Source organism: Canis lupus, chromosome 26 (assembly GCF_011100685.1).
Source record: "Canis lupus familiaris isolate Mischka breed German Shepherd chromosome 26, alternate assembly UU_Cfam_GSD_1.0, whole genome shotgun sequence".
NCBI lineage: Eukaryota > Metazoa > Chordata > Mammalia > Carnivora > Canidae > Canis > Canis lupus.
Window position 1 is genome coordinate 2025883 of NC_049247.1, and position 1056186 is coordinate 3082068.

The 1056186-nt window shown below is 46.3% G+C and overlaps 4 protein-coding genes, 3 long non-coding RNA genes and 1 other non-coding gene across 12 annotated transcripts; 5 read left to right on the forward strand and 3 right to left on the reverse strand.

Moving 5' to 3' along the window:
- Positions 1–28428: 28428 nt before the first annotated feature.
- LOC111092665 lies at positions 28429–40795 on the forward strand. Of its 2 annotated transcripts, XR_005378981.1 has the most exons (7): positions 28429–28904; positions 30359–30639; positions 31105–32241; positions 32626–33079; positions 33310–33563; positions 34900–35339; positions 40414–40795. It is a non-coding gene; the product is annotated as an uncharacterized LOC111092665 (long non-coding RNA). The 2 variants fall into 2 exon arrangements; XR_005378980.1 differs by having other exon boundaries at positions 31105–33079.
- Positions 40796–66861: 26066 nt separating this feature from the next.
- FZD10 (frizzled class receptor 10) lies at positions 66862–69762 on the reverse strand. Its single transcript, XM_038574521.1, has one exon. The coding sequence runs from the start codon at positions 69716–69718 to the stop codon at positions 67973–67975; it is 1746 nt and encodes a 581-aa protein (XP_038430449.1). The 5' UTR covers positions 69719–69762; the 3' UTR covers positions 66862–67972.
- Positions 69763–311815: 242053 nt separating this feature from the next.
- On the forward strand, positions 311816–837110 carry TMEM132D (transmembrane protein 132D). The gene is made up of 9 exons (XM_038574733.1): positions 311816–311900; positions 390666–391560; positions 510651–510797; positions 653143–653326; positions 742420–742563; positions 819099–819304; positions 821278–821554; positions 824245–824436; positions 827600–837110. Exons 1-9 carry the CDS (start codon positions 311882–311884, stop codon positions 828779–828781), a joined length of 3246 nt encoding a protein of 1081 aa, XP_038430661.1. The 5' UTR covers positions 311816–311881; the 3' UTR covers positions 828782–837110.
- LOC119866275 lies at positions 733979–734082 on the forward strand. The gene has a single exon (XR_005379597.1). It is a non-coding gene; the product is annotated as a U6 spliceosomal RNA (small nuclear RNA).
- Positions 837111–873548: 36438 nt separating the features above from the next.
- GLT1D1 (glycosyltransferase 1 domain containing 1) lies at positions 873549–960780 on the reverse strand. 4 transcript variants are annotated; one of them, XM_038574738.1, is made up of 14 exons: positions 960167–960284; positions 947481–947629; positions 930713–930818; positions 926172–926223; positions 919718–919753; positions 916988–916999; positions 916392–916428; positions 914634–914690; positions 907025–907120; positions 906411–906460; positions 895374–895417; positions 893978–894098; positions 882198–882296; positions 873549–874152 (listed from the first exon to the last, which is right to left on the reverse strand). In XM_038574738.1, the coding sequence occupies exons 1-14, from the start codon at positions 960232–960234 to the stop codon at positions 873991–873993; spliced, it is 1089 nt and encodes a 362-aa protein (XP_038430666.1). In that variant the 5' UTR covers positions 960235–960284; the 3' UTR covers positions 873549–873990. The 4 variants fall into 4 exon arrangements, with proteins under 4 accessions (XP_038430666.1, XP_038430664.1, XP_038430665.1 ...); XM_038574736.1 differs by lacking the exons at positions 916988–916999; positions 919718–919753; positions 960167–960284 and adding an exon at positions 960692–960780; XM_038574737.1 differs by lacking the exons at positions 916988–916999; positions 919718–919753.
- Positions 960781–964863: 4083 nt separating this feature from the next.
- On the reverse strand, positions 964864–969792 carry LOC102155367. The gene is made up of 2 exons (XR_005379076.1): positions 969320–969792; positions 964864–967719 (listed from the first exon to the last, which is right to left on the reverse strand). It is a non-coding gene; the product is annotated as an uncharacterized LOC102155367 (long non-coding RNA).
- Positions 969793–970274: 482 nt separating this feature from the next.
- SLC15A4 (solute carrier family 15 member 4) lies at positions 970275–998538 on the forward strand. The gene is made up of 8 exons (XM_038574734.1): positions 970275–970814; positions 976589–976884; positions 980831–980999; positions 981399–981476; positions 981927–982095; positions 990511–990666; positions 991748–991906; positions 997546–998538. Exons 1-8 carry the CDS (start codon positions 970287–970289, stop codon positions 997692–997694), a joined length of 1704 nt encoding a protein of 567 aa, XP_038430662.1. The 5' UTR covers positions 970275–970286; the 3' UTR covers positions 997695–998538.
- LOC119866134 lies at positions 971048–972813 on the forward strand. The gene is made up of 2 exons (XR_005379077.1): positions 971048–971996; positions 972565–972813. It is a non-coding gene; the product is annotated as an uncharacterized LOC119866134 (long non-coding RNA).
- Positions 998539–1056186: the final 57648 nt, after the last annotated feature.

A 1056186-nucleotide genomic window follows, 5' to 3' on the forward strand; every position in this document is an offset into this window, starting at 1 on the left:
TGTATGTAATAAAATAGAAGACATTTTAAGCACTTAGAGAGTCCCACATCTAAGATAGCAGCCCAGTAAGAGTAGATCTAACTTACCCTATTGTAATGGAGCAGAAACATATGAGACACGATTCTGTTTGAAATATTGGATCATTTTCCTTTGATGGCATGCTTCTCAAGGCTCCCTCACCCTCCCTTGCCACTTGAATGCAATATCGCTCCTCTATCCTGGTGTCTTTTGCAGCCAGGCAGGTACGAGTGCTCTTCTTCCCCTGAGTTGGCTCTCCAAGGAGACAGTTTCAAAGCACTGCTTTCTCGGTAACAGGGAAGATAATATTCCCGACTACAGTGACCAGACCAGGAAAGAAAGATACATAAGATTTTCAATCAGTTTTCTGACCTAAAAATTTGTGAAGAGGACAGACATCTAAAGCTCATAGCATGAGCTAGGGAGTGATGGGGGAGATTTGCAAATACAGAAATCAGTGGAGTGAAGGCTTATTTTCCTTTGTTCCATGTTCCAAAAGCTTTTCTGATGCAAAACCTGACTCCAGTCAACAAAATTAGGCCAAGGGAAGCTTGTGCTGAAACTCTTAAAAGCCTATCTTCCCCCAAACTTCAATTTATTGTCTCTTATCATGTGTTGACATAAAGATCAGAATCTCTCAGTTGCCCCAGAACTGAGAACATGCTTCTTGGTAAAACATCTCTTGGTGCATGTTGGGTGACAAGTTTCACTTTCCCCTTTGGTGACTCCCATTCTTCATCAAGCACCATCATCAAAAGGCTCCCCTCACCCCTTTCCCTAGCTCTGTATTCACATGGTCAGGATACAGGCTTAACTGTAAGAGTAAGGGACCACAGGACAGATGGGCTCCGGTAGGGCTGGAGAATAAAGCCGACTTCTCCCTCCACACATTCCAGAGAGGTGGTCCCGGCTGAGCAGGGGCTCCGCCATCCAGAACACACCTGCTTATTCCCCGGGCCCAGCTGGCTTCACTAGCTCTCCGCTTATCAGCTTTCTTGGGAAGACTGAGACCTAGAAATCGCCTGCCCCCCTTCTGCTCACAGTCACTGACCTGCATTTAGCCTTTGGCTACCCAGAGCTGCAGGGAGAGCTACACTATGGTCTCCAGATGTGTGTCATGTTCCCATTCATTCATTCATTCATTCATCAGGTGTTCCTGAGCACCTGAACTTGGTGGGAACTGAGCATGCAGACAGCTGAGAGAGGAGACAGCAGGCAGAGGGAGTGGGGCCTGCAGGTCCTCTAAGTGGACTGTCAGAGGCTCGAGGAGGAGCGTGGCTGCCAAGGGACAGGTGAGGGGCAGGGGGCTGGAGATAACCTTGGGAGGCCAGAGTGTGGAGGGCTCCAAGGCCACCAAGGACTCCAAAAGCCTCACTCTGATATTCACGGGAAGCCCTTGGGGATTCGAGCAAAGCAGCGACTTGATTTGACTCAACTCTTAAAAGGATCACTTTGTTGCCAGGCTGAGCATTAGACAGAAGTTGCCAGAATGGAAATAGAGAGCCCATATATAGGGACTATGGCAATAGTCTGGGTTAGAGCTATGGTGACCTGGACGCAGTGCAGGGGCAGGATAGGGTCAGATTCTGGGTGTTTTGAAGAGATAGCTTGTAGGACTTGCTGAGCATTTAGATGTACATTTTAGAGCAAAATATGGCCAAGAATGACTTCACGGGTTTTGGTCTAAGTGATGAACCAGAAGGACAGAACTGCCTACAACTGAACTGGGCACATCGTGGGAGGAAAACCAGGGGTCTGGATTTGGCATCTTCAATTTGAGATGTTTATCAGATATCCAAATGGTGGATTAAGCAGGCAGATGAGTCTGGAGGTTAGGGAGAGGTTCAGATGGAGAAGTGGGTTTGGACAAATTTGTGAGTGGTTAGCATTTTGGCAGTATTCTGAGTCTCATGGGAGTGGAGGGCCCTGCCGTGTGCCAGACACCTGGTATACCTGCACACCCCGACCCTTGCAGCTGGGTGTGGCCACGTCTAGTTCAGACCTTTGAGTGTTGGGGAGGAATGGTGCGGGTCACTCCCAGGACCACACTTGTCTTTGAGACCCACCAGCCACCTTTTCCCATGCTGCTCTGTTAACTTGCACCCCGACCACAGACAAGACAGAGCAGAACCCCCGGATATCTGTGTTGGGCCTGGAGCCTGAGCAAGAGAAACCTTGCTTTTTGCTTTTTCAAGTCACTTTGCTTTTGGGTTCATTTATTATGTCACTGAACCTAGCATGTCCTGACTGAGGTCTAGATATGGACGTAGCTCTAGATGCTCCATACAATGGTTGGGTTACAGTTTCCCAAAGAGGAGGGGAGGGACAGATATTTTAGCGATTTATTTTATGGAGTTTGGACAATCCTTTACTTTCCAAACTGAAATGGAGAGAAGTTAACTGGAAGTTAAGAAAGCTGGTCTTTAAATTTAAATAATGTCTATTTTTACTAGCAGCCCGGGAATGGCTGATTTATGAAATCCCTGAATGTTCAATGCCTTCTATATGCATTAGAAGAATAATATACCTGTATCGACATCTGTATTTACCTATCTGTCCCTGTATGTGTATTTATATTCATATCCACAGCCCTCCCCTTCCCCACACCGTTCCCACACCCTCCTGGCTACCTACCTATCGGTTGGTGCTGGTTCTTCCCATTTTTGCCAGGCAGGATGCCCTTGCTGACCCCCAATGCTGCCTGGGGCCATCGGGATGCCACAGGCTCCTTCCTGAGCAGAAAGTTAGCACCGGGTCAGAATCTGCAGTGGCAGAGAGACCCTGTTAAGCTTCTTGTTCTTGAAAATACAGATGGTGAAGCCTTACATGTGTGGCATATGCTGGTCAGAGGAAACAATATGCAAACGGACCTACCAGGTTAGGCTCCTAGTACATGCTTTGCAGTCTGGAAGGTCCCAATCATTTCAAACTAGGACCCCTCCGCTCCAAAGGACCCGAGCTGGGTTTTGGTTCTCTTAGTAGATGTGGTGGTAATAGTAATAACTAACTTTTAACCAGGAGCATCCTTGGCCCCCATGGTGGGTCCCCCATGTCCTCCCTGACTTACCTCTGTTCCTCTGAGGGGCCTCACTTGGTCCTCTATGCTGAGGTAAGCTGTTATGAAAACTTATGTTATGAAAACTTTAAGTCTGTGTGCATGGTGTCTTTATAAAGGGGCCATAACATCCCTTTCCTTTCTCTAAAGTAAATATTTTTTAGAAGAGCCAATGTTGTGTGCACTCAGCAGACATGGCAGGTGTTTGTGATAACGGCAGCTGATCCATTAGCATCTACTGAATCACATCTAACAGCCTCTATTTCCATGGACTCTGACCTGTGGGCCCTCACACTCACCCTGGGAGGCAGTTAGCATCCCTTTTACCGCAGGGAAAACTTGCTCAGTGTTCATGAATGGCCACTCAGCATCACAGCAGAGCCAGGACTCAACCCAGTTTAATCTGACCCCAAAATATTGATGATGGGGAAGATGGTGCTTGGAAAAGCTGCAGTCAAGGATTGCAGAGACATTTCACTGCGCGCACCCCAGGAAGGTCCTGGGGAGGCTGGGATCACGGGTCACTGATCTCCGGATGGCCTGAAAGATGCACTCAACCCTTACCTGTCATGGTGCCCAGGAGCAAAGCCTATGTTATGTGGAAGGAATCGTGTCTGTAGTGTTTCTTGAAAGGCAACAACTTGTCCCTGCTTTTGTCATGAAAACAAACCAAAAAAAGGGCATTGGAAGAATCCCTCCAATATGTTAGGAGCCCTCTTGTGGGCTTCCCACTAATGCCCCTTCAAGCATGCCACCAGACCTTCCCAAACACCCCCCTTTCCTGTCCCTCTGCCCCAGGACCTTTGCATTAGCCAGGTGGGACAGACTGCCTTAACCACTCTAGCTGCCAGCACAGAGAACCACAAAACCCTGCCGCTTGCCACCAGGCAGCTCTGTTCTCGGTGTAAACAACACTACCATGGAGGAAAATACAGCCTCCCAAGGAGCGAGGCGATGTGTCCCTCCCCTCGACCCCCAGGCAGGTGAAAGATAGCTTGGCTTCTGCCATCTGCTTCAAAAGCAGTGGGACTCTTTGCTCCCTTTCTTGCAAATTGCCTCTTTAAAAGGCCCCCAGGACCCAGTTGACTAGACCTGCCTCCTCTGAGGCAGAAAGCAGAAGGTAAAGAAGGACAAAGACCCTATTGTCTGTGCTCTTTATGACAGATTCGTGTGGGTGCATGCACACGGGTGTGCGTGTGTGATGGTGGCTTGAGTCTGTGACAGTCCGCAAACCACGCACGTATGCAGATCCCCACTACCAAGGCCTCTGCACAACACAAAGGCATCTTTTAGGCTGTGGGCCTCCTCCTGTCGATGAGTGCCCAACCCTTACGCTTTCTTTGTTGAGAAGGAAAGAAAGATCATACTTAAGCAAAAGTAAACCACAGCCTGATACTGTGCCAACAACATTAACCAACTTCTCCTCGGCGCCTTTGAAGTCAGCGGGGGGCAACATACTTGTGGCGCAAGTAAAGAATGATACTTTAAATGATTCCTTTTCATCCCTTTAACTTAATGAAAGATTAATGGCCTTGTTATTTTTGTTTCTGCTCCTTTTTTCTGCCCCTTAATTCCCTGCACACCGCCCCCCACCCTGAGTTGAAGTTGGAAATCCTGCCTACAGTGGTTTTCTGGATCATTGGATTTGGTGGCTACGATGCCTGCGCCCCCACCACCATCCACAGGGCGGACTGTCTAAGCCAAGTAAGTCGAGTCCAAAGCAGTCGGTGCCTGTAGCTGAGGAGCTCCGCAGGGGGACGCCACAGGGCAGCAGCGCAGGAGAAGCAGGTTCCTTCCAACCCACCTCACCTCCTTGCGGATGGGATGGAATCCCTCTGCAATGAATTGTCTTGTTTTTTTTTCCTTGAAGGTTGAGTGTTATGTTTTCTGACACCACCTTAGTAGGCCACAGGGAGATGGGAGGGGGTCACACATCCCAGGCCAGTGAATCATGCTGGTCTGGTTGGAGACGGAAAAACACAAACACGAAACTGCCTCCTACCAGTCTGTCGGCAGGATGGTGGTTTCAACCCCCCAGCTATGAACCCAGGACTGTCTCTTTTCCCATCCGTCTGCTCCTGCCACACTCAAGCCAGCGCTCTCTCGGCTGGAGGACAATCCGAGCCTCAGGATCCCCTGCTTCCCTTCCTGTCCTCCAGCCTTTCTTGCTCCAAAGCCAGTGGGATCTTTCTAAAATTAGGGTTGTGCCACTGTCTTGCTTAAAATCCTCCTTAATTCTCTTAAAAAAAAAAAAAAGGCAAACTCCTTCCTGGGGGAGTTGGGGCCCGCAAAGTCCCGCCTGACCTGGCGGTGTCAGCTGCCACGCTCTCTGGGTGCCACGCTGTCACTGCTTCCCCCCCTGCCACCCCACCCTCCCCCATTGGTCATTTGGGCCTCAGCCAAGTGCACCCCTCAGGAACACCTGCGTACACACACCTGGTAGGAAAGGCACCACGTATAAAATACATTTCTGTATCAGAGCCCCAGAAAGGAAGCTTGAAATGGTCTTAAGTCCTTGGTGTGGCTAAATCGGGGAAAGATGAAATTCCGTGTGAAAACCCAAAGAAGAAATTCACCATGTGGGCAGAAGCTGGATGTAATCACACATTTAATATATACCTGAGAGGTTTCTGCAAGTTTTAAGGCTGATTACAAAATGAGCCCCAGTAGAACACTCTAGAGGGGTAGTACCTGTTTACTCAGTGGCTCTGCTGGTTCAGTAAAATATAGTTCTATCTCATCACTGAAGGCAGTAAGCCGCCGTATTCACGGACAATTTCTGTTTCAGGTAAACTTTGTACAACCTGTAGAGGCTCAGCTGCGGTGCACCTGCTCCGGGAAGCCCACCCAGACCCATCCAGATGGGACGAGCTGCTGGTACTGCCCCCACACTTCACACACCTGTCTCCAACATACCATTTGGACTTCTCTAGTTAGCTGTCTTTCCAGAATATTTCAAAACCTCCTCCAGAGCTGAATCATCCCATAGTAAGAGTGTGGTAGATTCTTGTTTAACACGAGATGTGTGAGCAGGAGAAAGAAAACCGGTCACTCAGGTGAGACCACATACAAAGGTAACCAAGTACCTTTTATTCCTCTGTGGGTACAAACATTGCTCACATAATTACAATTTCAGACATATACTTTAAAATTTCTTAAAATGTCCCATGTTAACCTCAATTCTAGCTACACCAATGATTCTAATATTTTGGTCAATTGCTTATCATTTAAAAAATTCTAATTCCAGGGAAAATGAGAATTCTTTGGATCCTATGATTCATTGGCTTGGGATTTGTAGAACCACTTCCAGTGTTGTATGGCTGACCTACCTGCCGGTTAGTCCAGGACCAGAGCTTCAGGTTTGTGCACACCTGGGAGATACCGTCCCAAGAACAGGCTGATGTCTCCTTTCAACCAAACAATGGCCGCATTCCATAAATACTTAAACTCCACACTTAGAAGAATTTAGTAAAAACAGACTCTGATGCATGACGTTAAATACATTCCCTTCTTTTAATAACAACTCGATTTCAGATCAGGAATCAGAGTCGTCTAATACTATGAAAATTAAACAGAAATTTTCTGCCATTACACCAAGCAGTCTGCTTAATAAATCAGTAATGAAAAAGAATAATTTATTATGGCTTGTGAATTCTGACAGCTCTAAAAAGATGTCCTTTCTTTTCCCCCAAAGGGAGAACAGAATTTTCTTTTTACCTTCAAGACACTGGCATTAAGCATAATTTCTCTGTCTGTAGAACTTTACTATTGAAGAGGAGAGAGGATTAGATTTTTACATCACAACCTATTTTAAGCAATTATAATCCACGAGTAATCTTTTCTCATGTGTCCCCTGGAGGCAGGGGAGATGTAAGAGACCAATCTCGGGGCCTCAGTTTAGATCAATGTTTGCATTCCTATTAGCTGAATTAGCTGAGGTTCTGGAGAGCTGAACTCGCTTATCTTTCTCTTGGAGAACATGGCTCGTAAAGGAAGATGGGCCGCCGAGAGCCATCAGGCACTGAGGCCACATGTTGCACCTTCCTCTGACCTCAAACACCTGTCTGGCCTTTGTGTGCCAGCGAGTGAGGAAACTTCATGTGGTTTTAGGTTAGGCCATAGGCGGGTTAGCCTCCTGGCTTTCCTTCAACCCACTTGTGTCCCTGGTATTCTCAGCAGTAGGCAGTTGCCCCGGCATCAGCTCTGACTGGTTTGGGACCAGCCAACTGCTAGATTTCAGAGAATTTGTGAGCTAGTTGTCAAACATAGCCACTACTAAACATTAAACTATACATACTTGTAATTAAACAAAATATGATACAAAGGGGATAAATCTGCAGGTTGTCACCTCCTAATTATTTTTCTACATTTTCCTCTGATGGAGGGTCTTGAGGATCATCACATCTATCTGCACAGAAGGAATGGTACACTGGGAAGGCTGTAGCACGTCTCTCCCTGACTGTGGGGTGACATCGTGTAGGGGATGTGAAATGATGATGGTGGGAGTATTTGCACCACGGAATTTAGCAAACCTTCCAAATCAAGTTTATTTTTTTGCTTACTGATATTCATTGTTTTGTTTTGTTAGCCATTCGCCAGGACACCCTTGGCAATGGAGAGGGGTGTGGCTGAGGGAGCAGACGCCTGAGCTTGTAAGGAGCCCGGTGAGGCTATTAGCCCTTGACCTGGGAGCCCCCGGAAGTGGTCATTCGTTCGAAAATGCTCTTGTGAGACCAGCGTACACTGCATTCTCAGCTCTGGGGGTTGTTCATAACTGCGTACAGAGCAGGTACTTAGGACATTTGTATTTCTGTTCATGTGCAGGATTGGCCCATGACTTTGGAGGCATAAGACTTTGTGGTTGTCTTATTTTCCTAATGATCATACTCTTCTCTAGCCTCTGACTTTGAATTCACTTGTCAAACGCTAATATTGCATCTTTCTCAAACTTTTATTTCCTTTTCAAACTTTTTCTATCATTAATGCATCTTTCGTGAACAGTGTATTGCTGAGTTTTTATATTTACCCAAGTTGTTATAACTTTTTTTTAGCAAGAATTGACTGAGTAGTACTTACTGTCTAATGATTTCATTACATACATGGCTTATTTCCGCTTATGTTGTTTCTTTTCTGTGCTATCTTCCTTTTCTAATAAAGCAAAGCAGGGTTTATTTATTCCATGAACCATGATTTTTGGAGACTGTAGTGGCAGATATACAAACTGGTTATATTTTCAAAGGTCATTTGAAATTGTAATCACCACATGCAATTTTATATTGTGATTAATATCCGGTATTAATCAATAGCTTCACCCACCAAACAAAGCAAAAGCCCCACCCACACCTAGTTTCCTGCTTCCTACTCCTGGAGGTTCTCGGGATTGTCATCTGATGGCCACTGCCCTTCACAGCCAGTGTCTCCTGTTGTCCTGTGGGACACTGACCCATCATCCACCCAACCTACTCAGTCTGGGCTCCCATTTTCAAGTATTTCTGAAATTTTCCCTTCTTCTGATGGCACCATTCTTATATGTAAATTATACTTTGTAATTTCTGGAAATTTAGAGCAAGGAGAAGCAGGTGTTAACATACATTTTGATCGAGCATCATTTTTGAATACATGTTTCTAGTTTCTAAAGATCTAAATAGTTAATTCATCTATTTATTTCTTATCTACACCCTTGAAAAAATAGGTATTGTAATCCATATTTGAAAGATGAGGAAATTACGGTCCCAGAGACATTAACTAATTTGTGGAAAGATAATCCTCTTGGTAAGGAGAAAAAACAGAACTGGAAACCAAGTTTGTCTGATGCAAAAGTGCATGTTCTTTCTGCTTTGAAAAAGGTGTCAGCTTCTGTTCCTCCCCCTCTTTCCCTCCCTTCCTCCCTCCCCTCCTCCCCACACCCTCCCCTTCCCCCTCCTCCGCCTTTCCCTCCCACTCCATCCTCCCCCTCCTCCCCTTCCTCCCTTCTTTGTGATAATTATTGGTTTCTTTACCCCCAAGGAATGTCTGAGTCCCTTGAAGAGAGTGACCAGTTCTCTCCCTCTCACAACCCAGAACCTACTGCCAGGCCTGATGCTCCCATCTCTAACTCCTTGTTCTATGTGTTTCCTTGTGGTAACTTGAAGCTTCCTGTGAGCAGGTTTGTCTTGTTCGTGAGTGTTTCCTGCCGTGTCCCATACAGGCCTGGGGCAGACTGGTCATTCAGTAAATATTTATTACACATATAATGAGCGCTCCATAAATGCCCGCAAATGACCCCCGCAGAGTACCATGGTACAAAATGAGAAAGGGACTTGAAGCTGGAAGGTGAGAAACACAAACTGGGTCAGAAACCAGACTTTCCTGTGAGCTTAAAGTAGAAATTACCCTGAAGGGGTGATTTAATAGTCTCCAAAAGCATCTTTTGGTTTCACAGAACACAGTTTAAAAACCCCTTGTTCTGAATATAAAAAAATAGCGAAAGGGAATAAAGGGGAAAGGAGAAAAAATGAGTGGGAAATATCAGAAAGGGAGACAGAACATGAGAGACTCCTAACTCTGGGAAACGAACTAGGGGTAGTGGAAGGGGAGGCGGTTGGGGGGTGGGGGTGACTGGGTGACAGGCACTGAGGAGGGCACTTGATGGGATGAGCACTGGGTGTTATTCTATATGTTGGCAAATTGAACACCAATAAAAAATAAATTAAAAAAAAACCTTGTTCTGTTTTAACTACAGAGTATAATGAAGCCTCTTTCTGTGCATTAAAAAAAAAAAAAAAGAAAACCTATTGGCTGGACCTAACTTTTCTGCACCATTTTCTTATCCTAAATGACACCTGATAGTTGCTGAGATTCAAACTAAGGTAGCTCCAGTGACTTTATGAATTAGCTCATTCAAAAATATTCATTGAGTCTGCAGTGTACCAAATGCCAAGTGTTTTCAAGATAGAGATACATAAAAGAGAGTCTCTGATATGAATCTTTACATCATGTGAGTGGGGAAGATGTGGAATCCTTTATGGATGTGTAAGTCTCGGAGGGACAGTTCTTGGCTTGATGGAGAAGCTATTTGCTCAACTCTTCATAAGGAAAAGGCTTGGCATCAACATGACTTCGCCAGATTTTCTCTCCAGGTTATGACTTGTGCTCGTGGGTGTGATATCACAACACGTTCCTTATGCAACATCACCCTACACACCAGCTCCCACCCTTCACACCTACTACCCTTTTAATCTTTTCAACAAGTAATTAAAGTTGGCTTGACCTCAAACATCCTCTACACCAGAAGAAATGCAGAGATGACTGATTGTTGCTCTCAATTATTTTGAGTCAAGGATGGTGTTTTCTGCAGTTTTGTGGCCTCTGAGGCAGGTGGTAAATGCTGGTAGAATGAATAATAGAATGCCAACATGGGGCCAACCAGATCTCTCTACTGGAAAGCTACTCTCTTCTCCTTCATAAGTAATAATATCTTCTGAGGACATACTTTAAGACTTGTTTCTCATCAAACTTTCACCACTGATTTTAGCATCTGTTGATGATTCTCATGTGAAATGATTATTATTGTACTGTTTGCCCAATGGTGATTTTGCCAGTATCTTTTAAATATCAACATGCATTAAAACAAACCCCCACATCAGTGGCCCTCACACCTTTTAGGTGTATGACCTTGTGCATGTTACTCAAACTCTCTGAACTTTATGTTATCTGTAGGCTGGGAATTAATAATAGCAATTGACTCACAGGGGTTGTTTGCAAATTAAATTAAGTGATATGTGTCAAATCCTTAGAACAATGTGTGATAAACACTAAATATTCCATCAAGATTAGCTATTATTATTATTTCATATTTACCAGTATTGCTCAACACTCATTGACTCTTTACAACACAATTCGACTTGGGCAGATTTTAAGCAGTAAGAAAGAATATTTTATGATTTTATCTTGAAATGAGCAGTGAAATTGTTTACATAGGCAGAGAATGCAATTCTATGCCTGGCAGTGGAAAGATATTCTGGAAAGGATTAGGTACCATTGGGAATGCTGGGGAGGGCTCTGGCTACCATATCTCCCAGCTCCTCGAAGCAAGCACCTATGGGCTCTGAGGGATTGTGTTTGTTTCTTCCTAAAGACCAGAGCATTACTAGAAATCACTCCTATGGAAGTATTCTGTGGGATGAGGGCATGGACCATGTGACAGATTTTCTTGTGAAATGAGAGTCTCCTGAGGAATGCCAGAATTGGAAACACTCTAGCTGTGTCTGAATGGGAGTCTATTGCTGGTCACAGTATTTGTGTGTATGATTGTCATGAGATGCATAAGCCCAAGTGATGGTATATAACTATGGGTAAGAGGGAGGTACAAGACTCTCAGTGACTTAGCATAGAGGCCTCTCCTCTGGCCTACTGCTACAAAAAGTATCACTATAGTATATTCTTTTTTAAAGATTTTATTTATGTATTCACGAGAGACACAGAGAGAGAGGCAGGGACATAGGCAGAGAGAGCAGCAGGCTCCTTGCCGGGAAGCCTGATGTGGGACTGAATCCTAGGACCCTGGGATCATGACCTGAGCCATAGGCAGATACTCAGCCACTGAGCCACCAGGCATCCCCACTATAGTATATTCTAAATAAAATCATCTTTTCCTAGGATGCACCGTAGACTCTTGGCCCCTTGGAGTTATCACTGTCTCTAAGAGAAGGAAGAAGACCATGAGGTGTCATATCTTGATTTTCATTCTGTGTCAACCAGGTAATGTGACCTCACGAATGATCAGCTTTTTCCAACTCCCCTTCTGTATAACATGAGGATAGCTGTACTGTCACCCACCCCTAAATTCATGTCTACCTGAAACCTTATTTGGAAAGAGGGTCCTAGTGTACACAATCAAGATGAAGTCACGTGGATTACGGCAAGCCTGACCCAGGGACTGGTGTCCAGCATAGAATGCCATGTGAAGACAGGGACAGCCTAGAATGGTCGTTCTGCAAACTGAGGGATGCCAGGGATTGCCAGAAGCCAGCAGCAGCTAGGATAGTGTGGTAGAGCAAATTCTTATCTTGGACCTCAGTGAGAGCATGATCCTGCCATCACCTTGATTTTGGACTTCTGGCCTCTAGAACCATAGAAAATAGATTTCTATTATTTTAAGCCCCATTGTCCCTGTTTGTATTCCCTGGGAGACGAATATAATGATACGTTCCCATCACACAGTGTCTTCCTGAGGATCTGTTTGCGTATCACATATAAACCCAGCTTCACAGGGGTGGCAGCTTCTGGTGGTGTGTCCGTGGGGCGATGGTCACAGCTGTGAACTCAGAGGGCGTGTCTGGGTCCACTGCTCAGCGGCTGAGGGAGTTTAGGTAAGTTCCTCACCTCTTCTGAGTCTTAGATTCCTTTTCTGTAAAAGAGACAACCATTACCTTCTTTCTAGTATTGTCAGGCAGGTGCAATAGGAGACAGCACATAAAGCACCTGACAAATAATAATACTGCTGGCATCAGGGTTGTTATTTAGGAAAAAATCCCTTGTATTTGGTTTTACCCTTATAATTGGAGTTTGGGGCAATTACTGGGACCTTACAATATTTAATGTACACTTCTGAGGCACCCTACTCTGCATGTGATCCCAGGAAACTGTGTGGAAGACCAAGGAAGTGTAAGTAGGGAAGGAGGGAAGGAAAGAAAGAAAGAAAGAAAGAAAGAAAGAAAGAAAGAAAGAAAGAAAGAAAGAAAGAAAGAAAGAGGCAGGCAGAGTGGGAGATCTGTGGTGAGACCACACCAGTCAGCTCTGTATCATGATGACGTGTGATCTGTCCAGACAGATAACATTATTCCCCTGTGAAGCACAGATCTGAGTTAAGATGGAAGCAAACATCTCAGAACCTCAAGACTGGAAAGGGCTGATTGTAAAGTCAATTTAGCCAACCAGTGAAGTCAGAGCTGGAAACAGCATGCGGTGTGTCCACCTTGGAGATGTAAAGGAGTGGGTGTGTGTGCTCGTACATACTGAATCCCATAGAGTTGAACTTCCATGCTCTCAAAATCCTGCAATTCTGTTTCCTTCCAAATGAACAAAACCTGCTCCTTGGACAAACCCATTGAAGTCTGCAGGATACACCTCTGTGAGCATCCACATAGAGATTTGGGCTTTTAAAACAGAAATTTAGGTGGGGGAGGGGGAGGAGGCTTTGCTTTCTAATCAGGTACATCAAACACTGTCAAAATCCCACCTAAAGTTCTTCTTGAAAAATCAATGAATGGATCATGATCAAAGTGTTTGAATTTTCCAGCTTCCCCAAATAACACTATTCTTGATGATGCTTTCAAAGACGATGGCAGGTAGAGGAACAGGATACTTCTTTATTTGGTTTTTCAGCATGCTGTGGTGCTAAGCTCATGAAAGTCCACCAAATACATCATTCCTTTCTTCTTTTATCCTAAAGAAAAGGAAGCTTCTGATCTATCAGCATTGACCACACTGTGTTTATAAACTCAATTTATAAATTATAATTTCACTCATTCATTTATTCAGTAAATACCTCCTGAGCACCTGCCATGTGCCAGGCACTGTACAAGACACAGCAGTGAACAAGATACACCAGAAATCGCCACTTTAATAAGCTTGCGTGCAGACTCAAATGTTGTACAAGATCAACAGTTAATATCCAGAGAGTGTGTTCAGGGGTGGTATGGGCTGGGGAAAGCATAACGCAGTGAAGGAAGACAGGCGGTGCTGCGGCTTCACTGGGAAGGTGCCAGGTGGACAGAGAGTTTAAGGAGGAAAGGGAATAAGCCAGGTGGAGATCAGAGAGGAGAGCACAGCAGGCTGAGTGAACAGAAAGTGCAAAGGCCCTGAGGTAGAGCAGATATGGCCTATCGCAGAATGGTGGAGCCAAAGCAGAGTAAGCCAAGAGGAAAGTGACCAAGGAGGCTGGGGAGGTAGGAGGAGCACGACCACAAGGATATGGGGACACACTCAGAACATTGGTTCTTCTCTGAGACTGGTGGGCAATTACAAGGAGTGTCAGAGGCCAGGAGTGACGGGTGGTGACCAGTGTTTATGGGGTCGCTCTGGCTGCCCTGTGGGCAATAAACTGCCGAGGTCATCAGCAAGAGCAGAGGCAGTGAAAGGAGGCAGGAGTAACTCAGGTTAGAGAGGCAGAGGGCATGCGGGCAGCAGAGGGCGAGCAGTGTCAGGTTCTGTGTGGAGTGGGGGCGATAGATGATAGATGCACAGAGGGGTCATACCTGCGTGTCTCCACATCCAGTATCTGGATATCTCTGTCTGTGGATACAGTTGGAGTATGGCTGGGTCCTCTGTGGCTGGTAAACAGCTACTGTGTCCTTCTCCCTGCACTGATAGAATCGCTGTATGCATATCCCTAAGCAATTCTTCTCTCCCAGCTGCAGAGAGCTCAGTGAGCAGTGCTCCTCATTCATGGTGCTCTGACATCATTGGTCGCTGGATTAGTTCCTGTGGTTGCTAAGACAAATGATCACAAACTTAGTGGGAGTTAAAATGACCCTCTCCCAGTTCTGGAGAGCCAGGTCTGGAATGGGGTTCACTAAGCTCCATGCAGTCCATTGCCCTCACCGCTGCGCCCCAACAAGGCTGCTCCTCTCAAGCCCCCCAGGACCTGCACATGCTCCACTGATGGCCCATTCCCTTTTTCTCTCTTCTTTATCTGTCAGTGTAATGCAGGCCAGAGCTTACTTCTCCATAAATCCTGTTTCCCCTAGGCTCCTAGGGGAGCCTCTGATTTCCCCCTCCCTTGGGGAGCTCCAGTGCATCTGCCAGCCCCTCTCCCCCTGGACCAGCAAACATCACAGCACCCAGATCCCAGGCCTGGCTTTGCATCTCATCCCCACTGCTGGCCGGGCAGTCCTCTGGCCCCAAGGCTTTAACCCCGGTCTTGATCATCACATGACTCCGGAGTTGTTATCACCAGCCTCTGTCCTAAATCCCAGCTGGCTCCCTGACATCCCCACACAGCTGCCCAATGGGCACGAAGAGTGAGGGTTCAAGAGTGGACAAGAGAGCGTCCCGGAGTTGGCCATAGAGGACAGGAGTTCCCCAGAGCTTTGCCAAAAGGGGAAAGGAGAGATGGGGCAGTGGCTGGAAGGGGGAAGGGGTCCAGGGAAGCTTATTGATTGATTGAATAGGAGCACACCTATAGGCTGGTGAGAAGAAGGGAAGGAGGGAGGAACCAGCATCCAGGGTGAGTGGGGGTGTGATCTGGCTCTCGGGGAGTGGGCTGCACAAGCTCTGTGATGTCGGAAGAGTAACATGGAACACGTGCAGGTAAAACTTTATAACTTACAACAATTAACTACTTTCTTCTTCTCCTGGACTCTATATCCAGCAACATATGGAGTATGCATTTAATGCTTGATTGTATCTAACCAGAGTTTTGCATAGAGTGTGACATGAATCTTCCCGAATCATGGAGGTGAAATGGGAAATGATTACATGTTTTTAAAATATAAGAAGTTCAAAACAACATAATGCAATTTTCTTAAACTCTGAGTTTTGCAAAAACTAAGATCTTATTTAATGAGAAGACTCAACAGGTGGCTGTCACCTGTCTGAATCGGCATGTTTCCATTTGGTTGAACTCAGCCTGGAATGTTTTACCACTTTCACCCAATGGCAGCCATGAAGATGTGTGGTGTTAAAAGAAGGAAGGCATCAAATAGGACACAGCAGAAGGGGATTTGTGATTCCAGAGCTAAAAGTAAAAATAAGGGGACTATAAAGAGTGCATGTGTCCCTCTCATTTTAGAATCTTAGAAATATTTTCTGAGCAAAGTTATCGGATGGATGAAGCATACTGTCTAATGCACAATACAGTTGGGCCAAATGCTCCCTTTTAAAAAAGATTTTATTTCTTTAGAGAGAAAATCAGAGAGAGCATGAGCCAGGGGGAGGGATATAGGGAGAGAGAAAGAGAGAGAGAGAGAATCTCAAGCAGACTTTGCAATGAGCAAGGAGCCTGTTACAGGGCTCAATCTCACAACCCTGAGATCATGACCTGAACAGAAATCAAGAGTCGGACACTCGACCGACTGAGCCCTGCAGGCAGCCCGCCAAATGCCTTTTCAAGACAGACGGAGACACTGCAATTCTTGTTAACCCAACTATAAGCCACTTAATGATGAAAGCATTTCCACCTCATTCCAGAATGCCGGGACCATGTCTCAGATCCACCTCCATTACCTCCTACGGGACCCAAAAGGAAATCCCTATTTCAAAATATTTTCCAAATTAAAGTGTCTAACGATCAATTCTGTCAACAAATGTTTTTTTCTTTGTCCAGAGCATGGTGCTGGCATGTTTTCACCAGTGGAATTGAGTTCTATCCATTAAGTGTCTGACCCCCCAGAGCTCTCGCCCCCACCCCAGCACCCACCTACTAGTCATCTTTAATCCTGTTTTCACCAAAGAGTTTGTAAAAGTCAGTTCCCCAAAACTGGGGGTGAACTGTACCCCAGCTGTCAGGCTATCCATCACCACCTCCGGGCAAGAACGCATGTAGCTCATCCTACAGATGGATTCATGAGGCAGTAGGTCTCTGTACATTTCCAGGTGGCTGCTCCTAGTCTGCACAAATTCCCCACCCATGAGACCCATTGTTTCTGCTCTCTCCTTCACACAGAAACCAGTGATCGCCATGCCACAGTGCCCCCTGCCTCCTCACCCCTGCTTAGAAACTAATCTACAATGGTACCCATTTTTTCTTTGGGGAAAACAATCCTATCCCTCTCCTTTCTTCCTATTTATATCCTTCCTCCTCCCTGATCAGGGCACACATGCTTCCCTTCAGGCACCAAACACGCCTCCACCTGTGCTGAGCTAACACTCTTCCTGCCACACTGCACTCCTTCCAGCTGCTTCCCTCCAGCTGGGGCAGCCCAAGAGCCTCTCCACCAGCTCACTCGCCACCAGGATGAGCCTGGTTGCTGTTCCCAGTGTTCTCTAATAAAACCCATTTTGAAGGTCCCACTGGCCTTCCAATGACCTCACACCACATTTGAGGTCATCTAGGAGACTGTTGACCATCTACCTCTTGAAATGCATCCTTTCTTTGATTTCTAGATTACCCTTCTGCCCATCTGGCTCCTCATTTTCGATTTCTACTGTCCCGGGACTCTGTTGCTCTGAGTGCCATCATTGGTCACCCCAGCCTCCTTGACAGAGCATTCCTGAAAGCCACACTGACTCCCCTAGCTTCTGCCACACACTGAACACCAATTCTGTTATTCCACCCTGAACCTTTCCTCTGAGCTGATGGCTCCTTTCCCAACCACTTCATGAATATCCTGAATGTCCTTCATGAATGACCGTAGACTCTATTGTTAACAAGTCTGTGATTAAATTCACCGTCTCAGGGCTCAAGCCTAACTCCTCTGAGCTTACTCCCTGTGCCATTGGCTTTCCAACCTTCTCCAATTGGACACCATGTCTTATCTCTTTTGCCTGTTGGATCTGGATCATTCTCTTGTCTGCACTATTCTAATAGCTCTTAATCAGTCTCTCAGGTAGTCATTTATTTTCCTTTCAGCTCATCTTTTGTCTCAGGAACAAGCATCAGAATCACCAAGGAGCTTTTTCAAAGAATATTGACCAAGCATTTGCAAACATGTCCTCTCATTTATGTATCAACTAAACTTTCAAGGTCAGCACTCTTTCACATTCCCATTTTACACGTCAGAAGGAGGGAAATAACTTGCCGAAGGTCCCATAGCTGGTGCTAGAAATGCCTTGATTAATATGCACAGCATTTGTTCATTCTTATTCATGTACATTCACAGATTGTGTGTCTTATTTGTACTTCTATTCCCAAAGCTGTTTATATATTGATTTAAATAAAAGTTCTTCCTTTAGTAAATGAAGCTGCTTCAATTTTACATTTGTACTCGATGCTAACAGCTCCTGCCCTGTACATCAGGAAACCAGGCTCATCAAACATGCTTGTGTGATAATGCTTCCAATCAAGACAAACCACCTTCAATAAATAAATCATCTTGAGATTAGAAATATATGCATCATGGTGGTTAATTGTTCTTTCCTACTGGGACTTCCATCAGGATGCTTATGTGCATGTACATGTACATGCGCGTGCGCGCGCGCACACACACACACACACACACTCCCAATGTTTCACCACTTCAAAACTTACAGCTTTATTCATTCCACATTACTCATATTTCCTTATTTCCTCACCTTCACTTACAAAATTGTCTATTTTAAAACACATTCCAAGAACACCGTCTAATGATACACAATAGAGAATCACAGGATTTTTTTTTAAATGCAGCTTTAAAGTTTGTGGGATGCATTTGAATCTGTTTGCATGTGATGTGGATTTTTTTTCTTCGTCACGTAAGTTTTTAACATTATCATGCATATATAATATGCAGTATGGAACAGATACAGAAAATTACATCAAGAAAATGTATAACTTAACAAAACATTATGACTGAAATCCTTACAGCTACCATGCGGGTCAAGTGATGGATCTCCATCATTGGTCCCCTCCCAAGACTGCAGGCCCCTGTGTGCCAACCCTCTCCACTGCTCCAGAAACCACCACCACCACCACCCTGATCTAGTGATAGTACTTCCTGGGCTTTCCCCATAATTTTATCACTTAAGTGTGATCTCAACCCTGCATTTTGGTTTGGTCCATTTTAATATGCCTCTTAAGTCTTTTTTTTTTAAATATATAGATTCCTCCTTTATCCCTTTTTTCTTTCCTCTGTAGTTTACTTAGTGAGGAAACTAGGTTGTTTGACATGGTGTGTTGCCTGTGATTGGGGTTTTTCTAAAAGCATCCCTGTAGTGTAGACTTTTATGTTCCTCTGGTCTCTGTCTTTCCTGTAAACTAATAGTTGGATATATAGGTTTGATCAGATTCAGGTATTATTACTTTTTTCAGTGAGACTGTCTCATCAGGGTGTGGTGGTTATCATTGGAAGCAAGGAGGTGGTTGGTTGCCTGCCTTATTTGTGATGTTAGCAAGTGTGATCCTTAATGCTTAGAACCATTAGCTCACCAGAAGTAGCACAATGATGATATTATAATTCTATCATCTTTCTTTCTCTCTTAGTTGGAATAATATCATAAACAAGGAGTTTTCCCACATCTATTATTTGCTTAACCAGTGATACAGTTCCTACAGGACCGTTCATATGTTATACTTCTCTCTGTTTTACTTGTCAACTTTCCAAATTGTGAGTTATTTCAACATTCAGCAGCAACCAATTCCATTTCTGTAGTATTGTCAAGAACTCATGGATTTAAACATGTTTAGCATGTCTTATTTCATTATGGTTATTTCCTTAACGATGCTCCTATTCTCTCACTTCTGGTTAGTGGTGGCCTTTTCAAGTTGGCTTTCGAGATTTTTTTATTGGGCTCTAGAAGTCTTTGGTAACTTTCCTGCTGTGGTACAACAACACATGTCAGACTCATCTGTACCTCCCTTGCCCCCAGACCTGGGAAAAGCCATCAGTCATTTCTCCAGAAAAGAAAGTCTTGTTTAATTCCTTTGTTTTCATTGGAAATGACATTTCAAGAACACAATCTGTGCTGGGGGTGATCATTCCTGTTAGTTTGTTCATTAATTCTAGGCCTTTCAGTGGACAGAGTTGGGACAGGTTTCCATATCTAGGTCTACAGAGAAAAATATCTCAGAGGTTCATACTGATATACTGATGCTTCCAGCTCAAGTTAGGACTACAGGGTTCTTAACTCCATGTTCCCCACTTTACATTGTCACTTGGCTTCCACCACAGTAACCTGGTTCTCAAGGACATCAGTATGATAGGATCCTTGATTTAAAAAGGTGCCACCTTGACAGGATGAGCACTGGGTGTTATTCTGTATGTTGGCAAATTGAACACCAATAAAAATAAATTTATAAGTAAATAAATAAATACATAAATAAATAAATAATAAATAAATAAATAAATATAAAAGGTGCCACATTTGCCTTATCCCATGTCACACATATAGCAGTCTCAGAATAACAAAAATAGCTGCCTTCCCTAAAGAGAGCACAGATGCTTGCATTTGCTCTCTCCTTGCCTTCTGCTTATGACTATTATCCTTTACTTACATGGTCAGAATGGAGAGTGGTTCCATACTTCCTTTCCTTCTCGCATCATTCAGCTGGTCTTATCAACATATGAACCCATATTCATAGTTTACACCAGTTGTGTTAACGTCTCTCTGCCTGTTTTGGTTGTTTGAAACTCAAACCTTACAGATTCTTCAGAAAGACCCACGGGAGTCACCCTGGCTGAGTCCTTACAGTTCGGTAATCTGTAGGGCTGGGTATAAAATCCTTGGGTTACATTTTCTGTTCTTGAATAAGAAATGTTGTCATTTACATATTTGATGACAATTTTTTTTTCCTTTCATCTGTGACTTCATATGTTTGGTTGCATTCCCAAAATATTTTATCTTTTTAAAAAAATTCAGTCCTCTAACTAGGATGTTTTTTATGGTTAGTTGTTCTGGGCCAAAGTTCTCAAATACAGGAGGTGCCCTTTCAATATAGAGCTCCAATTTTTTTTTAATCTCAGAAAAATCTTTATTGAATTATCATCTCAGTGTTTATTGTCTTCCCTTGCTTAAATTTTAATCTCTGTGGACTTAAATGGTGTGTTCATTGCATCTGTCTTACCTGTTTTTTGAGCTTGTCGCTTTCTCTAAAATTAATTTTAACATATTTTTTGCTCCTTTTTAATTTTCAGAAATGTCCTTTTTCACTGCCCATCTATGTAGGCACTCAGATGTGTCTCCTTGCACCTTTGTGGACCATTTCTGATGCCACAATCCTTGTGCTTTTTGATTATAATTCTTTCCTGCATTCTTGCTTCCAAGTTTTCTGGTTTTAAGTTATAGTATTCTTTTTATTTAATCTTGTATCATTTTATTATAAAAGAGCCACATTTTCTTCTGGCTTATGGGCATGTGTTTCACTGTATAGGGGTCACTGATTCTCCTCATTTTCCCCATTTCCACTTTCTCACTAACATCTCTTGTTTTGTTTGTTTGCTGGCTTGTTTAAATAGTAGCCATCCTGATGGACATGCGATAATTTAAATTTATCTTGAACTAGGAGCATGTGTGTCATTTACAGCAATAGAGGCTCGCTCTGGTTCTCATATGGCAGCAGGATGGCTGAGTCTGGACATGGAGGCAGAAGACCAGTTCCAATACACTATTTGCACAGCTCACCTGGAAGAAGTTGGAAAGTGTCCCCTGGTTTTAGAAATATGAGATGTAGTGATCTTCATAAGCAATGGCCATTTTGGTGAGGCAGCAGCCAGGTGGATCGGCGTGCATGTAGGGGGAAGTAGGAGGAAAGAATAAGCCCAGGGTGCAGGATTCTGGCTTTTGGTGACTTGCCTGGGAGAGTCAGGGGTTAGCCCTCCCCTATCACAGCTCTCTGTCTCCTGTGTACACAAAAGCACTGGGAGTGCCATGTGGGGTCAAGACAGCTCTCTAAAAATGTCAGACATCACTTCTCTGAACGTCCTGCCCACCACACTGCTTGGATCAAGCATCAGCACTCTGGCAAGGACTGGCCAGCAGCCAGCGTGTGGGCTGGGGAGGATTCAGCAAATGGGGTAGCTTCGCCCTCTCAGGGAGTCAGGGCATGAAACATGCAGAACAATCCATCTGAGTTGGCAGACAAGGAAGTGCTAGCAGATGCATCAGTGGCAGAGGTGGTGGTGGGGTCACAAGCAGCTGGTATGTCCTGAGCCATCTGCATTCTTACACAAAATCATCAAAAGGAGCTCTGCTTTTTCTCCTCCAACCGAGAGTTCACAAAAATCATGAGGGATGGCCAATGTAATTGCCACAGTGATGCTTCCTGCCATTTTCTTCAGGGATAGGTCTGTGAGAACCCTTCTCCCAAAGATTAAACAATTCTATGAGGGTGGCAAGGCTCACCTCCCACCCCATATAAGGAAATCTAAAAATGGAAAGCCAAGAAGCACCTGCCTATAATCATCTGATTAACCAACGAGGGTTTATGTTGTGACAAAAATGGTTAGTGCCAACTAGAAACATGTCCCCAGAGCCCCTTCTTTCCATCAGAAACTTTTTTTCATGTTCTTTTTACAGAAATGGGTATCATGCCACAGGAAACCAGAAAATGACTTCTCAGATACTGCCCTCGGATGTTTTCTGGGAGGTGAAAAGTGGGCTCTCTAAGTTGTAGGATCCCATTTTGCCTGATGTGCTGCTGCGTTGATTGTAATCCGCCTGTTGTATTAACATTTTCCCAAAGGATATGTTTGAGCCGAAAGGACTGCTGGAGCTCACCCGCCTATCCCCTTCATGCTGCAACACTCCCGCTCTGGGCTCTGGCTCCCGTGTCCCTCCTTGCAAGGCCGACGTGGACCATCTTCACATTGTACTTCGCCAAGGAAGGGGTTGTGATGTAGAATCAGAAGAGAAATCCTATTCAGAGAGGTGAACAGACCTCTCGCCTGGCACAGCCAACGTTTTCAAAGTAAGTGTTGTTTGAAGGTTCAAAGAACTATAAAATAATCATCAGTGTCATCTAACTTTCAAAAAAAAAAAAAACAGTGGCTTTATTAACACTGGGATTTTGTTACCTTTATTTGAAAATGGTGTGGTGAGTCGTCAAGTCACTACTCATTCTTTAATTTAATATATTTCAAGGAGCAAAGAATAGGCTCCGTATGCATTATACTTCTGACATTCCTATTTCTAAACCTCAGGATTTAGATCTTAATCTTGAAAGCACTCCAGACTTCAGCCAGGGCGTCTGCCCTCTGTTAAAATACAATGCAGAGTTTCTGAAATAATTGTGTAGCGATGGCCATTTTTTCCTCCATGAAGCATTTTCCACGTGAGGAGCATCCTTTGAAGTGGGGAGCCATGAAGATGGCAGGGGCAGAGGTGAACCCTGTGTTACAGAAGTTTACATTCCTGGCAGAGGGTGCGTTGCAGAGCGCAGGAGTGGGTCTATTGATATTCAGCGCTTTGACCTGCTAACAATAACCACCGGCCCGGGGTCACTGCTACAGCACATCCCTGCGTTATGTGGCAGTGCAGAGACACAGACCTTATCAGCTTTCATTTGCTTTGGCAGGGGCATCAGCGGGACTTTGGCCATGTGGTCACCAGTTGCTCCTGGGGAGGGATGCAGGGCAAAGCGCGTGGGACAGGGGGCAATCAGAGAAGGAATTCCTACCCCTCCCATATCTCACATGGCAAGTGATCTTAAGACAATTGGCCTGGAGATTTGCAGCATGATGGGTATTTTTCAAAACCTCATGCCAGAAGAGAAAGGGGAAAATTAATAGCGTATCCTGAAGCTGGAATTTTAAAGGGCACTGACAGAGTAAGGCAACACCCTGCTGTTGCTATTTCTTTCTTTGTGTTAAAAAAAAAAAAATTGCCTTTCCTGACTTTGAAAGTAGCTACTGCTATTTTTTTAAAGGAAAAAAAATGAAAGCCCTACCAACCATTTCTTTTTGACAATGGGGAGCACTTTTCCCCTGGTACTCAACTCATTTTGAATATGGTTCTACCAGTCTTATAGAATAGCATGCGCAGACTGTTTTATTACAGAACATCTAAGCAGACGCCCAGCAGAGGGGAGTGGGTGTGTGTGTGGTGGAAGAGAGAGGAGGGCACCAAGTTGTTTATTGCAGGAGGGAGATCTCCATCCCATGCAGGCCCCAGCTTGCGGTTCCACATGCTTTGTTCTTCATCACGACCTCGATAGGAGTCCCACTTGTGAGATGCCACGGGGCTCTGCCGGGGTGTGGAGATTTTTGCTGACTTATCTATTTGACAGCAGAAAGCACAACTTAGGGTGGATCACGGAGCTTACTTGGTTCCCTCCACAAAGTAGGCAGATGCTGGAGCATGTGTTGGAGTTCTTGTGCATTATCTCCTGCACTCCTGGCCCAGCCATGTCTGCACTGTGCCTGGGACTCGTCTGTGTGTGTGTGTGTGTGTGTGTGTGTGTGCAAAATGTGAGTGTCAAAAGGATCCTTTGTTCCATTTATTACCTGACCAAAGACTGTCCTTGTGTTATGCCTTATGTATACATACATACATTCAATATCCAAATATCTTTTTTTAACGTGGTTCAGAGACCTACATCATGGAGGGCATTGCTTAGCTTTGAACAGAGAAGCTGGACATGGTGGCCACTGCACAAGCCCTGTGCGATGGGCATGCACAACCCCAGGATGCCATTCACACAGAAGGATGAGGTGCTTTCTAAGAGGGGAAATGCATGGAGATGAGACTGTCTCCATTTAAGCTTGTCAGCTTTCTCGTCATGCTGGCAGTCTGTGGTTCTACTTTTTCTAAAGAGCAGTGACCACACGTATCTCCAGCAAGTGTGTGTATCTTCCCCAAGAGGTGCAATGCCAGCGTGACTGCCCATGGAACGAGTGCACACAGACTGGGATCGCATCTGCTTTTTGCTCAGTTCTTCCTGGGACTTTCATCCCACTTACCCTGCCATGTCATGAAGCCCACTAAGCAGACTTTTTGATCTCTGAAAGAGTGAGAATCCTATAGGCGGATGGGCTCATTTCCATGAGCTGTATAAAGTCATTATCCAGATAAGCAAAGGAAAAGGAAGAAAGACTCTGCTGCCGCTCTAGCTGCTCATCACAAGCTTGGGATGGACGAGGTTCATGGCATCAAGGCCTCCAGATGCAATGGCACCGAGCCCACCCATTCAAAGGGGAGCTGTGGCAGAAATGACCACAGAGATTGTAGGGGTGGGGAGGGAGGCACATCCTTCTACCTCAGGAAACACATGGCACACTCTCATGAACACACACTTGTGCACACACACCTGCACACACTTATACAAGTACAAACTCACATACACATTCACACAGGTATGCAGACACTTATGCATGTGTGCACACATATGCACAACTCTTATACACATCCATGTGCATGTGCATACACTCTTATACATATGCATGCACAAGTTCTGATACACATGCACACACATACACATGCTCTACACATATGCATGCATACACTCTTATACACATGAATGCATACACATATACTTATAGACATACATGTACACAATCTGTGTACACATATTCTTATGCATCTGTGCACACACATACATGTACATGCTCTTATACACATGTATTCACACATGCGCATACTCTTATACACATACACGTGCACACAATATACCCACATGTGTGCACATACACTCATACACATTCATGGGCACATGAACACACATATACATTGCACACACGCATGCACACACTTATGCATATCCATGCACACATATATACAGTGCACACACGCATGCACATACTGTCATACATATACAAGCACACCCACTCTTCTTGTTGGTCCCCTTTCCTCCCCTATATAACGCTTCCTGTCTGTATTTTAAGAGTTCTTGCTCACACTCCCTGCTCTTCTATGGAGTGAACCCAGTTGGGGAAGTTGGAAGGATGTGACAGGCATATTGTTTGCTTTTGTTCACAACTTAATTTGGGAGCCCCATGCCCTGGTCAGATTGCAAGCAAATTAAACGTGGCTCTGTCTGGAGGCTGAAGGATGCACAATATGACCTCAGCTATTAGGTATTATTTTATATGAATTTACATATTTTTGAAATAAAAAACAAATAAATGCTGACTTTTCTGAAGAGCAGCCTAATCAATTACTAAATAAGAGAAAGTCCTTTAACTAGCCCACAATTTCCTCATCAGCCAACCTTCTCATTTATTTATTTATTTTGATTTCTGGATGGAAGATGAAGAAGTGTTTTGTTTTTCTTTCTCCTCCTCTTAGGCTTTTTATTTTTTAAAAAAGATTTTATTTATTTATTCATGAGAGAGAGAGAGAGAGGCAGAGGGAGAAGCAGGCTCCATTCAGAGAGCTTGACGTGGGACTCGATCCCGGATCTCCAGGATCACACCCTGGGCTACAGGTGGCACTAAACTGCTGCGCCACCGGGGCTGCCCCTTCTTAGGTTTTTTAAAAACATTGAGAGACTCCTAACTCTGAGAAACGAACAAGGGGTAGTGGAAGGGGCGGTGGGCGGGGGGTGGGGGTGACTGGGTGGCGGGCACTGAGGGGGGCACTTGACGGGATGAGCACTGGGTGTTATGCTATATGTTAGCAAATCGAACTCCAATTAAAAAACAAAACAAAACAAAACATTGCTTAGACCGGAAGCTGCTGTCTCGTGTTAAAAACAACCAGCACATGAGCACTGGAGGAGAGAAGGCCCATCCTGCCTGTCTCCCGGGTGCTGGCCTCTCACCAGAATTTTCTCCTTAATTTTCCTTGTTGAAAGGAATGAGTGGTCCTGGTGCTCAGATGGTGTCACTGGCACCCCCAGCTGAGTGCGAGTAATTATTCCCACTCGGCATGGCTTTGATATGGTGCTGAGCGCTGCCTTTGGCACAGTCACACAGCCTTTGTTCCGCTGGACTTATTTTCCTCCTTAGGAAATGAAAAAAGATGGCAGATGACAACAGCATGAAGGGGATGGGGAAACACCTACATGTTATCGACCTTTAAAACACGGCAAATCCTCGAGCCAAGGAGAGACATCAGCATGGCAGGGTGAACGCCAGGCTTGGCGAGGGTTCCGAGGAGCAAAGGAAGGCAGGGATGTGAATGCATGGGACTCATTCACACGAGCCAGCTTATGGTGGGAGGGGGAGTCGGTGATCTGAGATGGGCTGGGGAGAGCCTCTGAGTGTCTTCTGGTGGCTGCGAAGACCCTGCATCTCCCCCTGAAATTCCTGGAGTCAGGGCTTGCAACCCAGGGGCCTACAGAGGTTCTCTAGCTGGTGAGACGAGCCTCTGAGTCTTGTTGTGGGCTGAAAGGGCCCCAGACTGCACTGTGGGTGTCCCAACCCCCAGCACCTCCAGGGGAGCCCTGTTTGGAGATGAAGTCTTTGAAGAGGTGGCTGAGATAAGCAGAGGCCGTTAGCATGGCTCTCATCCCGAAGGACTAGGTGTAGGAAGAGATTAGGACACAGGCTTACGGGGAGGGACGACCGTGTGAGGACACTGGGAGAAGGCGGCCGTCTGCATGGCCTCAGAGGAGAGGCCTCAGAGGAAGCCACCTCAGCCGACGGCTGACGCCTGGGTCTCGGGCTTCAGCCTCCGGCTGTTTGAGACCCGGCCTGTGGGGGCTTAGGGACGCAGCCTGGGTATGCTTACAGCCACAGCCGGGGCCTGGGAGAATTTAAATCCACGTCTCTTCCACCTGGAATGAGAGAAAGCATTCCTCATTCCCCAAAACCTCACCGGACCTTTACAACTGCACCTGTAATGCCACATGACATCAGCAGCTCCTGAATCTCAGTGCGAGAAACTTCCAGGCAAACGGCAGGTGAGGCCTGAGCCCCCGCCGAGTGTGGGTGAGAGCGCACGTCTGGGCCGCGTGGGTGGGCTTGTGACACGCGTGCATGGCAGACCAGCTTCTCTGAGCCACTCCACGCACCTTGATTCTGAAAGTATTTTCAGTGGAGTTTTTATTTGTGCTCCTGCTGCATGGAGAGCCACTTGTTCCTTCCCTCTGATTTCTGATTCTGCCACGGGCACCGTTAGAATGAGAGCTCTGATAAGAGAAAAAACTGGGCCAGGAATTAAATTAATGCTTTTAGACAAACATCCATTCTATCTCCGATTCTAATGCTAATTACATTTGTGGATCAAAGACCACTCGTTAAAGTTTTGCTTTTGAAAAACAGGGGGAGATTTTACTTTCTCGTTTGATATTTTTATGAGACTTGATGGGGGGCCCGTGGGGGAGGCAGGGTCTTCAGGGGAGGCCCCTCCAGCGAGGACTGGGAGGTGGGAAGGGGAAGGGCCCCCGAAACAGACCTTTGGGTCAGACTGCTGTCTTGTGTTTCTCCTTTTGCTCCGTGACTGCTCGATAGACACGGCAGCCTGTGTGCGCCCTGTGCTGGCTGCGGATGCTTCTAGATGTGGGGGGAGGACAGAGGATGTGAGAAATGAGCAAGGAAGAGACGCCATGAAGGATGTCGCCGTGTGATTCCAGCTCTGTGGCGTTCTGGAAAAGGCACAGTGATGGAGCCAGTGAGAGAGGTGGGTGGTGGCCAGGGTCCTGTGGGGAGGGGTGAACAGCCGGAGCTTGGGGGCTTTAGGGCAGTGAGAGGACTCTGTGTGCTAACTCACACCAGGTGGATGCATGATGGACATTCGCCCAAACCCACAGAACATTCAACACCAAAAGCAAACCTTAATGTCATCCCTAGACTCTGGTGCTGGAGACGCATCAGTGCAGGGTCACAATTGTGACAAACGTCTCCCTGGTGTGGATACTGGCAGTCAGGAGGCTGCTCATGTGGGGGCAAGGGAACTTGGAGAATCTCTGTGCCTTCCCCCCAGTTTTGCTGCAAACCTACAACTACTCTGAAAAGATTGAAGCCTATTTAAAAGGGGGAAAAGGATTGATAGAAGCTTTTAAAGCTAAGCAACACTGCTTTTGGCCTGAGACCCAGGTGGCAGCAGCACGGAGACCACACTCTCTGAGGAGGACAGACAGAAGGACAGCCGGTGAAAGACGAGGACGGTGGTACAGCCTCGGAAGCCAGCATGCAGAGAGGGCCGCGCACAATAGAAGGGACGGAGGCACTGTTGGAAAATGCAGCCCTGGGTGTCAGTCTCAGAAAGCCTGTTTCCGAAACAAACAACAGCTACGAAGAGGGTGGAATGGGAAGCAGGGAACCTGCGGGGGAGAGAGGAGCCACAGGGACACCCAGGAGAGGTGGTACCTGAACACCCCACTCATGTGCCTCAGCAGGTGCGTTCACATAATGACATGGGGTGTGGGTGTGCCGGCAAGCAGAAGGTGTCCTGGGGCAGCAGCTCCTGGTCTGTGTGCTCCCCGTCTCCCCTGTTTGCATTCACTGAATGGAGTTCAAACAGTTTTCCTCCTAGAGAAACACCCAAATAAATCCCTCCTGACAGAGGTGACCCCTGTGATAAAGGGAAAACAGAGCGGGAGCAGAGGGGGCAGCCAGGAAGGCTTCACTTGGCATTGCAAGTGAGACCAGGATGACAAGAATCAGGTCAGCACTGGGAGGACAGGCTGAGACTGTTGCCAACAAAGAGGGATCAGGGGCCAAAGCGCAAGGCCAGGTGTTCCAAAAACCCCAGTGTCTTCGCACAGTGAGCACGAGGGGCGGTGCTCATGGGCGGGTGACTATCTCAGTCTGAGTTCCAAAGGTCCTGTTTTCTGGGCAAACCAGGCCCGTGGTCACCATAACCGCCTGGGGGTCCGCTCAGTGAGGGCGTGACGGCCCTGCCAAGGGCTGTATTTTAGTTCAACCAAGAGGCCACTGGAGTGTTGGCACTGTTGCTGGTACCTGCCTGTGGTTCCAGCCTCAAGAGAAGCCTTTCCCAGAGCCCCGCTCTGCCCACCGAATGCTTGCAGTCTGGAGGGGGCTTCAGGTACTTACCTGATGTAAGTGTCCCTGCCATCCTCCCACATGTCTCCCAGCAGCTATAGGAGCACTAGGCCAGCCCCACCTGGGTCTCCATCCCGATGTGCCGCTCCCTGGCCTGTGCGCTCCACCTTCTCTCTGGATTCCAAGCAGAGCCTCAGCTGGCACCTCCTGCCCACTCCCAGAGTGCCCAGACAGCAGAGACAGACTTCTCACCCAGGAGATCCCCTTCCTGGTCTCTTGGAGTGTCTGGGGATGGCCCGAGGGGGATGCAGTCATGGTCTCCTGTGGTGTGGTCACTGCACAATCAAATTCATCATCTTTGATTCTGAATAAGCAAAATCCCACACCTGCATCCTGGCCCAGGAATAGGGCTCAGTTTACACAATACGGTCCAAAGAAAACCTGGCTTTTTCCCTCTGTGCCTTCAAATACTGATGGAGCATATGATGTCACATACCACAGTGCGTGCTCAGCTATTCTCAGGGCCTTTCCTGCCCTGTGGCGCAGCCCCCTCCACCTCCAGCTGAGCTGCCTGGGCCGCCTGTCCTCATGGCACTCCCTCCCTCTGTTTCCCCACCATTCCACCACCCCAAAACCAGGCGTGTAGTTTCTCCTGCACCACGACCACTCTTCTGTGCAGTTTGCGAGTGTGTGCGGTTTCCGTGAAGAATCTTAGTTGGTAGGTTGGGCGGCTCACATGGAGCTCCTGCATGTTAAATGTTTATTCTAGTAGGCTGAGGATGGTGGAGCTGCGACAAGAGAAGACGTGCCTCCGCTTTCCTCACTTCCAAATAATTTTATCTGACAGATTTCTAAGCATCAGACACTGTGATATGGATACAAACACCATTTACACTATGCGGACTTTCGAGTGCACGAAGCAAGGTGTCACTCTGATGATGACCTGCGCATTTCTGCTGATGAACACAAGACGAAGGGAGTCACGTTTGGTCTTTCCTTTGGGAGTTTCGTGTTTGGGAGGTCAGCAAATATCTCGGACCAATTCTCAAGTTCATGGACACTTCTTTGGTGTTGTACAACTCCTGTTGCCGCTTTGGGTAAACTGAAAGAAGCAAGCTGGTGTTGACAGTGAGTGTATAAATAGGGCAAGAAGCAGGTGCTTGGGGCTGGGCATGATCTAATCTAATTGCGAGAACATGAAATCCCTGTGATCCTCTTCATTTTGCAAATGTGGAATCTGGACTGGCCAGGGATGGAAATGGAATTATAGTTCAGCCCTGTCTACTTCCAAAGCTCACGTCCCTACCCTCTCTGAGTGCTCCTGTCCTTAGCTTTGGCTCGGCACTGCGGGGGTTACCGGTAGGAGGTCCTTCTAGCAGGGCGTCTGAGGGATGAGGATGCAAGGTCTGTCTTGAGCTTGCACTTGCACAGCAAGGCCATTGCTTTCTTGAGTGGGATGCTGGAGATGGTCGGGGGGGCGCGGTAAGCTCATTAATATAGGACTCCTATTCTGGCATTGGAAGGGAATATGAGGGAAACAAAGCAAAACCAGGCAACTCATGGCAATCACTGCTGACTCCTCTCCTCTTCCAGTTTCATTCAGGAGCTGTGCTGAGACCACGGAGTTTCACTTCATACCCCCCTAACTGACCATGAGCTGACATGGGAAACCAACAGGGAAGCCTCTGAAGTGTCCAAACAACATTGCTGCCCAGCTTAATATGTTGTCAATTAAAAGAATGATCTTAAGAATTGTTGTCCCTGGGGCTCCATCCTTGGTCATAGGCTCATTCCAAGGCTGCATCAAGGCTGTCCCCATGCGCCCCAAGCTAGGGTACCACAGTTTCTGCCAGAGCCCCCCACCTGGATGTCCTGCAAATCTGCCTCTGAGGCCACTTCCTCCCATGTCTTCACCATGGGGGTGGCACCTCTGTCCACACGAGCTCCTGAGCTGCAGACCCTGGAGACTTGACCTCCTTCTTCTCCATCTTCTACCCACGCAATTCACCAAACTCTCCTTCCCAGATTGAGTTCATTGCCGTTCTTAGTGCAAATGTGAATGCTCATCAGTGTCAGTGACCACGTGATATATTTACCTGCTAAAAATCTATGTCTCAACCGGTCTGTGAGCAACGTGGGGGCAGAGGACACAATTTATTTCCCCTTTCAATCCATTATCCCTAGCAGCATCTGACATATGATCTCGATATACATTTGTTGGATTAAAACTATTGAATGACTTGCAGAAGCAAAGTGCTAGCCAAGCATGAGCTGCAGCAAGCGCATGAATGGCAGCAGTCAGGGGGAAACTAATGGTCCCCAGACATTTGACCGTGTACTGGGGGCAGCCCCATCCAATGGCTCTGAGCATCCAGACCTCTCTCCAGCTTCAGCTGGGTACCGGCCACCTTTGGGGTTGCCTCAGGAACATGACAGCAGAGATGGGGGAGGTCTGTTCAAGTATGTATCTGTGTCCAAGCCGTCTCTTCTCCTGAGGACAGCAAATATCCTGGATTATGGCCCACCCTTGTGACCTCATCTTAACTCAGTATTGGGTATTGGCTCTCCATCACTGGAATTTGGGGAGACAGGGACATGGTTCAACACAATCCAGTGTGGAGATGTTGAGGGGCCTCAAGCCAGAAGTCTGGAAGCAGAGAGCATTCAAGAGGATGGCGCTCCTTTGCCTCAGCCAGAGGCGGACTGTGTCTGAGTGCTTGACCAAGGCTGGTGAGTGATCTGTCAGGATCCCCGTGGGGCCCTGGAGACTCACAGGCCTCAGCCCCCTACACACAGCAAACCTTACACGGGTGGCTGATGTGTGTCCATCAAAACACTATTCTGAAAATGTTGGCAAGGCATAACCAAGGATAGTTGAGGGGAAACTTCTCTTGGTAGAGTTCTTTCACCAAACAGATGAATAAGAATAGAAGGAACAGAATAGCAGCATTGTGCAGCCCTGGCTGCTGGAGTCATGGGTCCAGGCTTCATGCATGACGACCCCTGGCACCAGCGTCATGTGCTCCCTGCCTCACCCTGCCTCCACCCTGCAGCTCTTGCCCAAAACCCACATCCCCCCCCATTGAGCCTGGTGACCTGGATTCCGACTTCTAGGACCACACAAGATGAAGAGTAGTAACATGGCCATTGCAGACGGGATTGGTGAGCCTACACCAGGAAGCTCCGCCAGACACAGAAACTGGATTCTCCCACGCATGCAGATGAGGAAAGTGGGGAGTCTCCGAAGATTAAAGGAGGTTTAGGGATATCACTCCCAGGACAAGAGTGTGGCACTGCTTTGGCTCCTGATTTAAATCAACACGTGTAAAATTTAAAAAAATAAAAGCACGCAAATGTGGTTGGACTCCACACGACGTCCATGAGACAACTGGAAATTTGAACACAGGTGGGTTGTTGGTGCTATCAAGGTCTTACTGTCTATTAACATGATGGTATCACGGTCCTTATCTTTTACAGATACACTCTGAAGTATTTATGAGTAAAAAATTATGATGTCTAGGATTTGCCTCAGAATGATCCAGAGAATGGGAGGCAGATGGAGGTGCAGGTAGGGTCAGATGGGCTGTGAGAGATCCCATGGGGCCCACTTGGGAGATCCTGGGGCCAGGTGACTCCCACCGCAATGCCCTCTATGACCCCACTGACCCACTGGCTCTGGGGGCTGAGGACTGGCCATCTCTGGGCGGGGACACTAGTTCATTATCCCACCTTTGACAAGCATATGGCGAATGTTCGCCAGCACTGCTTTGTGTGCAAACAAGGATTTAAAATTTCTAGGACACACTGGTTGCTTTCTCCTTTTGCTGGAATCCATCAAGCCGAACTATTGTTTGCAGACTGTTTATGGATTCGAGGACTACTTCAACAGACATGGTGAATAATGAAAGTCACAGGAAAACACTCTCTGTAAAGAGAAAGAGGGAACCAGATATACTTGTCCCAGGCATCCCTTCTGCACTCCTGTTTCGAGCTGCATAGGACAGCAGCTATGAAGTTGGTCCCACTCCTCAAGCAGCCCCTTGGACACACAGGTGAGGGAGCCCTGTCTTTGGGAGGTGAAGCCTGGTGACTGTGGGGTATCTGCATATCCCCAGGTCCCCATTGCCAGCTCCGACCACTGCTCTTTGCTCCCGGGTGAAATTTCATACTCCTTTGATGTGTACTGCTGTCCCCTGGGCAGTAAGCATGCCTGGAGGCTGCCAGGGAGCCTGGGCTGCGGCCTGCATCCAGCAGCGATGGCCCAGGACCAAGGGCGGGTCAGGAACACCATCGTGGCAGAACAGGGAGAGCAGGGACTGGGTGGGCACAGACGGGTGGCACAGAGAAGCTGCCAGCCCCAAGGTCCTGGGGCTCCTTGAGCTCACCAGGGTGATGGGATGAAGGCGTAGGAGGGTTCCCATTAGTAGTTTGAGCCAAGCCAGTGAGGAGGGAGGATGTGGAGGCCACCAAGCCTGGTGCCCGCAGCACGTGGCCCACACCATCTGGCTAGGTTCTCTCCCCTTGCACCTCTGCCATCTACCAAGCTCCCTTCAGTCCCTCCCACTCCCTGACATGTGGAAGATTGACTCAACCTTCCTCTCTGCACTGGGGTGAACACTGGCCCCCCCGAATCTGTGTTTCCCTGGAACCTCAGAATGCAATCTTAGTGTGAAAGGGTTTTTTTGCAGATGTAATGAGTTATAATGAGCTCACACTGCTTGAAGGAAGGGGCCCTACATCCAAAGTGACTGTGTCCTCTCAGAAGGGGGGAGAGACTGCAGGACCCCGTGGGGGCGGTGCCAGGGGTCTCCAGTGCTCACTGTGCCCAGCGTGTGTCTGTGGGCTGGGAAAGCCAGGGGTGGCAGGCAACGGCCAGGAGCTGGGCTTCGGGCCTGCCACAGATCCCTTGTTCGTGCCTTCAGAGAAGGCAGGGCACCTCTGACCCTAGCTTTCTCACTTCTGGCCTCTGGAACTGTGCGAGCTCAAGTTTCTCTTATTCCAGAGTGTGCTCCTTTGTTATGACAGCTGTGGGAGCTGCATGCTCTACCAGCCGAGCCCCCTGGCAGTCCCGGGGGGTTCCAGCAGCCTGTGGGCAGCCCCTCCGACTGTCCTGGCGGGAACCCCAGACCCCATCTAGCTCCCCTTGAACCTGGCCACCCTCACCAGGGGACGCACCCTGAGCCTGACACCCCTGCAAACCTTGCAAGTCTGACCACACCCCACTCCCCTTGTGAGCTCATACTGTGTTTCTGGGGATGAGTGCTCGGCAGGCTTGCCTGGGGCATGTTGGAACCGAGGCCCCGAGCTTCTCCACCCACGCATCCACTCCCTTTGGCGCAGAAGCACACAACTCCTCTCAGTGAATGGCGTTTCCTTCTTTACCTCTAGAGTCTAGGCTGGCGGGACCTGCTATGGACGGCAGGATGGGAGACACGGGACAGCGCTCCTTCTGACCCACGACAGGCCTGTGGGTCTGCACTCTGCTTGCGCAGTCAGCTTGAGAACGCACGCCTACTGGGGGTGAGACCCACGGAACCATGGCCAGCCGACCCTTTACATGGGAGAAGCCACGGCCAGGTCCCCAAGCAAGGCCATTTAACCCTCAACCACCACTCCAGGGAGCCACCAGCGCTTGGTGCAGGTCACCGAGGTCTGCGAGCTTGCACTCGGCACCTTGTGGGCATGGTTTACTGAGACATTTATCCAGAACACAGCTCCTAGACTTGCCCGTTTGAGTACACACGTTTCTTCTGAACACCTTGTCCCCTTGTTGGCCTGGACCCTGCTGCTGGGCATTCGATCCAACCACATGCCATTGGTTCCAAAAGGTGTTGTTGTTTGCATTAACATTTCTGTGATCAGCATGTGTTTTGCAGTGTTTTGATGTATTCTGTGTCCAACAGAAGTGTACTTATAAGAAGATACCATAACTTCAGTTCACTGAACATCTCAGGATAGCCTGAAAATTCTCTGAATATAGGTGAGATTATTAGAAAGGGAGAGAGAGAGAGAGAGAGAGAGAGAGAGGCAGGCAGCATCACCCATGGCTTATGACCACCTGTTGTCCCCAAGTGTATGGGAAAACCTGAACAGTGATGATTCTGGCCTCAGAATGTTTCAGAAGAGTCAGAGTCTGAATGCAGAAGTTTGCAAACAGATTTATTCTGTGTGTGCTTTGCCTCTTGCAAGCACAGAGAGCTGTGTGGTATGAATCCAGAGTCTACCTTGGATGCACACAATATGCATACGATGCAAATTCCAAGGGATAAAACAGCACCATTCCATAATGTAAGCATCAGCCTAATTTATTTCTTGAATGAACATAAAATAATGGCAGGTCTTACAACTGACGATGCCTCAGAGGGAAGGAGACTTGGGATTCCCTCAGTGGCACCCTAGAACGCTGGCACAGCTACCGTCAGCCACACCTGGATGCATGAATGCCGTGGGTGGCATCCCTCTCGGACCTCACCCCACCACTCGCCCCTCCTTGTGATTTCCAGGGAGCCGGGAGTCCTGTGTACACTCTACGCACCCCTTGGCAGCTTTGCTTCTTCCCCTCCTTTGGTCTACAAGGTGTGAACTCTCATTTCCTCCGCTCCTGCTCTGACCCTCACACCTGTCACTCCCCTGGGGGGCATGGCAACCTGTCAGGAGTTGGCTGGTCCACCCCAAACACCCAGACTCATTCTTGACATCAAATCCCACATCCACCTGACCAGCCAATCTGTCAAAATATGGTCAACATATTTGGCACTTGTCCCCAACCTCATGCTTGCACACACATTGTGAGCTGTCTGCATTTCTCACCCGCTTGACTGCAGTGGCCTCGTGGCTAGTGTCCCTCCTGCCACCACCCCAACAGCCCTTGTCTGTTGTCCCAGTGGCAGCCAGAGATGCTGTGCTATCACCCTCACATTCATCCTGCTCCAGCTGCACTTGGCCACTTTGTAGGACCTGCCAGGTTGTCCCTGCCTCAGGACCCTTGCATTGTCTGGTCTGACATCCTGGAGCAGTCTTCTCTTTGACCTGGCCAGGATTCATATCACAGCTTCCTTTAGGGCTTTACTTCAATCCCACCTGCTCACTGGCTTCTCCTTGCCGTCTTATATGGAAAGGTAATACCTAGCGGCATTTCCTTGTTGCCTTCCTTGTCACTTAGCACCCACCACTCATATCCTGCATGCTCACCCCCATCTTGGAGTTGGCACTGTGCTTCAGAGAACGTGAGCTCACGGAGCAGGTGTGTGGGCTCCTATCCCCCAGGGACAGACTGTGCCTGGCTCATGGCAGGCAATCGGTAGCTTTCCAGGTGAAGTTAACAGAATGAATTTCCTCCTAGCCCCACCTGGTCCTCTTCTGTGACCTGCTATGTCATGCATGGTTTTCCCAAAAGAGCTTCCTGGACCCCAGCCCACCCACCTTGTCCCCTGCAGTAGTACATCCCACAACATTGCCCATATTCCTACCCTTCTTACACCTTGTTCTTTCCCAATTTTCTGCTTATATGATGTCACTCCTGACAAAGCCTGGCAGCACAGCCCTCTCTGAGATGTGGCTGGCCTCATGGCTACGGGGCACCTGTCTTCTCTGCTCTCAACAGAGAACCCTGCACACAGCAGCGTCCCCCCCCCACACACACACATACATGTGCGGAGTGAACGGGAGGGATACCCGTGCTCCTCCCAGCTCATACCACGCATTGTCACAGGCCCTGTGTATCACCTCCTGCCCTTCCTAGATCTGTGCTCTATGGACAGCACACAGCAAATATTTGCCAAATAGAATTAAGTGGTAGCATTTTAGCTATTGGCGCCTTTTTCCAAGCAGTGCAGTTAGTGCTCTTGTCCTGACAGCCCCCCAGACACCCTTCCCAGCACCTAAGCCGGTCCCACATCATGCATCCTCTCCGTGGCTTTGAAACTGCCTTCAGGACTATGAATGAGCACTTCAAGAGTGTATTATAAATTCAGACATGTCTATTGGGCTTTCAAGTGTCGCAGCAGGAACCTCTTCCTCCAGCAGCCTGGGGGTGGAAGGCTTCCCCACCTTTCCAGAGTGGCTCCTCCCACCGCATTATCCTGCCTGAAGTTAAAGACGGGAAGAAGACGGAAAGCCACCTGGTGGAGCCTCTAAAAGCCCCTCCGTGTTTCCACGAGGCAGGTTTTCTGCTGCTCTGGTGTCACATCGTTCACACTGTTGCCGGCTCATCTCATGGGGGCATCAAGCCCAGATTTCGTTGTTCTCATAACCTTGCCCCAAACGTGGCAATCTGCTTAAGCCCTAATCTTTTCATTGCCGAAGAAAAGCACTAAAACAGGCTAGCTGAGGAAGCACTAAAGCACAAAAATGAGACTAGACATAAGTAGCGAGCGCAGAAAGGGATGAGGGCGCCAGCGTGCAGGAGGGTTTGTGGGTTGCCCATGCCCCATGCACCAGAGAACCTCTCTTGCTGGTTACACGCGTGGCAGTTACTAAGAGGGCAGTGCTGGCCGTGGGTCCCTGTCCTCGGATCCAGACCTTGCTCTGGCTACCTGGTCCCCGGCTGCCCCTGCTGCTAACCATTCCCTGGGAGCCCCCTTTCTGTTTCTTCACAGCTCTCTGCCCTTCTGGAAAGATGCTGCTCATGTCTTTATTGACGTGTTTAGTTTCTGCAGCCCCAGTAGATTCTAATCTGTGATAAAAAGGTCCATCTCTGTCCTGCACGGTGGCACCTCACTACCCAGAATGCGCCTGCTCAGGCACGACACGGTGAGTGGCATCCACACAGCCACCCCGCCAGAGCCCGATGCAGCATCTTGTGCCCTGGCTTTGCTCCCTCCTTTGCCCACTTGCTCCCAGAGCCCTGTGTTACCATCTCCCGCTGCTGCTCAGGCTCACACATCACTTCTCTGCCCCCTCCTCCCAGAGCTTTCTGCTCTGAGATTTATCATGACAAAGCCTAGGCATTTCAGCTCTGAGCTTAGAGGAGAGGAATACACAGTATTTCACCTGTGAAATAAGCACCATGCTCCCTGCTTATATTTAAAAATGTCTGAGAAAGTCCTTAGCCCCATGAGGAGGTTCCAACATGAGTGACTTGGCTGGGCAGGTGTCTCTGAGCCAGCAAGAATCCCTTTCTTTTTTTTTTTTTTTTTTTTTAATTTTTTTTTTTTTTTTTTTTATGATAGTCACAGAGAGAGAGAGAGAGGCAGAGACACAGGCAGAGGGAGAAGCAGGCTCCATGCACCGGGAGCCCGACGTGGGATTCGATCCCGGGTCTCCAGGATCGTGCCCTGGGCCAAAGGCAGGCGCCAAACCGCTGCGCCACCCAGGGATCCCAAGAATCCCTTTCTATTGAACAAAATATTTATAGAGGAAGTGCAATTTAGAGAGACTTTGACATATGTGCAAATCAACCTTGACACCTTTCAAGCGACCTTCCCTCCAGCCTCTGGTTATGGGATTGATGGGCTTGGTTTCCACCACCTGCATGGTTCTGAGCACTCTGCCGCTTACTGTTGGGATCTCATTTGCCTGCAAGCAGGGAAGGGCCCCTCCACAGCAACAATTTGAGCTTAGAAATCACGCTGGCCGCCCATGGGCCTAGTGGTCCTCAGATACATTCTCCTTCACTGCACACACACACGTGCACCCACACACATACAATTACATTAGGGGTCATATTTGAATATGAGGAGAAAGGGCCTGACTAGTGGAGGCATCAGAAGCCAGGGACATATCACCTCCAGCGGTGCCAGGTCTGAGTGTCTTTAAGGGTCTGATTGGCCCTCAGAGCGTGGGTTCCCTAAATCCAGCAGCCCAGGCACCTTGCTTGCCAGCCCCAGGCAAACCCCCTATTTGCAAGACTAGTTTTTTATTTTAATTTTTTAAATTTAAATTCAATTTTCAAACATATAGTATAACACCCAGTGCTCATCCCATCAAGTGCCCTCCTCAGTGCCCGTCACCCAATCACCCCAACCCCCCCGCCCACCTCCCTTTCCACTATGCCTTGTTCGTTTCCCAGAGTTAGGAGTCTCTCAGAGTTAGGAAGTTTGTCTCCCTCTCTAATTTTTCCCACTCAGTTCCCCTCCTTTCCCCTATAATCCCTTTCACTATTTCTTATATTTCCCATATGAGTGAAACCATATGATGATTGTCCTCTGATTGACTTATTTCATTCAGTATGATACCCTCCAGTTCCATCCATGTCAAAGTAAATGGTGGGCATATTACTCAGCCATCAGAAAGGACAAATGCACGTCTAGTTTCTTTCAAGAACTCAAATACTGTGACCACGCAGGGCCTGCAATCTGCAATGAACCCCAAGGCTGGATCTGAGGCAGAAATGGCCCCCAGAGATGGAGCATGAGCCCCCCACACCCTTGGACCTCATACTCCATGCCCCTGGTTTCTGAATGACTTTGGAATCCCCATGCGGTTTCCTGAGGAAACCTCACAGAATTTTGCTTGTTTATTTGAAATACTTTAACAATATGTATATAATAATTCCAAATGTTGTATTTTAGATGTAGGAATAGAGATGCAGTTTTCATAACTGCAAATCATATTATTTTACCTGCACGCACTTCAGTATGTGTGCCTCAAAGATGACCATTTTCCTTGAGATGTGCCACAAGGCTGTTGTAGTCTAAACCATTATCAGTAATTCATGAATATGAAATAGTACCCAGTCTGTGGTCAGTTTCTTTGAATATTATTTTTATAAAATATTATAGGGTTTTCTACCACTTATAAATCATATTTTGGTATGATTGAAATGATCCATACACAAGAGTAGCAGGACACATAGAGAATGAGACATTCTACCCACTGAGACCTCCTGTTCTCCCCACACTCACTTCCACTTCCTGTCCCACAAACATTATTAACATTTCTCTGTGTCCTTCTGTTTTTCAGCTCTGAATATTCACACAAGCAAACAAACGTACCCTTGTTGTTCTATACAAATCCAATCAGGCTCTGCTTGCCGTTTGGCTCCTGGCTTCTTCCTGCTGAACTTGGCCGTCCTGGTGGCTTTTCCTGGGAGCATGTGGAGCATGGCCGTCGACCCCTCAGCACCCTGTGCTACCACCTAATGCCCAGGCACGCTGGCTGACCACTTGTGCACATCTGGTTTCTCTTTAATTCTCTGCTACTCCCCAAAATAATGGCAGGAACATCTTCGTGCACATATGCAAGTGTCTCTGGAGGTCCCAGTTCTGGGGATTACCACAGAGGGTGCTGAAATAAAATCTGTGCTGTGACACCAAGATGTGGGCCATGAAGCAGTGCCATAGCCTTTCAGGGGGACAGTGAATCATCCCACTCTTATTATGTTAATGCCCTTGATAAAATAATGTTTACATTAATTTCTACACCTCTGGTACTGGCATGAAGTAATGGTTTATTTATGATATTTCACAAAATGTTCCTATATCGACAGCACCAGTATTTCCCATTAGTGATTATTTTTTATAGCAGCAGAAGGTGGGCACGGTGGCCGATGGATGGGGAAAGCTTGAGAATCACAGGGTCTGGGGTCCTTAGAGCTGATGAGCCGATGGCTTTAGAAGAAGTGCTTGCTCATCTCCAAGAACTATCCCTGGAGTGGGACAAGTACACGTTTGGAAGAAGCCATCAACAATGGTCTCAAGAAACGAGAACATTACTAAGAAAAGTTACAGAGTCCCACCTTTTGAGTTTTTGGTGAAAGCGGCCGTGTGTCAAGGTTTCATTCAAATATAACACATGAGCTGAGCAACATACGAAGGCTTCTCTGGTTTCCTGAGGCTTGATACTTCATCTAGCTTCCTAAATACAAAATTCTCGATCAGAATATCAGCTTTGGTGCAGTATGTCATGGGTTTCACATGCTGAGCCCTAAAAGATTGCCTCTGTTTCTGGAGAACAGCACCATGCTGTTCTTGAGAATACCTTCTTTCTGTTAATATTCTCTCCCCTTGCCCCTTTCCCAAGACCCTCCCTCACTGCCCCAAATGAGATACTGCTGAGTCCACAGGAGACATCACACCTCCCTTCACTGCCCCAAATCATTCTGCATCTTGCTTCCTAACATTAATCCTCCATCGGAGGTGTGGAGCTGAAGATATGGACTTAGGGTTCAGACATAAACAGAGATTTGTGTCCACGGCAGCAGAAGTGTTAACACAATCCTAGCAGAACAAGCGACTGCACACACAGCATGGGTTTCCTGGTTCTCACTTTTAGGAAGGCTGTCTAATAACCTGAGAGTCAAACGCAAACCAGGCAGCCTCTCCCTCCTGGACAGCCGGGGTGAAGAGGGGAAAGCAAGCCAGACACTAATAGAAAATCCCTCGGGGCTGCATTTGCAAAGGGGTCGAGGGAAGTGGGTCAGGAGAAAGGCACTGCTGCCCCCCGTTGAGTCATTGTGGCAAAAATAGCTCTGAGGAGCCTGCTTTCATCGCCAGGCACCTGCCTGTTCATTCAGACACTAAACCACAGGTCCAAGGAAGCGCCTGGAAATGAGATACTGCTGAGTCCACAGGAGACATCAAATTGTGAGTCAACCGAGAATGCTCTCAAAGCTGCCAGCTGTGACTCTGCAGGGTTGCTGTTGGTTTTTTTTTTTTTTAATTATTATTATTGTATTGTTTTTTCTTTGCCTCCTTGTGAGATGGTGTGTTGTGTTGGTTTGCAAGGTGACTGCACCATAAGTGAAATTTGAGGCCAAAGGACTCAAAGGCCAAATAAGGAAACAAACAAACAAACAAAAATCAAGCCAAATCAAATGGGAATTATCTTGTCCATTGAGAAAACTTCTAGAAGATTCTTGTTCCACCAGAAGAACTCCTTTCCTATTGGCTACTCCCGATAAAGAATGTCACCGTAAGAGTAATATTGCCTAGTACCATGGACTGAATGTCTGTGTCCTCCCCAAAATCCTTGTGTTGAAAGCCTAATTGCAATGTTAGTATTAGGAGGTGGGGCCTCTAGGAGGTGATTAGTCATGAGGGTGGAGTCCCCAAGGAAGCGAGCCTTGCCCTTATAAGAAGAGCCCGCTTGCTCTTTTTTTTCTGCCATGTGAGGCCACAGGGAGGGGACGGCCCTCTGTGAACCAGGAAGGTGGTCTCAGCCAAGATCCAGACCGTGCTGGCACCCTGATCTCAGGCTTTCAGCCTTGAAAAGTCTGAGAAATAAATGTGTGTGACTTAAACCACTCAGTCTTTGGTGATTTGGTGATTTGATGATAGCAGCCTGTGACGACTAAGGCAGTAAGGAAATGATGAGACCTTGCCTACCCCCAGGGCTAGTTCCTTGCAGACTCAGGAAAAAAGGCCAAAACCACAGAGGATGTATCAGAGTCTTCCCAGAATGAGTCCTTCCTTTCTTTTATAGCAATAGAAGTCCCTGGGTTTGAGATGAACACTTAGCTGAAGCCTCCAGGTCCTGCCTTCCTTGCAGCCAGATGCAGACACAGAGTAGGTATGACGTGGCTGGAGCCATCCTGCGCCGACGAGCTGCTCTGCTCACTTCCCTTATTTCTCTCCCCTTCCACTGCTAGAACAGCTGCTCGAACAGCGTGAGAGAAATGATGGCGAGGCTCCAGGGCTGGAAGAGCAACAGGATGGAAGGAACCTGGAAAGCTGGATGACATCGTGGAAAGGAGGCACCTGCTACACCGGGCCACGCCCTTCTGCGCCCTTGGAAGTCAGAGAAACAAAGGCGGACAGTCTGGGTGCTTTTGTAGTGTGTGGCCGCTCTGCCTGCATCTCAGCTAAGCCAGAGACCAGTGAGAACCACCCTAGAGAACTCTGCTCTCTTCTGGGGGACTGAAAACAATGGACAGTCCTATGTCGGTTGGGCGCCTATGATCTGGGGACTCTGCCCACGACTTGATCGGTCTCTAAAACTGTGTGACACACTCCTGTTTTCTACAAAAGCGGTTCAGACCCTTGTGCCTTCCTCCCTCTTCCTATAACTATACCAAAGTTACACTAGATAATTCTTAAAATACTTTAAGTATAAATAATAAAAGACTCTCCAAGAGAGATCTGAGGACCTCTAGATGTTCCCAAGATCACATTGGGGGATCTTAGATGTGTCTTCACTCTCACTATTTCACAGAAGTACAGCAGAGTGTTCCAGAGACTCCGTGGCATGAGGTAGGCACAACAGGTGGAGCAGAGGCAGCAATGACAGCCCAGTAGTGTTTCACTAGGCCAGAGAGTAAAGAGATTTGCAGAAATCTGAAAAAAAAAACAAACCATTCTTTTCTCCTATTTTTTTGTTTTAGAAAATAGTCATTTTCCCATAAAAATATATTATTTTTGTTACCATACAATGTTTTATTACTATTTTTAAAAGGTTTTAATTATTTATTCATGAGATATACAGACAGAGAGGCAGAGACATAGGCAGAGGGAGAAGCAAGTTTGCTGTGGGGAGCCTGATATAGGACTTGATCCCAGGACTCAGGGATCATGACCTGAGCCCAAGGTAGACACTCAACCACTGAGCCACCCAGGTATCCTTATTATTGTTATTTTTAAACAAATAAGTAAAATTTTTAAAATCATCAGTTTTAAATTTCCAACAAGGTGTATGGTGTAACCTACACTCAGAAAAGCTCTTTGGGGTCCTCGGTAAGTACAAAAGGTGTAGAAGGGTCATGAGGCTCAACATCTGGGAGGAGTTGATGTAAGTCAAAGATCTTCGGAGCAACCCCTCTGCTAGTGTCCTTTCTCTGCTCATTACATCGCCCCCTCCCTGCACACGCACACGCGAGAGCAGCCACTCCTGATTTTCTCTTCCCAGCAAGTGGACATCTCTTTGCCCCGAAGGTCCCACAAAATGCCCCCTGAAATAAGGACACTCACTACTAGCACAGAAAGTTGCCCTGTCAGACTTGGCATCGTGACAATAGCTGCCCTGCTGAGGTCGTTATGCAAACTATTTTGCCCCTTCTCCCCCAGCTTTCTGATTCTTTTGTTGGTATCCCAGCAGCAAACCTTTTCTGCCTCCTGCTGACCTCCTTGTCAAAACAGCCCCTGGCGGCAGCCCCCACTGACTTGCCACTTACAGGGGAAGAGGAAACACCCGACACTCACAGCTAAGGTTGACTTCGACTCATCACCATGACCTTCCCTGCAGAAAGCAGGTCCTTTATTCATGTACCTACACACCAAGGACAGAAACTACAGATTGGGTGCAAGAAATCTGAACACATTTGGAAACTGTGGGCATTGGCCATGCTTCCTGACTAGAGCGCAAGAATCATTATGAAGGTTTGAATCGGAAACTGGGCTTTCCAACGATAAAAATGTGCCTTCTGAAAGTCTGTCAAAGAAGAGAGGAAGTAGACATCTCAACTGTAGACATAAGAAAAACAGTTGCCAACACATGAAATATTAGGATGAACAGGATGTACCCAAAGCTGCTCTCACCAGACGTTTTACCATGTTGGGTGAGTGCCATGTTTCTTTCTTTTTTTTAAAGAAAGTTTGAGTGAAAATAGGAAAAAGGTTGAAAAAAGACATACATTTAAATCAAGCATCTAATAAATGCAACAAATAATATGTCAAAATGGTATATACATATACACCTCCCCAGGGAATATAATATAAAATCAAGAATAAATGCAAATCTGAAAAATCATTGAAATAAATTGTGAAAGAAATTAAAATAAAAGAAACTAAATATGAAGCAAAAAAAATTTATTTTATTATATTTAACAAATACACAACACATACACTCCAGCTATATGTAGTTTTGTCTTCCTGGGATGGTATATGAAACCAGGAAGAAAACCAAAATATTTTACCCCAAAACATTTTTCAGAGGTTCATTCAAAAAGGACCTGAGTATATGTACCAGCTCTTGGCATTTTCTGAACCAATTAATCAATGTAACACATTTTAATACACAATTTGCATGAGATGATTATGAGACTTCTCTGTCTCCTCCCTGCCACCGGGGTCCCCGAGAGGCTCCCAAGGAACACAGGAGGTGTGTCTGCGGAGGAGGGATGTCATCTTGGTGATTGGAGTCAATGGTTCCTGAACTTTGTCATGCACATCATCACCTGGGAGGCTTGGCTACCACAGATCCCAGGGACCCACTTTCTGCGGGTCTGGGGAGAGGAGGCTGGCTCCATCCTATTTCTACCCGGTTCCCAATTGATGCCAGCCCCCAGCCCCCACCCCCCACTTTGAGAACCCGAGGTCTAAATCAGCAGCAGGTTATCAGTTGCAGAAGAATGAAACATCACTTGAAGATCATCCAAGGGGAGAGCTATTGGTGTCAAGCGTCACATGACTGGGGTCTCAATGGCTTTTCTGTGCTTGGGGCAGGCCAACTGGAGGCATGCACATGTGGGTGATGCTGCAGAGTATTGCAACAGCCTCCTGCCCCGGCAAATAGCTTAAAACAAAAGCAAGTCTAAAGTGTAAAGTATGCGTGAATGAATGTCCAGCATTTCCTGCGCTGACTTCTCTTTAATGCTCCCTTTGAAATATTAAACGCTTTAAAATACAGTTTTGGCGTGTGTAGTTTTCTGGCATCTGAGGCGTGTTATTTGCTGGGCTATTGGGTAGTGCAGGGCTGGTGGGAGAGGAAATCTCTGTGGTGGCCAAAGCCGCCTGGACAGAACATGTGCAGTGGACATGTCATTGTATGCCCAGTCTCTAGCTGGGTCTGGTTTCTCCAGCTTCCTGCACTTGGGAAGGCTGCCCCAAGGTCAAAGCTCTCTGCTTAATCCTTTGCTGGGTCGTGGTCCAAGCTGGTGTGGGCATTGCACTTCTCCCCAGGGGATAGGCTTGCCTGCCCTCCGAGGTTGTGAGACCAACATGTGCTGGGGTCCTGTGGAGACTCTCTCACCAGATTTGGACAAGGAGGCCAGTGCCCCATTTGGAGCCCCAGCCATTGCAGCAGCCTGAACTATAGAGACCCCATGGATGCAGGCCAAGCACGGAGGTGTGGAGGACTGGGGAGCACCTGCAAGATGCATGGAGCATATACAGGCTTCTCCAGGGGACCTAGAGTCATAGCACGATAGGTGGGAAGTTGGCACCCTGACCCACAGTGGTGCCGGTCTGCACTGATCAGGACCTGTGGTATTCCCATTGCACTGGTGATGCTTGCCCCTGGTGGGGAGGGGGCTACCCACCATCTACCCCTGCCTTTGAAGGAAGTCTATGAGTCAGGTCAGCTTCCTTAGAAACTCATCTTTCCACTACAGAAGCCCACAGAGGGGATCCCTGGGTGGCTCAGTGGTTTAGCGCCTGCCTTCAGCCCAGGGCATGATCCTGGAGACCCGGAATCAAGTCCCACATCGGGCTCCTTGCATGGAGCCTGCTTCTACTTCTGCCTGTGTCTGTGCCTCTCTCTCTCTCTCTCTCTCTCTCTCTCTCTCTCTCCGTGTGTGTATCTCTCATGAATAAAAAAATAAAATCTTTAAAAAAAAAAGAAGCCCACAGAGCTTCCTCTCTCCACCCAGCTCGGCTTGGGAGGGCGTCCAGTGTAGGCTTGGTCAGTGGGACTCTTGACTCTTGAGCAAGTCCCCAACAAGTGGTGACAGTTGGAGCCTGTTCTGTTCACTATGGCCACTCAGAGCCTGACGACAAGGACACACCCGCCGCATAGTTCCTGTTTCCCGGTTCTGGACTTCTGGCCTCCGCTCACCCCCCAATTCCCCCTTTGTTGAAGACAGCTGTAGAGTCAGCGCTGCGGCTTGCTGCCTGGGTGCCTGCTTGATCCAGCGGAGCCAGGAAATGGGCTCGGAGGGAAAACCTGAGCAGACCAGCAGACTGATCATCCCATGGAAAGGAGACCTTAGAAATTGTGACTAAGAACCTAAGGTCCAACGTCCTCCCCGACTTTGCTCCAGGGCCAGTGCATCCGGCATGGGCCAGGAGCACGGGGGCTTTGGAGCCAGGCACCAAGTCCCAGGGAACAGCTGCTTGTCCTTTTGAAGCCCGTATTTCATTACAAACGAGGTGCTCTTATTTCCGCGTGTCCCGAAAGCCTGAGTCAGCTGGAGCAGCGGAGGGGTGGGGAGATGGGGAGGCCCAGTCTTGCCCCTGGTGTGGCTCCCAGAATCCCCCATGCCCTGCATTTCAAACACGACTGCACTGAGCCGAGGCTCTGTGTCCGCCTAGACCCATTTCCCCAGACAGGCCCCAGTCCATCACTCCATTCCCCAGGGCTGGTCCCATGCTGGAGAGATGGGGCGCCACCAGTGATCAAGGGACCTGGCAGGTCACAGGTCGCCTCCCGCCCTCCTCCCTGCACAGTACAGACAAACCTGGTGGGGCGTGAGGCAGGGCCCTCATGGAGAGCACTGGGGGTGCGGGACGTGTCAGTAACCCGAGATGGCCGTGGGCAGCACATGGCAGTGACACCCTGTGCTTCTAAGAGCCTAAATCCTGAGGCTGAAGGACTTGGCTCTTCTTTTTCATATCCTGTGACAAGCCTGCTTGCTGGGCACCCAGGGCCTGAGGATTTGGGGTGGCAAGCCTGGGAACATGTACCTTTCACCCAATGAGTTCCTGACTCTGTTCCTGACAAGTTCCTACTTGTCTCATGTGTAGACTTCAGCTGTGACTCAGTGGCTGTAACTGGCCGACACTGTAAACCCCCAGCCCCCAAATGACTGCTGCTGGGGGCTGGAGGGAGGGTAGGAAAGGAGTGCACCATACCACCTCTGGGTGCATGGTTCACCTCATGCAGAATCAGGATGAGGTGTTGTGTGGCCACCTTTGGATATTTCTCTAAGTTTTGGCTTCTGTTACCCCCAGGCTGTGCCTGCATATTTCTGAGGCCAGCTATTCCTACGTTCCCTCCATAATGCACACATAGATTTCACATCTCCTAAGCCAATAAAAATGTGGTCATCCCTCCAGGGAAGGAAGATTCTGGAGAAGGCCGCACCCATTGACTTCATGGAAATTACTGGACTTTATGGAAACTCTTCTGCACACTTGGGAGTGGAAGACACCTCGAGCAAGCAGACCAAGGACAGACCTCCGCACTGCCCCAGATGAGGAGCTGCAGAACTGGCCAGTAGCCCGAGGGCCGTAGGAATGCAGAAGAGAGCAGCAAAGTGCTAAGAGACAAATGTTGAATGGACATGCCCTGGATACAGGAGCACAGGGAAGGAGGGCTTGGAGATGGGCCAGGGCCCTGAGCATGGATCATGCATGCACCCTCCACTGGTCTGAGTGTGGATCATGTGTGTACCATCTACAGGCCTGATGGTGGATCACATGTGGACCATTCATGGGCCTAAGCATGGGTCACCTGTGCACCATCCACGGATCTGAGCATGGATCTCACTGATGGGCTGAAAAGACAGGGTGGAACCAGTGTGGCAAACAGCTACCCAGCCCTGAGTCCCTGGTTGTGTTCTGAACAGGCACATGCATGGACTCCTGTGGTCCTCACTGCCCGGGGATCGGTTTCTTCATGTGCTCAATTACCAGTGGGCCACACAGACATGAAACCCCCATGCCCATGGCCCCATGGAGGCAGGCTTGGACTGAGCCATGTGGCTCACACAACTGCGTTCCTGACAACTACTCTATAAACACGCTTACAGGGGGTGCATTAGTTTCCTGGAGCTGCTGTAACAAATTATCACAAACTGGGCTCCTTCAAACAACAGAAATTTATTCTCTCAGAGCTCTGGAGGCAAGAAGTCTGAAAGCAAGGTGTTGGACAGAGCTGTGCTCCCTCTGGGGCTTGAGGAGAATCCCTCCTGCCTCTTGGGCTTCCAGCATCCTCAGGCGTCCCTCACTGGTGGCTGCATCACTCCTGTCTCAATCTCCGTCTTTCCCTCACCCTCTCACCTGGGTCTCGGTGTCTCCATCTCCTTCCTCCTCTTATGAAAACAGCCTAAACCCACAGTAGTCACATCTCAAGACCCCTGACTTGACATCCGAGAAGACTTCATTTCCAAACAGGGTCCCATTCTCAGAACCAGATGCCAGGAGGTGGAACATATCTTTTGAGGGACACAATCCAGTCCCCCTGCAGGGGGTTATTCATCAAGTTTTAGGGGAAGTGGAAGAATGAGCCATGGGAAATTCAGGAGAGACTGGGGGAGAGAGAATAAAGTGAGGCCTTCATCTCAGATGATGGCACAGATTTGGGTTGAAGTCAGGAGTGACAGTAAATGATGAGAAAAATCATGTGTCCTGAATCCTGAAAGGTGGAAGGGGCCTGTCAGATGACTGCTCCAAGAGGTGTGTGGCTGGTCCTCCTGAGGAGTGGATGGAAAGACTGGGGAACTCCACAGAGCTGGTAGTTTGTACAACATTGTGAAAGAACTAAAAACCCCTCAATTGTTCACTTTCAGTACTTAATTTCACGTTATATGAATTTTACCTCAATGAATTATTTAAAGAAAAATCATCCTGAAGTTGAGTGGAGAGGGGAGCAAGAGGGCAGTGGGTGGAATCAAAAAACATCAGGAGTTCCACGAGGTTAATAAACTGGGCTGGCATGGTGTGTCCCAAGACTGGCTCTCAGGGCGAGCGACACAGAGGATGCTCCAGAAGGACCAGTGTCCCTGAGCCACCTACAGTCAGATGTCTGGGACTCTCCTGGGCAGGTGTGGAGTCGGTAGAAACAGAGGCTCCTCCAGGAGGAGCAGCATCTTCACCTCCAGGCCAAGAGCCTTGAAATAATCAGGTTGCAAAAAGTAAGCAGCCCCACGCAGCTGGTTTGTGGTGGTATATTTAGGAGATGACACTGCAGATTTGTTTACCCACCTGTGCTGCTTGTTCTCTCCTGACTTTTGGGGAGAGCACCCCAGACCTTGCCACTCACTGGCTTATTCTGTGTCTCATTGTCCAATTAAAAAGAAATCTGCAGATTCGTTGAGCACCTCAGCTGTTTAGGTTCATGCTTGGGAGAGCGGGAAAGCCAATAACTGCTCTGTTATGTAAACATCCTCTCCTCCCACCACCTGCCCCCTCATCCCGTCCTCACTATCTCTCTGCAAAGTGGGGATGGAACCTGTGGCCGTGAGAATGAAGACTGCCTTGAACAAATGTTCCTCAAGCTCTAATTCACATACAGTTGTAAGGTTCATCTTGCAAACCTAGGAGTAGATGTTCAATAATGTGGAAATGGAGTGAATAGCTTAATTCAAAGAGGACGGGTAGCAGCCAGGGTTCCTGCAGGACTCGGGCAGCACCCAGAGGGTATTCTGGGAGGAATGCTGTGCACGCCCTGCCAAAGTGCATTTGTTGAAGTCTTAACTGCCAGTGGGATGGTGTGAGGAGGCGGGGCCACTGGGGGTGACAAGGTTTAGGTGTGGTCCTAAGGGTGGGGCTCCCATCCAGGGTCAGTGCCTTTATAGGAGGTGGAAGGCAGCCAGGTCTGCTAAACACACACGGGGAAAGCAGGAGGACACAGCAAGGCGGTGGCTGTCTGTGAGCCAGGACGCCACCCTCGCTGGGACAGAATCTGCCAGCACCCGGACACCCAGGCTCCAGAGCCCCGAGAAGCACACATGGGAACTGTCATGCTCCCCAGGCGGTAGCATTCTGTTAGAGCCTCTCAGATTCACTGAGATGGGGTTGACCCAGAGAGCATCTAAAGCATGGGCTCCCTAGGCACGTGCTGTGGAGTTGGGTATTCAGCAGTGGGTGGTAGGGGCTGGGCGGACAGCCAGATTTGCACCCTGATGCTTCAGCCTGCAGGGCAGGGATGAGGTGAGCAAGCCAGACTGCAGCGAGCTGACCCCCGGGGACAGGAGCCGCAGCCAGACAGATGCGGGGCTGTGGGGAGACGGACACCATCACTGCCAGGTCAGGCGGGCCAGGAGCACAGGGCAGAGCAGGTGCCTGAACACCCCCAACACGCTCCCCTTGATCAGCCAAACCCATCAGCAACCGGATCAAGTGAGTAGGGGTCAGCCTCCTGGGGGTAGGGCAGGAAGGACAGTGGGCCTGCAGGAGCAATGGAGAAGCAGCCGCCCAAAGACAGCTGCTGGAGGGAAGTGGACCTGCCAGATACCCGAAGGAGAGACAGCGGTGGACGTGGCCACTGCACGGAGCAGACACACTCACACCCAGCTGATGGTAGATAACGGCCTGCCACTTGAATGGCCAGGCTGTCCTTGTGCTTACCCTGTGTCCCTCTTTCACCCTGGCCACGCAGCCCCGGAGTGGAAACTCAGAGGTGCCTCTCAGAACAGTGAGCGCCTGGCTGACCGGCAACTTGGCCTCAAGTCACTTGGAAGGACAATCAGGCCATGCTGGTTTTTGGTCCCCGTGACCAGTCCTTCCCATCTCTGCTGTGCTGTGGGGGTGGGGGAGCTGGTGGGCAGAGCTGCTTAGGAAAACATTCCTGCTGCCAATCTGATTTTTTAAGGATGGGAGGGAACACCCAGCTGAGGACCACTAGGCATTCCGGCTCTGTCCCCAACCTGCTCAGGGCTCACCATCCTTTTCCAATGACTTAAGAAATGACATAAGCAATCTGGACGCAAATGCACTTGTAAACTCGTTTTTTTTGGCTGGCATTGGAGTGTCCACTTTTAATAACTATGACATTTTTAAAGTTTTTTAAAGGTTTTATTTATTTATTCATGAGAGACACACAGAGAGAGGCAGAAACATAGGCAGAGGGAGAAGCAGGCTCCCTGTGGAGAGGGCGATGTGGAACTTGATCCCAGGACCCTGGGATTATGACCTGAGCCGAAGGCAGACCCTCAACCACTGAGCCACCTGGGCGCCCCCATTTTTAAAGTTTTGAAAGTGAAAAGCTTGAAAGAAAAAAGTAGTGCCCTCGGAGATCATGAACATTTCCCTGGAAGGATGGCCCCTGTGTTCTGTTGTTGGTATGCCTCTGAGAGACGGTGGCTCCCACGTCTCTGTCCACATGCAGGCTCTGCCCGTGGCCAGATGCAAAGGCTGTAGGTGCATAAATCTCCCAAAAACAGGTGAAAGAAAGGCCACGTAGCCATTCCCTGGTCATGCACTGAATTTAATGAGCTTTATCCTTCCTGGGGCCTTAATCTAAATAAGAACCATACCGACAGCTATAAAAGCTACGGCCTTTTCTTTGAAATCTCAATTAAAACCAACACAAAACAAGAGTGTTTGGCGTCTCTGTGCAGGACCATCCTGCAGGAAGAAAATTTTTTAAAAATTTGGTAAAACTCCAATTAGAACTGCTCCCCTGTCTGCAATTCCACTGCTGCTTGTTTAAAAATAAATAAACCAGAAGGGATCCATGGAGATAGGACTCGGGTACATCCACCATCTCAAAACCAATTTTCAAACGTTTTCAGTTCTGGCTTAATGCCAGAACATGTTTTGACATGATTCTTCCCCCTTAATTTATAACCTCTGTGTATCTGCGGGGAAATTCAACCCTTATGTTTCTGATTCCTTTACACTTAACTCATCAGATGCTGCCCTGTAAGAACCATTTGATGTCAAGGGGCTTTGAGCACTTTTTTATGAGGCCTTTTAAACCTGTTCCCCCTTAGAAACAGGAAGTTGGGTTTTTCCAGAAGTAAGCAGACTCGGCCCACAAAACGTGTCCCTCGTCGGCCTGCAGACCAGACCTGGAGTCCCCCGGTGGCTCCAAGGCTGTCAGCACATTGGACAAAATCGCCCCACAGTGCAGCCTCTTCTGGGGCTGACATCCTCAGTTAAAAGTCACAGTGCCACCAAAGACAGGGACAATAGGATTCTCACAAGTAGAAATGATGCCACCTAAAGCCATTTTGTTTGCAAGTTATGATGAAAAACACCCCATAAGACGGGAATACACGGCGGGAGGTGGAGGGAGGCTGTTTCTTCCGCGCTCAGGGTGAGCTCTGAGCACCCTGTCTCCTGGGCGAGAAAGACAGCCATAGGTGAGGGTTTCACTCCTTGAATCCAGGTGGGCTCCAAGACTCCCATCAGACAGGCTCTGGGGGAAGCAGCACTGGGTCTCCGAGGACCTGGCCCTGAGCGGAGGCTGCCGTCATCTGTGGAACCTGATGCTGAAGCTGGCGTCCTGCAAGGAGGCCCCAGAGCCTGGGACACCATCTGGCAGAGAGGTACCGAGGGGTCCAATATGCCAGGGAAGTAAGGGTGGCAAGAGATCCCCAACCCCAGCCACCATCAAGGTGATCAGAGGCCTTCCAGAATCCTGGCTCACCAGATCATGAGCAAAGCTGAAGCATTACTGAGAATATATGTTTTTTTTTCTTATTATAAATTTATTTTTATTGGTGTTCAATTTGCCAACATATAGAATGACACCCAGGGCTCATCCCATCAAGTGCCCCCCTCAGTGCCCCCCACCCAGTCACCCCCACCCCCCGCCCTCCTCCCCTTCCACCACACCTAGTTCGTTTCGCAGAGTTAGGAGTCTCTCATGTTCTGTCTCCCTTTCTGATATTTCCCACTTATTTTTTCTCCTTTCCCCTTTATTCCCTTTCACTATTTTTTATACTCCCCAAATGAATGAGACCATATAATGTTTGTCCTTCTCCGATTGACTTACTTCACTCAGCATCATACCCTCCAGTTCCATCCACATTGAAGCAAATGGTGGGTATTTGTCATTTCTAATGGCTGAGGAATATTCCATTGTATACATAGGCCACAGCTTCTCTATCCATTCATCTTTCGATGGACACCGAGGCTCCTTCCACAGTGTGGCTATTGTGGACATTGCTGCTAGAAACATCGGGGTGCAGGTGTCCCGGCATTTCATTGCATCTGTATCTTTGGGGTAAATCCCCAGCAGAGCAATTGCTGGGTCATAGGGCAGTTCTCTTTTTAACCCTTTGAGGAACCTCCACACAGTTTTCCAGAGTGGCTGCACCAGTTCACATTCCCACCAACAGTGTAAGAGGGCTCCCCTTTCTCCACATCCTCTCCAATATTTGTTGTTTCCTGTCTTGTTAATTTTCCCCATTCTCCCTGGTGTGAGGTGGGATCTAATTGTGGTTTTGATTTGTATTTCCCTGATGGCAAGTGATGCGGAGCATTTTCTCATGTGCTTGTTGGCCATGTGTATGTCTTCCTCTGTGAGATTTCTGTTCATGAGAATATATGTTTTGAGGTGCGTGCTACAGAGTGGCAAATGAGCAGAACCCCCGACGAACCCACTTACCTCCTTTGGCTCTCCTCCGGAAGCCACGAGCTGCGTTTGTGCTGTTTGGGGCTCCTCATCAGTCGGTGGCAGGTAGGAGAAACCCCTACCTTACTGTCTAGAGAGTAATTTCTTTTTTTTTTTTTTTTTTTTTTTTTTTTTTTTTTTTTTTAAAGATTTATTTATTTATTCATGATAGACATAGAGAGAGAAAGAGGCAGAGACACAGGAGGAGGGAGAAGCAGGCTCCATGCACCGGGAGCCTGATGTGGGATTCGATCCCGGGTCTCCAGGATCGCGCCCTGGGCCAAAGGCAGGCGCCAAACCGCTGCGCCACCCAGGGATCCCTAGAGAGTAATTTCTGAGCCAAAAGCTCAAGATAGATCTCATTGGGGCACAGATTGCCTCGGAGGTTCATGATGTGAGCATAGCTTCGGTTCAGATCCTCTGAAATACCTTCCCCTACGAGTGTTGGCCCTGTCTTCAGGACAGAGGCCCTAAATCCAGCAAAAAAAGGTGGTGACACCTTCAGGCCTGGTGTAGCCATGCTACCTGCCCCCTGTCCCCCGTGAATGATGGCCTGTGCCCACCGGGGGAACAGAGACACTCTGTGAGCTGGCCCGTGCCCACCTCCATGGGAAGCTGGATGGAGCTAGGCGGTGGAGACCACCAGAGTGGGGCTATCTTCCCCCCAACCACACGGACCCCCAAAAAGAATAAAAGGGGCAAAGGATCCTGGGAGTGGGGCAGCCAGCACCCACTTGGGAAACAAATGCCCCAGTGACGTGTTCTCTTAGTGAGAAGTCATCGCGATTTCTGTCTTTTGTTGTAGTAACTTCAAGAATAAGACATACATCATGCAACTATGAGGATCTGAGTACTTTCTAAAGTAGTTAGGAAAGGAGGCATGACATTAAAAAGGACAAATACCCACCATTTGCTTCAACGTGGATGGAACTGGAGGGTATTATGCTGAGTGAAGTAAGTCAGTCGGAGAAGGACAAACATTATATGTTCTCATTCATTTGGGGAATATAAATAATAGTGAAAGGGAATATAAGGGAAGGGAGAAGAAATGTGTGGGAAATATCAGAAAGGGAGACAGAACGTAAAGACTGCTAACTCTGGGAAACGAACTAGGGGTGGTAGAAGGGGAGGAGGGCGGGGGGTGGGGGTGAGTGGGTGACGGGCACTGAGGGGGGCACTTGACAGGATGAGCCCTGGGGGTTATTCTGTATGTTGTCAAATTGAACACCAATAAAAAATAAATTTATTATTAAAAAAAGAGATAAAAAAAGGAAAGGAGGCATGAGAAAAACACACACTTCTGTTCACATATATTTAAGAACATGCTGCCTGGGTTTCCATCTGAGAATAAAGACACAGATGGGTCAGGGGTCGAGCTGGAGAAGCTTAGCCGGCAGCTCCCCTAAGGGACCCACAGCCCCCACTGCTGGCATACGCCAATTTCTGTGGTGTAAACGCTCCTGCTTGCGCTGAGTTAAAGCTGCCAACTGCACACAGAGCTGGGAAGGATGCTCCCAGGCCCATTCTCACGCTTCTGCATCTTTCCCCCGGAGAATGTCAGCACTGAGGATATGCTGCTGCAGGAAATCTTCCAGGGCTGCTGCCACCGAAGTCACCCCCAGGGCTGTCAGAACCCCAAGCTGGGAATAAAGTCTGGCTTGTGAAGAACCACCTGCCGCTGGTCAGCCATTACCTGACTGTTTCCAAACAGCAGACTTGAGGAATTGGAAAACCCACTCACCCTCCACAATGAGAGGACATGTGACTTTGTGAAGCTGGAAGGCCCCGAAAAAACACTTGTGAACTTTTGGATGATGGAGACTTGAAAAGAACACCATGTGTTGAAAAACAGAAATAAGCATCAGAAAGAGCTCGGAACTAGGCACATTCAAGAGGAAGGAGCCAAATAGGAACCAAAGGGGTGACGGTGAGGTTGGTGAAGGAAGTGTAACAGGGTAGACATGACCCTTGTATTTGGGTAGAGGGACATGCACTCTTACGGAAGCAGGATGAGGTGGGGAAGTTGAGATGGTTCATACTTGTGGAAGGCAGCAGAGAGAGCCCAAGTCACATCATCCATACCAGGTGCACATTGGAAAGCTGGTGTAGTTCTCACTTACATGAACTAGAGTTTAGAGGGTAGAACAGCAGGTGCATGAGGGAGGCCAGCAGACATGGTTCATTTGTCATGCACAGGTTTTTTTTTTTCATTGTCCACATTTAAAAGCAGGAGATTTGACCATCCTGCCCCCCCCTTAAAAAAATCAAGATTTTCGGTTTAGCTTGAAAAATCAGAATTTCTGTTAACACCAAGCTCCCAAGTCTGCAATACAGCAATTGTTTGGAACTTAGCTATACATACTCTTTCAGACAGGACATGCAGATCTTATAGACCCTATAACTACTCCTTGTTGATTTTCTCGTACTAACTGCTTTACTCCTTGTTTTCTGAGTCCCTAAGGCATTTGGATTTGCAGCCTCTGGTCTACAAAGAAGTAGGCAATCATCCTATTGTTTTCATTAGCTTTGCAAACTCTCTCACCCATCCTATCCATGCATCCATCCACCCATCCATCCATGCATCTGTCCACCCTTCCATCTATCCATCCATCCACCCACCCACCCATCCATCCACCCTTCTGACTGTCCATTCATCTATCTATTCATCTGCCCTTACATCATCCATTCATTGATCTATCAATCCATCTACCCACCCACTCATCCATCCGTCTATCCATCCATCCATTCATCCATCCATCCACAGTTCCATCTATCTATTCATTCATCCATCCATCCACTCATCCATCCAACCTTCTATCCATCTATCCATCCACTCATCCATCTTTTGTCTATCATTCTATTATCTATCTATCTATCTATCTATCTATCTATCTATCTACCTAATACATATTTAGCACCAACAACTGAAATTGAAAAAGTATAAAGGAGAAGATAAAGATTATCTATATATCCTGCATAGATAACTACTTTAAACGTTTTATGTCTTCCTTGGTATGCACATACATTTTACAAAAAATTAAATGGTGTGACACAGAATATATTATATAACCTGCCTTGTTCAGTTAACAGCAGATTAATATCCAAAATGTCTAACAACTGATGTGGCATAGGTACAGACCAATCAGAATACATGCTAATTATAAACAGCCAGAGGGCTGTACTGGTCCACCCTGGCTGATGGCCGCTTTCTTAGTAATACCGTTGGCCATTCGCCCATGTTAATAACATGTTTCTACATAATTACTCCAATGACTACATGATAGTCTAAGGATTTGTCACAGTTGAATTGAACAGTCAGCCTGCTGGTGTATACCTAGGTTGTCCTCGATTTTCAATACATTTAATGCAAATAGAATTACTGGCTTTATATAGAATTACTGGCCAGAATTACTGGATATATATATTATATATGTATATAATATATATATATTAAAGATTTTTATTATATTATATATTAATATTTTATATAACAATATATATTATATATATTAAAGATTTTATTTATTTACTCATGAGAGACACAGAGAGAGAAAGGCAGAGACACAGGCAGAGGGAGAAGCAGGCTCCATGCAGGGAGCCGATGTGGGACTCTATCCTGGGTCTTCAGGATCACACCCTGGGCCGAAGGGGGCACTAAACCCCTGAGCCACCAGGGCTGCCCCTATATTTTTAAAAAGGTGTTGGATACACATTTATTTGCTCTAGTGACGGCAATCTACTTTATGGTCTCACCAATGTGACACGAGGAGCCCATTTCTCTACACCCAAGCCAAATCTAGCTATTATCAGCCATAGAAGGAAAGGGCCAATCTCTTAGGCAAAAATAGTGTTTCTTTCACATATTTTGATTACCACTAGTGAGTTTAACTCTTTCTTCAGGTTTATAGATGATTTGTATTTCTTCTCATCTGAATTGCCTATTTATATACCTTTGCAGAAAAATATAGTTTCTGTTTTTTATTTTGTTTATGGAGATTTTTTATTAATTTTTTGTCATATATAATTTCAAATTTTGATGTAGTCAAATTATGATTTTTTTAAATTGGTTTTGGCTTTGTGTCATGCTAAGAAGACTCTTTCCTGGTACGTGGTGTCCAGGATTCACCAGCATTTCCTTTCCGTGGAATGAAAATTTTAGATAACCTTTTCTCCCTGATGGTAGTATTATTTTTACTTTTAATTTTTTAACAGTCCCAAAGGATTTTAATAAAAAGTGTGAGGTAGAGATTTGATAAAAATGTCCCCAAATCTGAAACAAGCCTCAACACTATTGATTGAATCAGCCATTTTTTCTTATTTGTTTGAAATAAAGTGCCAAATGTGTTTAGGACTCTTTCTGGACCTTATGTTTTGTTCCATCAATTTGCAGATTTTCATGCTGTTTTCCCATACTGTTTTTGTTACTACAGTTTTAAAGGGCATCGACTAATGATAGAATTATGCTCCTTCTTACAATGGTTTCAGTTTTTTCCCTTCCTTGGGTATTTGCCTCAATTTGATGGGTTAACATCATTTTGGAGAGTCCAAAAAAATACCTATATTTACATAGGAATTGCATTATATTTAGGAATTAATTTGGAGATAACAGATATATTAACCAGGTACATAATGCTGTAAATATTTGAGCCAATTATATATGCTCATCAGAAACAGCGGCATTTTCTTCAAAAGGGCTTGCACATCTTGTTTCTTGATAGTTACTTAGGCTTTTGTGGGTTCTACAAAGAGTCTTTACTTCCTTTATATTTTCAACTGGTTTATAAGGAAGCTGCTGGTTCTACAGATATGTTTTCTCTTAGTCTCCTTATCAATCCTATTTAATTCTCATGAATTCTATTTTAAGCCAATTATCTTTTTAATCACATAATCTGCAAATAATGGCAGTTTCCAATGGTCTTACCTTCTCTCTCTTCCTCTAGCCTACTGCATGGTTGCCTATGTCTGAGGTAATGTTGGGTAATAGTAGAGAGCCTTGTTCTATTCTGACTTTCATAAAAGTGCCTCTTGTGTCCCATTATTATGTGTAATGTTTGCTGTAGATGTTCCACTGTATTGTGTCCTTGTTAGACAGTTCCAGGAGAGTTGTAGCCACTTGTATGTATCCTTCCTGGATAAGACTTTAGACCAAGGTAAGCATACTCTGAGGACAGTCAGTAAGGTGAAACCAAGTGGTTTGGGCAGCAATTTTAAGAATCAAAAGACACTCAGGGAGCACATGATACTCAACTTTAAAAATACAGAGGTTTTCAAGTGGAAAATGAATTAAATGAAGTAAAGTAGACCATATGACGGAAGTAGAGCTAAAAGGAAATAGTCATAAGGAAGCAGATTTTAACTTAACATAAGACATTTTTAAAAACTATTACCCAAGATAATCCAAGATAGGACACAAAAGTGGTGGTGCCCAAGAGAAGTGCATATAATTATGGCCAGGAATAATGAGCAGGAACTTTAAACTTCAGATAGTGATGGGTTGCCACTCAAACTAGGTCAGGAAAACCAGCATCACTAGCACCACCTATGAGCTTATTAAAAACATAGACTTTTGGGTCCCACCCAGACCTACTGAATCAGGAACTATGTTTTCTCAAGAGCCCCAGGTTATTTGTATGCACATTAAGATTTCAGAAGCCCTGGACTAGTTGACCATCTCAAACATATTTTCCTACCAGTCTTAGGACAACCAAATTGCAGACTCTCAGAGAATACAGGCAGTTAATTACCTCAAGTAATAAGAAACAGAGGTGTAGGAGCTTAATGAAGTCATCACGAAGTTGGATCTTCCTTGTTTTGCACCTGCCATGCTCAGAGTGCTGACTTGAATATTGAGTTTATTGCCTCATGGTTACAAAATGGCTGCAATAGCTCCACGTACAACTTTCACTGACTACTTACATGCAGGAAAAGCACAGGCTTCCTCATCATCCGTCTTTTCATCATGAAGCAAAAATCTTTCTTAGAACCTTTCCTGACTTCCACATATATACACCCATTCTTCTATCCCACCTCACTGACTAGACTGAGTGATACACACACTCCTAACCCAGTGGGATCACCTAACTGACAAGAATAAAACCTTTAGAAGGCAGAGGTGGGCTGGAAATTAAAATACACTTCCAATTTTGTTTGATGCCCCTTCCTCTCTTATGTTTTTCTCCCTAATGCCCTCTATTACCCTAGAGATGTGATTCAATCCTCTGAACATTGCTGCAGTGTTGGGCTTTATTAATTGAAAAAATGGCTACAATCATGACACCCCTCAGAGCATGGTACGCTTTATAATGGACTTTTCCCTTTCATTCTTGTTGTGAGACCTGTGTCATCCTTAAAGCAAATCAGAATCACAATTTTTTTTGTAAATCTCTCATGTCCTCTGTGTGCTCTGCCATGCATGGAAGAGCAGAATGGCATTTATTTTCCCAATACTTAACAAAGTCCCTTTAAGAAGGAAAAAAAGGCACAAAAAACAGCACGTTTCAGCTGGCCTGAACTTTTTCTGAATTTAAGCCTTCTGCTATGGCCTGAAATCCAAGGACACCTAGCTGATATTGACACAAGGTTGGTAATATTGCTCCAGATGAGCGGTAGGAAGAAAAGCCATTTGCAAATGAAAAATCTTGCTCAAAGCCAGCAAAATCCAAGTGTTTTATGAGAGGGCGGGCCTGGGAGGTAAACAGGTGCTGCTCTGCCCTGGGGGTGAGCAGGGGAGGAGAACCGGCAGCAGCCCCAGTGCTTGTCTCTTCTGATCAAAGTCGGCACCTGCGCCTCATAATCACCGGCACCCACCTTTCAAAGCAGGAGCTGATTGATCATCTGTCAGGGTTGATAACTTTGTAGTTCTGCCTAAAATACTGAAACATTGTTAGGATGGGTTTTTAAGTGGGTTTGTTTCTGTTTCTCTCTTTTTTCTTTTTTCTCTCTCTCTCTCTTTTTTAGTGCAAATATTCCCCCACACGCCATAAAGTGCTCCCTTTGAGGACATCTGTTGGGAGAGACCACCAGTCGTCAGAGAGCACCTGAGTGCATCTCATCCATCATCACAGTGCTCCTTGAAGGCACCGATGGCAGCAGTCCCTTCGTGTGCAATGGAAGGGGGTATTTAACCTGAAGCCCTCTTGATGCGAGCTTGGTATCCACCCTCCGCCCTGAAAAAAAAAAAAAAAAAAAAGTCTTCTAATAACAAAGCGAAACTCTGGGACTTTGGAGAAGTCTGCCTCGGCTGTGGATATTGTGTGGGGTCTGGGAGCATCACCTTCCCAGGGGCGGGACTGTTTGAGTCCCCAATTACGAAGGCTCACCCCAGCAGTGGAAACTTAATCTGTACGGATTTCAAACGCCTCCTTCCCTCCTCCCTCTGGTTTGGCCTTCACACTCTTAATAAAACATTAAAAAACACTCCACACTATGTTGCCGGAGCGTGTTCAGCGAGTTTCCCTGAAGTCTGGCCGCGTTTCCTCCATCGGCACATTATAGCCATCTCCGCGTATTTGCGTACAGAGGTGTCCGCGCATGAGGTCTGATTCCCTGCGAAGTGAGTGTGATGTTATTGTGTTCAAAGAGGAAGACAGAGCATATTCTCCACCACCACAGAGACACTGTGCCTGCCTTTTCAACTTGAAAGATCAGTGGGTATTCTGTGTAACCTGAACACAGCTTTGGGAAAGTGTTTCTCTTAAAAAAAGAAAAATCCCAAAAACAAAAAACAGAAAAAAGCCTCTTTCTTTTTAAAGACCATTACTCATTAGCATGCTGGGTTTAACTTTGTGGGGGAGGGAGGGACAGCGAGCATCATACCAGCAGCATTCGTGTGGTGTTTGCCCTACCTGGTCTTGCGAGTGCCGTGCACATGGGAGCGGATGCCGTCTCTGGACGGTTGTACAAACACAGGCTGATAAAGTTGATCACTCAGGACCCTGAGCGCCTAGTGAGGGAGGCACCAACAGCACCTCCATTTTATGGAGGGAGACACAGAGGCAGGAAAGCCCAGCGGCTGGTCCAAGGGCCAAATCACACTGGAAACCAGGGCAAGATAGGGGGGAGACGGCACTCAGCCCCAAACTATAGTATATCCTCACCCCCGTGAGGGGTAGGTGCCCCTTCTTCTGTTCCTTTATGTCCTCCTCTCTTCCTTTTAGGGAAATAATATGGGAAATAGGATAATATCTATAGTTTCGAGAATACTTCTTGGCTTATTTTCTGTTTTCTTCTGAAGCGGCATCCCCACAGGCGCTGGTGGAGGGTGGAGGACTGGATTTCAAGGCTGCCTGGATGGCCCAAGGGTTGAAGGAAAGAGCAGAGTGAATGCTCCAGGCTCAGCAGGGGAGCGGGGAGCCATTCTGGAGTGTCCACCCCCCAGCACCCCTTACCCCTTACCTCCCTCTACCTCACTATTCCCACTGGCCTGCAGATGAGACCATCACATAACCTGCACTCCTCTACTGTGACAGTGAGAAACCAGCCCCAGCAGTTAGGGGACTGCTCCTCCTCAAGCTCCTGCTGAGGCCTCCTCTTCCTTCCCTGCCCTCCCTCCTCCCCCCTCCCCACTCCTCTCTTCCTCTTTCCCCTCTTCCCCCTCTTCCTCCCTCTTCCTTCTTCCCTTCCCTCCTTATCCCTCCTCCCTCTCCCTCCTCCCTCTCCCTCTTCCCCTCTCCCTCCTCCCTCCCTCTCTTCTTCCTCACCTCCTCTCCCTTCCTCCTCCCCTCCCCTCTTCCTCTTCCCCCTTCCTCCTCCTTCCTGCCCCCTCTGCCCTCCTCCTCTTCCATTCTCTCTCTGCCTTCCTCCCCACCATTTCCTACTTCCTGCCCCCTCCACTCTCCACCCTCCCCACTCTCCTCCAATCTGACTGTTTCCAGACATCCACCTGTGCCTCCAGCCTCCTTCCTGGCCTGCACACCGACCTCCCCCAGGAGGGATCAGAGGCCCCTCGGACACAACATGCCTAACCTGTGTCCATCTTCCATTCTCCAGCAACACAGGGCACCTGGCCCTTTTCTGTTTCCTTCCTGCTGTCTTGGTGAAGGCTGCCTGACCCCCTAGGTCAGAATGGGGGCCACCCCTGACTGCGCATCCCCCTGGCCTGTCTCGGCCTGACCCTAGCCCTGCTGCCCTGGCTCTGAGTACCCACTTTTCTGCTCACTCTCTGACTACTGCAGAAGGCAGTTTGCCACAGCCCCTCCCCTCTGTCCTCCAAGCCAGCAAGGTCATCTGTATTCTGTGCCAGTGTGCCCTGTGACCCCTGCTCATAGCACAGGGATGGCACAGCCGCCGTGAAGTCCAAAGTACTCCACACACAGAGTCCTTAGAACCATCCAGAGAGGTGAGGGGCTAGCTAGTATTCAGGAGTGTGGGTTTGGAGCCACATGGCCGGGCTCACATTCTGGGCCCTGCTCACTACCTGCATGACCTTGTGTTCGTGTCTTGACTTCTCTGTGGTCCATCGTCCTCATCAGTAAGATGGGGATGAGAATAGTACCGCCAGAGTGTGTCAGTAGATTGAATGAGTACATTAAACTGTTTAGCCGGGATCCCTGGGTGGCGCAGCGGTTTGGCGCCTGCCTTTGGCCCAGGGCGCGATCCTGGAGACCCGGGATCGAATCCCACATCGGGCTCCCGGTGCATGGAGCCTGCTTCTCCCTCTGCCTCTCTCTCTCTCTCTCTCTGTGACTATCATAAATAAATGAAAAAAATTAAAAAAAAAAAAAAGAAATACATAAACTGTTTAGCCTGGGAACCAGCATCGGTGCTCCACTATCACTTCCTCATCCAGCAATTACTGATCTAGTCAGTGGTCCAGGATCTACGACCAGACCCCTGGTTCCTGTCCTGGCTCTAATGTGTACTTGCTGTGTGACCCTGGGAATTTACTGAATCTCTCTGGGCCTCAGGGTAAAGTGGGGCTGATAAGAGCACCTGAGCAATAATTAGAGGAGACAAGCCTGTAAAGCCATCAGCATGCAGGAAGTGCTCCCAAGGGTCTGCTGGACCGATTTCATTGTGATAAATGCCACCCTGAGGCCTAGGATAGGTTCCAGGCACCGGCTAGGAATGCGTGGACGCTTCGATGCCCTGTTCATAACTTCTGCTCCAGCCATCAACATGTCCCCTCAACACCACCTTGCCACGACACTATTCGTGTGGGATCTTCTGCCTTCTGTGCATTTTGAGCCACCTTTGGGAAGCCTCCCCCACTCAAAATAGAAGCGTGTGGAGGATGTGCTGCCCACAAGCCTCTTTACCACAGTGTGGGTCTCCCGCACCAGTGGTGGTGACCTTGAAGCCAAGAGCCAGGGGCAGTTGCCCCGTTTCCTGGGCCCTGGCATGGAGGAGGTGGTGAGTGGCTGGGTGCCAAAGGAAGAAATACCCAGGGACAGCCTGCAGTGTGACTCTGGACAGTCACCTTCTGAACCGGGCTTCTAACTATGACCTCACCTCCGGGATCTGTCACCTGAAGCGGGTTTCCATTTCCCCGGAGCTAAGGTGCTGAGGCTGAGAAATCTCCCTATAAAGGCAATCTATAAATCCTGTGGAAGTCCTGAGTTAGCAGAGGTGTTTGCAGATTTATCCGAGCTTTGATACTTCTCCTAAAATTCACAAATCATCTGTATGCAATCATGGGTCAGGTTGTGGCTCCTAGAGAAAGCGCCCTTCTGCTGCTACGGGTATTATCAGTGGCAGAGGCGAGGCCCCATGCACCTGCCCCGACCATATGGTAAAATCCCTGGACATTTGTGAACAGGCTCCCTGTAGCTTTGGGGGTGGGGGTGTGTGTGTCCCACACGGAAACACATTCTAGACAAGGAACAGCAGAGGTGCTTCTGTGTGCCGTCCCACTTAGGTCTTCCGGATCCTGCGGTCTGCAGCCCACATGCCTGCACACGGGTGCGTGCTAGGTGGCTGATTAGTCCAGTGAGCTCACAATTGAGAGCTTGGGGCATCATATTCAGCTCTGATGCATCCACACAGCAGCAGGTCCTGCTATCCTTCTAGATTTTTCAAAGTTCTGCTCCAAGCATGTAAGTTTTCTTTTTCCTGAGTCACCCAAAGAGAGCATTACAAGCATACCTACATCCATATATCAATATCCCCGGATGGTCTTAGGGGGGCCAAGCGGGAACAATCAACAGATAGGTTTTTATTTGTGGGCATTTCTTAAACCATTTCCCCCCTTTTTTAGTGCACTGAAGGCTATTCTGGATTTTATCTTAAATTACTTTGCCTTATTTAGCTGGTGTTTTTTGACCTTGATCCCAAACCACCCAGGGACTTTGCTCTGGCAGGCTAAAGCCATACACAGACCAGTTGAGGTGGTCCCCACAGATCGGCCCATCCCTTTGCTCAGCTCTGGTGTCATGTGAGACCACCAGGCTTACCTCCTGAATACCCTCGTCAGGAAAGAGGCTGCCCTGACCGCAGGCTTCTGTCCATCAAGTGCTTAGTACATTTTCAAAATTCTTAAGGGCTGTTCATTCAGCTGCGAGCCTGACAGCACAACCCTGCGGACAGCCTGGTTGATCCTGCTGATTTCCCACGACTGTAGGTCTGGACTGTGCCTTGCAATCCTTCGTATCCGGACCTGAATTTTGCTGAGCCTCTGACCTTGAACTGGGGCCCAATTTGGGTCTCTACAGCTCCAGGGCTCCCCACGTAAAAACAGGAGATGAACTAAGTTCACAGACTCGCCATCCTTAGCAGATATTTTATCCTGTCCAGGTCTATATTCTGCTTTGTAAACCTGTCCTCGACTTGCCACAGAGCAGAACACACTTGGAGCGGATGCACAGAACCCTGTCTAGGTACAATCTGATCCCAGCAGGCCCACCGAACGCTACCCTGATTGAATTCTCTGACTTCGCTGGCCCCAATCCCGGGAGATCTCACCCAAAGCTGATCCAGGTTCTCCAGGATTTACCCACACTGAGTAGCCCAGGCATTCCCTGATGAAGTATGTCTACAGCCAGGCCCTCACATCCAGCCACCAAGAGTCACGGCAAACAGTGTCCAGCTTTCCATGTTTCCATGTTTCCTGCATGTCATTCCATAGAAACTCGAAACTAAATTATCCTGCAAACTTTGGAATCCGCCCATCTGCCATTTCATATGGATAGCCAGTAATCTCTAGATAGAGATGCACACTCAGGATTTGCTTGCAAAGCTAGCAGGGGTATAAAGTTTGCTCTGCTCTCTCCACACTCAGGGAAGGAAAACCTCACAATGTACAAGGCACCAGCAGCAAACTAAAGAACATATTTTATTTTTAATAAAATAGTGGAGCATGAAAAATATCATATATTACAAATATACACAAGCAGGACCACTCTTCCCTGGGATGGTGGGGAGAATAATGTAGACTTGTCTAGTGCTTCTTGAGCTATTCATGGAAACCATTTGTTTAACAATAGAAAGAGTCAATAAGCCCTTTGGATACTTTTGAATGATCTTTCTTCCCTCCCCCCCCCCACCTCCTTTCCACAAATCAGTCCAAACGTGTATAACATTGGCTTGGTTTCCATTAAAAAGCCACAAAATGTAACACTAGAGGGTTTCTGAGGGCTGGGCCTCTCCGTGCTTTTGTTGGGATTTCTTTTGTTGTCTTTATGTACAGCAAAATACTTGTTTCTCTTTTCATTTTAACGGAAAGAGGGAAGAAATGTATTGCACATTGTTTGCATTTGCAAATGTTAGGTTTGGTGGAAGTTTCTGTCTTGGAGAAAGACCATTTGTGAAGGCTAGAGGCTGGAGTCTATTTTAAGTGACTCCAAATCCACTGGAGTGTGCTAAATTGTCAGGGTTCCCCTTTCTTCCTGTCTGCACAGAAGCTGCTGTCCCACACACAGCCTTCCTGGGGGTGGGTCCCTAGGATGGCTCCTGCCGGAGACCCACTTCGCCTCTCTCTTTCTCCCCCCCCCCCAATGCTCCCAGCAAAAGTTCTTCAATGTACAAAGAAGCCATCTCTCCTCTGACTTGTAAATGGGTAGCAAAGCCAACTCAAACACACAGCTATGTATTTATGGAAGCTTCTAAACAAAAGTTTTCTTCTGGGGGCTGAACCAACTACTTTACCACAAATTAGTTACACGAGAGGCTACTTAATTGAGGAGCTCTCCTTCCGAAAACAAAACAAAACAAAACAAAAAACCCTGTAAGCACATTTTTACTTTGAGCGTACCACAGTATCCTGAATTTAAGAGTAAAAACTTTTTTCTTTTACTTTTATTAAAAAAACAAAACAAAACAAAACAAAACAAAACAAAAACAACCAACCAGGAAAAGCACCACGTTTTGGCTCTGATTGCCATTGTATCCTGTCTGGGAAGGTTTTCCACGCCGGCCTCCCCCAGAAGCCAGTTCACACACACGTGGGAGGCTGTGCAGGGATCTCATATTTTCCGAGGTGGGTTTTTGGGGGATGCTGGGCTTTTTTGTAAATCCCACTATTGGTGATCACGCTGGCAGGTTTCCTCCTGCTCTTTCTCTTGAACCTGCGGCTGCAAACATTCTGCCAGGACTGCAGGGTCTTCGATGTCCAGATCCACATGCCGCTGGTGATGCCCACCACCAGCAGCATGAAGATCTTCACCATGAAGATCTCCACCGCTGGGATGGACGCAGCCATCACACAGTCCAGACTTTTGGTCTGGTTGTTCATTTTGCACTTGTGCTGCGTGGCTAGGATCTTCCAGTACTCCATGTTGAGGCGTTCGTAAAAGTAACAGGCGATCACACAGGTGGCCGGCACGGTGTAAAGCACCGAGAAGACCCCGATTCTCACCATGAGCTTCTCCAGTTTGTCCGTGTTCTCCCCACCGGTCTTCATCACCCTCCGGATGTGGAAGAGTGCCACGAAGCCGGACAGGATGAAGGAAGTGCCGATGATGAGGTAGCAGGCCAGTGGGATGAGCACGAAGCCGGTGAGGGCGTTCACGTCCATGCTGCCCACATAGCACACGCCGGTGAGTTCGTCCCCAGCCACCCGGCGCATCACCAGGATCAGGATGGTCTTCACGGCCGGGATGGCCCAGGCTGCCAGGTGGAAGTAGCTGCTATTGGCCTCGATAGCCTCATGGCCCCACTTCTTGCCCGCAGCCAGGAACCAGGTGAGTGTGAGAATCACCCACCACAGCGAGCTGGCCATGCCGAAGTAGTAGAGGACCAGGAAGACAAGGGTGCAGCCGGTGCTCTCCAGCCCCTCCTGGATGACATAGAGCTGTCCGCTGTCCCGGTCGCAGGCGATGCTCTCGGCGCCAGCGAAGAGGCGGATGATGTAGCCCACGGAGTAGACGCAGTAGCACATGGAGAGGAAGATGATGGGGCGCTCCGGGTACCTGAAGCGGGCCGGGTCGATGAGGAAGGTGAGCACGGTGAAGGCGCTGGAGAAGAAGCACAGCACCGCCCAGACGGCCAGCCAGACCACCGCGAAGCGCTTGTCGCCGCCGCTCCAGTACACGTCCACTCCGGGCGTGCAGAGCGGCGCGCACGCCGCGCTCTTCCCCACGTGGTGGAACTTGCCCGGGTTGTCGCAGCTGGTGCGCCCCTGGCCCGCGTCCCTGAGCGGGTGCTCCTGCGCGCTGTGCGGCCGCTGCGGCCGGAAGAGCGGCGGGAACAGGCCTGAGCCCCGGGAGGGCTCGTCCGAGCCATTGTTGGGCGCCTCCATGCACAGGTAGTTGGGGTCGTTCTTGTTGGGGAGCTTGCTGCAGTCCAGCGAGTCGGGCCACTTGAAGTTGAACTGCTCCATGATCGGGGAGCACTTGAGCCGGGCCTGCTCGCACATGACCCGGCAGGCAGGGATGGGGGTGGAGACTTGCTCGGTGCACATGGGCGCGTACAGCGAGCACAGGAAGAAGCGGAGGTGGCCGTGGCAGCCGTACTCCACCAGCGGCGCGAACTCGTGCAGCTGGATGGCGGCCTCGCGCTGGTTCTCGTGGCCCATCAGGTTGGGCATGCGGGTCATGTTGTAGCCAATGTCCTTGCACATCGGGATCTCAATGGGCTGGCACTTGCCGTCGCCCGGACGCTCCATGTCCATGGAACTGATGGCGGCGCACGAACCCATCACCTGCAGGACCAGCCACAGGCGGGGGCCCGGGCGCGGCATGCTGGCGTCGGAGGTGCCCGGCGGGGAGGTCCGCTCCGCTCAGCGCCGACGCTGCCCCGCTCGGGCCACGGGCCCCGGCTCCCCGTCCCCGCTCCGGCCCCCGCCCATGCCCGCCCCGCCGGCCGGAGCGCTGCGCTCCGCGCCCCCGGCCTCCGCGAGGCGGGGGCCGCGGGCGGGGGGTGAGCAAAGTTGGCCAACGATACCGGGAAGCGCTGCGGGGCCGGGGCTCCCGGCGGGCGGCGACTCCCCGGCCGCGGCAAACTTTGGGCTCTTCCGCGAGCGCCCCGGTGGCGCGTCCGGGAGGCCGGGGGCGGGCGGGCGGGCGGGCGCACCGTGGCCAGCGGGCTGGCGGCCGCTCCTCCCTCCCGCGCCGGCCTCGCCGGGCCGGGCCGCAGCTGCTCGGCGCCGCGCGTCCCGGGCGGAGAAGACGCGCAAAAGGCGAGGGGGGAGCGCAGCCGGGCGGCGACAGGCCCCGCCCCCGGGAGCGCGCCCCGCCCCCGCCCCCGCCCCCGCCCCCGCCCCCGTCCCCGCCGCCGCCGCCGCCGCCGCCGCCGCTTTGCATGAGAAAGCCGGCCCGGCGCCCGCCCCCGCCGGTCGGACCCCCCGCGCCCCCGCGCCCGCCCCCGCCCCGGGAAGCCCCGCCGCCCCGGGCGCCCAAGGGCCCGCATCGCGGAAGCTCCGGGACGGGCCGGGGGCGCGGGCGGGTGGTCCGCGGCGGGGGGCGAGACGCGTCCTCCTTCGCCTTGACGGTGGGCCCCGGGCGAGGGCGCTCTCGAAGAGAGGTGGGGCCGGCGTTTTACAGCCCCGGCCATAAAGTGGCCCCTCGGCTTGTAAACCTGCCCGCATCTTCCCGAGGCCCGGGAGTCGCCAGGCCTGCGCCCCCGGCCCCGGCCCCGGCCCCGGCCCCGGCCCCGGCTCCAGGGAGTGGTTTTCTTTGAAATTTCAAAGAGAAGAGCTTAGGGCGGGGGAGGGGCCGAGGGAATCCTGAGTTTTAGGGCCGCTCCTCCGAGGTCTCCGCGGGAAAGGCGGGCCGGGGGAGACGAGGGCAGCCTCCTGGGGCGCTGGGGTGTTACCGCCCTCTCCCTCGGGAAGTGGGGGCCGGGCCTGGGGGATGACCCCCGCCCCCAACAGGGCCGCGGGGCGGAGGGGCCTCTCGCCGGGCAGGGCCGCTGATGCCTTGTGGGCGGCTGAGTTTATTTATTATAGGAAGTCATTCGCTCGTCGGCTATTTATATTACTCGGCGAGGGATCGGCCCTGCCTGCGCCCTCCTGGGCTGCAGACCCGTCAGCGGCTGCGGAGCTGGGGGCGGCAGGTCGCGGCGCCGGCTCGCGCGGAGGGTCCTCAAGGCGAAGGAGCGTCCCCTTCCACCCCGACCCTCCCTTACCCCGGAGCCAGTTTGTGACAAAGTCAGCTGGGGCTCAACGACCCCGCCGGTCTACTGCACTGGGTGTGCGGGGTGGGCGCCCAGACCCCTCCTTGTCTCCAACAGAACGTGCAGAGCGCCTCACCTAGCATCCCGGGGTAGTAGCCCTTAAATAAACGAGTCCCCTGGGAGGTGGCGGGGTCTCTCTCCTCTTAGACGCCCTCGCGGTCAGGACCTTCTTACGTTTCTGAGACTCCCGGGATCGCGTACGGAGGGGGCAGTAGGAGGGCCGGCCGGCGGAGGAGAGGTCGACAGTGGAGAGGTGTGCCCTGTGAGCAGACGTCCCTGGGGACGGTGTCGCTCCCTCAGGCTCGTTGCCCTGCACCCCGTTTTGGAAGGGCTGAATGAATCCCCGCAAGGGAAACGCTGCGGGTGTTGCCAGCTACCTCGAGGAGCGCCCAGGAAGGAGAGGCTACTGCCAGGCACTCCTCCTCCCACGGGAAGCTTTTTTGTAAGCAGTGGCAGAAGTGGGGCACTTCCTCTAAGAAGGCTTTTTAGAAGATTGGCTTTTAATTAAGACAAATGGTACTATTTTACATCTGTAAGAGACTTGGGAGATCTCACATATCTACCTACCCTTCCACCCAACCACACCATCCATCTGTCCATCCCCCATGCATGCAACCACCCATCCACCTATCGAGCCACCCACACACTTACCCATCTACCCACCTACCCATCATCCATCCATAGGTACATACATGCACACACACACACATTCATCCACCCACCCATCCACCATCTACCCACCATCCACACACTGACTATTCATCTGTTCGTCTGTCATCCATCCATCCATCCATCCATCCACCTAACCACCATCCACCCATCCTTCCATCCACTCATCCACTACCTATCCACCATCCACTCACCAACTATTCATCTGTTCATCTGTCATCCATCCATCCACCTAACCATCCATCCACCCATACACCGCCTATCCACCATTCACCCACCCACATGCCCGTGACCCACCCACCCATCCATCCATCCATCCATCCATCCATCCATCCATCCAACACCCAGAAGACTGAGGCTGGGGCTTGCTCAGGATCCTAGAATTACTAATAGGCAGGTTTGTACAGCTGTTCTTGAATCACTGTCCCTGACTCTCACTGTAGGGTGTTGGAAGATGCTGGAGTAAGCCAGTTGATGGAAAAGAAGGTAGACACTAATGCCATCAGAACAACCACCTTCAACCGTGTTATTATTTCTCAAGTTAAGAAACAAAACAAAACAAAAACATTTTTTTAAAGACTGCCATTTTCCTTATGCCTTTTGTTTGGTTTTGTTTAGTGACTTATTTTCAAAAACTTCAAGTTAAACAAAGTTTAGCAGATATCACTTGGCTTCTTCAGAATTTTCCTTGCCAGAGTCCTCCATTGGCACCATTTTGTCTTTTTTCCTTTTTGTTTCTCTCCCTCAGAAACCGTGGACGCAAAGGAAAGCACCAAACGCCAGGAGTGGGCGTGAGCTATTTGAGAAAGTGCGTCCTAATTGATCTTTTATGTGCCATTTTAATTCAGCCATGTTCAGACCCATTATTTTAGCTATAACCACTTCAGATTGCTTTCTTCCCTCGTTTTTATAAAAATGTCTGCAGAAGTGCTCTGCGCTGCCCAGCTGAGGCGGAAACCAACAAATAGACATTATTATAGAAAAACGAGGGCTCTGAGAAATGAGCAACTGCAAGATAACTCTGTAACTAATAAATGAAAAGGGCCTTTTGATGGCTCCAGCTGAAAAGATATTTTATTTTATTTTTTTCCTGTGTGTGGGATTTGAGATGTGTGATTGTAAGGAGCAGCGGGGTCCCCTGCTGCTCGGCCCTGGCTGGCAACCGGCCCCCCTCTGGCAAATGTTATGGAGAATTGGGAGGAATTTTATGGCTGTCTTTCCCCTCAGCTCTTTTTTCCTTTGTCTTCTTTGAAGAATGACTTTAGACATTTTATTTACATATTTAACCATGGATGAAAGAGGCAAAAGAAAGCATTTGGGGCTGTCCTGGGAATAGTGATATGTTTAAATTAATGGAAATCTTATTAGGCCTCTAAAATTTTGAGCAAAGGTTTTTAGTGAAACTTTATAATCAAACATGATTTCAAATAACTTGCAGGGTTAAGGAATACTACTTCTTTTTCTTTTTTTTTTTTTTTTTTTTTTTACCCCAACCACCTAAAAAAAATATCGGAGAGCTACTCTTAAACACAAGCCACCTTCAAGTTCTTGCAAATGCTTACCCAGAAAAGTAGAAGGTTTTCTGAAAGGGACTATTTCTGAAGTCAGGCAGTGTTTTGAACAATACCTAAATATTTTTGGATGGAAGAGACTTGAAAGAATGGCAGTGACATCCCACCCTAGCAGAGGCCGAAGTATGAAATTCTTTGACATGGATATTGCTAAAAATCAAAGTTGTATCTCTTCTTATTATGTTATAGTCAGTGGAAATTATAGGCACTGTGCTTGGCTCTCTGAAATGAGATTAGAGAAAACCCACATAATCTCTTTAAGATAAAAGCACTGACACTTTCAGCAAGAGAAAGAAATTAAAGCAGAGACTTTGCACGTTACAGGCTAATCGCAAGAGTAAAGTTGTAGAGTATCAGCAAAGCCCGTGGAAAGAAATAGGATAGTCTTGGGGGAGGTTTCAGATACAGCGTGGCTCAGGCAGTCCCGGTGCCTGGTGGTGGGCTCTGGCTTGGATGCTTTCTCTGGGCAAGTTTGGGTTTGGTGATCCCGTGAAACGCTGGTTATGCTCTTTTATCTCCCAACGTCATTGATATGTGTATTTCATCGGGCATCCCAGTTTTGCTTCCCAATAAGATGAAAATGTGGTCTATGTGCTGATATTGCCCGACAGGCAGAGGGGTCTGTGATACCCAAGAGGCACTATTGCCTTGACCTCATCCTGTGGTACATTTCTGCAGAAACTTATTATCTGATTTAAAAAAAAAAAAAAAAAAGCAGGCAGGGAAAATTCTATTTCTAACTGCCCAAGAGCACCAGTTACCCTGTCCACTCCACTTCATTTTTCTCGAAAGAAAACACCTTCCGTCCTCTGAAGTGATCCTTACTCAGGGAAAACATACTAGTCTGTGCCAGGGGGGAACCGACGCCAGCAAATGCAACAGGCACAAAAGTTCTAAGGACACCTAAAAACACTCGTTTGTAAGATGCGAATTGGGGTGTGGGGTGGGGACCGCAGCCACTAACACATGCACATCATAAAATGGATGACTGGCATGTAGTGGGTTAGTTCAGCACAATTTAGGCAGTTATTTTAAGGCCACGTCCCCTGAAATGTGGTTTGAAATATTACCAGAGGTTCCACGGGGTGCATTAGTGTGAATTGCAAATCAGAGCATGCCTCTAATCCCCCTTTCAAGGGCCGGCTTTGGATCACTGGCGTCTACGGGGCTCCCCACTGCTTCTGGCGTAGGAGGGACCATTCAAGGGGGCAGCTTCTCTCTGCTATTCCCACACTCCAAAAAAACAACACCGCAGACAGACACCCTCCAACTAAATTAGATTAAACTCCTTGTTCTCCACAGCACATTAGTCTTTTCACTGCCCAGCGGTGATTATTCGGAACCTCCTAATTTAAAGGTACAGTATTTCTTTTTCAACAGGAGGGCGGCAGCAGCAGGCATCCTGAAAAAAGAGACAAAGCCAGCCTTCATGTAAGTGCTCCCAAATTACAAGGACATTATCTGTTTAAAATATAGGAAAGACTTAGCGCATGCCTGCCCCAAAACACAAACAAATTGACCCTTAACCTGCAACAGGACCCACCCCTATAAAAAAAGTACCTAAACCTATTCTTCTTATATGGGACTGGTTTTTTTGTTGTTTTTGTTTTTGTGGGGTTTTTTGAAGCGGAATTATATATATGAAAAAAGAAATCACAGAATCCCAGAGAAATGAAACAAAAGAGATTCTAGTGCTTGCGTGTGCATGTTTTATTCCAGAGTTTTGTTATGTTTTTTTTGTTGTTGTTGGATTTAGAATCCATGCAGCTTCAAGGGACAATTTTTTGGAAATGAAGCCAAAATGATGAGTTCAAACTTCATTTTTGGTCCTAATTGTTTGGCTTTCCCGCCCCCAGCCCCCCACCCCCATCCCGTCTTGTATTTGGGATATATTGATTTAATTACTCACGTTCCCATCTGTTTCCTTTCTGTGTCACCCCCAACCCTGCAGTCTTTCATGGCCTGTCCCCTGGAGCAGGGCCATCACATGGGAGCCAGGGAAGGGGTCAGCCCCCCACGGGCTTGCTGCCCCTGCACAGGTGACAGAAGGAGATTAAACAGGGAGACCATCCCCTGAGGGACAGAGCAGGGGACGCCCTCCGGCCTGGTCCTGCCTCAGAAAGAAGCAAGAGGGGCCCCGCATTCCCACTTCCGACTTGTGTTGGTGGAGCGTGAGACCACGTGGCCAAACACAGGGCAGCCCCTCAGTGAAGGTGGGGAACCCCGTGGGCTGGGAGTCGAGCTCCTCCACCACCTTCCACCACATGACCCAGGGACAGGTCCTTCAGGCCTCGGGCTTCAGTCTTCTCAGCTGTAAAACAGGCATCAGTAGGGCTCCAGCCCCCCAGGACATGGGGAACACTTCTAACACCGCCACCGCCACCGCCACGGCCACCGTGCAGGCAGCACTGGGATCCCATGCAGCACCACAGTGTCGGCAAAAGGTCGGGGCAACGTTGAGAGATAACCAGGACCAGAATGACACAAGGGGACATCCGTGTACATGAATAATGAAAATGCTAGCAAGTGGGAGAAGCCCACTGAGCATGTACAAGTGCCGGCAGTGGCTGAGCCTCTCCTGTGGGGTGACTTATGGCACCCTGTGGGACCTGTCCAGGGGAGATGCCCGATTTAGAGATGAGGAACTGGGGCCTTTGGAGCCCAAGCAACTTGGCCAGGGCCATCTGGTTGCCGGGCAGCAGGGTCAGGGCGCTACCACTGGCGGCGGGCCCCCAGCTCTGTCTGCCGTGGCCCCTCACAGTGAGCTCTGTAAGGGAACAGCCTTCTGTTCAAACAGGGACCCTGTTCCCATGTCACGTCAGCAGCCAGGAGGATTGGGATGTGTCTGCCACTGTCTTATGATCTTGATGTTCTGCTCTCTTGGGTTCGAAGGGATTCTTGGCAGTCACCAATGGTGAGGAAGAGGCAGAGGAAACACCACGTGGGAGGTACTAGCGTGGTTGGTTTATTCCTGTCCTCGGCTGTGTGGCTTCAGGCAAGTCACTCAACCTCCCTGAACTTTGCTGTAAAATGAGCCTGATACCAGTACCCCCTTTATAAGTCTGGGGTAGGCTGAGGTGACACCACTCACGAAGCACCGAGACACGGGTCTGGCACCTCAGGGTCAGCCGAGTGGGGCTCATCGTGTCTCAGCGCTGGGGTTAATCTGCTGTCTTCGTCCAAATCCTCAACATGTCTTGGCTCGCTAGAAGGCTCAGGGCTTACTGACAGCATCACCTGCGAGTCTCCTTTCCGGCAGACCCCACCCTGGTGGCTGCCCCATCCTGCCCGGGGTAAGCAGTGGGCAAGCCAGAGGGCTCTCGGCTGAGGGGCCCACCCGGAGCAGCGCCGCAGCCTGGGTGCGGACCCTCCGCCGGGCCTGCCCGTGCGTCCAGGCGGCCGCCGTCACAGAGCTCTGGCAGGTGCTCCTGGGGCCTCTCGGGGCCTTTCTCCTTCCCCTCGGGCGACGATCGGAGACACAGACCCGTGGCCTTGCTGACAGAGTCGAGTTTGGGTGCCTATTTCACAGTGAGGAATCAAAGTCATATTCAAGTTGTTGTCTGCACCCCTCATTGTAAATGGCAGTTCCCGTGAGAAAGCACATTTTTCTCCACGTCCAGGAGAGGGGAGGACACAGAATTCTGCTGTCCCCGCCTGCATTTTGCTGTTTGTCCTACAGGAAGATTTGAGGAGGCTTCTAATCGCGCTTCTGTAGCTGAGCCAGTGAGTCTGGGGAGGGACGCTCAGCCTCCCCCCACACGGCCAGTCTTTCTCTCTCTCCTCTCCTTTTCCTTCCCTCCCCCATCGATACCTATTATATATAAAATCTAACCATATAAATGCTCCAGCTGTGGAGCTGGATTTCCAAGCTGGATCCTCTGTGCGTTCCTAGGATCGAGAACTGTGCCTGCCCAATTCCTGTTTCCTCAATAATTCAACAAATGACTTTTTCCCTCACTGCTGTCCTACATGAAACGTCGTGCTCTCTCTATGGCTGGGAGACACACAGGCTGTGCCAGCAACCTGCTGACACACGGAGAAGGGACCCATATGGCTGGACTGGTTCCAAGGTCCCAGCCAGAAGAGGGGTCTTATCTGTTTGCCCCTCCCCTATCTATTAATACTAGATAATATTTATTTTCTCCTATGACCTTGAAAGACTCGGTAGTGATTATGAGTCAGAAATGTGGGCAGCCTGGGTGGCTCAGGGGTTTAGTGCCGCCTTCAGCCCAGGGCCTGATCCTGGAGACCCTGGATCGAGTCCCACGTCAGGGTCCCTGCATGGAGCCTGCTTCTCCCTCTGCCTGTGTCTCTGCCTCTCTCTCTCTCTCTCTCTCTCTCTCTCCCCCCGTGTCTCTCATTAATAAATAAAATCTTAAAAAAAAAAGTCAGAAATGCTTTCAGGCTGTTGCGGTGTCTCCCCTGCTCCGTCAGGTATGGGCAGTGGGAGGAACGGAGGCTTGAGGACATGGGAAAAGTAGAACCAGCGTTCGGATCACAACACTGAGTCCCACTCGTGGGACACCGGCCAGGCACGGTCCTCAACCTTCTAGGAAGCTCCGCTCAAGTTTTTCATCCTTCCACAGCTCCATGCAGCCTGAGTACAGTAGGCCCTGCTCCCCACTGCTCCCCGCTCCCTGCTCCTGTCCTCCAGAGCCTGACAGAAGCAGCAGGGATGCCAGAGCCTGCAGGTAGGACTGTAAGGGAAGGGGAGGGCAGGTAGTGTAGGTTCTGCAGGGACAGAGCTGCAGGGCTTGGCTTGTATGTGATCACCCAGCCACGTGGAGTGAACTCAGGAGCTGCTGGGGCAGGGGTGAAACAGACAGAGGGGTGAGTGGGGACTCCAGCCCCACACCCTACATGCGACATGATAAGAAGAGGCGGCAGTTGCTGTGGCTTTGCTGTGGACTGCATGTCTCTGGGTTGGTGCACGCCAGGTGACGGACAGCCACAGTTGGGAGATCACCATCCTCAGCAATGTGGTCGGCCTCGTCCAGAGTGGGGTGGGAGAGTGAAAGATTGGAAGACCTAAGTTTCCGGAGGAGGACATCCGGCTGCCACCCGAGATTCCCAGCCTGCCCGATGGGTTTCAGACTTGCCCAGCCAGACTGTTCCTTGAGCTGCATCTCTGTGTACTCACGCATATGCTACTGTAGGTTCAAGTCCTCCTAGGTCCCTGACTGAGGCCCTGTGCCCAGAAGGATGGCATTCCAGGCTTGGACGCACCACGTGTGAGCAAGGTAACCAGGGCCCCCTCCAGGTGTGCAAACTGCCCCCACCCTGAAACCCTGCATCCTGGTGCCACCTCTGCTGGAGTGAGGGCTCCCTCTTCCAGTTTGCACACAGATCCCCCAAACCTGGTTCCCCTTTCCCCAGCGTATGCAAAAGCCAGTGGCTACCTTAAGGATGGCTTTAGAGGTCTTCCTAAATCTTTCTGAGCACCTTCTACTTTTCTGTAAGAGGAGAGTTGGGTCCTCAAGAGGTCATTGAAAGGATTTAAATGAAATAATTCCTCAAAAAAGCATATCACAGAGTCTAGCACAGGGTTGCCATACAGGACAGTATCTCTTAGTAGATGTGCTCGCTATTCACTGCACTTGTTCGAAGTCCTGTGAGTAAGTGACAAAAACCAGTTCCATGTGGCTTACATTGAGAAAGCCTCCTCTGTCTGGGATAGAAAGGAGGAAGCTTTGGGTGAAGCTGGGGCACTGTGTCTGGTGCAGATCAGCTAGGATGTGCTCCTGGAGCCCTGGACAGGGGGGCAGATATCTGGGGAAGCAGGATCTTGGCCAGTGAGGGAGGAGAGCATCCATAGGGTCCACAGTGGCTCCTCAGAGGGCTTCCATCCTCCAGACGCTGCTCAAGGCAGTAAACTCAGAGTGACAGTGATCAACAGACACATTTTCCTTGGAGACAGCCCCCAGACACCATCTTTTGGTTACTGCATGGCTATTTGGTGAGCTACTCACTGGGGTCCAGTGGCTGCTTGCGGGGGGGGGGGGGGGGGGGGGGGGGGGGGGGGGTGGTTGAAACCAGGAGGATCTGCTTTTCACATGCTGATGCCCCCTTGAGGGCACACAGGGAACCCCTTCCCCAGCTAAAACACAGAGCTGCTGGGACAGGTATCTGGGGGGAAGATGGACATCAGGCCACTAGGATTCCACGAAAGAAGACGCTCACTTCACTATATTTTAGCAGTTTGATGCATATCCACCAGGCCCAAGGAGTGGCTTCGTTACCAGCTTCACAGCAGGCCCACTTATGGCTTCAGGTTTCATAGAGCCCAATGCATCATTGCAAACTGCTTTTGATGTGGGTTAGGAAGCTATGAGACCACAATGCCTTGTGGGGTGTAGGGGCTTGGTGCCATGCAAGGAAACAAAGCCACAAGCTGTACTTTGTAGACCAGGGCATTTGAGATCCTAGATTCTAGGCTTGGAAGGATACGGGGAATAGTTTCTGCTCCCTCCCCCTGCCCTCTGGTAGGACCAGCTGTGTGCCGTCTGACATGAGCAGGTGCCATGAAACATGGGAATGCACGAAAGGTCACCAGGGAGAAAGACTTCAGGACCACAGAACGGGCAGAGTTGCACCTTTTCCCTCATCGGAAAGGGCCCACCTCCCACAGAAACCACCACGGAAATCACCGCAGCTGCACGTGGCGCCGATTCCTTCCTGTCCTGCTCTTAGAGGGTAAAACAAGCTCAGTTCCCATCAGTTTGGTGCGTGTGCGTTGAGTGGCTCCTGCACACCCAGCCCGGGGCCCCCCTGAGGGCATTTTGGGGAGTGGACAGCCAGTGGGGAGGCAGATGCCACGTGGCTGCCTTCATGCAGGTTCGCACTTGTGTGAATGAGGGCAGGGACATATCAAATATTAACAGAGTCTCTCAGTATAGCAAAATTGGAAACAATGACCACCCACACTCCAGTTTTAGAATGTAGAAAAAAATCAGATAATTTTAAACCTGGCAAAGTGAATTGTAAACTCTACTTACTTAGTTGTCTCAGGTCGGTGCTGCTTGAGCTAGAAATGCTGAAAAATGCTTTCTTCACATGTATTTCTTTGCTTGAATTGTGCAGTAGATTTGAAACAGGTAAGACCTTTGTGAACAAATTCTTTGCATAAAATGCCCTTGCCCTGTATTTTGGGAGTAATGTTTAAATGCTATGTTAGCTGTCTGCTCAGTTCTTTTTTTTTTTTTTTTTTACATGAAAACTGTTTCAGTAGATGGGGTGGGAGTCGACAGCCGCATCCTGTGATCTGCCCCATGGCTGCTTTTGTAATAAAGTTTTATTGGAACTCAGCCACACCCTTTCGTTTGCATTTTGCAGGGAGCTGCTGTCACAGGACAGTGGCAGGTTTGAATGTTTGCAACAGAGAGCGCCATCTGGTCTGAAATGTGTAACGTATTTGTGATCAAGACCTTTGCAGAAAGCCTTTGCCGCCTCTTGGAGCATCACAGCGGTAGGTAATTCCACCCGCCTGTGCCTTTGGGGCAGATTTCCAATCTTATGTCACTTACTGCCCTCTGGATGCCACCTCGCGTCTGTCCGACCTACTCTGTCCAGGCTGATTGGCAGGAGCCAGAACTGGTGAAGAAGGTGGCGTCTGGGCGGAGGAGACTCCATCACCGTTTTGTGGGAGTTTGAGTGGGTACACAGCAGGCAACCTCCCTGTGCCGGGCACTGCGTCAGGCATGTGGACTCAGCCGCGGACAAGGTGGAGTGGGTTCTTGCTTTCCGTGGGACTCATACTGTTGCAGAGGGACATGTGATATGCAGAGAAGGCATTAGGATAGGCTCGGCAGCTTCTGTGTGCCATGAGGCTAGAGAAGGAGGGAATTCAGATGGAGGGAGACGGGAGGGTCAATTCCTACTTTGCAACAGTGCTCATGATGGCCTCACACATGCACTGAGAGCCAGGCAGGGGTCTGGGGGCCAAGGTGCAGAGTCACTCTTCACACAATTGTTTGTCATTGATATGCTTATGTAGTAAGCACGTGACACATGCTGGCTGCCAGTCATGAACTAGAATATTATTAAATCATGGACCTTGTCACCGTCCAGGAGTTCACAAGTCGCCTAAGGGTGGACCAGATTTCCAGGTTTGGATCCTGGCTCCTCCAAGTGCTGTGTGACCTTGGGCAAATTGCTTAACCTCTCTGAGTCTTTTTTTTTTTCTTTTTTTTTTTTTAAATTATTTATTTACGATAGTCACAGAGAGAGAGAGAGAGAGAGAGAGGCAGAGACACAGGCAGAGGGAGAAGCAGGCTCCATGCACCGGGAGCCCGACGTGGGATTCGATCCCGGGTCTCCAGGATCGCGCCCTGGGCCAAAGGCAGGTGCCAAACTGCTGCGCCACTCAGGGATCCCTAGTCTTTTCTTTCTTTCTTTCTTTCTTTCTTTCTTTCTTTCTTTCTTTCTTTCTTTCTTTCTTTCTTTCTTTCTTCTTTCTTTCTTTCTTTCTTTTTCTTTCTTTCTTTCTTTCTTTCCTTCTTTCTCTTTTTTAAGAACTTATTTGTTAATTCATGAGAAACATACAGAGAGAGATAGAGACATAGGGAGAGGGAGAAGCAGGCTTCCTCTGGGGAGCCTGATGCAGGACTTGATCAAGACCCTGGGATCACGCCCTGAGCCACCCAGGTGCCCTGAGTCTTGGTTTTCTTAATAGCAAAATGGGGATGATCATGGTTGGGCTCAGTGGGCAGTAGTGAGATGTGAAGGCTAATGGCAGTGCCTGATACAAAGATCACCCCACCCCGTACGTGGCCTGAGCCCCACTTAGCTCTGACAGCAGGCATCTGGCAACCCCACCCAGTGTGTGATCCAACAGCCCTGATGAGTCGCACTGGAGAGAAAACACGTGGGGATCAGGACCAAGTGGTGAGTTTTCTCAGAGAACTGGAAGTATAAGGATGAGGTGATACGTTTTGCTTTGTGGGGTAGAAGAGGAGTGCATGAGGAGGATTTGTTCCAGAGGCTCAAAACGCACTCCAGTGGATGGGTGAGAGTGTTGGGGATGCGGCTAGACACTGCGGTCCCATGGGGTCTGTGCTGTCCTGAAGGGTGGCTCAGAGCCCAATTCTGGGCTCGTTCTACTGTCCTTGCTTCAAGGGTAGCCAGTCCTCACAGATGCGTTTCTGCATGAGACATCCTCCAGGGTCCCTAAGGCCCCCTCATCCCATTACTTATGTCTATGTTGATCATACCCCGAAATGAGCTATTTTGGATTGGGGGTTAAGGAAAGTATGCTATCCCAATCAACTGTGCTTGTTTCCTTGAGTTTCTACACATGGCCACGAAGACACTCAACACATACCCATGGCATGCGTTACATTTCTGCAGGACGGTGCCGATCTAGATAAACAGGCTAGTGTATGTGTTAACTGGTGAATCTACTGCGCACACGTGTCATTTGGCTTGTACTGTGTTTTCAAGATACTTGAATTGATTAGGGAACTTTAAACCGTTGCATCATTGTCACATAAAAATGGAGTTTTCAGTTTCTCGAGAAACCTTGAGACCAAGCCACCCACTGGGCCTGGGGCAAGTGGCCCCTGTCCCCTGCAGCCCCATTCTCTGCAGATTCCTCTCCGCCGTCCCCCACTGCATCCCTCTCGTGGGACCTGGCCTTTGGGCTGTGTCTGACCCAGTTCCCAGGTTTGGGGGAGATGTCCCACTTCCTCTGCCTGACCTTACTTCTGGGTTAGACAGGGAGCCAAGATCACTTGGGTGACAGCCCATCATACAGTTGGGACCCCCAAGGTCCCTGCCTCAGTTTCCCTGCGTGTGAAGTGAGCATTAATTACATGTTTAGAGCAGGGCCTGGGAACTGTCTATCTGTTTGTAAAGCCCCACCGCATGGCTGGCCTACAACCTGCAGAGACAGTTCTCATCGGGCTTTTGCCTGTGGTCCTCGCTCTGAGCTGAGGGAAGGTGAGTCACTGGGCTCCTGCATGCATGCAGATGGTCGGCCAGCACAGGTCTCTGTGCAGCCTCACAGCCAGTCTGTATCCCTGGACATCACCAGTGTGCTCAGCCACAGGGCATCTCACCCAAAGTGGCATAATTAATACCCTGAGTCCAGGTACCCCTGTGCTTGAGGCCTCCACTAACCAGCCAAGCCTCCCAGATTACCTTGGGACCAGACAGGGTTACTACCAAGCCTGAGGTCTTCTGGCACCTTCCAGAAGGGAATGGAACCCTAACCAGATTGAACCTCCAGGTTAAGGAGAGGACAGCAGGTGGGATTTGCTGTCCTGCCTTGGGATGAGTCCCTTTGAAGGATGATGTGCGATACTCCCTTTGAGCACCACTCGGGCAGGACTCAGGTTCTCCTGTAGGTATTACGGGTTTTCTGAGCCATAAAGCTGACCATTAGCAGGGGTGGGGATGGGCTGCGGGGGGCTGAGAGGAGGGGCCCAGCAGGGAGGGGGGCACGGATGGAAGGAAGGAGGCCCAAAGGCAAGCCGTAGTGGTCCTCTCACCTCACTGTTGGCCCTAAGGACCCATGGGCAGCACTCTGCTGGTCCCCAGGCCACAGGTTGGCACTGTCAGTACCCACGAGGCTACCCGTCAGGGCACAGGGAGCATAGGGATGCTATCATCAAAGTTACTGTGTTTAAAAGTTCATCCTAGAACCCCTGCATGGAGGAGCCCCTGCTGGGATTTCAGTGAGTCTCGCAGCTGAGTGCTCAGTCTTGCCCTCCCTCAAGAGCCATCCTTGGCTCATTGTCCCCTCCTCATCTTTCCTCCCAACTTCTGTTGTCTCTGTCATCGGGATCATGCCATTGAGTGTGGCCTGAGATATTGTGTTCTGTCTGACTTGGGCTCTGAAGATATTGTCTCTCTGCAGACAAGAACTCTCTCCCTTGGGTGTTTTGGTTTTTTTGTTTGCTTGGGATTTGGGGGTTTTGTCTGTTTAGGTGTTTTTTTGTTTTGTTTTGTTTTTTGTCTTTTTGTGTTTGTGGGTTTTTTTTTTTTCTTCTATTTTTGGATTTCTCTGCAGTGCCTGGGCTACTGTTAGGTAGCTACTAAAGTGGTGGACAGATGGGCTATGGGCCCTCATTGGTGTTGTTGGGTCCACTGTACAGACCAGACACAAACCCTGCCTGGTGGGAGCTGGCTCACCCACCAGGAAGGAGGCACCAGGGTGCACCACGCCTTGGGAGGCTGAGGCTCTGATGATGTTGGTGGGCATCCAGGCCAAGGGTAGCCGTGTCTATGCAGCCAGGAGGCAGCCAGACGTTCTGAAAGAGCTTTCATGAAACAGTCCTCAACCTTGGGCAGTCCCCTGATGTTCTGGGGTGTCCAATAAAAGGAGACGTTCCCAGAAATTCCTTCCACAGTGTTGCCTTAAAAATAAAACACAACTGACATTTTATGATTACAGAATTAATGCATGTTCATATCTAAGATGTAGAAATCATGAAATATAAGCAAAGAGATCCAAGAGCAGATCATCTGGAATTCCCCACCCAGAGAGCCCTGTGCTCTTGCTCCTTGATGCATGACCTTCTCATCTTTGGTTTTTCTGGAAGGCTGTCTCCCACATTTATGCCTGATTCTGTAAGCAAAACCTTACTGTAAGTACCTTTCCATAACCTTTATTTTTCACTGAGTAACATATCATGAGACTCTTTCCCCATCATTAAAACATTCCTTAAAAAGATCATTGTGATGGCGCGTCCACATATCACCGCATCATAGTTTTGGATGAATCCCTCTGTTACAGGACATTTAGATAATTTTCAATAGTTTATTCTGGATGTAACTTTTTATCTTCTGTAACTTACTTATTACATGTTAGAAGATTGACCTGGTTTAGGTGTTGTTCTCCCTAAAACACTTGGCGCCTGGGGCTTCCAGCTGTGCAGCCAGAGGTTGCCTTTGGCTGTGGTTTGTGGTGCACCCAGAGCAAGCTCAGTCCTGGTTCAGGTCCTGGAACAGAGTGCAAGTTGGCTATTTATCCGGTTCTTGGGTTGGGCTGAGAACGTGGGATGGGGGAGAGCCACATGCCACCCTAGTACCCCATCTGGATAGACAGGCTTCCAGAGGTAGAAGGAGGGTGGTGGAGACAGTGGCCCGAGGACACACAGCAAAGTTGTGCCCAGAAAGGAAACAGAACCACGAGGCTGGCCACCCTGGGCCAGGGCCTGGGCCCCTGAGGCTTCGCTGGTGACAGATGCTCCCACATCCCTCGACAGTTTGAAGCCGCGTCTGTGTTCTTTTCTTTACAGCCTATGACCTGCACATCAGCCCCTCCATCCCACAGGGTGCGATTAGAGGCTTCTCAGCACTCTGTGGGCCAAAGCACCAACCATTCCTCACGAGTTCTGCATTTGCAAAATATCTCCTCCCCTTTCCATCTTAACCTGATGCTTTTCACTTTTTACTGTCTGGGTTGGAGGGAAAAAACAGTGGGCTCAGCCACTTTGTGTTTTCACTTAAATCAACTGCCTGGAAAATGCACCTTATAGATCTGGGATGAAAATCTGTCTCCTAAGATGCCTTCTATCTTTTGTGAAGACAAAGGTGTCTTATGGTCTCAAGTTCACCATAAACACAACCGAAAACAATACGATGGCCCTCTGGGGCCTGTAGGATGGTCCATGGAGAAGTGCGGGCAGTGCTGATGGCCTTCCAAGTGCTCCCATGTGTCTGCTTTCTCTGGGACCCTCTAGAAAGGATTATGCACCAGTCTTTGGCTGGAAACCCCTGTTCTGCCATCAGCCGGCCAGGGCAAGTGTGCTAGGAGGGCTCAAGGGCAGGAGTGGGGCACCTTCTGGGTGGTCTGCAAAGTGAAGACCAGCTCCGGGGCCATTGGGATGTGCTAGGGGCCCATTCCATCCACCCATCACGTGGAGCAGCTTCTCGGGAGGGACGACAGAGCTCTGAGCAACAGGGTGTGCTTGATGGGGGCTGCTCTGTCATCCTGTGTCCCACTCAGCATTGGGGGCATGCCTGTGCCCAGCCCTAGGACTCAGGTCACTGACAGCTGAGGGGGTGATGGAATCTGCTCCACCCATGACTGGCTCTGTGTGCTCAGGAGAGGCGGGTGACCTCTCTGAGCCTCTAATTAACTTCTCATCTGGGAAGCGCAGAGTGCGGTGATGTGTTGTTCTACATGTTGATTTGGTGACGCTACCCAGGGAGTTCGTCAAGTCCTAACTCAGTGCTGCTATGAAGGCATTTCATGGATGTTATTAGTGTCTGTAATCGGTTGACTTTAAGCAAAGGAAATTCTACTCCATAATGTGGGTGGTCCTTAACCGATTAGCTAAAAGCCCTAAGAGCAAACACTGAGATTTCCTGAAGAAATTCTGCCCAGAGACTGTGACATAGAAGTCCCACCTGAGTCTCCAGCCTGCTGGCCCTGCCCTGGATTTCAGACTTGCCACCCCCAGTGGCATGAGCTAGTCTGATAAAGCTCTTTATCTATCACTCTTCTATCTCCCAATCTATCCATCTGTCTCCTCTTGGATCTGTTTCTCTGGAGAACCCTGGCTGATGCACAGAGCTCGCGGTTAAGATTCAGTGAGTGCCCAGCACTGTGCCCAGGTACTGCGGGACTTTGGTAAATGACAGCAATAAAGAGCACTGGGCCAAGTCCATGTCCCAAGGGAAGGGTCTCAGGCACATCTGGGGCTTGATGCAGCAGCTCCTCCAAGTGGATGTGGAACACAGACTTCCATGGTCACCCCTGCCTGGGGGCCAGACATCCCGAAGCTCTGTCCTGCCTCAACACCTTGGCAGGACATGCCTTCAAGCAATGCCTTCCAGGTAGAAAATTGCTACATCTGCCAATTTAAGACAGAGCCATAGAGCATGAACTCAACACACATCTCAGAAAACCATAAATAAAATCATTTTCTGGGAATGTCTGGACACCAGAAAATCTGGAGAGCTAGGGTAAGGAGTCCATTGAGTGAAGTCCCTGTCTGTGGGGACACTGTGGATTAAAGAGGAAGAAGCCCGGTTCTTTCCCTCCTATGATCACATTGGATTCTGAAATGATGGCTGGGAGTGAGGAGATTTCAGACGACACCGCGTGAGCACGTACCAGGGTGCATTCTGCTCATGGTCCAGCTCATGGTCTGCTGCGGGAGGACAAGCGATGGAGCCTCCTGTGTGTTCGCCCTGCTGTCACTTCCTGCCCCCTTCCAAGCCAGGCCTGCTCAGAGTTTCAGATAAACCTTCTGCTGTATTCTCACCTGCTCTGGAGAATCCCGAAGCCTGGTGCCCTTCCCTGCTTCTGTCTGTCCCGCCCCCTCATGGGGACACACCTGCCCCAGCCTGCCAACGCTTTTACCCTGGCTTCTGCCAGGGGCTCATCCCAGCTGAGCTGACTACCCCCACTTCAGACAGCTAGTTGCTGGAGCACCTGGAGCGTCTGAATCAGCCACAGAAGCACCTTCTACCCTGACTTTTCTGAATGCACCCAGGACTGGTGATGGGCCAGCCTAAGCTGTTTGTCCCAGCAGGTGTGCTGGCAAGTTTTTAGAACGGCTCCCTGCAAACCCAAGGCAGGCCAGGCTGAGAGAGCAAATGTACTGCATTGCTCTGAAGCCGAAATGCAAATCTGGAAAGGCCAGGTCTGTCTGTTCAGCTCACTTGTCACCATGTGATAAGTCTGGTACGGGGAGGTTGAGCCCCACCGCAGTGACCCAGGAAGCTGTCTGTGGACACATCCCGCACATGTGATGGCATGCCATCACTTGCACACCACTGCACGCAGCCTGTGCCGGTGTGGAGCTCCTGTGGCAGGAAAGCTGCTGTAGCTTTGTGCCAGCCACAGATTTAGTGCGTGCAATTTAGGAAAGCTGCACCTTGGGCTCTAACTGAAGTAAAAGATAGTATTTCCTACATCTTGGACACTGTTTGCTTTTGCCCTTCAGAGCTACCTGTCATTTCCATTCCAGCGCAGAAATGTCTAATTGTATTTGCCAAATGCATTAGTTTCTCAGGGCTGCCAAAACAAGGTGCCACCAACAGGGTGCTTGAAACAACAGGCACTTACTCTTACACAACTCTGGAGGCCAGAAGTCAGAAATCAAGGTGTTGGCCCAGCATGCTCTTCCGGCAGGCTCTGGGTTGAATTGCTCCCTGCCTGTCGCTGTTCTGTTGGAAACTGGCTATCCTGGCACCCTTGGCCTCATGCTGTGTCACTGCAGGCTCTGCTTGGCCTTCTCCCCAGTGTGACTCCTGTCCTGCGGGCTTAGGGCCCCTGCCTACCCTGCTGTGACCTTGTAACTAATTACATCTGCAATGACCTTGGTTCCAAATTAGGGCTTCCACATAAGCTTTTTGGAAGACACAGTTCAACCTATAACACTAAGCCGTGCCTAATTCCATGCAACACAGGCAGACAGAAAGCATGGAGGCGGAGGGCAGGAAGGACAAGCATTCGGCGAGAAGGTCCCAGGGTGCATGCCTTGGGGCTCCAGCTGGAGGAAAGTCACCGGCGGAAACACCGACTCTGCCCCTCCAGCTTACGCTTCTGCCTCGATGAGCAGTGTGTGCAGGAGACGCTCCACTATCATCCCGTCTCCACCACACAGACATTTAACAAAGAAGCAGGAGTCTGTTGACAAGGGCCACTGATGGCCAGTCTCAGGGCGGAGCGTGAGGAGTGCTGGGGTCTAAGGCAAACTGAGGGCCTGTGCTCCCTCTGAAGGAGCACCCCGTGATGCAGCCCTGGCCAGTGTCTGTCTTCCTGTGGACGCAGGGCTGCCAGGCGGTTTCCAGCCCTGGGCAGATGGAGCAGAGGAGAGGAGTGCCTGGGCCTGGCTTACCTCCTTCCTCCCCATCTTTCAAGACCAACTTGAATTCTTACTTCTTCACCAGGTTTACTTTTTTACCCTTCACCATATCCCTTTTACTGCATCGTAAGGGGCAACTATGCCTCTTCCCTGGGCACCATCCTGGCCTCGGGGGACGGTGACACCAGACCCTGGAGGAAGAGCGTGTGACTCTCCTGGGGCAGCTGTGACACATGGAAAAACAGTGGGCAGTCGGGGGCTTCATGCACAGCAGTGCACTGTCTCATCAACCTGGAGGCTGGAAGTCTGAATCGGAGGTAGCATAGGGCTGGTTCCTTGTGGAGGCGCTGAGAGAGCTTCCATCTTCCCCTCTCCCAGCTCCCAGGGTGGCTGGCAGTCCCTGGAGTCCGTTGGCACACAGCCCCTTCCTTGTGTGTCTCTAGCCATCCCTCTTCTTGTAGGGACACCAGTCATTGGATTTAGGGTCCACCTTAATCCAGTATGACCTCATGCCGTCTTACCTTAATGACCCTTCTTCCAGACAAGGTCACAATCTGGGGTGAAAATGCTTGTTGGCATTCTATTCAACCCACTACAAAGAGTATCTGGGTTTGTGTGGAAGGGGCTTCAGGGGTCAGGGATGCTCTGGTCCAAGAGCTTCAGGCCGCAGCGTCACATGACTGCCTGGCTTTCGACTCCACCCCCACTGTGTAGGATCCAGCAGGGTCCAATGGAGGTCAGTGCAGGCAGGGGGTTTACCCCCCTTCCCAGGCCGCAGAACATGGTGTGGCCTGATGTGGGAGGTCAGCTGGAGATACTCCCAGGGCCCATGAGGTGGGGGCTGGAGCCACGGAGGGAAGGCTGCCTCTGCCAGAGCAGAGAGAGAGGGAGGAAGACGCTGTCTTCCCCTGCTCCACCTTCCAGATTTCTGCCCGTCAGGGGCCCCTTCCGTTAGAACTTTCCCAAGGCCAGATGGCAGGGGAGCCCTGGGAGTAGAGTTCCCTTTGATGCCCGGCAGGGTGGAGTATGAGAGTAAACACACCACTCCACGTTTGTTCAGGAGGGTCCAGCAAAGGCTTTAGAATACCCCCCGCCGCTGCCCCACGAGTGAGACGGACACAACGCAGTCATGGATGGACAGTGGGGCTTTCTGGGGGAAATGGCAGGTGCAGGAAGGAAGAGCTATTGACCTTTAAGATGTTAGGTCACCAAGTGTCACCTCCCTGTCTTTTGCTAACCTTGCCTAGATTTCTCTTGGGGGAACCCAATGCTCTTTGCTTATACCACCTCATCTCATCCTCAAAAGAGCCCCCATGATGTTGGCATTCTTATGATGCCCATTTTACAGACGGAACAGCTGAGACCATTGTCATCCTGCTGAGATTTAAATACACAGAGCTTAGCTGAAGAGCCCCTCTTTGTGTCTCTCTGGGACTGTCCTCACCAGCCTGTGTGGAAAGGCTGTCAGGCACAATCGACCCCAGCGGAGCTCCAAGGGGTGGGCGGGAGGGGACTGGCTGCACACTCCAGCCATCAGCGCATGTGCGCGTTAGCACCAAGCGTCCTCAGAGTGGACGCTCTGATTCTGGCTGCAGGGAGGAGCCGGCGAGGGAGGAGGGGCAGGAGAAGACAGATTTCCAAACCAGCCACCTGGCTTCACACCGTGTTTTGCCACACACGCGAGCTGTGTGGTCTTAGGCAAATGGCCCCCTCTCTGAGCCTTTGCAGACTAATCTGTCAAGTGAGGAAAATCATGATAATGTCTTATAAGTTGCTGTAAGTATTAAATATGAGGGTCGAGCCAATGAGCTTTGCACAGAGTATCACTCTCCAAATCACACATCTGTATGTTCTATTTTCCACGCATGGATTTTTCAGTGTCTGGAAAACGGGTCAGTGCACAGGCTGTCAATCAGGTGTTTGCATCCCAGGCCACAGACCGTAGATTTCAAACATTTGCTAGCTTTTTCCACCTTGGCTACTTTGACCCATGTCACAGGGCTCTTCTGCAGCCCGAGAGTGGTTTGGCAGACGGACAGCTTCCTGGCGGGTCTCTCAGGCAGGCAGGCCTCTGGACTCAAGACCCCAAGATCGAGACCTGAGCTGAGATCAAGAGTCAGATGCTTCACCAACAGAGCCACCCAGGTGCCCCTCCTGGCTTCATGTTCTTCTAACTGAAATTTTCATTGAAATAATTACAGGGTCGTAAAAAATAACACAGAGAGATCCATTTATCTTTACTCATTTCAGCATCTTGCACAATAGCCTCACCGAGATGCGGACACTGATCTGGCTTCCCAGCCCACCAAGCACTGTGTTCCTGCCCCAGCTGATACACTGCTTTCTCAGAGAAGAGGCTTTTGTTCCTTTTGTGAATCTGAGGTCAATCTGTCCAGTTTTGGTGGTGTGTAAGTCTACTTTATTATGCTTCAGGCGACTTGGGAAGGCCTTGAATGGGGTTGAGCTAATCACTGCAAAGATGCCTCAGTTTACCATCCTATCTGGATCTGATCTGTTCACCATCGGCAGCAGATTGCATGTCACTGAATCAAAATATGACCTGGACCCCAATCCTTCCCTCAAGAGGAGAGGTGTGTGTTCCCCTCCCTTGAATTTGAGTTGACGACGGACTGTAGAGGTGATGCTACTTAACTTCAGAGAATAAGTCACCAATGGTGATGCAGCTTTCTCCTGGGTCTTTGTAAGATGCTTGTGGCAGCATCTGTGACCCTGGTGCCAGACTGTGAGGAAGCCCAAGCTACCTGCTGCAGGAGGAGCACACGGATCAGTCCCGCGTGGGTGTTGTGGCCCACAACCCAGCCGAGGTCCCTTCTGACAGGCAGCCAGCGTCAAACACCGGACAGGTGAGTGAAGGTACCTGCAGGTGGTTCCAGCGTCCAGCTGCCGAGTCGGCCCCACTCTCAGATGCTGCAGAGCAGAGCACAGCCATCCTCATGCCCTGTCCCCGTTCTCAACCCACAAAACCCATGACTATCACAAGATGCTGTTTCATGTCAGTAAGCCTGGGGTGGTTTCTCATCTGGAGACTACGGGAACACCATCCAGCAAGTCTTTCTTGAGCACCTACTGTGTGCTAGGCAGGGATGGCATGGTGAGAAAAACCAGACATGGGTCATGCCCTCCTACCACTTCCATTCTAGCAAACACAAATGATGAAAGCCCATGGGAGTTTTGCTTCTCTTCTCGCCAGGATTTGTTTTTGTTTCTATTTTATTTTATTTTTAAAAGAGAAGAAAATTTGGACTCCGTCCTCCTTGGGCTTTGATGCTGTTGCCAAATGAATTAGCCCAAAGTATTTTAGTCTGGCTGTGCCAATTTAGTGTAGCCTAAGCAAAATTAGTGGTGACTCACGCTCTTGCTGCACGAAGGGCTGACATCCTGGGGTGAGTGCATTTGGGCCTGCGGTCTGGTAGTATCTGACCTTGAGGGTGAGTGGTACCATGGAGAGAACTACGGGAAAGATGATGGGCTTGGGTCCGGGGCTCTGAGTCCCCGTAGTATCTCCACCTTTGACACAATTGCTGAGCATCTGAGCAAGGTACCCAGGTAGCTGGGTGAGGATCCATCCCCACTCACGGGAAGGAAGAGAATGGCCTCTGTGGCCATCATGGAGCCTAGCGGGGGCAGGTGGGAGCTAAGGAGCTGTGAGAAGCCGAGCCCTGCTTGAGCACCTCTCCAGCTCATCGGGAGTCCTGCCCACAGTGTTCCCAGGGCTCTTCTGGAGGCCAGTTGGGGATGGCAGTGGGCGGATGGAAAAAGTCGATCATTTCCCTGGTTTAAGGCCAAGACTCCAGTTTGCATACTCTGTGAAAACAAACCCAGGAGTGAGTGTTCCTGGTCCCAGCATGACCGAAAACAATCAGGAGGCTCTCCAAGAGGACAGCTGCAGGACGGCAGACTATTTGCAGAGGGCCCAGGACTGGAAAAGACCCCAGGGGCAAGTGCCCATGCCCAGAGCCAGAGGGAGACTTTCACATGGGAATAAAGGGGCAGTGACCATGTCCATGTCTCCTGCTTGGGTGACCCGAGGGCTCACTGGGAATGTCATTCCTGTATCTAACACGCTCCCATGGCAGAGTCCACACACTGGCCCTCCAGTCAACCAGGGAATGCCCAGTATTTCTGGAGCAGACATTTGTTTCGGGGTTCAGCATCAGTCCATCTATAAGTGGCAGTACCCTAAGCTTTGAGGCCCCTCTGCCTTCTCCTCTTTTTCACATGCTGCATCCCTGGCCAGGAACCAGACCTGGCCCTGTGAAGCACCAGGTCTCTCTGGCCATGAGACTGGTTCGGGGAAAGGCATGTGAGCCGGTTCCAGCCAGTGTCAGGTGGAGAGCCTCTGCCCACACAGGCACACACAGGTGCCAGGACAGAAAGGTCTGTGTCTGCTGGGCCTGAACAGAGAGGATGTGAGCTGGGGCGCTGCAGGGGGACGCCGTGGAGGGCCGCATGCAGGAATAGGGGCACTTGGCAGAGAGCAGGACTGGAGCTGGTTTTGATGACGGTGCATGAATCAAACCCTTTCCATTCCTGTGAGTCAGTCTATTCATTTTGTGTGTTTGTGTCTTCAGTCATGTTGAAGTGGGTCTTAGGGACATGACTGAGAAAGTGCTGGCTGAAACCACCTCATCTCAGAAGTAAGCGCACCTATTTTCCAAGAGAATGTGCTCCTCACCACGGAACAGAAGGGAGACGCATGAGTTTGCATTGCGGCTCTGCCATAACATTGGTTCTCTTACAACTGCAGAGGTCAGAAGTCCAAAGCAGGTTGCACTGGGCTGACTCCAGGGTGTCCACAGGGCACATTCCTTGTGGAGGCTCTCAGGAGAATCTGTTCCCCAAATTTTTCAGCTCCTCCAAGCACCTGCTTCCCCGATCTCAGGTCTCCTCCCTCTGTCTTTAGAGCCAGCCCCTCCCTGATCCTTGTCATCATGTCATCACAAGAAGGTCTCAGTGATTAGCCTGGACCCACCTGGACCTTCCAGGGCAGTGTCCCTCTCTCAGGGTCCTTACCTCAACTGCATCTGCAAAATGCCTTGTGCCAAGGCAGGTAACAGAGTCACAGACTGCATGTTGCAGAGGAGAGTGTCATTCTGTGTACCACCATCACACACTTAGCAAGCATTTATTCTGTGCCTATTGTATATGCACTGTTTTGCAGGTTTGAGGGGGCAGCTAAAGGAGTTTACAAACAAAAAATAGAAAGATCAGTAAAACAGCAGGTTCAGAGGGTCACACTATTTTAGATTCGATGTTCCTGGAATTCTGAGGGTAACTGGCTGCTTCCCTCGTACTTATGGGCACCCCGGTGCTCATTTTTTGAAACACATCCAAAACAACACAGAGATCAACCTTCTCCAAGTTGAGTCCTGGAGCCCACCCCTCACCCCCTGGGGAATACTTTCTCTTAGCTGATTTCACATAGCACCCTAGCCCTGTCCTCCCTGATCCACTGGCTGAGCCCCTGGTTGCCTCCTCACTATAAAGGCAAGTGGTTTCCTAGTGTGGGTGTGAGAGGCTTGACCCACATGTGCGTGAGAGGTGAGCGCCAGGAGGGAGTTGCCTAGGGTACTGGTACACCTGGGAGGCTGCAGATGCCTCCTGGTGCTGTGGCTGTGCTGAACCACCTCTCCTCGGGATGCACCCAACTGGTCACAAGCCACACATAACTCAACTACTCAGTGAGCCTGGCCTTGGGGCAAGCCCTTGGGTCAGTCCCAGTGCACTTGGGGTGAAACCCATGCCATTTACCACAGTCCCCAACACCTGCTAGTCTGGCCACCTCTTGAACGCCTCCACCATTCATGCTTCTGACCACATGCTCCCCCGTTCCACCCCACAGCCTTTATACCTGCTATTCCCTTCACCCCAAATGCTCTTCTCCCAGAGAACTCATTCCTGGTCATCATTCAGACTCATTGTCCCAGAGCACCTCAGAGAGACCTTCATGACCATCCCCTCCAGCATCTCCATCCTTCCTGACAACAATGATCCCTACGCACAATCCTATTGACTTTCATTTGCTGTTTGCCTGTCCCTCTTCCACCCTGTCCCACTGGGTGTAACTGCTGTGAGGACAGGACTGTGTGCATCTGTTTACTTGTGGCTGAGAACAGTGCACAACAGATATAGTTGGTGTCCATTTCCTGATGCCAGGACGCATCGTGAAGGAGGCCACAGTCACCCCTGGAATGGGAGCCGGCCTCCAACACGGCACCCAATCCTTGCCTCTTGACACCCACGCCCTTGTGGGGTCCTGGCCACACACAACCCAGAAGTGATACCACATGCCTCCCAAGGCTAGCCCAGCAGAGGCTTTGCACCAGAGCCTTGGTGTCTTGAACACAAGCTCTCTGAGCTTTTAGCCTCCATGGCAGAAGTCCTTCTACCTAAAGCCACCTGTGATGCTCTGCTCATGGCTTCTGCAGGGCCTGGCCTCCCAGGCTGTCCCTGCCCAGGTGTAAGTGAGGGCATGTGGGTGTCAGGGACAGCCCTCCCCATAGTTGAGTCCCTCCGAGCAAACTCTGTCCATGCCACACAGAAGAGAAGACTCCCAGCTAAATCCTGCTGGATTGCAGGCCCACAAAACTGCATGATAAAATAAAATGGTTTTTATAAGCTGCTAAGTTTTGTGATCATTTGTTACACAGGAAGAGAAAATTTGAACAGCAGGTTATATATATATATATATATATATATATATATATATATGTATAATTTCAAAAAATTTGACAGTGACAACAAAGTGGATGTCTGCAACAGAAAGGAAACAATCGTTCTAGGAACTTGGGCTCTTACTTCTCACAGAGTTGATAGCGTTATTTCATGACATTTAAGGCTAAACTATGACATCCTGTCCCAGTTGCAAAGAAACTAAAATATGACAATCAGGCAGTTTAGCATTAGTAAAATGCAGTGAGTTTGCACCATAATGTCTGAGGAATTATGTACAGTAACTATCCCTGGCAGAAACAGAGCCCTGCTGGGAGCCATGGCGGGGGATCCCCAGCAGCAAATGTCCTGTAAATGGAGTCACCCAGCACACAGCCTCCCGTGTCTGACTTCCTTGAGGCTCATCCTTGGCGCAGCAGGTGTCAACACTTCACTCCCCTGCATGCTGGGCGATGCCCCTGCACTCTATGTGAAGAGCGTAAGTGTGTCTCTGCTCATGCACGATGGGCGTTCGAGACATTGGCATGGCAACCACTTTGAAGGAGGGGCTGGGAAATAGCCCTGGGCTCTGCCAGCACCTGTGGACCTTCCCTCTTATCGCTGGCTGCTGGGCCCGATGCCCCAGCCACCCCAAGGGGAGTGGGGGTCCCATAGGGGGTGTAGAGGAGATCGTCCCCACCCTCCCCGAGCTGACCGTGGCCTCAAGCCAGGTTCCAGAGAGGGCATCTGCCTCGCGTGTAGCCTGGTGGGGCCCCCACCCTTGGGCAAGCTGCCGGCCTCTGAGCAGCTGCAGGATGCGGCCCCGCCCTCCAGAGAGCTGCTCATCCCGAGGCTCCAGGGTTCACCCCAGTTCAGCCTTCTGTGGCTGCCAGCCCGGCACCCGGGCTCACCAGGGGCTGAGAGGCCAGAGCCTGAGCACACCCCTCCAGCTCGCCCTCAAGACCAGCCCGGAGCTGTGGACCGTACATGCGCAGAGGAAGGGGGAGGACCCTGCTGGGACTCCCCATTCCACCCCCTGGACGTGAGGGAAGTTTGCAACAGTGTCCTTGGGAAGGGCTATAAATAGGTTTGGGCTCTAGGCCGGCACTTGACTTCCCACCTCTGCCCACAAGGTCCTTGGGGGGCACTGGGACCCGGCCATGCTGGGTGTGAAAGGGCCGTGGGCCACTCCTGGCTTCCAGACCAGTTGTCGAATGTCCAGGGCCAGCTCTGCACAGGTCAGCTAACGTGCGTGCAGCCCCCGCCCATGAAGGGTGTGTCGCACCGAGTTAGGCAACCAGTAAAGAGCAGCAAAAGGAGGCTGTCCCCCATGACAAGGACGGTGGAATGTCCCTCCTAAGCCTCTGCCCTGAGGAATGCTCTGCAGCCAGTTGGGCATGGCCAGCCGCTCTCCCTAGGCCAGGGCCACAGTGCGGTGGCTCCTGGGAATTTTGGTGTGTGAATGTGTGCGCATGAGTGTGTGAGTGTGCACGTGAGAGTGTGAATGTATGTGAGGTGTGTGGGTGTGCATAAGTGTGTGAGAGTGAGTGGATGGGGTGTGTGTGTGAGGGTGTGCTAGTGAGGTGTGTGTGTGCTGCAAGAACGTGTGCGGGTGTATGAGTGTGTGTGCGAGTTGAGCAAGTGTGTGAGAATGTGAGTGAGAGTGAATGTGGATGCGTATGTGTGAGAGTGTGAGTTGCCTGAGTATGTGGGTGGGTAAGTGTGAGTGAGTGAGTGTATGAGTGTGTGAGTGAGTGTGAGCGACACAGCCTCAGACCATAGCCTGTCGTGGCAGGTGGGATGTAACAGGCCCTCTGTTGGGTCCTGTCCACCCCCGCTCACACTGGGGCCCTGGGTCCTGTGTGCAAAATGAGCCTCTGTAAGAGGCCATGGAAACTGCGTCTGCGGGAAAGCAACCTCGGTAGACAGGCGGCGCCAGAGCCAGGAGCAGCCGTTCCCAGCACCAACGGTGTGCCAGCCAGGAGGACGCGGCCCGGCTAGCTTCCGTGTGGGGCCCGGGCCGTGGGGGGCTGGCAGGGAGGAAACAGCCCCATCGCAGCCCGCTGCCCCTGGGAGAGGTCTCCCCGCGGCTCCGTGGGCACGCCCCCTGCACCTGCTCCAGCCGCACCAGATGCCGGAGCCCCAACAGTGAGGCTGACACGGCGCCTCCAGCCTTCACGTGAGCCTCCTCCTGCTTCCCCAGCCCAGCCCCCGAGCTGGCCAGACCACGAGTCCCGGCCTGTGGCTTGTATGAGAAAAGGAGTAACAGTCTGTGGGCAGGTCAGCATCCTTTCCTTCCCATCCTCCCCTCTGCCGGCCGGGGGAGTTCCTCACGCAGCTGGGGGCCGCACTACCTTCCTCCAGCCAACGACAAGCCAGACTTTGGCTTTTGCCAAAACTCGTTGTGTGAGCCGCCAGGGACGGTGCATCTGGAAATCCATGATGAAGAAATTTTGTGAAAAAAAAAAATTAAAAATCAAAGGAGAGTTTGGGGAAATGGGGCCAGGGGAATTTCCTTGGGTTTCTCCCATCTCTCCACTGCCAGCCCTGTCATCTGGATTCATCCTGCTGGAGGGCAGCGGGTGGACAGGGCACCCACTGGAGCCAAGGGTGCTGGCGGGTGGCAGAGAATTGCTGGGGTGTCCTGCAGAAAGCGACCTGGACTTGAGATGTGTTTTCCTGGGGTGCAGACCTTTGTGTGGGGTGGCGCTGCGGTCACAAAAAGTTCCTACTGTGCGGTCAGCCTGGGGCAGCATCTGCAGACTAGGGACTCAGTCGTGGAGGGCAGGGCCTGCAGGCCACCCTGTCCCCAGCGGGTCCTGGTTGGGAGAGGGGCCCTGTGTGCAGCAGACTTGGTGGCTTCACCCAGCCCGATTATCCCATAGGCCTGCAGGCCTGAGTCTGACCTGAGTCTTGCGGGGCTAAGACCAAGGTGCGGTCTGGCTGCATTTCCGCGGGAGGCTAATAGGAAGGAGGCCGATAGTTCTTCCAGACCCGTCCTGGAGGCTGCCTGCATCCCTCGGCTCCCGAGCCCTCCCTCCTGTCTCCCTTGTCACCTCTACATCCTCTTAGCTTCTTGCTCTCCTGAGGCCCCAGGGCCCCATGACCCAGGCAGCCTCCAGTCCCTCCCTAACCATGCCGGCAGCATCCCCTTTCCCTGACCCACAGCTCTGGACTTCAGCACACGGACCTCAGATTGCAAACCAAGGCCAAATGGGGGCCCTGCATCTCTTAACCTGCTGCTTTCATGCCCATGGCGATGTGCCAGGGATCCTGTCCCTCCCCAGGGACCCAGTCTCTGCGGCAGCAGAGGGGAGTGGCTCGGCCCCACACTCCACTCCCTGCAGAGCTCCCCCACAGGCCCAACCGGAGCCTCGGGCCATTCCTGCACCGTCCAGCAGTCTTGGGGGAACCTCATCTGCTGTTAGGGAATAATCCCGAACAAATGCTTTTCATCAAGGATCCCACAAGAAGCAACGTCAGGATCAGGCCTTTGAAATGTAAGCAATGTAACTACCAGAGGTGAGGGGCCCCAGCTTTAATTGAAGCTGTCTGGAAAACCGCAGTCTTCTTGAGGATAAAAAAAAAATGACCAACACACAGACCCTAGGAGCCTGCTCCGTGGGGCCCTGGCCCACCCTCGGCGCTGGGGAGTCTTGGGGCCCAGACTGGCTCCCGAGACGTTCCAGTCTTGCTCATGTTGAAATGAAAACAAGACAGGCTTTTCCGCCCGGAGGTGAACATCACCCCCTCGCCCTTCTAGAACATTCTCTGTAGTCATAGGGACCAGGTGGCCTAGTGGGTGGGGTCGCAGAGCCTCCCATCCCCTCATTCTTCTCCTCAGCTTCTTCCTGTTTTCTCTGATGGGTTGGGACCAGGCCTCGGGGATCAGTGAGGTGGATGTCTCCCCAAGGGATTGCACTGACCCCACGAGCACCCATCCACCACCAGGCCCCACTGCCCTGCATCCTGGGAGTTGGTGCCTCCAAATGCACTGGACGTTTGTCCCCCGGGCAGCATGGTCTACTCTGGGCACCACATGTGGCTGGGGTAGGCAGCACGAAAACAGAATGGACTCTTCACGTCGTAAGGAACAAATAGCCATCATTAGCCCCAATGTTGGCCTCACATTTTCTTGAGAGAATACCATCATTCTGAAAAATCCTAATGTTCTGGATTGGACAAAATTACTTCAATTGTCACACTCTTTGAGTTCAGAGAAATAAAAGGCACTATGGTTAGGAGGCCCTGCTTGGTTCGTGCTTCATTTCTTAATAGACTACGATGAACTTCAAATGAAGGAAGGTACCTGACCCCTGCACGGGGGGCGGGAGCAGACCCCAGCCCACACCTCCCCCTCCTCCTGCGACCTGGAGATCTTGGAGAAGCCTGGCCGCAGCCAGAATCCCAGGGCAGCTGCCCCATGGGCTGGGGCCTGGGGCCACAGGGTCTGCCCTGGGAGGATGGGAAGGCCCAGCAGGGGGCGGGGGGCTGGGAGGGTTGGCGCTGAAAGGGCAGCCTGTCTGCCTGCCTGTGCTTTGAAGGCACAAGCTTCTCATCACTGGCTCACCCCCGCTGCTCACAAGAAAGGCGCCAGCAGGATGGTATGAACAGTACAGGGCTGGCCGCCCCTCCTGTGCAGGAGGCCACAGCCCAACGCAGAAGGGGTGGGCGCCTTCCGGGAGGGGCAGATGGGGGCCGCAGGGGCTGTGCAGGGTGGTGGTCTCTGCACGTCAAGCAGTAGCTGCCGCCGGGCTGCCGTGGCTGGCCATGTGGGCACCTGAGCCAGGCCCGGAGAGCTCAGTGCCACCCCCTCCCTTTATGGTTCTGCTTCCCCATTTGGTAATGGTCAGAAGGCGTGCTGGTCATTGGCTCACTCCCCGAGTGTCCACAGAGCCTGTCCCCGGGGCCTCCCACCCCCTCCAAGCCCTGAGCAGGGATGTCCCTCCTTCCTAGCTTCTGGGATGGGGAGAGAAGGCAGGAAAGCGCTTGCCTTATGCCTGGCACGTGGCTGCACACGTGGCTGCTGGCAGCAGGGGTAGTTGCCAGGTCCATAGCAGGACCGAGTCTAAAGGGCATTTACGGAACAGGAAGGCTTCTGCAGAGTCTTCCGTAAGGACGAGGACAAGCTCGAAGTCCTGTGGGAGAAAGCCCCCCATCTCCCCATGAAGAGGGTGTCGGGGGGAACTGAGGCCCGCAGGGCAGTCATCACGGACTTGCTGGTGATAGACGGCCTGGTGACACGCCTTTGGGGCAACACCTTCCACTCACAGACAGGTGTGAAGCTGGGAACAAGATGTCTGCCAGGTGAAGGGAAGACTGGTCTGGGAGACAGACAAGAGGGAATGAGCCAGAACGATCTGGAAGCGGGTGGAACGTCCCAGGGGGACTGGAGAAGCTTCACACGATGATGGAGAATGGGGAGCTGCTTTTTGCTCTCCCAGGTGAGGCACAGAAGGCTGAGTCTTTCAAAACCATTTCTGTGTTTGAGCTTTAAAAACATGGGTTGATGCACAATGTTACATTTGCTTGGGGCTGAGGTTTGGGGTGGGGGAGATGCCAGCCTTCCTCCTTTCCCTGGCTGTATGTCCTTCTGCTCATTTGCATGATTGCTAGATGCTTTCACAGCATTGTGTGTGACATCTGCTGTGAGCAGGAAACTCTCCCAGATGGAGATGTCAGACCCACGTCCCGATTTCAGCTTATGAGAAAAGGAACCGAGACGCCCTGAGAATTTCAGGGGGAGCCCTTCCTACCTACAATATCACTTAATATTAATACTTAAATTAGACTTATTCCCTGTCCTGGCCTCACTACAAGCAAGAATATCTGTGAAGTAACCCACTTGGCAGTAAATGTAAGTATTTTCCTTATTAATATTATAAATAAATAGAGTAGTCTTTATGCAATAATGTCTATCTGTATTTGCATTGTGTGCCAACAGCAGTTCCCACCCAGCACCGAAACAACAGCCATGCAGCAGAAACAGCACAGGCTGGGAGCCCAACAGACCTGGCATGGCCCCTGCTGGCTTTTTAACCAAAGGCAGTGACCAAACCTCTCTGGGCTTCAACTTCCTATCACTGGTACAGCATTATAGGAGGGTAAATGGGAAGGGATAGTCCCGTGGCATCTACAAATCTTCCATGAAGGCTGTTGCATCTGCATGTGGAAATCAAGCCAGACCAGGAAGAGGAATTAGGGAGGAGACAGTGGGCTGTAACTGTGGCAAATATTGTCGATGTTTACTTTATGTCACGCTCATCCTACATGCTCATTGCGCACCCACAAGCTTATTATGTAGATGACCCTGTGTGGTATTCACTGATTATTCCCATTGCACACCTGAGCAATTCCAGCTCAAGGAAGAAGGTGGCTTTGCCCAAGGTCACACAACACGTAGGTGGCAGAGCTGGGGACCCGGGCATGGCCCTGATGCCCGTGCAGGTGCTCCTGCCCCCGGCTCCACTACATCTCCATACAGGACAGCGTGGACCGCCACCCAGACGACAGAGCATCCAGGCTGGGATGGGAGTGGGAAGATGAGCTTTGGAGGTGCGTGCAGGGGGCCCAGCAGCAACAACGGGGCTCAGCGGGTAAGAGAGGGAAGACACACATGCAGCATGGAAAGCATATGCTGGACCCAGGCCCCGAGCCTACCATACCCTGCATCCACATGCCCCATCACTGCCCCCACCTTGCAGATGAGCAAATGGAGGCCCAGCAAGGTGCAGAAACTTCAGGTCACACAGCATAGGAGGGGCAGTCAGGGCCAGTCCCTGTGTCTGCACAGGGTCTTTAGAGACTTTCTTCACAGACATTTCATGTGAAGTCTTTCTACGTGAACACATGGAACACATATGTAAATGTAAAATACACAAATAATATAAACACACGAAAATATAGAATACATGTAAGTATATACTATTATATTTACATAGACGATCCATATGCCATCACCACTATAATATGTACAATTCAGTGATTTTTACTGTATTCACAGAATTGTCTAGCTACGACCACTCTCACATTAGAATAGGGCATTACTGTAGGAGTCCATTTATTTTTTAATTTTTTAAACATTTCATTTATTTATGAGAGAAAGTGAGCAGGAGCAGGGGAAGGAGCAGAGGGAGAAGGAGAAGCAGACTCCCCACTGAGCAGGAAGCGTGATGTGAGGCTACATTCCAGGATTCTGGGATCATGGCCTGAGCCGAAGGCAGACACTTAACCCACTGAGCCATCCAGGCGCCCCTGTAGGAGTACATTATATGCAACACTAAGAATAGGCAAATCAATAGAGACAAAAATATTAGTGATCTCCAGGGGCCAGGCACATTTGGCTGAGTGGGGCTGACTGCTAAGGGCTATGAAGTTTCTTTTTGGGGTGATGGGAACCTTCTAACCTGAGATGGTCCTGAGGTTGGACAATTCTGTGAGTGTAGGATCCCTTCTTATGGCTGAAAGTGTTCCATTGGGGGGATAGACCTCGTTTTGTACATCTGGTCATCAAGGGAGGGACCTGTGGGTTGTCTGCACGTTTTGGCTATCGTAGGTAGTGTTGTGGTGAACCTCCAGGTACAGGCTTCCACATGGATGCGCTTTCATTCCTCTTGGGTAGACACCCGGGTGTGGGATTGCTGGCCTCACGGCACTTCCTGGCCTCTTCAAAGCTAGGCACAGAATCAAGCTGACCTGCAGAGAGCCCGTTCCTGCAGCATTTACTCTCTAGAAATACGCAGGCATCAGACCTACACCAGTGCATCACAGAGTCAGCTGGGAGCACATGAAGCTTTGTGCTTAGCCGAGGGCCCAGATGTAGCAAGCGTGCAAGGAATATTCTATTACTCTTCTTTCCAAACCTAGGTCGACCACTGAGAGTTCATTTTTATTAAGAGCCTTAAATTCATTTTGTGAGCCCCACAGAAATACATTCCATGTTCAAATTCATTTCAGCATGCATGGTCAGCCTCCTCCCCTACAGAGCACTAACTCCTATGGTGTCCAGTGCGGGAACCATGAAGAGGGAGAAGATTCTACATGTGGCGTGCCGGGGTGGTGCCTGGCACAGTACAACCCTGCCACCAATATTCCAATGCTCCAGCTCACGCTCTCCTCTGCCTGCTCTTGGCTCCACACTACTGGGATCCACCGGTGTATCTGATCTCTCATGGTTTGCAACCGCTTGGAAAAATAAAACGTCTGGGGCACAGAGAGGAGACAAATGCATACGTGGTTCACTGCCCATTAATCTTTGTCACTCTGTAGGTGTAGACATCAGACATCGGGAATCATGAGACAATTTTCTCTTAAGCACGTGCTTCTTATTAAAGGGTCTCTTAACTCATAAAAGCATTCTCTGCAGGGGAAAAGGAGTAAGAGCAGAGGATAGTTGGTAGGTTGTCTGTATAACATGGAATTCTAAAATACAAATAAAATTTAGAGGGTGCCTGGGTGGCTCAGTCAGTTGAGAGTCCAACTTGATTTCAGCTCATGTCTTGAGCTCAGGGTTGTGGAATCGAGCCCTGTGTCAGGCTCTGCATGGAGCAGTCTGCTTGTCCCACTCCTTCTGCATCTTCCCAGATTCATGCTCTTCGTCTGTCTCCCTCTTAAATAAATAAATAAATAAATAAATAAATAAATAAATAAATAAATAAATAATATCTGAGAAATAAAATAAAATACAGGTAAATTTTTAAAAACTCAGATCTGCTCCTTATTTCTATGCTCTGGCAGAGAGACAAGCCTCACCGGAGTCCCCTTTACTTGTCCACATGCACAGGGAGGGCTGGTTCCAGGAAATCTAAGAAAAAGATCCAGTCTGTGATCCCACTTGCTCTGAGGATACACATCCCCGCTGACTCTAAATGTCTGCTCCCAAAGTTGATTTTACCTTCTTTTCAATGACGGGTGGGTGAGGGGATGGCGGAGACATGTCCAACACTCTGGGTATAGAGCATAGTTGGAGAAACGTCTGCATGCTGAACCGTTACAGGTCGGGGAGTTGGACGTTCCGCAGCTCCTCCAAAATGTCTTTTTAAAAGAGTTTTGGGGGCAGCCCGGGGGCTCAGTGGTTTAGCGCCACCTTCAGTCCAGGGCGTGATCCTGGAGACCTGGGATGGAGTCCCACATTGGGCTCCCTGCATGGAGTCTGCTTCTCCCTCTGCCTGTGTCTCTGCCTCTGTGTGTGTGTGTGTGTGTGTGTGTGTGTGTGTGTGTCATGAATGAATGAATGAATGAATGAATGAATAGTTTTGGGATGCCTGGGTGGTTTAGCGGTTAAGCATCTGCCTTCAGCTCAGATAGTAATTCTGGGGTCCTAGGATCAAGTCCCACATCGGGGTCCCCGCAGTGAGCCTGCTTCTCCCTCTGCCTATATCTCTGCTTCTCTCTCTCTCTCTTTCATGAATAAATAAAATCTTTGAACAAATTAAATAAAAATAAAAAAATTCCTTTCCAATAGGCTCCACGCCCAATGTGGGGCTTGAACTCATGACCTTGAGATTGAGATTCACAACTCCACCGACTGAGCCAGCCGGTTGCCCCTTGAATGTGTATTTTAGGAGAAGATGTGCTGGCGGCTGGATAGAGGGAAATCTGATAAAATCAGAGGAGGAACATGGTAATAGTAAAAAAGTAGGTAGTGGGCACCTGGGCATTTGCTGAATAATTCTTTCAATGTCTGTGGATATCTTAAAATTTTTATAACAAAATGTTGTATCAGAAGGGTCTGGTGCAGGAATGACAGATCCTCTTTCTTCTGGGCTGGTTGCAAACTCTTCCCTCTCACAGGGCTGAAAGGTCAGCATGCTTTGGCAAATCCAAAGAACAGGGATGCACATCATAAGATTTTTTTTTTAATTTAAAATTTCTTTTTTTTTCTCTTAAAGAGGTCTGAATTTATTTATTTTTTATTTTTTTATTGGAGTTCAATTTGCCAACATACAGCATATCACCCAGTGCTCATCCCATCAAGTGGCCCCCTCAGTGCCCGTCACCCAGTCACCCCAACCCCCCGCCCACCTCCCTTTCCACTACTCCTTGTTTGTTTCCCATAATATTTAAGATAAGATCAGAGGAGGTTGGTGAAGGGCAGTGTTTAGGGGCCAGGGATGCTGAGGTCTGCAACTTACCCAAAAATGTGTCCAGAAATCAGCTGCCTGGTGGCAGGAGAGCTAAGGTTCTAGTGCCAAAGGCTGTGGGTGCTGTGGTGTTGTTGACACTTCGTTACCTGACAGGGAGCAGAGAGGGGTCTTCCAGCCCTGCAGCAACTAGCAGGTTGGGAGCGCAGATGGGGCTGCATGCTGCCGGGAGACCCTAGGACAGTGGCCCTCTGCATTTGATCATGCTCGCCTTCACCAGAACCAGCAGAAACCAGTGAGAGCTGGCACTAGCAGGGAATGGACACCTGTACTTTGGGGCCCTGAGAGGAAAGCTGCGTCTGTGTCCAGAGGTGCTGACCCTATCTGGGGCTGTGGTGCACACATAGGCACCCTGTCTGAGCCGTGCTCTGGGCACACACACCTGCCCCTCATCACTCCCGGGTTTACTGGGCAGCAACGCTCACATCCCTCCTGGTTTCCAGTCCTCTGTTCAAGTTGGATGGGGCTGACATCTTTAGGGCCCCTTCTTGACTTCCAGGGAGGGGAGCCAGGGGCTCAGATTGGGTACAACTGTTCCTTCTGAGCCCCTGTGCTCTTGTCCAGATGGTGGTCCACGGGACTCCAGCACGGTTATTGGTGGCACTCTGCTGCAGCAGGCTCAAGCAGAGGGGAGAGCTGGCTGGGCAACCCCTCTGGGAGTATGCACTGCATTTATACCGTCTGTAAAATCTGTAAAATAGGATAATTATAGGCTTTCATGAGAGGCCTTGGCAAAGAGACTGGCATATGGTAAATGTTCAGAAATGGCAGCATTACTCATCAGTGAGGACAGAGCGAACTTGTGTCCCAAATAGCACAACAGAGCCCTTGAGTACAGTGTCCCCACATACACAGATTATTCTGGTTATTCACGATTGAGTAATAAGCTGTCCTCGCTCCCCCTTCCCATGACCCTGAGCCTAGTGGCTTAAAGCAGCAACCTTCATTGGCTCTGCTCATGGATGAGCTGTTTGGGTAGCAGGTGCTGGGGACTGGCTCCCCTGGCTCCTCGAAGTGTTGCTGGGCACAGCTCAGCCGGACTCGGAGACGCTCACTCTCACGTGGGCAGCAGGCTAGTATTGGCTATTGATTGGGAGCTCAGTGAGTTTCAGCCCCTTGCCCCTGTGCCTCTCTGCAGAGCTTCTTGGGCTTCCTCAGAGCATGGCAGTCTCATGGCGGATTGACCACAACAAGGTACCTGCCTTCTTTCAGAGCGAGTGTTCCAAAAAGCTGAAGTAAAAGCTACAAGGCTTCGAATCCCAGTCTCAGAACATCACCTCTACCTTGTTTTATTGATTAAGCAAATGGTCAAGGAAAAGGAAGTTTCACTCCCTCTCTCAATGGGAGGAGTAGCATGGAATCTGCAGGTGGTTCTTACCTGCCACCTGTGGTCTAAGAAATGACTTGAGTGTCAGGCTGCAGCATCGCTGTATTTTGGGTACTTACTCAAATCTGCGCATTTCAAAACCTCCCTATCTTCCAAGCACAGATGTAAAAATCAGTACTTGGCCTCAGAAGTTTAGGTAATTAGGGAGACAAAGGAAAGACACTTGAAAAGATCTTTTGTTGCACATGCCGAAAGTGCAGATTAATCTAGATCAAAAATGCAGAGCCTGAGGGCAGAGATTCTCAGCACCAGAGTGCACCAGAGTAACCAGAGCAGGTTTGTTCAAAACATGGATTTCCAAGCCCCCACAGTCGAAGATTTTCCTTCGGTAGATCCAGAGCGGGGTCCAGGTAACTGTAAATTGAACAAATTATTTGATTCATCTTTTTGAAAGGTAATATATACCTTTCAAGAGGCAAAATCCATCAGGCCCAAGGACTATACAGTAGGATTTCCTCTTTCCTACCTTTGGCCCCAGCTGCTGAGCCCCCTCCTCAGAAGGAACTGGATGTTGCTTGCACTTCTTAGATATTTTTGCCGAGATGGTTCAGGCACATGCACACATTTAAATACAAGTAGATGCATGCACATGTGAGTATGAGTCTCTACCATATACATGTGTGCAGGTGTGCATAGTTAGCCCATGTGTGGAAATGTATTGAGTCTCCTGTATGAAGTAGATATAGGCGTTTCTGCATCCTCATATCTATACCTACAGGTACATGCATATGTATACACCCCGTCTCCATCCTCCAACCAGATCTCCTGTTTCTGATGTTACACACCTTGATGCTTCTTCCACACATTTTGGAGAACACCCCTGATCCTTTTAGCTACTACAGCATACTGCATTGCAGGGGTGGGTCCTCATGCTATTTATGCTATGAAATATTTATACTATTTATTCTTCACGAATTTATGCCGTTGTATCACTGACCAGTCTTTGGCCATAGTAGATCATGCCACACGGATGTCATTTGCACACAGGCATGTCTGTCTGAGACAGTCTTATTTCAAGGTCAAAAGATACGTGCACTTTAAATTTGTGATAGTTAAAAAAAATAAATTTGTGATAGTTTCTCCTTAATTACACTCTCTATAGTTGGCATCAGAGCACATTTGCATCAGTAATGTGTGAGGGAGGCTGAGACTCTTAACTCGTGGCCCAGGAGACTCTGATACACCCAGCTTGAGAGCTGTGGCACTGGAACCAGGCTTGGCTCTTGGCGTCTGAAATGCCGATGGAAGGCAGACTTCTGGAGGAGGTGGCTTCTGCAGGAGCTGGATAGGGCTGGCTCTGCAGTGTCACATACAATCCACCATGGAGAACATTTCTGCTGGCTGCTGGCTTTCCCAGGGCACAGGTGAGGTGGGTGCCTGGGGATTTGCCGCTGGTCAGTACATCTCTCCTAGACTCAGGTGAGTGTCTAGGACTAGACACCCTGGGAGGGTCAACTTTCAATGTCTGGCCTGGTCCAGCCACGGAGCCACCTTTGGAGCCACAGGAGCAGGAGCAGTGGTTTAGAGCATCTTCAGCCACCCAGAGGGGACAGAAAGAGGTTTTCCAATGTCACAGTGAACACATCCAGGGGGAGTGGCTGCAACTCTTTTCTCCTACTAAAATATGTTTCTTGTTTGCAGATGAAATGCTACATATCTGGAATGGGCTTCAAAGGGACCCAAGGGGTTGATGGCGTGAGTAGGCGTGCATGGAGCACAAGGCTGGCCCGACTGAGGGCCACTGGAGCTGTAGGAGGGATGCACAGATTCACTCCAGGCTTCTCCCCATCATGAAGCTCTTTCCTATGTCCCCTAATGAAAGGTTGCAATACTGGTTCTGCTTAAGACACAGAGATGAGTGAATATACCCAATTCTTTTGTCTATTTCAAAAACACATTGCAACAGCAGCTGACAATTTTAAGGACTTGTGTTAAACAGAACCGAAAGCTACTTTTACCGGCGCTGGCCCCCACTCCCAGCGCTTGGCAGATCCCTCCCCTGTTTCATCTCCTAAAGACTAACTCCATCACAAACTCTCTTGACAGCATCCAGATCCCTTGAATTGGCTATAAAATATTTCAAGGTCTCTGAGTAATTTAATGCCCTATGAAAGTAAAATAAATTGTGTACAAATAATTCAATAAGCTCAGGGAAGTGGGGAAAAAAAACATTAAGCATGTCACAGATGGCACCTCCAGGCAGCTTTATCAAAGCAAGTTTCGTAATTTAACAAAACCATCTTGGCATCACACACAAAAGCCCTCCTGTTTGATCCCTTAATAACACTGCTTAGCACTTTCTGGGGAGCTGGCTTCTAGCGCAGGAGCTGTTTCCAAGCATTAGCTAATCAATCATCAAAAGATATTTTCCACACAGGCAGGCAGGACTCGGAATGCTCACTTGACCCCCATGGAAGTGGCCTTGGAAGTTAAGAGGCTTTTTCAAGGTCACGTGAGGGGCAAAGGTTACCGTGGGGCTTGCAGCTAATGAGTTTCTGGTTTCTTCTGTGCTCCTGAGCAGGACCTGTCAGGTCCCCTCCTGGGCCACTGTGCCACCCCACCCTACCCTTACCCCCTGCCCGCCCATCCAGCAAGATCATTGGCTGCAGCTCCCTCCCAGCCTAGCCATGGGGTTCAGCTGAAGCAGCTTCAAGATGCGGTGTTCATCAAAATAGACTGGTAGAGTCGTTGTCACCTCCCCTGCCCTGGGCCTGGAAGTGGGCTGCACATATGTTCTTTCCAGAGAACAGAAAGCCTTGCTTGGGGAAAGATAGCACAGAACCTGCCCCCAATTTTTCCTCAGCAGTTCATATTTGTTCTAGGAACTGTGTTTTTAAATTTCAGGAGTAATACGTGCACAGGTTGAAGAGGCAAACAGCACACAAGGACTTAAAGGGAAAAGAGGAAGGCCAAATACTGTATGTAGCTCTTCCCCCTCTGGGAGGGGCTTCCCGTCCCCCTCCCCATGCTCCAGGGTGGGCTGCACTCAGGTCACTGCTAAGGAGACAGGAGGAAACGGACAGGCAGCATCTTGACCTGGGGGCACGTGCAGGCACCACCTCACCAGGGTAGCAGGGTGGCTAGGGGACCCCTAGCATGACACGCCTGTCACATTCTCCCTCAAGCCCAGCCAAGTTGTGAGAAAAACTGTCAGATAAACCCAAGCTGAGGGATGCTGCATAACACGCCTGACCAGCATGGTCACTACTGCTGACCATCAGTAAGGGTTATGGAAGACGGTCGTGGTAGAGAAACCCAGGCACCAGGAGCCTAAGGACACGTGAGGGCCGCGTGCTTGCAAGCCCCAGCTGGGGATGCGGGGACAGCCAGGACTTCTGTGGAAGGCTGGTGGCACCTAGAGGGATCTCTGCTGCTGCCCCAGGGCTGCTGTCTTGGCTGTGACCAGTGTCCCCCGGTGACATGGGGTGGCTGCACGTGGGGAAGCTGAGACCAGGGAAGGACATACAGGAACTGTCCACAACATCTTTTTAAACAATGAACACACTTTGGTTTCTGGGGCAGGTTTAGGTTCCTAGCTACTCTGGACTACCTTGTCAGGTTTTATGTAAATCAAAACTTTTCCAAATAAAAAGTCTAGTTAAAACAAAATTAGATGTAAAAGTCCTCCGCCATCCTCCCTCCTGCCTCAGTGGACAGAGATAAGTAGACAGACAAAGTGGTTGCCACTTTCTAAAATATTCTTCCAGGATTCTGTGGCACCTAAACTGTTGTTGTTGTTTTTTTTTTTTAAACCAGGGTTGGATCCTATAATCCATACTTTTGGTTTCTTGCCTTTTTTGCTTAATCCACATATGGGAAGTATTCTTTGCAGTGACATGGCCATACCTCACTGTTTGTAACCATCCGCAGGACGTCTTTTGGCAGATTCCCATAATTTATTTCATCAGATCCTGGCAGGTGCACCAGCTGGTTTTGTTTTTTGACTATTTTAACAACACTGGTGTGTCACACACACACACACAAAGTCAATAAACACAAGAAAGAAAAAGCTTAGCTTTACTCATAATTGAAAAGTCAAGATGCAGATGATGTTGGCATATCACTTTTGGTCTCTTGGACAAGCTTGTCTATAGCCCATGCCATGAAAGTATGCGAGAGGAAAACTCATTTGCCCCCGGGGGTGTGACTTCAGCAAGTCTGAGCACAGGGCCAGCAGGCTGGGCAGAGACTTGGGGATCCTGGATGAGCTTCTGGGAAGCTGGTAAAATTCTCTTGTGAATGTGCTATTGGTTACACAGGTGTGTTCGCTTTGAGGACCACAGCCATGATCTCTACAGTTTTCTGTATGTTTCCATTTAATGAAAAGTTAAGTGAAAAAGGTGCCTAGATTTAAGCAGACTCCCCATCTGTCAGTTACAAGAAAATGCGTAGGATGGGGGGAGCTCCTAGCAGATGTTCTCTCCCTGGCAGCATATATACAATATATAGATGATCTTCAGGAAAACCTCATCAATATACTATAATTACTAGATTTAAAATGTCAGACAAAATCATACCCTTATCTAAATTTCTACAAGTAAGCTAACCAAAAAACCCAGCATACTAATTACAATTCTTTTTTCCCCCCATTTGCAAAGATTTAAGGAGAAAACCTTAAAATGTAAGTAGCTGGGGGTTACTCTGAGAAAAAGAGGACAGAGATATAAGTTAATATAGTTGATGACTGAATCTCAATAACTTGACAGGCTTAATCTAGGTCAGTAAACTGACCTCTTATTTGGGAAAACCCAGGCTGAAATCGGGTATGCCACATCTTCCAAACCCAAAGTAAGCACCTGGAGAAGGCCGCTGTGGGCCTCCAGAGGATGCTTTCCCTGAGCACCTGGGGGTGAAGTGTGAAATCTGCTACTTTAAGAACAAATGGCGTCACATCTTACACTCCCTTCGAAATATGGGCTCATGAAGGAAAAAGTGTTTCATCCAGGACCGGAAGGATGATTTTAAACAGCCCACTGTACGAGTCAAAGAGAAAACAGATACTGGAATCTTTAATTTTGTTGATGCATCCAATTCACCTTCACTTTTAGAAAATGGTTAACCTCTTACATTTGTATCCCATTCATGTTTATAAATTTACAACTTGGGAAGAAAAAAAATAATAATAAAAAGAACAAATGATGCTTCCCTGAGGGACAAGTTGAGGCTGGAGCTTGGGTGCCAAGAGGGAGCATCCAGATGGCCACCCTGCCCCCTAGAGCTAACAGCTGAGCTGAACTGCAAAGCAATGCCCGCAAATGTTTTGGTAAAATCCTCAGAACTGAATCGCTGAACCGCAGTCTCGAAGCCATACAAGGACCAGCATCCTGCTGGAGGAACAGGCAGTGACCACCTCCTCTGTGCAGACAGCCCCAGGCCCACCCTCAATTAAGACCAACCTTTATTTTGGTTGCTCTTTGATAAAGCAAAGCCTCCTCTGATTTCCCCATATTTTTCTGGCTTCTGTGTGTCACACAAGCCTTTTACATTATTAATAAAAGTTTTGAATTGAGTTACTTTGCTCTTGAATATGAAAGGTTCTCTTTGGGGGACTTTGAAACATGCTAGCTGCAAACTTCCATTAAGGCACTTAGAAATAAAACGTGATGATCATCTTCCTTTGAACATCTGGAGTTTCTAAAAATCAAGACCGCCCATGGAACCCGGAATCATATTTGCACTAAAAGAAAGCACCAGATCTGACTCAAAGAGCTCTCCATTTGGATGTGGTGTAATTAAAAGCTTACTCTGGCAGGCTGTTGCTATGGGCACGGTGTTTGGTGACGTGTCTAAGAATCATAAAGGCCAGCAGGGCTGTATCAGGCAGGCAAGGTGATCTGGGTAGGGGTTTTTAGGTGTGCATTTGAGAGGGCTGGTTGGAGGTGGGGGTGAAGGGAAGGATGGGTGCATCCCAAAGTTCCTTCAGCCTCAATTATTTGTCTGGAGGTGAAGTGGGAAAGATCTCCGTACTGGGTGGGCAAAATTCTAGGGAGGTAGGTGGTGGTACCCAGAGCTGCTACACAGAATTATTCTGGTATCAAATATTTCCTTTATTTTTTTTTTTGAGATTTTATGTATTTATTCATGAGAGACACAGGCAGAGAAATAGGCAGAGGAAGAAGCAGGCTCCTTGCCAGGAGTCGGATGCAGGACTCGATACCAGGACCCCAGGATCACAACTTGAGCCAAAGGCAGACGCTCAATCACTGAGCCACCCAGGCACCCTAAATATTTCCTTTTGAAGTTGATTTTTGTTTCTTTGTCTATTGCAACAGTGGTGCCCAGACACAAATAGGTTTGGGGCAAATGACCCATTTGTTTTCAGCCTACAGAGACAAATTTCTGGGGAGTAAGGTGCAATTAATAACCCTAAACAACACAATCTAAGCTTCTGATTTCCTACAAATCCTTTCCTGGGTGTTCCGGCCCATGCTGCCATCTCCCTTAATCGAAGACCTCACAGTAACTTGTACAGTGGTCTACATAGCTTATGTGAATTCAGGTGTCACTGACTAGCTGGACAGCCTTCCATGGGCCACTTGGCCTCTCCGTGGTTCAGTGTCCATCCACGGTGAAAGATCACCTGCATTCCACAGGGTGGTGAGGAGGCCTGCGTGGGGTGGGCCACAGGCAGCGCCTCAGCAGGGCACACAGCAGGTGCTCAGGATTTAGGTAGTCTCATTCTGTCCTTCACAGTTCCCACTGGCAGAATGATCATAAACCTAGAGCCCCACTTAATTCCCACTGCCCATGGGGAAGCAGGCACTGCTATTATACCCATTTCATGGACTGGAAGACAAAGCCACCCAGCGTTGGGGTGCTGGAAGTGGGGCGGGAGCTGCGACTTTTGAGACAGGGCCCTGCCATCTCCTGCTCCTTGACAAGCATCTGGTAGCCCTGCTCAGGGCCAGTCAATGCCGGTCCTCATCCTGCTTGTCATTTCATAGGATGCTCACAACGCCCTTGTGAGGTGAGATTACCTGTTTCATACACGGTGGGACATGCTCAGCAAGTCTCCCTTCACTTGTCCGAGGCCATCGTGCTGGGAAGAGGAGGGTTTCTACCCAGAGTGTGCAGAAGATGCTTTTACCGGGGGCCCTACCTTCTCAGGTCCGGTCGGCTTGGCAACTCCTGTGCAGAAAGCATGTGGGTATTTTATGGGGTGCAGATGGAGCGCAGGGGGATTCAGAGCCCAAATAAAATCCAAGGTGGGCACTGCCAAAGTTGTGAGCCAATTAGAGCCAATTATAGACTTTTATACAATCTGACAATCATTTTCTTGCAAGAATCTTTTATTATTTTGTGCATCACAAATCTGATGGTATAGACTTGTCTGGTAGCTTTTGTGTCCCATCATCACCAACTTCTTTCCCAGTGTTCAGCAACTACCATCCACCCTGTGTAGTGTGTGCTTATGGGCATGTCTCTGTCCTGCCCCGTCCCCATTCATGTCACAATAGCCCCAAGGCAGGACAGGTGCCTTCAACACAGCCCATAGAGGCTCCTGACACCGAGATGTCCTAACGTCCTAGAGCGCAGGGCAGGTTGCACACTTGGATTTCTGGCTTCTCTTCGCCTCTTGCCTGGGCTGTGGCTCCCGAGCATGCCAGAGCCCTGCCACTGTTACCCCGAACAGAACCCACTCGGGCTCCCGTGGGAGGGTGGATCTTAACCAAAATGAAGTAGTCTTCAATGGGGCATGGTTGTCAATTTTGCAGGACTACTAACTCACCTTTTAGTTAAGTAGGTGTAAACTCAGATGCTCCCAGAGTCAGCCAGGCAGAAAACAGGGTACTGTGTGGGCTTGAGGCGGGCGTTTAGGGGCAGTGAGGATGTGCAAACCATAGGATGTGAGGTCTGACCAGGGGGCAGCCACCTGCTGCCTGGTGCCAGCACACCTCTTCCTAGGGGAAGGTCGGCCTAGGGCAGCAGAACATGCCAGGTCAAGAGAACTATGAACGGGAATATTTAATTCAAATCTCTGGACCTCAGAAGTACTAGAAGTTCCTGTTTCCTTAAATAACATCTAACGGTTAAAGGAACGACAAACAGCATCCTACCTGTCTCCCCAGAAGCTACAGCTGTGCGCCAGCAGTTTCTCTGACATTTGTTTCAGTTTTGAACATCTGCTGTGCTCCAGACACGACGTTCGGTGCTGGCAGAGGGACGGTGAGCAGGACACCTCAGAGGGACCATCCGTTCTTGGAGCTCCTAACTGCACTCCAACAGCATCTGTCCTTTGGTGACTGGCAACCCTCTGAGGTTCATCAGTGTGGCTGATGTCAGGATGTTCTTCCTTTAAAAAGGAATCACATTCTACTGTATGGATGGACTATATTTGTATCCCAATTAGTCCATGGACACTGGGTTGCCTCTGCCTCTCCGCTCTTGTCAATAATGCTACTATGAACGTGGGTGTGCAAGCATCGATTTGAGCCTCTACTGTCAGTTCTTTTCTGCCCAGCAGTGGGATTGCTGGATTTGGTGGTAATCCTGTTTATGTTTTTGGGAGCTACCATATCATTTTCCACTGTGGCCACACTGTTTTACTGCTGTCCCACTTTGGATGGAGCCCTGAGAGGTGAAGATGTGTCCCAGCCCATGCAGCCATGGAGCAGACCGCACAGCGTCATGGCAAATTGAGGAGTGTGGGCCCTGGGGGGCGTGGTTCCGATGCCTGCCTGCTACTCATGCCTGAACAATGAGGATGTGTGCAAGTTATTTTAACTCCCTGTGTGGCCTCAGTCATAGAAGGGGGTGTGGCTAACAAGTCCCTGGTTATAAGGTTGTTAGGAGGAGAGCTATAAGCACAGGCACTCAGGACAGAGCCTTGTGCTTGGTGGGATCTATATAAGACTTTGTTCAATAAAATGTGACCAGTTCTTGCCAAATCATCCATATTTTTATGTTTTATTTTATTTTTCTTAGATTTTATTTATTTATTTATTCATTCATTCATTCATTCATTCATTCATGAAAGACACAGAGAGAGAGGCAGAGACATAGGCAGAGGGAGAAGCAGGTTCCATGCAGGGAGCCCCATGCAGGACTTGATTCCAGGACCCTGGGATCACGAGCTGACCTGAAGGCAGACGCTCAACCATTGAGCCACCCAGGCATCCCAATCATCCATATTTTTAAACAGAAGCTGGAAATCTAGATTTTTTTATGTGAAATTTTGTGCTTTTAAAATGTTGGCAAGCAGTTCAGATTCAAAATAAAATCTTATGTGAGCCTAAGAGATATATCTGTGAGCCAGAAATGACACTGGGCTGCCTGGGTGCCTGTGTGGCCTTTCAATTAGAAGTCATGTGCTCCAGAGACAGGAAGGCTACCTGGAGGAGGACACATTAGAATGGGAATGCGGTGCAGACAACCTCATACTGGCAGAGTGAACGGCAAGTATGTGTTTAGCTCTTTAAGAACTTGTCCAAAATGTTAGGGGCTGCAGCGGGCCTCCCCAGAAGTCATATGTTGACTTCCTAACCTCTAGGACCTTGGAATGTGATGGCGTTGGGGGATGGGTTTAACAAAGATAGTAAGGTGAAATAAATCGAGGTTGCTAGCCTGGGCTCCAATCCAGTAGGACTCGTGTCCTTTGAACAAGAGGGAATCTAGACCCAGACCCACATGGAGGGAAGACCACATGGGGACACAGAGTGAGGGCTGCATCTACAGGCCAAGGAGAGAGGCCTGGACCAGACCCCTTCACTTGGCCTGCAAGGGCAAAGGCACCGACTGTGGACTTCTGGCCTCCGCGCTGGGAGACACTGGAGTCTGTGGTCAAAGCCCCCTGGTGGGTGGCACTGGGTCACAGCTGCCCTGACCACCTGATTCAGTAGCTACGGCATCTCACTGACTCAGCGGGGATGCACGAGGCTCTCGGCGCTGGCCTCACCGCCCCGTGGTGCCATCATTCCTCTCGTTGTGACTGTCCTACTGTGTGCAAGGCCATCTCAGGATGGCATCTGCCTGTTTGTAATTGGTTTCAGTTGGGGTAATAGAAGTAAGTAAACGTAATAGAATTAAACACTGAAATGTGTACAATACGGTCGTATTCGGTACCTGCGGGCCATTGGGCACTTCTAGTCTCCAAACGCTTCCTCATGCTGCGGCCACACCCTGTGCCCTTCCCTGGCCCGCAGCCATCACTCACCCCGTCCCTGTCTCTGGATGCCCCCTGTGGACATCTTCCAAGCATGGAATCACAGTGCATGGCCTTGGGCCTCTGGTTTCTCTCTCTCAGCATCATATCTCCGACATTCATCCCCATGACGTGGCTGGATAGTGCTCCACCATGTGGCTGGACATGTAGGGCTCACCTGCACGCATCTGCTGGTGGACGTGCGTGTGTCCTCACCTGGGTGGCTGTGAGCAGTGCTGCCTTAGCATAGTTTCCACTGGCCTTTCCCGGTGACAAGCACTGCTGAGCGGCTCCTCGTGGGCTCCAGCCAATGGCTTACCATGCACCTTGTGTGCACCTTGGCCGGGTCCCCCCACTTCACTGAGCCTCAAGATTCTCCTCATCTTTACGGTTAGATCACCACCGCTTCCCTGCAGGTTACAGGGTGGGTGGACATGATCGTGTGTACAGAATGGCCCTGGCTGATGCAGGTGGAGGTGTTGATTCCCAGCCACACTCAGAATCCTCTTACTAGAACTCCCGGAGAGTCTGAAAGGTTTCGCCTGTCTGGACCTGGCTTGATGTTGTGGTTGTGAATCTGGGTCACTGGGCCCGCCAGCAGGGAAGGAGGCAGGCACTCTGGGGGCCCTGCGCCCTTGACAGCTCAGCTCAGAGGACTGTTGTTTTCCCGGCTGTAAGAGAAGCCACTGCCCGGATCAAAAGTACTGCAGATGGATGTGAGTAAGCTAATGGGGCAGGCAAAGTATGGAAAGAAAAGGTGCTAACTAAAGCCTCAGGAGGCTCCATGTTTCTCTTCTCTCCTGTGGTGATCAGTCTGTCAGGGGAACAGAGTCAAAGCAGGAGCATTTACTACTGGTCTGGATACCAACAGCTTGGTCTGTGGCTGAGAAACCAACGGCTTGGTCTGTGACATCTGAGTGTCCCTAACTCCAAAACAGAGTGAAGGAAAGCACAGTCCTACTGTGTGCAAGGCCATCTCTTCCTCTTCCTTGAACACATACACATGCACATAGGCACTCACAGACCCACATGCAAACACATACATGTACACATAGAGACCCACATGCACACACACAGATAACATTCATATGCATAAACACATATGCACACATGTATGCATACAAATGCATGTGCAAACACAGGTGTACATGTGTGTGCACATGAACGCATGTATGCAAACATGTAAATATACACAAACACGCTCACACACAAGTACACAGACACATGCACTTGCACACACACACAGTCCTTCCTAGGGACTCTACGACTAATCTTGGAGATGAACTCAACACTCTCTAGAAAAACAAAATGCAGTGGTTTTTATTACCGTCCTATGGCTCTGAAGTCATAAACCAGTGACTATTTCCCTTAAGCTCTCAGCAAACAGGCAGGGACACGAGGACAGCTTCTGGGGGGACAAGAGATCATCTGAATGCTGTTTACACAGGCATGTTCACTTGGGAAAATTCTTCAGGAGATACAGGTAGGATCCATACACACTGACAGAGTAAAAAGTTAACAGAAGTCGCAAAATACAGCCCCTTCACCGGCTGGTCCCTGGTGGGATACTGAGCTCTTCCCACCCTCGTGCATGCACTGACCTGACATAACAGGTATGCTGGGTGGTCAAGTCTGAAAAGTGCAAGGCCCTGCCTCTTACGTGGTTCACTTTCAGCATCAAGCCCTACAGGCCGTCGGGCTCTTGAGAGGAGCCATACCACCCAGGGCAGAGTTGGGCCTGGCTCGGAACATCGAAGCAACTTCTGTGGCATCCTGCCGGCCTCCCTGGCAGGCGAGAGGCCAGAACAGATGTGGGGAAGTTCTCTTTGTCAGGAACAGACGAGCAGGCTCGCGCAGACCCTTTGATCTCACCTCGGAAGAAAGTTATCATCCATCCCCCAGAATCTTTGCAGTTCGGACATGAAAGACAAAGGGAGGAAGATGTGCGGGGCACAGGAAACCCACGGAAAACAGAGTGCATGGCCTTTGAACGCCGGCGGTTCCCAGAATGGACGTGCTGTGTGGCCACTGAGCTTCCTAGAGAATTTTCCTTTTTTATCTTTTCTCAGATGGAGATGTGCAAACCCTTGGCTTTTGATTGGGGTGGTGGCAAACACCCGGCCCTTCATGGGAGGAAATGGAGTCACTCTGGTCTAAAACAGAGAGGGAGGTGGGGGTCCAGGGGAATAATGGGAAGTTCAGGCTGGGTGGGGCAGAGATGGGAACCTTCCCTGCTCCCCGCGTCCCTACCCCTTGCTTGGGGAGAACCGAGGACCGGGAAGGACACCCAGTGAGATCTGGCAGCTGGGATACCCTCACCAGTTTCTGCTCAGACTCGATGTGGCCAGGGCCAGCGCTGCCCCTGCGGTCTCTGGGTGCTGGTAGGCCTGGAAGCCCTGGGTGTGGGCAGGACTCTGACTTGGAAGTGGGCATCAGAGGAAGGAGGCTTGGGGTGAGGCCATGTGCCGGTCAGATGGCAGCAGAGGCAGCTGGCTCTGGGGGCAGTGAGCTTCATGAGGCAAAGATCCCAGCCCCACTGGGCTTGCCAGAGTCCAATGGAACTGGGGGGCACCGAGCGGTGGTGGCCCTCAGATGCTTGGCTCTTTGACGGGGCTCCAGCCTCTGTGAGCTGCTCAGCATCATGCCAACAAACAGCCACTGCTTCCTTGGCCAGCACTCATTGGCTGCTGGGAAGCCTGACTCACAGTGACCTGGCTGTCACCCTAGAGCACGCTCCTGCTTCTCTCAGTCCTCCCCTCCCCAGGCTCAACCTCTCAAACGTTCAGTGCTGCTCACATCCATCTTTCCCATGGTTGTCTTTCCAACCACTCGTTTGAGTGTGTCCATGGTCTTTAGTCCTCCAGTCACCCAGCAAGGAGGGCTGCCTTCCCTAATTGGCTCAACAGAGTGACATCCACACGGCACAGGGCTGGCTCAGGGCCAGAGGCAGAAGGGTCAGCCTGCACGGTGTGATGGCACTGGGAAGCGGCTCCCACCGTAGGAAGGCATCCAGGTCCGGGTGTCCATGTCCCCGACTGCAGGGCACTACCAGACGCTTCCACCTGTGCTGTATGTTCCTTCATTACGGGACAGTACCCACCCCTCAAATTCCTCATGTTTCCATATCACCTGAAGCAGCAGCGTTGAGAGTTCCCATCTTGTCCTCAAGACCCCATCTCCATGGCTCTCTGGTGGCACAGGTTCACAGCACCCGAGGCCAGGCCTCATTAGTGGTGCCCACCTCCATGGGAGATAACTAAGAGATCTCTCCAGAGTCACAACCAGGGGCACTTTTGGTATTTGTCTGTAGAGCCGTCCTGGGGGAGCCGATTGCTGCCCCCACACCAACACTCCCCCATGAACTTGCCAAACTCCCTATTGTCATCGGACATGTAAACTGTCACCAGCCTGGGCGATGGGATGTGGGCACCCAAGGTTGTCTCATCTGAGCATTAGGGGCTCCTCACTCTCCCACGCCTTGATTTGCATTCATATTTCCACTTCCTTCTGCCTCTCTGTATCCTTGGCCCCTTTTGCTGCGAGTCTGGTTTCCTCCCTCTCATGGGCTCACAGGAGCCCGCTGGGGGCTCTGAACACAAATCCTTGCCTGCGAGGTCCCCTCCAGGCCCTTTCTTCCCGTTTGACTTGCCCTTTTGTGTGTGGTCACTGGAGCCGCACTGAATTTTAGATTTGGTTATAGTAAGTTTTACATCTTCTGTTCTGTTCCTGTGAAAACATGTTCCCTTCCACATCACATGTCCTCTCAAACTCTGTTTTCCGATAGACAAATGATCACCACTTACTGCTGCTGTCTACATGGCCTGGATGTGTGTGTGCACACAGGTCACACGTGCAGGCGGGCAGCTCTGCACAGAAACACACACACACAGGGCCACGTGCATACATGCACATCTCCACATCTCGTACATATCGTACATAACAATGTATTTTATGGAGGAGGAACCTATAATCACAGATACAAAATATATCACACATAACCAGTTCTCTTCTGTAAAATAAAGAGAAAACAGACAAGGATCTGCTCTGCCAGGCTCGTGGATTTGTAATGAGAAACAAAACAGGATGTATGTGTGTATATGCACCAATATTATAAAATGCTGGGTAACATTTATTTCTTTCCCACCAGACTTCAGTTCAACAGAAGAAAGTCTTTAAAGGCCAAGAAGTTCACCAAGTCCTTACAGGAAATGCACCCTTCTCTTAATAACAGCCAGTATTTAAGAAGCTCCACTTCTTGCCAGAAATGCTAAGCACCCACGGCTATTCCCAGGAGCAGGAGCAGCATGCAGGGCAGTGTGGGGCTTGAACCCAGGAGGCCCAGCTTCCAAAGTGTGGGCTTGGTCCTCCTATCAGCTTGCCTCCCACTCAATGACTAAACTTGGGGCTGGTTTATTATTGAGTTGAGCTTTTAAAGATGATTTTGAATATAATTTTAACTTTATAACTTCATGGCTGTTCTTTCTTTCTTTCTTTCTTTCTTTCTTTCTTTCTTTCTTTCTTTCTTCTTTCTTTCTTTCTTTCTTTCTTTCTTTCTTTCTTTTTCTTTCTTTCTTTTCTTTCTTTTTTTTTCCATTCTTATTTTAAATAAAAAAGAAGGAAACTTGACCACCTTTTGATTCTAAATGACAGAGGGTTAAGGCAAGATGGTGGAAGAGTAGGGGTCCTCAACTCACCTGGCCCCACAAACTTACCTAGATAGCTTTCAAAACATCCTGAACACCATGAATTCGAGCTGAGATTTAAAGAGAGAACGGCCATAATGCTACAGAGAGAAAAGTTTTCACTTCTAACAGAGTAGGAAGGCAAAAAATAAATAAATAAATCAAGTGGAGGAGGGGAACCATAACAAGCCTGGAGAAAGTGGAGCCATGAAAGCCTCCGGGGCATGAAAGCCCAGCCCTGGAGAAGTGGAAACTTTAAAATGCGCACCTGAGTTTTCCCAAACTGAAGAGTGCTTTGCAGGGAAATCGAGCAGAATTGCAGGAGGAGCCTGAAGCCTCAAGATTCCCGGAGACAATGTTAAGAGGAGGTGTGCCCGGGGGAAACTTCACCGCAAACCGGGTCTGATATTGGTAAAGGGCTGGAGCACTGCAGCCCTTGGAGCATTTGGGAAAAGCCAGTCGGTCAGGTGGGCCCGCGGAGCTGCCTTTACTGATGAGGTTGCACTCTGTTCCCTGCTGGAGAGGTGGATCCCAGGGCCTGAGCGGACACAGCCCAAGATATGCACTCCCCCGGGACTGGTGGAGGCCGGGAGGGCACAGGACAGTGAGGACTCTCCTGCTGCCGGGCACCCTCAAGCTGTGCAGATCAACGCCCCCGCACTGCCCCCAGGAGCATCCAGGCCAGTGCGGAGTGGGATCTGCTGTAGTTACTGCAGGGAGCTGGCTCCAGGGCTGGATACCTGGCCGCCACCAGTGTGGTTGTTCCTCCTTGTTTCATCTTGTACCTGGGAGAGGCGGGGCCGCCAGGGAACGGAGTCCTCACAAGGTAAACAGCTCCCACTGAGCCCAGCACCTGGCTGGGGGTAGGGTATCTCCGCCCAGGTGCACACACCTGAGAATCAGCATAGCAGACTCTTCCCCAGAAGACCAGCTGGAAGGACAGGGGAAGAGCAAGTTTACTGAACAAGCAGCACTGGAAAGCTCCAGGACTAAGGGAAAATAGTATATAGAACTAGATGGTCCTTTGGGTTTTTTTTCCATTATGACTCCTTTTCATATCAGGTTAAAAATTTCCAATATTTTTTCTCTTTTTCCCACTTTAACTACAATATTTTACCAACTCTTCATTTTTAAGCTTTTTTCTTTTTGACTTTCACATTTCTACAATTACATGTCTTAGATATATTTTTCACATCTGGATTCCCTTCGACGTATTAAATTTAATTTTGGTAGATTTACAAGCCATGGTTTTTTGTTTTTTGTTTTTTGTTTTTTTTTTCTGTCTCGTTTTGTTTTACAATGGTGGAAGTTAGTACATTCTAACACATGACCAAAATACACTCAGAACCAAGTGGAACACCATGTTGATTTATTCTGTGAGATTATATTCTCTCTTCCTTCCCATTCTGCCCCCCTCTTTTTTCTTGTTTATGTCTTTGTGGTCGATGTTGGGGCTTTATATAAGTATTACTGGTTTATATAAATTTGGGATTGAGTATCTTCTAACATACAGAACAAAATACACTCAGAACCAAGAGGATAAACCTCTAGGTCCCCTCAGGGAGACTATATTCTCTCGCCACCACCACTCCCTCACTTCCACCAACTGCCCCTTCCTTTCTTTCTCTTCACTTTTTTCTTTTTCTTTCTTCTTTGTTTTTGGTTTTTGCCTTTTTACTTTTACTACTTTGTTTTAAAATTTGTTTTTCATGTTAGTGGTTTTATTTTGTTTTATTTTGTTCTGTTCTTCTTTTTCTTTTATTTTCTGGTCTCTGACCTCTTTGGAATCATCTAGGGTGTATTTTATTTAGGTCATAGTTGATATTTTTGATTCAGCCCACTCATACAGCCACTCTGCACTGGACAAAATGACTAGAAGGAAGAATTCACCACAAAAGAAAGAACTGGAAGCAATAATCTATGCCACAGAGTTACTGAACGTGTATTTAAATACGATGTCAGAAATTCAATTCAGAAGCAAATTACAAAGTTACTGGTGGCTCTGGGAAAAAGTGTAAATGACTCTAGACACTTTGTTACTGCAGAATTGAGATCTAATCAGGGCAAAATTAAGAATACTTTAACTGAAATGCAATCCAAACTGGATGCTCTAACTGTTAGGGTTAATGAGGTGGAAGAGAGAGTGAATGACATAGAAGATAGGTTGATGGGATGGAAGGAAACTGAGGAAAACAAGAGAAAAACAATGATGAGCCCATGAGGAAAGGTTCAGGGAAATAAATGATAGCTTGTGAAGGAAGAATATACATCTAATTGGGATTCCAGAAGAGGCTGAGAGGGAGAGAGGATCACAAAGTCTTTTGAACACATTGTAGCTGAGAACTTCCCTAATCTGGGGAAGGAAACAGGCATTCTGATCCAAGAGATAGAGAGATTCCCCCCAAAATCAATAAACACTGTTCAGCACCTCGACATTTAATAATGAAGCTTGTAAATTTCAAAGATAAAGAGGAAATTCTTAAAGCAGCTCAAGACAAGAGATTCTTAACTTATATGGGGAGAAATATCAGATTAATGGCAGACCTCTCCACAGAGACCTGGCAGGCCAGAAAGGGTTGGCAGGATATATTCAGGGTCCTAAATGAGAAGAACATGCAGCCAAGAATACTCTATCCAGCAAGGCTCTCATTCAGAATAGAAGGAGAGATAAAGAGCTTTCAAGATAGGCAGAAACTGAAAGAATATGTGACCACCAAACTGGCTCTGCAAGAAATATTAAGGGGGACTCTGTAAAAGAAAGAGGGAGCCCAAGGAAACAATCCACAAAAACAAGGACTGAATAGGTAATACGAGGACACTAATTCATATCTTCCAATATTTACTCTGAATGTGAATGGGCTAAATGATCCCATCAAAAGATGCAGGGTTTCTGAATGGATAAAAAAAAAAAAGCAAGACCCATCTATTTGCTGTCTAGAATAGACTCATTTGAGACCTAAGGACACCTCCAGCCTGAAAATGAAGGAGTGGAGAACCATTTACCATTCAAATGGTCCTCAAAAGAAAGCCGGGGTAGCAATCCTCATATCAGATAAATTAGAGTTTATCCCAAAGACTGTAGTAAGAGATGAAGAGGGACACTATATCATACTTAAAGGGTCTATCCAATAAAGACTTAACAATCATGAATATTTATGCCCCTAATGTGGGAGCTGACAAGTAAATCAATTAATAACCAAAGTAAAGACATAGATAATAATACACTAATAGTAGGAGACTTCAACACAGCACTTTAAGCAAATGACAGATATTATAAGCGCAACATCACCAAAGAAACAAGGGCTTTGAATGATACACTGGACCAGATGGATTTCACAGATATATACAGAACTAGCATCTGAATGCAACTGAATACACATTCTTCTCAAGTGTACATGGAACTTTCTCCAGAATAGACCATATACTGGGTCACAAATCAGGTCTCAACTGATATCAAAAGATTGGGATTGTCTCCTGCATATTTTCAAACCACAATACTTTGAAACTAGAACTCAATCACAAGAAGAAATTTGGAAGGAACTCAGACCTGTGGAGGCTAAAGAGCATCCTACTAAAAGATAAATGCGTCAACCAGGAAATTAGAGAAGAATTAAAAAGATCCATGTAAACTAATGAGAATGAAGATACAACCATTCAAAATCTTTGGGACACAGCAAAAGCAGTCCTAAGAGGGAAATACATCATGATTCCAAATGACATTATTGGCAAAATTTCATGCCACACTTTCTCCAAAGCCCTTCATTAAAATCCAGAAGCTCCCTTTGACTGCATATCACACAAAACACCCTTTGGGTGCCGGCTACTTGTTTTCAGGCATTTTAAAAACACAGAGTCCTACTTCTGACAACAGAGACTAGTGGGGGGGGAGGGCTTGGTCCCCTGGATTTTTCTGGTTGGTCCTTCCTTATGGATGGACAGAGTCAGAAGTGAGAAGACTGAAAAAATACCTAAACTTCAGAAAAGTAGGGTAGGATTTGGGGTCAATTTTGTAATATAATTTCCACTCACCCCCTCCTTCCCTGTGATATTTTAGGGGAGATTGTATCTTTGTCAGTGAAGATTAAGTGGACTGCATACCGCCCATGGAGGGTTTAACTGGCCACAGAATCAGAACCCACTCATGTGTGCAAAATTCATTATTGTATTTAAGGTTGGGATGCTTGCATGGCCCAGCCGTTTCCCTTTCTGATTTTTCCACAAGTGTTCAAAAAGACCTTGTGTCTCCATGTCAGATTGTCAGCTCTCTGATGGGGTTAGGTTCCTGAGTTATGTTTTCCAGTGTGTGTAAATCTTTAGCTCCTGCCATCCCCAGATGGGGCCAAAGAACTAGCCGGAGGCAAAGAAGAGAACACTAACAGCCCAGCAAACCAGGATTTACTAGAATGCACAGGCCAGCGGGGGATGGGGAGGACCCAGGGAAATCTGTATGGGGGCTCCTCTCGGGGTCTGCAGGGAACATCCAGGTGACACGGGATCCGAGAAGCAGGGTGTTCTCATTCCCCACCTTTGTCTTAACATGTTCAATCATGAAAAGGAAGGCAGTCTCCCGTTTAAAGGTTTACATCTGTGCATGTCATGAATGTTTAGTACCCTTCCCCCTGCTTGGGTAATAGCATGTGGTTCAGGTAGACAAAGCTCTGAACAATAGACCACAGAGTTTGCACCTCATAAACTTGGTAAAGTCCATGCCTTATTCATGTCACAGTACAAGGTGTGGCAGGAGGGGGAACACTGCTCCTTGTAGTTATTCGGTGACCCAGGCTAAGCAAGACACTGCCCCCGCACCAACTTTAGTGTGTGGTACCCTCTGTCCAGGTGGAGAAAGGTCTGGTGGGTGGGTCACATCGCTTTGCCATGGTCCAGTGGCTGGGCCTGAGGAACGTGGCCAGGTCTACTTGCAGAGGAGGCTGAGAAGCATGGAATAGCCACCTGCCAAAAAAGAAGGATGGGAGGATGGATTTTGGAGCACCCTCTCTCAAGGAGCACCCCCACACTATGCAGACTCTGTGGGTGTGTCAATCAGGTTGCCCTGCCCCCCTCCCACCAAGGCATAGGCAGCTGATCCAGACTTGGCCAACTGGACTATTTTTCCCGACTTTTAAACCCAAATGACATTTGCTAGGGCAGATTTTTTTTTAAATGAAATCAAGCAGATTAATCCCCATGACAGTTGATGAGACCTTCAAGCTCTTCCTGCTACAAGTTGTCTGGAATGACTTTCTTTTCCCAAGATTGGTCTTCCAGCCTTCCCACTGGTTCTGGGAGCTCCTTGTGGAGTGCCATCAAATGATCCCTTGCTTTAATTAGACAAAGCTGTTGCTATCGGCAATAAGCCAAGACTGCCCACTGATAGAGGGGGCTGAACTTTGTGGAATTCGGGTTAACCCTACTTGATAATATGCCATGCCAGCAGAAACCAGACCGGGGAAGTCCCACCATAGCTGTGTGTCATTCTTAAGTAGGCCCTAGTCCTTTTCAGTGTTTGTCATGAGAATAAATCTTAGAAATGAGGATGTGGTGTAGTTGAGTATAAAGGACGCAGCACGAGGGGTCTGGAGGTCACCACATTCTGCTCTCAAGAGTACAGAATCCTTGGGATTAGATGCAGATCTTGCAATTAATCAAGGTGTCGTGCAAGCCTTATATTGCTTATGTTTTATTTGGCAGGAAGATGACCAATCCACCTCCAACTCTGTGAAGACCAAATGCAGTAAAAGATATTTAGGCATTTCAAAAAACCAGAAATGGAAAGATGGTTTTGCTCTAAGGTAGAACCAATAGGAAGAAAATATAGGGGTATTTGTATTTGAATTTGAAAAATTAAATCAAAACTAAACCGAAACCAAGAAAACTTCCACTGCAAGGTAGAAAGCAGCCCCAGGGCACAGACCTCCTATATCAAGGTGGATTTGGGTGAGGGCTATGGGCTGGTGGCACGAGGAGCAAATTTGTTCTCAGATATTTGCTTGACTTGCAAGAGGTTTGAATTTTTTAAATACCCTATTTCTAAAAGAACAGGGAATTTCAAGTTAACATTTTGACTTCTTGCTTTTCTTATAAAACCCAAGATTCTGCTACTTTGCACCTTCCTCGCTTCCTGGTGGGTGACTCTGGGCAGGGGCAGGGTCACAGCGCCCTCTTTAGGTGGGGCATCCTTCCGTGCCCAACCCAGCCTACAAGTTCATTAATGTTCCCAGGTCCACTGCACAAGGCATTTGTGTTTGCAACCCCTGGTGAGATTTTTGTGGGGTACACCCTCCAAATGAGGGCAGAGTCCCTGAGGAGCGGGGACCCACTATGGTCCTCAAGATGCCAGCTGAACCTTTCGTGGCCATGTCCCTTCTCACCTTGGTCTCCTTGCTTATGCTCCAGACAATCATAAACCTCATGTTCAGTGTTTCAGCCCCATCTTAGGCTTCTGCTATCATTCACCATCCCATCAGCCTCTTCCCCCAGACCCCACTCCTGGAGCTGCAGAGGGAATACCCACAGCATCTGGGTGGTTGGGAAGGAAGCCACACAGCTGGGGCGTAATTGTTACCTGGAACCAAATTATTTTTAATGACTTTTGGAAGCTACTCAGCCCCCCTCCCATCTCCCACCCACCCATGGAGTTTCACAGCCTCTAGGGCAGGTCGGTGCCCTGCTCTGGAAGCACTGAAGCTGCCCAGCCAGTAATGACTGACGAAGACCAGTGTGATAAGCCCAACCAGGATAAACATCAAGGGGGGGGGGTGCTGGTTTTTCATGCTGATCCAAGGAGGTGCTATTAGAGGCAGGGGATGAAAGGGAAGGAACTTCAGGCTGATTGTCAGGATAATTTTCCCAAGAGCAAAATCAATTAGCCTCTGAAGATTGGCTTCTCAGCAGCCATACCCTTCAAAGCCAACTGTGAAGGACATCCAAAAGTGGGAACAGGCAAGCCCCCCAGCCCAGGATGGAGGGGGCTCCCCCACCCTATCTTCCTAATTTCTTCAAATGAATTTTTGAAGTAAAACATGTTTCTTTCTCTAGATCTGTTGCAGCATGTTCAACCTGAGCTCATCCTTGACTTACCATCCTAAGACCATCGGCTGTGCCATTATCTGTCCTTTCTGGGCTTGAGTTCAGAACTGAGAACTTGAACCAATGATCAACCTCCCCTCCTGGCCTTGTGTTCCTCTCCCGGAGCCCCTGGCCATTGGGTCTGAGCACCAAGAGCTCCCTGTGGATCCACATGGCACGAGGCAGCGAATGTCTGTGGAGCCATGTGCAAGGCACACTTCTACTCACTAGGGTCAGAGCTGGGAGCACGGGACCCCCACCTATGTGGAACATCTGGGATAATCTAGTGTAATAATTGCAGGGGGCACATCAACAATGCTGGGTCTTACAGCCTTCCTCTCCAGCAGAAACACAATTAGTTTGGGAGCAGTGGAGTCCAAACACTCCATTCCCCAGCCTCCCTTGCAGCTAGCCAGTCCTGTCCAGTGAGGTAGATGCAGGTTGGGGTGGGGGGTGCAGGCTGCCAGGATAGCCTGTCTAAGGCCGGAGGGCTCACCTGCTGTGCCTGTTGACCCTCACCCTCCGGATCATCATTGCACTGCTCAGTCACTTGCTCCTACGAGGACAAAAGTCACATATAAATACAGTGGAGCGAGGAGAGACAGGGACCCTGGTTCCTTGGGCAGCTCAGGCAGGTATTCCTGCCTCCAGAATCCTTCTAACACTAGAAACATAAACTCCTTAGCAAGTTAGCTCATGATAATTAGTCCTAATACTTAAGTCTCTGTGATTATGTCAGATAACCCACCTCCAATTGTAAAAACAAATGATCCAGAAATACTGTTTTTAAATGGCCATCTTGTTCTTCGCATCATGATTTGTGAGGGTGGCTGCTAACATGCTGCTGGATTCCAAATCATTTCCTCCTCCAAAACCTTCCACAGAGCTGTGCTTGGCTGGGGCCGCCCATGTGCAGCCATGTGTGGCTTCTCCACTGTGGGGTGGTCTCAGGGCCACTGTGCCAGGGGCTCTGACAGCAAACGTTCCAGAGAATGAAGTAGGAGCCATACAGCCTTTTGGGACCTGGCCTCAGATGCCACATAGCGGGCTTCTGTGGTCCGTCCTCTGTGGAGTGCCGCGGTCCCATGCCGCCTCTTCCAGGAAACCTCTTGTCTCCACCTACCCTCTTGCTCCATCTCTCTCCTCCTGGTAATTTTGGCAGCACATTCATTTGGCATTTAATCCCCCATTGCCCAATTTTGCTGGTTTTTGTGCCTGGACTCCCTGACCACCAACATCATTTGCTTTTGAGCCCAGATGACATCTCACTGCGTTATGGTCTCCTCGCCTGAGAGCCATCCTCCACCTGCATTTCTGTCTTCTTTTTACTCTGAATATATCTGCATCTCTCTCTCTTCTTTCTCTCCTTTCTCCTTACCCCTCTTGGGACAATATTTGTAAGCGATTACGGACATGCGTGTTAAGAGGCAAGTGCCTGGTCTCAGCACTGTGTGGCTTGGGGAAAGTGATTCAAGCCTTGGTGTGTCTATCTGAAACACGGATATCACGCTGAGGGCTGAGTGCACATGAGCCCCAGGACGCAGCCCCAAGAATGCACTTGCATATGCTACGTTACCTGCCGCCGCCACTGTCGCTGACACGGTGGTCTGCCTGTCCTCGTGCTGCCTCACACGGACCCAGCCCCCCATGGAGCACAGCTACGGGCAGGGGCCCCACCAAGAGTGGGCACTGTGGCTTCCGTGTAATCAAGAGGATAACAAGAGTTTGGAAAGCAAACAAAGCTACAGGAAGTCTGGAGACTCTCAGAAATAGTCTAGAACAAAACAAAACAAAGGCAGTGAGTGGATGATGATGTCATTGCTCTGGTCAAAGGCAGAGGAAATTATCCCCGTGCTCCAGGATGACCCAGCAGGGCCCTCAGGTCCACTGGCATTTCCCGAGGCAGCTTCTGTGCGGTGTGCCTCTTATATCAGGGCAGAGACACCCAACCACTGCTTGTGGTCATTTTGGGGCCAAATGCATACATTTATAGCTGGAAACAGAACGTGACAGAGCACTTATACAGCAGGCCTGCTCTGCAGGGGTGAAGCACCATGAGGGAAGCCAAGGTCCTTCTCAGAAAACTCAGGTGGAACCTCTTGATGTGTCTTAACCATAGGCACCGCTCCAAATTGGCCACACTCATCCTATACTGGGTAGGAGAGGAGGGTTGTGTCCCCTACACTGATTCTTTTTTTTTTTTTTTTAAAGATTTTTATTTATTTATTCATGAGAGACAGAGAGAGGCAGAGACACAGGCAGAGGGAGAAGCAGGCCCCATGAAGGGAGCCTGACGTGGAACTCGACACCAGGTCCCCAGGCTCACGACCTGGGCCGAAGGCAGGAGCTAAACCACTGAGCCATCCAGAGATACCCCTCCTACGCTGATTCTAAGGAAATTTGTTAAAACCTAGAATGATGGTGCACACTTTACACTTCTTGAAAATCCTGTGTGTTGCTCCCTAGGAGATCCACACGCTGATAGCAATCACCGAGCCTCTGTGTCCTCCAGGAAATGGGCACAACAGCAGGGCCAGCTCGTAGGCTCGGGGGGGCAAGACCAAGACACCATGTGCTTCAGCTCCTGTCTTGTTTCCTGTCCCATAAGTTAATGTGCTTAAGCAGCCTGTCTTGCAGAAGTTTCCCTCCTCATCCCTGGCTCTAGATAATCCCAGAATCTGTCCCTCTGACCAGGGCCCCAATCCCCTGTCCTGACCCAGGCTTTCCCATCGCATTTACAGTCACACCCAGGGCTTTGTCAGCTCTGCTGCTGCCTCCTGCTGGGTTTCTTTACCCCAGGCTCTGTGCACGTGGGACCTTTGTACAAACTTCGCCTCCTGTTAGCATCACAGTGGGGCCTCCCAGCCATCCTGGCCAGGGCAGCCCTCGAGTCCCTTCAAGTCTCTCTTTCTCTCCATGACATGATACAACACATCCTCACAGCCCTGGCTTCTCCTGGCTTCGTGCAACGTCACCTCTATGACGTGTCCTTCCTTTTTACTCTCATCCCAGGTGCATCGTCAGCTTCGGGGCTGAATGCATGACCTACGTCGACTTGGAAGCAGCAACTCCAGGAGCTTCTGGAAGTCTGCTTGCATGCTAACTCCCCATGGGACAGCAGGCCGCACAAGTGGCCCCCGTGCACCGTCAGAGCCCACACACTGCAGAGAGTCACTGGCCTCCTCTCACCTGAGAAATCTTTATCACTTCCTCCTGCTGCTGGAGCTCCGTCTGAGCATCTGAATGAATCCTGTGCTTATGCACTGAGCGAGAGAATCAGAAGCTCCCAAAGCACCCAGAGGAGGAGAGAGAGCACAGTGCGTAGTCACCGAGGTGCCAGGTATTTGCCATGCCCATGAGTGAACCCCTTGGACCCCCATGGGCTCCCCAGCTACACAGTAGCCCCCCATCCAGGCCCCACCAGGCCCTTCCTCACACCTCTGGATGGAGCCCAACTCGCTAGAAAGACCTCTCAGGGCTTTAAAATAGGTTCAGGAATCTTTGACGTGGAAAGCTGCCTCCCTGGGGGGTGGAAACTAACCGCTTTGCCTTTCAGGGTGGGCGAGGCTTCTAGGCTCATGTCTAAGAGGTAAAAGCTGGCGACCGAGTGACATCTGAGATGAGGTCATGCTCACTGACTCTGGGACAGCAGATGCCAGGCCAGGTGGACATGCAGGCTGCTCTATGGAGGAGCCCATGACAGATGAGCTGAGCCAGCAGAGCCCCTGCCCCCTTCGGGGCTGCTGCCCAGCCGGGGCCACCCTCATGAGAGCCACTGAGCCAGCCTCCAGCCCTCCTAGCCATGGAAACCAGCAGTAAGCACGTGTCATGCTAAATGCTGGGGGAGTTTGTTACAAAGCAGAGCACAGGACGTCTGCGTTCCTAGGACAACCCCACCCCACATTGGCTGGTGCTCAGTGCCCCTGGACGTTCTTTCCTTCATGTGCCCACTCACCACCTGGGTCTGCCCTGTGAGAGCCCCATTGCCCCTAACACAGAGGGCATACCCACCACCTCAGGATGGAGCAAGCACTCAGCGGCTCTCATTCCAGGGCAGGTGTCCATGGCACTGGTGACCACCCTGACCCTGTGGATGACAGAGACCCCAAGGGCCACCACCCTAATGGCTGAGATGGAGCAGTGCTCCTGCATCCCCGAAGGCGCTGTGCTCCATTGCAGCTGAGAGCCAGGCTGTCTCTCCAGGGATCCTCTGTCTCCTAAGACCCTGAGTGCAACCCATAGCCAGCCTCTCTAGGGCCAGATGCAAGTCCCTGTGGCTACTCTGAGAAGGACGTCACACTGCCTCCCGTCCCCTGTGAAGTTCTCCCAGGTGGATGGAGACACATCTGATCTCCATCAGATCAGTCACATCAGCAGGTGTGGGCACCTGCTGGCCGTGCCCCGTGTCCATGTGAGGAACAGGTGTGCACTGGGAGCACAAGAAGAGCTCTTGGAGGAAGGGCCAAAGCTGAGCAGGATATCCGGTAGATATCATTTTTCAGTTAATTTTTAAAAATCCAAGCCATCCTTTCCCTAACCTGCAGCATTTGCCACCACATTGGAAGAGGACACACAATACATTAAGATTCTCTCCTTCACGGAGCGCGTGGAGGCTGTTTGGGGCTCTCATGCTTTTCCCAGAGCTTAGCCAGGGTGCTGCCGGGTCAGCGCTCTCTCTGTGCCGGCTCCGCTAACAAGTGTGTATCTGGGGCAGAGTCTGAATGCTCCTGCCTGGAAAGTAGGCCAGCATTTGTCACTGCCGTGGCCGGCCCCGGAAAGTGGGTCTGAGCTTGGCAGTGTGATTGTGGACGTTGTCACGCTGGATCCTCATGGCTGCACTCTGAACTTCGTGGGCATGCACCGGGTTTATGTTCATCTCAAAGATGAGGAAAACAAGGTACAGGGGAGCACATGGCTTTCCAGGTCACTGGGCTCCTGAGCTGCAGATATGTGCTTGAACTCAGAGTGTCTGATTCCCATGTGGCACGTTTTGTGCCAATTGGGCTGATCCTTCTGTGGAATTGTCACTTATTACATAAACCAGATTTTAGACAGATGCCTGCAGGAGGTTAGTTCTGTGGTGCTATGACTCTGATTGAAAACAGAACCGCTTAATGATACAGGGACAAGATTAGCCCAGGTGGCACGTAAGGACGCAGTGCTGGAAGGGTGGCCCCAAGCCAGGCTTGCGGCTCCACTGAGGACTCACCAAACTGCCCATGCCAGGGACCCATCCCCATCTGTGAAGTTTTCATGACCATAGTGCTGGGTGGGGGTCATATGGGGGATTTTGAGTTAATTTGCACACGTTGCTTACAGTGCTTGGGACAGTATAAGCATTGGTTCAGATGAACCTTTATTATTTTACAGTGACATTGGTTTAAACACAGAGACAACTGGTTGTGTTTTTCAGTTTTGCACTCATCCCCAACGTGTGTAGATACCAGTCATTTTTTGAGGTTTAAAATCTGGTGGCGGCACGGCCCGATCACAATAATGTGCAGGACATTGTCTTCTCCTTGTAGGAAAGTCAAAAGTCATATTATTTATGTTCAAATTCAGATTTAAAACATGATTTAGGGGTGCCTGGATGGCTCAGTGGGTGAAGTGTCTGCCTTTGGCTCAGGTTATGATCTCAGGGTCCTGGGATTGAGTTCACCTTTGGGCTCCCTGCTCAGTGGGGAGTCTGCTTCTCCCTCTCCCTCTGCTCCCCTCTCTGATTGTGTTCACATGTTCTCTCTCTCTTAAATAAATAAAATCTTAAAACAAACAAACAAAATTTAGTTACATAATAAAAAATGAATTGAAACAAGCAGCTATGGTCCTCCTGTCCTGCAAACACTGGCACCTTCAATCACCTTCCAAACATCAGGACATTTGTAGCACCTTGGCTGACCAAATAAGAATGGCCTTTCCAAAAAATCTCTTCTCCCATACTTATTTTTGCATCACCTGCACAGCACTCATTCTCTATAATAACACTCTTAAAGTTCCAGAACATTCCTTTTGCTACTAGCAGCTGGGGTTTTCATAGCACTGGCTCTTGGCCTTCCTGTCAACATGGCCTCCAACAAGAGGTCGCTGATTGCCTCTCTTGCTCAGCTGTGAAAATCCACAAACCACCTCCCTTTCCATTTTTCCTTTCCCTTCCTGCAGTTAAAAAGGATAAACCCAGGTCCCCACTCATGAGCATCCTGCTTCCTGCGACTTCAACCACGTCTCCATGGCCTTAGCGGAAAACATGGTGCTCAGGAACCAAAAAGGAAAAATGGGGACAAACGTGACCAGGGGCCATGGTCAGTGACACGTGGGGCAATAGAAACACCTGTGGATGTCTTACGTTCTCAGACAGACCTTATTGTGAGCCCTAGCAGGTATGGCCACCATCATCCCTGTGATGCCAGCTACACAGGTACATGACATACTCCATCTGATTTCATGGATCTGGGTAATCATAAGGGTGGGGGTGCAGCCCAGCATCCCATGAGCGCCCCCCCTCTCCTGCTGTACCTCCTTCTGTGTCACCATAATCTTTGGGGTGTGAGTGACCAATGTCCCATTCTGCAACAGACACGTGCACACCCCCTTCCCACCCACTCTTGATGATAAGCAAGCTTGACACATGCTATCTGTCCACATTTTGAAGATTAAAGATAGGGAAACAGGTCAGGATGTTGATCCCATGCTTGAGGAGGTCCTCAGGCCATTCGTCCTGGCTCCTGACTCCGCTGGACTCTGCTTCTGACGCTGGAACCACCTATGCTTGGCTCACTCTGCTCCCCTCCCGGCTCCTCCCCGAAACCCACCACAGGCTGGGGCCTCAGGTGCCCAAGCAGCTCAGATGAGCGCCTGACCTCCAGGAGGTGGTAGAGCGAGACTGTGTCTGGGCCACGGAAATGAGATTTGTTTGGAGAAGCGCACTATTCCAGGGCCGGGGACTCACTCTCAGACCTTCTGGGACTTCTCTTTCAAAACACGTCCTCTGCTATTGCCTGGGTGGCTCAGCAGTTGAGTGTCTGTCTGCCTTTGGCCCAGGGAGTGATCCTGGAGTCCTGGGACAGAGTCCCACATCGGGCTCCTTGCATGGAGCCTGCTTCTCCGTCTGCCTCTCTCTGTGTCTCTCATGAATAAGTAAATAAAATCTTAAACAAAACAAAACAAAAACAAATAAACAAAACCTCCAGGAGCACCTGGCTGGCTCAGTTGGTGGATCATGTGACTCTTGATCTCGGGGTGGTGAGTTCGAACCCCACAATGAGTATAGAGATTACTTAAAAAAATACACCCCCGCCCCCGTCTTGCTTCTGACAGTAATTCTGTGTTACAGGTGGAGTCAATTATTTCTATTCCTCTTTAAAGCTGAATAAATGGGGTCTGCCCAAGGCTAATGAAAGGCCCACATGAAACCAGAACCCAGGCATCCACCCTCAATCAGTCCTGACCCTGAGTCAGTGAGGTGCTGGTGAATGTTCCACCGAGCAGAAAGCCCACATCTGCGGCTCTTGCTGACATCTGCCGTGTAAATGCTCCCCCTGTGGCTGATGTCAGACAGCACCAGCTCGACATCAACCGACTCACAAAATCCTGCAAATCTACCATCTGGCTCTCGTGAGCCAGTGTGACTCATTTTGAGCATACTACTGCCCCTGAGTCTTCTATGTTGGTTGATTTTCTATCCATCCTGTCTGAGTCAAACACAGCACTAATTGAACTATTTTATTGTATGCAAGACATCTTTTTTTCTGATCAATAATTTGGGTGATCAAAATAAAATTATGAATTGAACCTGTATCTGATTCCTTCTTCATGTTTTAACCAGGGAGGATGAAAATGAAAGATAATAGAATTCAGAGCAAAATGGAGTTTAAAATTCTTTTCTCTTGGCTCTCATGTGAAACCTGACCAGATCAGGCTGGACTGGGCCTCCTAACCCTCTAAGGGGCCTGGGAGGGTGTGGAACTGCCAGAGAAGTAGCTTTCAGCTGACCCTGGTTTCACAAAACCCTGTAAGTGGGAGAGGGATCTGAGAATCTTATTAATTTTGGTTGCTATGTTCTGTTGAGTGGGTTATACACTGCATAAGGACACCAGGCAAGGAGGCTGGAGGAGGGAGCATCTCTTTCTTTCTTTCTTTTTTTTTTTTTTTTTTTGGAGCATCTCTTCCTAGCCCACATAAAACTACCGTTTACTAGCCAAACCTTGTATCAGGGTGGTTAAGTCAGCCCAGGGGGGTGTGTTTTCCCAATTTGACAAAGGCCTTGCAGAAAAAGTCCTTGTTTCTCACTTTCTGGTGGGACCTGGCTGGTGAATCAGGCTGGGCATAGAGGAAATGCATTTTTGCCTAAATACCACTAATCCTTTCTGGCAGGGGTCATGGTGCCATGGCACCATTTGAGGAGGCTGGCAGAAATGCACAGGTTTGGAATACCTGATTTTGCCCTCACCTGAAGAATTAGGACCCGGTCTTCTTATCAGAGCTCCCCTAGGTACCGGGGGCCTCCCTCCATCTGTGAGTCCTTCATGTGTCAGTGGTCCCTGTTCTCACAGATGAGGCCAGGTGGCCAAGCACCCCTGCACTTCAGGAGGTAGCTCTCAGCTCCCAGAACTCACACGGAGGGCCAGGCCAGGCCAGGGTAGCCCTCCGTGGAGCAGGACATCACATCCGTTAAGAATACAGGCTCTGAAGGTGGAGTCCTGACCCCACCACTCACCAGCCATGGCCTTTCTGTGTCTCAGCTTCTCATCCAAAGATGAACATGACTATCTCTCATCCCACAGGCTTTTCTGAGGGGTGACCTGTTCACCATCCCAATAAGGGACAGGCCACATTCCTCTCTCCTTGAATCTCAGCTGGCCATGATGACTTGCTCATAACTGATGGAATATGCTGGGGGCCCTGCCTGATTCCAAGGCCAGACTGGAGGCCACGGTAATTCCACCTGGCTGTCCTAGGGCCTTGGCTTTCTGGACACTCCCTCCCAGGGGCCTCCTTCTTAGCACATGGTCACAGGATTGTGGGAAGCCCAAGCCCCAAGAGGAGGCACATGGAGGTGCTGGGGACAGGCCCAGCGAGCAGAGCCACCCTGAGTCACTGCAGCCAGGACCAGGTATGTGAGAGAAAGAGCCTTCAGAAGGTTCCACTCATGGCTGTCCTGGTGTCCCCAGTCTTCTAGCCTTGCTGGTTGGCGGCCCAGACACCGTGGAACAGAGAAAAGTCATCCTGTCGTATCTTGTCTGAATTCCTGGCCCACAGAATCTGTGATCCCAGCAGCTGCTTGCTGTTCTATGCTGCTGCACTTGGGGTGGCTTATCACACAGCAGCAGATGACGGGCATCACAAATAACGCTGGAACTCATTTGTGGGCATTGTAGCGGGGCAAGCAGTGTCCCCCAGATCCACCCAGGTTCTAACCCCCAGTCCCTCGGAATGTGACTTCATCTGGAAACAGGATCTTTGCAGGTGTAATCGGGTTCTGGATTGCCCTAGATTTGGGCTGGGGCTGCTGACCTTCCCTCCCATGCAGCCTGGTTTCCTGCTTCGCTGCTGGCCACCTCTGTTGTCCGCCCATTGTGTGAGACCCCCAGAGCTGTCCAGGGCAGGCAGAAGGCTGGGCCCCAGCTGAGGCAGGTGGCCCAGGGCATTCAGCCCTTGATTTCCTGGAGGCCTTGGCAGCACTTCTGAGCACCTCTGAGAGCGAGATAACACCCAGGAGGCAGCCAGGCTGAGCTAACCTCCTCGGCTGGTTTGTTTGCAAACACAGATGTTTATCTGAGCCTGGCGCTGGTGCTGGCTCTGCCGGAAAATCTGGGCAGGTCCCAACGGCCAGGTGGAACCCCACACCCAACTGGCAGTGGCCCTGAAGCTCTGGGGGAAAGGCAGGCATGCTGAGTCAAAGAGTGAGTGGGGCTCCCGGCAGCAGGGGCCAGCCTACCCGCTGGATCCGGGGTGGACCCGTGCCACCTCCCCACCTGCTCCAGGACTTCCCAGCTCTGTCTTCCCCACTCACCTGGGGCAGGAGGAGAGGCGTGGAACAGGAGCACATGACCCCGGTGCTGCATGAACCCCCGATGGCAGGAAAACTCTCCGTGAGCGCCAGCTCATCATTGCTAGAGCTTTCCATCCACTCAGGACCTACTGTCTCATGAGTCAGGACCATTCTTATTCTCAATTTCGAGGTGAGAACTCTGGGGTTCAGAGCAGACCAAGCAGCTTACCCGTGGGTGGTGAGATCCAGATTTGACCCAGTCTGACCCTAGTGCTCCTGCCCACAGAAGACAGTGATTCTAGATTTTATCTGCAAAACCAGGCAGGCAAAATTATGAAAAGAAACAGAAGGAAGAGATAAACAGGAGGTGGGTAGGGCTATCAAACATTTGAGCGGTGGCCAACTCACACTGGAGGGTTGTATTAGCCTCCCCAGTGCCTTTGTAATAAGTATAACATACTGGGGTGGGGGGAGCTTAAAAAAACAAAAGTGTGTCCTCTCACAGGTCTGGAGCCAGAAGCCTAAACTAGGGTGTGTGCTGGGGCCCAGGGAGGTCACTTCCTGCCTCTGCCGGCCAGCCAGGGCCCCAAGCGTCCCTTGTGGGACATCTCTCCAGTCTCTACCTGTTCCCACCTGGCCCTCTCTACACGCCTCTCAGCCTCCAACCCCACCCCCTTTCTCGCGTGAAGACTCCAGGCCTTGGATTTAGTGCCCATCCTAATGCCCTAATGCTGAGTGATTTCACCTAGAAACCCATAACTAATCACATCTGCAAAGATGCCACTCCCAAGGAACATCACACTGGCAGGCTCTGGGTGAACATGAATCTGAGGGACACTCTTCAACCTGGTACAGAAGTGATGAGTCTATAGGCCCATGGCAAAGACAACATCTGACTTTCTGTAAATATCCAACCTCCCCTACCCTCTCAGCTTGATTTTCAGTATACCTGTGCTTTAGATGGTCTCAAACCTCATTTCTGCAAAGTCTAGGGTGGAGGGTGATGAACTTTTCATATATTAATTTCTTTAAAAAAACAGTCTTTAAATTATTTCAGCCTGAAGCGTCTAAGCTACATTCATTGGGAGTTTGTTCAGGTGAAAAAGTCTGGTCACTGAAACTTTTGTCAGCAGGACAGGCGGAAAGAGGCCTCTCCTGGATTTTCCTGGAAAATATTATTGTTTTCTCTGAGTGCCTGAATGCAATTGTCCAAAGTTCCATCGGAGGCCACAGCGAGACTGGTGTTTTGAGGATGGATGTTGACATGTTGCCCCAGGAGACCTGCATGTGAGCTATTTCCAGGCTACAACTCAAAGAAAGTTGTGGATTTTGTTAATGTCCTTAGAGGCACTACACCCAAAAGGGCACCTGAGAAGAATGCCCACCCATCTGTGATTTTGAGGAGGTGATTCCCTTGGGGCCATAGGGCATCTCCTTGCAGGCTGACTGTGCTCTTCAAATCAGTGCATACTAACTCCACATACCCTGTGTCCTGATTACAAGCCTGGCTGCTCCAGTGTCTCTGGGGCCTGTGCAGCAGGGCACCATCCACATGAGCTGGCTAGGTGGGTGAGCCAGGGGCCGCCAGGCGATGGGGAAAGGAAAACCCATTTGTGTGGTAAATTCTCCCGGAACCCTGTTCACAGAAACTCAGGGAGCCTCCTTTGTACTAGTATGCAGATTCTGTTTATTTCAAAAGTAATTTACGTCCACCAAGTGAAATCATGTAATCCTAGCCGTGGAAATTCTAGAAAGCAACAGTTGACATGAGAAGCCTAGAAGCCCTATCATCTGATGTCATGATGAGTTATACACAAAGGCTGACATCTTTTAAGTTAAAAATATAGAGATGTGCATTTATCTGCTGACAGTTCCATGTAGGAACAAGGTCTTTTCTTTGAGTGTGTGCCTTCCGATGGGTGTTTCATTTTCTTTGTGGCAAAACCACCTCTAAAGGGCACCTGTGTGATTCGACTCTGTTTATTTAAAATGTAGTGAGAACATAAAGGCATCTGTGAAACAATCCAAGCTGAGGATTCTTTTTTGCATTTGATGATTTATCACTCAAATATTTCAGTTGTCTGGTCCAACATTTACTTTGAAGACAGTTTTTTTGGCAACCCACTTTTATTAAACCTCTCCAAGGCATTCCAAGTATTTCTCACAGAAATGATTTTTGCACTCGTATTTCATTGGTTGAGATTATGTTTCATTAAATCATAAGCTGACAGTAGCAGATACAACCAGCATAAACAGGTTTAGAACCCTATACACGCAGCTTTGGGGGTGCCTGTGGGAGGAGGGCCATGGGTGTGTCACGCTCCAGCATTTGCTGTGCCATGGGTCAGGATCAGGGCCTGTCTCAGCAGAGAGCAGCATCCTTCCACGCTTTGGGTCAGAACGTCCACAGTGCAAGTCTCCCCACCTCCTCCCTCCAGCTTCCCAGAGGGAGATAGAGGTGCCTGGACTCATGAGAACCTAAATCAGTATCCCCATCTGCAAAGGAGGCTGAGAGAATGTGCTTACTTCTCAGGATCATCATGAGGATGAAATGGGTTCACATACCTCAAGCCCCTGAGGTCCAGGCACATCCTAAGTGCTCATGATAAGTTAGCCTGCTGTTGTGCTCTGAAATAAACTGTTTGCCATCTGAGCTTTCTCAGGATGTGCCTCTTAGTGTGTGTGTGTACAGCAGCTACACCTCATATCTCTCTATGTGCTGTGCTGGTGAGGTATAGGCATGACTTTTGCTGTGCACACAGACTGTGGTGCAATTAAAACAGAAATTACCAGCTGCTAGCCCCTGGGCCAAGCCTATGTAATGTTACACTTCTTTTTTTATTTAGTTGACAACATTAAGAATTCAGAATTTAGATTTTAAAAAGACCTAGAGAATTTACCCCAGAGATACAAACATAGTGATTCTAAGGGCCACCTGCACCCCAATGTTTATAGCAGCAATGTCCACAATAGCCAGACTGTGAAAAGAACTGAGATGTCCGTTGACAGAAGAATGGATAACGAAGATGTAGTGTGTACATATACAATGGAATATTACTCAGCCACCAAAAAATGAAATTTTGCCATTTGCAATGATGTGGATGGAACTAGAGGGTATTATGCTGAATGAAATAAGTCAATCAGAGAAAGATAATTATTATATGATTTCATTCATATGTGGAATTTAAGAAATAAAACAGAGGCTCATAGGGGAAGGTAGGAAAAAAGTAAGATGAAATCAGAGAAGGAAAAAAAAAAAAAAAGAAATCAGAGAAGGAGACAAACCATAAGAGACTCTTAATCATAGAAAACAAACTGAGGGTTACTAGAGGGGAGGGGGGTGGAGGCATGGGGTGACTGGGTGATGGGCATTAAGGAAGGCATGTGATGGAATGAGCACTAGGCGTGATATACGAGTGATGAATCATTGACCTCACCCCTGAAACTAATAATATGCTATATGTTAATTAACTGAAGTTAAATAAAAATTTTTGAAAAGACCTAGAGAAGGGGAAAGGGAGGCACAGGCTTCCAGGAATAAAAGGCACAGCCATAGGCCGAATAGTCATAGGGAGGACAAAGTAATAATGTTGCACGCAACAGGTGGTCGCCACATTGCAAGCACAGCAAGACTCCTAGAAGGTGAATCATTGTGCTGTGGAGCTGAAACTAATAGAACATTGCGTGTCAAATATACTCAAATAATTTTTTGTTTAAATCTGGATTTCCAGCCTCAGTTAAAACGTTGGAAGATTGGGCACATTTCTCCCAGTGGCCACGGCCAGCCGGAGCCGAGGAGGACTGCCCTCCTAGAAGGGCCAGGAGGCTCTAGTTGGCTCCACTGCATCCCGTCGTCACACTCCAGGCCCACGCGAACCACGCACCCGCCTGCCTCCAACAGACACAAAGGGGCTCCAGCTTTCTCAAGGCTTGAGCCACATGGCTCTGCATGCCTGTGGGCTTGCTCCCAGCGGGGGACTGGTGGCCACACTTGTCACCCAGGTCCTCGCTGGGGGAGGGCGCCAGCACCCGAGATGGTAGCTCAGGGCCACCCCCACCACACCTAACACTCTTCCCCTAAAGCATCCATCAGCTTCGGCTTGGGCAATGCTGGTCCTTATTACCAATAAGGATAACAGGGTGGAACGGGCTGGGTTCGAGGAGTGTGTTGAGAAATTCACAAGCAAACACTGTGCTCCAGGCAGAGGTGGCTGTCGGCCTCCAAGCGCGGGCAGTGAAGGTGCGCTCCGGCCCCAAGGCCGGTGAACGGGGGTCCGGGCCGCAGCTCCCAGGGTGGCAGGACCCCCCACAGCCCCCGCCTTCCTCTGTGGCAGCAGCAGAAGCAGCAGACCCACAAACATGCCGCTTAACGAGGCCCTGGGCCGGCCCGGGGTGAGCCTCTGTGAACTGGAAGCCACAGGAGGCCGCCCGCCCCAGCCTCGGATCCGCTGCAGGCCTCTGCGGATCCTGCCCCCCGCCCGAGCCCAGGGGTGCCAGCGCGGCAGCCGGGCAGGAGAGCGGGGCGGCTGGCTCCCGCCCCGGGGGCCCCGAGGAGCTGGGGCCAGGGGCACTCTCGGGACGGCGTCCCTTCTCAGGCTTGCTCCTTCCTACCCAGCATCACTTGGGCCATGACATGTGCTCCTGCCGCCCCTACGTTGGGTGTCCTCACCTTCCCCCCTCCCACCCACCACTAGTGTCTTTGGGGGAAGGAGAGGCCAGGAACAAGAGCGCCCCATCCTCACACCATTTCACATCCATGGGGCTCTGTCCCAGCACAGAGGGGGATTTGCTCTACGGCCCAGCCCACTGGCCAGCAACGGGCGGGCAGACGTGTCTTCACTTACCCCGAATCAGGTGTGGTGCCGTCGCCCCCCATCCGAGCTCTTCCCTCCTGTGTGCTCTGTGCTGAGCTCCCCGTGCACCTTGTCCTAATCTGTGCAACCCTCTCCCAGCCTGGTCCACACAGTCTATTGTGTTAACATATGTCGTGGATGGAGACCCCTCGTCCCACCCTGTTTCCATCCCTCCCGCTCTTCCCCCATCAGCTGGGCTCTCGGGGGTGGGGGGGTGAAGCCCTGACCGCCCTGCGTGAGTCACAGGCTCTGGCAGGATGGGCGCTCACTGTGCTCCTCACTTGAGAGACCGAGAAACACCCACTTACATTGCTTTCTGTGCCCCGTGGTTCAGGTCAGAAACCAGCCTTTGGAGTCTAAAATGATTTCACAGCCACAAATGGGTCACTCCGTGTCTGCCTCTCTGCCTAAGGTGTAGATGAGTCACACCCAGCCATGGCTAATGTATAAATATACCTCGAGTTTTCAAATCCCCTTTTAGCATTTGCTTGCTTAAACAACAATAACAACCATACTAGGAGTTCCCCAAAGTAAATGGGCTGCAGCCTCTCTCAATCTCCAAGATGCCCTGCCCTTCCCTAAACACTTTCCGTGGCTCCCTGCTTTCCCAGAATAAAGTGCAGTCTCGGGGTTTCCTGCATAGGATCCTCTGTGCCTGCCCACCTTCCTCTCTGGCCCCCAACCCTGCTGCAGCCTCAGTCCCAGCCCCTACTGGCTCTGCTTGCCGCCTTCCCTCCCCTGCCCATGCTCAGAGGCAGCACCTGTCTGGTGCATCTCCAGGTGCCAGACCCTGTGCTGGGCCCTGGGGATGCGGTGATGAGGATGCTCGGAGCCACACGAGTGTTCTCAATCGATAACGAGGTATCAGATGTGGCTCCTAACACATTACATACACCTGCTTATTGAAGCCTCGAAACCATCCCATGAGGCAGATGGCATCCTTGTTCTCACGTGGCAGGTGAGGACATTGGAGGCACAGAGAGGGCAAGTCATTTGTCCAAGGCCACACAGCTTTGGGGGGGCAAGCGGGAATTGTACCCCGGCAGTCGAGCACACAGCTCATGCTCTGACATGTTTACTTGGAAATGAGTCTGCACCAGGAAGGAATTTTCTTTGTCTATGCCGATGCCCGAGGTCAATGCCATTTAGGTTCAGACTGCTCCAGATCTATTTCTCAGACTCAGATTCTCAGCCGCCTCCTCCCTATGCCTCCTAATAGGCCTCTCAAACTTTACCTGTCTCCCAGCAAATGCATCGTCTTCCCCTGCACCTGTCGCTCCAGCTTTGTCCGCATCTTCGACCAACTCACCTGGTCATTCCTGAGCCAGAGTCGCCTCCTCCTGCCACCTCAATGCATCGGCGGGATACCGCATCCAGCACCCACCACTTCCCTCACTCCTGCTGCCCCCAGGGTCCCTCCCTGACCCCCCAAGGCCTGATTGGGGTCCAGGTTTCCATGTTATGCTAATGAAAGCAGCCAGACATATGCCATGTGCTATGGGTTCCATTTGTATGTCATGTCCCGGACAGACAAGTCCATACAGACAGGCTGCAGGTGGTGGCTGGGGTCTGGGGAGGGCACAGGACAGAGTGTTTCAAGCTCCAAGGGTTTCCCTTGAAGATGCTGGATGTGTTTGGAACTAGATAAAGGGATGCCTGCATGAATGTACTAAACCCTTAATGGCTCCCCATTGATCTCAGAGAAAAAGTCTAAGCCCCACAGAGCTCACAGGCCCTGACCTGGGTCCCGCTGCCCCCTCTCTGTGAGGGGCTGTGCCCTTCCCAGCAAGTCCCCACCTGCCACGGGGGCCTCCGGGCCCCTCAGACGAGCCGGCGCTGCTCCTTCCTCTGGGCTCTGACTTTCACTTTCATTTGCTGGAACTCGCCCTCCGAGGACCCCTCACCCCCAGCGTGTCTACACTGACATCTCGCTTCCCTGACCATACACGTAAAATGGCAAGGCCCGTGGGTCGTTCCCACTGCCCCTGCCTCATTTCCCTGTAATGCTTCCCATCATGCTGTGAGGCTCTTCACCTTGCTGGTGTCCATCTGTCCCACCGAGAGGTAAGTCCGTGAGCCCAGAGATTTGTGTCTGCATTTTATTGTTCGTCCTGATCGCTGTATTCCCAGCTTTGAGATCAGGCCTTGGCAAGCATTTTGTGCAATGGATAAGATAATAAATATTTCAGGCTTTGCAGGCTACAAAGTCTCTGTTGCAATGATTCCATTCTGCTACGGTAGCTCAGAAGCACCCACTGATGGTGTGTCAAGGAGGGAGTGTGGCTGTGTGCCAACAAAAGTTTATCTGGGGACACTGAAGTTTGAATTTCATAAAATTTCCATGTGTCATGAAATAGTCTCCTTTTTTTTCCTATTAAAAAACGTAAAAATAATTCTTAGCTGATGGGCTCTGTGAAACAGATGGCCTCTGGATGTGGCCCGAGAGCCTAGTTTGCTGACTCCTGATCCAAATCAGTGACTGACACATAGTAGGTGCTCAGTAAATATTAGCTGAGTGGACCGATGAATGAGATGACTTGGTCTCGGACGTGAGTGACAGGAGGGATTAGCCAGGCGAGGGGAGAGAACCAGTGGTAGGGGCAGGGGCCGGTGCTGCCCGAGAGCAGGCAGCTGGGGACAAGACCTGAGGACGCTCAGGGTGGCTGGAGCAGGGAAGGCCGAGCGCTGAGGAGGAGGGTGGAGAATGAGCACATGTCATGGCCCAAGTGATGCTGGGTAGGAAGGAGCAAGCCTGAGAAGGGACGCCGTCCCGAGAGTGCCCCTGGCCCCAGCTCCTCGGGGCCCCCGGGGCGGGAGCCAGCCGCCCCGCTCTCCTGCCCGGCTGCCGCGCTGGCACCCCTGGGCTCGGGCGGGGGGCAGGATCCGCAGAGGCCTGCAGCGGATCCGAGGCTGGGGCGGGCGGCCTCCTGTGGCTTCCAGTTCACAGAGGCTCACCCCGGGCCGGCCCAGGGCCTCGTTAAGGAAACAGAGCGGCATGTTTGTGGGTCTGCTGCTTCTGCTGCTGCCACAGAGGAGGGCGGGGGCTGTGGGGGGTCCCGCCACCCTGGGAGCTGCGGCCGGGACCCCCGTTCACCGGCCCTGGGGCCGGAGGTCTGGCCGGAGCGTTACCTTCATCGCCGACATGCCAGGATATGGATTTGGGGCTTAATTGTGTGGCTGTAGGGAGCCACGGAAGGTGCTCCCACAGGGGTGACACCAGGCTGTCATACTGTGTTACAGTGAGATCTGAGACAGACATTCCCGGATTTTCTCAGCCCACCAGGACTGTCGTGTCTTAGCCATATTTCCACACCACCCCAGGCCCAGAGGAATGCTAACAGCTTCATATTTATTACTATTAAGTAGTTCCAAATGGCTGCAAAGGAGCAGTCTGTGTGGTGTCTGTTCTTGAAAACACAGAAAGCACATTTGCATGGTGCTATTTTGAGTTCACTGGGGGGTCCCCAGGGTTCCTTGCACATGCACTTTGGGAACCAGGGCTCTAAGAGTCCAGTCCGGGCTCTGCACTCACTAGCTGTGTGTTCCGGAGGAAGTCAGGTGAACCCTTCACTGCTTTGCTGTCCTCCTCTCTATAGGGGGTGGATATGAATCCCCATCTCATAGGATTCTGAGCCAGAACAAGTGAAATCACACATTTAAAGATGTCTGCAGTGACCTGGCTCCTAGCACATGCTCCATGATCATCACCATCATTACCATCACTGTCAGGGACGCTTGTGCAGTGCACAACGTGCTCAAGGGGACATGGTGACTCACGAGGAGGCTCTGCAGTGGTCTGTGGTCAGTAGGATTTGCACTAAATCGAGGAGCTCTGCAAAGTTCCCTGAACCTGAACAGTACCCAGTACAGCCGTAGCCCTGCGACATGGAATGATCTAGGGACTTGGGCTGACCCTGGCACCCTGCCTGCCTGGGAGGAAGCCACATGTGAGGGTGCTAAGTATGAGAATCACCTGGTGCCTGGTGCCTGCATCCCACGGAATCCCACCACAGGCCAAAGGAACCTGACTCCCTGGGGGTGTGCCGCGGGCTCTCACGTGCAGCCAGTGTTGAGAGCTCCCATCACAGTGATTCCCACTGAAGTACTACTCGGCTTCCAACCGTGTGCAAGCAGGGTGTGCACGTCGGCAGCGTGCCCCTGTGTGCCCAGACCTGCGGCAGCATCTCTCCTTTGGATCCAGAGACCCCCGCCCTCCCTCCAACCCTGGGACGGACAGTAGACACACTTTGAATTTTAATGGGAATGTCAGACTGCGCCCTATAGGCCTCTGCTCATTTACACTCCTGCTGATGAGAAACTTCCCCAGCACCTTCCTTCACTCATGATAACATCAAACTTTGATTTGGGGCCCATCTGATGAGAAAAAAAGTATGGCGCCAGTTAAGAAAGAGAGCTATAAACTTTACGTACCAGTTTGGGAAGATCTCTGAGACAGAATTGTTGAGAGAACAAGACAAGTTGCAGGGAGCAGAAAACACGCCGCAGACAGATGGAAACGGGTTGCGGGGCAAGGGGTGGTGTGATTCAGCTCTGGGTACCACCCAGCCCCAGCCAGGCAGCCAGGCACGTCCTTCAGGGGGACCACATGGGGACAGGGGACACTCGGGTGCTGTCCCTGCCCAGAACGTGTCCCCACTCCTTACAAAGAAAAGGAGTTCAGTTATGTCATTAGAGATCAACCTTTACAAGCTTCCAGGATGATCAGAGAGAGCCAGGACCGTGTCCATGCATGAAGGTATATATAGAGAGGGAGGGAGCCAGAGCTACTATAGCAAGATTTAGGGTGCCAGCACTTGGGGGGCTCGAGATTGAATTTACCCAGGAATTCCTGCAGTACTCTCAGGATTTTCCCACAACATTGCACATTGCAGAGATCCTTTTTTTTTTTTCTCTCTGTATTTTCTTTTTTTTAATAATAAATTTATTTTTTATTGGTGTTCAATTTGCCAACATACAGAATAACACCCAGTGCTCATCCCGTCAAGTGCCCCCCTCAGTGCCCGTCACCCAGTCACCCCCACCCCCCACCCTCCTCCCCTTCCACCACCCCTAGTTCGTTTCCCAGAGTTAGGAGTCTTTATGTTCTGTCTCCCTTTCTGATATTTCCCACACATTTCTTCTCCCTTCCCTTCTATTCCCTTTCACTATTATTTATATTCCCCAAATGAATGAGAACATATAATGTTTGTCCTTCTCCGATTGACTTATTTCACTCAGCATCATACCCTCCAGGTCCATCCACGTTGAAGCAAATGGTGGGTATTTGTAGAGATCCTTAAAGGGATAAGCCGGGTCTGGTTGCCTCCTCCCTGCGAGCAGTCTGGGTGGGTTGTTGCCGGGGTCTGCAAGCCCGGGAAGTGGAGGTCCTGTGGCCCCGTGGCTGCCAGGCAGAGGGTGGGCTGGATGTCCTATCTCACCAGGTACCTTGCCATGCCTGCCCGGCCCCTACCCTGTCCCCACAGAGGACAGAGCCACTTCCTCTTCAAAACTCATTCTGCTTAAACCAAAATGCCTCCCGGGACTGAAGTTCAAAGGGAAGCTGGGAGGGGGTGTTTGGTGCCAGTGTTTGGCCTGAGGATTGGAGGGATTACAAAGCTCCCGTGTTGCAGGCTCAGAACGGGATGGGGGTGGGGGTGGGACTCAGGTGCGAAAGGCCTTTGAACACCATGAGCTCTTTAGAGGCCCCAGCAAATTGAGGACAAACCAGCTGGGCTGCCCAGGAGGGGGCCGGCTGTTGACCCTTTCCTTCCAGTCTTAGGAAAACAAATACTTGATATTCCAAAGGCTGAGTAAACTCATTAAAAGGATCTCCAACTTCCTGCCTTTTCAGGAAGCTCTTGGAAGCCTCTAGCTGGGCTTCCAGGGAGCAGGAGGAGTGTGAAGAGAGGCATGCAGTCTTCCTGGAGCAGGGGCTGCTCCTCCTCATCACAGAGCACAGAGCTCAGCCAGACACGCATGTGGCTGGTGGCGCTTCTCTTCTGCCCTGAATTTGCCTTGGACCCAGCTTCAGATCAGACCTGGGATGGGCCCTTCCTCCTTTCATTGCCCGTTTCAGGCCACCCCCGCCTCCATGGACAGCATTGCTCCTTGGAAGTGTGGCTGTGGGTATCTTACTGGCCCTTTCAGGGGATGCCTCATCTTCCCTGGCCCTCACTCCTCTGCCGCCCCATCCAACCAGAGTAGCACTGGATGCTCTCTGGTGCACGCCACCCATTGCAGACGTGAGCTGGAGCTGCCCCTCACTTTCCCATGAGCCGTGTTCTCTGGAGGCGAGTGAAGTTCAGGCAATCGCAGGGCAGCATCCGCACTCAGGGCCTTGGGGTTCGGGTTGCAGGGAACCTGGATTTCATGCCATGGAGACAGGGCTGCGTGTGCAGGGACCATTTTCAGGGGGCGAGAAATGAAAAATATGGGCTCCTGTATAACTCTGAACTTGTGTTTTCCCAGCTGCTGGACAGGTGAGCACTGCCGGTGTGCACATGTGTGCGTGTGCACGCATGTGTGCCCAGAGCACTGGCAGACCAGCCCGAGGGGGTGTGGTCTCTCCGGGCCTCACTTTCTCCAGAAGATCCAGTTGTGCCCTTGGGCTTTCCAGATTTTTTCCTTTAAATTCTAAGATTTGATAACTCTCTCAGCTAGATTTGAACACTCTCTCAGCTCCTGGGGGCGGTTCCCACGGGCTCACGCAGACACTCCTGTCCTAGGAGACCCAGAATGGCCATGCTTTTACTAAATGCAGGCTATTTGCAAGATACTGGTGTGGGGGCTGGGGACACAGGCCCACCGTCCAGAGAGAGGCAGCCCCCACTCAGCCTTGGCCCACAGAGGTGACCTGGAGTGAGAGTTCAGCTGTCCAGGCTCCCAATATCCCAAAGCACAGGAATTTCGTGAGTGTGTCTGAAAATATCCAGTGTTTAAATGTTGGCAACTCAAATGATTTTTTTCTTAACACCCAGCAGACCAAATGAAACAAACCCCGGTGTGCTCCAGGTACGGTCTGCAGGCCTGCATTAGGACAGCTGGTCTGAGCAGGATTCAGTCAGGTGAGAAAGGAGCCAACAGGCAGAGGGACTGGCAGGTTGGAGGAGGAGCCGCAGCTTCCACGGTGATGCCCAGGCACATCTGCATTTGTCCAGCAAGTACTTGTTCAGCCCTACTAGGCTCTGGCCAGTTTCCGGGGAACACATGTGCATCATTTCTTCATCCGAACAACTGCCCCTACAGGCCTTGTTTCCAGGGCCTCGTTTGCCCCCCCCCCCCCCCCCACAGGAGCTTCTGTCCAGAGTTCCTTCTCCTGGATGGCAGTTCCAGGGCTTGCTGGGGGCAAGCTGCCCCGTGGATGCAGTAACCAGCCACGTGAGCTTCATGGGGATGTGAGTGGGCACAGACCTCCCAGGAGGTCTCTGGGGACAAAGGGACCCAAGAGGCCCTGAGGAGTGGGCCGGGCTGGTGGAGTGGGCCCCGCACCCCACGGTCTCCTGAAGTGCGGAGACACCAGGAGCCCGAGGAAAACCTCAGGTCCCGGGAGCCCCGCGGCCGAAACTGTGCAGATGCCGCCACCCAGTGGCCACAGGGGACACTGCGCAGGCTGCACCAGCGCCCCGTGTGGGACGGGAAAGCCCTCTCCGGCCGGGCCTCTCCCACTCGGCGGGATCACCATCCTGTGGGCTGAGGAGCCACACGGCTGTGCCCGAGGGGCAGGCGGAAGGTTCCAGAGAAAGCAAGAGGACTGCCTCAGAAGAACATGCGTGGCAACGAACGTGGGGCGGCCACGGCCAGGAGCTCATGCGGCGGGCACAGACATGCACCCCATTCTCTGCAGGGCCCGTGCCCAGCTCAGGCTCAGGCCCCAGGGCGATGGCGCGGTCAGCACCTGTGCATCTTTCACAGAGGCTCGGTAGCTACTGCCACGCTCCGTTTTACAAACAGGGAAACCGAGTCTCAGTGAGATGGAGGGAACGGCCTACGTACATGGCCTTAGATCAGCGGCGGCGTCAGTGACAAGCCCACGGCTCTGACACCACATGTTTCTCAGAGAGCAAGCTCTCCGGCCGTCAGGCTCACACCGGAAGGCTTTCCTCTAGATGCACTCCTTCCCCCATCCCTGGGTGTCCTCCTGGCCTTTGACCCAAGAATGCAAATTGCAGAAGGGCAAGGGGTCTGGTCGGGAGATTTTCTGGAAAGTGTTTAGTAAGGGCTCTGTGGGGGTGAGTGTGGCTGTGTCACGCACACGCACACGGTCATCCACATGCATACACATTTGTGCAGATGCTGTACGAGACCAATTGTGCCGGGACCAGTGCGTGTGGCACACGATGCACAACCCGTCACAAGACCTACAATTCTGTTTACTATAGATCCACTAGAGAAAGTACATTTGCAGAGAATTCCATTCGTTTTCGCCGAACTCTCAAATCCTAGCCCATCTCTGGCAGCCGCTGGCGAAGACGGGAACCATGAGCAGGGTTGGCCCCCGTGTTGGCGAATGAGAGGTGTGCAGATCAGAGGAGGTACCGGGGCTGCCTCCTGGGTGGCGGGACTCGGTGGGACACCTGGTCTGGACACAGTGGGCAGCCAGTGATCCCCAGGCTCCTGGGGTCTCACTGGGTGGAGGTCGGGGCCCTGCGCCATGCCGGCACTGCTCTGTTGGCCGCCTGGCTCTAACCTATCCACACCATTGGTTCCTTCCCCCCTCTCTGCCCCTCTAATCCTTCCAGGAAGACCCTGCCCACTCCTCCCATGGTATTAATGAGCCAACCTGGGGACTACTTTTTTAGTGGGGGTCCCCTCTGCTCAAAGTCTGGAGGTACAAATGCAGTCAACTCCCTCAAAGAGGCATGGATCCGCTGGAGGGGCAGTCAGATGCCCTTTCTGCCCTAACAGACAGCATCCAGGTGGGAAGGCGACTGAGAGTCTCTGAAGAGAGCTGACCTCTTCTCTGCCCCTAGTTAGAACTCTGCCATCTCATTGTTGGCTCACCTGGGTCAGAGGTCCGGCAATCCCAGCTCCTCTCAGCACTTCCAATCCCCCCGAGGGCTGGCAGTGCCATCTCCCACTGTCTGCCTTCTCTTTGGTTCCTTGAATTTACCAATCCCTTTTCAACCCCAGGACCTTTGCACGTGCCGTGCCATCTGCCTGTGCACTAGCCCCACACTTAGAGATGGCTGGCTGTTCAGCAGGGCTTCAGCCCAGGTGTGGGGTCCACTCAGGTGAGCCATCTATGTGTCATCCTGGTGCTCCCCTGTCACTGGCAGATTGCTGGTGGGGTGGCCCTCCTCCTCTGTCTGCAGGTGTCTCTCACTTCTGCGGGGATTAGTTTATGTCTGCTTCTGCCCCTCAGAATGTAAGGACCACAGGGATAGGCATGTGTCTGCAAGGTCACTGTGAATTTCCAGTGCGGCGCTCAGCTGGCAGAGGTCAGAGCTTCAGGGCAGGACTCCCATGGGTTTAGTTGCTCATTCCGGTTGCTTCTGCCCCCTACTGACTCTGGAAACGTACACCACCAGTGAATGTGCCGTGTGCAGTGTGCTCATCTGTAGGGTGATGGCAGGGCCCACCTCAGTGCTCCTGTGCGTGTTCAGGGAGCCAGTCCACGGGAAGGCTCAGAGAGGAGCAGGTGCCTAGTCAGTGTTCAGCAAATGCTGGCTGTTCTTGTTTTTATTGTGAAGCTGCTCCATATGTTCCTCAGAAATCAGCAGAGCCGAACTGCATAACATAGAATGAATCATTTTAAAGTGAACAATCTAGTGGCATGTAATACGTTCACATTATGGGAACTCCACCTCCATCTTGCTCCAGAGCACTATCATCATCCCAAAAGGAGCCCCCAGACCCGCTAGTCGTCCCTCCCCCTTCACTCCCCCCACAACCACCAGCCCACTCTGTCTCTGAGCGTTATTCTGCAGACTTTGTAGAGATGAGTTCACACATGGGGGCCTCAGGTCTGGCTGCTCTCACCAGCACCATGTTTTCAGATCCTCCCACCACATGGCACATCACCGGCCCCTTGCTCCTTGGCTGAGCAGCGTCCCACCAGAAGGCTGATCACAACTGTTGTCATCTACTCCACGTCTGATTCCATGTGTGACTGTCATGAGTCGTGTTGCTACAAACACGTGTCTACAGTATTTGAGTGTGAGCTTCCAGGTTGGGGGATCACACCTGGGGGTGGAATTACCGGGTTGTGGTGATGATGCTGTGTTCAGCTTCTCAAGGATGCTCCGAGCTGTTCTCAACCACATCTGCACCGTTTCCCAGGCCCTCTGGGAATGCAGGCAGATTCCCTGTCTCCACATCATCCCCTGCTGCAGTCACGCTGGTGGGTGTGGGGTTCTGTCTCATTGAGGATTTGATCCTTTCCCCGATGGCTTCATGGTGTTGAGCATCTTCTCATGTACATGTTGGGCACCTGTTCTTCTTCCAGGAGAAATGGCCGTACAGGTCACTTGCCCACTTGTAGCTTGGGTGTGTGTCCTTGTGCCCAGGGCATCCCCGCCAAGTGAGTGGGCTACCTCTGCTCTGCGTGTCTGCACCAACATCCATCTGGGCCCCCCTGAAGGACTCCAGGCTGTGGTGTCCACGTCCCTGGTCTCTTCCACTTGTCCCAGACACCTGAGTCCTCTCCAGGGACGCCTGTGACCTCGCTGGCCTGCAGGCATTCCTGGGGGCAGGGAGCAGGCAGTGGTGTTACTAACCTCGCCTGTGTATCCCTCCCGCAAATCGTGAAACCATCTAATGACACCCCTCCTGCAAGGCTGTCATTATAATGGGCTGTATTAAGCCCGATTCCCAGACAGGGAATCTAAGATATGGGCCCATTTGAATGCCTTCATGTCCCAGCGACTCTCATTAAATCATTAATATTTCTAAGTGCTCCAAGGTGCTCGGATGAAAAGGGTGGTATCAGACAAACATGTCATTATCTCGATCGTTACTTCCCAACACGGGACACTTTCTCAGGCCTCTCTCTGATGGGGCAGGTGCGGTAACATGCCCAGTCTCGAGGTTGCCTTGTCCCTCTGGTTCGCACCTGGAAAGGCTTTCTCTTATACAATCTAAACAATCAATGACCCTACAGGGTTGGTGAGAACCTAGAAGCTTGCTGCAGGTCACTCACCAGTTTACATGAGGACAGACTAGAGGCCCTCACCTGCCAGGAGCCCAGGCTCCTGTGTGGCACTCAGGGATCCATAGCACCCGCCTCACTGGCTGGTGCTTCTCTGAGACTTCATGGCACTCCTTGCCAGCATTCTCCTTGTTTTGATTCTTCCTACAATCTTCTCTCTATAAAAAACAAACGCTTCAGGCTCTAGGTTAATTTGTGGGTGCATCTGTGGGTGTGGTACCCAGCCATTGCCTTTCCTTGTATGTTTCAGATGGAAATCCGTGTAGGTGCACTTCAGCAAACATTTGCTGAGCATCTACTGTTGAGCCAGGCCCAGGAGATAGCGGTGGTGGTAGGACTGGTGAGCACTCTGCTCTCAAAATGCATGTAGTCTGGATGGAGGCAGATGGAAAGAATAAGAAGACGAACGTGAGAATGGGAGAGAAGAGCGCCGTGCGGGATGTGATGCAGGGGTCACATCACCAGCAGAGCAGCCATGGAAGAGAAGACACTTGCTACTAGACCTGAATGATCAGAAGGAGCTGGCTACAGGAAATCTATTGAGAAAAGCTTTCCCAGGAAAATGGAACAGCCAGAGCACAGATCCTGAGGCAGGATGAGTTCGGTGGGTTGAAGTAACAGGCAGAAAGCGAGGCCGTCACAGAGCAGAAGGGAGGCGGGTGGTCAGGTAGCAGCTGCGGCATTCAGGGCTTGTGCAGGGCTCCGATTTTGCCATAAAGGCTACTGGAGGCGTATCACTCCATTTTTGCTGTGTAATAGCCATGCAGCAAGTCTCTGTGGTTGACACCAACACACTTTATTTTTCTTGCTCCCGAGTGTGCAGTTATTGGGGGGTCAGGTGGTCTCAGCGGGGCTGGCAGGCCTCTCCGCCAGGCTGCAAACTGTGGGTTCAGGCGTTCTCTGTGCCTCCATCTGGGATGAGCCAGGACATTTTCTTCTTACCTTACACGGCAGGAATGTAAGAGCACAAGGCAAGCGTGCAACACATGGAAAACCCTGCATGCGTCACATCTGCTTGTGTCCGTCGGCAAGGATGACCTGGTGGGCAAGTCACATGACCTAGACCAAAGAGTGGGGCTGGAAGTATGAAGGTGCTCCACCCCAAAGAGAGGGTGGCGATCCGATCTGTCAGAGGAGGCGTCGCACCTCAGACCCGAATCCTATTCTTGCCAAGAGGTTGTGCTGCTGGGCGTTGTGGCTGTGGACACTCTGGCTGAGCTGACCACACGTGTTCCTCAGCACGGTGTGCTGTGCCTCTATACCTGCATCCTTGTCTGTTGGCCTTACACACAGAAAAGGTATATTAGGCACCTGCTGTGCGCGAGTGTGAGTGTGCGGATAGATGTGTGAGCATGTTTGAAGAAAATTCTCTCCTTGGGTGCATGAGATGGAAATCCAGTGGATGGTAAATTCTCCAAAATCAGCATCAGCCCATGACATTCAAAACGTTTTTACAAACAGGAATTTTTATTGCGGTAAAAGAGACATAACATAAATGTTACCACTTTGGTAATTTTTAAGTATTAGAAGCATTCACACTGCTGTGCGGCCGTCACCACCATCTACCTCCAGAATCTCCTGTCTTTCCAAACCGGAACTTTGACCCCATGAAACTCTAGCCCCCCAGCCCCTGGTGCCAGCCTACTTTCCATCTTAGGAAACGTCCTGGAAGTGGAGTCACACGGCATGTCCCCTCCTGGACAGGCTTCTATCATTCTATGTCATGTCCTCGAGTTCCTCCCATGTCACAGCAGGTGTCAGGATCTCCTCTCTAGGCTTCGTAACATCCTGGTGCGTGGATGGACGTCATTCTGTTTAGCTATTCACCTGTGCTGCTTCCCCATTTTGGCGTATCTGCTCGGCGGTGGCATCGCTGGTCACATGGTGATTCTGAGTCTCGTTTTCCAGGGCACATCATTCAGTTCTCCACCGTGGCTGCACCATTATACATTCCCCTACCCAGCGGTGCACACGGTTCTCACTTCTCAATGCCCTGGCCAGCGCCACCATTTCCTGGGGCTTTTTTGTTACCATAACTGTTCTCCTGGGTGTGAAGTCTGACCCTTTTATACATCGTTATTCTATTTTTCTCCCTCCCTTGTTTGTAGGAAATTGGACCTGAAGCTCTAACACGTTTCTGGGGCACACGCTGATTAAAACTTCACATAACATCACAGGAAAGACTATCTAGCATGACAAGCACTCCTGACCCGTCCTGCATGACAACAGCTTTGCTCTTCTCCTTCTCACCTGTCTCTGTCCCCACGCCTCTCAACACATTTCTTCCTCCCAAATGATTCCCCTCTGGATTTATTACAGAAGCAAAGAGGAAAGAAAGATGGACGTTGTGTTTCATTTTCCAAAGAGACAATTCCTTAAGGAGACTCTGCCATTTTGCTTATTGGATGAGACACTTATCTGACCAGGACGGGGGCAGAAATAGTGCCCGGGTGAATTTGTTGTGTCTTGCAAAGTAAAAAGATAAAATAAAAGCCCCCAAAGAAGCCCTGAGGCCTATCGTGCCCACAGCTGCCATTTAAGCGTGGCCTTGAAGGAGGGACCAGAGCTGATGGCTTGTGGCCCCGAGGAGTGTCCGGCAGCCTGGCTCTGGGACCAGGGGTCTGGGAGGTGGCAGTGTACGAGATCCTGCACCCCGATGGGCCTCCTTCATTACCAATTGTCCTTTGAGCTGGGCTACACTGAAATACAGGCTCGGATGCTGGCCGTGGGGATGTGGAAGCAAACAACTCACCAGCCAGCCCGCATGGCAGGTGCGTGGGGAGGCCCTCACCAGGGCCCGTCTTCCCCGAGCATGGCACACGCCCTTCACCTGTGTCTCGTGAGGCTCTGAGAAGCAGAGACAACACTGTGCATCACGTGGCTGCTTCCTCTTCTCCTCCACCCGTTCTCCCTTCACAAAAGTCTTGTGTTCACATTTAAGCCAGGTTGCCCCCAGCTCTGCGGGGCAGGAGGGCATCTGTTCAGGTGTCAGCAGCTTTGCCGGGGGCGAGCCCCAGCCTCAGGGCTGCACGGCCGTTTGATCATCACATGGGCTTCAGGAGAGGGTCCACGGGGTTTGTCACTCTCACCGGCAAGGGCTTTCTTTGAGTAATATTGACACTTGGCACCACATCCTTGGAGTGATGGGTTGAGACTGTCCGTTAAGTTGTTCAGAAAGGCTAATTCAGAGAACACTGGATAATTTTATACATAAGGATCAGTTTAGGGAGGTCAAGGATTGGGGATCAGGAGTGGTTAACATAAGGTCAGAGAAGCAGCCTCACTTCCTACAGGTGCCAGAAAGCTACTGTGGGGCAAGTGAAGCCACCCCAAAACATTCTTAAGATGAATTCTTGTTGCACACTTTTGCATATTAACATTTAGGATCATTGTTCAGTGTTCTGCCAAGGAATAGGCTTATATGCTCATTCCATTTGTTTTGGTAAAATGGTTTATCTTTTGTTAACAATTTTAGGGAATAAAGAGCCAAGGGAAATGTGTCTCTTCTACAAGAAAATCAAAAGTGCAATCATAAAAATAAAACAATAGAAACATACACGTACATGGTAATAAGTGGCTGTTGATTTTTGGAAGCATGTGCTCAGCCAGACAGCAGGTTCCCCACCCGAAGGCACACTCCTACCAGCTCAAGGCCGGATCCACAAGTATCTCCTGCAAGGGGCCAGGCAGGGACAGTAGGTTCTCCAGGATTTGTGTCATTGCAGTGTCTGTCACAGCTGCTTCATTTTGCTGCCATAGCAAGGAAGCCACTACAAAGTGCAGGCACATGGAAGGGTAAAATCAGACAAAATTTGATTTACCAAACCAGACAGCACACTGGATTTGACCCATTGGCTGTGTCAGCCAGCCCCTGCTCTCAGCAGCTGTACCAGATGTCAAAGCAGAAGCCCCGCGTCGGCAGAAATTCTGATGTTTAAAGAGAATCCACAATACCTAATTTTCATCAGAAATCTCCCATTTATTTTTATTTATTTTTTAAAAGATTTTATTTATTTATTCATGAGACAGAGAGAGAGAGAGAGAGAGAGAGAATGAGAGAGAGACGCAGAGACATAGACAGCAGGAAAAGCAGGCTCCCTGCAAGGAGCTGATGTGGGACTCTATCCTGGGATCACACCCTGAGCCGAAGGCAGACACTCAGCCGCTGAGCCACCCAGGCGTCCCCTCCCCATTTTAAAATATAACAAAAAAAATCCAGGGCAAAGAAAAGTTGCGTACAAACTGATTGCAGCCAGCAAGACTCCAAATTTGAGATTTCCACCACAGCCCCAACACGCCTGGGATTTACATCAACGTGGAGTGTGTTCCCACTCATGCCCACTTACCCAGCAGAATGGGACATGGACGTTCTGCACAGTCCTAGGCCTCACGGTCTGGTGCTCTTTCAGGGGACAGCGCCCAGGTCTGCTGGGGTGTGAGTGGAGCCCTGTGTGCACAATCGTCTTAACTGCACTGCCCCAACAGAGCCAGGACCCCGTGGACAGACAGCCTGAGGCTCCAGCCCAGGGATGCCGGCTCCTTCTCTGCATGTCTTTTGTGACTCCTGAAGTCAAGTCAGAGCTCCTCCCAGAACAATGTTGGCATCCCACACTTCTTAAGCACCCCCTGACATTTCATGTCTTTCAACCTAAAAAAAGAATTCCCTGGGATTTCTGGACAACATGGATTGGCCTGCAGCTCTGCTCTGGTTGAGGCATTCCAGGCCCTCAGTGCTGGGTGGGACCCAACAGATGTACCACAGGTGAGTGGTTCTAGCGAGATGGAGGTTGTGGCAGGTGCCAGAAGAGGATGAGCCAAGTGTTTTGCGATATTTTTCCCTGGAGGGACTGAGAAGTAAGTGGTCCTCCCAGATTTTCTTATAAAGGGAATTACTAAGAATTATTTTAAAAGAGTTCTTTTGCTAAATATTTTGTTTTTCTAAAGGAACTCTTTAGTAAAGGAGCATTACAGGAAGATGAATTATAATATATAAATGTACATGCCAATAATATACAGGCACAGATCATCTTCCAAGTGGAAAATACAGAGGGGACATGACTTAGCAGAAATTGAGGACTGTGCCAGAGGTTGTGGCCATAGGAATGTGGGAGGATGTGTGTGTGAGCAATGACCAAGGACTGTACAGGTCCCGGAGGACAGGCTGTAAGCAAACATTGCCCTGGCTCACATAAAGCTCAGACACCTGTAAACCTGAGTACGTGCCCTCCGCCTCGGTGTTGTCTGACTAGATGAGGGAGGAGGCATCTGTAAATTTGTCTTCCAGAATCTAGAGTCTCTGTGAGCAGCAACCCTGATTTTCTTTGGGAAACCTCCTCTCATTCCATTTAGGGGCTTCTCTGCAGCTGTGGCTATAGCTTGGAACTTGATCCCCCTTCTCTGCAGCTGTGGCTATAGCTTGGAACTCCAGCCCAGTCAATCACAGCATTGCAATGGGTACAACAGTGATTGAAGCTGGAGTAGATAATTGATTCAAGTTCAATGGTCAGGCCAAGGGGTGTCTATACCTTACCTTTTTTAGAAGTCTTTTATCACTCCAATTATAGCAAAGTAACAAAGTGTGGAGATGCCAGGTGCTATCTTTCCTCCAGATAGGGTGATGTTGCCTAGAAAGGAAGCCAACATATGCGTAAAAGCAGAAATGAGAGCACAAGAGAGACTGGATCCTGGTGACCATTTCTGAGCTCTTTGATTCAGCCATGCCTGAAGCTAGATAGCTCTACACTTGGACTTTTCAATTATGTGACATTATAACTTCCTTTTTTTCTGAAGCCTATTTTATATGGTTACTACTCCTTGTAATTGACATGTCCTTTACTAATTACCTGGTTTGCAAGCCCTCAAAAGGAAAATGAGAACAAATTTTAAGTTTACAGAGAGTAAGCCCATCATTGAAGCCAATTTTACTTCTTTTCTGAGATGAATGTCTTGATCAGAGAATACTTCAGCTCGAGGTATCTGAATTTCAGCACTGAGAGAATACATTTAGGACAAGAGAAATGTATTGAGTCAAGAGAGCTAGAGAAGGATTCTTATCCACTCTATTACCAGATTAAGACTCACCCGGAGGGCAGTCTTTGCTGCAGGGACACCAAGAGCCAGTCTTAATCATATTCTGTTCAACATTTTATCAAAGACTTGGCATGTGCTGATCAGATTTAGGGATGGCCCAGAAAATCAGAATTTTGGATAATATACTTAAAATACAACAGCTCCTGGCAGCCTAAAGCATGGAGTCAAAGCTGGCAAGATAAAAATGTAATAAAAACAACAGAAAGCTTTGACTTCCTCAGATTCAGAAAGTCACCTGTGAGGGAGGGAAGTGAATGGAGAGTGGTTTAAAGCAGACAGGCTCTGTGTCTGCGTGACGGCACGCTCCTCACGATCACAACACGGCTGCTGGACCAATCCAGGATGCTCTTGGGTGGCATCAAGCCATCTGGTGTATTTGCTAAGAAACCCAGCCTTTTCTGATGCATCTCAGGTTATAGGAAACATTTTTAGGGGAAAAAATATTAAGTCATCTTTATGATGTATAATCGAGGGTCACTTTGAAGAGGATCAATAGGCAAACATTTTTGGAAATTGACACAGTCTATACTGTAGTTCATTAGGAAATGTTGCATGCTGCAATTGGCGACTCAGTCTCCTCACCAAGAAATGATGACACGGCCATATATATATATAGCTGAAAAGAAACATGTTGGCTTCAGTGAATTCTGCTGGAACTAGATTATGGGAAGATTATGGGGAAGAAGTTAATAAAATAATTCAGAGTCCATCTTTGATCTGCTGTGTGCCCTGTTTTGTTTGTTTTATTATTGTCTATTAGCAGCAAAGCTCTTGTTGTGGAAAATCTACATGGTTTGTTGTGCTTCGAAGCATTCTGTTAAAGACTCTTGTTAATTCTCCTTGAAAAGCATCTCTTTATTATCAGGGAAGAATGCCTTAGCTATGTTCCTAATTATAATGGTATCAGCACAGTTTTGATGTTGGATGATTTTGATGGTGTTAGATCAGTGAGGTCATAACTCTCAGGCTAATGATCACAAGGCTAGTGAGGAAAATCAATCTCTTATGAAAAATGTGTCAACCTTAGAAGGTTTAATGATCAAGTACCATTTCATACAACACTCTGGAGCAGTGTCACCTAGAATAGACTTTCCTTATTCTGGGTCTACAGTGAAGAGAGGGAGGCGCCTGCCTTGGGGACAAAATTTTAATTAAATGAAAAAAAAAACCCACACCAAAACCCCCATGATGAACAAAACACCAAAATGTGTATCGGGACCAATGCCGTGCTGAGCCATATTGGAAACTAAGGCAGAAGGAAACTGTAGAAGCAGAACCTTGGCCAATCACTGAGGGGGGCATTTGATGGGATGAGCACTGGGTGTTATTCTATATGTTGGCAAATTGAACACCAATAAAAAATAAATTTATATATAAAAAAAAGAACCTTGGCCAGTATTTTCAAAAGCTCCTTCCTTTTCTCATTTTTAGTCTAGGGAATGGCAATGCTTGACCATTTCTTTCAATCATGTGATGATCTTTTTCTTTTTAAGATTTTATTTATTTATTCATGAGAGACACAGAGAGGCAGAGACACAGGCAGAGGCAGAAGCAGGCTCCCTGCTGGGAACCTGGTGGGGGACTCTATCCCTGGACCCTGGGATTATGCCCTGGGCCAAAGGCAGAAGCTCAACCACTAAGCCACCCAGGCATCCCTTGTGTGTGATGATCTTAAATAGTTTTTAATTAACCTAAGTGGAAGCAAAAGTACCACGAATTCTGTTTGGGTGTAAATAAAATGTGTATACTTAAAACATTGCTGTAAATTTTAATGTACCTGCATTTCACTTTTCAGCATTTTAAAACTACTTTAATATTCTGGGGAAAAATAGACATTAACAAACACTTAAAATCATGTACATAGAGCACGCATTTTCCCTTTTGCCTCATGCAAAATCATGGCATTGAGTCTCAAGGACACCTGTTAATGCTTCACGAAACAGTTAAAATAAGCCCTTTCATAGAGAGAGAAAATTCTTTGTCTCTCTTTGAGATGACGGTATCTCAAGTTAAATTTTAGGGTAACTGGTGTGCAAATATTTACTAACCTTCTGTATTTTACAACAAAGGGCTTTACATTTTCAAAGTGCTTGTGTGAAGTGCATTTTATACTCTCTTATGATTAAAAACATAAGGCGTGTGGCCAATAATTTTAACCTTAATTTTGATGGAGGCCAAATCAAAGATATTTGCAGCATGTGATCATCTACTTTCATGCTACTGATAAGACACTCTGCTTTGCTCTCAGAGTTCCTGAGGACCCCTGTGGGGGCAGCAACTAGATGCCTGATGTTTCATCTGAAATAAGATGCTTTGGACTCAGGGACACTAATGGAAAAAGTCCTTTATCTTCCAGATTGGTGATGGACTTAAATATAATTCTAGATCTTGTCCTTTCAAAGGCTCTAAGGCTGAGTCTACCATCACACTTGCTATCATGGCCCTCACTCTGTTTCTCGTGAGCCACATGCGTTATGGTAGCCGTAAAGCTAAATAGAAAATGTTAGAGTGTCACCTCCTCTATGGCTATGATGAGTTGTAGGGTCTACAGCTTGTCAATTTTGTTAAGATAAGTGTGGAAGCTGGAGCTGGCACTTTTGCTGGAATACTTTGTGAGAATGACACCACTTTTGGTAGACCTGGGACCTGTTATTTTTCGGTTTTGGCTCTGAGCCTTCTAATGCAATGTGGGCACAGAGCAAGTATTGGAAACTTCCTCCGGGGAGACCAGGAGCTAGAAATGCTTCATAGCAGGTCCTATGTTAATTTTCATTTGCACTTTGGCGTTATGGTAGATATTTTGGATGGATAGTCAGCACCCATCACAACCTGCCCACACTGTGCTGCTCCGCACCACAGGGCTCCCTGCCTCAGGAGTCCGGGCAAGCATTGGATTCTGCATTTGAGAGAAAAGGTTATCCTCCTCCTGGAGCTTCTGCTGTTTCTAATGCTTGGGAAGAGGACTGGATTTTTTTTCCCCATCTGTGGTCAGTGCATACTCAATGATGTCCTGAGTGTCCCAAGGCAGTCCTAACCCCTGGGCGTCTTGGCTCCTGTCAGCTGCTCAAGCCCTTGTGATGCTTTCAGAAGCATCCACTTCCTTGTAGTAGATCCTTTCTACCTGAATATCCAGGGCAGTTTCTATTTCCACCCACTGGATCTTGACTGAAATAAGCAAGCAGCATAGATCAGAGGTTGGCCTTTTTTTTTTTTTTTTTCCTGTATGCAGCAAGATAGTACATATTCCAGGCTTTCTGGGACTTAAAATCTCTGTTGCCCACCTCTGCCATTACAGCACAGAAGTAACTGCTAACAACTTGCTCACTCAACAGCTATGGTTGTGTTTCAATAAAACTTTATTCACAGAAACATGCAGCTGGCCTGTATGCCATTGTTCTGGACCTGTTTCGTAGAATCTAGAGGGCTTACATCCTAAGGTCAGAGTGCTGATATTCCCCTCTTTGAGGAAAAGAACAGACAGTTCCTACTTCTGCTTCCAAGGGGGTCCTACATCAGGAAATTCAGAATCTACAAACAAATATCCTCCCATAGACTCCATTGTTTATTTACTCATTCATGTATTCATGTGATCCAGGCAGGTTTTGTGAAGTACCTTACAAAGCATGCAGTGGCTCTTCCCAGGTTGATTGGTCAGGATGGCTCTAGGTTTGCAGCAAGTCTGTATGCTCTGTGCTCCGTGAGCAAAATCAAAGATATTGCTGGTTTATTTATAAACGTTATGCAATCAAAATTGTGCATGGCACATAGCAGACTCTGATAGGTAGATGTTGAGTACTTGAATCGTTCTGTATCCTAAGCCCTTGGACAGACATTTCCAGATGGACAGATGGGCCTAGGTCCAAGCACCAACCAGCATGGCAGACCCTTGTCTCTGACTTTCCACTCTGACAGTCTGTGCCAGAATGATCGAGGCAGATGGAGAGGTCGAGGTTTGGCCATGGAGTCCACATTTTCCCCTTTGTGAGCAGACAGCCACATGGAGAGCCAGAGCCCCTCTAGCCTTCAAGGGCCACTGCAGCCACCTGGCAGGTGAGCAACCTTCCATTTTCGGAGGTCTCCAGATTTGGGGAGTAGGTCCTCTTTTGGGATTATAAGCCTCTCTACACTTGGAGCAAGAGCTAGCCTCACACGGCATCTCCTCCTGAACCAGGTGAGGAACCACGGGGCTCCAGAGCATGCTGCTCTCACAGTCCTATACATGGACGCCCAAACACAACACGCTTTGACCACAGTGGCAACTTAGTACAGCTCACAAAATCTCATTCAAGATGACCCAGGAAATCTGTCATTTTCCATCCTCAGCTTTTGAGACGATGCTAAATTCAAGGAGGTAAAGGATGAATGGATCCGATCCCTCTAGATGTGATTCTATAAGCACAGCATCCCGCTCCCACCCGGGAGGACTGCCTCCTCCACCTGTGGATGCTAGCATCCCCTGAGCCAGACTTTCTCCAGCCAGAGTCTCATTTCCAGGCATTTAGGTCTTAGGGTGTCACAGGAACCATCTGGGGTTTGTCCAGGGTGGAGAGTCAGGGGCTCTGGGCTCCACAACAATCAGGTCTGGGGCTTTATAGTGTGTGTAACATGGGGCTGTGGACTTCTCATCCTTGGAGGCCCATCCAGCCCCTCATTTCTCAAAGGCTGAAGCCCACAGGAGGCACAGCTGAGTGGTGCTGGCTCTGGCTGGGGTGCCTGGCTAGGTGACACTCTAGGTGGCAGGCAGAGAGAGGACAGGGGATGGGAGGGGATTTGGGATGACAACAGTGTAGGGCAGGATCCTACGGCCTTTCTCCCTGTGTGGGTTACAAGGCAGATCACGGCCAGCTCCGGGACTCAGAAATGGAAGAGAGAACCTCTTCCCAACTTCACATGTATAATTTCTTCATTATTCATTCCTTCATTCATTCACCCGCAAATAGTGATGGACAGCCTACTGCATGGGAGGCATGTCCCTGACACCAAAGGTAGGGAAGCCACCCAAACTGACAAGGTCTCTGCTCCATGAGGCTCATGTTCTTGGCAGGAAGATAGGCTGTCACTAGAAGGCAAATCCATGTGTCATTTCAGGTAGAGATAGGGCTGTGAAGGACGACGTTGCCCGCTAGAAGACCATGTTTCAGATGGGTAGTCAGGGAAAGCATCTCTGGAGACGTGGCTCTGGAGATGTGCTTGAGAAGACCGTGGGAAGAGTCAGGGGTACTCTTGCAAAGAACTGGAGAAAACGTTCCAGGCAATGAGAACAGCAGGTCTCAAGACCCTGAGGTGCCAAAGGCCTGTTTTTTTCTAGGAGGAGTCATGGAGCCAGGGTGTCTGGAGAAGGGTGAGCACCACGGATGGAAGAGAGGGCAGCAGGACCAGGTCACAGGTCTGCGGACAGGGGTTCTGATTTGATCCCAAGTGCAAAGGGAAGCCATTGAGGAATCAAACAGAAAAGTGATGACATCGCATGAACTCGGGGAGAGATCACTCTGCTATTGAATGGAAAGCTGCAAGATGGCACAAGTGGACATGGGAAGACAGGCACCCGGTAGTCTCCAAGTCTCTCCAAAACCACAGACACCACACCTTACCTGCTGTTGGAGCTTCTTTCCGCGCCCTCTGGGGCTGCAGAGCAGATGCCATCCTCATCTCCATGTTCTTGACCATCTTTTCTCTCTGCCGCTTTCCCTCCCTTATCCAAGAACCAAAGGAGAGCTTACCTACCAGTCCACGAACAGGGTCCTGGGCATGTTTCCTGCCCAAGACACTTTGGGACCCAGTGTATGTTATTGTATTTGTTTTGTTCACTACTCAGGTTGATGGGTTTGTGAGTTGGGTGCAGCGGCTCGGCCCCTGGTCCTCAGCATGAGAGTTGATGGAGCACCATCTTCCAAGTGTGTGTGGGGGGGGTGGGGGGCTACGCAATGCACCTGAGCAGATGCACTGCCTGTACTTTCTCCTGCTTCTCCCGATTCCTGCCAGTTAGGCGATGTGCTTTCCTCGCTGCTGGAAGAGATCACAGCAAAATCCAAACTATCAGTTTCTGACTTTCAAGACCACAGGTCACAGGGATGTTAAGAGAAAAGTAGGACAAGTGACTCTTTTTTCCTGATGCATATTGAAGTTTTATTTATCATATCATACATCTAAATGGCCATTTCCAGCTGATTATAGAGTCACAATTAGATAAGGAAAAATAATCATTGTTATTGCTGGAATAGATGTAAGAAATGGTATCATTTTTGAAGATATCAGCCAGGAAATACAATTCTTATAAAGAAGCTGTATAATAGGGACGCCTGGGTGGTTCAGCGGTTGAGCGTCTGCCTTTGACTCAGGGCATGATCCTGGAGTCCCGGATCGAGTCCCACGTCAGGCTCCTTGCATGGAGCCTGCTTCTCCCTCTGCCTGTGTCTCTGCCTCTCTCTGTGTCTCTCATGAATAAATAAGTAAAATATTAAAAAAAGAAGCTGTGTAATAAAATGCACTTGAAATTTTTACATATAATTATTAAATACTATGTTTCCTTTTGGAATATACTACAATTCTTGATTTTTGGAAAAATTAGGAGGCAGGTATCAAAGGCTTTTTCCACCAAAAACACTCCCCTTTTTTGAGTTACAATCGACATACAACATTATATTAGTTTTGGGTGTGCAACATTGTGATTTGATATTTGTAAATATTGTGAAACGATCCCCACAATAAGCCTGGTGAAATTCCATTCCATTCTGCCACTAAATAAGTACAAAAAGGTTTATTCTCATGATGAAGACTTTGAAGACTTGGCCTCTTAGCAGTTTGCAAATCAGCTGTTAAGAGAGCAAATCTTCAATATCACGTTATCAACTGTGGTCAGCCTGCTGTATGTAACTTACATCTCCATTGCTTATTTATTTTATATCTGAAGGTTCATACTTTTTGATCCTTCACCCAAGTGAGAAGGAATTTGTGAACCACCAGCCACTGCTCCCTACCGAGGCAGACGAATTTGTTGTAACCTGTGTAGAGGCTGCAAGTTGATTTTCATTGCAGACATACTACGGGCAGGCCAAGCATCCTGTGGCTGGACTTGTGGACTGGGGAGCCGCTGGAGTGTGCAAGTTGCTTAAAAAGTTCTTGTCGGGGGAGGGGGCACACCTGGGTAGCTTAGTGGTTGAGTGTCTGCCTTCAGCTCAGGTCGTGATCCCGGGGTCCTGGGACCAAGTCTTGCATTGGGTTTCCTGCAGGGAGCCTACTTCTCCCTCAGCCTGTGTCTCTGCCTCTCTCTTTCGGTTTCTCATGAATAAACAAATAAAATCTTAAAAAACAAAAACAAAGTTCTTGCTTGGGACTGAATGTCCATACCCTCAGCTCTATTATTTCAAAAAAGTGTATTCAAGGAACAGGGATGCCTGCAGTTACTTTAATTCCTTCCCGTTTTATCGCAGGGCTGAGCCAACCATAAAACAGACTGACAGGTATAGGGAAAACAAAATCCTATATTTTACAAGCTAACGACATGATTTCACTTCACGTCAATGTCGAAGGCTGATGAATTGTCCTGACATTTCTGAACTTAGACATTTCTCCCAGTCCCGAAGATGAAGCATTGCAGAAACGATGATAAGCGTCCACAGCCCTGCCCATTTAATCTCCTTAAATTACTACCTATTCATTTTTCTCTCCAATGGCTTATTTAATGTGGGCTGTATTTTCAGGTCTCTGGCGGCACAATGACACCTAGAGGCCAAGCCACTCAAAATAAGTTATAAAAGGTCTGCAGGAGCTGCTGTGCAAACCCTGCCTTCGTGCAGACCAAGTTCAGGCTACCAGCCACAGGCCACTAAATTAATTGGCCCCACAAATATTTATGGAGGGTCCAATGTATGTGAGGCGTGGGGCTCAGTGGGGAGATGCGCAGTTTGGCTGCCTTGACGGAGGCAGAACGTTCTGACTGTCTCGGTCAGCACACCTTGGTTTGCACGCGATGGAAGAGACGAATCACCTCCTCAAGTTGGCCTACGAATTCAGTGGAATCCCAGTGAAAATCCCAGTTGGAGGACATGGAGAGACTTACTTTAAAATTATGTGGAAGTCCGCATAGATTTATGTCCATGGGTAACTTTGGAAGAGCCAAGGGGGTGTGCAGAGGGGCCGCGTGCCAAAGGGGAAGAATGGAGATGTGCAAGGTGGGGATGGAGGGGGTGCAATTTTGCCCTGCAATAGGATGCAAACCCCCTCCGGCTCCCCCTGCTGACCCCGGTCCACAGGTAGTGACCTCGCTGCCCCAAGGAGCAGGTCCTGCCTGTGCTGGGAACAAGGCACTGGGGGGAGGGGAGCATGAAAACAAACAGCAACACTGAAGATTCACTTCCCCCGTGTCTCTTGGTCTTGGAAGTGGCCGCTGGAAAATGTTGAGCCGTACACGTGTCACATCCCATTTGTGTTGGCCGAGGCTGAAGCAGACCGGAGAGCCGGCACATGGGCCAAGGCCGGGGGGCCCCTTGCTGGCTGGACCCAGACCCTGCAGGCAGGGTGATGTTCACACGGACTGGGGCATGTTGTTGTGCAGCATCTCGGAGCTTTACTCTCATGGTTCACTCAAGGTCCTGGTCCCACGCGCCTCGCTGGCCAGCTGTGCTGACGGGCAGTGCCCTGGGCTGCTGTTCAGTGCTTACACGTTTAGTCTGTGATGTGTCCTTGTTCGACCTGGAGAGTGATTCCCGTGGAAGGTCTGGACGGACGGGTGAACTCAGGAAGGCAGCGGCAGTACACGTGAGGGACACGGGGTGGCAGCATTGCACTGCAGCCCTGTGCAGGGGCCCGGCTGGCCGGCCTGGCCCTCGCTGCCTCCTTCTCACCTCCTGGGTCCACTGTGCCTGACCTGAAGGGCCCCGCTCCTAGACCCTGTCTTTCCCTTGCTCTCTGCCCCTCCTTCCACCCCTGCAGCTCCAAACCCAGGCCCAGAGCCCTTTATTTCAAGGCCTGAGGAACAAGACAGGAGGACGCTTGGTCAATCTAGAACACTCTGATTATTTTTGTTGTGGACAGAAACCCACCCAGTCCCTGATCCCACGGAATTGAAGAAGGGTGTGTCTGTTGAGGGCTCCTTAGGCTGCAATCACACCCCAGCCGTGCGTTCCTCAGCCTTGATCCAGACTGCAGAGGAAGGCAGATTGCTCTGCTCATGAGTCTTCTTGTGGTTCACAGCACACGCCTCCTAGGGGCCAACCACCTGCGAGCCGTGCCCCAATGGGGACTTGGACGTGTCGGCTTCGCCGGGCTTTGGTGCCCAGCCGTTTGGTGGAACGCTAGCCTGGTCATGAAGGCGTTTTGCAGATGTGGTGAATACTTACAGTTAACTCTAAGTAAATGAGGTGACCCTCCATCGTCTGGGTGGGCTTTGTCTAGTCCGTCAAAGGCCTTACTAGCAAAAATGTGTTCTTCTTCCCAGAGAAGAGAGAATCCTGACTCAAGACTATAACCTAGAGAGTGTCCAGCCTGTTGGCTTGCCCTGCAGCTTTCAGCCCTGTCAGCCCTGTCATCATAGGAGCCAATTCTTTTCTCTCTACATATACATACTTCTTTTGTAGCTGACATATAACATGTGCATTATATCCTATGTATCCATATAATCTATATTCCGTGTGTGTGCTGTATATACTGTAGATTCACATGTATATATAATATATCCCATTGGCTCTGTTTCTCTGAAGAACTCTGATACAGGTATGTTGTCACACCCCCAGGAGGAGCCCCAGGGCTCGACGGCACTATAATGGGAACCCTTTGCTACTTTGCCTCCTGAGGGCAGAACTGCCCTTGTAGTTTGGAAACACCATGTATCACTTTAAGCATGCATGTACGAGATTTTTGCAGAAGTTTGGGATATATATATGGTGCATGGGCTGTTAGAGATGGGAAAGTCACCTGTGCATAGACCGTTCATGTGTGGGGCGGGGGGAGGCGCATGTGGACCGCTTGTGGATGAAGCAACAGCTGCAACCTCTGTGCTTCTTTGCCTTCTCTTGGAAGAGCTTGCCATGCAGCTCACATCACCAGAAGCAGCAGGTGCCATGGACAGCAGGCCCATGAGAGAAGGTGGAGAAATAATGGTGGTCCCTGGACACCCCCACCTATTTCCCTAGGAATAACTCAACCCCCCAGGGGACTCAGCTGGGAGGAAAGCAAGTGGGTATCCCTCCAGTTCTGCCTCTACATTCCCCCAGGGATTTCATACTGCTCTTCATTTGTCAACTGCCTTTCACCTGGACCACAGAAGCTCTGCTCTGGGACTGGGCTTTCATCACTGTATTTCCTTCAGTAGGAGCTGGTGCTCCCAACAGAATAGTCCTTCAAAACCCAGCCATTCCCCAGACTGAGTGCAGGAGGTGGGCCAAGGCATAGCAAGGGCGAGGGGGCTGCGGGGGGCGGGGGGTGAGTTGCCTAATGTCTTCTTTCTATGCTTCTGTATTGTTTGAAAATTTTCCCAACATTTCTCTGGTAATGACACAGTGTCCATTCTGAATACTTTGGGAGAAGCATCTTCCACATCTTAGATCAATGCTTTGTTGATATGTTTTAAATCTTGCTAAATAAATTATCTTTCAGAATAAGCTGTAAGATCAAATTAAGAGTGTTGTCTATTTACAGAACCTTGGCTGAAGGGGCTCTCTGGGGCCGTGGCAGCTTTCTGAGTAACTGCCTGAAGTTTACAGAGACGCCCCACTTCTTTCTAAGGATGTTTGAGCTGCTGCTCCTCCCCATGCGGTGCTTTGTACTCCCACCATCCTTCCTCTTCCTCCCGTTCCTGTGACCTGGAGCCAGACAGAGCAGCCCTGGGGGTCCCACCCGCAGCATCTCTCCTCCTCTCCCAGGAGAAAGGGTGATCGATCAGCTGGTATCTTGGGCTCTGGGGAGAGGAGGGTGAGTGCTGGTCTGCAGCCCATTTCTGCAAAGCCCTATTTATCTTACACAGATGCAGGAAGTTAAATTTTGATGATGTGCTTAGCTGGGAAGCAGAGTGTAGGAGATGATCTCCATCCCACAAAAAGGAAGAAAATGAAGCATTATTACCTCAAGAATGGCATCTGATTGGGCTGTCTTCGGAAATCAAATGCCGCTGCCAAGTTATCTAAAACCTGATGTGCGATGTGCAGGAGCTGGGAACTCGGATGAGCTGCTGAGAGCGCAGCTCTCTGCCAGGAGGCACCGCCGGCTCTCTGCTGCCCTTGAAGCAGCTGCGTGGGTGGGGAGTGGGCTGACTGACACCAGGGGGCATCACAGTCCTTCAGGGTGGCGCCCAGGACCCCGCCGGGGCACTGAGTGGTCGGTGCTGTGGAGCCTGCTCACCGCTGCCCTGAGGTGTGCCCTCAGTTCTCTCTGCGTCCTGTGTCCCATCGTTTAAGGCTCCTCGGGTTTCCAGGACAGAAGCCCAATCAAACTGATGGAGGCGGGAGGCGGGAGGCGGGAGGCGGGAGAAGGTAATGGGCGCGCCTCACGAGAAAGGTCAGGAGCTGAAGCTGAGGCTGGGCTGCAGAGAGCTGTCAGAAGTCTCTGGGCTCCATGTTCCTCCGTCAGCTTTAGTCCAGGGTCAAGCTGTTCCGAGGCCACCCCTGTGGCCAGCAGCGGGGACACACCCGGGGGCGAGCCTGGACCCTGTGCTCACTGCTGGGGCTTCTTGCCTGCTCAGACTGCGAGCTTGAGCACTGCCTCCTGCAGGGAACCCGGGGTGCTCTATTCTCCTACGTAAAATGGGGTAGTTAGGATGACATACAATTTATCACCTCAACTGGAACGTTTCTGACAGGCAACGGGAGGACTCTTAATAATGACCCTGAGCCAACAGGATAAACTGGGGTCACCCAGGTAAACAGGAGAAATGCACATAGTCACTGTGCCGAATTCACAAGATTGCTGCCGAGGTTGAGATAATGGTCTGTGGAGAGGGTTTAGCAAATTGAACGGGATGCAGAAGGTGCTCAAAGATGCTTAGAAAGCAGTGTTACCTGGAGTTCTGGGTTTCTGAGGCTGACAAGGTTAGGATGTGGGTACCAGGGAGGCCTGGTCACGCATGACGGTGCCCTGGTACAGATTAGGTGGCTGATAGCAAATTCTCCTGGATTCCTATATGCCTGGGAGCAGTTTCCATCCCAAAATGACTCTAGACATGATGCCCCAGCATAGCGAGCGACTTGGTCTCCAGTTCCTAATTGCCTTTAAAAACAGTCTCCTGGTCTGGCTGTGAGGTGTCAGCCTGGGATTTTTCAGAGAGCAGTTTCACTCTTCTGTATTCTTGTTTCTGTCCAACACTTGAATGTGGGGGCGGATCAGCCCCGGCGATGCCACCCTGTCTGACCCGTGCGGCCTGCAAACATTCCAACGGCCCAGCACTTGGGCACAGCTCAGCAGGCGGGGGGCCTCTCTCCAGGTATGGCTCCCCTCTTCCCCACATGACCCTCCACAGCAGGAACTAGGTCTGCTGCACCCACGTGTGGCTTCTGGTGATTGTCACACCATGGCATGCATTTGTCACATTCTTAGAAATGAACCACAACAGATATGATTTCTCCTGTCTATAAATTTTAAAATGAATATGATGTAAAATATACATTAAGAATATTTCCATTTTCTAAACTGAGAAAATTGCTACAGAGAGCTTAGAGCATATATCTCAGCCTTCTCCACCATGTGCTAAATATACTTTCCCACACATTAAGTGAAAGGTGTGCACATTTGAGCCCTGTCATGGGAATGAGGCCAAGGCAGGAATCGAATTAGCACCAAGGACCCATGGTGATCCACATCTACCAGCTATTTTGTGGACACTGATGGAAGGCAGAGGCCAGTAACAAATGCCAGTCAGCAACGAAAGAGAGATGTTTAGTCTATAAAATGCTGGTGCTCACCCTCCTCCACATCTTATTGCTACCTGTGGAATCTCTTGATTGGAAAGACAGTCGGCCGGCAGATAGAGGTTATTGTCTGCAGGAATTTGATCTCCCCCTTCGTGGAAGTGGAGCCAGCTGAGTCTCAGAGAAACTGGAATCAAGGACTTGTATCCCGTAGGGCAGATTTATTTTTTGGTTATTCTTTTCTTGTCTTTGTTTTGTGAGCTATGTGTCAGCTTTATTAGTCATCCTTTATGAATTTCCAATTTCTCTTCATGATTATCAATGGTTTCTGTGACTAATAGCTCAAAACTTCAGTCATGCTAAGACAAACTGGATTTTCTTCCCCTGGAATATAAAAGTCTGTGGGAGGTGATTTGATGGCATAGCTTTGTCCAAGTGCCCATGCGTGTTCATGCAAGAACATGTCAATTCCCGTGGAAGCCAAACTCAAGGGCAGGGAGGGGACAGGAAGCTTCCATAAAGGGTTTACTTTCCAAAAGGGGTCGCTGTTCTTAGACCAAGGGGGTTGCTAAGTAGGCAGAAATATATCCAGATAGTCCCTTCAGTAGGTGGAGCTATTTACTAGTTATCTGATTTCCCAGCATCCAGGTGGGAGGGATTCAGTTTTCCTCCATGAAACTCACCTCTTTCCCCCTGACCCTCTCAGTTCATGTGCAACATCGAGGAAAGGGGCCCCACCCCCTGGCCCAGGGGTGGTCACGGGACTCAGATCCCATCGGTCAGAACATCACATTCCCTGAAGGGTAGTGATCGGCTGAGGTTAAGCATGTAACCATCTAGAACCAATGGCATTGAAGAAAATTATTTTGTTTTCATTTTGAGGTTTTTCTGGTGTTGTTGAAAAAGGAATATATTCATATTCCTTGGCACTCCACACGCAGCTCCCTCCAGACTTGTCCTTTTGGCTTTGGCTTTGCCCAACGTCTTGCTGCCATGTCCAGTCTTAGGATGAAGGCCGCAAGGGGACAGGAGGGCTTAAGATGTGCAAAGATGGAGTCCCAGTGGCCTAGTGGGAGCCCCTGTATCAAGTGAATCCTGATGGCCATATAGCCAGTGAGTTTTCAATCAATTGACCTCTAAAGAAGTTTGAGCTGTTTTAAATCATTGTGACTACAATAATTCTAACAATGGTTTTGTTTTTTAAAGAGATTTATAATTCAGCTTGCATATTGAGCACCTGCTGTGTGCCTGGCTCTGTGCATGTGTTATCACAATGAATCCACACATTAATTGTGTGTTGTTTTATTTTACTTCTCTGTATATGGGGGGATGGGGCTCAGAGAAATTGAGTCCTTCTATGTCCTCGGTCTCCATTTTCCCCCCTCCACATAGCTCTACCATAAATATCGGCTACTTCCAGTCTGTATACATGTCTTAACTTTTCTTCATTCTGAGACATCTTTCAGGAAATGTATTCTGTTTACTACACAGACTGGACCAGGCATAGGAGAGGGCAGGTGGCAAGGATTAGATTTTCCCCAATGACTGGTCTGAATGTATCCCTTTGTTCCCTTAAGTGTGGTTTTAGCTACTTATGAAAGCATCATTCAAAGGGGACGTGTGAGCAATGCCTTTTGTCCCTCTCAACGTCCCATCCGAGAGGTGTTCCCTGGACCAGGCTGTAGCTGTCAACAACATGATTGCCACTGTTACAACGTCTCTGGATGCAGCTGGGAAAGAAGCAGGAGGAGAATCTCTGTGCTCCTTTTCCTCCCAGTCTTTCTCCCTGGAAGAACCTAATGGAGGGGCTGGTATGGAGATGCAGCCTGGAAACTCAGTGTGTGGCCTCCTGAGCTCCGATGGTGGGATCTAGGCTGAGACCAAACAGGCGAAGGTCCTGCATCCTATCCCACCCACACCTCATATTTTCTCCTTACTCACTTCTCATCCCATTTTCCAATCAGGTTTTCTAAAGAGAATATCCTAGAACCCAAAGACAAGGCAAATGCTATTATCACGCAGTCCTAAGTTGCCCTGTGCCTCCCCTGCCTCACTCAACATTCCCAATGGCTTTCATTTGGGTCATCTATTTATCCCCTGTAGTTTAATTTAATAATTGTTTTCAGTTGAAAAGAACAGGCCAACCTCTTTAAGAATAGGAAGAAAGTTTCAGATCAGTAAAAAAAAAAAAAAATCACAATTTTATTCTGACTCAGCACAGCTATTTTTATTATTTTATCCAGTTATCTATCAATTCAAGTATGACTTTGTGAACTTTGACATCATATGGAAGTACTCTGGGTGTTTTACTGAATGAAGCATTATTGCATTGAACTGTTTTAGGTATGGAGGGGTAAATGCATATTGATAAGTGTGGAGCCATTCCAAGGGAATGATGGTGATGGTGGTGATGGTGAGCATGGTGATGGTGATGATGAAGATGGAGATGGTGATGAGCATCAGCAACCAACCTTCTGCTAGTGCTGCACTGACCATCACTAAGTGCTCCAGACATCTACCTTCTCCCCTCCACACACACCCCTTAGGTCCTATAGGTCAATAAGGATAATTCTGATCCTATAGGCCCATCTACTCTGTTGCAAAATGTTGAACACTTTCATATCCTCTGCCTCCAAGATGAAAAAATGGAAATACAGTGAAGTTCTCAGGGTTGTAGAAACAGTAAATGGGAGGAATGGTTCTGGAGCCCAGTTCTCCAGAATCCCAGTGATACTCTTATCCCTCATGTTTGCACTCATTCTCCAAAACCATTTTCTGAGTATCTCTGTGGATACACTAGGACTCCTTCCAGCCGGAGTTCCCAAGAATAGACTCCTCTTTAGATCTTTTCTGAGTTCATTGCTGGCCATAGCCTAAGGTGATTCTGACCTGGCCCCAAAAGGAGCCAAGAACTCACCAAGAACAGTGTTTGCAATTGGCTTCAAGATTCAAACTCCAAAATGGGACCATCCTACATGCCGGAAGACCTTCCCTGGCAGACACATGTGGGTTTCTCTCATAGCTTTTTTTTTTTTTCTAAAGATTTTATTTATTCATGAGAGAGAAAGAGAGAGAGAGAGAGAGAGAGAGAGAGAGAAAGAGAGGCAGAGACACAGGCAGAGAGAGAAGCAGGCTCCATGTAGGGAGCTTGACGTGGGACTTGATCCCGGGTCTCCAGGATCAGGTTCTGGGCTGAAGGCGGTGCTAAACTGCTGAGCCACCCAGGCTGCCCTCTCATAGCTTTTTGGAAAAGTAGAATACATACATTTCTGTGAGTATCTGCACTTCTTTTAACACAGCACTTTTCATTTTATTGTTTCTAATCAGAAGCAAAATGTTAAGGTCCAACACAACTCCCAGACTCTGACAATCTAAATGCCAGCAGTGACAAATGACTCTTTGGTTCTATGGTGTTTCTAGTGCATCTGTCAAATGCCATTACGCTTTTATAATGGGTAGGAATATTCATCTTTGGAGGAACAGTGCAATCATTCCAGCCTCTGAATTATGAAAAGTGACAATTTTTCTCCTGTGAATTGTCATCTTGTGGTGTGACACACATAGGCACAAGGGTGACTAGTTTTATAAAATAAGAAGAAATCACCCAAAAAGCTGCATTGCTATCTTCCAGGCTGCCTTCCTCTGAGGACTTCCTGCTCGCCACAGTGGGATTAACTCAAGAGGCCAGGATGAGTCCAGTCCTGGTGGAGAAAATGGAGGACAGCTTGTAACTGGACCACACTTGGAAAGCCTGAGATTCCCACCTGCTAACACAATGTAGACCCAAGTCCTTCAAGTTGTTGACCTTTCTACTCTGTGATTCTGATGACCTTGTCTGGCTTTGCATTAGTAATGGAAATTAATGATCTACATTCTATCCCTTGGAGACTTGGAGAGCATGAATCAAATTGGAATTCAAAATGGAAATTTGTGGACATTAATCAGTATTTTAAAAGACAATAATAAAATTGTTTTTATGCCTAAGGATTCTCTCTCTTCCTTTGTGGAAGATCTTCTATCCCTATACCACCAATAGCAAGCATAGTCATATAATCCGTGAAATCTGAGTGGAATGACACGTGCCACATCCAGAGAGAAATCCTGAGAGCCATGTTGTAGCTCTGCCACCTTCTCTTGGACCTTAGAAGCTAATACTTCAATCTGAATCCTAGAGCAAAGAACACTGGAGTAGACTGCAGCTGATTCATAAGGAATATGAAGAAGGAACCAATATTTGTTAACCGATCAGCTAAACCGAATTTAGCTTAAACTGACTGTTGCTAACTCAGCTGTCATTTTTCCGCCAGACTTTCCAACAACAACAAAATAACCAGACGTGCTGTAGAGTAACTTGAGTCTGAGCGACTGCCATAACCTTTAGCTCTGATTGTTTTGTCTGTCTCTTCAGTTCATGGGATCTCAATGTAGCCTGGGAGATACAAGACAGGAGATGAAAGCCCCAATATTCACTACAATCCTTCTGTCCAGCAAAGTGACCTGACTTCAGTATGAAACTCAAAATAGATAATGTAAATATGTATATATCCTTCTCAAAATTAGTGTGTAGGTTTTTGCAGTTATTTTCTAGATCAAATCTTGTTTGTGTTATAAGACAAAAAATAAATTCTAGCAGGTAGCTAAGGAAACATATCTAAGTGTCCATCCTGCATTCTTTGTCTTAACATTAATAAATAGCTCAAATTTGGATCATTTGATTCTTTCTGCTGGAAGCTGTGAGGTGTCTGTTTAGAATTCAACTCTAACTGATGCAAATTGACATATTTTACATTGTCATCACTCATGAGCCTTATAGACACTCCCATCTTCATCCTTCTTCTCACCTGCCCAGACTTCAGATAAAAGTCCCTGAACTCATCTTCCTCCAGGAAACACAAGTCTCCTGGCAGATTTTTCCCCTCACACCTTCACCCTCCACCCAAAAACTGCCCTGACCAGATGAGGAAGAGGAACCACCCCTATTGCTATATCTTAGAATATCACTTTTGTCATTTAAAAAAATTCCAAAATTTAACTTTAAAAGACAAAAGAGCCTTATGATGGGTCTCTATTATTCATTCTGTTGTAATAACCCTGGTTCACCTAAAGTGATGGGTGACTTATTCTCACCCTCTGAAAAGATGAAAGCCCCATGAAAAACAAGGAAAAAATCAAAATATTATCCTGTAACATAAACATCTATCAGCTATGTTGTCTACCCTTCATGCAACACAGTCCAGGTGGGTGATACCTGAAAATATATATTTTGTCTCCCTAAGATATCTTGAAGTTAATCATGTCCTAGGACAGGAATCAATAATTTGTGGGACCAGAGCTGGTTCCCTCCCTGTTTTTGTAAATAAAGTTTTAGTGGAAGCCAGCCATGTGCATTGGTTTCTCCAATGCCTATGGATGCTCTTGTATTATGGTCTTATATTAGGTATTAGATATATTAGGTATAAAGCCTGAACATTTACTTCCTGATCCTTTACAGAGATTGTTGGCTGACTTCTGCCTCAGAAGCAACATTGCTTGCTGGTTTCTCTAACTTGAGGCAGAGGATAGCCACTAAGTGTCACAGACCAGGACACCCTACACAGCCTCTACCCCGGAATTCAGCCAGCCCCCATTAGGTTGTAGTTTGCTCCCTGTCATTGCAAATATCAAAATTTCTCCATCATCTGTGCAACAAATAGGCTGGAGAGATGAGGCCAGGGTCAGTCATTTATTGGCTTATTAGGCTCTTCAGGGAGAAAGTATTTGGTACTTTCTGTTCTCTCAAGAGCTTTATGATTTCTGTAAAGCTTTTTATCATCATTTGGATGACCTTCACTGTGACACCTAAGAGTCCCCTTCTAATACTCTTTTCTCAAAGGGATAGCTAAAACAAAGATACTGTGGTTGCAAGAAGAAACTACATCAGCAACTTTGTGTTTAGTAGAAAAAAGGAGAAAGGGGTTGGGTACGCGGGAGGAGGTGAGCCCAGAACAGCGTTAGGACATTGTAACTTTTAACCAAAATTGTCCTCTTAACCCAACATGACTGCCCGTACCCTCCTCTTCATCATCGTGGCCACCCATACTCCCTTAACCCAACATGGCCACCCATAGCCTCCCCTTCATCAAGAGGATGGCCCATAGCCTCCCTTCACCCAACATTGTCACTCGTACCCTCCCCTTCACCAACATGCCCCCACAAAAAAAGTGCTGACTTCACAGAGACCTTGCCACTCCCTCATCTAAATAAGCAGTACCTCCTATTAATTGATCAGATCTGTCAATAACACATGAATCATGGTCTCACAGTGGCCAAAGCCAACAAATACCACTCACAAAATTGATTAGTAAGCCTAGGTTTGAAGTGGTTGGGTCACTGAATAGAGACACCCCATCCTGGCCATACACATAATGGCTTCATAGCCTTTCTCTACCCATCCCCCACTCCTTCACCTGATGGTGCTGGGGACCAAGCCATCCTTGTCTCTGGGCTCCCTGTTATTGTATCAAGACCCCCTTTTTTCCCAAGCAGAGAAAAATAATACAACAACAACAAAGAGGTCAGCACTCAACAGGTTACAACCATGGTCCAGTCCTATATCCATACAGTTTAACTGGGCATATCTGCTTGGAATCTGACCTATATTTGGAAGAGATAGTGGCATTTGACATGGAGTGTGACCTCCTGGTTCACACAGATTCCAAGGAATCCTGGAGGAAATGGGGTGGTTCACTCCAAGATAACCGAAGTGAATTTTCTGTGAACTAATCTCTAGATTCATTCTATTTTCTTCCTTTTGATTTTTTTTCTAATTCCCTCATTTCCTTCATGCCCATGTTTGTACAATATAAAGTATAGAACAATGTCTCATATGCTGATCTTCTATTCTCTTCTGTGGTATTTTCTTCCTTTTTGCTCTTGGTCTCTGTTTCCATCTTGTTACAGGGTCTATGCATCTGACATTGATTCAGAGAAGATACTGTAGTAGAAGAGATAATTTGAGCCTTAGAACCAGGGCTCTGAAGGGAATTGGTGTATAAAATAAATACAATGGATTACATTCATAGTTCCTTTTAGAATATCAGAATAGAAAATGTTTCACTGGGATAGAGCAAAGGGACTGAGAAGAGAGGAAGAGATGTGACAGGGAGATGGTGCTAGGAGAACCTCAGCCAAGAGCACTTGCAGGCAGAGCTGGAAACAGCATTCTCAGACCACCTGTCCTCAACCAGGTAGCACAACAAAGCTATCCTTCCTCCACTCCATCTCTCATTGGCCATTCAAAAATAATGACATCTGTCTTTCTGCAAGATTCTGGGCATAGGCAACCCCCAGAACACAGATATGCCCTCAGAGAAGGAAGAAGAGGTCCTGGACATTCAGCGAGAAGGTGTTATGGGGGCACATGTACAGGGGGCACTAATTTGATGGCAAGTATATCCAGGACCCTTCACACCCTCAGAGAGGTAGGTATCTCAGTGCGGGGAGGGCCGAATGGCAAACTAGTGTGTCCCTTTGGCCCAGATGTTTTTCATTTCAACTTCGTACAAAACTACCCTGCGGCTCAGAGGTGATGATCCAATCAGCCGGGCTTCATTCAGTAGAAGCCTCATAACTGCTGGGCTAAATAAGACATGGAGATGCATTTTTCTTGGCCTGCATTGTATTGTCACATTTGTAATTCATTTTCAGCATTTGAAAAATTGTAAGGTCTCACATAATCATCCCAATTTCTGACTTTTAAAGAAAATGGGGCCATTGGACAGCACTTGGCTCGTGTCCCCAACGGGCAGAGATGCCCAGGAACTTCGTACATTATTACAGAACACCAGGCTTCATGCATTATTATCTTAAACCTCAGGGCTCCCTCTGTATTTCCTTGTCCCTGTGGACATCTGGGTTTGCAGTTGTGAAACCATTTGAGGATGGATGAAGTCCTACCCTTGTTACTAGACTAATCGGCTACTTTGCTAAGTTCCTGGTGCCATCAATATAGCTAACTGCCTGTCATGTTGGCTCCAAATAAACCAATCAGCAGATTGGACCAGGACTAAGGAATTCCACAGTCTTCAGGCTCCCCTTCCATTCCACACCAGTCCATTCTTCTATTTCTTTAGGATCTCAAAGGTCAGTTGACGATTCTCCTCTCCCACTTTTTTTTCTCTTCTGCTTTTAATTTTCATCCCAAATAATCTCCACCTAGATGCAACCACTGTTCATGTTTTGCCAAATTTATTTTCCTCCTTTCTCTCTCCCAACTCGTTGACCTTGAACCACGCACATGAAGGTCTTGCGACACAGGATGCAGGATGCTTCAAATCTTAATCCTTAAGCAGGCATCCCCTAAGATCAATGATGGCTATCTCCCAATCAACCTCTGGCTCTCCCCTCCTGGCAATCCTGGAGATCCACATGTTCCATCTAGTTTTCCCCATAGCAAATCACTGCAAAATTAGACACGATGCTGTGGAGATTGCTTTTCTCTGCTCTGTGACATCTGAGCCTCACCTAGGAAGCCTCTAAGGCCGGCTGTTGGAGTTACCTGAAGGCCTGTTCACTCCCATGCCTGGCACCTTGACCACTGAAGTGCCTGCTCGGGGCTCCCGCACAGCATGGCAGCCTGGGGTCAGTGGATTTCTCACACGGTGGCGCAGGGCTCCAAGCTTGAGTACTTCAATGAACCACCTTTCAGGACACCCAGTGTACAAAATCATAAGGTGTCACCTCCATCACCCAATGGCAAGTCCAACTGAATCTGCAGAGATGTAAATAGTCTTCACCTTGTGCTGGAGTGGCAAGGACATTCGTAGAAGACCTGGAAGATGTCTGTGGCATCGCAGGGGCACCCTGTCCGCTACTACTACTCTCTCAATTCCGCTATAGTGAAATGCGGGTTGAATGAACACGCAACACACAGTCTACCCCCGGCACTCGCACCTGTTCTTGCAAGGCCCTCCCTGAGTGAGTCTCCCTGGGTAAAGACCCAGCCCTGTTAGAGTCTATTTGGTACTAGCTGTTAGTGAGTTTTCCTGTAGGCAGAATTCCTAATAGGATTCAAGACTTTGGAAGTAAACACATTTACAAACTACAACCACTATATGGGCAGGCGAATCTCCCACTGGTGATTAATAAAGAATTTCCACGCACTGCGTTTCTAAAGAGTTAGTGTTCTGGAATAGACAGCAGCAGCATAATTAAAGGTACAACAACACAGCCACTAATAACCTCGAGAGGAGGCTGCTGCTCTGTGTTATCCATAATTGAACGTGTGCGTAATGTTTGCGCACCATTTGTCTGACAGTATTTCAGCTCGTAGACCTCATGGGGTCCCCTGGCCCCGCTATTAACTTGTGCATGCTGTAGATTTTTCAAAACCACTCACAAAAATTCCACTGTATTCACATTCACATACACAGGGGGGGGGGGAGGTTGTGCTGTCCTTGGCGTTTCTTCTTCCAGACAAGTATAATTCCAAGGTCACCTTATTGAAAAGAGCCAGGAAAACTATATAAAGTGATGGTTTCATTACCTTGAATTTGAAATGCTCTATGACCAGCAACCAGGGAACACTGAGGAAGATAGGGTCCTGGTGGGAGAAGTCGAATAATTTTCCAGGAGTTCTTGCAAAACAAAGAGAGATTTGGTAAAATGCAGAGAGGAATGTCTGCCTTCTGTGTCCTGAATGTAGCAAAGCATGCCGATAGTTGCGGATTATGTGCTAATGACATAAAAAGGAGATCAGCCTGAACTGGAACAAGACTCGCCAAAGAGGAGAGTAAAACTCATAGGTTTGCACTTGCATGTTCATTCATTCATGCACTCACTGACTCATTCATTCACCGTCTTCTCCTGGGGGAGGCGACCTCCAGCCAGAGCTGCTGCTCCAGGAACTAGAGGCCGCAGGTCACTGTTTCTGCTATGTGTGGGTCAGGCGTGCAGCTGCCATCTCCTCCAGGATGTCGTGGGCCAGGCGTGGATGGCCACCTCCTCCCCACAAAAGGAAATAAACATAAGTTGAGTTTTTGCGTCTGCAGCTGTCTTCCTCTCCAGAGTTTGGTTTCTGGAAAAGCACGAAGGAAAACAGAAGTAGGAAAAGAACAAGAAGAGATGTTTGTTGCCTCTTCTCTTTGTTCCGCCAAATCCACATGGAACCTCTCCCCGTGATCCCCAGACCCATCGAGCAATCCCTGGGACCTTCTTTGGCTACCTAAAGTCTTCCTTCTGCCTTCTGGGGACTCCTTTTCACAGAATCCCCGGGTTCCTTGTTTCAGCAGTCATTCTGACCCCGGCTCCAATGTGGAGGGTTCCCGCACCCCCAGGCGACGCTCCGACACCAACCATTGTCCTTCCAGGAGGTCCATCCTGACCTGGTCCACCCAGGATGACATCAGATCCCCCAGGCAAAAGGTGAGGTCCCACAGGACTGCCCCCCCACCCCCTCTGCAGGTGCCAGTGGCAGGCAGTCTGTCACCTGTAGATCAGAGGTTCCTAACACCCCCTCCTCCTCTGCATTGATTAAGTTGCTGGAGCAGCTCTCAGGAGTCAGAGAAACCCTGACTGGCTGGGGTAAAGGATGTAACTCAAGAGCATCCAGATGGAAGAGACGCACAGGGAGGGGTGTGGGCCTTCATGTCTCCTCTGGGTGCCACTGGCCCCGAATCTCCATGGGCACACCCACCTTCAAGCTCTTTGCACCCTGTCCATCACAGAGGCACAATTGACTAAATCATTAGCCATTAGCAATGACTTCAACTTCCAGCTCTCTGCCCTTCCCTGAGGTCAGAGGGTACTGAGTGTTCAACCCTCTAATCACTGGGCTGGCACCCCTGGCAGCTTGCCCCCAAGCTCAGGTGCTTTCCAAAAGTCGTCTCATTAACATAACAAAAGACACCTTTACTGCTCTCATTACAGGAAATTCCAAGGATTTGAGGAGCCATATACCAGAAAGGAGGACAAAGACCAAACACAGATTTCTTGTTACAAATCACGATATCGCAGAAGGTCTCACAGAATGTGCCTGGCAGATTAGCCACCCCAGCCTCCAGGTCGATATCAAACATAGAGCCAACTCTGTCCTCTTGAGGATCTTGGACTCAGCCCACCCCTCAAGAAGCTGGTGGAGCTAGCAGGGGATTTCTGGTCTGCCTGCTGCGGCCAGGAATCCAGTGGGTGAGCCCTTTCCTTGGTTTCTAGGGCAATTCTGTGTTGTGTGCATTTGCTGACTTCTCCTGCGGCAGATTCTTGTTGCTTCGGATCTCTGATCCAAGCCTAATTTATTTTTTCAGGCATGGTAAGCGATGTGAAGATTGTTCAACAGACAACCCTGCGCCTCAGACCCCAGCTCTCCTGGGCTTGGAAACAAGGTGCAGTTTGGGGGTGTCTTGCCCTCCACACACAACCATAAAAACACGTTTCTGCAAATTCCAGGATATTCAGAGGGGAAAGAGAGAGTGATGTCTGTGTTCTCTTCTTTTCTTCCGGGGACATGTTTCTCCCTCCTCTGATTCCAGTCATTCCATTTCCTAAATTGGCCCAGCTACCCAGCTAGGAGTTACAGGGGAGAGGGGGTTGGGGGCTGGACGTGGCTGCAGAGAGCCGTTTTGCATTACAAAAGCAGAACTGCTCCACCAGAAAACGACCAAGGGAAGAAAAAAGTCTCCTGTTGCCAAGGAGAATTGCTGGGAGGGTCAGGCTGTTGGCTGGAACAGAAAGGGGCTGTGCATGGCCAGTGGCACTCTGGGGTCCCCCATCCTCTTGGGAGACCTGCCTGCCTTCAGAGGCTCAGGCCTGACCTCAATTCCTGCTCACCCTCAGTGGATGGCTCAGTCCCACTTCTGTGGCCGGCAGATGACACAGGACACCATGAGGCCAGGGGACAGGAGGAGGCCAGCCTGTGGGGCACCGGGTGGGGGGGGGGCAGGTGCGCAGCCAGCTTTATGGCTGGGTGCAGACATGCTGGTCTTCTCCCTGCCTCATGGAATAGATGCAAATCCAGCCACAAAGCTGTGCATTTTGCTAATTGAGGCATTAATTCGAGAGGAAAGGAGAGGACATGGCCCCGCAGGACCACAAGGTCTGCCAGAGGGACTAATTCACATTTCCACGGGGCAAGTGCCTGTGTGCGATTACTCCCAGAGCCAAGCCTTCATCGAGCTGCTGGTAGATCCATGGAAGGGTCTAGGGTGGCACAAATTTCTCTCCCGTGAGCTTTGAAATAGGAGCCGTAGAGAGGAGGAGGCAAGAGTTATCCAAACATCAGGAAAGGAAGGATTCAAACAGTCGTGTTCCATGTGGGTCCACAGGCAGTCAGTGTGGACGGTCATTCAGAAGTGCATCTGAGAAATGCTCCCTGAGCTCCAGGCTGCTTGGGGACTGTGGGGACTCACACAGAGCATGACTGCCCCTGGAGAAGGGGTACGGGAGCCGGGCAGACGGGAGCCTGGAGACGTGTGCCCTTGGGATCCGATGTCGCCCTGTACCTCCAGCTGAGCTGCCGCCTCACCTGCACCCCCAGCCCAACCTCCACCTTTGTCTCCTGATGCTGTAGACAAGGGAACAGATTGGGTAATTCACCCAGGATTTGGGTGGGAGCAACAGCAAACTGGATTCTTCACAAATGCCGCAGAAACCTCTCCTCCCCCTGTAAAAAGACAATTCTGTTTTCTGCGATGTTCCCTTTCTCAATTTGCCTTTCTCACCGTGACACAAAGGCCTCGATTCACATAAAGGCCCCGTTCTTCCATGTAGAGAGGCCAGTGAATGTGTTCGCCTCTGGCTTGCAGTTCACCTGCTGCCAGGTACTCACACCCAACTGCTTCCCGGGCTGTGGGCACAACCTGTCTGTCCGCAGCATCCAGCCTGCCCTGTGGCCGGCAGCACTGCTGCAGACAGTGTAGGCCCAAATGCACGCGCAGAACTCCCACCCCCCAGGTGTGGGTAGGCACAGATGGGGCCTTCTGGAGGTGATGGGGCATGAAGATGGGGCTCACGAAAGGGATTAGGGTCCTCATAAAAGAGACCCCCAAGGGTGCCCCTGCCCATCCACCAGCTGCACAGTACAAAGATGCCATCTACGGACCAAGACCCAGGTTTTGACAGACCCCAAATCTCCTGGGGACTTAACTTTGGACTTCCAGCCTCAAGAGCTGTGAGAAGTCAGTATTTGTTGTTTCAGCCCTTGTTCTATGTTATTTTGAATACAAAGGCTGAAACACGCTCCTCCTGTTTCTTCTTCTTTTTTTTTTTCTTTAAGATTTTATTTATTCATAAGAAACACACAGAGAGAGACAGAGACATAGGCAGAGGGAAGAGCAGGCTCCCTGCAGGGAACCTGATGTGGGATTTGATCCCAGGACCCTGGGATCATGCCCTGATGCTCAACCACTGAGCCACCCAGGTGCCCCCCATTTTTCTTTGAACAATGAGCTCTGCATGTGGTCTTGTAGGGGGTGCTGTTGGTCAGAGACCCTGCTGCTTCCGTGGCCAAGAGCACACCCAGTCCTGGCCCCTCGCTCTCCTGCAGGATGCCCGGTCCCAGCAGAGGGAAGAATGATGGATAGAGGGCAGGGGATACCCTGGTCCAGGGGCCATATCCTAATAAGACTGGCAACCAATCATGGTACACGGGCCCTTGGCAATCCTGAAGCTTTTCGGTCTCCAACCACGTCATAATTTTATAACATGTTTTTTTTTTTTCTTGCTGACATTAACCCAAATCCAGTTCCTTGGTTTACAGCTGAAGAACAGGACCAGATGTTCTTCCAGGAGGAGGAACAGCACAGCTTCCAGCCTTCGGTGTGGACTACACCAGAGGGTCCCTCAAGATTTGGGAATAAGCAGCTCCGCGTGGGGGAGGCCCTGCCTTGGTCCCTCAAAAGACGGAGTGAACGTGGACCAGACCGGCCACTGCCACCGCTGCCCAGACTCCTCGCCCATGCTGGGGTGACAGTGCTGATGGTCCTGGACATTCTCTGGATTCTGTCTTCCCCACGTTTGGGGTTTACTTAGTCTTCAATCTGTAGATGTACGTTTCTTTCTTTTTTTCCCTTCTTTCCAAAATTGGGCATTTTTCAGCCATCATTTCTTGGAATACTCTTCCCCCTGACTCTTGACTCCTGACCCCTAGGACCCAGAGACACAGATAGGATATCTCTTGTCACAGTCTCAACATGCTCCTTCTGCTTTTAATCTACTTTTCTCTCTATTTAGCCTAGGTCGTTCCTATTCCTCTTGCATTTCACGGGGGATGGATTTCGTCCTCCATTCCCTCCATTCTGCTTCCTGAGAACCATTCAGTGAGTCTTTTATTTCCGTTCCTCTGTTGCTCAGTGTCAAAATCTCTGTTTCTTCTCTGTATCTTCCACTTCTCTGCTGAGACTTTCTGCTTGGCATTTGTTTAGATTGTATTTGTGAATGAAGCAATTTTACAAAGTCTGCTTTAAAATCCTCATCACATGAGGCACCCGGTGGCTCAGTGGTTGAGCATCTGCCTTTGACTCAGGTCATAATCCTGGGGTCCTAGAATCAAGTCCTGCATCAGTCTTCTCACCAGGAGCCTGCTTCTCCCTCTGCCTATGTCTCTGCCTCTCTCTGTGTCTCTCATGAATAAATAAATGAATAAAAATGTTTAAAAAGAAATTGTCGCCTAACATGTCCTCTACCTGTTGGCATCTACCAATTTTTTTTCTTAGTCCAGTGAGGGTCATCTTGGTTGTTTGTGTGCCAGGGCACTTCATATGAAAACTGTGTCGTTTCGGTGTTACGCACCAGACTTTGGCTTCTTGGACACCAGGGGAGAGGGGCTCCTCAGACTTGCTGGGTAAGGGGACTTGAGAGTCTCAGCCAGACCTCTGCAGATACCCCGATGGCTGGAAGGGGGTGCCCGCCACATTTCTGCTCCTCCTCTGGCTCCCCTGATGTCCAGGCTCTGTGAACCCGTAGAGGTGCGGGGCACATTCCTGTAGCTAGTGAGGCTGAACTTCGAGGCTTCTTTGCGGGTGGGGGCAGGAGTGAGTCCCCATGATTTCTGGGGCTTGAGGTTGGAGCTCAGTAATTGTCAGAGATTTTCTGAGAGTCTGCCGCTTTACTGTCCCTTTGGCTAAAAAGAGCAGACTTTCGGGGGGTGTTTTTGCCTGTACCCGTTGGCATTTCTGGTTGCTGGCTCCTTCAGCAAGCACCCAATCTGGGAGGCTTAAGGCAAAAGAAGCCAGGGAGCTGGCCGTCCTGCTGCCCCCTGGGTCTTGAGCTCCCTGTGAGATCTGCCTCCTTCTCTTGAGCATTCAGAGTCTGTTCACATGCATTGTTGGTGGAAGTTAGCTGTACTTAACATGAGGCACAGGACAGAGCACATCTAACCCATCTTTCCAGCATTGGAAGTTTGGAATTCTAATACTGAGGAAACAGCAGGTGGCTTGAGCAATGCTCTCCCCAGCCTCAGCCCTGCTTATACATCAATACATTAGCCATTCTCCCCTTCTGCCTTAGGATTCATTTTGTGCAATTTAGAAAAAGCGAGTACACGTTCTATACTTGCCTTAGGGGGCTTTAAACCATTAGATGACTTTCCCAAACCTTCAGTATAAATCTCTCAACCCAAATTACCTGCTTTGGGACGCACTCTAATTCCTACTTTTTTCTTTTTGGTGAGGTGGAGGTCTCTCAGTGTGGTGTTTGGCATTAGAACTCCACAGAATGGCAGGGATGGGAGTGCTCCGCCTTGTCCCAGATCCAAAACGAGCTGCCAGTCATGCCACCAGCTGCTCCAGGAGTTGGAAAGGCTGAAGACTTCAGAAACAGCTGCCATGGTATTTCTGGCTCCTGTAAATATGGTAGAAGGCCTCCGGCTACAGAACTTGTTGGGAGGCTTTCTGTTTCACAAGATCTATTTTGAAAGCCAAAGGTGTTCCTTTGTTGTGTGTTTCTGATTGCTTCTTTAAGAAAAGTCTGAAGCTAACAGCATCTGGGCTGGGAGGAGACATACACCATGTCCACATAGCTGGACTAAACCCAGGGAGTCCTGCGGGGTAAGTTGTATGTCTCATTCTTTTCTTTTTTTCTTTTTCTTTCTTTCTTTCTTTTTCTTTTTTTTTTTTTTTTTTAGTGTATCTCATTCTTTTCTGGGTTTACCTGTGAAGGTTGCATCAATCAGGGCCCCAGGAGGAAACAGAAGGCACATGAAGCAGACACAGAGCAGACCCATGTGGACAGGATTCAGAAATACCAGTGAGGGTGTGGGATGGGCAGTGCTTTGGGGCTACTGACACTGGGGAGCTGTTCCTTCCCTAACACCTGGAGATGGTGGATCTAGACAGGGCCACCTTCTGGGGCTTTGGCTTTCAGTGGGGGAACCCAGATAACTCATGCTGACCGAGAGCGGCTGTGGGCATAGATACATGTGTTCATTCTCCCCCATCTGACTACCACTGGGTAGACGTCACAGGATGCCAGAGGCCACGGAGACCACAGATACAGTTCATGTAGGTGTAGAACAGGGCAGATGAGAGAGGAAAGCAGACCTGGAAGGGCAACAAGAAAACATCCAGCACGAGGCCATAGGTGTTCCAAGTGTCTGGAAATCACCCTGGCTTGGCCATGGTGGCCACTTGTCAGGTGCTGGAGAAGATGCCCCCCATATAGCCTGGACCCTAGTAGAGAAAGAAGTCCACTTATTTATGTAGTAAACTTCCTCCCCTCATACAGGTAACCCACAGCCATTGTTTTGCAAGGCACACCATATAAAACAGAAAATGAAAATCACTTAATTCTGCTACCTGCCATAAGGGAACACTTACTCTCATGGATTTTCTGGAAAGGAGAAAATGAGTAAAATCACAGAAAGATGGATTTTAAATCTTGAATGTGGCAATTACCCAATAGAGATACAAGTCACCATCAAACACCTTGTTTCCAGGAGATCTCACTCGTTCCTCAGACTCTGTCTTCCACCACTGAGTCCAGGAGGTGTACCTTCACTGATGCAGAATCATCTTCCAAAGGCACGAGGGTCCCCCAGGAAGTTGGCAGGTATATTCCCCCAAAACTCCAGCAGCTCTTCTTCAGACTAGGGCTGGTATGGCCAGCTCCCCACTCCTGCACAGCACCTGCCATGTCCCCCCACCAGCCTCGCCCCCCTCGAATTTTCTCACAGCCCCTGCTCCACTCTTGCTTGTCTTCATTCTTGTCCCTGAGCCCTTCCTCTTTCATGGCAGCTCGGCTGAAGCTGTTACAACATACCTCAGATCAGGGCATCCTCCCAGTGGCTTCTTACCTCCCGTAGGACAGAGGTCAATGGCTGAGGATGGCCCTGGGGACCCTGCGCATGGCCCCATGTCACCTGCCTACCTCAGCTGTGAATCTCTTCCTCACTCTGCTGCAGGAAAACTGTCCCTTTCGCTCCACCCAGTGCCTCCCCATGTGCTCAGAGCTGCTCATCCAAGGGCCACCTGGCCTCCCAAGGGATATGTTCCAATGTTGAGAGATGTTTTTGTCACAAAGGAGGGGGAGACACTATTGGATCTAATGGATGGGAGGAAGAGGTGATGCTAACAGTCTTACGACACCTAGGACAGCCCCCCACAGCACTACCAAATCGGACAGTGTGCGTCCATCTGCAGACCCCCCTCCCTCAGACTCAGCATAGCATCTTCTGCACCAGTCGAAGTGTCCGTGTGCATGTCATCTCCTCATGAAGACCTTCCCTGGCCGCCTTCCCTATCGCTGTGCCGTCCCTCCTCCTCCTGACACTCACTGCCCCCCCTGCATAGCACCCATCACCTCTTGACACTCCGCGGCATCTTGTTAGCGATACCACTTCCATTTCCCGAGATGTCGATTTCTGAGCACTCTGTGCACTGCCGTCTCCCTGGCATGGGGAGCAGAGTGAGTATATAGTAGGAGCTCGATAAACATTTCCTGGGTGGGTAAAATGCGTGTCTAAGCAGGGTTCTTTGGCACCGCTGTCTCCACTTTTTATTTTAGAATAAAATCTGAGCATTACTTTTGTCTGTCCGAAAGATGGATTGAGTGTTACCCCCTGACCAAAGAAACAGCACACTCCATCTAGGAGCTCTGTCTGACTCGTGGAGCAAACAGGACAAGAAGTACTCCCTTTGAAGATCATTTTCCTTTCACGTCCTCCTTGTCCTTTTTCACAAAACAAAATAAAACCACAACCCCTGAGCACCTGCTTTGTGGAAGCTGCTAATTTTACCTTCCATTTATTCTCAGGACCTTGTCCAGTTCCGCAATATCTTCTCAAAGAGAACAGGACAGAGCCACCTTTACTATTCTAGGTGGAAGAGCTCTGTAAGTTTATAAATAAGGAGAGGTTGATGTTTTTCTTCTTTCTTTTAAAGTTTGAGGCTCTGGGACACCTGGGTGGCTCAGAGATTGAGCATCTGCCTTCGGCTCAGGTTGTGATCCTGGAGTCCCGGGACTGAGCCCCACATCGGGCTCCCCACGGGGAGCCTGCTTCTCCCTCTGCCTGTGTCTCTGCCTCTGTCTGTGTCTCTCATGAATAAATAAATAAAAATCTTTAAAAGGAATAAAGTTTGAGGCTCCATCTTCTTGAGGACACCCAACTCCTGTGCTTCTATTTGGTCAGCACAGCACACTGGCCGCATACCTCGAGAGTGTGGAATAATAATATGTCAGTGATACTGCTCTATTTCACTATTGTGGCACTCTCTTTTCTTCCAGTTTCTAGAGAAATCCACATAAGAATACATCCCAAAGATGCTGCAATTCCATTTATATCTAGCTCATCCACTATTGGCATAATCTATATTTCAAAAAGTAATTTATTGTTCCTCTGAAGGAAGTTCAATATTTGAAATCAGTTATCACACAATGAATAAAATAAAAGTTTGAAGACAATTTAACCTTTCCACTACCTGGCAGTCCAGCCAAGGCAATTAAGAGGCGTCTTGCAGATGGAAGCTGAACTTGCAATAATTGAATAGATCTCATTCCAAGCTTTCCTGACCGAGACATTACCTTGATGCTCAATTTCCTATGGATGTGGATCCCAGCCTGTGCTCCTGCAAGTTGGTATAGCACAGGCTCGTTTCCAAAAGAAGCTTGAATGGGAGTATCTCATTCGTACCTGGAGATACTTAGTAGTTGGTAGAGATCACGGTGAGGATGAAAACCGATGGACGCTGGTCTTGTTACTAGGAGTGTTCTCAGCCCTGCTGCCCCCCATGGCCATGCTCTCAGGGATGGGTCTGTTCTCCATGTTCTCCATGTGGGGCATGGTGCTCATTCACTCAACCTGTGCTGGGTGTCAGGGCTCGCGTGACAGACACTATTGCTAGGATCAGGACATTTAAATAAGTAGATAAAATGGTTTTGGTGTTGGTTCATTCATTCATCTGCCACATCTCTGGCTGACCTGGCTCCTGCCCCATGGACCGTCTGGACCAGGCAGGGAGGCATAGACTCAACAACCAATCACATAAACAAATGTGTATTTGCAACTTTGTTTTTCAAATCCATCATGAGTCACGAATTTGACTGAATTGCAACTAACGTTTTAGAAATAAATTGAGTAGAATAGAATAGAAAAAAAGGTACAAAATATCAGCATATCATTGATAGTAAAGGTAGCAGACACATGGGTACACCAGTCAGCATGGGCTCGGTTATGCTGTGAATAAACAATCCATTAACCTCAGCAGCTTAAAAAAAAGTTGAGGTCTTATTCATGCTGCCTGTCCACAGCTCATCCATGGAGTCTGCCATTCTGATCGTAGCCCCCACAGGACCAGGTCAACAGAGCAGTTACCACGTGCCTGAAAGGCCAGCCAGCAGCACCAGGACTGTGAGGGTGATAACTGTAAAGTGCATTTCTTTCATGGTGTAGTGACCATTCAAAATGTAGTGACCATTGCTCCAGACAATATTAATTTTAGTGCTTAATTCCAGTGGAGTGGTGTTAAGCCATCTTTGAGAATGATCCCTCCCCTTCCCATCCTGCCCTGTGGGTGGATCCTGCCCACAGCACCCACCCTTCAGCATCCAGTTATTCTCCACTGGCAGCTAACTGCAGTCTCGTGGACACCACTGGAAACGTTACTTCTATTCCGCCCTTCCAGAGACAAAATGTGTCCAGTGATATGCGAGGGGCTCTCTCTCAATGGGAGCCCAGCTCTGACTGGCTCTCCCTTGCTAGCTGCATTGGATGAGGTCACCCATGCACTTGCCTTCCTGTGATTCATGACACACGTATATGCGCCTTCTGTCCCCCGACGGGAGGGCAAAAGAAATGGGTTTGTAGGAGACTGACCTTGGAATCACTCATGTCCTACCATAAGCCCCCAACTCGGCCATCCCCAGTTTGGAGAGGGTTTGTGATCTAAAACCCTGCCAAGGTTTCCATGCTGAATTTCAAGTTGTCCAAAGAATCACAGGATGAAAGACATTTTATCTTTTAACAGGGGTTGGAAAGCTGATGGAAACAAGGTGGGCGATTCTCTGCTCATACAACATGATTGATTTTTGGATCGAGACAGGGAGACCAGATGTGTAGCTCTGTATGCTGAATGCCTCCCCCAAACACCAACCTACCCATTCAGCCATCTAATTCAGTTAATTAGAGGACTCACAAAGCAGAAATATTTTTGCTGTGTGATATAATTATTTCACGTAGAATCAGAGGTACATGGCTCCTGCTCTGGGCTGGCAGTGTCCTAAATTTGCCTTCAGGGTTAGAGAGAAAGGAAGCTATTTGGGAGCTGCCTTCCCAAAGTGAAGCCCTTTGGGGTGACCACCAGAGGTCACCAAGGAGAAGGGAGTCATGAGAGATCCTGGGTGAGTGGCACGCCAAGGACAAGTGCTGCTGTGGCTCCAGCAGAGCTGGGCTAGTCAGACCCATGGTGGTTCAGACCCGGGTGGACAGTCACACCGGCTTTCACCGGGCCAGGGCCTCTGCCCCTCTCTCCCTGCTGTCTGGCCTGCCAGCTCCTCCTCTCTGGGCTCTCAGCGGACACTCACCGCACCATTCCCTTCTCCCACCTCCTCCTTCCCCTGTCCACAGCCAGCCTGACTGCTGTGCAAGGGGGCCCCCTCTCAGGAGTTCCACGGAAACCAAGGAGCACAGTGAATGGTCTCTATCAAGACCTCATCCCAGTGCCTCCCCAGGGAGTCCACGGCAGGAGCACTGGCATGGTTGCCAACGGTGAGGGGGCCATGCACTAACTGGGCTTTCCTGGGAAGAACAAGAAAAAGTCCCCGGAGACCTCTTTGGCTTACCATGGGTGTCTGTCCATTCTAGACAACCAAGGCCTGCGCTTTCCTCCTTGGAGTGTGTTAAGAGTGTCATTTCATTACTTTGGACCAGAGATCAGTGATCCAAAAATAACAAATGTCTTTCAACCATTTTCCTGCAACGTTTACAGATTTTTTAAAGATTTATTTATTTATTTATTTATTTATTTATTTATTTATTTATGAAATAGCAAGAGAGAGAGCACAAAGGCAGAGGGAGAAGCAGACTCCCCAATGATCAGGGAGCCCGACACAGGAATCAATCCCAGGACCCTGAGATCATGACCTGAGCCGAAGGCAGATGCTTCACTGAGTGAGCCACCCAGGTGCCCCTGTTTATGTATTTTTTTAAGTAAACTCTGTCCACAACGTGGGGCTTGGACTCACAACCTCAAGATCAAGAGTCACATGCTCCACCAACTGAGCCCACTGGGTGCCCTGCAATGTTTGTGTGTGTTCTTCTATCTTCATGTCTGTCTTTATCCCCTCTCTCTTCTCAATTTCCCGTTCACCCCTTCAAGCCTGTTTTTGGCTTCCCCTCCCATGGCAGACAGATTCCTCAGGTGGCCCTATCATCACCCCTCCTGATAGTCACCCCCTCTGTGACCCCCTCCCTGAGTGTGGTACTCATGCACATTTATAGCTACAATATGGTAACACCTACCTTCCTAGGATTGATTGTTAGCTCAATGCAGCAAGTGTTCACTTGGGGCACACAAGGCAGAGGGCAGGGGCAGCCCAAGAACTTCTACCTGTGGCCAGAGTGGGTGTGGAACCCACCCCTTCCCCCACCAAGCACTTGGAGGACACACCATCCCTACGTGACCCTTGGATCACCCTTCCTAGGGGACTCAGCACAGCAACACCCATGTCCTCACTTTGAAACTATGAAATAATAAAAGTAAGGGATTTTATTACAAAGCAACTGATACAGCCACTGTGCCTCTTTTAAAAGAGGAATCTTGGGGCGCCTGGGTGGCTCATGGGTTGAGCGTCTGCCTTCGGTTCAGGGCGTGATCCCAGGGTCCTGGGATTGAGTCCCTCATCGGGCTTCTTGCAGGGAGCCTGCTTCTCCCTCTGCCTGTGTCTCTGCCTCTCTCTCTGTCTCTCTGTGTCTCTCATGAAGAAATAAATGAAATCTTTAAAAAAAATAAAATAAAAGAGGAAACTTGGTAGCCCCTGATGTATATTTTGTGACGTGTATCGCACGTGGCATTTCTCTGCTACTGTGGCCCTACCGCCTCCCTTGGCATTCCCCTCACCCATCGGAGTGCTGTGTTCCCATCCTGAAGTGTTGAAATAATGATCAGATATGGATACAGGCTTATCTTGTCAGGGATTAATATGTAGCCTCCTTCCTGCTGACATTGCATTCCTCATGAATAATTTGTTTCAAATGAAACCGCTGGATAATTTGTAGGCCACCTTCACTTTAAAGAGTGTTTCAAGCAGCTGCTGTCATCTGTGAAATAAGTTTGGTTTTTATAAATGAACTGTATTATAAATCAATGAACCTGACTCTTAAAGTACACGGGGATAATTTATGGATGTTATGTAAGGTGGCACAATCTTCCCTGGAGCTTATGATTAAATATGATCGCACCTGTAAGTGGAGAGCCCATCCCTCAGACGGTATCCTGCACGCGCTATGTGATGGCGTTTGGTGGCTGCCCCGTTTCCATCACTGAAGGCAGCAACAACTACCCCCGAACTGATGTTTCTCCTACACAATTATTGTTCGTTGGCCAGCTTCTACCTGGTGGGCGTCAGAGGGTACACAGCGGTTGGATCCCTCAGCCCCGTCCCTTAAGTACACATCTAGGTTACAGGAAGCAGGACAAAATTCTTCCCTGCAGAGAAGATCGTAGTGTTTGTCATTTCAGATCCGAACAGAAGCTCTTGCACCAGACATTTCCCATTGGTCCCCCTGATTCTTCTCCACTGCTCTCTGCCTCAGGTACTAAATCTTGTGAATGGCACCCATTGTTTAATTGTCCTCTGGTTGGACTTGGAAGCAATGGGGTGCTCTGGCAGGTGATGGGGCAGGGGGGAGAGATGGGGTGTGTACCTCACTGGCTGTTTCCCTGTGGGGTCCCCACTGGCGTGCTGCACCCTCCGTACACGGCCCGCCCTGGCTGACACACGCTGGCCCTGACAGCCGCCTGCACACGTGTACACTGGGTGGGATAATCTTTCTGTGTCATACCCATCTTTTCCTTCTCCTTCTCCCTTGTGTAGAGGCAGCCCTGCATTCAATGTCTCTGGACATGATGGAGAAAAGAGAGGAAGTCACCTGGAAATCCTCGGCTTTTCTCTGAAATGAATATCCCAGAGTGGAGAGGGGATTTGGGGAACAATACGGCCTAATTCAGAGCAAGAGGGATCATGCAGGGGCTTCTCCACAGGCCAACAGGCTGGATGGATATCTTGGCACTGGTGAGAAGGTGCCCAGAACTTAAAGAAGGATGCTGCAGGGTATGCTTAAGAAGAGATGTCATGGCAGACTCCTGGGAAGACAGTCATGTGGCAAGGATGGAGCTGGGTGGAGGTGCCCACCCCTCATCAGTCACCTGACTGGAAACTTTTGTGGACAATCTACCTGGGCCCTATATTCCCGGCACCTCCCCTAAAGAATCTCAGCAGCATGTGGAAACCTCTGGAGTGAGGATAGCCAGCACATACTGGCTTGCACGTATGGCCAGACATCAAAAGCCTTGCACGTCCTGGGTAATTGCCCTTCCCAAATGTATGAGGACTTTACAGAGGGGACACTGAAGTACAGAGCGGTCAAGGAAATCCTCCAAGGTCACACGGTTAGTAAACGGCAGAGCCAGGTTCAAACCCAGCACATCCAGCTCTCTCTACTGTCATTTGTAAAGATCCTTACCAAATTGGATAAACCCAGTACAATGTTAAGAAAGCTGTGTTTTTGTACCTGAGCTTCCAGGTGTAAGAACTCAGCTCGGCTAAACTGGTGATGCCTAGCAATGCTCCCTCTAATCCCCGCTGAGAGCTGTCCATGTCTTTCCTGTCCTAGACTCCTGGGTCCTCAGAGAGAAGGGTTAAGATTTAAGATTTGCTCATGTTCTGGAAAGCTGTAAGATCCAAATCTGGAAGGGGTGCTGAGAAGTCATTCTGTTCAGCTCCCTGCCAGTAGGTAAGGGCTGAAGATCTCCTTCCCCACAGATGACCAGGCAACCAGCCTCAGCACCAACCCCAGACCTCCTCCCAGGTCTTTCCAAATGAGTCTGCGGTCTCTGGCTGAGCCTGAGTGCCCTTTCTTGACTGTGCAACGTAAAATCCCACACCAGCCCATCTCTATCATGACAATCTGCGGATTTCTTCCAATATCCTTCTGAAGCTATCTGGGATGTACATTATCTGGATGACGGCCTGTTCTCTGGTCTAGGAAGGAAGCTCCTTGAGAGCAGGTGTCATGTCTGTCCTGGTCTCTGCTCCATTCCCTACACCCACGGCAGTGCTAGGCAGACGGCAGGAGATAGATCAGAATGTGTCCAATGACTGAGTCATCCTCACTGTTGAGAGTCACTGGATGAATCATGGATACACAGGCTCTCCAAGTTGGAAAGGATTTTAAACTTCTTCCAGTCCAATTTTCTACACAACGCATGAATCCAGAGCTCCATCTATTACAGAATCATGTCCATGAATGTTTTTCTGACTTTAATTTAAGGCACTTTAAAAAAAAATACTGTTCTTTTGTTGGCAAAGAAGCAGCTGCTGTTCTGTCACGCACATAAAGTGAAGCTTCTTAATGACATCTCGTTTGGAATCTAAGTGTTTATCATTTGGTAACAACTTACAAAGACTGCCAATTTTACAAATAACTATTGGAAGGAGTGAATGGCAAAAATCCTGCAAATGGTCATTTGCTTTTAAAAGTCAGCTTTTGTTAATGAAACGCTGTGCTTTGCTCCAACTATCTTCACATTTTGCAAGTGCCCATCAGCTGCCTGCAACGCATGAACCCAACGTGCACGGATCACATTTCAGTTTCTAAAACTGCTGCTTGAGAAAATGGTAATAGAACAGTAAAAGGATTGTCAGTATCGAGTGTTGATGAGTATATGAGAAACAGGTATTGCTTCGCTGTGCTGGTAGGAGCATCAGATGGAATCTTAAAAGCATACACCAATTCCATGTCTTATAAATCCCTCCTGAAGAAATGCTCCCTGCCACGCACAATGACGTTTATTTCAGCAGTTGGTACAGAAAAACTGGAAACAACTCTAAATGTCCATTAGTAGGGAAGCGTGGTTTTAAACGAACAAGGTAGACGTATAAGTAACAATGTTTGAATTATCTCCCTGATGCTGTGTTGAATAAAAAAGCCGCATGAGTTCATCTATGGTTTTGTTGACTTTCCATGAAAAACCTACTTATGTGCACAACAAACACACACCTCTCCAATTCTCTGTGCTGGCACATGCCTGTAAATTCATAGGAAGAAGTCTGAGAAGATACGAAACAAAACAGGGACCAGAGGTTATTCCTGAGGAAGACAGAAGGATCTGTGCTCTCAGGCAAAGTCGATGAGAACTTCAGTGTTCTCCTTGAATTTCATCATCTTACAAGGAGAATATATGCATGTATTCCTGGTGCAATTAAAATTTAACTAAAATGCTACCATTATAAATCAGAACACCAAATGGAAGCATGAGGTTGGGGGAAACAATGGCAATGTTAGCATAAGATGTCATATTCCTATTCCTGCTTTCCATGTAAGATGAAGACTATTTTTCCCCAACAGGCCACAGGGGCTTTCTGGAAAAGGTTCAGTCATGACCAGCTGCCACCACTTCTCACCAGAGGCTGTAGGTCAGCACTCTCATTGCCTGCACTCAGCATCCCTGTGGGAATAGCCCGGAGACAAACAGGTACAGGATGGAGGACCATGAAAGCAGAGAAAGTGGAGAAGGCTCCCACCTGGCTTGTCCCACACCCAGGGCAGTGGAAGGGGGTGGTTTCAGTTGCCTGGCCTGGGAATAACTGGTTCTTCCCAGGACCTGCTGCATGCCATGGTTCCCAGACAGGTGGCCATGCTTCCATAATCCCTTCCCTCTGTGCACCCCATGTTTGGTTAGTCCACGGTGACCAGTAGGCCCAATCTTCGAAGCCCATCAGAAAACATCTCAGGATGTTTGGAGCTGGGATTGAGCAAGGGATTAGGGTCCCAGACTGCAGTGGGAACATCATCCACCCAACCTGGTTGCCACTGGCAGCCACATTTCCCACTTGAGGGAGAATTCAGGCTCATGGCCAGGGAGAATAAAGTGATGTGCATAGAGAGGGATGAGAGAGGAAACAAGAGTCCAAATGGCTTTCAAACCTCCTTCTGCTTTTCCTGACAGCTGACCCCCTTTTTAGAGTCCCTGAGCCAGCCCATTCCTACCTGCAGAGGGGAGTCCTTACTAAGTTGAGGGCAGAGGCTCCAGGGAGCCCATCTCAGGAGACGGGACCCAGGCCTCAATCACAGGGGCTCCCTTCCTGCAATGCAGTCACTGCACACCCTAGCAGCTTCCACTCCTGCCTCTGGAGTCTGCCAGAGCCAAAAGAAAGCAGTCCTTGGAGTCCCGGATAATTCCAGCCTTTTTGGCAAGAAAGGATGTCAGAGAAGCCAGCTAACTACTCTAACATTCAAGGTTGCTGCGCCTCTACCGAGCGCCAACATTACTTCATATTTATGAAATATGTATTGGATTAGGTATTAAACTCAAGGAGTGTGTAAAGAGAGCTCTGCTTCTACAGTCAGCTGTCTTAGTCACAGAATGTTCTAGAAGTACCTTTGCCCTAACAGGAGACGGTGGCCTGCACTTAACTTCAGGACTCACAGCATTGCTTCCCAGAGGAATTCCCCTCCCAAGTTCTGCTTCTCTGCTTTGATGAAAATCAGCTCCTCCAGGAGGACCAGGCCAGCCATGGGCACATGATTTCTTACTCCCAGGCTCCAAAGATATAAGCAAGTACATTTGTGACTTTCTAGAACATTCTGGAGGCTCCACACTCCTGTCTGCTACCCCACATAGCAACTCTTCTGCAGAGAGGTCTGGTACATGTGGACACAGAAGGAGGCAGGACGGCAGATTGTCCTGAAGCATATTTCCTCCTGTGAAAGTTAGCTGGCTTCTCTGACATCTTTTCTTGCCAAAATGCTGGAATTATCCGGGACTCCAAGGACTGCTTTCTTTTGGCTCTGGCAGATTCCAGAGGCAGGAGTGGAAGCTGCTAGGGTGTGGAAGCTGTGAAGATGCGTGATGGATCACCCCTGTTTTACTCTAAAGAACTATTTCTACTGATCCTAAAATAACTGTTAAGTCCCCTAAATAGGACTGGACAAATACTTGTATCCTTGACTTCCTATTCATTCCTTTTTACATTGTAGGAATGCAATGGCTTCAGAAGAACCTGGATCCGGTGCTGGCTTGGCAGCTCACAGCCTTGGGAATGTCTCCTAACTTCCCTGTGCCTTAATTTCCTCAGTTGGACAAAAGACTCATATTAATCAGAAACATGTTAAAAAAAAAAAAGAAACATGTTAACTTTTAGTAATGAATGTGCATGGGAAGTTTGTTCTCACAAATGATAAGACCTAAGGCATCAGTTTGTGGCTCAGTCATGTCCCAGAGCAACATGTTTATGATTCCCCTGATCCTTCCCTCATAGTTATAGGATGGCTGCTGTAGCTCCTGCCATCATATCAGTGTTCAAGTCAGAAGCAATTGGGTATGGTGGCAGCTATGCTGGTTCTCTTCTTTTCCAGATTTGTTATTTTTTTAATAAGAAAACACAAGCTTTAGCAGACTTGTGACTACTGTCCTCTCCCTGCTACATTTATATTTACTGGTTCTTGGCCAGTACTGTGTGTCGGTCTACTTTTGCTGTAGGGAAGCAGTATTCGGTTTTCCAGCCTTAGTTGAGAGCAGCAGCAGGGGAAGTTGGAGATGGATTTGAAGTTAATTTAATGGCATTATGAAGATTAAATAAATGATCAATGTGAAGTACCCAGCTGTGTCATGGTTATGGATGATCATTCTGTGTATTGGTTCACATTGAATACAATAGAATAATCACATTTTTTATCTGCTCCATATCATGCTAGTTTCATGCTTGATGAAATCCTGATGCACTCGTCAATGTCTCAAGTACCTGTGTCCAAATACCATGACTCTGAGTGGGAGGGCAAGAGTTCTCTTTTTGTCTCCTTTCAAGGTATTAATCAAGCTTATCATTTATTTTTCCATTACAAAGTAACATGGTCCCAGAAATGTAGTAATTGATTAATGGACGTCATCATAAATCCTTCATCACTCACCTTATGGGAATACATTTTTCCCATATTTGGAAACTTAAAAAAAAAAGGAATCTGGAAAACACAGAAAAACTCAGAGAAAGATACAAACAAGTCATTGGTAATCTTGTAAAGGGTAAAATAGGAAAATGAAAACCCATGAACCTTTGTACGGTAGCTGGCCTGTGGGATGGGTGTCTTCAGTTGGGGTCTGCGTGTTAGTTGTGGTAAGTAATGCTGGTTAGTGTCACAGATAAAGTGTCCCCGTGTCCCTGTGTCTGAGCACAGGGAGGCCACCTCTTCACCATGCCACCACAAGCCAGCAGGATCCACAGAGACTTCTCTCTGAAGTCACTCGAGGATGCTGGTCCTTCCTCCTCTTGGCTCGCTGTTCCTCTGGATGTTCTTCAGAAGCCAGCATGCAGAGGGAGAGAAAGCCGTCGGTGTGTGTGTGGGTGGGGGGGGCGTCCTGGGCATGCCTGTGGGGGAACATCCACCCCCACCCTGGCCTCCTTGGCCAGCACTCCCCACGGGGCCTCATCCAGCTGCAGGGGAGGCTGGGGAGTGGCCTCACTGTGTGCCTCTTATTCCACAACAGAGACTGCATGCATCAGTGGTTGGGGTCACCACGGGGAGCACCCCACACAGATCAGAGGCCACCCTGCTGCCCAGTCACCCACAGGGTGCTGCATCCACATCGAGACTGGACATGTCTCTCTCATACTATCCCACCAATAGCACTTTTGGCATCTTTGCTGTGGCATGTGGCTTTTAAATGGAGAGATCCTGTGAGTCATTCAATGCCCTCTTGATAGATCCATTTTCTGCTGAAATTGGCCAGACTCGGTTTCTGTTGGTCACAACTCCAATGCCTAATGGATGTAGCTTATGGCGTAGCTCTCGAGCATTCTCACCGAGTGGGAGATAAAGGGTGACCCTGTGAAATAAGGACATGCTAATTAACATGACTATGCTATTTTGCAACGTACCCCAAAACATCATCCTGTGCACAACCTTAACATGGACAATTTTTATTTGTTACACACATCTCAGTGAAGCTGGAGAAAATACAATTGCCCCCTGAAAATACTGATCGGGGTTGCCTTGCTCATAGTCGACAACTAATATTTGCTGCATCAAAAGAATGACAAATTAATAAACACCTCCTGAGTGCTAGAGATTTAGCTGAACATTCACCTCAGAAGCAGAACTCTAAGGACCCAAGTGAGAACAGGGACCGTGAGGTCCAGGAGGACATCCTGTCTGGCACAAAATGTTTATGAGGGGAGAGCTGGCAGCTGGAGACCGTTGAGCAGCACTCAGGGCACAATACAGAAATTGTGTTTTCCAGTGTGGCAGTGAGTGTCTGGCGGGTGCTGTTTGCTCTCACTTCTATTGCTATGTTCATGGTCTGCTCTCTGGGGTTCCCTTTATACCTGGGGCCCTGCCCATAGTCTGGCTTGATGCTATTACTTCAAGTTGGTAAATAATGAATGTACAACAGGGAGTGTCAAGCATGCTGTTGGCACGTACTTGCATATACATGTGCCGTTCAGTATGGTTGAATTGGCTCCCATCTGGCCTAAATTTAGAGACATCAATTTTTTTCTCCAGATGGTGCCATGGCTTTCAGCTGATTGCTCTCTTTTATACTAATAGACACGGAAGTCATCTCGCCAAATGAGAGAGCTCTGGATGTGAACATGTGTGGGAACTCAAGGTGTCTTGTTAGTCCTGGTAGGCATGCCCCGGAAGACTTCACTGAGTCCTCGGTGGAGGGAGGTGCTCTGGCCGCCGAATGGTGTCGGGGCCAGAATCCGAGCAGGGCATGGAGATGGTGAGTCAGGGCCGCGGGCTTTCTCTGTCCTGTGCACGAGGGAGTGCCTGGATGGGCCTGATGATGAAGTCTGCTCAGCTCTTGGGAACCCCGCGGCTTCCCCAGCAATGCTTGGGGATGTGCACTCCTGCCCTCCAGGGAAGAGGGCGTGTGGGCAGGGCAGAGGCCGTCGGCCCAGGAACCCAGGTGAGGTCACCCCGGTGCCCGGCAGGGCATAGATCATGAACAGGAATGGACCTCATACTCGCACGGCCAAGGAAGACTCGGAAGTCCGTCTGCTGCATACCGTCCTCCCTTTCAGCAAGAAAGGAGTGTGTAATAGTAAAAGAATGGAAGAGGAACCTTGCTTGGGAAGACTGTGGCCCTGTGCTCCTGACTGTGTGGTGGGGGACCATACCCACAGGCAGAGCGGCATGGTGCTGGACAGCCCAGGACCTGCCCTGGGTCCCCATCCTGACACCGCCTAGTTGTGAGATCCTGGGGAAGCCAGGATAAGGCCTGTGAAGTGATTCGAGTGGCACCTGACACTCAGTGAGTGCTGTGTGTTTGATGTACAATTCGAAAAAAAAAAACCTTTTATTTTATTAGTTTATGATAATATATCAAAAATTATTTAAATGAAACAGAAATACATGACCAACATGATACCACTGAAAAGTATTATTTTGGGACAGGATGAGGGGATGAACTGTTTCTGCATTAGCCTGACCAACAAGGCACATAAACGAGTCACAAAATGGTCCATGAATGCCTCCAGCATTAAGTATTAGGAATTACAAGCCAAAATATTTAGGAATGCTCCAGTACTCATGGTGGGGTCAACCAAAATCCACTAAGAATAATGAACCCAAAGCAATGTTTTTTGTTTGTTTGTTTGTTTGTTTTAAAATTTTATTTTTATTTTATTAATGAGAGACACACAGAGAGAGGCAGAGATGTAGGCAGAGGGAGAAGCAGGCTCCCTGTGAGGAGCCCCATGTGGGACTCAATCCCAGGACGTTGAGATCACAACCTGAGCCAAAGGCAGACACTCAACCACTGAGCCACTCAGGTGCCCTGAAGCCAAAGCAATGTTAGAGATTACCAAACAAAAATATTAGTGATTGAAAAATACAACCAGCTTAAGGTAAAACCGAAGATTCACCAATGAGTATCCATCCCCACAAATTGTAGAAATTCCAACCATCCATGTCTTTTATTTGTTGATTTGCAAATATTCTTTATCTATTGAAGATTTAATCCTCTGTCTCATGCAAATATGTTTCCCACTTTTTATTCACCTTATGTGTGTATATGTATTCCTGTGTGTGTTCATGCATCTGAGGGTCTTGACATTCAGGAGAAGTTGGTTTTCATTCATTCTCTCTAATCGATGTTTCTTCTCTTGTGGCTCCTCTCTTTGGGGTCTTGTTCACAAAGTTCATTCCTATCAAATATTTATATATTAAATTTTAACTACATTTTGCTGCAATCTCATTATATTCACTTCTACTCCTAAAGCATGAATGGCAGCCGGAAGAAGAATCCCAGAAATGCTCTGGGACAGGTCACTCAACATTAAAAGTTTAATGATTTTTTTATTTGTAAGTGTCGTGATTGTAGTTCCCAGGGAATGATTTCCAAATGGATGAGTCAGAAGTAAACGGTGTTGCCACATGATGGGTCCCCTACAGAACAGTCACTTTGGGTGCCTGATTAATAACAAGCAAATAAAATACAAGCGGGACAACTTTGCCGAAGCTATTGCAGAAACGTCACTTCGAGAATCTTTTGCTTGAAGGAAAGTTCTGTCTTAATTCTGTCCGAAAGTTACCCCCTACACCATGCATGACATGCCAGAATCATGTTGGATTTAATTAAGATCAACAATCTCTCCTGTCAGTTTCTGGATTCAGCTAACGTCCTTGATCTGTGTCAGGAATGCCATCAGTGAAATAAGGTAGCATCCCACCATGTCAGCTGCGTAAGGGCCCTAGTGGCATCCAGACCCTGATCCCTGGAACCGGTGAATGCTGTCTACATGGCAAAAGGGATTTGCACAGATAATTAAGTTAGATTATCCTGGATTATCTGGAGGTCTGAAATGTAATCACAAATTCCTCATCAGCAGGAGGCAGTCAGAGAGCAGAACTGGATGAGGTCATGAAAGCAAGAGGCAAAAGGCTGGATTCTCCCTCAGGATCTCCAGAAGGAGCTGACTCCGCTTGGTTGACACCTGTTGACGCTCAGTGACATAGATTTCAGACTTCTGGCTGCCAGGACAAGGGGACAAAAGCATCTGTGATGTTTCAAGCCCCCCAAGCTTGTGGTAATTGGTTACAACAGTTATAGCAAAGTAATATGCCAGCCTAATATATTTTGTACAATTTACGTGAGAAGCTTCACTAAAAATCCACTCTAAGATTGACGAATTTAAAAACATTGAGGTTGAGCCCTTAAAATCCCCCTTCAGGATCTGCTCTAGGTAAACCTGTTAAATAGGAGCAAGTTCCCATCTTCCTTTTTGGGAAAGATAGAAAAGTTTTTTATACTTCTCTCTCAAACTTCCCCTCTCTGGCTACAAGAAAACTCTGATAAATTCTGTCTTACTCAAGTGCTAAGGAAATAACATGTTGAGTAATTTGCTACTCAGCTCAGAGTATTTGCATTTTAATAAAAGTCTGGGGAGGAGGCAACTCCTTACACAAAGGAAAAATTCTGGGGTGGAATTGTAAGAATCAGCCTGGAAGATATTGGTGACTCAGAGGTCCGCCCAGATGTCCTCCGACAATGCAGTGGTGGCAGCTGCCTGGTAAGCTGAAGAAAAGTCCCTGCCTCTGTGAGATGCTAATCTGAGGTCCTGGGGTACTTATAGGGCAGCGTCTGATAGAAGAGTTTCAGAAGAAAGAAAACCAGCTATTTGGAGCAGGAGATCCTGAGAGAGCACAGACTGCAAGGCAGCCAGTGTGGATGCAGTGCAGTGAGGAAGGGGCTGGTGGAGAGGTCTTGAAGGTGATGGGGCCAGCTCATGCAGGGTCCTGTGGACTACTCTAAGGAATCTGGATTTGACGCAGCATGAGAAAGCTGGAAGCTACTGGGGCATTTGAGCAGAGGAGGTGTATCAGGGCTCTCCAGAGAAACAAAATCTATGTACGTATCAGGACGCCCAGATCCGTGGTTGCACGTTATTTCTGGGTGTGTCAGTGGTTGGGATGGATGAAACAGAATCATGGGGATGTGGGGTCCTCTCCTGGAAGGCTCTGAACAGCTCACTAGGCTGGTCAGCATGATCAATCTTTTTTTTTTTTAAAGATTTTATTTATTTATTCATGATAGTCACAGAGAGAGAGAGAGAGGCAGAGACACAGGCAGAGGGAGAAGCAGGCTCCATGCACTGGAGCCCGATGTGGGATTTGATCCCGGGTCTCCAGGATCGCGCCCTGGGCCAAAGGCAGGCGCCAAACCACTGCGCCACCCAGGGATCCCCAGCATGATCAATCTTAACAAAGACAGGAAGGTTGGGGTTACACTTGCAGACGAACATCTCAGGGCAATATGCCTTTCCCTGGCTGATCTGGGCCCGTGTGCAAACGTGAGCAACCACCTTGTGATTTCTTGTCTTTAAGATCACAGCTCATTTTTTATCGTATTCTCCAAATATCAAAAATTCGTCCCTCCATAGAAGCTTTAATTAACCACCCCATTGAGTCACTAGAAAGGAGAATAGGAACCACTAATATTACCCAGTTAACCCCCCTCACCTAGTAGATGCTCAATAAATCCTTATTGAACTGCTTTAGAGAAGCAGAGGAATCTCTCCATTCATTATTAAGCAGTACTTTCTCCATGGTCGGACTTGGCAAAATTAAAACTACCAACTGCCTTTGATTTCAGATTTAATTATTGAAGACCAGAGCTGCAAGAAATTGTCAAGATAACTTTGCATAAAAACCAGTGATATTTGAGGGTGTCTTTATTGCTCAGAACTTCTACAGTAATGCAATTTTTTTTTCTCTCCTACTTAAAAAATAAAAAAAGACATTTCAGACTCTGGCTATAATTATTCAACACCAGAGTCTCCAGGATGAAAAGTAAAATATTCACGTCTATCAGGGTCTGTCACCCATCCTGATATTTGGTTGGAAGCACAGCCTTGAGGTTCTTGCCTCACTCCTGCCTGTGTGTAGACTTGAGGTTAAAATAGATTCCATCCACCTTTCTGACTAAGATTGGCTGGTGGAGCTTCCAGGGGTCTGTGTTGAGGGGTATTCCGAAGTCTGCTCTGTGGGTGAAGGAAGGGACACAGCATCACGCCTCTCACAGATCTGACCCTTCCGGAACTCCCTGAGGTTATTGCGAGGTGGTCAGCATCTTTGCTTTTACCCACAGGTTTGTAAACAATGACCTTTATCAGCTCAAAGTCACCCTCCTTTCAAGTCTTAGCTCAGACAAGTCTCTGTTTGCCCAGGGGAGCTCCTGTACTTGCACTGCCATTCTGGGCAAGAAGCTCTTTAATTAATTACTTTTCTGCAATCTTTGTTAAACCATAATCTCATTCCTCTAAGCCTAAACCTGAGATTTCCCGTAAGAATGAACATAGCAGTTCAAGAATCCACAGATAACAGGACCAAAGGACTGGCTTCTCTTTGTTCAAGGCAGGGGCACAGGAAGATGAGAGCAGAGCAGAAACCAACCTGAAAGGTTGGGAAAAGATGTGTTAGTCTGACTCTCATAAAAATAAACCCTCAGGGTCCTGCTAGCCTTTGGAATCTAGATCCCTGTTATCTTAATTCACTCTTAAGAGTTTAAATTGATGTCGTGGAAATTGGTCATCACTTATGAAGAAACAAAGCAGCGTCACACGGCTCAGATGGCAAAGCATAAGGCCATATGGGACAGGACAGGCTCGGGAGCAACAGGAACATTCTGCGGAATAGAGGTAGTAGAGGGAGCAGTGTTTTCTGAGATCTCGTTTTAGTCGGGATGCGTGTGTGTGTGCATGTACCTCTGTGTTCTAGATCAGGTCAAATCTAGTTCTTACTGTGAACTGCAGTCCAAAAAGCGTAAAAGACATCGGAGCGGATGGCCTGTACCACAGGAGAGGACGCCTGTGTGTCCCCAGCTGCCCCAGCGTCCCCCGGCAGCATGTGTGCCCGGCAGGGGACAGGCCCTGGCGGCCAGCCGCGTGCTGCGTGCTCGTGGGCATCGTACCCACACCTCCTGGCCGTGATGGCAGCGGAGAGAGCCCCTTGGGGGAGAGTGAAGCGGAGGTTCCGTCCACCCACCCTCAGAAGCAGGGGTACCCGGAGAGGGACGCGCAGCATATTGTAGACAGCCCCGTGGCCAGCGTGAGGCAGAATCAGGCCGCAGAGGCACACGCTGCGTTCTGAATTCTGCTGAGCCACGTGGAAGTCGGCTTCCAGGAAGACGGGAGCTTCCAGAACTTTCTGTTTGGCCTGCAGGTTTGGAAGAAGAGCGCCTTTGGCTCACCTTGAGGATAGCCTTCCTTCCCCCACCCCGCCCTCTCTCTCCTTCCTCCCTCCCTCCCTCCCTCTCTTTCTTTCTTTCTTTCTTTCTTTCTTTCTTTCTTTCTTTCTTTCTTTCTTTCTTTCTCTCTCTCTCTCTCTCTCTTTCTCTCTTTCTTTCTTTCTTTCTTTCTTTCTTTCTTTCTTTCTTTTTCTTTCTCTTTTCTGTCAGTTCTTTCTTTTGCCTGCCCTCCCTCTCTTCCTCCCGCCCTGCTCTCCCTCCTTCTCAGGATGCCTATCTTCAAGACGCCCCTTCTGCTCCCGACTTCTGCAGACAATTTTGTCCGTGTGTGGCTGAAAACATCCATTTCGAGGGGAGGGATTCCCACCTGTAGACTTTTTATGTGGACTTCAAAGAAAGGCAAACACCACTCGCTCACTTACTTCCCTCCACCATAATTTAAAACCAACTCTCAAGCGTAATGGGATGTTACAGCCAATATTTATTTTTTCCTTTCATTAGATAAATAGTATTAAATTGGGATCCTTGAGAAAATTGTACCAGTGGTATCATATTTGAATGTATTTCGAGCTCAAGACTCACTCAGGCAAATTTTGATCATATGCAAATCACCATCATTATGCAAATAAGAGCATCCTCATTGCCAAGCAAGTGCGAAATGGATGTTTGTTTTATGGTGATGAATTATCTTTCCCAGTTGCAGTCTATGGCGTGTGTGTGGCTAGGGAAGCTGCGTGGGGCTCCTGTTTGTTTTTCAGACATTTTTGTTGGTTCCAACATAAATCTTTTGCCAATGTGGGCAATATAGGGTCTCTTTTTTTTTTTTTTTTTTTCTAGGCCTGGGATTGACATCGCTTTGTTGAAGCGTTACTGGGATTCTTTATTGTAATTTGGAGTTTATATGTAAGAGTGGGTCTGCAGCTGACTTGAAAAGCTGTCAGTATTTGGGTAAACTGGGAGCTTCCCTGCTTACCTTCAAAATCTTCTGCACCCGTGTGACAGCCACAGGATTTCCTAGAGTCCCTCAAGGAAGACAGTGGTGCAGAGTGGGAGGTTATTTTATTGTGCTGCTGTCCGGGGTAGGGATAATATTAGCAACAATAAATCATTAGCCACTAATGCTTCCTGAGTGGACACTGTGTGCTAAGTTTTGAACCGGGTTTCTCATTTAATCCTCATGTAGTCTTGGAGGAATATACCATCAGTATCCCCATTTCATACATGAGGACCTGAGCTCAGAGAGGTTAGATAACCTGCTCATGGTCACACAGCCAATGTGTGTTAGAATTCGGGCTCAGACCCAGGTCCCTGCTTCTCCAAAGCCTACGCTCTTAGACACCATGTGTCTCTAAAGGTTGGAGCCATATATGCTGAATGAAGTCAGGAACCCGTCCAGGAGAAGGCAGTTCAAGGGACATGCTGGTGGACGTGTGTGTGTGGTATAACATCCACATGGACCGCTGGGTCCCTGTGCAGTCTAAGTGGAGGGAGGGGAGTATGCAGTGGCCTGAATGGGCTGCAAGGGCTGGGAGGATGGGCGGTGGGGGAGAACCAGCCAGGAAGGAGCCCTGCCCTCTGCCAAAGTGACCAGTGGCTCTGAGGGAGACAGAGGTAGGACCCAGGTCCCCAGGAAGTTGGTGGGACAGGTAAGTGGTCCATTAAGACCCCATGGCCTGACTCCTCTCAGCCCTAACATGCTTCTACCTCTTCCCATCTGCTTCACCTGCAGGGGTAGATCCCAGTAAGTTATTCCAGGATTAAGAGGGATAAGGCTGTGTGAGTGAGAATCCCAACTGTTCTAGAGCATTTCTTCTCAGATTCTGTGAGGTATCTTATTGCAGGAGATGCACACACCTGTAAGGATAGTACAGGCACACACATGCACCTGCACACATGTGCACACGCACACACAAGTGCCAGCTTCTAATATTCCATTTTTACCCACAGAAATGCATGGGGCAGGAGGCAGGTCCACCAGTCAACTGCCCCCCATGGAAGGGTCCTGATTTGTTTGTTTGTTTGTTGTTAGTTTCCAGGGAGGGGGAGCAGGAGAAGAGAAAGTCATGCCAGCAAAGGACCTTGTGAGGAGGCCTCAGAGAGCAGATGGCTGGGCCGGGAGTGTGGGTGTGTGTGTGAGCATGGCTGGTGTGGGAGGCCAGAGTGCACCTCCTTCCAGAAAATTGCCATGCACTGCCTGGACCAGGCTGGTTGGGAGGACAGTGTCACCCATGAGGCCTTGCACCCCAGGTCTTACACTAGCCTGTGTCTGGCCTGAAAGATCATATGCAGGATTTTGTCTGCAACCCATCTCCTCGGGCCTCATGATCTGACGGCCACAGGGATGCTTTAAGTGCCACTCTTCAGGGATGAAAACCAGAATCCTTCCTGGTCTTCCTCCACAGAAGCTCTTCCCTGCCCTCTGAGTCCCTGCCGCAAAATACAGAGGTATTTTCGGAGCACAGGAGCAACACATGTGTGCAAACAGTGGCCTGCAAGCAACTCGGAAGAGCTGTTCACAAGTCAGGGAAGGTGCAATGGAAAGGACAGAGGTGCGTGGTTCACAATCTGTGTCTTCCGCATGGGTCCACCCCACCCGTCTCCCACCCCAACATCGAGCTTGAGACACAGGCCCCTGGGAGACAACCTGAAGCCCTTCAGCCTGGTCGCACGCCTACCCAGACCAAGGCTCCATGTGTGGAGGTCCTTCCTTGGAAAACAGGTGTTGCTCCCAGGGGCAGGAGGGGCTGGAGGGATGTGCACTGCAGCCGTGCCTCCCCTCCTGGTCCTCAGCACTGCCAGAGCTGACATACTTCTGAGCCTGAATCTGCTGTGCCCCTTGCTATCTTCCTTGGGGAGAAAGTGGTTACAATATGTCCACATTTTAAAGAGAAAAGTAATACTGTGCAATTATAGGATTTTTACATACTCACGAAGCCCTCTCTTCACATTGTAGTAAGTCACTGTTCTTCGCAGCAATAGCAGTATGTCCCTGGTAGGGGCTGAGTTGTGGGCTCCCCTCGCTTTATGTGTTCAAGTCCTAACCCCCGGGCTCCTGTATGGGACTATACTCGGAGGTAAGATCTTTCATTTATTTTTTTAAAAGATTTTATTTATTTATTTGAGAGAGAGAGAGAGAGAGAGAGAGAGAGAGAATGAGTGGGAGGGGAGGGGAGGAGTTCAAAGCCCCAGGAAGGAACAACCCTGTGGAAACTCTGATCTCAGACTTTTATTTCATTTATTTATTTTTTAAGATTTTATTTATTTATTCATGAGAGACACAAAGAGAGAGAGAGAGAGAGAAAGAGAGAGAGAGAGAGAGAAAGGCAGCGACACAGGCAGAGGGAGGAGCAGGGTCCCTGTAGGGAGCCTGATGTGGGACTCGATCCCGGGGCCCCAGATCAGGACCTGAGTCAAAGGCAGTCGCTCAACCTCTGACCTCCCAGGTGCTCCCTGATCTCAGATTTTAGCCTCCAGAATTGTGAAAGAATAAAGTTTCTGGGTTTTAAGCCCCTGTCTCCTATCTGTATTACTATTTTACAGCTTCCAAGCCCACAAAGAGGGCCCCCTAAATTCTATACCTTTTAGGAAAAGTTATAGTGTAACCTACCACAGAAGTTTGGGGGAATATCTTGAAGGTTATTTTTGTTTGTTTTTCAAAAGTCCTCTTGTTTTCCTCCTGTAAGCAGACAGACTTTGAACCTTTCGATAAGATTAATTGTCCGGAAAACTGTGTAGATTAATTGCTTACATCATTAAAAGGTCAGTAGGAAATGGATGAGCCTTTTCCGAGATGTGGTTTGCTGTGTGGGTTTTTCTGGCTGCTGGGGGCTTCCATGAGCTCAGAGCTGCAGAATAGCACACAGCCACTCCCCTGGCACAAGAAGAGGCGCAGCAGGTGATGTGTAGGTGAGACCTTCCCCGCCAAGCCTGCGACTATATTCTGAGACGTCAAGGACTTCACAGGAGCAATGGCAAAAATGTCCACTTTTCTTCAGGATTTTTGTTTATCTGTTTTTGAGATCTAGGAGGTAATTTTGGCTTGGCTTCCCAGTATCTAGGCCTCTAAAAGGTAGTTATGGTGCACAGATTTGTCTTGAAGCAGCTTTAGTTCCCGTGGTCCAGGGCCAGTGCTCGGCTGGACCAAGCACACCATCCTCCAGACTGGTGGATGGCTCAGATCAAGATTGGCTCAGGCATGGGCACATGACCAAAGCAGGTCCAATCAGAACGGGGCTCAGGGCTTTGTATGAGCCAATAGAGAAGATTCTGAGCATCCTGCACCTGAATCTGGAGGGCCGTGAGCCTCAGGTGCTCCCAGAAGAGGGCTGGGCTGGGGATGGAGTCCACACCCAAGCACCACTGAGAGCTGAGAGGAAAAGAGACAAATCAGATTCCCGTGACATCATCTGACCTTGCCGTGAGCCATGTGTGAAGCCAGATCTGAGCCTTTCCAGGTACACTGTCCAATAAATTATTGTCTTCCTATGCCAGCTTGGGTTGGGTGCTGAAAGTTTCACTTCTAAGCAAAACATCAAATGACAAAAGCTTCATGTTTGATGGGTAGCTTGAATTATTTGCTTCATACAGAGGAGAAAAGGTGGCCCATTTATTTCCTACATGATGCTTGTGCTAAGGATTAGGAGAGAGCTTATGCCACCTGCCATTTGCAATTTTGCCCCTTGAGGTCACCGAGAGATCTAAGCATGGATGTCAATGTCCTTCTAGGCAATCATTTGTTTGTTCAGACAACATCAAGACTCAGCCTTCAGGCAACAATACCCAAAACCAAGTTTGCTTTCACTGTAACTAGTAGGTGACGATGAGCTTTATCTTCTCAAGACACAAGGGAGAAGATGGTGGTTTCAAAAGAAAAAAAAATAGTCACCTTCCTCCCTCTGCGATATGCTCTCGTATTTCTCTCTTGTATTAATTATCACAATAATAATTACATCATTGGCAGCATTGTAAGTATAATTAATTTTTATGACTTCTCTTTTCTGCTATGATATTGACTGCATAAAGACATGGTTATATTATTGGCTGACACTTCTTCCCTTGTCTAGTGTAGGACCTCAGGAACAATTTGGTGCAGGAATGAGGAAACTGGGCTCAGAGATGCTGAGGAACTTGCTCAAGATAGCACATTAGGTGAATAGAGGAGCTGGGATGAAATTTCCCCTTCATAATCCCTGGAGTGAGAAGATAAAGGAGGACAGGGAACATAACATCACATGACGTAGAAGTTGACCCCTAGCAGTGGTGGAAATTATGGTAAAGGACAAATGCACTGGACCAGTTCTCCATAAAACTGATGGATTGTCTTAAAGGTCAACATTTAAGAGGCACCAGGATGGGAGGGGGATTTGCTGGTGTGAGCTTCAGCAGGGAGACACTTTCTGTTGAGCACAGGAGAGTAGGGATCCAGAGAAGACAACCACTGACCAGGAGATGCAGGACACCTGTTGAGGGTCACTGATGGGAGTTGGAAGTGCCCATCTGAAAGAAATGAATCCCCAGGTCAGGAAGAAGCAGAATTAACAAGATTTTAGGAGGTACAAGGGAACAGGTTCCTGCAGGAAGAGACAGGTGAGTCTGTACAGTAGGCAGAGTCTGGTCAGGAAAGCCATCTACACCAGGTACTTGACAGGAGGACATGAATTGGAGCACTGGTTAAAATTGTTGGAGGAGCAGAAATACCAACCAGAGGACAGCGAGGAACCCCAAAGGAACTGCTAGCATCCTAGAGCTGGGACACAGAGGGAGGGAGGTGGCAGTTCTGAGGCCACTTGGTGAGAACAGGTGCCATGGAGACCCCTTTCATGCACCTGAGGCCCCTGTTGGCTGACTTACTCAGAAACCAGGTGGCCAAGGATCTTAGGAAAAGTAAACTTCAAGGGTCAAGCCTCACTGATAGAAGAAAGGCGGGGGGGGGGGGGGGGGGGGGGGACCGAGACTGGATGGGAGGCAGGGAGGCGGAGTGGAGGACCATGGGAGGACGAGAGACCAAAGCGGTGCCTGAAAAGGCTTGAAATCAGTTCTTTGCTTGAAAATGAGGGGCATGAATGGAAGGGATGCAATTAAAGATAAATTACTTCTGAAATTTCATTAGTGCCCAAATGTTTTGTTCTTAGATAATAATTAAATAATAATAAAACAGAAAATGTAGTGTAATGGTCATACATTATTAAAATATAAACAATGCCCCCAGGAATCTGAATTTTCTTCTTTTCTCACTTAGCTGAGGGCCTCTTAGCTTTTGGGATGCAAATGTTTATCCAACACATTAGGCAAAAGCAATTCAAATTATTTATTAATGGTGCTCATTTAATTTGATATCTTGGGTGTTTTCTGTGCATGTCTGATGTCATTTGGGAAACAGACCTTTGTTTATCATTTTTATTCCTATAAAACAGATTTGAGAGTGAATTATTCATGGATGTGCTTAATTCTGTGGGAGTTTGACAATGCTGAGGCTGTGTCATCCCCCCCTTTATTAGGACCGCCAGAAGTCAATTATCCATCCCTAAATGAAATACAACAGATATCTCATTACCAGTCAGCTTAATATTTTTTCTAGATTCCTTTTCATTTATAGTAATAGTTTTTGTTAAGATGAATGATCTTACAGATACTTTGAAATCCATATGTAGAGCTTTTTTTTTAAAAGTCAGTGAAAGATGACCATATCATTGCCAAATCCAAAAAAGAAACTTTCCTGAATGGTAAGCTGTTTGAGAGCAGGGACCACATTGTAATCCTCTTTTTAGGAATATTGGTTAACATTTAGATGATATAAACTATATGTAAGACACTGTGCAGTGAGAGTTGCAAATGTGACCTGATTAAATTCTCCCAAAAGCATTGTGATTTACGGGTTAAGAAGGAGATCCAAGCTCACAATTGGCACTGGCCATTCCAAATCCTGTTACTTTAACCATTGATAATCTCCCTAAATCTGTCATAGTGACTAATAAACAAACTATAAATACTAGGTAAAATTTTATTTTGTGAATGAATGAAAAAATACAGCAGTAGGGAGCTGTTTCAGAGCTACTCCTGAGAAAGGTATAACATCACCTGGCAATCATGCAATCCATTTTGTTTTTAATGTCCATGGGCAATGTGGTGGTTGGTTAGTTAGGACCCCTTGTTGCAAATGACAGTATCTCAACTCAAACTTACTTAAGGAAAAATATGGAAATTTGGTTCATGTCCCCATAGAGGGGATGGGAAGTGTCAGATTCAGGCATGGCTGCATTCAGGTGTTCCAGTGATGGCCTGATCTCCCTTCATCACTAAGCTTTCCATTCTTCTAAGTTGTTTCCACCCTTGGGCAGCATGTCCCCAAGACACAAATGGAGGACAGGGAATCCACCTCCCAAACTCTTAGTGCCTCTTCCAGGGGCTCCAGCAAAAGACCCAAGAGAAGCTTTGGTCCACTGTGACCATGTCATGTGCCCACCCTTCAGCCAATTGCTGTGCAGAGAAGTGTGACGCTCTGATTGCCCATCCCAGGGCCATTTGCCCATACCAGGCCCAGGGCTGAGGTCAGCGCCATCCACACTGCTCGGCCTGACTGGGGGGCAGGTGTGTCATCTGCAGAGACTCTAAAGATTTTCACTCTTGAAGAAGGGAGGACTGATCCAAAGTAGGCACAACGCATAAACATTCACTTGTTGAACTTTGAGAAAGGTGTTTAAGATGCTTGTCACTTCTGATCATATCGTCTGCTCTCAATGTTTGAGTAACTCTTCCAGAAGATTCCAGCATTTTCCATTGTCTTTGCCTCAAGCTCCAGGTAGGAGGTCTGGGGTGTGGACCAGGAATTGTCTTACTTCTCTTTGGTTTTGTGTGCTTGGCATGTGATTCATCATGGATTCTGTTCTTCAAACAGGTGAAACAGGAATCCTGATGAAATCCCAGACTTGAGATGTTCTTTTCTGTCTTGTCATTTCTGCAAGTATCACTGAAAGCCTTGAAGGCGTCTTCGGGGAGACGAGTAATAGAAGTTAGGAGCTTCTATTACTGAGAGCCTCTCTTCTTCCTCACCTGCATCTCAGGTTACTATTAGCCCATTACTATCAGTGCATTTCCTCGCTGGCTGATGATAGCACAGAAATGCCTTTACGACAAGGTGTCCAGGTTGACAAAGAAACATAATATGAACAGGTACACAGTTCAAGGCTCTGTTAATTACTTAATGGAGATTCCTTAGTCTTGGATACTTTGGCTTTTCCCAGGACCAGTTTCTTCCCTAGCTTTGTGTCTGTCTGGTTCTGGGAAAAGTTGATTCCTTCCTTGGCATATCCAGTTTCCTCCACAGCCAGCCCACAGAACCTGCCGTTTCCTTTGGATTCACTCCCTGATTACCAAGAGATCCAAATCTGCTCTTTCACTGCAGTGGGCCTTCCTTTGCAGCTCAGTTTGTATGGCAGGTGGAAGAAAGGTGTCCACCTCATGATTCAGTTCCCAATCCCAGGGAAAGCTCTCTGACTGGTCTGGCTTGTGAGTCACCTCCCTGTCATCCATCCGGCAGTGGACAAGAGAAAATCTCCTGTTGTACTCATAGAACTGCTGGGAATCCCCACCGCAGGAAGAAGTGAATGCAATCTTTGGACCACTGTTGATACTTGTGCACGAGAGGGAAAGAGTAAGCCAGAAGGAGGAACCAAGCATGGTCAGGACTGAGGGGCTTTGTGGGGGCCTTATCCCCTGCTGGCGGAGTAGCAGGAGAGTGTGCTGGGCCCTGAGACAGGGAAGTAAGTGAGAAAGTGGTCTAATTTATTCACAAGACTCCCTGAGCAGGCCTGGAGGTGCTCACATAAACCACCATTTCCACAAAGCCCTTCTCTACACGGATTAAGAGCTCCCAGGGTGGAAGGCCCTTTTCTCTGAAGCAAACATCACCTTAATCCTGTTTGCCAGGAAACAGGGAGTAAATAAATGCACTTGGAAACATAAATGCATAATAAATAAAATAAAAATGGCAATAGGACACAGCTTACCTTTTGAGTTACCTCCTTATTTTAATGAAAGCTTTTTTACCGCACGGTTTACCAACTGCATGTCTGATCAATATGGACCTTAATAATGTAAGAAGATCCCACAGTGCTTTCTGATGGGGCTTGTAAATTGTGTGTGTGTGTGGGGGGGGCGGTTACTTCTTGTTAGACTAAGATTAACTATGGCTATGAGAATTCTGCAATAGGGATCTAGAAGGAAAAGCTTTATTTCTGCCATTTCACAAGAAATGGCTCCAAATCTCAGTGACACATGAAAAGATCCCATTGTGATGAGCCCTGGCGGCACAGCAAGCCGTGGAGTGTGTGACTTGGAACAAAGCACTTACTTTTAATGAGTAGCCTTATACGTCTGAGGGTAGTGGACTTTGAAGACAAAAATGCTTGGTGTTTGACTGGCTGCCAAATGTTAAATAATTGCAGATAAAATATACTCAGGATACATCCATAATTGTGATTCCCAATGATTAGGATGAGGCTGATGCACCATGGAGATGGTGACATATTTCATCATAACACCCACGATCTCACAAACGCCGCTCCACGTTCTTAAGAAGCTCAGAAGTGCCACTGACACTTCCGGTCACAAGGAGAACCGGGCAACTTCATCCCTGGCGTTGGGACAGTTGGCTGTAGATGTAGAAGAGAATTACATCCTCCCTCCACATCACAGAGCACAGTGAACTCCAGGTTGTTTAGAGTTTAACTAAGAAAATGAAACCAAGAAAGTGGATGTGGTTAGTTTTCAGTTTTGACTAGAAAAACACAAATGCTAGTTTCTACACACCTCACAGAGCATAAATACAGTTAAGAAGCTAATGAGCCACTGGGAGGAATATTTGCCATGTACGACAAAGCATTTGCATCTTATGAAAGATACTTGTCAGCCACTCTGGAAGGCTGACACGTGATGGAAGTAACAAATAGACAAGTCACACCAAGAAGTAAAAAGTGACAAACTTGACGTTTCCTGGTGGCAACAAGAGGAAATAAAAGTAGAGGCACCTGAGTGGCTCAGTGGTTGAGTGTCTGCCTTTGGCTCAGGGTGTGATCCCAGGGTCCCAGGATCGAGTTCCACATTAGGCTCCTCACAGGGAGCCTGCTCCTCCCTCTGCCTGTGTCTCTGCCTCTCTCTGTGTGTGTCTTTCATGAATAAATAAATTAAAAATCTAAAAAAAAAAAGAAATAAAAGGTAGAAACCATTTAAGACAATGAGATACAACTTTTCAACTCTAAAACAGCATATCACTTTAAAAATAGAAACACCCTTGTCTTTGGGTAGACAGCATCCTTCATAGGGGCACTGTTGATAATTCTGGAGAATTCTTTTTGGGCCATGAGTGTCTTGCATCCCAGGCTTCTACCCTCCAGATGTCAGTGGCCCTTTTTCATTGCAAGTGACGGTGAGAAATGTCTCCAGACGGTGCCAAACATACCTCTACCCGCACTGGGGGGCCGAAGTTACATACTTGGTTAGAATATGAGAAAATGCGTGGTCTCATACATTTCTGGCAGGTAAGATAGAAATATTCATCTATATTAATAATAGTGAAAGGGAATATAAGGGAAGGGAGAAGAAATGTGTGGGAAATATCAGAAAGGGAGACAGAACATAAAGACTCCTAACTCTGGGAAACGAACTAGGGGTGGTGGAAGGGGAGGAGGGGGGGGGGTTGGGGGTTACTGGGTGATGGGCACTGAGGGGGGCACTTGACGGGATGAGCACTGGGTGTTATTCTGTATGCTGGCAAACTGAACACCAATAAAAATTATTTTATTAAAAAAAAGAAATAAAGGGAGACAGAACATAAAGACTCCTAACTCTGGGAAACGAACTAGGGGTGGTGGAAGGGGAGGAGGGCGGAGGGTGGGGGTGAATGGGTGACGGGCACTGAGGGGGGCACTTGATGGGATGAGCACTGGGTGTTATTCTGTATGTTGGTAAATTGAACACCAATAAAAATAAATTTATTATTAAAAAATATTCATCTAAAGACTTAGGACATACATCCTCTTTTATGTAGCAATAAACTCATAGTAGTTATCCTAAGGAAAATATCTGTGCTCTAAAATTTCATCTACTATAATATTCACAGCCTGTTTATAATTGCAAATAATTAAAAATAACCGAATCTCCAACAGCAGGGATTAAATTGGTTGTTAGAAAAGGTCATGCCACTTCTGGAATCACTACAACTATGAAAACCATGACAAAGTGTACACAGAATGTCCAGCCATAAAAGAGCAGTGAATGTATGTGGGAGGAGAAGAGGATACAAATGTGCATAGACAAACACCATTAGGACAATTAGCAACCATTTTGCTGGATGGCAGATGAGGGCTATATTCCTTATCTAGTGTGGTAACAAGCCCCAGACTATCTAGCTGAAAGCAACAATGACTATCTCATTTTTTCTGTGGGTCAGGAATTCAGGAGCAGCTTAGCTGGGTGGTTCTGGCGCAGGACCTCTCAGGAAGTTGCCATGAAGACTTTGGCTTGCACTGTATTGCCTGAAGGCTTCTCTAAGGCTGGAGGATCCACTCCTAAATTGGCCTGTGTGCAGCCTTGTTTAGAGGAGGCCTCCATTCCCAGCCCCCTGAACTTTCTGTGGGGCTTCTTGAGGATTCTCTCAAATTATGTGTTCCAAGAAGCTGAGAGCCAGGGTGACATATGATGCTTGTGGAGCTCCAGCCAGGGAGGTCACACACCGTAAGTACTGCTTCCTTCTGGTCACTAAAGGCTGAGGACCATGTGTATCTGGCATTTGAGGGGAGGGTGTGGTAGGGAGGCCAGACAAGGACAGGACAGATGGCATCTAAGTCTTCAAGGGAGAGCTCAGCAGAACACAATAGAAGATGCTCTCTTTCCCCCCAAAAAGGAATAGTATATGCAAAAGCATGGGGTTTAGAAAAGCCTGATAAACCCATAGGACTGTTTTTGGAACATTTGAAACCTCCAATAATATGTGGAATAGAGGTGTGGGGGGGGCAGGGGGAGACGAGGCTCACATGAGGGGTCAGGCCTTGTCTAGAAGGTCTCAGAAAGCCATAAATGATTTTAAGCAGGAAAAGAACACAATCAGATCATATTTTAATAACATCACCCTGCAGGCTGTGGGGCTATGGGAGGCAGCAGAGAACATAATCAAAAGAGCCCTGGGATACCCCTCAGTGAGAAACAGCACGGACAGTGGGCTCAGCAGCAGTGTGCAGGGGAAAAGAAGAGAGGACACTCCCATATGTTCAACAGGAAAGATCAACAGAATTCCATGATCAATTCTACATGGAGTTGAGGGAGGCCTAACACTAAGGGAGACTTCCAAGTCTGTGAGCAGCTGGGGGATGGTCAGAGACATTTATAGATACGAGATGGGAAAGAGAAAGAGAGGCTAGAGGGTGTATATATCTTGTGACATTATAGAAAAATTAAATCTTAATTGTCTAAAGAAGATGTCCAACAGGCAGCTGGGACTTCAGCATGGGTTTCAAGAATGATCTCTTGGGTAGACATGTGGCCATCTCATCATGATTGCTGGTTGAAGTGATGATGTCACCAAGGTGCCAAGGAGAATACATGGAATTGAAGAGGAATATAGTCCTAGAGGATACATAAGAGGCAGGAAGAGAAACAGAAACCGACAGATTAATACTGAGGACAAATCATAAAGGGACAAATCACAAATCACAGTGGAATCACAGACTCAGGAGGTAGAAAGTGAATGGCGTCAAATATTGCAGAGAAATAAGATAGATCAGAAATTCAACATATCCTTGAGATTTGCAATTAGCAGGCCACTCGTGACATATTAGAAATGGTTTCCACAGATTTATGGGGAAAAGATTGATCACAGCCCACTGAACAATGGAAAATCTATTTAGGACTGGCAGACAAAAGATGTTTTCTTTTTTTTTATTTTTTATCTATTTATTTATTTATTTTTTTACAAAAGATGTTTTCAACAGAAACCTTGGATCATAACAATTAAGGATAAATGATTATTTGTACCCTATGACCAATTAATGAAGGAGCTTTCTACTCATCAGAAGATTTAACATTAGATACATGTAAAGATTAATGACAAAATGAACAATCAAAGCTTTGATACTTGTAGTGGGGACCGTAGCTTTCAAAGCCAACACAACATTGTTGCTCCTGGAGGGAAGTCGAGTATTGATGCAAATTGATGCCACTCACAGGTGGGATAAGCATAATAGGAAAGAGCTAACATTTACGGAACAATTCTTATGAGCCAGAAATCTTACATATCTCATTTCTGTCCACCCATCCTTGTAACTCCAGCTCCATGGGTTCCTGAGAACAAATGCAGCCATGGATGCTGATGCTCAAATGTGTTGGCTTTGAGCTTTCCTCTTACCTGTCACTTATCTTTCTGCCTGGGAGTCATCGCGCAGGGAGGTTTGTAGACATCGCTCAATGGAAACCCACTCCAAGTAGCTCAAGCAAAATGGCAATTCATTGATTCACATTATAAAGCTGCTCACAGCGTAGGCAGGGATGCAGTGGGGTTCTCTCTTTTGCTCTCTAAATGTTGACTTAAATCTTTCAGCTCTGCTTTCTTCTACCAAGTAGAGGACCTGGTTACTGAAGACTCTGGACCTCACATTGTTTCAGCTTTTTTTCTTTTTTCCTTTTTTTTTTCTGGTCAGTCCCTTGTGAGAACCAAGTCTGTTTAGATTCTCGGGAAAGGGCCAGAGCCTGCCTCTAGATGAGGCAGTGTTGAGATGACGTTGGAAAGAGCTCACGGCTGGGGGACATGGTTTCTACCATCTTTGGGTACTACAGCATGCCACAGTCAGCTTGTGAAAGGACACTGACTTGGTTGGTGGTGGGGAGAGGTGGGCATTACTGGATAAATTAAATTATTGAAATTAGCAATGGATTATTTATTATTTATTTGCACTAGTTCACATAGTCCTGGTTTCTCTGCCCAGCCTGAAGGCAGTGAGTCTTGGACAAGGGTGCTCCAGAGGAGGAAGAGCCAAGGGCGTACCCTCACTGGGCTTGGAAGGCTGCCAGGGGCACCTACACGATTCGCCACCTGGTCATGTAGTTGCAGGCACAGCTGGGGCTGGACTCCGGAGGGGCACCAGGTCCCCAGCCCAGGTGAGCCGCTCATCTTCCTGCCACAGTGCACAAGTTATATAAACCCCCAGCAACACCATTTTAAAACAGCAAGTCTGACACTCGACTTGAACTCAGAGGTGCCACAGCTAACTAACAGAACCTGAAAATGTGGCAGGACTGTTTTATAACCTAGTCAGCACTTTTTCCTAAGTGTGTGCACCAGAATGAAAAATCAACAAACAGAGCTTACACCTGCAGACACTTCATCATGGAAAATTTGCGATTATATAAGGTGCCTCATGGATTTTTTGTCTGTTCGTTTTGGTGTTTTCCCCCCAAGCCTTGGAATTTTTATGCAGGAAAGAAAAACTTTGAGAACAACAACAACAACAACAAAAGCAAATTATTTTAAACTCCAGGATGAGTAAAGTTGATTTGTAGGAATTGTTTCTCTGACTTCTGGGTTATTGATGTCCTTAGAGGTCTAATGCAAGCATAATACCAACGAGACTTTCTCTTATGAGTCTGATCCCCATGGAGATCATTTAGCATCATGCTAAGAAAATCTGTATCTGGCCTTGACCCTGCAGAAACACCATAAATTACGTGGATAGTCAAATAGGGAAACTGGACGAGGAAAAACACAACATTTGGAAGAACGCATTGCTATTCCGCTAGAAAAGGATAATAGACAGTTGCTCTCTTTTTAATGCTAACTATGTGCTAGGATGCCACGTACCATGTAGGTGCTTTATGCAGGCATCCTTAATCAATTATAGGACAGCCCAACAAGTCAAGTGATAGTATACTGTGCAATTTTTAGGATAAGGAAATGGAGGCTCAGAGAGGTTAAGCAACATGCCAAGGTCACACAGCTGTCAGTCCAAGTCCAAGCAGGGGCTTCGCTGCAATCATCCTACCGCACTGCCTCAGAACAGCCCTGGGTGGACATGCAAACTGGGAAATTATCAGTGTGGCAAGTTTTATACTAACAAACTCCAGGTGGGGGAAAAAATGTTCCAGAATGCCTGCATTATCCTGCATTGCTCTGGGCAGTGAGAATACAGCAGTGAACAAAGCAGACAAATCTATTGTTCTCAGGGTATTCACATTCCAGGTGGGAGGGAGTGACATTAATCCAACGTGATATTTTGTATCTTATATACAGTGTTTTATTTTAGTATTTAAAATGTGTTTTATTTAGTATTTAGTATTTAGTATTCGTGTAGTATTTTGGTGTTGATAGGTGACGTGACCCAACACAGAATGAGGACAGAAAGCGATTCTGTCCAGAGAAGGGATCTGCCATAGAGTGATATTTAGCAGAGACCAGATGAACCATGTAGGTATCCAATGGAGGGGTGCTCCGAGTGGAGGGGTGCTCCTAGCAGAGGGATCCATCTGTGCAGAGGCCCGATGTCAGGAGCCATGCCAGTGTGTTGGAGGAGGCAACACAGCTGGCTGAAACAGGAGAGGTGCAAGTCAAGGCTTGCAGGGCGCTGTGCAGAGTTGAGACTCGCACTGACTGAGATGGGAACCGTGGAAGGTCTGAGCTAGAGTGACAAGAGCTCATTTGCGTTTCTCCAGTGTTTCTTCAACCAGGCCGGAAGCAGGAGCCCGGCTAGTGGAGCCAGTTAGAGGACTGATGAAAGATGATCCCTTGAGAGCGAGGGACCACCTCGACCTGGACAGGCATAAACAGTGGACTTTGTGTGGACCCTGAGGTGTTTCCTGGAATGTGAGAGATAACTGGAATGAAGAACCAGGACGTCAGCCCGCCTTGGCCTCAAATCTGTTCCCCTGGTGTTGCCGCCCCCAGGGCTCCAGACCATGTCGTGGGCCACACAGCCAGCAACATCTAAGTTTAGTAGTATATGTTTCAGACATCCAAAGACAGATAGCTCTCCCCTTCCCATCTCCTGCCTCAGGGGCAAAGGTCCTTGGGCAAGGCTGTGGTTAGCCTGGCTTAGGTGCCACTCTAGAACAGCAGTGGGAGCACTCCCAGGCAGTGGGTGTACCGTCTTGTGGTGGAGACACAGCAGTGCCAGATGTGGCAACGCGGCACACATTGGAGAATCTACCAGTTATTGACAAGCATCCATCCCAGGTGGGTGCATGTGTGACAAACTCCAATTTTGCTAGTGTGATAATATTAGCCAAACTGCGATTTTTTGAAGGCCAATTTTGAGAAAAAAATTGAAATATTTGATAAATATGCATGCTTTAAATGCAGATTTTCTCATGACAGATTTTCTACAAATTAATTTCTAAAGCAGTCCCAGTACAGAAATGTCAAAATAAAAGAAAAAGAAGCCTCAATGACTTGAGTTTTAGTTTATTTGAAGCATGAAACTGAGTCACAGCTACATGTGGACACTCCCATTTCTTGCACTCAGACTTTCTACTGAGTGATTTAATCCACAAGGCAGGGTCTTTAAAAGGCCACAATAGTTGAGTCTGTGACTTCCCCCTTTCTGGCTCTCATTTTCTCAGATCCAACCTGCAGGGTTGAATCAGGGGAGGGATGTCTGGATGCTCCCCTGAAAGACCATCTGTTTTAACTGGGCACTGCCATGGTCAGCGGTGCTGGTACGAGTCCATACTTCTTACAAACTCATTTGTCTCTGGGGCACCTGGGTGGCTCAGTGGTGGAGCATCTTCCTGTGGCTCAGGTCCTGATCCTGGTGTTCTGGGATCAAATCCCGTGTAGGGCTCTCCGCAGGGAGCCTGCTTCTCCTTCTGCCTGTGTCTCTGCCTCTCTCTCTTGTCTTTACATGACACATAAAATTACATCCTTCCAGAGCAGGACCCTGGGGCTCCTTGCTCCAGGTCCCTCTTGTGCAGCCCCTTAAAGAGCCCCTCCCCAAAGGAACCAGGGTTTTTTTCTTTTACTGGAGAGACTTTATCCTGCAGGGCAAGAGGACGGACCCAAAACGTGAAGGATGCTGTTGGAAGCATCTTGTTGGGAAACATTCCCTTGGATAATCAAGATAGGTGCAATAAGCTCATTTAAAAATATAATTTGACTAATTCAAATGTGACAACTTGTGTCCGTTGGTGACAGTGGGCTATGTCAATCATTTACTCTTCTTTGGGAAAACAGGTGTCCTGAGCTGTCAACTCTTCACCACCAGGGGTCACTGCAGGCCCACAGATGCTGCCTCGAGGCCCCAGGCTGTGCAAGAGGGAATGTTCCAGAAAGTCCTGTCTCCAGGTATTGCCTTTCAGCCTTTTTGATCCATTGACATCATAATGAAAATATTGATCCAGTGCCACCTGTTTTTACCACTTTGAAGTAACAATGTAAAATGATCTTTCCGAGCATCCCTCCCAGCCACCCTGCCGCTGCATTGGTGTTCAGACTCGGAGCTCACAAATGGTCACGGGTCATGTTCGTGGATACAGATATCCCTCCTGTGATGACTCAAAAGTCCATGTACATGTAATTAATATTATGTATTCACAACAGTTACTCTGTGTGGATTGAGTGAAACACCAAGCAAAGACCTTTTGATGAAATAAAGAAGAATTGTTAGAAATAATTTTTTTCAAAAAAAGATTTTATTTATTTATTCATGAGGGACACACACAGAGAGGCAGAGGCATAGGCAGAGGGAGAAGCAGGCTCCCTGTGGGGAACCCAATGCAGGACTCATCCCAGGACCCCGGGATCATGACCCGAGCCAAAGGCAGACGCTCAACCACTGAGCCACCCGAAATAATGTTTTTAAGAGACTTTTGTTATCATGTGGAGGTGGGATCCTTCCATTCTACCTTGGACCAATGCGTCTATGGAGTGGAAGGATATGGGGGCAGAAGCAGGTCTCTCTTCTGTCATTAGCATCCCTGGCAGATGAACCTGTGCCACTGTGGGATGAAACCGGAATATACATATGATTTACGTGCTGGACAGGGAGGACTTTTATTAGGAGGGAAAACAGAGTTCTCCTTGGCCAGAAGTATTCCCAGCTCTATTATTTCCATTTGTTTATTCCCCAAAGAGTCTTTAAATCACTTCCAAATTAGGCCATTGAACATGTCCTCAGATTTGGGCTTTGAAGCTGTTACATGTTCATATGTGACAACAGCTCCCTTTGATGCTGGCAAACTCCACAAACCGCCAGCCAAGCCTTCCCCTTCTGGCCAATCCGACCCCTCCAGGGCAGGATCGGCTCCCTTATGTGCGACTGTCAGAAACCTTTTCTGGACGGGGGCAGGGGCATTTTCTCCACAGTAGCCCTGGGGTGTGTATGTAGTCTGACTCTGGGGCTTCGCCACCTACTCACCCATTCCCTGATGGTCAGAGCCCAGTCCTGCTGGTCTTGACAAACACCTGTTTTAAAGGGACTCAGGAAACCAAACCATCTGGGAGCTTAGTTAGAAAAGCAAGTGTGGGTCTTCTCGATGTGTCAGCCTGATGGGACAGTGTTTGGGGCCCAGGAAACTCCAGTTTTCCCTCCTTCGTGGTCAGAGCTCTGAGGAATTAGGCGGGGATTGGGTCTTTCTCTGGGTTAAGACCTTCAGATGGTCACCCCCCTGTTTCTCCTATGTGTTGCCATCCCACCTCCTGTGAGGAGCCGGCTCCCAGTTACCACAGAGACAGGTGCTGGAACGGCTGCCAGCTGTCCAACAGATTCCTGTTCTGGCCTGGACTCTGATGCCCATGAACCTGGGTACCATCCATCCTGTGCCCTCTGCCCCTTGCACAGAAGAGGCACAGTCAATCATTGCTAGGTGAGTGATGAGCAGGGGTGAGCCAGACCAGAGACACCAGAAATAGGAGAGGACAGTGGGAGCAGGCTCAGCACGCCGAAGGCCAGGAAGAGCCAGCACCCCAGGGCAAGAGCAGAGCCCATCTGACTACTGGAGGCCAGAGGCTGTGTGCCCTTCTCGGGGGGCCAGCTGTTAGCTCCGCAGCCTCCCTGGCACACCTGTAGCCCAGGGAAGGCAGGACACAGGGCTCTCCTGGAGGGGAGGAGAGCCAGCTGTGCCGCATTTTGCCAGAACCACACACACTGTGCCCCTGCCTCTTGGGTGCTATAGGACCTTCTCCGCTAAAAATATGAATTGAGTGGGGAAAAATTAGAGAGGAAGACAAACCATGAGAGACTCTTAAATTGGGAAACAAACTGAGGGTTGCTGAAGGGGAGAAGAGTGGGGGAATAGGGTAACTGGGTGACAGGCACCAAGGAGGGCACATGATGTGATGAGCACTGAGTGTTACACTATATGTTGGCAAACTGAATTTAAATTAAAAAAGACTAAGGGTTTTGTGTATGAAAATGCACATAAAAATAAATAAATAAAAATATGAATCCACTCACAGGACTTGACGCCCTCCCCTGCCTCCAGATGCCCTTATACTGACCCGAACCAACGAGCTCTGCACCTGAGTCTCCAGCCGGGATCCCAGACCTCACCTCCTCCCATTGGCCTCCCGACTCCCTCAGCTCCAGCCACACAGTTCCTTTTGACCCAGTAGCTCTGACATGCCTCTCAGCCTTCACCCCCGCTGTCCCCTCTGCCCACATGTTATGAGTCAGATCTCACAGGGGCACCTTCTCATCAGTGAGGCCTCGCTTCTGAGGCCACCTTCCCACAGAAGCCCTGCTGGACCCTCTCTCAAGATGAACATGATCCTGTCTGAATTTCTTCTAGTCTTTCTAAAACAGTCATGTTCCTTATTTGCTTGGTCCCTGTCTGTCCCCATGAGAACACAAGCTCCAAGGTGGTATGTTCCCAGCTCGATTTCAGTGCCCTGTCAACAACAGGTACATCATAAATACAGACTGTGTGGACTAAGAAATCTGTCTAAATCTCTCCCCACTGAGAACCCTGCACTTCCCCCTTAGAAGCCTAGAGCATGTGCTCCAGCCACGTGTCTCATAGGTAGATGGAGTGGGATGCACACAGCCAGTGGCACCATGACCAGCTCAATGAAGGACAAGTGTACAAAAAGTCCAGGAGGTCCTTTTGCAGGGGCCTTGCTGTAGGAGAGGAGGCCTGTACCTTATCCCCGACCCCCGTGGAATCCTCACCCTGGACCCAGTACCCTACAGGGCCTGACCAGGCTGGAGGTAGAAATGCAGGATTTATTCTGGGAGTTACAGCATACAAATTCAAAGAAGACCATTTAAGATTGATTGAACTTTTGGTATGGATCCATAAATCAGTAAATTAGGCCAAGGGGCTTGATGCTATTGATCTGTTCCTTTAGGTTCACTGAGGGCTCACCCAAAGATGCCACACGTGGGTGATTGGGAGACTGATGTGCTGGGTTCTTAACATTTGCTTAGGGAGCCCAAGGAGATAAGCAAGAAAGGACAGAGTAGCAGAGGGTGGAAGAACAATCTAGATATTAGTAAGGTAACTCAGAAGAGTCCACAAGTACAGTGACTTAACATAGTACTAATCTGTGTCTCCTGCAGGGTGTCTTGCATGGGTTGGCAGGGGTTTTGCCCTGGACCTGATGGGCTGGCTGATGGAGACTCACCACCCTGTAGCATTGCGGCACCTACTCAAACACGTTGTGTCCTCCAGCCTCCCACTGGGGGACATACAGAATAAAGAACCATAGGTGGGCTCTTCATTGCCTTATCTTGGAAGGGACCTTCATTGCTTCTGCTCATATTCCATCGGTCACCTCCCAGGGGCCCAAGAAGCATCATCATCCTTGTGTCCAGAAGGGCAGAATGACAGGCACTGGCGAATAGCAGTAGTGCCGTCCTCAAGGACACTTTCTGGAATCTCCCAGAGATAATCCTGTTGGAGGGATGCACTCCCCCAGCCTCCCCAGGAAGGGCAGGAGGTTCTCCTGATGGCTACCATGAACTCCAAATCAGAATGCTGTCCCCACTCTTGAAACAGGCAAGCTGTTTCTGGCCTTTTTATTTCCTCGCCATTCCACATATTTGGGGAGATTGCGAACAAAAAAGGAGTTCCAGAAAGTCTCCTCTGCACTTGCAGAAGGGATTGATCTGGTGGCTCACATGCAACGTTTTGGATTCTTGAGCTACTTCTCAAGTGTCTTCATGAGTTTTGTCACAGAGAGAAGATGGTACACATGCCTGTACCCGTGGTGATGGGATGCTCTGTGTCAGGTCAACCCATCCCGCAGAAACTTACCTCACGTAATTTGAAAGGAAACATACCACCAAAGTAAAGGGAACGTGGGAAAGGAAAAACATATTAATAATCAAAGAAGAAATAAAGCAACGTTAACACAATCTAGCTAGATAGTGTCACTCCCAGCAGAAAGATGTTTCCTCTATTTTAAAAGTGAGGGCATTTGCCACTGTGAACAGCTTGGAAGGCTTGAGCCTTTCTCCCTGATGCCATTGGAGGCACTGGAGGACTTCCAGTTTTAAATACTGCCCCAACATTTGGCACCTAGAAACACCTTCTACACCAGCATGGTCTAATTCTCCTCCACGGTGAATTCTAGCAGGCTCCTTCCACCTTTACCAGCTCCTGGACAAAGCTGGCACTTCCTGAAACCTGCTGCAGGGAATGTTTTGTTTTCTTGAAAGACAGCGACTCCAAACTGCCTTACCTAAAAGTGTAATCCATACAGCATAATTAGTACACTTTAGTTACTGACAAAATTAGCGTTACAAATTGATTTATGGTCCTGCAGATGAAACACATATTCTTGCAGGAAAGCAGATTTCTTACAATTAATTTGAGAGACACAAGGCAGGAGATTTGGAGGGGATGTTGTCCCAGAGGCATAGGCTGCAGCTAGGGACCTGGCAGGCCTCAAGCGCTTCTCCAAGGCTTTGAAGGTTCGGCTTCCCCCATGATTAGTTGTGCTAATTTCCCAAAGAAGATTAGACATATTAGCTGGAACGACATATTGGAGAAGCCATTCTTGCATCTTATTTTAGCCACTGATCAGGTTTCTGGAGTTCTGGCTTCCCCAAAAGCTTCCACACCAAAGAGTAGAAAAAACTTTGCCTAACTAACTACGCAAAATGGGGAAGCAGTTGCATGTCCTGGGCAGGAGCTGGAAGCTGTCAGCCACCTTTCATCCTAAGGACACAGATGGAGAAATCTTTTGCAATGACACTCCTCCTCACCAGCCCCTCCCCAAAAGGGACATCTGATGATTGCAATTCTGAAAAAAATCTTAGTTTGATTTAAGGAATATAAAGTGGATTGTTTTCAATAAAGAAAATAGATCATGAATTCTAGTCTATACATTTGGGAGATGCTAAAAAAGAAGACCCCCTTTCACATTAAAGCTGACTTTGCCACCCTGGAGTTGGCATTTACAACAGACTTTGGCTCTGCCAGGAGGAGGCCAGATGAAGATGTGCAGGGGGCTAAGCCTCAGTGTCCCCATCTTGGAGGTGAAGGGACACAGTGAACTAGGCCAGGAGTCCTGGGACAAGCTGCATCGGCTGGGCCAGGAGCCTGTTAATGCAGACATTTAAGTCCCATCCAGACCTGCTGAATCAGAGGCTCCGGGGAGGGCTCTGCACTCTGCTGGCAGTTTTTAACAAAGCTTCCCCAGGGATGTTGATGTCTCAAGTTTCAGAGATGGTGAAATACACAATCTCCTAGCACCTTTGCTGCATTAACTCTTTATAATTTGATAGGAGACCCAAGGAGAAGAGGCTGAAGTTTAAGAAATAAACAAAAGAAAAACAGAAAGATGGGCATCCATTCAGAAAAGTCAGTGCAGAATAAAGGCGAAGTGCACCTCTCAAAAAGAGTGAAAGCCAGAGAGACAGTCTTTTGTAGGAAAACACTTGCTTGTCTGATCTTCCTTGAAACTTTGAAAACTAAAAACTCTTAAAGCTCTGGTATATCTTTGCAACCACGGGCATCTGGAATAAAACATCTGTTGCTCTGTTAGCCAGATGACAATGACCCATTTTTACCTACTGGGGAAATTCACCTCATTTGATTTGGTGGTTGTTGTCTTGCAAGATATTTTGGATATTCAGAATGCTCCGCTTTCCCTCTGATTTTGATCTGGTTAATTCAGATGCTCACGTGGAGCAGAAGGGTCCTTGGATTAAAATCACAGGCTGATGCTTTAGTGATCTCGGTTTCAGGGTTGTTTTAATTAAGGATTCAGGAAGGTATAAACCGAGAACCTTGTCTTTTCTCTTCTCAAGGCCACGTTGGCACACCACAGGGCCATTCCGGGTTCCGGATGGTCCCGTGGGGGGTGGGGTGGGGGGCGTGGGCGGGGGAGAGACAAGGTGGAATTGTTTCAGGACCCCTGACCTGGCCATTCAGGGGTGGGGGCGGGGGGGCGGGAGGGCGCGTCCCAGGCCCGGGGACTCAGAGCTGGTCGGGGATGCCCAGGCCGGCGAGGGACCCTCCGCGGCCGCCTCTGCGTGCACGGGCCGGAGGACTCGCCCTTTGCCGGAGGCTCGGGGCCGAGGGAGGGCAGCTGCCCCCGGCCACCTGTTGGGGGGTGGGGGCCGGGTCGCACCTCCCGGCAGCCGGTGCCAGCCGCGCCCGCGGGGAGGGCGGGGGGCGGGCCGGGGGAGGTGGGCTTTCCTTCGCGGATTGGGGCTCGCCGCTGTCACTCCGGAAGGGTGGGGCTTTTCAAAACAGGACAGATTGGGAAGGCAGAGGCCCCCAGGCGCGCAGGGCCCGGCGGCGCTCGGCTCGGCGCCGGGGGCGGGGTCGGCGGAGCGGGGCCACCGCGCGGGTCCCCGAGCCGGCGGGCCTCCTCCGCGCGCGGGGGCCGCGTCTCCCGGTGCCGTGCGCTCTGCGCGCCGGGGCCGCGGGCGGGGGCGGGGGCGGGGGCGGGGGCCGGGGCCGGGGCCGGGGCCGGGCGCGCGGGGCCGGGGCCGCGGGCGGGGCCGGGGGCGGGGGCGGGGGCGGCGGCGCCAAACTTCGGGCGCGGGCGGCATGGGGACCGCGCGCGCGGCCTGCCCGCCGGGGGCCCCAGCGCCGCTGCCGCCCGCGCCCCGGACGCCGCCGCCCCGCCGCCCCGCCGCCCGCGCGCTCTAGCCGGCTGCCGCGCTCCCGAGGCGCCCCTCGCCCGCCCGCGGGAGGGCCGACCCCGCGCGGACCCGAGCCCGAGCCCGAGCCGGGCGCCCGGCGGGGGCGAGGGGTGGGGTTTGCGGCGCGCGCCGGCCTCGGGGGAGCGAGTCCGGAGCCGCGCGCGGTCGTCCCCGGCCGGCCATGGGCTGGCGGGCGGAGGGCGCAGGGCCCCGCGGCTGCTCGCGCCCCTAGCCCGGCCGCGGCTCGGCCCCCGCTGGTCTGCGCCCCGACGGCGCCCGGAGCAGAGGAGCCGCGCTCGGGCGTCCGGGATGAGCCCGTCTGAGATGGGGACGCCGTGGCACCACTGGTCCCGCGTGCTCATCGGCCTGGCCGCCCTATTCTCCGAAGGTGAGCGCCGCCGCCGCCGCCCCCGGCCCGGCACCAACTTTGCCGGGAGTGAGGGTGTGGGAGCGTGCGTGGCTGGGGTGCCCGGGACGGAGGGCGTGGAGGGCGTGGGTGCCGTGTGCGCGTGTGCACGCGCGCGGGCGGCCGCTCTGCAGCAGGTGCCCCCCCGGGAGGACTTGGCGGGGACGCCCGGGCGGACACTGCCCAGGGACGCGAGGAGAGACCGCCCCGAATTAGGGGAGGGGGCCCCGGCGACCCCGGAAAGGCGCGGGGGGCGCGGGGAGGGCTGGGCTCCGGGTCAGGGGAGGAGGCTTGGGGGAACCGGGAAGGGCCCCGGCAAGTGCGCTCGGCTTTCCCCGCTGGCGCCGACCTGCGAGCAAATGATTCCAGCGCACTCCTGCGCATGGGAATGCGTTTGGGGTCTGGGAGGCAGCCGCCCACAGGGCCCGGCTCTTGGCTCCCAGAGTGACCCGAGTGCCCCTAGGACAGGCCTGAGGGCTTTTGTGCGCGGGGTCTGCCGGGGTGCGGGTCCGCGCGGAGTTGCAGCCCCTCCTCGGGTCACCCAAGTTATCCCCGCAGAGCCGGGACCGGAGCTGTGAGTAGAGGCGGATAGTCTCCAGGTGACCCCCTCTCCCTCCGCCGGCACCCCAGCGGCTTTGGAAGCCCCGGACACCTCATTCTTTGAAGAGAAATTATGTGATTCGCGCCGGGGGTTGTAGAAGGAACCAGCAATTCTTTCTCATTATTGATCAGGACTCTTTATTTGTGTGCAGTTCCCTGCGAGCGCCTCCTTTCCTCCAGGGAAATCAATTAGGAAAGTGGATGTTCCTACAAGTCTGCAGTGTGTACCCCCAAATCCCTGAAAACGGATTTTTCTGCTAAGATTTTCCAGATGAGACCCCTCTCAGAAACTTCAAAGCCACTTATCATGTGCAGAGTCTTTTAATTACAGAAATCTCCTTCTGTGAGCTTTATCAGAATCAGGGAGGTTTTGATACTAGAGGTTCTGATACTAGAAGAAGACGGGCCACTTACTGGGGTCTGAGCTGCCGTGGGTTGAGGGAGAGGAAGCCTGCTCAGCCTGCCAGCTGTCTTCTGAGTGCTGTTGCAGGGGGTTCACTGCTCCTAATGAGGAATTGGTGCAATCCTGAGGACCAGAGCCTCCAGGATTTAGGATGTGCACAAGAAACCAAAGAAAAGGTTGATGAATTCAGTGAATCCAACCCAGGCAGATGTTAGGTTAAAAACAAAACAAAACAAAACAAAACCCTAATCCAAGGCAACAGCAGCCCAGCAGACTTGCCTATGGCTGCAAGGCATGGTTTTTATTGGTTGTCACTTGATTTTCTAATAGGAATAGGCTTCTCTGTTTTTATGCTGCAATAACAAGGCTTTATTAAGAAAGGTACAGAATAGCTTGGTAAATAGGACGTAACTATCGTGTCTCTCTGGGTACGTCCATAGTTTTGTTACTGATTTCTCTACTAGACTGAGTAGTGCCGAAGAAAACAGTTATTACCTCTGATGCCTTTGAACTTTTTCAAGTGGAAACCTGGAAATGTCCTTAAAACAGGGGCCTCTGTGATGTGTGTGTCTGGGAGGGGGGGTGGCGGGGGGGGGTGCTCTGCTCATGAAATAATGCTACCAGCCCAGCATGTGACCTATTTTGTGTGTTGAATGGAGAGACCTTAACTCAGCCACACTGTTCAGAAGTGAGTCAGTTTTGTGTGGATTTTCAGAGTGAGCGTGGTGCTGAGCCCAGGGTCGGTTGTTCAGCGATTTTTCACACTATACCCAAGAATAAGAAAAAGTTTGACCCTTCTAATTAATGCCTTTGTGCTGTATGCAATTTTCTGGTGATTTCTAAATGCAGGGATGGTTTGTTGTGGTTCCCGTGTGTTCGCATCACTTTTCCTTCTAAGATTCTCTGACCACCTGAAAGTGTTAAACCAGCTGGAAATCAAATATGGATTATATTTATTTAAATTTTAAAATATGGACTATATTTAAACGGATTTTAATTGGAAGCAAACATACACACACACACACACACAGAGGCATGCATGCATGTAATCCAAAGTGCACAGTTGGTCTGGGGCTGATAGAAGAATAGAGATTGTGTCCAAATACTAAATGTCTCCTTCAGCATATCATTGTTTTTACTGTATTGCTTTCGTTCCTTCCAAACATGAATCCTTGAATGAACAGATATGCACATTTTAATGCAGACTGATTTCCTTGAACCTCACATATATTTACATTTCACAAGCAGGAAGTCATCCGTCACAGAGCGAACCCACTCTTCTATAGATCTTTTGGAAAACAAAAAGAAAGCTTCATTGCTTGTACTTCTGTCCCCAGGGACCTAGAGACGATATTATGAAATCAACAAGTTCCCAGCAATGCTGACCTATGGTCCCAGCCTTTTCTGGAGAATGGGCTTATGTCCAGCTGCCAGAGAGCTTGTGTCTTATGTGTAGGGTCCAGTCTTATTGGGAACTTGATGGAAGTTCATTCTGGGGCAGGGGCCAGGCAGGAGTATGTCAGGTAAGGGCTGATAAGACAAATGAATCTGAACACAGGACGTGGGCAGAGAGCACGCAGTTCTCATGCACAAGATCAAGGTGGCCACACTTAGGCTGCTTGTCTGGACTTTCACCTGCATCCTGCAGAGTTACTTTGTTCTCCTGCAAATGCCGGTGAGGAGCAGACCATCAGAGCCCTGGGGCTGGACCTCTTTCAGGGCTGTGCTGGCCCAGTAGCATCCTGGGCAGTGGCCTTCTTGGTGTGTCTTCCTGCACAGTGTGTTTCTGTATGTAAAGCTTCCATCTTAGGTCAGAAGAGAAGCATCAGGCGGCAGAGTGCCTCCTCTTGGAGGATATGCCCAGGAGAAGTCCAGTACAGCCCTGGACTCAAAGGAGCTTTGGTTTACAGTGATGCCTTGTCTGGGCTTTCAGGGGAGGAGCTATCTAGGAGGGAGCCCGTTGGTGTGGGTGAGAGAGACAGAGACAGAGACTGAGACAGACTTTTTTGCTTACATTTAAACAATGTCATAATTAAAGGGCCATGGGAACAGGGAGATCATTAACTTTCATTTTTTCTGAATAAAGTTGAATAAGAAATATGATTTCATAAATTTTTATATGCATAGAAAGGTAGAATTCCAAGTATGAGAATCTGTTTAATTTGGTTCCATTCTGGAAGCCAAGAAAAAAATGAAAAACAAAACAAAACTCCAAAAATACACTATTGCAGAAGCTTATACTACTACCTTCTATTTTTGTCTCATCTATCCATTTATCTGCTCGTCCATTTATTCAGCCAATCATTATCCATCCATCCATCCTTTTATTCATCAATCTGTTCTATCCATCCATCCACCCATCTCATTCATCCACCCAGCCCCTATCCATCCATCCATCCTTCCATCCATTCTCCTATCCATCCATCCATCCATCCATCCATCCACAAATTACCACAGACATGGTGGCTTAAAACAACAAATTTATTCTCTCACAATTCTGGAGGCCAGAAGTCCAAAATCAGTAGCAATGGGCCAAAATTGAGGTGTCCGCAGAAGGCTTCAGGGGAGAGATGTGTCTTACCTCTTTCAGCTTCTGGTGGCTGGCTGCCTGCACCTTGCCCCTCGGCAGCATCACTACAGTCGTGCAGGCCAGTGGCTTCCCGCCTCTCTTCTCTGTCCTCACAGCATCTTCTGCTCTCTGTGTTTGAGTGTGAAGTCTCCCACCACCTCCTTTTAGAAGCATGCCCTTGCATTGAGGGACCACCAGAACAATCCACAACGTCATCTCCCACCTTACTCAATCTTATCTGAAAAGATCCTCCCCCCACTAAGGGGACATTCAGAGGTTCAAGGGATTTGGACATGGATATCTTTCATGTGTTCATTTTCCAACCTTTTATGGGAGTGACATCCTACAACTATATTCTATCTCCTGTTCTAAATTTCAAGTTCCTCTGGGGGCCACCCTGTGTATTTTTCTCTCTGGCTTCGATTTCTCTTCGGTACATAGTATGCTTCTTTGGACCTTGCAGGGGTTCAATCAGTTTTCAAGTATGGTTAACACTGTGGAATACTGCTGAAAGAACCTTAGCCTGATGGTAAAATTATTTGATGCTGTTTTTCCTGCCAGTTATTCAGAGTGCTGCAGGAAATACTTTGGTCAATCATCATAACAGCTAATTTCTTGAGTAATTAGTGTATGCCAGCCACTGTGCTGAGTGACTTATGAAAATGATTTTTGGGGAGAATTTTCCATAAACCTCACTGGGTGGAATTTGCTATTAACCCCATCTTACAGATGCAGAAAGTAAGGCTCAGAGCATAAGTAACAACCAGAAAGTGGCAGAGTCTGAATTCTGATTAGCCCATCCTGTTAGCCTGCCTCCATTCTGCTTGTGGTTTTTGTGATCACTAAAAACTAATCCGTTCATGTGAGGAGCCACACATGTGGATGATTGAGTACTGAGAGGCTTCCATTTGAGTTTTGGCTCAGAGCCTAGTGTATGGTTGGCGCTCAACACAACACACAAGGGTTGAGGCACCGACCTCCACCCTGCAGAGTAAAAATCACTTATAACCTTGACTCCCCCAAACATCACTGCTCATAGCCCACCATTGACTGGGAGCCTTACTGATAATGCACACAGTCGATGAGCACATATCGTGCATGTTATATGTATTACTGTATTCTTATAATAAAGTCAGATAGAGAAAATAAAATATTACTCAGGAAACCGTAAGAGGATACATTTTCAGGACAAGACTGTGTTTATCGAAAAAGATCCACATACAAGTTCAAACCCGTGTTTGACAAATGGGTAAATGAACATCCTGCTCTTTAATTTCTTCCACTATTATTTTCTGGCAGTGGTCAGGTTGGGACCTGAAAGGGGCTACAATGGAGATTTTAAAAAATGCCTTATTTTAAAATTTTTTAAATTTACTTTTATTACTTTTTATCTACTGATTAGTTTATAATTTATTATTACTTTTATTTACTTATTTATTTTATTTTTAAATACTTATCATTGAAGTGTAGTTGACGTACCGCATTCTCTTAGTTTCGGACACACAGCGTGGTGCTTGGCGCTCACCGTGATCACTGCTGTCACTGCCTGTCACCGCCTCTCACCAGACAGCATTGTTCCGGTCTCATTGACTGTCTTCCCCACGCTGTACTCTTCATCCCTGTGACATACTTATTTTATACCTGGAAGTTTGAACCTCTTAATCTCTTAATCCCTTAATCTCTTAAAATACAGATTTTAATTCCCAGACTGTCAGAAAGGGCAAGGGCAGTGATCTGATGTTGTGGAGTGTTAACTAGCATTCTAACACACCCTGGGGAGGAGAGGACTGATGTGTGGCCCCCAGGCCTGGGCATAGGGGTGGCCCTTTGGAGAAATTATGAAGAATGAGGAAGAAGCATGTGAAATGAAGGCAAAAATATTTTTTGCTCTCAAAAGGAGAATGATGGGTCCGGTGGATGTGTGCACTTGTGAGTTTGACTCTGATGCCAGACCGTGAGCAGGAGTGAGCTGCAGAGTCTCCTGGGGGTGCCAGCACAGGAAGGGGGTGGTCACTGGGGTCTGCCCTGCACTTGTCCGGGAGTGAGACTAAAGGCTCAGAATATACATCTATCATTTTTGTCATTTATTCAAGAAACACCTGCTTCTAGGAAGGAATGAGGGGAGCATCCAGCAGCCTGTGGCCGTGTCTTCTTCACCTCTGCTATCAGACACTGGTTATTTACTTATTTATACACACACACACACACATACATACATACGCTGGTTTTAAGGGTTATTTTTGTACAGAAAGACCGCCCAAGACTTCCTGCCACTTCCAGAGACTGTGTAAGACTCTGCAAAGGTAGAAGATCCTTGAACTTAAAAGTAAACAAACTGCTGACATCCATTGGAAAAGAGACTCGAGTGTGTATTGTCAGAGCAGATAGAACAACAGGAGCCAAGGTAAAAAATATATTTGAAAGAGCAGAAAGAATATGAGCGTCCGTCTCTTTGAAGGAAAGCGTGGAAGGAGATTTGGGTACACATTTGAAAAGACAGGCCGTCACAGAGCTTTTAGCTCCTACTGCCATTATGTTCTTTTGTGCATGTGAGACACAGTAAGTTCTCGTGTTTATGAAGGCATCACAGAGCAGGCTTACTAAGTTAAGAGGAGGACAGTCAGGTTTCATCAGCGTCCTTGCGTGTGTTTATTATGTTCCTCGTGGGGAAAGCCGTCCTGACAGGTGGAGGATGCTGTAGCTAGCAAGGTATTTGACACACTCTTTTAAGACAATGTGGCAGTGAGTGATTTTGACTTGATCTCGCCGGTTCCCCCACCTGCTCCCATTCCCTGTTCCCCGGGTGCCTCTCTTCAGGCAGGTGACACAGGGCAGCTACCGCTTCTCGCTGCAGCAGAAGGCAGGCAGCAGAAGAGCCACATGCCTGACTTTTGGCTCCGAGAGCCGATGTCCAGCAACAAAAGGCCAAAGATTTGGGAGAACAGATATTGACAGGCACGTTTGCTTGCTCCCTCTCTCCTTCCTTACCATGGTAAATATTTTTCGTGGGGAGCAAGGGGAGGGAAACGTACAGTGAGCTTAGATGCTTCAATGCTTCTGAGATGCTCAGTCACTTTACTTCAGTGGTAGAGGAGACAATGATATTTTCCCAGATGTGCTGGAGAGTCCCCAAGGAGGAGCACCTGCCCTGAATCTTGCGGGGAGATGCAGAGGAAATGCCTGTGCATGAAGACCAGGCAGGGTGCTCCCAAGAAGTTTTGGGAGCCATAGAATGTTTTCCTGGTCAGTCGGGGCATGGTGCAGACATGGCTGTGTGGGTGGGGAGGTGGCACAGGTGACCTCCGGAGGCCCTGAGGTCAAGACCATGGAGATGTAGCCGTGGTCCTCATGGAATGACTCCAGGAGACCAGATGCCGTGTGGACACATGACGAAGTCTTTAGCAGAAATGAACCCTTCTGGTGGCTATGGCCACTTTGGCCCTCCCAGACCTTAGACATGATCCCTGGAACCATGGGGCTTGGTGGATCTGGGCACTCCCTGGTGGCAGATGGTGGGGGAGGGAGGTCAACCTTGAGCACAGCCTGTGGGGTCCAGTCCCAGGGCTCCGAGCCAGTCCTTCCTGGGTGAGTGTCTGCATCTCAGGCTGGCTGGGAAAGCAAGCAGAATACTGGTGCCTGCCGGAGACAGGCAGGTGCACAGTACTGCTGTCCCGACATGGGGGCCATCTAACAGATGGGGTGGGTGGCAGGCGTGCAGCACACTGACCCCAGGGCCACCGCAGATGCCAGCCGGGGAAGTGCAGCAGTCAGGAGCTCGGGAGCAACGTTGTAGGAGGAGGCTTGGGTGCCTAGGAAGACAAGCTTAACATGGGGTGGCGGGATGGATGGGTATTTTAAGGATTTTTGTGAGAACACAGTCTTTTTCCTAAGTGCCTTTTCTGAGAACTGTTTCTTAGATCACAGTACAGGGCGGGGGAATGGGTGGGGGGAAGCTGTGTTTATCCTGAGAAGTGGTTTGCACTTTCTCCTGTGAACACCGTGAATTTTCTAAGTGAATTTCTAAGTGTCTGTCTTTGCTGTAGCTCCTAGGACTCTCTGAGCCAGATTTGCTCTGTGTATGTGTAGGAACTTAAGACAGGCCTCTTTGCATCAGCTCTATCCTTGGCTTTGTCTTCTTTTCCTGCTCCTGTCTGCCTCCGTGCCTGCGTATTCTATCCCACAGCATTGCTTTTTTGAAAGCTACTTCAGATTAATTTTGAGATGAGGGAGAGGTAAAAATAGTCTCACCATCCAAGGACAACTGTTTTCCATTTTGATGTGTCTCATTCTTACTGTTTTCTGTGGATTTTTAATTTTTAAAAAATTTCTATTTATTTTTAAAGATTTTATTTACTTCAGAGAGAGAGAGAGAGAGAGAAAGCGCAAGCACTGCAGGAGGGAGGGGAGAGGGAAAAGCAGACTCCCTGCTGAGCAGGGAGCCCAATACAGGACTTGATCCCAGGACCCTGATACCATGACCTGAGCTGAAGGCAGACGCTCAACCACTGAGCTACCCAGGCACCCTTCTGTGGATTTTTAAAATCATGTGTTCATACTGTGGGTGGTACACATAATTTGGGTTTTGGACTTTTTGAATTCTTATTTTTTTGTTGTTCTAATGTTTATATAATACATTCTCATATTTTAAAAACCTACCACAAATGTATTTTTAATGTCTGTATCATAGGTTGAAGGTTTTAGCTCTTGTTGGACATTTCCATAATTTCTAGTTTTCCACTATTATAAGGAAATCATTACCTTTGTGCATAGTTTGCTTTGAGTTACTTTCTTAGATTGATTCACAGTCATTTCATTACTGGGCCAGAGAGTATGGGTAGACCTTTTGTTGCCATGCTCTTTCCCAGAAGGGCTGTGCCTTTTCACATAGGTGTGAGCAACATGCGAGAGCATTGGTTTCTTTGAACATTGATGGTCTTCATGATGGCAGGTGGCGGTGTCCCTGGTACCCCACAACCCAAATTGCTGAGCACCTCAGTGTCCCTGGACACTATTCTCAATGTGTCATGGAGAAAGTCACTGCTCTTTGAGGCTGTGGCTCTTAATGCCCCAAGCTCTGTGTTTTCCCCCAAAGTGTGGTCTAGTGCCCAGAGGGGCTTTGCCTTATGGAGGCTGAAGGGTTGGAGGGAGTGAAATGACAAAGTCCATGGCCACAGTAGGAGATCCAGGATTGTTTATGGCAGGCACTCCCTGGGCTGCAAGTGAGGAGCCCCTCAGTCAGCAGGTGATGTGAGATGGAGAGACCATGGCTTTAGGCCTGGGGGGTTAAAGAAAGATGTGTTTAAGAATGGGGCTGAGAGGATGCTATTATTTGGTGGGAAAGAGACGGTCCCTTCTAGGACATGCTGTTTGGGAATCCCCATGACTGAAGGGCATCAGAGCAACAGGTAGATGTTCTAGTTTGCAATTTGTGGTTCTGTGATGGGATGGCATTTGAGAGACCCCCTGCTGCCCACATCATTAAATATTCCAGTTCAGCCTGCACTCTGCCTAGTTCCGAGTTTGTATGTCCAGGGAATGCCATGGTTCTGGGCACAGAGGGCCGTGGTTTATCTAACAGCGAGATGGGTTCCAAGGGCGCAGAAATGGGTATGAAATCCACTCTGGCCTCACGAGATTACAGTGCAGTGTGGGAAATGGTCATAACTGTCTCTGACGAGCCGTGTGATCCAGGGCTGGGGACATTCTTGGATGAGATGGAGGGAGGGAGGATGACATCCTTGATCTCCCCTGAAGAACTCTTTGGAAATCTCTTTCCTGTGCACTGGGCTCGTTTGGTGCTGGCCAGGATTCCTGGTCGCTGCCAGTGGGTCCGTCCTGTGCAGAGCGGTTTGCTGGGCCATGTGTGCCCACCCGCTGAGCGCCGTGGGGCCTCAGCCTGCCCGGGGCACTGCCACAGCTGCCAGGACCTCCCACCCACAGTCTTCTCCCACGCCGGCCCTCTCTTCCGTACTGTGATGACCTCGGGGCGATGTGCCCAGCACCTGCCTTCGCCCCTGCCCTCCTTCTGGCACCCGGGGTCCCAGGGGCTGCGTGCTGCCACTTCCCCAGGGTTCCCTGCTAAATAAGCAGACACCTGGCCCTGAGCCCGCCCTGGAACTCTGCACCCAGAGATGCCTGCCCGTCTGCTTAATAGGACTTGAGTCTCTTCAGCGCAGGAACACATGTCAGGAGGGATCTGGAATCGGTGAATATTCCAGTCTTTGGTATCCAGAGAGATTCTCATCGTGTTAAAATTGATGTGTGACACTATTGACCTTGCAGAAGTCATGCTGGAGCATCTCACCTTTGTTATCTTTGTCTTCCCAGGAGGACCCCTCCTGGGTGTTTCTGACATTCCTTGCCATGGTGTTGGTAAGGAAGTGCTCAACTAACGACTCATTTGATTTTGGTTTTTCTAGGCAATCCCTCTGCCTTCTAGGATTTGCAAGTATTCCTCGTGTTCCTTGGACCAGGAGGCCCAAAGAGGAGGAACATTCTGTTTTAACATCCCAAAGGCCTCTAGATTACTGTCCTCAGGCAGCATTTAACAGACGCTATAAAGGAAGAAGTCAAAGCAGGTCTTCAGCTGGGATACAGAGCAAAGTGTAATACCGTCTCCAGGAAGCTATGGATTCAGTGGAAATGCTCCACCTGAGTTTTTTTGTTTAAAGAAACACTTTGTAGAGATGCCTGAGTGGCTCAGTGGTTGAGCTTCCGCCTCTGGCTCAGGCAGGGCATGATCCCAGAGTTCTGGCATTCAGTCCCACATCGGGCTCCCCGCAGGGAGCCTGCTTCTCCCACTGCCTCTATCTCTGCCTCTCTGTGTCTCTCATGAATAAATAAATAACATCTTTTAAAAAAGAAAAAGAAAAAAAAGAAAAAAGAAAAAAGAAAAAGAAATACTTTGTAGTGATAAATAATTGGGCATATTTTGGTTGCAGGCATGAAACAAAAATGTGAGGTGGCCTAAGGGGTACATTAGTGAGGACAGGGCAGCTCAAGTGCAGTAATGAGCAAGATTCCGTGTCTTAGTGGCTTAATCTGGGAAATATTTCTTATCCACTGCGAGTCTAATTGACCTGCTTTCATCTTGTTGTTATGCCTTTTGGAGCACCCGGTCCCCAAGGTTGTCGCAGTAAGGGAAGAGAGGGCTAGGATATCATGTGGGATTCACTTAAAGTGCAGGGTTGGAACTGCCTTCACTACTTACGCTGACATCCCATTGATCAGCATTTAGAAACAGCCTTGATCTAACTGCAGGGAGGACTGGACAATGTAAAGCAGCACATACACATTTGGTAAACCCTCACAGTCTTTGCCAGGAGGGAGAGGAAACATGTTGGTTCATGTACCTGAAATTCTATGGGCAGATGGCATCAGGCAAGGCTTGATCCAGGTGCTTAGGTGATGCCAGAAGGACCTAGAGTCTCTCTGCTCCTCTTTATCTGTATTTTTTTAAAAAAGAGATTTTATTTATTTATTCATGAGAGACAGAGAGAGAGGCAGAGACATAGGCAGAGGGAGAAGGAGGATCCATGCAGGGAGCCTGATGCAGGACTCAATCCCAGGACCCCAGGATCATGACCTGAGCCAAAGGCAGATACTCAACCACTGAGCCACCCATGTGTCCCCTCTTTAACTGTATTGCTTCTATAATTAGAGACACTGACCCTCACTTAGGCAAGATGTTTCCCAGCTCAGAATTATATCTCCTTTCTTGAGATTCACTGAAAAGAAAGCATTCCTGATAATAGTTCCATCGAAGTTCTGGACCTGCTCTGGATAGGCCACATTGCTCCATGAGCTTCCCTGAACCAGTGGCTATGCCCAGGAGGACGAGGCTGTGTCCCATAAGCATGTGCCCCATCCTTCAGGAAGAAGCAGTGAGCTCCCCCTTTGGAGCCTGGAGAAGGAATCCACCCAGATCACCTGTTTGGAAAAGAAGAGAGCATGATGCATACCATTCAGAATACTATTACCCAAAAGGGGTCATGGATGCTGGACGTTCGCCATAAGAGCATTATTCCACTCTTAGAGTTGTGGTCATTTTAAACCTGTTATGAAAATGTTCACGTGTTCTCCAATATTTAACCTTGAAGGGAATTTTGTATTCCTGCTCAGGTGACATCTCTCAGTATAGAATTGTACCCTCTCAGAGAAGTGATTCTATCCTTCTAGTGTTTAAATGTAATGTACGCTTTTGTCTCCAATGGTTGTAATTTTTCAGAGTCCTTAATTAGATGTAAAATCTATGCACAATGGAAATTACTGCTGTGGTTAAATATTTGCATTATGTGCTGTTAAAAGCAAGCATCAAAACACGCAATTGCTTGTTTTACAAGCATTCAATATTTTGAAATGTGAGGTCCCTGAAAGCCCTGGGAATTCTTTTGGAAGGGAGAGAGAACTGCTCAGATCATGTAATTTACATTTTTGGGAGAGGCATGTCCGCATGGGGAGGGGAATGGTGGTTTTGATGCACAGCCATGTAAAGTGCAGCTCAGCCGGGTCCCTGTCCCACAAAGTGAGCCTTCTGCTCAATTTCTGGAGCTCCAGTTTCACGTTAGGGAGTCACATAGTACAAAGAAGTGTAACCTGGAAATGATGCAGAGAAACGATTTCCAAGGTGCTTTGGATTATAGATTAATATTTTACATTTTGGAGAAGGGTTCTAAGGTGTATTTGGGTCAAATGTCTCATTTATACTCTTTTACAGTGATTTTCCCAGGAATTGTTTTGGATGCAGTAAAGAGACTTTTGATAAAGGACATTATTACTGTTCTTTTACAATTTAAATTTAAAAGTAGGCCTCGTGAATCTAAAGGATGAAAAACAAAGAGCTAGGGCACATTATGCCTTCAACAGATAGAGAAGATGACTGGCCATCCCTTTCTTTGTGTGCTTTTGGTCAGGGTTGTGGCTTTTGGTGGACGGGTGTCAGGTAGTACACCTGTGGCCTGCAAAGATGTCTCACATGGCTGCCACGACAGATGTGTCGGTATTTTGAAATCAGGAGACTTTCATAGATGTGTGGATCTTCCTGCTTCCATCAGTGGATAAGCAGCACTGATATTTCTGCGTGGTGACAGGTGGCTCCAGCTAAGCAAGCAGCGGCTACAGCCACCAGACGGTGGGGCCCACTCCTGTACCGTTGTTGAGAGCTGGAACTGCTGTGTCATGGAGCAGAGAACTACGTGTCCGTGCCATGTGTCCATCCGATGGGGAGATGAAATGCGGAGTGCAGTGTCCATGTCCCTTGAGTGTGATGACATTCCCTCACTTATGGGATCTCCCTGCGCCCTGGCAGCAGGGGGAGTGTGTACAGGTCCTTCTGTGCGAGAGTTACCTTGAATTTCAGGAATTGCTTGGTTTTACGTGATGTGTTGTTTTTTTTTATGTTGTTTGTTGGAGTGATGACCCAGAAATGGGATGTGCGTGTGGAGGAGTGTGAGACAGAGACCTCCTGAGATGAGATGAATTTACTGGGGGCATTGGAGAGGTCATGAGTTTACAGATCCTTTGACTTCTATGTGCATTCACTCTTAAATGTAAATAAAAGTGTTTGAGTATAGTCGACACACACAATGATCTGTTTAAAGTGTACTATTCATGGGGCGCCTGGGTGGCTCAGTGGTTGAGTGTCTGCCTTTGACTCAGGTCATGATCCCAGGGTCCTGGGATCAAGTCCCGCATCAGGCTCCTCATAGGGAGCCTGCTTCTCCCTCTGCCTATGTCTCTGTCTCTGTGTCTCTCATGAATAAAGAAAATCCAAAAAAAAAAAAAAAAAGGTGTACTATTCACTCCTCAATTTGATCTCTCTAGATTTATGGTTTAGAGACATCTTTGTCTATTTGCATCTGGTGCTTGCTCTCTCACCTTTGATTTCACGAGAGAATGGACTCCTTCATCTACTCTCTCACTGTGATTCCCTCAGGTGTTCAAACCTCCACGGTCCCATAAGTACAACTAGACAATTCTTTTTTCAAGACAGCAAAACACTCCCACCCCATAGCTCATTAAGAGGTGCGTTTACAAGAAGGGAATTGCTTTTTGTTAAAAAAAAACTTATGAAATGGGATGCAATGATGTTGTTTGGCTTGTGCGACAATCATCACTACAATAATCCCAACTTGACATTTCTGAATGCTGAGAATCTTACAGTCTGAAGAAGCAAAAAAGTTTACGTTCGGTGTGTACCTACATGTATTTTTCCTGTAAGAAGGTTTAGTGAGATAATGGGCACATTATTTTCAAGATTGGACTCTATTACATTAGGATCCAATGTAATAGTATCCTCTCTCAGAGAGGCATGGAACGGAAATCCGGAGTTCAGGAGAAAGAAGAACAATGGTGCATTTCTGATTGTTAATGGAGACTTTTTCATGGATTTTATAAATGGATGGTAGTGGGTGTCAAGTCATTCTGTTATTTATATTCCAATGGATATATTTAAGAGAATGATGTAGCAGTTTAATTTTAAATGTCAAGATTTACAATACACTAGAAACTTTATCCTTAGCAACTGTTGAAAGTCTGATGAGAAACAATAGGTATCAATTTTCAAATGTGCGGGTGGGTACATGGTTTTAAAAGGTTTCTCTTAGGAATTTCAGGAGAAAGTCTCTTGGGAGAGCCTTGTCTTTAGAACAGGACTCTCAGGCTGGGCTCCACATGCAAGTCAACTGTCCACATCTTGCTGCCCAAGCTACCTGTAGACCAGGGGCATCAGAGTAGCCAGAGATCAGACTGGGATCAGACTGGGTGCCGGCAGTTTTGAAAGGGCCTCCAGGTGATTCTGATGTGAAGTCAAGACTGAGCGCCATGAGGCAAAGCCATCAAAGAAAGGCATCTGTATGTGTGGGCAAGAGGTACAGCAATGATTCTGAATCTGAGCTGCACATTAGAATCATGTGGGAAGGTATTTTTGGAGAGTTATGTGTGTTGTGTTAATTGAGGTAAATTTGCATAGAATACAATTCAGCTTTTTACAATACAGTTCTATGAATTTTGGCAAATGCATATAGTCTTGTAATCATCAGGATGTAGAACATTTCCATCACCCTCAAAAGTTTCCTTTTATCCTTCATAGCTGGTCCCTCCTGCCCTCATCTCCTGGCAGCCACTGATCTATAGTTGTGCTTCTTCCAGAATGTTACATAAGTGGTGTCATACACCATTTTGAGTTAGGCTTCCTTCACTCAGCATGATGCATTTGATATTCTTCCAGGTTGTGGGATATTTCAGGAGGTCCCTTTCCTTCGTGACTGAGGATACTATAGTATGGCAAACCAGAGTTTGTTTTTCCCTTTGCCAGGTGAAAGACACCAAAGTTGCTAATAGTTTTGGCTGTTATGAACAAATCCACTCTAAGTATCTGTGTACATGTTTTGGTGTGAATATATGTTTCCATTTCTTTGTAGATGAATACCTGGGGATGAGATGGCTGGGTTATATGCTGAGTGCATGTCTAACATAGAAGAAACTCTCAAACGGTTTTGCAGGATGGTTGAACCATTTGGCATTTGTGCCAGTGATGTATAATGTTCCAGCTGTTCCACACCCTTGCCAACACTTGATATTTTCACGCTATAATTTTATTCTAGTTATTCTAATATGTGTGTAATGATATCTTATGGTTGTTTTCATTTGCATTTCCTTCATTACTAATGATGCTGAACAAGTTTTAGTGGCTTATTTGCCATCTGTATATCTTTTTTGGTAATGTTTCTTTTCAAATCCTTTGCTGTTTTAAAATGGGCAGCAAATGTGGGTTGTCTTATTCTGTTTTGAAGATTATTTGTGTGGCTTGGATACACATCTCTTATCATGTAATGTGATTTGAAAATAGTTTTTCCTCAGTCTGCAGCATGCTGTTTCTTCCTTTTAACAGGTCTTCGGCAGGGCAGAAAAAATATTTTGATGAAGTCCAGTTTCTCTTTGTATTTTATGGAATGGCTTTTGTTCTTATATCTTGAAATATTTGTCAAGCAAAAGGTCAGAAAGCATGTTCTTCTAGAAATGTAATTGGTTTGGGTTTTACATTGAGGTCTGTGACCCACTTTGCAGTCAGTTTTTGTGTGTCATGCCATGCATGGGTCCAGTGTCAATTTATTTGCTTATGAATGTCCTATTGTTCCAGATAATGTGTTGTCAAGACTGTTATTTCTTAAATTGGCTTTCTGTTTTTCTGAAGATCATTTGACTGTAAGTGGAAGGCATATTCTGGACTCTCCGTTTTGTTCCCCTGGTCCATGTGTCTATTCCTCCACTTATACCACCTTGTCTTGATGACTGTTCTTTATAATGAATCATAAAGTCAGGTAATGTGAATCCTCCAATTCTCTTCCTTTTCAGAAATGTTTCAGCTGTTCTGATTTCTTTGATTTGCAATATGCATTTTGGAACTAACTTGTCATTTTCTTTAAAAAAAAAAAGTCCTACTGGGACTTAATTTTAATTTTTTTTTAAGTTAAATATTTTACTTATTTGTTTGAGACAGAGAGAGTGAGGGAGAGGGAGAAGCAGACTCCCTCCTGAGCAGGGAGCCTGATGCAGGACTCTATCACAGGACCCTGGGACCATGATCTGAGCAGAAAGCAGACACTTAGCCACCCAGGTGCCACTGGGATTTTGATTGGGATTGCACTGAATCAGCAGAAAATATACCTTTGTAATAATGAGAACTGCCATCTTAACAATAATGAGCCCTCTGATCTATGAACATGGTATATCTGGCAGTCTATTAAGATTTTCTTCGTTTTTTATCATCACTGTGCTATCATTTTTAGCATACAGATGCTACACGTAACTTTTAGATTTATACCAAAGTATTCTATGTTTTTAGGGTGCTATTGTGAATATTCTTTTTAAGATTTGAATATACAATCTTTATTACAATTATATGGGAAAACAATCAGTTTTGTATTTTGGCCTTGTATCCTAAACTCATTAGTCTTAGTAGCTGTTTTTTTGGTTTTTTTTTTGTAGACTCTTGGGGATATTTTACATAGTCAGTTGTGCCATTTGTGAGTATAGTTTTATGGTTTCCTTTTCCATTTGTTGACCTTTTCCCTTTGGACTGGCCAGAACCCTGAGGATGATGCTAAGAGTGACGATAATTCCTATCCCTGCCCTATTGCCAATCTTACACCATTAACTATGACATTGTAGGTTTCTTGTGGGTGCTTTTTATGAAAATGAGGAAATTCTGCTCTATTCTTCAGTGTTGAGAGGTTTTATCATAAATGGATACTGAACTTTGTCCAAATGTTTATTGTGTCAATGCCACAATCACATGATTTTTCTTGGTTAGCCTCTTGACTTTGTAGATTATGTCAATTTTCAGATACTGAATCACCTGTATTCCTGCACCAACCCAACTTGGTTATGGTACATTTCTTTTTATTGCTGTATTGGGTTTTCTAATATTTTGTTGATGGTTTGTGCATCTATGCTCTTTTCTATAGTTTTATTTATTTTTTAATATATTGCCTTTGACTAGTTTTGGTATCAGAGTCATGCTGGTGTCATAGAATGAAGTGTGGAGTGTTCCCTCCCATTCTGTTTTCTGGTAGAGAACATAAATTCAATGTTAGCACTTCTTTACATGTTCAGTTTATATTGTCTGGCAAAATCACCTGGTCTGAAGTTATTTTTTTTTAGAAGCTTTTAAGTTGCAAATTTTGTTTAATAGTTTTAGGAATCTTCACATTATGTATTTTATATGGAGTGAGTTTTGGTAGTTTATGGTTTTTTGATGACTTAATCCATTGTATCTAAATTGTCAGATATATGGAAGTAATGTTCATATTATCGCTTTATCCACTTTTTCATGACTGTGAGATCTGTAGTGATGTACCCTATTTCATTCCTGCAATTAATGGTATTTTTTTTCTCTTTGTTCTTGGTCAGTTTGGGTAGAGGTTTATGAATTTTACGTGTCTTTTCAAAGAACCAGCTTTCACTTTTCATTTATTTTTTTCTTTTTCATTTTAATTGATTTTTACTCTGATTTTTATTATTTTGTTTTGTGGCTTTAGTTTTAATTTTTTCTTTTTTTAAAAATCTAGTTACTTCACATGGAAGCTTAGATCATTTTTTGAGACATTTCTTCTTTTTCTGATAAAAGCACCTAATGCTATACATTTTCCTCTCGGCGCTGTTTTAGCTCTGTCCCTCAAACTTTTATAGTATACTTTTATTTTCATGTAATTTACAGTTGTTTCTCCTAATTTCTCTTAATTTCTTTTGTAACTTCCTTTTTGACCCATACGTTAGATATTTATTGTTTACTTTTGAAATATTTGAGGATTTTCCAGATGTCTTTCTGATACTGATTTCTAAGGGTTTTTTCCTTAAGAATTTATTTATTTGAGAGAGAAAGAGAGAGAGCAGAGTGAGAGAGAGCACAAGCAGGGGGAGCAGCAGAGGGAGAGGGAGGGGGGGGGAAGCAGGCTCCCTGCTGAGCAGAGAGGCTTGATCCTGGGATCATGACCTGAGCTGAAGGCAGATGCTAACCAACTGAGCCACCAGGTGCCCTTGATTTCTAGTTTAATCCCAGTTTGGTCAGAGAATACATATTGTAAGATGTCATTCATTTATATGTGTGAGTATTTTTTATGTTCCAAAGTAAGCTCTATCTTGCTAGCTGCTCCTTGAGTTCTTGAAAGGAATATTATATTGTTTTGGTTGGGTGGAGTGCCCTGTAGCTATCAGTTAGGTTACTTGGTTGATAGTGTTGTCCAAATATTCTATATTCTTACTAGTTTTCTATTCCTTTCGTAATTAAGAGAGGAGTGTTGACCTCTCCAAATATAGGTAGGGATTTTTCTGTTTCTCTATTAGTTCTGGGAGTTTTTGCTTTAAGTATTTTTAAAGTTCCTTTGTTAAGTGCATACACATTTAGGATTATCACCTATATAACACCAATATATTCAACTATTTGTAGGTGAATTGGTCCCTTTACAAATATATAATACTTCTTCCTGCCACCTCATATTATGGCTTATTTGGAAGTCTATTTTCCAGTTCTCTTAATATACATACTTCAGTTTTTTTTTTGTTGATGTTTGCATGGTATATTTTCCCCATATGACTGGGGGTTGCTTTTATATCCACCACAGCAATCTATGGTTTTTAGTTGTGTTTAGACAATTTATATGTCATAAAATTATGTAATTTTGTGTATATTTGGGTTAAAATCTGCCATCTCTTTACTTTAGTTTAGTTAGGTTATTCTGTCTGTTTTTTGTGCTCCCTGCCTTGCCTACTTTTTAGTTAATAGAATATTGTTTACAATTGTATTTTATCTTGACTGTTGGATTATTATTTATACTTTAAAAAAATCATGGCAGTAGCTGCCCGAGGGTTTTCAATACAGACCTCTACTTTATCACAATCTAATTTCCAAGTGACATTATACCACTTAACATGCAGTGTGAAAACCTTGCAACAGTAAATTTCCAATTTCTCTCTCTTACTCTTAGTTTTATGAAGGTCATTTATTTTTATTTTTAGATATGGTATAAACCTACACTATATTGTTACTATTTTTGTATTATACAGTCAATTATCTTTTAGAGCAATTGAAAATAAGAAAAATTGGATTTTATATCTACTTTCATTTTAACCATTACAAGGAGTCTTCATTTCTTTGTGTAGATCCTCATCCCTGCCTGATATCTTCTTTCTGTCTGAAGATCTGCCTTTGCCCTCCCTAATCTCAGAAGTCTCGTGGCAATGTATTCCTCCTTAGCTTTTACTTTTCTGGGATATTTTTATTTCTGAAAATATTTTATCTATTTAAAAATGCTGCTTTATTGTTGCCTGGCTTCTCTAGCTTCTGACAGAAAGCCCACCAGAATCCTCATCTTTGTTTTTCTGCATGTAATGTGTCTTTTTCTTTGGCTGTCCTAAAGATTTTCTCTTTATTTTTCTTTTTTGGTTATTCAGAGGTGATGTGTCAATATGTGCTTTTGCTAATTTATTTATCCCATTTGAGATTCTTTGAGCTTCCTGGTCTGTAGAAGCTGATGTCTTTCATTATTTTTGGAAAATTGGCACTCATTTCTCCTTCCAGATATTCCTCTTCCTGTTTTTCACCCTCTCTTCCTCTTGGAATTCCAGTTCAGGCATGGCAGACTTCTGCACCGTTCTGTGGTCCTGGATGCTCTGCGTATCTTTCTTTATTTTTTCCCTGTAGTGTGTCACTTTCAGTAAATTTTTTAAAGATTTTATTCATTTACTCATGAGGGACACACGAAGAGAGGCAGAGACATAGGCAGAGGGAGAGGCAGGCTCCCTGTGGGGAGCCCAGTGTGGGACTCGATCCCAGGACCCCGGGGATCCTGAACCAAAGGCAGATGCTCAACCACTGAGCCACCCAGGCAGACCCTTTCGGGTCTTGTCTTGTTGAAGAACATTTACTTCGTGACATTTATGTCCTAGTGAACTATTTTATGTATCTCCTAGGGTCTAACCTGGAAGACAGAAAGCATATGAATCACTTTCCAGAAGGGGACTTTAGTACAAGAAGTGAAGAGAGGCTGACAATTGATGCAGGGAAGGGATGGAGCCAGAGATTCCCTGCAGCAGGAGTCTGGCCATCTCCAGGTGAGGGGACAAAGGGAAGAGGTGGTACTCCCACAGTCTGGTTTCCTGGACAAGTGTTTGCTGCCGGGGATGCCAAGAAAAAAGATACAGCTGATTTTTAAGAAGCCCCTCCATACATAGCATATGGGGGTAGAAGCCCTGGGCCCTCTTCCTTTGCTAGTGGCTTTCTTTGCTCTCACTGAGTATAAGACCCACTGACCTGGGAACCTGGGGATGCAGCCTGCAGAGGTCAGTGTACCTGTGGAGCAGAATAGGACAGGGACTGTTAAGAAATGCTCGGAGGTGGCAACTATCCATTTCCCAGAGATCTCTAGTGTAACCACGTAATTAGACAAAGCTTAATTTTATTGCCTACCGCAGTAAGGAAAAGCGCCTGTGGTGACTCTCAGTAGTATACCAGGAAAGGGAGGTCAGGAATGGATGTTTAGGATTTTGAGGTCTGAGCCCAGCTGATTGAAGATGAGCCGTTCAGTGTGGGCATCGGTACACATCAAAGTGAAGAGAATGTGCATGCAGTTATTTTATGAGTGAGCTTTGCATCCAGGTGAGCCATCTGTTGTTCTGAAAGGGGGCTCTTTGCCCAGATGAGCAATATCTTGTTTACATAAATCAGTTTTCAGGAAATTTCCTGAAGCAAACAGTGAAGTTATTTATCATTTCAGTCTTAACTTCCTGAGTGGGAATTTCCTGGCATAGAACGTGAAGTCATTTTGATATAGATGCTCTTGGTTTTGAGTCTTGTTGGTTAAACTTTGTGGCTACAGACAGCCTCAGTTCCTAGCGCACAGTTGACAGAAACTGACCTCATTCTATAACATGGATAACAGCTTCCCAATTCCAGGGTTGGGGATAAATGTGGACAGCCCCTCGTGCGCGTTCTCAGCACATGATTAATATGAAGCCGTTAGAATAACTTACCCTGGCATGCTTGGAGGAGGAACAGTTACCTCTGTGCCTATTTACAGACACCCAGGAGTCAGCTTTCTGAAACACATTGATATCACTGCTTAACAGCTGTGTAAGGAGGCTGCAGGATGACACTTTGGGAGATAGCTGTGTGTGCATGCGTGCCTATGTGTATGTGTGTGTGCCTATGCACGTGTGTGTCGTTAACAGGTGGTGGTAGGCTGCTGTTCTTGAATCGCTGTGCCTGGTGTTTGACCTATGTCTATTTGCAGGCTGACTGTAGGAGGCGGATGAAGGAGGCCCTCTGTGACCTTATTTGTCTTGAGCATTTAAGGATGTTTCTCAGCCGAGCAAATAGGAATGGATGCCTCCCTCTGCGAGCAAGTGCCTTGGAGCATCAGCTGTTGATGAGCTGGATGCGCAGTTCTGACGTGTGTACCAGAAATGGCTGGGATTGGGGAAAGAGCACAGACATCTCTGTGTACTTCATCCCATCGTCATGTGGTTCTCCAGAGGTGTTTGTGTCTCAGCCGTGGCTAATATTCTTTATTCCATCTGAGCTCTGGAATGATGGCATGAGTTTGTGTTCCTTTCCTGATGGGCATAGAAGGAGGTTGTTTCTTCATAAAGCTATGCCCCCTCCTGGAGTCAGGGTGGGATTAACTATCATCGTGGTGGGCGACAACTGTGTTTGCACATTCAGCTTCCATCCTGCATCTTTCTGTAGCATCTTTGTTTCCTTCTGGGAACCATCCCCTTGTCCGTATCAATCCGTATAGTGAGTGTAGGCTGAGCCCACCTCAATTCCAGAGGTGGGTATGTGGACCAGCAGTCACTGCAGTCCACCTCTTGGCTCAGTGACTGGGTCGAGGGTTGGTCCCTGATCCCATTCTAGTGAGAGAGAGGCAGGCTCATGACCTTTGGTGGAAACCACCAAAAAGATAAAGTCACATTTTGTGGGGTGAATAGTAGTAAGAATGACGTGTGCTGGGGTAGCCACCTCACAGAACACAGGAATGCAGCCTACACAGAGACAGGGAGAAGGCAAGCATAGTAGTGTCATTTGAGGCTTGATCCAGCCATGCCTAAAACTGTAACCTTCAGTGACATGAGCCAATAAAGCTTTTTTTTTTTTTAATCTGATTTTATCTACGTTTTTCTCATTCTCTGTTGAAAGAATACTGACTGATGTGCTTGTGAAAGGAGTAGAGCGATAGCCATGGAAATAGTCATGAGAAGCAATAGCCAAGCACACAGCCCCGAGCTAGCATCTCCACTGAATCTCCAAACAAGTCTCTCAGCAGAGACCTCTTGCTCAGTTGGCACCTTTAATGTCTTGGCTCTTTCTCTGGGCTTTGTGAGCATCACTAAAACACTGGAAGTCCTGTTGTAAAAGGTAGAATTTAGTGATGGGGATGTAAACAGCTGAGTTTAAATCAGCGAATAGCTCTGTTTGAGATGGAATGAACACACTGCCTGCCCTTTAGTCATTAGATTTCACACACAGCATCATGGAACCCACTTGGTTCATTTGCTTGTGCTTTTACTTATTCGTCTACTTTCTGGAGCTCCATGGTGGGCCATCTGAGGCCAGGGGCTGTGTGTTGGGTCCCTCAGGGCTGAGAACATAGCCTGAGAATGCCTTCACGGCTCTCATAAATAATAGATGAAGGAGTGAGTGAATACGGCAATGTTGATTAATTTGGAAATCTCCAGGTCAGAGTTAACAAAATGGCAGCTGGCAGGTCGAACATTGCCTCTGGACATGTGTTTGATCGATAGAATCTTGCTGTTGTTTTCTTAATTGAATTGTCAACATATCAAATCACAAGAATTAACATGAATTTGGATTTCCAGTGTCTCTTGAAGGTTGGCAGCCCTGGCAGGGCTGGAGTCCCTACAGGCCCTCCTCCATGGGGCCCAGTGCTCGCTGTGCCCAAAAGAGGCACGTGCCCTTCTGTTTGCCCACCAAGCCAGCCCCACACATTCTGCTGTCTGTCGCCCACTGAACTGCAGAGCCAGGCCACGCAGCTGGTAAGACGCCAGTGCCTCTCTTCTGAGCTGTGCCCGCTGGAGGCTATGTATTGTCTTTTAAACAGTTGTCCTATTTTGTATCTATGGGGCCTTTCTAAATAGGAGTCAGGACAGCACAGTTCATCACCTTATGTGTCTGTTATTACGTAGAAGACGAAGATGGGAGACGAGAAGCAGAAGAAATGCCCAGCGGAGCAACCCAGATTCTGACATGCGCTGGACACTTCCATCAAATAAATTAGTGCTTCTGGCACATATGCGTTACACATACATACACAAACCCTTTAAGATCTCATTGTTAATGATGTTAGATGTTTGCTTTCCTGGGAGGTCGTTTGGGAAGGTAAGGTCAGATAGTTCACCTGATGCTACCTCTGCTGTGAATCCATCCATCCATCTATTCATCCATCCATCCACCCACCCATCCTTTCATCTACCTACCCACCCATCCACCCACCCACCCACCCGTCCATCTACCCAACTATCTACCCATCCATCTATCTATTCATCCATCCATCCATACATACACTCACTCACCTACCCACCATCCATCCACCCATACACTCACCTACCCACCATCCATCCATCCATCCATCCATCCATCCATCCATCCATCCTTTCAGTATTTGGGAGCAGCTATAGTGTGCAGGGTACGGTTCCAAATAGGACAAGGGTGTCCACTTACATGGGGAATTGTAACAAAAGTTCTGATGGGGAGGCAGATAACAAAAAACTGATAAATGGAATAAACTCAGAGGTGGTAAGTGCTAGGAAGGAGATACTACTGCATGTCCAGAGTGGGAGGTGGTATTTGGATGATGAGGAGGGAAGCCAGCCCAGTAGAGGAGGCATTTAAGTAGTTGACACCTGTTATGTGTGACCTGGGTCCCTAGTGTGATGGTATCAGGAGGTGGAGCCTTTGGGGGTGACAAGGGTCAGATGAGGTCATGAGGGCCGAGTCCACGTGCATCTGGAGGGCTTGCTTCCTCCCTGTGCTATCTGCCCAGTGGGGATACAGGGAGAAGATGGTGGTGGCAGCCAGGAAGCTGGGCCTTGCCATCACCTGACCACACCAGTGCCCCCTGACCCGCAGCCTCTGGAAGTGCAGGAAACAAATATATATTGTTTATAAGTCCCTGGGCTTATGTTATAGTGACCCAAACAATTGACCCTGAAGCACTTGTTAGGATTATGTGGGACCAGAACTTTATAGGGTCCGAGTGAAGGCCCCATGTGTGGAGAGCCTTGATGTTTGAAGCCGTGGTTCAGCAAATTCAGGCTTTGTGCTCCTTACAGTTGAGGTCACACCTGATCCATCACTTCTATCGTCATAGCGCTAAAGCAGCCAGACAGTGTGTACACACAATGTCCCGGCCTCTCTTCCAATCAAACTTTATTTATAAACACTAACAATAGCATTTCATATGCTTTTCACATGTCATGAAATGTTATCCTTTTATTGTTGGGGCCATTTAAAGGTGTGAGGCCATATTCTCTCTGGGCTGTAAGGGAAACCGGTGGCTGTCTAGATTTGGTCCGGGAGCCAGTTTTCTGACTTCTGCTGTGTGCAGGGCACTGGCATTGGGATGTAGCAGGTAAAGAGGGTGGTAGGCAGTGGGATCTGTAGGTAGGAAGCAGACCACGCAGGGTAAATCAAGGGGGGACCCCTGGCAGGTTTTAAAAAGCAGAGGAACTGATCCAATTTACATGTAAAAATTGCAATCATTTCATCAACCCTCAGTTCAGGGTGGAAAGCTTTTCTTTTGCAAATTCTATGAAATTTGTCCTCAAAAAAAGCCCCCTTTTCACCCACAAAGAGGAAAACAAGGGTTCTTTTCTGCTTTGGTCAAGTTGGGTCTGTGTGAGTTTCATTTCCAGGGCTTTGACTCTGCGTGGTTCACCTGCTTCTTCAGTCTGCTGGTGAGAGAGGCAGTTGGAGACCCAGCGGCTGAGACCCCCAACAAGATGGATGGTGCTTTGTTGGTTTTTTTGTTTTTAAGATTTTATTTATTTATCCATGAGAGACACAGAGAGGCAGAGGGAGAAGCAGGCTCCATGCAGGGAGCCCGACCCGGGACTCGATTCTGGGACTCGATCCTGGGACTCCAGGATCAGGCCCCAGGCTGAAGGCAGGCTCTAAACCACTGAGCTATCCAGGGATCCCCTGGAGGGTGCTTTGTGAGGGGCTCAGGCTGGCTCCGCAGAGAGCTGGGATTTCAGCAATTTTATTCCTGACATTTCCTGCTGCTTTGGAGTCAGCTTAAGTTCCTATTGTTTGTTTTTATAATCACAGAGGCAACACCGGTCTGGGTCTCCCTTAATTGTCTTCCTTCCTGCCCGCACTTGAGTTGCAGCAAATCAGTGAAATGGTGGGATGATAACAATCATCAGAGCAGCGTCTTCCCTCCTGCAGAGCAGTCCGCCTTCTGCAGGATCATCACATCAGAGTGCTGCCTGGGCTGTGAGTGAGCCCCTCTTCCATCAGACGCAGGGATGGGAGGCAAAGAGATCTGAAGGTGGTCCTTGCTGCCTAGATCTGATGCAGAGGATTCAAGGCGCCAAACCCTCTGAGCTCCTGGGCTAGATGGCATGTCTGGGCTCCAGGGCAGCTCCAGCATCCACAGTGCATCCCCCTGGTTTGCTGGGGGCTGTCAGAGGCCAGCTTGCTGGGGGTCTTTGCATGGGATCAGCACTCAGGCTTTCCCCGGAGAGCTGCCTGCCTCCTCATGAAGAGGTGGTGCTCTTAGACGCCACTGGAGATGTCCCTGGTTCTCCGTCCCCCTTGGCATGACTGCCAGTGCGTGTGTGGCTCATGCTCCCTCGAATTTACACAAAGTACACCTTTTATTAACGAGTTTGTTGACATGGTCGAAATTACCTTAACCATCCAAGCATGCACAGTTGGCATCCTGCTCAGCATTTAACCCAGAAATTTTCCTTTGAGATTCATCCCCGCCGTGGATGCAGAGGTATTTGAAGACGGCATACCCCACGATGTTCACCGGCTTCTGCTCTGCAGGTGTAGCAGATTTGGCTCCTCTGGACACACAGCACCAGTAGCTGGCTTCCAAACAACATCCCTGTATTTGTTTTCTTCCCTGGGGGGAGCAGATTTGACCTTTAAAGCTTTTGGACTGAGAAAAAAATAAGTTTATAAGTGACTCTGCAGTTCAGATAAAAAGTCTTTTTGAACAGCTAATCCTGAGGAGATAATAGCTCAGTTGGGGAGCCCTGAGCAGAGGATGCATCACAGTGGATCCCGATGCTCAACCTGGACATCATGATGGCCCTTTGATCAAAAAGTTCACGTGCTCCGTCTTCCCTTCTTTCCACCTCCTGTACAGACTGGATTAGGGATTCTGTGCCTCTGATCTCCTACCTCTGCTTGGGGAGATTTCCTCGTATCCAGGAGAAGAGGCGGGGTATTAAAACAGGCTCACTGTGCGGGAGGGATTTAACCTTCTCCGTGGAGGCACCGTGATCACCGAGAAGTCACCAATTTAGAAAGTGATGGTCTTTGATTGAAGTTGCCGCAGGAGGAGTGCCGGCCGCATCGAAGAGTCTGATAACCTTCAGGAGCCCATAACTTGTGTGAGCAGAGCCTGTAGACGAAGGAAGGCAGCTCCTTGGCGAAGGTAGATGGAGCAGAGTGTTCCCAGCCGGCGCCCTGGCCTCCGCGGCTGGGACTGGAAACGGAGGGCCGCCTCTCGGGAGGGGCTGCAGTTCAGCGCGGGTTCGGAGTCCGGCCCTGAGCCGTCCCACGGCCTCTGAGGATCGTTTTTTGGCCCAAGAGCTAGAACCAGAACATTTGCTGGTAACATTTAACGATTGGTTCTCACACCTGCAGGGCTAATTTCAAGGTGTGAAGAGTTTAACAACTGACATGCAAAATTCTTGAAGAATTTAACAGTTGGCCCCTGAAGACTGGTGTGAGCTGGCAGGGGCGGATAGAGCTAAGTGTCGGGGGCTTCCTGAGTTGCCTGTGTTTGTGGGGAGCATACCAGTGGCTTTCAGCCCCGTGTAGTCGGACAGTGCTACAGAAAACCCCTTTCTAACCTGCTAGCAGAGAAGGGGGTTTCATGACTGCTAATGGCATGCCGGGCGCTCCGCCTTGGGCCTGGGAGGATGGAGATGGTGCAGGGGATACCCCAAGGACCCAGTCTCTTCCTGAGGCTTGGCTTGGCCCTCATTTGCAGAGGGCCTGCCCTTGTGGAAGCAGAGGGGCATTCTCAGCTCCAGGCTTGCTTCCCATCTGCCTGACTACTTCAGCAGCGGAACAGGAGGGACTTCTTTGTCCTGAGGGTTTCCAGAAAGTTTCAGACTTTGCTCTCATTGGATTTGCAACAGTTTACAAGCTCACCTCGAACTAATCATTGGTTGGTTCCATGATGAGCTGATTGCCTTCAGTCTGTGGTCCATGTGGAAGTGGTACATAGAGCACAAGCATGCATTCCCACTTCTCCTGGGCTGCCTGCTAACCCCAAGTGCAGTGGGTGTGACTCATGGGGCCAGGGTTTGGAGGATACCAACCTCGTGGCAACCAGTCAGCTCCCATCTGCCATCTGTGAGTCTTGATATATATAGATGGAGATGCCCATGCTGTTTACCGTACTTACGATGACAGTTTCGTTGTAAAGCATACGAGTCAGGAACAGACAAGCAGAAGAGATGCAAAGGGCAAGGTCTGGGGGTGGACACAAAGCTTTTACATGGAATCTGGGCAGACTGCCCTCACACAGGGATGTGTTCACCAGCCAGGTAGTGCCATGGAGCATCGAGGCACGGGGGTTCATGTGGGGTTTCATTATGTTGGCACGGTTGGATAAAATCCTGGGAATACTCACTTCCCAGAGTTCGGGGCATGGGGCTGCAGCCTCCAGCCCTGTAGCCATCTGTTGGGTCTTTCTGCCTTGGTCTGCCCCTCCTGAAGGTCATCCTATTAGCATAAACTCAGGTGTGGTGCCCAGAGGCTTGTTATGAATAATGGACTGTTGTCACTCAGGGAATTCCAAGGATTTCCGAGGCTCTGTGATGGGAACTAGGGGTGCAGTCAGGTGCGGTGTTTATTATATCAGGTCTGGATATAGCTGTCAAGATACACAGAGTTATAGAGCTGTCCATGCGTCCACAGTGTGTGGGATCGTTGATCCTAAAACAGCCACTTCGCGCGTACATCCCCACTGATGTGCAGAGCCCAGGAAGATCATGGTCATCGTTCCTCATTCAGATACAAAAGGATTTTCATGCCTATTTTGAAAAATAATGATTTTTTCTTATTTAATGTATTTAATTTGATGCATAAAATTTAAGCTAAAACAGGCATTCCATTGGCAGTGTGCCATTTCCCCTGTGCCTCAATAAGGGCATGCTTGGTCTAAACCAAAGTTGTTAGTCAGAAAGTTCTAGGCACCAGCAGGTGCTTTCATATGGGAGTTGGCTCAGTGTAAGAGACTAGAGTGTGGGGAGAGTCAGGGTCCTGCTAAAGACATGCTAACAAATGAACAAAGCCTGAAGTGAAAGAGGGATCCTGGCAGAGGGGAAAGCTGGATGTGGCCAGGGGGTGATGCACAGGTGCACCAGCGCTCAGAGCCCTGGGAGTCTGCACCTTTGATGTAAAGCTGGTGTTACTCTGTCAGGAGTTGGTTCCTCCTCTTGCTCTTTGCCTTTTGGTGGCCGGACAGGGCTCCTCTGCACTCAGTCCTTCTGCTGGAGGACAGCTCAATGCTGAGGACAGGACAGGGGCACACCTGTTGTATCTCCCACTGCTGGAGAAATGACCTTTTGGGAGGTCAGTGTGTTGCGGCCTTAGAAGGGCTGTCCTGCAGTCCCATGCTTTTGAAACATCTGCCTGGGTGTCATGGAGATGTGGGTGGCACCTGCCCAGGGTATGGATGGGATGGAGGGGGGATAGGACCAATGCGTTCACTGCGTGAAATCCTGTGTAGATGAAGTGTGTCTCCACCACAGGGGCTATAGGAAGGAGGCTGCTTATGCTTGTATCTTCTGGGAGGTGCTGCAGAAGGTTTCAGGATGGCTTTTCAATGTGCTCCACTTACCTAAGTCCAAATAAGAAGTGAATATATGCCTCTAAAATCATTCTAAATCATTTTCTTGGGGCACAATTTGCATGAAGTACACCCCCCTTAAGTTTATTTATTTTTTTAAGATTTTATTTATTAATGAGAGAGAGAGAAAGAAAGAGGCAGAGACACAGGCAGAGGGAGAAGCAGGATCCTTGCAGCGAGCCTGACATGGAACTTGATCCCAGGTCTCCAGGATCACACCCTGGGCTGAAGGCAGGCACTAAACCGCTGAGCCACCCAGGGATTCCCCCCCCCCCCCCCCCCCGCTTAAGTTTATAGTCAATGTTATTTTGACGAATGTACGTACCACCTAAGTGTCATCACTTTGGGATAGAAAACATTTCTATCAACCCCAGAAACTGCCTTCTGGCCACTCGATGTCCACGCCCCTATCTCTGGTGTCACATTACTCCTGTTTTAGACCGGTTAACCTCCAGCCGCATTGAATGGAACCTCAGCATTGTGAGGAGACATCCAGCCAGCCACTCCTGATGGGGGCACAGTGGCTATGGCACCCCGACAAGGAAAGTATACCACCATAGGGAAGCTCCGGAGCCCGGCTGCCTGAGTTCACCTTCAGGCTTCTCAGCCTCTGGCCACAAGACCATGGTCTTGTGCATCCCTGCATCCCTCTGTCTGCCTGATGGAATTGACGTTGGGAGAAGCACATGGGGTGAGCCTGTGAGGAGCTGAGAGCAGCACTCGGTGCAGAGGAAGCCCCGCAGTCCAGCCCTGTATGTGACACATTCCGTACATTCTGTGTACTAGGCTGGCAACACCTGATCCCACATCCATCCTTCACTTGCAGCCAGGATAGTGGGAGAACACACAGGTCAGATCCCTGCCCTTGCGACAGACCCACATCACTTCTGTGCCCACTAATCCTCAGATGTGGTCTCATTCCTGCTTCTGTTCCTGGGACTCCCCTCCTGCCATTCTCTCCGTTTCCTGTGCTCCAGCCACACGAGCATTTGCTGTCCTTGGGATTCCCCACTTCTGAGGTCAGTGCCTCCTCAGGGCCTCTGCACCTGTGGGACCCTTGCCTAGAATCTGTCCCCAGACTTTGCATCTCACTGAGCTGCCCGTCAGTATTTGGTGCCAGTTAATGATCACCCTGGGAGGGGGTTTGCCTACCCCATCTGTGTGTGCCAGTTCTGCAGGGCCTCTCCCTGAGGTGATCTTGTGGATGTACTTGTGTGTCTGTTACTTTCTGGATCCTCGGCTCCTCCTGCTAGGAAATAGCTTGAGTCCAAGCACATTTGTAACCAGCAGAAGTTCTCTGACTGCAGACTCCATAACGAACTCTCAGGTTTGGATGTGGCTCACCTCCTCTGGACCCACTTTGTACCCACCTGTCCTTGGTCTCATTGGCTGTGGCCAGGGTAGCACTATTGCTTTTGGTCCAAACATTTGGACCTACCCAGTTTCCTTAGAAGGACATAGCCTGTCTGGTGTACCACATAGTGTAACTGCAAGCAGGCAGCACACCGAGTATGTGGAGTCACCTAATGAGAGAAATCCCACCCAAACTGACTTAAAGTGAAAACACAGATGGTTGGAAGACTTACTGGCTCAAACAACCATAAACTCCAGGGTGGCCTTCAGGCGTAGTTTGATCAAGGGACTCAAATGACATCATGAGCACTCAGCTTCTCCCCACCTCTTGTCTCTGCCCTTCTTTGGATTAGTTTTTCCACAGGCAGTCTCTGTACATGGTGGCCTCCAGCACCTCCTCCTGACTTGTCCAAGCTTCGTGTTCAGCAGGAAAAGCCCCCCTTTTTCCCAGTGTTTACAACAGAAGATCCTTGCTTGAGTCTTACTTGCCTGTGGGCGTGAGCTCAGCCCCCACATTAGTTATCAGTTGCTGTGTAATAGTCACTAGACAGGGACAGTTACATCCAGCAAGTTAACCATTTGTTATTTCAGTTTCTATAGGACAGAGACTGAGGTGGGGCCTGTGGAGTGCTTTGTCTTTCTTTATGCTTTCAGGGGGCTTGGCTCAGAGACTGGAAGGCTGGATTGTGGAATTACTGGAAAGCCTGGCTGGGCTGGAGATCTGCTCTGAGGTGGCTCCCTCCAAAGGCCAGCAGGTCGGCCTTGGTGCCCCCCTTGGCTGGCCATGCACCGGGGCTGCTGGAGATGCCTTGTAAGGTAGTGCTGGCTCTCCCAGGAGAGCCATCAGGAAGGCCAGGATGGGAGCAGCATGTCCCTTGGGGCCTCTTGCTGCCCTCATGGAGTCACACATCATCTGTTCCATACGCCAGTCCTCGGAAGGAACCACGCGGTGGTTCTAGCACGCCTTGTCATGGCAGATGTGGGCTTCAGCTCATGCTTTAGAGGACTGAGTGGTAAAGAATTTTGACACCATTGCAGCCCTAAACTCATCTCTCTTGCTGGCAAGGTGGGTGCTGCTGATGAGCAAGGGGGAGCTGCAGTAGCTCATGGGGGCACCATCACCAGGACAGACCAACAGATTCTGTTATGCTCCCCTCCCTGCCCACAATCCCGCCCAAAATCCAGCTGCCGTCACAGTGCTACTTTATGTATTAAAATATGCTGGGCATATAGGAGATCTTTCTTCCTCCCTGGGGAAGGACACTGGTTTTACACTGGTCCCAATGTTTTTGAATTCTTGTTTTCGATCAGCCCTTAGGACACAAGTGTTACAGTGAAGGTAGTACTTGCCAGGCTCGCTCATATTCCTTGCTTGAGTGGGGATGTATGAGGGCTGCTTTAGCAAGCTCAATATACCGAAGAGAAATGCACTGCTGTCAAGTGGAAAAATTAAAGTGTAAGAGGATTCTTCATTTTATAAAAGAACAGACCAACAGGTTATTTAAAATACTAGGTTCTCCATTTTAATGCGAAATGGCACACACTCTGCCTCTGAGTCTCAGCACGAATGAACGACACCACAGCAAGGCAGGTGCACTTCCTCCGTCCCTGGGAAGGATGTGGTTTTTGCATCTGCGCACCTGCTGGTTTCTGTTCCTGTGGACCAGTACTTTAGCAGGGGTCCCCAATCAATCCTCTGTTTGGTAAGAGCTTCGTCGCGTTCCCTGCCAAGCATTCCCATAAAAGAACCATCTCTTTTTTTCACCCAGCTTCTAAGACAGACACAGAGGTCTGTGGTTCATGCTCTTGCTTGAGCTAAAAATTATAGTACGTTTCATTTCACACAGACCGTATTTGTCTGACCGCCAGCCTGTGCCCCTTCCAAGGCCAAGCTCTGCACACTTTCCAGTGCCCCAGATCTCCAAATGAATTGATGAATGGTCTGGAGTCCCCCTCTAAGCCTCTCCTGGAATGCCTCCACCACTGCAGAGGGCAGGTCTGCGGCAGCCAGGCCAGCTCCCTCCATCAGGATGCAGCGTGTGTCGCCACGTGCAGCTCTTCTGTCGCCTGGCTGCTGTGGATTTCTTTTATATATATACATACATCTATAAACGGCATTCATCTAGCTGCTGCTCAAAGCATTAAGCCTTTATCCCAGGCTGTGTCAACGTGCAGTGGCGTTTTATTTTATTACAATGGAATGGTTCTATTCAGCACAGGGGTACATGGCTTGGCTAAGTGCTTTTGAATCACAGACCATTCACTGATTATACTTGTGTCCCCTCTTGATGGAATTCAAATAAACAGTTCTTGGGCGTGAAAGACCCTCTATTAGATTTATTTCTAAATTCTTTTAAGGATGTCAGTGTGCAGCCCGTAGGATGTGACAGGAAAGGCCTAGCCCATCAACCTGTGTGGCTGCTGTGAATTAGTCTGAATCCATTGGAGATGAAAAGCTCAGAGAGCATAGACGGGATGGATTGAACCAGCACCTCACGGTGCATGGAAAGGGCAGGTGTGCCATCTGCCTTATGGGCTGCCTTTGACCTGTGAGTCGAAGGTGTCGTGCTCGTGCAGCCTTCCACATGCCCGCAGGTCTGTTTCCCGGTGTGTCTTGGGCCTGCAGAGCACCCCCTGGTCCCCGGGAGGAGGAGCTCTCCCACATCAGCTAACTTGGGAAACACAGGTGAGGGCACCTGCCTTCTGTGGCTTCTGGACTCAGGCTTTGTAAAGCAGGTCTGCAGGGCAGAGCGTTCCTAGGTTCCTTCCATGGCAGCAAAGGTATGTCAGAGTGTAACGGACTGAAAATTACTATTCACAGAAAGCTAAACATTTTCAAACAGTGATCATTTCTCAAAAGGTTAAAAATGTAGTGTGGCCCATAAGTGAGGATCAGAGATTCATGTAATTTGTTGATGAGGGAATCAGTGACATGAAACAGCCAGATAGAAGGTGGTTACAAGAAACAGCACACACATGTGTGCAGACACATGCTCTCACACACGTGCACATGTATATACATACCCTCACACAGCACACACACTAGTGTACGTGCATGTGCAATGTACATGTGGACACATGCATGCACACAGATGCATGCAGACACGTTTGCAAGCACATGCACATATATACACATGTACTCACATACACAGCACACACACATAAGTGCATGTGCATATGCACACAGGAATGGGTATGCATGTGAACACATGCACACACATGCACACATGCATGCACATATACATATGTGCACACAGACGTACTCATATCTGCATACACGTACAAAATGCACAAGTGCATATACATGCATGAACACATATACATAGACAATACATGCACGCATGCAACTACATGCATGCACACACGTGCACACCTATGCACACACATGCATGCATGTTTAGCAGAAAAGAGGAAGCTGGGAAAGGCCTACAGAGTTTGATGTAGTGAAGGCCCCATGGACAATGCAACACAACCACTGAGGTGTCTTTTCCACACGACACCTGCTATTTGCCTGGCTCCTGGACATGAGTCATTGGCAGTTTCCCCATGTTCTCCAAGTTGACATCTGCATGTACAGAATCCGGGCCCTAATCAACAGAAAGTCAAGTGAAATCCCTTTTCCTGGCGGATCCTATGACATTTAGGTGAGCTTGTAGAGTGTTCTGGCGTGACTTTGAAAGGGCACACGGTAGTCTTTCTGCCTTATTTCCAAACCATGCCTGGTTTTCTTTAACCTGTCACCCTGCTCCATGCCCACAGGCAGGGTGGGGTATGCCAGCATGGGGTGGGGAAGCCCTGTCAGAGGTAGCCAAGGGCCTGCTCGCAGATGCCGTATGAATGTCCTGTGGCCTGAGCTTCATGTTTTCCACGAGAAACTCTAAATCCAGATTTGTATGGGAAATTCCCAATTTTAGAATACAGGCTACTGGTCCAACGGAAACAAAGCAGGTCTGAGGTTGCCAGCCTCATTCTTCCAAAGGGGCTGCACAGACCCACCCAGTGTCACACACAGGGTGGTGAGGAGTCAGGGGCAGAGTGACTCCATTCTCATCCCAGTACGGGGGGTTGCTCCCTGGGCCTCATTTGTGGGGTGGTGACAGGGTTCTTGTGTGATCCCCCTGCATGCAGGAGCAAGAGAGCCCTGGTATGGAGTCGCTGGCACATGGTAAGTGTCATCTGGTGTCCCTAGTGTGCGGTGGGGAGAGAATATTTCCACGCTCTCTCCTGGTGGACAGTTTCCACCATGATTTTGTCATTGTTCTATGAGGATGGTCTTTCTCACACTTTCATTCAACCAGGCTTTTCTTGAAGGACTACAGGGAAGGTTTGGGGAATTTCACACCGCTGAGTTGGTACTGTTCCCACACCATTTGCCACATGGGGCAGATCCTGTGTCTGTTGATTTCTGGTCCCCTCCCCCATGGGCTCTGAGTCCCGATTATCTCCTGAGGTGTGGCAAGGGGGCCCACCTTGTCGGCTCAGTGGGGCTGGATGGGGCGGCATATGGCCAGAGCATGGAACAGGGCCTGGAACAGGGCAGCAGCTCCATGAAGCTGGCTGTTCCATGTTATCGTATGACCACCCTGTAGGTGTTACAGCTCATTTCGCTCCATGCCTTCAAACACCATGTACTCGAAGGGTAGGAGGTGACACGTAATGGGAAGTGCAAGCCATGAGGACTTGACATGAGTTGTGTGCCACCTGGTCTTACTTACTTTGCATTACTGCCTTACTTTGCATGATGTCACTGCTGATCTTCTGCTGAGCATGACTAGACTCTGTCCTGTTGCAACAGTTGTGTGTATCTTGATTTCTCATGGAGTCAGTCAGACGCTCTTGGGATTGTAGGATGGAATTGTCCTAACTTCAGCTAATGTGCTGAATCTAAAACCATCCCTTTTCCCAGAACATGTCTCCAGCTCCATGAGATGCTGCTCGTAAGGAGACAGAGATCAATGGCCAGGGTGGAAGCATCCAGCTGGGACCCTGGTGGTGCAGACCAGTTGCAGAGGGGCTCTCTTCTGCAGTTCCTCAGTGAGCAGGAGACCAATTAGCATGTGGACCTCTGTCGAACTCAAATCCAAAACATCAACCCAGTACGTACTGTGTGGTAAACATGGAGGGATGGTTGCTTTCAAACCAACAGCCCCTGTTACAGTTTGAAACATTAAGAAACAGGTCTGGTACCATGACTTTCACTTTTACAGAAGATTTCAGATTAAAGCAGAAGGAAGTAGGAGCACCTGCGTGGCTCAATGGTTGAGCATCTGCCTTTGACTCAGGTCGTGATCCTGGGGTCCTGGGATCCAGTCCCACATCAGGCTCCCTGCAAGGAGCCTGCTTCTCTCTCTGCCTGTGTCTCTGCCTCTCTCTGTGTGTCTCTCATGAATAAATAAAATCTTTTAAAAAAATTTTAAAAAGCAAAATGAAGTGAAACAAGTGGGGAGACCCGAGTGTTGGTCACCCTCCATGTGTCGCTCCAGGCAGAGCAGCTGTGCCAGGGGGTCTGCATGCAGACCTGTCTTTCCCTCTAGCTCTGTGGTCCTTACACATATGAGTCAGGAGCGTTCTGTACCAGAACATGTACCTGAAACCTGTGTTCTGTGCGTCATTGGAAGCTGAAGAGTTATATAAACATGACTTTGACTATATGTTTTTGCTGTGGGCCCTCACTTTGGATCCCCTTTCTTCCACGTGTTAAGCTTTAGGTGCACTGGGCACACAGATGTCCTGTTAGTAAGTAATTGGAATTTATTTTCTTCTATCCAGTGGCAAGCATCTTTAGGAATATTGAAAGTCCAGTATCTCTCCATATGAGAAAATGAGAAAATATTCCAGAAAGATGTACTAGAGCTGCAAAGCCGAAGGTAGTCCAGATATATTCTTGAACTTTTGTGCCATGCTTTGGATAATTTTCTTCCACTTTTTCCAAACCATCTTACCCATGTTCCACACACTGTGTATTTAGTGGAATTAAAACATCACTCATTCTGAAAACCTCCAACAAAACATCTACCTTGGAACACTCAGCCAGTTTTTTTGCTGGTTTCTGTAAATATTTAGTCTAGAGTGGGGCATGGGTGGTCAGGCATAGGAAGAAGAGGAGAAGGAGTGGGGGTGGGGGGAGGCTGGTTCACTAATGAGGAGCCCTACACAAGGAACACACACATAGAGAAACAGAGATGTGCACAAACACACCCAGAGAACAGTTTTAGAATTAGAAACGGGATGAAGAGACGGAGACACCAATCAAAGGGGCAGAGAAGTAGACAGCATAGAGAGAATTACCCACCTGAGTGAGTGTGGGGTCATATGATCCTAAACCTTTTCCAAAATGCCCAGAAGGTAATAAGTAGGCAGCCCCCAGCAACAGAACACTTGATGTCATTTTTGGAAAGAGATAAGGTAAATTATATAAAAACTTGTAATAAAAGGTGGAAGTGCCAATGGGTCTGGAGTTCTTTTAAAAATGAAAGTAGGAAAAAAAAAATGAAAGTAGGGAATAAGATACATAGCTTTATTCAAAGGAAGCCAAGAGGACACAGGACAGGTGAGGAGGGGAATCCTTTGGGGCTGGTGGTTGGTCATCTGTATCCTAGCGGAAGTTGATGGCCCTTTGGAAGAGATCATATCGACAAAACTCCAGAGGCTCTTGCACATAGCGATTCCCTGTCGATCCCAATGCTGGCCCTGTGGGGGCGAGGCACAGTTGTGGGGACTGGGGAGAAGCTTGAAACGGTCACAGCTTTGGTCTTCCTTGGGGTGTCTCCCCTTCTGGAGAGGAGGTGCACGTTGTACAGCGGCCTGTCCTTCCAGCTGACTAGCTCTCCCTGTGTTTCTATGCTACTCTCCAGGGATTTGGACATCTGGCGCTCATCTGACCACCCTACAAAGCCCTTATTTCTCATTTAAAAAGAACTTGATTTCCAAAGTTGAATGTGAACCAGAGTGGATTCTGCACATCCATGTGTCCCCTTCTATATTGTGAACTGGCAGGCGGGCTCGGAAGGTGGTCAAATGACCAGGACATGCTCTTACGAATCAGGTTTTCAACAGGCATTTCTTTAGCTATGATTGGGTCCCCAGTCCCTCTGCACCGTTCAGAGTAGAGGACATTTCCATCAGCCTTTTCCGTTACCCGTTTGTGGCAGTGAAGTGGATGAAACAGTCATAGTTTAGATGTGATATTTTATTTTAATGGTTGATGGTCAGACTCAGCCTCCCGACTCCGCTTCAGGGAAGTTTGAAGAGTACGTGGAAGGATGAATATCAGTCTGTCATAGAATCTTCCTTTGGAAATTTCTTTCATCAGAGATGATACACATTCTGGAAAATCCGTAATATGTAAGTGGAGCTTGATGACATGCAGTGAAGCACTCCCTGTGTGACCACGGTTAGGGGCAACATGTGAAACTTCGTCACCACCCCACTGTGGTGCTTCCGCTCAAAGCTCCTTCTCCACTGTGGAGCCTCTGCTCCGACTCCAGGGAACTACTTCTACTCAGGCACACGCCCCTCACCATGGCCTTTGGACCTCAATTTTATAGTCTTTGAAAAGAAGTGGCTGTGCATGTCTATTGAGAAAAATGTGTACACGCAGCAAATAAGGTTCAACGTGGAAACACTTCATCAGCACTGCCCACCACCCCAATCCCAGAAGCCCCTACAGATAACATCTGTTACAGTTATTAACCATTGGTTGAGAAATTTTCAGCCCTTATGCATTTGTACTAGGTATCTGTGAGGCAGTGCAGGTTTTATAGGGCATAACTTTGGTGGGTGACATTCATATAGATCAGGGTCGCAATGGGTGGCTCACAGTCAAAGGTCATTTTTACCCTGCCCCTTGTTGTTGGGTGGTTTGTACGCTAAAAGCAGTTTTTACATTTTTAAATGGTTTAAAAAGTCAAAAAAAATATTACATGACATGTGAAAATTATATGATATTCCAATTTCAGTGTCCAAATATAAAATGTTGTTGGAACAGAGCCATATTCATTCAGATGGCTGCTTTTTTGCTACAGTCTCAGAGTTGAGTAGTTGTGGCAGAGACCCTGTGGCTCTCAGAGCCTTTAATATTTACTGTTTGAGAACTAGGGGTGGTGGAAGGGGAGGCGGGTGGGGGGTGGGGGTGAATGGGTGACGGGCACTGAGGGGGGCACTTGATGGGATGAGCACTGGGTGTTATTCCGTATGTTGGCAAATTGAACACCAATAAAAAATAAATTTATTATTAAATAAAAATATTTACTGTTTGACCCTTTACAGAAACAGTTTGCTGAGCCCTGACATAGACTATGATGTGGACATCCCCCCCTGGAGTTGTGCAGTGCATGCCATGCACAGCTGTATTTAAGCAGTATTTTGGCCACAAGTGCACACGTATTTTACAAAAATAAAACAATGCTATCATGCAGTAATTTATTTTATCACTGCTGACATTTTGGTTGTCTATAATTTTTCACTCTTACAAATACTGCTGTGGTAAACATCCTTGTACATTCATAGAGTCTTCTGAGTGTTACTAAAGTTACAATTATCTCCAACTGAGAGCCATGTAAATGCTGGCATGTGTACAATTTAATCAACAATGTGGCAACTTGTGGTATATGAACAATTTTTCAATTTAATATTTATGATGGCAGCCTAAGAGAAGAAAATCTGTTCTGGTTAAGGAAAAAAAAAGTCTATAATGAGTCAGGAGGTTTTAAAATCCTAAATGTGAAAAGCAAGTCAACTAATTTCCAAATAATTGAGAAACTATTCAGCGTGGAGAAAATATAGCTTTCACGTGCTTGGATGAGCTATCTCTGCAAACGTGATCCTGATTCACTTGTAGAAGTCAGTTTCCCCGTGGATAGCAACATCTGCCTTTGTCTGCATCTGTGCTAGTATTTGGACAGAAGCCTTCAGAACAGAGGCTGTGTTTTCCAAACTGAGCTCATATTTGCATGGATATTGAGATGTTCCCTCCAAAGTAAATATTGACCTCAGTTTTTCTCTGATTTGAGTGCTCAGATCAACACTCACCAATAACTGTTTATGAAATTGGGTTTTCATCATGGGAGAATCTGCTAGAACCATTAAAAGTGTCTGGCTGTGGATGTCTCTTGAGGCACGGCTTCTTTTAAAAGAATCTAATGAAGAAAAGTATTTTGTGTCTTGGCATGAAAAAGTCCTCCGTGCATGTGGCGCTGCATGCATATTAATAACTCCTAGTTGGGCAGCCCGGGTGGCCCAGCGGTTTCGCTGCCGTTAGCCCAGGGCGAGATCCTGGAGACCCGGGATCGAGTCCCGTGTCGGGCTCCTTGCATGGAGCCTGCTTCTCCTTCTGCCTGTGTCTCTGCGTCTCTCTCTCTCTCTCTCTCTCTCTCTCTCTGTGTGTGTGTGTGTGTCTCTCATAAATAAATAAATAAATAATCTTAAAAAAAAAAAAAACCTCCTATTTGACAGTGATTAACAGCATATGTCCTGAATATGTAGAGTATGTAACCTCACCTGTGGATTCTCTTCCCTTCCTTGAAGGTCCAGATGGATCTGCAGAAAGTTTACCCTGAGTGAATGACACTGATTTCTGACCTGTCAGGCTATCTTACTCAGTTCGGGGAAGTACTTTAGAAAGCACTCTGGTTCCTACAGAGAACATGTTTGTAAAGTGTCCTGTTCACCCTAGACCCTCACGAACAAACAAACCAACAGTCATGGGGTCTCTGTGTGGCTCAGTGACTGAGCATCTATCTTCTGCTCAGGTCATGATCCCGGGGTCCTGGAATTGAATCCCACATCAGGCTCCCTGCAGGGAGCCTGCTTCTCCCTCTGCCTGTGTCTCTACCTTTCTGGGTCTCTCGTGAATAAATAAAATATTAAAACAAAGCAAAAATCAAAAACCCACAGTTGTAGCTCACAAACCACCCCAAGCCCACTCAGTGTACATTTCGTATTTGCACAAAGCTTGATGTCACCTTTGCTTGCTTTTGCTCCCTCTTGTCCCCATAACCTGTTTTGTATTTGCATGGCAGATTTTTTCATAAGCTTTAAAATAAGCAACTGGCATATGTCCTTGGAGAAGTGGGATGGGCCCATTCCAAAGGCATATTTAGTAACAGGTTCAGAGTTATTATTTAGGGCACTCTGGAGTGTTTTCTGCCTGGCACTGGAGAGAAGACCCCTGATTTGCTCTCTTCTCTCTCTGAGTCTTGCTTGAACTCGCCTCCCTGACTGTGGCCCCACCAAGCCAACGTGAGCAGGAGAGAGGGATCCACCATTGTTTTCACACTTGAGCCAATAAATTCCTCAGCTCTCACATTAACTGCCCCCCAAATTAATTAAATTAGGGATCATAGTTTTCAAAACTTAAATCTAATATGTGGGAATTCCACATTTCACTGGATGCTCTTACCAAACAGAAGTCCATTGCTGTGTGTGTGAACAGTTTTCTCCTGCTGTTATGAATGCTTCGAATATCCCTTGACAAGACAGAGGATCTGCTGCGGTGTGGGCAGAGCCCATGGGTTCGTTAGGTGGTCAGTCAGCAACAAGGTAAATCTTCAGCTCTGCTCATATATTAACTCTTCACCTGAACATTCTCTGACCACTTCCCTTATCTGCATAATGGAGGAACTAATATCATTGTCACAGCAATGTTGCAAGATTCAAGTGGGATAATGTGTGTGAAATAGGAAGCAACCTGCCCGGCAAGGAGTTTCCATCAGCTTCCCTGATGAGTGACATTCACTAAGTGACCAACTCCTTTCTCTGTGTGATAAAGCTGTGTCTTTTTTTTGTCAGTGGTGTTGTAATTTAATAATTATCTTATGCTTGTATTCATCGTGTGTAGCTTATTAACAAAACCCAGGTAGATTCAAATCTAATTATCCTGTAAATAAAGCAATTAACTGTGTGTAGAGTGAAAGCAAACTGTATCCTAAGGTTTTGGTTTTGGTTGTGGATTGATGATTCAGACTAAGGGAGGGATTTGGAGTTTTTTCCCGTAGAAAAACAGAAGTGTGGTTTTATGCTTGTACTTGTTTGCTATTGAGTTCTACATTTTAGGAGAACTCATACATGCTGTATTTTTTTATATAGAAAAATATCAAAATGGAATAACTTTGGGTTTAGAAAATGGGATTTGATCCAACATGGCTATAGCACCATGTAGCCTGGAGGTGTCCCTTTGTAAAAGTGGAACCTGGGAAACGAGAAGCGGGCAAGGTGTACCCAGTGGCTTTATAAGCTGCTGTCCATGAGTGAGTGCAGATTTCTCTGGAGCATTTCCTTTGTAATTATTGAGTGTGCACTGAGTCTGGGAGTGAATGATTTGCAAGCTGAGGCAGGAAGGGGCAGGACACTGGCCCGGATGCAACCAGAGGGCAAAGGCGTTACCAGGAACAAAAGGGTAGAATTCAGCAAAGCAGAAAGGAAGGTGAGCCACAACATGAAAATTCATTTCTTCTTCCTCTTCTCTGACTCACATCTAGTGAAGGCACCTTGAAACTGGTGGGTCCATTGAGTCTTTGGGAGTAATGATTGAAAAAATCCCTCAAAATTATTTTTAATTTTCACAAAACAAAATGATAAACGGGAAAAATTGAAGTGACTAATCAAAGGGTTTTCAAGCCTAAGAAAAGACCATGTGCCTCAGTTTTCCCAATTTTCAGTGTGCCCCAATGAAAACTAAAGTCTTTCATTTTCTTTACCCACTGGTCTCTACCCATGCCTGGTAGTTGTTGCTAAGAGCCACATAGACTATTTTATCTTCTGAAGATATTTTTCTACCTTCTTCCTCATTGGAAAAGGTGTGTGTGTGTGTGTCTGTGTGTGTGTGTGTGTGTTTGATTTTCAAATCTCCTTTACTACTAGGACCAACTTATCAAAACAAGCTGTTTATATCTCAAGACTAAGCTAAAGTATTTATGTACTGGGTGACAGTTCTTTTTTTTGTATCAAAGAACAAAACTATCATTTCTGTGTCCCAATTCGAATCTCCATGTTTCATTTAAGGGCAGATCCTTAGGGGACCATTTACACTAAGTCTTTACAAAATCGCCGTGATAATTTTCAAAGGAGCCATTAGGAACTTATTTTTGGGTATTTCAGATATCGAAAGCCAAGAAGGTACCCACAGCTCCCAGGGAAAATCATACTGGAATGACAGTAATGCTCACTGTCTGGAGGGCAGTCATCTCTCCCTTAATTGAGTTAATTGAGTAGATTCATAATCTACTAAAGATGTAAAGTCATTGCTAAACTGCAAATTATATGTAGTGCTTCTAATCTGGAGTGGGCACACCCCCGTTTCAGATAATACTCATTGTCTCTTTAAAAACATGATAATTTGGGTGAGTGAAGGTGAATGGCTTACCTTGGAGAGAATATCAAATTCAGTTTATTATTTAGCTATGAATAAAATCTAATACAGTGAAAGTAAACATGGGGATAAATAATTTTCCATGCAATTCTGCTCTTAGGCCTAAAGGGTATCATGGAGAGAATGATTCATCATCTCTAAAACTTAGTTATATCTTAAATAACATTGGGAAGAGAATTCTTGAATTTGTTTGCTTTGCAACAATTCCTGAATTCAATTATTGAATTTTGTTTGTCAGATACATATGAATATCATCTCTGTGTGCTAAAGCTCTGATCCATGGCCATGACAGTAACACATAGCATTGTGCTCCATGTAATCGGGATGGGCTATCATGTGCTACAGTAACAAATAGCCCCTGAATTTCTAGTGTTTATTTTTTTTAAAGATAGATAGATTTATTTATTTATTTATTTATTTATTTATTTATTTATTTATTTATTTATGAAAGACATAGAGAGAAAGAGAGAGGGGCAGAGACACAGGAGGAGGGAGAAGCAGGCTCCATGCTGGGATCCCGACGTGGGACTCGATCCCGGGACTCTAGGATCGTGCCTTGGGCCAAAGGCAGGCGCTAAACCGCTGAGCCACCCAGGAATCCCTGAATTTCTAGTGTTTAAAGCAGCAGAGATTTATGTCTCTCCATTCTCCATATCCACTGAGTTTCAGCTGCAGGCTGTGCTGGGCACTCCGAGTTCCCATTCTGGGACTCAGACAGATGGAGGCAGCATCCCCAACTGGATGCTGAATATACACATAGACACAGATACACATGCACAGACACACACACACAGATTTGCAGATGCACACACAGAGATTCACATGTACAGACACACACACCCCTACAGACACATACAGACACACACTGGAAAGACTCCCAAGCAGCTGAAATCGGAAGAAAGAAGATGTGGTTGTATATTACAGAGAAGGAAACCACTCCCAAAGTTAGCGTATTAAACCTACAATTTATCAGTGCCCTTCATGGTTCTTGGAGTTGATGGGGTCAGCTCAGTTTTTCTTGTTTGGGGCCCCTGATACTACTGTAGGCAGATGGTGGCTGAGGCTGGAGTCATCAAGGCTTCTCTGTGCTCATGTCTGAACCAGGGGCTGGTTGACACCATGCAGCCTCTCCACTCAGCTGCCTCAGGCATCCTCAAAGCTTGGTGGCTTTAGGGTAATCAGACTTCTTACATAACACCTTCTTTGCTGGAGCAAGTATTCCAAACTTCAGGAAGGAAAAGCTGCCATTCTCTTCTGGCATGGGCCTGGCAGAGCATCCCTTCCCCGTATTCTGTGGGTCACTGTGGTCACAGAACCTGCCCAGATTCCAGGATAAGCCTCCCTTCTCCATAGGAGGAGAGTCAGGATGTACCTGTAATCTGCCACAGAAAACATGTGCCTTGAACATTTCAGAACCACTGTTGCATTTGCTGATTTTAAGCCATGGCAAGAGGAAACTAAGTGGACCAGAGCCATCGGAAGTCCCTGGAATCTGGGAAGACCAAAGCTGGAGTTCAAGGTGACCCAGGCAGCAGTGCTGATGTAAGAGACACAGAGGAGGAAGAGGCTGGGAAGTGAGCCCAGCATTCTGCATCAGTGTTTGTCTTGAGGTGTTTGCCAGTTAATCGCAGCAGTGGGAATGCTTAGGAATGAACAGAATGGCAGCTGTGAAGCTGATGAGCTAAGCCAGTGTCCTCAGCAGTCTCATGATAGAGTTTTGCCAAGGACAAAAATGGGGTTCAGGACCTGTCCATGGGGCTTGGCCCATAAACACCCAGGCTTCTGGTTGGGGCTCCCCGGGGGCAAGAATAAGGGTGAACCGGATCACAAAAGCTCAACATCAGCTTTGAAATAGCTCAATTGCAGACTGGATTAAGATGATTTCTTCTAACTTGAATTGACTGCTGGAAGCAAAATAAGACCTCTCTGGGAAGAAGTTAATATAATCAGAGCCTTTACAGTTTTTCATATGTGTTGTCTGACATTCAGTAAAAAATTGCCCAGACACACCAGGAGCCAGGACCAACAGTAGAGGGGGTGGAAGTAGACCCCTGGGGGGGATCCAGGTACTAGAATTTTGATAATGGATTTAAAAATACCTATCCTGAGATGGCATAATGGCCAGATTCAGCAGGAAATCAAACTATGTTCAGTAGAATCAAATGAAAGGGGTAGGTACAGCTGAATAATAGAGTGATTGAAAATAATAGTTGGTTTATGAGCAAATTAGGATTAGTGAACTGGAATGGAGGTCAGTAGAAATATTCTGAAGTGCAAAGACAGGGAGAGAAATGAATTGGAGAATTTCCCCAATTGATAAAAAAACATCAAGGCACAGAATCAAGAAAACCTGTGACCTGACCTCAGCCCTCACTAATGCAAAGGGAACCGCATCCAAGTAAATCATCATAAAATTTCTCAAAAGAGACGAATGGCATTTAACTTCAAGGTAGAAACAGACTGACTTTGTACATTTCAAAGGAAATAATGAAACACAGAAGACAATGGAATCACATATTTAAAATGCAGAAGGAAAAAATATCTGTTCAAAATCTAGAATTCTATATATTAAGAAAGCTGTATTCAAATATAAAGACTAAATTGTGATATTTTCTTTATATTTTCATGATATATTTCATCTAGAACCATAGCAAATGTATCCCAGAAACCTTCCGTGGAAGGTATGACTAAAGGGCATAGGCAGGAAGGGATAAAGGGTGATGGTGAGTGTGTGGGCAATTGATTACACAAAGTAATGATCAGATAAAATGTGTAGGATCATTTTATTTGAATTTTAGTAGAACCTGCTTATGACATGATGATTCTGTGCTTGGAATCATTTTAATTTGGGATAAATCTGATATGAAGTTGTAGCTAAATTTTGGGACACACTTTACCAGTGGGCTGCTGATTGGCCTTGGTGGAATGATGTTTGAATGTGGTTGATCTATCTGGAATTTGAATCTAGCAAGACAGAGAGGGAAATTACTGGAATTATAATCATGGTGGCTCCAGTCTCAAACATTTTGCTTTCCCCAGAAAGATTATAAATGGTTTTACTATTGTTGATTTCCGACTCATGTAGGACAGGGGACTCTGGATATGTCTATAACAGCAAAAAGGGGAAAACATTCAGGTTCTCTCTGGGTTTTAGAAGTGATCCTTGCATGAGGCCATTTTCCAGCAATTTGTTCTGCCTCTAAACACTTTACTGTGGAAGCAATGTTTTGATTATGAGCCGTCCCTGGAATATGAACCACAAAACAGATTTACTTCACATGCAAGCTTAAATATATATATCTCAACTTCATGTTATTTCCCTTGGGTAATTTGCCTATATTTTCCTTTTAGATATTGAAATATAATGAATAAGGAAAGTGGCTGATGTCACCCATTCTGTGTCCACCAATAAGTCAACTTCTCAATTCAAGAACACAGGGAAAGTTTTCATATTAGGTCCCAACCATTCTCTTGAACTCCCATCTGAGGCGAAGGAAGGACATGTAAGCAGACAATGGAGCGTCGTAGTGCCCATCTCATGAATTAGGTGATTCCATCCTTTTTCCAAATGGGCAGTGCTTCATGTCACTTCCAGCACATAAAACTAAAATAGGAAATGCATTCTAAGTTGACACCCTATTGTCACTCATCCTTGGAGCCCTGTGGGTCAGCGGCTTGGCAGTACAGAGGAACTGTAAAGGGGAGAGTGTGGCCTGTGTTGGGGCTGCAATGTGATTTCCCTACTCTGGCCTAGGACAGCTGCTGACATTCTAGATGCTTCCAGGGGCGTGGTGGCTGGCATTCCATCTTATTAAGATGTACATGAGGGGCTCACGTGCCTTCCTAAGGGAGGCCAGTACAGGAATTTGTCTTTCAGAGCTAGGAAAGGTCCCTCTGTCTTCAGATGAGCATCAGATAAAATGGCTGGATCTTTTAATAGGGGTAAATAATATCCTAATCATTGGGATTACACTTGCCTTATCAAGATACTTGTGGTAGGAGAGGTGTAGGGACTCCAGAAGTCTGACGAAAGGGTAGATCTGCACCCTGACTCACACTCCCTCCAAGACAGGTGCTCCGGTGGTAGAACAGTTTGCAGACTTACCTGCATCGTTTAAATTACTCTCTCTCCTCCCTCTCTGCACCTCCCTCTCACCTCACCTCCCTTACAAGCACACAAAGTTGAATTGGTTTAAGGTACTGTATTTGACTGAAAAGATGTCATCTTGCAAGATTAATCCCATTTTCAGATATGTTAAACCACACATCCCCATATAGACCAGATACAAAGGCTGCCTGTTTCAGGGGACTCATAATTTCAAATAGATTCCAGATAAAGGTTACTTAGATGGTCCTTAAAGTATCTTTCGAATTCTATTTTATCAGTAGTAATTTTTTGTGTATTTGGTCTTGTGTTTCTTCAATTATAAAAGCAATACATTTGCATTGTAAAAAACTGTGATTATGAAGAGCACACAGAGGTGGTCACAGGGGCTCGTCCTGCATGCGCACCCAGCACTCGGCGCCTCTTCATGGCTTCTGCAGAGCACCCACTCACGACACCAGTGTTCTAGTTCTTCTGCGCCCATGTATTTGATTTCTATTTTCCATTTCCTGAGGAATTTTAGTTACTTATGAGCTGGAATCACATCATGATTTTGCATATTCCATCATAGTAAGGATATGGCAAATACTTGAAAAATTCAGCATTGGTAGAATATTTCAATAGTTGTATTCTTAAGCATATTTATAATTCATTTTTAAATTAAAAAGTGCACTTCTAATTTTTTTTTTATTCTGAAAAAAGTCTTATATGAACCAATTGGAGACCATATTTACACCAATTTTTGGCGATTCTTCTTTACAAGATGGGCCTTGTGGGGGCACCTGGATGGTTCAGTTGGTTGGGCGTCTCAATCTTGGTTTTAGCTCAGGTTGTGATCTCGGGGTTGTGAGATCGAGCCCTGCATTGGGCTCTGCACTCAGCAGGGAGTCTGCTTTGAGGATTCTCTCTCTCTCTCTCTCTCTCTCCTCCTCCCTCTCTGCCCCTCCCCTCCCCACTTGTTTTCTCTCTCTCGCTCTCTCTAGTAAATAAAAAAAAATATTTTAAAAAATGGTCCTTGCGGGGGATCCCTGGGTGGCTCAGCGGTTTAGCGCTTGCCTTCAGCCCAGGGCGTGATTATGGAGTCCCGGGATCGAGTCCTGCATCAGGCTCCCTGCATGGAGCCTGCTTCTCCCTCTGCCTGTGTCTCTGCCTCTCTCTCTCTCTCTCTCTGTGTCTCTCATGAATAAATAAATAAAATATTTTTTTTAAAATGGTCCTTGCATTTAAATACATCGAAAGAATTCATGTCTGACATCGTGCATTCATGAGGCTGTAGCATACTAGTGAGCCAGCCAGGACTTCCAAACACAAGTTGTTTGCACTTTCCCTTAGTAATTTTTGCCATATCCACAACCAACCATGCTGTTATTGGCTTAATGTTTTTTTTTTTTTTTTTTGTAAAGGACACTTATAAAATACTTATTTTATAGTAGAATTTCATATTATAAAGATAAGTGGGAAGCCAGAATTATTTATGAAAATAGAAATAAGAAATGCAGTGAAAACAAATGAGATGACTGTTGTCTCCCTGGATGCTCTGACCTGTTTCATCCTCACCGGAACCAGAGATCAGTAACGCTGGAAATTTGATACTCCAGCCTCACCTGCACATTTTCCCTCATGTCATCAGCTGGAAAGACACAGGAAAGATAGTACCTTCATTGTGTTGGTATGACTATATCCTTGATTGGGTTGTGAGCCTCCTGGAATCTCTGTGTGGGCCATCAGGGTGTCCCTCCAACTGTGTGGGAAAACTGGATGTGATGTTTATGGCATGAAACATTTTCAAGCGAGACCGCAGTAGTGCTCTGGCTCATAGTAAGGACAACAAATACTAGCCATCCTCATCCTCCTTAGTCTTTGTTTTCTTGTATCTGATCTTAATTTTTATTAAAGGGACCAGATATCTATTTTTCCTGTTGAATATTCCTGAGGACATTGCTTTGGCACCGTAGGGCAATTCTCATTTAAATACAATTAATATTTCCGTGTTGGTGTGCTCACCATTAGCTTCTGTGCTACCCACCGTATTCTATCCTTGCCTCTGTCTGCAAATCTGAACTTTATCTATTAGAGGTAAGGAACTCAGGACAGAAGTCTAAGAAATAGTATAAGTGGAAATTCCAAACAGCATTAACATGTCAGAGCACCTCATTATTATAGAGGAGGGCAGAAAACAGAAAAGGTAAAATTCACACCCTCTTGGCTGATGTTCATGGTTTTGAAATTGTTCCCTCCAAGGAGTGATGGGACTTAGGGTTGATTAAACTGTGATTTCACCATCTCTCATCCCCAAATGCCTGAGATAAAAAGTCGTTTGATCTAATTAGAGATCTAATGGGGGCTTTGAAATACCCACCTATGGTGATACTTCTTTTTTTAAAACTTAGAAATGGATTTTAAACTTAGAAATGGGAAAAAAATCTTTTTCTTTCATTTGAGTTTTGATATTTTCCAAGAAGGAAAAATGTAATACCTAGCACCCTAAAAACTGTTGGTGACTATATTATTGAGACTTAAAAAAAATCATAATTTAAAAAAATTATAATTTTATATGTATACATATAAATGTGGGTTTTACATGTGCATATACACCATGTAATGCATGTTAGGTAGGTATGTGCATCTTTACCGTTCCCCAGACTGCACCTCTGCATTGTGATAAAGTTGCATAAATCCAACCTATACTATTCTATAGACTTCTGCTGCTTTATGATCTAACATACCCAACTAATTAATGATCATTCTTAAATTTAGTCACATGGTCAGTGGTAACGCATTCAGGTGATACTCCTCAGGCAAGTAGCACGGGTTAGCCATTGTTCTTGGGTATGGCCTTGTCGATTGGCACTGTGGTGCCTTGGAGGAGGGGTCCTGTCCCATGTTGCAGGTGAGAGATGGACACAAAGATTCAAACACTTGCCCAGGCTCCAGGTGATAAGGGACAAACTGGAATCCCCTAGTGTTGGCTGGAGAGGGATGGATTACTTCACAGGCCACTTGCTAGGGCTTCAAGAAGCCACAACCCAGTGAACCGAACTTTTTACTTTTATTTTTTTATTTTATAATTTTTTTAAAGATTTTATTTATTCATGAGAGACAGAGAGAGAGGCAGAGACACAGGCAGAGGGAGAAGCAGGCTCCATGCACGGAGCCTGACGTGGGACTCGATCCCAGGACTCTAGGATCACACCCTGAGTCGAAGGCAGACGTTCAACCACAGAGCCACCCAGGTGTCCCATGAACTTTTTACTTTTATTTGGTCATTTCAGAAGGCCTGGATTATCCTTCTGTTTTTACTTTTTTCTAAGGAGAATTTGCTTCCTAGGTTGAACTGGAAGGTCTGGGTTTTTTATTCCTATTTATTATATACTGAGAACTAGAATACTTAAAAATAAAGGAATTCAATACTAGGCCCCAGAAACTTGACCTCTGCCATTCATCCTCACACCAGGCCTATGTGGCAGGTATCCCCAGGGTCCCTGCAAGTGGGGGGCTGAAGCTCACCAGTGGTCAGGTCTGCCTCCCTCCCAGCCACACCCCCTTCCTGTGCCACCAGGCACATTCTAGAGAGGGAGAGAGGAGCCTTTCTGAGCTGTGGTCTCCAAGAGGGTGATGCTCCTGGGGGTGCAGACAGAAGAAAATACTGGAGCTTCTACTTGCATGTTTAATTTAAATTTTCTCATGAGCAATGTTTAGAGAAAGTTTTGAGATTACATTTCACAATATACATATTATTAGAATAGTTTGTGTATATAATCCATACATAAGAAAAAACATGTAAGTATATATCTTGTATTATATACATGTATGTAGATATAGTACAGTATGTACAATATTACATATATAGGAATATGTGTGAATTATGAATACGTGCTACTATACTAATATGCTACTATGTGTTATCTATAATATATGACATATCGTAATCTATATATGTTTATGTGTATTTACTTATGTGGGAATATAAGTGCATGTATATATATGGTGGGTATTCAAAATATCCTTTACTGCCTGGGGAGTGCATTTGGTTTTGGGCAGTGCAGAAGCTGGTGGGTGTGTGAGTCCAAGCCCTGGGAAGTCCTCGTGTCCTCTGCCTTGGCTGGCTCTGCCCTCTCAGGCACTGAAGGCTTTGGACAGCCTCAGACAGGTCCTTCTGCCATCAGGGAGGTTCCTTGGGGCCCTGGGCTTTTCATGGAAATATCTTTGATTGTAATTAGATTAAATCATTTTCTTGTTCATTTGCCCCTGTATTGTCTTTCTTTCTGAGGATCATCTTTGCTCTATTTTTCCTATCTTGTTTCTGTTTTTTTTTCTTTAATTTTGGGTGTTCATCTTTTTAAAAAATTAGTTTCCAAGCTGTTTCATATTGGGGGGGTTACTTTACCATATGTGACAGGTCATTTTTTTTTTTTTTTTTACAAAGCTTTAGCAGAGAGCCACGTCTGTGTTAAGCTGGCCCTATTTTACTTATCTTCCTTGGAATCAGCATGGAAGGGCCTGATATCAAATTTGAGTGAAGGAGGAACCTGTACCTGCCGACCTGCAAACAGTTGCATGGCCCCCAGCCCTGTACCTGGAGGTGTCCTTGCCCTCACTCACATTAGGTCTGGACAACATAGGCCTTTGTTTACTTCTGATTTTTATGGAGAAACTTACAGAGGAGTTTCTGTTCTAGAGGTCTTACTTTCTTATTTTTATCTGAGTTGAAGAGTGATTTAGGGAAGATGCCATTGACATCTCTGAGTTAACAGTAGCTTCATCCATGGCTTTTTGTCCTGATTTACCCACGGTTTCAGGGCAGGAATGCAGTGTGATGGGGACAGCCACTCTTCCCGAAAAGCACATCACGCGATCACATTTTATTGGTTCCTGAAAACGTCGGAGGGTTAATATCTTTGGCAGGACAGCTGTTTAGTGTCAAGCCTGGGAAATTGCTTTATTTTTTGTTTGGAGAGAGAAAACATAGATATTTTGGATTACATTTTGTGTGTGATCGTGAAAGACACGTGATAAATTAGCTTTGCCAGGGCTTTTGGAGATTGGCCTCCAAACTATAAGTTTTACTTGATGTTTTCATCTGCAGGTGGCATGAAGCTGCGTCATGTATGTTTCATGGGCTCCCCGGGGCCACGGACATGTCAGGACGAACTTGAGGCTATAGCTCATTCATTTGGAAGCACATGGTTGGGGGGCCAAGTTGTCTACACTGATGTTTTGGGTTACAGATATGAACAATCATAAGAGTGCCTGCGTGGCTCAGTTGGTTAAGAATCTGCCATCTGCTCACGTCATGATCTTAGGGTCCTGGATTGAGCTCAGGCTCCCTGCCTTGCGGGGAGCCTGTTTCTCCCTCTTCCTCTGTCCCTTCCCCTGCTCATTTTCTCTCTCTCGCTCTCAAATAAAAAAATAAAATATTTTTTTAAAAATATGAACAACAAAACAAAACCACAGAAACACTAAAACAAAGCTTTTTGTTTGGTGCAACAAACCCTATTACTCAGGCCTGAGCATGTTTATGGTCAGAATACATTACTTCTTTCCTCTCCTGTAAAAGCACAGACACTTCTATTTAGAGAACTTGCCTCACTGAGGAAGACAAAATAAAGATGTGATTTTTTTTTTTTTTTTACTAATTCTACTACAGAAAGTTTTAGAAGGCATTTTGTTTGTAAATCTAGGAATTTAAATGAATTCCTTTGCATGTGTTAATGTGGTGCTAAAATCTTCACCACAGAACTCCTCACCTTGTAAAGAACACTCAGGAATGAAGGTAGTTGGGTCCAGGTGTATTTCCCATTAAAAAAAGAATATCCTTGAAAATAAATTATTTTTTGGGAGATGTCAAATGAAAAATATTATCAAGGAGTATTTGCCACAAATGTACATATTTCAAATAAAGCAAGCCGTGCCTATAAAAAAATAATTATTAGATTTAGGCGACACATCTGTTACTGTGTAAATGCCATGATCTTTCCTGAGGAGACGTGATGTGGTGGTTGTCACACATGTGGGTGTTTATGGACAGTTAACAAGCACCAAAGTCACGTTTTCTATTTCCTAGCAAGTGATCTTGAAGCAAATTCCCTTTCCCTGTAGGTAAAGAATAGATTTTTCACCCTCCCTTTATCTGTTTTTTTCTTCTTTGCAAAATTTGGAATCAATTAGGGAATAGATTTGTTAATGGTTGTCTTAATTAATCTGTTAATAGCTATAGCTACAAAGTGATTTTTTTACAAACTACCCAAATCTATAAGTTTGTGGAAATAAAAGTGTAATAATCATTGCCTCAGACTGCTGTGTTTTACGAACAGTGTGTGTAAACACCAGGAGACAGCCAGGGAGTGATTTTACTGCAGTAATTCATCTCTTTATGGTGTTAGGGAGGGGACCCTTTCTCTGATTTTAATGATTCATGGGAAGCGTTTATAGGAACATAGAAGGGGAAGAGTGTTGTTACTTTGTTAGGTAATCCCCACTGTTGCTTGGTAAAGAGCTAATACATATACATCCTTACATTGAAGAAATGCAGCACGTACTTGTGTGGCGTTAATGCACGCGCACACACATACATGCACACACTCAACGCTCGCATGCACACACACAGAGTCTCCACCCTTGGAGACACTGGTTGTCTACACCATCATAAAAGCCCTTCGGGGCACACACAGCAGTCCTGCAGATAGATGGAGCCGTGCATGGGTGTCAAGAGCCAGCAGATGGAAAACCATCTCTCTGCTGTCCCCAGAGGACCCCAAAATCCTGCAGTCTGCGCTGCATACGGCTGCAGAGATCAGAGGGGTGATGGCAGTGGGTTGTGCCAGCCCTAGAACCGTGGTGGTGGCTGCAGCCCCTTTGAGGGACTTAACGGAGTCCTTCCTTTTGGAGGTTCCTCCTTGGTCACGTCCCATGTGTGAAGTGAGCTCACTCCACATGAATATGACTAAGTGGTGCCAACGTCTGGGATGCCTTGCAGCAGAGGCGCTGATGCAGTTGTGTCTGCTGCAGCATTAGGGCAGGTGAGCACCGGGAGGTTTCGAACTTGACCTGTGGTTCCATTCCTTGTTCTTACCACACACCAACTGCAGGGCAGCAGAGGTCCCCCCGCCTCCCCCGCAGGCTGGTGGAACCGTCATCAGTGTGCAGCTGCCATCCTGCTAAGCAGGAGGGGGCAGCAGGATGACCCCTTCCCACTAAGAGCAGCAATTCTAAAACCAGGCAGGGCAGCACAATCCTCTGGAGGGCTTGTCTGAATGTGAAAGATCCTGGCCATCATCTCCCCGTAGCTTGCAGGGGTTGAAAAAAATACATATCCCCTGAGTTTTAGGCAGGCTGTTGTAAAGAATGCTTGGGATCTGCAGTCCTGGTTACTTCATTAGCCTGAGAAGTATTTTGTTGAGGACACATGCCAGATGCTTTGACGAGTGGCCCATGGGGAGATGGGTGGAAACCAGAGCTGGGTTTGCCAAATGTATCTGTGGGACGGAGTGGGGATTTCCCTTTGATGTCACTTTATTCTGCCTGGATCATGGCAGGAGCTGACAGCCTGTGTGACCTGCCCTCCGTGCCACAGGGGATGGAAACAGACGCCGGGAAGCAGGAGAGGCGGTGCTGGCGTTCCTGTTGTCGAGCACTGCCACACTGTGCTTCCACGTACGGCATTGTTGGGCGTCCCAAAGCCTGGTGAGGAAGACCGGGCACACTCCACCCCCGTTTCACAAGTAGACAGGTGGGGTGCAGGCACATGATGCAGCTTGAGCCACTCTGTCCCTGAGAGGCATGGGGCCTGGTGACCTCACACTTGGATTCTTTTTCACAAGTGAGACATGAGATCTAACCCAGGGTGGGACAGACCTGGAGCCTGGCATGCCAGCTAGATCTGAACAGGGTTTGATGCCCCAGTCCATTGTTGATGTTGAGCATTGCTGCCCTGGTAGTTCTTTGCTCTGGGACCTTGGGTCATTTCAGACTGAGTATTGAGAGTCACTTTATTCAGGTGGCAGGGTTCACGCTGGGATGAAACCTTCCTACCTGCCCCCAGGTCACAGCTGAGGCCTCCCCCCACCCCCCGCCTGCCTGCCTGCCTTCCTTCCTTCCTTCCTTCCTTCCTTCCTTCCTTCCTTCCTTCCCCTCTGCCACCCCCCCTCCCCCATCATTGCTTCCTATTAGCAGAGACATAGGATACAGGTCTTGGCCTAGCCAACCAACCGTGTCTGCCAGTGACAACCACTTGGATTTAATTTCAGTGCTCACACTGTATCCAATCATAGGTGATAGGTTGTAATTTGGCAGGGTGGGTACGGCGCGGGGTGGGAGATGTAAGACTGCTGTGAATGCTAACAGATATTTTGAGATTTATGTGCATGGATAAATTAGAATTGTTAACATTATTTATAAAGATAATAATTACATAATTTCTAAATTCACAAAAATAGTTTGGCTTAATGATTTCTAAATGCACACAATAGTACATTAGGCGGTTTTTATTAATCCTATTTATGTATAGAGAAGCAGAGACTAAGAATCTTGAATCTTAAATATGCCCAAAAAGCACGCTGTAGAAAATTCTCTTGCCCTGTGAGATGGATTTTTGAGCCATAGCAGTGGAGACAATATTGTGTCACAGAATCTTTGCTGATAATTTCTGCTTCCAAGAACCCCCACTCTGCCATGATTTGGCTACTGTGGGTACCTTTGCATATAATTTACATACAGTCATTTTCACTGCAGTAAGAGAATATAGTTATTAATGCGCCTGCTGTAAACTCGGGTGAGCATAAGCTTTCATTTACAGAGTCTGTCTTTAGGGCACACTTCATTTCACTTAGAATAAATTATCATACATTTATCATTAGTTAGCAAGTTATTAACATTAATATAAACAAATATGTGGCACATTTCTTCAGGAAGATTACGTTTTTAATCACTTAGTGAATGTAGCAGGCAGCTTATACATATTTTATTTTTTAATGGATGTGCTTTTACTAGTTCCCGTGATCACATTAAGAACACGACTCCAGCACTTTGCATCTGTTAGCTCAGAATGGGCTTCATCGAGGTGAGGGAGTGAGAAATGAACTTTACTCTTCCACTGATGAAAGAGCTTCCTCAGACACCTTTGTACCCTTCAGATTTACTGAATAATTCCCTGGGGGAGGATGGCTCATTCTACAACCAAGCAGGTTTGGAAATGCGACTTTAGTGACATGTCAAATCGGGAAACAAGGCATCATAGTGCTCCTGAGGTGTCTCATTCAGAACATGGGTTCTTACAGCAAGAATTAGGACAGAAATTTACCACGGACCATGTCTTGTAAGCTCTAACACTAAAATATCATCAAGGGATATTTTGCAAATTCTACTCTCGGCTTACATGAGCACCAGGTACAGGAGGAGTGAACCAGCATTGGTACAGGTGTTATGTTTCCTGTGAGCCCCAGGTCTCCAGAATTCTCCACAATCACTGACTCCCCAGGTTGAAACCTGCATTTTGGGCCAACAAAGACTATTTGTTAACTATTTGTTAACCAGGGGCCAGCAGGCAAGTTCCAAAGTTTCTTCACCCTTCAGTTTTTTTACCCAAGACCGGGGATGATAATAATAGTCTTTATTTCACAGGAGAACAGGAAGGTCAAGCATGCAAAGAGGTCATGCAAGACCAAACAGAAAGAAGTGCTCCATTATTAATTGCCATTATTAATATTTATTGCTGTGGGAGGCGCACATGCCTTAGGAACCGCCAGATCGTGATCCTGTGTTCACTAAAATGGTTTTGTATCTTTCACATTTTGTCATATCCTCCTTTTTAGAATATACCTATTAGCACAACCCTGTTTGAGTTTTACAGTTTAGTTCCAGACAGAATTCATTTACTCTGCTCTCTGAGAATAGACATCTTCAAACTGCGTCTGGTTCATCCTCTCGCACGGAGTTCTCAGCTGGGTTTCTGACGTCCTGGGATATCTCACCTCTGGTCTCTCTGCCGGCGCAGCAGGGAGGCTACCCGGGGGTGGGAACGGGATGGGAAGGTACTGGTCAGAGGGTGTGGGTACACAGCACGGGTCCTTCTAGGGAGCAGGTGGACGGCGTGGTGACCATGGTTCCCCAAACCCTGCTGAGTACTGGAAATGGGCAGCAAGTCACTTCAGGTGCTCTTAGCACGCAGACCAGGGAGACTCTATGCGGATGTAGGGCAGTTAGCGTGACAGTGACAGTCATCTCCCCACACATGAATATATCACATTGCCATGCTGCTCACCTTACACGTATGCCGTTTCATTTCATTTTTTTTTTTTGAAGTTTTTTTTTTTTTTTTTTTTTTTTAAGGAATCTCTATACCCAACATGGGGCTCAAACTCACGACCCTGAGATCAAGCATAGCACATTCTACTGACTGACTGAGCCAGCCAGGTGCCCCCATTTTCTTTGTGGCTTTGAGGTCAGCTCCAAGCCCTGCATTTTGGCTTCTGAAATCCACTGTAAAGTGTGGGGATAGTGAGGGGTCACTGAAATGACTTTCCCTGACCTGCGTAGCTGTAAGTTGGTGTTAGGGTTCTGGTACTTCCATGAAGACAGTGTTGCTGAACTTCCCCAGATTGAGTTCAGATGGGGCCTCTTCCTATGTGTTCTTGGCATCGTGAAAGGCTGAGTACTCAGTGTGCTTTCCCATCCGGAAACACAGGAAGGGATGACACAGGAAGGGGAGGTGGGCTTTGAGGTCTCCATCCCAGGGAGACACTGGCTGTATCACCCTGTATCCTCAAACACCCCGGAGAAGACTGACCTCTCACTCCTGGAATGACAAGCCCAGCCTTGGCCAGCAGGATGGGTCCCCTCTGGTCCTGCTCACTCAGAAACACAAGTGGATGCAGGCTCCTTGGCAGCACCTGCCAGGCTCCCCATGAAATCCAGTGCTTCCCTTGGAAATTTCTACCTGAAATGACACATAGCACTTCTGCTCAGTCACGAGTGGAGCATGTGACTGGGCCACTCCCGACCTTAGGGAGGATGCCTGGAAGGAGAACTATTTGTGGACAGTGCTGATGATGACCCCAGGGTCATTCTGTCTGCCCTATCTGCTCCTAAACCGCCCACCCCTCCTGGGCACGTGTCTGGTGTCTGAATGTGGCAGATCCACCAACCCAGCAGCACACATGATGCCCCTGGGACATAGGGAAGAAAGAGGGCCTGGACCCCACAGAGGGCTTTCCTGTGCCCCCTGACACGGCACGGCATGGCAGAGATGCTTGTGTCTCCCGCAGATGAGAGGACATTGTGGGGCATGGCCAGAGTTCCAGCCCCTTGCCGGCCATCCTGCTGACAGAGCCATCGGTGAGGAGATGACAGGCAGCAGCAGCAGCAGGAGGCTTCAGGGCGCCCTGCTTGGGATAGATGGAGAAGCAGGGAGAGCTGCAACCTGGACCTTGTATCCCCTCAAGGACACTGTCCTCGGTGGGGCCCATTCACTCTGAAGAACCCAAAGGGAAAGCCATCTTTGGACCTGGGAGAAGATAACTCACAGTCTGCCTTAAAGGAACAAGGTTCGCAGTTGTTCAAGACCAACAGGGAACAGCCAAGTAGCCAGGGACGATCATTGGCGGAGGGGGGTCTTCTTCGCTGCCCTCTTCTCTGCCCTGAATTAGAAGGGACGCTTGCTGGGTGGCAGCACAGTGAGCCCACAGAGTCCCTGACTCCACCCAGGCCACCAGACAGCTAATCTGCCTCGGCCAGCTCGGCTGCCTGACCAGACAACAGACGGTTATGTCTCCCAGTGGTGGGGGCTGGACATGCAAGGCTGGGTCCCAGCTGACAGATGGCCGGTGTCTCCCATGTCCTCACGTGGTGGACAGAGGGCATGCTGGTGTCTGTCCCTGTCTGGCTAGGTGCACTGACCCCACCATGGGGCCACCCTCATGCTCTTCTCTAGCCCCCATCCATCACCTGCCACAGCCTCCGCCTCCGAGTGGCACAGTGGGGGCTCGGCTCCGTGAATTCTGGGGGACACCAACAGTCCCCGACGTAATCTCACCTTTGCTGGGGACTGATGGGCTAAAACATGATTGAAACCTACAAATGGACAGAATGGAGTATTCATAGCCACGATAAACACTTTTTAGAAACAAAAAGTAACTAAAGAGTTACGGAGTTGCTCTGAGGCCCTGATGCGAGAGCATGCTTGCTGCTCAGTAGAGACCCAGTTGACCGAGCATAGTCCACAAAAAAGATAAAACTGCTTAATGTCCTGCCCTGTGAATTGAAGCTTATTGATCAAAGTGGTTTCCTTGATGGTTTGGCAGGTCCCCGACTTAAATTCTTGCCAAGCCCCTGGTGGCTCTGTGACATGGGGCAAGTCACTCGATCTCTCTGTGCCTCTGTTTTGTTGTCTCTGAAATGGGAGCATGATAAGCCTATATGTTGCAGCGTCGTTGTGAGAACTAAAGCCATTAAAAGATGAAAAGCACTTTTTCATACTGATGCCTGGCTCATTGTAGGGCCTCAGGGGATGTCAGTTCCTGGAGGCTAATGATGATAGTCCAGTGCTGCTTTTTCATAAGTAGGCACTCTGCTTCTTTGCATTAAGCCTGCAGCTAACGAGCTGAGGTCGAGAGAGGTTAAGTGTGACATAGCCAGTAAGTGCTACAGCCTGGGATTTGATCACTAACCACCCAGGGATCTTCTAGCCGACGAAGCTCCAAGCAAACTGGCCTGCTTCCCTTTTCACGACCTGGACTGTGTTTGTTTCTTTCCCCAGGGCCCTTGCACGGAGCATTGCGAACAGAAGACACATGCAGGGAACAGTTCACATGGCAGGCCTGGTGTGGTGCTCGATGCTAGAAGGGCTGTTTGCAAAGTTGGCCCTTGGATGTGGGGTCTGGGGACCTCAGGCTGTAGGAGGGTCCCCCCAGCCCATTCCCTGATTGATAAAAGGAGGTCACTGGGGCTCGCTGTCAGTATAAACCTCGTGGTTTATGCCAAACACCTGCTCTCCCTCGGGCAGGCTGGTTATTGGCAGGTGCCAGGCAGAAGATGTCTACCTAACGGTCCCCAGTAAACGCCCTGGGCGGTGAGTCTCTGCTGGGCTTTCTGGTGATAGCTCCTTGCTCATGTTTGTCACAAGTCCTTGCTGGGGAGAACTAAATGCATCTTATGTGACTCCCCTGGGAGGGGATCCTTGGAGCTTGAGCGTGGCTCCCCCAGACCTCACCCTGAGTACCTTTTTCCCTTTGCTAGTATTGCTTTGTGTCCCTTCAGGGAGTCCATGGCTGTGAGCGGAATCTTAGCGGGTCCCTGAGCCGGTGCTCCTGAGGAGTCTTGGCATATCTCAGCTTCTCCTTTTTCTTTGGTTCCTTCTGCCCTCCAGCTGCAGCTCCAGTCCTCGGGGACACCCACCGGGCATCCTCTCTCCAGCTGACCAGCCCTCTGCTGTCCTCTGTCCTCTGACATATCCTCCAGCTTTTTTTTTTAATTTTATTTATTTATGATAGTCATCAGAGAGAGAGAGAGAGAGAGGCAGAGACACAGGCAGAGAGAGAAGCAGGCTCCATGCACCGGGAGCCCGACGTGGGATTCGATCCCGGGTCTCCAGGATCGCGTCCTGGGCCAAAGGCAGGCGCCAAACCGCTGCGCTACCCAGGGATTCCCACCTCCAGCTTTGTTGGTTTGTTTTCCCCAGTTCTCCAGAATCTCTCTGATGTGTTGATTCTGTCTCCACAATTTGCTCTGTGAGCACACACGTCTTTCAAACACCCTCTCAGATCAGACAGTTTCATTATTCCCTAAATCTCGGCTGGTCCAAGTTGTAGCCAGTGAAGGCCACAGACATCCGCAGCAAGTGGGGGTCTGATACAAATGCACATTCCCATCCTCACCTACCTCCCAGATCTTCTGAGTCAAAATCCGCATTTCAGGAAGGTCCTAGCTGGTCCATCAGTCCACCTGCAGGTTCACATTTGAGCCGCATTATCCAAATGGTCCATGTGTCTTTCCCTTCCCTTTTGTCCCTGACCAACACTGTTCCCATGGATGTTTTTACATTTTTTTTTAGGCCAAATAGGTTACTGCTTGCAATCTATTTTCCCTCTGAAAAATTCCCCTCTGGATGCCTTTGCAGGCAACCTTATTTTTGGCATAGAGGGTATGTAACCCATGTCCTGAAGCTTGGGGATGACAGACTGACTTCTGGTACCTTCCATTTCCTGATGATGGAGATGTCAGTTAGCTAAGGGCTTTGTCACCTGTTAGAGTTCTGGTCCCCTGGAAGTCCAACCCTGTGACTTCCTTTGGTCATTATCTGCCACCCCTTTGTACTTGGCACGTGTGTTCCCCAGGAAACCAAGCCCGTGGCAAAACTTAATGGCAGTTCTCTGTGGTCAGATACATTCTGGAGGCGTGAACTCACAGCACACATCCTCATGTTCAGGAATCCAAGGAGTCTCTGAGAGGATCTATCTCCACTCTTTGAACCCAGTGTTCTCCAAATGACTTTGACCAGGGACTGTTTTTTACTATAGAATGTGTAAAATCAGGATCAGAATCAGAAAATACGAAAATACCACCTTAGGGTGGTTAATTTCACTCCATTCTTAAAACTGGCGTAGGGAGGGTGGGTGGAGGGTGGAGGGTGTACTGAGGGAGGAGGGAAAGGAAAGGAAGGGAGCACCATGGAGGGGCTGAACAGAGACTCAGGTCATCTGTGCTACTTGTCATATTTATCAAGGCTTGTGTTGCGCCTTTACTGAGTCCTTAATGATTTATTAATTAAAATTTGGGGAGCACTAAATCCAGTTTTGTTTTTTTCTCTAGCTTTTGCATGCCTATACATTGTATCTTTGTACCCCAAATATGAACTCCTTCATGGGGGAGCTCTTACATGTATTTTACAGTTGGTGCCGGACAGCATAGTGGGGATAAAATGTAAGTATGTACAGTTGGAATTACATGGGCCTCCTCTGATTATATGTGAACACTCCATTTCAAGAACCTTGTGGCTAAATCTGAGTTTGAGATACTTGTAACGTGTGGGTAAGTGTTCCAGAGTGGAAACTAATGCCAGACCTGGGTCAGAAGCCCTGGCTTCGTGCCCCAGCTCTGCCACACTTGAGTTAAGACCCCAGAGCCTCTCTATGCCTTGACTCCTTTACCTGAAGAAGGCATCCCTCACAGGGTTGTTGGGAGGAGCAAGTGCCTGGTAATTGGAAAGGGCTTTGTCAGTACTTATGATGAGGTGGGAACTGCATGCTTTCCAACAAGTGGCTCTTGAATTCTTGGCACAAGGAGAATGGCTTTTGAAATAAAACTGAAATAAGTCAGGGTCCCCAGGGCCGTGGTGTCTGCTGTGGCCAGCATCTCAGAGATGGAGCAGAACTGCCGACGGAGAGGACAGGATGTTTGCCATAGCTTCGGAGAGAAAGGGGGAGAAGAGGAAGGAAGGGGCAGTGACCAGGAGAGGAAGGCATGCTTCCCACTTCTCACAGGGAAGGGGAAGATGCTCCTGAGCAGCATCACGAAGATTCAGAGCAGGAGTGTCCGCTGCTGGCAGCAGTAAGTGTGGCCATCCTCTCACTTGGCCTCTGCTCCCAGTACCACCCAGAGCCCTGGTGAACACAGGAAGAGCAGAGGGGAGGACGTGCCCAGAACCAGAGGAGAGAGTCTGCAGTAGATGACACGGATGGAGTGACAGCCAGGGCTGTGCCTGGACCAGCAGGAATCACACCGGCAGCAGCACTGATAGCTGACCCAGTGCTTCATGCTCACCCCCCACCAGGCACACTGTCCAGACCCAGTTGTATTCACTCTTACTTATCAGGACCATTCTCGTTCCCATTTCACAGGTGGAAGAGGTGATAGAGGAAGAGGTGACGGTGTCTCTGGGTCTTAGGTTCCCTGGACTCTGGAGTTTGCACGGTTAATGAGCATGCTAAATGCCACAGGAAACCGGTGATGAATCTGTACCTCCATATATGGTGGCGCTGGGGGCTTGAACTGGTTTTACCCAGATTTCACCCAACATCGAAGTTCACATGTGTGTGATGTTTCTGGTTCTTAGCATATTTTATTTGTCCAGGAGGATGAATGTCACGGCAGGGACAGTGAGCACAGAGGCCAGCTTTGCTCACGATGCCCTTCCCTGGCGCACCGTGCTGCCACCTTGGGTACTACCAGGTGGGGGTGTGTGAAAAAGGAAAAACAGGCTTCCTTGTCTTTAAGGAATGTGTGAACCAAGAGTGCATCCTTGCACTTGGTAGTGTGAATCTATGTTTGTATTCTATTTAAAGGTTTCCTGCCGCAGTTGGCAGGGGAGGGAGGGGGCCATAGGCTTTATGCAAACTTCAATAGATCGTGAGACATGAGAGTGACCACATGGGCTGTCTTGTGTACCACGGCTGTGGCGGAGCACCGCGCACATTCTGCGCGTGAGAACATCCATCTGTCCATTAAGACACGCCTTATGACAGACAGCCTGCCCTCTTGGGAAAGACCTAGAAACACACATTCCATCTCATCTTTAGGTTTTGACCTGATCCTTCCATCCTTCCTCCTGGCTGACATTTGGCCTCCTTCCCTTCTGTAACGGAGTGAGAACCTTAGGGTTCTTAGGGCCTTTCCCTACAGAGCCTTCAGAATTACATATAGATAGTATGCGGATGTCAAGAGCCAGACTTTATTTCCCCAGGCTCTTCATTGCAGAGACTAAATTAGTGAATTCTTCCTTCTTATTATCTGTTCTGATCTTGGATATTCCCAGGGAAGGAGGGTTACCTGTGGTCACCTGCTGCTCTGTGCACTGGTAGAGCTTTCAGCTCCTTGTCCCTTGCAGAAACAAAACATCTGTGCCTGAGCAGAGAAACCTAATAGCATCCCATACCTAGTAGGACTTCAATGCTTACACTTTGGATGAATGCATGAATATATGAAGGTGTCGTCAAGATTTTACTGCCAGGAATTTTAGTTGCAAGCATGGCGTATTTGTAAGAAATGAATTTATGGTCACTCCAACTTTATACAGTACCGTACCAGCTTTGACCATTCTTTTGCAGTCGTGAAAATTTTTTCCCTATAATCCATTTCTATTCTTATTAATGTCAGCTAGTTATTAAACTGACTCCTGCCTAATTAGCCAAGTGCTATTCTTGGATGAAATTGGATGGCTGTAATAAAAGCTGACTCATTGTTGGAATAGGGAAATATGGTGTCTATTTATGTTCCTGTTTGTGATTATATTCCAGAATTTTTGTCTTTGATAAAACTATCTCAGTATTTTAGAAATACTCATTTAAGCCTGAGAATATCATTTGCATTCGTTTTAGCAAATGCTGTAATCAAAAGCCTCACATGGGACAAGCAGCGTCAGCTATAGAATAAATAGTCTTAGGGTGAGCTCACGATGAGCCTCTGACATATGTCTTACAAGGAAACCTTTTTCTTGGCACTTAGGAAGATGGGTGGTTACGAAATAGATCTCTCTCCCACCTCATCTTAATTGTTGCATTCATCATTTTTATCTGCCATTTATGGGCTCAAAGATAGACTTTGCATCTCTTTTATTTTGACTTTTTCTATTTATGAGTGTTTTATTTTATTTCTATTTTCCTGTAATTAATATTTAGTCTTTCCATGGTGCAAATCACATGGAAGACCAAGTGTGCCGTTTGCAATCAATCTGAAGGGAGCATTGGTTAGTTCTCCTGCGTGTAGTTAGTAACTTGGTTTTCCGTCTGGAAAGTGGAGCCAGTCCCTGCCCATGATCCACTCTGACACAGTTCGAGGTGCACAAATGGCCGTATTTGTTAAAAATGATTTATTTATTTGAGAGAGAGAGTGAGTATGTGGGGAGGAGCAGAGGGAGAAGGAGAATCTCAGGCAGACTCCCTGCTGAGTGCGGAGCCCGACATGGGGCTGGATCCCACGACCCTGAGATCATGACCTGCACTGAAACCACGAGTCAGCCACTCAACCGACCAGCCACCCAGGTGCCCCAATGGCAGACTTTGTAACACTGTGTAAGAAACGCAAACTGTAATTGTAAGACTTAGATGTTTTTATATGTTTCACATTTACACAGATATTCCCGTCTGGCTGATGATCCTTTTCTGTGTTCTCAAAAAAGAGGGCCGTGGCTCCAGAAAACGTATTCTGAGGTGTTAAAGTAGAAGTAGGGCAGTTTTGCAGGAGTCTCCTCCCAACCACCTGTCTGGCAGGTGCTATGGTTTGAGGTCAGTGTTGGGGGAGCACTGGTCCTGAGCAGAGCAGACACCCCGCACACTTTTTTGTTCACCTTCGTATCCTAATGATCCGGATGAAGAGAAGAGGGAGACAAAGAAGGCAAACCCCACATGTGGTCATTTTGCACCTGCTGGCTAGTGTTTCCTTGTGGTCACCAGCCTTCCTTAGCTTTTGCTGATTTATACCGCGTCTTGGTCTTGCATCTGCCTCTGTTCTCCAAAAGGAAACAGCTTTGGTTTCTAATTGTAAACAATACAAAATAATCGTAGAACATTCAGACGGTGAAAACAAGCCTAAAGTGAAAAATAAGTAACACCTGAAATGCCATGACCCAGACAAAATACCTCTTGTGTTTGGGGGAACTTTCCTTTCCATTGGGCATACAGACAGACACACACACCTTTATAAACAGGAAACCAAGTCCCTGACAGCCATTGCATGTGCATCTGATTTAAAAAGAAATGCTTGGAGTGGTTTGACCAAATATCAGCCATTGGTGTACTCTAGAAATGCAGCAGGTGCCCAGATGCGGGGTAGCACCTGGAACAGGTGAACACGCGCCTGCCCTGCTGGCTGCGGCCCTCACGGCTGGGACTGCTGCACACACCGGCACTTCTGCACTGATGTTCCTCCCTGTGAGGTAATGGAGATTTATTTATTATGTTGTTTAATGATTCTCACAAAGCAGTGCCTGGGAGAATCATATTATTATGCTATTTTAAAATCTGCTATTTTCACCACACAATATATCCTGGATTTTGACATGTTTTTATAGAACTAAGAACGACCTCACTCTCTTAATGGCTGCATATTAATCCACCGCACGTATGTATTAACCTTTATTTAACAAATGCTCTTAGGTTCATTACCACACAATTAACACTCCTGTGTATGTCTTAAAATATTTTCCCCATAAATATCCACTAAGCATCTAGTATGTTCCAGGAAAAGTGTACAGTCTCATGGAGCTCTTAGGTTAGTTGGAGGAGAGTGAGGGCAAAATGTAAGAAATGGAAAAGATGATCTGAAGGAAGGTAATGGCAGATACAGGGGCTTGAGGCAGGCTTGTCTATGGCAGCCGCTGTCCCCTAGGTTTAAGCTGGATCATGACAGATGCCAAAGAGTTGTTAAGTGAACAGCAGGAAAAAGGCATCCTGGAGTGACAGGGGACCATCCCTGATTCCGGGTTGGGAAGAGCGTGGCGTGCAGGGACCATAAGCCGGCCAGAGCACCCTCTGTGCTGGCTACGCTGAAGCTGAGCTGGAGTCTGGTCCACACAGCCCCCGTAGACCAGGAATTTCTGATTTTATTCACAGTGAAGTAGTACGTGGGAAACTGATGAGGGTTTTAATAAAAGTGGGAAGTTATTTCTTGTATGCATTGTTTCCAAGTTCATGCTTACAACTGATGATGCATGAATGGGATAGAGGATGGGAAGGAGGGAGGAAAGCAGTGGCCCAATTTTGCTGGGGTTCACGGAACAGGTGACTGTGGCTGGGACTAGGGTGATGGCCAGGACTGGAGGAACACGGACAGATCCGGGAGATGTTTAGCAGGTGAAATGAACAGAAGTCCCTGAAGGATCAGGTGGGAGCGTGAGGGAGGAGGCAACACTCGAGTATTTCAGATTTGTGCAGCTGTCATGATGGTGCCACTGAGACAGGAAGATGTGGTGAGAACATATTAGGAAGAAATGCCTCATCCCATTGTCCAGTGTTGCGGACATTGCAGAAGCTTTTATGACACCTGAGCAGATATGTCAAGCAGGCATTGGATCTGCAAATCTGGGGTTATGGGAGTGGCACACCCAGACACATATGCAAGGGGTGAAAACTTACAGAGGCCATTTGAGCCACAGGGCTAGAGGGGTCATCCTAGGGAAGGAGGATGGAGAAGAAGGAATAGGAGGGACCACGGCTGGAGGGAATCCAGTGTTCAGTAGTTGTGGGCACAGGATTATCCTGGAGAAGAGAGAGTGGCCAGAGAGAAGCCAAGTCAGGAGCTAGCTGTGTCCGAGAGAGGACATTGGGACACGGAGAGGAGGCTGACTGTCGCACCCTGTGGAGAGGTCAGGAGGGACAGGTACCATTCCTCTGACTCCAAGCCCCATGACAGGTGGCCTCAGCTGTGGTGGTGGAGTTGGACAACACCAGGGTGAAAAGTCTTCATGGCTCAGCTGCAGGAACTAGAGACCTTCAAGAGCTGCTTCTTTGAGGGGTTTGAACTGTAGTGCCGAGGACAGAACAATGAGGCCTGTGAAGGCACAGGGATCTTTCTAAGACATGCTATGGTGGAGTGTGGTGCTATCACTCAGGTGCTTTGATGCCAACCAGAAAATCCATCATGGTAGATTTCAGCAGAAGTGTGGTTTTGGAAAAGGATGGCAGGTGGTTCACAGAAACTCGGGGAGGGCCATGGGGCAGCTGCCAGGACCCCTGAGCTGGGAATTATGCTCAGTGATTGTGCAGAGGCTCCTCTTGCGGACTCAATGCTGGCCAGGAGGAGAGATAGAGGGTAGGTGAGAACGTGGGCACCCAGTGCAGGGTGGTGTAGAGGCAGACCCAGCTCTTTCTGCACCCATGCGACCAAATGGCAGGGTGCATGGCACTGCAGGAACCTGCTAGTTTTTTGTGGCCACATGAGAGGTTGCCACCAACTTCACCGTGGCACAACACCCATAGATTAGCTCCTGGTCTACACGTCAGATGTCTAGGTGGGCTCCGTCCTCTGCTCAGAGGGCCTCACGGGGCTGATACCAGGTGTCAGGAGCCTGGGCTCTTAGCTGCAGGCTTTAGGGGTGACTCTGTCCCAGGCTCCCCAAGCCAACAGGAGAATCTAGTCCCCCAGGCATTTTAGGACAGAAATCCCTGTCTCCTTGCTGGCTGTCAGCTGGGTCTCCCTCCTCCCTTCTCCCATTGCCACCTCTGTCCCCAAAGCCAGTGGTGGCCCCTGGGCCCCTCTCAGTTGTCATTCTGCCTGGCTTCCTTTCCCAGGTCTGCTTTCAGGGGCTCCCACAGTGGCACTGGGTTCCCTGAGCAACCCGGAATGACCGCCCTGCTTCACAGGCAGCTCATTAGTCACCTGAACCGCATCTGCCAAGTGGTAGGGAAGCTGAAGGACTCCATGAAAGCCTGATGTTTGATCCTTTTGTTGCTGCTGTTCTTGCTAGGACTTGCACCCCCACTTTACACATGCCCCAGAATGCAAACAGTGTGTGTCCTCCTTGTAAGAGATGAGGAGTTAGTGTTTTCTTTACACTAGACCACACCTAGGGAAGGACTAGGGGAGAATGAGCAGATGAAGCCATCCTAGGTTCACAGCCGGCCACCCGCGCTGGATATCTTGGTGTCGAGACTCACCACCCCCAACCCCAGCTCCAAGGAGTTACTCCTGGGTTCTTGTCTTTGTTCTAACCTGTTCCCGGATGCCTGAAGGCACACATACACCCAACCACAATCCTCAATAAAAACTCCAAGACCCCACCCGGGCAAAGAAGAGTCTCCTGGACGTGCTGTACCTGTACCCTCTCTACCTTCAGTGAACTCTGCTCTCACCTCCTGGGGCCCCTGGTTGATTTCCATCCGGAGCCCAGCCAGGGGCCCTCTTGTCTGGTCCTGGGGAACCCCTTCCTGCCCGGTCACTGTTGGTAACACATTCACAGAGGCCGTGTCCCCTCGCTGTCATCCTGGGACCACGGCAGGAATCTTCTCGGGGCCCGTGACTCTGCCCACCCCAGAGGGTAGAGGCACACAAAGGAACGGAGTGTCATCTTTGAGGATGTTGAGGTCACTGAGAATGTGGACAGGCGCTGAGGATCCGAGGGGACTCACAGCTGGGTCTTTAGGTGTTCGGGTGGGGAGGGACCCTGGAGGGGGGTGACACCCACCGCTGTGAGCCCCATAGAGCAGGACAGGGTGTCCGAAGCAGGACAAGGCTAATCCCCATCAGCCCCGGGTGTGTTAAGTGCAGGAGCAATTGTTCCAGGGAAGAATTGATACCTGCAATTTCCCCAACATTGTGTGCTCCTCGGGATAGCATAAGCATTTCCTTAAAGAGATCTGACAGTTTTCCTGTTAGATCTGCTCGTGGATATCGTATTCTCTATTGAAGAATATAAATGGAAACTTGCCACCGCTGCCTTTGTACCAGGTTAATGGTTTCTGTAAACAGGTTCTTGACTTTGTGTTTTGTGCCCACAGCCTCCTCGCTGAATGCTCTTATGATTTGGGATTGTTTTTCTGTGGCTTTGAATGGATTTTGCAGGCATGCAGTGTTGTCAGTGTAAATATCAATATGGGTTTTTTTTCTTTAAGAATATCTATTTCTTTTATTTTGGCTTAATTTTTATTTGGAGAGATTTTTGACTTTCCTTAAATATATCTTTTGGGCATGGCTCAAGATGGTGATATGCTTTCTCTTCTTCATTCTGTTAACATAGTGAATAACAAGTTAATAAATGTTTTAACAGTTCTGTTTTTACTCTTAGAGGGGTTCCCCTTCATCATAATGCTGAAGTTTATTTTGTGTAGATTTTTAGAGATACATTCCTATATTGCTGTTCTCCTGGAATATTTTTCTTTATGTTAGGGAACAGGTTAAATAGTGTATGTGTGCATATATTTTCCTTAAATATGGGAAACAGTTTACATATGAAATCACCAAGGTGGCCTGATTTCCCACTGCCCCCTTTTGGCTAAATGTTAAATGCATACACGTGCATACACGTTTCTGGGTACTGCCAAAAATAATGTTAACAGTCACTTATTTACTGATCACCCTAAATGAAGAAATGCTTTATTATGTGATTTTTGTTTTTTGACTTTTTTCTTTAGGTTTTTTTTCCCCCCATTAGGCTTCATGCCCAGTATTGAACCCAATGCAGGGCTTGAACTCATAACACTAAGATCAAGACCTGAGCTGAGATCAAGAGTCAGGTGCTCAACTGACTGAGCCACCCCATGTGCTCCTCTTTAGATTTTTTTAAATAAGGAAAAATAGACTTTAGGATTTGCCAGTGGCATACCTTAGATTTTTTGTAGGTAAACACTCCTGTTGTCTGCCATACTAAATCTTTCCCTCTTTCAAATCCATGTGTCTTACTTCCTCTTTCTTGGTTCTGTTCTTTCACTAGGGCCTCTGCTGAGAAGTGCTAGTGATAGACATATTCTATTCTTCTTCCTACTAAAAACACCAGTGATATTTTGCTATTGAGTTAATTTTTATGTTTTGTTCTAAATTTTTGGTAGGATCCGGGTTGCGAATTTCTTTTTACCACTGGTTAGCTGGATGCCCTTCCCCTCCTCCTTCTGATCACCCATCCTTTTCTTTTTTCTTTTTTCTCTCTCTCTTTTTTAAAGATTTTATTTATTTATTCATGAGAGACACAAAAAGGGAGGCAGAGACACAGGCAGAAGGAGAAGCAGGCTCCCTGCGGGGAGCCCAATGTGGGACTCATCCCAAGACCCCAGGATCATGAGCTGAGCCAAAGACAGACGCTCATCCTCATCCGCTGAGCCACCCAGGCGTCCCTGATTATTGGTCTTTGTAAAGGATTCTTTTTTTTCCCCCCAAACATGCATATCAGCTACTACTTTCCTAAGCTGTACTGGGGCCAGATTTTCAAAAATACAGGATTTGTTAATATTGGTTACGTGTTCACTTAAACGCTAAGTGTTAGAGCAAAACTTTCCCTGACCTTTTCTCTCAGGGCCGGCAGGAGTCCTCTTTCCACCAAGATAGGGAGACCCTCGTTAAGTGGCTCCCTGAGCTGGCTCACCCCCGCCCCCCCCACCCGGGTTGACCACAGGCTTCCATGCGTCCTCTTCCCATCTGAGCGCCTTTCCACCCAGTCTGCATCACAGCTTTGATTTCCAGCTTGAGCCTAGGTTTGCTAGTAGAGTTTATATATTTGTAAGCCATCAACTTGTTGCTGTTATTTTCTTATTATTTTAAAATAGCTTACAATATTACTAGATTGCAGTCTAAAAATTTACTCTCTTTCTCAGGGATTTATTGATACTTCTTGTGGACAAGGTCTCTAAATGTTTTTGGACACTGGAAACAGTAGAGTCCTTGTGCTGTTTTAGTTTCATATGTACAGAAGGCCATGAACTAAACATTATTGCTTATATTTCTCATATTCTCTTTAGCTACTTTCTTTCCTTCCATTCCATGCATATGACCTGTCAGAAGTAAAAGTAGCATGTTAAATATTATCTCCCATTTCTATTGTGTTCTGTCCAATTTTTCCTTATTTCTTTGTGTATCACCTTTGGCTTTACGTATTTCAATATATAACTCTGTTTTTAATATTCTGCAAGGGAGCCCTTGAGAGTTAATCATCGTGTCTGCATTGTACGTGTTACTCTTCAGATTCATAAATTTTGTTCCTTGATCTTGATTTTACTTTTTCTCTTATTACTGTTACTTACAACCCTGCTTTCTTAATAGACCCGTCCTCGGTCTTTATCTTCACTCTTCCCGCATTTCACAGACGGGTTGATTTTATTTTCTGAACGAACCTGAGAGTGTCTTTCTTTTAGTGGGTCCCTGTTTTGATTCTACATCTGTATTTTATTTTATTTTTGTTTAAAAAATTTTTTAAAGATTTTATTTACGCATTTTAGAGAGGGGGAGAGAGAGAGAGAGAGAGAGAGAGAGAGAGAGAGAGAGAGAGAACACATGCATGTGCGCTTGAGCAGGGAAGGGGACCGGAGAAAGAGCATGGAGCCCATCACAGAGCTTGATCCTGCGACCCTGAGATCATGACCTGAGCCGAAACTAAGAGTCAGACACTTACCAGACCGAGCCACTCAGGTGCCCCACTAAGTCTATATTTAGATGGGACCATATGGAATAATGCTTGTTCCCATTTCTTCCATAAAGAATAGATTTCTGCAGTCAGGAATGGCAGGAGAGTACAGTGTCATGACTGTGAGTAAGCTGTGCTCTGCAATATTTGTGTGATTTAAATTTCTTTTATGGTTAACTGTACTGTTTGGCAGGCCTGCACCAATTTCCTCTAAGCTGAGGATCTAAATCACCGTGTCCTAAATAGAGTCCTGTATTTGTAATGGCAGTGTTAAATAAGAAGCCAAGACAAACAGTAAGAGTTTTGTCAGCAAAAATAATTACATTTTTAGGGTTTTTCTCATGCTAATTCCCAAGACTGCCAGCTGCTTTGGAGTTCATTGTTTGGTCTCCATCAGCACCTTTATGGAAACCTCCTGCCTGAGGCTGAATGTTAAACCAGGCTATCTCAGATAACACGGATGGCTTTAAAAGGAGTGATAATGGAGAGAGGGAGGGAGGCTTTGTGAATGGCTGTTTGGTTGTTTATCAGCTGGGGTTGGACCTCAGTCAAATGGAGCTATTTTCATTGGACAGGTCCAGCCTCCACAGGATTGGGCCAGCCTGCCTGACTTTTAGGGGCAGGAAAGGCTTGCAGGTAGAAGAAAAGGAAAAATGAAAGATAGATTTGAACAACCAGTATTACATCCTCTCTTAACTTTGCAGAAATAAAATACAAGAGCCAACAGTGGCAGTGCCCAACGTGAGCGCTTTGTTCCCAAGCGTTGGTAGTGGGAAGGGCTGCAGAATGTGATCAATGAGACCAAAAGTTCTGTTTTCACTTTTCCATAAAGTGATGGGGAGACTCTGGGTGTGGCAGGGCCGGGGATGCAGACGTGTGTCTGTCTATGTGTTAGCTTTTACGGGAACCTTGAAAGGGAATCATAGCTTCTCTGCTAACTGCCACATTGGGGAGCCATGTACGGTCTGTCTCCCAAATTCACAACCCATCCTGGCCCAGCCAGTTCAGCAATGCATAGGAGTGAGGTGCTGGGAGTGGGGAAGCCTCCCTTTCCAGGACCAGGGTGGGGGCAGGGGTGTCTTGCTTGTCATGGTCACCAGCGAACGGGGTTCCAGCCAGGTCAAATCTTCAATTGTTTGCTCAAGAGAATAGAAAATCACACTTTTGTGTATAATCTCTTAATTCTTTTTACCGGACACATATTTTAAACAAAAAGGAAAAAAGCCACCGTAACCACGATTCTGCATGCTTAGACACGTCTGTAGGCTTCTTGGGCTGCCACCCTGGGAATCAGGCAATGTGTGTTCTAGAGCATGTTCTAAAGCACCATTGCCCAGAAGGGCCTATGCCAGTTCCTCCTTCCCTGAGCCCTAGACGCCTCGGCTCTATTGCAGCCTTCTGCACAGGGGATGCTGCTCCCCTCTCTGTACCCTTCACAAACAGAAAATTGTTCAGCATCTGGTGGGTAACCCACAACTCCAGAAAAAGAGAGATCAGAGAGTGCAGGCATCCCCCTGAGCTCAGCCCACGGTCTAGCGCACAACAGACTCAATGGAGACTTGCAGAAACACGAACATTTGTCCTTTAACTCCTGGTTTTCTTCCTTCTCATCTTGCCCCCTCATTTAGGGAGCCTAGACTGGTTTTGGTTCTAAACACATCCTCTTCTTTTACATACTTTCCATTCCCCCATTCTCCCTCCCTTTGAAACTCTTGGAAAGACTTCCAGCAAGATGTATCCCCTCCTTAAGTCCATCCATATCTTGTTTCTAGAGGGATTTCTCTCAAGCCACATATTCAATTACGTGATAATGGACTGACTTTCCGGTTAGGAAAGCACACGGTATTAATTCTGCCAATCCATGAGCATGGAATATTTTTCCATCTCTTTGTGTCTTCCTCAATTTCTTTCAGAAGTGTTCTATAGTTTTGAGGGTATAGATCCTTTACATCTTTGGTGAGGTTTATTCCTAGGTATCTTATGCTTTTGGGTGCAATTGTAAATGGGATTGACTCCTTAATTTCTCAAAGAGATGGAAAAATATTCCATGCTCATGGATTGGCAGAATTAATATTGTGAAAATGTCAATGTTACCCAGGGCAATATACACGTTTAATGCAATCCCTATCAAAATACCATGGACTTTCTTCAGAGAGAACAAATTATTTTAAGATTTGTATGGAATCAGAAAAGACCCCGAATAGCCAGGGGAATTTTAAAAAAGAAAACCATATCTGGGGGCATCACAATGCCAGATTTCAGGTTGTACTACAAAGCTGTGGTCATCAAGACAGTGTGGTACTGGCACAAAAACAGACACATAGATCAGTGGAACAGAATAGAGAATCCAGAAGTGGACCCTGAACTTTATGGGCAACTAATATTCGATAAAGGAGGAAAGACTATCCATTGGAAGAAAGACAGTCTCTTCAATAAATGGTGCTGGGAAAATTGGACATCCACATGCAGAAGAATGAAACTAGACCACTCTCTTGCACCAGACACAAAGATAAACTCAAAATGGATGAAAGATCTAAATGTGAGACAAGATTCCATCAAAATCCTAGAGAAGAACACAGGCAACACCCTTTTTGAACTCGGCCATAGTAACTTCTTGCAAGATACATCCACGAAGGCAAAAGAAACAAAAGCAAAAATGAACTATTGGGACTTAATCAAGATAAGAAGCTTTTGCACAGCAAAGGATACAGTCAACAAAACTAAAAGACAACCTACAGAATGGGAGAATATATTTGCAAATGACCTATCAGATAAAGGGCTAGTTTCCAAGATCTATAAAGAACTTATTAAACTCAACACCAAAGAAACAAACAACCCAATCATGAAATGGGCAAAAGACATGAAGAGAAATCTCACAGAGGAAGACATAGACATGGCCAACATGCATATGAGAAAATGCTCTGCATCACTTGCCATCAGGGAAATACAAATCAAAACTACAATGAGATACCACCTCACACCAGTGAGAATGGGGAAAATTAACAAGGCAGGAAACAACCAATGTTGGAGAGGATGCGGAGAAAAGGGAACCCTCTTACACTGTTGGTGGGAATGTGAACTGGTGCAGCCACTCTGGAAAACTGTGTGGAGGTTCCTCAAACAGTTAAAAATAGACCTGCCCTACGACCCAGCAATTGCACTGCTGGGGATTTACCCCAAAGATACAGATGCAATGAAACGCCGGGACACCTGCACCCCGATGTTTATAGCAGCAATGGCCACGATAGCCAAACTGTGGAAGGAGCCTCGGTGTCCAACGAAAGATGAATGGATAAAGAAGATGTGGTTTATGTATACAATGGAATATTACTCAGCTATTAGAAATGACAAATACCCACCATTTGCTTCAACGTGGATGGAACTGGAGGGTATTATGCTGAGTGAAGTAAGTCAGTCGGAGAAGGACAAACATTATATGTTCTCATTCATTTGGGGAATATAAATAATAGTGAAAGGGAAAATAAGGGAAGGGAGAAGAAATGTGTGGGAAATATCAGAAAGGGAGACAGAACGTAAAGACTGCTAACTCTGGGAAACGAACTAGGGGTGGTAGAAGGGGAGGAGGGCGGGGGGTGGGAGTGAATGGGTGACGGGCACTGGGTGTTATTCTGTATGTTAGGAAATTGAACACCAATAAAAAAAAAAAAAAAAAAAAAAAAAGGAAAGCACACGGGTTAGGGACGCCTGGGTGGCTCAGTGGTTGAGCATCCGCCTTCAGCTCCCGGCATGATCCCGGCCGGAGTCCTGGGATCAAGGTTCACATCGGGCTCCCTGCAGGGAAGCTCCCTGCTTCTCCCTCTACCTATGTCTCTCTCTCTCTCTCTCTCTTTCTCTCTCTGTGTGTGTCTCTCATGAATAAATAAATTAAATCTTAAAAAAAAAAAAAAAGGAGAGCACACAGTGAGATGTTCCGTGGTTGGCTGTCAGGTCATATAGAATGTTTTCTTCAAGTTTCAGGATTATCAAGGACATCTCCAGTTCAAAAGCTGGAATAACAAATAAATGTGTATGTCTGAGGCACTGTGTCCTGTGGCCTCAGTGGTCTTGTGCCACTGACTCAGGGTGGAATGAGATTTGGCAGAAACAGGATATAGGATCCAGTGGAAGGTCTCCTGAGGAGGGCGCAGCCCGTGTCACCAGGCTGCAGAGCTGTGTGAGCATAGAGAACTCTCAGATGCAAATGCATCACCTTCATCAACCCCACAGCATCTGGGCGGAGATGGCTCATTCCTCTCTGGACAGCTTGATGCCAGTCCCCTGATACTCCTCAGTATCAGCACCTAGATTCCTCTAGAGTAGGGCTAGAAAACACACACACTTTTAAGGACCAGCCCATCTTTGAAAGTGAGTGAAGTGTGTGAGAGTGAGGTTCCCAAGAATCAAGTGGGCCGACCAGAGAACCACTGCCAGGGTGAGTCTGGCAGTGGAGGGCATTGTGTCCCATAGAGGCTAGAATCTGTTTCCCTCAGGTGACAGCTGACCTGTGGAATGCAGGCCCTATGTTGCTGGAACTTCCTACATCCAAAGGAAACCTGAAATTTGCATTTTTAGGTGAAGTCTTCTAATTCTTTAAGGCTCATAACTAATTTAAAAAATTAAACATTGTATAAGTCAAATGAAACCAGTTCATAAGTTGGATTGACCAGTCTGCAATTTCCGCTGAAGCCAGAAGCCAGGAATTCTGGAACAGGAAGTGTTTGGAGAGTCAGACATGCCTGACTTCTCAGTGTCACCCAGGCAGAAGGCTGGACAGGAAGGCTCACTGGGTGCTTGGGGCACCGTCTCCGAGTCCTGCTTAACTCCAGGACAGGCACTCATTGGATGGCAGTATGGTCAAGAATTGTCCTGCACTATTTAAATTGTTACTTATTTTATTGCTTTAATTTGGCTGATTCCATGCAGTTAAGTTAATAAAAATTAAATAAGTTTAGATGTGTTTCTACTAATTATCTTATCTCTCCAATTTCCTTTACAGAATTCAAAAACCGCTAACCTGCTTGGCTTTTCCAGAATGTTTATATTAATAAACAAACATCTATTTTACCATTTGCATGTCTTTTGCCAAACTGCAGAGATTTTTTTTTAAATTTTACTCAGTTTTTCATAGGAAGGGTAAATTAGTCCAGTGGTAACTCTGAAATCTGACATCTCTACCCTCTTTTGTCACACCAACTACTCCCTGGGTCTTCTTACCGAGATAGGTGTGTGACCCAGAATTCAGAATATCTACAGAGTTCCGGGTGTCAAGGGAGATGTCTGTGGATAGAGCTCAAAGGAAGCCCTCAGACAAGATGGCTACTACCTGGATGGGGGATGACCAGGAAGGAAGACTGTAAGTTTCCATTACTCATTAAAAATGTGTAATAAGGGGGCACCTGGATGGCTCAGAAGTTGAGCATCTGCCTTTGACTCAGGTCATGATCCTGGAGTCCTGGGACCAAGCCCAGCATCAGACTTCCCATAGGGAGCCTGCTTCTCCCTCTGCCATGTCTGTGTCTCTCATGAATGAATAAATAAAGTCATTAAAAAGAAAGTTTAATGAATGTCCTAGAGATATATGGGAGTTTTAATAATAAGTGCATAGCAGCTACTTCTAGAACCTTTGGAGGCATTTCTCTTGGCCTTCCTCCCCAACCCGGGCTCCTCAATTAATATTGTTTTGGGATTATAATCAGCAATGTAATGAAGCATCCATGGAAATGGTGGTGCAGGCTGCACTACGAAAGAGCAAACCCAGAAGGCCCATGTGAACAGGATGCTCTGGGTGCCCCTGAGTAGGAAATATGATAGTGACACATCATGTGCCATGTTGTTGAGAAATTAAACTCCATTTCTCAAATGCAGCAGGATCAGAGAGTTGTCCCAAAGGTCAACAGATCTGCCCAACACATGGTACTGAACATTTAAAATGGGCTAGCCCTTAGGCTGATAATGTACACAGAGCCAAGAAAACAGTCAGGAGTCCTTCAGAAGAGATGCTTGATGTCTTGATGGCACCTGGACTGGATAGAAGTCTTAGCCATGTATGCAGAGAAAGAAACAGCAAAAGAATGACATGACTTGGTGCCATGAAAGATGGGGAAAGTGGTGTGGGAGGTTTCAGAGGATGTGTAATGTGTATAGTTTTGAAAGAAAATGTTGCTGAAAAACACCCCAATAATGTTCGAGTAAGATGGCCTTCATGTAGTGAGACCGAAAGCTGAGACAAGGTAGCAGGAGAATACAGAATTGAGTAAAGCAAGAATTAAAAGAGCTACATTTGAAACCCATATGTTTATAGAAGTGAAAACTATAGAAGCAATAAGTATCATTGTAGGCAAACTTTTTTTTTTTAAACAAACACAAGTTGTAACAAATGAGTATGTAGGAAAAAACTTAAAATGTTATTAAACTCTTCTCCCATGGGGAAAGAAAAGGCACTGGGCCCAGATGGGTTTATCTGATTTCTTCACATTTTTAAAGAATATTCAATTCCATTGGCTATGAAAAATAAATAGAAAGGAAATGGAAATAAAATGTAGGTAAAAATAAAGCTCTGTTAGTGAATTTTATGAAGCCAACATAACCTCAAACCAAAATCTAAAAAGATAGTAAAAGAAATTTTAGAGAAACATCTCATTCACAAAAACAGCTCTAAATATCTCCAGTAAAATACTAACAAGTTAAACAGAGTAATACGATTCATTAATAAAGTTAATTTTTTTAGAAAAACCTTCGAGATTGTATAGCATTAAATGATAGGTTATGAAGGAAGATGCCTTGGTGTATGTCACCAGTTAGTTTGGATGAAACCCAACCTGCATTTTTCATTTAAAAAAATAAAAGCAGTAAGGTAGGAATCCCACATTGTAGATACCTTATAGTATCTCTGAATCCAGTAGCCACCTTACATGTAATGGCAAAAAAGAAGGAACATCAAAATAAGGATGCCAATTATTGGCACCATAACTTAGCAATATAGAGGTAAGTGAGACTGGTAGCTCTGGTGCCATGAACTGCTGTTTTTCCAAAATCACTTGTAAGGTGAGTCAAGACTAACGTTTTTATTATGGTGTATATTCTTCAGTGTCTAGAAATGATTTTGTTTAGGGGATATAGTGTAATCTGGTTGACACTGTTGCTTCCACCTGGGCATAGCATGGTCTTGCATACTTGTGCAGGTATGGAGGTGTGGCTTCATACCTGGGGAACTTCATACCTGGAGAACTCTGCATTTCTTCTGTGCACAGTTCATTCTTAGGGATTCTCTGAGCATGTGAGCATCCTCTGTCCTTTTTAACGCTGAAGTTAAAAACAATAAGGACTCTATCATAGCCAACACCATGAGACAAGAAAGGCATCTTGACTAACTACTGGAAAGGGTGACAGTGGATCATGTTACGTGACTATTAATGTTTTCACCATACAGAAGTATAAAGAAGGACACTATAAAATAGTCAACAATTCACCACCTTCAGATAAACCTCTTTCATGTTAAAGAACAATAAAGGAAATACATACACAAAGTTATTAACCAAATAAATATGTATAGTCTGGTGCCAAATAAGAAACCAAAGCCACTTCCCCTTCAGGCTGCCTATTCACATATAGTACACTTTACTACCATTCTTTAAATTTCTTCCAGAAATGCATATATGTGTGTGTTATTTTTTATTTACATGAGGAAAATCATTATTGAGAGATAATATGATTGTCTTCCAAAGAGTCAGAGAAACTCAGACAGGTGTAATAAAGCCACAACAGTCATTTTGTCCAATTACAGTAGCACTCGCATTGGAAATAGCATGGAGACAAGATCCCACTCAAAAATAACAAAAAATAGGGGATCCCTGGGTGGTTCAGCAGTTTAGCGCCTGCCTTTGGCCCAGGGCGCAATCCTGGAGTCCCGGGATCGAGTCCTGCATCGGGCTCCCGACATGGAGCCTGCTTCTCCCTCCTCCTATGTCTCTGCTTCTCTCTCTCTCTCTATCATGAATAAATAAATAAATCTTTAAAAATATTTAAAAATATTTTAATATATTTAAAATATAAATGATTTAGGAAGAATTTAATAACAATGCTCAAAATTGAAGGAACAATTTGACAGAACTAAATTCTATCAGTCATAAGGAAAGGCAGAGAGGGCCACTTGCATAAAATTATGAAGTGTTCTGTATTATATAATATACTTATCCAGAATTCATCTGTGATTCTACCTTTTCAATCAAAATAGCAGTGTTTTTCTTAAGGGTAACATGACAAAATGATTCTGAAGTTCACTAAGAAAAAGAAATGCCTAAGTGGAACAAAGCAAATACTTAAGAAAGAATAATGTCGAAGACCTTCACTGTAAGATATTAAAACACACTATATAAAAAGATAAATAAAATACTGCAGTATAGGCAGTAATCCAAGAAAAGCCAAGATTTCGATGGTATAAAACTGAAAGTGATTTTATGTGTGTGTTTGTAAAAAGAACTTATTTATTTATTTATTTATTTATTCATTTATTTATTTATTTAGAGAGAAAGAGAGAGCAAGAGTGATAGAATGAGCGGGGGAGAGGGACAGAGAGAGAGATAAGCAGACTCCCTACAGAGCTGAAGGTAGGTGCTTAACTGACTGAACCACCCAGGCACCCCTGTTCATTCATTTATTTTTTTAATTTAAATTTTAGTTAACAAACAGTGCAATATTGACTTCTGAAGTAGAATTCAGTGATTCATCCTTTGCATACAACACCCCAGTGCTCATCACAAAAAGTGCCCTCCTTAATGCCCATCCCCCATCTAGCCCATCCCCCACCCACCTCCCTCCCTCAACCCTCTGTTCTCTGTCATTACGAGTCTCTTCTAGTTTGTTTCCCTATCTCCTTTTCTTTTTACCCTTCCTCTATGTTCATCTGTTTTCTTTATTAAATTCCACATATGAATGAGATCATATGGTGTCTTTCTCTTACTGACTTATTTTGCTTAGTATAATACTGTCTAGCTCCATCCACATCATTGCAAATGGAAGATTCCATTCCTTTGTATGGCTAATATTTTATTATATATATATATATTTATATATGTATATATATGTATGTATATACAAACACTATATTTTTTTATTCCGTTCATTAGTTGATGGACATCTGGGCTCTTTCCATGGTTTGTCTATTGTCAATAATGCTCCATAAACATCGGGAGTGCAGTTGCCCATTCAAGTCTATTTTTGTATCCTTTGGGTAAATGTCTAGTAGTGCAATTGCTGAATCATAGAGTAGCTCTATTTTTAACTTTTAAAAAAAGATTTTATTTATTTATTTGAGATAGAGAATGACCAAGAGAAGGAGAGAGAGACCAGGGGGAGGGGGAGGAGAAAAGGGAGAAGCAGGCTCTTAACTGAGAAAGGAGAGCTCAACACAGGGCTTGATCCCAGGACCCTGGGATCATATGGCCTGAGCCAAAGGCAGAAGCTTAACCAACTGAGCCACCCAGGTGCCCCTATTTTTAGCTTTTTGAGGAACTTCCATACTGTTTCCCAGAGTGGCTGCACCAGTTTGCATTCCCACCAACAGTGCATGAGGGTTTCCCTTTCTTTACATCCTCACCAATATGTGTTGTTTCTCATCTTGTTGATTTTAGCCATCCTGACAGGTGTGAGGGGCCATCTCACTGTGGTTTAGATTTGCATTTCCCTGATATGAGTGATGTTGAGCATCTTTCCATGTGTCTCTGAGCCATCTGGATATCTTCTTTGGAAGAATGTAAAAGAACACCTTCAAAGCATCAATAGCCCTGATTACTTACAGACAAAAATTACATTTCTGAATATTTAAAATGCCATATCCAAAGTAAAAAAAAAAGTGATTTGCTCTCCCGTGCCACCATTTTCCAAATACCTAACGATATATAATATGATTTTACAAGTAGGAGTGGGCCAGTATAGAATAGATCATATAAAAAAGTGAAACAGGACATTGACAGACAATTCACAAAACCATTTATAATAAAATTTGAAAAATAGCACCATCCTCCTGTAAAGCCAAAGGTGCCATTTTCACTTAAAACAGTGGCAGAGGTTTGAGGACCTGCCAGGTCATGGGTGTCAAGGTGTTCCTGTACTCCCAAAGAGAATAGAACCTGCAAAGTGTTGTAAAAGGTTTTTAAAGGTTTTTAAAGGCCAATACTTACTAGAGTCATTCAGATGTTTCTGCCCTCTTTCTGGAGAATCTATCCTGTGGGAAAAAATTGGATGATGTGCCAAGATCCACTCTCAAATATATTCTCTGCATCTTTACTTATCTCAAAATTCTTTTTAAAAATTATTTATTTATTTATTCATGAGAGACAGAGAGAGGCAGAGACACAGGCAGAGGGAGAAGCAATCTCCTTGCAGGGAACCTGATGTGGGACTTGATCCCAGAACCCCGGGATCACGCCCTGAGCCAAAGGCAGACACTCAAACACTGAGCCACCCAGGTGCCCCTATCACAGAATTCTTGAGGGCAGATGTGCTCAAGGTGCAGTATTACGTGGAAGTGGTGGTTGCAGTCAACATGCACACACATACAGTGTGATGCCATCTAACATATATTTTCCTGGAAAGAAACATCTGGTGGTATTTGCACCACTTTGCCCCTTGGTGGTAGATTGTGAGTGGCAGTAATGTTCTTTATATTTTTATATCTTTTCCATATCATCTCAATGAAAATGCAATAAATGATGGGGAAAAAAAATGTCAGACATGAGCCTCCTGGAAGCTTCCCTTTGATAATACCTATTCACTTTAAACTCACTCTTTTAAAGAGACTTCCCCCCTCCCCGCCCCAGAAACCTCCAGTCCAATTAAGGTTTTTCTCTGAATCCCTTAACCATTTTTTTCTTAAAATTACTTATTATGGATATTACTTATGTATCTATTGGTGTATTGATCTGTGTATGCCTGTCACTGTGCACTAGATGGTAAATCCTATGTTGGCAAGGACCATGTGTGGTTTGTCTGCTACTTTGTACTTAACACAATACCCAGCACCCTTCGGGTTCTCAGTCAATATTTACTGGATGAATTAATGAACCCTCAGTGATGATTAAAATGGCTAATATTCATCAGCTGCTCCTCATGTGCTGTTCATTGAACGCATCCTACCTCATTTACTCCCACCTCATCAACCCTGTACATGTTTATCCCATTTTACAGGCAAGGAAACTGAGGCCCATAAAGAGTACATATCCTGGTCAAGATTGCGTTGGGGCACCTGGGTGGTTCATTCGGTTGAGTGTCTGAGTCTTGATTTCAGCTCAAGTCATGATGTCAGAGTTAGGAGATCAAACCCTGAGTTGGCCCTGGGCTCAGTGGGAAGTCTACTTAAGGATTCTCTCTCTCCCTCTCCCTCTGCCCCTCCCCCCCCACCCGTGTGCACATGCAATCACACGCTCTCTCTCTCTCTCTCTCAAATAAATAAAATGAATCTTTAAAACAAAGATTACATAGATGATGGGAAAGATAGTTGGTGTTTGAGATGAATTCCATTGCCTGGGCTTTTAGCTACAGTTCCCCGCAGTGTCTGACCCTATAAAAAAGGATACCCAGCCATACACGTATCTTAAATGAGGCTGATGTGGAGGAGAACATCCTTTACACTGAAATGCTCAGTCCATCTAGGAATCTGTAAGGTAGCCCTTTTGCGTTTTACTCAGTCATTCAAACATTTGCTTTGGTGTCTGAATGTCACCCTAGGAAATCAATATACTTATCCCATAAGCACTAGAACAAAATCACCCTGCAGAAGTGAAAACAGGTCTTCTCCCCCATCAGGAAGACCATCAGAAAAGAGGTTCCGTAGCTGCTACTGTCTTTGCCTCAAGTGTTGTGCACACGGGGGGGTATTAAGCATGCTCCATGGGAAGTGGGTCTGTGGATTGTCCAATACTACTGATGGCTCTGAGGCTATTTGCTTTTCAAATTGATTTTTGACAGCCCAGATTCCTGGCATCAGTGGCTAAGAAACTCCAAGCAGGCTGAGATTGAGAGATTCATTTGCTAATTAGATTTTGAAAAATCATAGCCTTGGTTTTTGCAACTGTTCAGAGCAGCACAGGTTGTTACTGTGGAGGTTAACCCAGGCTATTCCTTTCAAGAAATAGGATGTTTGGGATTGGAGGGGGAAGAACAATCTACATTCAAATATTTTTATTTTGTACTTTGAAGTGGTCAGAGTTCAAGCCAATGACAGCTTCTTAAACCATTTAAAATATTTTTTAACTCCCTTCTGTTGCTTAACTGTGAGTCGGAATGAATAACTTTATTTTTCTCACCACTTTGGTTGTGGAGCAATATTTTACATTCAAAAAAGATGAAACTGTGTGTAATTTCAAATGCTGCTCTTAATGCTGCACATAATTAATGGTGAAAGGTCAATTTCCCCTTTGTTGGGAGTCTGCAGGTACATTTCCATAAGGTTTATTCCCATTATATTTTTGATCAATATATTTGCAGACCTCGCTTCCTGAAGCAACTCAGATAAAAATGCATTTTTTTGTGATTTTAATGATGTAGGACCTGCTTGTCTGTCCTGATGTCTTTGAGCAGACACTGCTAATTTGACTGTCTCACTGCCGGCAGCATGCAAGCTATAAGTGAAGTAACATATACAATTTACATTAAGCTTGCAGCGCTTCCAGTGGGGAGTGAGTAGGAATGTGCCACCAGAATACAGATATCAGTAGTATTAGATTGGGGATGTCAGTACTGAGGCCCCTTGGGTCGTTTGTCGGTTGAGCATCTGACTCTTGGTTTTGACTCAGGTCATGATCTCCAGATCATGGGATTAAGCCTCATGTGAGGCTCCAGGCTCAGGGGAGACTCTGCTTGTCCCTCTCTCTGCTTCTTCCCGCCCTGAGCTCTTGCTCTCATAAACAAATAAAATATTTTAAAAATAAAGGTCTCAGGACTTTTGGCTCTTCAATGATTCCCAGTTCAGAAATGTTTTCCACTGAAAACAAATTCAGAATTTCATAGGTGGATGTACTTTCATAGGTGGAATGTTTGGGAAGTTGTTCAGATTCAGTGGAACTCCAATCTCGTTTCAGAGACTTGGTTTGCCTTGGCCAGGCGAATGAGAGGTTTCTTTGCTGGGAGAACAGAATTAGGAGTGTTGTGCCATAGCCAGTGCAGAAGGTCACCTGGGTGCTGATGTGTGGGTTTAGACAGGTATCGTCCTCATGGACCACTGCATGATAGAAAGACTAATGGTTCTCGTTTCTTGGTGGATTTTGATCGTCTGTCAAGAACTTTCCGGGGTTACAAGATGTTGTGGCTCCTCGTGTGTGGTTGTAGGACAAGTGTGCAGAAGACACCGGGACCCTACCTGGCACAGCCGTGCCTCCATGACACACCCACGCGGGGTCATCTGTCCTGGCTGGTCTCTTCCAGGTGGCTCTACCTGCCTCCAGGCAGTGATTGAAGACGTCTGTCCCTGTAAACATTGGGGGGTTGCAGATGCTTGCCGAAAACCCTGCTCTGGTTTGCAGTCATACTTAGGACCAGTCCACGCTTGGCCCTGGGCTCGCCATGGGAGCTTATGTCTCGTCTGAGTTCTGCACTTCTGTCCTGCTATCTTCTCTCATGCCATCCTAGCTGCAATGGCCTTCTCTCTGTCTTGCAAGGATGCTGGGCCGCAGTCTGTGTATTTTCTTCCATCCATCTGGGAAGCTCGTCCCCAGGCCCTCACATACATAGCTTAGCTCCTTGTCATTGATGCTGACCACCAGCTGCTCAGAGGGAATGTTGGCTCTGTGAGAGCAGAGATGTGTGAGTCTTGTTCATGGGCGGATCCTCCAGTACCTCGTGCAGCATCTGGCATGGACTACATCTCGATCAGTATTTGTTTGGTGGAGGAATGAGCCTGGCAACTAAAAAGGAGACAAAAACTCTGCTGTCACTGAGTTTCTAACCTAATGTTTGCAATTGATCGTGAAGTGTTCATTACGACTCAGGAGCAGGAACTTAACAGAGCGTTCTGGGGTGCACTGGAGGCTACCCTGCAAGAAAATCCAGGTCCTGAATGTCCGGACATAACAGCGAAGGCAGAACTGTCCGTTTCCAGCACTGCACTGATGACCCTGTGCTGGGGCTTTCCGGGGACTCAGAGAGGGCCCCAGGTTAGTGCCTTGGCGTCCAGCCACTCAGCATCCTGAGGATCCCTGTGTCCTACCTGGCCCTTCGTGAAGTTTAGGACTGAGGTTTGAAGGAAAGTCAATTAGATGTTATCGTCTCTGTGTTTGGGTCAGTTTGGACAGATAAAACTTCACCTCTTTCAGCAGTTAGGGTGATCTACGGAATTTCAGAAACCACCTAGCACCTCCCCACTCCTCCTCTCCCCACCCCCTCTACCTCATCCTTTCTTCCTTCCTCCCTCCCTCCCCCTTCCCTCCCTCTTCCCCTTCTCCTCCCCTCCTGCCTTCCCTCCTTCCTTCCATCAAATCACTGGTAGCCAAAAATCTTAATATCTGCAAATTTAGGATTCAAGCCTTAATAAATGAAGGGATTTTGTAGTAACATGGGAAGTTCATTTTTTTTTTTGTTGCTTGTTTTTTTGTTTTTGTAGTGATTGCCGTGAGGACGGGAAGAGGTATTTCCTTCATTAAATGTCCCTCAATTGGGGAGACACAGCTTTTCCTAGCTGCCTGTCGGCTGCAGGCTGCAGCATCCCGCAAGTTCCCTTCTTTGATGGGGCTGCTTGGGAGCCCACTGGCCTCTGCAGCACATCATCATTCTCTGCCCTGCCCCTCCCATTTGAGTGCACTCTGGGCTTGTGCCTTCACCATCTTGCTTCGCTATCTTTTATTTTATGTGACAGTTTGGGACCGTCCAGTTGGCTGTGGAACATTTCATACACCGGAGTGGAGGCAGAAATGTGCCGTCGGGACACAGTGCCATGGAAGTCTGTCTGCACTGCTGTGGGGAGCTGATTAATTGCAGGTGCCTTTTCTGTAGGCTCCTGTCCCAGGGACAAAGCAGGACATGTTTGCATAGGACCTGGGGTCCTTTCCAGACTTGGAAGCTCTGATTGACAAGCATCAGCCATGAGACTTAAAAGCCACATGTTTTCTGACAAATAAACTAGGTTCAGATGCACTACTGGTGCTACATGGTAAATACAGTCAGTGTAAGCTGTCAGGAAACTCCGTGACAATTCACTTCATTTCTGGGTACGCTGGATGTCAGGTACACGTTGAGAGAGTATGTACCTGAGGAACCATCTGCTTTAACACGGAGTAAAAATCTCTGAATCACATGGCCGTTGGGAGCCACCTGCACTCCTGCAGTGAGCTGCCTGGTAATGACCTTCAGGCCAAAAATCTATACTCCTCCTGCCCTGGTCTTCTCTTGGGAACAGGCGGGAGAGCACGGTGTCAGTGCCAGCCCAGCCCCATCCTCCTCACTTCTGCTGTCTGCAGAGGAGCTCTGTAACCTGTGCATTCGACGGCATGTGTATGCTCGTGCATGTGTTTCCCGAGCATTCTGTCTCTTTCAAACTTGGCTCAACTTGTTGGAAGGCAGCACTTGTTCATACTTTACAGTGTAAGCACCAGTTTGTATTTTTTTTTTTTTTCATTTGAAATCTTATTTGAAGCCCCAATCTATAACAGAGTAAGCGGGTGTGCTGGCCCAGGTGGTGAGCTGCCGTAAGAAAGCACCACAGATGAGCGGCTTAAACAACACATTGCTTTTCTCCCAATCTGGAGGCCAGAAATCCCCAATCTGGGTGCTGGCATTGTAGGGCTCTGGTGACCTTCCCACTGTGTCCTCACCTGGCAGAGAGAGTGGTTTTAAGGACACTACTCCCAACATAGGGCCCCACCCTCATGACCCCACCCAGCCCTGATGCTCTCTCAAAGGCCTCAGGTCATATACCACTGTGAGGGCATGGTTAGGGTGTGGGGAGAACGCAACTCTGTCCTGAGCAGATGTCAGGGAGAGGGCACACTGTAAAAGTCCCGCACAAGGGAAACTTCACACCTGACAGTCTCTGGTTCCTTAATGCCACATGGATTTGTACAGACAGCCATCATGAGTCAAGAAAGAGTGTGTCTTTAGCACATCTGAATACCAGGCAGCCCCATGTGTCACCTAAATCCTTACAGAGTCCTTGGAGGGAGATGGGACTGTCTCCATTTCACCTGTAAGAAGACTTGACCCTCCTACTGATTACCTATTGCCAGCATCACTCCTGGTGTCCGGCGTCACACCTGGTGCTTGGCGTCACTTCTGGTGCTCAGCATCATGCCTGGTGCCCGGCATCATGCCTGGTGCTTGGTGTCACTCCTGGTGTCCTGAGTCACACCTGGTGCCTGGCATCACACCTGGAGCTTAGCGTCACTCCTGGTGTCCGGAGTCACACCTGGTGCACAGCATCACTCCTGGTGCTCAGTGTCACACTTGGTGTCCGGCATCACTCCTGGTGCCCAGCGTCACACCTGGTATCCAGCATTGCACCTGGTGCACAGCATCACACCTGGCACCTGGCATCACTCCTAGTGCACAGTGTTACACATGGTGCCCAGCGTCACTCCTGGTGCCTGGTGTCACTCCTAGTGCACAGCATCACACCTGGTGCCCGATGTCACACCGGGTGCACAGCATCACTCCTGGTGTCCAACATTGCACCTGGTGCCCGGCATCACACCTGGTGCTTGGCGTCACTTCTGATGCTCAGCGTCATGCCTGGCGCCCGGCATCATGCCTGGTACTTGGTGTCACTCCTGGTGTCCTGAGTCACACCTGGTGCCTGGCATCATACCTGGTGCTTAGCATCACTCCTGGTGTCCAGAGTCACATCTGGTGCTTGGTGTCACACCTGGTGCACAGCATCACTCCTGGTTCCCAGCACAGAATCACACCTGGTGCCTAGCGTCACTCCTGGTGCCTGGCGTCACTCCTAGTGTACAGAATCACACCTGGTGCCTGGCGTCACTCCTAGTGCCTGGGTCACTCCTAGTGCACAGCATCACACCTGGTGCCCAGCATCACTTAGCACATAGCATTACACCTGGTGCCCAGCATCACTCCTGGTGCCTGGTGTCACACCTGGTGGACAGCATCACTCTTGGTGTCCAGCACCACACCTGGTGCACAGCATCATTCCTAGTGTCCAGCATCGCACCTGGTGCACAGCATCGCTCCTAGTGTTGAGCATCACACCTGGTGCCCGGTGTCACTCCTGGTGCCCGATGTCACAGCTGGTGCTCAGCATCACACCTGGTGCATGGCATCACTCTTGGTGCACAGCATCACTCCTGGTGCACAGCATCACACCTGGTGCACAGCTTCACACCTGTTGCACAGCAGAGTGGACACCAAAAGTGTGGTAGCCATTTCCAGAGTCTGACACTAACCAGATGAGGAAGAGGGTAGTAGTGAGTGGATCAGGCTGATTGTCGGATGGTGATAGCAGCCAGGTCAGGCTCCCTGACGCCCAGGATGCTGTCTGCTTGGCTCCTGGCTGCAATCCCCAGCATCTACCACAGAGCCTGGCATGCAGCAGGTGCATGCTGCATCTTCACTGGGGGTACCTGCTAATGCCATCTGATGCAGGAGAATTCAGAAATTTGCATTTTAAGGTGATGTTGAAAGCTCACAAAATGTTGGTGGCAATAAAAATAAATTTGCCACTAAGTGGGCCAATCGTATGTCATCCAAGCAAAAACAACTGTAGGCCTCGTGAAATTCACACTGCTAGTTTTTCACCTTTGTTTCATGTTGGCACCATAGGTGCCTGTGAGGATTAGCTGGAAAGCTGTGGGAAATTGCCTGTGTGCACATAGTGTGACATTTTGTGTGGGCCAACTTGCTGACTGTGTATGGTCTGTGGGATTAAAATGAAAGCCATATGCTCTACACCCAATGGTGTGTTCTATGGGATAAGCCTCCCATCAGAAATTATGTAAAAGGATCAGCCTTCATTCACTCAGTTGCTCACTACTAATAGGGAACTAAATGGTATATTCTCCAGCTCAGCTGACTTTAGAGTTGAAAGAAGTGCTTGCAGAAGGAAGGATGAGAAAAAGAGTGAGCAAGAGATAAGTCCTGTGGGCTGTCCTGAGCCTCGGCCTGCACACCGGCTGGATATGGGTGTGCCGTTTCCTCAGGAGCCTAAAAATCATGCCTTCTACCTTTTATCTGCTGTACTATGGAAATAAATTGGAAAACATCCATGGTATATGAAATGGATTTTATTTTATTTTTTTTAAAGATTGTATTTATTGAGCAAGAGCAAGAATAAGAGAGCACGAGCAGAGGGAGAGGGAGAGGGAGAACAAGACTCCCAGCTGAGCAGGGAGCCTGATGGGGGGCTAGAACCCAGGACCCCGGGAGCGTGACCTGAGCCGGAGGCAGACGCTTAACCCACTGAGCCACCCAGGCACCCCTGAAATGGGTTTTAATGAATTAATTTGAACATTGAAAAAGGAAGAAGAAAAGAAAGCACAGATGAGGACAGTTACACTCTCCAGCTTTGGCAGCTGGACCTTGTGCCCAGAGTGAGCTTCAGAAGTAAGACGGCTTGGCTTTGCTGTTCTGTTTTGACTTTAAGTTCCCACTTACCATTCCTACAATGAGCTTCCTGCTACTCAGAGAACAATTTTAGGATTTCGAGATGAGTATTTTATACGAAATGGGCCCTACATGCCAGCTACTGTCATCACCTGGGGACATCCTGAGGAAACGGTTATCTCCTTTGATTTTTGAAGAGGGTGAGGGGTTGAGGGAAGCAAACATAAAACTCTGGAAATTCCTGGATGTTAGGGTCGCTCCTGAGGGTATGCCATGATGCACTTTCAGGGGTAATTTACTGCCCTCCTTGCCGCCCCACAGGAGAGCTGACCTGCTGGGATGACAGGTGCAGGATGCCAGCAAACAGCCAGGTCACCAGTACTGTCTTGAATGGTCCTGCTACTCACACGTTGCTATTACTGCCCTCCCCCACCTCCCACCCCCGAATTCGGTTTTTATAAATCTCAACTACTGAACTTTGGACTCAAAACCAAAATATTAAAAACTGAAGATGTTCTAAGCATTTGGTGCAAATGCAAACTGTCATGCATACCTGTTCTCCCTGCACATCGGGCCCCACGGTGAGAACAGGTATGCCTGGAAATCGGATTCTGGTTTGATCACACACCAGCCCCCTGCCTGACCTTGTGCCCTGTGACCAGTCCCTCAGAGTGTTTGCAGAACAACATGGGATGAAGTGAAGGAAAGCAGTTTATTACCTGCAGAACTCTTCCAGAGCAAAGATCACATTTATGAGCTTGTTACTGATCATTTGCAACTCTGAACATGAGACTTGCCTTGTATGTTACTAACCCTGTGACCCTCTGAGGCAAAATCAAGGCCCTGGCTTTCTTTTCTTTTTTTAAAAGATTTTTATTTATTTTTGAGAGACAGAGAGAGGGGGGGAGGCGCAGAGACACAGGCAGAGGGAGAAGCAGGCTCCATGCAGGGAGTCCGACGTGGGACTCGATCCCGGGACTCCAGGATCACACCCTGAGCTGAAGGCAGGCGCTTAACCGCTGAGCTACCCAGGTGTCCCCCTGGTTTTCTTTTTACTGTGAACTCTGAATTGAAGCATACCCACCTCTGGGCTCCCCAATGGGTTCATTGAGAGTTTTAGAAAGAGACCCATGAACCTGATGTGTGGCTCTTCCCAGAATGTGCGCCCATCAAGTCTTCACATCCCAGAGCCTCGAGAAATGGGAGTTGCTATTCGAAGAGGTAGAGCAATGTCTGGTTTCCAAGGAGAAGGGGACACTTACGGGCAGGGACTTCACCTCCCTCCCCACCGCAGCTGGTGCAAAAACCAGAAGCAAACGCACAGAGCTTGGGAAGCAGGATTAGGGATTAGTATGAGCAGGAGTTGAACCATGTGTAGTGCCCATCTCTTTGTCAGAGTTTTGAGAGAGAAAATAAGTTCAGACTCCCTTGCAGCTTTGGTGCAGCCGTGTGACTGATTTCTGGCCACCGAGATGTGAGCAGGCATGATGCATGCCACCTTGCAGACACTGATTTGGAAGGGATAAACGTGAGCTTCCGGTGGCCTCTCTTTATCCCCCCTGTCTGGGGTGCAAGCAGGACGCAATGACGGAAGCTAGGCTGGCTTTGCGGCTTGGCCAGCATTATGCCTTTAGATTCTCACATGGGTGCACCAAGGTAGGGATTGTTTTCATCCCGTTTTTGCCAATAAAGAACAGAGGCACAGAGAGCTTGTCTAACTGGCCTGAGGTCAAACAGCTAGAAAGAAGGAATAACAGAAATCAGATACGAAGTGTCCAGCTGCAGAGCCTGTGGTCTGAGGTGCTGTGTGCAACGGTTCCACAGTCCCACCTTGGGGATCCCATGATGCATGGGCCTCTTTGTGAGTTCCCCCAAGTCTTTCCCAAGAGGTATCATGGCTTTGCAGGTGACGTTGCATTCAGAAGGGATGTGAACATTTTGAACTATTCTGTTTTAAATTCAGGAAGGGCTCTGTCCTCTACTGTAAATGTGGCAGCTAATTGCCCACCAGGAAATTTTCCCACATTCTTTCTTTCTTTTTTTAAAGATTTTTTATCTATTTGAGAGCGAGCAAGCAGAAGGAGGGACAGAGGGAGAAGGAGGAGGCGAGAATCTCAAGCAGACTCTATGCTGAGCACGGAGCCCAACACAGAGCTTGTTTTCATGACTCTGAGATCATGACCTGAGTGGAAATCAAGAGTTGGATGCTCAACCTACTGAGCTACCCAGGCACCTCCCACCTTATTTCTTTAATAAAGTAACTCCCAACCTTTCCCTGGACACATGGATGCCCAGCTGGAGGCTACATTCTCCAGCCTCCATTGTAGTTCAGTTAGCTCATGGGACCGTTCTCTTTCTAGTGAGTGGTGGGAAGTGAGAATGCAACACCAGTGCTCTCTTTTTATTTATTTATTTTAAAGATTTTATTTGTTTGAGATACAGAGAGAGCACAAGTAGGGGGAGCTGCATGCAGAGGGAGAAGCAAACTCCCCACTGAGCAGGGAACCCAACATGGGGCTCGATCCCAGGACCCTGAGATCATGACTTGAGCTGGAGGCAGACGCTTAGATGACTGAGCCACCCAGGCACCCCAGGGACCTTTCCTTTTAAAAGTGCTTCCCCTGGCTGGATGTAGATGTGAGAGTGGACCATAGAAGCCACTTTGGACACAGAGGTGGAAGCCACATGTTGAGAGTTTCAGAAGTGCCTGCTGGCTCATGACTCAGACTTGAGAAAAAAGTAAACTTGTATGCTGCATAAGCCACTGTATTTTGGGGTTACTTTATGGTTTCCCGACTAAAACACTCAGAAATATGCCTCGTATCTGGCCATCCTCAGGAATTTTCCCAGGCTGCTTTGCAAAGTGTGTCTCATGTTGTGCTTGGAGTTTCTTCTGTGACTCATGAGTCAGAGATATTGTGAGGTTTACATGGGTTAAGACAATTAAACCACTTTAACGCTTATAGATATAGGGCCAAGGAAGACAAATGTGGCAGTTTCTGCATTGTTAGTATCTGCTGGGATCCCACATAAGTTCTAGAACTTTTTTTTAGGATGTTACAGATTTTAAAATGTAGATTGCAACAAAGCTTTTGACGAAATGACCTTTTGTCATTCACTTTGCACCCCCAAAATACTCCTTTGGGCCCACAAAGCTCAGGCTGCCTTCACCTGTCAAGAGTGAATGGCGTTACCAACCCGAAAGATCCTCTTATGTACGTATTCACAAGCTAGTCAGAAATTCATTTCCTGTGCATGTTCCTGACATTAGCTCTTGGAGAAATACCACTAAGTTCCCTGCTAAGCAGCTCTCTTCCCAGAAACATGGTTATTAACATGCCTTTGCTGTAGATCAGAGAGATTCCAGCCACTGTTTCTTTTTTTTTAAACAGAGTATTAGAATTTTATTTTATTTTTAAATAAATTTATTTTTTATTGGAGTTCAATTTGCCAACATACAGAATAACACCCAGTGCTCATCCCATCAAGTGCCCCCCTCAGTGCCCATCACCCAGTCACTCTCACCCCCCGCCCACCTCCCCTTCCACCAACCCCTAGTTCGTTTCTCAGAGTTAGGAGTCTCTCATGTTCTGTCTCCCTTTCTGATATTTCCCACTCATTTTTTCTCCTTTCCCCTTTATTCCCTTTCACTATATTTTATGTTTCCCAAATGCCATCAGGGAAATACAAATCAAAACCACAATGAGATACCGCCTCACACCAGTGAGAATGGGGAAAATTAACAAAGCAGGAAACCACAAATGTTGGAGAGGATGTGGAGAAAGGGGAACCCTCCAGCCACTGTTTCAAGTGTTTCCTTCAATTAAATGATAAAGGGTTCTGGACTAATGTCCCTGAGGTCCTTTTTGGTTATTTATCTACAGAGCAGGTATAGGGGGCTTTTGGAAGCTTGAAATTCAGTGATTACAATCTCTGCCTGGAGCCTAGTCCCCATGAAATCCCCCACCTCCCGCAGGTCCTAAACTCACAAGCTCATGGAGCCAGGCAGGTGGAGTAGATTTGAGTGAGGTGGGCCAGGTGGGAGCTCGTCTCCATGGAGATGCATCCTGGCTCAAGGAGACAGCAGCTTCTCCATCCTGATGCTTGCCATATGCGAATGAGAGCCCAGGGTTACTGGATCTTTCTCTTTCTTAAGAGAAGGCAGATGTCCCGATATTGGTGAGAAACCTCCGATTTTTAAAGGTCATCTTTAATTTGCGCGAAAGATTTCAAAATACTTTGGGCCAAAAAAAATTAAAACCCCAGGTGCCTCTTGAAGACTTACCTGCTGGCCTGTAGAAGCCTGATGGGCAGAGGGATCATAGCCCAGCACGGCACCCTGCGCACAGTCAGGCTGCCTGCTTGTGCAGCTATGTCTTTCAAGTGATACGTAAACATCAAGAAAGCAGTGCATCCTGGGCCTGGGTGAACCAGGCGAGACTCATGTTGGCAGGTTTGAAGCCAGGGACCAAAGGACTGCAATTAGCAGGAGGGGGTGCGTCTGTGGGCATCTCAGCAGCAGGCTGGTCCTCGCATTGGAGCAGGGCAGGGGCTCTTCACACAGGTCGCCGTGTCACTGCGGGAGGGTGCGCATCTGAGCCTGGCTCTGCTGTTGAAATGGGCAGAGGCTTCTACCTTGGAGGATGGCCATAGAGATTTCATGTAAAAGCACGTGGCCCTGTGACATTCGGTAATTAATGAGTGATGATCATAACGAGGAGACATAGTATATGAGACTTGGCCCTTGCAGGGGCTGTGAGTGAAAATGGCAGAGCCTTCAGATAGATGGTCTTTCCCAATATCTGGTCTCCTTCCTTAACAACAGGACCCTCGTTTAAAATGAACCCACGGCCTTCATGGAATAGAAACCACATTTTCTTGTAGTTAGATGTAGCCATGTGGCTGCAAGTGGCAGTGTCCAAAAGAACTTCTCAGAAATGTCCTTGAAGAGCATATGTCCTCCAGCAACTTCCTGCTGCCTGGATTCTACACGTGATGCCTGGAGCTGATGCAACTATTATGTTTCATGAGAATGTTAAGACATGAGTGCAGAAAGATGGAAGGGGCCAGGTTCACCACTGGCCATGGAGGCAAAGTTTCAGTTCTGGAGAATTTAGTACTGGATGGTGTTTACATGAGAGAGATATAAACTTACCTGGTTAAAGACACTGTTCTTTACCGTCTATGGAGCCTTTGTCACAAATGCAGTGCCCTATGTCCATTTTGAGTGCAACAGTAAGGCACTGTCTAAAGATGATGAGCAAGTCCAGGTGTGGTTGAAAGCAACACCCCACCCTCCTAATGAGAAAACAAAATTGTGTACAACACCTGAAGTTCCTCAAGGTTGGGATTATAGCAGCTCCCTTTATACCACATCTCATTCCCAAATAAGTCAAAATAAAGCCATACCTGGGTCAGAGTTCAGGTCACTCTTTTACAGTAACCCCTTCCAAACATTTGTTTAGTGTAAAAGTCTTGGATTGTCTGCAATCATCCCCGTGCATCAGCAACTTGCAAACAATTTCCTGAAGCGTCTTTGATGCATAGGATTATGGTACCCAGTGGTGTGACTGAGTGATATTAATGTGAACTTGATCAGGCTGAGCATTCCTACGAGTCTTCCAGGAATAGTAAACAGCTGGAAATAACTACTGACAAATTCTCCAGATGCTTTTTACTGGTGTGTTTGCAACTGTGTTCATGCTAGATCAATGCAGATTATCCAGACTTTTATAGAATTGCGCTAAGCATCTACCCCCAGTTGTTTGAGCGTCAGGCTTGGGAACAGTATAGTCAAGGAGGTAGAGCATTTGGGTTTGCATAGTAAATTAGCAAAACTTTTTGAAATTAAAAGAGAGCCATTTCTGATAATAGCTTTCTTTATACTGGGGAAGGAGGAGGAGAGAAGTTTTTTGTTGAAAATATTTTTAAAATCTAGGCAATATCCTATAGGGGAAAAATATATCTTCTCTATAATGATGGGAACCTGGATCTTGACTTCCTCTTGAGGCAGAGCACCATCTCCCAGTTCCCCCATAGCTCCTGCCTGAATACATTTTCTCATTCACCATATTGGACTGGCCCTGACACCCCGAGGAGTTTGGGTTTCCCATTTCTGCCTTAATAAATGCCACGTAAAGTAACAGTAACAAACATCACAAATGACACTTCCCTGGGGAAGGCTTACAATGTATAGATGCAACCAATAACAAGTCTCAGCTTCTCTTTAGCAATTTGTTAAGAAGAGTGAATCTGATATGCATGGCAGGTATTTAAAAACACCTTTGTGAGTAGGAAGGAAGATGTCCCAGTACCTGCCTTTATTGTTGGAAATGCCACTATTCAAAGGTATAGATTGATTTTCCTACTCAGGGGTGTAGACATCAATTAGCAACAGTTAAAGAAAGAGTGGACTTTAGTGATTAATAAGAGGATGTCTTTTTTTCCCCTCCCTGGAAAGAAGGAATTTTTTTTGAAGCCTATTATCTAAAAATGTAGCTACAGACCTGACAAGCTGTTCTTGTTACTTTTTTTCCTAGTTAAGAAGCAAGAACTTGCATAAATGATTAAGGAGCACAGTCTTTTGCTTCTTAAGTATCCAATTTAAATATGTTTATCACCAAGTGTGCTGCTACTTGAAAAAATGAATTAAGCAATTTTTACAAAACAGCCAACTGCATGTAAGCAGCACGGTAGGGCTGCCGTTTGTCTGTGATGTGTAAGGAGCACGGAACCACTGTTCCACCACCCTAACGAGTAGCCAGACATATGCACAGCAGGGCTGAGCTCACTCCACCATCAACCACAAGTCTGGGGAAGGAAGTGGAAAAGACAAGACTTCAGGAAATTGGGGGCCAAGTGAGGCTGAGGGGCCTTCAGTGCCTGACAACACACAGTCATTAAAAGGGGTTGGGCTTTCCTATTTTACCTTACAGCAGTCTCAAATCTCAGTGGCTGTCTGGAGAACTCAGGTCAGATGTGTTTAGACCCTGAGCTCTGGGGGGCATGTTCTTCCCTCCTGGCTTTCTTGTGGACCCTGGGATGTAAGGCAGCCCAGCTGTGGAGTACTGGCCTGGTGAACAGGCATCGGACTGTCCCAGGGCGGGAGAGCCATGCTCCCCTTCTACTTCTTTCCAAGGCTTTGCTCTCATGGAACATAGGGGTTAAAGACACTCCCCTTTCCCAGCCTTCCTGGAATGATTCTGTTCAAACCAGCAGCACAACACAAAATTCATTATAGCTCAATTTTAGGATTCATTAGTTGCTGGATCTTGGTTTCTGACCAAGACAGAGGACAATTTGTTTTCTTATTGTTGAAGTAGGGTAGCATGGAGTACTCAGTATCAAAAAAAAAAAAAAAAAAAAAAAATATATATATATATATATATATACACACACATACAGATATGCAAATAGGTGTATCGGTGTGTCTGTATATTTGTGTGTATATAGTTATGCATTTTACCATAATTATAAGTGGTGTGCATTTTTATGCAACAGATTTACTGCCTCCAGGAGCTGACATATGGGGAGAGAGAGAGAGAGAGCACAGCAGGGTGTCCCTAGGGGCCAGAATGAAGTCAGAGCACTTTTAACAGATTGCTACTTGGTGTTACCTATGGCAGCATCATCCTCTTCACTTCCTGATTCCCTCCTACTTTTCATAGTCATCTACCCACATCCCTTTTACAGATGCCATTGCTTCCCATCCCTTGGTTAATTGGCTTCATCTTCTGCCACAGATATGCTAACGGCGGCAGAAATGTGACAGCCCCCCAAATCCCAGGGCGACAGTAAACCGTGCATGGGGGCAATTTGTACCCTCTCTCCGGCAGCCTGAGAGGGATCCCTGTGTGCAGCCAGGTGGCCTCAGAAGCCTGGTTCTTTGGTGAATTAGGATGCTCACCTCAGCAGGAGACGTCGCAGGTTGATGCCTGCAGTATGCAGCTGTGATGCCTTCAGATAAGTGGAGTCTAACCATTTGGATTTTGTTGTACCGAGACCTGGGTGCGGCAGAGTGGAGTGCAGGGATGGCAGAGAGGTGTATGAGAAGACGAGGTGTGTCTTGAGAAAATACAGGATATTAGTCAAAATTTTAGGAACACCTCTAACTCTTCAACTGCTGGGTATTCACTGCATACATGTATTTGCTTTCTGCTTTTTGTTTACTGACATGTTTTCAGAAACTTAATCTGGGTTTCTGTTCTGTTGCAATCACTGTGTAACTCTAGGGGTCACATATGTGGAGAATCTGCCAGACACATAAGTCTGTCATGTTTCCACCCTTTTTTCACGATGCATCCCTGGTTATTCCCCACCCCATCCAGCAATGATTTCAACAACCATGCAGCAAATGCAGTGACATCCCCATCTGCTTGACTGACGGGGGCCTCACCTTAAGATAACACCTGATGTAGGTAGCATCCATGAAAATCCCTCCCTGGAGAACATAGAGGTGGACCCAAGACAGGTAGATGGTCACTGTGCATAAGTTTGGACCCGAGGCAGGTCACCCTGAGAGCTGAAGGGCAGGCTCATGGCACAGATGGAGGTGGGTCTACAGAAGGAGAAAAGTGGAAGACACATAAGTTCCCAAGTAGCACAAATGAACGACAGGGAATGTGTCGCCGTGTGGCTATGGTAAAGTGTCTCTTCCCCTTGGAAGCATTTTTTGCCTCCCTGACAGGTTCAGTCTCTCTTTATGTCCTTGTGGTTCCCTGCAGTTCTCAAACACAGGACTTATGCAATTTTACATTTATTTATGTGGTTATTTGATTAATACTCTTCTCTTGCTTTTTGTTCACCGGGGCATCACCAGCCTGTACCTCATAAATAATGGCAAATATTTTTTAAGTGTGTACATGGTTCCCAACATCATTCACAATTTTTACAAACGTTTTCCCAACTCAATATGGACAATAACCCACAGATCTATTTCTTACTATCCTCATTTAATTGCTGAGAAAATGGAGGCTTTGAGAAATTTGCCCAAGTTCCCATAGATTGTAAGTGGTGGGGTGAGAATTTCCTTCCAGTCCTTCTGACCCTGGAGGCCTAGCCAATGTGCACATATTCCATCCATTCCTGCACTCATAATAGCATTAGTTTGCTCCCATTCTTCATTAGTCATCCTGCTCTGAACATCTTTGGGGATGTATAAAGATACTCAATATACGTACTGCAGCCGCTCAAGCCTTCTGTCCTTGGGAGCGATCACTTACCTCCACCTCGGAGCCTTTGCACTTGCTGTTCCTTTGCTGGCAACATGCTGCTCCTTCCAAATTTCCACTCACCTGACTCCTTGAGACTCAGCCCTCAAATCAAATTCAGCTCTCTGGTAGAGGCTCTCTCGAGTCCATTGAAATGACCACCGTGCCCTTACCTGCTATTTACCATCTTAGAATGTCTCAATAGCACTTACTGGGCTCTGCAGCTTATCTCCAAGACTGTGCCCTGCCCATTTCCTATCTCCCACCAGTACACTGTGTCTGCCTAGTGGTCATTGGCCCCCAGCACCTGGAGCAGTACGTAGCATAGAGTAGGCTTGCCATGTTGAAAACATGATACATGGAATCAGTATACCTTTTCATTTTACTCAGTTATTTCATCAGAATGAATCTCTTAGAAAAGGAGTTATTCTGCCCAAAGGAAGTTTGTATCTGAGATACCCAGGCACCCAGAAGTGGCCGATGCACAGAAGCAGCCTGTGTTTCCGCCGGCTTGCTGTAACAAACCCCCGACTCTTCCCAGGGGTTCTCTGCCCCACAGAGATGAAAAGAGTTCTGTCTCCTCTTGCTTCCTTTGCTCAGTGGTGTGGCAATGAATCTTGTACACCCTGTCAGCGTCTCTGTCTCCTCTGTTCCTCAAAGATGCAGAGGAAGATCAGCGATGCCGGGAAAGTCCCAGCAAAGCCTGGCTTAAAGGCCCGGTGACTTCCGTCCTGTGGTCCCTTGGACGGGGGCTCAGTCAGCCTTTGGAAAGGTCAGCAGCTCGGTTATGCAATTCCTAGCCTCTGCTGGCTTTAATGATCTCCTTTCAGACTCTGATAGGACTTCTTGTTACGCTTTTAGAGACATCTAGATTCTGTTATCCTGGGAAATGAAAAAGTGGGAAGAGAAAAACTCATAGCTTATTTACGTGCATGCGGCAGGAGAGCTATGTTTTCAGGGGCCCGTAGGAGATGGTGCCTTTACATTCATGCCCGGCGGGGAGTTGAATGCAGCTGTTATATGCATGCGAATCCCTTTCTGCAGGTTGTCAGCAGGATTTAGGTATCTGAGATGTAGGCTGAATGTGCACATTTATGTTATTTAAAATACCCTGCTGTTCCCTTCTTTGATCCTGTGATTTTTTATCCCAATTAAATGGACCCAGTTACTCACTGTATATGCAGTCCACATCACTAAGGCATTTGGAATTCCAAATCCAAATCACTCCAACTGTATGGGATCCATATCATTCAATTAAAAAAAACACTTTACAATTTTTCCTACAAAAGTTGTACTTTCTTAACAGCAAAAACTTCAAATTTTACAGTGAATCTTTGATGCAGATCCTAATCAATTTAAATGATATGTGTATGAAATAACTCAAATTCTATTACAGTCATGCTTTGGAATATTGTGACCTATTGAGAAGGACAGAGGTCAATAGTTTTTATACTAGAAATAATCATATGGTTCATTGAGTGAAGAATGGCGCAATCCAGGCACTACGTGATCCCATTTGTGAATGATAGATGCACAAGTTGTGTTTTACCCAGTGCTGCTGCTTGTGAAAATCCGGAACTCTACCCTCTTGGATGAGAGCCATGGCTCCATGGTTTATCCGAGCTGGGCAGTTACTTGGGGAGGGGGAAAACAGAGGTAGGTGATAGTTCTGACCTCACAGATTTGTACTGAACATTGATAAGCTGATATTTGTAAGGCACTAAACGTTTTGTTCAATTCTTACGTGTGTATGTGAAAGTGATTGATAGATTTGCCCTGGTCCCCATCATCAGAGAATCTGATTCAATAAGGGACCAGCAGAAACATCTAGTCTTCAAGGGGATTACTTAGTAGGAAGTGGTAGTGTCTATAACCGGAAGCCAGAGACCAGGGGTTGAGAATGGCACTGTCCTTTGAGACCTTTGGTGCTAAGGCACTCACTCGCTTTGGCATCAATGCTGAGCATCCTTCTGAGGCACACAGAAGGCCTCACTTTGCAGGTTGGCAAGACCGGTTGTGGCAAGATCAACCGTAGCATCTGTTCAAAGAGCGATTGAGAAATGCTGCTGTGTTTTACCACGCTGTTAATAATAATAATCGTACCAAGCCTTGGGCTCAGTCGTGTTCATATTTTACCTCCCTTAATCACCACTGAACCTCAGCCAGCCAGGGGTTGTTACTCTCCATATATTACATATGGGGAAACTGAGGCAGGGAGTGGGTAAACTTGCTCAAAACCACACAGCTGGGAAATAGAGGGGTTAGAGGGGTTTGAACCACTATCCCATACTGCCTCTTGGGCAAGGGCATACAAACCAAGCAGTCCATTGTTGTCTTGGTCCTGGAAAAACCAAGGGGCTTGGGAGCACCAGTGGTGAGCTTGATGCAAGTGATTCCAGTGTGTGCTCTGGAGAAAGAGATGCCCTCCCTCATTTGTGCCCACAGAGCTCTGGGATACTTGAGAGCCTGAGAGCTGTGTGTTCAGGGGCCTCCCGTGCCCTGAGTCTCTCAGATCTCAGGAATATGCAAGCTCACAATTCAGAGTAAGGCAGCTTACTTCATTGGGTTCTTGGCAAAGTGTTCCGGTGGGGTATGTCTGTCTCCACTGTGGTGCATGCATGTGGCTGACATCAGGATGCCAGCCCTTCATCTCCAGTGGAGTTCCTTCTGTGTGTCCTGAAGGCAAAACTCCAACTGACACAGAGGTGCTTACTGGTTTGCTCCCCTGGCCACCTTTCCGGCCTTCACTGTTTTATTCCCTGCATCAATACCCCTCATGAATTCCAGAACTCCTCCTAGACCAGGACTGTGCCCTCCATCAGTGTATATGGTCGGCATCCTTCCCAGTGGCTTTCCCAGGACTTGCCAGCTTTCAGAAAGTCCTTGCAAGGCCTCACCTTCTCTCCCCTGTGTCAGGAGGACTTGCCTCCCTCCACAGCCAAGGCAGTTCTCAGAGGGGAGGTGTGTGTACTCAGGGAGTAGAAGAAGCCCTCTGCTCCATGTGGTGGAGCACCTCTCCCCCTCCCTCCCAACACGCTGTTCCTATAAAACGGATAAGTCTTTTTGTCAAACCGCGAGTCTGTAATCTTTCCCTGCACAACCACCATGATTGCACAGGCTTGCTTGTATGCTCCATTTGCACTGTATCTTCCGTGTGTTGGAGGAGATTTTGAGGATAGGCTGAAACAAATGTGATTTTCTCCTTGCCTGGTAACTTTGGGACCACATTGCGAACACAAAGCACAATCCCACCGTATCTAGAAAGATTGCAAAAATCTGCCATAGATTTCTATCAACTGATCAGTGTAGGAATGATTTGGGCTGAAAGAATAGAAAGCCAGGTTGCTGGCACCTGAAGTAAATGGAAGTGCATCTTCCTAACTCCACAGGAACTCTGGAGGGAGACAGCTGCTGGCATCGTGTAACTGGACTGGGCAGTTGGCTCCAGGCTCCGTCCCCGTTTCTTCTCCACAATCTTTAGCACTTTGACTTCTTCCTCATCCTTGGCACTCTGAGGTCTCGAGATGATGGATATACTCTCAGGCAGAAACAGGGGGAACCTGGCCATGAGGAGATTATCAGACACCTGTCCAGATGACCATGATGGAAAAATCAGAAGACGACAGTCCTGGCACAGATGTGGAGAAAGGGGAGCCAGCCCCCATGCGCTGCTGGTGGGAATGTAAACTGGTGCAGCCACTGTGGGCAACAGCATGGAGGTGCCTCAAAAAGCTAAAAATGGGTTTACTACGTGATCCTGCAATTTCACTTCTGAGTATATACCTCAATTAATTGGAATTGGGAGAGATATTTGTACACCTGTGTTCCCAGCAGCACTAGCCACAATAGCTGAAACATGGAAGCAACCTGGGTATCCTTCAAGGGGTGAAAGGAGGAAGAGAATGTGGTCCATCCACACAGTGGATTATGATTCAGCCTTAGAAAGGAAGGGGATTCGGACACCTGCCCCAGCATGGATGAACGTGGAGGACAGTGTACAATGTGAAATGAGTGGCACATGAAAGGACAAATGCTGCATGATGGCACTTGCATGAATTTTCTAGGATAGATTCATAGAAGCACGGAGTCAAAGGGTGGTTGGCAAGGCTGGGGGAAGGGAGTGGGGAAATTAGTGTTAATGTGGACAGTTTCTGTTTTGGAAGATGGAAAAACCCTGAAGACGGAGGGTGGTGATGGTTGCCCAGCATTGAGAGCATACTTAACTCTACTGAACTGTATGCTTATTAGAAATTATGGGGGATCCCTGGGTGGCGCAGCGGTTTGGCGCCTGCCTTTGGCCCAGGGCGCGATCCTGGAGACCTGGAATCGAATCCCACGTCGGGCTCCCGGTGCATGGAGCCTGCTTCTCCCTCTGCCTGTGTCTCTGCCTCTATCTCTCTCTCTCTGTGTGACTATCATTAAAAAAAGAAAAAATTATGGTGTGTCTATTGTATATTTCACCACAATGAAAAATAAAAATAAAAGCACAGAAATATACATGTGCACACACATGCACACACATGGCATTCTCCTTGAGAGGCTTTGCTGTTTTATTGGGGAAAGGGAATGGGTGCTAAGCAGTATAAGTAATTTCAAACTAGCATTGAAAAAGAGCTTCCAAAATAATCAGATAACCAACCCCAGGAGTACCCCACAGAATCGAGACAGTCCTGACTTCTTCGCTGATACACAAGTACTTTCCTGTAGCCAGATGCCAGTCACATACCCACTTTCAGAATGATCATGGGCCAAAAAGAGTGGGTTTTCCAGGACAGGATCTTGGCAGCTGGTGCAGTGCTGGCTGCAACCTGGCTGGGCTCAGGGCTGCTTATTTCCAGGGGATGGGTGGAGGTCAGCTGTAGGGAGCCATGAACACACCCCACTATGTAACCTGTCACGTAAAGCCGGTAGCATCATTCCTCAAGGGACATGACCTAATTGTTGCTGGCAGATCCACCCTGTTTCTGTGCAATGGAAAGACCACTGGGGAGAGAAGCCTATAATTTGCAAAGCTCTTTTTCAGGTTATTTTCCTGTTGTACGGAAGTAATTTTGCTTTCCACCTTTACTGACACTACCATTTTATTGTGGTTTGAATTTGGGGGGAGAAGCCCAGGAGAGAAGAGACTTTACCATTTCATATTTTTCTCTCCTGCTTTCTGAGGTGGATGGGATGTTGCTGTACATTGCGTTTGCATATGTTATACACTGGGATTCTCAAGATGCAAAAGAAAGAGAAACTAATGTGATGAGATTATCACCATTTACCTTGTGAATGTTGAGAGTTTCTATTATTCAAAGTGTTTCTGAACACCAGAATGTCTTATTGAGAAGACTTTCTTGGGAGTTAAATGTCTCAGAATCTAAAAACAGAAGCAAAAACAGGACGGGCTTTCAAAAAGGGTTTTATAAACTCAAGTGACAGCTGGGGCCAGTTGGGTAACCTATATGTGTGAAGAGCACGAGACGGTAGGGTGGCCAAGCTGGTGGCTCACCTGCGGGTATATCACATTTTCTATTCCACAGCCAGGGCTGCTGATGCTTTGAAATTTCAGGGTGAAAAAAAAAAAAAGCCAGACATCCAGATTCTCCCTTGGAATTTCTCCTTTGAAAAGGTGAGTTCTAATTCGATTTTAAAAATGTGTATCATATAGATCAGACTTGGCCCTGGGAGGCTGGTTTACAACCCTTGGTTTAATAACTATCAGAAGTGCTTCTCCTTTTAAATGTAAATGTGAAAAAATGTGCTTTGGAGTTGTGAGTTAGTGGGCTGTTGATTCCATCTGCACAGAATCTATCCTTTTGTACATTTCAGGCAAAGTGTAGGAAAAACAAAACTGTGGTGTTCAATAGACGGGCTTCCACCCACCCTAGTGCATTTGCATGGGTGGCACAAAACATATTGCCTGGCTTTTTCAGTGAGTTGATGCGTGAAACGGTTAGAGTGACAACAATAGCTTTCCATCCATCTCCCCAAACAGGGATAAACCAGTTGATTTGCACCATAAATGGCTCATGACTGCAGAAGCAGACTGCCTGGCTCTGGTGGATTGGCCAGACTCCACATCAGGAGAAGTTATGCGTGACAGAAGCCCCCCGAGTATGCAGCTTTGATGAGGCATCTTCATCCATTAGCACTGTCTGTCTCACCTGCTTGCTTATGAAGGCAGAATGCTGATGCTGACTTAGAAAGGGGGTGACCGCCTGACACTTGGAAGGGTGGAGAGGAGACAGAGGCAGAGGACCCACACAGAACAAGTTCCTGGGGCATGCTTGGAATGACTCTGCCCGCTGAATGAAGAGTCACTGCAATGTAGCATGGTTCTGGGATTTAAAAACAAAGACAAAAAACAAAAACAAAAACAAAAACAAAAAACAAACTTGTTGGAGAAGTATGGCTGCTTTTTTAAAAAAAGAATTTATCTGCTTATCTTAAGTAGATGGAGATTGTCCACTCAGGTGATCAATGGGAATAGAAAATTAGTTTTGAACTGCTTCAGGCAATTACCCATCACTACCTTCAGGATGTTTTATTTGTAAGTAACAGAAAAGACAAACTGGGTTACACAATAAAAAAGAATTCATTGGCACACATAATTGAAACATCCAGGGGGTAGTCAGCATCAGGTACAGATCGAGCCAGGGTTTGCAATATAAGGGACTCTTCCTTATAGTTCTGGTCTCTTCCAGGTGTGAGTCTATCCTTAGGCTATAGTTTTTCATGGCAGAAAGATCACTGCATGGACTCTGGGCCTGCAGTGAAGCGAGCACTTTGGTCTAGCATTGGAATATGATAGCTTGATGTTTTCACGGTGGTAGGACCTATTTGGTCAGGCTCCCACTTGTGCCCAGTCACTGTTGGCCAGTCTGATGAGGTAGTCTAGGTTTGCAGCTTTATTTCTGGGGAAAGGATGTGAAGTCAGCTTCCTGGAACCTGTTGTAGACTCACATAGCTGAAGTTGTTGGCAGCTGGAAGGGAATCTGGAGGGAAGAGGTTGCTCAGGAGTCAGCTCAACCCAGATTCCCAAAAAGCAGGCCCTGAAAAGCAGCCTACATGCTGTCATTTGTGTGTGTGTGTGTGTATGTGTGTGTGTGGTGGGGGCACAGTCCCAGAGTGAGCAAAAAGCATGAGAGACAGGAAGGAAGGGAAGTGAATAGCGGGTGTGGTGGGGCTGGCCCCTAGGGTCTTTCATGAAGACAAGGAAACACAGCGGGTCGCTGTTTGCGTGGTTGTGTTGACAGAGACCGGGTGGAATCCTGGTGGTTGGGACAATCCAACAGCAAGATGGAAATGCATTTATCTGCCTCTCCTTACTGATTCCTGAATGCCTTGCAAATTCCAGGCTGTCATCAGCCTTCTGGGCAGCCACTTGGGAAGCCAGATCTGCCCTGGTGCTGCTCCTGAGTTCAGCGGTGGGGAAGGAAGCCACATCCTCCAGGCTCATGTGGTTCAGCCCAGGGGCTTATCCTGGGGTCTGAGGTAGGGGATGTGTGGTGGCCCAGGCCCTAGGGAACAGTTCAGGCCTGTGTATGCAACCTGAGCATGAGGAGGGCATAGGATCCAGGCGTCCTATGGGAAGCAGCCAGCCTGGTGCTCGTCCGAGTGAGTGTCTGCTCCTGAATGCAGCTCGCCCTTTCTGCTGACATGGCAGCAGGTGTACAATGTGTAATGCACTGTTTAGAGATTACAGTCGGGTCTTCCAACCCCTTGTTATTCTCTTTAAAAGGCATTTATCTTCTAATGGACTAGACGTGTGAAGATGCATGAACTATATAACAATGAGCATGTCCTACATTCCTTCATCATGTCATGTGCTTTACCAGATGCTATTAAGTACATCTACACAAATGGGCATTTGTTTTGTTTCTCAAATTCCTATATTTAGAACACATGTTCTTCCTCAGCACATAATTATAGCCACATACATAATATTCTCTCAATCTGTCTTAACATCATAATGATCGGGTGATTTCAATGCCAAAAGTTTAAGCCCTGGGCTGCATTTTGGCTAAGTTTGGTTATATGTGTTTTTAAAAATTATTTTTAGATGTATTTTTTTAAATAAATTTATTTTTTATTGGTGTTCAATTTACCAACATACAGAATAACACCCGGTGCTCATCCCGTCAAGTGCCCCCCTCAGTGCCCGTCACCCATTCACCCCCACCCCCCGCCCTCCTCCCCTTCCACCACCCCTAGTTCGTTTCCCAGAGTTAGGAGTCTTTATGTTCTGTCTCCCTTTCTGATATTTCCCACACATTTCTTCTCCCTTCCCTTATATTCCCTTTCACTATTGTTTATATTCCCCAAGTGAATGAGAACATACACTGTTTGTCCTTCTCCGATTGACTTACTTCACTCAGCATAATACCCTCCAGTTCCATCCATGTTGAAGCAAATGGTGGGTATTTGTCGTTTCTAATGGCTGAGGAATATTCCATTGTATACATAGACCACAGCTTCTTTATCCATTCATTTAGATGTATTTTTAAAATTAAATGTGATTTGCAGGGCACATGGCTGGCTCAGTCGGTAGAGCATGTGACTCTTGATCGCAGGGATGTGAGTTTGAGTCCTGCATTGGGTGTAGAGATTACTTAAAAGAAAATCTTAAAAAGAAAAAATAATAATTTAATGTAATTTGTTTTTGAAGGCTATATATAACATGGTAGACAATATTAGAATATAGAAAAATAAAGTTTGCTTAGTATTTTAATATTCAGATATATCAACTATTATTGGCATTTGGGGACTGTCATTTTGGTTTTTTTTTTCCTATGCATATTCATGGATCATTATTTATCTGGGGTCATAAACACCCATTTACATGCTATTTCTTGTGTGTGTTTTGACATAACTATCAGGATAAGACAGGCTCGGCTGCAGTAACAAATCCCAAATATCAGTAGTCTCATACAGCAGATCTATATGTCTTCATCATGCCGTGTGCCCTTCCATCTAGAGTTCCTGGCCGCCAGCTCCGACCCAAGTGTCCAGCCGCATGCACCACGCAGTTACCCACTGAGAACACATAATATCCCAGGTCCATGTGGAAAGGGAGGATAAAGTTGGAGATTCAAAGATGGACGGTTTTGAGGGCTAGTTTAGAGGTGACTTCATCACTCGTTTGGCTACACCTCAGTCACACAGTGTCACTGAAATCTCAGGACAGACTTTCCATGTGTCCCAGATGGGACGTGAGACAGACAGTGGCCACATTAAGTTTTTAAATGTTTGTTGAGAATCTAACTAATGGTTTATCTTGCATAGTCTCATGGAGGCAGGAGGGAGGCTGTGTCATTAAGAAAAAAATAGCAAAATAAGGAAGAACAAGGTGGTCGAATAGAGGGAGTGGGGAGAAGGAAGAAGACTGGGGGCACAAGACAGGTGGGGACGGTCCCAGGTGGACACATCTTGGATGTTTCCCAAGGCATGGAATACTGTCAGAGGCTTTGCTGTGAAGAGGAGGTGTGATTGTGTTTGCATTAAGAAGAAACAAGCAATAGTTTACTCTTGCTGTGTTGAGTAGTTTTGAGGACCACAGGGGTGCCCTGGGAAAGTGACGCAGACTTGGGTGGTGGCCGCGGTGGGGAGAGGAGTGGACAGGTCTAGGAAGACCTGGCAAACGAGGGACTGAGTTCTGGAGGACAGGGAGTGCTAAGTACCCAAGGTTCACTCCCTCTGTGAAGACATCAGACTGGCCAGAAGGAGCGGGTTGGAGGTGGAGATGGCCTTGAGGCTGGCTCTGAACTCCTCAAGTGGAAGATGCCAGGAGGACATCCATATGGGGCTGCTTGGTGGGCAGCTGCTACCAGGGTCTGCAGCTCAGTGGCAGGATTCTGGTGGAGGATACGAATTTTTGAGTCATTGGCATATAGATGGTATTTGAAATGACAAATACACCGTTGGAACAGAGCTAAATTGCCAACCTTTAAGCAATGACCCCACTGCAAAAGCATGAGATTAAAAAGAAAAAAAAAAAGACGACTCATAACGGATTATTCTTTAATACCCAATGCCATCATCCCACAAGCACTGTTACTATTTGAAATAATGATAGAGTCTGCACACTGGTAAACTAGGGCTGCATTTAAAACTGCTTTTTGATGTTGAAACTTTGAGGCCCTGTCTTCCAGTTACAAATGGCAAATCCCATAACGCTGTGGGGCAGTGCTCCACCTTTTCCTGGTGACTGTGACTTCAGCTGGGATTCATTTCCCAAATTACTGTGACAGAGTCCTTTTCATTTGGTTTGTTTTGCGTCCCCTTGTCTGCAATCAGGGACCTGCTGTCGGTGAAGGTGAAGGAAGAGCCAGTCAGTTGGAAGAGCAGTGGAGGGAGCCTGTGGGAGAGAAGCAGGGAGGCAGGGAGGCAGGCCCCACTGGGGAAGGAAATGTCAGAGTCAGACCTTTCAGCTCTGAAGGGAGGTGGAGGGTGCGGGATTTGGGGTGAAGGAGCCCTGCGAACAGTTGAGCTCCTTGGAGTGTCAAGGGACTGGATGAAGAAGCTCGATTTCAATTATTCTGGCACTGAATAAAATTACCTCACAGTCCTTGCTCCTTTTTGTTTTCTTTTTAAAATTTTATTTTTAATTGTGGTAAAATATGCATAACAAAATTTGCTATCTTAACCATTTTTAAGCGAATGGCTCAGTGGTATTAAGTAAGCACATTCACATTGTGCATCCACCGCCTCCATGGACCACCCCCATGGACCACCCACCCGGGCTACCCCTATAGAACCCCCCTCCGCCAAGGGTCACCCCCACAGGCCAACTCCAGGACCACCCCCACAGACCATCGCCATGGACTACCCCACGGGCCACCCCCACAGGCCAGCCACCCAGACCACCTCTGGGACCAACTTCATAGGCCATCCCCACGGGCCATTCCCATAGACTACTCCCACTGGCCACCTCCGGGACTGTTCACCCTGTAACCTCGATACTCTGTCCTGGTGAAACATTAATGCCTCTCTCTGTCCCTCAGCCCCTGGCAACCACCCTTCTCTCAGTGTCTGTGAATGGGACTCCTCTTGCAGGTCTCGTATGAGTACAGTCAGACACCCTTTGTCTTTTTGTGATCAGCTTGTTTCACTGAACATCATGTCCTCTGCTTCCATTCATGGAATCCCCTTCTTTTTAAAAGCAGGATAATATTCCATTGTATGAGCATGCCACATTCTGTTTGTTGTGGTTAAGAATACTTCTCGTGGCATCTACCCACTGATCTCATTTTTATATGTGTCATATGGTATTGTTAGTGGCAGGCACTGTGTTGCCCAGCCACGCTCTGGATGGCATTCATGTAGCATCACTGAAACCCCTCCCAGAGGAGCAGCCTCCCTCCGCCTCCCCTCCCCCAGCCCCTGGGAGCCACCCTTTGCCCTCTGCTCCCTGCGGAGTGACTATTTTAGGTGCCCTACGTGAGTGTAGTGACGCAACATGTGTCCTCATCAGGCCAAATGAAATACATCTGCCACAGAAGGACAGATCGATGGCTTTTTCTTAATTTTATTCAGATTTGTGTGTCACCTGGCCCAGGCACAAATAAAATCATCAATGTTTTGGGTGGTCTCTGAGCCCAGGCACACAAGGGATTCTCCATGTGGTCCTCAGGGGGTAGGGTGGGCAGGAGGGGGGCCTGAGAAAACCAGGTGGGCTTGACCTGGGCTTGGGGCAGAGGTTGGGGGAGGGGAGCAGAGAAGTTTTATGATCTTTTTACCTTTCCTGAGAACAAACATGCTGCCCTAATGGTTATCTTTTCATTCTTTTTCCCTTCTCTCAAATTCAAATTAATAAGCTAATGACAAAAAGCTAGAAAAGTAGTCTACATCCATTTCTCATCTGATAAAAGGCAGACAGATGAGGCAGCAAGAAATCCTGGGATCTGGAGGCAGACCTGAGTTTTGCTAGTGCTCCCTTGCTTGGTTTTCCTCCCAAACCTCAGAACTCAAATGAGTGTGATTGGATCCTGGGAGCTCCTATCCTGGGACTTCCTCCAGCCCTGCCAGGATCGGGGTGGCCATCCCAGGGGCTGTTCATACCATGGGCTCCCCTGGAAAGGGGTCCTCCGTGTGTGTACAGTAACACTTCTGTGAAAATATGCCACAGACGCATGTCAACACTAACATGAGCACCGTGCACTCTGTTGATCAGTGAGGACCGGATAGATGGGAAGCCTGGCTTACAGAGCCGTGGAGGAGCCGGGTGTTTATTGGCAGTTTGATGAAGGACTGTTGCACTGAGCTTGCCACATTTGCTGCAGAACCAGTGTCCTCTACGGCAATAAGCCGTAACTCTGAGTGCCCCCAGAGCTTCGCTGTGTGCACACTCCAGGCCAACAGTAAATAACCAGGTCAAGCACGGTGCCTTCTGCTAGATGACCAAGCAGCTCTTGGGTCAGCCAGTTAACCAAATAGGAAAGAACAGGAGTTACCTTCTGCCTTGTTTCCAAGTCTTAGGCAAGATTTCTTAACAGAAACATCCTTGCTGTTGAGAAATGCCGTGTGGGTGAGGGGTGTGGTGGCTTTGTCACTGCCATCTCCACTCCACTGTCAGCGGACCATACAGGATGTTTCCAGTCCCCCCATAAATCTGAGTTGGACGGTTTCTCTGTTTTCAGTGCTAAGTCTTGGTCCAGATGATACACACTGAAGGCACGATTCCTGTCTCTTTTGACGTTATTCACCTCCCTCCGTGGTTGTGGTTCTCCAGGCCACTTCTCCAGCTGTGAAAGCACTGCAGTTTCAACTTTGAGGATTCTGTGGCCACCCCTTTTCCTGCCTTGGGAGGAATCCAAGTCCCAGGTCACGGGGAAGGCATCTCTTCCTCTTTCAGTTGAATGCACCTTACTTATCGCATCTGGGAGCCACCTATCTGCCCCGTTGCATGTTGGCATCTTCCGAGAGCAGGTTCCTCCAGCTGCTCCCTGGATGCTTCATCCAGATCCCTGTCAACTGTGTGGTCCCTCCATCCAGAGCCCCCAATTCCTGCTCAGCGTGAACTCACAGAGAATAGCAGTGCTCCTGACCTTCTTTGGGGCCACAGACTCTTGCTGTGTTGCCTCTACTCCTAAAGTTCCTGACTTAATGACCAGACCTGATTTGCTCCCTGGTTCTCTGTCCACAGTAGAAGTGTGGAACTGATGGGCTCAACACTCACGATGCTACATGGGACTTTAGGGCACAGATCCCTCTGCCTCACCATATCCCACTGTATCTGGGTGAGGTATGTTCGTTCTGTCTCCCCCACCCCCACTTCCCTCAGAGGTGGTTCTGCAGGCTGGCTGGACTGCTTCTCCTCAGAGTCCCTGTCCAGTATCTACTCTTCCTGTTCATGTCTTCCTATCTCTTCCCTTTCTCAAGCCAGAAAATTATCCCTTAAGAATTTGACTAGGGCATGCATTCTTTGACACCTCTTGTATATGACTTGGTGGACCCTGGCTTTTCAGACTCTAAAGCCAAGAGTTTGCTTCTATTCCTCACACTGGTGCTGTTAACATAAAGGGGAATTTGAGGCCTGGGAGCATCTGGGTCTTGGAGAGGGACATCAGGAGAAGGAATGAAATAAGAGACTGTAACAAAGATGACAGAGAAGCAATCAAGTAACAGGTAACTATTTTCCTACCTTAGCACCTTGCGTGCTCAGAGATTCACGTATAGTCACTGAGTGCACACACACACCCGAAGTAATAGGAAACATACAGGCAATGTGTCATTTTAATTTCCTTTTGTTGAAATTGATGGATTTTAAGTTTGTCATTTCTAGTACTTGCTGAATATTGTGTGACTGTATGTGAGTAGATCCTTTCTTCTTCTTTTTTTTTTTTTTTCAATTAACTTGTCAAGCCTACCCTTATTTTTCAGGAAAAGAAAGCATTTCAGATCACTCTAAATTGTTTAAATAGATGTGGTTACTGATTTGTGAATGTCCAGGATTTGGTCTGAAATGTTTTTACCGGTATCTCTTTGATTTGGAGAACATTTGGAAGGCCTATGTAAAAGAAAGAAAAAAAACCAACAACAATTCTTACTTTAATCGATTGGATTAAGTTTAGGGAAGAATAGTCTTTCTGATTTCTTTCAGATGTGAATAATGCAAGAGCTATTGGTTTTAAAGGCCTTTAAACATTACATTCTGTTTTATGCATTTTGGCATAGTGCAGCCCCTCTGGCACTTTCAGGACAAGGACGATGAAGGATGATGTCCAGGGGCACGTTCACTCTGAGACGTTCAGATGTTAATGTGGGGGCGCAGATCAAAGGGAATCTGGGAGAACTTTATCCTAAGTTCTGAGGATGGCAGCACTCACAGATGGTTCAAGTAAATCTGGGTTATACAGAAGGCTTCATTCAAAGGACCATCTCCAGCTTTTTGAGAGATCAAAAGCTTGGGAAATGACACTTTCACTTGCCTCACCCTAAGCAAATCCTGATAAAAAAATGGGCACCATGCCTTTCGGTGTGGAAAGCTTATGTAACATTCTCAGCCACGGATGGGTCGCCACCTGTGGCTGTCTCTGTCCATCCACGCTGCTCCTCCAGTTGTGTCCTGCCAGAGTTGCTTTGAGGTACCATCCTCCCTCCTTTGGATGTGGTCTTGGTGGGAATATTAATTATGATGCCTCACTTTTCCTGGCGGAGAAGCAGCAGGTCTGTGAGCCAGACTGGGCCAGTCGGGTGCTATTTGCCACTGTAACAGCACAAAGACTAGAAATGGTGAGTTTATCCCAACAGGGCATCTTGGGGATGATCTCTCCGGGTTCATACACTGGAATCACCAACGCTGCTCAAGGATCTGTCTTGTCTTTCAAGTTTGGTGGTGTTTCAGTGACTACTTTTTCTCAGACATTTCCAGTGTGTGTTGGAGGGTTCCCGCACCCCCAGGAGGCGGTCCAACACCAACTGGTGTCCTCCAGGGAACTCCATCCTGACCCGGTCTACCCGGAGATGGCATTGGATCCCCCAGGCGAGGGGTAAGGTCCTGCAGGACTGCCCCCCCCGCCCCCCGCAGGTGCCAGTGGCAGTTCCAAGCCTGTCCCCTGTAGATCAGAGGTTCCCAACACCCCTTCGTCTGCATTGATTAATTTGCTGGAACAGCTGGCAGGACTTGGAGAAACCCCGACTGGCTGGGGTAAAGGATGTAACTCAGGAGCAGCATCCAGATGGAGGAGACGCCCAGGGTGGTGTGGACCTTCATATATCTTCCAGGTGCCACTCACCCTGAATCTCCATGGGCTTCCCGTCAAAAACTGACCTCTGTCCTTGGAGCCAAAATATAATGCCAAGACAGAGTTTGGGGTAAAGTGGAACAATAGCTTTCCTGGTTTGCCCAGCAACAGGCTGTGGCCTTCAAATCCTGTGAGGCTGCCTGGAGGAAAAGGCTAGGGTGTTTTATAGAGAAATACAGGATCTACTGGTTTTGGTAAACAGTAAGTCTCTTCTACCAGCCTCCTCTGTCAGGTGTTCCAGGGTGGTTACTGGGTTCCTGAAACAAAAGGCTAAGAAGAGAGGAGGGGAGTTTGCAGAAGAGATGGGAAGGCGTGTCTTACAATCCCTGAAGCATTCCTAACTTCATGCTCACCCACCTGCAAGCTCCAGGAACCCCGTCCTCCTGGGTTTCTCTGGAGCCTCCACTGCATAGGCACGACCAATAAATCGCTGGCCGTGGAAGATTGAACTCAATTTCTCCATTCAGTCAGACCCTGGAGGTCCTGGGTGGGGCTGAAATTTCCACCCCTCTAGCCTCCTAGCTAGCACTCCTGGCCACCTGCCCCACACGCAGGTGCTTTCAAAGTCGCTTTATTAACATAACAAAAGACATCTTTATGGCTCTCCTTACAGGAGATTCCAAGGGTTTTAGGAGCTCTGAATCAGAAATGGGGACCAAGACCAAACTTGTGTTTCTTGTTATAAATCATGGTATCCTGGTGACTGACCCCCAGGGTCTTTCTGAAACCTGTTCCTGACATAGAAGCCCTGTGTCAGGTAGTAGCAGGCAGTGCCTTTGGGTAAAACATGAGAGTCTTCCAGTTTCCAGATCGTGTAGAGGGATAATTTGATGGACTTTATCTGGGCACAGAAGCCCACTTCCTTGGGGTTTTTTACATTTGATATTTTGAATTTCCTTCCAGCGATGGCACACAGATACTGGGGTGAATGCATATGTGTGTATGTGGTCGGAGGGATAGATTTTAAGATTAGGCATTGAAGATATGGCACAATTTTTTCTAAAAGTTTTGTTTATCTATTCATGAGAGACACAGAGAGAGGCAGAGACATAGGCAAAGGGAGAAGCAGGCTCCCTGCGGGGTCCTCATGCGGGAACCTCATGCGGGAACCTCATGCAGGAACCTCATGAGGGACTTGATCCCAAGAACCCAGGATCACGACCTGAGTCCAAGGCAGATACTCAACCACTGAGCCACCCAGGAGCCCTGCTAAAGCACAATTTTAACTCCCTTTTAACATGTCTTTAGTTTTAAAATATTGAAATTATCTGGGTTTTCTTCCCCATCTGAAAGACTGGTGATATATAATCCATGAAAAACAATCTTTACAGTTGTGAGGATGGGGGTGCAGAGTGCTTGCAAATGGTTGTGTCTCTCACCATCATTCTAAAGCTTTGGGGTTTTGTTAAGCCAATAACAGTTGAAGTTTGATGACATATTATACAAGATTAACACAGTATAAATTAGAGTGTCTGATGAGATTGTTTTAATTTAGATCATAAGGAAGAGAAAAATATTGAGAAGGGAGCATAGTGTAGTGAAGGGAAGGAGGAAAATTATGCTAAAATCAGCTTTATGTCCAACAAAGCGGTTTGAAAAAGGTCTTTACGCTCTCTGAGGAAAACTTTTCAACAGAAAACAAAATCATCACAGTGTTCGTTGTGAGGTTGCAAATCCTAGTCAGTATGTGCCTTGTCCAAATGCACAAAACAAGCGCGTCTCTGCCATTTATCATCCAGTGATAGTGGTGCAGTCTGTAACTTGGGCAATGGTCCAGTCTGGGAGCAAAAGGCTTACAAAGTTACCTTTATGTTTCAACTAACGTTTTATTTTATTTTTTAGCATTTGTTTTTATTTAAGTTCAATTTCCCAACCTATAGTATAACACTCAGTGCTCATCCCATCAAGTGCCCTCATCAGTGCCTGTCACCCAGTCACCCTAACCCCCTGCCTACCTCTCCTCCACTACCCCTTGTTCGTTTCCCAGAGTTAAGAGTCTCTCATGGGTTGTCTCCCTCTCTAATTTTTCCCACTCATTTTCCCTCCTTTCCCTTATAATCCCTTTCACGATTTCTTATATTCCCCTTATGAGTGAAACCACATGATGATTCCTTCTCCGATTGACTTACTTCACTCGGCATCATACCCTCCAGATCCATCCACATCAAAGCAAGTGGTGGGTATTAGTCCTTTCTAATGGCTGAGTAATATTCCATTGTATACATATACCACCTCTTCTTTATTCACTCATCTGTTGATGGACACATCGATGTCCTCCAACCAACATTTTATTTATTTTTTTTTAAGGTTTGATTTATTTATTCATGAGACACACACACACACACACACAGAGGCAGAGACACAGGCAGAGGGAGAAGCAGGCTCCATGCAGGGAGCCCGACGTGGGACTCGATCCCGGGTCTCCAGGATCAGGCCCTTGGCTGAAGGTGGCACTAAACCGCTGAGCCACCTGGGTTGCCCCAACCAACATTTTAAAAGCAAGTCTTGAGTCAATGCCCATAGGGAAGCTGATGGAGGTGGTGATGCTGGGAAGGGGTAGGGGAGTAAGAGGCAGTGGGGGCTTTGTGTCCAGAAGCAGAGATGTGCCCCCAGTAGGATTTTTAAATGCAAAACCCTTGTTTTTTAAAACCAGAAGGCATCCCAGCAGCCAACAGGTATGTGAAATGAGGCTCTCATCACTACTTAGGGAAATACTAATCAAAACCACAGTGTGAGGAAATCAAAGAGGGAGACAAACCATAAGGGAGTCAAGTCTGGGAAACAAACTGAGGGTAGCTGTAGAGGGTGGGGGATGGGGTACCTGGGTGATGGGCATGAAGGAGGGCACATGATGTGATGAGCCCTGAATGCGATATGCAACTGATGAATCATGGACCTCTACCTCTGAAACTAGTAATACAGTATATGTTAATTAATTGAAGTTAAGTAACATTCACTTAAAAAAAAAACAAAGAAAACACAAAAATCACGGATTCTTCAGAGTCCGGTGTCTTTTGCACCTCTCCCTTTTCCACAGGCAGAGCCAGAAAGAGAAGTAACTGCCCTAGAGGTGGGGACAAGTGGTGGCATTTGTGCACCATGTAGAGGTGGATCCAGCAGAATTTGGTGATGGTCCATGAGCAGTCTGTGATGGTCTCTGAACGGGGAGGGATAGAGCTGCTGTCTACAGATCCAAGAAGATGTCAGGAGCAGCAGATTCAGGGGTGGAGATCCCAGGAGTGTGTTGTAATCCCCTTTTGCTGTGCCTCCCTCACTGCAATGCACCTGTCCAGAAGCTCTGTGCAGAATTAAGTAAGTGATTAAGTAAGTGATGGAATCTCTTTCCAGCCAGTGAGACAGGCTTCTGTGTGTCTGGATGTGTGTGTGTGTGATTATATATATGATACTATTTCTTTACCGAGAGACAGATGGACATCCTTGGTCCTGCACAGCATCCTGGCCCCCTGCCCCCATGCCTCACAGTGCTTCCCAGGCTGAACCCTCTCGAAGGCATTTTGAACGTGATGAGGTCTTCGCACCTCCAAGTCCACTGAAGACAACATTTTCCTCTGTGTCCCCTAATTGGTGGCCCCCATTCTGCTTCTGGCTCTTCACAGCAGCAAGAGCGATCTTAAATGCAAGCAAAATCAAATCACTCTGCAGTTTAAAGACCAGACACAGGTTCCTCACCTGCCAGGTGGAGCAGGACCACACCAGCCAGCACGCTCACAGCCTCATGACCCTATGTTCCACCCACCAGGGCTCCTGTCTGTCTCTGGAAGGCTGATTCCTTGGCTGTGTTTCCTTCATCCATAAATGTCATTCCCCGTTGGTCTGGCTCTCTCTTAGGACATAGGTCCTGGGCTGAGTGTCACCCCTGAGGGAGCTTTTCCCACACTGCATGCAGCACCCTGCCCCCTCACCCCAAGAGCTTCTCTGAGACCCTCATTCTGTAGGGCAGGGGTCTGTGTGTAGGAAAGAGCAATTTATGGATAAGGTAGAGTCAGAGACCTTAACTCTACAGGTGAACAATTTATGCCATTCTTACCTTTGGAATTGGTTCCTCCAGCTCATTAGTTTGAGTCCTGTTTTATTTATTTAGTGAAGGTCATAGTGCGAGTATGTCATGCTATGTGTCCTGCAGGACCTCCAGGCAGGAACGGCATAGCTAATCATCTTCATGGTGATGTCAAGAGCTGACACTCAGGCCCTGCCATGTGCCAGACCCTGTCCTGCATTGAACCTTAGCATTATATATAACCACGATTATGATTTCTATTTCAAAAGGAAGAAAATGAGGGATGGACAGGTTCGTGAGAGAGAAGGGGTTTGCACCTTTAGTCTGGGACTTTGAGCTGCTCAGCTCAGAGCAGCAGGACAAGAGGATGCTTGGGACACAGTGGAGTGACAGCACCATCCAGTCATGAGAAGCCAGTCATGAGAAGGTAGCAGCTCCTAGACACTCCCACCCCTGTGAGTAGGTGCATTTGGGGCCTTGAAACAGTGCCCCAGTCTGTGTTTGCAAGTCCTGATCCTAGAAGAGTCACTATTGCAAAGCTGAGCAAGAATTATGAAGTAGAATTTGTCCTACCCAATGCTTCCAGCCAGTCTTGGGATTAGCTTTGAAGCTGATGTGTATAGAACTTATACAGATGCTCTGGCTTTGTGTCATTGTACATTTTCCTGGGTCTTTTTTGCTTGTCTAGCTTGAGCACTTTCTCCTCGTTGTACCCGCTCGGGGCCAGGTCACTTGGATGGGATGCCCAGGACGCTCAGTGTCCAATCCACAGTCCCTGTGGAGGAGAGAGGGCCTGCCTGCATCCTGAGCCCTGGGCTCCTCACCTGCGCAGCCCCCTCCAGCCCTGCAGGTGCTCACAGCCTGGTGAGCTGTGTGATCTGAAAATATTCCCAGGGCTGGGAGATGTGCAGCCTCCCCACTTGGCATGGCCTTTTGCAATTCTCTGCAGACATTTGTCAGAGGTTCCCTTGTGGCCTGTTCCCTGTTGCCCACACCAGTGCAAGATCTCCCTCCCCACACACGTTTAATAATTAAAAAGGAATCCTTCAGGCATATGGGATTCTGGAGGAGAAACTTTTTTTTTAAGATTTTATTTATTTTTTCATGAGACACAGAGAGAGAGAGAGAGAGAGACAGGCAGAGGGAGAAGCAGGCTCCCCACGGGGAACCCTGTGTGGGACTCCATCCCGGGACTGCAGGATCACACCCTGAGCCAAAGGCAGACGCTCAACTGCTGAGCTACCTAGGCATCCCTGGAGGAGAAACTTTAAGTGTAGCAGTAATACTCACCACACAGAGTTAGGGACAGACAGCACTGCAGCTGTCTTAACTTTGTAACATTTGTAATATTTAGCAGTGGAAAACTGAGCATTCAATAGTTCTGTAGTAGCAAACATGGATTTCATGTCTAGTGTATGCTGGGCACCATGTTAAGGGTAATAATCTTCAGAAGAGCCCAAGAGCTGGCAATTGCTGCTACCCCCGCTATACAGGTGAGGAAGGTGAGGTCATCTACCCACACCGCAGCGTCCAGTGTGCCTCCAAGAGCCACAGGCAAGTGGCAGCCCTGTGGATACCTGTGTGCATCTCCTACTCTTACTAAATTTCCACAAAATTAGTAGCTTAAAACAACACACATTTGTTTTCTCTTACAATTTTGGGGGGCAGAAGTGTGAAATGAGTCTCAGGAGCCAAAACCAAGGTGTCAGCAGGGCTGGTTCCTTCTGGAGGTGCCAGGGGAGATTCTGTTTCTTTGGGTTTCCCACTTCCAGTGGCTCCTGGCTCTTCCTCCATCATCCAGAGGAAGCATCACTCCATCTTCTGCAACTTCATTGTATCTCTTCCTCTCTCCCTTTTATTAGGACCCTTGGCATCACACTGAGCATACCTGGACCATCCAGGCCAGTCGTCATCTCCAGTCACATCTGTAGTGCCACCTTTCCCATGTGAGGTTACATATTCACAGGTCCCGGGGATTGCTATGTGGCATCCTTGGGAGGGGGATGCATTATCCTGTCTACCACGATCCCCAGGAGCAAATCAGGAATTGTCCAGCATAGGAGAGAGGCCATATGGATGTAGGGGTGTTCTTACCATGAGCAGAGGTGCCTGTGAACAAGGCTCAGACCAAGAGGTCAGATTATTGGATTGGAGAGACCTTCTCGAAAACCTTCTTGGGGATACTTCCCCAGAGTGGATCCTCAGTAATTTTAAACAAAGGTAGCATGTTCATTTTCTCAATTTTGCCGGGTCAGTGTCTTTCAGCTAACTTCTCAGTGGGTTCCTATTCTGGAAGCCAGAAGCCAATTGAAATTGATGAAATCCTCACATTCCAGTGCTTCAAAGAACGGGGCTTTCATCAATTTCAGGCTCCAGGATGGAGCCAATCAGCAGAGCCACAGAGCTGGAGGACACAGGTCTGCGTGAGATGTGTGCAGGTGACAATTTGTTTTAAAGGATTCTCAGAGAGCAAAGATCCTAGGCACCCTGGGAGAAGCAACTCTCCCCTGGAACACACAGTTCTTATTGTTTGGATTTATATATTTTCTGCAACTATACAGAGAGCAAAACCTTAATTGTTCAAGGACCCAGACTGAATGCACTCTGAATGGCTTTGTCTTCTCAAGGCTAGAGTTGCAAGTTTTCAGCATCTGAATTTTTTTTTAAATAAGATTTTATCTGGCAACCCAGGTGGCTCAGCGGTTTAGTGCCGCCTTCAGCCCAGGGCGTGATCCTGGAGACCCGGGATCAAGTCCCACGTTGGGCTCCCTGCATGGAGCCTGCTTCTCCCTCTGCCTGTGTCTCTGCCTCTCTCTCTCTCTCTCTCTGTGTCTCTCATGAATAAATAAAAAATATTTAAAAATATAAATAAATACGATTTTATCTATTTATTTGACAGAGAGAAAGGGCAAGAGCAGGAGAGGGAGAGAGAGAAGCAGACTCCCCACGAGCAGGAAGCCTGACTTAGGGCTCGATCCTAGGACTCTAGGATCATGACCTGAGTCAAAGGCAGATGCTTAACCAATTGAGCCATCCAGGTGCCCCTTCAGTATTTGAATCTTTTTTTTTAAGCCATTCTAACGTACCTGCCACCATACCCTTACCTTTGTAAGAAGAATGCACCAAAAAAAAGAAAAAAATCATTTAATGTTCTTTTCCTTGGTGTGATGGTTCATTTTAGGTGTCCACCTGATTGGGCTAAGGGATGCCTGGACAGGTAGTAAATAGGATTTCCAGTGTGTCTGTGAGGATGTTTCCTTAAGGAGCTGGCATTGGAATCAGTAGATGAGTGAAGAAGATGGTCCTCACTTTTGCGGGTGGACATCTTCCAGTACTTTGAGGGTCTGAAGAGAAGAAAAAAACAGAAGAACATATCCTCTCTCTTGAGCTGAGACATCCATCTCTGCTGCCCACAGACCTTGGTGTTCCTGGTTCTCCAGCTTTCAGAGGTGTGAGACTTCCCACTTCCAATGAAAATGCTTCTCCCTCCCCTCCCCTCCCCTCCCCTCCCCTCCCCTCCCCTCCCCTCCCCTCCCCTCCCCTCCTCTCCTCTCCTCTCCTCTCCTCTCCTCTCCTCTCCCTCTTTCCCCTCCCCTCTCTTCCCTCCTTTTTCCTTTTCTTTATTTTCTCCAGCAAAAGCCTCTCCTCTGAGGGCCCCTGTGTGGCTCAGTCATTTAAGCATCTGACTCTTGATTTTGATTCAGGCTGTGATTTCAAGGTCCTGGGATCAAGCCCCATAGTGGACTCCATGCTCAGCGGGCTCTGTGCTTGGGATTCTCTCTCTCTTCTGTTTTCCACCCCACTTGCACATCCTCACTCGTGCTCTCTCTCTCTTTTTCTCTTAAAAAAAAAAAAAGATTCTCCTCTGTTTGGTGCAGGTGTGCACTTGCAGTGCCCACGATGGTTATTTGAATGCCTTTCACTGCTTAGCGAGGACTAACATGACCACTTAGGTTTAGCAGCAAGGTCTCTAATCTCATTGATTTTTCTTGGTATTTGCTAGAATATTATAGCTGAGACAATTTAAATAAGATTTTGAGAAATGAATGGAGGAGTTACTTAATCTGCTTAGCTTGTTCAGTAATAGGTGATCTATACAGTGCATTATTGACTATAGAAATTCCGTACACACTGCAGCATGATGGATGACCCTTACCAATGATCAGGGGGCAACTGATTTTTTTTTTAACATTTCAGTGTTATGGGCTGCTGGTGAGTATTTGTGACATTGGCACAGTGGCTACAAACCAGAGTTGGACAGCAGGTGGTGATTTTCACCCTACAGGTTGCATAATGGGCAGCGATCCTGAGCCTCAGAGAGAGCCTGGTGACTATTCTTAATGTTGATCTTTAGGTAATTCCCTTTGGTGCTGTTTGTATGTTATTTACCCAACATTAGTTATTTTGTTCATCACAGAAATGTCTAGGTCCTTTGGGTTTGGAGCAGGTGCAGCAAATGTTCAACCCTATAGGGACCAGAGATGAATTGTGCTATGAGTGAAGCATGCAGGTGTGAGCAGGAAAGAACAGTGTGAACCTGAGGACAGGTGGCTGTGACCATGGTGGTTGGGGGAGCACACAGGGCCACGGGGCTGCTGGTTCTGTCAGCCAGGGGGAGCCACAGAGCCCCCTACAAGACAGTGCCTTGTCTTCTGATAACTCAAGAGATACACAGAATTGAGATTTCTGTGTGGATTATCCAGAGCATTGAGTGTTTTCAGCTACTTAAAAACTTTAGGAGGCTGTCAAGCCACATGTGGGGATGCTCCTGGTGTCACACCTGGAGGAGGTGCCGCTGGCATCTCAGGGACCTCGGGACCACAGGTGCTGCCGCACGTCTGCACACAGCCGGGGCCCTGCATGGAGCCGTCCAGCCGCTGCTGTCACTGTTGCTGGGGAGTGACCACAGCTCGGGTGGCATCACGCAAGCACAGCCGACCCACTGTTGCTTCTCTGAGTATGTATGCTTAAGGCTTTCTTTGTCTTTTAAGAAGTACAGATTCAGTTTTATATAAAGAGAGGACATTTTTGTCTCTTTTAGAGCATTTTAATCTGAGGGTTTATGTGTGGCATCTATGTGTTTTTCAGCATCAAACTGACTTTTTTTTAGCGGCATTCGTCAGGAAGCCTGGAATTCCCTGGTTCCGCACCACTTCCTTCCTCACTGACGGCTGGCTCCAGTCTCAGGTTCCTAGTTCATGCTGCTGTGTTTGCTTCCCTGGAATGTGGTGTGTAGGTTGTAGTGTTACCCAGTATTCCATGTTATGTGTAGACTGTTGATGGAAATGCTTGGGAGAGCAGTATTTCACATAGAAAGCACATTTCTGGGGCAGCTGGGGGGCTCAGTCCATGAAACATCTGCCTTTGGCTCAGGTCATGATCCCGGGGTCCTGGGATCCAGCCCCACAGGGACTCCCTGCTCAGTAGGGAGTCTGCTTCTCCCTCTGCCTCTGCCCCACCTCTACTCTATCTCACTCTCTCTCTCTCTCTCTCTCACAAATAAATAGATAGAATCTTTAAAAAAAAAAAAAAGAAAGAAAGAAATCACGTTTCTCTCCACATGGCTTGCTTTGCTACCACTAGCCAAATAACATTTACTTGTGCGCCTGTGAAACCAATGTCAAGGGAAGCCAGTTCCTGGCGCCATAAAAAAGAAGTCTCACGCTGTTAGAAGTGAGAAGTCTGTGTAGGCAGAGGGTGACTTCTGTAGGGCACATACCTCTTTAGAGAAATGGCAGTAAGTACAATTGTTTTCTGTTTGCCAATTTACCCAAAAGGAAGAAACAGTGGAACCAAAGAAAAACACACTCATAGTGTGGAAATCTGGACAAGGGTGAGATCCTGACCTGCCTTCTAAGTGCAGAGAAAGGAATCAGGTGATCCAGAGATGCCTGAGTTTGGGAGACGTGGGAACCTGAGCTCACAGGTCAGGGTGGGATTCCACTCCCTGGGACGGTCACTCCTCAGGTATCTCCAGCCTTCCCCACCTGTGTGGAGCACCTCGAGGGTGATCTTTGCAGATTGCAGGAGGGAGGAGCAGTGGTTGGTTTGGTTTCTTTATTCCTCTCTTTATTCCTTTATTCCTTTCTTCTGGGGAGACCCCGATCACTCCCCAGGGCTGGCCCTGGGTGACAGCAGCAGCACCTGGTAGCTTTCATGGCAGGAACTACCCCTTGATACCTGGTTTGAGTGAGCTGTATCTTCCCTGATACGTCAATGCAGGGCACTCTAGCAGTGGTCCAGGGTGCTCTAACGAAAATAAAAACACGTTTTAATATTATGGAATTCTTATAAAAGTAATATTTGATTGTCATAGAAAGTAGACAACACAGAAAATGAGCAAAAATAAGAAAACAAGGAAATCAATCATAAATTCTATACCCAGCGAGAACTCGTGTTAATATTTTTAAAATAAATGGTATTCATCGAAGTATAACATCTATAAAGGAAAGAGAACAAGAATACAACTAAAGAGGTTAAACATCAGGGTTAAAAAGAAAAAAGAAGAGAGAACAAATGAATAATTACAAGTAATTAACATATCCAGGATCAAGAGAGAAAAGTAGTTGCCAGGGGCTTGGAGGTGTGGGAGATAGGGAGGGGGTAGCAGAAGGGAGCAGATTCCGGGCACCTGGGTGGCTCAGTGGTTAGGCATTTGCCTTCGACTCAGGTTGTGATCCTGGGGTCCTGGGATCAAGTCCCTCATTGGGCTCCCTGCAGGGAGCCTGCTTCTCCCTCTGTCTGTGTCTCTGCCTCTCTCTGTGTCTAAAATAGTAAAGAAATAAATTTTTTTAAAAAAAGGAAGAGAGCAGATTCTCAGCTGTAAGATGAGTAAGCTCTGGGGATCTGTTGTGTCACATGGTGCCTATGGTCCATAACACTTGCACAATTGAAATTTGCTAAGGGAGTAGAACTTTGGTGCTTCCTATGTGTAGGGTTGTGTAGGGATGGATGTGCTAATTAGATGATGGGAGTCCGGTCCCAATGGTACAGATCACCACTATGTACACTTTAAATATCTTACAATTTTACTTGTTGTTTATAACTTAATAAAGCTGAAAAAAAAAACAACCAACCCAAAGCCCCAGATAGAATTTGCATGGCACCCAGAACCTACAGTTACCCTGTTGCCTGGCACAATCCCAGGGGGGACCATTATCCTGAACATACATTGGTTTTGCCTGCTTTTGAATTTTACGTAAATGGCATTATGTACTGGGCAGCTGTGTGTGTATGGCTTTTTACACTACGTGTCATGTTTATGAAATCCATATAGGTTGTTGTGTCCTTTTGGGTCTTCTGCTGACTTACTGTCAGGTTTCCTGTTTTGTTCTTTCCACCTCGTTTATATGCCTAAGTATGTAGGGCTCTGTGATTTTGTTTCCAAAAATGTGGTAGCCTTGTCGATTTACACATATACCTATGATGCATATAGTCCCGGGCCATCACATGGGCTTATTGCCCTGGACCCCTTTATTTCTTTAAAAGATTTATTTATTTTAGTGAGAGAGAGTGTGTGTGCAGGGCAAGGAGGGGCAGAGGAAGAGGGAGAGAGAGAATCTCAAGCAGACTCCCCACTTAGTGTGGAGCCCGATATGGGGCCCATCTCACAACCCCGAGATCAAGACCAGAGCCAAAACCAAGAGTCAGATGCTTAACCAACTGAGCCACCTAGGCACCTCCATCATGGAGGAGGTAACAGCTTCTAACAGCTGCCTAATGGCTGTAACCACTGTGCTTACAGTGCAAGGAGGTGTTGGCCAGAGGACGTTGTGCTAGGTTATATGGTCAGTGGTGAGCAGGGTAGGTAAAGTCCTTCCTCTCTCCATGTTCTGCTCACAGATGACTAGACCCAAGCGTTCAGCAGGTGATGAAGACAAAGACAGGGAGTGCCAGTAGTCTCTTCATCCCTTGTTGCTGTGTGATTGGCGGTGGCCAGATGATGGCTGTAAAATTCGAGTATTTTTTCCTGAATTATGTTATTTTGAATGTTGAACATTCAAATCCTTCTAGCCCTTAATGTTTACTGTGTTTGTCATGACTCCATAAAATGGGAGGCTCTGGTTTGTTCTCATGTCTGCTATCCCAGCACCTGCAGAGATACCATTGATTTGTGCTTTTCCTGATAATTTGTGGTTATCAGCGTGACTTTATGCTTTCTTTGTCTTCGCTTGTCTCCTGGTCTTTGTACTCTTATCGAGAAATAGGAATTTTTTTTCAAAGATTTTATTTATGTATTCATGAGAGACAGAGAGGCAGAGACATAGGCAGAGGGATAAGCAGGCTCCCTGAGGGGAGCCCGATGTGGAACTCGATCCTAGGACCCCGGGATCACCACCTAGTGATGGCAAATGGCAAATGCTCAACCACTGAGCCACCCAGGTGCCCTAGGATGTTTGTTTAGATTCAGAAATTTAAGTTAGTTATGTCTTCAGTATGAGGCAGCTTTGCTGTGTGGAAAGAGATCATATTCCCCAACACTTCAGAATTGAACCCTTTAAAAAAATTTTTTTTAATCCTTAGGAATATCGGAGGTGGGCGGTAATAGAGTATCTGTTGGGAATTGGATTCTTTTTTCTTTTTTTTTAAATTGGAGTTCAATTTGCCAATGTATAGCATAACACCCAGTGCTCCTCCCATCAAGTGCCCCCCTCAGTGCCCGTCACCCAGTCACCCCCACCCCCCGCCCACCTCCCTTTCCACCACCCCTTGCTCGTTTCCCAGAGTTAGGAGTCTCTCATGTTCTGTCTCCCTTTCTGATATTTCCCACTCATTTTTTCTCCTTTCCCGTTTATTCCTTTTCACTATTTTTTATGGGAATTGGATTCTAATTTAAATAAAATCATTTCCATTTTTCTGTTAATCTGCAATAGTGTTTTTCTTTTATAATCAGTATGCCCAAAGAACAGGGGATCTCAGTTTGGGTAAACTTGATTTTGATTGAGTTTACAGGGTTATGCATTTGGTAAAGCATTCTGTTGTTCGTTAACAATTAATAATCTCAGAGCAGCTTCTCAGTGATGGAAGGAGTGTCCCGTGGAACTCTGAGGCTAATTGCACCATGAACTGAACAAACATTAATTGCTATAGAAGTTCAGAGAAAAATGGGATCAGGGATGGTGGTGGTGTTCAGAACAAAAGCCCCACTCAGGGGGTGGAATTGGGCCTGATTCTAAAAACATGAAAAGGATTTTGGTTAAAGGGGCAGAAGCTCATTTCAAGTGGCTAGGACACCAAAAACAATAGTTGGAGGGTTTTTCAGGGTATCATTTTTGGCTTTTGCAAACACATTCTCTTTATGACATCTTACATTTCCATTTGGTTCGTATACAAGGGCAGCATGAGTGGAATGAGCAAGATAGCTAATTATGGGTAATTAAGTGTCATGATTTTCTGTTCTCCAAGGGGATCTGGCGCCGGGTCCCACCTCGCTGGCCAATATTGTTCTTTTTCCATCATGAATGACTGATACTCATATTGCAAGCTATTTAAAAGCCACTGTGTCAGACACTGGGCTGCCAGCTGCATCTGAGAACAGATGAGAAAGGGTTCCATGTTTACCTCCTGAATCTCCCGTTGTGCTTTGCTTTGGAAGGCAGAGCCACAAGGCATGTGGAGTGTGAGTTGCAATGGGGCAAGGTTAGCTTGGCTAAGAGGCCGAGGGGGTCAATGTCTGATGCTCATGTCTCTAATATATCAGCAAACCCCTTTGAGCTGTGTCCATATTGTGGCCACAACTTCTCACCTGCACAGCTGCCATGTTGGCCCAAGCCAGCAGCCTCTGTCACCTGAGTTATTGCCGTGCCCCCTGTCTGGCCATCCTTCTTCACCCTTACTCCTTCTCCCACCTCGTCTCCATGGAGTTGCCAGAGTGATCGTTTGAAACATCTGAGTTTAGTGAATAATCCTACAGTCCAGAGGTTAAAAAAACCCAAGTGCCTGGAGGGAGTGAGCACAACATGAATGAGGCATAAGTGCTGGGTGGGGACTGTGTCCAACTGGTAAGTTACTGCCCCACCTAATGGGCACCTTTCTTTTGCTTGGGGCAGTATGGCAGTAGACTCACAGGCTTGTCACATCTTGCAGTGTTTTAAAGAAACAATCTAGGATCAAGATTTTTATGTGATGTCTTCTGTTTTATAAATATTGGCATTAAAAACGAATTATGAATTTAAAATCACTCCGTGAAGAATCAAATAAAACAGTCTTCGCAGCCAGATTTGGCTCACGGGCCTTTGGTTTACATCTGCCGCGGGCAGTGGGGAGGGTTATAAAAAAAAGAAGAAGTAACAAAAAGACCAGTGGGGTGACATTCTGCATCCGTCTACCTGGGCTTCCTCCTACGACCATGTTTGGGGGGTGACAGTTTACTCTTGGAATAGTGAAGAGCTGGCAAGCCCTATATTCCTCTTTATAACTACAGATGCCCCTTTGCCACATGAAGGCCATCTTGGAATTTAATAATCAGAATTATTTTTTAAGATCTTATTTATTCATTCATGAGAGAGGCAAAGACACAGGTAAAGACACGGGCAGAGGGAAAAGCAGACTCCCTGTGGGAAGCCTGATGTGGGACTGGATCCCAGGACCCCAGGACCCCAGATCACGACCTGAGCCAAAGGCAGACGCTCAACCACTGAGCTTACCCAGGTGTCCTTAATTAGAATTTTTTTATAAAGGATTTGAAACTGGCTCTTTTCTTGTTTAGAAGGCAAGAATCTGAGCGCAGGAAAACAGAATTTACTGCAGAAATTAAAAAGGCCTTTGCTTCTCAGCCCTTGAATGTTCTAAACAAAGACCAAGTCTCGCAGGCTCCGGTGATTCTGCTCAGATTTCCCAGGTTGTTAAGGCTCCACACAGCAGGCGCCAGGCATCCAGAGTCCTCTCAAGAGAAAGGGGCTGATTGCTTTAGGATTAAGAATTTCCAGACAAACCTGAGTGGACTGCATATTAATTATAATCACTCGCAGAGAGAGTGTTGTGCTCACTGAGAGACAAAATTTGTTGTCAGATGAATCAAGAAACAGGAACAAATATTATAAGATGTGAATTTCTGTCTTGAATAATACTTTGAGGAAAACAGCTTATTTCTGTCCTCATTTTAGAGAACCCTCTGTACTGATAGATTTTTCTCTGGCTTCTTGTCATATTGCTTTTTTTTTTTTTTTTTTTTTTTTTTTTTTTTTACATTCTGTGTCTGTATTCTTTTATGATGGAATGATGTGAGAGATTTTTGGGGACCCATCTCATGGCTCCTCACCACCAGTACCCTCCATGTACCTCCACCTATTAACATGCTTGCAAAAGAGATTTAGAAGCACAGCCAGCCTAATGGCCGTGATGGAGGGATAAATGCTGACATGCTGGGTACAGCCTATGATCAGGAAAGAGGCCATTTCCTTATTGGAAAGGACGGTCACGGTAGCAGAGGGTTAGTGCTAACAGGGTATGTGTGTAGGGTGTCCCCTGTTCTTGCTCTGTACACTTTGCTTTTTTTCCATCCATCCAAAAAATATGTAAGGCATTTGAGGTTGCAGTTTGAAATTTTGTTCCGGCTATACCCTATTAATCCACCCACATTTAACATGCCATGTTTGAATCGTTAATTTGATTATAAGTCACTTGGGAGAAGACTGTCTCCTGCCGAGTAACCAGATCTTAGTAATAGACACTGTTGGAAGCTGGTGGAGGGTGCGGGAGAGACCCACTGGGTCCCAGCCATCCTTCTGCTGTCCCTGCAGCCCTAGACCTATGCCTTCATTCTGTTTTGTTTTGTGCTTGGTCTTGGTCTTCAAGTCTCCAAAATGGGGACAGTCGCATGATAATACAAGTGCTCTAACATGGGAGGATCCTCGGAGATCACCTGGTCCGGGGCTGCCCCTCCAAGCTGCACGTTGGAGCCACCTGGGAGTTTTGAACAGTTCTGAGGTTTGGGCCAAATCCACACAAATGTATCAGTAAGGGGTGGGGTGGGCATCCATATCGCTCTAAAGGAGCCCCGTGTACAGCTGGATGGGGGCTCAGTCCTTCTTGGACAGAGTCGGGCTCCTGCCAGGCAGGATCTGAGCTGGAGGAGGGCTCCCTGGGCACGTGTAGTCAGCTGCAGGGGGTGCCCAGACCTCTGGCCTGAGTTTGCTGTGGACTCACTTCACCTCTGACCCACACTAACCCAGGATGCATGGTTATCGTAGCTTGCTAACCAGTCCCTGTTCAGCAAGATGACCTTCCAACAAAGGTCAGCCTCTTCATGCCTCAGGGGCATGCATAGGATAAAGTCCAAAGACCTTATGTGCTCTGGCCCTTGGCTGTGTGTCTGCCTCAGGGCCTTTGCTCTTGCTGTACTCCCAATCTGGAAAGCCTCTCCAGCTGTGTTTGCATGGCCACCACATCCTAGCTTCCTGTGGGTGTCTGTTAAATGTCGCCTACTCAGGGAGGCTGAGTTGGGCATAGGCCAATCCAGATGCACAAATGGAGGACTGAGTATTCCTTCAATTGCTGATTCAGGATTTAAGATTCTTTACCTGTTCACGATCTGGTATTCCTGTGGCCGTAGGAGATTTGGAAAAGCCTCTTGTAGAAAACAGATAGATGTGGGACTTGTCAGGTGTCTGTGGCACCTGCTGGGTGGACAGTGACAAGCAGTTGGCACTGGGACCGTGAGCCGGTGGCACTGCCTGCCGGGCTGTGGTTGGGCTCTGACTGCCAGCCCTGTGTTTTATGCTGCAGCCTGCTGTGCAGGGGCCTCCTCGTTTCTCACTGGGAAGGAGGAATTATCAGAAAAGAGGCTCATTGATGTGGGCAGGGGAATGGATCAGGCTAGTGCACAGAGTGAGGACTTGTCATGGGCAAATTAAGAAAATTATATTTACTGCGACCCAAGCCGGCGAAGGAAGGTTTGGAGCTTCTGCATGGGGTGCATGGCCGATGGATGGCAGCTGGCAGGGGGAGCGCCCTCCTGACAGGTGTCTGCACCCATGCACTCTCCCGCTGTGTCCACAGCCCTCTTCCCCCCAGGCTCTGCCATTTATTTGTGCAGGGTGCCTGTGGGCCAGGGGTCTGTCCATCTCGCTCCCATTCCCTGGAGTCACCTGCCCTGGACACGTCCCAGCAGGTGAACCTGGACAGCTGCGGGGAGGTCCCTCCACCCCCTAGTCGGGCTCCGGCAGTTAGCCCCAGGGACCCGGGGACGCAGGCCCTCCCTCCCCTCTCCTGGCAGCATCCGATGGGGTTCTGGGTTTTATCACAGTGACCTGGCTTATCTCTGGGCCCTGAGAGAGACAACGTCAGGACCTCCCACCCCTTTTTGTTACCTGTCCAATTCAGGGCAAAGCACCCTCCAGACGGAGCCCCATGGTGGTCAGATTCTTCAGTGGAGGGGACTGTCCCAGGTGAGGATGTGCTGTGCATACGTCTAGCTCCCAGGACCATGGCTGAGTCCTTTCAACATTTTATTTTAATTTTAGACATTGTCATAATTAGCCTGAGAGTAGGGATGGCACCATTCCTGTATGCCATGCTTTTATTAAAACCGTGTCTTTAAGTAATGTGTGGTGCATCTAATGTGGATCCCTTCCACGTGGAGGACGATCCAAAATTTAGTCTTCCTAGAACATTGACTGTATTCTGATTATGAATCTTTAATGGCTCACTTGAAATAGTGTGTTGTGTGTGAGTGTGAGTGTGTGTGAGTGTGTGTATATGTATGTGTGGAGGGGGATCAGGGGCCCAGATCACTGGTTATGACATTTGATTGATAAATTCGGCCCTTAAGGAGCTCAGAGGAGGGCAGTAAACAAACAAGTCGCAAGTGTCCTATTTGAAAAAGACTCACCTGTGTTTAGAACCCGATTTGTCAGGTGGAAGAGCCTTGTAATCAGAAGTTTGACCTGATGGTGGTTACTGTCTCGGGCAGTGCTCCACTGAGAAGCCAGCGCCCCGAGTAAGTACTTTCTGCTAGAATAAATAATTCCTGTGTCATTTTCAAAGCATCTTGGCTCCCTGGTGATTACAGATGTCTGGGTTTTAACCATGCTTTTCCTGTGGGAGACACTGAATGTTCACAGAAGCAGGTCCTTGGTGAATAAATGAAAAAGATAAACAATTAGGGGTTGGCCTGCATCTGTCATTCATGTAGATGCACAATATTATAGACAGACAAACCGAAATGCTGGTGATCGATCATGTTACTGCGTTGTATGATCACAGTATGTTTTCAGTCCTGTTATGGAGTTGAGCTTTTTTTCTGTTCTAGGAAATGCATTTTTTGATTATCGGACTGAACTGGACCTACCAATTTCTCACGTCTTTACTTTTGAGTCTACACTTTCAGTATATAGGCAGCTGTCGGGTGTGGAGGGGGTTCGTGAGGACGGCCAGATTGCTGTTTCTGAGAATAGTGATATTGATAATACACTGGCTGATAGGTGTGGAGCTCTGTCTGGAGTAATTCATGTGGTCTCTGCGTGAGGTACCTGTAGCTTTTATTGATGCAGACATTGACAGGAAGAGTGACTGAATGATCTCCCAGAGTCACGCAGCAGGCGTGCGTGGGCTGCGATGAGGTACAGACCAGGTGGCCTGCCCCGCATCCTACTTTTTCACCCACCTGCTTTTCTGTCTGAATTTCATTGTCTGCTTTGCCCTTTTAACAGTGGCAAAGTGAGCTAGTTGTTGGCTGTTTATTCCGTGCCACATAAATTAAGAGGAAAATAAATTATGACTTGGAGTGTGTTGGGGCTGTGGTGGTTTCTCTAACTCCTGTTTATCTTCAGAGATGCATAGAAAGGAAATGCCTTCTTCTAATACCCAACTTACTACTTTTATAATCAGTTTCCATTGTGCAGTGAAACCAGGCGGTCGAAAGATGAAGATCCTGTAATCAGATGGAGCTCGGCCACTTTCTACCTCCATCCAGGCTTCAGATTTCACGTTATCAAGGAGGAGGAGTTCCTGTCTCTGATGGACTTGGCTGTGGGAGAAGAGAGGCCACGAGCTGCTGGGGGCCCTGGGCAAGAGTGAGCCACCCTGAAAATAAACCCGTTAACTTTTGAGGAAACAGATGCTATTATATATACCTGGCTCCTAACATTTGATACCTCTGGATCCCTTATTTTGGATTAAGGGGAATTACTTACTTTGCTTAACTTGCTTCGATTTGGATTTTCTGACCATTTTTATGAAAACAGTCAAACAAGCAACACAATACTTGGGAGATGGTTCTTCTCCCACTTATGTGAGGACTTTAAACTGAAACAAAGCATACACCTGTAAAATATGATGGAGGCTACAAGGCAGTCAAGAAGTGCCAGATGACAGGTTTCATACCATGTAGGAAACTAGGCGCACTGTCTTCTGTGGAGTGTAGATTAAGCACAGACAGAAAAGGCCTTCGAGGATGAAATTGGGCATGATCCCTTCTCAGCATCACCATGTATAGTTGTTCAGGTTGTGTACTGCACAAGTGCTCCTGTGTCAGAGGACTAGCGGGAGAAGGCCAGTCTGAGTCCCTCAGTGAGCTCTGCTAGCTGCCATGAGACCCCATTGGCCTGGAAAGGACACATTTCTAATTAACATGAAGATGTCATGTATGTTAGTTGCAGCATTCGTAGAACTCCACCTCAGTGGGGTGGCCTGCTCCATCCTACTCTCAGATGCTAGATGTGAGAACAATAATGCTAATAATGCTATGATCATGCGAATTAGTGCCACGATTCATCGACAGTTGCCACCTGGGTTTGTTTTCTATTGTTTCTGTAACAAATCCACACAAATGTGATGCTTGGAACAACATGCATTTATTTTCTGTGGGTCCTGTGAGTCAGCAGTCTGACGTGGTCCCTGTGAGCCCCAGGGTGTCACCGGGGTGGTGTTCCTGTCGGGAGGGTTCAGGGGAGGATCTGTCCCCTTGCTGTGTCCAGCTTTTGAAAGTTCTTACTGCATTGCCTGGCCCCGGCTCACCTCCTCCGCCTGCAAAGCCAGCGGCAGGGAGATGAGTCTCCTGTCCTGTCATTCACACCTGTGCTTACTTCGCTCTTTCACTGGCACAGACCCTGTGATTGCACGGAGCCTGTGCACACATTCTGAGATACTCTCCCTGCCATAATCACACCAGAACAGTTCCTTTTGAAGCATGCGATGCCAGAGTCACGCATGATGGCGTCTGGACGTGGGCGTTGGGGGGGACAGTACTCTCCCTTTCTTAGAAAAGGAGGTCAGTTACACAAGGACTCAATCTGATGTTTCTAGCTTCTGGGCCGTGATAGAGGTACTTTGGGGTTCAATGTTGGTTTCCAGGCCGATGTGTGCTCTGATCTCACTGCCCGTACAGGGGTGTCGGCAGCAAGGCTTGCTCACTGCACTCGGGAAGCCTTTGGTACTCGAAGCCTCTTCTCACTTCCCAGGTAACTGAGCAGAAAGTCTGCTTCAGAGGATCCTGCTGGGCATTGGATGTCCCCCTGATGCCACAGATGGGCCTCTTCCTGGCCACCTTTTTGGCATTTTCAAGCTGCTCTCAGGCGGTTTGAGACCGTAGATCTGAAGCTGCTTGGAATAGAGAAGTGATTCCTGAGGTCTTTCTAGAAGCTGAGTGTGACTGGGTGCGCTTGCTGTATTTCCCATCCTGGGCTTAGGAACTCTTGGGACTGTGGACATCAACATGTGAGAAATAATGATCACTTTCCCCATGGAAACATATCCGTTGGCTTCTTCAGAGGAGGGTCCCACAGATGTGTAGGCTGCACGCAGCTGCTGAGCGTAACGATTCTCTGTCTCTGGGTGACCACGTGCCTGGCCGTCTCTGAGCCTCCAGCGGTGTCCACTCGGGCAGCTCAGTGAGCGCGCACTGTGGCTGCAGGCTTGAGATTCACTATCCCCTGTCTTCACAGGCTGGGCACCCAGAGGATGCACCCTGCGTCCTTTCTTCCCCGACAAGGAGATTTCACAAGGAGCTATAAGGGTCATGACTCTTATGCAAATGTAACATAACATCTGTTAAAAATTGTATTTAACACATTAATTCAGGACATCAAGCAGACATTCTAACAGGTGCAGAGGAGAAGCCGGAGAACACAGGTGTCTGGGCAGCGAGGGAATTTTGAGATGCATGCGTGCAGGTCCCCACAAAGCTGCCCCGGGTGTGTGGAAGGGCGTCCCTCCGCCAGGGCGTTGATTTGCGTGTCCAGGCAGGAATGATTTTGGATTACTCTCAGTTCTCTGCCGCATCAGAGGATAGCTTCATTCACGCCCTGGAAAGCCCGGAGGGTGTGCCAGGTTTTGCGTCAAGGCGTGGATCTTCCCCTGCCGCCCTGTGCTGTGTAAGTTCCCTTCCAGGCTGACAGAACGGTTGTCCATACTTCTGACTGTTCTATGTCCATCTGTCCTTGGACTAAGGTGAACCTCACAGATGGGAGGCAGCATTGGTTTCTGTGCCCTGTGACCTCTCCTCTCCTCCCCCTCCCTCTCCCTTCCTCCTCCTCTCTCCTCCCCTTCCTCCCTCCTTTTTTCTCCTTTCTTCCCCCTCCCTCCTCACCTCTCCCTTCTCTCCCTTCCCTCCTCCTCCCTCTCTTCCCTTCCCATTTCCCTCGTTCCCTCTCCCTCCCCTCCCTTTTCCTCCTCACCTTTTCTTTCCCTCTTTTATCCTCCCTCAGGAAATATGGCATATTGATTAAATCACTCAAAAGGACTTTGCTCTCAGAAAGTTTGGATGGAGAAGAGTTGTCTGTGAGATTTTTAAAAAATGCTGTTTAATCCCAGAACTAATCAAACCTTAATGTAAACAATCTTCAAAAAATTATGAGACGTGACACTCTACTAGTTTTAATATGAAACTGCTTGATGGAGTTCCTTAGCCGCATACTGAGCACACAGAGGGTGGCGAGGCCTCCTTGGGAGAGAGGTTGGGGTGGAGTCAGGGCTCCAAACCCACGTGGCATCTTCTCCCTAGCTCTCACTGTGGTCCTGGTCTGCAGGTAATGAGCTGCTGACCCAGCCTCGTGAGATCGGCTCTGTACAGTTTGCCCAGCATCCCTTTGTTTATCTGTTTATTCCGTCTTTTGCACATTTACTTAATGTCCGTACATGTCCTGGTATCATGCTGGGCTCAGAATCTGGAGCCCTGAACAAGCCAGTTCAGGTCTCCACCTCCAGGGACCCTTCCAAGAAGGAGGGGTCTGTGATTCAATAAGGAAAACTAACAGAAAAGACAATTTAGGATAGGAAGCAACTAAGCAGGGCATCAGGGAGAGACCAGGTAGGGCTATGTCAGGCCACCTGCTGCCTCTTAGGCCAAGACCCGAATCAGGAGGGTTAGCCATGCAGAAGGCATTTTGGGCAGAAGAGGGGGCAAGTGCAAAGGCCCTGAGGCAGATCTAGAGAGAGAGCATTCAGGGCAGTGTCAATGGAGGCAGGTGGGCAGGAGCAGCTGTGGCAGTTGGAGAGAGGAGCATTGAAGAAGCCCTCTGAGCCATTCTGATGCAGGCCACAGTTGAGGAAGCACCGTGTTTGATGAAAGGAGGAGAGTTTTGCTTTTTTGTGTTTGATTCTTTGCAAATTCAAAAATTATGGTGGGAACTCACACATCTCCCTCTCTCTAATTACCAGGGAAGACCATCAGTGTAGTTACAGAATTTGGGTTAGATACTTTAGTGAAACCCACCAGGTGAGGATGGGACTAGACTTCCATATGGGATTATCTGCTATGCCTGGCTGGTTACATTTTTAAAAATTATGTTGGATTTACCCTCTTTTCTTCCTAAAATCACAAAACTTTTCCACACACACATTATTTGAAGGAATCTTGCAGTTTTTTAATTAGGAAAAAAATATGAGTGAGGTAAGAGGGATCTACATTTGAGCAACCACACACCAAAAAATTCTTCTGCAAATGGATTTATATGTATGTATGCAGTCATAAATGCATGTCTGCACATCACTGCACATTACTGCATATAAGAGAACCATTTTATCATAATTGGCTAGAATAGTGGTTCTCAAGCCATAGCCCATGTTGGAATCCCTTGGCAATAGTTACAGTGATTTTGCTTCACAGAGGGTCTGTGGTGGGACCTGAGGATCTGTATGTCTAAACAGTTCCTAGGTGTCTAAGCAGTTTGATGCTGCTGGTGTAGGGACCACACACACACGGGTCACACCGCTAAAACACAGAGCTAGGGAAAGAGGACTCTCATGAAGTGAAGGATGGGTTCAGCTGGGAGTAGCAGATGCTGCAAAACAGTGGAGATGAAACCAGCTGGGAGTTTGTTCTCTTGCTCAAAAAAATTCAAACTCACATGGCAGCATTTTGGCCAGCTGGGGCCCAGACCCCTTCTGTCTTGTTACTCTTCTGTTTGCAACCTGTGCTTCCTCCTAAGGTCCAGTGTGCTTGCTCTATGCTCTGGTTTCAGCCCTCATATCTGGTCTGTCATTGTAACAGGAAGGAAGGGAAGGGGCACAGGGCACGGCTGCTCTGTGTATCACTTCTTGGAAACTACAAACCCTGTTTTGCTTACGTCCCATTGACTAGAGTGGCCCAGTGTGGAAGCCATAAACCACATGTGGCTGTTTACTTCTATTAATTGAAATTAAATACATTTGGACTTCAGAATTTACTTTTAGTAAATCACTGGAAGATTTTCTGCAGAGGAAATACTAACTGCCTTATGTTTTAACAAAGTAACTCTAGCTGCTGTATTTCTCCACATATACTATACACTTTATAATATACTCTGATGTGTAATGTACCATATGCTATTATAATATGCCTTGTAATATTTAGTATGCTACAGAATGTAGATACACTGTATAGAATATATGAGTAGGAGACAAGGATGGAAGCACACGACCAGTTAAGGGGCAGTTGCAGTAACCCAAGTGAGTAAATGGACATTGTTTGGTGCAGAGTAGCTGTACTGTATATTCACTGTTTATCAGTTTTCCTCCCTACCCTGTACTCTGAAATGCTAACATTCATAAACTGCTGTCTGGCTTCCATGTGGCTTTGGCTATAGGAAGATAAAGCCAGAGGAGGAAGAGGGCGTGGGTTGGCAGAGACTGTATCTCTCCATTGAGGACCACTGCTCTGCTGGGCAGCCTTCCTTCAGCTGTGGCCCCAGCCATCCAGCACCTGCTCTTCCACATGCCCTTTCGAATCTAGGAATGTGTAGTTTTAGCTTTAACTTCTGCTAGCTCAGGGTGCATCTTTATCTCTGCTACATCTTTACATAACTCATCTTAAAACATCCTCAATCAATTTTAGCAGGATAAATGTTTTCTGCAGGGGCCCTGGGTGATTGAGCGTGGTGGTGGAAATGGACAGAAGAGTTCAGATTCTAGATATGTTTTTAAGGCACAGGCAGGAGCTTATGCATATAAATTAGATATGCAATATGAGAGGAAGAGAAGAGTAACCTACAACCTCAAGTTTTTGTCAAGGATACTGGGCTGATGAAGTTGCATTTTCTGAGATGGGGGCATCTAATGTAGGAGAGATTTTAGAAAGACCAAGAAATAGATGTATTTCGGGCATGTCAGGTTTTGGATGCCTATGAAGTCTCCACAACATGATGTTGAGAAGGAAGACGGATGCAGGTGATGTTCAAGGAAAGATCCAGCCTGGAGATGTGAACATAACACCCAGAGACTGAATGGGACCAGCAAGGGGATGAGTGAAGATAACAAGAGGCCATCTGAGGGCCAAGCTCTGGGCACTGTCTACAGGTAGTGTAGAAGAAGGAGCCAGCAAAGAAGAAATGTGAGGGAATACATAAGACCCAAGAGGTGAATAACAGAGTGCAAATCCTCATTTCTCTCTCCTCACCTTGTATGTCTTAAATTCATGTTTTAAAAGTGATCATCATAGTAGAAGAGAGGAAAAAATAAAACAAGATGAAATCAGAGAGATAGACAAACCGTAAGAGATTCTTAGTCATAGAAAACAAACTGAGGGTTGCTGGAGGGGAGGGAGTGGGAGAATGGGGTGATTGGGTGATGGACATGCAGGAGGGCACGTGATGTGATGAGCACTGGGCATTATACAAGACATTATATAAAACTGATGAATCACTAAACTCTACCTCTGAAGCCAAAAAAAAATTTTAAAAATAAATAAAAGTGATCGTCAAAAAGACATTCCAGAATGCAGTTTGATATTTGGGATAAGCAAGAGATTCTTTTGTACACGACACATTATTCAAATTAAAAATAATAAGTGATATTTAGCGATAATGAAAAAATTTAGAGGAAAAAAACATAAAAAATTAACGCTCCAAATATCACCAGGTAGATACAACTCTTATTCCTGCTTCATATTTGGTATACTTCCTATTATTCTACTTCATGTAGTTATACTGTATTTTATTGTTACTGGGACTTTTTTTTCATGTATAGTATCTATCTCTAAAATTATGGCATCTTAAATTTCCTAGTGTTCTGAAATCAGTTATGATTTAGTATACATTGCTGTCCTGCTAGTATCACCTGCTTTCTGGGGTCATACCTTTTTCATATTCCATTGCTGCTATGAGTAAATAGTTTTAAATAAATATTCAGTAGGTATAAAATAAAAAACAAAAAAATCTTTGTGACATAGTTTAATCTTTTAGAGGTATATAAAATAATGTCTTATTTTAAAATTAATGAGATCTTAGAGTCTATGAAATATAATATGCAGTTTTGTATTGTAAACTAAATATCCTCATTTTCTTCAATCAATAATAAATTGTGTGATATTTGCTTCAGGCTAGTGGCCCAGACTTCCTGCTGAGTAGAAAAGCTGAATAACAGCAAAAAAATGCTTTAACGCATTAGTGAGCTATGGAGGCAGACAGGATATTAAGGAATGCAGAAGCCAGGAGGAAGGGAGGCACACTGTGGTAAATCCAACATTCTGAGATGTTTTCGCCTTGGGACATTGCTTATGCTTAGTTCATACAAGACAAAGAAACATAGAAGCTGAGAAGAAAGTGGTAGCTAAGAGGCAGGAAGCTGAGTGAAGTTTTCACAGTCTCATGGAACTGGGCAAACAAAAAATAGTATATTTTATGCCAAGGAGTAGGGGTAAACTCCCTAGGCCTTCAGAGAGATTTTCTGATTGCTTCATCTTGTCTATAAGCAAAAATACTGGAAATAACTAGTCCTCACAAGCATTATAATCCAATTTCAAACCAGGTCAACTCCCACTATATGAAGGTGATACAATCCTATTCTCCCCACTTTCCAGAAGCAAATTAAGTCATCCCTGGACAAATATAATTCCCATTTTATATTCTGGGTATGCCTGGATAATCCTCTATTCACAGGGTCTGGCACTCAATGAAAATGTCCTAGACACATCAGAAGACAAGATGAGACAAATGAAGTAGATTATAGAAAAATAAACAGAGGTATGCAGAAATTAAAGTTGAATTATTAGATGTATAATTTTGAATAAATGGGATACATATGGTGAGGTAAACAAAGAGCAAGATACAACATTAGCAGAAAAACAGAATCTACAAACTAAAATACAATAGGAATTTTGGACTGAAAAAGTATAATTACTGAAATGAGAAACTTCATACATGTATTATGCAGATTAATTAGAGCTGGAGTGACAATCACTGGAATGAAAAATAGTGTTGAAAATACACAGAACTAGAGAGATATAAAAAAATAAATAAGAAGAAATATGGCAATAAACTTATGTGACATTGTATAAATTTCTGAGGTATAATTGGAGTCCCAAAAAGAGGGGATTTGTAAAGAGGTATAAAGCCTGTGAAAAAATAACATCTGAGAATTTTTCAAAGCTAGGGAGATATTTTAAGATGGTTATTCTTTAGAGTACAGGTAGAGTTAGTCTGTTAACTTGTCTTCCTTGTCTTTTTGACTTTAGCCATTCTGACAGGCTAAGATGTTAGCTTGTGATTGACTTACTTCACTCAGCATTATACCCTCCAGGTCCATCCATGTTGAAGAAAATTGTGGGTATTTGTCGCTTCTAATGGCTGAGGAATATTCCATTGTATACATAGACCACATCTTCTTTATCCATTCATCTTTCGATGGGCACCAAGGCTCCTTCCACAGTTTGGCTATTCTGGACATTGTTGCTAGAAACATCGGGGTGCAGGTGTTCCGGTGTTTCACTGTATCTGTATCTTTGGGGTAAATCCCCAGCAGTGCAATTGCTGGGTCGTAGGGCAGGTCTATTTTTAACTCTTCCAGGAACCTCCACACAGTTTTCCAGAGTGGCTGCACCAGTTCACATTCCCACCAACAGTGTAAGAGGGTTCCCTTTTCTCCGCATCCTCTCCAACATTTGTGGTTTCCTGCCTTGTTAATTTTCCCCATTCTCACTGGTGTGAGGTGGTATCTCATTGTGGTTTTGATTTGTATTTCCCTGATGGCAAGTGATATGGAGCATTTCCTCATGTGCTTATTGGCCATGTCTATGTCTTCTTTGGTGAAATTTCTGTTCATGTCTTTTGCCCATTTCATGATGGGATTGTTTGTTTCTTTGCTGTTGAGTTTAATAAGTTCTTTATAGATCTTGGATAGTAGCCCTTTATCTGATAGGTCATTTGCAAATATCTTCTCCCATTCTGTAGGTTGTCTTTTGGTTTTGTTGACTATTTCTTTTGCTGTGCAAAGCTTTTTATCTTGGTGAAGTCGCAATAATTCATTTTTGCTTTTGTTTCCCTTGCCTTCATGGATGTATCTTGTAAGAAGTTACTGTGGCCGAGTTCAAAAAGGGTGTTTCCTGTGTTCTCCTCTAGGATTTTGATGGATTCTTGTCTCACATTTAGATCTTTCATCCATTTTGATTTTATCTTTGTGTATGGTCTAGTTTCATTGGTCTAGCTTCATTCTTCTGCACGTGGCTGTCCAATTTTCCAGAACCATTTATTGAAGAGACTGTCCTTTGTCCAATGGATAGTCTTTCCTGCTTTGTCGAATATTAGTTGACCACAGAGTTGAGGGCCCATTTCTGGTTTCTCTATTCTGTTCCATTGATCTATGTGTCTGTTTTTGTGCCTGTACCACACTGTCTTGATGACCACAGCTTTGTAGTACAACTTGAAATCTGGCATTGTGATGCCCCCGGCTCTTGTTTTCTTTTTCAATATTTCCCTGGCTATTCAGGGTCTTTTCTAATTCCACACAAATCTTAAGATGATTTGTTCCAGCTCTCTGAAGAAAGTCCATGGTATTTTGATAGGGATTGCATTGAATGTGAAAATTGCCCTGGGTAGCATGGACATTTTCACAATATTAATTCTTCCAATCCATGAGAATAGAATATTTTTCCATCTTTTTGTGTCTTCCTCCATTTCTTTCAGAAGTGTTCTGGAGTTTTTACGGTATAGATCCTTTACCTCTTTGGTTAGGTTTATTCCTAGGTATCTTATGGTTTTGGGTGCAACTGTAAATGGGATTGACTCCTTAATTTCCTTAATTTCTCTTTCTTCAGTCTCATTGATTGCGTATAGAAATGCCACTGATTTCTGGGCATTGATTTTGTATCCTGCCACACTGCCGAATTGGTGTATGAGTTCTAGCTATCTTGGGGTGGAGTCTTTTGGGTTTTCTATATACAGTATCATGTCTTCTGCAAAGAGGGAGAGTTTGACTTCTTCTTTGCCAATTTGAATGCCTTTTATTTCTTTTTGTTGCCCGATTGCTGAGTATAGGACTTCTAGCTCTATGTTGAATAGCAGTGGTGAGAGTGGACATCCCTGCCATGTTCCTGATCTTAAGGAAAAGGCTCTCAGGTTTTCTCCATTGAGAATGATATTCACTGTGGGCTTTTCATAAATTACTTTTAAGATATTGAGGAATATTCCCTCTATCCCTACACTCTGAAGAGTTTTGATCAGGAATGGATGCTGTATTTTGTCAAATGCTTACTCTGCATCTATTGAGAGGATCATATGGTTCTTGTTTTTTTCTCTTGTTGATGTGATCTATCACACTGATTGTTTTACAAGTGTTGAACCAACCTTGCATCCCGGGGATAAATCCCACTTGGTCATGGTGAATAATCTTCTTAATGTACTACTGGATCCTATTGGCTAGTATCTTGGTGAAAATTTTTGCATTCATGTTCATCCAGGATGCTGCTCCTATAATTCTCCCTTTTGGTGGGGTCTTTGTCTGGTTTTGGAATCAACTAATGCTGCTTTAGCCCGGCTAGTTGTGGTTCCCCTCCCCCAATGTTTTTTGTTTGTTTGTTTGTTTTGCCTTCCTACATTATTAGAAGTGAATACTTTTCTCTCTGTCGCATTACAGCTATTCTCTCTTTAAATTTTAGCTTGAATTCGTAGGTGTTCAGGATGCTTTGAAATTTATGTAGGTAAGTTTTTGGGGCCAGGTGTGTTGAGGATGCCTACTCTTCACTATCTGGCCCCTCGGCCACTCCCCGTTTTTCTTTTAAAAAGTTTGCATTTATTTATTTATTTATTTATTTATTTATTTATTCTTTTGTTTATTTGTTTATTTATTTATTTGTTAAGTAATCTCTACACCCAAGGTGGAGCTCAGACTCCCAATCCCAAGATCAAGAGTCACATTCTCTTCCACCTGAGCCAGCCAGGCACCCCTCCTTTCCCCTTTTTTAATTGGATTCATTATTATTATTATTTGCTGTTGAGTTGTATAAGTTCTTTAGATACTTTGGATACTATCCCTTTATTGGTATATGATTTGCAAATGTCTTCTATACAGTAGGTTGTCTTTTACTTCTGTTGGCTGTTTCCTTTGCTGCGCAGAAGCCTTTTATTTTGATGTAGTCCCTATAGTTTATTTTTCTTTTGATTCTCTTGCCTCAGGAGACATATCTAGAAAAATATTGCTGTGGTTGGTGTCAGATAAGTAGTTGAGGGCTCTACTCTAGAATTTTGATGGATTCAGGTCTCATATTTAGGCCTTTAATCCATTTTGAGTTTGTTTTTGTGTATGGTGTAAGAAAGTGACTTCTGCATATGGTTGGCCAGTTTTCCTGACACCATGTTATGAAGAGACTGTCTTTTTCCCAGTGTGTATTCTTTCCTTCTTTGTTGAGGATTATTTGACTGTAAAATCTGGGATTTTTTCTGGATGCTCCACTCTTTTCCCTTGATCTGTGTATCTGCATTTGTGCCAGTCTCATACTGCTTTGATCACTACAGCTTTGTAGAATATCTTGAAATCTGGAATTGTGAAGGCTTCAGTTTTGTTCTTTGTTCAAAATAATAGTGGGAAAATTGAACACATGCTTCCCAGTAACTAAATAGACAAAGCTAGCAAATTTTCCATAAGATAAAAAATATCTGGGCAATACAAATTTTTAAAAATTAAATTAAATCATGGGCTTTAAAGCATGTTTGGCACTTTTTAAATGTTTGTGATCATATTTTTTCTCAGCCTTTTGTTGAAGTAAGCTAGAGTTCAGTAACAAAAACATAACTAGAAGTTAATTTAGAAAATTAATAGTCTTTATTATTTTTAACAGTTCTATGTTTATAGGAAATAATTGAGTGAAAACTCCAAAGCTCCCATCAATCCTTGCATTAGTGTGGTACATTTGTTGCAACTGTTGAGTAATGTTGATACATTATTATTAACTAGAGTCCATAGTTTACATTAGGATTCACTTTAGGGGTATACATTCTATAGATTTGGACAAATGTATAATGACATGTTTCCACCTTGATAGAAGCATTTGGGATACTTTTACTGATATATAAACCCTTAGTGCTTCTTTTATTCATATATCCCTTCTTCCTCCCCCCTCCCCCCACCAGCTTCTGGAAAACAGTGATTTTTTTTCTTTTTTTTTTTTACTGGCTTTATAGTTCTGCCTTTTTCAGAATGTAATATAGTTGGAATTAAATACTGTGTGGCCTTTCTAAATTGGCATATTTCACTTAGCCATAATCATATAAGGTCCCTCTATGTCTTTTTATGGCTTGATACCTCATTTTTTAAAAACGATTTTATTTATTTATTCATGGGAAACACAGAGAGAGAGGCAGAGACATAGGCAGAGGGAGAATCAGGCTCATGTGGAAAGCCCTATGTGGGACTCGATCCCAGGACCTTGGGGTCATGACCTGAGCCAAAGGCAGATGCTCAACCACTGAGCCACCCAGGTGTCCCTTGAGAGCTCTTTTCACACTGAATAATAATTCATCATCTGGATATACCATAATTTGTTTATCCATCACCTACTAAAGGACATCTTGGTTGCTTCCAAGTTTGGACAATTATGAATAAGCGGTTCTAAACATTCATGTGAGGTTTTGTGGTCGACATGAATTTTCAGCTTCTTTGAGTAAATATCAAGGGGCATGACTACTGAATTGGATTTTAAGAGTATGCTTAGTTTTGTAAGAAATTACTAAACTGACTTTGAAAGTGGGTGTACCATTTTGCATTCCCACCAATAATGAATGAGAGCTCCTATTGCCCCATATCTTCACCAGTATTTGCTATTGTTGATATTTGGTATTTTGGTTGTTTTAATGGGGGGTGAAAGTGGTTATATAAAAATTCATTTGATATTTAGTTTGTTGCCATTTTTTTTAACTTTAGGCCTGAAATTGCACTAAACATTCTTAAAATACAGACTTTCCTAGGTGCTTTCTTATTTTTTCATGTCTTGAAATAGATTCCAAGGAATACAATGAAGGGGGCAGATAGAATGGGAATTTCATCCTTCCCTTTGATAATGTCAATCATCTTCTGGTTGGATGGCCCTAGATATCCTTCCTCACAAGCCCTGTTTTCCATTGTAGCTGTGGCTGAATTCTGGGCAGCATCATTTGTTGTGAATTAAAAACCATTTGCCAAGTTTGAGAGGAAAACTATGTCACATTGAATATGACTTTTATCTCTATTTTCAGAACCTGTAATAACAGATCCTGGTCTCCTTAATCTCATCCAAGTGAATCTTCCATACTCTGTCTGGAAGTTCAGTTGCAATTGTGTGTTCATTAATCTGAATGGTCAGAATATTTGATTGTGTCCCTTTGGCATGTATATCCATGACTGACATGCATGCATACACACATACATGTGTGCACACATACATACAGTTTTTTAAATTATAAATCTGGAGTAGTGGTTTTCAAGAACAATTTTGCTTCCTAACTAGGGTTGCCAGATAGAGCAAATAAAAATACAGACTGTCCACTTAAATTTGATTTTCAGATAAACAATAAATGTCTTATGCAATATTTAGGGCATACTTATATTAAGAAAAGTATTCATTGTTATTCTGAAATTCAGATTTAAATAAGAATCTTGTGTTTATCTGGCATCTGTACCCTGAGTGGACATCCGGCAATGTCCGGAGACATGTATGGCTGTCACAACTGAGTAAGGGGGCTCTACTGGCATCTGGTGGATTGAGGTCAGTGTTCCTGATAAATATTAGCAATGCACAAAACAACTTCCTGCAGTGACAAATTATCCTCAGTAGTCCTGGACTGAGAGTTCCTGATTGAGACCTTCTCAGTTTCTTTCGTTCCAAACTTTTGCATTTAGCTCCTGAAATGTTGAGACTGACAAGGCCTGAACATGAGTGATACATATGGGGATGTAGATAGGTCCTCACTGCCTCTCCCTGTCTTAGAGTTCAGTCTGACTTGACTGGGTATGCCACCCTCTACCCTCTGCCCTTTACCCCTGGTTTGCTTTCTTCATGGCTTGCTGTTGCAGGGACTAATCATTGCTGGTGTTTTAAATGTGTCCCTCACAACAGGATGTCGCCTCATGGGGATGGAGACCTTTCTGTTTAAGTGGCACTTCTCAGCACCGTGGACAGCGTCTCTGCATGCTGAGCTCAGCACATAGAGGCAGAGATGTGTCTTGCTTTTAAGATAACTTCACAGCCTCTAAACATGTTTCTTATAACAAATTATTGGTCAAGTGAGAGTGCTTCTCATATTTAAATCCACACAGGGGGCTGCTGCCTTTGTCATTGGCTACCTCCTTCAGTCATCCTGCTCCTTTGAGAAGCGGCAGTAAAATACCTGTTTCCTGACTCATTCAAAGCATAAAAATGTGCTTGAGAAATGACAAATTCCCCTCTGATATATCTGAAACAACAAATTCGGGTTTTAGAAGCAAATTAAGAACAGTTCATTGAAAGGAAATGTGTTAATCTCCATCTCAGGACCTTTCTCCTATATTCCCAGGGCAGTGCTATGGGGATGTAGAGGGGTGTGCAGTTCTCTGCAAGTGTCTCTAAAAGGGTCCTTGTATTGACAGAGATCCCAAAGAATAATTCATGTGTTTTTTCTGGAGCTATCATTTCCTCACTTGATGAATATGTAATATGCCCCAAACTGTCCAGCTCTGTGCTTGGTCTGGGGGCCTTACACATGTCACCCTCACAACTTTTGAGCATTGGTAGGTTCTATAAGCCCTTCACATGTAATCCATGCAGCCAGTGTAGACAGATTAGCATGAAGTACTTCATATAGTGTCAACCTAAGCAATAGTAGTAGCCATGATTCTTGGACTTGATATGCGAATTATATTGTTTCCCATATTCTTTAAGGGAAATACATGGCTAATTACAATTTTATAAATATGCTTTTCTGTGGCCACTGGGAATTGTCAAGCATGATGCCACTGACACTCATGCCACATTCTTGGAAAAGCATGATTTCACATGGAAAGATGAACAAAATAGGGCTGGGTCCTTGGCTTAGTCCTAGAGAGGGTCACATTGTGTGGTGGTAAAGGAGCCAGACTATTGGGTTTGAATCGTGTCTTTGCCACTTAGCACCTGTGTGACTTCAGGCAAACAACTTAACTGCTCTGCTCCTCCATTTCTTCATTGTAAAGTGAGGATGATAAAATAATACATGAGGTCACTGAGAGTAACAGGGTCGTCCATCCTTCTAGAGCATACAGGACAGTGTTTGGAACTAATTCTGCATAATTATTACATACATAACTTGATGGGGGAAATAAACCCACTTAACTGCAGTGTAAAGCAGAGTTTGCTACTTTTATCCAAGGGGAAAAACAGAATCAAATACTGCATATACATGAAGACCCCTTTTGAATGGGGTCAATGGGGTGGATTTCTTAGATGGCGGAGCCCCAATAGGCAATGTTTTAGGACAGATGGCAATTTTCCTGCTAGAGATTTGCTTTGTTGGAGAAGCCATTGCAATTTGAAGAGTGAGAGCACTGCAGGAGGAGACTCAGAGGTTGTGTTTGGTGAATGACCAGTGTTCAGACTGGTGGGAGTGGAGGTTAAGTGCAGAGCAAGTGAGATGCCGAGACTGGACCGGGAGAAAAGCTGCACATACCAGTTCATTATGAATGTTGAATTGTAGGTTATGAATTTTACATGGGAGTCATTGGACAGCCAAGGAAACCTTTTTAACAACAAGAAGGACAGCAACAAAGTGATGGGATCACAGTGGAGTGTGGGGAGTAAAACCCCAGTCTTCAGACCAACAGAAATGTTTCACAGCTGGTTCTGGTGGGAGGTAGAGAGGGAGACTCCTGATCTATAGGGTCTGCCAGTTTCCATCATGGAACCAAGGCATGATGTCACCAGACGTGGGGCCCAAATGAGGTGTGAAATCAGCTCCTGTTGCCTGTGTCCATCAGCACCAGCACTCCACCCATCTGCATCCATCCCAGGCCCACACAGAATTGGTTGTGCAACCTTAGCCAAGGCATTAGTCCCTTTGGCTCTTAGTTTCCTTATCTGCAAAAGAAGAAAATCCTATAAAATAAACGACATGACATTTTCAATGATTAAAAGACAAGGAAGGCCAGAAGTACCCAGGGCAGTGTTCCTCTGTCTCCAGCTGCCAGAGGCTGTCTCCATCCCTTGGCTCATGGCCCATTCCTTCATCTTCGAAGCCAGCAAGGAGCATCTCTCTTCTCTGACCTCCTGCCTTTCTCTTATTAGGAACCTTGTGATTACATTGGATACACCTGGATAATCCAGGGTAATCTCTCCATCTCAAGATATTTAACTGAATAACATCTGCAAAGTCCTCTTTGACCTGGAAGGTCACATAGTCACAGGTTCTGGGGGTTAGATTGTGGATATTTTTGGTGGATCCATTATTTAGCCTATCACAGTGACCATAGACAACCACCTGTGTTTGTGTGGGTATCTGTGTGCATGTGTGCATAGAGCAGTCTATAGTCATTGATGCAAATATAAACATGTCTGTGTGTATATTTATAATAGCATATAATAGCATATCTGTGCATGCATACAAATATGAAGAGGTGAGGTGGTAAGGATGGAGTATTTGCTTCTCCCTCCTCCTGTGTCTCTGCCTCTCTCTCTCTCTAGGTCTATCATAAATAAATAAATAAATCTTTTAAAAAAAGATTTTTTTCTTTGAACTGAAGTATAGTTAACAAGGATTGGGTTTTGATGAGGACTGTCAAGGAAATGGACCCTATATATATACGTTATTTATATATTATAATATAACATATATAATATATAAATATATAAATATAATATTTAAAATATTAAATATATAATAAATATAAATAATAGGCAAAGACGGGTAGCAGATTTTAAGTCACTGACTAATTCGCTGGAGGGGAGATGAGAGGATTCCTTTCTAGTGGATTCTGTTTTCTTAGTGGAGTCTCCAGCTGAGAATGTGTTAGGTGTGGGGTAGAATAGAAGGTAGTGGGGGGCTGTTGATTATTCATCTTTGCATAGGGTAGCCAACCATGCCCAGGAGTGGGAAGGAGCAAGGCAAGGGAGCTGAGGCAGTTAGGGACTTTGCTTTGGTTCTGTCATCTTGAACACGCTCGAATCCAGGTTCCTGGGGGCACTTCTCAGTCTGGGGCTCTCTGTAAAGTCATCTGTCTGTTACTGCATCCCCTTCCCTCTCACCTTCATCTCTCCTCACTCCTGATGCTCACTGACCTTGGGTAAAGTCATAGCAAACATGAGTGTCCATGTCCATAGAATCCCTACTGTGGGCTGTCTGCTATGTCCTGGGGTTTTGTTGTCCTAAGCAAGTTAGACTCTTCTGTACCATGAAGCGATCTCCAGTGGCTCTGGAGGGAAGTTATCTCATCAAGGATAAATAATTATAGGGACGCCTGGGTGGCTTAGTGGTTGAGTGCCTGCCCTCGCGCCCGGGCATAATCCTGGAGTCCAGGGATCGAGTCCCACATTGGGCTCCCTGCATGGAGCCTGCTTCTCCCTCAGCCTATGTCTCTGCCTCTTTCTGTGTGTCTCTCATGAATAAATAAATAAAATCTTAAAAAAGAGATAAATAATTATATTTGCCATTGACATTAATAAATATCTCATACAGTGTTACCTGACAACAGATTTTTGCTACACTCGTGGTGAGCACAGCATGACAGACAGGTTTGTCCAGTCATGTTGTTCCACTTGAAACCAATGCAACTTTGTGCCAACTCTTCTTCAAGAAAAAAGTCATAAAATAAAAAGTATCTTTAGAAGCAATCCTAAAGGTGGTGCTCTCTGTTTCCGGAATTTGGTGAAATATTTATTTTTTGAAATCAGGGATATTTTCTTTTCTCTGTTGTCTTTCTAGGATGCTGCTTTTGAGTTTTTCTGGTATCTTCCCAGGAAGCCTATCTGCATTGAACAACTGGTGTGTGTGACTCATGTGTTGGCAGAGTGGCCTTGGCCATTTTTATTTCTTTGTCTTTAGCATTTACCTTTAGGGAGAGCTTCCAAAGTTTCTCATCTCATTTGATAAATTCAATTTTCTGCTTTTTCAAATCTGTTTTATTGCCTCTGGAACCATTTTAAATCCCTTACTTTTAATACTGCCAGGTCTTCTTCCCTCTTAGCCTTTATTTTATTTTATTATAAATAACAAAGGGCTTGTATGGTCTTGATTGTTAAGGGCTTCAAAATTATTCTGTGTAAAATGCACTTCTATATTCTTTGGTAAATATTCTTCAAAGCGTTATTGCTTTCTACCTCTTGAATGCCTGTTTAAATGTTTTTCTTTTATTTTACAGCTTTTGTGTATAGATTTTCTTCCTCTTCTGCTTTTTGTTTGTTTGCTTTTTCTCTTTAGATTGTCTCTTGCAGGGCAATTTCCCTTCACATAATGGAGTGTGTTTTCCTTGTCCCTGGTTTTCACTTGATCCTATTAGAGGTCACAAGAATTCACCTGGAGGGGCCACCTATCCTGTATTAATAACCCATGTTGTGACCCCGGTGGCTTGCAGCTTGAGCAGTGTGAGGGTGCACTGGGCTGGTTGATGCTCCCAGCAGGGGGACTGTGCTCTAGACTAGGTTAGGGTTGGTCTGGACTCATCCCAGGATCACAGGAGGCTATGTCGCAGCTCCTTCCTATTCCTTGTTAGCAAGACACTTCGATTGTTTGGGGCTTTCTGTGCATGTGACCAAGCTTACTCTTGGGTCTTTGAGCTCAGCTGATTGCAAAAGTTGACTACCAGCATCATGAACATCATCACCAAGTGTGGGGCGTCCTTGGGGTTCATGGATTTCACTCTGAGAACTATCAAGGGAGTTTCTATCAGGATACCTGCTGTTTTGTTTTTATGATCCTGCTTAGGGTTGCCAGACCTAGCAAACAAAAATACAGGATTCCCCAGGTACATTTGAATTTCAAATAAACAACAAATTTATTTACTTTCTCTTAGAAACATGTCCCCATGCGTTACTGTTTATTGGAAATTGAGACACAATTGGGTTCCCATATTTTATCTGGCAGCGTTAACCATGCTGTATTTTTGCATGTGTTGTTTGAGTCTCATGTGATCTCTCAGGAATTTCTGTGATTCCTGGTGTGCAGACTGAACTTCCATGTTTAGCACAGGTGATGATTCTTTACTGCTACCATATCCCCTCAGGTACTGCTTTCCCATCTCCCCAGGGGAAGATGTAAAGGTCGGTGCTCAAATTGCTATCTTCCCCATCTTTCTTAAAAGTATTATTAGGGGAAAATTATGTTTTCAAAAATGCTAAAATTAATATAAAATCTCTCCAGCATCACTGAATTGCTTTAAGATGGGAACATATTGCTTTCCTTCAACTTAGTGTGGAAAGCCATGGCATCAAAATCAAATGTAATTTTGTTCTTAATGGCTTATTAATTGAGATTTACAGCTTCTTGTTTCTCTGACACCTCACTCGTGTTAATGTGGAATTGGTGTTTGTAGGTTGTAAGAGCCACCCCTGTGGGGATTCAAGGGTAATGAGTTTTACTTCTTAGTGTGTTCTGTGTCTTGTGGAGCAGAATTGGCATTATTTTTACAATTTTATTTTAAAAAAAGAAAAGAATAAAGGAAGTGTAAGTAAATACCATGAACTTTAGTTCAACTTGGAGCACTTTTAAGCAATAAACATTGAGGCCAGCTACTAGGCAAAAAGACCAATAGGCCATCTGTGGAAGAAAGCTTAGAAATTACTTACCTTTTTTGAACAATGTTTGCAGTGACTTCCTTATTGCTTTCCCAAATAAAGTCAGGGCACTCATGGTCATTCCTTGGAATATGTAATTAGCTGCACAATTAAGTTTGATGTCTTCAAGGAGTAGGGGTTGTGTGTTCCACAGCAGAGTTCACATGGTCTTGCTGTCTATCGTGCATGCTTAACTCTCTGCAGCTTGGTGATTTGGTTTTGGCAGTTTCTGGGATGAATGAGAAGCTGGTATGAGACAGCTTAAGGCCATTATTCTGAGGGGTTCTGAGGTGTATTTTTAAGAATCAGGAGACCCCGTGTCATTGATGTAGGTCTTTTTATGGATCTCATTGTGTGTAGAAACTTCTGTCTTCCTTGGCCCCAAATAGCTAACATCTATTTGGAGCTCCTGATGGGGTTAAGGATCCTGATTGTAGAGAGATGGCGTACAGAACACAACATCCACAATCCTGATGTAAAAATACAATTCGGGGATGCCTGGGTGGCTCAGCGGTTGAGTATCTGCCTTCAGCTCAGGGCATAATCCCGGAGTCTCAGAATCAAGTCCCACATCGGGCTCCCTGCATGGAGCCTGCTTCTCCCTCAGCCTGTGTATCTGCCTCTCTTTCTCTCTCCATGTCTCTCATGAATAAACAAATTCTTAAAAATAAAAGTAAAAATTAAAAAAATAGTCTTAAAAATAAAAATAAAAATACAATTTGCTCTTTGTACTATTAATGTCATAATTCATTTGTCGATCCATCCATTCATGCATTTATCAAATACTTATTGGGTACTTGGTATTTTCCAGGCGCCCTCCCAAGGATGTGAAAACGTAGAGTAAAGGCCCATCTGTTGTGTGTGCTCACTTGCACATAACCCACGGAGCATGGGAGCAGTTACAGCCTAGCATGAAGTCCTACAGAGGGGTATGCGGGATACATGGAAGAATGGGATGGCACCTGTGACCCAGAAGCAGGCAGCCAAGGGAGGCATTCCAGAAAAGTGACTTTATATTGAGACCTGGGGAATGGCAACGATGCAGCAGAGGGTGCGGAGGGCAGACCCAGTGAAGGGATGAAGCATTCAGTGCAGAATATTAGCAGAAAATCCACACCCTGTTCTTAGCTTTCACTAAAACTCACATGGGAAAGTACAGGATTATGAGAAATACGAATCCTGAGTGATTTCCGGAAAGTTTTTTAAAAAAGGTAATCCTGTTAAGGAGTGAAGTATCTGGTTATACCTATGATATTTTGATTTTTGAAAAGGAAATTCCTATTTATTGGTTGAACCGCGTGAAGTCACTGCTCACGTCAGTCAAAACTGCTCACTTTTTCGTCGATTTTAAATGGTTCAGCACCACGCAAACCTTGGTTGCTTCACTGGGGCTTAGCCTGGCCTGGGTTTGGTAATGCCACCCACTGACTGTTCTTCCCTGGGGGCTGTCTGTACACTCAGAACAATTGTATGAGTCAGACTGGCTGCTGGTCCAGAAGGGGGAGTGAATGCAGGTTAGCACCTGTAGCATTGCAGCTGGACAGGGCGTCGATGCCCTGGTCGGGGCCCTCACTCTGCACACCAGCCCCACGAGGCCAAAGGAGTCAGTGACTTGTCTGTCCCCTGGCAAACGTGCAGCCAAGCCATGCACAGAACCTCTTTCCTGAGTTCTTTGCTTTCTCCTCCGCTCACAGTCAGCTGCCTCCAGGGGTCCAGGTCGGGTTGGTGTCATGCATCCGAACAGGTTTTCACATGGGCCTTTTAAGCACGTGGGCACAGTGAATGTCAGGGTTTGAGTTGCTTTTATTGCAGAATAACCAGAGATAGTCACATGGCTACTAATGGGAAGGGCTTTGTACGACTTGTGGAACTTGGCCTAGAAAGTCAGTGTTCCCAAAGCCAGTAATTTCCATTTCTAAAACCCGTAAAATTCATTCTTGCATTGAATTTCTATGTCTGTGTTTTTCTTAGAGAAAATAAGGCATACTGTAAAAATGGCAGTTTGGTCTCCCTCTCCCCTCCCCCCGCCATGGAGGGATATGATCAGTAAGGAAGAAAAAGAATACCTTTTGTGCTCCGGGATCAAAACAGCTTTCAGGGAGGAGGTGGCTGTAAAGAAAATGATGTGTTTCTTGGGGGCATGAGGTGTGTGCTGTGCACACCTGGGCCCGCCGTGAGAGACATGGTCAGGTTGCCTCCTAGAAGACTCCTCCAGGCAAATCCTTCTGGGCTCTGAGTCTGTCAGCTGACATCCAAGGGGTGTGTGTGACATGCACGCGATTGTGAGATCCCATCTTCATTTACCATCGCCCAGCGTCCTTTATCATTCTCTGGTGGCCCAAGTGTCCTTAAGTGTTGCACGTGTTATCAGTGGAAGGAGGTACACAGGGTGTCAGGTGAGATGTGGCTGAAGCATTGAAGCCCACGCCAAGGAAGTTGTTTCTGCACCTAGTCTCTGTCCTGGAGTTAATGGGAGCAGCCTCCTCTGTCTGATGCTAGCATGTTCTTCAGACTCCTAATCCCGGGTGATCTCACTTTTTAGCAAAGGGAGCGAGTCCTAGGCTCACCCCGTTGTAGAAGCAACACACGTCTTAGACAGTGAGTGGATGGCATCTGAGGTTTTGGGTAGAGAGGTGCATGGTTGGGACAAAGCTGGCAATCAGGGAGGAAGGGGTATGGAGACGGCGGAAGCATTGTTAGCACTGGCCTGGGTTCCTAACGCCTGCGCTCTGATTCCTCCTGACAGTGACTGAGAGCCGAGGGGTCCTGGAGAGCATCCAGAGGTTCTCCTTGCTGCCTACCTACCTCCCTGTGACCTACCACATCAACAACGCCGACGTGTCCTTCTTCCTGAAGGAGGCCAACCAGGACATCATGCGCAACTCTAGCCTGCAGTCCCGCGTGGAGTCCTTCCTAATTTACAGAGCCCAGAGGCTCCCCGTGCTCAGCGCCAGCTACGGGCCCTTCTCCATCGAGCAGGTGGTGCCTCAGGACCTCCTGCTGCCCTCCAGCCCCTTCGGAGCCACCAGCAAGCTCTCCCTCAACTGGAGGCTGAGGGCGCACATCCTGCGGGACAAGGTGTACCTGAGCCGGCCCCGGGTGCAGGTGCTCTTCCACCTGCTGGGCCGGGACTGGGCGGCACAGAGCCCCGGCGAGCGGCTGCCCTGCCTGCGGCTGTTCGCCTTCCGGGAGACCCGGGAGGTGCGGGCCGGCTGCCGGCTGCAGGGCGCCCTGGGGCTGTGCGTGGCCGAACTGGAGCTGCTGGCCGCCTGGTTCGGGCCCCCCACCGTGGTGGCCGGGAGGAAGCGGGCGCCCGGGCCGCCCGAGGGGAGCCCCGTGGAGCTCTACTACTCCGTGCAGCCGGGGGATGCGCGCGGGGACTGTGCGGGCGGCGGCGGCGACGTCAGGAAGGGCAACGCCATCCGGCCCGGGAAGGACGGGCTGGACGAGGCCGTGCCCCACCTGCAGAGGATCGGCAGCGTCTTCCTCTATCAGACGGGGGGCAGACCCGCGCTGCGGGAGCTGCATTTGGACAGCAACGTGGCCATCCTGTACTCCGCCAGGACAGCGAGGCAAGGCGATGTGCTCACCTTCCTTGTGGCCGTGTCCCGGAACTGCAGCGCCGATCGCTTCACGCTGAGGTGAGTCCCTGGGAGCTCCTGCCCCTGTGCCTCTGGGAGCACCTGCCCCTGCGCCTCCGGGGGCGCCTGTCCTTGAACCTTCCAGGCCTGGCCAGGCCTCCAGACTCTCACTCCCTGACCCTGTGAGCTGCGTTAGCACCTTCACAGGTGTAACACCTTCCAAATTTTATAAATCTCCTTTTCAGGGAAAAATGCAGAAAATAGTTTGCTCTTTCATGGTCGACAGTTTGGTGGTAAAGACTCTCCCTTTACAGGATCATTCGGGCCCTCCCAGAACAGCCAGGTGGCTGTGGATCTGTGCTCTGTCCTGAGCCTGGGTTCTCCCCAGAAGTTTGAGGAACGCGGGTGTGGAGGGGTGTGTCCCAGGGGGTCCTTTGCACATCAGGGTGTCAAATGGCTCACAGTTGAAATGAGTCTAGTCAGCACATGGGATGGTAACAGTTGTCTGAGGAGAGAGGATACAGTTTTGCCAACTCCAGTCTATGCCAAGCCTGTGCATTCTAAGTATGATATGGTACCAACCTCACTTTGTTTCTCCCTGGAAATAGAACTCAGTGTTCGAAACATAAAAGAGCATAATGTGTGAAGAATATACAGTAGAATTTGTTGAGTATCTTACATACGAACATACAAAGACAAGACATTTAAAGGAGTACTGTGTACTTTGGGTGGAAAATGAGTTAGTTTTCACTTTGGAATGTCATATATGAGAGAAGCCACTTGCCTTGACTTGGGATTTTCATTAAAGCGTTTTCCATTTGTTTTAAATACGACACAGCTTTGCTACACAGCTACTTGGGTGTCAGGGTGATGGGGTCACTAAAAGCGTCCTGCCATTGTTACCAACTCAGAACGTTGATTTCACGTGCCATGGATGACATTGGAGATGACCCCGGAAAATGTCTGTACATGAGATGCGGTTTCTGGGCGGTTTTTACTTTCTTTTTTTTTTTTTAATAAGAAATTTATTTTTTATTGGTGTTCAATTTGCCAACATACAGAATAACACCCAGTGCTCATCCCGTCAAGTGCCCCCCTCGTTGCCCATCACTCATTCACCCCCACCCCCTGCCCTTCTCCCCTTCCACCACCCCTAGTTCGTTTCTCTGGGCGGTTTTTAAAGTCATGCCAGGATTATTGGTTCTCTCGTCCTTCTCCATGTGGGCTTCATATCTGTTTTTTCTTTGTTCTCTTTCTCCCCTTTCTCTTTGTTTTTGTTAAGAGGTGCAGGAGTTTCAGAAAGGAATCCTCCTTTTGCTTATACCTTCCACATTTAAGATTTGTTGATTGTGACCTTTTACTCTTAACTAAAGAAATAGGAGCTAATGCATGACATTAATCTAATGATTGAATGTGGCTGATTCTTGGCAGGGACAGACCTTTGGCATGGGCTGATAGTGTATTGGGGGGGGGTTGACCCTGGGGATTAGGCTGCATCAGCACATCTGTAGGGCTGAGGCCTCATTAATTCTCCTTTTGTCCCTGGAAGCAGACCCAATTCCGCTGCTCACAGACCTGCTGCATGGTGTGCGGGCTTTGTGCTCTGCTTTTCCAGGATCAACGGTCTTATATAATATTCTCTGTGGAGATGGCTGCTTATGTAGAGAACTGTTTGCTGGTAGAAACCAAAGGTTTGGAATAAGGAGAGCTTTGTTCTTGCATGATTTTGGACCCTCTGCCGTCCTGTAGGTTTGCCAGCTGCTGGTTGTTGATTTCCTGATCCCGGGGTGAAAACCCAAAATCTACTGAAGTTTTAACTCTCCAGGAGATGATATCTGCATCCAGCTGTTTTGGGGAGGTAGTTGTATGTGTAGTATTAAACTTCACAGAAATCTTTGTATCTGATGACCGCCTACTGCACATTAAGACACGGGTGTCGGAGTCCTGAGGGCAGCTCTGTCTTGGCAAGCTGTAACGAAGCCAGCAGAAATTTGGTTTGCTGGGCTGCATAATCTAAGGAGTCTAAATCTTTGCAAATTCAGAAACAAACACATTTGAAACTCCTTGATGTGGTTGCTCTACATTAGAAGTCAAAGAGTTGAGAATTTTGGATATATAGCAAAAGTGTATTTGCTCAGAGTTCACCAATTAGAAATTTGAAAAGAAATAAATTCAGTATTTTGGTTCAGGTAATAGTGAAATGAATATTTCATGGCTATGTGTTTAACTTGGTCAGGTGGTACACTTTCTGTCCCCTTAAAAGCAGCATTTGTATGCTTGCTGCATACTTCAAATGCTGTTATTACGAGTGAGTCATAGGGGTTGTGACAACAGCTGGAGGTGAACGTGGATCTGGTCATGCTTTGAGCATTTAGTTTGAATTCTCATAATTAGAAAATAACACAGTATATCTTTTTTAATGAAGTCAATTTTACACTAATTTAGCATAGCTTCCAATATGTAGAATGAGTATGGGTCTGCTCTATCTGGCCTTCTGCTATAAATAGCTCTGCAGGATCCAGCCATGTATCTTTGGATGCTTTCCTCTGAATTTGTGATTTTTATTTCTAGACGCTCTGTTGACATGCTAATGTCATTGGGTGCCAGTTGGACGTCCACACCACTTAAGGATGACCAGGGTGAGAAAGGGACTGAAGTAAGTGCCACCAACAGGAGGGAGCCCTCCAGCCTGCACAGCAGCTGACATTTGAGCCCTTTTCTGATAGCGATTGATTGCCTTTGGCCACCACCCTATTATTTCTGTGCCTGTAACCTGAGGGTGACACAGTGGCTAATGCACAGTGCTTCTGTTCTAGGAATCAAGTTTTGTCCTGCAAATTATCACTAAGTGTAGTTTAAAGCAGTTGCTGTGTATGTGCGAAGGTGGGTGTGTGCATGTATCTGCGTGTGTGTGCAGAGGAGTGTGTGCATGTGTACAGGTGGGTGTCTGCATATGTGGATGTGTGCCTGCTGTGTGCATATGTGTATGCATGGGTGAGTGCATATGTGATATGTGTGCAGGCGAGTATGTGCAGGTGGATGTGTGCATGTGTGTGCAGGTATGGATGTGTGCATGTGTGTGGGTGTGTGCATGTATGCAGGTGGGTCTATGCATGTGTGCATGTGTCTGCAGGAAGGTGTGTGCATATGAGTGCATGTGTGTGAGTGTATACGTGTGTGCATATGTGTACGTGTGTGTGATTGTGTGCATGCACAGTTGTGCATGTTAACTGTCGAGAAGAAGAGAAGCTGGGTGGGGCTATTTGTCATCTGATGAATTCTGTTCTCTCCTGGAGCTCCTGTCTTCCTAAGCAGACCACCACAAAAGAAGAAAAGCAAATGCTTTCATTCCTTAGACATCTGAGGATCCTTTTTAATTTCAGAAAATGTTTTCCTTCAAATGAACAACTGAAGCATCCCATGTACTTGGGCCCTTTCTTCATGTTCTCACTTCCTGTTCTGTACCACCTGCCCCCCTGGAGCCAATTTCAGAAGTATCTCAGGTCTCTAATCACCTGCTTATGTGTCTGGAAGAAAAACAGAATGCAGACTCTCTCTCACATCCCCACCACCACCACCTATTCTGTTCCTTTTCCTCACAGGACATCACTTTGAAAAGGGTCCCGGTCATCAGATCTGAATGTGGGGCTAGAGCCAAATATTTGCATAGCATGAGCTTGGTGCAAGCGAAAAGGTCCAAAACAGTAGCACAAAACTCAAACAGGGACTTGTATCAAAGTCAGAGATGTTCTTAAATTGATTGAACAAATGAATGAGTGAGTGGACACATTGTTGCTTATGAACAAGTGCATATACTTTACTGAGGCCTTTGCTGTATTAATGCTAAGTGCTCCAGAGTGTGAAGAGCCATGTGCCTGCCACAGTGGTCAGACGCAAGGCTGTCTCTGAATAAGGCATTATTGCCAAGGAAATGTTCTTGGAAACATGAGGGTTATGAAAGCAGCAGGAAGAGAATAAAATAAGAATAGGTGATGCGGGGAGAAAGGCAATCTGGGATGGGTAAGGCTTGAAAGGTCTTCATTGGTGGTTTGGGAAGCCCATTTGGCCAGATTCTGAGCTTGCTAGGAATTGATGTGGCAGTTTGAGTTTGGCCCTGAGCTTAAATCACTTGAAGGATACAGACTTTGAACCTGCCCTGACCTAGAATAGGCTCCTCTTCTTATTCTATTTCAGGTAAAATATGCCTTGGTGTAGCCAATAATATTCTTAGCTGCAGGCCATAAGGCCAGCCTAGCTTCTTTAAGAAAAAAATAAATAAAAGACTTGCAGGGTATGTATTATGGGTCTCAAGAATTAATAAGAGATGGGGGCACTGGGGATCCCTGGGTGGCGCAGCGGTTTGGTGCCTGCCTTTGGCCCAGGGCGCGATCCTGGAGACCCGGGATCGAGTCCCACGTCAGGCTCCCGGTGCATGGAGCCTGCTTCTCTCTCTGCCTGTGTCTCTGCCTCTCTCTCTCTCTGTAACTATCATAAATAGATAAAAATATTAAAAAAAAAAAAAAAAGAGATGGGGGCACTGAGCTTGGTGTCTGAGAGGTGGTGGGTGGAGCAGCCTACCCCAAGCATCCCGCACTGTGAGCTCCTTCCTCTGCCCTTGCCAGGCTCATAACAGGTGCTGAGACTTGGGAGAGGCTCCCACTGGCTCTTGTGTCTACTTGCTGTCTGCGCCGGGGGTGGGTGGGAGGGGGTGGGAGGGGGCCCCGTGTGGCTCTGGTACTGAAACATGGGGTCCTGCAATTACCTGTCACTAATATTCCCCAGGAGGAGGTATCTCACTCATGAGGACCCTGGAGTGCCATTGAGAAGGGGTGCATGCGGGGGTCCCCGGACCCCAGTGAGGTCTCTGACATCTGTGCCTGGGGATTTCCTTTCTTGATCACCCAATGGACATTCAGAGTTGCGTGGAGTAGACTATGGGTCAGCGGCAGATAGAGAAAGGAGGGTGTTCCATCTGTTTTAAATAAACTTTTGGTTGTAGAATTGATGTCGATTTACAGGGATGTTGTGGAGTCAACATAGGACAGTCTCAGATGCCTCGTGGCTGATTTCTCCCATTAGTAACATGTTACATCATTGTGGGACATTTGTCACAATTAACAAACCATGCCTGATTCACATTCCTGTCTCTATGCCTCGTGCCGGGATTCCAGTCAGGATGTCCCATGCATGTGGTGTTGGGTCTCCTGAGACCCTCTGGACTGTGACCATTTCCCACACAAACGTTTTTGATGGACTCTGAAAGGTTAGAGACTTCACTGTTCAGACATTTGAAGAGCGTCCCTCCAGGGGTACTTGTCAGATGGTTTTCTCAAGACCAGATTGGAGTGATGAGTTTGGGTTGGAAACCAGAGAGGAAAAGTAATACAAATGTCATCACATCGTATCAGGGATGTGCCTGACTCCCCACATCTGACTTTGCCTTCGTGAGGGGCTGGGTGAGGGTTTACCTGCCCCCACCCCACCCTACCCCCAAGGATGCTCCCCTCCCTCCTCCCATGAGACTGTCCCCCCCCTCCCGCCCCCATGCCACCTGCTCTGGAAGGAAGCTCACAATTATGGAGAAGAGCGCCACACTTCACCTCCTCCAGGTTCTCATAGGTACCTACATTATTTGGAATTCTACAGGTGAAATTTATTCATTCATTCATTTATTTATTTCAGTAGGGGCATCTGGATATTTATTATTTTACCATTTGGGTTGTATCCCAGTAGAGCCGATGGGGTTTCTCCACCTTATCCTGCGGACATTCGCATTGGACAGTATTTTGGTGGGGGGTCTGGTCTCTGCTGTCAGCCTCCCAAGCTCCTATCATGAGTTGCTGTAGAATGGAAACCTGAGCTGCAACAGCCCAGAAGGTGCCCAGATACTGCCACACATCCCCTGTGGGAGAAAATACCCTTGCAAGTTAAAAACCACCAAATTCTCCAAGTAGAGTATGGTCGTTGGGGGAAAAAATGTTTACAGAGTGAGCTCATCTCTTGCACAGAGGGGGGTTCAAAGTTTAGAATTAAGGTGACCGTGTGTGTAGTCAGATTGTTCTCAAAAATCTTTTACATTGCATGCAGTGGTACCTTCTTCCTTCTACTAGAACATAACGCTCCACAAAGCAGAGACTGCTCACTGCTTACACTGCGTGAAAGAAACTACTTTCCCCTCCTGCCTCCAAGCACAGAACTCAGGGTCCCAAAACTCAGCTCTGGGAGTGGACTTGATCTTCCCAACTAGGGAAACAGCCAGAAGGGGGAAACTGGGAGGCCCAGGGAAGCATGTCACACTCTCTTATCTGCTCCAGTGGGGGGTGAGAGCTGTAGGAATGAGAGTCTCCACACCCCCCGCAGTGTCTGCCTTCTGATGCCACATCCAGGAAATGTGGGAGAGGAGACAGAGGCAGTGGGCCTGAGGAGATGTGGCAGTTCCCGTCTCCATCGTGGTTCTGGGAGGTTCTCTTGGGGACAGGTGGACAGATGTGTGGATGTGGTTCGGCAGAATGTGAGGGTACGGCCTTGGTAGCTGCTGGTCCCCCTTTGACCAGGGGGCCTGTCCGGCGATTTTTATGAAAGGGATTTCTCATATGGTTAGCCTTTTTGGTTTAAATGCTATAATTATTACTGTTATTTTATTTATTGCTTTAAAACATATTTTATTTATTTATTCATAAGACACACAGAGGCCGAGGCATAGGCAGAGGGAGAAGCAGACTCCTTTGGGGAGCCTGATGTGGGACTCCGTCCCAGGACCCCAGGATCATGACCTGAGCCTAAGGCAGACACTCAACCACTGAACCACCCAGGAGTTCCTCATTACTGTTATTTTAGGATGGACAGGGTTGTCTTGCAGCTAAAGTTCTCTGTGGTCCCCTTTGGCTCTGCAGACTTCTGGCCACTGATATTTGCTCTCTGTCACCATGAACTGACCTTCATTTCCATAGGAGTCCCTCCCCATCACATCACCCTATATCATAGGGCCACTCTCAACCAGACAGAGGGCAGTGAGAGGGAATGGACCATGGTCCATCTCCAGGTCAGTGAAGCACCTGCTGGAATGCTCTGATGGCCAGGATGAGCTCTGGTCCATAGATCTGGGTGAGCTGGGAGATGTGGTGGCTGAGTAAGCCCAGGTGGGTCATCTCTGAGTTTCCCCACCACCACCTCCGAGGACATCGCTGTGCTCCAGGGTGGGGAGGGGTGAGGAAGGGTGGAGGACACCCCATGCCAAGGCAAAGAGGAATCCAAGCTGGGTTCTGGTCCTACAGGTTGTCCATTCATGTGGTCTCCATGGAGACGTCCACATCCTAGGTAGATTTGGTCGCAGTGCACAGAGCTATGGAGGGAGCATCTTCATGTCCTCCTCCAGCATGTTCAGATTCCATTTCCCTGTGTATGGCTTCTGGGTTCCTCCTAGGAGCCCAGGGTGATGTGTGGGGCAGGGGAGTGGGGTGCATGAGATTGCTGAGTGCGTCAGGAGTAAGATCGATTGTACTCCCAGTAGCCGACACTTGTTATCTGTGGCAGGCACTGCTCAGAGTGATTCAGGTATTTTTTTACACATTTAATCCTCAAAACAGCCTTACAGATTGGACATAATTATTACCTACGTTTCCAGAAGGGGAAATTGAAACACAGGTGGTCCAGCGGCTTGCCAGAGTCCCCATAGCTTGTGACAGATGTAACTTAACGTCCTGAGAACTTACCCTTGCCGACACTCACCCCAGAGCACATATTAGAAAACCCATCTGTGTAAGTGCAGGGTGGAGAGCCAGGCACAGCTTCTCTGAGATCCATTTTGTCAAAGCACTTAAGAGAATGAGTCACCTGAACGGTTTTCCCTATTTTACAACAATTTGATGAGTATGGAGCTTGGTGCTGGAGATGTAACAGGGACCAGAGCACCCAGAGCTGGCTCTTGACTGGGGGATGGATCAGTGAGAACCAGCCATGTTTCCACTGGGGGCGTAGGTGCCCACACGAGCCCCTGCTCTCAAGAGGAGACCAAGGGAGGTTCTGTCCACCATCACCCACACCCATGAGTCCCCAGGGGCTCTGAGGGCAGGTAGTGGATTGTGGTGGCCCTGTCTTTGTGCTTCACATGTGGTAATGGCCACGAGGAGCAGCACTTTCCGATCCATGGGGTAGAGTTCACCTGCTGCAGGAAGCAGCAGAGTCTGGGGTCTGGAGTCCGGGGCCCTGGTCGCCTGGTGTTGTCACCCACCGTGTGCCCTGGGAAGGGCACTGAAGCTCACAGAGTGATGTGGGGTGTAAATAAAAGTTCACAGTGAACCTTGAACAGATTGTGTGGTGTCAGATGAGGCATTTAGTAAATCAGCAATCAACCGAGAAATGCATCAGGGTCCGCTGAAATGCAAACCTGACTGAAGGCCGCCTCAGATAAGCAGGCCCAGCTTACTGTGAAAGGGGCAGGAGTTAACACAAGGCGCAGGTTAGTTGCACCATACCCATAAAGAATGAATAAAGATGGAGCGTGTCCAAAGGTGCTTAGGGGCGTTTCCCGGCATAACGTAGGAAAGCAACTAACTCAGTGTATCCTGGGATGAGGTGGTAGAATGAAGCCACATGTCAACATCTTTTCCCCAAAATCTGAAGGCATGAAAAGCAAATTGATGAAAACAGACCAGCATAAATAATACCGGCATCAGCAAAGGACTGGTGAAGGGGTCAGCCTAAAGAGTGAGACAGAAGTTTCTAGAAAAAAAAAGTTTCTAGACACCAACTCTGCATCTCTCCACAGCTGTGTGTGTCCCTCTGTGAGAGGAGACCATTGGGTGATGGGTCCAGCATGGCCATGCATTCTCTGGTGCTCTTTCTGGGGGGATGTGGGCTCCCTCCTCCCTGAATGTGCCCTGGCTTCAGTGCATAGCTTTCCCAGTAGACAGGGAAGATGTGAGGATTTGGAAGTCTGAGGCTAGACCATAGCAAGCTTTGACCTTCCCCCAGGGTCTCCAGAGCACTTGTCCTTGGAGCCTGGAGCCACCATCTGAACAAGCCAGCTTGTCTTCTGGGAGAGGCTCTGAGACTACCTGGACAGGGAAGGACCAGGTGGGCCTGGTCTTCATGCCCCAGATGTGTGAATGAAGCTGTCTTGGATGCTCTAGACCAGCTGGCGACCTCAGCCAGTTCCAGGGGGAGCAGGTGGATCTTACATTGGAGCCCTGCTCACATCCCTCATACATAGAGTTGCCATGTCTAAAGAATCTGGTGTAGGGGCACCTGAGTGGCTCAGTGGTTGAACATCTGCCTTTGGCTCAGGGCGTGATCCCAGGGTCCCAGGATCTTTAGATTGTATTTCTTTATTCATGAGAGACACACATAGAGAGAGGCAGAGACACAGGCAGAGGGAGAAGCAGGCTCCACATGGGAAACCTGATGCAGGACTTGATCCCAGTCCCTCCAGGGAGACCTGGCCATTGGCCTCTGACAGCACCAGCTCCATGCTGTGTTCTCCTGACCTGGGAGAGAGGCGTCCTGCAGGTGTCGACCTCGGGATTCCAGCACCATTGTCTGGCTGGTCTTGGAGCAAGTTCAGCTGCTCTGTCTGTAACTAGTGCCTTGTATTCAAGTGCTCTGGTCAGTTGTGTGCTGTGGGGTCTCATCCCTGATGTGACCCTGTGAGTGTAGCAGTTTGAGGAGATATTTTTTTATGGAAAGTAGAATATCTTTTCTGATTACTTCTACATTGTACCAGAAGAAGAGACAGTCACTGGGATTTCTCATTTGTGTCTGTCTCAGCTAGAAGCAGAGGCAGAAGGGTCGTAGGCAATGCAGAAATGAATTCAGCCAAACAGAAAATGTAATAAATTAGATACAAACTTTGAAAGACCTAGAGGCAGCAGAAAGAGAACATGGCTAGTGAGATAATATTTTTCTCTCTACTCTGTGAACTCTTTGTGCATAGGTAAAAAATCAACCCTTGTATTTCTTTTCCTTTCTCATTTTGGGCAGTTGAAGGGTAGGCAGTGATTAAAGACACCATCCATGGATGCCTCTCTTTTGAAAACCAAGGATTCAAGATGCAGAGATGAACTGGAGTGATCACCTGAAGCTCAAGTTTATTCAAGCAGATGGCATGTACACACAGAGGGTTGAGTGATTTCAGGTGCAGTGTAAAGGGAGGGCACTCACCCCAGAGCACATGTTAGAAAACCCATCTGTGTAAGTGCCTGACTTACAACAGCCTGACTGAGCTCTTTTCAACAGCCTGACTGAGCTCTTTTCCTGTTGAAAACTCAAGTGTTGATACACACTTTGAAAGATAAAGCATGCCAGGTGAAATTTATCCACAGTACGTCAGCACAGATGGAAGGCTGGGGTCTGGGTCAGAGTTCTCCAGATTGGGCACTGATCAGATTAAAATAAAGATGGCAGCCCATTTTGTAAATATATTGTAGGAAGAAAGAAAGAAGGAAGGAAGAAAGAAGGACAAACATACAAGAGAGGGGAAGAATTTACTTTGGAAGAACATGTAAACCAAGGGAAAATAAAGAGATGTCTCTGAGTGCTTTAAATGGGTAGGGAGCATTTTGTTTGTTTTGTTTTTTAAGGAACATGAAATTAATCAACCAAGAATTCAAATATAAAAAAAGACAAAGACAGAGATGGTAAGGTAGACTAGAGAGATAGTCCATGAATGGAGGACCCAAATAGTGCAAAACAGAAATTACAAATAAGGAATATAACTGAATTATAAAGTTTCAATCATAATGAAACAATTAGCTAATTATTGAGACAGAATACATATTAGTAAGAACTAGAGAGATGGCTATGTCATGTTCAGAGACAGAAAGACAGGATGGCATGAAAGTGTCTGTTCTTCCCAAATTAATATGTGGAGCCAATGCAGTTCCACCCAGGCCAAGAATGGGTAAGACACTGAAGAGTAGAATAATATCGATGAGTCATTGAAAATCCAAGTCTATTTGAAGAGTGTGGTAGTGGAACGCAAGATCTAAATACAGTAATGAACAGAGCTCCAGAATCACCAGCAAATAGGAGGTCTCATGCGACAGACTATGATTATTGATCGCTCAAAAGAGATATAATTTTCAGAAATGGCACTGGGGGCATTATCCAAATGAGAAAAGAAAGAATCCGATCTCTATTTCATGCCATTTACAGACATCAATTTCAGATCAATTAGGCATCCAAAGGGGGAAAAAGGAAATCGATGTAGAAGAAAGTACAAAGCGTATCTTTGTAAGCTCTGCGGGGAAAAGATTTCTTCAACAAGATATGGAACAGTGACCACAAAGGGGACATCAATACTTTTGTCTAGGTTTTAAAACTAAATACTTAAAAAAAAAGCAAACCATAAATTTGGGGAGAGTGTTTGTAACACATAAGCCCAACAAAGAATTAGGATGCAGAATATATAAAGAATGCCTATAATGCAACAATTAAAAGCAAATAAACAAATAGGAAAATGGGTAAGAGCCTCTCACAGAAGAGAAAACACAAAGGACCAAGAAATTTAAGAAAAATACTCCATCTCATCTGAAATCAGAGAAAAACAAATTAAAACCATGATAGAGTTCAGTTTTGTAACCACCAGGTTGCCGAGAGTCAGGCAGTCAGCTGTTCTCCAGGGCTGTGTATGTGGGGAGAAGAAAAGCCTCATTATTGCTGCTGGAGGAAAATACAGGTGCAGCCTTCTTAGAAAGTACACTTTAAATGTATGTATGTGTGTGTGTGTGTGTGTGTGTGTGAGAGAGAGAGAGAGAGAGAGAGAGAGAGAGAGAGAGAAGCTAGATTTTAAAACATTTTGTCAGGAAAAAGCAAGTCACTTGTCAATTACAAGGGGAAGAAAATCAGGCTGGCTTTGGACTTCTCCATAGTAACATTGAGTGCCATTCATGTGAAAAGATGATAGAGCGATGTCTACAATCGTTAAGTGCTCATTAAAGATATTGATTATTTTATATTCACACAATCTGTTTCATGGAATACTATATAGCTACTTTGATATGAAAATTTTGCGAGGTTAGGTACAATAAAGTGAAGTACAAAAGATGGGATAGGATAGATGGTTGGATGGATGGATGAATGGATGGGTGATACATAGCTGAGTGGATGGATGGATGGATGGATGGATGATAGGTGGGTGGTTGGGTAGAGGGATGGGTGGGTGATAAACAGGTAGGTAAATGGATGGATGGATGGATGAAGATAGGTGGGTAGATGGATCGATACACAGATAATATTCTTTAAATGTTGCATCTTAAGTAAAATCCCACACTTCCCTGCATCATTTTGCTTTATTTTATTAAAAATATTTTATTTATTTATTAGAGAGAGAGAGAATAAGCAGGGAAGCTGTTAGAGGCAGAGGGAGACAGAGGGAGAGGGAGAGGCAGACCCTTCCTGAGAGTGAGCCTGATGTGGGTCTTGATCCCAGGACCCCGGGATCATGACCCGAGCTGAAGGCAGACACCCAACCAAGTAGCCACCCAAGCACCTCCATCATCTTGCTTTAATCTGTGGGGCTTTTTTTGAGATCTTATTTTTAAGTAATCTCTATACCAGTGTGGGGCTCAAACTTAAAACCTTGAGACAAAAAGTTGCATGTTCTACCGACTGAGCCAGTCAGGCACCCCTGAAATTTGTGTTTAAAATAAATTTTTAAAAAGATTTTATTATTTGAGGTAGAGGAGGGGCAGAGAGAGAGGGAGAGAATCTCAAAAAAATTCCCCACTGAGCACAGAGCCCAACGTGGGACTAAATCTCCCTGATATCATGATCTGAGTGAAAACCAAGAGTCAGACACTTAACCAAGGGAGCCACTCAGATGCCCCCAATTTGTGTTTTATTTATTTTTAAAAAGATTTTATTTATTTATTCATGAGAGACACAAAGAGAGGCAGAGACACAGGCAGAGGGAGAAGCAGGCTTCCTGTGGGGAATCCCATGTGGGACTCGATCCCAGGACCCCAGGATGATGACCTGAGCCAAAGGCAGACGCTCAACCACTGAGCCACCTAGGTACCCTCCCCCCCCCCCAATTTATGTTTTGATAGCACTTAACCACTGCCTGAGATTTAGCTATTTACATAATTGTGCTTTGACCAGCTTGCTATCCTCCCTCTGCAAACTCCATGAGTTTGGCAAATTTCTTTCTTGTGTATCCTCAAAACCACAGTCTCTGCTGATCGAGTGCTTTGATTAGTTTAAAGCCAAAGATTATGACAAATTCAATGGCCCTAAGAGATTCTCTGCATGTTAATAAAGCCAGGTTTGCTGATACAGAGTTGGGACCACCCACGGCCAGGCATCTCAGACTCTGTCATTTGATTTTTCCCAGCTCTGATCCTAAGGATGGTTTCTTAATCTTGGCACAACTGACATTTTGGACTGGATAATTCTTTGGAGTGTGTGTGTGTGTGTCTGTGTGTGTGTGTGTTAGTCTATGATAGTGTTGTACAAGATGGATGGATGGATGGATAGGTGGATGGATGGATGGATGGATGGATGGATGGATGGATGGATAGGGTGTTGTAGGGAATGGACAGCATCCCTGGCCTCTACCCGCTAATAGCTAACAGTGTGCTACCTTCCTCTTCTGTTGTGACATCCCAGAAGATCTCCAGACGTTGCCAAACGTCCATTATCCCAAGGAAACTTTTCCTTCATATCAGAAAATGAAATATCAGTTGAATCCTAGATTTGCCTTCTAACTTACACAGTGATTTTCCATGAGGTTTGTATCCATTTTCTTTGACTCACTTGATTTAGAGTCTTCTACTATGGTCTCATTGTGTGTGTGTTTTAAGATTTATTTATTTATTTGAAAGAGAGAGAGAATTAGGGGGGGCCGGGTTGGGAGGGGCAGAGGGAGAAGGAGAGGGTGAGGGAGAACCCAAAGCAGATTCCCTGATGACCATGGATCCTTACGTGGGGCTCAACCCCAGGACCCTGAGATCATGATCTGAGCTGAAACCAAGAGTTGGACTCCCAACCTACTGAGTCACCTGGACTCCTCACTGTATTTTCTGGGCATTTCTCATTGCTTACTCACTGAAAATCACATTTGGGTGTGAGGATGAGTGTGTTACCCACTTTCTACATACTGTTGAGAGAAACCAGAAAAAGCAGAGGATGTGTTTATGGTCCAGAAGTTACATGCTAAGTTCAGAGGATAGCTGAGCAGGACTGGTTCTGGAATACAGTAAAACACAGTGCCACACTCACTGGGGAAAGCCCCCATGACGGATGCCATTTTGAATTTTTTTTTTTTTTTTTAATTTTTATTTATTTATGATAGTCACAGAGAGAGACAGAGAGAGGCAGAGACACAGGCAGAGGGAGAAGCAGGCTCCATGCACCGGGAGCCTGATGTGGGATTCGATCCTGGGTCTCCAGGATCGCGCCCTGGGCCAAAGGCAGGCGCCAAACCGCTGCGCCACCCAGGGATCCCTATTTTGGATGAAGACATAAAATAAATGTAGACTTAGAGCTCAGTATTGAAGTGTCTTTTAAACAAATAATCATACATACAAGAGACTCCATTTGCAGGGGCAGACCTGGTTCATGCCTGAATGCAGTTATTTTGGTCAAACTAGATCCACATTATCAGAAGAAAATAAACTTTCTGACATTCTATATATTAGTAAAAATCTAATTGAATGAAAAGCTACCTTAGGGGTTTTTAAGGTGAATTTTTTCCCATTCTTTTTGCCAGAAGGGACATCTATACAGGAATGCCTGGATTTCCAAAATGCTGCTCAGAAAATGTGCCCTTTTCAGAGCCTATTTCAATTCCCTAAAGCCTTCAAAATTAACACCTGAGGCCCCTTCCCACTGGTTAGAGGAAGATTTGCTTTAATTCTGCTCTTCAAACTCTTGACCTGTTACAGCAGAGAAGACTCTGGGGTGGCTGCATTTCAGACCGGCATGAACGGAGGAACAGGGAGATGTACGCCTTTGTGCACCACGTGTGGTCTGGGCAGGAAGGAATCGTGTTGTGCTGGGCAGGTGGGAGCCTGTAACATCCCTAGAATCAGGCCTTCTCTCCCTATAGACTGGTCATCTTAGAGAAGGAGAAAAATTATTATTATTATTATTATTATTATTATTATTATTATTATTATTACAATAGCTAGCTGCTCCTCACCATCCCCTCTCCATTTTGTAGATTTTACTGGCCTATTTCTGTTGTATCAAGCCTTTGAATCAGAAACTTAAGGGATTCTTAGATTGGCAAAGAGCAAAGGTTTGATATTGTTTTTTTCCCAGAGAAGTAGGACATTGCAGCTGGGTCCTTTAGACATTGGGAACAGTCTGATCCTAAAAATGCAGACTCAGAAGTTATCAGGGTGGAATTTTGACAGTCTGCCCCCTGCCTCTTGCAAGGGTACGAGCATAATTCCAGTATCAGTATGGTTCCATTTATGTGACATTCTGGAAAAGGCAAATACAGGGATGGAGAACTGATCAGTGGGCTAGGGGTGACAGGGGAGATGTTGAAAGCACAAGGGGGTGTATGGGTGATGAAGCTGTTCTGTATCTTGATTTCTTGATTATATTGGTGGTTACTGGACTCTAGACAGGTCTGAAAAACTCATCCAGCTCTCTAGCAAAATTCTTATATACACACACGTGCATACATATATATGTGCATATCGAGTGCATGATTATGTGGGTCTATAAAACTGTCCAACCTGAAATGGATGAATTTGTCCAAACTCAACAATCACCTGAAATGGATGAATTGTATGAAACAATATAGGTTTTTAACCTGATATTTTAGTGTCTAACACTGACCTTACTAGCGTCAGTGGAAAAAGCAATGGGACATTCTCACCCAGGTAGTATCTGTCCATCTGTAAGCCTGTAGGCTCTGCCCTCCTCGGGGTTCCTAAACCAGACTTGCTTTTTGCGTGAGGTGGAGTAGTTAACCCCAGAAGCTTGTAGCAGATCAGCCCCTACTCTCGGTGCCCAACGCAGGAAGTGTGTGCTGCTTGCTCACACGAAGTCCACGGTTCGTGGGTGGCTTCCACAGGAGACATAGGGACCCGGGATCCCCTGAGTCTCTGCCTTCTTATAGGGCTTAAAGTCCTTCACTTCCAGCCAGTAGACAGGGAGGCAGCAGTGAGGGTGTGGAGGAGCACGGAGGAGGCTTCCCAGTCCTGGAGATGGACATCCCTCTGCCCATATGCCATTGGCCAGACATCATCGCTCACGTGGCCAGGTGATCGTATTCTTGTCCCTCCTGATCTTATTCTTGGGCCTCAAAGGTAGATGGGTCTGCCTGAGACTTCACCCCTAGGCACAGCCCACCTCTTCTGCGTGCTTTTCTTCCCATCACATTGTTCCCATGTGGTGGGAATTCTGTTACTAGAATGACTCCATGTCCTGCAGTGGATGCATCCTGAAGCTTAGCATTGCTTCTGTCCTAACCCCTAACCCCACATGGTCTGATTCCCACATCTCTCCTCTGAGTGGGGCTTGCAACCTAATGGAATACAGACCATCCATCCCCATCCTTGATGGCTGCCATGCTGTTCCCTCACTTGGTCTTCAAGATCAGACGAACTACAATCCCTCCTACATTTACAGAGTAGCTATTACGTAAGCTAATATTGGTGCCTCCCCCCTTCTGTTATTTGTGGGATGATCTATGTGGTGCTCACCTTTGCACCTTTACCTCTTCGGGACATTCCTTCCCCATGTTTTCACCTGTTGCTCCTGTCCTTGGTGCTCCATCTCTCCAGGTCGTTCATGTGCATTCCTCATGGCCTTCCCTTATCACTGTGGCTGCTCTGTTTCCTCCCTTTGATGGTTAACCAGTATTCCAGATTCTTTAATTGACCTCAACAGCCAGTATTGTGATTTTTAAAAAAGATTTTATCTATTTATTCATGAGAGACACAGAGAGAAAGACAGAGACACAGGCAGAGGGAGAAGCAGGCTCCCTGCGGGGAGCCCGAGGCAGGACTTGATTCCAGGACGCTGGAATCACGACCTGAGCTAAAGGCAGATGCTTTACCACTGAGCCACTGAGGTGCTCCCAGTATTATGATTTCTGAGGGCAGATATCCCTTCCCCAGGCAGGGTTCTTGCCCTTTTTACCTCTTCCTATCTAAAGATGCACACACCTTAATTTGTTGGGATGCATTTTTTTCCCCCTCGGAAACCCATTTTTAACTTAACATTAGCAGCCTGTTGAAAGCGACCATTATACCAGTGACTGGAGCTCATATGCCCCATGGAGGAAGGTCCAGCCCTAACCTCTGAAGCTGCCTCTCTTCCTCCAAAATAACACAGGGAGTGTCGCACATGTGGCTTCTCTCCTCTGGCCCCAAGTGTTTGCTCTTCCACTCTTTCATGAGGAGTGTTGAGAAACAATTGTTTTATATGTTACTTCAGTGTTTACTTTTCTGTGTGTTTCCTCTCCTTGCCATGCGAAGCTCTCAGTGCCTCTTCACCCCCTGAGAAGGGAGCATCAGAAGCAATTCCAAGGTTTTTAACAAAAGCTTCCAAATTCAGACTTATACTTTTGCTTTTGCAAGTGGGGAAGACATCCGATGCAGAGTCACACCAAACATAAGCACGTTTGTCTTCCAGGGTCTCCCCCACCCCAGCCACCACCCTGGGCACTTGGTTCCCACGGGCTGGCACCGGGTCAGGTTCTGGGGTAGCCAGGACTCCAGACACGTCCCTAAAACAGCAGTGAGTTTTAGTTCTTTATAAAGTGAGTTAAAATATCATGCCCTTAATGTGAGAAGAGAGAGTGATTGAGGGTCCCTCAGAACTTCCCAAATAAAGCCGCAGTGGCCCTCAAATCCAGAGGAAAGTTATAGGGTATTAGTTCTGGAGACTTTTTAAAAAATGTGCTTAAACAGATTAGTGCTTTGAAGTTCCCGACTCTTAGCTTAGGCAATAAATCAAAATGTATTTGAATGTCTTCTATATACTTATTACTGTGTGCAAAATACATATACAGGTTGTATATCACAAAATATTGCCTTTTTAATTTTTTTTTTATTTATGATAGTCACACACACAGAGAGAGAGAGAGAGAGGGGCAGAGACACAGGCAGAGGGAGAAGCAGGCTCCATGCCGGGAGCCCGACGTGGGATTCGATCCTGGGTCTCCAGGATCGCGCCCTGGGCCAAAGGCAGGCGCCAAACCGCTGTGCCACCCAGGGATCCCTTTTTTTTTTTTTATTTAACAAAATATTGTCTTATATACAATACATATATAATAATAATGCATATATCTATAATAGGTAGAAAATGGGAGCATATATAATCTCTCCCCCTGGAGATACTCAGAAAGTTTAAAAACCCTCATGAAACTATTTACAGCAAATAAATAGTTATTCAGCAAATAAATAAATATTTATTCAGCAAATAAAGAAGAGCTCAGTTGTTCCATGTTGAAAGAGATCAGTATTTTAAGTTGAATACCCAAATGCAACAGTTGCTCTTTTTGGCTGGATGAGGCTTCAGACTCTTCTGCTTTCTACTTTGGACTTGCCCCGCTGCCCCTGGCTCTGGGTCCTCTTGGACATGCACTGGTTTCCTGTCTTCTCCCATGTCTGGCAACAGCTGGCAGCTCCACTTGTGACACTTTCAGGATGGCATGCTCAGGCAGTGACCTGAGCAACTCCTGATGCTGGTGTGTCTAAGCCTCCCTCTGGTTCCTAGTTTTCTGCCTAGGTGGCACTTGGGCCAGCTCTTCCTGGAGCATCACGGCTGTTGGAGGAGTTGTAGCACATCACTCCCCTGAGATGGCCGGCCCATCAGCCAAGCTGGAGGTGCCACTGGTTAGTCTGAAGTAGGGTGGCCTCTGCGCAACTACACATGCCTGCTTTCCTATACACAGGCGACCAGAGTCTTCCTTGTAGGTGGCAAGTGCTACCTGTACCTCTGTGCATAGGTGATACGGGGCAGTAGTGCGGAAGGCCGGCTGCCTGCCTCCTGCAGATGTCTGGTTCTTCAACCACAACACAGGGACAGGCACAGTATCTATCTCTTGTGATGGGAAATGCATACCGGTCACTTAGGACGGCGCCCTGCATTCAGGAAGTGCTCAGGAAGTGTCAGTGGTCAGCATCCTTTCTATCGTTGTTGCCACATTAGTGGTTGAAGGATTTTGTATCTGGTTTTGTTTCACGTGTTTCGGGACTGACCCAAATGGAGCATTCCTACCTTCTCTGAGCAAGCCTCCTTTTTGATATTTCTTAAATATTCTTCTAATTAAAATTGCAAAACACCAAGAGACAAATAGCAGTTCAAAGTGCTTCAGTCTCACTTTATTAGGGCATGCTCTTGTTACCCTACCAGGCTGGTTCACACAGACTTGAAGGTGGGGTTCTATAGATGTCTAGAACGTCCAGATGTGCCAGCTGGAGCCCTGGATGTGGAGAGGCCAGGCAAGCTGCCCCTTCCAGTGTCGATTTTCTCAGGATTGTGCAGTCAGTCTCTGACGACATGTCATCATGGCCTCCATATAAAGCCTGATGGCAAATTTCTCCCTGGCTTTTTTTTTTTTTTTTCTTTAATACAAACTAAAAAATCAAGTCAGATTTCTTTTTTTTTAATATTTTATTTATTTATTCATGAGAGACAGAGAGAGAGAGAAAGAGAGAGAGAGAGAGGCAGAGACACAGGCAGAGGGAGAAGCAGGCCCCATGCAGGGAGCCCCACGTGGGACTCGATCCTGGGTCTCCAGGATCAGGCCCTGGGCTGAAGTCAACGCTAAACCACTGAGCCACCTGGGCTGCCCTCAAGTCAGATTTCTAATCACAAAAAACTCCTTGTAAGAGAGTGTAAAGATTCCATTTCTTTTTTTTTTAAGATTTATTTATTTATTCGGGGTGGGGGGCAGAGACACAGACAGAGGGAGAAGCAGGCTCCATGCAGGAAGCCCGACGTGGGACTCGATCCCGGGTCTCCAGGATCGCGCCCTAGGCTGCAGGCGGCGCTAAACTGCTGCGCCACCAGCGCTGCCCAAAGATTCCATTTCTCCTCTATTGTTTTGAATGTATAGACTACCCTTCTGCAAAGGACTCCCGGATAGTGATTTTCCTAATTGGAGGATAATTGTGAAAGTCTCTTAATCTCATATGATTTTTTCTTTGGAGAGGGAGAGAGATAAAAAGCACTGTATGATTACATGGGGAAGGGTTTCCCCCAGGATATCTGCTAATGCAAAGCAAAATATTTTGGGGAGGTTGGATATATTCATGGCCTTGGATTGAAAGTCTCTCTTCGTCTTTTATTATTATTATTATTTTATTATTATTTATTATTATTTATTATTATTATTTTATTATTATTATTATTTTATTATTATTATTATGGATAGTCATAGATGGACTGCACAGTGCTGTGGTCTCAGCTATTCAGAATTTAGTCCTGGACACCCTGCCAGAAGCTGCTAGTTACCTAGCCAACATCCCATTCCTCCTTGTTCTTATCTAATAGAATTCTGATTTTATCCAGGGGGCAAAACATCCAGTGATGATTGTTACTTCTAGATGGTTTGATGGTTTGATGGTTTGTGGCAGATGTGGGTCTTTGATCCCATCTGCTCTGGTGAGGTCTGAATCTCGATCTTTGGGAATGACTTGCATGGAACCCTATCCTGCCTTGATTAAAAAAAAATGGGGGGGGGTGGTGGTAGATGTAGCCAGGACATGGCTTTACCTCTTACACTTTCTGCTTCCTGGAACAGCACCACACAACTCAGAGTCACAACCTGAATATGGCCCGAACAATGCAGAGAGCAAATGTCGCTACCAGTGACATTTTTTTTTCCTCTTTGAGATGCTGCCTTTCCTACCTGCCCTGTCGTAGCTTGTGTTTTAGCAGTGCTGTTTGTGAGTGGCTAAGACTAGAGAACAACCCTGGACAGTGAGAGAGTAAACTAACTAGAACAGGCTTTGATGGCAGTACACTACAGCCACTCGCGTGCCTCCCACCGAGTACCTCCCACCTCTGTTCTGCTGGTGGCACTAGTGATATGCTCACCAAATCTGTGGATAGAGCATTTACACCTGAGAAAATAAGTTAGAAACCAGCTAGCATGGAGAGTCATTTGTCAGATCCCATAAGGTATCTGCTCCCACTGCCTGGCAAATCCCCACCCGGTGGACAAGGGGTTTTGAGATGGTGTGTTTAGGTGCCAAGTGTACAGATTGATACTTGGACACCCAAACATGGGCTCCTCCTCACACTCTATGAGATGGCTCCTTTCTAAAGGACAGCAACAGCATGCAGGCTTCATGCCACACGAGCCTTTTACTGACTTGCACAGTTGCTTGGACCAGGGGATTCCTGGGTGGCGCAGCAGTTTAGCGCCTGCCTTTGGCCCAGGGCGTGATTCTGGGGTCCTGGAATCTAGTCCCACGTCGGGCTCCCGGCATGGAGCCTGCTTCTCCCTCTGCCTGTGTCTCTGCCTCTCTCTCTCTCTCTCTCTCTGTGACTATCATAAATAAATAAAAATTAAAAAAAAAAAAAAAAAACAGTTGCTTGGACCAGACTTCGGGATCAACACAAAAGCCAACAAAATGCACACCAGCCATAAAGGAGGGCCGGCTGCATCAGTGAGTTATATTCCACACGGTACTTGACACAGCAGTCTGCCCAACATAGTCCGCCATATTGGGTGGTTGCAGCCAATCCCACCAGACCTCTGTCTGGCCGTGTGAACACGAGATGCAAGAAGAAGAGGCAGGAGGAGGAAGTGACGGTTTCAGAAGTGATGGTAAGAAAGTGGTGCCTTTATGACTCCCCTGAGAGCTGGTTTTGCACCCAGGTCACTGCACTACAGCTGCCCTTCCCCAGGGAGTCTCAGAGTCTTGGGTACAGAATGAGTCACCTTTCTCATTGATTTATTTATTACTTTCCTATATATCCATGTAGGGTTGACCCCTGAACAATGCCAGAGTTGGGGTCATGACCCCCTCTTCTCCACCACATAGTGGAAAATCCATGCATAACTTTAATTCCTCCAAAACCTAACCACCTAGCCTACTGATGGCCTTCCCAATAACATAACCAATTGATTAGCACCTATTTTGTATGCTGTTTGTGTTATATACTGTGTGCTTACAATCAAGTAAGCAAAAGAAAAGAAAATGCTAGCAAAATCATGAGGGAGAGAAAATGCATTTAGAGTCCTAGACTGTATTTATTTAAAAAAAAAATCTGTGTCAGTGGACCCATGCAGTTTAAACATGTGTTGTTCAAGGGTCAGCTGTGATGTGATCACTTTACCTTCACTATGGAGCATGCCACTTTACAACATGGATTTCACCCCACCCTCTGGCCTCCACCCCCACTACCCATTCCTATGCCACACTGTCCCTTTTCAGGGGTTGCAGGCAATGACTGAACCGTGCCCCTGCAATAACTCCCTTACAGCTCGGATAATGCCTTTCTGCAAGCATCTCCTCCAGGTCTCCGTAATCCCGTCTAGTTTAGCCTCAATTCACAGGTGTGCCTCATTAACATTCCTTAGCTTTGACCTAAAGATAGGCACGGTGTTGTTCATGAGGTGAAAATTATACCTACTTTAAAGATTTAGAGAATGCTGTTAAATAAATTCAGCTGAATCATTCTCTGAAATAGCTATTATTTTTTAGAGCTGAATTACATTTCATAAGAAAGCAGTTATAATCAAAATCTACTCTACTGTGTCATATACCCTCATATTGCAAAGGCTTTTTACAGTAATCTGCAAAAAAAGATATTCTGTGTTAAGACTCATTGCACAAAACTTAACAGAGCAGAGTTGTTTCTGGATTTTGTTTTTTTTTTGGGGGGGGGGGGTTACTTGCTGATTATCTTACCCATTATTAGAAGAAAATCAAGCTGTTCTCAGTTCACAAATAACAGCCCTTCAATCTGACTACTCTTTTGTGCTCTATTGGAGCAGAGAACATGAGTAAACACCTATTTGCTTTTGAGAATTTCTAAGGATCTGGAATGTAAGAAAATTATCTTTTTTCCCCTAGGCCAAACATTTTAGAAAGTTTCCTTTTTGAGTGGCAGCACAATATAGCAGTCAATTTTATAATGCTGGAATTCTTAATAAAAAGATGCATTCTGGTTATTAATCACTATATATATTCATCACCAAATTTGGTGGCTTACAATAGCACAGTTTATATCCTATATTTCTGTAGGCTAGAAGTCTTAAATGTATCTCAATGAATTAAATCACGATGTTGACAGGGATCTTTTTTTTGGTAGAAGCTCTAGGGAAGAATCTGTTTCCATGCACGTTTTCCAGCTTCTGGAGGCTGTCTATTCCCTGGCTCATGGCCCTTTCCTTCATCTGGAAACTCAGTAGTATAACATCTTCAGATCTTTCTGACTCTGACTTCCTGCCTCTCTGTTCTACATGTAAAGGACCTTCAAGCTTATATTGGGCCACCTCCTTGCATCAGTGTCAGCTGGTTAGAAACCTTAACTCCACCTGCAAGTTTAATCCCCCTTGCCTAGTAACATAAAGTGGTCCCAGGTTCCTGGGCATAGGACATGGACACCTTTGGTGCCATTTCCCTGTCTACTACCAGTACTCAAAATGTAATGGTTGAATGAATGAATGAATGAATGAGGGCTCTATGCTGAAAGTTGTTGGTTGGAGGTGGGCTTCCATAGTCATCTGTTGACCAGGTTCTATGCCATTCTTCTCTGTGGAACAGATACAGATTCAGGCATATTACATTGCTTAAAGAAGGTGTTTTCTACAAGTGACTCATGATCAAGGTTTCAAAGTGCCAGTAGAGTTGGTAGAAACCCCCTTATAGGCTGTTTGATCTAAAGCTGCATATCCTTGCTTTGATTCTTACAGGTGAATAGTTTACAATTCCATAGATTTCATTTTTACATGTGACTAAAGCTTACTACTTACTAGAACCTACTAAGTGAATTATCAATGTTACAAAAATTTGGAATTCAAAACCTAGAATCAGTATTTTACTCCAATTTGCTGAAGACGTTATAAAGTCTCTTATAGTCCCGTAATCCCTGGCACTATTGGAATGGATTAAAGGCCTAAATGTGAGACCTCAAACCATAAAATCCTTGAAGAGTACATAGGCAGTAATGTCTCTGACATCAGCCATAGCAACATTTTTGTAGATATGTCTCCTGAGGCAAGGGAAATAAAGCAAAAATAAACTATTGGGACTATGTAAAATTAAAAGCTTCTGCACAGTGAAAGAAACAGTCAGCAAAACTGAAAGAGAGCCTACAGAATGGGAGAAGATATTTGCAAATGATGCATCTGATAAGAGTTAATAACCAAAATATATAAAGAACTAATACAAGTCAACATCCCAGAGAATTTTTTTTTCCAATTAAAAAATGGGCAGAAGACATGAGTAGCCATTTCCCTAGAGAAGACATCCAGATGACCAGCAGGCACATGAGAAGATGCCCAATATCTTTCATCATCGGAGAGATGCAAATCAAAAACTACAATATCACCCCACACCTGCCAGAATGGCTAAAATCAACAACATATGAAGCAAGTGTTGGCAAGGATGGTGAGAAAAAGCAACCCTATTGCACGGTTGGTAGGAATGCAAACTGGTGCAGTTCCTCTGGAAGACAGTATAGAGGTTCCTCAAAAAGTTAAAAATAGGGGGCAGGGCAAGATGGTGAAGGAGTAGGGTCCCCAAGTCCCCTGTCCCCACCAACTTACCTAGAGAACTTTCACAGCATCCCGAAAACCTACGGATTCGGCCTGAGATTTAAAGAGAGAAGAGCTGGAATGCTTCAGAGACCAGAGTTCGCGCTTCAAACAAGCTACAAAGGCGGAAAAATAAAAATAAAAAAGGATCCAGCTGGGGCGGGGCCTCCAGGATAGGAAGGCCCAGGCCCGCAGAGGCGGGAACTTGGCAAATCCTCGGATCCTTCCCGGACGGAAAGGGAAAGGCGCTCGTAGGGAGCTCGGGCAGGATCCCAGGAGGGCGGGGGGGCCCCCAGGCTCCCGGGGTCGCTGATCCGGGAGGTGCCCCTGGGACGGCGCCCCACACCGCGGGCCAGTCTCCGGGGGGCCCTGGGAGCAGCTCCGGCGGGGGCCCCGGGAGCGCGACCCGGCGGCGCAGGCCCCGGAGCCCAGGGCGCGGGGGACACAGCCCCCATCCTGCGCTCCCCGGGCCGGGCGGAGGCGGGGAGGGCCCAGGACAGCGGGGACGCTCCTGCCGCCGGGCGCCCCGAGGGGTGCAGGTCAGCGCCCCCGCCCCGGGAGCACCCGGGCCCTGCGGACTGGGAGCGGCAGGGGGGGGACTGCGGGAGCTGACTCCAGGGCTGGAGAGCTGGCCGCCGCCAGTGCCAGTGCGGTGGTTCCTCCTGGGGTCACCCTGTGCCTGGGATGGAGTGGGGCCGCCAGGGGACAGGGGCCTCACGGGGTAACAGCGCCCACGGAGCCGTGCACCTGGCGGGGGCGGGGCAGCTCCCCCAGGTGCACACACCTGAGGATCAGCGCAGCAGCCCCTCGCCCAGAAGACCAGCTGGAAGGACTGGGGAAGAGCAAGTGTTGACGGAGCAGCGCTGGGAAGCTCCAGGGGAAGGCGAGGGATTTACAGTATATAGAACCGAGGATACCCCTCATGTTTTTGTTTTTTTCTTTTTCTTCCTTTTTCCAATACAACTTGCTTTTAGCCACTCTGCACTGAGCAAAATGACAAAGAGAAGAACTCACCACAAAAGAAATAATCAGAAACAGTACTCCCTGCCACAGAGTTACAGCATTTGGATTGCAATTCGATGTCAGAAAGCCAATTCAGAAGCACAATTATGAAGCTACTGGTGGCTCTGGAAAAAAGCATAAAGGATTCATGAGACTTCATGACTGCAGAATTTAGATCCAATCAGGCTGAAATTAAAAATCAATTAAGTGAGATGCAATCCAAACTGGAGGTCCTAAGGATGAGGGTTAATGAGGTAGAAGAACGAGTGAGTGACATAGAAGACAACTTGAGGGCAAGGAAGGAAGGTGAGGAAAAGAGAAAAACAATTAAAAGATCATGAGGAAAGGTTAAGGGAAATAAATGACAGCCTCAGAAGGAAAAAATCTACATTTAATTGGGGATCCAGAGGGTGCTGAAAGGGACAGAGGACCAGAAAGCATATTTGAACAAATCATAGCTGAAAACTTCCGTAATTTGTGGAGGGAAACAGGCATTCAGGTCCAGGAGATAGAAAGATCCCCCCTAAAATTAATAAAAATTGTTCAACCCCCTGACATTTAATAGTGAAACTTGCAAATTCCAAAGATAAAGAGAAAATCCTTAAAGAAGTGAGAGACAAAAGATCCCTAACTTATATGGGGAGAAATATTAGATTAACAGCCGACCTCTCCACAGAGACCTGGGAGGCCAGAAAGGGTTGGCAGGATATATTCAGGATCCTGAATGAGAAGAACATGCAGCCAAGAATACTTTATCCAGCAAGGCTCTCATTTAGAATAGAAGGAGAGATAAAGAGCTTCCAAGATAGGCAGGAACTGAAAGATATGTGACCTCCAAACCAGCTCTGTAAGAAATATTAAGGGGGATTCTGTAAAAGAAAGAGGATGTCGAAAGAACCCACAAAACAGGGACTGAATAGTTATTATGATGACATTAAATTCATATCTTTCAATAGTAACTCTGAATGTGAATGGGCTTAATGATCCCATTAAAGGCGCAGGGTTTCAGACTGGATAAAAAAGCAAGACACATCTATTTGCTGTCTACAAGAGACTCATTTTAGACCTAAGGACATCTACAGCCTGAAAATAAAAGGTTGGAGAATCATTTACCATTCAAATGGTCCTTAAAAGAAAGCAGGGGTAGCCATCCTTATATCAGATAAAGTTTATCCCAAAGACTAGTAAGAGATGAAGAGGGACACTATATCATACTTAAAGGATCTATCTAACAAGAGGACCTAACAAACATGAATATTTATGCTCCTAATATGGGAGCTGCCAAGTATATCAATCAATTAATAACCAAAGTTAAGACATACTTAGATAATAATACACTAATACTGGGAGACTTTAACATGGCACTTTCTACAAATGACAGATTTTCTAAACATAACATCTCCAAAGAAATGAGAGCTTTAAATAATACAATGGATCAGATGGATTCCACAGATATTTTCAGAACTTTACATCCAAATGCAACTGACTACACATTCTTCTCAAGTGCACATGGAACTTTCTCCAGAATAAACCATATACTGGGTCACAAATCAGGTCTTTTTTTTTTTTTTTTGGCTTTCACTGACTTTTTTTTTATAATAAATTTATTTTTTATTGGTGTTCAATTTACCAACATACAGAATAACAACCAGTGCTCATCCCGTCAAGTGCCCCCCTCAGTGCCCATCACCCAGTCACCCTCACCGCCTGCCCTCCTCCCCTTCCACCACCCCTAGTTCGTTTCCCAGAGTTAGGAGTCTTTATGTTCTGTCTCCCTTTCTGCAATTTCCCACACATTTCTTCCCCCTTCCCTTATATTCCCTTTCACTATTATTTATATTCCCCAAATGAATGAGAACATACACTGTTTGTCCTTCTCCGATTGACTTACTTCACTCAGCATAATACCCTCCAGGTCTATCCACGTTGAAGCAAATGGTGGGTATTTGTCGCTTCTAATGGCTGAGTAATATTCCATTGTATACATAAACCACATCTTCTTTATCCATTCATCTTTCGATGGACCCCGAATCTCCTTCCACAGTTTGGCTATTGTGGACATTGCTGCTATAAACATCGGGGTGCAGGTGTCCCAGTGTTTCACTGCATCTGAATCTTTGGGGTAAATCCCCAACAGTGCAATTGCTGGGTCATAGGGCAGGTCTATTTTTAACTCTTTGAGGAACCTCCACACAATTTTCCAGAGCGGCTGCACCAGTTCACATTCCCACCAACAGTGTAAGAGGGTTCCCCTTTCTCCGCATCCTCTCCAACATTTGTGGTTTCCTGCCTTGTTAATTTTCCCCATTCTCACTGGTGTGAGGTGGTATCTCACTGTAGTTTTGATTTGTATTTCTCTGATGGCAAGTGATGCAGAGCATTTTCTCATGTTGGTGTTGGCCATGTCTATGTCTTCTTCTGTGAGATTTCTGTTCATGTCTTTTGCCCATTTCGTGATTGGATTGTTTGTTTCTTTGCTGTTGAGTTGAATAAGTTCTTTATAGAAGTTGGATAGTAGCCCTTTATCTGATATGTCATTTGCAAATATCTTCTCCCATTCTGTGGGTTGTCTTTTAGTTTTGTTGACTGTATCCTTTGCTGTGCAAAAGCTTCTTATCTTGATGAAGTCCCTATAGTTCATTTTTGCTTTTGTTTCTTTTGCCTTCGTGGATATATATTGGAAGAAGTTACTGTGGCTGAGTTCAAAAAGGGTGTTTCCTGTGTTCTCCTCTAGGATTTTGATGGATTCTTGTCTCACATTTAGATCTTTCATCCATTTTGAGTTTATCTCTGTATATGGTGCAAGAGAGTGGTCTAGTTTCATTCTTCTGCATGTCGATGTCCAATTTTCCCAGCACCATCTATTGAAGAGACTGTCTTTCTTCCAATGGATAGTCTTTCCTCCTTTATCGAATATTAGTTGACCATACAGTTCAGCGTCCACTTCTGGGTTCTCTATTCTGTTCCATTGATCTATGTGTCTGTTTCTGTGCCAGTACCACACTGTCTTGATGACCACAGCTTTGTAGTACAACCTGAAATCTGGCATTGTGATGCCCCCAGCTATGGTTTTCTTTTTAAAAATCCCCCTGGCTATTCGGGGTCTTTTTTGATTCCACACAAATCTTAAAGTAATTTGTTCTAACTCTCTAAAGAAAGTTCATGGTATTTTGATAGGGATTGCATTAAACGTGTACATTGCCCTGGGTAACATTGACATTTTCACAATATTAATTCTGCCAATCCATGAGCATGGAATATTTTTCCATCTCTTTGTGTCTTCCTCAATTTCTTTTAGAAGTGTTCTATAGTTTTTAGGGTATAGATCCTTTGTCTCTTTGGTTAGGTTTATTCCTAGGTATCTTATGCTTTTGGGTGCAATTGTAAATGGGATTGACTCATTAATTTCTCTTTCTTCAGTCTCATTGTTAGTGTATAGAAATGCCACTGATTTCTGGGTATTGATTTTGTATCCTGCCACGCTACCAAACTGCTATATGAGTTCTAGCAATCTTGGGGTGGAGGCTTTTGCATTTTCTAGGTAGAGTATCATGTCATCGGCGAAGAGGGAGAGTTTGACTACTTCTTTGCCAATTTGAATGCCTTTAATGTCTTTTTGTTGTCTGATTGCTGAGGCTAGGACTTCCAGTACTATGCTGAATAGCAGTGGTGAGAGTGGACATCCCTGTCTTGTTCCTGATCTTAGGGGAAAGGCTCCCAGTGCTTCCCCATTGAGAATGATATTTGCTGTGGGCTTTTCGTAGATGGCTTTTAAGATGTTGAGGAATGTTCCCTCTATCCCTACACTCTGAAGAGTTTTGATCAGGAATGGATGCTGTATTTTGTCAAATGCTTTCTCTGCATCTATTGAGATGATCATATGGTTCCTGGTTTTTCTCTTGCTGATATGATGAATCACATTGATTGTTTTATGAGTGTTGAACCAGCCTTGTGTCCCAGGGATAAATCCTACTTGGTCATAGTGAATAATTTTCTTAATGTACTATTGGATCCTATTGGCTAGTATCTTGTTGAGAATTTTTGCATCCATGTTCATCAGGGATATTGGTCTGTAATTCTCCTTTTTGGTGGGGTCTTTGGTTTTGGAATTAAGGTGATGCTGGCCTCATAGAACGAAGAATGTGTATTCAGTTGAGTTTGGATGTAAAGTTCTGTAGAAATCTGTGAAATCCATCTGGTCCAGTGCATCATTTAAAGCTCTTGTTTCTTTGGAGATGTTGTGCTTAGAAGACCTATCTAGTATAGAAAGAGCTAGATTGAAGTCATCAAGTATAAGTGTATTATTATCCAAGTATTTCTTCACTTTAGTTATTAATTGATTTAAATATTTGGCAATTCCCACATTCAGGGCATATATATTGAGGATTGTTAAGTCCTCTTGTTGGATAGATCCTTTAAGTATGATATAGTGTCCCTCTTCATCTCTCACTACAGTCTGCAGGGTAAATTTTATTTTATCTGATATAAGGATGGCTACCCCTGCTTTCTTTTGAGGACCATTTGAATGGGAAATGGTTCTCCAACCTTTTATTTTCAGGTTGTAGGTGTCCTTATGTCTAAAATGAGTCTCTTGTAGACAGCAAATAGATGGGTCCTGCTTTTTTATCCAGTCTGAAACCCTGCGCCTTTTGATGGGGTCATTAAGCCCGTTCACGTTCAGAGTTACTATTGACAGATATGAGTTTAGTGTCATCATGATATCTATTCAGTCCTTGTTTTTGTGGATTGTTCCACTGAACTTCTTCATAGGTTTTTTTTTTAATTTTTATTTATTTATGGTAGTCACACAGAGAGAGAGAGAGAGAGAGGCAGAGACATAGGCAGAGGGAGAAGCAGGCTCCATGCACCGGGAACCCGACGTGGGATTCGATCCTGGGTCTCCAGGATTGCGCCCTGGGCCAAAGGCAGGCGCCAAACCGCTGCGCCACCCAGGGATCCCCACTGAACTTCTTCTTAAAGGGGAATTTTAAGAGTCCCCCTTAACATTTCTTGCAGAGCTGGTTTGGAGGTCACATATTCTTTCAGTTCCTGCCTGTCTTGAAAGCTCTTTATCTCTCGTTCCATTTTGAATTAGAGCCTTGCTGGATAAAATATTCTTGGTTGCATGTTCTTCTCATTTAGGACCCTGATACATCCTGCCAGCCCTTTCTGGCCTGCTAGGTCTCTGTGGAGAGGTCTGCTGTTACCCTAATACTCCTCCCCATAAAAGTCAGGGATTTCTTGTCTCTTGCTGCTAAGGATCTTCTCTTTATCTGTGGAATTTGCAAGCTTAACTGTTAAATGTCGAGGTGTTGAACGGTTTTTATTGATTTTAGGGGGGAATTTCTCTATTTCCTGTATCTGAATGCCTGTTTCCTTTCCCAGATTAGGAAAGTTCTCAGCTATGATTTGTTCAAATACATATTCTGGCCCTCTGGCCCTTTCGGCACCCTCGGGAACCCCAATTCAACGTAGGTTTTTCTTCCTCAGGCTGTTGTTTATTTCCCTTAATCTATCTTCATAGTCTTTTAATTGTTTGTCTCTTTTTTCCTCAGTTTCCCTCTTTGCCATCAACTTGTCTTCTATGTCACTCACTCGTTCTTCCACCTCGTTAACCCTTGTCGTTAGGTCTTCTAGTTTGGATTGCATCTCATTCAATTGAATTTTAATGTCTGCCTGATTAGATCTAAATTCTGCAGTCATGAAGTCTCTTGAGTCCTTTATGCTTTTCTTCTAGAGCCATCAGTAGCTGTATAATAGTGCTTCTGAATTGGCTTTCTGACATTGAATTGGAATCCAGATTTTGTAATTCTGTGGGAGAGAGGAATGTTTCTGATTCTTTCTTTTGAGGTGAGGTTTTCCTTCTAGTCATTTGGCTCAGTGCAGAGTGGCGAAAAACAAGTTGTATTGGGAAAAGGAGAAAAAGAGAGGAGAGAAAGAAGGAAAGAAAAGAGAAAAAGAAAAAAGAAAAAAGGAAGAAAAAAGAAAAAAGAGAAGAAAAAGAGAAAGAAAAAGAAAGAAAGGAAAAAAAAGGGTGGGGGAAGCAAACAAATCAAAAAGCAAAAAAAAAAAAAACAAAAAACAAAAAACAAAAAAACAAAACAAAACGTGGGGGAGTATCTTCTGCTTATGTATACTTTAAGTCCCTTGACTTCCCCTGGAACTTGTCCGTCTAGCTGGTCTTCTGGGTAGGGGGCCTGTTGTGCTGATTTTCAGGTGTTAGCACTTGGGGGAGCTGCTCTGCCCCCTGCCTGGTGAGGGCTCAGTGGGGGTTGTTTACCCCGTGAGGCCCCAGGAGGAACAACCCCAGTGGCGGGGCCAGCTCTGGAGCCCTGGAGTCAGCTCCCGCAGTAGCTCCAGAGCTCTCCGTCTGCAGGGCCTGGAGGCTCCGGGGCGGGGCCGCTGATCTGCTCAGCTGGGGCAGGAGCATCCTCGCTCTCCTGGGCCCTCCCGGCCTCTGCCTATCCCGGGGGGAGGCCAGATCCTGGGCTGTGTCCCGGCGCCCTGTGCACCGGGGCCTGCGCTGTTGGATTCTTGCTCCCGCCCCACAGCCCCCCTCCGCCGAGCTGCTCCCGCCCCGCAGCCCCCTCCGCGGAGCCTCCCCGAACCCCTCCGAGCTGCTCCGGGTCCCGCCGCGGGTGCTGCAGCCCTTAGGGAGCTTGGCGCACTCTCCCGGGGTGCAGGTGTCTGTTAGTGTCTCAGGGAGCCTGAGGGCATCCCCGCCCTCCTGGGTCCTGCTCCAACTCCCTGCGAGCCCCTTTCCGCCCGGGAGGGTTTGTGCAGCTCCTGCTTCTCCAGGAAGGGGCTCTCCTGTCCTGGGGACACTCGCCCCGGCCTCAGCCCGGCTCCTCGCGGGGCCCCTCCCCCTTGGATGCCTTTTGTTTCTTTATTTCTTTTTCCCCGTCTTCCTACCTTGATAGAAGCGCGAACTCTTCTCACTGTAGCATTCCAGCTGTTCTCTTTAAATCTCAGGCCAAATTCGTAGATTTTCAGGATGATTTGAAGGTTATCTAGGTAATTTGGTGGGGACAGGTGATTTGGAGACCCTACTCTTCTGCCATCTTGCCCCTCCTCTCACAAATCAGGTCTTAACTGATCTGGGATTGTCAGTTGGGATTGACAGGTCTTAACTGATTTGGGATTGACAATTGGGATTGTCCCCTGCATATTTTCAGACCATAATGCTTTGAAACTTGAACTCAATCACACGAAGAAATTTGGATGAAATTCAAACACGAGGAGGTTAAAGACCATCCTGCTAAAAGATGAAAATGTCAACCAGGAAATTAGAGAAGAATTAAAAAGATTCATGGAAACTAATGAGAATGAAGATACAACCATTCAAAATCTTTGGGATACAGGAAAAGCAGTCATGTGAGGGAAAAACATCACAATACAAGCATCCCTCAAAAAATTGGAAAAAACTCAAATACACAAGCTAAACTTGCACCAAAGGGACATAGAGAAAGAACAGCAAATAAAACCTACAGCAAGCAGAAGAGAGTTAATAAAGATTCGAGCAGAACTCAATGAAATAGAGACCAAAAGAACTTTAGAACAGATCAACAAAACCAGGAGTTGGTTCTTTGAAAGAATTAATGAGATACATAAATCATTAGCCAGCCTTATTAAAAACAAAAGAGAAAAGATTAATTAATAAAATTACGAATGAAAATGGAACATCAAAACCAATACCAAAGAAATACAAATGATTTTAAAAACATATTATGAGCAGCTATACACCAATAAATTAGGCAATCTGAGGAAATGGACGCATTTCTCGAAAACCACAAACTACCAGAACTGGAACAAGAAGAAATAGAAAACCTCAACAGGCCAATAATCAGGGAGAAAATTGAAGCAGTCATCAAATACCTCCCAAGACACAAAAGTCCAGGGCCAGATGGCTCCCCAGGGGAATTATATCAAACTTTTAAGGAAGAAACAATACCTATTCTACTAAAGCTGTTCCAAAAGATAGAAAGAGAGAGAATATTTCCAAACTCATTCTATGAGGCCAGCATCACCTTAATTCTAAAACCAGACAAAGACCCCACCAAAATAGGAGAATTATATAGACCAATATCCCTGATGAACACAGATGCAAAAATTCTCAACAAGATACTAGCCAATAGGATCCAATAGTACATTAAGACGATTATTTACCATGACCAAGTGAGATTTAACCCTGGGATGCAAGGCTGGTTCAACACTCGTGAAGAAATCAACGTGAGAGATTATATCAACAAGAGAAAAAACAAGAACCATATGATCCTTTGAAAGGATTTGACAAAGAATTTGTCAGAGAAAGCATTTGACAGAGAAAGCATTTGACAAAATACAGCATCCATTCCTGATCAAAACTCTTCAGAGTGTAGGGATAGAGGGAACCTACCTCAGCATCTTAAAAGCCATCTACAAAAAGCCCACAGCAAATATCATTCTTAATGGGGAAACACTGAGAGCCTTTCCCCTAAGATTAGGAACAAGACAGGGATGTCCACTCTCACCACTGCTATTCAGCATAGTACTAGAAGTCCTGGCCTCAGCAATCAGACAACAAAAAGAAATAAAAGACATTCAAATTGGCAAAGAAGAAGTCAAACTCTCCCTCTTTGCAGATGACATGATAATGTACATAGAAAACCCAAAAGACTCCACTCCAAGATTGCTAGAACTCATACAGCAATTCGGCAGTGTGGCAGGATACAAAATCAATGCCCAGAAATCAATGGCATTTCTATAGACTAATAATGAGACTGAAGAAAGAGAAATTAAGGAGTCAATCCCATTTAAAATTGCACCGAAAAGCATAAGATATCTAGGAATAAAACTAACCAAAGAGGTAAAGGATGTATACCCTAAAAACTACAGAACACTTCTGAAATAAATGGAATAAGATGCAAAGAGATGGAAAAAATTCCATGCTCATGGATTGGAAGAATTAATAATGAGAAAATATCAATGCTACCCAGGGCAATTTACACATTTAATGCAATCCCTATCAAAATACCATGGACTTTCTTCAGAGAGTCGGAACAAATAATCTTAAGATTTGTGTGGAATTACAAAAAACAGATCAATGGAACATAATACAGAATTCAGAAGTGGACCCTCAACTGACTATCCATTGGAAAAAAGACAGTCTTTTCAATAAATGGTGCTGCGAAAATTGGACATCCACATGAATGAAACTAGACCACTCTCTTGCACCATATACAAAGATAAACTCAAAATGGATGAAAGATCTAAATGTGAGACAAGAATCCATCAAAATCCTAGAGGAGAACACAGGCAATACCCTTTTTGAACTTAGCCACAGTAATTTCTTGCAAGATACATCCACGAAAGCAAGAGAAACAAAAACAAAAATGACCTAATGGGACTTCATCAAGATAAGAAGCTTTTGCACAGCAAAGGATACAGACAACAAAACTAAAAGACAACCCACAGAATGGGAGAAGATATTTGCAAATGACGTATCAGATTAAGGGCTAGTATCCAAGATCTATAAAGAACTTATTAAACTCAACAGCAAAAAAAAAAAAAAATTCCCATCATGAAATGGGCAAAAGATATGAACAGAAATCTCACAGAGGAAGACATAGACATGGCCAACAAGCACATGAGAAAATGCTCCGCATCACTTGCCATAAGGAAATACAAATCAAAACCACAATGAGATACCACCTCACATCAGTGAGAATGGGGAAAATTAACAAGGCAGGAAACCACAAATGTTGGAGAGGATGCGGAGAAAGGGTAACCCTCCTGCACTGTTGGTGGGAATGTGAACTGGTGCAGCCACTCTGGAAAACTGTGTGAAGGTTCCTCAAAGAGTTAAAAATAGACCTGCCCTACGACCCAGCAATTGCACTGCTGGGGATTTATCCCAAAGACACAGATGCAGTGAAATCGCAGGACACCTGCACCCTGATGTTTATAGCAGCAATGTCCACAATAGCCAACCTGTGGAAGGAGCCTCGGTGTCCATTGAAAGATGAATGGATAAAGAAGATGTGGTTTATGTATACAATGGAATATTACTCAGCCATTAGAAGCGACAAATACCATTTGCTTCGACATGGATGGACCTGGAGGGTATTATGCTGAGTGAAGTAAGTCAATCGGAGAAGGACAAACATTATATGTTCTCATTCATTTGGGGAATATAAATAATAGTGAAAAGGAATAAAGGGGCAAGGAGAATAAAATGGGTGGGAAATATCAGAGAGGGAGACAGAACATGAGAGACTCCTAACTCTGGGAAATGAACTAGGGATGGTGGAAGGGGAGGTGGGCGGGGGGTGAGGTTGACTGGGTGATGGGCACTGAGGGGGGCACTTGACGGGATGAGCACTGGGTGTTATTTTATATGTTGGCAAATAGAACACCCATAAAAAATAAATTTATAAAAAAAAGATTTGTGTGGAATTAGAAAAGACCCCAAATAGCCAGGGGAATATTGAAAAAGAATACCATAGCTGAGGACATCACAATGCCAGATTTCAGGTTGTACTACAAAGCTATGATCATTAAGACAGTGTGGTACTGGCAGAAAAACAGACACATAGATGAATGGAACAGAATAGAGATACCAGAAATGGGCCCTAAACCCTATGGTCAACTAATATTCAACAAAGCAGGAAAGACTATCCACTGGACAAAGGACAGTCTCTTCAATAAATGATACTGGGAAAATTGGACAGCTACATGCAGAAGAATGAAACTAGACCATTCTCTTACACCATACACAAAGTTAAAATCAAAATGGATGAAAGATCTAAATGTGAGACAAGAATCCATCAAAATCCTAGAGGAGAACACAGGCAATATACCCTTTTTGAACAGCAACTTCTTGCAAGATACATCTATGAAGGCAAGGGAAACAAATGCACAAATGAATTTTTGGGACTTCATCAAGATAAAAAGCTTTTGCATAGCAAAAGAAACAGCCAACAAAACTAAAAGACAACCTACAGAATGGGAGAAGATATTTGCAAATGACATATCAGGTAAAGGGCTACTATCCAACTTCTATAAAGAACTTATTCAACTCAACAGCAAAGAAACAAACAATCCCATCATGAAATGGGCAAAAGACATGAACAGAAATCTCACAGAGGAAGACATAGACATGGCCAACACCAACATGAGAAAATGCTCCGCATTACTGGCCATCAGGGAAATACAAACCAAAACCACAGTGAGATACCACCTCACACCAGGGAGAATGGGGAAAATTAACAAGACAGGAAACAACAAATGTTAGAGAGGATGTGGAGAAAGGGGAACCTTCTTGCACTGTTGATGGGAATGTGAACTGGTGCAGCCACTCTGGAAAACTGTGTGGAGGTTCCTCAAAGAGTTAAAAATAGACCTGCCCTATGACCCAGCAATTGCACTGGGGGATTTACCCCAAAGACACAGATGCAGTGAAATGGCAGGACACCTGCACCCCAATATTTATAGCAGCAGTGTCCACAATAGCCAATCTGTGGAAGGAGCCATGGCGTCCATCGAAAGATGAATGGATAAAGAAGATGTGGTCTATATATACAACGGAATATTACTCATCCATTAGAAACGACAAATACCCGCTATTTGCTTTGAGGTGGATGGAACTGGGGGTATTGTGCTGAGTGAAATAAGTCGATTGGAGAAGGACAATCATTATATGGTCTCATTCATTGGGGAATATAAAAAAAATAGTGAAAGGGAATAAAGGGGAAAGGAGAGAAAATGAGTGGGAAATATCAGAAAGGGAGACTGAACATGAGAAACACCTAACTCTGGGAAAGGAACAAGGGGGGTGGAAAAGGAGGTGGGCGGGGGATTGGGATGACTGGGTGTAGGGCACTGATGGGGGCACTTGACAGGATGAGCCCTGGGTGTTATGCTATATGTTGGCATATTGAACTCCAATAAATAAATATATACAAAAAAAAGTTAAAAATAGAATAACTGTATGATGTAGTAATTCCACTACTGGGTATTTACCCCCAAAATACAAAAACACTAATTCAGAGGCATCCATGCACGCTGATGTTTATAGCGGCATTATCTACAATTGCCAACTATAGAAGCAACCCAAGTGTCTACTGGGTGATAAATGGATAAAGATGATGTGGTATACGTGTGTGTATATGTGCAATCATGCCCCCAATACACACTGGAAAATTATTCAGTAATAAAAAATAATGAAGTCTTGCAATTTGCAACAACATGAATGGAGCTAGAATGCTAAGTGAAGTAAGTCAATCAGAAACAGTCAAAAGCCATATGATTTCATTCAGATATGAAATTTCAGAAAGAAAACAAATAAGCAAAGAGAAATAGAGAAACCAAGAAAAAGACTCTTATCTACAGAGAACACACTGGTGGTCACCAGAGGGGAGGTGGGTGGGCTGATGGGTAAAATTGGTGATGGGGATGCATCTGTTGTGATGTGCACCAGGTGATGTATGGAAGTATTGAGTCACTATATTGTACACTTGAAACTAATATAATATTGCAGGTTAACTATACTGGAATTTGAAATAAAATTTAAAATATTGGGTACAGATGTGTACTGTTCACACGTCACACCCCTGCCTTGTAGTTTTCATGTGGCTCATTCACAAAGGGCAGAGGACGCATCGGAGTGGGGCTGATTTCTCTGTCTCCCCAGGAGTTGGTCAGTATCCAAGGTCAAACAGGGGAGCCGTCACGTACCTGTCAAGTTTTAAGGGTGTAACATTATTGGCAGCTGGCATATTGCAAAGTGTATTCAAAACAAAATAGACAAACATGTGAAGAGTCTGTTCCTCAGAAAGCAAACCTGTGTTGTGGATGGCCCTGGAAACAATGCTCAGTTTCACAGATAAATGAAATAAAGTCATGGAAATGGAGATTGAACACGAATCAAGGTATGATTTGCACCCATGAGATGGACTAAAATTACCAAGTGTGATAATATCAACTGTTGATGAAATGAAGCAACGAGGACCCTTCTGGATCAATCGTTACAACTCTGTTGACAAGTGATTTTGCAATGCCTGGTAGATTTGAAGATGCATGATCTGCGGAGTGACCAATGGGTTTTTTAAAAAATGATCTGTTCCAGAGGAAATGCTCGTAAAGCCTGGGATTAAGACTGTTCCGAGCAGCATTGCTACTGGCAGTTAAAACATTAGAAACAACTTCCATATTCATCCGAAAAGGAATGTGTACATAAAAGATGAAGTTATTCATTCAATGTGTATGCTAGGGCAGAGAAAATGAATGAACTGCAGCCAGTTTACTAGTCACAAATGTTCTATTTAGAAAAAAGGTCAAACTCTAGGTAGGCACATATAGTATGATCTACTTTGTGTAAACTTGCAAAGTAATTACATGCAAACAGTTGTAGATATGCGTATATTGAATGTGCAGTTGTATCCATATAAATGGCAGCACCCAGGACATAATAGAGATTCCTCTGTGTATGAGGCAGGGACATGTGGCAAAGTAAACATGAGGCAGGAGAGTCAGTGATGCTTCAGTGGGATTTGTAAGATTTTATTTCTTCAGCCAAGTGTTAGGTGTATATGTCTTACCATATGTCTGAGATAGTTACTGTACATCTGAAATAGTTTGCAAGTTTCATAAAGAATGTCAAATGAACCCAGTATTTCCTTTTAGAGTCAAAGATTCTCTCAAGATCAGAGAAAAAGTTATATTCATCATAATTTTTTTGCAAAGATTAAAGAGTAATGGGTGGGAACAGGTACACATCAAATGATCAAGATTTCCATCTCATTTATTGCACTATCATACCTTTTGGGTCTTTCTTATGCTTGTATTGAAATATACTGAATTGATAGCTTTTAGGGGGGAAGTGGGGCACAGGGGAGCAGGGGACATTTCATACCTGAGAATACAAGCCCAAATTATTCACTACCATCCCTGCTATTTGAGGATGCACACATGAGAGAGGATTTGGAAGCCAGTTCAGTAATGACACGTCATTTATGTCTGTTGTCAGAACTCTGTATCTGTAAGCAAATACCTGTTGAATAAGAAATGAGAGATCTGAGTGTGAGTCCTGCCTCCATCACTCCTGGTGTGACTTGAGGGAAGTTTCTGATCCTCTCTGAGTCTTTTCTTCATTTGAAAACATGAGAAAATATTACCCACCGTACATCGTGAAGATTACATGAAAGCACTAAGGAAGGTGTGTAGATTTGTGTCCACCCACAGTAGCTGTGTCCTTTGTCTTGCCTGAGGGGTGTTCATCATCAGTTGGGGGACTCACCTATTTTGCTTTGTAGTCTGTAGTTAATTCATTTTGGAGTTTTATTTTGTCAATTACACACACTAATTTATGAGGGTATAACACTATTAGATAGATTTTATTTGAGGGAAAATGTGTAACATGAAAATTTTGGAGCTGTATTTCCTATTTATTTGGTGCATTATTCATTGAAATCACATTTTATGTTAATCAAATACAGTTGTTTAGACAGGACATACACGATTTGCGGCAAATAAAATTGACTTGTATCACAAGTGAATGTAAACAGATACATCCTTGAGGGTGAAACTAATTAATCAGTAATACTCACTTTTTTAAACACAGGCTGTGTGCTTGGCACAGTGCTATGTGCAGAGTGTATGTATGACAAGAGAATTGTAAAACAGGCTGTGTCTGAAACAACAAAGAAGAAATAAAAATCAGAATAATTAAAGGGCTCATGCAAATCAGCAAGAAAAAGCTAAACAATGCAATAGAAAATTTAGCAGAGTGTGGACAAGCTATTCTCAGAGAAGGGAATGCTGTCGGCCAATCATAAGCACATGAAGAGCTACTCAGTATCTCCAAGAATGAGGTAAACACAGAATATGCAGTACCATTTCATATTCATCCCATAGGCAAAAAGGTAAAGTCTGAAGAGAGGCAAATAATAGGCATGTGTGTATGGGCAAACATGCTGTGGGCATGTAAACTGATGTGTCCCCTTGGGAGAGCCATCCACGGTATCTTGCAAAGCCCCGCTGCTCTTCCTCTATGATGTGGTGGTTCTTCTGCTGGACAGATGCCACCCCCCCAATTGTATGCATCTAAGACCAGAGGCAGCAACAGAGATGTTCACTGATTGTAGCAGAGAAACATTTAGAAATGACCTAAGCTCTGTCAAGAAAGAAATGGATATGAATCTTCCATGCGTTCAGTAGAGCAGTATACCTGAGTTAACATGAATGAACTAGGATTTATGCATTGAAACGGACAAATCACAAACAAGTCAACGTTTCAGCAAATAAAATAAGTTAAAGGAAAATCATATGACACCAGGGCAACTTGAAAACCATGCCAGAGAATGCCATGTTTGGTTTGTGTGTGTATATACATTGACAACGTGCATATATTTATAATATATATGTGTTTACATATACATGCATTTAAATTTGCATGATTTTTCGGTATCTATAGACCATTAATATTGTTGTATACTGAATATATATGGGCTTATATTGTGATTAATAGAAGTTCATGATGTTGAACTCAAGTTGATGATAGTAGTTACCTTGAGGGAAGGAGAGAGTACAGTAGAATCAGGAAGAGCATTTATCTCTTAAACTGTGTGGTGGGGACATGGCTGTTCACTATCATACATCTACATCTTCTGTACGTCTCATATATTCCCTGATACAGAAGCCTTGCCCCTCCCTTACCTATAGGAGGAGACATCCTAAGAAGCCTAGGAGGTGTGGCCATTATGGTGTGCAGAAGACAGGTCAGGAGCAGGAGTCCAGGTGCCAGCAGCGACTAGCAAGTACCTGCAGACAGAGCGCTCACCCAAATGGACACTCTGCATCCTCTCTGCAAAATGGGAAAGATGATGCCTGTTCAGGGGTATTTGTGAAGAATTATTGAGACAGTAGGAAGTGTACTTTGTTAACTCTGGGGCAGTGTTGCCCAAGAGAAATACAGTGTGAACCACACTGTGTGCCACATACATAATTTTAAAGTTTTAATAACCACACTAAAAATAAATACATACAAACAGACAAATTAATTTTGACAATAGAGGTCATTTAATTTTTAAAAATCCAAATTATTGGGTTGCCTGGCTGGCTCCATCAGTGGAGCGTGAGACTCTTGATCTCAGGGTTATGAGTTCGAGCCCCAGTGTGGGGTGTCGAGATTACTTGAATAAGTAAATAACTTAATAAATGATATATAAATAAACTTAAAAAATCCAAATCATTGTCCTTTAAACTTACAGTCAATGTAAATGTGTTATTAATGTTCTTTTATAAGGTAGGGCCTTTGAAATCCAGCGTCCCACGCTCAGAGCACATCTCAATTAAGAATAGGCGTGCAAGTCTGTGACTGGCGTCCACGTCATTGGGCAACGTAGCCCTCAAGAACTACACTAACATTGTTGGTTGGTTATATTCTCTAATAACTCAAAGGGCTTCAGGTATGGAATACAGGGGAAAATACATGTGAGTTAAAAATACATGGATTGGTAGATTTATTCATTCATTTATTCACAGAAGACTCACTGGGTGTTAGTGATATGCTTGCTGGTTTTTGTACATTATTCTCTCATCAATGTCATGGCAAAGTAGGTATTATAATTCCCCTCTCCGTGAAAGGGAACCAGAGCTCCTCCCTTGAGGGATCCTATAAAAAAAAAAAAATAACTGACTTTGGGCAAAAAGGCATGATTCTCTAAGAATTGTCCATCCACTAGTGCAGGGGTTGACAAACATTATCCACAAAGGGCTACATAGTAAATATTGTTGGCTTTGTGGGATGTACAATTTCTACTGTGACTGTCCAACTCTGCCACTGTGTAGACAAAGCAGCCACAGAAAAAGCAAGAATGAATGGTGCACACCCGCATTCCTATGAGATCATTTGTAACAGCAGGTGGTGGGCTGGCTTGGGTAGCTGGGTTGCAGTTTGCAGCCCCTTCGCTGGTGGTAAGTCAAGTGATTTTAGGCGATATAGCAGCACAGCACATGTAATATTTAAGCCCACCAAGAGAAAGTAATTCCTTTTTAAATTATTTGTAAGGCTTTCTGTCTGCATGAAGGAGAAATCCTCAATTTTTGTTAGAATGTGTGTAACATTTCTCTAAATCTTGAAAATTTCTAATTTCAGCAGAAAGATACCTATCAAGGATGTACAGTCACCAAACTTAAGACTTTTCCTAGAGTGCTATCGAGGTTCAATTTATAGGAATATGTGAGGCTTCTTTTCGAAGTAAATTTTTTTTAAAAAATGGAGTTGTTTTAAAGGACAATATTTAGTATATAACACTATTGGTAGTATATATAGATACTGAAAAAAGTCACAAAGGGTTTTCCTGAATATCTGAGGTTCAGAAAAGACAGTCCGTGTTCAAATTCCCCATTTGGTGGTAGATGTACTCAGAGTAGGGTGAGCCAGTTAGGGGCAGGTGGTTCTGCAAAGGAGCAGGGGGTGTAGAGTGGTGGAGCTGGGGGCTGGAACCTGCACTGAGTTTGGGTGGTAAGAGAGAATGCCGGGAGAAGAGCTGGTCTTGGGATCAGAAGTGGAACTGGGTTTGGGCTCAGGAGGACACAGTGAGCATGAGCCCGGCTGAGCTTTTCCATGAAACAGCAACTAGGGGCTGTTCTCCGTGGTTTAGTGCTTTCCCAACCACTGTTATTCGACCCTGGCCAGGAACTGGCTCTGATGTCTGCTGGGGCGAACGTGAACATCTATAACAACATTTGCTGGACACCAGGGCCCTCTGCCCTCTTTTGCTTGGGATCTGATGAGATTATTTTCGGCAGCACAGGAAGTGGAACTTAGAGGAGTGTTTTCTTTGGTTATAGAAGGTGAATTCATCTGTGTGCTGTTGTTAAGTGCTAAAAGACTGTAATGAAATCTCTGCTTTCTCTTATTTCTTCCTCCCTCCCTCTCTCCCTCTCTGCTTGATAACAGAGAGCTCTTCGATACAGAGCTGCCCAATTAATCTGTGATGCCCAGTGCTAGCCCGCCCAGCCAGCCCCTCTGTCCGCTAGCCCTACTGCCGCCCGCACCTCTGAACTGCTGGATTTTCTGCTTCGTTTGCGACGGGATGGAGCTATAATAGTGTTCCCTGAGACATGTTCAGTTTGTACTTGGACACTTTTCATGATATAACACAGCTCAGTAAGCTACAAAATGAGCTGCAATGAGACATTTGCACTGTTAAAATCTGAAAATAGAATAATGGGCTTTTAAAATGCACTGCCTCTGGATTGTTATGGTAAAAGGAACAGTGTATTCTGAATCCTCATTTGCATCTGCAAGGTGAGTGCCTCCTGCTGCCTGCCCCACTCAGCTCCAGAGAGCCAGTGGCTCTGGCCCCAGCAGTGCAGGTGCGGGGAAGACAGGGGTTTGAGGATCCAAGGCCACTTGGGGCCAGTCTGGATGATACTAATGTGAGCCAGAACATAACTGGGTACACAGGGTCCTGGTGGGGCTCTCAGAGGCTTCCCTGGAAATCACAGGATCTGCAGGACACCATCTGGCTTAGTTATAAAGGTTGTATAGATGCTTTCTTAGCATCTCATGGTCCCTCGGATGCCAACCTTCCTCTGCTTGCAGGGTGCATTCATTCATTCATTCATTCACTCATTCATTCATTATTTTTTGAGAGCCTTTCATGGGCCAGGTGTTGATCTGGCTCTGGATGTGGAACAAAGCGACTGGTCTCATGGAACTTACTTTTCTAGTTGAGCTGAGAAAGAATGTATGATCAAATGAATGAGTGAGTGAAAGTGTGTTGCGTGCGGAAACAGTGAGTGCTCCAGAGTGTTGGACTAGAGCTGGATTTCCTAATAAGCACCTGGCTGTTGTTCTGTATGCCACAGTGCGGTCGGGGGCTGCACAGGAGGTCATGGCTGGTGGGGACAGACCTAGAGGCTGGCAGAAATCAACCCTGTTGACTTCCCATAGCTCCTTCTGCACCATGGGAGCTCGCCAGAAAGGGCTGGGATGGCCGTGCTGGCAGCTGCTTGGAATAATGTGGTCAAAGGAGGTGACAAACAGCGTCAAGGAGTCACTTGTGGGAACATAAGGTGTCGTGGGGAGGTGCTACGTTATAGGAAGTGAGGTCAGCAGGAGAGCAGGCATGGCAAATGTGAGCTGCAGGTGTCATTTACAGAAATAAATTCTTATTGGGACACAGATATGCTCTGTTAGGGTCTGTCCATGGCTGCTTTCATGCGGACAGCTCAGCTGCATAGTTATAGGGGAAGTGCATGACCCACAGAGCCTAAGATATTTATTCTCTGCCACTTTACAGAAAAAGGATGCTGGCCCCTGAAGTAAGTGAAGAAGGAAATAGGAGATTCATTTGAAAGATCGTGCCTTATAACTGCCTTATTTCCTTTGCTTTGGAAATTTGGTGTGCATGTGTGTCCATGTGTATACCTCTGTTATTTCTATTTCATGCTGAGAAGTAAGTGTGGTAGCATCCTAAATTGTGTCCATTTTAGAGCATTTGATACATAGTAGTTTTATATCTGATACATAGCAGTTTTCTTTATTATAGGTACTTTATAAATGCAAATTAGTATTATAACTCTGATACACAGTTATCCTCCATCTGCACATAGTTTTTGATTGTCCAAAAAAAGGAGAAAAAATTCACCTAGAATAAGGGAGTTTCCTCCCAGTGAACAAGTTCTGGTAGTGCTTGTCCCAGAGCCATGTAAACTGTCTTTGGGAGTGAGGACATAAGTCAGCAGGGAAGCCCTGGAGGGTCTTGAGCAGGCTGGCAGTGTGGATTGATTGACATTTTTGAAGCTGTTGCCTGTTGCTGACTATATGGTCTTTGGGAAAGGGGGTGGCTGATGTGCAAATGCAGAAGTGGTGTCCACACTCCGGGCCTTGGGACTGTGAGCTGGGCAGAGAGAGAGGGTACCGGACAGAGAATGAACAGAACCTCAAAAAAATAGCAGTGGGAATCCCCTTGAGGGAAGAGGTCATTCTGTGAATGCATATTGAAACCTTATGGATGTAAAGAAGTGATTCCTGACTTGTAGTACCTTCTATAATGATTATTTCGCCCAGAATGAGAAACTGCTGACCCAAACCTAAATCCATTTGTAGTGGACCTCATGCTACACTAACTCAAAGATTAGAAAGATATCATCCCTTCCACACACCAACCCCCTGGGTCTTGTTTTTGCCATTTGGAACTCTTGGCTTCGTAGTGTGACACGAATCTCTGCTTCATCTAAATGTGCTTTCACACTTACCATCCCCAAAGAGGAAGTTCTGTGGACACTTTCAGTGCTAATTACCTTGTGGATGCATCATTGCAGGACTGCTTATCACATTTGGCTTCCGTGGGAATCCTGTTCACACACATCACACCTGTGCAGTTGATAAATTCCCTGCCAGAGCTGAGAAGGCACTCTGAAAGAGATACCAGCAGTATCCACTTGGCTCAGAGATTGTGATAGTTCCACTTTCCATATGCCTTAGGAGATCCAGAAAAAATATTGTTTGCTGAATTTTTGATAGTGAAAAAGGAAATAAAGGGACTCCTGGGTGGCTCAGCCATTAAGCGCCTGCCTTAGGCTCAGATCATGAGCCTGGGGTCTTAGGATAGAGTCCCACATCAGGCTCCCCACATAAGGCTCCCCACAGCCTGCTTCTCCCTCTACCTGTGTCTCTGTGTCTCTCATGAATAATAAATAAAACTTAAAGAAATGAAAAAGGAAATAAAATTTTAAAATTCCAGTTGTGGTCTTTCCTTGGTGTTGGTAGTGATCTCTCCTTTCTCATTCATGATTTTATTAATTTGAGTCTTCTCTCTCTTCTTTTTAATAAGGCTGGCTAATGGTTTATCTATCTTATTAATTCTTTCAATTCTTTCTTTGAAACCAGGAGTTGGTTTTGTTGATCTGTTCCACAGTTCTTCTGGTCTCGAATCTTAATTAACTCTCTTCTTCTGCTGGGTGTGGGATCTATTTGCTGTTTTTTCTCTAGCTCCTTTATGTGTAAGGTTAGCTTTTGTATTTGAGTTCTTTCCAGTTTTTGAATGGATGCTTGTATTGCGATGTATTTCCCCCTCAGGACTGCTTTTGCTGCATCCCAAAGATTTTGAACGGTTGTATCTTCATTCTCATTAGTTTCCATGAATCTTTTTAATTCTTCCTTAATTTCCTGGTTGACCCTTTCATCTTTTAGCAGGATGGTCCTTAACCTCCACGTGTTTGAGGTCCTTCCAAACTTCTTGTTGTGATTTAGTTCTAATTTCAAGGCATTATGGTCTGAGAATATGCAGGGGACGATCCCAATCTTTTGGATTCCAGTTGTGGTCTTTGCTTCACCTTCATTCATGAATAGAATCATTCAAGTAGCTGCGCTGAGCCCAGAACAATGCCCTTCTTACCTCTACCAACGATGTGTCCCATTTTGTGGGTAGAGGTTGGAGTTGACTTTGGCAGCCATTGAACAGTGAATCTGGATGTTCCCTTCATTGTCTTGGGGTTTACCCTTATGCACCTTTTATCCTCCAAAAGTTATTGGAAGAGAAATAATCCTTAAAGTCAAATGATGCATTTTCCTCTAGAACAATTTGTAACTTCATGGGCTTTACAAACAGGGATACAGAAGAACCAAGGAATTTAGGCAACTCTGTATTCTACTTGAATCTCATTTATTGGAGCTGTTCCATGCAGGGTCTCTTCTGCTCTGAAATCAAGATGATGGAATAAGACCAGTTAATAAAACACCTCGGGCACACACACACAGGGACACACGTGGGCAAACTTCCAAAACAAAGGAGACCCAGGGGGAGATAATCTCTCCCTTCCCATGTGGCTTTTGTCCCCTAAGGGGAATAAACAGCAAAGCAGATAAGAATGATTTACAATTGTTTATTTTCATAATCTCCTGGGTGTTCATGAAACCATAACACAAATCTTTTAAAAGGCAAAACGTTTTTTAAAAACTCTTAATGTGGGATCCCAGAAAATACTAAGAAGGCAAAAATGATACAGCTTTTCCTAGAAAACAAAATACCTTGACCTAACTTTTTGAATAAAGTATTCAAACCATGACATGTCAAGATCCTGTGCTCTTTGTCACTGACATTTTCATTTAGACACAAAGTGATCACTCAAATCATTTTAGGATAGTCTAAAAGATGTAAAAAGCACCAGAATTGTTCCCAGGATTTCAATGGAAAGAAAGTCATGCAGATTCTTGGGTATATTTAGAAGTTGTAAAATGGGGATCCCTGGGTGGCGCAGCGGTTTGGCGCCTGCCTTTGGCCCAGGGCGCGATCCTGGAGACCCGGGATCGAATCCCACGTCGGGCTCCCGGTGCATGGAGCCTGCTTCTCCCTCTGCCTGTGTCTCTGCCTCTCTCTCTCTCTCTCTGTGACTATCATAAATGAAATTTAAAAAAAAAAAAAAAAAAAAAAAGAAGTTGTAAAATGTAGGGTGCCTGGGGGGCTCAGTCAATGAAGCATCTGCCTTTGCATCATCAGGTCATGATCCCAGGGTCCTGGGATAGAATCCCACGTCGGGCTCACTGCTCACTGGGGAGACTGCTTCTCCTTCTCCCTCTGTAGCTCCCCCTGCTTGTGCTCTCTCTCTGTCAAATAAATACATAAAATCTTAAAAAAAAAAAACCCACAAAAGTTATAGATCGTGGTGGCACTCTGCATGGTTCCCTCTATACCTGCTGCTCACCAGGCTCTGAGCGTGGGACACAGGGTGCCTGGCCCGGAGACGGGCAGGTCCTGGCAGCTGCAGGGAGTAGGGAGGTGGCCCATGGCTGTGCGCATGGGCTGCATAGAATGTTTTGAGAATTGGAATAATTCAGCAAGGGCCCACTGCTCCTTCTGCAGCAGAGACAGATTCTAGTGGAGAAGGTTGCCTTCTTCTTTTCTTTTTCTTTTTTTTTTAATATTCTTTTAGCTTAGAGGGGAGCTCATGTCTCAAAAGTTAATGGCTTACCTACTTTTGGCTGAGTATTTTTAAGTTTTAGGGGCAAAAGCCTCCAAAGCCACAGTGTTTTTGTTTTCTATTGCTTCTGAGTTCCCTGTGAGGCACACATTAGTGGTTCCCGGGCAATAAGAAAATGAGACGATATGAAGGAAGGCTGTCGGGCCAGACGGGCGAGCGGGAGATGGATGGCGGGCGGGATGGGCCCTGACAGCCGCGTACAGGCGGGCTTGCGGCGGCTCCCGTCCCATCCATCACCCTACTGCCAGGTCCCCAATATCATTCGGATATACTGAGACTCCCAAAGAGCTGGCAAAACGAATCCAGTTGGGGAAGGCTCAGGCGGTTAATCCTGCTCCCTGGACTTCAGAGGGGATTGATGCATATGAAGGAATACAAGTGAGGGATTCTGCGTTCACTGGGCCCTCAGGCACGGTTTGCTGCGAAGTCCTGTTTTTTCTCAGACGAAGGACGTATGAGGCGACTGTGAGTTTTCCTGCTGTGCGGCATTGGCCACAGGTTTCTGGCAGGCTGATTCACAGATCAGGTCTCTCTTGCCAGGCTCCAACATGCACCTGATTTGGACAATGCTCAGGTCATTGAGTTTAAGTTGTTTCTTCCACTTAAATAGGTAGAAGCTTTTTATAACAGTTGGAAACTTCATCAAGACTTCTGAAAACTTTGGGTTGGCCTGGTTCCAGAATACCCATAGATGGTTGCTCCATAACACAGAAGTGCCACAGAACTTTGGAGAAAAAATACAAGGGACAACTCAGCCAAAACCTGTGGGGAAGACACTTGCCTGATGGCACACAGTTTTGCTTTATCGGTGATGTGCTGGTGAGCTGGACCCTGTTGTTTCAGTTTGGAGGGGAGGTGACTGCTCTGCTAAAATGAAAATTTCAGTAGCATTAGGTTCAGGAAACTTGTATCATAACCAGGCTCCTGCTTCCCCTGTGTGGGATTCAGGGTGGATCAGTTGTGGCTGTGGGGTTTGCAGTCTACTCAGGGGCAGGGGACCATCAGAACGTGGAGAACGACAGGGTGTGTGAAGGAACGTACCTACGTCAATGAAGGTAGGGACAGGATAGGGATGCTTGCTGTTGACAAGGCAGGTCTATAGGATGGCATTGACAGGAGGGTGGGATCATGTAAGAAAGTTTCAAGAACATCTTGGATGGTTTCATGAGTTTCCATAGCCAGGAATGGGGAAGAAAGCAGGTGTGGTGACTTCCCAGAGAGTGGGAGCCTTGTCTGACAGCCTTAGGCTCCCTGAGGGGGAAATGCGTCACTGCCAGCGTGGATGCAGGACGTAATGGGAAACAGGGGTGAGTGTCTCATCCTAGTGGGTCTCCAAGGCTGACCTTCCAAGATGAGATCCAATCCACAGGAAGAGGGGAAAACAGGAGCATTAGTGAGTTTTGAACTGAGGATCAATATCATTAGAGGTAAACATAATATTCCTCTTTTCTTCTTCCTCTTCTCCTCTCCCTTCTCCTTCTTCCCCTCCTCTTCCTTTTTCTCCTCCTTCTCCTTCCTGAAAAGCATTAAGGAAGAACAAAATAGAGTCTCCCATCTCACCACTCCGATTAAACGAACTATTCTGTGTCCTCTTTCTTTCAGTCCTTGGCCACCGTGGGTGGACTGTCACCTCCTCATAATTACATACAGACATGGCTCAGGTCTGGCCTTTTCTGTTTGTGCCACCATTTCTCAGTGTGCAAAATTAATTCCTAATTACAGTTTTCAGCCCCCATTAATAGTCTGTCACGAGTAAGCACCAGGCTATCTGCAGTCACTTCTCAGAGTGCTGAGGATGCGAGTTGGGCTCTGCTGCTGTAAGCAATGCTGTCGCGAACATCTTCATGCATTTCCCTTCGCCCATGTTTATTCCTGCAATAGGGAGTTAATAATCTTAAATTTTAGAGTTCTGGTATGCTAAGTTTGGACATCTACTGGATTTTCCAGGGTTTAAGAGTTAGTCATCTTTACAACCCATTAGCAAGGGCTCCCCATCCCCCAACCCATGATGCCAGGGGCTCATCCACTTTGCATCCCTCTGCTTGTCAATCAAAATGACATGAGCAGTCTGGCAGCTCCTCAGGGAAGATTTCATTTGCCTGAGAGGTGAGACTTTGCAGAATCTTGATGTCTCATTTTGTCTCCAAATGATCTTTCTCTGGCTAAGAGTTTGTCAGACGCATCAGTGGAGATCATCCATCATGCAAGCATCTCTGTGCTCCATTGAGGATTTCTATGCTTTCCCAGGGTGCACGTCCAGAACTTGCCCCTGCCACTCACCTAAGACATTTGTTCTTTGGGGTGCAGGGTGTTTCCAAAGTCATGCCTGTGTCCGTCTCTTCCATTGTCTGGGAGGTTTGCAGGCTGAGCATCTCGGGATCCTTTCTGCCCTTTCTCTTGATCAAATGAAGCTTTCCTCTTTCAGTTGCATTTTGCTGCTTTCTGCTCTTGTTATGAGACTGGCCTGATTGGAGGTCTCGAGATGGTGCACAGCTTTTGTGCAGAGCACTTAAGAAGTAAGAAATTTGCAGTTGTCCCAAGGGAAGCAGGGTCTGAGGTCATACCTTCTACCTGGGTGGCTTTGGGCAACTGAGTCAGCACACCAGAGCCCTCATATTCACGTCTGCAAAATGGAAACAATGAAACAATAATTACAATCCCCTGCCTGAGTCATTGTGAGGATTAAGAATAATTCTGTGGGGATTTACCGAGTGCTCAGCATGTCACCAGTGGTCTGGAGCCCCCGTTACTACTGTGCCCTGCTGTGATCACTGCAATGCTGGATCTGAAGTGCTTTCGGGGTCTCCCAACCGCCGCATCTCTGTGGGCATTGCTTCAGCAGCTCGGGTCTTCGTCCTAGGACATGTTCCAGGAGACCTTCTTTCCGTGTCACCCGGGCCAAGCTCTGACCCCTCTGTCCAACCTGTGCAAGGAATGTATGGCCTCTGGAGTCCTCACTTTCCTTGTTACCCAATTTGATTTCAGGATGTCTTCTGAATCTTGGCAATGGGGTCTTTCCTTTTCCTTTCTGTTCTCTGTTTCTAGTTGCCCTGAACTCCAATCTTAAACCACTTGGTCCCACTGTTTCCATCTGTCTGTTTTTCCTCAAACACAGACATGCCACATATAGTCTGAGTACCAAGCTGGAGCACGTTTACATTGAAAAAAGACAGCACCCACAACTACATCTAGGCGACAGGAGCAAACCAGAGCTCCGGGGCCAGCTGGGACATCTGGAAAATCTGCATACAGGGACCACATGCAACAGCTTTTCCTGCACTTGGTGTGTATCCAAATATGCCACTTTTTAAAAACGACTTAGCCAGCCACCCAGCAAATCTGTATCAACTACCTGCTATGTGCAAAGCTCCTTTGCAATTGCTGTGTAAATCCAAAGATAACAGAAACAAATCTCATTCTTCAAGAATATATTGTAGTTTTCCAAATGAATATTTAACTTCACAAATTCAACTCTATGTGCTCATATTTTTATACAAAATGGATCTTAAACACGAGCCAAGCTGTATCATCTAGTGCACCACAAAAAATACCAGTCTGCCTCCCTATAATGGGCATATTGAGGGACCACAGAGTGTTGTGGGTTTGCATACAAGCCATGTGTCCTGAGCTTATAGGTCACCTGGGGCTATCCAAGGATGATCTGGATTGTATTGCTTTTCTTCCTCATGCATTAGCTGTAGGGATTAAGCCTAGGTGAGCTGTAGCAGCACAAAAGAAACAATAGGAAGGGTGTATAAGAATGTGGGAGACAGAACCCCTGGAAGAGGCATCAATAAACTGAGGGAAATTAAGGAAATTGTCTTTGAATTGAGAGCCAGGGTAGAGAGAAGGTGGACCCAGACAGGGAAGGCTCCCAGTGGCAGAGAGGCTTTAGACAAGAACTGAAAGATAAGTAGAAGGCCATTTAGGGGGAGAGGAAAGGGAGGGGTTTGCCAGACAGAGGGGACAGCAGGTGCAAGGCACTACGGTGGGGGCCTGTGGGGAGGGCAGAGGATTTGGGAATAAGGTAGGTTTGGCCGGAGCAGAGAAAGAGCTGGAGGGAGAGAGAGACAGAGTATATGCCTGTGTGTGAGAGAAGACTGATAAGAACAGAAGTGTGTAGGAATAAGACAGCATGGGATGTGTCTGTGGTGAGGAATTTTGGCTTCATTCTAAAACCAACAGCAAGTATGTGACAAAGATCACTAGCAGATGAGAGGAGGGATGCAGATGTGGCTGTCACACTGAACATCCTCTGGTTTTTACCGAGCAGCACTATCCACCTGTAGGTGCCTTGTCCGGATTTTCATGTGTTTGTCTGCTGTTTCCCTGGTTGGACAGTGGGTCACACAGAGCTGGGGACTCTGAACCTCTTGTTTCCCGCTGGATCCCCAAAGTCTGGTAAAATTCCTGGCATGTGGTAGGTGCTCACTATGTTTGTCAAGCAAAGGAAAAATCCAGGTATGACTGGACAAGCCTCTCTGCCTGAGGATGACTTTGTCCATGATGGGAAGACCTCCAGTGACACCTGGGGGGCTGAACAGACTGTCTCTGTGCATGTTCCTTCCTGCCTCCCACAGAATCCTCTGCCCTCTCTCGTAGTTGCCCTCTGGGAGCTAGGCAAGTCATGATGCATACTGTGAAGAGCAAACACTGTTCCTTCCCTGGTCAGGGTTTCCTGAAACTACTGGGCGTCGGTAACCTAGTCGTTTGGGGGGGAGCGTATGCAGCCTGGATGCGGTCATCATTAGGTGCATTTGGAGAGCGCTGCCTCCCGTCTTCCTCCTGGAGCTTCACAATGACCTGGACCAAGAATCCTTGCCAAGTCATGCAGACCGGAAACTCACTGAGCTTTATTCAACCTGGTGTTTCTCAAAATTAATAGACCATGGAGCTTTTTTGTTTTCAACTTAACACTGATTAAAATTCCATTAGAAACCAGTGTTCCAGGAAACACATTTGGAAAACTAGTGTACTTTGATAAGGTTATAATAGCCATGGAGTGTTCACTGCTACCGTGAATTATATACTTTCAACCTGTATTTGAAGAGTTCTCCAAGTTAAATTGTTGAAAGTTGGGAGTTATTTATGTAATTTGCAACAACAGCAATCATCTTTAAACACTCGAAATTGAGACTTCAGGTACCCCCTCTGAGTGGGTGTTTTTAAATGCAGCCTCATAGGCCGGAGTGGGGAGGGAGGGATACAGAATTCCTGTGGGTGTAAAGTATCTAATTGTGTTGAAGGTAATAAATCCTGTCTTTAAATAAGGCAACAACTGTGTGGGGCTTTCTTTGAAACACCTTGCATTTGACACCTATTTCTAAAGTGTTGCGGATCTCGCACTGTCAGAGACACAGTAATTGCTTTGCTGGTCTGTGGGTTGGAGCAATCTGTGCGAACGGTAAGGATAATGTCAGCCTGGAACTGTGAGGTGCTCCTCGCTGGGGAGACCACACTCATGTGAGCGTATTGATCCTGGAGACAGAGCCTTGGCTTCTCAGCTCTTTCTTTACCTTCCCCCGCTCCTCTGGGCATGAAGATCTCTCTCCCACAGACCATGGGTTAGCCCATCATTCCCTTCTTCTTCCAAATATTTCCACCTTCACTGGATTGTGTGTGTGTGTGTGTGTGTGTGTGTGTGTGTGTGTGTGTCTAAGAAGAGAGAGTTGGCCCATGGGCCAGATGAATCTCTTTCTGAGAAAAGGAGGAGTTGCCTTTGAGGGCAACATTTAAGCGCACAATCTTTACTTTTCCAAAAAAGTCCAGTGGGTTCTGGGTAGAGAATGGACCAGAGCATAGACAAAATATATTAATTATTTAATAAATGAAGTAACAGAACTTAGTGGAAGTGGCCATGGGGGATGGTTACACACAGGGGCTCTGGACCAGACCACCTGGTGTCAAAGCTTGCCTCTGCTAAGCAGCTGGGTGTCCTTGGGAAATTATTGTGCCTCTCTCTGCCTCAGACTCTTTGTTGGCAAAATGGAATAATAATAATAGAACCTACTTCACATAGTTGAAAGATTTAATGTGTTAATATTTTAAACACTCAGAACAGAGCCAGCACTGGTCAGCATGCCCTCTGCATTGGCGTACATTATTAGGATGCTAAAGCAGAGGGCAAACATCAGTGTGCATCAGACATTTGTTATCATGGACATTGTGCCAAGCACACAGTTTTGGCCAATAAGGCTATAATAGTGAATAAACAGACCCAGGGACTTCATGAAACATGCATTCTAGGTGGGGCAGAGGGGAAAAACATGTGGATACATGCCACGGCAGTGCTAAGCACTCTGGAGAGAACGTAACAGCAGAGGAGGGTAGGGGGACATAAGAGAGGTGGCTGTGTCTCGTTGCTTGGCAGGGAGGGCCCCTGTGATGCACAGAGCTGTCAGGAAGAGGACAGGTGGGGTCAGAGCGCTTTGGGCAGAGGAAGAAGTGGTGACAAGGCCTTGAGAATGGAGTGTGCTTGGTGCCTTCCAGAGAGCAAGGTGGCAGGTGGGCTGAAGTGAGAGGAGCAACTGGAAGACAGGTGTTTAGAGAAGTAGGGATGGCCAGGAACATGAGGGACCAGACAGACCACAGTGGGGGACTTTGGCCTTCACCATGAGCTATATGGAAAGCCGTGGTTGGCTTGGATCTGGGCAGTGGCTTGGCCTGACACACTTCAGGAGGCTGTCCTTGGCTTCTGTTGTGGAGAACAGATTGGAAATGGGAGAGTGGGAGCAGGAGTGGGAAGCGTGCTATCCCAACAGCATCTGGGCCAGAGGAGATGGTGGCTTGTCCAGGGTGGTAGCAGGGGAGGTGGTGACAGGTGGCTGGGTGCCAGGTGAGCCCCAAAGGTCGAGTTGCCAGCATCTGCTGGTGTATTGGTTGTGACTTTGAAAAAATAGACAGAGTCAAAGATGCCCCCAGAGACTTGACAGATGGCTCTAATAGGAAGAACAGGCTTGTGAACAAAACCAGAAATAAATTTATATAGACTAGAAATATTGCTGACTCAGTATTGTGTAGTTTGAGGCCATTTGAGAGTCCTGCAATCCAATACAACTGATTCTAGGTGCCTATCTGGAGAGGAATTCTGGTTTTTGTATTTTAAACATCCTTTTCCTTTAGGGCAGGTGCACTCAATTGAAAAATGAAATGTCCTTTAAGAAAAAAATTCCCCCTGGTGTTTAAGAAGGAAATGATTACTGAAACTCAGTTTGAGTCAAAGAAGGTTGTTTAACGAGTTCTATTAACACTACTGATTGAAACCTTTAAACCAAATGTCAGATGATCCTCATATTTAAAACACTGAAAACAGGAATTTGTAATGGGAACACGAAGGGAATTTAGATCAGCAAATGGGATTAAGGTGATACCTTTCCTTTTAAAAGTTAATTGAGTTTAAATGAACGCAATTTGGCTGACGTTAAAAAAAATCAAATGGGTGGGGGACGAAGGGTGGATAACCCAAGACAAATGAATGCCTAAGGAATAGGAATACTCTGGAAAATTAGCTAAACATAGAGAAATTGGAAGTGTCTCCATATTTAATTAGGCAATAAGTCCTGGGTTGGCAAGGACGTTCCCGGACACACACTTAGTCTCTGCTGACGTTATGAGTATCATGGTGCAGGGAACCTCGTCCCTTATAAGGAGGCTGTGTTCATGGGGGAATCTCAGTGGAGTCATGGATATATTCTGTTCTAGCACATGTATGTGTATACATGTGTGTATATTTTAAACATACACACCAAAAGTATGTTGACTCCAGTTATCACTGAAGCTAAAAAAAATATAGGAAATTTGATTCTCCCTGTGCAGCTTCTCCCTTAGTTCCTGAGTTTAGCTTGAATATAATTGTGTATCTGCAAGAGAGACTATATAGCCAGCAAAGCCAAAAGTACTGACTGGCGTTTACAGAAAAGATTTGCCAAACCATGAGATAGAACACCAACTGTTACAAAATGGATAAACAGTGATCTGTTGAATGAGCAAACACCTCAGGTGCATTTCCTGGGGGTTCAGATTGCTTCCAGTACTGTTACAACACTTAAAGCTTTAATACTCTAGGGACGCCTGGGTAGCTCAGTGGATGAGCATCTGCCTTTAGCTCAGGGTATGATCCTGGAGTCCCGGGATCAAGTCCCACGTTAGGCTCCCTGTAGAGAACCTTCTCTGCTTCTCCTCCTTCCTGTATGTGCCTCTCATGAATAAATAAATAAAATCTTAAAAAAAAAAGCTTTAATACTTTAGGCTTGATTATGATTTTATTTCATTTTCTGCTTCATTTAGAAATATTTATAGCTATTTTTATGAAAAAACAACCTCATAGTTATAGGTCCAGACACTAACAAATGACATATGGTCTTAAAAAACTCAGAGGAATAAAAAGCTCAGTGGAGAAAGACTGTTATGTCTGTGTAATATTTCACGTGCGTGGCATTTTGCATTGTTTTATCTAATTTAAACTCTGCCACTTGCGGGCCTGGTGTGAGGCATGTCCCCAGCATTGTCTGTGGTCCTCATAACAGCACTACAAAGTAGGTGCAGATTCCCCCTTGTTGTAGCTCGGGACATTCACCCGCTGGGAGGTAACGTGACTTCCCCAGGGCTTTAGCGCTTGGAGGGAGGCGAAGGATCAGATCTGAGAACTGAAAAGTCACTGGTCTGCTTCCGACACCAATGACAGAGGTATGGGGTTCAGGGAGATGAGGCAGACTTGAAGTCGGTTCCCACGACTCGACTGAAGGGGTGGAGGAAGGCCTGCCGTCGATGAGCCTCGCTCACCTGTGTCTGGCGGCTAGCATCTCTTTTCCTAGATTCTGTTTATCTTACCCATTCTTCCTTTTCTGCGTCATCCTTGATAATGGAAGTTTGCGGGGTGCCTGAATGGCTGGCACCCTGGCTCCGTGTCCCTCCGCTAGTGCACACCTGCAAGTTTAGCACTACACGTGTGGCTTTTGGGGCTCCTCCTGCCCTCCGTTAGGGAGTGCTTGTGAGTGTTTGTAAGGAGCTCTGTGACTCTGCATTGCAGGTGTGTATGAAGGCCCTTTCCGCCTGGTATCCTAGTTCCACCCCTGCGCGCTGCTCCTGTTCCTTATGAACAGGCACAGCCTGGCTGCCACAGTCCTTCCCTAGGTCGCCGTGTTGGGCCTGGCGTAGGGGATCCATGTCCATCAGGACTGTTATCCTTCTCCGAGTCCCTGTGGCTCTGCTCGCTCAGGCCTATTCTGTTCGCACCCGAGCTGCTCCATCTGTGGTCAGGCACACAGAACTGCTCTAGGATTTTGAGCAGAAAGGTATTTAATGGAGGGAATGAGCTGCTCACAAAACTGCTGACAGGTTGTCAGCTGTGCATCCATAGCTGGGGCCCAGAGGGTGCAAAAGCTGTGTTTTTGCTGCCCAAGACAAGAATGCTGATGCTGTAGTTCCTCAGCATCCCTGAGAAGGCTCCATGCAGGGGATGCAAACACCACCACAAACCCACACCCACCACGTGGTGGACGTGTCCCCGCCGTGAGAGGAATGGCCACCATCCTCCACCTCCTTTCCAGGTACCACACAAGTGCATTGGGTCGCCAACATGTAGATTGCCTCTGGAATTCCGGAGGCAAGGAGTCTGCAAAATGCCTGGCTTCCAGCCCTGATTTTGAGGGAGGTAAAGGAAGGGAACACAAGTAAGTAAATGATGCGTGTGCGAACAACAGAAGCCAGCATCCTCCATCACGTTGTCCTCCACCTCCATGTACAGGCTCACTCTCAAGTGGTAACAAAACCATAGCACACATAATTCTATGACCCTCACCTCTCTCATAGGCAAACAGAAGTGTATCTCCTGCCCCCCTCAAAGGAAAGGAAGCCCAAAGGCCCCTTACCATTGAGTCCATCTCTGGGTGATCTCCATGCCTCCTCCGGCTCCCTCCGCTCTCCCCTGGGTGTTGGGTCAGCCAAAGACAGAATTGTAAGGTTGCTGCGCATGTGGACCAGCCGCTTTGACTTCTGCAGCTCTCACTTCCTTCAGTGAGTGAGTCCCAGCACATGGGCGCTCTCACATTTTGGCACCTCTCACAGTTGTTCTGAAATTAAAGTTTTGGCTCTTTTTGAGCATCTGCCTGCCAAACACAGGAGTGGAGGAAGGGTGGCCTTAGTCATGTAATTTCTTGTTTGTTTCTTCAGTTTTAGTGGTGTTAATTTTGCTTAGTGGACTCACTGCAAACTTCCATGCCTTCCAGGGCTAGGCAGGTGCTAGGAATGTCAGAAGGGAGATAGCAATGTCCTGGGGCTGGATGGAGATTGGGGTGCCAGTACTGTGTTCTCAGAGCTCTTTTTTTTTTAAATAAAAAAGCTCACATACATGGATTTATAAGGAAAGTTTTTCTAATTTAAGTGTAATTGCAAATTAAACTATTTGTGGGCCAAATGAAGCATTATTTGTGGTAAGGAACTGTGAGCCTCTTTTGCAAACTTTCACCTAAATCTCACCTCCTGATCCCAACAGGTCAGATATCTGCAGATATGACTTATGATGTTGGGGTTACTGTGGACCCCCAGATCCATCTTGAAGTGAAATTGTTCAGTGATTCCTTCACAGACAAAATCCACACGTCTGTTTTCTGAGTTCATGCCATGTGATGGCAGCGGTGGTGTCCAACCTCATGGCCGTCATTACATTGTTGTATGCTAAGCCTTTAGGCAACATTGGGAGAAGTAGTTATTTCCTTAGATCCACAGACATTTACTCAGACGTGATTTTGATTGCAAGAGAACAAAAGTACAAGGTGCAAACCCCATGTTGTTGTATTGATTGAGTCAGCTGTTAGAAATGGAAGATTCTCAGATCAAGGATGGGTTGGTTTGCCTTGTACGTTAACAAATCAGACAACACCAACCTTTTACAAGATATGTCACGTAAAGTCCACATTTCTATTATCCTTGGCAATCCCAGGAGACACAGGGTGACTGGGCTTGTGTGGCCTTGACTTCCTCGCACTGAGTGCTGCTGCCATGTGTCCATGGGACATGTGCCCCTTTTTCCTAGTTTTCATAGCCCCTACCAATCAGTTTGCTCCTTTCCTCTATCCCCCTGAACCCTGTAGATGTTTGGTTAAATTCTGCTCCTTCCTAGCAGAATTCTGTCCTGTAGTTCACAACAATCAAGGTATTATAGAGATGTGACTGGAATCAAATCTTGTGGACAAGAATTGTTTCAATAAGAGGGAGCAGGGAGATTGTATGTGACCCTGTTGGTCATCCGCCATTCCATTATCTTCCTCTGCCACGGAACTCCGGTTAATCCAGGCCATTCATGACAAAGCGTTCATCCACCCTTTCCACCCTTTCACCCACCCGTTTACAGCTGGGATGACTCATTCTGGTCTGGAAATCGCTGGGCTGTTGAAACTATGTGGGAAATAGCTTGATTCTAGACATTCTGTTATGTGGGGAAAATAAATGCCTCTTTGGTTAAGCCACTCTTGCTGCATTTCTGTCATTCGTGCACAAGTTCACTGCTATCCAATAGGACCTGAGAGCTTTGGTGCTGACTTTCTCTACTGTAGTCATGGACCACAGCCTGCCCTTGTCCTGAAGCTTTCCTTTTGCAAATGGATATGCTTAGCTTACTTATGCTGTCCTTTGTCCACCATTGCATGGTGGGTGTTGCTAATGCGAAATACCCTGGAAATACAATATCTCTGTGATCCTGCTCGTGCATGTTTGTTTTCCTCTCCATGCCTCCATTTCCTAATAAATACCGTCTGGCTGACAAGGATTATATAAAGCACGTGTAAAGATCTTTGGACAGTGTCTGATACATGGTCGACATGAGACAGAAACAGGAATCTTCTAATACGTTTTAAGCAATCATGATTTGAATTCTCCCACTGTTTTGTTTTGTTTTGTTTTTTTGTTTTTGTTTTTGTTTTTTTTCTCCTGTGGCGCATCTGAGACTGTGAGGTTGGGGATTAATGAATATGGTAGTTCTTCCTGGATCTAGGTGAACTCAAGCTACTCCCTGGGGAAAAAAATTGGACCAGTGCCTCAGTCGATCTGTTATCAGAACATTGGTGCGGTGTCAGACTAATGCACTTTCGTCAGTACTTAACCTAATTGCCCTGTAAAATTCCTCCGATTATGTGCTGTTTACTTCCTAATGCATCCTAGGAACACACTTGTAATTCACTTATGGATGAACACAGCAATCTCCTAATAGTTTTTTTGTGTTAACCTCAGTAATTACTTACCTGCTTGTCACCCAAGGACTAGAACCCACTTATTTAGGAATTTGAGGTTTTTAGTGAATTTGGCTCAATGGACTGCAATGATAAGGACTATTTGCTCCCATCTCATTGGCTGGGTGGTAGCTTCACCTTAACTGGGCCCCCACCCTCCAGGAAACAGCCAGACTTCGAGAAAAGGAAACTCAGATGTTGTGAGTTGTCTCAGTGTTTGGCTCAGCTGGGTGATAAAGAAGAAAGAAGGAGTGAAGACTTGGTATTGTAAGAAGAACAGATCCATTAACATATTGGGGGAATAGCTATTGAAGCATGTTGCAAAGCTTGAGGTAGGAAAAAGGGCATCACCTGTGTCAGTTCTGGATGATAATGTCCTGCCTCCCTGACCCTCTCTCACCTGATCTGGTTCCCAATGGGGAAGATTGAACTAGGGTCCTCATAAACTATAGCTGAAACTCCTGTGTTGGCTGGGACTTGAGGGATGAAACCCCACTCAAGAGTGTGTTCTTGAGATAATGACAATGTCTTGCTCCTGTTTGTATTTTCACCATGAGATCTGCTGATGGGCACGGCTCAGAGAATACATGGGTGATTTAATACCAAGGAGGCACAGAAACATTTGCCATGAATAGCCTCAGACTCTGTTGTGAAAAATTGAACACAGAAATAAGATGATACCTATCCCACTTTGAGCACTGCCACATCACACACACATCCTGATTAATTCAACAAGATTTTCTTTATTGTGTTAAGATTTATATAACATAAAATTTATTATTCAACCCATTTTTAAGTGTGCAGTTCAGTGGCATTAGTACTTTGACACTGCCATGCAGCCATCACCACCATCATCTCTAGAACTTTTTCACCTTGCAAAAGCGAAGCTCTGTCCCTGGTAAGCACTTACCGCCACCTTCTTCTCTGGGACTGCAACAACTCTAGGGACCTCATAGAAGTGGATTCATACAATGTCCTTTTGTGTCTGGCTGATTTCACTCATGTAACGTTTTCAGGGTTCATCCATGTTAGAGCATATGTCAGAATTTCCTTCCTTTTTAAGACTGAGTAGGAACTGTAGGAATAGACCAGATTCTGTTGATCTACTCGTCTATCAGTGGGCTTCATCAGCAAGTTTTAAAGCCCAAATGGTTGTCCTCATTCATTCAGACTCAGAGAGGTGAAAGAACCTGCCCCAAATCAGAAACCTATTGATTGCTAAACTCTAACTTCAAGGAGTCTGGTTCATATTTTTCTATATAGCTCCCTCAAACTCTTTGAGTGATGATAAGATTTTAAAGATGGTCAATGCAGACTCATTTAAAAGCACCGAGTCAGGGCATGCACTAATAATCTGCTCACCTCCCTTAATTTCTCTGCAATTAAGAGGGTGGGTGCCCTCTAGGTCAGCTGTCTTGCATTGATTTCCCTTCTCTAAAAGCATCCAAGATTCCATAGTTAGAATTATCTTTCATGGATTGGACACAGTCTAGGGAGATGACATCAAATCTTGCTGATTTCCCGTGTGGGGCAGGCACTCGACCCGAACCAGTCCAACCATGTGTCTTTCGGTGGAAGGTGAATATGAAGCAGGCACCAAGAAACATGGTGAAGTGGTAGGAAGATTCCCTGCCCTCTGAGTGATAGTGTTCTGACCATAGCATTCTAACTCTAAGACCCCTTCACACTTGCCTCCAGTACCCCACCCATCCCCAGGCCCTACACCTCACCTCTCATCAATCCTATGGACTTCTGGTGTCTTTGCAGTTGGTTCTGTCTTTTTGAAATTAACCAGAGTTGGTTTCTGCTGTTTGCAATGAAGAATTTTAAGTAATTCAAGAGTATGGTGCTCACATATTCCCATTAAACTAGGGCTTATTCAATTTTGGGTGCATTATGTACCAATTATTCTTTTACACTCCTGGAATTAAAAAAGAAAAATAATATGAGATAAAACCATGCTGCTTAAAGTTTGAATTGCATCACCTGGGAGCTGGTTAGAAATATAAAATTTCAGGTCCCACCCCAGACCACAGAATCAGAATCTCCAGTTTAACCAAAGCTTTGAGAAATATTGACTTAGCACATAATCTTTGATCACAAAAATATCAGCTGGTTTGGAGAGATAGAAATATAATTACAATAATAGGCAGATTAACAAAATAGCAGAGAAGTAGAGCCTGTTAGCTTTTTCTGCTGCCTCTTACAAATGCTTCTGGCTCCTAACAAAAGGAACATCACTTTCTAGTTTTTCGTTTTATTTTAGGCGTTCTTTTGGTTTATTATGTCCGTGAAGAGGTGGTTAAATACATTAATTTATTTCTCTTTTCATAATAATCAATCTAAGCAATTTTATACTAACTTGTCTAATGAAAAAGTTGCTCAGGTTTATCTGGATGAGTTGAGAGTGTTCGGACAACTGTCCTCTTGTGGACGCTGAGAAAAGAACTATGCCCACCAAAGCCTTGGAATGTCTTTTTCTGATTTAAGACATTTTCTCTGGCCTTCTCAACTGAATATGATCTCTATATTTCTTTTCAGAATTTATAACTCTTGCAGTATTTGCCAGGTTTTACCTTATGTTATGGGACTTACTTGCGAAAGAGCTCCAGAGTTCAGCAGATGATGACTTCCAGGCTTTTTCTTGTTCACGTTTGTGTCCCTTTCATTTTTTCTCAGGCTCTGGAGGATAGTATTTATTAATATTGTTGGCTGCATTTCTTGAATACCTGAGTATTTCTTGTTGTTATTTTCATTGTTCATCCTTTGTTCGATATGAGTGTTTGGATGCATCTAAAATTTAGATTTGGAAATTCAAAACCATCAAATCTCAAGAAGGGTAGAATTTAATGCCATATTAATCATGTCTGCTCTAAAAATATTTTCTCTGACGTATATTTTGATGTTGCCTTTAACTTATAATTAACGTATAGTGCTGGGAAGTGCTACATGAGAAAGGATGAAATGGGACTACTGTCTTACCCTGTACACAAAATAAACTCCAAATGGATTAAAGATCTAGTTGTTTATAAAACAATGGCAGCTGGACAACTGAGACATATACCAAACAGTTGTATATTGCCTGATGAGGAAAAAAAATCACAGAAATAGGAGAGATAGCAGGTGTGTAGGTCTTGTTAACGATACTTCTAGAACAGCATGCAGAGATCTAGCGGGTGGGAAATCAGATTAAAGGGGAGAGGTCTTAACCCTTGATCTTGATGCAGAATGCACTGGCTCTCCCTCCAGCATAGTGTGGGATCAGAGCATAGATGACAATATCAACTGGTAGAGTCTTGACTTGAGCAATCCCAGGAGCTCCAGCCCCTCTCTGGTGTGATCAGAAGGTTAAGTCATGGGGCTGAGTCCTCCAAGACCTTCTATGACCTTCCATGACCTTAACTGATTGCCTCAAGTACTGCACCAGTGTCCATTTCCCTATAACTTTGTAAGAGGCCATCATCTCTCTTGGGAGGCCACCCATGCCTCCAGTAGGTAGGGGGTGGGGGTGTGGCAAATCCAGCTCTCAAAAGGTGGTCCCCAAACCAACTCCATCAGCATCACCTGGAAACTTATTAGAAATGAAATAATGCAGACCTACATTGTTGGAAAATATGGTAGTTAGGTCCAGGAATCTGTGATTCCACAAGCCCACTAGGTGGTTTGGGTACACCTGGACTTTGAGAACCACTGCTCTAGCAGCCAAAATAGGAGTAGTGTTGTTTGGGATTTGAGGTATGTGAAGCAATGAGGGTAATATAAAGAAGAGGGAGAAAGACGGGAGCTCGGAGCTTAATACATGGACTTTGATATTCTGGGTTTATCCATTAACAGAGGTCACCTGGTTTTCAATAGGCATACAATTTTGTTCTTACCTGTAAACTTAGCATTTTTTTCAGAAACAAAGTACATATAAAGGAGACTCTTTACAGGTTTTAGAAAGAAAATCAATTGCCATTTCCATCCAGTGAACAGACTGGTGTCTTATTAACGATATCAGTCATTTGTCTGATTGGAGCTTTGGATCTCTAAGAGCTGTCCTGACTCATAGGGTTTCTCTTTCTGGTGACATCTGAACCTTCATCCATCATCAACATCATCATCTCCATCTTTGCAGACGGAACGTAGTTTGCATCTGGATGGCTTGAAGATGGGTTTGCAGAAAGGCTTTAGTCTTCTTGGCTGGGCATCACCACCCACTCCCTGCAAGAAAGTCAGCATTCTGGCACACCTTTTGCAAAGCACTCTGGTCTGTTAAGTGGAAAACCAATGCTTTTCAAGTGCATAAACATCACAGTTCTTATTTCTGCTACTTCTGGGTCAAAAGGGCAGAATTAAAACTCCTTAAAACACACTTCACTGTTCCTTTGCAGTGATTTTAGTTTAAAAGCCAGGGATTTGTGGGTGATTATTCTGTTCTTTCTGCCATGTGTTTATCTGTTTTCCCCCATAGCAATCAATATTTCACAGAATCAAGCAGAAACAACTGCTCATCTGTTAGACTCCCCCACTCCACCCCAGTCAGCATATTCACTGGGGGCTGGGCATCATTATCTGGTGCAATACACTTGGGCAGTAGTGATTCCAGCCTTGAGAAGTATGTTATATGTTGATTGGTAAAATTAAATGCTGAACTCATGCCATGAACAACTCAGCAAGCAATCTCTAAATCTTTTGAGAGCTGTAGATGCAAGTTGAATATGCAAGTACTCATGAATAGGTAAAGACATTTAAAATACATAATTAATTTTGGTATTAGTGTCCATCCATCCTTCCATCCTTCCATCCATCCATCTAACCATCCATCCATCTATCCATCCAGTAGTCAGCCATTCTGTTTCTTCCACAAACACTGAATATGTGCTGGAAAGGATTGACCTTCCTCAAACATGGTTTTGGCCCTTTGTCCCTTGCTCCTGGGGTAACCTCTAAGCCTGACAAGAATGTCTTAGTTTATTCAGGGACATTGGGCCATGCTGGATGGTCTTTGCTAACAATGTGATCTATGGCAAAGCCTTGATCCCCAAGACACTAGCTCCATCTTTAGAGGAATTTGAGTCTAAGATCAGGCATGCAGGTGGTCAGTCATCTCTATGGGACCAATGTCCAATAATAGCTCTGGACACCAAGCTTTGGGTGAGCTTCCTAGTTGGCAATATCCATGTCTGTCCTTACACGTCATTGATGGGAGAATTACCACTGTATGCAGAACTATGCTAGGAGAGGACAACAGGAAGTTGTACCCCTGGGTTGCCCAAAGCATTCTTCCCTGTTGCAAACCTAATTTGTATCCCTTCACTCTAATGAACCATAATTCAGTGTAACAGTCTTCCTGAATTCTGTGAGTTCTAATGATTAAATTGTACTAGCTGGTCTTAGGGACCTGTCCTCATGGACAGGAATTTTCACAGCTTTCTCAAGTGGCTATGAGGCTATGGCAAACTCTGAAGCTATCTTAGGGTCTATGTACATAGACATGACAGACTTGTCTCTAACCTCCTATATCTTCCTTGCCAATTTCCCCACTTTTCCTGAGACCTACTCAAGAAAGTCTGGAGGAAGCTATGTATTGGCTTCCTTAACACCCTTCCGAACCCCTCCAAACATTCTTTCTGAGCTCTGGAAAGTAAAAACTAAACTAAAATGACGTTTCCCAAAGACCCTTGTAACTAGGGTTCCAACTATAAGCTGGGTTCTGCCAAAAAGATACTGCTCGTAAGACCAAGGGGGATGAAGTGAGTTCCATACAAGTTCAGGTTACCCTGTGCAGAAAAGTTAGCAAGCACAGTGGCTAAGGAGTCTGGTCCTTTCAAACCAGCTTTCATGGTGAGAGTATCATGCATTCTCTAACATGTATAGCTGCATGGGAAGTAATAGCATCTGCCATGATTTTTTTTTTTTGCTAGAATAGTGTGGTGATAATTGTTGGAGAGGATGTGGAGAAAGGGGAACCCTCTTGAACTGTTGGTGAGAATGTGAGTTGGTACAGCCACTCTGGAGAACAGTGTGGAGGTTCCTCAAGAAATTTAAAATAGAGCTACCCTATGACCCAGCAATTGTACTACTGGGTACTTATCCCAAAGATACAGATGCAGTGAAACGACAGGACACGTGCACCCCAACCTCATAGCAGCAGTGTCCACAATAGCCAAACAGTGCAAGGAGCCATAATGTCCTTCAACAGATGGCTGGATAAAGAAGATGTGGAATGGAATATTACTCAGCCATTAGACGATGAATACCCACCATTTGCTTCGACGTGGATGGACCTGGAGGGTATTATGCTGAGTAAAGTAAGTCAGTCGGAGAAGGACAATCATCATGTGGTTTCACTCAGATGGGGAATATAAGAATTAGTGAAAGGGATTATAAGGGAAAGGAGAGGAATTGAGAGGGAAAAATTAAAGAGGGAGACAAATCCTGAGAAGACTCCTAACTCTGGGAAACACACAAAGGGTTGTGGAAAGGGAGGTGGGTGGGTGGTTGGGGTGACTGGGTGACGGGCACTGAGGAGGGCACTTGATGAGCACTGGGTGTTATACTATGTGTTGGAAATTTGAATTAAAATTTAAAAAAATGTAAAAAAAAAGATGGGAAATCCCCAATGCCATAAATGTCCCCACAAGTGCACATCATTTTTATAATCATATCCATCATGTTTAAAAGTCTTCAGTGACACATTGATGTGTTTTTGTGTGCTACACAGCAGAACACAAACTACAAAATATTGAGAAAAAAATGTGAAAGCTGAACAATGATTAGAACATTCCAGAGTGTACCCCATCAAGGTCGTCTTAGATTTATATCTCTTGTATATTTTTAAGGGTAAATTATCCATTTTTATAAACATCTACACTACAAAGAGAAGAATTCTAAAATTAACACATAGATAGGTTATAAAGTGAGAAAAATCTTGGTTCTAAAATTAATACCTCACACTTCTTGTTTACCACCCCAGCTCCCCAAGGCCAAGGCTGTTTTAATTAGAACTGTTTTCTTACCAAGGTATGCATTTGTATTGTTTAATATTAAGTCTGCTAGCAGCATCTTAATCTTATGCCTTGGCTGGGTACCTAGAACTCAGAATTCATTTGCAGCTAGCCAAGCTTAGGTAACGATAATGATAATTAAATCTCATGCTTCAGTATCTAAGTATGATAATGCTTCAGGCATGAGGGAGGAACTTTTCTCTTTTCTATGCCATTTTCCGATTGGTTAGGTGCATTAGAGTGATTTGAATGCATCTTTTCTTTCCTAATGCCACTGAAAACAATTACCAGAGGCCAGACAGTTGGGTCAGGTCTGGAAATGATGACATTTGTAATGTTTTGAATCAAAACGGCATATGCCCATGTGACTAAAATCAATAGCAGAGGCAAAGAATTGCAGTAACGAGACTATGAAATCTATGTCCTAGAGATTGAAGGTAACTGGCGTGAACCTACGATCTTACCTCTATTTCCTGCTTCCTCCGTGTTTCTTTTTATCTCCTTGCAAATTATTTTATCCTCTTCTCCCTTGTACTTTTCATTTCATCATTCTCTCCTCTCCACATTTAAAGAATTCACTGGCATCTCAGGCATTACTCCTGTCTACCTTTAGAAGTAATTTGACGTTATCATTGATAGCTGTGTTAATGTCCTAGAATCAATATTAGTTCCTCAGTACACTATTTTTTTTATTTTTGGAAAGATGAGATATTGAGATATCGGTAGATGTTGGCACATTGGTTTTTTTGTGGGTTTTTTTTTTTTTTGAAAGAGAGGGTGTGCAGGTGCGAGCAAGCAGGCGGTGGGGGACAGAGGGAGGGAGAGAGAGAGAGAAAGACAGAGAGAGAGAGCGAATCTTAAGCAGGCTCCATATCCAGCTCAGAGACTAACGTGGGGCTTGATCTCACAACCCTGAGATCATGACCTGAGCGGAAATCAAGAATTGGACACTCAACCAACTGAGCCACCCAGGCACCCCAGATTTCGGCACATTCTTAACTGACAATGTGAATGTAATAATTAGAGGCAGGTTGCTAGCTTTTACTTTTAACCTTTCTTCCCGATGGCTTATAATGTTATCAGTTGGCACTTGCAACTGTTCTACTGACAGAGCACCTCCTCTTTGCAAAGCGTTCTCCTGGGTACTGAAGTTAGAGGAACAATGTGGCTTCACCTGGGGAGACAGAAATAAATAATTGCAACACCATTCAATACAAGTGATAATGAAAAATATAGATGAAACATTTAAAGTGCATGAATTATAAAGTGTATGAGTGCTACTGATTCATGGCAATGAACTTTTTTATGGTTCTAAGATTATGCTTACAATGTGACAACTTGAGAACAATTATACCTTTTAACTGATCTAACATGTGATATGAGTAGTCATATTTTGGGTTTAAATTCTTTTTTATTTATCTGGATGGATTTTTTTGTATGAGGACTATATAATCACTGGTGGTTAAATCTTCTGTAATTCCAAGTCACATACTTATTATTACTTCTGCTGCACATTGTAAACAAGGAATTACAAATGCTTGCACCAGAATGCATTAGTTGTGAATATGTTAATTGCAAGAGACAAAAACCCTACTGAAACCAGATTAGGCAAAATGCGAATTTATTGGTTCATAAAACTGGGAATTCCGAGGGTGGCACTGCTTTGATGCATGACTGATTCTAAGATTTAAACAGAGCCATTGGCAGTAAATCTTTCCTGCTTCTCAACTCCACCTTCCTCTGTTCATTCGCAGAATGGTTCCTCTCTTGGGTGAAAATGTGGCTTCCAGAAACCACAAGCGTGCCTTCTATCCCTCAACAATCCCAGGGAAAAGATGATATTCCCCAGGGTCCCTCAGAAGTGAATATATTCTCTGTGATTGGTTTGATTGCATCAAACATCCATCTGTGGCCACTTTTGATGCCATGAAATGATATGACCGGCCAGGCCTTGATCAAACGCCCACCTTGGCTTGGAGTAGAATGAACCTATCCAGTCCACTGGACCCGGACTTTGAGTGAGGAATAGGTGGAAATAGGACTTATTTTATCAGAGAAAGAGGCAGTGAATTCTTGGGAAACAGGGAAACCAACCAATGTCCACTATTCATTAACAGAACAGATCTTTAGACATTGGTTCAGTCTCCCTGTGAGCCATGACTGTTCCTTGTGTCATTTTTTGTTTGTGTTTGCTTTGAAGTTCTGTTTTGTTTTTCCTTTCCTGATGGTATTCCTTTGGCTGATATGTGTCATGATTATGGCATCTCTTGCTTATTTTCTGCCATTATTGACACTAGGAACTTAGAACTATGGCAACCGCGATAGAAAACATAGACACACAAAATCTGTTTCTGATTTTTCGGTGGAGGTGGAAACCTGCATGAAGGGAGAGGTGATGGTTCTATTGGGGGGTGGTATGGTTCTGGAGTGTTCACATGGCCAGGGGCGTTGACCTCTTGCATGTCTGTCCTTCCTGTCCTCTGGAAGGAGTGGTTGGAGTCATTCTTGAGTACATTGTGCTCCTCAATAGCCCATGAAGGAATAAAGAGCATTCCGTAGGATGCATTTTCCTCATGGAGGATGAAATGTGTGAAAACACTTCTGAGTTTCATAAGAATCTGTCCTAGGAATCTGGCTTACAATGTGCTAGAATTCTACACCTCCCAAATGTGTACAATTTATATTTGTGATTGAATTTCATTGTAGAATTTTTTTTTCAAAGAATGTCATGCTGGGTTCTTACTTTGAAAATTTTCCTATATCTTTTTACTACTTGTGGCTATTCCATCTGCCTCTGACCTTATCCAAATGTCCTTTTAAGAAACTCATGTTTGAATATACAGGTCACCTGCCAATAAAGTACATCTAAAAGGAGGAGCCAGTTTGAACTCTGTGGGAAATTCTGTGATTGCCTGAGCTCTGCCATGAGGCCAAGCCCGATGGGAAGTACTTGGTCTATAGATAATGTCAGGCTCACCTTGGGGGCATTTTGTGGTCTGCAGAGACCAGCTCAGCCTGTGCAGCTACAAGTTCTAAATGCTATGTCATGGTGAAAATGCAGGTAAGAATCTGAACATAATATTTGGATTTCCTAGTTATATATATTTATTTTTAAAGGGATTTGCCCATGATCCATTTAGGGGAATGACATTTATGTCTTTGCACTGCCTCAGGGAATACGTCCATATGATGGGTTGAGAGATAATACTCTTCTCTCAGGGGGCTCTCTCACTTGTACTGCATGGATGTGTTATTTGCTTCTGGGAAATCCTGATGGAACATTTCTCTTTATAATCATTTTACTTATCACTCTGAAAAGTATCACAACTCTGTTTTATGTATATACTGGTGTACATTAGAGGAGATTTGGCTACATTTTTTTTGTAAGTGTATCCTTATAATACTTTAGGATCCCAAAAATATTTTGTGATATTCTGGTCATTTTTTATGCAAATGAATTAGGATTATATCAGTATTATTTTGAATATCCCTTCCAATTGATATGAGCACAACTATTATCCATTATTTTGATATTATCATCCACTATCACATTTATATGATATATCTGATTATGTATATTTTACATATGATTCTTCATAGCTACATCATATATATCCCGTGCTTCTTCGGGATCATGAGGAAGTGCATTGTTTCACCTGAATGATCAAACTAGCTTTCTTTTGTCTACCTGCTTCTGTTCCTACTGCCTGTGTTCCATGCTCTACGGAATATCCAATTATCTATCAACAAGATAAATAGATCATGTCAGTCCCTTGTTCTGTAGCTTCCCATTGTGGTCATGATAAAATCTCTACCACATCCTACGGGGCCACACTCAATCTGTCCCCTTTCTACATATGTGCAGCTGCATTCCACCATGCTTTCACACATTGAACAAACCACTTTGCATTCTGGAATGACTCCTTTCTGTTCCGCAGAGTCCAACCTGTACTTTCCTTGGAGCCTTTGAAGGTACTGTTCTATTTTGCGGGAACATTTGTTTCCTAGTTCAGTATATCAGTGAACTATGGCCATGATGTGCTGCCGGACAGGTGTACCTAAAAGATGTGCAGCGTAACACAGTGGGCATTTCTGTGGCTCCTGTGTCACGGGGCAGCTGGGAGTCAACCAGAGAGACCGGTTGGTGCAGGCAGGGCTCAGCGAGGCAGCTCTTCTGGTCTCGGCTCACACGCCTGCAATACATTGGCTGTGCTGGGTGTGTATTGGTTCCACGTGCCTTTCCTCTCACTCCTGGAATCAGCACACTAGCCTGGGGATGGTCTCACGGCTGTAACTGATGTGCACAGGTGCAAATGGGAATGTATAAGACTTCTTGAGCACTGGCTCAGAGGTGTGCCTGCCCATCCTGTTGACCAAAGCATGTCCCATGGGCTGAATTCAGAGTCAGGCCAGGCAGAAATATTCCTCTCCTTTCATGGGAGGAACTTCAAAGTCACACAGCAAAGCTGTGAATGTATGACAGATGGAGAATCGTGTCTGTGAATCAAAGTACAGCATCTTGGCTGATCCTTCTTGTCATTCAGTTAAGACACCTTCCAGATATCTTAGCTCTCCATCCTAACATCACACACCACTGGAGACATCTCTGTTACATTGCTGTGCCTTATTTCCTAAAATGACAGTGTTTGCACATGTACTGTATGTGTCCCTCCTTCCACACTAGAATGGAAAGTCCCCAGATATGCCCTCAGGATCTGAACCAGCCCAGGTACAGACAGGTACTCAGTAAAGTGTTGTCAGATTAATGACAGGTGGAAATGTCAGTTTATGTCACATTCTGGTTTGCATATTTCCAATTTCACTTAGAATTAATGAGGAGGTCAGATTTTGAGCCCAGGATCTACTTGGAACGTAGTCTGTGTCCAGGAGCCAGTTACTTTCACTCTTGCCCCTGTTTTGCCACCTGTGAAAAGAAACTATTAAGACGTATAGGTTCATACTCTGCTCTCAGTACTGCCTGTCTATGATTATAGTCCTTGAGCCTATTGAATGTGGTAAAAATTTACGTTGCTTTCATTTGTAAATGCCTTGGGAAGTGGTCCATCTGCAATCTGAACATCATGAATACTGAAAGCCTTCTCAGTAGGGGCCGCCTAGGTCCCTATACGGTGCATGCTCCCTGCCCGGGCTTGAAGACCAGGTACGCCAGGCAAAGACTCTGCTATTAGAGTCTTACAAGAATAGCAAATGTGAAACACCAACATCTACAGGTCAGGTGCACTGTACCCAGAAATAATTCCCAAGGGGTCTGGGAAAGAAAGCGCTGAAGACTTGGGTGCAGGACTGAGTGTATTTGCTAAAATAGTTTTGGCTACATACATACTTTAACCTTAGTGGTGAATGATATTAGCCTTTATCATTCTGGCTGTCACACCTTCAAATGTCCTCTGTTTTGCCTTAATGAACAATATGTGATATATCTCCTTTTACCTTTGTTCCAGTGAGAACTAGAGGCATCTGTGTGCATGGCAGAGAATCTCTCCTGATGGTCACTCCTCCTAACAGTGAGGAAAACAGCATCTTAATTGCCCCTGGACTTGGGTGGGACTTGAATGCTCATTTAGCTGATCATGTATCTGATAACTGTCAAGAACATCTCTTGGCTAATCTTAAATTACAAATCACGTGCAAGCAAATCATGTCTTAAATGAGGCCATGTGGCTTAGGGGTTGCAGAGCCAATAGAATAAAAGTTTTATGAAGCCTCTCTGCATACTGAGGGGAAGCCACGGGAAATGCTGTGTTTGTGGCATCAAGTACTTCCTATTCCCTGCACTGTGCAGGTGAAAGTGATGTGATCTCATGTACTTGTTGCTTAAACATGAACCACGAATGCCCAGAAGCAAGCCCTTTATTTTTTGGGAGGATGTCTTGGAAAGCTATCAAAATGGGACCTGTAATAAATTATCTTAGTCTGACATGAAACAATACCTGATAGGAGGTCACTTAATGGCAGGATGGTATGTACATAGATGGAGAAGGCATTGGAAAGCAGTAATTGAAATCATGAAACTTTAGAACTCTGGAGGCTCTAATGAACTTAAATTTTAAAGAAATACATGCCAAGTGGAGGAGCTCCTGATGATATCCACTCACAGCTGAATTTCCCTGTGCCTCCTGATACTTTCAGGTGTTGAAACAGTCTTTAAACTCAGTGCTATACTAATATAGTTTAGCCTAAAATATTGAATATTAAGCACGTAGAGGAAGGATATCTGGGGCTCAGAGTTGGCCTCAACTTCTTGGTGACATTTGCTAGGCTTCCCCAAAAGCCAAAGTCACACTATCTTCGTGTTTGGTGTCAGTATTTTTTCTCTTAACCCACCCTCTGCTCCTTCCTGCTACCCACCCACTTTCCAGCACATCTAAAACCAGCAAAAAACCCTTCCCAGCTTTCACGTGTCTGAGACCAAATCTTCAATTGGTCAATATAAACTCTCTATAAACTGATCTATGTCCTTGATCTATTAGCACACCCTTGGATTCAGAGACATGTGTGACCAGGCTTATTTGCCTTTCTCCTGTGCTTGGTAATAGGGATTTTATGGCAGAAGAAATACGTGGGGTCACAAAGTGATTTCTTCTCCTGTTTCCTTGAGTGAGTGTAGTTTTACCAGCACGGTGCTGAGGAAGCCTGCCTGCTTCTCCATGATCCTGCCCCCTGGGCTGGCCCACTGCCAGACGTGCGGCTCAGCACGAGGCTCTCCAAACTTTCCTCCGATCTTTCAGGCACACTCCTCTCCAACAGCCATTTTACATGGTGATTGGTCTAAGAAATGTGTGTTTAGACTTTTGGGAGAAAGTTTAGAATACATAAACTTCATAGGGCTCTATACCTCTTCGTAGTTGATGTGATGTCATTTGCAAATCAATCCTGGTTTCCACCCTGCTTCTCTTCCCCTTTTTCCTCATCTTCATCCCTATGAGAATCCTCATCCTCACCAATGAGTAGCTAATATATTACCTGAACAAAGCACAAAGTACAAAGGGCTCTGCTATTAATATATTCATCTTTCTAGTGGCTCCTGACAACCCTTTCCCCATATTTCCTTACTGACACACCATCCTTGTTATATATATGTGATTATATATATAGATCATACAAGACCTACATAATGTTTGTTTTCTCCTCACAGACATCGACAAAATGCACACAGTTCTGCATGTTGCTTTGGGTCCATTAAGAGTATATCTTACATGGCATTTCCATGTCAGAACATATAGAGCTGGCTCATCCTTTTTAATAGGTGCAGAGTGTTTTATTGGGCAGATGTATCATTATTTATGTGATCAGTCCCCCACTGTTGGATATTTGGCTTATTCCCGATCTTCATTTCAGGTAATGCTGCACAGAATATTCTTGTGCGTGTATCATTTCATACACCTGGAAACATGACTGCCTGCTAAACACGTAGAAATCAAGTCAAAGGAAAGATATCGCCAAATTCTGTAGGCCTTTTGGGCTGTCCTGTGAAATGGCAGATTTCTAAAATGAGGACAATTTCATAGAGCTTAGGATAGGCAAGAGTAGCGGGGGTTTTTCTTACTCTATCTTGTTCCATCTGGAAAGCTGATCAGTAGAACCTGGAAGACAGTCTGCAACAAGAAAGCGAGATACTTCACCTTATTTTACCAACTTCAAGTCACAATCTTTTCTCATTCCTCGAATCTAGAGAAGTGTGTCACACTCGGGCTTGTCATAGCGTTACCTTCGTGGTATTTTTGCCTTCTTAGTAATGCATGAATAAAAGGCATGTCTTGTAATTGGTGGTTGAGATTCAATGAAACATGATGCTTTTTGTAATAAGAAATAGGGAAAATAATGTGATTTAGAAACAATGAAACCCTTTGCTTCTCGTCAGATATGCTATTTAGATAAATCTTCGATTGGTCAATATAAACTCTCTAGGTTAGTAACTCCGTATGACTTTTATTGTCGGTGCTGATTTTTGCTGTTAGTGTGGACACATCTTGAATTCCTGAAGGAAAGAGATGACCTTTTATTCATCCTTCAGTTAAATAATTCAACAGTCAGAAATATCCATTCAGAAGATGCATCAGATCATGGGTTCTTAAGCTCACAAGCACCATGCTTCATGTATTCTCACTCTTCTTCGAATGAGTCCTAACGGATTTCACCAATACCTGGTCCCTGCCTCCTCTTTGAAAGAAAGCTTCCTCAGGGCAGGATTTTTTTAACCTAGCACCAAACCTGCAGTGCCTGTCTCCTGATCAACACTGGATAAGTATGTGTTGAGTGAACGTGTCTCTGTCGCTGCACCACAGTTCTTGAGACACAAACACAAACCTCAGCCAGCGTGCTGATGGAACTCCTGTCTAGTGAGAAGGCTCTCTTTGGTCAGAGGGAAAAGAGTGTGTGGGTGCAGCTGAGTGCATCATGCAGCCTTTGTTTGTCTTACACCTTCTTCCAAAGCATGATGTCCCTGTTGATATGGAAACACAGTGACTTTCTGTATTGTGGGTGACCCAAGCCAGAGGCTCTCCACTCCAGAAAGAAGACATGTAATAATAAGTAATGATGTCACGTGAGGGTTGATCAGGAACTCTTGGAAAGCCCTGGTGAAACTCTCACTTGCCATACTCTTGATTTCATCTGCCAGGACCTTTGCAATGCCTTTGCCCTTCTGCCTTCATTCTGGGGCTTCACCTGCCATTCAGACTTTGCATTTGTCTCTTCCTCCCTTTTCACTGATGTGAAGGTTTCCTGCCCTCATCCCCAATATGAATTCTGGGAATTCCTGGTTGTCCCTGATATTCTGATTTTTCTTCTCCATCATAACACAACCGCACCTTCATCTGGTCACCTGACCACCTTGGATAAAGACTAGATGTTTTAACCTGCCTTTCCACTGGGGAAATGTCATGTGCCATGTGATTAAGGGTAATGAGCGCGATTTTCAAGTTGTGCCATGAAAGGATGCAGGCCCTGAAGACCCCATGACAGTTTGAATGTGGGTGTGGAAGTGAGACATCTTGGACCCAACAGGAAGCTGTTGGGAGCCCGCACCTCCTCCTCACTGAGCTGCCCCATGACGCTGGGAGCCTAGTGAAAGATCTCAGGTCCTCTTCAAGCTGCTGGTAGTGTTGGTCTCTGCTTCAGCCATGGAAATGTGGCCTGCACTAATGTGCCCGTTGTCTGTCCTCTCCACAGCCAGGTAAGAAGCACGGGGTACAACTCTTTGTCCCAATCTTTGGACATCAAGCCAGGATTGCAAGACTAATGGGAAAAAAAGGGACAGGAAGAGCAGTGGTGTTTGGAAGAATATCCATCTTAAACTTACACTCGTGAGTGTCAGCTGGAAGAAGACCCTGCAGGGTGATTGTTTGAAAGGGTGTCGGGAGGCAGGTGCACGTAGATCTGTTTCGGTCCTGGCAGGCCCAAGAGGATGTCCGTCCTGAATGGCCTGCTATGTGCCTCAAGATGCAAGCCAACATGCTACGCAAGAGGCTTTGCTCACCACAAGTGGAATGGAGTCTGCAGAAAATTACTTCATGCACACACACACACACACACACAATAATAATAATCAGACTTGGAAATCCACACCAGTAGCCGCTGGAGACCGATGCACCGCTGACCAGCACCCGACGGTGGAACCGTGGTCTCCCTTCCAGCTGTTCCTGGCCCTGAGCCTTTGCAAGAATGGAAACTGTGTAGCTTGGTGGAACTCACCTGCCGAACTGAGGTGCTTACGACAGGTCATGACAGGGAGCGCTGGAGGCCACAGTGGCATGGGAGTCTGCATGGGGATGGGATTCTGAAGGAAGTAAGGCATCTGTACAAATACAAGTCCTCCCATGTGGGCAGGTTTGGAAGTGTATTTTCTAGGGTCTCTGGAGGGATTTGTTTCCCAGTGAGGTCCCACTCTAGTTGAAATTACTACTTGAATAATATTTTACAATCTGTATTTTTCATTTACTATTTTATTAGCATTTCCCAAATTATTTTGTGGTCTTTAGGCCTATATTCCAACTGTGTCATGAGGGATGAAGATACATCTTAGTTGTGTGAACCCAGTGGAGTTTTGTGGGGGGGGGGTACAGTATTTAGCTCACATTTTCTCATTTTCAAAGTGAATGGGTAATAATTTGAACACAATGTAATGAGTCACCTTTTCTTCCCTTTATTTTAAACACTATTGCTCTTTTTATTACATATTATGTACCCTTAATGGTCAAAATAGGCGAGGTTATGGCACTGTGACACACCAGCCTTGAAATTCACCCCACACATGCTGGTCAAGGGGACCTTGTCCATCCTGGTGTTAGGGAATCCACTCCAGATGCCCTTCACGGTGGACACTACAGAACAGAAACAGTCTGGGGATCCAAGGCATGATTGTGAGTGGTAAGCCTAGATTTGCCTTAAATGATATTCTGCAGTCAAAACTCAGTTGCATGTCACAATCTAATTGCAAACATGGTTGAGAAAATTGATTATCCTGTATGCATAGGGAGAGACAAAGATACCGTGAGCCTATAGCAATATCTACCGTGGTACCAATAGGTGCATGCTTCTGCTTTTACATGCTCTGTTTGGTTCCAAAGAGCTATTTATCTATTTGTATTTCAACACAATTATTATATTAATTATTCAAATATTGTTATAAAACTTAAATTTTATTTTATATAGAAATTATATTTATTTTAAATAAAAATTATTATAATTTTTAGTGCATGCTGATATATAGAATGGCAAATCTATTTCTGTCAGGTCTTTTTTCCCTCCTAAATATTCTTGACTTTTCCTAGGCAAATACATTTATTTTATAAAATTATCAAGATGATTTCTACCTCCTCACACATACACAGCACATACACAAATCTCATTGGCATGTTGGTTGAAAAAACATTGTATTTATACTTTCATTTGGGGGACCATCAATATCTGTATGCTATTCACCCTTTCCTCTAGATGTGTCTACTCTGCAAACAAAACAAAACAAAAATATCCAAAATCTTTATTTGAAATCCATTTGAAAGAGTCCCCGGGGCATTTGCCATATGATAAAAATTACTTAGGGAAAGTAGAAAAAAAATCAACCTTGGAAATCTATGTCAGCATCACACCATCCACCAGTCCATTGTGCATTGAAAGAATCATTTGAGATAGCTCCTAACAGGTCCATAATGCATGCAAGTGTTGCACTCGTGGTGAATAATACACAGGGGTGCTCCGGTCAACGTCTGTCCAATAAATGACAGTGCTTGCTGCCTGCCATGTGTTTGCTCCACTTTCTCATGCTTTGAGACATTGCTCATCTTTTCTGCAAGTTCCTGAATTGCGCCCAGAACAAGCTGATAGATTTGAGAGCATGAGGATGTGTTTTCCCCTCCCCACTCAGCACAGACACGGGCTTGGCAGTGTGTAGATGTCACACTTGAGTCTTCAAAGTAGAGCACAGTTCTTGTTCAGATGTTCCACTTATGTTAGTAGCAGATAAGATTTTGCTTGCATTTTATTAAAATCATTAAAAAATGTTCTAGCACTCAAATGATCACATATACTTCTTTACTACAGATGAAGCCCTCTTTAATGCATAATGAAGCCTCTACTTAATTAATGATGTTGGCAACAAAGCTCTTATTTATTGAGCGTGTTTTGTGTGTCTGCTGTATTCTAATGGTTTCATCTGCATCAATATATTCCATGCTCAAATCCACTTATCAAATAGGTCCTGTTATTTTCTTCATGTTTCAGATGGGGAAACCAAGGCATACAGAGTAATTTCCCAAGGTCTTTTGCACTGTAAGCACAGAGTCAAGATCCAATCCCATATGCTTGGTACTGTTGCCATCCTCCTTCCATCATGTGATGGGACTCCCTTTCCATTCCCTTTAGGTACCTGACATACTCATTTAGAGCTATTCCTTTTTTCTGCCATTAGTTATTTCACTATACTTACTGAATGACTGGAGGAAGTCTCTATCTTTTTCACACCATCTTGAATCATCCAATGTCACTTGAATTAATGCAGTGTAACCAACTTGAAGGTTGGAGTGAAGCCCCATGGAGCCCGAGCCAGGCCAGCTAGTTCCTTCACCGTCCTAGGACCAGTGGATAGCCAAGGAATGTTCTCCACTGTGAAGGTGAAAGTGCAACAGAGAAAGTCTGATCAGGCCTGCTTGTGTTGCACCTGCTCACGTCCATTGGCCAGAGCTAGTCACACAAAGACCCTAAAGGTGTGGGCAAGAAACATTCATTCACCAAGTGTCCAAAGGAATCCACCTAGCATACTCACAGATCATTAAGGTGCAAAGTACCAATTATTTATAAATAATAATCTAATCTGTCTTAGATTCATTTTAGAAACAGTGTCTAAACCATCCTTGGAGTTTTCTAAATATAGAAAAATTTCAAAACCTTAAACATTTCATATTATTTAGATAAAAATAAATATTAATACAAATGCAAGTCCTCAGCTAGTTCCTGAGTTACCAATAACAACAGGCAGTAACATATTGATGTTCAAAATTTGCTATCGTGGGTTCCCACTAGAAAGGAAAAACTTTAAAAAATTCAACAACAGGAAATAAATTTTTTGGGTATTTTGATTTAGAGCTTTTTGGCCAACTCTTTTTAGAAATTATTTTCCTAAAATTTACTTGATGGGAGCCGAGATGAAGCATACTTTTAGAAATTTCTTTGCATTTCTTTAAAATACATTTTATAGAAATTTTCATAAGAATAGTAGTAACAAACTGAAAATTAAAAGATTAAATTACTCATGATTCTTTTAAAAATTTGTGTTAAAATCTCTGTGACAGTTTTCCATTATGGAATCTTTAAGATACTACTTCTGTGTAACTCGGGGGCAAGGAGCAAGGTTTTCCCAAGTGAGTAGGAAGTGTCTTTCTCAGAGAGAAAGGGAAAAAATGGGTAGAATTTTAAAAAGCAACTTAGACCTGTTTCTTGAGAAAACCTATCTTATGGGTTTATAAGTCAATAGGTGTCGCCATGTACAAGAATTTTCCTCCTTACATAAAGTAAATGAATATGAAACATCTGCACAACAGTGTCAGAATCACCTGCTAAAAATTCAAATCTGAATATACTAATTGGAGTCCAGTTCAAGTTTATTAAATTTGTAAAACGTTTATATATTCCTATTGATTCTCAAAAAACCTCAGAAAACCTCAGACAATATTATCTAACAAGTCTATGAAATTTTATTACCTTTTCCAAATGTTTGCTTAAAATATTGATCCCATTGTGCATATATCAATGACAAGTATACAAAGATGGTACATATTACTTTTCAGACAGTTAATTTTCTTTTTTTTTTAAAGATTTATTTATTTATTCGTGAGAGACACAGATTAAGAGAGAGAGAGGCAGAGACACAGGCAGAGAGAGGAAGAAGCAGGCTCCTCACAGGGAGCCTGATGCAGGACTTGATCCCGAATCCTGGGATCATGACCTGAGCCAAAGGCAGGCGCCCAACCACTAAGTCACCAAGATGTCCCTTGGAGGGTTAATTTTGTAATATCAAGGTAAAATATATTATTTCAGAAAACAGTCTTTTGTAAAAGACCTTCATTCGCACATTAAGAGAACAAGATTTTTTAAAAGATAATCCAGATTTATTTTTTTAAGATTTTTTTTATTTATTTATTTATTTATTTATTTATTTATTTATTTGAGACACAGAGAGACAGGCAGAGACATAGGCAGAGGGAGAAGCAGGCTCCTCCATGCGGGAAGCCCGATGTGGGACTCGATCCCGGGACTCTGGGATCACACCCTGAGCCAAAGGCAAATGTTCAACCGCTGAGCCACTGAGGCATCCAAGATAATCTAGATTTCTGAACATATCTTCAGATTTTGGTGATTAAGATAAATTTTTCCTCCACAAGTATTTCCGTAATTAAGGAAAATATTATTTTGGTACGTTAGTTCCTGGGATGGAAAATTCTGAGGAAGAAAGCAATCTAAAAGTGACATGCCACTGGGAAAGGTAATTTGAGGACTTTTCACTTAAGTAGATAAGAGATTTCTAGCAAGATTACTATAATGTTTTCTATGCAGGTTTTAGGTTTGTTTCAAAAAAACAGACTGTTTTAAAACATCCCACGTATGAGAGTTTCTAAAAGAAACAGTGACTAATAATAATAATAAAAATACAGGAAGAGTCAAGTCTCCCCCTGGATGGTGTATGAGTTGTACACAACCCAACCAATTGGTCACGTTTTCCTAGTGCCATTTTGAATTTGAGTCTATAGAGAATTCTTACTTAACTAGAAAAAGGACCAGAAGCAGTTTTAATTTCCCTCAAGGTAACTTATCCTGTAAGGAGCCAGCTGGTAATATTTTTGGTTTTGCAGCTCTTCAGCTCTTCAATTGTATCATGAAAGCAGTTGGAGATAGCACGGGGACAAATGGATGTGGCTGTCTTTCCAATAAAACTTTATTGACAGTTAAATTTGAACTGCATATGCTATATATCCTGAAATGTTACTCTTCTTTTGATTTTTTCAACAATTAAAAATACAAAAATTACCAAACATTTAAGTTTGCCAATTGTAAAAAAAAAAAAAAAGAAAAAAGAAAAAACAGATGTTAGGATGGATTTGACCCAGTGACCTGTAATTTGGTTAACCCTTGATATAAAGATTATAAATTGGAAAGTGGATACAAAGTGATAACATCCTTTAACTGTCTGAGTGTATAAAAAATAATTCATACATTTAAATTTGGGATAAAAAGGCTAATTTTGTAATATTAAAAGCTCCTAAAACAATAAGAAAAACAAACAATTCAATAAAAAAATAGTCAAATGACAAGAACAGAAAATTTGCCAAAATTATCTGCAGATGGCTCTAAAGCATTGAACAGACAGACACAGCCTCACTCAGGATAAAAGCAGCGCAAATTGTCATCCAACAGATTGGTGAGAATCAGAATTCTTGATAAAGAAAAGTGTTGGTGAGGCTTGTAAAAGGAGGCCCTGTTTACATTGTTCTTGGCAAGTTTAGTATAGTACAATCATGTTGAAAGACAATTTGACCCTACCTCTATTTTTTAAATGAAAATCATTGTCCACCCAGAAATTTCATTTTTAGAAATGTTGCCTATGGCTGTGTGTGCAGAGATGCTGTAGAGGGACACTCACTGTGGCAGCATTTACACCATCAAGGGCTGGGAGCCATGAAATGCTTATCGAAATAGAACTGGTCAACTTTGGGATGGTCTACTTAAAGCATGGCTGCGTGTGGAGTGGAGAAAACACCAAGGTCTAATAGGTGGATCTAAGTCAATCTCCAAGATCTGTTATTATGTGAGAAAAAAAAAAAGTACAGAGAATGGAGAAAACTATCAATTATGTGAATAATAAACTCAAAATAGAGGTTGCATAGACGGAGACTGGCAGAAGAAAAATGTCTTATTTTTCTTCTTTGAAACTTTCTGACAGTTTGAGTTTCTTGCCATGTGCCCCTTCCATCAGATGTTTAAAAAGTTAGGATGAATTGTTTCCAACCAATTACTTATTTGTTTCCTCTCCTGCTTACTAAGGAATGTATTTTAAGATTTCCGACTTGGATCCGTGTTTCACCGAAGCGAGGTGGGAAAATCGAGTTGTCCATATTGAACAAAGCTAGAGTTTTGGAAAGTGAAATGTTTATTTGTGAGAAAGAAACTATATAAGGATGCTCTCTGTTGAACTAATAATAATGATAAGAGTCACTTAAAACAGAAACAAATTACCTTTTATTCCTTTGATTTTTTTCAATCAGAAGATGATATCCAACGTGTTGACAAAAGTGTGGTGGGTAAAGCGCTCCATCCCTGTCTGCACCTGGTTGGCTAGTTCTTTCTAGTAAAATCAGGTGCTGCCTTGACTCCCCTTCAGGGAGGACTGCACATTGTTCTCTGTAACGCAGACCCCCACCCCCACAGCTCGTTCTCTATCATATCGTCTTGTTTTATATTTATCACTCTGTGGAGTTACCTTGCATACTTTACTAGTTTGTCTGCCCCTGGAACATGAGCTGTATGAAAACAAGTCTTTTCACCTCTGAATCCACAGAGACTAGGACTATGGCTGCTAACAACACCAACCCAAATAATGTTTGTTAAGTTAATTTTTAACTTTCAAAGAGTTACAAAAAGTAACTCTTTTCTCTGGTATACAGCTCTATGAGTTTTGACAGATTCAAAGAGGTCCATAACCACCATTGCAATCAAGACACAGAACATTCTGTCGCCCTAAAAATTTCTATCATGTTGCCCTCCTTTAGTTAAATCCACCCTCTACCCAACACCTGGCAACCACTGATTTGCTTACCAACCCATAGTTTTATATTTTCCAAACTATAAATTCAATGTAATCAAATCATAAATAGCCATAACAAACATCAGTTTTTGGAGAGCTAACCATGTGCCAAACACTAATTTAAATGCTTTACACGCATAATCTAAAAAATGTCTTCTATGTCATTCCAGTATATAGATAATGAAGATGGGGCTCAGTTTCACAGGTAATGGGTACTAGTTACTTTAATTCTCAACACTAGTAAGGGGTTGAGCTGATGTATAAACCCAAGCATGGAGCCTCCAAGCCAGAGCTCCCAAGCAGACTGCTTCCCAGGTGCTCAGCAGCATCAGAGACGATGAGCAAGTGTATATTTTATGGACCTGGAGTTCCACTTCCACAGCCATGATCCTGGGAACACAGAACCTCTGCTGAGGATCAGTCCTAAGCTGTGCTCTTAAATCAATATCTGTTGACTCTTGCAGAAGCATGGCCAATAAAAATGGCAGCGAACCAATATTCAACCACCTTGATGGGGGCACAAGCTCCCAAAACATTCTAGAAGGAAAAAAGAACTTTGCTAGGGTCACAATTATGATAGAAGCATGAGATTGGCCGTGTGGGTTGTACAATACAAGCCACATCCTTTTGTTGTGCCACAGTGTAAAAGCTCAACATTTTTCATTGAGATAGGGCATAAAACTACAGAAAATACAGGAGTACTTGGCATAAGTCAGCAATGTCAGCACGTCCATTTGTGCCAGCTGTCATTACTGATGTTGTTCCCTTCACTGCGAACGTGATGTCTGTGTCAGCAGTGAGGCCAATGAAGATGTTCAGGGCAATGGATAGTACTGGAACATCATGTTTCACCACAGTTTGTGTTTTTAACAAAATGATGTCAGAATGCATCGAGGAGTGACCTGGGTGGAGAAGTCCGGAGCAATCTAGTGGTCTTCACTATTAATCATTAATCACTGTCTGTCTGGTGCCAGGGTATAGAGGGAGATTTTCCCACTGGGCTCCTGCCTGTGATTTGAAATTTTGCATGAAGGGTGATGGGATTAAGTCAATGTAATTTACATTAATAGGGAAAAAGTCAAGACAAATGGTGACTTTTTCAGGAATCTTAGTATTTTGAAATTTTTAGTGTGATACTCAACAAGATGTAGACTCTTCTGTTACTGAGTAAATATTACCCTAGCTTCCCCCTAAACCTCCCCACATGCTCTTTTGTACCACATGACATTTCTGGATCAGACCCTTCTGGGCACTACTTCATGTTCTTTCAAGTTCAACTCTGACTCCAGACGCAGATGCAGCGACTCTTTCTGCCCAGGCTTTGGCTAGGCTAGTTCAGGGATCATCTGACTGCTTCACAGCTTGGATATGCTGTGAATGCATCTGACTTCTATCCCCAGGGTTTTTCTTACCTTGAAGTAACCACCTGGCATTCAGGTGTGCACATCCCAGAAACATGGGAGAATAAATGTCTCCTGGAGCCATCCTTGCCTGCCTGAGGAGATGCACCCAAGAGTTAAGTGCTTCCCTCTCTTCTCCCTTAGTGATGGCTCCTCATTGACCCCATTGCCTCTCAGAAAGTCCTCTGGGTCAAGCAACCTCTTGCCTCTTTTGACAGTCAACTTGATGACACATCTTCCGTTTACTGTCTTCTTTTCTCTGCTCATTTCTTGTCCCTCACTCTTGCACCCTGAAATCACATATCCAAATAAACCACTTGTGTTAGACTTTATTGGAGACTTTATTTTTCTAGAAGAATCCAGGCTAAGATATCTCTAAATGGGAAAAATTCTCTGCAAATGCTCATGACATATGAAAGAAGGTAAATTGAGTTGAAATCATTCTAATTTCCTTTTTGTGATAATATTGTCAATAAATTCAATGTTTCTTTCTCTAAAAAGGGCAAAGAAACTCTAGATGGGATCAGCATTCATGATTAAAATGTGTTTTTTCCCTTGAAAAATGTATTTAATATTAGAGAGGCAGCTATTCATTTATTCTTTTAACAAATGTACAACACCTACAGCGAAGTCCCCTTCTGGATAATGGCCCACTATGGTAATAAGACAGGATTTCCATTTTCATGGAACTCATTCTGTGAGTCTGTTTCAATTACAAATTCAGAAAATTATTAATTGCTAAAAATCATACTGAAAGATCCCCCAGGCAGCATTCAAGAAAAATTGTTACTTTGAGCCACTCCATTTTGGGTTGGTTTGTTAGGTGGCATTATTTTGAATATAGCTAACTGATGTGGGGTATGGCACATCTTTCTAGAGAAACAATTGAATTTTGCACACAAAGACTCATGGATTGAAACTGGATCATAAATATGAAAATAGCATGAAAATATTTAAAGCATTCAATGTGTAATTGAACTAATATCCAACATTTGTATAGATGTTACATAAAACTGGATTTTTTTTCTTTCATTAAGAAATCAAATCTGACAACACTCCATCCCTATTTCCAGTTGGCAACAATTGGTTGGATCTTTCTAGCCTATGCTAACCTTAGCGATCCTTGCATTTCGTTTGGTCCTCTGTTGCCATCATCCCTATTTTGTGTTCGACACCTGCACATTCATATTACCAACTGCCTCCTATAATCATTTAATCATTTCAGCATTGACCATTGCAATAAAGGATTATCTCCACACCGATTTAGGGAGAGATTTGTAACACCTGCAGGCAAGCAAATAGCATTGAATAATTTTAACAAACAGCCTCTGTGGAGCCATAATAATGCATGAACCATTAACTGTACTGATGGGATGAAAATGGTCTGGGGCATGGAGGCTTTCAGTGACCAGTTGTTCTGGAAAGCCTCCTTCTCAGTGGCAGAAGGGTCTTCTTAGACTGCGTCTACAGCACCTGGCAGACATGATGAAGAAATTAGTCACCGTCCTGTAGAGTTTTGGCTTACCTGTTGCTCTGGTTCCATCGCTGCAGGCAGGCAGCTGCACTTGGTTGCATAGTTGACATCTGTATCTTGTTTTCTCTGGCATGGGGCTTCTTAGCTTCTATCACTTTGACCTTGCTGCTTCCTTAGCTGGAGGTCTTTCTTATCTGCTTCATTTTGCATTCCGTCATCTATCCTTTGATATTGGAGAGCACGAGGGATAGGGCAAATCCCAAATTCCCCAAGTGTTCATGTTAAGACTCACTGTGATTGTGGAGTCCTGTGGAGGGACCCTGGGCTAGATTCTTGGGTTTTCATCCTTGTGGATTCTGAGGGATTCTATGAGCTTGGACACATCACGTTCCTTCTCTAGGCGTCAGCTTCCTCCTTGCTCTAAAAGGCACCGATACCATCTGACCTCAGTGCTCCTCCTGCTGTCAGACAAGCTGGGTGGGAGGGACACATCTGAAAGGCGTTTTGCTTTGCACACAATGGCAGCTCTTGCTCATGGGGCATCATTTGCCTCTCTAGAAAAACAGAAATCCAAATCCTAGTGCATATCACATCTTTGCCTTTCATGAGATTTTTTTGAAAGTTTGTGATTTTTAATATTCCCTGAGATTCCAATTAGAATGGAGGGAGCTCAAGCATGTACGTTTTTCTCAATATTTCATTATAACAAGCCTTAGACATGCAGTCATATTGATTAGATTTTATAAGTTAGCACCCATATCACTACCACCTAGATTCTGTAATTAACATTTTAATTATGTCTGTGTTTTCATATATCTACCAATTTATCCTTCTTTGCATGTATGAATCCATCTTACTTTTGACACATTTCAGAATACACTGCAAACATCAGTGTACTTCATGCAAATGTTTTGGGATGCATATCGTTAGTTCAGATTTGTTGATAGTTCTTAATGTAAAATTTACACACAATGATATGTGGCTGTTGATGAGTTACATCGAATGCAAACCCCTATCAAGACAGAGATGATCTTGCTCCATAGACTTTCTTCATGCCCTTCCTAGTCTGTGCTCACTCCTTTCCTACCAGAGGCAGTCATTATTCTATTTTAATTCCACCACAGATTGGGGTGGCATCATCTAGAGTCTTTTTTTTTTTAAATAAATGGAATCATACAGTATGTGCTTTTTTGTATGATGCTTCTTTCACTCAGAGTGATATTTGGGGGCTCATCCATGTCATGCTGTATATCATTAGTGTGTTCCCTTCTATTGTTGAGTAATTTTTGATTATGTGAAGAAACCATCAATTGTTTATCCCTCATCCTCTTGGGGTCTCCTGGCTGTTCCCAGTTGGGGCTATTAGAAATAAGGCTACTATGAATATTTGAACAAAGAAAATCCATACACACACTTTCTAAGTTGTCATGATCCACAGTTTTATGTTAAAAAAGCATTTGTGGGGATCCCTGGGTGGCGCAGCGGTTTAGCGCCTGCCTTTGGCCCAGGGCGCGATCCTGGAGACCCGGGATCGAATCCCACGTCGGGCTCCTGGTGCATGGAGCCTGCTTCTCCCTCTGCCTCTCTCTCTCTCTCTCTCTGTGACTATCATAAATAAATAAAAATTAAAAAAAAAAAAAGCATTTGTGCAGGGCCACCTGGGTGGCTCAGTCTGTGAAGCATCTGCCTTTGGCTCAGGTCATGATCTCAGGGTTCTGGGATCGAGCCCTCCATCAGGCTCCCTGCTCAGTGAGGAGTCTGCTTCTCCCTCTGCCTGTTGTTCCCCGTGCTCCTTCTCTCTCGCTCTCTCTCTGTCTCTCTCTCTCTCACTCATTCTCTTTCTCTCTCTCTCTCTCTCTCTCCAAAAAGAAAATAAAAGAACTTCCATGGAGAATTTGGACCTTAGACTTCAGTGTCAGAGAGACCTGCGGCGGCGTCCACCTGCTCCACCTGCTAAGGGGGGGAGAGGGCACTACTCCTCTCCCCTGAGATACAGGGGAACCTACAGGTAGAAATCCTCACCTGATCTGTGAAAACTAAGATACTGTAGCTTAATCAGGTGTCTTCTCAATAGTACACAGTGGACACCCAATAAATGGGAGCTCCTAGGTGTTTGATACACATTATGAGAGCAGTGAAAATACCCAGACTCTCCTTTTTCAGATCGGGCTCCTCTGGTCTGTGTGCAAACACAGGAGCGTCAGGTTTTGCTCTCTGGAGCTGTGGACTATTGACCTCCTCCTCAGTGACCTCTGCTCTTTGCTTTTGTCATCCCCGCCACACTGTGCCTGCTCCTCGAATAATGACTGTGTCTGAGTCCATGACTGGGCCGAGGTCCTGCTCAATGGGAGAGGAGCCTGGAGGGGCAGAAGCCTTGTGCTCTGGGTCATTCAGGGCCCCCTACTCGTCTCCAGGCCATGTCTCCTTGTGCTCCTCTGCCTCTTACATCTTGTGAACAAAACAATTAAAGAAGACAACTTAGGTCACAGGACAGACTTTATCTAACCCTTCTGAAAGTGGGCAGCCTCCTTCCGGAGAGCTGCAAAATGGGGATACGTTAGGAAAAAGAATAAAGAACAAGGAAGGGATTGGCTGGGGCCACACGGTGGGCTTCGTGTGGAGTGGGCATGGCGGGAGGGCTGGCTGCATATACTCTGATTCTGGGCAGATCCCCGTCCCCAGGGACACACAGGTGACCAGATACCAAGGCAGGAGCGGCACCATCTGCATCTAGAAAAGCATGTGAACAATGCCCTTCAGCTCAGTTTATGGGCATACCCTGCTGCTCTCACCTACTGTTTGTTGAGTGGATGCTGTCTTCATCTCCCAGTTTCAAGTGGTCATTTTCTGGACCTGGACCATCTAACATTTGTAATAAGGAATGGCTGGCTTTCCTAAATTTCTCCTTGTCTGCAAGGCTTTCCCCCACTAATCTCTAAACAACACCCTTTCATAGGGTAGTGGGTAGCACCTATCTTCCCTTTCCATCATGGGGTCAGGTTACATCTTACTGGCCTCTGCCTAGATTTGTCAGTGTCCATGCCTCAAAATGACCCCTTGATCCTGTCAGTACAAGCCACTCCTAGGTTATATCTGCCACCCAACATCCTCCACACACATTAATTTTAAATTAATGTTTGAAGGGAGAATAAAGGATAATCTGCAAATAACTTTTTACATTCATAAGGGTTTTTAGTTAAGTTTCTACTCAGCGGTGCCCATCTGGGCACAGGGAAGAGGACACCCTCTCTTGATGACATGTATAGGGGATGGAGTTATCTGTCTCCTGCCCCCATTGAGCGCGGTAGCTCTCAGGTCCCCTTAGAGTTGCCCCAAAGTTTTCTATAGTGGCAAGGGGCATGATAACAGGTCTGCAACCAGCAGCCTTTCCTTCCAGGCCTTCTTCCAGCCTTTTCCTGCTAATTCTTGGAGTTACTCCTTAAACTCTTTGCACTTGGGTGCTTGTCTCGGGGTCTGTTTCTAGATGGCAATAAATTAACTCAGATGTCACTGTGTCGCCATGAAGTGCTTGGAACTGTCCAGCCGTCTTGAGATCTGGAGGAGACGAACCCACAGGTTTCGATGGCAGAAAGCAGAGTCTTTAGTGAGCTGCTCTTTTTCTGGGTTGAATGGTTTGTGAGATGGAAAACCCCTGACCTGCTTAAGAAACTTCTAGATGGTCTTTTGTTACTTCATGCTCAAAGTATCCAAACTAATGAACCAATGTTTGGTTTGAGATTTGGATCCCACCATCATATCCACTAAATTGTGTCTGTCTGATTTTATTCAGCCAATAAGAAATACTAAAGTTTACTGTGTCATCAGGCTTCTTTCAAGAGTTAAAGAAGCTGCTGGCTTTATTTGCTGTCCAATAAAATCCACACACTGACGGCTTCATGGGGATTTAGAATTAAAATAAGATGTGTCCAGTTTCTCTAAAAGTACCCAGTGCACCTTTCCACCCACCTGCACAAAAACCCAAGTATGAAAATAAAAAGCCCCATCCTCCCACCGTGGTAGCACTGTTAGGTGATAATTGGCCTTGACTTTTGTTTGCAGATCTCTGGGCTCAGGAGACCACCATCTCTTGGCAGTGCTTGGTTAAACGAAGCTGTTGCTTCATTAGAGCTGCTTCATGAAGCCTGCGGATTCAGCTTTGATGGACATCATGTAATTGGCATGTTGTATAACCTTAAGCAATGCTTTTATTTGTGTTTATGCCTTCTGAAAATGTAGTTTCCAAAAGTCCAGTGAACTTGTGTTTAAAATTTGAAATACAAAAATGTTTTCATTCCACACTGAAATCCAGAGGATAAATGACTTCATGTTCATTCATGTCCATCACCCCAAGGTTTATACAGTGTCTAGTACACAGTAGGATTTCAGTGAGCATCTCAATCACTGATCAAATCCAGAACATGATGACATTGGCATAGTTGCTAAGGCATGTGGCCAGGGTAGCACCCAGTCTGAAAACTCTTTCTTCCTTTTGGCACCTGTATGAATGAAACCATCCCTCAGTGCCTTCAGTTGGATCCCGACGTCTGGTGTTTCTGCGTGTTTTTGAACCATCGTTGCTTTGGAAATGACAGGTGAGTTGATCTAAGCCCGAAGAGCTCTGTGATTTTATAATCAGAAGAGCATCCACTTGAAATCTTACAAGTCAGGTTATTTAATTAGGATGCTTCATGCACTTCTGTCCTGAAGATCTTCTTACTGCTCTGGTCTTTCCAAATCTCACTTGTAGAAGTTTGTCTCTAAGAATGGTACACGTTAAAAAAAAAAAAAAAAAGAATGGTGCACGTTGTTTTGCTCTGTTAACCTAGGACGGTGGTTCTCAAGGTGTGAGCCATGGACCAGCAGCCCTGGGAGCACCTGGGAACTTAGACTTACTGATTGTGCAGACCCGCAGAGCCAGAGACTCTGGGGGTGGTGCCCAGAATTCTGTTTGTTTTTATCGAAGTATAGATAGACTGTCTGACATCACATGTATATGTAGTTGGAAAAGAGAGGAATCTTTAATAGCCTTTTCAGATCATTGTGTGTATATATATTTTTAATACTACACCAAAACTTATCATGTAGTGGCTTTTGAAAGGTTAGTTGCATTGTGGATGCTAGAACTTGAGTGGCTCCCTTACCCAAGCCTGAATGTAGCGTGCCATCATGCATTTGTCATTTGGAAAATGTTGATTTGCTCGTTATGCAAGACTTCCCCATGTGGACCCACTCCATTATACAATATTGAAAATCCACTTTCCTTTAAATATCAGCACCAATCTCATCAGAAAAAGCCTTTATGTATTGAAGAAACTTTCAAATCACAGTGGCAGATAACAGTTTTCTAAAAGTATGTTTTTTTTGTTTGACAACTATAATTTTGTCATCGGTAACAAATACTGTGAGTTGTTTTTCTTAAAATGGCAGACTCACGTTGCTCATTATCAAGAAAATGTTTGTCAGATACCCACATTGAATAATCACGGTGTATTAGTCATTCTTGTAAGTGAAAATGGTGTATTACAAGAAAAGGAGCTAGCCCAGCATGCAGTTCAAAGAATAACACACGTGTCTGTCAAGATAAGTGCGAAAACTCCATAGGTAGTAGACCTGGCACCTGTGTTTTGTCGTGCAGGGTATTAAAGAGACATGGTTTCAAGGACACATATTTAATAAAAATAGGCAGTTCTTACTACTGTATCAAGGACGTCCTTAAGTAAGATCAGCATTTTTCACAATGTGAATTACAGTGCATAATATAATAACTACTAGTACAGGTAGTTTCGTTGCCTTCATCCATGCCAAGGGGACACAGTATTATCCACCACTGCCTCTGCATCATTAGGACAAAGGACAGTACAGTGAAATATGTGAATAGCATTGTGGTAGTTATTATGAAAATAGTTGTGACTTTGCATCATCCTTGATGGGGCTGGTGAATCCTGCAGAGGTTCACAGGTGAGACTCAGAGAATCCTGGACATCAGCCACCAACAACGCTCTTATAACTAGGTCCTCTAAGAGTGGGGTTATGTCCTCAGAGCCGCAGGGCTTGGGCAGAGGTGATGGAAATGTTCTCTGGAGAAACAGAAGTGCGTTGTTTCCCCAAAAAAGTATAAAAGTAAGCTGAGTGATAGAAACAGCAGATCCTCAAAACAGTTGTCCGAGGAAGTTATGGAGTCCTTTTATCCACAGAGTTCTCGAGGGGGAGGAAACCATCCTTGTCCTCGATGATCCAGAATTCTGTCTCTCTTTACTGGCTGGAAGCACCAGGCTGTCCTCCATCAGACCTTGAGACCTCGATGCAACATCTGCCCTGGCGTTGGGTAGCAGCTGTCATGTGGCCTGTCAGGGAAATGCCCATTTTTATTTTAATGAATTCCTGAAGTTGAGGATACTTAGCTGCCAAGGCCACCACTGCCACTGATGAACATTTTACTCCAGATTTTTGTCATTCAGCTTCTCTTACCTCTAGTTTTCCCATCTATAAAATAAGGCAGATTGACTGGATAATCATGAAAATTAATGCATACTGGATTCTGTGGGAGAAATAAATCCTGTGAACTATCTTATTTATCATCAAAATGATACTGACTTGTAAAAGCAGCTGTTTTCTGTTTTCAAAGCAATAGAGGCCTGCTTCCTTTGGCCAAGGGTTTGACTCTTTATTTGCTCTCATTTCCTTTGGCCCTCTATGCTGTCCCAGGTCAAGGACACTGTCCCAGGTCAAGGACAGCCATAGTAGTATTGATGGCTGCCATGGCTGGTTCCTGTAACAAGTGAATTGCTAAATAATTTGGTTCTTACCCTCAGATACAAGACTCTAGTTCAGACAGGCATTCAGGTAAAGCTTTGATGTCTCTCTTCTTCCTCCCCCAAAATCCTAGATCTTTTCCCAGTCAGGCTATCCCTCCTGCAGGGTCCTGAATTCATCCTGAAAGAGGAACTTTGTTTGATCTTTGGTGTTCAATGCAGAAGGAGGCTTTAGGCCCTTTTGATTTTACAGAATGAAATATGTACCAGAGAAATAAATCTCACTCTTGTAAACTTGCTGACAGGTTAGCTGGGATGCCCTGTCACGCTGACCACCTGCGTGTCTCTGTAGTGTACCTTTTCTTTTCCCCTCTCAAGAAGGGTCAGGGGAGGGGCAGCCTGGTGGCTCAGTGATTTGGCGCCTGCCTTCAGTCCAGGGCCTGATCCTGGAGACCCGGGATCAAGTCCCACATCAGGCTCCCTGCATGGAGCCTGCTTCTCCCTCTGCCTGTGTCTCTGCCTCTCTTTCTGTGTGTCTCTTATAAATAAATAAAATCTTAAAAAAAAAGAAGGGTCAGGGGAGGGCTGGACGAAAGAAGAGTGGGGAAAGATATTTACATATATCTATCCCCATACGCTGATACACATATACCAGGAGCACTGCAGATCGAAAACCCATAAAAGAACAAAAAAGGCTCTAAGCGTTCTGGAATGGTGGGAATTTATGTCCATGGTTAAGGTTTCCTATTCACACAGTTTTCACTGATCCTCAAGATAACCCTTTACTTGGATCACGTTTGTTCTTTAGCATTTCCCATAGGAAGAAGCTGAAGTGTAGAGAGGTTGTCAGGCTTCATCGTCCAAGGATGAAGAGCGCAGGAGGCTATCTTGAGCTGGAATCTAAGTCTTCCTTCTGCTAGGGTAGGATCTTCTTACCACTCTCTGAGGTTCCAGGAATCTGTTCTCTGCTGTCTGGTTATCTACCTGTAAGCAATTTGTTTAGTATCTTGATGGAAAGTAGTATTGCTTGCTGCTATACAGTGCTCTTCAAACTGAGTAAATTGGTTTACAGCAGCATTCTCTTTCTCATTAAAAGTAGACTATGTCCCAAATCTATTAAATTCTAATATGGAAGAATTGACAAATTCCATGATACCTTTCAAACATGTGGTTTGGGAACTCGAGTATCACCTAGACATGGACTAGGCAGAGAACAATCTATAAGAGATAACCCACAGTCAGAATCTTGTACCATTGTGAGTCAGGTGCTTGGGACTTTGTAGAAATCTATGGTTAGTTGAAACCAAAGTCCTCGTAATTTTTATGAATTCATTAATAAATATGTAATGTATTCTACCCAAAGTTTCAGTGTGTCACTTTAAAAAGTCATCAATAAATATATATATGTTTACACACACATACACACACACAAAAGCCATCAAAATAAAGTGGCATTTCTATTTCTATAGAGAAATCTACTGTGCTCTGAATTAATTTACATGGGAACTTATCACTTTCCTTCAGTTTAAGTGGATGGTATCTGAAAAGTCCTGCTCTAAACTCATAGCGCAGATAGTTCATAGGCTGAGTCCCAACTGGTCTTCTGCCCTTTTGATAATTAAATTTAGTACTAAAACCTCCCAAGACTTCTATTTTTTAATATCTTGATTTGAACGAGTGTTGTCCTCATATCTGGACAGAATGCCTTTCTTTCTGAACTGTTAATTGGGCAGAGAACCCAGAGATAAACAAATTGATTTAATTTTAATCTGCTTTCATGGTGATGCATAATAGTAACTGGTTTCTGTCTCATAGGGTTGAAAACCACAGCCCTTAATAAGAGTTTGTGGGTATATTATGCAGCTTTAAATAGCTTATGTTGTGCTAGACCGCTCTCCATAAATTATTCCAACTCCAGCAGCATCCGAGGGACTCCCAGTTCTTGTCTGCTGCAGATTTTCAATCAGCGAAACTATTAGTGTGACACGAAGAAGCTCGGAGCCTTCTCCTGTGAAGAACAGTGCTGATTCCATGCCTCATGTGCCGTAAATGAGATTTGTTCTGGAGAAAGCAGGGTTGCTCTCTGTTGTTACGTGAGAAGCCTGGGCAGGAGGCTTCAAAGACTGGGCATTCAGGCTCAGGAATTGGAAATGATCTTTATATAGTGAGGTACCCAGAAGTTTGTTGGATGAGTGGTTCAGGGTGTGGATCCTGAATTAGGGCAAGTTATGATCCAGGTAGAGTCAGAATGGTAAGATTGTTGACTGTCAAAGCAGGACATGGTTTCTAGTTCTCCTCCAAGTAGCTCTCTTCTATCCTCTGCATTATGTGTCTTTTCCTGAGAGGGGCATTCTCTGAATCTCTCCACCTAGTCTACTTTCTCATGCCTTAGACTTCTCTCTATTCCACTCATCACTGTCCGCCATCATATCGTTGCTATGTCTGTCTCTCTTTACTGGCCATTGCTACCACCCACTAAAAAAGCCCACTCTGGGAAGACGTGGGGTATTCTCCTCCGCATCACTGTGAGATTGGTCATGCTCATACTGTTTTTCAGACTGAGGACAAGTAAGTGAATGTGACATTTAAGGCCCAGGTGCATACAGGGCACAAGGAGAGAGTGGCATGGGAGTTTCCATCATTTTTTTCTCCAAATGAGGTGTCCATCAATACTTCTGATGGTAGAGCCTCTGCTGGCTCTCCCTGAGGGAGACATCACTGATCTTGGGTGCAGAGGAAGAAGGAATAAATTGGTGTTGTTTACTTTGTAGATGTCTTTGTCACTGCAGTGTACAATGCCCTGACCTGACTCATCCCCACTCATGCCATTATGAACTAGGACTGTTCTGTCCTCTGCTGTATCCCAACAGTTAGCAAGTACCCAGCACACAGAAGACACACATTCAATTTTTTTAAAATTTATTCAGACCCATCCTTGGAAATCCCCATAGTTCCATAACATGAGTTTGCCCCTTACACTTCGATTGACTTTGAGTGTTAGGAGACTCTTCATATTGAACAGAAATATATCTTCTCTGGATTTTCCTACATTTTTCTGGCCCCTGTGGTTGTTAATTTGCCATTCACGCTCACTTCACATAATGGTTCACATTTTTCCTGAAGCTAGCATCTGTGTCCTACCTGTGTCTTCTCTTACCAGCAGATTTTCAATATGAAAATTTCCTTGTATCTTTGGATTTTTATTAGACTTATGTGAGAGAAAGCAAGGGCATGCTTGTTCCTTCTACATTAGAAAATAATACTAAAGGAATTGAAGTCTTATAAAAGTGGGCTCAATGTCAAAAATTCTGTTGGGTTGACTTTCTGGAGTGTATTCTAGCACAGAGCCTAAGGTAGAAGAGCTGACTATTAATAAACACTTTGGATTTAGGGAAGAAGAAGAATTCTAGGTTAAATTGTGACCTCTGTATGTTAGGTGAAGTGGAAGGAGCCTCTCAGGTACATAAAATAGTACATGTGCAGAGAACTCATAACCTCTGCACCTGTTGGGAAGAATAGCTGGTGTGTTCAGTTATGTGTTGGCAGGTTGTCTTGTGATTATTCATCTAGCAGGGTGTTAGTCCCTTTTGGATTTCTGAGGGAAGTTTTGCATTGCGGAGGTCTTCACCTAGGACATGAAGATGGCTGATGTTATGGAAAACCATTTAAGGAGTATAGAGACAGGAATTATTTTATTTTATTAAAGATTTTTATTTATTTATTTATTTATGAGATACACAGAGAGAGGGAGAGAGAGGCAGAGACACAGGCAGAGGGAAAGCAGGCTCCACGCAGGGAGCCCGACGCAGAACTCGATCCCAGGTCCCCAGGATCACGCCCTGGGCCGGAGGCAGGTGCTAAACCTCTGAGCCACCCAGGAATCCCCCAGGAATAATTTTAAATGAATCTATTTGCTGAGTCCACTCCTCCCATATGTCCTCTCTCCTGAAATTAGTCTGCCCGTGAAAGCAGCAGAGGTGGAGGTGCTGAGCTGCACATTTGCCCTGCTCATGCATGTAGGGACATGGTGATGAGTTGCGGTGGATGTAAACTCTTATGGGTTGACAGCCCTATAGACAATCCACTTATGTTACTGCCTTTGAGAAGGCAAATTACTCTAATGACTACGTAACAAATCCTTTTTGTGAAAGCCATGTAATCTTGAGTTCTTTGCTTTCAAGATGAGAGGAGGAGGAGGACCTGGTCTCATTGACAGATCTTTAAACCTAACTGTCTACAATGGATCCCATGTGATTTCTGTCTTATGGGGCGTTCAGAGCATTGGGGTACCCTGCTGCAGCACAGCACACTCCATTCAGGGTTTCCAAGGACTCAATGTATTAAACAGAGAGGTTGAGATTGGGGTGACACTGACCTTGCCTCATTCTTTTCTTAAAAGGCCCCCACAGACAGAACATAAAGACTCCTAACTCTGGGAAACGAACTAGGGGTGGTGGAAGGGGAGGAGGGCGGGGGGTGGGGGTGACTGGGTGAAGGACACTGAGGGGGGCACTTGACGGGATGAACACTGGGTGTTATTCTGTATGTTGGTAAATTGAACACCAATAAAAAATAAATTTATTTTAAAAAAAGGCCCCCACAGACCCACCAACATGTGTCCTAACTAGAGAAAGTGTCCCTGTGCTAGGATATCTGTTATCAAGTCACAGGGACTGGCATCTCTTCCATATCCTTTTCTGGATTTCAGGGCAGGAACTGACATCTCCATGTCCCCAGCATCCTTTTCCTGTGTGGTTCTGGGTTAGAGTCTGCCAAGGAGAGGCATGGAGATTTGGAGAGCAGAAAAGAATGCAGTGTCATCTTGTGGATTCATAGAGATTGTTGAGGTCCCCAGCGGCTGGGGAGCTAGTGTTGGAAGTCACCCCCATTCATGTTGCAGGTGGTGGGGACAGTTGTCGGGGGTTTCTTCACCCTTGCTTCCAGCCTGCCAGTGGCTTCTGTGTCCTGTTCTTAAAGACTTTCTGCTTGGACTGTGCTAGACTTGCTTCAGTTTTTCTGTCCCGGTGGGACCCTATGGGAGGGCTACCTTTCCCTGGTTCCAGTGCAGGAAGTTGTGACCATGTGACATGCTTTGGTCAACATGCGTGAATGTTCCAGGCTCTCTGTTTTTGGGTTTGGGATGTTTTGAAGCACCAGATAGTGATGACATCATCAGAATATGGGTTCCATCAGCCTCAATTCGGCCATAGAATACCCTAAGTATGAACAAAAATAAATAAATCTGCTATTCTAAGGCAGTAAGAGTCAGGGTTGCTTGTTCCTCTGGCACAACATAGAATACGAGCCCATTCCTGTTTCTGATTGAAACGGTGCATTTCTGATCTTCCCTATTTTATGTTGAACATTCTTTAAAAGTTATACTGTTTTTGCCTAAGTGGGTATTGAATACAATTGTAATAAATCTCAATCTAGAATTTTAAAAACCACATTTAGAGACTGATGGACAGAGGAAACATAAATTTGAATTTATATACATATTTTTGTTGCAGAACAGTATGACAGAGTGATCAATAAAGAACTTTCAGACTTAAAAAATAGAACACATTAGGGTAAAATTCTGTGAACGAAACAAAATGAATACACTAGCTAAAGGAGAAAAAAAACAAATCTAGAATTCAAGCTTGGGAAAGAAGAGATCTTCTGCATATTTTTTAAAATGAATAATGGTCAGTATCAAATCACCATGGTATTTAGATTCCAGTGAATACTTTTAAAAGAATGATATAACAGTTTAATTTTTAAATGTCAATAGTTACAATATACTGAAAATCTCAACCTTTGCAACTTAGGAGGGAAAATTTTAAATGTCAGCTTTAAAATGTGCCTGGGGAAGCATAGAAATTATTCCAGAGCATCGCTATCCAAAGAATTTCTCTGTAGTGATGGACATGCTCTCTGCCTGTACTGTATAATCTGGTAGCCCCTGTCTACATGTGGCTCTCAGGTTCTTAAAATGTGGTCATGCAACTGAGGAACTGAATCTATTTTATCTTAACTCTTCTAAATTTAAATAGATTCACATGTCTGGGGACTACCTTTTTGGAGAGTACTTTTTCAGAGCATATACAAGCAAGGCAGTTGGGTTACTGGGACATCGGATGTAAAAAAGTTCGAAGTCAAATTGCAAAATTATTTGTTTGCTGTTTTTATAGGAGGTAACCTAATATAGTAGCATCTGTGGTCTTTCCTACAATTTTAACCTCTGGTAAGACAACCCTGTGCTTCACATCGGAGCACCTTTGGGAGATAGAGCCTCATCTCATCACCAGGGGAGATGAGGAATCCATGTAGTAATGATGGATATGCTGGATTCAGGCTGAGCTCAGGGGCCCCTCAGCCAAGGGCCGATCCAGGGGCAGGTGGCTGGCAGGTGTGGGCAGAAGTGATGGTCAAGACAGAAATGGCACCTTTGTCTCCCATGCTGGTGCAGAGACCCCTACAAGATGTTTGCATTAGAGGATGAGCATATTAGAATCAGAGTGAGCATTCATCTCATCTCCACACACACCCTCAGGGCCTTCTAAAGGCACTGTGGATTTGCAATCAGGGGAGGCAGAAGGGAAGTGGGTCGCTCCACATGACACCTTCTCCACTTTACCTTTGGGTGCACATCCTGTGCATGTAGGACAGAAGACTGGAGTTTTGGTGGCGAATAGACAAAGCAAAATATGTAAATCACCTGTCACCTAGTCACCCAAGATGTGACTCTAGTTTTGACATACATGTCCAGCTCTCTCATGCATAACTATGTTTTTATCTTTAAGATGTATAGAGAGATCATAACCCATTAACACTAAAATGTCAGAAAATCTTTTCACTCAAATATATATTATAAACAAATTTTTCCTTATCTTTAAGTCCTGCTTTTCACTTTATTCAGGTCCTAGGAGGGATAAGAAATGCATTAGCAGAGTCGTGCTAAGAATTTGGAAAGGCCTGGCCACTGGTAGATCATCGTAACTACTAGCTTTCTCTGCTCCTTAATTTGAAATATAAACAAAATATGCACCATAAAATAGATTTAAAAGGTCCAGCAAAATCTATTTCCCCCCCCAAATGATTATCTTTTTATAAATCAAAACCTTTGAGATAAATGTCTTCTTCAAACATATATGTCCAAAAAAAACCCAACCAACCAACCAACCAACCAACCAACCAACCAAACAAACAAACAAACATGTATGTCCTTAACAGGGCCCGACACTGCTTAGCAGACAATCCTGCCCATCTCAAGCATCCACAAGGGCAAGAGGTCACCCCAGGGCAGTTCTGTGGCTGGAGATCCAAGCTTCCAACCACCTGTATACTTGTTCTTTGAAAGGTACCCTGGGGTCACCTGGGTGGCTCAGTGGTTGAGTGTCTGCCTTCAGCTCAAGTCATGGTCCTGGGGTCCTGGGATCGAGTCCTGAATCAGGCTTCCCTCAGGGAGCCTACTTCTCCTTCTGCCTATGTCTCTGACTTTCTCTGTGTGTCTCATCAATAAATAACATCTAAAAAAAATAAATAAAAGATACTGCTTGAAAGTGCCCAACCTTTCCCTTAGGGCATTTTGAAACTGTAGTATGTTCCGTGGGAGGTTACCTAGATTCCCATGCATGCAGTGCGACCCCACTGTGTGGCTGGCTCTGTATCTGTGCCACTGAGCTGTTAAACAGCAGTCAGCAATAGGGCCGCCTAAGTTCTGAATAATAAGCTTCTCTTTCCAAGTTGGAAGAGAAGGCATTCTAGTGGGTTTAGGGATGTGGAGCAGTTGCTATTATTGTCGTTGTTTTTACTGACAACCTACGAATTGGCAGGATATTTGATGTTTTGGAAGGACGGAGAGAGACCATAAAATAGCTGGAGAGAAAGCACTGTTTGGGACACTTGGAAGTTTTAAGCCATGATGGGCTGGAGGAGAGAATTATTCAAGTGACTGGTACCCTGTCAGCAGTAGGAGAAAGCAACAAAGGGATCTAGGCTTTCAGCATCTCAGACAAATGGACTGGGTGCCTTGAGCCTCAGCCTTAGCTCTGGTCCACATTGCCCAGAAATTCTGGGAAGGTGGACTCAGGTCCCCCAGTCCTTCTCGACCATAAGTCTTCTAGCCTCCAAGTTGCAGAGGGGTAGGTCTCCAGGTTTTTCTTCCCAATAAAGGAGAGTTACATGCTAGGAAATATCAAATGCAATAGGTGAGAACATTTTCTAGGCCTCTCTGTCAAGGATGGTAGTGTAGAGAAGGTGGTGATAATTGGGCAAGGTGTCAAGATTTGGATTCAGAAAAGAGAGGGTTCTTTAAAAAGCAGGTATGGAGCTAGAAGGGAAACAGTGCATCACTAGAGAGGATGAAAGGTGTTAGAGATAGATAAGCAACAGTCAGATATAGGTAGATAACCAGTCATAGATGGTAGATGGATAGAGAGATGGAGAGATAGAAGTTAATAGATGGAGAGATAGAATTGAATATGGGAGAAAACACAGTTACAATGTTACTTTCCATTGCAAATTCAAACTTTCCACTGCCAGTCTACACACATTACATGGTTTGGTTGGAAGCTGTCAATGTAACAGGTGGATGGGCCTTCCTGTGTCTTTTTGTTACATTATTTTCCAGGCACAGTTTATTTCATTTACTCTGAAGCCTGGACAGACAGAGGCTTTCCAGTCTTGTAGGAAGGAATTTAGAGCAATAGAGAAGGCTCACTAGTCTACGGATAAGGACCTTCCAGCAGAAGAGGACTAACCTTTATCTGTGCCCACGTATGTCACTTGGTTCTTACTGGCAATCTGTTCTTCACTCCAACTAAAATATCAGAGGGTGAGTTCTCCTTCTCCTTTCCTGGCACGGGGCAGTGATCCAACCACTTGAACCTGTGGTTCCTGATTTGGTTGCAAGTTTGGATCCTTTGTGAATCCCAAAGCTAAAAGCAGGGATCCCAAACCCAGTTGCCTTCAGGGGACAAGCAGGTGATAAAAATGAGAGAGCTGGTGGAGGTCAGGCATAAGAAAAGTGTTTGTGAAGCTCATTCATTTGGGGAATATAAATAATAGTGAAAGGGAATAGAAGGAAAGGGAGAAGAAATGTGTGGGAAATATCAGAAAGAGAGAGAGAACATGAAGACTCCTAACTCTGGGAAATGAACTAGGGGTGGTGGAAGGGGAGGGGGGTGGGGGGTGGAGGTGAATGGGTGACGGGCATTGAGGGGGGCACTTGACGGGATGAGCACTGGGTGTTATTCTGAATGTCGGCAAATTGAACACCAATAAAAAATAAATTTATTATTTAAAAAAAAAAGGAAAGAAAAGTGTTTGTGCTTGGAGAGGCTCGGGGGAGGAGGAGGGAGCAGCGAGCACTGTAGAACACCTGTGCTGTTTGAAGGTGGTGGTGCAGCGGGCTGCTGTGTTAAGGCCTGCAGACCGAGTATCACCGTACTGTTTCAGGACAAGCCAAAAATCTGGATTTTGAAAGGAAATATAGTTTTAAAATAATTGGTTCAGATGGTCAAGTGGAATAAAATATGTCAGACAAGAAGTTTGCAGGCTACCTTCAGCCTGTGAGCCACCACCGATGACTCAGGACTGGGGGGAGGCCCACTTTCCTGAGGAGAACCAAGCCTCTAATGAACAGCTAGGATGAATAGGCAGTGGTGTCCACTTCCATGTCAGAACGTTGCTATTCTGCTGTCTTTTGCAGCAGAACAGACCACCCCAAACAGCGCTCTAGACAGAAACCATTTTCTTATGTTTATGGGTTCTGTGGGTCAGGAATCATGAAGGGGCATATCTGGGGTACATGTCTTTGCTCCCTAATGTTTGGGGCTCAGCCAGGAAGGCTGGAAAGATGTGACAAGGCCCTGACGGCTGCACCCTCTGAAGGCTGGCTCTGCACATGTCTGATGTCGGATACAGGTGCCACGTGGAGCCTCAGCTGGGTGGGTAGTCAGCTGAGCGCCCGCCTCACTTCGTGGCGGAGCCTCCTTACAGATAGGGGCCTCTGGCTTCTGAGTAGTGGCGCCAAGCTCTAAAAACAAGCATCCTGCAAAGCCGATGGAAGCTGATCCACCTCGAAGGACCGAGCTCACATGCATCACTTCGCTATGGGTGCGAGCCTCCTCCTGGATGGGAGGGCAGGCAAGGGCACATTGTTGCGAGAGTGTGGGGGGCAGGAGACAGGGACTGTCACAGTCATCACCTTTGGGAAACACAACCTGCCCTATCTGCCAAACACCAAGCAGACTGAGATGATGAAAGCGGAGTGGAATGGAGGTTTAATTCAGCCAATTAAAATGCATAGCTGCCCCTTCTTATTTATGGAAGTGTCTGTCTTCCCCTCTCTTGCCTTTCTTTGTGGTTTACAACTAGTTGAGCCCTTGGCTTTCAGCTGGTGTCATTGTCACTGATTGGGATGGTTGTGAAATCTGTGAAATCTGTGGTTCCTGCGGGGGACAGGGGCACAGCAGGGGTGGGGGGTGGGCAGAGGCACCGGCTCGCAGGCTCGCAGGCTCCCAGGCATGCTGCTCGGAGTGAGGCTTCTGTGCCAGCCACAAGTCAGGGGCAGTAGCGAGAGAGCACAGCTTCAGAGAGACAGTCAGGGCTCAGGAGCACGGAGCCTCTGCTCCTTAAACAGACCCCATCTTGCCGTTGTGAAAGTGAAGGGATCAAGTCCTCTCTTTGACCTCCTGGGCTACAAAATCAAGCCTCTCTCTCAGAGCTTTTTAAGTATGAAAATGTAGGAAAATAGATCAGTGTGGAAGAGTAATTGGTCTCATCATAAAAATTCACCAGTACCATAGAATCCGGAAAATCCTCTGTTTTACACAAAAGATACATCTCTGTACTGGCCACCTGGTCAGTTGTGTCTTACGTAATCAGGACTGAGTTCACACCCATGGATTCTCACTCAGCCTTTTAGTTCAGTTGCTGGCAGCAGGAAGATGCAGGGAAGGGTTCTCTAAGTGGCAGCCTCGTCCGGGCCCCACTGCATCCCACAGAAGTCCCAGCCCTCTGTGTTAAAAGTCACCCAGTTGATCCGCTGATGCCCTTGCTCTGGTCTGTCCTGGGTCAGGGCCGGGATGACGGAGTAGCACCATGTAGACTGTTGACAGTCCGTGGGGTGTGGGGGAAAGACACCACAGCAAAACATGCTTAAACTCTTCCAGCTTCACCCAGTTGTGAGAAGTGTCCCTGAAGCTCACGTTTTATTGAATGAAGCTACAGGAGCATGCCCGACTGCAAAGGGAGTGGAGAAGTGAGTCCTCCCAGGTGCCTGAAGAGACATTGAGAGCGGCCCTGTCAGCTGCCACCGGGCAGCTGCCAACTGGGCAGTTGATAGTACCATGTCCCATGGCATCTTTCCTTTCTGTGTCCATCAGGCCACCTGCCTGAGCTCAGAAAATATCCCATCTTTGTAGCCTGTTTATTTATTTTTTTTATAAATATTGTATTTATTTATTCATGAGAGACACACAGAGAGAGAAGAAGCAGAGATGGGACTCCGGGATCACGCCCTGGGCCAAAGGGAGACACTCAACCTCTGAGCCACCCAGGCATCCCTCTTTTCTTTTTTTTAAGATTTAATTTATTTATTCATGAAAGACACACAGAGAGAGGCAGAGACACAGGCAGAAGGAGAAGCAGGCTCCATGCAGGGGGCCTAATGCAGGACTCGATTCCAGGATCCCTGGGATCATTTTCTGAGCCAAAGGCAGATGCTCAACCACTGAGCCACCCAGGTCCCCCAGTACCCTCTTTTAAATCTTGGGTTTCTCATTTGTAAGATGCAAGCAGAAGCGACATACATCCAGGTGAGAGGAGCACCGTGGGGTTGCAGCATGTTCTCCTACGCTCAGGGAACAGGTTCTTCCAGCATCCAGAGAGAGGGAAAAGGTCCCTATTCGGGTTCTCACATCCCCAGTGTGGTGCTCCTTTCCCCAGAAAGACAGCCAGCCTGAAAGCCAGATTTCATGGAATGAGCCAGAGAAGAATATTTTGAAGATCTTTCTTATCTCCCCACATTCTCGATTTTTAGCTCCTCTGACAGATTAAATGAGTAGATTTTATTGTACTCCAGGGGCAGGGGGGATACAAGTGGGAGGTAGGAAGACCAGACCCTACCTCTCCGATCATGAATATAGGCCAGGGGACTGTGAGAAGGAGAAAGGGAGGGAGATGCTGGGAACAATGGGGCAGAAACCCAGATGAAGGAGAGAAGAATTTTCTGGAAGGATCAGCAGGAACTCTGAGGCCAGAAGGACCTACTTGGGTTCTGGAAGGAGTTTGCCTCTCCCATGAGTTACACAATGACTGCATCTTCAGGGTTTGGTGAGCTAGCCTGCCTCCACCCTGCAGGATGGAAGCTTCTGCGCACCAAGTCCCCATGTGCCCTGCAGGGCAGGGAAGGTAGCTACAGGTGCGCTTGTCAGGTTTGCTGAAAGATACCCTTCAGGGACAGAAAAGTTGCAGCAGATCACAGCCAGAATAGGGCTCCTGGAGCCAGCTTCAACCATCTGTCAGCTGTGTGGCCTTGGGCAAAATACTTAACTTCTCTGTGCCTCACTCTCTTCACCTGAAGATGGGATAAAGCTTGTCTGCACAACAGCCCCTGCTATACTAGTTTTTTAGATGAGACTCTTAGATGATGCATTGATTTTTTTTCACTCCACAAACACAGCATGAGAACTGTCATTGTAGGCTCATCAATCGTCAGGGATGTGCCTCGGTGGTGTTGCAGGACCGTGTTTACAGCAGGGCGGGGGTTATGTGGGAACTTTGTACTTTCTGCTTAGTGCTGCTGTGAACCAAAAACTCTAAAAACTAAAGCTTATGAATTTTTAAAACATTATATTTAAACATTAATGTTTTCCTGAAAGGCACAGGTACTAATTTGCTCACCTGACAGTTTCTGGTCAGAGGATGCTGTGTAAACAAATTTTAATTGGCCGTCATGTGTGTGTGGGTGAAAATTAATAAACGTCTGCCCACTGGAGTTTGCAGAGAACCCACTGTGATGACCTGCATTAGGGGGTTGAATTCTGTCCCCACAGATCCTAAGTCCCGGTCCTTACAGGAGACTTTACTGGGAGGTAGAGTCTTTGCAGACACAACCCCTATAGTATGCTATCGAGCACTTAAAAATGTGTTCACAGAGTAGATTGCATGATAAGTGTTGTTTTCACAATAAAAAAAAGGTAAAAATGAAAATGGAAAAAAAATAAAACCTACACTCACAATAATGAAAACAAAATTAAAAGCCAGAATAAGAGGGAATTAGTAGCTCTTGCTTCAGGCATGTGTCTGAAATCCAGAAATAGCAAAATTAAAACTGCGAGACCAATGAAAAAGCACTTAGTAAGAGTTTGTCGTGCATATAAGAAGTTTTCAGACTGGGTGCCTTCAAGTTCGAAACTGATGTGAAGCTCAGGGACACGATGTCAGAAGGTGGCTTATCAGGTGAAACAGGGAGGCTCTTTAACCTTTTCAAGGATATTTATTTATCACCCGGGGTTTCCAAATGGCAGAGGGTTAGTTAAAACCACTTTTAGGAACATTTCTTAAGTTTCTTTGATGATTATAAGGGGCACTGCAAAGAAATAACCTAACTTTTGCATTCATTCATGAAATAAGCTGGACTTAGGTTTGCTCACATGGCTTACTGGATTTATTTGCTTGGCGGTGGGGGGGGATCTTCAAGCTTGGCCTCCATTTTATTTTCATTTAACTGTTGGATTCAGGGCTTGTGTACCAGCAAAGATCATCTCTTTCCTCCCGGTTCTTTCCTTCCCATGAGTTCACATCCTGCTGGGTCCCTTCAGAGTACAATAGCTGAAGTTGTATGTCCTCCCAAGACTCACCTCGGATCAGGGATGAGGCCCGGGGTGAGGTGGAGATACTCTTCTAGTAGCTCCTGAGAAATTCCAGAGCCCACCAATCCCATTGGACCCAATCACTGTGACTAGAAGGAAGAAAAGTGCTGATTATCTGTGGGTCACCTCTTCTGTTTCCAGGACCCAGGCTGTTGCCCAAGAAAGTTGAGTAATTTCAAGGTAGACCGCACGTCCCTGTAAGCATGTCATTGTTCTGAAAGATGTTGTGTGTGAAGCAGCCAGGGTCATGTTCGGATTTAGGAGGCGCCTGGGCCCAGGGACAGTACACCTCTTTTGGGGAGAGGGCTGCTGCTGTGGCCACCGCCCCTATCATGGACTGTCTGAGGTGTTACTGTTTTAGACAGGGATGTTTGAAGGGAGCATCTTTCTCTTTCTCTTTCTTTCCTTCTTTTATAAACCAAAAGTCTATCTTCCAGAATGTGCTAACAGAAGATGATTTTTGTTGAAATAGCTATGAAGATATCCCTGAAAAATGAAAAAGAATAGGAAGGAAATAGCCCTACCAGATACTAAAACATGTCATAAGCTATTGTGTTTAAAACATTTGGGTCCTGCCTCACGAGAAGGCAGACAGATCAATAAAAGCAAATGCAGAGGCTAAAAATAAGCCTAAGGAGCAGACAAATTTAGTATAGATCAAAGATGGCATTCTAAATCAATGGGGTACTGGGTGAATCATTTAATAAATAGGACTAATGAAACCCATATGGGTAGAAGTAAAGCCAGATCCCTCTTCTACTCATGTCTCACATGAAAATACATTTCAGATGGATCAAAGGATTAATTTCTTAATAAATCAATTTCCTAATAAACAATAAAAATAAAACCAATAAAAGGATAAGGAAGTGGACAAATGATGTGAACAGACATTTGATAAAAAATTATTCAAATGTAAGCCTATGAAAACTATATTCAATGTCCTTCAGACTTAATGAAATACTATTTTTATTAGTCAAATATGCAACAATGAAAAAGGCAGAAAATGGGCAGCCTGGGTGGCTCAGCGGTTTAGCGCTGCCTTCAGCCCAGGGCCTGATCCTGGAGACCCGGGATCAAGTCCCACGTCGGGCTCCCTGCATGGAGCCTGCTTCTCCCTCTGCCTGTGTCTGTGCCTCTCTCTCTCTCTGTGTCTCTCATGAATAAATAAATAAAATCTTTTTTTAAAAAAGGCACAAAAAGGCACATGAAGACTCTCTGTGAATGTGTAAATTGCTAGAATCTCTTTGAATGGCAATGTAGTGAGTTCTATCAGAATTAAGCACCGGCATCTCTTCTGACTTGGCCCTTCCTCCTTTAGACATTTTTGCTGTGGACATGCTTGCCTGTGTATGCCAAGCTCTGCAGATGTGGAGCTTCTCTGAAGTGCTGACTGTAGCAGTAGAGATTGGAAACCACCAAGGTGCCCATCACACGGGCACTGGTCAGTGAGATGTTCTGGGACACCTGCACAGTGGATTCTTCTGTAGTTGTGACTCAAGGGTGCTTAGGTCTCTAAATGCTGATATAGATGTACCTACTAGATATGTATTTTAAATACATAGATAGTGTATAAGAGTGTGTGTGGTACTGCATTGGTATTTTTAGTTTTTTTTTTTTTTTTAGATTTTATTTATTTATTCATGAGAGACACACAGAGAGGCAGAGACACAGGCAGAGGGAGAAGCAGGCTCCCTGCAAGGAGGGTGATGTGGGACTCAATTCCAGGACCCCGAGATCATGACCTAAGCCAAAGGCAGACACTCCACTGATGAGCCACCAGGTGCCCCTGATTATTGGTATTTTAAACAATCAACATAGCTGCATATATTGATCACCCAGAAAATGTAAGTTACATTGGATAGAATTGAGAGGAGGGAAGTCTCCAGTGAGAGGAACTTTGTATCCCATTTGTAACATTTAGGTATTTATAACATGCCTGCGTTGTTTCTTCGAAAAAAAAAATGATAATTAAAAATTAAAAAAAAAAACAACCAAAAGACATCCCTGAAAGTGTGAGTTTGTTGCCCAAAGCTCTGGTTTTGACTTAGAATGTTTCCCTTAATTAAATAAGTATATTTAAGTAATTCCTTTAAAACACTAGTAACCTCGAGGACTAGAGAAAACAGCAATCCCATTCCATTATGTGCTTTCGTGAAATTAGAGGGTTGGCTCATAGCAGACAGCAAGATTAGGTCTCATCCCGAAGCCTGGGAACCATACACGGCGCATGGCAGTGCCCTGGAGCAGGAAAGCCAACAGTTTTCAGAAGTACTAGTCACGGCGCAGAAAAGCCACCCAACTAGCTTCTCTGCAAATACAAGTCCTGCTTGCTGTCTGAGGTCCTGCATAACTTTGAGTCCTTGTCTTCCATCTCCTGTGGGAGTACAAAGGTGGTTGTATTTTGCTATTTTGTATTTTGCTCTGTTTTGTGTGTGTGTGTGTGTGTGTTGTTGTTGTTGTTGTTGTCGTTGTTTTTAGAATCAGGGCTTTGATTAGTGATTATTGTATGGATGACATGGAAAGAGTAAAATTCCAAATAGCCAAGCATCCAGGTTTCTGTGTCAAGAGCGATGTAATGATGATGATGATGATGATGGGTAAGGTCTGTTTTCTATGGGACACTCTAGGAAGGGCTAGGCATACGGTCGTCTCTGACAGTCTATCACATTCAGCAATAAATAGAGCTTTTTCCTGCACATCTGCTGGTTGGTTGGATGAGTCTACGATGGGAGAGTAAATAAGACGCAGAATGAGTGAAGCTGTAACATTGATCTCCATGTGTGGGCATCATGGAGACTGTGGGCACTTACTGCTTTAGTATCAGGGGGAAATGATATGATCATCTTTCTGGAAATGGTAATGAGTTTCCCTCTCTTGCCACCCATCCAGCTGAGCCATCATGGGAGCTGTGTTAAGGACTGCTGTCTCTCTCCATCAAGGCTTCGCTTGTCTGAACGGGAATCCTGGTTTGCATGGGGTGGTAATGATCGCTGTGAATCCGTAGACAGTGGGCTCATATAATAAGCCAAGGAACATTTAAACAGTGCCTTTCACTGTTGGGTGGTAGGCTGTTTTCAGCAGGAACAAGTAGAGTTTCCTTCCCCACTCAGATGCTGGGCAAAAACCAATCCACTGGAGAAGATGTCCATATATGTATGCATACTCCCCTCCTGCCTGCCCACTTGATTAATCACTGGCTCTACATTGGGCAGGTCTGTTGATAATTAACTCTTTCTGGGGTAGCCACCCTATGCTGGGCTCTCTCTACCCTTCTCTTGCTTTTTTTAAAAATCCTTCATAGAACTTACACACGTTGAATGTGTGTTTGTGTGTGTGTGTGTGTTCTGTCTTTCTCTTTGGATATAAGTTCCGAGTCGATAGGAAATGTGTGTTTTGTTCATATTTGCATTTCCTGTCCTGTGACGGTCTCCAGGAAAATCAAACTGTGTTTGATGAATGAATCCAGGAACAAATAAACAGTTTGGTTTATCTTAGTGTTATTCATTACCTACTTCAGTTGCGTATACAGTCACGTATTTATAAAACTTTTTTGGGGTGGGGGGTGGGATCCCTCTCTCCAGAGCTTCTCACAGTTGGCTTCCACACTCCTCATGCCCACGGGGTTCCATCTGTCACACAGTCCTATTTCTACCCATCATGTGTCTGTTTGAACTTGTGTCTGCATGAAACTGGCCTTTGCACCCTTCTCATGGGCAGAGAGTCAGAAGGAAAACCAAGTGCTTGGGAGGAGTAGAGATTGTGTGCAGGAAACACTCAGCTTTAGATGCTTTTAAAAAAGTCATTCAGTCTCTGTCTAGGCTGGCAGAGAAAACCCATGGGCCAGGTTTATCAGGATGGCAAGTACTGACCCACCCAGGCTCCAGGGTAAACAGGAGGTCCTCAGAGCCAGCAGCCTGCCTGGCTAGAGAGTGGTAGCACATGTTGCTCACCTTTTGGGCCAAGGTGTAATGTTCTGCTGTTTTGGCTTTTCTCCTCACTGGATTCTCCTGAGTTGATAGGTGGCCAGCCAGGTTCCTGCTTTAGTTATTTTATTTGTCCCTGGACCAAGTCAAGGAGAGAGACCAGGATGATCTGTGAATAAAGCAGCACATTTAATATAATAATGGTTGTCGCATACAGTTATGCAGGTTGTGCACTGCTCAACTCTAGAAGTGACACTTCATATCATAATCTACATAAATAATGCTTCCTGGGGTTGGCCAGTGCCCAAATTGTATGGTCATGTAGCAGTCCTGGGCATGATCCTATTTATGTAAATCTACAGGTCGGGTGTGGATAAAGCAGTACGTAGAAGGATGATGACTAAAATACTGTTGATTTAGTTTCAACGAGATGGAAGTTCAGGTCATTTCTACTTTCTTCCTCATATCTGTGTAGCACTCATTGTTTTCCCACAAAGAACATATTCCATCCACTTAGGACAAAAATGAGAAAGTTAACTCATCACTGTGAGTTGTACGTATGGGGGGGGTGTAGACGTGGGCGCATTTGTGTGCATGAATGCCTCGGTCCCACCCTGGTTGTAGCAGGGAGCTCTCCCATGGCTTCTTGATTCACTCACTCAGAAGAGGCCTGACTTACTGAACCCCAGCTAGTGGAGGTCACAAACTGGTGACCTTGGACACGTTCCAGTCCTCACTTGTTATGTCTAGCCGGGATGATGTTTTCCAAACGGGATCTTACACTCAAGTGGGGATCTCTGACCTCTCTTCAAGATTGCAAAGGCTTGGCAACACCGGGCCTGCAGGGCAGCGGGAGGTGAGGGCTCTGGTCTGTATGCGAGATCTGTGCTCACAGCCTGAGTAGCCGATCCCTTGCTTGGTTGGTACTTTCTAGTGGATGCCAAAGCCCCACAGGCAGGGCCTTGTGATGTCTAATCAGTAAATCATTCACAGAGAGCTGTTCACCTCTCCACCTGGCCATGGGTCCCAGCCTCCCAAGGCCACATGCCCAAGTCTCCTCTGCCCCAGCTCCTCCCCCTGAGGGTCTTGGAGATGCCCCCTTCTCTTGAGGACAGACTCTGCCCACTGGTATTGACTGTTCTATAATGTCTCACACAGGTGATCCTTCAACAGTCAGGACTGTGCTACATTCCTTTGGTCCTAGTGCCTCACTGATAGCACAACATCAAAAACACTTTGCTGTAGACTGACTTGCCTTTATTCTAAATTTAACATTCCCCAAGAAATCGCCACATGGAAACAGATTCCCTCACCCCCTGATGCTGTGAACAGCAGAACTGGCAGGAGAGGTTCAGCATCTTGCCAGTACCCATCCACCTGCTTCATTGTACCATGACCTCTGGTCATCACGTTTCCTTGTCCTGTACTCAGAAGGCAGCTCGAATGGGACTTTCTCATGGATGTTCACCCCAAGTAGTGTGCAGTGATTCACTGAGTTGGTGGAGAATCAGGACTCCTCAACATGTGTCTCTTAATCTCATTATTTTCATGCATCCTTTTTTTTGGTGTGTGTTTTATAGTATAGCATGTTGCAATAGTCCAAGCACAAAATTGACAAAAAATATATGCCCACATTAAGGGTGAATGCTGACAAATAATTTACTGGCTTGAGTGCATGATGATCAACAATTGTGGGAATCTGCTATTTTAGATTTAGGTTTTATGTAGCAGCAGCTCTTCCATAGAGCCACTGTATATATTGGGATCATCCTGAAGCCACGGCAGGGAGACTTAGCCAAGTACCTCCCAGGGGTAGAAAGAGGGGTGCAGTGTCACACAAGCCACAGAGAACTGCTGATAACATTGGAAACAAGCACACAAACGCACCTGCTGGCTGAGGCAAGGCCAGGACATGGGGACAGGCTGAAAGTGGCTCTGACAATAAATTAAATGCTCTGTGTCATGTAGTACGTGGACTAGTGGGGAGTGGCGCTGTTATCAAGTGCTCCTGGTGAAGCAGCGGTTAGATGCAGTGCGTGGTTATCAGCCACGGTGAGATAGCTATGGCATCTGAGGATACAGAGCCGCATTGTTCTTTTCCACAGTTAATGAGAGAAAAAGAGTGCGTGTGTGAGGAACATTTTTTTTTTTAAAAGCTTTGCTTTGACCCAAAGGGGTTTTCCTTGGACTTTGAACCAACAGGGAAAACACAGGTTTCTATCACTTAATGGGCAGGGATGCTGATAACTAAATCGACAACACTTATAAGTGTGCTGTGTCCTTCTGTCATCCATAATAGGAGATGCTGGGTATGGGGGAGCAAAATCAGGTGTGCATGGGGTCGACACTGGGTTACCAGCTGCTGGGATCATGTTGCTGGATGCTGTATTGGAACCCACATATGTTGTGTGTGTGCATGTGTGTATATGTGTGTAGAGGTATACAACTGACCCTGCACAACACGGGAGTTAGGAGTGTCAACTCACATTTAGATCTTTCATCCATTTTGAGTTTATCTTTGTGTATGGTGCAAATCCTAGAGGAGAACACAGGCAACACCCTTTTTGAACTTGGCCACAGTAACTTCTTGCAAGATACATCCATGAAGGCAAGAGAAACAAAAGCAAAAATGAACTATTGGGACTTCATCAAGATAAGGTTTTGCACAGCAAAGGATACAGTCAACAAAACTAAAAGCCAACCTACAGAATGGGAGAAGATATTTGCAAATGACCTATCAGATAAAGGGCTAGTATCCAAGATCTATAAAGAACTTATTAAACTCAACAGCAAAGAAACAAACAATCCAATCATGAAATGGGCAAAAGACATGAACAGAAATCTCACAGAGGAAGATATCGGCATGGCCAACATGCACATGAGGAAATGCTCTGCATCACTGGCCATCAGGGAAATACAAATCAAAACCTCAATGAGATACCACCTCACACCAGTGAGAATGGGGAAAATTAACAAGGCAGGAAACCACAAATGCTGGAGAGAATGCGGAGAAAAGGGAACCCTCTTACACTGTTGGTGGGAATGTGAACTGGTGCAGCCACTCTGGGAAACTGTGTGGAGGTTCCTCAAACAGTTAAAAATAGACCTGCCCTACTACCCAGCAATTGCACTGCTGGGGATTTACCCCAAAGATACAGATGCAGTGAAACGCCGGGACACCTGCACCCCGATGTTTATAGCAGCAATGTCCACAATAGCTAAACTGTGGAAGGAGCCTCCATTGAAAGATGAATGGATGAAGAATATGTGGTCTATGTATACAATGGAATATTCCTCAGCCATTAGAAACGACAAATACCCACCATTTGCTTTGACGTGGATGGAACTGGAGGGTATTATGCTGAGTGAAATAAGTCAATTGGAGAAGGACAAACATTATATGGTCTCATTCATTTGGGGAATATAAAAAATAGTGAAGGGGAATAAAGGGGAAAGGAGAGAAAATGAGTGGGAAATATCAGAGAGGGAGACAGAACATGAGAGACTCCTAACTCTGCGAAACGAACTAGAGGTGGTGGAAGGGAGGTGGGCAGGGGGTGGGGGTGACTGGGTGATGGCCACTGAGGGGAGCACTTGATGGGATGAGCACTGGGTGCTATGCTATATGTTGGCAAATTGAACACCAATAAAAAATAAATTTATTAAATAAAAAAATAAATAAATAAAATAAAAAAGGAGTGTCAACTCACCATGTCGTCAAAAATCTGAGTATAACCCTGACTCCTCAAAACATAACTCCCAACAGCCTGCTGTTGACCAGAAGTTTTAATAACATATGCCATTGAAAAAAGCACATATTTTGTATGTTCTGTGTATTATATACTGTATCGTTGCAAGAGGGAAGCTAGAGAAAATCAAATGTTACTAGGAAAACCATCAGGAAGAGGAGACACATTTACTTTGCTGTATTTATTGAAAAAAACTCATATGAGTAAGTGAATGTGAGCAGTTCAAACCCGTGTTGTTCAAGGGTCAACTGTGTGTGTGTATGTGTGTGTGGCGGGGGGGGGGGGTACTGTAGCTCTGCTATTTTTTTTAAAGATTTTATTTATTTATCCATGAGAGACACAAAGAGAGGCAGAGACATAGGCAGAGGGAGAAGCAGGCTCCATGCAGGGAGCCCGATGTAGGACTTGATTCCAGGACCCCGGGATCATGACCTGAGCCAAAGGCAGATGCTCAACCACTGAGCCACCCAAGTGTCCCTCTGCTATGTTTTAAAAACACAATATACCCTTAACCCAAGCAGGTTTTACCGTGTCCGTCCCCATGTGTGTGCCCACCATGGGGGAAATTGTGGCCCTGTCACTATGGGAGATACATTTTCATGCATAAATATGCAGCAGAGTGTCCTTGGAAATCAAGCACTGTGCTTATCTCTGTGTAATGAAGCTGTCAGTATAACCCGTATGTATTGAGGCACAAGTAGGTTATAAAACTTCCATTAATGAGTGTAAGTAACTCAGTTGTCATAAACAAAGGCAGGAATTAGCAGTTGGTTCAAACCCAGTGAAGCCAAACTGCACGTGTCCTACAAATTATTTAATAGTTCCAAAACACTGCAACTTAACTGCTCTGAGATTAGCATTCCAACATGATCAAGCCGACACAAACCGAGCTCAGTATACGCTGTCCATGTGTCTTCGAGGGACAACTGTCCAATGTCTTGTGTGGATTCATACTTGATGCAAGCTGTTCAGTGACATCTCTTGAGCAAGGATCGTCCTTCAGCTCAGAACATCTGGAACAGCCCCTGGAAATGTGTCTTCTCTTATGAAAACATTCTGTGTCTATGAAAAGTAACCTCCTAGTGTCCCACGCTACATTTCAGAAAGAATGTTCTCTTAAAAATAATGCTCTAACTTACAGCTTCATGTTACTGCAGTAGGATCGCCAAGAACAGATACTGGATACTCTGTAGGTTAAATAAGCAACTGTGTTCTTTCCTGAGAACTTAAGAATGATTCATGGAAGAAATATTATCTGAGTTCCACATGGCCTACTTGTGAATAAAATTTAAGAAAAATATGAGCCTGTTCTGTATCCGAAATGTATCCGAAAAGTCTTATGCAAGGATATCTCCTCTATAATGAAAAGATCACCACATCCAGGATGATGACCTATTTATTTAAAGCAAATTTGATTCAATAAAATTCCAGTGCACAATAATTGGGACAGCCCTTAGAATTCATCTCAATATAATAGCAGCTGTCCATAGTGAATTGAACTTTTTATTTTTCAACCACCACATCCTGGTTTCTTGCTATTTAATTGAGTTCCCGCGAGGCAGAAATCATAGCTTACTCACCTGCGGTGTTTCACCCAAGTATCCAGAAAATGAGATGGCTTTCTGGCCTATGCATTCAATTCCTAATTTATAAATGGCTGCATTCAAAGTGTTGGCTTGTATGATAATTACTTAAGACACAAAACATGCAATTTTTTTTTCTTGCAGAAATCATGCTATCCATTGAAGCTCACTTCCTAAAACTGCCTGCATTAGCACCGAGGGCCACACATGAGACACACTTCCTCTTCTCTTTATAGAGCAGTCGCATCAGTATGTGTGAGTTGGGGCTCCCAGGACCACGCTCAGGTTTGATGACTTGCTAGGAGGACTCAGGATGGAGCATATTGTCTTAATCGTGACTGTGATTTGTTACAGCAAAGGACAGAAATCACATTCAGCAAAGGAAAAGACTTGTGGGGCGAAGTCTGGGGGAGCCAGGCTCAGGCTTCTAGAGCCCCACGGGGAGTCATGCCGACATCTCTAGTCCTTAGCAGTGACTTGTGACCTTTCGTGTGAGTGTCCCCTGAGCCTGGAAGCCCAGGGTTTGTCCTGGGGACTGGTCACCGGGCCTCTCTGCCAGGTGCGCACCATGATTTCAGATTCCGTGGGTGTAGGGCAGACACCGCATTGTTTGTGTAAATGGTGTGGGCACATCCTCTTCTTAGGGAATGGAGGGAACCCCCGCCCCATAAGCCTGGTGCCTGGATGCCAGCCAGGGGCCTCCCTGCCAGTGGCCTTTCTAGAACGGCAGCCTCATACCCGCTGTTGACTCTTCTACACCATAACTTTGCAGTTGTTTCTGTGGGAGGTCATGTTCTTGGGGTTAGTGGCATATGCGTCCCTTTCTCTTCCCTGAGTCCTGCGAGTGTCTCATCCCCTTCCGCCCTGCTTGTCTCTGGCTGTGCATGAGGGTCAGAGGTGGAGGGCCCATGTCTGTGGCTTGGGCGCCTTGTCCATGCAAGCACAGCAGTTTCCCATCCGGAGGATGCCCCTCCCAGACCATCTTCTCCTCAGCCGCCCGCTCATTCCCACCGCCCTTGCTGCAAAGCTCTTCAACCCAACAGGAGCACGAAGCTCAAACACGAGGCCAGTTCATACATCAGGCGGTGGGCGATGCATTGCATTTTGTACTGTACACTCGCCATTCCATATGTTTTTCACTCGAAACTTCTTGGAGCAAAGAAGGGTTCTGCTGTGATATTCCCTTCCTCCTCCCTCATCAGCCTCCTGGGGAGGAACGAGGCCCCTCGTATCTTGGTGAGGAGCCCCTGGTCATATCATTGTCCCTCTGCCATGGGCGATGAGGAAAGAATAAACAAATGGGTGGGAGGGTACACGTGTGGCAGACAAGACACAGGCTTCTGTAAATTTGTCTTTCTGTAGCTGACCAGTGTTGGGTAGCAGAGGATGTGAGTAGGATCAGAGTAAGTGGTTTCCATGGTTTTCATGGGTTTGAGTGATGCCAAGGGGAGTCCTGGGCATAGTTCGAGCTGCCTGGTGGTTCAGGGCCATGTGACACTTAAGGCACCTGCTCCTGAGTGTGTGGTGCCCAGGTCCTCAGCCGCTTGGTGCAAGCGGACCCCATAGGGCACGTGTGATACTTAACAGAGTTGAGGCTGTCACACCTGGGAAGAGTGCCTGGTATGTGGCGCACAGTTTCTAAGCAGCGGCCGTGACCGTGATGCTCAGGGTAGTGATGACAGTAAAGCCTGCATGGAGGGAGGGGCACAGGCAGGACTCAGATCCTGTGTTCCTGGGGCTGTCTCTGGTCCCAAATCCGTGTGCGCTACAGCCCCTCATTCTACACTGAGAACACCGGGGGTAGCAGGTAGTCCAGGTGAGGCATCTGTCAGTGCCTGGCACAGAGGGGATGGTCTGTGAACACGCAGTGTCATTACTAACTTCACTCATATGGTTTTAATTCACTCCTTTTTCTTGTTTAGTCTTTATAGTATGGGGTCTTTAGGAAAGTCATTAAAAAAAAAAAAAAAAACTGAAGCCATCCATGAGTGCAACTTTCTTTATGCCTGCAGACTGCCAGTGTGCTGCGGCCAGCTCCTATGCCAAAGGTGGGAATAAGTGGGGCACCATTATTGCAAGGTGATGGCAAAGATGTGATTAAACCCTGTTTCACACAAGCATGCGCCTACCGGGCAGCCGCGTGCGGCTGCATTGCCCATGTCCCCAGAACCAGGTATCCTGGGATTCCCCAGAGCCGTCTGAGCTGTGCACTCACTGTCTCTTACAGGGCCAAGGTGAAGAAGGGCGTGAGCATCGTGGGGGTGAGAGCCAGCAGCCCTTCCATTTGGGAGGTCACAGAGGGCACAGAGTACACTGGCAAGTACGCACCGGCTGTCATCGTTTGTCAGAAGAAATCTGCTAGCTCAGAAAACAGGTGAGTCCCAGCGGCCTTCAACATGTTCAGACTCGCTGTGACGGGGGTTCGTTTCCCCTACATTTGCTAACAACCGTTCCCACTGTGGTTTGTATGTGGTGCCTGTATTCTGTGTTATTCGTATTTCTCGGGAAGATGGATGGAATCCGTCCCTTGGGAAAGGTGAGCTATTATTACAGCAGACCTCCTTCACATTTTAGCGGAGCTCCGGGTCATCTGCAAGGACCACTCCTGCAGGTGGGATTTATGTACAGATGGTGCTGCACTGCCCCATGGCCTCCTCCTCGCCCGTCAGGGCAGCTCTGATAAAACAGCCTGTCCTGTGAGTGTCGCAACAACACTGTGTAACTCTTGGCACCTGTGGAGTGTGTTCCACATTTGCCATGTAGGTGTCTGTGATTATATTTGTGTGCACGTGTTTCTGATGAACGGTAAACTGTCTACTGTGCAATTATGGGACATTGTGAGTCACTCTAGAGACAAATTAAAACTTGAATCTGAGTCTGATACCCACCAAATTAGAAACCGTCAACTCCCAGCGGGGCAGAGAGACTTGAAAACTCAGTGGTTCTTGATTTGTTTCTGTTTCCTGAAACCTCATTTGTGGTTCTCGAGAATTCCTAGTCTGGTCACATATTTTTGCCACTTTTTGGCTGGTTGCTTTTTTGCTCTTTATATTACCGAAGATTGAAAAACAAACAAACAAAGAAACAAGCCAGTCGGAGAAGGACAAACATTATATGTTCTCATTCATTTGGGGAATATAAATAATAGTGAAAGGGAATATAAGGGAAGGGGGAAGAAATGTGTGGGAAATATCAGAAAGGGAGACAGAACGTAAAGACTGCTAACTCTGGGAAACGAACTAGGGGTGTTGGAAGGGGAGGAGGGCGGGGGGTGGGAGTGAATGGGTGACGGGCACTGGGGGTTATTCTGTATGTTAGTAAATTGAACACCAATAAAAAAAAATAAAAAAATAAAAAAAATAAAAAAAAGAAACAAACAAGCAGATTAATCCCAGGTATGTAACACATTATTTTTCGGTGTCAGATTATTAAACTCCATTGGTCAGTGTTTGGAAAAAATAAAAATTTTCCATTTACTTATTCTAATATTGAAGTCATGAATCTCAATGGACGCTTATGACACTTTTTTTTGGTTCATTATCAGGGAGCATTTGATGCCAGTTTGGGGATAGTTTGACTTGGGATCCCTTGTGCGTTCCTTCTGGTTCACACTGGAGCACCAGGATTCAGGTTGTCAATTCTTGAGCTCTGGCTTGTGTCTCTTCTTTTGTGACCAGTGTCCTAAGAGTGCTTTTTGAAGATTTTCTTAAGAGAGTAGATGAGAAGAAAAAGAAGAAATGTGCATCTGAGCTCTGCCCCAAATGTCTGTGTAGTAATAGGACGCCATATGGATTCACAGAGTGAACTTGCACATAACCACACGTCCAGATATGTCTGCACCAGTCATGGGATTTGGGAAGTTAGGTGCCACCTCAGTAAAGGTTTCTTTTGTGTTGTGAAGTTAGCACAAATAAGGAAGGAAGGATGGATGGATGCATGGATGGATATGTGATAGACAGGCAGGCAGGTTCTTTACCAGAAGAGGAGAGGAATTTGAGAGGAAGGATCTCAATCACTCTGTTCTGTTTTCTGCTCTTTTTCTTGCATTTCCTTGGTGGGGAGGGGTATTATTAATAGTAGTAGTTGAAGTGTTTTCTATGACATGTGAAGAAATATGAACCATTTTAAACTTTTATGTTGCTGGGTTTTTTGTTTGTATTTTTTGTTTGTTTGTTTTGCTTTTGATTTTATGGCTAAGCATTAGATCAGTTTGTCTTGGGCCCGGAGGAGAGGTAAGGAAACTTTCTGAGGGTGCCTCATCCCCATTAAGATGTAAACTGATTTCCCATGGGTCAAGCAAAGGGCTTCCAAGGGGTGCTTGAACACTTCTGAGCGTCTGCAGAGCACGTGGAAACATAACAATGCATGGTGCTTGCCACTTCTCTTCTTTGATTTGTATCAGTATCTTCCTTAAGAAGCAAGTGCCCTGAGTGGAATATCAAGTTATTTCTTCAAAGCCCTGGTATCATATCACCATTCCCTATGGAGAACATGCCTTATCCTTTTTTTATCTAAGATTTTATTTGTTTATTTGTGATAGACACACAGAGAGAGGTAGAGATATAGGCCGAGGGAGAAGCAGGCTCCCCACAGGGAGCCCGATGTGGGACTCGATCCCAGGACCCCAGGATCACACCCTGAGCTGAAGACAGATACTCAACCACTGAGACACCCAGGTGCCCCAACATGTCTTATGCTTTGTAGATCCTGATGGCTATTTTCTATTTTCCTGCTATTGGTCCAGATGATATTAAAAGCACACAGGCACACTTGGCATACACATTTATGTATGTCTGTGTAGCTAATATGTGATATGTGATACACAGCATATTATGCATGTACATATACAACATGTGTTTGTTCTGAGAGACATGCACATCTATGTATAGATACATGTACATGTATTTAGTAGCACTACTATATAGAACATATATACAATGTATTTATTATATAGGTGTTTAAGTATGTGCATGCATGTACACACGCATTGCCATGTGATTTATGTGTACTCACGTGCATGGATATGGAGGTTATGGTTTTGGAATCCAGTTTTTAGGCCACAGCTAGGAAGCCTTTGCTTAAATGAGGAAGCCTGGAAATGGGAGCTCTCTCAGTTGGTAACATGTGTCTCCCTGTTTGCAGCTACGGCTCCAGTCCCTAGAGCAGCGTCTGGTGCACATGGGTTTCTCCAAAAATGTTTGTTTGCTGCAGTTCTAAAATTATACTTCATCTCTGTTACTGTATGCATTATGATGCAAACCATACATACTGAATCCCCTCCAAGACACCTGCTTAAAAAAGCAAGGCATATAACAGGATGTATATATTGAAGCCCTGTTTGGGGAAAACCCAGAGAAAGGTACTTTCCTGAGCAGAGGGTCTGGCAACTGTGCTTTCTCCTGAGTGGCTGCCAGGAAGTTGAGGCAGAAGGCTGAATGTAAGTTATCTTATATTGTGAACCATTTGGACTGTGAATTTTTTTGCTTTGTGCATGTATTACCATTTAATAAAATGTATACAGATAAATTGACATTTTTTGAATATCATACATTCATTAATATATTCCATTTCTATCCTCACTTCAGAATGTTTCATTTCACTTCTGTCTGTACTATATTCAATGAAGAAACATCATGCTCCAGTATTTGGAGTAGTGAGTGGCCTGGGAGGTGATCTATTTCTCTTTATCTGAAGGATAATTGGAAAATGTATTACGGAGTGGATATTTTAGTGTTAGGAGGTTTTGCTTCAGAAGTTGTCTTGCTTTATAAACTCTTCCCAGTCTCTTTGAATATTTTTTAGTTATTCTTAAAAGTCAGAATCAGATCATCAGAATTCAAAGAGGCAATCTTAATTAGCTTGATAGTCATGGATTTTGTATTGCTAATAATTCACCATGGTTCACAAAGTTGTGTTAATGAAGTTAAGTCACTGTGACAGGTGTAATTTTATGGATTAAGGAGACACTTGTGGTAGTGATGAATTCAACAGGAAAGAGAGAAGATCTCTCACCTGAGTTTAAAATACATTCTTTCCTTTCTGGAAAAGTTTGTTGCTGAAAACCTTATCATCATAGTATTAACATATGAATGTCATTGCAGCTATGGGGGTCTCTTGACTAAAGGGTTGCCAGGAAATACTATGGAACAGAGCAGAAGAACTAATGCTCCATCCATCAGATTCCATTTTGCACTTTTAGAATCTTACTCACTACAGCACAATGGAAACTGAGACCAATGTATAACAAAAGCCATATATTTTTTATGTATGTGCTCTTCTCTGCATAGATGAGTGTTTTCCAAAGTCTGTCACTGTTGCTATGCAAATGATATTAGGTGGTAACATAGATGTGGGTTTGAATAAATTTGAATGACAGAAGCTCCCATGGTTTTCTGTTCTCCAGCAAGACTTCTAATGGAAGCATTCATCTACCTTGTCCTAACAGCATCTCTCCTTTGCCAGCAGATCCTAGACAGGCAAGAGTACACAGCTAGAATTTAATTTTTTTCAGAATTATCATCTCCTTATTATATATGACACTGGTGTTATGCTTATCATAGGTAGTATGTCTTGCTTTGAAATGTATATGAAGGACATGAACTGCCATAAAAATAATTGATATTTCAAATATAGACAGATACGATTAAAGTCATGAATGTATTTCTGGCATCAATAAGTATATCTCAAATTATATTTGTTAGGATTACTTGATTATTTAATTTTTAATGCAAATAAAAGTTATGGAAGACAGAATTTTATTTCTCTGTCACCCAGAAGAAGCCTGCAGTAAGCAGGCCAGGACTGGTACGTCAACTCTCCAATACCGTCAGGGTCCCAGGCACTTGTCTTTCTTTTCCTTTTTTAAAAGAATTTATTTGAGAGAGAGAGAGAGAGAGAGAGAGAAAGTGAGCGAGCGAAAGAACACAGCAAGGGAAGGAGCAGAAACAGAGGGAGAAGCAGACTCCTCGTTGATCAGGGAACCCAATGTGAAGCTCGATGAGATCATGACCTAAGCTGAAGGCAGATGCTCAAACAACTGAGCCATCCAGGTGCCCCAACTCCTGTCTTTATTGCACAGCATTCCAGTTCAGGGCTTCCATTCTCATGGACTAAGATGACAATCATTCCATCTGCCCTGTGGAAAAGATTTTCTCAGCTGGGTCAGCTCTCTTTCAGCAACTTTCCTGGAAACCATGCCAAACCCTGGTTTCCTTTTACATCTCTTTGGCTAGGACTTAACCAAGTGGCTGCACCAGACAGACAATGGTATGTTCAACTCAGAATCTTTTTTTTTGCTCCAGAGACAGAAGAACATGGGTCAGGCAGCCCAAATCTTCTTTCTCGGCAATTTGTAAAGGGCAGGTGTTGTGAGACTTCCAATAGGATGATGACAAGTGCATGGTACCTGGTGATCACCTTCACTCTGTCAGGCATGAATGGAGGTTTCTAGAGAAGTATAAAGGAAGAATATGAGAAAGTGAGTTAGGGCAGCATTTGTTAGGTGCAGATGGGAATGAACTGAAGGAGGGTGCCAAAGTGGCTGGTCCCAAGTGCACACACATAGAGAGAGAGAGAGAGCTGGAATAAGAGTGGAGACGCAGGCCTGAAACACCAGGATGGCATCTTGATAGGGCAGGCGGTACACAGGTGCCTATGAACATGTTGAGCCACAGGCTTCCTCGCTGGAGCAGGCAGGGTCTCCATGGCAGGGGCATACCCAAGGATGGATGGGAGCATCACTCTGAGAATGAACTTGGGGAAACCCTTGAAAGTGAGAGACAAAGACAGAGCTGCCTGCATGATACAGAGATGGTTTGTGACACTGATCAGTGTTCTCAGACTCATGTCCTGAAGATCCAGCCTCAAGGACAGGAAGCCATAAGATTAGGAGGGCAAAGAGAAGCTGGAACCCTATGGCTGTCAGGGTTGGTGCTGCAGAAACTCAGATCAGCACAGTTGGGCAAAACCTTCAGGAAAAAGAAACTTCAGAAGTGGAAGTGATGAGAGACTCCTGAAAACCAGCCAACCAAGAGTATAAACATGGCCACAGGAACAGGAGAGTGAACCTAGTTACCATGAGGTCCAGCACTAATAGTTATACACTCGGGGGGATGGAAAGCAAACATTTGCACAAAAACTGTTGCACAAACTCTCACACCAGCAGCACCCACCACAGGTGAAAGGTGAATGGATAAACCATGTGGTGTGCCCACCCAAGGGGTCATTGCCTGCAGTTACACGGAGAGAAGTGTTGACCCACCTACAACATGGACCAGCTTTGAGGATGCCACACCATGTGACACAAACCATTTAGATGACATGTCCCAAGTAGGCCAGTTCCTAGATCTGCATCTAAGCAGCTCAGGGGCTGCCTGAGGATTGGGGGCTGACCCTGATTGCTGGTGGATATGTGTTTCTTTTGGAATCAATAACCAGATCCTGCAGGTAGGTAGTGGGGGATGCTTGGACCATGCTGTGAAAAAACTAAAAGCCACTCACTTGTATACTTTAAAAATGGTGACTTTGACAATGTATGTATTACATCTTACTAAATGTATTATAGAAGTAAATTAAAAAGAGCTCACAATATAATGTTTCTAAATAAATAGAGGGCAGCAAAAATTGAAACGGGTTCAATCAGAATGTTGACCGTGTTCATCCCCAGTTGGTGATGTCACACGTGACCCATGATTTCCCCATTGTTTGCTCAAGGTGTGTTTCTGAAAATTCCCATAATGAACATGGATTGTTTTGAATTAGGAAAACATAAGATAGGGAAAACAGGAAAAAATGAAGCTGTAATGCACTGTGGCAATTGTTTAACAGAGGCGTGGATGTTTGTCCTTGTCATTGCTGAGTGGAATACGGACTCTTTTGGGATGCTGTGTCCGTCTGCCAGGTTGCCCAGATTTGAAGCGAGAAAGATCTGGCCTCTTTGTTTTCAGGTAATAATTACTTGTAATAGAGATCTTATAGATTGAAAATGTTCTGTGTGGCTTTAAAAACCAAAGTGTTGGGCAGCCCGGGTGGCTCAGCGGTTTAGCACTGCCTTCAGCCCAGGGTGTGATCCTGGAGACCCGGGATCGAATCCCACGTTCAGGCTCCCTGCATGGAGCCTACTTCTCCCTCTGCCTGTGTCTGTACCTCTCTCTCTGTGTCTCTCATGAATAAATAAATAAAATCTTTAAAAAAAAAAAAAGCAAAGTGTTAACAATTTGTACTTTGCTGCTGCTCGGCTCTACCAAGATGACAAACCAAGTGATGGAAAAGAAAAATCTTGAGGTTTTTTTTTTTTAATGTAATGATTTGATTAGATATATTTTTTCAGCAAGACAATTCAACTCTTTTGAGGTATAGAACCCAAGTTTAACAACAACAAAGCCAGAGACAGTGGTATAAAGTTGTCAGAATGGTACGTTTTTCCTGTGTGATTTGTTTGATGCCCTAAATGCTGGCAACATCCTTATCATTGACTTAGGGATTATGATATGCATAAATATTACCATTTGAATGATAATTCCTTTCCAAAGGGTAGAAGAGCATGGGCGTCAGAGTCAGGAAATCTGGTATGTATTTCCCATTTTATTTTGGCCAGGTCATGTGCCAGACAGGTAATAAGAGGTAAAGCATCCTCTTCTGTAATATCAGCAACAGGAGATCAGCTTTTGCTGACCTCTTGTGAGCATCTCATATAATCCTGCGTGTGAACACGCTGAAATTATCAAGAGCACCATGCTAAGAGAAACATCTATTAATTGTTTTCAGATTGTTAAAATGGTGTATAATACAGGGAGCCTGCATACCAAGTTCTCCTAGATTGTGGAGAATTATATTTTATTTCCATACTCTAAATGAAAATTTCCTGGAGGACGAGATGAATTATGTTAGTTGGATGTGGAGGTTTTATCAAGTGTTGGGTCTGAATTTAGAACCTGTCAGAAGTATTTCTGTTCAAGTATGTTTTAATAACTTCTGCATTAGGGATACAACAAACCGAGGTATTGTTTCCAATATCATTTCTTCTAATCGTATTGTGGGGGCGGGGAGGGAGAAGATGCACATAATAAAATGTTTTCCTGAGAATGAGGAAGCACAAGGGATGCTTATACTCTCTGTGCTGAAAGAATTATAAAATACTTCATCCACTTTGGAGAGATATCTGTCAGTATCTGACTAATAACATTTAAGACGTACATCCGTATAACCCTAAAACTGCATTTCTGGATACATCTAGTCCAGATTAAAGTTTGATTATGGACATGGAGAGATGTATACAATGGCATTCGTTGCTGCATCTTTAAAAATAGCTGAGGGCCACAACCAAACTAAATATTCATCAAGGGGTGAATTGATTTTTTTAAAAAATGCTACATTCATATGGTGGAATCCTATTCTGCCATTGTGAGAAGCAGCTGAGAGCTAGTTATTATTTTTTTAAGATTTTGTTTATATGAGAGAGAGCAAGTGGCGGGAGGAGCAGAGGGAGAGGGAGACAAGCAGACTCCCCACTAGGCACAGAGCTCACTGCGGGACCGATCCCACGACCCTGAGATCACAACCTGAGCTGAAATCAAGAGTGAGATGCTCACCTAACCAACTGCGCCCCCAAGCACCCCTAGATCTAGTTAGCAATGTATGTCAGCCTCCAATTGACCTGAACATCCAATGTTGTGCGGAGCAGGAAGTTGGAATACTGTGTCCGATGCTATCTCTCAAGTACTTACAAAAGAGACCCGTGGACGTGTGTTGTTTTTGAGGGCAACACTGAGTTAATGTAGACAGGGGCAGGATGGGATATCGCAGCTCCTGGAAAGGCTGGCCCCGAGCGCGTGCCTCGGAGGAAGGAAGGTGTGTGCGATGCTCAGCGGGCAGCGTGGAGGAGGTGGCTCTGGGATTGGCCTGAGACCATGCTGCCTTCTGCCCCAGGACATGGACGCTTCCCTGAGCAACATACCGACTATGGAAGGTGGCGTGATAATTCAGGCACATGGTGTTACCGTTAAGGGAAAATTATAAGCCCAATTCTCTGTGAAATTATACCTCAGGCTGACTCATTTACCATTTCCTGATGCCCACCCAATCCCATTATGTGGAAGTGCGGGGAAGTGTGAGCTTTGCCTTAATTTACCTTTGTGTTGCTTTACTTTTATTACACCCATATATTTGATATTTAATATCTCCCGTTTCCAAGTAGAGTACCAAATTTGGAATTAAATTATTTAACACCCACTTTCAGCGGGTGACAGCAGTGCTTTAGTGCCACTCGTCCTTCCTTGCACAAGCTGCCTTGACTTTCATTAGGACCTCTGGGGCACGTGGGACTCAAGCGCCCGCTGCTCCAGCTGCAAAGTTAACGATTGCGGCGTGACTAATAACCTCATCGCAGCAGGGATTGTATCATGCCGCTCGCTGGCGTTTATCACCATGCTCTGTACACACCAGTGCCATGGATCACGGCTGATGTCCTGTTGCTGGCGACTTGTGATTTCACAGCGCCGGGGACCCACTCCACCCTGCGACAAGGAAGGAGAAGTTCCTCATTCATATCACTTGTGATTCCAGTGAATGAGGAGCTTTTCCTTCCTCGACGCAGGCATATCTGATGGGACACCTAACAGCCATCTAGAAAACTGCGGCCTGCTCTCTGGCTTTGTATAAATTTCTGAACTGGAAACTGCATGCGAAGTGAATGTGTGTGTGCATGCGGGTGTGTGCATAAGAGTCCTATGGGGAAAAATAGGTCTATGTCTGTATCCGTATCTATGTATCTGTGTCTCATCTATATCTGTATCCATATCTGTATTTTGTCTCTATCTTGTCTATATTTATAGTTATACAAATGAGTAATATGGATATATGCATAAGGTAAAATATAATTTTTTTAACTTGCTTTAATTTGAGTCATGAGTATCTGCAGTCATACTTGTTTTGATGGGTGTTCATTGTAAAACGGGTACATAGATCCCTGCATACCTTAGATGTTTTTGACGGTGAGGGAGAAGTTCTTGGGGAAAGCCAGACTTTTGATCACTTAGCTGTCTGGGTTGCTCTGGTCCTCTGATCTCTGCCTTCATACACTGTGACAGTGCTTTACTGTGAGCACCTGCAAACATCCTGAAATCTCCACATTTTTGCAGTGTGCTTAGCTTCATAGAACAAACGCTGTGTTTGGATTATCTGTTTCTTGAAGGCCTGGGGAACAGTTGAGAAAGATAATAGTATTTCATGGAATGTTAAAAAAAGAAACAAAAGAAGAATTATAGGATCCATCCAAAGTAGCTTTATTTATAATCCAACTGTGAAAACTATCATCTTGTTTCTTAGGGTCTAAAAATTTCATTCTGGTTATTGTTCTCTTGAACAGGATGGCTTATTTTATTTTTAAATGTACATGCTTTGGATTTTCTATCATTTCTAAAAGTGCCTTTCTTCTGACAGCTCTTCGCTTCTGTGCTGTGAGCCAATTAGTTTAAGAAGTTTCCGCAGTGACTTGCTAGCCTTTATCTCTTGTGATTAATTTTGTCGTCACTTAGCCTGGTGTAGCTTCTCTTCTTAGACATATAGGGAGAAGGTAGCAAGAAAGTAATGGAAGTTAGTATTCTTAATTTGCTTTTCTTTTCTTTTAGAGCTTTGGAATTCTAAATTACATGCCATAAAATTCACCCAGTCATTAGAAATCACAAATATCCACCATTTGCTTCAACGTGGATGGAACTGGAGGGTATTATGCTGAGTGAAATAAGTCAATCGGAGAAGGACAAACATTATATGGTCTCATTCATTTGGGGAATATAAATAATAGTGAAAGGGAATAGAAGGGAAGGGAGAAGAAGTGGGTGGAAATATCAGAAAGGGAGACCGAACATGAAGACTCCTAACTCTGGGAAACGAACTAGGGGTGGTGGAAGGGGAGGAGGGCGGGGGGTGGGGGTGAATGGGTGACGGGCACTGAGGGGGGCACTTGATGGGATGAGCACTGGGTGTTATTCTGTATGTTGGCAAATTGAACACCAATAAAAAATAAATTTATTATTAAAAAAAAGAAATACTAAAAAAAAATTCACTCATGTAAAGTATGCAGTTACATGAGTTTTAGAAAACTTCAACCATCACCACAATCCAGTATTAGAGCACTTCCATTACCAAAAAAGTCTTTTTTTTCTCATCTGCTATGAATTCGCACCTCCCCAATTCCAAGTGATCACCTGTAATCTTTTCTGTCTCCCATAATACTGCATTTTCCATAAAAGCCCCAATTAGAAACAATCCAAATGTCAATCAACTGGTGAAGGACTAGAAAATTGAGCTACACCTTAGCAGTGGAATAGTATGCAGCGATGAAGAAGACCCCATGTGTGTGAGTGGGTATGCTGAAACCTCCGCGGCATGCTGCTGGGGTGAGAGCCCAGAGACAGGAGATGGCGTGCTCTGTCCCTCCATGTATATGCAATTTCTAGACTTCATTTTATGGTAGTTCATTTTCAGCTTCTCATTGGGATCCACCAAGTTAGCAAGTATCAGATTACTTTATTGCTCCCTGAATTACTATTTTATTTTCCTCTTTATATGTGAATTTGCTCTTTTATGAGATTGCAAAATTTTTTCTCAGTGAAATCTTAACCTTAGTATAAATGCTCAGTGATCAGCATCAAGGAAGTGATGCAGTGTCCAGCCAGCCGTTCTAACCGCTGGCAGCACTAAGAGTTCTTTCATCTTACTGTTTTGAAGAGATTCAGCTCATTGAACTGAAGATTCCAATCAATAAATGCAGATCCTTCATCTTTGTCACAAAGGTAGATCTAATTTTTATACCATAGAAATAAGATGTATGACCTCAACCCCATTAGAAGGTCATGGGCTCTCAACTACAATCTGAATCCTAAAATACTCTGGAGAGGAAAAAAATGGATTTTTCAGTTGTGGACAGATGTCAGGATCAGTTTCAAGATGTATAGCAATCATTTGGGACCCCCTTAATGTGAGCAGGTGTTTTTGCACTCAGTTGACATCAGCATTAGTCATTGGGATGGTCTCTCTGTAACTGCTTAGCATTGTCCCTGTGTAACTTTCGGAGTCTGAGATGCTTGCTGGACATGGTTTTGATTACCCGTTCCTGGATGCCAATGGAACATGGATGAGAACAGTATTTTGCTGAGTGTGCAGGTGCTCATTACAACAGATCCTCATGGAGAAAACCAGCATGGAGCCCTCAGAAAGGGATGCGATGGTGCTAGTGTCCCAGGGCTGCATGGGATGGGCGGGTGGGTGTCAAATGCTAGGAGCACTGTGGCACAGATTTGAGAGGTGGGATGTCATAGGTACGTGCAACTTGGCGGTTGTGGGCATAGAGGCTGCTTTCCCATGAAATCATTAAAAGGGAGGCATGGGAGATTTAAAATCATTGAAGCCAGCCCACATTTCCCAAGGCTCCAGCAATAGCACGATGTGTTTATAGCACACCCCTTCCCATCTCACCTGCTGGATGGCCCACTTGCTCCTTGAACTCTGAGCACTCTCAAACAGAAGCAAATTTGCTCAGAAGGAGTTTATCTGACCTGCAGTGGGAACGAGGATCGCGTGGGTGCCGAAGGTAGCTGTGACATCCAGTGAGTGAGGCCAATACTGGAGAATTCTAGGGAGAGGCTGCTGCTTGCACCTGGCTGAGTGCTGCCTCATCTGTGTTGCTGGGGACAGGTGGCAGATCGTACAAGAGCTTAGGGGCTTGTGCACCAGGCTGAGCCTGCAGAAGGTGATCCAAAGGGCTGAAAGACAGAAGAGTGGTAAGTGGTCCACCACGTTGTATTTAATTGGGTACAGCCTGACGCTGTCCTCCTGTGCGGCCTTGGTGTCACCTGGCCCGCATACCTGGAGTCCTTCAGAGTGTGTGGCATGTCTTACATGTCTTCTCTTTGTTGTCTTCTGACTGTTCCCCAAGCTGCTGCCAAAGTGAAGGTCCACATCCTTTTTGGTGCCATGGACTGCATTGGTGGCTCCCTAATGCCTGTGAATCTTCTTAGAATACTGTTTTTAATTTCATAGAATCAAACTCATAGCAGTGCCAAGGAGGGTGATTATATTGAAACATGGTTAAAAAAATATTTTTGGTGATGCAGTAGATGTGCTCCCTTAATAAACCCTGCGAATGAAGCCGAGGAGTACATCTCATAGCCACTGCGATTTCAAACAAGTGTGAAGAGCAGAATATATTTTGAAGTATCTATTGAAAATGCAAGATGACATAAAGATCACTGCCATATCAGCTTGTGAAAAGTCACCATCCTTGCTGCTCTGGCTCTTGCCTACGTTCATTATTTGAGGGTATGATAAATTTTCAGTTCAAGGCTAAAAAAAAAATTATAAAAATGTATTTTCCCCATCCAGGTTTACAAACCCCTGAATTCCATCTCCTTGGGCCCCAGATTGATGATTCTTCCTTAAAACAAGTTCAGATTCCTTAGAAAGGGATTAGACATATTAAAGAACAAAATATTTTTTAACATATACAGCCCATACCCCCTATGCAGTAGTTGGAAAAGGTAGATTATATTACAGCTTCCAGTAAATATAATTATAAACAACAGAAAATCTTCATGGAATGTCCCATATATGAAAGTAATAGATCTGGGGGACCTGGGTGGCTCAGTTGGTGAAGTATCTGCCTTCGGCCCAGGTTGGGCTCCCTGCTCAGCAGAGGAGTCTGCTTCTCCCTTTCCCTCTGCCTCTCCCCCTGCTTGTGTGCACATACTCTCTCTGCCAAAGAAATAAATAAATCTTTTTATTTATTTTATTTTTTAAAGATTTTATTCATTTATTCATGAAAGACACAGAGAAGAGAGAGGCAGAGACACAAGCAGAGGGAGAAGCAGGTTCCATGCAGGGACCCTGATGTGGGATTTGATCCCAGGACTCCAGGATCATGCCCTGGGCTGAAGGCAGGCACCAAACCGCTGAGCCACCCAGGGATCCCACAAAATCTTTTAAAAAAGGCAGTAGATTGGGACACCTGGGTGGCTCAGTGGTTGAGCATCTGCCTTTGGCTCAGGGCATGATCCCGGAGTCCTGGGATCAAGTCCCACATCAGGATGTTTGCAGGAAGCCTGCTTCTCCTTCTACCTATGTCTCTGCCCCTCCTCTCTGTGTCTCTCATGAATAAGTAAGTAAGTAAGTAAGTAAGTAAGTAAGTAAGTAAATAAATAAATAAATAAATAAAATCTTTTTTTAAAAAAGCAGTAGATCTATTTGTGTGCCAAGACTTGTTAAAATGTTTAATAGCCCTTTGGTCCTGTATTCTAGGAACCAATCCTAAATAGATAATCAGAATAAGATGTATAGGCATGGTTTTCACATTTTAATTTCACATTTTAACAAAAATTTGGAATCTGCTAACTAGATAAGGATAGAGGAATGATTGAGTGACTTTAGCATATTCACATAGCAAAATGTAATCAGGCCAATGAAATGGTGTTTTCAGATATTTATTGGCATTAAGAAAATGCTCTTAATTATCTGGTATGTATACATACACATACAACATAGTCAAAAGGTTAAAGGTGAAATGTGACAAAATTCAGTAACAATGAGATTAGAGGTGATATTTATTTTGTCCTGAATTCAAGCCCTAAACTTTTTTGAGAACCTATCGTTTGCCAGGTACTCCTTTGATTAAGAGCTCAATGTCATGTGTTATGTCTATTCTTTGGGACTCACAACCTCGATCTTATATTCATTGACATTTGCCTGTCTTTACAATAAGCTTGCATTGGTTTTGTTAATTACAAAAATATCCAGGGGCTTTGTTTCTTTTATTGTTATTACAGACTTGCCTTAAGAGAAATGTACGCATTTCCTTCAAGAGTGAAATCAGGGTTGACATAAAGGGAACAGTCCAAGCATTGGTGAAAGTGTTGACTCTTGTCGGAAAAAGACCTATCTTCAGGAAGGAGACTGTATTCTGATCATCTCAGTGATTACATATGTTGTTCATTTTTTGTGTTTACATTTAAGGACACAATACTAAATTCTCTTTGGCTTGCAAGAATGAAAATACCTGCAATGCTTATGAGATATAACATGCGTTGATTATCTTTATTTTAGCAAGATAAATTAAAATCAATTTATTCTGTTATATAACAGTCCTAGAACATACATTAAAATCATATAACAACAAAGGAAATCAACTAGTTCTAATGCCATTGATAGCAACAGAAGTTGAATTTTTCTTTTCAAAGCATAAATATCGTCCAAAAAAATCCAATCATAATTTCCCCCGTTCTTTATTCAACCATGCCAGCCACAGAGAAAACTGCCTCCAAACTAATTTCAGAGTGACCTTGTGATGGGGTTGTGAGCCTAAGAAATTGTAGCAGGAGCCTCAGGCAGGATTTATGAGAAGATGTGAATTGGATTTTGCATGGGGAAGGGAAATTTCATTTAGTATTTATTGTCTAGAGCTATTTTAACACAGGGCAATGGGATGGCTTGACACCCCTGAGGACAGTTCTGAGCCCTGTGCGAGCCATGGGTGGTGGGCATGTGCTGTCCCTGGAAACATCAGACACAGCAGTTGGCTCAGCATCCTCCAAACCTAATGGGCAGACCTGTGTCACTCGCCTCTGTTGTCTGCCCATTCCAGAACCTCAGGGACATTTCTTTCCCCTGGAGTGCAATGTCTACTTCTAGACACCTACACACAGTAATGTGACTACAAAATCTTGCATTGGATAAGAAATCAATATGCACCAACCTCTCCTAGGTGTTTTACCTGTAACCACCCTAATCTCAGCAGTTCATTCTCCTAACATAAAAGGCAGAGTTCACTCCCATCGTAAACAGACACCCAGCCAAAGGCAGGTAACATAAATTATTCCCTGTGATGGGATGAATGATGCCTCTTTCCCCTTCTCAAAATATGTGTCTGTCATAGCTCCTGGGACCTGTGAATGTGTGACAGGGTCTTGAGAGGGGGAAACGACTAACTTGGATTGTCCTGGTAGTCTCAATATAAAGAGGACCTAATGGTCCTTGTAAGGTTTGAATACAATGGGATCTGAGATCTGTTGGGATCAGAAAGGGGGACAAGGAGCCAAGGAGAGACGGCCACCTCTGAAAGCTGATGACGCAGGGCAGTGAGTTCTCCCCTGGTGTCCTCACAAAAACCAGCCCTGCTAGTGCCTCGGCTCTAAGCTCCTGCCTTCTGGGACCAGAAGAGAGTCAGTGTGTATTACCTTAGCCAAAACATTTATGGGAACTTGTTATAGCAGCCATGGATATCCAGTGTACTTCCCCTGGTCACCTGCAGCTGTAGAAGGACGAGGTCTCAGCCCCAGGGAGGCAGTTCCCAGGCTTGGGCTGTCAGCCACTGCTAGCTTTCAGAGTCTTCTGACTCCTGAAATGTGCCCCGGATTTAGGAAGGTGTATGGGTGAGTGAATGGCAATGTGGACTCCCACGGTTTGGGTCCAGAGCCCCTCTCTGTCACCACCAGTTTTGTGGCCTTGGGCAAGACACACCATCTCCTAATCTTCACTATCCACACATATGAGATGGACATCATGGCTACACTTATCTATTGGGGGTCTTGAGGATGAAGGAGCTGAGTGCATGAGATGCCTTTTGCATGGTTCTTGACTCACAGTCTGCATCATGATCACACTTAGTCATTAACAGAAGACACTGCAAGGCTTTCTAAAGCTATGAGGGTTTATTTTATTTTATTTTATTTTATTTTATTTTATTATTTTATTGTATTTATTTTATTTTATTTTATCTTATCTTATTTTATTTTTATTTTATTTTATTTTATTTTATTTTATTTTATTTTATTTTATTTTATTCATTTATTCATGAGAGACATAGGCAGAGACATAGATAGAGGGAGAAACAGGCTCCCCACAGGGAACCTGATGCGGGACTCGATCCCAGGATCCCAGGATCACAACTTGAGTCGAAGGCGGATAGTCAACCACTGAGCCACCCAGGCGTCCCTAAAGCCACAAGGATTTAGATGTCAAGTTTGAATGACACTGCTGGCACTCCATTCTTTCAATCAGTCAGCGATTCTTATCCATTTTATTTGTAACCAATGTGTGTGGGGAGGTGTGTGTTCAAAAAGTCTTTCCTGAAATGAGTTCCAGTGATGGTGGAGAGCTGAAAGCTAGCTTACATGGTCATGGGGCACATCGTTCTTACATTGGAGATGGTTACGTATATGGCTGCCTGGTGCCCTCCTCAGGAAGTCGCATGGGGATCCTGATTAAGTCATCATGATGAAGAGATACCTAGAAATAAATGTGTAGCTGTGTATCCCCAGTGCTCATGGAGTAAGTATAGATTTTGAAAATGCTGAATTGGGGTTCTGGGGAGATGTAGGAGTTAATGTTCTTCTAGAGGAACCTCTTGAGATATAAAGCAGGAATTTCTGCTGGAAGGCTTTGATGAAATGAGTCTCTCCAAGTGAATAAAAAGATGTGTTATAGGCAGTGGTGGTTCGCCATCACTGGGCATTCCAGAGCATCACTAATCACAGAGCATATTGTCTCATGCTAGACCCTATTTTCCCATAAGATCAATGCCTTAACTGGGGGTTGCATTCTTGACTGAGGGCTTCAGCTTCAAACAAATCATAGCTGGCCAAAGAATGTATCATAAAAGCAAAAGTCTAACCATCCAAAACACCGACATTCTTTTTGAGCAGTGGCTGTACATCAGATCTGGCCTGGTCAACAGATGGATGGGAGGCATCTGACTTATAGCTGGCACTCTGCTAGGCACCAGGGCCATCTAGGGAATGGGGTCCTGCCAGTCTGTGCAGCTCTCATGCGCAGATAAATCATTTCATCTCATCAATGTAGGCACGATGAGGGATGTGTGCACTTACCATTGGTTTTCTAAGAAGTCCCAGTGTTCTCCACACGACATAAAAATCTGATGCTTCAGTGTCAAGAATCAGACCTTAAGTTGACAGCTGTAGTGTTTCAGAAGTAACAGCACATTTAGAGTGATGAGACGTATTTTTGATTTCTGTATCAGGCGGGGTTCTCCTTGTCTGTTGAATATGACAGAAAACACAAGTCTAGCTGGTCTACTCATGGGGGAACAAAAGGAATATACAAGGAGGTGGTGGTTAAATTATTGCCTCATGCCACAAAAAAGCCTTGACACAGACCTTCAAGTGTGCCCAGTGTGGTGGTGTCAAAATATGTCTAGAAGGTCTTTGACACCTTCCCTTCAAAAGGTGGAGTCTAGCAACCCTCCGTGAAATGGTGGTCAGACTTAGTTACTTGCCCCCAACAGATAGAGCAGAGCACAGTGATGGCATGTGGCTTATGAGGCCAGATCATCCCGATGTCACCCCTCCTCTTTGCTCTTCCCTTGAAACATTCACTCTGGGACAGCAGCTGGGGCTGTGACATGTGAACACTGAGGTAGCCTGTGCAGAGGCCCCCTGGGGACAGATGGGGAGCTCTAGCCACATGCAGCACTGGCTTCCCCACCATGGAAGCATGACCTCTGGGTGGCCACTGCCCTGCATGACCTCCATCAGTGAGGCTGCTGCAGCATTCCTGACCCTCAAAGGACATGGGAACCATAAGTACTTCCTGCTGTTCTGTGACACAGTCCAGCGGGGCTCGCCGTGGATGGGATGGCATCACCATTGAGTGCATCACTTGGCTCTTCTCCAGACTGGCTGCCATCTCAGGAGGGCTCCGCTCTCTGCCTGGAAAACCAATTGTTACTTTCTCACTTTAGAGCTTCCTGGGTTCCAGTCCAGAAGAGGAGACACAATGAATGTCTCTCCAGTAGTTCTCTAGAAATCCTGGGATCCATGCCAATGGGAACGGCCTTGGTCATGTGCCTCCTCTGGACCAGTCGCTGTGGCTGGGATATAGGTCACCTGCTAGAGGGATGAGAATTGTCGGTCAACAAACACAAAGGGTGGGCAGGGGACAGTTTCTAACCATCAGACCTTATGATGAGTCATCTTATGAGAAGAGAGTTATCCAACAATTATTCGAGTGGCTTCCATGTGCTGGGCAGAGCCCTGGAGCTACATCAGGGAATAAGAGAACAATTTTTCTCCCTCACGTTGTTTCATTCCCGTGGTTGAATTCTAAGTGGTTAAAAACACAGGAGATCCTGCTGATGGACCCGTAGGTGTCGCTTAACAGCTGTATAACATCAAGTGCATCACTTTCTTCTATCTTCTTTTCCTCACCTGCAAAATAAAGATATAACATGTCTTCTCTCCCTTGACAAGTTTTTTTCATAAGGATAAAATGAGGTGATGGATGTGGGAACAGTATATAAAATACAGAACAGAATTAGTTTCAATATTGAAAGCAGGTTCACAGCCTGGGAGAAAGTACTTGCAAATCATATTGCCGACAGAGGACTGAAATCCAGAATGGAAGACAAATGACCCAGTTTGAAAAATGGACAAAATATTTGAACAGGAGTTTCACACACACACACACACACACACACACACACACACACACACACACAGATGGCACAGGAAAGAAGGGTGTGAAATATACTCAACACTTTCAGTTATGAAAGACATGTAAACCCAGGCAACACCGAGATACCACTGCACGTCCACTGGGTTGGCCGAATATAAAGATGGATTTCTGTTCATGTCTGCATGGCAGCTGTGTTCCCGGCAACCACTGCCAGGTGAGCTGATGGACATGTGTCTATCCATCCACAGGTGGAATAAAACTTAGAAGTAAAAAGCAATGAAGTACTGGTGCACATACATTGAGGAAGCTCAAAAAAATTTTATTTTTTTTTTTTTTTTTGCCAAGTGAAAGAAGCCAGACACAAATGAGTGTGCCCTGGACCGTTCTGTATACATGAAATTCTGTAGATGTTGAATCCCACAATGGCGACAGAAGGCAAGTTCAGGTTGCCCAGGGCAGTGGAGGACTGGGAAATGATAATCACATGGGCTGATTGATGTGTCAATCAGGCTGATGGATGTGTCTTGCATCTTGATGGGCACTGGGGTGACACGGCTGGACACGTGTCAGAACTCATCCAATTCTATGCATACATATTTTATTATATGTACATTGTACTTGAATAAATATCGTTTAAAAATAAGTTAACATTTGTCTAAGGCCTCACTGACTTGCCAGGATTTTAGGGTATGCTGGAGATGAGTCAAGGCAGCTAAGTCCTTCACAGAGGGCCTCGAGAATGTGAGCTCTTGCAGCTCTTTGCATTTGGGTATAGCAAGCAGGGACGTTCTGAATCATTCAATTGGCTCAATTGCTCAAAGTGGTAGGTTCAGGCAATAATGTGTGTTATCACAGATTGCGCTCCAGTGAACTGCAGGCCAGATCAGACCCACATATGTGTTTTATTTTACCCACACTATGTTTTGGAATTGGAGATTTCACATCCAAATGTAGATGCCTGGCTGCTCAGGCAACACGGTGTCTCTGCCTTGGCATGGCTGTGCCCGTGGTGGCACTTGGCAGGAGGACAGTCTGCGCCCTCCATGTGAATAGTAGCACTAGAGTCTGCCTTAGGACATCTCCTGAGCCCCAGTGCCCTCTGCTTGTTTTCAACGCCTGATTGCTTCTTTCAGATGTTTTGTTTTAACACCCTTGGTTTATTATATATTTTGTGTATGCATTTACAGGCACTTAGATACATGTACACCTCCTGTCATGTTTAGAGTAATTCCTGAAAGATCCTTTTATTTCCTTTTCACAGAGGAAGAAACCTAAGCTCAAAAAATGAAATGACCTTCCCAAGGTCAGGTAGGTAGGAATTTCCAGAGCTGGAATTCAAGGGACCCCTTCCTCTGGGCAGTTCTTCCTATTAGGGATAAGAAGAGCAGTTAGTTTTTAAATAAAAGCTAAATCACTGTCTGTCCTCCTTTCTACTTCCTTGTCTGGTTTATCCAGGCTCCAGCTAGCATGTAGTTAGTGCTCTGTTGTTACTGCCGTTGAACTGAATTGACCTGTTCTTGAATGTTCCCACTTCCTTTTTTTTAACTTTTTAAATTTTTTTGTAAAGATCTTATTTATTTATTCATGAGAGACACAGAGAGAGAGGCATAAACATAGGCAGAGGGAGAAGCAGGCCCATGCAGGGATCCCGATGTGGAACTCGATCGCAGGACCCCAGAATCATGACCTGAGCCAAAGGCAGATGCTCAACCACTGAGCCACCCAGGTGGCTTTTTTTTTTTTTAAATAAAATATTCCCTCTATTCCAACTCTTGGGAAAGTTTTCCAGAGCATCACCTTTCCTGTATTGGATAGTGTTGCACAATTCAGAAAGAGTATTGTATAACGTAAATTAAACTCGTAGACAGATTGATAACCCTTCACACAGTCGATTCTGTTTGGCATCTTTTGCGTGCAGACTCCACTGAAACCTCTTGGTGTTCCCAAGTCCAGTGAGAGGTTCCCCTGCTGCTCCCACCCTCTCAGATGACAAGCCTGATGAGCAGAATTGTGCTGTCAGGAGCACGCATAGAATGCACAGGGTGAAGTTGGCAATAGACCATGCGGAGCGTGTGGCAAAGCTGGAAAGAAGCCGCCAGCACCACAAGTGTCACACGTCAGAATCAGTGAACACCTGCAGGAGGTGAGGAAGCTTTGGAATTCCAGAGACAAGAGATGAATCAGATGAGGAATAGGAGTATGGAGAAGGAGAACGAGGAGGGGGAGGATCTGGATGACTATTTCTTTTCTTTTCTTTTTTAAGATTTTATTTATTTATTCATGAGAGAAAGAGAGAGAGGCAGAGGCAGAGGCAGGGGGAGAAGCAGGCTCCCTGTAGGGAGCCTGATATGGGAATTAATCCCAGGACCTCAGGATCACACTCCGAGCTGAAGACGGACACTCAACCACTGAGCCACCCAGGTGCCCTGGATGACAGTATTTCAAAACTGGAAGAAAGAAGGGAGCAAGTATTGGGTTGTTAGGTGCAACCAGAGAGGAGACAGTGTCTGGAAACTCTAAGCCTGTTTTCTGCCCCTCCCACCATCTATACATGCACCTCAGCAACTGTCAACACTCCTTCTGCAGTGTTGTTAGGATTGATTACATAGGCTGAAAGAGTTGACTTTATAGATTATTGTGCATATCATTCAGAGGGCGGGTGGCCTGTGTGAACAAAGTCATGGTGCCATGCAATGGAGTTTATGAAACAACTGTACTTTCTAGATTTAAAATATGTGAGCAAAATATTTAAGATCGTTAGACCATATGATTTCACTCATGTGGAATTTAAGAAACAAAACAAACAAGCAGGGGATCCTTGGGTGGCTCAACAGTTTGGCGCCTGCCTTTGGCCCAAGATGTGATCCTGGAGTCCTGGGATCGAGTCCCACGTCGGGCTCCCTGCATGGAGCCTGCTTCTCCTCTGTGTCTCTGCCTCTCTCTCTCTCTGTGTGTGTCTCTCATGAATAAATTAATAAAATAAAAAAAATGAGCAAAGTGAAACACACACACACACACACACACACACACACACACACACAAAGAAACAGACTCTTAACTACAGAGAACACGTTGGTAGTCACCAGAGGGGAATGGGTGGGCGGATGGGAGAAACAGGTGATAGGTATGAAAGAGTGCACCTGCCATGACCAGCATCTAGTGATGTATGCAAGTGTTGAGTCACTGTATGGTACACCTGAAACTAATATTACATTATATGTTAACTATACCGGAATTTAAATGAAAACTTAAAAAAAATTAAGATAGTTTAAACAAAAACAACAAGGTCTCTGTATGTACATACTCTGTTTCCCTGCCCAGAATATCCTTCCCTCCTGTCTCTGCCCACCCAGATATACTCATCCTTTGTTTTATAGTTTAAATGTCCCCATTTCTGGGAGTTGCCACCCTCAGGTGTCCCAAAGTACCTGCCTTTCCTCTCTGTATCTGTAACACTCTGTCCATAGTTTAATTGCTTTTTTGGATTTTTATGTACCACTCCACATTCTGGGGGCTCTTCAGACTCACTCTCTGGACTCTGCATGGGACACATAACTATTAAGGTGGTTGGAAAATCATAAATGATATGGCCATATGTGAGCCCACTGAGTTCAATCCCAGGACTTTTGAAGAGTTAAGTCTTCTTTCCAGCTGGTAGAATGTATACGTGGAGCAGTATACAGTGGAGCAGTGTTCGTTTGCCATACTGTGGCCTACTTGCCTAGGAATCATATGCACAAAGAAGAGAGGGCAGGTGAAGGGGAGAACTGGAACCTCTGTGGCCGTGATTTACACCTGGATCTGGCTCTGCCCCAAGTCAATACCTTCCAAAGACTTTTTTTTTTATTTTTATAAATTTATTTTTTATTGGTGTTCAATTTGCCAACATATAGTATAACACCCAGTGCTCATCCCATCAAGTGCCCACCTCAGTGCCCGTCACCCAGGCACCCCACCTCCCGCCCACCTCCCCTTCCACCACCCTTAGTTCATTTCCCAGAGTTAGGAGTCTTTCAAAGACTTTTTAAAAACCTGAGCCAATAGAGTCTAGTTGCTCAAACCAGTCGAAGCTGGATTTCCGCCATCTGGAGATCTGTCTTATACCACAGATTATAGTTAATAAGTATAAAATTACATATTTTCCTTGATAACACATGTCACAGAATTCCAATAATGGCACACGGAGAAGAGCCTCTGGTTCCAGCCAAAAAAAAAAAAAAGCATTTATTTAAAATGGCTTAATGTATGGAGTTTGAGATTGCTAGGCTTCTGAATTTGAGTGTTGTTCCTATCAGAGTTGCTAAATCTTTGGGAGGATGCCCTCTGAGTATCTCTTTGCCTGATCTGTGATTTTAAGTCAGGAATGTATTAATACTTGATATTCTGTGATTTCACATCATTTTCCAGAGAAGTCTGCAATATCACTCGGATTAAAAAAAATAATCACAGAAGTGTGAGTAGGGACCGTTTGGCTCAAGATGTGCATTTTGCAGATGGAGGCACCAGACCTGTCAGGAACTGAGGATTTTGTTCGGAGCTTGGGTCATTGGAGACCAGATTTTAGGACAGTCAGGCAGCCACCACCACTGACCCGCTCACAATGTTAGTCCTATTGACTTCAGAATCTGCTATGACCCTTTGATGATTCTCTCCATGCACTGCTTGGAGAATATACTGGATTCTGGAAGCTTTAGATAACTTTTAAATGAGAAATGAGCACACATCCCTCTGATAGGATCAAACTTTTTTTCAAAAGAGAAATTGCAAGGTGATTCCCCAAGCTATGTTTCTTAGCAGCCTTGGAAATCATGAGACATGAGGTTGTATTTTAGGATCGTCTAAGCAAACCCCATCTCTCCCCTCTTGCCTTGCTTCCTAATCATAGGAGATGTATCTTGAATCTTTCAGTCTCTGTGAAATGGTTTTCACTTTGGTTGTCATTTTAAGTATGAGTTTCCCCTTAATCCCAGAAGTTTTATTTCATTTTGCTCCTTCTCCTATAGCCTGAAATTTAATTTTACTTTGATGCTGCAATTTCTAGATTGTTTTTTATGAATGCATTGTGCTCTGAGGTAGACAGAAGGTGCTCAAACTGTACCCTCATTTCCAAGGGAGGCTGCATGGAGAGACAGGGAGGGAGCAAATGTGTTATCGTTGAAATTACAGTGTTTGGAAGTGAAACTCACTTGGCCTGGCCTGTTTTCTTGTAAACCATTGGCATTACCATAGAAAGCTTATTGTAGACACATGCGACTTTTTACCAGCTGCCCATAAAGGTCTGGGGTCATTGGCACAGGGATGTTATGCATAATAACACGTTCAGAAGCTGAATGTCCAGTTTCTTATGGAGAAGAGTCCAGCTCTGGGGCAATATGCTGTTCCCGGTGGTGGCACTTGGCTTTGTCCCTTAGGAGCTCGGAGGTGAGGGGAAGATGAGGCTCAACATTCAAGGTGATGGCATGCTTTGTTCATCAAGGGTTAGACAAGACACTAAAATGTCAACTGTCTGAGACACCCACCCGTGTCCTCTGGGCATGTCTACTCTTCTGGTGGCCGCTGTGTGTGTGTGGCGGGGGGGGCGGGGTGGAGAGGGAGCAGCTGAGAAGGCAGATGGAATAGTTGCCGGCAATTGAGGCAGTTCCTGAGGCCACCAAGAGACTGAGGACCATCCCCTCTGGGCTAGATGTCCCTCTAAGACCCACAAGGGGCAGAGGACGTCACAAGAGAGCCACCCTGCTTGGGCTGCTGGAGAGCATCAAGCAGCTCCCCCATGACCACGTCAGCTCTTCCTGTGCCCCCAAGCCCCCTGGACCCCCACATAGCCTTGCTGTCTGTTTCTTGCTCACATCCCTCTGGGATTTATACTAGTGACTCCCCAAAGTGGAGGTCCCCACGCCACGGACCTGACTTCTCCTCATTTGCCATATTCTGTTCTGTGCATGGTGCTGCCTGCATGAGGAAGAGGCCATTACTGGGGAATAAGGAGGGAATCTTGTGGGGGCCCCACTCTGTTTGGAGCTCAGCCCCCGAGTTCTTGTGGGTGCGGGGAGGTGGGAGCTCTGCATCCCCTGTGTTATCCCCTGACCAGAGCCAGCCAGCAGAACCCTGCCCTTCCACTGTAGATTCATCACTTTTCCTTTCATACCCCATCTCGTGGTCCTCATTTGCCCCTCTGGCACAGGGTGTTTCTTTTCCCATCAATGCCACCATGACCCCTCTGTGAAGGTTGTGATTTTACAAATGTGAAACCATCTTCCGAAGGCAAACTTTCAACATTATTTGCCATGATTGGATTATGTTATTTACTTATATGAGAGTAATTTAGATAAAATATAAAACAAATCATGTAGCATACTATTTTTTTTTTTTTTTGTAGTATTGCCTGCCTCTCAATGGATGAGACGTAAGCACGGTGCCATGGTCACCTTCCTTCCTCTCCCTCCAGGATCCCTAGCTCCTGGAATATTTGTGCTTTAAATAAATGAATGGGTAGAGGCAAGCTGACACTTTACTGTATTTGGCAGGCACATTATTCTAAGGCAGAGAAGCAGAAGAAGCTTGTGGATGAGCAGAGAGGAATGAGGTAATGCTCTGGGGAAGCACAGATGAGAGAGACAGCGCACACCCTGACCATTGGGAGTTCCTCATTTCAGGTTTTCTCTGGTCCTCTGTCCTCCCCACCCTGGGATTCCTTAGGCGTCTTAGGCCCCTTTCTTCTTGGGCAACATGAAATCTGAACCCATACGGGAGATGCTCGACAGACACATTACCCTAGACTGAGTAGGATACTCTACTTGCCCAAGAGTGTTCTTGGACTGTCTTGTACCAGAAGCCCCGTGTTCTGACCCATGCCGGCCAGCAGCGTTCTGAGAAGAGAAGGATGTGGAACTGGCAATTAGCAAGGTTTCTCCTCATCAGGATTTTGGTACAGTATGTCTCATCGTGGCGCTTCTAGCTCAGCCCCGCAGGTGTCCGTTCTGATGTGCTCACAAACACTTACCCTGCTGCGAAGACACTGAAACATTTTATTATTGAGCTTCCCATGCACTGTTTTCTCTCTGGGTTCACAGGGGAAGGTGAGCCATGGGGGGATGGTGTTAGAGTGTTTTCTTCTTAGCTATTTAATTTCACTGCTCAAAGGGGAAAAACAACAGGCAAGCCTGGAGAATGTGTTAGTATTGTATGGCTAAAAGAAAAAAAAAACCTCAAATAATAAGATTGCTCTAATAAACTTTCCAAAAGCTGGCAGACATTTTAGCCTTTCTGCCTTTTAGCCACAGACATTTGACATTTCCAGGTCATTCTGGAATTCTGGATGTTCAAGGGCCTCGTAAAACAATTTGAAATAGTTTGTATGAGCTGGGGTTCCACCAAGAAACTCCAGATCGTCAGAGTTAAGCGACCTGAGCGAAAAGAATCATCACTGTGGGGTGGGCAGGGTTAGGGAAGAGATGGCGATGTCTGTGCACCCAGAGGCTAGCATGAGAACACCCTGACAATCTGTAGGCCTGAGGACACAAGGGCCACAGGGTGCTGCATTCCCAGCCCAGTAAGAGGTGGGGTCACTGGCCAGAAGCAAAGATTTGAAGGAAAGCAGCTGCCACCAGCAATGGGGGATGGAGCAGAGCAGTGGGGAAGAAAACCCAAGCCTCCCCTTGCCTTCTATTCTGGGGCCAGGAAGTCCCATTGGCAAAGCCAGTTGGAAGCAGAGGGCCAAAGCGGACCTTGATTGAGTCAATGACACCACTCACAGGAACCAGCTCTGGGGATGGAGGAGGCCAGGGGTGAATCTTGGGGAACGAGGGCCAAACAGAAAGCAATCATCTCACCATGATTTCCCAGGGTCTTCCTCCTCTCAGGCTTGCTCATCTGAGAGCATTCCCTCACACAAAGCCATGAAAACCCTTTGGATTCTCCTCTCTGTCCTCCTACAGATACTTCCTTCTCTCCCCTCTATGCCCTGTTAGCTACCATTGGGAAATAGGATCTAATATTATTACACTGACATCCATGGTGTTCTTCTTTCTCACAGTACTGTGTCTTGCTGGTGAGCCGCCTCTTAACAGAATTCATCCTCTAGTCTCTTGTTTGTGTGAATTTGAGCTGATGGTCCACATCAGCGTCCAGATAACGCTTCTTGTTGAAATGAGGTTTTTGAGAATGTGTCCCGAGCCCACCTGTGCCCTCTCCCCTCATCCAGGGCGGGCTTATGGAAGCGCCCCATCACTGGTAGCCTCTCTCAGTCCCGCCTGGCCAGGCTTGCCTCTGGATGCACCCCCACTCTACCTGGACACACTGCTCCCTTAAGCAGCTGCTGCTCATTAAACATGTCCCTTGTACCAGGCACTGTTCTAGGCACCGACCATCACATAGGAGATACAGGCTCAGCCAGAGGCCAGGGTGACTAGAGCCTAGAGACAGAGTGGGGATGAAAGGAGGGGAGTATGAGGCAGTTAGCTGGGGGCTCCTGCCAGGATGTGGACTGCCAGCCTTATTCAGTGATGATGGGAAGACACTGGACAGGCTGAAGAAGCACACGGCTCCTTTTTTTTTTTTTTTAAGGGAGGAGTAACCCTTCTAGAATAAAATATAAAGATAGCAGAGGCACAGGAAGAGAAACTGAGGCAGTACCAGCGATCAAAGCTGCAATATCAATTCTCCATAAGCCTATCTGTCGAGCTCTGTACATTTGTTAATATGCAAATGTACACCCAACATTTACACATCCCACCAACATGGCAGCTGTTCACAAGCCATGTTAGGAAAATCAGATGCATGAGTGATGTCAAAAAGATAAAGGTGTGCCTGCAGGTGGCCAAGACAGTTAAGTGCAGGCTATCTGTCTGGAAAGCAGCTCATTGATGCACAGAGGTTTTTCCGGCCCTGACACCTCACTGTGTGACCTTGGGCATATTCCTTAACTCATCTGGCCCTTGACTCCTCATGAACTGAGGAAGGATGCTAAGGTGAGCTCCAGGAGCTACCCCTCCTGGTTCCACACAGGGAGATACTTCTGCCTCATAGTTGCTCAACGGCAGCTTCCACTTTTCCACTGAAGTCCTAGTTTCCTTTGAATGCCTGAGCCATGAAGTTTTAGCTCTTGGCTTTCCTTCCACCCCACAGCGTTGAAGCAGGTATGGGTATGGTTTGGTGACGGGAACTTTCCAGCATGAGGCCCACCTCAGACCCTAGACTGGATGGTGGGAGGGGACAGTGGCGAGAGACGTGGGGACACCCCTTTGACATCTGCCTGCACCTGGCCCCTGTCACGAACCAGCACATGCCGAGCTCCAGCTCAGATTCTGCATCCCGATTCTCGGTTTCTTGCAAACCTAGGTAGAGAATTGGTTTGTTATTTCTTGATCCCCTAATGTGTCAGCAGAGCAGAGTGGCTGTTAGGAATTCCTGCTCTGAAGGCAACTACCTGTTTTCCTGTGTGCATTGATGCCTTGTCTCCCTCTTAGGATTATTCACTTCATGAGTGTCAAGAGAGTCAATTAAGATAGGAAGTGTGATGTGTTCAAATTGTACCTCATCTGTGCTTACCAGTTATTGGTAGCTGGTATCGTGTGTGAAAACTGAACACACATCGACATACAGGTATCCACACATTTTATTCTAATGCATATTTATTTATAAGAATGTTTCTGAGAGAATACAGAGTAGCTGGTGATCATATTCACTCTAAGAAAGAGAACAGGGAATGAGGGCTGGGAGAGCAGAAAGATTTACATTGTATACCAATTTGTATGGTTTGAATTTTTTAAAACAGTGTGTGTCTATTACTGTTTTAAACTATTTAGAAGAGTGCCCAGCATACAGCAAGTACCTAATAAGTGTTAACTAATTTCAGTGCTGTGTTAGACACTAAAATAGGTTGTATTAATTACCATGTTGGATGCCTGTCATATAATAGATGCTCAATCATGGTAGCTATAAGAAAATATGTTTCCATTAGCTCTTGGATTAATTAGAATTTCAACTGAGACAAAATAAAGAGATGGAGAGAGAAAGAGAGAGAGAGCATATTTTTTGACTGAAGGACCTGAGAATAATGAGCATATCAGATGCATCTGGATACAGAGATACGAATGGTGTCATGAAGGCATAGTTTCTCCACTGCTGGGCTCAGCCTTCTTCTTGTCACCTCTGTTATCCTCAGGAGGTTCCATGTGGCAGCTTAGGCTCTCCATGTAGGTCGTAGTCTCATGAAAAGTGGGACACAGCCATCCCAGAAAAAGTTCTAGGTCTGCATCTCTCTGGTCCACCTTGGGCCACGTGCACCCTCTGAGCCTCTGTTGGAGCATGGACATGCCCGGCTGCCCAGGCTTGGTTCATGGGCACATGTATGTGAGATTAGAGTAGAGCAGCATCTCATAAACCCAAAGTGTGGGAAGCAGATAACCTCTCACAATACTTGGGGTTCCATTGTCAAAGCAAGAAGGTACTCTCACCATATGAAAGGGAAAGAGCCCACCAGGAGGGTGTCTGAAGTCAACTTGGGATTGAATATACTGGATCTCTGGACATCAAGGAATCAGACCTTCCACTGAGCAAAGTGGCAAACACAAAATGACATGATTAGGTCATGTCACATGAGTGGATTTAGACAAATGAGGGCTACATATAGTTTTATTTTGTGCATCAATGCCATTCTATTACAATATATTTAATGACAGGATGCATGATTTGATGTGTTCTGCTATATATTTAAGGATACTTGTGTTCCGTCACTTTACATATTTCTTTCTTGATTTCTTTGCTCTACACTGAAAAGCTCTCTCATGTTGGCTTAAAATAAAAATTAATTGCTTTTCAGAGAACTCTATGAGCAAGGAGATGTGTCTCCCAGGAAGTATTTCATAATCAGCCTGTTTCCAAGTGCTGCATTTGTAACCAAAACTATTCTTAATTGGTTGAAACTGACATTTGCTAATTCTTCTTACTAATTTTAACCCCCTCCCCCCTACAAAAAAAGAAAAAACTCAAACTAAATCCAGAATTTTTTCAAGTTGATACTCTTTTAGACATTGCAAACTAGCCATGAAGCAGCACTAGTGTTTTGTGGGGATTTTTTGTTTTTGTTTTTGTTTTTAACAAACAAAACGTAACTGGTAAGGGCTCACACATGCAAGTGAGGCTCATTTCTAACTCAGGTAAAATCCAAAATCCAGGTATTTCTAGGAGATAGCTCTCTATCAAGCAAAGCCTTAAGAACCCAGGCTCCTTTCAGTGTGGGTCCCAGTTTTCTTCAACATGTGGTTTCCATGGTTATCACAGTCCCTTTCTGGGTCTGAAGGAAGGGAGAAGAGGAGGGAGATGCTGGGAAAGGCGCCAGGACTACCTGCAGGTGCACAGATCACATCCCATTGACCTCAGTCATGAAGCCTCCTCTACTGCAAGGGAGGCTGGGAGATGTAGTCCCACTCTGTGCCACGAGTAGAAGGAAGTGGTTTTGGGGGACTAGCCCACCAGTTTTGGTGACATAAATGCAGTAGGCCTGGAAGGGCAATAGCCTAGCTGGTCTCCTTGGTCTACCTTCGCTCTTGTTCTCATACAGCAGTCAGTATGATCCTGTTGACAGAGTAGGAAGGTTTCCCCATGGACAGATGATGATAGCACACAGGTTTTAGGGCTTGGACAACATTCAGAGGACTTTTAATGTGAGTTATCGCCTTTGATATTCACAACTAACATGAGGGAATTGGTGATAGTGTCAGCGGGGAAAATTCAGTCCCACAGAGATTCCATTGTCTGAAGTCACACATCTGGCACATTTAAAGTTGGGATCCTATATTTTGGCCCCAATTCCAGTTTTGGAAAGCGGACATAGGTTTGTGCCATTAAATGAACAAGAAATCTATGGCAGCCAACAGAGGGTCAATGCCAGAGGGGTGGGACAGGTGGGAAATGTAAAAGAGCAAAGAAAGCACCAGTGAGACAAGGAGGGGGTGTCGTGGCCAATGGAAGTGCAAGCTCATGGGTCCCTGGAGCTCAGACACTGCCAGTGGTTGTCATGTGGGGCCGGGGGCTGGGGTGCTTTCATGAGAAGAAGACGTTTAGACGTTCTGGGGAAGTTTTCCAATATTGGAAATGTCATCTAGGCCAATCGAAATACATCTGTGTCTGGGGCACCTGGGTGGCTCATTGGGTGAAGTGTCTGCCTTCAGCTCAGGTCATGATCCCAGAGTCCTGGGATGGAACCCCATGTTGGGCTCCCTGCTCAGTGGGGGTCTGCTTCTTCTTCTCCCTCTGCTGCTTCCCCTGCTCTCTCTCTCTCTCTCTCTCCCTTTCTCTTTTTTTCTCTCTCTCTTTCAGATACTGAGGTGGGCACTTGACGGGATGAGCACTGGGTGTTATTCTATATGTTGGCAAATTGAACACCAATAAAAAATAAATTTATAAAAAAATTCATCTGTGTCATCAGTTTGCAAACTCTGGCTGAGAGTTTTCTGTCTTTGTTAGAAATCCAGATGGGCACCGAGAGACCTGCAGCAAACCAACGGGTAGATTTTATCAAGTCCCCCAAGATGGCTATGGAAGGTGATTTCTTTCTGGGTGTTGTACATCATAGCTTTGTGCTAGAAAAGCTCACATATCTACTTCTTTTGAGTTGACTAAATGGATTATAGGAGCTACATTTAACAGAATATAGTGTGGTCACCAGATGTGATGGCACAGATTTGAAAAGAAGATGCTCACTGTGATTTCATGAAGCACATGGATTTGGTCTGTCTCCATGGGCCCCTAGCTGCTAGACTCTCCTTCCTTCCCTCTATTCTTCTCCCTCCCTCTCTCTCTATAACCTCCTTCCACTCTCTCTCTCCATCTTTCATGTTGACTAGATGTATAATGGACAGGAGGGCTTTGTCTCTGTTGCCAAGGTGATGGGTCAACTAGCTGTATGGACTACTGTTGTATCAAAGATATGAAAGATTTTGGAGGAATCTGTACCTGAACATGGACGTTATTATCTCAAGATGATGTGATTCTCTAATGGTGACTTTAAAAAGGCACTTGCGTATCTGTTTATGAACTCATTTACATTTTAGAACTATTATTTGTATAGTTTAGAAGATAATAAAAGTTTTAAAGAGATGATTATGTTCTACTGTAATGATTTCCATTTCCCTCAAGTGATCTCACAGGAATAAAACACTTGAAATTGGCATTATTTAAAAGGGCCAAGGCCACATCACATTTACAGACCCACAGAGCCTGGTGGATGTGTGTCACCTCACATGCACAAGTGTCACTTGTCTGGTGGTTTTATCACTTATCACTTTATCACTTATAGTGAAGATTGTCCAGTGGTTTTCTCTCAGTGTCAAACTCTGTTGGACCCCCAGTAAACCCTGATGAAGATGTTGTGTATGCCCAAGTCCTGTCAGATATTTGACCCGGAATGGCAAGGTTGGATATTCCCATGGTTCTAATGGGGCCCTGTGCCTTGCACAGATATTTGATGTTTGTTCTGTGGAAGTGACATTGAGAAAGAGGGAGGCAAAAAGACCAGATCATCTTATTTTTCACTTGATTCCAGAAGAAAAATTGCTCCTTCAAAATAATTTTGATTTTCATAGAATAATAAGAAATCCTCATCAGGAAGGAAGGAAGGAAGGAAGGAAGGAAGGAAGGAAGGAAGGAAAGAAGGAAGGAAGGAAAGAAGAAATTGATAGACAAAGGTAAGAACCAGTGGCATGGAGGTGAGGTCCACTCAGGCCCAGCATAGACATCAGAGTCCTGACATTGGCCGTGTGATTTACAGTGCATATGATCTCTCTGCCGATCGTGTCCCTGGACCTTTGCAGGGACCCAGGAGATAGGTCAGGTGGATAGGACTCCCCGTCACCCCATCATGCAGATGGAGAATCTGAGTGTCAGATGCCACCTGTGCAGACACACAGCAAGTAAGGGACAGAGTCATGATCATAAGCATCTTTTATTATTTTATGTATTAGTTTGGGATCTTGGGCAAATGATTTTAATGCTCAAAGACTTTTCAGATGGGGATTGTAATGCTACCTTCTTCAGTTGGCTATGGGAAAGAGTCAAAGAATGGGACACCATGGTCACTGCAGCTGTTTACTTGGTTTGGATCCTCCCAGGAACAGGAGCTAGACAAGCATTTAAGTGCAAATATTTTTTGTGGACATAAAGGAAGGGGAGGCAGCCAATGAGAGGTGTGTCATAAACAGTCACTCCTGTGGATGGTAGCAGCTCTCTCTGATGGGGAAGCACTCAGAATGGTCCCACACTTGGGCTGAGGAAGCTGGGGCATTTTTATACTGACACCCATCGGTCTTCTGTGGAGGGGTGCTCCCAGCCCCCCACCCCACTCCTCGGAATCTCCTGCCTGCTGTTCTGGCATAAGAGTGGACTCCAGCAGTAACGGAGAGCCCTGAGGCACAGAGATGCATATTTGGCAGTTGGCTGCCTGGGCACACTGGAGCGGTGCAGCCCAGGGAATATGGGCGGGAGCCAACGGCATCTGCTGCATACAACATATGTCTCAATGCTCGAAAGTTATAAATCAAGCTAACAAACTGATAAATAAAAGGTGTTGTGTCCTCCCACTGTGACAAATGTACCTTTATGACAACCTGGAATGCCAGGTCGGGAGTGGAATCCTTGAACCGCTCCGATTCTGCTGTGGGACCTGCAGCCCCAGGGATGACCTGCCTTCCCACAGGCACCCCTCCCCAGCCATAGGGGCCCACTCACGCTCTTCCCTCAGTGCCCTCCACATGCAGCTGCTCCCCAGCTACACCTTGGGTCCAGCAGAGAAATTACTGCCTTGTGGGTCCCCCAGGGAGGACGGACTTGGGAAGAGAATGCATAGAAATGGACGTGGGCTTGGTTCATTTGGGCAGCACATTAGGGTCCTGGGATGACAGACACTGAGGGTGCCTGACCACCGTGCACCACATCCCCCCCATAACCCTGAAGCTGACCCCGCAGACATCCCATGCAAACACCTGTGACTTTCTGAGGCTCATCTCTGGTGGCTGGAGTCTTTACAGCTCATCCCTCGGTTGTCAGGCATCCTCTCCCCTCACTCTCGGAGCTCTCCACAGTGATGCATGGAGGATGCCATCCTTTGCCTTCTCATGCCTGAACTCCTCCATGGTGGTTCCTGGTGTCACCTTCCAAATTCAGTGCCTGCATCCACATACTTGTGTCACTTATGTCGTCTTAACGCACCTGGGTTCCTGTCTAGAAGGAGGTGAGGAGCATCAGCTATGCGTGCCCCTATAGTCCCATAAAGAAGAGAAATAGAACTGGGGCCTCTAAACCATGGGGCTTAGAGACAGAAGCGGCCCCACCTGCCACGTAAGAAGAGCCCAATAAATGGCACTTGTGCTATAATTACTGTGACATTGTTAAAAAACCCAGATCTTTTGAATTCTTGTGTGCTACATCCCAGTTCTTGCAGATACATGCCAACTGTTTCTAATAAATGGAAGAAAGCTGTGTTTAGGTTGATTTGTGGTTGATCATCTTCCTTGAAAAAGAATGTTCAGTAAGTGAACCAAGAATGCTAAGCTGGCCCTAACTTTCCCAGAAACGGGGCACAGGGCAGAGAAGGGAGGGCAGATTCCATTCCATCCCCTTAAAGAACGTGTGTCCTCTCCCCAATTCACGTCGAAATCCAGTGTGATGGTGTTCCAAGACAGCGTCTTGGGAGGTGGTCAGGTCCACCAGGCGAGGATGCCGTGAGAATGTGGATGACTGTCCCCTGAAGCAGATCTCCAGCCTCTAGAACTGTGAAAGACAAGTGTCTGCGGTGTGCGGCAGCCTGTTCGAGCAGCCCGGACATATTATTTGGGGGCAAGCATGTTGGACCATTTGAGAAAAACCACAAGATGAAATCTGTTTCACCACTGATGGAGCAATAGCACCAACTTGTCCAGTCTCTGGAGTGCTGGCTAACTTTCCTCAAATATGCAAAAATCTTTGTGACCTTTCCAGCACATGGGAGGGTATTTCAAGCAAACAGAATTGATGAGTAAAAATACTAATTAGGGGAGCAGGGACTCATTTGCCCCACCATGTGCCTGAAGCTGCAGAGAACACAACTTCCTATCCCTTGGAGGAGTTTAAGGACCAGCTCGAGAGTCAAGGGGTATCTCGGGCAATAAATCAAGTGCTCGAAATGTGCTTAATTTTTAAAAGTAAAGAGCAATCCAGAGCAAGTTCACCATTTTAAGTAGAGTTTGTTCACATATAGTTTGGTAGGTTCAAGCTAAAAGAGAGAAAACTAATGGAGAAATGTAGATGTTTTCATCAGGGAATACCTTATAGGAGGAATTTTGTGAATGAAACATTAGAAGTCTGCCAAAATACCCCAGCATGGCTTTCAAATGCCACCAAATTATAGCCCGACTCTGGGCCCTAGATTTGGAGTCAGTATGAAGCAGGGCATTGGTCTCTTGGTGTGGAGACACTTGTGCCGGCATCTGAGAGCCACCTGCTTGGGCTCACTCTGTGTGATGTTCTTGGGTAACTGAAATTTTAGATTAAATGACTTTGTTTTTAAACCAATTTTCAAACGACTATGCTTCAGTAAGGTAGAGCTAATATTAAAACTCTATGAGAGATAATTCAATTCATCATTGATTTAAGACAAAAGATTTGAACATTCTATGAGTTTTTTGAAAATATTACTCATATTCGTCCTAGATCAATGATTCCCAGCCTCCAGCGTATATTAAAATCACCTGAAGATTGCCTCCCAAATTCTGGGGTCAGGCTCCATCCAAATTAAATCAGAAGCCAGCAATTTATATTTTTTCAAAGCCTTCTGGAAGACTTAATGCGAAGCCCAATTTGAGAACCACAGTATCAGACTGGAAAGATGGACGAAGCCAAGCACATTGGCAAGAATTTGGCCAGATCTCATGATACATGCAGACGTTTCCTTCAAAAAAGAAACAGAGGAGGGAGCCTGGCTGGCTTAGTCGAAGGAGCATGTGACTCTTGATCTCAGGGTTGTAGAGATTACTTAGAAATAATAAAAAATCTTAAAAGAAACACAAATTTCAGTTTTTATAAAATAAAAAACTAACGTGCAGCATCAGGAATATAGTCAATAATATTGTAATAACTTTGCATAGTGACAGATGGTGAGTAGACTTACCGTGGGGATTGTTCTGTAATGTACAGAAATGTCGAATCACTGCGAGGCACACCTGAAACTAACAGGAGATTGTATGGCAATTACACTTCAATTTAGAAAAGTGTTACTAAAGATTAAAAAAAAGAAACAATGACAACTATCCAACAGCAAATTCTTTTTGTCATTTGTTAACATATAAGAATGTTATTTAAGCTCTTAAATCAAATTCCAGAGTAAGAGGAATTTCTGAAGATTTGATCACACACCTCCTGCACCACACACACACACACACACACACACACACACATGCACACATACCCCCCTACATTGCCCAAACACACATACCACACGCATACACAAATACACACCACCATACGCACACCATATATTACACATACACACCACACAAATATACACCACACTCACCCATGCACACATGCACACCTATCCCCCCAACATTGCACAAATACACACACCACTAGACACACTTCACACAAGTATACATACACCACACATACACACACACGTGCACATGTACCCCCCACATCACACACACACACCACATGCACCACACAGATACACACAAAAAACACACATGCACACAACACACACACTCATGCACAAATACCACACAAAAATACATATATACAACATAATACATGCACACATGCACACATATCCCCTCACATTGCACAAAAACACCCTCACCACACAAATACACACGCATACTACTATATACACACACCACACACAAACACACATACACACATGCATGCATACCACACACAAATACACAGAACACACACATGTGCACAAACCCCTTCACATAACACACACCACACACGCATACACACACACATCTGTAACTATGTTCTCAGAGAGGAAACCAGATGTTTCTTTCTAATAGAACATGCTAGAAGCAGAGCATATAACCATGGCAAATGTGCTTGGAACACCCCATGGAACACAGCTCTGGAGCCTTCCTATGGGTCTGTGCTCATCTGAGGCCGGCACGCAGGACATTGCTCTTCTACCTGGGGTCACACACCCCAGGCACCTCGGCTTCTCACCCTGTCTGTGTGACCATAGGCCAGGTCCCAGCCACCCAAAATTGTTCTGCTTTCCCGTTTCCCCCATGAGATTTTCCTTGGGTACCAGAGTAGGCTGGATCTGTGCAAATTACTTCAAAAACCTACTGAAATGTCAGCGCTGCCCACCTCTCCAAGTCCCTCCTAAGGAGCTGGTGTCAGCAGCCTGGACACCCTCCTCCCATGCTTCTGCAGACATTTATTTAACAGTTGTTTGATGTCCAGGGCCTGGTCCTGGCTACTCCACAGGGCTCCCCACTTCTTCCCAGTGGCCTCACTGTGCGGCTGGCCTGAGGTCCCGGCAGCATGATAGCCCAGGGGTCCCGGGGGAAGCAGCCCAGGATAATGGGCCCCGTGTGCATGCACATGTGGGGCGCCCACATGCCTCACACCTTCTCATCTCATTAGCCAGGCCCGTCCCATCAAGCCCGGCACTCATGCTGTGGAGGGGAGGGAGTGTGCAGATCAGCATCCACCTGGGACAGGCCGCTCGTCGGGGCCACAACAAAACAGGCACACTTGGTCACAGGGAGCCCGCTGTCTCAGTGTGAGGAGACACGGCGGAAGCACCTCAGCCCCAGTGTTGGCCGCCCACATTACCACTGCGAAGGGCCCAGAGGGCACCTTTCCTAATGCGATGCTTACCCAGGTGTCAGGTATTCTCATTCATCAGTATTGCGGGTGAAACTTGCTGCTGTTTTCATTCCCATTCATTTTACCATAGGAAGATTGAAAATCTTCACGTACATTTGTGGGTAAATTGAATTTCCCTCTTCTGTTTTTATATTTTTCTCCTTTTTCAGAGTCATTTGCCATATAGTTTTGTGGGATCTTTTAGGGTAAATTTTCCCCTAAATTCGAATTCAGCAGGAGTCGCCTGTTGGCATCTCTGGACTTCAGGCACACCTTGGCCCGTCCACATTGCTGTGCATATTTCTGGCTCGTGACTTCTAGGTGCCTCATGTGTCCCATAGCATTCATAGGCCCCAGTGAGGGCACCATGCTGCCACCAAGTCCCTGTGCATGTCTCCTGCTCCTGCAGTCCTGTGTGAGAACCATCCTGGGATGCGCCTCAGGAGTGGACGGCGGGGTGGAAGGGATGTGTCTGCTTCATCGGGGCGCCCTCTTCCCATCGTGCCGGCTGTGCGAAGGGGTCCTCTTCCTCACGTCCTTGTCAACACTCAGTGTTGTCCAGCATTCTGCTGTGGGTGCAGTGTTATCCAGCCCCCCAGACACCCATCCTCCTCTGGTGTCCCTGAAGAAATGATTGAATATGGGGGTTTTCAAAGCTGATTCAGGATGAGTTGATCATATTACAGAACATTTCTGTGGCTGCAGAAAGTCCTATAGGATAGCACTGCTCGAAGCTTGTCTCCAGTCCTCCTATGATTTCTGTGTCTGCGGAGTGCCTCTCCTCTCCATTATGTGGGGGCCTCCCAGTAGCCCCTCCTTTCCTTCCTTGCCCTCCCCAGTTGAGTCTTAACCAGGAGCCAGAGGGATGCTGTCAAAATCGTATGATGGCACTCCTGTACCCCTCCCCCGTGGCAGCTCCTCACTCTGCTCAGATCCAGTGCCTCCAGGATGGTCTATGGGGCTGGCGCTTCTTTGCTGCCCTTCCTCCTCTGAGCTGTCTGCTGTCTTTCTCCACCCCAGGCACCCTCCTGTGGCTCCACAGCTTCCTGGCTCTCCACCAGGAGAACTCCAGGCTCACCCCTCCTGCATCTCATATGCCCCCCACGTCGCCCAGACTCCCCTCTTCCAGATTCTAATACCACATTCCCGAGGAGAGGCTCACTTATGCTAGCTTGTGTCATAAGGATCAACACTGAAGATCAGGGTACTGCAAAGTTCGCACACAGACCCCAGAACTTCTAGGTACCTGCCCTGCCACCTCTGGTCTGCTAAGTCCTCATGGTCTGCCATCCCCACTATGTCTGCTTTGTTCTTCTTAACCTGCAGACTAGCTTCTCTGGCCACTTACTCACCTACCTGTACCCCCATGGTTACCTCAAAATTCTCACAAATGACAATCTTCCTCTGCTTTTCTGGGGGCAAAAGTTACTAAGACAACCTGTGGTCGGTATTAGCCCCTGGGAGGAGCAACTGGTTAGTAAATGCCAATTGCTTATGGAAGAAGCAATTTCTAGAACTGGACAAATCGTTGCATGTTGTCAGGTGACCTGGAATTTTTCATGTACAGTTTCCAAGACATTTGTAACTAACCCCTTTTAGGGATATGAGTTCTAGAGACAGACCAACCTGCGTTCCATTTCTGGCTCACCGGCTATGTGTCCTTGGACAAGTCACTTTACTTCTGTGAAAGAGGATGTCCTCACCTGTAAAGTAAGGACAAAGACCCAAACACCCAACACATGGAATTATCCAGAGGATAAATTAAATTAGGAACATCTAGCAAAACCCCTGTCATATGCCTGACACAAACTAGGGAGCCCGCAACAAATGCTGGCTCATGCCATTGTTATTCAGAGAACCTCAAATTATTTGTTACATAAACTGTGCTTCTAGCTATGTCAGTAGGCACCTCAATCGCCTAAAATAATTTACTACACACATTTAAAAATACTTGCAAACTGCTCAGTAACTTCACAAAGTTACCCAGAAGAATTGTTTTTGAAGTTAATAACCCAAATGCATTCATCTTCTATGAATGTTCCACAAAAACAAATTGCTTTTATAGTCAAAACTACAAATTTAGACCCTTTGATCAATACCCCCATTTTATGAGCTGTCTCTAGAGATACCTGAAGATGCTACCTTGCTTGATTGCCTAGGAATAAAGATTGATCAGTCCAATATCTTCCCATCTATAGACTCCAGGCTGATTCACATACTATACACAGACCAGGCAGCCGCCCTTCATCCCTCTTCAAAATTACATAGTCAATACCTTTGCTGCTGAGCACATCTTACAAAGTCTTGAAGGAGAATATGACCCTGGAGAGAACACTTGGGAGGGGAGTAGGCAATTCGGAGAGGTTAGCTTTGCATCCAGCAGGGACTCAAGGCTCCCCTGTCTGGTTTCATAGCATCCCAGTACCAAGTATTTTCTGTGATTCCATTTGGAGATATGTCTGTGATCTTGGACTTCACCAGAGGCAAACAAATGATGAAACCAGGGTGATGTGAAGGCACAGCTGGAGTTTGTCCATTTAGTGTTCTAGAATCTTATTTTGCCTTATGTAGACTCGCCCCGATGAGAAGACCACCATGTTTGGCTCTTGGTAATCTGAAGACATTGAAGTAGGTGTCAGAAGCATACATGAGCCATAGCTTCTGGCTCTGTAACAAATCTAGACCACCAACAGCAGTAAGGGGTGGTATAATTCTTGCTGTGTGCCCAGGGGATGGTCCGTGTATCTTGGGCAGAGCACGTGATGAATGATTGTGGGCATGATGGCTGGAGTGGACATTCTGTCCTCTTACCAGACTTTTTGTTGTTTTGACTTCTCGCTTACCCTTTGGCAGTGGTTCTCAACTGTGAACACTTAGCCGAATCACCTGAAGGGCTTGTTGAAAACACAGATTGCTAGGCCCACCCCTAGAGTGTCTGATTCAACAGATTTGGAGAATATGCATTTCACTAGCTCAGTGCTGGAGACACATTTTCAGGGCTCATATCAAGTTTTGCCTTCCTTTTTTAAGCATCTCTAGAAGTAAAAAGCAAAATGTCTAGCATGTGTCCAAGTCAAAAAAGACAGTTTTAATCTCTTGATTTGAAGCAATGGATAAATGTCTGCCATACAAATGGAAGACAAAGGCCATCAACGGCCATGAAGATGCTACTTCTTGCATCTTCATGGCATGGCAATGTCCTTTCCTGTGATCTCAGCATCTCTTGCTTATGGGCCAGTTTTCCTCATTAAGTCAAGAAGGAAAAGTTTTGTTTTGTGGTGGTTTTAATGTGTGAGGTGATGTGCAGGTTTGGAGCACAGAGAGAGAGAGAGAGAGAGAGAGAGCACAGAGAGAGAGAGAGAGAGCAAGAGAGAGAGAGAGAGAGCTTATTAAATGGCCTGTCGTTTCCACTTGAGCTTCTTTCGGGGAATGCCACATTAAAACAAGCACCATCAAGGAAGCAAAACATCTGTTTCCATCTGGAAGAAGCCAGATTTTAAAGGCGTGACATTAAAATTGATTTATCTAATCATAAAGATAAAGCAAAATAAAATGCAACAAGCACCATTGGCTTGGAGTAATTAGAAATATATGGCTGTCAGGGGGAAGAGCAGTTGGCAAAGTATCTTACGTAAAATATTGTTTTATGAAGTGTGAAGAGAAAAAGAAGAGGCTGCCGAGGGGGATTGTGAAGATGTGTAATCACTGAGATACAATTGGGGAAATATTTATGGATGTACTTGCATTTTTGATTAATGTCTCATGACTTTCATTGGGAACTACAAAGAGATAAAAGAAAAAGAAAACAAAACCTATTGACTGCAGGTCCCCAAGGACTGTATAGATGCTTGGGACGCCTCTGAGACCTGAGGTGGAGACAAGTTCTGTGAAATTGTCAATCCTGTGGATGCAGAAGTAATGCCTGGGTGACATATGCATCATGTCTTCTGTGTCTCCTCCACAGAAATGAATGCTAATGTGTGTGTGTGTGTCAGGGGAGGTAAGCAGGAAGGTGGTATCTGCCTCCTGTGTCTCTATTGGTCAGCAGAATCAGCCATGAGTGAGACCCCCACGCCCAGGGTCACAGTGCCACAGCTAGAGATGGAGCTCGCCTTCTTTACTCACTGCCTTCTTCCTGCAAGACAAGGAAAATGTAATCCCTCAGAGGCAGAAGCCAGAAAAGAATCCAGCTCCATGTAATGTCCAGAAATGGTAGCCCTTGGAAACGTCTTTGCTTTGCTCCTTGACAGCATTGCCAGGTATGGGGCTGAAATGAAGCATTAATGCCATCTGATCTGTTCCTGCATCTGACATCCCTGTGTTCTCTGTCCCTGTCACACTCAGATACCAATTATCTGTTACCAGGACTATTATGGTGCATTTCACACACAGCTGCCTGATGAATCTTTCTGCAGTGGAATGGTGGTCTGTCCCCCTTCTAAGTGAAAAGCATCAGTGGTCTCCCATTGCCTCCTAAATGAAATTCGCTCCTTTAGATTAGCATCCAAGGCCTCTGGGGAGCTGGTTCTAAATCCTATCTCCAAACATTTAGCCCATTATAATTGTTCAAGCACAAAGGTGGATTAGTCAACATGCTGCGCCTTCCTGTAGGCCTCCCATCTACATGTTTAAGTTTTTCCTGGCTTGCAGGCCAAGTGCAGATGCCTTGACCTCTGCATGACTTTATATGTATCTCATTTTCTTTATAAGGTCCAGAGGTCAAGTCTGCCCTTCTGGTTGCCTCTTCTGAGGATTGCATCCTGAGTGTGCGAGGGGGATCTCCTCCCTGTCACTCTTCACCTCTGGTCTTCACCAGATGTGGGCATCCAATGCAGCCCCAACGATCAGAACATTCCATCCCCTGGGTATTGCAGTGATTGGTGGGGATGGTCATAAGACTACTGTATGGCCAATGAATGAGATTCCACTCTTGGGTTTTGGCTGGAGCCTTTGGGAAAACAGCTGTCTTTCTAAGGCAGATGGGAAGCTGATATCACTGAAGCCTGAAACTGCGTGTCACAATCTTTGAAAGCCCGCTTGGGAATGAAATTGAGATGGGGAAAAGCAGAGGCAAGAGTTTAAACCGGGATCCAGCCATGTCTGGGGTGAGACCCACCACAGAGTTTCCCAGGAGGAGAATCCAATAAATTGTTATTTTTTGGTCTAAGCCACAGTTGTGTTACTTTGTTTTCCATTTATATACTTACAAGAGCAGTACTTATTTTTTGGATTATAATTATGGATGATATTTTTAAGTTTATTCCCAATTATTATTTAGCATATATTTTTATTAATCGTATAGTATCTGTCAGATTCCCCACTCAGCACCCGGGATAGTTCCTGCCTCATAAGGGCTACGGATCCCCCATCAAGGAGAGATGGACAAAATTTCAACAGTGCAAAGTGGCTCAACAGACACTTGGGAGAATCTATGCTGTTCATGCATCCTGATCATATTCGAGTTGACTTCCTAGAGATAGTGATATTCAAGGGTATTGAAGGATGTGTAGGAGTTTGCCACACAAGCCACAAGGGAGACAGGGAATGAGCATTCCAAGCTTAGGAAATAAAATATGAGAACAAGTCAGAGCAAGCATAATGAGTTTGGGGAAAATGCACATAATTCATCATGGCTGGAAGATTGTCCACTGTTCCTGCTGAACTTTGAAGTACTTGTAGAAAGTGTCTTCCCTGGGGAATATATTTAATACGTATCTGTTGCGTGAGTGAATCAGTGAATGAACATTATTGGCAAGTGCTATTAGGTAGTAGAAGACTCATAACAGCTGCTGGGAGAAGGAAAGATTAATTGAGGCTCAGATAAATAAATGTTCTGTGAAAAGAAAAAGTCTACTCGACCAATTGCTGTTACACAGCCCTCCCCCTGCCAGACCACCTCTCCAATGACTTTTATTTTTTTTGGGGGGGGGGCTCGTCCGGGTCCAATGACTTTTAGAGTTGGAGTAGACATGTCAGTCTTTGTCATTTCACTGGACCTGCAGAACAGAGTAATAAAAATGACAAAAAATATGATTAATAACAATGAGTTATTATTTGTTGAGTGGCTTTCACTGTGTTGGGAAATGTGCTAAGCAGTTTACATTCCTTGTGTCAAGAACTGTTGACATTAATTCTGTGTCAGAGATACTATGATTATCCTCATTTTTAACATGTGAGAAATGGAGGTAAGAGATGTTAGGCAACTTGGCCCAGTTCATTAGCTCTTCAGTGGATATTCTTGCTCAAAGTCTAGTGGGGGTGAAAACCAGAACTTGATCCCAGGCAGGACTGTCTACTTTCAGAACTCTTGTCCAAAGCAGTCGAGTTGACTGTATCTCAGGAACAAGTAGTGCTGGCTGGTCTCAGTTTCCCTTTGTGTGTATCCCTTGGGTCAGGTTCCTTAAAGTAAGAATTTCCAATGTTTGTCTGAGATCTCTGGGGTTTGAGAATTCCTGGGTTGGGTTCCCTGGATCATAAGCAATGGATCCCACCTCTCTATTTGTCAGGATCCTTTCTTATGAAACACAGAAGACACAAGATGAGTTTGATTATGAAATAAGAGTCTCATTTCATGGAAAGTTTGGAATCCAGTGGGTTAATTCTCTACTGCCATGACCTCCCATTTTCAAAGTCCCAGTAATAATCAATTTGAAATCATTAATTGGACAAAAGAATTTTTTATTACCGTATCCCAAGGGTAGCCAAAATTTAATTGCTGGAGCCTTGTTTGTGAAGGCAATTTCTGTTTAACAAAGAGGAATATTTAGTGCTGTTGTAAAATTAATTGGGTGTGTTATGCTTCGACCCCCCACAATAGGCAGGGGCCAAGAGTTTGGTAATGTGAATAGTGTTTATTAAGCACACAGCTTTCATAATAATTTCCTTTGGAAAAGCAGCCATAAAATTCTCTCCTAAGCGCCATGTTATTTCCATCATACAAATGTAAAAATTACAACTCAGATTCAAACACATTTTTTTGGTCTGTGATGCCATTCCAATTTTTAAAATTCTGTGTCCAGTTTAAGGTGAAAATAAAATATCAAGCCACCCTTCTTTCTCTTGGCTTGCTCTGTGCAGCCCTCTCTCCTCTCTCTCTCTCTCTCTCTCTCTCTCTCTCTCTCTGCCTTCTTTGGTCTGTCTCTGTTTCTCTTTCCTCCAGTGGAATGCACCTGTCCCCGTGCTTCTCTGTCCACCATCTGTCATCCACCATTCCATTAGCTTTGAGGACGAGTTGCTTCTATAGTGATATCCATCCAACCTGTTGGGCCCATAGCCTGGGGTGAGCTACCTTACACTTTGTGTTCAAATGATTTATCTGTCACTTGCCACAGCCATACCTATTGTTGAGCATTTTGGAGAATCCAATGAGATGCTTATTGGAGCTCCTAGAGTGCCAACTTACTTGGTCCTTCTGACCCAAGCCTCCCATCTTTGATGAGGGTATGTACGCATGTATGATTCACATGCCCATTTCTGTTGGTCACCATTACTTGGTACACTTTTCTTCTCTTTCCTTGGTCTTGGTGGAAGAGCATGCAGATCCATCTAGCCCCACCAACCTTTCCCGTTTGATGTGAAGATCAGAAGAAGATGAGTAGATAAGTAAGAAAGATGGAATTCTAATTGGAATTGGTCTATTCATGTGATGCAAAGATACAGACTTTATCTCCCTTTCTTGGGTCCTGTTTATCTTGTACCAGTCCCTTCATATCTATTTGCACACAGAACACCACTTTTACTGTCACTCAGCTGGCCTAGTTTCTCAATCCATGTTTCTACTCCTGCCCTTTGGCTTCTAGTTAAATGGCTTTCCCTGCATCCACTGAAAAGCTCAGTCTGAGAGCACCCTGGCTTTCACCCAGCGTCCCTTCTCTGGGTCTCCCTCATGACTCTTGTGCTGTCTCCCTAAAGAGAGCCTTCCATCCTGGTTAAGAATATCTTGACCTGCAAGCCTCTGAGCTGGTTTTTCTTGACCTTTTCCTTCTTCATCCAATTGTTTTTCCTCGACACCTCTACTCTTCATAGTTCATACTGCCTGGACTCCTACCATCATCCACCTCTCTCAGCAGAGTGGCATTAAAACTTCCAGCTCTGCTTAATGCAGATCACACGGGTGAGCCCAGCAGCCAGAGGGCCTGCACCCATCAGGGATAACCTCTGTTGCCACCTGGCCAGCCCACATTACCTTCTTTCACTGATGCCCACAGGTATGCAGTGCTGGGCAGCCAGGCATTTGCTTCTCTCTCTCTTTTTTTTTTTTTGGCATTTGCTTTTCATCCACACCTCACGCTCTCCTTCTCACCTGCCCGAGTTTGCCTTCATGGCCACAGTTGCCTGAAGAGGGGGTACTCAGGAGCACCCCAGGGGGAAGTAAAGTTTTCAGAGTCCCCTTTAGCCTTTTTTCTATGTAGATCTCCTGGTGTCTCTCTCCTCCCTGTCAGGCTGAGTGACAGGCTCCTGGTAAACACATGCCAATATGTGAGAAGTGCACCATTTATGACAGTGCTGACAGACCCATCCCTGGCCATTGCTAGATGCTCTCCAGCAGTCCTCACTGTCACCTCTTTACCAAGAGCTAACATTTCCTGAGTGCTAATTACATGCCAGACAACCATTTTGATGGCTTTACACACGTTGAAGAATTTCATCTTTCTGCAATCAGGTTACAGGTGGTAATTACATGCCTTTTTACAGATGAGGAAATGGAGCCTCACCAAAGGGGTTGGCTAGTATGTCCAAGGTCACAGGAAATAGAAGGGCTGCTACTCAGATCCAGAGGGCATGAGTCCGTGTTCTCATGTGGGAATGTCTTCCCAGCATGTCCCAAGAAACATACCTATTTTTCTATGTTTTGAATCATGAGAAAAATCAGTGGAGAAGTTGAGAAAAAGTATTGCAACTCTCATGTGACTACGGAAGCTCAATCATCCACATAGAGGGAGAACCTACTGATGTCAAGGGAAAGCAAGTGGGGGAGCAGTGTGAGGGGCTCTGAGGGATAAGGTGGGTGATTGGATCACTATAGGTGATAGCACATGGGAGTGAGGCCCTTATGAGCCAGTTGGTCCATCTTGCTTGTAGCTGGGGTCATATTAGCATGCCTGCTAGTGGTGCTGTCTTCTACTAGCAATGAGTCCATATTGCTAATAAAGTATCTATTTCCATCTGAAATGGAAATCACCCTGTTTATGGTCTGTCTCACCTACTATCTTTGAAGCTTCCTGAAAGAAAAACTCTGATCTGTTTTGTCCACCTGCATCATGCCAGCACCTAGAACAGCTCCTGGCTGGTTGTCAGAGGTCAGTCCACATCTGAGGGATCTGTGGCCAGATTAGCATGACTAACTGTATGCTGGAAAACACTGAAAAGGAGCAAAGAGTGTTCTAACCCTGGCCATTGAACAAAATGAATGCTTTCTTGATTTTGACTGCAGAAAGGATCTTTTTATGAAAGCCAGCAGATGCCAGCCTGCAGCCCATCCTCACTTGCCGCTTCTTCCCTGAGCTGCCCCAGGACATTCACAAGGTAGACAGTGTCTGTCCTCCATGAGCCAAAGTGAAGGGAAAGTCACTAGAGATCTTCAAGGAACACAGAAGGAGGTGTTTCTGGTGCCATTACAACCTGCTGAGCACAGAGCCTGATGTGCTAATTCTGGAAGTATGTGATGTTCCAAACCTAAGACAGTAAAAGCTAGCCATAGGCTTTTTCTTGGTAATTGAGAAAAATGTCTTTCCCTTTTCTGTTGAAAAGACAGTGTGGAGGCTGCAGTGGCTGAGCTCTTGTCTGGCTCCACCGTCCACGTCCATGACTTTGTGGGTTTTACCTACCCCCACCCCCCTGCCTCCTAAGGTGGGCATTGCCTTCCTCTGCTCACTGCTTCCGATGCTCCAAAGCTGATGGCTGATTTGTGAGTGTTCACTTCTAGCCTTCCCATGGCACCTGCTGGATGTCAGCACTAGCAGCCCCCAGGGGGCTCCATCTGAACCACATGATGTATCCCATCGCCCTTTCTCTGGAATAACCACTGCTGGAGAGGTTGTGAGTTCAGATCCCTTCAGAACCAAGTTTCACTAGTTCTCCCAGACTGCTTCCTCCCTCAATGTAATGCCCAGAGCCTCACAGGGGAATTGTCCTTATCAGATCCATCTGATTAAACTATTTCAGAAGTTCTCTTAGTACAAAAGGCTAACAAATTTGCAACGAATTTGGCTTGTGTTTCATGGTATCTTTATTGATGGACTCAAACCCTATTTTAAAAAAAGAAAAGAAAAACTGAACCTGTACCCACTCTGATTTGGTGAGCACTAGCTTATAAAATATCAACACCATTATTTTACTTGTTCTCTCTTTATTTTTTAAAATATCTTTTCCAGCAGAGCAGGAGGGCTCATGCCGAGAGATTAGCCAGCTCAGCTGAGTTTCTGCTCCATTTATTGCTACAGCTGGGAGCTCAGCGGAAAACGCAAGAGGCACTCAGTTAGGGTACGGAGGCAGCTGCCTTGCTGAGAATATTTACAGAGGTGTGGACGGAGAAGGGACCAGCAGCAGCGGGCTCTCACCTCCGGGCTCTGGAGCACAGAAGGGGAGGATGTCCTCAGAGCATCGAAAGAACTGGAACCCTAGGGGGCCCTTGGGGCTGGAAGCTCTCCAAAAAATCAGGGAGGAAGCGGGGAAGAAATACTTGCTCTGCCTTCTACTTTTTGTCCAAAACCAACCAGTAGCAAGAAAGAAGGGATCCAGGGATATGTAGTACAGGAGGTCCCAGAGCAGAAAAGTGGGGGTAGATCTGAGTGGCAGGTGGGTGGGTGGGTGGCAGATAAACAGAGAAACCCCCATTTTGTGGGGTCATTTATCCATGAAGGGAACAGATGAAGAAGACTTGGTTGTCTATGGTTAAAAAGGGAGTGTTTGGTATTCCTGTCAGGGCTGGGCTCAAATTCTCGATTCCATGCACAAAGAACTGATTGTACTATATCTGTAATGGGAGAGTTATTGGGAGGGACGGCTTCATATGCTCCCCAATGCTCTGGCAGGCCCTGTGGAGTCTGTGCTGGGGAGGAAGGGGAGCTGGGGTGCCCATGAGGCAGACCAGGAGTATGGGAGCCCAGCACTCCCGGCCAGGGAGCACCTCAATCAATGTTGGTGACATCAGTAACAGAGTCGAACACCAAACAGCAGCTAACATTTACTGGATGCGCTCTGTGTAGGAGGCTCTTGATGAGTAACTTTTTATAAATTTTTTTATTACTCCTCCTGATGGCCCTAGTGAGGGCCGCTGAAATTATCTCCAGTCTAGAAATGAGGAAACGTTAGCAGGCCTAATAATATATCCTACAAGGTTACCAAGTGGCAAAATCAAGATCTGAAACAGGTTCTATTTGACTCTGAAGGTTTTCCTCTTAATAATTTCACTGTCTTTTCTGCCCCATGTTCTCCCTCTACAACTGTCTTCAGCAGTGCCTCTGAGACTACCCTCCGCCTCCATCACCCCCACTCCTGAGTCCATTCTGTGCATGAAAAATGGGTTCTCCTTCCTGAAAACACAGTGTGTCATGGTGATTTAACATCTGTGGCTCCTCAGAGAACCCAATTCAGTCTGCTTATAGCAGGCAAGATCCTTTATGACATGGTCCAAACCCATCTTGCCAGCAGCTTCTCCTGATGTGTACCCCTCACCCTTCCTAAAACACGTTTTCTCAGACCCCCGTGCCTTTGCACATGCTGTAACTTCTTCCCTCAGCAATCCTTTTTCTTTTCTTTCCACGGAGCAAACATGCAAAGCCTCGCAGCTCTCCAGAAGCCTTCCCTGGCTCCCTCCTCCAAGGCTGTGTCTGCTCTTCTACGTGGCTCCTATTATTTACATTTTATCATCAAGATGTATTGTGATCACGTTGCTGTGGTCAGCTTCTGGCTCAAATCTGTCCTCTTCAAAATAGTAACTCAGTGATTTTGCATAAATTATCTCATTTAGTTCTTAAAAAACACCGTGAGATAAACGTGACAATTATCTTCAAAGTTGAAAAAGTGAAGACTCAGAAAGGCTAAGCACTCTGCCTGAGGATGCACAGCGTGTAAGTGGTGGAGCTTTGCTCACCTCTGTTACTCTGGAGCATCACTCTCACATCCACTCTGTGTGTGTCACATCCTCATGACTTTTTGTGGTCACCTTTGAATACCCTACACTTCTATCATGTTAGAACTGATAGAACCAAGTACCTGTCTGTGGGAGAAATGCAGTGTCTCCTGGAGTTGGCAGCCAGAGCCTAGACACACGACTGTATTAATTGATGAAGCCTGCAAGTCTTTGGTCACACGGATCTTCATCTGTCTACTTCAAATGTATTGAGTGTGGTTCCATGAGACCGAGCTGGGTGATGAGCTTTCACTGTCTTCCGGATGCTTTTCAAAGGCTCTTTGAAAGGTCAGCTGTTAATTAGCTGGAATTTTATACTTAAATTTGGCTGTCATCTATTAGAGATAGGAGGTCACGACCAGTATATATACCCGTGGAGTTCACCGAGGAAAGCAAACAAGCTCACAGACTGCCTGCTGTCCTGGATGGCTATGACAATTACAGAGGAAGTCTCAGAACTGGGTGTTGGGAACTGGAGAAGAGAGAGGTGGGAAGCGGACCCTCTCGTGGGAGAATCAGCTCTTTGTAAACCATATCATCCTCGGTGAACACAGCTACTGAAGAGGTGAATTCTCAGGAGAGAGCTCTTAGCATTTTGAAAGGCAAATGCAGTGCTTCCTAAGCTTGACTTACATGCCAGATGAAGGATCATTTGGTTTAGCAAGTTGGTGAGAGATTTTTCACTTGCCAGTGAAGTATCATTGTGTCTCAAGTGCCTTCATTCACCATCCCAGAGCTCCTCCATCCCCCAGCTGGAAGCAGAACAGGACACATCTTGATGTTGGGCGCAGCCCCCTCTACAAGGCTCTCACGAGAACCCACCTTGAATGTTTCCCAGATACCATCATTCCTACTGACTTTGGTTCCTGCATCTGTCTCCCACTCCATGCCCTGTGTCCCCATTGATACAGAGAACTTGAGATACTCAGGTCAGTGCCTTCCCGAAAGCCTTAAACCTGCATAGTTGAATATTCTTATTGAGTAATAACAGTAATGCTCAAAACTGCCATTCAGCGAAGTGCGTGATATTCGTGCACTCTGCCTCACATAGGCATGAAACACAGCTCAGAAACACGGAACTTGACATCATGGAGATGTTCTGGCCTGAAGCACAATTAAACTCTGCGGAGATTCATAACATGGGACATAACTCGAGTGATGATGGAGAGTGACCGCTGGAGTTGGTGCCGTATCTATTTCAGTAATTAAATGTCAACTACCCCTCCCTTACTGTTGGGTCAGGTGGTTAAGGAAATCATTGATATGACAGCAGCTCCACAGGGGAATGAGAACAAGGTTCAAACCAAACACAACCTCACATACACAGTAGTGATGGGGATTGGCTCACCCAAGGCAACCAGAAACGGAGGTACTCAATTCCGGTGGGTAGCAGTCAAAGGAGAGATGTTTTCAATCCTCTGGGTTCGATACCTTGAACAGAGGAAGCCTGGAGCTGCCAGGCCTCTCCAACGTGGTTGGTGCCCATGAACGAGTCACAGAGAAGAGAAGTCAGAGCCAAGTCAAGAACCAGACACTGCCAATTTATTGCAATTTTATTTGCCACTTATACTCCCCAGTAAAGCTGGAACACATACAAAAATAGCTGGAGGAAGCAGCTAAGTCAACCTGATTTGAACCCCTGGGTCTAGCCCCTGCTAGACTTTTCCATTTGCATGTGGATAAATCCTTTTGAAAATTTTTTCGTTTAGCTTCAGCTAGTTCAAAGTTTCTATTATTTGCAACCAGTGGAGATGTGTTATTATTGGAGCTTTATCCAGTGGAAAGATGCAGCTGTAACCCCTTCTCTGAATGCAAATTTAGAAGGGTGGTGTCATGGGAGGGCATCCTGGGGCAGGAATGCCAGGCTCAAGAGCCAAAAGGAAAAGCAAGCAGAGGTGGACTTTCCTGTAGTATGCAGAGAGCTTTAGACCATCTGCAGTATCCCCAAGCTGACCCTAAGAGCTGGAATATGAAGATAATCCTAAAATGTTACAAAAGAATCCTTATATTGTATTCTGGTTAAACTGCTGTACAGGGTGGGGATGGGGGTGGTAAGTGAAAGCAAGAAAATAAAGTAGACAAAAAATAGATTTTCTCTCTCTGTTTTAAAAAACATGCAGAAGCCATGAATCCACAAAAATATCAGAAAGAAAAATTATCAACTTATGAACTCCTAGGATGTGTCCCTTAAGATAACGCTAATGCCAATGTGAACACCTTTTAATTTAACCTGGATGTTGACGGGGAATTCAGTTGCAGGGTCAGGTCAGGTGTCATTGCTGAGTTATCATGAGGATGGTTGTGCTCATGTATGACTGTTGCAAGATTGAGCCGACATCCACTAACAGTATGAGGAGGGAACGTGGCCAGAAGCCCTCCATAAATGTTGGTGATGGAACCCAGCCCCCATGCCTTTGGAAGGGTGTTGGGTTTTATGGAAAGCGAGGAAAGAAGGTTTGAAGTGTTTGGTTCTCCGTCTACAAAACCAAGTCTGTTTATAGTTGTCTCCACAATTAGCAGAGAGTTGCCCTTCTTCCCACATTTGGTAAGCATTTTTTCCCAGACAGGTACTATGATGCACAGTCCCCTTTACAGGCAAAATCCAATAATTCTCCTTACTGCTCTGAAAAGTGGGTCAAATGAATAGCACAGAGGTTTCATCCATCATGATTCCTGCTCGGTGTCTCCCAGGAAATGAAGCAGCTGGGGAGAATTCACCAGGGCTTGCACATAGCACTCATCACTTTAGCCTGACCACTAGGGCCCCGCATGCAAGAGCACCTATTTATCCCCACCTTGGCATCATGAATGCATTTGCTGTTTGACCACCTAATATCTCCTGTGCCCGTCCTCCTTACTAGGGCAGCAGTGATCCCAGGTTAAATGACCCTCCCAGGCTCTGCCCCTTAGAGTTGCCATGTCACTCGGTTCTTGTCGATCAGAACCAGGAGAGTGTATTTAAGGGACATATTTCTTCAGTCTTGACACTTTTCCCTCCTGCCTGGGGTCCTGCTGGCATCACGAGGCTGCCACCCCAGTCCTGGGTGAGCCCTTGCTCTGGATTTCTCATTCCATGGGGAATCTCTCAATGTGGAGGCATGCTAAAGTGACACAAGCCTCTGTAGGCAGGTGTCCAATTTTTGACATCTTTCATGAATTCATTCAACCTCGGCTTCATCATTAATGTTCCTTCTTTGGCTTCACATTTGTTAGCATAATATTTTTGCTTGATTATCAGTATGCTAGTTCCCCTATTTCTGAACATTTCATTTATTTACATGATTTATTACCCTGCGATTGCCACTCACATCTATGTGACTTCTGTACGAGCTGGAACTAAAGCTCATTCTGCAGGCGCCAGATATGCAGCAAAAAGTTTACACAGACAAACAAGGTACCTGAGGGGGTGCAGCTAGGCAGTAATGCAGATCTGAATTTAACAGTGCCTCCACCTTGATTAATGCCTGTTTATCAGAGTTCTTTGCTGCCAGCTGGGGAAATTCTAGCAGATTTTTCTGATGTATATTTATGAAGATCTTCCCAGCATCTGTGCATCTTATCTACCTTGACAACTTTGAGGAGCTTCAGTCACTTTGTAGGAAACCCATTAAGTGAACATTTATGGGAGCACCGAGCATTCGAGGACCATCATTTGAAATTCAGTGCTCCAGGAAGCAAAAGATGGACACTTGCTAGAACCCAGGAAGGCTTGATAAAAAGCCATGGAAACTTCATGGAAGCCCCATTGCTGAAAATGCCTGTCTGGAGGCTAAGTGATTTCTTGGCACCAAACCTATCCTATTGCAGAGATGCCAATGAACTTGCAAGTCCCGGTTCACTGCTAATGCTACTATCAGCACATTATTGATCATTCTTTCTCAAAACATAGCACTGCTTGTTTGACTTTTCAAATGCATTTCACTCCCACTTAAAATCAGAGCTGGAATCTTGACTTATGTAAGGATTAGACTATGAAATCAAAGCATCATCGAAAGTGATTTAGCATCAACATCATTCTTGAAAATCCCTTACCACAAGACCAGCATAGCCACTTTCAACTAATTAAATGTATCAGCATATCCTCCAGCACCAAGCAGAGGACAGTGTCTTCCTGGGAAGGTTTGCTTTGTTTTGTTGGGTGTACCTGCAGAAGTCACCGGTAGGCTGGCATGATGGGCTGGCACGGTGGGCTGGCACAGAGAGCCCTGTTGGACGAAAATGAAGATGTTCAAAAGCAGGACACAGGCTCAGTGTGCTGAGATCTTTCAGTCACATAGCCATGATTCCCATCCCATACCGCTCCAGGGTGTTGATCGATGGGGTCGTGGCCAGCCCGGTTGTCAGCACCCTTTGCAGTTGTGTCTCTGTGATAAACATGCACGTACTGAGATTCCATGGTGCATGCATTGGGGTCCAGCACAGCCAAGGCAAGGCCTGCGGAAAACTATCTGGCAGGAAGATCCAGCCACGAGCCCCAAGGAGGCTTCCCGCCCGGTGGAGGACGGCAAAGATCCTAATCATGCCAATCACCAGATGTAGGCGCCCATAGACCTTGTACCTCTGTATCTTCTTCAGGTTTGGAGCGTCCGAGGGTATTAAACTTGCAAGGCATTTCCTCACAGAAAGGAGAAGTGACACAACATTTGTAGAGTGCACAGCGGGGCCCTTCCAATGGCCAGCATGGGGTGGTGGACCTCAGGACCCTCTCTTGTGGTCAGGCAGAGACTCTGTTTCCTTCCTTTGGGAGCAACTCTACTGGGCGGGGTTGGCGGGGGTGCTGGCCAAGCGCCATATGACCCTGTGCTTACCAACACCAAGAAGTTCACTGAGGCCCAGAACAGGAGAGTGGTTTCTCTTAATATGGGAGAAGAATCAGCCCTTGGCCTCCATACAAGGAATGTTCCAGACTCAGCAGGTCCCATGGTAGTGGCTTCCCCAACAGCCTCTGGAGGTGTAAAGATGTCTATATTTCAGAGCCTTCTCTCAAGCCTCAAAACCCCAATGAGTGCATGAGAGACCTGCCAGGCAGTGTTCCCATACCCTACACGGTTGCTAGCAGTTGAACTGGTTCTCACTTATCCTTTCATCAATTGCTGGTTGGTGTTAAGCATCCTCATAGTGATTGAATGACTTGTGTTTAAAGCATTTTCGTTAAGGGATGCCCTGGTGGCTCAGCAGTTGAGCATTTTTGCCTTTGGCTCAGGGCCTGATCCCAGGGTCCCGAGATCGAGTCCCATATCTGGCTTCCTGCATCAACCTGCTTCTCTCTCTGCCTGTGTCTCTGCCAATCATTCTGTGTCTCTCATGAATAAAATCTTTAAAAAATAAAGCATTTTAGTCAACTGATTTTTATTTTTATTTATTAAGATTTCATTTACTCATGAGAGACAGAGAGAGAGACAGGCAGAGGGAGAAGCAGGCTTCACGCAGGGAGCCTGACATAGGACTCGATCCTGGGTCTCCAGGATCAGGCCCTGGGCTGAAGGCGGCTCTAAACCACTGAGCCACCCAGGCTGCCCTCAAGTTGATTTTTAAAATCACCACTTAATTCGTGAGGATCAATGATTGGTGATGACTGATCTGGAGTTTGAGCACCTGTGGTGACACTGCTCCCCAAACCCCAGTCACCTCATGCACAATGGGTAAAAAGCAAGAAGTCAGCGAGCAAGGACCCTCCTCCCAACATCTTTACGCTGTTGTATTTACTTCCAGTGATGAAGTCTGAGATGTGCTCTCTGCCTTCTAGCAGATTCGGAACACATAACATGTTTTATAACTTTAGATCATTTAAAATTATTTGATTTGTGATATGTTACTGGCATTGTGTTGGATAGTAAGTATCGTAGTCTGTTTGGGCTGCTATCATGAAATACCATAGCCTGGGGGGCTTACAGACAACAGACATTGATCCCTCATGGTCTGGAGGCTGAAGCCCCGGGTCAGGGTGCTGGCACGGTCGGGTCACGGTGAGAACTGTCTTCCGGCTGTAGTCGGATGGCTGCCGTCTCCCTGTGACCCCTCATGGTGGAAGGGGCGAGGGGCTCTCTAGGGTCTCCTTTACTGGGCACCAGTCCCATCGTGGGGGCTCCACCTTCCTGACCTAACTGCCCCCCAGAAGCTCCACCCCCTCCTACCATCACCTTGGGGATTAGGATCTCAATATATGGCTTTATTTCAGAGGGGTTGTCTATAGCCAACAGTCTATAGCAGGAAGAATAGTGTAGGAATTCATGGCACATGTCAAAAGTATTTAGTTCTCCAGGATTTGATGGAGCAGATGGGGCGGAGCACAGACACCTGTAGACATCCAGGGGCAGGATATGCACCCCTTCCTGGTACCATTCCCTGGTTTTCCAGAGGCTTAAGTGTTTCCTATTCAATTTAAGGGATGTACGCTCCCCCAATCCCCAGACATTGATCTGTCCTCTGAAGAACTTGTCTGACCAGAATAAGCCCCCCTTCCCTCATCTGTGAAAGACACAGGATAAATGCTACATTGTGTAATCGTAAGGAGTGAAAAGATGAATACATACAGTGCATCTCACAGCCCCTGGCTCACTGACCATGTTCTGCCCACTACTTTCATTCATTCCTACATTCCATGCAAGTTTACTGAGCACCTGCATTGCACCTAGAGATATACACACCATATGTCATGCTATGCCTGTGCTGAAGGTATAGATAAAGAAGACACTCTTTTTTAAAAAAATTTTTTTTATTTATTTATTCATGAGAAACACAGGGAGAGAGGCAGAGACACAGATAGAGGGAGAAGCAGGCTCCATGCAGGGAGCCAATTTGGGACTCAGTCCCAGGACCCCAGGATCATTCCCTGAGCCAAAGGCAGAAGCTCAACCACTGAGCCACCCAGGTGTCCTTAAAGGAGACATTCTTATTTCTTATCTTATTTATTATCTCATTTAGACTCTTTCAGGAGCTCATGGTTTGCTGGACACCAAAAGATACCTTAGGCATTATCACAACAACAGAAATTGGAGACACGCCCAGACGGACAAGGGGCCTGGGCCAGATGCACACAGCTCGTGAGTGGCAGAGGCAGCCTATAGCTGGGGGGTCCTGCCCCTGAGCAGTGGCTGTGTCATCACATTTCATTGCCTTGCTAGGAAAGCCTGATGCACTGCAGGGCTCCCCAGAAGGGAGTAAGTGGGTACACACAACGCCAGGGCATAGCTACAGAGAGCAATGAATCACACAGTAGAAAATTAACCTCCTTTCAATTCTTTTCTGACCATTCAGATTACCTCTCAGAAAAAGGCTCTGTTTGATAGGAGGGTGTCTTTAAATCCTAATATTTGCGTACCTCGTTTTTCAAAGTAAAGTACAAGTCGGAGGTAAAGCCTTTGGCGGGCAGCAGTATCTAGTTAGAATTAATAAGTTTGCTTTATTTCCTTCTTGGCTATGTTTATGGCTGCCTTCTATTTATGGCAAACGACACTAGCGTTCACTTAACAGTAGTGCAATAAAGTTTCCTTTCAGAATGAATGCATTTAAGGAAAGAAAGCAGGTCAATTTAATAAAAATACTCAGTTTGCATAATAGTTCTGGTTGCAGGCTGATAGAGCAAACATCAGATTCCAGAATGACTCAAGTAGAAAAAACAGGAGCCAGGCTATTTACTGAGATGAAAATTACTCTTTAGAGAGAAGAGAAATTGGAGGAAATACGGGTCTTGAACGGTAATCGGAAGGGCAAGCTGAGTGTGCGAGGGTACATTTGCTTTTGTCCCCGTGTCAGGGCAGCCCAGACGAGAGACGGAGCAGGTGGCTGGTTTGTGTTTCTGCTGGGCATGCCGGGCACCTGGGCACCCGGAAATCCGTGGGATTAGCCTATTTGGGGTTTGAGGTGACAGTTGCATGATGCTGTGTGTGGTCCACTGGGGGCTGTTGCCGTGGGCTCCAGATGCGAGGTGTGTAGGTCCCAGGGACGGTGCCTGCCAGCCCAGGCTCACAGCTGGGTGAGTCGATTAACACTCGGCAGGCACAGTTGCTGTTTCAAATAAAGAAATCACCACCGCAGCGTTTTCCAGAAGAAGAAATTGTGGGAAACCAAAGCCCGAAATATATTGTCAACAGCACCTTTGAATTCCTGACATTTCATCAGTTTTGCGCGGTAGCTGCCCTTGGCACAGCGCATGGAACAGCAATGCCGCGCACGTGTGTTGCTCATCGCCGCTCGGAAAGCAGGCAGGGCTGAGCTCCTGAGGAGCAGAGGTCTGAGAAACGTTCATAGACGTGAAACGGACATGAAGCACCTGTTACTAATAACTAGGATCGTCTATGTACTGATTGCCGGGCTCTGCATCAGCGCAGAGGTCCCATCTCTGCCATTCACTGCTCCGCCCTCCGCATCCGGGACGTGGTGTTCTCCGTAAGTACCTTGGGATGAAAAGGCAAGTCACTTCTGTGTGGGAATTGGCAGGACAGCCGAGGTGCGCAGATCCAGAGCCCCCAGGAGTCAAGACATGCAAAGCTCGAGCTTTGGCAATGTTGCAGCCCTGGGTATGAGTGCTAGAAGCACCGGGTGAGCCACACCGTATTCTCCCACAGGTCACCGCTTTCTCCGGGTCCTCAAGGACGTGCTGCACCAGGAGTGGGTGTCTTGATGCACCACCCACGTCTTCTCATCTTGTGCTGGGTTTCTCCCACCACCAGCTGCTAGGATGATAGCAGTTGATACCTATGGACTGAGTCCCTTTTTCAGACTTGCCCTGAGTGGCATCCAAGATCCAGCCCCTTGTGGGGGAAGCCCCTGTCCAAATACTGGAGGACACAGCTGTATGAAGGCTCAGGCCCTGGTCTCAATTTGGAACTACCCTACAGGACCACCCAGCTCCCTAACCCCCTGGGGATAGGACCCCTGGGACTGCATCATGGTTTTGGCTGTTCCACCCCACCTCATCCTGCTTTCTTCCTTCCCCTGCAAATGGTTTCCTAATAACACAGCTCAACAAAGCTCCCATCTCAGAATCCACTTCATGAGAAACCTGGCTTGCACCACAAAAGAATAAAAATGCCTCATGCAGGCTATGCTGTGAGTTATTCTGTGAATGATTCATTTGACTGAACTCCGATACTTTAAGTTGCAGAGGATAGAAACACAACCCATGCTGGCATAAGCCTAAGAGGCAAGCCTAAGATTGACTCATAATCTGAAAAATCCAGGGAGAGAGCTTCAGGCACAGCTGGATCCAGGAGTTCGTATGCTGACACCTCTGTCATCCTGTTCCCTCTGGGTTAGTTTCAGACTTAGGCACACATCCAGGCAGTGGAAAGACGGCCTCCAGGAATAGCTTAGACTCCGGTACTTTGGATTCTGAAAGAACACTTTTCCCGTGTCAGTTCAGCGAAAAAAAAAAATTAAATTCTGAGATTTCAATCACTGCTGTCATAGGGGTCACATGGTCAAATTGAAAGCTGTCCTGGTGCACAAAGAGTATGAGATATGCTTCTTGACCAGGCCTGGTTTCTGTGTTCCTTTCTGTGTGTGAGGTGGAGGTATACGCAGCATCTGGCCCATGTGGAGGGCTGGGGAGATACTGTGTATAAGAAAGGGGAAACAGAGGGGCACCTGGGTGGCTCAGCGGTTGAGCATCTATCTTCAGCTTACGGTGTGATCCTGCGGTCCTGGGATCGAGGCCTGCATTGGGCTCCCTGCAGGAAACCTGCTTCTCCCTCTGCCTCTGTCTCTGCATCTCTCTGTGTCTCTCATGAATAAATAAATAAAATCTTTAAAAAAGGGGGGGGGAAACAGAGGTGTGAATAAAGGAGGAAGGACCAGTATAGAGACGGGGGCAGGGAGAAGGGAGGACAGGTTGGGGAGAAGGAGGGAAGCTAGAAGAGAATGTGTCAAGGACAGCCAGAGTGAATCTGTGGGATGAGTCATTACTCACCAAGCTTGGCTTTTATCTTCTCATATGTATCATCACATCAGAGAGCATGTAAAGCAGTTTTTGATGATATCAGAATGGGCTTAATGGTTCAGATACTAGAGCTCTGCAGTGCCCACGGATCTGCAGAGGGGGAGGTAGGTAACCTTGAGAATCCTGCTGCCAAAACGTACAAGTGTCTTAGGTGAGCTTCCCCAGCAAGCGGCCTCCAGCATGGGGGTCTCTACATGCAGGAAGTTGGGGGGAGGAGGTTAGGGCATACCTGATGTGGTTTCAACAAAGCCTCAGCCCATCCCAGGGGGAGCTGGGGAAAGCCTCCCTGCTTCATCATTAGATGAGGCCGTCTGCCTGGGAGGGAGCATCACCTGGAGCAGGTGGCTCTGCAGGTGGGGCAAGGCCTGGAGATCGTCTGCCAGTGGTGCTCCAGGCAGCTGGGGGACGGGGTCTGGGCAGCAACCTCTGCACCCCTGAGAGCCTCTGCACACAGCAGGATGAAAAAGGGAAGGGATGGGAAGGCCTTTGGGTCACAAATGAAATGCACTTGTGCCCGTCTGGACTGCGTTCAAGGAATGAACACCTCCAATCTCACCCAAGTGCAGCTTGTAGGAGGTTGGGTGCAGATGCGGCCATCCACAGCCATGTGTTCTGCGTGCTTTAAGCCTTGCCACTTCTAGTGCCCCATTCCACATCAGTGTGATGCTCTAGAGGCCTCCTGGCAGGTGCAGGGGGCATGGGGTGGATACTCAGAAGACGTTCTGGGTCCCAGCTTGTGTCTCTCCATGTAGCGTGCTGTTCAGTGTCTCACCTGAGGTTGACAGTTGGGAAAGAAAAGCCTCTTGGAACTTTTACATCCAGGATCCTGAAAATGACTGCACCAATTGTCTGGGCAGATGTGGAGCTGGGCATTTGTGGCATGCTGTTCACGGACCCCTTCTCCACACTTCCCTTGCTCTGCTCCAAATCACAAAGGTTGATTGCTGCAAATTCCACGTTTCAGGCTCCCTCGCCTGCTAGGTGCTGGTCACAGTGTGGCCAGTGGAGGACGAGTTCAGGACATTTGAGAGTGAGGATGGAGATCCAGGCTCCTTGCTGCTCTCTGCTTGGGCAGCAGCACGTGCACATGCCCTCTGTGGCTCTGTCTCCTACCAGATGGCCCCTGCCATGATTGCCGCTCCTGTCGAGGTGGCTCCGGATTCTGGCTCTGATCAGACTGCCTGCCCTGGCTGGCTCCATCCTTAGAGACCCGAGCTGCTCCCGGCCATCCCTCAGCCCTCACTCCCTCATCCGTTCTTCTCTGGTGTTTAGTTTTTCCAGTACCTTTTGCAATTTTTACTGAAATGTGGTGCATATACAGATAAATTCACATACTTTTATGCAACTGAGTGAATATCCAGCATCTTTTAAACTAGTCCCCTAGATTACATTCAGTCTATGAAACTTCAGACAGAGACCATTTCCTTGGCTGGATTATGAGCCCATATAATCACTAATCAAGTCTACGCAAATAAGACCTCAGAGACGGTTGGTAAATATACTACAGATGGATGCAAATCCCAATCCAGACACTTGTGTGAGCCAGCCATGGCTTTGCTGCCTATAGTTGATCCGACCGTGTATTCTTTCAGATGAAATCCCTTGGTCTCCATCATCTAAGGGGCTTTCAATGCTGTCACCCCCCAATCCAGATGTCCTACCTCTTTTCGGAATTGTTCCTGGGTTTTAGTGGCTTACAGTTGCCAAAAGTTGAGTAGGAAGCTGAGAGGGTGTCTGGCTGTAACATCACTGAGCCAGCTGATGCCTGCAGGGGTGTCTTGGATCTGCCCAGTGTTCAGCTGAGGGTCAGCACAGGTATCTTCCAGGACATGATGCAGGTCCGGCTTGCACGGAGCTCTAGCTTGCATGTTCTGTACTTCTGGGGGACTCAGGTTCGACTTGCATGGAGCTCCACCTTGCACCCTCCATGCTTCTGGGGGAGTCATAAGAAGTTGGTGCAGCTCCCACATCATGGAGCCTGGACCAGTGCCGCCCTGTTGTCCCTATCCTCCTTGACACCCACACACCACACAGTCATCTACTATCTGGATTCTGCTTCTCCCTAAGAAATGAGCCATAGTATCTTGGCTCTTCACCTCACATCTCTCCTCCTTGGTGGGGGCCTCCCCTCCCCGAGACCTGGTAGCAGAGACCTGGCCCACTGTCTCTGCTCATTCCTTTCAAAAATCCACCTTGCTCCCCCTTAACCAGCATTTCCGTCTTTAGAATGGGACACTGCACTCCTCTATTATGGTAGATGCTCCACCATGTGTTACTTCCCCTGTGTGCATGAATCCTTCCTGTCTTTCGTGCTACATTTTGCTTAAATCCGCTACATTTTGCTTAAATCCACCTTGGTAACAAATGAGCTGAAAGTCTCGGAGGCTTATAACAGCAGAGGCTTGCTGGCTGCTCTCACTGCACACGCGTGTTCACCTGCTGAAGCTGTATGCTCACTCCTCTTCACTCTGGGACAAGACCAAAAAAGCTGCCACCCTTGGGAATGTATTTGTTTGGAGAAGAGGGAGAAGAAAGATCTTGAAGCCATGTAATTCCTGAAGTACCTTCTCATTTCATGGGTTAAAGGAAGTCGCATGTCCATGCCTGATGTCAGAGGTGGGAGACCATCACCCTGACAAGGCAAGGGCCGACACACAGTGGGAACCATAGAGGAACCTACATTCTTCAGCATTTCAGTGCCCAGGAAGCCGTGCACATCTGCTGTTGCTTACACTGAACCTTAACAGTAGAATAGACTCGTGTATGCTTGAATGGTGGGGCAGGTGGATAATGACAAAAAAAGTGGGTTGGCGGGGAATAGATTAAGCTTGGTTTAAAAATAGGGTCTCACCATAAACGCAAGCAGAATATTAACCATCCAATGTTTGGATTGACCTTATTCTTGTTGATAGGGAAGCTAGCCCAAACAGAAGCCTTCCTACCGCTTCTCAAGCTCCCAAAGAAAGGATCGTTTGCCAAAGGTAAACCCGATTAACTCTGCGTTTTCAGTTTGTGGTATTTATACTAATTTCCATTTATTCAGTAATTCCCAAAGTCCCACATTCCACTTTAGTGCCTCGCTGTCTGCCTTGCTGCAGTGTTGTTAGCAGGAAGGGAGTCCTCGGAGGGAGTCATAAATCCTGAAGCTATTGGTCTATTTTTAACCCTGCGCTGGGCATGAAACTTGGGGATTTGGAATAAGAAAGAGCGGCCAGAAGCTATTGCAAAAGCAATTGCATTGAGAATGGCAGTGGAACGCTTTCCAGGCAGTTCCATATGGCATTCTATACGTAGCAGCAATGAGTAATGGATTCCGAAAACCCGTCGCATGCCTTGAAATTCTGTCTGTATTGCCCACCCTTCTTCCATTAAAATTTCTTTCTGTTCAACACCTAATTGGTAAAAAAAAAAAAAAGACATTTAAAAAATTATCAAGCACTATCATATACAGTAAAAGTGCAAAAGTCTTAAGTGCACATTGTGACGAAATGTCACATATGCATGTAGGCTTGTCCTCCCCCTTGCAGGTCTGCGTTCAGAATATTTCCATCATCCCACGGGGTGCTCATCCCTCCGTGCCAGCACCCGCCTCCACCCTCAGACAGGAGTTATTCTGACCTCTCTCCCCAAAAGTTGATGTTTCAAGTCATACACCATATCCTCCCTTGTGTCTGCATCTTTGCCTAAAAATTCCATCCTTGAACTTTATCTGTGTTATTGACTGGAGGAGGGTTTTCTCTGTGTGGTGGTTGCTAGGTGGTATCCATATATGAATACACAGCACATTATTTATCCATCTTATTGACAAATAGGGATAGTTGGGTTGTTTCTGGTGGGCTGTGATGAAGGACACTTCTCTGAACATCACTGCACATACATTTTAGTGAACAAGAGTTCTCACTCCCCGAGGGGCTGCTCCCAGAGATGGAGTTTCCATGTCATATGGCATTCATGTGTTTAGCTTAAATCCTGGCAAACACCTTTCGAAGTGGCTGTACTAATTTATACCTCCCCACTCCTGCAGTGTGCAAGAGTATCAGTTACTCCACAGCTTCACCAACACTTGGAATTGTCAGAAGGTCCTTTTTTTTATTTATTTTTTATTTTTTTTTAGAAGGTCCTTTTTAAAATGAAATTTGACCTTTTTGAAATACAAATATGTCCACATTTCCCTTCTTTTAAAACTCTTTAACAAGGGGATGGGGAGATATTTATGAACATAAGAGAGGCTAAATGTTCAACCAGACAGACAGGTGGGGTGTGCAATGAGAAGTATTTGGGTTGCAGAAAACAGAGCAAGTGATATTTCTTTTTTTTTTTAAGATTTTATTATTTATTCACGAGACATAGAGAGGCAGAGGCATACGCTCCTCATGGGGAGCCTGATGCAGGACTCCATCCCACGACCCCGGGATCACGACCTAAGTCAAAGGCAGATAGATGCTCAACCACTGAGCCTCTCAAGTGACCCAGCAAGTGATATTTCATATGCATCTGATGTTATGACTCAAGGTTTAGAGCTAATAACTCAGGAACAAAAGAAGCATCCTGGGGGATATTTTGATGGGAAAGCAAATTGGAGCAACAGTACTCCTGGAATTCTTTCCAGAATACCTGAACGCCTGGATGGCATGTTAGGATCTTATGTATCACAGATATGAGTTCCCTGTAGCATGACACATTCTGCTTAGAAGAGGAAATCTCACAGCTGGAGAGACAAAGCCCCCTCACACCTGGGATTTCTCCCACTGAGGAATGAGACAGGTAGGTTATTGGCTAGAGGAGTTTTGCATGCAGTGGTTAAGAACCTCAGCTCTAGGGGCGCCCAAGTGACTCAGTCGGTGTAGCATCTGACTCTTGATTTGAGCTCAGGTCGTGATCTCAGGGTCGTGAGATTGAGCCCACACATCAGGCTCTGTGCTCAGCGCAGACTGTTTAAGATTCTCCCTCTCCTTCCCCCTCCACCTCTCCTCTCCGTGCTCTCTCTCTCTCTCTAAAATAAATAAATCTTAAAAAAAAAAAAGCCCCTCAGCTCTGGAGCCAGGTCCCTGAGAATAAATCCTGGCTCAGACACTTGCCGGGTGAATGCCCTTGGCCACTTTTGGCAGTCTTTGTACCTCCGTGTCCTTCTCTGTAAGTGAAGACCATCACCATCTTCCTCATGGGCCGTCATAAAGAATCAGTGATTTGTTCTGTGTAAAACTCACAGCAGCGCCGGACAGGGGAGCTTGGCTGTTGGTCTCAGCAGGAGGGGGCTAAGCAGTGCGGAGGTGGGGGTGTGTGTGTGAGAGGTGTGTACAGGTTGGGGCGCAGGAGGCCTCTGGAGGAAGGAAGCCCTAGGTGAATCCACGACTATCCAAGCTAAGTGGAGAAGAACATCTCCAGAGGCTGGCGTGACGGAAGCAAGGAGGTAAGCAACCAAAGCTAGAGTTGGTTTGGGCATCACATGTGCTCACCCCCTGCGGCCAGGAGAACAATGTGAACCAGTGGGAGGTTGGGGGGCGGGGAAGGATGGCCTGTGTGGCTCCAGGCCGGTGGCCTCCCGAGGGAAGATTCTAGAGCGTCATCCCGGGAAGCTCAGCGTTTTCTGCTTGTCCGCAACAGCACGTGCCCTGTGCCGGCAGCTCCATGGCATCATGTTCCCCACTGTTCCTGGATGATTGACCCTGAGGCTGGTTTCCCTCCTCTGGGATGCGCTGTGTGCTGCTGAGCCTTCACTTTCTGGTTAAGTCCACCCTGGTGATTCCTTTTGTTTGTACTAAAGATTCTGACCTGTGCACGGCATTAAAAAAAAAAAGTTTACATTGTAGTAGGCAGAAATAACACATACAGCTGTGTATAAACCTGGCAGTAGTAGTGGTGAGAGTGTGCAGGGGGTAAAGGTAATGAAGGTATACCTGCAGCCGAGTATAACTCCATCACCAGGGGTGGGGGACATCCTGGCTGATGCTGTAACATCTGAGCAGAGGCCCGGATGAGCTGTGCATATGTGCAGGGAGACCCGTGACCACGGAAGGGTGGCCTGAGCAAAGGCCCTGGGGTAGGAGTATGGTTAGTGTGTTCAAGGAGGCCAGTGGGGATGGGGCAGAGGTTCTGTGGCTAAGGACAAGGACCAGACTGGGGACTGGAACGGGGTAAGAATCTAAGTTCTATCCAGAATGAGATGGGAAACCAATGGAGGTTTCTAGCTTTCTAGCCAAGGAGGGGTGTGTTAGAGTGGTTTTTGCTCCTAGAGGAGCAATAAAAGTGTAGGGACTCAAGGGCAGACGTGGGATGACCAGTTAGGCTTTTGAAACAAGCCAGGAGGACATGTAGGTGTGGTGGACTGTGGTTGGAACGAGATCTGTTTTGTGCAGTAGAGCCCACGGCATGAGATCCAGTACCCAAAGAAGCCCCATGTGCATTGCTTTGGAGAAAGCGAGAGACACTGCAAAAGCAGCTGGGTACTCAGGCTCCCAGCCCAGACGTGACAGATGTGTCTTCACCTTCAATGCCTGTGCGAGGTAAACAGGAAGAAGATTGGCTTTCTGGAAAATCCGAAGCCAAGAGGAAGAGCTCTATGGGGAATGCAGGGGGCAGCATGCAGAGGGGAAAGTACAGGCTTGGGTGCAGTTTCTAGGACTGTTGACTGAGTCACTCGTCCTCCCTATAACTCAGTGTCCTCTTCCAGGAGTCTCTGCTGACCACCCCTGGTCCCCTGTCGCAGGCCAGGGTCCCTCCAGCAGGCGTGCATCCTGACGCCCCAGCAGAAATGACCCGGGTAGCCAAGTTAATTAGACTTACCAGTGTACTTCCCTCTTTCAGTTCCTGAGCCATTGTGCCACCAATCTGCCTGGCACCAGGGAGTAAACACAAGGATGTTTTTCCTTCTGAGAGTTTCTGTTGTTGGTGGCTGGCAGGGCACACAGGTAGCCAAAGTCACTGTGCATGTGTGTGCTGTTGGAGACTTTATGGGGATTGCTTTATTCTCCCAGATGACCCTGTGGAAGGGTGCCTTTTGTCACTGTTCTGTGAGCCTTAAGCTGAGGCTGAGTGCGGTCAGGGGTGTTCCAGAGCTGAAGTGGGGGCTGGATTTAAAACCACATGAGGTAGGGGCCCCTGGGTGGCTCAGTGGTTGAACATCTCTCTTTGGTTCAGATCGTGATGCCAGGATCCTGGGATTGGGAGCCTGCTTCTCCCTCTGCCTAAGTCTCTGTCTCCCTCTGTGTCTCTCATGAATAAATTAATAAAATCTTTTTAAAAAATAACAAAAAAATTAAAAATAAAAAAGGAAATAAATAAAAAAAACAATAAAGTCACACAGGGTGGAAATGGTGGGCTGGCCCCATCGGCACCTCTGTCATCATTCTCTGGCACCGCAAAAATGAAAAAGCTGAAAGCCATCCTGCTAAGGCCCCTTTCAGAGTAAGGACCGATGGGCGGTCTAGCAAACCTGAGGCCTGGGAGCATTCTTCTGCTGGGGCAGGTCTGAGAGGCCAGCCTGGCTCTGGATGCAACAGTTGTAGCATGTGCCCTGGACGACAGCCAGGGGACGTGTGCCCTGGGGCCCTGGTGGGACCTGCTTCCTGATGCAGGGCCGCTTCCTGATGCAGGGCCGCTTCCTGGTGGTGGCGGTGGCTATAGGCCATCCTCGGGCAAGTCGTGGCCTAGTTCTGCAGCAGGGACAGCACTGTTGTCACCTAATTCCACCGCTCAACCCCGCTTCTGTGCAGCCAGTAGGCTGTTGTGTGAAGGCTCTTCACCCCGATGCACCGATGGATGGGCTCACTCTTCGTAGCCTCCGGGGTGGGACCCCAAGGATGGCCGGCTCAGCTGTGTCACATCAGGGGGAGCCATCCAGCACAAGTGATGGCGGTGTCCACGTTTGGTCAGCCGCAGTCCAGAGCCTCTGTTTCCAACAGGGAATGTTCCAGCAATTGCTGAGGCCTTTCTCTTTCCCTGCTGCTCTGTAGGGACAGGAATGTGTTGTCCTCTGGGGCTTTCCCACGGAGTCAGGCCTAGGTTCTGAGAGGGGCAGCTGTCCCCTTAAGAAAACATTCACGCCCTGCATGACGTAAAGCATAATACATCCTGATGGCAAATACTATTTTATCTCAGGTTCCCCAAACCTGTAACACGGAGCACCACCATGGCTAATGTGTTTCTCCACCAAGGAAAACTCGATTTGGTCCTAGGGCTTAAAAAAATAAAAAAAAAATAAAAAAAAATAAAAAAACCATAAAAATTGGAATTTCCGTTTGAATTTCCTCCATAACATACAAGCAATGGAATTCCTTATCGAGCCATTAACACGTTAAGAATTCTCAAACATGCATCGCATGAAGCACAACCTTGTAAACTAGAAAAATGCAAATTCATAGCCTGTGTATCTCTGTAATCCTTTGTCTTCAGATTTCACACTAGGCCCTGCAGGGCTTTTTTTGTTTGTTTTTTATTTTGGTTGTTTGTTTATTTTTTAAAGGAAAGGTGGTTTTGAATGTTTTATTGATAAGATGCTTTTGGGTTGTGACATATCTGTAAAGCACACCTGATTGCTGAATTATCCAGTTTAAACACGGATGTATAAATTCACACAAAAGAAGCAGAATTCTCATCCCCTGACTGCTCGACACTTGACCTTCCATCTCCTAGGTGTTCACTCTTGTTCTGTTGTGTACAACGTAGATGAAAACATTTACTGGTATCCATGCAATTTTATGGAAGCTTCAGTGGCCTGTCCAGAGGTTTCCATCCCTCCAGGTGAGGGTTGAGAAGTCTGCATGTGCAGTAGCGGGGAGCCAGGACGGGAGGCGTGGGGATCCCTCGCGGGGCCTGGTGCCTGACATCTGTGAATGCAGCAACCCAAGGGCAGACGTGCCTGAAAGTGAAGTCAGCCTCCCTCCCCATCCCATCTCAATGACCTAGGAGCCATTATTTTATTTCCCTCCTGTAAGAAATGTACAAGATTTACTTCTTCCAGAAATAAAAAAGAATAAACCAAAGTAAACCTTCACCTTTTTCTTGCAACACCCGGTTGCACAGTGAGCAAAGCCCAGGGGTGAGTGCGCAAACAGAGGGTGCTTCCTGAGGAGGGCAGGCATGCACCAGCGCCCTCCCCACCCCTCCCTGTGTCTTCCCACATACATCTCTCATCCTTATCCCCCGGGGGTAGACTCGGGGTCACACAGACGAGAGTCGTTTCAGCAGGAGGCTAGTGGAGTGCAGCTGGTGCAGGAGTGGGCCAGCATTGCGCCTGTCCTGCGGGCTCTCACCCATTCTTCCCCAGGGTGCTTTGGGATTCAAGTCACCGCCCTCATGTCGCGTGAGCAACAGAGTTTCAGCTAGCGGGACATGGGTTTCTTTCAAGGATGGAGGTTTCTAAACTAGACGGCACATCTGCTGGCAATGGGCAGTGGATCACTGGGAAGGAAACTCACGTGCTGGAGTGGCTTCTCTCACTCCCGCCAGGTTCTGACTGTGTGACCTTGGACCAATCACTTAATCTGTGACTCAGTTTCTCCCCTTGAGCAACGGGGATACTAGTACTTCCGCCATGTGATGATTGCGGGGTTTAAGTTTGATTAATACATGTATTGAGCTTAGCAGAGAATCTGGCCTAGAGTGAGCGCCACATGTGGGCTGCCAATGTGATCATTATTATTATATTGTTGTTGCCATTAGTATTATTTATAAACTCATTGTACTTCCAATATTTTAGTAACTTAACACTGGGCTGGAGGGAGTGTGTTGGTATCTCAACATGATGGTAGATGTTTCTCAGATCATTCTCGGACCACTGGAGCCTGAGATGACTCGACTGGGCATGACTGTGCAACTCCTGCTCTCTGCGTCCTATTCCCCTTCTCCTTTCCTAATTACAGAACCCTGGCTTTGTCAGGGGGGCTAAGGGTCTCAGCTAATAAAACAACATATCTGAGCCTCCTTTGCTGGTAGGTGTGGTCACATCAAACAGTTCCCAGGAGGTTCTGCAAAGACTTTGCTTTTTCAAACAGGAAGCCAGCTTTCTCCCTGTTGTTCTCTTCTTGGAAATCTTCCTGTCTAAACTGTTGGTGTGAAGGGAGGAGGTGGGGCAGCCATCTTGTGACCATGAGGCGGTCGTAGGAGGAAGGCCACATGTGCAGAGTGGCAGGCCGAAAGACAGAAGGAGCTGTCATGCAAGCCTAGGCACCTGCTTCTGGACTTCTTGCCATTTGAGAAAAATGGTTTCAGTTTCAGAAATTGTTGAACACAATTTCTCATCAATTCAGTGATCCTGGCTGGAGACATGGGTGTCCTTGTGTTGATGTTTCATGGTCCCTGCGAATCCTGTGCACCCCACTCTTCCTTCTGGCATGTGCCAACTGCCACACTGCCCTCCCACAGATCTTGGGGTAGGACACCAGGGCTTCACATGTCACCTCTGCCACCCACTGCCTTGTGCCATCAGGGAATTTGCCCCATGCCTCTGAACATTATTAGTCCCTAAATCTATAGACTTCACCTGGGTCTTACACGCAGTAAAGCCAGAAATGACCTCAGTAGGTGCCTGTCCTTGAAAAGTGCTCAGTAAATGCCAGCTGTGGAAACCAGGTCAAGCCCACTGTACTCGTAGTACAGACTCACTTGTGTTTGTTGACTCTGTCAGGTGGGAACAAAGTCCCATCTCAGAAGAAAGGGCATGAGTAATATGTATCTGCGAGAATGTGATCTCTTTACTACTGACCACCAAGCTGCTCATTAGTTCTCTTCATGTTGCCGTGTCTCCATGGTGTTTTTCAAAGATATTAAGTCCACAATGTCAATTAGAAGGAAGTCAGCTAGAGCATAAAAGGTTCTCTTATAATGGTACCAAAGTAGGGATTACAAAGCACAGACTTGACATACAAGGCGTGTGGTGAAACAGGACCCTCCTGCATTGCTGGTGGGAAAGGAAGGAAGTGTGTTCTGGAAAACCCTGGCAGTTCCTTAAGACATTAAACACACCAGGGGTTGTGTACTCAGTTCCAGCACTGGGCAGGGATCCTCACATCAACAAGGAACATTCTGATACCAGCTCAATCCTGACCCCATCCACCTTCAGGTGGCATGGGATCCCACAGGCAAGAGACTTACTCCCACAGGATGCCCCCCCCCGCCCCACGGTAGGTGCCAGTCACAGGTCCCAGTGGTCACCTGTGCTTCTGACAGACCCGCTACAAACCTTGGGATTCATTGATTCACTAGAGCAGCTGACAGAGTTCAGAAAACTCATATGCTTACTTACTAGGTAACCAATCCATGAAAAAGGACGTTAAAGGATACAAAGCAACAGCCAGATGGGAAGAGACCTAGGATGAGGCTCTGAATGAAAGAGCTTTTGTCCCCATGGAGCTTGGGGCTATGCACAGTAGCAGTGGAAGCTTTCTGGGTCCCCAGCCTGGATGATCTCCAAACCCAACGTTTGGGGTTGTTATGGGGGCGTCATTACATGAGCTCGATGGATTAAGTCCCTGGTCACTGTGACTGACTCAACCTCCAGCCCTTCTGCTCTCCTGGAAATTGGCAGGTGGGGCAGGAAGTAACAACCCCCCACTCATAGCTCCCCTGGCAACCAGCCCGTGCCCATCTGCAGGAGAATTCCACAGATCACCTTGTTAACATAAACACGGCTGGGGAGCAAAGGGGCTGGTTCACTTCTGGCTCTGCAAGACTTCAGGAACTGAGGACAGGGGACCAAATCCCATAACAAAGATGCATCATGGCTCTTGTGGCCCAAGGGTTTTGGGAGCTGTGAGCCAGGAACAGAGGTGAAGCCCAGACATGAGTGAGAGACAGACTTTGGTCATCCGGATGAGCACACATTTCTTTCTTCTTTCTTTCTTTTTTTCTTTTTTTTTTAATGATTCACTCATATGTAGATTTTTTTTCATTTTTATGTTTATTTTATTTTTTTTAATTCTTTTTTTAAAATAAATTTATTTTTTATTGGTGTTCAATTTGCCAACATATAGAATAACACCCAGTGCTTATCCCATCAAGCGCCCATCCCAGTGCCCGTCACCCAGCCACTCCCACCCCCCCGCCCTCCTCCCCTTCCACCACCCCTAGTTCATTTCCCAGAGTTAGGCGTCTCTCATGTTCTGTCTCCCTTTCTGATATTTCCCACTCATTTTTTCTCCTTTCCCCTTTATTCCCTTTTACTATTTTATATATTCCCCAAATGAATGAGGCCATATAATGTTTGTCCTTCTCCGATTGACTTATTTCACTCAGCATAATACCCTCCAGTTCCATCCACGTTGAAGCAAATGGTGGGTATTTGTCGTTTCTAATGGCTGAGTAATATTCCATTGTATACACAGACCACATCTTCTTTATCCATTCATCTTTCAATGGACACCGAGGCTCCTTCCACAGTTTGGCTATTGTGGACATTGCTGCTAGAAACATCGGGGTGCAGGTGTCCCGGCGTTTCATTGCATCTGTGTATCTTTGGGGTAAATCCCCAGCAGTGCAATTGCTGGGTCGTAGGGCAGGTCTATTTTTAACTCTTTGAGGAACCTCCACACAGTTTTCCAGAGTGGCTGCACCAGTTCACATTCCCACCAACAGTGCAAGGGGGTTCCCCTTTCTCCACATCCTCTCCAACATTTGTGGTTTCCTGCCTTGTTAGTTTTCCCCATTCTCACTGGTGTGAGGTGGTATCTCATTGTGGTTTTGATTTGTATTTCGCTGATGGCGAGTGATGCGGAGCATTTCCTCATGTGCTTGTTGGCCATGTCTATGTCTTCCTCTGTGAGATTTCTGTTCATGTCTTTTGCCCATTTCATCAAAATCCTAGAGGAGAGCACAGGCAACACCCTTTTTGAACTTGGCCACAGTAACTTCTTGCAAGATTCATCCATGAAGGCAAGAGAAACAAAAGCAAAAATGAACTATTGGGACTTCATCCAGATAAGAAGCTTTTGGAAAGCAAAAGATACCATCAACAAAACTCAAAGACAACCTACAGAATGGGAGAAGATATTTGCAAATGACGTATCAGATAAAGGGCTAGTTTCCAAGATCTATAAGGAACTTATTAAACTCAACAGCAAAGAAACAAACAATCCAATCATGAAATGGGCAAAAGACATGAGCATTTATTTCTTGTAAACCCCAATGTCACACATACATTTATCCTGTGATCCAGCAATTTTAGTGCTAAGTATCTACTCAAGAGAAATGAAGTCATGTGTCCACACAAAGCCTTGCATGTGAATGTCCTTGGCGCCATTATTCAAAACCCAAAGCTGAAAACAACACATGTTTGTCCACCCATGAATGGACAAGCAGTGTGCTCCTGTCCATACAATGCAACCCTGCTCAGCAGTGAAAAGGAGGGACGGCTGGCATGCTTCCAATGGATAGATACCATGAAAAGTGAAAGAAATAGATGCAAGAGACCACATACTGTACGATTCCATTTATTGGAAATGTCCAGAAAAGGCAGATCTGCAGACAGAAAGGAGGTTAGTAGTTGACTGGGGTTTGAGAGAAGAATGGAAATTAGATGTAAATGGACAAACACAGTCTCACTGGGATGATGAAGATACTGATCTACAAGATAGTTGTGAGATCTATGATAGATGAAGTATTGATCTTTGAAAAAAACTAAGTGATGATGGTTGCATGGCTTAGTAAATTGAGTTAAAATAATTGAATGATGGTCTGGAAATGTTTGGATTAACTTATATTCAAAATATACCTCAATAAGATTTTTAAATAAACCTCTCGACACAGTTTCACCATCGATGAGTCTTCCTGTGCATGGAAGGTGTGTTATTGGAGAGTGGGTGGGATTCTGAGGGGTAGAAGGGATGTCACAAGAGGTATGGGGAATGCTTTGCTGAGCCAGGATCAGGGTGGGGCGAGGGACAGTGAGGAATGGGAGAAATAGTGTGTGTTATGGGAGAGCCAGCCTCAGGATCTAGTGCCTGCATTCCTGGTGGGGGGTTAGAAGAATACAAAGACTCCCTTGGCAAACTTAATGGCAAAAAGAGTGGAATTCCTGCTTATGGAATTTTTTCCCCAGACCCTCTTGGACAGACATAAGAAAACTAATATGTAGAGGCGCATGGGCAGCATAGTCAGTTGAGTGTTTGACTCTTGATTATGGTTCAGGTCATGATCTCAGGGTGATGGGATTGAGTCCTGCATTGGGCTCTGTGCTGAGCAGGGAGTCTGCTTTGAGATTCTCTCCCTCCCTCTGCCTCACTCATGCTCATTCTCTCTAAATTTTATTGTTATTTAACTGTCATTAGTACTAAACAAATATAATGCTCATAGAAAAGAGTGTATCTTTGTAGAGATGATAAAAATAAGGCTGGGGAAATTTTATGTAATTTCCTAAAAATGTCAAATGTTTTCTCAGTCAAAGCTGCCCAGGAGACCTACCTATGAGCCTGTTATAAATTGAGGAGATTTCAGACTTATCATCTGTTTAGCTTTAATGAATTTAATTCCATGCCCTAATTTTCTCTGACTGGAAAATATATATTAAAAATTGGGATGCAGTAGGCTTTCCTTGTCAAAAATTGTGACATATTCTTATTTCAAGTCTGCAGATATTATCATAAATAATACTGGAAGTTAATATTTATTTATGAAGGCATTCTGTAGGTATCCAGCCACAGTGGGGTACCGGCCCCTGCTGCCGATGGTCACACCAGCTTCTGTGGTCTGTCTGTGTATCCCATCTGGGACTGCCCCTGGAACTAAGTTGGTGACGTGCAGACTCTCTTTCCCCTGTCCCTGGCCCCACCTGGGGAAGACACGGAACATTCTCCATGATGCTTTTCTGCGGTGTCTCAGTATGGCTCAGCCAAATTTGGCTCTGGAAATTAAATCCGTTTGCCAACACAACACTAGAAAAACCAGGCTTCCTCATGAGTATGCTGATCTGCAGAACCCTGCCTCATGTTTACTTGTAGGAGAGGAAGAAGAAAGAAGAGAAATTATCAAATTATATCACTTCAGACTTGAAATGTCAGCCCCAGCTGTCTAGATGAATGTATGCCTGTGCATATTTTTTATTTTAACTGGGAGTAACTTACCTTTTTTTACTTAAAAATACGTCCTGACTGTTCTTCCAGATTAATACATATAGACTGAATTCTTTCTTTTTCACACACCTGTGTAATAATCCATAGAAGAGTTTTACCATAATTTATTCAACTATTTACTATTGATTCAACTATTTACCTATTGATGGTCTCTTCCCGATATTTTTCTGTTTGAATAATTCTGCACATGTTCATTCACTCTAATGATTTTATTTTTGTAGGGAGAGTCCCAGGTGAGATCTGTGGGTCAAGGAAGACATGGATTTTTTTTATCATGATAGACATGGCCAGAGTAATTTTCAGGAAGTTGAACCAATCGATGTGACGACATTTGTAAAAGCTGCTACTTACCAACAGCCTTCTGAGACCTGGCTGCTAGCCCATGTCTTGCTAAATCTGATGAGGGAAGAATGTGGTCTTTGTGGTTTTATTTTGCATTTACATGACTACTAATGAACAAGAGCGTTTTCCAGGTGTTTACTGGCTGCTGGCATCTCCTCATCTGTGACTTGCTTGTCTCTACCCTTTGCTAATTTTCTCACATCTCATTGTTTATCTTTATCTTATCCACTTATAGTTGCTCTCATCCTGGGATGGCGAGATCTGCCACACTGATCATGCAGCAATGCATCCCTCTCTGATTTTTGTTTATACTGACTTTTACCAAAAACAAACAAACAAAAAACCCATTAAATTGTAGGAAGGTTCATGTTTGCCTCTCACATCAGGCATTTCCCAATGCTCAAATATATAAATGTTCTCCTAAATATTGACATTAGTGCCAGTAGCAAGGAGGATGACAGAAAAGTAGAGAAGCATTTTTTAAAGCATTGCTGAATGGATTGATTGTAATGACCATGAGCTAACTTTATAATTAAAAATATAGTGGAAAAAACAAGATAATGGAGGGAGGATTTGACCACAAAGAGGCAGGACAAGGATTTATTTCTGAATGGGAGCCAGTGATGGAATTATTCTGTATCTTATTGTTGTGATGGTCACATGACTCTCTGCCTTTGTCGAAATTTAGGAAAGCACACCATATAAGGGGATTTTACTGCATGTTCATTAAAAAATAGATTTAAAAAATAGGCAAGATTCTCAAATATTGTATAAGCCTAGCTTTACCCGGATGGCAACATTTGGCAGTTGCTCAAAATGGAAGAATAATGTATGTTGAATCGCATATAAACATAAGTGTGAAAATCCTACATAAAATATTGTTGAATCAAGCAGTGAGTTAACAATATGGCCATATGGCCAAGTAGAGCTTCTCTTGTAGGTTATCTGGAGCTCAACATGAGTACAAGAGGGTCAGTGTTAGGGAATCCATCAGCGCTGTCAGTGTTTTGGAGTAGACGAGCCTTCATTTGTCGAGGGGTCGGGGAGGGCTGTCCTCTGCACCCTAGGGTGTGTGGGAGCCTCTCTGGTCTCCACCCACTAGCACCCATCAGATACGACAGTCAAAAATCTCTCCAGAAATTGCCGAACATGCCCTGGGTGACAGAGTCCCCTCTAGATGAGCACTAATTAATTAATGGATTAATGGAATTGATTAACAGATTAAATGAAGAAATTTATGATCATCTCCATTGGTGTCCATAAATATTTGAATAAAATGTTTCATAAAATTTAGTACCATTTCTCGATTTTTCAAATAGATATGCAAATGCCTTCAACTATTAGATGCAGGAATAGCTGAGGGTTTTCTTCATAGGTATAGGCCCAAAATCCTGCATCAGACACCATACACAATGATTAACTATTGAGGCATGAAAACATCCCTGAAATGTCTCGCCAGTGGACCAGTTTACTCTGGCTATCACATGTCAGGATCAAGAAGGTATTGAGTTTATTCTTGAATACAGTGCTAAAAGCGGTGCAGGGGGCAGCTACTCTGCTAGTTCAGCTGGAGGCAGATGTCGGAGTGGGCAGAGGATGAAGGTGTCTCCTGGGGGCGCCATCCCCCTCTGCATTGCCAGGTAGTGGTTGAGTTGACAGATCCTTGGCAGCAGGGGTGATTATTCACCTTCCTGACATCCTGCAGGACTTGGGATCCGACGCGAGCACATCACCATCCCAGCAGAAGAAATGGCTCTCTTTCTGGTCGTTGTGTCTGCCCTGGTGACTCAAAGCTTCCTTCTGCTGTCTTCTTCATTTATTTGACAGGTCTGTGATGGTGTCATGCCCTGGAAGCCACGCGGTGGTAGAGATGGTTTGGAACTGGACAGTGCGTAGGTAGAAAGTAGCATAGAGCCTGCCAGAGGCAGTGTACTTGCAGAGATGACTGATAATTATTCTTGCAAATGGCAGTAGCTCAGATAATCCCCCCCAGAATGTGTAATCACTTTAAATGAGCTTCAGAATCATATTTGAGGTAGTCAAAGAAAAATATGTACAGCACCATGGCCATATGTTTCTTCTAGCCAGGGACTATATTGGTACAGCACTGTAACAGGCATCATTAACTCACTATGGCATGCTTCCTCCTGGCCATTTCCCCCAGAGAAAACATCTCCTTGTCTGATCCCCACCTCTGACCTCCTTCCATGCAGCTGGCCCCAATCCTTCCCTACTCCCCAGTTCATCCTCCCCTGAGCTGTCATGGACTCTGAATCCTCCTTAACATACTTCTTCAGAAATCACCACCAAGCTGTAACAGTGGCCGCCCTAGAGGAAACTAAAGCACCCAGCTTGTCCTAAATTTATGTTTACAACAATTTCAATACCTTTGATTCATCTTGGTCGAAGGGTGAGGTATACTTAAACTGGACAAAACAAAAATTAACCATCCCCCTCCCCACCACCGAGGAAATAAATTAGCCACAAATAACTTTTACATAAATTAGTTTACATTTATTAAATTAATAAACACAGCTCTATAAAATCTCTAAAGATAACTTGCCACCTCTGAAACAAAAGGCCATCGACTTGGCTTTTTTTTTAAGATTTTATTTATTTATTTATTCATGAGAGACAGAGAGAGAGAGAGAGAGAGAGGGAGGCAAAGACACAAGCAGAGGGAGAAGCGGGCCCTATTCAGGGAGCCTGATGTGGAACTAGATCCCGGGACTCCAGGATCATGCCCTGGGGTGAAGGCAGGCACTAAACCGCTGAGCCACCCAGGGATCCCCTCGACTTGGCATTTTACATTCCTGTGGGGTAGGGTTTAACCGAGGATACAATGAAGAAAACATAGTATAATGTAGCCTTATTCAAACAAAAGTGTATCTAGAATTCGCTTGGTTGAAAGTAGCAGAAAGTAGAATCGAGGTGGATTGCCTATAAAAGGTAATATTCGTACAACTGAAAAGGTAAAGTGGCAGTTCCAGTTTTAGGCAAAGCTTTAATAATTACATTAACTGATGTTAGCAGAAGCAGAGCCTCTCTCTCTGAAGAATTCTTCATCCTCACGCAGCACAGTGTTCCCTACCAGCACCTGGCTCCCTCATGGTAGCAAAGTACTTGCAGTTGTGCCTGCACTTACATGTTCATCCCAGGACATCCAGGGGGAAAGACTTTTCCAGGAAGCATGGGATCTCTGGGATTCACCCTGTCTCATTGGCCAACACTGAGTCACACCCTTATTCCTGACCCGATCCCAGTCAATACTGATTGACCAGGCCTGGTTCCTGTGGCTAACCCTGAAATCATGGGCATGGCATTGGTCCCACCTAAACCTGGGGGTGAAACAGGAAAAGGATTGCCTCCCCAAAGAAGTTGGTTCACCAATTTTCTGCTCCTAATTTGCCATAACAGAATACTACCCACTGGGTGGAAACAGCGAGAATTCATGCTCTCAGTTTTGTGGCTGGAAGTCTGGAACCAAGGTGTAAACAGAGGTCCCTGTGAAGGCACTGGGGCCCCTCCCTCCCTCCCAGCCTGTCTTGTTGCCAGGAATCCCTGGGGCCCTTGGCTGGGGCTGCATTGCTCTGGTCTCTGCCCCTGTGGTCACATGGCCTCTCCCTGTGTGTCTGTGCCCTTGTGTCTTTATGTGGCCTTCATGTGAGGACACCAGCTGCTGGATTCGGGGCCTACCCTAATGCAGTATGACTGCAACTGTAAAGATCCTACTTCCACACATGGGCACATGCTGAGGCTCCCAGTACATATGAATGTTTGAAGGATGGTCTTCAACCCAGGATAGAAGAGGCAATATTAACATCCTTAGGCCCCAAAGAACCCACCGCTAAACCGAACATGGCCAGCACCTAGCAAAGAAGAGCAGACGTCTGAATTTCCCAAAGGGGAGTGAGGGTCTCATCCATCTCAGTGCTGACCTCAGGGTCTCAGCCCTGTCACCATATTTACCAACATGAGAGGTCTGTAGTGACAGGTACCTCCTTCTTTCTGTGCACCCACATGTCCTTCATGACTTTGCTGGAGAACTAGATGGACAGTCCTTACAGAAGAGGTGGCTCCTGTGGCACCCGCTAGATGCTAACATGGGGATGAGGTCCGGAGGTGAGCCCGACTGGGTGTGAACAGCATTTACACTTTGACATGAGGTCAGTGTACATCGCAAGTTACAGTTATGGGCCAGGGGCACTATTTGGGAAGTAAATCTAGTCTCTGGCAGGAAATATTAGCTGTCTCTGTTAACTCATTTGTGTTTGCCGTGGAAGATATTTTTCAAATTTCAAGGATAGAACTTCCTTTCTGCCTTGGTATTTTACTACAAAAAATGGTCACAATGTCAAGCTAGACCTTTGGTTTGCATAGGAAAAAGTGACTTCTGAATGAAGTTAGAAGAATGATCACAGGGCAGCCCCGGTGGCCCAGCAGTTTAGCGCCGCCTTCAGCCGGGGTGTGATCCTGGAGACCCGGGATCGAGTCCCATGTCGGGCTCCCTGCACGGAGCCTGTTTCTCCCTCTGCCTATGTCTCTGCCTCTCCCTCCCTCTCTCTCTCTCTCTCTCTGTGTGTGTGTGTGTGTCTGTCATGAATAAATAAATAAAATCTTAATAAAAAAAAAGAAAAATGATCAGAGCAGCACTGAAGCTCATTCATTTATCTAATGTGTGGTTATTGAGCATATACCATGTGGTAAGCGCTCAGGGGAAATAATGCACCAAGAGATGTATCCCGTTCCCTCCCGAGGGTTTCCATATAGTTAGATGAATGGATGTTAAAGATGAGCACAAAACAAATACATAACTTCAAATTGTAATAAGTGCTAAGCAGACAAAGTATATGATGTCGGGAGAGGGAAGAAGGAGGCATCCTGGCTTTTACTGAGCAATTCAGCATCAGGAGGGCTCTCAGGTTCAGCCTGAGGAGTTAGCCAGGCAAACAAGTTCCATTCCAGTGACTTGATTTTGATACTTCAGGATAAAGTGTTAGAAGACCATTGTATTCTAAGTATGCATGATTGTGTTCTGGCTGGAGATGTGGTCAACTACTTTAATTCTACCCAGAAAATATTTTATGAGCACCGATTAAGTTTTGAACATTATTAACTCATGCTAGCAAAGGTGTTTCTAATACTTAACTCATAGACTCCTTTCTCTGCATTTCAATAGCTGACTGTCCATAACCTTGGTTAGAGTGTTTACCATATTGTTTGATTAGATAGGAATAGATAGGGTGTGACCTCTCCAAGGTCAAGGTAAGAGTTTCAAATGCATTTTACACTTAGCAAAGTACTTAGCATGCAGTCAATGTTCATGGAACCCCAAACCTTGGAGAAATGTATTACCGTCCTCAAAAGTCCAAAGTAATTAGAAGCATGCTTGCCAAAAGGGCAATTTATCTAATTTTTTCTAAGATGTCCTCTATTTTTCTTTTTTTTTTTTTTTTTTTTTTTTTTTTTTTTTTCTTTTTTTTTTAAAGATTTTATTTATTTATTCATGATAGTCACAGAGAGAGAGAGAGAGAGGCAGAGACATAGGCAGAGGGAGAAGCAGGCTCCATGCACCGGGAGCCCGATGTGGGATTCGATCCCGGGTCTCCAGGATCGCGCCCTGAGCCAAAGGCAGGCGCCAAACCGCTGCGCCACCCAGGGATCCCACGTCCTCTATTTTTCTAAGGTGCAAAAATCCCTCCTTCCTCCCAAATGAGTTTTTGCCCAAACTGTGGGAAATGGGATAGCTTACTTTCTAGAGAAATGTTTGAACTCAAACTAATAATATTAAATATCCAGCACAGTGTATTGGTTAGATATTATTTGAATCCATGTGGCAGAAACTGGGCCACTGTAATTATACCTGAGAGAGGATTGTATTTTTTTCAAAAAAATATTAGTTCAGATGAAGACTGTCCAGGATGGGTGCATCCATGCCCAGGATTGGCTCTGGATCTCCCAAAGTGTGTCTTTCTTCCTTGTAGTTTTCAGATAGGTCCTCCCCATTAGTCCTTCTCTGAAGAAAGAACAAGTGGGAAGAGGCACCACATAGAGCAGAAGAGTAAGGTGTTCACAGAGCAGGGAAGACTTATTTTTACTAAACTATTAGGAAAACTGTGCCCCAGCCACCCTGAACACAAGGGGAGAGTTTGTGTTTGTTAAGGTTCATTGCCAATCCAAACAAGGTAAATTTTGTTTTACCTTGTAAAACAAGTTGCTTTGGGGTACGCAACTAACAGTATGTTCCATAGAGGGCTCCTGAATGAAGAAGTCGATGTTCAAGCTGTTCATGCTTTGGGGAGAGAACCCAGACCTGGTTGTTTGCGTTTATTGGTATGTCTGCTTGTTTGTTTTTTCAAGTGGGAATTTAGACTCTGCAAAAGCAATGAATGTTTTTTTTTGTAAATTTTAATGAGAGATATAAACAGAAGGATATAGATTAAATAGATTTTTAGATTGGATGGGTGGATGAATGGATGTAGATAGATATAAGCAGGTGATAGGATGGATGGATAGATGTAGATAGATATAGGCAGATGATAGAATGGATGGATGGATAGATAGATATAGATAAATATAGGTAGATGATAGATTGGATGGATGGAGATATATATAGGCAGATGATAGATACATAGATACATACATGGGATGGGTGGAGGTTATCAAGAGACTAACTTTCAAGACAAATGAACACAAGAGACATTTAAGATGGTGCTATGTCTTAGCTTCCCACTTGGCAATTCTAGGTTAGGGAGGATGATCATGTGCACATATGGGCACCCATGCCACAAGGAGCCATATCAAATATAGCAAGGAACAGAAAAGGGAGTGACACACAACATTGAGGAGTCTGGGCATGAAGACATGGGAGGAGGGGAGATGCCAGGGTCCCTGTGGAAGGAGGAAGGCTGCTGACCACTGTGCAGCACATGAAGAGCAGCAGACCCAGTGTCCCCTCAGCACCTCAAAGAATTTAGGACTCATAAATACCAAGTCTAGCAGAAATAGTGCTGAAAACAATGAATTAAAGTTATGGATTTGCTCAAGTCAAGGACAAGATAAAGATGCCCACTCTCTTCCCAATCATTTAACATCGTGTGGTAGCATCTGTCCAACAGTTAGATAATCAAGAACAATTCCAGGCATGGGAATCAGAGAGGCAGAAGGGAAACCATCTCCCTTTGCAGATGATAGAATTATGTTTCCAGAAAATTCCGTCTGTGCACACTCGAAATGGCAAGACATACCATGTCCTTGAATAGGAAATCTTTATATCTTGAAGATGTACATTTTCCTTCAGGTAATATATAAATTCAATGCATTTCCAGTGAAATCACCAAAATTTTTTTCTGGACCCAGAGAAGTTGCTTTAAAAGTTCATTTAGAAGAATAAACAAGGGATCCCTGGGTGGCGCAGTGGTTTAGCGCCTGCCTTTGGCCCAGGGCGCGATCCTGGAGACCCGGGATCGAATCCCACGTCAGGCTCCCGGTGCATGGAGCCTGCTTCTCCCTCTGCCTGTGTCTCTGCCTCTCTCTCTCTCTCTCTGTGACTATCATAAATAAATAAAAATTAAAAAAAAAAATTTAAAAAAAAAAAGAAGAATAAACAAGATTCAAGAATGTTCTGAACAGAAGGAACAAGGTGGCAATATACTACCAGATCTTTTTTTTTTTTTTAAGATTTTACTTATTTATTCATGAGAGACACAAAGAGAGAGGCAGAGACACAGGCAGAGGGAGAAGCAGGCTCCACACAGGGAGCCCGACATGGGACCCGATCCCAGGTCTCCAGGATCATGCCGCGGGCTGAAGGCGGTGCTAAACCGCTGAGCCACCCGGGCTGCCCTATACTACCAGATCTTAACATGTATTACAGAGAGTCTATAATTAAAGCAGGATCACGGTATTGGTACAAGCATTATGGGTATGTCAATAGTGACATAAATCAGTAGAACACAGTAGAAAATTCTAGAAACTCACTAACATACTGAAATTTAGTAGAAGAGGAAGGTAGCACCATGAATCAGGGGAACAGAGATGGACTTTTTAAAGAAGAGGTGTTGGAATAGCTGGGCAAGCCATATGAAAATAATATAATTGGAGCTACCATTATTCACATATCATACCATGATAGATACCAAGCAAAGCAAGGATTTTAATGCAAAAGCAAAACACTATGAAACAGTAAATACAAGTGCTAGTAGACAATATGGGTGAATTTCTCTATAGTCTGATACTGAGGAAGATTCTTTTGGGACTCAAAATTCAGAAAGAAAAATGTAGATAAACAGGATGACATAAACTATGCATAGAGGAAAAAACATCAGAAGGGGGAAAAAAAGAAAGTGTACAAATATTTGCAAGTTATAAAGCAGACCCAAACACATCCCTGTGAGTTTTTAAAGCCAGAGAAGGAAAAAGATCAATGGCCCTATAGAAAAACATTTAGAGAAATAAACAGTTGCAAAAAATAAAAGTGAATAGATCTTACCCATATGAAAATATGCTCAAGCTTGCTCATAAAAAGAGAAATACAAATTTAAAGTATTCTGAGATCCCATGTCTTACCCAAATGTTTAATAAAAAATTAGAGGTTCGACAGCATCCTCTATGGGCATGGCTGTGAGCTCTCTCTTAGGTTTCTGGGAAGTGAAAAATGGCATGACCTTATGGAAGAGAATGTGTTGGAATCCCAACAGTTCTATGTAATTTACTCTTTGACCAGTAATTCCATGTTGAGAGATCTCTCTCAGGCGTATACCGCCAAATATATGGAAAGATGTATAGGACTACTTTTTGCAAGATTGTAGATATGAGAAAAAGACATACAGGGTCTCAAGAGTTGGAAGGCAGGATCTGCCTAAACCAGATATTTTAAATCCACACAGCCTTCCTATTTGCGCTTCTCATAAGTGTTGCATGGGAGGACACTTCCATTCTGTATAGTCTAGTATGAACACCACTGGCCACCTGTGGCTACTGAAATTCTAATTACAGTGAGTGATAGGTTCACTCCCTTGGCCACACAAGCCACATTTCAAGTGCTCAATAGCCACATGTGGCAAATGGCTGCCACATTGGATGGTACCAATGTCAAATGGTCCATGATGGGGAAGAGAGAGAGAGAGAGAGAGAGAGTTCTATTGCACTGTAGTGCCTGGAAGGGACCAGGTAGGCAAGGCTGTATTTCTATAAAATATAGAGCATAAGTTCTCATGAAGCACTTAAAACCTGAATGTGACTTTTCTAGCAAGACTAAAATTCAGAAATCTCCATTAGAGAATGGTCTTCGTCAGGCAGAAATCTTGGCTGTTGATACACTGTCTGACTTCCTTAGAGAGGCTTTTGCTACCACACTGAGGCATTTGCTCTTTGTGTGATAGGCAATTGCGGGGGTGGGGGTATGTCAGTCTCTAGGGGGATGAGTAACGAAGTTACTGGAATTCCAGGAAGGATGGCCTGAGTCACGGAGAGAAAGTAGAATTTGTGAATTCTCTCACGGTGTGATAGGAAAAGCATACATTTGGGAGTTAAAAGTCTGGGGTAAATTCATGTCTCTGACATTTGCATGAACAAACATAAGATAAATTCTTCCCCCAAAAATTATCCTTCAGAAAAGAGGGTGAATTCTTATCGTGACATTCTTATGAAGTTTCCTACATTGTGACATTTGATTTTGAACACTTACCAAAATGACAAATAACCACCAAAAAAAGCATATAACTTTTGAAACAGCCTTTAGGGGAAAGTCAAGGATTACATCATGCTGAGTGTAATTGCTCATGCAGAAAATGCTGTGGCCCTGCATGCTTGCAAAAACAAGGATTTTCAAAAGGATCCTTGCTCAGCGGACTCAGCGCCAGAATTCACTGAGAGGGACACACAATGGAAGCCCTCTTACTTGCTAATAACGGGTCGAGGAAGACAGTCAGCTTATCCTCACTCAGTCAATGCTAGTTATAGATGTTTACAGAGGTTACATCAGAACTGATTTTGAGGAAACAAGGGTGGGAAGAGAGGAAATTTAACACACACCTACTCATTATTCCAAAGGAAATGACCTCCTGGTTGCAAACAAGTTCTGTACGTTTCCGTCTGAAAAGCAATATGATGCAGGGTTATCTTTTTAAGGCTTATGAATATACAACCCACAGAATAAATGAGAAAATCAACTATCTAAATATTACATGAATGGGCTTTCGAAATTTGAAGTAAAACTCTAGGGTGTCAGCATTCCAAGGGGCTGCGTGTGTCCTCCATGAGTGAGAGTACGTGGGAGTGACAATCCCATGCTTTGAAAAACTGAGATTAGGGAAGGACGTCTGTGATGAAGACAGCTGTGTGGAAATCATCATGAAATATGAGCGTGGAAAAATATTTCTGAATCAATATATTGTTGTATATATTGTGTGATTTTTAAAGATGTTTCCATAATTGTCGAGTATTTGATGAGGTCATGTACATCCCTGAGGGCTTATCTATCCAGTTCTGTGGAGAGTAAATTGGAGAATTAGCCTCCTTGAGACAATGTGAAAGTCATCTTCCACGTGGCGTGAGGCATAGACTGCACATCCCAGTGTCCCTATCAGAAGACAAGGATGCACTGCTCTCCGAGCCAGTGGCCAGAAGACCAGCGGACATGCAGTCCCTCTAAGGGAACAGTCAGCTCTTGGAAAATGCTGCTTCCCCTTTATCCTAATTCATTCATCAACATATTTATTACGAGTCAGGATTTCCAGTGATGCACCTGAGTACATGAAAGAGCATTTCAAGAGCAGCTGTGGGATCATTAGTCCTTCCTGCAGGTGATTGCATTCAGACTAGACTTAGGTTTGGGCACTGGTTACCCTTGACAGCTGTCCATCACTCCCAGGATGATCATCCTGGAACTCTTCAGGAGCGCACCACAACTGGAAGCACAGCATACTCAGCCTGTGAATTTGCTGCAGGGCTGGTAGGTAGCCTCTTAAATGAAGCCTAGATCCAGGAAAAACAGAAATTATGTTGTTGTATCTGGCCGTAGTCATAGAATGTGGGGTGGGACCTAATTATACAGAAATCTTTTCTCTAGGATTAATCCAGCCCATTCAGATGAATTTGTGTCTTGTTGTGGTCATCTGCCTTTTTCTCTCCAAATGGATTGACTTCCCTGCTTTTTCTGATTATGACTTTTATTATTTGGATGTTCATGATCAAAGTATTTTAAAATAGAAATGAAAAAAAAAAGTATTCCAGGAGCACATGAGCCTCCACCAGCATCACCAGCATGAACAGATTTCACAGCCCTCTCATTTTTAATCTGTGCCTTTATAAACAAACTCAACTTCCTGGGCCATTCAGACACTTCAGTTTGGTTCTGTGTGCATCTCAAACTAAGGGAAAATGTTTGCTATTTTATATGTACTATTTTATAAGCTCCACGGTCTGAGTTCTGTAACATACAAGGATGCACTAACACAGTATTCAAATATGTGAGTATACTATTTATAGGTACTCAGGGTTTTCACACACCATATGTAAAGACATGCTTCTGTTTATTTTATGGAGGTTAGAACAACATAGGAGAGTCTCCTCATGCTCATGACGATTAGCTCCCCAAATTGTAGGAAGTGGTATTCGTAATTCATACAAGCAATTTATACACCAGTTTCTCAGCATGCACAGGTTGAAAATTTCTCTCACATGGAGTTTTTTATTGCTGGAACAGGAATGATTAAAGACACAGACTTTACATTTTCTCCAGGAGGATCCAATGAAATATTTATATTTTCATACTAGGTTGGCTTGTCCTCTTTCGTGTGTGTGTGTGTGTGTGTGTGTGTGTGTGTGTGTGTGTGAGAGAGAGAGAGAGAGAGAGAGAGAGAGACTTTCTTCCTTAATTTCCTCTATTTCCTTTTTCCTGAGGGAGACATAAGCAAGTTGGAATATAGACATAGCTATATAATGATCACTTTGAATAAAGGAGGATTTCTCTCCAAATGTGTAGCAGTTTCTCCATTTAAAAAATCATTAATTGGGGCACCTGGATGGCTCAGCAGTTGAGTGTCTGCCTGGCTCAGGTCATGATCCTGAGGTCCTGGGATCGAGTCCTGCATAGGGCTCCCTGTAGGGAGACAGGGAGCCTGCTTCTCCCTCTGCCTATGTCTCTGCCTCTTCCTGTGACTCTCATGAATAAATAAATTCTAAAAATATAAAATAAAATAAAATACAATTAATTACAGGAGTGCCTGGGTGGTTCAGTATTGAAAAAAAAAAAAAAAAAAAAACCTTGTCATTACAAGGTTTACCTAACTCTTGGCCCTTGAATGGGCATGGAATCCATGAAGCTCTGACATGGCACAACAGGTGCACATATGTGTATACATGTGTACACACAGATACACAGTCATATGTACAGGGAGTGCATAAGCATCATCATATTCTCTGAGAGATTCATGACCCAAAGAATTTCAGAGCCCCTGACTTACTATTTTTCTTCCGAATACCTCTCAGTGCTACTAAAGTGGCTCGTGTAAAAATGTAAAGTTCCCAAGAGTCACCTCCAGAGCAACTGTTTGGGAACAGCGTGAAGAAAATCCCAAACTTTCCTAAGGGATAAGAAACATGACTGAAGTAACCATCATGGCATTCAATATTCATAAATCATAAAAAAGCTAATATTAAAAAGTGATGGAAGTGCCAGAAATTAATCTATAAATACAATCTTCATGCTCCTTATTAACAGGGTATTCAGAAAAATAAAATAAATGTCTAATTCCCATAGAAGAACAAATGCTTAAAAATCATCCAAATCCTTACATATAAGAAATAACAAAGGAAGATGCATCCTACATATACATTATAGCCCTGCACACTTGTAACTACATGGTGTTGGCACAGGAATATTCTGTGAGCCTGGATGGAAGGCTAACTGAGTCAGGAGTCAGGTGCTGTCTGCTGACAACAACCAAGAAAGGCAAAATCTCCTCCCTTCTATGAGGAGACAGAGGGGAAAACACAGAGGAGCCACGGTAGGAAGGGCCATATGTCATGAAGGAAGCATCCCAGGGTGAGTAGAATGCAGGTTGGGTTGGGTTGCCAGGAAAGGTGGGTCAGTGGCATGTATCTTTACAATCCAGGGGCACACACTCAGGCAGCTTGTAATACAGCATGCACGCATGGTGGCGTTTCAATTCAACCCACCACGGTTGCTCAGGCATTTCTATACTTGCCTCTACTAAGTAAATAAATAATAAACTGAAAGCTCAACCTTATGCCTTTTTCTCTGAGCTTCTCAAATACTAAGAGAAGCAAGAGTTCCTTGCAATTTTTAAGGATTCCATAATTACTATGGATGGAGATAGAGCAAAGAGAGGGTGCTACATTTTAAAGGTTTGCATTTAGCAAATTAATGTTATTAACCTCTGTATACATTGTATTCGTTAGAGAAAAAATTGGTTTGCCTTCTTCCCCCATCATTGCAATACAACCGAAATTTTGCTGAAGTGGCAAGAACCAAACTTATTATAATAATTTTAGCTTCCTACCTCATGCCCTAAACCTTTAGACATTTATTTCATTGTTGATTTTGAAGTGTTGGACCCTGGTTTAAGAAGACTCTTTTCAAAAAAGAAAAAAAAAAGAAGAAGAAGATTCTTTTCAAGTTGTCTTTTCCTGTAGCAATTTTTCTTTGATCAAGGAGACCTTCGCCTGATCTAATAGGGACCATTGTTGAAAGAAAATTAATCTCTCATTAATATGCTGGCTGTGTTGGAGGGCACAGAGAAACCAGACAAAAAGGATAATTTAGAAGCTGGAAACAGATCTCATACATTCTGTGTCCATAACCAGGAACCAGCGGTACTGTGAGTGTAGGACGTATCATGCATGATTCTGGGTCAAGAGGTGTAGGGCTGCCATTCACACTAGAGTCTAAGTGTGCAACACACAGCTTATGAGGTGCAGGAGGCAACCGGATCTCTGACATCTCATTACTGATGATGTGAGTGCCTGTTATGCACTGTGTGTGCAATGAACATGCATGTACATATATGCACACCCATGTGCATATACACATATGTGCATACATGTACACATATGCAAAATATGCACTGAAGCTTTAAAATGTTGTTTCTACTCCATTACTCAGTTAAAGGCATTGTTAAACAAAAGTATATGTTGTGAAGTTGAATTTCTCAAAACTATGTGACTAAGTCTTTAACATGTATGACATTTCATTTTTATAAAAACATCGTGAAAATGCATGTACATTTGTGAAGAAGGATATTTCTATTTTTATGAGGTTTCTCAGTGGATTTGTAAATTGGGTTTTATGAAGGCTTGGACATTTTAATTAATTTTTCTAGCACACTATTATTATCTAAAAAAGGAAGAGCACATGATTGAGATTTCTTCTTCAGAAGAAAAAAATTACTGAAGAAAAATATCTGGTATCTTTCATAAAATCTTGTTTATTTGCCTTTTTTAAGATTCAAGGGAAGTCATCTAGATACTGCCCTTGCCTGCGACAGTGATGGGGAGGGGTGCGTCTTCCCCAGGAGACAGGGCAGTCTGGAGGATGTGGTGCTGGGATCCCCCGCCAGGCCCCACCTGGATCGTGCCTGCACGCGCCTATTCATGCTTCTCCCGGGTCCTGCCCCAGTCCTGCAGCCTCCCCTTCACACAGTGGCCGGGAAGAGTCTCATAATGATGGTTTTCTCAGTAACAAATACACACTTGAGAAAATTTTGTGAGTATCAAAATGATATGAAAATATCTACTTTGAGAAGTCTTGCTCCCATTTCATTCACGTGCTCACTATGGTCCTGCAGTTAGATTGTTGTACTTTTATTCTCATATTACATCAATTTTTATACTTTTTAAAGTGATTGTGTTGCATATATATATATATAGACACATAAGGTAGTATATATATATATATATATATATATATATATATATATATATATATAATAAAATAATTGGGCTCCATTCCTAGCACAGAGCCCACCTCAGGGCTCGAACTCATGCCCTAACCAGCTGGGCCACCCAGGGACCCCTAAAATGCACATGCTGTTTTGAACATGGACATCAGGGAGGGTCGCTCCTCTGCGAAGGAACAGCCGGTGACTCATATGTCACTAGAGTGAAATTCCTATGTTTCTGTGGATGACAGAAGGCTTGCACTTTTTTTTTGTTTATAAATTTATTTTTTATTGGTGTTCAATTTGTCAACATATAGAATAACACCCAGTGCTCATCCCATCAAGTGCCCCCCTCAGTGCCCGTCACCCACTCACCCCCACCCTCCGCCCTCCTCCCCTTCCACCACCCCTAGTTCGTTTCCCAGAGTTAGGAGTCTCTCATGTTCTGTCTCCCTTCCTGATATTTCCCACTCATTTCTTCTCCTTTCCCCTTTTTCCCTTTCACTATTTTTTATATTCCCCAAATGAATGAGACCATATAATGTTTGTCCTTCTCCGACTGACTTATTTCACTCAGCATCATACCCTACAGGTCCATCCACATCGAAGCAAATGGTGGGTATTTGTCGTTTCTAATAGCTGAGTAATATTCCATTGTATACATAGGCCACATCTTCTTCATCCATTCATCTTTCGATGGACACCGAGGCTCCTTCCACAGTTTGGCTATTGTGGCCATTGCTGCTAGAAACATCAGGTACAGGTGTCCCGGCGTTTCATTGCATCTGTATCTTTGGGGTAAATCCCCAGCAGTAGGCTTGCACTTTCTGTCCCATTTTCTCTCTGACCCATTGCCTCCCCTTTGCTCATTCCTTTCTACCCAAGAGGACACTTGCTCCCTGAAACATGCTCAGCACATGCCAACCTCAGGGTCTTTGCTCGAGCCCTTGCCCCGACCTGGAACATGCTGCTCTTTGACACCCCCTGACTGTCTCTCTCACCTCCTCCTGGTCTTTGCTGGAATGTGACCTCTGCAGAGAGCCTTTCCTCACTGACCTTTCTCATTGCTGCCCTCATGACATGCCATCCTCTCCATAAGATGTACCATTGCCATGAGTTTAGAGTTTTAAAGACTTTTCCTAACCCATGGCAGTCGACAGAGTGCCTGCAGCAGAGACCTCACCTCTCTCCTCGTCCTCTGTCTCTGTGGCCACCACAGCCTCCCCCAGCACACAGCAGATGCTCAGTGAGTGGGAAGTGGACACATTAGCGAACATTAGTTTATTGGGTAGGGTCGTTGCTGCTGCCTGATATTTTCCCCCATTCCAAGCGCACTGCTCTTCCCACAACACGTGTTCCTCAGGAGTTAAGCGTAAGCTGACTTTTTGCCAATCAGACTATTTCAATTGCATTAATGCACTTTTCTGTTTGTGATCGTTCACTCCACAGGAATGCTTGTAGCCATGGCTAACACATGTTCATGAATTTAGTGCTCGCCCTGCCGTCCCCCTTGAGGGAGGGGTGTGTGTATGCTGGAGCGTGTGTCCAGATTCTCCTGGGGCAGGCATCTTGAAGATCATTCTCTAGAGCCTCATGCTGCCTGTCAGTAATCTAGACAAAAGTTCTGACCCCACTGAGCACTCCTACCACAGCAAGCAGGGGTGCTCAAGCTGTGGGACCTTGATCCTTCAGGTGATGAGAGGGTGGAAGGACCTTCTAGGTGAATGCTATCCTTTGTGTATGACGAGGTCCTCTAAGAATTTCTACTTAGCCCTGAGTTTGGGATTTTAAAGGGCCAATGCAGTCCCGATAAATGATTCTATCAATGAATCTTCTTTGACAGTTCATGGCTGAAAGTGCAACCCAGTCCAGTAAAATACAGAATTCATTGGTTCACATGAGTGGGCATTCAGAAAGAGGTAGGGCTGACCCTGGGTGCTGCAAGAAATGCCACTGGCACAATCTTTAGACTTTCCTTTTCAGGCTTGGATGGGCTCCTCCACTGGTGCCACAAGGCATCTGTCCCTCCAGACTCCCTGCTCTTCCTCTGGCATCGCGGCCAGTGGGGAAGAAAATCTCCACTCCATCAGCTGACAAGAGAAGTGGATCTGGCATGTCCCATCCTTGAACCAGGGGGTAGAGGTGCACTGATGGCACAAGACTTAACATTTGTGGTTAAGTACCACGTAAGGAAGCCCACAGATCTGTGCAACAGGTGGTCACCCCTCCCTTCTGTTCTCAGAGGGACACTGGGGGGAATCATTGAGCTGGAGCCACACATCCTAAAACAGCTGTAGGATTCTAGGCACACGTGAGTTTGATCTCTGTTATAGAAGCCTCAGGGCATGCTTGTGGGAGAAGCTGTTAACACTCCGGCATCCAAACTCCTTAAGAGTTTCCAGGCTCTCCCTCTATGAGGTTCTCTAGCTGGATAGCAGTCAACATTCTGAACTAGATAGTGAATGTGTACCTGGGAACCTGACCAGCCCCGTAGCCCACGTCCCACAAGAGACCAGGACATTGCTTCCTGCCTTTGGGAGACAGTGGGCTGTGGAAGCAGATGGAAATGCAGCCCTGGTGGCCAGGCTTCACTGTGAGCTCATTCCCTTCCATCTGTGTCCTCCAGTTGTGCTGTGACTTGGAGGGACAGTCGCTGTCACAGAGCCAGTGGACAGATCAGGAGAGGAGGCCGTGGTCACCCCACAGCCTGACCTAGCCAGATCTGCTCATGTCCTTAAGCATGATCAGATAAACGGCGCAAGGGTCACTACTGCATACAGAGCACGAGGAAGCTCCATTCCCAGCTCCTCAGCTGTGTGACCCAGGAGGACTCACTCGATCTTTCTGTGCTTGCTCATTTTTACTCATTTTTAAAGTGAAGACTAGCCTCCCTTCCTCATGTGGTTAGCCTGAGGATTACATGAGTCAGGGTGTGGAAACTGCATTTTATAGCAACCCTGGAACCCTGGGTGACCCTAGAGCTGTCCCCTCAGTGAATGCAGAAGCCCCAGCCCCATCATGTCTCCTCACAAATAGATTGTGGTGGCTGAGCAGGGACAGGATCACATGAGCCAACACGGCTAGAATCACTCAGCCTCGTCATGATCAGTCTCGGTGCTAGAAGACCAAAATTGCATCAGGGTCCAGAGAAAATTCTGGGGGTCGCAAAAGTAGGGGAAGGAGCCTCACCCCAGGTGCATTAATGGGGAAAGTCCATCAGTGGATTTAAAGGCATGTGCCCGACTTTTTTTCACGTTTGTGAAGTCAGATCTGGAAAAATTGTGCGATTTTTTTTTCTTCATTGAATATTTCCTAAATGACCAACATGATATGACTCACGGTTTTTCCATGAAGATATTGGTAGCTTTCCCACTCCAGTGGAGCAGCTGATAGTTACTTTAAAAATATTATATCTTTCACTTGGCATAAAGATAACATATTTTCCCCAAGGATTTTTACCCAGGAAGGTGACAGTTATACCACTTCCTTTCCGTTGTCGTAATTTCATGACATCAGTGTTGCATCAGTTGGATGGTGAAGTTCACTTATGGGATCTCGGAGGTGCCAGAGAAAGAGTTTCCCAGGGTGTCTGCACTGGACCGTGTCACCATTGGCGGGTACAGGTGTCCCAGGGCTGGGGTCACAAGGTCACAACAATAAAAGTACGCTCTTCATTAATGCATCTGCCTCTGGACAGTCATCTTGGAGTTGTGGCCTCTGTGTTCCTCCCCACCCACCCCTGCACTTGGCCTTGTCCCCCACTGGACTCTCCCCATGCAGACTTCTCCCCATCCTTCCCTTCTCATCTCCCGTGACTTCTGGGGACCACACACCTGCGTCTCCAGTGCTGTGCTTCCCCACATAGCATCCGAAGTGCTAGCCCCAAGTATGAGACCCTGGTGGTGGGCTGCTATCTCCGTGTCTGTAGGTTAGCCATGGCTTTCTTGGAAGCCAGTGGTTTCACAGCCTGAGATGGGACAGACTCAAGCAGAGCTCAGCAGAGGTGCCAGTTGGACCCAAGATTCACCAGCAGAGGCCAATCTTATGGACCAGCTGCCAATATCCAGCCTTGCTTCTGTTCCAGGTGGTATTTGGAAAGAAAAGTGTCCACAGAGAGAGGCTAATAAAATTATGTGTGAAAAGCTTTCAACTAACCAATAAGGACCTCTGAGTATGTCAGACATGCCCCCAGACACCAAGGATGGGAGATGAAAACCTTATTGCCTTAGTTTTCCAGAATCTGTCAACCCCAGTCTCTGTCCCCTGCTCATCCCTGGTCCTAGGATAGACTTCAGGAACTCATCTGGACCCAAAGGAAAAAGCATTAAATCAAGTTTTTGATGAATACCAGTCTGATCACCTTCCAGGGATATATTTCATTAATTTTTATGGTGTGAGTTGGAAAGGTTAAATGCATAACATGATTAAGGATGAGCACCCCTGTTCATCACCATCACAATTAAATCTAGTCTCTGACCCCAAGTGACAGCCACACACTTGGTGAGTGATGGGCATGGCAAACTTCATCTCCCAGACAAGCAAGACTTTCCAGCAAGCTCATGAGGCAAAGAGGAATTTATAAAAGGCTATCTGAAGAGGTTAATAAGCACCCATTGCATTTTCTATACCGAGATGTAACGTGACAGGTGAGCTGCTGAATGCGGAATATGGTCTCCACTCCCACCTCAGAACCAAAACTCAGGGAGCACCATTGATATTCCCATCAGGCTGAGAGCTGGCTTGTTCGTCCACTCAGGGCTTGGGAAAAGAGAGCAGATGTTAACTGGATTCTGCTGCAGACCAAATGTGTTTGTGGGAGATATCCTCAGTGTGGGCAAGCCCTCAATCACCGTTTCAGGTGTACAAGCAATGTGGCTTATGTTCCTTTGGATAAACTTGAAAGTTTCAGGAAAACACAAAAATAACACAGCCAGAAATACCTATGTATAGACATAGCTCACCTCCATAAAAATTAAAATATCATGTTATCATATTTGTTCTTGGATTTGTTAAGAAATAAAAATATTCAGACAGGAAGTATGTAGAGTGTAGAGTGTCGAGCTTGCGTGCTTTAAGAAGGAATCCTTAGCAATGTGTGAACAAGAGATTTATGTCTTCTATGGAAGCCTGAGCTGGTAAGCAGCCTGGGTAAGGAAGACAGGTCCTTCCGATGTGGTCGCCGGAGAACTCAGGTCCCTGCATCTCGCTTCCTAGAGCAGTGCCCTTGTCCATGTAGACATAGTTGGGCCAGCCACCACCACTTGCTCCATCCAGTTAGCCTGGAAGGTGAAGAGCAGGTGGCTGCCAACAATTAAACCCCACTTACAGATGTGACCTCGAAAGGCAGAGATGATTCCTCTCATCTTCCGCTGGGTAGAATGTAGTCAAATGTCCACCCTTAACCGCGTGGTTTGACGTGAATATAGCAGGCCATACTCCAATTTACAAATCAGGGGTTTCTGTGATTGAAAGAGTGGGAAGAAAGGAAATGAAGAGGGAGACAATTAACTGTGTCTGCCAGAACAGACCCCTGCCCAGTCCCTTGCCCACCACTCTGTAGTGCGCTGCTGTCCCTGGATTGGTGTGCACCTATTAACTTCACATAAATGGGTGTTTATTTTAATTTCACATAGACAAATAATAATTAAATATAGCATGTTGTCATTTTTCTTAGTTTCACTGAATTTGTTTTTGAGGTGTATTCATACTCAAACATCAGCATATATATATATATATATATATACACACATATACATATATGTATATATATATGTATTTATGCCAAATAGACCAATCAGATACATACATATATAAAATATGATAATATAGGTCTTTCATATATATCATAAAATATATATATATATATAAATGATATCTAGACATAGATCTCTCATTTGTCTATTTGGACATTTTTGTCTTATCTTGTTTGCTTGGATAAACATTTCTACAGGGAGCATCACTTTGTAGATCTCAGCAAGTACATGAACAAACTCCTCTAAGGTATATTCTAGAGCATTCCTGGATGCTAGTTATTTCCTGCTTTACCAAATGCTGCCAAACTCCCCTCAAGAGTGGCCTGAGTGATGCACCACCTCACCAGCTTTCCACCAGAATACCATTTTCCTCGTTCTTGTTCTTATTAATATTGCCAGACATAACTCAGTCTATGCCAGTCTAATGGGGAAACAGTGATACTTCTAATTTTCCTGAAATAAAAGTTAGTTTTTATATGAACCTCCACTCCCCTTGGTGGTGGAAATCCCTGGTTCGTTTGGCGCACTCCTGTCCTTGGAGGAGTGTTTGGATAGAGGCATGGTAGATAAACAACAGAGCCCCTGTGTTATTACTGTTTAAGAGCTGAAGGTTATATAATTGGCATCACACAGTTTACCTGTGTGATGTATGTACAATTCAGTGACTGCCTGCATATTTGCAGAGTTGTGTGTCTGTCACCACAGTGTGGTTCTAAGACACATCTGTCACCCCAGGAAGACCCCCTGCAAGCCTCTGCAGCCTGTCCCCATTCTCACCCGAGCCCCAGGTAACCACATGCCTCCTCTCTGTCTATAGCTTTGCCTTTTCTGGACATTTGATGTAAGTGGAGCCATACAAGATGCGGTCTTCTCAATGTCATTGTGTTTCCATGCCAGTGGGATGTGGCACGTCGTTGAAAATCCGTCTAGGGGCATCTCGTATGCATAGTTTGGCACATCAGAGCCACCACACTTGGAATGTTATCCCAACTCTGCACCACTCTGCTTCTCAGATCCTTCCCTGAGGATACCTCTTGTCAGCCCCCCAGCTCCATGGCTGGCCGATATTTGGGAGTCCTTTATTGTGGCTAGCACAGGGAACTTGCACAGTAGTTTCCAAGAAATAATGCAGGCCCTGAGAGATCCAGCTGTTTCTTTAGTAGGGATGAGTGGGGAAAACACTTATTGTCAATGCTAAGTTAACTGATCTCAATAATTTTATTGACCAACGGCATCCAGCACTTGAGTTTGAAGGTAGTATTTCAGCCTAGGCAGGCAACCGTAATAGACTCTGTTCATGTTCAAGGTATATCCTCAGTTCTTACAAAAACGTATCGAGACAAGCAGCAATCACACACACCAGAAAGAATAAAATCTCTCTGTGTGTCTGGGCAGACACTGTAATTGACAGTTAGTTACAACCCTCAGCTCAGAGGCCAGTTTTCTACCCTTCATCATTCCGGTTGCACAGTGTGATCAATGGCTTAGCATTCTTCGCGTGCCGATGAAAAATGTGCAATGCCACAGGAACACTTTGGGATTGAAGTCGTTTAATTCAATTTGTAATTCTGCCTTGTTAAAGAGGAAGTGGGGATGATGGAACACATCGCTGCTTATTTCAATATTAATTTTAAATGACGCTTCTGTCAGGACAAATATTGCTCTGTGGTCGCGAGGTGGATGTCTCATCTGGGAAGCCTGACAGATCCGAGATTGAGTTCTGGGGCGGTATTTATGTTTCCCAGGGAAGAGCTCCCCTGCAGTAGTTGGAGAACCTTGCTTCGCTTTGCTGTTGTACACCTGTCACTGTGTGTCGTGACGGGCATTTCTGAGTGATGTATGTTACCAGCAAGAGGAAAACCGCTTTGGTGTGGCATGATTGCTTGCTGAAGTGTTTGTGCTAGCTGGGGTCCATTTGTCTTCGTGAACGGGAAGCCACTCAAGATTTTGCAGTATGGGCTTTTGAAAAAAGTTTCTTCGAGTAGGTGAAAGTTTCAAGTTTCTAAGAAGCAGTGCAAGACTGTTAGGTGAACTTTGCTCCCATCAGAAAGCACACATGAAGACTGCAGTCTGGCCTGGTGCCCTCCAAACTGAAGAGGGTGAAGAGTCTGCAGCAAGCCCCTTCCTTCCATGCTCTCAGCTGTGCCCCTCCTGGAGAGAAATGAGAAAAATCTCCAAGAAGTCACTGCACTTAAATTTGGATCGATTAAGCAAGTCGACGCACCAGGGACCATGGACATTTCCCACAAAGAGCTGGATGGTACCAGTGTGGATTTTCTCATGCATTCACTCATGTATTCGGTGGACATCTGTTCTGTGCCTCTGCATTCACTCACACGGGACAAAAACAAAGACGAGTCCACAGAGTGGATCAGAGGTCAGAAACTTGCAGCAATGGACGGGATCTGTCCCACAGATCCCATTTCAATTGTCCTACAGGATGTGTTTTGAACCATTTTTAAAGTAAAATTAATTATATGCCTTGTTTGAAAAATCAAGAGCTTTCACCCTTGAAAAATGAACAACAGAAGTGCATGGGTGGCTCAGTCTGTTGGGCATCCACCTTTCGCTGAGGTCATGATCTCAGGGTCCTGGGATCAAGTCCCCCATCCAGCTCCCTGCTCAGTGGAGAGTCTCCCTCTCCCTCTGCCTGCCACTCCCCCTGCTTGTGCTCTCTCTCTCTCTCAAATAAATAAATAAAAGCTTTTAAAAAAGGAAAGAAAAATAAACATCTGTCCACAGAGGGCCTATTTTGGCAACTGTTGTGTAGACAGGACACTAGCCGAGGCTGCCTGTTTCATGTGGGAATCATCCTCCAGATGGCAATAGTCTTTCTTGCTGATGTCCCTCTCAACATTGGAGGTGGAATTGTGAGTCTTTTATCATTGATTTAGCTCTTTATTTTTATCACTGGTCTAGTCTATCCACTCAGATTACCTGTCTGGTCTGTGAACACCTGACTTGGTCACTTTTGGTATGGTCTGGAGGTTCTCAAATGGTGATGTCACATCATGATGGTCTTTAGGAGCATCAGTCAGATTCACATGGAGGTAAGGTTGGGGAGCTTGTTACTTCGAGGACTGAGCCCCACTCAGGGTTTCTGATGTGGTATCCATGGTAGGAGGCCCAAGAACTTATATTTCATAATATATTTGGAAAGTTTAGAACAGGTGAACTTGCAGGCACATAATGTTATGCACTAATATGATGATGATGATGATGATGATGATGATGATGATGATGATGTCATTGTTATTACTGTTATGTGAGTAAAAGTCAATTCACTTAAGGAAAACAGTGAAATTCCAAGAAGCATGCTAATGACAGAAACTTGGGAATGATATTCTTAGGGTAAGGGAAGAAAGTAACCATGGAAAGGTTAATGATCTTATTAATCAACAGATATGATAATTAACAGCTATATTGTACCTATGCTGTGCTAGACATATACATGGAGCATATGTATGTATGAGTAGCAGCACATATTGAACAATTTAGATTCCTGCAGTCTCATACTAGGTGATATTAAAAATGACATTTTACAAATAAATGAACTAAGACCTGGAGAGCTTAGGTAACTTGCCCAGCATCCCACCGATAGTGTGAAGCTGGGACAAAGACACAGCATGGCCCTTGAGTCAGTATGTTTACTCTAGGTACACTGCCCTGAGCCAGAAAGGTTAATCCAGAGAGGGTCACATGAGAAGGCCAGGAGGCTTGGTGACCACAGAGCCACCAGCTAGGAGAAGCCTGAGGACTAAGGAGAGTCCTTTGTATTGCATTGCTTTCCTGCAAGCATTTGTACCTACTTGCCAGTGAGAACACCTGGATTTCCCTCTGGAGAATTGCCCTAACTCAAGGCTCAGCCACGAAGAGACCAGAGGACTCTGGAATCTCTGGCTCCTTCCACACTGAAAGCCAGCATATACCTGAACTTCTCCGTTACAATAAAACACCAGCATGATCTTTGTGGTTGAAGCCAGTTTGAGTTGTCTGTGCCTTTTATCCACAAGCTTTCTAGAAACTTTGGAATTGTTAGAAACTTGTTTTTGGCTAAATGGCGTGGACTCCAGCATGCCATGGGACGAAGGGGTATGGAGATGCAGGTGGGTAATTGTAGACTAGAACATGATCAGGGACTAAATATGTTTGGCTTTGGCGGCACCTGGTCTCTGACACAACTACTCAACTTGGCCATTGTAAAGCTAAAGAGACCCAGATAATCTGTAAATGAATGGGTGTGCTGTGTTGTTATAGAACTTCCTGTGCAGGGCAGCCCGGGTGGCTCAGCGGTTTAGTGCCGCCTTCAGCCCAGGGACTGATCCTGGAGTCCCGCGATCAAGTCCCACATCAGGCTCCCTGCATGGAGCCTGCTTCTCCCTCTGCCTGTGTCTCTGCCTCTCTCTCTCTCTCTCTCTCTCTCTCTCTCTCTCTCTGTGTCTCTCATGAATAAATAAATAAATAATCTTAAATTTAAAAATCTTAAAAAAAAAAAAACTTCGTGTGCAAAGGCAGAGCGAGGCCTGATCTGGCCCTTGGGTGAGGTTTGCCAGCCCCAGGTGTGGATTGCACTTGGGAAGAGTTTATTGGTATGAGGGAAGTCCGGGACAAGCTTGAACACCCATCCATGACCACATGAGTGCCCCACACGATGCACTTCCCCCCACCAGTCCTCCTGCACTGTGGTTGCCTGTGGCGAGGTTTGCATATGGGAGGTGAGGTTTCCATGCTCACAGATGAGAAGGGTCCCCAGAGTGTGTCCTAGGACATGCCACTGTGATTACAGGTACAGTCTAAATTCCCCCCGATGCTAGAGATACCATAATCCTGGACTATGGCGTCAAACTGCCCATCTTGAAATTTTCATTTTTAAATTTTTGAAAATATTTTATTTATCTATTAGAGAGAGAGAGAGAGAGAGAGAGAGAGCATGAGTGGAGGGAGAGGCAGAGGCAAAGGGAGAAGCAGACTCCCCACTAAGCAGGGAGCCCAATGGCAGACTCAATCCCAGGAGCCCAGGATCATGACTTGAGCCAAAGGCAGACACTTCACCTAGTGAACCACCAGGTGCCTCTATTTTTAAATTTTTTATTATCAGATGTTTGAGCTCAAACAAGAAACCTAGCTGCTCTCTGCTCCAATTTCTCATCTGTTAATGGAAATGACACTTTAAGAGTTGTTTTAGGAATTAAATGTGTATAGATTTTAAATAGCATAGAACATACAGTAAATGCTCAATCTGTATTGGCAATTATGATTTTATTTATTGAATATCATTAGAATTAGTCTAAGCATTCACATTCATATTTGTATGAATATAGAATAGCCTGAGTGTTAATTAACATGGGCATTAATATTGGTATGAGTATAATTAGTATCAGTGTCTCCAGACCTGGGAAACAATCACTTTATGTTCTTGTTACAGAGAATATTTGCAACAGGTGCTATTTCTGTAATTGGGCAATAGCATTTTCTCAGTTCCATTCAGGGTGTCAGATACCCTGGTGTAACCTGGGATTAGGCGTGTGCATATTCTGCAAACCAGCTGGTTACACAGGTCTGTGCCACGGTGAATTAACAAAGATGTGAAGGAAAAGTTTCACATTTTAATCTTGAAGATGTGAAGACTTCTCCCGGGATCCCTGGCTGGCGCAGCGGTTTGGCGCCTGCCTTTGGCCCAGGGCGCGATCCTGGAGACCCGGGATCGAATCCCACGTCGGGCTCCCGGTGCATGGAGCCTGCTTCTCCCTCTGCCTGTGTCTCTGCCTCTCTCTCTCTCTCTCTCTCTCTCTGTGACTATCATAAATCAATAAAAATTTAAAAAAAAAAAAAAAAAAAAAAAAAAAAAAAAAAAAGAATTAACAAAGATGTGTTGGTCCTAATTGGCCAGTTTGTAAAGAGAACATCAGACGTAGGAACTTGCAGAACAGCCTAGGAACTGTGTACATCACAGAGGGGCCTGCCTCCAGTGGAAATTAATTAAGAGGTTCTAAAACTTACTCTGCAGAGCCTCTGGTTGGAATGTCAGGGTTGATCCCAGCTGCTCCCCTAACAGAGCTTCTTCTCTCTGGAAAGCCTGTTAAGTATGCACCAACGGTTCAGCGGCTGGCCGGCTCCTCTCTGGAATACGCCGTCATAAAATATGCAGCAGAGGATATTGTTTGCCTTCTGAGCAAACAATTCATGCTCTAAATTATTAAGCCTGAAGATAAGATGGAGAGACATTTTTAGCAGTTAATTCTTGTCTTTTTACTGTCTTGTCAGTACATGGGAGATTTGATGGAGTTTCCAGCTAATTCTGACTGCATATTTAAAGGTTTAAAGGAAGAGGAAAATTTCTGTCTTGTTCTTTTTAAAAACAACCAGACAGTCAGAGATCAGTTACTCAGTCACTTGGTGGATGGGAGGTGAATGAACAACCTGTTTGCTTTCAGAACACTGGGAGCAACCAGGATGCAAGGCTATTGTCCCCTAAATGTCCTAGTAAATCTATACTCTGGTATGTTTCAGAGCCATTTCCATCATTTAAAATACTCATTAGGATGCAGGAATGGACAAAACTGCAAGTTCAGAGGATGTTTACATTGCCTAGAGAATTAGAGATGAAAGGAGCAGTTTGGATGGTAAGAGTGTATCAATGCCCTCACCTTGTGAGGGATGGCTGGCTTAGAGTCAGCACTCTGGAATGCTGCTTCCTTTTTTATATTCTCAAAAATTGTAAAACATGGGGCACTTGGGAGGCTCTCTGGTTGAGCATCATCTGCCTTTGGCTCAGGTCGTGATGCCCAGGTTCTGGGTTCAGCTCCTGCATCAGGGTACCTTGAAGGAGCCTGCTTCTCCCTCTGTCTTTGTCTCTGCCTTTCTCTGTGTGTGTCTGTCATGAATGAATAAATAAAATCTTTAAATAAATTGTAAAATAAGATGTTACACTTTAAAATGGAAGCATAAGCCTAAAATGAAGGGGTGGGGAGCATAGGGAAGTTTTTTTCAGTGCTTTGGAGACTTATGAGTTGCCTGGAGATTGTGTTAAAATGCAGATTCTGACTCAGGATGTCTGCATGAGCCTGAGAGTCTGTGTTTGTGAATGGTGGTCCATGGACCGCACATTGAGTGGCCAAGGTTGGTCCTGGGAAAGAAGTGGAGTGGGAACTTGGTACAGACCCTCATGGATAAATGGTCGAGAGAGCAGAGCGTTCTCTTTCAATTGATGTCCAGGAGCCCAGGGACCAACCTTTGAGTTTTGAGACTTGCTTTTCTGGAGAAAAGAGAAAGCACAGTCTAAATCCCCTGGAGTTTCCTAGAGATTAAATGCAGTTTGTTGCAGTTGTCTTTTGTCTGCTCTTGTTTTGCTTTGTTTTGTTTAATTCATTTTAATGTTTCAATAAGCTCCTTGAAGTTTTCAGTAGTTGACTTGACAGATAAATATTGCTTTTTCATTTTTTTTTTACTAATTAGAGTGTCATTTTTTTGCTAATCAGAGTGTCCACCCAAACACTTTCAGTGCAACTCTTTGTAGCTTCCCATCGCTCATGGTGAGTGCGCTGTACCAGCATTTGGAGCCTCTTCTTGAGTGTCTGTTCTTGTATGTCATCTATTCTTGCCAATTGGTCCTGAGCTCAATGAGGGTCTTGTACATCCTGTGAAGTTCTGTGGTCTTCAGAAGAGAGCAGATACTGGCTGACTGCAGAGCCTCCTGACACTGTTCCTCACCTTTGACCACAGATTGGAATTATCTAGGTGTGTCCGGGTCCCCCAAGACTGGCTGAGTTAGAGCCTCTGGGAGTTAGGATTTAGCCCTTGGAATGTCTTCATCTGTCCTAGTGTATCTGATACACAGTAGAGGCGGAAAAACAGCCTCATTTTTAATGAAATCGATATTATTTGACATAATTCGACAAAGCTTGTCAGCAGAGTTGACTTTCAAATGTACCAGGCTTCCGTGAGAGGAAAAAGTGGTACTTTCTGTTTCTCTGTGGATAGTGCTTGTAAACACCGCAGGTGTGGGCTGATGGACTCAGGGTGCCCTCTGTCTTTTCAGTGAGCTCGAACCTCATTCCCAGAGGCCCTTACAGTGAGGATTTCTGGGAGTGATTTAGGTTTCTCCAATCAGATGCACACAGGTAAATTTGGATTTGGAACTGGATCACCTGGGGAGACAGGCTGGGGGCGGCAGGGCATCTTCTGTTGCTGGTGCAGATTGCAGCCTGCAGCCCAGATCAACATGCTGATGTGACAGCTCTCTGCTTGGGGCAGGAGTGGGCAGTGCTGCGTAGTTCAGGTCTTCCACACACTGGAAACCTAGCCCGGATGAAAACTGGGACTTCTGTCCTTGCACATATCTGACTCTCAGGAGCACAGATTGGGCTCTGAGCCCCTGTTCATCCCAATACTCATTTTGGACCTTTCCCCAAAACTACTTATTCATGAAAAGAGGCCAGTTTGCTAAATTCCATGCATGGCTGACAAACTTGGGACACCATGGTGTGAAAATGGACCTGGCTTAGCATTTTTACCTGCTATGAAAGTAACATACATGGTTATGAAAAAACTATGATTTCTAGTTACTAGCACTTCCTAGTGTTAATAATTAGGGCCTCTCCTCTTTTTTTGCTAGTTCAGTTGAATCAGTATCTTCCTTTGAAGCTGAGAGTTAGGACTTTGTGTTGTCTGTTCTCAAATATTCAGAATGGCAGCAGAGAGCAGGCTACACGTGTCCAGCTCATAGATCACCGTGCTGCCTGTGAGTCACGCTGCAGCAGGGGTCTCGAATCCAGCACCATCCTTCAATGTGATGGGCAGCTGAGACCACTGTTCTGCTGGCCCAAGTCTCTTTGCTATAAGTGTTGTCTTGAGGCTCTATTCCAGCCCTGATTATAATAATACTTGGTAATTGAATGCCCTTTGTCAACTTAATGGGCTGGAAGGAATTTAAGTGCTCAAAAAACAGTGATCAGATGTTCTAATCTTGATTAAAATGACTATGGTTTGAAAGGTGGTAAATTTCAAAGAAAAAGTCTTGTAAACCAGCTTCTGAGTTGATGTTTTATTGCCACATAGAAGTAGGACGTTTTGATATTTAAACTGACTGCTGAATATTTCAGCATTTATGTTCCTTTTTGGTACCAGAATGGAAATTTGACCTGCTACTGAAATCTAGTAAGTTTTCCCAGTACTTGCACCACCTGCAGGTTTTCTAAGAATGTGGCAGGGCTGAAGAGCACTCTGTAACTGTAAATTACAATTACACTTCTAAGTAACGCTCAGAAGAAAGGAGGGCATATGTATTACCAAAAGATGTGTACTAGAACATTCATGGAACGTGGCCTTCGATGGTGGATGACTCAAGTGCTCAGCAAGAGTAGAATGGATAAATAAATTATAACATATACATTCACTGGATGGAATACTATCCTGCCACAATAATTAATGATCTATAATTGTGTGCAGCAGTACAGATGAGCTCATGGTAAATGAAAAAGCCAGACATAGTACAGTATATACAGTGTAATCCCTTTTACATCAAGTGCCAAAACCAGAAAAACTAATCTTGGCTTTTAGAAGCCAGGTAAGTGGCTACTTCGGGGCAAATAACTGGAGAGAAACCTGTGGGATGTTGCTAATTTACTGTTCCTGGATCCAGGAGCTGAGTACAAAATGTAAACATTTGTCAAGCTCTACACCTATGATGTGCACTTCCCTGTAGGTATCATATGCTTCCATAAGATGTTCAAGCTGTTCACAGGCTATACAGGCAACTCCAGAGTCAGACTGCCTGGAACCAGGTATAGGTTTTCCACTTCACAGCCAGGGAACCTGGGGAAATTCCCTTAATCATGCTGGGTTTAACTTTCCCCATATGCAAAACGGAAAGACTTAAAAAAAATCTACAGCAGAGATGGCAGTGGGCATACAGAAGTGTTGGTCAAATGCTAAAAGCCAGAAAGGATGTTCCAAACAGAACCACAGTGAAAAGCTGCAGTCCCAAGTGGGTTAAATATTTGAAGGGAAAGGAGTGTTTCTCAATATTCTCCAAGGTAGATAAGCCTTTTGAGAGTCATTCAGAGCCTAATTGCCCTTCTTCACTGGGTTTTCTTAGCAACCTTCTCACTGTTTATTTAAATATCTGGAAGAATTTGTAGGAGGAAAGAAACAAGAAATCAAATACGAACGGGCATAGCCACACTGAGCAATAGCTTTGGCTTAGAGAGCAAATGTAGTGTGTGGGATGGACGATTTCTAGAGCGGCCAGCTTCTGGAAGTACTTGCAAGCTCCTGCTCCACCTCCTCCACCCCTCTTCTTACTTCATGGGCTGATTGATAGCAACATCGCTGTCACTAACTTGAAGGATCCCTTCTGTTCTTTAGGAAGACCACACAAGTGACATTCTCTATATGCTTACTTAAATTCCCACTCAAAACAATCCTCCAAGGATTCAATATCTGTTTTCTTTCTTAAGAAATATTTAACTCAAGAAAAAAAAAAAGAAATACTTAACTCGGCAACAAAAAGGAAAGAACTATTAGTACCTAGGACAACTTAGAAGACTCTCCAGAAAGCTATTCTGGGCCAAAAAAAAAAAAAAATTAATCCAATTATAGAAGATTACATAATGTGAGTACATTTATGTGGGATTTTTGAACTGACAATATTTTAGATGTGACCATAGAATAGCAGGTGCCAGGGATTGAGGTAGGAATGGGAGACAGGAGATGTGTGGCTACTGTAGGGAGGCTGCAGAAGGGGTCCTTGTGGTGATGAACTGCTTCGTGCTCTGTGGCCATGGACATGCAAACCAACACAGGTGGTAAAATGTTATAGAATTATACACACACACACACACACACACACACACACAGAAGTCCAGGTAAAACTGGGGAAATCAAGTACCACCTGTGGATTGCATCACTACCAGTATTCTGATTATGACGTTGCATTGTGGGTACGCAGGGTATCCTCATGGGGAAACACTGGCTGAAGGAGACCTTTCTTTAATATTTCTTACAAGTCACATGAAACTACAATGACCCCAGTATCAATGCAAATTAGAAATAAGTAATTATTAATACTGTAAAGGCAGAGACTTTGAGTATTGATCATTTAAAAAATATTTCCTGTGAGAAAAGGAGACTTTTCTTCTTTGAATTCTATGTTTACCTGCTAAGTAAATCCTGAAGATAGTTAGCAGTTTATTACATATGTATCTAATGCTTTTAAAATGTACCTTATTGGGGCACCTGGGTGGCTCAGTTAGTTAAGTGTCCAACTCAGGATTTTGGCTCAGGGTCTCATCTCAGGGTCATGAGATGGAGCTCTGTGCAGGTGTCCATACTGGGCGTGGAGCCTGCTTGAGACTCTCCATCTCCCTCTCCCTTGGGCCCTTCTCCCTCTAAAAAATGTATCTTATTAATTGCATTGTCATGTAAATCGGCATCATTACCATATTCAGTTGGAACCCAAAGTGCCATAAAATAAAATGTACTGTTATTTTGATTCCCAGTAAAAAAAACAGCATGCTGCTAAAATTATAATGCAGTCTTTCTTCTTCATTATTTTTATGCTAAATGAAAGCTCTCTCTTAGGATCATGTAATTGCATTGTACGTATGGAAAATAAGAGGAAAGCAGAATAAGTAGCTTGTGGCCTTTCTAAGCCTCTTACAATATCGAGCCTAACTTCTGTGAATCCCATCGACTCGGAGCTGTCAGTGGCCCCTTTTTGCTAGAGTCGCACCATTAAGGGGCAGGCATTTCTTAAAAGGATTCCCAACTGCTGTCTTCAGATTCTCTTCCAAGCCATCGACACCCCTTCCAGTGGCAATTCCAGGTTTGACACCTTCCTAATATTAGCAGTAGGTGTCCGTGGTACACATTCCAGACCCCCTCCCACCCCCAGGACTCGTTTATGTGCCTCTAATGTGTCTTGCAGCACACAATCAAGTGATATGCCAAACAGTTTCAGTTGTTGTTACACCACCAATAAAACAACTGAGCTCTCACCTCTGCAAAGACAACGTCATCATGCCTAGTTCAAAGATGTTAAATGTAAAAGAAAAAAGGCCTCTAAGAACGGATGAAATGAAGAAGTGTTGGGGTCTCTCTCCAAGGAGTTGTGCCGTTCCTAATGTCCAAGGAACACGATAGAGATGTCCTGTGGACGACCGTAGTTCAATCTGCCTGAAAGGACATGGACTACTCAGTTCGGTGGAGTCAGAGTCTATGGGAAAATACTTCTGCCTCTCTAATATCTCAGTTTACGTATGACACCATGTCTCCAACCACTTCTCATAACGTGAAAAGTCACCTGTGTTAGGATTGAAATACTGAGATCTGGGCAAGAGTTATCACACTCACAGGTGTTCTCATAATGTAGTATTTGTGAGTAATTCTCCATTTGAGAAGTTGTGTTTTCAGGTATCAGTGAGAATGTCTGCTTGTGGAAAGAGATATCTTGACTACAGTGTCATTCATTCATAGACCTGTAGAATGGCTGCCACCCAGGAGACAGGTGTAACTAAAGGCTACACAGAATCTCTTCTTCCTCTTGCTGAATGCAAACTATCCAGCTTGTCATGTAACCACTGTGTGTGTGTGTGTGTGTGTGTCTGTGATTGACAGCAGAGTGGTGGCCAGATTCAGATTTGAACCACACAGACTACAAGGCGGGAGCAACTAGTATTTTCCATGACATTAAATCCCAAGTGAGAATGCACACCCCTCCCAGAGTAGCACATTCCTGTCGTTTATTACCCATAATCAGGTTCATTAAATGTAATCCATTGCTTGAATTAAGAGCATATTCTCAAGAGACCTATCTGATTAAGAGCACCCGTATTCCTAGGCGATTACCTCCTGACAGCATCCACAGGCACGTTGAGAGGAAGATTGGGTTTGGAGACACTCACTTCAGACTTGACTCGGGCAGCCTCTGCCTCTTGTGTGCTGACTGAACAACTGTGGAGGGTCCTGAGCCCCCATTCAAGTAGTGCAACAAGCAATAATGTGCTATCTTGTCTAGGTTTAAGCTAGCTCAGCTCTGGCACAGCTCACCGAGCCCCAAAGGCAGGTAAATGGAGCCCAGTGGGGGGCTGCATGGTAAGGAGGGAGACCCCCTTCCCCAGAGCACCTGCCAGACCCGCAGCAAGTTTTGCTCTACACCCAGGAAGGAGCTGCCATAGACAGACCCCAGTGTTTAATTCCATTTTAGCCAGAGCCTTGCAGCTCACAGCCATCCTTTGAAATGACTCATGGCATGTTCCCCCACATCCTTCGATTAGCTCTGGAAACATCCACACGCAGCTCTGGAAGACCGTGAAAGGGTCTGCCTGTCAGAACACGGCCTGACCACAGGTCTCAACATCAAGAGTGCAGATGGCACACAGGCTCCTGGAGGCAGCCAGTCCAGAGCAGCCTTGCTTTCATCCAGCCGGGGGTGTCCATGTGCACCTGGAAGTGGCCCCAGAGGTTGGGCTCACTGCCAATGCCAACCTGCTCTGGGGTGAGATGTGCCCATTCTCACCCGAAAACATCCTCACATCTCGTCCTTAATATGCCCTTTTAAGGGGCACTTGGGTGGCTCAGTGCTTGAGCATCTGCCTTTCAGCTCAGGGCCTGATCCCAGGGTCCTGGGATCGAGTTACACATTGGGCTCCCCACGGGGAGCCTGCTTCTCCCTCTGCCTGTGTCTCTGCCTCTCTCTGTGTCTCTGTCTCTCATGAATAAATAAGTGGAATCTTTAAAAAAATATATTCCCTTTGAGGCGTGTCGCTCCTAATTGTTCTCTGGTATATGTTGAAGCTTCACTTTGAGAAAATGATCATTTGGGTGCAGCCATTGATAAAGAAAAGAGCTGGTAGTGGCTGTTAAATGTCATTAAGTGGGGGGAGGAGGCTGTGCAGATACTTTTGGACATTGTCCCACAGGAGCAGAAGCCGACCAGGTGACAGAGGAACCTGTGTTGGCTTTGAAGAGGGAGACCATGGCTCAAGCGTACTGACAACATTTACATTTACTATCTGCATACCGACTTCGTTCCACAAGTGACCTCATGCCGCTTCCTCACTATAATTAGCCACAGGAAAGATAGAAGTAGTGAGCGAAAGGAGAATATGGGTGGAAACAGCAAAGTCAAGTCAGAATTCATAATGGAAATGCATGCCACCTGGCTCTACATGGTTGCAGAAGGTAGACCAGGCATTTCTCTTGGAAACTTCCAGTGGTCAGAAAGTGCAAGAATGCAATCAAGGAAAAGATTTGAAGTAGCCACAAAGTGGACATTTCAGTTCCTAGGGAGGCAAAGTTCCTCTTGATGCCAGGACCCAAGTGGAATTTTTTCTTTGGCTCCTCACGGAAGGGACAGTGTGAGAAATGGCAGACCATGCTTTTGGCGATATCTTGACAATTAGGAAGAATATTCAATTTTATTCTGCTGTTTCTTTGAACATTCTTCAGTTTGGATCAAGAGCCAAATGCACCTGTTCTTCTCCTGACCTGGAACATTGTTATCCATCACGCTCCCATAGCTCACTCCCTCACTGGAATTATGACTTGCGTAAAGTGTCCAGCCCCCAGAGAAGGCTTCTGTACCCAGTTGCTAGGGTGACCACAGCAAAGTACTGCAGAGTGGGGGGTGTAAACATGGCAGCTTATTCTCTCTGGTTCTAGAAGGTACAAATCTGAGACCAGGAGTCAACAGGATTGGTTTCGTCTGAGGCCGCTCTCCATGGCATGCAGATGGCTATATTCTATCTTCACATGGTCTTCCCACTGTGTATGTCTGTTTCTTGGTCTCCCCTTTGTATAAGGACCTAGTCCTATAGGATGACGACCATCCTGGTGACCATTTAAAACCTAGGTTTCTTCTTTAAGGGTTGTATCTCCCCATATGGTCATTCTGAGGTCCTAGGGGTTAGGGCTCCAACCTGTGAATGTCAGGTAAGGAAGTGAGGAGGGAAGACTGAGGAGCCAGCTGACCTCCAATCTAGTGAGATTTACGTGGCTCCAACAGGCAGCTCTGGAGCTGGGTGGTCCACATCTGGGACAGGTGTGTAACAGAAGGAGACAGGGCCCCTCTGGAGTAGCAGCCCTGAGCTTGGCAGGAACACCAGCATCCAGCACACCCTCACCATTGCCAGTCATCATATATGTGTTTGTTTTCCATTGTTTCTGCTCATTCATTGGTTCATGCCTCCTGACAACAGGAGTATCTGAGGACAGGGGCTCTGTCTGCTTGGTTCATGGATCTGTCCCCTGTGCCTGGAGCACTGCTGGCCTTGTGGGTTTTCCATCAGTATAGCTTGAATCAATGAATGAATGTGCCTACCCCCGTGAGCAAGTGCCATGGATCCTGTGGCTCAGCCATGGACAGGCCTTGTGCCCACCTGGGGAACCTGGAAGGAGGCTACCGGGGTACTTGGATGGAGGATTCAAAATGCTGTGGATGTGCTGTTAGGGGAATGAAGAAACACCCCACCTCCTCCAGAGGGCACACCTGTGATCCACCTGCTGGGCACTGTCTCTGCACCTCAGAAGCACCCAATAGACACCTGTTGTATGTGAGAAGCTAGCACTGTCCTCCTATAGTCCTTTGAGCTGCAGATGCTCTTGCTGCTCCTTTCAGTTCTTCTCCATGAGAACAATCTAAATTGTCTGACTTCATTGTTTGGCCTTCTGGGTGTCCTCTCCCCTTGGGCACCAGCCAGAACTAATTCCTGATGCCCAGAGGAACTGCTCTGTCCTCTGCTGATCCGCTTCTGGAGATGATCACTGGCTGAGCCCCCAGCTGAGGTAGGGACACGAAGGCTGGGCCCATAGCTGCACATTGCCCACCAGCCCCAGAGCTGCCTGTCAGATCAGCCAGGTATGTCTCTCCTCTGTCCCCTGTCCTTCCTCTTCACTTCTCTAAGGGGGTACCTTCCTGAGAGCCTCCCCAGTGAAACTTCTGAGTGACTCTTCCACTAACAAAGCCGTAAACATGTCCCCAAGGAAGTGCTGCTAACCTACTCCAAGGCGAAGGATTCTGCATGCAAATCCTGCCATGTAGCAAACAGCAGGTCAGCAGGATGGCTCCTGGGTACAGATAAGAAACATTAGTCTGTGATGCCATCAACCTGTTGGCTGGTGGCCAAGGGCCAGGGAGAAGGGAGATAGTTTGAAAGGCCAGATCCCCTTCACATGTCACCTTGCTCTTTTTCTAATGCCTGCAGTTGTGGCAAGTATAGCAACATGGGGCGTGCTTTGGAAGATTTTGCTGTATTTCCCCCTGAAAAGTTAGAGCATCCTGACATCCACATTAATCTCTGGGATCCCAATATCACATTTTCACCCCATTCCAACCAAGTGCACAATTTCCAACCTCAAATGTCTAAACCGCTATCTCCCAATTCTAGGTGCTTATAGAATGCTCTGGGAAGCATTAAAAGCAAAAATAGCCCATTCTAGATCCCAGATCAATCTAAAATCAGAGTTTCTGGGGTTAGGCCTCAGATGTCAGTTTGTAAATCCCCCAGGCAATCCTAACATGCTGAGCAAACTGAGAGCCACAGTTTGAAGGAGTTTCATGCTGCCATTATCTGCTTGCTTTAAAAATCCAGGTGGCCAGACAGCATCCCAGACCACTGGAATCAGAACTGAGCTTGGGGCCCTGGCTGAGCCATAGTTAAAGCTGCCTTGGCAATTCTAAGGTACAGATTGAGGACAATTGATTTGAATGGTCCCTTCTCTACATGTCCTCCCCAAACCTGATAGGATCAAGAGCCCCAAACAGTTTGGTTTCCTTGCAACTCGGAAATGGTGGTTCTCAACCATGGCTCTACAGTTGAATTGTGCAAGGAATCAAAGAAACAAAAAAACAAAACAAAACAAAAAAACACAGAGGCATGCCCAGGGCACACCCCAGGGGAATTAAATTCAAATCTGTGGGAGGTGTGACCCTGGCATCCGTCTTGCCTGGCCATACAGGTGATCCCCAGTGTCTCCAACATCATAAGCCTCTGTTCTAAAGCGACTCCAATATTGAGCCTGTGGTGTAGACACAACTCACAGATGTGAGCCTGAATCATAATATCTCATGATTGGGCTATTTGTAAATTGCTCTGTGTTTACTGACTGCTGTACTGAATAATTTATTGAATTATTATAAGGCTCAGCATAATGCATTTGATGTTGATTTATTATCTACTCTACATAAAGTGGTTAAATGCCTGTTGAATTTGCTCTGGCAGAAATGATGGCTCCCTGTGGCTCCTTGAGGTTCATGTCACTGAAGTTTACTCCAGTCATCCTACAAGGGCATGGTTAATTTGAGTGGTGGGAGGAGTGCAGGTCCCTGGGAAGAGTGTTCCAAGGGCAGGGTGGGGAGTGGGGGGTTTACCAGGGTGGGACTGCTGTGATGTCCTGGAGCTGGGGTATTTGGTAGCACTCTGCTAGCACAGCGGATGGGGGTCTCCCCAAGCCACCCCCAAGGATAGTTCCTGGAGCATTATATTCCACATCACCGCCACATTTCCAGCTTGCAGCCTTCTGCCAGGCTTCCTAAAATGCTGTTGGGTAGCTGGGCTCTTTCTATGCAATCAGCCAAGTTGCACTGGGGCAAAAATTGTGTCCTGGATGTCATTCTCCACGCCCTTCCTTGCAACTCAAAACTGGTGGTTCTCAACCAAGGCTCTACAGTGGAATTTTGCAAGGAATCAAAAAAAACAACAACAACAACAAAAAGGAATTTGCACAAATAAAATTTGCACAAAAAAGAAATTCTCATGGACGACCCTAAAATGGTGTGGACATTGGGTCCTGGCGATGCCTTAGCTTTCTCAAAGCAAGTGCCATGACTTGGTTTCCCTCCTGTTCTCTTCAGCTCCAGCCTCTTACTGCTCACCTGAGTCCCCTCCTCCCTCAGCCCATGGCATGTGCTCTGGACTGGATTGCATCCCTCCAAAATTCATATGCTGAAGCCTAACCCCCAATGTGACTGTATCTGGAGACAGGCTTCTGGGAGGTAATTATGCAGTGTCCCTATAAGGAGAGGAAGATCTCTGTGTCTGTCTGTCTCTCCACGATGTCAGGACAAACGGGGAAAGTGGCTGTCCATAAACCAGGAGCACTGCCCTCATCAGACCCCGACCTCATGGACACCCTGACCTCAGACTCACCACCCTGGGAACCAGGAAGAAGGGATCCGTGCTGTGTGAGCCACCAGGCCATGGTGTTCTGGAAGGCAGCCTGTGCCAACCAAGGCCACTCCTCTGACTGTGCTCCGAGGGACTGTGGGAATGTTTTCTTACACATCTTTTTTTTTTTTTATTCTTCTAAATGTTTACATCTTTAATTCCTTTATTTCCTTATTATCTTTATATTTCCCTAAGGCCCTAGGCACCTGAAATTTAAAAGCCAGGAAGTTAATCCAGCTTCTTCTTGCTTCCCAGAAGTGCTGAGAGCTGGGCAGCCTCCTCCCGGCGTGCTCCCTGTGGTCCTCAGGAGGCTGGGCTTCATGTCACGTCTTGAAGCCCTTAGAGATGAGCAGGGTCGTTGCCTTCTAGACATAAAATAGATGTAACCAGATGATACCCCCAGGCAATAAGAAGTGTGTGTTTATAAAATGCCAAGAAGTCCCCTATTTGCTTTTTTTCCCCTTTCTTTCTTCTTCTCTTTTTCAAATTCATGAAGCTAGAGCAGGTCCTATTTTCTTTTTATGAGATCCAAACTTTTATCAATGACGTACAGTACAGTCATTATTGGAACACGGCTTGAAATGTGAAGTGGTAAAGGGGCAATAAATCAGTTTGGAAGGATTTGTTCACATAAGTGATGGCAGGGAGCCCCACTCTGTGATCCCGTTTCAAATGTTCAGGATCTAAATACTTGTATCTACATAGAAACATGGTGTCTTTGTCTGTCTGGGCTGCTAGAACAGAATTCCACAGACAGGGTGGCTTATAAACAACAGACATTTGCTTCTTGTAGCTCTAGAAGCTAGAAGTCCAAGATCAAGGCACCTGCAGATCCTGTGTCTGAGTGAGGCTGGATTCTTAGATCTTAGATTCTCAGATGTCTTTTTGCTGTGTCCTCATGTAGAGGGAAATGCAGGGAGCTCTCTGGGGTCTCTTTTGTAAGGGTATTAATCCCATCATGAGGTACTGTCATCATGACCTCATCACCTCCTGAAGGACCCACCTCTTGTTACCATCACATTAAGGGTTAGGTTTCAACACAAATTTTAGTCTGTGGCACTTGGCATCTCACCTTGTCAATCTTTGAAATAGCATGTTTCCCTAGTAAGTAGGTCTTCCTAATATTGACCAAATTCCTGCTTGTGGTTGTTTCCTATGGCCTCTGGAACCAATGACCATGAATGTGTGGCTCACAACAATATAAATTTATTCCCCTACAGTTCTGGAAGGCAGAAATCTCAAATCACTTTCACTGGGTGTTGTCAGAACCAAACCCTTCTGGCAGGTCTGATGGAGAATCTGTGTCCTCGTCTTTTCGAGCTTCTATAGGCCACATGTATTCTGCTTCTTCCATCTTCAAAGCATACCCCCCTAATTTCTGTTTCTGGGACTGTCTCCTGGCCCTCTCTCTCCTATAGTGAAATCTCCCTCTTATGAAGACACTTTTAATGACACTTAGGGCCCCCACCCCGGATAATCACTCCATCTCAAGATCCTTAACTTAATCATAGCTACAAAATACCCTCTTTTAAAAAAAGATTTACTTATTTATTCATAAGGGACATAGACTGAGAGAGAGAGAGGCAGACACACAGGCAGATGGAGAAGCAGGCTCCCCGTAGGGAGCCTGATGCGGAACTCAATCCCAGATCCCGGGATCACAACCTGAGCCGAAGGCAGGCGCCCAACCATTGAGCCACCTGGGCGTCCCCTAAATCCCTTTTGCTATAGAAGGTAGAATTTGCAGTTTCTGTTGATTAGACTATGGACATATTTGAGGGTCATTCCCCTAACCACACTTGTTCTTTATTGAAAGAAATATGTCAAGTATGACATAGAAAAAGTCAAAAGCAGTAATACATTATTTTCTACAGGCCCCATGCTCATATCTGCCTTGTGACATCCATCCAGTGGCAGGAACCAATGGCAAATCCTCCCTGCTGCCAAAGCCCAGCCAGGGACTAACTGTATTACTCTCTCTTTCTTGTTAACACTTGACGGATAACTAATATATATGCTCAGACTGACCAATGATTACTGGCCCACATGTCAACTACCACAACAACTAACACATTAACCTAAACAAGGTCTGGGCTGCAGAATGTATGTTGGCCACCAGTAAGTGACTTACATTTATTGCTGTGACATGTAAGGAAATGAGGGGGCAGATAAGCAGTTAGATGTCTCTTAATGTATCCACAACATGGAGCTAGGTTTAATAGATATGTATAGATATGAAAACACATTAGTATCTTTCCAATTTTAATCAATGCCCCACTATCATCATCACCATGTCACCATCACCACCATCACCATAACCATCACCATCACCATCATCGTATCATTGTCACATCATCTTCATCACCATCACTATTATCGTCACCATGATCATTGTCACCATCATTGCAAACCCAAGGGACTTTGTGCTGTGCTGGGTCTAGCCTAAAGACACTTTTATTTGGCTTTGCTGGTGGTTTTAAGAAAATTTGAATTAGTTGTCAATGTTTAATAACCAAGAGCTTTCAATTTTTTAAAAAAAATGGATGTCTTGGGGAAAAACTCAGATAAGCAATCAATACCTGGCCTACATTTCTTCCCAGAACAACAAGCATGAACTGAGTTAGGGCAGCCCCATGAGTCATGGCGTGCCTTCTTCAGTTAGCCACAGTTCCCACCAATGCTGTTTTCCTTCAGTGGGCTGCTCTCCTCACTCTGTGCTTGCTCCTTATGGCATCTGAAATTGGAGATCTCATCCCCAGTACTATAGCTCATATGTGTCACAAGATAAAGAGAGCTAACAAGCATGCTAAAATTACTTGGTCTCACCTGGCTTTAATCTCTTGCTAAGAGAAGCCTCTTCCCTCTCTTTCTTTATTTGTAGCTTAAGATGACTATTCGCACCTTCATCTACTTTCTGTACTGCTGGAAAATTCAATTGACATGTCTCATGACACCTCATCATGCAGCAATCTTTGCAAATGAGCCCTCTGGCAGATAGGGCCCTACCTACTAAGATCTGCCCCAAGTTGCCTCTCAACAGCTAGATAGGTGTTTAAAGAATAAATAACAGGAGGATGCTAGCTACCAGTGAGTATTTAAACACAATGGTGTCATTTTGTGATTGTATTCTCAAGCATTCTAGGGAAGACAAGTGTTCCATCAACTAACTGTTTCAGTTCCTATATAATTCACATGGCTGGACTCATTCAGAACTAGGAAGACAGCAGAACTTACTATCTGAATTTTAAAAAAATGAACAATAGATATTTTTATTCAGTTAAATTTTTAAAAGGTGGGTTATTGATTAGGGAGATTGACAATGAGTGCCACTTTTCCTGGCTTTGTTTCTTGTCTCCCAGCAGACCTTCCCACAGACATCACCAATACACACCACAAGAGGTGTGCATCCTCTCTGTATTGTTAGGGTGGCATTCAGCTGCATGTAACAAAAGAGCAAATGTAATGACTTTTAGAACATTGTGATTTGTATATGCCAAGCAGTGAAAAGACGTTGGTGATGTGGGTAGGTACTCCATGGCTGGTACAGTACTAGATGGTGCAATGGGGTCTTTATTGCCTGTCTTCCTGCTGTGCCACCTCATATTCACAAGATGGCAGCTGCACATCCAGTCATCACATCAGTATCCCAGGAGGGGAAGAGAATGGAGGGAGGATAAAGAGCACATGCCCTTTGAAAATGCACCTCTTTATTAATGGAAACACTTGTTAACTCACAGAACAGTTACTGCTGACATCTTTTTGGCCAGAAATATACATATGTCATAGCTTCCCAGCTTCCCATAGCTTCCAAATTGGCAGGGGAAAAGGGAAGAATGAACTTTGAGTACTTCAAACACTGGCCACACAGTCACTGACTCACTGTATTATTGGATACTCATCCCTGAGAATCTAGGACATATGGGGGTCTGTACAGTTGAGTAAAAGGAACAGTTGAAAGGAAAGAAGGGAGCAAGGGAGGGATGGTTCCTGTCCTCAAAGCATTCACTCTGTGCTTAGAGAATTGCCTGTGTAAATAAGTAATTAAACAATCACAACGATGTCTTCGAATGCTGGTCAGGCCTCTGAGTGTGGTGTGCATATGATGCACTGAACAATTCTGGGGGCACCATTCACATAGTCAGAGTGGGTCATCTTTCAAGTGTGCAATGTACAACCAGTACAAAAGTATGAAACCATCCCAGCCCTGGCGATGATGAGTAAAGGAGATCATGTGTACGAAAAGATAGTTGTGATTTTAACCATTTTATAGTTGAGAAATCTGAGGCTTCGGGAGGTGAGGCGTCAGATAGCATAACCAGTGCCAAGTCCCGATTCCACCCCAGGTATAATTCCCTGCAAGTCCATTGTCTCAAACACTATGTATCATCGCCAACTTCCCGCTGTCTAATCCTGAGTATGTCCGTGATGACACGATAGCCTTTCTTGCTGTAAAACTCCCAGGGAGTGGCATGAACTGTAAAGAGGTGGATGTTTGAAGCCATAGGTAAGATAAGGTCCAGCTAATTCTATTTCTCACTGATAACAGATGTACTTAACTGCTCGTATGAGAAGCTGCAACCTGCTGAAATCCTCCCTGCAGCTTTGTGAGATTTTAGGAAACCACTCATTGTGCCCATATCCAGAAAGGCAACATTGACTTAAAGTTTATCTTTAATTATATTTAAATCACAAGGCTTAACAGAATGTATTGACATTTATACCAAGAAATTAATTGACATTCTATTAACCTCAACTAGCAAATTAATTCTTCAGCTGAAACCCCTGAGCACTTCAAGGCTGAAGCACAATGACGTATTGATCATCGGATATGGTGTGGCCTGTTTGCGTGGGAGTTTACCAGCTAAGCCTCAAGAAACAGAATCATCTCTTTTATAGGAGGAATCAATGAGATACATACTTATTTTATCATGATACTTATTTTTTATCATGAAAAGGTAGAACACTGTAGCTTCTCAGCGCTTCTGTTGGCCACGTCAGATGGGAGTTGAGCAAAGCGTTAGTAAAGTTAGCAGTGATTGTCACTGTCAATTTATAGTCCTGTTTGCATTTGCAAATGAATGTAGAACTTTCTTTCTACCCCAGCACTTCAGCTACGTGCTTAGAGAAATCATGGCCAGATAGAGTAGTCTTTGCTCATCATTTCTTCTAGGATCCAGCTGATGGCGTTCACATTTTGGGGGGCCTAGCATGTCACATGCAGCTTAGCTGTCAGGTGTCAGTGTCTGGGGAAGCAGCCTGACTTTCTGGTTGGAGACAGTCCTTTGGCCAATGAGCTGGGAGCTCTAGCCCTTGCCCTATGACAAGACATGAAAACTCTTGATGCTAAGAATTTCATTCCAAATTGCCTTCCTTTGACCTGTCTGCCCAAAGATCCTGCTGATGTGGAGTCTGGATAGAGACCCCTTCTTAGTGCATGCTCTCTGAAAAACAAACAAACAAAAACAGAGGGAGTGGCAGAAGAAGCACTGAGTTGCCAGATGTAGCAGAAAAAAACTTTTTAACATAAAAATTCTCCAGGCTCAAGTCTGGAGGGAAATGCTGTGCTGCGTACAGTTGTCAGTTGAACCAAGAAGTGGAAGAGCTTTGTGCCAAGCTGGTACTTCAAAGACAGACCTTTCCCTATCTCCAAAGGGAGGAGATGGAGAGATTCAGAACCTAATTGTGTGGAATCGGTTTGCTTACCTCCCATGACAGCTCCACCCGACTCTGACTGTGTGTGTCCTGCCCAAGCCCCAGCTCGGCTGCACCAGAGACTCGGAGCCAAAGAGACAGTGTATGGCATCCTCGTGACCTGGTTCTGCAGACACGATGTGATCTCCATCCCCAACAGTCTGCGGCCCTGCCGAGAATGCTAATATGTCTGTGACATAAGAATTGGATTTTGTTTTTGAGTCAAAAAATCCCAACTAAAAGAAATACACATAAGATTGCTCTCCATCTTTGAGTATGTTTAAGAAAGTGTCGTGATGAAAAGATCAAAGAGTTAGCTTTACTCTTTTTTCCCTGTATTTGTCTGCTGTAGAAGTTCCATCTCATGTGTGGGAGATCCTCTCAGATGGTGGTGGGGAGGGGCAGTGCCAGTGCCAGGACACTCCAAGGACGTTGCACTTTATTATTTTTTTGGTGGTATATTTTTTATTAGAGTTTGATTTGCCAACATATAGCATAACACCCAGAGCTCATCCCGTCAAGTACCCCCCTCAGTGCCCATCACCCAGTCACCCCAACCCCCTGCCCACCTCCTCTTCCACTACCCCTTTTCATTTTCCAGAGTTAGGAGTCTTTCATGTCCTGTCACCATCTCTGATATTTCCCACTCATTTTCTCTCCTTTCCCCTATAATCCCTTTCACTCTTTCTTATATTTCCCATATGAGTGAAACCATATAATGTTTGTCCTTCTCTGATTGACTTACTTCACTCAGCATAATACCCTCCAGGTCCATCCACGTTGAAGCAAAAGGTGGGTATTTGTCGTTTCTAATGGCTGAGGAATATTCCATTGTATACATAGACCACAGCTTCTTTATCCATTCATCTTTCGATGGACACCGAGGCTCTTCCCACAGTTTGGCTATTGTGGACATTGCTGCTAGAAACATCGGGGTGCAGGTGTCCCGGCGTTTCACTGCATCTGTGTCTTTGGGGCAAATCCCCAGGAGTACAACTGCTAGGTCGTAGGGCAGGTCTATTTTTAACTGTTTGAGGAACCTCCACACAGTTTTCCAGAGTGGCTGCACCAGTTCACATTCCCACCAACAGTGCAGAGGGTTCCCCTTTCTCTGCATCCTCTCCAACATTTGTGGTTTCCTGTCCTGTTAATTTTCCCCATTCTCACTGGTGTGAGGTGGTATCTCATTGTGGTTTTGATTTGTACTTCCCTGATGGCAAGTGATGCAGAGCATTTTCTCATGTGCTTGTTGGCCACGTGTATGTCTTTTTTGGTGAAATTTCTGTTCATGTATTTTGCCCATTTCATGATTGTATTGTTTGTTTCTTTGCTGTTTAGTTTAATAAGTTCTTTATAGATCTTGGATACTAGCCCTTTATCTGATACGTCATTTGCAAATATCTTCTCCCATTCTGTAGGTTGTCTTTTAGTTTTTTTGACTGTTGCCTTTGCTGTGCAGAACCTTTCTATCCTGATTAAGTCCCAGTAATGCATTTTTCTTTTGTTCCCTTGCCTTCATAGATGTATCTTGCAAGAAGTTGCTGTGGCTAAGTTCAAAAAAGGTGTTGCCTGTGTTCTCGTCTAGGATTTTGATAGATTCTTGTCTCACATTTAGATCTTTCATCCATTTTGAGTTTATCTTTATGTCTGGTGTAAGAGAATGGTCTAGTTTCATTGTTCTGCATGTGGCTATCCAAAAGGCCCTGGACTTTTGTGTCTTGGGAGCACCATTTCCCAGCACCATTTATTGAAGAAACTGTACTGTTTCCAGTGGATAGTCTTTCCTGCTTTGTCAAATAGTAGTTGACCATAGAGTTGAGGACCCATTTCTGGATTCTCTATTCTGTTCCATTGATCTATGTGTCTGTTTTTTTTTTTTTTTTAAGAAAAAACACACATGCAGAGAGAGAGAGAGAGAGGCAGAGACACAGGCAGAGGGAAGAGCAGACTCCATGCAGGGTGCCCGACATGGGACTTGATCCTGGGTCTCCAGTATCAAGCCCTAGGCTAAAGGTGGCGCTAAACCCCTGAGCCACCAGGGCTGCCCTATGTGTCTGTTTTTGTGCCAGGACCACACTGTCTTGATGATCACAGCTTTGTAGTACAACTTGAAATCCGGCATTGTGATGCCTGCGGCTCTGGTTTTCTTTTTCAATATTCCCCTGGCTATTCAGGGTCTTTTTTAATTCCTCACAAATCTTAAGATGATTTGTTCCAACTCTCTGAAGAAAGTCCATGGTATTTTGATAGGGATTGCATTGAATGTGAAAATTGCCCTGGGTAGCACAGACATTTTCACAATATTAATTCTTCCAATCCATGAGCATGGAATATTTTTCCATCTCTTTGTGTCTTCCTCCATTTTTTTCAGAAGTGGTCTATAGTTTTTAGGGTATAGATCCTTTACCTCTTTGGTTAGGTTTATTCCTAGGTATCTTATGCTTTTGGGTGCAATTGTAAATGGGCTTGACTCCTTAATTTCTCTTTCTTTAGTCTCATTGTTAGTGTATAGAAATGCCAATGATACCTGGGCATTGAGGTTGTATCCTGCCACACTGCCGAATTGCTGTATGAGTTCTAGCAATCTTGGGGTGGAGTCTTTTGGGTTTTCTAGGTACAGTATCATGTCATCTGCAAAGAGGGAGAGTTTGACTTCTTCTTTGCCAATTTAAATGCCTTTTATTTCTTTTTGTTGCCCAGTTGCTGAGTATAGGACTTCTAGCACTATGTTGAATAGCAGTGGTGAGAGTGGACATCCCTGTCTTGTTCCTGATCTTAGGGGAAAGGCTCCCAGTGTTTCCCCATTGAGAATATTTGCTGTGGGCTTTTCATAGATGGCTTTTAAGATGCTGAGGAATGTTCCCTCTATCCCTCCACTCTGAAGAGTTTTGATCAGGAATGGATGCTGTATTTTGTCAAATGCTTTCTCTGCATCTATTGAGAGGATCATACAGTTCTTGTTTTTTCTCTTGTTGATGTGATCTATCACGTTGATTATTTAATGAATGTTGAACCAACCTTGCATCCCGGGGATAAATCCCACTTGGTCATGGTGAATAATCTTCTTAATGTATTGCTGGATCCTATTGGCTAGTATCTTGTTGAGAATTTTTGCATCCATGTTCATCAGGGATATTGGTCTATAATTCTCCCTTTTGATGGGGTGTTTTGATGGGGTATTTGTCTGGTTTTGGAATCAACTAATTCTGGCCTCATAAATGAGTTTGGAAATATTTGGAAGCTATCCTTTGGAACAGGTTTAGTAGAATAGGTATTATTTCTTCTTTAAATGTTTGGCAGAATTCCCACGGGAATCTGTCATGCCCTGGACTTTTGTGTCTTGGGAGGTATTTGATGACTGCTTCAATCTCCTCCTGGTTATTGGCCTGTTCAGGCTTTCTATTTCTTCCTGTTCCAGTTTTGGTAGTTTGTGGTTTTCCAGAAATGCATCCATTTCTTCTAGATTGCCTAATTTATTGGCGTATAGCTGCTCATAATATGTTTTTAAAACTGTTTATATTTCCTTGGTATTGGTTGTGACCTCTTCTCTTTTTCATTCATGGTTTTATTAATTTGAGTCTTTTCCTTTATCTTTTTAATAAGGCTGGTTTATCTATCTTATCAATTCTTTCAAAGAACCAACTCCTGGTTTTGTTGATCTGTTCCACAGTTCTTCTGGTCTCTATTTAATTGAGTTCTGCTCGAATCTTTATTATCTCTCTTCTTCTGCTTGGTGTAAGTTTTATTTGCTGTTCTTTCTCCAGTTCCTTTAGGTGCGAGGTTAGCTTATGTATTTGAGTTATTTTTCCAATTTTTTGAGGGAGGCTTGTATTGCAATGTATTTCCATCTTAACAGCGCTTTTACTGTATCCCAAAGATTTTGAATGGTTGTATCCTCATTTTCATTAGTTTCCATGAATCTTTTTAATTCTTCTCTAATTTCCTGGCTGACCCTTTCATCTTTTAGTAGGGTGCTCTTTCACCTTCATGTGTTTTAGTTCCTTCCAAATTTCCTCTTGTGATTGAGTTCTAGTTTCAAAGCATTGTGGTCTGAAAATACGCAGGGGACAATCCCAATCTTTTGGTGTTGGTTGAGACCTGATTTGTGACCCAGTATGTGGTCTATTCTGGAGAAAGTTCTATGTGCACTTGAGGAGAATGTGTATTCAGTTGTGTTTGGATGGAAAGTTCTGTAAATATCTGTGAAATCCATCTGGTCCAGTGTATCATTTAAAGCCCTTGTTTCTTTGGTGATGTTGTGCTTATAATATCTGTCATTTGCAGAAAGTACCATGTTGAAGTCTCCTACTATTAGTGTATTACCTAAGTATGTCTTTATTTGGTTATTAATTGATTGATATACTTGGCAGCTTCCACATTAGGGGCATAAATATTTAGATTCTTAGGTCTTCTTGTTGGATAGATCATTTTAGTATGATATAGTGTCCCTCTTCATCTCTTACTACAGTCTTTGGGATAAATTTTAATTCATTTGATATGAGGATTGCTCCCTCAGCTTTCTTTTGAGGACCATTTGAATGGTAAATGGTTCTCCAACCTTTCATTTTCAGGCTGGAGGTGTCCTTACGTCTAAAATGAGTCTCTTGTAGACAGTACATAGATAGTTTTTGCTTTTTTATCCAGTCTGAAACCCTGTGTCTTTTGATGGGATCATTAAGCCTATTCATGTTCAGAGTAACTACTAAAGATATGAATTTAGTGTCATCGTAATACCTATTCAGTCCTGTTTCTGTGGATTATTTCTTTGGGTGTCCTCTTTCTTTTACAGAGTCCCCCTTAATATTTCTTGAAGATCTGGTTTGATGGTCACATATTCTTTCAGTTTCTGCTTATCCTGGAAGCTCTTTATCTCTCCTTCTATTCTGAATGAGAGCCCTGCTGGATAAAGTATTCTTGACTGCATGTTCTTCTCATTTAGGACCCTGAATATATCCTGCCAGCCCTTTCTGGCCTGCTAGGTGTCTGTGGAGAGGTCTGCTGTTAATCTAATATTTCTCCCCATACAAGTTAGGGATCTCTTGTCTCTCTTTGCTTTAAGGATTTTCTCTTTATCTTTGGAATTTGCAAGTTTCACTTTTAAATGTCTAGATATTAAATGGTTTTTATTGATTTTTTGGGGGGTGGGCCTCTCTATCTCCTGGATCTGAATGCCTGTTTCCCTCCCTAAATTAGGGAATTTCTCAGCTATGAGTTGTTCAAATATGCCCTCTATCCCTCTTGGCGCTTTCTGGAATCCCAATTATATGTAGATTCTTCCTTCTGAGGATATCATTTATTTCCCTTAATCTTTCCTCATGATCTTTTCATTGTTTTTCTCTTTTCCTCACCTTCCTTCCTTGCTCTCAATTTGTCTTCTATGTCACTCACTCTTTCTTCCACCTCATTAACCCTTGTCATTAGGACCTCCAGTTTGGATTGCATCTCATTTAATTGATTTTTAATTTCAGCCTGATTAGTTCTAAATTCTGCAGTCATGGAGTCTCTTGAATTTTTTATGCTTTTTTCCAGAGCTATATAATTGTGCTTCTGAATTGGATTTCTGACATCAATTCTTTTTGTGCTTTTTTACTGTTTTAGGTTTTATTTTTTATTTTTGTTTGTATATTTTTTATTGGAGCTTGAGTTGCCAACATATAGTATAACACCCAGTGCCCATCCCGTCAAGTACCCCCCTCAGTGTCCGTCACCCAGTCCCCCTGTCCCCCTGCCCACCTCACCTTCCACTACTCCTTGTTCATTTCCCAGAGTTAGGAGTCTCTCATGTTCTGTCTGAGGTCGAATTGTAATCCATATTCTGTGACTTTGTGGCAGAGAGTACTGTTTCTAATTCTTTCTTTTGTGGTGAATTCTTCATTCTAGCCATTTTGCTCAGTGCAAAGTAGCTGTATGAGCAGGCTGAGTCAAGAATATCAACCACAGCCTAAGTAAATTTCAGCCTAGATGGTTCTTGCTAGAAGCAAAATCCTTTCTCTCTGTAGCATTCCATCTGTTCTCTCTTTAAATCTCGGGTCAAATTTGTAGGTATTCAGGATGATTTCAAAGTTATCTAGTTAAGTTGGTGGGACCAGGTGAGTTGAGGACCCCTACACTTCCACCATCTTGCCCTGCCTCGACGTTGCACTCTAAATAGGATTTGCTTTTTCTTGACTATTTCTTTGTCTCTCTCTAAAAAAGATTCCATTTATTTATTTATTTCTGACAGGCAGAGACATAGACTGAGGGAGAAGCAGCCTCCATGCAGGGAACGTGGTGTGGGACTCCATCTCAGAACCCTGGCATCATGACCTAAGCCAAAGGCAGACACTCAACCACTGAGTCGCCCAGGAGCCTGTCTGTTTCTGAATGAAGACCTTTGGGGCTTCTGATTCCCCATCCTTCCCCCACCCCAGACTCCCTTTTCCTCTGAGATGTTGGAAGCTCTCTTTAATGGAGAATAATACACACTCTGTGAAAGATCATTTAAAGTCGATGCTGCAGTATTATGGTAAAGGTCACTTAAATGAGTTTTGATTAGGAACTTGCCTTTTACAAATGAAGCTTAAGATAGAGAAAATCAGGTTATTTCACCTTAAATGAGCAACAGTCATAAGTAGAGCTATGGCCTTATTCTTGGATAGAGATGGAAATCAGTATTGAATGGGTGGCAGAGGCGGCCATCTTTCAGGAAAAAAACAAAACTCCTTTTTGGTCAGTTTTGAGAAAGTAGTCTAGAATTTCATGAAAATTTCTCAGAGGCTTATCTTGTGCTTTCATGAGTTCTGTGTTTTTTGAAGTGACTGACTGGTCTTTGTTAATTTTCTCTTTCAAACACTAACACTTTTGATTCTCCCATGTCCTTGTTTGTCAGTCATATTATGCATGAATCAAAGAATCCCAACAGCTCTCTCCCAGATTCCATTCACAGATTTTATTAAATATGACATCTTTTAAAAGATGTGTAGTACCCCTGTGCTGTGGATCTGTGTGGTATTTGCATGTCATTGTGTTATGTATACAGGCAGCAATTCATGATGACATTTATGACAGACACTTAGGAAGCAAATGTTAAGTGAGAGAAGATCATTTATTTTGGCGCTGGCACATTACATCTCCCTTATTCCCATACAAGAAACCCCGATATTTATGCGAGTCTTTTCTTGCTGCAGGGGAAGCTGGGCTGATTGGATTAGCACCTTTGTGGTTATTGGGAGCAGCGAACACATCTACAATATGTGTTTCCTTGCAAATCTGCGGTAGTAGGTGGTAGCCAGTGGAGATAGTCATGGGGCATGTAAACCGTGATTGCCAGCAGAGCAGAACAGAAGCTCATGTATATGCCACAAGTGGCAGCCCTGCATGTTCCCCCACTGCCCACAGTCTCAAGTGTGTCTCTCCAACAGCCCTATTTTGATCCTGCCCCAACTACCCACATTTTCTCTGGTCCATTCTCAACCTTACAACCACAGTGATATTTTCAAGCTGTTAACCTTTGCTGAGAGCAGTTGGGTGGACTCCCATTGAGATGCAAAGGACTCCACGGGATGTCCTGATGTGCCCCAGGATGCCCTGAACACAGGACACTTCATTTGTGTTTCTAGACCAGGGCAAATTCATTCATGGATTGACTACTTGAGCCCTAAATCCCCCTATATCAGATCCCAGCTGTAAGCCTCTCCAGGGAGGAGCTACATGCTGACACATAGGCTCCATGGGCCACCCTTGTCATCAGGACACATTAGAACAAAGCCAAGATTGCATAGTGGGAAGCATCCAGAAGAGGATCAGGAATTGCTTGGCCAGGAAGATGGTGGCCATGTGTCCAGGAGAGACCTCATCCCACCTTGGATTGACCTCTTGACTACAGTCTTTCCTGACCCCACCCATCTATGAACTAATTTAGAGAGTCCTCCTTCCTCATTCCCACAGCAAACTGACCCAGCACCCCCTGGTCAGGAACCCAAACTGGATGATCAGATAGAGGGTGAACATCATCACAAATTTCAGGGTGGGGCAGGCTTTCCCATTCTTTGTGGAAAGAGCAGATAATCACTGCCTGCTGCTCTTCTCCTCTTCAGAAGGACCCATATCCCTATCCTTGTTCTGTCCACCCCATTGACCCTACACTCAGACCCTTATGTGGAGGAGTTTGGTGCTGAAAGAAGGGGGTACAGCTGGCAAGAAGTAAGGACAGGACCAGTTCTGACAAGAGCCCCACCTGGTTCAGAGAAGTGTCCCTAAGGATCCTGAACACACGGCAGGTCTGTGCTTCTCTATAGGGAGCATGGGGGCATGGTTTGGATGTCAGAATCACTGGGGTTTACTACTGGGACACAGAGGACAGGGCCCAGGATGACAGATGTCCTGCAGTGTGTGGGGTGGCTCCACATAAGGAAGCATTGTTCCTTGCCCTGTTTGACGTTCTCATGCTCAGTGAACATTTTTGCAGGACTCAGAACACATCTGAAAGAATGTCACTTTTTTTCCCATTATGACAATCCGTAACTTGGCTTAGCCTACTTTTCCTAGTTCAGTTAATATAATTTTGTACTTTGTTATTATCTTACACAATAAATCTGTTGAATTCTTAGCCTAACTACAGTTTTTATTCCTGTGCTATGCATATGCCTGCTTCTTTCATTTTCCTATTCTTATGTAGAACAGTCTCAGATCAACACTTAAATCCAAATTTATTCATGTTTAGTGGAAATAAATATTGACCACCTTATAATGTCATCTGCTGAAGATATTCCAAAGCATTTACATACTGAAGAGATAAATGTTCTTTTGTTATTTTTAACATTTTAAAATGAGCTCCCATTTCTCTGACGATAAAAGAAGAGACCTTGGCAAACTTTTCCTGTAAGGGGTGAGATACCAAATATTTTAGACTTTATAGGCCGTATACTCTCTATACTACATGTCCTTTCTTTCCTTGTTAACAATGTTTAGAAATGTAAACCCCTTTTAGTTCAGGCTCTGTGCAGAGACAAGCTGTGGCTTGGATTTGACCTGCTGGTTGTAGTTTGTTGACTCAAAAAGACAATACCGCATGTGAGCTAGAAAGCCTTGCACAGTCTCCCTCTGCCTGTCCTTCAGCTGCATCTCACACCTCAATTCCTGACCCTCCGGGTACTTCGGCCACCCTGGTTTCTTGTGTTTTCTGCAACACATCCTGTTCCCTCCAAGCATAAGGCATCTATACGTGCAGTTCCCAGCTCCTGGGACACTGAATTCCTACACATCCTCCCCAGAGAGCACAACCCGAGTCTTACTTCTCTGGGAGAATCATCCTTACTTCCCTGACTCCACCAGTGTCCTCAAAAATCTCACCCATACCTCTGCTTCTCATTTCTTACAGTTGCCAATTTGCGTTGGTTGATGTGATCATTTATTTAGTATCACTCTTCTCCACTAGACTGTATGCACTACAAAAGCAAAGGTCTTCAGCAACGTGCTCTTGGAGGGCTTGGAGGGAACCTGATTTATGGCATTTGCCAGTTTTCATGGTGTGGATACTCCCAGCACTGCCAATCCCAAGCTACCAAAATGTTGTCACTGAATGTGGAGGTGGGAAGGCATGTGCAGAACCAGCTCAATCTGGGTCACCACCAAATGTTAATGCTCTAAAGCCAGCCTTTGCATCTGCACCCCCATCACCCAGCATGGTCCAACAAACAACAGGAATCTGAGGAACCTCCTTGATTGGGTGGATGAATGAAGTATAGAATGGGAGTGAGGACACACTAAAATAGAAAGAAGAAATGGAGCATAACTTGGCCCAAGCTAAGGCTTTCCATTTCTCTTTTCAGGATAACTCTGGTTGCCAGACCTCAGAGTATTATTATAAGGTAGAAATAGAGGACACGAGCAGACAAATTTATGGTGACAAAAATCTCATTATAAAGTATGTACATTAAAGGGATCAAACATATTTTACTTTCTAATGAAAGTTTTTATTCTGAAAATGCTAATGAAAAAGTTAGGGAAAAAAGAGGTCAGTAATGAAAAACTTGAATACTGGGATCATGCCTAAGAAGAAACAATTTGTTTGAATAATATCCTCATTTTAATCTTGAAAATGAGGTGTGGAGGAGGGGAGGGGCAGGGAGGCTCCTGCATTTGGGAGACACCTGGAAACCCATGTCTGTGTCCAGTGCAGATTTCCAAAAATGCCATGGAAAACTGGCAGTGGTTGGCTTGGTCTGGAGACCTCCTCCAAGTGGAGTAGTGATGCTGAGGACCTGGAGTGAGGGTCCCTTCGCAACCCCTCACCCCCAAGTCATTCCTTATTTCTTTTCCATTGTCAGAATCTCTCACCTAGCATCTGCCAGTTGCCTTTAGTGTCCTCCTTTCTTTAAAAACTCCTTCGGGGCATCTGGGTGGCTTAATTGGTCAAGAGTCTGCCTTTGGCTCAAATCATATTTTCGGGATCCTGTGATCGAGCCCCACGTCGGTTCCCTGCTTAGTGAGGAGTTTGCTTCTCCCTCTCCTCCCTGCTTGTGCTCTCTCTCACTATCTCTCTCTCTCTCTCTCTCTCAAATAAACAAATAAAATCTTAAAAAAAAAACTCCTTCAGTTTACCTAGAAGCAGATCCCAAGTCAAGGACTTGCATGCAAGTGATTTCTGAAGGAAGTGTCCCAGGAAGACAGAAAAGAGACCAGGGAGAGTAGAACAGGGAAGGAAGAACCCAAGTACATGAAGGGTAGCTCCAGCCTGACCCAGGGGGAGACTCTGGGGTGTGAGCAGTGCTCTCCACCTACCCAGCTGGAGGCAAGGGAGTGGGGCTCTCACCTCCAGAACCACCAGCCTGTGCCTGAGCACCACCTCCCAGGGAGAGAAAACCCCAGGAACTTTGAGCTCTTTGCACTGTGGGCAAAGTGGCTTTGGGAACTCAGGAAAGAAAGGCATCCAGGGAGGGGTAGTCACAGGTGGGTGTTCTTAGGAACAGAAACACTTATAAGCCAGAAGTGAGGCAAATAGAAATGAGGCAGGTAGTATGAGGAGATAGTCTCTGCCCAGTGGTAGATGACTATCCTTCACCCGACCTCTAGGGAGAATTCTGAATTGTTTGGTTACATCTCAAACTAAATTCTAAGTACACAGCCATTTAGATATTAACCTCACCTCCTCTCTGGCTTTCCTTTTGTTCTCAGAAGTTTTACCCATTTATCTTTGAGAGTACCATCTGTAAAAGCCTATTTGAAAATGGAATTTCACTCCATGCTTCCCCTCCTCTACACCCTGCCAGCTTCATCACAACACTCACACATGCACTGGGAGCCCATTGCCTACATGGGTGGTAGCAGAATGAAGTTCGATCATTGGCATTCACTGCAAGGATCTACCATAACATGTTGGTTTTCTAATCTAGAAAAAAATTCAGGTAGTTTTCATATGCATTGACTTGAATCTCAAATACTTAGTTCTAGATGGTACTAGCACTAGCAGGTCCATGTCTACATGGTTTCTTATCCCTCCAATGGATGGTAGGCTCTCATATCTAAAGCTCTAGTTGCTACATGTCTACTTTGATTTGTAGACACACCATAGAACTAAAAGAGTTGGCAGAGGACCCTGAAGGCAGCCTGATATCAAAGTATCTTGTTCCAAAAATGTCCCAGCTTTGCTTGTCCAGACATTATTTGGGGCATCCAGTTTCCAGGTGTAACCTATGGACCTATGTTTCTAGTAGAGGATGAGAAGTTGCTGTCCTAGATCCTCATTGCTCATAAGCATGCCTATCTGACCATGGAAAAAGAGGTGGGGGTGTGCATATATCACACAGGGATCAAGGGTGGACATTTCACCTTCACATCTCCTGGATCCTTCTCCTGTCAGCTGGGTGACCCTGCTGATATCTTACCCTTGCGAACCTAGATTTTCATCTATAAATTGGCAGTCAATCACCGTTATTTACTGGAACACTGTGAGAATTACATGTGTGCATAAGACATAAAAAGCCCTTAAATACAGTGTTTGGCACAATAAAAGTACTCAATAGAGGCTGTTGTATCATCTGGAAAAAGACGTGATGATCCTAAAATAAGACTTTGTCTTTTGAAAATGATGTCCTTTTTTGGCCTTGGGATCTGCTGAGGTGGGTCTTGCAGAGCCCCAAATTTTGTTTCCTTCATTGGGTTTCTCAGCCATGGCCCTAACAGTGTTGGTCACTGTCTGTGCCTGAGAGCTTTGTTTGCATTTCCCTTAAATTTTGTGAAGCCTTGAACTGTGTTGTGCGGCCAGTGGGAGTGCCTTTGTCCATTTGGAGGAAGCCCCCACTCATGAAAAGGTTAGAGTTTGAACCCAATGCACAAAAGGGTCCACATAAGGGAAGGTTGTTGAGAAATGGGAAGAGCTCTGCAAACCAAGGAGATGGTGCTCATCTCTGTAAGGAGGACAGGCTGCAGGAAGGCACTGCCCAACCCCTATGGATACAGCCTGTCCACAGGGATTTGAGGTACCTATGAGGTGTGAGGCTGCATTACCACCTCTGCTCCCTCTCATTTGTCAGCTGCAGGCAAGACAGGGCAGGAAGGTGGCTTCTTGGCTTGCTGAGGCTGGTAGCACCAATGCCAGTGGAAGAAACTCAAACTGCAAGTGGTCTCCATGCCTAGAAGGCTGACAAGTCCTAAGTTTGATGTAGGCCTGATCCTCTTCGTGCAAAACCTGCCCAACTTAACAGTACTGCTTCCTGGGGGAGCTCACACGTGGAGTTCATCCTTATTGCTCTTTATCTGACTGGCCTGTGGGGCAGGAGATAAAGGAGGGTGGAAGAGTAGGGCTGCATCCAGGGCCATCAGAAGTGGTGTCTGGACACGTCAGTCTTATCCACTCCTTGGGCCTCCTTGGCTGGAATTCTGTTCCTGTCTCTCTTCACTGCGTGCTCGTGGCATTTGAAACCTTCACAGCTCACCTTTGACTTCACCGATTTTCCCAGCCATACCTCCCAAATCCATTAACTCCATACATTCTGTTTCTGATATCTTCATATCCAGAATACTTCATGGAATGCAGATGTCCATGTAATTAAACCTGTATAAACTTAACTCCATTGCTCATAGTCCTAATTGGATGGTGGGATCACCTGGATAAAAGGGAGAGAGAGAATCAGTGAGACAGGTGCCTGCCCCTCCTCTGGAGCAACAGGAAATCTGAGGGAGTGGTGTCTGGTCATTGGTTTATTTATAAAGTTCCCCCTGGCAATTCTAATGCATGAACAAGGTGAAAACCTCTGCTCTCTGCAGACGGATTGTATAAACATCTACTTAACCTATCGTGTCTGTCCTATAACACAATAGATTCCATTCTGATGAATACCGGGCATTATACTCTATGCTACACGTAACTTGGAACAAAATAAGCAGAGCTCCTCTTTAGGACACTTCCAGTTAAACATACAAACTGCAAAGGTACAGGCCTTAGCTTTAGAATCAAACACCAAGAAATGATCAATATTGCCAAATATGCAAGCATTCCAGGATCCTGCACATGTTAACCATTTGCAGAAAGGTATTGAAATTCAAATATCCACTGATCCAAGTCACAAGTGATGAGCTATCCAAAGCTAGATCACTGTATACAGAATTCACAAGGGAAATGGTCAGAAATGTGCTCACAGCCATATGGGATCAGAACCTCTGAGAAGCCCATGCAAGTTAAGGAATCGTTCAAGAAAAACACACATTTGCACACGTTTCAGGGTCCCCAAGTCCGATATGTTCCCCAGGTTAAGAATTCCCAATGTAGGGAGCTTTTATCACCACATCAAAGAGATGAGAGTCAGCTCAAAAGCAACCGTGTTTCAAAAACGACATCTTGGCCAGGCAAGGAATCTAAAGGGAAAGAGAAAATAAACTTTATAGGAAACCTGGCAGGGTGACTGGATGAGTAAAACTAGATGAAGGAAGTAGAGCCCTTTTAAAATTATAGTTGTTGTTTTATGGCTAGCTCTTGTAGAATGGGAAGAATTTAAATCTACAGAGAGATTTACAGATACATTCCTGATAGAGCAAGCTCCATGAGAAAACACACAATCTGTGGCAGCAAATAAGTCCAGTATTCCACGGAGCGAGGATTGCTTGGTTTTGCTGGAGGTTAGGGCACCTGGGTGGGGCACCAGAGAACGGAAAGCTGTGTAGACAGTAGGGTCACGTTTCTGCCCTGTAGGGGTTCCCGTGATGCCTCAGCTGTGGCCCCCATGCCTCAGCTCAGTGTTGACTCATCTGTTCTGTCCATCTCTCCCTCCCCGTGGCCACAAAGAAGCAGGGCTCGGTACAGCTAAAAGAAGGACTTGCCATCTCCTGAGTGGGGAGGAAATGCCAGAGTTCTTGTGAGTTTCCAGACCAGAACAGTATGTGCTGGCATCCTGATCTCGGGGTTCCACTACCTATGGGAACTCTGGACAGAGGCCCCAAATAGGCAGCGGTCAACTCTTATCACGGCACCGATTCTCAAAGAGTTAAACTGCTCTTCTTTCAGAGGCCAAGGGTGGGGGGGTCCCTTGGGATTTAAACACCAGGTGCCAAATTCTTCCTGATTCGTGCTCACCGTGCTCACTGTCCACAGCAGCTTCTCCTGCTCCATGGCAGAGAGCTGCTGCAAGAGAAAGTCAACCTCTGTGGTCCAGTCGGGACACTCTCCTTCCCTGGGGCAGTCCCCTGATCTCACCCCTTGGTTCCTTGTCCATCTCCCCAACACCTCCTTTTCCTCCTCCTCTTCCTCTTCTACTTCCTCCTCCTCTTCTTGCTCCACTTCCTCTTCCTCCTCTTCTTCCTCCTTTTCCTCCTCCTCCTCTTCATTTTCTTCCTCTTTGTCTCCCTCCTCTTCTTCCTCCTTCACTTCCTCTTCCACTTCCTCCTTCTCTTCTTTTTCCATCTCCACTTCCTCCTCCACTTCCTCTTTCTCCTCTTCCTCTTCTTTCTCATCTCCCTCTTCTACATCATCTTCCACCTCCACTTCCTCTTCCTCCTCCTCTTCTGCTTCCTCCCCTCTTCCTCCCTCCTCCCCCCTGCCTTCTTTCATCACAACTACCCCTAAGTTTCCAGTATCCCATCTCACCCCTTACTTTGAGAAGAAAGCTCCCTGGAAGCCCCACCCTCCATCTCTGAGCTTCTTATTAGATCTGAGGGTGTGATAAACATTTCAGGAGCTCCGTGTATATAAAAGGCCAAACCTGTAGTCCTGAGTGTCAGATATCAGTGATCATTTTGCAGTGATGTGACATTTGAATCTTCAGAGATGGATCTGATAGGTGGGAGTTGCTTCAGCCACTGAGGCTTAAATAGATCTCTCCTGGCCACCTCCTCTGTTATTCCTCACCTGCATGTTCTTCACTTCTTCCCTTAGGGAGCGGCTGGCCCCACACTTGCCTTTTTCCCACCCATGATATAGAAGAGCAGACATTTTGTAAAAGTGGACTATGAGGAGGCAGAAGGGGTAGCCAGTTAATTAAACTAACATACATAGCTACAAAAGTCATCCTGACAACCTCACTTGGACTCATTTCCAGATGCATCTTTATAGGAAAAACCAGAACGTCTAAGAACTAATAACTGTTACGATTACTCCCATCTCCAGGTGACATCAGGATGCTTCTCTGCATGTACTCCGTGGCCTCACTCTCCTGTCCCTGCCTCACCTCTGTGCCTCTGCAGCTCTATCTCACCACCACCAGATAGCAAAGCCACATCGCCCTCAGACTCTTTAAAATTCTCTGCATCCAATTTGAACTGACTATAGCTTTGGAAAATTCAATATAAGCAGCATATAGATTTTGAGGAGTGAGGGAGAGAATCCTAATCTCCTGGATGCACAGAAGAAAGGAAAGCATTTAGGAAATGTAATCACCACTTTTCATAACTATCCACAAGCACCTGCCCTGGGAAGCTAAGCAGCCCACAAAACCGGGGAGTGGTGCCCTCTAAGATGGGCCGGTGCCATGGATCAGGTTGGAAATGGTGTTTCTTTTTGTTTGTTTGTTTGTTTTTATTTTTTATTGGTGTTCAATTTACTAACATACAGAATAACCCCCAGTGCCCGTCACCCATTCACTCCCACCCCCCGCCCTCCTCCCCTTCCAACACCCCTAGTTCGTTTCCCAGAGTTAGCAGTCTTTACGTTCTGTCTCCCTTTCTGATATTTCCCACACATTTCTTCCCCCTTCCCTTATATTCCCTTTCACTATTATTTATATTCCCCAAATGAATGAGAACATATAATGTTTGTCCTTCTCCGACTGGCTTACTTCACTCAGCATAATACCCTCCAGTTCCATCCACGTTGAAGCAAATGGTGGGTATTTGTCATTTCTAATAGCTGAGTAATATTCCATTGTATACATAAACCACATCTTCTTTATCCATTCATCTTTCGTTGGACACCGAGGCTCCTTCCACAGTTTGGCTATCGTGGCCATTGCTGCTATAAACATCGGGGTGCAGGTGTCCTGGCGTTTCACTGCATCTGTATCTTTGGGGTAAATCCCCAGCAGTGCAATTGCTGGGTCGTAGGGCAGGTCTATTTTTAACTCTTTGAGGAACCTCCACACAGTTTTCCAGAGTGGCTGCACCAGTTCACATTCCCACCAACAGTGTAAGAGGGTTCCCTTTTCTCCACATCCTCTCCAACATTTGTTGTTTCCTGCCTTGTTAATTTTCCCCATTCTCACTGGTGTGAGGTGGTATCTCATTGTGGTTTTGATTTGTATTTCCCTGATGGCAAGTGATGCAGAGCATTTTCTCATGTGCGTGTTGGCCATGTCTATGTCTTCCTCTGTGAGATTTCTGTTCATGTCTTTTGCCCATTTCACGATTGGATTGTTTGTTTCTTTGGTGTTGAGTTTAATAAGTTCTTTATAGATCTTGGAAACTAGCCCTTTATCTGATACGTCATTTGCAAATATATTCTCCCATTCTGTAGGTTGTCTTTGAGTTTTGTTGACTGTATCTTTTGCTGTGCAAAAGCTTCTTATCTTGATTAAGTCCCAATAGTTCATTTTTGCTTTTGTTTCTTTTGCCTTCGTGGATGTATCTTGCAAGAAGTTACTATGGCCGAGTTCAAAAAGGGTGTTGCCTGTGTTCTTCTCTAGGATTTTGATGGACTCTTGTCTCACATTTAGATCTTTCATCCATTTTGAGTTTATCTTTGTGTATGGTGAAAGAGAGTGGTCTAGTTTCATTCTTCTGCATGTGGATGTCCAATTTTCCCAGCACCATTTATTGAAGAGACTGTCTTTCTTCCAATGGATAGTCTTTCCTCCTTTATCGAATATTAGTTGCCCATAAAGTTCAGGGTCCACTTCTGGATTCTCTATTCTGTTCCACTGATCTATGTGTCTGTTTTTGTGCCAGTACCACACTGTCTTGATGACCACAGCTTTGTAGTACAACCTGAAATCTGGCATTGTGATGCCCCCAGATATGGTTTTCTTTTTTAAAATTCCCCTGGCTATTCGGGGTCTTTTCTGATTCCACACAAATCTTAAAATAATTTGTTCTAACTCTCTGAAGAAAGTCCATGGTATTTTGATAGGGATTGCATTAAATGTGTATATTGTCCTGGGTAACATTGACATTTTCACTATATTAATTCTGCCAATCCATGAGCATGGAATATTTTTCCATCTCTTTGTGTCTTCCTCAATTTCTTTCAGAAGTGTTCTATAGTTTTGAGGGTATAGATCCTTTACATCTTTGGTTAGGTTTATTCCTAGGTATCTTATGCTTTTGGGTGCAATTGTAAATGGGATTGACTCCTTAATTTCTCTTTCTTCAGTCTCATTGTTAGTGTATAGAAATGCCACTGACTTCTGGGCATTGATTTTGTATCCTGCCACGCTACTGAATTGCTGTATGAGTTCTAGCAATCTTGGGGTGGAGACTTTTGGGTTTTCTATGTAGAGTATCATGTCATCGGCGAAGAGGGAGAGTTTGACTTCTTCTTTGCCAATTTGAATGCCTTTAATGTCTTTTTGTTGTCTGATTGCTGAGGCTAGGACTTCCAGTACTATGTTGAACAGCAGTGGTGAGAGTGGACATCCCTGTCTTGTTCCTGATCTTAGGGGAAAGGCTCCCAGTGCTTCCCCATTGAGAATGATATTTGCTGTGGGCTTTTCATAGATGGCTTTTAAGATGCTGAGGAATGTTCCCTCTATCCCTACACTCTGAAGAGTTTTGATCAGGAATGGATGCTGTATTTTGTCAAATGCTTTCTCTGCATCCAATGAGAGGATCATATGGTTCTTGGTTTTTCTCTTGCTGATATGATGAATCACATTGATTGTTTTACGGGTGTTGAACCAGCCTTGTGTCCCAGGGATAAATCCTACTTGGTCATGGTGAATAATTTTTTTAATGTATTGTTGGATCCTATTGGCCAGTATCTTGTTGAGAATTTTTGCATCCATGTTCATCAGGGATATTGGTCTGTAATTCTCCTTTTTGGTGGGGTCTTTGTCTGGTTTTGGAATTAAGGTGATGCTGGCCTCATAGAACGAATTTGGAAGTACTCCATCTCTTTCTATCTTTCCAAACAGCTTTAGGAGAATAGGTATGATTTCTTCTTTGAACGTTTGATAGAATTCCCCTGGGAAGCCATCTGGCCCTGGACTCTTGTGTCTTGGGAGGTTTTTGATGACTGCTTCAATTTCCTCCCTGGTTATTGGCCTGTTCAGGTTTTCTATTTCTTCCTGTTCCAGTTTTGGTAGTTTGTGGCTTTCCAGGAATGCGTCCATTTCTTCTAGATTGCCTAATTTATTGGCGTATAGCTGTTCATAATATGTTTTTAAAATCGTTTGTATTTCCTTGGTGTTGGTAGTGATCTCTCCTTTCTCATTCATGATTTTATTAATTTGAGTCTTCTCTCTCTTCTTTTTAATAAGGCTGGCTAATGGTTTATCTATCTTGTTAATTCTTTCAAAGAACCAACTCCTGGTTTTGTTGATCTGTTCCACAGTTCTTCTGGTCTCGATTTCGTTGAGTTCTGCTCGAATCTTTATTAACTCCCTTCTTCTCTTGGGTGTAGGATCTATTTGCTGTTTTTTCTCTAGCTCCTTTATGTGTAAGGTTAGCTTTTGTATTTGAGTTCTTTCTAGTTTTTGAATGGATGCTTGTATTGCAATGTATTTCCCCCTTAGGACTGCTTTTGCTGCATCCCAAAGATTTTGAACGGTTGTATCTTCATTCTCATTAGTTTCCATGAATCTTTTTAATTCTTCCTTAATTTCCTGGTTGACCCTTTTATCTATTAGCAGGATGGTCCTTAACCTCCACGTGTTTGAGGTCCTTCCAAACTTCTTGTTGTGATTTAGTTCTAATTTCAAGGCATTATGGTCTGAGAATATGCAGGGGACAATCCCAATCTTTTGGTATCGGTTCAGACCCGATTTGTGACCCAATATGTGGTCTATTCTGCAGAAAGTTCCATGTGCGCTTGAGAAGAATGTGTATTCAGTTGAGTTTGGATGTTAAGTTCTGTAGATATCTGTGAAATCCATCTGGTCCAGTGTATCATTTAAAGCTCTCGTTTCTTTGGAGATGTTGTGCTTAGAAGACCTATCGAGTATAGAAAGAGCTAGATTGAAGTCACCAAGTATAAGTGTATTATTATCTAAGTATTTCTTCACTATGGTTAATAATTGATTTATATATTTGGCAGCTCCCACATTCGGGGCATATATATTGAGGATTGTTAAGTCCTCTTGTTGAATAGATCCTTTAAGTATGATATAGTGTCCCTCTTCATCTCTCACTACAGTCTTTGGGGTAAATTTTAGTTTATCTGATATAAGGATGGCTACCCCTGCTTTCTTTTGAGGACCATTCGAATGGTAAATGGTTCTCCAACCTTTTATTTTCAGGCTGTAGGTGTCCTTCTGTCTAAAATGAGTCTCTTGTAGACAGCAAATAGATGGGCCCTGCCTTTTTATCCAGTCTGAAACCCTGCGCCTTTTGATGGGGTCATTAAGCCCGTTCACATTCAGAGTTACTATTGAGAGATATGAGTTTAGTGTCATCATGTTATCTATTCAGTCCTTGTTTTTGTGGACTGTTCCACTGAACTTCTTCTTAAAGGGGAATTCTAAGAGTCCCCCTTAAAATTTCTTGCAGAGCTGGTTTGGAGGTCACATATTCTTTTAGTTGCTGCCTGTCTTGGAAGCTCTTTATCTCTCCTTCCATTTTGAATGAGAGCCTTGCTGGATAAAGTATTCTTGGTTGCATGTTCTTTTCATTTAGGACCCTGAATATATCCTGCCAGCCCTTTCTGGCCTGCCAGGTCTCTGTGGAGAGGTCTGCTGTTACCCTAATACTCCTCCCCATAAAAGTCAGGGATTTCTTGTCTCTTGCTGCTTTAAGGATCATCTCTTTATCTTTGGAATTTGCAAGCTTCACTATTAAATGTCGAGGTGTTGAACGGTTTTTATTGATTTTAGGGGGGGATCTCTCTATTTCCTGGATCTGAATGACTGTTTCCCTTCCCAGATTAGGAAAGTTTTCAGCTAGAATTTGTTCAAATACATATTCTGGCCCTCTGGCCCTTTCGGCACCCTCGGGAACCCCAATTCAACGTAGGTTTTTCTTTCTCAGGCTGTCGTTTATTTCCCTTAATCTATCCTCATGGTCTTTTAATTGTTTGTCTCTTTTTTCCTCAGTTTCCCTCTTTGCTATCAACTTGTCTTCTATGTCACTCACTCGTTCTTCGACCTCGTTAACCCTCGTCGTTAGGACTTCTAGTTTGGATTGCATCTCATTCAATTGATTTTTAATTTCTGCCTGATTAGCTCTAAATTCTGCAGTCATGAAGTCTCTTGAGTCCTTTATACTTTTTTCTAGAGCCACCAGTAGCTGTATAATAGTGCTTCTGAATTGGCTTTCTGACATTGAATTGTAATCCAGATTTTGTAACTCTGTGGGAGAGAGGACTGTTTCTGATTCTTTCTTTTGAGGTGAGGTTTTCCTTCTAGTCATTTTGCTCAGTGCAGAGTGGCCAAAAGCAAGTTGTATTGGGAAAAAGAGAAAAAGAGAGGAGAGAAAGAAGGAAAGAAAAGAGAAAGAGGAAAAAAAAGGGAAGAAAGAAAAAAACGAAAAGAAAAAAAAGAGAGAAGAAAAAGAGAAAGAGAAAGGAGAAAAAAAGGGGATGGGGGAAGGAAACAAATCAAAAAGCAAAACAAAACAAAACAAAACAAAACAAAACAAAAAAAAGAAGAACCACCGGGGAGTATCTTCTGATTCTGTGTACTTTAAGTCCCTTGACTTCCCCTGGAACTTGTCCGTCGAGCTGGTCTTCTGGGGGAGGGGCCTGTTGTGCTGATTTTCAGGTGTTAGCAGTTTGGGGAGCTGCTGTGCCCCCTGCCTGGTGAGGGCTCAGTGGGGGTTGTTTACCCCGTGAGGCCCCAGGAGGAACAACCGCAGTGGCGGGGCCAGCTCTGGAGCCCTGGAGTCAGCCCCCGCAGTAGCTCCAGAGCTCTCCGTCTGCAGGGCCTGGAGGCTCCGGGGCGGGGCTGCTGATCTGCTCAGCTGGGGCAGGAGCTTCCTCGCTGTCCTGGGCCCTCCCGGCCTCTGCCTGTCCCGGGGGAGGCCGGATCCTGGGCTGTGTCCCGGCGCCCTGTGCTCCGGAGCCTGCGCTGGTGGATTCTCCCGGGCCACGCAGCCCCCTCCGCGGAGCCGCCCCCGAGCCCCCCCGAGCTGCTCCTGGAACCGCGCAGCCCCCTCCGCACGGAGCCTCTTCCTCTGCCCGAGCCCCTCCGAGCTGCTCCCGCCCCGCAGCCCCCTCCGCGGAGCCGCCGCCCGAGCCCCCCCCGAGCTGCTCCGGGTCCCGCCGTGCGCGCTGCAGCCCTTAGGGAGCTCGGCGCACTCTCCTGGGCGCGCAGTTGCTCTGTTACTGTCCCGGGGAGCCTGAGGGCATCCCCGCCCTCCTGGGGTCCTGCTCCACCTCCCCGCGAGCCCCTTTCCGCCCGGGAAGGTCGGTGCAGCTCCTGCTTCTCCGGGACGGGGCTCTCCTGTCCTGGGGACACTCGCCCCGGCCTCAGCCCGGCTCCTCGCGGGGCCCCTCCCCCCTGGAGGCCTTTGTTTCTTTACTTCTTTTCCCCCGTCTTCCTACCTTGATAGAAGCGCGAACTCTTCTCACTGTTGCATTCCAGCTGGTCTCTCTTTAATTCTCAGGCCGAATTCATAGATTTTCAGGATGATTGGAAGGTTTTCTAGGTAATTTGGTGGAGACAGGTGATTTGGAGACCCTGCTCTTCCGCCGTCTTGCTCCTCTCCCCGGAAATGGTGTGTTTTTTTGATGTTGCATCTCCAAAACACCCTTCATGGGGATAATGGGAACATACGTGTGTGTACAAAGACACATGTAGAAATGACAAGTGTTACCCATTGCCCCCAAGGGCGACCACTCTCCAGTGGCTCAAAGTTGTTGTCCTTTGCTTCTCTCCAGTGTGGATGGAGCCTCCTATGAAGTCATGCAGATCGACATAGAAATAGAGGAGCCCAGTGACCCACCGGCCACACAGCTTGTCACGTGGCAGGTGGAATATCCAGGAGACATCACGTCTGACTTGGGTGTATCCAAGATCTATGTGAGTCACAAGGACCTGATGGGCGTCATCCCGCTGGCCATGGTAAGAATGTCCCTGCCTTGGGTTGTCAACACAGAACCCTAGGGAAAGAGATGCTCCACACTGTCACCCAGACTTGGTGGAGAAGTGTCAAGGAACCAAGAACTAGGGTGGGGGGCACCTGAACCTGAATTCTACTACACACAGCTGAGTCTAAAAATACATTTTTTTCTCTAAATAATATTTTCAGAGTATTATTTGGAAAATCATCCAACTCCAGGCATTAGATTTGGAGCTTCAGTATTTGAAAATTATCGATCATTTAATAAACGTGTTCCTACCATATGAGGTACACTTTAAGGATCTCAAATACATACACCTGCAGAGACCAAACAGGTTAAGTATATGAGTGAAACATGGCAGGTGTCATGGCCAACACATGCCGAGTCATAAAGCTACAGCTAATATTCACCACATGGAAAGCCAACATGGGAAGCCACACTTCACTTGTTAAGATCTGTGATTTTCCAGGAAACTCATAAATGTAGTTTTAATGTGAAATGTCAACTTGTTCGTGTTGGCAGCTAATTAAAAATAAATGAAACACTATATAGGCAAGCGTTAACTGTGTTCCATCCATAGGGCATCTGTTTACAGATCTTGAAAAAGATCGAAGTTTGTAAATCTGTCTGTGTGTTCACTAGGATTTGTGGAACAAACATGGGCTTTCACCCTTGAAGGGTCATTCCCTGGATTCTGTGTCCTGTAGCCCGCTCCCTGTGGGAAGCCCCATCGTCCATTTTCCCTTAACAAAACATACAGATGCCCCGTATGTAGAACCTACCTTTCCTCAGACTCTTCAGGAGACTACAAAGGAATAATACATTTTTTAAATGTGAATTTTCACAATGGAAAAGCTTGGGCATGTTAGTCTGCTGACAACGATGTGAGCTTTCTCCTGTTACAAAAGTACTTTTCTTGTCAGAAGCAAAACATGGGTTGACCTATCCATGGACTGCCTGTTGTCTCCTCTGCACCGCTTGTTAGGAAATATTGACAAGGGTTATAATATAGTGCAGAAAGAACTTCGGGAATCAATCTTTCAATAAAAGGTAGCATGGACAGTTGCCTAGTGACAGCCAGTTAGTTATTATGCTGTTCATCAGGAAAGGTAAAAGTATTTGGGGTACTTCTGTTAATAAGGGCTCCTATGAATGATTTCTTTTATTTTGAAGGCACTGAGCCTCCCCTGGTGCATCATTTCACGGGTGAGGGTAGCATTCCTTCCATTAGGCTCTTCGTGAGTTGTTCTATTACGGGGGATGGCATGACCATTTGTCTTGAATAAGGAATTATTTGAATTGCTCCTTTTCAGCACCTTTGGTCGAATGAGCTGTTTGCAATTCTTGAAACAGCTTCTGTGGCTTTGCTCAGCATAGCTTAACCTCCTGTTCATTTCCCACACTCAGCATTTCTCTTGCCTCACATGTCCCTGATGCTTCCGTTGCTTATCCCAAACCCCATTTTCTCCATAAACCATATGAATCCCCACCTGACCAGGCACCTGTCCATCCTCTGCTGATCTCCAAACATGCTCCACTTACCTCGCCTGTCCAGCCACAATAGCTCTGTAAGATCATGTGATGGCAGAGCCAACACCTACTTGACCCTTTTAACAGTTAGGAATTGCATTTGGTTGAAAGCAAGAGAGATCCTCACCCACCCAGTCTACTTTACCCCAGCCAATTGTGGCCTAAATACAAATGTGTTTCTTTTTTCCCATAAAGGAACTCCTAAGGTTGGTGGTATAGTTTTTATATGGTGCTTCATGCCACCTGACACTCAGACTCTGTCTTGATTTCTGCTTCAGAAGTTTGAGGACATGAATTCCATCCTCATGGTTTATCTTAGGGTTCAAGATGGATACTAGAGTGCCAACCAACTTATCTGTATTTTGTAGACCAGAAAAAGTAAGAAATTCAGGAGCTCAAACATGGCCAGTTACTCTTCACTTTCAAGAAGCAAGGATCTGACATATTTCTGGTTACATCCATTTGGCAAACACTTAGTCATATGGCCATACCTAGATGAAAGAAAGGCTGGTTAATCTTTATTTTAGCAGGGCACATTGCTTAGACTCTGTTACAAGGAAAGAAGAAGAAGGTATTTATTTCAAGGCAATGGGCAAGATTTATAATAATTCTCCTTCATTTCCACATAAGGAAGCTGAGGCTCAGAGGGGTCACTGAGTGTTTTCCATTCTGTACTGGTCTTCAAGAAACTCCTAGGAAGCAAATAACCTAACTGAATCCTAGCCTCCCCTTAACAAGCTATGCAAGCGTTCTTATTCACAGTGCCTCGTTTCCCCATCCCAAGGCGGAAAAAGAGGCAATACCTCCTCACAGGTTGTTGTAAGGATAAAATGATAACTCTAGAGTGCCTAGAACAGTGTCCAGTCCACAATAAATGATAGCTATTATTATGTTTGTTTAACCTCTGGATGCAAAGTATAAGTAGTACCCTGACAATAATATTGTAGATTGTTTCAGGAAGGGAGTTTGGTCCAAGCCCTCATTATTTCATGACATAAGAAGAGTGGCAGACTGTGTGTAAGTGCTCACTGAATCTTGAATTGAGTTGAATGAGTTGGATTAGAACACGTTTGGTCTGATGAGATTTTACAAGCAATCTTGGAGCATCTTCCTCTGGAACTGAGGGTGAGGTCTTAAAGGTCTTGACTCCCCAATCTTTCATACCGTGTTCTGAGACCCCTTTCCCAAGAAGACTGCTTCATTTTGCCTTTGACTTGATTGGCAAAAGAGCTTTGGCCATTTTTAGGGGGATTAACCTCATTAAATGAGCTTTTTGCCATTTCATTTTATTTTAACTTTGTTTTTGGTCATCATATGTTCATTGGGGGATATTTGAAGGAGATCTGATATCCATACATCTATTAATCTATTCATCTGCATCACACGTTCTTGAAATATTAGAGAAACAGAAGGAAATCCAATTTACCAAGAACATGATGAGTGAGGAGAAGGTGCTCTGGGTTGAGATCACAGTCACTGAAAGCAGTTGGGAGCTAGATAAAGGGGGTGGATCTTCAAGTGTGCTTGGAAGCTATTGCAATACCCATATGTGTTTTTAGAAGAGCACTCTGGCTGTAGGTGGAGAATAGATTTGGGAGAGTAAGAAAGATGTCAGAGAAAGTTAGATTTTGTCCTTTGGCTGCTGTCAAATAACCCTGACCTGGCACTATGAGCGTGGCATTTACTTGTTCCTAACCTCTCCTGTAGGAGTATGAGCAGCCTGGGGCTTATCAGATGCCTCCAGGGACTTAGGACATAACCTCCCTTTATCCTGTTGCTGAGTGATCCCAAAGATACTGACCTCATCCCCATGGCCTTGGGTTAATAATAGCCATGTTCCTGTGGCAGCCAGCAAGAATAAGAAGAAGGACAGAGGGAGGATGTCCCTCTTTCCATTCAGGACATGACCCATTTCTGAAAGCAGCACCTCTGCTCCCAGCCCATCAGCTGTGAACTCAGCCAAGTGACCACCTTTAACTGCAGAGGAGGTGGGAGAGTGAGTTTTATTCCAGAGGACATGGGTCCAGCTAAACCTATGTTACTGTGGAAGAAGGAAGGAACACTGATTCTGTTCTGGATGGCCGCAGAGGGCTGAAGTAAGGACACTGGAGAAAGAGTGAGGTGAACCCTTTTAGGTACATCTTAGTAGGTAGACAGATGACTGGACTGGACTTTCCCATGCATTGGATAGCTGTTAAGGAAAGATGGCAGAAAAAAACTATGAGTTCTAGTTCTAGGCACATTCAAAGAGCTTCCCATATATCTCCATGATCTACACACACATCTAAAATGTTTAAGAGATCTTCTATTATGAAATATCCTATGGTTTACATTTTTCCACAAAAATCTTTGTACACATCTCTGATTTCTGTACATAAACTTTTAGGAATAAATTCAAATCAAAGGATACGAATCAAAGGATATGCAATATTATAATTTTTAATAAGTCTCTAAACTGCCTTCCAGTAAGTTTAACCAATTTAATTCCACCTACTGTGTAAGATGATACCCATTTCCTTGCAGCTTTACAAACGTAGGAGATTAAAATTTAAAGATAGGCAATTTATTAGGCAAAAATGATACCTTGTGGTTGCCTTAATTTTTTTTATTATTGCCTTAGTTTGCCCTTTTTTGGTTCCATTTGTAAATTTCCTTTTCAAACATTTGTTCTCACCCATTTCCTTTCCCTGTTGGGAATTCCATTTCTTGTTACTTTGTCATAAAAAAAAATCTTTTTTATTGTGGTAAAAACACATAACATGAAATTTACCATCTTAATCATTTTTAACTATAGAGTTTGTTAGTGTTAAGTATTTTCACATAATGGTGCAACAGATGTTGGGAACTTTCTCATCTCACAACCCTGAAACTCTACCCACTGAACACTAATTTCTCCTCCTACTCCCAGCCCAGCCCCTGGGCACCACTTTCTACTTTCTCTTTCTATATATTAGCAATGCTGACCTTTTCATGGGCAAGTTACTGCAAGTATTCTTCCCAATTTATCATGTGCTTTCTAATCTCACAGATTTTAACATGCAGAAGTTTGGAGGTATTTGCTTAATTTTCATGCGGTCAAATTCACTGATCTTTTCCTTAATGGAAATCCCTCTTCTCCCCTAATTATGACCAAGAGGAAAAGCATGCTGTTTTTTTTTTTTACTTGTTCTTGTAAAATCTCAGAAATTCAAATACTCCCAGACAGCATATTTGAATAGGTAGAACTGTCATTTTGAGAAAATAAAGCTGAAGGTAAATGAAATTGTGACACCTTATATTATCATTAAGGATTTGAGATCAATTTGGGTTGGGGCTCATGGCCTCTCTATCCTTTGTGTGACATATAATTCCATCTCCAGGAAAGCTTTGAAATGTGATGCAGTTAAGCACCAACTTTCACAGCCAATTTCCCAAAAGACATTTATTTCTTCTTCAATATTTTGCCCATTTTCCCCCTGATGTCTACAGCCATAAAACCTTTTTAAAGAAACCCATTTATGTATTTCTCTTTTTATTACATTATTTTTTCCTGCTCAGGAAATGATGCCTTACCATCTTGGGGAGAAAATAGTGAGGAAGATGTCATTAAGTGTGCATTAACATTAATCTAATTAGTGCACTCTGTAACTGCATGTCACTGTCTGATTCTAGAAAGCAGTGTTTGCACTTCTTAGAAAAACTGGAACCTTCTAGAGGGAGGGGGCTAAGATGGGAAGCCCCAGTTGTTCAAGGCTCTTCAACATCCTTCTCCCCTGCCTCCAGGGTTTGAGTAAAACAAGTGTTTTGAGCTTCCACCAAGATTCAGATAACGACACTGATATCCTTGAAATCATTAGCATGTGCTTTTCATTTTAAACTAATTTTAAAGTGAAAGGAAATAAAGGGGAAAGGAGAAAAAATAAGTGGGAAATATCAGAAAGGGAGACAGAACATGAAAGACTCCTAACTCTGGGAAACGAACTAGGGGTGGTGGAAGGGGAGGTGGGCGGGGGGTGGGGTGACTGGGTGGCGGGCACTGAGGTGGGCACTTGACGGGATGAACACTGGGTGTTATTCTGTATGTTGACAAATTGAACACCAATAAAAATAAATTTATTAAAAAGACTAATTTTAAATATGTTTTTGATCCTATTGGGTGGTGGCTGTTGGGATACTGTAGTTGTGGGTGCTGCTCTAAGTCTGGGGAATGGAAGTGGGTGATATCACTCTCCTGTGGATTGTAGGAATGTGCCTCCTCCCTGTTTGGCTCCTGATGAGGTCCCCCCTTTACTGTGTTTTTCAGCTTTGACCACCAGTCTTAGCCATCAGAATTGAGGTAGGACTTTAAATAGAATGTAATCAGAAGATATGGTCGGGATGGACAATCACAGTTCTTGAAAATGATTAAAAGATAGCCACCCTGATGAATGATTTGGCGATGGTGACGTTCTGTGATATTTGCAATGATGTGAGATATAGATGTCTCCACAGGTCCTTGGAGAAGGCCAACAGAGTTTTTAAACAAAATCAAAATTAAAGGTGTGCCAGGTGCTCTTCATGAAGTTCATAATGATCTTAAATGTTACTCTAATGAGAGCACAAATGCATCTTATGAATCTCTTTGTAGAGCCCGCTTCCAGTGCTACCTCCTCCAGGGAATCTTCCTAGATCCTCACACCTAGATATGATCTTTGTCAATTCTTCTGCTCAGTCCACCCCATGATTTCCTTGTGCATGGTGACTTCCTTGACAGTAGTCAAGTCAGGGGATTCAGACACTCTCGAGTTATTTTTCATCATTGAGATCACTCCATTGGGAGCTGTAATAGGCAAGAGCCGTGCCCAAGTTGTTTGGGAAGACATCAGCCCAGTACATTCCTTCATGTACCCTCCATGTCCTTCCCCATTTCATCCTATTCGAACCCCACCCAAACCCTTCCAATATTCAAGCCCCTTCCAAAGTAGAAGCAGCTAGATGCCAGCACACCAATGCTGGCTTACTGTTTATGCCATACTCAAATGCCTTCTGCTCATTAGCTTGAGTAAGGGTCAATTTAGCTCAGATGACTATGAAGTAGACCTCATCAGACCCTTCACTCACCTGACAGAATGTTGAGTTCTTTCTTATGTGAGTCCTGGGATTACAAGAAACTAATCATGAAACAACCACTTCCCTCCTTGTCCACGTGCATCTCCTTAAGTCTTATTAATCAGGGCACTTCCTGAATCTGTGGTTCAGTAGGCTCTTATTTCTGTAAACCTAGCTCACAAAACTCACCCGTGTTTTTACAGCCATATAATTTACTATTATAAAGACAGGTAAAATGCATTTTAAGTAAGCTTTCCTGGATCTAATACATTCCTCCCCCTAAATACAGTTGACCCTTGAACAACACAAGGTTGAACTGCGTGGGTTTACTTGTATGGGGATTTTTTTCAATAATTACAGTCCAGTCCTGTACATGTGTTTTATTTTTCTTATGGTTTTCTAAATAACTTTTATCATTTCTAGCTTACTTTATTGTAAGAATGCAGTATAATACATAAAACATACAAATGCGTCTTGATTATTTATGTTATCAGGCTGCTGGTCAGCAGTAGGCTGTGAGTAGTTCCATTTGGGGGTGGAGGTCAGAAGTTATATGTGGATTTCCACTGTGGCTGGTTCAGTGCCCCTAAGCCCTGTATTGTTTTAGAATTAAGTGTAAAATGAACTTTCTTTTCATGGATCACACCCTCCTCTGATCTTCAGAATCTCATGACCTAATCTCCTGGCACCTTTACCTTGCTTGTATTGTCTCCCTACCATCAAACCAGATCCTCTTCCTATTTGCACACCCAGCAGAAGGCACAGCACTATCCCATCATCGATGCCCAGAGAGCACCCTTACTGCCTACTGGCGATAGGGTAATACAGGGTCACTTGTCTCCTGCGTCACCTTTGAAGTCAGTGGAGGTAATGAGTTGTGACAGTAGCTCCTGAGATCACAACTGGAGATAAAGGCCCCCATATTAGGGAAGGAAACTCTCTTTCCTGGCTCCACTAATGAAATTTCTTTTTATTTTTGGCATGAAAGCAGATTCTTGGCTCTTTTTTGTTTGACTTTTCATGGTATTCTTTTCCTGTGTCAGCCTGTTAATTAATATGCCAGATCCCTCTGTTGTTTTACTCAGACTTTTTGAAAATTCAGTCACACCGGATAGCACAGCCTTACTTTCATTTTTATACGTTCTCGACCAAGTGCAAATTAAGTTGTGGCTGTAGCCCTTGAGAAAAATCTCTGCTTCAAGAAGCATTTTCACTTTGTGTGTTTGGTGAATAACCATGGCTGCCCTCAATAGCGTTCACAATAATGACACAGATCCTCAATGCTTATTATGTACCAGGTGCGGCTCTCCATACCTCCTTCTATCTATTAACTCATTAAGTTCCTTCAGGGACCTGGTGAGGCTGGTACTGCCCTCCCCCGCCCCAACTTCATAGAGGCAGGAGGGCACACGCAGTGGAAGAATGCTCCAAGCCATCCAGCCAGGAAACTGAGCCAGAAGAAGGGTCCAAATGGATGGGTTCCAGAACCCATGCTCTCAATCAGTGCACTCCACCACCCTCTCCGTGAAAACAGAGTTTAGGCTGTCGATCAGTTCGGTATGCAAAGGATCTTTGGAAAATGCAAATACAAAAAAAAAAAAACCACACTCATAAAAAAATATGAAATTGAGAAGTCTTACTGAAATAGGAAAGTCATCTGAAAATGAATTATTTATTATGCACAAAGCCACTGCCTTTTCTCTTCAGCCCACTCTGGTGCCTTTGATGCTGCTAATGAGCCCTCCTCTTCAGAGGTGATTTATAATGAGGTGGTGGCAACTGAACCTCAGTGCTTTTAAAGATACAGAGTACAAAATAAGTCAGAGTGGTTTTGCTGTTGTTGGCTATCATGTGGTTATAACAGCCCCAATTGACGTTCAACCAGATGCGATCATTGGGCCAATATGCTTGTGATGTAACTGAGTTTGCAGGCACTCTGGAAAGCAATCTGTCCCAGCAGCACTTCCTGAGCTCCCACTGTGTGCCAGGCACTGGCCTTTGTGTTGGGGTTATAACAGAGTTCACGTCCCACTGAGGGGAGGGGCAGCTGGTAAATAAGCAAAAAATAATTGAGCAAAATGAATTCAGAATTGATCTCTGCTTGGCAGAAAATAAAACAGGATATAGGGAAGTGAGCCCTTCGAGACTGGGACATTGCTGTGGAGGTGACATTTGAACTGAGGCAGAATGCCAAAGATGGATCCAACATGGAAAGATAGGGCGAGAGCTGGGTTTCCAGATCAAAGGGAAGGCGGATGCCAAGGCCCCAAGCAGGTGCCAGCTTGGTGCACCTTGGAATGGAAAGGTCAAGTGGAGCAGAGGAATGGTGATTAGAGGGCATGAGGTCCAAGTGGGCAGGCACTGGATTATCTAGATCCTCACCAACCATGATATGTGTAGGAGGATTTCTCATTTATTGTGTTTAAATCTTATCAGATTCATGATCTACTTCACTTTGGGGGCGACTGGGTGGCTCCATCGATGAAGCGTCTACCTTCGGATCAGGTCATGATCTCCAGGTCCTGAGATCTAGCCCCAAATCGGGATCCCTGCTCAGCGGGGAGTCTGCTTCTCCCTATCCCTCTTCTCTCCACTCATGCTCTCTCTCTCTCTCAAATGAATAAATAAAATATTTTTTTTAAATAAAATAAAACATCACTCTGAAAACCAGAAGGAGAACAAAATTGGGGTGTGAACAATGAAGGTAGACAGACCATGTTGGGAGCTACCTTGACAGTCCAGGCAGAAAGGATTGGGGACTGGGTCTAGGGTGATGATGGTGGTATTGAAGACAAATGATTCCATTTGCCTCAGGATGTACTTTCTAACTGCGGCCTTGAGGACCTGCTTATAGACAAGACCAGGAATTTGTTTGAATGGGTGAGACCAAACATGAGTCTAGAGTAAACAGTACTGCCTGATAGAACTTTCTGCAATGACACAAATATTTTATCATCTGAACCTCCAATATGGCAGCCACAGCCACACATGGTTGCTGAGCCCGGAAGCCTTACCAAATCATCAAGTTGATTAACAGGTTTTAGGCGTTCTATGTATTAGTCACTCCATTCTTATGATGAAGTAAGCTAGAGAAAAGAAAATGGTTTTAAGAAAATAAGGAAGAGAAAATGCATTTACAGTGCTATACTACATTCATTGAAAAAAAAAATCCACATGAAAGTGGACCCACAGGGGCTAAACCTGTGTTGTTCAAGAGCCAGATATAATTTAGATTTGGCCGAGATGAGGCAGCACGGCTGTCTGATTGCTAATGGCTCTCAGATTAGACAGCAGGGCTCCAAAGCTTTGTCTTGGGGAATTGAGTGTATTTCCGAGATGGTGATCTATATATTCTCTACTTGCTCTGTGGGCCTCATCTCACGGCCTCCAAGGAGCTGCCTGGACTTGGTCAGTGGTAGGGAGTGGAAGAAGACTAGATGGAGGGTAAGAGAACGGTTGGGGCCTCATCTTTCAATGGCTGTGTTGCTCCGTAAGAAGCGCCAGCTCACATAGGTCAATGGAGCAGCAAGAGCTATGCTAGCTGTGGTGTTTTGTGTTGCAAGTGCAGGCTGCACTCGCCCGGGGTCAGGGGTGGGGGGTCAGGGAGTAGTTCTCCTGCTGCTCCCTAAGGGTGAAAGGGTCTGAATGCACCACTGTGTCTCACAGTGGATCTCCCACCCTGCGGTTCACGCACTGAAGCACATATTATTTTATTAAACTATTTGCTTTTATTTCTCATTATACTTCCTTTAAGACATTATATTGATTTTTTAAGCACGTGTGTTGGTAGGTGATATTCATTATGATTCTTATTTCAGGATCAAGTCAGCACTTCTTAATTTGTTGTATAAACTCTGTTATATTGAAAGGAGCATTAGCTCCAATGGGATTGCAAACAATGGGGTTGGCAAACGTTTCCTGCGAAGGCACAGAAGGTAAATAGTTCACTCCTGCGGGCTACACAACCTCTGTTGCAACAGTGCATCTGTGCCCTGCGTCACCCCAAAGCCTCCCAAACACACCCCAAAGTTTGAGTGTGACTGTGTGCCACCAAAACTGTCCATGGATGTGGAAATTTGAATTTCATATCATTTACATGCATTGCTGGAAAGTATGCTTTTAAAAAATTTCTCAAACACTTATAAATAAAAAAGCTATGAAGGCTATCCCGAAACTAGAGCTTATAGTATGCAGTTTTGAAGCCGACCCTTCATCTACTAGAGACAGTCTTCCCCGCGTCTAAGGACCTCTCTAGAAGGGCCTTCTGTGGCCCAATGGTGATGTAAAGTTCGACCTCCTTAGAGGAATGGCACCCTAAATACAAAAACAATTTTGAAAAGCACCGTTATCGTGAGAAAAGTGTGTCCCCCGCGGTGAGTGGGGTTGCCACCCTGCAGCGCTGCACTCGGTGCAGGGTCCCCACAAGACCCTGGCCAGCCTGAGCACGTAGAGCTAGCCTGCCGCGCCCCCAGATCAGGCGCCCCACACCCAGGCCTGATGCTCTGCCCTGTCCTTGTCACCTCCAGAGGCTGGCAAGCCCCTTGGGTGGGTTGACCCCTCAGGTTGAAGGAGTGCCTTCCACCTTGTCGGAGTCCTGGGGACTCTCCCACATTCCTGGGGGCTATTTTTCCTAAATCTGCTGAGCATCCCCAGCATCCTCCAATCAACTTTATCACCCTCTGAGGCGGTATCCCCTGGATGGTGGCAGGACTTGCCAGCGGTGCAGCTGCTATTAACCTTTCATTTAACCTCATTATCAAAGAGTCGAAGGTGGTTGCAGAAAGATAACTGGAGACTGATTTAAGAGCATGTTTCCAGTGAATTTCCAGGTTCCACATGATCTGAGCCAACACTTCCTTGCTTCTTAGATCATTTCCCACAGGCGGGCTCAGGCTGGTACCTCCAGAATCTTGGCCACCACCAGCAGGTGAACACACCTCTCGGCAGAGCCAGGTTGCACGCGAGATCCCTGTGTGCTCAGGCTGTAGGCCAGTTGCCTAGCCTGTGGCATCTCTTGTATCTGTGAAATGTGTTCTTTCTCTGAAGAGAGGCCACCTAAACCCAAGCTCGTATTTTGGAAGGCCTCAGGATCGGTGTCAGTTTAAGATAGCACCAGCTCGACCTGGCTTCTGTGTTAGTATCAGTTAGAGGCAGGCATTCTGTAGCAGGTGGTTGGGATCACAGCCCATAAAATACACCCTCATCAGAAAGTATCCTATGTCAAGATCACATTCTCACAGCACATGCTGCATCTTCATTTCCTCTCTCTGTAGAACCTCTTTTTCTTTTAAGATTGATTGATTGATTGATTTGACAGAGAGAGATGGCATGCATGCCCACAAACATGGGTAGGGAAAGGGGAGGGGCAGAGGGAGAAGCAGACTCCCTGCTGAGCAGGGAGCCCAGCATGGGGCTTGATCCCAGGACCCCAGGATCATGACCTGAGCTAAAGGTAGATGCTACACCAACTGAGCCACCCAGGTGCCCCTCCACGATACCTCTTGATACCTAGCATGTCATATACTGATTTTGCCCAGCAGATTAAGACCAAAATAGGTGCATTGCTTATGCTATTCACACCATATGTGTGGCACCCTGACCAGTGTGTGACCCCAATAGAAGCTCACTATATATGCTGCAGTGAAGGATGAATTGGATGGAGCTGATTTCATATCCTGCCTTCAGAGTTCGTGAGTGAGTAGACCTTGAGCAAGTCAAATGACCTCTCTGCACCTTACTCTTCTTACCTGTAGAATGGGTATCATCATCATATCTCTGCCCTCTCAGGGGGATGGAGACTTTAGTGAGAGGCAAAGTAAACCATTTAGCACAGGGCCTGGGGCTTCGTGGCTGTAATTTAACTATTGCTGCTGCTACTACTAACAACAAGAGAAAAGATAAAGAATATTAGCACAAAAAAATGAAGTAGTCTTTACTCTTTCTCCTATGTTCTTCTGAAAGTTTTCCAAGAAATTAAGGAAAAAGCAATGTCGTAGAGAAACAAATGAATGCCCTACAGAAGTAAAAAGACTCAATAAGCCTGCAACACTCTAAATAATAAGTAATAGTGGCTATGTCCTGTATGGCAGCCTTAGCTGGCCGGATGGACAGACACAGGATAACAATACTGAATGTGTTCAGACTTTCCAAATCCAGTCCAAACTGATTTATCTAGAAATCAGAACTTACTGGCTCACTTGGTAAGGTTAGATCCATTTGGCTGCATGTTAGAGAGTCCCCCAAATACAGGGACTTTAGCAATGATGGAAGTTCACCTTTCTTGCACATGAAATGAGTCCAGAGGCAGGGCTATATGATGAATATGGTGGCTTCCTTGCTCACACAAGTGTGTCATTCTACCAGGTGACTCTGTTCTCAAAGTCACCTCAGATTCCAGAATGGCTGATGAAGCTCCAGCCATCACGTCCACCCACCTTTAGGACATGAATGAAGCATCAGTTGCCTTTTTTGATATTTTGATGAGAGCTCAGGACTTTAAAGTATAGACATGATGTGATGGAATAGCACACAAAGAGAAACCCCAAACTGTCTAAAAGGAGCATTTGTTTCTTCCTCCTAAAACATGTTCATCTTAGAGAAGAAGCCATTTGGCATTCACCAGTGTGGGCTATGAAGCATACAGCAGTGAAAGCCCATCTCCATAAGAAACATGAAGCACCTCAGTACAAGTGTGCTGGCAAGAACATGTTGGTTGTAGTGAGAAAAAAATTATGTTAAAAACATTTGAAAATAGCACATTAGAATATGTATTTTCACCAAGCAGTGGTTTTCTCATGGGGGACTAAACTATTTTTCCAGTGTTCTGTAACTCAGAAGTTTTCAACCAAAACCATTATTTTCTTGACAGATGCTAAAGAAACTGGAGATTTCAGTGGATGCTGGAATATGGGCTGGTGTGTAGTTAAAGTAAAATATGGGTTAGGTAACAGCTCTATGAGCTCTTTAGTCCATTAATCTTTGCACGATGGGTAGTAAATACAGGGTTAGGACTCCCAATGTGGGCAAATTAGGGGAAAAAATCTGTCTTTTGAGTTTATATAAACCAATCTTCCAGTTGTGTGAGTAAATTACCCATTAAATTTAGCCCAAACAAAAATGATTGCTTTACCCTTGAACTTGATTTCTTTTTTGCTTTAAAGAGGAAGACAGGAATGCTAATGAAGATTCTTTTCCAGACCCTTCCTTCCCTTCCTTTGGTGAAACAGAATGTCTTTTCCTCTCTCCTATCCCTCTTTCTCTGCCCTCTCTTCCTGCCATAGAGTTCTCTGGAGAAACAGAACCCATAGGGCATGGAGATATATATATATATATATATATATATATATATATATATATGTATTTATACTATTATTTCTCATTTTCTCAGCCTTAAATGATATTATATGTAATGTGTATTTTATGTATAATAAATGTGAATGTCTATGAATATCATTATTGAGAAAATGAAGAACCCTGCCCCTGCATCCCTGCATCACTGCCTGAGCTGTGACATCCTGTCCCATCTCTCATTCCATCCTGCCCTCAGACTGGCATCTATACCTTCAGTTTGTGAATAGCAGGTGGTGGGACTCCTACGGATCTTATTCTTATTCATTAGTGGAGATGCCTTCAGAATTCCAGCAATGGGAGCCCCACTTCAATTTTTTTTTTAAGATTTATTTATGATAGACAGAGAGAGAGAGAGAGAGAGAGAGAGAGAGGCAGAGACACAGGAGGAGGGAGAAGCAGGCTCCATGCCGGGAGCTCGACGTGGGACTCGATCCTGGAACTTCAGGATCGCGCCCTGGGCCAAAGGCAGGCGCTAAACCGCTGAGCCACCCAGGGATCCCCGGGAGCCCCACTTCAAACGTGCTTGCCCAACATGCAAACTTCCCATGCCATACACTGGGAAGTCCAGAGGGCGGTTGAGACAGAGAAGATGGTCTGTCTGGAGACCCAACTCTTTCACTCCAATTTGTTTGGTCTCTGCTATGGCTTGGTCTTGCCCTCTGCGTTCCCTGGAGCAAAGGGAGGCATTGTTCACATTGGTGAGAGAAAGGAGACATTTCTCCTCCAGCTATCACATAGAAGTCTTCCTGTCAGTCAGACTGTGCCGATGAGGCCATCCCCTGCCCTCAGCCTGGAAACTGTCACCAGGTACTGATTGGTCTAACAGGCTTCCTAAACTAATCACCACCAAGAGAATAGTATGATCATACCCAGCTAGGATGGGGATGCTGTCAGCATTCTCTGAGTTCACAAGCTGTAAATCAGCTTGGCAATTTGAATAAAACCAGATCTCTGATAGGCAGGAGAGAAGAAAGAATGGAAGCATGGTATTCCACGAGCTTGCCTAGAAAACCTGCAGTGGAAAGCTACAGGACAAATCTGATTGTGTAGGGTTTGGGATGAAGGAGATACCTGCCTTTCTGTTTTATTTACAAACAAATCTAAAACCTTCAACAATGACAAAAACGTCCTGTAGAAAAGGTGCATGACAAATAAAGATGAAACGACATGGAAAAAGAACATGCAGACTGTCCTTCAACTGGAAACCACTCATGTGTACCCTGGGAAACAAACTCCCCCCATCTCCAGGGCATCACCAGGGGCACCGAAGCAAAAGCAGTGGTTCAGCTATAGCCCAGTGTCGATAGCCATGTTAAAATGCCTAGTTGGGGATTTTAAAAGTTGAAGATTGAGCTCCAGCCAAGATTTAAAGCTTCAAATTGTATTTCTTTCTAACCTGTGAAATCCCCCATCAAAAAGGATTTTAATGAACAAGTAACAGAGCAATCTGACAATCTTAAGCTTGAATCCAAACCATCTCTGATCACAATTCCCTAAAGAACTGTCACTCTTTTTTCTGATCAATTTAATTTTCTTTGGCTCACTGGCAGGGATTCTCTGGTTTGTTAATTCATATAATGCTAGATATATATATTTTTTGGTCTATCTGTCTTCTCTGTTTGGAGTTGGTTCACAGAGCTTGGCGTTAATCCCCAAGGCCATAGCAAGTGGATCTGCATCCACTTCTCCACTGCTGAAATGACCATGTGTGTCAGATAATAGCATGAATAGATCAGAAAAGATGGGGAAAATTGGTATGTAAGCTTTTTAATTATAAAAACGTGAGAAAGGTTAGTGGTAATAAGAAGAAGGACCTTTTATGCCTTGTGAAAAGAAGTAGCTATCCCACAAAACAGCAGAATGACAGCCCTGTCATGGAATTATCAAAATTACTACCTTAGTGATATGGTGGCTACAGTTCAAAGTGACTTTTACAGGACTTATTTTTCCTAAGCCTGTCAGCAGTAAACTGTGGGGAAGGAATTACTTAACCAGCTCTGTGTGTTCCATGCAGATCTGTTTTCCTGACAATTTTTCAATTGAAATGGAGGCTCTCAGTCCTTACGAATCCATAAAACAACATATGGAAGTGCAATGGAATGATTAAGGAAAGGATTTTGCTAAGCTGGTTACCAGAGCCTGAGAGTTCTTTCCATACATCTTGCATTTCCATTTTGAAAATGTGTGTGACTAGCTGGTTTATTCTTTTACTCCATGGAAGAACATTAGTGATTACATACCTCTTACTGTGTGTAACAGATCCATCTTTAATAAGTAGGAACAGGTTGAACTCATTTCTGACCTGGGGACAGGTGGCAAATTCAGCTTTCTAGTACAGGAATCCAGGTGTGGTGATGGAACCCAGGACCTAGAAAACCTATCTCTGATGTAATGAGATTCCCTGTGTGGTAATGAAGTTGGGAAACAATAATAAGCATACAGTTCAACTATCAGAATGGACTCAACCCTGGAAAATAAGCAGACTGTCTTCTTTAGTAACTACGTTAGTAGTTACTGCATTTTGCTACCTGACTCAGTCTCAGGCTCTTCTACACAACTTATTTAGACTTCACAGGATGCCACCCAGAGGGGCATTGTGGTCATTTTTCGGATGGGAAAATTTGAGATTTATGGAAAGAAAATAAGTCACTTAAGTTCACATGGCTAGAAAGAGACTGACTCTAGACTCATGCTTGCTGACATCCAGGATTTATGTGTGGAGCGATGCCAGTAAGAATGCACAAAGCCAGCATCTGCCCCCTGAGCATGTATGCATGATAGCAGACACCTGTGCCTGAGGAGGAGCGGAAGCTACAACATTAACCCCACACCTGAATGGATGGATGGGGAAGGTGTGCACGTACAATGGTCCTGGATAACTCTGACTCTGAGATGGAAGATGATAGAACACAATTGTCACATGACTGAGTGGTGGAAGTATGACATTCGAGATTTTTGAACTAGAGGAAAAAACAGACTCACAAGGAAAATCCACATTCCTGTCATCTATTCTCAGAGTAAATCTTGGCAAGTTTCTATCTTGGTACCTCCCTTGTCCTATCTATGAAATAATGCCACATGGGCCCCATCCATTTAATGGGATTCTTGACATTTTGTTAGGATGATCTGTGGTCATATGTTTTGAAACAACCTGTGAATTTTTCATGATATGATGGAAGTCCCCCACTCAACATCCCCACTAGGGATTTGCCTAGGATCCCACTGATATTTTCTGGGTAGAAGGAATAATATGGTACCATCTTAGGGAAACCCACACCATTATATATACATAAACACGATAGATAAAGATATGGATAAATATAGATATGGATGAGGATGATAGGAAGAGATAATGCAACTACCAACCAGATGGATGGATGGATGGATAATGCAGCTTAGACTAGATAGATAGATAGATAGATAGATAGATAGATACATACATACATACATACATACATACATAGATGGATGGATAGATGGATGGAATAGATACATGCATACATAGGTGGATAGATAGAAACATAGATAGATAATATCCTATGTTATCTATAGATACATAGAGAGGGAGAGATATGTGATGTTTAATATCCAGTGGGTGGCTTCTCTTCCCTCTTGTTACCCATTCAAGTCAAGTCAAGTCTTTGACACCTTTATCTCCCGTATCCTGATGTCCTTTTGATTTTGCCTCCTGTTTTTTAAACCTGTCCTTTTCTTCCTCTGTCCACTGCTGATACTGTAGCTCAAATTATCCTTTCTAGTCTAAATCATTACAGACATGCCATCCACTCCTGATCCTTCACTGCTCTGCTCTCTCCATGTCAGATAGTAATCTTTTAGAAACTCAGCCTTGATGTTGTCCCTATTTCCTGCATAAAACAGATTAACGATGTCCTACTGCTCTTAGAAGAGACAAATGGCACATGAGGCTGACTTTCCAGGGATCTAACCCTGGCCTACCTTCCCAGACTCTTCCAGGATTGTCTTCTACCCTAATTACACGAAGCTGGGGAGTATAATTTCCCTGATTAGGAAGGAGTTGGTAAATCATCAACACCATGTATCACTAAGGGTGTCTTTCTCAGGTTTGAATATCCCTCAGTTCTTCAACTACTGTTATTCTCTGACCATGCTGGGCATTCCAATCTAAACAGCCTTGGGTTGAGTAGGGTCCTTAGAGAGGTCAGTCTCTGCATCCCATTGCCCATCACTGTCACTTTGGATCTCAGACTTAATTTGTAGTCCCAGACCTAGAGATGGCATTCAGGTTGTGGGCTGACCAAGGGAAGAACTGAACTGTGTGCTAGCATCTCACTTTGGGACTGTTATCCCACTGCTGCCAGCCAGTCTGCTGAGACTCTCCTTGGTAGAAGCCACATCGCACTGTTGACCCCAATTACGTAGACCCCTTTGTCTTTTTCGCATGCTGGTTCTTGGCTACATCTCAACTGTGATTGTTCTCATACAGTGAAGGCTTAGAGCCAGGAAGCTGGATTTGGCATTTCTCTCTAAAACTTAATCTCGTTGGACACATTCCATCATCATTCCAGTCTGTTGAAATATTTTAGGATCCTGAATCTGTGATTGAGCATTTTGATTATAACTCTCAGCTTTATGTCATGTATAATATGATTAGCATGCTATCAACTTCCTCATTCAATCCATTAATTGAAATTCTGAACAGAACAGGGATGAAAACACCCTCTGTGGAATTCAAAGCTCCTGGGATGATACACACTTCATGTTGTCTTTCCTAATTCATGGGCTACTGTTTCTTGATCTCCTTTACTCTCTCCTCACCTACCCACCTGTTCCGCTCTGAGGAAGTCTTTAGAATTCCTTTCTGCCTACTCTGCATCCCTTGGTGATCTCATCCTTCCCTGTAACATTAAGTATTACCTATTCACTGATAATTCCAAAGTGCATGCCTCCAGCCTGAATACTTCTCAACCGCCTGGCTCCAGAATTCTTCTGGGTTGTCTAACATCACACTAGCATCCCTGATCTTTACCTCCAAACACATTGCTCCATTGTAGTCAAAGGCAGTTCCATCATTCCAGCTACTCAGACCCAAATTGAGGAATCCTTTACTCTTAGACCCTGTGTCCAATCTCCTGATCCTGAATAATAATTCTACCTTCACAGTATACTCAGAATCTGACCCTATCTCATACTAATGCCACAGTCCAAGATCTCACCTGAAGTGCCATCAATTTTCCTTGATGTTCTGTAAGTCTATGGGGACATGAATTTTTTTGTCTTTACTTCATGATCATTTTTCATAACTAAACTATTTCTATATACATAGTAAGTGTTCAAAAATGTTTTCAGATGAATAAGTTAACAATAAATGATATATGCCCTCACATTCAGATTCAAGTCACTTCTCATTGTCCTTGATGACATGATGAGGTACATTGTATCAGCATCAGATCAGTATCCCAGAGAAACCTTGTCTACCATATTCTAAAAATTAATAAATTCTTTTTTTCCCCTAAACTGTATCTTTCCCTTATTTTATCACATCAATAAATGCACCCAGGGATCCCTGGGTGGCGCAGCGGTTTGGCGCCTGCCTTTGGCCCAGGGCGCGATCCTGGAGACCCGGGATCGAATCCCACATCGGGCTCCCGGTGCATGGAGCCTGCTTCTCCCTCGGCCTGTGTCTCTGCCTCTCTCTCTCTCTCTCTCTCTGTGACCATCATAAATAAATAAAAATTGAAAAAAAAATATTAAAAAAAAAAAAATAAATGCACCCAGCTCCACCTGGTTCTCCAACCAACAAGTTAAGATTTCTCCATGATACTGGCTTACCTTAGCCTACAAGCCAACTGAGAACCACATCTCTTGGTTTTTCCTCCAAAGTATAGCCTTGCATTTGATCTTTTCTGCTATTCCCTAAGTTTAAGGTACGCTAATCTCTTGCCCTAAATAAATGGTCTCCCTTCCTTCCCTCTTGTCACTCACACCCCCACCTGATCCATTCTCCCCAGAGCTGCTAGGGAGCACTTTTTAAACATAAGGCACATAGTCTTCTTTCCTGCTTAAAACCATTTTGTGCAGTTTCATCTATGTGAAGAATAAAATTCAAAGTTCTTACCAAAACCCAAGGATCCTTTCATTGCCTGATCCCTCTCTACCTCTTCCATTTCATTTCCTAAAACTAACTTGCTTGCTGACAAGCTTCAGATACTCTATCCTCTGATGCTCCTGAAACTTACCCTTACCTCAAGGTGTCTGTTCTCACTACTCCTCTGCCTGGAAAGCTCTTCCACCAGCATATCTCCTGGCTGACTTACCCAATGGATTCTCTCTGTGTAAGCTTTCTAAATCAGCTTGTGAGTGGTGCCCCCTGACCCCCATTCATTCGGCCACGTGGCTTATTTGCTTCACTCTACTCTAAGTTACCTGAAATTATCCTATTTATTTTTATGTTTACTTGTGAGTGTTTATCCCCCACTGTATTGTAAACTTGAGGACAGGGGCTTGTCCACCTTGATTGATGCAGCGTCCACACACCTAGAATATTCGCTGGCACATAGTAGGGACTCAGAAGTATTTGTTGAATCCATAAATGATGCCACATAGAAGATCCAACAAGTTAATAACTGAGATTATTCAGGCATAACAAACCCTGCCTGAAGCTGTACTGTCTTCTGATTGTCAGTTTTTGTGAAGGTACATGATATTTTTAACAACCTATTCTGGACTCGTGTCTCTGTAGATGTTAGCTTTACTGGTCTGTAGTTTTCATGACCGACTTTCTGTCTTGTCCATTTTTATTCACTGAAAATTATTCTGGGACCTTTCCCTGTATACATAGCTCTTCGCAGGTTCAGTAAATGGTTCACAAACAGATTCCATCTGTGTGTCCCAGGTAATGGTGGCCAGGAGGCTGGAGGTCAACTAACAAGACTCAGACGTGGCTCTCAATGTGCTCACATGTGGATACAAGTCTTCTTAATGGCTCTCCCTTCCAGTCTGAGGACTCTCTTTGACAACATGAATGGGAGCACCAAGGGAAAGAGAGAGCTAGGTGCCTGGTAGCATTTTGTGAAGTGTTTCCATTGACTGGGTGTGCCTGGGATCCTTCTCTCATTTCCTCAGACCCATTGTCACTGTTCTTGTGCATATTCTACATTAAAGGACTCCAGGACCCTCTGGATTCCAGTAGGTTTGGCCAGAGAAATTCTCTATAAGTCCCAGCAGCAGCTCGGTGGGAGGGAGGTCAGAACGATTTCCCTCTTGGCTCCCCACCTGCACGGTCCCCCAAGGTGGGCTGGGCTTGTCGCTCTACCAAACATGACTGCCTGCAACACATTTGTTTCCTCCCCTCCAAGCCAAGGGGTGGTCGGTCACAGTCCGGCCACTGCAAGCTCCAGATTACAGACGCAGTTTCCATGGCTCCCCGGCATCCCCACCTTTCTAAATGAGCCTTTCTGAGATTGCCCTTCTGTTCTCAGCTGGGACATTGACTGGTCCCCCAGAAACCCTCCTCCAAGACCCATTTCTTGCCACATGCCTTCCTACTATTCTTCCCTGGCCAACCATAGATTCCTGTGGCTTTTCTTCCTCTGGCAGTCATTTGAGTCATGAAATTAGAGTTTCAGTTTTCCTACTTGCCCAGGCCTTATCTGGATTTTCTGTCCATAGTATTCTTTTGTGAGGTTTGTATTTTTTTGTTTTTTGTTTTTGTTTTTGTCTTTTCTTGAAACTTTTAAGAATTTGGCTTTCTCCAGTGACCTTGCTTTGTTACATGACTCTTTCAACTTACTGTTGGAACTTACTGTTACTGGCCACTTCCAACTTAGCCATGGTGTCTTGTGGGAACCTTCTGAGGTTAAAGAGTGACTCCATTCTAGCTTTTATAGGTTACTTTCTTCCGGATTTTTTGAGATCTAGATTCATTTGGCTTTTTTCCCACGATTCCTCAGTTACATGATTTGACAGCCTGTTCACCCTCAACAAGTTTAAAATGCACTCTACTTCTTTTCCAATAAGAGCATTATGCACACATCTCAATGATTCAGTCTACAAGGCTCCTGCTCTCCTAATATTTGTGGGCTAAATAGGGAATGCCAGCAATTATGAAGACAGAGATTTAATTTCCTGGCCCTAGCTCTCCTCTAGCTGGTCTGGCTGGGGTTGGTTGTGACATGGGGACTGTAAGGTGGGTGGCCATCTACATAGGCCTAAAAGCAAGGAACCACCCTGTGGAATCCCAAGGACTCTGCTCACACTCCAGAGTATGTGTTGAGAGAAGAGATGGGCCAACTGAGACACGTCCCAGAAGACCATAAAGATGAATCCTGGCATGAACGCTATTTAGATCATTTGATACCTAAGTAGTGATAAAGTAATTACTGAGCTGGTAATTAGATAGGTAATTGGACAGTTTCTCCCCTCTGCATTTAACAACAGAAAAAATATCATCAACAGCCATAAAAAGGACATTAAAAATCAACTCAACTTTCAAAACGAAGCAGAGGGAACGTATAATGCGAGACCTAAGAGGAATCCCTGTTTAAAGAAGATAATGATGATGCATTTCGCTATCAACAACCACATGACGTAACTACTCTTTGAGTGTGTTTGTTCGGGAGGTTACCCAAGTGACATGAGGAAAGGGAGCAAAAGTCCCCTTAATGGGTGGTGGGCTGAGGTTGGGAAGAACAGCCCACATACCCTGAAGACCCTGGAGATGGATGCTCCTTGGTTTTCCACAGCAAAAACAGCTCATCTGTAGCGACCTTTTCCTGGAAATTTTGACTAAACTCTACCATTGCCTACTTCTTTCCAGAGACTTAGCATCAAACATGACAAGTTCATCACTAGCTGCCTGGAGTCAGCCATTCACCCCTCACTCCTGATAGAGACCTCCGACTCAGGGCTTTCATTGATCAGACATTCCCTACCCCAGCATGGCAGACTCGAGCCCAGAAAGCTGATTCTCGACCGCCCTCTCTTTTCCAGAACTAGTTAATAAATCCATCTGCCATCTATGTGCTGTTTATCATGTTTTATCATTCACTGAGAATTAACCAGGAGGAATTCAGCTCCTCCTGAAAGATCCTTTCATTTTGCTACTATATTCAGTTTATGAATTCTAAACAAGGCAGCAGGCCATTGAAGGTTTTAAAGGGAAGTGATAGGCAGCAGGTCCTGCTTGTGTTCTGATATGTTGACCAAAGTGGCTTTTGTGGTGGAGAAATGGAAGGGAATTAACGAATTGCCTTTCATGGATGCTTTGCCAGTTATTTGTATAAAGTAAAAATTCAAATAATATTCCTTTTTCATAAAGAATCCTTTGTGGAATTTTACCCATTCATTTGTTTTTGCATCTGTTCCACAAAGATAGATAGATACTGACATGTATTTGTGCGTGTCTGTGTGTAGGTGCATATATGTGTACATATATATCGTGTGTATGTGAGCCTGGAATGTATCAGGTAAAGTGTAAGGTTTGGCCAATAAAACACAGATTCCCTGCCCCATGGAGGTAGCAGTAAAGATGTAGGAGACAGATAATGAGCAGGTGAATGAACAAGTGGGTAGGAATTGCAGAACATGGTGATGGAGAGTTAAAGGTTGGGAAAGAGGGATCCTTAGTCAGGAAGATCAGAGAAGATCTGTGTTAAGGAGCTGTTATTTAAACTAAGGCTCCTAGGACAAAGATGTGCTGGTCACACAAAAGGCAGGGACGTGAATGCTGCGGACTCAGGCCCTGAGGCCAGTCGGCTCAAAGGACTCCATGTGTGGCCAGTGTGGCCAGGATTTGAGCCAGAGAACACTGTCTCAGGATGAGTTGGTGTCTGGATTATTTTTTTAAGATTTTATTTACTTATTCATGAGGACACACAGAGAGAGGCAGAGACACAGGCAGAGGGAGAAGCAGGCTCCATGCAAGGAGCCCAATGCAGGACTCGATCCCTGGACTCCAAGATCACACCCTGAACCAGAGGCAGATGCTCAACCGCTGAGCCACCCAGGTGCCCCCAGTGTCTGCATTTTATTCCAAGGGCAATAGTTAGAATTTGGGGAGTGCCAATGAGGAAATGAAATATATGTATGTTTTGTGGTTTTTAAAATACTTTGCCACATGCAGACTGTATGGAGAAAGCATGGATGGGTGCAGCAAGACCACAGACCATTTTGCAGAGTATAGTCAAGAAACGATGGGAATGGGGCGGAGAGGGAGAGGAGAGGCCTGAGCCCGGATGTCTGGGGCTGTGATCAGGAGGAAAAAGGGGCACCTGGGTGGCTCAGTGGTTGAGCTCAGGGTGTGACCCTGGAGTCCCAGGATCGAGTCCCACATCTGGCTCCCCGAAAAACCTGCCTTACCTCACCCTCTGCTAATGTTTCTGCCTCTCTCCGTGTGTGTGTCTCTCATGAATAAATAAACACAATCTTAAAAAAAAAAAAAGGAGGAAGAAGCCCTGAAGATGAGCCCAGTGCTCTCATGGGCACTGCGAGAGGGACAGGGCTCACTGGTGGTCTGTGTGGTTTCAGACAAGTGGGGACGTGGGGTGCTGTGTATGGAGAGAGCCAAGGAGATGGGAGGGTTTCAAGGCGAAAGCAAGAATGTAGATTTGGATTTGTAAGGTTTGAGATCGCTGGGAAACAGGAGCGTTAAGCTTTTAAAACTCATGGAAGTCATGTGTTCAGGGACAAGAGAAAATTCTCTAGGCTTCCTTAGTGACTAAGCACAGTGCTAAAGCCTAAGCTGTGCTGCTTCCAATGGTGTTGCAGAAATAGGAGCAAAAATAAAAACAGCAGTGATGGATGAGAGTCGTCTCCTGAATGCCCCTCTTCGTTAGGTACACAGCCGGTGCCCATAAGTGGCTGTCATTACATAAATCATGTCCTTTCTATGCTGTTTTCAAGTTTCTCCTTAATTCTAGAAACTCTCTGAAGTCTTTCTGCATTAACATACGGCCATTTTCAAGCTAGTAGCACAAATTTTAAAACAAATTTAAATAGTACCTCTAAGAATGTCACGAGTTGAATTTGGAACTGCTAAATTTGCTTAGGGAGAAAAAAAGAATCCAGGGTAGTCTTTGCTCATTGTCCTGTGTTGCTTCTTTATTTCAGATTTTAAATCATTTGAGCTTGAGTTAAAGGCTCATCAAATCCCCAGAACCACCTACTTCCGAATCTACCTGTTCATGAGCTGACCTTAAACGGCTCGTCTTGCTACCTCTTCCGTGGCCAGTGGGATGCTCGTGAGAGAGGCTGTGGCGGTCTGCACTCACATGCGCTCGCCAGACCCCAGGTTTCTCATTATCACCCAAATTTTCCTCTGCACTCTGATTTCTCCACGTCAGCATTTCCCCAACAGTTGATCCATGGGACACTCGCACTCTGAATCTATTGATTTTGTATTTTAAAGATGCTCTGTGAGGAATGTCGAATGCTGGGGGAGCCACAGTTAGCAGGCCTTCTCCGCGGTGGGGCAACTCAGCGCCATGCATAAAGATCATTTTCTGCACGGAGGCCATTAAGGTTCTACAGTGTTCCACAGATGTTCTTCACAGTGCGGTCCAGCTTGCCAAGAGAAGTCCTGCTCTTTCATGCCACAACCGTCATGGGCTGTGATCAACCCAGGGTATGCAGTTGGGATATCTTACTTGATCGATCAATTATACTCCCAGTTCTTTTTTTTTTTTTTTTTTTTTTTTTTTTGGAAAGAGATTAAATACAAGTAAACATATTTTTTAAAAGTAAAGTCGGGTAAATTATAGAGGGTTTGTTATGCCAACGTTAGTTTTTCAGACTTATTTTCAGCTATTTAACTTCCGTCCTGAGTGACCCTGGTGAAGTTATCTGGTTTCTTTTTTCCTCTTTCTCTGCAAATGGAGTAAGATACCAGACTCTCTTGATTTTTCATGGATGTTGTGAATACAGACATGACTTCAACACTCAGATGTGCTTTTCAGCTTTTGGTAACTGAGGTGTTATATAAATCCCAGGCCTTGTTTATACTGTGGTTATAATAAGCAGTGTAACTTTTCTGCTGGGTAACCCTGAGATAACATTGTCAGGGAACTAGAAATGGCTGAACAGAGCCACTTCTGTGAGTTAAACCCATTCCTGACAGCTGGCTGGTGGGTGAGTTGCTGAGCTCTGAGATTTGAAGTGGCATTTACAGAAGACCTTATTTTGAGAAGGCACCACGGGGAAATTATAACAAGTGTTATTTAACAACTCTAATTATGATTTTTTTCTTTCTCTCCCTACTTTGCAACTACAATTTGATCCAAATTAATATTTATTTATACTAATAATAGCAAACCCAGATGGATTGCTTACTATGTACCGAGTGCCACTCACCAAAGGCTTTGCATGAACTAGCCCATCTAATTTTGATGACTGTGAGGAAGGTACTATTATTATCTGCACTTTCATCATGTGACACTGAGGTCAATAGAGGCTAAGAAACTCATCCAGAGTCCTAACTCACAGTCCAGCTCCAGAGCTCAGACGTGACATGCTGCCTTCTTTTGGCTTTGCAGAGCACCACTTGGGCTGTGCACACCTTTGCCCCCAGCTCCTTCACCCCTGCTTTGTCACCAATCCATAACTTGATGTCCCATGCTCTGGGGGTCACTTGAGACCCTTTGCCAAGCCTCAGGAGAGACCATGGCCATAGAACTCCCCGAAACTCAATCAAGCTGACGTTTCCCAAATAGAAGAGATGTGTGCCCAAGTGCATTGAAGTTGATGAATATCCTCTTCTTTAGGCATGATGCATATCTACAAAGCATCACTTTCTCCAGCTTGCTGGACTACACATGAGTGTCTTATTCATGTGTCCTCGTTGGGTCATCTTCTCCCTGCAATACATCGTTAAGGAGTCAATGATATAATGTGGCACTGTGCTCATCATGGGGGGACATAGTGGTGAATTGGGCTAATCAGATCTTTCTATGGGAGGTATGGCTCTACCCAAGTAGGAAGATGTGAAGGACAGCTGAGCGAGTGGTGGGAGGGTATGTGCTAGAGGCAGGCGGTGTGAAGGGCTGGGGTCCCATACACTAAAGGGAAGAGCAAGTTCAAATAGCCAGGGAAAAGACCCAGGTCTGGGACATGAGGTCAGGGCAGCACTTGCTAGAGCTTGAAGGCAGGTGGTTGGCAGGCTCTGGAGAATATGGGATCCTTTAGGGCATGATCTGGAATTTGACTTTTATCGTGGATGCAGAGTTGTAAGGCAGGGAGTTCACATTTTCAGAGATCACCACGGCCCCGGCATGGAGACAGGGGTGTGTATAGGACACCAGGTTGTGTCCCTTGGTTCTTCATCCACTGAAGCAGATGCACAAGTGAGGGATTGTAGTCAGGAAAATGGAACCTCCACGAGGACGGAGGTCACTTCATCTCCCCTCTCCATTTGCTTTGACTTTAGCCACATGACTTTCTTTGGACGAGGTGACGGTAGTGCGCACGAACAGAACAGATGCTGGAAATGTCTGTACATGGTCAGGTTTGCTCTATCATGCTTCTGCCTTCGTTAGGAGGAAAACATGCCCATAGGCTGCTGGTCCCAGAAGAATGAGAGACGTGGACCTGAACCCAGCTGGGAGCTGTGGGCCGAGTGTGCAGGCCCTCTGAGCCCAGCCCACCGGCAGACCCACAGCCGGAAGCAGAGCATCAGCCGCTGAGCCATGTGTCGGCGATGGTGAGAACAGTATGTGGTGTCCCATGCCACACCTGGCCACCTGAGGCAGAGCCTTTGCACACACATTCTGCCCCATTCTTTTCCTAAGCAAACTCTTCGGAGCCTGGGAGTCGGCCAGGATTCACAGTGGCTACAGCTCACGCCCATTAGGTGGATGCTGTGGATCCCTGCAAAAGGAGGAGTCGATAGTTCCTCGGATGCATCAATGTGGTGAAGGCCTTTCCCAGTGTACCTCCTATGACATCATATTCCCCTTGGCCACATCATCATCTGTGACAATGGGATGTGGCTCTTGAGTTCCAGAGCCTGCAAATCAGACCACGGCGACAGTGAATCCTCTAGCCTCCCTGCACCTGCATTTCTTCACATGTAAAATGAGTCAAGGGTTCCCCACTTGCTGGGCTTGGAAAGGAGAGCAGATTTAAGGAAGTAATGCATAAAAGTGCCTAGAACCGTGCCCAGCAGTACACGAGTGCTCAGTGGACGTCAGGTGTCATTCTCGCTGATAGTGGTGGTGGGGTCTGGTGGTGTCAGGTCCAGCAGAGGCAGGGTCTGGTGGTGGGCAGGTCTGTCACTGCATCATTCTGGATGCAAGTGAAGGGGTAATACTCTACCCTGACCATGCCTCAGTTGCCCATCTGGGAAGTAGGAAGAATGCCTGTGGCATTCTTGCCTTGAGGCAAGTTTGATGAGGATGTAATTATCACGGGCACATGAGTCTCGTCTGTGAGCCTTTTTTCTTCAGACCTTCCCAACAAGGAGTCTTCTTCAGCATTTGCTGCACCCCTGTTGGGAGGCAGGGTGCTCTGTGGGCCCCAGAACTGCCCTGGCTTTCGGAGCTCCATCTGGCCGCAGGCTCTCTACGCATACCCAAAAGAGGATTTGGATGTTGATAACACAGGCATCAGATGAGGCAAACTCTGGGAAAGGGTAGACGTTACCAAGAAGTTTAAGTAAACCACACAGTGAAACCGTGTTTGTTCCAAGGGGAGAGCCCTTTCCAGAATGCGAGGGCTCATGCCTGGTTTCCATCTTCTCTTCTGAAGATGATATGGTTAAATAATACCTACCTCCCCCCATTAGGATCCCCACATCCTTAATTCTGGACCCTGTGAATGTCAGCATAGGTGATAAGTGGGACTTTGCAGGGGTGGTTCAGGATGGGAGGCAAGGACGCTGCCCTCACCCTCCATGTGTATGTGACCACACATGTCCCTCTGTGAGGGAGGCTCAGATGGAGAACTGACCTGCAGCTGGATGCATGAGGATAAAGAGTCAGAAGGGACATGACAAATGGGACAGGTGCTAGAAAGGGACCACAAGCAATGGAATGTGAGTGGCCTCCAGAAATTTGAGAATAGATTCTGTTCCAAAGCCTCCAGAAGAACGTGTTCGGCAATACCTTGATTTTGGACTCTAACCTCCAGAACCAAGATTGGTGCTGTTTAAAGCCACTGGGTTTGTGGTCATGTGTGATAGCGGCAACTAGAAACCCAAAGAAGAACTTAACAGGCCAGTGGCATGTGCATGAGCTCGAGTTAGGCAGGTACCCACTGGTGGCCTGTAGTCATGGTCTTCCCTCCCAAGCCAGCCCTGGTAACTAAGCAGGCATCAAATGCCTTTTTACCTTAACAGGTCAATGGCATTCCCATTTTTCTGGCTCAGAATTCTCTCCTTTTCTAGGGGAGCTATTTGGCAATGTGCCATGTTCCACAGGTTAATAGCTTCTGTGTGCATTGGTTGGCCTTGGGAGTATGGGATTCAGAACGCACACTCCTGCATCTTTATTAAGCAGCTGGCTCAAATGTTCACCATCTCCTCTAAGCTGAACTGGGCTCCCTGGCACATTCTGGAAGGCCTATTAAAGCAGTCATTATTCTACAAATCTTATTTGTGCCCAAACTCTAATAAATGTGCAGAAACTCGCAAAAGAAAAGGTGTGAGGTTTTATTTTTTTTCTTCATTTTGCACCTTTTTTGGTCTACCTTTAAAGCTCCAAAGTTATCTTTGTATGCTTGACTAATTTCGGATTTTGAAAGCATTAAGAAAGTGCTTGAGATTTGAAATTTGCCTACAAAAATGATTAGGCATATCGGAAGGCAGTCAACTCGGGATGGTTCACTGCAGAAACCCATTTAACTTTGCAGCACAAAGGGGTTCATAGAAATTGCAGCTTCCTCTTCTTAAGCACCACCGTGGAACATCCTGAAGGACACCTAGGATGTGCTGTGCCCACTTCCCTCTTGTCTCAGCAGCGAAATCTAATACCAGTGAAGAAGAGAAAATATTTTATTATTAATAGTGTTCACATGTTCCAAAAGTTAAAAAAGATTGTTTGTTCAGTTTGATGAGAGGCGGTGTGGGGGAGACTATTATGAGTTGTCACACACAAAACTCTTTCGGAGTTTTCCTAGCTTTCTATAAATGAATTCTTAAATGGTTGGGACCAAAATGTACTTTGCATCCTGCAGGGCACAGCTTTGACCAACAAAAAATGAAGACCGGTGGATAAATTCTTCCCAAAATGGGCTATTCTGAGCAGCATTCCCAGAAAACAATCTGGCAAATTTGAGCAAATTGTCATGCTTGATACCAAACACCGGCCCCCTCAGTCCTATACTCACACCAAACTCCTTCCTGCCCTACCCTACAACTCCTGCACCCCTGCTTAGCATATAACCCTTGCTGCAGGCTCTGCTCTCTGTAGAACATAGGCTGAGCTGTGTCTTGTGGTTCATTCAGAAGAATCAGGTAAATTCTCCCTCTCAGATGTCATGAAGGACCCACCACAAACCTAGGACATTAGTGCACTGTGGGGAGAGAGATGTAGGGAACAGAAAGAGTTATAGATTTCACCTAAATTTTGCTGGTACTCGGGGTAGAAACAAGAGTATAAACTGGAAACTTCCAACACTTGTCTGCTGACCATGCTGCATGGCTATGAAAAGCATGAAGACAAAGGATATAACACAGGAGTTTTGTGATGCTACTCAACGGACATCTTGTTGCTTCTAGAACCGGACATAAAGATGTTTTAGATGTGATGAGGGAGGTATCTCTGTTGTAGTGGGCACTGTGCTAAGATTACAATCCCTGTTCTCTTGTCACTAGTGGTGGAATTCCTTCATTCTCATGGTTGAATAATATTCCAGTGTGTGTCTGTGTGTGTGCCTACATGTGCATGCACATGTACACATGGGCTCCACAATTTCTTTATCCATTCATTCATTCTTGGCTGTTGTGAATAATGCTGCTATGAAGACAGGGTGCAGATACGGCTTTGAGATACTGATTTCATTTCCTTTGTGTATATACCCAGAAGTAGGATTGCTGGATCCTAGGGTGGTTCTGTTTTGATTTTTTGAGGAACCTCCATACTGTTTTCCATAATGACTCCACCAATTTACATTCCCTACAAGGATGTTTTGCTAAGTGAAATGAGCCAGCTAGAGAAAGACAAATACTGTATGATATCACTTATTTGTGGAATCTTAAAAAAAAAAAAGCCAGTCATAGAAACTGTAGAAGGATGGTTGCCAGGGGCTGGGGGTACCAGTAATACAAGTCCCAGAATAGGAAGCTTTATACTTCAATAAAGCTGCAGAAATTTTTTTTAATTAAAAATTACTATTATTGCCATTTTTCCCTTTGCAAACTACTCACCTTCTCCAAGCACCTCTCTGCAACACCTTTAAGAGGAATAAAGGAGATGATGTATTCAAGATCTGCTGGTACATAAACAATAACCAGAAGAGCATCACTGTTGTTGAATCTAGACATCCATGGAGGATTCTTGTACCAGTCAGGGTGCCTCAAAGCAATAGACCCAACTGGCTATCTCTCGACATAGATAGAAATAGACCAGTTGGAACTGGTATATATTCTCTCTTGCTCGAGGAATGCCAATCATTTTGTTCTCTTTAGACCTTCAACTGATTGGATGAGACCCTCCCATACAATACAGAGCAATCTGCTCTCAGTGTTAATCTCATCTCCAAACACCCAGAATATGGTGTGACCAACTATCCAGGCACCCCATGTCTCAATCAAGTTGACACATAAAATTAACCATCACAACAGTATTTCTCTCTCAAAAGACCCCATCAAACTGAAGGGAAAAAAAATGAACAGTCCTAGAAGAGATTTCAACAAAATATTGAAAGAGAAGAGGAAGACTGTCAGGTGGTAATTGAATTAGTAGAGCAGAGACAGCTTGTCACCTGCAGAAGGGTGGTGTGGGGAGGGCATATACTGAATTAAAAGGAAAAGAAAAATGTGTAGGTCTTTAGGGGTTCTAGATATCTTGGAAATAGGCAGTGTCAGATGGCATTGAAAGCAGGAAGAGCTAAAAACTCTGTAAGAAACACAGTGTCCCAGAGTCCCTGTCTCTCTGCCACCGTCCCCATCCCCAGGCATGTGCTGACGGGCAGGTGAGGCTCTATACTGGGCATGAACTCCACTGTCTTCACTCACCACAGTGAGATGCCTCTTCACGATGCCTTCCTTGTTCCTTGTTTGAGCCCTACGTCACCAACACAGAGCAGGCAGTTGATGGTTTTATGATCAACCTCCCTGTATTGGTTCACTTTATAAAATATTTCATCTAATGACTTTGCTTTACAGATTACGAAATAGACATACAGACTCACCAAGCCCTCGGTGACCCAAAATTGGCATTTGAGGCATTGAGAATCTTGAAGCATGTTCTGAGTCACAGTAGAAGCGTTGAATGTCAGTGGTGTAATTCACAGTATTCTAATGACATAAATGTTCAAGATCCAGACATGGAGATCATGCCCTAACAATGCAAGATAAATACTTTTATTACCTATCAATGACTCAACTTAATTTTCTTTCAGATTTTCAAGCCCTGCCAGGCTAGTTGTCCCAAACATAATCTCTGTCACCTGAAGTTCCACCTTTCCTTCTGCTTTTGGGTTGTGTTTATGTACTGGGAAGCCCCAGAATATGTTTCCAGAGTGGGTGAGAGGGGAACATCTAACCCCATGGATCGTGTTCATGCAGGCATCATCCAAGATTCCAACTGCCCCACCTGCTTTTATGTGAGGCCCAGGAAAACCTGCTGCACACAAGCCACCTTGAAAACCTTTTACCCCACCTCCCTTAGCCATGTCTTTCCAGGTCCAAAGACCTGTTGGCACTCCTGACCCATTCCTGGCACATGAGAGTCCTACAGCTGCCTCCCCACAGCCCAGGGTGGTGTGATGCATCTCCAGGATGTTCTGTGATGCCCTGCCAACCTTGTCAAGTCTCTGGCAGACTCCCCATGCTCCTGGGAATCCTCCTTGGGAAGCACATGGCAAGGCTTCTCCTTTGCAGGTGCCATCTCTGCTTCTAGGGATCAGAGGGTTAAGGCTTTGTGCAAGATCCTGCAATTTATCTCTATTTCCCCACAGCCCCTTTCCCAGATCCAGAAGCTAAGGAATCTTTGCTGTTATTCACCAAGTATTGCCCCAAATCTCAACATCGCCTGTGTTTTTTTTTTCTTATAGTATCGGTTTTAGAAATCAAAGGCTGTGAAAAGATCTTTTTTCTCCCTTTTCTCCTTTCTTCTCCACCTTATTCTCACATCTCCTCTCACCCAGTGGCATGATCCACCATCTGTCCTGTCTAATAAAAGTAATGTCTTTACAATCCTCAATATCAAGTGGATTCTATGGGCAATGAGACTTGCATTATCCATGTCCGTCTATACGAATGACAGTTGGTGGCAGGACATGGGGATCCAGAGGCTCAGGCTAGAATTGAGATGCTCAAGAACAGCATTCAAGTGTGCTTGTCTGTTTTCCTTTGATTAACCCTGGCTTTTCTCTAGTTAAAGGATTCTCCTTAGGAGATGGATCAATCTCATTTGCTCTTGTGAATGTGATTTGGCCAGAATGAGGGACTAACCTGGCTCCATCTTTTCTAGAAGAATATCTGGCTTCTCCAGTGTTAGTTCTTCCCACATTGAAGCAGGCTAATGTGGAATAAGATGATTAGTTCTTCCATTGTTGCTCTACTGCATTACAGCTGTGTTTTGGAAATGGGAGAGGAGGTGTCTTCATGGGGACTAACCTTCTTATTCATACCACATAAAGGAAGATGCAGAAGCTTTCTTATTGATGAGAATGACTTTATTTTGCTAAATCACAGAAAGAAGGAGAAGAAGGCCAAAAAACATGAATGTTGTGCTTGGTTGGTGTTCTTCCGTCTTATGATTGTAGGTGTTCTAATGTGGCAGGCAAGCTCTAATCACAGCATCCTATAGGACTTATCTCACTGTCTGCTGTGCCCTGCACTCATGCTAAAAGCCATCCTCTCCATCTCCCACAATCTCATGGCTTCCTACATGGCCTCTACAAACCCATTCACTCTTTCTTTCTGATTCACTATAGAAAGCCCATTGCCTTTTCCCATCCATGTGATGCTTGCTTTGGTAGCCTCTGACCTCCCTGCTTCCACTCTCCACTCAGGCCAGGAATCACTGCCCTACAGTGGCCTCTTAGTAATTTCCCAGCTCTTCTCCCAGAGAGCTCCTCCTCCTGGCCCCCAGATGGAACTCTGTTGACTGCCTTAGCAGCCGAGTGGGAACCCACCCTATAGAGACTTCAGGTCCCAGTTCCATAGTCTGTGCCCCAGTGTACACTGAGCATCTCCTTCCAATGACCATGTGCTGTTACAACGGTCCAGAGCAAATTTCTCCAAAGATGGCCCACCCTTGTAGGGAGGGAAGGAGTGAAGGACTGAGTCTCAGTTTGGTAACTCTGACTTAGGTGAAAAGATGTTGAAGGTAAGAACAAAACAAAAGCATTGTAATTTTTTGAGCTCATTGGCAGGAAGAGCCAGAGGAAGACCAGAGGAAGAGTTATGGACAAGACACTGTCACCTTTATGAAAGCCTCATGAAGCGAAGTCACACCCCGTTTGCCCTAATGTTTGAACTGTCTTTTAGGAGCAAACCCCAGGAAGACAAAACCTCATTATTTTGCTTAATTCCTCAACAGTGGACACATGTATTAGCATGCATTAAAACTGGCATAATATTTAAACAGAACAGAAGAAATCACACAGGCTCAGTTCTCTGGCCACTCTCCAGGGGCTGATAGGAATTTTGTACTTGACTTAAAAGTGGAAGGCTTTGGCCCAGATATCTGTGCCTGGCATTATGTCTGGCCTCTCTCGTGTAGTTGAGTGATCCCATAACATTCGAGCCATGAAAACCCATATACTGCACTGGATATAGGAAACTGTCTACTCTATACTTTGTGGACAATTTAAAGAAAACATTAGGAGTAATGAACTTTATGCAATTTCTGCCTTCAGCTCTGAATCTGGGACTTAATCCTCTGGGGAAATGCAACTTCATTAGACAGGAAACAGAGAATTTCTCCCTGACAAATTAATGATATCTGTAATGAAAATGTATCTTTGCCATGGGTTAGCAAATCATTTAGCTGAGGTCAACAGCTTAACACACTGCCTGCTTTTATTGTGAATTTTAATTACAAAGCGATTCCTGAATATATCATCACGTTTAAAATATCCTGAGGCCTTCTGTCTTCATCAGAGATGACCACTCTTGAGGCTGGGTACCCTTCTTGAGTTTTTTATGTGCCTTTAACACACATTCCTGCAAATGTGAAAGCTGTATGCAGCTTTCGTGAATTTATTTCAACGTAAAATATTTCATTCTGTAGCTCTCGTTTGGCAACTTACTTTCTCCCTAATCCACAATGTTCCTAGAGATCTAGCATGTCTGTACACATAGAACCAGTAGAACCAGCCATCTCTGCTAACTGTCCCTTCCTTGCCTGCATCAGAATTGGGTAGGTTACACTATGGTAACAAATATTCTTTGAAAGCTCGGCATCCCTGCAGGACAGAAATGTATTTCTCATTCATGTGAAGTTAACTTCAGTTTGGCGAGGGTGCCTTCTCATCCAGTGACTCAGGGATCTAGACATTTTCCATTTCGTGATGCTGCCACCTCAGTGCATGACTTCCAAAATTAACATGAGAGAGGAAGAGAGAGGTGGGAGAAATACATTGACTTTCATTCGTTAACTTCTCATTTTGAGACGAGCTTAGGCTTCAAGCTGCGAGGCCAATGAACGAGAAGAATTCCCACAGTCCCTGTGTCCAGCTTCGCTAAATGTTAATGTGAACTACAAGGCAATGGTCAAAACCGAGAAGTAGACACAAAACTCTTAGTAGATACAGATCTACCTGAATTCCACCAGTTGCCATGTGAATGCCATGTCTCACCATGAGTGATCTGGTCCAGGCCCACATGCTGTGGATGGATGCCATATCTCCGTAACCTCTTCATTCCGGGATGATTCCTTATTCTGGTTGAGTTTTTCATGGCGTGGCCTTTTTCAATGAGTACTGGCCAGTGATTCTGAAGAATGCTCCTCAATTTGAGTTTGGCTAATGTTTCCTCGTGATTAAATTTGGGTTATACTTTTTGGGCATGATGAACATGGAAACGATGCTATGACTTTCTGTGTCGTATCAACAAGCACATGACATCGATGCATCTGGTTACAGGTGAGGTTGGCTTTGAGCATTTGGTCAAGTTGGCATCTGCCAGATTCATCAATTGATGCTTCTCTTCCCTGTGTGTTAGATACGTGTAGAGAGGCTTTGAGACTGTGGAAATAACCGATTGATTGTCATACTTTGCTCACAAATTTGACTCTGAAACAGTTGTCCCTGCAGTGTCTGCCAAATGGCAAATTTCTATTTCCATAATTCCTTCTATGTTATTAGCTGGAATTCATTTATTTATGGGGTGCCTGAGTGGCTCAATCTGTTAACTATCTGACTCTTCAGCCCAGGTCTTGATCTCAGGGTCATGAGTTTAAGCCCTGCATTGGGCTCTGCACTGGACATGAAGCCTACTTAAAAAAAAAAAAAAAAGGAATTTATTTATTTATTCAATTGTGTATCTATATCAGTGATGGACACGTGGATATTAGTTTCATTCTGTGGATTATAATTCATTGCTGTCATTATTTATTTTCTTGCTCTTGTCTAATCTGTCCACTTGGAATACTTCCAGTTGGCTCCCATGTCTTTTCAAGATGCAACCACCCGTCTCTGAGCATTTCCTTACTTTTTGCCACTATGAGGGGTCCCAGGCTCATCCTTTATTTTCCTATCCTACTCTGGAGCCTGCTATTTCTCCAAGGAGCCTGAGTTCCTTTATGAGAGACATTCTTTAGATGCCAAGATCTGGTGCTAGCACCATTTGCTTGCACTTTGCTGCTTTTGAACAAAAAGAGCACCTCACACCCTGTTCTTCCCAGCTGCCAGCACCTGGTCACCTGCCCCAGCCTGAGATAGAGGGAGACCCAGAAATCTTCCCTTTGCTCCTAGGAGGAGGAAACAATGCAATAAACACGTAGCATTGTTGCCTCCACAATAGAGTTTATCTAGCCATATAATGTGCTTCCAGTGTTTCACTCTCAAAAATAATCCTACATTGCCCTCCGTCAAGCCTGTCTCCTTGGTCACATTCCCAGTAGACTATCATACTTATCATCCCAAAAAAGTATCCCAGCTGAACTATAAGAAGATGAGGACAACTTCAAATATGGCACTGGTGATATGTTTTCTGAATTTTATGAAACACCATAAGTGAAACACCAATGCCCACATATATTTTGGGTTCTGCACTGTTTCTGGATTGATCATCAGCTGTTTTTCCCGTATAATGATCTCAAGTGGATTGTGGCAAGCTGCTATGTCTGAAATTCTGATCTTAGTTATCTTATTTTTAGTTTCATTTTCTTCCTAATGAACCCAAAAACTAGAGAAAACTTCTCTCCAGAATTGGACTCAGGGGTTGGTTGCCACAGTTTTCTATAAATCGTTCTTTTAAAATAAACCTTTCTTGTTAGCAAGAAGAAAAGCATAGACTTTAACAGCAGTTTTTTTAAAAGCACGTTATCCGAATAAATAGAAATATGACACAGCGAGGCATGGTTGAAGTTGTATCATTTCGACAAGGATCTATGGCTGAAAAAAACCTGGATCTGACCCCTCCTCTCAGCAGATCCTGGTGGAGTGACTGGGAGAGGCAGTTTGAGTCTTCAAGTAACATAAAATTAACCATTTCAGTGAACAGCTCAGTTGCATTCATCATATTGTGCAACCACTACCTAGTTCTAGGCTTCAAAACATCTCCACTCTTGCGAAGGGAAGCCCCCAACAACTGGTTTCTCCACAGTCCTTCCCCTGGAAACCACCTGTCTGCATCCAGTCTATGGGTGTGTCTTCTGTGTATTTCATATACATGGGATCATACAATATGTGGCTTTCCCTGTCTGGCTTCTTTCTCTTGGCATAGTGCTCTAGGGATGAATGCATGTGGTAGCAGGTATCAGGGCTTCCCTCCTATTTGATGGTTGAACATATCTCATTGTGCAGACAGACTCATACTCAAGGGGAGGGATGAATTCACTCATTCCCCATGCCATGCATGCACGCAGAGGGAGGCATGTCCAGGGCTGTCTCTGCTGACTCACTACCTTTCTCCCAACCAAGACAGGAGGTCACTGTGTGGACAGGTTGGTCTCTGTCATGGAGCAACCAATATTCCCCTCTTGGTTAGGGGCCTGAGGCTCTCAGAGGACAGAAGCCCGGCCAGTCACCCTGTGTGGTCGTGCCATCAAGTGCAATAGCAGGCAGTTCTATTTGCAAAAAAGAGGTTTTGAAAATCATCCAGTGCTTTAGGAAAAAAAAAAAAAACCTCTTTAGTCTAAGGCGTTTCTTTTGTTTATATTTATGCAAGCATAATAATCCCATTTCAGAAATAGAGGGGGCAAGTATGTACCATAATTGAGAAGGGTCTCTGCTGAACAGCAAGAAAACCTGTGTATGAAGTGCCTGATGCCTTGGGTCAGACGCTGGAGCCACACAAACTCGCATTGTGTCCAGGAAGGGGAAGAAGGTGAGGCACTCCTGCGGTTGGTAGGATGAGGCTCATTGCCAAGAATGCTCCTCAGGAAAGTTTAGAAATGTGAATACATATGGGGACCAATTTAATGAAGATTTCTTTTTCTATTCTGCTAAGAGGCCAGGCTCATTCACACGCTGGTATGTCCTCTTGCCTGGAACAATTCTCCCTTCTACTTCACCTGCTTATCCCCATCTCTCTACCCAGGCCCTACACTGCAGGTCCCCTGTACTGTCCCTGATCACGCTACCTGAAGAAGCCCCCATCTGAGCTCACCATTTAGTGTCATGCTGGCCTGCTGCCTGCAGCTGGTGAGCAGTGTCCCGAGGCAGGTGGATCGTGGCCACAGCTTAATGCCTGTCTGGTGACAGTGGACATCATCACGGGGACACGAAAGTCAAACTATTTCAATTGCGATCCACATTCCCACCTCTTCCTAGCAATGACTTTGGGCACATCTGTTAGCCTGTCCACCCCCCCCCCACACCTCCACCCCTGCCCCTTGTTCTGCTTTTACTGAATTAGGACCACAGTGGCACATACTTCATGAGGTTTTGATGAGGGCACTAAATGATGAATCCAGTAAAGCACTTGTGAGAAGGTCTACTGTGTAGGAGACATACTGGATCATTTTCAGAGTGCTTATCACCATCTGAAATTATATTGATGATTTATTTATTCATTGTCTCTTCACTACACTGCAGTCTCTGTGACAGCAGCTCCTTTTCTGTCACTATCACCCCTAGATGCCCAAAGCCAAGAAGAATGCCTGATTTATAATAGATGCTCAGTAAATAGTTGTTTGATGCATGCATGCATGAATGACAGATTGGGAGCTGTCAGCTCCTGCCCGACAAGCCCCCTCTGTTACTGAGTGTAAGCAGAGCCTCTGAGGAGACTTTGGGGAAGCAAGGATTTTTTTTTTTTTTTTTTGTCTTCTTGTGCCAGGAAACACACATTCTGGCACAGACAGCCGGAAGTGGTAGCATGATACCCACAAGATGTGACTGAGCAGCATGTGTTCATCTGGCCTCACACGTGAGAAGGGCTGCCCTGAACTGAAGCTCCTTCCTCTTTCACAGCTGGTGCTTTCTGACTATGTCATCCAGCACGAGGTCATAATCAGAAATGCTTTTGAGACCCTACTGGCTACAGCCATCCTCTCAGTAACTCAGATGTGCAAGAAATGTACATTTCTCTGATTTTTCTGCCTCTCAATTTAGTTTTCATACTTAGCTGCATTGCATATGTATCTCAGATTATTGGTCCCAAGGGTGAACTCACACTTGGTCAAGGGTGGAACCTTCCTGTTGCCAAGCCCTGTGTTGGGCTCAGGGGCAGCACACCGAGCCTCCAGACCCATCCTTTCCACCTGGCCTCTAGTCATCAGTGAACCCAGATGACCCCTGGTCTTCACCAGGACCATGGGCACTTGCAGATCGCCAGCTTTCTGAGCCACACGTATACCCTTCACTTCAGGGAGGGGCAGGAGGCTCTGGCCTGTCTTGAACTTTATTCCCATGCAGTTGTTTCTTGATGATTATGCCTCAGGGGGTAACGTGAGCCCTCATCAGCTCCCCATTTCTTCTCTGAGATGGAACTTGGAGAAGAGACCTGCTCCCTCTGCTCTCCTATTCCCGTTCTTACCTGCTGGTGTCCTTACTGCCTTTGGAATTCAGCCCAGGGAGGAGACAGGATGTGACTGTCTCCTCTGGAACCCTCAGGTCCTGGCTGACTCTGACTTGATCTCTGGGTTACAGATATCACGGCTCTGATTTGGTCCTAGGTTGGATTTCCTAGAAGTAGGATGCAGATTCTTGTCTGTGTGATTGATTGAAGGACCATTTTCAGGAGAGAGAGGGAAGGGAATAAATAGAGCAGGGCAAGAAGCAGGCAAAGGGTTCTCAGAAGTCCATCTGCAGCCTGACCCCAGGGAGAGCCCTGAGCAGAGCCCCCAGAAAGCAAGGAAGCTGGTCTTTTGTCTTCCCCATCATTCAGGCATAAGAGGTGGTTTGGGTGGTTTGGGGGAGAGCATAATCTTCCAGATAATACCTGGAGAGAGGCATATCCCATTGGCCAAAGGCAGTTCTCTGGAGATCCAGGAGCTGTTAGCATCTAACCCCTCACAGCAGATGCGGGCTGGGATTAAGGCTTTCACTGGTCCCATTTATCTAGAAATGGAAGATAATTGGATGCAGAGGAGCAGATGGCCCACCACTGGGGCATCAAGAAGATTCTTTCTATTCTCAATGAGTTTGCAATCTAGATTAGCCACATTATTCCAAAATTTGCAAAACAAACGCCTCTCCACCAACAAAATTCAAGATCACGCCATTGGGTAGTCACTGTATATATCCACCAGTGGCCTGGCATGAGCTCATCCAGGTGACTTCTCGAGTCACGCAGAGGAGGAGGGAGTACGCCTTTGATTTAGTACAATATCTAAGGATATGCACATTTGTTATAAAAATCAATCATTTGATTTTCTTTTTGTTTGTTTTGTTTTAGAAAAGACAACTGTATTATGAATGTACCGTAAAGGCAATTATATTGGTTTAAATTGAATCTGCGATAATCAGCTAGTTTTGTGTGTTCCCAGGGTCATGGATATTACCCCCCAGCTTTAAATACCAGAGGCTTCAGATTCAACCACAGTACCTGTCATTATGCCTCATGCCATCCCTACTGCCACATCAGAGGGACTTTGCCGGTGTTGGAAAAACTCAGCAAGACGGCACCCACAGTGTGTCTCCCCCTAGAATGTGTGTTTCACTCCCTTCCTCTCTATACAGCCACGTTGTTGGGCCTTAATGAGAACATTAACTACTATAGTTTCCCTTTATGAAGCCAGCAGGGTTTTCTTTGCTGTGAAATGAGTAGTTCAATTACCCTCCTACTAATGGATAAAGTGTAATTAACATTGTCTTGAGGCTAATTTTCCTTTGAGCTGCCATTCCTCATAAGCCGCACATTATTCTTTGGAAAAGTCAATGTGTCACTTTTATTAGGCCGGTTTGCACTTTAACACCAAGAAAATTAATTCAAGCTACATTAACGTACTTAACTTCAGATACAATGGGATTATCTGGCGCTGTCCTTTATAAAGTTGTGTCACTTGCAAGTGCGTTGACGCAGCTGCGTGAAACATGAGATCATCTTTGGTGCTTGTGTTGGGAGTGATTTCCTACATCCCGCCACCGTGCGGGGAAGAATGTTTTCATGAATTAACAGTTCCCACTCGTGAGGACTCCATCTTTTGGGGGCGATTGGATTCCCAGCTAATGGATAGCCTTCAAGGATTTGCTCTAATTCATCATTTAATCTCTTATTTAAAGGTTTTCAACGTTTTGTGTTTTTCTACCCTCTCAAAAAAAAAAAAAAGTCAAGAAAATCAAATATGAAAGAGCGTAGCCACTAGGGAGCTCTGAGACCCCCATCTTCCCCGTTTATGGCCACACTTCTGTTCCAAGTTTGCAGACCTAGCCACCATATTTCACATGTTACTGGAGCTCTTGGTCCATTTTCTCCTGACTGCAAAATCTTTATTCCTAAAATTTTATTTAGGAGGCAAAGGAAGTGGGAAAAATATATCCTTTGCCAGAACGTTCATTATTTTGCTGAGGTCCATTAGACTAACATTTTGTTAATGTGCTATTGCGCCACTGAGTTTTAGGAACTGACAATTATCCTGCAAGAGAAAATCCTATTTCCTAACTATCTTTCTTAAATACCAATTAGATGACAGTAGCTTCTCTCTTCAGATCCACAGCTGCTCCCTGGTGTCCCATGAGCCAGATATGTTGTGCTTGGTCTATGCAGCACCTTTTTATTTTTTTTTTAATGACTATTTCTTTAGAGCAGTTTTAAGTTCACAGTAAAATGCAAGAGAAAGTAGAGAGATTTCCCATCTCTCCCCTGCCCCATGCACACACAATCTCCCCACTATCAACAGCCCCGGCAGATGGGATGACCCACACTGACACATCACCTTCACCCGAGTCTGTTTTGTACATTAGGGATCTGTCTTGCTGTTGGACATGTCTAATGACTTGTCGGCACCATTATGGTCTCATATAGACTACTTTCACTGCCATAAAATCTACCCCACCCTTCCCTCTGGCAGTCATAGGTCCTGCTATTGTTTCATAAGTTCAACTTTTCCCAAAATCAGGAGCAGGGGAAGGGGGCGACTTTTCAGACTAGCTTCTTTCGTGTAGTGATGTGTGCTTAGGCTTCCGCCTTGCCTTTCCATGGCTTCGTAGCTCATTTCTTTTTAGTGCTAAACAGCATTACATTGTCTGGATAAACTACAATTTATCGGCTCACTTACTGAAGGACATCTTGGTCCTTCACAGGACTTTATTTAAATTTCACTGATATGTATAACCCCAGTAAACCTTACATAGAATCCTGGATTGCTGAGTTCTTTAGAAAAGGGGAAACTGCCACACAGGTGGGAACCCACCTGGTGCAGACAGCTGGATCATCAGGAGCTTCTCCATCAGACACTGCCTTTCCTAGTTGGCCTTGAAACCCACTCAGCCCGCTGCATTTTGGGCCTTATGGAGGCGTTTGTGCAAAATTGAGCTGGTTGTTAATGCCCATGATACTTATCCTGTGTACTGCTGACTTCTCTGCAGTTCTTTCACCACCTGGACAATGCAGGGCTGGCTGTTTGGAGCACATAGTGGATTTCTTTGAAGGGAGGAAACCACAATCCTTTCTAAAGCAAAATTCTCTGTAATCCTCCCTGAGCTGGAGCCAGCAGAGGCCCGTGATGCTACAGGCACCTCTTCTCACCCCAGTGGTCTCATGTGTCCTAAGGAGGAATCCAAATGTGGTTGGATGCCTCCTCACCCTGGAAACTCCAGAGTTTTGCCAGAAATGGCTAGGACACAGATGGGGCTTCGTCTAGAAGGACTCCCCTCTGAGCCAGCCCCTTCCCTTCTTTGGAGAACTCATCTCTGCGTGTGTCCTTGGCTTTGGAGACCCAGCCGGCAGTGACATAGAGCGCCATCTAGGAGAGTCCGAGGCTGCATGCTCACTTGCTTCCTTTGGGTCATGGCCTGGCCAGGGAGTGATAGTTCCTGGATCTCCACTCCCTGGCTCATCCTCATTTGGAGTCCGTCCCTGTGGTGTGAAGTTTGCTGCTGGACTGAACTCACAGCAGCCATGGTGAACTCAAGTTAGTTTGCTTTTATAGTTTGCAGTCCAGAGGGGGTGCGAGTATGGCATGTAAAGGGTGTACAGTTAAGACCTAGGCTGGCCCCAAGACTACGTGTGTTTTCAGGAGGACTCCCTGTTTGCCCCCTCACTCTGCCTCCCTGGCATGTTTCTGGGCTCCCTTGTCTCTCACTCTGGCTGGGCTTCTCTCAGTGCAAAAGGAAGAGGGTCCAGTGGGGAACTAATGATCCTCAGCCAGGGCCTGGACAGTTTCCTGTCAACACAGAGATCAGGGTTTTACTAGAGGTTGGGGCAGAGGGGAGCGCTTCCCTGTGAGAAGTCCTCAGGGCAGCACTACCAAGCCTTGACCATCCTTGGGAATGTGAGGGACCCTGGAGGAAGTGGGAGGGGCCTCAGAGCATCTTGCAGCTGGAGGAGGTGGGGGTGCCCTGCCTGGAGAATAATATCTTTCTGCACATTATATGATCATGATGAGAAAAATATAGTGCAAGCAATTAAGAAGCAGGTTGGATATTGAATGTGTTTATAAGTTCCAAATACAACCTTTTAGATAAATTTTTAATGAGAGACTTCAGCTTGCATGCCTGAGCATAACTTAAATGTCAGGTCTTATTCTAGAAATGGCCACATCGAATTTTTTTTAATGAACCTTTCAAATTCTTGATAGTCATCATTGATGAGTAGGTGATAAAAAATATTTTTCACAAGCATTCAAAAACTTAGAGCAGTGGAAACTACGTTCCTTTATTTTTTTCCTTGACAGATTTAATGTTAAACTTTCTCGTGATCATCTGATAAGTATCTAATCAAATAGAACTTTTTAAATATCAAATATTTCAAAAAATGATGAAGCTCTAATGTGACAGAGATGCTTCTAAGATTTGGGTCTACTGTTTGGGAAGAATAAATCTCTCCTTGTAAAGACTCACAAGCGCACAAGACCAAATCCCTCCAGCCAGAAACATGAAATAAAGAGAGAAAGCCATGCCTGTTTCTAAAGTTTTTGTTTTATACACACCCATCTTTCTCCCACCCCACCCATGATCTAAGAACTCGAGGTTCACCTTTCTATTATTAAGCCCCTTCTGTACCGGTCTGTTCCTGCTGGTTCAGGGGACTCCAGCCTTTGGTCCCCAGTAGCATCTCTTCCCACAAGACCCTACTTGGGATCCTGTCTTGGTCTTGAAGTGTCAGACAGTGACACTGCCTAAGGGATACTGGCAAACAGTGCTGCTGCGGGGGAGGGGGAGGTGGGGAGGGCACCTGGCGCTGCCCCTTTGAGACTCACTCAAGTGAATAGCAATGGTTCTGATTTTGCATAATGAGGCATGATGTATCCAGAGAGCTTTGCATAATCTAAGTACAATAAATCATGCTGGCCTTGTCGGTAGTCCTCAGGGGCTGTACATTAGGTAAACAAATTGGGTGTCATTATACTTTGAAAGTTTGCAGGAAACCAGAAGACAGGAATTCTGTTATTGTACTTTTTTAAACAATAGGCACCGAGTAATTGTGGGAAACCATTGGTGTAAGTGGGTTGCGATCCATTTGTACTCCCTGCTTTGTCTGGCGTTGGAAGAAGACGGGCCCACCCCCTCTGTGGAGCAGCTACGCAGCGTGCCTGGCACTGATAAATGTATCGCCATCCTGCATGACTTTATCTGAGAAGCAGATTTTGATAGCTTGCTAGGATTTAGGTCAGTGGATAATTCTGCACAAATGGCAGATTGTAATGCTATTGATAAAAGAAGAGACACAAATAACCAGCAAATTCCATAAATCCCAGGCTTGTAAGTAGCTCACTTTTCATAGATTTATTGTAAGTGTCCTTGAAAGCTATCTGAAAAGAAAAACATTCGTGTGCTCTCTGCAGATTGGCAGTATGGTTTTCAGACATGCTGATAACGGAGTTCCCCATAAAAGCTGCTACTTCGCAAAATGGCACTTTTGGTGGCAAACGTCTTATCTTTGGGTACCAATAGAGAAATTTCGCATGGAAGAGTGATCCGTGAGTTGTTGAGATGCTATTTCCCTAAATGGACCTATCCTTGAAAAAAATCTTTTCATAGGTTAGACTCACACCTTTGCAAAAGGGCTGCTCCTCTGGGGCAGGAAAGATCCCTGAGCTCAGGTGTAGCTTTCAGGATGCACGAGGGACCCGGTGCCTGGCAGGGTCTGAAATGGTTGCTCAGTGAACAAATGGGGAGCACAACCCTTCTGACCTTTATCTCTCTGTTCTCCCGTGTTCCAGCGTACGGTGGCCAAGCTGCCTGGTGTCCACCTCGAACACTGCATTTCGTGTAACTCAGCAGGAGGTGACGGTTACCTGTTCTGAGCGTGTGGCCTGTGGTTTTAGCTTCTTTTCAAAGTTGGCAAGTGGCACAGAAATAAGCCTACACTGGGTAGCGAATAAACACGGTGTTACTTACATCATTACTTACAGACTCAGGGGATCTCTGTGTCCCAACTTCTGCTGAGAGCTGATGCTCTTCTTCAAGTAGACTCCACTTTTAATTTGACAAATACATTTTTAAAGATACTTTGTACCACTTATATTAATATTATGGCTTGCGAAATATTGTAGCTGTAAAAATAACTCTATTATAAAACAATTCCAGAGCATCTTCTTGCCAGGAAAAGACCTCTTGGTATTCGTTAAGAGAAAAAAAGTGTGTGTGTGACTGTGTGTTGTGTGTGTGTTCATGCACATGTGTGTGTGGGGGGGGGGTGGATTGGCCGTATCTGAAGAATGGTCTAGTCACACCAGCATTCAGACTGGCTTCAACTCTGTGAAGTACTCAGAGCCATTGCTAGAGAATTGAGGCGGGGGTACTCTGTCTCATGCTACATCCATGCAATATGCACACACTAATGAAAACTGCCCCTAATCCCACCCTCTGCAAACTCCAGACCCATGAATTCCACGGCAAGGGCATCATTGTTGGCATGGATACTGTCCTGCTTTCTGTCATCTCAAAGACCACACAGTTTTGCAAGAAGTATTCACCCCAGGGTCCTGAGATCAAGCTCCACATTGGGCTTTCTGCTCACTGCTTCTTCCTCTGCCCCACCCTCCTGCTCGTGCTCTCTCTCACTTGCTCTTTCTCTCCTTTTCTCTCTCTAATAAATAAATAAAGTCTTTTAAAAATTTACATGCAAATACTCTTAATGACAGGGCTGTATTTTAATAATAAAGAAATACCCCATTTATGAAGAACCCCATGGGACCACACTGTTAAAAATCATGGAATTTCATATTAGGAGCTCAATAATTAATGATGTTTCTAGTGAATTCACCTAATGAAGTTGGGGAGTGATCCTCCCAGAAGACAGTCAGGGGTTATGGATGACCTGGTCCTCTGACTCACTGGAGAAGTAATTCTCAGATTTGATGTGCATATTACCAATTACCTAGCAATCTGGTTAAAAGGAAGACTTTGACCAAATGGCACCTGGGTGGCCTGAGCCTCTGCATTTCTAGTAAGCTCCCCAGGGGGATGTCATCCCTGGTGCTGCCAGGACCAGACCTGGAAAAGCAAGGTGCTGTGTGGCTCTTCCTGGAGCTGGTTTAACACCTGGCAGTCAGCAACCCCCACATGGCAGAGGAAAAATCCTTTCGAGGTCTCTCCTTCCCCAGGAGTAGTGTGGATTTCCAGTCAGACCATTCCAGGAAAGGGCTCTCTGCTCCTGAATTTAGCTTTGGTGATACCAAGTGGAAAAGAACAATCTTGAAACCCCACAGGCTCAAGAACACTCTTCTGAGAACACAGCAACATCGGGGTATCTTGTTTGCTTTGGTGGACAAGGTCTCTCATTCCCAGCAAAACGTGGGTTGATCTATTTTCCAAATGAGTTCCATGAGCCTCACTAAAAAGCTAGTGCTTTGGGAAAGGTGCACTCCGAAAACCAAAATCCGAAACAAAGCCCAACCTTTGTGTGTGTGTCTGTGGCTTCACAAAACTCTTCTAGCCTTTTCCTCTCCTGGCCACTAACAATGAAGCCTTTGAGGCAGCTGTCAGGGGGAACCGCCTTTGATGGCAGGAGGAGCCCTGCCCATGAGCGAGGGGGCTGCAGATGCCATAGGAGGATCTCAACAACAAGCATCTTCGCGGTGCGAGTGAAACCTTGTCGTGACTGTAATTATCTGCCGTGATTCCAAAGGATTACTAATGTTTTGACATGTGACCAGCTTTGCAGATGGATGAGGACTAATTTGAAGGCTCCATGCCATTTTGCTAAGGGAGCACTCCTGAGCCCTGCTGGCACACAGAAACAAAAGGTGGATGTCTTTCCAACTTCCCTTGAGCCGTTAGTGGCATCATTGTCATCTGATGCCCACCCTTGCGCCCACCCAGGCAGTGTGGCATCCCTACTGGGCAGGACGCAGTGCCTTCATGGGGATAGAAGAGAAATCCTCCAAATTCACGTGTCCTGTTTCCTCCTGTCACTTGATGGAGTGCTGTCCAGATGTCATCCTCATGGCATTTCAGTCAGGTTCACCGAGAGGGATCGATTATTTTCCCAGGAGGCGTGTGATGGGACTCCACGCACATACAAATGCCATCTTGCCCAAGGATGCAGTCAGTTCCTGAAATAGACTGTCTGGATACCTTCATTTTGCAGGAGTTGTCTTGCACTCTCCAGTGTGAGAATTTAAGCTCAGGTGGGACACTACGGTCCGGCACTTCTATGGTAACCAGGCTGGGTTTCTGGTCCCAAAGCAACTATTCCACTTCGGTTACAGGCACCTGCTCTGGACAACACTTCCATTTCGGGCAGAGATGCAGATGATAAATCATCACTGGAAGAAGAGCAAGGAACCCACAAAGGGGGAACTGCCTCATTGCATACAGGACACTGGCATCCAGAGTGCACCCAGAAAACCAGGGAACATCTGAGTGCCCAGAGAGCCTTCCACACACAGCCTGTGGCTTTCCCTGGTGGCCTGCGGGGCTTTCTGCTCTGGTCCAGCCGGCAGTGTCACTCAGGGTCAGTCCCACCCATCAAGTTCACGGCGCTGCCTTCTCTCTTGGAGGACCTGGGTCACATCCCCATCAGTCACTACACAGCAGTGACTGGTGCCCTGCTGTTCTGGTGCCTTCGCTAGCAAGAGGCTGGGTTCTGCAGGCAGCGTGAGGATTCCCCATAAGCTCTGCTCCAAGCACGCAGAGCTAGCTGACCCAGGAGTGACACACAAAGGACCAGACTGCCCAGGTGGGGCTGCGGGGAAGACGCAGAAGCAAAGCAGAGCCTAGAGCAAAGGTCCGGGGATTTGTGTTAGGAAGGAAAGTCTCGAGGCTCCCCGTGGCCTCCCCTTGCCCTCACCCAGGCCTGACAATGTCACGCCTTTGTCCCCCAGTCCTTCACACACCCCTGTAAATTGAACCTCTGCTGTGCCTGACACCCTGGGCAGCGCAGCGCTGGGAGATAAGCAGGCAGGTGCGCGCAGAGGGACCCAGGGAGAAGGCTGTGCAGAGTGGAGTGCGTGTCCCCAGACACTTGGTCAGCGCTCCGTTCTCTCGGAGGCTGGGGCCGGCTGTGGTCACACCCTGAGCAGCCCCGCTGTTTCCCTGTCACCCTCCTGTCAGTGACACATAGGACAGGGGTGCCCCTCGTCTGTCAGACACTTGATGCTCTCAGCATCTGCATCCTCGGGCTCTGCGCCTTTCCTTCCCCTCCTCAAAGGCCATTCCTCCCTGGCCTCCCTGCTCAGCCCCCAGATGCAGTGGCCCCGGGCATCTGCACAAGGCCCTCTGCCCCTTCATGTCTCAGCTCTAGGTCCCACAGCTAGGCTCTGACTCCGGCATCTCCACTGCCCCGCCCCGCCTGGGTCCCGCTGCCTCGTGGATGGTTTCTCCAGGAAGCCTACTTCAAGTCACAGGTAGCGCGTGGAGGTAAACCTGGTGATGCCTGTCCCTCCCAGCCTGCCCCTGGCCTCCCCATCCCAGGGGATGGCACCCTCGCCATCCCTGTTGCTCACACCACAATGCAAGGAGCCGTCTTGCACCCTCCTCTGACTCCCATCCCACACACCCAGACTATTATAAGTCGTGATGGCTTTACCCCTAAAATAGTCTTGAATCTGTCTGCTTCTCCCCATCCTTACGGCTACCGTCTTACTCCAAAGCTGGGATGTCACACCCGGGCCCTTGCAGCCGCCTCCTACCCAATCCCCAGGTGCTGTTCCTAGCTTTCCTATCTTCCATTCTCCTCAGATATGGGATCTGGATACTGTCTCCCTTTTTAGTCTCACTTTACTAGGCTTTAGCCTTTTTGTATGAACACACTGACTCCTTTTTGCCTCAGGGCCTTTGACTGAGGTTCCTCCCTCACCTGGAGAAATTCCCCTGGATCTTAACATGGATTGTTCTCCTTTAGGGAGCATTTTACTAGTTACCAACGCAAGGATGTCAACTCTTGCTGGACTAGCTTCAAACCCTCACTGCATGTGTGGACGCTGTCAGCTCTCAGCCAGGTCCCCAGCTGTCAGTGTCAGCTGTCAAGGGCACACGGCTAGCTAGTCCTCCAGCCATCAGCTAGGCTGCCCGCTCTGGGGAATGACCAAGGTGTTCAGGAGCCACCTCACCTGGAAAGCAGTGCCCCTCTTGAGGGCAGCCCAGAGCTGATTCGTGGGTCAGAGTTGTAGACAGATTTGCCGTGTGCTTTACACCCCAGGGGCCCACGAAGATCCACCAGGGCTATAAACCCCAGATGCCCCCCGATACAAATTCTTGCTCATCTCTGCCCCTCGTTCCTATATACGTGTTTCCTGAGGAGCTATGCATGCCCAAATCCTTGTCTCAGACTCTGTAGGAAAATGGACCAAACGCACACATGACCCGATGAGATGATGATACCCATTTATTTACTGTAAAGCCTTATCATTTTCTGAATTTATCTGGTAGACCGATTTGTTTTCTTATTATGTTCAATCTTCCTCTCCCACTCTAAGTTGTTTGAAAGTAGGTGATCTGAATGAATCCCGTGACATTCGAGCCTAGGATCGTGCTTGGTACTGATGACATGCACAGAAATACACGTGAGAACAGGAGGAGGAACACGTGAATGCATGCAAAGCAGGTGGCTTGTCTTACGTGACTGACTAGCAAAACGTCTATCTTTTGGCACAAAGGCAGAAAGTGAACACATGGCCTGGGTCATTAGCCTTTCCTCTTGCAGATGTCAATTTGAATTAATTTACTACAGTCACATAACTTTACCATTCAAAAATTATTCCTCCCAATGGGTGTCTGTAAGCCAATACATATTAGGGATGATTTACTTCCCAATTTGAGGATAAGTGGTTTCTAGGCACAGATAGTGTCTTCTCCACAGTGTCACCTCACACGCGTGCAGGCCTGATGCTCCAATTACTATGAATAAGGATGGTTGTCATATTATTAGCAATGATTACCTTTGATACAGTATTCAGACTCTGGTTCATGTGTGTACCACTTAATGTACATAGATTATTTCACTGAATTCTTAGAACAATGAACTGGGATTCTAGCCCTGTGTATTAATGAGGACAAGGAAGCTCAGAGCATGCATTTATTTATTTATTTATTTATTTATTTATTTATTTATGCTCAGAGCATTTAAATGGTTTGCCTAAGATCAGCCATCATGTAGGGATTAGAATCAGCGGTTGAAACACATGCCTAGTTTTACGAAAAAACCATGTTCTATTTAAACAGTAAAGGGTGCAGGCCGTGTATCCTCTCTTATCTGTTGAATTAGTTAGGACTCTTAGTTGCAGAAGGTAGATGACCTAACCCCAAACAGCTTACACCAATGGGCTCATGCAACTCAACATCTCATATAAATAACATATAATAAAACAGTGTAGTGAGCCCTGGCTTCAGGCGTGGCGGTACCCAGGAGCTCAAAGAGTGACAAAGAAATCTGTGTTCTCTCCATCTCTCAGCTTCTCACCATGTGGTGTTGGGGTGCCTGCAGTAGTTAAAGTTCAAATTCAAGTTCATGTCCTCCTAGATTCAAACCCTAGTGAAATTCCTGTGCTTCTTCGTCTCTGCATGGGGTGCATATCCATTCCCATACCCATCTCTGTGCCCGGAAGGATGAAAGCTCGGATCACCTAGGCCTGGGTCACAAGCTAGCACTGGACTACCTGAATAGAAAAGCAAGAGAGTAGTTCCTCAGGGGTATGTCCAAGTCCCCTTAGCAGGGCTATGTCCGAGTGAATGGTTATCAAAACCAGGGATGCCACTAGGATGGTGCATATTGCCAGGCTCAGCTAATTTGTCAGACACAGGTAAGCTCAGTTTACCTTGTGTCCACTTATCTAGAAATCACTGTTCTTCCCAAGTGCCTTTGGCATGTCATGTGCGGCCTCTCCTGGTGAGGTAGGGTGCTGAGTCCTACATGGTGGATCCCTGCCTTGGTGTGGAGACTAGACGTACTCTTGGCTACTTTACTATCAGGAGTGCTAAGCCAGGAGAACAGAGATGGGATGTGTTTGAAGGGAGGAATGAGGTACAGGTGGAGACTAAGGATTCTTAAAGCCATAGAAATGCCAGATAAAATTTCAAATAAACAAGGAACCATTTTTTAGAATACATATGTTCTGTACAATATTTGCAACATGCTTATACTAAAAATGTAAGTGTGGTTTACCTGAAACTCAACTTGGCATCTTATATTTTTATTTGCCAAATCTTACAGCCCTATAAAGCTGATACTGTGGAAAGCAGAGCCCATAAGATGGACAGAAGTCAGGTTCTTGCAGCGTGGCATGTTTCAAGCCACTAGATCAAGTCTTGCCTGAATAAAACATTGATAAAAAAACAAATTCCCATTTCAGTTGAAGCTTGAGTTTTCTGTGGCTTGAGCCCGAGAGTCCTGACCACTGAGCACAGTTTCTGGTGATGACTGAGAATCCAAGGCTGGGAAGAAATGGATTATAGCCTGGCTAACTTCTGGAAGGACATATATCTACATCAGAAGGGGATGAAGGAGGTGAAGGAGCAGGAGAAAGGACATCCCGACAAGTGTCCCTGGGTAGTGCCCCTTCCAGAAGTGCTCAAAGGAGCCATGTCCTTGACAGGTATGTCTTTCTTAGGAAAAACCAAACCCCACAGCACATCATCGAGTCCTTCGATGCTCCAGCACTGGAATAAGCTCCTTGTAGCCATGATCTCAGTTAATCCGCACTGCTGCTCTACAGTTTAGACCGTTTTGTTTGTTCCTATTTGGTGACTAGGGATCTGAGGCTTACAGGATTGGCTTGTGAAAGTCCTAGATCCAATAAGTGGCAGAGCTGGGGATTGGACAGAGGCCACCTAACCCATGCTCCTCTGTAACCTCCCCACCCCTCTGAGGGAAACACACTTACAAGGATTGTTCTGTTTTGACTCCCCCTTCCTCAAGCACCCTTCTCATTTCTGGGTTTTCCTGGGAATGCGGTATGGAGACATGGAGACGATGTCCTGGCAGGAGGGCGGCCTTATTCCGTCCTTCTCGTGCCACATCTCCTAGTGAAATGGATGCTGGTCTTCTGATGTGTCAGTCCCTCTGGCTCAGGCCCAGGAAGTCAGCATCCCTGAGCCTGATCGCCTGGGGGAGAGACTACAGATCTGGGTTTTGTTTGGAGCATTTATATTGCCCACATACTTCCAGCTTCTTTCAAAGAGGTTTTTCTATTCAAAGAGCTTTGTGGTCAGGAATTAGTTTTAAACAACTATGTCTGATTTTCTCTTTGTGAGTGTTTCCGTGGAAAGAATAACCAGATCTGGTCTCCCCTGGGATCACCTCTGCAGGGTTAGGAGTCCAAGGATACATGAAAGTCCGTCCCTGTCCCTCCACCTCCCTACAGAGAAGTGAGAAGAAAATCAGCCCCCAGACTCAGGCCAGCACAGCCTGTGCATCCTCGGCAGGCTCTCTCCTTGCTCTGCTGCACCTACCCACAGTTTGCAAGAGGCTGAGACAACCAAAGTGTCCCTTTCGCTCAGCATCAAAGGTCTGACTCTCGTTCACATAAATCACATGAGACAGCTCACTTAATCAAGAAATATTTATTGCTTTGTTTTTCTGTAACTCAATATAATTACCGTTCCAAGATCCCATTTTTGGCTTGGCAGGAAAATTAACCCTGGTCCCATTTTGTTTGTTTTTGAAGTCATTCACAGGCTGTGGTGAGTGGGCTCATAGTACACAGACTTTGGCGGGGGGGAGTGGCCATTAGATCCTCAAGGTCATCACCTGGTTTGGTGACCACTGAGAGGCCATGGTCCCACTCATCACAGCCACTGGAATTAGGGCTCTGACACCTTCCAGGGAGTGCTCAGGAGCCTGGGATCTTCCTAGGAGGCAACGGCTGCTTTGCCTGCCTACCTTCACCACCACACACTTCTGTGCATTTCCCACTGCTTTTCCAAGAAGCTCAGGAGGCAGAAGTCACCTGTCCTTCATCATCTCCCCACACCCAGAGACACCGCTCCCCTGGTTCAGGCGAGAGGGCAGGTCCACACCCGATCCTCTGCTTCTCGACAAAACAATATGTCCAGATCCTCATTCTTCTCTTTCATCATCAGGCTGAGATACTAAGTCTGTGTTCCACTTCCTCCTTTTATTTTTCCAAACAATCCTCCAATTTGCTCAGGCTTGTGAACTTGAAACATAGGAGTCAGAGAGGTTCTTAAGTCCCCAGCATATAGATATGGATGTGTACGTACATATTGAATATGTGAACAGTGTGGATAGGTTGTATCAGTTAGAATAGATAGTGACAAATGAGCCCCAAAATGCAATGACTTGAATGGGGTAGGATTTGTCACTCTGTAAAAGTACTGGATAGCTGTCCTGGTTTTCAAGGAGCTCCCATGCATGTAATGATTTACAGACCCAGGTTCCCTCCACTTAGTGGCTCTGCCATCCCCAAACCGCATTGCTGTCTGGATGACCAAGGAGTAAAGCCTCTGAAGCCCAGCCAGCACAGGCACATAAAAAACCTGCAGCAAGCACATCTGCTCTCTTAAAGACAGGGATCCAAAAAGATCCTCCATTCCATCATCCCATTGGCCATTCCTAGTCACATGGCTGCACCCAGAAGCAAAGGAAGCTGGAAAATGTAGTCTGACTTTGTATCCTGGGCAAAAGAAAGGGTGGAGTCAGGAGATGGCCATAGTCTGTGCCCAAAACACTGACTTTTCAGTGCTGCTCACAGACCGTTTGCCTCATTTAAACTGCAAAAGGAATATAAGCATGTTTTGAAGTTGAGAGACTTAATATAGAGTGAAATGAAGACTCTCCTGCAGATGAGGAACACTTGAGAATCCCTCATCCTTGCAGGTTATTGGAATGGACAGTGGATGTGAAGATGGGAGAGTTTGAACTGCCAGGGGTCCTCGCAGGAGCTTTTCCACCACTCTGTGTTCAGTGCTTTCCCAACTTCAGTATGAAGGATTGCACACACAAAACCATGTAAATTGAAATTTATGGACAATTAAGCAGATTTTCAAAAACAATTTTGATTATACAGTTTTACCTAATGCACCTGCTGACATAAACTACCTCTTATGTAAAACACAACCCCTCTGCATGGGGAAACCCAGGGCAGAATAGTACGAGTTGGTATCTCACGCTTTCTCCCACCTCCTGACCCCAAAGAGCCAGAGGTGTGAGCACCAGGCCGGTGTGTATCCTTGCCTGTGGAGGGCCTGGTCCTCCTCGCTGGGGTCAGCCACTAGCACCTGCCTACCATGTCCCCAGTATCTCAGGAAAGGGGGACACTCTGTCCTGGAACAGGTTTAGGCCACCCCATAGAGGACACGAGAAGGTCACTCACTGCATTAAGCAGGGGTAGACTCTCAGCCTAAGAGGAAGGGGATTTCCGACACCACCGCGCCCATCTAGCCACACAGCAGGAGTGCTTTGTCTGCCCCGGCCCCTCATCAGCGCAAGCGGATGGCAGTCAGGAAGGATTCCTGGTGTCCCGCAGATTGAAATCAGTGCTTATCTCCACAAGTTCACACAGAAAATGAAGGGTTTACCCCAAAGGCAGTTCCTACAGAAGAGTTTCCAAAAGTGCTCTGAGCAGTAGTGTAGATGACTTTATATCGGGCCCAGAGTGTGTGTGCAGGTAATTGTGGCACACGTGTGGAAACGGCAGGCTTGCTTCCTCAGCCACACTCCTCCCATCATTCAGCAAATGTTTCCTGAGTTCCTGCTGTGTGCCGTCCCCCATAACAGGTGCAGGTGAGATGGGCCAGGGTCCCCGCCATGTGGAGTGGCCAATTGCTGTGTGCCCTGGGGCTCTCAGATCCAATAACAGATATCTACCTTGGCTAAGAGAGACAGAAAAGATATTCGGGTGTAAAGATACCCAGTGGCTCACAGATTCATGAGGAAAATTCTAGAACTACATTTGGAAAATGGACAGGAGATCATCAGGATCCCAGCAGAAAACAGATGACATGGTCACACTAGGATAATTTGAGGAGAGTTTAACAGGGTCTAGCCAAGACATTGGCAGGATGTGTTAGGGTGGGAACAGCCCCCAAGACCTGACAGAGCCAGGAAAGAAAGTAATGACCAGGATTGGTGGACAGAGGGTTGTGTGAGAAGACTGATTTACAACTGCTGAGACCCTCAGTAAAAGGAATGAAGCCATCAGGGGAAGCCCTGCAAGGAGGTGGACCAGGCACAAACATCCAGGGATGCTCTCCTCCCTCCATCAGAACCTTGCTGACACTTCCTGCTGCCCGAACCCAACCAGAAGCCACTTAGGCAAAGGGGTTCGTAACTGTAATCCATACCAGTCACCACCCAGAACAACCAGCAGGGGTGAAGTGATGGGGACTCCATCGGGAAGGGGTACATGGACGAAGGCCCGCAGAAAGGATATGGGGTATCCAGGGTCACAGCCATCAACCTGGCACCAGCCACCTGTACTCCCTCCACTGTCGAATATATTCTCCAGTCCCTTCTTGTTCGTGCCTCTCTGGGGAGACAAGGTAGACAATGAGTAAACTTACAAGTGGGCATGACGATGGCAGATAGGAAAACATCCTTCAGGTAACTACAAGGCACACGGATGTGGCGGCGTACTGACCCAGTCCAGGAAGACTTGGGAAGCATTTTAAGGCATCCCCAGGGAGCACTCATTATAAACAAGATTATTTCATTTACAATTCAGCACCCATTCAGTATTCTCAAATAAGACAAATCACCTACTATGGGTCAGGCAGATGGGCAGATGTTAAGATGATTTCATCACTCTTAGCTGTTTCACGGCAGCATGGGGTCTTAGAGGGTGAAATGGGCTCTGTGTAGCTGATCTTGTCTGGAGCAAAATTTTAAAATGACATTTTAATAAAAAAAAGTCAACCTCTGTTCCATTAGCTTCTGAGTCCTTTGTGTGACATTAAATAGCAATTTTCTCAGTTTTCTTCTTATATCTTCAGTGATGTCTGTGTTTTGGCACAGTGAGATTCTGGATTCGATTTTAAATTTAATCCATTAGAGTTATCTTCATTCTACTTGTAGAACAGATTTTGCAAGGAGGATTGCCTTTGCTGGTTCGTAATATTAGGAGTGTCTACAAGCATTCTTTCATGATGGTTGAGTTAATTAGTGTGAGATCAGAGGGTCATACTGAGTTCATTATCTCCAAGTTGATGAGGAAATCAACTATCTATGACACAGTTTCCACATTAAGTGAGCAAATGCTATTTCCTTCAGCAAACATTTCAAAAAAGTGTAGAGCCCTCAGTAATCTTTCTTGGACTCAAAATGGCAAGTCAGAAGTGCCGACAATTATTAGATACTTCAATCTTATGTGAAAACACTTTGCCCTTCTTTGCAAATAGTCCTGCAGAAATTTAACTTCAATGATATCAAGGTAGAAGAATAATTTTATTTTTTAACATTTTTTAAAGATTTTTTTTATTTATTCATGAGAGACACAGACACACACACAGAGAGAGAGAGAGAGAGAGAGAGAGAGAGAAACAGAGAGAGAGGCAGAGACACAGGCAGAGGGAGAAGCAGGCTCCATGCAGGGAGCCCGACGTGGGACTCGATCCCTGGACTCAGGATCTCGTCAACCGCTGAGCCACCCAGGTGTCCCAAGAGAGAATAATTTTAGATTTGACTTAAATTTTATGTTACAGGTAGAGAAATATTCAAACAATGCAATCTTATTTATCTATTTAAATCTAATTGCTTGCTGTGAGCTTTGTTGCCTGAAAGTTTCCTATTCTTTCAAGTTTTATCATGAGAATCTGCTCCTTGAGTCTAGTGGCCTCAGCTTTGGGGGTTCATTTTTCCAGTTGGGCAGAATTGTTGTCTGTTTCCACACTAGCCATCTTGTCACCTTGACTTCACATTGGTGAGGGGGGAAACCCACCCATCATGAGGGAACTTTCCTGAGAACTAGGGACTGTTTTAGTAATTCTAGACAGTGCCGTGTGTGGTTATTCTAGATAGTGTCAGGTGTGGTTATTCTCACTTAATTATTAATTAAATAGATGGTGTACTGTCTGGTTGTTCTAGATGGTGTTATATGCGGTTATTCTAGATAGTATTGTGTCTGGTTGTTCTGCAGAGTACTGTGTCTATCCTTTGTTCTACATCTATGTGAATCTTATCAGGACAATTTGTATTGAAATTTTGTTCCCTGTGTTTGGTGAAGATGAATGAAAAGCCACAGAAAAGTATTAGGGGGGAAAGTAGTTGAGGATTTGTTATTTTGTGGTCATCAAAATACTGAGAAATGTCATTTGGTTGCCGAATCCATTACTATTTCAGTAATATTTTAGAAGGCTGAGAGCATAATACATGTTGAGAATTCTGGAAGCTAAGGGAGAAGCTGGCCATTTGATCTAGCTGTCCCTTATAAACGTCATCATTTTACATATTGATTCCAATATTTGCCTGCTGCAGAATGAGGCCTGTCCATCCATGTTCTGAGACATGAAATGTAGAAAAATCCTTATGACTAACCCCAAATCTGAAGACCCCAGCAAAGTAAAAACTGATAGTGATTTGTATACTTCCTAGAGAAAATCTGTACATCGACTTCCAGATTTTTAGCTTTAGCAATTTGCTGATATACATTTTTAGAGAAAATAAAACGAGCTACTTAGAAGGCTTTTGAAACACCCTTTCGATTAAGGAGGCAGAGACATTAACAAGAAAATCCATATTATAGCTTGTACAGTTTTTATACCTTTGATACCAGCTTCATGAGCAGAAAAAAATTGGCTGGATGAGTATATAATTTATTCTGGACCATAAAAGATCCTTCTATTCCAGTAATGAACAGAACTGGCCTATCATTGTTAGGCCACTGTATTCACGGATAATTTTATTGCGAAAAACCAATGCATTTGGTATGTCACTTCTTCCTGTTTCCACAGAAATACATCTTTTTTTTTTTTTTTTTTTTTTTTTTTTTTTTTTTTTTTTTAGAAAATACATCTTGATCCCATTGTATAGTTCACCTGTGCCCTTGTTGACTTATTATCCCATCTCTCTACCTTGGTTTCAATCTCTCTTTTTCCACTTCCATCTGAAAGGAATGATTCCATCAGAACCACGATGACCACCCTGCCTTTCCCTTCTCATGCCCACACCTCTCAAACACTGAGATTGCTTTATAGTCTTTGCAGTAGAATGCCTTCCTTATGCATATGGTAACTTGCTTTCTGAGATGAAAACCCCAAATCTGGGAGCTGGTGGATGAGATGAAGTGAGTCAGGCAGGAAGGATGGCATGCCAGCAAATACTCTCTGCAGGAGGCTGCTGCCTCTCCGTTCACTCCAGTGCCGTCATGCCAGAATTGCACCTGGAGTTGGCAGATTTTCCTGTTTTTTGATAAAAGCTATAATGTAGCATTTTTATGTGATACTTTCTGATTTTTAAGTCTTATGAGTAATTCCTTTTTTAAAATTTTTTGTATTATTTTTTAAACACCAGACAGGCTAAACAGAACACATCTGTTGGCCAGGTATGGCTTCTGGGATGCCAGTTCTCAAGTTCTGTTTGATAGGTTGATTTTCTTCTGCTCCTGCCATATTTTCTCCTCTTCATTGCTTTTTAGCCCAAAACAATGGTGTGTCCTATACTACCACCCACTCTCACTGTAGGTTTACAAACATATCGCTACGCCATAAAGATATGGGGAATGGAAGCTATTACTTATTAGCTGACAGTAGAAATCTATTAAGGGCAAGAACTGTCTCTTTTCAGAAAAAAAAAAGTTCTAATGAGTAAAAAAAAAAAAATAGCTGCTCACAAATGTTTACAGAAGTTTTATTCATAATTTCCCCAAATTGGAAGCAACCAAGATGTCTTTCCATAGGTGAATAACCTGCCACCTCCAGATAGTGGGATGTTACTTGACACACGAGAGAGAGCTACTGAGCTGATCCTCAGATTTTGGTTTTTGGTAGTGAGCCAATCCTAAGCTTCCATCTTTATTTTTCCTAGTTTCCAATTCATTTGTGGTCCCTTTCCAATTTCTTCATTATCAGACCAAAAATGCACAAAGCCATGTGAAATTTTTACCCTTTATTTTGTGGTCAGTGGTAAATCAGTTTCCTTGGACCCCCTCAGTGCCCACCACTGTTCCTGTCCCTGTGGGAAAAAATGACTAGTAAGATAGGGGCCCCCAGCACCTCCTCCCCAGGGGGTGTGAAGATTTCAGATGCCAACAGAAGCCAGATACCTGCTTCATTTACTCAAGAAAATCAAATTAATCAAAATGAGAATATTTCAACGGTTAATTAAAATTCCAAGATGTGATAGTAATAGAAGTAATTATCTACAATGTATTCAATTGGTTGTTAGCTAAACCCATAAAAAATTAATCAAGAATAATTTGCTATTTGATATTGACATTTTATATTTCTCATTCATGCTAAGGAAAATCCCATTAAAGAATCTAATTTACTTTGCATTAAACTCACCTTTACAAGAATTGAAATCAAGTCTTGCCAGATGATAATAATGAGATTCAGAATAACTGGAGATGAAGCTCCATGTTAGCAAGGCAGCAAGCAGAGGGCAAACTCTTTCCAGCTGTTCTAATCTGGCTTGCAAAAGTGTATTTTTTAGTAGCTGCATGTGCACACACAGAGTAGGACTTGGTTAAACTGATATTTGCACACGCTTACCCACCACTTGCCCACCCCCAGCTTCTAATTAACCCTTGCAGACTTTTACAACATACAAGCATGCAAGGCAGATAATGCCTAAACATACTATGGATACAATGTATACAAATTAGTTAGCCTCCCCTATTGTAGAAAAGGTATCAGATTTGTCATAAATCTTACATTCAACTCTCCTGACGTTTTTTTTGAAGATTTTTTTTTATTTATTCATGAGAGACACAGAGAGAAAAAGAAAAACATAGGCAGAGGGAGAGGGAGAGGGAGAAGCAGGCTCCATGCAGGGAGCCTGACGTGGGACTCGATCCTAGAACCCCAGGATCACGCCCTGAGCCAAAGGCAGAGGCTTAACCACTGAGCCACCCAGGCATCCCCAAACCTTCTGACTTCTAAACTCGAATGTCCTCATCTGTAGAATCAAAATCAGATGTGTCTATGATAAGAAATAGCTGTGAGCAAGTAATAGTGTTTCTAACTGCAACACACACACAATTGCATCTGCTTACATGGCATCTGAAAAAGCACTTAGTGATTTGTGTTACAGTTTCTCTGTTTTGATCTGAGGCAGCAAAAGCATGTGTGTACATGTGTATGCACATGCATGCTTGTGAGCTTTCTTTCACCATGCTGGGATTGAGGGCTAAATCTGGCCTTTGGTTTTGAGTGAAACTCTGAAGCTCGGTCTTGATTTTGCAGCCAGAATGGGATCCATTAACAATGTCTTGCATAGACAAGAAAGGGGAAGGACTGTACTTGCAGACCCTTGCCTCTCTCTCTAAACAAGAGTATCCTCAAGAATGTTTTATTCATCTTTATATTCCCACTGGCTGGCATTTTGTAGCAGCTCAGTAACAATTAAATGATTAAAGGACTAATCAATAGACTTCATTAAAAATAAAATCTCTGGGATAATTACTTAAAATAGGGGCAAAATGAGTGTTTAACTTCTGACAATATAAGAGGAAGAAAAATCAAAAGAAAGGAGAAAAATAACAGCCCCAAACACCAAACAAAACCTAAAAAAATGTAAGAAGAGGAGAAATAAGAAATAAAACAAGTTTTAAAAGCCAATGCAAATAGAGCACAAAGCATAAAAGCATAGAATAATTTTTTAATAATAAATTTATTTTTTATTGGTGTTCAATTTACCAACATACAGAATAACACCCAGTGCTCATCCCGTCAAGTGCCCCCCTCAGTGCCCGTCACCCATTCACCCCCACCTCCCACCCTCCTCCCCTTTCATCACCCCTAGTTCATTTCCCAGAGTTAGGAGTCTCTCATGCTCTGTCTCCCTTTCTGATATTTCCCACACATTTCTTCTCCCTTCCCTTCTATTCCCTTTCACTATTATTTATATTCCCCAAATGAATGAGAACATACACTGTTTGTCCTTCTCCGATTGACTTACTTCACTCAGCATAATACCCTCCAGTTCCATCCACGTTGAAGCAAATGGTGGGTATTTGTCATTTCTAATGGCTGAAGAATAAATATTCCATTGTATACATAGACCACATCTTCTTTATCCATTCATCTTTCGATGGACACCGAGGCTCCTTCCACAGTTTGGCTATTGTGGACATTGCTGCTAGAAACATCGGGGTGCAGGGGTTCCGGCGTTTCATTGCATCTGAATCTTTGGGGTAAATCCCCAATAGTGCAATTGCTGGGTCGTAGGGCAGGTTTATTTTTAACTCTTTGAGGAACCTCCACACAGTTTCCAGAGTGGCTGCACCAGTTCACATTCCCACCAACAGTGTAAGAGGCTTCCCTTTTCTCCGCATCCTCTCCAACATTTGTGGTTTCCTGCCTTGTTAATTTTCCCCATTCTCACTGGTGTGAGGTGGGATCTCATTGTGGTTTTGATTTGTATTTCCCTGATGGCAAGTGATGCGGAGCATTTTCTCATGTGCGTGTTGGCCATGTCTATGTCTTCCTCTGTGAGATTTCTCTTCATGTCTTTTGCCCATTTCATGATTGGATTGTTTGTTTCTTTGGTGTTGAGTTTAAGAAGTTCTTTATAGATCTTGGAAACTAGCCCTTTATCTGATAGGTCATTTGCAAATATCTTCTCCCATTCTGTAGGTTGTCTTTTAGTTTTGTTGACTGTATCCTTTGCTGTGCAGAAGCTTCTTATCTTGATGAAGTCCCAATAGTTCATTTTTGCTTTTGTTTCTTTTGCCTTCGTGGATGTATCTTGCAAGAAGTTACTGTGACCGAGTTCAAAAAGGGTGTTGCCTGTGTTCTTCTCTAGGATTTTGATGGAATCTTGTCTCACATTTAGATCTTTCATCCATTTTGAGTTTATCTTTGTATATGGTGAAAGAGAGTGGTCTAGTTTCATTCTTCTGCATGTGGATGTCCAATTTTCCCAGCACCATTTATTGAAGAGACTGTCTTTCTTCCAATGGATAGTCTTTCCTCCTTTATCGAATATTAGTTGCCCATAAAGTTCAGGGTCCACTTCTGGGTTCTCTATTCTGTTCCACTGATCTATGTGTCTGTTTTTGTGCCAGTACCACACTGTCTTGATGACCACAGCTTTGTAGTAAAACCTGAAATCTGGCATTGTGATGCCCCCAGCTATGGTTTTCTTTTTTAAATTTCCCCTGGCTATTCGGGGTCTTTTCTGATTCCACACAAATCTTAAAATAATTTGTTCTAACTCTCTGAAGAAAGTCCATGGTATTTTAAGGAAGAATTAAAAATATTCATGGAAACTAATGAGAATGAAGATACAACCATTCAAAATCTTTGGGATGCAGCAAAAGCAGTCCAAGGGGGAAATACATCGCATTACAAGCATCCATTCAAAAACTGGAAAGAACTCAAATACAAAAGCTAACCTTACACATAAAGGAGCTAGAGAAAAAACAGCAAATAGATCCTACACCCAGCAGAAAAAGAGAGTTAATAACGATTCGAGCAGAACTCAACGGAATCGAGACCAGAAGAACTGTGGAACAGATCAACAAAACCAGGAGTTGGTTCTTTGAAAGAATTAACAAGATAGATAAACCATTAGCCAGCCTTATTAAAAAGAAGAGAGAGAAGACTCAAATTAATAAAATCATGAATGAGAAAGGAGAGATCACTACCAACACCAAGGAAATACAAATGATTTTAAAAACATATTATGAACAGCTATACGCCAATAAATTAGGCAATCAAGAAGAAATGGACGCATTCCTGGAAAGCCACAAACTACCAAAACTGGAACAGGAAGAAATAGAAATCCTGAACAGGCCAATAACCAGGGAGGAAATTGAAGCAGTCATCAAAAACCTCCCAAGACACAAAAGACCAGGGCCAGATGGCTTCCCAGGGGAATTCTATCAAACGTTTAAAGAAGAAACCATACCTGTTCTACTAAAGCTGTTTGGAAAGATAGAAAGAGATGGAGTACTTCCAAATTCGTTCTATGAGGCCAGCATCACCTTAATTCCAAAACCAGATAAAGACCCCACCAAAAAGGAGAATTACAGACCAATATCCCTGATGAATAGGGATGCAAAAATTCTCAACAAGATACTAGCCAATCGGATCCAACTGTACATTAAGAAAATTATTCACCATGACCAAGTAGGATTTATCCCAGGGACACAAGGCTGGTTCAACACCCGTAAAACAATCAATGTGATTCATCATATCAGCAAGAGAAAAACCAAGAACCATATGATCCTCTCATTAGATGCAGAGAAAGCATTTGACAAAATACAGCATCCATTCCTGATCAAAACTCTTCAGAGTGTAGGGATAGAGGGAACATTCCTCGACATCTTAAAAGCCATCCACGAAAAGTCCACAGCAAATATCATTCTCAATGGGGAAGCACTGGGAGCCTCTTCCCTAAGATCAGGAACAAGACAGGGATGTCCACTCTCACCACTGCTGTTCAACATAGTACTGGAAGTCCTAGCCTCAGCAATCAGACAACAAAAAGACATTAAAGGCATTCAAATTGGCAAAGAAGAAGTCAAACTCTCCCTCTTCGCCGTTGACATGATACTCTACATAGAAAATCCAAAAGCCTCCACCCCAAGATTGCTAGAACTCATACAGCAGTTTGGCAGTGTGGCAGGATACAAAATTAATGCCCAGAAATCAGTGGCATTTCTATACACTAACAATTAGACTGAGGAAAGAGAAAGTAAGGAGTCCATCCCATTTACAATTGCACCCAAAAGCGTAAGATACCTAGGAATAAACCTAACCAAAGAGGTAAAGGATCTATACCCTAAAAACTATAGAACACTTCTGAAAGCAATTGAGGAAGACACAAAGAGATGGAAAAATATTCCATGCTCATGGATTGGCAGAATTAATATAGTGAAAATGTTAATGTTACCCAGGACAATTTACACATTTAATGCAATCCCTATCAAAATAGCATAGAATAAATTAATTCAAATATATAGGTAATGATTTCCAATGAAAATGAATTAAACTTTGCAATTAAAAGACCAAGATTGTCATCATAAAGTTAAAAAATGTGTATAGACTTCAGCTATATACTTTCATCAAACACACACATGCACACACACACACACACGTGCTCCTAAAAATTAAGAACATGGCAAGACTTAAAGTAGAAGCTTGGAAAGCCATACTAAGCTACATCTAACAAAAAGAAAGTTAATGTGGCCATATAGCTATCCAGTGGAATAGACAGTAAGGCAAGAAGTGTAAGTAGACATGAAAATGGCCCCTGTCCCTGTGCACACAATCCCTACACTTGATGCATGCATAAATATCTCACCAACAATGATAGGCTTCTAAAACTTTACTCCCCTCCTAGGAGTAAAAACAACTCTATCAGATGTAAGGCAAGCTCTTTTGAATGGAGGAGGATCGAACTCTAGAACTGGTCCATGGGAAAAGTTGTGGCACCTGTTCTCCAGAGATCTGAAGGCATAGGGACACAGCCGTTTTTGGAATGGCATTTTGGCTGCTGGACTCTAGGGTCTCAACTGAGAGCCTTTGGACACTAGACATGGAGGTCACTAAGCACCCCTTGGCAAGAGTGCTCAGGGTCAGTGAATCAATCTTCAGAGTGTCTTTCTCTGTCTCTCTGTCTCTCTCTTTCTATCTCCCTCAGATTAGTGAGATTACAGGAGATAATGATTTTTTTCCTACTTCTTAAATAAGTTCGGTCTCCTTCTTATGCATTCATCTTTAAAATTACTGGTACCTCCTCTGCATCATCCATTCAGTAAATATTTTTAGTCATCCACTCTTTTCCAAGCACTCTGGTAGGAGGAAGAGATAAAGTGTAAACAAAACATGAATGATCTGTGCTCCTGGGGAGCCCAAAATGCAGTGAGGAAGACAGATCTTAATCAAATAATTAACACAAATGCATAAAAAGATTTACCTCTGATGAGTGCTATGAAGGAGAGAACATGCTGGAAGAGCTGCAGTGCAGAGGTTAGCTTATTAAGAGAAGATGAAGATGCTTCTCCAAGGACGTGCTGCTTGGTCAGTGACCTAAAGGATGAATGGGAGGAAACTGGGTGGCAGGGACTGGGAGGTGCTGCACGCTGAGGAAATAGCATGTGCAGAGCCAGTGGGCAAGAGGGAACATCAGGATCTGGGGGACAGAGAGCAGGAAGCAGGATCTGGAGCACAGAGAGCAGGAAGACTGCCTCCAAGGTATTCATGTGCAAGTGGCAAGTGGCCACATCAGCAAGGGCCTTGTGGGCCACATCAAAATAGTGTTGGCTGTTCCAAAAGCAGTGGAAAATCCTGAGGTTGGGTTTTGTCCAGGGACAGGTAAGGGAGGGCAGTGGGGCATCAGAAGTGGGAAGGGCTCTTCTGACTGAAGTATGGTGAGCATATTATTAAATGGGCTTCAGTAATGGGTGGGCCAATGCAGAAGCTCTCTTTAGTGCCACAACTCAAGCGGGAGACAATTGCAATTCAGATGAGAGTGTCTGTGGACTGGAGTGGGGCTATAGAGAGGAGCTGATGGTTTTGAAGGAGGCCCAGAAGGTTGAATGGACAGGACATAGTGATGGATGGATGGATAAGGAGGTAAAGAAAGTCTGGAAGCTCCCTAGGCTGATGGCTTGAACACTTGATGAAAGGTGATGTCATTCTCAGAGACAGGAAAACTCAATTAGAGGGAAGATCATGAGCTTGGGTATATGTATGTTGATCTAAGTACCTTAGATATTAGGTATTAGTGCAAAAATACAGCCAGTTCCTGCACTTTGGACACTAGACATGGAGGTCACTAAGCACCCCTTGGTGAGAGGTCAGCCTGGGGGAGATAATATCTGTAAAATGTAAAGATGACACAGGTTGAATTCAACACTCAGAATTGCAGGTAGCCCTGGTGGCTCAGTGGTTTAGCGCCACCATCAGCCCAGGGTGTGATCCTGGAGACCTGGGATCAAGTCCCACGTCGTGCTCCCTGCATGACGCCTGCTCCTCCTTCTGCCTATGTCTCTGTGTCTCTCATAAATAAATAAAATCCTAAGGTTTTTTGTTTTGGATTTTTTTTAATTGCAAATCAAGAAATTATTCTGCACACTGAGGCTGGCTAATAACTTCCCTCATTCTCCTGCTATCTGATGTCCAGGTTGATAGATTCTCATTAGAGAAAATTCAACAAAAGATTTCAAAGAATTTATAATACCTGCTGCCTCACCCCCTCTGTGATATAATACCTGCTCAAGCATCATAATTACTGCCACCCTCAGGGAAAATGCAAACTCATTTACTTCAGTAAAAAAAAAACAAAAAAAACAAAAAAAAAAACAAAAAACAAAAAACCAAACCTAACCAACAGTGAACAAACTCACATTAGCTAGAGAATATGAGTTGAGAGGCATTCACAGTGATGTAAAAGGAAGCCAGGGACTCATTTTATATATAAAACAAACAAACAGTCATAGATACTGGCGAAAGTCCTAGAGGCTATATATATATCAAAATCATTAATGGTGGTTATGTCTGGGCAGCAGGATTATTGCTTCTCTCTATTTACTTCTTTACACATCTATGTATTTTCCAGATGCTCTACAGTAAAGCTGATACAAGTTTTATCTCTAATGCAAGAAAATGGCCATTCATCTACTTAGACTGAGGGCAACCTGAAAGCCATTTCTGCATTTCCCTTGCTAAGAGGAGGCCAATTTCATTAAGGTGTTGAGGGGGGAATATGTTCAGGAAATCTGGTTCCAGACCCAGGGGACTAAAATCACAATTGTTCTAAACAAAGCGTATTCATGTTCTAATGCTGCCATAATAAATGACCACAAACTGGGGTGGCCTAAGGCAAGAGTATAGCTCCAAGGTGGAAGTCTGAAATCAAGGTGTGGGCAGGGCCATGCTTGCTCTGAAGGCTCCCGGGAGGGTCTGTCCTGCCTCCTTCTGCTTCTGCTGGTTACCATCCTTGACATTCCTTAATGTATGGATCTCTACCTCTGTGGTCACTGGGGATTCTCCCTCTTTCTTTGTCTGCATCTGCATTTCTGTTTTCCTGTTAGGATACCAGTCATTGGATCAGAGCCGCTCTAAGTCATTAGGACATCATCTTAATTTGATTACTGATACAAAGACCCCTCCTTTTTGAGAGAGAGAGAAAGAGAGAGAGAGGAAGAGAGAACATGCATGGGGTTGGAGGAGGGACAGAGGGAGAGAGAGAATCTTAAGCAGACTCCCTGCTAAGCACAGAGCCTGATGCAGGACTCAATCTCACGACTCTGAGATCATAACCTGAGCTGAAATTAAGAACCAGATGTTTAGCTAACTGAGGTAGCCTGGTGTCCCAAACACCCCATTTTTAAAGGTCATTTTCACAGATTACCAGGATTAGGATTTGCATATATCATTTGTTGGGGGCACAGTTCAACCTTTGATACAAGTATTCTCTGACTTAGTTGTATATTATAAAAATACATACTAACTGATCCCATTTATATAAAATCTAGAAAATGCAGATTGATCCATAATGATGGAAAACAGATTGTTGCTTGCCTGGAGATGTGCTGGGAGAGAGCTGGTACCAGGAAGGTGTGGGAAGTCAGGATTACTGAGGATCACAAAGAAATTTTCAGGCAGATGATAAATGCATTATATTGATAATAGTAGTGGTTTTCCTGGTGTATACACATAGCCTTTAACACATTATGGATTTTAAATAAGTGCAATTGATTGCATGACAAATACACCTCAATAAAGGTGTATTAAATCTTAATAAATAAGGTATTTAATTTAAGAAAATGAGGTGAAAGTCTCTTTCAAAAATTAGAGACATATTCAAAATTTATTTTATGAGGTTAGGATTACTGCCATAATATCACCACACAAAGACATCAAAAGAAAGAAAATCGTAGGCCAGTATTCCTCAATGCAGATGCAGAAATGCTTTACAAAATCTTAGCAAATCTAATCTATAAATCGGGATGTAGGACAAACAATCCTATAAAAATAGCTAAATTATTTGAATCAAACAAATAAATAAGTTCTCGAAAGTAGGCAAATGTCAAATAACCACCTAAAAATACATTCGACATTAGTTATTAGGTAAATGAACATTAATGTCACAATGAGATACAGCCACACGTTCACTTAAAATGGCAAACATTCAAAAGATTGACAATATCCAGGACTGGAAGGCAAGTGGAGAATCCCAAACCCTCGTACATTGCTTGCGGGAAGGTAAATGTTACAGCCACATTGAAAAACAATTGGCAGATTTTAAAAGTTACATAAACCTCTATAGGACCTGGTATTTCCATCCTCCAAAAACAATGAAAATGTATGTTCGCACGAAGACTTCTGTGTGACTGTGCACATCAGCTGCATTCATCTCAGCCAAACTGAGAAAGCCCAGGTGTTTTATCAGCTGGTCAATGTATCAACAAAGAGTGATTTATCCATGTAGCAAATTTATCCATGTAGCAAAATGTTACTTTGCAGTAAAAGTGAAAAAGAGGAATACACATACAACAACATACATCATCTCAGCAATATCATGCTAAAGTGGAGGAACTGATGACACATATATGAAATTTCTGGTGAATGCACAGATGTGGTAGAGAAATGGGAGTCTTGAATTAGGAGGGAAACCTGACCATACAGGGGCACAAACGAACTTTTTAGGGGCTATGGAATGCTCTAATATTGGGTTGTGGTGATAGTTGGTCAATTGTATACATTTACTAAAACCCATCAAATTATGCATTTAAAATGGTTGAATTTACTTTATGTAAACTTTACCTAAGTAAAGCAGTTAGGAAACACATAATATGACTGGGACTGGTCTCTCAAGAAGAAAAAAAAAAAAAACACATACACACAAGAATTCAGTGCAATGCTCTGTTCTCACGGAAAGAGAGGGACCATAAATTCAAGTTTTAATTTGACTAGAATTTTTATTAAAGTTACTCAGTAAAAAAAAAAAAAAAAAAAAAAAAAAAAAGTTACTCAGTAAAGCCCACCATGTCACCCTTAATGAAGTGTCTCAAATATGCCTTAAATACACATTTAATGTACATCTAATGAGACTCTTCGGCCAACTAATTATTAGGCATGTTTAATGGGGTTTAACAATTGCAAGGGAGAAGCAAAGCCCTTTCTACATGGATTTATTCTTATCAAAAATACTTTTAAGATCATGGATTTCACCCACATAGATTGCCTTTGTGAATAAAAATCATTACATTCACCCGGAATAATAATACTTCTATTTCTATCAGTTATTAACACCTACCCAATTAACATAAAGGGTTGTTAGTTACTATTGGCATTCTTTATGGATTTGTGATTCTGTGTGGCTATGATATTTTATAGAGATTTAGATAAAATCGGAAATTTCGTGAAATGTACTTCATTTTGGAAAAGAAGCAGAAAAGAAATACCAATTTTGTGTTTGAGGCAGGTGAGAACAGAGTGCAGGTTACTATAAATCAGGTTTTGAAGAAATGTAGATTTTTCAAGGCACAAGTTTTGAAAGCTAAAGTCAAGCCCAGATTTATTTTCTTGAGCACACAGAGTGGGCATTAACATAAATTCCATTGCTGCAGGTCTGAAAAGATTAGAAATTTAACAGTTGCTGCCATGCCTACAATGAGAAAGGATTGGAAGCCTTTACTTGGGTGTCATTTCTAAGAATATTTTTTACAAGTTTGATTATGTCTCTTCATAATAGCTTCTTAGACTGCATGTTTCCAAGTCTCCCTAAACTTGCAAATGACCAGCAGCAGTAACTGAAGAATGCCAGAAGAAGAAATAACTTCTTCTTTTCTACAAACTGTGGTCACATTCACCCACTTGCATATCCAGAGGGGACCAAGTACTTGAGTTGTGCCTTGCTGCATGACAGGATGGACGCATCAGTGAGCAAGACACACAATATCTTGTGCTTGTCCATTTTAAGAGTCTGGAGCAGGTGGTAGCTTAGAAGTCTAAACAGTTAAACTTAATGACTTAAATATTTTTTATCTCTTTATCATTTTAATACTCATATTTAATTTAACAAATTAAACTTAAAATGAAATGAGCATGAAAATAAGATAATCTCCAACCATAAGTGCTACTGTGTTGAAGAGGGGATGTTCTAAAGGGGAATGGGCTGGGGGTTTTGCACTGGGACTAGCAGTAGTCTCCCAATGGTTGCCTTGGAGGTGATGACACTACAGAAGAGAGAGGATGCAGGGGCTGGGGATGTGAAGTCATGCCTCACCCCCTGCACTTGCCTCACTTGGAATCTCCAGGCTGGATCACTGCAACACATACAAGTTGAAGCTCACATCTGTCACTCCTCCTGAATTCTATTGTGTGTGTGCATCCTTCCCCTGCTCAGTTTATTTTATGGCACCGTCACTTTCTTCCCATATTCCTTAAACATGGAGCAGTAAACCTTTTGCCTTGTACTAGCTTGGGGATTGTCTTGTCTGCTGAGTCCTTTGTCTCGGGCCCACCTGGTATGTGTGTGTGTTTTATAGATCCGACAGGGTGATACTTCTGAATCACTAAGGAAAGTGACCATTTGTCTTGGGCAAAGGTAATTCCCAGTGGTTCTCAAACTTTGCTGTCTATTAGAACTGCCTAGGGAGATTTTAAATCTCTGAATGTCCAGACTGCTACCCATGGCAGTTAAATCAGAATCTGAGTGCAAGATCCAGCATCAGCATTGTTTAACCTCCCCAGGTGATTCCTGCAGGCCACTAAGTTTGGAAATCTTTGGATCCAAATGCCAGGAGAAGATATAAACCATTACTGATGTTTGGGACTCACTCTCCAGCAATTCTGATATAATTGGTTTGGGGTGGATCCCCAGCATTGGTATATTCTACCAGATTTTCCTGTGACCTTGGTTGAGAACCACTGTTCTGGACCTAACCTCAGATGTGCTAGAACCTTAGGAAAACAAAGTGATTTGTCTCGGATACGTCTGACATTTTTCACAACCCCGGCTACACACCGTGGTGGCTTGACTCCACGTGCTCAAGGTGCTTTTGTCCTTGGAATATTAAGCCTTTGGTCAGAATCAGGGTTACCATCTCAGCCCACTGATTTTGAGCACACCTATAGCCAGGTAGGGATTAAACCCATGACCTTGGACTGATGAATATCATGCTCTGACCAGATGGACTCCAGCAGGTATGTTCTTGGCTGCACATCAGTTGGATGCTCCTGCCAAAGTCCAGTTTAATTAGATTAAAAAAATAGTAATGACCATGCAAGGTGGTGATCGCCCAATGACCCCAGCAAATGAAGCAACACTCTCCTATGTTCTGGCTCTGCATAAGGCAGCATCCGATGAAGCTGAGTTGCTTTCAACATGTGGCTCATTTTCCATTTCAAGCTTTATGAATATAACAAGATTTCCCGAGTCCACTCAGACAACATGGAAGCTAGACCTACCTATAAGGATCCACCAATGACCCATTTAGCTTTCAATGTGGAACATAACACTGAAGGGAATATGGCCATAGGGCCAGTTACCTGTTGAATTCCAGCCTTGATGAACCCGGTGCTAAACATGTGATGCGATGAAGACAGCTCACACAGTGTCTCCCAGTGGTGCTCAGGGCCAGGTGCAGAGCAACACAACAGCCCTGCCCTTCTGGAGCTTATGTCCTGATGTAGTCAAACAGGCAATGCATTCATAGTAAAAAGTGATTTTGGGGAGTGACAAGGATGATGAAGTCAAATACCAGGATGGGTCGTTTCAAAGGCTTTATCATAACCCTGGCTCCACATCATGGTGGCTTAAGTGAAGTTGATGGCAGTGGAGATGGAAGGAAGTGGCTGGGTGTGCAGAACATACTGGAACCGGTGCTCCCAGGATGCTCTGATGGACAGTACACAGGGTTGGACTAAAAAATCAATCAGACCCTTGAGGTTCTGGCTGGAGCAACCAGATGCCAGATGGCATGACGTACTGTTTGGAACTCTGAAAGAGGAGAGATTCAAGTGGGGAATATCAAGTGTTCTGTTGGGGACCCAGTGAGTTGGACACACCGCAGCAGAGAAGTCAGGTAGGCAGGAGAATATGTGAGTCAGGAGTTCATAGGAGAGGTCAGGGCTGGAGACATCAATCTGCCAACGAGTGGAACACAAATATCCCAAGACTGGATAAGATCACCCAAAGAGTTTGGTCTTCCATGGTCCGTGACACCTCTAATACCCCCAAAACAGAACCTCTTTGCTATAGTGGACAGTTCTCTATATTTTTGTATGGGTGAGAGGAAGATCAGTGTCCGAGGGCTTGTTCACAGAGCTTTGTTGTGCAGGAGGGCCTATAATCATCTTCGTTTTTATCAAGCATGCCAGCACTCCTCTGTCTTTCACGGAGGACCAGCTAGCCGGCCAGTTGCACCTCTGAATCATGGAATCCTTAGCCTGGATGCTGAGAAGAGACAGGGCAATAAAGCCTTCAGCTGGGAGAGTAGCCAAGAATTTTGTTCCTACTACAGGCAGCACCCTCACCCCTAGCACCTAGAAAGAGAAGGAGAGATCTAAGAAATATTTCCGTGGCCAGTAGTACATCATAGGGCTGAAGTCAATGCATGGATGGCTGTGGTCATTTTAAAAACCCAGACTCACCTTCCCCCATCTTCCAGAATAATCTTAATTGCACCCCCCCCACAATTCCTAATTAGTGTTGGCTCAAGACATGCAAATTCATTTCTGCATTAGCCTAAGAAAAACATAATTAAGAAGTTGTCTGGTGAAAGGAAGAAAAAGCACATAATGAATTCCAGGGCCAAACTACAGATGACTTTTGAACTTCACAGGATTAGCCATACCACTGAATCTTCATTAGCATAGATAATCAAGCCCTGGCTCTCCCCAACCCACGCCCCACCCCCACAAGTCTAGCTGAGTCCCTGTGGCTTAGAGGTCAAAAAAGGACTCAGAACCACTTACAGGCCTTCTGGAGGGTTGGGGTTCTAAACAAGACCCACTTTTAGGTGTGCCTGGTTAGTCAAATGAAGACTGGAGCAGCCCTTTGATGTTTATTAATTTTGTATGACCTTTCCGTACTGACTGAATTAATTCCTTAGTTTCATGTACCATAAAACCAATAGATTTCTTCCAGCCTACGGAAAATTCTGTTGCCTTTGACAATTTGACATGCATTTTTCTGTAGTGATAGAGAAAGGGCTGACAGCTCGTTTAGTTAAAGGCTACAGGCAAAAAACTCCCCCAGTTTCAAAGAGCAAATACTTTATGATATCAAGAGGACTCTATCAACAGACATAAATTAAATATTCATGCCGAGTTTCACAGAACTACTCTTTGGAGCCAAGGAAGAAGTGAAGTTTCTCATAAGAACCATCATTGACATCCACAATTGTCAATCTTGGATATATGTTGAAGGTACTCAATAGTATTTTTGTAATATTCAGATTTTTCTCATCAGGGAGAAAAGTGCATCCCTGGATTTATAATTTCTGACACACACAGTAGCTTGCTTTGAAAAAAGAAAGTTATTAATGAAGCCATTTACTTACTCTTGTGTTCTTAACATCTCCTACATGTTTTAGCTTTAGATGTTGAGATCAGGCAATGTTTGTATCCCAGACTGTTGGATCACACATGTGTTGGCAGTCTAGAAGCATCCATGCAAGGCATCCCAGATTCAGAGCCTCCTGCGGCCAGCCACATTGCACAAAGGAGATGTGAATATTGGTGGAAGGGAGAGTATTCACTACTCCATGCCTATTGACATTGCCCCAGAATTGCCTGTTCTAAGTATTGAAGACAAAGCAGGAATCCATATTTTTGCATATCTCCCAATTTCTAAACACTGTGATCCTTTGAAAATGATTCGATCTGTACAGTTCAAGCAAAACATTCTGTGAGCTGGATTCAGTTCCCAGAACCCTAGTGTACAGTTATTTGAGTGATGTCTGAAAAACAAACTTTTGCAGATTGGAGGACATGTAAGTTCTTTACCTTGAGGAGTATTATTCAGCCATAAAAGGAGTGAAGCACAGATACACACTACAGTGGATAGAGCCTAATGACTGAAGCCTCTTGAAAGAAGCCAGTCATGGAAGACCATGTAACACGTTATTCACCTCCTCCTAAGTGTCCAGAACAGGGAAACTCTAGAAAGGCAAAGCAGATTAGTAATGGCTTGGGGCCGGAGCCAGGATGGTGATCCAGAGAGAAGAATAGCCATAGGGTACAGGGCTTCTTTTCAAGATAAGAATGGTCTAAAGCTGACTGTGGTGATGGTTGTACACATCTTTGAGTATACTGGAAAGTAATGAATTGCACACTTTAAATGGGTGAATTGTGTGGTATATGAATTATATCTCAATAAAGCTGTCCAAAAAAACACAACCATCACACCACCAAAAACTGGAATTCCTCAAGCAAGGAGCTGAAATTTTCAGCACGCGGAACCGACCCACAGAGTCCGGATGTCACCCTATGCCCCTGCCCATCCTACTGGAAACATCCCCCTAAAACTCAATTTGCAAGTTAAATTTATGTCCTATTTCTAGAAGATTCAGGCTGATGGTAATTCACATGTTCACTGAGCCTCTCTTCCTGCTGAGAAAGTCTTGGACATTCTTACACATGACCTGTTGCCAAGAATTAAAAGGAAACAAAAACTTTCATCATTTTGTACACTCCCTCCAGTGCTGGGATGTCCAGCAAGGACTTTAAGCTCACACTTAAAGTAAGGAATATACCGTAGTCTTCTCTCCTCCTTGGAAATCCTACTTTGAAAACACTAATCTTACGGATAAAATTGGCTTAAAGTCTTAAACTCGTTAATATGCCTTTGTCTTACTAATCAAGAGGAGGATAGACAGCCCATTTTGTGGGGCTGAAGGGTTAATCCGAACTCCTCTCCTTAACACAATACTACTGAATACATGGGATTTATACACATCATAGAGTGCTTTTTGAGAAACTCCCAAAGGAGTCCTTTTTCTTCTTTTTTAATGTAGAGCCTATTTGCCTAGCATCCCTAAAGAAGCTCGTGTTATTTTTGTCACTTAGAGTCTTCTGTAGCAGTTAATGTAATAAATAAAAATCTCTATTTGACCACATCCTTGAGGATGTTGAGAATGCTTGGCCAATTGGCTTAGCAGCTTACTGACTTTGAACAGTGGCAGGAACCTGGCCCAAGGATCTCCCCACAGTTACGTGCTCCTCCTGGAGGGGATTTCAGTAATGCGGTCTAATCAGCTTAAGGAGTTAATTAAACAGCTGTCACTTAGCTCCTTAATTCTGAAACTTGATGCTAAATAAGATTTGAAATTAGTTATGCAAAACTGAGCAGTGCTTTTGTGGTACCAGATATCTTCAGGTGGCACAGAATAAAGGAGGCCTCATTCCCAGACAGCAGGGGGTCATGGGGTGACCCCAAGAAATGAACCAGGGTCCTGGGAAAATGCTTGCCTTGCTGGAGAGTGCAAGCAACCAGGCAAGAGTTCAAAATCTCATCCTTTTCATCCAAAAGGGACCTCATGTTTAGGGATGATTATTATCTACCAGAATAGAAGTCACCAAGTAGAGCTTAGAGGTCAGTGTTCCCTGTAAATGTGTTTTGTCTGGAGTTCTCAGTGGTTTTTGCAAAAAGTGAGCCAAATGTGAAAAATCAGATTTCACATAAAAATATTATTGATCCTCAGCTTCTCTCAAAAAATCAGGAAATGTGCAAACCTGAGTTTGTGTTCCTGCAAGGCAAATATTTTGGGAGAGTTAAAATTGTCTCTTGATTGAGCATGAGATCCTGGCTCACCTGGTTATGGATGAAATCAGTTTTGATGCCATGTCCCAGGATACGTGTCTTGGCCAAGGTGAAGTGGCACTACAAGAGTAGGCTGTATGAGAATTGCCCCATCCCTTGAGATGCCTGTGCATCCTTACCTGTGGCTCAGAAAACCCCCTATAAGAAAGGTGCAAATGAGCAGAAAAGCTCAAGATCCAACCTGATTTGCCCCAGGGTCCTGCCCAGAGGTTCCTCCAGAAATAAACCTGATGTAGGTTTCCATGAGGAATGAACAAGGCCAAGGACTCATGATTCTATATGTCATCCAGCCATCCTAGCGCAAGCCTGTATGCACCAGACACTGAATAGAACTCATTGCCCAGGACGGCGAAGCCCTGGCTCATCCAGGAGTGTACGTGCCAAAGTGAACACGGCCAGTGAGAAGGACATGCAGTCAACATCACCTTTGAAAACTCCTGAGACCACTCGAAAAACAGTCTCTAAGCTTCAAAACTTCCTTCTTACCTTCAACATTGAAACAGATTATTGCTCCTTGCTTGAGCACCAAGTGAGGTGGCTGGTTTATTTATGCTTAGGGAACCTGTTTGCAAAAAATACAGCTTTAATGCTCAAGTTCTTATCAATGCTGTGAGATGCTCACACTGGGGGTGGCATGGGTGGTGCGGGTGCTTGCCCACCCTCGTGCTCTCACTCCAGGACAAAGCCTGAGTTCACAGGAGGTCCTCCCCATTATGTGTCCCAGTCTTTCTCCTTTCCTTGCTCCCTGCTTTTCTCCTTCCTTCTCTCTCTCACTTTTCCCTTTTGCCAAGGACATACTGAATTCCTATAAGTCATCATATGTCTTATGATACTACTAACAATAACCAACCTTAATGAAGAATTAATGATGCCAAGGACCGTCTGGACACTTGGCATGCATTGACATACCCGCCCCTCATGAGAAATGTCCAAGATAGAGGGGTAGATAGTACTTGTAACTCCACTTCCCAGATGAGGAAAAAGAGGTACACAGTGTTTAAATAACTCAGAGTCATACGACTAGGAAGTAGCAGAGCTGGGGTTTGCACCCAGACAGCCTGAGTCCAGAGCCTCGCGCGGACACATGAGCAGGCTCCTCCTACCAGATGCCATTTAGATCTTTTAAGACAAAGAGCGGGTATATAATGTGCCCAAGGTCACCTACCTGAGCTAAGTGAGGGCTCACATTGTTCAGGCTGGGCTCCTTTACTCGGGTCCTGCTTCCAGGATGGAAGAAATCCTGAAGTTAGGTGGAGTGGACAGTCCTAACTATGCCAACATGTGCTTTTCTTACCACCTGCCAGTCATGGTTCTAAGTGCCTTTCACATATGCAATCCTTACTTCCAGCTAATAACATGGAAACATTTACAATCCCCACTGTAGAGATAAGGAAACCAAGGCATGGTGCAGTCCCTGGTTTGCCTCCAGTCGTGGACCTAGTAGATAGAGAAAGTAGGGTTCCAAGTCATGCCGTCTGGCTTTAGAGCAGGTGTCCTTTACTCTATTGCCTTCATATAAAATTTACCACATACAATACCTATAATATTATATATAATAAACTGGAAACCATAATATCTATAATAAGCTAGAAACAGTAAGACTTATTGTTTCCACCTGGAGGCATTAAGAAAGAGGCAGCATTCTCGTTGGGCCTTAAGCTTATTCTCTCATGATCATTTTTAATAGGAAGCTCCACTAGTACAAAAAATACAATTTAAGAAATTTATTTATACTTAGTTTTCAAGGATATGTGTACCACAAACAGCCAGCCACCTCTAGCCGCACAGAGCCCTGTGCACAGCAGAGTTGTAATTGCCACAACGGGAAGGAAATTAAGGATTTCCTCCTTTCTTCTGTATTTTAAAAATTTCTCCTCCTCTTTGGTGTGTATATTTATTAAAACAAGCCCTGAGTCTAGCAAAGGAAAAGCAGAAGAAGAGGCCATCTGTAACACCTGGAAACAGGACAGAGTCCTAGGACACAGTTCAACCCTGCAGAGCGGTTCTTCTAGTCTGCTCCCCAGGGGACATTTGGCAAAGCCTGGAGACACTCTCCACGCTCACAGCTGTAAGGATACCATTATTGGCATCTAGTGGTTGAGTCCAGGGATGCTCCTAAATATATGAAGTGCACACAATAGCCTGAAAATGAGGAGTTATCTGGCCCAAAACATCAGTAGCCCAAGGGCTGAGAAACTGCTCCTCCGTGAGCTACACTTGTGTGAGTATCAGAGATCCATTACCAGTTTTCAACTTTTAGATTCAACCTTTGTACAAAGCATGGAAGACTTCATTATATTTCAGACACAATGTAGATGTTATCCACCTTGAGAGCATAAAGGTATCAGCTAGAAATGAGGAAGGTTGGAAGGTCAGGGTGGCAGGAAGAGCAGACGGGAGTTGGAGCCGGGCTAGCACGGTGCATGGAGATTTTGGGTGTCCGTGGCTGTGCGAGGAGACACATGGTGGTCACAGCAGCCACTTATGCTTCCAACAGGATCCTGGGAGTCAGTGGGACTTGTTACAGGGTTTCTGTTAGGGCAGGGGTCCTCTCAAAGGCTTCCTTATGGGCACATCTGAGGAGCGGGCTCCATGAACCAGACCATCTGCACTGGCCCTTCCATGTGCCTGGGCTTCCGCCCACCTTGGTGTCCAAGTTCCTTGAGTAAGCATCACCAAGGAAAAACCCGGCAGAAGCGAGATCACCTTCTCTGGCTGATCACAAGTGACATGGCCTCACCCTCATGACATTCTCAATCACAGGCAGGAATCACTGAGGCCAGGGCAAGCAGAGCTCCTGCCACTGCACAGGATGAGCGTCAAAGCCTCTGCAGACACAACCACTCAGGAATCGATACTTTATCTCTTGGTCAGAGGTATGTTTGCTTAAGTTATAAATCAAGCCCATGGAGGAACCGAAACAGGAATCTAATTATATTGGCTGAGAAAGGAGAGAGAGATGGGATTTCACCTGTCATGCCAAAAACTAGATAATGGCTGAGCTGGCTTTATCAAGAAAGTGTAATGTAGCATGTTGTTTAGATGGATAAAAAGCCTTCTTAATGGTTAGATGAGTCAAGAGTGGTTGCCTCAGGGGAAAAAATAGGGATAAGGAATGTGGATAAGGATGGCCTTTTGTGGCATGTTATGATAAACCTTTTCACAACCGCAGTGTTTTAACAATGACATTGCTTGACCTTGATAAACAATTTTAATTCACATAAAAAAGAATAAGTACCATGGATCTGGCTCATATCAATAGCTTCCATAAGACAGCCTGCATGGAAGGCCTCATGTGGGCTCTGCAGTGTGGCATCTTGCTGCTTCCCCATGGGTGGGAGGATAATTTTATTTTACCTGGTATGGCTGCTAACATGCAGCATTTCTCCATACTGTGCCACAGCCATTAAGCCGAGGGGCTGGTGTACTGTTAAAAATGGAATGGTTTATAAATTTGTTTGCAATGCTGGCCAAATTGGCTGATGCTCCCCACTTACTAAAAGTAGTATACAGGTGCTCACTTCGGTAGCACATACATTAAAATTGGAAGGACACAGAGATTAGCACAGCCTTTGTGCAAGGATGACACACAAATCTGTGAAGCATGTTATTTTAAAAAAACATAAAAAGGAAGATCAAATAGAAGAAGCACACAGGTTATTGATAGTGATGCAGCATTGTTGCTAACGAGATGTATTATTTCTGGGGTCCTGTACTAGCTCTTCTATTTCATGTGTTATGAATAAGAAACCACAGCCCATCCTCTACTAAGTGTTTGTTATCTACAGGGGGTAGAGCCTGGAATGACAGGGCTTGACCAGACAAGCAAAAGACAAGGACAGGATAATGAGTCATTATTGTATTTATTAGGTGATTGATCTTTGTTGGGAAATGAGTTGAAAAGACTTAAGAAGTTAACCACAATTAAGAAACGACACGGAAGCCATGCACAGCTGTGGAGATGTTTGGTTTTGGCACTGCATCAGGCTGGGTCTGCCCAAGCTCATCACAAGAGAAACCAGGAGATGGAGCCAGCCACCAAACACATGGAGGAAATGTTGGCTTCTCATACCTGAACAGTTCAGAACTGAAGGAATATTTTTATTGTTTGGAAGCTGAAGGTGGGGAATGTTATATATTAGACAGGATAGGTTGGGTTATAGTGCAAAAACAAGTATCTCCAAAAGTCTCATTGCCTTAAGGCAAAGAGAGCATATTTATTACTCGTCCTTCACGTCCTCTGGGGGTCAGCAGGAACCTCTTCTCCATACAGCGATGGGGATAACCAGACTAATAGAGGTGCTACCATCTTGTGGCTGCACCATCAGAAATATGTAAGCTCAGTCAGCAGAGCAGCTGATGAGAAACAATGGTAATCGTGCACCAAAGCTTTATTGCCCCAACCCAGAGGTAACAGACAACACTGATCCTCACATTTTAAAAGCTCTAACTATTCACGTGGCTCCAACTCCAAGGGACCTGGGAAATATGGAGGTGTAAATGGCATATTTCCTGAACCTTCCTTTCTCTGCAGTAAACTGGAATCCACTCACACGGTATTCCCGTCAGCATCCAGACTGATTGGCCAGGCGACTCTTCTGATTGATCAGTACTCCTGCCATACCAGGTGCTTTAGGATTTTCCTCCTGTACTTTAAATACCACCTTTGAGTATGATATAACTTGGCAGGAGGGAAAAAATCATTTTTGTACTGGATATGAGTATCTGCCTTTAGCTGTGCAGAATATTGTATTGGTATGAAAACTGAATTCTTGCATCTTATGTCCCTTTGACATCTGATGTCCTAGAATTCAGTCTGCTGTGGACAGAGAATCATAAGGTACTACTTAATTTGTGTTGTTGGAGGTGGAATCAAGAGCAGAGGGTAAACGATGCAATATTATAAAATTTTAAAGAGAATGGATTGATTTAGCAGAATATGCCTTTTTGTACATAACCATCAGGAAGATACCAGAGCATGTTGTGTTGATATAGGTCATGGAAAACTATCATTTGTAGCTGCCCAAAAGGTATCCCCTCTGTGTCCTTACAGCCCCTTGCTGTGTAAATTTCACGTTTTCTAAGTAAATTCCAAAAATCTGCTTTATTCAGCCTCCTTGGGAGAGAACAGAGTCCCTGATGGGATTAGGCTTGTGATTTAGTCTCTGCCAATTAGATGTGCCTGTGTGACACTTTCTCTCCAACGTGGGGAAGAGGAGGTATGTGGGATTTGGAGAGAGGCAGCAAAGGTCTTAAACAATCTGCCTGACTCCCCAGCCTCCTAATCAGGGCAGAGGCAGCAAGTCTGTGGCAGGCCCACCAAGGGTTCCAGACACTGATCTTGGGAGGTCGGTTGGGCTCTGTTTCCTCAGCCCCATCAACGATGCCAAGTCCTCCATAAATCCCTTTCTCCTGAAATGAGCAAGAACAGATTCTGTTGCCTGCAACTAAAATCCTTGAGTCACACGGTATCTCTCAAAACCAAATGTGGTTTCCAAGATGTTCTTGAGGAAGGAGCAGGTATGGGAGAAATGAAACACATATCCCATGCAACAAATATATTAGCAATACAGGAAGTGGCAGAGGTATCAGTAGGTGAGTAACGATGTTGCAGATTATAGGTAGAGTTAAAATGTGCTTGCAGGGCCTTGCAGTATAGCACCCCAGCTGGTGTCCACCCAGTCTGTGTGGCTCCTTGATGCAGGACGTGTCAGCTCGTCATCTCCTGAGGACCTGGACAGATGCCAACAAGCTTGCTGGTGGATCATCTGATGCTTCAGTGGAGCATTTGATATGGTCTTGTTAAGTGAGTGTTCAGTTTCTCCGAGGACTATAAGCAGACAAGAGAAGAAGCATTACTTCTGAAGCCTGCTGTTTGAATTGCTGTAAATTCTGGCTGCAGGTCACCATATAAACAAGAATGCCTGAGCGTGTTCCTTTTATTAAGAAAGTAAGCAAAATACTTACCCCAGCCTTTATCATGGGACGTTCCCTCCCAACACACAAGAACTTTCTAACCACCTGAGTCCATTCCTGGAGCTGTTGCCTCTGGCACCCTGTCCTGTGCCCTTTGCTCTCTTCCACGCTGGACAGTTCCCTGACCTGGCCCATCTCAAGTTATGTCACACCACCTTCCACGTTTTGCTCCAGGGCTTCTCTGACATGCTGGAAGTCCTGCCAAGTGTGGAGTTAACACCTCCGAGGGAATGCACGCTTCCAGGTTGCAGCCGGACCTCTGGAGATGCTAGCTTCCTGAGTCCCCTGATGCAGGCTGGACATACCACCTCCTGTGGGCTGTTCCTCCTTCCCACACCTCATCCCCCACTCCTACTCCTTGCAAATAAATTAACACCGCCTAGAGACAGTCCCAGGCTCTACTGGGGGGAGAATCAGAATAATGCAATATCCAATTTACACATTGGCAAACTGAGGTTGATAATCATTAAGAAATACTAAGTAAGTCTGCATCTCAGTGAGAATAGGAAAGAAACCCTTTGAACCACCTTCCTGATCATGTTTATTAATTAGGGGTTCCTTCTAAGCAAAAGGAACTGATTCTCGTTAAGTTTGGGATTTTTTAACTACTTTTGAGGTATGGTTGACATACACAAAGCTGTTTAATCTATATAACCTGATGAGTTTGGGGATAAATATACGCGCCCATAAAACTAGCATCACTATTGAGGCCACAAGCATAGGCGTCACCTTCCAAAATGTCCCTTATTATCATTATTGTATGTGTGTGTGTGTCAGGACCACTTAACATAAGAATCACCTTCTAAGGAGAAATTTGGTGAAAGAATACGGGCTCTCCCAAAGAACAGATGGAACAACAGAAAAGGCAGGAAACCAGAATGTTCCATGGGAATGCAGATAAGAGAGTAAATGACAGGTTTTCAGGTGCTGCTGATGGGGAATGAGATCCGAGCATCCAGGGCTCCTGCCTGCTCCCCTTGAATGGAATTCCCATCCCTGGGGTTGGATGGGGGGAGGCTGGCAGCATGGCCCCGGGATGCCTGCTGACCCCCGGGCGGCGGGGGGAGAGATGGCTGCTGTGTCTGTTCAAAGGAGAAGGAATGCCTTCCCCTGAAGATAATTGATGTGCTGTGATGGAGAAGAGATTGGGCAGAAAAAACAGAAGCTTCCATCCCAATGACTCATAATAAACGATATTTTAAGGAAATCTGCCTGAGTATTTAGCTGCAGTCCTATCTGGGACTCATGTCCTCGTTAGCGGCCCATGTAGGAAATGCTTCCTTTGTGTGAATCTAAGGAAAATCTGGTTACCAGTTAACTCTACTTCCACTCTCCCAGAATGGTCATCTTCCAGTTTCCTGTCTCAGGGAGTTAAATGATGTGAAACTCTGTGCACTGGGGTGTGGGATGGGGCTGTGGGCCATGGTGACCTGAGGACTCCCCCCACTGGCGCTGATGCCGACCCCACGCCAGCTTCCCATGCGGAGCAGCCACGGTCTATGTGCCAGTTGTTTGTTTTATGGCACGTTAGCCCTTGTATGCCCGCCTCAGTGGGATGCTGTAGCTTCCCCCTGTGATGCTCTTGTTAGGAGGAAGCAGTGATGCTGCTAACACCGCACCTATTTTTATTCCTTCCAACCCTACTCATCTAGCTCAACACACATGGGACCATCTCAGAGCCATATGTTAAGATAGCACATCATCTCCAGAGGGGCCACGGTAACAGCGAAGGCAAAAAATCATTTTCTCCTCCCTCATTAGGGACCATAAGCTATTTGACTTGCTGGTTTCAGCCTAAGACCTGAGATATCTGTTCTCATGCCCTTCTGGAGATCACAGTCCAAACTCAAGGTGAAGACAGGATCACACTCCCTCTGAAGTCTCTTGGGGAGAATCCTTCCTTATCTCCTCCAGCCTGGATGTTCCTCGGCTCCCAGATGCACCACCCTGATCTTCGCCTGACCTTCACAGAGATGCCTTCCAGGGGGCTCTGTCTGTCTTCTCATCTTATGAAGACACCAGTCATTAGATGAGGGCCTCCTCCAGAACGACCTCATTTGAACTTAACTAATTATATCTGCAAAGCCCCTCTTCCCAAACGAAGCTGTAAGGAGGTTTTGAGTGGACATGAATGTTGGGGGGATGCTGTCCACTCTGGTGCAGCTGCCACTCACACCTGTGTGTTTATCAGACACTCAAAGAGGATGGATGAGGCATGGGCCATTGTCATAAATTCCCTAACATTGTTGACTCCTCAACACCAGGGAGACCCAGGAAGTGAGCAGTGTGCTACCCTCATTCCATTGTTGAAACTAATTAGGCACCGAGAGACAGGTGAGCCATCTGAAGTCTCCCATGGGACAGAATCAGAGGCTGGATTTACACCCAGCACTCTGCCCTTGACTGTGGCTTTTAACCACATGCTTTAACCTTAGGAGTGTAAAATATAGCCCCAAATCATGTATCATCTATGTTTGGCCACAGGAAGAAAGGGAAAACCTAAAACAACCTTCAGAATCTGCTGTTTTAAGCAAACTTTTTTGGAAGCCTCACCAAATGACTTCCATTTATATCTCATGGACCAGAACCGTGTCACAGATGAAGGGCAGCCCCCTCCCCAAAATGCAGTAATTTTAGCTGGGCATCTTGCAGCCTCAGATAAAATTGGGGTCTTGCTAGGAGGGCAGAAAGGAAGGTGGACATCAGGTAGGCGGCAAGCTGTCTCTCACACACAGATCAACCTTTGCATGTGTTTTAGAAGGCCCCCAGTGGGATGTTTATCTGCCTCAATCATCTTCATCTCCTCCATTTTAAAATTAATTTGGAAGGGTGAATGTGAATCAGTGAGAATGTTCATGAAGCAGAAAATTAGGATGCTTGAAAGCATGAGGAAATTAAAAAAAACAACTCTTAATTCTGTTTCCAATCCATCAGACCTCTGGATGACACATCATTCCTCAGTTTTATTGCTCAATCCTCTGCTCCATGCACATCCCTTGCACCCAGCACGGCACAGTGCTCCAGACCACCATCCATCAGAGCATCCTTTGAAACCAGGAACAGCTGCTTTACCCGCACACACAGCAGGCTGGACATGCTGGGAACGGTCAGTCCTGGGACAGCTCTCTGGAGACGCGGTATAATTAACTCAGCTCCCTCGCCTCTCCATGGAACTATTTTTAGGTGTATATTTTAGGTAGTTTCCCTGCAAGGGAATGTATGATAATATATCTCAACATATGGAAATATATAACACACATGGTGTATTTTGCAACACGGCTCAGTCCTCGCACTACCCCCAGCCGCCCACTGCAGGAGCTGGCATAGCACACTCACCTTCCTGGCCATCTCTCCCCAACTCCCCTACTGTCACTTCCTGAACCTCTCTACTAAGCCACCCTGGCCTTGAATCCTTGTCCTAGAATCCGTTTCTAGAGGGGATCCAAACAAAGATATGAGCCATCATTGCTCCGGCAAGATCAGAACAGTCATTGTTTTCTTATGATTGTTCCTCAGTTGAATCCCAAGAAAGGTATTTGTGGCCTCTCTTATGAGATTGCCTCAAAGCTCGGTCACTTTCCCCCCCTGTTTTTGCCTCCTCCTGGCCTCTGTAGAGCCTGAAGATCTGTGATCTGTGGGACACCCAGGGAGTCCTTGCTGGTGTGCAGTGTCCAGGTAGCAGAAGGGAGCATGGAGCTACCAATGAGAACTGACACGGTGCTTTCTCAAGACATTCTTGCCTTGCTTTCCTAGCTCTGAGGGGCTGGTTAAGGGTGACCCATGGCAGCAAGGCAGCAGAGCTTCCAGGGGTTTTATGGGGTCTAATCATCAAAGCAGTTGTGTGTGCGTCTCAACCCAAACTGAGGCTATGTGGGCACTTCCACCATCTCTTGCCTAGAGACTTGTGAGCAGCTGCAAATCATATCAGGCTAGGAACTCACAGAGGAGGGGGAAGAGGGGAAAAAATCCAACAAGTGCATGATCAATGGGCATTTAGAAGCTTCTGCAGATTGAGACAGTATAAGGCATGGTCTTTGAAATTCAGGAACATTCCAAACTGCAGTCTCTCTTTTATAATTAAATAATGAAAAAAATATAGATATATAGTTCCACATCCAAATCTAAACCAAATGAGCTAATTATAAGATGAACTAGTCCTGTAAAGGAAAAACAAGATCTTACGTAAGAAATATAAAGTTAACATAAGGAAAACAGTTATGCAATGTTAGGATGATACATTTCTATTCCTTCCTCTGGCATGCTCCTAAATGGGAATTTGTGATTTCACATGAAAATCAAATTAACGAGAACCTGTGCAAGCCTGGCCCTAAGAGAGATATATCACCTAGCTCCCATCCAGGCATCTCCCTGTTGCTCTACTGAGGATGGGCCAGACGAGGTCGGGCGTATAGAAGAAACTCAGTATTCACGCCAACACAATCCCTCTCTTGGGGGCACCGTTGGCATGCAGCTATGGGCACTGAGCAGGAACGCCAGCATGGGCTAGAACTCGGAAGGCTTGTTGCACAGAAGCTGTGGGTTATATGGGGACATTTATCTTCATGTAATCGGCAGAGACAAATCCTGCAGAGGGGAATGAGACCCATTTCTGATTCTTGGGGCACAGTTTTCTCCATTTGAAAAGTGGGTTCCCACGTTGGGCTCCCGGTGCATGGAGCCTGCTTCTCCCTCTGCCTGTGTCTCTGCCTCTCTCTCTCTCTCTCTCTCACTGTGTGCCTATCATAAATAAAAAAAAAAAATTTGAAAAGTGGGTTCCTGTGATGGGTCTCCCAGGGCCCCGTAGGTGGAACTGCAAGGAGACACAGGTGCAGTCCAGGCAGATGCAGAGTGAGAGCTACTACGCGGGGTCTGGGACAAGCAGCCTGAGACCCTGGGTCCGTGCACAGGACAGAGAGCCAGAGACCAGGGAGGCAGAGGGGTAGATTCCAGTCCTCCCGGTTGAGTCCTTATCCACACACCCTGCAGATGTTGTACTGCTTGCTGTAGCCAGCACTACACCTGGCATTGGGGAACAGAAGGCAGATCCAGCCCCACGGAGCTGACAGCCTGGAGGAGAGATGGCCGAGTGAACAGGTCTTAGTAAGACAGCTATGGTGTTAGATGCCATGGAGGAGATTCTGTGCTTGGGTCTCCTGGGCTCTTAGGGGCTTGGAGAGCAAATACAAAGGCAAGTGGGGACATCCTGTGGGACACCCTGAGATGGATGAAAAAGGAAGTGTTCAGCAGGCAAACGCATGTTTTTTGTGAGTGTTTGTGAGTGTGTGTATGTTGCACGCATGTGTCACATCACTGGGGCTGAGCATGTCTTTGGGGCCATGACAGCATTCCAAATGCACACAGAGACCAGGACCCAGTAAAAGCCTGGAAAAGGTACAAGAAAGAAAGACAACCAGAGCGACAGAGTTCTGAGAGTGAGGGTCTCAGCTTCCATGTGCACTCTACACGTTGGATGGGGTGTGGTTGGGGTGTGATTTCGGCTCCTTTTAGGGCCAACAGTTCTCAGTTCTCAGTTGAAAGAGGAATCATTTTGTGGGGGTTCAGACATACTGGAATAGCTAACACATGGACTCAGCCACTAGACATCCTGGGTTCAAATCCCACCTTCACTGTTGCCCAGCTGTGCAACCTCGGGCCAGCTGCAAAGCCTCTCTGAGCTGTCACAAAATGGAGAGAATCCTAAGCCTGTCAGTCTGGTCTGAGAGTTAATACGTCCACTCTTATAAAGCCCTGGGAATGGCCCTTGGCAGGTGGTGAGCTCTGTCCAACACAACACTAACAACACACCTGCTCCCGAGCCGCCGCACGTGCTACCCTTCCCCGTCACCTTCTCCCCATGGACGTTTGGGTGATGGCAGGATGTCACCTCTGGGCGGTGCTGGCACTGGGGTCCCTGGGGAGGCAGGGGGGCCGTCACGCAGGGGGCGGTGTGTGATGGAAAGGTGTGTTTGGTCTTCCAGGAGGCAGAGATCCTGAACACAGCCATCCTCACTGGGAAGACGGTGGCCGTGCCCGTGAAGGTGGTCTCGGTGGAGGAGGACGGCACGGTGACAGACCTGCTGGAGGCTGTGGGGTGCCGCTCATCTGATGAAGATGTCATCAAGGCAAGTTGACATCTCCCTGCCCCCTGCCCCATCCTGAGAGTTGCTGCCGGCTGCCGGCTGCCGCCGTGACAGTGTCTGTGTCCATCAGCCGCTGGGGGGCCCCTCCCAGCCCGCTGTGCTTGTGCCAGGAGACCCTCCTTGGATTGGGATAAAACACCACGTGGAGGCCGAGCCAGGTCATGAAGCTCCTGACCTTTTGTGTTTGCCAAGTGCCTGGGGCCTCTACCCTGCCCCTGGCGGGGGGGGGGGGGTTATGGAGGGCTGGAGGGGCTGGGATGGGGGCACACCTGGACTGACAAGTGTGCGGCCGCACTCTGGGATGACTGTGCGGTCTGTGGGGGTGTCGAGCGCCCAGCTGGGGTCCTGACAGGACCGGCCAGGGGAGGAAGAGAAGACACCATCCCCTACTCCCCTGGCCTACCCGGGAGTGCTCTGCCCTTGGGGAAGTGGTGGGCAGCCCCCTGTTTACATTCCCTGGAGCCCTTTCTTCCTGCCCTCTTCTCTCTCTTTATCACTGAATGCACAATGAGGCAAAACCAAGGCATGCAGGGAGATGCATTGGCTGTGGGTACGGGGATGTGCTCGGCAGGGCACCTTGCGGCATGCTGCAGTCAGGAGGGCCTGGGCTTGTCATGCCCCCTTCTGCCCACTCTGGAGCCAGAGCTGGGGTGGCAAACACTGCCTGGCACCTCCCCTGAGCCAACCTTCCAGCAAACCCCCCCGGGGGTGGCAGGAGGGCTCCAGGTACACGACACACCTTCCCTCTGGTTCCAGCAGCAGTCCCAGCATGGTCGCCCTCCTTGTCTGGACAGAGCTGCTAAGCCCCTCTGCTCTGCTGGGAACATCCAGTGACTGAATCCTCACTAAGTGCCAGGTCCTGTTCACGGCGGTAGGACAACAGTCAGAGGCACGGTCCCTGTCCTGCAGTTGCCTGGAGAGAAGGCAGAGATGGGAAGGACAGACAAGCATCATGACACATCACTCACCCCTGCTCCAGAATCCCCTCTGTGGGTACAGGGCAGGCCGGTCCTCCCAGGGCGCCGACCAGTATCTTGGCTCACCCTTCATTTCTCTCTCTCTCCCCACGTCCAACCCCCAGAAAATCCTGTTGGGAGTGCCTTCCACCCGCCCCTGCTCCACCGTGGTCTGCTGCCTCCCAGCCTGAGCTCCTATATGCCTCCCGGCCCGCCCAGCGACTCCTCGGGGGCTCTCCGGGGCCACCTGCCCACATGCCTCCTCCCCGTAGTCTGTTTCAATGCAGCAGCCAGACGGATGGAAATGCAGTCTGATGATGTCACTCAGCTCACAAATGTCCACCGGCTTCTCTCCCGTCTCAGAGGAGAAGCCAGAGTGGAGTGTGGACGCAGGGTCCTGCCCACCTGCCACCCCTGCCTGAACTCTGACCTCACTCTCTTCCGTTCCAGCTCATTCTCTCTGTTCTAGCCACACTGGAGTCTTTGCCTTTCCTCTGACAGTTCAGATACCCCGTCACCCTGCTTCAAACTCGCTTCCCTGGAGGGCCGAGAGGTCCCTCGCCTCCCCTTCTCCCCAGCCTTGCTGGTTGTTTATCCATTATCTTTATTCGTCTGTGTTATATGTGTGTAACGTGTATTTCTAAAGCTTCACATATATATTTGTATTTTATTTTACATAGTTGTCTGACTGTCTCACGGGGCCATCGGCTCTGAGAGGGCAGGGCTGGTTGGTTCTCTTCCTGCACCGCTGTCCCCCTCACGCACAGTCCCGGGCAGCTAGCCTCCACACACGTGTGTCGAATGAACGCGTGAACAGTGCCGCAATCAACCGGAAGAGAGAGCGTGTCACCGAATCTCGAAAGCGCTCTCGGGGACATAGTTTCACCAAGACACTGAGGGTGGGTCTGCACGCAGTTGACCGAGCGCCACATGACGTGGAAGTGCACCCCAGACAGAGGGACGGTGGGAATGAAGGTGGGGAGACGTCCGTGCGTGTTCTCGCCGGCCTCCACCCGCCCTTCTGATAACAATGATGTTTTCTCCAGGAAATTCCTCTGTGTCTTTGCACTTAATCCGTGCAACCTAAATGGTGCCGCGTCCACTCCAGCTCCTGGTGGCCAGGTGACCCAGGGTGGCCACTCTAGACGCCATCCCTGGCTCCAGGAAAGACACAGTCCCAGTCCCAGGCACAGAGGCGCAACCTGGAGAGTCAGGCTGCAAGTCTTATGACAGAAGGACTCCCCTCCTTTTGTTGTGGTTGCTAGCCATCCTTGACAAGATCTCCTGCAGTTACCAGGTGGTACCATCTCCAGAAAGGGGCCTGCCAGGGAGCATAAAACAACAGAGAAGCCAGAGTCACTCTGTGGGGAAGCCACGTCCTCTCGATGGCGCCCGAGAGCCTAAGTCCCACCAGACCACACCGGACTTTCCCAGAATGTTCCTGAAAATTGATTCCTTCGGAGTTGGGCTTGTAATAGCAAAGAAGTCCCCACTTATGCCCCAGGGAGTCCAGGCTGAGGACTCTGGTGATCCCGGGACTCCCAACACTACCCGCAGAAACACCCCAGAGATGGAGGCACAGCTCCAAAGTCAGCACCCACAGCCCCGCTGTCACTGTGCAGCTCAGGGTTCACAGACTCCCGGCATTTATAATGCTTTGGTGTCGTTTGGAAACCCTTGAGACAGAAGGCCCAGGAGCCCTGGAGAAGAACCGCAGCCACCTGTGTGGGCTCCCCGAAAGCCTCCCAGCAGCAAGGTCCGCTTTAGAGCTCCAGTTCTTTTATTTTTATTTGTTCTTTCTTTCTTCCCACCCAGAGGTGGGATAAACCTGTGTGTCCCCCCGCCATCTGTATCCAAACCTCCTCACAGGAAACCACTGGAAAAGTCATTTGCACTGAACTGTAAATTATGTGAAGGCACATTACCTTACGCTTCCCAAGGATGCTGTGTTTCCAAGGGCAGCAGATCCCTAATGGATGCATTTTGGGTGTTGGCAATAATATCCCTTGTGATTCTGAGGGTTTGGAAATAACAGGAAATCCCACCCACACCAACCAATGCCAGTTTTAAAAAAAAGTAAAAAACAAAACAAAACAAAACAAAACAAAAAAACTGTTGTTGGCTGATGTAATTGAAAAGAACAAAGTCAGGAGTATTTTATGGGAGTTTTATTCAGAACCTCAAAAGACATCGTGAGACTATTCTTTCTCTGCCCCTCCCTCCTTCCCTCCAGCTAGCTCTGTCTCTCTCTCTGTCTCTTTGTCTCTATCTCTGTCTGGGTTCATTTCTCCCTCTATCTCTCTCTGTCTCTATCTCTCTGTTTCTATCTCTGTGTCTCTGTATCTCTATCTCTATCTCTGTCTCTATTTCTCTATCTCTCTATCTCCCTCTATGTCTCTATCTCTATCTCTGTGTCTCTCTGTCTCTCTATCTCCATCTCTCTGTCTCTCTGTGTTTATCTCTGTTGCTAGCTCTATCTCTTTGTCTCTGTCTCTATCTCTCTCTGTTCTCTCAGCCCCCGCCTGCAGACAGAGCTCCTCGGTTCTGTGTGGCTTCACCCCCCAGGCCAGTCCTGGGACCCGCTCCATTGGGAACCCATCTAGGTGGCTTCCTTACCCACGAGCCCAGGGCCACAGCCCCCCACACTCTGGTCCCTGGGTTGTGCAAAGCCTCATCGCCCAGGGATGCAGTCTGCAGAGGAGAGGCAGGAGGGAGGCCCGGGCAGCTCTGTGTGCTGTCTTGGCACAGGAGGGACGCGGCTCACAGAAGCTTGGGCCCGGGGAGCTGCAGGTGACGGACTGTGAGAGTCCCCAGAGTGCGGCGTGGGCAGCTACTCCATCTCCAGCCACGGAGGAGCACGCAGCTTTGCTGGAGCATCACTGGAGCCGCTGGCGGAGCGCTTTCTGCCAGGACAGTCCCAGGTGTTGGCTGACGCTCCTCAGTAAACTGGCGCTTGCCCCGGGCCACTGCAGCGCCCCCGCCCCCATGACCCCGGAGCCGCCTCACCACCCCCATGGTCCCCTGGCTCAGGGCCCTCCTGGCGCCTCCAGGGGACACCAGCCTGCGGGAGTGGGGCACCACCCAGCCTGCCACGTTCTCCCAAGGTGGGTCCATGCAGGAGAGAGCGCAGAGCTCTGTAAGGGGATGGAGAGCAGTTCATCCACGGGGTGAGACGCTGAGCAAGCTGCCTGGACGCATAGGAGGCAGGGAGCGTGGCGGGCAGGGCCCTCCACCTGCCCTGGGCCCCCCTGGACGTGCACCTGCCGCTGGGTTGCTCCTGGCGGGGCAGGGCCTGAGCAGAGGGAGCCAGGTGTGGCCCGCGGGGCGGGTCCTGCAGGATGCTGCTGGGCTTCCTCCCTGGAAGCACACGGAGCCACCAGCGGGGATGGCCCTCGGTCTCGTCTTTACCTTCAGGCTGTTGTCCTGCTTCTTAGGGCAGCTTGGTTGTTTCTGCCCAAGAGTTTAGCCAAATGGCCTCGTAAATACCCCACAAAGGAACAGGCAGCAGAGGGACTAAGACTTCTCACCGTCCCTGCTGCCCCTTCTGAGGATGGCGCCTGGGGCTCCTGCAGGGACATAACCCTGTCACCCACCAGGTAGGAGTGTGATGCCTCTCCTGCCCTGCTGCGGGGATACGCTTGTGTTTGTGAACTGATCCCTCCTTGGCTCCGGGGCCAAGGGGGGTCTTCCTGCAATGAGGGGACCTCCCAGTACACTGCTTCTTCGATCTTTGTAGGCAAGGAAGTCCCCACATCAGAGTGTGTGGGATCTGTAGCTGAGGAGTGGGGTGAAGCCACCTGCCGCTGGAGCCCGGACTACCACTCAGTGGACCCTGGGGACGCATGCGAAGGTGGGGCAGGAGAGGTTGGAAAGGGGACAGCCAGGGTGGGGGGACGACTCGGCATTCGTCTGGTGTTGTTTCTTTTATCCTCTATTTGGACACCAAATAATGATGTTCCTTGCCCGAAACTGACTTCTGAATGCTGAATTTGTTATTGCTTGATTGAGAATAGATGTTCTTGTTTATAGGAAACAATACTTCTCTTCCCCATAACAGGCCCATCTCGTAGATTCCAACTGTTGTCCTCTGTGCCTGTCGGTTTTTAAAACATAATGCGTCTTCCAGCTTTGTTGGGGGGGGGGGGCTTGACTCCTGCTATAGTAGCCCTGTTACCCCATTAACAATGGAAAAAGTGTCTGAATGTGTATTGAGCACCCATTACAGAGCAGAGCAGCATCCACTTCTTTTTCTCCTTGCAATCATACTGTGCAATGATGATTTTTTTTCTGCATAAGGAAATTGAGACGAATAGAGGTTGTTTTTTTTTTAATTGTGACAAAATACACATAACATAAAATGCACCATCTTAGCGATTGCTAAGCCTACAGTTCAGAGGTGTTAGGAATGTTCCCATGGTGTTTCATCCATCTTCAGGACTCTGGGCATCCTGCAGAGCTGAAGCTCTGCCCCTCGCACCCCCTGCCCCTCCACCCCTGGTAGACTCTCTTCTACATTCTGTCTCCGTGAACGTTAACTCCTCTGGGTGCCTAGTAGGAAGAGAACTGTGCTGTATCTGTCCTGTGGTGGCTGCTTTAACTCAGCACTGTTCTTTCGGTTCATCCGCGGGGTGGCAGGTATCAGAATCCCCTTAGGGGATTGTTAGGGCTGAAATGCCACCGCATGAACGGCCCATGCTTGGTTCCTCCATTCATCCATCAATGGACACTTGGGTTGCTTCACCTTTGGACTGTTGTGAATCATGCCACTCTGCGCACACAGAGTTTTGACGCATCTTCAGAAACCAAGATTCATGGTCCCCGTGTCCAAGTCCCATTGCATTTTTGCCTCCATCACTCCTCTGTCAGGACAGGGTTTGGCGCACGATGCCTGCTGTGAGAACAAGTCGGGAATGCACGTTTGTGTGTTCTTGTCGGCAGCTGCTCTTGCGAGGCCGTGGTAGGGTTGGTTGAGTGGCAGTGGGGGAGGTGGTCCAGCTGCAGAGCCAGATGCGCTCACCATCCATTTCCTACAGAGGAGCTTGCCGGCCTCTGCTCAGGGACTCCACGCGGGCCTTTTCTCCATGGGTGCTTACCCACAGGGCGCTCTGAGGCCCTGCACTCCTGGCCAGAAATAATTCCTCCATGGATGGTTGCGATTCTTCCAGCAAAATTTCATGCCGTTGGATTGGGAATTAACATCTCTCGGCGATGCTTTGTTATAGCAAATATACTTCTGGGAGAGATGGTGTGTATCAATTCCTAGAAATTTCTGTCCAAACTTTCCTCCTTGGTAGGCAAAATCAGGTCAAGCAGAGATTCCACCTGCCGAGGAAATGGGGCAAAATGGGTCAGAGCTGGAAGCCGGCCTTGCTCTACATACACCCTCAGTTAGCCTCCAGTAGCAATAGCAAATGGACGGCACACAGGGTGCTCCTGCCGGTGCCAGCCCCAGGACAGACGTCACCTGTAGAATTCAGCACATGTCTCTATTGCATTCAGACACTGGCCCGGCAATCAGTGCCAATCGTCAGCCTAAGATACAAAACCTCCTTGTCACCTCAGACCTAGAAGGAACCACATAGCTCCCCATGAGACCCCCGCTTCCATAGAATTTACATAAAGGATCTCGGAGTACTTCGACCAAGGATGGCCAACCCAGCTGAATATGAGCTCTAGGAGATAACGAATGTGTGAAGTGATAGGGAGTGGTGGGGTCTGCGGCACACACCCCATCCCAAGTTGCGGCTGCTACCACGTTCTACTTGACTGTTGCCACACGGAAGAGCACATAGGGCACTTGAAGGCATGGGCTCTTGTGCCACGCTGCCTGGATTTCAATGCCAGCTCTGATACTTACAGGTGAGAACCAGGGCTAGATACTTAGTCTCTCTGTTCCTCGGTTTCTTCGGTTGTGAAGTGGGTGTGATGACATTCCCATGGCTGACTAGATTCTTCATGGGGCTGGGGAGTCACTCCGATGCCTGGTGTATTTGTTTTGTCAGCAGAACTGTGCCTGTAGCGGCAACATTAACCTGGAGAATGTCCCCGTGGATTCTTCCCAGGTTTTGTTTAGAGCTGGCTCAGGGGGCTAGGCTTGGGAGATGAAGTGAACCATCCAGGGGCCTCCTCCCTGGTGACTGCTCTCAGCTTTGTCCTGTGCCCCAAACTCTTTTCTGCACTAGCAGTGAATGCATCCCTGTGGAAGTGTGCATCACACCACATTTCTTGCTAGCTCTTCCCATGGCTCCCCATCTCCCTCCACATGAAGTCTGACTGCCTCACAGCTGTCGCCAGGGCCCCCATGACCTGTCCTGCACTCTCCCTCCCTGACCTCATTTCCCCATTCTTCCCCAGCTACACTGCTGTTTGTCTTCTCTCAGATACACACAGCTCACCCTCTGCGCCCTCTGGGGCTCGGCTCAGATGGCCCTCACCCCAACCTCCACTCCTTCCTCTGCTTCATTTTCTCCATGTCCTCTCTGAGGACAAAGGCTTGCTGACTGGATCATTGCTAGTTTCCCAGGGCTGGGAGCAAGACCTGCCATCTCTTGGGGTCTCTGCCAGTAGCTGTGCAGAGGAAGGGGTCTTAGAAGTTTCACAGTGAATGTGGGTGAAGAGCATCACCTCTCTGGATTGTCACATAGAGCATTCTGATATCAGAGAGGAACTTCTCTCTAGTAGGAAAAAATCAGTAAACAACCAAGAGCACCCTTCTCCTCATTTGGGTGAGGACATGCCTGCTTACTTACTATAAGGTGGGATTTCCCTAGACCTTCATACAAAAAAAAAAAAAAATCCCCAGGATGGTGGATGGAACTTCCTCCAGGTCCTCCAGGTCCCAGGAGGCATGATGGACTTTGAGTTGATGGATAGTACTTAGAACCCTATGAAAATGGCTCTGTTGGTCCAGTTCAGAAAGAGTGAGGTATGTTGAGAAGGCAGTAGAGAGAACATTCTGAATGGAACAGGGATGAGGTGAGCAGGAAGGGATCCAGCCTGATTGCTACTCCATACTTTCCATTTTTTACATGAATGAAGAAATGCGACAGTTAATTGGGATCCTCTGGAGCTTAAATGGGAACAAGAAGCCTTGGGGTGAGCATCCCTTTTACAGACATGAGGTAGGCAATTAGACTCAGCAGGAGGACCCTGCACCGACCTTACTTCCAAGGCTTTAAAGATTAAAATGACAAAAGTCAGACGTTAGAAGTCAAAGGATACATTCATGGCCAAAAGGGTTTCAATTTAAAAGATTTTCAAGAGTAATTTTCACTAGGGGTGAATTTTGCCTTTCTATAGGTAAGATATGACTGTCCTGGGCTTGGATCGTCCTTACCCTGAGTTATCTATGTGTGGGCACTGCTGATGGATTTGGAGAAATTCTACACTGGGGACATATCTAATGCCTTTCTGTATTCCTGGACTAAACTGAAGGCCTGGCCTGTGGTAGTACCTGAGCAGTTATTTGTTGAGTGAATGAATGAATAGCTAAATAAACCTAGATTTGTATTTAAACATTGAGAAACATCTAGCAAGGTACAAAGTATCACATCTCCTGTTTCCCTTCCATGGTTATTTCTGGTTAGATGGACTTTATTAACACACATACTTGTGTTTGATGGGCTACTTTAGTAAAGTTGGGTTTTGGAGGCATTGGTTGGTGAATGCTCAGGTGCATCAGCTGGACGCGTCAGAGGCACACCTGGGCCAGACACTGGCTCCTTGCCAGGAACCACAGAGGCCAGTTCCTGATGGGCACCACCCGGTGGCGGGAACCCAAATTGCAGTCATAGCACCTTCCAGGATTGTAACATTCCTATAAAGGGGAGCCTCGCTAATTCCCCTCCATTTCTATGATGGAAATTATTTGTTTGACTTGTACATCCATGACTACAAACACACTGTTATATGAAGAAGGAAACATATTGACAACAGGTGCATTAAGGCATGAGATACAGGCCATAACTCATTTTAAACCCTCTAACTCAGCACTCAGGCAGTTAAACACTGTGTATCATAAACAGAAGGTGTGTAATTGGCACAAAGCCGTTGCATTGTTGTTTTTTTTTTAAGATTTTATTTATTCATGAGAGACACAGAGAGAGGCAAAGACACAGGCAGAGGGAGAAGCAGCCTCCATGTAGGGATCCCGCCCGGTGTGGGACTTGATTCCAGGTCTCCAGGATCCGGCCCTAGGCTGAAGGTGGGGCTAAACAGCTGAGCCACCCAGGCTGCCCCTGCATTGTTTTTGGATTTTTTTTTTTTTTTGTTTTTGGATTTTTTTTGTTTTTTGTTTCGTTTTGTTTTGTTTTTAACCCAGCATTAGAACAGTAGTGTTTTGCATGGTGATTTAGGAGACAAGCCTCCATCTTCCATTGGTGCTAAAATGGGGCATGCAGATGTCAGCTCAAACCACAGTCAGAATGGTTCTGAGTTTACCATATACCAGCTATGACATAAAGCCCAACATACAGCAGAAACTCTCATTAATGAAATAGTGATAGATAATTAGTACCAGTAGCATCCCCTTGTCTTCTTCTTCTACAGAGGCAAATTTATAGAGGGGAAAAGGTACATGTAGAACCCCAAATTAGAGATTATACTTACCCAAAAGGGATTTCTTAAAAATTATTTTCTTTCAGAGTCTTATCAGAATTCCTGTCTCACAAGAGCTTGATGTAGAATCTTGACTTTAATTTTAGGGTGAATTACAGAAACTTCTGCTGTCTTTCCCCTGAGGGGAAGGTGTTTGATCCAAGAAGAAAGAGAAAGAATGTACCAGGAAGTATAATGTGTGTTTGTGACAAAAAGGAGAACCAAGCTCAGAGCCTTTCCCAGTAGAACTCAGAGATTTCTCATTGCTGGAGGCGGTGCACTTAGTCCATGAGAGAAATGAGAGAATCAGCCCGGTCCCAAATCCCAAGTATGGACCCTCAAACCTCTAAGCAACATTTCTCGGGACACATCCACCAGGATGCAGGGCCCAGAGATCTATTCCAGAGAGGACTCTTTGCAGGCTTAGACGTTACACACAACAGTAGGACACCAGGGAGGCCCAGCCCCGGGTCATATTCAGCGACCTCTCTACATGGAAATAGTCTTTTCTAAAAAACAGATTAAGACTTTAGAGACCCAAAGTTCAGCTCTGACACAGGGGAGGGGCAAGCGAGTCCCGTGGAGAGTGGGCAGGAAGGAAGAGTGTTTGCAGCAGGAGGAACAGCACCGACGGGCTCTCAGGTGAGCCAGAGGAGCCCGAGTAGGGCAGAGGATGGGAGGCACGGAGTGGGGCAGGGGCATGCGAAGCAGATCATGGCCAGCAGGAAGCAAGCAGGACGCAAGCAGGACGGTGCTTGCTTGCGGCCGGGTGGGGAGGCTGGGGGCCCAGAAGCATGCAGTGCAGCTGCTGTGGCAGGAGCCCGCTGCTGTGCACTGAGCCCTGGCTGCTGGTGCTGGGCTCTCTCCGCCCCGTGCAACCGGTGTTGGTCTTCCACTGCTGTGAAAAGGTACCACGTGTGCATTGTCCTCAAACAGCCTTTATTATCCTACAGTTTTGTGGGTTAGACCAGCATGCGTCTCAGTGGGCTAACAGTCAAGGGGTCCGTAGGGCAGCATCCTTCCTGGCCAGGTCCAGGGGAAGATCTGTTTCCTTCACTCTTCCATGTTCCAAAGATGTAGGTCAATGGGCACCAACTTCCAGTTATAAGACAACTAAGTTCTGGGAATCTGATGGACAGCACGGCGGCTATAGTTAATAATCCTGTGTTATGTACTTGAAAGCTCCTGAGAGAGCCGACCTTCAGTATTTCCACCATGGAGAAACCACCATCACTTGAGGTGTCGACCACTCCTGTTGTGGTGGCCCTTTTACAATGTATATATGTGTGTCAAATAAATCATCATGTGATACACCCTAAAATTACACAATACGGCATGTAATTTATATCCCAAAGAAGCTGGGGGAGGAAAGCTAACAACAAAAATTCACTTAATATTGAAACCAGACGTTATTCTAGCGTTCCCTCTCAGGGAAAACAAAATCTGTAAACCAAACAGGATTGTGATTGCTATAATCACAAAATAATTAAATACAATACAACCCGTTGGATGAAATAATAAAATATTGATAATGCTTATAAAAATAAAAGAATAAATCGATTTTTAATATTTCATCACATTTCAGTCATCCTTGATTTTTACCTTGACATCCTGCACCACCAAGACAGGAGCACCCTGTGGCCCAAACACAGCACGAGGCCGCGGGACCGCGTGGATAAGACAGGTGCTACACGGCGAACAGAGGAGGCCTTTCGGGAATCCGGGAAATCCACACTGTCCCGTGGGAACAGAATTCTGAGCTTGTTAACTGCACTTTGGGTGAATGGTTTCTCAAAGGTGCTTTGTTACTTTGCAGGATCCTTAGCAAAGGCATGCCTATGGGCACCAGGCAGAGGCTTATTGGCCAACAGGCCAGAGATGTTCCCACTGAGAATTTTTAAATCTGTCTTTGAAAAATCAAACGATGAGGCCACGCACATGTGTGGGCCTGTGGCCCCTTCCTCTGTGATCAAAGCTGGCCTTGCTGCATCTCTGACTGTACTGTGACGAGTGATCCCATCTCTGCAAGCCCCTTGTCTCTGACTCCCCTGGGTCCACCGAGCACCTCTGCCCATCTCAGCATCAGCTGATGAGCAGCCTGAACTCCATTCATCACCTTCCTTCCCTTTGCCATGTGACTTGACATATTCACAGGTGCCAGCCATCAGGGTGGGGACACGTCCTCCCGCCTACCCCAGGCTGCCTTGCCGGCATCACTGCCGAGGAGATGCGCTGTCCTCACGTGTGGATGATGGCACAGCGCATGCACGTTTCTCCCATGGCCACGCAGAGCCTCACTCCATGCTGAGCAGTGCACATTTTCTGGATCTATGTGGATAGCCCGGCTGTCGGCCAGCCCCCGGCCCCCGTAATACCTCACGTTCGCTAGGCCTTGCAGGGGCCCCGTGGTGGCCTTGTCCAGGGCCCAGATGAGTCCTTCTTGCCCAGAGCATGCTGGTCTCCAGCACCTGCATGGCCACTGCACTCTGACATCGCATGATTTTCAGGTCTTCACTCTGAGGCCAGGGCAGGGGCCCTCTTCCTTACTGCCCAGCGGGTGTGGACGTGAGTCTCCACATCAAGCCATCTGTTCATTCTTGGTTTCATCACTGCCACACGGCACTGGGCACTTTGTTGTCCAGGGGCTCCCAGACTATGATATTTCAGGTCACCAGCCCCTGGCTTTGCGACGAGGTGATGGCCTAGACACCTCTTGACTCCTGAGTGCTCGCTCCTTTGGGGCATCCTTCTGGCAGCTTCCGATGGGCTATATCCTCTCAGGGACGTTGCTCATGGGAGCTGAGGGCCACCGGTGGTTCCGTCTCAGGAACCCTGGCTTCCCCCAGTGGGTCAGCTCCTCCTGTCCGCGGTCCCCATCCCTGGGCTGAGCAGTGAGGGGTGGACAGCATGGGAGCAGCACGGCGCATCCTTCTGGAGCATGGGCGATCTCAGAATTCAGGATAGCACTCGCCATGAGCCTTTCACTGGTCTTCGCCATCAGCTCGACAGAAACTGGATCCAGCGAGTACTGAACCACACCCCGTCTTGTGTAGAGTGCTACATTTACATGTTTTCTAGGGACTCTGGCTTCAGATCTCTGGAGGGGCTCATCCAGGCTGAAGGTTCTCTGCCTCTGTTTCTCTGTGTCTCTGTTTCCCTATCTCCCCTTATCTCTCTCTGTCTCTGCCTCTTTCTGTCTCCCTCTCCATCTCTGTCTCCCTCCCTACCCCCTCTCTCTGCCTGGTTAGTACCCTAGGTACCCTGTCCAGAAGCCTGGAGTAGCTCAGCACTGGGGATGGATACATCATTACAGAACCAGGCGATGAGAGTCATGGGAGGAGTTTCAACTCACAGAAGAGGGACCTACCGCCAGGGTAGAGGGAGTGGGGGGAGATGTGGGAAGACTTCCTGGAGGAGGAGGCATCAGAGTTGTGGATTGAAGGGACCACAGGGGAGACGGGGGTGGAGGGCTTCCCAGGCAGAGGAAACAGGGTACCTCTGGAGGATGCTGGAACTGAGGGCCACAGTGCGCTGCAGAGTCTGAGGTGTGGCCAAGGCCGTTGAAGGGATAGGACATGAAGCTGACTTGCGTGGGGTTGCTAGACCACCTCCAGTCCTTGCTGACCATCCTCTGGAAGCAAAGTCCCCCCTGTTTAGGAACCACTGGGCCAGAGATGTGTGTAGGAGGGGGCTTATGGATCCCAGGTGCTAGAGTGTCGTGTGTAGCTGTTCCTTGTCGCCACACTGATACTACCCAGCAAGAGTCGCAAGACCTAACAGCTGAGGCAGCCGGCACTTGTTTCCCTAAGAAGCCTGTGGTACACTGGGCACTTGTGCCAGCCTCAGCTGCACCCGGTGCCAGTGGGAGGCTGCAGGGCTAGCGGACTCAGGGTGGTTTCCTTTGTGTTGGCTGGGGCTGGGGGTCAGAGGTGATGGGGCTGCCGGAATCGCATCGTCCTGGGCCAGTTCCACTCTATGGGCCAGGTCCATCTTGATGCCCAAGCTCAGGTGGTAGAAAACAGATGCTTGCTCCTGATTGGATAAGCTAGAAGTTGCAGTCCATCCACACACCAGGCTAAGACATGTGGGGTCCTGCCTCCAGGCTGGGTGTGTAAGCCAGGACGAGTGCCTTGGGCCAGGGGTGCTACTGGGAGATCCCTCCAGTCACAGCACAGTGAGTGGATGACAAAAGGGGCCAGGGTTGGGCCCTGTTGTTTAAATAATCACAGGCAAGAGATGATGAGTTAACCATGAGTTAACCATGCTAACCCCCTATAGTGGGGGTTGCAAAAGGAAAGTAGATGTGAGCCATGAGAGATAAAATGGACAGGCATCACCAGTCAGAAGGTGATAATAGCATCCACAGATGACGCCCACTCTCCTGGCATGGGCAGATTTGGGGGCCATGGTTCCATTCACAAAATACCGATCTTGGAAGGAAGAAGCAGGTTCATGGGGGACGTGAGGATGAAGGAAGGAGCAGCACAGGCATGCTGTGTGTGAGGCTTCAGGTGCTGAGGGAAGCACGTGATGGGCACTGCCAACAGGCTATTTGTGAGTAGAACATAATACAGTATATTCCTCCCATGAGGCCATTTTTTAGAATAAAATGGGACATTTTTCATGAGTAGGGGTGTACAGCTGTCCCATCCTAGACAAACCAGATGTGCAGTCACCCCAAATATGGGGCCGCCTCACTGAGCAAGGACAGGTCTGATATTTTGGGGGAGATTTCTAAGTACAGAGAAGAACTGAGAAGTGAGCATTGATGTGTCTCAGTCACACCAAGGACCCCGAAGCAACATCTCACTGAGTCACAATCTGTAACCTAATTGTTTCCAAAGGAAAAGTCATCCCCAGGGTAAGACTGAGAAAAACCATGATCATGATTTTTGAAGGCACCTGGAGCTGGCTCACTCATCTGTATGGTGTTAAGAAGGCATCGTGCCCTGGACACTCTCCTAGTGTGATTCACAGCATTTGCTGAGACAGGAACAAGAACATTTTCTGTGTCAGTAGGTTTATCCTCTATGTTTATTAGAAGAATACATGTCCAACATCGCCCACGGTAATTTCCTCAATATTCTTTCTTGGGACTAGACTAAATTTACAAAGGATTTAGTATAAGGAAGAGGTAAAGAAGCATTTTGATAAAGAATAATAGGGGTGGTAGGTGGATGGAGTGACAGGTGGCAAAGGTGGCACACAAGAACCAGAAAATCCTCCTTTGCCAGAGGACTTCATTCCATAAGGAAATTGTCACCTTCCTCAGTCAGCACAGGTGAACCTCATGTGCAGAGGTGTGCAGTCGCTCTATCTCATGCTGGCAGGAAGCATGACTGTCCAGGAGAAGAGACACGTCCAGGCCCAGTGCCACACGGTGTCACCACTTCTTCGGAGGAGTACGGCAGGCTGTCACTTCTAACTGTGTGATGACACAAAGGGCATTCACTTTGCATAGCCGGGTCTGTTACTTTTTTTTAAAAAAATTAAGTGGCTCTGGTTTAATTATGGCCATAGAGGTTTATAACCCAAGCTCATTTTTAAGTAACATTAAATTAACACTAGTTCAGACTTTCAAACTGGCCCTCATGGCTCCCCACTATATGACCACCAACGCTTCCCCGACATCCTCACCCAAGTCCCCCCTGCCTCATTTTACCTCCAAGACTGTGCAGCTGCTTAGCATCCTCCCCTCTGCCCTCCTGCCACCCGGCTGGTTAGAGTAAGGCTTGCCGTTGTAACGCGCAAGCCTCTAAAACATTCATGGTTCATTTCTCTTTGTGCAACAAACAGTTCAACACTGTGTTCCTGTTCCACTCCTCATGGCAATTCAGGGACCCAGGCTCCTTCCATCTTGTGGCTTCTCCATTCCCTAGTTCTTTTTTAGCAGGACGGACGGCAGCCTGGAAAATCATGCCATATGCTTGTGGGCTGTGTTCCGTCCACTGGAGCTCGATCTCATGGTCCTACCTAACTGACAGGGAGTCACTTTGTGCCCAGAAAGAAGTGGAACAAAGGGGTACTCTCAGGGTGGAGGGCCCTGAAATCCAAGAAAGTAGGAGAATCTGTAACAGCTGCTTATTTACATTAAATGGACAATAGTTGCTTAATACGTAGCATGCTAAGAATGTGGGATTTACCTCATATTTCATAATACATAAAATACTGTATCAAACATGTATTAAATAGTGTTATTTCCATGAATTCTGAACATTCATAAGATGTTGGTATAATGCAGAATCAAATCTGAAAAAATGAAATTGTCATCTGTACAGTGAATTTACAGTGACCATTGTAGTTGAGCAGATAATGATCAGTACACCTACTGTTCATGGTTGTTCAGGTCCCACAACTATTCTGAGCACTGACCTGCAATAGCACATTTCATCTTCGTGACATCCCTGAAGGGAGGGGGGCCGGGTTCAGATGGAGAATCTGAAGTATTCACCCAAGTTTGAACCCAGGCAATCTGGCTCCAGGGTGCACCAGGACCCATCACAAATAAACACACTTCTTGATGGACTGGGAGACACCTGATGGGAGAGCCAGGACGTGGGCACCGGTGACAATGAGGTTGGCTTAGAGGGGGCCTGGGCCCTCTGCTCCATGGACCCCTTCCCAGGGGACCAAACCTGGGAAGAATGCAGGTCAGAGTCCCTGCCCCAGCAGAGGCACAGAAGGAGGCAAGGTGGGTCTGGAGGGCTCCCTAAACATGTCATAGCCTGGGTGGCCAGAACAAGTCCCGAGGAGCAGGAAGTAAGTCAGATGTGCATCATGGAGCCTTTGGCTTACCTGAATTTTAAATGTGTACTCTCAACAGGGGTGTACGTAAAACCGCTGTAGGGACCTAGGTTCTCTCAGACCCACCCTCCTGGTGGGAGTGCCAGAGGCTCTGAAAGGAAAGGTCTGGCATTTTGCAGATTACAAAACTCTCTGAGCTCTGCTGTCAGTGGGAACCAGGAGCTCAGCACGATGTTCTGACTCTCTGTGCAAACCTTCAACAGCTCTGAGGAATTCTTGTTGTGGCAGCTCAATTTAGAGGCTTTCTGTGGTGTTGTCAGAGTAAGATCACTTCATTAAAACTAGACACATTTCCAGGACCTCTGGACAGTTTCTAGAGCTCTATGTGCAGTTTATTTCAGAACAAAGTGGTTTAAATTCAGTGATGTAGAGATAAGTGGGTGGATGGATAGATAGACAGATAGATTGGATGGATAGATGAATGGATGAATGGATATAGATAATAATAGATAGGGTGGATGGAGATTAGATAGATAGATAGATAGATAGATGATAGAATGGATATAGACATGATAGATAAATGGATACATGGATGGATGGATGGATGGATGGATGGATAGATGATAGAATGGAAAGATATAGAAATATAGATAAACTTTAAGCATTCTTCCAGGAAATCAATCTTAAAGCCAACCACTTGAGAAGGAAATGTAGAATATTGGGCATACTAAGTGAACATTTGTTACTACATCTGGCAACACCTGGGGAAAAAAATTTTATTTTCAAGGTGCACAGTTAATCAAGAATTAACCATTGATAACTTGTTCTCATTCATTTTGTTTTCAAAAGTTCTTTTGAACTGAAAAAAAAAAGGTTCTTTCTTCTGCACTGTCACATCTTCCATTTATTTCAGATAACAGAAATCTTCTTTTCTTTGAAACCTTGGAAATGCTTTTTTAAATACGATGATCATTTGTGCCCTGATGCCCCCTTTCTTTCCTGGCCCACTTCTGTGGGGTGGTGTAAATGAGCCCTTGGATCTTCCTCCCTCGAGGTAGAATTGGGAATTTTGACCTTTAAGGTCAGCTTCAAGCTCAAGTGTGAGACCATTCTGTAATCTTAGAATATAAGGAAGTTCAGCTCAGGTTCAACCGGGCTCACATTAATTGGTTTTAGACTTGAGGTTTGGTGAAATAATTTGCACCTGTGTTCAGTGTGATTCGTTTAGCAGATTAGTTCCTGCTCATCTTGTGCGGGGCTCAGCCTGGGGTCAGGCCCAGTGGCCCGGAGCAAACACACACACTAGTACTACCCTCTTCACCAAGACACCTGTCCTGTTTCTCCCTGGCACCAAGTGACTGAGGGAGCCCATAAGGGGACATACCACTTCAGAATCTCGATAAGAATTTGTCTTAATATATGAATTCATGGGCTTTTGAACATAACTCACAAGTAAAGTAATTCTGACTTGTGATTTCACTTCTAAGGATTCGTATCATTTTTTCTTTGTCCAATTAATTCATTTCCTAAAAATTTAATCTTGCCCACTGTGCACTTGCCAACATGGTACCCCTCAAGCCGGGGTAAGGAGTGTGCACAGCGGGCGCCTCATCACAGCGAAGACCCTCGGATAAAGGCCAGCCACAATCGAAGGCTACCGTGGCTGTGTTTGCATTTTTTCTTCCGAGGTACTTGACAGAATTGTCCCCAGATGGCAGCTTCTGTTCTCAGGCTAAGTACACCTCACCGCCTAGCACTTGGCTTCTTGACAGCTGTGACGGAGCAATGCCCATAACACACATACAGAAATGATCTGATTTCTTGGAAGCTCATCGCCAGACTTGGTCCTCACACCTGTGATGAGCACTGCCAGGCCTGCCGTCACTGACCGCCCCTCTGCAAAGCTAATTACTGACAGTAAGACGTCTCACATTCTCTCAGAGGCCACAGGAGTCTCAAAATGGATTTTAATTCACTGTAATTAAAGCAGTGTATCCTCTGCCGTGGTGGAGAGAGAGCCATCAAAGCAGAGTGGAGGGTTGCTGAGAATCCCGGAAGGCATTGAAATCCCCTACCTGGCATAGAGAAGAATGACTCTTCCTGATGCTCTAGCTTCTCCTCCTGGAGGCCCACCTTCGTCCATGGACATGGCCAAGCAGTCCAAAGATTTCCTGAGATTCAGAAATGAACGTTATGAGTCCCGAGGATTGTGTGAGGCAGGCAGCTGCTTCTGAGCAGTACAGGGGAGCCACGCTGTGCAAATCTGTCATGGAGATGCACTTACTTACATGGGCTTAGGAGGGGAGAGAGAGAGAAATCACCATTAAGTAATGAGGGAGATCTCACACCTTGCATGCACTGAGGATCCCCCTTGTGGTCATAGTGAGGAGGGAGCCAGAACCTGCGCATCCCCACGACTCCCTTCCCCAGTGCCTCTGGGGTGTCGGCGTCTGGTACAGTCAGCATTGGAAGACACCAGTTTCCACACAATGTAGTTTCTGCCACAAGCCCCCTGCCCACATCCCATGCCCAACCAAAGAAATTGGGACCATTTCAGTTGCCAGGAAGAGCAGGGATATTGTCAGATCTGCTGGGATGATCTCCAGACCCAACATGATGCTGCCCTATATAATTTACAAGGGCATCTTGCACTCTGCCAAATATTTGCCCTCAAGTCCCAACCCCTGTACGAGATGAAACCCAAAAGGTTCTTGAGAACGCTAATTCCAGGAAGTTAGGTAGACAAATCACCACTACACTTGCAACAGTAACAAGTTTGGTAAACTGAGGCAGGCAGGTAGGTACAGCAGTGAGATAGCATTGCCTTATTAGGATGACTTCATTGATGCAGCATTGTATGAATATATGAACATATTCAGAGCATATGAAGGCTTCTCATATATTCTCCTCATTACCGACAAACTTGTAAAACACATAAGGGGACTGAAATCCATGTCAGACATGCTTGGTATCAGGTGGGCAGTTTAGGGGGTGGCATCAAAACCTGGATCCTGGTGCCACGCCCTGGGACCCTGTTACTCCAGCACATTACACTTCCCTGAGAAGAGGGCATTGTTTCTCAGAAGGTCTGATTATCACTTTGGATGAGTATTTACGTAGCCGGCTAGGTTCATTCTAGTGCATTTTTATTAAAATAGATGTTCATTCCCCTCCTCTCTTGAACCACAACTTAAAATTACTCCAAAATTCAAACAATTAAGATATAGCCTTGCCTTTCTTCACATCTAAAAACCCCGAAAAGGAATGACAAATTTTTATCACCTCTCCATCCCATGCATTGTTAAATATCCGGGCATTTGGAGGTATGGGGTGAGGACAATCCATTACGAAGAAGTTAAAGCCCCTCCCTAGAGATCCAATCAATGCATTCATTAGTCATTACGGATATTCACAAAACTAATCATGGACAATTTATGTCTCGGCTCATAAATGCAAAGTGACAGCCTATGACTTAGCTACAGAAATGATGTTATCGAGACAAAAAGAATCTGAGAGGAAATCGAGAATACAGGAAGGAGAAGGTGATAGAATTGAACACTGGCATAAATATAAATCACAAAAGAAGATTGGTTTAATGCAACATGATAGAAACTGCAGGTGTTAAAAAGATCATCCACTCATCAGGGGTGAAGAGTCCCTCGGGCTGGAAATCTTCGGTGAGAAAAAGCCTGGCTTTGGACAAAAGGAGCTGGCAAAGCAGAAGCTGTTTAAGTTGGTGTGAGAAATAAAGAATCATTAGAGAAAATTCTGTTTTATAATATTTAGGTACAAAATGGAAAAATGTCTGGGGGCATGAAGCATCATGTTCTTCATCTCAAAAGCAGTCTTTCTTAAAACAGCTCATTTGGAATACTTTTGGAAGAGCCAAGACCTATTAATCTTTATATCAGCAAACATTTGCTGGGCTTATTTGCTCACTCCCTGCTCTGTAAACCCCACCCTGAGCATGGTGGTGAATGAGCCACGGCTTCGAGGGGCCCTGTTCCAGACTCAGATCTCATTATCCTTTATCTGTTCGGTTTGCATACAGTAAGAGCACTTGGACTCACTCTCCCTACAGTGCCTCACCCTTGACCTGAGAGGAGCAGCTCTAAATGAGAATGGGGTCCGGAGACTTCATGATTATTCACGAACAACTTAGACCCCCGTGGACCCAATTAAGCACTGGCTGTGGTCCAGCATGCCATCCTGACATGCAGGCAGGATGCAGCCCATAGCAGGCATAAGGATTCTAGATGGTATGTAGATGGATGCTTTCAAAATACAGTCTGTGCACTTAATGTATTGCAAAACTATAAGTAACACATCAAAACTGGTTTTGCAAATATTTTGCTTAGCAGAAGGTAAAGAGTATTTTTTTAAGTAAGTATTAGTAGACGTGGTGTTTAGGCATGCTGTGTAAACCCTGAAAACGAGATGCGGACAGGGCGGAAGCTTGCGAGGAGTGGCGCTGAAGCCCTTCCTTCTTTCACCAGTTGTGTCTTAAATCCCGTCTCTGTATTAGACCCACTTCTAGATACAGAGATAAACCAAAAGTAGACGGCCTAACTTCCCTCATTGTATTTGGATTTTCAAAGATATTATCAGCTGAAATAACAGAACAACAGATCAGAAGTGGCTAATAAGAGGAGTTACAATCCATTCTGCAGGATCACAAGCTCAGAGACTGCTGATCTCAGATGTGGCTCTGTCAGCAGCTCCATGATATCAGCCTCCTCAGGCTGGCTTCCCAGCACCTCTCTTGGCTCTGGACTCAGGACCACATAGTGGCTGCCACAGCTCTGCTCCAGCCACAACATCATCATACCATCATGTCTCATAATTATGTTTCCTGTTTGGCCACAGCAGGAGCTTGTGTTTGAGCATCTTAGTTCATAAAAAGGGGTAAGATGAGCTTACTCTCAGATGGTTCTCCGGGTGGGATCCCCAGACTAGCAGCATCGGCATCGCCTGGGAACTGGATAGAAATACAAATTCTAGGGCCCTACACCAGACCTATCAAACCAAAAACTCTGAGGGTTGGGACTGATAATCTGTAATTTCCAGGGGACATTTGGCCCTATCTGGCGACATTTGCGGTTGCCATCAACATGGGAGGAGATGGTGCTAGCGTCTAGTGGGTGGTGAGCAGGTTGGTCCTAGGCAGGGCAGCCTCCCAAACAAAGAAGGATGCAGCCCAAAATATCAGCAGTGACAATGTTAGATGAACTTGAAAGCACAGCTTAGGCTCTAGGTGTGTCAGGACACAGATGGACCATGAAAACATTATGTTAAGTAGAAGGCACCAGACATAAAAAGTCACATATGGTATGATTCCATTTATATCAAATATCTAGAATCGGCAAATCCATAGAAATAGGAAGCAGATTACAGGTTTCCAGGGGCTTGAAGGGGGCCAGAATGGATATGGGGTTTCTTTTGGGGGGTGACAAAGGTTAGAAGTGGTGATGGTTGCACAGCTCTGGCAGGATGCCACAGACACATACTTGTACCCTTAAGAAGGGTTGTTTGTGTGGTATGTGAATTATAGCTCAGGAAATCTGTTCTAGCAGGTCGAAGACTTTTTAGCAAAACCATTATTGGTGGTAGGAATGTTTCTTTCTCTTAAGAAACTATAGTTATAAGTCTTACACAAAGCTGCATTTTCTCCCTATGGCTAAGCCCTTAACGCTTTTCAAAAGTGAATACATTTTTCCAAGAATTGCCATGACTGACTTTTTTTCCCCTTCTCTGAACTCTGAATCTGTCATTTTATCTTGGTGAATGTGGCCCTCATTTTTACCTTTTCAGAGCTTGATTGTTTGGTCCTCCAACCAGAGGAAAAAAATACTTATTTTCTACAGCTTTCTCATTCTGGGGGGGGTTCACTTCATCCATTTCTCAAGCTACAACAGAGACAGTGTACTAGCCTTTGCTCACCGCCGTCCCCCCTGCAATATTCTGGGTAAAGGGTAATTCTTCACACTTCCATGAGATCCCGTATCTTAGAAACTCTGAATGCAGGGCTTGGGCTGCTTCCCAATTTGTCAGACTGCCATTTAAATTCAAAATTAGATGATTTTAATGTTAAAGAGATGCACATCCTATAGATCTAAGTTATGTCTACTCGGGTGCAAAGTGGTTTAAGGCAGATTCCATGATGTCATGTGATATGTGTTAAGAAATAAACCTTAATGAGGAAAATTGTGAGTCAAGAAGTAGCAAAGGGAAGGCAAAAGTCCTCTGATCTCTCATTACTCTGTGGAGTGAAATGTTGGGACTGTGGGCTGCATATGGAAAGGTGGCCCTGACTCCTGTTGCCTGTGTTGATTTTTACCTGGCAGGTGTCAAAGCGATGGTGCCAGACAAACAGACCACCTGTGCACTGCAGGCTGGGTTTTGCTATGAGCTCTTTCTAGGAGTTGTCTGTGGGGGAATCTATCTGCCCACCAGCTAGAGACGTTGTCACCCCTCCTCTGGGGAGAGCAGGCCAATGACCTCATAGGTGCTAAGTTCCACCAATGTCCTATCTTAAGATCTTACGTGAGTGGATCATCCAGCGTGGAAGCCTTCTTCAATGCAGTGTAATATTTTTGATATTCACTCGTGTTATCATGTGAGTCAGTAATTCTTTCCTTCTGAGTGGTGAGTGGTTTTCTACTGCAAGAATATGCCAATTTGTGTATATATTTTTCCTTTGATGGACACCTAGGATGATTTTGGTTTTCAGCGTATATAAATACTGCTATGAACACTCATATGCAAGTCTTTAGGTGGGAACATATTTTTGCTTCTTTCTGGTAAATACATATGAGTGACATACCTGGGTCATATAGCCAAGTATATGCTTCGCTTGATAAGAAACCGCCAGCTTTCCTGTCCACAGAGTCTGGGAATTCCTGCTGCTCCACATTCTCAGCAACACGCGATGGTTTTAGCCCCTTGTAGTACAGTGGGTCTCTCTGCCGTGGCCACACTGCCAGGCCCACGCCAAGTGTGGGTACCAGGGACGTTAATGCCTGACCTGGTGCAGAGCAGGTGCCCGCACCTTCCTCGCTGGCTACCCGCTGGCCAGGGAGCAACCTCCTGGTGAGCACAAAGCTGGGAGCGACCCTCCCATCAGCCTCCAGACCCCAGGTGTGTGCTGTGGGTTGTTTCTGAGGATTGTGCACATAACTCGAGCTACCCACTGGGGAACTTGCTGAATTGCCAGAGGTCACAGTGTTCAAGTGCCCAGTCCCAGCCAGGGAGGGCACAAGAGCCACACAGAAGCCATATGCTTGAACAAGAATGGACCATCACTGTGTGCTGACTTCCATCAAGCAGTGCACTTCAATGTTTCTCTTTCCTGCAGAGAAGATTGCCATTTCGAGGCAAAGGCAGAGGATTGAAGGGTGCAGAAGAGCTGGGGTAAAGTGGGTTACAGGGGTAATAAGGGTATCTCTTGGGCCAGCATGAACCTAGAGAGGAGAGGGGAGTCCTAGGGACCAGTAACAGTGAGAAGCCATCGTCTCCTGTAGGCCTGGAGGGCAAGGAGAAGGGGCTGGCTCTGGACCCTGGAGGAGCTCCATGCACAGGTAGAGGAACCAGAGGCAGCAGATGGCAAACAACAACCCAGCAGGGAGGGGGTGCAGGGAGCAAATACCCCAGCCATTCTCTCCTCCTGCTCTGATTTCCTGCCCTTGCCGTCCACTGGCCGCCCCTGGCCTGGAATCGAGTGAGGAAGGCTATCTGATGGTGTGCATCAGAACCATGGACTTTCTGAGAGAGGCCAGGGGCAGGGAAGGGCAGACCATGTGTCTGCAGAGGCAGAGAGGAAAAAAAAAATCACAGCACAATCCCAAGGCTCATTGAATTCATAGTAGCTGTTGCTTGACTGTAGGAGGAAGAAATTAAAATGAGATTTGAAACAAAAGCTGCTGCACTGCTTTGACATTGCTATCCTGAGAAATGCTTCTCCGATTCCAGACACAAATACAATTACCTCTTATATTGTTGCAGACTAATTTCTTAAGAACACACCTGCCTTATTATCAAGACGTCTAGAATCTCCTTTCAGCAGCCACCCACTTGGTGCCTTGTCCAAGCTTGCGGAGCATGCAGAATCCGGAGGCGGGGGAGGGTTCTGATGCCACCCACAGGGGACGCGGTTCGGGCAGGCGCAGCCACGCGGTGTCTCTGATGAGGATGGGGTCTGTGGGGTCCCGCAGCCGCGTGGTTTTTTGGTTTTTGTTTTTTTTTGTTGTTTTTTTTTTTAATTTTTTTATTGGAGTTTGATTTGCACCCAGTGCTCATCCCGCCAAGTGCCCCCCTCAGTGCCCGCCACCCAGTCACCCCAACACACACACCCCCGCCCACCTCCCTTTCATTTCCCAGACTTAGGTGTCTTTCACGTCCTGTCACCCTCACTGATATTTTCACTCATTTTCTCTCCTTTCCCTTTATTCCTTTTCAATAATTTTTATATTCCCCAAATGAATGAGAACATATAATGTTTGTCCTTCTCCGACTGACTTACTTCACTTAGCATCATACCCTCCAGTTCCATCCACGTCGAAGCAAATGGCGGGTGTTGTTTGTCGTTTCTAATGGCTGAGTAATGTTCCATTGTATACATAAACCACATCTTCTTTATCCAGTCATCTGTCGATGGACACCGAGGCTCCTTCCACAGTTTGGCTATTGTGGACATTGCTGCTAGAAACATCGGGGTGCAGGTGTCCCGGTGTTTCATTGCATCTGTATCTTTGGGGTAAATCCCCAGCAGTCCAGTAACTCTGAACGTGAATGGGCCGCGTGGTTCATGCTGGGTGGTGACCTTGCTGGCTCGGGTCTGAGACAGGCCTGCAGGAAGGCAAGGGCACGTCATGGATGCCAATGCTAACACTGGCTTAGCTGTCTCACGTTGACTGCGTTAGCTTCCTCGGCCACCATAACCGGATCCTGCAGGCTGGGTGGCTCACCGAATAGAAATTTGTTTTCTCCCAGTTGTGGAGGCTGGAAGTCTGAGATCAGGTACCCTCAGGGTTGGTTTGTGGTGAGACCTCCCTTCCTGGATTGTGGGTGGCCACCTTCTGGGTCAGCCTCCACGTGGCCTTTCTCTGGCGTGCAGGGAGATAGAGCACTCTGGCATCTCTTCTTGTAAGGACACCAGTCCTAGTGGATTGGGGCCCCACCCTATGATCTTATTCAAACTTACTCATCTCCTGAAGACCCTCTCTCCAAATACAGTCACTCTGGGAGCTAGGGCCTCGGCATACAAGTTGGGGGATACGCTTTAGGCCATACTTCTCTTCATTATTCTCTCAAACATGACACTGACGATGGCACCAAATGCCCCCCAATAAAACCATTGGGTCTTTGTGTGAGCCCCAGTCACCAATGCAGACTCGAGTGTCCTTGTGATGAGGCCACCACTTTGGATCACTCAGCACTCTCACATGGTTCTCAAAACCTCCTCCATCTCTAGCAGCAGAGGGGTTTTCGTGAGGACCTGGCAGAGGTGGTTGTCACTACATCTTCTCGGGACAATAGATGCTTGCCAGCGCTGCATTTCTGAATGATGAGATCCTCACAGAGCCAACTAGGTCATCCTCAAGGGGGCCACAGGAGAGGCTGGCCTAATTTGGAAGATAATTTCAATGTCTTTCCAGCCTAATCTCTCTGCAGAGGGATCCAGAGAGAGGCAAAAGCCATCTCTGAGAAGAGGAGTTTAGGAAACTATTTTGATGTATTCAGAGAACCACGTGAGCAGCTGTTTGAGAACAGAAAGTTAGCCAGTACCCCTCCCCACCCTGCACTCCCTCCCCTTGCCACCAGCTCAACTGGTAATGACAGGTGTGGCTTGGAAGGAAAGGATGTAATCAGTCCTGCGAGAAATGAAGCAACAAAGTGCAGGTTGGGGGCTGGCGTTTGGAAGGAAGAGATGGCAGAGAGGGTGGATCTGCGGGCCAGTGGACGCTCCCGAGCAGGACACGCGGGCATCAGTGCCCACCATGCGAGTGTGAACATCGTCTGCTGTGTTCTGTCCCATGAACACCTCTCTTATGCCCAAACCATCAGTAAATGTCTGGTGCTTTCACCATGTCTCAGCAGCGTTCTGGCGGAGGGGTGGATGCATGTGGCGTTGTTCGCGCAGGGGTGACACAGACGTGGTCAGAGAAGAGACAGAAAAGAAGCCTGTGCCATCTCCATATAGTCTGCTCCTCAGGGCCAGGGGGAGCCTTCACCTGCTGGCCGGGATGGAGGTGCCTAGCTGTTCATTTGAACTTTCAAGCAGAGTTGGTGCCCGGAGCCCTCCAGCTTGAAAATACCTGGGTTTCATCCACATTGGCATTTGCTGACCTGCATCTGGGCACAATCATTCCATCCTTTTCAGAACCTCTGTCTTTTCCTCTCTCTGCCTTCATCCTGGGTCTTCATCCTGGAAGCAGAGGAGCCAGGCAGCAAAGAGAAAGTTTCATTTTCTGGGCTGGACAAGAGGTCCTCTCAGTCCTAACAAGATTCTGAACCTAGAATATTTTAGTGTTTTACCTTTATCTGTTTTTCATGCATCTTTGCTGATTTGCAAAAGGCTTTATGTGTCCGTGGTAGAGCACTCCCACTGGAGATAGCATAATAATTCACACTCATTTGGCATTTGATTTGAGCCAGGTACTGTTCATATATTAATCCAGTTCATCTTTGCAGCAACCATATGAGGGAAGCACTAATATTATCCCCATTACAGAGACAAATATGCTGAGGCTCGAGGTTGAACCACTCAGCACGGTGACTCACATAATATGTGGAGGAGGCAAGATGAGACCCCAGGCAGTCTGGTTATGGGAACCACACATAAGCATTCATGAAGTGATGTCAGGGCCCTCCTGAAGCTCATCTGCCACTATAATTAGTGTCAAGTTCAAGCTCCAGTGACATTCGTGACTTTTGCATACCTACCCTCCACTCGGTGATGTGCAGAGTGTTACACACCACATCTGGCGTCATGCACCTGGCTGGCATTTCCACCAAACTTGGAGATCATGCCATGTTAGCATACATAGAACTGCTCCATTCCTTTTCGACAGCTCCATAGTATTCTGCTTATGGAATCATGGATTTACTGAATCAGTCATTTACTGATGGACATTTCAAGGGTTTCTTGTCTATTCCAACTATTTGTTGAGAAGGGAGTAAAAGTTTCAGTTCCTGTGCCCAAGGAGAGGGAGGAGTGCAGAGAAGGGGACCACCGTGGGCCTCTCCTAGCAGGACAGCTGGCGGTCAGCACAGTGCATGGCCCACGGTGGCCATGGGTACCACTCTGTTGGAGCAGAGGCCAGCCAGCATGTGCTCCTGTGCTCACCGGGTGAGAATCGGCCCTGACTGCAGAGAGGAATTTACAATGTGAGCATTTAGGATGTAACAACAAAATAGGAGAGAATTTAAGCTTCCCAGAATCTGCTGAAAGCTTTTGCTCCCTCTTTAAAGATCTTGGCATTGTGGGGGACTGTGACAAAAGTCACCGAAAATGTCAAAGTCAGAAAAAGAAATGTGTCATTGTCCCAACAGGATCAGATAAATAGAAGGAGAACTTAGCAGTTTTATATGACTTCTGGCAAACTCTGGGAAGTGATGCTTTTTGGACATTGAAAAGAAATAGTGGGATTGTGATCTTACTTCTTACTCATTAATAGTCGCTTAAGAGGTTCTCACATTACTGGAAACCCATGAAGGATCAGCTTCGAAATAAGAAATTAGATATTTGCTTTGCTTTGTTAACATAAAAGGAATTTATTGTAAGTGTTCCCCAGCCCTTTGAGATGATTCCTTGAAATTAGTCCATTGTGATGCTAAATGTCTGCAGAAAGCTTAGCTCACCAGAAGGTTCTGGATTTTGATGTCTAGAGGCCTATTCTAGATGCGTGTTCAGTTAAATACCTATTCAAAATGTTCAGTTAAATACCCCTGCTAAGATTTTTGTTTGGGTTCTGGTATTAGTGTGAGCATTGGGAGTAAAGGTAATTATTACAGTGTGTTCAGAATAAACGCAGACTCGATCAGAGGCATGCTGGCTCTTCTCCTGGACTCCCAACTCAAAGCCAGACCAGGTCCCTGCTTCCACGACTCCTGGAAACATGTCTCATGTGGATTCAGGGACTGAAGCAGCATATACTTGACAGGGAGATCAAGATGCTAAAGAAATTCACTGTATTAGTTGTTAACCATATCACCATTCTTGGTCATTCAACACACATTTATCACCTGCATAGCATGGTCTGAGCAAAACCCACTGAGATGGAATGTCTGTCTGAGGTCTTGGCTGCAAGTGATGGAGACTTAATCACAGTGACTTAATCCCACCCCCAAGAAAGGGAGGCGAGGGGATTACCACAGCTGGGGTGCAGCTTGGTCTTGGTCATCAGGACCTGGTCTCTGTCCTCTCGTCCTCTGCAATGTTGACATCTCTCTCCAGCAGGCTTTTCCTTCGTAGTGGCAATGTTGCTTTCTGCAGCTCCAGGCTTTCTTGCTCACACTCCAAGACAGGAGGAGAAGAGCGCACCTCTCTGCAAAACCTCAGCCAAAGCCTCAGTCACATGCCTGTCACCAAGGCAGTTCCTAGCCTGGAGGATGTCACAATTCAGGCCTCAGTCCTGCCCACCTGTGGGGCCAGGTTCAGCCCCAGCAGTGAGAGACAAGGACTTGGGGAGGATGGTTTTCCCCAAAGGAACCCAGGGGACTAAGAGCAGCCGTGAATTCTTACTGAGCAGAAGGAAGTAGCCAGTGGTGAGGTCAGCAAGATGGTAGAAGAGACGGCCTCAGGTGTACGGCCCTCAGCAGTAATCAGGCAGCACACCCAGACACATGTGCCTCTGGGAGTGGCAGAATCTAGGTGAGAGGTTTTCCAAGACCAAGAAGAGCCATTTGAAGGCAGACCTACACCCAAACTCTCCACCATGGTCCCAGCGATGACCCAGAAAGAGCACCCTGCCCAGGACTCAGCTGCAGCCCTGGCTGGCTCTGGTTCTGTCCCCAGGACCATCTGCCAAGGGACCTGGAGGACTCTTGGCCACCCAGGCTTTGGGTAACAGGCATAGGGACCTGAGTCCTGGCTGTGGACTCTGCAGTGGCCCTTGTGCTGGCTCCGGTCCCCCTTGACTGTGAGCTGCCAGCCCCTGGAAGCAATGCCTTCAAAATGATGGCATAAGTCATTTCCTGCTTTGGTCCCCCAAACAGGAGGACCAGCTAGCAACTGTCCATCCACTAGGCACCACTGAAAATCCACGAGTGGGGAGGCCAGTCTGAGAAAGATAGCACGAGAAGAGTGAGCAGCTGCACTGACCTTACCCCGGCCAGCACCGCACCACGCCACATGGGTCCCTGGGACTGTGGCTTCTACAGTGGGACCGGGAGCCCGCTGCACATCCAGCAGCACCAGAGTGGCAGGACGCTCCTCGTGAGGCCCACTGGGTCATACCTCACAGGAGTGGCTGGGGATCAGACAGAGACAAGGCTCCCAGCCCTGGAACCCAGATCATGGTAGGCTATGTCCTGCTGGCAGTAGTGTTCATGCAGAGATCCAGTCGGAGGCTCTGCCCATCTGCAGAGCTGAGTCTGTGGCCCCATCTGGACCAGCCAGTGCACTTCTGCTGATGAGGGTCCCCAAACACATGATGTTCTCTGAAGTGTACACCTGGCCTACCCGTCTCTTGCCCCAAGGTGCTCTGTGATCTGCCACTTCTTTCCTCTCCCATGCCATCCTGCCCCCACTCACCTGTCCAGTTGCATTTCTCCAGCCAGACCAAACCATATCTCCATAAACACATCTCCCCCCACTGACTAGACCCCCCCATTCTAGCAGATGATGTACAACAGGCTAGCACGTCGTTTCACAGCTGCAGAGGAAAAAGCGATGAGATTGTAGATGTCATAAATTTTAAATATAAGATTAATTATGATTATTAAGAAAACCACATTATATTCTTAATAATCATTACAATTTTAAAGTATGTAGGCCATGCAAAGACCAGATGGTCTGGGATTGCATTTCCAGCTAGCACTCAGTTATCAGTGTATAATTAATATTGGCTGACGTATTTGTGTAGAATGTGTGTGTCTCCTTTACATTTGTGAAGTCTGCGATGGATATTGTTTCTGTTGTGTCGGCATTATATTCCGAATTCATAGAAATAGATCAATGGCTCAGCAGAGATATACCAAGTGTAAGACATGATGATGAAAGTAATAATATTCATGTTACATCTGGAAAGTCGATATTAACATACAGAGTGGCCAGATCTCGAGAGTAAATCTGAACGTACTGAGATAAGTGAATCTGGAAATATGATGATCTGTTAATGACCAAGGAAAGGGTGAAGTGTAAAAATGCTAATGACTCCCTGAAAATTGGATTTTATTAAACTGACATGGGTCTTTTCCAGCCCTTCATAAGAAGCACCTCTCTAATAAAACCTTTTACAACAGGAGCCACATAATGCTTTTATAACAAACTAACATTCTAGTTAAAGGTAAAGAAAACAAAACTATAAGCCCCATCAAAGATGCATGGGCTGCTTGTAGCACAAAATGAGTACAAATTACACCAGTTCTGAGAAGCTTGCAAAGTCAGGTGCAAATTGCATGCCAGATAGGCTTGGGGAGTGCGTGCAGCACAGTGTTGGCGGGTTCCTTTATTGGCGGCATTCTGTGTGCAAAAGCAATTACTTGTATCTGTATTCTCGCAAATATTTTACTTTGTAAGGAGTCATTGGTGCGCATGTTTCCTACAAAACAGCTCTCAGGATGTATGCTGTGCGTGTGTGGACAGAAATGGTAAATTACTTCATAGTCTGTTCATCGTTTTGTGGTCAATGTTGTGCTCCCTGATCATGACTCTGTAAGGGCAGAAAAGTGTAAATGTGATCAAAGACATGCTGGGAATGTGTTCTCTCGGTGGGACGTGTGGCCAGATGTGCAGTAATTAGGTGACTCTCGGGATGCGATTGGCAGCAAGAAGCCACACCAAATGCTCCAGGTCTGAGGTCATTTCAAATATCCAGAACCGTTGGAACCAATGAACTAGCGTCAGAAGAAAGGGGTGGAAGGGAGGGAGGGAAGGAGAAAGAAAATGAAAAGTAACCCAAATAGTTGAGAAAATGGCTTAGGGGGCACCTGGGTGCCTTGGTCAATTGAGTGTCCAACTCTAGATTTTGGCTCATCCATGATCCTGGGGTCCTGGGATCGATCCCTACCCTGGGCTCCCTGCTCAGCGGGGAATCTGATTCTCCCTCTCCTTCTGCCTCTTCTCTCTCTCTCTCTCTCTTTCTCTATCTATCTCAAATAAATAAATAAATCTTTAAAAAAAAAGAAAAAGAAATGGCTTAGGGCACCAGCCATCTGTCACTGAGCCAGATACAGGTGTCACAGTGTAGTAATATCACAAACAATATGATCCTTCCTAGTAACAAGTGTCATTGCCATTAAGTTTTTAAATATTATGTTTTATTTATCAATTTGTGATAATCCAAATAGCTATTATATTAAATGATCTGAGGAGGCCAGATGTTGAGAAAGCAATACCCAGCCACAGGATCGTCTTTTGTACAATCCTGTAGATGTCATATCACAATGGGTCCTGAGAAACCTGTATGTATTGAATTTGTGAATAACTCAGTCATCTCATTCTGGCTCACTAATATAAATTGCCAAACTTGGGGAACGAACGCATATTTCCCACAGTTCCTAAGCATGTGGAGGCAGGCAGCCCTCCCGTGGCCCCTCGGGTTCTGGTCCCTGCTCATGTGTCCTGTGACTCCCTCCCACTCCCTAGGAGGCTCCGACCCACTGCATTGTAACCCACCCGTGCACTTTCTCACTGCCCTTCACTGCATCCCCAGAGCATCACAAAATATGGGCTATGGATCACCCAGCAAACTGTCAAGCTTGCGATCAGTTGTCCAAGTAGAGGCATTGAAATGTTATATGTCTTGAACTTTAAATATAAGATTAGTGACAATTTTCAAAGCGAATTTTGAGGATGAAAGACTAACCAGAAATTCAATGATCTTACCTGGAGTGGGAGGTAGCGTCTGCTGTGATGTGTCATCTCCCACCTGTTAGTGTGGTGAGGGGCGCAGAATGCACTTCCTGTGTCACTTGCCAGCCCCAGGCACATAAGAGAAGGCGCAGGACCACCAGCCCCCCCAAATCACCTTCACCTGATGCTTCTGCCTTCATCACTGATCCCCAGCTCAAATGAGGGGCCCCAGGATCTCCTTGACTTCCTATTGGGGTGGCCTCACCCAGCTGAGTCTGGGGTTCTTTGAAAAGACATGTTCCGGGATCCCTGGGTGGCGCAGCGGTTTGGCGCCTGCCTTTGGCCCAGGGCGCGATCCTGGAGACCCGGGATCGAATCCCACGTCGGGCTCCCGGTGCATGGAGCCTGCTTCTCCCTCTGCCTATGTCTCTGCCTCTCTCTCTCTCTCTGTGACTATCATAAATAAATAAGAATTAAAAAATAAAATCTTTTGAAAAGACATGTTCCTTCTGATTCCAGCATCCTGAAAAGCACTTACTTAATTTTCAGGTGAAATATTTATTATATTTCTTTAAAACTATGATGTTATGAAAATGCCTCATAACATCAGCCTGAGAATGGTCACAAAGAGCATGAAAAGCCAGATGTAGAAGTAATTAGTATGTATAGCTCGGCTTCCATTTCTCACAGCGGAGCCTCGGGTGGTGTGACATTTCACTGTGACCTAAGCACCAAGATCCAGACTCACAGGGACACAGCAAAAGCTATAGAGCTTTGATTTCCATTTGTTTAGGTGGAAACCTCTGATCTTACCATATTCGGTCTCTACATGCCATGGGCAGCACCACATAAATTCTGCGCACGGTGAGCTCTCCTAGATATGCCGCGCATGTATCTCTGGCTTGCACCTGCAATGTCACCGCGTGCCGACTTGCTTGCCTCCAGGTGCCTGACACAGGGCTGGATGCCCAGTAGGTACATTAAACAGGGTCCAGTCAAGAAACCAGAAAATACAGTGAGAAGCTCCCTGGAGGGAATTTAATATGTGGGATTAGTGCTGCAGACCTGAAAGTGCAAAGGGGAAATTGTGAGCTGCTCAGACACCAGCCACAGCTGGCAGCAAGGACCGCCTCTAGGTCTGGGAGACAAGCAGAAGAGCTGCTGTCGCCAGAACCCAGGACTCCTGGCTGGAGGTGTCCAGTGAGAGGTGGAACGGTGAGAGGATCCCAGCCTCTAGAAGAAACACTGTCCAGAGCACAGAGGGAAAGAGGGGACACATCCCTGGTCATCTCCGCTCCTCCACCCCACATGCCACCAGTGCATCCACATGACTGAACCCACCTGGAAGCCAGCCGACCACGAAGCCTGGGAATGGTTTGCAAAGACCTGTGATATGGAGCAGAGGAAGGGGAGCAATTAGGAGGGACACGTCAGATGCCCAGAAAATAATTTCTGAATGACGGAAGAGCTAACTGAGCTTGTGTCAGGACCACTGGTCATGCCCTGATGCTCCAAAACCTCGTCTTTCTGGGAGACATTTTTGACCTCCTGGTGAGAAAACATGCTCACAGGAGTATTTGGAGATTTTAGAAATGGCTGTCATCCCGGGCAAACTGCTCGTTAATGCAATGCCTTCACACGGGAGCCCAGATCTATTTTGGGTTAAACCTGGGTGATTTTCAAGCCCTTCTGTGCCCCTGCCTTACTGAGAAGGAGGTCTTGAGCAGTGGTGAGATCCCAAGCCCAATTGCCCCTGGTCTCCCTCCCCAACACTGATTAAAAAGCAGATGGAAGGTGAGATGGATTTGGGCTCTGCATTATTAAAGCCTTGGCGGAGAGCATTCAGGCTGGCTTGGACAACATGGAGAAATGCTCTCTTCTGACGCCCTGTTCCCCGTGTGGGAGGGCCTACAGGACCTCGAGGGAAGATCCCAACTCCTGGAAGATCCCATTGGGTTGGGTGCTTGCTTTAAAGTGAATTGATTTCAAAGCAAGTTGATTCAAAAGGTACAAAAAATGAAGGAGGTCCAAAACAACACTGCTGTAACACTGTATAATAAAACCGCAATTTGCTGACAGCAGAACCTGAATGTTCATACCCCCAGAAGATAAATATGTGTGGTGATGGATGGATTAATTAATGAGACGGGGAATCCTTTCACACTACATGTTTACAAATCGCCCCCATGTACATTCCGATATCTTCTAATTCTATATCTCAGTAAAGCTGAAGTTTATAAGGGTTTATGTTAAATGAATATCAGTATTAATGGCACATGGATTTGGACAGGTGATATACAAATATTTAACACAGGTGCCAGAAGCACAGAAAATCCAGGGTGGAGGCGGGTAGTGGACATGGAGTCTGTCCCAGAAGGCTACTCTGCTCCTTAGTGGTTACAAAATGGGCACAGCCCATTTTTCCAGTCCCAGGAAGGGATTGGGGCAGCCATGGAGGTGGATGGGGTCCTTGGGGAGCTTGAGAGTGTGCTCGTTTGCTAATTGGTGCAGAAATATTCCAGAATATTATAACTGTTGGGACTATATGCTTGCCAGCTGAGTCTCACCTGGGATGTGAGAGCATCGTGATGGGGTTTGCAGGTGGCAGCCATTGGGGAAGCAACATGGAGCTGCTGGCATTGGAGATGTCACAGAGCTCAGGGGATGGTCTTCACAGAGTTGAGACAGGAGATGAGCACCCTGGACACCTCGCACTGCCCCAGGAGAGCTGTGCTCGTGTCCCAGGAAGCAACCCTGGGATTCTGGTTGTGAGTGCTCTGTGAGGGACAGCTGCCAGCCTGTAGCCCCTCAGGGCAGGGAGATGCAGGAGCCCTGGCTGCCACCAGCCAGGGGACGGGACAATGGGGCCGGCAATCCCAAAAAGGGGAGACCCCAGCTCAGGGGGGGCCCAGCGAGATCCCGGATGATCTCACCGATGAAGCCCAGTGGCTACGAACACAGGCTCTGGCATCGGAACCTCAGCTTCCTCTTCTGCAAAATATCTCTTGGAAATTTTCCTGAACACTGAGTGAAATGATGCATAAATAACAAATTGTAAAATAACTCTAATAACTAAACATTTTATTGAAGATACTACTAATAAAAATCATTTCTAAAGCTATGTGCAGAGTACATGGCGTACTTGAGTGCTCAGTGAACTGTGATGCTGCGTACTCTGGTTGACCCATTGCCCTGCCATGTGTCCTGCCCTGTAATCCTGGGCAGCCACATGAATGCCTTCTCCCTGCCCAGAACATTCTGGATGTTCCAGCAAAGAGATTCTGCCACAGATTTGCTCTATAATATCTTTGTCTCCCTCTCTCCCAGAGCTGCAGAGCCCTCCAAGGAAGGTGACCCATTAGAGAGTGCAGTATGTGGGTGGGGTATTGAGATTAAGGAAGCAAAAGCAAAAAAAATCCTCCTGTCTTCCTCTCCAGGGTGGATTTAGAAGTAACTGAAAAATGAGAATCAAGCAGCTGAAGAGACAGAAATAAAAATATCAGCTTTATCATTTTTAAAGCTGATGGTAGAGAGGGCATTAGATAGGTTAGTCAGGGTAGGCTGTGCTGTGTGTCCATAGAAAGTAAACCCCAGGGCACCTGGTGGCTCAGTGGGTTGAGCATCTGCCTTTTTGTTTTTTGTTTTGTTTTGTTTTTGTTTTAATAATAAATTTATTTTTTATTGGTGTTCAATTTGCCAACATACAGAATAACACCCAGGGCTCATCCCGTCAAGTGCCCCCCTCAGTGCCCGCCACCCAGTCACCCCCACCCCACACCCACCTCCCCTTCCACCACCTCTAGTTCGTTTCCCAGAGTTAGGAGTCTTCATGTTCTGTCTCCCTTTCTGATATTTCCCACCCATTTTTTCTCCTTTCCCCTTTATTCCCTTTCACTATTATTTATATTCCCCAAATGAATGAGACCATATCATGTTTGTCCTTCTCCGATTGACTTACTTCACTCAGCATCATACCCTCCAGTTCCATCCACATTGAAGCAAATGGTGGGTATTTGTCGTTTCTAATGGCTGAGGAATATTCCATTGTATACACAGACCACATCTTCTTTATCCATTCATCTTTCGATGGACACCGAGGCTCCTTCCACATTTTGGCTATTGTGGATATTGCTGCTAGAAACATTGGGGTGCAGGTGTCCTGGCGTTTCATTGCATCTGTATCTTTGGGGTAAATCCTCAAAGAGTTAAAAATAGATCTGCCCTACGACCGAGTGTCTGCCTTTGGTTCACATCATGATCCTGGGGTCCCGAGTTCGAGTTCCATGTCATACTCCATGCTCAGCAGGGAGTCTGCTTCTCCCTCTACCTCTGCCCCTCCTCTCCTTCCTGCTTGATCTCTCTCTCTCTCTCTCTCACACACACTCTCTCTCTCTCTTTCTCTCTCAAATAAGTAAATAAATAAAATCCTTAAAAAAAAAAAGTAAGCCCTGAAATCCCCCCATCTTGCCTTTGCAACATTCAGTGCAGATTGACTAGACAATATTAATTCTGCCAATCCATGAGCATGGAATATTTTTCCATCTCTTTGTGTCTTCCTCAATTTCTTTCATAAGTGTTCTATGGTTTTTAGGGTATAGATCCTTTACCTCTTTGGTTAGGTTTATTCCTATGTATCTTATGCTTTTCGGTGCAATTGTAAATGGGATTGACTCCTTAATTTCACTTTCTTCAGTCTCATTGTTAGTGTATAGAAATGCCACTGATTTCTGGGCATTGATTTTGTATCCTGCCACGCTGCCAAATTGCTGTATGAGTTCTAGCAATCTTGTGGTGGACGCTTTTGGGTTTTCTATGTACATTATCGTGTCATCTGCAAAGAGGAAGAGTTTGACTTCTTCTTTGCCAATTTGAATGCCTTTAATGTCTTTTTGTTGTCTGATTGCTGAGGCCAGGACTTCCAGTACTATGTTGAATAGCAGTGGTGAGAGTGGACATCCCTGTCGTGTTCCTGATCTTAGGGGAAAGGCTCCCAGTGCTTCCCTATTGAGAATGATATTTGCTGTGGGCTTTTTGTAGATGGCTTTTAAGATGTCGAGGAATGTTCCCTCTATCCCTACACTCTGACTAGACAAAGTTGCTATTCTTCCAAGTTACTTGGGAGCCACCTCCACCCATCTTATGATGCTGCCGTCTCTCCACACGTGGTTTCCAAGGACAACTCACGGTGGGGACGTTGGGGTCCAGGAGGCTCCAAATCTGACACCTGTCACTTGAGCTCATGACCTATTGGCCAGACCTGGCTGTGTGGCCTCGATCCGTTTCAGAGGAGGTTGGGACATGCACTTTTCACAAAATGGAGCCCACTGGGAAGCTCTGTTCCTCCTGCTAAACTTGCCAACTGAGCAAGTCACTGCCCTCCTGCCTTGGGATGTGAGCAAGGCTCCCAGGAGAGACTGGCCATGTTCCTCCCCATCCTTCCTCTCTCCAGGGGGACCGCAGGGGGACAGAGCATGCTTTCCCTCCACACTGGCTCCTGGGCCGCCACCTGGAGCTATGCACAACCATGGTGGCTGTGAAGGTTTGCGGGAAGGGATCACTGCTCTGTGCTTCTCCTGTTCCGTGATGGAGCCTCCCAACACTCCTCGCATAGGGAGCTCTGCCACCTATGAGCCCTGTCACCCAGCGTATGATGCTCACACCTTTAAGCCCAAGCATCTTGGCCCTTTAGACATGGAATGAGGCCACCCGCCTTCCAGGGAGTAAGGGAGATTGTGTCTATGAGCTCATAGCATGTTGGTGTTGATCTCACTCATTCATGGAGGACATGAGGTCACGAGTGAATTACATAGCATGTTCAAGGTCAGCTGAGAGCTCCAGGCTTATGCTGTCATGGGGGAAGAATGACACTCCTCCCCATGGAGTCACGGCTTCCTGTCCGGCTGCCGCCCATGTTTTATGTCTGTGGGAAAATGACATCAGTGCTTCAGAAATTGTTCCTCTCTATCCCGGGGTGTACGTTAGGTTTTTGACCAAAAGGGTTGGGCTATGCTTGGAGAGAAAAAGCAAATGAGCATCCAGGTTCACAAACTAGAGACATGGCTAGCGAGCTGCAGGAGCGGTGGCCGTGGGTCACCGTGAGCTTGCTTCGGTTTCTTCCTGCTGCCGCTGGACGCCTCGCTGTGCCTGCCCTGCCCCCCTGGCGCAGAGGAGTGCGCATGGTTCCTGGAGGCGAAGAGGCGGAATGTAAAAGTGAGATCACCGCCTCACTCCCTCCGTATCCCTTCTCTTTATCCTTTATCAGTCCCGCAAGTCTAAAGGGACCCGAAAGCCCCAGGAGATACTCACACCTTTGCAAGAACAGAAGTACAAACCCTTTGCTCTCTCCAGCAATCCCTGATTGGGCTTTTTTCCCTTATCTTAGTCTTGAACCGTCACAGAAATCTGGGGTAAGCATCTCCCTGTTTTTGTTCCAGGGGCAGGAAGACTTGAGCCTCATGGCTTTGGGGCAGCATTTCTATGAAAGATCCTTTTGCATCAGCTCGAGGGACCCACAGTGGAGAACACTTTCCTTTTGACAAAAGGGGAGCCAGCCCACAACGTGGCCCGCCCACACTGGGACCTGGTGCTTCACAAGGTAGCTTGGAGAGCAGGAAGCCCTCAGAGGTAGTCCTCCTGGGGAGGGGAATGAGGGTGTGAGGGGTGCCCCCTGCACACAAGGAGACCTTCTTTTACCTTGCCAGTTGGGGGGAGGAGGTGGGGAACATTTCCCATCAAAACTTTAGTATCAGGGTCTTATTGGTGCTGTAACGAACTGCCACAAACATAATGGCTTTAGAAATAGAAATGCATTCTCTTGCCACTCTGGAAGGCAGAAGTCTAGAAATGGATTCTAGGAGCTAAAATCCAGGTATGGGCAGGGCTGCATTTCTTCTAGAGGCTCTGGGGGAGAATCCCATCCTTGCCCTGCTGCAGCTTCTAAAAGGACCTCATGGTACTTGGCTATTGGCTCCTTTCTCCATCTTCAAAACCAGCAGCAGAGCACCTTCTAATATCTTTCACTGGCCCTGACCTCCTGCCTTCTTCTTAGAAGGACCCTTCTGATGATCCTGGACCCATGCAGAATATCCAGGGTAATCTGCCCATCTCCAGATCCTAACCTAATCATATCTGCCGAGTTCTCTTTCCCATGTAAGGCAGTGTATTCACAGGTTCCAAGAATAAGGATGAGGTCAGCTTTAGGGGGCCATTAGTCTTTCTACCACATCAGGCAACAGATTTTATCTCATGGAAAAGCAAATATTCCTGATCATTTTAAGACAAGCCCTTCTCAGCTGCCCGTGGATACAAAGGTGGAAAGGTGGAGTGCTTGCCCTCAAACTATAAGTTTTATAGTGAGAAAATTAGGTACACCAAACAACTGCCAAGCAATTAATTTCTGTTGTAGTAGCATGGGGATATAGGTAAGGGATGCCTAAATCTGTCTGGGAGAAAGAATGGAATCATAGCATCTGTGCAGGTGTTAATTGGAGAACATGCAGGGAGTGCTGGAAATGGGGGGGGGAAATCATGATTTTGAAACCATCCACTAAAGCTGGTTCAGACAAGAAACATTAAGTCATGCTAAATCTAGGGTGAGGAGGAGGATATTTGGTGGAGCAGGTTACTCGTGTTCTTAAGTGTCTCTCAAAGAAAAGCTATTAGTTGCAAGAAAAAAGTACTAGCTATAGTGGCGTGAGGAAATCAGACACTACCTTGATCAGGTGATCAAAATTAATGTCACTAATGAAGGGCAGGTGGGCATTTAGTGCCTGCGATGTGACATGCTGAGCAGGATACAGCATCATCTCTGTGGTGTCCCAGCTGGGGATGCATAGATCTGTCTAATGACAAGGAAACTATGAGACTGACCCCAACAAGGAACATCCTATTAAAAATTGGCAATATTCTTCAAAAATGTCAATACTTTAAAATAGAACAAAAGGTCAAGGAAATGTTCCAAATTAAGGAAAAATATGATATATAATGCAACACCCTATCCAAGACAGAACCTCATACTGGAAGAGAAAAAAATCTATAAAAATGTTCTTGGGTCACATGACAAAATTGGAATATGGACAGAAGATTAAATCAATTTAAATTAAAAGTTTCCTGAACTTGGTAACTGTACTGAGGTTATTTAAGAGAGTATCCTTATTCTTGAGAAGTACATGCATGAGTGTCCAAGGGTAAATGGCCATGGTGCATGTAATTTACTCTTAAAATGTTCAGATAGGAAAGATAGTCTGATAGACAGGTAGATGCATACATAGATGATGGATAGATAGGTAGATACATACATAGGTGATAGATGGATAGATAGGTAGACATACAGATAGATGATAGATAGATAAATAGATAGATAATAGGACAAATAATGAAAAATGGGCATAATGTTAACAGTAGATAAGGCATTCTTTGTATTATTCTGGCAACTTTTCAATAAATGTGGAATTATTTCCAAATAAAAAATATTTTAGGAAATATCAGAAAGGGAGACAGAACATAAAGACTCCTAACTCTGGGAAACGAACTAGGGGTGGTGGAAGGGGAGGAGGGTGGGGGGTGGGGGTGAATGGGTGACAGGCACTGAGGGGGGCACTTGACGGGATGAGCACTGGGTGTTATTCTGTATGAAATTGAACACCAATAAAAAATAAGTTTATTATTAAAAAAAGTATTTTTTGGTCATCAAAACTGACTTCAGAAGCCAGAGTGCCTGGGTTTGAGTCTTGCCAATGCCCTCTTGCTAGCCCTGTGATTTCATAATTCCTTTGGGCCTCAGTTTCCCATCTGTAAATTAAGGATACTAAAAGCACCTCCCCTCTAGGGCTATTTGCAGCTCAGATGAACTCACTCATGTGAAGCCATTGGCAGCTGGCAAAGCGTTGTGTGCTCATCAGGCACTAATCACTACTATTGTCACTATTGTTCCCAGAAAAGTCAAAATTTAGGCTTGGAGGATGTGTAGAAGTTTGCCAGCTGGACAGACAGAGTAAGAGTGCCATAGGGGAAGTGTGCAAAGATTGGAGACGGGGCATGTTGATGGGATATTGCTGAATGCTACAGTGTGAGGAGGGCATGGCTTAAGGGACAGCTTGACAGGTGAGCTGGGGCCAGTTGTGAAGTGCCGTTCGCCCACGCACAGGAGTTTCTGTGATTTATTGTTCTGCAGTGTGGACAGTGGAGAATTACTTAGTGTTCAAAGAGTGAAGCGATGTCATAACATCTGTAATTTTCAAAGACCACTCTGGTGGCTGTGATACGAAATGGACCTGACAAATGCAAATCCCACATGGGGAAGCCACTAGGGAAGCTCTGGTGACAATCCAGGAAATAGACAGTGAGCACTGGGACAGAGACAGATGCCCAGAGGCTAGTTAAGAAGGAAGAATTTGTAGAAGCAGAATCCACATAGTCCAAGGAGGGAAGAAGCATCAGGAAGTTTTCGAGGCTTCTGGCGTGGAAAATTGCAGGAGCAGCTGGGATGTGGTAGAGGGCGTGGGTAATAAAAACACTCAAAAGCTTTGGAAACCAGTAGTTTGGGTGTGCCTTTAGGACATCCAGATGGAAGTGTCCAGGAGGCTGTTGGCTGCAAATCCAGAGCTCAGTTTTGAAGATAGAGATTCAGGGTTATGGCTTTCCACTTGGTGACAGTGTGACAATGGGCGGCATCACTGAGTGACTCAATATCAATGGTTGGTTCTTCCAGTCTGCTGAAAGTCTGGGGCCAGCTTCTGGAAAATGCACATGCCCACTTGCACAGAGAAGTCTTCATATAAATTTAAGGAACTATGCCTTGAAGCTCATCCCTGCTACCCTCCTTCCTGCCCCAGGTTAAAAATACGTTATCTAGACCAGGGGTTTTCAAAATGTGACTGATGCACTCCTGAGTTGTGAAATTAAGTTAGTGGATTATTAACCAGAATTAAAGAAGGAAAAAAAGAGTAAATAAGAGAAAGAATGAAACAAAACAAGAAAGAAAGGAGTAGAAATATTATCGTGCATCACATGCCGGAAAATGAGTCTGTGTTCTATAACTTCTGGTTAGTGCACGTATATATATGTATACTGTGTTTCAACTGATAAATGTGTCAGATAAAAATTATATGTGAGTAGTTCATATATGTGCTTTGATATGCACAGAGACACACATACAGATATATGTATATATATATATACTACTTTAGATTATTGATAATGGAATGTGTACCAGTTACCTATTGCTGCGTGAAAACAAGCATTGATATATATGCCTGACTCTACAATTTGGGCTGGTCTCAGCTGCCATCACACAAGCAGTACCCACCATTTGGATTGTCCAGTAGAGCTGGATGGTCCCAGACGCCTCACTCACAGGTCTGGCAGTCAGCCCGGACCTTGGTTTCCTTGCACAAGGCTTCTCTGTCAGCTGGATGGGGCTTCCTCGTGTGGCACCTGGCTTCTAAAGGGCAAGCTCCAGTGTGCAAGCGCTCCCCAAACCTCAGTGTTGTGTTAGCTGATGTCACACCAGCCAGAGCGAGTTGGAACATCATCATTTTGACACTGAGCCCACAGTTGATGTGGGAAGGGATTGCACAAGGGTCTGGATATTGAGGACACAATAGATTAGGGGCTGTTCGCCTGAGCTCCGCCACAGAGGGATAAGCACACAATTCCTAACTTCTGTGTTCCACTTGTTCCAGAGTTTCAAGACTTGTCCTTCAGCCTGGCTCATCGCTGCTGCCCCTCCCTTCTTCTCCTTCTCTTTCCACCTTTCTTCTTCATTAACTGAGAATCTGCAGGGAAACCTCTGCTAGGATCAGGGTACAATACCAAAAAGGGTGTGACGATAGCATCCTGGCCTTCAGGCCACGGATGAGCCACCTGAGTCCATGAGGGTCCAGCAGAGAAATGCCAAATACTAAATCAAGGCGGCTGCCCACCGGTCACAAGACAGCCCCAATTAAGCGTCGCCTGAATAGTGCAGGAATCTCCCCCGGGAGTTCAAAGTGAGCAGAGTCATCAGTCCACTCGGCAGGGCTCTGGCTCACTTCTGTTCTGAGGGGCGTAATCTGAGTTCTCAAACTGCACTGACCTTCAGAAGAAAAGGGGGAACAATGTCGAAGCTGAGGGATTCCATAAAAAGGCCTTTCATCTGCGTGAATCCTGTGCTGCCAGGAACTCAGAGCTCGAAACGGCTGTCTCTCCTTTTCTCTGCAGTTTTTATGCATCTACAGGTGTTGGCTCTGTCTGGCAATTCCCCCTAGGTTTCACTTCCTTGGGAACTTTCCCCATGTGTTCTTGTGGCTTGAATGGGCCACCTGTTACAACCCTCCCTGGCTCAAGAACTGTCAAGGGTTTTTAACACTTTGATCACGACTGGGAGAGGCCTGAGCACGCGACCCAACTCTGTCCAGTCACACCGGATCTTAGAAATTAGTGCGTGCTCTCAGAAAAGTGCCTGAAACCACCAGCAGGCATCTTACGCCGTAAGGGGCATGCTTGCCGGAGGGTCTTTGCGATCAGGGAAGCAAAGGAAAGCCACGGACAGAGACCATTTCCCGATGACAGTGTTGCAGCTGGAAAGCAGCACAAGACTTGTATTGTGTCTCCTGTCCAATTCCTCAATCTTTAAACAATTAACATTTCTCTAAATGGTCATCGGTTACTCCGGCTACAAATAAACTTAAAATTTTGATTTTAACAAGTTTAACATATTAAATTAGATTTAAATATTGATTACACACTTAATTATACATTTCTAAACATTCCATTGAAATCAAAATCTCATCTATGAGATTTTCATAAATGTTTTTAACTTGACAAGATACACAGTGAACCAGGAATATAAAACCAATTCGAGGGCTATCGTGGCTGTAAATCAGAGCTAATACCATGGTTGCTACTGTGTTCATTATCTCTGATTGACCTTATTATTTCTTTGGGTAGGGAAAGAAGTTCCTCAACAACACAGACAATAAGGGTTGCTGTCAGCTGAGGTTGAAGACATGTGAATAGGTGACAGTCATTACACTGAGGACGGGCCAGGAAATTTGGGGGTAACTTTCAAGGCAGTTCTCAAATGTGTGGCTAGCTGCACAGGATTTTTTTATTTATAGTTACATTTTTTCTACTTATGAGATGCCCAGTTTACTATTTCTGGCTGACCATTATTATAAACAACCTTGTCTTTTCCGGGAAAATCATACTTGTTTTGACAGTCTGTCAAGCACAGCCCAATATAAGCCTTTTTTCCAACTGCTTGTTCTAGGTAATACTTGATTGTTACAATTATATCTAGGGTAGTTGTCAATTGATTACACTGTCTTTTCCCTGTTGACATCCCTCCAGGAGCTCTTCCTTAAACATTTAGCCCAGAGAATTGCTCACATGCCACAATGTTTTAATTTCTCCATCATACATTTAATCACTGAAAATAATCCTGTTAGTTTATTTCTTTCACATTGTGTACCCACTGCCCAGCCTCGCATTTAAATAGTAATCACTGAAAAAATAAAGGATCTAATTCACAATTATGTTTCCAAGTCCTGGAAAGGGGTTTGGCATAAAAAGTGCTCAAAAAACATTTGTTGGATGAATGAATGACTTCCCATCGAATCATGTTGGCCATGGAACCTGAAATGGGTCATAAACCCCAGGGCATCAACCTTCCCTGTGGCTGTTCTAGTTCTAGCATCACCAGTGATCAACCCATTAAAGCAAAGTTATTTCCATTTCTCTTCTTTTATATATTTCAAACTAAGATTTGCAAGGTCATCCATGTGATGTGTGGTGCTGAAAGTCAAGCCAAAATTCAGAGTTTGTGATATAATTCATAAAAGCCAAAACCTGGAAGCAGCCCCATTGCCCAGATGTCCAGTAAATGGTGAATGGATAAATTAATTGTAGACGGTCCCTACAGGGGAATGCTTCTGAGCCATCAGGGTAGGTCAGCCATCAATACATTCAATAATACGATTGCATCTCAAAAGCATTGTGAAACCCAAAAGAAGCAAGCATAAAAGATTATATAAGGTTCCCTTTTTATGAAATTCCAAGAAAAAAATATAATGGCAGCAAATGAGTCATTGCCTGTGGTCCATGGTGGGGACAGGAAGTCAAATATGAGCGTGCATAAGTACCTTTAGGGTGAGAGGCCGTCCTGTGTCTTGATATGGTGGTGGTCACATGATTGTATACCATCACCAAACTTCATTGAAGTTTATGCTTCATACTGTGGAGTTTTATTCTATGTGAATAGTCCTCTAATAAACAAAAAAAAGTGGGGGGGGAGTTCACAGCAAGTTTGAAAATGCATGCTTCTCTACAGACTTTAAAATCAGATACTAAAACAGGTACGTAAAACCAACAGGATCATCAATTGTTTATTTGGACAGGCAACAGTTCCACAGGAGAGACAAGGTTGGAAATGTGTTTGTATTTGTTGTTAAGTACCAGGGGCAAGTGCAATAGGTCAGATAAATATGCCTCCTTTCCCTCCTGCTGTCCTTACCACTTGGGGTGTTCCCTATGGCCACAGGGGATATTCAGAAGGATCGCACTAGCCTGCCTGAACTGCTCTGTGGCTGGTGTCTGATGAGATGGCCATTCTAAGCATGCCATGTTGGTGGTTGAGTAGTCTGAAAATTAGCACTGCATCTGACAGTACCTGAAAACCATTCACTTGCACATACATGCACACACACGTACATGCGCATGCACACGTGCATGCATGCACACACATAACTTTTTTAGAGTTGGAAACTCATCTGGAAAGAGAAAAAAATCTGAGATGCAAACAACCTATCATTTGCTCCAGGCAACAGTGCACTTCCTTCTGCTGGACCTTGGAGAATTGATTTTCTTTTTCCCTCTCTATTTTCTAACTGTAAACTGGGTCTCGTGTTTCTCCCCCATGCAGGTTTTAAACAATATCACAAAAAAAAAATTCAGAGTTTGCACAAGAGGATTTCAATGTGCTCTTACTAAAATAGTTTGTCAGGGCTGCTGCCTCCAGCCCTGGAAGTCAGCATACCAAGGCTGGGTCTGGAGGCAGCTTTTTGTCATCAGAACGAAGGCTGGGTCACTGGTGTTGCTACCATCAGAGACTCAGCAGAGGCTGGAAAAATGGGCTTCCTTGTCACAATATTTCATGCTTTGCAGCTTCCGTGTTGAAGAACAATGGCAATGTGAGAAGACACTATTTGTTAACTTGTTTTTGCTGTCCGTTTTTATTGCCAGTTCAAAGATCAAAAAAGCTCCATCTTGGTTTCTTGCAAAATCCCCCTTCTCTTATATCCCTCAAGTAGACAAATGTCATGAAGTTAGCTTTTTGTTCTAAGTCAGAGGTTGAAAATTGGAGGTCCTTGGGTCCTACACATATTGTTTTTGGCCTGAAAGTTTTTGAATCCTGGCCAAAATTTTACTTATTTTTATTATTTATTTATTTATTTATTTATTTATTTATTTATTTATTTTTTGGCTAAGATTTTAAAATCTGGAATTGTTACATTAAAATTTGCATTGAAAATAGAATTTATAGCTTCTCCTAGAAAATGGAATACCTGGCAGCACTGACCTCTCTTTCACAAAGGCAACAGCGGGGTGACCTGGCAGTTGCTCATCCACTGGGGAGGGAGCTATCTAGGTCACGTCTAACTCGTTTACTTAGGTTTTTGGCTCTCCACAGCCATCTGAGCTTGTGACCCCCAAACTAAACCAAAAATTTTAGGAAAAGGTTTAGAAAATATCATACTTTAAACAAAAGGAAGCTACATTTGTACTTGGGGGTCAATTAGGATCACACATGTTTGCAAATAACAGGTATCTGACAGTAGCAAAGTAAGCATACACACAGACCGTATTCATATTGCTGCAAATGGCAAGATTTCATTCTTGTTATAGCTAGGTAATATTCCTTTGTGTCCATTCAGTGTGTGTGTGTGTGTGTGTGTGTGTGTGTGTGTGTGTGTGTATACATACCACACCACATCTCTTTTTTCCATTCATCTCTTGATGGACACTTGGGCTGCTTCCATATCTTGGCTACTATAAATAATGCTGCAATTAACATAAAGGTGCATATATCTTATTTTGAATTAGTGTTTTTGTTTTCTTTAGGTAAATACTCAGAAGTAGAAACAGCTCATGTCTGTTGCCTTATAGTTGTAAAATGACTGTCATATCTTCAGCCACAGGTCTACATTCCAAGCAGGAATAAGAATGAAGCAAGAAGGAGGCATAGACTATATCAGGAAAGCAAAACATTTCCAGAACCCGTCAACTTGGGGATCCCTGGGTGGCTCAGCAGTTTGACACCTGCCTTTGGCCCAGGGTGTGATCCTGGAGTCCTGGGATCGGGTCCCACATCGGGCTTCCGGCATGGAGCCTGCTTCTCCCTCTGCCTGTGTCTCTGCCTCTCTCTCTCTCTGTCATGAATAAATGAATAAAATCTTAAAAAAAAAGAAAGAAAGAAAAAACACATCAGCTTATTTCCCCCAAGGTATCATATGGCCACAACTACCTTCAAGGGAATTTGGAAAGGTTGATTCATTGCAGCATTGAACACTATAGGGGCAGACAGAAGGGAATGTCGAATTCAAGGAGGCATGAATATGATAGGGGATATGCCATCACCAAGGCTTAGATTCAAGTTATAATTTAACCACTTACTTCCAGTGTGACCTTGGACAAGTTACTTAGTCTCCCTGACCCTCAGTTTCTCATTTGGTAAATAGGGATATTAATAGCACCTATCATATAAGATTTCCATGGGAGCTAATGACTCGGTGACTATGAAGTAACTTGTGCAGTACCTGGCATATGGTTGGCAATCATAAAAGATGGTGATGATGGTAATGATCATGATGGTGATGACAGTGAGGGTGATGAGTAATTATGATGGTGGTGCTTATAGGGAGAGTGGTGATGATGGTGATGGTGAGGATGGTGGAGGTGGTAATGATGATGGTGATGGTGGTAATGATGGTGATGATAATGATAACAATGGGTTTTCATGTAGAATTTATAAATCAAAGCCATAGGCTTTTTAAATAGAGTTTCAAAGTAGTGCTAATGTACCCCTGATATGAGGCATTGAGAAAGGCATATTACCTCATCCCCAAAATGCACAATTTCAACTTAATCATGAGAAAACACCAGGCATCTAAGCATCAAGGGAAATTCTACCAAATAGCTCCCCAAATTCTCAAGGTCATGAGAGACAAGAAAAGCTGAGGAACTGCCCTCACTCTGTGATGTCTCTACCTTAGCTGGACTTCTCTATCTTTGTTCACATGACTTCTTCCATATCCAACAGACTTTTACCATCGCCATGGGAGCATGGCCCTAGGAAATTCCATTTATTTCTCCTACATGTCCCCATGACCAGAGAGGACAAAAGAACATCTCTTCACAGACTTCAATTTGAAACAAAATATCAGAGCAGGACACTGATTTGCCCAGCTTTGGTTAGGGACATAGCCTTGAACCAGTCGCTGTGACCAGGGGCTGTGATCAGCCCTGCCTGAGACCTGCCCCATGTGCAGCAAGGGGATGAGGCCTGTCTCAGAAGAAACAGGGTGGTCGAAAACCAGGCCACAAGAGGAGTCACTTAGGTTCTTGCCCAGTCTCTCTGTAACCAAACATCAAGCTATTAGACACAAATGGTGTCTGTCTGACCAGCTGAACCCCAGAGTCTCCCCCAGTCCCTGGGAAGAGGCTTTGTCAAGCCTGCATAACACCATGTGTCCCTCATGGAAGGGTCAGTCTCTGGAGGTGACTGCCCAGGCTTGAAGTTGGCCCATTAATTCCTTACTAAGGAACATTGCCCAGGGTTTCCCCTGGTGTCTCTACCTTCTAACTATTAAGCGGAATAATATAAATGATCTCGTACATTGGTCAAGTGGCCTCTATTGGATACTGTACAAAGGTTCCTGGAACAATGCCTGGCAGAGTAAGGGTTCTAAATCATGTCCAACCCCTGTCCAGGTCAGGGAAAAAGAATTACCTGTAGCTAAAGATATTGACATAGGAGGAAGAGAGCTAGTCCTGAGTCACAAAGGGGCAGAGGGAGGGACAAGAGAGAATTAGGGGAGGGAGGGAGAAGCAGGGGAGAGAGAGAAGCAAGTGAGGGGAGAAGCAGGTGGAGGAGGGAGAAGCAGCTGGGAGAGAGAAGAGGGTGAGAGAGAGAAGCTGGTGAGGAGAGAAGCTGGTGATGGGGAGAGAAGCTGGTGAGGGAGGGAGAAGCAGGTGGGAGAGAGAAACAGTGGGGAAGAAGCAGGTAGGAGAGAAAGAGGTCTCAGCACCAACACCTTGTGAGATCTAAAGTTGTCGGCCAGCCTCACACCCAGCAGCCAGCACCCTTCAGCCTGGTCTGAACATCCTCGGCTGCTGCCTCCTAGACCCTAACCTAGAATCAGTCCAGCACCACTGAAATGGGCAGTGATCTGCTGCTGCACCCACCACCTCCAGGACTGCACAAGACAAATCTCCTCTTTGTCTTTTTATTAAAGGTCTCTGGAAATGGAAATTGTTCCTTTTAATTTACCAGAGACACAGTTACCTATAATTTAACTTTTTATGTAAACGTATAAATGTAGTTATAAGGACTACATTGCTATTTCCTCAAGACAGAATCTTTCTTTTAAATTTAGGAACTTAAGAGATATATATATGTGTATATACATATATATGTTAAAAGATATATGATATATTTATATATATTTTAAAAGATATATAATTATAACTATATTATATATAATTACATTATAAATAATAGTATATATTATGTGTACTATAGGGACACCTCAGTGGTTGAGCGTCTGCCTTTGGCTCAGATTGTGATCCTGGAGTCCCGGGATTGAGTCCAGCATTGGGCTCCCCACAGGGAGCCTGCTTCTCCCTCTCCCTATGTCTGTGCCTTTCACTCTGTGTCTCTCATGAATAAATAAATAAAATCTTTAAAAAATATGTGTACTATAAATACCTTACAATATATAATTATGCTATATATTATATGTGTATATACAGATATATACATACGTTTTCCGAGCTGCTTTGCAGATTCCCGGCAAACATTTTTTCCAATTTTTTTCTTTTTAAAGCAACTGACTGCACCAGCTTTTCTTTTTCGTAAAAATGCTCATAAAATCACTTATTGGAAATACACACGACAGCAAAAGTATAGGATAAAACTTAGAATTCAACTCTTTTGTAAACAGATGATAATTGCTTTGTGCCGTAAATTCTGCAGTCTCGCTTTCACCAATTTGGGACAGCAAAATTTGCAACCACTCAAGCGAAGCCTAGCTAAACGTTCGATATTTGTCCTCCTGTAAAAGGTTGGGAGTACTAAGAAAATATTTGCGTTTAATTTTGGTTGTTTCACTGAAGTTTCCAAGAACAGAGACTGTACTGGGTTGGAGCTGAATGAGTCACGGGTACGGTGGCCCCACAGACTTGGACTCTCAGGGAAGTACAGCTGGGGGGCTGGTGGCATAATAACACTGTGTGCATTGCTTGACAGCCCCTTTTTCATGCTTCTGGGAGTTTTTTTGGATGTATTGAAGTTTTAGTTCTCTGAAGGCACAGCTGGTAGAATTTGTTTGCACACCTCCATGAGCAGCAGGCAGTGAAGGGCCCCACCCTGGGTGCTTCTGATGCACATGATGTGAGCTTCAGGCTGCTAGTGAGTTCAAGGAAGCCAGAGCCACCCTGCCCGGAGCACCATGCGCCCTTGAGCCCCCACAGACAGCAGCTGGGTTCCTCAGCTGTAGCTGGGAACTTCATACATGGTCTGTCACATGCCACTTTGTCAAAGAAGACCAGGCCATGGAACTTGTCCCATACTTGGCCTCTGGACCACAGCTCATGTTCCCAGATTGGGTCATGGGGTCTTTGTCTTTCTTGACCCACTTTCCGGCATCTTTCTTTTTCTTGTCATCCTTGGGGTGGCCTCATGAAGCTCAGGGAACAGCCACCAGTATGGCAGCCTTGCTGGGATGTCCCTTCATGGATTTTTCCCACATTTTACAAAATATATTTTGAATGAACCTGGCTCTGATACTGGGTAATGACGTGCAGCTTTCTAGGAGAATGTGTTGTATGTGGGTGCTTCGACCCCAAGTCAGCAAAATGCTCTGGAGTGTGGGCTCCTGTCCTTGGGTGCTTGGTGTGTGAGGGCACACATTTACAGGTTCATACGGGGGGCACATGTGGTTGCATACGCACGTAATTGCACATAGAAGACGTAGGATGGTTTATGGGTTTTTTTTTTCCCACTGGTTCTTTTTGTTACCTGAATGTCATGCTCTCCCACGTGGATTAACTCGAGTGTGTGGATCACTGATGTCAACCCGACTGTGCCTAAAAATACCTGTAGAACCGCAGGTGCCCGGGCCGACTGCTGTCCACTTGAATCAGAACCTCTGAGCCGTGGGTCCAGGAATTGACATTTTTAAAGTTGTCCCCACCCCTGATGATTCTAGTGGGTAAGAATCACAGCAGTGCCATTTTACTCTGCCTGATACTGATCCTGGGGCATTGTAGTTCCATTGGTAGTTTATGGACATCAACACTTGCTGGTTCTGGAGAGCCTGGCACCACCCAGAACGCCTTCCTGACCACAGTGTCTAGAGGAGCAGCTCGGCACTCCCTGTCCCACACCCTGATTTTCTGTGCATTGTGTGCCCCACTCCCGGACACTACACTCTCAATCCTCTTGCTTCTTTGGTTAGTGTCTATATGCTTCTCTAGAACATAAGTTCCACGAGGATGGGATTTGTTTGTTTTAACTTCTATACTAAGTATCAAGAAAGTGCTCATATCAGGTTTTGCTCCCCTGAAGCAGACCCCGAGGTGGAGGTGAGCAGGCAGGCTTTCCCTCAGGGGCCTACACCTGTAGAAGGGAAGGGGCAGAGGCAGGAAGGGGAGAAGGAGAAGCTGAGCACAGTGAAGCCCTCAGAAGGGTTCACTGGACCCCTCAGGTGTTCTGAGGCTGCTGTGGCTCTTCAGAGCTGCCCTGGGTTGAATGGGGAAGGTTGAGCTCTGCACTGACATTACAGCAACCACCACAGTGCTCAAAAATATTTCAGAAAGTATGTCTTTCTGTCCCCACTCCAAAAAAATAGTGCTTTGATTTTGGAGCTTGCATGCAGGTACGTATTTTTGGTGCCAAGGAGCAGGCTTAGGAGACTGGGAGGAGCAAAGCAGGAAATGAGGGGAGGATCCATTCGTCTATAAGCCTGGGTGGGAAGCTTAGAGGTACTCAGGGCCCTTGGAGGAGGTATGTGGAGCACTCCTGAGGAGGGAATATTGCCCACAGCCCCCATGGCTCAAGCGTTGCCAAGCTCTTAGCTATTTGCACATGCATCCAAATGGCCAAGCAGAAGGGCCACCAACTGTCCTGTTGTGCCTGTGGTTACCTCAGATTTAGTGCTCAAGGTCCCAGGTCTCATGGAGGCCTGCAGTCCTGCCAGTCGGGGACAGGTGGGTGTCACCCTCCAAGCAGGTTCTCCCAGGTGCCCATGTGGAGCCACAGAGAAGCCTCAGGGCAGGGAGCAAGGCAAGGTGCTGGTGGGCTGCACGTGGATGCAGCTGATGAAACCAGAGGTAGGTGGGGATGCAGACATAGGACACGGGAAGCATCAGCACACACCAGGCTCGATCATGCCTTTGGTCGTCCAGGGCCTGAACTACAAACTCAAATGCACCAAGTAGGGATGCCTGGGTGGCTCAGTGGTTGAGCATCTGCCTTTGGCTCAAGTTGTGATCCTAGGGTCCTCGGATCGAGTCCCACATTGTGCCCCCACAGGGAGATTGCTTATCCCTCTGCCTATGTTTCTGCCTATCTCTCTCTCTCTCTGTCTCTCATGAATAAATAAATAAAATCTTTTTAAAAAAATGCACCAAGTATGCAAAAGTCTGTTTCGCTGTGTTTGAATTAGTTGCTTCTTTCTTGGCTTGAGGTAGTGTTTATGTGGCCTTCTACTGTCAACCTATCCAAAAATTGAGGGTAAAATAGAGAGAAAGTGCTGTCAAAAACCTCAGTATTTAGCAAATGCCTAGAGAGCAGGTTTTTTACATGTCCTTAAACAGCCCATTTCCTTGTGCATCTGGCTTATTTCCATTCATGTATATAGGAATAAAGACCGAAATTTGACTCTTGGGAAAGCTTCTGGACCTGCTGGAAGCTACTGGCAACTGCCAAGTCTCCCCTATCTGATGATTGTGAGTCTCCAGTGAAATGGTGATGAAATGAGCCTCTGCTGCTCTGGACTTTTTTGGATTTGGGGGCATTGAGGCGTTTGGTGCAGAGGGTACCAAACTTCTGTTTGCACTGCATTCTTCATTGGGTGCTAGTCTTGTTTTGAAAGATCCTAAGGTGAGGAGAAAAAGTGCCCTTTGGATGTGAGTGATTGGAAATATCAGAAATTTAATCAGGGAAATGTGCGCTTTGGTGCATTTAGTATGAGTCCAATAGGAAAGCCTTGAAGCAAATGCGTTCATCTATTTTATGAACGATCTCTCAGCCTGCATGACTGATGGGCAGGTCTACTGGTCCTTGGCATCGAATGTTTTCCCTCTTAGTGTTTCCCTGAAGCAGATGAGTTGGTTTGGATGGCATACTTGTCCCTTAGATGGCATCCCCAAATGCAGAGCATCGCACGCCCAAAATCACTGCAGATGTGATACCTTCCTCGTGATGCATCTTGGCGCTCCAGTGACAGATCTGTTAGCACTAATGACATATCTTTTCATGTAGAATTTGGCCCTCGTTTATAACTGCCTGATGCTAATAATGCAGAAAAAAAGCTCTTTGTTAATTTAAAATTTTAGTGCTACTAAGATAGATAAAAACTCTCCACTCTGGCTTATTTTATCAAACTCTTGAAAAATGTATTAAACTAGAACCCTGTGTTAATTCAAGGAATGCTAATTCGATACCTAATATACACTCCTGCTGAATGCATACGTATTGTAATGTGATTATTCCCATACCGTTCACCCACCACCCTGACAGGGCTGGCGTATTTGATACTTTAACGAGCCAAATCCCTTAGACACTGATGGGATGCTTGCAGCCTTGAGTGGGTTAGTGTACATGAGATGTTATCCACACTAATTAAAGTAAGACAGAAGGAACCCACTGTAGCCTCTCAAGCTGCTGTTTATAATGCCTGTCCCTTCTGCATGTGCTCTGTGCTCCAGGAGCTCTGCTGGTAGAGGGGTCTAGGGGTCAGAACCCGCAAACCAGATCTTGCTGGAAAAAGAGAAGGTGAAGGCAACAGAAGGAAAGCCTTCTCTCCAGTCACAGAACCACACAAAGATTGCTCCTGGCTGGGGAATGCCACTGGAATAGATACCAAAGCCCCAGACATGAATATGGATATGTAGATAGAAACGTAGGGAGAGATTCATGGATATTAATAGCTGTGCATTTAAATACCTGATAGGTCTTGCCTGGGCTAATTTTAAAGCACATGTACTTCTTGCGACATGTTGAGCAAAAGTAAAAGTAAATTTATTGGAAAGACTTACGGGCAGCAAGGCACGCAATGCCCCAAGTTCCCTTTTCCTCCTGAGAGGCACATGTGGGTTGACACACATGTGGGTTGCTCTGGCCGGGCACACCAGGGCATGGCCTCTAGGAGATGGTGCCCCTGTACACCAAGTGAATTAGCAGGGACATTGTGGGGACAAGCAGCACCATGTTGATGGTGTTTGGAAGGGAGCTTCCTGGCCAGGAACAGATGGGCCATGATACTCAACCAGGGGTGGACAGGATACTAACCCAGGTCCAGACCCCATTGCTGGTCCTCAGTGAGTTTGGTATGGAAGTCAAGAGTAAGCATCCAGAAATTCTGACGGCAACTGGACACTATCACATCCTCCAAACACATTTTATTGTGTTTTGCAAAAGAGTTAGTCTGTGCTGGCTTGAACATTAAAGAAAAAAATATAACTTTATCACAGAAAGCTTAAAAATCCCTGAGCTAGAAGGATTGAGTTCTTATGTTGAGATAACTCAGACCCACTGAGCTAGTTTCTTGCTAAATTCTGATCTGAAAGGGAAGAAGGAAGGGGTTTCCAGGCTGCGTGCTTCGGCTGCCCTCATTACCTACTACTTCGATTAGGAGATAGTGTCCTGCAAGGTATTTAATCACAGGGTTGGAGTTTCCAGCTATCGACATCTGCAATGCCTCCACACACTTCCAGGAACACGTCATATTATTCTTGAATTCATTCACCACTATTGATCAGTGCAAAACCATCAGAAAAGCACAAAGCATCATTAATAAGCTCCAGGCATCCCCCTTGCCCTCGGCCTTGTCAGGATGTGCTTCATCTCAAAAGTAAACACACCGCTTTCTCCTTGTCTCCCTCTCCAGATTAGTTCCAGCCACAGTCATGTAATTGTAACAAGATGGGGAAATGTAATGACATTAATAGCTAGCACCAGAATTCCTCTAGAAACTGAGTTTGTTGGCCGATAGGAGGTGGAAAGCCTTTAAAAGTTCTGGGAATGAAAAACATCTGTCCATCCACAACAAAGCAGTTCTATCCCCAAGAAAAACCAGGGCATGCGTCATGGAAGTTGTAGATGAGAACATGCCCAATAGCTCCATTCATGATAACCGACAGCTGGAGATGGCCCCCACGCCTGCAAACAGGAGAATGGGTGGATGCAGTGTTGTGTTCACGTGTATGCTCATCAGCGGCGAAGAACAGTGAGCATGGAGACACCTCTCAGGCTAGCAGTGAGAAAACGAAGCTGGGAATGAAAGACTATATGCTGTATGGTTTCTTCTCTGTTCTATATCAGGGAAAACTAACCTATAGGGAAAGAAGTCAGAATAACCATTAATGAGGTGCAGGAGAGGATGATGGAGAGCAGGAACTGACTAGGGAGTCTTTTGAGTGCTGTGGATTCTGATCTCAGGATGCTTATACAAGCATACACATGGGTACACGCCCTTTGACTTGTCTAGTTAAGGTCTGTGCACATTTGAGCATTAGATATTTTTATTTTATTTATTTTATTTTATTTTATTTTATTTTATTTTATTTTATTTTATTATTTTCAGAGAGAGAGAGAGCGAGAATCCCAAGCAGCCTCCACAGCCAGTACGGAACCCAGCTCAGGGCTCAGTCTCAACAACCCTGAGATCATGACTTGAGCCAAAATCAAGAGTGATGCTTAACCAACTTGAGCCACCCAGGTGCTCTTTGAGCATTAGATTATAACTCAACTTTTGTAGAAATAAAATTACCCATGCATACCAGGTGACACTTGGCAGTGCTGAGTGTGGGTGGGGTCATCACTGGTGGGGCAGGGGGAACACATGGCATGTTATTTTAGAGGAAGAGAAGGAAGGAAGGGTTGGCATGTTGACCATGCAAGGGCATGTGCAGGCAGTGCAAGGCCCCCATGACCTGCAAATCTGCCAGGAACTCATAGCAGACTTTGTGAGGGCATCCGTTGTGGGAACCAGCAGAGGATTCTATTGTGGGTTGGCTTGGGATGAATTTAACAGAGCCCATGTGGACAGAACAGAGAGGAGAGCTGAGCTGGAGCAGGGCCAGACCCATGTCCCCAACAGCTTGAAGCTTTCACACTTGAGCTAGAGGCACACCTCTAAGAAAATAAATACAAAATCATGTACATAAACTTACTGAATATTTATTTATACTCAGTAGAGAAAAGAGCAACAAATTATAAGTTGTAAAAAATGGGAAAATGCTACAAACATCACAAAATATATAAAATGTATTATAATATCTTTATTTTTAAGTAACTAAATAACTAATTGACCCTTCTCTACTGTACCTTCTTCCTACATATTTCTGGCTACATCTGTTTTGAACAATCCAGAACATGATTTTATAAGTGCTTTACTTAATGATAGGGCTGATAGTATTTCTTTTAGCATCACTAAATACTGATAGTTCAGAGAGGTTTCCTTTAGCTTTATAACCTGATGTGCTTAATCCCATGCACATATTTATGATTGTTCTCAAATTTGAGTGAACCCTATCAAGTGTCATCTTTTTAGGAGATGTAAGGTTTTAGGGAATTTCAAGTTTTCTTACAAAGTGACTAAATACTCTGAATTCCTGGCAATCATTAGCCTCCACCAGCTTGTCATCAGCATCTTTCTGAAGCGACGTTAGGAGTCTTATGTCATCTTTGTCACTGTCAGGAGTTCACGTCAAGTAAGCAAGACATTAAAACAGAAATTCTGATAAAATCTATTTTGCATAATTCCCACTAAAAAAAGAAAATGTGGGGTGTGTTTATTGCTGTGCATGCTGCATTATCAAGTCAATTCCTAACAAGGTAGAACATATGTCTTACTAAGCATATCATAAAGATGGGCACTGAATTCTCTACTTCCAATGTGACATGTCACATGATTGAGACAATTTTCCAGTCAAGCTTCTGACTCCTCAGATTGCAAACCTTGTTTCTTTTCTACTATCCACATTTTCCATAGCTGGATGCCATACACAAATTCACGGGATGCAGTATGTCACATCCTCCAGCTGTCCCACGGCGCCATCTAAATACTTCTGGAAGCCATGCTACACCAAGATAGCCAGCAATTCCTTCACTTTGTATGGAAGTAACCACACACCACATAAATGGATCCTAGTAGAGCCAGATGAAATATATAGCCCAAGTCCAATTGCCCTATCATAGCGGGACATAAAACTGCCACAGCCATTCAGAACCCGTCCTGCATAGAGGAAGTATAATGAGGATAAAGTTGCAATGGAAAGAGTTTAAAGAATTATGGTTAAATCACTTATTTTGCAAATGTTACAAATGTTGCAAATGTTACAAAAGCACGTGAACTTTGAACACATTTCTTGGAAGGAGAACCCATTCAAGGCATCCACTTGGATTTCACTAGCCTTACCATAAATCTCTTTTGGGACAGATCTCTTTTAAACTCTGCTAACTTCCAAAAGGCAAGAAGTCCTTATGACATATGATATCTGAATTCCATACTTTTGGGCACATATGTAGACATTGAAACATTGACGATGCCGATTAAGACTGCTTTCAACTGCAAGCCACACTATATCCAACCTCTAACAGCAGCGTAAACCGGTGATCTCAACCTCAGCTGCACATTCAAATAATTTAGGAAGCATTTAGCATTTAAAAAAAATCACAATTTTGGCTCCACACTACCTCCACTATCACCAAGTGAAGATTTAGAATGCTCCAGGGTGAAGCCCATTAATCCATATTTTCTAAAACGCCCCAAGTAATTCTCACGTGCAGTCACAGCTGAGAAACATTGTGTGCAGATACTTGTTCTCCCGCTGAAAAAAAATGATTTCAGGTAGGCAGTTCCAGGATGAAGTTAGCCTTTCACTGTCCTCTCTCCTTGTGACCTTGAACAGAGATTCCCCCCATGACTAGAAGGTGGCTCTTGCAGCCCCAGGGACCATGCCTCATGTGGAAAAGCAGGAAGGGACAAGTAGGGTGGTGGGGAGCTCTCTCTTGCATCTGCTAAGTCTTCTCCAATCTGGGATTGCTCCTTGGCCTTCTCTTCTTTTCGTGAGCTCAGCATTTTTGAAGTGTGCTGGTCAGCTGTGTGATAGAATGCTTCCCAGCTTGGGTCTGTCTGGTATTTTCTCATGATCGGATGGAGGGTATGCTTTTCATCAATATGGTGTTATCATAGGTTTCTTGGTTAAGATTACTCCACTGTGAAGTTTCTTTTTTGCCTCGGTAACCCACCTCAGCTGGTACCCTGACAGGCAGCTGGCCTGCCCCTCCTCAGGCATTCACAGGCTCTGGTGGCATCCACCAGAAGATGCTTCAGCTCATGCTCCCTGCAGTCTGCTCCTCACCAAGATGCCAAAGTGGCTTCTTCACAATGTGACTCAGGCTGTATCCCTTTCATGCATGAAACATCTTAATGGCCTCCAGGGGTGCTTTTAATAAAATCCAACCTCCTCACCAGAACGGACGTTCAGGCCTTGTGTGATCTGGCCCTGGCAACCCCCACCCCTCCACACACACTCCTCTCACTGAGGCTTCAGCCAGAGTGCCTTGCATTTATTTTATTTCTCAAGTATTCCATGCTCATTCCCACTGTCTGACTTTTGCACTCTTCCTAATAAATAACCTTCATGGGTGCTCCCATGGTTAACACATGACTTAAGATTCAGGTCTCGAGGAAAACTTGGCCTCCCTGCGTGGCCACCACCCCTCCCACCAGCGCCCTCTCCTATGTCCCATTTCATTTCTCACCCCCTGCCACTGTCTGGATTTACACCTTTGCCCCCAACAACACCATCAGCTTCATGAAATCAGAAACTTTATCTCCGTGATTCACTGCTTTGTCTCTCGTGTTGAGGACAAAGAGGTGTTCATAAAATAGTTGTTGAATGAATGAATTTCTTTAATCTCATGTGCCCAGCCCACAGCTCTAGCCAAAGTGCATGGAGGAGCACTTATTTTCATGCATTCACATGGCCTTCATTGGACTCCATGGTGGTTCCTAATTCTTGCATCTCCAGATCTGGCAGCTGAGTTCCTTTATGCAAAGTCTGGTCAGGAAACAGCATTTCTGTGTCTTGTGTTCCCAAGCTGGAATTCCATTGATCATTTTGATTTGTCTTCTTCTGTGGCTCCATGAGCAACCCCTCAATCACAGGGTCACTCTCCTGTCATGGAAAAACTTGTGGGATGGGCCTGTGGGATGATCTCCAGGGCAGCATAGAGTCCACTATTCTCTTCTGGGGACTGATGTATGGGGTGCAGGAAGCCCTTTCTAAGAACAATTCATTTGTCAGACATCCCCTATAGAAGCACAGCAGGCAAGGACAGCAGTGGGGGGCACATGAGCCTGTGAGCGAGGCCTGCGAGGTGCCCCTGCAGGTGAGCCGCAGTGTCGCGCCATATCTGGATGCTTACAGCGCAGGCAGTGAGCTCGGGCAGACTGGGCCGCTGTCTGGGATGGATGGCCGGGGCTTTCAGGACATTCCAGGGCCCATTTCATTTAACGGCATTTCACCAAAGACTTGTTTGGACATCAGAACAGCAGTGCCAAGCACATTCTGCATTCCCATTAACTGGCAGCAGCACTGTCTAATTCCTTGTTCTCTAAAAGGCCCTCGGGTGGATTGCTAAATGGAGAAGTTACCAGAGAACACATGCAGGTCCAACAGGCTAGTGGCCAGTTAGATATTCCTGTGTGCCTCATCTCAAGAAACCAGAGCAGCCGGGCCCCATCCCAGAGTCCAGCAGTGCAGAAGGGGCAGAGGATGAGAGAGTGGGTGCCTCCTTTGCCCTGGGTGCATGACGGCTGGAGAGCAGGTGCATTCCAGGCACGAAGAGCTGCTGTGTCATGTGTTCTGGAGCTGCTAGGGAGGCCACTCTGCAGACATTTCCTGATAATTCAGAGCACACCTTGCTTATACCCATCCCCTAATTTTAAAGGAAAATTGGTGTCCATTTTCCACTTCACCATCATCTGCAAAAAGATGGTTTTGATTCATAGATTTTTGAATATTAGGAACCTGAAATTCACTGAGAATGATTTAGGACTATCTACTTCCTTAAAAAGGAAAAAGCCACAGAACATAGGATGTTGGCCATCATGTGTTTCGAAAAAGTAAGAGAATGCGTCCTTAAATGTGTGTACATGCATAGATTCTTTGAAAGGCTGCACCAGAGCTATTATCAATGAGGGTCACTTCCAGGGAATAGGACCCAGAGACTGGCAGGTGTGGGCGGGGCTTACGATTCACAGGTATTCACAGGTGCATACTTCTTTCATTCACTTTCTTCACTTTCTTTCACATACGCCAGTACTGACTTTCCATTCTTATGCCAAAAAAATCAGCAACTGGAAAGAAAATCTCCAATGAGGTATGCAGACTTGAAAAGCTAGTATGAAAGATTCATAACACATAACAAAGCTTGATGAATTTTAAAAATCACAAAAGAAGATGTGCTCCTTGATGTCATTGTTTCTTCCACTGCAGTAGAGTGGAGATCAGACTGTCACCGGGGCTCACTGGGGCTCTTCTGAATAGAGCACTGGGGGCAGTGGGCAGCGAGCTCAGGTTCACGGCAGCTTACACCCCAGCCATCGACTTCAACCCACCATCCTCAGTACCCCTCCCATAAACAAGGCTGTAATAACGCTGGCCTTGTTGGGTTGTTATGAAGATTAAATAAAACATGGAAAACACTTAGAATAGCACCTGGCACATAATAAATATTATGGGCACACTGGGGATTTTATTGAACCAATACTGATACTTTATCAGTAATGAAGGCCCAGTGTCTCCCTTGGGGTCCTCTCCTGGTTGTGCATTCTATGGGTTTTCACCAAACACATAATGACGTGTATCCAGCATTTTGGTATTGTCACCCCAAAGAAAATATGTGCTCTGCTATTCCTTCTTCCCTCCTTCCTGACTCCTGATCTTTCTACCCAATCTTTTCACCATCTCCTGAGTCATGCCTTTGCCAGAATGTTACAAGCAGTATGCAGCCTTTCCAGACTGGCTTCTTTCACATAGCAAGATGCCAGGGAGGAACCCAGTGGGGGCCAAACCATGTCCAACCACGTGGGGCACAGTGGGAGTTTACTGTATTATCCCAAAGCGATGGAAACCCACGGATGAGTTTTTAGAATGGTGTCCTGAGGGGAATGTGGTACTAATATGATAAGTCTGTGTTTTTAAAAGAAGGCTCTGTGCCCTTTTGTCCAAATAAAAGTGATTTGGGGAAACTAAACAGGAGAGATATGGAAACTCTGTGAGCCGAGGATTCCACACCCAGATATGTCCCCGACCAAAATGCCTGCATCTGTTCATTGCAGGACGTGTACATGTCGGGTCATGGCAGCGTCCTCTGGTGTAGCCAAACCCTGGAAACACCTAAATGTCTGCAAAAGAGGAGGGTGGATGAATGAACCATGTGCATTCCCACAAACCAGTCTCACAAAGACAAGAACATGTGATGACACCTTATTTACACCAAAGGTTAGACACAGGGAAGTGTGGGCTGCGATATTAGGGGGTGGTTAGCATGTCCTCAGGGAGCAGTGTGAGCAGGGGGCCCTGGAGGGTGTGAGGGGATCCAGCAGAATAATAACATGCTGGTTCTTGAGCTGCGTCCAGGTTATGGGTTTGTTCGCTTTATGAAATGTCATTGAGCTGCGCACTCATGGCGTGTTACCTGGATGTCATAAGGGCATTAAACAGAAAATAAGTTCATAAGAAGATTTTTTGAATAATAAAGATAAGAAGGAAGAAGGTGAAAGATGGAGGAAGGATGGGGAGAAGTAGCAGACATTCTTGTCATGGCACCGCCACCCCACCACCACCACCACTGAGCAAAGGTGCTATAGTGGCTCCTCAGGACTGTGGCCAAGGCCTTTGCACCTCCAGTGACACCACATATGCAGGTGGAGCACGTCAAGTAGGTAATGCTGAGTCGACCCCATGTGGCAAGGCTGTGCTTGAAATGTTGGTGTTAATGAGCCCAGATGTCCACTGATGGATGAATGGATGAAGATGTGGGATATATATATATACACACACATACACATACACACACACTGGAATATTACTCAGCCATCAGAAGGGATGAATTCTTGCCATTTGCAATGATATGGATGAGACTCTTAACACTAGGAAACTGAGGGTCACTGGAGAGGAGGGGATGGGGGTGACTGGGGAATAGGCATCAAGGAGGGCACGTGATGGAATGAGCACTGGTTGTTACATGCAACTGATGAATCACTGAACTCTACCTCTGAAACTAATAATACACTATGCATTAATTGAATTGAACTTAAATTTTTAAAAAATTTCAAAAAGAAATGCCCGTGTTAGCATTCACATAGCCCCAGTGAGTATCACTCCCCAGTACTGCTGGATATTAAGCAGAGAATCCTCCAGCTGAAAGCAGCCAGGAAAGCTGGGCTTCCTTTGAAGGACTTACAGGGAGGGAAGACTCTGAAATCAGTGCTCATCCACTTTGGAACACGCAGTCAAAAGCGGAGCCTTTCAGAACCAATGGGCAGATTTCATCTTTGTAAGAAGCCCTTGGGTCAGCCCATTCTTCACGGACAGCGCTTCTCTGGGCTCAGGCCCTCCGCTTGCGGGGTGATAAGAATCAGAAGTGAGAAGCAGCTGTTGGGATGCAGACTCGCCAGCCTCACCGAGGAGTCTCAGTCGACAGGCTAGTTTCCCGGGGCTTCCGTAACAGTGACCCTAATTCTCTCTCAGTCTTGGAAGCCAGATTCCAAAACCAGGTGTCAGCCGGTCAGCACCTGCTCCGAGGTCTCTTGGGAAGGGTCCTTCCTCTGCTCCTCCCGCTTCCAGGGGCTCCTGGCATCCTCTGGCTGGTGGCCCCATACCTCCAGCCTCTCTTTATCATCATGTGGGCTTCTCCCTGGATGTTTGTGTCTCTCCTTCTCTGTCTCTCACATGCTCATTGGATTCAGAGTCCACCTCAACCCAGTATGACTGCATCTTAACTAAATTATGTCTGGAAAGACCCTATTGCCAAATAAGATCACATTCTGAGGCTCTAGGTAGACGAGAATTTGGGGGACACTATTAAACCCCATGTAGAAGGTCTGCAGTGGATCCTGGAGATCCCATTTTTATAGTTGATTCTTATTTGGTGATATATTCACATGGTTTAAAATACAAACGTTATGTGGGCAGTTCCTATCTGGCAATAGTGCCCTGCTGGTGGGGTCTCACGCATCAGAACCTTGTCGTTGGTCCATGACTATGTAGTGGGGAACCCCGCTGATGTGCACCTGTTCCACTGGCACGATGCAAACCAAGGGCTGCCTGGAGGAAGAGACTAAGCTCTTGCCATAGGTGATGCATAGACCTGACTCCATGTGCCCCAGAGTCATATGTGGAAATCTGGTCCCCAAGGTGATGGCATTGGGAGGTGGGGTCCTTGAGGGGGACAAGGTCATGAGGGTGAAGCCCCATTAATGGGATTAGTGCCTTTATAAAGGAGACCCCAGAGAGCTCCCCCACCCTTTCACCATGCGAGGACACAGCAAGAAGACTGCACCTGTGAACCAGGACACTACGAACCTGGGTCCTAAGGGTGCAGGGGCCACTTAGACACTGAGACAGTGACTGCCAACAAGGTCAGTGCTCAGGGCAAGTTCGGCCTTCACCATGGATGCTGAGTGATGATCAGAGGCCCTAGCTGCCTTACACTTGACCTTTGTCACTTAGAGGTCTACCCTGGTTGTCCCTCCAGTCAGTACAGAGCACTGCTTGCTCCTTTGTGCACATGTGTAGTGTCTGTGGCCCTTGGACGTGTATGATCGGCAAGTGCCTGGGTGGTCTGTGCCAACAGAGGAAGCAGGCAGAGCATGGCCCTCCCTGCCCCTTTTCTGTCAGCATTGCTGTCCCTCTTCTCTGCTGACTTAGGCAACACGGATGAGACAGAAAGGGAGGGTGTTGTTATTACGGCATGGAGTTATTTCTTCTGAGGCAATGAGTTGTTTCTTGACTTGGTGATCTATGCTTGCTTTGTAATTATTTGTACCATCTTACATGGTTAATGTTCATTTGTAAATATGTCCTATTTTGTAACTGAAAAGAAAAGAATGCAAAATTCAAAAAAAGACTTAAGGGTGGCTCACTCTGGGGTTAACAGGGACTGAAAAGCCTTTTTGCCAAAAGAATAAATCACTACTGGTGAATTTTTTAAATTGGAGGAGGGAGGTAGAAGACGTGATAGAGCTTGCTGTGTTCTCCTTGTGCCCGGGCTCTCGGATGCCAGCACGGGGGGCACACTCGGGCCACGGGCCATGTGCCTCTTTAAGAGTGGGCAGAACTGGGCGTGCAAGCCACTCTGTGAGGGGAATATCTGGGAGGGATAGGGCAGAGAGGCAGGTGCTGCAGGCTGAAGCATTTAGCATTAAAGATACTGATGTTCGCAACTTCCTTTGAAATGAATCATAAAAGGAGATGGAAAGAGAGTTGGAATGTGGAGAGATCTGTGATAAAGCAAATACAGAAAAAAATAGAAGCTAGGTGGCGGGTCTCTGGTGTTCATTGTACAATTCAGTGTTTCCATTTAAAATAGGTCATAATAAAATGTTGAAAAAGCAGATCAAAAATGTTAATCAAAATATTAAAACTATAGGTGATGTCTGACTCCGATGGTTGTTGTGCAGGTAGACGGAGCATTGCCAAAGGTTGAGAGGTGCTGCATTTGAGCAAGCGGGCCGAGGCAATGGCAGAGAAGGCTCCCCGGGTGGCAGAGGGGCTCCCCAGTGGCCTGAGTGGGGTTGTGATCTCCCCTCTTCCTGCGGGGCCGCAGCTGCTCCCACCCTAGGCAGGCTGTTCAAAGGTTTTAGATCAGAGCCATCGCCCCAAACCCAATAGTGCTGCCAAGAAACCAGGTCGGGAAATGAGATAAGCTGCTCAGCTCAGGCCCACCTGCCAGAATCAGGAGAAAAGCAATTTTCAGCGAGTTTCCTTGGGGCCACAGGGCCGAGGCTGGTGTCAGGGAGCAGGCACACGGCTCTCGGAGAGCTGGTGGCATATGCCTGGGAGACACAGTGCTGGGGATGAGTCCATCCTGCAGCAGTGCAGAGATTTAGACTAGCCTCGAGATGGGAGAAATAGCTGCCTCGCCCATGGGGAAACAGAGAAGCGCCAGCAGGTGCTTGTAGATTTTGTGGGTGATGAGCAGAGGAGTTTGCATAACATCAACTAAGTGTCTTCTACTGCATGCTGGGACCTGCTCCTTGTGCCTTGAGCGACCACCATTTACTCCCACACCTCCGTGAGGGGAACGCTAGACGATCGCTCCCATATCGCAGGTGAGGAGCGTGCAGGTGAGACAAGCAGCTCGCAGTACCAGGGCGGAAAGCCGTGGAGCCAGGGGAGCTCCCGCTCTGCACCTCTCTGTCCAGCTGCTGTCTGTGGGATGTCTGTGGGGTTTCTTTCCCTACAAGTGGGGACAACATCACAGGTATCTGGACAACTAAGGGAGCCCTCCACCTTGGTGACTTGCAGAGAGGACCTCAGTAGGAGAGGCTGGGGCCAGTGCGCAGATGGTCCCAGGAGTAAGAGCAGATAGTTCCACTTACCAGTAAATCCTGACTGGGAAAGCCTGAGACAGGAGTTCCAGAACACCCTGTGCTTTGCAGCCGGGAGAATGACGGCAGAGGGGACTGCAGCACATCCAGCTTGGGAGGGAAGGCTCATTGCCAGGAAAAGAACTGAGCAAGAAGAGCCCATGATGCATTTGGCAACAGGGCTGGTGATGTGATGATTTAGTGTTGTTTTCCCTGTTTCCCAGTCAAGAGCTGTCTTCCAGAATCGCTGTGTGTGGTTGGACAGGTTGTGCACTGCAGAACTCTGGTGGAAGGGTGCCACTCACACAGACGCATCTGCCTGGAGGAAGGATGCCCTCTGCTTTCTGAAGGACACTGGCAGCAGTGACGGGGGCTCGAGCCTGGGGCATCCTCCAGCAGTAGGACACCCTGTACCGGGGCCGGCCCTGGCCGCTTCCTGTGATTGACGGTGTTGTCAGCACAGAGGAGGGCAGGCATGACTCTTGATTGCAGGTGGACCACTTTGTGGCTGGTGTATGCTGATCACATGCGCACAGACAGGAGGTTAGGACGGGGATTGATGAGGAGAGGAAAGCCATTAATAGGAAGGCTCGTCCTCACTGCATGGAAGAGAAATGTGTGTTGTCTCTGCAGCTCCCAGAAGCCGCTTCTTCTTCCTTTCCCTGCCACAAAGCGGAGGGCCTGCCCAGCCGCACCCCCGGCTCTGCACGATGACAGTTCACCCTTGTGGGTTTGTCTGCGCATGTGCCAACAACAGATGATTCTCCGCCAGGTGTCTGCTTGTGTCCCCTCCTTGGGGGTGTGGGATCGGGGCAACACAAGTGGACACAAAACGGGTCACTGTGTGCCCCCGAGGACCCAGCAGGGGCCAGGTTGAAGGATAAAATGTCCCGTCTAGAGCCATGAATGGCCACAGGGACGTGGCTGCCACAGGGGGCGGTGGGGGGGGGGGGGGGCGTTCAGTAAAAGTCTGGGAGCGCTGTGTCGTTCTTGTGCACCTCGTGGGCAGAAGGCAGAGGTGCTGAATGTCTTGCAGTGTGGTGTCCCCAATAGCCCATGCTGTGCAAAATGTCCTGTGTCTCTCACAACACTTAAATGTCCCTCTAGGGGAGCAGAGGCCATTATCTACCATAGTTTAATACGCAGAACTCCACGTTTTTCAGGAGTGCCATCAGGTAAATCAAAGGAATACTTTGTGTCTGTTGGTGACTTTACCAGGAGCTGTCCCCAGCCTGCAAGGTCTCCTCACCAGGCGCCCCACTGAGCTGACACAGCAGCACCTCTGTGCTGTTGCCCCAGTTGCTGCTGCGTTTATTGTGGGGCCATACGTTGAGTAGGGGCTGCAGGCAGCGGGCTTCACTATGTTTCCTGATGAGTTGTGCTCAAGAAGCTGCCTTTTGAAATATGCATTATTCCATCATAAAGTCACATTTACTGTCTATCCAGTTAGGGATATTAATTTTTATAAAATATCTTGTAGGTGGGCTCCTTATCTGTGAATCCCATTTCAAGACTTTAAAGCAGGCATTGCAAAGTATTTGTTGAATGATGAAGGTATGACATCTGGAAGGATTGGAAGCATGAGTTTAGGAAATTTGGTGCCGTATTGGAGTCAATGCTAGGACCTCTTGCAAAGTGATCCTCACCTCTGTTCATTCAACAGCTCTTGACGGCACATCCACTGTATGCCAGGCACTGTTCCAGGTACTGAGGATGCTGTGGATCCGAGAGATGGGTCTTCACCACTGTGCCAGTTAGTCAGGATGGGCTCCCCTAGGCCAAGCACCAGAGCCTCAGCAGGTGCCCCCAGCATGCAGATAGCGGCAGAGGACTCCACAGGGCAGCACCCTCCCTGGAAGGAGAGATGGTGCAGCATCTTGGGGCACCTGCATCTCGGAGCTCCCAGGCAGGAAGAAGGGACACAGGGAATGCATACCAGCTCTCAAAGCTTCCCCTCAGGGGTGACACACATCACTTCCACTCCTGGCCACTTCCTTGCTTGAAGCCGCCTCCACGGCCACACGACACTGGCAGAGGCAGACAATGTCAGGAGTTGGGGGAGAAATGAAGAATAGAAACGAGGTCCATCTCCAATGATGCTCAGTCACCTCCCCGTCCTGCGGACTTCTCCAGAAAGATCTTATAAGTCTCAGTGCACCTGGCAAAGGCAGCTGCCTCCACCCTCCATCGTATCCCTGAGGGCAGAGCTGGCAGACAGAATTTGTATCGGTCATTTGAACAGAGAGAATGTTATATCGGAAATCGCTAACTAGATAAGAAGATGCTAGGTCCCTACAGAAAGGGGGAACAGGGACCCAGGTGGTGTCGTGGAGGCAGCATGGTAAAACCCGGCCACCCCGCACCTGCCAAAGCAAAGACAGCACCGGAATTATGCACAGAGATGACGTCCTCTCACACAGATTGCTGCTCAGCAGGCCCTGGTCCCTCTGAATGTGAAGGGGAACTGTTGGGTGGAGGACCCAGAGCCCTTGTTCTGAGAAGCTGAGATCGGGTGGCTTCCAGGAGTGTGTGGGGAAGCCGCATGGACCAGCCGCTGCCTGGCAGCAGGGAGGACACTGGCATGATGCCCACAGGTCCCGGAAGGAGATGGGAAGAGCCAGCCCTTCCTCCTCCGGCCTGGGAGACAGCACGCAAACGGGCGCCTCATCGATACATCAGACCATGCTCAGCGGGGTCGCCCGACGGAGGCTGGCGCGGTGGGAGCGCCCAGACCATGACTGCCTTCCGCACGTTTAATTCCACGCATACCCCTACGTGCATCTCCCGGGCGGCATTTCCAAGAAGAAAGCCCACTGTGCTGTGCTCCTGAGCTGCTTCCCTGAGTGTGCGGGAGCCACGGCTCTGTGCTCCCAAGGCTGTGGCCGTGCACGAGCCCCCAGGACTGTGAAGGCAAAATGGACCCTCGGGCCCAGAAGGAAGCATGTGTTCAGTCCATCCTCACTTTGGCTGCTCCTTCCATGTCAAGAACATCTTGCACTCAAAAGAGAAGGAAGAGAGATCCACATTCAGTTTCCAGAACGGGGCTTCCTGTTTCCCAGGACCGAGAGAACTTATTTTAAGGAAAGGCTTAGCATAGAGCAAGCGGAAATCAATAGCTGGTGGCCGAAGAGGAGTCAGTCCTCTAAGAGATGCTTTTCCCAAGGATTCCCATTTTCCCTCCGTGTCTGTTCTTTGGTCCATGTATCTGCCTGTGATTAATGGGGAGCCGTTTCTCCAGCTGCCCTAGAAGGAGATGCACACACACAAGAGCCTCCATGTGTGTGGCTCCTGCCTGCCCAGGGACACGTGCCCACTGTCATCCTGTGGCCCAGGTCACACTTTGGGTTGTTTGGAGAACAAACAAGGGAGCATTCACCAAGTACATTATTCCTTCTGACCCAGGGAAACACCACGAGTGGGAACGTCAGCTTGTAAGAAGGTTTGGGTTTGATTTTAAAATAACAGAGCTTCCTGGGAACTTAAATTTAGGGTTTTAGAAGGAAAAATAGGCTATCGCATACAGGTGATTCCAAAGATGCCAGAATATCCGTGTTTGGTATATAAATAAGAGGCCTGGGTGGTGCTAGGGATGCTCCTCCAGAAAGGGCTCTCAGCTCTGCCACAGGAGTGTTGGCGACTGAGCTCCTTGGGCCCCTCGATTCCAAGCTGAGTTGTGCTGCTCCTCGGGGGACCCCAGCTGGCTGATGACGAAGACTGTGGCATGAGGCCCCGGCTCCTCTCCTGGGCAGCTGGCCTTGGCCCTGGGCCCCTCGGTGCAGCCAGCAGGGGTGCCATCACATCTGCACCTGACCAGAGAGCCCCTCACCTGCCCTGCGCCCCTTCCCACTCCCTTCACAGGTGCTGCTGCCTCATAGACCTCCTGTCTCAGGGTCTGCTCCCCAGAGACCTCCGTGGTCACACTATTGTGGTGTCAGAAGGGGGCCAAGACGGCCTGCATGCAAATCCCAGCACTTCCCAGCCTCGCAAACCTGAACTGGTCCCCCAATCACGTGGTACTTCGGTTTCCCGCTCTGCACAATGGGCCTCGTCAGAACCCCCACATGCTGGATGACTGTCCAGGATGAGACAGCCCCTGCATGTAAGCCCTGGGAAGGGAGCCAGCAGACAGTCCTGGGCACCCGCTCTCCACCATGTGAAGCTCCCACTGGGCACCACGGGCCCCCTGCACTCCCTTGGTGGGAAAACAGGCTCTGGGAATCGGGTCGGGGGCTGCATCATTGGGTTCAGGCCGCATAAGGAGATACCCCAGCCAGGGGCTTAAACAGCAGACTTTGCTTTTCCTATGATACTGGGTCTGAAAATCCAAGGCCAGGGTGCTGGCAGGGCTGGCTTCTCCTGAGGCTGCTGTTCTTGGGGACGGCCGCCGCCTCCTTGTGTCCACACATGGTCTTCCCTCTGCATGCGAGCACCCCAGGGCCTCTGCGTGTCCTGCTCTCTCCCACTAAGGGCCATGTCTTCACTTTATCAGCACTTTCTAGGCTCTGTCTGCAAATTCAGTCACATTCTGAGGTTCTGGGAGCCAGGGCTTCCACAGAGGGACACGGGGGGCTTGCAGGTGAGCCCCTAACAGGGCCATCGATGCACAGTCAGCTCTTACTCCTCCTGCACACATAGCCTCGGCTCCTGCTCCTCCACATGTTCACTGAAAACTTACTTGTCCTTTGGCAGGAGCCTGTCTACGTTTTATTAACAGACACCAATGAGGTAGGTTGCCTCCCGATAAATTAGCCTAGCGTGATAAGCCAGATAAAGCTGTCTTCTGACAGTTAGCCAGTGTACCACGCCCCTCACGGCTATGGGATACAGTGCCTGTTTCTCATCTGGAACATGGGGCAATAGTACCTCCCCAGCAGAATTATTTTGAGGATTACGTGGAATTGGATATTAGATGCTCAGCATAGGTTCCTTCTGTGTAATAAACACTCAGTAAAGATTAGACACTGCTTTTGTCGTTCCCACTATTATTAATGGTATGATTTTTGTGCAGGATAAAGACTAATCTCAAACAGGTAAAACCTGGCTTGGGAATTGAATGCAAATATTCCTGTCGGCTGTTTACTTTTGCCAAATCTGGGTGGAGGGGTAGAATTTTAACATCCTTACCTCTAGCTCTTTGGGGGAAAAAAAGGAAAGAAAAAAAATAGAAGAACATAAATTTTACCATGAATGTTAGTGATAATTTAAGTAAGACTTAAATTCCTACAGCATTCAGGGAAAGAGGAATGGCATTAAATTCACAGAAGTGATGGACTGTGCATAGCAGAGTCCAAATTATTAACAATATCCTTACAATGGCACAGCTGGCTGGAAGCAGACTCTGAGAGAGGGTCGAGTCCCACCCAATCTTTCCCTCACACCGTTAGCACCATGCAGGGTCATTCGGAAGAAATGGCCAGGTCTTGTCTGCTCATCTGGACTGATCCGTGTGTCCATTCATCTGATGACAGTCAGGGAGATGGGGGCCTGAGGGCCAGATGGGCAAGTTCTGCCCATCTGGCTGTTGCGGAGACCACAGGATGCAGGCAGACCCAGGTGGGCTCTTGGGGAACCAGGCTGGTATCTTCCTATCTCAGGGTGGGCCCAGCCTTCAGTCAGGTTCCCTGGACCCAGCTGTGGGCTGGTGCTTTGTGCAAGAGGCTCAATGAGGAAAGCCCCAGAAGTAAGGCCTGTAATTGGGGCACAGAGCACAGACAGCCATGCCCAGGTGATGGGTTAGTCTCCTGTGGCCATTCTGACAAGTCACCATGAGCTTGCGTCTTCAAACAAAGGAATGCTTTCCTCACAGTTCTGGAGGCCAGAAGCCTGCATGATGCCCCCTTGGGGGCTCCAGGACAGAGTCTGCTCCTGCCTCTTGCAGGGGCTCGAGGCAGCCAGTGTTCGCACGTGTGGCCACATGTGGTCCCTGCTACATCGGCCTCATCTCCACAAGACCTCCTCCTCTTCTGTCTGCCAAATCTCCCCCTATTTTTCCCTTACGAGGATACTGATTGCTTTTGCAGCCTGCCCCCAAATTCAGGATAATCTCATCTCCAAATCTTTAACTGAATTATGTCTTCCATGTGACTCTCCCTCTCCCTCTCTCTGGGGTATTTTTACACACTCCCCTTTTCTGCATCCCCTGGATGGGCTAGACCACATTTGGAAGCAACAAGGGACCAGGAGAGCCAGCAAGGCGGTAGCCCCCTGACTCACAGCCCAAGCTGAGTCATAGACAAAGATTCCTGACACACCCAGGCTGAGGTCCCCTCAAAAATGGCAACAAGCAGGGCCCATTAGCACCGTGGTCCCCAAACTGTGCGATTATGAACATCGGTACCCCCAGGTAGGTGCTGTGCCCCTGAACTATCCAGCGCATAGGCTCCGGACGCCCCCTTTCATTCACTGGCAAAGTCCTTCCTGGGTGGGATCTCGTTCTCTCTTCGGATCCCCTCCAATCCCCCCCAGAGCCTTGTCCAAGGTGAAGAGTTCAAGGCCACAAGTCGCTCCTTCTAGAATTTCATTTCCTTCCTTTGCACCCCCTTTCCATCCTTATAAAGCCATAGTATTAGGAAGTGTTGGGGGGTGGGGTCCCCTACATTGGGCATTATGGAAAGATGCTTATTTATAACCAAGTCCTCTGCCCCGGGGTCAGACCCCAGTTACGTTCCTGGCTTATGTTGTGTTTTCAGGAATTAAGATCTTCCTAGCCACCCCCACTCCTCATTATTTCATCTGCCTTCATGTGTCTCATTCATCCCCCTCCCCCAATCCACAAAATCTGTTAATTTGGTGCACTTTTTCTCTATTAATTCAGTAATCAGAACATGTCTGTGCATGTTGCTGGGGTGGAAATAGCTTGGTTCACGTGAAGTAACATAATCCAGGGGTATCAGTGACTTCAAATGAGACAGCTGTGCTTGCCACCGCTGTCACATGCCACCTATCTCCACAGCTTTGTGGGGGTCTCTGCTCTCAAGGGTCCAGGCTGCGGGGCTCCGAGGCTGGAGTCACCACCACCAGCCCTGCCGGCACCATGGACAGGGAGCCCTAGGAGGTCCCTCCTGGGAAATTAAGTATTCCCACAAGGAGGTGACACATGGTACCTGCTCACAACTTATTATCAAGGTAGTCCCATCCTTGTTGAACAATGTGCGCTAAGAGAGTCCCTCTGTGTGCCCAAACAGTGGCCAGACACTGCTGCTGAGCACTCCCACTCACGGCCTCCACGCAGACTCTGGCCGTGTGCGGAAAACCAGAGAACTCTAAGGGCGGAGATTCACAGACCCTCCAGTCAGACAGTTTGTTTTTATTACTTGCCATAAACACTTGAAGCATCCTTACACACACACACGTGCGCACCTGCATGCACACAAACCTGCACGCCCACACGTGTACACAAAGCACACACATACATACACTCACATTTGTGTGTACCCTGCACATGTGTACACACATGCATATACACATGCGCACACACCCACACACGTGTGCACATTTGCACACATGGCACACCTCTACCTGGGTGCCCCGCCCCCAGCCCCAGTATTGCAGTTCCTGCCTCTGACCCCGCTGCCTCCACCTCTTGCTCCTAGGTGCATAGTTGTGAAGTCCTACCTTCCTTCATCTTTCACTCTAGATCCTCCTTTTTCTTATTACTTTGAGGAATTAACACTGAATTTCAAAAAAAAAAAAAGCAAACCAAAACACAACATGAAGACTTAGCTCTACATTCACAATTGACATCAGACCTGCCCTGTCTTCCATGGGAGGCTCTTGGTGGCAGGCGTGCCTAAGATGCTCTCTCACCTCTTTCTCTTAGAACACCTGCTTTAGCAAGAGGACCAGAAAGGTACATTCATGAAACAGCCCCTGTCCCTGAAACAGGTCTTACACTTGGGCCTTCCTCCCTCCATCCCCTCCCTCCCCCTTCCCTCTCCCTCTTCCTTCCTCCTCCTCCGTCCTCTCCCTCCCGCCCTCTCCATTCCTTCCTTCCCCCTTCCCCTCCCCCCTCCTCCTCCTCCCTCCCTCTCTATTCCCCACTCAGCTTATCTGTGACAATTCAGCCTGAATCCTAAAGACTTGAACAAGAAAAAGCCTGAGATAACAGGCCAGTGGCAGGGAGACCCGTGGCCAGACCACAATGGTGACAAAGCCGCCTGGGCCCTTCCATTTGTCCTTTCAACCAGATTTAAGCACTTTTGCTATTGGCAGATACTTAGGATGACAACCTCCTGTGACTCGTAAACGGGCCCATGTCCATGGTTCTCTACAGAGCTGTTGACCATCTTCAGACGCCGAAGCTCTTGGTGCCCCTTTGTGTGTTTGGTATCGCTGCTGCCTCGCCACAGATGTTTGAACAACCTGATAATTTCTGCTTTGCTTTCTTCACACCCCTCTGAGCACTGAAGGGAGGACCATTCAGGCAGGGATGGGGCAGCTGCAGGAGGAGGCAGCAGTGTGGACTGGCCGCAGGTCTGGGCTCTGCGTTTCCAGCTGTGCATCCCAGGGAAGCACTACCAAATGTCTCGGGGCCTCAGGCTGGCCATCTGTGAAACAGCACCTGAGACCGCATGCATGGTGCTCAGCTGCCAGTCGGCACGTGTGTTAGGTGCTCAGTAAATGTGGGTGCTCCCTCCACACTCACTTTGGGCTTCTGTCCACATGCGGGGGCTGCTGGAACACACCACTGCACACCTGGGATGTCACACAGCACTTTCTGGAGGGCAGGAGTCTGGAGGCAGTTCAGCAGTCTGGGCACCAGAGGTGAGCGGGCTGCGCTCCCTCCTGAGGTTCAAGGGGGAAGCATTTCCTTGCCTCTCCAGCTTCTGGAGGTGTCTCCGTCCTGTCCTGTGTCATCACAGTCAGCAGCGTGGCATTTTGCTGCGTGGCATTTTGCTCACATGGCACGTGGCCTTCCTGCGCCGCAGCCACCAACCTCCTTCTGCTTCCTTCCTGCTAAGGGCACTCAGATTACATTCAGAGCCCACCCAGATGACCCACGATAACATGCCCATCCCAATATCCTTAACTGAACTAGGTCTGCTAAGTCTCTTTTGCCAAAAAAGGTAACACTGCCAGGTTCCAGGGGCTTAGGACCTGACTTCTTTGGGGCTACGAGTTAGCCCGGCACACTTACCCACTTCTTTAGAATGAGGAGAAATGCCCCTGGATTGCTAGAAAACCAGGACTGGAGGAAGGGGAGACCCCTTCACTGAACTCGGCTCTTCTTTCAGACGCAGGCAGGAGGAACAGCATTGCACGGGGAGGTAGCTGAGACCTCGGACTGCAGAACAACCCCCTCCTCCGTGCCCAGCTATGCTCTGCCCCTGCCCCAGGGAGGGATGGCATGAGCTAACATGCACCTGCATCTCCCTGTCTGGATTGTCGGGGACACAGAGCCTGGGACATGGGCTTACCCGGGGAGTGGCTCCATGAGGAAGAGCGAGGGAGTGGGGGGCAGGACAGGACACGTGAAGGAAGAGACACCAATGGGGGTAGCGACCCTGTTGGGCAGGTGGGGAGAAGTCCTGAGGGACTCAGTAAGGAACCATGAAGAGTATGCATCAGATCCGTCCCGATGACTGTGAAGGGATGTTCTCTGGGGGAAATCCATATGGGAGCAAGAGAACACAGGACCCACAGGTGCACAGGTGAGGGAAACCCAGCAGGGTGGTTCCAGTGAAACTGGCCTCAGCCAGACCACAGGAGGCACCTGGCGTGGTGGCCATGCACCCAGACTGTCCCTCCTCCAGGCAAAACAGGGGCTGGCGGGCCAAGAGGCACACGGGCAGCACACAGCTACCAGGTAGCTGAGGGCACTGCTCCTGGCACCCAAGGGATGGGCCACCTGGCAGAGGAGGAGCAGCAAAAGAGGTCAGCAGCGTGCCCACAGCGCCTGGGGGCTGTGTGCAGACTAGAAGAAGGGGTCCCAGGAGAAGCAGTCGGACGCCCACTGAATGTGCTGCAGCAGAGAGCAGTGGGCGGCATCCACGCCAGGGCTCATCCTCCCGCAAAGGGCGAGGGCACTTTTCCTCACCTCTTCCACCTTGTCTGCTGTTCCCGAGGCGATGGGAGACAGTGAGAACTCACATGCTTCCCACCCCTCTCTCCTCCTCACAGGTGTCTGACAGATGTGACTATGTCTTTGTCAATGGGAAGGAAATGAAAGGCAAGGTGAACGTGGTGGTAAACTTCACCTACCAGCACCTGAGCAGCCCTCTGGAGATGACAGTGTGGGTTCCCCGGCTCCCGCTGCAGATTGAGGTCTCAGACACCGAGCTCAACCAGATCAAGGGCTGGAGGGTGCCCATCATCTCCAACAAAAGGTGGGTGTGCTAGTCACAACCCCCTTTCAGAGCCCCCAGTCAAATATGCTTCGCTAAAAATGGAACTTTGCAGACTAGCTGATTTCAGGCATGGCTGGATCCAGGGATTCAAATGGCAGCCTAAGGATGTTGTCTGTCCCCACCTCTCAGGCTGCTTTGCTGTATGTTGGCCTCCTGCTCTACCAGGTTTTTCTCCTGCAGGTCCAGATTTGTGGAAAATGCATCCTCTCTTTCCCCTTGGTCCCAGCAGAAGTCCTGGAGTTAGGTTAGCCTCACATGGGCTATGTGCCCATTCCTGAAGCAGTCATGGTAGTGATGACATGCACTGACTGGCCAGGTTTCAGCCACCATCCCCTGGCTGGAGCCAGAGGAACTGGACGAGGTCAATCCCACCCAAACCAGAAGAAAGGGCTAATTGATCCTGGGAAGACATGAACAACAGACGTCCAGTAGAGAGACCTGGGAGCAGACTCTGGCTGGCCTGGGCACCCTTTCTGTGCCCCTGCCCAGAAGCTCTGAGATTCCATGGTCTCGGAGATGGAATCGGAGCCTGTCACCCATGGCCCTGGCCTTTTACTCTGGTGGTATCTGCTAGGGGGACAGGTCTCCTTTATCCACATGGGTCAGCAGGGACCAAGAGAGTAGCAAGAGGACAGGCTCTTTGTTCAGGGACTCTGTCATCCTAGAGAAATGCATGCTTGAGGACCCGCATGCTGGCCACGTGGAGAAAGTCGAAAATGAGCGTAGACAATTAGAGAAGGGAGCACTCATGCTGTGTGCGCGCTCCGCAGGGGAAGAGAGCTGGCACTCCTCAGAGGGATACTCTCTACGTCCCGGCCCTTGGAGCTCCACCTGTCTGTCCTGTGGTCCTGGGAGAGGGGACAGCTTCAAGGATGCAGGGCCAGGAGGTGTTTTCTGCAGGGATCCTCCCCTTAGCCACTGGGGTTAGGAGAGGTTAGTGTGGCCGGGAGGACGCGCCAGGGGACTGGCTGAGTCTGATCGTGGCGCATCACAGCGTCAGGGCTGTCTAGCTCAGGTCTGGCCACAGACCCGGGCTGTTGTTTGGATGCCGTGATGTGCCAGAAAAAACTGACTGTACGGAAAGAGTCAGACACGAGGGGAGCAGCTAACATCGGTCCCCAAGCCAAAGCTTCCCGGTCCTTTCTGTGTTTACTGTCATGTTACCTTACCTTGAGTTCAACACTAACCCCCTGTGTGCTCGTTTATGGGGCGATAGCAGGCATCCACACAGCCCTAGCATCCTCATGCTGCACAACTCAATGCCTTGTCCCCAAACATAGTGCCTTAAAGAAGATGCATATGATCTCACAGTGTCTCCACCTCAGGAACACAGCCTGGGTGTAGCCGGGTTTCTCACAGCTGTGGTCTGGATGCCAAGTGGAGCTCAGGGTGGGGAGGGCTCTGCATTCAAGCGCACGTGGTCATCGGCAGCCCTGGCTCCTCACAGGCTATGGAACGGAGGGTCCCGCTTCCTTGTTGGCTGTTGTCCTGGCAGATGGCTAGTTCCGTAGGATGATCGCAACATGGCAGCTCCCTCCATCAGGGCAAGCAAGAGAAGACCAAGGAAAGAATACCAAGCAAGACAGATGTCATAGTCTTTTTAAAGCAGAATCCTAGAAGTGAGCTCCCCTAACTTTGGCTGTAATCTTCCACTGGAAGAAGGTTACTAGGTGCAGCTCCCAGCCAAAGGGAGGAGATTCCACCGACTGCATTCCGGGAGGTGGGGCTCAATGGGGACACCTTGGAGCACTGCTGACCACACCAGCTCCTTCAGAGTGTCAGGACTCGTGTCGCACCTTTGGTCAGGTATTCAGGGTATCACCCGTGCACTGTCTGAGCCCCACCAGGCTGGCTCACTGCCCACTCGCCTTTGCAGCCCCTGCCACACTCCACGCACAGCCCCTGCCCCTGGCCTAAGTCAGAACTACTAACCAGAACTGACTCTTTGACAGGCCAGCTCGCGACAGCGAGGAAGAGGAGGACGACGACAGGAGGGGGGGTCGCGGCTGCACGCTCCAGTACCAGCATGCCATGGTGCGGGTCTTGACCCAGTTTGTGGCCGAGGCGGCCGACCGCGGCGGGCACCTGGCCCACCTGCTGGGCTCAGACTGGCAGGTGGACATCACGGAGCTAGTGAATGACTTCATGCAGGTAGAGGAGCCCCGGATTGCCAAGCTGCGAGGGGGACAAGTCCTGATTGGCCAGGAGCTTGGGATGACCACCATTCAGGTAAGCAACCCCCAGGGCAAGGACCCTGTCTCTGTATCCCTGCATCTTCTCTCCCAGATGAGAACTGTTTGTCATTCCTTAGGACATTTCTTTCTAGAGTGAATGAGATTGTCACCTAAATTATATAAGTGGTGTCAGGATATGACAAGAGTCTTGAAATTGCTCACGTGTTGTTTGCATTTGACAAACACTGGACGGCTTCTCTGGTTGGTTTATGTCTGAAAGCTCAGTATGCTGTCTGTCTCTACAGCATGGCAGGTGTTACCACCTTGGAGAGAAAGCTCCGGATGTGAGTTGGCCTCATGGGGACCGTGGGCATGGCCAACAGCTTCTCCCTGAGCCCCGCCCCACTGACCGTCATCATGTGTAACAGCGTTCCCTCCCACCGTGAGGCCATGCTGCCTCAAATCCCACCCCAGGCCATGTGAAAACTAGGACATCTCAGAAGCAAGCTGAGGAAAGGAACAAAGTTGTTATGCTCTTCATCATCTTGGAAGCACTTGTTCCCCAGGAATAGATGAGAGAGGACAAGGGTGCAACATGGGGTTTTGGAAAAAACACTCCCCCAGACACTGTTCCAGGAGGTCCCCTGGGTTTAGTCATCTACCTCCTGTCTAAGAACAAATATGATTGCCCCATGGCTGCCCTGATCCTGCTACTAGCCTGACAGTGGGGTTTCTGACACTGCTGCTCATCAGTGAAAGTTTGGATTATGCAAGATTTAAAGCATATCCATTCTGGAAAATCGATTGGTATATAAAAGACATCATTTTACTCGAGGAGGAAAATAAATGGATTTGAAGTGACCCAGGGGTCACATGATCCGATGGTGTCTAAGACCAGAGAAGATGACAGTGAGCGAAGCAGGCTGGGTGTGAGCCAAAAGACAGCAACTCACTTGGGCCCCAGGTGCTGAGAACAGGATGGGGCCTGATGAGGAGTGTGGGGAGGACGGGGCTGCCAGTCACACCACAGAGCTGCCAAAGAAAATGCAAATCTAGCACAGCCAGATGTTGCAACTTTTCCAGAAAAGCAAGAAATCTCTTTGTTTTGTTTTGTTGTTTTTTAAAGATTTTCTTTATTTATTCGTGAAAGACACTGGACAGAGAGAGGCAGAGACATAGACAGAGGGAGAAGCAGGTTCCCTGTGGGGATCCCGATGCGTAACTCGATCCCAGGACCCTGGAATCACACCCTGAGCCAAAGGCAGATAGATACTCAACTGCTGACCTACCCAGGTGTCCCTCAAGAAATCTCTTTGCATGAAATCCTCTCATTTTTTAAAGCATGGCCATGAATTCTATTTTAAAGTTTTATTTATGTCAAACAAAACATATCTGTGCCCTAGACGAGAGCTCAAAAACCTCCACGATTGACTTTTCATTGAAGGATCTAAACCTGTGGATAGACTGAAGGGATTTAGATCTTTGGTTTAAATCTCCAGGTGTCAGTATTGGAACTAGTCAGAGATTGGAACCAGCGTGGCATTAACCACTCCCCTAAGCAGTAGCATAAGGGCCAGAAGAATAATAGCACAAGTCAGGGCTTGCGGTAGAGGACGTAGGCCAGCTTCCCACGTGTTCAACGCGGACCCTGTCCTGGTGGGGCAGCAAGTCCTGAGACCTTTTCTTTATTCCCACTCAGTCCTCCTGGGTTATAAATCCATTTGTCCACTTTCTTCTGGGGACTCATATCTCATGCTCACTGCCATTCGAATTGCCCCAACCAGACTTAGAGACCGAAACTGGTTTTTGGATAGAAATGTGGAGCTTGATAAACGAATTTAAGAGATCTTGGGGAAACTGCCATATTGACATTTGTCTTCATAATTATCAGCACCACCTCGCAGGGAGAAGTATGTAGGGAAAGCAGGTTGAAGAACCTGGAAGCCATGCCATCCAGGGTTACGTCCACGGGGAGCAAAGCTAACTCTTCAAACCTGAGTGCGGGGTGAGCAGGACAAGCGGCTCCACAAAAGCAAGATTTCCTCTGCAGGATCTAAGTGGAGAATAAGCTTCATTTCCTCTGGATGCCATAGGTGTCCACGGGAGAAATGAGACTCTGGGATGTTAGCACCCACAGTAGAGACTCACAGCTCTGTTTCTGGGGATGTCAGCTGGTCTCCCAAAAGCTCAGTGTTTCCCAAGGTATGGAATGTGAGCTGTGATACATGAGATGACGCAGGTGACACACAGACACAGTCTCCCCTCTCATATGTAAGAGAGAAACATATAAATATGTAGCTAGCACGTCAAAATCATTTCTCCTTGATGCTGTGAAATTTCTTAAATCAATTATTTAAGTAAAATAATTTTAAATAAAATATGCACTAGATAACAGAAAAATGGCAGTGCAGTACAAGAATCATAAACCTAGCACTCAGTGAATGACAATGTTAACTCCTCCTCTGAAGGACCATGGTGGTGCCTAGTGGGTAGTGAGGTTTGTCCGTAGAGTGGGGTGAGGCACCAGGTCCCCCCATCTGCTGCCAGACACCACCTTTCTGTTACTTTAAAAATACATTATATTTTCATAAGAGAGATATGTCTTTTGGAAGAAGACTTCAATGGAAAAGACCCATTCTGTTCTTTCTGGCTCATTCGTCTGTCTCCGTGAGCATCATTTATGCCATTGGAGGAAATTCTGGGACCACAGAAAGTTTTTCTTTACATGTTGGTTCTGCCTTTCAGATCCTGTCACCTCTGTCAGATGCCATCTTGGCAGAAAAGACCATCACCGTGCTAGATGAGAAGGTGACCATCACAGACCTTGGGGTCCAGCTGGTGACAGGGCTGTCACTCTCCCTACAGCTCAGCCCAGGGAGCAACAAAGCCATCTTTGCTACTGCAGTGGCTCAGGAGCTTCTGCAAAGACCCAGACAGGTACAGGGGCAGGGCTGGGGTCACACACCAGGTGGGACACCGATCAGGTGGGTCACACATCAGGTGAGGTCACATATCAGGTTATGTCACACACCAGGTGAATCATACATCAGGTTAGGTCACACATCAGGTCGGTCACACATCAGAGGAGGTCACGCATCATGTGAGTGAGACATCCGGAAGAATCCCAAAGTCAGGCCAGATCACATGTTAGGTAGAGTGATTCATCGAGCAGGTCCTACACCGAGTGAGTCATATATCGCTCAAGGTCACATTGTGGAGTGTGGTCACACGTTAGATCAGGTTACCTATCTGGTGGAGTCACCAACTGGGGAATTCCATAGAACAGTGGGATCTCATGTCGTGGGTTTCTCAGCCTGAAGAGGGGTTTGAGAGGCAGGTGACTGTCTGGCTCATGCCTCCGAGCTCCCCTAAGCAGAGCTACAAGGAAAAAAAAGTTTGCCCAGGGTAAAAGATTATAGGGCGCCAGGAGATTAGGGGCTGGACAAGGACTCCACTCCCCATTAACCACAATGCCAAGTGCGTTCAGGTAGTCGCCTGGACTGCCTCCCTCTCTTCTGCTGCCCACACTGCCCCGGATGTGGCTGCCTTCACTCAGTGGTGAAACAGAGGGGATGCCAGGAGGTGCCCACAGCTGGCTGCTCGGTCCCCACGAGGCAAATGGGGTAGCGGGCCTGGGGCGATATGGGAGATCGGAGGAGTTGCTCTCAGCAGGTTTGCAGTTAGCTCAGGGTGGGAGTAGGGGGCCTGTGGTGATGTCCATCAGCATCTCCTTTCTCTGTATTTGAGACCAGTGTCTGCTGACAGTGTGCTATGTGGATGTCAAGTGTTTTTGTGTGTCGACATGATGCTTTCCAACAGGCGCTGGAAACAGGACATTTGCAAATGTTATAGGTCCTTCTCCCTCATTAGAGGTGGGTAAGCTTTATTTTATGGAGGGAGTATGGAAGCTTTGGTGAAGCTTGCTGAGCAACAAGACAGTGGTCTCAGCTGCTGATTCTCCCTGTGGCTTGTGAAGCGGGACTGTCCCCTGGTGGGGGTGCTGGAGAGCCTCCGGGACATGTGGGGAGTTCCTGGCAGCCTCCATTCTGGGTGGGAAGCCTTCCTGGCAGCTGTACCCCCAGTACCCCCACCCCCAGCACTGCTGAGGCTGTGACCGTGCTCCAAGTTGAGCCAGACTTGTCCTCTTATCCCAGCCTGTACTTGTCACTCAGCGCTCATCAGGGCTTAGCTAATCCTTCTGTCCCTTCACTATGGTTGTTGTGTGCCGGGGTTTGGATTATAAAACCCTTGAACGTAGATGATTCCAGTAACAGATATGAATTCTTGCCAAAGACAAACCTCCTTTTTCTCAGGGCAGAATGCCAGCCAGGATTCAAGGCACAGATAACAAAGGAGAAATAACTGGGGGCTGGTTTCTCTCTTCGTGGGGTGATAAAAACCAGGCAACCGCCTGTCAGGAGTTAAGGAAGCAATAAGACAGTGAGAATGAGGCCAAAGAGCTAATCCATTTCCAACATGCAGAGCTGAACACACTACCCTGTGGTCTGCCCATACTTGGTTTGGATGGCCCTTAGTCCACGCATGCACTTGGCTCTGACACTTAGGTTTTGGGAAATCCAATGGCGTTTGAGTTTCCTGCTCCAATTTCATGGCAGATTGGAAGAACCCGGTTGAATCAGTGTCATGCCCAGGGGCCCTTGCGCTGTGTCTTGGCAGCATTCTGTAGTGAGTGGCTGGTCTAAGCCAATACCTGACAATAGCAGTATTTAGTGGCAGAGCTGCAAGAGGACCAGAAGCCACCCATCACACTGGAGGGGTTCTTCCTACTTCCAGAGACCAAACAGCTCCGGAAGAAACCTGGCTTCACTCATGGTCCCCTGGGAGTTCTTTGGTTGCAAGAAAGAGAAATCCACTCAAGCAAGCTCGAAAAACGAGGGGTTTATTACCAGGGTTTCACAGACCCCAGCTGCAGGAACTCAGAGGAGGTGGGGTATCCACATGCCCACACTCCCTCCCCTGTGGCTTTGTTTTGGTGTATTTTTTTCCTTTCCCTGTGATAAATGTTGGGCCCAGACATTTGCTTATTCTGGTTGCCCCGCCCCCCAGTCTTACCTGAGCCTTCACTTGTCTTCCCACAGCTAAGTCTTCACTTCCATCTGTCTTATTTCAAATTTGAGAGAGAGAGAGAAAGAGATAGCCACTGGCTCAGAGCTGCTGAGATGAACAGCTCTGATGGCCACTTTGTCCCTGGTCCAATCCACCATGGCATTGTGGCTGGGTGTGTGGGGTCATGTGCCTCTCCAGGCTATTCATTCTTTTGGGCTCTGGGTAGAGCAGGTTCTCCAAGATCTAGGGAAGAGAGGAAGCAATGGGGTCACCAGTTCACTGTCAAGCACAGTGACAGCTTCCCTGAAATTAAAGGCTCGCATTAAGTCAGAGATTAACTCCTCTGTTATGGTTTGCCTGGTCTGACTCGTCCCAAGGAAAGTTGATCTAAAGCACCAAGAGATTGAAATGTGTACAGACCTTGGCCAAAAATAATGTAATAAGTATTTTCCATTTAAATGTGTAACACTTGGGACACCTGGGTGGCTCAGTGGTTGAGCATCTGCCTTCGGCCCAGGGCGTGATCCCGGGGTCCTGGGATCGAGTCCCACATCGGGCTCCCTGCATAGAGCCTGCTTCTCCCTCTGCCTGTGTCTCTGCCTCTCTCTGTGTCTCTCATGAATAAATAAATAAAATATTTTTAAAAAAATAAGTGACATTCATAAGTGATCTCACTAACCAGGAACATCCTTTGACATGTGATTTATGGTTACGCAGAAGTAGATCTTGCACCACCTAAAGATTCCATCTTTCTTTCAACTGTTCAGGGATGAAAAGTAGATCTGATTATGGAGTGTTTGGTATGGGCCCTGCTTTGCTGTCATGTCAATGCCGTGTTGTGTTCTTTTGGTTTTGCATCTTCATGAGCATCGGTTCTTTTCCATGACCCTCGTGCATGTGGTCTCTTATTTCCGCACTGCTTTAAAGTGATTGTTCTTGTTGCATCATCTTTGCCACTGAATGCCTACTTTACAAAGACTTGGTGTTCTGTGAGCTCTGGGGCCCGTGCTCATTGACTTATTTTATTTGACAGGAAGCAGCCATCAGTTGCTGGGTCCAGTTCAGTGACGGCTCCATCACCCCCTTGGATATCTACGATGGGAAAGACTTCTCCCTGGTGACCACATCCCTGGATGAGAAAGTGGTCTCCATCCACCAAGACCCCAAATTCAAGTGGCCTGTAATCGCTGCTGAAACCGAAGGGCAGGGTGCTCTGGTGAAAGTTGAGATGATCATTAGCGAATCATGCCAGAAATCCAAGCGGAAGAGTGTGCTGGCTGTGGGAACAGCCAATGTCAAAGTTAAGTTTGGCCAAAATGATGCTAACCCCAATGCCAGTGACAGCAGATACACTGGCTCAGGAGTTCACCTAGAAGATAATGTTGGTGACAGAAGAGCCAAAAAACCCTCTCAAGAATGGGGGAGTCAGGGGGGACAGTCCTATGGCAGTTCTTCTATGGGGCTCGTGGAAGGAAGAGGATCTACAACAGAGAAGTCAACGTTCCAGAGAAAGAACAGCCAGGGAAGCCTCTTAATTGATGACAGCCATCTGCAGACCATCCCCATCGACCTCACCAGCTTCCCCACCCAGGGGGACCTGCCCAGAGACAATGGGGAGATGGACGAGAATGGCCTCACCCAGGCATCCAAAGGGCTGAGTGACCTGGAGATCGGCATGTACGCTCTGCTGGGGGTCTTCTGTCTGGCCATTATGGTCTTCCTCATCAACTGCGTGGCCTTTGCGTTGAAGTACAGGCGCAAACAGGTTCCCTTCGAGGAGCAAGAAGGTATGAGTCACTCCCACGACTGGGTTGGGTTGAGCCACCGGTCGGAACTGCTGGAGATCCACACGAACTTTGCGTCCTCCCAAGATGAGCAGATCACTGCCATTGACAGGGGCATGGATTTCGAAGAGAGTAAGTATCTCCTCAGCACAAACTCCCAGCAGAGTATCAATGGGCAGCTGTTCAAATGCTCGGGACCCCCAGCTGCTGATGGGAAGGATCAGAAAAGTGAGCCCCCAACGTCCCCTACCTCGAAACGGAAAAGAGTAAAATTCACCACGTTCACCACCATCCCCTCGGATGAAGGATGTCCCACTGTGAACTCCATATCGACCAGTGGTGAGGATGTGAGCTGGGTCTGCCAGGACCTGGACCCTGAGGAGAGCAGACAGCCACACAGCTACATGGAAAGGTTACATGAGGATGTGTAGCCGGACACTTGCAGACGCTGGTTCTCACTCACCTCTCAGCCTTTAATTTGGGGATGTGTGGCAAGGGTGTCCCCGGGAAAGAGTGAAGTGACAGGACCACATAAGATCGCCCCGATATCAGGAGAGCCCTGGTAGACAACACCTATCCCATGTCAGGATTGGTGCACACGTTCTGGCATCCAGTGTCTTGGCCGGTGTTACGAGACGGATTGTGCACAGCAAGATTTTTAAAACTTGGAAGAAAAAATGAGTTCTGAATCACTGAGCTTCTGAGAGGTTCCAGGAGAGAACAGCCCCCCTCTGTCCGCCCCTCTCTTTCTCTCTTTAATCAAAGCCCTGTGGATGTTGTGGAATCCACATGGGTCCAGAATTCACTATCCGCAGACTGCAGAACGCCAAGACTCAGGGGCATCGATGGGAGTGGATGGATGGGAGGCAGTGAGTGATTTGAGCCGAGGCACACATCCCATCGCGAGTGGGACCAGGGGCAGCGTCCTGAGTGTGGGCAGCTCCCAGCGGGTGTCACGGCGGGATGTCATCTTCCCTAGACCCAGGCACTGCAGCTGCTGACAGGCATTGAAGGGGAGCACATGGGCAAGTAGGCCACAAGTCTTTTTGTAACTAGATATCCAGAACAAACGAACAAACCCTCTGGGCAATGTGGGGCATTTCTTTCTTTATAAACGAGGGATATAGGGCACAGGATGTCAATCCTGTTCAAAGAACCAGGCTTTGGGGGGCAAGATCGCTGTGTTTGAATCTGTACTCCACTGCCCTGCCAGCTTTCTAAAAGCTGCCGCTCACCCGTAGGCACTGGGTGCCTTTCCAGCACCCACCCTCTCCCCGTGGCCTGTGCATCAGTTCCAGGTGACATTCTGCAGTGGGCCCACCAGGCAAACATCACTCGTGTCCTTTCCTTGAAGAGGCGGATCTTAGAGGAAAAGCGGTTGTCACGGCGAATTCAACACCAAGGGACACTGGTCCCTCTGCTCCTCTGGAAGGACCAGAGAGCCGTTTTGTGACGGCCCTGTGGACGGCCACACCAGGTCTCCGTCCACACTGGGTCCCCCCGGACCCAGCTGCAGAGATTAACGTGGGTGTCGGTGTGGTGTGGGGGGCACTGGGGAGCTTGGGTGAGCCGGGGCCCGCCGTGCTGCAGGTGGGCCTCAGGAGGCCCATCCATACCCCTGTGCGGGCTTGGACAGATGGAGGGACAGAGGTGCCTGCCCTTGGGGGAGAGAGAGAGGCCCTGCCTGTCCTGAGAGCTTTAATGTGGTTGTTTGAAATCAGAGTGATTTTGAATGTGTCCCAAACTCCCTGCACAGGTATGGAGCCGGTAAGAAGGTCAGGTGTGGGGAGAGAGGAGCGGGTTCCTGTCCCGGCTCCAGCTCCCACCAAGGCGGGAGGAGCAGGAGGTCCCAGGCAAGGAGGGCCAGACCCAGAGAGCACAGCAGGGGGAGCACAGCGAGGCCGGCTCTCTCCCAGTCCCTGCCCTCTGTCACTTTGTCTTTCTGCTCCGTGATGCTCTTCTCTGCTTTCTCTCCTTCTCTCTGTGTCTCTGTCTCTCCCTGACCCTATTTCTCTGCTTCCTCTGTGTCTCTCCCTCCCCCTTCTCATTTCCTTCTTCTTCTCCCCTTCCTCCTTCCTCACACCCCCTCTCTAATGAATATAATTGAATTCCCCTTAGATCACGGGTGTCACTTCCACCAGCTCAGCCTTCCCACCTTAGCACCCCCTAAATGAGGTGCTCCCCATTTGCTCTTCCACTGGGATTCCAGCAGCCCTGAGCCACCTGCTCCCGTCCCCGAGTCTACTCACCTTGTCTGGTTGGGCGATGACACTGTCAGCCCTTCTCCATGACTCTCCTTTGCTTTCAGTCGACTTCCTGATATTTCTTTCCCTTCGTACCTGCGTGATGTCCAATTTCATGTGGCAGCTGCTGCCCACTCTCACATCCATCCCCCTGCAGAATGTATTGTAGATCGTAAGAATGTAATATATGTTTATACACTTACCGACTGTAAATATAAAGTTTGCATTCAGCAGCTTTATGGCTGTCCTTTTTTTTTCTACACACTGAAACCCTCCGAGGGGCTGGCGCCCGATTGCAGATGGCTCTCCAAATGCTGTGGCTTTGGTAAATGAAAATGCAGATTTAAGGATCCCAGCACAATCCAATTACACTCTTACATGGTGTAATGTTACTCTCTGCATCAAGACAATGTTGACACATGATGACAAAGTGTATTATGTACTAACTATCTGTCCTTCAAGACCTGAAAGGATTTTCAAATAAATCACATGTGCAATTCCCTGCTAAAAGCCTGCTGACTGATGGTGGTAAGTGAGAACCATGTCAGGCAAGCGTATATCCCAGCTCCCTCTGGGCTGCAGCAAGCAAAATTGCTGTCCTTCCTTTGGATCTCACACATATATTCAGATGTCAGCTTCCTGAGGTGTGCCCACGGTGGCTCTGGGCTGAATGAAAAAGGCTGATTTTTAGATTCCTCCAATGGCCAAATGCAGCCTGAGACCATTCCACAGAAAGAGAAGTTGTATGAAATCCTTGGATCCATGCAACAGTATCAAATGATAGATCACTTACTTATTCACCTGGTATTTACTGAGCACCTACCATGTGCTTAGACCTGTTGCAGGCACTGGAGATGGTGCACTGAATGTGACATGACTGCTCTTGAGAATGTTACAGCTAACCAGGCAAGGGATGACATCAAAATAAATTTCAGATCCATCATAAATTATAGAAAGGATGATAAAACAGATTACAGAATAGACAAAAACTGAGTCAATATTGAACTATTTTCTTTTGAAAACAGACACTTTGGTAAAATGAGGCTTACAACCCCACTTGGCCCTCATTGGAAACAGTGGATTTGCTATTGCCACCTCCGGACAGGACACCCAGATTGTCTCCCTGACTGACTTGCCATCTTTGCTATCACTTTCCCTAGAATAGAGAAGTAGTCCTTCCTGGTCACATCTCTACCCAAAAGTGCAAAAAGAAAATATAGGCAGAGGGACGTTGTGTGTTCCCAAGACAATTAGGGAAAAGTCTATTGCTGTTCGAAAGAGAGAACAGCCCTGTGTGTCTCCCATGAAAACACAGACCGTTGTTGTCTAACAAACACGACTTCACACAGCCTGTAACGCCGTCTCTGTGCTCGGAACTCAAGAAAGAAGAAGCGATCTGAAAGTCTTGACAAAACGCTTTTCCAACAGAGTGCCTTTTGAATGTGAATAAAGTGCAGCTGTCCTGCTTTCCCCCACACCCGCCTGCATCCTTGTTTCTGCTCCCGTGGGGCCCTTGGAGCCAGTGAGCTCCCCACCTGCTGACGGAGACCCCCAGAGCAGCAGGAGCCGTGCCCTTCGTGTTGGTCGTGGCTGGCCTGTCGTGGTTGGTCTGTCGTCAGGTGAGTTGGGCCGCCAGGGCCGCCTCCACGCTTCCCCAGACCTGGGGCTGTGAAAACAGAAATTTCCTTTCTTACAGTCTGGAGGCTAGAAGTCCCAGGGTCAGCCGGCAGCAGGGTCGGCTCCTTCTGAGGCCGTGGGGGAGACTGTTCCAGGCCCCTCTCCAGCTCCTGCTGATTTGCTGGCCGTCGTTGGCACTCCTTGGCTTGTAGATGCTTCACCCCCACACCGCCCTCATGTTCACATGGCATTTCCACACGCTGTGTGTGCATCTGTGTCTGAATTCATCCTTTTATCAGGACACCAGGTGTATCGGAGTGGGGTACAAATTGCATCTGCAAGGATCTTGTTTCCAAATAAAGTCCCACCTACTACTGAAGATTAGGACTGCAACACAAGAATTTGGGGGAACACATTTCAACCTATAATGCCCATCTCTGGCCCAAGGTCTGGGCAGCTCCACTTGTGAGCAGATTGAGGGCAGCTGACTACAACACAGGCCAACCCAGCATTGGGCAGGGGCCCACCATGAGCCCGTCCACAAAAGTCTTTACATACCCTCTGTCCACACCCACTTTACAAGCGGGGCTGTGCCAGGACACCCTGAGAGTGCCAGGGAGCATGTATCTGTTTCCTCTGGGAAGGTTCAGAACTGTGAATGACCTTGTTAGTCACTTCCCAGGTATGGTCATGATCTCCTCTCCAGGGGATCCCCCCAGCCATTGTAGCAGCAGCCAGCAGGGCTCTGGTAGGATGGGAGTGACCAGGAGTACACCCCAGGGCAGCCTGTGTCCCCAAGTCCAGCGATCATGGATGATTTGGATTTGCCCTGGGGGTGACTAAGGGGTGATGGAGAAATGGGTAGTGGGAAGAGGATGCTGTGGCCAGAGGTCTAATGGAAGTCTGCCTTGGAGCAGTAGAACTCCTGCCTGAACCAAGACCCTCCTCTCAAAGTCCTGCCCTACACCTGCCCTACATGTGGCCCTACACCTGCCCTATACCTGGCCCTACACCTGCCCTACATCTGGCCCTATACCTGCCATACCCCTGCACCAAATCTGGCCTTACACCTGCCCTATATCTGGCCCCAACTTATGTGTTTATGAGGGAAAAAACACAAATATGTGTGTCATACATGTATGAGTAGGAGAAGGAAAAGGCCAGAGCTACATGAATTTGGGGAGATGTGTTCATTTCCCTGGGGCTGCCATAACAACTGTCCATAGACTGGGAGACTTAAAACAATAGGAACTGCCCCACTGTCCTGGCAGCCAGATGCCCCATATCCGAGTGTGTTGGCAGAGTTGGATCCCCCTGAGGGCTATGATCAAGTCTGCCATGCATGCCTCTGCCCTAGGTACTGGTGGTCCTGGCAATGTCCTGTCACCACACCTCCTTCTGTCTGCTCCCTGGGTCCAAATAGTCCTCCTCCTACACAGACATAAGTCACTGGATTAGGATCTGCCCTGTTCTAGTTTGACCACATCGTAACTCACTTCCATCTGCAGAGACCCTTTCCTAATCAAGTCATATTCACAGGTTCTGAGGGCCAGGACTGCAGTATAACTTGGGGGTTCAGGGATATGATTCTACCCTATTCCAAGGACGAAGCAGTCCCCTCAGATGGGAAGAAGACCGGTCTTGATGTTGGATTTAGTGAGAATCTTTTCATTGCAAATGATATTTTTAAAAAAATTTTTAACTGGGCTTCAGAAAGGAAAAACAATAGAAACACAGAATTTAGTCTTCTGAAGGCTGCACAAGCAAAGGTGCGTCCTACTCCCAGAGTGGTTGATCTGGGGGGTCCTGTGTTACCTGCACCATGTCCAAGCTCTGCGCTTACCTGTTTGACTTCATTCTCAGGCAGAGCTCTTCCACACAAGGGCTTCCAGAAGTTCCAGCCATGTTAGTTTCCCAGCTAAGAATCTGAGTAAAGACAGAAGCCGTCCCCTCATCTTCAGAAAAAGGCCCTTAATTGACCCCTGAAGGCCTGTTTGCATCACAAGCTGAAGTGAAATCAAATCTGTCGCCTGCAAGCTCAGAGGGCCCAGGCCTTGCTCACGGGTATCTCCTTCCAGGCCTGGAAGCTGGGAAGGGAGTAAGCCCCCATCTACACCACATGGGCTACACCACATGGGCTCAGAACAGAGAGGGGACGGTGTCCAAGAGGAAAATCAAAAGACTTTTGCCGTAAGAATAGATCTGGTCCTGCCACACAGTTGACGCAGTTGATGTGCTACTGTTTCCTTGCTTTTTCCACACCCCCCATGCTGGAGCCATAAATACAGGACTCCAGAAAATCGAGGGCCAGGCTGTGGAAGGGAGACCAAGCCTTCTTCAGAGATAACCTGCGTGAAGAGTACAGTGGAGCCCCACCACTCCGGCTGGGTCCCCCTGAGGGTCCCATGGGCCACATGCTCTGTGTCACTGCCTCTTTCTCGATCTGCCAGACTTTGGATTTCTTGTGGCTGCTTTTCTCTGATGTTCAGTCAAGTCTGATCCACCAGTTATGCAAACGGACTCAAAGCACCGTGGTTTGGTTCATAACTTTAAAAGCTCCTGCCTTGTTCTACGTTGCTCTCCCTGCATTCAGAGTATTTCATGGCTTTTAAATGAATCTATGAAGTAGACAGTTGATGTTTGTTAAAAGAAAATTAATAGAGTGACCTTTTTAAAACATAAATCATGTCACTCCCAGCTTAAAACCCTCCAATGATGCCTATACGTCCTCCAGTGGAGTCCAGAGTCCAGACCAAGGCCCACAGGCACCCAGTGACGTGGTGCCACCCATCACCCCATCCTCATCCCGCCCCTGTCCTGCTCTCCCACTAAGTCCCAGACTCATTGGTCTCCTTTGGTCTTTTCCCCTCATAAAACAGGCTCATCTGCACCTTGGAACCTCTGCCTGTGTAAGCTCTCCTCATCATTCAGCCCCCAGCTCCTACGTCCCTTCCCTTGGCCTGCTCTGATGACCTTAAAGAAGCTTCGCCCTCCTCTTCCTTCCCCACCCAACCCTCTCCCTTTCTACCCTTCATGGTTCTCAGGGCACTCTGGAGCTGTGCTTTCTAAGTATGTTCTCTCTTGCTTGTTGTGTGCCTTACCTTATAGAATATACTTCAAAAGAGCAAGGATCTCATCCAACCTGCTCTCTGCTATATACCCCATGACTGGAGCCATGCCTAGCAAGTCAGCAGCCAGTAAGCAAGCATTTTTGGGTGGATGGATGGGGGGATGGGAGATAGATTGATGGGGAGATGAGGAGGATGGATGGATGGATGGATGGATGGATGGATGGATGGATGGATAGGTGAACAGATGGACAGATGATTTTATGTTTGGATGGATTGATGGGAAAACAGATGGACAATGAATGGTTTATAGAACAGAGGTGATAAAGGCATCATCTAATAAATTAAGTTGGTCACGTGGTGGGAACCAGGAAACTGAACTGTTGCCAGGGAAATTCTAAAAAGGCATCTAGCTAACTGCTGCACCATATGGATGTGACACCAACCTCTTCCTCTGGGCCAAATAGGCAAGTCCAGATTTGGTCACTTTACAGGAGGGAAAAGTAAGTCAGAAGCAATACCTGCCCTCAGGAGACACACAGATGATAATACCTGCCCTTGTCTCTTTCTTAAGACCTTTGCTGGTTTACTTTGATTTTCTGAGCTTCTGCATGCAGAGTGCAGTATGAACTCAGTGTCCCTCTTCTTCCCAGATTAATCTCAGGGTTGTGCCAGTCATGCTGTACACACGAGTGTCTGCAAAGTCTGCTGACGAGCAGAACTTCCCCGGCTCTCTCCTGCCGGGGGAAGGAGACAGGAAGGGGATCCCTTCCTCTCTAGCACCCCCTCCCTGTACTGGAAGTTTTTGGGCACATGGGAGTTGGGGCAGTCCAAGCCTGCCTTGTGGTGCACTTGGGACCCTGTGACTGACAGTGACGAGGACAGTGCACAGTAACAACAGTGACAAGGACTGTGCACAGTAACAACAGTGACGAGGACTGTGCATAGTAACATCCCAATGGGGGCTATGAGGAGTGAGTGGGAGTTCCCCACACTTGGCCCCCGTGGTGGCAGGAGGAGTGTAGCCTGCAGAGCACCCCACCCTCACATGCCCCTCTTGACATGAGATAGATCTGTGTTCCTTACACCACTGCTCTTGTGCTTTATTTATTACTGTAGCAGCAACCTGATTGATACAGCCCGTTAAATACAATACATTCATTAGATGCTACTTAGTTCGCTGAGTGGCTGGCTTCCTGAGAACAGACCTTCATGCTGAGGTGAGAACTTGGGGGTGTGGGGAAGCAACAGGATTCCTCCCCCCCACCCCGTCAGGTGCCCCCGGGGACCTGGTCTGGAAAAGCAGAACAGATGCACCACCTAGACAGTGGGGCCTCTTCTTGATTCTGAGACCAGCTTAAGGAAAACACGGGGGACCCCTTGCCTGCCGCTGTGAACTAATTAGCTGGCCCAGGACTGTCTGCTTTGTTCCATCCCCCAAGACTCGCCCCAGAGGCCTCTGTGCCACCTGGCTCTCCCGGCCGCGCTGCTGGCGCCTTCCCCGCGTGCCCTCGGAGGACTCGGGGCTGCAGGTGCCGTGGCGGCTCAGGCCTACCTCGCTGTGCCCACCCTCCGGGCAGCCGCAGGGAAGGGAGGGGACGGGGCTCTCCTGCCCCTTCCCAGCGGGGGCCGGGGCCGACCACCGGCTCTGACCTCAGCGTGGCCTCAGCTGCTGGGACCAAAGCTCACAATGAAGATGAGATCCTGTGCGTGTTGGCCATGTCTATGTCTTCCTCTGTGAGATTTCTGTTCATGTCTTTTGCCCATTTCATGATTGGATTGTTTGTTTCTTTGGTGTTGAGTTTAAGAAGTTCTTTATAGATCTTGGAAACTAGCCCTTTATCTGACACGTCATTTGCAAATATCTTCTCCCATTCTGTAGGTTGTCTTTTAGTTTTGTTGACTGTATCCTTTGCTGTGCAAAAGCTTCTTATCTTGATGAAGTCCCAAAAGTTCATTTTTGCTTTTCTTTTGCCTTCGTGGACGAATCTTGCAAGAAGTTACTGTGGCCGAGTTCAAAAAGGGTGTTGCCTGTGTTCTCCTCTAGGAGTTTGATGGAATCTTGTCTCACATTTAGATCTTTCATCCATTTTGAGGCACTTAATGGGATGAGCACTGGGTGTTATTCTATATGTTGGCAAATTGAACACCAATAAAAAATAAATTTATTATTTAAAAAAAAGAAGATGAGATCCTTGTTTTTCTTTTAGCCCCTCCCCTTTTCCCATGATCTTAGGAAAATGTAAACCCAAGAAAATCTATCAAGTCACGCAATGAAGCTAAATATCCCACTGATACTTCAAAATGTTCATTTCCGGGCAGCCCCCGTGGCTCAGTGGTTTAGCGCTGCCTTCAGCCCAGGGTGTGATCCTAGAGTCCTGGGATCGAGTCCCACGTCGGGCTCCCTGCATGGAGCCTGCCTCTCCCTCTGCCTGTATTTCTGCCTCTCTCTTTCTCTCTCTCTCTCTCTCTCTCATGAATAAATAAATTTTATAAATAAACAAACAAACAAACAAACAAAATGTTCACTTCCCCCAAAGGTTCCACCCATTTCCGCTATCTGGGGTGATTGTGGACTCCATCTGTCCCCGAGGGGCGTGCTCCTTATTTCCTCCCTCTCACCTTCCCATCCTTCCTGTGTGCTGGCACCACTGTCACCGCACATGAGAGTGGCCTCGCTGTTCTGTGGGGATCGCCACATTCCCAAGGGGCACTTTGCCAACCATGACTGTCACCTATAATTCACTGCGGAGAAGAGAGGCACCGGACCTGGAGGGACCCCTGAGGCAGAGCCCAGCCATCTATAAGCAAGAAGACTTTCCAAATTGCATTTTTCCCCCCATGGATAAATAAACAAAATCTAAATCCTTCCCATTTTAAAAAGCCTCAAGGAATATGCAAAACTCAGTGTTCTCCTTAAGGTATTTGAAAATAATTGTGGTAGAGAGAGAGAGAGAGAGAGAGAGAGAGAGAGAGAGAGAGAGAGAAACAGGTTAAATGAACCTGTGGCCCAGAAAATCCCCCACTGGAATTTCAGTGAATGCAGGGCTGTCTCCTCCTCGGAAACACCGCAGCCAGACCACTGTGTGGGCTGCTTACTAGGGCAGGATTCATCTTCTGGACAATCCCATCTGGAAGAACTGGGTCAGGTTGCTTTAAGAAGCCCGCATTCCCTGGGGCATGTGGGTGGCTCAGTGGTTGAGCATCTGCATTTGGCTCAGGTCATGATCCCGGGGTCCTGGGATCAAGTCCTGCATCAGACCCCCCACAGTGAGCCTGCTTCTCCCTCTGCCTAGGAGAGAACACCAAGACTAGGTATTCCTACAGTAGGAGTAACCACTGCCCAAAATAATAATGTGTGTTCATGATTCACTGCTGCACAACAATCTCCCCAAAACTTAGCAGCTTCCAATGATGTGTATTACTCATCACACTTTCTGAGGGCCAGACATCTAGGCATGGTTCACTGGGGGGGGGGTGGCTCAGGTCTCTTGTGAGGTTGCCACCAGATCCTAGCTGGGGTTGGATGATGCACTTCAGGGCAGCTCACCCACTTGTCTGAAAAGTTAGTGCTTGCTTGAGATTCTTGAACATTCAGCTCTGCTCAAGTTTGCTTGAGTAACCTTACACATGGCAGCCATCTTCCCCCAGAGCCAGGGATCCAAGAGACAGCAAGAAGGAAGCCATAGCATGTTTCATGACCCCATTGTGGAAGTCCCACGCCATCATTTCTGGTATTTTCACAGTTACACTGAGTGGTTGTACTTAGCGTGGGAGGGAACCACACAAGGCCCTGAATACCTGGAGGTAAGAACCATGGTGTGCCACCTTGGATGCTGGAGATCACCACCTTCTCAGGTAGGCTCTCTCCAACTACCAACAAAAATAGTCTTCTCTATATTGATGAGCTTACATCCAACTGCTCAGAAAACCCCTAAGGAAAGGGATTGTCTCTTTCCCAACGGTTTCAACAAAAATCTAGAAATGGAGTCCTTGATCTAATCTGAGTTATGCGCCCATCCTTGAACCAGTCACCATATCACCAGGAGGGAATGGAAAGCTTCCACTGGCCCAAAGTTGACCCTATACCCACTCCTCAGCAATCCTCTCCCTTCAAATCACATGACAGTCCTCATGAAATATTTGAGTAAGCTATCTTATTTTCATAAAAAAAGGAAATTGATAGCAGGAAAGATCAACCAAGGTCAATTAAGGCTCTAGTTGCTCCTAAAGAGAACAAAGAATTGGCTGCCCTGAAGTTCAGTGCTCAACTCCTGGCCATGTTCTCCACTCCCCAGGTAGATCGATGGGCATCAGAGGTTCAACCTCGGGACCTTTCCTGTGGGATGAAGGGGAGATGAGATTCCCTAGTTGCCTCTCTTTGGCTATATGGAATATTCACAGCACAGTAAATTCTGTTCTGTTTCTTCCCAATTTCTGAGATGCTTTAAAGTATATGAAGGCTTTGAAAATAATCCTCACCCTGTCTCAATGCTCTTCAAATAAGTGAGACACAATGTGTGCACTTAAAATTTTCCATTTTTTGATATATAATTGTACAGACAGATAGCCTGAGCCCTATGTGTCAATATATACATCTTGGCAGGGAGAAACATCTATTACCAGCAACAGTTGAGCATATTGAGTGGTTGAGTGGATCTGAGCGACTTTGTGCAGGGGTATATGCATGTGAGAGAGCCTAGCCTCGAGCTTCAGGCACAGAAAGTCAAAGGGATTTTCACAGAGTCACATGGCTTACAAGTGACAAAGCCAGAAGTTGAACCTTGTCTCCTGACTCCCCACTCAGTGCTTGCTGGTTAGGGCTACGGGATTATCCAATCCCACTTTCTAGTGACACTCCAAATTACTTGGGATCACCTAGGTTGTGAGCATTCTCTGTGGAACAGTAAAAACAGCTGGCTGTCTGCCCAGGAGTCAAAAGTCACCTGGACACTCTTTGACTCAGAGCCTTCTCATCACTGTTGGGTGCCGGCCAGCAGGTGGGCACATTCTAGGCTTGGTTAACTGGGTACATGCTCTCTCTCCAGCCATTAACTCTCAAACGAGTGACCCAAGGCCAGAAGAGGCAGCTAAAATACATCCATCCCATCGAAGCCTGTTCAACACACTCATCCCTGCTTGGGGTCATTCCTGCTTCCCAGTCTCTAAAGCTATGCTCCTCTCTGTTTCCTCTTTCCTCAATGCATTTGTGAACTTCTAGGGCCTTCCAGAAAATTATATTCCACTTGAATGAATGGGAGTCAGTTTTGTGCCTGCAATCAAACATTCTATCTGAGAAAACTGACCTTCCTCGTATATGCTTCCTGATAATGACAGGGCATGTCTGTTCTCCTAGTATGGCATCTAGGCCACAGTCATTCGGGATCTCTGATGCCTTACATTTTGATAAAGTCCTGTATGAGGTACAAGCTAAACTTGCAGGAAAAAGAAGATACAGATGTACATCACATCCTTTCTCAGCCTCAGCATCTCCAAACATTTCCACCTGCCCCAAGGGAGGCAGAATTTCTTCTGGTAGAGGACCTCTCTCCTTTACCAAATCAGAGCCCTCATCCCAACCCACAGGGAGAAATAAAAGGCTGCAGGGGGAGGGGAGCGATTTCTCTTTAGACATGACTCTGGAGTTGTACACCTCTTCCACTCACATACCATTAGCCTGGACTCGTCACCATGCCACCCTGAGCTGCAAGGGATACTGGGAAATGTCACCAGATGGGCAGCCATGTGCCTGGCGCAAATTTGGGAGATCCTTTTACTAAAAGGAAGACAGAAAGAATGGATTCTGGGGACAGTGAGCAATCTCTGCTCAGGTCCTGACATACCACCTCTCTGAAAACCCATTTCGTGGGGTCTTCCAAAGGCATGTGCCAAGAAGATCCATTGATTGAAGTCGCCTTGGCTGGATATGTGTGGAGATGAGTGTGTATTATACACATGCACATGCATGTGCACACACATACATATATACACACACATACACATACACACAATTTAGATATCTTCATTTATATACATATTTATATATATAAGTATATATGTATTTTATTGTGCTCCCCAGAGGCAAGGGAACCCAGAACAGGTAGAGGTTGTAAGAAAAGTCACTGGGCATCATCTTTAACTGGAGAAGCCTACCCTATGCATTGCAGTGAAGTCTATAGGTCAAGAGTCAGGGCCTCAGGGCTTTGGAGGTGAGGGTATGAGCTGGCTGCTACTGCTGCCCCATCTCATGGAAGAAGCAATTCAGGAAAAGAAGAGTGCAGGCTTTGGGGTTGCACAGGGTCTGGTTTGAACTTCTGCTCTGCCATTTCCCAGCTCGATGCTTTCCTGTTTACAATCATCAGCTGTTATACGTAGAAAGTGGCGGTGGTGATAGCACACACGGCATTGGCTAGTGAGGGAATGAGGCGCATCGCCTGGCTATAGTAAGTGCTCAGCAAGCAGGACTCACCGTCACTGTGAAGTAGTCCAGATCCTTCTTTTGTGGGTGTCGGGGAATGGATTACACCCTGGGCTGTGTCTGCAGCTCCTTGGATCTATTCGGAGAGTGTTCACAAATTACAGACGGAAAGACCCACCCCTAAGAAATGTCAAGTTGGTAGACATGGGGCAGGGCCTGGGGGTTCCTGTTTGTGTGTGTGTGTGTGTGTGTGTGTGTGTGTGTGTGTGTGTGTGTGTTTTATAATAAATTTATTTTTTATTGGTGTTCAATTTGCCAACATACAGAATTACACTCAGTGTTCATCCCGTCAAGTGCCCCCCCTCAATGCCCGTCACCCATTTACCCCCACCCTCCGCCCTCCTCCCCTTCCACCACCCCTAGTTCGTTTCCCAGAGTCAGGAGTCTTTACGTTCTGTCTCCCTTTCTGATATTTCCCACACATTTCTTCTCCCTTCCCTTCTATTCCTTTTCACTATTATTTATATTCCCCAAATGAATGAGAACATATAATGCTTGTCCTTCTCCGATTGACTTACTTCACTCAGCATAATACCCTCCAGTTCCATCCACGTTGAAGCAAATGGTGGGTATTTGTCGTTTCTAATGGCTGAGGAATATTCCATTGTATACATAGACCACATCTTCTCTATCCATTCATCTTTCGATGGACACAGAGGCTCCTTCCACAGTTTGGCTATTGTGGACATTGCTGCTAGAAACATCGGGGTGCAGGTGTCCCGGTGTTTCACTGCATCTGTATCTTGTTTTTAAAAGCTCCCCCCCAGTTGATGCTGATATATAGCTGGGTTTGGGAGCAGCCTTCCAACTCTGAGATTTTATATTCCAATTCCTTAACTTCCTTCTCTGCCCTTTTATTTTCATGCCAGAAACTCCAGCACCCATCCCTTCTCTGCCGTTAATAAGTGTTTATGAATCTCCATCCTCCTTCCTCCTTCCACACCTGATCGGTAACTTTCCTCTCAGCATTTGGCATTCCCGTGCACATGCTGGGCTGGTTCACAAGGTCAGAGATGGGCAAGGAACTTTCTTCTGAAACACTAGCACTGACCCTTCCTCTGGGCTGGATTCAGGATGCTCTGCAGTACTGAACCATCCTGCAGAGATCTGACTGAACGCAGCCCTGTGCTTCGCGTGCATGGCAGCTGGCCCCGGGGGAATGCGGAACCCCATGACCATGTTGGAAGCCCATGCTGACCACTGCGGAGGTGCGCTGAGCATAGCGTCTGCGGCAGACACAGCTGGCCTCTGGCCACTGGCCCTGGCACCGCTGCTCTGATGATGAATGACTTCCCAGAGCAGGTTTCAAGGAGCTCTGTTCTTGTCTTGGGCCTGCATGTAGTTATTTAGATACCTCGCCAAATGACACCCCACACACACACCCAAAGAGAGATTTCCTCTTCAAAGCACACTAGATAATTGATCCTTCGGGTGGACCTGCACATTTGCACAAAGGCAGATGGAGGCATGTAGATATTTCTTAGAGAGCTCTTGGCAGTGACAAAACGCTGGAAACAACCTCAATGTCTACCGATAGGGAACTGGCTGAAGTATCCATGGGGCTCCCTTGAGGCAGGGCCAAGTTCTCAGGCCTGAAGGAGTCAGTACAGGCGCCCTTGAGGGCAGGCTGGGCTGCCCAGGCCTTCTCTACACCCACAAGTGTCTCCAGGCTCCAGGGACCCTTACTCTACTGGTACGTCTGACCAATTGCATAAAGGGGCCCAGTTCTTCTCCATATGCACACCGTTTCCAACATGACTTTGCAGTCCCACTTATCAAGAGGTGGAGTGTATTCTGCTCCCCCAGCCTCCCTTGAATTTGGGCTGGTCTTATTGTTTGGTGGAAGTGACACTGTGCCCGTTCCACCCCGGGTCACAAGAGCCCTGCTCCTGGCCACCTTTTGGGAACTCTGCCTCTGGATGAACAAGCCCAGGCCAGCTTGCTGGGGATGAGTCACATGGAGCAGTAGAGGCAATTGTATCATCCTAGCCAAAGCCCTAAACACCAAAGAGCCTGTCAGTCTGACAATTAACTTACCAGCCAACATAGAAACAAGAGTAAGCCCAGCCAAGACCAGAAGTGGGGAGCCAATGCACAGGTTTGTGAGCTAAACAAATACTTATTAATCTAAACCATTGGATTTTCGTGCTTGGATATAATGCAACAATAACTAGATGATAAACCTTGGTAGGGCCATGATAATTTCACTAGTCTCTGTTGGATCAATGTGGTCTCCTGGCACCACATAGGATTCATGGTACCACAGGTTCCATGGTTATGTAGGGTCCATGGGGTTATATAGGATACACGGTACCTTTGGTGGTGTGATGGTTTCTGGAGAACAGATGGGTCACTGTGCCACCAGAGCCATCGAAGGGGCTGTGGTTATCGTAGTTCACTTTGGAAAAGTCAATCTGGTTATTGGCTGAGCTGCCCACCCCCTTCTTCACCAGCATGATGTTGCTCTAGCAAGAGTGGCGCCATCATGTCTCACACCAGGGACAGCTCTACATAACAGGGCTTACGTAAAGTGCATTAAAGGAATAAAGAATATCTTCACATGATGCAGAACACTCTATGTCCTGTTGTTAAGTCAAACATGGACAAATATAAGGAGTAGGTCAGACACCTGTTCAATCAAAATCTGTATTATTGGGATGATGCATAAGAAATCAGTGACTATGTTTGGCTCTGCAAGGAATCAGGACAAAAGATGGGGTGGAAGGACATTTTTTTGTCTTCTTGGCTTAACATTTATTGCTATGCTAGAGAAGTAGTGCAGCAGAGTGATTTAAAGCAAGGACTTGGGAGTCAGGAAGCCTGAGCTCAAATTTTGAGCTCCCTGGTAATTGCCCAGGATCATGTAGCCCATAAGTAGCTTACCCAGGATGTGACATTTGACTGGCTGCCTCCAGAGCCTGCATTCTTAACCCTTGTTCTATAGATATATGTGGTGTGTGTGCACACACACACAAACACACACACACACACACACACGCTCAAGATGACAACCCGCCTTATGCCTATGTAATGTCTACTACAGAGAAGATCCACTCATTTAATTTCTGCCTTTTCTGTTTTTGTTTCCAAAGCATTCAGCTGTTTAGGTGAGGCCATAACTTCTCAGTTGATTCAGTTGAGTGCACCTTAGCTGAAAACAATGCATGTTCCTTGTGATTTATATTCTCAGATTAAATGACCTGTACAAAAAGTTATCATGTTAATTGCAGCTCCTCAATCTGGTAACTGGGCTGGGCTGGTGATCATGCATTTATGACACTGAGGCTGAGCCCAGAGCTCACTCAGCTTGGCTGTTACCACAATAAGTGAGATGCAGATGAATAGACCTGTCAGCAGTGCTTATTAACTCACTAGAGAATAAAGGAGGGTAAACGTGCTCATCAAGACACAACCCTGCCATCTCCCCTTGCTCTGCAGCAGAGAAGTCTGGGAGCAAGACTTGCATTTCCAAATCTGCAAGATTCTGAGGAGGTTGGCCAAGCTGAAAAATCACCGCAGAAAAGCAGAGAGATGAACTTAAGTAGTTCCGTGAAGAGAAGAGGCTGAAGCTTGAAGGAGGGAACAGTCTGATGCACTAATCTTATACAAGTCACAGATTCTGTGATGAATTCAGAGGATGTGTTTCCATGCATGGTTTCCAGGGCTCTGGAAGGGTGATACTCAATAAAGTTTCCTATTCCCCAAGGGAAGTAGTAGCAGGGTGTCCTGCCTGCCCAGGGCTGCGGGAAGCCCCAGGTGGGAATTTACCATGCCTCCCTCCGCATCCCCAGCTATGTTGCTCTGAAAAGACCCCAGAACCACATTTCCTGATTTCAAAAACTGCTTCGAGCACACCACAGCTCCTCAATTTCCATGTGCCATGCTGAGTAAAAGATTACATATCTTACTATGCTGTCCATAAGTCACAGGAAAAAGGCAAAGCAAGCCATGCTGTGCATGTAACTATGTAATGGTGTCTTTGGACAGATGGGATCTAAAATCTAGAAGGGCTTGAAAGGGATCAGGCACAGCAAGCTTAGCTAGGACCTCCACACAGGGAACATGGTCACCAGAGTACTGTTAAAAGCAGCAAATGCTGTCTGCATGGTTAAAAATTAAATGTACCCATTCCGTCGTGGCATCTGAGTGATAGGACACTGTGGGGTATGATACCGTGGACGGTAGGAAAATGAGATTGCTGTCAGCCACTGTGTTGGGAGAGGATGCTGAGGGGACCCCGAGCAGCACCAAATCAACATTATCCATCAAGCGAATCCATTCTCTTTCTCTAGTGGACACAAAATTAGTATACAACATTATATACGTGTCAGATGTACAACACTGTAAATTGACATCTGTATTAATTACCAAGTGATCCTGTGGCCCCGCAGTAAGGGACATTCCCCTCCTGCAGTCATATTGTTTGGCATCATCTGGAGGAGTTTTATTGCTCAAGAGAGGCAATGGAATGTGGTCCTTAAAAGGCAAGAGCCAAAGCCACACTGCCTGGGTCCAGCTGCTGACCCTTCTGCCCCCTGGTCCCAAGCAGGTTGGTAACAGATTTACTCTCTCCCCGCTTTATAGTTCTCCAATCTATAAAATGGGGAAAATAATGAACCAGCTCAATCATAATTGCAATCATAATTGTGAGGATTGAGTTAAGAACCATTAAATAATAAATTATCTATAATAAATAACAAAATAATTTAATGTTTAATTAACATTGCTATTAGTAATATTTCATTGTTTTATTTAATAGCATATTTATATAACTTTATATTATAATGCATAATAAGAAACAATACATTGTTTAGAGCAATTCCTAGCACTTAGCTAGAGCTCAATGAATTTGCTGAGCTTGGCCATCATCTTCAAACCCAGGATGTTTTTAAAAACCTCTGCATTTTTAAAAACAAATGGTATCTTCTTCTAAGCAGCTTGTTGGGGATGGTTGGGGATCCTGGTTATAGGGAACAGAAAGTGACCCCATTACTGGGAAGATATCAGGGCTCAGAGAATAAAGGGGATGAATGAGCAGAAACCAAGGGATGATGGAGTGCTAGATACGCGGTGCCACAGCAAAGGTCACGGAAACACGCAGAGAGAGCATCTTGTCTCCCCCTTCCGCATCCAGAACCACACCCAGGGAGGCTTCCTGCAAAGGAACTCAGTGCTGCTGCCTGAAAACGCCAAGCGCCTACCATGGTGGGAACCAGCATCTGAGCAACGCTCTCCTCGAAGATGACATTTCACACAGGCAGTCCCTTCACAGATCCAGGAAGACCTAAACCCCAAGAACCTATCTTCTGCTGTCCAGGGAGGAATCCAAGGCAAAACCTTGGACTGAGGAAGGGTTCTGATTCTTCTTCTCCCACCTTCCCATTCCTTCTCAGTTCCAGGACCCAACGAACTTCTGAAGTTGAACACAGCGGTGAGGCTGCCTGTTGTCTCCTGGTAAGGAACACGTTACTGGGCCACCTTCCAGCTCAGCCCTCCACTTGAGTCACCTCTGCTTGTGGCTTGCACACTGAGCGTGTTATGAAAAAAAAAAAAAAAAAAAAAACAAGAATGAGCTCTTGCATTCATTATTCACTTCATTTATTTTGATACAATATTTAGAGCTACTTTATTAAATTTGCTTACAGTGTCCTTCCATTTTTCCCTCTGCCAGCGTCTGTTTGACACAGATAATATAATATGCAGAGGGTGAAAAAAGTTTCCTTAGAAAGGAACAGAAATTATTTAACTTGATTTATAGATTGGAGTGAGCTTTTTTCTTTTCTTTTCTCCCCTCAAAGGATCCAAATAGCATGAAACATTTCATTAGTGAACATATCACTGCATTTGGTAACTAAATGGCTGAAGCAATTAAGCTGTTGTTCTCCTGGATGAAAAGAGACACTGCTTGGCTTAGCTTTGTTTTTTCTTATTCTTTTTTTTTTTTTTTTTTTTTTTGGAGGAGGCAGATTTCTCCAGATAAAGCCAGCTCTGAGAGCAGAAAAAACACTAAACAGGCAGCACAAGTGTGTGTACTTGTAACTTTCATCAACGTGAGAGACAGGGATCTTCACGTCCTTGGCGACCTTGCTTTTCCATCTAAGAGAGCAGCCGCAAGACGAGTGGCTGTCTTACTCAGGAAATGTTGCTTTTTGACAGCTAATGAATTTGTCATCCATCACACGTCCCAGAGAAATGCTAGGTGAACAGGATTTTAAGGAACTTGTCAAATTCAATTAGATTTAAAGGACCAGAGCCTCAGTTTCACAATGGGAAATCTGAAGCCCAAATAAAACAACAGGACCTAAGGTAAGAAGGCGAGTTGAGATGACGGAATGTCAGAATTCCTAAACCTGGTGCTCATCCCATTAGACACGCTGGTCCAAAGTTATCCAGAGACCATACAGAGGAGGAAGACAAGGTAAACGAGAAACCAGTGTGTTTTAACACCGACTTCTCTAGCCTTCAGGACAGGAAATGCTTCTGTAAGTGGGGGATGGTGCGTGTCTGCAGCTGGGGCTGCTGTTCAGCTGGTGTGGCCAGTACAGTTGTCCCCGTTGCTGACTGCCACTTCCTCTCTGGCCAGTGTTATACTAGTCATTAAATATTTTCAATACAAGTCCTGAGTCCATCATGAGAGGGTAGGTCAAAGAGGGTAGAAGAGTCATGTGCTGTTTTGCTGTTTGTCCGTTTTGGGGTAGCAGCAACCTGAATTTGCTTTGGGAGCTACATTTCCTCTATTGGATGCAGGTGGAGCTGTCAATCAAGATCCTGGATCGCCCTCTCCCCCTGTCCCAAGGGATGTCCCCACAGTTGCCCTCTGATCCTGTGACCTAGTACAGTTCTGCTGCCTCATTCTTTCCCATCCAGTCTAAATCCAGATTTCCAGCCTCATGCATTACTTTGTAAGATACTCCCATAAGCTTCTAACAAACTCCATTCCTCCGCCAAGGGTCCCACCTCTGGGTGACAGGGAGACCTGAGGGCCCCCACTTCTGGGTGACTGGGAGATGCCGAAGGCCCCCCACTTCCGGGTGACCGGGAGATGCTGAGGGTCCCCCACCGCCGGGTGACCGGGAGATGCCAAAGACCCCCCACCTCTGGGTGACAGGGAGATGCCAAGGGCCCCCCACCTCCAGCTGACAGGGAAACATGAAGGCCCACCCATCTCCAGGTGACCAGGAGACGACGAGGGCCCCCCACCTCTGGGTGACGGGGAGACACGAGGGCCCACCCATATCCAGGTGACTGGGAGACGCCGAGGGCCATAATTGCTTACAAAGCAGCCATCACCCATGGAGATTGTGCTTTTTTCTTGCCCCCAACCACATGTGCTCCATCCGGTGTAGTCCAAAGGGCGGGTGGTGATGGTAGACATTTGGGTCACTGTTGCCAGCTGTGTATAGGGTCGAGGAGAAGCCGAGGGAGGCACCTCCTCACAGCTCCCTTCTGCACAAGGTGGTGACTGAGCAGGTGCTGTGAGACAGCACAGGTGTGCAGACAGGAGATAGACTCACTCCCACGCTACATCTCATCTTCCAAATGGGCAACATTACTTCCTTTTGGTGTATGCCCTCAAGAGGTGGCTCTGGGCATTATGCCCCAAAATGAGCCTTCGTAATCTGACACTTCCATTCTCTGGTTGGAATGGAGAGAAGGGGTCTGTGGGCAAGGTTCATTCCCTCCGTTTGTTCTCAGCCCAGACAGACAGCCAGGGTTCCTGGTGGGATGATGCCTCAGTGGTCCCATCCGCACCATGGTCTCCTACAGCCCCATACTGCCATTCATTCACTGTCTTGCTCACTCACTCATCAAGCTGAGTCTTGCCAACTAGGTGCCATGATCAGAACCAAGTATAGAGGCTTACAGTCAACTGAAGAAGACCAATAATTACAATCTAGGGTGATAAGCGTATCATCATCAGGACTTCTCACATCCTTCACAGACCATAGTGGCTTCCTGGGGCTGCTGTAACAAATGCCACAAACCAGGTGGCTTAAAACAACAAAAAAGTACTCTCCTGCAGTTCTGAAGGCAGCAAATCTGAAATCAAGATGTGGGCAGCCTCTCCCAAGGCTCTAGGGAGCGCACGTCCTGCCTCTTTCAGCTCCTGGTGGCCCCAGGCACTCCTCTGCCTCTGTCTTCACAGGGCATCCTTCCCCGTAGGTCTCTCTGCCCTGCCTCTTCTTACAAAGACACTTGTCCTTGGATTTAGGGCCCTACGTTCAAAATGACTTCATCTTAAGTGGCCCAGCAGTTTAAGTGGCCCAGGGCGTGATCCTCGAGACGGAGGATCGAGTCCCACATCGGGCTCCCTGCATGGAGCCTGCTTCTCCCTCTGCCTGTGTCTCTGCCTCTCTCTCTCTGTGTCTCTCATGAATAAATAAATAAAATCTTTAAAAAAAAAAAAGATCCTTAACTAATTACATCTACAAAGATCCCATTTCCAAACAAGATTGCATCTGAAGTTCCAGGTGGATGTGACTTTGCGGGGGACCCGCTGTCCTCACAACAGACTGGGACTGCTCTGGAAGGAGGCATTGCACTCTGTGGGGTGAAGAACAGGACCAACCCCAGAAGCATGCTACCATTTCTGGGTGGTATTTAAGCTGAAAGAGAAGCAGGTTGCCGGAGGTTCCACCTGACAAAGTAAAATCTGGCGCCTTGCTTAACAGCTTTTCTCGGACATTGTCCTTCCCTGGCATTGTGGGGCAAAGAGAAGACATGTGTGCCCTATGCGCCTGTGTGTCCGTTTGAAGGGAGGTTTCCAGAGACAGAACAGCACATCAAGGGGAACTGAGGGTCCTTTAGAATTATCAACTGTGCACAGGGCTTTTCTTCACTCTCAGTTTGGGGCGGGGGTGGATCTGAGAACATTTGCCCTCTGCCAGTGGCATGATACCAACCACTTCTTTAACTGCCTGATTCTAGAAAGAAAACTCCTAGCTGTGCTGGCCAATTATGACAGTAAGCCAGTAAGAGGCTCATTGCACATTGCACAAAAGGGCACATTTGGAACCCCTTCCCAGCCCTTTCTCCAAGAATAAGGAGAAATCTGTTAGATTCTGCAGCACCCAGAGGCCCAGGGGGGCATGCCGGCCACACCCACTGCTCCATTTTCACATTCTGCAGCGATATAACATTTCCAGTGCGACAGCCTGGAAGGCATGCTAGCCCATGCAGCCAGGACACTTTCTCACTGGAGTTGCTGCACGGCCGCTCCTGAATCTGGCGGGGCCCAGGGTCAATGACTGTCTGGTCAGACTCGTACGTGCCCGGGACGGCCCCAGGGTCACTTTGCTGAGAGGACGGTTGTCGCCTATGTGAGAGCACAAGCACGGTGGGCAGGAGGTCTGGGGGCTGTTTGTTATTCATTCATTGGAGGAGGGGTCCTGGCCACAGCAGACCTCGAGCGACAGCACCCCTGCAAGAACTCCCTGGTCACCGTGTCCAGCACTCTGACACACGCTCGGCTCTGCCCTTCTCCTGGCTAGGTGGCAGTGTGGGACACTCCCCAGTCCCCAGCATCTGAGAGCCGGAAGGCTAGGATCTACAGAGTGGAATCGGGGTCCCTGGCTGGATGGGTGCAGAAGGCTGATGGCTGTCGGCTTCCTGAGGGGCAAGCACGAGGCCAACATCACCCACAGACGTGCTAGCCAGACCCATGACCCCCATGGGCCTGCCTCAAGTGGAAGAAAGGTTAGATCTACTATGGTTCCCCTACCTCAACCTCTCCTTGCTGCAGAAAGGTGGACCCTTAGGAATCCAGGCTCCTGCTGTGATCACAGTGCCCCTATTCATCCTATAGACTCAGATGCTCCGGTAGCATCTGAGTCCAGGAGCAGGTGCTTTCCACTGCCACCCAGAGGTTGCTGTATGAAATAGGAGTCTGGTGTTGCCAGTTTTTGTTTTGTTTTGTTTTGTTTTGTTGTGGTTTTTTTTTTTGGGGGGGGGGGAGCGCGTAATAGGGAGTGGAAAAGTATTTGGATACCAGAATTTAACATAAACCCTCCAATGTTTTAATACTTGTGCAATCTGTAAAAAACATTCTGAAAACCATACCAAGTCAGCCGGGAGTTCAGAGGTGACTCCGAGGCCACCAGTTTGCCGCCCCTACCGACTACTGGCACTCCTCAGATATAATAAAGATGGGTGTCTTCATGCAGCCCCACCTTTGCCCCAACCCAGGCTAGGAGCTTTACAGACCATGTGTCCTGTGATTCTCTGGCAACTCTGTGAGGTGCATACTCATTCCTTCCTCAGATGCCCCTCGAGCGCCCCCTCCAGGCAGGGCAGGGTTCGCAGCCTTGGACCTAGCATGACCAGCACCACGGAGCTTACAGAGCTCTCCTGTGGTAAGGGGCGGGGAACGAGTACCCAGCACATGAGGAAAGCAGTACATGGACAAGGTCATTACAGATCATGCCCCTGGGGGATACATGACCGTCCTGGGATGGGCAACCCTTTGGAGAAAGGGGTAAGAGGAGTCTCCCCAAGGATTGGACATGGGAGCCAGCCTTCTGAGTAGAGGCAGGCTGGTTAGCACAAGAAAGGGGACCCCAAGGGCCAAGGCGCAACGTGTCTAGGTCCAGGAAGAGGGTGGGAGGGGGGGTGGCAGGATGGCGCTGGGGCAGGACACTTGGGCCCTGGGTGGGGCCCCCTGACCAGGATGAGGGAATCCTCCTAAGTGCAAGAGAAGCTCTTGGTTGGGCCAGAGTCTTGTCTGCATCTTGTACTGATAGCTCTGAGCGCCGGCGGGGCATGGACCATGGAGGGGTGGGAGAGAGGGGCTCTCCCTCGCAGGTGGGGTGCATAAGGACCACGTTCACAATTTGCTGGTGTCCATACAAGGGGCAATGATAACTAAGAAATCACTACTCAAGGAAAACAGAAGAGTCAACTGTGCGTCTGGGACCCCTCGAGGGAAGGACCAGCCAACACCCCAGTATCGTGAGCTGTGACCCCTGGCAGCAAGCTGGAGGTGTGGAAGCAAATTTCTACTAATTCACCCGCGGACTGAAATTCAAACACAAGCCATATGTCTTTCCCCAATCTGAGCACCACAGGCCTACACACTCCAAATCCCCAGTTCATCATTAAACACTGAAAAAATGTCACATCTTTCAACAACAAAAATGACCTTTGAGGGGATCATCTGGTTGTTCATAGGAGCAGGAGGCTGTGAAGAGCAGCTTCTCTCTCAGGACCCGTCAGGCCCCAGGCAAAGCTGCCAGACTGGAGACATGGGCAGCATCTGCGGCTGGCTGCAGGTGCTTCTAAGGGCAAGGCTGGCAGACCCGACCGATGGGCACATGTCACGCGAGGTGGCTTCCTAAACCTCAAAGAGCCCTCAAATTCAAACTATCCTTCCTTCCATCTAGGTGGCTAGATGCCACAAACCCCTACATTAAACATTGCTTTTGGGGGTGCCTGGGTGGCTCAGTCAGTTCAGCATCCAACTCTTGATTTTGGCTCAGGTCATGATCTCAGGGTCGTGGGATCGAGGCCTGCTTGAGTCTCCATGCTGAGCGTGGAGTCTGCCTGAGGTTCTCTCTCTCCCTCTCCTTCTGCACCTCCCCGCCTAAAAAAAAAGAAAGAAAATAAATTGCTTTCAGTTAAGATACTTTAGGTCTTCGGTGAATGCAGTACATTGCCAGAAGAAGTGACTTTAATCCATTATTTTAGACACGGCTTGATAAGATTGACTGTTGTTTCTCAGCAAGGTGGTGCACAGGACCGGTCTGTTTTCACTGGGGTCGGGGACAGCAGCAGGAAGGGAATGCCTTAGCTGATGTCCCAGTTATAAATGAGCATGTAATTTCCCAGACAAGAGGAAAGGGGGCTTTCTGAAGAACTAGTGAGGAGAACCCCAAGACACAGTCAGGACAATTAAATTCATCAAGTTCACCAATACTTGTTCAGAGAAAAGGAAACCTGTGGGGGTGTGATAAAGAGCAAAGTGTTGGGTTCCCATACACAGGCAGCGACATGGGGCTACAGCTTGGGGCCTCATACGGGGTCAGCAAGAATGATTCTGCAGAATCGAACGCAGAGTCTCAAAGAGTTATTTGTACCCCAAGGTCCTAGTAGCATCATGCACGAGGGCAGAAGTTTCCGAACAGGCCAGGCGAATGGATCAGCAGAATGTGGTGTACGGCTACAGCAGGTATCACTCCTCCACAAAGGGAACCCAAGTGTTGATCCCGCGCTGCGACACTGGAGGATGTTATGCGTAGTAGAATAAGCTAGATGCAGAGCAACATATTGTGTGAGGCTCCCCCAGTGGGCCAGTTCAGGGCTGGGTGAGGAAGGCAGCGAAGTCACTGCCTAAGGAGCACAGAGATTCTGTTGCGGATGCTGGAAGCCATTTGGGTGTAGAGAGTGGTGGCAGTCACACGGCACTGTGAGTCCCGTAACCTCGCTGACTTGCATGTTCAGGAATGGCTACATGGTAAATGCTGTGTTACACGGATTTCACCACAATTTTAAAAATGAATGGAGTGAGACAAAATGAAAACAAAAAATAGAACGGTTTTGATTCCATTTGTTTCAGTGCGAGCTCTTTAATGCCAGCAACAGAAACTAATTTGGAATTTTTTTTTTTTTTTGGAGGCCCAGTAACATCCAAAGACTGTGCAGCCAAAGGTGCTTCTCCAAATGCCACCATCTGGCGCCGCCGTGTCCAGGCACCGTGGTTTCACTGTGTGTGGTTTCTCTGCCTTACTCCATGGGTCCCCCCAACCCCCAATGGCATCCCCGGCAGGCAGGGCACAACCTCATTCTGGCGAGCTCACACCGGCCTTCAGGGCTTTGGTGTCTTAGAGCACAGGAACACCCAGCAACAGCCATTTCCAAATTCTAACCCAGGGCCAGAGACCGCACGCTCGCAGAGTGTTCTAGATCCGTCTGTGTTTGGGGACGTGCCTTGTATTGGTGCCTTGCAGGCCACCCGCGGGGCACGGCCTCAGAGGTCTATGCTGTACTAGCCACAGATTGGTACATATGGTCCTGCTCTGCTGTTCTTACTACATCACACTTCCATTCCCCCCTGAATTCACATACATTGATCCCAAGAAAATGTGAGATTGCTTGCTCCTGTGTTAGAAAAATAAAAGAATAATGCAGGGAAAAGACAGCACCAGCAATGAGAGGACAGAAGTCCCAAGGTGGGCTTTGTGAAGGATTTCCTGTGTGACATCAGGCCAGTCACTTACGTCTCTGAGCTTGTCTGTCAAATGAGGACTCTGCATTCTCTGAGTGTGGCTGTAATAATAATGTTCCCTGGAATGATTTCTTCCCCGGACTGTCCCCTGGGCATACATGCTCTTCCCCAAATGCAGTTTGTCTCCACCATCTGTTCCTCGCTGACAAAAGTGGTGGCATGCTGTCATGGGGCATGGCCTCTCGAATCATCACAGCGGCCCCAAAGCAAAGAGCACTTAGCATCTCCATGGCCCAGATGAGGACCAGGAGGCACAGCAAGGTCAGATGTCTTCTCCAAGGTTAGCATGATGGGATGCTGGGTCTGGGAGCCGATGCAAGGTTAACTGATGCCAAAGCATGTGCTCATCACCCACACCTTGCTTCCTCCCATGCTGGGTCCGGGCTACGCCATGTTCTGCTAGACCATCACTAACTCCTCAGTCTTTTCTCCTGTTGGCTTTGCCAGAGGGATGTTTGAAACCTGCTCTGACTCCTAACACATAACATCGGTGTCTACTGAGGTCTTTTACGTGCCCAAGGCTGTGCTAAGGGCTTCTATGCCTCCTCACTGATCTACAATCCCTCATCCACAATTCCAAAATAAAATAAAACAAATCTCGACAATCCAGAAATATTTTTCAGAGGTTTGCAGCAACCGTATTTGCTGGTCTAAGAATGAGGAACCACGTGAAGTGTTCACTTAGTATATTTACCACAATTATTTTTCATTTTTGCTGCATAAATGTGAAAAAAAGTCATAATGGGATGTGCCCCCAAGAGGCGGGCAACACTGCGTGTGTTACCGTGCATGCACACAGATGCACCTGCCTATCTGCATACGTGCCACACGGACTCCCTCCCTCCCCCCATGCATAACTCCCCACCTCCTCTGAGCCCATTTATTCCGACAGACAACTTCTCTCCTGCCGGGATCCATTTCCCTTCAGACGGCCCCTAGTTTCTGAGCAAGCCTGTTGCATAACCTCGGGTCTCTTTTATTTCTGGGGAAGTCAGCCTGTGTGTTGCCTTCAGACCAGCAAGAACCCACGGGGCCTCATCAGAGCTGGGCCTAACGAGGGAAGGTTTTCCACAGAGCGCTGATTTATTTTCTTCCCTCCTGAGGTGTGAACTGTGTGGGTCAGAATAACTTAGTTGGCTCTACTGAAGAGAAATTATGTCTCTACAGCTCCCCAAAGGACAGTTGAGTCCTCTGTCCATATGTAAAGGCAGCCGTGGGAATGTTCTGTTCTGAACCCATAAAAACAGCAGAGTCTACCTTATTACCACGCTTGCAGCAGACTAACTTCCTTAGCTGTAAACTCTCCTGACATCTCCAACTGAGATAATTATGGTACTTAAGGGAACTTTTGGCCTTGCTAAAAATACTTACCAACAGTTTGCGCAGCAAGGAATGCACTTACAGGTGATCCAGTAAGGGCTCTGCAGCCAGCATTCGCCAATTCATCAGGGAGCCCTCCCAGCCGCCGGCCGGCTCCCCCGTGGCTGTACCTCCATTCCTCCCACATCGTTGTCCTCCTTGGCCTCGCAGCCCTGCTTCCAACACTAGCGAGCTTGGGTGAACCCAGTCCCACCTAGCGTGAGGGAGTAGCTAGGAGGTGCACCATGGCCTACACTGCTGGAGGTTCGCCAAAACCCAATTTCTTTTTCTCTTGGGAACACAGCTAAGCTGTCCTGGTGTCTCTCACAGTGAAATAAAGCAAATGCCTGAGATTTGGCCAATGCCGTTTACATGCAAATGATATGTGCCAGTTAAGGCCTGTGGAAACCTTTTAGCTCTTGTGCCCCATCCACCAGATGAACGAAGAAGCTCCGAAGGAGGATAGAAGAACCTCGGTCCCAGAGTCACACGTGGACGGATGCCCTCCATACAGCGGCCCTGAGCACGCACCAGAACCAGAACTAGAACCAGACTGTTTTCATCCCTAACCTGACTGATGCAACATCCCAGGCTCCACGTTGCCTGTATTCACATTGCAGGTGTCCACAGCTAGGATCCGGGCATTGCCCAGCATGCTGTAGTTGAGATACTCGTCCTCTACCCTGAACCCGCTTACACACGATCTGCCCCTCGATTTATTTGGCAAAGACCACAAAGGCTCAGTCTCCGTCCCCAGGAATATATAGTCCAGGGGGGCAACCACTCTGTGAGATTCAAGTCATACAATCCTAGCAGGTGGTACGTGCAGCTATTAGCACCCAGAGAGGAAAGTCTGGTTCGTTTTCCCAAGAGAGGGAAGCTTTGCATTCTCATGCCACATCTCCCAGGTGTCCTGGGCTCTAATGTACTTACAGGTTATTTGAGCCTATCTTGGAGATGATTCTTGCAAATCAAAACCAGACATCTCCCTGGACGGGAAGGAGAAGTAAATCTGGCTGCTGAAGCAGCCCTCTCAGGGCTCCCACACTGTCAAGGGAAGACGCTCATCACCTCCATCTCTATCTCGTATGCAGAATGCTCTGGCCCCATCTCCTTCTCCACCCAGTGGTAACTTTTACGCGGACCCTGATCTGCTAATGTCCATCTGCTTCTTTCTCGTAGCAGTGGCCCTTGGATATAATGATCAGTTATCTGCGGCTCTTGTTTTCTGGTTACATAGTGACCACTTTCTTTCAAAAGTCCAGTTGTCTTAGGGAAAGGAATCCCAAGGGCACGGAGGAGAAGATAGAGCCCATTGGTTTATTTACTAACAGCTATGTTTTGAGCATTGCCCTGGGCCAGGTATTGTTCAAGTTGCCAGTGAAAAAGTGATCAATAACAAATATCAAGTCTCTTCCCTTCTGGGACTTACATGCCGGTGGTGAGGGGGGCGGGAAGAGACAACAAACACACAGGTGCTTTATGTGTGTGTGCGCGTGATCAGTGCTGTGTGTGTGTCTCTGGGTGTGCGTGTGGTCAGTGCTGTGTGTGTGTCTCTGGGTGTGTGGTTGGTGCTCTGTGTGTGTGTGTGTGTGTGTCTGGTGTAGGCTGTGTGGGCGCCATTCCACACACAGCGTTCACAGGGGCTCCCGCAGAAGACACCGGCGGCGGTGAGGCCAGAAGCCATGGGGTCCAGCTGGGAGATCAGGTTCCCGAGCTGCAGAATTGCCCTGGGTGCTGTGTAAACTGCTGGTCCCGAGCCTCTGCAGCGCCCGGACTTACACGCTGGGTGGTCTGGACAAGACTGGTTCTGCTTGCATGAGAGGCAAAGATGTGCCATCGAGGAATTGATGGACGCAGATAGTATGGAAAGAGGAAAGATGCCATGGAGGTTTCCTTAAAAATCAATAATAAGCTGATTGCATTGCTGATTCGGCAGAAAGAAGAAAAATAATAATACTGCAAGGGGGCCAGGGATAATTTTTGGCATGAGGATGTCCTTCGGGGGTGACAGATGGGATCCAGGGTCCAAGAAGAGGGTCGAGCTTCCATCAGAGCACAGGTCAGTCTCAGGAATGGGATGAACCCCGCGTGTAGGTGGCAGGTGCGGGATGAGGAGCTTGTGGAACTGTCCTCGCCGCCACTGCGTTGCTCAGAGAGCGGGGTGCTTGTCTTGGCCACGGCCAGGCTGCTCTGAGGATCCACCGCAGGTTACCTGCGGCACAGGCCCGTGTCCTCCCCGGCCGTCTTTACCTGCCTGGGTGCAGCCAGGAAGTAAATGACGATTGGATTTCACTCGGGGTGGTTTTCTCTGGGTGAATCTAAGATGTGGCGAGACAGCCAGGAGAGTTAGGGGGGTAACTAGCATCCGGTGATTACTGCCGAAGGTGGCATCTGCCCTAGGTGACGAGAGCAGGTGTGAATACCAGGATGGGGGGAATGTGCTGGAGACCCTTATCCCCAGGTGTCACAGAGCCGGGAGCACTGACAGGGCGCCAGGGCAGGGGTGGGGACGGGGGGCAACAGGAGGACTGGCCGTCGGCAGGGAGCACCCCAGCCCTGTCCGGTAGCCCCTTTCACCCAGTTGGAATCTTCCATGACAGTCCTTTGTACAGTGACGTAGAACCTAGGTATACGGGGGGGGGGGGGGGGGAATTCATGTAAGTGATAATAGTGAGCATATCTGTTGGCAGTTGTTTATATAATAATATGTCGTGGAATTTTATCAGTATTAATACATGTATGCCTAATTTTTTAACTGCTGAATGGTGTTTCATACAGTGTTTGCACCTGTTTATGTAACTATTCCTCTGGGAGCATCCTCTTAGGGAGGATCCTCTTCAATTTTGTGTTATTAAAAATGATGTTGGCCAGTCTCCAAAGGCATATCACCTGCTTCTGTTTCTGTACTGTCTTCAGAAAAAGAAACCCAAAACAACACCACCAGTGCTGATGGAGAAGTCGCCATCCCCTTCTGTCGCCAGAGATGGGAGGGAGGACAGGAGCAGGAAGGGACGGCACCAGGGAATTTCCTGGGTCCTGATCATGGTCTATACGTGTGTTAAAGTTCGTGGAACTACAGAAGAAAGAATGTTTAATTGTTAATTTTTTTAATATTCAATTAATTTTTAAAAGCTATCACTTGTGCGCACATGCCATCCTGACGGTCTGCGCACTCACAAAAGTCTCGTTCCGGAGCAGCCTTTCAGAAAAGAGGTTTCTTCATCCCGGGGCATCACATCCTTAATTTTAGTATTTTCCTCTAAGCTGTCTTAAAAGTGACGGCATCCGTGGGCACCCATGGCCTTTTCTTAAAGGCAACATGACTGTAGGATTGTTTCCTGCCATGGAGTCTGTGGAAACCTCAACAGGGAATTGGAAATCTCCATATTAGGAATCCTACAATGTCTCCCATGTATTTTCCAGGTGCTGTCCTTTCTTTTTACTGGTATAGTTTCACAACACAGGAACAGAGTGGGAAATAAAGCAGTAGATGGGAACTAGATCAGGGGTTGGAAACTCATGCACTTACAAAGCGCAGCTGGTAACACAGGTAATAATCATAATAAATAATAGAAAACACTTCCTAGTGCTTTCAGGGTGCCAGGCACCAGGCAAATCACCTTGTGTGCCCTAAGTTATTTGAACTTCACAACAAGCCTATAAAGTAGCTACCTTCATATTCCCATTTTACAGATGAGGACACTGAGGCATAAAGCAATCTGAGCCACATACTTGTTGCTATGGCTAGCAGGTGGCACAATCAGGTCTCAGTACAGGTCTCTGTGGAATGCACAACCTTAGATGAGCAAGGTGGGCCAGAGGTCAGAGTGCGGTCGTCCCGTGTGGTCACGCCTCACGTGGAGCTCTGCAGCCAGCAGCAGACTCAGAACTTAGCGGGCAGTGGGGAGGCGGGCATAGCGCAGATGCAGCAGCGGGAAGCCCGCTCTGCGCATCGCTGCCCTTGGGGAAGGCATGCTCGGCATCTTCAGACATTTCATTTTCTTAGAAGAGGTCAAAATCAGAATTTCTTTATGAAATATCTCAATTAAAAACTGACTCAGATCACACCACATCCTTAGAATAAGAGCTTGATAAAAAATATGGTGCTTGAAAATGCTGGCAGCGGGATTCCTGGGTGGCTCAGTCGGTGAAGTGTCTGCCTTTGGCTCAGGTCATGATCCCAGGGTCCTGGGATCCAGCCCCACGTCGTTGGGCTCCTTGCTCTGCAGAAAGTCTGCTTCTCCCTCTCTCTCTGCCTCCTCCCCCCTGCTTCTGCTCTCTCTCTCTCTCTCTCATAAATAAATAAAATCTTAAGAAAGGAAAAATTGTTGACAGCAACATTGCAGCGTCTCAGTGATTCGGTGAGACCTAGCCCAAGGAGCTCCCACAAAGTTTACTCTCCGTTTTGTATACCTGTTTATTTCATAACAGACCTGCACAAAGGTTCGTGACATAAAAATGAAATGGTGTACTTTTTATTGTCATTTATTCATTGTAATACATGATATAGTTTCTAATTATTTTAATGACTGATTATTATAATTGTTGCTCATGAATCGCATGCCGACTGTGGCTGAGTTCGCACACGCATCTGTGTTGGCCATGGGCAGATAGTCTGGAGTGCCTCCCCCCAAATCCACCAGGGCTCTCAGCCCCCAGCATGGCCTGCGCTGGTTCGCATGGTGGCAATTCGGCAGGTTCCCACGAAAGCAATCAGAAGCATGCAAGCCTTATTGGGGTCCAGACTCAGAACCCATGAGACACTGGTTCTGTTACATTCTGTTTGCTAAAGAGAGTCAAAAGGCCGGACAGTGCTTCTCACCCATGGGTGGGGAGACAAGACCCTCCATGAGTGTACTGGCAAGGCACTGGGGTCATTGGCAGTCTTACCACCTCTCTGTCTGGATTCCCCTTTGAAACCTTTGCTGATCATTTTAATGAAAGTCAAAGTGTGGAAAAGAGCAATTAGGCTTTCAGAAGGGCGATTAAGGGAAATGGTTCATTGACACCTGATAAATTCCAACTGTTCAGGCCCAATTTTAATCTTCACTCCTATTCCCAGGGAAACAGTCGTCTAAAGAAGCCAAAATTAGAAGCCCAACAGCATTGAGAGTTATTTCTACAGACTGCAAACCTTGAAAATAATGGGAAAGTGTATAAACTTAGCAAAAATGGAAGTTTGGTAATGCATTAGCACCACCACCAGAGATGGCTCTCCTGCCTTCCTGCAGAATGCACATATTCCAAGTAATACAGCAGGACAGTGCCTGGGACACGAGTGAACAATACACATACACGCGATCACTCTTATCACTCAGATTCCACAAAATCTTACTAAGAACCTACTCAGTGCCACATGTGCTAACAAATGCATGTCGTAGGATTTAATAAATGTCCACTGAGTAGAAGGGCAGCTGATCACATAGGTTTACTGCTTGATTCCCAGACTGATGCACTCACAGGGGAACCCAGCACAAATGGGTCTGCAGAAGCCAAGAATGTGGATTAATCAGATTTGTGCGAGGCTCTCTCCCCAACTCTTCATTTAGATAACATGGCAAATAGAATGTGAACCCCTCCTCCCCAGTTCACATCCTAAACCCTGGAAACTGTGGATGAAGAGGTTGCCTTCCATGCTCCAAGGAGACTTTGCAGATGTGATTAAGTTAAGGATCTCGGGGCAAGGAGATTGTCCTGGATCATCCGGGGGGCCATGAGCTGACAGATTCAGAGAGGAGGGACACAGGGGGTCACAGTGAGAGGAGAGGTGAGGTCAGAAGGTGCTGAGCAGCTGGCTTTGCAGATGGAGGGTGGGTCTCTAATGCAAGGAGCGTGGGCAGCCCCTCACCCTGGAAAGGGAAGGAAATCATTTTCCCTGAGAGCCTCCTGAATAAAGGCAGCTCTGTCAACACCTTGATGTAAAGCTTCTGCCTCCAGAACTGTCCGAGGATAAATGCTTTAAGCCACTGAGTGTGCGGTCATTTGTTACAGCAGCCGTAGCAATCAGTGCGGATGGGAATGAGTGCAGAGGCTTCCTAATTAGTTCAAACATCAGCCTCTCCAGTCCCACCAAGGAGCCCAGCACGTGGCTGAGGTGGTGGTCGCCAGAACCAGACAGCACGTCATCCAGCTATCCACTCCTTGTGCCTCAGTGTCCCCATCCACACAATGGGCAGTAGTCCTAGCTCATGCCTCACAGTGTGGATAGAAGGACTAAGTGCATTAATGCAGGAAATGTGCCTCTAGCTTCTAGCACTGGGGGAAAAAAGTTAACAATATCAAACATATGTCTGATTCTTAGGGAGCTTCAAATCTTTTTTTTTAACTATACTTCAGTTACATTACACGAGGTCCCTGGGAACCTGGGCTTCCCTGGGGCGTCAGCATTGGCCCCCGGGACCCTGCTGCCCAGCACGAGGTGGCTAAGTGGCTGGTGCTTGGCATACAGGAAGCACACGAGTGTCTGCAGTTACTGCTTTTCCCAATGGGGCAGCCTTGGCGAAATCTCTGTAAAAGTCAGCCCAGCTCTGAGAGCCACAGTGTGGGTAGCAGACGTGCTCCTGGAGCCTGTCCTCCTGGGTCACCCTGTAGCAGAGCTCCTACAGGTGAACTGTTGCTTTGGCACTTCTGGAAAACCTACGGGCCCCAGCGGCAGTGTTGGCAGGAGGCCCCACCCCAGAGCCACCACCACAGCCTGTTTATGCTTGGGGCCAGGTGGGTCGGAGTCCAGGCTGCTATCTTCTGCAAGCCTCCATGATGGCTCGTCTCCTCCTGCACACATCTGCTCCCTACAACCCACCTCTGTACAAGTGCGAAGTCTGACCATGCTAAAAACTCAGACTTGAAGACCCCTTGCCATCAAGGGCCCCCAAGACCCAAGCTCATTGCCCACCTTGCTATGCTTTACTCATGAGCTCCATACACAGTGGCCTCCTCCCCTACTCCCCCAGCACAGGGGCTCCCTTCCCCTCCAGCACGCTGGCATTTACTCTTCCCACTCTGGGAAGAGTGACAAGTTCTCTTTCCAGCTGCTGGCACACCTCCACCCTTCCCATCATTCCCACTGTGGTGCAAGGGCCCCTCCCTGACTCAGGGCCCACAGATCTCACCTGCTCACCCACACCCCAGCCACTCAGAAGCCCTGTTCTATCTCCTCACCACACATGTCACTACCTGGAAATATCTTCCTAAAACCTGATCTGTGTGCCTTCCAGCCTGTAACCACTCTCGAGGGGGAAGAGGTTGCCTGTCCTGGCTCACGGCCGCAGTCCGGGGTGCAACAGGGTCTGACACCTAACAAGTGCTTCACAATTGCTTGTTGAGACAATGCATGGATGGATAAATGAGCGAATCTCACATGAGGTCAACCTGGATGAGATCAGAGCCGATTGCAGTTGGAAGCCTGGAGCAGGCCTGGGGATAATCACCCAGGGTCCATTTCGAAAGAACAAACCATGGAAAGCCATGCTCACAAATCAGTTAAGAACAAAGTAGTAAATAACACATCTTGAGAGTGAGCTCTGAGAATTCCTCCCCGACTACGAAGCAGGGCACTGAGATGGAGCTAGTGTGGACGTGCTCACGTCTTGGCTTCCATTCAACCCAGAAGAACAGAGGAAAGAGGACTTCTTCCCGAATGATGAGATTACACTGGACAACTTAATGGAAAATTCTCGGGTCCTGCTGAGGCATTAAATAGTTGGTTTCCACATGGAAGCCTCCATCGCATGGGACAAGCCCTTGACAAACTGTTCCTTTGTTTTTTTTTTTGTTTTGTTTTGTTTCTTCTTGGAAGTGTTATGGGCAGAAAATAAAATGAACCAGAAAAGTTTTCCCCCAACTACTGCATTGTCTCTGAGCTTCACCACTCAGCAGTAAGGACTCAGCTTAACGGGTGGAAGGACAAGAAAGTTCGAAGATGGATGATGCTTTTGCATGCAATTATAATGGGATATTAATTATGTGTTTTTGAGTTGGCTAGAGTTATAAATGGTTCATATAGAAGGAGGGCCAGCTTTCTTTTTCAATGTATTTCATCATCACTGCTCTTCGCCAAGAAAAATAAACCCCCTCCCTCTCTGGGGATTATCAGATTCTCCTGAGATTATTAAGTAATGGAAGAAAATTTAAGCTCTGAGAGGTCAGATTTGGGTAATCTTGCACTCCTGAGCTGGCCGTTAGGTGCTCAGATCACCCTAAGCTCCTGTGAATTGAAACTGGCACCCCAATGTCTGCCATTGATCCACTGAGCACACTTGCTACAAATGTCAGGATTTCACATCGTAGAGTCTTCTACCAACTGGACGTGGCTGAGAAGCTGACGGTCACAAAAACCGCTAATTTCAACTGGGTTGAGAAGTGCATTGGCCGTACAGCACACTATATTTGACGGGAGACTGAGTCCAAATCTCTCCCCGGAAACCCTCGCAGGTGGAAGTCGGGAGCTGGCCTGGGTAGTTTGCCTTTCAGTTCCAAGACTGTATTTAGACCTTGCCCTAAGTTTATGTCAATCTTCTGGTTTGCTACCATTTCCTTAACTATTTCCAAGAAGATCAAAATACAGCCTTAAACAAGGAGCCTGGGAAATACTAAAACAAAACATGAGACTAGCTTTTGATGATTTCAAGACTATTTTTGAAGAAGGAGCTCCAGTGAGACACCCAGAAACAACAGGGAAGGATGCCCTTCATTTTATGTCATGCCCTCAGCTCTATGTTCCAGAGACAACACGTAGGCACCGCATGTGAGTTTTTGGATCTGGTGGGGCTTGAGAAATAGCCACTGAGAGATGGAGAAGTCTGGTCTCAATGATGAATTTCCCTGCTTCATTTCCTTCATTAAGACAAACAACAAACATAGTTTTTAACCTACAACAAAATAATATATTTCTTTTAGAAAACTAGAAAACTATAGAAAAAAATGCCTACAAAAATAAATATCACCCAAAACTTCATCACCCCAATACATGTACATGTAGAGTTACAAGTTCTGGTTTATGCACATATATGCATAAGTTTTAATAAAACTGAGATCATACTCCACGTACTATGGTGACTATGTCTCTCTATTATGATATAGTTTCTAAGGGTGGCACACTATCTCATGTCTTAACTATATAAAAACCTTATAAATTAATTGGTTATTTCTGGATATTTGCATTGCTTGAAATCTTAAGTATTAATGCTGTGATGGCTCTACTTTCTACATAAATCTTTTTGATCACCCCTGATTATGTCCTAAGGATAAATTTCAGAAAGTGAAATTGCTTGGTCAAAGACTATGTGTGTGTATATATAGGTTATATATATATATATATATATATATATATATATATAACTACATATATAGTTATATATATTGTATATACTAAATATATGACTATATAAAATAAATATATAATAAATATTTATATATTATTATATATCTTCAATTATATACACTATATATGTATATGTATGTATATGTATATATTATATATAGCATATATAATTGTAGATGAAATTTTCCTTTTTACTGCAATTTTCCTTTTTAGTATAATTTTAACTCTAACAAAATTAATAAATAATCACCTCTTTATGTTTATATATTTGGTTATATATAAAAATATTTATAGACATAAGTTAGTTTTTAATTATAATTTTTAATTATAGATATCTTAAAACTATATTAGTAAATTTAATAAGTTAATTTCATTTTAAATTATAGATCATTTTGACTTGTATTATTTTATTTATAAGCTTATAAATACATATTAATTACTTTATAAATGTTTATAATCTTAATTTATGATAAATTGTTATAATTTATAAATCATAGCAAATTCATTACATATGTATCTTACATATAAATATTTTATATTTGTGGCCATTTGTTATGGCAGCCTCAGAACTAATGGAGCTGGATATCTCGCAAGCACCCCAGCATGCACACTGTCCACTCCTCTCCATCCACACTCCGCCTCCGGGCACTCGCTTGTAAGGACCACAGCAGGGGGCTTGCTGACCTGCTGCTTCCAGCTGGGCTCTGCCCAGGAGAACAGGATGAAGATGGAGAGCAAGGGGCTGCTCCCTGCAGGGACCCGCGGAAGCTGGGCTGCATCCCTCCACTGGAGGCTGCAGCTCCTGTCAAAAGGTCCTCTCCAAGATCTGGTGCTCCCATGGGGCCCTGGGAGCAGGGCATGCCCCCTCCTCTTGGGAACTGTGAGGAAGATCTGTCTTTTAAATGGCAGCTGATCAATTGGTTCTACCCTGCCTCAATGGTTGTGTTACTGCGTGCATTTTAGAGCAGGTGCTATGTATAAATAAGGTCATGTCTTTCCTGCCCCAATGTTCCTGGGGACCATGATGCAGCTCTGGGACTCACCAGGCTGCAGAGGCTCCGTGAGGAGAGGGGTCTGGTATCTAGTTTATGCCCCAGGCAGTGTGGAGGGGGGCAGCGTCCAGCCTCAGGCTCTGCTCCCCCACCCCCAGCCCGATCACCTGACTCCTCATCCAGTTCTCTCTAATCTGATAATTAAACTATACCTCCAGTCCTCCAGGATTTTGCTTCTGATACTTGTCTAGACCTTGCATTTTGAAAGCTAAAGCCTTTCTGTTTCAAATACTCCTGCTTTTTGATGCAAGACCTTCGGTTTTCAAGACTTGTTTTCTCTCCCAGGAAATTCAAAACCCTCCTCAGAAACTGAAAGCCAAGGATTTGACTGTTTCTTATTGAATTTGGTGGTGGATGTGCCCATCACCATCCCCAAATGCAATGAGTTCTCAATGGTCTCATTTGCATAAAGAATTATGCAAGTGTGTGCATGCAAAAAATACTTATCAGTTAATATGTTGGTATATTATCCTGCTCCCAAAAACTAGAAAAATTTGCATAAAGGCAGAATCTCAGCTTATGAAGTTATTCAAAGAATAGTTACTGCCAAACTATTAAAATATTCTAGAAACAATAATATCTTACTGTATTTAAGTCCTGCAGATCAAAACTCCATCTCCATTCTACTTACTGAAAAATAACAATTCTTTTTTTTTTTTTTTTGAAAAATAACAATTCTTATACCTTTGTAACTCATTCAAAGTGGATGTTAAAACTGATGGTTCTAACTGTTTGAGGAACCTCCACACAGTTTTCCAGAGTGGCTGCACCAGTTCACATTCCCACCAACAGTGTAAGAGGGTTCCCTTTTCTCCGCATCCTCTCCAACATTTGTGGTTTCCTGCCTTGTTAATTTTCCCCATTCTCACTGGTGTGAGGTGGTATCTCATTGTGGTTTTGATTTGTATTTCCCTGATGGCAAGTGATGCAGAGCATTTTCTCATATGCATGTTGGCCATGTCTATGTCTTCCTCTGTGAGATTTCTGTTCATGTCTTTTGCCCATTTCATGATTGGATTGTTTGTTTCTTTGGTGTTGAGTTTAAGAAGTTCTTTATAGATCTTGGAAACTAGCCCTTTATCTGATACATCATTTGCAAATATCTTCTCCCATTCTGTAGGTTGTCTTTTAGTTTTGTTGACTGTATCCTTTGCTGTGCAAAAGCTTCTTATCTTGATGAAGTCCCAATAGTTCATTTTTGCTTTTGTTTCTTTTGCCTTCGTGGATGTATCTTGCAAGAAGTTACTGTGGCCGAGTTCAAAAAGGGTGTTGCCTGTGTTCTCCTCTAGGATTTTGATGGAATCTTGTTAAAAATAGACCTGCCCTACGACCCAGCAATTGCACTGTTGGGGATTTACCCCAAAGATACAAATGCAATGAAACGCCGGGACACCTGCACCCCGATGTTTATAGCAGCAATGGCCACGATAGCCAAACTGTGGAAGGAGCCTCGGTGTCCAACGAAAGATGAATGGATAAAGAAGATGTGGTTTATGTGTACAATGGAATATTACTCAGCTATTAGAAATGACAAATACCCACCATTTGCTTCAACGTGGATGGACCTGGAGGGTATTATGCTGAGTGAAGTAAGTCAGTCGGAGAAGGACAAACATTATATGTTCTCATTCATTTGGGGAATATAAATAATAGTGAAAGGGAATATAAGGGAAGGGAGAAGAAATGTGTGGGAAATATCAGAAAGGGAGACAACGTAAAGACTGCTAACTCTGGGAAACGAACTAGGGGTGGTAGAAGGGGAGGGAGGGCGGGGGGTGGGAGTGAATGGGTGACGGGCACTGGGGGTTATTCTGTATGTTAGTAAATTGAACACCAATAAAAAATAAATTAAAAAAAATGATGGTTCTGAGGGGAGGAGATTCCTTGTAGGTTCTATGAATGAGGGCCTGCAAACCCAGTCCCAGGAAGAGGAAGAAAGTGCTTATTTCTCATGCTCATGGGGCGAGAGCTCACAGAAAATGAAATGAGCCCCCAAAGTGGTGGTCAGGCTTTTACAAAACCCGTTTGAACAAAGGACAATGCATCTGTGGAGAAGTGACAAGTAAAGTGAGCTTTTGAGCTTCCAGGGCAGTAAAGTGTGGGCAGGTAAATATACAGGGAACTCTTGGGAGATCAGGGTTATTTAGTTAAGTTCGTGCATGCAGGTCAACGGCTGTCCAAGTGCCCTGGGAGGGGGATTTATGGCAGACCTCATTTCTCAGAAGTGCGAGCTCCGAGTCAGGTGAGGGAAGCATCCGTTCATTCCCAGTGGCCTCCAGCTCAGAATAGCCCAGGTACCAAAGGGGCATACTTGGAGGTCACCTATTCTGGCCCCTTTCAGCTCCCTCCCTTTGACCTGGTTTGAACGCTTGTCCGACTCCTGGATGGGATATGGAGATGGTCCCATGTAGCATCAGAGCGACAGGGAGAGACAGACAGGGGGAGAGGGAGGGAGAGGCAGAGTGAAATTGTGAGCACTGAGGTATTGTGGAGAAGTCCCCACCAAATGGGAAGCAAATCCTGCTGGGTACAGAGGGATCTTCTCTGCGGGATTCTCAGGATTCTCGAGGATTCTGACAATGGGGAGGGCACTCTGACCATCAGAGCTGTAGGCATCTCGTGGGGGTTGGAACACGGCTTCTATTTTATGGGGAGGAGCCCACGCGGCTGGAGAGAATGGGGTGGGGGAGCGGCAGGGGTGTGGCTGGCCCAGCGGGGACAGCCAGGCCCCGAGAGGACGGGGTCTTAGACAAGGCTGACGGATCAGTGGGGAGCAGCGCGGCAGCCCAGGCCTGAAGAGAGCCAGCGGGGACCTGTGGCGACTGGGCCGGCTGGCAGGGGGCAGGGGCGCCGTCCCTGAGGCCCCGGAGTCCTGTGGGGAGGCGGTCCTCTGCAGTAAGGCCCTTCCAGAACGTGAAAGCTGGGGACTTTTTTTTTTTAATTGTAATAAATTTATTTTTTATTGGTGTTCAATTTGTCAACATACAGAATAACACCCAGTGCTCATCCCGTCAAGTGCCCCCCTCAGTGCCCGCCACCCAGTCACCCCCACCCCCCGCCCACCTCCCCTTCCACCACCCCTAGTTCGTTTCCCAGAGTTAGGAGTCTTTCATGTTGCTGGGGACATTTCTTAACCTCTGTTGTTCGCCAGGGGCTTGGGGCTTGGGGGACAGTCTCTGTTGCCAGCACTGAGCACTGTGCCGGGGACACAGGGGGTCACCTAATGTTCACTCTCAGTGACAGACCTGCGGTGCCTTCCAGTCCCCGTTGTTTATATGCCTGCTGAGTCCCTAAATGGGGCCAGAGGTCCGGGCAGAGGGGCCAGGGAAATAGCGGGAAGGAAGCCTTCTTAGCAGGTGGCAATCAGCAGGTCTTCAGACTTTGTAAGTGGTTTTTCTGGGTATTTGTAAATGGGGGAACAGACACCAAAAACCAAGTCAGAAAGCTCCCTGGCAGAAAGATGGAGCTCCTCGCTCTCCAGGTTCTTGCAGACATCTGGTTCCTAACCTTTCTGGTTTGCAGGAAATACTTAGCATATTTTTCTATTAGATGATAAAGAAGAAAATCCGTTTTCAGTGGAGCGCAACCCTTCTGGTAGCAGAGGCTTGGGGACGTGAGGGTGATTCCAGGGCCTCTGCTGAGCAAGGCTGCACCACGCTCATTTCTCCTCCCTGCGGAGAAAGCTTTTGCCATTTAGCTGAATTACATTCATTTTTGGAAACACGCTTCTCTCAGCCTGGATTTCCAAGGCCTACTTACGAGTCTGAATGGAATAGATTGTAAAATAATCTCTTTAAAAGAGATGTGGCCACAGATAAAGATGAAGTCATTCCTATGAACTCGAGGACACCCCCACCTTATCCGTATTTGTACCAGAAGCTCCTGTAGAGTCTGCGAGATTCTCCCAGAAACTGCTTGTCCCCCCTTGGCTGTGATTTCCACTCCGAGACCCTTGGGGCTCCGTGGTTCTGTGGCTATGTCCTCCCCGACTCTGACCCCAAGGACTCTGTGTGGCTTGACTCCAGGATTTAGTAAAGCCTGGCGCAGGCATTGGTCCGCATCCACGCAGTGGGGAGGCTCCTGGGGCAGGGAAGCCCTGAGAGGGAGGGAGCTCCGTTGGTTGACAGCTGGGTCCCTGGCCCTGGAGCACCAGTGCACGGCCACTGTCTGCTGTCCAGGTAAGTGCTTGCTGGATGAGAGCATGGAACACAGGTGATATGAAAACAGGAAACAGGGAGGGCTTCCCCATGTCCTGCTTAGGGATTCAGCTCTCCACCTAAAATCCTGACCATAGGATACCCAGGCATTCAGGGCTGGCTTCCCCTGACCTCATGCAGCACTGCGCAAACTCACCTGTGAGCCAGACTCTGTGTGCAGGGCGGTGTGTGCACACTCAGCCTGCATGCATGCGGGGGGCTTCCACCAGAGCTCGCACTGCGCAGCATTTGTTTCACACATGATCTGTAGGGCCTAAGAGCTAGGCCAAAGGAACTTCACTGTATCTTCTTTATAAGACAAATTCTTCTTTGTTCTCAGCCGAACTCGAAGTATGGATCCCTTCCAAAAAGATTCCAATTTCCCAAGACCTTCCACCGTGAACAAGGACCTGGGGCTACCAGGACCACGTTCGTGGCCGAGATCACATACACGTCGTCGATACACTTTATCGCTTTGTTGTGTCTTCCAGGGTCAGTTGTGTGTCACCCAAAGGGAATGAACATTTTAGGAGATTCAAGTGAAAACCCATGTGTTCTCTGACTCAGAGCCGTTCATTCCGTTGCTGCGGGGTGTGAAGTTCTAATGGATATGCTGCCCTGGCAGAGGGCTTGTATACAAATGAAATCCTGGGGAGGGAAGGTGAGCTGTGTCTGGATGACTTGAAAAAGTAAATTAAAACCTTGTGGAAAATGCTTCTCTTGGAATTCAAAGGTACCCAGTGGTTAGTAATAGGATGTCTGGGGTTGCTGAGTCTACTACCAGCCTATATCGATAGCCAAGCACCTGCAGATTGTCTCTTGATGCGCAATCTGCTTGTCTCTTCTGATAATAGACTCCTCCCTGATTTTTAAGGGGCACATGGCTACTGGGAGTAAAGCCAGCATTCCCAAGTGTCCCTTGCAACTGGATGTGGGACACAGTGTGTGACTAGAGGTAGGAATTGTCCTGAAAGAAAGGAAACAGGTAAGTCTCTGTTCCCACCTTCCTTTTACCCTCTTGTGGCTTGGAAATCAGGCATGATGGCAGTGCTTGGGCAGCTACCTGCTGCATGAGGTAGAGATGGCCATATACTGAGAATGGAGGAACAAGAGGATGGAGGGTCTGAGTCCCTGCCCCTGGGAATGCCACATCCCTGAACTTGGGAGAGAAAAAAAATAATTTCCCTCCTGCTTATGCCACTTTTACCTTGAATTTCTGGTCAGGTGCAACCAGGTGTAATCGTGACATCCTCTTGCTCCCCATACCTGGGTAGGGTTGGTCCCTCTTACTATTTCATGGTCAAAGTGTTTAAATACCACCACCTCTGGAAATCAACTGAGAAGTAAAATTGCACATCTTGTGAGAGATGAGGGATCCCATGAAAGTGATGGACAGGTGTCAGAGAGCAACGTGAACCACAGGCAGGTCCCTGGTGGCCTGGAACCAGGTAGCCGGTGAGGGCAGGACAGTCTCCAAGGACTGTGGGACAGACATTCCAGACAAAAGTGAAGCCCAGAGGAGGGAGAAGCTCTGGGGAGCATTGACAAGTCCTGGGCTGTGCTTGTCAGCTACTTGTTGGTGGGAAATATCTCTTGGCCCTGCACTTAGAGTTTCAATTTTATGGGCATAATCAATCATGTTAAACATAAGGCAAATTTAACCTATCTTTTTCATTCTGGAATTCACTTTTCAATATGACATCACCATCCAGCCTCTTCTCAGATGTTTGTTTACTGTGAAATTCTGGTCCCTGTTGAGATGGACCATGTAAGGCAGTAGCCATCCATCTTGGCAGCATGTTGGGTCGCCGGGAAGCTTCAGGCCTGGGTGTCTCTAGCCCCGAGATCTGATGCTACTGGTCTGAAATGCAGCCCAGGAACCAGGATTTTTAGAAGCTGAGGCTGGGAACCACTGCTTTAAAGAGTGGCCTCTCTTGTCAGGGTGGCCTTGGGTGGGGAGGTCTTTTGACTGTCATTCCTGCATCAGCCCCTGGCTTTCCAAGAGGACACTGGTCAGAAAGAGTAAGTGAGGGCAGGGTGTGGGGAGATGCAAGGAAAAAGGACATAGGGGATGGGAGAAAGAAGATGCTGTGTCATCATTGGAAACATGCAGAAGAGCAACTCTGGACACAGTAGAAAGCTATGGCTCAGTGACAGGTGGGCAGGCTCAGCCAGGAGAGCCCACGCAGTCTGCTTCTGTAGACCTGAACACCCATGTGAAGCTGCCCATCCAACAGGTTCTGTGGCATTCGGCTTTCTGGGACAGCTGAAGGGGGTAGGATGGTGCCCAGGAGAAGCCGAGGGAGGCGGCGCCCCATTACGTGCATTGTCCCTCCGTATGCAAAGCCACAGTATCTCCGTTCTCTCTGGAGGTTTACTTCTGGAGCATTCAAACCTGGACTTCAACAAGCTGAAAATGATACACAAGATATTTAAACAAAGTATGAAACTGGGACCGTCTACAGTGTGCATAGAAAAGCACTGTTTCACATCTGCACTTTGGCATTAAAATAGTGACTGTGCATGAAAACCCTCCTCGTGAGGTGCTTGAGCATCAGCACCTCTCTTTCAGGGGCAGCAACTGGAGGTGGGGCGGGGGAGCGATTTCTCGCCGATGCTGCGCACAACACCAACACACAGCGGCTGTCTCTGTGGACTGACAGCGACACGTTTTATTCTGTGGACTCCTGTCTGTGGACATGTCTCAGTTTAGTTTCTGCTTGTGGAACACTGAGTCATAGGTCATCAGAAGATAGGTGGGAAGTGTCTGTAGGGGGATGGCTGGTCCAAGAGTCCTACAGCAGCTAAGGCCACTCTCTCCAGGGCTCCCCTCCTGGCCCCGTGTGTCCATGAGCATCCTCATCTCCACCAGGACTGACCAGGTAGACACATCCAGGATGTTATCTGGAAGCCCAGATGGATTTTGGATGAGGTCCTGCCTTACAACTGATGTTGCTTATCGGTGATTCATTTAAACTGGCTTGATTCATACAGAGCTGGACCTGTTGGCCCAGAGCCCCGTCTCTGGGTACTCCCTCAGGGCTGGGCATTGGGCTGGGGCCGAGGGCAGGCGTGTGACAGCACCCTTACTCCTCGGTGCTCCCCTCGAGGGTACAGATGAGGTTCTGGTAAGTGTCTCTTTCCACCTGCCATGAGTGATACATTCTCACGTATTCCTTTCCGTTGGCCACAATCTCTTTTTCTAATGCAGGATCACTAACCAGTCTCTTTGCCAGCTGAACAAACTCCTGCAAGGAGGTAGAAGAGAAACAGGTGTAAATAAACTGGTGACAAGCTTTAGCAAAGGCACCCAAAGCCTGTGCCCATGTTAGCTTCCAGCCTCTCCTTCATCCACTTCCTGTGCTCTGGAGACGTGGCTTTCAGGGGGGATGAGAGTTCATTCAGACGTGGGCTGAGTGACAAGTCACATGAACCCACACACATATGCATGCACACACGTGCCAGGATGACCATCCACATGGGGACCCCCGCTCCATAATCGGAAAGAATTAGAATGATTTCGATTGTTCAAGAGTATGGAGAGAAAGGAGGGGGGCATCCATGTGTGTTATGTTGCACAAAGTAAAGGGCAGAGTGCATGAGCCGGAGGCCTGCAAGTGACCTCATGTCCTACCTTCACGCCATTGACCTTGGGGACATTCCTTAGCCTCTCTCTTCCTCTGTTTTCTCGTGTGTCACTGAGGGACGATGGAAGCACCAGCCTCATGGTGTGTTGGCAGGAATGAATGGGTTGGTACATGGGGTCCTGGCACAGCCTGACACAGACTTCACCATCATTATCACCAGGAACCCCCGAAGCCCATGCAAGTTCCAATTAGACAGCCAGGCCTCATGTGAACATGCGGCGCTTTGCCATTTAAAAAGAATGCCCACGTACTTTCAAAATTATTGTTAACTAAATGTTGAAAGCTCTTTATAGCTAGCAATATAAATAGCAATATTGATGATACAGCAGTTATATTTTTATGTGTTATGTATACACTTTTTAGTAAATTGGTGTTCTTTTATAATAAAAGTGAAACACATTTATTCCTACCTCATAATTGAACGTTCGTATAAAAATTATTCAAGACACTTACAACTTCGGTCTATTATTTTCTGACACTAGTCACATCTTGGATTATCTGACCCGCAGACCACGGCGGCAGCCACCTCTTAGGATTTCGACAGAACACTGACCACTTTACAACCAAGCGCTGAATGATGAAGCTTCTAGGGATGGAACCTGAGAAAGTGCACGGTTTCTGGTCCGCACGGAAGACCCAGCAGAAACACAGACTTCGGTAAAGCAAGAGAGCCGTGGGTGGCGAGGAGGAAGCCCCCGGCCGCAGCACAACCAAAGCCCGTGTGAGCGGCAGAGAGTGAGGAAGAACATCGGGAAAAGCAAAGGGAACCCGGACTCGTGGGATGTCAGACTCATTCCCGGGGGCTCTGGGCCAAGCCCTCCTCTGTGAGCAGAGGGAACATGTAAGTGCACGCCTGTGGACCCTGAGATGCTCGTGGTGACAGATGGCCAGGCACTTGCCGGGCAGACCATGTGCCCTCTGTCCGCACACGCGCACCACCGTGCAGGCTCCTCCCATGTGCTGGAGGGGGTCTTTCTCCCAGCTCCAGAGTCTGTGCTCCACCCACAGACTAAGTCAGAGGTGATGTGTCTGAGCCCCAAGCAGAGCTCCCTGGCATCTCCCGTTCCCACTCATGCCCTGAGGCCTGGGCTGCCCCCTGAGGATGACAGTGCGTGGACAGAGACACCCACGAGGACAAGGTGAGGATGCCTCACTGACTGGTCTGGACAATGAGGCAGTAGGAGCTTCGGCACTGCTCCCAGGAAAGAAGCACACGTGCCAGTTGGTCAGCGTGTTAGCAAGAGCACTGTGGATTCTCTGCACTGCCATCTGTGGAACTTGCCAGAAAACCGGTCAACTGATTGCCAAACAGTTCCTTGAGGAAGGGGCTGCTCATCAGTGTCGGGATCTGCTTCCTGCAGCATTGGGATCTGCTCTTGAAAATTGCTCAGGGCATACACAGGACCCATGTGTGGGTATTCCACACCTGTGAGAGCTCGAAGGCCCATCTCGACACTGTTCTAGGCCAGGACTGGGACCCCGAGCACCCACCCCGCACCACAGTAACCATGGCCTGGACTTGACGCCACATCCTCCATTCAAGAGAGGCCTAAAGCCTGGGGTATCTACAAAAAAGCACCTCGTGCTAAATGAGCCATGTGAAACTTTAAGAACATGGCCCAGAACATGGTGCAACCCCAGGACCACAGGTGTGCAAGCCCTGGCTCCAGTTATATGTTTCTGAAGTTAAAAAAACAACAAAAAATTATACAAAAGAGCATGGTTCTATTTTCGTCATCATACGATGAGCACTTCACCTTTCCTCCAGTGGCTGCTGGGAAACTTCCCTCTGAATCAGGGGCAGGGGACCTGCCTTCTCTTGTGGAGGCACCGCCAAGGTTCAGGGGATGAGAAGTGGAGTCCCTCTGACAGAACTGATGTTCAGACCCCTGTTGGGATCCTTGTCATAATACTGTCACCCTAACATCATAGGGCAGGGGGATCTCAGGGAGAAGCAAACGGCCCCGCAGGCAGCACACTGGACGTGGCTCTCAACAGGGATGGTTTTGGGGAACATTCCATTCCAACCACCTCTGGAAGTTGTATGGACCCTCTTGTCCAACAGAAGCTAAAATCCACTGTATAAAAACAGCTTCAGGCTGGGGATGCTAAGAAACAGCCCTAAAGCTCAGGCTATCCTATAGGAGGGCACCTGGCTCACACCCAGCTAGGCAGCCCACAGACCAGGTCCCTGAACCCACGAGGCCCAGGAGCGAGGGGCAGAGCGCAAGGCGCCTGGGTGCATGTCCTGACCCCCGTTCTGGGCTGCTTGGGACGGGACAGTCCTCGGCTGTGACCGGCATGCTGGGAAGGTTCATGCCCTTCCACTTCTCTTTTGCTCCCGAGTCAAGGAGAAAGCCCAGGAGAGGTACGAGCCTGCCCTCACACGCTTTCTGCCGAGGGCAGCTGGTGTGTGGCCTGGAGCCTCCAGCGGGGCTGGACTGGCCACAGATCAGCATACAGCCAGCATCTGTCACATGCTTACCGCCAGGGAGCAGCTCACGTTCAGAATCCAGGATCTGGGGGATCTCATGATGGGGTTCATGCCCTCTCTCATTACCGTAGGCCCCATGGTGGCTCTAAGCAGCGCCCCATATGCAACACACCACAATTTCCAAATCAAAACGTATGAATAGTCACACAAAGCAGGACAAACAGCCACAGATAACTTTGCATCAGCTCAGATACGACTTTGCTGCCAAGTCAGTTTTGGCACCAAACTCCCAAAAAATCAAATTGTTTTTCAAGCGCATTTTGGATTTTGCAGTTGAAGAAAGGGACTGGGACTGTGTGCTATCCCCATGACTCCTTCCTCAGACAGAAACAGGAGCAGAGAGAGGTTCAGGAACCGGGCCCAGGGCCGCAAAGGGAGCAGTAAGCGGCCAGGATGGAACGACACTGGACGGTTCAGCTCTGGGCCCATGTGCTCCTCCTCCAGTCTTGGCAAGCAAAGACCAGAATGTGAGGGAATGCGGTGGGAGGAGAGCTGGCCCTGAGAAGGTTCCAGAGGGCAGAGTGACACAGCCAGGTCGGGGGCTCAGAAGGTCAGAGAGAAAGAGCAAAGCCCTCGAGAAATGTAGAAGTAAATCTGCCAGGAAGTCATCTTGGCTGTGCTACGGGGACACGGGATAACATGGGGTTAACTGAAAGAGGTCACCTCAGGAAGTGGGCTTTGGGAGGCCGCCCAGGGGGCTTTGCAGCAAAGGCTCCTGGTCAGCATTGCCCTGCTGAGGCTGGGGGAGGCTACCTGGGCCACAAACCCTCCACAGAGGGTGACAGTTGCACCTCAGCTGGTGGCTGCCCTCCTTGGCCACACGAATGTCCGTCCACACACTGCCCTGTTAGTTGTGGGCACGGCTCGCCCTGCCTCTGACCTCAGCCACCAGCCATGCCTGCAGGTGCCAGTAGTGGCTCCAAGCCATGGTTCTCATGGACCACCAGCTCTGAGAATGGCCGCGGCAAAGCAGGAGCCCCTAGATGGCACATAACCAAGCCGTCTGGGTCATGTGCCCTCCCTGCTCAAGCAATTGCTCTGCTCTGACAAGCACACTCTACCTCTGGTGTGCGGGTACCCTGGGGAGAAGGAGTGCACTGGCCCTATGTCCATGAGAACAAAGACAAGGATGGAATCGCCACCCGTGGCTTCGGCTGAGAGCAGTGGCAGTGGACGCAGAACAGCTGGTGATGCACCATGAAACCAAAGGGCCTGGTTGACCGTCCAGATGGGTCCTAGAAAATGCGTCCTGGAAAAATACGAGGTTGTTTCCAAATAGCCAATAATGGATACTTTTTAATTTAATTGCTATGTTGTTGATTTTTCTATTAAAAAAATGTCTGGGTGATGTAAAAAGATGACAGCCTATCACCAAGACGTGGGGACTGTGAGGGCCGCTTCAGAACCATGCCCACCTAGTCCCGTGTCCTGTACACCTTACATGTGAGTTCTCGTTCATTTCTGCCACTCCCTGCGGGGCCCGCGTGCCGCACTGTGCTCCCCCTAGCTCCCGAGCCGCACGTCCCCACGCCCCAGCTTCAGTACACGGGGATCTGCCTGCTGTGAGAGCCCTTCCCTGCTTCCTTTGAGGCGGGCCTCATCCTCGCCGGGCAGACCTTGTGTGAGTCCCACGATTCAAGCCCTACAAAGCCGCAGGGGGCCAACATCCCATTGGGAGTGGTGCCTGTGGAGCTGAGGACGGTGGAGAGGCTGGGCTGCCCTAGCCTGGAAGCACCTGCTGACACTGTAGGCCCCGGAGGCCCTGAGCCTCTCCCCTCAGCCCTTACCTGCAGAACCCAGCACAGCACAATGCCTGCCACACAGCGGGGCCTTGAGCAAAGTTCTCTGCCTAACCCTCCTGGTGTGTGGCGGGAGCGGATTCACCTGCCTTGTCTCCGAGACGGACAGAACACACCACTCTGGTCCTGTCGTGCCAAGCCCAAACTCCTCTTTCTGGCTGCGGAGACCTACAGTCGGGCCCCCTCCACTTCTGACGTTGCCCGAGGACCCCTCGCCTTGTCTTCTGTCTGGAGGACAAGATGTGGTCCCGAGCCTAGGAAGATGCTATTGGACACGACCTCACTGGGAATGTCACTCCTGTGGGTGACAGTCTCATCCCCTGCTCCTTCAGAGAAGGCACAGCCCTCATCCCGAGCAGACATCTGTCTGGTGGCCTGCCTGGCAAATCTTCCTTCCCCTGAGTGTTTGGATAGGCCATAGAGTATTTAAACCAATAACCGACTGAATTATCGACATTTACAAATTGGTGAATTCCAGCCTCTCCTCACGCTCAGCAAGGGCTGTGTCCCCAGAGCAGCCGGCAGTGGGCACTGTGCAGGCCCCTGGCTCCCCTGGCGCCCCCAGACAAGACAGCACGCGCCAGTGGGCCTCAAACCCGCTTCTTTTCTGTTTCCTGCCTCCCAACACCGAGGCCACACTTACTTATCATATGCCCCTCCCCTCCTGCCTTCGGGACTGACCAAGGTATTAAGCTGGTATCTGCCGCCACTCTGAGCTTTTACTCTCTGTGGCCAGACCTAAGGGCCGCGGGGGGCTCTGGGACACAGCACCCGCACACACGGCCAGCTTGGCCCCGAACCTGAGCCATGGCCCAGGATGTACAGGCTCTCAGAGATCCTGAAGACAGGGCTCCAGGAAGGGCAACAGAGGGCGAGGGCCAGGGCGGGGACGCCAGAGTACGGCTGCGCTCTCAGGTGGCAGGTCACGGGTCTGCTCCCACTGCTGGTTTTATTTATTTATTTATTTATTTATTTATTTATTTATTTATTTATTTATGATTTTATTTATGATTTTACTTATTTATTCATGAGAGGGAGAGAGAGGCAGAGACACAGGCAGAGGGAGAAGCAAGCCCCGTGCAGGGAGCCTGATGTGGGACTGGATCCCGGGACCCCAGGATCAGGCCCTGGGCTGAAGGCGGCGCTAAACCGCGGAGCCACCTGGGCTGCCCTGGTTTAGTTTTATACAAAAGTTCACCAAATAAACTAGAAGTTAAGCGATGCCCTTTGACAACCCCTGACATCCTTCAGGCAAAGGCTTCGTGAAATTTGTTTGCTGTTTGAAGGCTGGGTGACCGGGGTCTAGCACATGAGACAGCAATTGGCGACCTCACCTCTTCCCGTCAGGTTGCTACAGCCTCTCCATCAGGCACAGAGAGCTCACTCAGAGCTAGCTCAGCCTGGGCCGCACTCTCAGTTTACACTATACACCAACTTCAGCAGGCTGGCACCGGTGCACAAGATCCCTCTTAACAGGTGAAATGCTGCTTCTGATGCATATCTGGATACAGATTTGAAATAAATCTTGCACCCTCTGGCAACCAGCCAGGGGCTAATGCCACCTGAGCCCCTCTCCACGAGAGGACTAGAACCACACTTGCTGGCTTCTTGAAAATGCATTTTAGGTTTCTGAGGCGAGCTCCCACCCTGCGCTTGATTAAGTCTCGTCGACACCATAAAGCAGACAAAACAAAGCCGGGTGTGACAGCCACGTCTAGCGCACTTTTTAAAGTGTGTTAGAAAACACAACCTTCTCCCCATGTGAAATCTAAAGTGTTCTTTTTTATTTTTTTTTAAACATCCTTTGTGAAACCAATGTTGAGATGTTGGAATCGAGATAAATCCTAGACTTAGCTCTGCGTGTGCTGCAGCACGTCTGCGAGCAGAGCTGACACGAGCCTGTCGGCGGTGGGACACTGATTTGCAAATGTCAGAAGGAATCGCTTGCTGGAAGCTCTGTGAAATAAGAAAGCCAAAATGCTTCTGTCCTCATGTTCAGACACTCACTGACCACTTAGAGAGCTCTGAAATTGAGCTATGAAATAAATAGCTGTTGAGTTTGGAGAGATGAAAATAAAGTGCCTTTACCAGGGTGGAGACACTACTGTCTGACCTAAAAGCTTGGCTGGCGTTGATTCCAGAGATCCAGAATGTGGTTCAAAGCAATAAACCTTTGTTTGGAGAAGAGACAAGTAACTACTACAAAGTCTCCCTGTCCTGATACTGCTTTGGCTGGTAGGTGTTGCTGCAGAGAGGGAAGGCATTAGTGGTTAGGCCCCCTTTGCTGCTGCGGTCGGCCCCCCGGGGGAGCTAGCACGCCAGGCAGCCGTGAAAACAGGTGAGCCGTGGTTGTAGCAAGGGAAACAGAAAGCTCTCTTGGATTAAGCATCTGCCATAGGAAATCTGAAACCTGAATTTTCAAATATTTGACTTGACTATAATTTTTTAAGTATAAATCCCTGTATTCCTGAATATGATATGTGCTTTAATAAAGACGCTGGTAGGTAGAACCTAATTTTCAAAGACTTAAAGAACAAGACTTGGGGCTAAGAGTCTTCTTTACTGCTGCCTGACACAAGGCACGGGCTGCAGCGGTGCCTCTCCTGTGGTGACAGCAGGTCCAGAGCTCTGGCCGCGTGCCATGAACACACTCAGTCTGGTGTATCCCTCCTTCAGCCTCTGTCACACTTCCAGGAGGCAGAGGGCCAATGAGCTCCGCTTGTCCGGAGGAGAAAACAGAGCTTGGAGACTCAGGCCAGGCCACATGCCCTGCAAGCAGTCCCTGGGGGTTCAACTGTAGGCAGACATGCACAGGCACACTCGGGACCCCCACATGCTTCCTCGAGGTCCTATGCACACACGTGCCCAGGCTGTGTCCACTCTCAGCTGCACCATCCTATATGTTACTTTCAAATACACGTGTAGGTGCGTGCATATGCACGAGTACTCAGCTTATTCTGCACGCTGTTTGGAGGCATTGCAGTGATCAGATATGTGGCAATCTTCTGAAAACCAGTAGGTTGCTAGAAATAGAAGATTGTATCTGAGGAGCATCCGCTTTGGATCAGAAATCCAAGCAGCTCAGAAGTGACCTGACTTGTTCAAGGCCATGTCGCACGTTGGAGGCAGAATCAGGAACAGGCGCAGGTCTTGTGTTTGAGTTTCTGTTCTAGGTTTTTCTGAATCACGTGTCCACCCTTGTGGCCACAGCGGACACGCGCCACACTTGGGGCTCCCATCATGTGAGGGGGAACCACTGGGCACTGGTGAAAACATGGGAACCGCGGAGTCTCCAAGTGAAATGCCCATGAAAACCATTCCAGATAAGCTGATCACAGGGACCCCATCCTTACCTGAGGGTCTGAGAACAACAGCCCTGTGACCTCATGCTTCACCACGGCCGCGTTCCCGGGGATGTTCCTGGCCAGCACTGGGACTTCCAGATCCATCGCCTGAGGATATGAGAGAGAGAACACAGGTGGGCAGTCGTGATTAAGAGCTTCCCTGGAGAGATTGAGCCAATTTGGGGGGAAAATAACTTCTATGTCAGCCAGACCTCTGGCACATTATGGAAAATACAGCTCGTCAAAGCGATATCCCAATCTAAACACTCCATTTTCAAAGTACATACTGCATTTTAATTACGTACTGTTGCAAATTCTGGAAATCTCTATACTGCAAGACTTTGTCTGACATAATTACCGCAATGTCACAAAGAAACCCCCTCTCTCCAAATGTTCGCTTGACACTTGTGCAGTGACAGTTTGGAGTACACATCATTAATTATCCTCATTACTCCCCCAATGAGTCATTTTCTCCCAGCACAAGCCTCGTGAATGGCACAGGAGGACCGAGCAGGTCTCTTTGGCACACAGACAAGAGTAAGAAGGAGAATGATTGATCATACCGATTATTCACTGAGCAGATTCCATTCCCAAAGGTCTGGGATCAGCATGCGGCATCTGCAGCCCAGCCCAAACTGGCATCGAGGTCTCGAAAAATGCCCAAGAGCATAGCGGGGAGAGTTGGCCTCACATCCCCGGCGAGGCAGCATCTCTTTGGTTCTCCTCCTACGTGTTGGGGAACCTGACCTGGAAGGGTCTATTTTGGCCTCCTACGTGGAGCCTCCTGGGGCCGCTTCTGCCTGGGACCACTCACCTCTCATGTGGCAGGTGCCCTTCAGCAGATGAGAAGGACATCCCTTTGTAACTTGGTGTCCACTGGCAGGACTGGCTTACATCAACAGCTAATCGATAATCTCCCTTTTACTCTACTAAAGTATGTCTGAGGCACTCTGATTCTGTCTGTGGCATCTACTTTCATGTAATACAAATCTGGTCATGAAACGGTGACATTCGATTTTCAGAAATGTAAAGTTCCCCCACTGCAGCCACAGTGGGAAGCTCTATGACACTGAGGCCTTCCTATGGCAGGTACGCCAGCAACACCAGAGCACCCAGAGCACAGTGTGACACACAGCAGATGCTCAATAAATAGCGTGGAGCTGATGCCCCAGGAGCATCTATGGCAATGTCGTCCAGCGTGGCCATCTTAACCAGCGGCTGCCGTCTTGGTAGGCTCCCTGGTTTCCTGGTTCTTCATCATCTATATCGTCCCAGTCTACTTTGAGTTTAAGATCCAGGCCCTAGAGAATGCGGGAGCTAGCAACACCTTTCCCTTTCAGCACGTCTCTGAGGCTATTCTGTTCCCACCATCGGGGAGAGTGGAAGAGCTGGCCTGATGAAGGACTAGAGCCCCATTGTCCTGCTCCTCCCCAGCCACCCATCTGCTTCCCCAGTGCAGTGGTGGGTCTCTCTCTGTCAGGCTCTCCTGTTGGTGTTGGGAAGGCATGGAAAGTCTCCAAGTCAGATTTTCCATTTTCATTTTGTAGGGTCAAGAGCAGAATCTTTAGTGGTTATTCACACTCAGGAACGAGGCACCTTGGTAGCAGAGGGGAAAAGTAACCCGAAATGGTCACATCCCAGCTCTAGAGTCACAAGTGCTTACGGACCCCTGGTTGGGCTCCCTGGGGTTCTGATACACTGCAGGTACAGTCTGGAGTCCTGGAAGATGGCACAGGGCCAGGGATCAAGAGGCCTTCCTTGGTCTGGAATTAAGATCTTGGTCTTATTATCTTTGCTCCGGGTTCACACAGTGGTTGTCACCCCCTGAGTGCAGCACTTTCACTTGGAATGATGAGGAACCCTGCCCTGGCCCCTGTTCCACCCCACTCCACCCTACCCCACCCTGCTTTGCTCTGCCCACAGTCAGGCAACTGTGAAAGTTCCTCCCATAATCCTACTGTTCAGCTCAAGAACCAGTGAAGCAGCAAGTACACCGAGGGGGTCCTGGATATCTCACTGGGTCTTGGTTGCATCATTTGGGAATAAGGAACTAAACTTTCCTCTCCACAGCACATGAAAAATTCGATGTCATTTTGCACAAATACCATTATGTGGTTTGTGGCATAAGCTGACTAGTACATCCACTACATCAGTTACGAGGCCATAACATAATTATGGTGAGTGATGCTACGAGTCATATGGCTTGTCTCTCTGCTTGTTACACGGTGCAGGTCTCTGGCTCGTTAAACTAGCACATCACACTGTGATTTCATTTCTAGACATTTGTCAGCTAACTGCCACACCCCCCATATGGATGAGACCTCTGGCATTGTCCTATCTCACCCACCATCTCAGGTCAGGGCAGAGCTCAGAAAGAGGGTGATTGGCATGTCAGGGCACATGGTGAGCCCCATTTCGTGTCCCTCCTCCAGGTGGGTCCCATAGTATTTTCATACTCCAATGGTACATTTGACCCCTGATTTGGGATAAGCACCAGAATATTTGAGAAGAATCTGTGGCAGACACAGATTGAGTGGAGCTATCTAGAAATGTAGATGTAGAGAGAGACAAATGTGGATTTATAAAAACAATGACCAGATCATCACAGGATTGGCTGATCCTGAGGGATAACAGAGTTTAAATTTCTGTCTCAGGCAAAGAAGATCTTATCATCATCTCTCCTATATAGACTCCCTTGTATATCCATTCAACCAGTGCTCATTGAGGACCCTTCCTACATGAAAGGCTGCGCACCACTGAGCACTGTCCATTCACTGTCCACTTGTTGGACAAATATTTGTTATCAATCGGCAAATAGCAGGATGCAGGAGGCTTAGGCGATGGGACCCATTGGTTGAAGGGGGATAATGATGTAGTATTGCCTAGTAGGGGGCACCTTGCTTGACTCAAAGGGCCATAAAGAGAAAACAACAAATCAACCAAAGGAAGTAGAAGGAAAGCAATAATAAACGCAGCAATTAAAGAAACAGAAAGCAAAAACAAAGGAAATGATATATCTAAATGCAGAGTCTTTGAAAAAAAGTCAATGAAATAAAGAAGTCACCAGCTACCCTGATCAGAAGAAAGGGGAAGGCAAAACAAAACAGAGCAAGGGGAAACAGATCACTGAAACACAGAAGAATTTTAAAGTCATGGGAGGATATTCATAGAAATCTTTGCAAATAAATTTGAAAACCTAGCTGAAGTGGGTAGTTACCAGGAAAAATACTTCTTTTAAAAAAAATTAACCCTGGTAGAAACAAATGCTTAAACAGATCAAATCCTATAAGAGAAACAGAAGTTATCGAGGAAACCATGTACAACAAAAGGATCATCTCAACGATGTCACAAGAGAATTCTAGAAAATCATCAGACTGTATCATCCTAGTACTGCAGGAACTGCTCCAGATCACAAAAAAGGAAAGAAACATTCCAAATAATTGTTATGAAACAAGTTCAACAATAAACCCAAGCATGAGACAGATGGCACAGGAAAGGAAGGCACAGGCCAATCTCATGTTTAAAGCTCTCCATAAAAATCCTAAAGAAAATAGTAGTAAACAGAATTCAGAAGCACATAAAAAAATCATGGAAACCAATCATTTCAGTCATGTATAAAACATTATACGTGAATGGACTAAACACCACTCTCAAAAGGCAGAAATTATCAGACTTGGTTAAAAAAAAAAAAAAAACCAGCAAGACTCAACTGTATTCACTCCCTACAAGGGATACACTTTGGATTCAAAGACACAAGAATTTGAACGTAAAAGGAAGAAAAAATGTACCTGTAAACTGTAACCACAGAGCTGCCCTGGCTATATTTTTACATCAGACAAAATGGCCTTTAGGACAAGAACTGTTACTGGAGACAAAGAGGGGCATCCCATAATAATAAAAGGATCAATACATTAGGAAAGCAAACATTAAAATCATAAAAATCACACACCTAGGACAGAACTCCACAATACCTGAAGCAAAAACTGACAGAATTGAAAGGAGAAATAGGCAATTTAATGATGATAACTAGACATCTCAATACTCCACTCTCAATAACTGGTAGAACAAATGGACAGACACCATTCAGGAGACAGAAGGCCTGACAGCACCAACCAACTGACCTGATATTTACAGGACACCCCCTGCCAATGGCTATAGGAGACATGTTCTTCCCAAGTATACATGGTTCCTTCTCCAGGACATATCATATGATGAATCCAAATAAATAATACTCAATAAATATAGAAAGACTGAAATCATATAAAAGTATGTTCTTTGACCACATTTTTGGGAACCAGGGTATGGCTGTGGGATAAGGGAATGTAAATATGAGACAGAGGGGGTCAGGAAGACCCTAGGTAATAGGATTTAAATTTAGGTATCTTATGAACACGTGTGTGTGTGGGGGGGGCGGTGGGGGAGATGGAACAAGGAGGTGAGTATAGGTGAAGTGTATATAGCTACTCAGTATACCATTCTTTCAGTTCTTCTATGGGTCTTAAACTTTTAAAAAAATCAAGAAATAATAATAATTTTCTTAAAGTGCAAGCCTGAAGCTATTGTACCTGGGTCTGAATCCTGGTTCTTTTACACAGCTGACCCTTGAACAACAGGGCTTTGAACTGTGCAAGTCCACTTACACATGCATTTTCTTTTTGACAAATATGCTATAGGACTCTGAATTTTCCCCTCCTGATGATTTTCTTGACATTTTCCTTTTTTCTAAATTACTTTAGGGTAAAAATACAGTATATACTACATACAACATACAAAGGATGTGTTCAATGACTGTTACACATTATTAGTAAGGCTTCTGATCAACACTAGGTTATTAGTACTTACATTTTGGGGGAGTCAAAAGTTAAATGCAGATTTTTGACTGCACAGGAGTTGGTGCCCCTAATCTCCACACTGGAGATTCCAACTAGTTGGAATCCAACTAGTGGGTCAACTCCACTAGTTGTATGATCTCGAGTATATGTCACAATCTCTCAGCTGTTTGCCTATTTCCTCTGATGTCAAATAGAGACTATAATAAAATCTCCTTCATTAAGGGTGGTGAGGAGGATTACCTAACAGTACTGAAGAATTTAGGCTTATTTCTGGGCATAGTTATCATTGCAGGTAAATTTGAGATTGTTGATGGTCTCTCTCCCTGAATCAGTAAGATTCATATGTAGTTTTAACTACATGTCCCAGAGCTCAAGACTGCATTCCACACCCCCATGATCCCAAATAAAAAAACAGGTGCCCTTAGAAACTAGGGAGCTGGAAAGAACAAAAATTAAAATTCTATTAAAGTTTGGGATAAAAATGATAGCATACAGAAGCACAGAAATAAATTTGGACCCTTTTCTTAGACTATACACAAAAATGAACTCAAAATGAATCATCAGCCCAAGGTAAGAGTTAAACCAAAAAAACTCCTAGAAGAAAACACAAGAGTAAATCTTTGAGTGCTTAAGTTAGGCAAGCATTCTCAGATATGACACCCAAAGCAAAAACAACAGCAACACCAAAAAAAAAAAAAAAAAAAAAAAAAACACAAACAAAAAAACCCAGATACTCTAGACTTAATAAGAATTTTAAACTTTTGAACTTCAATGAAAATCACTAAGAAAGTGAAAAGACAACCCATGGAGTGGGAGAAAATATTTGTAAAGCATCTATCTGGTAAGGGACTTGTATCTATAATATATAAAGAACACTTACAACTCAATAATGAGAAAGATAGCCCAATTTAAACACAAGCAAGAGATTTGAGAAGATGTTTCTTCAAGGAAGATACAAATAGAGCAATAAACATCTGAAAAGATGCTCAACATCATTTGTCTTTAGAGAATTATAAGTCAAATCCACAGCACATTATGACATCACACACCATAGGGTGGCTATCACCAAATAGATGGTAACAAGTTGATGAGCATATGGAGAAACTGGAGCCTCCACATGCCCTGTTGTGGGATATGAGATGGTGAGGTCACTTTGGAAAACAGTGTGGCTCCTCCTCAAAGGGTTAAACAGAGTTCCCATGGGATCCAGCAACTCCACTCCTGGGTGTAGACCCAAGAGAAATGGAACTATATGGTCAAGCAAACACTTGTGTGCAAATGTTCACAGCAGCATTATCCATCATGGCCAAGCAATGGACACAGCCCAAATGTCCATGAACTGGTGAGAAGATATAGAAGTGCAGTGTATACGTGCAATGGCATGTTTACCAATACAAAGGAGGTCCTGACACGTCCTGCAACATGAAAACATTATGTTGGTGACAGAAGCAAGTCATAAAAGCCCACATGTTGTCAGATTCCCTTTATATGCAGTGTTGGAGGAGGTAAATCTGAGGTGTTTGCCTCAGGCTGGGCTTGGCATGGCCAGGGAACACTGGGAAAAAACAGTGACTGCAGATGTGTCCAGGATTTCTTTCTGGGGTGATGAAAATTTCCTAAAATTGACAATGCTGATGGCTCACAACTTGGGAACATGCTAAAAGCTCCTGAATTGTACACTTTGAATGAATTTACGCTTTAAACAAATGAATGCATGAAGGCTTCTTACATGAATTACATCTCAATAAAATTGTTGTATTCAAGAAGCATTTTAAAAAGACATCTGAGGGATCCCTGGGTGGCGCAGCGGTTTAGCGCCTGCCTTTGGCCCAGGGCGCGATCCTGGAGACCCAGGATCGAGTCCCACATCAGGCTCCCGGTGCATGGAGCCTGCTTCTCCCTCTGCCTGTGTCTCTGCCTCTCTCTCTCTCTCTGTGACTATCATAAATAAATAAATAAATAAATAAATAAATAAATAAATAATTTTTAAAAAACGTCTGAATTTACTCAGAGTGTTGTGTCCTATAATCAAGAAAAAAAGCCTCAAACAACGATTTATAAAACACATGCCCAAAGATTGTTTTTCAATAAATTTCCTTGCTGAGTAAGTGAATATTTCATTGCTAACTTTTTATTGCTACAGCACTAAATCAAATAAAATATTATGGTGTAAGGATGGTGATGTCATAGAACACTAATTAATGGGTTTTCCTTTATCTTAAAAACTTCTTTGTTTTCAGTCCCGTGATAAATTTTGTGCTTTTATCTTTCTATGATACCTTGTCTTGGCTGCGTGGAAATAGCACTTATTGGAGATCGCCTTCATCAGGAACAGGTGAGGTCACACAACTGGCATTCTCAATGTGGTGAGCAGACAATATCTCCTGTAGGGTGGCTGCCGCATGGCTGGTTGGTAATAACGTTTTCTATAAAAGTCACCACACCCATCCTGCAAGGAAGGTAGCTTGCTGTCAGGCAGAGCAACAACAGCCATGAACTGGGAATATATGGGGTTCTGGTCGCTCCACTAGTACTGCTGTTGTCCCCTTCAGCAGATTCTCTTCCCACAGATCCTGTTGGGGGTGGCTTTTCTCATCATTCAGGGCTGAGTTCAAGTGCTCTCCTCCTGTTGCAGTAGCGTGCTAGGGAAACAGAGCACCACACACAGGGTGGCTTAAAGCACGAAATGCACCATCACAGTTCCAGAGGCCAGAACGATCTGGTCCAGGGATCCCTCCCTGGCTGGGAGATGCCATCTTCCCCCTGTGTCTATGCATGCCTATCTGTCCAAATCCCCTCTTCTCACTAGGACACCCAGCACAGTGGCTTGGGGTCCACCCTAATGACTTATCCTAACACGACTGCCTCTGTAGAGACTGACCGCAGCTTTAGAAGAGGTCCTGGCGGGGGATGATTAGGACCCTGATGCAGCTCAGCCCCGAACACTCACCACTGACCACCACTCCCTCCCTGACAGCTGGCCGCCTTCCACCCTGTCCCCTTGCACCCCCTCGCTCATTTCTTGCCAAGAATTTGTTACTTTCTAAAGCCCTACGTTCATTGACAGATTTCCTCACTTCCAGTTTCTAATTCCTTCTTTCTGCCCCAAACAAGGGCATACATTCCCCACAAACCACGACTTTTATATGTCCTGCTCCCTGCTGTGTCTCCAGAGCATGGCCCAAGCCAGGGCACTTTGCACACCCGGCACACCTTGGTCAAATGAAAGGATGCCCAGGAATATATATCTGATTACTATTTCCATTACTATTACTATTTCAGCCAGACACCGGGGAAGATGTGCTCCGGTCAGCCAGGAGAGCTGCGATACCTTCTGGGTTGTGCTGGCCTACGGTGGGGTGGAGCAGAAGGTACGTAAGGGGACCCAATGGTTGTGTATTCACAAACAGGTAACTGTGAAGGCCCCTCTTCAGAAATACACTGTCGTTAGGAAAGGAAACGTCTTTAGAGGGAAGAAGCCGGTGGGAAGGCTGTTTTCATATGGTCAAGACATGGCATTCAGGAATCTGATGGTTGATTCTTAAGTTGCTTTCTCAAGATGTGAAGTCACCTCCTTATAAACAAGCTGCCCTTAAGAAAGGCAAAGTCCAGGGCAGGACAGGGTGTGAAGTGGGTCCCGACAAAACCTGGACCAGCAGCGCGTCTTGTGCCAGACGGTGTTGGAGATGGGCGCGTGCACCCTGTGTTCCACTTTCTGGAACACAGACGAGGCTAGTTCAAGACCCGTGGGGAGGATAGCGGCGCAGACCTGGTCCCGGGTTTCAGGGACTCAGAGGTGCCCGATTTCTCCGTGAGTGAGCTCTCCCACCTGTCGTTGGTGGCTGAAAATCAGATTCCACCTGTAAAAGACCCTTGTAGCTAGTGCCCCCTTTTCTGCAGAGCTGCCAGAAAGGTCCCAAGACGCTGCCACCCCTCCATGTGTAGACCAGCCTCTAGAGCGCAGCTGCTAGGGCCCCTCCACCGAAGCTGGGGAGAGCGGGCCTCGAAGCGTGGGCACTGGCTGTCACCTGTATTTACGGAGGGGCTGCTGATGCACACCCTAGGTCAAAAGCCTCCGTGGCCTGGATTTTCTCATGCAGAGGTTTGCTTGTGTTTTCACAGCCTTGACTAGCGCGTGTTCAGGGCGGTGACCATGGCCTGTCGGGTGGGCACAAGGTGGGTCCGAGATCCCGCTGACACACACACACACTGGCTGCCCTGGATCTTACATCCCGCAGGTTAGAATGTTTCTCAGCACGGAGGCCCATTGTATTTGGGAAACCACTCTCAGATGCAAGAGACAATCTTGTGCCTTGAGAAGTACTTCATCTCCCTGCAGGTCCCTCCCCGCCACCCTCAACTAAATGCCAGTAACACCCTTTCCACTGTGACCACTCGAAGGGCCATTCGCTTTTTAGGGTGGGATAGGCACAGCCCAGCCACACACACTCACTTTCACACTAGCCACAGTCAACACGGCACATAGTCACAACTGTCCTTGGGGAGAGCCCTTCAGTGACTCTTCAGTCACTAGGGACTGGGCCTGGAAGCTAAGAGCTTGACAATTATCTTGTTACTCTTGGCCTTAGAATATGGCCCTCCCTCCCCATGGGCAGCAACGCTCTGACCGGGAGGGTAGTGTGTGTGTGGTGTGTGTGCTTGCACTCGCGCGTGCATGTGTGTGTATTTGTGTATGTATGTGTGTGTTCCAGGGTGGGGTGGAGAGCCTAAGTACGGGGACTGAGGTGAGAAAATACTTTTCTGTGTTATTTCAATTTAATTCTACAGGGCGAAAAGGAAAAGACAGAGAAAGAGAAAAAAATAATAATTTTACAGGGCGTTCACCTCCATAACAAGCCCAAGCTGGAAACCGTGGATTCACTGTAGGAATATTCACTCTACTGCCCACACATCCAGCTCAAGCAGGGTTTTTGGAGTTTATCAGTAAGAGATGTGTGTTAGCAAATGAGATTTTTATATACTTCCAAGAGAAAACAAAGCTAATTCTGGGAGGTCGAAAGATCTCTTCCTTCCAAAGTGATATGTTCTCATTCTGTGATTAACCACTTTGGTTATCTGAATGGATTCTAATGAAATGCACCCAGACCACTCCTCTAAAATCAGCTTTATTCAAAACCCTCAACCCAAAGGTTATTTTGGAGTTTTCCAAGGGAGCACAGCATCAACATTTAAGGCAGTCACATTTGGTAACAGCTGCCTTTCCTTTGAAGGAAATGAGATTTGACAGTAGTTCATCCGCTGTGAGATGCGCTGTGCGCCGGTGATGAAATCATGCCTGAATTCGACTTCGCTTTTTCTTGGGAACTTGAACAAGAAAATGTATATTTACATACAAAGGGCATTTGAGCATCCATCAAGGACTGGTGGGGTAAGAACGTGCCTTTCTAACGCCAGCATGAGGCGCGAAAGCCCTGGCCCCCGGGACCGAAGCCAGCCTGAAGAGGCGGCCGCCGCCGTTCCGGCTCCCGTGGAGGTCCTGGCTCTGCCTGGAGACAACGGGTCATGGTCGTGCTGTGCGCTCTGAAAGCCCCCAGCGCTGGCGTCGAGGTTTGGTCATGCGGCTTCTACCCCTGCTCCCGATAGCGCTTTGGGTTTGGGATTTTGCTTTTTTGGAGGATGCACAAGAGAATATGAGGCACAGGACATCAGTCAGTTCTTCAGTTTAGGGAGGGTTATTCTTTTGGCTGCTTTCATGATCTACCATGTTCTGTGCAGCTGAATTGTACCTTTTGCAAACAAGTTCAGTAAATCCAACTAGCGTCCAAAGGAAGAAGTGGGTACCGCAAATATGACAAAATGATGGCATGGCTCTAGGTAGGCATTTCTCACGCATTGAGAAAGAAGATGTGAACCCTGTCCCAGAGTCCTGGAGGCCCGATCGTCAATGTGCCCTTCTCTAGAGAAGGTTTTATGGTGAGCTAGTTCTTACGCACATCTACCAAGTGCAGGGCATATGTTCGAAGCTGGAAGCAACAGCACATGATGACATGTATGCTGTGGCTTGTGACTGAATGTTATGAAGGAACTGCAGGAGTGAGGGCTGGTCTGGACAGGGACAAACAGAGGCCATTCTGTGCTGAGCTCATTCTTGAAAAGGAGTCCAGCCCATGATGAAGGAACAACAAAACGACAAAAAGGAAAGCCTTCTTATGTTAGACACATGCTGACACCTCAAGCAGCTGTGCAAAGCAGCAGGTGTTCTGGTGAACTGCCCGGCCACACTGACGGCTCACATGACAAACAATGCACAGGGGTTCTGGGGTTGGGTTGAGCCCTTCCTTGGATGCCATGCCACGGCCAGCCAGGACTTTCAGGGCAGAGGCGCCTTATGCCTGCCTGTCCCCGCAGAACAAGTGACTCAGCACTGGATGGCAGTACTGTGCTGCCTTGTGTGGAGGAAGTGATGCTCTGGGGTCAAATGCTAGATGAGGATATCAGCTCTCCCCTCACAGCCCTGCCCACCCCTCCCCGTGTACCTGTCACCCCCGTCCCATGCTGTCACCCCCATCCTGCCACATGCGGAAGTCCCACCCATTCTCATCCTGAGTTCTGGGATTATAGAGCATACTGAAAAGAAGGAGAAAAAAAAAAGATCAAGAAAGAGACTTCTTGCCAAAACACACTTTAACCCCATCTCCTGGGCAACCTCTTATAACCATGGTGCCCTCCCATCAAAGATGAGAGGTCACCTCTCTGACCTAGTTTTATTTTATTTTTTAGCTGCCAAGGACAATTGGCAAAGAGAAATATAAGGATATTTTCTGAAGTCTCAGATAGAACTTAGAAACAATTTTCGAGGTCCGAAGGAGAGGCTGTTTTGCTTTCCACAGTGCTGAGGGGTGCACGAGTGGATTAACAAGGACACCCCCTTCATAGATGAGAGCAGGAGGGATGTGCTCCCTGATCCCACCTCCAGTACTCAGGCTGTGTAATTACCTCCAGAATTGCCGCAGACATGCCCTCGGAGACAGAGCTATTGAGCACCGCGAAGCAGTTCTTGAGCGCCGCGTGGAGGTCTTCCTGAGGCATCTCCCGGAGCAGCCTCACCCCAGGGGTCCTGAAACAGGGGCAGGGACAGTTTCTGCCACTGGGAATCTTATGGGGAGGGGGTCCCGTGGAGGACAGGCAACAGCTCCGGAGAAATTCTCCAGGAAAAGTCGGCATCACAGATAGCGCAGTGGGTTTGACATGGAAAGCAGTGTGGGGATGAGGGGTCTCTCCCCTTCCCCACCCTGATGAGCCACCAGCACCGTGAGTCATGCCTCCCAGGTATCAGAAGCCAAATATAAGTTTCTGGCCACTTTTTCTAATAATGCAACTTTTTTCAAATGACTTTTTTTAAATAGTAATAGGGACAATAATTGAAATACAATAAACAGAAACAGAAATGTTAAAATAGAGATTGCAACAAGCACCCAGGTGCCTACTGCCCCAAACTGACATATCACGGAGATTTTGTTTTATTTTTCTCATCCAGCAACACTGATTCATGTCCATCCAACACCCTTTTCCATCACTCATATAACTGCTTATAGTTTTACCTGCGAGCACTCAGGATCTATAAGCAATAATAGAAAGATGCTTGCTTATCTATGAGGATGAAATCAGGACTTCTCAGTGCCCTTTGCTGATGGGGATGACCAGTGACACGGAGGAGTCATTCTGGGGGATCGATCATGAGGATATCACCTGAAAGGGGGCTGGCCCAAATGGGAGGTGACCCTTTTGGCTCCTGCTCTTTCCCATCTCCCCACTGAAAACTCAGGATGTGCTGGCGGAGCTCTGTGGACACTTGTCACCCTCAGGACAGAAGCCACAGGCAGAGGATGGCTGGACTGAGGCTCAGGACCCATCTCCCCAAAGTCATACTTGGTCCCAGGCCAACCACATATGGTTGTTGCTTTTGTGAGCAATTAGCTGCCACATGTTCAAGCCTGTGTTCTGGAGCCTCTGCTACTGGCAGGCAAAGGCACCATGGTTTCCCTTGGTTCTACCAAGCACTTGATATTTTAGGTCTTTTTGGTTTTTGCCAATGTGATCAGTGGGAATTATAATTTCAAAGTGGCTTGCATCAGCATTTCCCTGAGTGAGCAAGGCTGGGCATCGCCACTCCTGCAGGGATTGCTTACACTACCAGCACAGTATCCTTCCTGTCAAGTGGGGGTAAGTACAACACCTGAATCTCCTAGGATCACGGGGAGCTCACAGGAGGTAGCATTTGGGAATACTAGGAACAGAGCCTGGGCACGGTGAGTGCTGCACAAACATTCGAGTGGGATTGGCCACTGGGTTTTCCTCTCCTGCAAAATGCTGGTTCGCTCCCTCTACATACCTCTTTACTTTGGCTTTTACTTCCCTTGTAAACACTGGGTCGACCTGAAAAGAGACAAAGGCAGATTTTAGCAAAAGCCCGGGATGAGCCTAAGTCTCAAGAGAACTGCATATCATGGCAACAGAGCCAGACTCCACAACTCAGAAAGGAAAAAATCACATGGAATACGAACTAATGACCTGATGGCACTACTACATAAGAATCCTGAGGGAGAGAGGAGCACTGGGGAGGGAGCTCTGAGAAATACATTTGTCTCCTGTCTGTTCTTGGGCCCATCACACAAGAGCCTGGTGCAGCCCTGGGGACGGTAGGGCCAGCCCCCCATCTCACTCAAGGTCTTGAGGCAGAAGTGATCCCCAGCCATGGGGCAATCTGCTGGCCACATGACACTTGGAGGGAAGGTGGACTTTGTCATAAAACCTTCGAGGCAGAGTGCATTGGAATCCTTAGCAGATCTAAGACAAAGGACCTGATAGAACTAAAATTTTATTTCTGACAGGGAGCATTCCCAGAAACACAGTTTTAAAGCCAAGGGCACATCCATCAAGTTGATGTGTGGATAAACAAACTGGTCCATCCACACAAGGGAATATAACTCAGTCACAAGACGGAGTGAAGTCCTATGCCATGGACGACCCTAGAAAACGTAATGTTCAATGAATGAGGCTATTGACAAAAGGCCATGTACTAGGTGACTCCATTTACACGGAATACCCAGGATGTGCGGATCCAAAGAGAAAGAAAGTAGATAAGTGGTTGTCAGGGGCTATGACTCAGCCACACTTCTCAGCACCCGGGACTGAGCAGTGAAGAGCAAGATCCCGCAAGCCTGTCGGCCATTGCTGGATTCACACAGGGACACACACATTCCCGGCCCTGGGGAACCCAACTGGAATATCATTTGCTCGTACAACCTCTTCTCAGGTGGGCTTGCTCTCTGAGGCACCAGGAGGACATGAGGGGATACTTGCCCACTGTCACAGGTTCCCACAGGCCCGCCCAGGATGCAGCCGCAGTGTAGATTCACCACATTGGACTCACCAAGTACAAACTCAACCAGCAGACAGCGGCTTTGCCCTTGGCTGTCTCTCTATGGGCGTTGTCAACAATGAACACACTTCCAAAATAACAAATATTCTTAAGTTTATGCCAGTGTGACACCAAATTCTGAGTACTTCCTCAAAGATACAGACAGAAGAGGACATAAACACACTCTACTAACACAGTGTCTGCTGGCTCATCCTGCCCTCCTGAAGAGCAAGCGGTGAACACAGAATCAATTTCTATTCTCATTCACACTTTGCCAGTAGGTATTAGGAATTACAGAACAAGTCAGTCTAATGAATGACAATATCCTTATACTTTATCATGCCAGATGAAATAATGTTGCGCCTTCCAGAAACTTTAAGTTTTGTGTGTATGTTTGTGTGTCTCTGTGTCTGTGTGTGTGTGCTGGGCCCCAAATCCTTCAAACCACTGGCATAAGTGAAATGTATCCCAACAAGTTAACATACCAAATGTGGATGAATGCATAAGGAACACTGAAAGTATTCTCAGAAAAAATGTTTTTAGAGTTTAATGTATTGTAATAGTGATGCTACAGGAATAGCACAAAAGACAGTCGTATTTGCATGTAGGAGAGCTCAGTGAGAAATGACTATTAGTGGGTAGAATCCAGCTTATGGTCAAGATGCAGTGAACACCATTTAGTTGCCATCAATAAGTGATTTGCTTGCTCTCAGAAAATCCAGATGCTTATGTGACCTGGAAACATTGAACGGGTTTGTGTATGATTGTTATAAAATTTAATTGCTTAAGTTCTTGCTGAAGCATTTCGACCTGCACAAATGCTTGAAGTCTCCACTCTTGTATTAAAAATTTGCACACAAATCAAAGTGGAAATTCTGCCAAGACCCGATTTCTGTCCCTGTGTTTCCACTCACAATCACCTGTTTGGGTACTTTAGAACTCCACGGGGGGAAAAAAATCTAGTGTTCAGGACTACCAATAACAAGAAGAGAACCTTTTGTGGGGTTTTTCTGGTCTTTGTTTTTATCTATTCATTTGAGAGAAGAGATAGTGAGAGAGCCAGCACAAACAGGTGGATGGACAGAGAGAGAGGGAGAAGCAGACTCCCCACTGAGCAGGGAGCCCAATGTGGGGCTCGATCCAAGGACCATGAGAACATGACCTGAGCTGAAGGCAGATGCTTCCCCTATGGAGCCACCCAGGCACACTGTTTTTTGTTTCTTAAGAATGAACTGTTTCCTGCCATAGAGGTTTCTTGAATTCTCCACGTGTGCAGCGTGCTAGCTGTGTGTCTTTTGGCAAAGTTATTACACACTTGGCATGGATAACACTCGGGTTGTGTCTTCCAGACATACAACCAGACAGACCTCACTTGCCTCTCGCAAAGCACCAACAGCTGAGCCCTGGAAGCTCAGATTTGTTTGGAAGTCCCGGGGAATTTCTGCACCAGACGTCGGAAGCGAAGTCTGAGCATCACTTCTGATGAGGACAGTTTCCAGAATGCCCATGCAGGCCTGGAAGCAGTTTCCATCAGCCACCAGCAGAGGGCACATGCTCGCAGGTGGCTTTAGTAGCCAGATGTTTCCCTGGAGGTTTGCTCCAGGTCAACTGGTCAACCTGCAGGCAGTGGGCCCTGCAGGAACCATGCTCTGGAGGCCTCCTCACCTGCTTCCTTCTCCTTCAGTGGAGCTGGGTCAGCTAGAAGCAGTGCCTGGGTTAGAGATGAACCCATGGAGACTGCAAACACACTTCTATTCCCAGAAAGATCCTTAAAGGAAACACTCATACTTATGAACGATTTATTTACTGCTGTTAAGAGTCAGTATTTATTCATCACATACTCTGGACCTAACGCATGCTAAGTTCTAAATATGCACTAACTTACTTCTTGCCAACAATGCTGTTATGATTACCTCACTTTACACAAGAGGATAGTGAAGCTCAGAGAGCTCATGCACTTTAACCAGGATCACACAGCTAGAATGGTGCCGGGCCAGGAGACTGAATTCTTAAAACCACTGCCTCTCTGGCATCTACTCAGGGATTTCATCAAATAGTTCATAAAAGTCAACATGCATTATGGAATAAGTACTTGCTTATCTATTTATTTCCCCATGATCTCCTATCTGTAGCTTTCTATTTCCCTCCCTCTCTTATTGTTGCCATTCTCGCCACCAGGAATACTCCCCTCTGTCCCCAAAACCTATTCATCCCCAAGACACAGGCAGATGCCACCTCCATGGGAGACTTTCCTCCATCATCTAAACGAGAAGCAATGTTTCCTCCCCTACTTTCCTTCCACCTGCTAACAGACCAAGTCCTGCCTTGTCTGCTACTCGTCCACCTTGCCCCCATATGCGTGTCCCTGTCCCTCTAAGACCAGGCCCGGTGCCTTCCACACAGCTCTCTGCTTGATGAAATTTACTATATGCATGGTATCCAGCTGGCCCCACCTTTCCAGTTCTCATTTCTGATTTTTTCTGTTAAAATGATCTCAAACAACTGAATTACATTATAAGTCCAACATCTTATTGTGAAAAAGCAAACAACCTAATGAAAGCCTTCTTTTGGTTTACATATTAATTCTCAAAGTCATATTTTACTTATGATCATTTTTAGCCAGAGACCCCCTCATTTTTAATTTTATTAGCATGCTTCTGCTCTCATGATTAACTACAGAAAAGTAATTCAGTGAGGATAATTTTAAAAGTCTGCTGAAGTACCTCGCACGTTAACTAAAATTCAGCTGAAGGTATAACAACTTCCAAGTTGGAACTACAAACTGCATTAAACTTTTCTGGATTTGCCTTCCACATCAGTTCATTTTCAAATCTCCCAGTGAAGCCAAGTGGAACAAAATACAAGATAAAGAAAAAAAGAAGGGTAGATTTTTTTTTTTTTATGTAATGAAAGCACACGTTATGAAATTTTAAAAAGCAAAACCATTGCAAGCAGCAAAGAAAATTCTCATTTCCTCCTTCTAAGCTTATTTATTTCTGAGCAAAAGATATTGTTTCAACTCCCAGGCTTAAGGAAAATAATCTTTGATATAAGAAGTTATCGTGGGAAGTCATTAAGCTGTCATGCTCAAACCGAATGCTCATACCACTCTCCTTATCAAAGAGCACCAGAAAATGCACCCACTCAAGACCCTCCTGCAAGCAGAAGCCACACGCTTTGCTAAAATGGTTGAACTGAGAGATCAAAGAAGCTTTAATAGAAAACCAAAGCCAGACTCAAACCATCCTGCAGCTAAAGCAGAATCCCAGCATGTCTGTGCCCAAAGGAAACATTTGCATGAAAAGGTCTTTTTCCCTTAATATCACAGGACACTGCCTCTGAGCGAGGCACCGTTCCAGGCACTGTGCTGATACTCATTCAGTCCCCACAAGAAGCGATGAGGCAGGTGGCATTGTCTGGGTCATGCCTACTTTGCATATGGGGATCTTGAGGCACAGAGAGGCAAGGTGTAGCCAGCTGACTCCAGAGTCCGTGCATGCGACCACTGTACTACAGGGCCATGCAGAACGACCCTTTGCATGACACGGACGATACCACTTGGTCTAAAGGTATTCACTCACTTGCCAGCAGTTAGCAGCAATGAATGATTATGTAGATTCCGTATGGGACAGAGATCTAGCTTTTTAAAATGTTCTTGCTAAGAATTACCATGAAAATAAACATATGTATGGCATCTAAAAAATAAAACACACACAGCATCAGTGATTTTTCAAGTGACCTAAGAACATTTGCGCTACTTATTAAAAGTGGTTACTAGAATCAATAAATGCTGCTTGACAAGTGGAGCAAAGATATTCACAAGAGCAGTGTGGCTCTGCCCTCTGGGCTGGGCAGGGGAAGTGGCAGGAGCTGGTGTCAACACCCCGCAGCCCCTGGGCTCTCCTTTGCTGGCACAGCTCCAGTCTGCCTTCTGCCCTGGACTCTGTGCTCCATGAAGGCAGGGGTCATATATGTTCTAGCCACTGGGATATGTCCACATGCTTACAATACAGTGGCACTCAGTAAGTATTTCTCGAAGGACTGAATGAAGAAGTCAAGTTTTGCATACATAATTATACATGCACACACTTACATATACACATTTATTGCAACATACATGTTTTTGTGAACATACAATAAAATAAATAAAGATAGCTGGGTCTCCTACTGAGACGTGGCTCACCGTCACTGTCACACACCCACACGTTCAGAGAGGAGGACACGGCAAGAGCAGTCTTGCAGCAGTTCTACCAATGAGCACAGATTTCCTTGCTAAGGGGCATTCTTCCCACTTCCCTGAAGCGAGGTGCTGGGACCCCATGTCGTGGCTGTGTCACTCCCATCACCTGACCTTTAAGAGTCTTCCCTTCCTTTGAGCGTTAAAACAAACAGGGGATCTGCACAGGCTCTGAACATCTACTTCTCCTTTGACACTAAGCATCCACGTCTCTTGCCAGAGCCCTCCTTCCTTTGGCTCTTCCTCCCCTAGACACGGCTTGTCAAAGTGGAATCGAGCCTGATCCTCTCCTTACAGAAGGGTGGGATGCAACCCAAGCTGCATCTTGGACCTTGAACAGAAGGATCTGGAGACCAAGAAGTGGGTAGAGTTCATTTTTCCCCAGCGGGATGCCTGGAATGGAACATTCCCAGCTAAGACTCCCTGGCCTCTGAAATTTCTGGTCTCCAGCCTTCCAACCATTCTCTTCGTGGCTGTTGTTATCTTCTCATAAGTTGCATTCGCTGGAGTTGGTGTGACACTTGTAGCCGAGGGGCACTGGCTGAGCTGGTGCCATTTCTTCTTTGCTGGTATGTCCCATGTGATGGGGCTCCTTGCAGAGAAAGGACCAAAGGGACCACTCTGTGCGCAGCACAGTGATTCTCTAATAAGAAACAGATGCTTTAGCTCACCGAGTCAATGCAGTTTTGTACTGAGAAGCCAGCATGTGACCTGGAAAGGCTACAAGCTCTCTGAAAGTGTGTAATTCGTACCTAAAGAGTTTATTCAGCCACGGATTCACAGTTAACAAAGGATGCGATAGATGCAGAACTCTGCATCTGATAGGATCTGATAGGATAGGATTGGACTCCTATCAGATGCCAAAGATAATGAATATTCGGGGTGTTCAATGTCTTACGTGACATGGTCATTAAAGTGTGGGTTTCAATGCGTCCCAAGGCTTGACCTCTGACCCACTTCTCAAATCCATTTCCAAATTATTAACTGATAATGTTGTAGCAAGGTTTCAAATCAAAGTGTAAAATTGTTTGAATCCCCTCCTCCTTTGGTATTCAGACACGATGTTTGATTGAATCCTTGACCCTGAAAATGGACAGATGTTTGGAAATCTTATAATGATGAAGGGGAGGGCTGGTTTCAATGCGGTGGTCAGGGGAAGCATATCTGCCTGCATCCCAGCAGAGCAAGGCCAGCATCTGGGGAGGGGCTCTTGCTGCGGAAGCCACTAGTGCATTGGCCTTGGAGGGGACATACATCTAGTGGGACTTTCTTACACACATACCATCCAGCATGGCCAAGTCAATTATTTTCACACTTCAGATTAGGAAGCAAATCAGGAAATCAATTTTTGGGTAAAAAAAAAAAAAAAAAAACTTTTTAAAAGTGACATGAAATAGAATAGCCTAACATAGCAAGGGGTGGCACAGGACAGTCTTTTACAAAGGACTAGAGTTAAGTGGCCAATTCTTGATCTCAGCTCAGGTCTTGATCTCAGGGTTGTGAGTTCAAGCCCCACATTGGCTTCCATGCTGCACATGGAGCCTACTTCAAAAAAAGGACTAGAGTGCACAACTGCATGAAGTGATAGAAGCATTGTCTAGTAAAGCTTGTTTCTGGTGCATTCGCAGGAGCTTGAGTTCACGTGCACATGTAGCAGGGCACCACGTGCCGTGTGCTAGTTTGGTTTTGCCCACCCACAATGGCCACATATGCACACATGCAACTCTCTTCAGAGACATCCCCCGATAGCTTGAAACTGGCCGTTGTAGAAGATTCTACACCATGGAAATAGGCCAATCGGGCTTTCAGAAAATAGGGCTCTCCTGCCCCACCCCCCATGGGCACTGCCTGTTGGACCCTCACCAGAACACTGCCGGTTATGTTAGGAAGCAAACAAACAAGCGAAACTTTGACACTAGCCTGCCTGAGTTACCAGAGGTTCTGAGATGTGTGTCTAGATATGTCAGTTATACATCTTTCAAGAGACACACAGAATCAAGAAGAAAACAACTTGTCTGAAGGAACTGGTGACTCATTGGATGCAATGATGTCTTATTTAGAAGCTCAAATTATTCTGTCTGCTGAGATGACATCAAGGTTTTGGTGGCGGTTTTTTTGATAAAAATAGATTTGATAAAGACCTTTTATGAGGTGGGGGCACTGCAATGGCCTCAATATTGTTTCCCTCACCCCCCAAATTCATACCTTGAAATCTTAACCCCCAAAGATGATGGTGTCAGGAGGTGGGGTCTTTGGGAAGTGAGTCCTTGGGAATAGGATCAGTCTTATACGATGGGATCAGGTCTCACAAATGACCCCCGAGAACATCCTTGTCCCTTCCCTGATGTGAGGACACAGAGGGAAGAGGCAGTTATGAGCCAGGAAGTGGCCTCACTGGAACCCGATCATGCTGACACCTTTACCTCAAACTTCCAGCCTTCAGGAGCAGGAGAAATAAATTTTGTTGCTGGTTCATCACCCCATCCAAAGGATTACACTGCAGCTGCCCAAAGGGACTGGGCAGATATCAACTGTCAGGCCCAAAGCCTTCGCTTCTGCCCTCAGGCCCATGGAAGGGTGCTGATGTGCATCACCCAATGTGGACTCAGATGTGTTAGATGCTAACTCCCTCAGTGGTGGAGGAGAAGCAGGCAAATCCAAGGAAAGCTCCAGGCTGAGTGTGAACATCGCACATGTCTGGGTACTGACCCTTTCTTTTGTTGAACAGTAAACTTGCACCAAACAGATGCATTTCCCCATTTCCTGCAGGGTTTCAATTCAAATCATGAAGTATTTTGTGAAAGAAATGCTTTCAAATCATTAGGAATTTGTGACAGTGAGCTAAAGGGCCAGTGAATCTCAGGTCACAATGCTTCATGGAGGTTCCCAGGCCCCCTACTCAAGAATCCACTTTCTTAGCTACCCTCCCTTGTTGCCACTTTGGGTCCTTTGCTCCACAAAAGCAGACCAACATGTGGACTGTCCATGCAGCTCCGATGTCCCTGGGGCCCCAGTTGGCCATCTAGCTCGTAGGTGAGCCAGGGCTCATCTGGGATCTGCATTTGCCAAGCAAGCAGCTGTTCTTAGGCATTGTAGGTTTATTAGACTATCCGGGGAAAAGCAAAGAGGGGCCCCTGAAAGTTATGGAATCATGAAGCATCCCAGTGACGTGCTCTCCAGCATCACTGAGGACCTGCTTTCCCTCACCCAGCTCCAAACCACCATCAGTTCCCTCATCCTGGAATGTCCAGTTCTGATTGGCTCATCATGAGACGAAGTCAAGACAGCCTTTGCTCAAAAGCACTTAGCACTACCTTCCTTCCAGAAGTTAAAAACACAAAAAGAAACTACAGAGATGTATGTTGTAAGGTTTGTCTGTGTGCATACGTGGGTGTGTTTACTTATTCCCAGCACCCATTTCACACATTTCTAAGCAGCCGTGCTGGCCCGTGGCTCCTCTGGGGAAGTCCGCAGCAGGACGTCTGGATACACGAATATGCCGCAGCTGCACCGCCGCCCCCCTCAGCTCTCACCCCCTTCGCCACAGCCTCTGGCCTCCCCTGCTCCCTGTCCCCCAGCACAAACCCAAGGCACAAGGTTCCCTGCCCTGAAATTTGGGGGAAAGAGACAAATTCTGTGTCCTCACTTTTCCTTCAAAAGTAAGCAAGCACAGGTTACAGGAAAGTGATGTGTTCCAATAGCAAGTGGTAGAAAAGACACCTTTCCTCTGGGACATGAGTAACAGTCCTCATTGTTCAATATAAACTACAAAATAATAGTCGTGTCTCTCCTGAAAGATGATGGCTGAGGAAGCCCTCAGGAGGCAGGCAGTGCCAGACCGTCCCTGCAGGCTCTGGGCTGGAGGTGGGGGTCCCAGGTGGACCCAGGGAAGCGCCACCTGTGCCAGTCGCCCCTCCCTCTGGCCGCTGCACCAGCTCCAGCACCATGGGGGTCATCACTCCTGGGATGGGGTTTCTGTCCGAGTTCTGTGTTCCCAGTGTGTTCCCAAGCTGGCCACCTGCCAAAAGGCTTTCCTTACAAGGAAACGCGATAGAGAGTCCAATGGAGGAAGCAGGTCACCAACCTTCAGTTGGTGCAGGCAAACGTTTCTGTCCACCAAGTCTTCGTTTTGGGGTTGCTTGCACCCTGAACACACTTAATAACAACTGTTTTCCAAACTTTGGCCATTTGTGTGCATTTTTATAATTTGTCATATCTGCATACCATCTGTCTGCTGCTTATTTAATACATTTTTGAAGACAATACAATTTATTTTTAAGGAAAATTTTCGTAGCTGGAAAGCCAGTATCATGCGCCATAAATAGAATGTCACCATGAAAACAGAAACAGTGAAAGAGAGAAACCACATCACTAAATTCTTTCTAAGCCTGAGGCCCTCTCTCTCAGAGAAGATTTTAGCATCAAACTAAAACTATTTCTTTCAGTAATGCTCTTCAAACAGAAGAATGGAAAGAGAACTAAAATAATCATCATAATAAACAACTCTGCTGCGCCGGGACTTCACACTAACCAGGGCACCTGGGATTTATCTCGTTGCCACCAAAAGGCTGGTGCTGAGCATGTGTGTATGTGTGTGCCGTGTGGATATGTGTGTGCAGGCGTGTATAAATGTGTGAGTGCACATTGCACCAAACATGGATGGAATACGGGGTGGTTCATTTTTCACATAGTAGATTCGAGCCCTTGATATTTTTATTAGGTTAGGAAGCCTTTTTCCAGGTAAACGTATTGTCTCCAGAAGTCTTTGCAAATACAGAGACAGGTGCATGTGTCCCACTGCATGCTGTATGTCCCCAGGGAGCTAGGAAACCTCCAGGAGGAGAGCCTGCACAACAGCTAAGACTCTACTCACTCAAGGTCTCCGGGGTGCCCTCGATGTCTAAAGTAGGTGACATAGCAAGGTCGCAAGCTCAACTATCCCAGTTTGGCAAGCAGGACAAAGGAAATGAGTGATGCTTTTCCCAGAGGGTGCCATCTCCTAGCCCGGCACAGACATTCCATGGAGCACGGGGGTTGCTTCTGTGATGTCATATCCTATCCTGCTGGAAACACAGAGCTTACTTCATTTTCCAAACTGCTTGAAGTAAACCAAAGTTCATTCTCAATACATGTCTCTACCTCAGTTCCCTGAATCCTGAGTGCTCAGCCCTGCATGGCGGACAGAGCAGCACGCTCTCGACCTGCGTTGTTAAGGGGACATGGGAATGTCCCAGAGGCTTGTGAACAAGTCACAGGGTCTCGCAGGCTTCCCATAGGCCTCTGCTCCCTGGACAGCAGCTGAGGTCAGGTCTGAGCATCTCCTTTCCCCATGCTTATAGAGAGTTATTTCCCATACCCCTTGGCTCCTAAATGCAAGTCAACTACTTAACCTGGTGATCGGCTGAAGGAATAGCTCTGTGTTGTTTTGCTGTGCAGCTTAAAGGAGTTTCAGAGAAAATGTGGACCATGTACACACAATGTGTGCCTTACAACACCAATTTAGACTTTCACTTCATGGGACTTTATCCTGATGTGACTCCTCCGCATTTCCTAAAAACCTATCCTTTGTAGCAAGAAATTAGCTATAAAGATTTACGAAGCCTCATCATCTTTAACCTTGGTTTTCATTTTTAAAAAGCAGAGTTCAGTTACTTAAAAAGGAAAAAAAATAATTTGGTTAGAAGAAGAATGTCAACTAATTTTAGGAAATATGTAAAAAGTATAAAGAGGAAGACAGACATGAGAGCAATGTTTAAGACGTATCCACTTACTTCAGGACCTACAATCACCATGTAAACGTTAGGCTCTTCTTGATGCCATTCTTGGGAAGAAAAAGAAAAAAATTTTTTAGTGGTTTCATGTCATAGATGGAAACATAATTAATAATAATTATGTGATAAATCATTCATATCATTTTGCTCTCATAACAGTCAAGTTATATGTATTTAAAATGTAAATATTGAACATCATATAGTTTTAAGTAAAATGCTTTTTCTAGAATGTTATGCATTATCCAGATCTCTCACCTACTGGACAATCAGGAGTAATCAGTCCACAAGCCAATATGGACTTTAGGATATTCAAGCAATGCAGCAAATCTCCAAACGCGTCACACAAATTGACATGTGTAAAATATTTCTGGATGAGATTATATTAGATTTATAATTCTTCACTATTTTTGTGATTTCCTGAGAAGCCGAGGGCACATGAAAGTAGAAATGCGTGAGATCGCTACCCAGCACTATTATTTTTCTGTTTTTCTTCCAGAATAACAAACTAGAAGTAGTTCTGCTCATGTGGAAAGATGGAGACAGCAACACTCAAAATCCCAATGGGAGGGGCGCTAAGACCAGTCCCCATACAGAATTCTATAAACAAAACATACCTGAGAATGCATCCACCAAATAAAGAGGGTCCTTAACTTGTCTAAGTCCACACACCAGGAGAAAGATGTGTAAATTATCAGCACTTTGGTTAATTCCTGCAACAGAAGAGGTCAGATATTTTCAGCAGAGAGAAGGCAGCTTGATGCCATGGGAGCAAAGATCCCGAGACACAGCTCCAACGCTGCAGGGCTCTGACCTCTCTGCACCTGCTCCCACCCCCAGTCTGCACACGATTCACTGCATGCACTGCTTCTCCTGGCGGGTAAACTTGAGCTGAGCTCAGCCCAGTAAATGTGAACCCAGCTCTGTGCAATGAGGAAGGGGACAATGTGAACTGCGGACCCTGGAAGATATTTGGATACAATTGTGGTCAGGAAGAGCATTTTCTTCATGAAAGTAGAAAGGTGTTGTACATAGTCATGTATTCCTGAGCCCGTGTGTGTATATAGAGGTGCACACATTGGATGAGGATGAGCTCACAGGTCCATAAGATAAAGGGGTGAGTGGCTCCTCTCACGGAGCGCTGGAACCGCCTTCTTCGCCCTTTGGCTCTGGGCAGGCCTGGTGATTAGCATCGACTGACAGCCCAGTGGAAGGGCAGCCAGTGACTTCTGAGTCCCCGTCTCGGGAACCCTATGTCGCGGTGTCTCACTCCCTGGAGCACCACCGACTCGCAGCTCGCAGCTGGGCCGACTGCCTCCTTGAGGGTGAGGCTCTGCGGGGAGATGCCCGGCTGCCCTCCTGAGGAGGCCACGCAGGACCGGCAGGCCTCACCCCAGCGCAAAGGGAACGGGGACCCAGCAGCAGAGCGGGGAGGCCGGCAGGAGCTGCCCCCTGAGCCTGGGCCAAGCTGCCAACCCCACGCAGTCATGAGAAACCAGGGGCTTTCAAGCCCATTTATGCTGAAGTGGTTTGATGGGCAGCAACAGGCAAGTGATTCGATAGAAATTATTCGTGTAATTAACACAAGCTAACCTAAGACTTCATCATTTCCAAATGCATATAATTGGGCATAAAATCATGCAGGTGAGAGGTTTTCATTCATGCATTTTATTTCACCCATTATTTTATGCAAACACTGTCAGTTTCTCTGTGCTTTTGTAAGCCTTGAATAGTAGTATCATCAGAGTGAGCATGATGAGGCACAGTGACACTGCCTCACACGGTCACACATGCTGCACAATAACCACGTGTGACCACATCTGAGGATATGTGCTGAAGTGTTATGGCTGGGGGGTCCCCCTGGGAAAGACCCTAAAAATGCACCACAGGCTCCAAAGTACTGTTAATTTCATTCAGGCATGGTACATTTGTAAAATATTTCCCCAATATTTGGAGCACCTCGAAACTAATCTTAGGAATATAAAACTTACTACTTACTATTTGTTTGACCAAAAGCCTAAGCTAGAAGCTGTGTGCAGAATTCAAATCCAAGATCAGAGGCATTAGAGGCCAGAAGACACGCTATTCCCTTTAATAAATGATAAAGTTGAAGAAAACCTTTAAGGGACAGGAAGATGAGGTGTGAGAAACAGAAAAATCTCACATTACCAGGCAAGACCTATCAGTGACACTGAAGCCAGTGAGTGAACATCTGATGACAAAAATTAAAAGTGCCTTCATGAAAATTAGTTAGTAGTGACAATGGAAAGATAACAGAGGTACAAGGAGAAACTCAGGGGATGCCCACTTAATTATGGGAGGAAGCCTTAGCCCAGGGCATGTGGTGTGTGCACGCACACACAGGCACATGAACACATGTGCACAGGTGCACACACACACACACAGAAGTCCACACATGCATGCATACACACTTTATATATTATATATATATATATATATATATATATATATATATATAATATATATTTTTTGTTTGTTTGTTTGTTTTTTTAAGCACCAGTACAGGGGAAGCTGATGTGCTGTGTAACCCACTGGGCAGGACACAACATCACAGATATCATCATCATGTCTATGGAGTATCTCCTCAAACAGGCAAGAAGAAAGTAAGAAGGAAAGTAGAAGGAGATGCATGATGCACCCAGAAGGGGGAAATCAGAAAACCTGTATTAATGAATTGAAACAAAGTACAATAGCAAAATAAACACACAAAGACCATCCAGAGATAGTAGCCAAAGAAAGCACGATTCTAAGAACCAATGTGATGTCCTAGTAAAAAGACTTCATTTACTTCTGTATTTTTGCTGTGTGACAAAGCACAGATGTTGGAAATCTATTTTGTCCCTTTATTTTGATGAGACATGCATTAGCTACTCAGAACAGCAGGTTTGGGAGATCTGGGGCCTTCTGCTCAGGTGAAGCTGGAAAAAGTGTCCCTCTACCTACCCCTACCCCAGGAGCCCTAGAAAGCTAACCTTGAGAGAGAGTAGCCCACAATGGACAAAACTGACCTTCAAAACGCTCTATGACTTAGGGAAGTATACATATATCACATTGAAACCTTGTACACCAGGCGCCGGGGTGGCTCAGTTGATTGAGCGCCTGCCTTCAGCTCAGGTCATGATCTCAGGGTCCTAGGATCGAGCCCCGTGTTAGGCTCCCTGCTGAGTGGAGCCTGCTTCTCCCTCTGCTCCCCACTCTCCCCCTGTTCATGCTCTCTCATTCTCTCTCTCTCTCTCAAATAAATAAATAAAATCTTAAAAAAGAAACTTTGTACACAACTTTGTACACAAGATATATATATATATCTATATATATATATGTTTATATACACATACATTCCCCAACCCCCCAAACTAGTCTAATTACATATGAGGAACTCTGATGTTTTCTAACTCATTTCAATTTTTTAAAGTGCTGGCCCCTGGGACTGCCTGGTTGGCTCAATCACTGGAGTGTCCAAGTCTTGATCTCACCTCAGGTCTTGATCTCAGGGTTGTGAGTTCAAGCCCCATGTTGGACTCCACACTGAGTGTGGTGCCAGCTTAAAAAAAAAATGAAAATAAAAAAAAAACAAAAGTGCTGTTTCTCAACTTACTCACTGATTTTGAGAACCCTACTTACCAGACCCTAGAGGGAGACAGAGCCAGCCCTATATATTCTCTTGTCTTTCTCCTCATCTTCTTCCTGGGAGATTAAATGTCATGAGAATTTAGGAAACTAAATTAGGCCATGGCAGGACACAGGACTACATGCTTTGCCTTATTGTAGGATTTACAAGATTTTAAATATAAAATACAGAGGCAGCATTTGGTTTGAGTAGCATTTGTGCACTTCCCGAGCACAACAGTATCGTTTTCAAGGATATGGAGATGAGAGTTGGAAAGTCATGATCAAGCAAGCACATGCTGAGGCCCCAACCTGGAAGTACCCAACTCAGCCTGTGTCCTGGGCCAGGGCTGTGGACATGTATGGTGGCCGTTCTTAGATTTCATAGCAGAATGAAAAGAAAGTGGCCTACAGACGTCTGGAGGTGAGGCAGGAGCCTACCTAACATTTTAGTGCATTTCATTTCTTCCTTTTAACTCCAAACTTATGTTTCTTTCTGTTGTTTCTCTGTGAGCATCCAGGTTGAACAGAAGTCAAGGACTGAACTCATCCCTCACAAATGCTCGGATTTTCATGTCTGTCCTTCCGATGTTACCATTTCCTGGAGAATGGTATTTTTATCTTCAAAACAGTGAGTTGCTTTCGAGAGCTGGCACCGTATCCCTGAAGGCTGAGCGTCCGCCATACTCCCCAACCCTCTGCATGATGCATCAGCTGGCTCTGCAGCGCAAACTCGATCTATGCTAAGCCATTTTTTCTCCCATCTTCTGTTCTAGCCACTGTTTATTTTAGTTTTTCCATGGGTCATTATAAGGAGAAAAGAATACAAGGACTTTGGTTGAGCACATTAGACATAGTGAATTGTAGCTAGAAAATCTGATTTTGGGGCTGTGAAAATATCAAGGGATCTGGTAACATGAATTTTCCACATGAAAAACAATGGGTTTTCTAGGGATGCCTGGGTGGCTCAGTGGTTGAGCATCTGCCTTCAGCTCAGGGCGTGATCCCAGAGACTGGGATCAGGTCCCATATCGGGTTCCTTGTGGGGTGCCTGGTTCTCTCTCTGCCTATGTCTCTGCCTCTCTGTGTCTCTCATGAATAAATAAATAAAATCTTTTTGAAAAAATGTGTTTTCCTAGGCACAGCGAAGGAGGAAAGATACCACCATCTGAGCTTGGCAGATTCAAATCTCCACATAGAAATATAAATACAGTTTACAAAAGGAGAGGGGAAGAAAATTAAATAAATATGTTAACAATAAATATATAAATAGAACAAAATCAGGAAGGTATGGTCAAATTGAAGTTTTCATAGTTTTAGGTTTGGTGGCCCACAAAGAATTGCTGTATAAGGTGCAATAGTCATTGGATTTAAAAGCAAAAATCACACATCCTTGAACCATAGCAACATTCAAGTTGGACATGGAAATGCATAGAAACACTAAGGTGACTGACTTGATACCTGTACATGTATCTTCTGATCAGAATAACTATTGTAAATATCATGTGAAAAATTATAACGATGCTACTTAGTGCATTTAACCAACTTTATTTTTCCCTAGCTGATTTATTGGACTGTGAAATCTGGTTAGCATAAACATAGTTCAATGTTTTAAATTAAAGGATTTAGTAGTTTGTTAGTTGGGGCTTAGAGACACTGAATATTCTCAGAAGGACCTCTGGCACGCTGTAAAGGAGAATGCATCATAAACTCGGCACCGGAGACCCCAGAAGCAGATGGTACCCCTTGATGGCTAACGAAGCACTCGTCTGCTGGTAGGCACTGTTAAATGAGACCCTTTCCCACCCATTCCTCTTGATTGCAAGGTTAGCAGTTTATAAGAATTCAGAGGGTGAGTATCTGATCATAATAGTCTATATCAAATTCACTGTATCTTCTGTTTTCACTGTCTGAGGCTCAAAGTGGAAGTGACAAATCACAATCACAGGCTCTGAATGCCAGGGTAAGATCAAGGATGGGTGGGGAAGACAGTCCATCTCTAAAATCTGAAAGATGACAAAGATGAATGACCCCATAAATGAGAACAGACGCCTGGTTATAAAACCCAGAGACACCGATTGATTCTGCCTCCACCTTATGCCATGATCCAGCAGAGCCGGCGACTATGACACCACCACGCTTCCCTCTGCCATGTGTCCCGAGCACGTTCACAGCTCCTAATTGCACACATTAAGTTGGAACTGCTGCCCAGCAGGTCTCCGGGGGAAGTGCCGCCTGAGGAGTCTTGAACATCCCTTGGCTGGCTGTTCCGTTAATCACTCAGTAGTAAGACCAATGATACAAACAACCATGAGGCTACAGGCTTGATGAAAAATCACTCTCCTTTTGGAAATTATGACATAGTCACACAGCAACGGCATCCCATGATATATAGAAGATGAAATAACCTCCCAACAGGCAATTTACAATGGGCCCACTGGTTCTGAATAATGGCCCGTACTCCCCAGTGTGACAGAGCAGTCGGACAGCAGGGGTTCATCTGTGATGCAGAGAATGGCCCTGCTGCTGGTCCCGAGGTTGATGGATGCACTTGGAAAATTGTTTCTAATAAAATGCTTGGAAATCTTTTTTCCAAGGGAACCTAACACTGGCATGCTGTAGGGGATGGGAGTTTTTGTCTGATGTTTCTGGAGTGAAAACAGGCTCGGGGTGTCTACATGTGTTGCAGATGTGGCCCACAGTTTGCATTTCAGCTCTTCTCTGAAGTTTATATCAGGCTTATAACATCAAGCCCCTTCCCCCCACCAGTACCCTTGCACTGTTGACTCTTGTGAGAAGCAGTTCAGGTTAAAACAGATGAATTCTTAAACTTTCCACTGCATTTGGTGAGTCAGTGTTAGCTGTTCTCACACCTTCACAGAACTACTGGGCTGGGTAGCCTGTAAGGCAATGATAGCTGCCAAGAGTATACACTTACAGGCCTCATTTGTGGACAAAAACCTTTCTTTATTTAAAGATATTTTGCAACAAAATTTTGTTTGAACTTCGTGACTGCACTTAGATCATACCACATATGGAAAATATGAAGGCTAGACTCCATTAGCTCCACTGTGTGTAGGAAAAATGGCACCCTCATCTCATAGCATTGCTGATGGACATACTCACTGCTGCTACCTTTCCAGGAGACATGACGCATGATGTACAAAGGCTCTGATTGAGTGCGTAATCTAACCCAGAGACTGTTTTTAGGTGTTCCAAAGAAAACAATTGGGCAAATGTATGAAGATTGAAATCCTAGCACCTCCACCACTACATATCAAAATGTTTAAGTTTATAGAATTCAAAATAATACTACAAAGGAATTGGAACTATGCTGTAATCAGAATTAATAAACACATTTAAAAGATTTCAGGATATAATGTAAAAAATAAATTATATTTTTGTATACTAGCAACAAATAATTCAAGAATAAAACTTAAAAAACCTTTAGAGTAGCATCAAAAACAATAAAATCCGTGAAAAAAAGACATAAGACCTGTATACACAAATCATTATGAAGATAAAAAAGACTTTAAGAAGTAGACAGATCATGTTATGGATTTTAAGACAAATTATTTTTAAGGTATCAATTCTCCTTAAATCAATCTACAGATCAATACAATAGGATTTTATTAGAGATTAACAAGATGAGCGGAAATGTATATGGATACGAAAAAGACCTAGATCAGCTGAAACAATTCTGAAACAGAGTTGTCAACTCACACACTACCCCTTTTCTCAACTATAAAGCTGCAGCAGGAAGACAACACAATGTTGGCATATGGATGCAGATCAATGGACCCTCATATACAGTAAACTGATTTTGAGCAAAGCAATTCAACGAAGGAAAAACATTTTCAATGAACAATACTAGAACAACTTTCACAAAGAAAGGGATTTTGATCCCTACCTCATACTACAGGCAAAAATTAATTTCAGATGGGTTAGAATCCTAATGATAGAACTGAAACACTGAAACTTCCGGAGGGAAAGAAATAGGGAAAATATTTCTGTGAACTTGGAGGAGGCAAAGGTTTCTTGATCAGGGCTCAGGCAGTGCTAAGCATTAATGAAAAGTGGATCAATTAGAAGAAAATGGAACGATAAACCAGAGGAAACAGAAGAAATATTCACATATATGCATGTATCCAACAAAAGACATTAATCCAGAATGGATTAAAAATCCTCCTTCAAACTCACTCTTCCTCCCATTCTCTCAAGAAAGAGAAAAGAGAGAAGCCAGGTGTGTCCTGAACCCAATTCTTATTACACTCTTCCCTGTTCACCTAAAACAGTAGACATCTTTGACCTGAAGAACCTCTTTTCCAAAACCACGTGAGCACACCATGTACCTGACACTACTGGACAAGATGCACTCTGGTCAAAATCTTGTAAGAAGGGATGCCTGGGTGGCTCAGTGGTTGAGCATCTGCCTTCAGCTCAGGGCGTGATCCCAGCATCCTGGGATGGAGGTCCACATCAGGCCCCCTGCAGGGAGCCTACTTCTCCCTCTGCCTATGTCTCTGCCTCTCTCTGTGTCTCTCATGAATAAATAAATAATTAATTTAAAAAAATATTGTAAGAAGGTTCATCTCTCACCTGAACAGTGAAGGAAGGTGTTCCAGTTAAAGGCGGCGTTTGGTACCGTCACGATTCCTGAGTTGAAGGGGAGAGACAGAGAGAGAAGAGAGAGAGAGAGAGAGAGAGAGAGGGAAAGAGACCACGTTGATGAGATGCAACCAGCTATTTTGGGGTCAATGTTCAAATATTGGTCTCATACTTGGTTCTTAACAAAGAACTCAAAGTTCTGAGTGCTTTGTGAACACCTGTTCATCCCTACCCCAAAGGAGGTTCAAAGGGAGCCCACAGGTTCCCAACAAGGAAGGGCACACCATTTTCAACCTCCATTACTGGGCGGGACAGCTGCCAGGTTGTGGGAAACACAAGTCTCTAACAGACACCTGAAAGCAAAAGGCTTCTAAAACACAGCCCCACATATGAATTGTGTCTCTGTTTAAAATTCCTAATCTCAACCCTCTCCACATCACACACAATTGCCCGCTATCTGTGGCATCTCCTTGAGCAGATTTAAGTTTAAAATTCCCTGAATTGAACATTTTGAGATGTAGGAAATTCAGAGGCAACATTTAACATATTATCCTGATAATAGGAAAAATCTAAAGTTTTATGAAATGTAAATTAAGTCAATAACCCTTTTTGCAATGTACCTTTGAGATCATCATTTGCACTGAACAACACAGGGTACTCACTATTGTACTACTTAGTGACTGTGCACTGCACGCCTGTCCTGGGCGTAGACTCTAGCTGGGTGCAATCCACACACTTCTGGAGCCCCTTAAAGCCCTGCTGAGTAGACTGACTCCCTTAGTTTATCCGGATGGGAATGAGGTTCACAGAGGTTACATGGTGTTCATGGCGACTCAGCATGTAGGTGGTGGAGGCTACGTCCAAACCTGTGTGTTGCTTCAAAGCCCATGCATATCTGGTGTGCCTATGTGTTCCCCGACTATAAATCAGGCGCCAACAGAGGGATGAGGAGGTGCCAACCCTGCACCTGCCCTGACACTTAAAGACACCTTTTATTATATATAGAGTCAGGGTATCTTTTAAAAAATGGGCATTCCAAGAAAGGGCTTACTTGGTAAGTGATTCTTCCGCTAAAAACGTCACTGAAACCACTGGGACATTTATACGTGTGATAATGCACGGTGTGCAGCTAAGGCAGACCTCGAGGGCTGTGCCCCTCCGGGCCTCATCACCTGAACTGACCTGAGCTTGCAAGGGGTTACGTGCTCCTATTTGCAACTGCCTCTTCCATGATTCCTATTGTTTAAACAATAATACAGTGGTTCCCTTGCTGTGAGATTTTTTTACTCAGGTGACCAAAATATATTCCTCATATATATGTGGTTTTGTCCATGGCTTATGGTCCACAGCTCCTAAAAAACCCTCACTGTGTTTAGATGCTGAGGGTTTCCCGAGAGGTTGTGGAGGCCACTGTCTGGGAGGAACTGGGTGAGGGCAGGAAGGGGTAGATTGGAGCAGAAGGACTCTACTTCCCCTTAACTAAGAGAGAAGCTCAGCTTTCTCCTTTTGTAACATACCCCTGGGACACTACATCTACTGTCGAAAACGTTAAAGGATCTGTATTTTAATTTTTTTTATAATGTCATTATATTTGTTCTTTATCTTCATGTTAGGCAATATAGGCACATCCATTCTACAAATTATTAGTAGGTAAATCTAAGACATCATATAATTTCATCCACAGGCACATCAGTACATGTCTCTAAAGGGACTCATATTTTAAAATGTGTAAACTTTAAAAATTCTTACCTTGACTCTGGACATAGATCTTATCCCTGGCATGCGGCTTTTGAAAAGAAGGGAAAAAGGAAAATAAGTAAATGGGATAGTGCATTACAACTGCTTTTTAGAAATAAAATGAAGGCCATAAGAAAAGCCGCCTTGGAACAAGTCACAAAGAATCATCCACGCAGCCGCTCATATACTGGTTACTTTCCAAGAGCAGAGTTCCTTCTGCTTTTAATGGGGGTTAGCCCATTAAAAACACAGCATTTTCAAGGTAAGAAGCACAAAGAAAGAGGTCCTTTAAATTAGGCGTAATGAGTTATTACAATCATATAGTTACTACATTAGTATAAAGTTACTGAAGCTCAGAGAACACGCCAATGGCAGAGCCCGTGGGGAGCCTATCTATTGTGTGCAGGAGCTCGAGGTAGAAGTTTGGTGACACAGATCCTTGAACAGAGAAAGTACACTCCCCAATCCCCACCTGTGGGGAAGAAACAAGGAGAGGGAGGGAAGGTGAGGGAAGATAGGGGTGGCCCTCCCCTCTGCCCCGTGGATGGGAAGGGCCTGAGAGGTGCAGTATCTGGCCGTTTTTAGGGCAGCTGAATGCAAATCTGTACACGGACAGGAATCTCTGTTTGCTTTGCTTTTGTCCTCAGTATTACATTCTTTATCTAACCAGCAGAAGCACCTGATACCTTCTAAAGCCTGGACTATCCTCCTCAACTCACCATACAGCAGGGAAGCACCTTCTTTGAAAATGCCCTTACAATAGTAAGCCTTAAAATTTTTTAAAAAAATTCTCCTCCCTACTAGTGAAAAAAACAAAAACAAAAACAAAAATGTTAACTTTAAAGGGAAGTTTTTAATGGAAAAAAATGGCTAAAAGCAACAAATTGAAATTAGAAACTGACGTTTAGAGGCTTAAAACACTCTTTTTGTGTAATTATAATTTCACTGGAAAGCTGAAGAGACTTTTACTGGCATGCAGAGGAGGCTGGGCATGCTTCTTCTTCAAACAGCCCTGAGAAAGGGATGCTAACACATTGGCAAAAACATATCAGCCTGGCTGTTACACTTTAAAGCGAACACCAGCATTTGACAAAAACAGATTCAATATAATTCTACATAGATTTGATTAATTAAGGGAAGGCAAAATAGGGTTTTTGCCTTGCCTCTGTTTCCATTAGAAATATGCTCCATCTGCAATTAGAAATACATAAACCCAAGATGCTCCCTTCAAGACAATTTCTTCTGAAACAAACAGAAATTAATTAAACCGGCATCCCAACTCCATAAGCAAAATGAATGGACTCTATGTGGAAATTCCTGAATTTATCCGCTGGTCTTTACATATCTCCGAGCATTGCTTCCCCTAAATCTACCAAAACCACGAGAAAATAAAGAAGTATCAAGTCCTATCTGGACATTTAAAACACGTTATGAATAGTATTTTAAGATCTTATCCTAGCAAGTCAGGAAAATAGGGTTACAATATTTTAAAAATCTGGACTTTGGTTATTTTTAACCTTTGTAATAAAAGAAATCTGGCAAAAGCCAACTGGCTTCTATCGATTTTGAAAAGCATTATCTATATTAAAATGCTCTAAATACAAATTAGTTTTCTTTGCTCAATATTTATTGTTGGTTCTCTTGCCTTGAAATAAGAGTCAAAATCCTTGTATATCACTTCCCTTGCAAGATTAGCTCATTGATGCAGAAAATGAAAAAGGAGACTGTACGTGTGTGTGTGTGTAGAGGGTGTGGAGGGAGGATGCTGCATGGTGTCTATGAGAAACCATTACTTAATTTGGCCCATTTACTAGATATAAAAAGCCAGTGTCCTGTTGGTTAGATACTTATAAGTACACATGACTTTTAACAGACACTAATGCTAATTAATGCGTTTTTATAATGGAATAACTGACAGCGGGGATCCCTGGGTGGCTCAGTGGTTTAGCGCCTGCCATTGGCTCAGGGCGTGATCCTGGAGTCCCGGGATCAAGTCCCACGTCGGGCTCCCGGCATGGAGCCTGTTTCTCCCTCTGCCTGTGTCTCTGCCTCTCTCTCTCTCTCTCTCTCTCTCTATGTCTATCATGAATAAATAAATAAAATCTTTAAAAAAAAGGAATAACTGACAGCAACAACAAATAGATCCTCCACTTCTTAATGTATATAACCTTCTGAAATTAAGCTCTCTCCAAGTATAAACCACAGTAAACACTACTTTTTAAATATACAGCACAATGCATGGTCTACAGGTGACAAAAACACTAATTTTTATTCTAAAATGACAATGTGACTTCTGGTGATGACTTTGTTAACAAGTACTTTTAAAAGAGCTATAAATTGCTTTAAAACAATCAAATAGTGGAAAGCTCTCAAAATACACCTATGTCCAAAAAATACATACGAATTGGGCTCTTTTCAGGGGACGTGGTTCTCTTCCTTCTCTCTCCACCCTTTTCCTTTAGAAATTGGTTTTTAAGCAAGAAAAGAAAATAAAAAAGAAAAAGAAAGAAAACCACATGAATGGGATGAGGAGTGTCTCTGAAGACTGGATCGAGATCCCGTCCCATGGGATCCAAAGCTAGCTGGCAATGCAGAAATAGGAATGCTGACAGGAAAACTCAGGGGAAGATTTTTAAAAACAGTTAAATACACCGAGTAAATAGCTGGGAGTTATTGATGTTATTTAAAGCTCCACTCCCCTCCCACCCCGCACCCCCATCCTTCCACCATTCTGTGCCTTGGTGATTTGAGGAATTCAAAGAAATTTTGACCATTCCAGATGTCTGAGCCCCGGGTCATGATCCTGTGAAAGGTGGGAGTCTGTGCTCTGGACCTAATGAGTTTTCCATCCTTTGAGTCATATTAAAACTTTCCAATTCCCAGGGATCTCATTTGGGGAAGAAAAATGCAAAGAACATTTTCAGTTCCATCAAGAAATCTCTGAGGAAAGCCAATCTTAATAGAAGTTGTTAAAAATGATTAGCTTCCTAGGGTATGCTCCAACCCCAGAGTTTCTCTTAAAGAGTAGTTGCAGGGAGGGGCGCCTACAAAGAGGGCATCTTGAGGATGAAACCCAGGAGGTGAAGGATTTGAAGTTTCTGTTGCGATTGGAACCATAACAAAAGCTGTCGTCTGTGTGGCTCCTGCTGCTGCCAGCGTGATTTTCAGAGATAGTCAGATACAGAGCAATGGGCCATGCAGAAGGAAGAGGGAGCAAGTCACTCATAGGACAACATGCGTTCAGTACATATAGTTCAGCAATTAGTCGACTCGAGGCTCATTCAGATGGGCTGACATTAACACCCACATTTGCAGGTGAGCTCACCTGTGCCGCGAACCGCGCATGTGACAGCCAGTGAAATCTGTCTTGCTTTCTGCGTTTTAATTTCCAAAAGAATTTTGATGAGTACATACACACACTGAAGGTGAAAGTACACTTTAGCTACTGCCTAACCCAAACTGCTGCAAGAGAGTTCTTATTGTTTAATAAGTGCCAGGGCAAGGCACAACAGTGACACCCCAGAAGGCAGCCAGGCACAGTCTCCAAACCAAACCAAGCCAAAACAAACCAAACCAAACAAACAAAAACCCCCACAATCTTCTAAAAAATAATGACATCAGAAGGCTTAGCTCAGTGCTAACCTCAGCCAAGGGTACAGATGGGCCATGTTGGTGCTCATCATGCTTCTCAAATTTGATAACCACTTCAAGCAATATTTACTCCAACTCAAGATGTCTAAAAAAACAGCTAGCTCATAAATAAATATTTGAATTTGGAAAAAGTCCTGTTAGCAGAGTATTCCTTAGAAAAAGTGGGTTGACAGTGCAGTTGAATTTTCTGTAGGCTTGTGGGGATTTGAACTCAATGGAGACATATTAAACCCAAAATCATTGATTCTATGGAGAGAAAAGCCTTCCGTTAAGATATAGACCTAATTTGCTTTACTTTTTTTGTTTTTGTTTTTGTTTTTTTTTTTTTTTGGTGAAACAGTCACATTTTCTGGTGAAATCTGGTGAATTCAGAGAAAGCAGCCTTAACTTTTAACACAAATTTGCAGGCTGAATGTCTGTTACATATCGTAATAAGAAACCAACACCTTGCGTAGACTAGCTTTATGTTTCCATAAGGCATACATCAAAGTTAGAAGTGGGTAGTGAATCAAATTCCTAAGAAAGCCAAATTGAGGTTATAATTCCACAAACCAACAGAGCATTGTTTTCCCAAAACACGATCAGTGTTGAACCTGTGTGACAAATATTAATGATGCAGCATGCAGACCTGGTAAAGAGCCCCCTGGGACTGTGACCTTCACAAAGTGGGTTTGGTGTCACGTTAAGGTTGATATAAACAACACTAAAAAGAGTAACAGACAAGCCCAAACAAAGGCATTTCAAATTAAAAGAGATAAAATAAAGCTAGCTTTATTGAAATCCAATCAAACTAATTTGTTTAGTTAGCCAGAGACAGATAGAGGATCATAAATAGCTTCCAAAGTAGAGCCCTGGCTTTCTCAGAGGACTCGGGGCTGACAAAGATGTCTCCCACTGCCAGATGCTTTGTGCACACATATCTAAGCAACCCTGAAAGAGGTCATCTCCCACTTGTATGTACAGAACTGGGGTCACCAATGCAGCAGTCATCAGCCACACGAGACCATGGAACCCTTGAACCAGGACTGGTCTGAACAGACATGTGCTCTAAGTGCAAAAGGTATGCTTGTATTTTGAAGACTTTGTGCAAAAAAAAAAATATGAACTATCTCATTAGTCATTTTTATAGTGATTACATGTTGAAATAATAAGATTTGGGATATAGATAGTGTGCAGTAAAGAACTTGGTCTTTGTGCGAGACCTCCAGGAAATAACTTATCTGAGACCTGACAGAGTGTCTTTTTTTAGGGTGAGGCCAGTCACAACCATTGGTCTTTGGGTTGGAGCCAATTGGCCATACCACAAACACCACCCACATGATTTAGGGTAGGAGCTTGGAGTCAAGTGGCATCTGTCCACGTAGACGCTGGCTTCAACCATGTGGACAGTAAACCAATCATTCGAGCCTAGAATGAAGAGCTCCAATAAAAACATTGGACGTTCAACTTGGGTAAGCTTCTCTGGTTGGCAATCCTCCCCACACATTGTCTCAGATCAATAACCAGAGCGTAGAAGGCTTGACTCCACAGGGAAGAGGATAAGGGTGTCTTTGCCCTACACAGCTCTTCATGGGGTGGGTTTTAGTCCAATAAAGTCTATTATTTCCCTAGAATAAACTGTAGCTATGAGCAGAGCAATCGTCAGTGAGTTCTATGCAGTAAGAAGCAAATGCTGCAGATCTTTCTAATCTGGGACTATGGAAATCTGATTCTGGTTGATAATAATAGGTGGAATGAATTAAACGACAACCTGAGTCAGGTCTGCTCACTAAAATAAAGAACACAAAATTAAAAACAAAAGCTGACAATTCGATAATAAAGAGGCAAACTTAATTACTCAAAAACAACACTGTGCAGAATACAAGTAAAAACCATCTTTCTACAAAAATCCATCTAAAATAATTATATAAATACGGCTGAGTAATGAAGCCTTACATTATTTATATGTACTTTTTATTTGTAAAAACTAATCAGATAAAGGTATTGAACAGAACTTTATTGAAAAGTCATCCACCAAAAAAAGTACAGAAAACTGTACTAAAAAAAACAAAACAAAACAAAACAAAAAAAAAAAAACCGGGCTCATATTCGAATTTAATAACTAACCCCCACCACTGTAAACTCTAAAACCAGAAACACCCTTTCTTATTATTAGCTTTTATTATAGTGCATCTTACATAATCATTTAAGATGGAACTTTTGTTGCCTGTTCAATTTTTTAAAAATGCTTTGTTAGATACTTGGAAGAGTATCTTTCTGAAAACAAAGAGCAGGGACCCAGGATCACCCAGTCCTGGTGGCAAATCACCTTTATCTGAGAACCAGTGTCAGCAGATGCTGGACTTGGCTCCAAGGCGGGAGCTGGCCCATCCACGGGCGTGTCCCTGGGGCATTATCCCCTCTACTGTCCTGGCTGCCCAAACTCTGCCTGCCATGTGCGTTCGGGCCAGTCCCCTTCTCACTGCATATCAAAGTTAAACTACCATAAGAACTGTTCCGGGTCAGCTGTCCCTTTGCCACCAGGGACTCAGGGCTCTGTATCCCCAAGTGCGCCCTCTCCTGAGCACAGACTCACAATGCAGCTCCATTCCGAGCCTGGTGCCTGAGTCTAACACTATCGCTAATTCAGTGAGTCTGGGACTCAGAAATGCCACTCCTCTCCTCCAAATTCTTTCACTTGAGTTCTTCCGAAATGTAATGATAAAAATCTTAAATCATGCTACTGTTTGAGTCCCACTTTATTTCTTCCTTACGTGCTATGGTATTCCCACACAAAAATATATCCAGAACCTGGTACTTAATGTTAAAAAAAATCTTTATCAAAGTGCATTTACAAAGAAGGTGGAATCGTATATTTGCAGGTGAAATGGCATGATGGCTGTAACTTTTAAAAAAATATTTTTTAAAAAACTTTAAAAAAATATATGTGTATGTGTATGCATGTGTGAATGTGTGTGCAAATGTATGCACATGTGAATGTGAGTGGGTGCAAGGGTACACATGTGTGCAGTGTATGTGTGTGTGCATGTGTGCACGTGTATGTATGTGTGTGCATGCATGTGCATATGTGTCCAAGTGTAGAGAATGGCAGTAGATTAAGTAAGAATTGAAGAATGTAAGCAGGTGGTGAGTACAGTGCACCCTTTTATTCTTGCTACTTTTCCTTATGTGTGGAAATTTCTGTAGTAAGAAGTTCTAAGGAAGCATCTGTCCCTGGTAAACTCAATTCAACAAATATCTATTGAACATGAGGATGTGTGTTACCCCCTGGAGATGCACTAGCAAGCCCTACTTTGTGCCCATCCTCACGGAGCTCACAACCCTGTAGGGTTAAGGAAAGGACAGGCTCTGAGTGTATCCCTCCCTGAGTCTGTCTGTGCCCCTGCAAACCCACCTTGAAGACCCTCTGACCCTGAGGCAGACTGTACCCCCACACCTTGACTTGCTTGGGCCATCAGGATGGGAGCAAACATTACTCAAGCAGAAGTTCCAAGAAGCCTTTCACCCTGGTGCCTGCCCTCTCCTGCTGCACAGCCTCACAAGGGATGGTGGTCCAGGAGACAGAGGCCTCAGCTGTCCTCACTGTCCTTGGCAAAGGTCCCAGCCACGTCAGCCAGGAGGGTACCCCAGACCACCCAGTCTGGCTGAGCTGACCCAAGTAGCACAAGGAATAAACAGTGTTTTATTTAAGGTGTTGTATTTGGTGTGGTTTGTCATGTAACAAAAAACAACATATACAGTAAGTGAACACATCTATACTGATTTGGGAGGGCCCCAGGGTCAATGGATGAAGGTGACATTTAAGATGGAGATGCTGGGGGAAGGGTTGCAAATTCATGGACAAGGAACATCTGCTTTGACAGGTAAAAGCTTCCTTTCGTGTCTGGCTTAGAACAGTTGGCTTCTGTACCTGCTACTCCATGAGATCTGTTCTGACTGAGGGATGTAAAGAGAGCCCAGCACTTGCTGATAGGTGGCCAGGAAGGGGTGAGCCTTTTCAGATCATCGTAGCTGTTATTCTAGGGGACTTACATAAAAACTCAACAAATGGGAATGTCCCAAGGTAAGATGCAATAGGGAACCTGAATTCCTATGATGCTCCGCTCCATCCAAGTCCACCCATCTCCCCCTCACTTTGGAGGGATCTGTGACTATGTCACACTGTGTATGATCATTGGAGAAATACGGGTTCACCGGGAGATGCAGGTCTTCCAGACACTGAGGCATTGTCATTATACGACATCCAAACAAAAATCCCGCTTCAGTGTACAACCACGGACCTCACCAGAGAAGCCTTTACGTCTGGGGAGGTTGTCAACCACATGGTGTGGTGGCTTTCCAAAATTCTGATTTTTCTCAACGATTCAAACATTCTTGTTGGCAACAAAGACCGCCAGTTGTTTTGCTTAACGAGATTGGCTCGATCCACTCATTTTTAAGAAAACATCTGACAAATGCCCAAATCCGAATAACCCGTTTGTCTACCAATCATTCTTTTGGATACAAAATTTTATTAAGAAGTATCTGGTTCAATTTGTAACCCAATCACACAAGAGCCTTTTCTCCAGGTAAATGCCATACTTCATTCAGGATGCGGCAGATAGGTTTATGCATACATCCTGTGTCACCACACGAACATTTAAAAACACATGTATTCAAAGGTTAATGTTAATGATAAAATCAAAAGTTTTTATGGCTTCATCAAGGAGATCTTAAAGTGATTTTTCTTTTAAACTCCAAGGGGTGGTGTGGATAATCAATGACTGGCTCACATTGGCGCCACTGCCTTCATTAGGATGAAGGGGTCAGCGGTTTCACTCATTTCCTAAAGGTGAGAAAGGCAAACAATGTCTCACTGTCATGATGAAAATAGGCTTGACTTTGTGGAGGCCCAGAAGGAGTCCAGGGATCCCCACGTTGACACATTGACACTACTGGTTCAGACGATCACCTTTTAAGAAGGCAGTCAAACTAGTCAACATAAAACCAGCAGCTGGGAAGCTTGTCCTTTTTCATTATGAGATTTACAGTTTGTTAAACTGCCCTGAAAAAGTGCAACCTCCAGTTCCTGCCTGGGAAGTGTGTGATGTGAAGAAGAGGGTAGGCACACTGTGGCTGTAGAGATGAGCGTCCACACACGCACAGTGTTCAGAGCCTTGGTAAGGGACCACTGGTCCCACAAAACACTGCATGTACCCTCACCCCAACACGCAGTCTCCAAGTGCCCCAAATTGAAATTCTATAAAGAAAGTGCATAGCCTGCAAAATACCCCTGCCGGGAATAATGCCGACAAATGATGGGGCATAAGCAGTGGGCACAGCAGATGAGCTGGCATGGCACAGGGACCAACAGTGCTGGCGACCAAGGCTCCTTGCAGGTTCCCTTCCCCTCCCCCCCAAGAGCAAAGTCTCATGCTCAGGGGTCCCTGAGGCAAATGGGCCTCTTGTTTGGCTGCTTTGGTTTTGCAGGTGCCAGCTGTGCTGCGCCTTTCCCTAACTCCCCACTGAGAACTCAGTCTGCCATCAGCTCTTCCCACCAGCTCTTCCCACCAGCCCCCGAGTCATCATGAATTTAAAAAGTCAATAAGGGAATTAGCCTAGAGAGCTACAAAGTCCTCTCCTCTTCAAAGCTCTTCAGATAAACAGTCCAACCTTAGAAACTACATATACCACCTCAAAGATTGCGGCTCTCCATGCACATGGGGTGGCTGCAACCTTTATAGCACAGCCTCTAAATCACTTATTCTGAGCTCATGAAAAAGAAAACAGAAAGAATACTACAAGATTTGGCTATTGGGCTGTTCTTGCCATTTGGCAAAAATATATTTAAAAAATCAGTTAAGTCTTAAAAGTATCTACACGAATAAAAGAAACATCAATATATGGGATCTGTAATACACTCTTGTGGCCATAATGGGCAGGGTCGATAGAAACACTAGCAGGTCCCATCAAGGGTCCCTGCTGCCCTTAAACCCCATGGCCTCCAACCCTCTAACTCAGCAGCCCCTAACCCCACAACCCCCCGATCCCACAGCCCTCCAATCCCATAGCCCCCCAACCCTGAAGCCCCCGACCCCACAGCCCTCCCATCCCACATTCTCCCCAGCTCAGCCAGCACAACACCACACAACAAACACATACCCACTGCATTTGCGCCATCTCCTTCATTGATTCTGTGAAAGCGACAGCGAATCTGGTAAAAAAAAAAAAAAAAAAAAAAAAAGGAGGGGGGGAATTAGCGCAGAATCCAATTAACATAACTAGGGACCAGCTCCGTGGAACAAATCATGAGAGACAAGGTGAGAAGCTGAATTCCAAGTGTCATCAATCTTTATCGTGCGCGGTCAGTGGTTTTCAGCTCCAATCTCCACTCACATCAAAACAAGTTGTGTATGCAAGAAATTAACAAATGAAGCTCAACATTTCAACTTTTTGTTGTTACTGTTCCTTCCATGTAAGGTCAGAGAAGCAGGGGAAAAGTCAGAAGGCCAGATGCAGAAGAGAAGCAAAGGATTTAGTTAATACACTCAGAACATCCCAGGACAAGCTGTCCAGTCCATTAGCTTCAGCGAGGAAAGCCTATGCTAAAGTAGTCAAAATGTACCAAATGCACATGGATAAGGGATGTTAACCTCTACATTTATCAAACAATGGCTGTTTCTAGAATTAGAGCTGGGTACACATGGGATGAACCAGGGACATCTCATGGAGGTCAGACAGTCAGAAATTGCTCAAAACCGGTGAGGGATAGGAGGCGCAGAGGGCATCACACCTTCCACTGGGGCCATCTTCCCCACCCAGGCCCTGCATGCAGCTGGCATGAGCATGGGCTGACCCAGCAATGATGGGTGTGCCGGCACCCCTCATACAACACTCCACGTGCCCCTGGACATGGACAGGGGTATGGGCCAAGTGTGTTCTGAGAGCATCCACCACATTCTGAGACCTATATTGCCACGCAAGGACAGTGCAGGAACCTTCCTTCATGGGAGACTGTGAAAACAGGACACTGCAGAGCCAAACAAGAAGCACAACATGGGTAAGCTGTCACCAGGTTCCTGGTCCCTAGCAAGTATTTCCTGTTACTGTTTTCTACTAAGATTAACACCATCACCATGACCCCTGCATGGTGCCCCATGAACATACCATGGAACAGCTTTAAACCTATAGGAAAAAGAAGAAAAGAGAAGACCCCAAAAACAGAGAAAAGTTGAAGAGCAGGGAATGAGGTCAATGACCGAAGGACCAGGCCTTTCCTGCCATCACAGAGTTTCTAGACAAATGCGCAGTGCAGCCTCAGGATGGCCCCTGTAAGATTAATCCACCCCTGTGGCAAACTTGGCCACCTTCTCTTGAATGGGGAGGCCTGCTTGCTGTCACATACCTGCCCCTCGCTGGAGTCACACCTGGCACCCCAGAGATGGGCAAGAGTATGCAGACTGAATAAATGACCAAGTGCATGGGTGGAAGTCCTGCCTTACATTCCCACAGGAAGCAGGTCAGGGGAAGGAAGAAGGGAGAGCAGGTGTGGGGGGCTGACTGCAGAAGCGGGAGGATGGGCACGCTCACCCAGCAGCTGGTGACTGTCCCCACCCTGTAGCCCTTTCTGCTGGCATGCCCCATTTGTCTCAGACCCAGACATCAGGGGATCAACAGCACGGCTGACCACAGATGGGAGCAAGGAGAGCCTTGGAAAGGTTTCCATCAGAAAGAGCGATGTGTAAACATTTTGGGATCCAGTGGCAGGTCTGCATGAACTCCATCATGTCCTTTTATTGTGGAGCGGCAGATAACACCTTCCTTCTCGGGGCCTCACTACAGAGACCCTGGCCCTGGGTTTGCACCACCTTCCTAACAGATAACCCTCAAGAGAGTTTCTGACCCAGTGACCCTAAGAAAATAAAGAAATTGAAAATAACCCATTTCTTAGGAAAAGTGTAAAACTACCACTTTTACACCATGAGGGAATATTGCCATTTCAAAACATACTCACTTTGATGTGTGGTTTTGTTTGTCAAAAACATCTTTAGCAATATCATAGCTCAAAAACCCCATGAAATGATACTGAACCATTTTGGCCTACCATTTCACATGATCTAACCCATCATGTGCTCTGTATTTCCTAACTGTGAAACTATTTCTTAGGCAATTTATTTCATATAAACTCTTTTGCTCATTTGCTGGGCAATATTAATTTTTTCTAAGATGCACCTGGATGATTCTTCACAGAACAATTTCTACAAGTTTCAAACTCCTTACTTAATTTGGCATTTATAATTACCAAATACTTATATTATAAAACAAGCCAGAAAGCTGATGCTGAAGTAATTTCAAAACTGTACCATACAGGGGGGGAAATGTTTTAACTATAAAACAAGCTAAAAAATATACCTTATAAGAAAAATATAACTATTTAAAAGTATTTGATTAAAAATGAAACTCATTATAAAGCAATACAAGTCCAATACTTTATTTTACAGAAAACTATGCCATATGCTCTCCGGCAAGAAATTTATGATTCATCCAACTTCCCTGACCACTGACTCAATCAATACCCCTTCCAAATGAAAATCAATGTGTTTTAATAACAATGCAATGAATAATGCTAACGATAATACCATAAGATGAATTCATTCAATATTGTTTCTACCCAGCAGAATTATTTCCCCTCTGTAAGACAGTGTAAACCACATGAATCAAAAGGTAATAAATTTTTAGAGCATAAGAACAACAATATCGAGAAAACCTATAATAACTGATCACCTTTCAAGATCAACCTCAAACTCTGGGTACCTTTATTTACTGTAATTCTCTCTCCATCTGACTCACATGCTCACACAGGCACACATGGCTATTTGGCTCTATTTCGATAAGGCTGTACTGCCACATTCATGTCCAGGAAGTTATCAGGACGAAGCGGGTCCTAAAATGTAATGATACCTCATGGTAACCCTAGTTTCCAAGAGCAAGACTGCTTCTCACCTTATAAAAATGGAGGGGGGTTGCCTTAACGCTTCATGGCAGAACAGGGAGTCCTGTCCTTTGTAAGAGATCAGGAATGCTCCAGTGACATAAAGAGGCAAAGAGTTCTGAATTCCCTTACCACAGCTTCTCAGCCGTGAGACGGTTAGAGATGAGCCACAGGCATTTCATGGTCAGTCATTTATTGGGGGCATGAAAGCAACATAAATGTCCAGCAAGAGACAAATGGACCAAGAAAATGTAGTAAGCACATACAGTGGAGTATTACTCAACCTTGAAAAAAAGAGGAAATCCTGTCATTTGCAACAACATGGATGAACCTGGAGGACATGATGCTCAGTGAAGTGAGCCAGACACAAGAGGACAAATATTGCATGATCCCACTGATGTGAGTATCTAAAGTACTAGAACCCCCAGAAGGAGAAAGCAGGGCGGTGGTTGCTGGGGCCCGAGGGAGAGGGAACAGGAAGGTATTTATCCAAGAGCACAAGGTTTCACTTGCATGAGGTGAGTAGGTCCTGGAGATCTCCTGGAGCCTACAGTTAAGGATGCTGTCATGTAAGCTTACAAATTTGCAAGGAGGGTAGATTCTATGCTAAGTGCTCTTTGCATGATAATAAAGAGGGGTGGGAAGAAACTTCTGGAAGTGATAGATGAGTTTATGGCACAGATCATGATGATAGTTTTACTGATGAAGACTTATGGGGCTGTATATATCAATTATATACAGCTTTTTGCACATCAATCATGCCTAAATAAAGTGTTTTTTAAAAAGAATTAATAAAGCAGTTTGTCCACATTAAAAACATAATGATTGCCTGCTTTATTTTGTTTTTGTTTGTTTTACAATGATTCAAAGATTTACAAGAATTGAAAGGGAGCATTTGTGACTATTTAGGTTTTGTTTTGATTTCTTTAGCCTTTTCAAACAATGTTTATATGGACATAGAGGATTTCTATACTGTTACTATTTGTGTTAAACATTATCATTATATTTCTGATACAGAGGAATGGGGGTGATTTTTTTTTCCCCACCAGTCCTTCTGGTTCACTCCACAATGCTGTACCAATAGGATTCTCTAAGCATGTCTGGACAAAGAAAATGTTGGGGAGTGCATCTCTGGATTCTTGCGTGGAGGCAACAACTCCCACTCCGGGGGCTAGGAACGTATTGGCCTCAAGCTGCAGCATCCAGCAGGTGCTGCTGATGTGCAGTGTCCAGGCTCCGGGATGTGCAGCACAGCCCCCTACAACAGATAACCGTCCTACCCCAAATGCCCACAGTAAGCCGGTTGAGAAATCCCGCTGGTGACACCCTCACAGATGGTTTTCTGTAGCTCAGAAATCTATGGAGCTCAGAGATATGCCAAAAACATGCAAAGTAGAACCTGACTCATGCACGCACAGAGCTGGAGTCTGTGTGTGGTGTTCTCTTGGAGGACAACAATGCTGTGCCTTTTACCCTGTAGGACCTTTCAAGAAGGCTGGCCCAATGTTAACGTCCTCAAAAAGTCATTCACATGCAATGACTTGTTTACAATGACTCTTCATGGCAAAATTCATAGGTGCCAAATGAAAAAAAGAGATTAGCTTTATTATGGTAAGATGTAAACTTCCCAAACTACTGCTTTCTTTAAGATTTAGGTTTCAACGAACTCTGCCCCAGTGTTTACCTCCTGTGAAGTTCTCAGAGGCATTACCTGGCTTCCTCGAGGACTTTCCCCATCACTTGGTTTTTTTCTCTCTGGTTAATGTCTTCATTTAAATCAGTTCCACCAAAGATGATTCCAAAAGGAATTCCATGACCTGCAAAATATGAAAGTTAATGAAGCAGAGCATGGTTTTGGAAACAGACCTCATCAGCCCATCCCAAAGCAGCATGAAACCTGTGTTCCCAGAACTCGGGGACCATGTTTTGATGTTTGTTTCATTTTATCCAGCTCACCTGAGGAGCAGAATAGGACTCACTATTATAAACATGACATGGGGATTAATCATATCAGACCGCAGGTGCCAGGACCATTTTAAATCAATTAGCTTTAAATTTTAACAAATGAAGAATCGTGCTGGCCACCATCTATCAAAGCTGAGCTTCTTGCTCTCGGGAAACGGGCTGATCTGGAACCACTGGCATTTTGACAGAGTAAGAGCAGCTCAAATGCAGCCCGGCTGGGGCTCCCCACAGCAGGTGTCATGCTCTCCAGGAACTGGGGTGATGTTGGGCGCCCTGCCCACTGTGACTTCGGGGTGAATGCAGCACAGCTATGGCAGGAAGCAAAAGTATCCAAGACACTGCACGTGTCAAGTGTGGAAGGATTCACCAGGGATCAAGTTTGTTCTGGGGGAAGCTCTTTGTGTTGCTGACAGGCTTAGTTGAGAGACATTTGCTGAGCAAGGGCGAGCGAGGCAACAGACATGCACAGACCAAGCTGAATGATGTGCTCATCAGAAGCAACCCTCCAGACGGACTTCCAAAAATCAACCAAAAATTTGAAGAGATGCTGGCCAGCAAACCACCAAACTGACCAGACTAACTAGAGTGTCCATACAGGGATTTCTGGAACACACCATCCCTTTTGAGATTTCAGAATGTCAGTCAAAGGGTACTCGACTACTCCTTTTATTTGCCTTAGAATTATTCCTGTCCATGCAAAGGAGCAGATGTCTTCTCTCTGGGAAGGTGACTCTTCCCCTGGAATCTGCTAAGAATTCAGCCTCTAGATACTAAGCCCAACAGAAGCATACTCGGAGACAGCGAGGCTGCTAGTAAGAGCAAAAGATGAGAAACAATTCAGATATATAAGTGGAGACCAGCCTTTAAAAAAAGAAAGCAGACAGGGTTGTGTGTGTGTGTACACTGACATAAAAAGACTGAAAAAAATCTATTATCACTATTATTAGGAGAAAAATCAAGCACATGTTGGTTAATACAGTATACAAGTATTATATAAAAATGATAAACATATATACATTTCTATACACACATATTTATATTTATGTTTATGTTTATAAGTTCTGTGAAAGAATACACAGAAAACTGGGTTGTTGTTGTCTCCCAACAAGGGACCTACAAGCCCACAGATCTGGGATGCAAGGGAAACCTACTTTACATTCTAACATTTTATGTTGTTGGCACTTCTTGCTATTGGCACTATGACCTTTTCCCAAACCACAGACAGACAGGGAAAGCACACTCCGTAGAAATGATTCACCTTTTGCGATGGGTGCAGACTTGTGGGGATGCTGAGCGTGAACGGTTTTAGCACGTGGGATGGACACGAATCTCTGGGGCTGAGGGAGGTGTGAGGTGGGAAGAATAATGACCCCAAAGATGTCCGTTGTTAATTCCTGGATCCTATGAATGTTTCAGGGGAGAGGCAAATTAAGCTATTTAGAATTGAGGCTGCCAGTTGGCTAACCATAAAACGGGACAGATGATTGTGGATTTCCCAGGGAGGCCACTGTAATCATGGGGTCCTTAAAGGTGGAAGAGGCAGGCAAAGGAGGAGCTCCCATCACTGCCGTGTGAGGAGGGGCTGGACCATGCATCTCTGGCTCTGAGGGTGGATGGGGCCATGAGTCAGGGAGTGTGGGTGGAAAATAAGGAAACAGATTTGCCACAAAAGCCTCCAAAAAGAAACACAGTCCCACCAACGTTTTGATTCTAGCCCCAAGAGACCCATTTCAGCTTTCTGACCTTGGGAGCTACAGGATTAACAAGTGTGTGTCGTTTCACACCACAGGGTTTGTGGTAAACCATGACAGCAGCCCTAGGAAACTAGTACAATGTACCTCCCTAATAAAAACTGCCAGTTTAGGAAAATCTGGGTAAGAAAAATCACAGAAAAAGTCTTTTTTCAGTGAAATCTCCAAAGACAGAGAAATAGAGACCAGAAAAATACACACCGGGTATTGTAGAAGCTGCTCAAAAGTTATGAGAATATTCAATAATTAAAATGATCAGCCCTGCCAGCTAATTAAGCCAACTGGCAACTGCTCAAATATATCAGATCAAATTTAGTAAGAAAAACATAAGACTTTGACACCAGATCATCCTGGGTCCGAATCCTGGTTCCCCATTTGGAAAATGGTGACTTTGAGCGAGTCACTCAGTTTCTCTGAATTTCCGCCATCTCATCCATGAAATGGAGGTCATGATAATTAGCTGACTCGCTCCTGGGATTAAATGACTCACTACATACATATGACATACAGGAACAGGATGGAATCTGCTTGTGATGCTAGTATAACTGTGCTTTACGATGAACGAGTTTTTAAATATATAAATCCAGAAGCTCTCTGAATTAAATTAGCATTTGGAAGAATGGAATGTGAGATATTTCATTTACTTTCCTATTTTTTTCAATACTCATTCTATTGTTGAGAAAACAGAGCTTCAAATAAGTAGCATGTTAGTCTTTTTGTTTTTTTTTTAAAGATTTTATTTATTCATGATAGTCACACAGAGAGAGAGAGACAGAGAGGCAGAGACACAGGCAGAGGGAGAAGCAGGCTCCATGCAGGGAGCCCGACATGGGATTCGATCCAGGGTCTCCAGGATCGTGCCCTGGGCCAAAGGCAGGCGCCAAACCGCTGCGCCACCCAGGGATCCCAGTAGCATGTTAGTCTTAATGGCAATGCATCCATAATTATGAGTGGGAAATTCTGGAAGTCCTCTGAGATAGCATGATGCATATAAACTGTCTGCAAACTCTTACTGACCCTTCAAAACCTCATTCAGGCATGCCCTCCTCACTGAAGTCTTTCTCAGATCCTTCAGAAGTAAACCCCCCACTTTGATGCCCTGCCATGTATCATAAGGCTTTAGGATTGATTTGCAGACTGGAAAATCCGCGAGAACCGGCACCGTGGCTTATTAATTTTGTATCCCTTGCTCCTAATAAAATGCCTGCTACACATTAAATCTCTAAACAGCATTTGTGGAAATGAACTGAGCCTGAAAAGTGCTATACAAACTATTTTCCAAGTGCATTTACTCAGAGCCACCCAAGTGACTGGTCCTATTTCATAAATCAGCTCCTCTGCTTTAAATGTGTCATTCTCAGGAGTCTGCCAAGAAAAAGCATCAGTTTCCTGAACCTGGCTCCTTAATCAGCCACCTGATGCCATCTGCTTCCTCACCAGGTTCAAGCCTGAAGCAGATTCTCAAAAAGAAGCAGAGAAAGAGCTTCATCAAAATGTTTCTCATCCAGTTTTCTGCCAATGTAAGGTCACCAGGCAATTTTTCTTTGTGTGCTACATGGGGCCTGTGAAGGAGAGCCCAGGGAGCATTCTGCACAAGAGCAGTGTTCTATTATATTTCAGGCAAGGATAGCTATGAAGTTCTCTTCCTGCACACTTGAAAGGCTGGTAGGTATACACAGTGAACCTCTGTCACAGACATGTCCAAGAGGGAAGAACAAATGCAACACATTACTTTGACGTTAGTATAGTAATTGGTCTATGACTTAAATAAAGCATTAAGATTCATGTTTTTTTTAAACCATGTATACCTGTAATATAGCTATAATAAATATTAATATTGTTAATGTGCTATTTCTCATCACTTGAAGTCTTCTTAGCAATTTATTTACCTAATTATTTGCTCAGTAAATACTGGTTTTAAAAAGAAAAGCAAATTTCCATTTGTCCATGCCATTATGGTTTTATTTAGATATATTTACTATGCACAGACATGTTAAGTGTGGCTGATTATTCATTGGCAAGATGTATCTGCAGTAAAAATGCACAGGTATGTCCTGTGAGATGGCTGTGTTTCTCTTAGAAAATCCTAAAGTGAACGGGTTACCAGGGCTTCTGCAGATGCTCGCCCATCACAACATTGCTTACAGTCAAGGGGGAAGATGGAAATAGGATATGACCGCTCATAATCATGCTGTGGAAGACCATTCAATGACGAGAAAATGTTCCTAACATGTCAGTAGGTAAGACAGATTGCTGAGCTGTGAGATGATCATGATTTTAAAAATACACATAGAAATTGCAGAGAGAGACAGACCAGAATGTGAGACACAGTGTCATCTCTGTGCTTATAGCACCTACCACAGCACTTAGCCCAGGTAGCAGCAGTTAATAGTTGGTTAAAAGAAGTTGCAATTTTATATTGTAAGAGTGGATCTCCTTTTGTAAATTTAAATTTGAATAAAAATACAAAATGAATAAAAGCAAACATGCACAGGAAACATTGGTCACATCTGGGTAGTGAAAGTCAAAGTGCTGTATTTCCATCTTTGTATTTTTAAGAAGTTTCCAAATCATGTGCTTAGGTAATCTTTTAAAAAATCATAAGTGCTATGTTTTAAAATACAGTTTAATTGAGGGGTGCCTGGGTAGCATAATTGGTAAAGCGTCTGACTCTTGATTTCTTTTTTTTTTTAATTTTTATTTATTTATGATAGTCACACAGAGAGAGAGAGAGACAGAGACACAGGCAGAGGGAGAAGCAGGCTCCATGCACCAGGAGCCCGATGTGGGATTCGATCCTGGGTCTCCAGGATCGTGCCCTGGGCCAAAGGCAGGCGCCAAACCGCTGTGCCACCCAGGGATCCCTGACTCTTGATTTCAACTCAGGTTGTAATCTCACGGTCTTGAGATGGAGTCCCACATTGGGTTCCCTGCTCAGCAGAGAGTCTGCTTGCCACTTTCATGTTTTTTTGTAAAGGAAGAGATACATGCAAATATGTGTACACGTTTATCCAGCAGCCAGCCTTCAAGATGGCGAGCTCCCGGAGGACACGACCAGCGAGGTTCCATCTCATGCCTGAGAGGGCTGATCTGTGTGATCCAGATGCTCTGGAACTCATGCTGTATGGCTTCAAAGGATGGGTCATGATAGACCAGTCAGCTTCCAATTTCTATCCTAGATGGGCCTTTCTTGGAGAAGCCAGCTGCCACATCACAAGGATGCTGCTGCCAACAGCTACCTTACAAGTGGCCCTTGTGGGACCAGTCAGGCCTCCAGAAGACCCAGACCCAGCCGGAACACACAGTACGTGGTCTTGACCGCCACCTCACCAGAGACCCTGAGACAGAATCCCAGCATAGCTGTTTCTAAATTCCAGACCCACATAACTATTCCATATATATATATATATATACATATATATTTTTACATTGTTTTTATATAGTACAACACCCAGTGCTCATCCCATCAAGTGCCCTCCTCAGTGCCCGTCACCCAGTCACCCCAACCCCCCACTCGCCTCCCCTTCCACAACCCTTTGTTTGTTTCCCAGAGTTGGGAGTCTCTCATAGTTTGTCTCCCTCTATGATTTTTCCCACTAAGTTTCCCTCCTTTCCCCTATAATCCCTTTCACTATTTCTTATATTTCCATATGAATGATGCCATATAATGTTTGTTATTCTCCAATTGACTTACTTCACTCAGCATAATACCCTCCAGTTCCAACCATGTCAAAGCAAATGGTGGGTATTTGTCGTTTCTAATGGCTGAGTAATATCCAGTGTATATATAGACCACATCTTCTTTATCCATTCATCTGTCAAAGGATATCATGGCTCTTTCCACAGTGTAGTTATTGTGGACACTGCTCCTATGAACATTGGGGTGTAGGTGTCCCGGCATTTCACTACATCTGTATCTTTGGGGTAAATATCCAGCAGTGCAATTGTTGGGTCATCGGGTAGCTCTATTCTTAAATCCTTAAAGAAGCTCCACATGGTTTTTCAGAGTGGTTGTACCAGCTTACATTCCCACCAACAGTGCAAGAGGGTTCCCCTTTCTCCACATCCTCTCCAACATTTGTTGTTTCCTGTCTTGTTAATTTTTACCATTCTCACTGGTGTGAGGTGGTATCTCATTGTGGTTTTGATTTGTATTTCCCTGATGGCAAGTGATGCGAGGCATTTTCTCATGTGCTTGTTGGCCACATGTACGTCTTCTTTGGTGAAATTTCTTTTCATGTCTTCTGCCCATTTCATAATTGGATTGTTTGTTTCTTAGGTGTTTAGTAAGTTCTTTATAGATCTTGGATACTAAATCTTTATCTGATATGTCATTTGCAAATATCTTCTCCCATTCTGTAGGTTGTCTTTTAGTTTTGTTGACTGTTTTTTTTTACTGTGCAGAAGCTTTTTATCTTGATTAAATCCCAATAGTTCATTTTTGCTTTTGTTTCTTTTGCCTTCGTGGATGTATCTTGCAATAAGTTGCTGTGGCCAAGTTCAAAAAGGGTGTTGCCTGTGTTCTCCTCTAGGATTTTGATGGATTCTTGTCTCACATTTAGATCTTTCAAACATTTTGAGTTTATCTCTGTGTCTGGTTTAAGAGAGTGGTCTAGTTTCATTCTTCTGCATGTGGATGTCCAATTTTTCCAGCACCATTTATTGAAGAGACTGTCTTTCTTCCAGTGGATAGTCTTTCCTCCTTTGTCGAATATTAGTTGACCATAGAGTTGAGGGCTCATTTCTGGGTTCTCTATTCTGTTGCATTGATCTATGTGTCTGTTTTTGTGCCACTACCACACTGTCTTGATGATCATAGCTTTGTAGTACAGCTTGAAATCTGGCATTGTGATGCCCTTGGCTCTGGTTTTCTTTTTCAATATTCCTCTGGCTATACAAGGTCTTTTCTGATTCCATACAAATCTTAAGATTCTTTGTTCCAAGTCTCTGAAGAGAGTTCACGGTATTTTGATAGGGATTGCATTAAATGTGTAAATTGCCCTGGGTAGCATTGACATTTTCACAATATTAATTCTTCCAATCCATGAGCATGGAATATTTTCCCATCTCTTTGTGCCCTCCTCCATTTCTTTCAGAAGTGCTCTGTAGTTTTTAGGGAATAGATCCTTTATCTCCTTGGTTAAGTTTATTCCTAGGTATCTTATGCTTTTGGGTGCAATTATAAATGGGATTTATTCCTTAATTTCTTTTTTTTCAGTATCATTGTAAATGTATAGAAATGCCACTGATTTCTGGGCATTGATTTTGTATCCTGCCACATTGCCGAATTGCCATATGAGTTCTAGCAATCTTGGGGTGGAATCTTTTGGGCTTTCTATATAGAGTATCATATCATCTGTGAAGAAGGAGAGTTTGACTTCTCCTTTGCCAATTTGAGTCTTTTATTACTTTCTTGTTGTCTGATTGCTGAGGCTACGACTTGTAGCCTCACCATGTTGAACAACAGTGGTGAGAGTGGACATCCCTGTCATGTTCCTGATCTTAGGGAAAGGCACTCAGTTTTTCCCCATTGAGAATGATATTTGGGATCCCTGGGTGGCGCAGCGGTTTGGCGCCTGCCTTTGGCCCAGGGCGCGATCCTGGAGATCCGGGATCGAATCCCACGTCGGGCTCCCGGTGCATGGAGCCTGCTTCTCCCTCTGCCTGTGTCTCTGCCTCTCTCTCTCTCACTGTGTGCCTATCATAAATAAATAAAAATTAAAAAAAAAAAAAGAATGATATTTGCTGTGGGATTTTCATAAATGGCTTTTAAGATATTGAGGAATGTTCCCTCTATCCCTACACTTTGAAGAGTTTTAACCAGAAAGGATGCTGTATTTTGTCAAATGCTTTCTCTGCATCTACTGAGAGGATCATATAGTTGTTTTTTCTCTTGTTGATGTGATCTATCACATTGATTGTTTTATGACTGTTGAACCAACCTTGCATCCCAGGGATAAATCCCACTTGGTCATGGTGAATAATCCTCTTAATGTACACTTGGATCCAATTGGCTAGTATCTTGGTGATAATTTTTGCATCCATATTCATTGGTCTATAATTCTAATTTGGGGTGGGGTCTTTGGTTTGGAACCAACTAATGCTGGCCTCATAAAGGAGTTTGGAAGTATTCTTTCCCTTTCCATCCTTTGGAACAGCTTTAGTAGAATAGGTATTGTTTCTTCTTTAAACATTTGATAGAATTCTCCTGGGAAGCCATCTGGCCCTGGACTTTTGTGTCTTGGGAGGTTTTTGATGGCTGCTTCAATTTCCTCCCTGGTTATTGGTCTATTCAGGTTTTCTATTTATTCCTGTTCCAGTTTTGGTAATTTGTGGTTTTCCAGAAATGCATCCATTTCTTCTAGATTGCCTAATTTGTTGGTATATAGCTGCTCATAATACATTTTTTAAATCTTTTGTATTTCCTTGGTATTGGTTGTGATCTCTCCTCTTTCATTCATGATTTTATTAATTTGAGTCTTTTTTCTTTTTAATAAGGCTGGCTATTGGTTTATCTATCTTATTAATTCTTTCAAAGAACTGATTTTGTTAATCTGTTCTACAGTTCTTCTGGTTTCTATTTCATTGAGTTCTGCTCGGATCTTTATTATCTCTCTTCTGCTTGGTGTAGGCTTTACTTGATGTTCTTTCTCCGAGTCCTTTAGATGCGAGGTTAGCTTGTGTATTTGAGTTTTTTTCCAATTTTTTGAGGGAGGTTTCTATGTATTTCCCTCTTAAGACCGCTTTTGCTGTATCCCAAAGATTTTGAACAGTTGTATCTTCATTTTCATTAGTTTCAATGAATCTTTTTAATTCTTCTCTAATTTCTTGGTTGACCAATTCGTCTTTTAGCAGGATGCTCTTTAACCTCCGTGTATTTGAGTTTCTTCAAAATTTATTCTTGTGATTGAGTTCTAGTTTCAAAGCACTGTGGTCTGAAAATATGTAGGGGACAATCCCAGTCTTTTGGTATCGGTTGAGACCTGATTTTTTGACCCAACATATTATCTATTCTGGAGAACGTTCCATGTACACATGAGAAGAATGTGTATTCAGTTGCATTCAGATGGAAAGTTCTGATATATATATATAATCTTTGTAATCCATCTAATCCAGTGTATCACTGAAGGCCCTTGTTTCTTTGGTGATGCTCTTCCTAGATCCATCATTTGCTGAAACTGCCATATTGAAATCTCCTACTATTAGTGTATTATTATCTAAGTATCTCTTGACTTTGGTTATTAAATGTACTATTATCTGAGCAGCCCTGGTGGCTCGGTGATTTAGTGCCACCTTCAGCCTGGGGTGTGATCCTGGAAACCCAGGATCAAGTCCCACATCGGGCTCCCTGCATGGAGCCTGCTTCTCCCTCTGCCTGTGTCTCTGCCTCTCTCTCTCTCTCTCTCTCTCTCTCTCATGAATAAATAAATAAAATCTTAAAATAAAAATAAATGTATTATTATCTAAGTATCTTTTTACTTTGGTTATTAATTGATTTACTTGGCAGCTCCCACATTAGGGGGATAAATATTCATGATTCTTCTTTGTATTTCCTTGGTATTGGTTGTGATCTCTTCTTTTTCATTCGTGATTTTATTAATTTGAGTCTTTTCTCTTTTTAATAAAGCTGGCTAATGGTTTATCTATCTTATTAATTCTTTCAAAGAACCAACACCTGGTTTTGTTGATCTGTTCTACAGTTCTTCTAGTCTCTGTTTCATTGAGTTCTGCTCAAATATTTATTAACTCTCTTCTTCTGCTTGTGTAGGTTTTATTTGCTGTTCTTTCTCCAAGTCCTTTAGATGCGAGGTTAGCTTGTGTATTTGAGTTTTTTCCAATTTTTTGAGGTATGCTTATATTGCGATGTATTTCCCTCTCAGGACTGCTTTTGCTGTATTCCAAAGATTTTGAATGGTTGTATCTTCATTCTCATTAGTTTCCATGAATCTTTTTAATTCTTCTCTAATTTCCTGGTCGACCCTTTCATCTTTTAGCAGGATGCTCTTTAACCTCCACATGTTTAGATTTCTTCCAAATTTCTTCGTGTGATTGAGTTCTAATTTCAAAGCATTATGGTCTGAAAATATGCAGGGGGCAATCCCAATCTTTTGATATCGGTTGAGACCTGATTTGTGACCCAGTGTGTGGTCTATTCTGGAGAAAGTTCCATGGGCACTTGAGAAGAATGTGTATTCAGTTGCATTTGGATGTAAAGTTCTGTAAATATCTGTGAAATCCATCTGGTCCAGTGTATCATTTAAAGCTCTTCTTTCTTTCTTTTTTTTTTTTTATTATTGGAGTTCAATTTGCCAACATATAGCATAACACCCAGTGCTCATCCTCTCAAGTGCCCCCCCAGTGCCCATCACCCAGTCACCCCAACCCCCCGCCCACTTCCCTTTCCACTACCCCTTGTTCGTTTCTCACAGTTAGGAGTCTCTCATGTTCAGTCATCCTACTGATATTTTCACTCATTTTCTCTCCTTTCCCCTTTATTCCCTTTTGCTATTTTTTATAATCCCCAAAGCTCTTGTTTCTTTGGAGATGTTGTGCTTAGAAGATCTTTCATTTGCAGAAAGCGCCGTGTTGAAGTTTCCCAGTGTAAGTGTATTATTGTCTAAGTATGTCTTTACTTTGGTTATTAATTGATTGATATACTTGGCAGCTCCCACCTTAGGGGCATAAATATTCATGATTGTTAGGTCCTTTTTTTGGATAGATCCTTTGATATGATCAAGTATATGATATAGTGTCCCTCTTCATCCTTACTACAGTCTTTGGAATAAACTTTAATTTATCTGATATGAGGATTGCTACTCCAGCTTTCTTTTGAGGACCATTTGAATGGTAAAAGGTTCTCCAACCTTTCATTTTCAGGCTGGAGGTGTCCTTAGGTCTAAAATGAGTCTCTTGTAGACAGCAAATAGATAGGTCTTGTTTTTTTATCCAGTCTGAAACCCTGCATCTTTGGTGGAATCATTAAGCCCATTCACATTCAGAGTTACCTTTGAATGATATGAATTTAGTGTCATCATAATACCTATTTAGTACCTGTTTTTGTGGCTTATTTCTTTGGGCTTCCTCTTTCTTTTACAGAGTCCCCCTTAATATTTCTTGCAGAGCTGGTTTGATGGTCACATATTCTTTTAGTTTCTGCCTGTCTTGGAAGCTCTTTATCTCTCCTTCTATCCTGAATGAGAGGCTTGCTGGATAAAGTATTCTTGCCTGCATGTTCTTCTCATTTAGGATCCTGAATATATCCTGCCAACCCTTTCTGGCCTGCCAGGTCTCTGTGGAGAGGTCTGCTTTTAATCTGATATTTCTCCCCATATAAGTTAAGAATTTCTTGTCTCACACACCTTTAAGAATTTTCTATCATTGAAATTTGCAAGTATCACTATTAAATGTTAAGGTGTTGCATGGGTTTTTATTGATTTTTTTGTGGGGGGGGAGGGGAATCTATCTCCTGGATCTGAGTGCCTGTTTCCTTCCTCAGATTAGGGAAGTTCTCAGTTATGATTTGTTCAAATATACTTTTTGGTCCTCTCTCCCTCTCAGCCTCTTCTGGAATCCCAATTAGACGTATATTCTTCCTTCTCAAGCTATTATTTATTTCCCTAAACTTTTCTTCTTGGGTTCTTCATTGTTTTTCTCTTGTTTCCTCGGCTTCCTTCCTTTCCATCAACTTGTCTTCTATGTCACTCACTCTCTCTTCACCTCATTAACCCTAGCACTTAGAGCATCCAGTTTGGATTGCATTTCATTTGATCTATTTTTAATTTCACCCTCATTTAGATCTCAATTCTGCAGTAACAAAGTCTCTGGAATCCTTTACACTTTTTTCCAGAGCCACCAGTAGCTTTATAATTATACTTCTGAATTGAATTTCTGAAATCATATTTAAATCCAAATCCTGTAACTCTGTGGCAGAGAGTATTGTTTCTGGTTCTTTCTTTTCTGGTTCTTTTCTTTTTCTAGTCATTTTGTCCAGTGCAGAGTGGCTGTATTAGTGGACTGATTCAAAAATATCAACCATGACCTAGGTAAAATACACTCTAGATGATTCTGAGGAGGTCAGAGACCAGAAAATAAAAGAAAAAGAAGAACAGAACAAAATAAAACAAATGGACCACTAAAGTGAAAAACAAATTTTAAAATTAAAAGTCAAAAACAAAGGAGAAGAACAAAGAAAAAGAAAAAATAGTAAGGAAAAGAGAAAAAAGGGGGGATGGATTGTGGTGGTGGTGAGGAAATGGTGATGGAGAGATAATGTAGTGTAATGAGGGGTCCTAGAGGGTGATCCTCTTGGTTCCGAGTGTATTTTGTTCTGTATGTTAGAAGATGCTCAGTCTCCAATTTATATAAACCAGCAATACTTATACAGAGTCCCAACATTGATCATAAAAATGTAAACAAGATAAAAGAGGGGGGAAGAATGGGAAGGAAAAGAGAATATAATCTCACAGAATGAACCACCACAGGGTTCCACTTGGTTCTAGGTGTATGTTGGTCGTGTTGTAGAAGGTACTAACTTCCACCATTGTAAAACAAAACAAGGCAGAAAAAACAGAAAACAAAACCCATATCTCATGTATCTACCAAAATTAAATTGAATATGTTGAAGGGAATCCAGAAGTGAAAAACATATCTAAGACATATAATTGTAGAAATATGAAAATCAAAAAGGAATAAACTCAAAAAATGAAGAGTTGGTAAAATATTGTAGTTAAGGTGGGAAAAGAAAAAAATATTGGAAATATTTAGTCTGATATAAAAACGAGTCGTAATGGAAAAAGAAAAAAAAAAAAGGACCGTCTAGTTCTATATACTATTATGCCTTAGTCCTGGAGCTTTCCCGAGCTGCTTGTTCAGTAAACTTGCTCTTCCCTTGTACTTCCAACTGGTGTTCTGGGGGAGGACCTGCTGTGCTGACTCTCAGGTGTGTGTACCTGGGCGGAGATGCCCCCCCCCACCACCAGGTGCTGGGCTCAGTGGGAGCTGTTTACCCCGGGAGGCCTCTGTTCCCTGGCGGCCCCATCCCTCCCACACACAAGGTGAAACAAAGAGGAAAATAAAAAACGGTGGCAGCCAGATTTCTAGCTCTGAAGTTGAGCTCTCCGCAAGTTACTAACCACAGTCTCCCAGTCCGCACTGGCCTAGGTGCTCTCAGGGCTGGCACAGGTGCACTGCTCTGCACAGCTTGGGGGCACCTGGTAGCGGGTGAGAGTCCTTGCTGCCCGTGCCCTCCCCACTTCCGACTGTCGCAGGCGGAACGGAGGATCGCAGGCCTTGTCTGCTTGGGCGCCCTGGGATCCGGGCCGTGCTGCTGGACCCGCGCTCTCCCGCAAGGAACAGAGTGCAGCCCCCTCCGGACGCTGGCAGCCTCTAGGGTAAAGGCAGCTCCGCAGGCCCACCTGACCGACTGGCTCTTCCCAAATACTCCGAGGGCTGCGGCGCTCCAGCCCTTTACCAATATCAGACCCCGGTTTGTGGTGAACTTTCCCCTGGGCACTCCTTCTTACAATGACTCCAGGAATCTTGAGGCTTCACTGCCCCTCTCTCGAGTCGGCCCGATTTCCCTGCTAAGCACTTTTCCATCAGGGAAAACTCTGACTCAGATTTTAAAGTTCTTGCTTCTCCAGGGCTGGGCTTTCATGCCCCTGAATCTTTTGCCACTCTTCTTTAGCCCTGCTAGTTGCTCCCCCAGTTTATTCTTTTTTTTTTTTTTTCACCTTCCTACCTTGTTAGAAGTGAAAACTTTTCTCTTTGTAACATTCCAGCTGTTCTCTCTTTAAATCTCAGGTTGAATTCATAGGTGTTCAGGATGTTTTGAAAGTTATGTAGGTAAGTTTGTGGGAAAGGTGAGTTGAGGACACCTACTCCTCCATCTTGCCATTCCCTCCCAGAAACTATTCCATATAAATGCACTGCTATAAGTCACTCACTTTTGGGGGTAATTTGTTACGTAATGACAGATAACTAGTATAGTACCTATAATACATTTCCAGGAGAATACACAAGAAAACAATAACTAGTTGTCTCAGGGGATAAGAAATCAGACAGTTGGAATATGAAGTGGGAGAAAGATTTACTTTTTGTGCTTTATCATTTAGTTACATTCACTCTGTGCTGGGAGGAATTTTTTAAATATGTGTGCATAGCAGTTTAAGTTTTAAAAAATTTATGAAGTGAGGGAGCCTGGGCGGCTCAGCGGTTGAACATCTGCCTTTGGCTCAGGTCATGATCCTGGGGTCCTGGGGTCAAGTCCTGCATCAGACTCCCTGCAGGGAACCTGCTTCTCCCTCTGCCTATGTCTCTGTCTCTCTCTGGGTCTCTCATGAATGAACAAAAAAAACTAAAAAAAAAAAAAAATTAGGAAGTAAGCATCCAGATAGGACCTAAGTCCCAGCTAGGTGCAGAGGGCAGGAGGAAGACCAGGGAGATGAAGCGAGGCTTGATCTAGTGTGGAAAAGTAGAAAGTCACCTTTGGCAATGAAACTTCCAAAAATTTCAGAAGCTTGTTATCCTGTTGCCTGAAGCTCTATCCCAATGTGAAGATCTTTGTAGAGAATTTTGGCCCTCAAATGACACACTACACCCCTGAAGTGTGCTACCACTGCCATGTCAGTGAATTCATTTTTGGGAAGAGGCACTTGTTGCTCGGCTACAACACAGTGATTTCTTCTGCCTTCACTTGGTGGTCTCTATACTTTCACTGAAGTCAAGCTGGTCTTGGGATGCTAAGAAGAAATATCCCCAAAATGTAGCTAGAGCTAAAAGGGTGCATGTCCCTTCAGTGATCTAGGGATCAGTGTTTTAAGATTCCCCATGGATTGATTAATTTTTTAAGAGAGAGTACTGTTATCAACTTCACTCTTTATGACTAATTAAGAGCTCATATTCTGTGAAGTTGGGCGCCTGGCTGACTCAATCTGGAAAGCATTAGACTCTCTTGGGGTTTTTTTGGTTTTTTTGTTTGTTTGTTTGTTTGAAGATTTTATTTATTTATTCATGAGAGACACACAGAGAGAGGCAGAGACACAGGCAGAAGGAGAAGCAGGCTCCATGCAGGAGCCCGATGTAGAACTTGATCCCGGGTCTCCAGGATCAGGCCCTGGGCTGAGGGCAGCGCTAAACCGCTGAGTAACCCAGGCTGCCCTGTTTTTAATTTTTTAATTCAATTCAATTCAATTCAATTCAGAAGTAGAGTTCAGTGATTCAGCACTGCATATAACACCCAGTGCTCATCACATCCTCCTCATGCCCATCACGCAGTTACCCCGTCACCCCACCCCCCTCCCCTCCAGTGACCCTCAGTTTCTTTCCCAGAGTTAAGAGTCTCTCATGGTTTTTCTTCCTTTTGATTTCATCTTATTTTATTTTTCCTTCCCTTCCCCTATATTCATCTGTTTTTTTTTTTTTCCCTTAAATTCTGCATATGAGTGATAGCATATGTCTTTCTCTGGTTGACTTACTTCACTCAGCATAACACCCTCTAGTTCAGCCATGTCATTGCAAATGGAAAGATCTCTGGGTCCTGAGTTCAAGTGCCATCTTGTACATACAGCTCACTCAAAAAAATTATACATACTTTGTAGCTTTGGGTAAAGTAGCGATGTAAGTCATTTCTGTGTGGTTGTGATGTTAAGCTATGTTTGAGCTAAGGGACAACCAGACAGCTGGTGGAACATGATTTCTGGGTGTGTCTGTGGGGGTGTTTCCGGATGAGATTAGCATTTCAATTGGTAGACTGAGGGGAAGACAGGATGCCCTCCCTGATGCAAGTGGGTGTTAAGGCATCTGCTGAAGGTCCCTGGAGAACAAGAAGGCAGAGGAAGGGCAAATTCACTCTCCGGGTTTAGCAGAGATATCCGTCTTCCCCTGTGCTCGTCAGACATCCCAATTCCTGGTTTTCAGGCTTTCAGACTCTGGCTCCAGAGCCCCCTGATTCTCAGACCTGCTGAACCAGACTGAAGGGCAGCATTGGCAGTTCTGGTTCTCCCCCCTGCAGACAGCAGATTGTGAGACTTCTGGGCTTCAGTAATCACGCAGGCCAATCTCCCATCCAAGTAGTAACCAGGCCCGACCCTGCTTAGCTTCCGAGATCAGACGAGATCGGGCGCGTTCAGGGTGGTATGGCCGTAGACACGCAGGCCAATCTCTACCATAAATCTCCTCTTCCATGTGTCTGGATATGCACTAGTGGTCTCATCTCTCTGGGGAGCCCTGACTAATGCACCTCTGGGAAGGATAGCCCCAGAGCTTCCTACATGGCATGCTGGACATGAATCTGCTCTGCAGCTAAGCTGGCATACTGATCCTGACACTCTCCACTACATCACCTGCTTAACACCCAGCTCCTCAATAGTGCTCTAAATTGGCTTTAGATCTCAGCGTTTCCCTTGTTAGTAAATCAGTGGAATAAAATGTTTCAAACGTGCCCATTCTATGTTTGTAAAAGACTCATAAATGTTTGGCTTCTGAAAATCATACTTTGAGTTAGAAACTATACCTCAAAGATATTCAGGATAGTTCTCTTAATGAAGTAAAACAGCTACAACACACAGCCACTCTCGATAGGCATAGTTATCTCCTTTCAGAACATTAGTTACTAAGGACGGAGCAAAGCAGATGATTGTGCTCCCTCCAGGTTTGAACCGGGTAAACAGGCTAAGCTGTCTCAGCTCTGTTTTACCAGACGCTGGATGTGTTTCTGGTTTTCATGATTTCTCATGTTTCACCTTTGGAGAGAAAGAGGGTTACCTTGCAAAAGTCGGCCTCCTCGGTACAGGTGAAGAGCCAATGCTGCCTCGAGCTTCTCTGCCTTGATGAAGTGGGCGATTTCAGACGAGCTCTCCAGGTCAGAGGTATCTTTCAGAAGACATATGTGGCCTGCGGCTTCTAGATGCTCCCTTTACCAAAAAATATAAACAGAGAAAGAAAATGGTGAGGGCAAAACATAAATATGTCACGGGTGGCTACTGTGATTAACACTTTAAATCAAAAAGTTAATAAAATTTATCTTCTGAAATGCCCTGTAAGGGCAATCCTCCTAAAATACAGGACAAGGCTCATCATCAATGGCAGTAACGATTCACCCACCAGTGTCCGGTCCCTAAGACTATGGCAAAGACCAAGGCCAGTCAGATGAGGGCTAATTCAGGAAGTCTTCTTGGCAGCCCTTAGACAAAAGGCACATGCTGACACACACTGACATTTTTCAATGGTATTTGCTGGACCAGAGTTCCATTTTTTTTTAATCTCCTTGATTCTGCATTTTTCTCCTGTCCCTTAATTATGGATGATACTGAAAGTTTGCTTTTAAGCATCTAAAATTCAGTTCTTGGGATCCCTGAGTCGCTCAGTGGTTTAGCACCTACCTTCCGCCCAGGGCGTGATCCTGGAGTCCTGGGATCAAGTACCACTTCAGGCTCCCTGCATGGAGCCTGCTTCTCCCTTTGCCTGTGTCTCTGCCTCTCTCTCTCTCTCTCTTACTCTCTCTTTCTCTGTGTGTGTCTCATGAATAAATAAATAAAATCTTTAAAAAATAAAATAAAATTCAGTTCTTAATAAAGACTTCAAAAGTCACCCATTATCATAGCTTCCAAAGATAGTTCATGTGCCCTTTCCATTCTACCTCCAAAACATCTTTCAGACATATCTTTCTTCTCATCCTGCTTTGGTTTCTTATAACATAAATCTGAAATAAAAATCTAATAAAAGAAATATTCTGAATGGTGACATAGTATGAGCAAAATCAAAAGACAGATAAACTGAGAAAAACTACTTACACCACTTACAAAAGGAAAATTAGCTAATTTGCTTAATAAATAAAGAGCTCTCAGGATCCCTGGGTGGCTCAGCAGTTTGGCGCCTGCCTTTGGCCCAGGGCGCGATCCTAGAGACCCGGGATCAAATCCCACGTCAGGCTCCTGGTGCATGGAACCTGCTTCTCCCTCTGCCTATGTCTCTGCCTCTCTCTCTCTCTGACTATCATAAATAAATTAAAAAAAATAAAAAAATAAATAAATAAATAAAGAGCTCTCATAAATCAATAATAAGAAAAAAACAATAATAACTTGAGAGCAAAGGCTATAGAAAAAGAAATTCAACTGGACTTTTAGATGTAGGAAATGGTGCTCAACTTCAGTCACCCTTTTTACGTAGAATATTGTAAGGATCAAAAGCCTAGGGACATCTGGGTGGCTCAGTGGTTGAGTGTCTGCCTTCGGCTCAGGGCGTGATCCAGAAGTCCCGGGATCAAGTCCCATATCGGGCTCCTTGAATGGAGCCTGCTTATCCTGTCTCTGCCTCTCTTTCTCTGCCTCTCTCTGTGTCTCTCATGAATAAGTAAATAAAATCTTAAAAAAAAAAAAAGAAGTCTGCTGAAAGTTTGTGAAATAAACACTGTCCTATATTATTTCTGAGCAGGTAAATGGATACAACCTCTTTGGTGGGCAATGAAGAAACAGCTAGAGTACTTAAAATGTATGAACTCTGTGACCAAACACCTCCACTTCTAGGAATTAATTAAAAAAAAAATACATGCGCCCAAGACAAGGCTCTGCAGCTATATTTCACTTACCAAACAGACTGGAGACCTCAGTGCTGGTCAGTAGGGGACTCATTACAATCAAGCTCTGCCTCCATCAAAGGAATGCAGTAGATCACAGTGAAGTACAGTTGACCATTGAACAACATGGGGGTTTGGGGCGTCAACTCTCCCCCACACAGTAGATCCATGTATAACTGATTCCTCCAAAACTTCACTAACAACCTACTGTTGACAGGAAGCCTTGCCACTAACATAGACAGTTGATTAATACAGATTTTGTACGTTATATGTATTATATACTGTATTCTTACAATAAACTGGAGAAAAGAAAATGCTCCTCAGGAAACCATAAGGAAGAGAAAATATATTTACAGTCCTGTATTTATATAGGAAAAAACTCTGCGTGTAAGTGGGCCCATGAAGTTCGAACCCCAAGTTGTTCAAGGGTCAAGTGTGATTTAGAATTAACTCCAAGACATATTGTTAATGAGGAGAAAGCGAAGAATACTTTGTGTATATATAGTGTGTGTGCACAGAATACCTGCAGGACGCACAAGCAGGAGACGGCAATGATTAGGTCTACAGAGGACAAACGTATCGTTTTATGTTGCTGGATATTTCTACCATGGTCAGATATTATGAGTGTTGGAGGTGTGTGTGCCTGTGTATATACAATGAACCCACCCAGGCCTCTTTGACTAAAACCCTTCCATAGTTCAGGGTAGCCAGCTCAGCTGTCAACTCTGTGAGAACAGGCCCGAATCTGTCTTGCTTCCTGAATGAACTAATGGCGGAAGACATCTCTGGATCAAGTCCAAAAACCTCACCCTAGCCCACAGTGCCCTTCACAGCCCATGTGCCAGCCGCCCTCACTCCACCCACTTTGGCTCCAGACCTGCTTTTCCACCTGCAGGACACCCAGCACATCAGGCATTCGACTGTCCGTTTCCTACTGCCAGCTCCTCTCAGTGAGATCCGATAGCTCCTGCTCCCACCACATATCTGTCCTCCCAACACCATCGTGCTGAGCCTCTCTTGCTCCTGATCCTTCTGTACTGCGTGTATTCGAACAAGGGAGTTGCATCGCACTTAGGCTTCAATTACAAAGAGATGACAATCAAGTACACTTAAGATTACCCTTGAGCATCTCTTAAATCATCCAGAAGTCACTATAGTACAAAGTTCAAATCCCACATAGCTTTTTTTTTTTCTCCAGCAATAAAACAGATTGTTATTTCTTCAGCTGTTTAGCTGAAGTGCATGGTGTTTACCAGGTGCATTAGCTGGCTTGTATTTAGGGGAAATAGTGTACAAAACAAAGATCAGAATAAAAGAATGAAGGAACTAGAATCTTTGAGCAGAGTGGTCATAAAATGGCCCAGTTGTTTACAATGTGGGAGCCACAGGCAAATTCAGGAACTCTGAGGAAACAGCAGATTCAGACATCTTGCTCACACCCACTCTGGGGAGTAGGGTGAGAATCATCACCTGCACTACTCTGCAACTGACAATTATTCTCTTTGGGTTTTTTTTTTTTTTTGTACTATAATTAAATGCACATTGCTGTAGCTATCACTGGACAAATACAGAAAAGCTGAGATCTTGCTTAAGTTACTGAAGTACAAGGAGTATCCTGATCTTATCATTTCCACTGCTATGCTGATCAATCATTATCAGCCAATAACACTGCCCCTCCCCACCTCACCCCACCTCAACTCCTCTGGAAGGGCTGCAGGCAACCGACAAGCAGAGCTAGCTCACATCAGCCTAAAAGTTAATGTTTTACAAAAATAAGATAAGAATTCAACCGTGCTTCTGGGCATAAGTGAATAACTGTTATTCCATTTTCTTAAAACTCTAGGAAATAAGAAACCAAAAACAAATGTGTTGATAAACAGAAAATTAACAGTTTGAATCCTACGTAGAGAATCCATTCCTGAGATTTTTTGGTTTATGCAAAACTGATAAGATAGGACATATGGAATGGAGGTGGTTAGTACAGATAATGAGTTGTTCTTGATCTATTAAACATATTATTTTTAAATGGCATTTCAACACTAAGTTTATTATCTTATAAATGTTCTAAAATAATTTTTTATATCTTAATTATCTATGACTAAGAATTTACCCTTGTTTCTGGTTGACTTTTAATGCCTTGAAATTGCTCTAACCCTCTTCTTCTGTAAGTGATCACTTGATTCAATATAAACTCCATGAGCACCTAATATGCCCAAGGGGTTCACGTTTATTTGACTGAAGACTTTTTTGAGAAAGGAATCATCTCTAACAAATTATGAGATTTTAAGCACTACTTGGTCGTTCTAGGAAGTGATGAACCTATCTGCACATGGCCGACTCCAGACTCAACCGGTCTTACCTGCTTCCAACTGGCTGAAAGCCATCCTCTTTAACTGAGGGAATAGAGAACCTTGATCATTTCTGTGTTTAATGTATGCAAATTTGCATAAACTATGATGTCTGGAATACAAAATATTGCAGGAGGAACTTAATGAGAGTGGGCAACACCAAGGGCATTCTGTTCCATCTCCATGCACCCCTGCATGATCCTGAGATAGGAACACAGGTCCAGTACAATTTGGGGCTGTCCCACCCTGTGGGCCTCTCAGTGTGTGAGCCCCTGGCCAGGCCCAGTGACATAGCATCTACTGGCAGGCCAGCCACCTCAACGGCAACTTGCGGGGGAAGCAGAGATGTGCTATTTCTGGTGGGGAAAGGTTGGCTGGGCTGAAGAAAATGTTGCCTTTGGACAGTATTTCAAGAGTTTCTGATGTATAAAAGAAATCATGCTGGCCTTGGAATGATGAGAGTGCTCATGAAGATGGAGGCCCTTTGTGAATGCCTGCACAAACTCGCAGGCCCTAGTTTTGGAAGAGTGATCTAGCAAAGACACTGCACCACATAACTTTCTGTGGATTAATTGAGATAATAGCACATTCGGAGGACAGGGTGTTACTTAGAATAATGTGGTCAATGTGTGTTATAAACTGTAAAGTGGATCTACTTTTTAAATGAGATTCTAATAGGATTCTGGTAGTTAAGAGATTTGCTATTGGGAAACCAGTCTTTTTAAAAGACAGCGGAGTCCCATGAAAAAAACAGGCAAAATGGCAAGATCAGAAAGTATCCCGAGCCCCAATGTCTGCTGAGATGGGACTAATGAAATAAACAAATGAATGGGGGAAAGGAGGGAGGCTAGGGAAAACCATGAGATGTGATGAGCTAGCCTGAATAGATGTTCCAAGTGTAAAATATGCACACAGCTCATTAATAATTTGCATAGTGATGGCATGTTGACATGATATTTGGAAATACTCAGTTCAGAAGAATATATTATTACCATTAATTTTATCCATTTCTTTTGCTGTGCTTAATGTGACCACTAGGATATGTAAAATGACACAAGCCTTCACGCTGCTTCAACCAGTACCAAACAGACATGCTCCTCACCATTGATGGTTCTGTCATTTTACTAAAAGAAGGTGGGTATTTGAATTTGTATGGAAAACTTCCTGATTTTAATGTTCTCAAAGGTATTTCTTGCTCCTTCAATGCCAACATTTTTTATTCCCTTAAATCTCAAAAGTTCGTGGAGATCTGCTTTCTCCTTCTCTTTATAGGAATTGGTGAAGCTTTCACATCCACAATATCTGGATATGTGTGGCTCCTGTAGCATGCATTCCCATGTTCCCCCCTTCCTGATAACCTTGAATGTCCGTATCACCCATCTGAGTGGGGTGCACCCCACCCCCAAGTCTAGGGGTGCTCCTGCTGGCTTATGGCAATCAGAGCATCCCAGTTGTCCATGCTTCCACCATGGACTTGGGTGGGGGGGGGGGTGCTCACTTGTATTTGCAGAGACTCAGGTGCTCCATCTTGCTGGGCCTGTGGTGGGAGGTGCCGGCTAGGAAAAATCTAGCAAGAATGTGAAGTGGACCCAAGAAGCGGCAAGCAGTGGACTCCTGTGCTTATCATGTTAGCTGCAACATCAAGCCTGAAGCCTGCCCCCACCTCTAGACCTTTTATAGGATAAGCCGCTCAATTCCCTTCATTGTTGGGGCAGTTGGGGTTGGGTTTCCACTTACTTAAAGCTGAAAATCTCTGATACCACTATAGACAAGCAGCTTAGAGCTTTTATTGGTGTTTCATACATAAGCTGCTTGCTACATCAAGCTCTTTGTACAGCCATCCAGTCTCTGACCACAATCTTATCTTTCCCCCAGGCTCCTCAATCACTCACACCACAAAGACCTCTTACCTCACAGACCTTCCAGACCCTGGCCTCCAGTAGCTCCTCCTGCACGTTGTCTCACAATCCCGCAAAGATTCCCTTTCCTGTCATTCCCATGATTTTTCTTGTCAATACATGAACCTCTCCTCTCCCATGGCCTTTGGTAGCATTCGAGGTGCCCATGGCAGGAAGCACCAGCCCGGGATGCTCCACCCACCACGTCTTAGTGGCCACTGTTGGAGAGTGAGATGGGAGTATGAGATGGGATGTGATGGTCACAGCCCGGGCCCTCGATTTCAGGAACCCTTCACAGCACTGGGAACCGGCACATGCCCCTCCCTCGGCTCCCCCTGCAACTGGCACCACCCGCTCTCCAGCACTGGGTGTCTGTCCGTTGCCACCCTGGCTTGGATGCACACACCCCACCCTGGGTCGGGGCGTCCCCCTGGCCACAGAGCCCTGGGCCCGATGGGCACATGAGGCAGCAGAAGCAGCCCTCTTCTCTCCCAGGCCCTTCCCATTGCTATCAGACCCCTATTGTCTCTCATTCCACAGGGGCCTCCGCAGTGGCCTGCAGTCCTATGAGCACTCTGCGTCCAGAACCCTCACCATGGCTCCACCTGCCAGACCAGCTGCTCTCTGGCTGTACCTCAGCACCTCTGCGTCTCTGGCCCTTGGGCCTCTGCACACATGGTTCCCATTGCCCGGAATGCTATTCCCAACGCTCTCTATCCTCAGCTCACCCACAGGGCTCTGGCTTAGACGGTTATCCACCATATAACTCATGTATCAACGTGTTCACTATTCATTTCCACTTCCTAGTGGAAGCAGCGTAAGTGTCCTTCAATGGAGGATGGGACAAACAGAATGTGTTATGCTCACCACTGGAGTATGACTCAGCCATCGAAGGGTTTAGTAGTGAAACGTGTGCAAAGTCCTTAAAAAGGACCACATGGTGTGTGATTCCATTTACAGGAATGTGCAGAAGAGACAAATCCACGTAGTCGGAAAGCAGATGAGTGGGGGCTGGGGAGTGGCTGCTAACAAGTGTGCGGTGTCCAGTGAGACACATGCAAACGTTCTGGAATTAGACAGTAGCAATGATGCATGACTTTATGAATATACTAAAGATCTCTGAACTGCACACCTTGAAAGTGAATTTTTGATACGTGAACTATATCTCAAAGCAAACTGTAGGAGAAAGAAAAACCTTTTTCTCACGGGAACCCCCCAGACCCTCTAGAAGGGCTTGCTCCTCTCATCACCCTGCACTTCTTCCTGCACTGATGACAAGGCAAATTGAGTCATTTGTGCAAATGTATGTTGTTCATCTGCCATGCAGAAATGCTAGAACCTTTTCTGCCATCACCTGCTGAGCATTGAGCTGATGTGTTAAGGACTGTGTGGCTGAATGGCTGTGCGCTCGGGAGGTAGAGGGCACCCGCGGGCACCCTGCCTACAGGAGATGTTCAATAACAAATATTTGTGGAATGAAAACATTAGTGACTTTCAAAAACGATTACTCCAGGGGAAAAATGAGAAAGCCTTTTGCTACTGACTTAATGTACATCTGCAGTTTCCTTGGCATCTGCTAAAGAAAAGCTAGAACACTAGAAAACTTTCCTTCGGGCCTTTTTTTCTTTCCAGAAGGCTGGGCAATCACAGCAGACTCCAGAGGTACAAGGGCAGGGAGCAGTGGGGTTGGGTGTCTGTGCTGTGTTGGTTGCAGGGCTGTGTCTGCACTTCCTCCTCTCCCTCCCCAACAGTATGTTTCCAGGCAGGATCCTGTTTGCTTCTGGTATCTAAAGTGGCTGCCATTGTTACACAATGAGGGAGGAAGAGAACAAGGCAGCACCACCCTCCACGCAAAGTCCGGCTCCCACGTGGTGACATTCACCTTCATGCGGATGCCAATACGCTCATCAACACTAACCCTCAGAACTCCCTCCTCTGGACTGGAGGGACCTGAACCCTCTGCCCCTCGCTGTGACCTTAGGAGCTCTGCAGACAAAACTACAGGAGTGGTACCCAGTACTCTGGCAAGCATCCCACAGCTTGGTGTAGGACAGGGGTCAGAAATCCTTCCCTGGAAGTGTGGCCAGAGAGTGCATATCTTTGGGCCTGGGGCAGACGGTCCCTGTCCTAGCACTCAGCTCAGCCACTACAGTGGGGAAATGAGGAAGCAGCCCCCCGCACCCCTGGGCACAACCTTGTCCTCCAGATTTTCCTCACCACACAGGCGCTGCCTCTGAGTGGCCCTTGGGCACAACTCTGTCCAGCCTTGATTGAGAAGGATATTTCAAGGGTTCTGAGGGCCAGCCTCCCATGTTAGTTAGTGCTCTCTGATACTGTGGATTTGCCACTATTTCACTACAACAATTGCATCAATACTTTTTTTTCACATCCATTACTTGTGCAATTTATTTCTCTGCCACCAGTGAAATTAACTTTGTTCCCTAAAGAACTTTGTTCCCTAGGTTTCTGACCCTGTTTTTAATTTACCGGTGCAGCTTTTCATTGTGACCTTTTTTTGTTAGGAGCTAACCTGAACCAATTTGCCTGATTTAGAGGCTTGTTGGGATCATTGTCAGGTTCTTCTGAAAAATGTTTACAGCTTCAGGGGGTCAGAGGTGGGTGGGGAACTGCAGGTGCCCTTGCTGGACCACTCGGAGAGCCAGACCCCCAGCCTTGGCAGTTTAATGTAGTCCCACCGTGAGGACTTCATGTTCACACAGGGACCCCAAACCTTTCCAGCACACCAAAGACCCTTAACACCAGTAATTACTCCTGAGATGCTTTTTACTAATGAACAACCCTTTACTAATGAACAAACACTCACAGGGCTCAGGGAACAAATCTAGAAGTAGGTACCCAATTAGGGTATTTAAAGAATGCCAACTGACAGTCCCCGATTTAGAACACAAGGTGAACTTCCATGCATGGCACACAGGTCTCTGGAAGGGCAAAGCGCCACACAGACAATAAAATAGTCACTCTTACGTTACTGATCCCCATCCAAATGCCTTCTTCCCAGCTATCACCTGTACCTGCTAACATACTTCATCTATCAGGACCCACAAAATGGAGACTGTCCAGTGGCCTGGCCTACATCCCAAACCTGAACCTCAGTCAGCCAGGAAATGCATCACTGTTGGGGAAGCCTAACACAGGCCAATCGGGCTCCTCCAACTCAGTTTAGCTAACTCATCTCACCCTAACAGACAGGATCTGCTAGCTTTAGAGGAACCCTGACCTGCTAGGCAGCCAGGACTGTCCCCAGAGTGTGGCTTCTAAGGCTCCATGAAAATAGTTCTAACAAAGAAAAGAAAAGAAAAGAAAAGAAAGAAAAGAAAAGAAAAGAAAAGAAAAGAAAAGAAAGGAAAGGAAAGGAAAGGAAAGGAAAGGAAAGGAAAGGAAAGGAAAGGAAAAGAAAGAAAAGAAAAGAAAAGAAAAGAAAAGAAAAGAAAAGAAAAGAAAAGAAAAGAAAAGAAAAGAAAAGAAAAGAAAAGAAAAGAAACTCCCTCTAGCCTCAAATCTTTCGGAAGTGCGACCCTGCTTGTGAGGCAGGGCAGCCCGACACATGGGTTGTTTTCCCTCGAATAAAAGACATCAAACTCTTTACTAAATGTTTTTTTTTTTCACTTGACATTCACTACATTCAATAACCAAGCACTACTTATTTTACTTTTGAAATATGTCAGACCCAAAGGCTCACTTCCTCTGCCCCTGACCCAATCCATCTTTCAAAATGCAGCTCAAATATCTTTAAAACTGGATAGCTCTTGGTGGCTTAATTCTGTTTGTGGCACAAAACCATACATCCAGGCTGACATGGATCTTGCCCACCTCTGCAGCCACGTCTACCTGTTCCACCCTAGAGTGAGGTTTGTCTCAGCACTACTGACATTTTGGACTAGATCATTCTCTTCTGTGGGGGTAGTCCTAGGCACTGCAGGGTGTCTAGCAGCACCCCTGGCCTCTACCCAAGAGATGGCAGTGGCCTCTCATGCCCAGCATGATAACCAAATAATGGCTCCAGACACTGCCCAATGTCCCCTGGGGCAAAATCATTCCTTCCTCCTCTGCACATCCTTCCAGCCCTGGATCCCACTGAGAATCACTTACCTAGTGTATCTGACATTGCTAAGGCTGCACTCCTCAGATCTGGAAGGGATATGCCGTCCCCCTGATCCCACCTGCTGCCCCTTTGCCTGGGACACCCATCCTCCCTTCCCACCAACCCTTGCCCACTTGGGTAATTAAGGTCCATGGTATCATGAATCGAATGCATTTATTAAATGCATAATAAGCACCTGGCCATGGTTTAAAACACTGAAAATGTATTAATTCATGTTTGATTCTCATAACAAACCTATGAGGCAGGTAATAGCGGCATACCTTCTTCATGGATAAGAACACTAAGCAGCAAAGCATTTATGTAACCCAGTCTACCTTTTCCTTGCTGGGGAGCGGCATGTGAAGGCAACTCCAGAGCTTGTGCCTTTCCTCAGTTTGCAATGCCGCAAAATCTCTCCCCATGTCTGGCCTGGGATGGGTCACCTGCCTACATGCTCCCAGAGCACTTATACCTCCCTATCCATGTACTCATCAGGATTCAGGAATGCTATTTATGGACCGGGTGTTAATTTACAACTACAGACAGATGCACAAGAATGGACCCATTTCTTCATTTTAAAAAGCCAATCTTTAACTCAGACTCCTTCCTCTCTTAGACTGAAGGGAACTCCAATCTTATTCATTTGAGGGACTCCCTGGGCCCTGGGTCACTTGAGGATCAGAGGGGTCTTTGGCAGAGAAAGTGTGAGGAGATGCTCTAGCTCCACAAGAAACTGTCACCATAGGAACCTCCATCCCCTCCCCTTCCAGGACACCTGGCATTCTTTCCTCAAGGAGCCTCCATTTCTACAGGACCCAGGATGTCTTTTGCAACTTCTGATTTTCCCTTTTCTGCATTCCCTCTGGAGTAAAGGGGAGACAAAGCTGGCTCTGCAGAGACAAAAGCACAAAGAGCCATTGTCGTCATGTTTCATGCACAGCCAGGAAAACTAAAGACAAGTAGCTCAAGGGCCTGCATCCCAGCTAAATGTCAGTGGTCCTGTGGACATGCCTGCCTACTTCTCCTAATGGCTCTCTGGCTGGGGGTGCCTGAGGGCCTTTGGAATATTGGGGTTCATGTGTACAATTCACATTGGGAGCAAAATGTTAAATAAAGAGATGCTTTCTCTAGTTCTCCTATGGGACCTGGCATCTCGCTCTGATCTCCTTTCTCTGCACTCACCCCCTCCAGGCACTAGATTCCAGAGAGCTTGGCCTTCTTTCTGTTTCTCAGGCACATCAAGCTCTGTCTGGCCTCTGGACCTGTTCTCTGGCTGTTAGCCCCTCCCAAACCATCCTCCCAGATCGGAGTGGCTGCTCCCTTTGGTCACAGAGGTTTGAGCTGGAATCTCACCATGTCAGAGAGCCTCCCCACCCCTGGCACTAGTCAAGGCCTGAAACTGCCCCCTGTAATTCTGTGGACTCCTGCAGTCTCTCTCCCCTGTTGGAATGTGCTTCATCAGAGCAGAGGCCACACTGCACTTCCTCCCTCCTTGTGCCCAGGAGTGAAAGCAGGGGCACTGAAATTAGATCGAAGATAAACCTGTAGATGAAAATCTTCATTGTGAAATCCTAATTGTACACCTCAGAAAACTGATTTATCCTCTATCAATTGCCACTTATGATCTGGAGGAGAACTGTAGCATCCTTTTGTGGAAAGGGACAAATTAAAGAGTTGGCTTTGCCCCAATCGCTCATTTTAATGATGGGGAAGCCAACCGATAGAGGGGAAGTGAGTTGAGAAATTTTATGAAGCAAGTCAGTTATATAAAAAAAAAAAAAAAAAAAGGTTTCCATTAGGCTCCAGGCACTAATCTGCTCCAAGTCTGCCCTGCGGGGCCTACAGCGCCTTGAGAACACAAGAAAACACCCGACAAGACAACTGCAGAACAAGGTGAGCGCTGGGAAGGTGGGCACACGGGAAGAGTTAGATGGGAACCTGGAATGCTGGGGGCGCGGGAAGGGGCCCCCGCGGAGGTCAGGGCCCACGGAGGACGACGGAGGGCTTGCACGTTGCCGCACCCCGGCCTCGAAGGTCTCCCCAGCCCCAGGCTTCCAGGGGCCCCTCCGCGCTCGGCCCCTGTGCAGAGGGCCCCCAGCCTGAAGCAGCCCCCGCGCACCCGCAGCCCGAGCCGCTCACGGTCATACATGCACAGCGCGCCGTGGGCATCCTGCGCTCGCTCTCGGGCCCCCGGGGTGCACCTCGCCGAGCCCGGGGCCCGCGGCCCTCCTCCCACGCAGGGCATCCGTGTGCGTGCGCAGCAGCCGGCAGCCCCCGCGGCGCCCTCTCCGCCCTCCTGCCGCCCCGCGCCTCTCGGCCGCGGCCCCCCCCCCCCCCCCAGGCAACCCCAGAGGCCTGCGGGGCGCGGAGGGCCCGGGCTGCGGCCGCCCTGACCGCGCGCCCCCGCCGCATCCCGGCGCCCGCGCCCCCCGCCCCCCGCCCCCGCGCGCAGGCCGGGCGGTTTGGGCGCGCGCTCAGGGGCCCGGCGGAGAGCCCCGCCGCGGATGCTCGCCGGGGCCCGCACCTACCGGACGCGCTCGGCAGTGACGGCGTTGCCCGTGTGCCGCCGCAGCACCGCCAGGAACAGGAGCCGCATGCCTCCGCCGTCCCCGCCGCCGCCGGTCGGGCGCGGGCGCGGGGGCGGGGGCCGGGCCGGGCCGGACGGGACTGGACGCCCGGCCGCGGGCGGTGGCGCTCGGTGGGTCCCGCCCGCCGCTCCCGAAGCCGCGCCCGCGCTCACGGGATTTCGGCGCCGGGGACCTGGGCGCGCGAGCAGCGGGGGCGGGAGGGCGCGCGAGACCGCTTCCAAGGGACCGGGACCCCGGAGCTCCCCGGGCCACGGCCCCAGCACCGCTCCCCGGGGCCAGCACCGCGGGGTCCTCGGGTCCCCTCCCATGGGAACCAGAAGAGACAGAGGGCGCCGTCTCATGGGTCCAGGGGAGAAGAGGGCCGCTCTTAGGGGACAGCAGGGGTGCCTACAAGTCCCTTCCCACAAAGACGATGGTCGGCTACCACCAACCCCGCCCCCCACCCCACACAGGGCCCGGGGGTACCTGCAGGTTGCCCCCTTGGGATCTACAAGGTGCTGGGTCCCTTTCCTCGGGGGCCACAGCAGGGGTGACCGCATTGCCTCCCTCTGGAACCAAAGGCGGCCATGGATAGACTCTTACTGGCACCAGGGTGGTCAGAGATGTCCTAGGGCTGTCAGCACCGGGGATCGCACGTTGCTGGAAAAATCAGAGATGTGGCAATCTTAAGCCATCATTTCCAAAACGGACTAGATCTAAGAAGGAGCTGTGCCCTTTAGATGTGTTAAAAAAACTGAGGCACATTAAACATTTTAAGTTTATTTGCGAAAAAGTTGATTTCAATAGAGCAGTACTAAGCTGGAAGTGGCTGGTGGGGAGCAGGAGATCCAGGAGAGGCTTTTATACAGAAAATGCTGAAACAAAGGAAGTATATTATTAATTGGCTCCAGCTTAAAGCCTGGTTGGCTATTTGTGATTGGTCATTCTTACTTCCAATTTTGTGACCTTAACCATGAGGCGTTGACAGGGTTCCCTCTTGGCTTGGTACACAAGGCCCTGGAGTCCCATCAGTCTAGTGGCCTCCTGCTATCATCTGACGGATGGGACCTGAGGGCTCACGTCAATTCCTTCACGATCTCCGCCTGAACGTTAAGAAGACATTGAAGTTTATTTCTCGGTTCGACAGTCTCCAGGAACCCAGGCTTCTCTCTCGCTCGCTCCAGCACCCCAGCACCTTTATAACCATGGCCTCCATTCTCCCCATGGTCATAAAGAGCAGCATGGCTGCTGGAGCCCCGCACATCACGTTCATACTCAGCAGAGAGGACAAGGAAAAGGATGCACCCAAAACGGTGCGTTTAACTTTAGGAGCTCCTCCTGGAGTGTCATACAACCCTGAGGCCTTTATCTTTTTGTGCACATGACCACATCTTGCATCCAAGGCAGCCAAGAAATGCAGTCTGTTAGCTGGGCGCACTGCTGCCCTGAATCAAATGGTGGTCACTAAGAGATAACACAGGTTCTAGGGACTTGGATGTGGATATATCTATCTGGGCAACTCGACCCACTAACTGGCGCGTTTCAAAAATGACTGTGTGTATGAAGGCCCTGCCGCACACACCAGGGACTATTCACCACTCTTCCTACACCCATGTCCCTTCCCCTGTGCTGGTCCCATTCTAATAATCACAGAGCAGCTGGCCCCTCCCTCTCCACTGGGTCTGAGTTCACTCGTGGCTGCAACCTCCACTTGCTTGGAATGATGTTGTATGTAGAGAAGACACTCTGTGGATGTTTGTTGAATTAAAGGAAATCACTGGATTTGCACTGCTGTGAAATTTTATTCCTATGATAATGCATTCCTGATTTTTTAATGGAAGTCGGTGCTACAATAGAATTGTTAGACTGAAATTCACTTTTATTCGATTTTTCTGGAATACACCTGCTCTGTAAGTTAGTGAAAGGTTCTGACGTATCTGTGAGGGCCCATTACTGTATTCATCCGTTGCTTCAGTTCACTCATTTATAAGACAAGACTGTAAACAGTATCATAGCTAATTAGTTCATTTTGGTAAAGTTAGTTATGATTCTCCCAAGTAGATAATAGAAAAGGGTACAGAGACAAATGTGCTACTATGGGATAATATAAAAATAATTAGGGGGGGCAAGACTAGAACAGAAAAGGCTGTAAGCATCTCCTAAGATTTCTCTAGATGCTTTTAACTCAAGGGTCTTAAAATATATGTAAAGCAAAATCTGCTTTTTCTTTCATCATAGTATTTGCTCAGACTATTTCTCTAGTTCACGGCACCAGGGAAAAATGAAAGTTTATTTATCTACCCTGTGTATATTATCTACTCTGAAAAGTGATAGCATTTCAGGGGAGAGCACCATGGGCATATTGACTTTAGAAATGGCTCATGATAAAAATCAGCACCACATCTTTTTTCTTCTTCCTTTTTTTTTTTTTTTTTGCATATTGACTTTAGAAATGGCTCATGATAAAAAAACAGCACCTGACATCTTTTTTATTTTTTTTTTTTTGCCTTCATGACATTAACAAGTGGGGCACTCTCATTCTCTTTTTCTAGCAGATCCCAATCTCTGTACCATCATTCTTCCCTACCGTAGTACTGAGAACTATAAATACAAGGGGTGTGTGTGTGTGTATGTGAGAGAGAGAGCGAAAGAGATCGTCCTAAAAACAGAAGCCACAGGCAGAACTGTGGTCTGAGAGGCCTGGTTACGTTCTCTTTTCCTGTCTCTCACTGACAGCAGTCCTACATGACCAAATGCAAGAACAAGTTATTGGTCTCAAGTAACTAGTTTCTTCCTGTCATGCCTAATGAACACAGGGAAGTCAACTCGAACTAGACAGTTTTCCCTTTGAGCTTTTGGCAAAAAAGCAGGACTTCCCATTGTTGTGCTGAAGGGTGTGTGTGTGGGGGGGGGGGCATACCAGGTTCTTGACTCTACAGCACCAGGACGCTCATCTCAAAGCTTCTCATCATTGCAATGCTTGACGTCTGACAGCATTGGTGCAGTTATAAGGCTTCCCGTTTCTAATAATGTAAGAGACAGAGGTCCAATGCTTGTGCATCAGAGGTTGACTATAGGGAAGATATTTTTATTTTTTTAAGATGTTATTTATTTATTCATGAGAGACACAGAGAGAGGCAGAGACATAGGCAGAGAGAGAAGCAGGCTCCATGCAGGATGCCCTGGGCCGAATGCAGGCATTCAACTGCTGAGCCACCCAAGCATCCCTAAAGGGAAGACATTTTAACTGCTGCTAGTAACAACCTGTTGTATGTACTGACCTTTATTTATTCTTAAACTTTTATTTATTTTTTAAGATTTAATTTGAGAGAGATTTGAGCAGAGGGAGGGGCAGAGGGCGAGAGAGAATCCTAGCCGACTCCCCACTGAGCATGGAGCCTGATGCAGGGCTCGATCTCAGGACCCTGAAATCTTGACCTGAGCTGAAATCAAGAGTTGGACGCTTAACTGACTGAGCCACCCTGGCACCCCTTTTTATTTTTATTACACTCACATATAATTAACATATGCAGATGAACAAAACAAAATTTTTTTTGGTTTGTGTTTGTCATTTCACTACAAAAAGTAAAAATGCTTTATATGAGTTTTTTTGTGGTTATTTGCTCAATTTGTAAAATTTAATAATCATGGTAGGCAAAATTGTAACATGGCCCCAAGATTTCTAGCCTCCTGATTTAGGTCTTCTTCCAGTTATTCCATCAGATGCCCATCCAGGTGATGGGGTGCAGAATTTGTAGATTAAATTCCCAAAATAGTCACCCTTGAGATAGGGAGGTCATACAGGGTGAGTCTCACCCAGTCATTGTCCCTGTAAAGGCCCTGGGCATTTCTTGATGTCATCAAGACTCTAGTGCGAGAGGGACTGCACGTCAGGGAGAGTCTCTGCTGCTGGCATTGGGGCCAAAGGCGGCCAGGTGCACGGGGTACTGGGGGTTCTCGGGGCTGAGAGCAGCTCCCAGCTGACAGCCAGCAGGAAGTGGGGCCCTCTACTACCCCCTCTCACAGAACTACATCTGGCCACAATCACAGAAGCCAAAAAGAGCTCCAGATGAAATCTCAGCCAAGCCCGCACCTTCACTTCTGCTCCTGAGACCCCAGGCTGGGAACCAGTCAGCCATGCCCAAACTTGTGGCTCACACAGCTGTGAGCTCACACATGGGTGATATCTGAAGCAACAAAGTTGTTGTGACTTGTAACAAGAGAATGTGAACAGGATCATAGACTGCAACCCTAGACTGCGAATGTGTTTCTACCTCAGAATCCGGTACCATTTGAGTAACTACATAGTTTCCCAGTGTACCCATGGACTACAATTTAATCCATGCCTGTTTCCAATCTTTTTGCTATTTTAAGCAACATTGCCATGAACATTTAAGTTCATGCTAAGTCTCCACATGCATTTTAAAATTCCTAACAGTGGCACTGCACATTCAGAATGCAGGCAACTGTGGTTTTGATATACATAGCCAATTGCCCTCTAGAAACACTACACCAAATTTACCTTTCCACGGGTCACTTGAGTACACTCACTTCACCGCCCAACAATTGCCAAAACTATTTTTCAGTTCAAGTGACATGTCCCCTCTTTTTGTTTTTAAATTACTGGTGTAATTTGACTTTTTTCCCCTCGAAGGGTCTTTTTTTTTTTTTTTTTCCCATGTGGGTGCATGCATGGATATGTACTGCTTCTATTAGTTGGAAGTTTTCCAGTCGCAAGGAACTAGAAGTCACAGTTGCTTAATCAGAAAGGGAAGTCACAGGCTCACCACAGAAATGTCCAGGAAAAAGCTCCTGTAGAGGATGGGCAGAACCTAGACCCAGAACATGTCCATTGCAAACAAGGTCTTTCTCTCTGCATCCCTACCTTTTTGAGTTGTTTCATTCTTAAGTTTTACAAGATGGCCCTTGGCAACTCCAGACTTCTATCTTTAGGATTACAAATCCAACAAAAGGAACATTCACTCCTGGTCCTCCAGAATAAGCCAAGGGATTGGCTTTGACTAGATCAGAATGGGTCAGAGTCCATCTGAGCCAATCACTGTATCAACAGATGGAATCCTGCCATTGGATGGACTGAGATCATGTGACCATGACCACAGCTAGCCTGGCCAGGCCAGTCCTGCCTGCACCACCCCAGGAGCTGAAAAGCAAGGTGCCCCTAGCAGAAGAGATGCTGAACAGCACCAAAGGACAGCTATTTTCTATGACACCTGGCCATTCGTTTTGCCAGTTTTATTTATTGGGTATTTACCCAAGAAATCCCGTAAGATTCCTAAGAACTTATAAAATAAAGACATTATTAGCTTTGCCACTTGTATTTCAAATATTTTTAAATTTGTTTGCTGCCAGACAACAGTTATCCTTTTTTTTTTAACGTAAATAAGTTTTAAGTCGTTATGTAGCCAAATTTATGGATGTTTTCTGTTATGGCTTATGGGTTCGGTGTTCGGCTCAGGAAAGATTTCCCCGCCCTGAGATTCTCTATTTGCCAATCATTTCATATAACACTTTTTATAATTTTTTTATTTCTCCATGATAATATTTTATCTGTCTGGAATGGATGCTGGTTTGAAACGTGAAGCCTGTTCTTCTCACGTGTTATAGTTGCTCATTCCAAGGGAATTCACTGAATAATCCGTTATTTTCTCCATGCATAGGACAGGCTTAGAACTACACGCTGGATGGTGTCACGTACGTGCTTCAGTTCCTCTCCTTGGACCTCTTCTGTCGGGTCCATCTAAACACAAATACACTGCAGCTGCCCACTATCTGTTTTGTGAATGCTTTACAGATAGACAGGTTTACAAGGAACCGTAGGAGTGGAGTTGAAGCTGAACAGGCAGGTTCAGTCCTGCGTCTTGCACTTCTTCAAACAGAAGGAAGCAGAAGCCCCTTTTCTTTCACCTACTCTCTCTCCTGCCTCCCTCTTTCTGTAGGTGAATGCCTGACTCTTGCAGAAGTCTCACAGTTTTTTTTAAAGCACAAGAGAAAAGGAACCCAAAGAGGTTGCTACTAACAATGGTCAAAGAAAATGAGTGAAAAAAGTCAAACCAAAACCCATCCTGGCCACACAGTCTCACCTCCCCTGTAAAAATAAAACACAAGTCATTGTGAGAGCTAAATGAATTCACACAACAGCAGGTCAGTGTGGCTTTGTTTTGGACTTGGGAATTTAAGGCCTAACTCTGTCCCCATGGGTTGACTCTGTTTTTACTTCTATTTTCTGTTTCTACCTACATTTTCAGCCAGACAAAACTATTACAACAGGGACTCTGTGAAATAAACAGAAATTATGACTACTCCATATCTAAGGAGAGTCAAAAGATGGACAGGATGGCCTGACTCTAATGCAGCTAATGCCTCACAGCACAGCCTGGCACACAGAGACGAGCTGGGCCTCTTGTGATCCCTGGGATGGAACCGGAGAGCCCGAAGAAGCATCGGCCATGAGTGCTGACATTGAGCCGTCCTGACACGTGGAGAAGAGTTGGTTAGTGACACACAGATGGTACAGGACATCCATAATGCCTACTTGTAAACCAAAGTTTTGAGGAAGCTGAAACTGAGTAAGCAGACGCGGCTGTGCGGTGGCAAGGGCTGAGCCATGCTGATGTGAAATGAGAAACAGAGATACCGTGAGAAAGTTGACAGCCCCTAAAATGTCCTCAGTTCCTCACTGGTTTCTGAATTCACTCCATCAGATAGCATCTCCTATGGGTTCCACACTGAGCAAGAACAGGGGATAGGCGGTGATAGAGAAGGAAGGGCCCAGCGTCTTAGAGTACATGCTGCATTTCAGCCCACACTGCAAGCATTCTTGCAGAAAGGTCCTCTTTCCCAGAGGGCCCTTGAGGTGGAGACAGCCCACAGAAATATACTCTGTAAGATAATGTTACCTATCCCCAGACACCAGCTGTTTCAGTTAGGTCATTTACTTGTTTATTTCAACAGCCAAAGAGAGACTCCCATGATTACTTTCATTAACACGGGCCTATTACAAGTGTACGCCATAAAGTGGTGAGTCAACTCACGTCAGTTTAGCGTTACAATCCTTGGGGCTTAGCACAGGAGCTCCGCACACATTGGTTACACAGGCCAGGCAGAGACTCTAAGGCTGCCTTCTTTTATTCTTTTGTTTTCCTGCTTTTTGATAGAATCATGACAGGTGGCTTTTGGCTACAAGTAACAGAAAACCCAACACAGTGGCCTGAACAGGGTAGGATTTATGATCTTTTACTGTCTAACTTCTCCCTGATTTTCTGTGCCATCCACGTCCTGAGCTGGTTCCTCTCGTGCTTGTGAGACAGCTGCCAGCAGCAATTAGGGATTTAGGCTTGTGAATCCATGCCCCATTTGAAGAGTGTGTCTCCTTTGCAGTCATGGAACAAGTCCTTTCTTTTAGCCCGACTGGGCCACTTTATGTTATCTGTCCTCTGCTGGGCCCTGGGGGAATTTGTCTTGAATGGTTGCAGTCTGGGTTTCCCAACCAGTCACTGTGAAGAGGTATGAGACACTAGCATTGGCTTTGAATAGTCAGATTTAGAAACAAAGATGAAGTCAGCTTCTCCTGAGCTACATGGATACATAGATAAATGGTAGGGAGCAAGGTGGGGTGAGGACAAATTGAGAATAGACAGCTGAATGGAATCGGGAAGGACAGGAGGGTGTGCACGTTGGACAAGTAGTAATCAAGGGTGTGGTGCCCACTGCACGTTAGCATGAGGCAGTGCTTATACTAACCCAACAGAAATTTCTGCAGTGGGGTGATGTATACTGTGCTGTTCACCATGGTGGCCGCCAGTCACAGGAGGCTACTGGGCACTTGAAATGTGGCAGGTGTGACTGAGGCACAAAATGTTTCATTTTATTAAACTCGTGGTAATTTAAGTTCAAATAGCCACACGTGGCTAGCGGCTACTGCACCAGACGGGCAGAGAGAAAAATTCTCTGCAGTAAGAAAATAGGACAGCAGCGAGTGAGCAGGATTCAGATAAAAGCAAAGTATGTGCCCCACCTAAGACAGTGGCTGCTACCTGGTGTCAGCAGATTGTGGCCACGGGAGAAGATGTGTATTTTCGTTATCTGATGCTACCTAACGATCCTGCCCTGATCTTAGTGATTTAGAGTAACAAGTATTTCATTTGTTCGCAATTCTGTAATCTGGTTTGAGGCTCAGCTGGGGCAGTTTCTGCTGATCTTGCTGCTGCTGCTGACTTATGTAGCTTCCTTCAGCTGGCAGGTCGGCTGGGGTGATGGCGACCACCTCTTGACTCGATTGCGGGGTCTTCTTCAATAACGTCTCTCCAGCAAGGTGCCTGGACTGCTTACGTGGTGGCTCATGGCTTTGAAGGCACAAAAGCAGAAGCTTCCAGACCTTCCTAAGGCTTAAGGACAGACCTGGCCCAGGGATACTCCACTACATTCTCCTTACCAAAGCAAGTCACAAAGCCGGTTTGGCTGTTAAAAAACAAGGCGACCAAACCAGCCCATTTCTTCCTACTGGACTGTTCTGCAACTTCACGGTGTCAGAGACTGCAGGGTACGGCTGATTTCCTTACCCACGAGAGGAACTGCTCAAAGTTCGTTCCTAGGGTACGTCCTGAACTCTCGCTTTGCTCACTTAGCTTTATACTTCTTAGCCGAGATAATCCAACTCCCTTCCGTTGCCGTCATCTGAAATGGCACATCCGCACGGGCCAGGGCTTCCCACTAAATCATCACACGCTAAGTCAGACGGCTTAACTTTTATCCCCTATTTACTCTGCGCTTTGCCTGAGTGTCAGTTTTACCAGTCTTTTAGCAAATACTTGAAGGTTCTGTCTCAGATTCCAGCCAGAATGTGGAAGAGGCAGAGCCTTGTACGAGGAATTAAGTAAAAGCCTTTAATTGAAGACTCCGCTCTACTGAGTGTATGACCCCAGACAGAAATCTTAAGCGGTTTGCCTTTCAGCTAAATTAGGAGACTGATGTATGCTTTAGAACATCAGGGAAGTCCAAAAAAAAAAAAAAAAAAAAGAATCGAACATAAAACTTTCTTTCGGCACCACTTAAAAATCAACAAATATTCGTTTGTTGGGTTCCACATGTACTTACCGCTTGCGAGGATTTGTGCTAGGTTCTTGGACTACGGGGGACGGACAAAGAAATTCCCATCCCTCCCAGGTCTGAAGACACGTTAAATCGTTTTCGCAAAACGCACGATCCTAACTTTACACGGTGCTGTGCAGACAGAGGTGGAGGGCGCTCCCGGGGCGTGAGGAGGGCTCCGCCCTCTGCTGGGGGGTCGGAAACGTGACATCCGAGCTTCGGAGCTGAGAACGAGGAGCTTGAACGACCGTGTGAAGGTCCCTCCAGCACGCAAGGGCTCCTCTTTTTTTTCTTTTTCTTTAAAGATTCATTTATTCATGAGACACACATGGGGGGGGGGCGGAGGGAGAGGCAGGCCCCACGCAGGGAGCCCGACGCGGGGTCGATCGCGGGCCCGGACCCCAGCCGGAGCCGAAGGCGGACGCTCCCCCGAGCCCCGGGGCCTCCCTCCGGCCGCTCCCTGCCGCCTGCTGCGTGCCGGCCCGGGGCGGGTGGCGGTCCAGGGGGCGCGCGTCCGGGAGAACAAGAGGCGCAGGGGCGCTCGCTGGAGCGTGGGGGCAGGCTCCCTACCTGCGCGCCCGCCGCTCGGCTGGCCCCGAGGCCGGAGCGAGGCCGGAGCGAGGCCGGGTGTCGCGGGGCGCCGTCGCCGTCGCCGGGGCTGCGGGCACAGGGACAGAAGCCCCGTCGGCGCGCGCACCCGGAGCCGGGGCTGTGGGGCCACCGCGGCCCGGCGGAAGCTGCCCCGCCCCGCCCCGCCCCGCCGGGCTTCCGGGCGGAAACGGAAGTTGCCGGCGGCGCGCGGCCCCCGGCCCAGGGCGGCGGGCCGAGCGGCTCTCGCGAGAAGGGCGGCGGCGCCGCCGGGAGGGACGCGCGAGGGGCGGGGCGGGCCGGGCCGGGCCTGGCCGGGCCGGGGCGCGTCGTCGGGCGGGTCTCGCGAGAAGGGCGGCGGCCGAGTGGCGGCGGCGGCGGGCGCATGGAGGGCGCGGCGGCGGGCGAGCGGGCGCCGCTGCTGGGCGCGCGGCGGGGGGCGTTCGCGGGCCGGCGGGCGGCGTGCGCGGCGGTGCTGCTGACGGAGCTGCTGGAGCGCGCCGCCTTCTACGGCGTCACGGCCAACCTGGTGCTGTTCCTGAACGGCGCGCCGTTCGGCTGGGAGGGCGCGCAGGCCAGCCAGGCGCTGCTGCTCTTCGTGGGCCTCGCCTACCTGGTGTCGCCGTTCGGGGGCTGGCTGGCCGACGCGCAGCTGGGCCGCGCGCGCGCCATCCTGCTCAGCCTGGCGCTCTACCTGCTGGGCATGCTGGCCTTGCCGCTGCTGGCCGCGCCCGCGCCCCGCGCCGCGCTCTGCGGGGCCCCGCGCCCCACGCGCCTCCGCAACTGCTCCGCGCCGCCCTGCCCCGACGCGCCCGCCCGCTACTGCGCCCCGGCCGCGCTCTCGGCGCTGGCGCTCGTCGGCCTCGGCGTGGGCGCCGTCAAGGCCAACGTCACGCCCTTCGGGGCGGACCAGGTGAGCGGGGGCGGGGGGGCGGGCGAGCGGCGAGCCCCGAGCACCACACCCCCGGCCCCACCGGGGCCCCCGGGGCGACCTCGGCCACGGGTGCAGAGCCGCGGGGCCGCCACGGACCGACGCTCCGGTTCCCCTTTTTTTTTCTTAAGATGTTACTTATTTACTCATGAGAGGCACAAAGAGAGGCAGAGACCCAGGCCTCTAGAGGGAGGAGCAGGCCCCCTGCGGGCAGCCCGCCGCGGGGCTCCAGCCCGGGACCCCAGCCCGGGACCCCGGGGTCACGGCCTGGGCGGGCGCCTCGCGGCTCCGGGCTCTGAAGAGGCCACGTGACGCTCAGGCCGCGGCGCGTCCCTGTCAAGTCAACGCGGAGGGTGCGCGCTTAGCCGCAGACGGCAACTATGCTGCAGGGAAACAGAAGTGGGAAAGGACCGGCGGGCCGAGGCCAGGTCCCGTGGGGCTTTTAAAAGACTCGTGGGTGTGCTTCGAGTACAGTAGGAAGCTGTTGCGGGTGTGCCGCGTCGAGCGGCGTCTTCGAGAAGCAGGTCCTCCGAGCGCAGGTGCGCCCAGCAGCTGTGTCCTGGCAGCCAAACCTGCCCACTTCCTGCTTCGGGGGGGCCTGCGAGCCAACAGCGAGAGTGGTTCTTAGGTTCTCAAGCGGTAGGGAAAAAGCAGAGTCTCCTGTGACAGGGGAAAAATTTATGAAACTCAGACGTTGGTCTCCCTAATTAAAGCTTCATCGGAACAGTCACGGCCCGCTGGGCCCGCACCAGCTGTGAGTGGCCGCTGTCACCTTGCAGTAGCACAACTGGGGACTTGTGACAAAGGCCAGATGTCTCTCAACTCAATACCTAAAACGTGTGCGCCCCGCCCGTTCACAGAAGAAGTTTGTGATGTGTGCAGACTAGGGAGGGAAGTGAGAACCTCAGGCGTACCAGAAGGCAGTCCATCATGCTGGCCGGGTTACAGAGAGGGATTTGGACGGAGGTGGGTCGAGTGGACACAGAGTGAAGAGCGTGGAGGTGGGGTCGGCAGCCGCAGGGAAGATGATCCCCAGGTGTTTGTGCTGAACTTGACGTGACGGCACATACGGCTTACTGTTCTCCAGGCCCTCTCTCCGTGCTTCATCAGTCGTCGTGACGCTGCTGCTGCTCTTGTGCCCATTTTATACATAAGGCTTGAGAGGTAAATCATTTGCCCAAAGTCACACAGCTAGTGCCTGACTGAGCCAGGATGCAGGTGCCTGTCCTTAGTCTGAGCTTTAAGTGGACCCTGTCCGGCTACCCTTTACAGTGAGGTGGCGCCTTGCTGAATCTCAATAATGTTGAGAGATCGCTGCCTCATGTTCCAAATTCTTCTCTGCGCCAGGAAATGAGCATGTGTTACACACATGACCTCGTTGACTCCCCCAAGGAGGCGGAGGTACAAAAGATGACTTCTTGTAGTGAGTGGGCAAGCCACGGTTGTAGTCCGGGTCTGATTTCCTGACCTCTGTTTTAACCATGGCTTCGAGATGTGCTTTCTGAGACCTACCTAGCACAGCTGGGTCATAGTCGGGTCTCAGAGCCCAGGCTCGTGGCTTCCGTCTTGGGTGTCATCAGTGAAGGCGCAGCATTGGCAGCGCAGTGAAGCCCCTTGAAAGACACGGCCCACATGCCATGTGAATGTTTGTCGTGTCCTCACTGTACTTGTTACTTTGCCTTCTCGTAGCCTCAGGACACTCTACAGACTGCATGTGTCTATCTTAACACAGGCTGAGGACGTTTGACCGGCCCAGAACCACAGCAGGGCAATAGGAGCTGTGTTTGGACCTGGGCAGGCCAACATGAAGTCAGTTGTCTCCAGTCCATGATGGATGAGCAATCAACATTTCATAAAGGAAGGAGTGGTCTTATAGAGGTTATCGAGAATGCATGACAGGATGTGTAATAACGTGTCGACGTTAAAAAAAAAAAAAAAGTGCTCTCTTCTGTGAGTTAACTGGGCTAATCTCTTCAAATATGACACTATCCTGAAAGAAATAGGGCCACTCTAGATTCAAGGATGTTAGACTTGAGAAACAAAGGCAATGTGTGTGTTCTGATTGGATCCCTGGTGTTTTGTTTTGTTTTTTTTTTAAAGCCATTTTGAGGGACAATTAGGGTAATTTGATGATAGACCACACATTAGATAAAATGGCATTGATGTTCAATTTCTTGGGTGGGATAATGGTTTGTGGTCATGTAGAAGAGTGGCTTTATTTTTAGATTCATATGGGGTGAAATGTTATCATGCTGCAATTTATTTTTAAATCATTAAGCCTCAAGAGTATTTCATTTATAAATGAAAAACACTGGGAATCCAATCAGGACACACACATTGCCTTTGTTTCTCAAGTATAACGTCCTTGAATCTAGAGAAAAAGAGAACCAAGAAGCTAAGTGAAGTGTATATAGAAGTGTATGCTTTACTGTTCTTTCAGCTTTTGCATGAGATTAAAGCATGTAAGTAAAAAGTGGAGATGTCCTTGCATGATGCATAGATAGAGTAGATGGTACAGTGGGCCATCCCTCCACCCTGAGTGCTGGTACGTGCTACAGTGGGGATGAACATTGAAAACACCATGCCAAGGGGAAGATCCAGACATGAAGGACCACACATTCTTTCCTTTCTCTTGTACAGAAGTGCCCAGAATGGGCAAATTCATAAAGACTGGAAGAGGAGTGGTAGTGGGGAGTAGTGGACAAGGAATGGGAAGTGGTGTGATGAAATGTGGAATTGGATAGTGCTTGTGGTTGCTCAAGTGTGGGTCGGCTGAAAACCTGGGAGCTGTACGTTTCAAAATGGTTGACTCGGGATCCCCGGGTGGCGCGGCGGTTTGGCGCCTGCCTTTGGCCCAGGGCGCGATCCTGGAGTCCCGGGATCGAGTCCCACGTTGGACTCCCTGCATGGAGCCTGCTTCTCCCTCTGCCTGTGTCTCTGCCTCTCTCTCTCTCTCTCTCTGTGTGTGTGACTATCATAAATAAATAAAAATTAAAAAAATTTATGGTTGACTCTTCTGTGTGGACTGTATCAGTGAAAAGCATTTAGAAGGAAAATGTGGGTACCCTTCAGCCAGGGTGCCTGCTCCATGCCAGGGGCTGTCTGTATGTGTGTGGGGGCAGGGGGTTGGCTCCAAGACCTGGGTCTGCGCTGGTCCTCAGAGGAAATTAGCTCCTCATCTCTTGGCTCCCCTTGTTTTCCGGAAGCCACTGTGTTTCTGAGGTACTTCTTAGGCTTCTCTGTCACTCCCCCTTTATCTCCAACATAGGACGTTTAGGGAACTTTCTGAGCGAGAGATGAGCGGGCGCAGGCTGTGCAGCTCTGGGAGGCCTCTGTTGACCTGGGACAGCAGGTAGGCCACTAAGGAGTCCAAGGTGATCCAGGCTGATGCAAATCGTGCCAGCCCCTGCATCCTCCCCGGTGCATTACCTGTTTCAAAGGTCACACTGTCCTTTCAAATAGTGAACTGAAAGAAGAAAAGCTTACTTTACAGATGCAGAGAGCAAATCATACAACTTTTTTTTTTATAGTGAGGAAAAAAGTGGCAGTTTTGTGCATTTTAAGGAATTTTTCCAAACCAGCCAACTTGTCTGACTTACTGTACACCATCCTGTTTTAGCTGTGGTTTTTTGAACTAACGGCAGCTGCATCTGGTGACTGGTCACATGAGAGGCTTGTTTACTTTCGCCCAGGAAGGGCAGGAGGTCCCTGCACGGATGATCGGATGATGATGTAATGTGACTGGCAGTGGGCTTGCCAGCTCAGGGCACAGAAGCATGTGATTTGCAGTTTATAGGAGCCAACTTCCCATTTGTGGAAGAAAAAAAAATTACGGGTATGTGGTTATTTGAGGCCTTAGTAAGAGGCTTCATTTTCTTAAGTAACATTGGAGAATTACACTCGGACGTTCAAAACAGGGACTGCCAAGTTCACACAGGACCATGTGCGCAGTACTGACACAGGCGATGGGAAGGGCCTGATGTACTTCAGCCAATACGTATATTGTCTGTATAATTTTAGATGGTCTGTTTACTGGCTCTCTTCCCTTTAAGACTTGCTGAGCACCCCCCCACCCCATTACTGGGTTTTATATCTTTAGTTATATTTTCCCTGTAACCACTTCTCTGCTTATGATGTTTCTTTCCTCTGATCTGCCTCTAGGATAGAATGAATGTTTGTGTCCAGTTTAGTAACATTCATATACATCGTGTCCCCATGAAGAGCTGTCTTAGAAATAAGAGAAATTCCCAGAATGAATCACTCATTCATCATGCCAGCATTTGGTCTAGGACCTCTACCCAGATCTGACATAGGCTAGAGTCAAAGCACCTCCTGAAACCTGTGGTTTATTTAAAACTCAGATTTTCAGTTTGGGGTGCTGGTTACCATGTCGTTATCTTAATTAAGCATGTCTCTTGTCAACACAGCCACATTTAATCCTTTTGGATTATATTTTTTTTCTTTTAAGGAGCACACAATTTTGACTGTTTTATACCTGTATTTTGATCTCAAAAAATAGAGCTTACGGTATTGTATCAACTTATGTGACTGCTAACAAGGTGCTTTTTTATATCTGGCCCTTGGTTCTTTGGGCCCCCATGGGTAACCTTCTTTGTGCTCTGCAGGTGGGGACTGCTTCATGGAACACGTCACATCTGTGACTGAAATAGAAATCCTCCTTTTTGTAACTTGTAAGGAGGAGACAACAGAGGTTCCTAGGACAGCCTTTGTATGCAATCTAGTGTCAGCCTTTAGCTAGTAAGCTGGTTTAGAAATTGTATATGAGATCACCAGCTAGTGTAGAGGTGGCATCTGTGTAGATGCGGATGTCATGGCAAGAAGGGAAGGTGTGTGGGGCACCTGTCCCCCCCCCGTGGAGTGCCACTAGCACCGTGGGGCCCATTGCAGTAGTCCTGTGAACAGTGTTACCCCCTACTTCTGTCGAAGTTCAGGAGGTGAGGGATTGTTGAAGCCTCCAGGAATCTCTGTCCTTACCAGAATGTCTTCTGATTCCCTCCATAGCCTTCCTGGTATGAAAGAGTATATAGGGTTAGTTTCAGTCTGGAATTTCCTTTGTGCGTGGAGCTCTATAGCAGTGGTTCTAAAACTTAACCTGTGAGCAGAAGTCGCCTGGAAAATGTTTAAAAGGCCAATCCCTGGGTCCGAATCCCAGAGATGAGGACTCATTAGCTCTGGCCAGAGAGGCTTGTGAATCAGCACTTTTAGGGAGCATTCCGGTGTTTCCAGAGAAGGCGGTCCCCAGATGTTACTTTGAGAAACTCTCTTGGATTTCTTGGATTTCAGCATAATTAAGAAAAACACTATCCAGAAAGTATAGTGATTGGAAGTTACAGGGTGCTCCTTTGTCAGGGACACTGAATGTATCTGTAAACACCGGTCGATTGTGTTCCAGTGACCTTAGTCACTTCATTATACAGGCTTTTCTTTTTCTTTCCTTTTTTTTTTTTTTTTTTTTTTTTAAGATTTATCTACTTACTTGAGACAGCAAGAGAGAAAATGAAAGAGCACGTGTGCATGTGAGCAAGTGCATGCAGGCACACAGAGGGACAGGGAGAAGCAGACTCCCTGCTGAGCAGGGAGCCCAACATAGGACTTGATCCCAGGCCTCTGAGATCATGACCTGAGCCAAAGGCAGACGCTTCACCAACTGAGCCATCCAGGTGCCCACATTATACAGGCTTTCCATCCTTGAAGATCACCATGTTTTAAAATCTGTTTCCTCCCTGTTGTTTTAGGTTAAAGACCGAGGTCCAGAAGCCACAAGAAGGTTTTTTAATTGGTTTTATTGGAGCATTAATCTGGGAGCAATCATTTCACTGGGAGGCATTGCCTACATTCAGCAGAACGTGGGCTTTGTGACTGGCTACCTCATCCCAGCTGTCTGCATTGGCGTGGCTTTCCTGGTCTTCCTCTGCGGCCAGAGCGTCTTTATCACCAAGCCTCCCGATGGCAGTGCCTTCACCTATATGTTCAAGATACTGGCATATTCGTGTCGTCCCCAGAAGCGAATCGGAGAACACAGTCAGAGTGGGTAAGTACCAGGTTATGATCATAGGCTTCACCTAACACGACTTCCCCATTGCTGTCAATAAAGTACTCGTGTGTGTCTGACGCAGGCTTACTGTGTGCAGGGAACTGGGCCAGTGGGTTTCAATGTCCCACATCAGTTTGAGAAGGTGCTGTAAGGTGTCTGTTCTCCTCATAGAGGCAGACTTTTGGTGTCTAACTTCCACATTGAATTTCGTCTTACTGCTGATTTGGATGGATCTCTTGCTTCTATAAAGAAATTGGCAGAGCATGGGAGAGACACTACACATACAGTGTACATTTGTACATTTCTCTTTGTATTTTAAAAAGTTTTGAAATTCATTTGAATGAAAAATCAAGCAGTTGTTTGCTTTGTAGGTACCTCTCTGTATTCCTTAAAATAGTAAGCTGTTCCTACTCTGAGTGGGCCACTGAGTGGGTTAGATTGGGCCTGTCATCCCGTGGTCACTGCAGCCATTCTGTGCCAGAAGGACATAAGAGCAGAGTTTTGAGATGCAGGCAGGGGAACTACATCATCCCCTTTGTGTGGGACTTCCTTGTTTCAGCACCGAAAGCCCCACATCCTTGGGAAGTCCCAGACAAATAGGGACAGGTGGTAGGTCACCCCAGCTGCATATTAATAGAGGGAAGTCCAGAATTTAGCCTGAGAAGAGACTTCAGCAATTTTGGTGTTTGTTATTGAAGCATAATCCACGTGCAGTGCAGTGCAGGCTTCTCAACTTTACTGTTCTGGAATTATGACAGCCTTATGTGATTGTGCAACCACCAAGCACTCAGGATATATAGAATATTTCCATCACCCTAGAGAAGTTCCTGGGAACCTTTGTAGTTGACCCTCCTCAAGTAATATTTTGATCAAAGTAGGCATTCCTGAGGGGTGGTCAGTCCCTGAGCCAGAGGCTAACCATTTAGCTCCTGTCAGGGCAGCACGCTCATTGCTCGGGGGGGGGGGGCCCTGGCTGCAGGAAAGTTCTGCCCCTTTGTGGCTGATCCGCATGTATCTTATGTATGCCCTTGGAGTCCTGTGAATGTCTAATACCTGCTTCCACGCAGTAGGTTTGAAGCTGTACCAGAATAGCTCTTGTGGCTGTGCCCCTTGGCTCCAGGCTACTCTGGTTCCTCAGCTGTCCCCGCACAGAGCTCCCTCCAATCTCCCAGCCAGTCCTGGCATCCTTGTGGGTCAGTGTGGCACTCAGACTCCTCATTCAGAACCACAGTGGTGGCACCACACCAACAAATTTTTGAGCATTAAAATAGTGCTGCCTTTCTGCTGCTTTGCCAGAGCCTTGCTTCAACTAGGCAGAAGTAGGGTTTCATCGTCCAGATGTTTGTTCTGTAGATGGATTACTCATGAGCAAAATGCATCCTTTTGAAGGAACAGCTTTTAAAGTTTCAGTGTGTCTGTCTGGGTGGTACCTGGTAGACATTTCTGCAAGAGGACAGTCCTGCTTCATGGACATTTTTGGGTTTTAAGTGCACAGATGTCATGACGAGAAAGATCCGCACTTCTACTTCAGAATCTGGTTTCCCTTTAGATTTGTTTTTGACGACTGGCACAGTTAAGATAAAAAGGATGATCTTGCAGAGAGGTCAGTGGTCCCGAGAATTCTCACATTATGCTCTCCTGGTACACAGACTCTGAGCTCTGTGATCTTGGACAGGTTAATGATCTTGCCAAGCCTGCATTCTCTTTTTGTACAGTGGATGTGGGGTTCATCTCACACGGTTGTCGTGAGGCCTGAGAAACTGAAGTGTGTGCAGTTCTCAGGAATGCCTGGTCCGTGATGAGAGCCCCATTGATATGAACTACTTGGTTAGGATATTCTTGTAGAAAGTCGGCTCCAAACACCTACAGAGGTGCAACATCAGCCATTGTTTCCTTCATCTGGCCCAGTTCTGGTTTCTTGCTGGTATAGGTGGATCAGTGTCTCGAAGATTAGTTTTAACACTCATTTTACGTGAGACATCCATGTGTATCTGTTCAGTTCATCTGACTGGGAATAGTTCTAAACCTTTTTTGAGATGGATACTTCTTGAGTTGAGAATCTGAGAATTAGTAGCCCCCCCTTCCCAGGAGAGTGCCTCTGTGCACATAGAGCCTCTGCAGACAGTTCTAGGGGGGCAGTGGCCCTGTGGAGCTAGGTCACCATTTGGTCCTATCTGTTCCATGTTATTTGTGTCTGTGGCTCCATGTTGGACCCTTGTGTATTCATAATAATACACTAGCCGTGTGTATGAGGTAGGGAGAGCCTGAAGTGCATGTGGACTTAGTACTTCCCAGAATATTTTAATGATACAAAGTAAGTAATGTAACCAGTAACATGTCTGAGTGATTCTATGTGTAAAAATGGATTGGTTACTTGACTTTGACATGTTTTTAGAGAAACACATGTAGTATGATGTAGTTAAGTCACTGATTGTATCTGTAATAGTTATGTAAGGACTTCACATATTCTTCTTTTTTGCCCCCCACCCCCTCCCCCCGCCAAAAATGGAGAAGCTGTGAATACTTTCAAATGACAGTATGAATAGTATTTTTGGAGTTTAGAGTTTCTCTTTGAGTGTGGTTTTCCTGATAATTTTTCCTTACTAGATAAGCTACATATGATGCGAGTAGTGGAGTAGTATCTTTTTAAAATTTATTTGTGTATCTCTAGCACCCAGGCATAACAGACCTGGGCATAATGAGTATGTGCCCGATAAATATTTGCTGAATTGAATTTAGTTGTCCTATGCAAAATTTGGCTAAAATATTAAGTTGTGGTTTCAGTTTTTTGGTTATCTCCCCCACCCACTCTGAATATTCAGATGAAAAAATGTCAATGTTATAAGACAAAAATGATTTAAAATAGTAGTAACTTAGTTACTTTGGATAAGCGTTTATAAACTAAAAAGCAGACAACTGCCATGTATAGCTGCATCTCAGAATTGGAAGAATTCTTAATGGTAATTAATTATGTCCTAGTATTTCTAGTTTTAGAGAATAGTTGGCAAATAAAACAATTTTTGTTTTGTTTTGTTTTGTCTCTAAGAACCTAAGCATACATGTCCAATAGAGTGTTTTGGAGCTATCCACTGGGACCTGTTCATTTTATAATTAATGAAACTGTCCTAGCATAAGTGAGCAGGTGCAGCCGCTAATGCATGAGCTAGGACCACAAGGTTCAACACATCCAGCACACCTGAGCATGAGGGTGATGCTTGTGACCAGGGAGCAGAGGGGCAGGTAGTGTGCCCTGGGCTGCCTGGCTCAAATTCCAGCCCCAGTTCTCTGCCCTGGGGCCCATAAGCTGGTCTTGATGCCTCACAGGGGCACGGTCCAGGGTAATGAGCAAGCACTGAGTGCCACCTGCTGCCAGTGACATTGGCATGTTACCATCATGATCACAGCTTTCCCTGCCAGAGCAGAACCTTTCCTTATGGTCCTATCAGTGGCTGCATTTAAATAAATGCCTCTATTAACAGCATCAGTATTATGGTTTTGAAGTTTTCACATTTGAAAAAGCCACGTGATTCAAAATCCAAACAATCCAGCCCATTTTTTTTTTTTCTCAAACGCTAATCCAGCGATGTAGCTGAAGTAGTGGGCAGCTTCAGGTGAGATGGTAGGTCTTTCTCAGCCTGAGTGAGCGGAGCTGGGGAAGAGTGCAGTCATGTTCCGAACAGTCGTGCTGTGTCTGTACCCTCGTCCAGAGGCAGGAGGCATGGGTGTGCTTCCAGATGGGACCCTCTGCCAGCTGTGTCCACAGTGCTGTGTTCCTGGCTAGCCTAGGTTGCTGTATTCAGTGTGTGTGGTCAGTCAGGAATAGGATGGCATTAAAGCAGATCCGTATAGTAAGCTGGCTTCCTGCCTCCGAACTTAAATTGTTGCCAAGTACTTGATTTCTAGGGGTGGAAGAAAACTAACTCCTTCATTTTATCTCCCAAAGTGAAGGCCTTGGAGTCCTTCAGCACTCTTCTAAACACAGTCTGTTTGATTCATGTAAGAGGTCTCGTGGAGGGCCGTTTTCAGAAGACACAGTGGAGGACGTGAAGGCCCTTGTGAAGATCATCCCTGTTTTCTTGGCTTTGATACCGTACTGGACAGTGTACTTTCAAGTGAGTGGTGATAGTCGGGTGAAAATTACTTTCTGTCCCCACCCTCGCTTTGGCCACCACTGGAGTGCAAGGGTGCTGTGGTGTCCTTTCCAAGAGTCTCTGGGATCTTGCAGTCCTGTTTCCAGTCATGGAACTCACTTCTGCTGAGTTGGGCATTTTGAGAACCTTCCCATGAGAGAAGCTAAGAATGGGTGCATTTCTGTTTTTCCAGGCCCCGACTTTGAGTTTAATTCCTCTGTTATTTCTTTTCCAAAGTTGATCTCCAGATGACTTGTATGATGACTAAATAATTGATCTGTTTTCAGACCCCAGCCATGTGCATGTCCTCACAGAGCGGTCTGGGGGTGGGCAGCATGCTGGAGTGTTCCCTCTTGTAACAATACCACTTTTTACACCCAGATGCAGACAACCTATGTTCTGCAGAGTCTTCATTTGAAGATTCCAGCAATATCCAGTATTACAGCCACTCCTCATACGGTGAGAATAACTGAAACGATCTGAAAATTGTCATGCAGAGCTTATGTAACAGGCAGGTTCCTTCGGCCAGGTTAGGTCCTTCACAAATATCAGCGGTTGCATGAACCAGCAGTATTCTCGTTGGAATGGAACTTCTGCTTCTTTTAGGGACTATTCTTCTATTGGCCATGTTGTTTATTAGATTGTTGACCGATGTCAACCAAACACTAATTTCCTATCTGATTTTTTTTCTCCCTAAAAGCACAGAAGAACAAATGCAAATGCACTTAGAGATGAAAATCTTTTTCAATTCCAACATCTTGAAAGTGAGGCTTTTTCCCTAGGAGGTTATACGCTAATAATGGACTCTTATAGAATAAAGATTTTCCCAGTTATACGTTATGAGTTATGAGATAAGTGACAACTTACTCTTTCGGAGAACTAACCTTATCTCGTGTGTTTCGATTCCAGTTCCCCGCGGCCTGGCTGACCATGTTCGACGCGGTTCTCATCCTCCTGTTAATTCCCTTGAAGGATAAACTGGTTGATCCCATTCTGAGAAGACACGGCTTACTCCCGTCATCCCTAAAAAGGATCGCTGTTGGAATGTTCTTTGTGATGTGTTCTGCCTTCGCTGCAGGTGGGGAGGCATTTCTGTCTCATTTCTGAAGCTTGAAACTGGCATTAGCAGTGGGTGACTCAGAGTACTGTGACCAGCCCGGTCATGCCGCGTGTGCACAACCCAAAAGAAAACAGATAGGAGTTGTTGGGGAACAGGTGGTGTTCACTTCTAGTTTCTATTTGTGAAGGGAAAGATGTTCTCCTTAGAGCTCTGCTCTTTCTCTTCTTGAGCTGAAACCAGGAAAGTGCTCTGCAAAGTGACTTGATTTGCATCAGAGGAGGTTTGTTCTCTCTTCTGATGGAGATTGCTGACTGGATGAGTTTTTCTATCATTCTCAAGACCTGGGTTCATCTCTGTACTCTTCCTGTTGGGTACAGAAGCAGGCTTTGGTGCCCCTCAACAATTGCCTATGCTTTTCGTCAGGAGAAGGGTTTTATCAAACTAGGCTCGTGACCCGCCCCCAACCCCTAGCCTGAAGCACCAAAACCCTGATGAGGGGAGTTTCCCTTGGGGCCCCTTTGTGTTTCTGTGATTCTTAACATTCTGAGCTGAGAGTTGGAATACCTTCTGCTGATAGAGCCGAGATACCGCTGGCTTTGTTAACTCACTCTGGAGTTCTTCCTTCATTAATATTTGAAAATCATTGAACCGTGAGACAGCTCAGTTACATAATAAGAACAGAAAAGCTGATACTCTGGAACCAACTATGTATCACCCAGGGTTATGAGAAATTGAACATTAAGCATTGCTGAGACAGAATTTAATATTCTCTAGTAGTGCTTTCCAGCAGCCTCCATGCACTGTCCCCGGAGTGAACATATTGATAGAGTACTTCATAGGTTTAAAGAAATGAGTCCCCAGGCTTAAGAAATCTATATTCCAGGGACCGAGACATTTTAGAAGACAATTAGGTTTTCTCTTGATCAAACAGATAATTACAGCGAGGTCGTGTGTGCATGATGTTTATACTGTGTGCTTCATCCGTGATTCCACTTCTCCAGCCCAGTGGCACGTGGGGAGTAAGCAGGAGCAAATAACAACCAAACAGACCATGCTGGTGCTGGAGCTGGGGTCTCGTGAAGCAGGGTCAGAGGTCCTCAGGGCCGTCTGGGCTAACAGAGCTGCCCAGGGATGCTGTCTGTCCTACCTCCTCTGAGCACCCACCATGGGTTCAACTTGGCCCCACAGCTCCCCTTGTCCCTCCCCTTGGGAAGGGAGGTGTTCGAGGTTTACAGGCATTTCCTAGGAGATTCTGGCTTAGGGCTCCTTTAATACCATCTTGTGTTTTGGTTTGGTTATGGGCTAGGTGGCTTCTGGCGGCCTCCCTGAGAACCACAGCAGGTGTTCTGCATGTGTTTGTGTAGGAGGCAGCATGTGGTGGCTGACCACTGACAGTACACGGTGGGCATGGCATCCACCTTTCCCCAGGGTCAGTGGCACATGGCACTTCACTCCCAGCATGGGCAGGATGGTCTGTGCTCTGCCTGCCCACTGCACCCCAGGTAGGGGGAGCTATACAGTCATGTGGCCCTCAGGCTTCTGAGGTAGAATTGTTTTCTTAGAAATGAAAGACACCCACAATGCTTGTGTTCTTATTTATTTACTTATTTTAAGACTTTATATATTCATTCATGAGAGATAGAGAGAGAGGGGCAGAGACATAGGCTGAGGGAGAAGCAGGCCTCATGCAGGAAGTAGGACTCGATCCCAGAACTCCGGGATCATGCCCCGGGCCCAAGGCAGATGTTCAACCGCTGAGCCACCCAGGCGCCCGCCCCGCTTGTGTTCTTAAATAGTAGGAAAGAGCCTCAAAGTCACTGGTTCCGAGGTATTAAGTATGTGGTACTTGACTTAAGCACAGTTTATTAAATGTAATGTAAAAGTGGCCAGAGCTTCGCACAATTTTACTTCCAGCTGTAGTGGGTATTATTTAATTGGAACATTAATAAGTTTTGAGTAGAGACCTGAAACCATCCTAGCAAACCAAAATTTTAATAGAAAGGGAACTGTTTTGCCTTTGTACTTACTACCCTCCCCCATAACCAATCAGTATCTTCCATGTAGAACCATGGCTGCTGGTAATGGTTCTTTCTGGTCTCTCAGATGAGAATCCGGCAGGCCCCGGGGGTTTTTTCAAGTGTGTATAAGGAAAAAGGAAGTATGTTCATTGGTTAGATTTCCTTTTCCCTTTAAAGAACTGTGTGTATCCTCCTGAGTTACTGGAGCAATAGATGCTTGCTGGAGGAAAGGTGGTCTTGGGAGCATAGAGAAGAAAATAAAAACCATCTGTAATTTCCTTAGAGATGCTCTAAGGAAACACCCACTGGGGTGTTGTGAACCTGTCTGATCTTGTTTGTGTGTGTGTGTACACATACCCTCTGTGTTGTTGCAAAAACGAAATCCTGTTGTGCAAGCTGATATGAGCCTGATTGAGAAAAAAAAATAAGTGTCAGAAAAACCCTAAGAGTATAATAAAAGCTGTGCATGCTACAGAGAAGGAAAAAAACCAGAGATACAGATGAGCCATTGCATGTGCACGCACACTAATTCCACCACCTGAGGAAACCAATAATTACCATTTTGCAGATGCCTGGGGAAAATTACATACATGTTATGTGGTAGATAGTTTATATTTCCTTTGTGTGCACTTTGAAAACAAGCCCTAATGTATCACGAATATCCTTCCCACATCAGACGTTCTTCTGTAGTCCTCTGCTCTTGGGGATTGCTTTTGGGTGCTTGGGTTTGTGACTATAGTCCTTACTACAGGGAGATTGATTTACTCTTCAGATATCTACAAGTGTAACCGTGGCATCCTCTTAAGGCTTTTATTAATCTGACAGAAGGATCTTCAGAGAGGTAGTGACTCCACCATCATCCCAGGCTGGCAGTGCCCTCCCATCCGCCTGCTGGCTCCCCCGTCCCACTGGTGGTATCCTAGGTATCCCGTCACACAGGGCTGTACGTGGGAATCCGTGCCCAGGCGTCAGGGCCAGAGAGCATCAGAAACGGGGCAGAGTCCACTGAGAGCCTCTCCCTGGGTCATACCTTGCTTAGTTAAGAACCACTGGTCTGCAGCAGGGTTTTCAGACATACTATCACATAGTCGGTCCATGGTCATTACAAACACACAGAAGAGCAGGGGAGACCCCCCTGTGCCATTATCCCACTGTCCAAGACGACCACGTGACGTCTTCCTGAGACAGTTTCTGGACAGCTACATTCATTTGTTTTTAAAAAGAAATGAAACCAACTATTCACAGTGTAAACTTAATTGTTTTTATATGTTGTATCTGTACCGTGTCATTTACACATTTGTGTTTTTTAACAACTACATCATATTCTCTTGTTAAATGTACCATCAGTTTTTAGACCAGTCCCTTCATAGTATGCAGATAGCTGCATCCAGTCTGTGCACCACCCCCGCATCCACATGTACTCTCAGCCCGCTGTCCTCTCAGTGGGTTCCTCCACTTGAAAGTGTTCAGGCCATGAGCTCTGCCCTGTCAGTTCCCTTCTCATTACGTTTTCTGTGAATCTCTTACCTGAAGGATTTAAATACAGTGTATCTTCGTTTTGATGTGTATTTTATGATGATGATCCTCTCCCACATTATCAGTCATCAGATTCTGTGTACACTTATGCCCTGGGGCATTTCGTAGCAAGGTTTGCTTTTTCTTTTTTTTAAAGATTTTTTTTTTTTTTAATTCATTCGAGTGAGTGAGAGTACGAGCAGGGGGTAGGGGCAGAGGGGAGAGGCAGACTCCTCGCTGAGGAGGGAGCCGGGTGTAGGACTCAAACCCAGGACCCTGAGATTATGACCTGAGCTGAAGGCAGACCCTTCACCAAATGAGCCCTCCAGGCCCCTGTGCCGAGCCTTTCTTGTTCGTGTTGATATGTAATCAGAACTTTCATCTGAGGAATACTCTTTACAATGTTTTCATGTTTTCTTTAATTTATGGTATCGTGCAGTTTTATGCATTTCTTTCTTTTAGGTCCTATGCATTTTATGTTAGGTTTATTCCTAACTACTTTTGTATTTTTGCTTGCTCACATACGGGATTTTTTAAAATTCTGAGTTCAGATGAATTCTTTTCAAATGGTCACTTATTTTCTTCAAATACCATAGTTTATTTTCTTGCCTTCATTGGTGATTCTTCCTCCCTTTCTGTTAGGTGGTGTTGGCGAGACTTTCTTTTGTGCTGGTAGAGCTGGTGGTGATGGAGAACCTGCTCCCACCTGGGCTTTAACGGGGGCATCTCCAGGGCAGCTCACTGGGAAGCTTTGAACTTGGGTTTGAGATACATATTCATGGCGATGCTAAATTTCTAAACTTTATTTCAAGTCTACTGAGTATTTTTGGGAGAAATGTTGAGTTTTTCTCTGGTAACATATTTTGGTTTCTAATAGGATTATATGCCTCCCCCCCCCACACACACACCCGGTGTTCATGTTTTTTTAATTTACATTAAATTCCTGATACTCATTTCTGCGTTTCTAAAACAAACCTGTTTGTCCAGAGGGCTGACTTTGATTGTGTGCAGTCTCTGCTATGTGCCTCTATCCATAGTTGACATCAGTCTATGATTTGGTGTCAGGGTCATATAGCTTCATAAAAGGAATTAGTAGGGATGCCTGGGTGGCTCAGTGGTTTAGCGCCTGCCTTCGGCCTAGGACATGATCCTGGTGTCTCGGGATTGAGTCCTGCATTGGGCTCCCTGTGTGGAGCCTGCTTCTCCCTCTGCCTGTGTCTCTGTGTCTCTCATGAATAAATAAATAAATCTAAAAAAAAAAAAAGAAGGTATTAGTAAACCCTAATTTCTCTGAGCAGGGGAATATTTCAGCAGGGGGAGAATTATCTGTCTGCTCCCAGGGGAGCCTGTTACTCTCTCAGGAGAAATGGGGTGATGTTTTCATCTTTTTCTCAATTTTGTGCAGATTGTGTTTTCTCTTAAATCACTTAAGTGTTCTTCAAAAAAAGTCCCAAGTAGGGTATCCCTTGGTGGCTCCTCGATTTATCGCCTGCCTTCAGCCCAGGACATGATCCTAGAGTCCCAGGATCAAGTCCCACATCAGACTCCCTGCTTCTCCCTCTGCTTGTGTCTCTGCGCTCTCTCTCTCTCTTCCCCCCCTCTTTCCCTCTCTCCCTCCCTCTCTGTCTGTCTCTCTCTCTCTCTGTGTCTCATGAATAAATAAATCTGTTGTGTTTCCTTCCTCATTTCTAGTTTCATGTATTTATGTGCTTTTTTTTCTTATATTAGGCTTGTCAAAACTGTGTTTTATGATTTTTTTCATAGACGTATCTCTTTAATTTATTTGACTTTATGTTTTCTAATAATAGAGAAAAATTAAAATATGATTTCTCTCTTTTCCTTGGGTTTGTTTTGTGATTTTCTCTCTCATTGGTTAGAGTATTCATATACTTTTGATTTTTCTTCCCTGTTTAATGGTGAAAACCACAGAACGGTATGAATTAGCCTTTCAGTGCTGCTTTGTCAGGTCTCATGTGCTTTGATTTGCTGTGATTTTTGTTTTCTAAGACTACTGAACCTGGGTGTTTGCCTCCTTTATGACCCAAGACTAATTCCAGAGAACTGCTTCAGTAGGACTGATGTTTATCCATTTGTTAACAAAGCCTAGTTTAATTGTGGTGTGGGGGAGACGATGGCTTTGTAAGTCCTGCATTCAGACTTCACGCCTTCCTTTCTGGAAATGTTTTCAGGGAGCCGATTAGGATGATGGTTCCTCTGTTGTAGTGCCATCAGCTGTATTCATCAGACATGTTCTGGCAGGTGCTCTGAACGCAGTGCCTGCGCGGGGCCCAGGGGTCCCGTGGATCCTGTGGATGTGCTCACGGTCCCGGAATTTGTGGTGGTCTGTGCATCGTCGGGTGAATGGAGGCACGGGTCCCACCCAGATGTGTGCGTCTCCCAGAGTAACCCGTGAGCACTGACCTTTCTATCTCCATTCAGTGAGTCCTGAGCTGTGTGTCATATCAGTGGAGGCCAGGGCTTGCCTTTGAATGTCCAGATGGCAACCCTTGCACCAAATGAAGCCTTCGTGGGGTTTGTCTACTTGTTCTAACCAGGACTTGGAGAGGTGCGTGTCCGTCACTTCGTCACATGTTTCTGTCTTCTCCAGGGTTAGGTGTGTTCCCATGGGAAGATGGCCCCTTGGTGGGGAGGTGGTGCACCTGGAATCCTGTGTCTGGGAGCAAGGCCAGATTTAGTGCACTCATGTTTCGAGAGCATGGTGCTGTTTGCATCTCTGGCTTCTGTGGATCACCAATGGCATCGTGTCTGTGAAATGTAATGGAGCAAATTTGTGTTTTGGCATCACCTCTTCCTTTGCTGGTCACTGCCAGCTGTATCTTGGCCAGTCCTTCCTCTCACCTGATCCCATCCGGGCTGGTATGCATTATGCCCCCATCCTGCCCACACTGATGAGTTTGGTTGGCTTTGATCTCTGCAGAGTGCAGTTGGTCAACAAAGAGGGTGCCATGTTGGCTGTCCTGGCACCTTCCTTCACATTAATATTGATGCTTCCTTGTCAGTTCTGCTGTTACTCAGGATGGCCTGGACCTGGAGTGTCGGTGCTTGGTGGCTTCCCTTCCTCCCCTAGCAGCTCCTGCGGGCAGCGCCCCATTCTGTTGTTGCCTTCTGCAGGGTCAGCCATGTGTGCCACACCTCCCTATCCTTCCTGGCCCCCCATAGGACAGCTCTCATTTATTTCTACAGGTTCTGCTCCAGCCTTGTCCTCTGTGTGCCCCCAGCCAGCACCATTCATTTCTGTCTCTTCTCCCCCCGTCTGCACGGCATCTGTGTTGTGGGTAGGACCACAGAGCATGTCTTGTCCCCAGTGGAACCCCTCTGCGCCCCACACAAATGCACAAATCCTCTCAACTGCCCTATGGATGAGAGTGTTTTTCTCCAGCTTGTTTTCATCCCTCAGGACTGGTTGAAAGGGTCCTTCCCTACAGACCCAGCTACACTAGAATTGCTCTACAACCTTTCAGCTGCACACTGGTGGTCAGTACAGTGACCTTATTGTGAGGGGAACCTTGGCTGACCCAGAGGAAGCTGGTCATACTTTGTCCTGTGCACAGAGGACAGCTGTCACTTGTGGCTAAGGCACTTGGTGCCACCACCAGCATCGTGGCAGAGATAGCCACGGCACTGCCACTCAAACAACCCATCTAGAGCAGCTAGGAGTGCCAGGCAGACAGCTCTAGGTCTGCTCCTACGCTTCACCCTGTATGACAGGGTGCAGGGGTTAGGGCCCCTCCATGTGCCTCCAGGGAATGGATGCAGGTGTTTCTGATGGAGCTGGGCCTGTCCTTACTGTGCTCCCTTGATACACACTCTTTTTTTTTTCATTTCTGAGTCCTTTTATTTTTTTTATAAATTTATTTTTTATTGGTGTTCAATTTGCCAACATACAGAATAACACCCATTGCTCATCCCATCAAGTGCCCCTCTCAGTGCCCGTCACCCAGTCACCCCCACCCCCGGCCACCTCCCTTTCTACCACCCCTAGTTCGATACACTTCTTGTTGGGACATTTCACATGACCTTTAGGCTTGGGGACAGATTCCAGAGTTTGTCTTCCCCTCCTCTTGTTACTGGTAGCCTGGACCTTTCTCATTCTCAGGTTTTAAAATGAGTATTTTTAATAGATGGAGTCCATTGTCCTCTCCCAGACAGCTATCCTTCCTCGTACTCATGGTTTTAAATACTAATTGTTTTCATATATATTAAGCACTAGGGCTTATTATTCTATTCACAGAGTTCTTTAGAAACAAAACTGGTGACCTCTCTAACCTAAAAACTTGGTTCTACAGCTCTTGCTTTTAAACTTCACTCTGATTGGTTTATTACTTGTTTCACAAGGAGTGGTTGTGCTCTTGCTCATGTCCTTGTGTCTTTTTGTTTACCTTAAAAAATGACCAGTAGTTTCACAGGGCTGCTATATAGTCTGTTCACTGTTCACCAGTAGGGGAACTGGCGTCAGCAGTAGTAGCTTGGGTTGTAGTCATAAGGGTAATAGGTCAGTGGACCAGCCTAAATCCATTGCCATGGCGAGAAAAACATCTCAGAAGTGGGTGCATTATCACTGTCCTTACTGCAGGACTGCTTAACAGAAGAGTACAGGTACACCATACAGACATTTGAAGATTAAACCACATTTGTGGAGCATCTGTTGCCTGAGGCGGTGGAAAGCGCCCACCTGAAATAATCTGTTACGATCAGTGTTTGAGTAATTAGGAAGTCAAGAGGTCCCTTAGGTCAGGTGGTTTTGGAGCAGGTGTGTCATTGGGCCTCATCCCTTCTACTTTTCAGAATGGTCAATAAACATGTAGCAAGCCTGTAGTGTTTTAGTTTAATTGCAAACGTTAGTGAACGAGTGTTCTATTAACCTGCTTATGAATTCTAGGAATTTTGGAGAGCAAAAGGCTGGACCTTGTTAAAGAGAAAACCATCAATCAGACCATCGGAAAAGTGGTGTATTATGCTGCTGACCTGCCAATATGGTGGCAGGTCCCACAGTATGTGCTGATTGGCATCAGTGAGATATTCGCCAGCATAGCAGGTGAGGCTTCCCTCCTTCCCAGCTCTGGGGCTCGAAGGATCCTAAATGAACAGGAGCATGGTGTCTTGTACACACCCTGTTAGAATGCACGGAGACACAAATAGCCTGCTGCCCCTTTTGTTTCGTGGCAACAGTTGTGGTTCATGGTGTGAGTTGTTCAGTGGTACCGTGGCTGAGGTTCTCGTCTCTAGATATAAAAACAGGGTTCCCAAAGACATGTCCATGACATCGTCTGTTGCCTTGGAGATGCCACAGGAGAAAGGAAGAGGAAGAGCTTGTGGTGGGTGGTTTCTCCCAGGTTGGCTACTTTCTAACCTCAGCTCTGTGGTCACACTGCAGCAGCCGAGCCACCAGAGCTCTGAGTGTGTGAGGTCAGCTTTGTGCAGGCGGCAGACCTGATTCCTAAAAGCTGTTCGCACAGGCCTCTCCTGTGAGCAAGGTTCTGTGGGGTGTGGACAAGTACATGGTGTGCAGACCTGTTCCCAGATGCTGGAAGGGAGGGAGAAAATTCATGATGACCAGAGCCGATCTATTGTGGGGGGGATGTAGGTGGTGGTTCTTCCTCCTCACCTTCACCAGACTCATCAGAATGGACTCATGAATCTGTAAAGGAAATAAATCAGACTGGTCCTTCATTTGGAGTACGTTATACATCTCTACATGCAGTTGTTATAAAAATCAGAATTTTTAGATGTCCATGTTGAAATTATTTTAAAACCTATTGCCTTTAAGATAGAAGTCTTACATAGAATCCCCATTTTAGTCTGTATACATTGTTTTCACAGTCTCCTTAGTTGCTTCTTTAACCCTCAGATGAAGAAATACTAGAGCCAACAAGTCAGATGTTAATAACCCTTAAGTTTGAGAGCAACAAAATGACGTTTTGCTCCATGACTTGAAAGACTGTCACAGTGAATAGAAGGGGCCCTTGATTTCTTGACCTTGTGTTAAATACAGTCTTCCAAATAGGGAAGGGAGCTGCCTTGCTTTCCCAAGTCCCCAAGTGGGGCCCCTGCTAACCCCGCCGTATGTAGACGGGGTCAGCCCGCCTCTCACGGAAACCATCCTCTTCTTTTTATAGGTCTAGAATTCGCCTATTCAGCTGCCCCCAAATCCATGCAGAGCGCCATAATGGGCTTGTTCTTCTTCTTCTCTGGTGTTGGCTCATTCGTGGGCTCTGGACTGTTGGAGCTGGTGTCCATCAAAGCCATCGGGTGGATGAGCAACCACACAGACTTCGGTAAGGGCTGCACTGTGTGTTTGAACATGGCCTCTGACAGGACCTGGGCTTGGGCTGCAGCGGGTGTCCAAGTGTTTGTGGTCGTGTTAGCAGAGCACAGCTGCCCAGGAGCTGCTAACGTGCAGGTCCTGGAGCTGCCTGAGACTACTCCCCACCTGATCTCCCACATCCTCACAAGTTTGTTGGGACACAGATGAGCCTCTTTCTGTTGCGGGGACAGATGTGCCTCAGCCAAGTGTGCCGGGTCTGCAGGGCTGCCACTTACTTGAAATCTCCTTCATCAGTAGGCTGCCTTTTCCACCTAATATCTGCCACAATCTTTGTGAGGCAAATAGAGTCTGTATCACCAAGTTCCTTTTATTTACCTGAGTTTGTATTTTTTGTATTTGGGTTTTTTTTTTTTTCTGACAATACCTTTAAATTCTCTGCTTTATTTTTATTTTTTCTTTAAGATCTTATTTATTTATTCATGAGAGATGCACAGAGAGAGAGAGAGGCAGAGACCCAGGCAAAGGGAGAAGCAGGCTCCATACTGGGAGCCCAGTGTGGGACTTGATGCAGGGACTCCAGGATCACACCCTGGGCTGAAGGCAGACGCTCAACCACTGAGCCACCCAGGCGTCCCAAATTCTCTGCCTTTAATAACACGGACAGATAATTTCCTTACTTTAATCACAGCTATGACTGGTGACCATCATGAGGGGATTTTATAGCTGATGCTGTTAGGTGGCATATCGGGGCGCTGAGCAAAATCACTCACAAAAGATGAGAGTTTTGCTGTTTCCCAATTTATGGTAGCTTTTAACTGGATGCAGGAGGTGAAGGTTTCTACTTTTAGGTAATAAATCCCCATGTAACTCTGATGAAAGCCTGGGGACTTTCCCCAAGAAAATACAGAATTCCAAAGGCCCCTCCCAGATTGAGTTAAAATTCCTGTCCTCACGGATGCCTGAGTGGCTCAGTGGTTGAGCATCTGCCTTCGGCTCAGGACATGATCCTGGAATTCCAGGATCGAGTCCCACGTCGGGCTTCCTGCAGGGAGCCTGCTTTACCCTCTGCTTGTGTCTCTGCCTCTCCCTCTCTGTGTCTCTCATGAATAAATAAAATATTTCAAAAATAAAAAAAATTTCCTGTCCTCAGGGGTGAGTTTAGGATATGGAGTCCCAGTGTAACTTCTAGAAACCTAAGCCACCCTCGAAGCCCTTGGGCCTTGGCCACACTGCGTTCCAGCTGTCAGAGCATGTTCACAGCTGGCTCAGGTCTGGTTGTTTTGAAGAGAGCAGGAGGCTCTGGGGCTTTGCTGTTTATTCCCGGGCCCCTTGGACAATAAGCAGCTGTGGAATAGGAAACAGGTGCATGGTGGCTTCTGGGAATTTTCGTGGATTCTTGGTGTCCTGTGATCTGTTTTTCTGCATACAGGACAAACCTTCAGAGAAAGCTTTGCTGCAGAGACCAGAACTCTGTGATTCTTCTGTTTCTTTGTCTTATTTTTCAGCGTATTCTGAAAGATTAATTTTAGTGATTTCAGCCCCTCGTTGCTGATTTAGTATCTCTGACTTTACTGTCATTGGCCCTTGACTTCTGACAAGGTGGCTTCCAGCCCATCCATTGTGAGGTTCATCTCGACTTGTCAGGCATGGCACAGACATGGGGTTTAAGCTGGATCCTGTGTGTTAGTGTTATTTTCATAGCAGTGTCCTAGAACAGCCCCACACCATATCTCGTGGCACAAGGAGACCTGTCCTGTCCTTATTTTCACACCAGTGAGAAGAGGTTCAGTGAACCATGCCCGCAGCCCACTTGGCAAGAGGAGGATGCGGATGTGGGAAGTGCCCGGTGGGTCAGGCAGCTCCTCTCAGCTCCCTCCCACTGGGGATTTGGGGGGAGGATGGGACCAGGTAAGCCCCCACCCCCCACACCAGAATAAAATCTTCAGTAGAAGGAGTGGCAGGTGTCATCCTGGGCTCTTTGTGTGTCTCTCTGCACAGACTGTGCTCTTCCTGGCTCTGCTTTTCCACAGCTTCCTTTCTGTATATGGGTTCAGGTTGCTGATGAAGGAAGCAGGTAGATTTAGAGCATCCTGTGTAGTTACAGGAATGTGGTGTGGAGGAAGAGTCCCTGTTCTTACACCATTCCCTTCTGTACTTGTTCTCTCAGGAGGCCAAGTTTTCATGAACATCATCATTTAGATCTAGGATAATTCAGACTAAAGCACAGCAATCTTTTTCTTTTTTTAAGGATTTTTTTTTTAAGATTTTATTTATTTATTCATGAGACACAGAGAGAGATAGAGACATAGAGGGAGAAGGAGGCTCCTTGTGGAGAGCCTGATGCAGGACTCAATCCCAGGACCCCAGGATCACAACCTGGGCTAAAGTCGGACGTTCAACCACTGAGCCACCCAGGTGCCTAAGGATTTTTTTAAAGATTATTTTTTCTAGAGAGAGAAAATCCTCAAGCATATCCCATGTTGAGCAGGGAACACCCCCCCACACCCCAGTGCAGGGCTAAATCCCATGACCCTACGGTCACTACTTAAGCCAGAACTGAGTCAGACACTGAACCACTGAGCCCCCAGGCTCCCCTAAACACACCAGTCTTTTTTTTTTTTTTTAAGGATTTTATTTATTTATTGATGAGAGAGAGAGAGAGAGAGAGGCAGAGACACAGGCAGAAGGAGAAGCAGGCTCCATGCAGGGAGCCTGACGTGGGACTGGATTCCGGGTCTCCAGGATCACGACACCCTAGGCTGAAGGAAGTGCTAAACTGCTGAGCCACCCAGGCTGCCCAAAGCACACCAGTCTTAAGCACAATTTGAAACATGTTTAATCCAGATCAGGATACAGGACATTTCAGGGGGCTTCCCTACGGCCTTCTGTACCCTGTCCACTCACCACATGTTCTGCAATGTCAAGCCCTGTGGACTCTGCTGATTTTGTGCTGCTGTGTCCTGCTCCATTCCACACGTCTGTGAATCATCCCCTGTAACTGCTTTCTTCTGAGGAGTAGCTGGTGGATGAGTCAGTCACAGTTCACTGATCTGATCTACTCTTGCTGGGTGTGATGTTTCCAGTTTGAGGCTGTCATGAGTAAAGCCGCTAAGGACCTTCTTGCACATATGTCTGGGGACATTGTGTGAGATTGTTGCTCCGGGGCCCAGGAGTCTGTCACCCAGAGTTTACTACCTTTAGGTCTGCGAAGAAGCCCAAGGAAGTACAGGGTGACTGCTTACAGGTAGTGAACTGGCTTCTGAATACCCTTCCTAATCCCACACAGGTCAACCCAAAGAGGGAAAACAGCGTGTAGTTCTCTTGGTATGCCAGCTTTGAGCTTCAGAAGTTCTGAAATGTATTTATTTGAGAGAGACTGAGTAGTGGGGAGGGGAAGAGGGAGCAGCAGACCCCACCCCCCCCAACGCTGTGCAGAGAGCCCAGTGGGGTGCTCAATCCCAGGGGAGCCCAGGATCATGACCTGAGCCAAAGGCAGACATTTAACCAACTGGCCACCTGGGTGCCCAAGCTTCACAACTTTTAAATGACTCCTTAATTTGGGGAGATGCACATTTCAGTATCAGTGCGTAGAATGACGTCATTATTATCCTAACAGCAATCTCCTCTGGTAGCACGGAGCTAACACAGCAGTGGTGACAGTGTACCCTGGGCTCCACGGGGTGTGCAGGCCTCCCAGTACCTGAGACAGAGCCCAGCACACAGTAGGGGCTCAGTCACCGTTTTTTTTGTTTTGTTTTGTTTTTGTTTTTGATCAGTCACCATTCTTAACTATCTGTTGTAGATGGTCTGCTAGAAATTTGGGTATTACCAGATCCCTTCCCAAACCAATCCATGTGGGAAGTCACTGTTTTCTGCAGCCTGCTTGAGCGCTTGTACAAATGTGTGTTATATAGATCCTTAATTGTGCTTACAAATACAAGCACCATAAAACACTGGCCATTAGTACTTGTTCAGACACAGAAGGGAAGTTCCAGAGTAACCCAGACAAATGGAAGCCTCGATTTTTAAATTAAGCGAATCAGAGAGCTGCATGTGATACACGTGAGAGAGAACAGCTTTCTCTGGAGACACTGCTGACCAATACATCTCTTTGCTCATCTGTCAAGAAATGTGTCAGCCTTTTCAGTTGGTGACAAATGGTGTAAATGGTAGGACACCTGTGGGCCATGGCGATGGGGGTCAGGCTTTGTAGGGAGCTCAGGGCGATGTGCTGTGAGTGGCTCTGAATGCTTCAATACAAACATCGTATTTCAATACATTCTTACTTCTCCACATTGAGTGGTTGTGGTAAGTGGTGCCTTGAAAACTCGGTTCTCCATCAGAAAGCCTCCCAGTTTACAGACCTGACGGTCCTGGACCCACATGTACAGTGAGGATGGTAACAGGCAGGCGACAGTACAGCCTTAGTGCGTCCTGGGTCCAGTGTTGGGTATGTTACCTGCACATTTGGCCCTCACGATAACACTGTCTGCTAGCTGCTATGTTTTCCCCGTTTCACAGATGGAGAAACAGCCCAGATACAGCAGGCCTCTTGGCTTTGAGCTTTGTTGGTTGAGCTTCAGGGTCTGTGACTCTAACCTCTTCAGCCTAGTTGGGGTGTATTGGGAGCTAAACGGAACAGTGTGTGTGTGAAAAAGGCCATGCTTAGTGCTTGGGCCAAAGTCAAGCATTCAGTAGGTTAGCTGCTGAGATGAAGTGTGTCCCTGTATCACCCTGAGGATGCTAAAACCTGAACATTTTGGAGAAGAGTTTTAAAAACACACTATCTACATGTAGTATGTGGAGTGTATGTCAGCTACCCGCCCTAGCTTGTGAAAGACACGTGTGTTGGAGGGTGCTCACTATACCTGAATTACTGAATGGCACAAGGCATCCAGAACTCCTGACTGGACATGGCATCTGAGCTGTATCGAAGTGTGGTGTTGATAAGGATCCAGATTCTAGACCCGAGCCGTGGAGAACATGGCTTTCAGGATCGGCATGAGGATGGCCTCCTTGGAACAGCTGTCCATGCTAGGCCAGCTGTCAGTCCTAAAGGGGAGGGAGCTGCTGGAAAAGACGAAACACCATCCCGTCCAGTGTTTGCTTCTAGGGTGGGGGCAGGAACACAGTGGGGTGGTTTTTTCACTTTCCCCAAACTTTCTGCACTGGAAAATTTTAAGGAGAAAAAAAAAAAGACTTTCTCCACATGATTTCAGTTGTGGCCAGTGGACGCTCACCTCATTTACCTCCTCAGATTCTCTTCAGCCCATTGCATGGATTCTCTGGGGGATGTGGTCAGAAATAGGCTTTGTTACTGCATTCCCGTGGCCAGGGGCTTTGTCCTCATCCCTTTGTCGTCCAGCGGGGAGACGTTTGAGGAGCAGGGAGCGCGGTTCATGCCAGAGACTGCGGTCCAGAGCCTGGGGTAGACACACAGCTGGCTTCAGAGTGACTTTTGCTGTGGTTTTAGAAACAAAATACTTGTGTGTTTTGAATTACAAAGATATAATTTTTTTTTCATTTCCTTTCTTTTTTAATAACTGCAGTTAAAAATCACCCTGACCTTGATAGGAACCAAACATAATAGATAAAATCTTGAGAAGTCCCTAAGTGCAGCTGATGTGTTTCTCTCTTGTGTCTTCGTAGGCAATATCAATGGCTGCCATCTGAACTACTACTTCTTTCTCCTGGCTGCGATTCAGGGAGCCACCCTCCTGCTTTTCCTGATTGTTTCTGTGAGGTACGACCGGCAACGGTCACGGGCAAATGGGGCACCTGCCAGCAGGAGGACCTGATACCCCCGAGGCCATGTCTGGTGGACCGTAGGTGGCCATGCACCAAGCAGGAGATGCTTCTCCACCTTCCTGACCGTGCACATGGGGCACCTAGACTGTTTGTCGTGTTCTCCCAGATGAGCTGGGTAAGTGCCTTCCTGTGGTCTCCCATCACACGGGGCCCCCTGGAGCAGACGCGAAGCTCCTCAACAGAAGCTGTGGCGAGGTGATAGGGGCTCGAGGAGACTGCGAGTGTGTTGGTCGGTGTCTTCCCATGTTAGACGAGGGTGACCATTCCCTCCCTGCAGACAGGATGATCTCACTTTTTTTTCCCCCTTTTTCATTAATAAACATCTTATCTTGAGAAATAGGAGGGCTTTTTAAGAGATAAAAATGTAATCTGATGCTGCAGAGATTTTGTGTGAAGGTCTCTCATAAGCCACCAATCTTGCCACTGCTGGCTTGTCAGAGCAGGCTGGTACTGAGCGTATTTCATCTGCTGCTTCAGAAATGACTTACCTTTTCAACTCTTGATGTTGAATTTTTTTCTTAAGAGCTTGCATCAGGACCTATTTAAGACCATGTGTCCTAACTAAGCTACAAAGCAACTTACAGGGTATTTTAAACCTTGCTTAGTCTGTCCTTCTGTGACATTTCCTTTTGGACGCCATTGAGCTTGAAGACCAGTCATGGAGAAATGTTACCTTACTTTGAACAGATTTAGTGTCATTCAAGACCGTTGGCAGTGTTAAACGTTACCTGTGAACTTCAACTGTGTGATAGTCACCGGCTTTTGTATTGTTCTCTTACATGGATGTGGGGGTTCTAATTTTGTCAAATAAACTGTTCTTTATCTGTTGCTGTATTTTTGGTATAACTTTATTATGAAAAGTCCCTCAAATGTGAGACCCATTAACTACTTCTCTTTGTGGTTTGTACCTGGTTTCCCTTTTTTGGCTTTGGACGTTATAGGGGTTCATAAACTGCCACGTGGGAGGTGCAGTTTCTTGAATCAAAAATTGACAAGAATTATAATACCCGCTCTTGTCACAGCTCTTTGATTTTTCCAACGTAGTGATTCTTAAGCCTGCTCTGTATTAAAATACAGTTTTATACCTGGAGGAAAAAATGAACACAAAACCCCTGCTCTGTTGTTTGTACGTAATAGAAAGTATGGAAAACCATAAGGAAGTCCTCTGACTGGTGGAGTTCAGGCAGAGCAAAGACAGATGACCAAGTTGTCAGTGGGGCTGACGGTGTGAGTCTGGGGTGAAAAGCACCACTCTCAGAAATAGTGTCCACTAGAGATATAGTTTATGTCTTCAGGATATACTGAAAACTGTTAACCCATACTGTTAACCCATTGAAGGAAGTGGCGGGGAAAGGGAAGAGAGGGTTGGGTGATGGGGACAGGCGGTCCCTACCCCGTCCACTTGACAGTGTTTACGCCCTGGACACATGTCCTGTGACCATCCCTGGATCTGTCCAGACCATCCAGGAAAGTCTCCCCAGGTCATTGGAGGACTGACAAAGCAGTCAGAAGGACAGCCTTAGAGTCTGTCTCAGCTGAATTAGGTTGTAGGTGATCGGCTTCACCCTATGGCGCTAAGCAGTAATAGATGAAAAAAATATATACAAAACCAATATCCTGTCGTGGGAGACTTTAGAAATGCTGTACCCTGAAGATGGGATATGTCTTTAGCTCATTGGTGTCAGCCTCAGAGGGCCAACGCTCATGCTCCATTTGAAGACGCTCCCGCCTGCCTTATCTGTTGAGGGTGTGCCAGGTGGGGCTCTTCATTTCTCCCCAGTATCTGGGGCAGACTCGTAGAGGTTTTAATAAGACGGAGCTTTCCCACACGAGCTTGGGGGAACAGAACCTTGTTTTGGTTTCAAAGGGACCTGTGAAGCCTGTCCATGACGTTCAGGTATGGCCCAGTCGGTATGTCCTGCTGTCTCTCTGGGACCTGGGGAGGTGGGGGATGGTGTCCAGTGGAGCATCCTGCCACCTCACTGGGCAGAGGTTGAGACACCCCTTGTCAGTGGATGGGAACACATGGTCCTTTATGTGACCTCGCAAGACTGCAGTGGCCCCCACTGGCTGCCAGATTCTCTGAAATCTGATACCAGAGTGTTCCATTGGTGCAGAATGACCCCATCACTTAAAAATCAAAGTGCATTTAAGAGGAACACAGTGCTGTCAGAACCTGAGATTGCTGTGTACACCATGTGATTCACTGTTATTAAAATAGGCCCAGTATTGTAGGGGCGCTTTCCAGTTGAATGAAGTCATTAGAGCAGATGCTTTAGAATGTTTAACACCTTGCTCTTTTGGAAACAGGGCCTTTTTGAGGAAACAGGGTGCCTGATTGAAACAACATATTAAGTGAGAAGTACAAACTAGAGAGCAAAGGGGGAAAATAGTCAATGAGACAACGCCACATAACTGAAAAATCAGCGTTTGCTAATTTTCAGATCGGCCGCAAGCCCACGGCTCCTTGGCAGGGAAGCCAGCGTGGTGTTAGCTGGGGGTTACATCTGTCCTACACACTTTACCCAGCCCTCCAAACCAGCATTGCTCTGTGGAGCTTCCGCGTCACAGAGTCACAGGCTCCCGGAGGGCAGGGAAGGGACCTTGCAGGAACCCTGTCCTTTCTCCTCTATGCCCTGCTGATTTTCCAGAGACTTCAGGACCCAGCAAAACGGGCCAGATCAGGAGCCAAGGAGGTGACAGACTGCCTTGCGTTTTTGAGAAGTGCACGGTCAGCCTCTTGGCCTGCAGGACTCCACCGTTTGCAACCTGCCACTGGCACAGCCTCCACCACCTTCCCTAACTGCTGGCAGGCCCAGGGCCAGCTGCCCTCAGCACTTGTTCCTAAAATCAGATCAGCATCTCAGTCACTAGTAACGCGTATGGAGTTCAAGCTTGGAGACCTCCCTGGACATGTCCATCAGGGCTCTCCACCTGACTGCTGACTCCTTGGGGCTGGAGATCCATGTTCGGAGTCATCTGTGGGGAGGTGATGCTTGATGCCTGAGCCTCCCTGAGAAGGATCCAACCCTGGCTGCTCCCAGGACCTGAGGTCAAGGAGGTGAGGGTGGAGGAGTGTTTCCTGGAGAGAGAGCGTCTGCCCCACATCCCTGCCAAGTGGGATGACCGCCTTCTGCGGAGCGGTGAGCCCAGCTGCAGGGCATTGGCTGTGCAGGTGGACAAGGTACCCACTTGCCCTGAAGGGACCCAGAGGAGGGGGCTTGTAGCACGGGCTGTGGGGGCAGAGGTGGTCCTCCATTCTGTCCCTCCCTTCTTTCCATTTCTGTCTTCTCTCTCTCCCGGCCCTCCTCCTTCCTCCGAGAGTACCAGGCAAAGGGAGGTCTTTGTGGTCATTCTAACTCTTACAGAATGGAGAATCAGAAGCTTTAGGAGATTTCAGCTTCTATATGAGGGGATATGTGGGATGTGGCAGAGTGCTGGACACCAAAGTGATGTCCTCCCTGCCTCAGGTGGGCAGGACTCTGGTCCCCTGAGAGGGAAGAAGAGTCAAGGTGGGAATGTTTGGAGGCCCCTTGCATGTGGCAGGACATAAACCTGCACACAGGAGCCCCGGTATGTAGAGGATACTGCCTCTGTGTCCTCAACTCTGTTAGCAGAAGCCTAAGCAGAAATGCAAGGGATGGAGAAGGGTGCTAAAAACACTGGGTGCTGCCCACAGGTGTGCATGCAGGGCCAGGTGGGCCCTGTGAGACATGCAGCCATGAGGGTGTGAAGCCTGGACCCTGCTTGTAGTAGACCCCCCCCCCCCTTGGTATCTGTCCTGGCAGAGAAATAACTGGCTGCGGTACCGGAGTGAATGGTGTCCCCCAAAAGTCACGTCCACCCAGAGCCTGTGATTGTGGCCTTACTGGAAATAGGATCTTTGCAGGTGGAATCAAGATGTCACTCTGGAGTTAGGTGGGCCCTGAATCTAGTACAACTGGCATCCTCATGAGCAGCGAGCACCAGGGAGGCATCCAAAGAACCATTAGCACAGACTGGAGAGACATCTCTACAAGCCACGGGAGGCCGATGGTGACCAGCAGCACCAAAGGCAGGAAGGGCTCTCCTCCAGAGTGTGAGGGGGGGGGGGGATTTCTGTAGTTCCAGACCCCCCACTGTGTGGGACTTTGCCCTGAGCACAACAGCTTCCTGGGGCCCTGGGGCCGCCCTGATGCTGGTCCACCACCTGGGTGGATCAGCACACTGGAGACGAATCCCCTGATGGTTCTGCAGCCTAGAAATCTCTCAGAGCCAGCTAGTTGGTGCCTGTATGGCCATGTTCACAGGTTTAGGTGTTTGCATGTGCCGCTACTCTGCCTGCCACAGTGGCTTGCCGGCAACCCAGATTCCAGAAGGTCGAAGCCACTGTGTGAGGCTCTGACATGTCCCAGGAGAAGTTCCTAATCCATCAAAGGTACTTGCACACACACACTCGGTGAAATGCTACCATCACTCCCTCTAGGTCCACTGGTGCTAATAGCCAGCAAAATTAAAGATATCGTGACAGATCCAGACATGAATTTTTATGCTTTATATTATCACATACATTCACATGGTACAGATGTGGACATGAACCAACTAGCATATGTGAGAAACTGAATTAGGAAGAACATGGGTTCTCCCATGAATCCGATACTGTCAGGCCCCCCAGATGCCGAGCACGGCGCACCAGCCAGAAAACACGCACAGTCATGTCAACTTCTCGATTTTGATCCAGGACTCTTGATTTTTTTTTTTTTTTTTTACATCCTGAGCACAAAAGTGGTATGTTCCCAAAGTCAAGAAAATTACAACAGGCCATTTATATCAATTGATAGTTAAACATTTACTCTGCTTATTAAGGCAGATTAAACCGCTTTATTACCCTCACTGCTCCAACTAGAATCTTGTCTCTGCCAGGCAGAATGCTCATCCGTACGGCTGCTCTTCGTGTTCTCAACGCAATTTAAAATCCATCAGGGAAGTGGGAAAGAGGAGCTCTGGGGCTGTCACCAGGGGACATCTTTGAAGCAGAAATGTGCTGAGATGGTAAAGGCTTTGCCGCCCTCACTGCCCTTCTTGGGGCGGGGCTTGGCCTCCACCTGGAACCTGCTGTGAGAGGAAGAGTGTCACTGCCCCCGCGACCCCCCCCCCCACTCCCACTGCCTGACATTTTAAGTGAACAGGTGCACATGGGACAGCCGGCCTGTGGCTTGCACACAGCAGTGAAGGTTAGAAATCGTGGCACATGGCCCTTAAGGTGGCTTCTTAGAGATAATTAGTTTTCTTGGGTGCCAGCAATAGATGAGTTTTTTCTCCATTCTGTTAACTGTAGGCTAAAATTCAGATCGGCATTGTCATAGGCTAAATAATCTCCACCCACCATCCTGAAAGATATCTGCGTTCTAATCCCTGGAACCTGTGAATATGTTTCCTTTACGTGGCAAAGGGGACTTTGCAGATGTGATCAAGTTCAGGATTTTGAGATGTAGGAGTTATTCTGGATTGTCTGGGGAGATTTGGAATCACAGGGTCCTTATAAGTGAAGAAGGGAAGCAGGAGATTCAGAATCAGAAGTGAGGACAGAAGTAGAGGGCAGAGTCATGCCACTGGTGGTTTGGAAGATGGAGGGAGGGGCCACAAGCTCCTTGCTCTGCAATACTCAACCTCACTGTCCTCACCCTAATCCTGGCCCTGCTGTTCAGGTCCACCCACTTTCTCAGTCCACAGGGTATAACATGTGCAGCACTCCCCAGAAGCCCAGCAAAATCTTTTGACTGCTTTGACTAATTGCAAATGGGTGATTTATCTAAAGAAACCTCAGTTCACCAGAATTTACAGTCTCACTGCTACATGAGTCCTTTGTCGATCCTGGAGCTGGAAAGGATGGACATCCTTCAGGCATGATCACAGGAGCCTCCAAGTAGATTTATGCTTGCCATTTTAAATTTTAAACTCAAACCAAGCTAGTTAGACCCAGAGGACTACTTGCTTACTGCTCTTCAGGGCTCAGATATTTCAAAGACATAAACCAAACTGTGGAGTTCAGCAGTTTGCTAACATCCCAGACACCACATAAAGTGCAGATTTTCATTCACAGTGAGTCGTGATGCTTTTGGAAACAAGAAAGTCAGAGGAGACTTGGACCATTAGTGTGGATCAAATGTCACATTCATCTGTCACTCCTATCATTCATCCATTCAACAAATACCTCTGAGCTACTTGGATCTATTTTAAATTCGGGGGGGGGCAGCTAGGAATAGAACAAAGTCCCAGCTCTTCTGGAGCTCATGTTATATTGAAGGAGACAAACAGTAAACATGTAGGCAAACAATAACATGTCTGAAAGTGTAAGGTCTGTGGTGAAAACAATATAAGATGATAGTGTAGCATGATCCCCTCTGGTGAGGCAGTTAATGCAGAGCAAGACTTGGAGAAGGCGGGCAGCCCCGGTGGCGCAGCGATTTAGCGCCGCCTGCAGCCCAGGGCGTGATCCTGGGGACCAGGATTGAGTCCCATGTCAGGCTCTCTGCATGGAGCCTGCTTCTCCCTCTGCCTGTGTCGCTGCCTCTGTGTGTGTGTGTCTCTATGAATAAATAATAAATAAATAAATAATAAATAAACAATAAGTAAATAATCAATCTAAAAAAAAAAAAAAAAAGACTTGGAGAAGGCCACTTGCCTGTAGACCCCTGCCCCTTCTTGTCAACTAAGCCCATTAGGATCTGCCAGTTCTTGTTTGTCCTGCCATCTAGTGGCTAAAAATGGAACCGCAGGTGATTTTCAAAGCCTAATGAATTTTTTGAGTGCCTCTACAGTCTAGGAGCTAGTAGATAAATAAATCCTGGAGAGATGATGCATATCACAATGATTATAGCCAACCATGATGTATTACAAACTTTGAAGTTGGTAATAGATCAGATGTTAGTTCTTCCCACACAAAAAGGAACTGGTAATTCTGTAAGGCGAGAGAGGTATTAGCTAACACGACAGTGGTGATTGTATTGCAGTTTGTACATGTATCAAATCAACACATTGTACACCCCAAACTTATGAAGTTGCATGGCAATTGTATTTCAGTTTTAAAAAACTAAAGAAATTTGCATCAGGACAAAAAACAGAATCCACCAAAATGTTTATATGTCATATGGTCATTTGAGTGATTTTTCTGAAACTTCTTACGTTCAAAGTCAACAAAATTATTGAGAACCACTTAAAATGTATTAGGGTTGATATAAGTTGCATTTGTCTTTAGCTTCATTACACTTCTTGCATACAGGGTCTTGTAACAAGGGCTGATGAGATCGAGCACAAGTATATAGTTGTGTTTTGTGGGGTCTTGTTTTTCTTTTTTTCTTTTTACTTTAGCATAAGAGGATTTGGCAGGTTGTGGATTTTCTTTTGTAACACATCAAGGATCATGTGCTGGTTCTTGCTTAACAGTCTAAGCCTGAGTTTGAGAGCAGAACCACGTCTGTGAGCCCATGTCTGTCTGGAAGAGAGCCTGCAATGGGGGCTCAGAGCAGCAGTGGGGGACGGGGAGTGAGAAGAGGGAAGGAGCAGATGAGAGACAAGTTACTAAGTTGGTTGCTGCCACCACAGGTACCTGGTCCTGGATTCTGTGGGTCCTTTGGAAAAATCTAAAATGTATCCCAGAAGTGTCTGCCTGGGCAAAGGGGGACAGTTCATCCATCAGTCCCATCCCCCACTGCCAAATGTGGCATTCACTCCCAGTCTGCTGGTAGGTCACCCAAGGATGAGGGCTGAGCAGGTCCTCAGGCATCCCACCCTGGGGAGTCAGAAAACACCCAGGGCAGGAGCCAGAGGCTTCTCCTTTGCCAAAAAGGCTTTGAAGGAGAGAAGTGTCCAGTCCTGAGGACTGAGCCAGTAACCAGCCTGGGGAGTTTGCAGAAAAACCTCTCAGGGGCAAGGGAGGCTCACACACAGAAGCAAAGACCGCCCACTTGCAGGCAGTGGAGTAGACGTAGACAGACCCCTCTTATCTATGCCTTCACTTCTCCCAAGAGAGAAAATACTAGGCCTCCTCCCCTCCGTCAACCATGGAAACACTTCTAAGGGCAGAGACTCTTGACGGACATGGTTTACCCCTGTGGGTTCTGGGAACAGGTGTGGTCAGATCCGCTTGCTGGCCTCAAGGAGAAAGTCATCTTTGAGGGTTGGACTGGGTCAAGATCCTGAGCCTACATAAGGCTAAGCTTGAGTATTTTTAAAAATTCACCCAATATATCAGCTTTCTGGTGCTGTTGCACCAAATTACTACAAACTTTGTGGCTTAAAACAAATGAAGTTTATTCTCTCACTATTCAGAAGACCAGAGATCTGGCATCAAAGTGTGGACAAGGGCCATGTTCCTTCTGAACACTGTAGGGGAGGATGCTTCCTGCCTCTTCCAGCTCCTGGGGGCTCTAGTGTACCCAGTGTGTGGCCGAATCATTCCCATGTCTGCCTCTGTCTTCCTGTGGCCTCTCCTGTGTGTCTCTGTGTGTTCTTGATCTCTGATAAGGACTCTTGCATTGGGGTTAGGGCCCAGCCCAACCCAGTGTGAGCTCATCTCTATCCTTCCCTTAATTATATCTGCAAAGATCCTGTTTCTAAATAAGGTCACATTCTGAGGATCTAGGAGATTGTGAATTTGGGGGAACACCTGTCAAACCACTACAGCCAACAGTGGAAAATCCGGAGATTTTACGTGTTTGGTTTTTTTGTTTTTTTTTGTTTTTTTTTAATCTAAGCCTCTGAAGACATGAGAAAATAGGTCAAGATGGGATTCCAGTCCCTGGGGCATAAGTGGGAGCTGCCTCTTTTGGAAGGGTGTCTTTCTGATTTTCACAGCTCCTGCCTCATTGAGGAGGCACACATGCAGCTTCCACCAGGCTATGCAATGTATTTATGTCACCTGCCTGGGCCAGGCACGGTCTGAGCTTCTGGCCCTTGATATGAGACGTGCTGGTCCGTTATGGTCATTCAAAACAAAAGCACCGTGAGTTGTCAGCACTAAGCAAGATCTTTTTATTAAATTGCCAAGCACGGTGCTGCATGCCACTCAGGGGCTCCGCCCAAGGGGTGGTCTGCTGTCTTTTGGGTGTATCTCTGTGAATCTTTGAGGGCACTCCTATGCTGGGGACTGGCTTGGTGTTGGCCTCTGAACTGTGGGCTGTGTCCTGTGGAAATGGTGACAAAGCCCAGAGCTAAAGCTTGCAAACCACAACAGTGGGGTCTCCAGGGGTATAAGTCTGGGGATCTGGGACACTGGTTGTGTGCCTGGGTCAGTAGAGGACAGCGGGACCACAGTCCTGAAAATAAAGAGGTGGTCCTGGAAGGGGAACCCGGAGCCCAGCTGTGGCCCATGGTGCTTCCAGGTCTCACATTTGTTCAGGTACCACAGTGAGTTTGCCGCTCCACATGTGGCTTCCTAGGGCTGTTCTGACAAAGTATCATACACGGGGGCTTCAAACAACAGAAATTTGTTGTCTCAGGGCTCCAGAGTCCAGCAGTGTAAGATAAAGTGAGGGCAGGACTGCGCCCTCTGAAGCCCCTGTGGGGGGGACCCTTCCTCGCCTCTTCCTGAGGCTGCCACAACCCTGTGTTCAGTCTCTGCCCCGTTGCTATGTGGCCGTCTTCCTCTGCATCTCTGCATCTTCTTTCCTGTCCCTGAGGACCCCAGCTATTGGACTCAGGGCCCACCCTGACCTAGCACTTGATTCCACCTGCAAAGACCCTGTTTCCAAATAAGTTCACACTCACACATCCTGGGTTTGGCCCTGGGTCTTTGGAGACATTGTTTTGGTGGACACAATTCATCCCACAATGCCCAGTATTATTAATATTTTTCTTTAAACCATGTGTTTTGTCCCACCTCCATGAGAGCAAGCACAGAGTGCTGGTAGGGAACAGATCCAAGAGCAGATTCCCCAGGACGAGTCCCAGCCCCTCTCCTTTCTAGCTGAGGAAGGAGGCTCCAGGTGCTTGTGGCCTTTGCCGAGCCCGAGAATAATCGTACCTGCCTAGTGAGGTGGTCAGGGGAATGAAACAAGCGGATGTGTGCATAGGACCCCGACCGGTGCCTGGCACACAGGAGAGGGGTGCCGAGGGTGTCCTTACATGATTTATTATAAAAGAAAATCATATCACACTCTTAAATGGAAAACCACAACCACACACTAACAATGAAAGACAATTGTCAAATTAAATGTCATAGAAACAGCTACACATGGTTCCCCACCAATGGCTGGCCCCTTAAAAAATGAAAGTTAGCGAGAGTTGGAGCAGTGTTAACGCCATGCTAGCACCTGGCTCAGGCTTTCTCCTGGGTCTCCGGGGAGATCGCAAAGGAGTGATTCTCTCACGTGGAGTCTCTGGGTCAGTGCAATTTCACGCCGTCATGTGTAGCCTCAGACCATGGCCCAGAGCAGTGGACTCCTGCTTCCCTTGGCTTCCAGTGATGGGGTGTGGCGGAGAGCGGGGTGCTGTGTGTGCGGCTCGTTCCACAGGGTGTGAGCATGCCTGGTGCCAGCCGAGCCAGGCCAGCAGGTCCACATACCAGGCCATCTCCCCGGAGATCAGCCCTCCGTCAGCTGCTGCAGGAGGAAGCAGTCCACACTCACCCTAGAGTGGCGGCTGTGTTTGGTCCCCAGTCCCCAACAGCTCTGTCAGCAGTTGGAGTCTGTAAAACAAAGTCCCCCTTTGTCTTCAGATTCTGCATTGAGAGGGGGACCTGCCAACAGCAAAGCTTAGTGGCTGTCTCCTCATACACTCCCCCCACATGAATGTGTATCTCCGTGTACACACCAAAATGCAGACACACATGCACATGTACTCAGGCACGTGCACACACACACACGTGCATGCATGTACACACACAGGCACACGAGGGTCCTTGGTCCTCTTGCTCCTGCCAGCCTCTCCACATGCTAACCTGGAGCCGGGGCAGGAGAAATGAAGCTCACTTTTTAATCCGAGGGATTGGAGGGATTGGAGGGATTAATAGAAGAGAGGGGCCGAGCTTGCCCATTTCACCAATAATTCTCCCTCTCTGAGCTTCTGAGCATTGCATGCACGTTATCCTACATGGATGCCCCCTCCTTTTTAATTAAATGATACAGGGGCACCTGGGTGGCTCAGTGGTTGAGCGTCTGCCTTTGGCTCAGGTCATGATCCTGGGATCCAGCCCCACATCAGGTTCCCTGTGGGGAGCCTGCTTCTCCCCCTGCCTGTGATGTCCCTGCCTCTCTCAGTGTGTCTCTCATGAATAGAAAAATAAAATCTTAAAAAAAAAAAAAAAACACTTGTTAAATGATACAAAATTCCCTGTTTAAAAAGTAACGCACAAAGCCTGACTGTCATATAAAGGAGAATAAGACAAGCCCCCATGCACCACCATCCAGGGAAGGAGGTACTTCGGAGCCTGCTTTGTGTCCTCCTTTGCCCCATCTTCTGTTGGGAAGTTTGTATTTTTCTCTCTTTCTTGTCTTCATTATTTTACTACACATGCACGTGTCCCAAACACAATTCTTTAGTTTTGTACACAGTGGAGTGTTGCACGGATGGATTCACGCCGTAGGCATTCTTGGATGACTGGCTGCAGTGTTTTGGACATGGAAGCCGCTCTGCCGATGCACCCAGCTGCCACCCACTCATCTTCACTCCCACATGGTTTTCTGTTACGTGGCTGCAGCACAATCGCTTTATCTGGTTTCCGGCTGGTCGCATTTGGGTCGGCCCAGATTTTTGCCAACAGAGCTGCGTATGGAGAGGCTGGGACACATCTGCTACACATGCCTCCCCAGAATGGAATTGGTGGGCTTTCCTTCCTGTTTATGTGCTCAACACCTGCCCTACTTCTAGGACTCCATCCACAGTTGTGTGTTCTGACATATGTTCAGATCGGGTGCTCCCCCTTACAGCCCCTTGCTCCACTATGAGTTAATAGCAAGGACATTGGGGGCCTTAATCCCCCCAGAGTGACGTGCATGATAGCATGAGCCTGAGCTCTGGAGCCACCCTACAGAGGTTCAGGGCCAGGCTGCCACTGGGGAACCTGAGCCCTGAACAAGTGATTAGGCTCAGCTTGGCTCCTCCTGGCTCTGCCCTGGAATCAGAAAAGACCTGCAGTTCCCCGGCAGGGTTGGGGGTGCCTCCTGGAGCCAGGCAGGCAGGGGCACAGAGGTCAAACCCCGAGAGTCCATGGAATGCCTCGGCCTGGGTCTGGGCTCCATCCGGTTGCCCAAAGCCAGCTTGTGGCCGAGCCCAGCGCTCAGTGGAGAAAACACATTCCATTCGAAGGGGCACCTTAGCAAGGGGAGGAGGGTAAGAGATGAGAACACAGGAGTCCCCACCACCTCATCTTGCCTCCCAGGGAGGCAGGTCAGCCCCCTGGAACTGTCGGTTATTCAAGGAGGCCACATAGGCAGCTTGGCAGCCGCAGACAATGTGAAGGACGGAGGACCCCCGGGAGGTGGAGGTGTGGCTGCATCACCAGTACCTGGAATATTCCTCAGAGCCAGGCAGGGGTACGGGCATCGGGTGGCTGTGAGCAGGGCAGTGATATGATGCATACGATCCAGGATTTTTAAAAATTGCTCTGTTTGCCGGGTAAAGCGTGGCGTCAGAGAAGCACGAGGCACTGCAGAGGAGGGGAGCGTTTGGGCCTTGGTACCTCCAGGCTACCTCTCTGCCCTGCCTGCACTCTCAGGGGTGAGCACTCTGCATTTGGCCTTAAAGGACGAGACCATTTCAAACAGAGAATGTTTGATGGGGAAAGAGAGTGCATCACTGGTTGCAGCAACACCACCAGCAAAAAGCTCAGAAACCGGAAAGAATAGAAGAAATCTCACAGGAGCCAGTGAAGTGTACCCACCAGGAGGGACGCCTCTCCCCATCCCTCCTGGTTTCGAAAAGGAAATGTCCGTCCCTTTACTCAAGAAGGGTGACCGATCATTTATCACCTAAGCCAAGACATCCTTCAGAGTCAGAGTTTTAGAAATAGTTAATGCTCCACTCCATAATATCTTTATGGACTGACAGATTGGTTTGATGATGTCAGTGGATCTGTGAGATGTATCTAGAAACTATTGTCAAAACTATAGTATTTTCTGAAAAAATGTTAAATTATTTATATTAAAAATAGTTTGTTATTCCATTTTATATAAATATTTTATATTCATTTAAAACTAATGTAAGCAGGCTAATTATTCTTGGTGGATGTATTAGGGTTCTCCAGAGAAACAGAACCAATAGTACACATGTGTATATAATACATATAGTATTTATATACAGAAACAAAACATATATAAGTCAAGTACATATGCATATGTGTATGTATATATGAAACACATGTAAAGAAATATGAGGAATTGTCCATGTGATTATGGACCTGTGATCTTGTCACCTGCAAGCTGAAGGCTCAAGAAGGCCAGTGGTGTATGTAGTAAGTCCCATTCTGAGGGTTGGAGGGGCTAGAAGTCCTGATGGTTGGAAGGGACAGGGGTCCTGAGGGTCAGGGGGAACAGGGGTCCTGAGGGGCAGAAGGGACAGGGGTCCTGAGGGTCGGGGGGACAGGGGTCCTGAGGGTCGGGGGGACAGGGCTCCTGAGAGGTGGAGAGGCAGGAGTCCTGGGGATCAGGGGCTCCAGCTCAGCAGTCAGGCCGAGAGAGAGGGAGGAAACTCTTCCTTCCTCTACCTGCTGGGTTTCCTCAGAGCCCCCAGTGGATTGGGAGGGGCCCGCCCACGTTGGGCAGGGGCGTCTGCTTTACTCATCTACCAATTCAGAGGTCAGTTTCTTCCAGAAACAACCACTCTTGCAGACAGACCTTGAAACAGTGTTTAAGCACCTGTCTGGGAAGTCAGGTTGACCATGAGATTAACCATCATATTGCAGATTCCTATCATTTTATTAGTTTCTCTGTCACATCTGTCTCTAATACTCTGCCAGTTATTTTTTGAATGAATACATTTTTTGTCAGTAAAATATATATCTAATATAAATTTAGAACCAGTGCAGCCACATAAAACACATTTTTGTTAGGTATTAAAATATTAAAATTAATAGAATATTTAGCCCAAATATTTTCACAGACAGTGTCCTTTTGGCCTCCTTCCAGAAGACCTTTCTTTGACAAATATTCTTACCACACAAAACCTGTCAAACAATTGACCTCTACTTAAAGTTTCCTTTTAGTGTTTTACCACATTTGGATCCTTCAGAATTACAGCCTTTCTCAATTTTGCTCCATTCTGACACAGAATATAGATTTACCTAATTAAATAGACAAACTCTATCCAAACATTCTCCCGGGCCAGGATGTCTCCCACCACAAACCTGTGATTTCAGAATTAAAGCTCGCCTTTCTGCATCCTCACTGCTGAGATTTTCCTGCTCCTCCCTTACTTTTGTGGGGATACACCACAACGTCTTCTTGCTCTCCAGCGTTTACCCCCTCAACAACTGTAATTTGCTATAAGCTCTAAAAGCTAAGGTTTGTGACACTCACTGTTTGAATACTCTGACTAGAGAGCTCTGTCTGGTTTTGGACAGAATGCAAACTGAATCTCAAGTTTTTAGCAAATCGTTCAACAGCATTGCAGGACGCTTGGGTGAATTTGCAAAACAGCTCTCCAAAGACTCAGACATTCTAAACCCAGATCGAATAGTGGCCCCAAACGAAAAGTGTGCTCTGCATTGGTGAATTTTGCACGTGCAGGTCACCTTCATGGAAACATGTTGAGGTCCACTTACTCTGAATGTATAGAAATAGACCTAAGTTTTTATATCAAGAGCTTTATATTAGTTCTAGTGCTGCATAATAAATTACCCCCAAACTCAGTAGTTCAAAACAACAACCCTTTCTTACATCATGGGTTCCGTGGGTCAGGAATCTAGGCAGAGCTTTGCTGGGTCCTTCCACAAGGTTGCAACTGAGGTGTTGGCCAGGATTGCCATCATGTCAAGGTCTGATGGGGGCGGGGAGGAGGATACTCTCCTAAGCCCACTCATGTGGCTCTTGGCAGCCTCAGATTCTCACCGGCTGTTGCCTGGAGCCTTGGGTTGCTTGCCACGTGGCTTTTCCATCGGGTGCTTACAACATGGCAGCTTGCTTTTCCCACTGAGAGAGTGGAAAGAGATGGAGCAAAGCAGAAAGCAAGATTCTCGCAAGAGGCTCAGAGGCGATACCCCTTCACTTTGGCTATATTCTGTTAGTTGGAAGTAAATGCCGCCATCCAGCCATCTCTCCAGGGTAGAGATCCTCCAAAGGCATGAGGACAAGGTGGTGAGGACCACCAGGGTCCACCCTAAAAGACTACATGCCTTGGCATTTACTGGTCTGGGAGGGCAATTGCCCTGCCTGCAATCAAAACAAGGAACTTGTGCTCCATAAAGTTTCCTGAGTTTGTACACTATTGCTTTTCTCTCATGATTTTGTGCCACCCCAAAGTTTGTGTTCTTGTTATTACTGTGAAAACAACTCTTATCTCCAGTGTGGGTATCGGTGAATTTACAAGAACATTCACAGTTGTATCAGACATCCATCTTCTGCCAAATGAACTTCCAAAATCTTGGCTTTGATTTCAATAATCGGATGAAAAACAACTGAGCCCTTATTGTGATAACCGATGTTTATTGGGAGCATTCAATATAAAATAGGCATCATTTATGTGATCATCGTCTGCTAGTAGAGCAAGCACCTCGCACCTCAGTATTTGAACACATGCAAGAATGTAAGGAATCAAAAATAAGCAAATTAATTTAGAAGAGTAATGGTTTGATCTAACAGAAAAGCCATACCTCACAGGAAAATGTCAATGGCCTTACTTCAGCTGTATGTGGGAAACCCTCACCTTGGGAAGAGAGCATTCAAATAACTGCTCATTGTTTAAACTCTTTATGTCGGGAAATGTTAAATATACCCATATTTCAAATCAAAATGCCATGTATTTCAAACCCAGCTGCAAGAATTATTATCTTGGTTACTCTTGTGTCCCTATACCTTACCAACTTCCTTCCTACCTGTGTTATTTTGTAGCAAACCTTAGACACTATATTATGTTATTCCTGCATATTTATTATGTACCTCTAAAAGATCAGACCTGTAAAAACAAACAAACAAACAAACAAACAAACAAACAAACAAACACATAACCATTTTCACAACTAAAACCATCAACAGTAGCTCCATAGTATCATCAAGGGCCCAGGAGATATTCAGATTTTTAGTTGATCTGTAAATGTTTTATGTATTTATTCATTTTTACAGTTTGTTTGAATCAAGGTGCGGGAGTCCTGGATGGTTCAGCAGTTGAGCGTTTGCCTTTGGCTCAAGGGTGATCCCCAAGTTCCGGGATCCAGTTCCACATCGGGCTTCCTGCATAGAGCCTGCCTCTCCCTCTGTCTACGTCTCTGCCTCTCTCTCTGTATGTCTATCGTGAATAAATAAATAAAATTAAAAAAAATCAAGGTGCAAGTACAGTTTGCACTGCAACTTCGTGCCGTGCCAATTCTCATCGAATCTCTAGATCCTGCCTCTAGGGCTCCTTCACTTCTGGTCCCACACTACCTGGATTCACCCAAATTTCACTAGTTGAGGCTTCCATGGCATTTTATGAGGATGAGAACGCTGATTCTTTCTGTCCTTCAGCTGTCTTTCCACTGGCATCTTCCCCCGAGGTTGACAGAGTGGCTACTGGCTCTCCACATCCTCTCAGTTCCGTGTTTGAGAGTAAGAGGGATTGTCTTTGTTTTGGAGGGCTCCTGCGAGAGTTCTGAGGCTCACGGGGATGTGGTGCACTCAGATCACATGCTTACCCTTGAGCGAAGCAGATTGGCCACAGCCATGCTACGTGCCGATTGGCTTACGTGGAGGCCATTACCTGCTCTGTGATGCACTGGGCTGAGCCAGAGAGGTGGGTTCACACACAAAACAGTGCCTTTTCCTGGAAAACGGGGACAGAAATCACGGAAAACATAATATCAGCACAAACGTCCATCGTCTTTGGCATCCTTCCACCTTATGTCTTTGGGACTAGATCTTTGCCTTCACCCTTCTCTTAGATTATAAAGACAGGACGTTGGGTGAGGACCATGACCACAGGGTCTGGGCCATCCTGGAGTGCTGACAGCTCGCCTCCCTGGGACCTGCAGAGGGAAGCCCACCTTCCCCCCCTCCCCTCACCTCAGCTCCCTGCCCAGAACAGGGAATGGATGCCTTGTGGATGGGTTATTTTGGTTTTGTTCAGGTGTTGTCTAAATACTGACTCTCTCTGGGAGCAATAGACACTGACACAACCTTCAGAATTATTTTCAATCAGTTCAGATTAAAGAAGCTCTTGCAAAGGGGAGTGAACACTATACAGGATAAAGATGGAGAAAAGGGAGATGTGGTCTGACTGATGGGCCCCTTCGGCAGGTGGACTCCAGAGCCTAGAACAGCGAGGATGACCAACCTTGCACGCACAGGAGAGCCAGTGAGGAGTGATGGGCCTGGGCCCAGCCCTCTCCATTCAGTGGCTTTCAGTGAGCTGGGAAGGAGGTGGAATCATTAGCAGGAAAACCTGCAGCAGGCATAGCTTCTCTCAGAGGAGTAACAGAACATCAACGTCAGATCCCCAGGACACTGCCTTGTGCAGGACCTTTACAGACGACCATGTATCCACACGTTCTACCTCTGTGATGTGGTTTCTATGACCCCCTGTTGTTGTTACACAGTACTAGGAGGTGTACTAGGAGATGGGAATTACTGTTCCATGTTAACAGAAGAGAAATTTGGGTGCAGAGACATGTTCGTATCCCTCATCCATTCCACAAATGTTTGCCAGGCACTAGGGAATGTGCAGGAAAGGAGTTAGTCCTAAATCCCTGCTCTCACAGAGCTTAAAACCCAGTTGATGGAAGACTCAGATGGACAGGAAACAAGTCAACAGCTCCAGCCAGATGAGGCCACAGGTGCATCATGTAACACAGGGATGCGATGGGGAGCAGGCTGGGGACCCCTCAGACTGGGGGAACTTCAGAGAAGAGGGACATGTGAGCTGGGCCGAGTAAGGAATAGTGCCCATGAAGCCTGCCTCCATTAGCCCTTCCAAGGAGCAGGTCCACCAGGCAAGGGGTGGGGTGGGGGAGAGAAGGATCCGATGTTAGGTCTCTCTGGAGGACAGAAGGATGGCATGTAGCTTAGCAGGGCAGGGAGGAGGTGTGTGGTGAGAGCAGAGAGGGAGCCGGTAGAGGGTTGTGTGTCCCTAGTAGCCACAAGCGGGGAGACAAGCATTTGATCTGGCTTCTGTGTGTAGGACATGCTGTTCTAGTCACCCATTCTGGCTCCAGCCAACCAACCAGTGAGGTGGCTCTGGTGTTTCCCAATGGGACGGCAATCAACCTTTGAGCAGGTAACTTGTCACTTTGCTGAACTGTCCTGAGTCTTGAAGGGTATGTAGAAGCCCTGATGCTAGGGTCTCATCTCTGGCATATTCAACTGATTGCAAGAGTGAGGGTTGAAACCCAGTTTCAACTGGGTCTGCGCTTCCCTCCTGTCTGTTTTAATCACCTCCCACTCAGCACACTGGCGAGGGAGGGATTCTCACCATGGGACGTGGGGATGACTGAACACGTGACAGTTGATGTCGGAGTGGTGAGCCCAACAGCAGTTTGTTGGTTGTGTGTACTCACAGCCAGAGAGGGAGGATGCCAGGTGCCAAGGAGCTGGGCCTGCAGGGCTGGGATGGGGTGCATGAACCAGCCAGGGCTGTGGAGTAACTGGGGGTGGGTACGCCTGGCTCCCTGGGAGGGTGCGATAGGCCTGCTTGAATGGCACCCGCACAGACAGACAATCAAACCCCGCTGCTAGAGGGTGAGCGGGAGCCCCACCTGGTTCCCGTGCTGCAGACTTCATTTGGCCTGGGGACCTGATCTCTGGGAGCAGAGCTAGGGAGGAGCTTTCAATGAAGACTTTTGAGGAGCTTCTGGTTTTCCCCAGATGCCCAGGTAACACAGTATTGGGCCTTACTTTGAGACCTGACATGAAACTATGCTGTCCACTTGCAACCTCTACTAGATGACACCCCCATACCTCCTAGCGCACAGCTTATTGTCTCCTTCTAGAATACTCAGCAAAGTCCCCTTCCTCAGGGAGGGTTCTGCTACAATTGTCACCTGTATCATTTTGCACACTCATGCGCACTCTGCTGAATATGACTCCGTGTTTGGTGTCGTGTATAATTCTTACAGCAGCTGCGTGGAATAGGTCCTGCTGTCTGACGCATTTTATGGGAGAGGAAACTGAGTGTCAGAGAGTTTAAATAGCTCACCATGGATACACAGCCAGCAGGGGGAGGTGGGGGCCTGGAGTGCAGATGTCTGGATCTGCACTCAGACCTGTGACCCAGTCCCTCCCCCACAGCTGCACCTGTCACCCCAGGGTCAGTCCCTGGAGTAGCATCCCACTATATCCGGAGTTCCATTCTCTGCCAGATTCAGAGACTGAATCCCAAACATCCTTGAAATTGAGATGTTTCCATTCAAATCAGATTCCCCGTGTCAGTTGTACGCTGGGGACAGGCAAACCAAGTTTAGCTACAGTGAAAGATGATTGAAGCCATCACTCAAGCCCTAACTGAGTCTCAGCCTGGCCTGGGAATTGCATGATTGTGTCCCCCTGGTGGAGTTTCCACTTTGCAGAACTTTCACATGGAAGCCTTGGCCTGCACTAGAGCCAGGCTCGCACCGCGTGCATCAGGCAGCATAGTGGGGGACCATGCCGCTCCATCCCAGGCTGAGGTCAGAGCCTGTGTCACACTCAAGTCTGCACCCCCAGTGGCAGGTGCATGGAAGGGGCTTCAAATGATGGCAGAGGCTTCAAATGACAGCCAGGTATGTGCACACCATCATCGCTCAGCCTGTGGAACGCCTACTGTGTGCCCAACACTGACTTAACTCTGCTGCACATCAACTCCCTGAATACTCATATGTGCCCTGTGATATAGATCCATTTTTTAGACACCTCTTCAGATGGGAAAATTGAGGCACAGCAGTAAGCACAGCCTGTACCCCTTCTGGGTCCTAGCCAGGTGGCTGGCGGGAGGTCCTTGTGCAAGGAGCGCCTTATGCATCGCTCCCTGACACTTGTAGGAGAGACGGATTCCTGGTCTCTGAATGGCAAATGGAGGAAGGTCAAGGATGCCTGGGACCTCTCTGGATGGGGCGACCCCTGAGTGGAAACTTACTGACCATCACCACACCAGACACCTGGCAATTCAGAGTTCATTGTCCTGCAGGGTCTTGGATGGCCAGATCTCTGGTTCAATGACTAAATTTCTAAGGCTGTTGATAGGGACCTGCTTGGGAACATGTCTCCCTGACAAGGATACAGAAGAGGCAAATCCAGAGTTGATAAAACTGCAGAACGTCACTGTGTCACAGCTCTGAAAGCAGAAGTCCCAGATGCAGGTGTCCACAGGGTGGCTTCCCCTAAGGGCCCTGAGAGACAGCCACCTGCCTGTTCCACTTCTGTCCTAGGCTTGTACACGCTGTCCTCTCCCTGTGCCCTCACACCGGCCTCCATCCCTTGGTGGGTGGTGGTTTGCTAAGGCAGCTCCAAATAGCTGGCCCCCGGGGTGCAACTCAGTGCAGCACAGGGTTGATTCCTCTCGGGGGCCTCGAGAGGATGCGTCCCCTGCCTCTTCCAGCTTCCAGAAGCTGCAGACATCCCTCGGCTCATGGCTAATTCCAGTCTCCGTGTCTGTGGCCCACCTCTTCTCTCTGCCAGCCTCTGGTATGTCAGTGGCGTCTGCATCCCTCTCAGAAGGATCGGGCTCTGTGGTCGGACTTGCCCCCGTAGCCCGAGGTCGTCTCCCTAGCAGTGAGGCTTCATCCTGGCGCTTCTGCCATAAGCGTGGCCATGGGAGGCCTTCCTGACTTGCCTTGGAGGACGATGTGAGTGACAAACCAGTCTGCGCAGTGTCTGGGTGGCTCAGTGGTTTAGCGCCTGCCTTCGGCTCAGGGCGTGATCCCAGGGTTCTAGGATCGAGTCCCCCATCGGGCTCCCTGCAGGGAGCCTGCTTCTCCCTCTGCCTGTGTCTCTGCCTCTCTCTCTCTCGCTCTGTGTGTGTGTGTGTGTGTTTCCCATGAATAAATAAATAAAAACTTAAAAAAAAAAAAAAAGAAACCCGTCTGTGCCTTTGCAAGGCACTGAGATTGGAGCGTTTCTTACCTTGGCATCAAGGGACTCCAGGATGCTCGCCATGGGTGGCCTTCTGGCCTTCCCTAGTGAGGGCCCAAGGTGCGTGTCATGGATGTTGAGGGACTTGCTGAAGTGACGAGTAAACCTCTATATTTACAAAGGAGGGTTTGTGTCACGTTTAACCTTTTTGGACAGTAGGGCTGGGCTGTGCTCCAGATCCCATGTGACGTGAGCTTGGCACGTAGCAGATTGTTTTCCACCAATATCTGCTATTTCTACGCCCCTTCCTCGCCGCAGCCTGCCTCGCTCTGCTGTATTCACTGCTGTGAGATTTCTGCTTTCCCTTCAGTGAGAAAGGATGATTTCCTTCCTCGAATAATTACACCTCCATCCGATATCTAATTCCCTTGATTGCCGTATCAAGAACACTTTTCTTCCTTGCCTCAAAGGAATCCTCGTGCCTTTGCTTGCTGACAAATCACCTGTTGAGCCACAGCATCTGAGAACCACTGCCTAGGGTCCTCCTCCCCCCATAATTATTTCCCCGATATTACATGATCCCTAATTACCTCTCCATCGACTTCTCTCCCCGGGGCCTGGCTGCTGCTAACATTAAGCTCAAGGCTGATGGGAAATTCAATCTGATTCACACATTCTTCGGCCCCACAGAGGACGTTAATAGATAAGAAAGTGTCACTGTTTGGGTACTTAAGTTAAACAGCTGAGAAGTCTTTGGACATCTGATCAAAGTGGCAAAATGCTGAACACAGACATCTTAAAATGCTGGTCAAGAAGAGTGATCGGTGCTCGTGAGTCTGGAAGAAGGTTTAGGAGTCTTCAGCTTTAAACGCGTCTCAGCAGAGCCCAGTGCTGAATGGCTCTGCCAGGATGCTTTCTTCCTCGAGAACCTTCCGCTTTGGAGAGCAGCTCAGCTCCCACTTGCCCACAGGAGCCCCTGTGACCCCTGCACCTGCCCTCCGCCTGTGCCGAAGGAACCTGTCCTTTCTGGGTTGATGCTCACCCTCCCTGTGGAGCCGTCTGCTTCTCCAGACCAGTCATGAGAACCCTGTCTTGCTGAGTGGGGACTGGTTCGAGAAGGAGCACATGAAACCATGCTGGCCAGAAGGTCAGATGGGACTACTTGGAGGCTTCAGGAAACGCTCCTGTTTTTAAAAACAGATGTGCGGCAGCCAGCAGTTTATCCCCTCACCTGTCTTGTCCCTAGCGATGCCCAAAACTTGGCTGCCAGGTTGAAACTGTGGAGTGAGCTTTCTGAGGGAACATCTACACCCTAAATGGGAAGGTGCAAAGAACCCACTTCCTCGCATGCGCTGCTGATCATCCGAGTCAAGAACTGTAACTTCCCAATCTTGGAGCTACTGTCACAGGAATAGATGCAGGAATACATTTTTCTATTGTCAAAGTCGTTTGGAAGTGGATAATCCTGTAGGAACCCCAAATGTGGGTCCCTGTGCTGGATGTGATTCACTCCAGTGAACTTCCTTGCTGTACTATGACCCAGTCTGGACATGCTGGGAGGTTATCTGTCCGGGCCCTGTTTGTTTTGCTCAGCTGAATACCCCTTGCAAGCAGGTGTCTTAGGATGCACTCCCCAACTTGTCCAGTCCCAAGGAGCAACCCTGGCTGTAGATGGCACAGAGCGTAGTTCATTTTAAGGAAGATCTGACCACTTACCTACTATGGCTACATCATTCAGGACCACAAAATTTAGTGGCATTGAACAGCCATTAGTTATGTTCATGGATTTCATGGAGCAGGAATTTCGACAGATCATCTCTGTTCTGTGATTAATGGTCTGGAGCCTCAGCTGGAAAATTTAAAGTCAGGGGCTAAAACCCTCTGAAGGGTTAATGCCAGCTGTTGCCCGTGAGCCTCAGTTCCACGCCTGTGGAACCAGACCACTCCTGTGGTCTCTCCATGAAGTATCTCCCTCCGTGTGGTCTCTGTGTGGGTCCGTCTCTGCGGTCCATCTCTGGGGGTCCATCTGTGTGGGTCTGTCCTTGTGGTTCCATCCCTGTGAGAACAACTTTGGCTTCCTTACGGCACAGTGAAATAGTTGTCTTCTTCCAGAGTGAGCACTGGCCAAAGAGAAGAGCCAAGCAGAAACTGTATTCTTTTTAAGACCTACATTTGCGAGTCACCTACCATCACTTCCAATGTACACTATGGGTGGAGCTGTCGCTGGGTCCCACCAAGATTCAAGAGGGGGGAACTTGGTCCACCTTTCAGAGAAAGGAGCATCTGCCCCTCTTACAAGAGCAGGTGGGATACGAAGGCCGGGTGGTTGCTCAGGAAGGTATAGCTTGCCGCACAGACTTACCAGGCACCCCCCAGCCCATGTATTCAGCTCCACAACCATCCCTGGGCATCTAAGGTCTTATCAGGGCCTACCCTGGCCCTGAACCTATATTTTCAGGGTGCACTGTGGTTTGCCAAAACCTGTCCCTTGCTTCCTTTCAAATGGGATTATCACCCCCCTCGTTACGAGGAAGAGATGTCCAAGATCTGAGGGGATTTGGAGAATCCTCCGAAGATCACAGCAGAACACTGAAGACAGTCCAAGTGTACAGCAACAAGAGCAGGTTAAATACATGCTAGCTCTCCATACAATGTCCTGTTGGGCAGCTCTTACATGGGATGGACTTTATGTTAAAAAATGGGAGGATCACCACCCTGTAGGTTATTTTTTTTTTGAATATTTTTTATTGGAGTTCGATTTGCCAACATATAGCATAACACCCAGTGCTCATCCCGTCAAGTGCCCCCGTCAGTGCCCTACACCCAGTCACCCCAACCCCCCGCCCACCTCCCTTTCCACTACCCCTTGTTCGTTTCCCAGAGTTAGGAGTCTCTCATGCTCTGTCTCCCTTTCTGATATTTCCCACTCATTTTTTCTCCTTTCCCCTTTATTCCCTTTCACTATTTTTTATTTTCTCAAAATAAATGAGACCATATAATGCTTGTCCTTCTCCGATTGACTTACTTCACTCAGCATAATACCCTCCAGTTCCATCCATGTTGAAGCAAATGGTGGGTATTTGTCGTTTCTAATGGCTGAGGAATATTCCATTGTATACATAGACCACATCTTCTTTATCCATTCATCTTTCGATGGACACCGAGGCTCCTTCCACAGGTTGGCTATTGTGGACATTGCTGTTAGAAACATCGGGGTGCAGGTGTCCCGGGGTTTCATTGCATCTGTATCTTTGGGGTAAATCCCCAGGAGTACAACTGCTGGGTCGTAGGGCAGGTCTATTTTTAACTCTTTGAGGAACCTCCACACAGTTTTCCAGAGTGGCTGCACCAGTTCACATTCCCACCAACAGTGTATGAGGGTTCCCTTTTCTCCGCATCCTCTCCAACATTTGTGGTTTCCTGCCTTGTTAATTTTCCCCATTCTCACTGGTGTGAGGTGGGATCTCATTGTGGTTTGGATTTGTATTTCCCTGATGGCAAGTGATGCGGAGCATTTTCTCATGTGCATGTTGGCCATGTCTATGTCATTTTTGGTGAAATTTCTGTTCATGTCTTTTGCCCACTTCATGTTTTGATTGTTTGTTTCTTTGCTGTTGAGTTTAATAAGTTCTTTATAGATCTTGGAAACTAGCCCTTTATCTGATACGTCATTTGCAAATATCTTCTCCCATTCTGTAGGTTGTCTTTGAGTTTTGTTGACTGTACCCTTTGCTGTGCAAAAGCTTCTTATCTTGATGAAGTCCCAATAGTTCATTTTTGCTTTTGTTTCTTTTGCCTTCGTGGATGTATCTTGCAAGAAGTTACTGTGGCCGAGTTCAAAAAGGCTGTTGCCTGTGTTCTCCTCTAGGATTTTGATGGAATCTTGTCTCACATTTAGATCTTTCATCCGTTTTGAGTTTATCTTTGTGTCTGGTGCAAGAGAGTGGTCTAGTTTCATTCTTCTGCATGTAGATGTCCAATTTTCCCAGCACCATTTATCGAAGAGACTGTCTTTCTTCCAATGGATAGTCTTTCCTCCTTTGTCGAATATTAGTTGACCATAAAGTTCAGAGTCCACTTCTGGGTTCTCTATTCTGTTCCACTGATCTATGTGTCTGTTTCTGTGCCAGTACCACACTGTCTTGATGACCACAGCTTTGTAGTACAACCTGAAATCTGGCATTGTGATGCCCCCAGATATGTTTTTTTTTTTTTAATATTCCCCTGGCTATTCGGGGTCTTTTCTGATTCCATACAAATCTTAAGATGATTTGTTCCAACTCTCTGAAGAAAGTCCATGGTATTTTGATAGGGATTGCATTAAATGTGTACATTGCCCTGGGTAACATTGACATTTTCACAATATTAATTCTTCCAATCCATGAGCATAGAATATTTTTCCATCTCTTTGTGTCTTCCTCCATTTCCTTCAGAAGTGTTCTGTATTTTTTAGGGTATAGATTCCTTACCTCTTTGGTTAGGTTTATTCCTAGGTATCTTATGCTTTTGGGTGCAATTGTAAATGGGATTGACTCCTTAATTTCTCTTTCTTCAGTCTCATTGTTAGTGTATAGAAATGCCACTGATTTCTGGGCATTAATTTTGTATCCTGCCACACTGCGAAATTGCTGTATGAGTTCTAGCAATCTTGGGGTAGAGGCTTTTGGGTTTTCTATGTAGAGTATCATGTCATCTGTGAAGAGGGAGAGTTTGACTTCTTCTTTGCCAATTTGAATGCCTTTAATGTCTTTTTGTTGTCTGATTGCTGAGGCTAGGACTTCCAGCACTATGTTGAATAGCAGTGGTGAGAGTGGACATCCCTGTCTTGTTCCTGATCTTAGGGGAAAGGCTCCCAGTGTTTCCCCATTGAGAATGATATTTGCTGTGGGCTTTTCGTGGATGGCTTTTAAGATGCTGAGGAATGTTCCCTCTATTCCTACACTCTGAAGAGTTTTGATCAGGAATGGATGCTGTATTTTGTCAAATGCTTTCTCTGCATCTATTGAGAGGATTATATGCTTGTTTTTTTCTCTTGTTGATATTATCTATCACATTGATTGTTTTACAAGTGTTGAACCAGCCTTGCATCCCAGGGATAAATCCCAGTAGGTCATGGTGAATAATCATGTTAATGTACTGTTGGATCCTATTGGCTAGTATGTTGTTGATAATTTTTGCATCTGTGTTCATCAGGGATATTGGTCTATATAATCCTCCTGTTTTGGTGGGATCTTTGTCTGGTTTTGGAATTAAGGTGATGCTGGTTTCATAGAACGAGTTTGAAAGTACTCCATCCCTTTCTATTTTTTTTTTATCCAGTCTGAAACCCTTCATCTTTTGTTGGGATCATTAAGCCCATTAATGTTCAGAATTACCTTTGAAAGATATGAATTTAGTGTCATCATAATACCTATTCAGTCCCTGTTTTTGTGGATTATTTCTTTTTGCGTCCTCTTTCTTTTACAAAGTCCCCCTTAATATTTCTTGCAGAGCTGGTTTGGTGGTCACATGTTCTTTCAGTTTCTGCCTATCTTGGAAGCTATCTCTCCTTCTCTTCTGAATGAGAGCCTTGCTGGATAAAGTATTCTTGGCTGCATGTTTTTCTCATTTAGGACCCTGAAAATATCCTGCCAGCCATTTCTGGCCTGCCAGGTCTTTGTGGAGAGGTCTGCTGTTAATCTGATATTTCTCCCCATATAAGTTAAGAACCTCTTGTCTTGAGCTGCCTTAAGGATTTTCTCTTTATGTTTGGAATTTGCAAGTTTTACTATTAAATGTTGAGGTGTTGAACATTTTTTATTGATTATTTGGCGGGTCCTCTCTATCTCTTGGATCGGAATGCCTGTTTCCCTCCCCAAATTAGGGAAGTTCTCAGCTATGATTTGTTCAAATATGCTTTCTGATCCTCTGTCCCTTTCAGCATCCTCTGGATCCCCAATTAAATGTAGATTTTTTCCTTCTGAGGCTGTCATTTATTTCCCTTAACCTTTCCTCATGATCTTTTAATTGTTTTTCTCTTTTCCTCACCTTCCTTCCTTGCCCTCAAGTTGTCTTCTATGTCACTCACTCGTTCTTCTACCTCATTAACCCTCATCCTTAGGACCTCCAGTTTGGATTGCATCTCACTTAATTGATTTTTAATTTCAGCCTGATTAGATCTAAATTCTGCAGTCATGAAGTCTCATGAATCCTTTATGCTTTTTTCCAGAGCCACCAGTAGCTTCATAATTGTGCTTCTGAATTGGCTTTCTGACATCGAATTTTAATCCAAATGCTGTAACTCTGTGGCAGGGAGTACTGTTTCTGATTATTTCTTTTGTGGTGAGTTCTTCTCTTTGTCATTTTGCTCAGTGCAGAGTGGCTAAAAGCAAGTTGTATTGGAAAAAGGAAGAAAAAGAAAAAAACAAAACCATGAGGGGTATCCTCAGTTCTATATACTGTAAATCCCTCGCTTCCCCTGGAGCTTCCCAGCGCTGCTCGGTCAACACTTGCTCTTCCCCAGTCCTTCCAGCTGGTCTTCTGGGCGAGGGGCTGCTGCGCTGATCCTCAGGTGTGTGCACCTGGGGGAGCTGCCCCGCTCCCCGCCAGGTGCACGGCTCCGTGGGCGCTGTTTACCCCGTGAGGCCCCTGTCCCCTGGCGGCCCCACTCCATCCCAGGCACAGGGTGACCCCAGGAGGAACCACCGCACTGGCACTGGCGGCGGCCAGCTCTCCAGCCCTGGAGTCAGCTCCCGCAGTCCCCCCCCTGCCGCTCCCAGTCCGCAGGGCCCGGGTGCTCCCGGGGCGGGGGCGCTGACCTGCACCCCTCGGGGCGCCCGGCGGCAGGAGCGTCCCCGCTGTCCTGGGCCCTCCCCGCCTCCGCCCGGCCCGGGGAGCGCAGGATGGGGGCTGTGTCCCCCGCGCCCTGGGCTCCGGGGCCTGCGCCGCCGGGTCGCGCTCCCGGGGCCCCCGCCCGAGCTGCTCCCGGGGCCCCCCCGGAGACTGGCCCACGGTGTGGGGCGCCGTCCCAGGGGCACCTCCCGGATCAGCGACCCCGGGAGCCTGGGAGCCCCGCCCTCCTGGGATCCTGCCCGAGCTCCCTGAGAGCACCTTTCCCTTTCCGTCCGGGAAGGATCCGAGGATTTGCCAAGTTCCCGCCTCTGCGGGCCTGGGCCTTCCTGTCCTGAGGCTCGGGCGGCCGGGACGCAGCCGGCTCAAAGCGGGCCCCGCCCCCACTGGATCCTTTTTATTTTTATTTTTCCGCCTTTCTACCTTGTTAGCAGTGCGAACTCTGGTCTCTGAAGGTTCCAGCTGTTCTCTCTTTAATTTTTTTTAATTTTTATTTATTTATGATAGTCACAGAATGAGAGAGAGAGAGGCAGAGACACAGGCAGAGGGAGAAGCAGGCTCCATGCACCGGGAGCCCGATGTGGGATTCGATCCCGGGTCTCCAGGATCGCGCCCTGGGCCAAAGGCAGGCGCTAAACCGCTGCGCCACCCAGGGATCCCCCCTCTCTTTAAATCTCAGGCGGAATCCATAGGTTTTCGGGATGCTGTGAAAGTTCTCTAGGTAAATTGGTGGGGACAGGGGACTTGGGGACCCTACTCCTTCACCATCTTGCCCTGCCCCCCTGGTTAATTTATTTCAAAAAATGATGTATACTAAAGTAGTGGCTACAGATAAGGAGAAGATGGAATTATAATTGTGCAGAACCACATGGAGGGCTTCTGGGTTGGATGGCACAGGTGGGGCTTCCAAGGGTGTTCTTCTTATAACAACTTATTAATTAACGATAAATTAGCACTTTGTATAAGTTCTAATCTAATAAATGAGACATTAATTGTTTTTTCAACTTTCTGCATTTCTGTTATATTTAATTATAAAAACATTTAAGCAGGGCACTTTGGTGGTTCAGTGGTTAGTGTCTTCCTTCGGCTCAGGTTGTGATCCTGGGGTGCTGGGATCAAGTACCGCATCACATTCTCTGCAGAGAGTCTGCTTCTTCCTCTGCCTATGTCTCTGCCTCTCTCTGTGTGTCTCTTATAAATAAATAAATAAAACCTTTAATAAAAAAATTTAAATTCAGAAAAGGCCCAAACACTCTGGCAGTCCCTTGGAAAGTTAAACGGAACTAACCTATGACCCAGAAATGCCACTCCTAAGAATACGACCAAGAGAATGAGAAACAAGTGTTCAAACAAAAACTCATATGTGGATATTCATGGCAGCCCTATTCACAACAGCCCAAATGTCCATCAGCAGATGCATGATAAATAAAATGTGGTATATCCATATACTAGAATAGTATTCAGTCGTAATAAGGATTGAAATACTGAGACATATGGCCATGTGGATGAACTTGAAAGCATGATACTGAGGGAAGGAAGCCAGACACAAATGGCCATGCTGTGTGCTTCCACGGAAATGACACGTCCAGAGCAGGTGGATGCCCAGGGACAGGAAGCAGACTGGTGGGGGCGGGGGCTGGGGGCTGGGCAATGGGGAAGGACTGCCAATGGCCACAGGGCTTCTTTTTGGGGGTATGAGATTGTTCTGGAACTAGATGGAGGGGATGGTTTCACAATGTGAATGTACGAAAATCGCTGAGTGGCACACATTAATGCAGATAATTTTATTCCATGTGAATCTCACCCCTGCAACAACAGAAGGCAGGTTTCCCTCTCATGGTGGGAAGCAGTAATGATGCATGAAAGGGAAAGTCATGGGCTCCCAGTAACTGTACGACGAAGCCAGGCGGATCAGTCTCCCAGACCCACAGCTCTGTGTGTGTGAGTTGGGGGGACTGGAGTACAAACCAGTGAGAGCCGCTGCCGTCTTGATCCCTCTGTTCTCTTGGATGAAGCCATGTGCTGAGGGTTGCTGGCCTGCAATCCCCTAGGAAGGCAGCGTGGCAAAAAAAACTCATTTGTTAGGAGCTAAGTCTTTCATCTCATGGGATCCTTTTCTTAAAAGGATGTCTACACAATCTGCATGATAGTAGAGATCCAGCGCTCCTTCTCAGGAAATTCAGATTTTAGCTGCAGTCCTCCATGGCAGACCTCTGGTGAAGGGCCTCCTGACCACAGACTAAACGCGTCTGGTAGCAGTGACATCTGGGAACGTAGGGTCAGCTAGGGAAAGGCATGTGTGCATATCTGTGTGCCCATGTGTGGTTGTATGTGTGCTGTGTCTACATGCGTCTGCATGTCTATGTGTGCACTCGATTCATGTGTATTCATATGTGTCTGTAGTACATGTGTGAGCACATCTCTGTGCATATATACATGTGTGCATTAGGTGTAGAGGCCATGCATGTGAGTTTTGTGTGTCTTTCTCTTGTGTGTGCTTATCTGTGTGTATATGTTTATTTGTTCATGTGTGTGTGAGCTTGTGTGTGTGCCTGTGTGTGTAGGGACCATGACTGTGAGGTTTGTATGTATATATGTGCATGTGTGCACGGATCACCTGAGTTGTTCCCGTGGGCACAGAACCTCAGGAATTATCACTTGCTGGGATACTTAATGTCATCCAAGTTCTTCTCGCAATTGTAGGTAATTAAATGACCTCCTGGAGACTCAACAAGTCTTTCATTGTCCTTGACCAAAGGGGAAAAAAAGCCCCATCTCTCCAAAATGTTAACAGCGTCTTTTTTGTCACCTCAAACCAAACTGCTTTATAATAAAAAATAAAATTACTTTATTGTATGCAGACCTCCAGTTATTCACTTTCATCGCTCAAAAAATTTTATTTGCTCCTAACATATGGAAAGCGAGCATCAATGGCCCGTAATCCCTTAAAATGAGAAATCGTATATTTTTTCTCCTAAGATAAAAAGGCTCGGCTCTGTGAGGACAGTGGAGCATGCTGGCGGCTTTCCTGTAGTTATCATGCTGAATGAAGGTCACTCACCAGGAGGAGAAGCATGCTGTCCTGTAGAAGGGGCACTGAGCCTGGAGGTGGGAGGCACAGAACACTCATCCTCTGTAGCATTTGTCTCTTGCTCCCCTGGTATCTGGACAGGCCCTGGAGGGGAACATCTCCTTTCTCCATGGCTTGTTATGAGAAGTTTGACTATTTAAAAAGAATAATGGAATAATATAGCTTATTAGTTCCCAAGGCTGCTGTAACAGAGGGCCACAATGGAATGGCAGCTCTGGAGGTGACATGTCCAAAATGCAGGTGGCAGCAGGATTGGCGTCCATGTAGATGCATCACACTACTCCCACTGCCACATGGCATCTCCCTGTGTCTGAATCTCCTACTACTCAGAACATCAGACATTGGATGAATGATTCCCACCCCATCCAGTGTGATCTCATCTTAATGAGATTATTATAGCTATAGAGATCCTGTTTCTAAAAAAGGTCATGATCTGAGGGTCCAGGGGCATGTGAATTTAGGTGGACATGGTGTTCAACTTGGGACACACAATGAGAATTCTACAGATGTTGCATTTGGGGAAAATCATGCACGGTCACAATGACCCTTAAAAGCCCCTTGGGAAGTAGACGCAGAAGTCATGTATAGCTAACTCTTTGTTTATGAAGGAAGAAACTCTTTTCTGAGACCCCCAGCAGACTCCCCTTAATTGTCATTGCCCAGAGCTATGTCACATGTCCCCCTCCCCCAACAAGCTTTTGGCCAAAGAATGAGATTGCTGCTTGGCCTGGACCAATCATGATTCATCCCTGAGAATGGGCACAGCGTCACTTGTATGAAGTCAGTGTAGCAAAAACGGGGGTAACCACTGAGAGGGGACCAGATGTCCATCACAAAGGGGACACGCGCTTCACCAGACACAGCCAAACCGCTCTCCAAACTATATAAATGGATCCGTGCCACTGGGTAGATTGTTTGCCAAGGTGGCCTCCACTCCCTGCCATCCTGGTCTATGCTCCTTGCAATGCGAGTTTGCTGCTTCTCTATAAAGAGGGGGAATCTACAGCCCTTAAATATGGGACAGACACACAATGGGACATTGCCGAGCAATGAGGCACTCACAGCTGCTCCAACATGGAAGCAACCTGACAACAGGATGCTGAGAGAGAAGGACTCCGTTTGTGCGACATGTCCAGAATCAGTCGGTCCAGAGACATTAGCGTTTGCACAGGGGATTGCAATGTTAAGGGGTGAGGCTGAGGGGCAAAGTATTTCTCTGAGAAGTAACAAGGATTTGCTAGATTGGACTGTCATGACATGAGTGTAGCAGTGGATATACAAGAAGCCATGGAAATGAACACTTTAATGAGACAATTGGACAGGATCCGGAAGCTGTCTTAGTAGGGCCATTAAAAGAGAGTCTGTGCTTTTGATTCAGGACTATTTTTGCCATTTGCCATGGCCTAAAGGATGTAGTGGAGGTGAGCCATGTCAGGTCCTAGGCCTCCAGGGGCTTCACACATGGCAGGGGCCTCGTAGACAAACACAGCCCAGTGTGGGGGAAGACAAGGACAGTCTGGTCACCCCTTTGCCCGGCTGACAGCAAGCCAGCCAGCAGACACGTGAGTGAGGCCATCCTGGATCAGCAGCCCTCAGCCCCTTCTCCAGCTGACCACCAGCCAAGACCAGCCAAACCCCCAGCTGATGTGTAAACTCAGAACCCTTCACAAGCAATTGCCAAGTCCCATCTTCTTGGGGCAGCACATTGCTCAACAGTAACATACAGTCACCATTATAGTTTTCCCGTAACAGTTTTATTGAGATAAAATTCACATTACTGCATTTACCTTTTCTTACAACTCGGTGATCTTCGGTACATTCAGAGTTGTGTGTCCATCAGCACAATTGACAGTAGAACATTTCGTCATCGAAGAAAGACACCTGGCACCCTACCTAGCCATGACCCTACCCCTCACCCTGTATCCCTTTTCCCATCCTCTGGCATCCACCAGTCCACCTCTGTCTATGGGTTTGCCTCTCCTGGACTTTTCATATCGATGGAATCATTCAATATGTGGCCTTTCACCACTGTCTTCTTTGAGTTGGCATAATGTTTCCAAAGTTCTTCCACACTATTAGCATAGCCATCATGACTTTTTTTTAAAGATTTTATTTATTTATTAGAGACACAGAGAGAGAGAGAGAGAGAGAGAGAGGCAGAGACACAGGCAGAGGGAGAAGCAGGCTCCATGCAGGGAGCCCGACGTGGGACTGGATCCCGGGACTCCAGGATCACACCCTGGGCTGCAGGCGGCGCTAAACCGCTGCGCTACTAGGGCTGCCCGCTATCATGACTTTTTATTGAAAGTACCCTTCGTTGGATTCCTTATTAACAATCTATCTTTCTCCAGTAAAGTGTGAGACCTGTGACCTCAGGGAGTTTCCTTGTCTCATTAGCTGACGCTCCTCCACTGCCTAGGACTGAGCTTTGCACGCAGGGTGCCTCCTGAATGAATGACAGGGTTAACAGGGAGATTAAGAAATGTGGCAAGTGGATATTTAATGAATCTAAACAGGCTCTGAGTTACAACCTTGTCCCCACTAGGGCATGTCTCAGGATGCGACTGTCACACAGCGGCTAAGGGCCACAAGGCGCCAGCTGCTTCTTCCTCAAGCCTCAGACATTTTGGTTCCAGTCTTTTGCAAAGCAACGTTCTTTCCACGGTTGTGTAACAACCAAAAAACATTTCTTCCTTTGCTTCTGGCAACATCAACAAATTGACAGTGGAGGGAAATCTCCTTACCTGGTAATGAGACTAGTTTTGCCTCAGGTGCAAAATGTTCCCCAGCTGCCCTCGTCTCCAATTCATGCAGGAGGGCACTAACTGAGCGATGGGTGCCGGGTTCCTCCAGATGTACCTGCGTAGTTACCTTAATGCCAGGACCCCAGGTGGGAATGAGTTACAAGGTTATTTAGACATGCTTCACCACAAATCTTGACAAAGTCTTTCATTTAAAGAAAAAAAAAATGCCCTTCATATCGGAAACTTGCCATTGGCAGTGGTGAGGCCAGGCCTGCAAATGGTTTCTGCTGCCATTGTGTCTGTTTTCCTCCTCCACCCCCATGTGATTGGACAAGTCTTTATTGGCATCATTGTATCAGGCTGGGGAAGACAGAGAGATCCAACTGCAAATCACCTGGATAATACCCTTGTTGCAAGATGTAATCATGTTTGAACCAACATCAGGGCCCCGGGGTTGGTGTTGACTGGCGGAACATTCCAGATTCTTCCCACCTCTGAGCAAAGCTGTGAAGGTCAGAGCCTGTCTGCTAAGGGTGTGCATCTGTTGAAGGGCAGACTTGTGGAAGAGTAATAATTTTCAGACCTCTGGAGAACCATCCGGCATTCCAGTGTTGACACATCACCTGTGCTGGACTCACCCAACAGATCTGTAACGCGTGTACCTAATTCAGCGCCTATAAAGAGCCTGTTAGGAGCCAGGGCAAAGAGGACACATTGGTGGCGTGGTATGTGGGTGAAGAGAGTCACATTCAAGACCGACCCCCCTGGGGAGGTGCGGAGGGGCACTAGGAGATACCCTGACATTTCAGGTGTGTGACTTCCTTTAAGCCTCACAGCCACTGGGCAAGGGGGCTCTGGGGTGTACCACCCTGCCGAGGACGCAGAGCACAGGCAGGCCAAGAGCTGGGCTCCTCCTGGCTGTGCTGGGGCTACTTTTGCTTACCTGGTGGGAAATGGCATCAGAATGTGTCAGTACACAGCACAGTGGTCACAGCAGACTTTATTCCACAGATTTTAATCGATGGGACTTTTTAAAAAATATATTTATTTATTTATTCATGAGAGACAGAGAGAGAGGCAGAGACACAGGCAGAGGGAGAAGCAGGATCCCTGCAGGGAGCCCGATGTGGGACTGGATCCCAGGACCCCGGGATCACATCCTGAGCCAAAGGCAGATGCTCAACCACCGAGCCACCCAGGTACCCCAATAGATGGGACTCTTGATGCATTTTTTAATTTAGGGGATTCCTGTCATTTAAAATATTACTAATCATTGAGATTTTATTGGTATTTTAAAGTCACCCCCCTCCACCCCATACTCACGTAAATCCAATTCATGTCACTTTACAAGCCAAATTCTGAGTGCTGTTAATGTGACCAGAGGACTGAGCCCAATGGGGATGGATGGACTGGGTTCCAGAACCTTCCATCATTGCATCCTGGGCAGCCCTCATCTTCCCACCCAATTCCTGAAAGTATGTCAAACAGGAGCTCTACGTGTCTGTGGACCCAGGGATCTGGGGAGTAAGTATCCTCAGTAAATAATCATAACAGAATATTACAAAACCTGTCATTACATCTCACCTTTTAGACAGTTTTCATGATGTATTTTCAGCAGTTATACACATGCCTGAAAACAGCTACCCATCTTCACTTTTATTAAGAAGCATGAGTCTGGGATCCCTGGGTGGCGCAGTGGTTTAGCGCCTATCTTTGGCCCAGGGCGCGATCCTGGAGACCCGGGATCGAATTCCACGTCGGGCTCCCTGCATGGAGCCTGCTTCTCCCTCTGCCTGTGTCTCTGCCTCTCTCTCTCTCTGTGACTGTCATAAATAAATAAAAATTAAAAAAAAAAGAAGCATGAGTCTTCCTGTGATGCTTCTTTTGTGGGTCACACCGGCAGGACTGAGAGGTGCCCAGACAGCAGGTGAGTGTTGCTTCTGGGTGCATTGGTGAGGAAGTCTCTGGAAGAGATCAGCCTCTGACTCTGTAGACCAGGAAGGTCACCCCCAGGGTGGGCAGGTGCCATGCAGTAGGTAGAGGGCCTGTGTGGAACAAAAAGTAAAAGGATTGCAAATTCCCTCCATGGGTGACCTGAGGCCTCCGCAGACGTAGGCCTGCTGGTCTCAGGTCACAGTGCTCAGAGTGGGGCTTCCACACCAGTCTCCTAGTTCTCAGGCCTTCAGACCTGGTGCCATGTCACCCCTCCACTGCTCCTGGTCCTCCAGCCGCAGATGGCAGGTGGGCAGGTCATGGGACAGCTCAGCCTCCGTAATCATGAATCAGTCCCGTAGATCCTGTTGGCTCTGATTCCCTGGAGAACCCTGACCTCGCACAACACTGTCCTGTGTCTCCTCTTTCCTACATCATTTTGTTCCCTCATTTTCTTTTGAGTAGTCTCTTACCATTCAGGGAATGTATTAGTTTCTTATCGCTGCTATAAAAAATCACCCACAAATGTAAGTGGCTTAACACTACACGCATTTGTTATTTTACAGTTCTGTAGGTTGGAAGTCTGAGACAAGACTCACCAGGCTGAAAATCAGGACATGAGCCTGTCTATGTTCTTTTGGGAGGCCCTGGGAGAAATCACCTTCTTGTCCTTCCCAGCCTCCCCAGGCTGCTGGCATTCCTTGGCCTGCAGGATAATCCAAGAAAATCTCTTCATCTGCAGGTCCTCCATCACATCTGCAAAGTTCCTTTTGCTATGAATCTAATACATTTGCAAGTTCCTGAGTCTAGGATGAGGGTAGTGTTAATCTGTTCATCTCAGGGAAATTCTCCTGACATTGGCCTCATTTTCCCATCTTAGGAGGCAGAGCCCAAGTGCCTCGGCTCTCCATCTCCTGTCTTGTTGCAAGGACTCTGCTTCTCAGAGAAGACCCAGAGCCATAGAAGGACAGGGAGAACTGAGACTCAGGCAGATGATGAAGGAGGTGAGCTGCTTGGGCTGCCACAGTTCTAGGGCTGCTAATGTAGACAACCGGACTTGAGGCACCAGAGCCAGGAATTCACCACTCACGGCACATGAAACAATGCCAGTGTCTGCATTAGAGTGCCCATTCCCCTGTCCCAGGTCCCATGAGGTGGGAGGCTACACAAATACACACAGCGCACCAAAGCCAGGAAACACAGGATCAAGACCCAGAGCCTTTGGTAGCATGTGTGGGGAGTGAGCATGCAAGGTCCCTCCATGGGCACCTTGACCTTCTGCATTGCCTGTATGACTAGCTACTGAGACTGCCCAGTCTTGGGGATGATGGTCCTCACAGCAAGGACACACAGAGATGCTCTAGGACCAGGGAAGTGCCTCTCTCAACATAGGCACTGGCTCCATGGGATCCAGTGAGATCCACCTGGATGTGACTTGCATCCCAAGGTGAAGAATGGGAAGAAACTCAGCCTCGCAGCTGTCGCATTTGTTGGCTCTCATGGCTGAAGTGAGGTCAGCGATTAGCAATGGGAGTGACTGCTCTCAGTGATGTGGGGCAAGTTCCTGGGGCAGAAGCAGAATCACCGAGGGGAGTGGACGTTTGCACCTTCTCTGGGACTCAGCAGGTCAGTGACAGCCGTGCCAACTTCTTCAGCTGGCTGCATCTGCTGCATGGTGTGGGGTGTGGTTCCCAGATACTTAGCTTGCTTATTGGTTCTCCAGTCCTGGCAAGGATCTGTGAGGGCCCCAACGGCATCGAGGGAAACTTTTTTGAACTCAGTCAGTTTCTGATCATTATGACTAAGAAACTTGATCTTCAAGAAAGGTATTCTTAAACTATGACTTCTGGCCACTGGACTATTTTCTTGTGTTTGCTATCATGTAGCACCATACAAGGCTGAGCTATCTGGGACCCTGGGATTTACACATGTGTGTGCATGCATGTGTGTGTGTGTGTGTGTATAAATTTAGGAAAAGAATATACCCTGAAAGGTTAGCTAAATTGTATACCTGTTGACCCCTGCAAACACAGTATAAAATGTGTCTCAATGTCCTGCTGGTTCAGTAAATGAAAATATCTTCCCAAATACACTTTTCTCCCTGGGGCAGGTAGACTCTTCTCCAAAATGCACCATTTCCTCTGCTAACGCTTCTAAACTGAAGACTGCAGAGACAGAAAAGGGAATCAGAGAGGAGACATTATTAACATTTCCTGACTCTGAACCAGGAAAATCCAGCTTTCAACTGCTATTGATTTACTTTCTGTTTGGAGAAGTTGTTGCTTGCTCTGATGAAGGCTGAACATAAACGATTTCAGCATTGCCCTGGTGAGCACACGCAGAACTTCCACTTGACCGATCTGACAACATCACAGACCTGTCCACCTAAAAACCCCATATATTTATATAATCCAAAATCTTGTTATCTTTCCCAGGCACCTTGGCTAGCCTAGGGGTGGGGGCGAGAGAAGGAAAGCAGAAAGAGAGATTTGCTATTTTCTTAAAGACAAAATGTCAAAACCACAAAATTATGAACTACGATAAGAAAATGACAAAGCATATGCTCAGTTGTATTCAGCAATCCCTGGATTCTTTCCCCAGATGCACCACACTTTCCTAGAGCCTGTGCGTGGCGTGCCAGGGCCAGAGGAGTGAAATGCATTAAGGGAGGGCATTAAGATGTGATGTACGTGTCTTAATGCTCTCCATTGCTGGGTGGGCAGGGGAAAGGAAGAGAGTGGAGAGTCATTCATTCATTCACGAACCTCCTGGGCTCTCAGGGTGCCCTGTCGTCACCTCTGAAAGGCACTGATCCTCTGAGTGCTGAGTTGTTTGGTAAAGCCATGCAATTTTCATCTCTTACCTTATCACTCCTTATTCTGGTAACAAAACCATGTAACTTGGGGGAAGAGTGACCTTGCTTTCAGACTCTGCTTTCATTGACTCTGGAGGTAGGCATTTGACCCAGGCAGCCAGAGCATCTAATGCCTGTAGACATAGCGGCAGCTTGATCAGTAGACATGTAAGGCAATGGTCTAAAGAGATCCAATTCTGAGTATCTTGTTTGAATGGTCAGTAAAAAGAACAGTTCTTAGAGGCACTGAGAGGCTGCAAAGCCAGTGTGACACTCCTGAGGGCCATCTTTCTGCCTGCCTGGCCATGGGGTTAACTCAGAAAGACGGAACTGAGAGCCCACGAGAGTGACAACAATCCTATGAGAACCTCATAGGAGCACCTGGATCCAGCTCTGCCTGAAGTTTCCTGGACCCTTTAATGTCAGCTAGCCACCCCCATCCCTTTCTTCCTGAAACAATTTTGAGTTGAATTTCTTACTGCTTGGAACCCAGAGAGTCCCGCCTCCTACAGAAATCACATACTATTTCTCATTCTTTCTTCTCCCTCCTATATCTCCTTTTCTGTTGTGTTTTGCCCTCACATTATCACATTCTGTTGTTCTTATCTACTTCCCCTTCCAGTTGGTTTTCCAGCTGTCTGCTAGCACTGTCACAATGTCACCTTTCGACCATAATGAACGAGTTGGGCATTGGTGCGGTATCACAGCATCAACACGAAGGAGGTCATGGAGCTGACCTGGGACACAGCTGTTCCAGGTCCAAAGTTAGGCTTCACTTTTCAAGCTCAGACATCTCTTTCAAAAGCTGATTTTCTATATATAGGTGTATGGACCGAGGGGGCTCTATAAGGTTTGGGGGGATTTTTAATTTTGAAAATTCCCCAAGTTAATGTTTGTGCTCAAGTTTGTACTTCCAAGGGCCAGGTCATAGTCTCCACTTTCTCCGTTTCCAGGATTCTTACAGAACTGAAGTATTAGTCAAATTTTTTAAAAAAGATTTTTATTTATTTATTCATGAGAGATACAGAGAGAGAGAGAAGCAGAGACACAGGCCGAGGGAGAAGCAGGCTCCATGCAGGGAGCCTGACGTGGGACTCGATCCCGGGTCTCCAGGATCATGCCCTGGGCCGAAGGCAGGAGCTAAACCGCTGAGTCACCCAAGGATCCCCCAAGAACTGAAGTATTAGTATATGATCTCAAAGCCTGTACTTATGAGTGAACAGAATCTATCATTATTCCTGGCATCTGGGTAATAAATGTCCCGCTGCAAGGAAGAGGCTGTTTGTAATCTCTCTTCCTTTCCACAGAAGAAAACCCTCAACGAAGACCACAGAAACTGCAGCCTGATTCCAGATACCTGTTGGACAGTGCCCAGCACCTCTTCTTATTCCCCGAAGAAGACAAAAAAGAGGAATTTGACTCTCTGATTAGGGGCTGTGTCTACAAACATGGCAATGAACCGATTCCTAGGAAAGGCACAATTGTGCTTTGAGCTGTAAGTGCCGGGACAACATGCTCTTCTATATGAACATCAATTATGGAGGGAGAAGCTTCAGGATAATTAGAACACATTAAAATTTTTATAAAATAAAAACCTGGACATCGTGGATGACAAGAACCTGAGTATGGGCCGCCACAGAGCCTGAAAGGGGTTTCCATGGTAACCCCACTTTGCTAGCACAAACTGCTAACCGCAGACAACCACAAATTGGAGCCTAGCTCTGTAGAATTAGACCCACCACCCTGACCAAAATCCTGCTTTTGTGCTGTGCTCCTGAATCTGCTGTGCCTGATTCACAGCGCTTTTTTCAAGCTTGTCTTCAGCCAGCACCATTCGTAACTCCCACAACTGGATATGTTTGGCTGACTTTTCTATTAAAGCGGCTGGAAAAAGCCGCTTGAGAGAATCCATAGACTGTCTCTCGGCCCTGCTCACCATCAGGATCAGAGGAGATGTGGCCACCCAAAAGCCCATGTCGGCTGGATGCTGTTGGCCTTATCCCCCCATTTGTGGCACCCCAACACAGGAGCATGAATGGAAGCCCACATGCCATGTGCAAAGGCACCAACGTTACTAATCAAGCTAAGTATGCAACGAAATGTCTTCCATCCCTTGCCTCAATGCTCTGCCTTCTTAACAGCCCAGATGGCCAGGCTTGACTTGAAAGTCCTTTGGCTCTTTTGGAGTTGCATGCAGAAAATGCTAGAACAGAGAAAGCAGCCTCTGATGCCTAATCTATGGTCCTCCAAACTTTTCTTCCTTCCCATGTCTTTCTTCCATGCTTGGATGCATGGGGACCCCTGTCCTGCAAAAGCAAGCCTGCTCAGAGCCCTGAATACAGCTGCCCCCTGGCAGCTCTCTCGGCCAGCGCTGGGCGCAGAGGCTTCAGTTCCTCCCTAAGGAGGTCAGACTCATGGTAGAGGAAGTGGGTCTGGGGCTGGGGCACAGGTGATTCTGGGATCCCGGTACCTCGAGCATGGTCAGGAAGGAGGGCACATCCTGGTGGGCATGTTCCATTGGCCTCTGCATTAACTCCCAGCCCCAGATGAAGGTGTTGGCAGGTGTTTCTTCTGAGGCCCCTCTCCTTGGCTTGTGGATGGCTGCCTTTTCCCTGTGTCCTCACATGGTCATCCCTCTGTGGGTGTGTACTCCCAGGGCCCTTGTGTGTCCACATTTCCTCTTCTTATAAGGCCACCAGGCAGGTTAGATTAGGGCCCATGCCAAGAGCCTCATGAACTTCATCATCTTTGTAAAGACCCTACATTCAAATACAGTCACATTCTGAGTGATGGAGTGAGAGCTTCATCATGAGTTTTGGGAGACACAGGTCAGTCCCAAACAGGCTTCTTCCTCAGGAGAGACACAGTTTTGTGACAATACACAGAGCAAGGCCCTCTGACCTGGAGGCCCACTGTGCCCAGGCGTAGGGGCTCCGTTGCTCTTGCCATTTGCCCTCCACTCACACTACTGCTCTGGTCTCTCTGCTTTTGGTGACCAATTTTCACAGACAGGTCATTTAAATGGTACTCTTAGATCCTACTTCCCATGGGACATGACAACATCTGCCCATTGCACTAGCCCAGTGACGAGCTTTGCTCTGTAGAAACCACAAAGCTTTCTTCGTAGGACCCCTGGTAGGAGCAAGGCTGTGACACTACAGCATTTTGCTAATAGTAACAGGCTGTCCATCCAATTGACTGTGGTCCGCTCACAGAAGAATCACTGAATCTATTGTTAGATTAACCTTTTTCAGAACTAAAGAAAGGAAACAAATGCCAGCCAGTGATATTGATGGGAGAAGCAGACTTTTCAGTGGTTTCCAAAAGAGTGTATTGTCTTCACAAGGGACATGCAGAACACCATCATTTCTGATGGAAAAGCTCTTCCTGATTGATCAAAAGATTCAGAGTTTACAGTTTAAGCCAAGGGTGTACTGAACCGAGGTTAATTTTTCTTCTCTAGAGGGACAACCAAGTTTGATCATTTGCTAAAATGGAAGCATTAGCAAAAAGTCAAATTTCCCCATGGAGGCTCCCAGCAAAGTGGACATGGGGATGCAGACACATGCTTGACTTGTCAATCTTGCCAGCCAGGTCCCCTTCTTAACAAATCCCTCAGGAGTCCCATCCCCTCCAAATTTTTCCTCCCAAGAACAAAGCCAAAAGGATAGAATTTGCTGAACATGGAGCCTCAAAGACAATACCCAGCCTGTAACATGCCTGCATGCCTGAAGCCTACCACAGAGGCTTTTGATCCACACTCAACCCAATAATAAGTGAGTGTTTCCTCATTGCAGCAATTAGGAGACCTACCAATATTAGCACCCTCTATGGGGAACTTCCCAAGAGCAAGCACCAGGCTCTCTTGCCCACTTTAAAAATGAGGCCATCTACCAGGGATGCAGGAGGTGGGCCTTATTCCCATTTTGCAGCTGAGCAAACTGAGGAAAAAAGTCACTGGGTAATTTGCAGATGGCCACTCAGCTCATAAATGTCCAAGCAAGTCAGGCTTGTCTGTTTGTTAAGTGTACCATTCAGTAGTTTCCAGTATATCTCCAGAGCCATGTACCCATCACTACAGTCATTTTTAGATTATGTTTACCTCAAAAGAAACTCCACATTTTTCCTTTGTCTCTTTCCCATTCTCCTTAGCCCTTAGCAACAACTGCTCACTTTCTGTCAAAGTGACTTTTCCTGTTCTGGACATTTCATATCAATGTCATCATACAGTTCAAGTCCTTTAGTGTCTGGCTTCTTTCCATGAATATTTTTTTCAAGGCTCCTCCACATATCTGTAGCATGTGTCAGAACTGGCTTCCTTTTCATGGTTGAATAATATTCCACCATGTGCTTGTACCACATTTTGTGCATCCTTGCATGCACAGATGTGCATTTTCCACCTGTTGGCCATTATGACGAGTGCTGCTATGTACATACAAAGTTCAGTGTAATACCTTCTTTCATCCTTTTTTTAATAAAACCCACTTGATTGAGGTATGATTGATGTGTACATATTTAATGTATCCAGGTTGATGATTTTAGAGGTAAGGATACACCTGTGAAACCAGCGTCATCACTGAGCTCACAGACATATACATCACCTCCTAAAGTTTCCTTCCACCCCCATTACTATGACAACCACCGCTGCCGTATTGTATACCACCCTTCCCAGCTTCTCCCTTGAGTGGTTGACGGCCATATAATTATTTTTCAATCTTTAGTTGGTTGTATTTGTAACATTAAATAATATACAGCAATCTCTACTTTTTGATACACCCACATCAAATTTTATGTTGTCATGTCCTCATGACCAGATGGGAATGTACCTGTTTTCCATCTCTCTTTGCCTTCTTATGTCAGTCTACCTTTGGTTTGATAACACAAAGTTCAGAAACTTTTGCTCTTCAGCAATCCTAATTAAATAACATCTGCTTTAACTATAAATTGATTTTAAAAGTTGAAAATGAGCACACAATTTCGCTACTTAAGATTTTCATTTCACCACCATAGGGAGTCCTAAGATATAATTTTCCATCCTTTCCCTTCAATAGAATGGCTCAGATGCCCTCAACAAAATGACAGTTGCTTATTCTCAGCACAGAAAACCAAATTATCGCCATACCTCTTCCATCAGGAACCAGAAAATCCTTACTAGTAACCCAGAGCTGTGTTTTTCTGGTATGGTTTATTGGTTTCCAGATTTCTCGAACTACCTTTCCTTATTTTTGAGGAGAAGAAATATATGTCTTCCCAATGTTGCTAAATCTTCCAGTTTTGGCCTCATTTCCATGTCCTGAAATGGAGCCCTCCACGTTTCTTCTTGAAGGTATTCTCCAGCGAGACATTGACTTCATGCTTAATTTGAATTTCTGTCTCCTGCTCCAGCTGGAGCAGGCACATCGCATTTGGGGCTGGTCACAATCCAGGGAGATGGTGCTGTTTTGCTTCCAGTGGGCATCCAGATCAGTTTTGCAGCTTCATAGGCTTCCCTCTGACTCCTTTAGAGTTCCCATCACTGTCCCCCATAGCTCACTAATTCAGAAACGGGCAGGGTTGGGGGGCTTTGCCTATGAGGAAATGGCTTTGTTTTGCACTCATCTGTGCATGGCAGTTCGCCTAGGCTTGAATGTCAATGTCCAAAATAATTTCCATGTAGAATTTTGAAATAATCATTCCACATTTTTGTGGCGTTGAGCATTGCTGATGAGATGTTTGCTATAAGCCTGATTTGTAACTCATTTACAGATGTTTTTTTTTTTTCTTTTTTGGAGCTTTTAGGATTTTCTTTTTGTCTGTAAAGTCCTTTAAATTTCCAAGCATGTCTTAGTGTGGATGTTTTAAAAATGTGCTGTTGTCTATATGAGGTGAACTCTCTTTTTTAAAGATTAATATCTCTCTATTGGGCTGGAAACTTTTCTTTTATTATTTCTCTGATATTTTTCTTCCCCCCATTGTCTGAGTATCTCTTGAGCATCTTTTGGGCTCTTCATGGTTGTTGACTCACTCTGTATCCTACAAAATTCCTACAGTGTATTTTCCAGCCATTCACCTTAATTTGTAGTTTAAGCAATGCTACTTTTAAATTTCCAAGAGCATTTTTTGGGGTCATTTTTGGGTTTTGATGGTTTCTTCATCATATTCTTGTGGGTGATGCTCTGGGTATGGCTGTTCTGAAAATGGTAATGAGGGATTCTTGATCCAATCTTCTGTTCTCTGAAATATTTCTGTTTCCTATACGGCTGGTTGACCAGCTTGCTTGTATTGTTTGTGTCTCTTTGGCAATCCATTCCTATTTGGAAACAGGTCTTCCACATTTGCACAATTTTCCAGTTGCTCTGCAGATGAGTTATAATATCTAAACCCCCGTCAGCCTGTGTGGTTACATTGCTCTCGCTCCATGTACCTCCAGCCCTGACTTGGAGTAACTTCAGTAAGGCAATTCAGCAAAAATCGTTGCTACTTTGGAGGATGACTGATGATGGACTATTTTCATTTGCAATCATTTGGCCATTTTTTAGATGCTTATTGATTCTTTACGTTTCTTCTTTTGCCAGTTAGGGGCTGGTCAATACACGAAAATGACCTTCGAGGAGGGAAGAAGTTGCTAAGAAGCTGAAAACAGAAGAAATTCTCCAGCACCTCTGAGTCCTCATTAAATACCATCCTTTCTCTGCACCCCCGAGTCTGAATTGTCTGTGTTTCCCCTTTGTCCTTTCCCTCAGTGATAAGTAACAATTCATGGGAAGACTTACTCCATTCACCTGGGAAGGGAGACACATTAGTCAAGCCCAACTGTGACTTCTATGGAGCTGCAGAACATGCTCAGCTAATGAGAATAGAGACCGTTTGGCAGCTCTTCTCATTTCTCTTCTTGTTCTCTTCTTGCCATTGCATTAGGACTTTCTATTTTTCATTAAACTGCTCCAAATGAAGAGAATTGACCAAACTACAGAGGTACCGTTTTGGAAGTCATAAAGCAAGCAGCACAGGTTGAATCAGACAAAAAGCCCTCTCATTATTTGGGCATGCTTGAAATGTTCAGACGTGTGGGCATGGATTGTGACCAGCAGCAAATGCGACGTGCCTGCAGATGCCTGGGTTCATCGCCTGGGACTTGCCAACTCCCTGTGGGGGAAGGCAGATTAACAAGAGAAAAACCAACACAAGTTTATTAACAGGTGCATCACACATACACACAGGAAAACTCAGTGATCAGTAACTCAAAGCATGGCTAGAACTTGCCATAAAGCTTTTTCACAAAAGGACAATAATTTTGTATAGAGTGACAAGACAAAGGGCGGGGACTGTGAGCTTCTAGGCAGGGTAAATGTTGTGGGAAGACAAATATACAGAGGAAAGCGATGGAGATAAGAATATTTGGGGAAGCTTGTTGTGAAGGATCCCCCCTGGTGCCATCTCCGGGCTGGTGAGAGTTCAAAGTTATGCCCAGTGATGGAAAATCACCTGTCCTTCCTGATAGAGAAGGGGATGGCAGAGAGAGTCTTTCTTGTGATTGCTTCAAGTGTCTTCAACTCAAAATAATTGCGGTGGCATACTATGAACCCCTTAAAATACTACTGAGCACTCGAAATGTGGTGAGTCCAAACTGAGATATGCTCAGTACATTATTATGGATTTACTTGTACTTATACAGTATTTACTGGATTTTGAAGACTTAGTATTAAAATACAAGATATCCATTAGTAAATGTTTTTACTGATTGCGTTCCAAAAGGATATCATTTTAGGTAGATTTAATTAAATATAATATAGCAAAACTAAGTTCAGTGTTTTGTTTTGTTTTACTTTATAAAATGTGTCTCATAGAAAATCTAAAATTGCACCTATGACCTGCATTATATTTTTATTGAACAGTGCAGGTCTAAGACCAATGTGAAATGTCTTGTCTGTTCACACAACCAACGCATTTATTGAGAAGCGACTATGTGCAAAGCACAGGTGACCCAAGAGGGAATACGGACAGATGGAATGACTGTGTCCCTCACCAAGGACCGTCTGGGAAGCATGCTGGAGCAGGAAGCCCGCGTGGGCAGATCCACGTTGCCGTGTGCGCCAGGGCAGGCATGAACGGCAGTGTGCACATGTGTGTCCCACCCGCCCTCTGGACACGCAGAGCTATTTGAACCTGCAGAGGGAGCAGAGCCCTCAGCTCCCCAGTCTCTCCCAGCACTGGCCACAGGAGTGTTGCGGGCAGGAGCAGGTGGCTTCACGGCTGGAGGAAGGACCATTTCATCAGTAATTCCAGAAGAAGTGGAGCTCTCCTCAAAGTCCGCCTGCCTTTAACCAAACAGAAAAACTGGGTGCCCAGGGACTCCTGGGTGGCTCAGTGGTTGAGCATCTGCCTTTGGCTCAGGGTATGATCCTGGGGTTCTGGGATCAAGTCCTGCATTGGGCTCCTCGCTTCTCCCTCTGCCTGTGTCTCTGCCTCTCTCTGTGTGCCTCTCTCTCTGTGTCATGAATAAACAAATAAACCCTTAAAAAAAAAACAGGTGCCTAGACATTCAGTGTCGCAGAGATGGGCACTGTTGTCAGGTTTCGTCCCATCTGTGGCCCACTCCTGGGCTCTGGGGTTTTCTGAGCACTGACACGGCAGCCCTGGAGCAGCGGCCCTGTCCCAAGAACCCAGCACGCCATGAGTGTGCATGAAAGCATGGCCCACGGGTGTGGACACTGCCTGCCCTGGAAAGCTGCATTTGTGCTCCCGAGGGAGGAAAAGTCTGTGGTTGCTTCCTAATCTCTCCCTGATCCAGGAGGTCAGAGAGGACCACAATGAGCCCACACGTACTGAGCATCCAGCAGGCACCCAATATGAAGTGTGTTACTCGGGGATGTTTGGGTGTGGGGGGCAATGGGTGCAGAGGTTAGAATGGACACTGCTCCAATCCAGTCAGGCACAGTGAAGTGACCCCCACCAAACGGTGTGGCCTCCTGTAGGCTCATTTTTCTCACTTGTAAAACGGTGACTGTAATAACAGTAGTCTTCTGTGGGTTTGCTGCAGGGAGTGAGTGAGTCAATGTCCTGCAGCCGATGGCACAGACCCAGTGCGTTGAGAGAGCAGTGTCCTGTCTCCTGCCATTGAGTCTTCATGTCCATGCTGGGAGGCAGAGTATGAGTGTCCTGCGGCTGCTGTAACATGGCACACAAGCCCCTGTGGCTGAAAACAATCCCAATGTACTGTCTTCCAGCCCCGGAGTCAGAAGTCCTGACATCATGGTGCGGGCAGGACTGTGTTTCCTCTGGAGGCTTTCAGGGAGGAGCTGCGTGCACCTCTCCTGGCTTCTTAGGGCAGCCTAAGTCCCTTACTTCGTGACATTTTGTTGGCAGCCCTCCGGCCTCTGCCCCCATTGTCACATCTTCTCTGACCTCCTGTGTCCCTGGTTCCCTTACGAGGACCCTGTGATGCTGGGTAAGGTGACACATTTACAGCCTCCGGGATGAGGATGTAGATACCTCTGGGGAGTTACTTATACAGAATATCAGAGAGAGACAGTCTTATTCTGATTACACCTGTTTCCTCCAACATCACAGGGAGGCTCACCTGGGCTGTGTCCCACTGACAGTCCTGCTCACAAACACAACTGTGGGGTTTCAGAGTTGATACAGAGCGGCCCTCCCTTTCAGGATTGAGGTGTATATTCTAACCCATTCAAGTCGCTGACTCAGGGTTTCCACCAGGTCTGTGAATCCTTGCCTTGACTACCGTGCAGGAGAAGAAGGGATCTCTAGGGTCATGGGCATGCTGAACAAAAAAAAAAAAAAAAAAGAACTGAGGGCCAGTGACTCACCTGGACTAGTTCTCGTCCCTTTGCTCATTCACTCAGCTGAGGCCTTTGGAGGCACTTTATTTCATTTTATTGTTTTAATTTTTTTTTCCTGGAGGCATGTTATGTACCAAGTGTCATGCTGAGGGTACGAATGCCAATATGCATTGAGAGGCCAGAATCCGTGTTGTCCTTCTACCTGTCCCCTATAACCCTGAGTATGTTGCTCTTTAAACAAATGTGCTTGTGCATACTGTGTGCGGAGTAATCACATTTCAAACACAGCCTATGCACTTACTTTTTAAAATCTCTTCTGATGGAGCCTTTTGCAAGGCATAAAGTTTTAGGGAAGGTGACTATCCCAAGTCTTGTTAAAAAATTAAATGGAGCAAATACAAGTTTTAATACTCAAATTGGGGTCTGTGAAACATATCTTAGTTTGTATTCAGTATATTAATCTCTGTTAGGGTAGACATCACTAAAAACCTGCATCAAAGAGTCCCTTTATGCTCAAGGTGGTTTGGTTGTAACAGGTGTGATGCCCCCAGATGTAACACGGGTGTGGGGAGTGGTTTTAGACAGCCTAGTGAGGTCTTCTGCAGGCCCCACGATGGGTGAGAACCCTAGAATTGTCCTGTGAATTCTTGAGCAGCCTGGGAGCAAGTCCTGGCGGGTGTTGTACCGGGTATAGGAATGGTCCCACGGGTACCTGTGTGGATCAACCACCTACCTAGATGAGGTCCTCCCCTCATCCCCTCAGCCTGTTGGAAGTTAGATGCATCCCTGGGGGGCAAGGAGGAGAAGATGAATTGCTTGAAATTAACTTCTTGTTCCTAAAGGTAAAAGCCTTCATCATAAGAAAAATTAATTTCAGGTATAGCAAAAAAAAAAAAAAAAAAAAAAAGAAAAAGAAAAGAAAAAGAAAATTCTATTTTTCACATACCTGAATTTGTGGCCTAAAACCCATCCCACTGGAAATAAGTTTTCCTACCTTGAGGTTGTTTAAATTGGAGGCCCATTTGCCCTTACTACATTAAGTCATTTATTTACTTTTCTGGCCATTTGTTAAGAATCAGAGGATTCTAGAACCTTCCATGTCTGCCTGAGGCCATGAGCATCCATGATACAAACCACCGTCATTGAGAGCACAAATGAGGAACATCCTCTTATTTGCTACTTCTGAATTTGGGTAATTACAACTTTTCTTTTTCATGAAATTGATGGCCTTTATTGGTAAATACCTGATACGTGTTTAAGTACTGCTGTGTATCTCAGTCATCCTAGTCCCCACATGTTTATGCAATTGTGGGATTTGCTGCAATTCACATCTCTTCCTGGATGGGATCTTGAGAGTGGGCTCCCCTGGAATTAAGACTTCATTTACACCAGGCAATGAGATCAAAGGGAGAGAGAAAAGAGAAGAGTAGTACTTACTCAAGACCAGACGAAGCATCCAATGCAAACACTGACAGGCTGCCAGAAGGTGGCTGCTTGCCCTGCTCCCACACAGAACCTGCATCCTGCTATGGTCTGGGCTAGGGCACTTCACAGAGGCTTCTCTACAGATGTCATTTGTTGGGATTGTATTTGTTTTAATTGTTCAACCATGATCTTAGTAAATGGATGGCCTGTCTCCCAGGTTCTTGTCTTTCTCTTAACCCAGGTGTGACCTATTAGCAAATCCCGATGGTCTTCCGTCTTAGATGGTGTTCCAGTAGGAGTAGAATGGGGGACAAGGATCTGGGCTCAGGTGACTAAATTTGTATATTCTGGGTTCAACAGTGTTCCTCAAAAATCACGTCCAGAACTCCAGATTGTGAACTTATTTGGAATGTGGGTCTTTGCAGATGTAATTATTAATATAAGACCAAACTGGATTAGGATGAGCCCTGAGTCCAATGACTAGGGTCCTTCATTATAAGAAGGACAGAGACACAGACAGGGACACACAGAGAGCAGACAACGTGAAGGCAGAGACAGAGATTGGGATGATGCAGCCACGTTTGGAATGATGAAAGCCTGGAGCTGCCAGAAGCTGGAAGGGGCAAGGGAAGACTTTACCCGAGGCCTCCAGATCAAGTGTTGTCCTACAACACCTTGACTTCACATTTCTGGCCCTCTGACCCAAGAGAGTAAATTTCTGTTTTCTCCCCTAGTGTAGTTAACGTACAGTGTTATCTTAGTTTCAGGTGTACAACATAGTGATTCAGCCAATTCTACTCACGACAGGGGCGCTCCTTAATCCCCATCCCCTATCTCACCCATTCTCCCACCCCCATCCTCTGGTAACCATCGGTGTGTTCTCATAGTTAAGAGCCTGCTTTTGGCTTGTCTCTTTTTCTTTACTTGTTCTTAAATTCCACATATGAGTGAGATCATAAGGTGTTTATCTTGTAAAATATTTTATATTTTATACGGCGTTTATCTTTCTCTTATTTCACTTAGCATTACACTTTCTAGCTCCATCCATGTCACTGCAAATGGTAAGATTTCATTCTTTCTGACGACTAATATTTCCTTGTTTATGTACCACATCTTCTTTATCCATTCATCTGTCAGTGGACAGCTGGGTTGTTTCCATAATTTGGCTGTTGTTGATAATGCTTCTATAAACATCAGGGTGCATGTATCCTTTTGAATTACTGTTTTTATATTTTTGGTGTAAGTATCCTGAAGTGCAATTACTGAATCATAGAGTAGTTCTATTTTTAATTTTCTGGGGAATCTCCATACTGTTCTCCACAGTGTCTGCATCAGTTTGCACTCCCACCAACAGTGCACAAGGATTCCCCTTTCTCCATAGTCTCGCCAACACTGGTTGTTTTTTGTCTTATTGATAGTAGCCATTCTGACAGGATGAGGTAGTATCTTATTGTGGTTTTGATTTGCATTTCTTTGATGATAAGTGATGTTGAGCATCTTTTCATGCGTGGGTTGACCATCTGGATGTCTTCTTTGGAGACATGTCTGTTCATGTCCTCTGCCCATTTCTTAACTGGATTATTTGTGGGTTTTTATTTTGAATTGTATCAATTCTTTATATATCTTGGCTACTAATCCTTACCAGACATGGAAATACCATTTACCAACATCTTTCTCCTTATCCTAGGTTGTCTTTGTGTGAGAATAAGTTTGTTGTTTTAAGCCACCCAGTTTTTATAGCAGCCCCAGGACTCTGACACATGCAGTGTTTCCACCAACTTCATGATGTAAACATTCCCTGCTGATGGCTGATTTCCAGTTATCAACAAGATGTCCCTGAACAACAATTTGAGAAGAGAATCTCACAGTCAGGTTTTCTGAGCCAGTGCAAGCCAGCTGGGGGGCATCCTTGGATGGTGCTCAACACACCTCAGAGTCATCCTACCCCCAAGCACACGGGTGCATCGGTTATCTGTTGCTGTGTGACAGAGCACCTTGGCACTGGGCAGTTTACAAGGCAGACATTCATGGTCTCACAGGTCCTGGGGTAAAGATCTGTGAGCAGTAGAGCCGGGTGGCTATGGCTCAGGATCTCCTGAATTTACAGTCCGAGCTTCAGCTTGCCCCATGTCGTCTGCATCAGGAGGGCTTGGCAGGGGCTGCACCATGTCAGGGAGTGTGGGCACCACTGACAGCGTCTGCCATGTCCACTCTGCAAAATGCATGCTGTGTCCTCCACCTCCCCCGCCAGAGCTAAAACCCCACAATCTGTCACTAGGACAGGCACAAAAAGCCTCCTCATCCAGTGCCCTTCCCGAAGTTCTCTTCTCATGGGGGCACCACCTGTCCTCTCAGACCACTCAGAGAATATCACCTTCTGCTCGGAGCCTCTGGCAGCCTCTCACTCATGCCTCCCCTTACTACACATTGTGCCTTGCACACTTACCATCTCCCGCAGGGCTCACTGCCTTCCAGCCACCAGGGCGATTTCTGGTTCTCCAAGGCAGCATCAGCTCATTCTTGCTGCAGGGACTTTGCACCTACCCTTCTTTGTCTGGAACCTGTTACCCAGTATAATCTTGCCTCATGACTACTATATGTCAAGCAGTCCCTTCCATGAATGGTGCCCAATTATCCTTCTCCATATCTGCTTATGCCCTTTATTATGTTATTTTTTTCACAGTCTGATAAAAAATCATTGGTTTTGTTAATACTTGTGTTCTATATTTTCCCCTGTGAACAATATAAGTTTCACATGCAGCTTACAGAGTTGCGCCTGGGAGCACAGGGCCCCCATTGCTCCCATCTGCAGTCATATTCTGAGGACAGAGGCTAGCCTCTCCTCCACAGACAGGACAGGTGAATGCACTTCTCCTCTGTCTGAGGCCCCGTTCTCTGCCCTATCTGGTCTAACCCCGCAGCGTCACACTGAATGTGACATCTCTCTCTGGGCCGATGCCATGCTCTGAAGGCCCAGCACTCAGACTCCTCCCGGGTCAGAACGGCCCTGCCCTTCTCAGCATGCCCTCACTCAGAGCACTGAGAAAATCAAAGAAAATGTAAATCTCGACCCTGAACTTAACCTGCATTTTTAAGATCAATGAAATTTCACAGTCTGGTAATTTCTTTCACCCAAATGCCCTTTCTGACAGGAAAAAAAAAGAAAAAAGGCTTTTGGACATTTTGGTCAGTGGAATATAAATTGAAAAAAAAAAAAGTCCTGATTTGCTTCATTCTTTGAAACATTATCTAATGTTCTTCCTGAAAGAGAAACGGTAACAAGATAACCTGACTTTCTCCTTCTTCTCAGCTCTACTTTATAAACCTGCTTGATCCAAATTTTCAGATGAGCACCTGCCTCTCAGAGAACCCCCACGTCAGAGTCCCTGGGCTCGCCTTTACTTTAGTTGTTGGCTGTGCAGAAGGTAGTGATCCTGTCCCAACAGGCTCTTGGGAAGCCCACCTCGTGTTGCTCTTTCCAGCTGGGAGTGTCCAGAGGCAGAAAACAACGAAGAACCTCAGGATTTGGTCGAAACTTCACCGTCCAGGGCGTGTTTGGGAGGCCACCATGTCCCGTGCACTTGGCCCGTGGTCCCCGCAGTGCCTCAGCCCCGGGCAGCACCCTGGAGGTCACCCACATCACTCAGCACCTCAAATGCACCCATATTTCCAGCCACCTCATGTCCCCAGTGTGGCTTGGCTGAGCTTGGTGGCCACCCCAGTGCCCCAGTCAGGGGCTGTCCTGGCTTCTGCCTCTGTGGACACGTGTCCCATTGAATGGTCACGGCGCTCTGGAGTTCCATCGGTAGTCGTGATGGGTGGTGGTCATGCCCACCCAGCTCTAGGGCTCTGGGTCCCGGCTCCGGGGTGCATCCTGCCTCCTACCCCCGCCTCTGGCTCAGGGACCTCCTGCTGCCCACCTGCATGGAGGCCATGCTGTGCCTGCAGGTGTATGTCCTCCCAGGGCAGCTCTTCACCAGAAACATGACAGTGAGAGATGTGTGAGCTTAGCCTTTCCCTCTCCTGATCCTTTAGCTTTCCTTCATTTCGTGGTCATTGTCCCATTCATGTCCAGTTCAGGGACTGGAAGGTGCCTGATGAGGACACGGCATATTGCATCCAGGGCTCGCTTCTCTGCAGACCCCTTTCTGAGGCATATGGGGCCGTGGATCCTTGCTGCCTTCTGAGTCCTGGATCTAATTTTTTGTTCATCCAGCCCGGAGAGCCTGCTCTAAGCTGTGACTCTGCCTTATGTTCAATCTCCGAGCTCTGCAATGCGAGCGAGTGAGGCCCCAAGGGGAAGCGTGGCGGTGGATGGGTGCTTACTCTGTACCCTGCCCATGTCCCTGGGGTCTTCGCCCCTCAGTGCCAATGCCTGGGTAGCTCTCTGATACCTTCGAACAGCTACTTTTTAGACTTCCTGCCATTCGTGCCATGATTGTCTGTGGGATAGGCAGTCGGATGGAGGAAACCTTCCCTGGGCCAGAGAAGGTGAGGCGAGTGGTCACCGTGACACCTTTTACATTGTCCCCCACTGCCCCTTCTGCCTTTGGATGCTGAGTGTGGCCGGGAGCCTCCTCCTGGAAGAGCCAGCCCGCATGCCTCACCTGGCAAGCAGATGGTGCTTTAGTTCAAAGTAGTGCCATCGGCCTCACCTCCAGGCAGCCACATGCTGACCAGCAAAGATGGGCTGGATTTCAGGCCCCAGGTCCCCCACCCCCTGGGGCCCCGGCATGCACCTCCCCACCTGTGCTACCACTCATGACTTATGCGACCATCTGTCTTCTGTCAAAGTCTGCAGAACTTACCCTGTTCATTATGCTTAATGATCAATATTTGCACTTTGATCTCAACTTTGGAAGCAAAGAGAAATCTGAGAGCAAAAACCTATAAAGGCCACAGCCAAAGCAGCAACACAGGTGCATTCAATCGTTTTTCTAAATATTTTACTCTACTCGCGGGCTACTAAAATTGGGAAAAAAATTTTAAAGTCACATCTGTAATGATACACTTTCAAAAAATATGAATTGTGTGCACTGGTTAAAAAAAAAAGGAAAGGTTTATAAGGCGAGTTGTTGAGTTTTATTTCTGGGAAGGAGGACACTAGAGGGATTTTTTTCCCCTTTTACTTCTGCTTTCCTTTGTTTTCCTTTGTTATTTTGTGTAATAAGCCTGAATTTCTTCTTAGTTCTATTACATTTTTACGCTAGAAAAAATATATATACAGCTTGTATAATTATTAGGACTGCCGTCTTTGGGGACGTAAGCATAAGTTTGAGACCCAGCTTGGCTCTGTCCCAACTACGGGACCTTGGGAGGGACACTCAGAGCCTGTTTCATCATCTGTGACATGGCGGTAACACACCTGCCTCAAGGGATGGCTGCGAGGGAGCCCGTCAGGGATGCTCCCCACTGGGCCTGGCACAGACTTGCGCAATGGAGTGGCTTACCTTTATTACTGTAGTTAAGGTTAATATTTAAAAAGCATTAATGTCAGCAAAAATAGTATCAAGATGTGCTTGCCAATATTAAAAAAGATTAATGCTAATGCACACTAATATTAAAGATCTATTCACATCTGAGATAGAACAGTCTCGTGTCCTAAGAAAATGCACGAGTCTGGCTGGGGCACACACAGGTGGGAACGGAAGAGCAGCGGGGAGCACGCCGCCCTGCACGCACCAACCCGGCGCTGCCGCCGCCCCTGACTCTGCGTCTCTGCCTCCACCCTCTGCCGGCGCTTCGGGTCTCCTTTATCATTCCATCCTTTGCGCCCTGCCCCGGGCCAGGCCCAGAGCAGGTGTTCAACAGGTGTGTGCCAAATGAATAATGGGACCAGCAACGAGACAAGCTACTCTTATTCTCCCTGTTTATCTGAACAGAAGAATTATAGTTCGTGTATCTGAGCAGCCTCCCTGCTGCTGTGAGCACCTCTCCGTGCTCAGACGCACGTCCCTGTAAGCGGATGGACCTGGTGCATCTCACCTGTGACCTTATTTGCAGAAGGAGCTGATGCACAGCCACAGACTCAGTCAGTGGGGACACAGGCCACCTGTGAGGCGGGCGGGCGGGCTTGGAGGGCGTAGAGCATCGGTGCTCACGAGAAGGGAGAGTAGGGAATCCTCATGACTGATCCAATGTGTTTTAGGGTCTGACAAATTTTTTTAAAATTACATTTATTTAGTGCATGTACACATAAAAGAGAAATCGCTCTGACCCCACTCGGCACAAACCCCAGGTCTACACATAGGATAGGGGCTCTGGCCCCGAGGTAGAGGTTGGCATGGTGCAATCCTGTGTCATAAGCCCATAAGGCGGTGGCCCCTGCTGACAACACAAAGCTTTTAATGGGAGTTGGTATTGCTAACATAGATCAGGGTGGTCAGCCATCCCAGCTTCCCTTGAGAGGCTTCATGGGACAGAGGTATTCTGATTTATTTTTTAATTAATTTATTTTTAATTGAAATATTTGATACATGACATCGTATACATTTAAGGCATATTATAATATGTTAACTTGGAAATTTTTTTAAAAAAGGGTCTTCTAGTTTTAAAACCGGGTCAGCCCCAGGGGAAACGGGACCAGGCAGTCACCCCAGCCCAGACTCTCAGCTCTCCACCGACAAGGGCAGGCGTTCCTTGAGCCTCTTGCCTGGGGAGGAAGCCTCCCACTGCCCTCAGTCTCAGGAACTGGTGCAGCTCAGGTGACTCAAGCGGACCATGGGGCTATTTGCCCAGGGCCAGCAGCTGGCCTGTTGCAGGTGCACACAGGTGAGGTGTGGATGGTTCTGGTCCATTTATAAGTTCAGGGTAAGGATTAAGCACCCAGCCAACTACAGACCCCCTTTCCCTTATCTGGAGCCTTCATCTTTTGAAGAGATGTATGAGCTAGCTAGGTAGGTAGCTGGATTTAGGGTCTCCCACCGGACCCCTCCAGCTGTGCTGCACAGGTGCCTTAATTAGGAAAACCTCACAGCACATGAAGCCCATCAACCCCACCATGAGAAGAACAGCCGTCATTTGATGTCATTTGACATTGTGGGGATTACGATCCCACTCAGGGAGTTATCAGGAGTCTCCCATAAGGTAAGACAGCAGCACGTCTGGCCAAACCTGAAGAGATAGAGAGTAGATCCAGGGTTGCCTGGAGTTGAGGGTTTTCGGGGAAAGGGGAGTGATTCTAATGGATATGCAGTTTCTTTCTGGAACCAACAAGATACAATCAGTGTAGTGATGGATGCCTAATGCTGTACATAAACTAAAAACTATTGTATTGTGTACTTTAAATGGTTCATCGTGTCTTGAATAAAACTGTTATTTAAAAAAAATCTCGGGATCCCTGGGTGGCGCAGCGGTTTGGCGCCTGCCTTTGGCCCAGGGCGCGATCCTGGAGACCCGGGATCGAATCCCACATCGGGCTCCCGGCGCATGGAGCCTGCTTCTCCCTCTGCCTGTGTCTCTGCCTCTCTCTCTCTCTCTCTCTCTGTGACTATCATACATAAATAAATTAAAAAAAAAAATCTCACCACCTCACCTTCTACCAAAAAATTCTCTACCCCAGCTAACCAATAGCAACAACAATCCCACGGAAACCTCAAACAACAAACACAGAAACAGTCAAGCTAGAAGAAGACCTTGTTTCCCCCGGTGGAGACACGTCCTCCTCGTACAGCGGGGGGGCCTGGGGCCAGCCGGGAATGCTCATAGGGCGCCGCGCAGCACTCCGGGGGTTACCAGCCCTCCTGGCGGGTCGGGAGGTGAGCAGCTTGGAGAGGCGCTGGGCCCAGCACGGTGGACGAGCCCCCCAGGACTTGCTCCACGTCAGATCCAGAATCAAGAGGAGGAGAGAGCTCAGCTCCGCAAGCCTAGCGGACAGGAGGCTTCTCCAGGAAGTCGTCCGTTTGGCGGGGAAATAGGAAGTAGGCGTTAAGTGAGAAAGAAACACCCCACAAGATAGGACTTGTCAAGCCATGGAAAGCATTTTAATGACAACTGGCATCACAGGTATAAATAAATAGCTCCTGTCCGTCTATAATATGTGCTAGAAATATCTTTTTAAAAGGTCCAGCTAAGGTTACGAGGCTTCAAGGACCCTTTCTTAGCTACTGATTTTAGTAATTAAAAAAATAAAAACAATGGGCGTCCAGGTCCGCGAGCGTCGCCTGCGGGGAGGGCAGGACGAGCCGGCGCCCACGGCCCGGGGCACGGCAGTCACTGAGGCGCTGTTCACAACACATACTCTGCTCCGCCACATACAATTGACTTTGGATGAATGCATTTTGCAATGTGCTGCTACACAATTAGGCTGTTAAAAACCACAGTTGGTTGACAATCTAACATAGATTTAAATCTTGTCATTTCATGCTGGTATGCTCCGCCCCACATAGCAAGAGAAACAGCTCAGGAACCCTCCAACAGTTTCTACCTTGGTTCATTTCTCAGTATCAGTAGGTCTTGTGACAGATCAACCACAGGAGCTTGCACAGATTATTCTTGGGTACGGCCTCTCCCACGTGGAAGGGACCCGACCTCCCCTGATGTGGGAGTGTCCCCGCATTCCCAGCAATGCAGCCATGGGCTTGGCTGCAGGTGGCTGCGCCCCCTTGGAGCAGCCTCAGGCAGCGTCCCACCCATTGGCTGTGGACCTGGGGCCACGGTGGCAGGGGTGGCAGGTCAAGACAGC

What these genes read in the sequence shown, in the direction of transcription:
- GLT1D1 (XM_038574738.1), bottom strand. Translation starts at nt 960,234, where the DNA reads ATGCGGCTCCTGTTCCTGGCGGTGCTGCGGCGGCACACGGGCAACGCC. An exon ending in GTCACTGCCGAGCGCGTCCG is followed by an intron (nt 947,630 to 960,166) that starts GTAGGTGCGGGC and finishes TTTTTGGTAAAG; the next exon opens with GGAGCATCTAGAAGCCGCAG. An exon ending in TGTTGTTCTCAGACCCTCAG is followed by an intron (nt 874,153 to 882,197) that starts GTAAGGATGGGG and finishes ACCTCCTTGCAG; the next exon opens with GAGTTTGTTCAGCTGGCAAA.
- TMEM132D (XM_038574733.1), top strand. An exon ending in GCCGATCGCTTCACGCTGAG is followed by an intron (nt 391,561 to 510,650) that starts GTGAGTCCCTGG and finishes TGTCTCTTACAG; the next exon opens with GGCCAAGGTGAAGAAGGGCG. An exon ending in TTGGGATGACCACCATTCAG is followed by an intron (nt 821,555 to 824,244) that starts GTAAGCAACCCC and finishes TCTGCCTTTCAG; the next exon opens with ATCCTGTCACCTCTGTCAGA.
- FZD10 (XM_038574521.1), bottom strand. Translation starts at nt 69,718, where the DNA reads ATGCCGCGCCCGGGCCCCCGCCTGTGGCTGGTCCTGCAGGTGATGGGT.
- SLC15A4 (XM_038574734.1), top strand. Translation starts at nt 970,287, where the DNA reads ATGGAGGGCGCGGCGGCGGGCGAGCGGGCGCCGCTGCTGGGCGCGCGG. An exon ending in ACTGGACAGTGTACTTTCAA is followed by an intron (nt 981,000 to 981,398) that starts GTGAGTGGTGAT and finishes TTTTACACCCAG; the next exon opens with ATGCAGACAACCTATGTTCT. An exon ending in TTACAGCCACTCCTCATACG is followed by an intron (nt 981,477 to 981,926) that starts GTGAGAATAACT and finishes TTTCGATTCCAG; the next exon opens with TTCCCCGCGGCCTGGCTGAC.